At 45.8% G+C, this 1048116-nt stretch overlaps 17 protein-coding genes, 5 long non-coding RNA genes and 7 other non-coding genes across 64 annotated transcripts; 20 read left to right on the forward strand and 9 right to left on the reverse strand.

Annotated features, from left to right (window-relative positions):
• Positions 1-76613: 76613 nt before the first annotated feature.
• Positions 76614-111500, reverse strand: SMAD6 (SMAD family member 6). The gene is made up of 4 exons (XM_067003537.1): positions 110388-111500; positions 107810-107866; positions 106527-106604; positions 76614-77424 (listed from the first exon to the last, which is right to left on the reverse strand). Exons 1-4 carry the CDS (start codon positions 111157-111159, stop codon positions 76883-76885), a joined length of 1449 nt encoding a protein of 482 aa, XP_066859638.1. The 5' UTR covers positions 111160-111500; the 3' UTR covers positions 76614-76882.
• A 121370-nt stretch (positions 111501-232870) lies between these two features.
• Positions 232871-311036, reverse strand: ZWILCH (zwilch kinetochore protein). Of its 5 annotated transcripts, XR_007168189.2 has the most exons (23): positions 310707-310805; positions 310501-310552; positions 309472-309567; positions 309235-309353; positions 308343-308539; positions 307804-307883; positions 307368-307523; positions 307059-307130; positions 306634-306727; positions 305704-305759; positions 304756-304858; positions 303886-303965; positions 303514-303670; positions 302125-302153; positions 301648-301784; positions 301266-301361; positions 301037-301155; positions 300242-300366; positions 284468-284814; positions 280620-280721; positions 234161-234316; positions 233948-234063; positions 232871-233000 (listed from the first exon to the last, which is right to left on the reverse strand). XR_007168189.2 is itself a non-coding variant. In XM_067003535.1 (19 exons), exons 1-18 carry the CDS (start codon positions 310763-310765, stop codon positions 300275-300277), a joined length of 1794 nt encoding a protein of 597 aa, XP_066859636.1. In that variant the 5' UTR covers positions 310766-310805; the 3' UTR covers positions 297404-298077; positions 300242-300274. The 5 variants fall into 5 exon arrangements, 3 of the variants coding, with proteins under 3 accessions (XP_066859636.1, XP_047932251.2, XP_047932250.2); XR_007168190.2 differs by lacking the exon at positions 233948-234063; XM_067003535.1 differs by lacking the exons at positions 232871-233000; positions 233948-234063; positions 234161-234316; positions 280620-280721; positions 284468-284814 and adding an exon at positions 297404-298077.
• Positions 282975-285089, forward strand: LOC136791666 (uncharacterized). Its single transcript, XR_010834110.1, has 2 exons — positions 282975-283356; positions 284489-285089. It is a non-coding gene; the product is annotated as an uncharacterized lncRNA (long non-coding RNA).
• LCTL (lactase like) lies at positions 292433-298656 on the forward strand. Its single transcript, XM_067003874.1, has 13 exons — positions 292433-292475; positions 292571-292731; positions 292925-293012; positions 293148-293254; positions 293504-293632; positions 294164-294259; positions 294948-295002; positions 295095-295256; positions 295941-296215; positions 296588-296714; positions 297162-297361; positions 297887-297950; positions 298294-298656. The coding sequence occupies exons 1-13, from the start codon at positions 292433-292435 to the stop codon at positions 298407-298409; spliced, it is 1623 nt and encodes a 540-aa protein (XP_066859975.1). The 3' UTR covers positions 298410-298656.
• Positions 311037-311094: 58 nt separating the features above from the next.
• RPL4 (ribosomal protein L4) lies at positions 311095-316666 on the forward strand. The gene is made up of 10 exons (XM_067003539.1): positions 311095-311249; positions 312721-312892; positions 313295-313401; positions 313833-313971; positions 314442-314566; positions 314923-315052; positions 315571-315727; positions 315920-316003; positions 316241-316361; positions 316447-316666. The coding sequence occupies exons 1-10, from the start codon at positions 311247-311249 to the stop codon at positions 316582-316584; spliced, it is 1176 nt and encodes a 391-aa protein (XP_066859640.1). The 5' UTR covers positions 311095-311246; the 3' UTR covers positions 316585-316666.
• LOC125184345 (small nucleolar RNA SNORD16) lies at positions 312547-312648 on the forward strand. Its single transcript, XR_007168246.1, has one exon. It is a non-coding gene; the product is annotated as a small nucleolar RNA SNORD16 (small nucleolar RNA).
• LOC125184340 (small nucleolar RNA SNORD18) lies at positions 313143-313214 on the forward strand. Its single transcript, XR_007168241.1, has one exon. It is a non-coding gene; the product is annotated as a small nucleolar RNA SNORD18 (small nucleolar RNA).
• On the forward strand, positions 313668-313767 carry LOC125184344 (small nucleolar RNA SNORD16). The gene has a single exon (XR_007168245.1). It is a non-coding gene; the product is annotated as a small nucleolar RNA SNORD16 (small nucleolar RNA).
• On the forward strand, positions 314787-314854 carry LOC125184343 (small nucleolar RNA SNORD18). Its single transcript, XR_007168244.1, has one exon. It is a non-coding gene; the product is annotated as a small nucleolar RNA SNORD18 (small nucleolar RNA).
• Positions 315095-315165, forward strand: LOC125184342 (small nucleolar RNA SNORD18). Its single transcript, XR_007168243.1, has one exon. It is a non-coding gene; the product is annotated as a small nucleolar RNA SNORD18 (small nucleolar RNA).
• Positions 316667-317408: 742 nt separating the features above from the next.
• SNAPC5 (small nuclear RNA activating complex polypeptide 5) lies at positions 317409-319835 on the forward strand. Its single transcript, XM_067003541.1, has 3 exons — positions 317409-317576; positions 317933-318019; positions 318596-319835. The coding sequence occupies exons 1-3, from the start codon at positions 317487-317489 to the stop codon at positions 318701-318703; spliced, it is 285 nt and encodes a 94-aa protein (XP_066859642.1). The 5' UTR covers positions 317409-317486; the 3' UTR covers positions 318704-319835.
• A 1721-nt stretch (positions 319836-321556) lies between these two features.
• On the reverse strand, positions 321557-358986 carry MAP2K1 (mitogen-activated protein kinase kinase 1). Of its 2 annotated transcripts, none has more exons than XM_048076320.2 (11): positions 358801-358986; positions 342712-342922; positions 340368-340514; positions 337270-337347; positions 336685-336736; positions 329788-329912; positions 326775-326982; positions 326066-326130; positions 324369-324430; positions 323452-323497; positions 321557-322473 (listed from the first exon to the last, which is right to left on the reverse strand). In XM_048076320.2, the coding sequence occupies exons 1-11, from the start codon at positions 358878-358880 to the stop codon at positions 322360-322362; spliced, it is 1188 nt and encodes a 395-aa protein (XP_047932277.1). In that variant the 5' UTR covers positions 358881-358986; the 3' UTR covers positions 321557-322359. The 2 variants fall into 2 exon arrangements, with proteins under 2 accessions (XP_047932277.1, XP_013048642.1); XM_013193188.3 differs by lacking the exon at positions 358801-358986 and adding an exon at positions 347179-347311.
• Positions 358987-359413: 427 nt separating this feature from the next.
• LOC106043644 (uncharacterized) lies at positions 359414-368757 on the reverse strand. 3 transcript variants are annotated; one of them, XR_010834108.1, is made up of 6 exons: positions 368629-368757; positions 367895-368036; positions 363976-367069; positions 363313-363416; positions 360646-360777; positions 359414-360032 (listed from the first exon to the last, which is right to left on the reverse strand). It is a non-coding gene; the product is annotated as an uncharacterized lncRNA (long non-coding RNA). The 3 variants fall into 3 exon arrangements; XR_010834106.1 differs by having other exon boundaries at positions 367895-368065; XR_010834107.1 differs by having other exon boundaries at positions 367895-368065; positions 368561-368757.
• Positions 368758-368765: 8 nt separating this feature from the next.
• TIPIN (TIMELESS interacting protein) lies at positions 368766-375267 on the forward strand. The gene is given in 8 exon segments (XM_048076291.2): positions 368766-368961; positions 368964-369020; positions 370041-370134; positions 371001-371076; positions 372094-372216; positions 372731-372794; positions 374630-374827; positions 374977-375267. Coding segments are annotated over 8 exon segments (864 nt in total). The 5' UTR covers positions 368766-368888; the 3' UTR covers positions 375156-375267.
• LOC125184341 (small Cajal body-specific RNA 14) lies at positions 373697-373833 on the forward strand. Its single transcript, XR_007168242.1, has one exon. It is a non-coding gene; the product is annotated as a small Cajal body-specific RNA 14 (non-coding RNA).
• A 937-nt stretch (positions 375268-376204) lies between the features above and the next one.
• On the reverse strand, positions 376205-391586 carry DIS3L (DIS3 like exosome 3'-5' exoribonuclease). The gene is made up of 17 exons (XM_048076271.2): positions 391383-391586; positions 389056-389209; positions 388132-388260; positions 387356-387491; positions 386163-386339; positions 385448-385526; positions 384326-384505; positions 383598-383767; positions 382632-382793; positions 381669-381916; positions 381005-381097; positions 378952-379485; positions 378386-378540; positions 378103-378278; positions 377607-377752; positions 376876-377050; positions 376205-376800 (listed from the first exon to the last, which is right to left on the reverse strand). The coding sequence occupies exons 1-17, from the start codon at positions 391510-391512 to the stop codon at positions 376489-376491; spliced, it is 3156 nt and encodes a 1051-aa protein (XP_047932228.2). The 5' UTR covers positions 391513-391586; the 3' UTR covers positions 376205-376488.
• Positions 391587-391685: 99 nt separating this feature from the next.
• MEGF11 (multiple EGF like domains 11) lies at positions 391686-675648 on the forward strand. 9 transcript variants are annotated; one of them, XM_048076269.2, is made up of 28 exons: positions 391686-392420; positions 400096-400199; positions 473250-473444; positions 475534-475646; positions 479476-479599; positions 482161-482262; positions 482789-482889; positions 501772-501864; positions 581219-581465; positions 583119-583239; positions 587956-588092; positions 593556-593768; positions 600763-600937; positions 619973-620093; positions 621689-621852; positions 622257-622359; positions 635654-635800; positions 638450-638584; positions 641815-641943; positions 644249-644377; positions 645087-645215; positions 647734-647862; positions 648015-648248; positions 654423-654541; positions 661405-661471; positions 667581-667637; positions 671473-671655; positions 672558-672696. In XM_048076269.2, exons 5-27 carry the CDS (start codon positions 479484-479486, stop codon positions 671607-671609), a joined length of 3105 nt encoding a protein of 1034 aa, XP_047932226.1. In that variant the 5' UTR covers positions 391686-392420; positions 400096-400199; positions 473250-473444; positions 475534-475646; positions 479476-479483; the 3' UTR covers positions 671610-671655; positions 672558-672696. The 9 variants fall into 9 exon arrangements, with proteins under 9 accessions (XP_047932226.1, XP_013048648.2, XP_013048649.2 ...); XM_013193191.3 differs by lacking the exon at positions 671473-671655 and adding an exon at positions 673252-675648 and having other exon boundaries at positions 391691-392420; positions 672558-672764; XM_067003530.1 differs by lacking the exons at positions 391686-392420; positions 400096-400199; positions 671473-671655 and adding exons at positions 409994-410360; positions 673252-675648 and having other exon boundaries at positions 672558-672764.
• LOC106043654 (uncharacterized) lies at positions 573970-583570 on the reverse strand. The gene is made up of 3 exons (XR_007168186.2): positions 582834-583570; positions 581184-581411; positions 573970-574209 (listed from the first exon to the last, which is right to left on the reverse strand). It is a non-coding gene; the product is annotated as an uncharacterized lncRNA (long non-coding RNA).
• Positions 675649-678029: 2381 nt separating the features above from the next.
• RAB11A (RAB11A, member RAS oncogene family) lies at positions 678030-694165 on the reverse strand. 2 transcript variants are annotated; one of them, XM_013193202.3, is made up of 5 exons: positions 694007-694165; positions 687267-687462; positions 686160-686353; positions 685624-685704; positions 678030-679778 (listed from the first exon to the last, which is right to left on the reverse strand). In XM_013193202.3, the coding sequence occupies exons 1-5, from the start codon at positions 694044-694046 to the stop codon at positions 679639-679641; spliced, it is 651 nt and encodes a 216-aa protein (XP_013048656.1). In that variant the 5' UTR covers positions 694047-694165; the 3' UTR covers positions 678030-679638. The 2 variants fall into 2 exon arrangements, with proteins under 2 accessions (XP_013048656.1, XP_013048657.1); XM_013193203.3 differs by lacking the exon at positions 678030-679778 and adding an exon at positions 685188-685210.
• Positions 694166-694366: 201 nt separating this feature from the next.
• Positions 694367-694438, forward strand: TRNAQ-CUG (transfer RNA glutamine (anticodon CUG)). The gene has a single exon. It is a non-coding gene; the product is annotated as a tRNA-Gln (tRNA).
• Positions 694439-700482: 6044 nt separating this feature from the next.
• On the forward strand, positions 700483-709993 carry LOC125184327 (uncharacterized). Of its 2 annotated transcripts, none has more exons than XR_010834109.1 (4): positions 700483-700916; positions 704881-705032; positions 705957-706188; positions 708549-709993. It is a non-coding gene; the product is annotated as an uncharacterized lncRNA (long non-coding RNA). The 2 variants fall into 2 exon arrangements; XR_007168180.2 differs by lacking the exon at positions 708549-709993 and adding an exon at positions 706902-708542 and having other exon boundaries at positions 700487-700916.
• A 2761-nt stretch (positions 709994-712754) lies between these two features.
• Positions 712755-765077, forward strand: DENND4A (DENN domain containing 4A). Of its 7 annotated transcripts, none has more exons than XM_048076257.2 (33): positions 712759-712777; positions 721941-722026; positions 727256-727585; positions 728204-728453; positions 729909-729978; positions 731565-731734; positions 732386-732627; positions 733485-733551; positions 736970-737028; positions 737699-737843; positions 738446-738621; positions 740673-740773; positions 742709-742927; positions 743205-743350; positions 748319-748452; positions 749319-749454; positions 750156-750362; positions 750466-750594; positions 750866-751010; positions 751148-751267; positions 752131-752271; positions 753165-754258; positions 755181-755391; positions 756058-756152; positions 756647-756822; positions 756927-757073; positions 757526-757736; positions 757991-758245; positions 758743-758860; positions 759051-759077; positions 759569-759731; positions 760921-760985; positions 761239-765077. In XM_048076257.2, exons 3-33 carry the CDS (start codon positions 727278-727280, stop codon positions 761373-761375), a joined length of 5664 nt encoding a protein of 1887 aa, XP_047932214.1. In that variant the 5' UTR covers positions 712759-712777; positions 721941-722026; positions 727256-727277; the 3' UTR covers positions 761376-765077. The 7 variants fall into 7 exon arrangements, with proteins under 7 accessions (XP_066859627.1, XP_047932214.1, XP_066859630.1 ...); XM_048076255.2 differs by lacking the exon at positions 712759-712777 and adding an exon at positions 713253-713493; XM_067003525.1 differs by lacking the exon at positions 712759-712777 and adding an exon at positions 713815-714430.
• A 968-nt stretch (positions 765078-766045) lies between these two features.
• Positions 766046-779676, reverse strand: SLC24A1 (solute carrier family 24 member 1). 2 transcript variants are annotated; one of them, XM_013193236.3, is made up of 9 exons: positions 778753-779676; positions 777665-777727; positions 777023-777131; positions 771358-771444; positions 769786-769892; positions 768882-769082; positions 768407-768496; positions 767378-767544; positions 766046-766605 (listed from the first exon to the last, which is right to left on the reverse strand). In XM_013193236.3, the coding sequence occupies exons 1-9, from the start codon at positions 779674-779676 to the stop codon at positions 766356-766358; spliced, it is 1998 nt and encodes a 665-aa protein (XP_013048690.2). In that variant the 3' UTR covers positions 766046-766355. The 2 variants fall into 2 exon arrangements, with proteins under 2 accessions (XP_013048690.2, XP_047932241.1); XM_048076284.2 differs by having other exon boundaries at positions 769786-769895.
• A 3184-nt stretch (positions 779677-782860) lies between these two features.
• On the forward strand, positions 782861-794085 carry INTS14 (integrator complex subunit 14). Its single transcript, XM_048076288.2, has 12 exons — positions 782861-782992; positions 783472-783738; positions 785261-785368; positions 787211-787366; positions 787818-787936; positions 788356-788498; positions 789447-789539; positions 791116-791260; positions 791483-791616; positions 791722-791840; positions 792195-792260; positions 793211-794085. Exons 2-12 carry the CDS (start codon positions 783517-783519, stop codon positions 793460-793462), a joined length of 1557 nt encoding a protein of 518 aa, XP_047932245.1. The 5' UTR covers positions 782861-782992; positions 783472-783516; the 3' UTR covers positions 793463-794085.
• A 177-nt stretch (positions 794086-794262) lies between these two features.
• Positions 794263-805558, reverse strand: HACD3 (3-hydroxyacyl-CoA dehydratase 3). 3 transcript variants are annotated; one of them, XR_010834104.1, is made up of 12 exons: positions 805396-805558; positions 804745-804787; positions 803817-803890; positions 801925-802089; positions 800875-800926; positions 800395-800505; positions 799664-799791; positions 799032-799144; positions 798423-798529; positions 798098-798230; positions 797230-797361; positions 794263-796316 (listed from the first exon to the last, which is right to left on the reverse strand). XR_010834104.1 is itself a non-coding variant. In XM_048076289.2 (11 exons), exons 1-11 carry the CDS (start codon positions 805480-805482, stop codon positions 796240-796242), a joined length of 1089 nt encoding a protein of 362 aa, XP_047932246.1. In that variant the 5' UTR covers positions 805483-805556; the 3' UTR covers positions 794263-796239. The 3 variants fall into 3 exon arrangements, 1 of the variants encoding a protein (XP_047932246.1); XR_010834105.1 differs by having other exon boundaries at positions 798185-798230; positions 805396-805556; XM_048076289.2 differs by lacking the exon at positions 798098-798230 and having other exon boundaries at positions 805396-805556.
• Positions 805559-806881: 1323 nt separating this feature from the next.
• On the forward strand, positions 806882-829307 carry DPP8 (dipeptidyl peptidase 8). 3 transcript variants are annotated; one of them, XR_007168177.2, is made up of 20 exons: positions 806882-806990; positions 808567-808836; positions 809802-809914; positions 810864-811037; positions 811934-812102; positions 813359-813469; positions 813845-813973; positions 815910-815971; positions 816989-817089; positions 818192-818369; positions 819663-819822; positions 821263-821342; positions 822175-822327; positions 822956-823091; positions 823899-824044; positions 824321-824467; positions 825205-825341; positions 827391-827533; positions 828244-828355; positions 828943-829026. XR_007168177.2 is itself a non-coding variant. In XM_048076273.2 (20 exons), the coding sequence occupies exons 2-20, from the start codon at positions 808578-808580 to the stop codon at positions 829063-829065; spliced, it is 2649 nt and encodes an 882-aa protein (XP_047932230.1). In that variant the 5' UTR covers positions 806882-806990; positions 808567-808577; the 3' UTR covers positions 829066-829307. The 3 variants fall into 3 exon arrangements, 2 of the variants coding, with proteins under 2 accessions (XP_047932230.1, XP_047932231.1); XM_048076273.2 differs by having other exon boundaries at positions 825205-825357; positions 828943-829307; XM_048076274.2 differs by lacking the exon at positions 806882-806990 and adding an exon at positions 807193-807332 and having other exon boundaries at positions 825205-825357; positions 828943-829307.
• Positions 829308-836389: 7082 nt separating this feature from the next.
• Positions 836390-843078, forward strand: LOC136791665 (uncharacterized). 3 transcript variants are annotated; one of them, XR_010834092.1, is made up of 4 exons: positions 836390-837734; positions 840757-840808; positions 841558-841674; positions 841756-843078. It is a non-coding gene; the product is annotated as an uncharacterized lncRNA (long non-coding RNA). The 3 variants fall into 3 exon arrangements; XR_010834091.1 differs by lacking the exon at positions 836390-837734 and adding an exon at positions 839372-840134; XR_010834090.1 differs by lacking the exon at positions 836390-837734 and adding an exon at positions 839372-840046.
• A 7789-nt stretch (positions 843079-850867) lies between these two features.
• IGDCC4 (immunoglobulin superfamily DCC subclass member 4) lies at positions 850868-940292 on the forward strand. Of its 6 annotated transcripts, XM_048076264.2 has the most exons (23): positions 865224-867769; positions 869220-869312; positions 873427-873570; positions 873673-873866; positions 882778-883035; positions 890582-890700; positions 895358-895491; positions 910350-910484; positions 913068-913223; positions 913760-914170; positions 915043-915207; positions 916087-916224; positions 917632-917805; positions 918384-918617; positions 923208-923315; positions 924032-924215; positions 924894-925021; positions 925380-925550; positions 926113-926250; positions 926757-926862; positions 927533-927767; positions 933718-933882; positions 935681-940292. In XM_048076264.2, exons 5-23 carry the CDS (start codon positions 882964-882966, stop codon positions 936209-936211), a joined length of 3504 nt encoding a protein of 1167 aa, XP_047932221.2. In that variant the 5' UTR covers positions 865224-867769; positions 869220-869312; positions 873427-873570; positions 873673-873866; positions 882778-882963; the 3' UTR covers positions 936212-940292. The 6 variants fall into 6 exon arrangements, with proteins under 6 accessions (XP_047932217.2, XP_047932218.2, XP_047932219.2 ...); XM_048076260.2 differs by lacking the exons at positions 865224-867769; positions 869220-869312; positions 873427-873570; positions 873673-873866 and adding an exon at positions 850868-851115 and having other exon boundaries at positions 882778-883107; positions 890559-890700; XM_048076261.2 differs by lacking the exons at positions 865224-867769; positions 869220-869312; positions 873427-873570; positions 873673-873866 and adding an exon at positions 850868-851115 and having other exon boundaries at positions 882778-883107; positions 890559-890700; positions 917635-917805.
• Positions 940293-943898: 3606 nt separating this feature from the next.
• IGDCC3 (immunoglobulin superfamily DCC subclass member 3) lies at positions 943899-1034643 on the forward strand. Its single transcript, XM_048076341.2, has 14 exons — positions 943899-944088; positions 952613-952918; positions 995002-995146; positions 997724-997854; positions 1001821-1001958; positions 1007830-1007988; positions 1014507-1014672; positions 1022856-1023103; positions 1023461-1023625; positions 1028691-1028879; positions 1029166-1029270; positions 1030690-1030828; positions 1031279-1031486; positions 1031596-1034643. Exons 1-14 carry the CDS (start codon positions 944022-944024, stop codon positions 1031758-1031760), a joined length of 2331 nt encoding a protein of 776 aa, XP_047932298.2. The 5' UTR covers positions 943899-944021; the 3' UTR covers positions 1031761-1034643.
• The last annotated feature ends 13473 nt before the right edge of the window (positions 1034644-1048116 follow it).

Below are 1048116 nucleotides of genomic sequence, written 5' to 3' on the forward strand. Positions count from 1 at the left end.
CATACACGTATGGGCTTTCTGCCCCTCCACGGCTCCCGCAGACCCTTGCAGCCACTTTAACCCATCCCTGCATGCAGCAGCCCCAGCACCAGTCCTGCTCCATGGCAAGCAGCATCCCAATGCCCCGCCAGGTGCCTGCTGCAACCAGGCGAGGGTTGAAGGCAGAGTTCATGCCCCAGCTGGGCACAAGGTGCCAGGAGCAAAGCCGAGGGATGCTCCGAGGTCGGCGCGTTTGATCGGCGCTATTAAACTGACAGATCGTTCGGGGAAGCTTTTCATCTCAGCCCGCACATCTGCTCCGCGTTTCGAGGCGGCGGGACGAGGCTGGTAGCGGAGAGCAGGTGCTGCCTGTGTCTGGTGAGCATTAGGGAACGTTCACTCGGAGGCTCGGGAGCTGCCAAAAAGTGCGCTGATTGGACAGATGTTACTTCATTACTGTCAACTCATCATCTTGGGTGTTTTAAGGGAACATTTGTTTGTAAAGGAAACACAGCTGTTACCGAGAAATTTGTTTTTCCTTGCCTTTTTTTTCTTTTGGCTGAAGGGCAGAGAAGAAGCCCAAGGTGCTCAGGCACCTGTAAGCCCCCTTTCTGGGACCGGCCCTGCAGCCGAGGCAGGGAACGGGTCTGGGAGATCTCACCCGGTCGCCCGCCAGCCCTTGCCCCAAGGCCCGATTCAGTCTCAGCTCTCTGGGCATATTTCTTGACCTGGTCTTCAAAATTTCCAGCAGTAAAAGCGGGCTGGCACCAATGCAGGGCCGCTGCTGGAGCCACGCAGCAGAAGTGGGCTTTCCGTGGACTTCTGCATGCTGTAACCTCCACCCCATTCAGGTTAAGGGCAGATCTTCCAGAAATTGTCCCCGAAGCATCATTTCTTTCCGTGAAGTGGATGGTGCCGTCCAACAGCTGTTACCCGGAGTGGGAATCAGAACAGGATCTGGCCCACGGCCCCGCCACGAAATTCCTCCCCAGAGGGTGCGTGCAGGTGGTTTGTATCTGGATTACCCTCCTGCACACTTTCCAAGAAAAACAGGTCTGTAGGCTTCTCTGTGGTGTTCAAGCGAAGTTTCCTCCAGAAATACTCACTGGGAATGCCAAATCTGTGCCTTCGGGCGGGAAGATTCCCGTCGCATCCTACAACAGCCCTGCCTCGTGTCCGGGACCACCCTGCAAAAAGAGGAGCAGCCTACAGGGAGCAGCTATGCTGTGCATTTCTGATCTCTTCTCATAGTGCAACCAGGTCTTCTCCACCCTCCAGCATCACCAGTGTTTGAAGACATCCCAGTGACCCAGCTGGCTGAGCCTGAAGTTGGCTCGAATCGGTTACTGCTGCTCCAACGCCGCCTTCAGCCCCCTTCTGGCGCTGACACAGATATCTGCGTGCGAGCAGAGCAGGCCTCGTTCTGCACTCTGGAGACCACAGGAAACCATCCCATCAAGGTGCAAGAGCTTCTGCAGAGGTGGAGAGCCAAAGTGGTCATCTGGGTCCGAGCGGGGCGGGATGCTGGGGTGAGCTCTGCCATGGGCACCTTCCCTGCGCCTCGGTTTCCCCACTGGGACTTTCAGACAGAGCCAATTCCAGGCCAGTCGGGAGGACGAATTAATCCCCTAAAGCCTTGCGATGCTTTGGTGGAAAGCCATCAGCTGATAGTGCAGTTTTCAGAGGAGGAGCAGGCTGTGGGTAGTGCACTGGTGCAGTGACAGCCCCTGAATCCATACTGTGCAAGATGGAGTGGGCAATGGCTATCTGCTGGAGGAGTGGGGGCACTTATTAGCAAAGCCCTGCTTTATTAGGTATTTAACCCAGAGCAAGGCTCATTTTGCTTCTCCCCTGGGCTATAACACCTGCCAATACCTGGCGCTGAGCAGGCTGGGAAGCACGCAGCTAATCCGAGCATCCCTCTGTGAGAGCCTCTGGGCCGGGACTTTTGGAGCTGCGAAATCACCTCGGCTTAGGCAGCGTCCGATCAATTCTGAGTTATCATCTCCCCATCTATTAGCACACTAAATAATTGCCCTGCACCTCTGCATCTGTATCTCTCTGCCTTACAATGCCCTGCACGTACTAGTTTTCCCTTATTGATTTTTATCCTCGAGCTTTTCCGCTTTGATTGATTCCACGAGAAATGTGCAAATGAGGAGTCAAGCATCTTTATGACTTGAGAGCTTACTGAAGGCATTCGCTGTTCTTAATAACCTCCCTCACACCGCCGGGTAAGCGTTGAAACGCCGATAACGCTGTGTTGGGAGGAGCAGATCGCTCGTCCAGAAGGATGAGATACTTTCCCCTTTTGTTTCATCCCCCTGGCTGTGGGCAGTGAAGGATGGCTCGGTTTTCTGCCTCTTTATAACCCGTTTCTGGTCGATTCCTCCCAGGCACCCAGCCCAGGTGCTGCTCTGGGGGGTTACATGGTGTTTGGTCCCGGGGCGTCCTGCCAAGCTGCCGGGAGCAGGTCTGCTCCTCCTGCTGCATGCAGGCGGCTCCCTGCTGCCGTGTGGGGTTGGGAGGTGACGGCACACGGCAGCGTCGCTGCCTTAAGCACAGCTGGAGCCGGTCCCTGGGATAAGACGCTGAAGGAAGACAGAAAACATCTACGGAGGTTCTGCACGGCACGGACTAATCCTGCAGCGTCACACGGAGGGTGGTTACGGAGGGCTTTGGGAGGTTTCCAGCTATGCGAACCTCCCTTTGTCATAAAATCACATTTTAAAAGGCTTTGGAAATAACCTTTGTGAAAAATACACGCTTAAATAGACACTTAAATAGAGGTGGACGCATGAAACTACAGGAATTTTGAAGGAGGCAGAAGTCTGTCAGTTAAATCCTTGGACTAAATCTCCCCAAAACCAAGGCCCGACCACAGGAAGCAGCGTGGGAGCAGCCCCGGGCTTCGCACGGAGCCAAATCGCATTTCAGACACGCAGGTTGCGGCGTCAGAAACCCGCCTCCTGCAGCGCCGCCTCCATTCTCGTGCCAACAGCAGGGAGAAAACCAGGAAAAATCCCACCAGACCCAAACCACCTCCAGCAACCCCAGCTGGAGAGCTCGCAAACCCCCCCCGGGACTGCTCAAGACTCACCCAGCTGCGATTGGCATTACGGCCAGTAAAACCACGCTGGTATCAGGCCGCTGGGCGCTGCTGGTTTTTAGGAAGGAGTCCCCAGGAGTTCCCTGTTTAAAATAAAGGGGACGTTATGACCTGCGGTTTCCTCCCCAGCCCTACAAGCTGGGAATCAGCAGCCTGACACCGCCGCCCGCCCACATCCCTTCTGGAATCGCAGGAAGGTGCTGGTGGTACCTTAACCACCAGGATTTTCCTTGGCTTATTAATGTTAAATAAAAGTTGGAGGCTCTTCGCAGTTACAGCTGGAGCTGGAGACTTTTCAGAAGGAATCTGCTGAAAATGAGTTTTATATACTGACTGGCTGAATGGATAATTAAACAAATAACAAAAGTGAAACGCAATTTTGTTTTACCTCCTGGGAACATTATTGTTAGTTTATTCTTTTTATCAAAAGACTTAAGAAAGAAAAAAAAAAACTATGCAATTTAACAATATTGCTTTTGTAAACAATTTGAAAATCCAATAACTGTAAAACTTATGACATGTTATTAAAATGTCTTTTTTTTTTTTTTCCCCCTACAAGTGAAAAAGCAATTCCAATCTCAGATGCTATAATTTAATTATACACTTTAGGTTCTAAAGATACCATAATTCTTAGCGCTGAATACATTCCATTTAATGTCCTTCTGGCACGTTTCAGAAGCTCAGCCGTCGCTGAGCACGGGGGTCCCGTTTCACAGGGACGCTGCTGGCGGGTGCCTCGCTGCTCTGGCCACCGCTCGCCCCACTTCCTGGGGCACGGCACAGCCCTGGCTAGCCACAGAGGGAAATTCTGATTTTGTTTCTAAATAAAATATCTACCAGGCATGGTGCTGGAAGTGGCAATGGGCAGCACCGGCAAAAATAATCAAGCGCTGGCTTGGCAAAGGGGAGCGAAGGTGGTGATCAGCCCCTGCCTGGCTCACAGGGAATTTGATAGGAATACGACAGCGAGGGGAAACAGGACGCCTGCTTTCCTCCCATTTCCTGGGCCAGAGCATCCTGGTGCCTGGCGAGTCTGCTCTGGGCCCTGAGCCACAGCTCTGCAAGGTGCAGCACCTGGGGCGGGCACGGGGAAGCGGCGCTCAGCGGCACGGACGCGCTCACCAGGTGCCCCTGGGTCCCTGCAGGTGCTGTCATCGTCCTCGACCTGCCCGTGCCCGGGTCTGACCCCCCCCCAGCTTCAGCTTCAGGGTGGTCTCCTGCTGAGCACGAGCAGGGCCAGCCCTGGCAGCAAGAGGGTTTCCACCGCAAGAACTAATTTGAACCAAATTGAAAATGCTAACAAATAAATAAAGGCAAGCTACAGTGAGCTAGTAATAAGATACCTTTGGATGTTCATCACGCTGGATTTCCAGGCAGTTAAATAGTTTAATGCATTTCCCTTTGGCTTGAATATCAATCTCTCAGGCTGTCTGGAAGGAGCGTCTGACGTCCTCCCCCGTTATACATTACTGGCGAAATGCCTCAGTGGCACCAGCGGCGCCTCTCCCACCAGGTAGGGGCCGTGATTCATCGCCAGCAGCCGCGTGCGGATAACTGATGGCAAGTGATTGTCAGCAGGCGATGATTATCTCTTCGGGTTGTCTGCAAAACAATTAATGGCAACGAGAAGAATCTATTTAATTAATCATTCCCTGTAAATAAATGAATCAGAATAACATAAATCTCTGCGTTGTTTCTAAAAATGGGTCTCTTAAAAAGGGCCGCCACGCGTTAGCGTGCTGGAGCTGATGGTGCGGAAGAGACGCCAGGCAGGCCGAAATATTAAGTGGGTGCCAGTCTCCCTTCCTCCAAATTTTGAAAACCGGGGAAGTTTCTAAAGGATTGGGCTTGCTTTAGCTGGGAGGTGCTTGGGAGTGAGCAGGGCACGGGGGATGGAGTGGCTGAGCCACGCAGCAAGAGCTCCTCTCCTCGAGAGCGAGCCGCCAGTGCCTCGCTCCTGGGCGAAGCCCCGGTGGCGGCTGTTTCTCTGCTCAGCCTTCACCAACGCAGCACTATCTGCTGAAGCATCACCCACGTCACCCAAACAAACCCCGTGTCACCCCGACGCTGTCCGCTTGGGACGCCGTGTGTCCGTGCTGGGAAGCTGCCGGTGGTTTGAGCCCCTTCGGACCACGGCGGGGTCAGGGCTGTGCGTGCAGCCTGCAGGTGCCAATAACAGCGTGTGCCCCTCTGCTGTGCGTGCGCCCTCCAAAACCAAGGCTCTTTGCTCTTTTTGGAGCCAGGAATACGCCGCAAGCACTGGCAAAACCATGAGCAACTTTAAACTTTGTTCATCTGGGAACGCACACGTTCTGTACCATTCCATCCAACGCCTTGGGCTGGGTACAGGGTTCCCCAGAAACACCAAACGGGGCAGACCCAACGAGCCCTGGTGTAACAGCGAGCTTCCTCGTGGACATTTTACTCTTTGCCCACTGGAGCTCCAGCAGCAGAACCGATGATGCTGGATGCAGCTGGGCCGGGGCTGAGCTCGTCCCGCACCCAGGGCGCTGGGGATGCTCCAGCCCCACGGACATCCCGCACCTCGCGGGGCTGCGCCTGCCCTCGGCTGCTGCCAGCCTGCGGCGCGCGAGCCAGGCAGGATCTGGCCTTCGGGAAAGCGAAGGGCAACAGGAGGAGAAAACAGGTAGTTGTTACAAGTATTCATGAGGATAGATTCCCCTAGTGCCTATAAATAATCCCAACCAGGAAAATACACAAGACGTGTCATAAACCGGGAGCGTTTTAAGAATGCTGAAAGTTTCCAAAATTAATTTTCTTCATTTTACTTTATTAAAATTGCTTTCATTTATCTCCCGTGTTAAATATTTTATTTTTCCATATTAATGGCTGCAATTTCTACTGCAGCTTGTTTCTGTCATTAACACTGTACAAACTTAATATCATTAGTAGTTTTTTCCCTTAATTATGTGAGTGGAGAAGAAAAACATCAAAGTTTCCGTGAAATTGGAATAGTATATCTAAATTGCCTCATGTTTATTTTAACATTAACAGTAAATGAAGCTAATGGGCTTTTATATTATTAAAAGCAGCCATTTGTGCCCTGCCTGCTGTAATATATAGCAAAGCTTTAAAAGATGTTAAATAATTAGTTATTTAATAGGGATGTGCAAAATAGATCAAACAAAAGGCAAACTTCCTGGTAGCAGAAGCTTTGGTTCGAACTGGGGCCCCTCTGTGATGCCTGGAAATTGGGTTTTTCCTCCACACATCTCACGTCCCACTGTTAATCTGATTGCTTTAATTTACGGCAGGCCCCGAGGGCTCCCGGCGGAGTCGCGCGCCCAGGAGCGAGACCAGCGCCGGCTGCGGGAGGGCGCGCGGTGCCGCGGGCAGCCCGACCCCACCAGCATCCCCCTGCGGAGGGACCTCTCCTGCACCGAGGTCCTTGGCAGCAGGAGGCCGCCTTTCCCAAGGGCTGCCCTGCTCCGGGCTGTCCCTGCCCAGCAGGAGCAGTGCCAAGGGGGGAAATCCCGTGGAGAAAGAGCGGGACCCACTATGGTCCCCTGGTGCTCTGCAGGTGCTCGCTGTGCCCATGCAAGCTGTGGTTTGCCAAGCGTCTTGGCTTGGCAGAGGAGGCAGCGCCTTTGTGCTTCTCCTCCCCTGTTCCTAATTCCTCGCATCCTTTCGCGGATGGATCGGTTTCGGAGCTGAGACCCGTGGGGCTGGTGGGGCTGGGGCTGCCCCATTTCGGGTCCAGCTCATGGGTTTAGTCCTAATGAGCTTCTGCGTGCAATTAACATAACCTGGGCTCATCCAGCGTCATCGGTGGTGACACTTCGGTGGTGACAAAGGTGGCGGGGACCGGTGGGAGCAGGCAGGTGTCCTTGCCATGTGCAAAGCTGGGGAGCAAAGCAAGGCAAAGACTGCTGCTGCTTATCGATGTCAAAATTCATACTAACAGATACGTTCTCCCTTCCTAGGAAAATCCTCAACACTGCAACAGCAACAGGAGACCAGGGGCGAGGTGACAGATGTAACTGTGAGGGATGGGAACATGCTCCTCCAGCATGTATTCATGCCAGCACGAGGGCAAACTCAAGAGCAAGTTGCTGACTTTTGGCCAAATCTCACCACTTTCCCTTTGGTATCGCCGCAGAGATCAGCTGCAGCGAGCTTCAAGCGTGCGCGACTGAAAGCACTGCTCTCTTTGTGACCTGCCGGTGTTATTAAAAATGTGCACGGAGTTAATATTAATTACAAGCAGCTGCGGCTTAAAGAAAATCGATAACAAATGACAGATTTGCAGAAGGTCTTGGGAGGAGGCTGGCAGAGGGACAGGCGGACACGGGGAGGGATGCTCGTGGGAGCAGCGCTGGGAAGGCAGCAAGCATCAGTGCTCCCTGCAGAGGGGACAACGGGGACAGGGCTGTGCAGGACACAGGCGGTGCACAGCCCCTGGGGGCCACTTGTTTTTCACTGCAGGTCCCACAGCAGATTTTTAGTTTTATTTTTTTTCCCCTGTGCGCAGCAGCATGCTCCCCCGGCACCAGCCTCTAGCGTAAATTCACATCTTGGCCCGCAGAGTGATGCTATTTCCTGTGCCTCGGAGAAATGGAAACAAGTCAGGACACAGATCACTCTGCCTCGCTGCAACATGGGCTGCACATGTAGGGCTGGAAAAAATAAATAAACTGGCCCCGAACTGCAAGCCACAGGAATTTGTCATCTGAGGAGCGCTGGAGAGGGGAGAAGTCACGGCGTGGCTGTCACCGCCGTCTGGAAGGACGGGCTCCCCCCGGCAGCGCGAGCGCACACCCACCCGAAACGTCCCGGCTGCTCTGCCCCTCCACGTGCAGCTTGAATAAAAGGGTACGGCAGAGAAATGTGCCGGGGAAGAGGGGTGAGGAGCTCGGGAGAGCGGCTTTGCTTCAGCCTTGGTGTGGGCCAAGGAGAGTAGGAGGTGCTGGGGGAGAGGAGAGGAACTGCTCTGGGGGGGAGGTACGAAGTTCCTCGAAGACATCCAGGCTCTTGCACCCTGGGATGAAGCCAGGCTCAGAGCTTGCAAGCCAGAGAATTATCAAAGCACGAGCTTTACACCCTGGCTTGGACCACAGAGGCACGGAAATGCCACGAAATCCCCCAGTGCCAGCCCAGGTCACCTCGCCGAGCTCCACGTTTCAACCCCAAAGACTCCAGCAGTGCGGAAGGCAGCCGGGAGAAAACGTGCCACCGATGACTGCAGGCACAAAGACCCTTCGGGTGTCCATTCCTGCCTCAGGACGCAATCTGGGGAAGTTTCAGTGCTTTAGGACACATTCATGCCCTTCAGCCTCGTGGATGCCACATCTCCACCACCACTGGAGGCCATCCAATGCCTCCTCTGCCGGGTGCTGTGAACGCGCAGCATCGCCGCGGCCCCGACAAGGGGAATAATTACAGGAAAGTGGCAGCTTTCCTTCTGCTTAACTTGCTTTGGAAGGAACAGTTGGGGGTACTACAGAAACTAATGTAAGGTAATGTAATCATTTACAGAAGATTTGTGGTAAATGAACGCTTGGCCGCTGTCCAAGCGCGCAGCCAGGGCTCATTACGGCGGAGGAGATGGCAGGGAGAGCTTTCAATGGCCACTGTTTGTCTTTCGTTTCATCTCATGTCTGACCCGCCTGACCTCGCCGAAGCCTGCGAAGACTTTTCTTTTCGCTGGCCGGCTTTCAGCAGTGGTAAATGTGATTTCTGAATGACACCGCTGTAAGCGCCGGGCGCGCGGGACCTCTCGCGCAGCAATGACCCGCAGCTCCTCCGAACGCCAGTCCTTTAGTGAAGAACAGATTTTTTTTTTTTTTTTTTTTTTTTTTTTCCACATGAAAACAGCAGCGCTGGGCCCTGGGATAGGGTAACTTAGCAACTCCACCGCAGGGATTAGGAAAATTGACTCCAGACCAAACTAAAACAGCAGAGTTTCCTGTTTTGAGCCACTCTGTACTATATTAAAATTATTTATGAAACGGGTAGCGAGGATGGGAGGGATGGGGATTCAGGGCTGCTGTGGGGGGAGAGGAGCATGCTGTGTTTTTTTTTTTTTTTTTTTATTTTCTATCACGTTACTGAGCTTGCAGTGCAGAGGGGCCAGGGCGTGAGGCTGGAGCTCAGTATCCCTAGGCAGGACCCCTCTGCTTCAAGGAGAAGACCTGAAACAAAGACATGGGTGCAGACATGACCCTGGGTGAGCACTGTCCTGCATCACCCTCCTGTCACAGCCAAGCCCGAATTCCTGCCCTGCCCGGTGGAGTAAAGATGCTCGCACACCTTTGGTACCACCTGGGCGGGTGAGGCTGGGTGGCCCCGTGCCCACCTCGCTGTCCCTGCGCCATTGGGATGGGGCAGCTCGGAGCATTATTTTGGAGCATTATTTTAAATAATGTCATCCCATGTCCCATGCCTTGCTGTGAGCTATTTGTGTGCCTCTGGGGCACCCAGAAGGTCACTGCCCTCCTCCAGTGATGCCAGCCCTTTGTGGCCCTCCAGCCAGAGCCACTGCTGCTGGACCAGTGCTGGAGAGGACACCCAGAATCTGCTCACATTTCCACACAGGATTTGTTTTTTTTTTTGTGGGATTTCTGCATGAGACATGCCCTAGATGTGCAGGAAGAAAACTCAAAAGGCACAGAAAAAGTACCTTGTCAGAGCCCGCTCCTGCTGCCATTTATCTTCTAGTCCTTAAGACATATTAAAATAGATTTAAAAGGATGCTCTAAGTTTTTGCTCTTTAAGGAACACATTAGTGCTACATAGGCTTTTGTTTTAATTAAAATAGGTATTGAAATCCTCCATGAAGCTTCAATGGAATTGTTACAGACTGCAGTTTGCTTGTGTGCAGTGCAGCCAAAATATACTATAGCAGTTATTTTGCAACAAGGCAGAAGTCTTATTAATTTAGTTCAATCAAATCAAAGCCGCTTTAATTTACAAAGCAATAAAATCTGCAAGCATCACTTTAGATCAAAGAACTAAAAACAGCCTAAACACAAGTGGAATGTTTATTTTGTACAATGGTCCATAACTGCATTTATGTGATTTAAAAGCTTTTTGAAGCATGTGATAATATTACATGCATATAGAATTGTGTCCTTGTTGTGGATCATTACTCCCCACAGAGACCAAAAAACATTTGCTATTCAACTCCTACCTAAAATATTTCCTTTTACATATTTTTTTTTTCTTGCCTTAAATGGGATCTGTATGGTAATTTTTTTGCAGGGCTGTGATGCAAAATCATTTACTAAAAGGGATGGCGATGCTGTTATGGCACGGAGCAAAGGAAACTCGGCCAGTTTCTCAGCTCGGGATGAAAGGTGTATTTGCAAGTTCCCTGGCACTGCGGGGGATGCTCCAGTCCACGGGTGGCAGGGTCTGGGCACCCCCAGCACCCCGCAAGAGGAGCAGCACCCACAAGAAGCTGGTGCACTGCTTTGGGGCCAGTGGGCATCCTCCTGCTGACACGAGGAGGTTTCAAGTGAGATGCCCCAATCTTTCCAAATTTGAAGCATTTCTGATCTGGGGAGAAGCCCGCTAAGGTTACCAAGAGGACTGGAAAAGAGCCCTGCATTTTTCGGTTTCAGCTCTGCCTGTAAATAATTTGGTGCAACAATGCCTACTGTACTTTGGAAGGAATGGAAACTATTTGCACGTTAACAAAGGAATTTAATGGCTTGGAAAATGACTGTCGCTTTAAGCACCAGGCTTGCCACTCTGTTTGAGGACTTGCACAAAGTGCTGGGAAACTGGATGCTGCTTCACACCTAGCCAAAAAGTCCTTCCAGATGTGGGAAGAGTGAGATCTCATCGGCCCCCCCAGCGCAGGGTCAGCTACTCGCCAGCTCCGCTTGCAGTACAAACATATCGCTTTCCCTGTGTTGGGCATTTTTATAAATCTGGGAAGATTTCTGCTGCACTTTTTGGATGACGTTTTACACCAAAGTCACTGGTGTTTAAGACTTAGGGTTAAAATAAATAAATAAATAAAAACCTAAACATTTTCCCATCTTTCTTTTCATTGACTTCTTACTCAGGCCAGGAGACGGTGGAAAAAACGCGGACTTCTACAAAAGAAAGTGAAGTACAGAACCAACATTTTGACAGCAAATTAATAGCGAGAAAAATCAGTCATAGTCAAAAGGTGGAAAACTACTGAAACTAGCGTGGCTTTCTAAGAAAAGCAAACCTCAGCCCCAGCTCAGCCAGGCTCTTCTGTGCCACGGCTGCCGTAGCTGAAACACAGCCCGCGGCTGGCGCAGGGACTTTTACTAAAGGTGGATGTACAACACGAGCTGCTTTTTCGCACTTGGCCAACAAAATTAAATGTTCCTGGGCATTGCTGCTGTGTGCCCGAACCCCTCGTGGGTGCCCACTTCCCCCTGCTTTGCACCCCCTGGTGCCCGCAGCCTCACGCGCCCCACGCCCCCGTTCCTGCAGCGGGGGAGGCCCCGAAGCCAAGGGGATTTTTTTAAATTTTAGAGTCCCTGTAAATAATATGGAGCATGAGTTATGCGACGAGGGCGGCGGTAATTGCCGGCTTCTTCACTTTTTATTACCGACAGCACGCCGGGAGCTGTTTTATCGGCGCATTTGACTGTGTAACAGCCCTGCTGGGGTACGTCCTGCCCTCCCTAAATCTGCTGTCCGGGCTCGGCTCTCCGGAGGCTCCCGCAGGCTCCGTTTACCTGGCTTGCAGCATGCTGCCGTCCCCCTGCCTGCCTCTGCAGCTCTCAGGAGGATTGAGAGCTACTGGGGCCCCGAGCCCTCACCGTATTTTCCTCCGTATGACCTTCAAGTACCCTTGCGTGGCTTGAGATCTCTGGGTATTTCCGTCCCCATTTCCCTGACTCATCATCATCAGAGCGGTTTCTCCCCAGTATCCGAACCTGACTGCAATTGGTACTTCCTACAGGATTTTGTCCAGCAGGAACCCAAGTCCCATTAAAGGATCTGTTAAAAATCGTCTGTGTTTCCGAGGCAGAGTCCATTCAGATTAAAATCTTTCATTCACTGCCCCCAACTTGACTCAGGAGTGAATGAAGCGACCAGCACAGTCCTTCCTCCCATTTTCCCCGGTACAAATAGCGGAGCGTCCGCGCCGCGGTGCCTGGATCCCTACATGCAGCTGGTGCATCTATTTACCCACGTTTGCTCCAGAAAAAGCTCTTATTTACCACGATGGCCAGGACGCAAAAGACGCACTGCACAAACGCATGCACTCGTTTGTAGTGCTCAACCCTCTTCCTGGTCTGCTACCTATTAATAAAACGCGGGAGAATTTTTTTCCCCCTCCTTGTCCTTGAATCTGGCACTTTCCTTGTTGCTGTTTAAGATGGCTTTATAAAGAAGAGGAAACTTCAATGGCAGCAGATGGCAGATAAGTAGGAATGGTAAATAGTTTTAATTACTGCATAATGTAAGTGAGACAATAAAGGGGAGAGAGCGGGAACAAGCTGCTGCCATGGCAGCCCTGGAACTGTTGCGGGACCCAATTTGTCTGGAAGGCAGCATGTGTTGCTCTTAGTCTTAGGAGGGCTTTAAAAGAGAATGCCGAAAAATATTAATTGCATGGCTCATCTGCCCATCCATCTTCACAACCGAGTAACACGCTTCCTTAATTTCAGGGGAATCGTTTTCAAATGGGAATCATGCAAATGAGTATTTTAGCTATTCATTTGTTTTACTGCAAGCGCTTTGTGAGCAAATGGCCTACAGCTTGCAATGAATTAAAAGACACGGGCACTGGAGACCGATTTTTAATACAAAGTCTTGACACAGAGACGACCCCGACCGACAACACAGAAAATGTTGGCATAGCAACTTTGGGCATTTTCATGCAAATTGGCTCCTATATAGATGATACGAATGCAATGTTTTCCTTCAACTAATCATCATAAAATTAGTTTCACTATATTTAAATGCTTCTACTTAATGCATTATATCCATATGCATGAAATTGCCTCAGCTAATGCAGTACATAAAATGCCAAAGATACAATGAATAGCCAAATTGCAAACAGTTATGTTATCTCCCATAAAAACTCCTTTTTTGTTATTGAATGCGTGGGCCCCAAAGGCATCTATCACAAATTGCTATTAATGCACATACACACATACGCGCGTGCACTCACACACAAAACACCTACATTTAAGTAACATTAAGGTTGTTATGCAATCTTATGCAAGCCAAACATCTACGCCCAAGCCAGGCTCTTTGCTTATTGTTGTCTCCATTGAACTTATATATACATATATACTCCTGAATGTGTTACCTAGTGGCTTCACAGGTGAGCTGGACCTGGTGTCACAGTGCTATATACACGGTTTTCTAGATTACAAAGAAGTGACATTTTGCATGAAATTGCCTGTGTGACCCTGGATCTCATCCCACTGCCTCGCGTAGCACTCAGGTCTGTTAAGACGAGAGGGAAGAATTGCTGCTGCCCTTTTGAATTTCCTTGCTTTTGATGGTTTTATCAAGTCCTGCTACTGAACTTGTATTAGTTTTCTGTTTGAATAGTTTAATTTTATTTTTTAAATCTGGGAAATAGTGGTCTGAAAGATACAAGTAGCTTTATCCTGCATCTACCCTTGCTTAACTCTTGCTCTTCCATAGGGGCAGGATCTCCCCAGGGCCTCTGCCTGCTCTCCTCCTGGACCCAGGTTCCCCCAAGCACGCCCCAACTCAGTCTGCATGAAAAACCTGACCCTGCGATTGCCAAAATCAGTGAAATGGACTTTTGGACTCTGACTGAACTTGGTCCAAGGCTCAGATATGGAGGCTGATGCAATGCTCATGTACAAGAGCTCTCCTGGGCTTGCATGTGAATAGTGTGCTATAGGAGCATGTGGAGCTTGGTGCTGGCCTGCACCAAGTGCGATGGACGCTTAGACCAGCGCCCAGAGGAATTCACATTTGCTTCCTGAGAGCCTCTTCGATGTCTTCAAGCAAGACATTCTTCTCTTTTGGAGGGCTCAATATGCTGGCCCAGTTGTGTTTTTTTTTTTTTTTTTTTGCCAGTATGGACAGACAGCAAACATATTCTGTCTGTCCAAAACACGGAAGACAATAAATCATTACAAAAGCTTCACACCATGCTAAATACTGTCTGGGGAGTTCTATATTCAGAGGCGTACAGCCAGTCATCTCCTCCATGAGAAAGTTCAAAGGGAGGTAAATGGTGAAGTCTGTGTCCCTCCTTGGACACGTGGTGGCTGTATCTCTGACTTCTGAGGGTGGACGTGTGGTCATGGAAGGAAAAAGGGGACCAGAGAAGGAAAAAGGGGACCATCACACCCACACCTGGTGGGAATGGCTATTAGTCTCTCTTTTATCTATTTATTTATTTATTTATTTATTTATTTTTCCCTTCAAAGAGTGCCAGAAGGACTATCAGGCTGACTTCCAGCGTGCTCTGACCATGAGCGCTGCCCCTCATGCCCCGGCAGCAGCTTTGGGGGCTGCAGAACTCTGCTGTGGGGTGAAGAAGCGTTGCGCTCACCAAAATTGCTTCAGAGAGAAGAGGAACACCAGAGTCTCAAAAAAAAATGAATCAAAAAAGACCAAATCTGGTATCTACAGAGAAGGCACATGGTGTTGTACATCCTCCTCACCCCAAAATATCTGATTGATAGCATATTTGAATTTGTCTATTTATTTTACTGCAGAAAACACAGTCCTTAGGGGCCAAATACACTTCCAGAACATACCAGTTTGAATTGAACCAGTTGTAATGCTGTAAATCTGGATGGTCCCTGAGCAACCATGAAATGTAACCCCCAAATAGCTGGATAACTGCTTTTAAGAAACCTCAGCTTGTTAAATAACTCATCTGATCACAATGTCCAATTCTGGAACTCCCTCGCCATGCATCTCCTGGGTGGTTTGGTACCGCTCGCATGCAGATAAAGCACCTTGCCTCATCACTCAAGGACTAATTGCAAGATGATTTAATTAAAGTATACCTCTCCTTCCCCCAAGTTAGTTGTATTTCATATTGCTCTAGTAGGAGTAATTTGCCGAAATTAAGCATTGCATGTCGCTGAGATGGTACAGGTGCAATGGAAGGAAAAAAAACTTCATGCAGCAGCAGGCAGTGCCACCAGAGCTCAGTGAAATAACTGTAATGAGTCATTAATTCAGCAAATGCTGCACTTTGCAGCAAACATTCAAATTATCCACAAAGAGGCAGTTTTTAAAACTTGTGTGTTATTCATAATTGCTCAATGAACACTTCATGCAAATGTATTTTAGCCTATTGAGCAAACTGTTTGCTTTGAATATTTGCTGCATAACGCACAATTAGCCCCAAGAATTTATTACATTATCATATCTTCAAGGCCAAAAGCATAGGGTAGGAAGACAGCATGGAACGAAAGCATCGAGAGCTCTTTTGGAGAGCAGAGACGCACAGAACCAGGATAAATCTTCAGGTTTCCGTCAAATGGTCGGGGAGAGGTTGGGAAGAAAATGGCTTTCTAGGTTCTCTGGGTCAAACCATCGTGGCTGCCAACACTCACATGATGACCCACCTAATGTGGGTCGCGTCTGGGTCCAAAAACTCGAAAACCAGGAATCAGACTGATTTCAAGACCTGCTCGGGAGAAATCCTTTCTGAGGCCCTGCAGCTGCGGCTATAAACAGATCAATTGCTCTGCCCGCACACCGCAAGGTAAAAATTAACCCACAACTGTTCCTAGAAAAGAAATGGGGGGAAAAAAAAAACCTGCAGGCACCAAGAAAGCAGATTTACACACACTGTGAATAGCACGTCCACGCGTGCCGTATATTACACATCAAGAAGATCCTCCAGCCAGAGACTTCTACTCCTTTCCAGATGTCACCGCAGTATTTCACCTATACTTGTTAAAAAGCTCCCAACTATCAGCCGCAGGGCTCGGTGTCGGCACCAGTCACCCACTGCTGAGCCCAGATTTGTTGGGGGGGGAGTAGAAGGGGGCAGCAGCTTCTGCACAGCCCTAACCATGTCGATAACATTGGTATTTTGAGGAGCTGTCCTATTTTTCTCCTCTCTTTACACCAGCACATCACAGCCCCTGCACATGAGGTCCTGGGGCTGCCGGTGCTGCAGGGGTTTGCACAGCCAAGGGCAAGGGGAGATTATTTCTCGTGAGGGCAGGAGAATGTCTCTGCTGACAGCAGTGTCACTGGGGAAATAATCCCAACGTTTACAGCGTTGCTTTCTACCAGGGCCAACAATTTTTCAAGCTGTTAATTCGCTTCATCTTACGACTCGCGAGTGCGTGCCTCCCAGATATCGGCAATCATAATTTTTATTACTACTTATCGTAACAGTGAAGTCAGATCTGTCTCCATCTCACCCCAGAGAGTCACGCAGCAGCAAATTAACGTGGTAAGCAAAGCGAGATAGGCAGGCGCTGGGGGGGCACTGTGTCCGTGGCTCTCCGGGGGCATCGCTCCTTGCACACCAAGCATGGGCATCGCCGGTGCCAGCAGTGAGCCCGCCGAGGCCACCGCATCACCGTCATGTGCGTGGCACTGAACAGAGCAGGGGACGTGGCTGGTAGCACAGTTCCCACCCGACATCCAGGGGAGGCGAGGGAACGGTTGCCCAGAGCTGCCACGGCACTCATTCCCTTCTCTCTTGCTCACGTGCGATTGTATATATTTAAAAATAAAAATAAATCAGAGCCAAATTTTGAAAAAGGGGTATTTCTTTGACTTGATAGAAAACACATTTTTGTCTGCAGACGTGCACCGAGTGCAGGGAGGCCTGGCAGGCACCATTTCAAGTGCAATCTGTCCTCAATGCAGCACTCCAGGACAGGCTCCGGCCATTTGCAGTTGAATCCCATGCCAGTGAACCCCATGCTCTGGGCATTTCTGAGTATGGAGGGGAGAAGGTGCCCAAAGAGCTGATGTATGGGCTGAAGGAAGTTTCACAACATCCATTTCGTAGCATTTGGGAACGTGCTGTTTTCCAGACCCTACTGACGGTGCTGTACTGGATGGCACTTGGCTCTGTATCCCGGTAATTCACCTAACAAATGATGCACCTTCATTTTAAGTAGACATGGAATGACTCTTTTTTACCAAAATTGAGCTAACCAAAGTCACTTTATATATTATCCCATGGGCTGGAGCTTTCCCTCTTTCCCTGGCTTTTACCAGAGTTTGGCAGCATTGATATGGAGCAGAACGAGAGTCAGACCTCGTGCGTTGGCCAGGCCTGGGCAGGAAGGTGACATGGAAAAGGATGAATGGCATCCCCAAGAAAAATGAAAAATAAGAGCAACTGGGAAGAAAGAGCATCGACCTCAAATACACAGTCTTCATAAGGAATATAAAGCCTTTATAAAGGAATATAAAGACAACCGGTCTCCTAATCCTCCGTGGCGCTCTCTGTGTATGCTGAGGCAATGACCTGGAAGGATGGGGACAGGGCAGCATGGGGGGTACTTCTCACCTGCCCTCCTCATCATGGAGCACCCGACTGCTGTTGGGTGCTTTCCAGCTCCAAGCAAGGCAGGATAGCTTCATCCCTGCTGAGCCTCCTTTTTGGCAGGCAAAAATAGGTAAGGCTGAGCTGAGTGCCTCCCTCCCTCCCAGCCCTCTGTGCTCGAGCTGGTCCAGCCCAGGTGAGGGCACTGGGGCAGCTCCCAGAGAGGCGTCTCTGTCTGTTATTTAAGGCATAATTCAATATCTAGTAGTTCATTAATTTTTGTATATATATTTTTTTCATTTCCTCTCTCCCCTCCCCCAGATGGGGAGCACTAATGCTTATCTTCAGCTAAATAGCTCAGGTCATAAAAGGTAATACCATGGGTAGCAGAATGTAAACAAACGCATTCTACCTCAATAAACATGCTAATTTCCAGCTATAATATTCACAAGTAAAATATCCATCACACAGACCCTATTTGGCGAAGGCAGCAGCCCTCATCAGTCAATGAAGTAGGCTCCTGCCAGTTCACTGCGGGAGGCAAATAGTACAACTTAACTCACTTGATGATGCCCTTGGGGGGAAAACATGAGCCTCATAAATGAGTCTGGAAATGTGATAAAAGGATAATCTTGCATAAATGAGTCTATATCATCATTACCTGCACAAACAGAGGAGCGCAGAGATTGTTTGAATGATGTGGCCAACTTTAATACAAATTAAGCCGGGGAGTAACCAGGCGCAGGCAGCGCTCGCGGTCGGACTGGGGCTGGTGGGCGCTGGGGGTGGTGGAGCTGGGTGCTGCCCTCGGTCCCCTCTTGGTCCCTGGGGGCCTGGACCCACGGGGCCAGTGGCAAATCCGGGCACTTCACCTGCACGGGCTGCGTCCAGCTCTCGAGAAGTTCTGTGTTCGCGTTCTGTTCAAAGCAGGGGATAAACCAACGGCCCCCACATGGCAATAAACCCAAAGGACCTCACTAGGCGGCTGTCACCCCTTAGAACAAGAAATGAAGCAAATGGCTGGGGCAAATACCAGAATCCCAGCCAGACACACACCCCCCGTGCACTCCCAGGCCCGGCGAGGACACCCCAGGTGGGGATGGTTGTCTTTTCTGGGATGCCCACAGGAGAAGCAACGGCACTTCTGTTAACCAAGACCCCAGATTTGCACAGGAAACATTTTGCTCGTGCATGAACCAAGACTTCCACACGTATTGAGAACATGCATCGGTCCGGGCACTACACCAACGGGACTCTGCAAGCAGCTCCAAGCAGCTCTGCGCCGCCCGTGCCAGCCCTCGCACTGGGCTGCTTGCAGCTGGGGCCACAGCCCATCGCAGGCTTTGTTCCTCTGGGCTGCGTACTTGTACCACCCTGCCTCAGTTTACCCAAACACAACAACACTGAAAGCATAGCATTTGGAAGGATAAAGCCCAAAGCCTGAAGAAGGATAAAATCATTTCTGCTTTCCTTTCCCCACCAAATTACCCTTCTGGGTATCAAAACCCATTTACATGGTGATGACCCAGCCCCGGAGCTACCAAAAATCCTTTCTCAAAAGCAAGGCAGCATTTACTCGTCTCCCTTGGATCAGTCTTGTTGCAGTTTCAACGCGTCTCCGAAAAAGAAATATATTGCAGCCGCTCCCTGTATCAACAACCACACGGCTGATTTAAGCAGCATTTGAAATGCTTGTTGAAAAGGCACAATTAAAAACACGATTCTTAATTATTTGGACTATATATTGATCTTACGGTTCCATCTGTTGCTAACTGCTACATAGTGTAAACGAAAGCCCTGGCTCACATCAGACCTGTCATGGAGCATCAGCCTGGGAAGCTCGCAGCTGTCGGGGAGGGGAGGCTGGCGGTGCCTTTGGGTGCTCAGGGCAGCTGCAATGCTCCCTTCCAGGTGTGCTGGCAGAGCCCTTTGCTGGCTGCATCGAGCAGGTGCAGGGGCCAGCACCCTGCTCACATACATCCCTAGGCTGTGCCCTGCAAGCACCCAGAGGGGCAGAGCCAGGAGGTCCCACACTGTCCCCGTTCCTGTCCCTGAAAGCTCCCACAGCTGGGATATTCTGGGTGGAGCACGCACAGAGTGCTCCAGGCCTCACATCCCAGTTCACTTTGCCCGGTGGCATCTTCCCTTAACACATACAGTACAACAAACGTTTCATATTCTCTTTTTTTTTTCTTTATTTTTTTTCCCCAGCTGCAAATGCAGCCCATCCTGCTTGCAGCCTTGTAATCATGCTGTGCACTAAAGGCTACAACACCTGAGAAATTCGGAGATCCTTTGAAATGAGATGCTAGGACACAAATTAACCTCTATTTGCAGAGGATTCAACCCTTTTTAAAGTAACCTACATTTGCACCTGGCAAAAAAACAAAAACCTGTCTGCTGAAGGACATCTCAGGTGGAGCTTTCAGCTGGCCTCAGTGGAAGGAGAAGGAGCAGGGACAATTTGGAGAAGCTGAAGAGCTCAGTATGGTTAAGGAGCAGCCCCCTGGTGCTGGGAAAGGCTGCAGATGAGTGTGGACACAAAGCCACGAGCAGCAGAAGGAGCAGTTGCTGAGGGGTTAACTTTTTTTTTGTTAAGTGGCTATTTGTGCGCTTGGAAATAATAAAAAAAAAAAAAGTAGTCAATAAAGGAGAGGAGCAGAAATCTTAGTTGCAAAGCTCGGCTGAGAAATGAGCTGCCTGTGCCAAAAAGTGACACACTTAAGCTGGTGTGTAATTTCAAGCTACATGTTTAAAATACTTCTCACCGTTTTGCAGATCGGGGGGCTGAATGGGACGGAGGGAGGGAAAGTACGGTGTCGTTACCGAAAACACGCATTTCCAATCACACGCGTTCAGCCCATAAAATATGTTGGCGCAACGCGTGGTGCTCAGTAACAGGGGGTGGAAAAGATGACTCACGAGCGCTGGGTACATGAAGAGCTGGAAGGAGGGAGCGAAACGCCAGCGCTGCTCTCCTGGGGGGACGCGGGGCTTTGAAAGCAAAGCCCAGCAGCCGGTACTGCAGCGGGGAGGCTGGCCGAGTTTCTGCCGGGGCAGGAGACCTTGCGTGCGTGTCATTAAGGTGATTTTAAGAGGACCTGCTGGCCCGCGGGGGAGCTCTGGTTGCTGCTGGGTGACCCTGCCTGCACCCACCCCCGTTATTTAACGTAAGGTGCACAGGCAGCCAACAGGACGATGCTCACTTGGGTCACTTCTTACAGGAGAAAACGAGGCTTTTCCCTTGAAATTCCTCGAGGTTCCCATCTCAGCAGCACCAGCATCAGTGTTAACGGTAATGGGGATGCCCTGACTGTGTGCAGGGTCATGGCACCGTGTGTGCACCATCCCCCCTGCCCAGACCCCCAAATCCACTGCCCACAACAGCGATGGGGCTGAGCCATGCACTGTACTTCAACGTACAAAACCCTAAAGCTCAAACGCTGACCATTTTTTAAAAATATAATAAATATTTGCAGCATGGAGTCTTGCTGAAACAGAACTAAAAATGCTATGCTCTCATCCTCCTGTAAATCACACCAGCCTTTGTCTTCCTCTGCGTTTCAAGGGGTTCTGCCACCTTGTTATGGCACCAAGAACTTTTGTCCAGCCCCTTCCCATTTTGCCCACTGCTGCGGGATTTCACCCTCCTCTTACAAAGCGGTGCAGGCAAACCCACGAGCCAGCCGTGCCATGCGGATGCCTGGACAATGCAGGAGAAAAACCTGAACGACATTTCTCTGCCCCCGGCTGAGCTGCTGGGAGTTTCCAAGCAGGAAGCACGCTCGGTTCGCTGGGACGTTGGTCCAGCACCTCCGGGCTGGGCTGCAGAGTGCTAGACACAGACACCGCCGTCTGGATCGGGCTCCCAGGCTGAATTTTGCCACTTGGGCCCATCTCTAATTTTATTATTTCCGTTGAAGTAAATTATGGACTTAATTGGAATTTCTGATTTGATCTATCTGCTCCCCATGCTGTATAAATATCCCTCAGCATTTATTTTTCCCCTTGCCCGTAGCTCATTATATTTTCCTGTCTTGGGATTCCTTATTTTTTTATTATTTTTTTAATAGCAATTTCACCCCATCTGCTGGGGAAAGTCCTGGAGGAAATGAAGCTATTCGGGGGCTCTGCTTCCTTCCCTGCTCTGGGGGGCATAGACTCCCCATGAGGACACTGGGACGAGGCAGGTCCTTGGGGACACCCCTGCCCTTGCTCCTTAACATGCCAAAAAAAGCACAGACGCTATTAATTACCATTTAAATGACTCTGTGCAAAGCCTCAGCCCCTTCCTCACCAGCAGCCTAGGAAGCTGGTGTGAGGGATCTCCGCTCCTACATCTTTGAGGTTGCTCCATGCTTTATTTACTCGTCTGAAGGGAAATTGTTATTTTGGGTACCCGAATCCCGATTTGCTCACCCACCGCAGCTTGGTTGTAGGGGCCTTGGGTCCCCTAGCAATCAGTGCTCAGCTAAGCAACACACTGAGGGCTCTCCACTTCAGCTTTAAAATCCTATTTAATGGGAAATTATTTAATTTAGAAATGATTTCCCTGTGCTTTAGGATGCAACGACGCAAGACTGGGTGCGGCAGGGGTATGGAGGCAGTTGTACAACATGTCCTTAAAATACCCTAAAAATAAAATAAATAAAATGAAATACCCTTACCATTGGCCTTGTCTTTAACCTCCAGAACACCTCTCCTGCTCCTCCCCATGTCACCCCCATCAGCACAGACCATGACTGGTGCTCTGCACCCCAAGCAAGCTGCCAGGGTACCCCTTGGGTCCCCTGCACCCAGCGCACATCCACCCAAATGACTTCTTTGGAGCTGGGGCAGAGACTCTTGGTGCTCACTTTCCCTGTGCTGCCTAACACACCAACCCCTTTGTTTTTGTTGGAACTTCTGCTTTCTGCCATAATAACGCCCCCCCTTCAACCAACAGCAGCACCCCGAGCCAGCCATCGGCAGGTTTTGGCCGAGCGCACGTGCAACAGCTCAGGCTAGCCAGCGGATTTGTCTTGTACAGCCTATCCATTACAGCATATCGTGCATGTTTTACAGAGGCAGGCTTCCAGCTATCGTAGCAGGAACGGGTCGGGAGACTTTCTTCTTAGCAAACACATTAAAATAATGGAGACAAAGCAATTCCAGCAGACCCCCACTTCTCAGTCTTTAATCTTGGTGCACAGCTATTTCGGAGACCTTACTGGGTATCTGGTGTTTCTGTCATTTTTCTTAATGAAAAATTAGCGAGCATAAGGAATAACTTGTCAAACTATAGGGGAGCATTTCATGCATGACATATTTTTGCAGACGCTGTAACAGCAAGAGAAGCCAAAACAAATAGCAAGAAGTATTTTCATTGCCTAAAGTTGAATATGATTAGGATAAACTGCAGCCACATTTCTAGGGGAAATTTATGTGCTGGCAATAATCTGACAATTTCAGCTCTCAAATCACCGCCCCTTTTCCAAACAAAAACCAAATTAATTAGTACATTTTCCCCCTAAGAACAATCCTTTACGCGAAGCTGAGCCCCAGCCCCTCTTCGCCTGCAGATGAAGTGAGCTCTCTGATGCTGCTGACAGCGATGCTGGGCATCTCCCCCCTCTGTCCTGGCTGCCACTCACTCCCTTTGCCTTTTCAAACGGCTTTTCTTGGAGCCAGACCACGTCGTGGCTAACACCGACCTGGAAACCCCAGCATGGGGTGACATGGGGGGCTCCCAGGGCACTGGGGCTGGTGGTTCGGTGCAACCCCAACAGCTCCTGGGTGAGGGGGGCAGCTCCAGACCCTGTCCAAGAGTCTCTCTCATCAACTTCCCACGCTTCCAGAAACCTTTGAACCAGCACAAAACGAGATTTCTGAGATTATTTCTATTATTTTTCCTCGGGTTCTTAGTTCATGCTGGCAGAGGGGGCTTTGTTTCAGACTGGAAATGCTGCGGTGAGACATGAGCATCACCCACTTGACTCTCCCACCCGCTCCTGAGAGATCCCAGCACTCATTTTGGCACCACTGCTGCAGGCCAAAGGCCGGCTTTGCAAGTGCTTTTAAAATCCCTTTTGCCTGTAAACATTATTTCTTCTTCCTCCGGAGCAGAAGCCCATTACGTGGACAAGCCCGGCTGCTTGAACAAGACGCCCGATGCCGCTCGTTGTAAGCGGCGAGCGCCTGCACAGCTCAGCCGGCTTAGTAAATAAGGATCCTCCATGCTCATAAAATCTCAGCACAGCCAAGCATGGTGGTGCCATCTGCTCGGCGAGCGGCGAGACGCGGCGTTATGGCAGTCGGCGGCAGGACGGTGCCATTCCCCGTTATTAAGTCCCAGCTGCGCAAGGCAGAGCCACCGCCGGCTTCTCCGTCCACCTCTGAAGGCTGCCACTCGCTCTCGGTGGCCCCGGTGGCCACCAAGTTCCTTTCCGAGCTCAGGATTTCCTTCGGGGCCGAAGTCAGGAGCAAGGGCTCAAGATAACACATGCCGGCAGAAGGATTGATGGTAATTGTATAAACTAGCCCTTAGCTCACCCGTGATTATAACTACGTTAAATTGCTATTTAATGGTTTTCACATCATCTTTGACAGTAGGTTATTTTTGTAATCTTTATTTAAAATAAACTCTTTTTTTGTCTCGTTGCTGAAACCCTTCTCTGTTTCCTTCCACACTCGGTGTGTTTGGAAATCAGTTCATCTTCATTACCCCGGGACTTCTGTATCATTTTGTTATTACTGCAAGATTAGAAAATAAGTAGCTCCCCCAAAAGGGCTTCCTGGTGAACAAACTTTATGGTCGGAGTAAAATGAAGTGTAGCTGCCCTTCCCATGATGCTGCCCATACGCTACAGCCCGTCACTTCTCATCGTTACCCCGTGGCAGCAGCAGGAAAATCCATGCTTGAAGCATCCTCCCTTTGGTTTTGGCAGAGCTGTGCTGGCAGGGGTTTGGAGAGGAGGGATGCTCTCTCTCTACGGGGAGCTCTTCCTCACAGGTCAGAAACGAAATCCAGACCAACAAGTAGGAAACCCACGCTAATATTTGATCTCCAGAATGCCACGTAAATGGCCGGTTGCTGCAATCCATCACCGTCTGTGTACAACAAGCCCGATGATACACGGACCCAAGCAGAGATGCCATGGTCCGGCCGCCCCCAAGTCTCAGCACTTAGATTTTGGCTCAAGTCCACCCCTAAATCCACCACTGGTCACAAAGTTGGCTCTGTCTGCTGAAACACCAGGGAGAAGAAGCTCCAGGTGGATCCAGGAGCTGCTGAGCTGGAGGGGTTGGGGCGTTCTTGTGGTGTGCTGCAACCCCAGCAGCATCCCCACATCTGCTCGGCCGTGCCGCATCTTTGCCTGCTTTGAGCTGGGCTTTCTCCATGTAAGCTCTTTCTTCAGCACTGACCCAGCCTCCTGGCTGGGAGAGAAACGCTCTCCCATTCAGAGAAGTGAAAGATTCACTTGTCATAAGTTTAAAGGATCGCTTCTGTAAGCAATTTACTACAAATTATGTAATGACTTTATTACGCAGCTTTAGTTAAAAAAAAAAAAAAGAGCACTTCTGGGTCAAGGGGTTTAGCCCACAATTACTAATAAACAAGCTAGATTCAAGTAATAATTGGCTTAAAATAAAAATTGCTAAAATGTCATTTAGGTGTCTCCTTGGTGTGGCTCCACGGTAAATCGTCTCTGCAATTAGCGTGCAATGATTTGCAGGGTCGAACACCTCAAATGGCTTCTGAAGACAGGACCTGCAGTACCTGACTCCTGAAACCTGACAGAGAAATGCTCCCGGTGAATTTGGTGAGCCCTGACGGGGGTTACCCAAATCACACCCTGCCTCCTGCCACCCACAACCACCCCGCGTGCTCGGGCTGGGGGCAGCACCGACAGCCCCCTCCAGCGAGGCTGCAGCACACCAGGAGGGATGCAGGAAGGGTTTTGGGTGGTTTTGGTGTGGTTTGGGCAGAAGCCAGACCCGCCGCTCTGGGGAGCTGAGGAAGTCACCTAACGAAGCGCCGTGACCCGGCCCCGTACCTCATTGTCCCCCGGGGACATCCCCGCTGTCAAAGCCCGGCGGTGCTGGGACAGGAATGACCTTGCGGAGCCTCGTGGCTGGAAGAATCATCTTGGGCAGCTCGTGCAATTAACGGTCCCGTTCCCAGCCGGAGACAATGAGGAACCTCTGCGTGCCGGGAGCGGCGGGCAGGCCTCATTCAGCAAACCCGGTCACACTCGTCACCCTCGCTTCGAGCTGTATCAACAAGCCTGCCGGCCTAATGAGCCGAGCTTCGGCAGAAAATGACCTCATGGGGGACAGGACCCAGCCGTGAATTTGCTCTTTGTTGGTGCAGCACCTCGCGGGGGCTCGCAGCGCGGCTGCGCCATCCCTCACGGCTGCGCACACGAGGTGCTTTGTGTCCCTGACCAGCGGGCTCCAGCGGAGGGTTTAAGCTGCTGGGCTCCTCCGGTAAAACAGTTTATCCAGCCAGACAGGGGGAAAAAAATATTTCCCACCTGCATGGAAATGCGTGGGACATGCGCAGCTCTTTGTTTTCAAGCTAATGATTAATTTAGCACTTCTCGGTTTTTTCTAAGTGCGATGGGTAATTAGCGGGGCTCTTCCCTACCGAACCCCCGTGACATTTCTCTGCACATCAGCCAAGAACAGCTGAGCAGGGAAGAAATACCTGAGTTACCAAGAGAAGGCACTGAAAAATTATTAACCAAGAAGGAAGAAGGTCCTTAAGTATTTCTAAAAGCCTGGTCTTCTTTTTTTCCACTCTGCGTATCAAACCACGAGCATCTGCCCAAAGAACTACTGGCCTCCAAACGGAGAAGGGTAGCCCCAAGACATCACAGCTCTTGCCTGGATTGCAGATCAGCCTGGATTTAAGTCACAGCTGATTAAAAATAAGCCACTATTTCTTAAGATGGCTTAATACAAGCTGTCTCAACAGAGGAATAAAGGATCCTCTCAACTTGGTCTCGGTTACTACACTGATGCTCCTCATCCTCGCCCTGCAGAGCCCCAGGGGAGGAGCAGCCTCCCCACAGGCTTCTGCTTGGAAGCCCCGAGGCATTTAGCTCTGTGGCATGACAGGAGCCGTGTCCCTTGGGAACTCGTGGTTCAACAAAAGTTCATCGCAACAGCTAAGTCTCCACGTAACGTGCGCTTTGAGCAATTAACATCTGAGACAATTGTGCTGGCTTGGAAGTGCCCGACTGGCAAACAAAGCCCGCGGTTTGTTTGTGCTTTGTGTCCATGGGGCACTGGCACGTTTGTCGCCTTGCAGTGCATTGCTGCACGTGGCGCGATGCATCTGGCAGGAGAAAACCCCTCATTGCTCCTAGGTCGCCCTTCACGCGCCTCTTTTTGCCTACTGCCTTCGTACCGTTAAAGCCATTGTAAGAGATTAGGTTTCAGTCAACATTATTTGTGCTCAGACCTAATGAAAACACCGTGGTGGTGCACTGATAGCTCCAGAAACCGCAATCTCTAATCCTACAAGCTCCAGAGAGACCTCATCTGCAACCTGGGACACAGAGATAAAAATATTATTGAGATGCTAGCTTCCCCTGGCTCGGGGGCTCTGCCCTGTGCATCTCCCAGGGACGCTCCTCTGTGTTGGCACCAACGGAGACTCCAGCTGAGGTCCAAGCCTGGAGCCAAGCTGGCAGCAGTGGTGGTGCTCATGGGTCTCTCGGCCCTGCCTGAGCTCTCCTCCTCCTCAGGCATGTTTGTCCCCCCGATTTGCCCCTCGGGCACACTTGTCCCCCAGGTTTGCGCCACCCTTGCCCGCTCTGCTCCTCGCAGCCATGCTCATAAAGCCAGCACCTGCTCTCTGAGCTGCTCCTTATTATTTAGGATTATTTAAGGTGATATTCCTACGTATGTACAGATTTGCTTAATGCTGCTCCTACTGTTAAAATGCAGATATATTTATTTATCTTCCAGTAGAGCTCCAATAGACCTTCCAATATATTTCACAGACTGGGCCCATTTATCCGAGCACCGAAATGGCCATGCAGGATGAAAGGCACTGTCTGGCTGGTCCAGCATCCTGCCTCCGCGAGCAGCCAACACTGGGTGTTTGGGAGGAAGGTACAAAAACAGTGGTGCAGACAGACATGTAACCCACCCTCTTTCGTCCAGCCCTCTAAGAAAGACTAGTTTATATCCAGCAACCCCAGATTAAATGTGCTTTAATAGTTTGCCTGGTTTTCTTTACTGACAGATCTCTGTATTCCTGCCACGGCATTTTCCATTTCTATTTGGGAGTAATGAATCGGGGTCACAAATAACAATTCGCTGTTTGATTTGTTGGGAAGCCTGGCAGTTTTGGTGCAAAGGACGGAGGAAATGTTTGCCTGCAGGAGTCTGATGGGTGACGCTGTGGGCTTTAACCAAGATAAAAATAGGAACTGGTTACTTTCCAAAGGGAAAAATAAACTGCTAAGTTTCCACTGACTCGGAGTTGCAAAAATGCATCTTGGATTCTGGAGCACTTGGTAAAATATTGTGGTTTAGGCTTGGTAAATAGCGGAGAGCATTAGTTTAGAAATAGCAGCGTAAATACACAGCTTAATGGGATGGTTTGTTTCAGGTTCTGTTTTTGGTTACAGACTCATCAACCTGCCTTACTTTCCGTGCGACTTGCCCCTGCACCTTAGCTGCTCATCTGCCACCCGAAAAGGAGCTCGACTGCTCCGTATCTGGAAGATGTACCACTCCAAAGAGCTACCAAGAGGGGGTTAAGCTGTGAATTCTGGACATCATCCTCACTGCAGACTGCGTCCAGCCCCAGGGATGGAAGCCCGACACCTCCACGAGAGCAGGTTTGTCGTGGGCTGGGAAGTCCCATCGGAGGAACAGTCCCTCCGTGCTGAGCTGGAGCCCAGGAGACCCGGCTGGAGAAGTCCTCCTGCTGGGGCAGGGCAACCAGCAACCGGCTTTGAGACTGCCCACCAAAGAACTTCAGGATGCAGAGGAAGCTGCCTGGCACCTAAATCCTGAAGCAGGCGGTGGCCAGACAGAAGAGGCTTTTGGTGACCTTTTCCTGTCTCTCAGCCAGCAACCTGAGCAAGGACACGGTCTGTAGGAGGATGCAAGGGGCTTTAAGGGTCCACCTGAAGGAGCTGGGAAAATAGGAGGACTTTCAGGCATGTGAGACACAGGGGGTATCAAACCTAAGTACAACCTGCTTTAGGAAACTGGGATTAGAGAGAAGCAGACAAATATTTCATCACAGACTTGTTAGGGTTCAGGACAAGATCAGGAAACGGCACTGGCAGCAGAGGACAGAGAAACACTAAGGTTTGGAGCACTAAGGGCATGCAGAAATCCTCGGAAGAGCTGCCCTAACCTGAGGAGTATCTCAGAGCAATACGCAAAGAGAAACGGGGGGCCCACAAAGCACGGGTAGCCCCTGCTTTTGTCCTCTGTGTTGTAACACAGCGTGATGCTCTCAAACCCTTTCCAGGCGATGCCTCCCCCACCTCAGCACACATCTGAAGCAAGACCTGAAGGGCACTGGGCTGCTGGCGAGGGGTGAGCACGGCTGAGACCAAGCCGAGACAGGGAATTAGATCCATAGAGTAAGGATGTAAAAAAAAAAGCCTGAAGCCAAGCCCGGGTGCGAGGCTCTCCATGGAGGCCACCACCAGCAGCACCTGCGCTGTGGCCTCCACTCACCCAGCGCACGACGCGCCTGGCGCATGAACCCGCTGCTCCGCTGGCTCCAGCTCTGCTTTGCCACTAGATGGCACAGGCCATTGAGAAATGCTTTATTTTATCAATATTCAGCCTTATCCCCAGGCCCTGGAGCTAAGCCACAGCACAGGCCCGGGTACCTGCAGCGCTTTTCCCTGCGCGGTGCAGCGGGGACAGGGGAGCGGTGTCCTTGCTCAGCTGGGAAATGGGTGGCTGGGGAGGCTGCCTGGTGCTGGGCACCTCCGCTGTGGCCCCATCCTGCTCTCTGACCTCCAGCATGGTCTGCTTTATTTATTGCCAGCTACGGTAATGAAATGTTTCTGTACAGCTGCCAGACAATAAACCCTGTTTCATATACTGCCTAGGCCTTCTAAAATTGTTTTTTTTTTTTCTCATGGTGTAAAAAAATGAATTAACAGGTGAGCGCTAAGCTGGTTCATTCTTTTTTTTTTTTCCTATTAATTCCACGAATTCCAGATTTTGCATGCATGAATTGAACCCAGAATTCAGCGTTGGAGCCCTGCATGTCCAGCTCACACCTGAGTCAATACCTGCCAAGAGCAAAGGAGGCAGAACTAAAGTGCTTTGGCTCAGAACAGAACTGGATGTATACCCGATACCTATATAAAATGGTCACAGGTGAGCCTATGCAATCGTATTTCTCTGCTATCACTCTGGATTTCTCTGCTCATGGCCCCTGCCCCCAGCTCCCCGTCCTTGTGATCAAGTTTTACCAGCAGGAATAGTTTTGGAGAGAGAATTTCAAAGCCACATGGATTTGTGGAAAATTAATTTAAAAGCACATGCCTGAGCATTCACATGTGTCCAAAGTATCCATCCGAGCAGAGGTCGGGGCCACTTCCAAGCACTTAGCAGGGGAAATTTACTCCCCAACACACTGCTCACAGCATGGCCTAAAAATGCAATACACACCCAGATCACTCCAAACAGCCAGGGGACAGTGATCATCAAAGAGGGGAAAAAGGGTTAAACTAACTGTATAAATCAACAACCTGCTCGTTGCCAAGTGGTGTGTGCACTTAATGATTGTGGTCACCACAGCCAGCCTCCACCAAAGGCAGGATTTGTAGGGAGACGCAGGCAATGCAGGGCTGATGCTGCTTTCAGTACACAAAAGCTGTTGGACGCCACGTCTGAGCGTTGCCGATGCTGTAAGGCTGACCCTTGTAAAGAGAGCAATGGGAAAACCAGCTTTCTGCTCGGTGTGGAAAATAAGGAAAAGAAAAGGAAGATTTGCTGTTACAGCACTGGGCTTGGCAAATGGAAAAGGAGAAAATTAAACCTGGAAACGCTTCTGGGAAACTGAGCCTATCACTTTTTTAGGTATAAGTATGTGCAAAAAGGAAGCCTCAGCAGCTTCCCTCCAGCAGGAAGGATTACAAACCCCTGACAAGCAGAGATGCCAGGTGCAGGGAGCAGGCGAGCATCCCCGGCCACCTCCGAGGAGTCCACAGCCACGGGGCTGCCGTTTTGGAGGAGGTGATGGGTCCAGGGCCAAGCCTGTGCACCAGGTTCCTCGGTCCCTTCCATTTCGTCTCCTCTCGCCCAGCTCCAATCCTGTTTTTGACCTTTGGACAGAAGTTGCTCTCTGGGCCTTGCAGAGATCCTTCTACTTGGTAGTCATCTCCTCTCCAGCAGCCCAGCAGTGCTCCAGCATCGGTCTTAGCAGAGCATCTTCCCTGCTGTGCCCTGCCTCTTGCCTTTCCCTGTCTAAGAGCATCCTTTGAATCCTGACATGGATTCAAATGATCTTGTGTTTAATGCTGCTTTTATGCATATGTATCCATGAATTAGTTATGCATAACATTTATGCATAACATTTCAATGCGCACAAGAATTGGCTGATTTGAGATCAGTAAACAAACACCGGGTAATGTGAATTCTTAATATATCTGCAACTCAGACCCATTTAACTCAATGAAACAAGTCAAAACGACACAACTAACAAAATACACTGTCCATCAGTGCTGGACTCAGAGCCAGTCATCAGAGACTGCATTTAGCAGAGGTGCTCTCTGAAGGCAATTCACACAATAATTCTGGCATGTGCTACAAATCCACGTACATTACAAATGATTTTGGTGCTTCGTAAAGACCTGTGCAAACAAGCCAGGCAGGGGCATTGTGATCCTCCAGTTTCTACTTTGAGGTGACAACATATCACCCCAACTTCTGCACTACACACCGAGGGACAGACAGACGGATGGACAGCCTAACCAAGAGCCACCTCTGCAGGGTGCCCCCACACAGCCCAGCAGAGATCAGAGGGCTCTGCGAGTGTTGGCAAGCCACAAAAGGGTGGTTTCCAGGCACCTGAAAAATGAGGTTTTCAGATATTCTGGACCCATAACCAAAAATTCTTCCATGTTCAAAGTGCAAATCCTCTTTAATATAAAATAGCTTGGATCAAATATGTTTCAGGTTACAGTCAGGTTTGGGGTTTGTTTTGCTTTTTAATAACCCTCCTGCCAATAACATCTAGTGCGACATGAGAAATGTTTGTGACATTAATTGCAATAAAAAAAATAAAAAAAAAAAATAAGTGAGCCAGCAGTCCAAACCAAAGTCTGCCTGGAAAGGCTTTAAAGGAGAAAATAAATAAAATGTTTCACAGGCTGCACCAATTCCTATTTGTGCCTTTGTGTGGAAAACTTGAAGCACATCCCCATGCACGCGAGGGTCCCCGCAGTGCTGGGCACGAGGCACAGCGCCCGGCGGCATCACCACCGTGCGTGATCGAATGGCACTTGGCAGAAACCAGAATAAATCCGCTCTTTTTGCCTGGATGTCAAGGACAAAACCCATCTTCCAAGCAAACTGACAAGCTGCATGTCAAACCCAAAGCCATCCTTGGGGATTTGCTTCTGGGCAAATGTTTCTGCTCCATGCAAAAGGACGAGGTGGAGGGGGGATGCAGCGTGGGAAGTGCTGGAGGGGCCCCCAGAATTTGGGGTCTCTTCTGCTAACCCAGTGGCTGGGACTGGGGGTATCAGCCCTCACTTTTCCCTTGTAACAGTATTTGCAAGGGTACGAGCTCAATAAATATGAAATAAGTAAAAATATTCGCGGTGTAGGAGGCGTGTGATAGCATAAAGAGACCTTCAGACAGTGGTGAATTCTTTTTCTGACGGGCACAAGCAGGTTTGAATTGCAAATATGTCTAGCAAATACAATCTCCGCTCGGTACAAGAAAACAAATTCATTCACTTGCCATAGCAGCCGTAAAACCTAAGACATACATTTTCATTTCAGGTAGCCAGGTTCACTGGAGCCCAGTTAACAAACGGCTGGCACCGCAGAGGGACACAACAAGCTCCAGCTGCAGACCCCGGCCTCCTGCAAGCTGCAGCGCCAGCAAAGTCCATGGGCTGGGAAGGTTTCACAATTCAGCCCAGCGAAAATGCCCTAAGTAGGATACCCCACGTCCTGCACCACCATCAGAAGCCATGCCAACCCCTCCTGCCCCTGCAGCTCCGGGGAGATTTTCAAGTTGCTTCACTGCCGGTTTGGCTGCGCGAGGCTTCATCTGGATTTGGGTGAAGGTTTAGTTGTGCTGGCGCTTCCATTTAAAGCCGGGGGAGCATGTAATCCTGACCAGGAGGAACTCACTTAAAAACAAAGCAGGATGGGTTGGTGTTCTCCTAACAGCCAGGGCCGAAGTGACCTGCGGAGCCCGCCGCCACCAGGAGCAGCCTGTGCTGCAGACCTTGATTCAGATCCAAGCAAAACCGGGGCAATTCCCGGAGCATTAGCAGCACTCCCCACGCGCCAGTTTTCCAACACCTGTACCAGTCCTTACAGCCCAATAAAGTGCGTTTCCTCAGCAGTCTTGGCGGGAGGCAAGGGGCTGTGGGCAGGCCTCGGGGTGCCTCTGCCCTGACCCTGGTCCCCGCTGGAGGCAGCGATGGTGAGCCGAGGGCTCGAGGTGCCCAGCTCAGGGCGACCCGGTCACCGAAATCCCAGCAGCACCGGGAGGAGCTGGGTAAAGAAATTTCATCCTTCAATGTGGAAGAGACATGAAAAAAAAGTGGTTTTTCAGATCCTTCTGAATCAACAGAGGATACGCCAGGGGAAAGGGCCTCGCGTAGGGCTCGCTAGGAGCCAGGCACGAGCACCCTGACAGCACTTCCCACGATCAATATTGAGAAACCTTCTCCCAAATGGCCCTAAAGCCACTGCTTGCCTTTTCCGTGGGGATTAAAAATTCCATACCATCAGAAAACTTGAAATCGCCGCTAGCAAGAAGGGCAAAGCCTTCATTAGAAATACACTTGAGTCACAAATTAATTTCTGTTGTCAGAAGTGAATTTATCAGTAAATTACAGAAGCAATCACCACACGGACAGCGTCGGGTTGCATCAGTTGGCAGCATCCTCAACCCTGCATTACAGCAGCACTTTACCTTTGCAGATTTAAAAGCCACAGCTGAATTACAGCACAGGACCAGAGGAGCAATTTACAAAGCTTTGCATTCAGAACCTATTTCAGCTCTTGATCAGGAATTTCCCCTGTCCCTGCCTCCGTGAAGAGCAGGGCAGCCCTGGTGGCACCGGGTGCCTGCAGGCGCACCAGGAAGGTCTCAGCTTCGTTCTGTGGTTTCTCTGCATCTGCAGGGGAGCGGGAAGACCATGCCTCCAGGGACCGCTTGGAGAAATCCTAAACCATGATAATCACTGTCCACCCCCTAATTGAAGAAAGAGGATTAAGCATGGATTTCCATACAGATCTTAAACCTAGAGCCACTCCCAGGGACTGGAAGGAGCGTCGTGGCTGTTGGGCTCTTCCAAAGAGGAAGGTGACAGAGCTCAGCTGCCTCAAGGTGCTCCGCAGGGCTGAGCAGAGGGGGTTTCCCTTGCCTTGGGGTCCTCAGCATTGCACTGGGAGCTCTGGCAGGACCAAGCACTGCTCCAGCACTCAGCATCCACCCTCTGCCCCCTCCCGTCCACCCCCACCCACAGCTACCCCGGGTCCGTACAGTCCCAGAGCAGCCCTTCTTTGGCCACAGGCATGAGACATCGTCTAAAACAACAACTGAAGGACTGGGCAGGGAAGAAGACGAGCAAAAAAAAAAGTTTTTCTTCCTACATACTTATGTTGCGCCCTGGGCAGGGTGATGCTGCAAAACGCGATGTCCTCAGGCCACGAGCCCTCTGTTTTATTTTTATTACCCTTAAGCAAAATCAAAAGCAAAATAAAAGGCACAATAAAGGGCAATCTGGACGTCTCCTGATTGGATTTGCAGGCAGCTGCTCTCAGATTTTCCCCTGCTAAGGCAGCAGAGGGGGAAGGGGCTCTGCAGAGCAGCTGTGGGGCCAGCTATTTCTGCAGGGATTGTGCATCGAGGCGGAGACACGGCGGCCTGGGGGAGCTCACGCAAACACTGGCTGGATTATTATTATTTTTAATTCTTGCCATCAAACAGCATCCCATTTTTTAACTAAAATAAGGAGCAGAAAACAAATCAATGGGGAGGGAAAACTTGTTCCTGTGGGTTCTGCAGGTGGGGCCATGGGTTCAAAGCAAGCAGGCACAAAGTGCCCGGGTCCTGGCACTGACCCCAGCCAGCCAAGGTTCTCGCAGACTTCTCAGGACAGACAGCCACCTTTGCTAGGACAGACACAGGGACCCTCGAGGGGAATGACAGCTCGCACAAGGGACAAGCCTTGGGGACATCAGGACATTGATTATCCATACCAAGAGCATAGCCCAAACCTGCTGTGAGCTCGGTGGCCACAAACACCCACGACTCAACCATCACAGGGGGAAACTGAGGCACAGGAAAGCCAAGTGGCTCCCTCTGGGTCCCCCGAGCCCAAAAACGAGGCAAACCCACAAGGACCAGCCCCAGCGCCTTACCCACAAGCTGAGCTCTAATTGTTTAGAGGCTTAATAAGTTGTAACTTAAAACTAGTTTATGGCTGTACATAGAAAAAAAAAAGAGTCCTGTCGTAAAGTATTTATTACACTTCCTTTGGAAATGATGACAGTCCTCCAGTGAATGTTTTTATTGTTATTCATCATCTTTCGAGAGGGTTAGACAGCTCTGAAATACAGCTTTAATATGAGAGCCAAATGAGAAAGTGCAGATTTAAGGGAAACCTCGGCAGATCAGGTTTCACTCGGTGCCTGCAGCACTTACAACATGTGTTTCTGATCTGCAGCTTGACTTTGTTGTACCCAAACTTAAACTGCATTAAATTCACTTCACAGCAATTGCGAGGGAAGGAGAAACGCATCCAAAGGCAGCTCCCCTTCCCGCGTGACTGCGCGTAATCCCTCACCTTGGGAAGGGAAAGGGATTTATCCTGCCACAGGCTGAGGCAGTGTTTAAGAAATAAAACAAACAGAATTTGCTTCCCATGTTGCTGTGTCTGTGGTTTGAGCACAAACCTATGGATGCGATTGGAAATGGTAAAACCAGAGCTACAGAAGCCCTGCCGGTCTGTTGGTAGGTGCCGCAGGTGAAGGCTTTGGGCACCTTGTTTGGAAAAATCCACAGCCAAGCTGGGTGCACGGCCACACGTCTGAACTCAGCATCCCTGAGATGAGGCTTGCTGGGGCAACCAGGAGTTATTTGAAGCTGAATTTCTCCCTGTGCTGCCAGCACCTCCGCTGCTGCCATCTGACCGAGCAATGCTGAGAGCCGCCCCGGAAGCCAGCTGTCAAATGCAGGGCATTCAATCTTGAAAAATAGGACTGGAGCAGAGGAAAATCCACAGCAACTCAAGGAACAACTTTGCATTGAAGGCACACTATGGCTATTTATTAATTCCATGCATTATATGCATTAATGCAAAAGTGCCAGCCTGAGAAAGCGGCCACTTTGCCGTAGCCTGCAGATGAGCTTGGCCCACCTGAGAACCCGGAGAAAGGCAGAGTGCAGATCCAGCAAGAAATGACTACTGAACCCCATCACCTTTCATTGCTCCTAGCCCTCAGGCAAGCCCATGGAAAAAGCAGGAGCACCGGAGCACCCAGACCCAGCCTGCTCCGGCACCACTGGGATAGCAGGAGAGAGCAAATTCCTCCACACATCGCTTCGGCCATAGCCATGATGGATTTTTTGGGGGCTTTATGAGCCCTGGAAATCCCCAGCGACACCACCCTGCTGCCCGTCCTGCCTCACCAAAGAGCCAGGGGTGCTGCCGGCGAGGAGTCCCAGCGCAGCGCCAGGCTGCAGCTGCTGCGTGCCGGGGAGCCCCGCAGCCCCGCCGCTGTTTTCACTTTGTTTAACAGCTGCCCTCTGCGCTGCTTCACAGGCTGCGGACCACGAGGCCGGCGCAGGAAACGCAGACGAGCGTTTACCTACCCTGCTTTGATTTAAAACAGGCTGAGGAGGGCCGCACGGCGACGTTCGGATAATTCAACCTTTCCTCCTGCCAGAGGGAGCGAGCGGCGAAGAGTTAACGAAAATAACTCCTCTGCCCTAAAGAAATCATGCCTTGAGTCATGCAAGCTCACTTAACGGTTGTGAAGGATTATTTTAACGCTTGATTTTAATTTAAACAAACAGGCTCGGTGCTCTGTGGAAGCTCCCTGCTGTTGGGCCACTGAAAAAAAAGGCAGGAGGCATCAGCCCCCCAGAGAGGTCAGGTCGGCAGCATCCATGTCGGGGAGCACCATCCTGAACAAGTCTCGTCTCCCATCTGGGCTGCCAGCTCGGAGAGGAGCCAGCCAGTCTGAGGAGCACTTGTTTTGTCCTGCTTATAAATGCCGAGGACATCAGATAACGGGGGAGGTCGGGGGCAGCTGCTGTGGCTGCTTTGTCCGAGCACCAGAGCAGGAGCTGTGGTTGGAAATGACAGTCAGACACCCCCAAACCACAGCGTTTCTCTGAGGCAAACGATGGAAAAGAGAATAACGGCTTTGGGAGAATGATGGTTGGTTCCTGGGCTCACGAACACAGTGCAAAACAGTCCCTATGTGATTTGCAAACCTCCCAAAAGGGCAAGCGATGGGCGATGAGCCGGGGCCAGGCGCTGCGGCACGTCCCTTCCCAGTGCCCAGCCGGGGAACTCCTCTGCCCCCCCGACCTGGTGCTGTCCTGCTTGCTCAGCCATCGAGCATTGCCTTCCCCCCCCCAGCCCGGATAGCGACAGACGAAACCTGATTTTCAAATATTCATGGTATGGAAAAGCAAAAGGCGCATTTGCAAGAAGCAAAGCCTGCTCTGCTGGCCACGAGAGGGAGTTCCCCCCGCCCAGCTCTGTGCAGGCGAGAGCAGCTCCCAGATGCTCCTACCACCGCCAGCAGCCCCCAAGGGATCTCAGTGATAGTCTGCGGCCCCTGGGGCCCCATTGAACCAGAAACTTCCACGTTGCCCCGAATCCTGGGAGCAGCCCAATTCCACGAAAACAGGGCTGTAAGAACGAGCCTCTCTCTGCCATGCAGTTCAGCATATTCATCAGCTGCCCCACGGACACACTCACTGTTCATGCGATTAAATCTTTTTTTTGCACCGTTTTCCCCAAGATAGGAAGCAGACAGAGGGGATGGAAGCGGGTATGAGGACGGAGAATTTGCAAAGCCGATGTGTTTGCAAAGGCTGCAGTGAACAGCACTGCACGACCCCACCACATATTGACCCCGAGTTAAAACTGGTTCAAACATTAACTGGGGCAGTTGGAAAATGCCTGAACGTGATGGGCAGAGCACCATAAGGTGTACGCCTAGTGGGAAGCAGATTTGCCTTTGTTTCCAGGGTCTCACGCATACCAGCTGCCTGCATGCATATTTAGTTCTTTAAAAGCATTTTCCCCACTGTCACTTGGCACAAAATCTGATTGTCAGAGTATTTTTTCATCCTTTAAATAAACAGAGCATTAGGTGCAACTACTACCCTCTGCAACTGGAAACTTAACATGACCAATTGCAGACTTTGGGGTCAGTGTTTGTCAGCTCACAGATGGAACAGCTTAAACTCTCATGTGCACCAGTCACCGTGCTGCACCCTGAGAGAAGTGATTTTTTTTTTTTAAAGGGATGATTTCTGCAGGAAGGGTAGCTGGGTTGCTTTGTGCAGCCCCCATCCCTCCCTCATCTCCTGGCTGTGGTCACCACAGCGGGGCACGAAGGGGAAGCGCAGCACTTGCTGGGCACCCAAGCCCCTGGTGCAGACCCTCACCCGTGCAGCAAGCTGCGCTTTGCGTCTGAGATGAGCAGAGGAATATTTTCAGAAACATAAACAGTTTGTATGGAGAGCTACTATCCTGCACATCGCTTCGGTAGCTGCGTGCAAACACGGGGCTCCCTGCCAGGAAACGCTGTGCAGCTGAGGCAGCCTCCGCTCGCAGCCTGGGGCTGAGGCCCTGAGGCTGCAGCACTGGCCATTGCCCCGAGCAGGTGGCAGAGCTTTTGCATTTCCCTTCAAGTCAGGCGTGAAGGAGAGCGCGCACACCTCCTAACAAGAGAGCCGCTACTGTTTATCTCACATGGGTGACTTCATCATAGAAATAGCACCGAGGAGAGGTTTAAAACCTGTGCCTCAAAAGATCACTCTCTTAACAGCATTTGGTGACAGAGCAGAGCTCAGAAATAAAAGGGAGAAAAAATACAGATGTGCATATTCTCAAACTACTGTAATTTTACAAATTTAGGACCTATCCTTTTCCTTGTGCATCAAAATAGAAACTGTTTCACGTCACTTTTTAAAAAAGCTATGTCCCGTGTAAGAGCCTCATGCAGCACTTCGGTTTCTTCTCCTTTGCTTATCGCCAGATGCTGAGAGATTTGCTCAAAGTAAGGACAACAAGGAGCGTTTTAAGCAACCAGTCCCAGATCTGCAGATACCGAGCGTACACGGAGGTGCTCTCACCCCCGGGTCACCGCACCGCTCCTATTGTTATTTTTAACGCTTCCTTCGGAGCGCAACAGGATGGATCTGGTGGAGGATGCTGATGGATGAAGCCGTGGGCAGGAGGGAAATACCTGCTGACGGCGCCTGGCCGCGTGCCAGCCTGCGGAGCAGGAATAGAGGGAGGACTAACAATGCGAGGAAGTTGTTGATAACTAACTCGACATTCACTAACGACATTCGCTTCCTTTATTTCCCACCTTTCGCTACCCAGGGCCTGATGCCTCCGCTGCACAAAGCTTGTTTCCGTGCAATATCAGGGCCACAGCATAACCCTTGCAGGGAAGGTTTCTGAGCTGCTTCTAGGGCTGCTCTTACTGCTGACCGAGAGATCTATAGTTACTCCACTAATTAATAGTGGACTTGAGAGCAAAGATACCCTGAATAGATTGATGCAGGACAGCAAGAAGTAAAAGGAAGGAGAAAGCTGAAAGCCAGCACTCCTGGTAGAAACCCCAAAGGCCATTCCCAAAAGGGCCTGGGGCCAGCCAGCCTCTGGATGGCTTTGCTGCCTGCGCATGTGGTGTCTGCATGGCTGTGGCTGCTGGAAGACACAAAAGTCTGACAGCCTGCAGGAGGGGAAGGAAAGGTGCTGCAGCAATGCACGAGAAAGTTCCCATTTCAAAGAAAGAGATATTTTAAGAAGGAATACATTCTAAAAGAAATAGGCAAAGGTGCTTAAGGATTTGGCTTCTGTTTTTGCAGTAGGATACCCCCATGTAACCTTTCCAGCGTTTTCACACCCACTCCTCCAGTGACTAGGTGGATAGATGAGGTCCCTCCCAAGCCACCCCGAGGGGCACCCAACACGCATGCAACACCCTGCCACAGCACAGCCGTGTAAAGCTTCCCTGCTGGTTTCCCATCCCTGTGCAACAGCTGCATCACCCTGAGCCTCCAAAAAAGCCTTGGAGAACACACAGATGAAGCGATCGACACGGTGTACAACTTACTGGCTCACACAAAGGTACAAGCATCTGTTATTTCAGCGGGATGGAGATTAAAGCCTCCCTCGAGGCTCTGTAACACCGCAGCGCACGTGGACGGCGGTGCTGCTACTCAGGGAATGCCACGGGGATGCCGAGATCATTGCCGTGGGGTTAGTGACCCGCAAAGACACTCGCAAAGGGTCGAAACCTTCACGGTTCAGACCATGGCACTCTGCAGGTCTGACCCAGTTCTACTGTTTCACGCACTCACATCCTCTTTGCCATCCCAGGGGACTCGGAGGAACACAGACAACTCTCCTCAAATGTTCACCGAGCCCATCCCAAGGGCAGAGGTGTGCCAAAGACAGCAATAGAAAGAATAGGAGAATCTGGAGAAATAGTATTTTAGGTATGATTCGCTTTTAGCTCGTAGATATGTGCTTCAGGATATATAATATATATCAGCGTAGTGCATGAAGCAACTCAAAACCTGCTTTTAACACTAAAAAGCAATGATTCAATTTCAACTTAAGTCCGTGCAAGTGATGAGCACTGATTCACCCCACCCAAGGCTGCTGATTCATCAGGTGCTAACAGTAGTTCAGAAGCAAGAACAGCAGCTTGTTAGCTGGCTTTCAAAGGAAAACTTCTGAGAGAGAAAAAAAGAGGAAAAAAATTCAAAAAGCAAGGATTTCACTAGATTTTTGTAAAACCAAACTGTGGGGAGGGTGGAAATAGGAACATGCAGACATGGGCAGATGAGAGCTTCCAGCAGCTGTCCAGTGCATTCCCCCCGTCCTTTATTTTTAATGCAACCCATTCCTCCCCAGGTGTTTTCTGTGGCTGGAGCAAACTTGACAAACTTTCCTACCTCAAGGAAACCCTCCTACATCATCCCAATCACCCAGAAATAGCTGGCAGCTCTACTTTATGAGGTTGAAAACACCGCTAAGGTTTAAATGAAGACATCCTTGGCTGGGTTATTCTCTATTTTGATTGCAAAAATACAGTCACCATCTACAGGGAAGTATAAAATACCGTTTTTACAATAATGCAGGCTGCAGATGCCATCAGGTCTGATCAAGGAGATAAAACTGGAACTGCTGCTGCTTCCTCATCTGCTGCGTTACCCCCCTGGACTGCTGTGGAGGTGCCTGCTCCTGGAGCAGCCACAGCTTCAAAGCTCAGGTTGGAAGCAAAGCAGTTATTATGGGCTTCATTCATCCAAAGACTTCTGAGGTCTTTCTGCCTGCTGGAAGACTTGGAACTGGCTTTTGCATATTTTGGATGACCTATTTATCCCAGAATTGGCAGGGCTGGGGAACCGTTTTCCTCACCAGGCAGGTCTGGGTCACGGGGAGTTGGTAGGAAGGAAGGAAGGAGGTGGAAACTTTGCGTAAATAACAGCCCTCACCCCTTCCAGCTCACTGCCTCATTGATCGCACCCGTTCCTTGGCCAGGAGGAGGTGGGACATCGGGCTTCGGTTTGGTTTTGAAAAAAGTAAATCCTTTTTTGAACTGAATTACATAGCCAGAGCCTCAGATCTCTCGCCAGAGGCATGTTCTCACTGTCAGTAACAGACTTTAAAAATAAATATCCCCCGTGTCTGCCAGCAATGGGTCTTCTCTAATTAACCAGGCATTCTGACTGCCTTTGCTCAACGAAGCTGGGTCTCTGGAGCTGGGCTGTAGCTGCCTGTAGGGACTGCTCTGTGCTACACAGGGCTCAGCTGAGCTCTGCTCCGTCCCTCCCAAATTCAGCCCCTCCAAGAGCACTGCACCAATTTGCGCAGGAGAGGGGTGGCAGGGTGAGGAGCTGCCATTAATGCATTAATTGGGTGGAAATGAGGCAAGAAAGACACAGCCCCAAGGTCTGAATTCAGTCATGGTGAGAGCCTCGGGTCCCAAGAGACTCCAACATATATGGCACAGCATGCTGAGCATCTACAGCATCTCAGGGGCCTTTCCATGCACATGTGTGCCATAGGGTATCCCATGCTGTGTTATTCTTGTAACGGACCCTGAAGATTAATTATTAGGAGCAATTAGGCTTCCCAGATTTCTCCACTCTAGGCATTTACTGGCCTGGGTGGATTTACTAAGGAGCACAAGCACAGTGAGGAGCTGTGGTCATGCTGGATCACACCCAACCCACACACCTCTCACCTCATCCCCCAGAGCAGCCCCAACAGGAGCACAGGGAAAACACCAGGAATTACCAGCATTACCAGCAAAGAGCTCAGGAAAGCTCCCCGACCTCCTGGTGAGCCCACCAGGGACCACATGGCACCAAGTCACATCCCTGCCTTGCATCCCCCAAGCCTTTTGTCCTGCCTTGACTCTGCAGGAGAGTCCCCACACATTGCCACATCACATCAAATCTGCTCAGCCGAAAAAGCCTGCCCATCCCACAGCATCCCACTGCCCAGCTGCCTCAATTTTGACATGATCTGTGAAAATCTAGGAAACACAGGTGAAGCTTCTCATGACAGGTTCTTTACTTTGACTTTTTTTTTCCTTTAGTTTTGCTCCAAGTCATTTTCCATTTGTGCCTCCAGAAGAGCATCCCTTGAAGGGATGGCAGTGCGCAAAGAGGGAAGCCTTACCTCCACTTTATGCCTGGGTCGAGCACGACACCAGCAGCTGGAGACAATTCAGTCTTTGCACCCTGTTCCCAGCCTCACCTTTGCTCCAACAGCCAGAGCCCCCAGAGAGGAGAGCTCTGCAGCAAGTGCATTTCTGATTTTGCACCTTTAGTTTTACCTGCCTATTTTTTTCCTTAAGCTATCTCATTGACATTAAGAAAAGAAATTGGTTAGTGCTAGCTAGTGAGCTGTACCAGAGATAAGATGGGTCCTTGTACAAAAGATGGTGCTGGCTTGCTGCTGCTCTTCATCTTTACCTCAACATGGGATCCAAACGCTAAAACACACCCTCTTCTCTTGCACTACTGAATTCTCCATGCCTAAAGCACTCGGAAATAGCCACAGAACAATCTCTCTTTAAACATTATTGCATTTGTTTTGCCTCCAATTCTGGCCCTTTCCCAGATCTTTGCTGCCCAGAGCTGAAGCTCCAGCACAGCAGCGTTGTGTGCTCCTGCCACCAGAATGGGCACAAGGGGTGAGCAGAGCTGGTGGAGGACAGAGCTTGGAGCCCCGAGGCACTGCAGCCCCCTCCCCACTGCTCCTGCCCTCACTCATGCTATTTTTACATTCCTATTTAATGTGTCTTTTCCCCCACTAGTTACACTTGAGACCTTCAAGGCACCAGCTTTGGAAAGAACAGCACATTTTCCTAGGTGATGAGAAGTTCAGCTTCCCTCCGCTGGTGAGCTTCCCCAAGTGCCAGAGGGGGATGGATGCTGCTTGGTCTCCGAAACACACACGAGGAAGCCAGCAAGAAAGAGACAACGAAGCTGCTGCAGCCCTCAGAATAGAGTGAAATTATAATCCCAGAGATAAAGAGGCTTTATTCCAGCCGTCAGTCAATCTGCCTCCACTCCACGCCTGCCCCCCCGAGAATATTTTTAAAGGCCGCAGACTTGTAGGTGATGATATTTTATTACATCTCAAAACGAAAAAAAAAAAAGAAAAAACAGAGGAATGCAGTTTCATTTGCAGTTTCCTGAAACCTGAGCAGTAAGTTTATGAAAACCTTGGGTCATGTTTGGAGTTAAGAAACAGAATGAGAAATCGCTCTCCTTTTCCTCTTTCTGTTTGCTGAGCAGCACCACCAATCCCACAGTGTTCCCACTGCCGTTTTTTTTTTCCAGAAGCATCGCGGTTCCAAAAGCCTTTCTCCATTGGCTTGGACATAAATCAGCAAGCGAGGGTTTGAACAAGATCCTTCTTGTAGTTCACACACCCTCATATAAAAAACAAAGGATTAAGAAAGCAATTCGATCCCCACTTCCTACGTCTGAATTGTCTGGAAACTGTCGTTACTTACGCTTAAAAGAAAAAAACAAAGTATGAATGTCAAAAAAAAAAGATGTTTTCCCTAAAAAGTAGATGACATCGTAAGCGATCATGGGAGCCAGCCTGGGCTGTTCTGCTGTGCTTTCCTCTCCCAGGATGCTCACTCCACAGTTCTCTAATGGCACATGGCAAAGCTCTTTGGGCACAAGCACACCTGCTCCGGGCTTGGTGTGCACCACAGATGGGCTGCACCAGTAAGAAGAGCGAGGTGCAAAGGGCTGCTGCTGCTAAAATTCGGCAATTGCACTCTGATCACCACTGATGGTGGGCACAGAGGGTCTGGGAGCAAAGCTGGGCTCGGGAAGCTTCCCAGCAGCAGGGATTAGGGGAGGGAGCCCACCAAATACCCAAGGGGAAGCCAAGCCCCACGTGCCCTATCCCTTTGCCAATGTTTGAGCTTTTGGGCATCACCTCCCCAGCCATCCCTGTCCATTTTAGCTCCCAGATATAATAATGTGCCACGCAGCCTCGAGCCTCCAGCTATCTCGGGGCAGACGCACAGCAGCCACGAGGCACCATCTGCACCTCCAAGCATCTCCCCCAAGTCCCTACAATAACCCATCAGCACACACCACGCTATTCCCACAGCCACATACACCACAAAGCAAAGATCCAGAGCCCAGCAGGACTCTGCCCCCACTGCATCTCCCAGCTGCTGGCAGCGCTATGCTGTCAAGCATGAAAAAAGGGCATAGAAAGGCCATATGGCCTCCTCCATCACTCCTTCCACTAGCAGCAGCACAAAGGAGAAAGCAAGTTGGAAATCAGGGCAGATTATTGCACAAGACAGCTGAAATAAGTTCGCAAAAGCAGCTTTATCCTAGTATTTCCCAATTTTAAGAGCTGAACTTTGCATCCTTCACATTCTTTTTAACATAGCTCTTTCTAGCACAGTTTTGAAGCAAAGACATTGGAGGTGGCACAGGATTGGGGCCAGAGGCTGTCTGAGCACTGGGGTGAGGGACCTGTGAGATTTTGTTCTGGGGAGGAATGTCACACTTCTCCTTCGGGCCAGGAGCACAGAGCGATCTGGCCAAGAAGCCAGAACTGCTCAGGAAAACTCATTTACCATTTCATATTGCTGGTAAGCCTTAAAGGCCAGATCCCCAGCAGCTGTGGTTTGCAGTGAATTGATCCAGCCCAGCCCCAACACCATCGTGGGCAGAAAAGTTAGGGGGGAGAGGGATTTTAGTTTCCCTAAGTCCCATGGCAGTCTTGCACCAGATCCCAGCCAGGCTATCCCAGCTCACAGCACAGGGCTGGGTGCCTTTGGATTTTTTTCTCATTTTTCTCCACATATTCATGATAGCTTTGCACAGAGCTAACAGACATTGAGGACTCTCATGTTCACTCAGCCCACAGCTTATCCTTGTGGTTTCAAAAAAAAAGTCTGAAAAAAAACTCAAAAACCATCCTAGGAAGACAGTGCTAGGAGAGCTCTGTGCCACGGCTGTCTAGTCCAAAAGGTTTAATGATCCTTTTTAAGAAAAAGGTATTTTCACCTCCTTTCCTCACAGGAAGGCGCACCAGCCTGGCTGCAGAGCCAGCCCCTTCGGCACAGATCCCACCTGCCTGGGCTCACCATCGCCTTCCAGCTTCTCCAGGTGACATCCAAATTCACTCTGCCACCAGAACCCAACACCGTGCTCGGGTTTCTGAAGGAATCAGCTCTTCTAAGGAAGCCAGCCCAAGCTCAGCTGAAGAGACGGATGCCAGAGGAGCTGTGGAGGCAGAGCTAAGCCAAGCTGGGCAATCACACGGCCACCTCCTTCACAGGGAAGCCAGACCAGGTCTCTCCACACCTCCAGCAGCTCCCTGTGCCAAGCCTTGCCTGTCCAAACAGCCCCAGCAGCTGCACAGGTGCATCAGAAGAGTTGGGAAGCTCCATGAAGGCCATGTGCACCACCACCTGATAAGAGATTTCAGCAATATCCACTTTTTTTTTCCCCAGTGTGGGACCCAAAAATGCTACGATGGGCACCTCTTCTTCCCTGAGGGTGAAAGTCTCCAGTGGTTTCAAAGCAGGACCAGCCAAACACAGATATTCATGCAAAAAAATCAGCACCCATTCCTCTTGAAGTCCACTTTTTCCCCCTGTTATCCCCCCAAATCTCCTATCCACCAACGTAATGAACTTCAGAGGCAGAAACCCCAGAAACGCTTCCCTTCTCCTCTCCCCGAGGGAAGCATTACCCCTTGGCCATCTTAGCTCCTAGAGATTTTAGAGATTTTCCAAGCTTTTGGCCATGCAGGGTTGGAAGAGAGCTCAGCCAGGCATGCGGCATGCCTTGGACTGCAGCTTGCAGATGGACCACAGCTGCCCCGAGGAAATTAAGTGAAAAGCGATGTCTCAAGTAAGAGGTGTTTCTGACATTACAATAGATTTTGCTTTTAATTTGTTTTTCATCCCAGATTATTAGTTGCTAGAAGTTTTGCCGTCTGAACAGGTCCAACCAGCTTTCACTGCATACCTCGACTGAAACCAGCTCTAAACGCGAATAGCAATTATGCATCGAGGGCAGAGGAGATCATTAAAATAAATTACTTGGATTCTGAAGCCTATAAACTGTCCTCCTCTGCAATTAAAGTAATTTCATATTTCAGTTCACTTTGTCACCTTGTCTACCTTTCCCCAAGTAGTAAATTAAACCCGGGAACATATATTAAACGCCTGTGAAGTTCTCTCTAATAAACGGGACTGGAGCGTTGGCAGGAGGAGCAGACAACACAAGTCATGCTCTCCAGGCTGCAAACCTCCTTGGTTCATGCAGCTTGCCCAAGTGCAGCAGTGAGCTGGGGTGCTGATGAAGTCCTTCATCTTCGCACTCACTCCTGCAGCTTAGGGGCTAAGGAAATTATTCCTTATTATTTTACACTGAAATAATTTTTTGTTTTGGGGCCAGAGTACGATGAAATTCAATAGAAAGAAATCCCATCAACTTCACTATGCATTTGATTTTATATTTATAGCACATTAAAAATGTCTCTGCACCACACAGAGACCATGCTGGAGCATCACCTAGGCTGCTGCACTGCCTTGATCACCCACCTGAGCAGCTCGTACCCATGATCAATGTGGGAACCACTCCATGTGCACCCCGTGGACACCTCTCACTGCCCAGCCCGTCATCCTGGCCAGGGCTTGGGGACCTTCACCACAGTGAGAGGCGTTTGGACGCACAGCAGAACCAGTGGCAGATGCTTGCTCTGGTTACGTGAAGCCCAAGAGGGGGATTTGAATGGGGTAATGGGATCTGTGGAGCCCTGCAACACTGAGTACAATCGCATTCCTCGTTCCCACTAGTGACCTGCCTTCAGCCATGAAAGGGGCAGAAGCAGGATGACCCAGGCTGGCCACAGCTCACCCCGTTAGACGGGTGCTGGTGCTCCTACAGAGTCTTCATGGCTCGGAGGGCAAGCAGAGCCATCAGTCCTCGCCTGACCGCCCAGTGGAAACCCAGAGTAAACATTTGACATCCACTAGATCAGCTCATTCATCCCACAACAACACATCCCTTATTGCCCGCTAGACAAGCCCCCTGTGTTTCCTTCTCCCGACCTCCGCACTGAGGCCACGGTTCCCTCTGGTGCCGCGGCTCCCCGGGGCCACATTCCTCCCGCGCTGTGCCGTGCTGGCACGCTGTACGGCGAGACACATCGGCCTTGGCCATCATCACGAGGCCGAAGCATCCGACCCCACATCCCCGCTGTCGCCAGACCCGGCCCTGCCGCCGCCAGCTCGCGTGGGCAGCGGCCACAGCGGTGCCGACCCCCCCGGCAGCCCTGGGAAAGCAGCACCCACGGGCCTGAATACGATTAGCGTCCCCGGGCTGGCAGCGCATCCATGGCATTTATTGTTCGAGGGCACAAGAGCCCTTTAGGGAGAAAAGTTTCATCGAGTGCCCTCGCGGAGAGATTAGACCGCTTCCCTTCGTCGCTATTATGCTCTGAGATAAAACTGGCGACAGTGGCTGAGGGAGCGTCTGACGCTGCCTTTGTGCGCGCCGGGGCTGCCACTGTTCCAGCTGTCCCCAGCGGGGAAAGCGACCCCGGGAGTTACAAAAAGGGACATTCTCCACATCCCGCCTGCCTCCCACAGCTGTCCCTGAGCAGACAGCCCGGGGCTGTGGGAGGCAGCAGCGATACTCCTGGGGCTCAGCCTTCAGCAAGCGCACCCCGTTTTGGAAAGCCACCCCCAGGAGCACAGGAGGATGCTGCAGGGACACCGCTGCGTCCTGTCCCTGTGGCAAAAGGGACACCTGCAGCATCCCCAGGCCTAGAGATGGGCTTCCCTTACCCAACCCCATCACTTCCAGCGCCCTCATCTCAGGGCATTCACTACAACCACCCACCTCAGCATCCTTCAGGGATGCACCAAGGCAGAGCACCGCTGGGTGGGATGCGCACCTCGATTTAGTGATTTAAGGCAATGGAGCTGGGCAGCTCCAGCTCTGCACATCAAAACATTTCATTGAGCTTCGCCACTAGCATGGTGCTGACTTGGGAACAGTCGCTTCATCTGTTTCTGCTCTGTAAAATGAGCACATGCTGACCTCCTTCATCAAGATCTACTGCAAATTCCCACTTGAGACCTATTTTTTTTGGCTACACACCAAGTGACGCTGCACTTTGCACGTGCTTATAAGAAAAGCACACTTCTCGGGGCCACCTGCCCCACGATGTGAGTTCAACTCCAAGCCCCTGCAGTGACCACAGGGCCCAGGGGAAGCGAGATGGGACCAAGAGCAACTCCTGGAGAGCAGAGACCTGCCAGGAGGCACCGCACAGGCAGCTCCGGGCTGCCAGCGCCGTGCAAGATCTGTCTTGCTGCCACCCACCCCACGTGTAATTTTCTCTTTTCATGGTTTTGAGATGAAAAGCAATTACAGCCCCGTCATATTCACGGATTCGCAGGGCACAATGAACAGATGCATCAGAGGCAGGGTGACGGTTACACAGAAAGCAACCCCAGCTCAAAAGCCCAGCTCCCCCAGGCAGGAATCCCGCTCACACAGTGTGGCACTGGCGCGGAGTTTGGGACAAAAGCGCTACACAAAGTCCTCCTGCCCCACTTGACTCACAGCCCTGACTGCTGATACAGTCTCAAACGCAGTAATTATCGCCGGCTTTGAAGCCCGAGGTGTGCAGAGTGCACTTTCCACACCTCTTTCACCCCAACGCCGCTTACCTCATCCCCGCGTACCTGCTCCTGCGGAGCCCTTTGTAGTGCTGCCAGGGCAGCTCATTACTGCTCTCCAGGCAGCTTCTGCTGGAAGAAGAGACGGGAACTTGATGCACTCTCCTCTGCTAAATGAGAAAGGTTGTCCCGAATTACAGCTCACATCGCCATGAGAAAGCCTGTTTTATTATTATTATCTTGACCCACTTGATGAGGGGAAATTAAGGGATTAAGTTCCCAAGTGGCTGCCTGTTGCGTGCACCTCCCCACACCCAGCCGTGGCTGGTCCCTGACCTGGGACCACCTCACCTGATGGACCCCCCCACACCCTGTCCTCTCTCATCCCAACAATTTCCATACTTCAGTAGTGCAACCCGAAGTCAAATCCAACAAAAAAGTCCCTTGCTGGAGATGAAGGCTTCTTGTTTTACAGGAGTGCTGTAAAATCAAGGTGGGCCTTCCTGATGTGAGCTACTAGATTTTGGATTCCCCTCTGCTTCCCCCGTGACATCCCTGAGGCAATAACAAAGGTAAACTCAGAAGAGATAACATCGGAAAGCCCAAATAGCTCCGACCTGGTGATGCAGAAGAGGAAAGCATGTTTGCCATGAAAACGCACAGAAGAGATCATAAAGATGGCCCTGACCGAGCAGAGCTGAGCCGATAACAAATGCAAGCTCTGCAAAAGCTGATTTACATCAGCAGATGCCCACCTCACTCTGCTCACACCCACCCCACACACACAGCGTGACCCTCGAAGGCAAGGGTCAGCAAAAGATAAGCAAATCCGTGAGAGCTGACATTTAAAGTGATCATCTGGACCCAGCATTAGCAGCCATGCTGTCGGGGTAATGAGCCAAATTACCTGAACCACTGCATGAAGCAGTGCTTGACCCTACGTTTTGTAGTCCTCACTGATGTTTAAGTGCCTTTTTTTTTTTTTAAATAAGTCTCCTACTGCTCCAAACAGCAAGCACACATTCATTCGGAGCCACATCGAGAAGAAAAACGCTTTCAGGCTCAGTCTTGTGTAACATTTCAGAGATGGCACTCAGCTACCAGAAGTCATCTTTGCTTGCTGAGCCCAGCACCATCTGAAGTCAGCTCCTGTCCCTGCAGCTCTAATCCACATCAACTGAAAAAGCCTTTGGGTGTCTATCGATACAATTTCAGCCTCAATTACAGGACACTATTAAGTAACACTATTGTTCCCTGAAAAAGCCTGTTGAGTTATTTATTAGGAAAGGATTTTGCAGATAGAGCTGAACTGCCAAACCTTTGATAAACCGAAACCTCACTTTCCCCCTGATCTCAATTAAACAGATTTTTTTTCCTTAATGCTTTGAAATCTGAAGTCAAAGCAGTTGTCACTAAGCGATGATGACACAGGGCTATTTTCCTGCCACTCAGGAAAACTGAAATTTTGCTAATTTTCACACTGAAAAATAATCTGGCCAAAGCAATAAGGCTAGCAACTTCTTTGTGGCCACAGCACTCAGATCTCTTTCCATCAGGGCACTGTAGAAAGCACAATGCATCATCCCTACTTTGAGCTGGGGAGCACAGAAATGAACCACAGGCACTGCTTGAGTCTGTTTCCCAGCAGGACAACCTGTTTAAGGCTGCATGTCCTGATGAAATAAGTGACAACTCAACTTCCAGACCATCGCATTCTTAGACACTTAATTATCATGTTCTTCCCATCATTACAGAAATCTCTTCCACTCGGTGCTAGCTAGGATGGTTGCTACACCTCCGAATGACAGGGAGCTGACACTTGTGATTGATCTAGTCAGCATCCCGTGATGAATCCTCAAGTAACTGTCAGGAAGACAAGCATTAATAGATGGATTTCCCTTCCTACTCCTCACTAGCAGGACAGTATCGACCCTGATGGGCTTCCTCTGTTTCCATACAAGGAGGTGCTTTTCACTGCCAACAGCTAATTCCTAAGCAAATTCTTTTCGAATGTTAATTACAGTAGAACATGGTTGAATTTTACTGACCCCATCAAATTTGACAGGCAACTTCTCATCTTACCCAGAGCCACTTAAAAGAAAAATAAAGTTGAATATAACTCCAGGCTAAAATATTTGTTAGTCTAAAAACCTGCAAGCTTCAACCATAACCTTGCAATTTCCCTTGTATGTATTTACACTGATAACATGTTCAGGACAGTAATTACTGGGCTTGTAAATACAAGCAAACATCAAGTCCCAGGGCCAAAGGCCAAAACAAAAGCATGTCTGGTGTTCAGGAAGGCTGGCAACTTATTGTTACTCGGTGACACACACAGACAAAAGGGATTTTACTCCTAGATCAAGGCAAAGTGCAAGACAAGAAATTGCTTGAGGATCAGGCTCTCCAGACGCCTGCCCATTTATTGCCACCATCCCACCAGGCTGTGAAGACTCAGCATGGCAAATCCTGCAGGTGACAAGGCTGAAGTGCTTGGGAAACGCATCCTGGGTGTGAACCAGGCTGGCCTGCAAGGATTCATAAGATCATACTGCGAAGGAGGATTACAGAAAAGGAGAAAAGGCGAAGAGCTCAGTGCCACTAACACTAGTGGGGCAGAGTATTTCCAGATGTGAATGAATTCATATAGGAATGAGACACCAAGACAGTCATTTCCATTTGGAAGAGGTGACCTAAGGACACAGCAGATCCTCTCTTCTGCAGGGATTTGCAGTCTGCAGCCAAAAGGTACAGCCCCTATGTAACTGGGGACATCTGTAACCTACACCACAACACAACCAGAAATGCCAACCTTCACCCAGCATCTTTAAAAAAAATTTAAAAACTACGAGGAATGACAAACCCTCCCTGAAATCAGGGTTCAGAGCAAGCTGCGGCTCTGGACACAGGGAGAGGACGCTGCTGGGCTTTGGTCCCAGGCCTGTGGCACACAGATGGGTGCTTTTTCCATCCCTGCTGTCAAAGGTAATGTCACGTTGCTTTTTGACACTGCAGCCTTTCCATATGAATACATCTGGGTTTAAACACTGCTGAAGTGTTATGTAAACAGCTTCCAAGGGAAACAGCATGTTTTCACTGTTGATTATATCTGAGCTGCTTGTACACATGAGCAAGTTCCTAAGAACTGCAGGGATTTGCATCCTGAAATAGCCCAAATTTTCCCTGTCAACCCCACTAGCCCCAGACAAGCTACTCCAGGGATGACTTTGCTCCAAGAACAAACATTTCAGAGGGAACATTTCACAGCGAGGCATCACACAAAGCCACTAGTAAGAGTTCTCCAAAAGCACCTGCGCAGAGCTTCTCAACCCAGACACAAAGCAAAGAGCATTTCTGCCAGCACTGTGCTGGACCCCAGCTGTGTGCGTACACTGGTATTTTAAATTCACCCCGTATCAGAAAACAGCAGAACCATCATCATGTAGATACCCTTGGCTGTGGTTTTGCAGCTGGAGAGTGTCCTTGCAAATTATGCACAGTCACCAGCACAACACCCGCACGCCAACTTCCAAAACTCCTTTGAATGAGAAACCATCAGTGCTGAAGTTATGGTGACAGACACAGCACAAGCCCAGACCTGCCAGCAAACTCACAGGAAAGCACAAACATGGGGAAAATGCGTGCAGTTCCCCAAAGCCTGTGGTCAGCAGGATGGTTTCAGCAGGGAAACTTCACCACACTGCCGAGGGGCTGGCTCCAGAGTGTTTATGCATCTGCTAAATAAAGTCCTGCCATACCAAAACCATCCGAAAGGGCAGCTTTGACTCAAACTTCTGATTAATTTTAACTTTGGCCACACATCTGAGTGCCTCTGCTTTCTCACAGCAAGACAAAAGGGGTTGAAATGAAACCCAACACTTTGTAATTTGTGTACCCCTCCATGAATACCTGTGGTGATGGGGAGACCTCGGCAGGCTGAGCTTCAGCAGCCAGAGCCAGGAGCTCCCACCTTATCACACATCAGGAGCCCCTCCAGAATGGGGAAACACAAGCAAAACCACATCTTTCTCACCTCGATACTACCATTGCAGCACATGCACCCCAGCTTTAATACATATATACTAAAACAGAGCCAAGTGGTTCTCCATCTGGGTCATCAGCAGATATTAATTCACATTTCCCATGGGAAACCCAGTCTCCTGAGCCCCACACTGGGTTTCCACACCATCCGAGGGCTGGATTTTCACTTTACCACGCACCCTGACCACCTCTGCTTAGCTGCACAGCCCTGCAGTGGTTCCACAGCTACGAAGCAGAGAGTTATGCTTACCAGATGCTCTTAGATAACACCGGGGCTCATTACAACTAATACTTTTATCTTGCATGAGTTCACCAAAAAAAAAATCACATGGGAGCACCTGTAAAACATGTTGGCTGCCTAATTTATAAAGACACGCTGGACTTTAAAAATACCTGTGGGGGTAAGTGAAGTTGTGAACAATTGTGTCAGCATACTGGGATTTCAACCTGGGCCACAAAAGCCAAGACACTGCAGTTTCAGCCTGATTTGTGTCTGCTGAGCAGTCACTTCATTTCAGCTCAGATTGGGCCAGCTTGCATTGATTTTTGCAACAGCATTTTGTGATGAAGTTCCTTTTTATCACCCAGATCCCAGCATGAATCCTGAGCTGCAGAATCACCCTCGAAACAAGTGCAAATGTCCCTGTCTACGCCCTCGTGGGGAGGACAGGTCCTCTAATCCATGACAAATGCATTATTGAAGATATTCAACTAAACTTCCACCACCCAAAAACACGCAGTACAGCTTGTCCCACGTATTTACAAGGTATGTGGCATCCTCCAAGCAAGGAGCTCTGGAGCAAAGGTGAAGCACAACATCCCCTAAGGACCAGGCACGTTCCCTGCCCTGGGCCACGCAGCACCCTCACCACGCACAGGACACCGGCATATCCCTGCCCAGGGGGACAGCAGCTTTGCAGGGATCCTTTCCCAAACCATAACCAATGTCTGTTCCAAGCATAAATCATCCCTCCTGATCCCTTGAGGGGGCAGCTCTGGAGCAGGTCACGCACAGCAGCTTCTCGAGCATCCTTCCCTGCTTCTCACCACAGGCGAGCTCAGCCCCATCCTCTGCCTTTCCAGCTGAGCCTGCCAAAGCCTGCATTAGAAATTAAAGCTGTTTTTTGCATAATGAGGCAAACTTCTCAGTAGAAGCAGCACGCCTCCCCCTTCGTGTGTCAGCCTCCAAGAGGAAATTGCAATAGGGAGCACAGAAGGTCAAAACCACAGCTAAGCACAGGCCAGATAAGCGATCTCTCAAGCTCAGCTTTGAAAGCCCTTGTGAAACTGGAATGCTTTCCAGCCTCTAATCCGTCCCTATTTACCTAGTGAGCTCAACTGCCGCATCCTGTTTGTAAAGAGAAGGAGCAGAGGGCTTCCAGACCAGCACTGCCACAGCTCAGGAGATGTTTTAGGGTGCTGCTCCCCAAGTTCCCATGCCTGGGTGCCCCAGAGCTGCTTCACATGGCAGGATTGCAACTGCTTTTCACCATGTTACACTAGACAATATGGAGCCTGATATCCTGTTACCTTCTGTCTACCCCACTTTTCTTTAATGTACCTTAAGCCTCATTTTGCAATCCAGCATCATTTCAGGCCCCTGTGCTATCCAAGGGTTAAGATACTGGCTGCTCACACACCTGACAAAGGTAAGAGCAGCCCAGCTCTTTGTTCATTAGCACTGTTTCCCTCTGCATTTCCACAGAGGAATGCCTGAATGGAAGTCACTCCAAGGCTGGGCCTCTAAAAGCCTTGTATGATGCTTTAAAATAGTACAACATTGCAAGTGTAGAAGCAGCTGGTTTCAGATACAATTAAAATAGACTAGTTCCCACGTAGGGCCATATTAAGTGAAGCAAGGTTTGAGTACGATGATGCACCTTGCAGAAAGCCACATACAAAAGAAAAAACAGAAAGCAAAAGAGCACACACTGCAGAAAACAAGTTGCAAAGCCTCCCCATCAAACTGAACAGAGAATGGGGAAGAAGGGCAGTGGGGCTGGCAGGGCAGCCGGGGTGCACCAAGGGGATGGGCGCACTTCGCCCTTTGTCCTGACCCCACAGCCTGGGAGCCTGGCGCTGGCTGAAGGAGGCAGCTCCGCTCCCTCCGTGCTTTCACAGAGCGAATGCCTGCCGGGAGAACAAGCCCAACTCGTCCCGTGACATTTTTCTGTTGGGAGCGCCTCTGGAAAAGCCCCGCACAGGTCCCTGGCACCGCAAGCTCCAGCCCCATTGAGCAGGCCGCTCTCCATCCCCATCCCTTCTCCTTGCTGAGGAGCTTCTGCTGGTGACGGGCAGCCACCCACAGCTGATGTGCTTGCTGTGGTGACACCCAAAATGGGCCCAGGGTGGGCAGGGCAGCTCTGCCCCCTCCAGGCCTGCAGCCCCTGGTCTCCAGCCTCCAGCTCCATGCCCCCCGCACCTCAGCCACCTCACCAGTCAGCACAGCCCAGATAAGGACATGGGAACAGGCCCAGATGCTCCAAGGTCAGGGTGCTTTGCTGTGCCCCATACTCAGACTGATATCTGGCAGAATTACTGCCCCACAGGCCATTAAAGACACACAGGGACCAACAGGCTGCCCCTCCAAGAGCCGCACACAGCTGCCCGCTTCTCGAGGCAGAGACTGAGACCCACAGGACAACAAGGAATTATTGCTTCTGCAGCTAACCCAGCTGGCCAAAGCTCCTCATCCTCCCCATGCCCAGGACATCAGCTTGGGGATTATCCCACCCAGCCACATCCTAGGTCTCCCCCAGCTAGAGCTGGCTGCACCCATCAGTACAGCAGCACCAGCAAAGCTATGGTTATTTATATATATAACATTTTAGGCAGTGGCAGAGCAAACTAGCATTGCTTGAATTTGCCCTGCACCAAAGCTTGTTGTGAAGCCAATAAATAAATGTAAACTCCACCTAGAGACACAAAAGGACTGTCTCAGCAACAGCAATGCCCCTTGTATACATCTCCCTGCTGGGAATAACCCTGGAGTGAGGCCCGAGACCCCCAGTTCTTCAGACAAAACCCATTCAGACAGCTGTTTGCTTGACGGGGTGTTTTGCACTTGGTTCCTCATAGTGATTTCTGCAAGATGTATCAGCACAAAGCACCTTTGGTAGGTGTGCACCTCGGGAGCAGCACCCCCAGGGAGCTGGAACAGCCCCAGACTTCTCCTTGGAGCTCAGTGCAGACTCCCCCCCCAGCCCAGCCTTATCTCAAGAAGCATCCCCAAAGGAGCAAAAGGCTCTCAAGGGATTCTCAAGATAAAATTAAGGGAGACATTTGTTGGGAAAAAAAAAAGAAATATTAAGTGAATTGACTTCATTAGAGGCTGTGCCACAGCTTGAGCCATCCAGACCCCGTGCCTGGAGCACAGCTGCTGGTTCACACGAGCAGAAGCCAACCTTGGGCTGACAACAAGCCTGATAATCCCCCCCTGCACCAGCCCCGATAGCCTGATAACCAGCCCGATAACCCCCCCGATAGCCTGATAACCAGCCCCAGCATGGGGGCAGGTACAGGGAGGCACACGATCAATATTGCCAGTGCCTGACGCTCATCGTACTGCAGGTGCTCATTGTACTGCACATCTTGGGGCTATCCCTAGGCAGGCTCTCCTATACTCCTATGCTGGGTATATATTTACACCCAGGAAACCAGGAGAGAAACCCAGCAAAGCCACACGTAACAATTATTTTTGGAGCTAAAGACAGCGTGGGCAGCGTCACAAGGAGACGCAGGGCGTTAGCGCTGTCTCCGCCACCAGCCTGACCATGGCAAGGCATCTGCTGTGCACCAGGGAAGAGCTGCAGTATTTCCCAGTCCCTACGGGCACAGGGAAAGCCAGCTAACTGATCTTATGAAATCTCCTAATTAATGTTTGCAAAGATCCGGAGATGAGAGCAGCTATGTAATTACTCTCCAGCACGCCCCATTCCTTATCGGGGACTTGTAACCTGGCAGCCCAGACAGACGCCTGGGTCTGATCCTGCCCTTTTCCGGCCCCATTTAGCAGCGGCCAGGCAGCCGTGCAGGACGTGGCTCACACAAGCCCTTGGAGGACGAGGTGGGCTTCCAGAGTCCAGCCTGGACTTGCACATTCTCCTTTTATTCCCAGCCATGACCAACGTGTCATGGATCAAGAGCAATTCCACAGAGGTGACTGTGGTGGCACCCCTGGGCAGCGAGCAGGATGTGGCCAGGACCCCTCATGGCACACACCATGCAGGGGCAGCAAGGGTAATCTTGGGAGAAGGTGGTTTCTTAGTAGCCAATTTTTTTTTTTTTTGCACATTGCCCTGAATACCTCTCCCGTTGCTTTTGGAAAGGTGGCAGCATCAGATTTTCCAGCAGGAAAAGTCTCCTGCGTAACAAACGTTTTATTTCAGCAGCGTGCTAAATAAGTGCAAAGGGTCACGGGAGCTTTCGGATGACATCAGCCCCTTTACTATTAATCCCGTGTTGAATATTATCCAGGAGAGAGTAATTTTTAATGGGGCCCTGGCTCGTCTTGTTTAAACTTGCACATACCTGAGCTACTTTTAGGCCTAAACCCACAGAAAAGAAAATAATGCGACTTGGCTTTAGTGCAAGCAAGAGAAGTGCTAATTCCACCTTCTTTTATCTCTGCGTTTACTCAGTAGTACAGAGTAAATACAAGAAAATGGAGATTGTTACATTAAGGCACACCTAATAATACTACACCATTCTTAATGCCAATTAACTCTGGGGCCTTTCAACATTGCAATCACTCAGAGCACACTCCAGATAATACAGCTGATAGGGCAAGTGAAAAAAAATAAAAAGCAGTGTGATCAGCACTTGTGGGTAAGGCTGAGCCTCAGCAAGGGGAAGGGGAGCGATTATCACAGCAGCACACAGCACCTTTGTGCTGCGGGTCTCCGGGTGCTTTACCAGCAGTTAAACGAGCTTGAGCACCCCAGTGCCCTCATTAAATATTACACTTTGTATTTGCAATGCACAAGACCTGAGCAGGGAGAGGAAAAAAAAAATCAGCAGCCCCATTTTGGTGCTAAGCTCAGGGCTTATCCCAGCTTTACCAATAAATGCAGGCACAAGGAAAGGCAGCAGCTGGGTCAGGCTTGCTCAGAGAGCAGGGGTGAGGAGGGGCATCCTGCCCCTGCGAGGCTCAGAGCTGCCTTTCCTCATGCTCCACCTGAGTAGGCACTCCTGGAGGTGCTGTTTGTGGGAGCAAAGGGCCGAACTGGAACCATTAAATGGGATCTCTCTCACTGGGATGCAATTACACAGGTTTTCCTCCTATTTATCATTTGTAACATGCAGATAAAACTGATGGTGCCCCCCAAAAAACCTACAAAACCTTTAAGTTACATTAGTCAAGAGACTTACAAAGGGTGTTTTTAGACAGCCACCTCTCTCCTAGCAATAGCAAGGTCTCCAACAAGACTCGGTGCCCTGGTTCTCTCAATGTAGAGATGCTGCTGTGAAGTTTGGCAGCTGGACACCCACCCACCGCTGGTGGAGAGGAGACAGGTCCATGTGGTCCAGCACACTCCTGCTCCCAAAGAGCTGTGAGATGCCCAAAGCTGACCAAGGTACGGCCAAGCAGCAGGCTACAGGAGCCCGAGCAGCACCGCGTGGAAGGAAGCAGCGGAGAGCTTTGCATTTTTGTGCCCTAAACTAAGTCACCAGGTTGGGTTATTTCTGAGATGGAAGGTATGATCTTCCTTTCTAAAAATACGCATGGAAAGCTGCCAGGGGGAACGCAGGCCTCCAAAACCAACAGGCAACTCTGCTTTTAGAAGAAGAGAAGCCCTCAGAGTCCTCTGAGCTCTTTGAAAGTTTTTTTTTTTTTTTAAATGTCAGTGATGGGAGTCTTGGTGGGCTCTGCAGGTCACAGAGCCTGTGGTTCTGATGCAAACTAAAAAAAAGCTTTCAGAGCAGAGAGGACATGTGTAAGCAGAGCAGCCCTGCAGATCAAACAAGCCACAGCACTCGATCCACCAGCTCCCCATGCATGCGAGCGGGACACTGCCCCAAGGGGAAAGCGAGCGCGGAGCTGGCGACACTCCCCGCACGTTTGGATCGCTCTCACATCCGACTGGATTCACTCAGCTTGTTTTAAACCTGTTCAGGGCAAGACCACAATATTTTATACTGTCACCAGGTCCCCAAGGGCACAGGACCTGTCAGGCAGGCACTCCAGACAGCGACAAAGCCCACCAGGGTTTCGCTGGAGGAGGCTGGGGCAGGACACGTCGGGACGCAGGCACCCACAGCACACTGCCCACGTCCCAGGTCCCAGCATACGAGGGATAAGGCAGCACCATGGACATCACAGGAAGCCCCTCAAAACCTTAACCATTTCTAACCTGTCTACACCAAAAATGAACACCAAGGGCAAAGGCAAAATTAAAACCCTCAACAGGAGCTGGTCGTTCAGGTACACATGCACCACGTGGCCAGCAGGACAAGAGTTCCCTCCATAGCACATGACAGCTCTGAAAAATAGTTTGCAAGCTTTAGAAGATTTCAGCTTCAAAGCATTGCTTCACAGTCTTCTACCCTAAAATCTAAGATTTCTAAATGCTGAATAGTTGAGTTTTCCCTTGGGGAACAAAAAGCATTTAGGAAAAAAAAGGGGAGAATTATTCAAAAAATCCCTTGTTGATGGGGTAGAAGTCATCCACAACACACCATGCCAGGCAAAGAATTGACTCAAGGTTCAAAAACAAGCTTTTAGGAAACACTAACTGAAAAAAAAGCTTGCTACAACTCAGAGGTAATTGATTAAATCAAAATATGACAAGAGAGGAAGAATATTTGTAAGTTCCTTCAAGAGAAGAAGAGTATTTGAATTTGAAAAAAATCACTGGACCAACTTGTGTCAAGTACTCTATTTTTCATCTGCACTGCTCGTTCTGTGGCACAGACCAAGGACACCTGGTTTCAGCTCAGAACTTGTGTTCAGAGGCAGAGCTGGAGCCGCAGCATGGCACAAACAGGGCAGGCACCCATGCAGCCACAGGAGCAAAGCACCGTGCTTGCTTTGATAAGTGTTTTGGGCCAGTTTTTTTTTTTTTTTTTTGAGTATGACGACATCCTAGGAAGCATACACAAGTTTTCAGTGGCATCATAACAAAGTTAAACGTACTTATAATGGCTTTCCCATTTGCAAAGACGGTTTTACCTTTCTTTTTATAAGAGGAAGGAGCCCAACGGGGAAGATGCAAGTTGAAAGAGTGATACATGTGAATTTTAAAGTCATTTGTGCTGCCTTTTATCTACTTGCTGCTGAGAACACAAGCAGGATGACACAAGTCTGGCCACCCCGCGCTGCAGAGCCATGCAGCAGCTCCCTGGCTCTCACTGCTCTTTTGGGAGAGGGCTTGGGCAGAGCAGCACTCGCAGACACCCACCAGCAGCGGATGAGAGCAAAACTCTTCCCAGCAGCCTTCCCCTGCTAATCAGAAGCAGCTCTATCTGGCCTCAAGACTCAAAACCAGTCCCCAGCATTGCCTAGCTGAGAGAGCGAAACCCTCCAGCAGGTTTAAAGTTAATTTTTTTGTCTTTTCTATCAGGCTGGATCTAATTAGGAAAGGAACAGCATCACCAGAAAGGCTAAAATTAAACTGTCCCTTCAATTAGTGGAGTGTAGCTGGCAGGAAAGCAGGACCTCATGGCTGGGGGTTGCTGTCTGTGGCTTTGGCTTGGCTCTCCAGGAGCACCAGGCGCCCCCCTGCCTTCAGACCCTGCTGGGCCTTTGGATGCTAATTGAATGAAATCAGATTTTCAGCAACAAAATGACTTTCTGAAAAATGCATGAGCAGGGACGGGCTGCCCTAAAACTAGAGTTGCTCCTAATCTAAGAGGTGCAGAGGGAAGGGAGATGGAGGTAGAACAAGGGTGCTGGTGCCCCATGAGCCTGGGCTTCCACCAGGTTTGAAGGAGGGAGAAAGGCCAGCCTGGACCCATATTAACTCCTTCTGCCTCACCCCACAAAGGAGCAAGCCATGCTAAAATTCAGCAAGATTTCACCTGAACACACCACAACCACTGCGAGAAGATTAACAGGTTTAATTACAGACCTGGGACAAGCTCCTGGGGTTGGGCTGTCACTGCCAGCTCCCCAGTGCACCACCACATCCAGTCAGCTCGGCTGAGTCCACCTCTCACATGCATATGCTCACAAAGATCAAAAGGCTTGGAGATGCTGCTCAGGATCAGGAAAGCAGCTATTCTGATGCAAATAGAGCCAGCCCCATCACCCAGAGCTCAAAAGCAAGGTTCAACCAGAAATGCAGCTTTACAGGCCGAGATCCCTTGCGACAGCCAGTCTTTCCTGCTTCTAACACAATTTGGAATTGCTCTGAAAGAGCTTTTCTGAAAATACTGCAGAAGACCTGGTTTTGGACTTCGCCTATCTGCACACCAACGCACCCACCTCCCCCAGAGGCCATAAGGCAAGAGGTGGGACAGTCACTGCCCCCATCCCCAGCACAAGTCACCTCCGGGTATCTCCTGCCTTGCGACAAGGGTATCACAAGAGCCACACAGATCAAAAAAGTCAGCATCACCCTCATTTTACAGTCCCTTGCAAAGAGGCAACATGCCTGAAGCCAGAAGTAGGACTGGGGACCACGAACCCCTCGTTCCCAGGTACTCAACTGGAACGTGCCTGACTCCAGGTTTCCCATTGCAAATAAGCATCTGCAATAAAGCCTCCGCTCAGTGCTCCAAAGTGAGGAATAGCTCCATTTTTCAGTGAAAAAATATTCTCCCAAAGGGCTGCAAGACTTATAAAAAAATGTACCCAAACAATGGTAAGAGAAGAGGTCATTCCTGCGCTCTGTTAATGGGGTGTTAAATTATCCCAATTACATGTGTTGCAATTTCACATATTTAGCTCTGTAACAAGCACTAAAATCTTGGCATTGCCTTTGGCCAAAGGCAATTGCTTATCAAACACGGAACGCGGTGCCAGAGAAAAATGATAACTATTTCCTAACGCATTAGAGGAATTCTGCCCTGGATGCAGGGCTTCATTAGCCAGACACAAACGCGTCGTGATTGCGTGGTTTTAATCTCCACGGGTTTGAGCCAGCGCTGCAGAGCACGCCGTGGCAGGGAGCTCTGCACAAAGAGCTGGAGAGGGGCTCCCACGGAAAATGAGATGAGCAGAGCACGGCCAAAGACGCATGCATGGATGCATGGCAGTTCACTTGCATTGCTGTTTATTATTCAGAAAGCTTTCCTGTGACACCCAGTGAGCTGCGGAGCGACTTAGTAGCACAGAACGGGGTTGCGAGCATTCCTCACACTACGGGAAGGGTTTAGCGAGAGCAGCAGCTGAACTGGCAGAGAGAGGATGGGCACCTCCAGCCCCCACAGCCAGACCCTTGGAGAGCTCAGCAATCCTGCAGCACTGAGCACAGCCCCAGACCAAGCACCTTCCCCGCCTGTAGGAGATGGAGTAACCTTTACCAGCTCCCTGAGCGATACCCAGATCTTTGCTGGGTATGTGACACATCCCTGATTTCTTCTCCCTCTTTGGGGAGCCAGCACCACAGCAGGGGGATCGCTCCCAGTCACATATTGAGGTTACCGGCCCCTTTCAGCCCGGTTTGGAAATCCTGCAGCGACAGCTACAGCCTCCCCCAGCGCTCCAGCAGCTCCGCGGCCAAGCCCTGCTGGAACCTGGATGAGAAGAGCCTGCACAACAGGGAAAAATAACAGGGGGAGGCAGAAAGCTAGCTGAACTCTCTTTAACCCCAGAAAGAGTGCAAAGGGATTTCTTATTTTCTTCCCTCTGGTTTGTCCATCCCTAATTAGTATCTCAGAAAGCCATGTCGGTATTTCGTAACCCCGCTAGGACAGCCAGGCTCAGCCAGGACTGCTTGGTGTTGCAGAAATTTATGGTTTATGCTCCATCCTCCTCGCAGCACTTCCCCCAGGCCAGACCACAGGGTGCTCTGGGGGCCACGCTGCCAGACATGAAAGCGCAGCTTGGTCCAGAGAATCCTAAAAAGGTGACGGCGGGGGGGGATCTGCTGGGAGCTGGAGCATCCTGACCCACAGCCAGCACCCTGGGGGTGCAGGATCACACTGACACGGAGGTGTAAGGGCTTCGCCATCCACAGGTCACTCCACACAGGACAAAGCACACGGCCAGCAGCTCCCAGAGCTGGGGGCAGGGAGCACGTGGGGACAGCCCTCCAAAATTTCATCTATTTAAGCCCAAAGGTGAAGAGCTGAGCCTGGGAGGTTGCAGCACCTGAGCTGTGGCCCCTGTAGGTGCAGAAGGCTGAGGTGGAGCGGGAAGGATGCAGCCCGCTCCCCGATGGGACCCAGAGGTGGGTCTGGGGGAACACAAGTACTTCTCTCAGTAACTGATGGAAAGCAGGATTTATACCCCGGGATATTCACGGGTGCTTCCCAGGAGCACTATGGCAGGGAACCATGGACACAGCCTGAAAAGTCCTGGAAAGATTGAGGCAAGTTCAGTCGCATTCAGGTTCTGAGAATTATTTTCTGGAAATGGGCATGTGTTAAGATTATTCATGACAGTCAATTTAAACCCCAAATGTAAGAAACTCTAGACTTACCATTAAATATTCACAAAGTCAGATCTAAGCTACGCTGACACAGGCCAGACAAAATCAGAGCTAAGTGATACATTACCCAAACGAGAGAGTTAAATAAAAACCCTGTGACTTACTAACAAGTTAAGTAGGAGATTGCTGTTCTCTTGGATTGAAGTGTTTGAAAGTAATGTTTCTGCATGAGCAATCTGCTCATGGAATACCTCAGGAAGAGGAGTCGATTCACAAATTCCTCCCACTCCTGCATTACCAAGACCTGACCAGGACATGCCTTTGTGGATGGCAGGAGATTTTTAGACCAGATGTTGTCAATCAGCATAGCTCCACTGGGTTCATCTTCAGAGCAACTACACTGCTCTACAGCCTATAGCATCTGGCTCGTGGGGACTTCCTACTGACTGGAGGGCCATAAGAGGTGTTCTATATATATGTGTGTATATATATATAAAAAATGCACCCACCATGACAGGGCTCTCAGATAACTCCTCCTAGAGAAGCGCAGTCATTAACAGCTAGAGGAGGGGTCTCCATGGGAGGGATTTACTCCAAAGACGACACATCCTTCCTGATAATGTGTTCCAGTTTCCTTTTTCCCCATTCAACATCTGGGGTATATTTATAGGTAGCCAATTTAGCTCAGAGATCCCACATATGGCACTGCAGCATCACTGCATGCACTCGATAAGGGCGGGGAGAAACTCTTCTGGAAACGGGTGGGAAACAATCCCCAGCTCTTTATGAAAGTTGAGCAAGAAGTCACTAACACGTGCAGAAACAACAGGAAAAAAGGAATATAACTTTGAATAAAGTGGTGCAACAGCTCTGGAAAAAAAACAAGTGAAAATTATCCAGTTTGTATAAGATATTCCGAAAGCCAGTGTCAGTCCATCATGTTTTGTATTAAACCCAGATGTATATCATCTTCTCATCAAAGAGAAGTGGCTGTAGTTGTTACAGTCGGCCAGCTGGTTTTAAGCTCCCCTTTTCCCCATAGTGTAATATATCCCAGGCTCATTGGAGCTCACGTCCCATGGAATATCTTTGCAATTTGTAACCAGTGCACAATACGGCTCAGCTGTAATTTCATAAATCACCCCGGAGCCTCCGTTTAATAATAAATCTTCTGATAGCTCTGGATTGCAAGGGACCGAGCAAAGGTCTGAAAGAGGATTTTTGCCTTTCGAAGAGGAAAAATAGATGCAAAGACATTTGCAAAATCCACAAGGGGTCAGTGTCTTGGCAGAAATCCTCCTCTAGCACTGACGAGCACAAGCATGGCCTCAGCTCCAGGATGTTTTTAATACTCCAGGACAAGGGTAGGCTTCGTGGGGGCAGGGGGTCGCACTGGATGTTTCTCTCCCTCCCACTCTTTTTAATGAGGAAAGAAGTCAAGCAGCAGTCCTGCTTTTCTGCACTTTCCTGCTCACTTCAGGGCAAGTGGCCCCTTAGGAGCAGGGCAGCCAGCCGGAGGCTGTCACCACACCTGGGGACATCGGCCCGGTTATCGATCAGGATGGAGCAGCACCACTGCACAGCAGCAGCGGGTCGGGACCAACCCAGATCTATCCAAACTGCAGCCCCAGTTCGAGCAGACCATAGGGCCTGCAGGGCTTGCATAAATGTACCCCTTGCAGCATTGCACAGAGTTTTAAATAAATATCAGCCTCTTGAAGTCTTCCCCTCACTGTGAGTCACCTGAGGGATACATTGCCAACAGCAGACCTAGAGATGGAAGGAACAGTTTCCCAGCTCATCTCAACACCATAATCCCGGAGGTGCTTTGATATATAAAGTAAGAACAACCTCTTTAACATCCTCAGTCATTTTTGTTTGCAACCATATAAGTAGGGTGAGCTTTGAAAGTTTCTGCTACTTTCCCCTATGCTATTTTTCTGCCTGCATAGACTTCTGTGATTGTTTTGCAGATGTTTTCCATTGACTCGAGGACCACTGCTCTAGGGGGTGACAGCCAGAAGCTTTACCAGCCTTCGCTCCGTTTCCCTCTCTGAGGCCCATTACTGAAACCAGCTCAGAGACACAGCGGGGTTCTTACAGGGCAGCACAGTTGTAGGAGGATTGCCCATGGTCTACTCGATCTGATCAGCAGCTCTGATCTCCCACCTCCCCCCATACTCATCCTGAAGGAAACATGTTTCGCAACATCCCATTAAAAGACTGCTTCACAGCTCTCTTCTACATTGATAATCCACAGTTCATGAATGTTAAGCTAAGGCACTTGTAACCCTGAAAATTTCATCTTAGTTTGCCTGGTTTCAGAGTGAATTGCATCTTAGACAACTCCAAAATCAGCACATGGCTCCTTTTCATATTGCTTGATACCAGTTCACATATGCTTTTTCCTGAGATGTTTACTAGTGCAAGAATTCAAGGACATGGCTATCAAGTCTTGCTAGAAAGGAAAATAAATATTGAGGTCAGTTCCCATCAGGGCACCACACACTTGGAGTCACCTCAGAGGAGGTAGTCTCACTGCCCAAATTACTCCACACATGCTGTGATTTAATAAGTTACTTACACCAACAGCAGCACAAATCCTGCATATTTAAGGCCTGCCCACTAAACCCGGCGCAGGGAACAGGCTTGCTGTAGTTGGATTACATCAAATTTCAAGGATTGGTAAAACTGGAAAAAAATAAGCCTCCTGATGTGTTCCCACAGACGGAGGGCTGCACTCTTGCAGGGAATTCTCCCTCTGGAGTCTGTGGGAGGTTTATGTATGGGTCCCACTGGTGCACCCCTTGCACTTTGTGCTGCACAACTACAGGGGGTGGGTGCAGGGAGGGGGCACCCACATGGACATGACACCTCAGTCCCCAAATTCCAGGAAAGAAAGATGCTCTCAGGCCCTGGAGGAATTAAACATGACTCCAGAAGTGGCTTGTGCCATGTGAGGAACCTGGACATAAACAACAGGCCACAGTGTGAAGGTGTAACAAGTTACTTCTAAAGCAAGGTTAGCAGGCACTGCCTTCCCATAATAGAAACGAATATATTCATTTTATTAAATGCATGGCATCCACTAGAAATAAAAAAATGCATTCTGCCATCTCCGCTAACCTGCTTCTTGGGATTTGCAATAACTTGATCTGCAAAACAGGAGAAACTCTAAGGGGCCACTCACAATGCACAGGTCTTTCCCAGAGACACAAGGGGAAGAAACTGCAAAAAGCAGAACACTTAAAAATCCCCTTCTGTCTTTTAGGTCAACTGATCATTGTTTTGATTTCGACTCCACAGCCAAGCAAAAAAAAAAATGTGAGAACACTTTTTGATGAGAAAGTGCTGATCTAATGGAACTGGAGCAATTTGCAAGGCTGCCTCTTTGTACTAAGCTGGAGGTGAAAAACCACAAAATGGGGCATTCTTCAAACTAATCAGGTTCTACATTTCTTCATGAGCTTTAAAGCAGGAAAGACAAGAAATGCAGTGTTACAGGACAAAGGATTTCTTTGCTCATAAGAGCATTCTGGATGGCTTTTCTCTGGAGAAGCTCTTTGGATGCCTCCATCCTTCCTCCAGTTCCCCACAAAGCCCTCAAGATCCAGGTCTGGTGGTGCCAGCTGCTCGCTGATCCCACTCATCAGCTCATCACCACACACACCTTGGAGCCTGGTGGCGATCACCCAACAACCTGCACCCCAGGACCCCCAGCACCCCAATCCCAGACAACACAGGTGGATTTTCCTCCTGCCCCAGCTGCTCCCTTCCCCTTGCATTGTTTCAGTGTCCATCACCAACATGACAGGAGGGAAAGCCTCACCACCACATCATGGCAATAGCTCAAGCACCTGAAAACCTTTCTATATCCCACTGCCAAGCACCAAACCATGAGAGCAGACTCCAAGCAAAGGTGTTTTTCCAAGGAACCAGCTCCTTGGCTTGCCCAAAGGCTCCAGGGCATCTTGCCACTGGGACTACAAGGACCCCCAAGGAAGCAGAGCTCTCAGAAGCACCCTAGGTCACCGATGTCAAAAGCTCCTTCCAGCCACCACCTGGGGCAGAGCATAGGTCCTAGGATTGCTCTGCAAACACTTACTGAGCAGACAAGGAAGAGAATTAACCCTCATGAAATGCCAGAAGCAACGACAGCAGGGGAATCCTGCGCAGTTAACAGGGTGCAGCAGGAAGGCAGCTCAGTGGGGACTTTCCTCCTGGGACACATTTTGAGCAAAGCAGAAGAGCCTTGTTGACCATCTATGTGCAACTGTTCCTTGAAAAGCTGGAAGTGAAACAGCCAAAAATCAGATGAGCAGAAGAACAAGAGCATGGGGGATACTTCAGAAAGGGGCATTGAGCCCCCAGGGTCAGAGTACTGAAGGCATTCCCACATGATTCAGTTGATCTGTGAAGTGTCTGTAGGAAGAAAACCAGATTTTAAAAGTTTCCCCTGCCAAGGGTCCAGCCCCAGAAGTGGCGCTTTGCAGGGAGCCTCCTGTTACGCAGCATTGAGGAGGGGGAAGATCCACGAGCAGCTGGGGGTGGCCCTCAGCTCTAAGGGACAGCTCAGTGAGTAGCAGCAGGACACAGGTCACCGCATCTAAACCATTATATGCTCCAGTTTCCAGGTTTATTTATGAGACTTGGAAGAATTAATTGGTAAAAAAAGGAGTTGCGCTTCAGAAAGAGATCACAGTAGTCCAAAACAGGGACTGTTCAAGTTAAACTGTTCAAAAACTTACCCCCTTAGAGACCCATGCCAGGGACTACCCCCCAGTGATGTGTTCACCTCCACCTTTGCCAGACTGAGGGCTGAAATCCTGTTTGAAGGCAGCTGAGCCCCAAACATGGACCGTGGTGTCAGAGGGGTAGGCAGCTCTCGAGGCACCACAACTTCTGTTTCCTCGGGCAGACAAACAGGTTAAGATCCAACAGAGGTAGGACATGGACCACACATAGCCTGAAGGTGACCAAGTAAGATCCTGTAGAATTCAGATTTTCAACAGGAAAAATATCAAAGAAGTTCCAGCCAAAACCTCCAGTGTGCTTCAACTTTTGCCCTTGGTCTTTCAAGGCCAAAGAGCAACTCCATATAAAAGCAGATCTCTTCCCTGTGAAAACTGCCAGTACCTCTGAGCTTAAGGACTACACAGAGACCCCTGAAGAGGTGAGCAGAGAAAAGGGCCATTGCAAGGCCCCACCTGCACCTTCCTCCAGCCAAACAGCACAAAGTGAGCTTCTCCTTGAGATCCAGCACCAGGCAGATCCAGAAATTCACATGCTTGGGAGTTTTAAGAAGTGATTACTGTAGACTCGAAGCTATTTTTCTATTTTTAAAGAGCTGATGTGACAGAACTGAGGCCCTTACACCATCAGCTCCCTTGGACTGATGTGCCTACTCAATCCCCACCATGCAATCCGGACCATCGGCTGGCTCACAAAGTCCTCAGAAGAAAGAAAAACACACTGAATTCCCCAGCATTTGAATCACTCAAGCTTTTGCCAAGAATGGGCCTCCCTCATTACAGTTTCATAATTCTTCAGCCCTTTCAGACTCGCTCAGACACCGTTTGGGTAATAATTAACCATTGCGAGCGCTCGGTGCCTGCTCAGTTAAGATCTGCGTGTTCAAGCTTGGCAGACAAGACCTTCAAAACTAAACGCACTGTGACGCTTATTCTTGTCAAGTATGTTGTTGTAGAATAAGAAGGAAAGCAATTTCCAGAGGGTAGCGGGGGTTTTCTTCTTACCTTGCCCTCAAGCATCCTTTGGGAGCAGGAACATCCCAGCCATCATGAATTTCCCCATGAATTGGTTGGGGTTGCAGGTCTGCATCCCAAAGCCAAGCACAGCAGCATGTCAGATACCCCTGCTGCCTCGGCTCCTGCCCCATGCAGCCCTTCAGATGGGGGTGTTTAGGTCAGGGCTTCAGTAAGACACCACAACCCCTCTCAGGCCAGGACTAAGATGGAGCAGCACTGAGCTTAAAAAAATGCATTTCAAGCTGGGAGATACCAGAAGCCACAGGTATTGGATGAGCAAGCCAGGGACAAGGTGTAGTCAAAACCAGGCAGAAAGGTTTCCTTCCAAAGCCTGCAGCCAGACTGCAAGGGAAGCTTTGGGGACTTTTCCCTTTCTCCCTGTGTTTTCCCTTTGTACATGCTCTTCCTGCAGTGCCAGCAGACTGCAGGGTGTGCTCTGAGGATGGAGCTGGGCTCTCACCCCAGCCAAGTGACACAGCCACGCTGTCGTGACATCAGAAGGGGTTTGTGACTGTCACCAGGTTCCTGCCCCAGCACAAGTCACTGGTGCCTCTGCTCCAGGGGCCAAGAAAGTGCCAAAACCTTCCGGATCACAATCACACTACACAGCAGCAATGGGCTCTTCTGGGAAGCAGGCAACAGGTCAGAGATGTTTCATTTATTTTTGGAAAAAAAATCCGTAAAACAGGCAGTCCTAGGACTCTTCTAGAGAAAGGATAATCCCACTACCTGCCTGTGTCGTGGGCCACTGCCCACCCTTCGCAGCACCTCTGGGGGATGCAGACAGACCCACCACATGTGTCACGGGGCTGTCACCCAACCTCACCTTGTGGCACCGACATGAGATGAGGAACCTCTGAGCAAGCGCTTGATGGCAGATACAGAGCAATGGTGAAACCCTTGGATCCAAGAATCCCTTACCAGGGCTGCAGGCTGAGAACAGGACAGGGAGGTGCTACCAGCCCATGGGCTCCTGCAGCTGGCACTGACATCCCTGAGCACCAGTTCCCACTGCCAGGGCTAACACCCTCCCACAGATGCAATCATGCCAAACAATCCCTTAAACACATCCAGATGTGATTTGGGAGGCTAAATAATAGTTCTTGATCTTATGACAATAGTGCCCAGAAGGACTTGGAAAACTCTGACAAAAGGCTTTGAAGCTTTGTGCAATGTGCCTAGGACAGTTTATTCCAAGAATTCCACAGTGACAGCTAGAAGTGCTCCCTAAATCCCCATCTGACTGAGCTAACAGCCTGAGCATCCTTCCCATACCCAGAGGTGCTACTGGACCATCCATGCCTTAAACTGAACACAAAAAAACACAACCAGAACCGAGCAGACATCCCATACTTCTGTTTTACCAGGATTTAAAGTACAGAGACTGAAAACATACTGAAAAGACCTGCTAGCACATCCAGCTTTTGGTATCCTTTGTTTGTAAACCATAGAAAACACTACACAGGAGAGCTGCTGTATAAAGAAACATGAACCTAAAGCTTACAGAGGTTTTGCACTATGCATTCAGGATTACACATGGTTGGATGCTCCTCTGCTGTTTATCTCAGTCTCACTGGTCTTGAAGTCGCACTGATGTTACTCAAGGAAGACTGCACTTAGGACATTTCCTCTATTTCCTGGTCCAGGCTGAAAATACCGTGAGAAATATCATTTCCAGAAAATATTGGTAGCTCTAATTCCAGCCCTACAGTGAACGGAAAGCAGGAGGCAGGAAAATCAGCAAGCAGCATTTCTCAAAACTAAGGCATAGCTGATTGGGTTTACTTTTTAAACAAAGATCTTAAGGAAACATGGGAGTGAGCCACCCTGCCTGTCCATCCCCGCAGTTTTTGAACTTTTTACTCAATTTCAACAAAATCCGTGTGAGGATGAGCAACCACAGGCTTCTCACGGGGTCTGGCATGCTGCCTCACATGCACCAAGCTGTCCCTACGCAAGGAAAAGCTGTAGTAGAAACCAAACACTTAAATAAGAACCAACAAAATCCCAGCCTTAAAACCAGAGCCTGCATCTCCTCAGACAGGAAAACCTAATCCCCAGCCCCATGGCAGCTGGAGCACCTCAAGCCGCCTCCTCCTCAAGAAACACCTTTATTTCCCCCAAATCTTTGCCTCTGCAAAGGGGATCACAACCTCCACCACCCGAGAGCTCCCTCATGTGCACGCTGCTTTTCATCCCCCTTCCCAGAGCCCTGCTTCCAGCTCTGTGCCCCAAATCGGGGCTGGCTGTGAGAGTCACGTTTTCCCCAGAAATTCCGGGAAACAGGCTCCTGCTTTTAACGAGGAGAAGGTTTTTCTGCTGACTTCCATAGCCAAGCTAATAAAAATGGAAAGCAATAAGAAATTCCAGCAGAAGGGAGGCACGGGGGGAGGAAAGGGAAGATACCACTCCACTCATTTGAGCCTCTCCTAAATAGGAGAAGATAATTAGCCACATATATCCCAGAAAGAATAGCAACAGTATAAGCAGTTATTGGGAATGCACACTTTAAGAGCATTTGCCAAAAATGCCTGCTTTTATTAAAAAGGAATGGTTTCACAAAGGCCCAACTGTAAGAAAGGTTGTAATTTGCCCAAATAAAACTTAATTTGATCCATGAAATAGCTGTGGTTTATTGTGTAATATATGTGCTATGTGTTTTAATTTAATAGAATCCAATATAATTGTAAGCCAGTGAAGTTTCAGAGCAATTTTGGGTTGTTCCCACAGTGTATATAGCACAGATGCTACTTTGTCCATCGCACCAGCGTATTCATAAATCAGGAATATAGAGGGGATTATCCACAAAGCAGCAAGCAATGCTTCATCACACACCAAACGGAAAATAAGGCCTTTGAGGGAAGCACAAGGAGTTATTTACAGGAAATAACTCCGGATGCTCCGCAGTTAACCACAGCATCTCTGGCTCTCCTCGACCTGACATTGGGGCCGTACCTGTCGCACGGATGGTACTGGGACAGGGCTGCCCATGATGCTCCCCAGCACCACCGTGATGCTGTGGACCCCATTGGGATGCCCTGCCACCCTCAGCATGCCTCCCCTCTGCTAGATTCATCAATGCAGCCCGTGTCAAGTCAGGAGAAATGGAGACAAACCTGTATTTTTACCCCCTAGAAGGGCTGTGGTTGAGGCCAGGCGTCTGGAGGCAGAGCAGCAGCTCCAACCACGAGTCTGCTTCAGCCTCTGACCCGGTGCCACCCGATGCTTTGGGCAGTGGGTAAAGCTCATCCCCTGCCCCAGTCCAACCCACTGCCAACAACAAGCACAGCTACAGCACAGGAGCAAACAAAGCCCAAGCCTACTGGGGCCACTGGAGTTTTGGGAAGTGGGGGTACACATCCAAGTCCTTCAGCAACTCTTAAAAATATTGATTTTCCACCCAAACCAAGAACCAGAGCTGTCTCATTCTTTACAGAGACCATGAAGTCAAACAGCATCACCTGGAGCTCATTCCTCTGCACCACCAACAATTTTTTTTCCCCTTGCCAACCCATACCATTGGGGAATATTCAGCTTTTAATCATGCATCGAACACGTCCTCCACATTTCTACTGCAAAGATAAAGCCCTGAGAAGGAAGATTATGGTCTAAATGCTGAAAAAGCCTGCAGAACAGTGGCAAAAAACTGCTACAATAGGATTTTAGCCTTTCTTTGCAGCAAGAGCTGAGCATGGTTCCTTTTAGCATTCATTTCTTTTCTGTTCTGGCTAGCAAAAGACATTTTGCAGTCATAATAGCGGTGAACGTCAAGGGCAGAGAAGATGAACGTCTTCAGGACCTACGAGCAGCAACTGGCTGCTTCTCTTCAGCCCATTGCACAAACAGCTTTAAAACATGATGCTACTCAAATTAAGAGGATCTTGTCAAATAAACACACTCCACACACCAAAGCCCACAAGGACTCAGGCCCAATTCTGGGAGAACTGCAATTTCGGGTGCTCTTGGCACTGGGACATTACTGGGCAGCATTAACACTCCTGGCTGCGGCTGCACCCCACAAACAACCAGGGACCCCTCTGTTAATACTCTGATGAAGGTGCCCAGTGAGTTTTGCAGCCCCAGCACCCCATTAAGGCACCTCCCTGTCCCACCACCCCTGGGGACAACCCATGCAGCAACCAGGGTGAGCCAGCCTGCTCCTTCCAGGCACTCCCACAGCATCAGACTCTGCATAGACAAGGAAATCAGAGGGCTGAGGGAGCTCCGCCAGCCCTGGCACCAAACTCACGATGCCCCCATCCCGCAAGGACCGACCAAGGCACGCTCCCACCCACCTGTTTCACGGGGGAACACCAAGTGGTGTGAGCACCTCTGAGCTCTGACACCAGGATGCTGCTCCTCAACGCTGCTTTTCGGCAAACCTCCAGCTCTGCAGCCCAAACTCCAAGATCAGGGTGTTGCAGAAGGGAAAAGTGGGTTTGGTCAGGGGTTTATCACCCCTCCTACAGGGGCTGGGGCTGACGAACAAACACCAGCAGCTGGGGGAACACAGCTGGGACCCATTGGGTCCGTAGCAGCGCCCAACGATGCTCAGCTGCTCCTGCAAACCCTGGGAGGGAGAAAAGTTCTCTTTCAGATAAATGCCTGCTCCTGCCCACCTGGCTTTCTTGGGGGTATTTAAAATTAGCAGTGGGGGTTGTTTGTCATAAATGGGAAGGCTTTCAGCAGACAGTGCTGCTCAGAAAGTCCTACAGCTTCTCTAAAGGAGCCAAAGTTCGAACGATTACAGTGAAGTATTAAAGGGGAGAAAAGGGACAGCAAAGAATACTTGACGTCTTATTTCATTGCCTCTCCATAAAATCCTTTTCATTCCCTTTAAAGCCTCGCTGTCAACTGAAATAAAACTCTAGATTTATGCCCGGGGAAGCGCATGAGTAATAAAAAAAAAGAAAAATGAAGCACGGTCAGTGGGTTGCACAACGGAAACCCCGACCTTAACCCTCCAAGGTTCAGCACAGGGAAAAGCAAAAACTGAGGCAAACCAGGAGCGGCGCCAACCGGAGCTCGGTGCCACCATGGCAGTGCAAGGAGCAAAGCAGGCAGTATCAGGGCATCCTCTCTCGTCCTTCCTTGTCCTTCCTCGAGGATGTGTTAGAGGCGGGTGCAGCCAGATTTGGCACTGCCTGGGGCTATGCTGTCACCTCTGCGGAGGAGGTGTAGGAGATGGCACAAGGGACAGGGCCCCAAAAGATGGTTAAGGATGTCTGCAGAGTCCCACAACACGGCATCTCGACAGGGACGGGCGCTGGCATCACTGCGGGGTGTTTGAGGCCATCTGGGTGGCGAGGGGGGAGCCGGGAAAGAGGAGCCTGGAAAAGGAAACCGGCAGCGAACACGGAGAAGCAAATCAGCTCTTGGCTGGTTCTTCTGAGTTGAAACGAAGGCAGTATTTACGAAACCCTCTTTTTGTCAAAAAATATATCTTAAAATAAAAATGATCTTTTAACCAAGTGCATGGAAGTGATACAGCGAGTGATGTAGGTGGTATGGCACAACACACCAAATCTAAGCCAAACGGGATAAAAAAAACCCCTGCAAAGCACTTGAAAGCTGGCTTTAAACGATAGTGACATGTTTTGACACCATTCCCTGACAACAATGGCTGTAACACAAACAAAAATTAATGATGTCATATTAGTACCGATGCTGCGTGAACTCAACCAATGTGGTCCCAATTAAGCATCATTGCAAGTATGGTTATAATTTGAAAAATGAGCTGCAGAAATGTCATTGCGACATTCCCTGCTCATGTCTCTCCCCAACATCTACGCCAGGTCTGCGCCTTTCCCGGCATGATGAGGTCCCCACCTGCCCCATCCCTGCTCGTAGCTGCTGTAGAAACCCTCAGGTATTATCAGGAGGGATTTTTAATAGTAAGTCAGTCCTGTTTTAGTCTCTGTCTGGGTTTGGAGCCATTAAGGAGGTCTTGTTGCACGCTTTTCTCTGCAAAGACGAGGGCTACAAAACCATCCCCTAAGCACTGAAAGCTGAGGAGCTCCTTAAAGTCACCGGACTCCAGAGGCAGGGACTTCACGAAAAGCCAACTTGCACAGATTTGTAATAAAACTCCAAGACTTGGCCACACCAGTCACTGGCAATAAATAATGCAGCAAATAATTTTACTGGCGAAGTGAAGCCAAACACTGCCCAACCTGCCCATGCAGGCGCACGGTGCTACAGCGCTGAGAGCAACGAAGCTGATGCAGAAGTCAACAAAACGTCTGATTTTATCCACAATTTTCAGAATGTACCTCTGCTGGGACAAGCTCATCAATCCAGGACTTCTGGCTGCAACTGCTCCTCAGAGCAAGGATATTCTTAGAAACAATTCGGTATTGCTTTATTGCCTGACGGAGACTGGGAGAGCCACAGAACGAACCTGCACAAGCCTCGTCCAACTCACTTCCACCTTATTTCAGGTTGCTGGAGGGGTTCCCAAAATTCAGGCCATGTTACGGTGTCTCCAGCGGAGGATCCACCCAACTATGAGTTATCCAAAAGCACCGTTTGTTTCTCAACCATCAAACGCATCCGGGAGGTACCAGAGTCAGTGCAAGGTCAATAATGTAAACTGGTCCTACTGGACAATGCAGACTGGTCCTACTGGGTCCTACTGACCTTTAGGGCCATGCTCTGTTCTGCTCTTCCCATCAGCATTGCTACCCAATGATTTGCACAAACGGGAACAGGCACACACATCGTCCCCACGTCCCCATTGTGCTGTGTGTTACTGGAGAGCAGCGAGCCCTGAGCAAGGGCAGCTACAGGAGATTTCCCTCTCACCTTCTGTTTGCTCCCCGCTCTCACACTGTCCCCATTTCCCCTCCTCTTGGACACAGCTGCAGCCTGCCAGCAACTGACCATTTTTCTAAGGGGCCTGGCTGGGATGGGGGACAGCAGTCACCCCTTTGGACATCCCTCCTGACTGCACAGCCTGAGCAGATGCTGCTCTGAACTTCAGTCAGGGGAAAAAAAAAGACAAAAAAAAAAAAAAAAGACAATTAAAAAACCCCCCTATAATGCGAATACTTTATTATCAATGAGTGACTGGTATTAGCTTTTTGTCTGGGTATTAATAATATTTTCAAAAAAACCATACATCAAAATTAGGGCTTCCTCCTATTTTTGCTGTATAATTTTTTTTTAAAAAATCTGTATTGAAAGAATTATATAAGCCAAAGTGCATTTTCTGTTTTTTGTCCATATACACATTGCACCATACATAAATAATTACATTGTAAAAATGACTCCATAATTACAAGTATAATATATATTTTCATATAATATATAAAACTTTATATTAAATCTAGGTAGGTGATATTTGGGATAGTCTGCGTCTTTTTTTTTTTCTTTTCCTTTCGTCAGAGGCTGACCGTTATCGATTGTTACTGAGCAAAATCTCCAGCCAACACGGACACGACGTGATGAACTGTCTCGAGTAACAGGGCCCCCAGCCCTTGGCGAAGCTGATCCGCACGCTGTTGGGGTCGTAGGGCCCGTCCGCGTAATCCAGCTCAGCGGTGTGCTGCAAGAGGCAGGACTTCTCGTAGTCAAACACCTTGATGGAATAGCCCGGCATCACCTTGCGCACTATCAAAGTCCTACAGTTGGGGATGTCCAGTGTCGGGGAGTTGACAAAGATGGGATGCTCGCTGCGATTGTAAGCCCACACACCGTCCGGTTCTTTGCTAAGTAAAATCCCGTAACCGATTTTACTTCGAGTCCTTCTCACAGTCTCGCTCCTGTTTTCCAGGTTTAGCTGTCCGAGGCAGAAGCCGTTTCCTTGAGGTAGGTCATAAAATATACTGACAGACTGTTCGTACACTGTGTAGAGGCGGCCGACGCGCGTCCGGTGCTCCCAGTAGGCCACGTTGCACCAATGGCTCCTTTTCACGGCATCGGGCGACGTGCTGGCATCTGCGGGGGAAAGCAGAGCAAGAGTCAGGTTTTCTGTGGACACCCGGGAGAAGACAAGTATCGAGGGCAAACGAATGGTTTTTCCCACCCACCAGCTCTGTTCTTGTGGGAACAAAACTTGGCTTCAACCCAAAGATCGTCTTTAACCCAAAGCTCATCGTCAATCCAAAGCTCATCTTTAACCCAAAGCTCGTCTTCAACCCAAAGCTCTTCTTCAACACAAAGCTCGTCTTTAACCCAATGCCTGTCTTCAACCAATTCTGTCAAATGGCCCCAGGAAAGAAGGCTCAAGGAAGGGCTGGTGCCCCAGTGGTCCACCCTCCAGCTCCCACGGAGCCCAACACCCCCTTCTAATTCAATGCTCAGCTCTGCAACCAGCAGCCAGGACCCCACGAACTCAAGATGCGCCCACTTGCAGCACCCAGAGCCCACTGGGACAACGTACCCCGATACCACCTCCATGGTCTGGCCACCCCTGAGCTTGGCAGGTCCCCAAGCTCCTCCAGCACTGCTGTGGTGCTGCACCCCCATGTCCAAAGGCAAACTTGGGTTGAGCTGAAACGCCGAGGATGTCCACGAACTGCTCGGGTGAGCAACCCGGCAGCAGCTCTGCTACGTAATATTCTTCAACAGCAATGCTGATGTTCCCACGGGGGGAACACGAAATCTGAGCAGGCATTTCATACCAAGGGGGAGTAGTTTCCCTGAACTATACATGTCCTCCTATAAAGCCACTGGAATTCTCTCAAGAACAATAAGAAACGTCTTTTCTTTCTCGGAATTACATTTAGGGAAGATGGGAGGGATGTAGATTGCCAGAAATCTGCTCAAAGCTCACTGGAGTTTTTATGATGCCTCCAGAAGGAACATGGGAACCTCAGCCCCACAAGGGCCCCGGAGGGGGCGAATTAACCTCTTGCTAGACATCAGCCCTGCTCCTACCTCCAGGTAAAAGAAAACCGCTCTGGGATTTCAAGCGAGGAGCTCTGCCCTGCTCTACGTCCGGCATTAAGCTCCCTGACAACATATCACGCGCCTGCGGCCTGCTGACCCCTCCGCCTCCGTGCCATCAAGTCTGATTAACTCGCACGCGGGGTGATGCCATTATTTTGCTTCAGAGACCCCATTGACGCACCGGATTTCAAGCACAGCCCCGCAGCCCCGTTTCTTTTCAGGCTCAAATTCCCCCGGAGGGGAATGGGCTCCCCTCCCCATTAACGATCTTTGAATTAAGCGGCTTTGTTAGACTTTAACTTGAGTTGTAACTGTGCAAATTTAAGGGGAGGGAGATGGGGGTAATCGTGCAAGCAGGGAGGAGGCAGAGCCAGCGGGATGCCCTTGGCCGCAGGCAATGCTCATCGTCTCACACCGACCGCTCCACGTGGTCCAAACCCCCACCAAAACGACAGATCAGACCCTTTCCCCCCCCATATCTGTTCAAATAATTTATAGGAACCCACAGAGACGCCAACGACCCCATTTTGGTGTGATGTGTGCTGTATCCAGAAGAGGGAAGGAAACTCTCCCTGCATTTCTGGTGACCTACCATGGAGGAGCACAACAACAGCTTTGTGCCTCCTAATGCTGGAGCTGATGTCCTGGGCCTCCTAAAGCCATGGGAAAATGCGGGCCCTGCAGCGTGTGACCCTGCAGATGTGGCAATGGCCAGGCTAAACGGGGACACGCTTCAGCTGGGGCTGCTTTTGTCTTCAAACCCACAGCAAGAGCAGGAGAAAGCCAGGAGAGATGTTGACCAAGCAGCTGCTCCGCAGCCACCGGCCCGTTCCTGGATGGAGCAATTACAAAGAGCCACAAGTCTCCAAAGTGCGTTTTGTGCTCCTCTTTGAGCTCCAAGTGCCTCTTCTTGCTCCCTGTTTGCGACAGCCCCTGACATGGGCTCTATTTAGACAAAAATCAGCAAACGCAAAGGTTTTTCCCCTTTTCCTTGCTCTTTGGACGACAACCTGCATTTGCTTTTCCATCTCAAATGACCTCCCAGCCCTGGATGCCCAGGAACCGAAGGAACAATGAAATGCACTCCAAAAGGGTGATGGGGACTTCACCAGTGACCACGAGATGAACGTGCCAAATCCACGCTCACCACCACACACCGCTGGCTGGACCCGACTCCTCCTGAAGTGCCCGGTGTTGCCTGCAAAGCTCCAGCCACGGGCACACGGAGGGTGAGGGGAGGAGGACAACAGTCACACAACTCTGGGTCAGAAACCCCCAGGCCCCTGGTGCCCGTCTGACCCTCCACCTCCACCCAGAACAGAGATTTGGATGGAGCAGCAATCACCTGCATGTTTCATCTCTCGACTTCCACCAAGCATTTGGGTAGGTAGGGTTTGTTATCGCAATTATTAAAAATTACCACTCAGCCCCCAAATTTCCCTTCCTTTAAGAATGGGATAACTTCAAACCTCAGGAGGAAAGCAGCACAAGGCTGATTTGGGTGTCACCACCCCCAGTGCCACATCTGCTTTCCAGGAACGAGCAAACATTTTGGGGTGAAAATGTCAATCTACGCACGGGCTGAAAATCGGAAGGTTTTTTTCCACCTCGTGCTCTGCTGCATCTAGAATCCGAGACGCCTTGCGGAAGCCCCGTGGGCACACCGAGACACCTCGAGGAGACACCTCGAGGCTCAGCACCGAGGCTCTGACCCCGAGCCTTCCGCAGGACCCTTCCCGTGCCCCGGCCACGCGGGCTCCTGCGCCTTCTTTTATCTCCCAGTGCTTTCAAACAAACCCTGGAAAGATGAACTCATCTTGCGGGCCCTGACATAAAGCAAGCACTTCAGCAAGCCCCTAATACAAGGGGGCCTGTGCTGTGTCTTATCCGCTGCCAAGTATTAGTTTCGCCTCCAGCTATTAGCCGCTACCACTCAGCAGACAGCAGGGGCGGCCGGCAGAAAAGCAATTTAAATAAATATTCCATTTTTCCTCCTCTTTTTCCATGCTGCCCTTTATGCACAGACAACAACACCCACTTTTTTTTTTTTTTTAATACTTTTTTTTTTCCCCTTCTCCCCCTGGAACAGAGGCGTGCTTGTTGCCTTTCTTTTTGAAGAAAGGAAAATATTTTAGTCCAGCCGTGCCTCCCTCGATGGTATACGCCGCATTTTTAACAACTATCATTGTAGGCGGCTACAACTTCTAACAGCTACATTTCGGGCTGGCGTCAGGGCTATCTCCTCCATCAGAGCCACCTCCATCGATCAGACGTACGCGCTGAAACTCCGGCTCTTGTTTACTCGTGGGCTCGTTCCTCCCAGTCACCATTTCCTCTGCCGCAGCAGCGCCTTGCAGCAGGCACATCCAAAAGGAAATTCAAACAATTTGAGATAAAAAAAACAAGATAGGAAGCGAGACGGAGAATCAAAACCAGAACTTAACGGGAAAATGGTCTTGCACGGCTCGGGCGAGTGGGAGCCGGGTAGGAGAATAAATGCAAAGAGCACACGCTGTAAGCGCTCACTGTGTTCACTCCCCGCGGAGCGTGGAGGTAAAGAAAATAACGGGAGGTTTCACATGATTTGGGATTTGACAGTGCTTTACGCCAGCAGGGTTCAAAGCAGTTCATTAGAAGGGAAAAAAGAAAGATGCTTTTTCCAAAACAGTCCCTGCCCACAGCTTGGTGTCGCGCTTAGAGGCAGGATGGGATGGGATGGAAGACCCTTGCTGCGGGTCCCCTTGCAAAACCGAACCTGGTGACGACGGGGCCCCAGAAATGGGGTGAAAAGGGAGTGGTGCCCCCATTTCTCCCCGAATACCATCCTGCGATGGCAGCTGCCGGCCCGCAGGGGTGCTCGGTGGGTATATGAAGCGGGATTCTCCATCACCGCCGTGCTTTGAGGAATATTCCCATTTTTGCGCTGACTCTGCCTGAAACAGCCCCGAATCACGCTGGGTGGCTTTTCATAGAGCTCCCCACGAGCCATCAGCCTCCTTTACACCGCGTAACCCCAAATCTTGCTCATGGGCTTTCCAAAACTTGTCGGCGGGTCACCCACAGGGAAGACCACACATGTAAAAAAAAAAAACAAAAAATCACAGCACACTGCAAATATGATGAGGACTCAAATACCCGTCCAGCACCTGGAGGGGTCCTGGGTGGGAGTCCTGAGGGGACGCAGGGGGATGTTCACAAGTGACTCAGCCCCTGCCCCGTTTTCATGCCCCACGCTACTCCCGAGTTGCTCCTAACGCTTCCACAGCCACTGAGCTCCATCACATCTGTTACTCCATGGCCAAGCTCTTCCCATTCAATTTTACTCCACCGTAGCCCCAATCTGAGCCTTTGTTCTGCCCTGTGCCACAGCCCAGGAGTGTGTTTCCAGCACCCAGGGCACGGCAGCAGGATGGGGACAGCCATCCAAGAGGGCACCGGGAGCGGGCTCCAGATAAAGAGCCCGGCACAAAGAACACACACATTTCCCCCAAAGCTTTTAACAGTTCACCAGGGAGCCGTCGGCTCAAATCCCTGATTAATGCCCACAGAAACAAGCTCCGGGGCAAGGAAGAGGTTAAAACTTTCCACGGCAGAAATGGAATTTTTATGGCCCTGCAAAAAAAAAAAAAATAAAAAATTAATTGTCAATCTGCCCCAGCAAAGCTCACAACCATGTTCGTTAAGCCAATATACTTAAAATACCTCAGCCTTACAAGTTTCAGTTGGAATGTGCCACTCAGCCCCCTCTGAGAGCCCGCACGCTGCGGCCAGCACCGGAGCAGGATGCGGGCACCGGGGAAAGGGGACGTGCCACCCAGCCCTGTGTGACCTTGCAGGGAGCAAGGGGGGGGTCCTGAGGGACCTGAGGGACACCCCCAGACTTGGAGGGGCTGCAGCCACTCTACCAGCTCCAGCATTGGCCCGGGAGTGGTCCCGGGGCCGTCCCAAGGCCACCAGCATGCAGGTGGGGAGAGGGAAGGAGCCAGGCTGTGGTGGCCCCAGGGCCACCAGTGGAGCGAGGCAGGTTCCCTTTGCTGCCCCTCAGCAGAAGCCATGTGAGGACCAGGACAGCCCGATCCCTTCTTCTGTTCAGTTCTTGGTCTCCCTGCTGAAGCAAGAAGCTCGTGCTGTGGCGGGACCAGGGGCTAGGCCGAGGAGAAGGGGGGAGCGGAGGTTGGACGGCCCCAGGCTTCTTCCTCGGCCTTCTCCTCACGGTTTGTGCCTTCCCCGTGCTGCAGAGCGTCCGGCTCCCTGCCAGGCTGAGGTGTACGGCTCCATTCGCCTCGGGTATGAAGCAGGATTTCACAGTGCGACTGGCCTGGTGGCACCGCCACATGGCCCAGGGGTCCCAGCTGCTCCATCCCCTGCACGTGCTCCTGGCACCTTCCTCCCCCTCCTCCTCCTCCTCCTCCTCCTCCTCCTCCTCCTCCGGCCCTTACCTTGGACCAGGGCTCTGGCGCTCCCCAGCCTCCTCCATGAGCCGATTTAATTCGTTAACCCAGTAGATGATTAACTCAGAAGAACACTTGCGCTGGGTTAATTAATTAAATTAGTTCAAAAAATAGGGTCTGGCGGGCAACAGAGCCGGTGGAAGAGGCGCGTGGAGAGGCCTGGGGGGAAAGGGGGACATTTCCATGGCAGCCCGAGAAACAAAAGCAACACAGGACAGCGGCCAACGCCAAGAACGAGGACGAAAACAATTTTCTGTGCATAGAAGGAACCACTCCGTAAAATCATCAGCTCGTGCTGATTTCTGATATCCTTCAAAGACAAACGCAGGCCGGGTTTAGTTCTGCCCTGAAATTCATAAGCCATCATCAGCTGGGTTATTTTCAAGCTAAACTCGAGGGGGTTGTTTCCGCTGTACCTCCTCTAGCCGTTAAATATGCAGTCCAGACGGTTGTTTAAGGGATTTTAGGAAATTTTTTTTTCCATCTCCCCTGTATGGTTTCCAAAGGTCTTTTCAGCCAAGGGTGAAAAAAGCCCCAAAAGTAAGAAAACTGGAAAAGCATCACTCAGGTATTTTCACTGACGTTTTTATGCGTTCCTTCCGAGGCCAGTGTTTTTGGAGATTTGGGTGATTTTTTGTTTGAGTCGAGCAGTCTCGGTGTAACCTCGGCTTCTCTTGCAGGCGTTGTGCATGAACCGCGCTGTGCCTGGCACGTCGAAGCAAACACAACAATGTAAATACATCTTCAAAAGCAGCCCAGAACGTAATCACCTGCAGTCGCTGCCAATTATGAAAGCACCAGACCTGTCATCAGCCGTAATTTGGCTGAGGTTTCTCCACTCCTGGAAGCCAGCCCTGGGCACGTCCGAGTCCTGCGAAATCCCGGGTTTGGGGACTGCGCGAACCGATGTGCCGTAATATCGGGAGGTTTGCTGAGAATCTCCCCAGCAGTGCCTAGCAGGGGTCGGCTTTGTTTGCTGGGCACGGTGCACAAAATGCACTAAAACCAGGGGAAAAGCCTCATTCCTTGAGTGCTCTCCGCAGGGAAGTAGTGAGAGACAAGGGGAGGCTGCCGCAAAGAAATGGGAGAAAAAAAAAATCCCTTTTTTTTATTTTTAGGTCAAGCACTCCTAAGTTTTCAGCTCCTCCAAATGACCCTGTAAGCAAAATGTGGCAAATCCCATGGGAGCCGCTGAGCTCTGCTCTCGTTTGAAGCCATCTGTGCCGCTTGCTTTGGAGCTGGCCATGTCAGAGCAGCTCTGGGTGCTCTTCGAGATCCCTGGGGATGCTCTCGGGAAGGAAAATCATCTGCTCCATGGCCAGAGCTGGAAACGCTGCCACAACTCGGAGCATCCCATAGAAGAAACATACTGGAAAAGGGTGTTTGTAAATAACAACAGTTTTTGCTCGTGGAGCAGTTGCAGCCGAGAGCTTCCAAGTGTTTTAAAAGCAAAAATTAATTACTAGGTTCCTCTGAAGAGAAATGGGAACAATTCTCCTCCGCGTCCGGATCCAAGCCCTGCCTGGTGCCCACCAGCACTAAGCCGAGGGTTTTCCGCCCAGGGGGGCTGCGATGCTGAGGTTACGGAGCAGTTTTGGGAAGCCAGACGCTGGTGTGGTGAGAACGTCAAAAAGACGGTGGCAGAGATGCCTCTGAGGATGCTCAAACCTTCCTGCTCCCCACGCTCACTAAAATTACTGAAGCATCTGCGGCAGCAGCAGCAGGACCACTCAGGATGCCACACGCACATCCCTCGGCCCACCACAGAAAGAAAACGGTGTATTTTTTTAAAAGAAGACCTTCTTAAACTCTACTTGTTGCACAATTCAGAGCACTGAGTGCCTCCAAACAGAAGGCACGGATATGCGTGCATGCAGCGAAAGCCGCACCAGCTCCCCAAACCCCATCTCCTGCCACCCCCAGCACAGTCCCAGCCCCAAATTCCAGCTCGGCTCCATCCTGCCCACCACAATCGGCCGTGTCCAGGAGATGGAAGCTCTGTGCCTCCCAGCGGGGCCCTGCCCCAGGCACAAACCCTGCACCCCCAGCAGTGCTGGGGACTTGGGGCTGCAGCGCTCGCACTGGACTACAAAGCCAGCTGAGAGTGCACCAGTTTCACCGTGCTTTTCTGCATTTCCTAACCAGAAAGCGAGTGGAGATGCTTCCCTGAGAGGACAATCCAAGCCACACCAACTCAAGCACCACCGCCAGCTGTATTTTAAGAGCCTGGGACCGCACCACAGCCTGAGCCACCTCCTCCAGTGTGAGCACAGGCGCAGCCTCCACCTGCTCTCCTCTCTATTACTGCGACGCCTGCAAACAAGTGGAGGGGATCTGGAGGGGTCAGGCGACGTGAGAACAGCAAAAAAAAACCAAGGCCACCCTGATCTGGCCGGCTTGAGGCCACCGTGCAGCCCTGAGCAGCATCTTTGCGATGCTGGGCGCTGCAGACAGATGTCTGTCGGCTGGATGCCAACCCAACGGTGAGTGTCAAGGACTGCAAGAGCTGCAGGAGCTATCACCAACCTGGAAAACAAGCTGCCACGGAGGAGTGCCGGACTGGAGAGGCTCCCCGGGTGCAACAAGCAGGAGCCCGTCAAGTGTTTTTGTCCAAGGGGGCTGGGAATGAGATGCTTTGCTCCTCCCTGGCCGCCTGGATGCAGAGTCTGTCCCTGCACAGCCCCCAGATCCCAGCCTGGGAGCGCTGGGAGAACCAAAACCTCGGATTTTCCCCCAAAACCTTCCCTGATGCCCGCACTGGCTGCGGGTCCCACATCCCAATCCCTCCTCACTCCCCAAAAGGGCTCTGGCTGTCACCTCCCCGCAGGCTTACCAATCCTCCCCAAGCCACCTTTATACAGTTTTTTTCGCAGTGCCCTTGCAGATACGGGAACCAAGCAGGGGCTGCGAGCAGCACAGAAATCCAGGCTCTGTTCTCATCGCCCAAAGCCCAGGACCCTTCTCCAGCCAGATCTCGCCCCCGGTCTCGCTGCCTGGCCGAGCCCCGGGGCTGCAGCATCGCGGCTGCGCTCGCCCGCGTTCGCTCTGAGTCCCCTTGCGGCGGCTTTGCAGAAATTTAGCAGAAATTTAAAGACCTTGGATTTCGCAAGGAAACAATCCCCGCTGTGTGCAAGACACGCCGAAGGGCTACGTCTCTAAGGGAAGGTCCCGGGGGTGTTACCTGGTGGAGAGCACTGCAACGCTATGGGATAGTGGCGGGGTGCTGGGGACGGCTCCTGCCCTCCCGCGCCCGCTCGCTCCCGCACGTCTGCACGGCTGCAGCCAGGCCGAACGTGCAGAGGGCTGCGTGCATGCGTGTGCACCCCCACACGCCAGATTTTCCGATAGCTGCTTCATGTATTTATGTGTAAACATCTTCTGGGGCTATTCCAGCCCTTCCCTGCAGCGAGCGGCTTGCTCCACCACCGATTGCTCGTGGCCAACATCCATGGGCTCTTACTCCCGCTTCAAGCAAAGACTAAACAATGACTTCAGCCTCTCCGGATCCAAGCCCCATAGCCAGTCCCTCATCCTCACCAGCCAAGCAGCGAGGATGCCACGCTGGCCATTTCTGCCTCCTGGGAGGACTTGTGCCACCGCGATGGCCGTGACCACCAAGCCTCCCATTCTGCAAGGGATAAGCAGGGGCGGGACGAGGTGAAGCAGCATTTCTGTAACCCCGACGATGTTTGCAGGCCCCCGCGGGACAGCAGCGCGGGGTCTCCACGAGTCCCCAAAAGCATCTCATGATGATCTCCGAGCCAGCAGAGCTCCTCGCCGCGTGTGTGCGCGCGGCCAGTGGAGGTGACTCACGCTCCTCACCCTCCCTGGCCACGGAGCGTTTGTTTTCATTTCTGAAAACCACAGTTCCTTAAAAAAAAAAAAAAAAAGGAAAAAGGAAAATACCAAAATACGCACAGCTCAGTGGGATGCATCGCGTCCCGCCGCACTGACACGAATCCCAGCCACCCCGACTCTCCTGCTTCCCTCTGGGTGTCCGAAGGGAAGGGGACGGATGTGTTACAGTGGGGACGGGGCTCCAGGGCTCCCATTTCCAGTAACGCTCACTCAACATAACCCAGCCAACGGCACCGGGTGTACGAGCGGGTGTCGGCAAAGAAGGGCTCTGTTTGGGTGAAAAACCCTCCCACCCTCCTTGAACGAGCCGTCCTTGTTTGTGGGGGCAGCTGAAATTTAAGGCTAAAAGTGATCTTTTCCAGGGCGGGTTTGTTCCAGGATCCTGGCTGCAGCCCCTCCGGGGGTGTCCCCGAGATGCTTCGTGCCTGCCTTTCCCATCGAGGGGCTGGAGCAGGAGGGAGGCAGAGCAGGTCAGGCTCTTTGTAAATCAAAGGCAGGGAGATTACCGGAGCACATGAGCGCTTCGTTACGGCTAACGAGCTCAAGACTGCGCCCCCCAGCTCAGCCAAGCGCTAACGGAGAAATGCCGAATTCCTCTCCCCTCCAGGGAAACCGAGCTCAAAAAATAAAGTGAGGCGTATTTGGGGAAATACATTAAAAACACAGCCTGTCAACCACTGGGGAGAGCCTCGTTCCTCTTTCTGTTCTCCTACGGCTCATCTATATAGCAGATACAGATGAGTATTTTTGAACCCCCTGCTCAAAACCACCTGAGGAGTAACTGCGTGCAAGCCCAGTCCGAGATTTTGCAGAAACGCATGCACGGAGCAGCGGAGAGCTTCCAACTCTCGACGCTTTCCTCCTTTGGATTCCTTTTGCTCGTTATTGCAACATTTTGACCGTTTCTGATGGGGAGGAGTGGCCGCGAGCGACACGGAAAGCCTCAGCCTTCAACCTCAGCCTTTGCACGGGACAAACAAACCACGCTATCGACGTTAGAAACTCTGTCGTGTTACTGCACCAGAATCCTGAAATTGTTAAAAATAGGAAAGAAACTGCACAGTTCACATATTTTATAAAGCTGGGTTAAATCAACATCTGCAAAAAATATCCCTGTTAAACGAAATAGCAGGATTTCATTAAGTAAATTGCAAGTTGGCAAAAATTCTGAAAGAAAGGGAAAAAGCCACAGCCAGCCCTGTAATTTAAACCTTATTTTAACTGTGACAGCATGACTGCAAGAGGCTGCATTTCCCAATGAAAAAAAAAAATAAAATCAAGTCGAAAAACAAAACCCCTGCTCCCCAGCACCGCCCTGGCGCACCGGTGCCTGCAGTCACCGCAGCGTCACCGAGCCTGTCCCCAGTGAGATGGGGACAGGCTCCAAAATCATGGTTCTGCCCCAAAATCACGGTTTTTGTACAGCCAGAGCACCCCAGCAGCCGGGGGCTAACGGGTGACAGCTTTTTGGGGGGCCAGCAGCCAGGGAAGGGCTGGTGGCACCCACCCCATCCTGGGTACCAGCGGGGTGCGGGTGCAGGCAGGGTGCAGGCAGGGCATCGCCTGCCCTCCCAGCCGCTTTTCCAAACCTGCCGATCTTTTCCCTTCCTGCCCAGGCTGACTCACGCGGGCTGGGCTGTGCGGAGGCTGCAGCGCTCTTCCCACAGCGCTGGCCAAAATCCCCCTGCAGGGATCCCGGCCCCGCGGGGACACCCCGGGGAGCACTGTCCCTCCCCACCACCCCCACCCCCCGGGGCCACCTCGCCTCGGCCGCCCCAGCACGGCACCAGGCACTTTGGGTCCCAGCACTGGGTCCCAAATTGACAACCCGTAATTCAACTTCCCACCCCAAAGCTGCCCCGTCCAAGCAAGTCACCAGCGAGATCTGGCGCCTACTGTGTGCTAAATCCCTTCGCTTTGGAAGCAACAGCTCACGGGGTTCAAAACCTCAAAACAAAACCTAAAAGCAGCGGGTCCGACATGCAGACTTGGAGCAGAAGAGGAGGGCTCTCACAGAAGGAGCAATTCTTTGCTTGCAACGCTTTGGCTCCGCTGTTTTTCCTGGCACCGCGAGGCAGGAGTTATTTTGAAGGGCCGTTTGCTGCACGCGGAGCCGAGAAAACAGCGACCTGATTTCCTTTCTGATCTAAACATCCGTTTGCCGTGCAAGCAGGAGGAAAGAAAGAAAACGTGCATCTCGGGAAGCGCACAGGGACGTGCTGCTGGGGAGCCCCACGAGGGGCTGCTGGCGCCGGGACCCTGTGCGAGCCGGAGGCTGCTGCACGCTGAAGAGGAGCGGCAATGCTGGAGCCTTGCAAATTCCAATCTGATGGCAAAAGAAAGTTGTCCACCCCGGGGCAAGGGCAAAGCAAAGCAGGCAGAGCTGTGGCTGCCACCAGAGCCCGCCCCGGGGCCTGGCACAGCATTTCTGGGGCTGGCAAGGAGTGGTGAGGGATGCAGGGCTGGACGCCCCAGGGATGCTCACGCCGTCCCCAAAACCACCGCACCACGACCACGTCCTCGGTGTCAGAAAAAGCTCCGCGGTCCAACATCCCTCTGCAAACCAGGACGTCAAACCCAAAGCCCTAAACCCCGTGATGCTCAGCATCCCAGGGTCACAGCTCTCCCTGCCAGACGGGACCTGGCACGTGCGGGTCCCCACGCGCCCCCCCGGCTGTGCCCAGCACCCGTCGCTCCCTGGGGATGGCCACCCATGGGTGGCACCGCCGGGACGCGCGCTGCCCTCGCCCACCGTCCCCTCCCGGCCAGGGCCAGGGCCAGCTCGCCGTCGTGCCTCTAAATTTCCTGGCGTTTGAGGACACAAGCCAGGCCATTAACATTATTTATAGGTTCCTGTGTATGAATTTCCATTTGTTTGTCTGCTTCAAAACAGTTAGGTGAAAAAGAAAAAAGAAATTCCTGGAGGTCAGACAATTAAAAAAAAAAGAAAAAAAAAGACCTCGTTCATGGTCTGCTGGGCCCAAAGGAGCAGCAGCTCCTTCAGAGACATAACACAGTTTCCTTAAATGCTTACTGTGTAAATATTTAAGCTACTTTAGAAAATTTCTACAATGTACTTAGGGAGCGTAAATCTCCACGTCGGAGCACGGCAGGCCACTGGTGCGGCACACGCAGGGACGTTTTTAGGAGCACAAACGGGGACATTTCCAAAGCCAATCCTGGACCCAGCGGGCCAGAAGTGGCAGTGGTGAGGCTGATGTGGCACAGAGCTCCCAGAGCTCGATGACGGGCTCCATCCTGCCTCATGCTCGTGTGCTGGTGCTTTCTTGCACTGGAACGGGCAGGAAATAATTACGAAGCTGATCCCCTTCGTTCACCCCAAAATGGAAGGTGTGTGTGTGCACCAAGCCATCGCAGCAAGTATAATTCCAGTGTCATTGTTTTAAAAAAATCGATTTAGAGTTGCCATACAGTGGACCCCTCATTCTGGACAGAAGCCCTGAGATTCTTCCCTTAGAAATTCAAGCCCTGGATTTTACGTCATACGGGCAACAACAATATCCATCCAAAATCAGCCTCTACTAAGCACCGCTTCAAGAAATAAGTGATTTTCTTCAAGAAGTAAGTGATTAACTGAGTTTCTTCTGAGTGCTGTGTGCCACGGCTGACCCGAACCGGGATTTCTTCCGGCTGCCTTCTGCACCCCTGCACCCAAACACGGCCGGGCCCTCACCACGGAGATGCGCTTCCCCTAGGTGGATTTTGGCTTGTGACGGGGAAAAAACGTCGTGCTGACAGCTGCATCTGTACCCAGGGCGGTTTCCATACGGAAAGCTGTGCAGTTTTATGAGGTTTGCTTGGACACGGGACCTTCTAGCTCCAATTCTTCAAATAAACGCGCATCTCCCTGACTAAAGCAGGGAACAACTTGTTCAGCAGTTTGCCCCGGAACTGCTCCCTCGCTGTAACTTAGGTGTGTTTGAGGCAACAACAACAAATGGGAAGGGGGAACTCGGAGTTTATTCATTCGCGAGGCACGGCTTTGTGTTGTGTATGATGAAGTGCAAGGAAAGCCCAGAAAAAAACTTGGATGGAAGTTCAAACACTGATGTTTCAAAGATGAAAGCGTGCTTTTCGATTAAATGTTTAAATAAAGTTTTCTCCTACTAAATCATTTAAACATTTTCACATTCCTTGCGTTTCTAGAAGCACCGCTCGCTTCTATATATTGTCATAACCCGGTGCCCTCCGCAAGCGGCCGCTGCTCTTCGAGGCGACCCGTTTTCCAAAGCACCGATTCTTACAGGAAAGCACCACGCTCGGTGCAAGCGGAGCAGCCCAACACCCAGCCTGCAGTGAGCAGCCTGTCACCAGCCACCAACCTATTTTCCTTATTTTCCTCCTTTTTTTTAAATCAATTCTGCCCCAATGCACACGGGGGAATGCAGGTTCTGCCCCATATATTGACCAGACATTCAAAGCAACTCACCTGACTTCCCCGAGGTTGGATTTAGACAGCTGTAACTCGGAGCTGAGACTGGCCACGGCACTCAAATTGTCTTTTTCAGATGCTACCGGGCTGTTCAGGCTGCCACCAGCTATGAAGCAAGCCTGGATCATACAAACTCCGCCATCAGTGGCACAAAACAGCTCCAACACTTAACATTCTGGGGTAATTCCTTCTTCTAACGATACAATTACACCAAATGGAAGGATCGAGCCACCGAAGTTCTGCCCGTTCCCTGCTTCTCAGCGACCGTAGCTCACAAATGCCACCTCAACGCCTGCTGGCAAGAGCGATGGCAAAGCTGGGTCGGGGCCCAGCGCCTTCCCCAGCCTGTGCTGCGAAACCTGAAGGAAAGAGCAACTAGGAGAGACCTAGGATAAGTGGGGGAAAGCCTGCTGTGAGCAAACCTGGAGCAGAAACGCTCTGAAGGGTTTTCTCGGAGGACAACGCAGCAGCAGCGGATGAATGGGAACGTGAAGTTCCTTTAAGGCAGAGCTTGATCGACACAGCGCAGCCTCCAAGGACAGAAGGCTAAGCACCCCCACGTGCTGTTAGCAGCCCTCCTGTCCTTACTTCCTTTATAAATCCATCATTCAAGCCCCAGACCCCAAGCCCAAGGGGACATTTGTCTCCGTGAGCCCTGAGCCCCGCTCAACACCAGGTCCCCGGGTGGCTGCACGCCACTGCGCCTGGCTGAGCTGCTCCCCATGAGCTCTTCGGTTAGCAAAACTCCCCGTTTACTTGGCATCGTTCACCTCAAAGGCCCTAAAAGCCCAGCCAAGCCCGTTCCCCTTTCTGTGCATCTCCAGCTATTGACGCTGCTCGCCCCCAGCTCACCGAGCCAAGCAGCCGCGCGTTGTGTAACGGGGCTGGAAAAGCAATCAGGAGGGGCCGGGGAGCCGCGCGCGGGTTCCCGCGGGGAAGGCTGGAAGGGGCGGCAGCCCGGGGAAAAGACTGCAAGAAACTCAACTTTTGCTCTGATAACAACAAACGCTATTTTCTGCCCCTGACGTCATGCTCCCAACTGCTATGAAACAATGGCCCCCGTCCAGCGCCGACTGAAGGCGCTGAGAACTGTGCCATTCATTTCGGGGAGAGCAGGGCCGAGCCAGCGCGGTACGTTTCCCTCTTTTAAAAATAGTTTGGGTTTCCTGTGCACGAGCACCTAAATCCCCTCCGCTGGCGTGGCGGGCACGAGGACACATCCCGGCACCCTGCAAGTGGCTCCTTCTCCCTGTAGCCTGCAGTGAGGGTCCAGAAGAATGGCTCAGACACGGATTTATGCATTAATCTAATATCAGATCAGATTAACCTCAGTAAGAGGACTGCTACCCGGGCAGCACCAATGTGGCACAGAAATCACCACCTGCAACCTCTCGCTAAGGTACTTCGTCTCTCCATGGATATTGGGGTCATGCTCCTAGGTTACTCTGGATGTAAAATCAAGCTGGAAAGGGACCGCGAGCGTAAATACACCAGCGAATCCTTCCACCTGCAGACACGGAAGCGGTTTCACTGGTGGCATTTGGCTGCACCTGCGCCACTGAGCACCGCTCGGGAAGCGCTCGAGTGCCCGATTTCCGAAAGGCCAGCCCAGATCGCTCCCCCTCGCCGTGGCCGTGCCGGGTGGCACCTCGGAAACAACCCCAGGTAGGGGGGACCTGACCCATGAAGTCTGGGTGGGCACCGCCAGCGCTCGCCGCTGCCTTCGCACCCCTGACCCCAGACAGTTCGAGTCTGATCCCGTACGAGCCCGTGCCACCCACGAGAAGCAGCACACCGAGGACTCGCCGTCAGGATAAAGGCACAGCGCTTTGGGGACCCACCCCTGCTCCTGCACGCTACACATCCTGAGCAGTATCTCAGCTTATTCACGCGCCCCAAGCACCACAAGCTGTGGGAAGCCTCCTCCAAACCAGGCACTTGCCCCATGGATCAGCTCCAGGACGAGCCCCGTGCTGTCTCCTACAGATCAATGCGCTCACCCGGGTGCTGAAGAAAAGCTCGTTATCTCTGCTAAGCCATAAACCAGCCCAGGTAGGCTCGCTCACCCCTCCCTCATGCAGTTTCCTTGATGGCTTCCAAACCCCAAGCTCGGCTTTTCCTTCCTGCAGGTTTTAACCCAGTCGAGAGCCGAGGCTTTTCCAGGCGAGGCAGCCGAGCCGCACGGGCAGCGAGTATCAGCATACAGGACACCGAGCGCAAGCAGCCTTTGAAGCAGAGCCCTTCAAAGACACAGACGCATACCGAATCCACCGAGGCTTTTTACACAAACAAATTCAGGACGGCGAGAGCAAAACTGATTTGCAAAGATCTCTAATGCTAGAAGTCTCGAATGACCGACCCTTTCGAGCGCGGCTGGATTCAGTCCAGCTCCCAAGGCCCACAGCGATGACTCTCCGTGGAAAAGAGCAGGGATATTTCAAAATACGGGGCCGTAATCATCTGGGCATAAAACACAGCTTAATTTTTCTGTTTCAGCAGCGAAGAGGCTGCCCAGAGCGCTCTTACTCTAAACCCAGCGATGCGTGAGTGACATTTTTTTAAACATACTTTTGCTGACATTTCCCTTTCATTAAAATAGCTCAACAATGGGGGGAAAAGCAACTCGCCGCGCACATAGGATCTTTACCTTACTTTGTACTCGCAGAGGAATTTCCTTGATCTCCTCCGGAGTGGAAGTTTCCACGGATCCCCGGCTCGCGTCACAGCCGTTTGCCCGAGCAGGGAGCCCCGGGGCACCGGGCTGCTCTCTTTTTACGGAGGACGGCCGTAAAATCTTTTGAGGCCGGGTATAAATCGGCTCGGCTAAGAGAAGACGGGTGGGACGCGCACCCCAGGCCTCGGGGGTGCAAACGGCTGTGCCCCCCCCCAGTCCCGGAGCTGGGTGCGGAGCTGCCTGCGGGCAGGGAGGCAGCGGGGGCGGGGCCGGGTGGAGGAGGCCGGGTGGAGGAGGCCGGGTGGAGGAGGCCGCCGTGCAAGCAGATGGTGCTGGGGAGGCCCAGCACCGCCTCGCCTGGACGCCCGAGTGACACCGTACCCCCCCCGCCCCGAGGGACAGCGTCACTGGTTCAGAATCACAGAATGGTTTGGGTCACAAGGGGTTTTAAAGGCCATCCGCCCCCCTGCGATGGGCAAGAACACGTCCCACCAGCCCAGGCTGCCCCCAGCCCCATCCTGCCCGGCCTTGAGCTGCTCGCTTGCCAAAGCCACCTTGTCCTGCAGACAGAGCCCTCCTGTGCTCAAGTCTGCCAGAAGATGAGGCAAATGCATCAGCTGGGCTTGGAAAGCCAGCACCCAGCGTGCTACAGCTCGTCGAGGGACACGAACCAGCCTGAGCCTCCTCTTGCCCACCCCTTGTCCCAGGATCACCCATCCCACAAGGACAGGAGCTCACACAGCAAACCGAAATGGCTTCGGCTGAACCAGGAGGATGGGGGCCAAGCGATGGAGTAAGAGCCAGGCTGGTGCCGTCCTGTGATGGGGTCTCCAAAAACCACAGCAACCCTGTGGCTGCGTCCCCCTAGAAGCCACCTGAAGCCTGCAACACGCTGGCCTTTAGGAAACGCCACCTCCCAAGGGCCGTTACTGATGCACAACAGCCATGCCACCACAGGGGTCCTCTGGTGGGCTTACTCCTAACGCGTCAACCAACTACCACCGATGGCTATAGACTGCAGCAGGTCAACAAGTTAGCTATCGCTGCCATTCGGACCAACCAGCCCGTTCACTTCCCTGCATGCAGCATTTCGGCAGGTTCCCTGCAGGAAAAACGAACCAACGGGGCAGAAAACATGACACGAGAAGACACGTCTGGGGCACCAGCATCAAAACCCAGGCTGCTTGCCCCAGGTAAGGCTTTTGCTACGTGCCGCTGAGCTACCCAACACATGGCAGCCTCTTGCCTCGGCACGGCCACCTGCCCCAGCTCTCCTCTCCTTGCCCTGGATCTGGGGAGCCGACTGAACGTGCCGTGGATCCAACACCCACCCACCAGCGTCCTCGCTTGCACTGCGGAAACCCAGCAGAAACCCACATGAGATGGAGGAGAAAGCCCCCAGCCAGCTTTTGCAAACTCTGGAGCTGGAGCTGTCACCCTTGCCCAACTCAGGCCCCAACCATAAAACAAGCTCCACAATAGCGTTATTTATTTTTTTTAAGTCACAAATTATTTCCAGCAGCAGGAGGGTGGAAGGATGCAGTGTGCTGGACCCTGCTCGCCGGCACTGAGCCAGTCTCATAAATGGTTGGCAGCCGGCAGAGCAGCAAACCCATTTCTATTGAAATGAGCTTGTTACTACTAATTTTTACTGGCTTCCCAATTGATTCATAAAGTTTTGTTGGTTTCTTTTTTTTTTTTTTTTTTTGGTTGGTTGGGTTTTTCTTTGCAGATCTCAGAAAGCACTTCCTGAGACACTTGGGGGAAAACAGGCCCAGGACTCCCCACGAAGGGCTGCCCCTTGTGTTCCAGGGCAGGCGCCCACGTGCCCATCCAAGCCACGGCATCTCGCTTCCAGGCTTTCATAAAACCTTACTAGAAGGGGTCCTCCAGCTTTGAATGGGCTTCAATCAAAACCTCATGGATTCGGCTGCACCATTATCAGCCCTGGGGCAGAAACAGCTCGAGACCTCAGTGGAGGATGCAGACACACGCATCTTCTAGGGATGGTTTGGGTGCCCGACATTTAACTCCCATTTTTTGCATCTGCTCGCTCCGTGCACAGCTGGGTGCACCAAGCTGTTGCACTAAATAAACCAAACGGATTGAAATTTAGATAAGGAGTTTTTTTGTAATTACCAGCAACTTTAAGCTCCGAGACCTGGCTCAACTTTGTCCCTGGAGCTTTCCTCAGAGCCTGAAGAGAGCTCCTCCTCTTTTTGGACAAGCAGGGTCAGCCGAAGCCGTACTCCCCTATGGCCAATACTAGCAGGGCCACACCACTTTTACTCCACCAGAAGTCCCAACGCAAGGCAACGCAACACAACTCAACCTAACCCAACTCAACCCAACACAATGCAACACAACGCAATGCAACGCAACACCTGGACATGAGCTGAGAGCACCATCAGCCACTTAAGCCCAAGAGGAGGACGCTACAGGAGCCAACCCATTCAATTGTCTGTGGGATATTTCAAAATGTCTTTAACACTTTAGTACGTCGCTTCCCCTGCTTACTGCTTAGACTTAATTAGTGGAAAGACCCTTCCCCATCCATTTGATTCCCTTTTGCAAGCATCAGACTCTAAAGAAACACGAGCACAAGGCAAAACACAGTGCAATTCTGCGGTTCCCTTTTTGCAAAAAGATATGCTACGATTCCCATTCACCTTAAAAGAAAAATGGAGAAAAAGTATACAGCTGTCTCATTTTCACGTGCTGCTCACTTCAAGGCTCAAAGAGCAAACGGGCGCGAGCTGCAGCGCACGAGGAAGATGTGACCGTGCTCACCCAGCCACCGCGAGGAGCGGGGACACAACGGCATTTGTTCAGAAGGGGCTGAGAGCAGAGCCAGGAGCGTTTACAGCCACCACGGTCAATGTTTGCTTTCTCTGCCGCCCGGGCACGCCGGGGACAGCCGGTCAGGGATCGCAGCGCCTTGTGGCGGGGGAAGACGGATCAACCGCGCCATTCTTCCCAGCGCACAGCCCGGCGCGGCAGCTCACAAGCGGCCGTTGTCTGAGCCGGGCACTCGCCCCTCCACCAGAACTGGCCACGTTTTGTAACGGCCTGGGAAAAAACAAGGAAACGAAGGAAAAGCGACGTGCTCTGAGCAGCACGTCTGCCGCTCCCCAGCCTCCAGAGACAGGGTGAACACATAGGAGATGGCACAGCGCTGTCAGCACCCACCGAGCAGATGCCGCAAGTGTGACACCTCTTTTCAAGTGCCTGCCGGGCTGGTTTTCGAACCAGGAAATGCATTCTGTTCTTTATTATATCCATTTTTTTTCTTTCTTAAATAGTCAACAGCAGTTTGCATCACTATGTGTGAAAGAGTAAAGCAGCTGGCTTTTTTTCTCCTTTAAGAAAGTCTTTAACATTCTTTGGCTCTTTGAGTGGAAAAATCTTAGCAAACGAGACCTTAATAAATGGAAAGAGCTGAAAAATAGCCTTTCTGCTGGCACACTTCGCTCCTTCTAATGGAATATATAGATAAAACTGACACATCTGTGTCTTGAACCTTCCTCAGCGCTGCTGCGAGGAATCCTTCCCAGGTATCCCCGGCACGGCGCTTGCTGGATCCGGCACCGATTCATAAAGTTAAAGGCTTTTGTGCTTCCTGACTCCCCACGGGGTAAGAGCGTGCCCTTGCCAAAACCAGAGCCCCAGCTGGGAGCCGCGCTCCATGCACAGAGGGAGCGACGGGGGCACCCCCATGGGCACCGCGCGTGGGCACTGCAGCATCAGGAGATGCCCTGCAGCAGGACGAAGCCTCCAGCTCCTCCTCCAGCCTCTGAAGCCCAGCTGAGCCAGGGAAGGGCAGCCTGATCCTCCTGCCTAGGGCGAGGACTGTCCCCAAATCCATAAAGCCCAACACAGGCGGAGGAAGGGGAGGACGGCCACCGGCACAGCGCTACAAAACCCAAGCGTGGAGACCATGAATCTGCCATCGGTCCAGCTGGGACAGCAAATGTGAGACAGGGTACACAGATAAATGGCACTTTGGGGAGAGAACGAGGGTTTTGGTCCAGGGTTTGCTCTGGGAACCATGCTCTGAGAGGGATGGGAAGGAAAAGGAGAAGGGAGCAGCTGCTGGTGGAGGTGGCACAGCCCCTGCAGGTGCCAGAGGCCACGTTTGGAGGCTCCCCTCTTTTAGATGGACCCAAACAAAGAAAAACCACTGGGAAGAACTCGGCATCCTCTGGATGCCTCCGGCTTTCCCAGGGCAGAGGGAAGAGCCTGGCCCCACCTGCCCCGACCCGTGTTGAGGCCGCTGCAGGACCGAGGTTAATGGAGGAGAGCAGCGGCGATGCTGCAGGGCTGGACCACATCGACCCTGCTGCACGGGGCCCTCGGACAGCCAGGAAAGGCCTCCTGCTCCCCCAGTAATGAAAAACTGCTGAAATGAATAATTGCATAAACAGATACGTGAATAATCTCTAGTGACTCCTTTCTTCTATCGCTGGGAATTTGACCTTTTAGCAGGTTCTGTATACGGGCTTTCACAACCCAGAACCTAAAGCACCGCCTGCATGGAAAGCATCACAGTCGGGCTGCTCCCAGAGCAAGTCTGCACCCAAGAGGAGAGGCAGGAACGGGTTTTGTAGCATGGGGGAGTTCAGGTCTGGTCATCTTGGGCGTGAAAGAAACGACACGTGGGATGGTTATCCAGCACCAGCTCGACAAGGAGCCCAGACCTCATCCCTCCCCTCTCCGCGCTCTCAGCCCTACAGCAAGGCTTTTCTCCAGGCTAACCACCCTCTTTTTGGGGAAGCCACCAAGGGAAAGGCACAAAATGGGTGGGTGAGCAAACACAGCACCCTGCAAGCCCGATGCCCCCAGCACGGCGCATCTTCACCCCGTGCCATGATTCAAACAGGAACAGCCGTGTGCCTAATCCCCGCCGATCCCGAGCACTTTGGGAGGACAAAGAGCCGAGTCTCCTTCGCCAGCAGATTTAACCTGTGGTTCCAGGGACGCGAGGCACTTCAAAGCCGGCAGCAGCCCGGCCAGAGGCAGTAAAGGGATGTACTTTTCGGCTGCTGAGCGGCGAAGTGAAAGCCACACAAATAAGCAGTGTTCCAGAGAGGCAGGTTTAGCCATCAGCCGCTCTGAGGGACGGGAGATGTTTTTCCTGAAGTCTTTTTTTTTTTTTTTTTTCCAGTTTGTCTTGGGGTATTTTTTTTTTTCTCTTTCTTACTAAAACACGTCTCGAGCTCCCGCACCGCACACCCCGCTTGGATTTGAGCATCCTCCAGAGGTAAAATGCTGAGTTAGGGACTGGCGTCCAGGAAAGGAGGTGCCTTTGATGAATAGCAAATCGACGGACTTCAATCGTTTCGGTAAGCGCCACAGATTTAATAAGTTATTTCCGTGGAAAACCTTAGTAACTCGGTTATGAATCAAGCCTATAAACACCTCTCACTCATCAAAGTGCCACCAAAAAAATAAAAAAAAATCTATTACTGTAACTCTGAATGCTAGCCTCTCTCTACAGGTCGCTCCAAGAAGCCAAAATTCCCCTTCAAAACATTCACCGTTTTCAAAGGTCAGCAATACACTGTGTCCAGTATTCAGCAAATCCATTTAAGAAGTAAAACACGCACAGAGAGGGAGTTCAAACAAAGCCGTGCCATCAGATGTGCACTGCTTAAAAGACACAACCGGAGTTACATCAAAAGGACTTTTACTACCTAGAAAGCCATATCCAACTCCTAATAGGGTGCAAGAATGTAGTGTTTTGGCTACAAAGATTAAACTAATTTACTTTTAAGTAACTTGCTTACTTCCTGATGTTTCTTTTTTTCTTTTTTTTTTTCCAAGTGTGATGCTTAGGTGCTTGGAGAAGCGAGGGATGTGATTACTCTGTGATTCAAGGCCAAACATCATAACTACTCAATGAACCACAGACAAAAACATATTTTATCTGGGTGTTGTACTCACTCCAAGAACTTCTATGCTGAAAACATCTCGGCTAGCTGCAGAAAGCCAGCCCGGTTCCAGGTAAGGGAGGAAGAGGAGAGGCGACTGAGTCTCTCCTCTGCAACACGCCCAGCGAAACGCAGCGCCCCCAGCACAACGCTGCTCCCCAAACGCTGCTCGTGCCGTCCCCACGCTGCTCCCCAAACGCTGCTCGTGCCGTCCCCTTGCAGAACAGTCCCCGCTGCAGAGGGACAGCACCTCTGGGGCTTTGTCCTCCAGGCACCCACCGCGTGCCCCATCCCCAGCACTGCCATCGGTTCCCTCCGCGACGGGGCGCTGCTCCCAGAGCACCCCAGGCACCCCGGTACATTGGCTTTACACCATCCTAGCGGCTCCACCACGGCCATTTCTCACGTCCTGGGGAGCTCTGCGTGCGTGCCCCAATGCAGAGGCACCGTCTGCAAAGCTGCTTTAATCCCGCAGCAGGCACGGGGCCAAATATCGATGAGCCCAACCTCCTGCCACTGGCTGTGCAAGACGCGGGCTGTGTTGCCGTAGACAAACGATCCCAGGGCTCTGGCAGCCAGCTCCCATTCTTTCTGTCCTTCTGGAGCAGGGACAGCTCTGATCGTCCACATTTTTCTAAGTGCTGCCTGCTAAAGCAGGACCGATGGAAGAGGAAGGATGCTCTTACAGGTGGAGTAACACACATGGTGGGCTGTGATGGGGCCGATTCCAGCTCCACTGCCCCACTGAGCCTGTGAGCATCGCTGACACTTCTCCATTTTCCATCCCAGACGACACCTTTCCTCCTGGAGGACAGCTCTTTTGGAGGCCGGTGATGTCCTCTCACAGCACAGGAGCTGCAGACCCTGAGATCCCTCCCTGGGATGCCCGCAGCGCCAACTGCCCTTTCCCTGCACACAAACCTCTCCTCGCATCTCCAGCGAATTCCCCAGCAGTCCCTCACCCTTTCTGAAATTCATTTCCCCTCCCCACACTACTAACCTGGCCCAGCTCAGAAATCAATTCCAAAACCCAAAAGGCTTGCGTTGCGAGCTCCTAACCCGCAGGATATTTTTACGAACAGGTGGCGCTCGCCTTAGAAACCCTTCCACAGCTGCGTGGCCACCGCCGAAATTTCCTCCTCCTCCTGCTGACGGGTTCAGCACCACCTCCCCACTGCTCCGCACGGGACGTTGGGTGTGCAAGGCGAGACGAAGGTGCACAGGCAACAAAGTGTGGGCGAGCTCCTGCGGACCCCAAAACACACCACGGGGCCGGGGACCCGACCCGAGCCACCCGCTGCACCGGAGGGAGCTCCGCACGCGGGAACGTCCCCGCAGCCTGGATCTAAAGGGTTTTTTCCACGCATCAGGCTTGCCCCGGAGGCTGTGTTTGCTGAGTCCTGATGCTCCAGATGGGTTCAGCTGCAGGCCGGCGAGGTCTCCGTGCTGCCCCACCTCCGGGCACTGCTCCTCGTTCCCCTTCCACCCCGCAGGAACCAACAGCTCCGTGCCAGGAGCTGCCACCGGCGCCACCGCTGCGGCAAGCCCCAAGGTAATAAATCCAACAAGGACCCTCCTGTAGACCTGCAGGCTCCGGAGGACTCATCACCAGCCCAGAGAGCTTGAGGACACTCGTTGCACACCTCTGTCTCTGAAAGGGATCGGTGCTGCAAGCCGGGGGTGCCATCCCCGAGGACTTCCCCACCTTCCCTGCGGGGCTCGCTCGGCGATTCGGGGCTGCCTTTGGTGTCGGGGCCAGGCAGGGCTGGAGGCTTCGCACCCACAGCGAGGTTTGGTGTTGTGATGTCCTCCGGGAAGGGAAGGGAAGGGAAGGGAAGGGAAGGGAAGGGAAGGGAAGGGAAGGGAAGGGAAGGGAAGGGAAGGGAAGGGAAGGGAAGGGAAGGGAAGGGAAGGGAAGGGAAGGGAAGGGAAGGGAAGGGAAGGGAAGGGAAGGGAAGGGAAGGGAAGGGAAGGGAAGGGAAGGGAAGGGAAGGGAAGGGAAGGGAAGGGAAGGGAAGGGAAGGGAAGGGAAGGGAAGGGAAGGACGCTGCGCGGTCCGCGCTCTCTGATCTGCGTTCCAGCATCCATGCAGCCCACGGGCCGTGGGGGAAAACCTTCACGCGGAGCGCAGAATTCCTCTCTTGAAGCACATTGGAAAATAGATGCACTTTATTTCCCGTTGGCAAACTTAAAACTATGGAGGAAAAATGTTTAATATAAAAACATCTGACAAAGCACCTCCAGGATGTATTTTTTTGCATCAAAGAAGTAGCTCTTGGCAACGCGCGCGCTCCTCCGACGAGAAAACCTTTTAGCCAAACCCTGATTGTTATGGACTGCTCCGAGTCAGACACGCCAGCGAGCTTTAAGTTAAATATGAAAGAAAAAGGAAACCAAAACCATTACTGGCCCAAATAAACATCTGTCTGTGATTAAGCTGGATGCACAGATACGCTCCGCTCGTTTTTTAGGAGGGATGTCTGTTTGCTGTAGCAGGACGGAGGCAGACAGGAGGAAGAGGCTCGGCGATGCTGCCCGGTCCCAGCTTCAGCCCCCAGCCCCAAAATGTTCCCAAACCCACTGCAAACCCCCCCCGGCCTCATCACCTCCAGCAGAAACTGCCACCCGACTAACGAGAAAAATACCAGGTTTTCTATTAGCAGGTAATTTCCCAGTCTCTCCCCCAGTCTGGAAAGGGCAGTGTTTGCCCAGTTTCCACACACATCCGCCTTACATATTTATAGGCTTTTTTTTTTTTTTTTTCCTATCCCTAACACAGAGGATCTTCATAAATTTCCTTGTTAGCATAAATCCTCGCGGCCTGTTATTTCTGGGGGGAGAGGAAGGGAGACGCTCACTTTCTCCATTCAGTGCATTTGGAAATACGCTTCCCGAAGATCGCCCCAAGGCTGCTGGAAGCAGAGAAAGCCACCCTGCAGCTCTCCGTTTGTAGCCGGGACATCACTGCAGCGGGGCTGAGCCACCCTGAGGCACACAGGGACGCCGTCCCCGCATCCCACCGCCACCACGAGCAGCTCCTCTGGCCTCCCAGGCCTCGAAAAAAAATGATTTAAATGAGCTCTGGCCCACTCGGTCTCGGTTTCTCCACTCTCTGTTAATTCACGCTTGTCCTCTGCCAACGTCGGAGTAATGCAGAGCGCATCCTTTGGCGGAGCCCAGCTCTGCACACAAGCCTTTCATTTTCCAGGTTTTGGATCCATTCGTGTGTTTCCGCACCAGCTCCATCCTTTCGGACGAGGCTCCCAAATGCCCCAAATTCATCCCAGACCTTTATCAGTGTCCCAGCCGCACCTTTCGGACGCTACGAGCGAGCCCACCAGGGCTGAAACTCTCAAAGAGCCTGAGCACAGGGGAAGCGAATTCATTTCTGAACCGAGCAGCACGCCGGTTTTGGAACACCTACGGCAGCATCTTCCCCGGCGCCTCCTGCAGAGCCCCCGGGTGCAGGCACAAGCCCTCGACAGGGCTTGTAGCAAGGGGACCGTGCGGGAGGGAGGCGTGGAGGCATGGCGAGGAGCCGTTCCCCGCTGCAAAGCCCTGCCACACGCGGGGCTCGAGCCTCGCAGGCAGCGCCGATTCCCAAAGGCCTTGCCCTCCGAACAATGCAACTTTTCCGCGCAAAGATTTCTACGGCTCCCGGCTAGGCGAGGAACAAGGAGCGGGCGTGCGGCGGCACACGAGGCGAGGCGGCGTGACAAGCGGCTCGTTTCGGGGCAGAGGAGCGAGCACAAAGGCTTGGCACCGGCTGCCGCGGGAGCTGCACGCGGCATCGTCGGGCTGCTGCCTGCTCCTGCGGCTCAGACCTCCCCGTCCCGAGAGCTGCTCGAGGAAAAGCAATGCCCCAACACGATCCCACAGCCTCCAGAGGATGGACGAACTGCTCCACAAACTGCTCCTGGCAAGCAGCACCGCCGCCCCTGCTCCTGCCCTGGCTCCAGCACAGCCCTTGGAGAGCTCGACGCCACCATGAACAAGACCACAGCATCTCGGGATCGCTGCTCATACAAATTTACGAGGTTTTGTCCACTGGGAAGGCGAGGAACGGGGTCTTTCGGGGTGAGGAAGAGCCCTGGGGGAGGCAGGGAACGGCAAAGCCCCCGGGGCCGGGCTGCTCGCTGCTGCAGCCCGGCCCCAGCACCCCGAACCAGTTTGCAGAGCCGCGCAGCCCTCTACAAGCCTGGCGAGTCTAACGGGTACAGCAGCTTCTTGGCACTGCTGAGGAGCCAAGTCTGAGGGGAAGAGGGGAAAAAAAAAAAAAAAAAAGAGAGAGAAATTACTACAAATGTTCCACCAGTTATGAGTCACGGGGCTGAGCTTTGTTTCTGCCTCGCTGGATTTTGCCCTTTCCCTGGTATTTCCCCAGCCCTGTCCCAGTGAGCTGGGCTGCGGATGTGCCCCTCCTGGGTGACCGCGGCACGGAGCCACCGCCGGCAGCCCCAGGCCGGGGCAGTGACCTGGGTGTCCCCACGTGGCTGCCTGTCCCTGCGAGCCTGCCCACAGAAACCTGCCTGGGCTCCACGGGACCACGAAACACCAGGTTTTCCTCTTCAGATCCCCCCGGGGACCAGCCCCGATGGATCCCCAGGATCCGGCTGCACCGGTAAATCTCACGCAGGCAAGAGGCAGACGCCCCGCAAACTCCTGTGTGCCTAAACGTGGTGATGCTTCAGCTCCTGGAAACTTGGGATCAAAGACCTCCAAGTGCCTCCTCCACCACCCCAGGCCCTTCCCGACCATTGCACTTGACCGAGGAACACGAAGTGCTCCCAACCCGGTCACGTACGCTCCCAAAACCCGCTCTCCACGGAGTTACCCATGGGCAGACAACCCTGTGTTGTGGCCCAAACATCAGGCTTCAGCCTTTCAGACTGTAAAGATCCCTGTTATAACCATGAAAAGGCCTGCTTCAAACAGCATTTTCAGTTTTTGTACGTATGAAGAGATGATCTTTCTACTTCACGCTAAAGCTTCCCGTTTAGAAGTCCGTCAAGCAAACGAGCAACAGCACAAGAATGGCGCTCTTTGTTACCCCAAACTGAATCTTGTGGTTTTCGGAGGAAAAGCCTTTTTGATGATCAAAGCCGGAGCAATAAATAGTAGCGGCTTGATGCTAGATCCAAAACGTCCTTATTTTTGGAAGGGGAGCTAAATGCACAGTTCCTTCCTTCGGTACACACAACGCGGGCAGGGCAGGCCGCGTGCTTTGTGTGCCGTTTGCACCGGCCCATTAAACAAGTCGGGATGGAGAATAAACAAACCGAAACATGGCAGAGAGACCACGGCCTAAGTGCTTTTTTTTTTTCCCTTTTACTCTGCGGCGATGACAAGTACGGGTTAATTTCAGTGAAGCTCTTATCCTCTTTCAGCCATCAGGAGCACTGGGGAAAAATAAATCACGCAGCCCCAGACTCTTATTAAAAGTTACACCATTTGAAACCACGCAGGGGGAGAGCAGGGATCCGATTTCAGCCCGATCCTGGTCACATGTTATCGTTATATTGTTCGAGTAAAAGTTAAAGTCTCCCTTCCAGTCCAGAAAACCCACCAGATGTCCCATAAAGAACTCAGCTGTGATAGAAGCTAAACCATTACATCCTCAGGAACCCTGCTTTTAAAACTCCGCCGCTATAATTAATGGCTATTATCAAGTTACAATAAAAGCCACGGGCACGGGGAGCTTTACGGGGACGGATCCAGCCCGAGAGATGTTTGCTGGGCGCTGGGAGCACACGTTTATCGCGGCACAGCGCTGGCTGACCTCGCTCCTATCAATTGTTCCCCTGCCGTGGCCACTTGGCAGTGCCACGCGGCACGCACACGGCAAGACCCCGGCATGCACACGGCAGGACCTGTGGCCACCGGGGAGCCTCCCATACAGACCCATCCCGAAAAAATGCCCACAGGGCCACGTGCCGTGCGATCACAACAACGCCACGCCACGCCGCTTGAAGGCTTGAGCATCCTCGGGGAGTGGGTTTTGCCGAACCAGCCGCGTCACCGCCACCCCGTCCGCTTGCACCGGCCCCAGCGAGCACCAAACCTGGCCGGGTGCTCAGCCCCAGGCAGCTCAGTGGGTTTGTGCACCCCGACCCTAGCTGCCAGGCCCTGCCTCGCACCAAGTCCTTTCTGGCATGGAAACGAGCAGGTCCCACGGACGGGTGGGTCCCTTCTGGCCTCCTCCCTGCCGCACGGCCGGAGAAGGTCGACCAACAAGCACAGCCCTAGCGCCACGCGGATCCGAGTCCTGATCCTCTGCTCCAAGGCAAAACCGCCTCCGGCGGTGCCTGCGCACCACGAAACGCAAGAAAGGGTGCAGGGGTGGGGCAGGGCGAAGCCGGGGCCTCATTAAGCAAAGCTCTGCTTGGGAGCCTCGACGGCTCTGCAGCTTGCAGCGCAGGGCCCGGCCGCGGCAGGGAGGGCAGGCTGTGTGCTGCACGGACCCCGAGAGCACAGCGCGGCAGCACCGCGGTGGATACAGCCTCACCGCCACCCCAGTGGGGACAGCGGGTCCACGCCTACCCCAGGGCCACGCGTGGCCACACACAGCCACCACCCGAGTGTCCCCGCGTGCCACCACCGGCGGCACCCCATCGCAGCCCGCACGTCTCCGAGCAGCCGCCCTGAGCCCTCGCTCTCCCCGTTCATGCCGAGCACGGGGAGGGCGCAGCACAACCCCCCCCCCCCCCCCCATTCTCCTCCTGCTGCTTCTCCTCCTCCTCCTCCAGTCCCCGAGCTCCCCGGGAGCACAAGCGCCTGCCAACCTGAGAACTCTCCGGGCGTGACGTTGGGCGAGTTTGTAGCCTCTGTTTCAGTGTAAGACAACGTGGAATCCGATAGATCTGCAAAGAGACAGAAAAAAAAAAAAGGCACAGCTTTTAATCCTCCCGCATTTGCGAGCTCTACGTGTATGCCCGGGGCCCCTCTGCTTCCCGTCCCCTGCCCACACCTCCCGAAAAACTCTCTGCCGGGCCAGAAGGCAGCGTTTAACCTCGTACCTCCACCGTGCAAAGTCTGAGTCGCTTCGACCACAGAAATAACTGCAGCGAAGTCGATCAAACAAGTAGGAACTTGGTGCTTACTGGATAAGGTTACATTAAGCCTCTAAACAATTCATAGTTACTATACTTAATTATCGCCATTAAAATTCTTGAAGCTGTTTATTCTTGCTTCCTTCCTTCCTTCCTCTTTGCTGAAGCGAAGGAAACTTTGTTTTAACAAGTTAAGAGTCTTTGTTATTCTCTCTTGCTTACACCCCTCTAATTAAGTGCTCAACTGTTTGCTCACAGATTAACTATTATTTTTCCAATCAAACAAGCCAATGAAGCAGATTTCAGGCCCTGGCTGTTGTTTTAACCAAGTCACGTGTCGCTCCCTACCATCCCTCCCTGCAGCACCAGCAGTTTCTGAAGGGAATTACCCTGCAGTGGGGAGAGCAGGGAGGGACGAGTTTGGTTTTTTTTTCCCCCTCTGTTTTTTCCCACACCTAACAAAGAAAAAAAAAAAACAAGAAGGAAAACAAAACCAGCCCATGACCAGCAAATCTGCTTCGCAGGATGCTCTGGACGCGAAGGCTAGGGTGGGCTTTTCCCTTCCCAAAGCTTTTCTAATTCATCAGGAGCAGCAAAATGCCCTTCCAAAATTACAGAGCAGTGACTCCTGGAGAGGCTCCGTCTCGGGTTAATAAGCACAGGAAGGGCAGGAGCCGGCCGGGGCGCAGCCGGGAGCTCCCACGCCCCCCGCGCTCCGGCACCCGCGCGCAGACAAAACACGGCGCCCGGGAACCCTTCATTACGCCCCCACGGAGAACAGGGCTTCGTGTCATTTGGGAAAAAATCTGCATGCGCCTGCACGGCAATTTGGGATGATAAACCGGCGTTCATTTACTGCATGAAACCCGTCAGCCGATGCTTGGCTCAGAAGTAATGAGCAGGCAGAAAATCCCTGATGCCGCCTGCTGCCCGACGCGCCGCCGAGAGGTGCCGGTAACCAGCACCGGGGCTGCACCACGAGTGCTGGTGGAGATCAAAAGAGGGAAAGCACGTACCCAGTGGCTTTTGCTCATCATTAGGAGACAGCCGAGAGTAAGGAGGTGGTGGAGACTCTGGAAAATAGGAAAGTTTGCGTTAGTGTTGTGTTCAGTCTATAAATGAAACCTCTTCCGAGTTAGGAGCACTTAGAAGGCCGCAAACACACGATGGATAAAGCCCGCTCGCAATGGGAACCCACTAGGAGCTCTACACCAAGCCATGTCCACATCTCCATAGAACAGGGGTTCAGCCCTGACCTCCTGAGGCAGACATTATGGGTGGAAATGTCACCATCCTGCCTCCCAGCCCCGGCACCCCAACCGAAGCACGAGCCGTGCTCCGGGCTGCGGCGCTCCCAGGTGCCGGAGACCACGGCGGCTCCAAGCCACGTGCGGGGGCCCAGCGAGAGCTCCCCAAACACCGCATTACGAAGACTGAAAAACAGGCGTTGGGTGATGACGAGAGGCTCCTTTCTTGGCACGGACAGCCCGATGCTGTGGGCTGGCTGGCTTCAGCCAAAAAGCCACCGAAGTCACTCTGGTGTGTCCAGCAGCACCTGGCTGCTCGGGGGGCTCCCGTGGTCCTCAGTTTGGCCCAGGCCCCGCAAAGGTGCCCGGTGCTCAGCAGCAGCACATCCACGTGCCCGCAGCGAGTCCCCAGAAGCTCCTGGATGAATCGGGTCACCGATCCGGCTCCTGCTGCGCTTGGAAGCGGAAAGACCACGCGACGGGCTGGGGAAGGTCGTCCATCACTTCCCGGGGTAGAGGTGGGGTTTTCTTCTCCATCGTGGCTTGCTTCTAGAACTCGGCCTCGCTGCAACCGAGCCGCGTGCAGGCAGCTGGGCTGCGGGACGGCCCCGGCGCTGGGCTGACGTTGGGGAGGCGCTGCACTGGAAATTCGGAGGCAGGACGCTGACCCCAGGCCTCTCCAACAAGCATGTGCTCCTCAGCTCCCACACTGAGCAGAAGACCAGTCCCTCAGTGTAACAACCGCAGCTCACTTTGAGTTATTGCATTAAAAACGCTGTTAGCATCCCCTCCGTGGTGCTCTGGCGTGGCTTATTGCCCCTCAAAAAGAAAAGGTTCCTCATCCTCATCCTGAAACAGGCACCGAGAGGCCTAACCAAGCAGGCTGCCAGCAGCAAGATGCTCTCCTCACGGGCTCTTAGCAGCCTCCAAAAAAAAAGAAAACAAACAGGAAACGGAGCCAACGTCCAGCCCTGGAGCAGCAGGTCCCCTGCCAGAGCCGGACCCGGTGCCACGACGTGGTTCTTCGAAGCACGGCTGAGTTCTTGTGCTGCTCCATCACATCACCCCATGGGGAACTGGGGACGAAGGTGCACCCGTGGCCAGCGCAGGGGCACCATTCGTGGTGGCACCAGGGCCGTGCTGGGGCTCCCGCTGTCCTTCCCCAGTAGAGGCAGAGCTGGAACTGGGGGGGCCCCCGGCCCAGGGACCCCCTTGCAGAGCAGGAACGCGCCAGAAGCGCCCGGGGCTCGGAGCCGCAGAGCGCTGGGAAAAAGCCATCGCTGCGGGAAAGCGGCTTGGAAACTTTGGCCGCTTCTAAAATAAACGCACATCTCCTCCAATCGAAGCTAAAAGCTACTTCCAGCCTCTAGCGATCTTCGGGGGAAGCAGCGCGCCGGCGCTGCGTGCCGAGCACAGAAGTTTCTTTCAACCAAGTGATGCAAAGCGAGGCAGGATTCCGGATTGCAAAATAAATAAAATCAAAGCTCTTGCCAAGAAGGGGACCGTGAGCAGGATTCCGATATCCTCCGGGGTTTCTCCATCCGCATCAAAAAAAAAAAAAAAAAAAAAAAGGGGGGGGGGGGGTGCAAAGCCAAGCCAAGCCCAGGGCTCGGTGGGGTTGCGGCTGCCCCCCGGTTCCCCCCCGGTCCCGCAGCCCCCGGCGGGGCTGCGCGGGGCCCTGCGGCTGCGAGGCGCGGCGGTAATTGCCCGGCTCCGCGGCCGCCCCGAGAAGCGGCGAGCCAGGCTGGCGCCAGCAGGATGCAAACTGCACATTATCGCCCCTTCGGCACCTAAATAGCAGGGGGACCTCCGCGGGGGGGGGAGGAAAAAAAAATAGGGGAAAGGGGGTTGATGCGCGGGTTTCACAAGCGCCGGTCACTGTCCCATGCTGGCCGGGCACGGGGTAATTGGGGGGGGGGGATCCCCGAACTTCGGGACCCCGTCCCTAAACCTCAGGATCCTCCTCCCCAAACTCCAGGACCCCCTCTCCAAAGCTCAGGACCCCTCTCCAAAGCTCAGGACCCCCTCTCCAAAGCTCAGGACCCCACTCCAAAGCTAAAGGACCCCCTCCCAAAGCTCAGGACCCCCTCCCCAAAACTAAAGGACCCCTCCCCAAACTTCAGGACCCCCTCTCCAAAGCTCGGGACCCCTCCCCAAAACTAAAGGACCCCTCTCCAAAGCTCAGGACCCCGTCCCCAAAACTAAAGGACCCCTCTCCAAAGCTCAGGACCCCCTCCCCAAAACTAAAGGACCCCTCTCCAAAGCTCTGGACCCCCTATCCAAAACCCTAAGGACCCCTCCCCAAACCCCATCACCCCCTCCCCATCACCCCCCCCCCGCCGCTCACCTGGCCCACAGAGGCGGCTGAAGTGGTAGGGGTTGCAGCAGACGGTGGGGCCGTCGGCGACGCCGAAGCTCTGGCACTCGCAGAGGGGCTTCAGCTCGGCGGGGTGCTGCAGGTCGGGCCAGCGGAAGAGCTTCCCCAGCAGGAGGTGGGGGGGCGCCGCCTGGCCCCCCAGGCGCACCTCGGTGCGGGCCACCAGCACGCAGCCGCTCGGCATGCCCCCGCGGGACTCCACCGCCTCCAGCAGGCTGTCCAGCGAGCGCTCCTTCAGCCGCTTCAGCAGCGAGTAGGTGACGGCCTTCAGCTCCTGCTCCAGCACCAGCAGCCGCGACCGCGCCTCGCGGCCCCGCCGCTCCGGGGACCCGCCGGGGGCTCCGCCGTCGGGGCCGGGGGGGGCGGCCCGGGGGGCTCCCGGCTGCCGCTCGCCGAAGAGGCAGCAGGTCACGGAGCTCTCCCGGCCGCGCCTCGGGCTCGGTCCCTCGGTGCCGTCCCGGCGCTGCGGGGCGCGGAGCCGAGCCCCCCGGCGCTCCGCCATCGGGGGGACCCCGCGGCGCCCCCCGGCCGCCGGCCCGGCTCGCGGCTCCTCGGCCCCGCCGCCGCTCCCTAGGGCCGGGCGGCCCCGCTCCGGGCTCCCGTCGCCGCCGCCGCCGTCTCCGCCGGCTCCGGGCTCGCGGCCGCCGCTCGTGGCGCTGCCATCGCCGCCGCCGCCGCCGTCGGGCACGACGCGGCTCCTCCAGAGGCGCCGCACCAGCCCCGAGCGTTTGGACCTGAACATACGCCGAGGCGCGGGCGGCCGGGGGCCGGCGGCGCCGCTCGCCGCCCCCTGTGCCGCGGGGGGGGCTCGTGGCCGGCCGCCGCCGCCTCTATCTCATCTCAGCCCCGCCGCCGCCGCGGGCTCCCTCCCGGCCGGGCCCCGCTCCCCGGCGCGGCGGCTCCTCCGTGCGGCGCCCCGCCACAGCCCTGCGCAGCGACTCGCCCCCGGCCCGCGGCGGGGCTGCACCATGGGGCGGGCGGCGGGGCGGGGGCGCCGGGCGGGCATAGACGGCGCCGCGGGGCGCTCCCGGAGCCGGGCTCACGGCCGCCGCGCCGGGCCCTCCGCCATCGGCCGCCGCGCCGGGGCCGCGAAGGGAGCGGCGGGGGGGGGGGCGGCGAGGCCGGGGGCACGGGACGGGGCCGAGGGGAGCCCGAGCATAAACTGGAGGGGGGGGGGGGGGGGGGGAGGCCCGGCGAGGGGGAGGGGGTGGGGGCCGCCCGGCGGGGCGAGCGGCGCCCCCGGGGGTGTTAGGTGCCGGGAGCCGACAGGGAAAATACGCGGGGTAAGGGGGAAAAAAAAGGGGGGGGGAATAGGGGGGAAAAAAGGGGAAAGGGGGAAAAAAAGGGAAAAAAAAGGGGGAGGGAAAGGGGAAAAAAGGGAAAATTTAGGGGAAAAAAGGGGAAAAATTAGGGAAAATTTAGGGGAAAGAAAGGGGGAAAGTTAGGGAAAAAGGGGGGAAAATTAGGGGATATTTAGGGAAAAAAGGGGAAAAATAGGGAAAAATCAGGGAAAATTCAGGGGGGGAAAGGAAAACGGGAAAAAAGGTAGGGGAAAAGGAGAAAAAATGGAAAACGTGGAAAAAATAAGGAAAAAAATTGGAAAAAAAAAAAGGAAAAAAAATTAAAAAGCGAAAAAAAAGAAAAGGCTTGGAACTAGAGACGCCGGCTTCAGGACATGGATGGCAGCTGTGAGGATCCGGGGGGCGGGCGGGCGGGGCGCTGGGTGCTGCTGGTGCTGGGTCCGGTCCGGCTCGGCTCGGCTCGGCTCGGCTCGGCTCGGCTCGGCTCGGCTCGGCTCGGCTCGGCTCGGCTCGGCTCGGCTCGGCCCGCCGGGTGCCGGCTGCCGGGGCCGCCGCTGCCGCCGCCGCGCTCCGCCCGCCCTCGCTGAGCTTTTGTGTGGCTCGGGCGCGCACGCGGGGCCCCTGGCGAGCGGCGGCGCGATTGGCTGCCGCCCATCATGTGCCAGTCTAGACACTCCGGCGGCCCCGCGCCGCGCCGCCCGTTGCGCAAACAGCGGCTCGGGTTGCCGCGCTCTTAAAGGGACACGCGCCCCCTTTTTTTTACCACCACCACCACCCCCCCCCTCCCCGGTAACGCGAGCCCCGCCGCGCGCCCACTCCTCCGCCGAGCCCGTGCCGCCGCTGCTCGCCCCCTTCCCCTCCCAGCCCCCCGCGGGCACGGAACTGGGAGGGGGGGGGGGATCCCCGCGGCGGCTGCCGGGGGAAAGTAGGTCAGGGCGGCGCTCCGGCAGCGAAAGGGTTAACGCCGCTTTTTCCCCCCCCCTCCCGCCGGAGCCGCGGCGCCGGGCCACGCCCCCGCGCTGTAGCGACTCGTCCGCCGTGGCAAAAGTTCAGGCCCGGCGCGCGCCCATTGGCCCGCCGCCGCGTGACGCGCGGCTCCGCCGCCTCCCATTGGCCAGGCCGCCGCGCCGGCTCCGCCCTCCTCCCCCCCCCCCCGCCCGCCGCGGCGTGGCCGTGAATGAAAGGCGCGCCGCGGGGCCCGCGCTGGGTCCTTGTGCCCGCCGGCGGCGGAGCGGGGCGCGGGGCGATGGGGGGGCGGCAGCCGGCGGGGGGCGGCGTGCCCCGGGCAGGGTCCGGGGGGGTCACCGGGAGGGGTGTGGGGGGGGGCTGCCCCGCACGAATTTGGCGTTTCGGCAAAAAAAAAATAAATTAATAAATAATTAAAGTAATATAAAGTAAAAAAAATGAAATAAAATAATTAATAAAAGAAAATAATTAAAGAAAGTAAGTTAAAATAATAAAAGGAAATAATAAAAGAAAATAATAAAAGAAAATAAAATACTAAGAGAAAAAAATAATGAAAGAAAATAAAATAATAAAATAAATAAAAATAAAAATCCCCCCCACACCTTTACCCCCAAGCACCTTTATGCCTCCATAAACCCGTGGATATCCCGTGATTTATCGGGGATATCGGGCAGTCGGGATGCACTGGAGGCAGCGGCTCCTGGCCCCACAGGTGCCCCGGGAAGGTGCCCCCAAAGGGGAGCGGGCAGTGGGGCACCTTCACCTGGCGGCCCGGCCTCACAGCACCTGGAAAACTTCCCCAGGAAGGAGAAAAAAAAAAAAAAAAAAAAGAAAGAAACGAATAAAATTTGTCAACCAAGATATTGTAAATCCCGGTTTGGGCAGGTTTCTGACTGGCACTTTTGGGCAGCTCCTGCTGCAGCTGGAGGCTGGCGCCGGCGGTGCTCCCGAGCCCCGGCTGCACCCGCACACCTGAGAGCGAGCTTTGGGTCAGTGGAGTCCCATTTTTTTATGGCAAACCTTAAAACCCCCCTCAGAAATGTCCTGACGGACTTTGCGTGGAGGTAACGTCGCGTGGCGGCCCCGCTGGAAGCCCGCGGGTGCCCCAGCAGCAGCCCCACGGCACCGCCGCCCGCAGCCCCGCGCAGGAGGCAGGCAGCATCCAGCCGGGGCGGCCACGTGCTGGTGGGACGAAGACGCACGGGAAGGCACGGGGAGGCTGCGGAAAGGGCTCGGCTTCAGGTGTGGAGGCAGAAATCGGGATTTCCTGGCTCTCGGATCCCTGCCCGTCCCCGGGCTGCTCCGGAGAGGCTCCAGCACCTAAAATCCACACGGACCAACCGGTCCTGCACGGCCCTAAGGTTTGTCTCCCGACAGCAGCTGACGCTTTTCCCTCCGATACCTTATTTACAAACAGCCGTCTGAATTAAAATGGCACAAATGTGCAATTACCAGCATTTAAATCTGTATAAATCTTAAATACAGCACCATTTGGGTCGAGGACAGGCTCTTATTCCAGCCAGCAACGTGTCGCTGCGTGGCCAGTGCCACCAAGCCATGGTGCAGGATGGCACGACGAACAACGGGGCCTTCACGGTGGGCACAGGTACGTGATGGAGAAGCCCCAATTTCGCCAGGAGTGCCACCACCTCGGGCTGGGCAACAAGGGGACGTTGTTCCACGCCCCAACGCGGGGCAAGAAAAACAGAGCCCTCAATTGTACTCCCCATAACGCACACATCATTTATAGTAATGTCGGTTATTAAAGGATTTTTGGTAATTAACAGCGATGTGCTCCTGCACTGCCTTTTTTCCCCCCCCCTTTTTTTTTTTTTGGCCTGCCATAATAACAAACATTCCTGCGAGATGCTCTGGAACACGTCCTATAGGTCTTGGCACAAAAGCTGCAGAGAAGGTTTTGAAAGCCTGCCAGCGTTATCTGACATGCATCTCCCAGGTGCTATATACAGCCAAATCCTCGTGGGCCCGGAGGACCGTGGGTGGCCGCGAGGGCCCCGGCACTCACCTCCTCCGAGAGCCAAAACGCGGCCGGGATGGGGCGACAGCAGGGAGAGGGCACGGGGAGGAGCAGTCGAAGGCGACAGCAGAGCCCAGGGCTGCAGGCAAGGACGGGAAGCTTCTGGGTTTTCAGTACGCAAAAGCAATCTCCGATTTTCTAGCTTCTTGGTCTCCGGTTCTTTTTTTCTGGTCGAAGAGAAAGGCGCAGGGATTAAAACACAAAATGAAAAATTGTCATATATTAAAAAAAAAAAAGAAAAAAAAAACCACTTAGCTTGGTTCTTGGGTCATTCTAACACCTTAAAATTGGGGTCGAGGTGGGGACCCCACGTGCTGGGTGCTGAGGGTCGGGTGGCCCGAGCAGGGGGCAGCAGAGGCTGGGGACACCCCGCGGCCCCGTCTCACCCCGTGCCCGCAGGCACCGAGCGCCTGAACCCGGCCGGAGCAACCACGGCTCAAGTGCTGCGCCTGAGCAGGGGGCTCTGCCAAGAGCTGAAAGGCCTCGTAAAATCAGGCTGGTTTTGCTGGAAGCTGATTTTGAAAGGAACCAGAGGGGAAAAAAAAAAAAAAAAAAAAAAAAAAAAGCTCTGACAGCACCAGAACGTCCCGTTTCGTTTGTTTTAATGACATCGCCGCGACTTTCCGGCTCAGGCTGACTTTTCGTGTTACTCTTGCAGACGTTATATTCTGCGCCGCAACGTACCGTGGTAGGACCTTGGACGGTCTTCAGGATGGAAAAAGCTAAAACCAGAGCGAGGCCTTTGGATAAACCCAACCCAAAAACCGTTTGAAGGCTTCTCCTTCGCGGCGAATTTCACCACCGCTGGGCTCGGCTCTCCCAGGCCTCGGCTTCTGGAGCTCCTCCGGGCTCAGGATGTGATCCCAGCCCAGAGGGTGGACATCGAGGGAACGCGGGGGCTGTTGCCCACCAGCACGCACGGGGCTCGGAGCCTGTGTTTGCTATTTTCACCCTTTCCACCCCATTTTGGCCACAGCATCCCGTGCAGCTCGCCACCCGCGGTGGTGGGGAGCCGGCGGGGACGGCGCGCACCGATCCGTGCCCGCGTCCCCATGCAGGGGCTGGGCAGAGTAAAGGGGTAAATAAAGGTGGGAGAGCACTGCCCCAGCCTCCTCCTGGCATGAGGAATTGTGGAAATCCCTGTACGTGGGTACAGCCGAGAGCGAATTTGCTCGGGCGCCTTTCATCCACGTGTCCCCATCCCGTGCCGTGGTGGCACCCGGAGGGTGACCTGGGGACGCAGCAGCTAGGCTGCTCGGGGCAGGCTGAGATGCAAGCTGCAAAATCTCGTGAGGAACCAAGAAAGGGAAGAAAAAAAAAAAGAACAAAATTCGACCGAATCAGCCCAACGCTGCCTTCCGCCCGACCTGCAATTAATGAGAACGGGTTAATGGCAGCTCCGCGAGGCGAGCGCTGCGGCTGCCGCCTCTCCGGGCTCCGCAAGGCCCTTCCCACGAGTATCTCCTGTGGGTGGGACGAGCTGACTCACAGTTTCCAGGGCTGTAGTAACATTTCAACACCCCAGCGCTCCAGCCTTGGGGACTGATGGCAAAGAGCACATTCCCAGCAGAGCGGTTGGGAAGCTTTTGACAACATGTTTTCTTGTGTCAGAAAATGTCAGTGTGGCAAAACCAAATTTTTCTTTTTTTTTTTTTTCTTTTTTTTTTGTAGCAACCTATCAGTTTCCACGAAGGGCTGTTTGGGGAGGTTGCCTGTGCCTGAGCCTGGATTTCTAGTCAAAACCACAGGGTAAAATCTTCTCCCAACAGGCCCTCACCTGCAGGTGATGGCACCCAGCCACACCGCTCCCAGTCCCTGGAGAGGTACCTGGCTGCCAGCAGGGACACGGGGACACAGGGACATAGGGACACAGGGACACTGGGATACAAACTCTCCCATCCCAGGAGAAGCCCAGTCTTTAAATCCCTTCTGTGCAGAGCTGGGCCGGTTTGTGTAAGCAGTTAATCAGTTATCCAGGGAGAAAGAGTCTGAGTTCCAGCCCAGAGATGTGAGCGCCCATCTGGGATGTGGAGTCTTGGGTTTGGGTCCCCAGTTTGAGTCGAAGCTCGAGCATTTAACCCACCTGTCAGGCAAGGGCCATGAGTACGGGGTTATCCCCTGTGCTGCTGCTTTCACTTTTTTAGGAAAACGAACTCAAAATGAGCCCGATGCAACCCAAAGCAAGCACCGGTGTCTCAGGTTTTGTAGGACAGAAAGACCGTGTTCATCCGGACCCAATGCCAGCCTTCACAGGTGTTTTATTCCCCATCAAAAAAAGCTGTATTTCCATCTCTCCTACTTGCTCTCGCTTCACTATGCTTACTTCCCCGTGGCTTCTCTCCCTCCCTTTTTTTCTTCTGCCGATCCCCCCGGTGCTGAGATCGCCTCTCTCCGAGCAGGCTCGAGCAGACGGCTCCACAAAACCCAGCGCGGCCTCGGCAAGCAGAGCTCCCCGGCACCGCACAGGACGACCTGCTCCAGAGGAAGGCAGAAGACGGATGGCCGAGGGCGTGCGGCCGCCGGAGTGCGGTGCCGAGTGCGGCAGGTCCGAGCGGGCAGGCTCCAGGCAGCCAGGGAAGGAGGAGAAGCCGCCTGATCTACCTGATCCCCAGCCAAACTCTTTCCAAGGTGCAGCAGATTTCACATCAATAACTTTTATTCATCCTCCAGAAGCCGGCGGGCTTCCTGAGCGCGGGTGGCACCGGCACCGCGCGATGCCGTCCCCCAGGGGAGCCCATCCTGGGAACGGGGTGAGTCCCAGCCCAGCAGCCAGCTCCGGCCACCTCTTCACAGCCAGCTCCCAACCCTCCGGAGCTGCTCAGCACCACCGCCTGATGCTCCCCCTCTTGCTCACGCGCAAGCACCGTTCATTTACCTTCACCGTATTTATTCTCATAACCCTCTAGGGAGGCAAGGGACTACTGGTAACATCCTCCGGTACTCATGCGGAGGGCTTGCACTGCAAACAGCCCTCGGATGGCCGCCGAGGGCTGTGCCGGGATGCAGGAGCTGCCCCGCTTCTCCGCTGCTCGCTCAGCACCTGCGTGCGCCCAGCGGCCGGGGAGCTGGTGGGGCGCAGGAGATGACGGGCGTCGTTTCTCCCGGGGCTCTGGAACCAGACCGCAGGTCACGGGGAGGATCTACCCGCCACCGAAGCTCTCAGTGTGTTTCCTGATGCCACTGACAGTGATTTTCAGCGCCCTTTTGAACTCAGGAGGTACATGGATGGAGAGGGGGAAGACCTTGGCTCCCGAGCCTTTAGACCAGGTGAGCATCCCACCTCGCGGCCAGCCACCAGCAGCCACCCTCCTGGGGATGCCGCAGCCCGGCAGCAGCGTGAGCACAGCTTGAAACCAGCCGTCCGTCTGCACGAGAGTGGTTTGGGGATTTCTGAGCTCGCAGGAACTCCCTCAGCCTCACTTCTCACTCCTCCGGTGGCAGGCAGGCCAGCAGGGCTAGCCGTTGAACTTCTCCTGTCCTGTCCTGGCTGTAGGAGCCCAGCAGTATCACACAGAACAGACGCTCTGCTCAGTAGGAAGGGAACTGCAGCCTCCCTCACCCACCAGAGGCTACGTCTGAAAACCACACCACCCATAACAAACACAGGAGTTTGTCCTCTTTATCAGCATTTATTCAGCAGCCTGTGGAGACAGTCTGCCTTGCTGGACTCTTTTCCAGGCAGATAACACCCGGTTCTGAAGCTGCCCTTTACTTTTTTTTTTGGGGCTTGGCTTTGGTGAGTTGCCATTTTCGAGGAGGACAAAGAGCCCAGCACCTTTGCAGAATATCTCTACCCCTATCCGTATCTACCCGCACAATTTGCAAACACAAAACTGGAAGCTCCCCGGGAGGGCAGCATTAAAACAAGATTATTCCCTTTGGAGCTGGTCCAAAAAAAAAAATAAAAAAAAATAAATAAAAGAGGCAGCAGAGGTGGAAGTCCAAAAGGGATGGTAATGGCCCAGCCTTGGCTGTGAGGGGTTTGGTGCGCCCAGCGGTGCTCTCCTAGCAGCGGGAGCTCAAATCGCGGGGCGGCAGGGCGAGGAGGAAGCATAGGTTGACGAAGACATCAAAGCAGAGCTGAGAAAGGTCAGATATAAATGGCAACCTGTCCGTTTGTGCAATAGTTTGCTCTTCTATTTACGATGGCATTTTCTGGGAAGGGCTGGTCAGAGCCAACTAGGGCAGGCTTGTAAAAAGATAATTTTTCTCCCTTAGAAAACACAACGACAGACAGGCTGGGCTGCTGGCTTTTCTCCCTTCCCGAGATCTGCTGCCCTGGGCAATTTGTCCTGTTGCAGCAGCTCTTTGCAGAAGTGCCTGGCGTCTGGGCAGCTCCAGAGCAGACGCCAGTCACTCGAGCAGAGAGCTGCTTACCACGGCGCGGGGAAATATTTTCTGCAGCGGTGCAGGAGCGACTTAAAGAGCAGCACTGTTATTTCGTAGTCATCTCCAATAATAACTCGGAGACAGCAGCCGCAAGACGCATTAGCAAAAGCTGCTGCCACTGACCAAAACTTGAGAGGAGGAGGAACAGAAGTGGGAAGAGAATAGGAACAGAAATAGGGACTGAGTCACGGGCCGGAGAGGCAGCGAGGGCAGAAGGAGGCAGGCTTCCCGAGGGGTCCTGGGATGGGTCTGTGGGACCAGTGTGCTCTGCTCAGGCGCTTCCCCAGATTTCTTGCAACCTCGAAATGGGGATGCGAAAATCATTAAGGCAGAAGAGAAGAGTGTCTTCCCTGTTTTGAATCTGGACCGGAGGCAGCCAGAGGCAGTCGTTACTGAAACACCACGCCGACATCTCTTTTTGTGTTGAAGCTGTGTTTTGAGTGTCTCTGCTGGCGGCTGGCTGCAGGATCTCCAGGGCTTGCTCACGCGGAAGAATGCGAAAATGGAAAGCGGGATTAGGGAGGGAAGGAGCTCGCCCTGAAGTCATTGGCACCGCCGGCTGTAACAGAGCCAACCATCCTAAAACCCACACCAGGACCCAGGAGCAGCAGCTCCTTCACTCCTATGCTGGTGCCCTAACTACAGCTAATGACAAGAACCATTTGGGAGGAGAGAGAATGAATTGCGTCGCATAAAGAGAGAAGTTCCCAGAGCCAGCTTAGAGCTGTCCCCTAGCAGCTCCTGCACCACCTCGCCTGCCCGCACCGAGAGCAGGGTGCTGAGCAGCCCCAGCGCCCTCGTCCCAAAGATGCGTGCTGAGGAATGACACCGACCATCCCAACACGAGTTATTAATATTGTCGTTAGCCAAACAACAAACGTTTCTCTCAAAGCCGTAAAGCAAGGGTGGCATTTTTATTAGCTGAGGTTTCCTCCTTTTTTTTTTTTCCCTTTTTTTTTTTTTTTTTTTTTTTTTTTTTTATGGCCTTATCCACAAATGCTGAGAGCCAGAGGGAATTATTTGTTACTTACATTAAAGCAAGAAGCCTTCAGACCACAGCGCTGCAACCACTCCCCGTATCATTATTTTCTTCTTCTGGATTTATACAGAGCTCATTATTAAACCTTAGCTAACGCAGACATCCTAACAATGCACTGAGTGCTAATAACTGCTAAGCAGCATTATTAATTATTGTAATTACAGTGTTTAAAATACATTTTGATTATATTAAAGAGAATACTTTCCTACTTTTCCGACCAAAAAAATCCACAAATGTAGCTTATTAACACTAATTCTATTCTTATTGGTGAGACTATTGTTAGATTTCAAAGGCAGCCAGTCTGGGCCCAAAACCCAGCCCGGGCTGTGATGGCTGCCCTGGGGGCCAGAAGGATCTTGGTGAAATCCATCAGTGGGGACCCCAATTTGGGGTGCAGTCGGGGTCAGAGGACCCCGACTTTAGGAGAGGCATCAGCACATACGGACCCCATAGTGGGCTGACGTGTGGCTGGTTGCAGAGCTCCTTGTAGGTACAGGATAGAGGTATGTAGGTACAATATGTGTAGGTACAATATGTGTAGGTACAATAAGAGTAGGTACAATATGAGTAGGTACAATATGAGTAGGTACAATATGAGTAGGTACAATATGAGTAGGTACAATTGCAGAGCTCCTTGTAGGTACAATATAGGGTCGCAGCCCCGCAGCTGCACTCACGCTGTTAACCCTTGCTGCCAACGCTCTCTGGAATTATTCACGCCCAAGCCAGACAGGCAAATAGGCAGGCAGACACCCAGCTGCGCTTTTAATTAGAGCGGTGCGGAGATAAAAAGCTTCGGAAAACAATTTTCAACAATTAAAAATAATATTCCAGGCGCTTGGCTGCCCCAGCCGCGTGTGTCCTGGGCGGCTGGGAGAGGCCAGCCAGCCCCCCCCCCCCCCCCCCGCGTGCCAAGTTGTGACTACAAGACGAGGGCTTGCTGCCCTTCCCCTCTGCTTCCCAGACGTTTCTTTGCTACAAAGAGTTAAGATTTCACTGGTCGGGCTGTTTGTGTTTCTATTCACATGTCAGTGCCTGTCATTTATTTAGTCAATGGGACATGTCCAAGGGATGGAGACAGGCCGGGTTAGTCATTCTGACCGTGGGTCGCCAGCCACTGCAAACCGCCTGAGGTCATTTCCAACAGCACCACTAACAATGAGAGGGAAGCTGGGCCCAGGAGACCTGCAGGAAACGGCGCGGAGATTAAAGACGGAGATAGTCCTCGGCAAAAGTACACTGCAAGAATGTTCCCTATGTTCTGTCAACAGAGTTTCTTCCTCGCCGAAGACCGTCTATTTTAAGGCCGAGCTCGCACCAAAAATGGAAATCCTTGCTCGATGGCTATCAGCGGATCTTCGGTTCCCGGGGCTGCGGCAGAGCTGCGGCCGAGGAAACGAAGCCTCCAGCTCGCCCCGCGCCGCCGGCTCCGCTTTCGGCTCCGTCTGCGCTTCCCTGGCGCTCTCCTGCTTCCAGGAAGGGAACGGAGGAGAAACCTTGAAACGCCCCGGTGCGGGCTTGTGGCAGCATCAGGCTCTGAAATGAAGCCCCCGACGGCACATCTCGGGAACGGGCAATTCCTCAATGCAGGGCAGGAGCAAAAGGGCGGTTTTGGGTGCAGAGACGCACATTTTGCTTCTCGAGCGAAATGCCGCTGCCTGCTCGTACTTAACACATCAAGTACCTCTGGGTGTTTTGGAAAACATTAATAGCAACCACATGACTGGTGTAAAACACTGATTTTCCATCCAGACACACTATTGTTTTCAGATAAATACATTCCATCGGGCTTTTTTGTATCTGAACTTTCTACATGTGGCTTCTGGGGCTCGGGCAGATGGGGCTCGGGGCTTGACAACAATAGAGGTGGCCCAGGAGAGGCCACGCTGGTTGGGAACTGGTGAGACGGGCTAAATCCTGCCCTCTGGTGCTGGTGCGATGGCTGGTGACATGGGGCAGGGACTGGAGGTACCCAGGGGACGGGCAAAGGAGCTGCACGGTAGGTTATAGCTGCTCCAGCGAGATAGGGAAAGGCAGAAAATGCATTTCTCAGGACGCAAACATCCATCACCGACACACACGAGAGTCTCCAAATTCCTCAGTGTTATATTTATGAAGCCATTCGGAGACATGATACAGGCCAGTTCCTGTAGATTTTTCCATGTGCTGTTAAAGATTCAAATTACAGAGCAATTTTCCGCCTTTGAAGACGTCGGGCTTCGCGGTGCAGAGCCCGGGGCTGCTGCAGGCAGGGTCTGTCTCGCTGCAGCCCGGAGATAACGCAGAGCCACCGCCAGCGCTCGGCCGCGCCGGAGTCAGGAGCGGGCCAGGAATGACAGCACTGGGGGGAATTTACTCCGCTGGCAGATAAGGAAAGCATCCTGCTCGAAGCACGGGGTAAACAACTCGTAATGCGCAGGCGAGTTATCTGCAGAGTCCCGCGCGGCCCCGGCGGCACATCTGCCCCACGCGGCTCAGGGACGGAGCCAGCCCCTGCACCGGGGTGGTTTGGGGACCCCCACGGGGCCGGGTGCTCGCTGGGGCCACGGCTCCTCCAGTTTGCTCCGCTTGGTGCAAAAGGAAATAGAGATGGGTGGGTTTGTCACCTGGAGGAGAAGTGGGGCTCCTGGGCCACTGGTGGCCACTGGTGGCATCGGTTGTGCACATAGGGCTTGGGCCACCCAGCTTAGAAATCACAAAAGAGTTGGGCAAAATCAGAAAGACGTTAAAAATAGATGAAAAATCTCTTTTTTCAGCACACAACTCCCGACACCAATCATTCTTCCTAGTAATCGCACAGAATACCCTACTAAACTAAACTCAGGTGTGTTTTCATTGATAAGGGCACGGAAACACAAGCTGGAAGCAGAAGACGAGGCACGTCAGCTCAGCGGGACGACATCTGTGCCCCTCCACTCGCGGCGGGGCTGGAGGACGCGGCTCAGAGCGCCCCTTCGAATCAAGCACTGGGGCTGAAACTCGCAGACGCAGACCCCGGCACGCATGGGATGCCGAGGATGGCAACACGAAGACATCTGTGAAAGCCTGCCCAAGGGAAATGGTGGTGGGCTCAGCACCGTCTGGACGCCATCGAGCCGCAGCGTGTCTGCTGTCCCCGGGCGCGCGCAGGGGCAGGCGCACGAGGCGCAGCCCTTTGCCTTGTCGCGGGGGCACGGCGGAGCCAGGAGAGGAGCCGGAGGAGCAGAGCGAGCAGCTCTCGAGTTCAGAGGCTGATTTACGGCCGAGGCCCCAGGCAGATCACTGGCTGGGTTTGTGGTTTCATTTCCTCGTCTCCAGAATCTGTTTCGCTGCCGATGTGTGAGAGGGAATTAACATTCAAACTTTGCTTTCAATAAATGCTTGAGGATTCATTTTGTGTTTTATGAAGCTTTCGGAAGGGTCCTTCTGCCCTAGCATGAGGGTCGCTCAGTGCCAGCCCTTTCTTCGGAGCTCCTCTCCCTGCGGTGCCGATACCCCTGCTGCGTGGGTGGCTTCTCCCTTCATTGAGTAAAAATCGAGCTGCCTCAGTGAAATGTAAAGGTGTCCGAAGGAAGTTTCTGCCAGATCCCTGCAGCCCTGGACACCAGCAGGACACACGGAGCGCGACAGTTCCTCCATAAACCAAACAGGTCCAGGCCAAGCGGACGGGCTGTGGGTCAGCAGGCTCTGAGTGACCCCAAAACCTCCGCAGCTCTTCATCTGCGAGCGCAGCTTCAGTACAAACCCTGTTTTCTACCGTCCCTGCAGGATCTGGAAGTGAAAGCGTGGGCTTCGAGCTCCTCTGTGCTGAGGCCAGTGGAAATTTGGTGCGGGTTTCACCCGAGGACTGCGCACACTTCGGGCTCGGCCTGTTTATTGTTAACCTCATAAAAAACATCAGGGTTTTTGCAACTTGAAAGTCTTTCTAACTTCATAAAATATGTGAATGCTTAAGAAAGAATCTGGGCCCAACTGCAGAAATGATGACTAACAAGGAGGAATCTCGTGGTGTTCAAAGGGAGCAAAATGAGCTGACGAGCCGTGGCATAATGAGTTAATTTGCCTTGCAGCCTACCTGGTGCCCAGCGCCAGCTCTCGCTCCCGCAGACGTCGCTGGTGATGGGTCATAGGCTCCTCCACCCAGATGAGTGATTTTAAGCTAAAGATCCAAAATTAGCTGTCTCAGACATGCACCAGCCCGAGGTTGGTCACTTCCTTGTAATATGGATGCTGAATTTCTATTAGAAGAAAATTTGAGTGTTTCAAAATGAAACGTGTTGGTACTTTGAGGTGAAATAATCTCCATTTCTAAATGACTTTTTTTTTTTTCTATTTTTAAAACGCTGCGAAGTTTTGAGAGCAAATCCAACCATGCGTTCAATCAAAACAACATTTTTGTTCAAACCCTCAGTTCCCAGAAAAGTTGTAAACCACTTTTTTTTTTTTTTTTTTTTAATTCAGAACTAGAACAAACCTTTTCCCAAAGACTTTGGAGCTGCCAATAATCCATTCTTATCCCAGATTTGATGTTTTCATAAAACTTCCTTACTGGAACTGCTGGATCTTGAAGATGCCTTTAGGTGGATACCTTGCTAAAGTCCGTGCCATTTTGTAATACCGTAATTCCCCAAACTCGTCTCAGACTTCAGCACCCCTGTCCGAGGGATGTTTGCAGCTTTTTCTTTTCTTTCCTCCATAGGCAAAATTAAGCAAAAAGCTAAAACTGATGAAAGGCACATTGCTGTCTGTCATAAGGGGCATATGTTGAAATATGGCAGTGAAAAAAGCCAGCTCTGCTCAAACCACTGCAGAATCCCAGCGGAACGAGGCACGTGAAGAATATTTTATATTTAGTCAGAGGGGAGAGGCAGGAGCCGGATGATGGTGGTTTTTTTGTGATGAAGAACATTTCTAGGGAAATCTCCCTGCCATGGGAAAAGCTGCACGCTTTGTTTTTACAGTGAACAACCCTCTCTGGTGTTTCACAGCTCCAGGTTACTTCGGAGAGCTGCAGCAATCCCACTTTCTCTGTTTATCATATCTTTATCAGCCGGGATGGGAAGAAGACACGTAAGTCATAATCACCACTCACGAAAACACAACACCGGTGGCAAAAAGAAACAACATCCCACTTCCCGGGCTCTCCTGGCTGAGAGGCGCCGTTAATTCCCACGCTCCCTGGAAGGAACAGCCGCCTGCCTGCCTGGTGCTCGGCTGGTGTCCTCACCTGGCTCATCTCTATCTCCTCTGCTGTCCTGCTGCCCTCCTCCTCTGTCCTGCTGCCTTTCTCCTCTGTCCTGCTGCCCTCCTCCTCTGCTGTCCTGCTGAAGTGTCTCCCGGTGTCTGCAAGTGCCCGGCCACCAGCTGTGAGTAAGGCAAGGAAATGGAGCTGTGCTGATTAAGGATGGAAACCAAGGGCAGAGGGCAAAGAAGGAATGAACAGGTTCCTGAACAGAGGAGCCACACAAAAACTCGGGTTTAAGTGGTGCTTAAAAGCCAAAAGGGACTTTTGTGGAGGGAACGAGCTTCCCTGCCTGGAAAGGTACCCACCTGCCCTGCCTGGCACCCACCTCGCGAACAAGGTGCTGCCCGTGGAGTTCCCCCTCCGATTCTCTTGCTGAATGCAGAAGCCAGTGCCTTGGCCTCGCTTTGTGAAGAAGGAGCCGTGTTTCACTCCTGAACCCTCTCCTCTCTGTCTCTCCCACCACAGAGCATCCCCGAGGAGGGCCGCGCCGCTCTCCTCCAGCAGCGGTGGCTCCGTCTCAGGTCTCCTCTGCTTCGCGTGGGGAGGTGAAACAATGCCACCTCTGAGCGCCCCTCCGGACGGTTGCACGTTGTTTTCCTTTCCTGTTTTGTTTTGCACAGACTAAGTCCCCTCTGCGGAGTCACTACGGCTCCAGAAGCAGCCCATTAATAAACCCAACTGCTCTGGATGCTCCAAGCCAAATGCTGGCCTTAGCGGGGAAGAAAGATGCAGCATCCAACCTACAGACAGCACCACAGCTCCCGAGGAAGCAGAAAAGGACGAAGACTGCCTGCCAGATCCTGCTCCAAGTTACACCTGAAGCCACTGAGTTCTCTGCAGCTGTGCTAGAGAGGCTGAAACCAGAGTCTAGAAACAATTCTGGAATGGGACACACGCAAAAATGACGCACAGCTGTAAGACCAACAGAAAAGGCTGAACACCGAGTACAGGTGCCATTCTGGAACGGATTTCTGAAAGATCAGAGGGGTTTAGTCCTTTTCCTCCTTACAGTTTATAAAATTAACAGATATCTTGGTGAAACAAGAAACAGAACAAGCCAAATGTTCAACTCCAAGCACTCACAAACCATAAAGTAGCACCTGCCCTTCTCCCCTCTTCTCAAAATAGAACCGAGACTGAAAATCAGCGATTTTTAAAACAATGTATTTCTTCCACTCAAAATCCCCCAGTAGCTACACGTTTCATTTTCTGCTAGCATCCCCTTCAACACGAAGGCACAGCAGTGTCATTTCCACATAGCAGCTGCCTTTCGATGGCGTTAGGAAACCCCGCGGCTGACCCTGTGGTGGGTCACCTCTACTTGCTGCTCTTTTCTTAAGTGGTTGCTTGGCCGGTGTCTTCACTATCATCATTTCTACTTGCCCTTGGCCTTCAAAGCGTGTTGTTTGTGTATTTCAGCTGATAGACTGGGAAAGTGCTCGCCGTCCCTCCCCACGGAGCCGGGCTTTGCCTCTTCCCCCAGCTTCATGTGACTGATTTGTAGGAACTTGCTTTGGCACCATCAGATTAGTTGCTGTTAACATCACTGATCCCGCTGAAGGTTCTTCCCAGTGAGCAATGAAACATACCTAATCCAGGCAGATTAAAGAGGAACACGTTTCATCATCCCTCCCTCGGCTCCAACCACGGCGTTAGGAGGCTGGCACCGTGGCGAGAGGCTTTGCCTTTGTGAGCTGCTCGTAGCTCCATCAGATTGAAGCAAGAGCCGGCGTCCGTGATAGAGACAGACATATTTCAGATACATGGGGATGGTGAGGGTGAAAACAATTTCCACGGTGGCTTTTCTTGAAGCTGCTGCAGAGGCTTTGTACCCCGTGGCAGCACCCAGCACAAAGTGGCTTTCGGGGCACGCTTCCCACGTCCTGCCCCGCTGCCAGCTCTGGCCTCACTCTGGGAGATCGCTTTTCACATGGCCTTCTCCAGCATCCATCTGCCGTGTTTTAACCTGGTCTTCTAAGCACACCTCTTGCCTCCAAAGCAGGAGCTGAGAAAAGCCGAGCTCAGCAGCCGTCTCTCTAGCAGCAGGGTGGCAGGCGCAGGGCAGCACATGTGGCAGGCTCCGTGACAGCCACCAAGCACCGAGGGAAAGGCCAAAGTGCAAGCTCAAAAGAGACGACACCACAGGATCAGTGGGCAGGATGGAAATACCATGTCAGAAAAAGCTTGAACCGGAGGCTGTGCTTTTTTTGTTACCAGGAATCTGATTGTGAGGCACAAATCTGGAGGAATCCAGAGCTTCACTTCTTCTCCTGCTCGTGGAGCAAATTATTTTTATTGCCACAACAAATGGCAAAGGCTCTGCCCCCTGAGCTGTGGGGGAGTACCAGGGGCTCTCCCTCTGGAAAAGGCAGTGACCACGGACTGCATGAAACACGACCAACTCCCTTGAGCCTCTGTCTCTCCCCAGCGCCTCATATCCCTTATTCCATCTAACCCGAGGGCTGCGTGCTCTTGGAGCAGGGGCTCTCTCCTGTGCCTGCCCGTGGCACCACCAGCTTCTGATCTCCAGGCAGACCCTGCCAGGACCAGAATGTAACCCACAAAAGGTTCCCAGCGAGGTCCCTGCTGTTCTGAGACGTGGCTGGCCCCATGGAAGCCGGAGCAGAGTCAGCACAGACCGACTGCAGCCTCCAGCACAGGGCAGAGCCCTGCTCTGCGATGGGACAGCGTGAACCAGTTTAGATTCAAACCAAGCTTCTCACTTGCCACCAAAACAAGCATACTACGGACTTGCTAACCTCCCCAAACCACAGTGTTGTTTTAATGACCTCCCATTTAGGCATTAAGGAGTGAAATGCCTAATCCTGTTGAGCGTGTAAGCAGGTGACTCACTGCCGTAGCGCTGGGAACTACCTCCCTCCTGGCAGCTGCTCCGTGCGTAGCCTTCAAAATGGCAGGGCTTGAATCTGCTAAGTGAAAATGATAAATAAATGCTAACTGCAGGTAATATCACCTGTGTGTGTGTGCAATAATATTATTCGAGTTGCCAAGCAACTAACGGGAGGTGCGGTGAAAGCAAGAGATAAAACCTCCTGAGCACAGGTATGCGCTGCGTCCGCTCCACGGGGACTCCGCTGGTGCTGGCTCTATCAGAGCTTGCCCAGTGGTTTCCACCACGATTTGCTCTGGGGGAACAAAAAGGAAAAGGTGCCGAATGACTTACAGCAACCTAGGGCTTACGAGTCCCTGAGAGTCCTGTCCCTGGCAGCCCTGAGCTTTCAGCCAGGCTGGAAATGAGCGGTGTGGTGGGACAAAAGTAACGCCGGCTCTCCTCGTCTCCCACAGGGATGGGGTCCTCTGCTGCAAGCCGTGGTGGTCTTGAAGGCAGCTCCTCAAACCCTTCCTGTGATATAAGCAGCAAGCAAACAAGCAGAAACAACCCGTGGCTGTGCACCTAGGTGTGTGTTTAACTGCAGCTGTTGTTCATGTAAGCACTTGTTTGTGCACATCTGTGCACGTTGCGAGGTGCTACTTGGGCAATTAATGGGGTGAGCTAGCCCCTAATGGGTTTTCATAAGCAGAGCCCAAACCACGCAGCCCTCTCTTGCAATTCCCTAAACAACAAGCTGCCGCCTTCCAGTTGAAAAAGGATAATTGCATTATCAGGAAGGACTTGAGAGCTCTCAAGATCTCCCAGGAGATGTTCTGGAGCTAGCAGGATCAGGTCCTAGGCATGCGTGATTCACTGAAATAAACAGTGGTCTGCGTGTTTAAACTTGGCTTTCGGATCTGCTCCCAGGAGCGAATGGCCCACGCTCCACTGCAGCAGCGTCGGACGGGATGCCCACGACATACAGGTGGCTGTGACGCCCCTCGAGACTGCTTCCTGCGGCAAGCACGTGTCACCCTGCTTCTTTCGGGTGTGAAGCTGGACATTTCTACATTCTAGAGCTGCTTCTGAAACCTGGCCCACCCCATGCAGAAGTAAGGCTCCTTGTGATGAGCAGGGCACGGAACCTGCAGCAGAGCTCGTGCAGGCCTGCAGCCAGAGGCTGCCACCCAGCAGGCATGCCAGAAGTGGATTTTTTCTTTTCCTTCCTCTCTGGACACCCTTTTGGCTGCTCTCCTCTGGCTGGAGGAGGTGATGTGCCAGTCCCAGACAGCCGTGAGCTGGGAGACAGCAGGATGTAAGAGCTAGTGCTGCCCATCAGTCCCCCCAGATGCTGCTCGTTTCTAGTTTGCATTAAGCAATGCGTTGCACCCGAGTTGTGCGTTTGAAGAAACCACTCCGACTTACCTCTGGCCTCACATGGCTCGTTAAATTGGCAAGCTGAAAGAAATCGGACACAAACTCAATGTGACACCTCCGTCATCTCCCTGCAAAACTACTGGCATACAGTTCCTCCACGGAAAGCACAATGAAAACGAGTACAGGAAAGTTTTTTTTTTTAAAAAAGAGCAGAAGAAAAGCACCCAGCAAGAGAAGAGCAAAACAAGCCCCAAATAAACGCAATGCAATGAGCCCGGGCATGTTATATACCCAGTGCAACGTTTGCTGCAAATGCCACCCTAGTTTTACTTTTATTTTTCTGCTTGCAGATCTGTGGGGTTGCACGGCAAAGGCAGACGTGCTGCTGGTGACACCCAGCTGTGCCACCTGCCCGGCCACCTCCTCGTGGCTGCGGCACGGAGCAGGAGCCGCTCGCAGCCCTGCCAGCCACCAGCAGCAAGCGGCTGCCAGCCGGGGCCTGGCTCCTGGGTTTGGGGGCTGAAGGTTAAGGATTCTCAGTAGGAGGCTCTTTTGTGCCGACAGTTATGAGTCTTGGAGGCTCTGCAGACGTCTCTATCAGTCCTGGCCATCGCTCAAATACTTGCAAACAATGACTAACGTGAGCCCACACGGAGCTCTGATGGAGCGCGCCACCGCCGGCTGCCCTGCCAGCTGGGCCACGCCGCCTTGGCCATGGGGGGCTTCCCGGTGGGCAGGAGACTATTTGTGCCAAAGGGCGGCACACACGTGCTCGCTTTAAACCCAAGGAACCCGTATTCCAGCCCCAGGAATGGCCAGGTAGCAGTGTGGAAGCCCACTCTGCCGGGAAATCATTGGTCGGGGCACCCACAAGACAACCAGAGAAATCTGGGGTCAGCGTCCACAGCGTCACACCTCTGGTGGCAGCTCCGGCAGAGCGCCTGAGTCACCAGGAAAAGATTAGAGGAAAGTTCCCTTCTGTTTTAATGAATGAATAAGCTCGAAGGTTTTTCTAGGGTGTGGAAAAAGATAAGGCTTAAGAAGGAAATGCGACGCCTGAGGAGCAGTCAGGTCTACCCAGCGCTTCCAGCACTCCTAGAAACAGCTGGCATTTGGTGGTACGACGTATAGGTGCCTTCACATCCCCTGCTGGCCTGCTTGAGTGGAACTAGCACACCTGAGATCCTAACTGCCACACATTTCACTTGGGTGGGTCTGCAGACTCCACCTTCATGCCCCATCCAGGCCCTAGTGGCCGCACGGATCGGCCTTTAGAAGGATTATTCACCGGAGCTGCCTGCGTGCCGACGGGACGCAGTAAAGCCAGTGGTGGAAGAAACTTTTTGCTGTGCCTGCCCAGATCCCCAGCGGCACGTAGAGGCAGCTCTGGCACCAGGAGCATCTCCCTCCCGGGGCTCGATGCCCCAGCGAAGGGCAGAGGCAGGCTGCGAGCCTTCCTCCAGCTCCCAGGCAGCAGCAGGAACCAGAAGCGGCCGCACAGGCTGGAGCTGCTGATTTCCCTGGTTCACAGCTCCAGGGAGGGGGGTTTTCATGCGAGGCATGCCGTGGCAGGGTGGGCTCGGAGCCCGGCGTGCCAGCTCCATCCGAGGGGCATTTCTGCTGCTGGCACCCTGTCGCCTTGTTCAAGGGAAGGCTGCAGCCTGGGCAGACAGCAGTGAGCCACGTGTGGCCGGGACGGGATCTCTTACACTGAACTTTTGGACTCCGTACAGTAAGAAACCGTAGATTATCCCCCCATCGGCTCCGCGAGATGTCTGTGAAAGATGCAGCCAGAAATGCTCAAGTTCACCCACTGGGGAAACATTGTGTTACGTGAAGCTTGCGGCCCTCTCCCCTTATCTGCAAGGCAGCTGATGAAGGGCCTGGCGTCAGTCTGGCAACTCCGATGGCTCCCATTTAGCACCAGCGAGGGCCGCCTATCAGCAGCACGCCGGGGCAGATAGCGGCCGGGACTATCTAATCACATACCTTTTGCATTAGTGCTGCCATATATCCCTTCCATTTACAATCAGGAGACTGGACCGCACTGAATTTTCACAGGAATGAACTGTCAACAACCCCATCCTTCCCAAGGCCTAAAAATGGGTGCTTTATCACAGCGGCCAGTAGACTTCTTTTCTTAGACTTCCAGGCAATGGCCGGAGCAGACTTGGAGCCCCCACGAGCGAGACACGAAGGAGACCTTTTTGAGATAACAGCAGTTCACTTGGCTCTCTCAAGAATGCCTTATGGCTGTTCCTTTTCAAAGCCGAAGTAAGGAAACCAGCTCAATTAGAGCATATCAAGAAACTTTGTGTCTCCTGGTTTGTTTACCTTTTATCAGCGCTCTTAATACGCTTTCCTGCTTCTCCGAGAGGAGTAGGAGGGCTCTGCTTTGTAAGATCGCACTAGAAAAATCAAACGGGTAAGAGGCAGCTTTTTAAAGCAACACATCAGAGTTAATAACAGGACAGCAAACAACTGCTACCAGCCTCTCGCTGGCTTGGTGTTTCACCGCTTTTCAGTGCATTGATTTGGCTGCACACTTACATTTCCTTGCAATTTTGCAGAAGTATATAGTTTTATTTAACACCCGTTGCCCACCTATAACCTCTCAGGTCACGTTTAAATAGTCTGTGTTGCTGTCAGATCTTTCTTGAGCCAAACGCCCATTAGGATATGTCCCAAATAAAGAGCCCACGGAAACATCTCCTGTAAGAACGGCATCTCGAAACATCCTTCGAAGCCAAGCTCTGACCCTGCAGCAGACTCAAGTTCCTCAGCTCTTGGAGCCTACATTAGGACATTAATCGCAGGCGTAATTAACAGTGGCCAAATCTCAAAAAAGTGCCAAATTAGATTTCACTTGAGACAAGCAGATGTATTTTGGATGACTGGATGAGGCCCAGTCCTGCCTGCCACTAACGCTCAGAAGCCTGCTCACAGAAGGAGCATCCAGTCTCACCCTGTCCCTCCGGAAAACTAATTTTACTCATTTCCCACCGGGAGATAAAACGCAGGTCCGTTCCCATTGCAGGGCCCTTTGGCTGGGACACAAATAGCTTTGGAAACGCTCTTATCTAGGCACAAATGTCCTTCCAGAAAACAGAGCGGGCCGCAGGAGGCTGCCTTGGTACCACCGAGCCTCTTCGCGAGGAACACGCGAGCTCGGCCCATGGGCAGGGCTTTCTGAGGAGATCTGGTTTCCTCGTGACACCCACATCCCACGAGAGGGACGTCCCTCCTGCTTTCGGAGAAGCCTCTCACGACCTGTGCCCACCACAAAAGGGCATTTTGGGGGAATCCCAAGTGGTTGCCTCCGAGGGCCGGGCCCTGTCCCTGCTCATGGTGAGGTGCCCGAAGCGCAGCCCTCGCGGCTCTCTGCAGGCCCCATTTATCTCCTGCCGGGGTGCCTGGAGCGCTCCTCTTATCTGAGCCCGCTCCTCCGGGATCCCGTTTTACACATGCTTTACATTTTTGTACAGTTCCTCTTAAAACCGAGGCGTAGCCTCAGCTAAGGAACAGGTTTGTGTCAACCGCTGAGAGCAGAAACGGTTCGGAAACGTAGGCAAGTTGAAACCCAGTCTTGAGCGGCTCGGGGCTGGCCCACACGTCCTCGGCTTCCAGCCCCGGTGCTCCGCAGGTTTCCTGAACCTGACCTCATCCTCCCGCCGGTGACACTCGCTTCACGTGGGTTTGGATTTCACAACGAAAGCTCTGGCACCGCTCCCGTTACGGTGCCAGCAAGTAACAAGCGATCGCTAACTACCGACACATCTGCTGCCTGAGGACATTCAAACCCTGCCTGCGTAAACCATTAGATATATTTCTGAGAAAAAAAAAAAAGCTCTTGGCCTTGCATATCGGTAAGAGCAGAACCCCTGTGCACCTCCCCTGCCCTCCGTGCCGGCCCGGCCTGCTCCTTACACCGCTGCAGCGGGGCTCCGGGGAATGGCGGCGGTGGGGTCGGCTGCTGGGGGCAGCGTGTCAGGCCGGGTCTGGTGGCGCGTCAGGAGCTGCTGCCCTGCCTTTGGAGCCCGTTTAGGTCTCCTGTCTCAGCAAACGCCAGGATTCCCTCTCCTGGTACCGGCGGAGATGGAGCGACGGGAGCAGAGGGGGTGGGCAGAGGCACTGCGCCTGAGGTACTTGGAGAAGTTTGGTTTATTTTGACAGAGACCTCTTGCAAACCCTCACTGTACATCCCCATCCTATAAAAGGTGTCTCCTCACATGATTATGCCCCAGAAAAGTCTGAACTGAATCTCTGCCTGCCTGCCACGGAAGACCCTCGTTTCATTGACTTAATGGAACACATTTTTACAGAGCCTTCGCCTCATCGTTGAAACGGCAGGCTGCTTTTTCTTGGCCATCTTCCCCATGCACGTTGTTACCTTATCACGCCATGTAATTTGCAGACAAATGAAAATCTGGGCTTTCACTCGCACAAACACTTGGACATAAAAACCTTGCTGTTGCCAACTTGTACGGTTGTATCCTCATATTTGATGGGTTTTGTAAAGCCTCAGTCCTGGGAGAGCTGTGAATACACCAGAATCTCGACTTTCAGTGTTTTCTGAAGTTTTTTCTTCATGGTTACAGAGAACAGCAGAAAACCCAGGAACCCCAACAATGCAACAGGGAGAAGGCAGAGGAGAAGAATTCCCTCGCTGTGATGTAAAAGGACAAGGATTTGCCGGTGCTGGGGCTGGCAGAGCAGCGGGAGCCCAGCCCAGGACCCCGCTGCAGCGCCCGCTCCCCGTTGCGGGCTCCCACCTGGCCGCCTCCACCAGGGTCTCCCATCCCCGATCCAGGCTGGTTTTCAACTTGTTACAAAAACTAAAGTTGCATTGTATGTATCGCACCGCCTTTGCCAAGGTAAATAAACTCATAGATGACTTTTTTCCAGGCATTCACAGTCAAACGAAGGCGAATATTAACAACCACTGCATTAGACCCAAACTTGTGTGAGATGATAAAAGGTGATGCTGTAACCCCGCGTCTTCAATCACGCCTGTAACGTGCTCCTGTCCATCTGCTGCTTTTCATCCAAAGGCATGGGTAATTAATAGATAAGTGATACCGCAGAAAGTACTAATTCCAGGAAGCAGAACAATTCATTTTTATGAACGACTGCGGCACTGTTTGCTCTCCCCAGAGGGATCTGGTAGCGGAGAGCTCCTCGCAGATGCTGGTGGGGCTTGGAGACAGGGGTGTCTCGGATGCAGACCCATCCCAGCAAGGGAAATGGGAGCCTGAATGCCTGTCCCCCACCCTGCTCATGCAAGGCACACCAGCACCAGGCTGCGGGGGGCTCATTAAAACGATGGGCTTATCCCTGGGACCGCCGAAGTAACCAGCACAGCACAGGGAAGGCAGAGTGGGGGTCTCCCAGGGGTGTGCTGGAAGCTGCCATCGAGGATGTGCAGCCAGCTCTACACCAACCTAACCCAACTTTACTTCAAGGCAAAGCCAGGAAGATTGGAGCATGGGGTCTCAGCACAGACATAGTTCAGCCTCGTATTTTCACACACCAGCCCCCTGGTCCCTTCCTGCTTGCTCAGCTCCTGGGGTGTAACTGGGGCTAATGACATGTGCTGGCACGTGTGCTGGGACGCTACGTATGGTGGAGGTGCCTCTGGGAACGTGTCACTTAGAAAACACCCCCTCAGCCCACAGAAGGGCTGTTCAACAACAGGAATTCCTTCAGATCTATGTTCATTCAAACTCTAAAGCCACTTTTTGTTGCTATGCCAGGCAATAAAACAGTGATAAATGGAGGAATTTACACATCAGACATCTCAGATTCCTTTCCCTCCTTTCCCAAGAGCAGCACGAGGGGACAGTTAACGATGCTAGTTTATGGTATAAATATTTGGACAGAATATATTTTGATACCATAAATTTTAACAGTTCTGGCTGGTTTTAAACTCTGTTTTTCCCCAACCAGGAATCTGTGTAAAGTAATAATGTCTGAAGTGTTTCTTAAGGAGCAGAACCTGTCCCTAGGAAAACATTTTCCTTCACTTAAAATAATACCGCACCGCCTGACAAAGAAATGCCTGCACTTGCAGATCCCTCAGTAGTTAAAGTTCTTCTCCCCATCTCGAGGTGATCATGTGTAGGACCATTGCCTGCTGTTACCGTGCCGCCGAAGCCCCGCTGCATCCATTGCCCCAGCATCCTTCCAAAGTGCTGCTGGTCCTGCTCGTGCTCGGGAACACAAAGCAAAAGTCATCGACTTGCCCAAGGTGATGGAGAAGGGAAAACTTTAAGGAAACAGGGCAAGAAGCGGAGCATCAGTGCCCCAGGAGCAGGGCTGTCCTAGGGATGGGTTTATCCTACCCGTGAATCCAGCAAGAGAGGTTATGTTGCTAATGCTGCTCCATTTCTGCTTCTTTAAGCCTGGCGCCTGACCGTACGGCTCGGCCACTTCAAATGACAGCACAACCTGGCACAGTAAGCCCAGGGACCGGGGTTTGGTTGCTGTGAAGGCAATGACAAAGTGCTCTTGGCTTCCACGGGAACCTCACGGAGCCCCTGGCTGCCTGGGGGAGCAGGAGGAGGATGGCTTTGTGATGGGGCTGCCCGTGGGAAATAACCCAGCGCAGACGGGATGGCTGTAGGGAAGAGCAAAATGGACAGAGAGTACAAATCGCGGCAAAACCGAGCTTCGTTAGTGCCACTTCTTAATGAACAGCTTGTTTAATTACACATCTGGAAAGGAACAGGTTTAGGACAGCTTTCCGATACGCTTCTTGGAAGGCGCTGCACCCCAACATGTCTGCTGCTGGGATGTTTCCACCCCCCTGCAAGCGAAGTGCAGCTGGAGTTTGGGTCCCACAGTGTGCCGGGACACGCTTCCCACAGCGGAGCTTAAATTCTCTGCAAACATGCAATTAAAATTCTCAGATTGCACTAAAAATTGCTACAGCTTAACCTTTTGCAACAATTGTTAATGGCCACATTTTTCTCTTTCCGAGAAAAAAAAATAAATAAATCTACAAACAGCGGGGCCTGTGTCAATCTCCAGACATGCCAGCTCAGGGCTGAGAACTAGATAGGCAGAAAAATGTTGCTCGGGGAAGGATCTGGCCGTATCTGCTTCAGAACTTTCCCATGCAAAGAAATGAAATGTGGACCCCGGCACCTCGGTGTCTGGCTCCAGCCCTAAAGTGGTTTCCACTAGTTATAGAACATGCTGACAGGCTCTCCAGATAAGTAGGGCACGGCGAGGGCACTCAGGCGCTTGGCAGCCGGAGACTCGGGCGTCCTGCTTGCGTGGCTTCAGGAGCGGTTTTTGAAGCCCGGTTCCAGTGCCTGCGAACAATTCCTGTTCCTAAGGCACCTGACCCAGAAACCCCTCCGGTAATTTAAAGCTCGTGCAAACCTCCGATCGATAGCACAGGACACTTGGAGGCCCTCGAGTCCATTACTGTAAATGTAAAAGGAACAATTCACTGTTGAATCTGAACTGACTTCCACGGCTGCTCCCAGTTGCAAAAGGATCTCAAGCTGCCTGCCCATCTTGTATTTCCACACCACCACCCGGCACCGTGGTGCCCAAATCCCTGCCCCACCAAACCGTGCACAGTGGTCAGACCTTCAGTGAGACTCGTGGAGCTGCCGTTCTTCTTCCCTCTTAGGGACGCGGTTTCAGGGGATCCGGAGCTCTCACGTGGTGAGCCTTCCGTTCCACAACTGACTCGTGAGTTTCGAAAGTGCAGGAATTGCTTTGTGGCACCACAAAGCTCTGCTTGAGATGATCGGTCACCTTCATCAAGTCAACGCTCTTCCCATCGTTAAGAAACTTGGGGGAAGTGGGCAGGAATTCGGGGTCACTGCAACACTTCTGCCCTGAGCTCCCCTGGTACCTGTGACAGTGTGGTGTCAGACACGGCTCCAGTGGAGTGGCCAAGTGGCACAGGGACACTTTTGGGCAGAGAAAAAAGCAGGAAGGGCTGGGGTGTCCGTCAGCATCGCAAGGCTCTGGCAGGGCAGTGACCACCAAAGGGGCTTCGTGTGCCACTCCGGGGCAGGAGCTGCTCTTTGGGACAGTTCCCCGTCCGCTCAGGACATGCTCCTGCTGCGGTGCTGAGCTGGGACTTTTGTGCACAAATGCTCCAGCGAGATCCAAACCCTCCGCAGAGTGGGCAGAGGCTGTCAGAGAGTATTACTTCCATCCTCGTAATGCTGCTGAAATAGAAGCAGAGGCTCTTTCACACACACAAATTACGCTGTAGCGTAAACATAGCCTAGAGGAATCCACTCGAATTTCAAAGCTCCCTCCCTCAGCCTCACACACACACACACACACACACACATTTTCAATGACAACGAAATAAAGCCTCTGCCTGACATTAAGGCAGGGTCCACAGGCGCTGTTCTGCTCTTCTCCAGGTACCTCCGTACCCAGCTGGGCAGCCCGAACCAGGGGCAGAGAACAGAGCATGGGGCAACGTCTTCCCCCCCAAAAAATGTCCCTGACCCAGTGTCCGTGTCAGCACATGAGGACGTCTGCTGAGTGTCAGCATCATCCCTAGTGGGTTTGGAGGCTCTGGATGGCATGGGATCTCTGCGGTGACACCAATGGCAGGCGGGCACGAGGTTAGAAGGTGTCCTCTGACCCAGCCTGGGCTCTTGTGGCCAAGCCATCACCCTGCAGAGCTGCTCCACGGAGGCTGTCGGAGGCTGCAGCGTTAATCTGCTGTAGGTTAAGCAGTTATCCAGTGTTCAGATGCCTCTGACACAGCTGTGGAGATACGATTCCTAAGACGGGTATCTTTAGAAAGCTCAAATTAGTGTGAGACGGACGGCTCCGGCACACCGGGGAACACGCTGTTTAAACGTTTCTTACATGTCACGGCTGCCCCAGCTGCCAGCAGGGCCCTCGGGTTTGGAAGCTTTTCTGTTTTCTTTCACATTGGTGTGTGTGGGCTTTGCACGTTGTTCGGGAGGGTCTCCCCGCAGCTCACTGCGCCCCCTGCTCGAGTGCCCAAATGTCCCGGGGGGAGAGGAAGAGGCGGCACGGGGAGGAAGGCAGGGGGTGAATCCCAGGCAGCCCCGGTCTGCTCCTCGGCTGTGTGGGGAACGTAATGCTCAGGGGGAAGTGGTTGAACTGGTTTCTTTCGCTGAAAAAGGTCCTGAGAAGAGCTGGAAATGTTTTTGTAGAGCAAATGTCAACAGTGCAGGACTCTCCCCCTGCCGCTTTCCGCAGAGACCCAAAGCGAAGCCACGGAGAGGCATGGGAGGCACAATTCAAGGCAGGCTATTTAAACCCCCAATTCAGAATTATCAAGGAAACTTAATTATCTGCATTTTAACATCTTATCTCCGATACGATTTCTCCAAACAAGCAGCAGTCTGGAAGCAGCCAGCATATAACCCACCCGGCCCTGGTGTCTCGGGCAGGACAGCAGCGCCTGGGGAGGGGGAAAGGGACCGGAGGAGCCAGGAGCGCCTGGGTCCCCAGGGATGGGCTGGACACTTGTCATGGGGCATCATCTCCTGCCAGGTCCTAGGGTCATGGGGAAAGCATCATCCTCCACCGGGACCCTCCATGAGCTCAGCGGGAGCTGCTGACCCCGGGGAGCTCTGCAAAGCTCTGCAAAGACTTCATGTTTCCCAATGAAGAGCTGGGCAACAAGCTCCCACCCTAATGTCTCAGCAAAAATAGAGCCTGGATCCTGGGTCTAGCACCTCTAGTCCTTCAGGAGAGATGGCCTCCTGGACGCTCCAGTAAGATCAACCAATTCTCTGAAAGTAGACTAAAAGAAGCCTGGAGACCGACACGTTTCTTCACAATTTTTCACATGCTAAGTCTGAATCACAAACACGTTCCTACAGGCGCATGAGAAAACCTGACCTACCTCTGGCCCCAAGTCCAGTCCTACTGCAGCAGTGGCAAAGCTCCTTGTGATGACGACAGTACTAATGACTAATTCTGATAATAATTAAATGTCAAGGAGAGCTTTTCATCCTAAATGATAGTACAAGTACCAGCTAACATTCTGCAGATAGACGGAACAAAGTGAGTCAAGTTCACCTGTGCACCGCTCCCCAGTTTACCACTTGCCAGAGGGATGCAGAATGCCATTGTCCTGCAGAGCCTGGGTAAGAGAAGAGACACAGTCCCTGGCATGTGTTTGGAGCCAGCTCTTGTCCCAGTCCTGTCCCCAGATCCTTGTAACTGAGAGTAAATCAGTTCCATCTCTGTTCTGTGCTCATTCAGCAAGATCCTCCTCCAAATCCTGATCCTGATGTACTCATGGGCTGATCTTGCCAAAATCTGCAGAAGGAGTTTGCATGAACACAGGTCATCTCATACATATTTGTATTTATTTATTTGTTTTCTAGCCGGAAAATTCAAATCAAGAAATGGGAAATTACTTATTTTGACCTCATCCATGATGCTTCACTTGTACAGAACTGGAATTTGGACCCGCTTTTTTTTTTTTTTTTTTTTTGTAATGGGGCAAAGAGCAAGGGAATTCCTCTGAGACTTCCCTAAACCAACACACTTCCTGAAAATAGCTGCAGTTTGTTTCTGTGGCCTGAGGTGCATTGCATTTTAATGGCATTGTAGGGAAGGCTGCATTTTTGTGCGGCAGCCTCTTAATCTCATGAAAGATCATTTCTCAAGAGCCACCACTCCCTGTCCCACTTTAAAGGTTCCTTTTCTTGCTTGTTTGCTTTTTGCAATCTCTGTCTTTGTGTTCGCCAGGCACGATAAGGAATGCTGTACCAGGCAGGTGTGATGGCTTTCTGTGCGAATCATCCTGATGCAGATGCGGCAGGTTCTTCTCCTGAAAAGTGCTGGAATCGTTGAATTTTGGAGAGTCACAAGGCAAGAAGCAAACTGCTGACCGGCGGGGGAGCTCTGCAGGCTGCTTTACCCAGCAAAAAGTGGAATACTGAAACTCTGGCAATTTCTTTTTTAGCATATTGCAACAGCTGTGCAAAGCCTGCTGCACGTTTGCACTGCATCAAAAATTCATGAGTGATAGGCTTGCTCCAAATCACATCTTGCTGACTTGTACAGCCCCAAGTCCCCAGGCAAACACCGAATGGACAAGGTGCATGCGGGCGTTACAGTCCCAGCCTTCTGCAGAACCCCTGAGAGAGCACTGCAGGGCCCTGCTCTCTGCTGCAGCGATTTGTTTGGCTGTTTGCTGCAATCCACCTGAATTGTTCAGTATCTTCCAAAGGGGGAGAAATACACACGCCACAAACTTGCATTTGCTTTTTCATGGTGATGCACAACTCCGAAAGGGCATGGGAGTGGTCCTGAGCCATGGCTCAGCCCACCTTACACAAACATTTAAGCCTCACGAGGCTGCTCACCTTGCATTCCCTCCACAGCGAGTGGAGAGCTGTGTGCATCTCCAGTGGGCACTGCCTAAGACCTTAATTATGACCTAAGATCTTAATTAATCCCTGGAGGTGTTCACCTGCGTTCCTCCACCACAGAGGGAGCCAGGAGCAATGACACTTCTGCTCCGTGCAAGGAGATGACTGAATGAGCGTGGGACGGATCCCCAGAAGAGCAGAACTGCGGAAGGAATTTTGCTTATTGCCCAGGTTTGGGCTCTTCCCCTGCAGTGAACGATCTTCGTGCTGTCGAACTTCCTATGGGAAGTCTCTCGGCGGAGGAGCAGCACCGGGGCAGACAACGCTGCGTGGCAGAATGGCTGAAGCGGGGCTCTTTGGCAGCAGCTCCCAAAGTCTCTCAGAACAATTCTGTTGTGCCACGACAGCAGTCTGAATCCTTCCCCAGAGACAATGTCAGGTGTACTGGGGTGATACAGAGAGGGAAATTCAAACAGGTTTCTGAGCTGCCGCAGTATCAATTAGAAATAGGGTAAAGTAAACATTTTAAAGTAAGTTTCCTGCAAATTCTGCATTCCCAGTTTGCCAAGCAGAGAGGGACAGAAGAGCATCCTTACAAACTACTGAGCGTATTTGCGTGTGTGTGAGAGAGTGGCACCGAACTGCTTCTTGGCATTCCTGCTGGGATTCAGAGCACGGAGATCCAAACCCCGGTAACACGTCTTTTTGATGAACCTACATTACTTCAGTGCTCAATAAAACAATATTTAGAGTCTATCACACAACTGCCATACTACTCCCATCAAGATATCCCAAATCAGACACCATCAGACCTGATGCGAGGTGCACCACTACCGCCTCTGGAAGCCAGGCATTGCCAAAAACCTTGGAGCTGTACCCAGGGCGGATTCTGAGTGACCCTATAAATCCACGCTGTCTATATTCAAAAAACACAGAATATTTCCTTTCTGAACCTTTGTACTATACAAAACCCAAACGCTGGATGAAACGAGTCACGACCCAACCACTAGAACGAGCAGGATTCACCATCCCAACTCCCTGCCCGGTGCGTGCAGGCGCCGCACGCGGTGACACCCTGCCCTGGCCGGGCTGCAGGGAGCAGTGGCTTTTCCGAAGCCCTGCTCTGTGCCGCAGGGCACGGCAGAGCTGCAGCCTGGCTCTTTTCTGGCCCTCGAGCACCGGCGGAGGGAGGAGCCCGCTGGTAGGAGCCTGGCGGAGCTGCTCTGCAGATCCGGGTGGCACCAGCCCAGAGCAGCTCTGCCCTTCCTGTGCCTCTCACGTGCCTTCGGTGCGATGCTCTCCCGGCCCTGGGCTTCTCCAAAGCCTTCAGCGTGGGACAAGCACCTCGAAAACCATTCGGTGCGCCCTACAGGTGCAGCTCGCCAGCAGCAAGGTCTCCAGTAGTGAATGCGTCATCTCAGCCCCATCACCAAGGGCCCCCTTTCATCCCTGCCCTCTCAGGCTCTGCCGAAGGTCGCAGCACACGGTGTCGGCATGCAGCAATGGCCCAGAAACGAATTTTTTCTCTTAACTTAGAGCAAGTCTGCATCAGGAGAGCCTCCTGACTGAAGCACATTTGTCCATCCCAGAGTACGTGTGTGAAATGTGTGCTCTGACACCTCCCCAAGCCAAAGCTCCGTGCCATGCCGGGCACCACAGAAGGGAATGGTGCTTCTCCCCCTTGTTTTTTGTGAGGCAGCTTTTGTGATGCCGATTTGCTCTCTGTACTTTTGCTGTATGAGCTCCCTTTGCAACGAGGGACTAAGAAATAAAACAGAGTTAATGGGACGGGGAAATGTTCCCCGGTCTGGCAGGTGAGAGCCGTGAAAGACGACGGTGCAGTGGGTACAGACGAGAGGCACCAGAGGCTGATGTCCTCAGATCCTTTTGTTAGCTATCGTCTGGTGCTAGGAACAGAAAACTGCAACAATCAGGGAAGCAAAAAAAAAAAAAAAAAAAAAAAAAAACCAAAGGGAAAATCAGAAGTAGGAATTTTAAACAGGAAAAGCATGGCGTCAGGACGGGCGGAAGATAACAGAGTGCTCTGCTGAACACACAAACAAACAAAAAATAACAGAGGCAAACTGGCAAAACATTCCTCTGGCTGACTTAACCGCTGCTCTGCTACAATCACAGGTCTCCAACCACCGCTGTACTCTTGTCACCGCTCCAGCATCCTTCCCTGCAGATAAATGCGAGTGGAAGGGATCTCTGCTGTTAAAGGGGCTCGGTAACAAAAGAGCACCGAGAGAGAAATGTCAAGAGCAACATGAGTAATGGTTCCCCTCTCGTTACATGAGGCTAATACCTCTGACCTCCCCGCAAAGTACTTTAAAACTCATTAGCACGGAGTCCCAGATAAGAGGCAGGGCACACCGCTGGTCCTGCTGACCGGGGCTGCCCACACCGAGCACGGTTTTCCCTTTAAAATTGCATCCAACCAAACGAGGACAGATCCCTGCCAGCGCCTGTGGATGGGCCGAGTGACGGGGGCAGAAACCTCGTGCATAAAAGCCCTGAGGAGCAGCGGGGTCCGAGGGCCAAAAGGGGTCGGAAAGCCAAATCCCACGAAGGAGAAGCCGCCTGAGCCAGGCCCCTGGCTTTTCCAGTTCTGGGTTACTTCGGAAGAGTAAAATCGTCTGGAGACCTCAGCAAATGGCTCTGAAGAGACCTGAAAGCAACGTTCAGATCCGCAGCCCTACTGGCAGCCTTTGGGCTGGGTGAGGACGGAGCCCGTGCTCTCCTGGGGGACTTGGGGTTTGTCCCAGTGACTCCAATTGTCCGGGGCAGCGTTTCCCAAACAGCGCCGCGCTCTCGGGAGATGAAGAGAGGAGTGCTGTTTATACCGCGTGCGATAACTAAACAGTGCCAGAGGATTATCTTATCTTCCCATCAGGAGTCGAATGCAGAGGGTTCCTTTGCAGAGCCCAAACGAGCCCCCTGGAAGTTTTCCCAAACATTGTTTTACACATTACTTTATCCGCGGAAGTGAAAGGTCTCTCTTCAAAGAATGGGAAACCTCTCTCTTTGCTCTCCGTATCTCCGTGAGAAATCATCCCAAGGGGAGAAACCAGCAGAAAGCTGAGCTCCCTCTCCTGTGTAAAGGGGCTCTGAGAGCCCCCATCAGCCACCCATGCTGGTGGCAACGATGGGAAACAAAGCCTGGCGTGGCAGCTGTAAAACACCAGAGCCCGATGCACGTCCAGGAGAGGCTCATTGAGTCCTTTAACATCCCGCAATTTCCTCATCTCCGTACCGTAGGCAGGGAGGGGAGGCCAGGAGACACCCCATCCCCTGCCTGATCATACAAAGAGCTGTTGGGGAGCAGGGAAGTGATGTTTTGGGGTGAACCCAACCACCCTTCCCACTGACCCACCTCCAGTAACAGCGTGGCCAACACTGGTGACTGGGGCCCAAACGCGGTGGCTCCTGGTGGCATGCCTTCTTTTTAGGGAAAGGTCACTAGTAACAGAAAAATTGCTGCTGCCGCCGACTTCTCGGGGGTTTTGGGGGGACAAATTTTCCAGAGCGGCAATAATCTACCTGCACGCACGCCCCTGATTTTCCACAGACCCCTGTTCTTACGGCCACCCAGTACCTTAGCAAATTCAGTCTTTGGTGTCTCAGAAGGACTGAGAAACGTGGGAAAAAAATAAAAGAAATAGAATAGAGACCTAAGCATAATGACCAAGAGACAGGAAAAGCCATTATATACAGCAATAAAAAGACTGCTTCCCCCCATGTTCAAAACATGACCCGATTATCTTAGCAACCAGCACAGCGGAGCAGATTTTACCACAGGAACTGTATAGCCATTCCTAAAGAAACGGGAAGGGGAAAGCATTTATTCCCTTCTATATTTTATGACGTGAGAGCTGATATGAGTTGCTGAGGTGGAGGCTGCACATATACCAGCAGGGTGGGTTTCGCGCTCATTGTTCTGGCGTTCTGCTGCCTATAGGCTGCGGGGCGAGGTGCTTTCCTACTGCTGCCGTTTGTAGGGCCTGGAGCACAGGGCCATAATTGTCTCTCTGTAACATTCCCAAACGTTGACATGTTTGGTGCCTGTTTTGTCAAGCAAACCTTTGCAATCTGCTCCGGAGTTGTCTAGGGTGCGCTAAATTCGTTAGTCGTTCTTGCACTTGTACGCGGTGCTTTCTGCCTGGCTTCATGAAAAGCCCTTCAGGAGAAATATATATACATTAAAAAAAAGCCCACAGAAAAGCCTTTCTTGCCATATAAAGAGCACACTCAAACCCAATGCCTCTGCGGTGGTTAAAGGTGGTTAAAAGGGTTAAACGAGATTTACGGCCCTTCGCAGCGATTACGGCAATTTAACGCTAATTCCAGAAAGAGCATCTCCCAACAAGACAGGCACGTCGGGAGAGCCGCTCACAGGAAGCTCTTGAGGCAAAACATTACATGTGCTGGTAATTAGGGTCATTGCCTCCTCGGCGCACCGATCCTTATCGAGGACGGCGCGGCGGCAGCACCCGGCCACCCCGCTCGCGGGAGGGCTCGAGGGAAACGCTGCTGGGTGAGGGTCCCCGGAGAACCACGTTCAAGTCCATACAACTTCTTTGGCCAGCTTTTTATTGCTGAAGGTCCACGGCAGAAGACCTCCGACAAAGCCAGGCTTTGCTCGGGCAGCGGAGGCTGGTTGTTTGCTTTCTGCTCTAGCCGGGCAGCGCAAACAGCTTCGCTTTCTGCCTGCCATGCTCTGAAATGCTTGAGTGACAAACATGGCAGGAGGAGGCTTCAGCCTAAACAAGAACCCGTTTTCATTGCGTTTTCACCCTTTTATTTCCCTGCAAGGTTTCTGCTCATGTAGGGTTTCATAAAATGTCACCGCACGGCTCAAATTTGGGGCCCCCGCTACCTGCCAGCTCTCCGAGCAAGAAAGTCTAAACCCTACCGGCGAGGACGGGCCCGCCGAACGGCCAGCAGCTGAATAATGAATTACTTATCTTTGCTGTTGAGGCAGAACCATATTAGCCATTACTAGCTCCGGCCTCAGATTCTTTGACTGGGTTCCAGCTGTAAACATTCAACAGGAAGAGGTTAATTTTTTGATTCGGTTAATATAAATACTGAAAGGTTCCTTACTTCACTGTCCCACATCACTGCAACATACATTCTGTAATTAGAAGCATATTTTTGTGATTTCAAGGTATATTTTGCCAAACCAACAAAAAGCATCAAACTCCAACGTTTATGCCAAAAATACCCACTGTATAATTTATGCCAAATCAACAAAAGTCTTCTTTTGTCCTTCCCAAACCACACTAAAGAGCAGCCTGGTAAGAAGTCCAAATGTTAAAGTTCAAAACAAGTCCTCTGTTGTACCGTGTACAAGATAGGGAGAAATTACAAACCCGACTGATGCAGCTCCGACATTCCTGCTAGAGGTAAGTTAGCATCCTAGGGACCGGCGTCTCTCTTTAACCCTGTTTATTCCCCCCGCACCCACACACTTCTCCCTCGCTCTTTTTTCATTCTCCCGAAGCTTACTGAGCAGCTGGAGCACCGAGGCAGCAAGCCATGTGTTTGCAGTAAACTTCGAGAGCACGGCCAACGAGGAGCACATGGGCAGGTACCCTGCAAGGCCAACCGGGCTTGCAGGGACGGCGTGGGCAGCGGCGCAAGACGCACAAAAATTGGGCAGAGCTAAATTATGAAAAACATAAAAAAGGAAAAAAAAGAAAGAAAGAAAGAAAAGGAGAGCATTTTGGTGGTAATTAAGCCTTTCCTTTCCCCGACTTGAAGAAAAATTTTAATTAGAAGTTGAAGCATTTGGTTTTAATTCAGCCCGACGCACAAATGGTTTATTTCCACACAGCATATTTTCATAGGCTATGAAACAGCCTGCAACTAGGAAGCCATTACAGGCAGTGATTACAGCTTCTACATGCAGTTATTATACTTTTGGAAATAGGGGCAGAATGGATTCACTTACATTTCTCCCTGCACATTAGGGTGGATCCACGTGCAATTAATTAGACGGGCTTGGTACAGACAATTAACAAACATTTTTTAATTTTTTTTTGTAAACGGAGAAATTCGGTAGTCTTTACATATTCGGCATAGATATTAGAAAATGGCACGTTGCCAGGGCGCGCAGCTCTGACGAGAATTTACTTTAGAACATCTGCTAAGTCTTTAACTAACTGCACCACGACTGGATGTTGTTTGGATGAGCGTTAGACAATAATGTGCAATCTGGCACCGGCGGGGACCGAGTGATTCATTGCCATAGGAACCACTAATGCAAAGGTTCCCTTAAATAATAATTCCTTATTTATAGACGCACCGAGGGCGCTCCAAAGCTACTTGAAGAGGGCCAAAAATTGAATGGCGTTTTCCCTTTCGAATGCAAAGCTCGTATTTGCACGCCCTGTTTGCTGTTTGCTTTGGCGAGCTTTTGGCAGAGCCCCCAGACCCCCAGCCCGCGCCCCGGGGAGGCTCGAGCAGGGTGCGCGCCTTGCAGCGGGCGGTGACGGTGCTGAAATGAGGGGCTCTGAAAGCCAAGAATGGAGAAATCAAATTATTTGAAGAATTTCTTGAGCAGAGGTGCTTGGGCCAAAGGATGCACGTGAGGGAGAGCTCCGTCTGTAATTGCACCTGACAGGTCTGTTTGAATGGAGGCACGAGATGCTGCAGCAGCAGCACCAAACCCGCCATCATCAGCCAACATTTTGGGGCCAGGTAGAATATCACAGGGATTTTGGAACCAGTGGTTTCCAAACCCACTTCCCATTACAAGGGGGTTTTGATCACCTCTGCGGAAGCTTTACCTCCGCCGAGGGCGTTGTGCTTGGGAGCTCTCAGGAGGGAGCTCGACGGGTGACAAGCACCACGGGAGCCAGTGGTTCCAAGGCACAGGTGGGGGTCCTGCACACCCCAAAGCCCCGCAGATCCGGCTGATTTGGCACGGCGGAGGGGCTGCCTAGCTCCAGAAGCCAAGGCAAGGCTCCTTGAGCAGGTTCAAAGCTCGGCGGGGGCCAGGAGCCATACCCGGTGGTGGGAGCAGCGCTGGCTGCACAGCGAAACCGTCCAGGAGACGGCAGCTGGGGAGCGAGGCTGGACGATCTTATCATCTTCCAGCCATTTTTGCAAAAAGTTCTGATTCATTTCCTGCCGGCTACTGTCAGAGAGAGGGTACGGGGCTAGCTGGGCCACATCCCAGATCCCGGCTGTGTTCCTAAATACTTAGCTTATCTCTCTGTGTCATGGAGCTGTGATTACATAGCTTGAGAGCCTAAAAATATTGCCAAAAGCTTTAGAAAGAGAGGCGCAGGGTGGGTTTTTTGTTGTTGTTTGTAGCTACACCGATAGATGGGAACGACCAGACAGATGAGCGTCGGGGTAGGACCCTGCTGGCTGTGGAAAATCATGACAAAACCTCATTGCTGCCTGGCAAGGGCCCTTCTCACCATTCCCTTTGGGTGCTGAGCCGCTTGCTGCCAGCCCCGAGCGCTGGGCACCCGCGCCAGGGGCACCCCAGGGCCCTCCTGCCCTTGGGGTCGGCACCGAGCTGAGGGAGATGGGCATGGGGTGGCACAAAGTGGGGAACCCAAACCATTCACCGAGCAAAGGCACGGCCAGGGCCGCTGCCATCCCCGTGACGAAAGCCGCGATGAAGCCAGGAGCCCGCTCGGAGCTGAAACGTGAATTTGAGCGCTAGCAGCAGGGAAGTGCTGAACTGCTGCAGGAGTGACCTTTCGTGTTACCTCCAGCGCTATTTAGACTGGCTGAGCTTCCCTGGCCCAGCAGCAATCACACAGTCTCCATCTGCCCACTCCAAATTAGAGTTATAGCGTGTGCTGCCGATGCAGTCTCTTGGGTTTGTTTTTTTTTCTTGCAATCTTGACTTCATCCCAGCAAGGGCTCCTGTCTCTAACTAGCCGCTGTCAAAACAACTCCAGCAGGGAGATAAGGGAGAGAAGACTTTGAAGAGGCTCCTTCCTGCAAGCTGCTCGCTATCTCCCCAAGACATTTGTCAGCATCCCCTAGGAAGGGCAGCAGACGCGGGAAGCCAGGAACCGTTCCCCCCCAAAGCCCCCAGTCACATCACAACCAGCATTTAGAAAGGCTCGCGAATCCCAGATAAAACGCGAGCGATTAGCGTCTCGAAGAAACCTCTGCTTTCCATCACCAGCCGTGGCCGTTTCCCATCAGGACAGATATTCATTCATGGAAGGACAAATATTTCTGTCCATTTTTCCCAGCTTTCTTGCCTCTCCGCTCTTCACAGCCACCTTTCTCCTGATTTAAATTAGGCTGTGGCTTTGGAGCATGCCCAAATCCACCCCCAAGAGAAAATAAGATTAGAAAAGGGATGTGATTCATTTGGTAGCTTCCCCTTTCTTACGTGTCGTTTCGGAGCGAAGCATCGTCAGACAAAAGCCGCCAGTCGACGACAGCCCCGTTGGTCACACGAGGACCCCATGCAGGACCTGTCCCCGTCCCCTGTGCCGGCACCGCCACTCCTCTGGCTCCGTGGCACGGCATCGCCAGGGCTTCCCCCCACTCCCAGCCGGGCCTGGGCTCTGCATTGCCCCTTTCTGATAAGCGGATCGTGCCCAAACCGAGCCAGTTCCAGTCGTTTCTGTGCCTCTTGGCAGTCAGCACGAGGCTTGTTTGGGCGTTAATCGATCGCTGCCAGCCCGTGGTACGGCTCACGTGCGGCGGCGCTGCCCACGGAGCTCACGCGGCGCTGCTGTGCTTCTCCCAGTGGCTAAGGGGCTTTTTTTTTTTTTCAAACAGCAAACCACATGTTTTGAGTACCAATTTTCAAGTCTCGACCTGCGAAACAAGGGGATTTGGAAACATTTCCACCCCGGGTTTCTCGGTACTGATGAACATCAGGAGCCCGCAAACCAGGCGGAACGCGGAGCTTTTGTTCACACCTCGCTCCTTGGGTATTTGATGGCCTTGAGCTGAAGAGCCTCCTTTGCTGCTTGCTCCAAGGCACGGGCAACAGCAGTGCTGCCAGCTCTTGTTCCCTTTGGAAACCCGGCATCTTCTCCACGGGCTCCCTGCTGAGATGCCGTCCCCAGGGCCAGCAGCGACCACTGCTCCCAAGCCCATCCTGCACCCTGCAGGGAACCAAAAACCCAGCACCATCCCCGAGCCGCCAGCACGCAGCGAGCCCCGAACACGCACCAGCCCCCGGGGGCTCGCGGAGCAGAGCAGTGCCGCTGCCTTTGCAGACACCAGGAGCTGAGCAGCAGGGACAGGACGGAGGGGTCGCAGCTCCTGAGCCCCGCGGCCCCGGCATTTCCTGCGACGGGAACAGCTCCGCCAGAAGCCAGCAGAGCCATTACTCGCTTAAAAACCGGGCAAACAAAACACTGGAGTAAGAGCTATTAAACAAAATACCCAAGTCTGCAAAGAACAAAAAAGCCCACAGCACTGAGCGACTTTCTTTCGCCGCAGCCCATTGTTCGGCGGAGGCTTCTGTCCCTTTCCCATGCCAGCGAGATTTGCCTGGTGCCGGCCAGTTCTTTATCCCACTGTGCAATTAATACAGCTTCCCTCAGATAAACACGGGCTTGTTTAACTATGTCTCTTGATAGGTCCCAGCAAGGCCTGATAACATGGATGGTCGGATGTTGTCAGGACGAAGGAGTCAGACATGCTGGCAACAACCTTTTCCCTTTCAAAGCACACATGTTTAGAAAAGCGAGGGCTGCGGCTGCTCGCTGCGAGGCACGGCTGAACCCTCGCAGCTGAACCCTGGGCGCTGCAGAGCCCGGAGCCTGCCTGTCCCCGCAGGGCAGCACTGCCCGCGCCCGACGCTTGAAGATGACAAAGTCCCGAGCCGCGGGATGTGTTAAAAAGCACGAGCTAAAACGCTCCTGCTCTGACTTGTACTATTGCTAACAGCAGCAGCGTGAAAGCTAAAAATAATCGAGTTATTTTGTATTTCCCTTTCTGGTTTTCAACCCCCAGCGTGCGTTTATGTCAGCTTTCCAAAGGTCTCCACCGATCACTAGGATCACAAGCCCTCGTTTCTTAATTTAGTAACTTTTTATCTTAAAACCCTTTTGATTTGATTGCGGAAGAATCTCGGCACTCATTAAAAACAAGCTAATTATCTGCGGCGAGACTTGGGACCAGGACAGTGACAGTGCCACAGCAGTGGCAAAAATCGTGTGGAAATGGTCCCTTTGTGTGCGGGGCTGCACCCACGGTCCTGGATGCTGGGTGCTGGATTTCAGCATGTGTCCTACCTCCCCCGTGAGCTGGATTTGGGGACAGCTGGCTTTGGGGTCACCCCCTCGCACCACACACCACACGATGCTTATCCCACTGCCAAAGGACGGCGTGGAGGGGACCGGCCAGCTCTGCCCCACACAGAGCAGGCTGCGGGACCCCTATATTGACCTTCAGTGGATAAAGAAGGATTTGAGGGCACCTCGCTGACGCTGCTTTGGGGCCTCTCCACCCACCCCCTTCAGGGGTCCTGTACTCCTCCCACATCCCTTCATGCCCGAGGCTGGGTTATCTCCCCTGCCCTACGGCCACTCCGCTCCAAGCACTCCTATCTCCCGGCTCCTCCTCTCCCCTGCCGCAGACATCCCTTCCTTTCCCATCTCTCTCTTGGACTCTCGCCATTCTTTCCATATTCCCTCTTTTCTTCCTTCCTGCTCGGCTGCAGATACCGCTCCCCTGCCCCGAAGGATCAGTCCCTTATCTGTGGGGCAGGATACGGGGGGAGCCCGTAGCGATACCGCCGTCCCCACGCCAGCACACCCGGACAGCCTCCCTCCTTCGCCTGCGGGACGGCGCCCGTGGGTTGCCGTGGGGTCCCCCGGGGCCGTGACACGCCAGCTGGTCCCTTCCTGGCCCGGAGGGAGGCTCACCCGACCCTGCACGGCAGCAGCAAAACCTCAGCCCCGGTTCAGCCGAGGTCTTCGGCACCGTGCGCGTGAGCTGCAGGCGATGGTCGGGCGGCAGCACGGCACGAGGAGCTCCCCGAGCACCGCAGAGCCCAATTACAGGGGTAGGGCTTGCGTCGGAGCTAACCTTAGGCAAAAGTGGGCAGGTTTATTAAAATAATAACCCCCGGCGTCTCAGGCAGCGACGTACAGGGCAGTGTGATCAGACAGGAGGTGAGCAGATCTGGCCGAGGTGCGCGCACCAAGCCCACCGAAGCCTTGCAAGCCTTCCTGAGAAGAGATCAGCCCACGGCACCAGGGATCGGTCCTGCGATACGTTCCTTTCTGCTGTGGCCACAAACACACTGCTGGCACCTCTCCTTTCAGCAGCAGAGTTTTGTTCCCTGATATTTCCAAACGCCTGTTTAGCGGCCGGATTAAACAGGGCCACACCTGCAGCGAGCAGGTAACACGGCCAGCTGCAAAAAGTTCCCAAATTCCAGACTTTCTGGGTGAAAGCACCAAGCTGCCTTCGTGGGGTCATATCTGATGATGGAGAAAACACCGATGGCTTTGCAGGCAGCAAGAGATGACGGCCTGGATTCTGGCTCAAGACGCTCGCTTTCCATTTGTTTAAAAGGGCATTGGCCCTGCAGGAGTCAGGGCAGGTCCAGAGAGAGGAAGAGGCACTGGGAGGAGCGAGGAGGAAGACACGATGACCATTGCCAGCTTGTCTTCAGCTTTGTTCCCTAGCTTTTCTCCGCGACAGACCACTAAGGTGCTGTCGAGGCAGATCCGGGCTGCACAGACGGCAGCGTGGCCGCGTCCCGCTGCCACCCCGCGGGGTCTCTGGGTGTTACGGGGCGGCTGCTGTTGGGTGGGCAGCACAGGTCCATCCCCTGGATGTGAATTCCCAGCGAACACAAAACTCGCTGCTATGACCAGTCCCGCTGCCTGCACCTCGCCCTGTCCTGCTCACAGCAGATCGGACCATAAACGCATCACTCCGAGACTACCTCAGCGCACCCAAAAGGTAAGAGACAAGATCTGTGACCCAGACCTCCAGGGGCATCGTCAGTCTTTGAAGCGGCAATTTGTTTTTGGGAAGAGCACGTCTGCGGGCCTGGCAAAGGCTGAGGAGCTAGGCGGTCTGATGCAGGTCCTCATGGACCTCGAGGGCTCCAGTCCCCTGCTCCTACCCCGCAAAGCACAGCCTGTGACTGCAGCATCCGAATAAGCCTTTTGCGACGTTACGTGAGTCGAGGGGAGCGTTACTTAAGCAAAGAACAAATCGCAGACTGACCACTGCCGGCCTTCCCAAACCACTAGCATGCACGCGGCGATACTCGGCACGGCGTGGCGTCAGCCAAGGACCCTGCCTTCGCCTGCCAGATGGCCTCGCACGAGCCTGATCCTCCCTTGACAGCCGGGGCGCGGGCGGAGGAGCGGAGTACAAAGCGCAGAGCCTGCCTTAGAAGCAGAGCTGCCTGCCGCGCGGCTCGACGCGCCTTCGCCCAGATTGCGCCGACATCCCAACGCGGAGAGGATCCTTTGATTCCGCTGAGCAGTGAAGGATGGCTGGGGGCTCCTTTCTGCGCTACCCCGAACGAAAAGCAGAGCCGAGCCGGGGCATGTAATGGTCTGGTCTCACTTGAAAGCACCTGCCGAGCCCCCCGCCTGGCTTCACCAGCTGCACGGTGCTCACCATCTGCAGGCATCGATATCGTAAATACCCCACAGAAAGGATAAATCTTCCCAAGCACCAGGGCCACGTTCGCCTCTCCCTGCAACGACCGTGCTGCGGTTGTACCTCTCCTTTCAGCTCGCCCCGTAGCACCCCAAAGCACCAAGTATCTTCTATAAGGCCCCACATTGCCCCTACGGTTCCTTCGCTTGAGGACTGAAGGAGGTCAGTGGGGGCCTGCTAGGAGGCATCGCGCTCCTGTAGCCGAGCGCATTTACGAGGAAGTCGTTACGAAGGAGGCGGGGAAGAGGGGCTGGGGACGCTGAGAGAGTCCTTTCATTGATCAGGCTATTTTTAGCAAACAAATTTCCCTTAATGGGTTTACGGTTTCAGCGAGAGGAGCAGCTGGTGCCAACGTTTACAACGCGGAGTCACGTCACCGAGGATCTCGGGGCGGTGGGAAGCCTTGTGGGCCCGGGACGGTTGTCCCACCGAGCAGCGTTTGCCGTGTCCTCCGGGTGTGATGGGTTGTGAGGCGTAGCACCGAGGAACCAAAGCCTCCAGTAAGCAGCAGCAGTCCCTCAGCCCCCGGTGGATGCCTGTGTGTGCCCGCTGGATGAGCTGGAGCTGCACGCCTCCTTAAAACACTCCTGACCACCGGCAAAGAGGAGATGGAGAAGGGTAAAAGCAGTAATTCAATAGCTGCTGTGCTACCAGAAGGAAACTCATGGTTTTGTGACACTGAGGAACCCCTTTTTGCATCACTTAGGGAGTTAATTCTTCATCTTGGTCATCTCTGGCTGTTTTCCACAGACAAAATCAGTTCCTGGGGAAGGTTCAGCAGCCCTGGGGGGGCTCCAGCCTGCCTGCTGCCCCCTGGCCTTGCCTTGCCCAGGGCTGGGGACCAGCACATCCCTGCCCTGCACTGGAGGGACAAGCCACATGGCTGTACAGAGGCTACTTCCCTGCCCACACCTCACCCGAGCCCACAGCACTCGGACCTGCCCCAAACCCCATCTTCACCAGGGATCAGGCCCCAAAAACACGGGCGAGCCCGGTCTGGAGGAAACGGAGCACACTTTTGGCCCACTCCCGCCGAGTTTGTCTTTCCAACTCTCCATCCACAAAGCAGCCCGTAATCAACGGTCAAGCAGAAAAAAAATTTAAAAAGCAATTCTAAAAAGAAATAACAAAATCGGTTTTGCAAAACTTTTGTTGGTTTTGTTTTTTTTTTCAGCACGTGGATGTGGCCCAACCTACACGCAGCGCGCGGGGCGCTTGGCTCTGCTGGCCTCTGGTGTAGAAGCTGGGGTCAGATTTCTGCACGTCTCCTCCGTCTTCTGAGGGCACAATTCCACTGGCTAACGTGGGATGGTCACACCCCGGCAGCTTGCAGGATTAGGTCAACAGATACTCATTTTCTAATTGTTAAGAAAGCCAGCCCTCAGGGAGAAGTATTCCTGAAAGACCATTCGAGAAGTATGTAGGATTAACAGAAATAGAGAGGGACAACGCGGGAGACGTCAACCATTCCAGGAAAAAAAACTAAGAAAAAAAGAGAAGAAAAAGACAAAAATGATGTTGGCCATTGCTGACTATCTCCCTGCAATGGCATGGGGTGAGGCACTTTCAGTGGGGTTGTGCATTTTTGGGCAAGTTGAGGATCTGAGTCACCGCTTTCCAAATCCTTCTGCTCACCCCAGCCTATCAGGGCATGCAAAATCTCTGAATGGACCCAAATGGCTTCATAATCAACATCTGGCTCCAATAAGCAGCCCGATGGTCATGCTTTAACAATGTTTGTTCCAAACTAAATCTTTAACTAAACATTTTCTGAAAAGGGGTTTTGATAGCGGAGCTGCAATAGCGGAGAGGCTGTTCGTGTTTGTTTTTACTAGAGATCCCAATTCTCTGGGGTTTAACTCATCCTCACACGTCCTTTGGGGACTGAACTTTGGTGAAGCAGAAGAGATTTCTGCCATTCCAAGTACTTTTCAGGAAGGCATCACTGGGGATTTTAACCTGCCAACCAAAACGGGCATAGCAATAGATGCTTGCAGGCGTCGTACTTGGGTGCTCATTTCTCCATGCCCAGGACAGACAGGGCGAGGAAAGCTACCGCAAGGCTGATCCAGGATCGACAGCAGGACAACGTCTTTAAATGACAACGAAGGCCAGGCAGACTCTGCACAGCGGGATGTTTGCAGGGACGTACCAGACACAGATCTGCCCCGGCTGGGGCACTGCCAAGTGATGTCCCCGGGCAGGCACCCCTGAGCCCACCTCGCCTCCCCGCAGTGCTGCCCTGAGGACGGCAGCGGAGCCACGTCACCGGCACGCCACCGATTCCCCGTCCCAAGCCAACGCTATCATCTGCAGAGGGCAATTACCAGCCCGCCGAAGATTACAGACCTCTGCGGAAGAGACACCCAGTCTCCGGCGCTCGTAGGGCTACAAGCCACAGTCAAGACCGGACTCGCCCAGCACCCAGGCTGCAAACCCTCTGCACGAGGCCAAGTTCTCACCCCGTCTAGACAGAGCAGGCAGAGCGGCGCGGGGCCTGCTCCGGCCTGGGGAAAGGTGGCTGGCCTCAGCATGAGCCTGTCCCAGCGGGGAGAGCAGCCGGTTCGCTAGGCACGAGCCCGCTCCCGAGCCGTGCCTGGAGCTCGGAGGGTTTGTGGCTGTCGCACAGGGCACGATTTGCTCAATTCCCAGCCCGCGGGACTGGGATGCGAGCAGGCACGGGCACAGCACCCACCTGGCAGCCAGGAGCAGTGGGCTCTGCCTCCGAACTGGCGTGGCTCACTTCCACCGTCCCTGATCATGGAGGGGACAGCAGCGCTTCCCTCGCTTCCTACGGCACTGCCAAACACGCTGGGAACACACGAGAAGGGCGAAACCTAAGGCAGCTCCCAGAAGCCCCATCTTCGCCTGCATCTGCTGCCGGCAGAGCACATGGGGACAAGTCCCCGGAGCGGGGCAGTGCCCAGCTGGACAATTATCCATTGCTGGGGACCACTGTCCTGCCCCGGCACAGCCCCGGGACCGAGCACCAGCAGCATCGAGCGCTGAGGACCACGAGGCCAGCGCTGCCTGGGCTGAAGCACCTGTGGCTCACCTACTCAAACGGGCGCACCTTTTTGCGCCTTGACTTGCTATTTTTCTTAAAATGATCCCTTTCCTACCCAGAAGACGTTTCCTGGCTTTGCTTGCAGAAAAGCCACTTCGGAAAACGAGGCAGATGTGGGGTCTGATTCCCATTTAGGACAGAGGGCCCCTTTTCCCCGCTCCGGCACGGCATAAAGGCTTAAATGCAAATGGGAACCAGGCCCTTGAAGGTCTCACTTTGAACAGGTTATATTCTTACCACTTTAAACAAACTTCCAGGAGAGGGGGGCAACTGACTTTTAACCAGTACAATATGGCTGGGGCTGATTTCTCAGGCCTGATCTTTCGCTCGTCCCGGAGGCTCAGCCGTCCCGTGGCGGCCACGGGACCCAGCTCCCGACACCCTGGGCACTGCTGGGGAAGAGCAGAAGGGAAGGGTCAGGCAACACAGAAAGCTTTTTTTATGGAATAAATATAAAGATACTGTACATGAACAAAAATGAAGCGTGTTCCACAGAGGATTTTAAAGCTTCCAAAAATATTCCCTCAGCCCTTGCCAAAGGTAATAGAGCCAGACTTTCCATGGAAAGCATCATTGTGTGCGGTGGGGTTCAAGGAGGTCGCTCTGCTTGAAGTGCACAAACAGCCAGCACCCTGTCCTGTCCCTCCTCTCCACACACGAGGAACAAGTGGCCTTTTTTTTAAAAAAAAAAAAAAGAAAACAACCTTCTTCCCTCAAAGGTGGTATAGAATTCACGCTGGTTGTGCAGCAGTAGCAAGCCGGAGCCTGTGTTCACAAGAAGCCCCCTTACGAGGACTTTGACACTGTTTATGGAAAGCCTGGACATCAACAGCTCTGCTCGGGGGGGGGTCTGCATTTTTGGAGGCTTTTCTGAGCCCTGCTTTCTGCCCCCATCCGCAGCGCAGTGGCTGTGACGGATGCTGGAGGAGGTAGGTGGGAGCGGCGCTGATGAGACGTTACTGCTAACACGGGTGTTACTGCACGCTTCTCGGAGGGCTGGAAAATAACCCTCCTTTCTACCGTCGCTGCCTTCCACCTAATTATCCCCAAAGCCTCGACTTGTAAACACCTGACCTAATTCTTTCCATGGGCAGTTTTTAATAACAGAAATTCTTCAAATGTGTCTTTATGATGCATCACGCCGTGTTACCTTGTAAATACCCCGCGCGCCCAGCCAGCATTTTACAGTGCAACGAGAGAAAGACACTTAGTCACCAAATATTCGGCGCTGGGGAGAGGCGATAGAGCGGGGCTGGAAGAGCAGAGTGCTGCTGCTGCTGCTCGGGCAGACCCCACCGCAGCCCACGGCACAGCCACGGCGGAGGAAGGAAGGTCCCTGGGTCCTGTCCCAAGAACAATGCCGCGTGCTTGTGTATTTCCTCTCCCTTCTGGATCGCAAAGCCTTCTGCAAATACACAAATACATTTCTACAAATGAAGCCGTAAAACATGCTCGACACTTCGGTAGGCGTGGGGTATGGGAACAGAAATGAGGGATGCCCGGGCTTCCTTTGCGCGGCACCTCCGTGCCCCGTGCTGGACACGAGCTCGTCGCAGCGCCACATCAGGGTGGGCTCCGGGGCGAAACCTGGCAGCACACGAGCACGTTTCCCCGCAGCAGCACCGCAGGCCACCAGAAGAGGTAGGAGAGGAGCCGGGATCGCCCCACTTCCCCGCCTCGTGCTCCATCCCGCGCCTTATCTCGGCGCTGCTTTTGCAAATCCGCCCTATTTGCATGGTGCATTTGTTTATATTTGTATGCGGCCGTGCCCAGACCTGAAGCTGTTTGGGCAGTGCTCTTACACCTAAACGAGCGAATTCGCCGTCCGACCAGAGCGGCTGGGCTGGGCCCTGGCCCCGTGGAAGCCGCCGCCGTCACCCGGAGCCCCGCGGGACCGAGGGGCAGGGCAGGGCGAGGGCAGCGCCGCGGCCGGCCGGCAGCGAGGGAGATGCGCCGGGCTGGCTGGAGGGAGGCAGCTCAGAAGCAGGCCTGGAGAAAGAGTTGCCGAAAGCGTTGCAACATGATAGAAGCTCCGCAGGCCTTTGATCTCCGAGCTGTTCTTGAACTGTCACTTTAATGATGTGTCAAAGACTAAAAAGAGTTGAGATTAAGAATACTGGAGCCTGGGGAGAAGGAGAGGGCCATTTTAAGCCCTCGGGGGCTTCGCCGGGTTTCTGGAAGCTTTTAGATCCTCGCTGCATACTGTGCACCGACGTCTATCTGAAAAGCAGGTCACATTTTCGAAGTCCTGCACCACGGCTTGCCTTATAAAAAGCCTGCGTGCTCCCCGTGTGGGCAAATCCGTACCTGCCCCGAACATGCACGTGCACGCTCCGCTCCAGCAAGTTTTTTCGCACAAAAGGCTAAAGCGGGCTGTTCTGCCGAGTCTCTCTGCGGGATGCTCTCCCCCTTTTAACACGTCCCAAAAGCAGTCCCGTGGCTGAGTTACGGAGCTACGGCGCGAGCTGGGAAATAGGTAGGTCTCCCTTAAAAGAGCCCCTGCTGCAGAAATCACAGGCGGTTTTATCAGCACGCCACTGGCAGGAGGACACTGGGCTCCCTGCAACTGCATATATTTCATTAATATCCCAGCCAGCTTTAATGGCATTACCATCAGGTTAATCTACTTTAGATTAATGAACCTCAGTTTCAGCCAGGCAAGCTAATTAAGACGATTTTCTTTGAACTTGTTCTAATGAATGTATTAATATCATTCAGGGCTTCTTTTGGAGCTACAAGCATGGCCATGTTATTCCTGAGAAGAGGCCAAACGTTTTTATTAGAGAATCATGTGCTGTGCAGAGCCTGAGACTGCCCTGCCTTTGTTTTCTCCCTGTTGCACCTTCACGCTGTCTGCAGAGGACGCGGCCCTTTGGTTTGCAGATTTCGCCTCAGCTCCAGGAGTCAGGAAGAGTTCAGGAGCGCTTCAAACGCGCTTAGGATTAGACCCACTTTAAGCAGTCGAGAACATTTAGCACTGAGCAGCTCTTGTTCTTAAAAACATTTACATTTCTTTAACTGCCCCTCTACCTCCCTTGCAATGAGGGGTATTTAAGGAGCAGAATGGCGCAGCCCATGGTGGCGGTGCCATCAGATCACCGGGATCCCCTCTTCTTGAGCGCCACTCGCACGCTGGGAGGCACCTGGGTGCAGAAGCACCTGCAGTAACAGCACGGCACCTTCCTTGGGAACCACGACGCCGTGAGAACAGCGCACAAAGACGTGTCCATGTGAAGCACTGACCACGAGATGGGTTCACCCCAGCCAAAGCCACCTGCCACGGTCCTGTCCTGGCTGTATCCAACCTCGCTGCTCTTCAACGCAGCGAGAAATAGCTTGCTATTGTAACCTGAAAAGTTCAACGCAGTGAGAAATAACTCGCAGCTTGGCCACCCCACACGCTGCCCTGCACGGGGGCTCTCTTGGACACGGCTGTGGGAACGTTCCTGGGCTGTTGTTTGGAACAAACCTCAAAAATGCCCAGAAAGCAACACTTGGGGTTTGCTCAGCCTCTGACCCTCTGCCTTCCTGACAGCCACTGTCGGCCCCCGAGCCCCCGGGGAAGACACACGGCTCCCCCAAGGAGGCAGTTCTCCAAACGGCACCTTTCTGCAGCCCCCAGAGCCCCCAGGATTTGGGCTCAGTCTCCGTCCTTTCAGCCAAAGGCTTGGGAGCTGCTTCCAAACCCCAGTCCCCGGCCTCGCACAGCACGGGCAGCGTAAAGCCGGGCTGGCTTAAATAAGCTCTTTAATGAATCGTTACCCAGATGAAATGAGAAAACCACAGGTCCCATCTCTCAGAGTCACTATCCCTCAACATAAATAAAATAAACAGCTTGGAAACAGTTCTATAAAAACATATTGCCACACAGGTATCATTCAAAAATGGGGAGTAAAAACTTTTTCTTTTTTTTTTTTTTTTTTTTAAGTACCCAGCCTGCAATCAATGTGCCAGGCCAAGGTGGAGTTTATTTATAAATGCGCATTTATGATGAATCATTGGAGGAAATGCATGCAGACTGGAGACAAAAGTCTGCAGTTGCTAAACCAAATAGGAAATGCTCTTTACATCTGCCTCTTCAGTTGGCATCCACTTCCCCTCAGCGTCTCTTTTCTGCTGGGTAGGCCTGTTTATTTTTGGGTTACTTTTGTTTGCAAAGCCAAACAGAGCTTCTGATTTTTATATTTATCTATTTTTTCTTTCTTTGTAAACAGCACTTCTCACTTATTCAAGGCCCAGATTATTAGCAGTGGAAATCGGCTCACCTTCCTGCAGAGTTGTTTACTCCCTTCAGGGAAAGCAAACCAGCAGAGTGGACGCTGGGTGGAAAAACAGCCTCATTAAAATGATATAAAAATAAGGACAATGCTAAAGCTGCCCTGCCAATTATGGAAGAATTGCCTTGTATTTTCGCCTAGATTTATTTTAAATATTTAATTCATTCTCGAAATCGGTACGGATCACTAACCGGCAGCTCCTTACACTTAAGTGGAAGGTCTTTACGTGGTGGGATGCTCGTCAGTGGCACTCCCGTTTTCACTTGTTTGTCCCCAGAACCACCCTACCGAGGCACATAACACTAAAAGGAACATGTTACGTCTCCCCAGCAGATTCCCGTGGATGTCCAAGGGACACCAGCAGGCCCTAGGGATTCACCCACGTCCGTGCCATGAACAAGTTGCAGAGCTGGGGGTGGAACCCCTGTCTGTGCCCCTCCATACCCCGGACTGAACACATGGGCCTCGCTCCCGTGACCCTACAAGTTTTAGCCCTCTGCGACTGCAGAGAAATATTCGGTCTGTTTGCACATGAGCTGATGTGAGATAAGAAACAAGTTCTTGTTCACAAGCCTTGCTTTGCTCCGACGGCTGGTACTCCCTCTGTGTGTGTGCGTGCACATAAAACGTGCACACGAGCTATTTGATCGCCACTACTTACTGCAGAGCTCGTACGCAGAAAGCTGGCATCGTCTTTCCTTCGTGAGACTTTAAAATCCTTCCAGCCCCACTGGAGAGAGAATTCACACTGCCAATTTTTTTCCGAGGGTTTTACAGAATGTGCTATGCGTGCAAAACGCAGCCTTTAACTGTTAGAAAAATACAGTAATTTGAAATGTAAGCAACAAAAATAGGCGCGCACAAAAACAGAAACAAAGATGGGTGATTTTATCCACTTCAGGCTCGCTGGAGGAAGAAGCGCCCCGGTAACTATTATCAGTGGTAAACACGTCTTATTTACGGAGGGCTGAGCGGTGCCTCTCCTCTCTGCTCCCTTTTTATAGCAGGTTAAAAAATAACAATATCGCGGCGGAAAGATGACCCAGGCAGTAACTTCATGCCGTGAGAACAATCGCAGCAGTCAAGGCAAGGCCGAGGAACACGCCGGTGACTACAACTCTTCCCATTCTCCTAGGTTGGAGGGCAGAGGACTGCTGGAGTCTGTGGTTTGTAGGCATTGGAGGGGCAGCGCTCAGACTCCTGCAGCCTGGGGTTTGTGGAATGCTCTGCCTCCCCGTGACCTCCGGAGCACGGACCCACGGGCCTGAAGCAGAATTTAAGTGGCTCCTCAGCTCCCAGGAGCTACTGGTCGTCTGTCCCCTAAAAAAATCTGAGAGTCTCCCTATTTATTTTACCAACCCCAGGAGCACGGCTGTCTTTGGGGAGGCAACCTCGCACACGTTTAGGGACTTGCCACTCTCAAAGCACAAAAGTGACCCCCAAGATTTTTCCCTGTCTGTGTTTTTATTTAAGAAAAAAAAAGATGGTTACTGTCAGCAGTGAGGCCTGAGAGCCCCACGCAGCGGCTGTGCTCTCCTGCCCGGGGGCGCACCTTGGAGCGGGGTCACGGCGCCTGCCTGACAGCACCGCTCCCCGCGCCAGGGTTTCCAGAGGCACTCGGAGGTTTCAGAACTGCGGAGGAATAAGTTTCAGCAGCGGCCCGCTCCCAGAATTAAGAAGAGCTGTATTATCACCCCTGCCAGAAATAACGTCAGCTGGTGTGACTCGAGGAACGGGGTTTGGGTGACCAGCTTCGGTGCCATTTTCAGGACATCGAGAGGAACTTGATGTTCTTTAAAAATATACATCTACAGAGTTCAAGTAATGAAAAAAACCTGATAAGAAAATCACTGAGATGCCAAAAATTCTTTCTCACACTAAACAAACACTAGCTCTTGCTATACTATATATATTGACTGGTTAAAAGCACATACCAGCCTGTCCAAGCCTGTGATCGGTGCCCAGTTTCTAACACCTTTGTGGCTTTTCGCTTCTCACCCAGACACATCAAAGCGTGGGACAGTTAGCCAAGGAAAACTTCATTGTTAGTGTTAACACACTCCAAGAAAAAGATTTTTGGAAGTTTGAGAATTTTTCACTTCACGGCAATTGTTGATTAATGAACCCCAATGGGCTGCAGCCTAAAAGAGGACTTTGTTAATAAAAAATGCTAAACGGCTCAGGCGGAGTAAGGAGATACTTGCTTTGAACCTGGTTGATATCAAGGAATACACAAGAAAAGAACCGTGAAGACGGATTTATTCAGCGCGATCCCGTTTGCTTTCCAGTTCCGCCCCGGGCTATTTGTACTCGTGAAAAACAATTACCGAGGACAGGAGGAGAAATCAAAGCATCACAACGTAGCTGGAAAGACGAAAGCGCTTGGGAAACACTTAGCAGCCGTGGTGTTTAGGAAAGGAGCGGCATCACCCCTTCACCTCCCCTTGGCCACCAGCACCGGGAGCAGAGGCCGAGGCACCAACACCTCCCGGCGGGGCCGGGAGCACCGGCACCCCGGGGGCTCTTCCTGGAGCTCGCGTGGTTTGGTTTGGTTTGGTTTGGTTTGGTTTGGTTTGGTTTGGTTTGGTTTGGTTTGGTTTGGTTTGGTTTGGTTTGGTTTGGTTTGGTTTGCAGCCGCCGTCTCCCATCTCCGAGTTTGAATGCGGGGTTAATAAATTGACTCACTGCTCAGAGATGATCCAAGCCCAGCTCCTGGTTGTGCAGCGCTGGAGGCTTCCCAGCAGAGGTACCACGCGGACGTGCATTTCTTCCTTCTCTTAGAAGACGGCGCTGATGGCTGCTCAACCTGTGCTTGAGCTCGTCACCAGTGCCAGTGGAGACGTGGCGAGGGACCCACACAATGAGACCAAGCGCCTGCTTGGAGACAGCATCACCGCCCCGACAGGGAGACTTCTGGTCTTCTCTGACATTTCTCGGGGTAGGGAGGCAGGTTTTAAGTGAGGGTTCGGTCAGCAGCAAGGAGGCTGCATGGGCCAGCAGGCAGAACATGAGGTCGGGGCGACCCCAGCTAAGTCCTTCTTCTTCTCTGGAGCTCGCTTTCCTCACCCGTTTATGAGTTTGGTGAGGCACTTGCTGGCCTCAGCACCCCTGGTTAGACCTCAGCTCCTCGGCGAGGAGCCCACAGGAGGACGACCCATCCTGGCCTGCTCCATCCAGCAGAGATCTGGAGCACCCACTGCCAGAAAAACACCCCCATCCTTTCCTCTGGGACCCCTGGGAGCTAAATCTTTGTGTGTTATTTTGAGGCGCGTGTCGCAGACAGGGGGAGCGGGAGGGTAGCATTATGGTAACCGGCTGTGTATTTAGGGAGTCTGCGTTGCAGGCAGAGCAAAGGGCTGTATTACGGAAATTATATGGGAAGAGAGATGCCCAGGCAGCGCTGGCCGTGCTCTTTGGTCTCAAATCTTTGTGTGAGGGGGTGGTTAGACGCTGGGAAGAGACTGCTGTTTACTGTGGAATGTCCTTTCTGTCTATAAGTTTCTGAGAAAGAAACAAGAATTGTGTGCTTTTATTAAAGTCTGTGTTTGCATCCTCCCTCTGTGATAAGGAACAGTCTATAAATCATCGAATAAACCAGCAGTAAGTCATCATCCCAGCCATAAAAGCTTCTTGGGTCTTTTAACCGATTTTCTTCCCCCACTAGCTCATAAGCACAATCCAAAATGTCACCCAGCTCCATCTCCCCGAGGCCTTATTTTTTCATTTTGGGCTGGAAGCTCACAGCAGATCCAAGGCAGCCTTTACCCCAGATGGGTTTTCAAGCACCGCTGTGCCTCTGAAGCTCCTTCACCGCGCGGCTTTCATCGACCTGAACACCACGACACGCGGACGGGGCTGCTCCTCTCTGGCGTGGCTCTCAGCAGTTCCACAGAGCACAGCTGCAGTGGCACAACAAGGCAACCCAAAAGGTTGAGACTGAAGGCTCTGGCAGTGCAGTTCTCACAGAGAAGCAGCCCTCCTGCCCCTGGAAGCAGGGGGGGCACTGCCACGGGGCTCCAGCGGCACAGGGCGAGACCCCCGCGGGGCCGGCAGCCAGCCCAGCGGCAGGGCTGTCGGCTGCCCCGTGCCTTGCGACTGGCAGGACGGGAGGCTGCAAAATGTTTGAGGACAACGCCGCTTGGGTTCCCTGTTCTCAGGGGCCTGGTGATAAATTGTGGCTGGAAGGGGGAGTTCGGCTGCCGAGTGCAGCAACCAGAACACCGCGGGCAAACGTGGCTGCGTATCCCACCTTCTAGCTCCCCAGCTCTGGGGGCTGGAGCCCATCGTAGTTCCTGATTTCTGTCGCTGGCAAACCAGAGAGTTTGATGAGTTTTTCATATTTTTGAGTACTTTTATACCACCAGAAAAAGACTTGCGTATATTAAAAGCTGAGTGTGAATGGGCTTTGCCTTCTTAGCTTGCGGAAAAGTCAGCTGTGTCTCCAAAGCTGCTATACGAAGGTAAGGACCGCTTGGCATTTGGCTGATTGCTGATACAAAGCGTTCCCTAAAAAACGAGGACAAGATACAGGACCCCAAAGCCTGTGTTTTAGATACATTTCCACTGCCTTATCCACATAATCCAAGGATTCCCAGCCTGCTAATATTGCAACCGAACCGCTTCGGCATGGCTAACAAGGTAACATTAGAAAACAGAGCTTTAATAAAACCTGATACTTCTGGTCAAGAACGGAGGAAAGCTTAAGCACGGGCTGCTTCAGACTTCTGTGGATCAGTCTGAGCCCATGGGAATCCTTGTCATAAACCAAGAGAAGGAACAAAAGGGCAGGAAGCAAGGTGCAGGCAGCTCCTACGGGATGGAGCCAATGGAGCCACCGCTGCTGGGGTACGCTCGTGGCAGATCCCACCTTGCAGCAAGAAATGCAGAACGCTGCCCGTGGTACAGACGTGTCTGGGTATTAAATCCAGCAGCGCAGGAGCCGGCTGCCAGTGTGAGTTTGTAGGAGCACACCTGGGCCTCAGTCTTGAATGCAGCTTCCGTGTTGCATCAGGTAATGTAAACAGAAACAACAATGCTGTCCTCCCACTATTTTGTCTGTGAAATGGAAGGTTTTCCTTCAATACCACCTTTGCGCAACGATCGTGCAGCCAACTGGCAGCACCACGCGTTGTTTTTTCTTTCCTGGCCACGTACCAGCCGTGTTGCAGAACTCAACTTCAAAGGCTTCAGTGGGATAAAGGGCTCCCGCGGCCACGCCAAAAATGCTTTTCTTAGACAGGTTGAGAGGAGATGATAAGTTGGAAGAAAAAGAAGTATCTTTGGCAAAGCTGGTTCCAATGGAACTGTCAAGATGTTAAATAAATAAAACAAAATAAATAGCAGAAGGACTGCAGAACATCCCCAGCTCTCTCTCTCCGTGGGATGCAGATACACTTTATCCTCCTGTGAACGTCCAGCAACGACTGCGAAGAAACCTATCCAAATCCATCCATGGCTTCACTTCATGGGAAGAAAGCTTTGAGGCTGAAACTGAATCCTCTTTCGTTTCAGCAGGGAACGGGAAGATTTGAGAGACAGAAGCAGAGCAGCGGGTGGCAATGGGATGCGGTTCATCCCGGTGACCATTTGCTCCCCTCTGTACTGCTCCAGCCGAAGGGAGCCCAGGGGCAGGCTGCCCGGTGAGCCGCTCTGGGAGGTGGGAAGGGGCACCCAGGAGTGTCCGATGCCTTCTTTTTCCAGCCTGCTGCCAATTCCAGGTGTTCGACAACAATGCAGCCGTTCCTCCCAAGGAACACCTATAATTTGAGCCGCTGGGACATTTCCTCTGGCATTTGAAAGTATATGGAAAGGAATGTGAAAGCCTCTCATTAGCCACAGGCAGGCAGCCGCTGTCAGGATCACTCAGATGTGCCATTAAAAGTTTTCCAAAAAACCGTATCAATGCCTCCCAAGCAATGCTGGGACCATAGATGCAAACAAAGCACCGATTTCTCCATACGAAATACACAAGAACTACAACAGTCCCTGCCCTCCAAAGAGGTTTAAAGACTAGAACATCACGTTCAAAGCGCTGATCTTCACAAAATACCACTCAGGCTGCCTTACACAGGCAGGAGGGATTCCCCAGCCGTCGGGGAACGGCAGCTCCTTTCCCAGGCCGGGCACACGGGACAGGAGTTGCAGGAATTGCGTTTGCTGTTTTGTCCCCGTCAGTTTTGGAAAGACCCGCAGCCTCTCCTGCTCACACAGTACTGCTGCTCCACCGAGACTTGTGGAAATCTGTCCATGTTCTATGGGATGGAGACGATTTGCCAGATTTTGTGTTTACTATGGAATTTCTACACGGCTTCAAGAATCTCTGTATTTTATGAGAAAACAAAGTGGCATATCAAAACATTCTCAGCCGAGTTTTATTTATACAATTAATGGTCAACAGAATATAACGTACTTTTATGCACTGCACCTCCCTTGCCCCAACAAACAGTTTTGTGTGACAGACAGTTTTGTTCCACGATCTCCAGGGGTACATTAACCTCTGCAAAGTCCATGCTTGAGTTCAGAATTGGCATCATCGCTCCTTCTCCTGCAAAGAAAAATCAAACGAGCTCAACACTGAGCCTCTCTTTCCCACTAGAAGGGATTCTTTCAGTCGCATCCCTCGGTGCAGCCCCGCAACACAGTGGCAATCTGAAGGCTGCCCTGCCTTATGCCAAGGGGGAGGGCGGCCTCCCTGAAGGCCACCAGCGACTGCTGGGCTGGGAACACTGCGCTTCGCTCCAGCACTGGCTCCCCAGGTGGACAGGGAAGATATCACAGCCCTTTGCAGAGCAGCACAGAAGACAACTGCTCCTGTGTGCCCGTTTTAGCCGTCCCCTGCAGCTCCGTGCGCGTCGTGGCTCTGCTCTGAGCCCCAGACTGGAAACTCCACCAGAGCCGCGTGCAAGAGCCCGGGGCACTGAATGTCCAGCCTTGAGTCCTGCGTTTAGAAACGGAGATCAAAACTCACGGAGGTTTCGCAGCACGCCGCTTGTGCTCTGGGTGTGCTGGTTATTGTACCTTACACCACCCAGCCGGCCACACTGCTCTTCTTCCATGGCACCGTGCGCTCTGATTCGGGGCCCAAATGGTGCCCAAAGCCAACAGGAGTTCAGAGTTAAAGAAGAACAAACCGGAGACTGGCAAGAAGCTAAAGAAGCAAGACACACGAGAACAAATCTGAAAGGGCAACCCAGCTCAGATCTGCAAGTGGCAACGCTCTCCAACAGTTTCCTGGCCATTTTTTCCTAATGCGTTTGAGCTAAACTGGGTTAAGAAAGGCTAAAACCTATATGAAGATGTCTACACCGAGGCTGTCTGGGGGTTTAATTAGATCAATTTGAAACTGATTTAGTTAAACCGGCGAATGTTTCGTAATGTGGACCAGACTTTGAATTTCAGGCACATCAAACCTCATTACATGTAGGCTTTATTATAGCAGTGCTTCCCTCCATGCTCTCATGGCAGATTCCTGCCTCCTGAGGTTTGGGCTGGAATGCCAACAATTCATTTTAATGCAGTTCAGACATTTTAAAGCTTTGCTGAGCTATCCCCAAAATAACCACTGATAGTAGGTGGCAAGCACCCTGAAATGATTAGAGCCTTTCTTGTCCAGGAAAAAAAGAAAAAAGATATTTGGTGGAAAATAAAGCAAACCCGATAAGAAGAGGATAAGCGTTACGGGAGGCGAGGTGTGTGTTGCAGTGAAAAACGGTTGAACTCGATGCCTTAATAACACTACTTACATTTCAAAATGTGTCCCTGCAGAGTGACGGTCAGTGGACATGTTCTGTCCGGGTTTCATTTATTTTAGAATCGCACGCTTTTTGCTCAAGTGCCGGAGTCACGTTCTCCCTTCTTCGTTTCAGTGCCCCTGCTGCGCTTCATCCCCCTCCGCTCTGACTGCCTACCATGCCGTCGGGCTCACGACGCCAGAACGCTGAGCACCAGCCGGCACACGCCCTGACATCTGTGTGGCAGCCCGCTTTTGATCCTCTCTGCTCCCGATTCGGCTCTTGCTACGTTCCTGCAGACTGCGGGGGGCTGCCAGCTAGAAGTGCAGCACACGCTGAAACCTGAGGCGTGGGTGAAGCCCTGGGGACTGATGTCCGTGTGCCGGCCGTTGCTGGCTCACGGCCTCGGCCACGTGGAGAAGCGATGCATCTCGCAGCGATTAATCCGTTCTGTGAACTTTTAATAAAACAAATTACCGCTCTCTCCGTGCAACGGTCAGCTCGAAAATGCAACGTGCTCTGCCGCAGACACAGAACGCAATCCCAACAGGACCTCTCTTTCCCCGTGGCATCTCTTGAACTTTTAAGGAGAGACATAGCTGTACTTAGCAAAGGGAGAAACAAAGGAAAGGATCTCATTCGGGAGCTCCAATCCCTACCCACAGCACAATTTAAAGCACAGCATCCCCATACTTGTCACAACCAGTACTGAAGCCAAGAAACAACCCTACAGATATTACTGCAATCAAAGCCTAAAAGCTTTTCTGCACGCTACCTCGCAAAAACGTCCCGTGCATTTAAAATATTTCAAAAGAGGCCATCGAGCAGGCGGCACTGGGGAAGCACGAGCAGAGCTGTGCCTTCTTCAACACCCAGGCTTTTGCCTTTCAAAACCCAGAGATTTCATGGACAGTTATGGCTGCACAAGTTCACCTGCTCCCAGTTAACGTTTCAGAGGCCTTAAGTGCCACGTTCCTGGGAGGTTTCTCAGACTACAGGATAATCACTCAGGATGTTCTTTCATTTCTAATATCTTAGCAGGCATTTTCCCCATTCTCTTAAGGCACGACAGCAAAAGAGAGAGATGTGGAGGGGAGCCTTTGCCAGCTCTTCCCAGCACAGAATGAATAAATCAAAGCAGCAAAGCTGTATGGCGAGCACTTCGTATTTTTCTTAGATGGGCTTGAAACAAGACTTTAACTTTTCTCCAGATCAACAAACACTGAAATGTTCAACCATTCAAGTAACCTTTCTCTGCTCTAGCTATCTGGGTTTCCCGTATCACCCTGTAAGGCCTCAACTACATAGGAACAAATACGTTGCCTGGGATCCTACAGGTCTTACCAACCTCACAAAGTTTCTGTAAAGTCCAATGCATTGCCAGAATCCTGTTCGAATCTCTACGGCTTCCAACGATACTGCATCTTACCAAGACAGAAGTAAAGTAAACAGAGGACCAGTCTTGCAGCTTAGCAGGGGCTCTTTGTTACCAGGGAACGGGAGGAAGGCAGCAGGGAGGATGAGGATGGATTATCTCAGTTCGATAGAGGGGGAAACTGGGCATTTCAATGGCCTGGAAACTGGCGAGGAGGCTTCTGGATAGCGAGAAGAATGATTCACGTGTTGGGAGGGCGGCTTCTCGATCAGGTGCAGAAGATGCTGCTGCAGCCTGGGAGGATGCAGACACTGCACACGAGCAGGGGGTGGTGGAGGAGAAGAGGAAAAGCAGGGGGTGGCGGAGGGCGCAGGCTGCAGCTGGGAGCCAGCAGCTCCGGGGGCGAGCGAGGAGGAAGCTGTTTGCTTTGGATTTTGCGCCTGTGTTTTTGCTGCAACGCCCCGGGAAGACACAGCGGGGAGTGAACTGACCAGTCTGGTGAACTTTTTATATTCCTTTTGGCCTTTTATTACCCTGAGAAGTGGAGGACTTTTTATTTTTAAACATAGCTGAAGGGCTAAATTAGCATTTTGGCAAGGGACGCTAGCCTGTAAGGCAGCAGAAAGGGAAGCAACTGGTACCTGGAGCCAAAACCGAATGGAAACTCAGGCAGAAATCCCACCAGTTGCGGAGTCCCATCCCTTGGGAAGGCGAAGGGCCCAAGAGGAAAGCCTGCACAAGCCTCTGCCAGTGTCCCCGGGGATGAAGCACATGCTGTGGGACTGCCCTCACCCACCTGGGTGTCTCCTTTGCAGGGCTGTGGCTCCTGCCTCGTGCAGCCACCACGCAGCAAGCCGGTGTCCCCTGCCTGCAGGAGGCCACAGCAGGCTGCGGGCCGGACCCCCAGCCCTGGAGGTCCCAGGAGCAGCCGGGCAGCACCGCCTGACCTTGGTGCATCCCGGCTGGAGCTCCCTGTCCAACACAAACACGACCGAGGAGAGTGGCGCTGCAGAGAGGATTCAGCTGTAAGTGGTCCCAGCCCCTCTTACTGCATCCGTTCCTGCCAGGAGGGAGCACCAAGGCCACCGCAACATCACGCGGCACCTATGGGAACAGGACGCTCCCTGCAGAGGCCGTGCCTCGGTGTCATGTCTCCAAATCCCACCTGCAGTTGCAGATCTCCTGTCCGCAAACACCGCTCAGTCCTTCTCCCGGGAGGTAAAGGCGCCCCAGCCCGCAGCGTGCCCAGCCTCCCCGGGGCGCCAAGCTCTCCGGCAAGTAGCCGGTGCTGCCGCTCGCCCCTCCTGGGGTCTCGTGGCCACGGGGCTGTGAGGAGCTGCGCTGCGGGGCAGGGTTTGGTGGGGCTGCTGCAAGCTGAAGGCACTTTGCCCTCTGATCGTCTTGCTCCTCGCACAGCCATAGACCAGGTCCGGCTCCAGTCCTGGGCAGCGCCTCTTTGACAGCCAAGTTGTTCAGCTCCATAAAAATAATCTTTTTTGTGTATTGATGTGAGACAATACTGATACCCAGTGGCTGATTAAGTTAATTACAGTTGTGTAAATATCCCCCTTGGTCATCTTCACAGCTGTACCCCCCAGGCCTGGTTCCTGCTACCTTTGCACCCAATGGGATATTCCTTTCCCACTCCTTTTTGATACTCTTCTAGCGAGAATTGCTGCTAGAAACTGTTTTGACTGAGACTCAAGTGCCTGTTATACCTACTTCACAGAGTCAAAACATCAGCTAAGGCAAGGAGCTTTAATCATTCCAGCATGTTATTTGCATTTGCTTTGGCTAACAAATGTCAAGGAGACATCACCAAAAACGAAGCCGAATCCTTCTGAGGTCGTGTCGTGCTCCTTTCACAGCAACGTGCTGCACCCACACGTCAGCTTTAAAATGCAAGCAGGTAAGTTTTATCAGCTTGTACCAGCAAAATCCATGATTTCAAAAGACTAGAAAAACTTGGCTCGGAGTGACTCGGGATTCGAGGCAGAACGCACTGCAGCCCTCTGTGAGAAAGTTGCTCTTTATTTTTCCATCAATATTTTTCCTTCCCAAGTGCATTTAATTTGAAAGAATTAATGAACAACAGAAACAAATCCCCGTGCACCACAAACATCAGGCAGCACACGGACCCAGCCTTCCCAGGGTAAGCCAGCGGGTGAAGGTTGGAATTTATCAAAACACGATAGAATAAACTACTTAATTATGGCAGGGTGATTGCCAGCATGCAACAATCCTGGGAGCAGATAGGTTCTCAAACTGGCCCGAGGGCAGTGGCAGTTTAACATTTGCAGTTTTAACCATTCGTTTCAGTCTCTGAGCCTCATTAAGTACCCGGTACTCCAACAGGCTGCCTGTTTTCCTGCCTACGTTGATGAGCTTTGATGAAATGGGCCCAGAGCTGCTGTTTCAGCCTTGACAGTTTTAAAGGGCTTTTGCCTCCCGACTGTCAGAGCTTAGCGCTGAGTCTCTCCTTCATCCCCACCTGCCTTTTGATAGAGCAACGATCCCCAGAGTGCCACAGAACACGAGCCCAAGCCTTAGGGACCTCATTAATTTTGTCTCTGTGCCACCAGGTTGTCCTACAACGAGACGCGGAGCCCAGCGCGAGGTCAGGGCTCTGTGAGGAGCAAGGCGCCTGGAAAGGGTGCGCTCGAGGAGCCCCTGGTCCTGCAGGACCACCAGGAGAGGTGCTGTGCCCACCAGACATCACCTTTCCACACCATTCACCTCCTCGGCGAACGCAGCGTGTCCCAAGCACCCCCAGAAAGGATGTGAATGATGTGTTCTTGGTTCTGCTGCCTGTTTCGGTTGCAAGCCCCTTTCATTAGGCGTTTAGAGCAATCCCACGTTCCATCCCTGAACCTGCCCGTGAAACTTAACACCACAGACTAAGGGTCTTACTTCATTACAGAAGGTTTTTTTTTTTCCACCGGCATAAACTGGAGAAAGGTAATTTCCACAGCTGTATTATTTACTTCAGATTTTACTAAGGCTGCTTTTATAGCAGTGCTAGAGGTTAAATCCACTGTTATTTCCTACACGGCCTGGCTCTACTGTATGGTACAGCGCAGAGTATTTATTTAATCCAAGCAATAAAAAGATAGATCAGCAGCACTGCTTTCCAGAAGAGAAAAAAAGAGAAGGAAAGGAGCGGAAAGGAAAGAGAAGGAAAGGAAAGGAGCGGAAAGGAAAGAGAAGGAAAGGAAAGGAGCGGAAAGGAAAGGAGCGGAAAGGAAAGGGAGATGACAAGGAGATAAGAAGAGAAGGAGAGGAGAAGGGAGGTGCGAACAGAGCATAGAGAAAGAAAAAAAGAAGTGTTAAATATATACGGTTTGTCCCTGGCAGGAAAATCACAACATTTCCTCATTTTTCAAAAGGCAATTGATAGAAAACTTTTAGAAAGTGTTAAAAATACCACTCTTCTCATTGGGGGCACTGCTCTAAAACTACAAGCCATCCTGTGTAACTGAGATAACCGCTCACCAAGTGCTTAAAAAGAGCTCAGGTGCCAGCACCCCGGCAGGGTGCGGGGCCGGGCTGGGTGCTGCGGGGCAGCAGCTGCAGCAGGCGCTGGATGCTACGGGCAGGGAGGTCCCAGGGGACGCAGCAGCTGACCTGGCACAGTCCCCGCTTCCTTGCGAGCCATCCCAGCCCGTCACCGGACGGCCGAGCTACGCGGTGCCTGCAGTTTCCCCAGCAGCAAATGGGTTGCAGACTTCCAAGCGGTTGGATAACCAAAAGGATTTATTCGCAGCGCAGCCAGGAGGCCCGAGGGACTCTGAGCCCCCCCCCAGAGCTGCTGCTGGCAGAGCCAAAGCCGAGTCAAGCTCCTTCCCCATCGCAGGGGGAGCAATATTATGCACGGAGGCCCGCAATCCCTGCTGTGGTCACCACCTCCTGCAGCCCCCTGGGGTTCCTGCCCACCTCCCGCAGCTCCACGAGGACACGGCCGCCCTTCCTCCCCTCCACCTGACCCCGGGGGCAGCTCCTCTGGAGCCACCCTGTCCTAGCAGGGTGCCAGGGGGAGGAAGAGCCCCCAAAGGAGCGACTGCTCCCCGCTGCCAGCGCGACTCGGGCACGGGCATCTCCCGTCGGATGCAGGGAGGTGTTCCCAGGCTTGGCAGCATCCCCACGTCGGGAATTTATCGGGCGTTTCGCTGGTAGAAAAGAAAGCAGATCTGTTTCGAAACTTGCACGCAGGAATGAGCTGCGTGTCCCTCGTGCCTCTGGGTGAACTATAGATAGTGGTTCGCAGCGGGTTGGGGCAGTATAAATAGATACAGAATATCTGTGTAAAAAAGCACACATCGCTCTGGCCTGGCAAGCCTTCCAATAAGATCTCCCACAAACTGCGTCATAACGTCGAGAGGATTTTATTCCCTGTAATTGAACTGTGTTCTTGCCTGTGTTCTCCGTCCCGCCCTTCAGTGCTCTCCTCTCTGAAAATCCCTTTGTTCAGCCTAAAGAGACGTTTCATTAAATAAGAAATAATTTCGGGGAGTGGTAATTACAGCCTTTTTCAGATGGACGATACGTAGCTGTTCTGTTTTCCTTTCTGTTAGCAAAAACAAAGAGATTCCCAGTGTCTTTCATTAGGTGTCAGCCCCAGCCATCCTTGCCCCTGGAAAACTCCAACGTGTCACTTTTAAGCAGGTCGCCTGCGTCCTACCAAATGGAGTTGGGCTGGACGTGAAGATTTATGTGGTCATGCTCCGTGCTTGTGCGATGATCGATCTTGTCTCCATGAGCTCTGCAAGCCTTGGAAAGGGCCACTTTTTCACACTGGTTCAAGCTGATCCTATTTCTATTTTCTTCCCTGTGAGCTCAGTGCATGGGAAGAAAAAGGCACAATGTTCAGAGAAGCAGGGGAGAAGAGCCAGAGCCCCGATCCCGTGCTGTGCTGTCCCAGCTTGATGTCAGTGGAATTACGCCCCTATAAACCACGAGTAGCACAAACCTGAATCTGCTCCAAGGTGTGTTCTGATCGTCTGTTTATTGCGTATTTGCCAAGCCGTTATAACCAGCCTTATAGATGTGTGTGGGGTGGGTTAATGCCAGAAATCACTGCCTTTTTAGTTAATGAGACACTTCATCAAGGTCTGGTTTTCATCTACGTTTCTTCTCCTGCTAAGTGCTTTACTGAGACCCTCACTTTAAAATCAAAGCAATTAGCAGGGCTGCTAACGAAGCTTGCAACCGTACAAAGCTCACAGACACCATCGTGTCCATGGATGCTCTCTGATACTGGATGCAAAACCCCACACCACGAGGAGCTTTCTGGCAAATCTTTCCTAGATGTATCTGCTTCCCTGTTCCGGGGCCAAGAAATGTGCTAGATGCCTTTGGTAAGCCTGCAGACTGAAATGCAGCAGCGGTATGACTTGGATCAGCAGCGTCAAAGTCAGAAGGGCTTGACTTTATGCCTCTAAAGATTTTCTCTCCAGCCAAACTGCAGATATTCCTACACAGGCTGAGCCAGTGTGCAATGCGGGGCACATCACAGCTCCGTAGCCAGGGGCTCTCTTCTCAGGCAGCCTCAGGACGTTACGAAGGTCCCACCGGTGTCTCTGCTGTCTGCAGGGGGTGGCTTCCCCCAGGAACAGACAGGCTGGTCTCAGCCGTGTCCTGCAGACAGAGCCATCTCCACTCTTCAGGACCGGTTTCTTCCCACTTCCCCAAGTACAGCAGCCACTGGGAATCGCCCTCATCACTGACCTGCCTGTGGCTTCGCTTGGTGGACGTAGCAGAGACGGCTCTGTCACCGTGCCCACCTCTTCAGGGCTTCTTGTTTAACCTGGTTGCGTTCCCAGGATCACACTCTGCCACGGCCGACCTCAGCGATACCAGCAGCAGCCCCAGAGATGTTAAATTCTTCAAGTTCCACGACCACAGACTGCCAGATAAAGGTGACAGGGTTTCTTTGTTCCCCCGCTGGAAGAAAGGGGGGCTGAGCCAGGGCTCACACTCCTTTCACCACCGCAGCCTCCTGCGGATGCCCTCCCCAAGGACCCCAGCACTCCTGGGGGCTCTGGGAATTTCTGGTTACGGGTTTTGGCCAATCCCACCCTGCACGTCCCCTAAGCTGGCCAGAAGCTCTCCTGGAAGCTGGGAGAGCTGAGGTGCAAGTCCTTTTCCCCAGCAGATTTCCTGCGTGACCTGGGCAAGTCGCTTGCAATCATGCGAGATCTGAGAAGTGCGAAATATCTTCAACTCCCTTGAGCACAGGAGAAACCTTAACGTTTCAGAATAAGACTCCTTCCTTTGGAATGTAGCCAAGCCCAAGGGTTTAATACCCTTACATTTGCAAAAAGCTGTTGGAGATCCTTAATACCTATGAGAGCTCACAAACCGAGCTTCGTGTTTCTGCTGGAAGCTCATCGACAGCTAAAAAAAAGTGAAACAGACACTCTTGTGTGAATCTGAAAATCTGAAGAATGCTATTTCCAACATGCAATGCGTACGTGTCCTTAGGGCCACCTGCAATCTACCAGCAACATGACATAAGATGACCTGAACGTGTTAGCAGCGAGGATGTGCAGACAAACCTAGTGTGGCTCCTTACAGATTCACCTTCCCCAAACCATGCCTGAAAACCCAAATCAGGCCAACTGCTCCGCTCTCACCGCACCGAGGCAAATACGTCGGAGTAAGCAGATATGCCCAGCTTGTTTATACTCAGCTAGCAACTTCCAGCCCACAGCCTCCAAGCCGTGTCTCTGAATTTATCGGCATTTCAGGATGTTTTACAGAACCTTGGTCTACTGGCAACGGAGCGACTTGTTGCACCAGCGTGGGGAGTCGGCGGGAGGCGCGGCAGTGCAGCGAAAGCTCTTCATACAGGTGCCAGCTCATCAATATCCTTTTTGGTGGGGACACTCAGGTTAGCACAATCCTAAACTTTCCAAAAAAACAGTGCTTGCTGCCCAAACGCGTCAGAGCCAACAAGAGCCCGAAAAGGAACCCGAAGCCAAGCGACCCGCTTGGATCCAAGCTCCTCGACACGCAGCTCAACCCTGCCTGCTGGGCTCGTGCCTTCAGGGCCCCCAGCTTTCTTGGGTTTCCTTTGAATCTTGTTCTCCCACTTCAGAACAGGCAGTATCACAAGGGCCACATCCTCACGTGGTGTAAATCATGGCATCATCTCGCAAAGGAGCTCTGACAGCGTATACCTAAAGGTCTGGCCCCAGTAACTGAGCCCACCAGTACCTGGCCCGAACTGGTGTCACGGCACCGACTGACATGTCGCTGGAGCGACAGGGCTGTTGAAGTCAGACACCAATGTATCATGCACATCATCAAAAGCTTGGAGCCTGGCTGATGCACTAATGTAATAATATCTGCGAACACAGGAGCTTGAATGATGGCAGACGTCTGAAATGAGACAATACTCGTGGTGCTAACTCGGGGGAAGCTCGGGAAGATCTGGAGGAGCGCCTTTCGCATTTCCCAACCATGCACAAGTTCGTGAGGAGACTGGAAAAAAACTGGGAAGAGAATTCACCTGCAGTGCTGGGCAGGAGGCAGCCGGGAGGGGAGGAAGAACGTGCCTCGAGGCACTGTCCCCTCGCGCCCGCGCCGCGCTGGGGGCACCTCTGGTGGTCAGGCTGTGCTGAGAGCAGAGGCAGCGCCGGCTCTCCTTGCGGTTCTCCTCGCCGAGCCGAAGCCAGCCAGCCGGGTTTCCCCTTCTTCAGCCCAGAGAGCTTCGGGCTGTGGGGGTGGGCAGTGGGATTCTCCGCTTCGCACCCTTTCATCCCTGTCCCCAGATTTGGCTCCCACAGCTGGCTTCCTGGCGCTGCACCTCCACGCGGCGTGGCACGGAGAGGAGACGGCACAGCCTTGTGCCTGGGGATTACCTCCCGTTACCTCCCAGCTCTGCTCTTTTGGAAACCGAAAATTCGGTGTCACTTTGCATGCATCCCGGCGAAGCCCAGGTGTAACTCGGGAGAAGGAAACGCGCCACTTAGCTGCTGAAAAGACTGACAGGGAGTCAAACGGGAACACCCCGGCATGGCACCGCGCCATCCATCACACCCCCTCCTCTCCCACCTTCCCGCGTCAGCCTCCTCCAGCCGTCAGGAAGCCTTGCACCAGGAACAAGCACCACTTCAAGTGGCTCAGCAAGCAAAGCCCAACTACTCAAGGTTTCAGTATATTTATGCAATCCCGGCTGGCTCCGGGCCCACGCTCGCTTTATTTATCTAATGTCTGTGCTGTAGGCGATGAATTCATAGAGGAGGTATTATTAGAAGACAACATGCACAAAGGGGAGGAAGAAGTCAGTGAGAAGTCCGGTGGAGCAAAGCTTTGCCGTGCTCCCAGCCTCCTCCAGAGCCAGCGAGGGAGCGGCAGAGCCGCGTGCAGCCCCGGCTCCGTGCCCCGCGGGGACCCTGCCCCGCACGGTGAGGGGCACGCGGAGGGCGAAGAGGAATAGCAGCAGGGGTAGGAACCCACTTCACACTCTCAGAAGAGGGGTCCAAGGCACTATGGACTTGCACAGCTCCTCGCCTCGCTGCCAGGAGCGCCGGGGGGATGGCTGTCTACTGGGCGATTGGCGGGGGGCTGCCCCATGCAGCCCAAGGTCAGCCAAGGAGCTCGGGGTGCGAAGGCTGGACCTGCTCACCCCCTGCGACATCAGGAGGGCTGCCGAGAGCTAGGCTTTAATCAGTTGGCAGTGGCTCCCAGCACACGTTTCTCACCTTCTCATCTGTCTATTTGCAGCGAAAGCTCCTGAGGACGGGGAATCCCTCTAGCATGGCATGCTGGCTGTGCTCGGTGTACAACACCACTTCTTGGTGCTGCCCTACGTGAAGCACGCACAGCAACGTCCCATAAAACACCGCCGTACGCCGAAACTTACCCTGCAACTACTTAGAAAAGACACCAGTATATTCCACTAATTGCCTCAACTCAATTAGTTATGTAAGAAAATATGTAAAATGAAAATTAACTCCATAAAATGTGTCCACGGAAATTTTCCTGGGACCTTAAATCAGCATTTCCGCGACAATTAGAAGTTCCTCTAGGACCCCTTTAATGTGGGCAGGAATTTTGAGTCACTGTTTCATGTCACGTTGTCAGAAAAAAGCTGTTTCCTAGAAAGAAAACCACCTGCAGAGACTTGATAGTTGATTAAAAGTATTCAAATTTCCAACCAGCAAGCACCTAGGAGGGAAATCCTCAGCAGCCACCACAACACCGGCAGTAGGAAAACTGCCGGCACACGGGGCTATGCAGACTCTTTGAAATAAAGGAGGTAATAGATCAGAAAGACGGCGTGATCACCATAGTTAAGGATGAAAAAGTCAAGTTGTAATAAACCTTTGTATTCTGCTTTCCCTTGGTTATTTGCTGCGGACCGGCACCCCTTGCGTTCAGGTAGCCTCGCGGCTCACAACTGCATTAAATCTCGTGCTTTAAGCACCAGATTCTGCCATGACTTAAGAGGCAGCATTTTCCTATCCCTAATTTTGATATCTGACTTGGTTTTGTTTAGGGCCAAGTTCAATTCCTGAACTCTTTACCTGGCTTGTCAGCATGGCTCGAGCACGGGGTAAAATCCTGCCCATAAACATTCCTCACTAGACATTATCTGATCAAAGCTATTTGCCACCGAGCACAAACTCCGAAGAAAACTCCTTTTGTTATGCACTAATGTTACCTCCGGACTGCAAAACATGCAGTTCTCCCATAAACCTTGGTGGTTCATTTAAAAAAAAAAAAAGTCACCTCTAAACTTGCCCTGGTTCAGGAGCAAAATGTTAGCTCCTACGTGTAGTGCAGAAACAGAACTTGAGTCATACCTTTATACCTCCCTAAGCTCACTTTTTCCCCCCTCTTTTCTTTCTGTAAGCTCTAGACGGGGGGAAAAGTGCAACGTAAGGAACTTGCATTGCTGGGGCCTTAGTAATATCCGTCAGTAACCCTGTAATTAGATAGGGAGTAGTATTAATCTTGTGCATTGCCCGAGGGACATTGCCAACATCCAGCAAAACCTCTATTGATGAGGAAGGATTCCAAGCATGCCTGTATGAAAAATGAAAGAGATGAAATATTTACTTTCTTTACCCTTCCCTCAACCACTCAGTTCTCAACCAAGAAACACCCGAGACCCCAACAGACTATCTTCTCCTGATATCAACCCCCTACCGCAAAAAGGCAACACGTAAGTATTTCGGTTCTACCTCACATGCCTGTTTTAACAGGTATTTCAAAGAGACTTCAGAGGGTGATATTTTCAGATGTACAACTTTTTAAATTTAAAACGTGTTAATGGAATGGTAATAGGCAATGAAAACAAAGATACGGGGCAGCCGTGATAATAGAAGTCAGAGCCTTCTCACCCTAATACATGATTCATAACTCACATCTCATTAATCTGGCATCAAAGACGTGATTTATAGATGTTCTTTTTCTTTATACTCCACCCCTGCTTCCTGGATGAGAGGGAATAAACTACTTTTTACTGGGGTAGGAATTCTCTTCAAACACGTCTGTATGGTGAGAGGTTGCTCTGGCCTACTGCAAGTAGCTCCAAGGCTCCCAAAATAAGAGTCTTCCTTTTGAAAAGGCATTTAATAGAAATAAGGGTACATTGTTTCTGTAGTGTTTAACTGCCGACTTCACCACTTCCTATGACTACTTTTTTTTCCTCAATAGCCTCATTACAATTATTCAGTTGCTGAAAGCAGAAAGAAGAGGTGGGAACTGTTCACTAGTTTCAGCAGAAAACACACGTGAAAACTTTTTCTGAGCGTGGAATGTAGAATCAAGACAACTTTGCATTTTTTTTTCCTTCGAGCCTTGCTATTTTATTTCTCGGCTAACTTCAAGTATCCGTGAGAAACGCGTACCCTGTCAGCTCCTATTTCCCCGCGTATCTTTTTTTAGAGCGAAGTAAAATCGTGGATCTTGACTGGAGCAGGAACTCCCCCCCACCTGTGTGAACCGTCCCTGCTCAGGCTCAGGAATTACAAAATGTGACAAGTCCGACAGCTCGAGCTGCTACAGGCACAAAGTCACCAGCGCCAGGGTCCTGCACATCACCGAGCCATCCGCCTTAACCCAGGGAAGTATTTAACTGTACACGAGCAAGTAGCTCCATTGATATAAATGGGACTATACGAGATAATTAGCATTAATTACGGACCTAAGTGCTTTGCATATCAAGGCCAAACTGCTCTGCAGCTGGAAGGTTGGAGACCGCAGGCTCCGAGCCACCCGTGCTTCTCAAAAATCCTTCCTTGCATGTGGCCAACACCACTGACAGCGGATTGTTCAGCCACATTAACATTATTCATTACTAATTTTCAAACACTAACAAGCGTGAATGCCATATCTGTTAGGACTCCGAGGAGAAATCCAACCTGCCTGCTACACTTACCCTGAGGGAATCCCACCCACTCTGTCACAATCCTCATTTTCAGTAGTTAACTTCTCTTTTTGAAAAAAAAAAAAAAAAAAAAAAAGGAGAAAAAAAAAAAGCAGCCGCCACAGAACTGAAAGGAGCCCAATGTGCCCCGTGTGCATGCCCAGCACCACGAGGAAGGGAGCTCCACAGCTGAAGCATGATTTCAGCACAGTGCAGGAGAGGACTTATGAAAAGTCAAATCAAAAGGGGCCAATCTAATATTCGTGACAAACACTTCTTCTCTAAGGAAACGGCAGGTTCTCCAACCTACCCGTTGCAGCACTGTCACAGAAGCTCATTACGCAGTTCTCAGGAGGGCACATGGATTAGTCAAGCCAGAAAATACAAGCTGTGTTTGCCAGTCACTTTCCAGCACTCTGGTTTTATTAACCTAGCGCCCTACAGCGCGGTGCCCAAAGCCCTTCAGACAGCACCGCAGTGCTGCGCTAGTGCCTGAAACTGCTCTTCCCAACGTGACCAAGCAGACTGGGAACGAGCATATAAATTATAATTGCATGATTTTAATTCATGCCGAGCCTGCTTGGAAGATCTCAGCTCTAAAAGAGCCAACCAGGAAATATCTGAGTACTTCCAGGTATGGCTGAAAGCAGGATTTTCTATCCACTCCTCACCATTTCAAATACATTTTCCAGCCAGCCCAGGAGGTGGGCTGGGTGCTCGGCTGGGTGTTATCGTGGCTAAGCTGGCTTGAGCGCGCTCTCTGCTCGCCATAGCTCCTCCTGGCACTCCTCCTCTCCCCTTCTGCCATGGCAAGCACAGGCTGCCTCAGCTGGTGATGCCGGGGAGTTTAAAGCACAGCACTCCCAGCTTGAGACTGCTGAACCACAGCAGCCAGTGAAAAAGAGGGAATTGTCCCCAGGAACAGGCTCACGCAGTCCTCCCGCAGGCTCGTGATGAAATAAAATACTTGCTGTGGCCACAAGTGCTGCTGTAGTCTTCCTTCCTTACATCAACAGCAAGGGAAGCGCCTGGATCTGGTGGCAGATCTACAAAATAAGCTGCTCTCTAGGCCTAGCAGAGGAAGCTGGACAGCAGGCAGTTACCCAGACAGTAATAAAGAGTTTCCACAACCTCCTTCTGTCGGATGGTAAATCCCAGCAGTAAGGACTAGCAGGATTTACAGAAGCTGGGAGTCTAAGCAAACTTGCAAGGGTCCATAAACGTTCCACTGGATTTTCCCTGCAGGAAGAGTGTTAGCTGAGGTGTCCCTGCTAAATTCTGCATGTAAAGCTTTATTAGCAGTACAGCCAGACAGATCATTAGAATCAAACATTCGTGCTCAAAGAGTTCAGTCTCTATAAATATCAGTCAAAAAGCCTTTAGGCCCTTTAAAACTCCATATGCTCTCCTACCATTAAAGGGCTGCATCTCCCCGGCGGCAGCATAGCAACAACTAAAAATTGATCTTGCTGCTTAAAGCCTTTGACGACCAACTTTACTGTCCCAGAGGATTATTTGGGGAATCTGAAACGAAATTCATTCTTGCACAGGTTGGGGATGAAGGAGACTGCTTTGAGCAATAACAATAATTGTACGGGCTGACAGAGTAGTGGGTTTTCGACGTTACTTAACCCTTGCTGTGCTCGTATTCCCCTGCAGAGTGCCCCTGGAAGCAGCCGACTTCTCCCCACGGAGGTGCTGGCCAAAAGGGAAGTCTGGAGGCCCAGCTCTGTGCAACTCCCGTCACCTGAAAAGCGCGTGGTGCGAAACATGTAGGTAACCCAGCAATTCTGGCACTACAGCAAGAGCGTCCACCACAAGCCAAACTAACAAAGCCTCCCTCACTTTCCACTTGTCTGACTCAATCTTCCTCCACCCCCTTTTCTCCACGTGGATCTCGGATGTTTAAGGGGAGGGGAGCTGCTTGGCCTCCTCCCGCAGCACGGTGCTACCAGGGGCTCTCCCGTCCGCTCCCCTGCCACCTGCTTTCCCCAGACCTGTAGGAACGTATCCCTCTTTGAGCTCTTCACCCTTTTGCTAAGTTTGCTTGGAATCGGCCAGTGAATTCAAAAGCTGTTAGACACACACACACACCCCCAGAGGCAGCGTGATCACACCAGCCTCATTTCCTTAGGATATTAGGCAAAAACGCCTAGTTAAAAGCTTTTTGATGTTCAGCGCGCCTGCCTCCATTTCCTGGTTCTGCGTGAAATGCCAGGGAGAACCAAAGCCGTCACAAGTAAAAGCCCATCCCCGGCAGACTGTTATTAGCCCCGTTTCTAGAGCAACTCCTGGCTGCGTATCAACACAGATCCTCCTCCCCCTCCGGGGCTTGCTCACCCCGTGCAGATCTGTGGGTGGCAGCTCCCGACGATGGGCTCTCCGCAGGTCCTGCCGGGAAGGCTGCCGACGTCGCTCGGCGTATTTTTAGCTGGCTGCTCGAGTCAGAATACTCCTGCCATCGCTCGTATCGCTCTCATTGACTCTTACATGAGGCTGGTCATTAGCAGGAACGTTCCTCTGCTTTAGCAATAAGGGCACATTAAGGTTTTGCTCCAGATAGGCAAATCAATTCAGGAACAGCCACTCTCAGCCTTTGGTATACCACGGGCTTGAACTAATTCAGGCAGCCCAAGTTACGAAGAGGAAATGATGGAAGCTAAAGCCCTCTTTCTGAAGATTTAGCAACCAGAACGTCATTTGTGCTAATACCGGCGGGACCCGAGCTCGGCTCGTCCTGCTGCTGGCTGCGGGTGAATTACAGCCGCGTGGCACTGCCGCACCAGGCAAGAAGGAAAGGAAAACGAAAAACAACGGGGCTGATCAGCCACGTGGGGCCTCCTCTGGAAATAAGCGCGATGTGACTAAGTGCTGCTGCTGGTCCAGCACGGCTCGTTCTGGGGTTATTGTCCGCGCCAGGAGGGACTGCGCTCGCACCGCTACTGAGGTTATTTCAGACAGCTTCCACCTGTGGCCAAGCCCTGAAACAGACAGACTTTGAGGAAGGCTCCGATTCCTGCTGCCGGGCATGTTTTCAGCTATTTAGCTCTAAGGTAGCTCTAAACTCGACGCCTGTTCACAGCAGAATTATTTTAAGCCCTTAATCCCGGAGTCACGCACCAAATGCCGATCCCAAAGCCGTATCCCAACTCGTCTCACATTCAAATCCCCGCTCCTGGGAGATGCTGAGCTATCCTTTCAATGGGAGCCGAGGCTGCTTAGCAGACTGCAGGATCAGACCTGTACTCCCTGTAAGTGCTACAGTACCTGAAGAACCAGCTTTAAAACGAGAAGCAGGGAGCCCGGCTCTGAGCTGGGAGCTGAATCCATTGCGGGAGGCAGCAGATCCACGCTCCGGTTAATTACGTTAAATAACACCTTCGAGTAGATACACAGATCGCTTTCTCTACCGCTGCTGCCACCTCTGTGCCAATTATGCTAACTATAGGTTTATTTTCAAAGGCGGAAGCAAAAAAAATAACATTCAGTTGAAACTGCAGGAAGAAACTTAAGTGGGCAGAGGGCAATTATCTGAGCTGGAATCCACCCAAGGGAAGGAGCGAGGAGCCCCCGCTCTGGCTGCGAAGGCTCTCGGGAGCGTTACGCCCACAGCAGAGCAGGTCCCAAGCTCTCCGTGTTGCCCCAGAAGGCAGCATCTCTTTCAGCACAGTATTTTCAGAGCAGTCTTTTTCTTTCCCCATCCTCTGTCTTCCTGAAGAGACAGAAACGCGTTCTTCAGATAAGCACACCGCAAAGGGAGAGCTGTTAAACCACAGAGATCTATTTTAAATTAACATTAGCGATCTAGCTGAAACCCACAAACCCGAGGAAACGCTCCAGAGCTGCTCTCCCCACCGTAAGCGAGCGCGCGCTGCCTGCGAGATAAGAAGGCTGCACTTCTTGTTTAGTAAATTTTAAAAGCACCTCTTGGGCGACCTCTCGTATCTCGTGCAGCTGCAGAACAGACGAGCGAGGTGGGTGGAGGCAACCACAAACCTGAAATTTCCCAGCTTTCATTTTTAATTCAGTTCCTTAAAGTTCTTGGGGGGAAGGGATGGGCTTTGGGGTTGGTTGTTTTTTTTTTTTTGTTTTGTTTTCTCTGCCAATTTAAACTTTTTTTTATTACCCTCTGTGCTATGTTTAGACCTCTCTCCAAAGACCGTCTCCCAAAAGTTAAGAGAGGATTTTATTACTGCACAGAAGAACTTCAAAAGGGGATCTGATAGTGGGGGACTTTTCAGCCTCGCTTAATAAGATCTAATGACTGGAACTTGCAACTAGACGTATTCGACCTTAAATGAAGATGTAATCTCCTAGCTGTGAGGGAAATGACATACCGGAACAATTTCTCACGAGAGGCAGCTTCGCTGGTGCTCAGGGATGCTATTCTGAAATCAGATATCTTTTTAAAATACAGAACCTGATTCAGGGTCTGGGTGAAGGTGTAGGGGCTGGAGGCAGACTGAAGGGAAAGGCGATGAGATCAGGCTGGGTGTTTGCCTGGGGTTTGGGGCTGGGAACGTCTCTACCACCCTGTGCATCGCTGTCCTTCCCTGGCCCTAAGGAGAAGACCGCCTGTGCCCTGCGTTAGGTCTGTGGCTACAGCACAGCCCCGGCTCCGGCACCCTCAGCAAGAGCTGGGGTCACGGGGGGCACAGGGAGAGCAGAGTCCTGCTGCGAGGGAACCTCTGCTCCCCAGTGCCTCTTACCGGGGCCCAAATCTCCCCAGACTCCCGAAGGCAGAAGTCCTTTCCTTTCTCTCATCAGCCGTCTTGGCAATGCGTCTGCTCTGCATTCGCAGGGAAACCCTGAAGTCATCTCCCCTGCTACACCAATTAAGTATTTATGGCTTCTTTTTAAAACATTTTCCTTTGGAAGGGCACAAATAGCATGGTTTTCTCCAGGTATTTCTGTCCTTCCTGCTTTCACTCTGCTCCCTGGCTCGTTTGGCCCAGAAGCAGCAGCTTGGTTGAGGGCAAAACTGCCCTGAAAGGGCGCTGGGGAGAGCTGGAGGCCCCGCCAGACTTCTCCACTTATCTGAGCGTGATTTCCTGTGGAAGGGAAAGACCGAAAGGCTTCTCAAGGTCACAGAGATCACAAGAAGGCTGGCACGCAGTCCTCACACATGTCTGGTCCTCAAGCGAAGCAGTTATCAGCCCTTCTGGCCAAGGAGGCCACTCAGTGACTGGCACACGCCCCCCGTACATACCCCACGCCCAGATGTGCAATCCCATTTTTCAGATGCGTGCAGGAAGGTGTCGGGTTCGCCAGGCTTGAAGGCCCAGATTTGCTGCACACAGGTAGAAGACAAACGTTCGCTTTCTGCACACGCAAGGGCCAGCAGCAGCGCTCGAAGACAGACGCCCACAGAATCACAGAACCATGGAATATCCCGAGCTGGAAGGGACCCACAAGGATCATCGAGTCCAACTCCTGGCACCACAAGGGTCTACCCAAAAATTCAGACCTAAAAATTCAGACTAAGAGCACAGCTCGGACCAGGTCTTGCAGCCCACATGCAAGTGGGGGAAGCCATACTCGCGTGTCGCCTTGTTTTCCCAATTTGCAGCACCTAAATGTACCCACAATATATAAAACACTTGAACTTCTCCGTGAGCGAAATTACGCTTATGTGGATTTATGAAGTGTTTTAAATATGAAAGAATGCAAAACAGCAGCATAAAACCAACCAAGCCCAAAAACAAGGAAAAAGAGGAAAAAAGTCAAGGGGGACTGATGAGAAAAGGGAGCAAAGCCGCCCTGGCACAGCAGACTCGGGCCTGTCCGTGAGCTGACAGCACAGCAGCACCGCCGAGACCCAGCGGTTAACCAGAGCACCAAATCTGTCCCTGGGATTGCTTTTGCAGCCAGACGAAGACAATCTCCAAAACGTTCATATTCCTGACCCATGTTAACAAAACAACAGAGTCTGCCTGGTCTGAACTGCCTGCGTTTGGTCTGTAGAAGTTCTTGAAGAGTCACGCTAACTAACTGCTAGGTCTGCTCAGGACGTGTCACAGAAGCTGAGCAGGAAGGCTCAAACATTTAACACAGATCACTCCTGCAAAATATTTCAGCCCCGATGCTGCTCAAAGCAGCTCTGTGAGGTGGCGCGGAGGGGCTCAGGAGCGAGGTTTCTGTCTGCAGGTGGAGCAGCATTGGGGCATTCGGCTGAGCCAGCCCCGCTGCTTCCATCGGGGGCAGCAGGGGAGAAGCTCTGAGCTGCCACCACCGCTCACTTCCCTGGCCATTTTCACTGCTTTGCTGCAAGGAGAAAGACCGCCATAAATTTTAAGGAAGAAAAAAAAAGAAGCAGGAAAGTGAGGAATGGGCACGGAGGCTTCACAAATCACACCAAGCCGCCAGCATGTAAGGGCACATCATCGTTATACGAGCTGCCTGCAACCTTGTTTAGAGCTCCTGGTGCTCAGGATCCTTCCTTCCAGGCAGCAAAGAGAAGAGCTGGAAGCAGGCAGGAATGTCTTCCAGTAACACATGCCTTTAGAAGGATCCGATAAATCTTGGCCTGGATTTATTTGAAAAGGAAAATTCACATAAAGACACTCCCTTGATCAACATAGCCTGAGTGGCTTATCTTTAAATCAAACCCAAAAGCTCCAAGGCACACATCTTTGAAATCTGAGCTTTAATGGCATTAAGAGACTCCGAGACCACCAGTTTCAGACTCAGATCCTGAAAAGCAGGACTTGAACCAAACTGGCTGATTGTATCCAGAGCAGCATTTTTGTTTTCAGCTTGGGGGAGGCTGAAGAGCGAGGGGTCAAGCGGGCCTGAGATTTATTTACTGGCACTGAAAAGTAAACATCAGGCATTATGCTGATAACAACCTGGCCCTGACAAAGGCCATTGGCAAGGCATACTCTTGAGGAGGAAAAGTTTGGGTTGCTACATTTCTGCTTTGCTGAGGGGACAGCCTGTGAAGCAATTACATTCCTGAGAAGCGCAGACGAGGCTGGGAGAGGGCGGACAACGGCTGCTCAGCAGGGGCAGGATCCGGGTTCAGCTCGGCAGCCCTCAGGATGGGCGCAGTGCCCCGTCGTCTCCCTCGGCCGTGCCTGATGTGGATAACCCAGAGCTGCCCCGTTCACACCTGGCCACAGCCCTCGGCATCCTGAGAAGCCACCCTCGCAGCAAAGATCCATGACCTAGGCTAAAACGTAAGACAAGCTCCGGGTTCAACATGTTTCTAAATCAGCTCCGTACGCAGCAGAGACCACTCTGGGGACAGGGGGTAGCTTCACCTCTTTTACACCACCATAAAGCAGGAGGGGAAGGAGAGCCCTGGTGTTAAAGGGTCTGCACGGGGCACAAAGCAACTCGAAGACGTAAAAGAAGAAGGTGTAAAAGGCCAGGGACGGGGGCCTGCAGCCTTAGTCCATGTGAGTCAAGGCATAGCCCCACGCGGAAGACCAAAAATTACAGTTTTCCTAAGTGTGCAGCTGGAGGGAGATTTCTTACGTTCCTCTCCCTGCCCGCTTCCCTTTACCCGTGGATTTAACTGTTTACATTGAACGACTGCTGAAGGAAAACACTCAGAGGTTGGAAACGCTTAATTCTCCCAAAACAGGGTGATGGCCCCAACCCTTTTATCAGCTTCATAGTTCTGCTTCTCCTCCGCTTAAAGAACCTTAACGTATAGCAAGGTTTGATAAATTTACATCTCAAATTACTCGGCGAATAAGCACAATTTAATACTTTGTATATTATTTGCAGATTTGATTAACATTTGATGACAATGTGCCTTGGCTGGGAGCCCAGAATGCACAATGCACCTGTCAAAAATGAAGAGGCCTTTTTACCCACTGCTTGCCGTGTGATGGCTGCGTTAATCATCACTTTTTTTTTTTCCCCCCTCTTTTCCCCACAAAGAAACCTAAATGCTGGGTTTGAACTCAGTGCTGCTGACGTTATTTATGGACGGCCCCATAGAGCAAAGCACTGGCTGGCTGAGCGGACCCTCCCGAGACGTGCAAAACGGATTAGCCCACCTCACCAGTAATTTAGGGCAGTTTGCTGCCCTCTTCGGAGGAAAACAGATGAGAATTTACCTTGACAGCGCAAGATGCTTGGGAAAAGCAATAGCGTGTTTGTGACAGTCGCTTCTGCGTGGAGAAGCAGCTCTCGGCTACATCTCTCAATGGCTGCGTTCACCCCAATTCCACTTTTATACGCTTGGGGCGGGGGGTTCTGAAGGCTCAGAAGAACCAGGTATTTGGTAAAGTTCTTGCCCACAAACCAAAAGCGTGTTCCAGGCCTCGGCCCCTGCCTGCGAAGAACGGGCAGTAGGTGCTGCTGTCGGAAAGACAGGTCGCTGTACACGAAATACGGAAAGTAGCGGTAAGAAAAAAACACGGATATTTCAACATTTTTTGGCTGCAGAGACCACACTGCAACAGTCACCGATATGGAAACACCCCAAGGCACTTTTTTTTTTTCCCCTGGGCTTCTCCAAAATAATAAAGGCAGCGTTGACAGGTGACAGGCCGCAGTCTTCCCCACTGAAAGACGAAGGAAGAAAATAACGCTGTCAATCCATGCTGCATCTCCCGCGGAGAAATGAGGCAAAAGGAGCAGGAGCACCGGCACCAAACAGCGAGCCTCTCTGTTTAAACACACAATTGCCCTTTATGATTGTGTGTTCGGACATCTCTTTTTGGACATTTACAGCCATTTTTTATTATTAAAAAACGCAAAGTTCACAGTTGGTCTTGTAAGCTGTCAACATAAGAAAAGCCGTGCTCTTTGCTCTAGCCAGCAGGTCAACGGAGGAATTTAATGTATTATCAGTTAATGTTTCATATTTTGATCCTAAGAAAAGCAAGAAGCTCTGAGGTTATGAAAGCTCAACCTCTGCTTCTCTCCTTAAGTTGACATCAGGTACCATCTGAGCTCGCATCCGTTTGCTGTGATGCTGCTCTGGTGCCAGGGAGGAGTGCTCCCTCCTTCCCCCTCCGGCCCAGTTCCTACCTCACCTTAACAGCCAAACCATCACTCCGTTAACGTTTTACTGCATTCACACAAACTTCTCCGTGACTTCTTAAAACTTTCTGGACACTGCTTAACTACCTTTTGCAAAAATGCTTAAAGGAACCTCGGTGCTGTTTATATAGACACATATACCAGCACGCAGTAGGTAGCGCAACATAAACTTTCCCATAACCCGTACAAATCTGTCTCGTTTCAGAAAATTGTGCTGCGTGGGAGAACGGTGAGGTCACGCTCAAGTCCTAATTGCCCAACTCCTTGGGCAACCTTTCCCACCTTCTCCTTGTCCTCACCTCTCTGCTCCCCTTCCCCACTCCTTTCTGTCATCGCTCCCCTCATTCCTCTCCTCGTTTTAATACTGATTTCAGCGCACCTGGAAGGAAGCACGCGTGGTGGTAACGTGCGAGAGCAGTAATGACGACCTTACAGCAATGCACGTGGCAAGTCTGAGCAATGACGAGGCCCTGTTCGTAGCCTGGTGTGCGTTTTGTTCCGAACAGAAGACCTTTTCTCAGCCATTAGCACAACGGATCATCGTTTCCAGGAGCGGGAGCACGACAGAAAATCAGAACATAGAGCAGCTCCCTCTGAGCAGGTTCCCTTTCTTGAGCTAGAAGAGCAAAGCCCAAGGCCCGCGCTCAGTAAATCCCACTGCATAAATAACGTTGCTGAGAGCCAACCAAGGCTCTGTTGTGCTATCATGCTGCAGGGCCAACAAACTGAAACAACGCTCGTGAAATCACTTAACCACGAGGAGCTTTCCCAGCCTCGTTTCGTTAGAAGAACGGCATCCAGCTCCGATCCCAGAAAGCAGCGATCGTGCCGCGGCGTTAACAAAACGAGCTTCAGCAGATGCTGTTCCGCAGAAAAACACGCGCCGAGGTTCTCTTAAAAAAAAAAAATTCCCCAGCTAGCAATGTAAGGAAAAATATGTGTAATGCCCTGATATAACTGACAAGAAAAACAGAGAAAAAGATTTATAGAGTAAATTCATTAAGCTTTCAACTCGCATTCCATCGTTCTGGAGTCCAACTCAAATTACTGTATGAAAGCTCTTTCTCATGGAACTAGATGAAATTTAAGATTACTTTTAATTACAAAGGGTGTGGGAGAATGTTTTCATGGGAGACAAATACCTCTACACCTCTTACCAGTGTGGATTTAAGAGGTTCACAACAAACAGAAACTGATTTATGAGCATCGGGGCATCGTTGTGTCAGGCTGCAGCATGGTCTGAGACTTAATTTCTTTCCTTTTACTGCCACGTATATATCTTATGCAAGTTCTAATTGGAAATTAAAATGGCAGAACTTTTATGGGAGGAAAGTTTATTACTACTAATGGTTTTCAAAACTGGGCTGCAAAAGAATATTAGACATGGTGATGATGTGTTCTTTTTAATTTAAATTTGGTTGTATTTCAGTAACTTTTTACATAAATCACAGCACTGCCAAATTGCTTCACGGTTAATCAAATGTATCCTAGTTATTGAATAAATAGTGGTCTCAAACTTGCTTTTATATGTGTATGTACAATTGTGTAGGAGCTATTAGCTCACGCCCAGGTTGTAGCCCTTCTCTTTATTGAGATTGTCCATGTTCACCAATAAGGAGCCCTTTGTAGCGTTGCCTGTCAAATTTTAACCATTTCTGCAGAAGCCTTCCATGCTATGTGCTGATTGTTTCCCCAACCAAATGGCTCAGCAACTTCAGAGGAAATGGGTTTGAAAAAAAAAAAAAAGAGTAAGAAAGCCTAGCAGGCTGTCACTGAAGACAGCTAACACAATACACGTGCCAAGGGTCACCCGTAGGTTAACTGGGACTTTTGGGAACATCCAAGTACTTGACTTTGAGGGAAAAACAATAAAAGCCTCCTGTTAAGGTAGCTCATGTTTGTGTGTGACAAAAAATCAGCACGTGCCTATGTGCTGGGCATTCACTTGCATTCACAGCCAGCTGTAAGTGAAGCAAGAATAAATGAAATCCACCAAAATCCAAGCACACAACTCCTGCGCACACAAGCCTGGAGCTCCTTCTTTGAGGTGTGGGCTCTCCGCGTACCGCGGCGAGACAAAGGGAAGAAGCTACCTGAGGTTGATGAATTACCAACTGATGTGCAATTTAGTCTGTAAACTGTTTTCCTTTGTTGATGGTTTCTGCACAAAAGCCTAAAATATCACTGCACCGTACCCCAGGAGTCCTCGGGTGGCAGGGGTGGCACTGGGAGTCCCCGGCAGCAGGGGCAGGCAGCGCCGGCTCTGGTTACAGACCCGAGGCAAGCACTTTGCCACCTCCGAAAGGCTGGTTGCCGCTGGGGTACGGAGTGTTACGAAAACATTTGGAGATGAAAATTTCACTCCGGTTATTGCTTTTTCAATTTCACCAGGCAGGAACAAAAGCACAAAAAAGAGCAAAAATCTTCCGGCACAACCTGGCCTGCGCCAACCCCAGTCTGGCCATAGTATGATAATGCTTATCTCTATGCATCAAACATCATTTATCACTGGGTGCTGTAAATATCGGACCCAGACTAAATCCTGCAGACCATCTTTTTGGTCTCTAACTTGTGCCTTGCATCCTATTTTCAACTTTTACAAAGGGGTGGAGGAAAGCTGTAGAAAACACCGCGATGCAATTACGGGGTCATTAAACCCAGCATAAATCACGGCTGGCTCCGTGTCCTCCTCCACGACTGCTTGCTCTTGCTATCTGCCCTGTGCCAGCGCTGCAGTCCTGTGGCTGAATCGTGATCCAGATCAGGGAACTGATCCAGCTGAAAAGGAACTGAACCGATAAAATGGTAACGTCAGCACAAGAGAGAGGAACGGGAATGAATAGCAACAGCAGGCAGCGGCGGGGAGGACAGAACCACCCTTTTCAGCAATACAGCAGACGCATGCCAGATTAAAGTAACCATATAAATACAATTTAAGAGTTGTTAAATCACTCAAGGCTGCTGTAATGAATTCCTTTATAAACGTACACTCGGATTTGCTTTGCAGGTCCATCACGAGCTCCTTAGATCGCTGCTGCACCTCTAAAGGCATTCAGACAGGATGAAAGACTCAGCTTGCTTAAAACAGTTTGCAAAAGCTAAATACAACTTCTCTGCTGTCTTTCAGAAAAGAACCAACGAGATCACGTGCAGAGGCACAGGTTCTTCAGGTTAAGAGTCAGCTTATAGCCCTACACTATCAGGACACTGGATCTTGCTTTCAAGAAGATGCACTTCATGCTGCTACACTTCTAAGGGAGTATCCACTTATTTGTGGCAGCAATTTAAGGCAGGAACACCGGCTCTGCCATTCACAGATATGGGATGCAGAAGCCACGTCCTTAAATAAAACAAAGTTGGAGGAAAGAACGTTAAGAAAAGATTTTTGCAAACCAAACTATCAAATTGAACTGATGTCCAGGTGAATGCATGCAAGCACAGAGCACTGCCTGTTACTGCTCTTCCCAGCTTATTTTTTTTCCTTGAAATGAGATGACGAAGTTATTTTGATTTTAATTTATTTTCCAGACAAGAGCTAGATCTGCTTCAGTATTAACTGTAGTTTAGCTCCTACTTTTTGTGAAGCTGTGCTGTCTGTCATAATGGAATTTTATAATGGCTAATAGCATCTTTCAACTGTCAGCAACTTCATTAAAACCCCGATTACATGTGCAAGGAGACCACTCTTCTCACTAGCTGCAATTCCCTTATTCTCTGATACGCCTGGGGGCCGGAGAGGGGTGAGGAGGACTGCCCGTTACAAGTTCAGCACCTAGCTTGAAATACGTCTGCTTAAAAATCGCTCGTCCGTGTCACTCTTCGCTTGGGAGAGCCACTGCAAAGTAATCCTTCCCCCTACAAGCACCTCAGTAGCAGTCAGCACGGAGCCAGCAGGCTGGGAAGCAGCAGCTGCTCGGCGATGAGTGAAGGACGGCACTGGAAGACGAGCGCTGCCGACCGCCCGAAGGGACTCGCTGAGCGGCGCAGGGCGCACGAGCAGGCAGCTCACCCCTGACTGCAGGCTACGACCCACACAGCCCCGTCGGGGATTGGCAAGCGGCTTTTGGGTGGGGAGAGGATGAGAAAAGCAAGCGGTAACACACCTCTCCTCTCCTGACGGCCGCTTCAGTCCCAAAGGGACAGGAGGGTGGCATGGGGAGACGCGGGGCTGGCGCCTGAAGGTCGGCAGGACCAGGAGAAGCCCTGCTGGCAGTAGGTAGCCTCACTCTGGGACAGCTTTTCCAGAACAACAGAATTCTTACAACTAATTTCTGGGCTCACATCAACTTATCATTTCTTTTGCAATCACTAATCAAAACCCAAACCAATATTTCAGCACGGGTCTCTACGACATCACTGATGAAAACACACTCTCCACATACCTGCCGGTGCTCACACAGTTGTATTAACTCCCCCAAACAACCACGCAGACAGCAATTCTGGACAAAGTGGGTTAGTCACTTGGATCTGTTACCTAAACAAAGGCCCACTACACACAACCTACGGTATTTAACTCACCTGAGATTAAGAAGTTATCATTGTATGATATCATTTTCTGCTCAATTTTCATTATTTTGTAACTAACCACTACCTTTTTGTCGCACTACCAGATGTTTACAACAGTGATTTTATTTATTTTCCATATAACAAAATCAAAATACTGAACGGGTACAGATAGGGAACAGCAGCAGTTAAAAACATGCTTTCTAAGAGGTCCTCCCAGAAAGCCTTACTCCTGGATAAAGATTCTCCATTTTCAGGGACTTTCTGAGAAGTATCAGTTAACCAGATTTCATCATAGTAAGCACTACTTTGATTTTATATAATTTAGATCTAATAAACAAAATGCAGGTTTATGCGGACTCTTACACCTTGCAGAAATCACCTTTTGGAAAAAATTACTTTCAACAAACTCATGAAAATTGGTATCAGATTTGTTTGACAGAACGTACGTTCTCAAAAAGCCTGATGCTCAGTGCTACGTCTGCTCCTATCATACAATGTTTTCTGAAAATGCCACTTACCAGTTCGCTCGTGATTTTCTGCTGAATTAATTCCCAGCTAAACAGGTCACCGCTGCTGATCTCGCCCTTCTAACCCTTGTAAGTGCTGACCCAACGCGTTACCTCCCGTGGGCCTGGGACCCACCTGATGCTGGGAGGTTGTTAATTGTCAGGGCTGGCTCCAGCACCTCACCGGCTAACCTGCAGCAGCTGCTGCTCAACAGCCCGGCTGCAGGAATATCAATCAGCTCAGTACCTCTGCAACTTCTAAAACATCGTGCAAGCTTTTCTGAAAACAGGGACAACTAATTGGGGATTTCTCCGGTCTTTTCTGTGTTGTTGTGGCACTTCTACCATCCCCAGCATCAACTTTTACCAAATTCCCTTCACCAGCAAGCCTTATTGCATAAATACCAATCATTCCTACTTCCACCATCCGTTCTATATTTTACTTTTAGTTTCATTTGTGTATGTGCAAGTGGCTGTTTTCACATGTGTATTTTTATTGTAGCGTTCATTTCCCTTTCACACCGGGCCGAAGGAGGGGACGGGCTGTTTGGGTTACACGACCAAGTCCCCTGCCACAACTGCACAACTGTGACTTCTACGGCCTCTGCTGAAGTTTTCTTAAACCGTCCCAGTTATCATCCACACTGTTTGCTTTAGGGTTGTTTCTTTTTTTTTTTTTTCTTATTTTTTTTCCTTTTCAAACCACTTTGCTCATAATTGCTTTAATCTTTGGGAAACCAGCCCTTTTAAAGAACCAAGTATATCCATTATACGATTAATGACTCCCAGTGGCCTTCCCTAGCGTGAGACGCCTTGACAGAGGGGAAGTCGAGCAGATTTATTTGCAATGGCACTTCACAAGATCTTGTTTCAATTTCTTGGCCACACTGCTTTCTGGGACGACTAGATCACTGCGTATAAACAGACAGCATCGCCATCAAGCTTTTGTTATCTTCTTCAACTTAAAATAGAAATACGAAGAATTAAGTGAAACGAAATTATTCTTCGTGTTTTTATAACGTTTTAACACTCTGGTTACTGGCCGGCTTTCTACATCACATGGACACAGTGAACAGGCAACAGCGAAAACAAACACTGTAAAAGCAAAGGGTGGAAGAAGGGAAATGGGATTATTCCCACTTTACCAGAAGAGAATTGAGGCACTGAAAGATTAAATGACTTGCTCAGAGTCACACAGGGAAATTGAAGAAGAATCTGGGCCTGAGCTCAGAGCTCCCACAGCACAGCCCAGTGCTTTAACCACAAAACCATTCTTCATCCATAATGAATAGCTCCTGGCACGCACATACCGTTACCCAGCCAGGGAAAGGGACACTTTCAGTCAAGACAATTTTAACACTTAGCTGCAAAATGGTCACTCTGCTGTCCTCCGGCCTTCGGAACTCAACAAAACTGTTCCGTGAGATGATTAAGTAATCCAACTGTTAACTCCCGATCGAGTCCTCTTGTAAAAACGGCAATGATGTCAACTCAGTACAGGGGCTGACACTCTGATTTGCTGGAATAAACACATCCAATTCATATGCTGATTTATTTTAAAAAATGGAGCTCATTTAAAATGGGGTGAAGTTTTTGGCATCCTCAAGTCAATAGTTCATGCAACGTACCATACCAGAAGATCTTCGTGTTCCTGCCAAACTTGCAGCCAGCACAGTCTTTTACTGGTGATAGTTTAACATTACAGCCCTGTGAGAAAGCAGGCATTTCCCATGATATATGGGTAATAATTTTCTTATTGGCAAGGTCATTGGAAAATTGCAAAATATTTTGCCCAAAACAGAGGGAGTTTCATCCTACTTTTTGCAGGAATGTGCAGGGGAAAAAAAAAAAAAAAAAGAAAAAAAAAAAGAAGGCTGCTCTGCAGTTTCCAGGGGATTTCTGTTGAAGGATAGGAAAAAAATGCTTTGTTTGAAAGTGCTAATGTGTTGCTACCAAGCCTGCAGTGCAGCACAGTTACTGGTAGGCACCATAAACGTAACAGTCTGAGCCACCCTTGCTTCAGCTTCCTGAGCAGATTGCTGAGGCACAACACCCCTCCAAAACTCTCAGAGCCGAGCTTGAAACTTAGCAGGGGAAACGGGGACACGTCCCCTCTCCCTTCACCTTCATCTCCCAAAGCACCTCCTGAGGACTGCCCCAGGACCAGGAGCAGTTACAGGTGTACAGAGGTGGCTTCGTGACAGGCTCTGTCCCGTGCCTGCTGCATCTCCGCTCCACACGTGCTGTGTTAAGCCACGCGACTGCCACTCCTCTCATCTGAGCCAGATGCCAAGCGATCCCCACCAAAAGAGAAGCAGAGAAGAAGCAGCAGAAAGGTCTGACACAGAGGTACTCCAGCAAACGCCTCTCCTTCCTGGAAAGGCGGCTCAAGGATCCACCACTTGTGTTCTCTGTCCCAGGAGGGTTATCTTGGAACGAAACCGCTGAAATTTTTCAGCCGCATCTGAGACAAATTTGCTGCCATCGAAGTGCAGCACTAGCAGTACCTCACCTTGGTATCTGGCCTCTGGCCAAGCAGAAATTTGGACTCCTGAGGGAAAATTTACCGTCAGGCTCTTGCTTGGAGGTGCTCGTTGCTCAGAGGGAGGGGTAAGCCCGGAGGAGCCCCGCACCTCAGTGACAAGCCCGCAGCGCCGCACAGGTACCAAACCCGTCCTCCTCTCTCAGCTGAGGTTCACTGTTGAAGGAAGGGCTGCGAAGGGAAGCAGTAAGAGCAGCCGTGTGCACGTGGATGTGTTTGACCCTGTCGTGGGTGCTCATGGCCAGGTCCCACGGGCCCGCTGCCGGTCAGCGTGGTGTGGGTGCGCGGGTGAGCTGCGGCTGGTGCTTGGTAACTGCTCACACTAAATGAGGCTTGGGTTGTTACGGCTGTAAGACAACCACCGCAGCTGAATTACGGCCATTATCGATGGCCGTTCTGTCCCCTTCGTGACAACGCAAGGGGCCTGTAAGCGGGCTGCCGGAGCGATGAATCCCAGCCGCGGCTGCTACCTCTGCGTCCCAGCGAAACCGTTCATCCCCTGGCCGCTCAGACGGGGCTGCCAGAAGCAGGTGGGGACAGCCGCGACACATACGGGGGTGACACTGCCCCAGCTATCAGCCAGCCTCTGTAACGACCCCAGCTCAGTAGCAGGCCTTAACGCTGTCTGGCAGCGGTCTGACATTGCATCTGGAGTGGGGATGCTCTTGGAGGGATCTTCCAGGAAAAACACATTAGACAACGCTTTTTTTTTTTTAAATGCATGCAGGATTCATAGCTCAGTGCAAAGTTTGCAGCCATAACCCAAAATGCACAGGCAGTAAATCCTGCTGGTGCAGAACCAAGTCCTTGTCCCAGCTCAGCAGAATGTATTAGATTAGGTGATGGCATGCGCGGCAGGTTTGGGGCGAGTTTGTATAAATTTATCACTGGCTCCCAACTTGGTCAAATATTTCCCCCCCTTTCCTCCCAGCTCTGCCTCCCCACAGAAAGCCAGGTAATAAACGTCATCTGCTACAAATTACACAGCACGACTCCCACCCCGGAGCCTCAGAGCTGGCAGCACTGCAGCGCTCCGTCTCTATGGCTCGAGGCAGAAGTGTAGCTTATGTATCTCCAAATATTTGCCTGAAAACGCTCTCTTTGGATCAGTTTTTCTGACATTTGCTTGAACAGTTTTCAAGAAACACCCACCCAGTGTTAGTTATTGTGCTAGTCAGGGAAAGTCATGCAGGCTAGCATTCCAGATACAAACTCTCCGGCTCGCCGGGCCGGCCACCAACTCCCAGCTAGGCTGCTATCGGTTGTCAGCACAGCTCCACGTCCTTGCAGCTTCGCAACAGCATCAATGGACTCAGAATCCAGATGCTTGCCCTCATGCAATTCCCATTAACAGCAGCGGGAACGGTGAGCACATGCAAGCACACGTGTGTGCTTTTCCCCTTTCATTACACAGAAAGAAAAGCAAGCACCTCCAATTTTCTGGGCTTTTAAGGCTGTCCGTTCCGTTCTGAGGGCACTCAGCTCTCCTCCAGACACCTGCAAGGAAGGCAGTGGGAAACTACCCCATGGAAATCACTCCTTAATTACAATTACCAGGCAGAAAAGAAAGGTGCCCACCTTTCCTTTTCCTCTCTTCCTTTGCTGCAAGATCCATTTTCGGTTTGCCTTTCTCTTCCCTCCGCTTGAGTTTCTCTACATTATACCTTAAACGCAAAGATGAGGAACTGGCACAACTGCCTGAATCTGGTATGCACAACCTCTGCTTACCCAGGAATGTATTTTGGGGGAAGCAAGAGGGATTACCTCGTTCTTATCTCGAAGCTGTTCCTTTCTTCTGACCATAACATATCATCTCATACGCATGCAACACAATTCAGCTGGACAGCCGCCAGCCCGATATTAATTCAGACTCCTTGTTAGCTTCAGGATTTCACAAACCATGGTGTGAGAGCTAATGAGAAATCAGAATCTGGCGCCATGGCTGGAATGAAATCAAACCATGAAGCTCCTTCCCGACCTATTATAAAAATTACAGTGTGGAAAGTGAATTTAATGGTGCAGAGTGCTTAATTGTAATATCAGTAAAAGCTTTGATCTGGGTGACTCTTGACATCACAGAATGAGGAAACTCCCTTAATGATTTGAAAAACCACACAAATGGTTGGGGAAGGAAATTTGTTTCATGCTTATATATTAAAAAATGTTATTAAGTTTCAGAGAGAATTTTATTTTGGCAGGGGGGAGGACTGTTTGAAAAGGGATTGGTATCACAAAGGGAAACAGAGGTTAGCTTAAAAAAAACAAACAAGACGTTGAGGACATTTTTAGTACAATGGAATTACAATGGCCTGCTACAACTTCGCTGAGGATTAAAATATCTGCATGTCCTTAGCCAGGCCTGTGTTAGGCACAGGGTATTGTTGCTCTAGCCCAGATGAAGCTGTGCATTAGATGCACCCTTGGTCTCAGAGCTCCTTCTTCCTCCCGGACAGAGCACGTATATATGCCTCCTTAGCCCACCGCCCAGCACAAGGCAGATCCTTTTCCAAACCGGCAGACTTCAGTTGTCACGCATGGAAAAAAAGGACGTGGTCCCACTTACTCTTCCAAATGAAAGCATGGGGCTTCCCCCTGCCAGAAGCTGGCCACAAGACCCAGGTAGAGGCAGCGTGGAAGAAACTTTCTGCCTAGGAATCAAACACCAGTCACCTTCCTGCTCTCCCTCCTCAGCCAGAGGTCTGAACACTTCGACTGCGTGCTTAGCGAGAGGTCATACCCCCAGCTGGCAACGCAGAGTAAGCACAGTCTGACAAGTTCTACCCCTTAGACTGGATCTTCTGCATATCTACCTTAACGTCAGAGATGACATTTCATCGAGCCAGCTCTCCTGAAGGGAAGAATTTCCTACACCTTAGGCTGGTGACAGCTGCCAGAGTTGATCTGGCGAGATTTTTTTCATACGATGATGTGAAAAACAGAACCTTCGCCGATGCCAAGAGGCAGGAGTGTGATATGTGGCAGAGAAGGAGAAAGGGAAAAAATATATATATTGCTGTAATATAAAAACACAAGTCAGAGCGAGTCACGTTGACTGCAATCATTCACGGAGCCAGCAAGGGAGTTGGAATTCGAAGCTACCTGGTTTGCAGAGCAGTGCTTAGCCTGCCTCAAGCAAGCTTCGAAACCCACCAGCCTGGATGGAAAAATTACGCAGCCTGGTTCTGAAGAACTAAAACTTCAAGGCAGGGTCCTGTTGGTAGCAGCATGCAGAGGTGTCTTGGCTGGATTTCAGAGGGGCAGAAGGCCAGGCTAGGGGTCACAAAGCCTCCAGTGGTTCCCCAGACCTACAGCCTCTGAAAAATTCACAATGCCATGCCCAGTGCGTGGGGACACGTCCCTCTGACAGACCCAACTACTGCCCTACGATGTAATTTCTAGAGGATTATCTGAACCTAACAACAACTGATAAAAACCACAAAAATGGGAAACAACGCCAAAAATTTTCACCCAAAGCTCACAAGAAATGTAAACGTTGAAGATTTTTGGCTGGGAAAAGATTTTTTCCTTGGGTGCTGAATTTACCCAGAGTGAGGATGTGGTACAAGACAATTTCAAGTGAAAACTGAACTAGGTGAGATTTCCTGACACTTCCTGGACCCAAATGCCTTGGTTCTTTCAAAAAAGCTATAGGTGGATGGCTAGAAATCTGGATAATTTTTGGGCTGAGCAGTGGGCACCTGGTCAAGCACAAAAATATGGAGAATTTAATGGTGTACCTGCAGTGTCACCTTCCAGGCACTGAAAAATCCCCCGTTGTATTCAGTCTCTTTGGCGTATAAACTTGGACCCATGCAGCTGTAAGCCACACTACATACTTGCTCCTTGGACTGATGGCAACGTTAGCACAAACCAGGCAGAGGTTTCACCCCATCTGTGCGTGCTTTCCAGCAGACATTTAGCCACGCTGTGCATCGTGCTGCTCCCACGGCCCGGCCATCAGTTCCTTTGCCTTCCTTACAAAAGCAGCGTGCCGAGCGCCGCGCTCACGGTGCTGCAGGAAGGGCCACGGCACCTCCGGGTCCCACTGTCTGACGGGCAGGTCCAGGCAAGTGTCCACATTTTTCCAGGCTTTATTCCCTCCACCAGTCCTTTTTCTTTGTCTCAGACTGGAATTTCTTTGGGGGCAGGCACCCACCGAGGTTGGGACCCCTTAGGTACAGCCATACGCAAACACCACAAGATAAATGCCTCTCTTGCAAAGTACATTAAGTGCAGGGAATTTACTTTTCCCCAGCGGCTGCCCACTGATACAGGAAATCTAATCCTAAATCTCATTAGGCTCTACAAACAATTCGGCCTCTTTCCCCAACAAAGTCACCATCCTGGACTGCTGAATGTTTATGTTTTATTTCTCAATTCCCTTTTTTTTCACTCCATTCCCCCGCCCTTGAGATTTTCCTTTTGGTAAATATTTCTACATTGGAGAAGTCTGGCCAAAAGAGATTTTAAAAAAGAAAGTGAGTAGGAGAGACAGAGTATCAATGACTTACCTTCAATTCCCCAGAGAAGAGGTGGGGAGAAAGAACAGCAAGGTAAAAAGTTAAAAACGGCAGAACCACAGCAGTGCTCTTTGAAGACCATCCAAATCTATTTCTTCCAATGTTGAGGCCCTTGCAACTAGTGCCAGGACTTGGGAGAAAAAAAAAAAAAAACTATTTCACTTCCAAAAGCGAATTTTTCAACGTCAAGCCAATACTCAATGTTAATTTGGTTATTTGGCAAAAAATAACAATAATACTAGTACCTGAACTACTGCCATCTGCATCTAAGAGATTCTGGCCAGCCCGTTTCCCAGTCCAAGAATTACAGCAGATACCCCTGACTATTAAAAAAATAGTTTGTTATTTTAAATGTCTGTCATACAACAAAGTGCTGCATCGTGTTGGGAATGCACTGACACAGTATCTCATACACAAACACGAGATGAGGTAAGAAAAAGCTATCTATCAATTGTATAAACATTTCAGAGGTCAAATATTGGCTCTCATTTCCTGTCAAAAACGCAGAGCTTTAATTAAGCATTGGGAAAAGTGCTGGTGAGATGACTTGTTTTCGTTTGTTACCTACAAGATGGAAACGTTACAGAAGGAAAGGGAACTCGGGTGAGGTGTGGGAACGCCTCGAAGGCGGTGGAGCACAGCAGCGGGGCACGGCTGCCCCCAGACAAAAGCTGCTGGCAAGGGGGAGCAATGGGACTCCCCACCGAGAGCACCCCAGCCTTCCCTCCAGGGAAAAGCAGCAATGCAAGGAGCTCGCAGAGCCCAGTTTGGCCAGAGCCATGGCTGGGGAGAGGGACGGGCAGCAGCCAGGGCAGGAGGGAGCACAGTGCAGCGAGGAGCAGTCAGGGAGGAGCCCTGGGGAGCTGCTGGTCTGGAGGAAGAGTGCTGGGAGGGGAAGGAGAGGAGAACAAGGCCACCCGACGGCCAGGCTGGCTCAGCTGCCCGGCGAGATGCTCCCAGCACCTCGGTACGCCCGCGCTGCCCGGACACCCACCAGTGTGTCACACAGGGCTGCCTCTCTAAGATAAAGCAGCACGACTCTCCCCTTCCACTCCCAGAGCGTGAGCTGCGTTGCCATGAGTTGTATGTTGGATGACTCCCGAAAATCCTGCCTTCAATAATTGGACAGTGCTTTAATTCAAAGCCTGATAAAAAACAAATTGAAAGCAGAAGGAAGGGTGCTGCTGGAATGTTTATTTGTGCGGGCTCTTAAGAGTCCGTCCTCTATTTAATGCTTTTGCTAGGGGGGCAGGCAGGTTGGAAATTTTCCTTTGGATTTAAACACCCTGGGCCCCACCGCGAGCTTTGCCCTGGGCACGAAGCAGACCCTTGTCACCCCTTCGAGACCACCGGGAGGACCGGTGTCTCACCAGGCTGCTTCCCTCTAGAGCAGACCGTCCCGTGCAGAGAAGTCGGAGACGATGATGCAGCCAGCCTGTAGCAAGGGCTAGAAAACACGGATAAGGATTGTGAAATAGATCACAAATTCTCCTAAAATTTCCTCTTTTCTCTTCCGAAAGCCTTTCATACTCAGGAAATACTGGGAGATTAACCTGTTCTGCAAGGAAGGGAAAAGCCTGCAATTAAGAGGAGCTCCCTGAGTACTTGCCCCTTATCTCAGCCCCTCCCATAGGAAGAGCAGTCAATCTCCATACAGGATAACTAACGGAGCAGAAATTTGGCATACACAGGTCTTGTGGACCTACAGCGACACAGCTCTGAACCGGCAGCACCAACAAGTGCCTGGGGCCCAGGCTGAAAAGCTTTGTCCGAGCTACGCCGAGGGTCAGGATTGATATAAACACAACGGAATTTTTACTGATTAAGGCCTTCCTCCCCGCACTGGATATAGGATTTCCTGTACTGAAGTATGTTTGAGTATATTATTTCTATGCCAGGGAGGGGAAAACAGTCATTCGCTGAGAAGAGAAAAACACTGCTCACAGAGGAAAATATACAAAACAAAGAACCCTATCTAACAGCACAAACAGCTCAACAGCATAAACAACACGCTTTGCCTTACCACTGGTCACCCTCTTCCCCAAAGCTTCGTCAGAAGGAAAGGAAACCCCAGCCCCAAAACCCAAAAAAGGGGAAGAGGGGGAAAGGAGTCTAGCCCCATGGGATCCTTCGGACACAAAATCAAACACAGACGCTGTGACCAGGGAGAAGTGGTCACGGTGAGCTTTTGACAGCCGAAGACTTGTCTGCACCAGTCCACGGAGTTTAAACGGAAAATGCAACAGCAAGGCAGAACTCCCAAATGGCCAGGCACACGCGGAGAATCAGCAAAAACGGTCTTCAGAGGCACAACCCAAGCTAATGATTAAGTGCAATAAATGGGTGATGAGCCCAATCCACCAGAGAATCGGGAGCATGACAGTATCACTTGCTCAGTAACACGGGGAGTACCATAAATCTCCGAGCAAAGTTCCGCCCAATAAAAGTTCCCCTATGCGGGACACATCCTGCCACTTGTGATGTTCTGCAAGCAGACTGAAGGAATGAAAGCAGTTTATGGTGCTGGGATGATAAAACAGATCTCCGGGACATCTTTCAGCAGCGCAAGCAAAATAGTGCTGCAACTGTTGGTGATCCTGGTGAAAACAAACCAACGGACCTCGCAGTCCTCAGACTGTACCACCAGGCTCCGTGGGTGGTTCGCATAGCATTAAGGGTAACAAGGTTTCTTTTTCAAAGGCAGCTTTGCCATTTAAAAAGAAGTGAAAGAAATACGCATTAGAACAAGTGGTCATTCTAGGAGGTGCATGAATTCAGTACTGACTTCATGGAAAAAGGCATCAATACTTCAGCTGCTCATCAATCACAAAGATCAAACCCTCTTGCTTTGTGCTATTACAGTCAAGGAAAATACAACTGCCTTCCAAGAGGGCTCCTCTACTCCAAGCTTTTCACTCCGCAGGACATTCTTCACTGGGCAAGCACCGAGCGCTGATACGGCGAGGGGCGAGGCAGCCTCGCGCCAACGCGCGCTTCACAAGCAGTGCTGCAGGAGTTGTTTGAACACGGCGTTCACGGGGAGGCCTTTTCTCAGGGAAGGCTGCAATAGGCAGGGAGACCTCCACGAACAAAGCACTCCAAAAAAGAAAAAAAGCAAGAGGAAAAACAAACAAAGGGCCTGGACAGTTTTCAAAGGAAGCCAAGAGTAACCCTTAAAAGGACTGCACGGCTGCTGGCAAACGTGTAGTTGGGATGGGACTGGTAAACCAAGACTGTCTCAAGCCGAAGGGAATACGGAAACAAACTAATCAGTGTAGTAGGGCTGTGCTAGCAGTCTGTATGCCACACAAAACCTTACTCCTTTACTGAAACCAGTGAGCTCTTGCTAAGGATCCTGGAGGAACCCAGCTTCACAGGCACAGAAACCGAATTCAGGAGGGAAAGTCACAGGAGCTGAGGGCCACTTACTAACATCTTGGGCCTGGCCCAATGCAAATCAGCTCCAGCAGACAGCTCAGATGGTGGATGTGGAATAGAGTGACTCTGGGCATCTGTTTGCTTCCATTGCCTTCCGAGGTGGGACTTCATGTTGTAGTCCTTCTTCCGTCAAAACTCCGGCTCTGCCTCTCACCACGCAGAATAAGGGTTCCAGTTCCTCATCCTCTTCCCCCGAAATGGCATCTGGATGCTGTCGCTAGAGAGAATGATGCCTATTGCCACCAAAGTTTGAGTTTACATTCATCAGTCTGATCTTTCAAATCCTTTCTTAATGGACGCCAGGTTCAGTGTCACTCTGGTAATTCGAACAAGTAGTTGGTGCCCAGAAGGAGATGTTTAAGTGATCAAAACAGCAAATTTAAAAGAGTTTATAAAATCCCATCTGAATACAAAAAGTTAAGCAAAACATTGTCATGAAAACATTTCTGATTCCCATCCAAAAAAGCCTACCATTTATTATGAAGCCTTTAAAATTGACAATGAGGGAATTCTTCACTGTGGTCTCGCCCTCACTTTCACCCTACAAAGTAATGCTGTATGGAGGCAGAGTAAACACTACATGCTGTATTTTCCTAAATAAAGCAAAGGAAAAAAACAGATCAATGTCTATTCTGCTGCCAGCAGATATGGAGTCAATTAAAAAACTAAAATATACAATAACTTAACTCTTTGCACAGAGCTCCTAACATATCAATACCGTGAACATAAAAGTATTTTCCACAGGAACACTGACACACCTCAGGTTGAAACACACTCTCTCAATTTCACGTTTTGGAGGTGAATTTGTTGTTCCAAACCATGAAGGAGCAGCAGGCAGCCCCCGGCAGCTCTCAGCCAGGCACTGACACGTTCCTCCCCGGCCACTTCTGCAGAGGATGTTCCCCAGGTTTCTCCTTTCCCAGATCGTCTGCCAGGTACGGACATCCTGGAAGGCAGGAGATGCAAACAAAGGCTGCAGCCGCTCTCCTGGCTCCTCACCCCTCACCATGGCGCTGGCATCACGCTTGTCTCCGGCTTTGGCAGCAAGCACAGCAGAGAGAGCTCACGCTCCTGCCAGGCAGATGCAAGTGACCACTGAGCTTCTGGAAGGGGAAAGAGACTTCGGCTGTCTAGCTGCCATGGAAGCTGCCACGGAGAAGAAGCCCGGCCCACGGCCCACGCAGGGAACAAGGCTTCATCACACAGCCTGCTGTGGCCCACAGAGGGTCCCACTGCTGAACCCCATGGTGCATGAGAAGGGGGCAGACTTACAGCTCCCCACCAAGGCTGCTTGCGCAGAGCCTCGTCCACGAAATCCCTCCTGGTGACTTGGTACAGCACACAGCCAGGGGAGCTCCTGCACTGCCACATCCTTCAGCCACCGGCAATCTTCAGTCCTGGACAGAAGACTGAAAACAGACGCACATGAGAAGCTTACACAGCCATCAACCTTTACCTTTGAAGTGAAATTTTGGTCCTTGTCTTGTTTTCTAGTTCCAGAGCAGCCTCAAAAACATTTACCTCATCTTTTCATCCGGTACCAAACCAAAATCCTATGATCAACTCGTGAGCACGGAAACATTTCTATGGTGAATCCACTTCCAAAACTCAAAGCTGGAACCGCGCGGCCGCTCTCACATGCTCCATGCTGCGTGATGCCATTCCCCTATCAAAGGGATTCTGCAGGCCTGGCCGGGACAGCCGGCGTTATGTGTTCTTCTCTCAGGACACGGCTCCAGGTGCCACATCCCCTCGTGTTGCCATTACATGCTGCTGTGGCCAAGCAAAATTTCTGCTTGCAAATGTTGGCTCTTCTCCTCTTAGTCCTCACTTAGACAAACTCTCCCGACTTCAGTTTTTTAATTCCCACTAGTATCAGTGTTTTCCTCAGTAATTTTATTTTTTTTTTTAATGGGCAAAGTCCAGGAAACTTTGTTAAAACAGCTGCACAGCTAATGCCTTACAGATCTATTTTCAAAATTCTTCGTAAGTGTGGCACAAACTGAGATGCTCACGTGTATGAAAAATAACCCTGATGTATTTTGCAGCATGAAGAAGGCAGTGAGAGTGGATAGCTGGCTGGTTGGCACCGTGAGAGCAAGGAAGGCGTACCACGGGGAGGTGGGCCATGCCCACAGCTGCTTTCCTGTCATGTTGTCAGGCACATGCTTCAATAGTTTGGAGGCAGAGGGGATGCTATAGTGTCCTAATTCCTCCCAGTAAACTCACCCTGGAACCTGAGAGCGATGCTGCTACCAGAGGTGGCACTGTTCGCATCGCAGGCGCTCTTCATCCTCTGTCACCAGGTGTATTTGTTGGCCTGAAGCAAAAACTCCTGCTAGCAGTAGTGGAGGTAGCCGTGGTGTTTCTCCAGCCCCATAAAATGGTTCCTCCAACACTGCAGAACTTCGTTTTTATGGTAACTTTTGTTCGCCCAGCATCTGGTAAACATTGTCATTGAATACCTGTGCTCTGTGGAAGCGCAGAGCAGCTCCGCCGTACGAGGCCTAGAGCAGCGCCGGCACAAACGCACAAGGCGAGGACTAAAGCAGTAAATATCTCCAAACAGATGTGCCAGCCTCCCCTGAGCCATGACATTTCTGAGCATACCGCATGAATCAGGGCCAGCTAAAAGCTATTTACTGCCTCCATTTGTTACTACGCACATTCAGCCAGAAGCTTCTTGAGTGGCTGGACGAAGTTGCGGCATTTAGACTCTTGAGCGAGGAGCAGCTGGAGGGATGCATCCACGCTCACTGACCCATGGTCCGAGCTCTTCCCCGAGCTCCTACCTGAGCTACAAGCAGCGCTTCTTCCAGCACTCTGGATCACAGGTAGGCTCAGTGCACGTGCAGCACTCTTTCCTCATTCGGTTTGTCAGAAAATCTCACCCACTGAAGAGAGTTCGAAATGAAAGCAGCAAAAACGACTCCGCGCTTGGGCAGTGAGACTGGCCGCTTCCCCGACACGCAATGAGCACATTCCTCCCGCGGGGCCTACCTCCGTGAGGGAAGGCTGCCAGGCAAAACCAGTCGTGAAGAAAACCAGACTTTAATGTAATTTAACGGAGTAGCAGTTTTGCATTCTTTGAGAGTTAAATAACCAGGAGAAATAATTATAAGTTGATCAAGCTGTAGCTTTCTTTTTCCTTTTGATATCCATCTACATATTTCCATCTCTATCCATCTCTGTGTACCTATATATACGTGTAAATGTATGTGAGGTTTTACGCTGCCCCTGCGGAGTTGCTTCCACCACAACCCGCAGCAGAAAGCAGGACACCCGGAGCGGACGCAGTGCCGCTGGTCAGACCAGGCACATCGGGCGGCCGTGGGGACAGGGTCAGGGAGGATCCTGCCTTTCTGCGAAGCAGAGGCTGGATTCCTTTTTAGAGAAATTTTAGCATTCACTTCCAAATATCACCGTTCCTCGTTGCTGTTTACTGTCCTTACCTGTTCTTTTGGCAAATACTACGCTGTCACGAAACTCTCACTCAGCAGAGGATGGGAGCTCATTTCAATTCCCTTCAGCATTTTCATACACCTACCAGACCAAGTGCTTCTAAGTACATCCACGCACTAAGAACACTTGCAATTGTTTCAGTGAATTTTTCAGTCGCTCAGGAAACAGACACAGCTATCCCTACAGCCTGCCCCAGTGTTGCTTGACTTGTGAAATGCTATTTCCATCTAATTATTACTCGGTTACTTTCAGCACTCGGGTTGCAATCTTCCAAGCAAGTATCTGCTTCTAGTCAAATTGTTCACAATAATTAAACCCAAATTGTCTATGAAAAGGAGTATAGGGGAAAAAATTATTTGGCCTTGTGTCAAAATGGTCACAACAACTTTTAAGAAGGGTTAGGATCCCCGTGCTTCAGAATAGGAAATTGAAATTCACCTGGGGATGAGACAGACAGGCTTTTGTGGCAGAGGCACATTTTTCTATGGTCTTAAATGAGTCTGCCCAAATGTAGTCTACAAAGCAAATGCATCTATGTTGCAGAGACAGAGGCATTTTAATAGACAAAAGAGGAACCTGACTGATGCAGATGCATATAGAAACTGTGAAAAGAATACTTTTTAAGGCTGCAAAGTCAAAAGCAAGGAAATGACAGAAATAAGGTTGCCTGCTCAACCTCTGTTTGACCTCTCGGAGTGTGTACACTATGACACAGTCTAATTACAGGATTACGTGCTATTTTTCCACAGGATCTGCTCATAGGATGATGTGGCTCCAGGAGGCAGTGAGGCAAACTGTTGTCCACAGAAGCTTTTTTGTTGAAGAAGTGGTAAAAGGCATGGTGAACAACACAACAAATTTCACGAAGATAGAGGCTGGTCTTAGCTTCAAACAGATGGCTGATCTAGTCTATCAAGCACGTGCCATAGAGATGAACTATGTATTAAAGTTTTTAATGACACAAATTCAAAAAATGCCAAGTCCAGCTGTTTCAGGCAAGGTATCCCTATTCATTTATTTCATTTTTTAATATATTTATTCTAAAAAACAAACCTGAGCTACCAACTTCCACCTTTAAATGAGGGTAACAACACCCCCTTTTCATTGGAGACACCGGAAAAAAAACACACCGTAGTGAAGCATTCAGATAAAAAAGCTGATGAAAATCACAGAAGTCCATTGCAAATGAACTACTCCATCTCCAGGTTAGAGTTTTCACAGCATGCTGCAAGTACAACCACGGCCACATGGAAAGACGGAGGAAGCCAGTAACCAGTACTGCCACTAGCTTTTGGGATGCGCAGTTTTGCTGTAGGGAGTATCTGCACCTTGCACCTCTGTAGGTGTTCATACAGCAAAAAATGGCCCCGTAGTTCTCACAGAATGATACCTCCACCAGAATAACGTGAAAAATTTCCGCAAAAAATGTTAAAAATATAAAATGAAATCTGAAGGCTAAGGCTTTCAAAGCTTCTAATTTGGACCCAGGCACCCAAATGCCCTCTGTAAATTTGAGCACCCTGATCTTGCAGAAAATACATGTTTTTATGAGCAGTTCTCTTATTTTCCTTGTGTGGCTTACCGTACCCGGGATGCACGTCTGAAGAGGCAGGCAGGAGGAGGCTGCAGGGCTCCTTCTGTCCCCTACCACCCTGACACAAGCAGACAAGCTACAGACAAGCTACTTGGCTTTGTACAATTATAATCACTTAAAAAAACAGTCCAAAGAGCGCCAACCCAAAGCACTCCCATGTGATTCACAGACCCTACTACATTAAACTGAGACATCTCCTGTCCCCCCGTACCGCGTGGCCCTGCTGCCAGGGACCTCTTGTGCTGCTCTGCCTCGGCTGACTGTGCTCACCCAGCGTGAGGGCTTCCCCCTGCACATACGTCCCGAAGGGCTTAAGGAGGTGCAAATCTCCGTTTGGGGGGTTGTTTGTTTACTTGTTTTTAAATGGGAAACTGCCAAAATTCAGGGACTGTTTTCTAATTTTAACATTTTTATTTTCAACAGGGGAAAAGCAAATCCCCGCCATACAAGTAATTGCTACTCAATCTGTCCACGGGGTTAGATTTCCCAGTCGGTTTCTCATCTTCCAGGGCTGAAAGGAAAGATCTCCTCTGGGACCCGCAAGCGATCCCTCCATTATGTGAGTGCAGTGCATGCACGTTCATAGTATTACAAGTCGGAGTTTACTTGAACGGCTTTGGCATGGCTATCACGAATCTATATTAAGCTATTCCCCAATATTTATTGTCAACAGCACTGAGATTAGAAGATGCCTGCCTCCTGTTTCAAAACTTAATGGCCCACTGACCGCACTTCCTCTGAAGCACAAACTCCACGGCCCACGACACTAAATCTGTGCCACGCTAATGAAAAGCCCTCTTTATTTCAAGCCAGTATCCAGAATGGAAATGATTTAGGTCACAGTTGCTGTGTATTTTAACTCGCTAACTCACTATTTCTCTAGTAATTAGAGATGAGGTCCACGGCACTGCCAAACTGTATGCTGACCTGAACACGCCTATCTATTCCGAATACTCTCCTGGAGATTTTTATTTAACACGTTTCAAATTAGAGCTGAGGTAGGAATGAAAAATTCTTTGGCACAAGTCATGGACACAGACGAGTGCATTTTTCACTTTATTTGATCCTTAACTCAGTAATACTTTATTTCACGTTAAAGACACCCAGATGAGACATGACAACAGTGACAAGCATGAATTTTAGCAGGGTCCTGCCTGAGCAGAACCCTTTGGGCTTGTTCCGAAGTGTGACTCGGAGACTGTTACTCACAGAGGCTAGCAATAGCTTTCCTCCTGTTTTTATTTTTGTTATTTTGCTAACCTCTTCAATCTCACTTTGCTGAAGCAGAGGAAATGAGGTAAATTGGTCCTAACACAGGCCAGAAACTGCTGTCCTGCTACTGATGTGGGGTTTAAGGGTACTGTGGGAGTGGAACAGTAAATCTCTGGAGCACAAATTTCTTGTGATAACACTAAATCTACCCAATATTTATTGCTAAGATACGAAGTGTTATGGCAACACGAAGAAAAACAAGTTACAAGGTTTTCCTTTAAGGCATAAAGAACCACAAAACTCTGCATGCTGCTGCCTACATTTAAGCACAGACTTGGTGATATTTAAATAACGTAACTACACACTCACGTGCTCTTTTTCACTCCTTTGACAATGCTCATATGACATCAGACTTCAGTTTTCATTGTTCATCAAGGAGAGTTATAAGCCTGTTGTATAGACTAGGATATTCTGCAGCTGTGCTTCATACAGTTATTTGGTTTTGCATTCAATCTTTTTCTTAAAAGACAACCCCAGGAGCACTAGACTGTATGGGTGCTATGATGGCAGGTGTAGCACAACAGAGTAAGGAAGTGTAACTAGAAGATTTTTCCACAAGTTAACAAGAAACAAGTGCAATGAACATGGCAACCACCTTGAGAGGATGAGACTAGCAATGCAAAGGCTAGCATTTCCCAAACCATAGCCTATTAGAAACAATTAGTAATGACATATACACAAATACATATAAACACACAAATAATCCCATGCTTCTTAGACAAAATTTTCCAAACTACACGATTTGAAAGTATCATCTTGTTTCCACTATGGATGCACAAACCCATCCTTCCACTCTTTGCCTCTAACCTATTTTTGACAAATATTTCTGCCGTGTATCCTAAGTTTAAGTATCAAATTACACGAGAAACAGATGTTTCCCCTTTGCAGGGAAAAGCATCTTTTTGAAGGTCAGTGGTAGGAGAGAAGGACTTTCACAGGTAACAAAAGGCAGTGGCAGGTGCCGCTGTCCCTTCTGCTTTTAAGATATTTTTCACATGACCTTAACATTACTAACAGCTTTACAGAAGTTGTTTGATTGCACTGTCTGTAGAAGGTAATTTCCATCCTTCCACTGGATTCAGATTCATTCATTGAGCCATTCCTAAAATTGTGAAGATTATTTTGTTGAACAAATCCAATCCCTGTGTCCATTCCTAAGCATAACCCAAAATATTTCAACAGTGCCTCCCCTCCTTTAGATGTTTTTAATATTGAATAGGGAGATTTGCAGGATATAAGCTTTATTGCCTGTGAAGTTTTCACATCTCCACGTGGAACTGCTTAACGGTTACAGAGAAAGAAAACTTAAAAGAGAGAGAGAGAAGGGAAGAATTGTGGAGAACCTATTGCTCCACAGAAGAGAAATCAATCAAACACAAAGAACCGTGAACCAAGTAAAGTTTTTCTCACTGGTTAAACTTAACGGAATTAATGATTTGAGTTTCAGTGATACCTAAAGGCTGTATTACATTATTGTGTATACAGAATAAATAATAGATAATCCCTGTCCCCTTGCAGTATTGCACTTTCTCCGGGATGATAATGAAGAACGTTCATAAAAAGCAGCACACAACTATGCATTTGTGTAAAGATAAGCAGCATGTACAGACAGACAGGCAGAGCAGAGAATAGCTCAGACCAGAATTAGACATCAGCACCCACAGAATTAAGGAAATTTCATGCGGAATCCTTGATCTCAGCATATAAATAAATCAGATTCGAGGAAAAGGTAGACCTAAACCAAGATTCTCAAGCGGGATCTATTAGCTCCAGTGTGCGATTACAGGCAGACCATAGCATTTGAATTCTTTATGGTGCCAACTATGGAAATATTAAATCTTTGAGAGACAAGAGGGCCTGTGAATGGAGAACTCTCTCCTTTACAAAAGCTCATTCCACGACAACCCGATCTGATCTCACAGGAGGCCCCAGACGTGTTCCTGGAAGTCTTCATCCACGCAAGGTGGCACACTCCCAGGATCACAAGGACTGAGATCAGCCCCTGCTCGACTTAAGACTGTTCCCAAAGCACACCACCTTCCCCAAATTCACTGCCTCTTGCGCACGCCAGCTCCCTTTGGCCGTGGCCCTGTGTGGAGGAGCGGGACGAGCATCGCGGCCTGGCGACGCAGCCCAGGCCTCAGCCAGGCCTGCCCTGCCCGCGCCATTTGCCATTTACCTCCCAGGGCGGAGGCAGGAGCACACCAGGGAAGGGCAGAGCGATGCCAAACCACAGGGTGGGGCGAGGAGAGTGTCTGCACAAACGCTGCAGCACCACGATAGCATCAGTGACTAATAATTTCAGTATCGCACATGTTTGGAATTATCAGCAAGTCACCCGTTGGGAGGGCACAAACACTGCACTGCGCTGGGCCGCCCTGGGCTGGTACTGAGTCTTTTTTTATGCTTTAAATAAACAGAAGCAAAGTCCAAGAGTTAGAACTCGGTCTCAGCTCTTATAAACTGCCAGTTTCTGAAATTACACAAGCAAACAATACTAAAATAAATGAATCCTAAAAGCGTACACTTTCTAAGAGCCCATACCATTGTTAATGTCAGTACCAGAGAGCGTTTGCCTTTTGCAAAGTTATATGAAGTTTTGGTTTGGCTGAACTCACACTGTCTGGTCATTTCTAGCTTCCCTAGTGAGAATATGAATGGTTTCTATTTAGAGGAGATTACAGGTAGCCATAAATTATCACCTAAGTGTGGGCTGCCTTGCTAGCCCGAGCACCTTGCCAGCTCTTCACATCACTAGATGGCTGATGCTCTGGTTGTGGGACCTGCCAAGTCTCAGTCCACGTCAACTCCGTTTCTGACACGTGTTATGTTGATCATAGGGAACCATTGGAGAGACCTAGTTATGGAAGAATGAAGCATTTTTTTCCCCATCTATCATAGGTGCTTTTCAGATGACTGCATTCCTGCATGACTACATCATCTTTTTCAAAACTGAGCTTCCTCGCTGCCCTTCCCTAAATATCAGCTATGACCAGGCAGCTCGGATTGTCTGTATTATCAGCTTCTAGAACCAGGATATATAAAACAAGCTTAATTATCACCTGCACGTTATTGTTAATTGTGGAGCCTTGGCTTTCAGGCTCAGGGAGACATTAATTGCTACATTTAAATTTCTGACTCAAAGAAGTGAGTTGACGTAAAACACTATCATGAGCAGAGACGCACACTAAGGTTTTTTTTCAAAGTATCCATTCACATAATGTTCTTGGTAAAAAGCTACTTAAATGTAACGCATGTGATATACATTAATACACTAATCTGCTGGAGAGTATTAAGGAAAGTACTTTAAAGGCATACCTTAATTAAGCGTCATAACAATTCTGGGTGAGGATGAAAATAATCATCCCTGTTTTGCAGGCAAGTGCTAAAAAGTTAATTAAATTACCAGAGTCAGACAGTGACTTAAAGGCATAGTCAAGAAAAGGGGTCAAAAGATTTGGTTCCAGTCCTTGTTGATAGGAAACTCTCCCCAAAAGATGTTCAAGCTCAAGTCAAATTTTATTTGACTTCAGACGATGCTGCAAAGTTTGTATTTTAATGAAGAGATGAATGAACTGTGGGAGATGTTGCTTTTCTATAGAAAGCATAAAATAGTTTGGGTATTAAAAATTGTACCAACAATACTACCAACAGAAGAATGCTTTGCATTCCAAACCTCAGAAACTCGGAGGAAAAAAAATAAAACAATAAACATTAAACAAAGCTGCAAGAACCTGCTCAGAGGTAACGCAACCATTGATTTATTCGGATGTGAATGCTTCTGAAGGGTTCTGCCCTTTTTGCTTCCCTTACCAAGAACCAAAACAATGAGAAAGAAGTGAATGAATAGTTATTACTAGACATGAAGATGATGTCTGAAAGAAAAAGTGAGCTGGAGGGCAATCATTAAAATGATCCAGTCGGAAGATCCACTGATATACTTAGAAATGATTTGTTATTATTGCATTAATGATGTCATTTCTTTTTCAAGTCACGATAAAAACCAAGCCAACTGTTTGGCAGGTGACTAAAGAAAAGCTGTTAACCCAGTTAACGCGTACAGCACCATCCTTCTGGAAGAAATTTGTATATCCAGGTTATTTCACAATCCCTAGTTCGATTGAGCTAATTAAGTCAATTATGTAAAAAAATCTTGCTTGCCAGGGTAGGTGAGACTTGAGGCTGAGGAACGGTGGTACGTACACACGCAGTTTGCACCTCTGGTGCTTAACTTGCTCAGTCTCAGCCTGTCTCGTTTGTCTTCCAGCAGCTTGTCAGCAAGGAAACAGGCGTGCTGAGAGGGATCGTCGGGGAGCTCCTGGGCCAGGGCTTCCAGTGCTGCTCGTCGTCCAAACGCTGGCTCGAGTTAACCTGCTGGCACGTCCCGTTCGGGGCAAATATGCCACATGGATAGGAGGAGTTCGCTTCGAGTGAGATTTTCAAGCTACATTGACTCAAAAATATTTTCAGGAACGTTAAAAGCTGAGGCAAAGTCCCTATGTTCTGTATTTTCCAGGGGCAAGTACACACTGGAGCACAGCAATGTATCTCAGCATAAAGCCCTGCACACAGAAAGGAGACGGCAGCCAAATTCCACCCTCTACCACACTATTAATAATAGTTATTATTACTTGAGCTCCCCTAGCTATCCTGGGTGGTTCTCAGCAAACAATGGCACAGTCTTTGCCTTGAAATGGTAATCTTCCGCGGAGACATGATACAACAGGCCGCAGGAGCAAAAATGAAAGAGGTGGGTGGGGACCGGAGAAGGCAGGACAACGGTCACAGTAATAGGATCGCTCGTTATATCCTGTAACTATCTTGATGCTCCCATTAAGTGATTTAATTAATGACTTAGATACATTTCCAGGAAGGACTGAAAAGAGTAGAGAGAAGGAGGGCGTGGCAAAAATGTTCGGGAGCAATAACCGGGAAGGCAGACGGGTGAAAGTAAAACCAGCAGATCGTGAACGCTGGAATTAAGCAAACTTGGATGGATTTTGCTTTATGACACAGCCTGTGGTTCAGACATTACACTGCCTCACTCATGTGGGTCCTCGGGTGTCTAGCTAGGTGTGAGGCCAGGTCAGAGCCAAAGCATTTAAGGTGCCTCCCTCAGTGGTGAGCCTCTTTGTGTCACAGACCTTGCAGAGAGACCTTCGGTGAGCGGGTTCTGCATCACAAGGGAGGGAGACAGATACACAGATAAGCAAATGAGACCATGAAAAACAACTTTTCCTTGGGAAAGCAGATTCTGAAAATGCAGACATCAGAGAACCGGTGTCACGAGCGTGAAGGGACCGTGCATCCTGCGGTCACCAGCAGAGAGAGGCCGAGCAAGGTGCAAGGCTCTGGAGACATGGGGCACCTCATTTAGGGCCCTACGGGTACACTCAGGGTATTTTGTTGCTTTCAGAGATACCCCAGCAGCACTTCCCCTAAAGACAGCAAGTCTTGTAGCCTGACTTAATTTCCTGCTGCTTCTAACATTGCTTAGCTCAAAATGCCTTGCAAAAATGGAGCAGATAAAAATGAAAAGGCAGTGCTCTTCATTACAGATCATCTTTCTGTTCCATATAAAGAGAAGTCACTCCTGCCTGTGAGCTCTCCAGACAGCTGAGGGAGACAGTACGTTTTATGTAATGGGAGGTAAAAGGGGTCTTGCTTTCTCAAAAACATATTTTGATTTAAAAAAAGAAAATGTATCAAGCTTTCATTTGCAAAAACATATTGTAACACAAACAAAAATTACCTATGAAAACCCCTGTTTGGGCTGAAAAGACACTTTTAACTGAGAGTTTCCGTGACTTGGTCATTATTCTCTACCTGCACCTGACACTCTTCAGTGAAGATATCCTCTCGTCTGATCTCCCCCTGCGAACGGGACTCCCCGTGTGCACGTGAGATGTAAGCAGGAAACAGAGCTGGTGCACCACCAGAGCAAAGTATAACAGCCATGTTAGCAAAACAGGAGTTTTCTGCTGCGTGAGTTTGTCCTGGGGAAGCTGGGAGCCGTGCAGTCACTCTCACCATTTCACGCAGAACCACGCTGCGCATCGCACCTTGGTTCCTCTCAGCAGCCAGACCTCATCGGGGCAAGGCCCTGAGCGCCCAGAGCCAGGGGCTGAACTGCACAATAAACAGGGCCAGGCCTCCAAATCACCGCGCGTGCCCCCACCCTGACCTCGCGCACCATTCAGCATTTCACTGAATAAGCAGAGCGATTTCAGGAACCAGGAAGCTTTTTTCTGGCTCGGCCTGTCTGTTTGTTGGCCTTGTATACTCCCCAGGTGCAGAGGTGAGCATGAGGTAATCATACCTAGTGAATATGAGGTTTAGTCTATAGGAAACCAGCGGAATTTATGTAATTCTGGCACGCAGCAGCTTTCTTCTCTGTAAATTTAGCAGCGAGTAGCACGCTAGGCTCCAGAACAGAGTGTGCACTATGTTACGTGTGGATCCTCCTAACCAGCTTACTGCATCAGAGGCAGAGGCCAAGCAGGGGAAGGAGCCTACGACCTCAGGCACCGGTCACCAAATACCCCTCACGTGCTCCTCATCACGCAGGTACTCCCATCTGAGTCCGAATACCTGCTTCACGGTCAAAAAACGGATATGAACTGAAACTATGCTTATTTACTGCCACAATCTAAGTGCTGTGTTAGGGATACATTTCCCAAACAATGCTAAAACTTCAGAATTTATTCTGGCTTTGAGGAAGAAGGATGGGTTAAGGGTAGGAGGAATCATTTATGCTATCAGCCACAGGCTCAAGGGAGATGAGGAGGAAGGGAAAGACCAATCCCTTTTTTTATGTATTTTTTAATTCTCTTCAGTGCTTCAAGGATTTTGAGGCAGCAGCTGAATTAATGCCAGATCCTCAGGCTAGGCACAGCTCATACACAAGTGACAGCAGCCCAAGGTCTAGAAAGGCCCTGAAACAGAGGCGATTTCCTTCTGAAAGGCATTTTCAGAAGCACTGCAATGTGCAGATGAAAAGCACCCTCAAACATCAATCCCTGAAGAAGAGAGGATGAGCTGGCATCGCACGCGCCCTCCTCACCTGCCTGAACGCCTGACAGAGGTGATGGAACCAGGCTGTTCTCAGAGGTGCTCAGCGAAAGGACAGAGGTGACAGGCACGACATGGGAAATCCTGCCAGGACACAAGGAAAAGGTTCCTTACGGTGACAGGGATTCCGCACTGAAACATGGACCGAGGAGGTTATAAAACCTCCAGATCTGCAGTTTCGAAACCCACCTGGTAACACCGTGCACGATTTCCACCCAGCTCAGAAGTTAACTCTGAACAGATGGTTCGACTCAAGGCCTAGAGATCTTTCCAAGCTCAGAGTTTCTGTAAGTCTGTGAGCACTGAGCCCTTCTGAGGTGTTGCGAAGCACATGGCTGCAGCTTGAAGCTGCTTTAATTTGTGCTTTAATTTACTTCAGTGGAAAAATGTGCCTGTCTCCTGATTAAATGCTTCCTTTTTTGACTTAAGCTCACATGGAGAAGACAGAATTTCCTCGAGGCTGGCCCCAAATCACAGACCTGCCAGAGAAGAAAATGACCTTGGATCTGATTTTTGTGTGAAACTCGTCACTCAGATACATTTCTCCATGATCGTTTCTTTACACAGTCATGCAGAAACAAGCCGAAGTCTTGTCCTTCTGAGGCTGAAAACAAAAGGAGTAAAGCAGCATTACCCACGCTAGCACTTTGCACACTGACACCAGAGGTGCATTAGCACAGATTTTTGTTTTTAATGTTTATCTTTTTCCTACAGAACATGTCCATATTCTTGCTTCCCAAACAACAGTAACAGGGGGCCACAGTCCCATTTGGGGATGTCATGATAAAGAACACAGGCTGACATCTCGTCTGTGCAGAGGGCTGGGGATTTGGGGGAAGGGCTTTGTGGGTTTGCTTTAGCTTTTTGATTGCAACAAGCTTTTGTAGATACAGGTCCTTTACCAAGGTCAACGCTTTAACTCCAGTTTCACTGCTAACTCCCCTCCTTAGAAGTCAGCAGAGCCCTTTCAATGAATCAAGCGCTTGAACTTTAAAGGACCAGAGCACATTGTTCTAGAGGAAATACATTTCAAAGCTTATTAGAGTTATTCACCCTCGCACTATCAGGCAAGGAGTTTTAAAAGTTTTTCTAAGTCATCGAGCCATCGGTCCTGTCATTGGATTTTTAAAATATATTAGGTTCCTCACTATGTGGTTATATGGCCCCTGTGCTACGGCACATGTACCATGTAAGAAACTGTGAAATTCTGCATGCCAGTGCTTCTGGGCTCCTTATTTTGTTTTACCAACGAGAAGCATTTCATACAAATACAAGACTTTATTTAAAGAAAAACAAAAAAAAATAAAAAAGTATATTTCCCCAGTGTCTTTTTGTGTCAACAAAGGACCTTACTGGTAAGTAACGAGTTTGCACTAAGCAGGCAACCACAAGTAAATGAATTCTACATCAATAACCAACCATGGTGTATGTACATATTGTATCTCCAAGGATTAAAAAAAAAAAAAAATCAAACAAAATAAACAGACAAACAAACCAACCACAAAGTAGCAAAAGAAGCTTGATCCTTTTAGAAAACAATAGCCATTTATGATAAATTTTGCCACTTATATTTTCAGAGGAATATTAAACCCCATCCCATATGCCCTAGGTTTTTTTCAGTCATTTTATAGCCAGTCATGTAAATGACGGCCTATTGAAAGCATATGAACTAAATACTTATTCATGCTAATATTTAACATTATTCTTTGTTAATATGATACATAGCTTTTGCCTCCCTTAGCACCTCCTAAATGTCTCCCTAACCTGCTCAGATGGACACAAAGTTGTGGTGAAATCCATAGTGGCAGTCAGAAGAACAGTTTACAAAGTCTGCAAGAAACAAAAGCTTTTGAGTAACAAGCGCTGTGTCACATGCCTAACCTCTTCCTAGCTGTATTTAGGATAAAGGATATTTGGCTTGCGGAGGCGCAGTCTGGCTGATATAATTAGACTTCTCAAGAATCTCTGAACAGTTTGGGGAAATATGCCTTCAATTAATTTTGACTCATTTAAATCAGAAGTTACGTATTTGCCACATCCAGAATCTGCTAACTATGTAGGACGTTTGCCATAGCACTGGAAATCCCTGAAAACTGAGAAATTATGTGCATTGCAAAAGCAGCAAGTCTGCGCGTGCCTTTAGCTCCTTTCAGCCAGCCAAACCCCTGCCTGGTGGGGCACAGACAGCCCTTCGCACTTCTTTTGCTCGCTTTATCTTCAAATACCACAGCACTGAAATTCCTCTGCGGCACTCCACTAGTTCACCGGTGTGCCGTGCTGCTCCAGTCACGTCCGACGGGGAGCCAAACGAAGAGCTGGAACAGCTACGGCGGTGTAACGGCCAGCCCGGAGTTGAAGGGCACGGCCCGTTCTGGAAGGCAAAGCTCCCGACTGCGAGGATCCCCAGGAATTGAGGCAGGCTCAGGTCACTTTCCGTAGCACAGGAGATCACCGGGCTGCCAGGCTTGTTCTGCTGCCAGCGCCCGAAGGAAGCCGGGGCCTGGTGCGTGTACACCCGCCTCCAGGCACGCCCGAGCCTGGGTTTTAGCTTCTTGTGGCGCTGGAATTCGCAAAGCAGTTACAGAGATTTAGGGGCATACGTGCCGCTACCTCCAGTGGAGAGCAAGGGTTAAACTTCCCCTTAAAAAAGTTCAGAAATCCCAGCACCGATGCAGGACTGGCTTCGCCACCACTGTGCTGGAACTTGGCGATCGTGTGAGAGGACACATCAACGCTAAACAACGGCTTGGAACAGGAAGAGAAGATGAATATCTAATCCGACTGCAGCTCCAGAGGAAATATCACGCAGGCTGCCTGGAAGGGGCCCAGGAGCCGCACGCTAACGCCTCCACTTACCAACACTCTCCTCGGCTCGGGGTCCTCACCACCAGGCACCGGGGCCGCATTCGGCACCTGGAAGCGGCGCGGCATTTTTGGGAGCCAGCACCTCGGCCTCACGGCACAGCTGAAAAGCTCAGCCGTAAATCTTTTAAGAGCAGAAGCAGCCCGATAATGCGCTCAGGCAGGGATATCTGGGAGGAGGTGGGGGTTCAGGCTCATTCTTTTGTTTCTCTTATGCAGATTGTCAGAAACAAAAGCCTTCCAAAACACAAACGCTTCCTACTTCAGATGCAAGGAGTGGGAGCGCTGCCTCGTTTCTTCAAAAGAAAACAAAAATCTGAAGTCTTTCTACCCCAAAGTCCCGGAAGACTCCACATTTGCCACTTATCTGGGAAAAACGATTGACACGAGTGCTGTTTCCCAACACACGAGCTATAAATCGCCTCCAACTCCTGTGCAAGGACATCCCAAGAACTCAAACACCGGCAGACTGGGAAGCCGGCCAAAACCTTGCAGAGCAGTTGATCACGGTTCCCACACCAAAGCTGTTACATATGAAGTCTGTGGTGTCTCAGCGTTCTTCCTGAAGGCTGTTCTCAGGCAGATACGGGAGAATGTGAAGAAACCTGTCTCTCCTAGCCTGTGCCCATGGAAAAAAATGCTAATGCACCGCAGCAGAGAGCAGCTCCCACAAAGAGGAAACTGCGCCGGCGAGCGGCTGCACCCAGACGTTCGGCCTGGCAAAGTCACCGGCTCGGGGAGCAGATTCTTTCGGGGAAAGAAGTCAGCTTTTGAAGTTCCCATGATTCATTCCTTAGCGTGGCTCCCTCCTAGATCTTTATGGGCAAATTTTAATAGCCCTGTTCTGACTTTTACTCCTACAAGCTGCAAGCTGCAGAGGCACTTCAGCTTGGCCTAAGTCCAAGCTTGTGATTCTTTTTTTTTTTTTTAACTTGTCTAGTTTTTAGCTAGATGCCTTTTGTGATCCAGGTCATTGCCACAAAGAATAACGCTAGAGCAAGGGAGGTGGCAGCAACAAAGAGCTGGGGCAAGAAGCGAGCAGGACGGGATTTCCTGTTTGCTGATGACAGACACCTACTCCAGGATGAAGTGTCCATATAAGAACTTTCTCCCAGACTTTTGTGAATCCCTCAACCACACCATGCCACAACCTGTGTCTACTCTTCTTCGCTGCTTGTGAAATTACCCCGCTGTCACACCAGCTGAGAGATACCTCCTAAAGCTGTAGCTGCAGACGGTGTTTGAAGGCGTCCCCGCAGGCAGAGCACGGTCCCCTGCCATGCGCTGGCCACCCGCCGGTCCGCGGTCTGCAGACACCGAGTGTGCTCCTTCCAGGCATTGCTGCTCCGCTCGCTGCAATATGGGATCGCTGAGTTTTCACCGAGGTTCCAGTGGGAGAGAGGGAGCAGAATATTTTATACTCTGGGCATTGTACACCTTTTTCAAAGCAGTATGTATTTTTAAGAAATAGATGACTGCCAAAGAGAAATGGCCAAAGACAAGAAGTCAGGGATTCAAAAGAAAATAATTGTCAGTATTCAGGAGAGAGTGGTTCTACAGCTTTTGGTCATTCACTGAAGAAATAGCATATGTCTATAATGCTCTTTCCCAAATTCCTGTTGGTCCTGTCTGCTGCATCAGCTCGTGCCACACTTTTGAAAATCCCATTCAAACCTCATCACGTGTTTTTCAGAACGACGTAAGGACTAAATCCTTGGCAGTGTTCACACACAGGCACGGTTTGGCGACGCTGCCACTCGCTGCCGGACGGCTCCCCCTCGTGCCCTTCCCACACAGACAATCCCTGCCCAGGAGGTGAGACCTGCCCTACACAGCCACACACACGCTGTGTGTGCCCGGAGATCCCGTTCAAAGTCTCTGATGTCCAGGGATGACATTTAACAACGGACACTTAGTTCTCAGCTCATTATTGAAATGTATTTCGTAACTGAAATCTTATGAAGTGTGGTCTCATCAAGGTGAGCAGGTCAGGCTGAGGTCCAGCATGGCGGTGGTTTTGTTTTACTGGGCACACTGGATGCTTTCTCACGTGAAAGAACCAAAACAAGTCTCAAAATACTAATGGCCAGTGCCTAAGGAAGCAGCAGCCTTTGTGCTAGGCAATTTGATGAAGCAGTACCTCTGCCAGTCCAGCTGGGCAGATGTCTTCCAAGAGAAAACTGCAAACAACACACGCTTCTTTTTCCTGCACCTCGCTCTCTGTCTTAGCACCTAAACAATGGGGAACAGTTTGCCCTCAATATTCCAGGAGCCCATAAATGCAAAAATAAATCAAATAAATCCAAGAGAATAGATGTATGTTTAATCTGGACATGCCCCCAGTGGAGATACCTGCGCATAATGCTGCAACAATTGCATACTGAGATTAAACATCAATAGACTTCCTTCCACAGAAAATTCCTCAAAAAGAGGTCTGTTTTAAACCAGGGTCCTGTACGGCTTTCCAAACAGAAGAAGGTGGCTTAAGTCATGTTTGGTTTATTCCAAAATGACCTATCCCAGCGGGGCTTCACTAAGCTTAGGTGGGCCCGTTCTGTTTCAATCCCACTGTCCAGGTCCAAAATAAGACCTGCACTTAATAAACCTTCTTTATACCAAGGATTCAAACCCTGGGACTTTGCTTTCCTTCTCTGAGCGCATAGATCATTTTGACCCAAAGGACACTTTTAATGCAGCTTGAATGTCTTCAACCGCAATAAAGCACACGCTTTTCAATACTTTCACAAAGCCAAAGCCATTTTTTGCATAGCCCACTTTCTTTTCAAGTCACAAAACTCCCTTGGCAACACCGTGAATTGCACCCGTAGTAATTAACAACCAGACAGGGATTTGAATAAAAAACCCACCTGAAGTTCTGCAGAACTGAAGCATCCAAAATGAAAGGCAAGAAGTCCAGTCCTGGAACGACCCCCAATCCCTAGATCCAGTTTTATTACCAAGATTTGCCACAGGCTTTGGAAAACAGTTGTCACAAATGAAGTAAGGATACTGCAGCCTAATTCACTTCTGAAGCATTTTCATTGATACTATTTCATGAAGTCATGTAGAGGATTTAACTTCTTCCCAGGCCTCTATCAGCACTTATTCAAGTAATGACAAATCTGATTTGTTACAGGAAAAAGTTACGTGTGTCTTAACCTCATAAGTGTGTCTTAGGACTGAAAAACACCTACTAGCGAGCTTCCAGATCCCTTTATAAAAACTGAATACATTGCAGATGACTTATTTGTTCCCACTGTACACGGCCTATCTAGCCTGAAATAGGCTCGGTGGGATTTGTGATGAAATCCTGACTGCTCTGAAGTGAGAGAGACTTCTGTCAGGGACTTCAGGGGAGCTGTATTTCAGTTCTGGAATTTACCTTTCCTTTAGCTACACATGCACAGCACTTACAATATGCTCACATACAACCTACCTAGCTAGCTGGCGACAGCAATGTTTTTAAAAGATTTTGCTGCCTCTATTTGACGTTTCATTATACATTTTTCACCACTTATCCAGCATTTTTTCATCTTTTCATCTTTCATCACTGGAAAGTGAATCTAATGGGAACGGCAAGACACCTTCGTCCACTGCGTTTTCCACGGGGACCTAACTTCTCCGGTTTTAACCCCACTTCAGTTGCTCGGCTGCTGCAGAGGGGGATTAGCTCCTTTGCTCTGCTCTGGACACCTGCAGGAAGGTGGGAATGGGACTTCGTGGATCGGAACAGATCGCAGTCCCACCAGCCACGCTCAGTCCCAGGCTACCTGGTGTGCTGGTCAGCAAGGTCGGTGAGCAGGATCTATTTCCCCTCCCTGTGTTGTCCACTGATTCTTGTGCTTCCCCAGCGAGGTGGGGAATTTTCTCAGCCAAAAAGAGATTTCCTCACAGGGAGAACGCACAGAGATTAAGCTCAGAGCAGGGGGTTAAGCTGCCCAGTGGCATGAGCCCACAAACCACTACCTGAAGCAGCACTCCTGCTCCCGGCCCCATCCTCCTGTCTCCAGGCCGTGCCGTTTTCCTCTCCAAGGCATTAACGCTCCAGCTGGCAGAGATGCAGCCCCTACAGAGGGCAACCAGATGGACACCTGTGCGAGCATCAGCGATTCTTCAAGACAAAACGTGAATCTCACTAAATCTACGGCACACAGAGTAGCCCTGAACTAAGCAGGGATTTCAGGCGATGCCTTAGGGTAAGTGAAAACACATGACAATAATGGCCATTAGGGTTTTTCCATGTGCAGAGCCTACATTTCTCTCTCCTTGAAGTCGATGATGTTTTACGGACGTAACTACAACTTCTGCCATAACTATTCTATATTTCTTCACTCTCGGTCAGATGGTGGGAGAATTGTTTTTTTGGGTGCCCCTAGTGTAAAATTGCCAAGAATAACTGCTGCCTCTCCTCCTAAAATGGCAGCTGTAGCCCTGTGAAAACAGCCCCGGCGGGTTCCCTTCTGAAGTGACAGCAGGTCTTACTGACATCAAAGGGGACGTGAGGTTTTCAGTGAGGGCTGTTTGTTGATTTTTTCTCCAGTGAAGTGATATTACATGGCATTTCCAACCCTCAATCCTATTAAGTGACAGAACTACCTAATAGCACTCATTAAATAACATAACTTGGTGTCAGAAATTCACTGACAGGCTCATGCAATTGAAGTGGTAGATTTATGCCCTAAACCAACGTGGGCTTGGTGTTATTGTTATTGTTTTTTTAATAAATGTCATTTATTTTAACAGGTGAAAGCAAAAGACCCCGGACAGTTCATGAAAAGGTTATCACCAACCAGAACATAAATGAGCAGAGAAGTGGGTGCCGGAATTTTACATTTAGAGAGGACAAAGCATTAAAAGCCAGTTCATTGCTGTGCTTCTGACCCCTGTCTTCTCTTACAAATAATGTCTTTGGTGACACCAACGTACACTGCAGTGCTGTCGTAAGGCAGTCATCTGCTGCAATAGTATTCAGGACCTTTCCACCTTTCTGTCCAAGGAGATATCCAGAATTATCCATAAACGAAAACATTCGGCTTAGTTAGCCATTGCTTCTGGGCCCACAGCAAACACAGGCAATAAAAACGTTGAAGTCCCAAACACCACCATCTTCCCTTGCTCTCAGTCAGCTATTAACTGCACATCTTAAACCTTTAACCCAAGGTATTTATCTTGTGGAGTGAATGACAAAGTTTGTTAGTGGTCACAGAAATAAGTTTATCAATGATTTCTTGTTTTTTTTTTTTTTCTACAGCCCTCGTCCTGCTTGGAGCCCGAAGTACTTTTAACCTACTGATATCCAAGTGATAACTGCAGCTTTTTTAAGGTGGGGATTTGGCAGTGGTTTACATCCGAATGCAGAGAGCTTGAGGTGTAAGAACAGGAACAGCCAACTGTCTGCCTTAGATCTAACTTAACTGCCAACATGCAAAGCCAGAATTAAAAAAAACAAAAAAAAAACTATGAGCAACAATATTACAGTCCTCAAGTGATGCTAGGGATCTCTTGATTCACATTTCATTTCGAATTAACAAGAATTAACGAGAGCACTCATGTGAGCAAGCACTCAACAAAATGCAAAGCAATTCACAGCCCGGGCTAAAGGTCTGTAACTTGCATCCAGAAACCCTCCCAAGGTCTGCCGCTCCACACTGAAATTCATGGTTTTCGTTATTCCTCCACTCGCCCTTCGCCCCCACCCACGGGTCCCCCTAGGTTCCTGCGCCACCTCGGGTTATACGAGTCAGCCCATCTCAGACAGACAGGACATTACAGGGCTGTTTTCAGCCAGGACTAGCATTGATCAGATTTTCATCTTGTTGATGCCATGGGTGGTTTTTCATTTTTAGCCCCTGGAGGATGGCTAAGCATATAGGTAGTGCTTTAGAAAAGTCCTCTCTCGTATTCTTACAGTCTCAAAAGAAGCAGTATTGCCACCAGCAAACGCAGAGGCAGAACAGATCACCGCAGATCCGGTAGAGCCCCGGAACACACCGCTTTCAGCAATCCCCAGCCCTCTGCTCCCTTGTCACCGTGACTTGGCAGCCACGCAAGGACCTAAAGGAGCGGACTGCAAACAAGGTCCATGGAACAATCTGCAAACAACTACCTAAAAGAGACGGGGGATAACTTTTAGCAGAGCTAATCCAGCGATCTGCTTGGCATGCCAAGTGGTGGCTCTGAACCGCCTGCTGGGTGCCACCTCTGCCATGGGCTCAGCCCTCGCCCCAGCGCTGCTGGCTCCGGCGCTGGCCTGACCCTGCAGTGAACTGAGTCAGCTCACGAAATCGGTTGAACACTAACCGGGGGGGAGGACGTTAATCAGCTCCCAGGGAAATCTGAGCACCCGTGCTGATGAGAGGGAGGGGAGAAGCTGCAGCCGGAGGAAGCAGCAAATTGCAGCGTTCCCCGGGATGGAAATGAGCAGCCACAAACTCCTGAAACCAGCTCTGCCACTGAAAAACCGCACGGCGCACCCTGCACGGCTGCTCGCTTCCCTGGCCCGGGTGAAGCAAAGCTCGTGAAGTTCACATCTTCCGTTGGTGTGCTAACAACCTCAGGTGTCACATCAGGGTAAAACCGATAAATGAAATCAAGGAGACCACAACCTGAAAAAGGCCTGCTGCATCCCTGCCTGCACTGGAACAAAGAGAGATGTGAGTTGTCCCTGGGACAGCCCGTGGGGAGGCACGCAGAGCAGTAACACAGCCGAGCTGGTCCAGCAGCTCAACGCTGCCAAAAGCTCTGTCCCACATCCTCCTCCCCCTTCTCTGCCCCATCACCACTCCCCATCACCCAGTCCTGCCCCCTCCCTTACGCAGGTTTAACACTCGCCAGCCCATCGCTAGGAACCCTCCACCTCCCACCTTCTCCAGAAATCCTCACCTCGTGTCCCCCCCCCCCCCCTCGATGCTCTGCCGCAGGTGCAGCGCATCACATCTGCCTGGCCTGGGTACCTGCGCCAGAAGAGCCCGCGGGAAGCAGCAGGGGCTGCGCTCGGGCAGCCAGGGGAGCCTTCCAGTTCCGTGGGGTAGGGGAGTAACGGAGGTGTACAGGGCGCTCTGGAGCTCACCAGGTCCGGTGGCAGCGATGCGCTGCCTGGGCTCGGCTGTGTCACTGCAGCAGGCGGGCAGAGCCAGCCAGCAGCCTTCTGGCCCGCCCGTCAAACCCTCGCTTCTCACAGTTTGCCAGTGACGGTTTTCATTTTTTAATGGAATACAAATGCTGTTGCAAAAAACGACTCCTTTTTGTGCCCTAAAGGAAGAAAATAAAATGCTCTTCCTGGAAAACCCAATTAGCGGTTAGATCCCTGACTGCAACGCTCAAAGCAAAGGCCGAATACTCGGAGGAACACCAAAACAATACAGCAAATATTTTTGCAGCAGGAAGAGTTTGGAGATGTTTGTTTACCATACAGTTTGTTCCAACCTGACAGATCCTACAGAACCCATATAAAGACCTCTGATTATTAATAGAGTCAGGCGGCATGAAATGGTATTTCTAACCTGTTTATAAACGGTTTAAAGGAAATTACAAATACCTAAAAAAACAAATCCAAGTTTACACTGAAAGGGCAGGGAGCTATATTTGTTCTTCCAGTAAGCAGCATGTTATACGAAACTGAGCTGAGTACATCTGACATCATTTTACCTGGAAAAAATCAAAGTGGGGAGGGGAAGAAAGATTTTTAGTTTGCCCGTTTTTTGGAAAAGCAAAACAAAGGGAAAAAGCCCACACAGTCTACTAGTCTACTGTACATATGGATAAGTAGTTTCGGTAACACATACAATGATTTTCACAACATGCCTTGAAAAGATTCGTTAATGTCTTTGGAAACGTGGGAAAGTAATTTATAACACCACATAAAAATGTAATGGAGGGCCCGATCCTGTCACCACTAACTTAAACTGGGCAGAGTCGAGCTTTCAGGCCCTTCCGACAGATTTAAAACGTTTTTCAGCAGCCTAGTTCAGATATTAGCAAACCCAGCCTGGCTGGCTCCCTCCACATCCCCACTTGCTAAATTACTCCCCTTTCCTCTCCCTCCCCCCCTTTATTAGAATTTAAAACAAAAATATTTTTTTATGTGTTGAGCATTTGTATATTCGGAAACGGTGCCTGCCTTTTCTCCGTCCTGACAGCTCGGAGCACTGCTCGCCGTTAGCAGCCTGCAAATCAAGAGAGGCAGGCCAGCCACATCCACCACGGCCAGAGCAGCCCGCTCTCGGCAGCCTCACTGAAACCACCGCCGTTTTGTGAATGTTTGATTTTTTATATAATGCTGCCACGAAAACTGTTGTCTCCTATAGAAGCAGGGGGCGATCCTCAAAGTGGAAAGGGAATTCATTTTCCAGAGCCCTTTGTGATCAGGAAGAAATAGTTTCGCTTTGCCTACACAGTAAGAGAAACGACGAGGATGGACCAAGAGGTTGTGTTAGGAGGCCAGCAGCAGCCTCTGAACATGGCACATTTAGAAATGTGAGCCTGTACCAAAGCAAGAGCCCATCTCTTTCTCACCCCCCCCCCCCCCAACACTGCAGTTCAAAGTGGCTGCTGGAACACCTCACCTCTGCATGTGGCACGTGAGATTTCCACTGTTACCCTGCAGACCTGGTGCACTTTCACAAGACACTGCTGAGGGGACCAAAATTCTGATGCATTTAATTTAAAAAGGAAAAAACAAAACCAAACAAAACAAAACAAAAAAAACAAGTCAACAGATAATAAACTCTTCTATACCAATGCAGTTGGCATTATAGGGCATATGTGTTACTATCCTCTCTGGATTCCATCTAGAAGGACAGCCCCAGCCCACTCAGATCTAAAAGCACCTCACCTGCATTAGGTAGCTAAATACATGGGCAACGACATAAGGTCTTGCAGCATTCACTTGTCCAGGAGTACTTCTTCATCAAATGTCTAGAACTTGTCTGTTTGCATCAACTGATGCCGTCAGTGAACTGAAGCTGGAAACCTGAGGCTGTACACACACAGCACGACTCTGCCCATCGCACACACCGGAACTCAGGAGTCCTCCAGGCTTCCCCTTTAAAGCCTACCTTCCCTCCGCCACTGATGTGTGTCAAACTCTCACGTCAGCCCAGATGAACCACGGCCTCAGAAAGACTCAGTGGCTCCTTCCCATAACCTGGACGAGGAGGACCAGTAATGCAGGACCCTAGCAAAGCTTCCATTGAGGCAATCCGGCAACGTGCACCACCCAGTTGCAGGATATGGATCAGAGCCTCTCCCAGAGGGCTGTGAACCAGTTTCTGTAGAGCCATAAAGCACGCAGCCTCCCTCGCAGACCTACACAGACAGCCAGTTTCTTTTAGCTACCAGTTGAGAGACCTCTGTCTCTGAAAGCTGCTGAAGCCCCCCAGCTTGTTAACTTTTGTTCTTCTACTGCGTGGTTTGGCTCTGATTTAAATGCAGCGCTAACTTCTACGTTCACCTCTATTGCAAATGCCTCTACCAGTGCCTGGCAGTTCTTCACGACATTTTCAAGACAGCTCATCAAGCTAATACAGCCTGCTATGTCTGTTTCTTCCAGCTTGACGTTACCCACAAACAGTCAGACTTTTTCTGTTCAATTGCTGCAACAACATGGTACAAAAGTTTTGCCATAGCACAGCCAGACTTCAGTAGGAAAGTTTATTTCTTGTGCTTTTTATTACCGTGCTGCCATTTCCTACCCATAAGCTGGAAATGTTAAATTATAAAAAATACAATATTAACCAACCAATTGAGTTGCCAGTTCTAATTTTGGACAGAAAAATGGACAAAGAAATAATCAAAAACTTACCAAAAAAGCAGATGGCTGGAGAGCACTTCTGGCAGTCATGCTACTCGCACATGGGACCACTTGAGTTTAACAAATCGGACAACAGAGAGAGCACTGAAATGGAAATTGGGGCTCTACTCCATTCAAAATTCTTCAAAATGTTTGTTTTGGATTTGTACCTCTGCTGCAATTTACAACTCTAGATTAGATATAGCAAGAGTAATATTCTTGACTAGAAGAAAAACAGAACGATTAAACCATTTGCCAAGTCACACAGATTGTCTCCCTGTGTACAAGTAATACTGACGTTCCTAAATAAAAACTAGCACTAAAGGTGTCTTTTACTAACGCAGCTATAAAGTCTGACCAGCAGTTAGAGCACAAGACACTTCCCTGATTCAAACTGCAAAACTTCTTCAAACAAGTCCCATATCCGCATGTGAACATGTGTAAGTTACATCAGCATGGAAAGGAAAACCACAGAAACTTGAGATTTCACGGTCATCTCCATGCAAAATGGACAAGACACCGATAGCTCCCATTGCAAGCAAGATTACATCCCAAATCTGCTGTTCTAAAAGCATGCCCTTTACTGCTAATAAACTAAAGTGCGGTTGTTCCTAACATTTGCCAGCTTTGAGACTCTAAGGTATATGCAATCAGGGAGGGCAAATTACTAAAACAATGTTAGTAATATCAATACAAAGACACACAGATAGTAGATTACCAAAAAAAAGGAAGAAACAAGACTCATTTCGTCAGTCTTGCTGTAAGAAATTCGTTGCCTAAGTGTTTAATAGAAAAACATGAAGGTCTTTGTCACTGAGATGCCAGTTGCAGCTTAATGTAAATGTATGTCCAACTATGACATCACCTACCACAACCAAAAATTAAGACGAAAGTTCTCTGGTCTCAAGGACTAGTCACTCACCAGGGAACCGGTGGTTTTATACGCACGCCTTCCTGAAGAATCCAAAAATAACATTTTTCCATAGAGCAGAAATTCCTGTAGTGTTCACGCTTTTCGTTTCAGTAATGTTGCAATCCGAAGTGCCAGCCCTCTGTAATGAGGTAATCCGACAATGTAATTTGTAGTATTTTATTCTGTCAAAATTGATCTTAGTATTTCTATAGCAACTAGATCAAAACAAAAGATGAGGCAGACAGAATAAGTCTCTCCCTGCCACCACCCAGATTTTTATATAAATATATATGTATATACATAAAGCATTACATATATGTAAAGTTAACTTTCATGATTCATCATTGAACAATGCTAGAAAAACAGCAGTGGAGAAATAGCAGCACTGTAGGATGACATTTAAAAAGAAATGCTAGCAAATGTGTAAACTGACATCATTAAAATACAAAAAAGCAATTGTTCAATTACCAAACACCCATGAACAGAGTACGTCTTTCCCGCTAGACCCGTCGGGGAAAGGTATTATCCATTTCCAGTTGGGATAGATGGAAATAGATACTGGCTTTTATTGCTGTCATGAGGCAAAGAATATAATACCTTCCCCCAGAGAAAATCACATTTTAACAATTACTGTTAACGCGTTAATGTTTAAGAAAATGTGGCTGCCATTTTGCTACCTAAGCTTAATTTTGGAAATACTGTATGCACTATTCTTGTAAATGTCTGTCAATTTGTTTTAATGTCTTTCTAGGAGCTGAGCTGAGTCCAGACACTGTGATTACAAAACACCTAGGGAACTCCCGATTTGGAGCCCAATCCTATTTCCAACTGATATGATTAATAGTAACCCCACCCAGCCCCTTGCTTTTGAAACAAAAATTGACCTTTTATAGTGGTGGCCTGAAAAGTTTGGTCCGCCTACAGACCACTTCTTCTTCATATCCAAGTAGCTTCTGACTACTTGGTAGATTTCTGTTAGGTGCTGAACACAGATTGCCAACCACACACTGTATGAAGCTACACATAAACACCTGTAGGCTCCAGATGGAGACATGCGAAACCCAGAATAGCCACACAGATCCTTACTTGGGCTTTAAGGAGATGATGAACCTCTCCTTTCATGTGACATCTGCCTGCTGCTAGAAACCTCCACAGTGCCCAAGAACAACGTTCTGAATCCTGCACAGCATCACTTACAGCCCCTGAATAAAAACGCACAGCGGTGTTAGACAGATTCCTAAAATGGCTGGGAAGGAATTTTTGAGAAATTATCAGCTGGGAAGAGGATGCTGTACTCACCTTCATTGTGCTGTATCTCTGCAGGTCCAACCAGGTTTTTGCTGCTGGCTGCCATCTACAGAGGTCATCGTGTTCCAAGGCTCGCCGTGTCAGCCATGGTAAGCTGCTGTGGCTGACAGGCAGTTTGGTTTCTTTTCTTGGACAACTGCTACTGCTCTGTAAGAAAAAGAGAGAATGTTTAGAGAAATACTGGCCATATACAAAACCAAACCAAACCAAACCAGAAAACCAACAAACCAACCACTCTTAAAAGCAGGATATATCTCTGATCCCAAGCTGTTGTTCCAGAAAACAGAATTTCCCCATCACTTAAAGAAGGGGGATATGATGGGCAAAAACTCTTGGTGAATCCATGAAAAAAAATTGAGTGCACGCATAATTTGAAGCATAGGAATATTTCTGCAGGTTAGTCACGCTCCCCAGATTAAACACCTCTCACCTGAGTAAAGGCCTAAGGCCTTACCCCGTGAAGCACCCTTCCACTTGATAGCGATTCTCTTGAGTGCTGACAGAAATAAATTCAATACTGGCAGGAGCTGCGCTATAGATTCATATTTAATTCCCAGAGCCTTCTGTAATAGTTTCTGTCCATACATGGTCTTGTAATTGCAGCATTTCAAAGCTTATCTTACAACTGACTGAGTCCTTGGCATGCCTTCAGATGAACAGAGTTACAAAACTGTATTCAACAAACTTACCTTTTTAACCTCAAATCACCGATCTGCTGCTACAGCAGGAGATGCGAAATGTCGATTTAAGCAACGGTGTTTAAGCATAAAAATAACTGAAACTGCGCGCTCCTTCCTAATTATCACCGTTTGTGACTGCCAGGGAAGAGGTACCTTTTCGCTGTGAAACCCCTCATTACCCCTGCCTCCAGTACAGGCACTCAGCGTCGGCCTTAAAAGCTCCCGTCTGCATCCAGTTTACAGGCCTCGCCATCCTGCCCTTTGAAATGGAACCTCATACAAGGCACATCAGAAAAACCGGAGGAAATTGGAGATAAAAAAAAAAAAAAGATTTAAAAATAAAAACAGTATTTATGTCTCCCAAATGGGAAGTCTGGAGCAGGAAACAGACAGGTATTTAAGCTGATTACCCAAGCAAAGTCCTCTGCCTTTTCAGCAGTGCCACGGTCCCTCGGTAAACCCAGTGAAATTAATTAAGAGTTCCGCGGAGGGGACGGGGGGGGATGGAAAAGATGTCAAATTTTATCTGGAGTGTTAGTGACGGCTGGCTGGAGAGGGGCTCTCAGGCCCGTTAATTGGGCCTGTTGCTCCAACGCCACGAACGCTTTGACGTGAAATGTTCTAATAACCCCGCAGCGCAGGTGGCCGCCGGCGGCGGCGGCTCCTGAGGGCCCGGCCACGCTTGTCTCTTCCACTCAGGGCCCGCCACACTGAGCAGGCGGCCTCGGGCCCGCCGGTCATTAACCCAAATCTTCTCGGGGCGCAGCCGAGCGAGCAATTAAGTAGCCAGGATCCTTCGCGTTCGTCCCAGAAATTCACCCAAATAAAAGTCTTCTGGGCCACGCCGGCCTTCCAGACATGGATCTTATTATGCTTTTTACCTAATTATCAGCTCGGCTTTTTCTTCATGCACGGGGAAAAGGGAAGACTGCGGGGAAGTGCAGGCTCCGCCGAGCACAACCGGAGCTCGGCTTCCTTCAGCGACACCGCCGCGTGTGTCTGCATCCATACATAAATGACATCTCCTCATCCACACTTGCACATAACTGACTAGACGAATAATAGTATCATAGTCGGAAGAGCCAGAATGAGAAGGGAAATACTGCAGCATTTAGGTTTAATCTGGTGAGCATTAGAGCATGATTCACTTTGACATAAAGGCTCAGGAGCACATTTAGCCCGGGCGAAACGCATTACGATGGTTTAAACAAGAAGGAAATAAGTCTAATGTTTCATGGGCTGCAATATTTGCTGTTGAAATCCTAATAATTGCCAGCGCTCTACACTTGCATTGTACCTAATGAATTGGTTTTAAATTTCAAAAGGCTGCAGGAACACGGCAGAAGATCTTACTCGCTTCTGCCTCTCAACAAAGAGCATTTTTAGTAGAACAGGACAGAAAGTTGACGACAACAAAAACAGCCAAAAACGGCTTCAAACACCACTCTGCATTTATCTTCGCTGTATTTCACAACAGTATTTGTAAAATAAAGATCTTTGTTTTCTGACAAATGTTTTTTTAAACTGGAAAAATACTCGAACACCACTGGCAGTCCTGGTCCCGTTGGTTTTCATTACACACAGTTATGACAGTTGTTTTCCAGCTCTGTTATCATGGAGCACCAGGCTTGGAGAGGGCAGGGGGATCTTCTGGAAGTGAGCGAAATATTTCACAGGTTTGCTGGCTGCACGTTATCTCAGAAGGATGAAACAAAGAAACACATTTAACCCAGTTTGCAGTAGCAGACACCCAGCAACGCTTCCTAAAGCCTTGTGCCTGCTGAAGTCTCAGGAAGTTTTGCTTTATCAAATAAAACATTGAATTAATGATACATTAAACAGTGGCTGACTCAACAAACTTTTACAGATGGCTTAACCCAAACTTCTGCTTTCTTCTCGCCCACGTGCACAGGATCCCACTGCTTCTCTCCTATATCTCCTGCTTTTTAGTGGCCACAAGAAAAAATAGCCACCCTGCAGCCTCCTCCCCATTCATTCTCCATCAGATCGGCTGAAAAAGCACTGGATCCGTTCTGATGGCACCACAGCCCTGCACAGGTTTAATACAAACCTGAAGCTCCAGGCTCCGGATACACGTTTTTCATGGTCCATAACCACTCCCAGCTGCTTTTTCCAACCAAGCCCCTCCAGCAGCGGTCCCCAGTGGTCTCTCATCAGGACAGAATATACTCCATCGCACTTCTGTGCCACTCGTCAGAGGAAGTTAGAAACACCTTTATAGTTTAGATCTGAGCCGCAACGCCTGAAACCAAGCCTGTCAAACTGGGCTGACTTTGTACTAATATGTTTATGTCTTCCCCAGTCCGAAGCACACCAACGAAACTCCTGTGTCTGGGTTTCCAGCACAGCCTGGGTTCCCACTTCGGACTTGTGTTCGTCTAAACACATTTCCTTCACACAGGAACTGGAATGAACATAGCTAGAAAGAAACCAGATCACATAAAACAAGCTGCTAACTCTTTCTCACATGTGCAAATGTGATGCCAATTCTCAGAAGCCGCTGTGATTGTAGGAGCATGGTTCTGTTACCAGCCCAAGTGAGTGTTGCAGGGCTCTCAAAGCATCTGCAATTTCAAGGCAGATAAATGTTATGTAAACTTAAATTTTGCAACTTTATTATTGTGTATTATTTCATGCCAAGTTGCTCTGTACATAGAAAGCAAACACCATCACTGAATTTATTTCAAAAAAGCAAAATAAAGTTTACAATTCTACTTGGCCTGAAGTTTGTTTATAAACACAGGAGCAGACTGGCCTTATTACAATGGGAATGGCAGAAAAAAAGAGGAAAAAAACACAACTGTCTGCAAGCTGTATATGAGCAAAGAGTGTGCTCTCAAAAAAGAAGGGAAAGGGCATACTGGGCTTCGTACGGAGAGAGGTGGCCCTGGGCTTGTTTGCTCTGACGAAGAGATGATGATCCAGTAGTAGGCTGTCTAATAGCAGCCTACGCTGAATTCCCCTACTTGGGTTCAGCGTTTTTGATGAGAAATTATCCTTTCAATAAATTCTTGACCAGGTACTGGAGGAATCGTACATGTTTGGCACTTACCAACCCAGCAACATTCTCAAAAGCACCCACCTATCTTTCTTAAATACCCACGTGCCTTTAAAAGCCTTATCACACGCTGCCTAATCACTGCAGCTCCGTGCTCTGTATTCCCAAGCTACCGGGGCATTTGGGGGTTTCATTCACAGGCAGACGCTTGCGCTCGATTCTGGCGAGCTGCTCCCTATGAATAGAGCCTTATGAATACAGCCATATAACTTGCATCATAAGAGCAAACTCCGCATATTTGGAAAGATTATCAGTCAACTACAGTTCTTTCCACTGCAGAAACAGTTACTCAGTTAAGATAAACAAAGAAATTCCCATGCACTGAAAAGGAAAACCTATTAACTGATTAAACATGTGAATCAGTTGATAAACGGGTTATCAAAGTTCTGAAAACATTTTTAACAATGACCCTTCCTGCCATTTTTAACAATGACCCATAAAAGCTAGAATAATTCAGCACTTTACAGGAAACCAACTGGACAGAAAACAGAAAGTGTTTCAGATCTAAGAAGCTGCAGCTCTGCAATGTGAACTGACAAATTCAGGCACTAATTATCAGTAAAGTAGAGACGAACACTGTAGTTACCAATTAAAAACTTTGGACATTTTTTTCCAAGGTTTCTAACTCTTTTCAGCACACAGGAAAAATTACCAGTTTTATCCCATCTGATGTACATTTGTAATTTGTTCCCATTCATTCCTTGTTTCAGGTTTTTCAAATAACTATCAAAATACTTATTAAAAAAACTCCTTAATTTTCAGGACATATTGAAGGTCTGGAAGCAGATACAAATGCAAAAACTCGTATTCTTCTCAAAATAATCATGCAAATCCCGATTCAGAAAGAACTCCACTTAAAACAGGTAAGCAAAAGTAAAATGCTAATAACTAGACTTTATCAAAAATCTGAATTTCCTCCTTCGTACAGTTCAAGAAAGGTAAGTTGAAAAAAGCCTGCTAGACCCAGCCCTGTGAGCGATGTTATAGACAACTCCAGAAGAGCTCAGAGCAATTTTCTGGGGCAAGACAAAAGAGGAATTCAGGTGCCAAATTAGGACCCCTTCAGGTTAACTAAAACCATCACAGTTCCTCAAATGGGAAGCACGAACAGAACCAGCTATATTTGAAGAAAATGCCAGCCATGAATTTTCGCAAGAGGTTAGAGAAATATTCAAATCCAAGGCACTTTTCAGAGCATTTCATACAAATGCTTGTCATCTATTCCTCTTCCCCACGTCCTCTGTATTAGCCAGATAAAACAGGCATTAAACAAAATGTACCCAAATTCTAAATTCTATTTCTGCACAGCTTTGTGGCAAATAAATTGTCTATAACTTTCTTTTGCCTTTCATCATCAGAAAGGCCAGTCTAGCTAAAAAGCACCATCATAAGTGAACAAAATCCCCAAATGCAAGGTATTTTCACCAGGGTCTTGTACAGCTTTCTAACAGCTAGCCAAGATTTTGACACAAAACTTTTCCATCAGCTAAGGACTTTTTAAGGAGTCATAGAAAAAGACTGAAACTGTCTACCAAGTACTGCAGAGTACTGGAAGTAAGTTAAAATGGTCAGTATTTAAACACTTGGTTTTACAATGGTCTTTAAACAATCTAGCCTTTGTATAAAAAAAATAAGAAATCTTCTCAGCTTTCTCCTAAGCTCCAATAATAAGGCTCACTGAATTAGAAGCCAGAGTGAAAAGCCAATATTCTATTTTCATTCCAGAAACACAACATTTAAAGGTAATCAAACAAGGCATTTGTTAACATGGGAGCATAAATAAAAAGAAAATAACCAGAGGGTTTTAATTGTGTGAAGTCTGCTACCATTCCTGGGAACATCGTATCTCAGAAGTGTGGTGTGCTCGTGGCATAGAAAGACCGGATTTATTTGGCTCCAAGCCTGAGCTCGGTAAGAACCAATGGTGTGCTTTTGAAAGAGGAAGGAAACAAGAAGTTGAGGCCTATTTCTGAAAGATTTAGATGTATTCCAAGGCTATGATGAACTTGGAATATGGCTGAGACTCATGCAGACCCCGGACTTGGAAGGAGGCGACGCGCTCGGCACCCCTCCGTACAGAGCTCTTCAGTTCGTCAAATCCCAGAAGAGCTGAATGCACAAAGGGCTCCATACTTCGGCTCTGTAATTTGCAAAAGATGTAGAAGCTGCCCAGTTCATGTACTTAAGGTCATGCTGCACTTTGTTGGTCGGCAGAAACAAAGAGCAGCAGAACAGTCTGTTCCCCCCACCATCTTCCTCCCGCTGCCCCCTCTCCGCAGCGTGAAGCTCCCAGCGGGAGCCACCGCCCGACAGAGGTTTTTTAACCGTGTGTGAACAGAAACTCTGAAAAAGTTTCTACGTAATTCCTGGCTCAAATAATTCCTTCCTCCTCTGCCTACGAGCAGGACTCCATCTGTACTTTGTGTGAAGCAGAAATGCATTCTTCCCCCCTGACAATAAAATAACCTACAACATTTCTTGCAGCTAGGTTAGGCGTACAAATCTGCAGCCGTTTTTGCAACCCCTCGTTCCTGCTGCTCATCCCACCCCTCTTAGGAGCAGCTCTCACCTGGGGCAGTGCAGCCGTTTTGTAAAACCATACCCAACACAGCAACTGCTCGACTCCAAATGCTGCCGTTACCGGGCGCTCTGCTGGGTGCCTTAAACGGTTTTAAAGCTTTCAGAAGGTGAGAACACAGAACTCTCGAGCCACCTTCTTCCAGATGACCCAGAACCAAGTTGCCCACAGTGATCTCTAAAAATTTCTAGTGTCTGCTAATAGAAACTCGGCTACCCAGAAATACATTTACAGCTGTAGCTTCTTTATACATCCCAGTTGTATCAGTACTCAGTTAAATGGGTTTCCTGTTCTACTTGGATATTTCTGCGGTTACACATAACATTCGCTCTTTGTTCTTCTAGGGATGAAATCTGAGTAGAGCAGTAAAAGCATAAAAAAGTGGTGCTGAGGTTCACGATACAGCTCAAGAGCAGAATAGTGCTGCAGATAATTGATAACATGTACAAAATATTTATATTTTGATATGGATGTAGCCGCGGGAGTAAAACAGGGACAAGTTGCCCTACTATTGCAGCCAGGGCAGATACACCTTACCTGTCAAAAAACTTGTGTGCATCCAACAAGTTCTCATATCTAATGTGGATTGTTTGCCCGGTCTTGTGAGTGAAAAAGCCCCTGGGATGGAGCAGCCCAGCCTGCTGGTCTGACTGTGAGCCCCACCAGGACCTCTGGGCAGCACCGGCAGGACACGTGGGGACACAAGGCACAGGGTGCTAACAGCAACCACTGGAGGTCAAAGGGAAAAACCAAAGCGGACAAGAAGAGGAATGAGAAAAAAGAGAAATTCCTGTGAAGAGCCAAGCACTTTATTTTTTCAAAGAAAACTTAAAAAAAAAAAAAGGGTGACGGGGGAGGCTTTCCAAAAAATTCTGAGATCAGAAATCCTGAGATCAGAAATCTGCTTTGCAACGCACGATCTCTTTCTGGAAAGACAGCGTCATTTTCAAAAATGAGCATCAACCTTTGCAGGTGAAGGCAAAAGTTCTTCCGCAAACTGCAGCTTCCTTTGGGAAATGTCACAATGAAATAGTTCAATTCTTGGTACCCTTGAGGCAATTTTTCAAATTGAATAATTCACTGAAATTGCCAAAGATTGACAAAACAGAGCAACGGTGCAAATCTGCACCAAAAGAGCTTAGGGGGAAAAAGGAGTTAACAATGACCCCGTTCTACTTCAGAACGCCTTTTTTTAAAAATAAACCACGTGTAAAAAAATCCCTGTCTGTAACATTATAGTTTTCAAAGATTGTGCAGCCAGGAATTACAGATAAGCCCTCTTAAGACCATAAAGAAAAATCTTTTGATAGTGCTCAGCATATTGAACTCGCTTCTCCTCGTATGTGCAGTAATAAAGCTGTCAAGCAACGCAGAAAGGAGCGCTAAGCATTTCAAGACTCAGACACATGAACTTCTATTAACCTATATTAACATGTAATTGGTGCTGTGAGCACACTGTTCTCAGTGTCAAGTGCTTGTAAAGAACACAAAGAAAACCTTTCCCTGTGAGACAGTGCAGGGGAACTGCTGTACTGTCCTACAAACGTCTGCAACACTCTTACTGGCAAACACTACACTGATATGTACGAGTTACCCCTGGAAACTTCCCATATGGTTAGTAAATTTTTGAATGGAAAGATGTTATTTCACTTTAATAACTTCCATGTTTTACATCACACCAAGTAGTTGCTAGTTTGCTGAAGCCTACGAGCTGAATGAACAATTTCAGTGTGATCATATACGACTGCTTCAGGTCTTTGAACAACCTGCAGTCACAGAAAGGCACCGGGGGACACGCGATTACTTGCTTCAAAGCTCTGAGATACCCTGGCCGAATCGAAGGTAGGAGATTTAGGATACAACCTCAGCTCCCATTCACTCCTGCTGGCTGTGTCTGACGGTAACACACCTGAAATCCCTCTGGATGCAGGGGACGGAGCCATGCAAGGAGCACCACAGCACGGACAGCTTCTTGGGCCTGGCTGCAGAGCCCCCGCAAAGCTGCTCCACGTCACCTGCAATCAGCAGCTCGGGGGCCTCCGCACCGCTCCGCAGGCTCTGCGGGGATGCATGCACCTTTTAAGACGCAAGAAAAGTGAGGGTGAGAGGGGACACACAGGGCTCTCTGTAAAGAAATCAGAAGGGAGAACTGCAGGAAGAAGAGACATTTAATCTAAAGGAAAACATTTCCACAACAAGCAGTGGATATAAGCCAACCATTAATAAATTTCTCATAGAAATTAGAAAAGGGTGCAGAAAGATTCTGGCACGGCCTTCCAGCAGGAAGGGAGAAACACAAACCACACAAAAATGTTACTGTGTTTTCAAATGGATGTTTACGAATTCACAGAGGAGATGAGAGGACGTAGTGACCTGTGATAGCAGGGACTGGGCTTTCTCAGTTCTTCCCCTGGACTTGTGCTTCACGACCCATCAGGCACCCTCCCCTTCCAAACAGAGCGATGTTCTGGCACTTGTTTAATGCTCACAAGCTGCAAGGGTTTCACCAAAAAGATGTTGTAGGATGATTCTCAAAGAGCGAGATACGATTGCATAGAGTTCGGTATGTATACAGAGGGCCGATCATTTATTCTGTTGTGGACACCGCTGATGCAGGTGAACACGCTGCCACACCTAACACGCTGCTCAAGTCCTTCGCCCATCTTCCAGACGCTACCAGCCTGACTCACGAGCAGAGCTGTTCCTGTAATGCTGTCCTAACTGCAAGTCACAGTGACAGAGGGCAACAAGTGCCCCAAGCTGAGCGGTTTCCCCTGAGCTGAGCTGGGCTGGGGTAACAGATGCCCCAATACCAGAGGACCAAAGGGATGTGGCTGTCCAGCCATGCTGGAAAGAAGAAAGAGAGAGGAAAGGTGCGATAACCCTCACGCGGTAAAGGGTCAGCCAAAATGGGGGCAGCTTAATGAGAGAACAGACCCACAACACCTAACATCACCGCGCTGCCCTACCGAAATAGGCTGTCTTTCCTGGACTTGCTTCTGTGAACCCTGCTGTGATTCCTTAACAAGACTGCTCCCGGACAGGTAGCTCTGGTTAAACTTCCACTTACTGGAAGCAAGGGCAGCACATCAGCACGTCTTGCTGAGCAGGTAATTACCAAGCCAACTCTAACTTTTGTAAAAACACGGTGGAAGCTTAAGGTGCATTTACTCCCTTGGGTTTCATTCCACGCATTATGATCTGCCTCCCTCGCCTTTCACCATCTTGCTTTAACAAATATAACCTGGGGGGAGGATTTCAGAGCCTGCATCCTCACCCCAGGTTAAAGTGGTTGCTGATGACAGACAGAGCTAAGCACACACGGTCAGAACCTGAGCTCTCAGGCAAGAAGCACGTAGCTAAACTTTGCCAAATTACTTTCAGAAAAGCCCCGATTGAAAGGGATCTTCATTGTAAAATGCTGAAAGACACATTCATGGAAACCCCCAAAACCCGCTGAGGCAAAGGCAAAAGGCAGGAAGCAGCCTGGGTTTTCTGCCTCTCGCTGAACCGCTCATTTTCAGCTGATGACCACATTGGTTTAATGGGTTCCAGGGCAATGCACTTCACAGAGGACCTGCACACGACCGACCCAAGGAGCAGGGTGAGTTCCACTGCAGCTGGATGGACTGCAGAGTCCCGTAGAGCTGGAGCAAGCTTAGGTCTGCTGACATTTACGCAGGCAGTAAAAAGGGCTCTTTCCAAGGAATTGCATCCAATCACTTTTTCTCCTCTCTTCTCCCTGACTCTGGTTTAAACACACCACCACTGCTCAAAGATTCGGTCACCCGGCTGTTGCAACTGGGGCTGTCTGATGACCTTCCGCCTCTGCACAGCTTCAGTGCCGTCCCCATCATGCCATCATGGGAGACTTCTGCTAGACATGCTTTGGGGATGAGACCAACAATAAATAAATAAATAAATATAATTAAAAGAAAATACGGACACACTCCCAATTCAGCTGTGTTTCTATGGCATCTCCAGCAATGGAGATGACCAGAAGCTGTGTTAACAGTGCTTGTGCACAACCTTCTTAAATTCACATGGTGAAAATTCACCAGAAGACATGTGAAGTCAAAGGGATTTAGCAGACACCGAACGCTTAGTACAGAGGAGCTCCCTTGATCATCACAAGCTCTACTTCTCAGAATACAAGAACAGAAAAAAGGAAGGATTAAGCACTGTTAATGCATGCCATTCTCCTTCACTTTCCTGGCACTGGCGTCCTTTCATGTGGTAGTTTGTTTTCCTACAACATAGTTTCAGAAATACATCTCTCCAAACATCTGGAAAACATCCACTTGCTCTGCCCACCAGAGCAGGAACCTGAGTAAATTACACTGCCTGTGTACTCCACCAGGGCCACGTTTGTGGATTACCTCTACCCTCATCTAAAGACTGGCTTCAGAGCTCATTCTGTGGTTACCTGAAAGCCTGCCATTGCCTCGTGAGAGCTTTGCACAACACATCTCCTGACGTGTTGAAGGCTTTGGTGCCTCTGTCCCTGACAGCCCTGCCTCCTTTTAACCCTCCCCAGTTGCCATAGATCATCCTGGGATGAAAGAACTCGTGATACGCAGTACCATATGTTTAACTCTGCAAACAAAGAACAAGCAGCAGCTCACCTCTGAAGACTGAACACGAATTCCTATGCGGAGCAAGCTCTTTCTTAGCCTTGAGACAAAGGCCATTTGCATCCTGGACAGAAAGGGGAGCAGGGAAGGCACAGGCAAGCAACATACAGGACCATCTTCCCCTGCCTCTGCTGTTCCAGTACCCACAGCACCACCAACCATTCCCTAAGAGATCACTCCTACCTCCGTTACTTGCGGATCTAAGCGCCTTTCCGTTCCGATTCCAGCACCCCTACTGACTGAGCGCAGAAGTTCACTGCCTGTGCACGCAAGATGCGAGCCATTTCAAGCAATGTACACCCAAATGGTTTCATCTTTTCTCCCAAGACATATTTCAACCCGAGCGACCTACTTCTTCAAATCTTCTTGAGAGAAAGGACAGGACATTATTCCACACAGTGACCGCTGGAATTCACCATCCAATAGTTCCCTTTTGTAATGCAAAAGCTGTAACAACCAACAGTAACCAAGATTTAGGATACGATGGCATTTGCTAACCATTTCATTGAATCGAATGTATACGAGCAGCAAAAGGAAACATCAACAAATTCCAGATGCAGAATGTAATTTTGTTTGGATGGCAGAATGTTTCATATTGTTTTCTATAGGAAAAAAAAAAAAGTCATCATTAAAGCAGTGGAATTTCAGTAAACTATGTTTTGGGTTACAGCCCAGAATAGTTACACTTGGCAGTTCAGAGGCACGGGTAAAATATTCCAAGGTTCATAAATCCTTGACTTTAATTTGTAGATATAGGTTACAGCTTTAGTATCACTGCAAGGGGGTAAATCATGCTCCCACCTAAACAGCTGCCAAAGGGCCCTGTACCAAGTCTTTCAGCTCTACTGGGCAGCTTTAAGAAAAGCATACATCAATGTCTTTCGGGTTCCCATGCCAGTCAGATACTATATACTCACAGTAGAAGGCTTCCTTGGCTGGAACAGGCTCTGCAGCACCTATTTTTAACTCACATGCTTAGACGGTAGTGACCCATAAAGGTAAAGATAGCTGGAGGTGGACTGGAAATGAACAGGCTGATTCCTCTCTCACATCAGGCTACATCAACTATCTCAATCCTGCAGGCTCAGGATGAGGAAACGGTTTGGAACTGTTAGAAATTAATTTGTAAAACCAAGAATCCAGCAGCATTCAGTGGCCTATAACGAATTTCATTTAATTTGCATTCTCTGGAACAAGTTAAAGGCTTCCAGCAGCACATGCCTATGAAAAAAGCAGCTAATAATGTCTGGGAAGTTATTTGGCTAAGATCTCATTTGATACTAGACACATCATCTGCGTGCTTCTTTTAGAGCCTGGGTTCTTCGCTGTGTTAAATTAAGCATTTCAGAAACTGCAAACAAGACATGGGTAGGATGCTGGTCTGTACAACAAAGACCTTACAATTAAGAGCTGTCACACGAGCAACGTATCAAGCCATGAGAAGGTGATAAACTTGTAGGTGAAGCACAAGACAGTCCCAGCAGACTGAACTCTGCAGCTAGCACCCAAGTAGTCCCATCAGACCACTGCCCACAAAGTTATTCTTTAATTCCTCTAACACACATTCTTATGAGAACTTCAAAAATATTTGTCTCTGGACTAAAGGTGACATTTATCCATTCTGCTCAAACCTTTCAATACAACCAAAACAAAACAAGATTTCATTCTAAAATAAAATTAATTAGTGGTTATAACTTGAACTAGTGAACAATCAAAGGCTGAAAACTCTGGCGTATGCTGAAGAAACACCTGAAGAAATTCCACGGCAGTCAGTGGGCAGGGGGACTTCTCAAGAGTTTGAAAGTAAATCCTCAACTCAACAAATTACAGAGTCGGTATTGGGAGAGTCAGGAAGTCGTCTGTAACAGTGCAAAGTGTTAGTTTAGGAAAATATTGCCTTCCTTCCAGGCCTCTGTCACTGCCTGGTTGATTTCAGTTCACTTTTGTAGTAGTTGCATAATTATTCCCCTTATATTCCCTCTCAGGAGTCTTTCCTGGAACCCTGTCTTTGGAAATTATGTGTTTTTCTTTGCATCAGACATATTCTGAACTTCTGTGCCCTGCCTACAAAGCACATTTCCCCCAGAGGTACCTCCGAATTTGGTACCTACAAGTCTTCCCATTTTTGCATGGTGACAAAGCAATCTTTCTTCCTAAGACACAACCTTTGTTTTTTAATTAGTTACAACAAGGTCACGGGAAGGGCTTTCTTTCAAGAGAAAAACAACAACTAAAGAGCAGCGTTGTTAACTTGTGTGTCCTACCACTCCTGTAGGGTAGCCTAGGCAGTACTGGCTTCTTCAAAACACTCAGATCAACACCTCTGTTAACCTAGCAGCCTCAAACAGTTCCCAATTTCTGGAGAAATGGAGTCCCTTATAATTTAGACAGGCTTTCTTTGTTCTCTGAATTCCTGCTCACCCACACCAGCTCTGCAAATGCAGTATGAGGTTGAGCCAGACTCCTCAGAGCCACTGGCCCTCCCGTAGCCCCACAAGAGCACCAGGCCTTTGGGTGGTTCGCCCTGAGACGTTGGTTCCTCGCTGCCTGTTTTTAATGACAGCCTCCTATTAAACCAAAGCGACACGTCCACCCAGTAAACATCCAGTAACCTGGTCACCATCTAGCAGTCATAAATTACAGAGCAGCTCCCCTGCCAGCGCTGAGCCAAACCCCCAAAAAGTGCTGACCCAGATTAAAAATGCTCCCGGAGAGGGAGAAAATTGTGGCCTTGTGTGTTACGGTCTCACGGCGCCTCCACCTCAGAGCGTTTGCAGCCTTGTACCAAACCGTGCCAAGCAGGCAGTAAATCTTTGCTGGAAACAACCGGGCTTCTCTAGAGCAATCTGCTCTCCTGAAAACAGTGCTAGATAAAACACAGTTGTACTCCATCACAGTCTGCCATGCCAAACACATCTTCTCCAATAAATGCTCTGAAAAGCTGAAAAATAAGTAAAGACTTTTCCAATAAACCCAGGTTTATATATAATGTATATTAGACCGCAGATGTCAGAGGAATGTAGAGTGCTTTTCTAATGGAAGAATTTAAAGAAAACCCCAAAGTTTTAACATGTAAAGAATGCAAACATCCCGCAAAGTCTGCAGATGCATGACCCATGCATAAGCGTTCAAATCAAATGACTGGGTGTGCAGAAGGCTGTGTAGGAGCCCAAATGCCATTTGCACTTTTTTGTTACTAACTGATACACACGATGACTGTAATGTCTCGTTATTTGGGTTCTCACGGACCCAGACCCTCAGACACATCCAAATCTGGGAGGCTTGGGGCTGACGATTATGATACATGGTACATCCAGTCACAACCAGACACCGTAAATGCCCTTTACAAAATGACGGTCTGGCCCCAAAGCCTGCATTTAGAGCAGGGCAGGAGATGGCTACAAGCAGGCAGAACACAAGGCGATGCATCCAGCTCAGGAGGACAGGCAGTACCGGCAGCCCAAGCAGGTCAAGCCGAGCCAACCCAACCCACAGCTCAGCAGAAGGCCGAGCCACGCTCCTCAGAGCGCTGCTTCTCACCTTACCCCGCAACAACCAGCAGCTGTGGTTCACCTCCAGACATCGCGAAGGGGCTCGGCCACTGGGAAGAGCCAGGCAAAAACCGCAGGCAACGTGGCGAGGGATTTGTGTGCCTGTGCCTGCAAACCCCGGCAGCACAGCTAAGGTCAAAAGCGGGCCGGGAGGCATTGTATTGGGAAGGGGCTCCGCATCTCGGCTCACATCCGGCCCGCAACAATTTCTCTTTTATATCTTATTTACATCGCTGTCTGAATAGAAACACAGCAAATGAGGTTCAGTTACAATGGTAAACAAGAATTTCAGGTTTAAGCTTTGATTTAGACGATCTGTTTTCTGATAGTGCTTGTGTGAATTGTGCCGCTCAGTTATTTCTGGAATACCAGCGGGCAGAGTTTATAAACAGGTAACCTACAACAATGTTTCCTCGTTCCCCTGCCTGCTTAATACGCTGAAGGATCACCTAAATTTAAAACAATATATTTAAAACATTAGGAATCATTTCCTGGAGTGTTGCCTAGTTTGTTTTAAACTTTTTTTAACCAAAAAAAAAAAAAAGCCTAAACTGTGAATGTTTGTTTATTGCTTTTCTTTTTCAATTGTATTTATTTCTGTGCTTGTACGAGTGGAAACACATAACTTCTTTATTTTTCCAACAGCCCTTTCAAAAAAGGAAGTCAATTGTGCTCCTAATTGTGTGCGTTTTTCAACAGAGGTCCATGATATGAGATATGAGATATGAGAAAGTTGACCTTAAAATGATAACTAAAATTAATTTAAAAGCTCTTATGTATATATACTGAGTAATTTGCAATCATGTTCAGATATGCCTACTTAAAAGAAATAGATGATGCACATTTCAATTTTTTTCTTTAAATTTCAGACTTCCCTAAATTCTAAATTCCATAATCTAACAGGCTGGAGGCCTTAAAGACCCCCTCCCGCAGCTTCCCCAGGGATATTTCCTAAAGCACTGAGCACCAACAGATAAGCGGCCTGTGATGGTGCTCACACTGCTTGCTGCATTGTTTCTTTTCCCCCAGTTTTCAGAGAAACGTGGCAATGAAACTGCCACTCCCCCGGTGAGAAGACTTGTTCCCATCAACAGATGGCAAAGAAAGTAAAAAAAAAACCACGATGCAGTGCTCTAAAACTTTGTTCAGGTTGCATTCATCATTATCATGATTTTCAAAGTATTTATAGTTTACAACCTAAAAGTGACCAAAAAAATAAAATAAAATTACTTTTGTGCCCTACCTTCAGCTAATACTGAATTTAATTTTTTTAAGACCCGAGTGCAGCAGCCGCAGAGGTACGAGCATGGAGTAACGGTAAGGGTACATCGCTCAGTGATGACAGGAGGAGAGCACCCGGACTGTGTATTCCTGATGATTCCTTCAGCACGTGTTCCTTCGCGGGCATGGAGGACTTTGCGCTAAGCCCCATGAAGATACTCCTTCCTTTTGAAATCGTGCTTTCTCTGTGCAGCTGTGCTTGGGCCACCTCTCTCATGAGACTGACCCTTGGCCTTGCACCGCCTGCTCCACTCCACGCTTCCTTTCCCTAGGGACAGGCCGGGGAGGGTTGTATTTCGCGGCTGCCATTCCAAAGCAAAAGCTAGAAATCCAAGAGTCTTGACTTAATAAATAAAATTCCAGCCCCATTCACGGCGGTGACGTCTCAGTTTACACGGAGAGTTGACAGAGTTTTCTGCTAGCTAAGGGGCTCGAGTGAGTTACGGCGATGAAGGAAGAGCCAAGAATGTTGATTAAGAGATATTGCAATCTACAAAACGGAGGGCCCAAATTCACATCCATCCCAGCCGTCGGGGAAAGCCAGAGGGCAGGGCTGAAGTGGCAACCAGAGACTCAGCCATGGGCAGTACGAGCAGCACCCTCCCCACATCAAGTAACGCTTTGTTCTCCGCAAATCCTGGCACAACTCATGTTTGAAAAACTCTAAATATCAGCATGGAGCCTACGCCGCGAGGACATTGCACCTCACTCAGATCTGAGGTGCACAAACCTTCCTACTGACCTGAAGCACAGGTGGAAATGCCTCAGCGCTCGGTAGTTCTTCCCCTTTGTGCAGGCAGAAGTTAGGCTGCTCATCTTTTGGGTTTAGCTTCAGGGCTAAACTACCAACAGATATGGCAAACTGCAAGTCCACCGAGCACATTTTACGCCCAAACCTGCACATCTCTGCTCCTGCAGAAGGGAACGTCTTGTCTGCAGTCAGCAGATCTCAGCTCTGATGGCTGCCACGGAGCTGCTGGAACCGTTCAGACCCTTGGAAAAAGCCTGGACTGGTTCAGGTGGGAGGCTGTGAGCGGCCATCGCTGCAGGTTTGAGAAGGGGTTGGACAAACAGCCACGAGTGCTGTTGGTGTATGCAGTTAAGGGCCCGGGCTGGGTGAGAAACCTTCCAACCGTCTTCCAATTCATGAGCATTTTCACATCAAGAGCTTCTATTACTTTGATCCTTACTCCTGCCTATCTAGGTAATTTTACAGCTCCAAAGGCATATCCAACATCCTCATTTTCACTGATTACCAGCTGTCTTACTACTACATCATCTACAAAAGAGGTATTTTTCCATTTACACCCCAGTGACGAAAGAAAACTGAGCCACCTCTAACCCTAACAGAAATCACCTGTCAAGCTCAGCCATCCCAGCAGAGCATCCAGCTCACGGTTACTGCAGATCACTCCCCAGAAACTCAGATGCTTATGAGGAATACTTTTTCCAATTTCAGATGAACGGCTACTTCTGGCATGATGACAATGCAATAAACGCACATTTCAAAGCTACTTTCGTCACGTTCCTCTGTTGTTCGCTGGACAGTCGCCAGAAAGAATAAAAACGTTACCCAGGGGTGAGCTCTCCGAAGGCATTAGGTGCTGGAGCTCAAGTTCTCTGCTGATGGATCTAACAGAACTCACAGAACCTTAATTATGAGGATAGAAATAATTCTGAATTCAGTGTTAGATTTATGCAAAGCAAGGTAATACAACTTTTTTCTTTTAATTAGGCAAAGCAAAACACAATTAGCCCTCCAATATTGTGATTGGAGATTTCTCAGAAGAAAGAAAAGAAACCAGAACAAAAACCAAAACCCACACTCACGGGGAGGCTAGGAACCATCAGTCATCTGTTAAATGAAACCTGTTCTTTCTTTCAGATTAGCTACTGTCTAGTGGTGCATAATTAATATTGATTTGAAAGGCAGCCTGCCCAAGGGATCCAGAATAAGTGATTGTAGTACATGCTGACAAATGAAATATCATAATGGCCAGTTTACAGCATGACTTGTATGAATTTCTAACAGTAGGAGAGTTTTTTTCCCCCCTCAGACTTCCAGAAGTCTAAATTCTAGTTTGACCAGATTTTAAATACTGGAAAATGGAAATTATATTTGAAGAATCTGGAAAGTCCTATTCTGTTTTTTCAAACACTTTAATCAGTTTTTCATGTCAAGCCTAGACTGCGTGTCTCAGTAAAGGAATTCCTCAGTGAAAGTCAGTGGACTAAACAATGGCATTAAAAACTGCATTCCTGTGTGGGTTTTGTGTGCATGTTCAGTTAGCCAGAGATCTCCCAACACAATTAGGGAAAGGAGGGCTAGAGGTCAGTGCTGGAACCCAGGATTTCAGCAACCCGATTTTCATTTCTTGCGCTGCTATGAGACTGTGCAAGTCTCCATCTTTTTGTGTCTTATTTTCATACCTGTGAAAAGAGGGTACCACGATCACCTCCCAGAGATGTGGAAAGGATAAAAGCTGAAGACCTTGAGAAAATTAGGCCTCTGATAGAAGAGTGACTGACCAAAGGGTAGATTCACAGATTCACAGATTTCTCTAGGTTGGAAGAGACCTCAAGATCATCGAGTCCAACCTCCGACCTAACACTAAGTACTCCACTAAACCATATCCCTAAGCTCTACATCTAAATGTCTTTTAAAGACCTCCAGGGATGGTGACTCCACCACCTCCCTGGGCAGCCCGTTCCAATGCTTAATAACCCTTTCGGTAAAGAAGTACTTCCTAACATCCAACCTAAAACTCCCCTGTCGCAACTTTCGCCCATTCCCCCTCGTCCTGTCACTAGGCACGTGGGAGAATAGACCAACCCCCACCTCTCTACAGCCTCCTTTCAGGTAACTGTAGAGAGCGATGAGGTCGCCCCTGAGCCTCCTCTTCTCCAGGCTGAACAAGCCCAGCTCCCTCAGCCGCTCCTCGTAAGACTTGTTCTCCAGACCCCTCACCAGCTTGGTCGCCCTTCTCTGGACTCGCTCGAGCACGTCCATGTCCTTCCTGTAGCGAGGGGCCCAAAACTGAACACAGTACTCGAGGTGCGGCCTCACCAGAGCCGAGTACAGGGGCACAATCACTTCCCTCGACCTGCTGGCCACACTGCTTCTTATACAGGCCAGGATGCCGTTGGCCTTCTTGGCCACCTGAGCACACTGCTGGCTCATATTCAGCCGACTATCCACCAATACTCCCAGGTCCTTCTCGGCCAGGCAGCTTTCCAGCCACTCATCTCCCAGCCTGTAGCTCTGCTTGGGGTTGTTGCAGCCCAGGTGCAGGACCCGGCACTTGGCCTTGTTGAACTTCATGCAGTTGACCTCAGCCCATCGCTCCAGCCTATCCAGATCTTCCTGCAGAGCCTTCCTGCCCTCGAGCAGATCGACACACGCACTTAGCTTGGTGTCATCTGCAAACTTACTGAGGGTGCACTGGACGCCCTCATCCAGATCATCGATAAAGATATTAAAGAGGACCGGCCCCAGTACCGAGCCCTGGGGGACTCCACTAGTGACCGGCCTCCAACCAGATTTGACTCCATTCACCACAACTCTCTGGGCCCGGCCATCCAGCCAGTTTCTAACCCAGCGAAGCGTACGCCAGTCCAAGCCCCGAGCAGCCAGTTTCTTGAGGAGAATGTTGTGGGGAACGGTGTCAAAAGCCTTACTGAGGTCAAGGTAGACCACATCCACAGCCTTTCCCTCATCCACCAAGCGCGTCACTTGGTCATAGAAGGAGATCAGGTTCGTCAAGCAGGACCTGCCTTTCATAAACCCATGCTGACTGGGCCTGATCGCCTGCTTGCCCTGCAAGTGCCGCGTGATGACCCTCAAGATAATCTGCTCCATGAGCTTCCCCGGCACTGAGGTCAAACTGACAGGCCTATAGTTCCCCGGGTCTGCCCTCCGGCCCTTCTTATAGATGGGCGTCACATTGGCTAGCCGCCAGTCAACCGGGACCTCCCCCGATAGCCAGGACTGCCGATAAATGATGGAAAGCGGCTCGGCCAGCTCCTCCGCCAGTTCTCGCAGTACCCTCGGGTGGATCCCATCCGGCCCCATCGACTTGCGCACATCCAAGCTCCGTAGCAGGTCGCCAACCATTTCCTCATGGATAGCGAAGGCCACATCCTGCTCCCCATCCCCTTCCACCAGCTCAGGGCACTGGGTGTCCGGAGAACAACCGGTATTGCCGCTAAAGACTGAGGCAAAGGCGGCATTAAGCACCTCAGCCTTTTCCTCATCCTTAGTAACTAGGTTTCCCCTCGCATCCAGTAAAGGATGGAGATTCTCCCTAGTCCTCCGTTTCGCGTTGATGTATTTGTAAAAGGATTTTTTGTTGTCTTTAACGGCAGTAGCCAGATTGAGCTCCAGATGAGCTTTGGCCTTTCTAATTTTCTCCCTGCACAGCCTCGCTACATCCTTGTAGTCCTCCTCAGTGGCCCGCCCTTTTTTCCAAAGATTATAAACCCTCTTTTTTCTGCTAAGCTCCAGCCGCAACTCTCTGTTGAGCCAGGCCGGTCTTCTTCCACGCCGGCTCATCTTTGGGCACGTGGGGACGGACCGCTCCTGTGCCATCACGATTTCCTTCTTGAGGAGCGCCCAGCCTTCCTGGACTCCTCTGCCCTTCAGAACCGCCTCCCAAGGGACTCGGCCAACCAGCGTCCTGAGCAGCTCAAAGTCAGCCCTCCGGAAGTCCAAGACAGCAGTTTTACTGGTCCCCTTCCTGGCCTCGCCAAGAATAGAGAACTCTACCATTTCGTGGTCACTCTGCCCCAGACAGCTTCCGACCACCACATCTCCCACCAGTCCTTCTCTGTTTGTGAAGAGAAGGTCTAGCGGGGCACCACCCCTGGTAGGTTCACTGACCAAGAAGACCCCCACCTTCTGCAGACAGCCGTGTCTAACACATTTGCTTTCACAAATGCAGTGGAGGGACCAAACTCCAAAATGTTGAGCACTTTTAACTAGAATGTTGCCTAATAAATACATCCAGTAGCTTCCTTGGAGGAAAAAAAGAAAAAAAGGGGGGGGGGGAAAGGGTTATTTACTTCCCCTCCATCAAGCCTCTTCCCTCACAGCCACACGTACAGCCGGTTCAGCATTTGGCTCATCGGAGGGAGCGAGGAGGAATGGAGTTTGGGGAGAGGAAGGAGGAAGCTCTCCATGCTCCCTTCTATCCTGCCTTTCCTCTCCTGACCAGAGGACTCAGGGAATCAGTAGGAGCATACTTGTGGTGAGAACATCGTAAAGCGATAAGTCAAAGGATAAGCCAAATAGTGTTTGCACAAATAAACCAGCTGCTGCGTAAGGAACCTACTTACGCTCTGCGTTCACAATAAAGGGCTTTCCTTCAGCTCTGCAACGACCTGTGCACGAAGCAGCATCAGAGCTACGCAGGCTTCTTACCCTGGCAGGTTCTCCACACATATTAACTCCTGCAATGCAGTTATTCTGAGAATGAAACTGAGATTACTGGAGGAGACAGTAACGTTACATAATTTAGTAGAAGCTGTGTTCATGACCAGGACAGGACCTGAACAGATTTCCTATGTTTCCATAAAACATCCCATTTCCCTCTATACAATCCTATCTCAGGAAACAAACAAAACAAAACAAAACAAAATCTATTAATTGTAGGTTCTGAGACTGAAGAAGGAAATGGCAAGTTATATTAAGAAAAACAGGAGGACACTTTAAAAAAGAAAAAAAAAAGGTGTCACCAACTGCTAGAAGCAGATACGTGTGTACCTTTGGTGCACCCTTTGGTGCTGAAGCAAAGCTAAATTTTAGAATCCTTTTTCTTCAGCTTACTTTTGAACAAGAACATTGAATTGTAGATTTGCCTGAATAAAAAAATCGGGATTAATCCCAGAAATTATTAACACATCTCAATACGTTATTTAATCTCCTTAAACTCTTTGTTTTCAAGTCCAAAACATTTTAAAGCTTACAGTGTAAATACTGGGCTTCCGAGCATCCTGCTGAATTCAACAGAACAGAAAGTCTGAGGCATCATTAAAAATAACACATTGTTTGCATTTTTCATAAAGACATCAAGAGTATTTCATCTCTCTGAAACACGATCTCCCACAGGGAATTACGGATGAGCAAAAACAGAACAAGTGGAAGTTAAATAATTTTTTTTTTTAAATGCCAAGAAGCCAACGGGTTAAGCTCTCAATTTATCTTTGTTTCTGCAAAGATACAACACTATTCCAGAGACATTAAGAGTAAGACCACACCTGTGTTTCTTTAGCGGTGGCCTGCTGAAAATATTTGTCAGGCATTGTGTCAGAATCCAGAGCACATTCTTTCACTTTATGATTAACCTTTAAGGAGATTATGTTGGGAAAACGCTCAAAGTGACATTCATACTAAATTAACCGCGTTCGTACTGGAAAGGTTTTACCCTTGAAGTCGGCGGTGTTTTTCAAACAAAGCTTAAGCCAGCCACAGAGTACATGTCCGTAGGAAACAGAATACGGAACCAAATGCTGAAAACAAGCCAGGGACGTCTTGAAATTTAGGCAGTAGTAAATTCAATACTCCATAGAAAAAAAAAAAATGACAGATGAGAGAAACTGACCCTTCTTTTAATAAGGTCTGGTCCTAGAGATGAGCAATTCACCTTCGGTAAGCAAAACCTGACCAGAACCCGGACTCATGTTGCAAACAGAGCCCTTCTTCCCCTCGTCCCATAAATACCCCAAACATCTACAAAAAGTTCGGCCACCTCTGACGGGCCTGGCACTGCTCCAGCCTGTTCCTCCTGACAGGGCTCGCTCCCTGGATCCATGTCAGCTGGGGCGACTCCAGCCTCGTTTCATTGAGCGGTTATCTCAGAGACTACAGCAAAAGTCAGAGGCTGCCTGAATCTGGGCACTTGGCCAAATCCACAGAGACAAAGAACTTTGTCCAGCACAATGCTAATAAATGATTACACCCTCCCTTCGCAAAACATTAATTCACTTCACTTGGGGCATAGGGCTCCTTTTTCAACTCTACAGTAGGGGTTTAAAGAAAAAAAAACCATGCCCATTTGCGAAGCAACTGATTCAAGACCTGATCCAACCTATTTTCCCACAGTCACCTTGAGCAGACTCCCTCATCCCACACCAGTGACCTGTAGCACAAAGAGGGAAGGCCAACACAGAAGTGAAGGCAATCTGCGTGTTTCGGAAGAGGCACGGCAGCACAGCACAAAGGCTCGGCTGCGTTCCCTGTGTATGGCCACCTCTGGTACCGACCACGAGAAGCACGACCCCTGAACGCCCAGGTTCTCATATTCTTCTGGATAAGTACTGGCTGGGGACAGCTGTCCATCTGCCTCGGCACTCTGCGTCGGACCTTTGCCTGATCCACATGGCTGTTCCTAAATCCTCTGTGCAAAATAATGGAGAATGGGGCCAAGTCCTGCACCTCCGCTCCTCTGCTGGGGAGGATGGCAAAGCCGCAGCTCGCCAGCAGCCATTTGGAGTGCAGAGCCTCAGAAGCTCAGCAGCCCTCCAAGCCATGGGAGAACATTTCGTGTTCTTGAGCACCATCTGCTGGTACCTGGGCCACTGACACTCGCACAGCCACCTCGGGCTGCTTTTAGGAGGAGCCCAGCGCCTGGGGCTCCTCTTTGAGAGGGAAGGACGAGGGCCTCCTCCTGCCCAGCTGCCGGGCTGCTTCCTCCCGCATCTCAGCAGTTCCCGGGCAGTGCCTTATGCATGCCAGCAGCAGGCCGATGAAGCCTCATCCTTTCCTCAGGGGGAACATCCATAAGCGAGACAACTCCGGGGACCTGTAACAGCATTTCAATTTGGATTAAAAATGTGATTTTGGAAAATGAATGTACCAGTTCTTTCGTTTGCAATGTCCTGCAGTCCCACGTCGCCTGTCCCTCCGTCCCTCTGCCCTTTCACCAGGTGACACCCCCTGCTCACCGCTCACACCTGGGGCAGCACCCGGGATGCCCATGCAGGACCTGCCCTACCCCACGAGCAGGAGGAAGAGGCAGAGCACCTCGGGCCTGACCCCTTTGCCCTTCCCAAGCAGTACAGGCACGTCCCGGCCCCGCAGCCCTGCGAGGCCTGGCGACGCCTCGCCTCCCCCGGCGGCCCCAGCAGCCCGCGGTTCGCGCTCACACATGCCCCCGCAGCAGCCCAATAACCCAAGTGCCTGTAACACTGCACAGTTTTGCCTCTGCAATCACAACCCATTTTCTTTCTTCCCCTCCGTCTCCTTCAGGCACCCAGGCAAAGGCAGGGAGAGAAAGCAGGAGTTAACCCCTTCTTCAGCTCTGGCCAGAGAGTGCCTTTGTCCCGCGCTTCAAAGGTGCCCGTTCAGAGTCTGAGGCTGGGGAGGAATCGCCCTGCCGCACGTCCAGCATTGCGAGGAGCTTTAACAGGCAGTTTTAACACTCCTGAACTGTTGCCTGCCCTCACATTCACGCCACAAGTCTGGATGTATTTGATATTGTCTTCAGTTTCACGTGAGTCTCAGCATTTACCTGGTCAAAAGGAAAAAAAAAACCTGCTTCTCAAAGTTATGAAGAAAAATTTAAAAACACGGCTAGGATGCAAGAGTCCAGTGCAAGAAATCAAAACTAAGAAACCCAAGGTTATTTTTCCTTTAAATTTTTTCTGACTTGGATTTCGGAGGGCTGGTCTTGTCGATAACAGTGCTCCTGCATTGTTAAGGGCTGGTCTGAAGCCAGCATCATTTTTCCTTGAAATATTTCACAAGTCCACGATTTGAGGATGGCCACGCAGCAGCCCAGTCCTCACCGAAACCCTCCCAGGAACAAGGTCTTCCCCAGAGTCTGGAGCTTCCAGGCTGCATGATGGCATCTCCGTCCCTCTGTACGCTTCTTGATGACAGTCACGAAGAGGACAAGGAAAATGACAAATAATAAATGTTAAATGTGATTTTGATACAAGGTTTTTTTTAAAGGCAATATGTTTTTCTTGTGTGATTCGGAATGATTCCCTGTCCAAAGTCATTAAGATAAAAGACCTGTGATCACAAATTAACAGCTGTTGACCAGTCACCATGCAGAAGGTTTCACATTTCCGTGATAAAGATGATGATCAGTTTTAAGATTTAAACCCTGGGAACTCACAGAATGGGGATTTTCGTGAACATCCTTGCCTTTGCAGAGTCCCAGTTCCTCTTCCTGTGCTTCTGGTTTTCTATACTGCTCTACAGCAGTTTACTTCTGCCCTTGGAACGCAGCTCGCTGGCAGCTACTGTTAATGCATTCGTCAGGAGTCTGTAAACTCCAGATGGGAGCATGGGATTAATCCGTGTATGTGGCTCCTAAAGCATCTGATACTCACAAACATCTGGGATTTCTGCAGTGTCCTTCAGTGCAGAACTTTTCTACCACCAAACGACAAAACTCAGCTCTCTCAGGTAAAGGAGAAACAGCAGGGCCAGTAGGTCGTGGTCTCCCTCTTGAGTTTTTGGGTTTTGTTTTTCGGGTTAATCAGAAAGACTTTATACTGAGTAAATATTTGGAGTTTAGAGGCTTTCTTTCTTTGTTGAGTGAGTTCTCAATACGTGGACTTTCTGTGATTGTTTCTGTCAACATCGGGGATTTGTGCTTTTTCTTTTTTTAATCAATTCCCAAAATCCTTGGAAAACACTAAGACAAAGGCATGACTCACATTCAGAATTTCCTGTTGAATTTTCTTGTGTGTGTTTTTTTGTTGTTTCGTTTTGTTTTTTAATGACCAGGATGTCATTGGACAGCTTGTCCTAAAATAGACTGATTACGATAATTGTAAAAAAGACCAGGGATGTAGAAGCTTTAAAGCAGCAATTTTGCTTTATGAGCCCCTTTTTGCCCGCACTGCTGTGACTGGAGGCCCCAGGGCAATCACTGGGACATTTTCAGGTAGAGGATTCCCAGAAATTGGCTTTGCAGAGCCAGTTCTCACTGAGGACTGACAAAGCAGTTCGTGTAAGCCGTGAACCGATAGAAAGACAAAGACAGAGCCACGAGAGAAGCAGTGCCAGGGCTCTGTCACCCACCGTCACCTGGTGGTCTCTGTGGTCTCACCTCTCTTCAGGGTGCAGCAGGATCCAACCGAGGCAGGGTAGGGTACGTTTGCCCGCAGCTTGCGCTGCGTTCGAGGAGGGTGCTGAGCAGGCTCTCTCTTCCTTCCCCCTTGCTGTGGCTCCATACCTCCCAGCGCAACAGAAATAAAGTGGGGACAATAAACCGGTAAATTGCAAGCGCAATTTAATGCTAAAAAGTTCTTCTGAACTGCTAGTGGCAGGAAAGATGAAGATAAATGGGAAGGAGGCGCACTAGGAAAATACGAAACAGCGAGGAAGTGGTTTGGGATGGCACTTGGAAGTGTCCCAAGAGCATATGCCTGACGGCAGGTTTCTCCAGAGCCCTTCAGAGAAAGGAAGTTACGGCAATTACGCTCCTTACAGGCGCATTAGTTGGGAGAAGTGAATTTTCAGTTTTTCCTCGAGCTCTCGCATTCATCCAGAGCATTCCTCTCTTTGAAAAACGCTCTGTTTTTTCATCAGACAAGGGGGCTTTCTGCTAGCCAGGACTGAGTTTGAATGCCATGTGCTCCATAAATCCACTTTGATAATGTTGATGATCTGTTAGTTATTTCATTAGCATCGTGCAACTACAAAGGGTGAGAGGCCACAGGAAACTCCATAAAATTGTCAGAGTCCTGTGGAGGAGGGGTGCTGGGGAGATGAGGGAAGGAATCGGCCTTAGGAAAGTAGTGGGGAAAATGATACAAATGATGTACTCTGAAATTCGGTTTTGGTCAGAGTGACAGAGTTAGCAGGTAGAGAATGCTTTCGCGTGCCTTTCAGATACACGTGGATATTTTGCAACTGCAGAGGAAAGCATTGGTACAGAATTAGCAAAGACTGAAGGACAAGCCTGTTCCCTGATCCCCTTTGAACTGCTGCTGGTCCTAGCACATCAATCACAGAGCCGGCTGAACACGGGATGCTTGCTAGCATAAAGACAGGAGCAGGCCCTCAGTTTGCAGCACTACTGACCTGAAAGCAACAACAAAACGGGGCAGGAGGTGGTAAAACTGCCTTGGGAGCAGAGTCTGCAGGACGCATTCCCCCCAACAAGACCCTGAAATGTCTCACAGCTGAGGAACAGGCAGCCAGGAGACTTACTAGTCAGAAATAGAGTGTACAAGGAAAAAAAATCACTCACTGTGTAGTTACATATGGCACTACATCTGCAAATATTTTACATTTTCAAATGTTTAGAGAATTATAGAAATACTAACTCTTGCAGTCTCCCCGTAAATGTTCGGAACACATTTTATAGAATAAGCAGAGGCAGAGAAGTAGCTTGCTCCAACGCCAGACAGTCGGTAGCAGATTTGAAGAGATCCAGAGCTAAAAAAACACTGCAGAAGATTAAGAATGCTTATTTCATGGCACATGCAGATTTACTTTAACAGCATTCACCATCCTTTTTGACCTGTGTCAGCAGGTTTCCTTTCGAGTCGTTACTTTGTTCAGGGAGAAGCAGAAGTCTCAAACGCTCACGTTTCTGCATCTCTGCTGGCTTTCACCATGTAATGCACGTTTCACAAAATGTGCACGTTTTTAAAGCCTCAGCTCGGGGAATCAAACCTCCTCTTTCATTCTTACGGTTTGGGGATTTATTTCTTTATTGTACTTAAACTTCTTAAATATATTTGTGGAAAATAGCCCATGACAAAGCAAATAGAAGAAAACCCTCTGGTTATTTTTAGATACTCATTATTTCTGTGTACATCTCATGATACTAACAAATTGATTTAAGCTGACAGAAGCAGGGCCTACGTGGAGGATTGATACTGAAATATCCAGAGAGTCCTTTTGAAGCAAACCCTGGTTTAACTCTTCCCACTTCCAAAGCCATTCACAAAATACGAGCATCATCGTGCAGCTCAGTTGCCCAATCAAGTATTGCAAGTACCAAATGATGAAAGAAACAGAAAACAAAAAGTTAAGAATATCTTATGGGCTCTAATCACTTCCCAGGAAGTGAATCTTGCATGGTATATGAGTGAAGCAACAAAAATGAAATTCTGTTAAAAATAATCTATAATAAAGAGAAAAACTCAGTAAATTACTAACTGCAGGCTCCGCTCAGGAGTTCCTGGCTCCCATTCCCCAGCTCTGTCCTCTACACCACATCGGTTTCTGCTACACAAACTGCAGATGAAAAAGGCTCAGCTTTGGGTCTCCTGGTTAAACAAAAGAGCGGGCAGGGCGGCAGCCTAGAGCCTGTAAACATTCTGCTCTGGGTTTTTGGCATCTGCAGTACACAGCTTTCTATACGTGTGCTTAGGCATGTGCACAGCCACCCACTAATAAATACGGACTGTTACCTTGAGGGAACAGCCAGAAAATTCTGAAGCAGGGACCTGCTATTACTGTAACCATATCGTGCTGAAGTTGAAACGAACCTTTCCTTCACCCCTCCTTCCCTTTCACATTCCTCATGCACTTTGAGCGCAGATGGTCAAACCCAGGCTTGCTTTTAGGAACTTCCACTCTCCTGAGCTGCATCGCGATGTAAATGAGCTCCCGCTTTGGTCCGCCGTATTGTGTGTGTTTGCAAAGAACACAGGAACCGATACAACACATCTGCTCCCACAACACTATTTCTTTCATCTGTTCGAGTTTTGGCTTCTCTGAGAGGAAGTAATTGGCTGTTAATTATGGGGGCTGAGAACTGGTCACATCACAGAACTGTGTTTGCAAGCATGATTCATGACAGCATCATTTCTCAGCAGCTGTCAGCAGTAAAGGCTCAGCACTTACAAGAAACTATTATAATATTATACCAGCAAAGGATGAAGACAAACGCTGTGCACAGCTGAGAAAGCAGCAAACAAAATATTTTTTTAAAACCTTTATTCGATAGAGAATCAACTTGAAACATGCTGTTTCTCAGGAGAGATAAACAATAATCCTGCCAGCATGGCTTCCCGGACCATGAAACTGAAATCCAAACTCTTCAGAAGTCCTCCCCAGAGCTGGATGAAAAATGAAAAACTTTTCTCATTAATAGCTGGAAATTTTAAACTTCTTCTTAATACTCCCCAGTCTGTCTCAGTTCCCCTTTCTTTCTTGTCTTGTGCTTAAATTGCTTGGTCCTTGGGGAAGACATTTTGATTTGTTATCTTCATATAGGCCCTAGGAGATCTGGCCAAAATCCAGTGTTACAGTACTTAATACCAGAAACAGTCAGCCTGCAGCAGATCAGGAGTCTATATAGAACAGCATCCTGTCTCCAGTGACTCCCAGTAGCAAACGCTTTGGGGGAGAAAATGCAAACATCAGAACATGTGCGGGCTGAACTTCTTCCTGACTGCATTCTCCCTGCTTCCTGCTTACTAAGCCTCCTATCAGCAGCTCAGTAAGAAACAGAGAATAAGAGAAATTGGTAACACTGGCAGGGGTGCATCACAGAGACACCTAAGTGTCCTTTAGTGGGTGAGCAGCTCGGTCCCTGACATCCATGCTTCCACAATTTGTCATGGTTGCTTCTTTCCGAGGGAGCTTTGGCGAGAAGGGACAGCTCGTCCCTCGGAGCGCTAACTCACGGTTGCAGATGTCGTCACCTGGGCGAGCTCGAGCTCTGCTGCTGGAGACCGGCAGGGTTAGCTGGCGGCTTGAACCCATCCCATCTTACAGCCTGCTGTCAGAACAAACTGAAGGCAGCGGCAGCTCATGTGGGCTGTAAGCTGGGAGGCTGAAGGAGGAGCTGTGCCTTCCACAGCTGTCCCTGCTGTTGGGAGCAGAAGCTGGTGCCCCCTTCTGCCACGCCAGCTAAATCTGCTCAGAAACGTAAGGCAAACTTTCATCACTGTTCTTGGAGAATTTTTCTCTCTAGAAACCAAGCGTTAGCACACCACTCACTGGAAGACAGGGCTGTGCACTTAATTTGCCTTAACTCCAGTTCTAGGTTGGGTTTCCATGTCAGGAGCAGAAATGAGCAGCTCTACGCAAGACAGCTCCTCTCTCCTCAGTGGCAACTGCTGTTTTTGCCGCAGCGACTACCAAAAGGAAGAAAATGATATAAAGGACAGTCCCTCTGCCCCACTTCATCATCAGCGACTGAAAAACAAGGTGACCCAAAGCCACCACGCCGAGAAGAATGCAGCCTTTTGTGAGAAACGAAAACGCATTTATACGGGCTTCAGACTTTTTGGTGTGGTTTTACATACGCAGTTCCCTTCAGGATAATTGATGCTGGGGAGAAGTCTGGTTTGCAGTAGGCAGGAAAAATTAAGGCATTCAAAGCAGCTTCATGTTGTTTGTGGGCTAAACCAAAATACCAGGACTTGTATGTAGAACATAAATGAGAAGAAAGGAAAAACAACATTATAAAAATCCCAGCAACAAAGCTTGGAGAAAGTTGATAAATAACATCTCTATCCTACCCCTCCAAAACAGGGCCCAAGTTTTCTTCCTCACTGACTTCCTTTTACTTTGGATGAAAAACTGAGCAGAATGTTTGTTTGTCAGTACCCAGGAAACTTTAAATTCAGGACTACTCATTCCAGGAAAATGGGAGCTTTAGGAACTTAAAGATACTAAGCACCCAGTTGTCTGATTTTTACATCAGAGAGAAGAGCAAAAGATTTCCTCATGTTCATGAAAACCGTCTCTCCTTGGCATTAGAAACAAGATACATACAGGCTCACGGATGGGGAAATAACTGCCAGAAAGAAGAAATCCTTTGTCCACGAACCAGAAAGTGAATCTCGATCCCTCGAGGTACAGTTCAGTGCCTTAACCCCAAGACCATCCTTCCACTCACAGTCACGTATCAAAGTCCATTCTCCACGGACTCCACCAAAAAGCCTCCCGGTCCCTCTGCACTTTGAGCACCTGAACTGAGGATAATCCTCTAAGCTTTACCAGAGCCCAGGCTGTACTTGTTGAATGCTAAGAAGTTCCTAGTGCTTCTCTTGTTGCGTGGTGGGTACACAGGAACAGCGTGCTGTTCTCTCAAGTAGCAATACTGCCAGCACTGACTGGAGGTCCATTGCCACACTGCAGTGTACACTGCTGCTTTACCAAGTACAAATGATAATATTTTTAAGACTGCACAGGGGCAGACCTGTGACACCGCGATACCAGGCCATGGATGTATGGCCAACACATATGGACACGTTCAGGTCTGTAGTTTAGATTTTGGCTGTCTTTCCTCCCTTGGTGAGCTGGAAAAACTGGAGGTGTGGTGCTCTCAGCCTCAGAGGATCACGGCCTATGATCTAACGCCATCTGAGTAAGCAGAAGCGTATGATGACCGGTTCCTGAATCATAACTCTTTGTGCTGTTTTTCAGGTCAGGTAATTATCATCTCCAAACCCAGTTCCAGTTCCTCAGCACGGAGAGCCACGTCCTTGTGTCTGCCCAAGATGCTCTGCACAGACCCAGAGAGCAAAAGAAAAGCCACGTAGAACACCCCACATCTCCTCACCTGCTCAGTGCTCCCAATCCCAACAAAAATTAGCATTGGTCCTGTCGGCAGCAGTACCAGAAGTTGTTCAAAACCACAGGCACTTGCAGAGGTATGAGAGGATGCTCCAAGCACACATATTTTCCTTGACTATTTCTGTAGTCACCCACATAAAGGTTTCCCAAGATTCATCTGTCCCACAGAAATCCCTGATTAAAGCTCGTCAGCTCTTTTAACACTTCCAGGTCGTACCTGTGTGATACAAATCACCTGCTGGGAACTGTCTGCCAGCCCACTGGCTTTGGGGTGAAACTGTGCTTAAAAACATGCTCGGGATAAGAGCTGAGTGAAGCTGCCCAGGCAAGAAAATCCAGCTGCATATTGCTGCTGTCTTATTCACGCGCTGCTGAACAACTTCTTACGAGGTCCCTCCAAAACACCAAAACGGTCGGTGGGGCTTTGGTGCCACGATCCTAATGAGGGACGTTCAGTCTCACGTGACAAGAACCACACAGCCACAACCTGCTGAAGGATGGCCCCATCTTACACAGTACTCGGTGCCGCCCCAAATCCGATGCCAGTATGTTTCTTCTTAGGCACTGAGAAGTGTGCAATGCCCCCACCAGCCCACACCACTCTCCTAGCACGGCAGGAGCGTCCTGCACCAGGGGATGTGGCTCAACAGGTGAAGGAGCTTTGCTCCAAAGTCGCTCCTCGGATTTTCTCATTGTAAAGCAGCCCCGGTTGGAAAAACCTTACCGCAGCCTTCAGTGGCTTTTGCCACCTCCGGGCAGCAGAGTTAATCTCATTTATCCTGATAACCGGGAGTTCGGTGAGAACAGTGCACTCGGTGTCCTGGGGAAGCCGGAGGCGCTGCCTGTCCACCACACCTCCATCTTTAGCAAACTTTTGGGGCAGGGAGCAGTAACGTCGGAGATCTAGCTAAAAGCAAACATCTCAGCTGCATCATCTTTAACCGATTCATCACAAAGAAAATCCTATCTTTTCCAGAACTGAGAGGAAATGTGGACAGTTCCTCCCTGCACAGATTTATTGGAAAGGCTTTAATAAACACAGATGTTGGGAACGGATGGCTACTGTGTAATCATGGGTAGAAAAAGCCAAAGGACAAAATATCCCTTAATGAAGACCTGCATACCGTGCAGTATTCCAAAACAAGTGAGGAAGAAATATGGTCAGCGTTACAAGCAGACCAATTACAAGATTCCAGGTGCCAAAGGGTTTTCTGTTGTGTTTAGCTGACAGAGGAGGGGTGGGAGAGCAAACGATGCTAAAAAAGCAGAACCCCGATCAGAAGTTGCTCTGAGCATCATACCAGACAGCTCAGGAGTTCAAGAGACCTACAAGGTATCTGCATCAGTTTTGCAGACATTTATATCCAGTTTAAAACAATGACATCTAAATATGAGAGGTCTTTCACTATTTCCTATGGTCTTATTTTATAGTTACTGGTCTTGCAAGAAGTGCACACGCATTTTAATTTCAACAGGAACAAATATGTTTATATGAGGAACTTCTACTAGATTTTAGCCTCTGTTCTGCTTTGGTTTTTAGAGGTATAAGAAATAAAATAAAAAAGCATGAAAATATTTCTATGGCAATGAGCCCATTATCGGCCCATGCGATTACCAGTAACAACACTGGGGTTCTGCTGTGACCAGAAATAATCCCCGATTAGTACGAATGTGTTCACTTTTTCCAAAGAAGAGAGAAGAAAAATTGGACTCTGAAGCAAATAAAATGTCCATATTCCTGGCTTCTAACAGTTTTCAGCACAAAACTACAAATTTCAATTTTTTCCTGACCCGGCTGTATATGTTGGCAGAATATCAGAGCAACATTTTCATGGCATCTTCCCCCGCTTCTCCTTCCCCTCCCCCATTTGGGACTTTCATTCACTCGTCACAACTAAATAATCCCCAAGGAAAACCAGTTATTTTTGCCAGCCCAATATCCCTGTGATGCCAGGGAGCTTAGCTGGAGAATCCAAAAGTCAGGCAACTTACGAATATATTTGTAATATTCAACAAAATAATAAATTCTGCACATGACACAGGAAATAATAATCAGATGATCTCAGCCCCAGAAGTATTTCGCTGCTGTGGAAATGCCAGGTTGGAGAGTTCATGTGGAAAAGGAAAAGCCTTGTAACTTCTCCAAACATCAGTCATCACTTCCAGATACCTCTAAATACAGCCATTCATTTCACACTGCAGGATATTGTATTGAAAAGCAAGGCAGGGCCAACGCAGCACCTTCTACCACTAAATATGCACTGCACAAACCTTAGCTAAGTGTGTTTTTCCTATTTGGAATAGGGCTCTTTCATTTCCAAAAAAGAGCTCCATGCTTCTCGCAGAGCAAAATATTTATAGCCGCATGCAAAAAAATATAAAAGAGCTTGAAAAGACAAACCCAGAGGTATTCCAAGATAGCTCCGTGTCAAATAGAGGATGACTCATCCACCTCTTTCAATGAAAATGTTCATCCTAGATAGATCAAAGGCACTAAGTACACCGAGCCCTTTTTGCTAAACCTGGCAAGAAAGTAAAAAGGTTTTCAATCAGCAGTCACTTAGTGGGAGGTCTGCGAACAAATGAAAGCCATAAGATGCTGGCACATGAAAGAAACCATCCCCTACAATGCACAATAGGGACGATGTATAGCATCTAAGCATAATTTGTGAGGAACAGAAAGTTTGGACGAATATTTTTGTGCGGCGAGACCAGATGCCATATGGATCTGATATTAGCAGCTCGGTGTTGCTTTGTGCTGTCGGTTTTCAAAGACCTTCACGCTGCCTCCCATCCGTGCGCTCTCAGCCGCAGCTTTGAAGGCAGCCTGCCGCCTCATCGCCCCGCTATTTTGTTATTTTTGTGACCACTGCAACCCACGCGTGGACCCCAGCGGGCTCTCCGCAGCCCCAGCACCTCCGCGGCGGGGGAGCCTCTGCCAGCTGCGGTGCTCCTGCGGGGGGCACTTACCGCCGGCCTTCCACCTCTCCCCAGCACCCCAAAAGGCTGAGCCGCAGGGAAAGGGAGCCAGAGCCTTCCCCGTGACCCCCAGCCAAGCGCAGCGCCGAGGTGCAGGACCCGGGGCTGCAGCCCCACGGCGCTCCCCCGGCCCCGCAGCCCGGCGGTGCCACGCTGCCACCCAGCGGCCGGCCCCGAGCAGCCCAGGGAGCCCTCGGAGAGCTCCGGCGCCTGTGGGCTAACTCGTGCAGCTCGCACGAGCCCCCTTCCGCAGGGCGGTGACTTGGTTAGCTGTTCCCGATGCCCCTTTGGGCAGCTCGGGGGTCCGTCAGGGGGGCTGTGCTGCCCCGCAGCCCATCAGAGCAGGACCAGGCTGCTGGTTCAGCCGCCTGCGCTGGGGGTTGGAGCTCCCTAAGAGGAGCGGGGACAGCTTCAGCTACCTTCACAGAGAAGACCTGGCTCCTGGACCATCAGACAGCACAATGCAAAGGTCTCCACTGCTGCCAGGGCGGCTGGCATCACTCCTCTGGCGCTGCAGAACAACCGACTCAGTGATTAACCCTAACTAATAGTTGGGTGCAAAGGCAATAAAGCCACCGGGGAAGATGAACACAAGTGCCCGGACCACGTGCGTGAGCAGCGCTGTCTGACCCCGTGAAGAAGCAGTGCCCGTGCTCGCACAAAGCCTCCCTGCCCAGGACTGATCTCACGGCCGGCGAGCTCCCTGGGACGGGCAGGACAGAGGTGAGAACACCTCTGGGCAGGGAGCATTCCACCCCCAAAGGTTTAGCACTTCTGAGCTAAAAGAAAAACGAAAAGCTCTCGTGTTTCTCCCGCTGAATGCTTTACCTCGCTGTTTGTGGGAAATGGAGAGAGCAGCATCTTTCCCCAAAGCTTTCTTAACTCGCCCCGCTGCTGTTGCCCTCCCACCTCCCTAGCTGGTGTTCGCGCTCAGCAGTGCGGAGCAGAGGCCAGGAGGCCCGTTCGCATCCTGCAGCGTGGCTCATCCGCAGCCAGCAAACAGCCAGAGGGCCCAGGAGCACGCGGGCCGGCCAAACCCTTCCTGGTGGAAGGAAGCGGTGCCAGACCACAGCGCCCGGCATCCAGCTCGCTGCGCTGCGATGAAAACAAGGAGCGGGGATGACGCAGGCGTGCATTAACACCAGCCTGACCAAGGCGCGGTTTCCATCCAACCGTCTCGGCAGTGCCGTCGGTGCACACACATCCTCTGGGCCAGGACGTTCAAACCCCACCAGCGCACACTGCTAGCTCCTGCCCTCGAACAGAAAGCTTTTAGGAACTTGACACTTCATCACGGGAACATTACCCTGAGAAAAGCTGAGTTGCAAGTTTCTTGTGCTCAGGGTTGGTTTTTTTTTTTGCTAAATTCTTGCAACTGTTTTTAAATATTAGCTGTGCAGAATTGTTTACTACGGAAGGGAAAATCCCGACACTAACATCCTCCCTAGTCAAAAAGAATTCATGCATTTTACCCTATTTTGAAACTTTTTAACCTGGCTTCTGGACCAGATTTTTTCCATGACCCTTAAACTTCACCAGTAACAGTTTGAAATTTTTCCTGGGTAACAGTTGCCTGCAAAGCACTTAAAATTTATAAACTTCTCGTACAGTTTCTGACATTTATCATTGCTAAAGTAAATGGAAGCAATGGAATCGACTATGCATCATGAGTAATATAATGCAATATTAAAGGACACCCAGTGGAGTACTTCGGAGGCTCAAGAATCTAAATCATACACTCAGTGCTGGGAAGCTGCGTAGGAAAATGTGCGGCACCATTTCTTGGTTGACTGTAGCTGTCACTGCTCAGTGTTACGAGAGCTAAGCTGCGCTGCTGATGCGCAGGGTTACATAATTGACAGCAGTGATTTACTATTTATATGAATTAGAAGAGAAAGAAGCTGTGGAAAGAATTCCTAATGAGTGCTCACAAGTGTTTCCACACGGCCTGCCACAGCCGAGGCTAAACAAAAACTTACAGCAAGCCAGGGAGAGGGGCTCAGGCAAACCAAGAGGGGAACTCACGCTGTCCCTGCTGGGGCTCCAGGCAGGTGGCTGGAGCTTCCCAGCCCTCTCGGTGTTGTCCACCTAAACTACTGCATAGGGGAACACAGGTACCAGGCATAATGAGTAGCACTGATGAGATATGAAGGAGATGCCCACCTTCCTGTCTTCTAACTTCTTTTTGTTATCCTCCGTTGCCCTGGTGCTGGTCTCGCATGCAGAGGCATGGAGCAGATGCACCGGGCAGAAACAAGAAGTTCTTTGAACGCACATTTATGAACACTGCCGCAGCCACTGCAGTCTCTGCGTGTCACTAGGAAGCAATCCTGGCTTGTCTTTGGCAGCTCTGTGGCTTACGTAGGTCTTGAAAAATGCGGACACCTCCTCCTTTGTGATCACGGGTTTTGTGCAGGCAGAATCCGAAGGCTCTAGCCCATCGCCAGTGACCTCCAAACACCCAGCAGCCGGGTCACAGCAAACTGCAGGTCAGTGCTGCAGGGTACGAGCAGTGTGTCTGATGCAAATCGGTTTTATCTGATCACCTGGGGGTGATGGGCTGATGGCACGCAAGGCACATTTCCATCTGGGAAGACCCAGACAAAGGAGAAACAAATACAGTAGATAGGAGAGCTTTGTACATTCATTCTTCCCAACTCACTCACTGCCTCTTACACATGTCCCAAGAAAATATACATAGATTTTTGAGTAATAATATCCAGTACTGAGATGACACATTGGAATTCTATTTCCCCCCCTTCCTTTTTTTCTCCTTTGCTTTGTTTTGTAATCTCCCCTGCATTCTCTTTCTTTCCCTCTTTTTGCTTCTTCCTTCAGTCCCACTGAAGCTATACACATGATCATGACATAAGAAATAAGTCACCCTTCCCGTTCCTCTATTCCTCCTCCAATAATCTGCAAATTCTATTAGCTGAAATGATGTGGGACACGGGGATGGATGGGGGCAGACGGAGAGGCGCAGACAGACTGCCTGGTAGCGTCTGGTAGCCTGGCACCCACTGGCTACTTGGTACGGAGCTGCGCTGCGGGAGAGTTTTATCAGAAGCATCAGTACAAACCCTAATCGTATTACAGAAATTGCAAGATGAAAATGAAAGTTTAAATTACTTCAGTGTTTATCTTCATTTGTATACATCTGGCCGCTAACAAGATGCGCACATACGCAACGCCACCCCCAGCAAAACGCTGAGAGATGGATGCTAGAGGAAGCAGTATGACCTGAAACCCTCTGCGTCCTGCCAGCGGTGACAGGAGGCGTTCCCGGGGGTGGTGGAAGCACCGCTCACTCCACTGCTGAAGCTCTGCACCCCTTCAGTGCAGCAACCTGTGGGACCACGCTGTGATCTGACCTCTGGAAAGAGGCGGGAGGGTGTTTGAAGAAAAAACGGGTTTGGAGCACTCTGCACGCTGCACCATGAGATCTTGGGATCTAGACCTGCTGCAGGAAAGGGCATACGGATGACACATGAAGTATCACTTGACTACAGCTCTCAAAATACTGTTTAATTCATGTTTGTGTCTTTGATAGCAAAATACTTGTTAGTTTTCTGGTATGATAGTCAAACAGCTATATTGCTCTTCTGGGATTATTATGTGTTTCATTAGCAAATCAGCGGCTTCTGAAGTCACGGAATTGATTTTCAGAGAGTGAGTGCTCTGTTTTCAGGTTTTCAGTTTCCTTAATAAAAAGTTTCTCAGCGCCACAACTACAGTAGAAGAGTTCAGAAGAAATTAGGTAAGAGCAGTCTGATGGCTCAAAATACAAGGCAAACAACACATTCTGAAAGTATACTTATCTATTCTAAGCTTATGGCCTTCAAGACAATCTCATGACTTTGGGGAGCATTTTTTACTTTGGAAAGCTAGTGGTTGGACAAGTCACACTGCTCATCACAGCTATTTCCTTAAAATCTTTGCAGAAAACATCTGCGACTGAAAGGGAGAGCAAACAAGCAAGCAAGGTTCACATACAGCATTCACATACAAACCTCATGTTTCCCTGTTTCGTTGTTTTTATGGCATAAGCACATTGATATGGAAAGCCAGAAATGCTTTATTAGCTAACCAGCAACACGCATCACACGGTGCAGCCAGTAAACATATCTATCCCAAGAAAACATAGAATGGGAGGGAGATTTAACTTGGCTGGCATCATTATTTACACACAACGCTGCACAAAATCTTTGCTTCTAATTACAGCTGCGCCTGGCTGGGGCGGGCGGATCAGATGTGAAGTTCCCAGGCAGGATGGGAGTGCCAGCAGGACAGCAGGACATCACCCCCTTTCAGACCATTTTCAGGCCAGGCCCCCAGCTATGCTGTCTGATGCTGCCAAGAGCAAACTTGAGATGGGTGCGTGTGCTCTGCACCCGACCCAGCATCCCCAATTTGGTCTGGCAGGAAGGAAGGACCGGAGGAGTATCGGCTTCTACCCGACAAGCTAACCAGCCACTTCATCCCCAGCTGCACGTGCGGCGAAGCACCACTGCACACCCGTCGTGAACGGGACAGCTAAAAGTGCCGAGCAATGAGCTTCCCAGTGGGAGCTGTCTGAGCACAGGTCTCACGTCAGCCAGAACTTGGGGGGGTCACGGAGATGTGGGGAGGCACTGAGCTATGGTCCTAGGGGCAGTGCAGTGAGGGGCAGGAATTAGGAGTGCCTCATCATCGGCGTAAGGTTTGTTTTCATACATACATGCGTATGCACTTGCACACATAACCACACACACTGTGTCCTGCGCGGCGAGTTCGTGGAATGGTAAGTTAGACTCCGAGCCGCTTGAAGATGCTTCAGGAAAGCATTAAAAAGAGGCCATATTCTAGAAGTGTAATGTAAAAATCTAGTTTCTGTTGTCTCTAATTTCCAAAATATCAAGCCCCTGAAAGACACACACATTAAAAAAAACAAAATACCATAGAAAGATCAAAGATCCCTCTGGAAATACGTTCTCTGCACACTTCAAAGCCAAATGTCCCCTCACTTGCCCCCTTGTAAAGAGATTAACTTCCACGGGCTGAAGCTGCTCACGATATCAGCAAATTCATGCAGTGAAAATAAGGATTCGTACACGTTAACTCAGGGACGTCGAGCAAAACCAAGAGATCCCTCTGTATTTTCCTCTGCTTGACTGAAATACTAGCATTTATACCCACTCTCACTTCCAAGCTGCGATTGGTATTTAATCTGTTAGCAGGCAGTTTGTCCTTGAGTCATTTCGCACGTGGATCATCTGCAACCCCCTTTCCCTGAATTAAAGAGGAAACGAGCGCACCATCTGGCCAGCCCCTCGCCTGATTCAGCCCCAGCGCCCGCGGTGGTATTCCAAAATGTGAGGAATGCTCACCCAGTAGGCTCGGTTCACATCCTCCCTCCTATTGACTAAAGCTGCTCTGTCCCCTTCTGGGGCGCTTTATGTAAGAATTTGGTGGGAAGACGAGGTCTCGGAAATCTGAACCATCTTCAAATGTGCGCGTGGGTGGTCTGAGCAGGCAGCTTATGCAATGAGAAATGGGAAGCCACTAAACTGATTCTGCTTCTAAATATTTTGACCTTTATTGACATTTATAAGTAGCAGGCAGCTTAATTACCAATTAAAGGAAGTTATTAGCTACAAAAGGAGCCTGTTCTTTTTTTTTCCTTTATGGCTCCTTTCCCAAACCAGCGCTGCTCTGAAGTGATTTCTGTGGCAGGACAAGGCAAAGGAGCCCAGGAGACCTCGACTACTTTCCAGCTAACCTATACAGCGATCCTTACAGAAGTCAGAGAACTTGCATGAAGTGGCTACTCCAGAAACAACACGTTCAGAACAACAACAGACCCTCCATTTCTGTAGGTGTTAGCACCTTGTATTACAGTACTGCCCCGTTTTTCTAAATAGAATTGCTTGGTGGGCATTTGTGCTGCCTTGTTTTCTTTCAAGCACACTCATAAACAAAGCCTCACCCTATTCTTTTTTTCCCCTCTTTGGTTGGTCGGTTGAGGATTTTTTGTATGATACATATCCAGAGGATGGCATGAGGAGCTGAGAACATGCAAGACTGCCTAAGCCACTAATCCCAATACAAACTGCTGAAACAACTGGAGGTTCCACCCCAGGGATGGCTGAGTCCCTACAGCAAACCAAGCAGTTTCTTTAAACCACCCAGGCCCCAAATCTGCCAACAGGATGCACTGGCTACCAGCTTTACACATATTTATGGCCCCGCTAGTGTGATAGCATTGTTTGCTGGGTAATAGCATTTACAAAAACATATTGATTAGAAAATATTTATTGAATTTAAGATACTCATTAGAATGAGCAATGCTCTCCCATAATTTTAGAATATCCTTCTTTTAATAAATACAAACTAGGACAACAGTATACCAAAACCACAGTACTAACAGAGCTCTAATACATGAAATATACGATCAGTGTGATGTTTTCTTTTTTTTTTTTAACCAGATTAGTGCTAATCTGGATTAAAAATAACCTTATGAAATAGCTAACTCTGTACACCAATATTATTTTCCGCTGTATAACACAGACGAATGTTGTTTTAAGAGGCTCTGTGTATGAAGGGAAGAGCAATGCAAAACACACATGAAAACCCAAAGATACTTAAAGCGTTTTTCTCAATGGATGAATAATCCCAAGGAATAACTTCCCTGGCAACTACGAAAGTAGCTGCATGGTCCAGACCACATTTTAGAGTACATCAAACCAAAGAAGGAATGGAAGTTCCAGCATTCTCCCAGGCAGGCACAATATTTTAGCTTTTCATCAGTGCTACTCCTGCATATATCAAAAGAAGTCCCACGTTACCTTCTACCAACCTCAGTGTCTGACTTTCCGGCATACTTCTGGGCTCTCTCAAGCAAGACATTTAACACTTTTTTTTTTTTTTTTAACCTCTCTGCAATTTTTCCCCCAGATTCTCCTGCTTTTTTTCGTCCACATTCTTTACACTCCCTTTACTAAGTTGGTAATGCATCCGCAGTCTCACAGAAAAAAAAAATATTTATTTGCAACCTATTTGAAACCGGGAGCTTGATCCTGAAGTCACTAAAGTCAAAGGCAACAAGGGCATTCTGTTCAATGGGAACAGAACAAACTCAGAGTTCCTGGACAGTGTGTTTTTAATCAGGGAGCCTTCACATTTAAAAGGAAATCATTTGCATCATATTAGTATTCATTGTCCACCTACACAGGATGGGAAATTTACTGAACAAAAAGGTTAAGTGTGTTGATGCCAAGAAGGCTTGCCCATTGCAGAGCCGGTCACAGCAATGAAAGCCTCTCAGCTGTACCTGTTCCAGGAAATTACATCGAAAAGCCTCTGCATTCATGGCTCAGGGGAGCCAGACCTGTTTCTTATGGTACATAAAAGGTCAGCTGAGATCACTGTGTGTATTATTCATCCCAGGAAGAGTCCAAGCGTACCAAAAACAAAAATAGAGCTCAGTGAAAGAAGGTAGCAGAAGGGAAGCTGCTGCAGGCCGCCTGACACAGTTTACTCAAATATGTCACTTCAGATCAACAGAGAAATGTCCTCCTGCAAATTGTTTATCAGGGGACTCTTCACTGGAAAAATGATACAAGAGTTCTTTGTGCCTGTTACAGAAAAGCACGTGGGCTTTTACAGTTCTGCCCAGCCTGCGGTTCACAGGATAAGCAGGACTCTGGGGCTACTTCCGAAGGACCTGTGTAAGAAAACTGAGACAGAAGAGCCCAATGTCACAAGTCACTGGAAAATGTTAGGCACCTGCATTTTAAAAAAGACTGCAAGTCACTTATTTAGGTGTTTTATACAAGATGATGTTTATACAAGGTTTCTTCCTGTAACATTTGATGTAATATTAGGTATTACATCTGGTGATTGAAGACTGAAAACCCTAGTTTTCTTTCCACGAGGCCTCCCAGAGCTCCTCTGAGTCCTTTCGTGCTGTCTTTCTCTAGTTTCATTTATATCCACCACATAATTTTTCTCATCTTTTAATTTAGAGCAGAATCCAGAAGTGCAAAGCTTCTCTGTTTCCAGGTCACTTTGTTCCTGGGATGGGTTTCTGATGATGAACAGCATCTTCTTACCCTTGCACAGAACCCTGTCAAGCATGCCCAGTAAAACTGGGAGATCACAGATGTTTAAAGGTTAGAAGGGACCTCTCAGGATTGTCTAGTTCCTGCCCTCTGTCCTGGAGAGTCTACTAACGGCAGTGTGCTCTCCAATATACGTATGGTGCCTGCAACCTCTGAAAAATGAGCTGTAAAAATTAATCATAAAACATAAAGCATAAAACAAGCAATGGGGGGGGGGATGCATTTTGGGTTTATTTAGTCTAAGAGTGCTCAAAATTAATTGTCAGGGCGCTGGTGGAACACAACAGAATGGGGATACCTTTCCTGCTTCTTGGCAGAAGCAGCTTCTATCGACTTGGTTACACACAGCTCATTGCAGGTCAGGTAGGTAAAAAAAATATTGGAAGCACTAGAAGGTTGCTTGCTCTTGGAACTGAAATTAATACACATTGAGCTGAGCAGAGCAGAGAAAATATATGATGCTTGACAGCAAAATGCCCACGAGGCTTGTTGGTGTAGGCAGACTCGCCGTCTGCTCAGCTTTGAAGTAGCCCTTTGCTGTGTTCTGTACTGGGTAAGAGCAGGGAGCTCCTCCCATCCCCTTCAGTCCCACATACAGAAATACCACAGATCCATCCAGCTCCGCAGGAAAAAAAAAAAATCAAGAAATTAGTTTTCAAGGTGGAAAGCACTTTATGGTGCATCGCTTCACTGACATGTTGAGACTGTTCAGGACCACTGCACACCATAGACTCAAAAGGCTGTCTGTCAGGAAGATGTCTCGACCCTGATCCTTCTCCTTCGGCAGCTCTTCTGGCAGCTCCTCCTTCAGCAGCTCTTACAGGAGGGATAGAATGGGATCTCACACCCTGGGTTAACTTGTGGTTATCAAATGTCTGAGAAGAAATCATACTCAAAGCTGTTCTCCTAAATATTAACGAGCAAGGCTTTGCAAATATCGGCCAAAGTAGCAGCTCGTGTAGGCTCCAAAAGCTCGGGAAAGCAAATCAAATTCAAGCTTGCAAGAGTGAACAGGTATCAGCAGGCATGAAATATTTGCCCAAATTTCGATCGCCTTGAACAATTCAATAAATCACATTGCTCCATGTACGCCGTTTGGTAGGAGTCAGACGGCTGCACTGCCCCTGAGAACTGGGCAGTAGGTTTGGGGAGGAAGGAAATAGCTGCTACATGCAGTAAATAAAAAAAAAAAAAGAAACAGTTCTGCTGCAGAATCATTCCATTCAGCCTGGCTAGAAACACAGGCAGCTACAAGCCGATCATTCATCTCCAACATAAACAGAGATTTGGTTAGACCAGCAGTAACATAGGTTGAGATTTTTAGTAGATGACATAAATAAATGTATTTTTATATTTCCTGACCACATTAAGCTTGAAATCAGAGTTCTAAAATGCGAGCCCCATACTATAAGATTTCTAATAGCCAATAAATTCAGATAGTCACAGTGAAGCAATGTTTCCTCCTTAAAGGTACATTTTGCTGCAGTGTATATAAATACAAGGGGACTTGTTTTTTTATGGATTTGGAATTTTATGTAGCTGAACATGATCATTCAAAAAAGGTTAAAGTTCTCGTAGGAGGACAGCAAGATGGAAACCACTTCAGAAGGCACATAGTCAGAGTCCAAATATTATTCCTACATGGAAAGACATTAGTAAGGAGATGGGGGAAGGTTGGGGAAAATTATTTTCTCCCCAAAAGGCACCATCCAGGAGAGCAGAGGCATAGCTAAAACATCCCAGCTCAACAACATCACTGTATTTCTCCATTCCTGTCCCACTCTCTTACACTAAGCAAGCATTAAACAAGCTCTTATCCTTTCCCAGTGCATCCACTTCCCATTTGTAAAGCAGGCATTACAGGGCCAGAATTCCCTTAGGTGGTGCCAGAGGAATGACTGAGTTCAGAGAGTTACCGGTAACACTTAGTGCTAAAATACTTAGATGCTAAAGGTCGTTTTTCATCCCTAAATCTTCCAGTATTTTAAAGTGGAGATGATGATATCCCACGCTGGGAAATTGAACACAACAGATGGAATGACTTTTGTGGCTTCTCAGAATGCCAGTAGCAAAGTCAGGAGTGATTCTCAGGTTGGCCACACGACCCTTAAAAGGTATCTTATGCTTCCAGACCCATCAAGGCTGATGTCCAGGCTGATGCCCAGCAGTCAAAGGTTTTAATGATGAAAGAGAGCTTGCTGGATCGCCAGGCTGCCTTTCAGCACGGCATTGCTCACTAAGCAAGCTCTGGCTGAAGGACAACACTGTGCTGCATGGACTTTGAAGGCAAGTCCTTCGCCAAGGAACAAAGTTGTTTAGTTTTTGGACCTACCACTTTCAGCGAGTCCCTTACAAAAAGACATGATCCCAGTGGGGGAGCAATAAAGAGAATCGGTGCGGACTGGCTCTGCTGCCTGTTATTGACTTAAAATCCTTGGAATAGCCAAGATGAAAATGTCTGAGCATTGATGTCACTTCGATACAATTGCTCTGGAGGCTATTCAGTTTTCCTCGGGGCGCCTATTCATTTTAGGAGACTTGCTGATCTTTGTCTGACGGCTGAAGTTTTATGACCAGAAAGAAATGAAGATGGCAGCTAAGAGCTTCACTTCACAATGAGAAAAATAATGCTTTTAAGGGAGGATTTGTCATTCCTAGCTCACTTTGAGAACTAGCAGTTGAGACTAAGGAGATGGAATGTACCAGCAGAAGAAATGTTAAAACTCCGAGTACTTCCAAGTGCAATTTAGCTGCAGGATGACAACGAAAAGAAAAGTAATAATAACCTCCCCACACCCACCTATGTTAAGGTTGAAAAGCCAAGTATTCGAGGGCTGGAACTCCACAATTAAGATTGCCTTGTGCCGTCCTAATTCACTTCTCCTGTGTGATACAATTAAAATATATTTTCCGCCACGGCCTCACCCCTTTAGTAGGCAGGATGAACAGAGCTATTCAGTTAGGTTTGGGGGTTTTTTTTGAACCTTTTTGAGTCAATGTGTGGCCTTGGTTTTATTTATAGCATGCAGTTTAAACTCTTTACTGAATACAGGATTATTCATATCCTTATGGGTTTTTATATAACACTTATCACAGAAATATTTTCTTCAAAAACATAACAAATGTCTCATGACAAAACCCCTGCCAATGAGGTAGAATGGTAGCAAGGGTCCCTTCAGCCCAAGTGCTTAATCAGAATCAGAGGTCCCACAAGATTGTTTTGATTAGTATGAGATCATCTGAATGCAATTTAGTGTATAATATATTCTTGTTTCTAGCAAACCGATGGTAACAAAACCCCATTTTTCTGGAGAGAGCTCCAAAACATCCACTGCCGTGAGTTTTCTGTTTGAGAAACCATCTGCTTCCTTTCAGGGTCATCCATAGTATTTGCAAACTTTGTTTTCTGTGGTTTATAGCACTTCCTTCTAAGACCTCTAGGCAAACGACAAGCAAGGCCTAGTCTGGAGCGAAGCAATGTAGCACTGTAAGGCTAGAATAAAATCATTCCTAGTTCACGTGAATTTGGAAGACTCCCACTTACATTTGTAATTGACAAAATAAAAATAAAAATTACTACCTACCTTTGTTTACACGCCCTCTTATTTAGAGGTGTAACTGTATGTGCATGTGATTATGTATACATGCATGTGATTATGTGTATACACCTGAAACCAAAAAGTAGTCATATCTGCTAACAAAAATACTGAAAAAACATCATGTTTGTAGGATTTTGTTTGAACACAGCAGTGCTAGTCAGCAAAGTTTTAAACAAACTTAAATAATTCAGAGACTACATTATCATTCTTCTCACAGACAAGACAATTTACATCCACCCTTTTGATTTGGACCTAAGCTACAAGTCAAGTCACTCTCCGCAGAGATAAATGTTACCTCAAGTTCACCAGTATGAACCCATTTGAGAAACACAGTTTTCAAGTTTGTGCAAGCCTGCAATCCCACCTGCACAATCAGAGAGATCGATTTATGATCCCCTATGTCATACTGCTTGTTTTACATTGTAGTCTTAAAGAAAGGAGCAGATGTTATTTAAGAAATAAATGACTTACTGATCTGACAGCCATCGGGATCTCTCTCTGTTCTTTTGGTTCGTACTGCTTATCTCAAGCTGTTCTTCAATGATGCTCTCTTCAGAGGAGAGGATCTGACGGCTGAAAGAAAAATGCACAATGCTTACAGTTTATATCCACAAGACTGGAAATTTGGCATGCCTGGAGGCTTTAGCATTATTATTATTACAAATATATTCTGGAATTTGTATTTTTGGCATAACTGAAAGATTTGTTATAAAGAATGTAGCTTTATTTTTTTAACGTGTTAAGTTAGCTTGGATTATTTTGAATTCAAGTATTTCAGCAATGACTGTAAATAACATTCTTTTTTGATTTGATGTAGTAAAAAGAAAGTTAACAAACATGATTTCAAGCATCACTTAGCAACGTCTTTAAAAACACCACCATCATTATCCTAGGATGCAGCTACCTGAAAATCTGGCCCTCCTACAACCTGGGTTCAATCGATACAGATTTGTTAATTAGAATGGCCTTTCTTCTTTAATGGAAACCTATTTTAAAGTCTAAAAAGTTTAAGAAAACCAAATTATCCCTATCCAGAACTACTGCTACCCATCCTACCTTTTGCTCTGTTTTCACAATGATGTGCTTAATTCATAATACAAGTTGTCCCACTGCAACACCCCCTAGTTTAAGGCAAGGCCTCTAATTTATAAAGACAGAAGTTGGTGCTGCTGTCTAGATTGTAAATCCATCCTCCCATCCACCACTGTTCTTCAGCAGTATTAGTACTACAACACAAAGCAGTTGTAAGAGCACCAGGGAGCTTCCATGGCAGACACAGACATCACTACGCTGCGTAGTGTATAAACACAGCAGGGAAATAAAAATTACCACATCCTCAAAGAGATCGACGCAATTATTTTGTTGTTCCTGTATGAGGATCCCAAGGCACTTTGCAGTTAAATCTCTCAGGAAGACTGCATTTCCAGCCTTGTTTTACAGAAGGGAAACGTGAGGAGGACTGAGTACAGTAGCACGACACTATGAATTATGCTTTCTCTCTGAAAGGGGACGTACCTGGAGTGCTGGACTGAAAGCTCACTGAGGTTCCCTTTTTGCAGAAGTTATCAAAGGAAGGTAAGAATCCACAGAAACTCGTAGGTCTGGTACGAGCATTTAACTCTGTAGGCACCCATTTCCTCAGCCTGACTGAGATTCTGGTAATTATTTCTACCCACTGGCCATCTGATGCTCTCGGCTGAGCTCACTGATTTGCTCTCAGCGCAAAAATGCCTCACTCAAAGAATGCCTACACGTTTGTTAGTACACTGGGAATCAGAAGTCAATGTTGCTTCACCTATATGCCTTAGGAAGCTACAGTGATATAACGTTTGCCATGGCTGCTATACAACGTACAAATTACAGAATATAATCATCTTCCTGCCAACATCTGGTCAAGTTTAAAACAGGAATCTTGTAAAGCTTCTAATTACATCTCCTCATACTTTTCTGAGCTTTATTAATCTCAGCTCAGGGTTGTTTTGTTGTTGTTGTTGTTGTTTTTAACTTCAGTAAGTACATTCTCTGATTCATAGCAATGTTCCAGTGAATTATTTCCATTATTCCCCTTTTCACTGCCTAAAATACAAAACAGGCTCCTGAAGTTTTAACCCTTCACATCACAAAGTGACAAAGGCTCTCAGAACCTCATCCAAGCCATGCTGCCTTTAGCTAGAGACTTTCCACTGACTTAACTTTGGATCAGTCCCCAAAACAACAAGGGAGGCTGCGATACAGCAAGGCATTGGGACAGATATTCCACTTGAAGAATATATTACATCGCCATTGGCATCACTTAGTCATCTGTTTAAGACAGAGGAATTCAGCATGTTCTCACATATTTTGCAGAACATATTTTACACCCCAAAATTGCTAAGGAGTACTAGTAAGGTCTAATCTCTGAAATTCATCTCTGAAAAAGCAAAAGCAAAAGTCAGTGCTTTTCTTTTGTTTAATAGACAAGCTACAAGAAGTACTATGTCGTGCCGGCACACAGCCGTCACTAAAGAGCTTACTTCAGGTGCACAAGATGGAAATTATCCTAGTTCAACTTCACACTTTCCCCATGAAGTTTAAGAGTTTACCCAGGAAGTAAGGAGCCTGGCAGTTTAGAAAGCAGTCCTCTCAGGCTTTGCTCATGTGCAAGAGGTCTTACTTTCCCTTGCAGACCTGAAAACACACCACTCGCACTGACAGCTCTCCCGAAGCTGCAGAGAATCTTTTCTGTTCCTTTGCTGCTCTTCTCTGCGTGCGCTGGCCAGGCAAAAAAGACAGGTCCCTACTGCTGAACTAGTAGCAGTCCATCAATAAATAACAGATTTCCAAGTCACTGGTACCCCGCAGAGCACTTTTCACTAGCATGTTTCAAAGTGGTCCTCGCCGTGCACGAGGACTATCAGCGCTGCAGCCGTTCCCCAGGTGAAGGCACTGGGGAAGCAAGCCCAGGGTCAGCCTCCTGACCTCCAGCATCAGGCACTCCCCCGACTCTGCCCAAGCTCCGTCCGTGCTGTGCAATGCTGCCTCTTGGTGGAGCACAGCTAAACACTCGGCAAGGCTTTCCACTCTCCTCTCCAGCCTAAACCTCCAGACCTGCACAGAAGCAAAACCAGTCTGTGTCTTCACCTATTAAGGTGTCCACGTCCTTACAATTCCTGTCTGCCCGCTGCATGTGAAAAGGACAAATGCCATACTTACCAGGACATTATTAAAGGTAAGATGTTCCAGGAGTGTGTTTTAAAACTGATAATTAAATTGGACAGCCAGAAGCACTGAATCTGAACGTTTTATAAGCCGAGTTGAATATCCATAGAGAAAAAATGTATGATTTTGCTAATGAGCTAACTCAACTAATTCAATAATGACCTAATTCAACTTCTTCCAAAATAATTCATGAGCTCTTACTCATTATCAGTTATACAGTACACTAGGAACTTCACTAATTATCATTATTGACAGTTGTTATATGTATTTATGTTATAGATGCAACATAATGGTGGACTTGGAACAAAAAATTCAGCTGTGCCTTTTCGTTCCTACTCACAAACAGTGACGGGAAAACCTCCAAAAGCATTCTCAATGTTTTGTAGTTGTTAAGACACTTCATTTTCTCTCATTCCCAAGCTTCAGAAGCTTCCTCTTTGTGATTGCAAACAGATGATGGTAGAGTTTGCAATTAAGCTAACACAAGTAAATTCCAATCAGCGGTGGCCTACAGCAGCTTCTCAGTGTTCACTTGAAATGGGGGCCAACTCTTAGTACGAAGCTATCAGCGGGAAAAGCTAAATTAAAATTGATGTTTAGACGCGGTTTCAGTGACCCTCTTTGCACCCAGGAATATCTATAACATCTGTCATGTATTAAATACCAAGTTTGGGATTTTCAAACATCCAGTGAGCTTGGGCATTGAAAATCCAATAAGGCCCTTTGAATACATCAGTGCAAAATCTAAAGAGTTTTTACCATTTGGGAGAACAGCACTCCACAAAAGGGAGAATTTTGTGCATCCCTCTACATTCATCAAGAAACATTATTAAGAATACACAATTTAGGGGCTTGTTTGAAAACTAGGCCTTAAAAACTGAGTTTTTAGTGTAACTGGAATAGATTTTGCAGATTTACCCTATCCTGTCCATCCTTACAATACTGTGGCAGAACAGAGATGGTAGATTCTTGCATATTTTAGGTTTTCCAGAAATTACCCCAGTAGAACCAGTGGTTAGTGGTTACAGCTATTCAGTGTCACCAACAGGCATAAAATATGATGCCATGGGCTTTCATAAGGGTAGGGACTGCTAAGTAAATACGGTGTAAGTTTCAGTTACCTATTCTTGATCTCATTTCAGGGAGCACAGTTCAAACACGAGATCTTCCAAACTTCTGGAGCTGTGTTTGTTGTTGTTGTTGTTTTAAGACGGAGCCTCTCTTCAGCAGCAGCACACAGATTCTCCCCGATACAGAAAGATTTGCATCCCCTGCAGTGGCAGGCCAGCAGAAGTATCTCCGTCGTGCTGGGTACCAGCCAGTTGGATGGTGCAATTCTGCTGATGGTGCCAGCCAACGTCACCAGCAGATTGCATCCCAGATGCCCTGGAAAGGGTGGCGAGCCTCCTGGTAGTGCCAAGGGAATGCAGGCTCACTGGAAGCCCAGGTCAGTTGGCAGCATGAAGAGCTGGAGAAAAGGCATAAAACAAGGTCAGGTCTACCAGGCTTTACTGGTAAAGGGCAGAACTGTGCAAACATGAGCGTATCGGTCTGGATAAAAGCATTTGTGTAGAAAAAAAATACTCTAAGCATGGGAAAAAAAATAAATAAAAAAAAATCTTTAAAGTTAATGGGCAAGCCTGGTACATATATATGTATACAAGTTCAAAAACAGGCTCTTAGGGCAAAATGACTCATCAGTGCTCTTGATCTCTTTTTATAGACAATAAAATGCATCCCCTATATTTCCAAACACTCCTTTCTGCCTTTTGAATGCACTCAGTTGTCAGAAACAGTTCTGAACAACTCTGTTAACAGCTCTGTTCCTCCAACTGCTTCGAGTCAAAGCAACATGATTGGTGGTAAAAGAAGACATCCTCATTTAAATTACTTCCGATTTTCTATTTTTCTCTGAAAAGCAAGTCCAGGCCATTAGTACAGTTGAATGTTGGAAAAAAAGTTTCCAAAACCAGCTAATATAATGCAACGAAAGTCATTTTGTAACACAGAAAAATACAAGTACAGTTATACAAGTGTTCTTGGTCCAAGAACAATTGTAAGTGGGTTTTGTTTTGATTTTGAAAAATCTCCAATATCTCAGGGTAGTTGCAGTAGACCACACACTGGAAAAATTACATGTTTTTCTGGTCGCTGTGTAATAAAAGGATTTTTCTCTCGGAGACAGAAAAGGCCTATTCAAGGTTGGAGAGGGAGTAAAACCCACTAGCAAGAATGAAAGATCAGGAAAGACTGGGTTCCAGTTACAGTTGTATGAGGATAATTTGGTCTAGCTGTCTGAGCAGCTGTCAGGGAATTAGGAACAACAGCTTCTACTTTATCATCAGCCTGCAAAAGACCCTAGGGCTAAAAGCAAAATCAATCAGATAGCAGTTTTATGGTCTCCGGTATTATGGGTGACTCCATTTCAGGGTGTTGAGAGGTTTTGCAACATGAAGTAGAGCACAAATAGAAAATCAGCTGGGAGAATAAGTATCAACTGGGTTAAGATGGAGGGGTTTTTGCAAAAGTTTGTGTGACACAGCCACATAGTAAGCCTGCAGCCAGACAGTACGTAAATACCTACATCATTTACGGATGAAGACCCACTGCAGGGTGCAGACAATAAACTGCAGATAAGCCTAAACTGAGAGTCAGTTGTGACTTTCCCTTGACTTCACAACACGCTGCAGTAAGCCAATTGCATAACCTACTTTCCAGGTTATTTTACTGCAGTCATAGGGCAATTTTGGACCGACTCCACTAAGTAAATTTTTTTAACATTCTTTTTACTCACCAATAAAACAAAATAAAAGATTTTATAGCCTTGATGTGTTTCTGGCACATTTTAAAACTGCTGCTAATAAAACTTTTCCAAGATGAAACAAGAGGAAAAAATGACCCAGCTGTAGCAATGTGATTATCTCATGACTTGATTTTTTAGTTTTTTTGTAAAGTTGAGCTTTTACGCAGGAAACTGGGAAAAAAAACATCCCAGAATAAGATTGCGTTAAGAGAAGAAAACCCATGTAAGCACAACTCACCAAGCAGAACGGCGCTATGATTCTAGCAGGCAACGTTAAACGTAGCTTGAATCATCGTTTCATGCACACCGGGGGCTTGCCCCTTCTGACCACTGAAGTCAGTGACAATTCACCAACTGACTGCGGTGACGCATGAGCCGGTCCCTGAAGAAGCAGGCTGGCTTCTATGTGCAGCACTGGGCAGAGAGCCAAGAGCTCTGAGCTCCGTTCCTAGCTTCGATGCAAACTCCCTGCGTGATTTTGGTCAAATCTCCCGGGGCCTCGGCTTCTCATCTGTTAAGAGGGTGATCTGCCTCTGTCTGCTTCCACTGCTCTCAGAATTGTCATAGCCTCTCTCCTGGCATGCCAAAGCCTTGATTTTTGGTGTGTTGGTAGGTGTAGATGTGCTGTAACAAGGAATGACTAATGCACAGCCTTAACCAACCTAACAGCTCCAGCATCACAGAACCCTGCAGTGACTCAGGACACTGCCGTGCCCACCTCTGCAGGACAGAAAACTTGCCGAATCTGTGGCAAGTACTTAAAAACGTGCCTTAAGCACCAAGCTCAGCTGCAGCAAGCTGACCTACGTATGCTATACTGGCCTCTCTGTGCATCCTAAAACCCAAAGTGCATCAGCTGGTTGATTTGCAGGGATCACCTCCTCCAGGCTTGAGAAGGGCCCATCCTGATGAGCAGGGAGTCAAGCAGGAGACCTGCATGGATGCACAAGGAGCTCCTGACAAGACTCCCTCTATAGCTTTGAATGCTCTTTTCCACCTCTCAGAACAGAGTTATTATATTAACTACAATGTTGTTGTTCATTTTAGGCTACCAGGAAACCTTTTTAACGTCAACTAACTTTCATGAAACTGACCATGAGAGGGCACCAACACTTCTTTACGAATACAAAAACAGGCAAATAAATAATTGGGAATTTTCTTACAGACTGTATAGCTTCAAAGGCCTTGAATAGTGGGTTCCCCAGAAAGCCCCCGTGTCAGGCAGCGACGTGGGTGCACTGCAACAGGAAAAAAAGCACCCAGCTCCCTAAAGCTGCTTCCCCTACAGACTCCCTTTATATACAGAGCCCCTTTCCTTAGGGCTGATGAGTAAAAGGTTCACACACCTTTTTCTATCGATGCTGTCCAGAGCCTGCAGTATCTGTCCTACCCCAGACCTCCCTTAGAGGAGCAGTTGTTACCTTCACTGCTGCTCCTGGGAGACCCATCCCCTTCTCTCTCAGGACTACACCGCTTGCCCTTTGGTTTGGAAGGCCAGGCTGCTAGCGTTCAAGGGAGAGAACTCGTTCCTGAAAGCTGGATGAGCAGCAACATCTGAAACCACAGGTTTTCAGCCCAGCTAGCCCTAGCAATAAGTTTGTTCATTTCATAGTCTTTCCAATTCATACATATGCTATTTTGTATTACAAGCCCAGCTCTCACAAGCTACTTACTGACAGCATGCAACTTTACAGCACAGAAGACACCCCTCTGTTTCCCAATTACAAATACATAAAGTACTCTGAATGTAAATTACTTCCATCAGCTGAACTTCTAATTTTGAAGGGCAGCTGCAGCGATCTAAGGAGCTCCCCCTGGTACTGCGACGCCCAGCCACGCAGCCCCCGCAGCTGCAGTGTGAGACCTATACCAGCAGACTGCCCTGTTCTGAACTGCTGATTTACATTGCAGAAAGCTGGAAAAACAGGGCAAAGATCAGCATTAAAACAGGTATCTAAAGCTTCCGTTGGGAATGATACTCTACTTGTACCCTAGAAAGCTGCCAGTGAATATTCATTTCATACTACTTTCATATTTTAGCAAAGACATCACCCTAAAGTATTCCTCTAGAAATAAGAGAATGAAAAAGCATATTATTTGTCAAGACTGCCTTATAAATACCCGATGCAGAATTACTCCATGTAAAAATAAAACTCTTGGCCTCCCAAAATCCCTCAGCCAAATCTCCCTGCCAAATACCATCTGGGATGCAGACACCTATGCCAAGAGAAAAACTTGTCTACAAATGCCCTCTTCAAGAGCAAGCCCGATTATGTATGAACGTATAGATCACTCAAAAAGCTAATTCTGCTTACAAAGGAAAATATCTCATTGCTAAAAGATCTGTACGGTTAAGCTAAACCTTTTCCTGCAGCATTGACTGTGGATACAAAAGGATTGTTCTGTTTTGTTTTGTCTGTAAGTCAACAAAATGCTGTTTTCAACTGGTTGTTTCCCCTGAGGTTTCATGACAGTTCGATTAACTCTGTGCAATTATTCCATGAAAGTAATTTTACTCTAAATGCCCTGGTAAACATCTGGCAGTTCAGAGGAATCTCCCAGTTGGGACACATCAATTGAGAAGAACATCAGGTAAGCCAGAAACGGGGGGAGATGAAAATAAGTTAGCCAGGGTGTGCGATAATGTAGCATCTGCAGAACAAGGGGGTCAACAGGGAGTTCTTTATAACAGCCTTACCGTCTGAACTTGATAAACCTTATTTTCTCCTACTGTATTTTTAAAGGTATGTGCCAGAAAAACAGAACAGAGGAGTTCCAAAAAGCACGTATTCATTCAAAAAGAAAATTAATTTATAGAACAGTCCACAGTGAACTGTGCATGAAATAAGGCTGTTTTTGTCAGTACGGGGTGTTGTAAAATTTTCAGTTTGTTTAAAAATGTGCTTCTTGTATAGCATGCATCATGCAAGTGGTTGAGTACTTAAGAGTACTGAAATTATTTTTAATGCAGTTCTCAGGTGAAAGAGCAAAAAGATCTACTGATGTTGATTAATTGTTGTTCCTAGCTCCAATGGAGTTATTAAAGAAAATACAAATCAGATTGTTGTAATTGTATGAAGCCATAACGAACACCCTAACATTTTATGAAAGCTATGTTCTAGCTTTGGAACTGAAATGCCAGCCCTCCTGCAAAAGCATACCCTCCTCTTGCCTTTGGGTTGGTCACGCTACAGAAGCCAACAACCTACACTGCAGCACGTTTTCTGCTCGCTTTGCTTCTTTCCACCTGACGATCAGTCATTGCTAACAAAAATAGGAAGGGTAATGCTAAACTTAAACAAACGTATTGACTAGGCTGAAGAGAGAGATTTAACTGTCAATGTCTAAATGAAAATCACACGCATCTGCAACCTTTTATATTAAAAATACAAATACTTCAAAGAGTATTTAGACACTGTGACCCGTAGCATGGAATAATTAAAAGCCTTTCCTTAAGGGCAATATTAAAAGACCCCTTGTGGACTTGCTGGTAGAACCAGGCCTTTTTGTAGCTTCCTTCTCATTAGAGGATATTAAGTTCATTATGTTTTTCACTTTCGCCATCCCCAGAGGAAGATTATCCACTGAGATTTGAATATTTGGCTTCATCCTCCACATTGCTTTTACAATTGGAAAAAATGTAAATGGCTGTAGTCTGTTCTCTATTTTTTTTTCTCTTGCAATTGAAATGTTCACGTTAGAAATGCAGAGGTGAAGATTCTTTTAATTCTAAGTTAAAAGCACTTGATGTAGAAGTGCCCACATTTTCCCAAAGCAGCTTTGCAGTTCCTGAGCTAATTAGGAGACACGGTATGCTGTCTAATGAGCACAGAAGAGAGGGGAGAGAGGGAGATCTCTGAGGTCATCCATTTATTACATGTTCTGAAAAGGGGTTTCTTTTTTGCCTTCCAGTTTTAACCAAACTTGTTATTTTTTTCATTTTTATCAGGAACCAATCTGCAAGCAACACAGATACTACATGGGCCCTTTGGACCTGGTCTAAGAGATCACTCGAGCTCTGACCTACAGGCCAGGGAAGTCAGTGCAAAGTTTCCCACCAGGCTTTGGCTTTGTTCCTACATTTTACGTGCAAGAGTTAGATACTACAAAATTGCAGTAAAAAAGCAAGTCAGAAATAAACTGTTGCTTAGCTGAATAATGCTGCTTAGCCATGCTGTCCCATTACTGACAGCTAACAAAGAAAGGTGAAAGAGCACACTGGGCTCATCACAGGCAATCTGATTCTGACCGTGTTTTTTCCACCCTGATTCTGTCACTTGCCCCAGGTCTGTGCAAGAAGAGCTGATGAGAAGAGATCTAAAATCCAGTTCCCCTTCCTGCATGTCACAGAACAACTGCAAGGCCGGTTTTGTACAGGCAGGCAAGGATGTAGTGTTTTCAGACCTTCATTTACCTGCTCTTGGGATCCCCAAGGCTGTTAAATGCTCTGACTCACAAAAGCAGTCCAATTGATTGGCTTAGCAGACAGGTCCCATCCTGTAACCCCAGTTTTCTTTTCAAAGCTCCAGATGTATTTACTCTTTGTACAATGCTCCAATGCAAAATATGATTATTTTTAATTAGATGTTTGTTCTGCTTTTCCTCACTTCCTTCCCCCATCGTCAAATTCACCAGCAGAGGCTCATGTAAAGCAGGTCCTTTGAGAACTGTATTAATTTTGTACAAACAGTACTGTTCTACAAAGCTGCTCTACAACTTCAAATAAAATAGTTATAGCAGGTCATTACTATAGTTTAACCTGCAACAGCAGTTAAAAATATAGTGCGTACATATTAGTATTTCAAATGACTGCTAGAACAGGATAAAAGGGACATCAAGATAAAAGCTGCAGGTATTTAAAATTATCAAAAAAGCCACGAGGTTTGTTTCCATTACATAGTGTGTTTAGGTGGTAAGATGCTAGCAGTGTTACCACCTTGATTTCTTGCTCCCACTCCCACTCACTGTTTGCAGGGCTTCAGCTACTTACATTGGTGGGAGAGTTTGAAATCCAGAATGAAACAGTTGTCAAAGACACTTTTAGAATATAGAAAATCTAAGTAACATTATGGAAAATATGCAGGCAGCTCTTTGAATAGTGATAACTGCATTTCATTCTTATCACTCTGCCAGACGCTTAACTCCACTTATCCCAAACACTACTTTTAGCCTTCACTGAAAATCAGACCCAATCAGCAGCAAAAATAAGCTTTCCCCTCTCGATCAGCCTAAGCCTGCTTTGCAGAGGGACAATACTTGACAATGCTGTTCTCTTTCATCAGGTGGGAACTTGAAGAGAACACTTTGCAATGACAAAATTAACAGGGACGAAAATTTACATTTTGAGAACATGGTATACGCTTGTGCTGGCACTACGTCTGAACACTGCTGAAGATTTCCAGTGGACAAAGAATAATCCCAGCTCCTTCTATTACGGCACTTTTCCAACAGGTACTTTTCAACTGCAGTTGATTGTCGTTTTTATAATGCTCTAGACTGACCAGTGTTTGCAGAAAAAAGCTACCGAAGTCTCATCCTTCCAGGGAAATAGCTGAAACAAAAATTTCAGCTCTTACAGAAATGCATTTTCTGCACCTAGCCCCGGAAATGTAAGGATTGGGTTAAGCTGGCACTTCATACAGTCATTTAAAACAGTAAACTCAGAGTAATTGCTATCAGATTAATATTTGATATCCAGATCTCCCTTTCATGTCTGTGATGAAATAAGATGCACAGCGTAACAAATCAAACCTGAGAACTCTTCTCCTTTTTGACAAATTATCTACAACTGATGAAAAACTACAAACTAAAAATATCCTTTGCTATGTGAAAATATTTATACACACACGTTTCATTCAACCAAAACCAAAACTTAAAAAGATATAGGCACTGATTTGGTTTTCTGCTTAAGTTTTTTTAAGTGGCTTATGAAATGGATTAATCATGTCCTTTCGCACAATACTAGGAAAAAAAAATCAGAATCTTTTTAGATATTTTTGGTAACAACAGCTAAACTTCTTGTCAACAAGAACATAAAAAGTAGCAGGCATAAATAACATAAAAACATATTTTTTTTTCACTGTAAGCCACTTCTACCATGCTATCAATGCACTACTTCAGCACTGTAAAATAATAGTAATACAGCTTAGTAAATGAAAAATAGAACATTTTTTCAGTGTATCATAAAAGGATACACCTGTACTCTGTACCTCATTTTCAGAGTCCCTATTTTATGCACCAATAACATTTCACAAAGAAAACACTGGCCTCGTGTTCAATAAGCATGCAGTCACGCACATCTCACGGCAAGCTACGCAGCTGCGGAGGTGCATCAATTGCTTTCTCATATGCAAATTTAATACGAAAGAGCAGTTGGGCCAGCACAGTGTTTGGATTGTAACTCACTTCTTCTTACCCTTAGGCTTTTCATGGGGCGTTGGAAGTTCTGCCTATCAGACTGAAGGGGCCTGGGATGTGGACGGGAAAGGACCAAGTATCTGGGATGCTTTTACTCACGCAAAAGGGAAAGTGTTTAGAAATGAAACAGGAGATTCAGCCTGTGATGGCTACTACAAAGTTCAGGTATCGTTAAGGAGGAACTATCCCTCTAGAAACATTCTGGAGCTATTTCATGACACTGATTTCCCATTTAGAGCTAACAACTAAGATGTAATATTTTGGTTGCCCTACAGCCACGCTGTATTAAGACAGATGAATAACTGAAGAGATATTCTGCTTGGATGTGACTTATGCTAACTGGATTTTCTTTTCATAGGATGACATTCAGTTACTGAAGGAGCTTAAAGTTAATCACTATCTACTCTCTATCTCATGGCCTCGGATTATGCCCACTGGCATCAAAAGTAAGCACAACAATTTCACCATACACTTACCAGCAGTAATAGACAAGCAATTTTACTTCCAAGTAAACCAGAGTTGTATTTTTTTTCCAGATTGGAAAGCAGTCCAGGTAATTTCTTGTCTGTGTGTTTAATCAGCAGAACTGAACGAGAAAGGAATACAGTTCTACAATGACACGATCAATAGTCTTCTGGAAAGCAGCATTATCCCCATCGTGAGCCTCTACCACTGGGATCTTCCACAGGTTAGACAAATTGGTGAAATGTCTAATGAAATGTTTCCGATAGGAAATTTATTTCTACATTTATGGACTACAAATGCATTAGAAAAATGCTTAAAGATGCTTGCATGGTTTTAAGGGTGCTTATAGTTACTTTTACTCACTTGCACTGATGTATTATTTATATTTCAGCAGCTCTGAAGAAAAGTCTTTGTTAGCTTGAAACTGACCTTTAGATAACATTACTGATTCTTGATATTCTTACTTTTGAAGGTTCTCCAAGAAAAGTATGGTGGCTGGCAAAATATAAGCATGATAAATTATTTTAATGATTATGCCAACCTATGCTTTGAGAAGTTTGGTGACCGTGTGAAACACTGGATTACTTTTAGTAATCCATGGGTAAGTTATCAATGCTTTCCTTCCAATCACTTCAGTTGCTCAGTTCTGTTCCCAAAATTCTGTGGAAGGGATACTACAGAAAAGTAGGTTAAAAATTGTAGCTTAAAATGATAGATTGATGGATAGATAGTCTTCTGTAAGCAATCTTTGTGCCCCAAAATTGGTTTCAACCAGGACTAAGTTTCAAGACATGAAATTCCAGTGAAGTTTTGAAAAGTCATCAGTTAGAGAAGAGGCAGGCACAGAAATCAGACAGGCAGTTGAAATGGGTGCAGGGCAAGCTACATCAGACAACGGCAAGCCAGCAAGTCAGTCCCTACGGCTGGTCAGCAACACGTTGTTTCCAACAAGCTACAGCGTACCATCAGCCAAGCAGTAGGACAGTAGATGAAAGCCAAGGACAAGAGAGGGAAAAAGGGGCCTTGAAAGGATGGAGATATTAAGGAGATCCTGCACATTTTAAATCCATAGGATGTTAGCAAATTCATTAACTCCACTGTTTAAAGAATAATTATTTCTATGTGTTTGTAGGCAGTTGCTGAAAAAGGTTATGAAACAGGAGAGCATGCACCAGGACTGAAGCTCGGCGGATGTGGAGCGTACAAAGCAGCGCACCATATAATTAAAGTAAAATTAGAGTTGCACTTTAAATTATGTGTAAATTGAAAATTATTAGCAGACTGATTAAGCTTTTCCTCCTGCTCTTTAAACAGAAATATAGTTTAGTAATGATGTCATTTCCAACTGCCGTATCAGATTTATTCAGTAGCTGAGGTAGCCTGGTTTTAGACCACCAATGCATATTCTGGTGTAGCACGCAGTCAGAGGTGCTCGATGCGACACTGTTGCAACAGCTCAGACTTCCCTTGTAATTTAAACGTCCCTTTGAAACATGCTGTAAAACTGGTTGAATAAGAAAATATCTAGGTTACTCTAGTAACAAGGAGTAAAATCCTGGCCTAGTGAAATGAACTTGAATTTTGCAAGTGACTTCAGTGAAGCCAGCTCTCACAGAAAAACCTTCACGTGCCTCAATAAATTAGGCAAAGACATCCAAAGACCAGAGACGCTGGAACGCTGTACTGAACGCTATTACCTTTATGAGGACCTTGAGGAATTTAGGGAAGAAATATTGCAGCAATGTTTTTTTGATATCTTCTATAAAATGAAAGCTTCCACAATGCACATGAAAGAAATGATGCGATACTTCCAGATGTACCCTAATGCAAAAGCTTCTCTCCACCTTCAGTGTCTCTCTACACTTACTGTGTGACTGTGTATTTGCCCCTTTTTTCCCCCCCTCTAATTCTTACAGACTCATGCAAAGGTATGGCACTCTTACAATAGCACGTGGCGTAGTGAGCAGCAAGGTAATAAATGTTCATTCTGTGATTATGCTTCTATTTACATTAAGGGCTTAATGATTATGCATAAGCTGCAGAATTGTCATTTTGTTTTTAAGGTATGGTTGGAATTTCCCTAACTAGTGGCTGGGGTGAACCCATTGATCCTCACAGCCAAGCAGACATAGATGCAGCTGAAAGATACATGCAGTTTCATTTGGGATGGTTTGCAAACCCTATTTACAGAGGAGACTATCCAGAAGTGATGAAGAATTATGTAGGTAAGCCTCAGGAGCCCGCTATGACACGCACAAATCACGCAATTACAACATGTAACAGTGGAATACCCCTAACCAATATGAACCTTAGTCAACTATGAGGACACAGGTAAGACGAAGCTAAGCAATGTGGGCTAGACGCATCCCGAGTATTCAGGGGGGACATAACAGAACTAAAACGTGTAACTGCTGTTGAGCTCAACAGTTACCCATCTGAGTGCCCCAGTGAATGACTGGAAGGGAAGCAACCATCTTTTCAGCGATAGCCTGTTTGTAGTGGTCTAACCAAGACTGGGACTTACTAGATATTTTTCAGTATTTTCTACCTAAGCACAAAGAACCTGTGGAATTTTTCATCGCTAAAAGCTTGCATTTCTCCAGGACCCCATTATTTCACAGACAGAAGAAGAAAAGTGATGCACCTAGCAGCAACATGCTTCCTTTCTCATCACATTTCCATGCTCTTTGAAAAAAGCAGCACATGAATTCACTGTCCTCTCCCTGTACTGTACCTGGCTTATTTCTGCAAACCAAAAGGAAGAACATTTATTTCATCTAAAGGAAAAAGCAAGCAAACTAAGCTGTCCTCTACACTAAGTTCAGGAAAACCATATTTATTGTTTGTCATTTAAAGAAAACAAGATTCTGTGCTGCTCAGAAATATGTTTCCTGTATTTATTTTGATAGGTAGGAGGAGTGCCCAGCAGGGCCTGGGGACATCAAGGTTACCGACTTTCTCAGTGCAAGAGAAAAGCTATATTAAAGGCACATCGGATTTCCTGGGAATAGGCCATTTCACTACACGGTATGTTACACAGAAGAGCTTTCCATTTCTACAAGTGTCCAGTTACTGCACTGACCAGGATCTGGCAGAATTGGTGGACCCAAAATGGCCAGCGCCAGGCTCGAAGTGGCTATACTCTGTGCCTTGGGGATTCAGAAGATTGCTCAACTTCATTAAGGTGATTACAGAGTATATCTTTAAAAAGAACAAAGAGTCCAGTTTCAAGCAGGAGTTCCACTTTTACTGTAAGGACAGATTTTCAACAGCTTCACCTATATATTCATCTACTTAAACTGGCAACTGGCAAGTTTCTTTTTCTTTTTTTTTTTTTTTTTACCGAGAAACTTCGTTTTAGTTTAGAGCTATAGAATTCAGTAATTTTAAATTGTAAAAGAAAAAGTTACATTCCTAGTTACGCTCTCTTCTTATTAAAGATAACTAAGTAAACCTAGAAAAACAGCTTTAAAGCATTTTAGTAAGAATTTCATGTTCTGTCAAAATAAAGTGATTTTATTCCTACAATCCAATTTAAAGACAGCTCTGTTTGCAGACACAGTATGGGAACCCTCTGGTTTATGTGACAGAGAATGGAGTTTCAGAAAAGGTACAGTGCACTCAACTGTGTGATGAATGGCGGATAGAGTATCTGAAAGGATATATTAATGAAATACTAAAAGGTAACTTTAAAAGCATGTTTTTCACTTTTTAAAAAAGTCTTATAATTTACACCATAGAGAAATAAATATTCACAGATCAGAGTGGACAGCAATCTAGACTACTGAATTGTTTCACAAAAGTGACACAACCTGACCAAATGTACTCGTGCTAACAAATACAATAACCTACACGAGGTCAAATACTGTAATAGAGCATCAGTTTGGGTAGAAAGGAGAAATTGCACCTAATTATCATACTTAGGGAGCTCTTCGTACCTTTAAGCTAAAGATAACGTTTTCAAAGGATCTAAATTATTTTCTACTTTGTCATTTTTCTGTCCTCCACCCCTTCCTCCTGCCCTGTCCCCCACACCCCTACTTCTGCTATAAAACAAAACACCTACCATATTTTAAGGAAGACAAACACAGGCAATAAATTTAACAGAATAATTTGTGTTCTGTTCACAGCTCTAAATGATGGTGTTAATGTAAGAGGTTATACTGCCTGGTCTCTGTTGGATAAGTTTGAATGGAACAAAGGTTTCTCTGAAAGATTTGGATTTTATCACATTGATTTCAAAAACAAGAACAAACCACGATACCCAAAAGCATCTGTTAACTACTATAAAAATATTATTAGTGCAAATGGATTCCCAAATCCAAGAGAGGTAATGTCCATCACACTTTTGTGTGTGTGTGTGCGCGCGTGCTGTGTATGGAAACTATCATACAGCTTCATGAAACAACTTGCATGAACATAGTACATGAAATTTGACGCTTTGCTACTGTAACTCAGGGATGTGTTACATACTTATGCCTCCAAGAGTGGAAATGGCCTCAATTACTGCTTCTAAGGCATGCTACAAACACTAATTGGACTTAATTATGTGATAAAACTTTTGAATCGCAAGTTAACTGTACTTGGTCAGGTTTCTATGCAAAAAATTACACATATGTGATACTTAGCTGGAAAACAACATGGAATGGTGTGTGCTTTTTTATTTTTTTTATTAAATAACTAAAATGCATTCAAAAAAAACAAAGATGTAAAGAAACTTTCAGAAAATCATGTATTCACAGAGTAAAATACTTTAAAGTGAATTGTAGTGGACAAATGTTCAGGGACCAAGAAGAAGCTGCTGTAAGACAGAATATTGCAGTCTAACGGAACTGCTGTGTGTCAATCTTCTCAGGTGGAAAACTGGCATCAAAAGGCCATGGACACTTGTTCTATCACACACCAGCTCCTTGATGCAGGTAATTATGTTTATTATTTCCCTTGAAAAATCAAAGGAACAGTAGAATACTGCTCATGTACTGAAGCTCATTCAGGGTAAGCAGAACTTTGGCAGCCCATTGAGCACTGACATCTTCAGAAATTTACCTTAGAAACAGAAGATGAAAATATGTTATGGATTTGCTCCAGCTTTTACAGAGCAACAAAAATGTTTGCTTTATTTTACTTGTTATTTATGTTTATGTCAACATCTGACAAAATAATTTTAGGTTAAGGATTTTTTGAATATTTATGGCTATCTCTAGCCTAACAATGAGTGTATTGCTGAAGTTTCTTACATATTATTCATTTCTCAAATTTTAGATTCCTTGGTTACTCATATGGAAATGGTGACAGAGATCGTTCTTCCTACAATTTTCACACTCTGCATACTCATCAGTATTGTCCTACTACTCTTCTTCCTTCAAAAGCATAGCTAAAATTGCACACTTGGACACATCTTCATTTTGCATAATACAATGCAACTGTTTTATTATATCGTTTAAATCTTACCACAAATGCCTCTTTTTGTACCATTGTAAAGGTGAAGGAATATTACTTTACCTGTCCACATAGCACTGCTTCTAATTTTTTCTACTTAATTCTCAAAACAATTTAGAAATTTTACAAAAACCCGAGGTACATCTTTTTTTCTGCATTACTTTCTACACATTTTAAGTAGCAGATTTTGTTTCTTGTTATTTTGGAAACTATTATATATTTTGTTCACCAGAACAATAGTTAGTTAAGTGTAAAGCAGCTCTAAACTTGTCAGTACAAATTTCAAGTGATTAAAAATTATTTTATTTTTAATATTTTATTTATTAAAAACTATTCTGTTTTCAATCTGTTCATCATTACACTTTTAATTATTGTGTAGCTGCTGTTTGAAAAGAGATAAACACAACTGGAAAATGGAAGGGGACTTAACTATTCCAATAGCACTGCTTAAATATTAAACTCTTATTTCATGTCTAAACGTTAGGATAATATATGCCTTACTATTTAGGTGTGGAATAGAATTAGTTGAAGTGATTTATCAAAGATAACTGCTGTGTCAGATTTAAATTACAGAATCTTTTTTTTTTTAAATAGGGAACTAGGTTTACCTCATACAACAATATATTTTATTGCACACAGAAGTATGTAACATAAGTAATCCAAGCCACTTGCAGAATATAATTTTCCACTACAAATTCACTCAAGTAGGTACAAGTTAAATACATGATTACACAAAAAAAATAGCTCCAGATTATGGCCAGCTGGCTACATTTGTCTTTGGCGTTGTGCTTGAAATCAATCCTCTAAAGCAAACCAATAAACCAGTTTCCAACTTAGCTCTCAATACAGCTTCAACACTGCTGTACGTATACTGAACACGGAAGCAGCACATATATACAAAAATTCTTAGCTTCTATTCAAAGGCATTAACTATTAAATTGATAGTTATTCTTCTAAGATGCAATAAACTAAAGAAAGGAGTAAGAAATAAAAATAAAAAATAAAATTTACTGAGGAGAAACGAGAAATGGTAGATGCTTCAGTTTTTAAATGCATGAATAAGGTTTTTCTTATTCTTACTTATACTTAAGAGTTTTTTAAGCAAATACTTCCCTCTCAAATTAATCAGCATAGACTTATATAGTTGGTTATACTACCAAAAGGTTACATACAGTATCTTATTAATGTACGACCGTATGTAACTGTCAGTAATTAATCCCAACGCATTTAAGTGATTATGCTTACCCAGCTACACTGAATATTTCTGAAGAAAGTAATGTAAAAGTATATATGACACCATCTAAAGTAATTCACTCTGCATTAAGGAAAAAACTGAATATGAGCAGCAGAAATAAGTATATCCAAGAATACTGCAAAGTATAAAATACAGGGATGAGGAAAACCAAGCTGTCACAAGTTCATGCCCTTGATGAACAGCTTTCCAAATATATCGGAAGGATGAAATATCGCTTGGTACTAGAAAAACGTGGCAATATTGCTTGTTTTGTAAAAACCAAAATAAAATTTTAAATCCCAAAGTGTAGAACTTTATTGAATGTTTGTAAATTTGTGAACCAAAATATCTACTATATTTTCAAAGTAACTATACTGTACATTCATAACTGCACAATATTTACAAACTAGACGGGTACAGATGAATTATGGCTGCTTATGTCACACGAGCATACTAAAGCAAATAACTCAGTAAGACGTATTGTTCTTCAAATCAGAGAATGTTGCTAAATATACTGAACTTTCCCCTTTACTGTACCTTTCCAGTGCCTGCCTGGAGAGTAACATCTATTTATGTGAAATGCACCTGACTGCAATTAGTCATTGTAATAAAATACATTCTTTCTTCAGTGCTTCCATTAACTGTAGAATCGCACAAGAGACCTGCAGAGATGAAAGATACGGTTAGCCAGTGTATTTAGTTCACGCAGTAATTTTGAAAACAGTTCCTGAAGCTAAGTTTTAGCGAAAGCACTTCATGACAAAAATTGAGAAAGATAGGAAAGCTTTACCAAAGGATTACTGTGTAACAAATCTCCTCCACCCAAGACAAAGGGGCAAACCATTTCTATACCAGTCTATATTCTGAATTCGTCCCTGTCTTTATGCATTTTCACTTATTCTACACTTGATTTTATGAAGCAAGGCATGCCTTCTCTCCTTAGTGCCTGTTTGCTTCTCAGACTAGAGGCCAGCATTCAGTAACAGGCAAGTTTCTCTTCAAATCCATCCTCAGATACACTGGCAAAGATATTAACAGTTATAACATACTGTGGAGAATACTAAACAATCATGCCATATTTAGAACTCTTCTGTCATTTTAACTCCAAAAACATAACTCAGCAGAAGTAAGAAGGCAGGTCACAACTTTCCAAAAATCTTTCAGATGCTACAGATACCATCTCAAATTTTTATTAAAAAAAACAAACGCTGTTTCAGTTTTGCTGAAGATATAAATAAGAAAAAGTATAGACCCACTGAATACAGTATAAAAACTGAATTTCTTTTAAAATGTTTACTTTCATTACTTCATTTCACCATACATGTTCCTTACCTATATTGTTTGATGTCATATGTTCAACAGGAGGACTAGTACTAACTTGCCATGTTGTTTTAACCTCCTTTTGGCCATGCCCACTACTTATGTCCACCTTCCATATTTCTGGGTGATCACTGACAAAATAATCAAAAAATGTTAAAATTTAATTAGGTATTCAGATCTGAACTCACAATCTGAATTTTAATGCTACTGTTTAATTTTAAAACACGGAAGATTATCTTACTTTTGATAGAACTTCTTGACGAGAGCTGGCCTGATTGGCAGTTGAAACACATGCTTCTCATTTAGAGGGTTTTCCTTATAATATTTCAGACAAGTTCTAGAATAATATAAATCAACTAGTTACAAACATTCTTTGGAGAAATACTTGTGTGACACGGCATAAGCCTTGTCCAAAATTAACTAGATCCTCAGGTTTTATAATTTCATTTGTTTTATCAGTTTTAATCACAAACCAAAATTTAGTAAGAAGATCCAGCTTCTGCAGTCTCAATCATCAGCATTCAGGAGGGTTGCTTTTTTTTCTTTTTTGAAAATTTCTTTACAACTATCAAAGAATTTGTTTGCTTGTACTATTGAAAAGGAAAGTAAAATGAAATAATTACTGCGTCAAAGGGAAGAGGTTCTCATGTTTAAACTGAAGTAAGACTGTACAGCTGACCATTATTTCCAGCATATGGTGAAGCTTTTGAACACGATGAACTTGTTCTTGTAGATCTACTGATGTGGAAATGAAGTAATCCTGGAACAGCAAACAGTTTCCACTCGTAACTGGACACTCAATTTCTACAGACACACAACATACTCTCAAGTTTACTAAAAACATTTTCTTGCTTCTTTTGACAAGCAAAAATATAAAGAATGGCCCAACAATCAGAACAAAGTCAGAACTATACTGCCAGACAACGACTCATACCAGATACCTAGGAAATAATATATAAACAACATAATGACAATTTTGCAGGATAACGTCCCATCCTCTTGATTTGCAATTCAGTTATTCAGCTTATGGGAAAGATGACTTGCATCCCACCATCAGCTAAGTGTGCTCTACTTTAAAAGTTAAAAGTAAAGAAACTCACCAAATAGGTTAATGTTGCAAGTTCCTGGCCTGTAAAGTGAACAGGAAAAAAGATTACCCCGCATTGTCAGATTACATACAAGCAACACTCAGGTGATCTAACAGGGAATTTCAAAACAAAAAGGCAGCCGTTAAGATACTAAGATTGAGGATGTTATTTATTGACGATTACTCTTTCAAAATAAGAAAAAAACCTGCCAAGTGGCATTGTCTTACATACCACCAAGGCTGCACAAACATGGAAACACAATGTAGAAACCTACTGTATACTCTGAGACAATCAACCTCCTAGAGACATACAGATTTACATATAGCAAAAACAAGCAAACAAATTAAAGAAAGAAAACAGTGTGACAAAGCAAAGAAGAAATCAAGAAATGAAGAGATGAAGGAAAAGGAAGTGGATAACACCACTGGTAAACATGACACCCCTCCCAGATTCAGAAAAAAAATAAACCTGTAATACTGAAAATAAAGCCACAATGTTTTCAAGAAAAAAAAAAAAGTACTTTATGAAAATCATTCCAGCCTAGTTTTTGTTTCGAGAATAAAATATGTACAAAAAAGTATCTAATTACTACAGACCATACAAATACAGCTATTACAAACAAACACCCTTGCCTGATTTCCTTTTAACCCTTGTAGACCATAGAAGAAAAGACAAAAAGAGCATGAAGGTCTTATTTTATCACCTACAGCAAACAGGTAAGAAAACAAAACAGTCCTGTTACACAGGTCTGGTATCATTTTACACTAAGTAAAACCTTGAGATTTTTTTTAATTAGAAAAAAGAAATACACAGCTTTGCTAAGTGTAGTTATTTTGAAACATATTCATTTTTTAAGTTTGGAAAAATATATACAACTAGGAAGTACAAATACCAAGGATACTAGAGATGGAAATCCAGCAGATGGCAGGCAGAAGTGAGATCAAGGTTACCACAGACTTCATTATTTCATAGAATGGCTCGGGTCAGAAAGGATCTTAAAGGTCATCTCGTTCCAACCCCCTGCTGTAGGCAGGGATGCCACCCACTAGATCAGGTTGCCCAGGGCCTCATCCAACCTGGCCTTGAACACCTCCAGGATGGGGCATCCACAGCTTCCCTGGACAACCTGTTCCAGTGCCTCACCACCCCCTGAGTGAAGAATTTCCTCCTAACCCCTAATCTAAATCTCCCCTTTTGTTAGTTTTGAAAGTTGTGAAAGTTTTTTAAGTATTGAAAAGCTTCAACGAGGAGACCCAGGAGCCTTCTCTTCCTCAGGGTGAGCATCCCCAGCTCTCTCAGCCCTTCTTCATACATGCTCCAGCCCCCTGATAATCTCCATTTCCTGCACGAAGTAACCTTTTCCCTTTAACTTCTAATCATGTTAGTAGATACTAGGCTTACCTATGAAAAAGCTGACGTAATCCTTCTTCATCTTATCCAGACCAATCTCTAGGAGCATTTGAACTGGAGTGATGCCACTGAGGGAAACGGCCTCTATCGTGCCATGGTAAGACTGCTGAATCAATTTACTTAGCAAACTGCTACTCCCTTGGTGAATCTGAAAAATTAAAACAGTTTTATTATGTTGTAGCTGTGTACAAAACCTCATAATACTAGAAGTACAACACCACGGAAACAGAGACAAACTATAACATGCAAAAGTAACTTAAAAGCAACGTAACATGGAAATAAGGGGCAGCTAAATGAGAAAAATCATGTTCTCCCTCAAGCAACTCAAAAGGACAAAATTCATTGTGAAATACAAATACATACCCACGGCTGTACTTCACCATGTTTCAGGGATTTTATGATCAATGTGAAACACTCTACCAACTCCTGATAGGAACTGACACCTTAAGAAAAATGATGCAATATTTTATTTATCAATCCAGGCTTTCCCTTCAGCTGTTAGATCAGTAACAGGCCAACGCATACTTGCAAAAACTAAACTGCTCATTTAAAAAAATGATAGCTGAAATGACAGATTGCATTGCTTTTTGTTAAGTTTGTCATATTGTGACTTTGAATAGGGTTACTCTAAGGAAACAATGATCAGAAGAGACCACTGAACAGCATGACTGTTTGAGAACAGAATATGACATAAGCTGCTTGTCCTGTAACACTTTTGTCCACATCCACTCTCTACACATTGCGACTCGGCACACTTTATAAAACTAGCTGAATAGCATCAGTTTAGAACACGAAGAATTAGTATCTCCTCATATAATAGCACTGCAAGTGCTATTACAAGAATAATAAAATTTGTATGCAGCTTCATCAACTTTAAAAACTAGTCCTTCAGATCTAGAAAGACGACTTTATAAGTGTTTTATATAAGTATAAACTTCTAGAGCTGATGCATGCTTCTGATTATTTAGTACCTTTTACAATCAAATAAAATTAAATACAGTATCTCCTGCTAGATGTTGGTTTATATGTTGTAAGAATCATCTTACATACCTAAAATTAGCTTTTTTAGAAAAAGCCTGTTATTAAAAATTTTCTGAAGAGCTGATCAGCCCTTAAAACTCAAGAGACATTTACATTCATTTCATCAAGAAAGCAATACAGTATGGTAGATACACAGAAGAGAAGAATTAAAGGGCAATGGATGGGGTTAAAAAACAAAAAAAATCTACTTACTTCTCATTTTGCACCATAATTGTTCAGCAAAATCCAGGTCTCCTCGTTCACTGAAGATTGATTTTATTGAACTATCCACTGCAGCAGTGTCAGATTTGATATTCTGAAAGAGGTTAAGTAAAAAAATATGCCTAAGATTCAAATACCTTATAAATTCAAATTCCTTCCAGAGATTAAAACTGGGTGCGTTACTGATTTTTCCCCTCTTCCATCCAGGGAACGTACTGCATAGAAGCTCGCACTGCACAGTAATTTGGAAGCATATTTTTATTGAAAAGTAAAATTAATTCTTTTCGTGTTTACCACCCTGGATAATTACTAAGTTTAGTCCAGGAAGTGAAGCCTACTGTTGGAAAGATTTTTTGATGATAGCCAAATAAAGACTGTCTCGTAAAAAACACCTGCTTAGCTCAAGATGATCTTTTTCAATTTACAGTGGCATGATGCACACTGCATCAGTAAGCAGCCAGAACACAGACCAGCAAAGTAAGCATAGACCATATTTTGTGACAGGATACCAAGCTCACAGATGATTAAATAACAGCATATATAACCACTATATACATAGTGGTTAAAAGGGAAGGGAAAGAAGCAAGAAGGTATAGTTCCAGTACCTCAGAGACTGCCACTGAATGCTAAATTATATCAAAAATATGTTTAATGGACACTGGTAGAGCATTTAGTATTAAAAAAAAAAAAAGGGAGTTTTGTTGAAGGTAAAAATTATAGTGAACTTATTAGAGAGCAGCTATGGAACTTGTAACTTTAAGTTTTCATCCATTATTTTTAAAAAGAAAAAAAAAACAGAAAGCAAGAGATCTTTCTTTACTTCTTTATGTCTATATATCTACATATATGCCTAAATAATATACAAGACATAATGAAAATTTAGAATAACTACTTATCAGCAGAACAAGGTGACAAAAAACGGTAGGAAATTGCATATACCTCTGTTTCATTCTCATTTCCTGATATACAATAGCCATCCAGTTTCTTCTTTAAATCTAGTAGAGGAGAAAATGAAAATCACCACTACGAAAAAAATATAGTCGAACCAACTGCATAAATCCCCTGGTATACCATAATTAACAAACACTTTGCTGGGTGGCTAATAGACAAAATGTATAAATTTTTAATTTTTTTCTACTGAGCAAGCATATAGTTTGAAAAATAATTTCTTAATATGTTTTATTATAAGATACATGTTTTCTCTGTATATCTTTACTACATTCTTGTAGCTAAGCATTAACTCCTTAAATTCCAGTGATGAAGGAATAAAGATTAAACAGTGGTCTAATAATCATCTCTGTTTTTCTTCCAAATTTATTTGTCAGAGATCGTTTTTGTCTGTTTCTCCAAGTACTTTCTACACAAAACATTTTGAAAAATATACTGTCACATTTGAAAACCTTTTGGTGCATTCCTACATCTGATTTTCTTTTTAGATTCATTTTCTAGTATCTTAAACTTCTGATAAGCAGAATTTCACAGCAGTTTTCAGAAGCAATCAGTAATTTTGGGTGCTTTATTTCCAGATATCAAACTACTGTTGCCCACCACCACTGACTGAGAACCTTCGCACTTTTAACGCTTATATGCATGTCAAGTAACTTGAAAGATGCACCCAGAACTTGTCCAATTGTTTTTTAATGTTCTCTCATTTTATAAAGAAAAAGATTTATTTCTTTTTTACAAGGTATTGGGACAAAGAAAATTTCAGAGATGTACCGATTAACCTATTTAACAGCTCTGTGCAGATTATTTCAGAATATAAATTAAAATCTCTAATTCTAATACTTTAAAAATTAAATATTGGAATTTCCTTTGCTTCTATGAAATCTGTCATTCCTCTCTTCCCACACAACAAACAGAAATTACCAGTCAGAAATCCTTGGACCAGTTCAAAAGCTGATTTGGATTCTAAGGACTCAGGCCATTCAGTCACACCTGTCTTCAAACCTTCAGCCAAAGTCTAAAAGTAGCATCAAAAACAAAACACAAAACAGTTCTTGTTTACGGTTCTGCATAGGTCTTTCTCCAAAATGTAGTTAACCTCTCCCAGAATCATACATCTCTGTACAGCTAACTATGAATTTTGAAACTTCTCAGATTTCCTGGCTTTGCAATTCATAATTTGTCCTCTATGTATTCCAGATTCCTGAAACTGAATTCAAAGTTCATTCTGAACTAAATACTTAAAGGTATCTTTGAAAGACCTGACGGAGTTTTAAAAAGAGTAAATTATTAACACAAATTCACCATTCCACATACATCTGAAATTGGAATTTCTCATTTATACTTACAAGGAGAAACTGCAGTTCTCTATACAGCGGATATACAGGACTCCTGGGGTCCCCAGACTCCAATGAAATATTCTGAAAGTTCCAGAAACTTATGTCAGGCTCAAGCTTTAGAAATCAAGTATCTGAAGATTTTCATTAGGGAAATGCAGATTAGCATAATAGTTTAGCCTATGAACACATTGTATTGCTTATATAAAGAGTATCTCTTATATAAATAATAAACAAAAACGGCAAGAGTCAAACATATTTTCTATTCTTTACACTATTCATGATATAAGGAGTGGAAAGAGTTTGAGCTCCTCGACTTACCAGTGTGGCAGCTGCAGTAAGTGGGGGTGGCTGCAGAATCTTATCTACAGTATTCCACGTAATGTCAATACATATATTGCTTTCAGATTCTACAATTGTGTCCTCTATTGCAGCAGCTCTAATAAGTTCATACTGAGCAAATCCTTTTGTCGTCACCTAGAATAAATAGATTTTAAAAATTCTTAAGAAGCTCAACATAATTTTGTACCCACACAAAATATTTTGGAAGTATTTCACACACAAAAAAAATGGCTAACGTGAGACATACTATGTAATATAAGGAGCCCAAACATCACTTCAAAATAGATTATGATATCTTAGGGTTATGCTGACTTTCTAAATAACATCTACAAAGCTTCCCAAAACCAGTATGATAAATGCGAATACAGAGGTTTTAGAACTTAAACTGGAGGCATGACGGACCATAGAAACCTACAATAGATGAATGGTGTTTGACTTTATGTGCCATTTTGAGTTCCTCTAGGTTTGCAAAAACAGTTTTATCAGCTGTAGGACCTGGGAAAAGAAAAAAGTAAGAATCAAAAAAAAAAGAACCAGTTGCATTATGATGTAAGTCATATTTGCCATGCAAAATTAATGCTCAAATATTCTGTTTGGACTCATGTTGTCCTTCAGAAAGCTGTCATTTCTCTTGCATCTACTCTACTGACAATAAAAGCTGATGTTAATATTTAAATGTTTAGTAAGAGTCAGTGCTAGATGATTGCACCTGACTGAAGGTAGGCCTGCACAGATACTGCTGCTGTAAGTATATTTAAATGTTATTTCCCACACTGCACAACAGACGTCTTTCTCTTTTCTTTCACAAAAAATAAAAATAAATACCACACATATCCACAAACAACAAGGGAGCAGTACCAAGCCAACATCACACAAAGGCAGAATCCCTGTATTTGTATTCCCACATTCTTAAGCCTTCCTCACGCAATTTTACGCGTAACATCACAATCTTACCGTTACATGTAACCATATAGATATTGATCCCTGTGATTTTGTTTCCAGCTTTGAGAGGCTCAGCTCCAAGCCAACAAGTACACTCCGGATCAGAGCCATCACACCTTATCCAGAGGGGAGGAAGCACAGCCAGTTCACTTGTCTTCAAATGGGTCATGTTTGGATTTTGTGCCATTGTATATAAGGAAATCAACTGCCTAGAGGTATGAACAGGAAAGAATCAGATGCCAGCAAGTATAACTAAATCTTTCTCTTACATAAAACTTTGAATTATCAGTAACACTTAACTCTTATCGGCCCTGCCCTGCTTCATCAGCAGACATTAAATCATTTTACAAAAAGAACGCAGTATTATAATCTTCTTTTTACAGGTAGAGCAATGAAGTCATGAAAAAAAAGTAAGGTATCACAACTGATAATATATTTAATACAATGCTTTCATTTACACTAACAATTCTAAAACTGTAATTGAATTTTACATTTCAAGTGTTTTAAAAGGGTAAGTTAATTAATCAAACTAGTCACCATGCTTTGGTACCATTAAATCCCAATGAGATTTTTTAAACAGAACTCCTACAAAACCAAGCATTTAAGTCTTCCTAAACTTTCTTTGTGCATCTATGCTCAGGCAGTCCCATTAACCAAACGGGACAGGCCACAGGTGCTTTTCCAGTACTTGGACTTTGGTTACACTTCATTAGGGATACTTCTACCAGTGGAGGTCATTTTGCAGGATGAAAAATGCTCAGCTCATCATTAATCTGATGAGTAATTTAATTTTGAGGGATCAAAAATAACACAGGTGCTGAGTATTAGCAAGATACAAAAGTTAGGAAAAAAAAAGAAAAAGTTATTGAAATAAGTGGATGGAGGCAGACTTTTGTGCACTTACTTTGCCCTTCTAACAGAAAGAGCGACTGGTCCAGCACTCTCCGTTGGTAAAAGCTCAGAGGCATAAACAGCATCATCTGATTTTGATTCTTCCATTGGGTCACCTCCCTCATTGTGGTCCTTTAAGAGAAATGTACAGATGAGTCTAAAAATACAAGGTACGTAGAAATATTTGATAGGAATAAATTAAAAACTTTATATTACATTTAAAAGTTTAACAAATGTCATACACACTTACTGCTTTTTGCAAAATATACACCATACTACTTCCATTCCAAAATCTTTCAATGGGACTTTTGCAACCACGACCAAACAAACAGATCTCTACATCGTTCTGGAGGAAAAAGAAAATAAAAATAATACACTATGTGTAATTGATGTATTTCAGCAACTTTGTAATACTTCAAATTGTAAAACCAACGAATTACTTAAGCCTTTTTCCAACTCCATTACTACCACTCGTGAATCTAAGGCTTTCTTACTTCAGGAGAACAGTTAGTGCGTGGGCAGTTCCTGGTGCTCAGTTCCAAAGACGGAACTGAATATTAAAGCAACTGTGAAAACGCAACAACTTTCAAATAACCCACATAGAAACCTTCGTCTTTAACAGTTTGGTTCTTTGAGAAAATGAAGTTTACCCAAATGAACAAAAGTTCAATTATGAAGATATTAATCCTCAGATAACAAGGGATCATTGTTGTCAAGTAGCAACTGCAGTCAGTAAATATCTTTAAGATATACTCATTTAAAGTAACATTTGAAGTCAATTGATCTCTGAATTTCTCTTGAGAGCACTAAACATTGTAGACATCAAATAACCCAAGCCTGTTCTTGAGAATGAAGGAATACCTTTATTTGAGCATTGTTTCTCTAAGAATACAGGGAAGCATCGCTTGACCCATCATATCTACTCATTTTTTCATATTACTCTATCTTCAAATGATCATTTGCCTTTATTTTCAAACTGCTACCAAACTTGTATAAACCTTGAGATTAATTTCTTGAGCCAGCCCTGTCCCACAGAGCCCTCATACTCACTTGTTCCTACCAATTCTTTTAAACAAGTTAACCGTTAATAAGTGCAAAGAACTGGGGCCAGGCCGGGGGATGCTGTGAGGTAACTTCAGTATAACGCCATCCCTGAGGTGAATTTTATGGTTCTAATTTCCACTTCTGCACGGTGCCCGCACACCTGCTTCAACCGGGACCAGCAGCCGCTTTGCCAACACACAGACGTGGTTTCGAGGCTTTATTTCTAAATATTTACCTCAAAGAGATAGGGGTGTTCAGGGATGCTTTTCTTTCCTTCTTCATATACCCTGAAACAAAACGAGACATTAACTACTTGGGATCTCCCTCACACAAAACCCCACTCCGTACACAAAAACACCGGAGACCCCCCAGGAGCCCCCTCCCCAGGCCCGGGCCCCTCGGGGTTTCTCCCCGTCTCCCTCGGCCGGTCCCGTCCCGCACCGGAGGAGCTCTCGGTACAGCTCCGTCCCCGCCGCCCGCCGCGCGCGTCCCGCCGCCATCGTCGCCGCCTCAGCCGCGCCTCTCCCGCCCACCCCGCGCCACGGCCCGCCCACCGCGGCCAAAAAATTATTTTTTTCCCATCTAGGCAAGGATTTTATTCGGTTTTATTCTCTGCCTGCGCCCTTCTGTGGAAAAATAATAATAATAATAATTAAAACATCTTTTAAAAATCTGACTTTTGTGAGACTGAAAGGGCCGTCACGGGAATCCCTCCGCCACAAAAGAGTCCCCCGGTTTGGGAGGTGACGGGCGGCGACGGAGGTCCCGGGAGGGCTCAGAGGGCTCCGTGCGGCCGGTGGCGGGGTGCGGGGAGGGGACCGGGGCCGAGGTCGCAGCCGGGGGCCGGGCGGTGCTGCCGGGTGCGGCGGGCGGGCGAGGAAGGACACGGCTGGTAGCGAAGCAGCGGCGCCACGTCCTTCCTTTTCCGGTTGTGCCGCGGCGGCGACAGGCGGCAGCACGAGGGGCTCCGCCGCTGCCCTCATGGTGAGGGGGGACGGGGCGGGACCGCGCTGGCGGCGGGGATGGAGGGGGCCTGGGGCGGGCGGCGGCGGGACCAGGCTGAGGCTGGCGGGCAGAGGGCCGAGGGCAGAGCCGGCCGCCAGCGGGCAGCGCGAGGGCTGCAGGCGTGGAGGGAGGGAGGGGGGGCGGCCGCCATTTTGGAGGCGTCAGCGCTCTGCGGGCGGCCGGGACCGGGAGCGGGGGGGGGTCCCCGGCCGGGCACCTCCGCTGGAAGCAGGCCTGGGCCTGGGGTCCTGGCCCCGGCCCTCGTCCTGGCCCCGGTCCCGGCCCTCGGGCGGCGTGGGAGATGATGCGGCCTGCTGCCGGGGCTTGGTCGGTTTTGTCACGTAGCTCCCTAAAGCAACTCAAAAAGAAGCCACGCGGGAGCTTTGGAGCTAATGTTGAATAGTAGATAAGAACGTTCCTTACAGCTGTGTTTGTTTGTTTTTTAGTTGTATTTCTTCTAAAATATTTTATATATGTGCAAATATAAACAGGCCTCGTTGCGGAACCGGGCTGCCAATATATATAAATATATATGTATGTATTTATTGCTGATACAATTCAGATCGTGAACCATTTCCCATTTCCTTCACCCTGACAAAGTTTGTTGTGTGTGTGAGGCCCTCCAAGAGTCAGGGCCTTGCCAGTAAGCACCATTAGGTACGCAGCACGGTGCCCTCAGTGCAGCTGGCTGGTTACTTTTTGGAGTTTTGTGGTGTTTTTAACATCTGTGAAATGAATTATGCACGAGAAAGGGAGGGAAGGTACCTTGCCTGTACTGTCGCTATGAGCTGTTAATGACAAATGAGTTATAACACTCAGATTTTTTTGTGAAGATTGCTGTTCAGACCTGCAAGGTATCATTGCTCATCTTCAAGACGTTTCGAAGGAAGGAAGCTGGTGCTGCTGGCCAGTCGGTTTTTCATCTCTCAAATTTTGAGGCACTGGGGACTGTTCGGGGATCCATACATTAAAAAAGAAATCACTCTGATTTTAAGTTAACTTGCTTGTAGTCCTTGTGAGCCTCTATATTGTATTAGAGAAGTTGGGTACAGCATTTCAGCTGCTGTACATGATCTGAATCTCAGACCTTTGAGAAACTGATAAACACAGGTGGGTTTCATATTTTTTTTTAATAGCAGATAGAAAGTTGTTTAGAAGGCCTAGAAATTGGGTTCTAGATTAACATTACCCAAGTGACATCTCCTGAATTCAAATCTCAGGTGTGGTGTTCACAACGTGGGAAGCGCTGGGGAGCAGTATTTTAAGTGAAAACTATTGCTGTGATGATGTAATTTGCGTCTTATCCAGTGTTCAGTGACAGTTGCCTGCTGTCAGCATGCTGGCACTGTCGAACTGAAGACACCTTTAATTCTGAGCAATATTTGATTGCTTCAAATGCTGGTGATGGACTTGACTTGTGCTCAAGAGTTTTTCCTTTTTTCTTTTTCAGGCTTGTGCTCGACCGTTAATATCTGTCTACTCCGAGAAGGGAGAAGCATCAGGGAAAAATGTCACCCTGCCTGCCGTGTTCAGGGCTCCCATTCGCCCTGATGTCGTGAACTTCGTTCACACCAATTTGCGCAAGAACAACAGGCAGCCCTATGCTGTCAGTGAACTTGCAGGTATGGTTTGTGTGTAGAACGGGTGGGATAACTTGTGGTAGCTGTTGATTTTTAATGTAGGTGGGTTAAAATTGAAACAAATCTAGAATTGAAATAAGAGAAGCACCAATCAGTAGGATTTCGAAGAGAAAACAAGGAAACTATTCTGATTCTTAATGATCTGACTTTAAATTACATGAAATGTTAACTATTAGGAAAAGCAGATCCTTAATATGGTAAGAGTTATTTTACCTAATCATGGCTTGTTTTGCTGAAATGATGAGATTCCACTTCATCGGTCCGTGTTTCTGAACCATATGATAACAGTGGAAGTTCTGATTATTGGTCTCGAACTCAGCGTATCGGTGACGTAGGGGAAATTGCAGTGTTGTCGCTCTCTGAATTAAAATCTTTCTGCTGCAGGTCATCAGACCAGTGCCGAGTCTTGGGGCACTGGGAGAGCCGTGGCTCGTATTCCTCGAGTACGAGGTGGTGGAACTCACCGCTCTGGCCAAGGTGCCTTTGGGAACGTATCCTTTCATAGCTGCTGCTTGCATCGAGTGTAAATCTAAACTCATCCAGGAGAAGTAATTGTAACTAAATGCGAAATGGAATTCCTCCATGTCTTGGGGTAATGGCTGCCCGCAGTGATCTGAACTTCGGAGTCTGAGAAAACTTTGATGTGACTAGAAGTACCTGTGTGCAAATTCAGACTTATTTGAATGAACAGAGGCGTTCATTCTTTTTTTTCCCCCCCTGCAAAAGTGGTGGACGAATCTTGTGATGCATACTGTCTTGCCATGATGTCGTAATTTGCGTCTTACTCTGTGCTCAGTGACAGTTGCCTGCTGTCAGTGTACTGGTACAGACGGTTGACGAACAGTTGATGCTGAGCAAGTATTAAAGAGGCACACTGGAAAAAGAAGCTTCAAAAAGGTTGTTCTTAACTGTAGATGCATAGATGTGTCGTGGAGGTCGCATGTTTGCCCCAACCAAGACTTGGCGACGCTGGCACCGCAGAGTGAACACAACTCAAAAGCGTTACGCCATCTGTTCCGCGTTGGCAGCGTCGGCCCTTCCAGCACTGGTCATGTCTAAAGGTGGGAGCTCTGCTTTGGGAAACGTTTGCCTGCGGTTTGGCATTGCCTGAGCGGTATCAGTAACTGTGTGATTACTTGAAATGTTTCTTGTGGGTAAATAAGTGCTCCTTTAAAGAGTTGAGGAGGCAGTCCCATTCTTCAGCAGGATGACTTTTTGTTACGTACAACTGGGGGAGGTAATGCACAGTTTTGCAGTATTGGAAGTCAGGTGATACGGACGTACTCCTGCGTGCGTTACTGGCACGAATCATGTCCTCACAGTTACAGAAAATGAGATTGAATTTTGAATCACGTGGCAGTTCAGTTTGATTTCTGTTCATAGAAGTCATAGATTATGCTTAAAATTTACTTGGGTATTGTTCGAGGCAGGCCTGTAATACTTCATTGAAACTTGTCTACTGTTCTTACTCTGCCTGCATATTAGAGAGTGAATTTCATTTCCACTGCTTTTGATGTTGTATCCTTGTTAGGCCACCGCATCGAGGAGATTCCAGAACTTCCTCTGGTTGTTGAGGACAAAGTTGAGAGTTACAAGAAAACGAAGGAAGCTGTTCTTCTTCTTAAGAAGCTTAAAGCTTGGAATGACATCAAAAAGGTGAGTTGCTACAGGTATGTTCTTAGGAATGCATTCCTATAATCTGCCATTGTTAAATTAGGAATTCCAAATAGTTCTATTTGGGTTTGATGAAACAAAACTGTTCGACTGCTTAAACTTTTTTTTTAATGTCAGTTTCTTCCTATGCTGCGTTACTCTGAGCTCATTTCTCTTCATTTCGGTGTTGCTTAACATTGATAGCTCAGTCTTTTTTGATTCTTGGGAATGATGAACTTCTCACTGGTCCGTGTTTCAGATAATCAGTGATGATTGTGAAGTTCTGACTAACATGGATTTGTCTTACTATTGTAATTTGGATGTTTTTGAATTTTCACAAGTTGAATTTTTTTGTGTAGGTTTATGCCTCTCAGCGTATGCGGGCTGGAAAGGGTAAAATGAGGAATCGCCGTCGCATCCAGCGTAGGGGACCCTGCATCATTTACAACGAGGACAATGGTATCATTAAAGCTTTCCGGAATATCCCAGGTAATTTTAACTTGGAACATGCTTACTCTTGTGGGAGACTGCCTTGAATGATGAGATTCCACTTCATTGGTCCGTGTTTCTGAAACACATGATTTTGTGGAAGTTCTGACTTAAAGCAGTTGACAACTTTATTTCCAGGAATCTGATTTGGTGATGCTGACAGAGATTTACAACAAATTTTATGGCTGTCGCCATTCATAAACTGCATTTGGAACAGTATAAATTAAGTTTTTGGGTAGACCTGTGGGTATCAAGAGTTGGACTTGATGATCCTTAAGGGTCCCTTCCAACTCAGGATATTCTATGATTCTATGATAAGTTCTTAAGTATGTTCCTGGAAAAGGCTTCTTTTTTTTTTTTTTTAATTTATTTAATACGTTTTCATGCATATGCATATATAACTTAGTGATATAGAAGTTACTAAGTCCATATCCGTTTCTGTGTCTATTTCTTTCTTTTCTTAGTTCTGTGTTCTTTGATTTTCATGATAAATCGAAGAGGTGTCTGTTTTTCTATAGGAATTACTCTTCTGGATGTGAACAAGCTGAATCTGCTGAGACTTGCTCCTGGTGGCCATGTTGGGCGTTTCTGCATTTGGACTGAAAGTGCCTTCCGCAAGCTGGACGATTTATACGGCACCTGGCGCAAACCCGCTACTCTGAAGAGCGACTATAAGTAAGTGCAGCTGATCTCTGACACAACTACATGCAGGTTAAAAAAAAAATCTGGCAGAATAACCTGTCAGTGTCAGAGATTCTTCACTTTTAGATATGGAAAATGAACACCAGTCAGTACGTTTTACTAAATACCTCCTTTGTTTTCATGTTTTTTTCCTACCAACCTAAACTCTGAATGTTTGTTTCACAGCCTGCCAATGCATAAGATGACCAATACGGACCTTGGAAGAATCCTGAGAAGCCAGGAAATCCAGAAGGCACTGCGTCCTCCGAAGTAATCATTTTTAACTAATGACTTCCAAGTGTAGTCTCTTTTTAGTAATTGCCAAGTGTAAGACTTCGTATTGAGATCAGAAATCTCTGTCCCTTGAGATGTGAGAGAATGCTGAGGTTTCTTTAGTTACAGGGTGTAAATACTAGGAATTACAGTTCTTCCAAAGCAGACTTCAGGGAAAGTTTTATGGAACTTGAACTGGGAAATGTGGTCATGATGTATGTCTGTTCCTTTCAGGAAAAAGATTCACCGTAGAGTCCTGAAGAAGAATCCACTGAAGAATCTGAGAATCATGATCAAGTTGAACCCGTACGCCAAAACCATGCGACGCAACACCATCCTGCGCCATGCTCAAAATGTGAGTACGAATGGAAGCCAGTAATACAATCTGAAGCATTAAAACCCATTTTGTATTTGCTAATGATCCTTTTTCTTCTTTGTAGCACAAACTCAAGGAGGAGAAGAAAGCCAAGGCCAAGGTCTCAGCTAAGGCCAAGGTCTCAGCTAAGGCCCAGACCAAAGGCAAGACTGCAGCAAAAGCTCCGGCGAAGGAGGCAGCAAAGGCCCAGGCTGAAGCGTAAACACCATGCAGTCCTCATCTGCCTAACTTCAGAGAGCTGTGTTGTGGATTTACAGCTAATAAATTCTATTGGAACAGTGAAAGGCTTCTGTGTTTTTCTGACACTGTTTATGTTTTGGGGGCAGAATGGAGTTCACCAGGAACATAAAAGTGTAAGTCTAGCGTGGCTTTAGAAGCACGTTAGGAGAGGATGTATGGAAGAATTGTGTGTCTTACTGTCCAAGTGGAATGCAGAAACTGGCAGTAGCCTGGGACAAGGGTTTCTGCAACAAAATCAACAGCCTGAGACTTCACATTAAACCTTTATGTCTTCAAACTTGTGCTTTTTGGGTTTGAGGGGAGCATTACTTAAAAAGAATGCAAATCCTTGCTTTTAAGTATCTTAATTCAGGGTTAGGAAACATTTACCTGACTTAGCCCACTTTGAGCAGCTTTTAGAAGGGAAAGGAGCAGAAAGCAGGGACAGTTGGGGCAGAGAGGAGGAGAATTTCTGTCAGCAGCAGGGGGCTGGGGCTGGGGGGCTCCCCTCATGCCTCAGTGAAACTACTTTAACGAGCCCCTTTCTGCCGGTACAACTGCGCCGAGTTACGTGATTTTTTCCCCTTACCGCGCACGACGAGTTAAAAACGAACGTTTAATTGACAACGGAGGCGGCAGCGGCTCTGCCTGCGCTTGGGGCCGCGGCCGGGCGGGGGCAGCCTCGGCCCGGCCCCGCCGCCGCCTGGGGCTGCAAATGGCGGCGGGCCGTGACGTCACGCGAGGCCTCGGCCGCCGGCTGCGGCGGCTCCGCCCGCGCTCACGGGGGCGCTGCCGGGGCCGGGCCGGGAGGGGCCGGGAGGGGCCGGGGCCCCGCGCAGCCGCCGCCAGGGGGCCGGGGCCGGGGCGGCCGGGCGGGCGGGCAGGATGCTGAGCCGCCTGCAGGAGCTGCGCAAGGAGGAGGAGACGCTGCTGCGGGTGAAGGCGGCGCTGCACGACCAGCTCACCCGCCTCAAGGTCGGCGGGCACCGGGCGGCGCGGGGCGGGGCGGGGCGGCCGGAACGCGGCGCTGGGCGGGCGGCAGCGGGCCCGGCCCGCCCGGTGCCGGGCCTTCTCCTCATAACGCGAGGGGGCGGCGGCGTCCTGGCGGCTGGCTGCGGCCCCGAGGGGTTTTTGCTGGTTCCCCGGGGCTCGGGTGGGGTTTGGGGGCTGCTGCAGGCAGTAACCGCCGGGCTGGTGGCCCCTCACGCACCGAGGGCTGAAGCGCGGCTTCGCGGCTTTGGCTGCGGTCAGTCATTCAGCAATACCTCATGTCTGTGTGGTAGAGTCCGAGAAGTAACGGTGTAAAGGCTTTTCTGTCCCCGTGTTGGCAGGTGGAAGAGCTGGCGCTGCAGTCGATGATAAGATCCAGGGAGGAGGACGCGGCCGTCCCGGCGGCAGCCGCTGCGGAGAGCCAGGAGGTGAGGGCAGCGCTCGGCCCTGGGGTGGGAGGAAGGGGCCCGAGCGGAAAGCTGGGCCCCCTGAACGTGTGCCCTTTTCGGTTGTGTAGTGGTCGGTTTTCTTCCCCGGCCTGTTGAGCTTCTTTATGCTTGCTGTTGGTTGAAAGGCCCAGCTGTAAAATCTGTCCTCTTTGTTATGGTTTAAGGTAAGTCCAAAGGGGTTTTCCCAACCCTGAAAGCAGCGTCTTGTTTCCAGAAGGGTTGGGTATACCTTCACTTTACAGTATGTAAGTATACGAGGCTTATTAAGCATTATGTCTACTACTCTTAACTGTGACAGTGTTTTAGCCATCTGATTGTAGGGGATGGAGGTACAGGTATCATCTGAACCTTTACCTAAAGTATAGGTTGAATGGGTTGAAACTCTTCTGTGGAGAACTGATGCTCTTTGCTTCGATGGGCTCTTGCAGCCAACAGTTCTAGTACCAAGATCTCTAGCAGACACTGTCACCATTCACTTTCAATCGTGGTGTGAGAAGCATTTGGTATTGCTGCTGGTTTTGATAACTGGTGAGTTAAACTCTTTTATTGTAACAGACTCTTGGGCAGATGGACAACGAGGCTGCTATCAATCAAACTGAATTACAGCTAAGTCTTCAAGATCATGAAGAGGAAGAAGAGGAGGAGGAGGAATCAGATTCTTGAGAGAAAAAAAAATCAAGGCTGGTTTATAATACAGACTCAGGAATTTCTTCTTCATTCATATGAAATTTGCCAACAGATTTTCATGTTCTCCTATGTATGGATATGATCCGTATGATACGCAAGACTCGGGAAGTCTGGGGAAGTTACCCTTGAAGACATGAATATCAGAAGCTTGGCAGATTTTGAATTAGATGTTAAAAGAATGAAAACTTGCTGCACAGATATGTAGCATAATCCATTTTGTGTTTAAAACCTAATGTGTAGCTTATTACATCTTCATACGTGGATGGGAAAAGTCATTAATCAAGTCAGACTAATTTAACACAGTAAAAGCAATAATTTGTCTGTTCTCATTTCCAGTTGCTGAAATACAAAACCAGGCCACGAAGGCTGGTTGCTAAACCAATGATTATATTATAACCTCATCTGCTTTAACTGGGAATTTTAAGATATGCAGTGAGCACAGATGTGTCCAGGATTGTCTCCAGGCATTCAGCTGCTATGTTCTCAGTTACACAGACCACCAGACGTACACTTCCTAGAAATGTGACTGATAGATGTAGGTGTTCTTACACTGGGAGAAGCAGATATTGCACTGTAGACCTCATTTTAAGTGCAGTAGCAAGGGAGCCTCTCTTTGTCCCTACTGGTGCTGTTCTTAAGTACTGTCAGTCTGACTGAAACAGTGAAGTATTTTCTACTCACTCTTTCAGCGTAGCAGCTAATTGTCCTTCTACTGTTCCACAAACTGTATGGTAATAATTAGTCCACGTTACTTGTAATAAAAAACTAATATTTTTAAATTAGTTTTATTTTCTTTTTCCCTCACAGTAACTTCATAGATCAGCGTAAGTCCACTTTCCGCTTTCAAGTTATCTTCGAAGAGTAGGAGTTTAATAACTTACTTACTTATAAAATGGAAAGGGATACGAAGTCTCCTCCACAATTTCTTTAACGGTACAGTAACAAGGTAGTGCTGCTCCTACCAGTAACAGTATGTTCTTTCTCCTTGTGGAATGCAGACACCATGTGGTACAGTTATTTTATCAATTCCTGAAGACTTATTTTGACGCACACAAATTCAAACTCTGTTAAACTGATTAAAAACAAATAAAAGTAATATTCTAATTCAGATACTTTGTCAAACTGCCTTACTAAGAAACTGGTCAGTTACAAGAATCCAGGCTTATTCACTGCACGGCTAGTAGCTAAAGGTGCTACTGCGGTCTTGTATTTGGTATTAGTAGCTCGGAAAAATAATCTTCTGAAGTTTGCTTTTAAGAGTGGGAAAAGTACTTGGGAAAGTGTCCAGTATCCTGGGTGTGGTCAGAACACTTGATTCAGCCACCAATAACCTCCTGCCACTGTTTGAAGAGAGATTATTTGGCTCTTATTTGGCTTGTAGCTATAGGAACTAGACCATTAGAATGTAAATGTAGCTTCATCCTGTACTAAAGACTAATTGTTTATTTGAGAAGCCTGGATGTCCTAAGGAAAGAGCTTAGAACACCAGTGCAAAACACTTGGCTAAGCCTTCCCAAGGCTTGCAGGGTGAAAAGAGTCTGAGCAGATGTGGCTTGGAGAGACAATCTTTGGAAGTATCATGCAAAGAGTTGGTTTGTAAGGGGCTCAGTAGACATCCTCTCCTTCCTTTGCATTAGTGCTTGATCTGCTTTGGGCACTGCACTTGGTTCCTTGTCTCCATCTTAAAACAGGTGCACCTGCCTCATGCTTTGCTTCTGCAAAGCCAGTTCTGGAAGGGTTGTTCTAGGGTTTCATTACCAGAGGCTCATGTTGACCTTCGAAAAAATTGTATTTGTCTTCAGCATGTTACAGAGTAGTTTTCAGGGCTATACTTTATCTCCTTTCTTCCCTCTGCCTTTTGTTAGCCAGTGCCTTTTGGATTGGATACTGGATTAAAATAGACAAACTAGCTTGCGTGTTGTAATAAAGTACTCCTGCTGTTATCCTACTACATATAACTGTGCTTGCAGCACTCACATTATTGCTGTATGTGGAGCAAACAAGTAAAATCAGCTTTCTTCTCTAAATACTTGCTATTCACAGGCTGCATATTTCTTTTAACAAATGATACAAAGTACTATATTTTTTTAGTTTAAGAATATAAGTGAAATACATACAAAACTACACAGCCCTGTCAACACTACCACAAGTCACAGTGAAGTTGAAGGAAGCCATGGACTTGTCACTGAGTGATTTCCAACTGTTGATAGCTTGAGAACTATTCATGGAAGTTCATGTCTAGAATGATTTGGATTCCATGTGGAAAGGAACTTCCAAATTCTCCTTGTCTGGTATGTCCTTTCACGGAGCTAAGCTTTGTATAGCATTGCTTAGAGTGGCTGTAAAGAGAACAAGACTTGGTGCTGAGGACATTTTACAGCAACAGTGAATACAGCTTGCTGAGTTTAGAAGCTGAACTTCAGAAGAAAAAACTCATGTGTTGCTGAGCTTCTGCGCCACAGTGCTGGTTTGTCCTAGGAAAATGCCTGCCAATCCCCATCCAGGGGGCTGCAGCAATGAACCAAGCATTAAATGCTGTACAAAGCTCGTGAGCACTACACAGTCAAGACTTCTGTAGTCAGATTTCCCCCAGACATGCCACACAAATCCAGTAAGCAGGATAGTAACAGGCTCAAGTGACACCTGGCTCTAGCCCTCTAATTTCACAGCTATGTTAGAAATTCTCATTTTACATACACAACTTTATACTTCTCAGAACCAAGGATACTACACAGTTGTGAAAAAAAAGGGGCACAACGTATAACACGGTCACGATTTAGGATTATGGTGTTGGTTAAATTTTTGAGTTCAAACAAAAAATTCAAGAAGTTACTTGATAATATATTTATTAAGAGAATTCATTGCTAAACATCTGAAAGAATAAAACAATAGAGGATCTTCATACACTTTAGACACCAAACACAGCTGTCATGAATCTTTAGGTTAAAAGAAAGCAAACTGCCTGGATCTTTGTCATGATTCTGTAGGACACTTTCAAGAGCTAACTTTTAAAAATCAATTAGAAAGACATACATCACTAAATCCAAGTATGATGATACATTTTAAAAATAAATATAGAAATATGAACAAGTCTACAATTAGAATATTGCCCTGTACATTCCAAGAAATACAGAGCTCTTGCCTTCTTTACCTGGAAAGAGAGATCTCTAAACAACAGCAAAATTGGAACCATTAGGCCTAACTTTCAAGATACAGTTTGGCAGCAGCAAAAGCATGCTCGACAGATACAGTTTTGGAGCATCCCTAACCCTTTTTGCGTGGGAGATTAGGTAAGCATGATTGAAGTACCAATGATTTACAAAGAATCTTGATAAAGTTCAAACAAGCTAGGGGTAAATACCCCCAGTGATATTTCATTAAGAAAGAATATCCATAATCACTTAAAATCAGCAAGCACTGTAACTTAAACATCTTACATTTTGGTCAGCAAACAAATGTAATCCAATACAATACCAATTAGTTTATGACAAAATTTAAAACCATTTGGCACATGCTATAAAGACATTCTTCCTTAAGAGGTGAAATACATGTTTGAACAGGTACAAGCTCAGGAAATAGGACCAAAGTAGCGCTGTTAACAGACGTACAGTACAGTATTTGCTCTTCCATATTCAGACTCCAGCAGCATGCGTGGGTGTACTTGGTTGGTTAAGGCCTATGGTTGAACAAAGCCATCCTGCAAAATCCACCTCCTCTGCTTCAGATCTCTTAATGAAAGCATGAATCTTAGCAGAGGAAAATAAAATTACTGAAACGCTCAAGATAACGTGATCAGGTAAAGAATAATTTTGAATAACATGAATTATAAAAAGCCTAGTTTACTTCCTGTGTTCATGTGGTTTGCCAGATATTATAGCTAGCTTGAAGTGGCCAGTAAAACTTTTCTATAGGATTAATGAGATAACCAGCATATGAAACGTTCACATTGCAAAGTATTCCAGAGAAATCCTGCCTACAGAGTGCCTATTGCAGAATAATTACACCACAGTATATGATAAGGATGTGACTCAGCCACTTGATAATACTCTGGAAAATGTCTGCCTGTGCTTTCATACACAAGGGCTTTTTGTAACAGGATTTGATTGCTTTTTGCACTCTTACTACACAGCAGTATCAAGGCACAGAAAACTTGATTTTTATGCAGTAGAACTTCAGCCCTACCATTAAACTTAAGGCCATTACGTAAAGTCATTTCATATAGAAAAAAATGCAAGATTTGTTTGTGGCCAGTAGTTCTACAGATTTTGTAATACAAAGCTGATGAGAGACAGGCAAATTTTGTTTCTCAGATGTTGATAAAATTTCATTTAACTAGTCCATAAGATAAGTGGAATTTGGTTCTTTCATCATCTTACATACTTTATGATTGGTTAATAAACCAAAGTATAAACCGAAGTAAAAGAGAATTCTTCTGCTAATCAATTTAACAGTATGAAGTCATATACTTCTAATTATCAAATGTCAGATTGAAAAACCCACCAGTATGGGGCTCCTGGACAGTTCCTGTTCTAGGGGTGTGTGAAAGCTTGAAGCCCCTTGATCTCTGGATGAGAAAAGTGGCCCCTTCGAACAGTTTGAGCCGTTTGTATCAAGAGGCACAAACAACGTTCTAGGCCATATGCTCATCCTGGTCTCAGGTCAGCTGGGGAACCCAACCTGCATGGAAGTAGTGCTCCTAGTTCAAGTGAAGAACTTTCACTTACCATCAGCTGCTTCAAATCAGCTCTCTCAGCAGGATTTTTAATTAAACTAGGAAAACAAAGTGTTACACAAGTTATACTCTTAAAATAAAGATCAAGCTAGATTGTTAGTATACTGCTTTCATCCTGAGAAGATACCACTCCAGATAAAAGCATGAGGTAATGTAGTGCCACTCAAACAGAACTGGGTCTGCAAGCAATTCTCTTCAGTAGGTTTCACAGGCATAATTTTAGGTATGAAATCCTGAGTTGCCCGATATTGTTCAGTGGGGGCAGGAGTGAGCATCTGGAACCAAGCTGGAGAGATCAAATTCCCATTTAAACTCAGCAGTCTCAGCCACTTTATCCCTCAAGTCTCTTTTACCCAAGTCTTTTTCAAGCTCAGTATCAAGCAGATGTTACTTTGTATTACGTCTCTTTCTTTGAGAAAGAAGTAATTCATACATTGTAGCTTTAGAAAAAAAGACAACTCATTTTTCCCACATTAATGAACTACCTCCCTAAGCACTGAATTTACTGTCTCAGTGCACGTTACACTGAAACAGAATTGGAAAAGTAAACAAATGGGAGAATGACTGGTAAGATAAAGACGTTAGTTCAACAAACCGTTAGGGAAGAGAAAAAGCATCTGGAGCCTAGAAGACTTCTGTATCATATGGAATGCTCACTACAGAATGCTGTGAAGGTTACCCATGAAAGTCCACATCCTCCTACAGAAGCGTGTTGTATGATCAGTCCACAAAAGTACTGTGGTGTCTTCAATGCTGAGAAAGTACTAAATTAGAGTTGCACACAGAACCAGAGATCGTATTTTACAGAGGGGAACATCTCTTAGCTCTGGGGTTCTCTTTGGATGCATATGCTGTCAAGCTGGTCCCTGTAAAATGAGCTTTAGGCACATTAACAGAGAAAATACTTACCATTTGTTAACAAAATCTTGAAATTCAGAACCAAAAACACCATTGGGCAATTTTGGAGGTGGCTGAAAACAAAAGAGAAGAGTTGTTTAAAGCAGAAGAAATACATGAGGCTGCACAACCTACCCAGAGATCTACCAGTTATATGTTTAATATCTGAGTAAAATCTGAGCAAAGCCAAATAATGCAGCCATAGTGCTACTCAAGCCTTCTTTCAAAGCTGAGCTCTGAGACAAGTGTCAGGCCGACCTCCGTTTCCATGCATACAAACAGAGCATGTGCTGTCATATGATTTATAAAAGTAAAGATGCTCAGTTTATTACTGGCTAATTTTGGTCAATGCTTACTGATAGCTACTGGATTTTACATGTTTCTGTAATAAATCAGACCGGTTTGTGGTTTGTTTTTATTATTATTATTGTTTTTAAACACACATACCTCAATGGGGTTAACACAGCCCTGAGATGTGATTAAAGAAGGCTCAGAGCAGTCTACAGTAATTAGCGTTGTGTTATTCTCCTTACTACTAATCCCCAGTTTGGGGAATGGAAGACGCCCTGCATGGCATTACTTCCATAATCCTTTTGATCTGAATATTCTGTCCCAGGGAATGAATTTGTTCAGATTTAGAAGTCAAAATGAGTTCTCAGGTACTATATGAACCTGCACATTATTGTCTTGTTTTCCATGGCATTTGCTATAGAATCAGTGTAAAGTTTTCATTCTTACACCAGGGGTCCTACAAGCACTTGCGCTTACTTCTAAGTGCAGACTTGAGATGTGGCCTGCAGCCGATTACTCGTGTGCAGGCCTCGATACAGCAGCTGATGCTGAAGATCCCTTGCACTACACCAGAGGTAGCAGAACGTAATCTTGTCAAATTCTCAGCTTTAGTGACCTCAGCTTAGAGTGACCTCCTCAGGGAAGCAACAAGATCACGACCATAGTATCTTAAGTAACCCAAAGCTAACACTATTCCAAGACTTAATGCCTTCATATTAAGCGTTATGTAACGTACAAAATAAATTTGTAACCTGAGAGAACAGTGAATGCAGCCAAGGAACAGAAGCAGTTATAAGTATCCTTCAGTAGCAGAAACAACGAGTAAAAGCTAGTCTTTGCAGAGACCTAGACACCAACTGTGCTTTTTAGGTAAGTGTCAGATACATCATTTTATAATTTATTCACCTTGAACAATTGTTATCCAGCTGTTACAAGTGATAGCTAACATGAGCTTTTTTTTTTTTTGACAGACACAAGTAATGAACTCGTGTGAACTTCCGTGGCATTTGTAAAAATACAGAAAATAGACTATCAATTCTGACGTACTACTCTCTTAACTAGCCTTGTAGCTTAGATATCTGAAATACAGTCTTATGAATCTGCTTATTTATAATACTTTAAAAGAAAATAACAGTTTTGTATATGCTTGATAGTACTGTTTGCTATTAAATCTAACAGGTTGTGTGATCCAGGCTGGAAAACCCAAAAAGCTACTTAACAAGGGTATAAAAGAACAAGCTAAACCATCCCCAGGAATAATTTAAATTCAAGCTGACACAGAAAACAAGGATGTCTCTCATATTGCAGTAATAAAAGATCACAAGAACTGACATAGCGTAACACTAACCCCACACCCACTCAAATTCTGGAATGCTTTAAAAGTTTACAATTAAATTGGTACAAGTGCAATTGCTTACCTCATTGACGATGTAATCAAGGAGTTCAAAGATTGCCATTGGCGGCCGGCTGTCTGGTCCATAGGCTAAGAAGAAATTTTGGAAGTAGAAAAACACAGAGTGTTACTCTCCACCAGAGGCAGGGGTGCTTTAAAAAGCTAACAGTCATAGATTTGATTCTTGTATGGTGGACTTGCTGGGCACCCAGTAAACTTTAGAGACGTGGAACAGCAAAGTAATGCTTTCATGCAAGGAGAAACTATTATTTTTGAGTTGATGCAAATCATTAACTTCACTTCCTAATAGGAAGTCTTCCTATTGCACTTGGATCATACCGCATCTTAAAGAGATGAACCATATCAACAGAACACGTCTTAACGGTGTTCAGGAACAGCCTGGTTATTAGCAAAAGCACATTTGGTCCTTGATTTTCTAGCTCAAATACCTCCTGATAGCAAGACTGAACCAGGTGCCCAATGCAATCCTGTTCTTTTGAAAGTTTAAAGCCACGCTATGCAAATCAATACTAGGTAAGGAAATAGAAAACAATCTAACAGATTTTATACCTTACCATTGGAAACGTCAGCTTAGTTCCAAAAGACTTTAAGATGCTGCAAAGGTGCCTCAGTGGTACAGATGAAAAGCTTCTTAGTAGGCGTTACATTGGCACCTTTTTTATTTTATTGTTTTACAGCAAATATAAAAATATTTGCCTCACGTTGGAACTTACAGCTCACTGGTCGACCAGGTGTTCTTTGCCTGGGTGAGGTCTCAGCTACTGGAGAATCTCCCTCCACTGGGCAGCCAAACATTAACTCGAGCTCCTTAGAGTCAGGAGGAGGAATCGGGTATCTGCCGATGGCCATTTCTACCAGTGACAACCCCATACTCCATATGTCTGATTGCACAGAATAATGGGTTCCCTGTAGTCTTTCCGGCTACGAAATAAAAGAAAGAAAGAAAGAAAGAAAGGGACACAGTAAAACACCATAACAAAAAAGAAAAATTAGAAATTGCATTCTGCTATAGTATGGATAAAGTGAGAGATGAAGCCCCAACTTACTAGTGTGGCATACACCAGCAAGCGAGGTACCTTTATTTAAATCTCAGCTAAAGTTCCAGAATCTTCAGAAACTTTGTATACAACCATTACAAATAAATCTGGGACTTAAAACCCATGCCATTATGTTGCTGCTTTATTCCTTTAACATAATATCTCAATGTTGCAATTATTAATAGTGATGGAATAATTAAAGAACAAGGAAACAAAACTAGTATTGGTAACTAAACATTCACCTTGCTTCCCCAAGAAGCCCTTCTTGGTTTTATGCTTTGAGAAAAAGAGGGAAGGGTATTTAATGGATTCTGCATGGGTCTCTGGTGCTCTAGCAATAATCTTGTGGTTTGTGACACTTCTCAGCTGATACCATTCTCATAGGTCCCTAACAGCAGAAATGCATTTATGCAAGGCATGCATACTTCAGTTTCAGATCCATATTCAAATAATTTATATACAAACTACTGACCTCTATCATCCACTGAAACAATAAAACATAACACTGAAGTTGAATGACAAAGTCTTATGCAGCGCACAGACTTTTCCCAGAGGTATAATGACTGGGATAAATATATGTAAGACAGGAAGATAGACGCCTGTTCCATTATTTAAACCACCTACAACTTATGAGCTGACCACCAACAACATAACAGGCTTAAGTTTTTCTAAGGAAAAAAAACAAAACAAAACTAGAGTGGGATGAACAAAAGCAAATTCAGGAGAGGTTATATATGCGTGCTAATGTAACTATTATGAAAGTGCATGCAGGTAAGACAACAGATTCAGCTAGAAATAGATCGTGCATTGTTTTTACGTGACTTGGACATTGGAAACAGACTTAGCAATGTCTTTTTTGGGCATCAGTTGAATCGTGATGGAAACCATACGTGGATACCCCAATCATATTGCTCCAAAGAGCCTCAGTTCTCCTCAGTGTAATCACCTCCTTTTTCCTGCCTAGAGAACTAAAACAAGATTAATCCTAAACTAACTCCTCTTGCCTAGTTTTTGTACTTATTCTATCAGTACTCTAAGATGCTAAAAGTATTTTCTTCAACGTTCAGTATATTGTTCTACATCATCCTTTGATCTGTTTTTACTGAGACTCCTCAAAGAAAATAATCACTTTTCTGTTCTTTTTAAAAAAATCAAGATAATTTTACAAAAATTATGCAGACTCCAGTTCATATGCATATTTTGGAAAACTTGAAGCATTCCCATAGAACATAAGAATGCAGTATTACTGTAAAGTCCTTCTCTTTGCAATAATGGGCAACAGTTTTGTTAAATCAATTTTGTACCATTTGTTAAGGTTACACTTGAATTCTCTCCAGTGTCCCACCTCAGCACGTTCTCAACTATTTGGGTAAACTACATGATTGCTAGGCAATAAAGATAAAGATGCCCAGAAAGGAGGATACACACCAGTTCTTAAGATTTCTAGTGCTGCACAAAACATTTAAAATCTAGAAAATATATTTGAGTTACGCAATTTTGATTATACACATCTTCATACAGTAGAATATGATGTTCTTTGGCATGTAACAATTCTCTAGTTATCATTTGAAAAAGTACGCTAAGGGAGAAAGATATTGCAGGAAAAGGTACTTCAGAGACTATTAAAAGAATATCACCAACACAGCTTGGTCTGTGACATACGGTGACAGAGCACAAAGCTGAGTCTCAGTTTTAGAAAAAACAAATTGATGAAAACTGAAGGCAGGCAGCACTCTGCTCTTGTTCCTTCTACTAGAAGAAAAAGGGAAAGCCAGTAGCATGCTGAAGGTTTACAAGAGATGGACTTTTTTTGCGCACTATTAGCAACAGTCCCTAAGTGTATGTGGGAACATAAGCCACAGTTATTTCAAGTATGTTACCCATATTAAATGACAAAAAAAGAAAAGACTGTCTTTGATGTTGAAAAGCAGGTCCCACGCTGAGCAGAAGCGGCATTATTATGCTTTTTTCCTTTGAGTTTAAGCCCACACAGTTTCGATCCTACAGCAGGATCTCTGCACACTCTGGTTTTATGAAGTAATTGGCTGTATGCTGAACAGGTGAGTACATTAGAATAAGAGATCTGTTATTTCCATTAGCACTGAATTCACATAATGCAAAGATCTCCACTGAAAAGCAAGTTTCAAGGTGCTGCTCGTGAACAGGAACACAGATCTGTGTAAGTAGTCCCAGATTAGCTGCCACGGCCTTGTCCACACCAGCCACTCCCATGCTTTTCCTTGCTGCTAGAGCCAGACTGGGTTCCCAGGAGCAGTCACAACAGAACCCCTAATGAGGCAGCAGTTTGCCTCTGTAAGTGACTGTAGCAAAATGCTGGAGTGGAAAGAACTGGATTTAATAAGAACAAGATATAAATACTGTTTTTCCAGAGATGCATATACACGAAACCTAAACACATTAACCAACTGGATTCTGCAACGTGGATGTGATTGCATCTCTTCTGTAGTGTTATGAAAATATTCCTGTTGCAAGAAAAGCCAAGCAACACGTTCTCCCTCCCCCCACCCCCAATCTGATATATGGCATATGCCTGGAATGCAGGAAGTGAAATAAGAACTATGAACGTAGTAGAGGTAACAGCAACAGTTGGTTTCTTGTTTGATTACTGGAATCGTGATAACTCTACCATAATGTATAGTAAACTCAAAGCTATAAAATCTGTACTTACAGACATGTAGGAGCGCGTGCCAACAAACGAGTTTGCCATAGAATCTATCAGTTGTCCACTGACACCAAAATCACAAAGCTTGATTTCACCTCTAGAGTTTACCAAAATGTTAGATGGTTTAACATCTGGAAAAAAATGAATGGATGATTTATAACTATAATAGATAAAATGGGAAATTTGACAATGAAAGTAACATGAGAGGTGAGAATTACCATGTGTCTCCCTTTGTTCCCCTTCTAACTATCCCATAACTCCTATCCCTTCTCTGGGAATACTCAGAGAAGAGATCTGGTTCCCTACCCAGACCCAATTCATGGGCTCTCTTTAAATATAGGTAAGTGAAAATAAGCTTTTTAAAATACAAGTGCAAAAAGGCTGTTGGTTTTAAGTTTGGATTTTACCCACCTTCTTGGCTTTCAAGTACTATGTTTGTGCAACTACAGCTTCCTTGCAACAACTAATACTTGGCATATGCTGACATACCAACGTAACTACTCTTTAGTGATGTTCTTTTGCCTAGAAATAATCAAGAAACCCTATAAATTTTTTTAAACAAAATTCATTGAACTTCAGCAGCTACTCAGTCATCCCTGACTTAAACTTTGGGTGCATATAAACAAAAAAAAAATGGTTTTGCTATAGGATGTTTTAAAACACTTCTGAAACAATAATCTAGCCTATTATTGAAGTGCTACACTTAAAATACTTGGAGATTGTTTACCTGTGACAGAACCCCCTTGTGCTTTGAAATTAATCACTACCTAAATGGAAGCTTAATGAGGGCCACTGGTAACTATGCAACTAATAACAGCTATTTGTGAATGCAAAGGTGCTGAGAACAGTTTAGTATTTCTTTGATAAGTGTAAGAAGTGTGTGTTTTTTCTTTCCCCTAAATGTATCTTGCTGCTTATCTGGTCTTTACCAGTGGTGCATTATCAAGAGAAGTAATCAGCAGCTCACAATTGCAAAGCTACAGGTCAACAATAAAAGAGGGTACTGTACGTTGTTTTTGAAGGAAGCAATCGGCTCATGGTATCACAATTTCACTTTAGTCTCTGCTATTCAAGAGCAGATCCACAAGTCTGGAGCCTATAGACTATTTTCATTTGCTTTTCCACTTTCAGACACTTTCAACATGACTCCTCCTTACATTTGCTTACCTACATTTGCTTTTCCACTTTTCAGACACTTTCAACATGACTCCTCCTCACTAGGAAAAGATCCCCATGCAGGAGGTTATGCCTCGCTGAGCAAGATCCACCAAGATTGGAAATGCAGACAAAATATTTTATCTGTTTAATCCCCCCAGCCCACTTTCAAAGGACAAACCAAAGCTTCAATACATAAATTATTTACTTCTGTAAACTGTGTGTACATTTTCTGGTTCCTGAAATCACCTTTCTAATACAGGAAACAAACTGTCCAGGCACACTGGAAACAAGGGTTTGTGCTGATCTGTGCACACAAGCTCCTCTCGGCTCCGCTGCAGCACAGGGAGCCTACAGCTGGTCCGCTTCACTTGGAGCAAGCACTGGCCCACAGGAAGCCCAGGCAGTGATCTAAAACTACCCCATGGCCTCAACACAAAGGAAATCGTGTCTGCGTACACCTTCCTTCTCCTGAAAAAAAAACAAAAAACACCTACCTGGCAAGAGGAGTTGGGATTTTCTCCATACACAAAAGATGGGCACATATTCTGTGTGTACTATTTTCAATTCCACATCCCTGGGAAAGTAACTAGCTTATCAACACTGCTCAATACGTTTTCCTCCTGTACAAGTAACAAAGGCACTGGGCAGTTTGTGGGGCCGTTTACCAGGCAGGAACCACAATGTTGGACACTGGTTAACGGGGCAGGGAGCTCTCACACAGGCACAGGACTTCAGCAGAGGGACTTTAGAAGCCTTTTGGACCTACAGCTCTACCTTCTCCAAGTTCTACCTTCTTTATGCAAGTTTTGACTATTTGTAGAGACCTCACCACAAGCACACTTCACAATGAAAAGGAAGAATTCACTCTAGGAGCTTGTTCTGTTTAAAATTTCATTAGGGAAAAAAAACAAAACCAGTTTTGTTGGTGCAGAGAAGCAGGCAGCACAAATATGAGACTCACAGCTCACAGGAATCTTCACCTAAAGTTCTGTGTAAAAGCAAAATAGAAAAGAGTGTTTGCAAAATACACAGGAAGCACTGCAGAGCCTGGACAAATTCTACAGGCCATGTTTATGTTTGGACTGCACACCTATGTACCTCTACTAGTTCGATTCAGAACACTGATAAGTCTCCACCTACCTCTACAGCTCATGAATATTTCACGTTCATAATTAATGGGCAAAATCCCATCAGCATTCCACTGTCAATGAACCAAACGACACTGCAAATTTCACATTCTAGAAACCACCTGGTCTTTTGAAGACTTAACTTTTACCTTCATTGTTTGTCTAGCTTATAATCACATGCTGCAACTTTCTCACAATAGCACAGCAAATCATGACTGCTCACTGACATTTATGTAAAGTCTGCCTCTCCCCGAGCATTTCAATTCTTCTCTCAAGGCCCCCAGTGTGATCAGAAAGCGGTTAGGAACACTGCTGTCGTTCCACTCTAAATGTGCCTTGCTATGCTATTTTAACTCCAGAGTGCCTAAGCTCTTAAGCAGTTTCTCTGGAAACCAAAAAGAAGCCAAAGGAAACAGGAACGCCAAGGCATCCTTCACAATGTACGCTTAACTTGCAAGAAAAGGACAAGTCTCGAAAGGAAGATCAAATGTGCTACAGAAGCAAGGTGTCTAAGTTCTAAAGAAGATGAAAGGACATTGCAAGCATCACTCCAGACTATCCAGAAGCAGAGCTGTGCAACTCTAGGGACACCCTTAGCCAGTCCAGATGCACAGATACATGACACTGAAGGGGGAGCTAGTAAATAAAAAAAGGCTTCTAAGTTTATAGGATGCCAACTACCCTCTGTAAGAAGTATGCCTCCCCTGCCTGAGCCTTGCTCTCTCTCACAGGGAGAAAGCCAGTTCATTCCGAAAAAATGAAGGCTCAGAACATTATCACAGCAACATCAGGCAAGAGTATTTTTCTTTTGTATGTGGAAGTTGGGTAGCTGCACTTGAGAGCGTATTTATCTTGCAGTGCATTATTGGCATCTTCCAACCACCCAAATATTTAAAAGAAAGCTCATCCCTGTTTGCCACAAGTTCAGCCGTACGAGTGTCCTCTGGATATTCAGACAAACGCAGCCGAGATCTCCAAGACAGAGGAGTGACATCATGGACATTAAAGTAAAAAAAAAAAGATGACTTAGCAAACTACAACTAAGGTCAACATATATCAAACAAACATAACCAGGAGTTTCTTAGCATCTTCCCCCCATTACGATTTCTGATTTTAAGTAAATTCTCAGGACTGGATCTTGGGGGAATGACCTAGGAACCAACGCACTGGAAGAGCCCCTTGGCAGCACCCTGCTGTGCTGTACCTCCTGCCCTGAAGCTGCTGGCTGCAACTGGAGCTCAGAAATCTCAGAGCACTTCTGATGCAGGAGGAGATTTTTCCAGAGAAAATTACACCCCTGACTGTGCTCAGGGAGAACTAAACTTACCTTCTGATTAATTTATAGTATTTTTATTCACCCAGAGGAAAAGAAAGCAAAAAAAGGCTGTGTGCATTAAAAACCTACCATAATATACCTTGCAATTAGGGAGAGGACATTTCTTTCCTTGTCATCTGGTGCCTTCTGGTATTAACCAAAGGTAAACAGCAGCACAGAAGCAGCATTTTCTGTATCACTGTTACAAATATATTTAGCTGAACAGGAACTAGCATGAGGATACCTACCAGAGTCATGCTCCTAGCCCCCTTCCTTTTCTGTGCCTGTTTTGTATCCCCCAGCTTATTTCTCAGAAGTTTTGCAATTTCTGTCATGTCTATTCAGAGAACCAAAACAAAGCATGATAGTCCAGATGAGCTAACGGTCTATAAAAAGACTTTTCCATTCCTTCCTTAACAACCCCTAATGACTTCTTCCTTGAGCTGTCTGCAATGACATGTGAATACTTTTCCTCAGAGGTCACAGCTAGTTCAGGACCCATCTGTGCATGTGAGCACTAAGCTGAACCTCACGATGAGCAGCAACCACATCCCGTTGGGTTTTTGCCGTCCTTTCTGATTGTCACTTCTTCTTAATCCAAGCAAATGCATCACTTACCAGTTTTGCCAATTTGTTTTTTATTCCTTTCTTTCAGCTCAACATTATTTGTCAGTCTTGCAGTCCATTAACTCTTTACCCTGAAATACCCTCTGGTGGGTTTTCCCCCTGTGGTGACAATTACAGCCCTTTGTCTTACTGCCTCCGGGTAATGGCAAAATCCCTGTTGCACTAGCCACCCCTTACTGCTGTCAACCACACCAACACACAGAAATCTGACATCATAGACACAGAAGTCTATACAACACAACAAAAGCAGAGAACATTCGATTTATAAAATATACATTCATGGGCGAGACTAATCAGGAAACCAAAGAACAAGCAGGATGCCTACAAGTTTCGAAGGAGGGATTCTACACACAAACGATTCCCTCCACTCCCCAAAATCTTATTTCATAGTCTTACATACTACCAGAAATAAGTAGCCGTATGCTTATTTGCTGGCTAGCTAACAGCTGTTACCTATGTAGAATAGTTTGTTTTGAAGATAGAAGTTCACATTTTGCATCTTACTGTTAAAGACATTTTGTACTATCACCTACCTCTGCTCTTCCTGGCATGCTCAAGGGCCAGGTCATTACAAACTGCTGCTGATATTGCAGTGCCACACAAAGAAAATAAATTAATGGAATTAATTCCTCCCTGAAAATGAGTTATCCCAAATCTCGCTCTCTTTTCATTTAAGAACAAGATTTTTTTGGCCTTTTTTCGCTACATGTGTTTAGCGAGGATGTCTATTTTCAGGTCTCCCACTCTCACAACAAATACAACAAACCTTACTAAACCAAGCCCACCAGCTGCACGTATTTTTCCCTGGGAACAGGATGAGTTCTAACAAACAGTACATGCCAGATGCTGGTCACACCATGTCAGTGCAGTACTAGATAATCACTGAGGGCCAAATATAGAAGCTAGAGAAAATAAAACAAATCTCCAGCAATTACAACCATGTCACCAAAATAATGCTGACCCAGTTATACCAGAACTGGGCCTTCACTAGTACTATTTATTTCAGCTGGGATTCTAGGAGGCACTCTGGAAAAAAAAACCTATTTTGCCAGAAAAAGCTTCACCTGCACTAGAAGGGTTTTCCCAGGCGAACATACTGATATCCTTATAGGATAGACTGGGCTTCAGCTTAGCTTCACTAGGTAGCCCCCTTGAACCAGGGCCATATGATACCAAGAATTCTTAAATAAGAAATTAATAAAAAAGCCTAGGTAAAATGGTAATGTAAGATTTTTTTTAAAAAAGGTCAAGCTTCTAAGATATCAAATAGCAGAGAAGTCACTACATTTACTATGGTATTGGGCTTTGAAGCCAAATTTAGCATTTAAAGAAGCATTATCTAAGCACATTCTGACAACACTAACCCCCTACTGACACTATTTCGGTCTATATATTTCCAATGCCTGCCATTTTTTCACATGCCAGCACCCGTTAATCAGGGGGTACCACACAGCAGCCCAGCCCACACTCAGCTGAGCAGCCAGCCAGCCTCCAGGACTCCGCAGCGCAGGGCAGACCTTGCTCGTAAGCCTGACGTGCAGAAAGCTGAACCAGGGCCCTCCTCAACCACAAAAAGCTGCGACAGCTCAAGCCCATGTGCCAGCCTACACGAGGCTCATCTTACATGTGGAGCCTACAAATAACGCACACAGGGAAGCCTGTCCAGCAGACTGCTAGACAGGATCGACGGTAGGAACCAGAGAGCTTGTACGCAGCAGCTTACGCTGCCAGGCATGGTCAATCCAGGAACGCTGGAAGCAGCACAAAAGAGGAACTTGTTTGTCCACATACTCAAAGAGTAACCTCTAATGCAGCCACTGCTGTGAGGTTTCACTGCACTTAAAATCAGATTGGCTGCGTTCTGGATGTCAGATTTACAGATTGCAGAACTGTTAAGAACTGCTGTCTCAACAGCCAGCTGAACAAGAGCAACCTAAAAAAAACCTCAGGCAACCAACAAACAAACCACTGATGTACCTGAATTGAAAACTACAAGATGCGACGTTCACTCTGCCAGCGTGCCCTAAAATAAGATGATCTTTCCCAGGAGTCTCCCTTATGCACTGAGCTGAGACAAATAGCTGCGCGATTACCATCAGAAATATCTACAGAGTCCACCTCATCCAGCCCTTTTTTCCAGTAGAGAGCTATATTTGATTGTTTTTTAAAGAAAAAAGCACTAATGTATAACAAACACAGTCTATACTTCACATGCAAGGTGATCCAGAATAGATCGCATGAACTGGGATTGCTAATTACTCTTTTTGGTCTGGCCAAGCTCAGACAGTGTCTGACAAAGACACTTTTATAATCTGAAGACTGGTGTCATACGGTACCAGACCCACTGAACGCATGGCATGGTTTATACAAGTAGCACAATTGCTGTTAATGAACGGTGCCATTCAAAGAAAAATATGAAGTGCTCCATCTCCAGTCTTCAATTTAAACTTATGCCAACAATAATGGTTTATAATCCATGCTTAAGATAGCAAAAAATTGAAGACCAATGACAGCCATAGTAAGAGATAAAAGTCTGCCTTGCACTACTCAAGAAAAATCCTCTGAACCAAAATCACACTGAACCACAAAGTACACATCAAGGAAAAAAGTACATATTTTAACTTGAATAAAAAAAAAAAAATCAAGAAAACTTGCAATGCAAAATTTTAATCTCACCTCTGTGCATTATTTTATGCTTTTCTCTCAGATACGTGAGTCCTTTGATTACCTAAAGACAAATAAAATAATTTTTCAGTTTATGAAAAGATAATTGCATGTTTTTCCTTGTACAAGAATTCCAACTGAATACAACGTAACAGAAGTCCCAAAATGTAAACACTGCAAATGAATATTTTGTTTAAATTTATACCTCCAGCTCACACTAAAAACCAGAATCAACTGGACCCTTACTGGAAGTTTTGCATACGCAGCTTGTTGCACAATAGATATGAGAAGGATAACATCCACTTTTTTTTAAATGAAATGTTGCTTCTGTTCTTATCCACAAGCATCATCTGATACAAAGGCAGAAAATCAAAGCTAATGCAATAGAATGTGTTACTTGTTCCAGCGCCCTGAGCGACCAAATAACGACACGTACAAAGACTGCCTTCTTAAAAGGAAGCAACACACTTTGAAACTCAGTAAAATTTCTCTCCCACATCCTCCAATGCTGGAGCGGCTGCTTCCTGGATCTGGCATTACCGTGCTCAGACACACATCTACCCACCTACAGCCTTTGAGAGCTACGAAGGCACTTACCGCAATGCTAACTTTGCCCAGTATCTGCTCTGGAATTCTTCCAGCCTTTTTCAGTACTTGATCCAAGGAGCCGCCGTCCTAATAATAAATGTTTGAATACTCAAGCTTCAGTCAAATTTCTCTAAAACATGTCAAACAGGATTTCAGTCTAAAGCCTAAATTTGGTGAGAAACGTTGCTTTTCACATGTGATTTGATATTGTTATGGTGCATATCTGAAAAAACAAATCATTCCTCAGCAGGAATTAGTCAGTTTTATGCCTTTTTTTTTTTTTTTAAACAAACATTTGGCCAGTAATAACATCCACTCAAACATTTCTCACAGTGATCTCCCAAACTAGTATTTCCATGGTTTGACTCTTGGTAAGGAAGTGCTGAACACGACGAGCTGTTGACCAAACATTAGGAGTCTTACTCCTGAAAGTCTGCAACTTTCACTCCAATACATTAACATGCACTTCTTTCTTTTCACACCCATCACATGCTATTCTTTTCCCTCCAAAGATAGAATTAGGAGGGCTGAAGAAGCATACATTTTATGGTACTGATCCCAAGGATAAAAATAATTTATGATGCTGGAAAACGCAGAGCTGCTTCACGAATATAATATGTGCTCGCAGCACCCCATGATCATAATTAATCTTGCATTCCTGTCCACCTCATTCCTGGACTCGATCCTACACATAGAAAACTGGCCTCTTAGTTCTGCGTATCTGGAGTGACTGTCAACTTCCAAGGGTAGGGGTTGATTTGACACAGCTCTCAAAGCATCAAAATGCTGTGAAGCCCTCAATTTTTTTTTTTTTTTATTTTTTGTAAGTAATGGTCTTACTAATTTTACTAAGTAAAATAAATTGAATGCATGCCCAGACACCCCCAGCCAAATACACTCCACTGTTGCTAAGGGCTTCTGAGAAGGAAAACCATAAAAAAATTATATACATATTTTAAGTAACTGATGCAATAGTAGGTATGTGCTTAAGTTCTAGATTCTGTAAAATAGACACTATACAAAGAAGCTAGGAAGTTATTTCTCAAATTAAAAAACAGTACCCTGTTGTCCAGATAATCATTTGGTAGCTCCCAGTAACTATGACAAAAATCCAACTTGGAAAAAAAGTAATTTCCTTCTGCCTTAATTTATCCTTCGGAAGTTTTCATCATTTTCACTACTTATGTATGCAGTGCAAAAACTAGACTACAGAAAGTTTTATTACTTGAGGACTAACATCTAAAATTCTTATGAGAAGTAAAGTATATTAAAGAAAACTTATTTGATCATGCCTTTCGGGAAAAAAATAGATTTGATTAAAAACACACCACCAAAAACATTTTGTATATATATACATAAAAATAAATGTCTTTTCTATAAACAGGCTGCATTTCAGGACAGCTATTGCTTCTGAGACACTCGTATATTAGCAAAGATCTCATACAGAAAAAAAGAAACTTTTTTTCCCCTGAGGACTAGCTTCAACCGCGGAAGATGCTGAATACAGTTCACTTGCCTAGATGTGCGGGCTGCAACCTTCAGCACCTTTCAGAAGCAGACTCCAGACTTTTTGCATGTTAAATACTTGCTGCTAAGCAAAGTTATGCATTGATTTTGAATTTATTACCTAAAACTATCACTCAAATCTTTAACTTCCATGCCTTTTTCACCAACAGCTCTTCGTTTGTATTTGTATGTATGTTTTGCTAGAAGTCTATATTTTGTCTGATACTAATTGAAAGAAAGGTACATACAGAAAAGACAACGGAGACTCATCTAATCTCCTATCCAAAAGGAGAACAATAGATTACACCTAAAGATCTACATTACACCAACAACTTAATCACTTAATTAAGATGGTAAATTAAATAATCCACCTTCTATTTCTTATCTCCTTAATCAAGTGTTCTTTTTGTAAAATCCTGTATCCAGTCTGTCTAGATTCAGCACTGAAATAATAGATTCCATACCACCTTCTCTTAAATCGAAGAGCTGCCTACTGTCAGATATATAATTCCCTGTTTAGGAACTTGCAAACCCCAATTGCTTCTGTTTTTTTTTTTCTTCTTCCTTTTATAGATAAATTGAGATTCTTTAGACATCATATTTACACATGTAATTATATATCACTGCCATCTGTCTTTTAGAAATTACAGATGTGCACTTTTGTGGCATTTAACAATGTGTTCCTAAACAATGCCCAGACAGTCATTTTTAACATCTATTTTCGTCTCATTTTTCATGACTGTTTTCAATTTTGACGAACTAACTTCTGTATAATTCCCAATAGTCATTTGTATTTTAGGAGTATGCACACTTTCTATTCAGCTTGCACATGTTTAAAAAATGGATCATGATCACTTGTTCCTAGGCAACCATCAATTTGTTCTAAAAATTTCCATAAGAGAAGACCAGAAGCATTAAAACTTCCCCAAGAAAATAAGGTTTCTCTCCAAAGAAAGTTTTGTCAAGGGAAAAAAATAGTCTTAGATTTATTGTATTGCGTGTTGTTAAAAACTTCCTCTACTAAGCAAGTGAGGAAAAAGATTCACTGACCTTTAATTACAGAAAATTTACTTTTAGTGTTTGGCTCCATATGGTAATAGAAAGGCAAACAGATGTCGAGAAGAATGTGTACTTTTCTATTAAAATGAAACACAGTTAAAAATATTTTTGGTATTAAGAAAGTTGTTGAAGTTCCTTCTGGGTTTGTTCGTTGCCTGTGCAGTAATCTTTATGCCTGCAATTCTGTAAAGTTTGAAAGGAGACAAAATATAGATCTGTCTAAATCACAATAAATTACATTCTCATTATCATAGCTACTAAGGGCCACACAGCTGTCATACCAATCAGTCAGTGTGGTCTGATCCACGTGCTCTCGGTACTGCATAAAAACAAGAACAAACCAGAACAAGTGAATAGCAGGATCAGGTAAATATTTTAAAATAAAGTATCATGGATATAGAAGAAATTGGGAATCTGAAATAGTTTCAGATTCCTTATTCACACAGAGAAGTCCACATTGCTAACTTAAGTCCTGCTGACACCCAGGTTTTGCATTAATGATCCGTTAGTAACTTCAAGCTAGGAGATTTGAATGCACTTACCATGTGTTCCATGCAAATGCTGATTTCTCCATCACTGTAAAAAGCTCCGTAAAAGCCCACAATGTATGGCGAGTTGCACTCATGTAGAACTTGCAGCTCACGAATAATCTGGTTTCGAATAGCTGGCTTGATCTCTAGATGAATTAACTGTAAAATAAACCATTCTTATTGTTTTCCCAGGGGCACAGGGCCTTGCAGAAGGAACAGGTTGTTCAGAAGTTGGGCAGTCTCCACCTTCAGAGGGTTTCAAACCCCTCTGGATAAGGCCCTGAGCAGCTCTGCTCTTGCAGCTGACTCTGCTTTGAGCAGGTGACTACACAACCTCCTGGAGCCCCTTCCAATCACAACTATTCTATGACTCGACTGTAAAATAATTCCTTTTTATTGTCCTAGTAGCAAAGGGAAGGGCAAAACACTATAATACAGCATGAGGAGGGCAAAACATCAGTACTTATGAAAGAGGCTAGATTTAGGGGAAAAAGTAAAGTAGAATCTATCCTTAAAATAGACTTGTTTATTATATAAACCAACAGATGTTCTCCATATTACTCAAGTATTCCATCTCCACACCGTTTCTGAGCAAGACAGTCGACAAACCCCTTTAAAAATTTCTCATTAAAAATGGCCAAACTCCTATTTTAGTTAAAGGGTTAATGAGTAACAGCTGTTAATCTATTAACGCTACTGTCAATGTAAATAACAGACACGAACCTTTTCAGTTTAATGATAGATCAGTAACAAAATCTCATAGCATCGCAAAATGTTGCAAGGAATTCCAGGCAGTGACGCAGCAAGTTCATCAATGGGGTGCTATTTTCATACATAAACTTTTAAGGGGATAGATTTTCATATCTAAAAGCTACAGGAGTAATACCAGCATTCCAAGTCTTAAGATATTTTTTCCTTCAAAGGAAAATTCTACCAGAAGAAACCAGAAGCAAAATCTATTACAAAACAGAAAAGAACGTACAATTCCCCAAAGTGAAAGGAAAAAAAAAAAATCTTATCAAAATTTCAAGTTCTGATTATGACAGGAAGTCAATACGTGAAAGAAAACCGCAGTTCAACAAACATCTCAGTTGCATCAAATATTAATGAGTTGGGGTAAAAATTCCTGTTAAACTCGCAGTACGTGAAAAATCAAGTACACTGATTTAGTTGAAATAAGCCTCAGCAACTTGTATGTTTCATAATTCTCACTCCCTTGAAAGTTGGCGCTTTTCAACACCTTTCCCCAAACTGTTGCTATACTGAGCATGGCTATTAAAGTCAGCGTGTGCATGTTCTCCTCTATTTTGTTGAGGATGACAGTGCACACTTCATCAAAGGCTTTCAGTGATTTCTTCAACTCCTCAGTTTAAAAAAATGGAAGTTTTCAGTGCAGTGTAATAATGGCACCTGCAATTTGAATACGCCCTATGTTTTATCCTCTCAAAGAAATTATGTTTCTCATGAACTCAGGTAGCCTGCCAGCTTTCTGATCCACTGCAGCACATTGATCTATGCCTGGACTCTGCCTCATGCAAGGAACTTCACTCCTGGAAGGAACAGGCATGAGGTGCCCAAACGCAAATCGTACTGTAGTATCAGACACATTTCCATAACTGTATTTAATTCCCAGGGATTTTGAGAGATTCTTGTACACAAGATGAGAATTAAAAATTGAAGACAGTTAAGTTAAAAAAACACAGTTCTTATAAGCTAGGTCACAACTGCTATAGGTTGTAAAGCATAAAAGCTGCATCACTGAAATACACTCTCCCCTAAAGGAGGGGCACGTTTTCACACAGGAACCACCTGCATCCCGTGAAGAAACTGGCAACAGGAAATGTCACCATACTCCAACACATTCCCTCGTTCTTAGAGTTCTCATTTTTTCTAGTATCCAGGATCACCTAGAGGCCCTTTTCTGGTTTGCAGCTGAGAAGGAAGATCTTAAAACGGCATATTTTTTCCGATTTCTCTAGACTTACAGCCCAGAACACAAGATACTGTCACTTACCCTAACATACATCTTTCAGTAACTTTTAAGGCCTTCTACTTTATGAGTCTAATACATTTTCTCTGAAAGATACATACACAGCTGAAAAGACTATACTTGTCAAATTGGGGGGAGGGGGGAAAGATGAGAATGGGCAATAATATTTATCCTTTCATTGTTAACACGTGGAACACTTTCTAAAAAAAATGGAAGCGTAGGATAATCAAGCACAGCCTTTCCTACTTTTTGGAAAGTTGGCATTAAGCTGTCTTTTGTGTCAACATCACTTATTTCTCCAAATAATAGTTCAGAGAGCCTCCTCAATAAAGGTTGTCCTCAAGTTCTTGTTTTTGAGGCACTCACCTTTCTTGCCATTATAAGACCAGAAGGCTTGTGAGATACTTTGAATACCACACCGCCATTTCCTGCTCCCAGCTCACTGATCTTCTCAAAGTCATCATCCTTCAGCTCTCCAACTTTTTGTTTCTGGGTAAGGAAAGCTTCGAGGCGCTTTCGTTGCTGTTCATCCAACTCTAGCTCTTCCAGCTTCTTCTGAAGTGCTTCCAAATTTGTCCTGTACAACAGAGAAAGAATAACTCAATTCAGCTGGTTGAGCTTGCTCAGCAGTGTTGCAAGAGGAAGAGCAATAGATGACTGAGGTCAGAGACTAAATGCACGACATTTTGGCACCTATGGAAATTGTCTAGATGAAACAGACCCGTACAGTCATACCCATGAGAGACGTATTATTGGATCTCTGTTTTAAGTAAACAGTATTTTTTTCCAGATAAAACAATGACAAACACAAGCAGATTGATACCGTTTCCCCACCTCTGAGGTTCTGTCCAAGTTCATGCATGTTAAGGTTTGGTATCTACAGGAGTGGGTTTAATGACTCAGCATTCATGTTCAGAGACCTCGTGAATCACAGCACAACTCTCCCAGCTATTTTTAGTTCCACGTTTTCGAGGATCGTGTTGTAATTTCCTACATAGTTTGTATTTCAACCACTGACTTTAACACAATTATATTACTAATAATCCACTTAGATATTAATAAAAAGTTACCAAGGATAAACATGCATAGAATGCTACCAGAAACACGACTCTTTGTTTAAGTGGGATAGGAAACTGACCAAAGTTATAAAAAAAAGTACATCAGAAATCTAGGCTTAATGTCATTGATTACTACCAAAACAAAAGTACAAGGCTCTAAAGAGGAGTTAAAGAACACAGACAGAGGTTTGGTTTTCTGGGATTTTTTTTTTGATAGTTTAACTTCAGATCCTGTGAAAACACTTCATCTCAGTAATGTGAAAGCTTAAATGCTCATTTAAAATTTCCTGCTTCCAGCTGCAACAGTAAGTTTCTGCAGGAGCAAATATCTGTTTTGCTTAGCCAAATTTAATGCAACGTTCCCATGGATTACAGTGCTGCTGCGATGAAAAACTTGAGGAGCAGAATCTGCTTCTACAGAGCCTACACCACTTCCAATTAAAAAAATGGATTAAAATTCACCACTAACCAAGAAAATTGTTTCTATTCGTCACTTCATAAACATCCACTTACAACTCACGCTGCACAGAGACACATCCCCTGGATGCCCAGGCAGGTGCTGGTCGGCTCAGAGGACTCAGGGCTGACTCCAAGGAGCAGTGACTGACAATCCTCAGACCCAACGGGAGGCCAGAAACACAGGATGCAGCCCTCACCTTGTTAACGAGAGAGCCTGCACTTCCAGCCAGGACAACAATCTTGGTTTGAGTGTATCTAAGGTTTAATTAAGGCAAACAAAGAAATCCCAAATATTCACAACTCTTCTCTGCTACGTGATCTCTAAGTTCAAGCAATCCCAAGCTCCTACTACATTTAGCAGTTTAAACGTGTTCGATGGGATGCTTACTGAGGATAGCTTAGGAAGCGATAACACCTAGAAGAGCTTAGAAAGGGAAACAGAACGAGACCTTTGATGGAAAGGTGAGCTGCGTTCAGTTATTTTGACATTTAAACACTCCAGGCCTAAGATTACCGAACAATGATGAGAAAATAATGTCTATTTGCATGTCAAAAAGAACAAAAAAGAACAAGAACAAAGCAAGTTCCACAAAAATATTTGCCCTGGGCAAATGCCATCTGGGAATGCGGCTCAAAAGCAGAAGAGTTTTACACAGTAAAATCTGATGTACACTGTCTAATGTAGTTACACCAAGTCTCTCTAACTTATATAATATTTTTATAATAAAAATAACTTCATTCTGTACAAATGGAGCAGGATACTGCATTTTCAGGCTATCCTACAAGAAGCAGCACACTCTTATTTCTGTCCTCCTCCAATGTTTTATACCAGCACAGTCGTATCAGTGTATAACCATACAACGAATATCCTGGAGCATCCACAAAGTTTTCCTTTGTAGATAAGCATGACTTATAAGAACATTCAAGTTAATCTGACTTACAGACTGCTGTGAAGATGAACCATAAAGAGACATTTTTGAAATCTACTTTCTAAAACAGAAAACCTAGCACTGGATACAGTTTTCCAAATGTGCCCCGTAAAACCAACAAGCCCCAGCCTAAAGCCAAAGCAATGTACGCTTTTACACGGAACTGAAGTTGCTCTTCTTACATTATGACCTCAAGATAAAAATGGGAGTGAAGTTCAGTACCCCTTACTGTCCTCCAATAAACCCCAGCACAATGAACGATGGACTCAAGCTCTGTATTTTGCCCTAGAAGATTACTGTTGTGAGAACACAAAACTGGTGTTTTTCAGGGGACACGCACCGACAAACCCTGCCGGTACTCACCACATCGCCTCCCCACGAGCCCTGCTCGGCATCTTGCAGGGCAGGGAACGCGCCGGCTGCTTGCTCTTGTAGGCTTTTGACATGCACTTGCAAGATACACATCATTATTTTTCACTGAGCAGTATGTTGTACTTTTTTTTGGAACTACAGGTCATTTTTTTACTCTGTAGAAACCTCTGCAACCAGTAGAAATGGAGAACAGACCTCTGATATTTTTTGGGCCACTTAAAGATACTTTTCCTCCAAATATTTCTTCATATTAGAAGCACAGCAACTTTATAGTGCATGCCTGCTACATAAAATCTTTTACATCGTACCTTTTAGCTGCTTTTACCCTGCACTTACATCATGAGTGACCAGAAAATACAGCCTATGAAAAAAAAATCAAATTAATAAAGCAGTTTTATTGGATGCGACTTTTGCACAGACATTTTCTTCTCTATCGCTGCTTTAAAGAAGTCAGGACCAAACTGGCAAGAGCTCAGCATCTAACTGACCTTACCAGGGAATTTCAGTTTCCTTTGAACAATCCAGTGTGCCACAGCAGCAAGCGGTCCCTGGCTTCACTTAGAAATTCAGAGAAGGAACACTGAACTTGCTGTCCTTTTAGAGATTACTGAAGAAGATAGGGCTGCTCATTTGGAAAGATAAAGGAACCAGAGGCACAGAGACAGAACACAGCATAGCTTTTCTTGCTCCATTTTGAAGAAAACAACTATTGAGTTTTTTCTCTGAAGCAGAAGAGGCTTTCTGGGCTTGGAGACAACACAGAGACGCTTGCGCGCATGACCTGGAGCAGACAAACAAGCTAGTGTGATGAAACAAAAACTCAGTCATGCTGAAGCTTTAGTACCAAAGACGACAACTTGCTAAGATAGCATCAGGCTAACACAGATGTGATTAACGCATATCTGTATAAAACTACTTTTTACATCGTTTGTTCCAATCTCAAGCTTTGCACTTCCAGCACAAGTGTTTCCTTGCTTGAAAGCATAAATTATTGTTGGTGTCCTTGTTCAAACAAGCACTAGCCAGAAGACTCCAAAGGCTTTCACAGAAGGGAAAGTATTGGCGTCATGAATTTCAGCACATCAGGTTTCTCCATTTATCTACAATGTGGCTGCGGTAGCTAAATAAAAAAAATTAAGGTAAAAGATCTTTGGTCCCACCTGAGGCCAGACCTAATCCTCCAGAGGGGAAAATCCTCAAACTCCCTGCCATCAACACAGAACCAACGAGGACTTCAGACCAAAGTCACCAGAATGTTCTAAGCTCTAACGGCAGAACCTCCACTACTTGCAGGGACGGGCAGGACAGTAACAGCAAATAAGTTCAGATCTCACTTGAATTTCTCAGGACTAATTCTTTAACTATAACATAAATCAATCTGAAAACTTCCTGCAAAAGTAGTTAACCCAAAGACACTGTCAGGTTTGCTGTCCAGAATGTAACTAAATAACATCTGCAGTTAGTTTTAGGATAATTCAATGACAAATAGTAAGACAGAATTTAATTTTTTCATTCTGGTCCTTTGCTTGAAGCACTAGATATTAATCAATTTCAAATGTAAATAGATAAATAAAAAAAATATTTGTAGCATTAAAAGAGATGGAATTAATGTAGTTCCAGTACTTCAAGGAAGCAGGATTTATGTAGCTTTAGTTTTGAACTCAAGCTTCTGCAGGAGTCCTACTCCCAGCCAGGAACTATGATCATTGCCTGGACCTTCCCTGTATAAAAGCATCACAACAATGCTGCAGAGCAAAGAACACATAGAAACACGTGTAAGTAATGAACAAGTCACGACGTAAAGTTTTACAAACTAAAACACAAATACAGAAGAGGGAATACACACCAGTTCTACAGTAGGACACCATGAAAATGTTAAGGAAGTTTGGTAGCTAAAAGCAGCAGCGTGCTGGCGTGCCAGTATCTGCCTCCAGAAGCAGCATTAGTAGTTACTTAATCTTACATAAAACTTATTCAAAAAGACCAAGATTCCTATTAAAATTCATCACCATTACCTTCTGCAGTCTTGGAGTTGTTTTTTCACTGTCAAAAAGCTAAGCCTCTGCCAGAGCTCCATCACAGCAGGAAACCATCAAACCACCTCAGCCCTTCGCTGTTCCAAGCACTACCCCAAAGCAACAGGTTATCCTTCAATTTATTACTAGCAGTTTTAAAGCCAAGCACACACTGAACATCCTGCGCTAGGGAAAGAATCCAGCTTTTGTAATGTGATCATCTGAATGAAGCAGCAGGGAGGTCAGTGCTGTTGTCCCCACTCGTTAAAGACACAGCGTAATTTTGCAGACCACATTCAATAAGTATCTCCTCGATCGGCTGGCAGAAATGGACAAATCTGCTGTGTAGCCAGCAGGCAATGCCACTCTACAAAGTGGACCACTGGACTTCAAGTGTGATCATTACAAGATCTCTCTCTTCCAGATCAAAAGCAACAAAGCCATACATCACGTTCAGAAGGGGTTTTCTGAGGAGGCTGTTTGTTTTCTCCTCCAAGGGCAGCACCAGGCTGCAGGTGTTGTGGAGGCGGGACTGCCTCTGCCCACACTTGATCGGGTAGGAGCCCTCCCGTAAGTCAGCATCGCTGCTTCTGTTCTGCACTCGAGGAAGTTCACTGACAGCTGTGCAGCACTGCTGTGGCCTCGGAAGTATAAAGACACAGAACTTAAAGCACTCTCCTACCAAACACAGCCACCTTCTTGACTCAACGACCATCCTCTGATGCGTGGGGAAAAATTCTGCTCCTGCCCATTCACACCTCACCAAAGCCCCACTTTTGAGGCCAGCTGCAATCAGACATCCTGCATCTGAACCCACATCTACACAGCCAGCTCCCGTAAAGCCAGAGGGCAGAAAGCTCTTCCGAGCAGGATTGCTGCACGGGATACTTGGAGCTTTAAGGCTCAGGACCACCTCAGGTCCATAGAAGGAAGCTGATCTCAGAGTTTACGCGTTGTCTAACCTGTCCCAGGATCTCCCATCCTGACAGGGGCCGCAGGGATGCTTAGAAATAGTACAGGGGGGTGCCAACAACGGGCGTGCAGGCACAGCAGTGCCCCTAGTTACTACTGGACTGGATGTTGTGTTCACTAGCCACACATTTAACCCTAAAATCTATATTAAAGCTATACTTAACCCTGAAGCCTACTTCAGAAAAATAAAAACTTGGTAGAGGAAATTAAAAAAAATGCGATGCCATCTTTACCAGTACCTTGTCACAAAGCTGCTCAGAGTTATTACTATCAGTTTTGCAAGCTGAACAATTAGCATGAGTGAAAGCATAAAGACATACATTCACTTTCAGATCTCCTGTCATACGAGGATACAAGCTTGGGGGCTGTTTTCTAGCACAGTGACAGTAACACTTTCCCCAAGCCTACACAGCTGTCAGTTTAAAGCAGAAGTAGGCAGCTCACTACATTATTTCCGCGAACAGCCTCAATCAGGGAGCTGAAACAAAGTACGAAGAAGATGAAGACATTTTGCAGCTTTGAGAAGACACTACTATTTTGCATGACTGTGCTAAACCTGGGCAATAAGGCAGTTTTATTATTTAACAAAGAACAGCTCAGAGAATAACATGGAAAAAGCAACGTGAGACATCTCGCAGCTAACAGGACAGGTGTCTCTGTCTCTGGGCTGACTCCAGCGCAGCCTCATAAAACCTGCAGTTAGAACAATTCAGAAAGATCTGAACTCGCTCGAGGTGCAAAGGATTCTCATTTGGAAAAAAAAATACACTGTTTTTCAACTCCCACTTAGTTTTCGATTCTTGCAGCATGTCAGAGGTCCTTCATACACGTCCCACTAAAGGAAATGCTTATGACTGCCCAGCACACTTGCTCCTTTCTAGCATACGTTTTCACACACTGTTACCGTTCCACTTTCAGGACGGAACAGACCCGGTAGGGCATATTTTGAGGTTTAATGCTACCAGAAAAGAACTACCCAGTAAGAGCCAGAGGCAGATGATTCTGGCTAACGTCTGTTTCTTAGGAAAATATAAATAAAACACCAGAAGTGTATTTTTTCCTGTCTGAAAGCGTCCTGCCAGACCAATGACACTCAAAATTTCTATTCCCATTTTTCCTGAAGCAGAATGAGGTATGCTTTAAAGACGAAAATGTGATAAGACTTCAAACATCCAACAAGCGACACAACATAAATAACTCCTTGTAGGCTGATCTGTTAGGTAGGAATATTTGCTTTAAAATTCTTTCCTCCTTTGCTTTAGCGCAACCACTACGCCATTACACTTTTCAGAGTTTTTTATTCCCAAATAATGTTTGAATTGAAGACTGAGTTCAGCAAAGGGAGAAAAGCCACAGGTGTGGATGGTGGCACCACGGGACAGCCGTCAGCTTCCTGCCCTGGGTGCCTTTTCCTCCCAGCTCCTTCTGCAGCTGCTCCCAGCCTCCGCTTTGGGTTGCGGCCCTTTGTCCCGCATGGTGGCAGCTGCCAGCAAGGCCCAGGCGCCCCTTTCACATATTTAATGCTGTGGCTAAGCTACACAAACAGTGCTTTGCTCAGTTTGTAGGCTTCCTCAACACTTGCTGCAGTAGTGCATCCACAGTTTGTTACACACAAACCCTGCAATCTCAAATTGACGAATCCTAAGAACTGAGTCTCCAGAAGTGGAAATCCAAGTCCTGAGTCCTCCTCTCCCAAACAGTGGTGCTCCTACCGCTCGTTTCCCCAGCCACCACTAGGTCTGCAACACCACGGGGCAACCTGCACTTCCTCACGGAGCCCAGCTTACTTGTCGGGCATTCAGAACACAACACAGAGCATAAAGAGATCTTATGAAAGTCTAGTCAGCCGATACATGTGGATTTACACAAGTTCTGGCTTTCAACTGTTTTAACTCTCTGAACTCCAAGTTGAATTTAATAATAAGAAGGGATAAATAAGGGCAACAGCAACGATAACTGCATCTTCACAACTCCCTTCTGTGATAAGGGCACGGCTTCAGGGAAACACTATAATAAAGAGATGAAGTTACGTTATCTGTTTACAAGGCCCATAAAGGCCAAGGTTAAAACCGAGAAGCTTCAGGTGCAAGAGCTGAGCAAGGAGCCCAGAACAGAAACTCTGTCAAAAGCTGCAGCTGAGACGTCAGGGACAGGCAAAGAACACTGCCTGGGTACGCAGATAAATGCATACAGAGAGCCACAGCTGGGATCCAGAGAAAAGCCCAAACAGAAGGCTTACATCTTTTCCAGGGCAGGTTGGATGGGCTTTGAGCAACCTGGTCTAGAGGGAGGTGTCCCTGTCCACAAACAGAGAGGAACTGGGAGGGCTTTAAGGTCCTTCCAACCCAAACCACCCTGTGATTCTGTGATCTTTGCCCAAATTTGCAATAGAGGGATTGCACAACACAGGACATTTACCAATAGAGCCAGTTAGTGAAAGAGATCAATCATTTTGACTTTTTATGTACAGACTTTAACAATACATATTTATACATACACACACCAAACATCTCAGCAGAATCTCTCTGTATATAAGAACGGAATAATTCCCCCCCCTCCCCAAAAAATGCATTCTCTGATTGCTAGATTTCTGCGTTGAAGTTGTTGACTCATCTTCCTGCCACACTGAAAAAAAGTTTAGAAAAGCACAGAACAATGCTGAGTTGTGAACACAAAAAAACAAAGAACACTGAAGGAAAGATGAGTTACCAGGAAGTTTTAACAGTTTGTTTTAGAAACCTTCAAGCTGGTTTTTAGGAAGATACTTGTTCATACAAGGAAGCACGCAAAGGTGGCAACGCTGGAACATCTCTGTGCTAGCTCTCAGAATGAAGTAAAACAATCTTGCTTCCATTCTCATTTCTTTTGTATGTGTCACGCAGGGACAGACACCACTGTTCACTTCCTCCTGCTGGATGCCTGCGAGGCAACGAACCCGGGAGAGAGAGGACGGCCTCAGCTGTCAGGAGGCAGAAGTTTGCTGGAATTCACTCTCCTCTTGTTCAGACAAGACTCGGGTCAACGGCTGAACAGCAGATGTTTGCAAAGGGATGCTGAGCAGGGAGTTAGCCTTGCCCGGTTGCTCAGTTGCTGGGGGCACTGACTGGCGGAAAGGCTCGCACGCTCATTCCAAAGAATAAAAGATTGCCTGAGTAAGTAATATTGAATGCACATCAAACCAGAAGTCATCTGCTTGCCAATTCCTAACAGTATCAGCAAGCCTTCAGAAGCAAGATTCCATTGCTTCCTTACAAAGGAGGAACGTGGGAAGACAGAACGCCCTCCCCAAAAATTCAGCAGCCCAGAAGCTGATGTTGCCAACTACCATTGCTTCCTTGGAGAGACGATTTTGTGCTTTGGCAGTGGAATCCATAAACTTCTAAATCCCAGGCAGTCCCCAGGGCAATGACGGGAGAACAAATGCAGCTTCCAGCAGCTGTGAAAAGGGTAACACAGGGAGGAGGATGGGGGAGCTTTTGTACTGGAAAATTTAATAATTTAAAGGGGCCATCTAGGTTTACTGCCCGTAACAGACGATTCCTTCCCCAGTTCATTTCAGAATGCTTCTCCTGTGTACATTGAAATATTTAGTGAGTATCCACTCAAATAGTTCACTGATGTATTTCCTGCCTTGTAGACTTCCCACAATTTAAGGCCTTTTTTTTTTTCCCCCCAGCCGGCACTTAAGCAAAGACCCTTTGCCCAGATTAACAACAGCAGCACTGCTGTTATGCCAAACTAAGAGTTCTGCTGCATACGGGGCTTGCCTAGTCCCCTTCTTTTTATTTTTTTTTAAATGAAAAAGCCTTCTTTGACTATTAAGTAATATTGGAAGATCTCGGAGGTAATCTGGTCCTCTCGAGACAAAGATCTAAGACTATTCAATTAAAAGATGTGCTACTCTGAAACTTGTAATTACTGAATCTCTGCATTTCTCTGTAGTATCTCCCAGGCTCTGGGTATGCAGTCACATAATCCTGCAAAAATTTGGGCTCTTGGCACAGGCTCTGCCCCATTCTGCCCCCAGCCATTCATTCATTCCTGAGTAACCCCACTCAGAACAGATACACTTCAAAGATCACTAAAAAAAACTGTGTATTTTCAGCTGGAATATCTCCCTGATTAAGTTCACCATGGGGCTACACCAGCGCTAATGTGAGCCCAAGAGGTCAGCCCCACAAAAATTTATCTGGGATTTTTTGGTGGGTAAGTTCTCGGCTGGATCAGCACAGATGCCTGACTCACTGAAAGAGCTGATGCAAGAAAAGGAGCCTCAGGAACACGTGGGCAGAGCAAGAGGAGGACAGAAGTTCTGAAGCAGCAGGATCTCGCATGTGTGCAATCGTGAAATCACACCTTTCTAATTCCATCTGCAGAACTGCTGTTGTAAAGGGCAGAAAAGGAAAAAAAACTGCTGGCTCCATATTAACCACCAGCACTCTCCTTACCTGTGATATCACTGAAATGCATCATCTTTATTCCCAGTTTATTTAACTCTAATAAACTGATTTATGCTTTCTGAACAATGACCACATCATCAGAATTAAAGTACATTTCCATTACAGTTATTATGCCTAAACGTGTGTGTAAATGTGTAACAAGACTCGGTACTCTTACTTCAGTATTAACTGTCTTACTACCTTCCCTACATCCAGACTTGATAAAACAGCGTTTAGTTTACAACTGAGAACAGCAGAGGTCAATTTGCCACTTGTGTCAGCTTTGTATTAGCTGCACATGCTTACTCATATTTTTTCAGCACATGCTTCTAGAAATAATACAAAAAGTTCGTGCTGCAGGCTTTTACTTTCACCTGTTTTATTATGACAGATCATATGCTCTATTAGCTTAATTATTAAAATGCTATTTCTAATTCAATGAAGGCCCATGCCAGGCTCAATAGCATTCATTTTAAATCTGCTTAAGTGAGTATGTTTTAAGCTAAATTTGGAGGATTTAGTGAATAACAAAAGACTCAGTTTACTTAGAGTTATCTAGCATTTATGACTGCATGCCCAAAATGCGTTCTCTCATAGCACATGTATTTCTGAGCTTGGCTAATCCTTCATTAGCAGAGAGTAGGGGAGCTTTTTTCTGAAAAAAGCTTTCTGAATTTTTCTTGTAAATATTTACAGGTCTGCAGTAATTCCCTGTACACATTCAGTGCGATAGCAATCTTGCCAGCTCAGTCATAAAATTTCAGGACCTAATCTTCCAGAACACGACACGCACACAGAAATCCTCTGAAGTCAAAGGAATCCCATACAGGGGCTGCCTCTCATCAGAGACTATTTGGTTTTAAAAGCAAAGGAAAAGAAAAACAAAACAACAAAAGCAGCGGTGATCCAGCAAGCATTAAAATAAACAACTTGGTGAAAACCTTCCTGTCATTTCATCTAAACTCACATCCAAGAAAAGCGAGCCAAAAAAGATTTACTCTGTGCAGGACAGATTCTGCTGCAACGAGGTCTGTTTGAGAGCAGCTCACCGATCCTGCTGCTCACCTCCCACCACTCCCGTTCTCAATGCAAGCCTCAAAAAGCAAATAAATAAAAACAAAATCAACCTCCCATCCCCACCTACTCCTACGAAGCCCAAACTGAAGTTCCCTTGAGAAAGATGCTGAAAAACATGAAAATTGCAAGACACATCGCAAGCAAGCAACTCCTGGAAATGTCAATACAAATGGAAGTTCAAGCCACTTTTGCGTAATTCCCGAATTACTCTTTGACTATCAAATGCAGGCAGCTGCACTCAGAGGTCATGCCAGCTATTTGGTGGCTTCCTCAATGCAATTTGAACAGGATAAACAGAAAGCAACAAGAAAAAGCTCGCATTAAGAATTGAAGTATAGTTTATGACTGGATTTTGCCAGTCAATTTCTAAGAAATTACGTGTCGCTTTGAGCAGTTCTAAGATGAGGATATGCTGCAGTTAAGACGGAACACATGTAAGCACCACTGGCAACAATTAGGTTCAGAAAAGTTCAGAAAGCCTTCGGACTTTCTTTCAAGACACGTCCTGGGAAGAAATACAGTCCCTAAGGTGGTAAAAACCTGTAGCCAGCACCTTCTTATATTCTCGAAAACCTACTTCCTTACAGCACACTAGAAGATGGCAAATTCCACATTCCACTTTTCCTTTCATGTGTTTTTTCCACATAAAAGCAAAACAGAAACATTCTTTTGCACTGTCCTTAGTGCCAGTCACCAAGAATACAGTCCTGCCCCGCTCGTTCCACATCACATCATACCTTGCTCTGTCACAGCTGAGACTTGCTTGGCACCATCCTCCTGGAGCAGAGGCTGAGGCTTAGGCTCGATTTGGGAGCTAGCAGCTGTTACCAAAATAAGTAAGTAGCTGGGGATTTCAAAATTCTTTAAACAGATGGAAAAAAACAGACTTCAATTGCGACCACCTTTTCCATATGAATGCTTATACAACACAAAAGCGACACCCTGTTAAGAAGTTTTTAGTCCCAGGCACTTCTGGAAGGTTCAAATGATAGTACCAGAGAGAGTAGCAGTCTTTATTTACTCAGTAAGTAACAAAGCGAGGCTTTAGAGCACTTCTGCTGGTACGTGCAACTGATGGACAGGCAAAGCAATCAGAAAACATCTCTTCTGAAAGGAAAAGGTTTAAGCTGCAACAAACTTTAATACACACTCTTAACTGTAGCAGGAATCTCTTCCATGACAGACAAACGAACTAAAAAACTAATTATAAGGCTCCATCTCATTTTGCGGCTGATTGGATTGTTGCATTCAATGACAAGATGTTGTATCGACTATTTACTTCACTTTTTCTAATAGCATTTTTTAAATAGCCTACATTACATGCCAAGACATTCTGTAGTCACAGCTTCTCATTAAACATTAAATCCATGCCCTGAGATCTTAAATTACCTTTTTTTTTTCTTTTCCTATGTGTATCCTTCTGGACATCGGAATTTTAACCAGCAGATTTTCATCCAATATCCTGAGGTCAGTGGGACACTTCAAAACTCACTGCACAGCATAACGCATAAATGATAGGTTTTGATGAATAAAAAAGTACCGATTTTTAAATAAGTTTATACTACAGGGCTGTAGCTACAGAACTCTTGCATTTTGTGCCTTCTCAGTCAAAAGCACTTCAGGTAAGGTGACCACACTTAAATACTTGCGTTTTTGATACTTGCTAAGACAAGACAGTGAAAGTCCTATTTTGGCATGGTTTGTAAATATCATACACGTAGCCCTTACCTGACCTGGCGTTTACTGGGGTACCTAGAGCACAGTAAAAACTAGCTGTGCTTGTTTTCACTGGCATTTTACATCAAAATAACTCCCTCGTTATAAATGCAACCCTTCCTTCTGATTAACTGTTTTTGTAAAGATGTAATTAAAAGTGACATGGAGGTAACTTTGTTCTCATGTGAACAAAATGCTTATTGTAATACAAAATCTTCAAACGTCCCCTCCTACCTCTTTGCAAAGCGTCTACTTCATATTGTGTGTCTAGTTTGGATTTAAATAAACCTAGAAATTGAGCAACAACTATCAGATATTCAAAAGGATGGAAACCTAAGTTTGAGAGGAAGAGAAAGTGGAGATCTTGTTCTTGTTCCTTTTGGCTATTAAGACAGGGAACTATCCTATCACTTTCAGTCAAAAGGGAAGGAGCATCCCTTTTACTGCATTCAGGTTTCTTTCGTTTTTCTCCCATTTTCTCTGCAAAACCCTTGTACGTGCATACCTGTGCAGTTCCAGAAGTACCAGAATGAAATTAAGCCTGCAGCTGGCCAGCATCATCGCAGCCTCATTCCGATGATGTAAAGCACCAAGGAGCTCAAGAGCAGCAGCATGGGTTCAGCTCTGGGTAACTACTTCTCAGCAGGAAATGTCAAAAACAGAAGTGAAGTTCACAGCACAGAAAAATCTTGTAATACGTGTTCTCTATTGTCCACTGAGTAGCTAGGGATTTGAAAGGCGCCAGAGAGCACCAAAATACACTGCACGGATTAATAAAGTAATAACTGCATACAACAAGCTACAAATAACAAAAGCTGTTATCAGAGTAAAACAGTGTGAAATTGAATTGAATATGCCATATGCACATATTTAAATTGCAAGTACTCTACTTCTCCTTTATAACACTCTGACGGGATTTTTTAAAAATAATTAATGTGAGTGTGGATCGAGCCTCCGATGCACACTTCTCAACACGCTACCCCTCACCCTACAAGCATTTGCTCGCTCCCGTCAATGAGATCCCAACGCCAAATAAGGATGAAGACAGAGGACACGACAGGCATGGGAAGCAAGACATCCTCAACCACCCAGTCCCTTCTTCTTTTAGTTTTGCCTTTTCCCCTTCCTTTCTGCCAGGAAGTCCAAGTATCACATGCACCCATTCCCAAAAGTATTAAGCTTCAGTATTTTAAAAACTAGCACGGTTATGTGGCTGTTCAGAACGTTACAGAATCTTCTGACCCACAGCTAGAAAGTTCCCGATTTCTGACATAAGATCACTGATGGCCAAGCAGTACCTTTTTGATTTTGTGCAAGCCCTGCCTTTGAGCCTAAGAAACTTCCTTCGCGCATTTACAGAGAGCAATCGTATCACCTCTCGCTCAGTCTTCATGTTACTTAACTAAATAATTCGAGCTCTTTTCATTCTCTCTTGAGAGGTTCACTTCTCTGAAAAAGAACAGGGAAGCAGCCAAGATCATTTGCATCAAAGTGACAGGTTTGTGTATGGTGGAAGCAAATAAGTAGCTGGAGACTCACTCAGCCAAAATTCCATTAAGTCAGGAACAAAGCTTCAGAAAGTGTTAATATGGTAGTCTGCAGCTGCATAACATACTTGAAACACTTGACCATGTATACAGACTGACAAACACCTCTACAGTTGATTTCAAGCACTGACCAGAGGGAAAAACTGCACGGCAGGAAAGAAAAAAAAGAAAGGTTGCAGATGAAACAAACAAAAAAAAGGACTGTTTGCAGCTTCATGCCAAAACCATTTCCAAATTCTGATATTCTGATGCAACTATGCTTTGCAACCTAAAGTCTTTCACAATGAGGATTTATATACCCTCATCCCACAAATAAATTAATTCTGGCTGTTTAGGGGACAACAGGTTACCGGACTTACTTCTTCTCTAGGCTGCTGTTTTTAAAAATACTTTACACGCCTCTTCGCTTGGCAAAAGCCAGGTATAGGACTAATGTATAATGAAGAGCAAAAGTCTAGGAGATGCACATACCAAATAACATACAAAACAGAAAATGCAGCAAGACTCTTCATTGGCGTAAGCAAGACTCTCCCATGAGTCTCTCTGTACGTTTCCAAGAAGTAAATGAGTATCAGACATCTAAGCAATTTCAGATGAACGCTGTTTCTTAAATGAAGAAATATTTAAGATATGCAGTATTTAATACAGTACTTGATTGGTGCTTAACTTTAGGCAGCACAATAAGCGATAGGTATATCAGATTTATTCCATAAAACAAGACCAGTATGCAGGAGGGATCCCTGAAAACTGTATCAGCCTATCTACAACTGCCTTGAAGAAAATCAACTGTAAGGTGCTATACAGACAAATATAAAAATAACACCTTTCCCCTTTTGATCCAGAGCAAGAACTGTATCTAAGGATTATGATCTGAATATTATGCAATCAGGAATCCCTGCCACAAGATAGTTTTTAAGAGAGCTCACCGTTCAGTTCGTCATCAAAAGACTTTGCTAGAAACATCACAGCGGGAGCTGTGAGATACCGAGTACATTCTGAGGTTAAACAAGGTCTGAGCCTGCGTGACAATGTGGCAACACCACCACACACGGAACAATTCAGAGCCTGACACCTGTACATCTCAGTGCAGCTCTGTACTGCATATCCTGACAGCGCAGTACATAACTACGTCGGAGCTCTGCTTATGTATCCAAGAAGAGTGAAGTAACCATACAGGGAAAGGAATGCACTCTTCCAACACGCATCTGTATTTCACGCCTCCGTTAGGAGCTAGTCCATCACCTTAGCCTAAAGATGAAGTGGTGAACACAGACCTGTTAACCTCGAGGAAGCTCCTTTTGTAACACTTCACGGTGCTGCCATCGCAATACGAAGCCTAACTACCATGAGTGTGCTCAAGTGCTACTTCGTAAGCAATGCTTTAAAAAAGCATGCCCATGATTAGCCTAGGCTTACCTTCCTTTATTTTATAACGCTCATACTAGAGCCAGGAAAACTCAAGAACATCTTCTCCCAGCGCACTCACAGACGTCCCTAGCATTACATGCTAGTTACTGAGAAACAGCTTCGCTGACATTAGCTTAAAGTGAAGGAGGGGATAGATAACAAACAAAACCCATCACTTTTCCTACAAATTCGCGACTCCCAGTATAACTTCTCTGCACCCACGTTTATTAGGAAGGCAGAACTTGGCCCTTACCCCATAATTACATAACCCAGCCATCTGACAGACGCCCCCCACATTACACACGCTTTCCTCGTCCCCCCCCCCCGCTCACCCTACACCCTCCAGCAGCCGCTGACCACCGGGGGGGGGGGCGTGAGGCGCCCCCCAGGGGGTAGCCCCACCATAACGGCCCCGTTCTGGGACCCGGCCCCGCAGCGAACCCCCTCCCCCGGGCCTGACTCACTCGGCGGCGCTGGTCCCGTTGACAGCGGAGCCATCGGGCGCGGGGTTCAGCTGGATCGGCCCCGGCTTCTTCTTCGGCATGGCGGCCCCCGGGCGAGCCCCCCCCCCCGGTTCCCGGTGCCGGTGCCTCAGGCGCTGCCCGGCCGCCCCCGCTCCCCCCCCCCCCAGCGGAGCTGCCCCGAGCTGGTGCCGGCGGCGCGCGCTGCCCGTACTGAGGCCGCGCCCTTCCTCCGCACCGCGCCTGCGCGAGCCGCCCCCCGCCCCCCCCGGGAGGGGAGGCCAGGCAGGGGCATGCGCGCTTGCGGAGGGTGAAGCCGCAGAGGAGCTGTGCCCTCACAGCGCTTTGCCCTCACTTGGTGGGAGGGGCGGGGGGGAGCGCAGGAGGCCCGGGGGCGGGGGTCCGAGGGTCCCGGGAGGGGTTCGGGGGTCCCGCTCCCCCCCGCTGCCGGTTTCCCTGCCCTGCCTCGCTCCCCGTGGGGAACACCACATCGCTGCCGCCTGCGAGACCTTGTTCACTTTAAAATGATTTAACTTTTTTTTTTTTACAAACCCAAACCAGTTTAAAAGAACTTCATTTCTAAACCCCCAAACTCCCCATTTCTTTCGTTCCTTTCAAACCCCAGCTGCAGGCGGCCGGGGGCGGCGGGCCGAGGCCGAGGGCTTGGCGAAAGCCTCACGTCTGCTTCGAGGCTTGGCCGAAGTTTTGCGGGTTCTGTGCTGCTGGTGCTGCTCTTCTCCTTTAGAGAGCTCTCACCACGACCACGTGAAGCAGCTCCGTGCAACGAGCCCCAGCATCTTCCCCGCAGAGCAAACCACGGTGCTAAGGCGTGTTTTGTGAAGCTGTTTGTTTATCTCCCTCCTTAATGCACCCAGACACGGGAACTGCCGTATTTATAATTACAACAAAAACCTCATGTTGGGGTACTCGCGGCTGCTGATTTTTTTTTTTTTTTAATTTTTTTACCAAAGTGGCTGCAGTAAAAATGGAAAAGGAAACTTACACTCAGAGAACGGTGAGTTATAAAGAGCAGAATGAGTACGAAAACACAAGGCCAAAGGTGTTATTCTCGCTTCTCTGGACTGTTTTATTTTCTGTAGCTGCTAGGAATGATCAGGTTTGGTCACAGGCCTTTCATGCTTAATGGGATCGTGGTTTTGTGTGTGTATGTTACTGTGAAGTTCTGACTCACATCACTGTTTGGGGGTTTTTGTAATTGCATTAGTTTAGGCAGCCTAAAGGTAAAACAAAAATGTTACTTTCCAGGAGCTCTCTATCATATATCAGCATACAGAAGTGAGATATGGCTGAGACAGTATGCTTTATAAAATAATAATAATGACAAAGTTGTATATTGGCATTGACACTGATTTTTTTTAGCAGTTTTAAACACAGAAGTCCTGAACTAACAAAGAACAAGGCTGCAATCCTATTCCACAGAGGGAACAGTGTGTCTTGTATATGGGTTGTTTCAGGGAGAAATACACCAACAGAAATATGAGGTTAAAATTCCAGAGAACTAAAGCCACCTCATTGCTGAAAAAAAGCTTCCACCTTGGGATATAAGCTGAGTGCTACCTCACTTTAAAATCAGCTTGCTTCCAAACATCTACAAAGCACTGCCACACAGCAATGGAGGAATGCGAACCAGAGTGCTAAGAGCAGTGGGAGCAGAGGGACGCTGCTGGGGAAGCGGAGGCAGTCGGGTGGGGTGGGGACATGGGGGTGTCCTGCAGCAGCGGGGCCAGGTGCGGCGGGTACACCTCATATGGCTGAAAGAGCGTGGCTCGGCCTGACGCACCACATTTACAGCCCGGGACGTGCTGACAGGACAGCAGCTAGCCTTACCTTCAGCAAGAGCTGAGCACCCTCGCTCCTGTCCATTGGTGATCTCATCTGGCGTAAGCAAAATTGCTTTACAGTAATGAAAGTCCCTTTTCTTCAGCCACAATCAGCCATCCCTCCATGCCAGTTCTCTTCCTGAGAAGGAGAATTTAAAGATTCTGGTCATTTACTTGTAGATCTCAAGAGGAAGCAATAGAATATTGGCGTGCTACCTACGGACCTATCTGGATCGACAGAGTTGGCTGGGTATTCCATATGTGCGGAATACCCAGCCAACAGCTGAATGACTGACATACCTACTGAAAACAGAGGTTTCAGTATGGAGAAATTCTGAAACATAGTAGGAAAGAAGGATGCATCACAGATCACCCTGTAGTCAGAGTGAATTCCGTAACAAAACTTACATTGGAAATACTTTGTATGAAGAACTGTCAGTTCCACGTTTTACTGTTCTATCATTTTCAAAAGTAAAATAATCAAAGCAGTCGTTAATGATTTTATAGAAACTGAAATTATGAACAAGGTACGTTATATATTATGCGAAAATGCGATATTGTTCCTAACTTCTTGCGCATTTTTAAAATAGAAAAGATTGAATTATTATTTTCACAGGTGTGCTATTCACAGACATGGTCCCTCCATCACATTGCAAACACTAAGAGACAGCTCCCTCCTCTGGAGCACGTTACACTTGCATTGCAAGCATGGTCCCGTGGAATCTTGGAAAAATGACTGAATTCACACATCTGTTTTAAAGGCCCTTTGACCTACAGACAAAACAAGGGGATTTTTGAATTGACTGAATACAGAAATAAAGACGCGGGTCTCTGTACTGATACCATACAGAACTGTTTCTGTGTAGTGGTTCTCCATGAACCGCTTCTGTGATTGCTCTCGCCATCGTTGCCTTCCACGGGCACTCCTGGAACCTTGCAGAGACCTAAGAGATGAGTGGCCCCTGGGCTTTGTTGAAAATGCCACAGAACACCTGCTTTGTCTTTTGTTGTTGTTTATAGTCAATAACGGCCCTCATGCTGATCTATACAGGCATAGTATTATTTCCTGAACGCCCAATTTTCCTGTGTATGATTATATAGTACATTTGAAATGTTTCAAAATTCTTATAGATTGCTTTGAACTTCTGTAAAACAAACAGCTTTAACTTCAGTAGATTTGCAACCAAAACACAAGCGTATTTTCCAGCCCAAACCAAAACATGTTTTGGGAATTCAAACATTCTCGGTGGGAGGAACTGCATTTTGCTTTCTGAACAGGTGTTTCTGAAGGTGGATCCCACAGGAAAAGATAAAGAAAAAATATAAGGTGGTGTAATCTCTGTGAATGACTTCTGAACAGGCAGGCATTCTGATCGATTGATTCTAGCACCACTGGAAATAAATAGAACTGAAATATGTCCCTGTGAACAGAAATGCATCAAAGGAGCTTCTCTTCATTACTACTTTTTTCCGTCATGGAACTACCCTGCCAAATTTTGTCTAGTTTCTTGCAGGAAAAAGAAAATGTGATTATTGGATACATTAATTGCACCACTGAATTACCCCTATTTTTAAAACTTGATCGCCACAAAGAGATGCATATTTTACTGCCAGAACAGATGCGTGCAAACTTTTATTTGAAAGATTTAATACTTTGTAATCTATTTAGTGGCTAACAGAGCAATTTAAGGAAATAACTAGTCCCAAAAGCAACAGAATTTAAGAAGCCTGATTCAAATTTGAATGAAATTAGTCTACAGGATCAAAAATTATTAGAAGGCAGCTGACAGACATACTTTCTTTCAACCAGCCAGAGATCACAGTCTTTCTTGCACATCTTATTTTCCTCCAGAAGCAGAGATTGAAAAAACCACTTTGGATTGGAACACTATCTGAAATGTTGAGTAGTGTACCAACAGCTTAAAAATTAACGTTTAAGATGACTGCATAATATAAAATTTAGATTATAAACAAGTTATAACCCACAAATATCTGAACATTTCTCCTTCTGTGAGGTCTGATCTCCCACTAACACAGCTACCCTGGTACCAATACAGCCAAGGGCTCACTGGATCAGGAGCACTTTTATTGCATGAACAGCTTTGCCGATATAAAACCCTCCAAATGTAGAAGTAGCCAATCATCCATTTTACGGATTTTCTCTGCCATATATCATGTGTAACATAAAACAGGAAATGAGGCGTTTAAAATAAATAAAAAAACCAAAGTGCTAATTTTCAGCACTTTCTGTAATTAAATAACACTATTTGATACAAAAACAAACAATGCTTCTGTTTCACCCCAACTAGAAACCAGAAGTATTTTCTAGAATTGAGGCAAGGTTTTCTTTTTTTTTTTAATAAGCCCTCTGGCTTATTATTTTATCAGCATGTGTCTGCTTATTCATTTTCTGGGGGGAAAAAACCAATAATCAATGCCTGCTGGCATATGCTTTTCATTTAATTAGGAACCTAGGAGTGGAAAGAACCACCTAGGACATCAAATCCAACCTCCAATTAAACATTCTTCAAAAATATTGATTAATCAGTTGCATAAATATGACAGGTTTTATAACACTGTACTCCTCTACAGAGATTGTAAATGATCTTCCACTTTAACTCTTGGATAGTATTTTTTATACTTCTCAAAGCACTTGTTAATATTCAGTACCTACCTGTTCTGGGTAAGACAAAACACCCGTCACAGGACAAAGCTCTGCTCATATAGACCAGCTGACGTGGTGAAACTGTTAGCTCTAGCAAGTTCAGTTGCCACTACCTAAGAATTTAAAACCCAATTATTTCACATACAAAAAAAAAAGCATTAAATATTAAGGAGAACATTGAAGTGAAAAGATGCGTCACACTAATAGCTGTAAGTTTGATATTCAGGCTACACTCAAAACCTAATTCCTTTGTGGATAAACATTTTTAATGTAGAGGGACTATTAATTCCAATATAAAGAGCTCTCTATATAGAAATTGGATTTTCAGTAATTTTATGACATCTTTACAGTGCTTGGGTTGGAAATCAGCAGCACTTGATCTATAATAACTAGAGTATCTCTGTGTGTATTTTTCATACTTTGTATTGAGGAAAGCGGTCGTATCTAAAAAGTTCAGAAAAATGGATTGAATGCCAATAAATCCATCAACATGTTTACTATATTATGTGTACTCCTGACTATAAAAGATGCTCCTGCATTTGGGAATACATGTTTTAAACACGGTTAAAATCATATTGACTAAAGGGTAATACATTTATGCTTTAAATTGAAAGTCCTTGTAATTGATTTTACTGTGTTAGATGGAATACATTAAATTAACAGGTACATTACCTACGTCAAATTTGGAGAGATACCAGAGAAACCCAGTTCCCTTAAGGCACTGTCATTGACTTCGCTCCTTCTGCTCCATGAAGCTGTCGGGACCTCAGCCCCTCAGGCCACAGAATCACAGAATCGTTAAGGTTGGAAAAGACCTCCAAAACCATCTGGTCCAACCGTCATCCTACCACCAACGTCACCCACTACCCCATGTCCCTCAGCACCATGGCCAACTGTTCCTTGAACACCCCCAGGGATGGGGACTCCACCGCCGCCCTGGGCAACCCGTCCCAATGCCTGACCGCTCTTTCTGAGCAGAAATTTCCAACCTGAACCTCCCCGGCACAACTTGAGGCCATTCCCTCTAGTGATTCGCGGAAGAACTCTACAACTCAAAAGCAAAATGGGTTATAAAGTAGATACGTGGTTTATTTCGGCGCCGGGCGTATGCAGGATAGCTCCCAAAGGCATACGCAACAATTCGCTCACTCGCGTTCTCTTTTATCCCCTAAAATATTACATATGCATTGTTTCGCAACACATCTATGCATATGCATTTCCTAGCTCCGCCTAGCCCCGCTTCGTATGCTAGTTATCAGTCCTTCTGCGTTTGCGTAGCACGTATTAAGCAATGAGTGTTGTCTACATATCCACTCTTAATCAATTGCCCTCTAATTTCTAACCCCATGTCTCAGTCCCCCCTTTTCTAGAAAATCTAGTAAATTCTTTTACTTAATACAAAAATTCTTCTTCCCAATCTCTACGATACGTATCCCTCAATGCCTTGCCTTGTACTTTTGACAAGGAAGTTAATATCGCCGTTCGTTGTAACATTTTCCAATTCCAAACAAGTATTACAAAAGACAATACTAAACTTATACCAACTAATATCAATAAAACAATAATTGGGTGACACAATGTGTTCAAAATCCCAGTTGCAGTTGGCGACCATCCAAAGAGTGCATCCCACCAGTTGTGATTTGTGTCTTGTTTTACTCTTTGCAGAACTCTGCTTATTTCCTTTGTATCATGATGGACAGTGATTAGAGTCTTCTCTCCATTTTCCTGAATGCCTTTCAAAATTTTGATCAGGTCTTGGTGTTTAACTAATTGCTTCACTAACGTGAGGCTCATCCCAATAGGTGTAGGTAATAACTTGTGATACATTGTGTTGTTAGACTTGATTAACTGGTGGGATACCACTGGTGCCATATATAGAAAATCACACCCGAAAATTCTAACAAAGTTACAAATACAAAAGTTAGAATGATTTTTGCTAGGGAGAGTTATATTTTCCTTATCTACTTCTACAAAAGCACAAGCAGTTCTTAAACACACACAGCCTTGACCAATATATACAAGCACAGTCTTTTGACTGGTATTTGGATGAATTTCAAAGTGGCAAACACCTTGCTCAGTGTCAAGACATACATCCCGAGCGTCAATTGTGCTGCTCTCACAGATAAATCCTTGTTGTTCCCAGGTAGCACATGACTCCAGATTTACAGTCTGCCATTTCCCATTCACCATCCGTGCCCATGTTCTGTGCTTTGAAGGATAAAGCACTGTCTCCTCATGGTTTAATCCTAGTGCAACGATGGGGTGGATAACATAAACTGTGGCATTATGTATAGTAATCACAAAGGCAGTAGCCATGTTAACAGTGGGATCATAGGTAAAATTTACCAGAGTCCACCAAGATTGGAACTTCCTCTCAAAATCATTGGCATTGTCCCAAACAGCCTTTCGGACTTCAACCAGGAAAACGCCTTCACTTCCTTCCCTAATGATCAAGGCAGCTGTTGCCTGCATCCATAGCTGTGCTTGCATACAACTAAAAGCTAAAGATACGTTATCTTGAACCATACTAAGTGCATCTATTATTAGTTTGTGGTCTTGGTCTTCAGCCTTTTCCCATCTCAATAATACCTTTGAAACCTGCCTTTGCCTAGTTCCTAATGCCAATAAGGATGATTGTAGGGGCTGTTTTAGTTTTGTCAAATCACTTGTTGCAGTGGCCAGCTTATTCATTAATATTTCCCAATCAATTCCATTTAAAACTCCTAATCCTGTTCCTAGCATTCCAGTTAAGTCTCTATGCGTCCTGCCCCTGAGGTGTTCTTGCTTTTGTAAATATGTTGTCCAGCCTTCAAATGATGTCTTTAGGAAAGGAGAGCAGGCTGGTTGAACTTCCGAGATGTTAATTTGCATTAGCAATTCAACACGCTTGAGAGACCATTCTGGATTAAATAACAATTGTTGTTGGCCTGTGTTCCTTACTAAATATGGGCCTGTTTCATAAATTTTGGGTTTAAGTTTGGTTTGGGGTTGGGCCACTTGAGTGCTGACATAGGTTGTAGGGGGCTCCACTGTTGCAGGAAGTACAGCATATATTGTAAAATTTAATATGAGGCCCTCGCCCTCCTCGATTTTCAGCTCTTGGCCATTATTAGTCCAAAAACAGCTAACTACTACGGTCTGTGTTAATATAAAATTATACCAACAATCTAATTTACCTGGGCGGATACAACCTTCTTGCTGGCCACTTTTGGAAATCGGTTTTACTAAAATCCCTGTTACTTTCCTGTGGGTCGTTCCATTAATCATTTGGCACCCTATTTTAATTTCGTCCCCTGCGGTTCTTTGGTGTATCCACTCTTCTCCTAATTTTTGCCATTGTGATAATGTATGTAAATGGTCACCATTTGTTTGCCACATAACCACAACTGCTAATTTTCCATTAATGCTCTTATCCTCCGTTGTTACGGCTTCGGACCAAGGCCACTCACCATTCTCTGTTATCATAGAGGCACTTTCCAATTCTTGAATCACAACAACAACTATAAGCCACGCAAATAAAACAATTCTGTTAACTAAATTTCTGCAAACTATATTACTAAATATTCCTGACCGTAACGTCTTCATTTTGCTCGAGTGTGCTTTAGTTTCAATTCACTGTCACCCAGTGTTACTTTCCAGGGGGCTTCTGGGGCTTTCTCCACTCAAGAATGGCGAATCCAGGCACTCTGTTCCTCGATCTTAATTGCAGTGAAGGTAGTAAGGAGCACCTGGTATGGTCCTTCCCACTGTGGTTTCAACGTTTTCTCTGCAAGACATTTAACATATACATAATCTCCAGGCTGTATGTCATGCACCGGTCCATCCAGCTCTCTACTCTGAGTTCCAGCCACATGTTTTTCTATTTCCCTAAGTTGTTTACTCAAAGCCACCATATAGATAGTCAGCGTCTCTTCCCCAACCTGGGGAGACATTCCCTTCTGGACCCCGTATGGTCTCCCATAAAGCATTTCAAAAGGACTTAATTTTTCTTTAGATCGGGGCTTAGTCCAAATCCACAGCAATGCTAGCAGGAGAGCTTGGGGCCAGGGCAAGTTCTTGCCCTAAGCTTACAAATTGTTGTTTGATCAAATGGTTCATTTTCTCCACTTGACCAGTCGATTGAGGGTGGTATGGAGTGTGGAGTTCCCAATCTATGCCCAAATGCTGACTAGTTTGCTGTACTATTTTTGAGATAAAGCGTGGCCCCCTGTCTGAGGACGTGGTGGCTGGAACTCCGAAGTGTGGTGTTACTTCTTGTAACAATACCTTGGTTACCTCTCAGGCTTTGGCAGTCCTGATGGGGAAAGCCTCTGGCCATCCTGAAAAGGTATCTGTTAACACCAGTAAATATCGATACCCCCCTTTTCTTGGAAGTTCAGAGAAGTCAATTTGCCACTGTTGCCCGGGCCCACGGCCTTTTCCAATTCAACCCAGTTTTAGTTTGGCGTTATTTTGGGGGTTAGTCTGGAGACAAAGACCACATTGTTGAGTTACTCGAGTACTTATGGTGTGCCTTAATGTGCGACGTCTCTGCGCGATTTACCAGCTGTCCTAACTATGGGGGTCCCCCCTTTTTATACAAAGTACATACCGTTTCTCCATGGTACAGCAGGTCGTTGTCTGCCCCTGCAGCGAGCAGCTGAGGCGCGGAGTTCCTCCAGGGAAATTCTCCCGGTGTGCGCCACGAAGCCTGCGGCGCAGCCGATCCTGCGGCCGGGCAGAGAACGTCCCACCTGGTTTGCCAAAATGATTCGCGGAAGAACTATAACTCAAAAGCATATAATGAGTTACAACGTTATAACTCATTTGCATAACTCAAATGAGTTATAAAGTAGGTATGTGGTTTATTTCAGTGCCGGGCACGTGCCTTTGGGAGCTATCCCGCCTGTATAACTTTATATATGCAGGATATATATATGTTTATATATAACTTTATAACCCATATATTTTTATATAACTTTATAACTCATTTTGCAGTTGTATTTAGAGTTCTTCAGGGAATCGCTAGTCCTATCACTAGTTATCTGTGAGAAGAGGCCGCCCCGGCTCCCCCTGAGGGATCTGCTCCCGCTGTTTCTGGGCCCCCAGCCCGAGGCCAGCCGCCATCTCACGGCCCCCCCGTGTCCCTCACAGCCCGGACACCAACCGGCCGAGCTTTGGGCTCCCAGAAGGCTCAACGGGCGTTCGCACGGGGAATGGCCGGAGACCTGTCCCGAAGCCCTCCCCCAGAACCAGAACATCGCGTAAGGCTCGATACCTGCTATGTTAAAATCTTAAAACGCTAAACCCCTTCCCGGGGCGCAACAGCCCCCAGCCGCCCCTCACCTGAGGGGCACCGCCTCAACGCCCAGCCCTTCCCCTCCCTTATCCTCTCAGCCTTTTGGCGCCAAAAGCGGCGCAGCAGCCTCCGCGCATGCGCCCTGCTCCGCGGCCGCTCTCCTCAGGCCGGGGTCTCGCGACAGCGGCGGCTCTCGCGGTGCCTCCCCTCAGCGGGTACCGCGCTGAGGTACCCGGGCACCGGGCTCTTCTGCTTAAACGCTGTGGTATTTCCTGCAGGAGGAGAACGGAAACGTTCGTTTTGGGCCATGATAGACCCTTTGGAGAACAACTTGTTCGATCTCCCCGACTACGAGAACACAGAAGACGAAAAGTTTCCCCCCTCCCGCCCCCCGCCTCTCCGGGGGCGGCCGGGGCTGACTGGGCTGAGGCTCGCGGAGGTAGGAGGGCGCCGGGAGCCTCCTGGGCTGGAGTGCTCGGAGACCGGTGTTAGGGGGTTGTACTGGAGTTTCGCTGCATAAAAATAGTCCTGTATAGCTTTAAAAAAAAGTAGTCAATTCAGGTTGAAGCTGCGCTTGATTCTGTGTATTCATACTTGTGGGAAAAATTAATTTTTGCAGGTTCCATGAAAGTATACACACGCACAGGAATGTCGAACGTAGCATTCCAGCTAGAATTTGGTAGTTTTTGTAGAATGTCTGACCTAGAAAACATCCAAGGCACTTCAGCACAGTAAAACAAATTACTTGTATTTGAGGAGATCTTAGTGTAATCCAGTGTACTGAACAAGCTAATAGAAAGCATAACGACTTTATTTTTGTTATTATTTATAATAACATACAATATAATTATGAGTAAAAGTAATGTTAAATACATGTTTTCCTTGGTCCCTATTGTGTCTATTCACTAGAAAGGATCAGTTTTGGATGGCTACAGTTCTTTGATATATGAAAATGAGAGTTCTAACTGAACTTCTGATGAATTCCTGATGTTCAGAGTATCAAAATGTTAAACAAGAAATCAGTGTAATAAATAACTATTCATTCTGAAATGTGATGGACAGTGGTACCTTGTCCGCTGTAGTCAAGCGTACACACTAGCCCTAGTCAAAAAAACATGAACTTTGGTTTTTAAAAGGCACCCAATTGTGTTCATACGTAACCTCTTTATTTTTGAAGGCTGTACTAGAGTTCTAAAGTTCTAAAACTAGGTTGGCTGAAAGAGAAAACTTTTCCTTTGCTAGGAAGGTTGATTCTTCAGAATAGTAAGATACCTGTTTTCGTACCAGACTTGCGTGAGAAGGTAGATGAAATATGCAAGCATTTATTTGGAGTACTATTGCATTGGAATGCTTGTGACTGTTGCCCTTTAGATAGGGCAGAAACTTAAATTTTATGTAGTATAATTCCAGTTGATGCCATTTGTGCTATGTACTTACAGTATGTTATTTTCTTTATTAGAACCAGATGGAAACCAACAGTCACAGACGAAGGATTCTTCTGCAGTTACACGGAAAGCAGTTAAAAGATCAGTACCTAAATTAGATGCTCACAGGTATTGTTGCATAATGTTTCTTTGATGAATTTGGTGTATGGCTGTGGCGTAATAATTAAGGTTACAGCAATATCTGCTTGGTCATAGCCGAGTGAAATATCAAGGATTTTGGAGATGAAAGTGCTGGTGTGCTCTTTCACAAGCTTTTATTCCATGCTTACCTATATAATGCTACTGTTACTCTTAACTTTCTTGAAGTCTCCTTGGGACTTAAAACGTAACTAATAATTTTGTTAATAGATAGTAATTATTCATGCATAGGACTCTTCCAGCTGTATTCTCTTTATTTTGCTTTAGACCTAGTATTGTGGCTTTCTTTATTTCCAATGTGTTTCAGAATAAATTCTCAGTATAACAGTGGCTGTAAGGTTAAAGTATGGCTAACACCCGTCTTACTTACAAACTAGGTAAACTCCGTGTAAAGGATTTTAGTATTTTCCTTGCTTTTATCACTAAAACTGTTGTAAGTTCCTTATGAGTGATGGAAAGCATCTGAGCTTCCAATTTCTTTCATTTTAAAGATAGTGATGAAGTTATTCACTGATAACACAGGTGGATGCTTTGATCGTGTTTCTAACAAGTTTTACTTGGGCGATGTAGATACTAGAACTGACCGTTCCATTTTCTTGCCGTGTACCCAAAATCAAAAAGCAGCTTGGACTAGGAATATACGTAGTGTGACTTTTGAAGAAAGTCTCATGTCTTACAGCAGTCTTTATTGTATTTCCTGTGTTTTCTTAATGGCTCCTGATTCTGCATCTCTCTCAAATAGAGCTCTGTAGCTTTAGTCAATATAAGCAATGTGGATTTTTGTTTGTTTTTATTAAAAAAGAAAGTTGGTTTTCAAATAACTTCACCTGTTACAGGTTAGTTTCAGAAAGAGGACTTCCTGCCTTAAGACATATGTTTGACAATGTAAAGTTCAAGGGTAAGGGGCATGAGGTAAGACATAATGAACTTTTGAGTTATTTCCTGGAAGATCAGTTTAAATTGATAGACTGTTGCCTTTCTGATGTGGGAAGGATTGATATTAATCTCTGGTTAGCCAGTTATGTGCAAGGGGGCTTTCTAACAGTATTTGGGTGTACCCTGCTGAGGTTTGTAGTTATAAGCTTAAACAAAACCGTACAAGACTACTTAACAAAATAAATGTTTTGACATTAAAGCTTTTTGCCTCTTCTTCAAAACTGGAATACCATGTCTATGACTTTCTGTATTGTCCGTAGAAAGAGGCGTTGGGAATTGGAACGGGCTTATAAGACTTGTTAATATATCTGGAATGTCTTACCTTTTTGTTTCGTGATCGATTTCCTCTGTAAGTGACAGTCTTCTGGCTGTTGTGACGCCTGCATTCCAAAATTTTTGATATTAAAAGTGTATGACATAGCAGTATATTCTCTACAAACTGCTTTATTGTCTTGGATATGCTTAGCATACAAGGAGACTGCTGGCATGCTTGCAAGAATGCCAGTGTGTCTCTGGTTTACAGAAAACACTTAGGGTATAAAATTTTTTTACGACTGGAGGCACAGAGAAGCTGGACAATACTTCTAATCTGAGCAAAAATCTTTATCAGATAAGGTTATTTAGGTGTATGTTTTTCTGTGTGTTCTAAATATCAAAATAAATACCAGCTGCTCCCCATTAATATTATTTTTTTAGATTGAGATCACCCCTAGGTTGCTTAAGGGCAACTTTTCAGAAGCTATCAAGTGTTTCACGGTATATGCAAATGCTTTCCCTGAGCTCTTATCACTGTTTTTCTCATAGCTTGAAATTGCACTCACAGACTTCATTATGGGAGGAATGATTACCCAAGCGTTCATATTACTTACATTTTCAAGAGACTTTCAAGCTGCAGGTGCTTAATCTTTTTAGAAACATAACTATCATGTTTACTTCTGCACTCTGCTGACTTAATCAACTTCTAACAGCTGGATATCTTGTTTTATGTTTAAGGCAGAGGACTTGAAGACACTTATACGACACATGGAACACTGGGCTCATAGATTATTTCCAAAATTGCAATTTGATGATTTTATTGACAAAGTAGAGTCTCTGGGAAGCAAAAAGGAAGTTCAGGTATGTATTGTTCCTGTCAGTTTGTCTTTGTGCAATAGTGTAAGGAACAGGTTTAGAACAATTATACGGCAAAAGAAAATATAAGTTATACATACTGCTTAGGTGTATAATGTTATTTAAATACATTTCTCTCATTCTCTCATTTTAGAGTTGTTTCCAGTATTTGAAGTATTTAAGGCATCTGATATTTAGATATAATCTTTATTTAATGTTTCAGAGAATCTGCTTCAACTTTTACAGGGCATCTTTACCAAAGCAATTTGCTGAAGAGTTCTGGAACTCTTCTAATGTTTGAACCTGCAAAGGAAGACTTAGGAGGAATGCTGCTTCGTTTGGCTAGGTGACAGATTAAAGGTTAGGAAAGCAATCCACAGCATTCTAACAGACATAATGAAGGGAATATTATTTTAGAGTAACAAAATGTAAAGAGAAATTGCGAGTACTATTGAAAACATACCAACATAACACGAAAGATTTTGTCACAGGTGAAACATTAATTTCTCTTCATTTTCAGACCTGCCTAAAACGGATTAGACTTGATCTTCCTATTTTATCTGAAGACTTCACAAGTAATGAAGGTATGCTTGTTACACTGTTAGTTCAGTGGTTTAAAAACTTTTCTTCCCCTCTTACCAACCAGAAATTAATGATACATTTTTTTTTTATTTTAGAAGAAATTCTTGAGTGGTCCTCTATTTTAAAACCAGGCTTCTGGTGAGGGGGGGAAAAAAAAAAAACAAGCTTCTGTGAGACTCAGAACTACAAAACTGAACTCAGACTGAAGTGCTTTCTGTAGATATTTAAAAGTGCATGGCATAGAGGAAGGAAATGAAAAGTGGGTGTTACTACTGGTGGTGTTAGCCACATTCTTGGAAAAAAAAGAAACCCAGAACTGCAATTATCAAATAAAGATACTCATGATTTTTATTTTAGTCTTACGAGTGTGCAGTCTGAAGAACTCTTGGATCTTATTAGTGTCAAAATCAAGAATTCATTATTGTCTTTATACTACCAGCTCTTACAGCGGAGTCGGGATGTTGAGTCTTCTATAGGGAAAGTACTTACTAATGCGTGTGGGCACTGATGCGTGTGTCGGTCTTGCTGTATGCCTATTCAGTGTTCTTTCTTCTGATATCAAAATCTATCCACTTAACAAATAGATAATTCAGGAGTCTCTTCTACTCAGGTGATGACTTTTAGATAAGTCAGAAACAAACAGACTCTTTTAAAAAGAGGGAGCGAAGTTCACATAGTCATTTAAAAGAAAGTTCATTAGCAGAAATGAGAGTTTTATAGCCCTTCCTATGGTCTGTTGCAGATGTTTTTTTTTTTGCTTTTACTCTGTGAAGTAAAAAGCTGATTGCTCTTGAAACAATTATCTACCTGTTGTCTGGTTTGTGTTCACACCTGGGGAATGAGTTACCCAATGCTACAGCCTTGCCCTACTTGTGGGTAAAACCGTGGGGGTGGTTAATGCTGTGTGGCTGTCTTTGCTGTTGGCTGCATTTGCTAGAAATGGAATGCAGCCGTAAGCAGCCACAAATAGTGAAGTAAATGGTTCCTGCCGACAGCGTCTGTAGAGTTATCAGATTTTTCTGTGCGATGGTTCCATACATTTGTATTTCAGTGCAGTGCTGGTGAGTTCTTGAACTGTGTTAGCCAGTGTACTGCTACAGCTGGTCAGTCCTCAGCTGAAGAACTCGAGTTGGTGTCTTGTGTTTTGAAATAAAAACTCAATCTAGGGTATTGTATTTAAAAAAAAAAAAATTCTTGTCAGCTAACTTCTCTGTTCATGGGCTTAAAGTACTGCGGAGGCACAAGCATACTTGGCCTCAGGCACTCTTTCAAAAGAGTGCCCTGCCTTCTCTGTTTGTGGGTGAAGTTTTGTGACAGAATTGGTCTGCCTCCATTTTGTATGTGTTCATCTTAGCAAACGATGAGTAAATGTTCTGTAATAGCAGCACAGTGAACTCAGCTATTTAATGTCTGTGGTGAATCTGATTCCTGTAACTACTCCTTCCACTTTCCAGAGGGATGGGAAGAAAAGTATCTGGCCTTTTGGTAAGAACAGCTTGAATTTACTGTCCCTTCAACCGTCAAGCACGGCTTACAATTGCTAACTTAGTACCCTGAGTTGTACTTCCCTTAAACTTCAGTATTTATTACTGAAGTGTGTTTGGGTTCTTCTGATTTTGTTTTATATCTTGAATATCAGAAATATGGACCTAGACAGAACATTGCAAGTTAAAACTAAATCACAGAATGATCTTCATCTGTTGTAACTGTTTTAAAATGTAGAATATAATCAGAAATTATTTAAAACGCTTTGACAGATATTTAGCAGTAGAACTCTGTGTTCAAAGTGCTGCTTTCTGCCCCTCCTCACCCTTTCACGCCTTCAATTTTTATCCAGATGGTGGAGGTGAAAGCAATGGACTGGATACAGCCAACGAAGAAGTATATCCGTGCTCTGGGAACGTAGGAGACCTTGATTCTCTGCCTAGTACAACTCTCACAGAAGAGCAACAACAGCGGATCAAGAGGAACAGGCAGCTGGCCTTGGAACGTAGGCAAGCGAAGATGCAGTGCAACAGCCAGTCGCAACACAACGGTAAGAATTCTGACTGAAGTGTTAATGTAATAAGCTTAGACAACTGAGCTCCCGAGTCAGGAGCCGTGATTCGGGTGACAAACTGCAGTCATTAAACACACAGCAGCAGCGCTTTCTCACTGTGGGCCATTTTGTTTTTCTTTTAACAGAGCTCTCTCCTAGTTACCCAGAAGAGGAGGAGTTTGATACCCCTATTGCTCAGGACCTGGCTGGTGTCACAGAAGACCCTCAAGTTACTGTGCCCACGGTTGCTGTTACAGAAGCTGAGGACACAGATACAGAATTGGAATGTGTCAGTGAAAAGCAGAGACCTTTTCCCAGCCCTTGAGCGACTTTCTTAACCTGGTGGGGTGCTTCTGTTAAGTACTACCACTTTTATTGAAAAGCTGCTGGCTCTTCACACTCCGTCTCCAGAAGCGCAGGGAAGCCCTAACCGTGACGCCTGCATGGTTGGGCAGAACTGTTTTCTTCACACTGCCGATGAATTGCTCCCTATGCTGACAGACAGGACACCATTCTTCATCCTAGCAGCATGTGGGACTTCTTTTGTTGTTGTTCACTGACATTGTTTAGGAAATGTTAGTGAGTTTTCTAGCCTACTCTGACCTTTTCTTACGGTTGATGTCAAACTGAACAAACCGAGATGTTGAGAGGTCAAGTTTGTATTCAGGTTTTTAATGGAAGATACATAACAGGAGAGTTAAGTCTGAACAAGCATCCTGTTTTTTTTAACTCACTTACCAAGTACCTGTATCTTGTTCTTACAAAACAGAAGCTATTAAATTTCAGAAGTCAAACTTGAAATTCTTGTATGAGGCTGTTACACTACAGGCACTCAAAACTTCCCCCTCCCTGGTGCAAGTCAAACATCCTCTAGACAAGTACATCTTACGGGACCATAGCTTGACAAATTAGCTATCTTTCTTCATCTAATCCTGTTCTCTAACTTGAAGCTCTGTTTCATCTTCCTTTTACAATGCTGTTTTTGCCTCTTACGCAATAGCAACAGCCATAAAATAACCTCACCTTTCTGTAGAATGAACAAGAAACTAGTCCAAAGTTACCAGCGTTATGGTAAAGCTCTGGGACTGCCCTCTCTAGTAGCATGGGGTAGGCCTGTTCAGAACAAGCTGGATTTCTAAAAGTTGAATTAAGACATGAACTGAAGTTAGGACACAAACAGCCTTTACAGCTGGTGAAACAAGTTCATGTCAACAGCTGTTATTTTATGCCAGCTGGAGAACTGCAATTAACAAAGGCTCTAGATTACCATGACTGAGTTCCCTGTTTATATGCTTGTAGTTATGAGTTAAACTTGCTAAACTGTGTTGGAAGAGAATTAACAGCTGCAGTGAGTAGGAAGACATCAGGAAATAATTAGGTTTTAAGAACTTAGTTTATGGAGAACAAGGACAAGTAACTTTTTTTGAATGGCAGTTGAAAGAATTTACCCCACAGTCTTAAATCTAGAAGATGAGATTTAGCATGTATAAAGTCTTTTTAAAAGTCACATGTATTCCTAATCATAAAAATAATTGCTATTTAAAATAGACATTTAGTTTATCTTAAAATCACTCAAATATTTAAATATTGTTTTTTAAAAAACTTAATTGTACAAATTGAATATGAGTAGAACCTCAACAAGCCTGTTAAGTTATAGTTCAAGTTCTGATATCAGCTGAAACATCCAATAGAGCCAAGTCCCTGATCTCCTCCAGCAGCTGGTATAAGCTTGGTCCCTTTGTCTGGCAGTACTCCCGATACTCTTCCTCAATTACTTCAACTTTTGCTTTTTCTTGGGCATTCTGGGCTTTTTCTGCAGACTGGCTGACTTCTTTCACCAAATCAGATTTCACCATGTTGAAATTCTTCTGGGAAACCTCCGTGGCTGAAGTCTGGTACGGTGCATTCCTGATTATTTCAAGCTTGATTGTGTCAGCATGGCAGCGGGAAGTCTGCACAAGTATTTTCACCTTAAAAGCAATTCAACAATTATTTTATTTCTCATCATGCTACTTCCTTTTACATTCTTCAGATTAAATACTCACTGTTATGTGATCAAAAAGGCTTAATGTAACTGATTCCCCAGTGGTTGTAGTGGAAGTAATTTTGTTCTGAAAGCGCTGAAGCGATCCAGGCTTCCACTCGCAGCTTCTATCACCTCGACAAGAGATGACTAAGCCTTCTTTGTTTTTCATATAAGCAGCACCTTTGATTCCATATCTTCAAAAAAAAAAAAACATGAACAGAATCTTGTAAGAATTTCAACCCTTATCGGTTCTCTTACTAATTTTGAAACCAAAGGAGGGCTAGCTAGGATTATAGGAAAGCAACAGAAAGGCATAAGCAGGGTAGCTTGATAATCCTGCTTCAGGAGCACTTAATGTGTATTGTCAAAAAAAAAGTAACCCCGCAGTACATGAAAACAGCATGAGACGGTGAGTGAGGCTTTTCAAAAGCAGTGAAGCAGAAGTAAAAAACAGTCAGTAATCCATTATCTTTGAGCCTGGAATGCCCAGATAATGGAAGAATAGCAGTGTTATGGGTTATTGGAACTGGTTCTCTGTTAAAAATGAGTTACTTAAGGTTCAGCAGCATGAGGGGAGAGGAAAGGGAGAAGAAAACAGAAAAGCAGTCTATGATTTATAAAAAATAGAATAGTGTAATCAGTCAATATTTCCTTTCTTAAGGACCAGAGGTGTCCTTACAGCATTCCAGTAATACTTAGGCTTACTTAGTGTCTTACTTTTAAACTGAGCCCAAACTCTAACGAACTTACCTTGGTACAAAAACAAGCACGCCATTTGTTCGAATTGAGTAGATAACACCATCTGCTACGCAGCGCTCATCTGTTTCTGGGGTTTTGTCTTTGAAGTACATGCACTGGAAGAGTTCAGTAGACTGTTTCTGAGCGTGCTGGGCTGCCTGCGAGCACCCCCCACAAGAAGAGAAGAGAAAACAGCCTACGTAAATACTCTAATAAACTTGTTTGGCTTAGGTCTTTATATTCATTTTTCCATGACTTACTCCCCTACACTCACCCAAAAAACATACATCTGAAAGGAAATTCTGTCTGTGGTAAAGGTGAGTTATGAAGTCATTTTTAGTACTACTCTCAGAAGAAATGTGATATTTAAGTTTAAAAAAATAATAATAAAAAAATAACAATGAAGTGATAGTAGGGCAGTATAGTATCCAAAGGCTGCAGTCAAGACTGTATGCTGCCCGGTGGAATGGACTACCAAACACAGAGACACACACCGTGACCATCTTACCCTGTTCCTGTTATTGATGTGCCTGCACAGTTCCTCAAGATCCTTATTGCTGAGTACTTTATCCTTAACATCTTTAGTTTCCTTCAGAGCGGCTGCCATCAAGAGTCTGTGGACAACTATGTCCGCGTATCTTCTAATTGGAGAAGTAAAATGAGTGTACTTATCTAAAGCGAGTCCTACAAATAAAAAAGGAAGCAGTGAAAAGCAATCAAAGCAATCAACTGCCTCTCCCCAGCAGTTCAGAAATAACATAAATAGTGTAAAAAATAAGGTGACAGGATACCGTAATGATGAAACTCCTCTTCAGAACAAGAGCCGGTTGAGAAGTACAGTGCATTGGACATCGCGTGAGTGGCCATAGATCGCAACAGCTTGTTTACAATTGGATCTAAGGGATCATCTGCTTTATCCAGGGACTCGGCCAATGTTTTGTTAGACCTGTCAAAAAAGTGTTAATTCTGAATAAAGTTACACTGCCCTGATCGTAACAGCCTACACTTAAACTCCTACAACTTGGAGAACCAAGGACTACAGCAAAACCCGCTTTTGTCCGGAATGCAACTTGCTGAGCTGCTCATAAACCCGTTTGTACAGCAGAGCACAACTGGCGGATGGAAGGGGGCTCCCGAACAAAAGGCACTGCTGATGGCCTTCGTGCTCTGGGACCTACCGAAATGATACCTCGATGTGATGAGGCTTACAGCCTTCTCATCGGATCCTGACGTACACATTCATTCTAAATTATTTCAAGTCTTTTAAAATTATTATACTGTACTGTAATGATTACATAGCCAAATAGTTAATTGCTTATCTTTAATTAAAGTGGTTAAGATAAGTAGCAAAAGATACCTTGTGTCTATTGGGAAACCTTTGGCACTGGCACATTCTCGAAGTTCAGTAAAAAACTCCTGTCGTGGTGGAGGATGTTGACGCAACAAAGCTTGATGAGGAAAGTGTTCTGAAATCTTTTTTGCCACCCAGTGGTTGGCAAGAATCATACATTCTGCTACAGTCTCATGCACCTCCAGAGGCTGCTTGGGGATCAGATCGTGAATGTTTTTTTTGTCATCCAGTTGCACTCGGATTTCTACCCCTTCTAGTTCTAGAGCACCACAGCTGTCCCGCTTAGCTCTAACGTGCCGTGCTATGTCAGTGAGTTTTGATATTGCCCAAACCAGTTCATCCAATTTCTTCTTTCTAGTTCTTTCATCCAAGTCTTTCAGTTCCAGGATATCATCAACAACACTCGTGTCTCCATCTAATAATCCCTGTGCTACTTCGTAGACCAGCTTGTACGCAGACCGGATGATGGTTTTATTGTAGCAGACTCTCAGTATCTCATATGATTCTCTTTCTAGTTCCCACAAGACGCTTACAGCATACCTTAAAGAAAAAAATCACAATGCTATAAACAGCTCTGGTTAGCTTCACATTTCAAGCATATCCAACTGTTGCAAATTTACACATTCCATCCTGTGTTGATTTTTTTTTTTACTGGAAACTTTTTTCTTCATGAAACAAACCTGTGTTCAACAATGCCGCTGAATAATGCGCTTAGCTTTCAGTTTTGTGCATCACTTAATAAATGAGGACCAACTACATCAGCAGTATTTTCAATCTAACTGTTGAGCCAGGGTGCACCTTAGACAGAAGGCCAAATCTGTTTTAAAGCACTGATACATTGCAAAAGTTGCCTTTATTCATATTTATTTTATTAGCCAGATGTATCCACTACAATCATATCTGCACCCTGCATATCCTCATTTTCGGCCAGCCAAACAACCCTGTAAATTATATAAAAAAAAAAAAAGAAAAGACAAGTGGGGTACCAGGGTAACAACACATTTGAGAAACAGGACAACAGTAGAAAATGTGACCTTTCACATGGGTACGTGCACCTTTAAGTTGCTGTTAAAATAAAAAGCAAATTGCTAAGGCCATGGGTACACACTATCAGAGGAGATGGTCATTACCTAAGACCGTATTTCAGCTTTTTGTGACTCTCCTACCTTGCTTACAAAAAGTACCAAATACCTCAAAGAGCACAAGCATAAGCAGGTGCTTTGTTAACGTGTCATGTAAGGTAACATTTTTGTGCATTCACAAAGTGTGCACAATCTAACCGAGCAAAAAAAAATTAATGAAAATTTTTCTTTCAGACAACTCAGTGCATCACATGGTGACGCAACTGCTAGCAAAAAGCTGCACAGGCAGTCAATGACTGGGGAAGGCATTGGGGAAGAATAAAACATCCTCCCCTTTCTTAGCTGCAGTACTGAGTTAAGCCCTATAAAACACATCATGGAATTACAGAGTTGGACACTTAACTTTTAGTGTTAACTCGCACTGAAAAAAAGTACTACATGAATAAATTCATGGTAACTGCTGCTGTCTGAAAACCTAAACAGGGCTAACAGAGGTAGGAAACCTGGCTTTTGCCATCAGAATTAGTCTGTCAGTAGTTAATTTCATCCAAGAAAAGATTCAGCAATGATGAAAGAAACATTACAAGAGCTTTTCTAATTGGGCAACAATTGTTGTTGAACAACAATTCATTATTTCAGGAATGCATTTTTCCTGTTTGAAGAAAAAGTCTAACCTCAGTCTTCTCAGTGATTTCATGTTATGGATTGAACCTTGCAGGGATTGCATGTATGTTCAGCTGGATTGTCCTGCTCAAACAAAATGGATATATACATTTTGGCAAGGTAAAGGATTACAAAGCAGTCACCTTACCAAAATACCATAGAATTAGAAGTTATTTTTAAACATACATTATTCTTTCAGTTGAAGATTTAGTAACAATGCAAAACATGCACACAATTAATAAACAGAGAGACTGGCAGCAACAACTAAATTACTTGTAAAAATCTCTTTTGTCAGAAATATCACCAAATCTTACCTATCAACTCCACTAAGAAGAGAACATATGTCAGCACTCAAGACGGCGGGCAGCATATCGTAACGACGATCTGCCAAATAGTAAGTTGTTGCCCTGAAGAATAAAACACAGTCACTGTTCTTCTCACAATGACTCTTTGGTGTTTATCTCCCAAAAAGTTTGCAAAATAACTACGGCGTCAGCAAAACGTAACACACAGTATGATTTTAGAAGGCTGTTCTTAAGGTTATTCTTACCCAACACACACATGTGGTACTGAAATTATTCAAACGACTATTTGTATAAGCACAAGCCTAAGTTTGCCTTCCTCTGTATCTCCAACTTGCAATAAAGGCAGAGCTAGGACTGTACAAAATAAGCTCAGCTCAGAAGAGGTCATTTAATGGCTATACAAACATCTCTGCTGGCCATTAAGTTTACATTTCTTTGTATCTACAGAGATACAATATTTCGTTGTATCTACAGAGAACAATACATTTCATAAAGTGATCCAGTGGTCTGAGTTCAAAACAGTGGTAATAACAGAAAAAAGTATGGAATATAAGGTTAAATGTTAAAAACAAGAACTCTTCCAAAAGAATTAACAGAACTTCTCAATGTTTCCTTAGGAGAGCATTACAAACTTCCAGGCTCCATACATTTTTAATTTTAGAAAATACATTACCTTGCTCTTGCCTCAACATCAGTGTAAGAATCCGCTGCCACAAAGTAGGTTACGTCTGCAATGTGGACACCTAGCTCTAGATTCCCATTAGGCAGAGTTCTAACGGATAGCGCGTCATCAACATCCTCACAGCCTTTCGGGTCAATGCTGAATATCAAATGTGTATCCCTCAAGTTGAGACGTTTTTTTTCCTCTTCTGGATTCACCTTCCATGGATTCTTTGAAGAACTCATGGGCATTTCACTCATCTGCACAAAAACAGTGATGAACATACAGTTATATCTTTCCTACAAAAAGAAGCCAACAAATTAATTAGCTCTTTCTTTTGTAATCCATTGATAGTTCTGTGTTGGTGTACTTTTCCATCCCTGACAAATTCTTTCCTTGCATTTTCCACATCAGTCTACTACATTTACTTTCCAGAAAGTATGAAAGAGAATCTGAAAGAATGCTACACATATTATTATCAACTGCTATTACTGTAGTGATATTGCAGCACTGGCCAGCATCAACACTGTATATTGTTTCTTACATTCTTTTTATTTTCTTCAATAATTTTTAGGTAAAATCAAAATACTTCCCTGTGAGAGCTGTTTCCCACCCTGGTTGAGGACAAAAAGGATTTAAAGCAATGATTTCAACCGGTCTTGGCCTTTAGGATCAGCACTATAAACACATATAAAGACAATAATATCTTAACAGTCTTCATCTAATTAGATGTAAGAGTTTGTAATTTCCTCCTCATAGTGAACAGATTATCTTCAAATCATTCTTGACTTGAAAATTCTTAGCATCTCTAGAACCACTGATATCCACAAGTAATTCCAGAAAAATACTCTAAAAATAGTTTTCAGTTTTCAAAAGACTGTTGGCAATATGCTCAGCTGTAAGAGGGCCCCCCTCTTTGAGGAACAAGAGCCTAGAAATGAACAGAAAAGAATGTACCTAATCATAAAGACTAACCTGGATTTCTGAGAAAGGGGCTATAGAAATGCTGTTCTCCACCAGAATAGCTGCAATTTCCCCTTCGAGATCTCCAATTCTTCCTAAAACCCTCACAAAGTGTCCATTTGGATACACAGAATTTGATTCCCAAGAATCAATGCGCACAACAACTCTGTACTCCTGCAGCAAGACAATTCTTCTGTTAAAACAGCAATCTGCTCCTGACAAGCAATCAACATAAACATTCTTCAGAGGCAAACATAGCAATCCAAAGAGACTAGCAACTCTAAGAACTTTTCAGAAAGGAAAAATAAACCCACGATCAGAAGCTTACTGAGAATTACATTTATTTCCCAGTAAATGACTCATTTGGGGTCATTATATAAAGAATCTCTAACTTGAAGTAAATAAATACTTTTTTTTTAAAAAAAAAAAAGACAAAACCACGATGTAAACAAGTATTCCTATGCCACAGAAAACAATTGGAATTTACAGCCCATTTACAGCAGCTAGGAATGAACAAAGCCACGATTCTTGCTGCAGGAATGGCTGGCCAATCATAATAATTCATTAGCAATTTGTTGAAAAGCTCCCCTTCGTACTTTCACCAGTTATATACAGTCATAGAGCCAATAAGGCTGCAAGGGCTATTGCATTTCAGACCCCTAATATGACCCTGAATTTATCAGGAAACAAAACAAAACAAACAAAGCCACAAAAATACACAAAGCGAGCAGCGTACACATGCTCAGGGTGCCTGGACTGTGGTACATCCAGAACTACGATACGCTTTATTACCTGAAGGTTACAGTTCTGACAGGAATTGAACAAATTTCTTCATGTTGAACTGTGTCCTGCTTCCACAAACTTAACTTGATTAATAGTTCTCTACCTGTCTTTTTGCCTTGAAAACATCATGAGAGCATATAACACCCAGGCAATTTTGTAGGAATACAGAACAGAGAAACGCTTCTGCCAAATTACCTGTAGTGCTTCAGCTTGCTGGGTACTGATCCGGATTTTGGGAATTCTGTAGTCCCAAGGTGTAACAAGGATTTTCTGAGCATTTCTGCCCTGGGACTGGCTTTCTTCTTTAGAAGGGAAAGTGACCACGTAATCTCTCCAGTTCTTTTGAATGATTCCAACAACTTTACCTTTTAATAAGGGACATTGTTGGCAGTACATTAAAGAGTTAAACAGGGACATGAAAGGAAACACGAGAGAGGTATAGAAGACCCATTGCTTTGTAATATGAACTAATATTTCCACAAATCTGTATTATAATTGTTAACAACTTATATTATGCAGGAAACAATACAAGTTTGTAATAAATTATCATTGGCACATCCAGCTTTTTTGAGCTTTTACTTTGAGCTTTACTTTTACTTTTGAGCTTTTTACTGTGGATACTAACGGAGACTAACTCATTGTATAGATTTAAATTGATATAGCACTTAAATGATTCAGTGAGATTCTCACTACTACTAAAACGTGTCTATGTCTAGTAAAAAATACAGAAAAGATTTACTAGCAAAGACCAAAATTAAATAGTATTTTCTGGCAGGAAGAGAACTAATCTCGAACTTTTAACTCTGACCTCAGCACACTCATAAGATGCAGGAAAGGGACTATAAAATGAAGACTACAATACAGATCAGACCAGAAAAGTGAGGTAATCTTAATAAAATATTGTATCATTCTATCTACTTTACCTGTGGGCATAGGATCACCAGTGGTGTCAGCAGGTGCTTTATCCTCCGTCTCATTTTCACAAAGGGCAACAATCCTTCCTTTCCATTCTTGCAAAGGCAGTAACTCTACAGCTACCACATCACCGTGGATTGCACGATTTCGAGCTCTGGCCCCATAAATAAGGATGTCACTTTGAAGGTCTAAATTTAAAATAAAAAGAAATACAACTAGGAACTACTAAAAACTTCAAGTCCCTTCACTGCCCTTGGCAGCATTCCACTGAATTAAGTTTATAGAAAAGGATATTTGCAGTACTTCCAAAAGGACTATTGGCAAGTAATTAATATTGCACAAAAATTAAAACCTTTCCCTCATTTTTTTAAAAGGAGACATATTAAGCAATTCTTTAAGAGAACTCTTACATAAAAAGCACCATAGGCTAGGATGTTATCATTGTTCTTAGGAAGCAGTTTTAAAAACACACAGCACAGTTAAATTGTGGAAACCACTGCCACAGAGTTTTTAAAAAATGGTTTGTATATTGAACACTGGTTTAGCTGTTAGGTCTGTCAGAGGAACATTTGAAAGTACTTACTAGTGAAACCTGATACAAAATACCTGTGCAAGCCAAATGTGCTGTTCCCTCAAAGGTGTTAATTACTAAATCTTACCAGAAAGACAATACCGGTGTTCTTACCTGATCCTAAAACCATTTTTCCTATCACATTCACAATGACCAGCTCCCTAATCCTGCCAACATCTCTGCAAACACTTATTTCAACCAAATGAGCGGTCATACGAAGTTTGAGCAAGCACAAATAAAACAATTTGCATCAATATTTAACTTCAGAAAAAGTCTAGAGAAACTGATTAGTAGGACAGGAGTCCAAAACACAGCCAAAGGTACTAAGAATGCGGAAGGAGGATATACAGGGTATGGTCTTCTCAGGAGGTCCAGTCTCTGGGGTTATCTCCAGCCTCCTTTCTGGCCCATAAAAGGAAAAAAAATAAGCATCGCAGTATCTTAGCTTTCATCTTGATTAAGAACTGAACAGCTATAGATATATGGTGACGTGGATTCACGTAAAAAGCACAGAGAGCATCAGGAAGTCATTGAACACATCCTCTCATCATCTTTTCACCTGTTTCTTTGCTGCCAAATCCCTGAAGTCGAACAAAAGCTTCCAATTGTGCTCGATGCTTATTGACGTTCAGAGTACCCTAAAAGTAATAACCCAATAAACAGAATGAAATAGTCACGTCCCTAAATTGCAAACTTTAAAGTATACATTTTTGTTCTTACAACGATTTTTAGATAAATTGGCTGTTTTCATTGATATTTAGGTTATGTTGAACAGGACTGTACTCTCTACAGGGAAAGAATGTACAATGCAGACGTTTAAGCACTCACTTCTGTAAAGGAATGGTAAGTTCTTTTAAATGCTCAATTTAACTGTAAGGCAGTAAAGGTCATTTTATTCAAAGCATAGGCAGTGTAAGATTACTTTTGTTGCCTGCCCTAATATTGAATTTCCAAATCTCAAGTAAAAAAAAAAACTCAAGTCTATCTGTTCACATTCTGTTTTCACCTCACTAGTTAAATAGTCAAGCAAGGAACAAATTACTACCTCTAATTCTTTAAATTATTTTTTAAGTGAAGCCCACCAACAATTAAGGCCCTGAACAGCCATAAAATTGTAAATTAACTTCACTGAGATATAGACTGTGTGCAAATGAAGTAAGAAATGCTGCCCTTGTACAGCATTATCTGTATTTGAGAATTAGATACAGTTGTTCCATATCACACATGGCACAAGTCTGCATCTTTCTGTGTATAATCTCTAAATAGCAACTGACCTGTATATATCTTCCAGATTTTATCCCAGCCTCCAATATTTCCATGGGTAAGTGCTCAGGATATTCTTTTCCGTTGTTTTCTTGGCTTTCAGTCTCCCGTTCATGCCGAGCTTGAAGTATAGAGTCAAAGAGTTCATGGGCAGCCTTTAAGTCAGGCCAAAAGTTATCCAAGTAATTCTGTATGCACATACATTAACAAACAAGAAAGGATTTAGAGGTCGCTGTTATTTTAATAATGCTTCATTTGAAAAGCCTATTATACAAAAGAGCTTCCTCGTGCACTCATGAGCTGTCTAGTGCTCGGTAACACATGCTCAGATTGCATTTCCAAATGGCAGTGATGTGTCTGCTCTAAATACCACAGATCTGTTCCAGATTCACCCTAAGTCATTTGGTAAATATAACAAAAGAGATATGACTGTTAGGAAAACATCCTAAACTAGAGATTCTCAAACTTCTACTAGCAATATACCCCATCCAAGCTACATAATTCTTGTAAAGTGCCACAGCAAAATCATCAAACTGGCAACCCACTATTATTTGTATGCATTTTGTATGATTCTCTGTACTACATTTGAACCATAGTCATAGGAACAATTTGAGCATAGTCATTTTTATACAAATTTGAAGTAAATCTGGTTGGTTTTACTTAATATCCTATCATGACCAAACGTAAACATCCTATCCATGTATCCAGCTGAATACAAGCAGTATCAGAGATCAACAACTAAATGACAAATCAATTATCTTCTCATGCATCAGTGTATCCTATATAGTCAAGGCTAACACACACTGTCAGAATAATGCTGATGGATATTTTGGCTACTTCTGTTTACAGAATGCTTGCACTACAGATTTAGATATCTGGCTGAGGTAACCTATTATTGGTCACAGTGCCAAATTCTTTAAAAACAAGGAAAACAATGAAAAGGGCTCCTAAGAAGGATGATCTGTATCTTTAAAGCTGCTGTTTTTCTTTTCAGTTCTCTGCTTTGCTCACTCACCATTTTTAATCACATTCCCATGACAGTCATCTTTGCTTTCTTTGAGAAATGAAGTCATGAGTTAGCATTGTAGTATTTTTACATGTAAACTCTGAAATGATTTGCACTATACTTTGGGCTTTAAAGTACTTGCTTTGTCATTTTGATGAAGCACCAAGGCAACCTTCTTCTATTTTCCTGGCATGTTACCTTGAAGGAAATCACAAACACTCCTTCTGTTTCATTTCCGTACTGCCTGATAGCATCTTCATCTTCTGTTACCATAACAACTGGCATCTGACCCAAGCAGTGATTATAATACCAGACTGCTGCATTGTAAATACTCCTAGAAAAGCAAAGTTTGAAATAAGACTCCTGGCATATCTCATTTGCTACTTGCAAGACATTTGCAGACTTTGTATAAATGGGATTTTGGTTTTACACTTTATTTCTGAGATACATACAACAAGCTACATAAACTTTATACCCTCAAAAACTTATGTGCCACACAGGAGCACTGAGAGGACAGAAAAAGAAAGTGCTTCCTCCCCAGTACATTTCTATGTGCCCCAGCTGCAACATCATGTATTATTCCTCTGAATGAAAGCTTGTAAAAATCTAGTTGGAACTGTCAGGAGTCCAGCTCTGTGGAGTTTGTAGGCTATGAGACACTACATCTAACGGGATCTACAGTGATCTATTTATTATGCTAAAGCATCCTTTAAAACGGTTGTCCAACTTTAAAATGATCAATGCTTTTTGTTTTAGCATTATTGCATTTAATTAACGTGTCTGTTTTCCTCTGAAAACAACGTTGAAACTTTCTTAATCACAAAAGGCCATTCTAGACTTTTAGAATTGTTGTGAACTGTTCCAGAGCTAAGCAGAGGAAGAGTATGAACTCTTACATATCCAGTGTCTACTAATATTTCTAAATACAACGTCATGATGTTATTCAGTGTAGAACTATGCAAGTTAAAGCAAACCTGGTCTGCCATTTCTCCATCGATTCTCCCTTCTCTCTTGGCCGGTAAGAATGCTGGTGGAATTCATTAGCAAACACTGTACAGTCATGACGGGCATCCTTCACCAGATTTCGCAACTTGTTGTACTGTCTGGAATACAAAAAAAGATCAATATAACATTATCAAAAGAAAGCACAGGAGTATTTTAATTCTAGCTCAAAATACAGCTGAAAAACTCAAGGAAAATTACTATAATGCACAAAGAAATGCATTTATTAAATTCTGCCATTGACAATAAAACTTAAAAAATCATCTGTAAGCAAGCTTTTCTAATTTTCATTATGAATGCTTCTGATTTTTAAACATAGTTGTTTTCCAATGAGCCCCGCAAAACATCGTAAATGTTCAGGAACTTATTTTATTATTTCTGGGACGAGACATATTTTTTCAAAGATGTTTATGCTTTATTAATCCCAGAAGACCTTGATAGCAAACTGCACTCTCATATGCTACGGCAATATGGTTCGTGTCTGATAAGGTAAGTACCATGTACTAGTATTACTTGCTCCTCAAAGACAAGTGCTCAATCTGTAATACAGCAGGAACAAAACCACATGCATAATTTAGTTGTTGCATACAATACATCATTACTGCAAATTCTCCTTAATTCCTGTAACAAGCCATCTGATCAGTTCCTAATGTTACAGGTTTAATATTAATATTCACTATTAAGTGAAAAATATGCCAGGCATTGATGCCTACGGATCACAAAGGATCACAGTTCTTTCTCTTCTGTAAAATCATATTAAGACACTTGAAAGACCTAATAACAATTTAAGCACAGCATTTTGCTGACTTTGGGTAGCTATGCTTAAATATATATTTTACAAACTTAACATGTTACTTCAATCTATATTAAAAAATGAGTTATTATAGGATAAGTACCTGCGACCTTTTTGATGTTGCACAGCTTGGCATGCTGTTTGCATGAAAATAATACCTTTCAGCTCCGGAAACTCAAGAATCTCAAGGTAATCTTGAACAACCTTCCAGTCTGGGACAACGTAATGAGTCACATCATCCGATAACAATTTGCCATCTAAAATACAATTCAGAGGTTAAAGGTTTAAACTTTCAGTTGCAATATTGCTCTCTTAAAAACACCTTCAAATGCCAGGACATTAGAGTTGTGTATCTTCAAAGGTATACATATGTATTTTTCTGATGAACAAAGTTATAATGACTACTATGGTGCAATTCTGTGGTACAATCTCTACAAATTGTGATGGAGCCCTTTTGCTATCCACGGATGCCAAAATTTAGGATAAATTCTATCCAAATGCGTGAAAAAGATCCAATTCCATTGGGAAAAGCAAGTTACTTGAAGAGTGCAGGTAACATTCCTTCTTTTCCTCTGCTTCCACATGAAGAGAGAGATGATATTTCTACCAGAGAATGGAATTATTCAAAGGGTGTACCACTTTGACAGATCTCTCTATTCAACGCTATCCATTTACAGCAGGCTCTTTTTCTATATCTTCGCATAAAAGAATACAGATAAGAGAAGACATTCTCGAATCTAAACTATTACCATCATTGCCAATTCCCTCTATTAGAGACTCCATCCCTTAGGCATACGCCATCAAAATATCACAACAAATCCCTCATAGATTAAATCTTAAAATGTCCTCCCAAATTAATTAGTTTAACTACTTTAGATATTTCAATGATTATCCACTAAACTTTTAGCTGGCAGGCATTAACTCCTCTGTATTTTTTCTCGGTATCTATTTATCCCTTACAATATTATAGAAACTGAACTGCTGAATTTAGTGCAGGCAAATTATAAAGAATAAAACTATACAGATCTTGACAAGTCTGGTTATTGTCATGAATTTCTTAGAAGCTGTCACAGGACAAACTGTCATCTATTACCTGTTATCACTAGAAGTGTGATTCCAGTAAGCACAATTCTGCATACAGTAACAAGGCTACATCTCACTCCGGAGGTATATAATGGATGATGGCAGAATGCATATAAGAAAGCTAATATTTATTAATAATTCAGAAGAGCGTTAAAAGTGAAATGTCACTCAAAGAGTTATGTGATCTGCTCATGTTAAGCTATCCTTTTCTAACCCATACATCTAGATCAGAATAACTTTTAAGTAGGAACCGCATGCCACTAAAAGTATCTGTAGATGTGATTTATGTAGGCGGTCTCTCACAGCACATAAGGAAAGTCTGATCAGCACAGTGTGTAGAGTCAGGAATAAAAATAAATGTTCTCCTTACCTCTGAGTTACCTGGAATAATTATAAAGGGACATATTCTGACACTCGTGTACAGCACAATTTACATTCAAGCCCAGAAGAGGGAAAGTTAGGCATAGGGAGAGAGCTAAGACTTTTGTCTGATACGTGTCTGTAATTTATCCTTCAGGAATTCAGAACCAAATTCAATACACTCCTCTACAGCACTGAGATCCGTAACAGATCAGTAATTATAACTAGTCCTGACATCCTAGATCACCATAACAAACAATTATGCTTAATTATTTAACAGAAATAACTGCTGATGCAGAATAACAAATGCTTCATGATAACCACTTGGCTGCATTAACAGGTAAGGTACACAACTAACTCACACTATAAATAATATAATATAACACTATAATTTCTGCACCCTGCAGAAATTAACGTACATATAAGAACTTTTTAAAGGCGAAGTGTGAAACATGGGTGTTTCCTGGTACACCTCCACACCCCTTCAGCCTCTACCCCAGCCACCAAGCTGTTGCCAGTCAAATCCCGTATCAGTCCACGTCTCTTTTCAGTTCCTTTCTTCTCCCCTAACACTCCGTTTATTCCTGACTGGTTTTGCCTTGAAGCAGCACTCTCCCCATGCCCCCGAGCTGCTCATTTCCCCACTGCTCCGTGTGCTGCCGCCCCTCACACCAACCCTAAAGCTCAGGAGGGCAGTGGGGGGGCTTTCCAGTTTTTAGAAAACTTCTCCCCTGCCCCATCTCCCCCCTTCCCGCCGCCCTTTTCTCTCCTCAGCCCGCCGCTGCCCCGCCGGTTCCTGTCAGGCCTCGCCGGCGGCGAGCTGAGGCGCCCCGGGACGAGCCGCCCCCAGAGCCGCCTGCCTCAGCACCCCCAGCCCGGCTCCCTCAGCACCCCCAGCCCGGCTCCCTCAGCACCCCCAGCCCGGCTCCCTCAGCCCTCGACCCCCCTGCCCCTTCCTCCCGGAGCCCTCCCCGCCAGCCAGCTCACCGCCGGGGCAGCCTGCCCGGCACAGGGCGCTGCGGCACGGCACGTCGGGCCTCAGGTAGTGCTCCCGCACGACGCGCACCGAGCGGCCCTGCTGGCTCCGCAGCTGCAGCACTTTCTCCGTGCGGAGCATTCCGGCGGAGCCACGGCTCGGCCAGGCCCGGCCCGGTGCTCGGCGGCCGCCTGCGCACGGTGAGAGGGGCGGTGCTGCACAGCGAGGGAGGGACGGAGCGGGGCGGAGGGGAGGGACGGGAAAGCGGCGGGACGGCGGCGGGGGGCGCTGCTGGGACCGGCCTGGGGGGAGCGGTGTGGTGGCGGAGGGTCTGGGATGAGAGAAATGTCTGAGAGGCAGGCGGGAGAGGGCTGAGGGGATCGGGCTGCAGCTGAGGGGAGTTTCGGAGGGACAGGCAGTAAGGAGTTGAGGGGAGATTCTGAGGGGTAGGCGGGAGTGAGCTGAGGGGAAGTTCTGAGGGAGAGGTGTGAAAAAACTGAGGGGAATTTCTGAGGAATAGGTAGGAGTGAGTTGAAGGAGCTGGGGCTTAAGCCCAGGGAAGTTTTGAGGGGCAGGCAGGAGCGAGCTGAGGGAGTTTGTGAGGGGCAGGTAGTGAGGAGCTGGGGGAGTTTCTGAGGGACAGGCAGTAAGGAGTTGAGGGGAGATTCTGAGGGGTAGGCGGGAGTGAGCTGAGGGGAAGTTCTGAGGGAGAGATGTGAAAAAGCTGAGGGGAATTTCTGAGGAATAGGTAGGAGTGAGTTGAAGGAACTGGGGCTTAAGCCCAGGGAAGTTTTGAGGGACAGGCAGGAGCGAGCTGAGGGAGTTTGTGAGGGACAGGTAGTAAGGAGCTAAGGGAGTCTGTGAGGGGCAGGCTGGAGCAAGCTGAGGGGAAATTCTGAGGGAGAGGGGTCTGGAGGCACTGGGAGACTGGAAAGGCTCCAGAGAAGAACAAGAAGAGGTTATCTTGCTACGCTAAACTGTAGTCCTGCATAAATGCACGTGTGTGAACCTCCATGGCCGTTCGTGGCATCTCCCAGGAGCAGCCCCAGGTCTGTGAGCTGGGGAAGGTGGCTGGGGTGAGCGAGGGGTGCAGGCAAGCCCTAATGTCAAATGATTTACAGTAGGCACCGATGTTGTTCCTCACGTTTACAGAGGGAAGATGATGGCAATGAAAGATTAATTCTTGCTCAAGATGAAACAAAAGCAGGGGAGGGTCATGAGTGTAACACAGTGTTTCAGGGTCCCAGTCAGTGCTCCTTAAATAAGGCTGTGATGCAGATAGTATGGCATTTTGGGGATGATTTTGACAATAAAGAAGCATTAATACGTTTTCAGAAATGCCTACATCGTAACCTTATTTGAACGGAATACATGGTGCAAACTGTTTGTCCTTACGAGGAAAAAAGACTGGGAAAGAGCCAAGGCAGTATGTCACTGTATGTTCCTGTTTATTCTACTTGCTTATTTTTCACATATTTTATAAAATGTGTATCTCCAATGACTAATACTTCTGAGTAACCAATTGGTGCCAGTAAATGGAAGTACCATCTGTAAGAAACTGATTTGTAGAAGCCAAGTTCTCAAACATATGAGGAGGAGGAGGTGTTATAACTTAGTGAGAGACGACTGAAGTGCGGACTTGGTTTTGGTAGTCTAGATGATTTTAGATGCGTTATGTAAGCAGGACGTGAGAGGAAAGGGGAAATGGAGACCAAAATGATGGAGCTCTTCTTCAGTAGGAACAAAGATGGGGTAGCCAGTGGTGACAGAAAGGGGAAGAAAAAGACAACATTTTGGGGAAAGATAGTGAATTCAATTTGAAATGCAGTGGGTGCTGCCTGCTGTGACAGTGAAGAACGCACATCCATGTGCCTACTCTGTGTCATTCAGTGACTGCAATAGAAGTAAGGTTAATTAAATGAAAGTGACTGAGATCACTTCTCTAATTTGTTCACCATTTCACAGAGAAAAATATAAGACCTCTGGGCTAAGTTCATGCACTGCTGATACTGCTGAGGAGCTGCATGCTTATTTCTAATATACCAGTTAGACAATTTTTTAAAGTTTGTTTCCCTCCTCCCTTCCTTCTTCTTTTGGAGAGCAACCTCTTAGAAGTAAAAGTCAGTCTAAGGTTGAGTCACTAAAGGTAAGAGAGATGTTTACACTTCATCTGAGTTTGTCCTAATGAGGTCAGAGTCAAACTTCTGTGCTGATCTGGTAATTGATTTTATACATGGCAAGAAGTTTGCGCAGGGAGAACCAGAACTAACAGGATAACAGGAGCATCCTTAATTGTTTTGAAATAAAAGCTGCTAAAGAGTTCAAAATAATAGAATCAGAAGATCTCAATAAATGTCAAAGAGTGAAGGTGGAATGCAGCACAGCTGCAGACCAGCGAGACATACATTTTTTTCATAGTTTTCCTTTAAGTGCTTGAGAAACAAAACATGGCAGAGCAGATCCAAAGAGAGCAGTATAAATATTTCTTTCTTCTCATAGAGTATGCCTTACTTCATACAGTGCTCCCCTGGATAACAGTAGTAAATACTAGAAAAGCTTTTATTTTATGAGTGAGAGAAGTCCTTTAAAGTTCAATTACATGTTTGTTCTTGCCTATGTTGGGAACTGTGAGCCTCTCAGGAGGTCTCTCCCTGCTTGGAAAAACATGTCAGGAGAAGCAGTGCAGAATTTCAATGTGGTACCTTTTGAAAGAAGTTGCTCGGTGTTTTGGCAAAGAAATGTGTCGGGTCATTGGAGAATACCAGCTTTTGGCTCAGGTTTCCCAAGCTCGAAGCATGACTCATCTTACAGATGGCTGACAACAATATGACCTAGGAAACTAATTTTGAGCACAGAAGTAAAACAGTTTATTGTGTAGGTTATTAGGTGTCTATATGGGGAAATGGAACATGTACAAGGCAAGAGCAAGTATTCACACACAGGTGTGATATATTGTTGGCTGTTAAATGTAATGCCATTCCACTTGCTTACCAGTATTTGTCAGTTGGCACCACACAGGTGAACATTTTTGATGTACCTCACTCCTCCTGTCCTGGCAAAGCAACTGCTGGGTTTTCTTCTTGCAAAGGGACTTGTTCCTCAGCTTTGTAAAACCTGTGACTATACGATACTAACTCCCTCCCTCCCTTCCCCATCTTATGAGCTAGGCTACATAGCTAAATGGGGATACATCAGCCAAATTTGTGTTTATATTTAAGATGGCGACAGAGAAATATATAAAAATGCATATAGCAAATTATGGTCAGCTACTGTGCCTATAAACACAGCTCTGTCGTAGACAGCCTAATGGTGGGGTTACGTAAGCTATGAGGTCTGATACAGGCTGACAAAAAATGGTGAAGTGACAAGAAGGAGAGTCAGGGTATTAAAGTCCAGGATTCACACATTTCTGGAATCAATAGTAATCTTATATTTTCTTTTGAAAAAGACTTTTTTTCTCTCCAAGAACTCCCATCACCTGGGTAGTGGATGCAAGATTTGATTGTCTTATAGTATACCTTTGAAGTTGGTTCTTCCATTTTTAAAGCAATTTTGAAGCAACTGGCAGTTCAGTATCTGCTTCTAACTCCTATACAAAACTGAATAAATGCTTTCTTTTCTCTTGGAGATTCTTTCTCCTGGATCGTTGGTTCAGTAAAAGCCAGATATTGTAAAAAGTAGTACCCATATCTGGCCTGAGGATTAGTATGCCACTCCTTGCACTTGCAAAAATGTGTAATACAGTTCTCACCTAGCTGTGCTCTAGATGCCAGTACTTACTGTCTTTTAAGGATTCAGTCTCCTTCACAGAAGTGCTAATAAGAGAAGTTGACTGTTTTCTGAACAAAGACCATATAAAATCAAGATCACTGCCCGTAGCTCTTACATTTGGCTGCACTTCCAAAGTAGAATTCTTTGCCTTCATTTGTGGGAAAGCATATAAAAACTCCCTCCATTTGTTAGCAAAAGTGATAAAATATGCATAAATGTCATAGCTGAAGGTCTGGGAATTTTATTACTTTAGATCAGAGTGGCTGTGGGTGATGGAGCACTGGAACGGGCTGCCCAGGGAGGTTGTTGAGTCTCCTTTTCTGGAGATACTCAAGGCCCATCTGGACGCCTACCTGGGCAACCTGCTCTAGGGAACCTGCTTTGGCAGGGGAGTTGGACCCGATGATCTCCTGAGGTCCCTTCCAACCCCTACGATTCTGTGATTCTGTGATTATAGTGACAATATTGCTTTTACCAACAAATCCATAGTCTTATTTAAGAGATATATCAAGTTAGTTTAACAAGGTCTATATTCTGTAATCCCATGTCAACTGGCATTAGTTTTATCACCCTCCTTTAATTATTTTTGTTGAATCCCTTATTAATTAGACTTTCTGTTATTTTGCCTGGGATTGCTCTTTGACTGACAAGACTATAATTACCTGGATTATCCCATTTATCCTTTAAAATTATTTTACTTAACATTACAAGGAACATGCTAATTTTCTTTTTTATTCTGTGGAAAGAAAATTATGATGTATTCGTGCATTGTTAGGATTCAGATTTTCTCCCTGGATTTCTGTTACGAACCACCTTGCTACCTTTAAGTTTTCAATACCGGTTACCACCACTGGGAGACACTATTAAACTGATTTGCGGTTGAAATGACACTTTAGCTTCCATTACCACGTCCAATAGGCTAAAATTCAACGTTTCAGCTTCTGCGAACAAGCTGCTTTGAGTTGCTTATAACATAACTAGACAAATTTCTTCTACAAAATACACTGGAAACTGATGCTGTTCTGTAGTACAATAAAAAAAGCTACACACACAAAAAAACACCCACCTGTCTTGCAGATCACTTTAAGCATGGCAGGAGTATGAAACTACATGATGTTTACAATTACTGGAAGCATAAAAGCAATTTATTTATCAGAATCTCTCATAGCTACTATAGTATGCATTTGATTCTCTTCCCACGACCCTTTTTTTATTTGGATACAGTTCAAAAGTTTATTCTATCACTGGATTGCAAAGATGTGTACTATTTTGTTTCACCTACTTTCTGTACCTTTGTTCATTCCAGATACTCACTGATGAGAGATCTCAAATATTTAAAGGAAAACAGCCTTTGTACTAGCATCATTAGGATGTTAAACTTTAGCTGATTAAGGAGCTTTCATTTATTTGTAGATGATAAAAATTTGGTGGATTCCAGTCTTTCTGTTTTCATAATGTCTGGATTTGTTGTATTAGGAATTACCAAAATAATTTAAATGGATCAAAGGAAGAGTCCACCAGACCAATCTTTTTGCCAACAAAATGCATTTGAGTTGGTTGGAGCCTTTACAATGAAATGATGCTCTCTTGTGCCTCAGCCTCTGCAGTAATTCCTGTATGGTTCAAAGGATAATCACAGTTAGGGATGGAAAGACCTAACAGGTCACCTTTTCCACCCACTACCAAATTGGGATTGTTCCCTACAGTATATCAGGCTCAAGTTTGGGGTTAGTGCTGCAGAATATAATGCTCTAAGATATATTTATTTATATACCATAGTAAATAGAAAACAGAGTTGTGTAAGGGTGACTTTTTTTTTTCTTGTCCCCTGCTTTCAAAAGCACAAGGAGAAATTTCTGGGTGATTAATTTCCTCTTAGGTTCCTATCATGAGAAATCCAGTGGGCTTGTGGCTGACCTGTGGGGAACTCCGCTGTACAAATGAGATACAAAAGGCTTTCCTTGAGAGCTCGGAGATGTATATTGAAACTAAAGGAAAATAGATCATACTGTATTTTTGGTTTACAGCTGTGCTTCTTAGCTGTTTTGTATTTTACTCACTAAAAGGGTATAAATAAAGGTTTTATATAGCCATAACTACTCTGTCTGCTGGAAAAACATATTGCCTAGCAGGGCTGGGCAAGTAACAGTTTACGCTTGTTTTTTTAAAATTGTTTTCAAATAAAAAAATGTAAAATTTCAAAATGCATTCTTTTGCCAGAATTATTGTCAAGAACTAATTCTTAGCCAGAAAATAATACAGATATTCCTCATAGTACATAGCAATACTTTAACCTTCACTGCTTAGTTCTGTAAGTAATGATATTATTTGTGTTTCCTAACTGCAAGGGTGTGAAAACTGACCAGCAGTGGATTTCTTGAATTTAATGTAAAATTCATAAAATGACATATATACTGCTAACCATTTGAGGTTTTCATTTGGCAAATGTTCAAGCTTAAAATGTGTTTTTCATGATTATTCCCCTTATTAAAGCTCATTTGCTATTCATGGAAAGTGAGCACAAAAGGGATGTGAACAGTCAAAAGAAATCCATTTAAAAATTCAAATGAATATCCAAGGGAAATGGACTGCAGTGTTTGCCCAACTCTACTGGGCATACTCTGCTTATGAATGTCTTATTAGTAGGTGCCTTTGTCATTGTCCTTAAGGCTTTCATCACAAATGTTAGATGGTTCTGTTATGACTTCATATTGCAGTTATTATGCAAAATTCATTCCCGAAATTGCTAAAATAGTTCCGTTAGAGTGCTGCTGTGTGAGAGTGTGTTCACCATGTGGATGCTTCTTTTTCAAATCCGTCCAAAAGCTGTATTTGTTGTGATGCTGGCTACTGAGTTTCAGTGTGATGGAAAGGAGTCAAAGAAGCTTAGATCGTCATCCTTTGCTGAAAGCTGAGAGATTACTTCCAGTGGCCTTGCTCATAGCCTCAGACACTCCAGTTATCCCTCTTGTAACTGCCTTTGTAGAAATAATACTTGCCTAGTGATGGGAAGACTCTGGATCATCAATTGTGAGAGCAAAAAGGAGTAATTGCTGTTTATTTTCTACATACACCAAGCTCCTGCTTGCTAAGTGGCTGAGCACCACTGAGAAGAGTCTGCTCTGTCTTCTTTACCTCCCTCCTGTCAAATGTTTATGCACACTGATAAAATCCACCTTGAACTTTCTCTTTCCAAGACTAGGTAGTCCTAGCTATTCTATGTTAAGGTACCTCATAGAGTTTTATGCAGGGATAGACTTCAAATGAAACCAAGAAAAGAATTTTCAGGGGTTTTGGTTTTTGCGTTCCTGGATGGCAATTAGGAATTATTTTCATTACAGGTCTATATAAATATAAGAAAATTGACCTGAAGCCCAATGGTAAAGACTAATATAAGTAGTTGCTCTTTAACATAAAAGCAAGTTGCAATAGCCCTAGCATGAGAGCCTACTGTGTTACTCTTTGCTTACTCTAATGGGCCATAAGTTTTGTGTTATAGTTAAATAGTGTTATGTTTGTGTATTATCACTCCATATCATGCCATGTTGGAGGGTTGTGTGAGCAACTGCATGGTTTCTAGAGGTAGATTACAGAAAAATAATACGCTGCGTCATTCAGCTTGAGGTTTTTGAGATGCATTAACTTGTGCAATGTGAGGTCAAAGGCTAGTGCTTTTCAGAAAGGTCTTGCTTCTTAGCCAAATTTATAGCTGCTCGAATGGAGGCAAAGAAGGTCAAATAGTTTTCTAGGGATCATGTGCCAACTGAGCAAGTCAGCCAGGACTTGAGCCAAAGATCCATTCTCTTGGTTCATCGCCCTTGGCTGTAAATAGTGGACTTCATTCTGGTTTATGAAGATCTTAGGCAGGTAGCATAATGTTTTATAAGTTTCTGAGAGAGACTGAACTGCTGCTACAATGAGAAATAGTCTAATGCCCTAAGAAAAAGTTGAGAAAAAATAAGATACAAAAAATATTGTCAGAGGAAAAAATTAAAAACTATGTGTGACTTTTGTCTCTATCATAGCTCTTTCTGCTTTAGGGCTTTTCAGGATCTGGGACCAGTTGTATGGGATATAAATCACTAAGCCTGGGCTTAGGAGATCTGTTGGTGCTTGGTGGACATTTTGGAAGTAAGCAAGTGCCTCTACTCATCTCCACCTATCACTATAAGCTGGAGGTGTAATTTTCAGAAAAAAATCCAAAACAAAATAACATAAAAGTTTCCTTACAATCGAGCCTTGGACTGATAGTTTACTCTGCTGTTGAATAGTCTGGACCAGGACACACAGGGGTTCTCTGGGCGAACCAGTAACGGGTTATACAGACAGGCAGTCTGTCACCTCTGTCTCCTCAACTGCCAAGGAGAAAATCCACTGTGGATATTATATTATATTATATACATCACTTAACTTCAACACTCAAAGTAGGCATCTAAAGTTAAGGAGGTAGGCTGGCCTAGCTTCTTCCTAGTGGAGAAGAAAGAGAATTCAGTGCTTAGATACAGGTGACATGAATGCTCTTTTGAGTGTAACACTGCCCACTCAGTGCTGACAGTGTAAAGAGATTGCTAAATACATTTTATGTCCTCCCTTTACAGGTCAGAAAGGAAAGTGGCTGCTGCTGCACATGGTCCAAACAAAATCATCAGAGCGTGTGCTTTCCTAGTGTAAAGAGGCTGACATAGGTTTCCTAAGACATTGTAGATAAATCAGTAATAAGAGAGTATTTCAACACTTCCTATTCAGAAAAAAAAAATAAAATTGTTTAGCTCTAGAAATGGAGCTATGTTATGTGGCAGTGGATATGATCTGGAAGTTTCTGGGGACATGAGGGACACAAGAACACCCATCAAATACCAAGATGCTCATTTAATCTAGTGAGAGACTGCCAAATGTTTATATTTTTTCATATCTCTTGATGCTTATTTTAGGTATTTTTCCCTCTTTCTCTAGTCCTGATTCCTCATTCCAGTACGTAGTGTGTGCTGCTGAGGAAGTGCAAGGCACCGCTGTGAGGAGTGTCCCCACCTGTTGGACCAGCAAGTGCAGCTCTGCAGGTAACAGAAAGTTTCTCTGCTGATGTAAATTGAATGCAAAAGAGCAAACCTAGTTCTGTGGCAGAAATGTTCCAGTTCTGTGTTTAGAGTGAGGTGACATGAATAATCTTTCAGGTATGACAGCCTGTACCTTTAGAAGCATATAAGAAGATGGAGGGACAATGCTGGATTATTTTGATCTAATATTTTTTTTGCTTAAAATTGAGTTCAGCAAGTTATTTTCCAGCTTATCTCACCACCTTTCCTTTTTTTTCTGTCCTTCTGTCTCTTCAGTTTCCTTTTTGGAATTTAATATCTCCCATTGGTGATTTCTGTTCCTTATCTTCCCTTGATCTATTTCTGCTTCTCTGTTAGATTCTGTCCCCTTGAATCTCCAACTAATGTCTCCGCATACGTCAGATTTAAAAAAAAAAAAAAAAAGAAAAAAAAGATGCAAGGCTGTGAAAAGAACTAGAAAATGTTTATGTGGTTGCAGTAGGCTGACCATTAAAATGACTTTATTTCTGCAGCATTTCAGATGCTGGGCTTGACAGTTTCATTTCCAAAACTATTTATACTCACAAAAGACCATAACAGCATTTCCATTATTTTCGTTTATGATTTTTTTTTTTTTGCCTATATTTTATCAAGTTAGCTTCTTCTCTTCAGGCCTGATTTCAGACAATAGTAATACAAAGTGGAAAAATCTTTTCTGAAAGAGACTGTAGCTTTTTAGCTATTAAAGCATCTTTCTGTGTCCCATCATATTTTTATCTCAGTCTACTTTTCAGCTTCTTCTGTTCATTTGATCTGATGTTATGACATGCAGGGGAGACTCAGATGAAAGTTTCACCTGAGGAGTGTGTATGCTCATAGCTGAGGAACCTTACTAAAACTGCCTTCCTTGTTATTCACCAAAGTCCTCTTGGTGCTCCAGGCACTACTTCCAGAGCATGCCGTATGAAAGCAAAGGATAACCATAACTATTATTTCACATTGAAAACAGAGGGAGTAGTTATTTTGCTAAACTAGTACCAGTGAGCATCACAATAGGCTAGGACGAAGAAGAATGATCCATTTTTATTTTCTTGCTTTTCTAAATATAAGCGAGCATGCGTATGTATAAGCATTTCTGTACGTGATGTTTCATTTTTCTTTCTGCTTCTGTATTTGTTTCATTGAAAAGAAAAAAAGGCACAATTGGGTGTTTTGGAAAGGAAGCTACAACTAATATTAAATATTTTTGAACAACAATGTTGTATTGAATTCTGCATACAGAGATTGTGAAATCTCATTCACTGGAAATTTGTGAGAACAAGTTATAAGTTTGCTAGGAGCAGTCTAGGTGTCAGCTCTCAGGACTTCTCTACAGACCACCAGGCCCCTGTGGTATCAGTGGCTGTTAGAAGCCTAATGAAGACAACGCTTGCTATGATTTCATAGATTACAGCATTGTGATGTCTTTGTTTCCCTCCAGCCTTTTACTTCTGTACTCTTGCCATAATTCCAGGGCAATGGTAAAATAAGTTTGTGATGATGTATGATAATAACAACTGTCTGAACTGTGGCCCTTACTACAATCTCATTTGCTTGCCTCAGAGCGACTGCTTGCCCGGGAAGGTCAGCAGGTTGTTTGCTTCCTGTTGAGCTAATTGGCAGGGTAACAACCACCGCCTGCCAAGCAAATGCATTTGTTTAATCTCTGCTGGTTGTGGATAAAAACTGCCAATAGACAAAAGAGACCCTTTTTTAAAGAGCTAATTTAGAGCTGGATGAAGAAGAGTTCTTCCCTTAAACTCCGAAGTATCAGTATTAGCTGCTGTAGATAAGTACCAATAATATACATCCCACCTCAGTTCTGATCCCTCTCTTTACCTGACAGTGCTTTAGTAGATTAGGGGCACTATCAATCTCAACCTAGCATTAAAAGTTTACCAGAGCCAGGTGAGTTTGGCATCCATAGTTATATACTTATAGGCTGATACCGATTGTAACTGCAAGATTAAATAGAACATAGGAGAGATGAGGAGCTTCTTGAATTGATTTAAGACATGCGTAGCAGAATTGCCAGTGGACGGTAGCTTTCTACTTCCATATAAAGGGCATATGCAAGGCCCAAGGCAGGCAGTGCAAAGATTCTTGTTAATGTTCACAGACTTTTGATCAAGTCCTAAAGACAGAGTCGAGATTTAAAATGTATTGACTTTGAAACAAAGCTTCTGGTGCAATTACATAATTTCTATTATTCTCATTCAAACTGATGTGTGTTATTCATCATGCTGATCAGAACATGCTTTGCATCACTGTACTATTTCTGATTTGATGGTTGTGATAAACTTAGTAACCTCTTTCAGCCTGTGAAGTTATATGCTTCCTTCAGATCCTTCATTTAGCTCTAAGGGCTTTTTAAGTTTCAAAGGACAAAAATTACGTTTGTTTTGGCCGATTAGAGACTACTGGAGGGATAGTGATTTGTTGTTGGTGGTGGTTTTTTTTTTAAGAATTCTTTTAGTACGGCTTCATCTTTGTCTCTTTCAGAGATTTCCATATTCTCCGTTTGCATGTTTTGTGACTACTGTTGTTATCTCCATATAAAAGAGGGCTATCTGTTTGGTATCCTTAGGATTTGCAGCTTTTAATTAGAATGGATTTATGTTGATTAGAGTTGATGGGATTGAAATGCCATGTAGTTATTAATTTCCTAGTTTTAATTTTGCTACTTAGTCATATGTTACCAAAAATATCTTAGAAATATATTTTTCCCTTGTAAAGTGACAAAACAGAGAAATAAATGCGTTGCGGCATGCTGTCGTTTTGTGAATAAACTTCTGGCAGATCCTGACTTTTAAATTCTATCAACGTATGTTGAGCTGGGTGAAAATGTAAAGAAATATTTTCAGCCAAGTTTTCTTCAATTTTCATTGAAAACTGAAATAGAACTTGTGAGAATTTGGGGATTTGGTCATTTTCTTTCTAGAGCTAAGATGTTAGTGAACATAATTCCCTGAAATTCCAAAATTTGAAAATGTCCACTGCAATTCTCATATCTGTAGCATATGCAGTACAGACCCAGGTTCTGTACAGAGATTAATGTTAATCAGCATATAGAATGGTATTTCCATTTTTACAGGTAGGAAAATGAGACATAAAATAACCCGTGGTCCACTCTGATACTCATTACAATCAGTCTGAAGATGATTTTCACTCTAACAGGATAAGGTTCTGTGCAGAATGGACTAGCTCTGTAGGCTGCTCATCTCTGCAATAATGAATAAAAGCATGAACAAAAAGTGCCAGAGCAGATAAAAATTCGGATACCTCCTTTCCAAAAGGCCCATGCTGAGCTCTTTGAAGATAGAGATAGTAGACCACAGCACTGAGATACACAATTCCAGTTGGCAGAGTTTTGGGCTAGGAATCAGGACTCCCAGGTTTTCTTTATTCCCTGATTTGTCATTGCAGCTGTCAGCAGTTACTTTTCTTTAATTTTGCCTTTACTCTTGCTTGCATTATTATTATTTTGAGATTGTACGTTACTGAATACACAGGAATCATATGAAGTTCTGGTTTTGATTAAAAACTCTGGATATTACCTTTCTGCAAATAAATTATAATGATTAAAAATAAATATGCTCATATAAAATGGGGTACAGTTAAGAGAGAGTTTATATTCAGTGTTCACATTCAACCACTTCCTAAAACTTCAGCGTAGAAGTCTATCGTGAAGATAAATTCACAGCTTCTTTCATCTTGTCTAATTTTTCTATAATAAAACCTACTCCTGACTGAATACGAGACAAGTGAACTTAAACTTTCTTTCAGAAGAATCATAGCAATTTGATTTCCTTAGCGTGTCCAAAAAGTGCTGATTACGTAACAGTGCATTTAATACAGATTTAAGATCTCTCCTTAATATTATGGCTATCTGGAGACGGCCGTTTGAAGAAAACTGGCTAACATTTATGATAAATTTGCCCCAGCATATTTAGAGGTAAATAAGGTACAGATGAATATAACACATGGACTCATTTCAGAATGCCAGTCACCTGAATTTCTATCTGCTTTGGTCCTTATTTTACCTTTATTTTCTGTTTTACTTTTGCTTGCGTTTGGAATTCCAGTCAGCTCTCTTCAGAGGGGAATTTGCTAAAGGAGAGCAGTCTCTTGACTTTCCCTGTGAAGGAGCAGAATTTTAGGGAACTCTGTTGGTGTAAGCAGACAAATTGAATCAGCCTTCTTTTAGCTGCTGATTCTATTCCCCTTTTTTGCTCTGGGTTTGCTCATGGCTGTTCCAGCCTTTGGGTTTCAGTGAAGGAGAAATTCTGGTACTTAATATCACTTGCTCTTCACTGAAGATCTCTTGCACTGCTACTGCTTTACATCAGTGCCAGCAGATATCCAATTTGGGTCTGCCACTGTGGTTTCTGGTTTAAGGAAAGGCAAGTGCATCATCTTTAAGGCGTGGCTCTCTGGATGATCGGACAAACTGAAGAGTTTGGTAATAGTCTGTACAGCTTTTTATTCAATTATAAATACTGCTGATACTGTTTGCTAAATGTTTGATGACTGCTTGGTGGTGTGAAGTTGGGATTCCTCCCATACCCTTGATTCTACCTCATCCAGTACTAAGGGCAATGTCCTGCAGACATTCAGGACCCTTACAGGTAAATTGTCCTTTAATTTTTAAAAACAGCATGTGAGGATGTGGTTGGAAGCAATGGGATTTTTGCTGGAGTTGCAGTCTGTGTTTTCTTGATAGAAAAAACATCTAGTCTTTGAAGCTATCTGCATAGGATTTTTCACTAGAAAGACAGTAGTTGCGGCTGATTTATGTGGGTTTGCTACTAACTCTGCATTATATATGCTGCTTCTCATAATCTGCTTCTCATATTTATTTTTTTGTTGTGAACAATCTCCACTTCTCAGTACATATGCACAAGTCTCATAAGTATTAATAAAAATGTAGATGTTCTAGAGTGATTGTCAACCTATTTGGATATCCTTCTCTAATACTTACCAATATCACGTGCTTCAAATGAAAGCAGAATGTCATCCTTGTTGCCAGCCTGTGCTTGGGGATCGTGATACATTTCATATAGAATTACATATCAAAACTTTCTGTGTTCCTGATAGCTTGCCATTTATGCTATGAAGTTTGGGGACCGTAACATACCATAGCGATTTTAACTGCTTAAGCTCTCCTAATTCATCAGAACAGTTGATCTTTGCATATGACAAAAATGTTTGTCACAGCAATCCTGCAGCAGGGAATTCCACTTGAATATTTTGTGAAAGATGGGCCTTTTATCCGTTTTCATTTATAATAAAAAGAGTAATAGCTGTGACTTTCTTTGCTATTTTTGTTAGTAGATCAAATTTCTCCCTGAAGTAATCAGCTATAGTTCAGTTGAATGAATGCTATTTCTTCCATTTGCATAATTGCATGATTATTTTCTTCAGCTTTACCAAATCGTTTTTTTTATTTTTATACTTATACCGTACTAAACAAAGAATAATTTCATGTCCTGGTCTAGTGCAGATGCCTTGATTAAGAAAAATAGCAGTGATTGAGAATGATGGTCATACACATGATTAAGAGCAGAATTTGACCTCATATAGGATAAGATTTACTCAAAATCTCTAATCATTAGCCAGTTTTTAACTCATTTTCAGTGTCTTTTATGTTGTATATGGGGGAAAAGACTCCAAAGTTGTCTTTGTTCATGGAAAAAACAATTGACATGATTGAATCAGGTCCTTTGTGCTTAGAATCTATTCGAAGTAGACGAGTAGCCGCTGGAACTGTTCTGTATACTTCTGTTAGTGTTACCCAGGATTAATGTTTTCTGATTTTTTTTTTCATTACCTGTTTTTTAAGAATACTGGAGCAATTTGAATGCACCTTCATATCTGTGAGAATGGGTCCACATTATTAACAAAGGTAAATTAATTTTGTCTCTGTGAGGTATATGTAGGCTTTTCACCCTTTGGACTGAGGTATTGTATTTCTCCAAATTTGGTAGCTTAGTCAACAATTCTGTCACTGAAGAAAGTGAAATGTGAGTCCTAAGAATGCAGGCGTTACCTTTCCAAATGAGAATAAATTCTTGCAATTATTATTGGATAGATCAAGGAAGTCAAACAAAACATACGCAGAATTGTTTCTAGTTAGGAATGTATTTTCTATACTGCCTACAACTAATATGTTTGTATTTGATTTGGACACTTTGTATTTGTAGAAGGGAGTCATGCATAAATAAGGCCAACACTATTATTCAGTATTATTAATGATGTTGTCTACACTTAGATTCTCAAAAACCAGAAAACTAATAAATTTTACATATTGGAAAAAAAATCACAGATAAATCAAACAAATATATAAATTCTTTAAAGTATTTAATATGTGTTAAGAGGACAGAATGATGAATTCAGTATTGAAAACCAATATCAAGTTTACAATTATGTACCATTTATCATCACTGATTGCACAGACAGCATATTATTGCAGGGAACAGAATGATTCATAAACTAAAACCCTGAATGGCTTTATAAAAAACTTAAAAGTCATGTTATGTCTGAAAAGCTTTGTTTTTCTCTTTCAAGCATTATTTTCAATAGTAAATTATACTTCCAGACACAAATTATGCATATTTAATTTCCTGAGCTTTAAAATTAAATGTGCAATAACTTTAGAGTATTGAAAACTGATGAATTTACAGTCACCTGATTCTGTGTAGTGTAATTTTCTGAGGCCAAATTCCCCATTTAAGAAAAAAGAACATATGGAAAATGTAAAAGTGGATAGGAACTAGTTTTGAATTGGACATGCAGAAGCAAGCAAATAGAAGCAGTAAAAAGTGCTCTTGAAGGTGATTTGGCTTTGAAGAGAAAGTGTGTACATGTGGCAATTTCTTACTCAGCAGATCTCCCAGGGTAAATTTCTGCTTCCCCCAAAAGTCAATGGCAAAGCTCCCAGTGACTTCATTGTTTTCAAACTTCCATTGTCTGTCTGTACTGAAGGACATACCTGCTTACCTTTGTGAAAGTGCTGCACTTCTTTGAAGTCCTGTCACCCCAGCTGTGCTCTGGGAGAGAAAAATGAATTCTTTTCTGGCTCACACTTTATCAGCAGAATTATTAAGCAGTTTTCTGTTGCAGAGTCACTCCTGTAATACACTCCTGCTTTTTCTTTTTTCCCCTCCAAAATCTTTTCTCAGCTTAATGTGGCTGCTCGAGTTGCATGGGAATAACCACAGATACGATTTCACCAAACTGAGGTTGTGTACCAATAACTGAGGGTTATTTTGTCCTTCAGAATTTCAAAACTCATTCTAAATTATGGAAGAATCTCGCTAAGCTTGAAGACTCAGCTTGATATTATAACTATAACTCTGAGCTAGACTCACTGAGTCGTCAGTAAGAAGAAAAAGGCCAAAATACTTTCTTATTTGTAAACGGTGCATTTTTAAAATAGAAAGACTGAATTAGAATCAATGTAATGCAATCTCATGCTGTTTTTTTTTATTTTTTTTTACTCACCCTCTGTTTAGAGGGCAGTTGCATTTAAATAGAGACTGAAAATAAATTAGTATTGTAGTAGTCAACCTCAGATGTAAAACACATACATTGCCAGTTGCATTGAAATTTACTGTGGTCTACTACCCTTCAAATAGACAACCCTATTTCAGAGAATACAAGGACTATACTTTTGTTTCCAAATGAAACTGCTGAACTGTGTGGGATTTTACATGAGAAGGAAGAGCAGGAATGAGTGCTTTGTCTCAAACATCTGTAAACATTCATGCAACAGTGTAATATCTTTTTTGACATTCAGGGCACTTGTAGTTTGACAGGACACTTCTCTTGAAAGTTTTAAAGAGAACTTTGAAAGACAAAAAAAAAAAACACATTCAGAAACAAAATTATAGCAACAAGCTGGCCTGAATTATTTTATGTAGACTGGTTCTGTCTGCATGCATTTCAGACAGCATCTTACTTTTTAAAAAGATCAGGGAAGCTAAATAGTTTCCCCAGCTGGAAACTGGTGACAGTGCTGAGTCACAAACAATGCCATCAGTATGGAGCAACTGGTGCTTTTAATATTCATATACAAACAACAAAACTAATTACCTTTATTCAATAAATCCAGTTCAAATCTGATCTATTTATTTTTTTTAATTTTTGAAAATAATATAATAAACACGATTGCTAATTCATTATTGAAATTCATTATTAGGATGTTTGTAAAAAAAAAAAAAATATAGTAATTAAGAACAAGTAGGGAAAGATGGGAATGAATTGACCTCAGGCACCAGTAGTGCCGCAGCTCCTGGTCAGGTTGCCTTAACCATAGCTAATAAAGAAAAATAGCCTTGTGGAGCTAGTGAAAAAGCAGGGAGCTGGGTTTGCAGAAAAGAAGTGGGTAAGCCAGCAGTCATTTCCAGCACACGTGTTCTTCACTGTCTTTTTCTCCCAGTTTAGGTGGCTGGTGCAAGATTTAGGAGCACTGCAAACCAGGACAGGGCAGCAAGGGGAAGGTTAGGGACCTGGAGGCACAGAGGCAGTGGGAGGAGTGGAGAAATTTTTCAGCAGGCTGGGAGGTTGCAGTGAGTCCCTTGTGGAAACAGTGCATCGTTTCTGGACCAAACTATCCCATTTGAAACTCTGCCATCACCTGCGGTCATGTACTGGCGTGTTACCAAGAAATGCACAGCGCAGGACAAAGGATTTTGGCAGCCTCACATGTACATAAAATATAGTATGATGTGGAGATCCATCGTGTGGCTACAATGACATAATGTTCCATTAGCCATTTTGCTGTATTATCAAATTGGTCTTGGTCTTACGTTTCTTCCAAGCTGAGATGATTTAAAAAAGCCTGATAGTGGCCAATGTTATTGTTCTAATTAGAATATTATCAGTAATAGTAGATAACACCAATAGAGCATTTCATCCTGAAGAGTCTGTACAAGATTAGCATAAGATTGCTGGCTAGGAGCTAAGTTAATGCAGCTGTTAAAATCACCTGGCACAAGTATTTTGATCTAAAGATTTTTAGTGTACGTTTATAACTTCTGGTACATCTTTCAGGAAGGAAATTGCAGCCATAGGATGCGATTTGTTCCCTGCCTGATATCTCTTCGGGCATCCAGTGTCACTGAGCAACCCCAAAAAGCAGCAGTGGTGCAGTCGATCTGACAGTACAAGGGCAGATCCTCTGGACGGTAGAGGATGCTAGAGAAGAGGTAGATTTTCCATCGTGCTTTTCTCTGTTAGCATCTCTCGGTCTTGCCTGGCATCAGCGCTAGCCAGCGTCTCTGTGTTTGCTTACAGCTGCATGCCCCTGCAAATGGATGCATGCGTGGAGTTGCAAACCGAGGCACCTTGAAACGGGTCCAGAAGTTTGCATGATCTCCCACTGAGCACATCCGAGGAGTTTGATAGGTTTCTGCTCTCGACATCCCGTTCTTTCAGCTGCAGGAGGCAGGGACCCTTGGTTTTTTCTCACCTACCCTCTGCTGAGCTGCCAAGTGTTCCAGCCTCAGCTAGAGAGTTTGCTTCCTCATTTCCACATGCACAGCTCGCGTGCAACCTTGGGATGCCAGAGCGTCAGTCTGATTCTTTGTCCTTTGAGTCTATTTACAGTGTTTTCATTGAACAGGACAAGGAAAAATAAATAAATAAAATCACAGAACAGAAGGCTCCGGCACTAGATCACGCTGCCTTCCCCCCCCCCCCCCCCCCCCCCCCCAACAATAAATGGTTAAATAAACAACCAGCTGCCGACCCAACCACGAACGAGCGAATAAGCCCCAAACCAGCGGCAGCGCCACGGGAAACGGGAAAGTTTCGGCGCTCGGAGCCGGCCCCAGCATCCCGGAGCTGCCGCCGCGCCTCGGTGCTGCGCTGGGGCCGGACCGGCTCCGAGCCCCCACCCCCGTCTCCTCCCCGCTCCTCCTTCCCTCCCCCGGGTCCTGCGGGGAGGCGGGTTTAAGGTGGGTCGTGCGGCCGCGGTAACTTTCCGAACAGAGCCAAAGAGGCGCCCGGAGCCCCCCGCAGCACCGCCGCGCTCCCCATGCCAGCAGCCCCGGCTCGGCCCCGCCGCCGCTCGCCGCCTCCCCAGCGCCGCGCAGCCGCCGCCGCAGCCCCGGGAGCCGGCCCCGGTCCCGCCGAGGTACCGAGGTAGGTGCGAGTCGGGACGGGCGCTGCGGGGAAAGCCGGCCCGGAGCCCCGCTGCCTGCGGCCCCCGAGCCCCGCTCGTTCCCGGCGCGGCCGCCGCGGGGCAAGGAGCTTGCTCGGCACCCCCTGGCTGCACGGTTGGAGCCCCCTCCCCGGCTCCTCCTGCTGCTGCCCGGGCACCCGGCACGAGTTGGGGCCGGGGGAGCGACCTCTCGCCAGCCGCCCCCGTTTCTGTCCCTTTCCCCGAGCCTTCGCTGGGCTCTCCTTGATGATTTTGGAAGTGATGATCTACGAGAGATGTGCGTAGGGGAAACCTTACGGCTGTATTAGGACTCTCCCCTGTCAGCGCTTCTCTCAGAAGCTCCCCCCCACACACACACACATCGCATGGTTTACTGGGGTGTCGTGTCGGCACGAACTTTCTTCTGATTGCGGGAGACACATTTGTCCCCGTTTGTCCCTGCCCTCGGACTGCTGCTCTGCGCGGGCGAGAGGACTCGGGCTGCTGCTGCCTCGCTGCTTGGGGTCGCCTTGCTTCCCTTGCATGTACTCGACAGTGCTCGCGATGGAGTGAGTCTTGGGAGTAGGGAGAGGCACAAGGGAGAAGTTGTAGGATGCTGCCTGTGAGTGACACCTCCGTTCCTGAGGCTGGGAGCTGGTGTAACCATACTCTTGCTGGTGCTGCTCACTTCTGCCAAACATTCCCTTCGTTTGCCTGGGAAGAGCTCTGGCCACTCTGCCAGATGGTTGCTAACAAGGAGGGAGAAGTTTGGGAATGTCGGGGCACCAGCATCCTTCAGTGCTCTGCTGAGATTCTCAGGTGACAGCCCGGAGTTCTGATGCTTGCGGTTATTAACATCCGTCTGCAAGCACTGGGCATCTGCGTGGCCCTGCGAGGTGGGCAGAGAATCAATGTTTCGTGAAAGCAGGGCAGCCAATCTCTTGAAGTGTCACAGGGGCTGGAGATTTAAATAAACCCTGTGACCGCTAAATACTGCAAAGTCTCGAGCTAACCCTCTAGCAGGAAGAAGTCTGGAGTTAACTAAAAGGAAGCCTCCAGTTCATATCTTGGTGACCGCCTGGTTTAGAACATAAATATGTAACGTATGAATTATGAATTACCTGGAATGTAGCAGCCTGTCTACCTTCCATATCCAAGCAAGCAGGAGAGAACCCCCTGTAATGCCCAGTCCTGTATTTCAGTAACGGAGATCTCAGTTACGTGAATAGAAAATTTCACATTATGGGGCTAATTGGTTCTGGAGAGGTTTCTGCTGGGATACCCAAGTCTAAGAATAAATCCTTCCTATACTGTCAGAGTTCCCTTAGAGTGCATCCAAAGCTTGTCTGTCCCTCTCTGTTTGGACTTTCTTACATGTCCACTTTGTTATTAAATTCCACAAGTTTTCCTTCTCGGAGTAAAGTCTGATGGATGGGTTCTTGCTGTGCTGATAGTAGTACTAAATAAAGACAAATAAATCAGCTAATCAGTTTCATCATAGGATTTGATTTGATGTGATCATTTAGAGACTGAGCATCTGGTCTTGCAAAAGCCTAAGAGTAAGTTTGTGTTCATTGGACCTGGTGAGGAGTCTGTTAAAGTTTGCGTGAGGCACCTGAACTGGTTTTGCGTTAGGATAGTAAATATTAATAAGCACGTGTGTTTAAGGGTAGTGATGTACGTTAGCAAAATTAGTTTCAGTGCAAGTGCATGAGTTCTTATTTATTGGTAACAACCTCTGGAGACCTCTTCAATGTTCAAACTGTTGAATTTATTTTTTTTCTGCTTCTTGTTAATAGCCAAATAAATCTAATGTGGAATTGTAAAAGTTGTATGGCAAAAGTGTTTCGACATATGAAGCAGTGAAAGCAGTCATGTGGGGATTTCAGTGTTGTCTTTCTAATCAGCCAGTCATCTACTTTGTAAAATTACATAATTTTAGTCAAACTATCAGAAAAGATGTCTGAGGTAAAATATAAAATATTATGATGAATTCTGTTGTCCCTATACTTTAGCTATTGAAAAAGGACTAATCTGATATCTTGCTTTTTCAATTAAATATACGTTAATAGTCAAAATATCAAATAGAAGTCAGTGCTGTCTTCCACTAAGTTGAGTGTCTGTGAGTGTATTTACTATGAATGGGGCATTCAGCCATTTTTACTTGGAATAATTCATCATGCTTTAAATGTTAGACAGACTTAGTATTTAAGCAAATGCATACAGCAAAACTATAAATCTCTGAATACAGTTAATTATCTTGGAACTGGGAATGTACCTTGAAGTACAACTATTTCTCCATAGTGTGGCCACAATTCTTGCAAACCTTTTATCCTCGTCTGTGAAATCATTTCCAATTCTGTGTTCCTACGAAGCATGTGTTTCGTTATTGTTTTCAAAACCATGTGGTTTGGGCTACTATTTAAATATAATATTTATGGTACTACTATGGCTGTTCAGCTTAAAAAGAGAAGTGCTGCATACTGCTGCATACTAAAAAGCTTCGATGTAATTACTACTTCTGGTGGCACTGCTGTGCAAATCTCTGGGGCAGAAATTTAAATGGAGACTTTATACAGTTCACAGGTACTTTATGTAAAAGCTATAAGCTCATTTATTTATTTATTTATTTATTTAGAAACATGGGGGCTGGAGGCATGGGGGAATGGGGAATTGTGGTGCCCGCACTGTTTTTACGCTTTAAGAGTTCCAACCTGTATGCTTGCTGTTGGCTTTCAGGTACTTTCAGGTGCATAGCATCTGTGGTGGATTCCCACAAACTATCCATCTGTACCACCGTGGGTTTGAATTACCTATTTACACACCTCCCTATAATTGTCATTCCATGCAAATATGTCAACTCTGGTTGCATCTTGCAGAGGAGTGCTGAGAGGCATGGGTTTATTTACACAGCCCCTTTCTCCCTTGCATATCCGTGCAAAGGAAGCTATAACACTGCAAGAATCAGAGTCTGGCTGCAGTTCAAAGCTAAAGTCACTGGGAATTTCTCCATTGATGGTGATGGACTTTGGACCTCATTGTAGTTCCAGGTAGGATTCAGGTCTCGGTCATCTTTGGTTCTCTGTGGTAACCTGTCTGGTCTCTGGTTGTTGCTTCATCAGCATTCAGTTGTCCTGTGAGTTTTATGTCACATCTGATGCCCTGTGCAGGTATCTTGGTTTTCCTAGGGCATCTCAAAGAGCACTTGGTATCCATGTTCTGGCAGCTAAATCCTTCCCTGGCTACTAAAAATGTATGTAAAATGTATGTAAATGTATGTAAAACCTGGGACTAAGGAAATAGTTAAAATTACTGTTGTGAATAAATGGGTTACCCCTAAGAAAGGGTTGTTCAGATGTTAATGGGAAAGATGAAAAACATTCACCCTCATTGTTCTGTACTGTGCAGGCTGACCGTACCGCAGTAGCAATTGGTACTTTTCTTTGCACAAACCTGATTGGAACCTCAGTGAGGAAGTCCTGTGTGTTAAGGAGAGATATATGAAAAAGCTTGTAGAAAATTAAGAGCTACTCTCAAAGGAGACAAATCCCAAACAGAATCAGTTTTAAAGACTGCCAGATGAATCCTGCCATATGATACTTCTATGTGATTCCTGTGAGTGATGTACAATTGGTTTATGCTTATAGAGGGAAGGAATTTTGTTTGAGTTTACAAAATGGGATCCTTATTTTAGGAATTAATGATCATATACCAGATTCATGAAGAGCCAGTGTTCCATGCCCTTGTGAAGATCAGAATGGGTAGCTGCAAAACAGTGGGCTACAGCCCAGAGAGTCTAAGGTGTGTAGTCAGGATATCCAAAGACTAATCCAGAATTCTCTAAGATACGTGTGTTTACAAACACTTGTGGATGCGCGGTAGTTCTAAGCCCTCCAGGCAGTTTCTCCTGTCTGTTGCTGCTCTAAAGGGAAAGTACTGAAATTTGTATGAAAGCTTCTTTCTAAGAGAGGAAGAGAGGTACAAGATGAAGGTCACCACTTAGCCTGCTTGCAGAAATGCAGCAGGAGAGAAGAGCACATCTAACTTGAACCCAATTGCAAACAAGACCAGAACTGGTAGGCCTAACTTTTTCCTTTGCAGTAAGAACTGGCACGGAGAATTTCCCTTAGTAACAGCCTGACTAGAGAGGCTAATGAATGAATGGGCATAAGGCTGAAATCATGTTCACTGCTAGAGAGATGCTTTGTCTGGAAGAAGAGTAAGACACAGTAGCTACGTGAAAATAGTTCTGTGCTGTGACTTTTTGCACTTCGTTTTCTAGGGTTTTCAACCCAACACATTCTATGAGCATTGATAGCCACTGAGAAATATTTTGGAGAGTTAAAAAGGTACTCGAGAACTGCCAGAATATGATAGCCTAAAGGTTAATCAAGTGTGAAATTTGTGAACAACCTTTTTTTTTTTTTCTTTTTAAATTTAACTGGTAGATATGAGTAGAAATGGATACAGGTTCCCTTAAGTTCAAGTATGGAGCTAAACTTTTCCTTAAACGCTTTTCCTGGATTCCTTGTTAAGACTTAGATTCTTGCTAATTACCTGTTGTTATCAAAAGTCTTTTGGTACATGATTTTTTTTGCAAGGTTTATGAAGCGTTGTGAACACGTGAAAATCTGCTTTCTCTGGAACAAAGTAAGAAAAAAGCTACAGAGAAACTTTAAGATGGAATTCTCAGTTGCCTTGTTAAGGTACCAGAACAAGAAAGCAAATCGAAAGCTCCAAAGCTTAACAGACGCAACCTACTTCTGGAGGTTCTGTACTAGGTTAAGATGATTGTGGAGCATGTTCTACTTTTCCATAGGGCTTGGATCTTTAATACTCATGTCTGGTTTTGACAAAGGCAGTCATTTGACAGAGACATGTTAAGAGTTTTTAAAAAGCAGAGGCTTTGGTACATTTTTTTTTTTTTAACTGGTGTAAAATGTGGAAGTATACTGATATAAAGTCAGTGTAAGCATGAGGAGAATCAAGTTTTTTATCATGCTTTTAAAATCTACCAAGTGAGGGAAGCATGGATGATTTGTAAGTAGTCGACTGGCATATGGTACCATTATGATAACATCATGTTCACAGCACTTTCCAGATTGATATACAACCTTTCTAAAATAAGCTTGGTAGAAAAAGAAAAAAGAATGTAAAGTCATTTAGCAGCCAACATGCTTTTGGTAGCAGCATAGGACACTGGTAGGTGACTTCACTGACACTCAGTTTGTCAAACGAGTCGTGCATCATAGTCTACTACCTACTTGACAGGCAGCCACGCCAGAAAACTGCCATTGCACTTTGTACATTGGAGGCTGATTCGTGCTTTCTTAATTCACAATGAAATGCTGCATTCATTTTCATTCCATGCAGTCTTGGAGAAGTCATGGGGGTTAGCACAAGGTAAAGAATTTGTTCCTCGGGAGAAAGTCTAGTATTACACCCTTTGTTAGCAGCATAGGGAGAAAGGCTGGGGTTATCTGGGGATGGAGGAGACTGAATTATACTCTAGTTCTGGATGGCATTATCCAGACTGAGATTGAAACTCTCTCATTGACATGCTATGTCATTTATGGTTCTCAAGGAACAGTAAAATCATAAATATTCTTAGAAGCAGAAGCCTTGACAAGACAAACTATGGCAATGTTTCACTATTCAAAGGGTTTTTATCTACTTGCCACAGCTAGCTTAATTCTATTAAAGAATTAAAACAATGATACTGTATATGGCATTATTATAGCATAAATTATAGTTTTTTGCCTTCATTTAAATGTAAAAGCTGTAAATATCACTTTAAAAGAGTGCTGCCTGATTAATTTGAAATTGTATTAACTTGTGTGTGTTGAAATGGATAAGGCAAATCAAAACCATTAAAGTTACAACACCTACCATTTCTCAAACTTAGTAAAAATGTCCAATGTAGCAATGTTCTTCATCCCTTTTCCTCTTCTAATTTTCTCTTTTCTGCATATTTCAGGGAGGCATTTTATCACCCAAACAGGGCCAATCAGTTATTTTATAGATACAATTCAAGTATCAGAGAATTTACTTCTCACTGTTATTACGCATTGCCTTCTACAGAAGGCCATGTGACTAGTCACGTACTATAGCTCTAGAGAAAGATGAGTTTTATAACTCTTTGCAAAGAAACACTGCTTAGTAGGCATTTGGAGGCTTGTTTTTGCAGATGGTAGGTATCATCTTTAGGATGAATTGCCTTCTGGATAGGATGTCTGCACCCTTTCCTCCTCCAAAGGGGCCTGGCAGACCAGAGCAGGCCAGATACCTAACATTCGGATTAGTCAAATCAAGTGAGATTAATCTCGTACTTTCATAATAATGCCTTGTTTTCATCTTTTTTGCTTTTAAAAAGTTTGTTGTGAATGAATGAACAATTTTGAAGATTATCATTTGTAGCTCTGAGCTTTAGTCTAGGTATCACAGGTTTGACAAAGTTACAGTGTTAAAGCTAGACAGAGTTTTGCATGTATGTATGTATCTTGTGCGAAGTATAGAGTGATGTTGTTGTTAATGGCTTAAAGTTTCTGTAAACTTTCTGAGATTGGGGATTTTTGGATGTAACCCTAAGTACTTCCGGGTAATCTTAGGACAGGAAAGATTGTTAGGCTTAGTTATGCAGGTTCTGTTCTGAGGAGCAAAGTCCAGTAACTGCAGTCACTGACTAGAATTAATAATAATCACTTTTCCAGAAGACTGCAAAAATCTTGAATAAGTACTCCAACAAATCAGTCTTCTTTAGTGGTGGTAAGTATAAATTATAGAGAGAAGTTCTTTTCGTTTAGAGTCTTTGGTGCCGTTATAGCTGTCATTAATTATGTATTAAGTGTTTGAAAGGAAAGACATCGGTAGCCTATAGGATATATTTGCATAGTAATTGAGGATTGATTAGATACAGCCTCTGCAGTGAGGGCTACTGGGAATAAGTCACAGAAATTAAAACAGTGGTAAATTATATTTACAAAACATTCATTTGTAATAATAGTACTCAGATATACAGAAAGATTTGTAAACTGCAGGTGGAAGGAGACTCATTTTCACAGTATTGTCTTTTGCAGGAGAGGATCCAGCCACTTGTTACCTAGCACTGGGTTACAAACTCTAGGGCAGGCATTGTGACCGATGTAAACTGAGGTCTGTCAAATGACAAAATACCATCTGCTGTTTGTGGCCAGAAGATAGTGAAGTATCTGTTAATAAACTGAATGAATGCAGTGGGTGCTTTTAACAGTTGAGGCACGTGTTATGTCCCTTCCAATCCATAGGCATTTTGAACAGTTTCATTTTTCTTCATCTTTCTTTCCCACTTAGATTTTATCACCTTGGATGATAAAAATGGAAGTGAAATTTGTTTCTCAAATATGGTCCATGTGATTGTTTGTGGATGAACAGAGTGTAGTCTGAAAACAGAGCTGTTCCTTTTGCTCTGATCTGTGAAACGAAAAATATGTGGGAACTCTGAATAGGGGGCAAACAATGTTAAACAAGAAAGGCAATGGAAAATAGCTTGGCAAGCAGAGGTATGTGGGTAGAAATAATACAGAAAGTCACTTTTATATATAGAAAAGAGTAAGAAAAAGAACCACAACTAGATAAACAAGAGGGGAGAACAAGACAACTAAATAAAATTCAAAAACAGATAAAAGGCTCACCTCAGAAATACACGAGTTAAGTGAGAATGGGAAAGTGAAGAATCAGCTCTGTGCATGGTGTTCAAAATCGTTTTGCCTGGCATAAGGAGAAAGATGGGAAAGGAGAAGCAGTTAGCAGGATGCTAACGGCACTGGTTAACATCCCGTGTTTAAAGTTGGTGGTTCCTAGATAATTCAGACATGCTCCTCATTTTTATTTTTTTTTTTTAGCAGCTGATTTTTTTTCTTTTGTGCTCTGTTATTTTCCTGCAGGTCTTTCTTTTGTCTTATCCCTAGTGTTCTTTAGGCTTTGTTTAAGGATAAAGTTCTCCACTTGAAGGGAGCTTGCCAGAATATTTGGCAGAGGACAGTTTTACAGTATGTATTCTCTGTGTAGTAGAGAACTAAATTTAAGTTGTTCTGTATGCAGGCATTCAAAAAACAAAATACCTACAATCCAATCCTTTTGCTCCATTCTAAGCTCCCAGAATTCCAGAAAACTGATGCTGAAGGACTTCTGCAGCTAGAACTCTGCAGACTATGGGATATAGCAGGGAAAGAAGGAAGGAAAGGATGTCAGGCTTTTTGCTCTAGGCTGTTGCTTTCTGAACATATTCTGCATCTTGCTTGGTTCCATCTTCACTCTAGTTAAAATAACGTGGAAGCAGAATATAGACTTAAAGTTCTGTTGACTTCTGTAAAAGATGTGTTTGCACAGGTACTCTAAAATGAAATAGGCTCTGACTTTCATACACAGCCTACGGATGTGCAGAACACGCTGAAGGGGAAGGTAAATACACTGAGCTCGAAAAAGTGCTGTTGCAGTGAAAATTACGGTAATCTAGCACCCTGTATTTACTTGAAGGGATAGGTAGATGTTGTTAGGACCCAGTTGTTCTGTCCTGCCGAATTGTGCTTGAAGCAGCACCCAGAAAGGTAGAAGAACTTGTGTCTCAGTGCTACGTCCTTACTTCATCAAGGAACATTGCCTCAGTGTGACCGTTGTTGTAGGCTTAACAAACTCTGCTACCTGTGTGCTCCCACTCTACTCCGAACGGTTACCACCAGCCCTGTACTCCCCAAATTTACTCTGCCTGGCTTCAGCAGTGCCTTTCAGGGGCAGCTTTCCAGGTGTTTTTCGTGAGGATCTGGTAGTCAACAGACACCTCGTTGGTGTTTGGAATAATGGGTGTTTGGGAGTGGACTGGTGACAGCAGCAAAGAGAAAAGCTAGGGAGAGTTAAGAAGACAGCGAAAGGAATTCGACTTAATCCTGAAAAGCTTCCTGAAAAGGAAGTAGTACAAAAGGAGGACATTGATCTTCTGAAAGGACAGTATTTGGGTATGTAGATTTATCTTTAGACACACATTTCAGAAAGTTAGGGGTGTAATCTTACAAAATAAACTGCAGTGAGTTAAATACTTAGCAGTTGTAACTAAAGAATGAACAAACTTAGCCAATGTTCTTTCACGGACACTGAATTCACTAGAAGACACAACTAAAGTTCTTGTTACTGCTTCTGTTTTGTTTTTGCCATAGCTGAGAGACAGCATTATAGATTTGTTAGCACTGGATTTACTTCAGTGAACCCATTTAGGAACATTGACTCTTTCTACCAAAAGGTTACTTTTTACATTTAAAAAGGTCTCCTTTGCATATTTTGGGTTACTTGAACACCACTTGTTTATTACATTGTGTGGGAAAAATAACAAGTAATATTAACTTTTTATTTCTTGCATGTTCTGTAGAAGAAACTGTGTAAGTTAGTATGCCTAAAAACATCAGTTAAGAGGGTACATCGTGCATTATGAGCTCGACTTTTTGTGAGGGTTAGTGCGTCTGCTTTCATGCATTGTTCTGGTTACCAGTGTGAAGAATGCAGTCTTAAAAAGGTATGTCGCTTCAGGTAAATCCTTAAGTCACAGTGAGAAAGATCTTATGATCAGATCAGACCATCTGATCAACTCACAGAGCAAGGAGTGCTTGCATGTGTGCATTTCCTACTAACTAACCCCTGCTGCTAGTCAGATACTTTCTTTCCACCTAACTTCTTAGACATCTTTGTATGAATTAAAAGATTTCTGTTGCATGTTGCCTGTGGTGAATATATATATATGTATACTTTTAATGCAAGTATTTTCTTATATTAAAAAAATAGATTATAATTTATTATGAAGGAGTTCGTCATGGACAATGAATTCTTTTCATATAGCTAAAAATAATTCAACAGCATCAGATAATAGGCTGTTTGGAAACAGAATAAGGTGATCTTCATACAAGTCTCCTTTATACTGTAATATTATTATTATTTTTTAATTGTGCACAAGACTTAAATCTGTACAGTGTATGCCAAAAATATAATACAGCCTCTGTGTTGCTCACAAGCGTAACAAAAATCCAAAGCTTTGCTGCATGAAGGACATCACCTTTTATTGTTTGCTACCTCTGTCAGAATTGAGTTTCAAAATCTGAACTCAAGCTAGGTCCACAATGATGGAAAGTGCTAGCAGTTGGGATATTCAGCTGCACTGAAGTCTTGCTGTTCTTTTGAAGATGAGACTTTCATCAGATATATGTAGGACAGTAAGTTTTTTAGGACAAACAGTTTCTTTGGATGTCTTTACATAATATATAGGCCTTCATTCTGCTTGGGACCTTTGAGCACTTTTGTGAATTTGATATTAAGTAATAAATGTACTGCTTACTGTTGTTTATTGGATAAGTCTAGCGCCAGAAAAAGAGATGTGTTACAGAATCGTGAAAGATGAAGCCTGTTCTTGGCTTTGTCAAAGATTCACTCTAATATCAATGCATTATATTTCCTGGGAATACTAATGCTCCTGATATTTTTTTAATCTTAGCATATTTGTAGAGTGCTCCAAGATCCTGTGCAAAGTCCTTGTTAATACTCTACGCATCCCTCGGCGAAGGTAGTCTTGTATTAGCTATGGACCAGTCTACCCTGCTCATTTCCCTTTTAATTTTGTGGAAGTGGCTGCTGTCAATTGCTAGCAAGTCCAAAGCCAATTAGTTCTCTTCCCATTTATTACTATATTTTGTGCAACTGGATGATGATAGTTTTCTTCAAGAAGATCTAGTTATGTATCAGTTTTCTCATCTACCTGAAGCCTGCTTGCAAATAGAACTGGATATGTAAGCAAATTTTTTATTGTTTGATAAAATCATTTTGGACTTTCCTTTTTCTAATTTGTAATCAAGCAAAAGTCTTTGTAGAAAGGACAAAAAATCTGGGGGAAGAGCAGAAACACCATTTCAAAAAATATTTAGTGTTAGGTCATCTCTATCAGCATTGATTCTGCGTAAGTTAAAAGCATTGCAAACGATGACCACAAACACAAAATAGTTTTCATTATTTAAAATATTGCTTGCTGTGACAGAGTTCTAAGCTATATGCACCTTCAAACAGGTGGGACAGGATCTAGTTTTGAGAACCAGCGTTGGAAGTTAGCTATCCAGATGTCTGCTGCTTCAACTCTTGTAGTACTCACGTGAGCAACTAATAGCCAAATAACCCAAAGTTGACTGAAGTCAATGGGTCTAAATTAGGGTCTGTGTTTCTGAATAGGCACTACATTTGTAAACAGTACCTATAGTGTTATTCAAAGATATTTAAATTAAGTAAGATTTTGTGGTTTCATTTAAAAAGGAAAAAAAAAAAAAACCACACTTAAGAGGAAGCATATATGGAAAATCCTGAATGCATTTCTAAATACGTGAATTCTGTTAGTCATATTTTTTAGATCTAGGATCCCTTAGCCAAACCACTTCCTCAAGATATATGCCCTGCTAATCAATATTCAAATAGAAAAAAATTGAACTTGCGAATGAAGAGGCACTCTTTGAGCTTCTCTACTCACTCCCTAAAGCTTCATGTCAGATAGAGTAGACAAATCTTCAGGTCTAAATAATTCATCTGCAAATGGTGGGAATGGTGGGAACAAGGGCGGGGGAAAGTTGTTCCATGCTAAAATACAATAATGCATTAAAATTAATCAATTTCCTCCTGCTGGGGAACAATCATTTAGAAAACATTTTAATTACCAAAACTGAATAATGGGATCAGTATTTTTTGAGAAGGTTGGATTCACCCTACTGAGCAGTGGAGAATCCTCTTCACAGGAGCCCATAAAAACATTGCTGTTTTCAAGTTGCTACTTTCAATCATAATACTTCTGGGGAGAAGTTTGATTTTTTTCACAGCAGCTTTTAAGGAAAATGTCGAGTGGACAGCAGGCGTATCTTAACTGTTTTGTGCAGAGAGCAGAGGTTTGCATGCAATTTAGCATTTCTTTCTCTTTTTTTTCTTTTGGATGAGAATTTATTGTACATTACTTAACACATATCTGAAGTCAATTTTTCAAGCCAAAATGTTTGGCTGCAACAACAAGACAATGTTGTGATGTAATGTTGTAAAAATAGCATTTTTTGGTCTATATTCAGCCTAGCAATGAATAGAAACTTGCAGGAATAAGTCAGCCTGGTTCGTTGTTTTGGCTAGAAGTGGTGTTCAAGGAGAATGGTCATAGTGACTGCATTAGGTGTAATTAGGTGTCAGAATTTGCCAGAGAAGAGCCTCTTTTTACTGCTTGATGCATAGGGGTTTTGGTCTCCTGGTTTCATGGACGTTTGTCAGAGATCTGAATGTTAATCAGAGACATGACTCACTAATCGTAGCGCATATGGTGACCCCCAAGGAACAGCCACTACCTGGCCATCTGGGAAAGTTGTAGGAGACTCGGTAATGAAAAAAATGTGTTTGTAGCAGCAGTTTTTTCTCATATAATGGGTTATATTCCAGTCTATAATAGTTTGTCACTTCTTTTTTTCCTGTTGAACTGTGTAAGCTTTGGTTTTTCATAAATATGGCACAGCAGAACCATAGTCACGTTTACTAATTCTTCAAAAAGTTTCTGTGGGTGATAGATAAGACTCGTACAAAGGTATGGCTGATGTTGTTTAATATCTTTACCATAACTGCAAAGCCCTATCGTAGGTCCTGCAAACAATGGAGTGTGAAGGCTCTACTTAAAAATATATTTCTAAGTAAGGTGACAGAAACTTTTGTATAGCCTATATTTATGCTGAGGTCAAGTGAGAACTGGTCTTAGGGTATATATTAGTCATGAGAGAGAACCCGTTGTTTTGCAAGGGTGTATTGTAACACATCCTTCACAACACAGAACGTTGTTCAGCAAAATATTTGGGTAAATTGCTAACTCGGTGCCCACTGAAGGTTTAGTGACATTAAACCATAAAGATAAGCGTGCACTTAGCAACTTAGCAGGAGTTGCCCTGCATGAATTCAGGAAAATTTACATTGACTGAGGTCTTCAGTGTGTGCTTAGAATTAAGCTTGTATCTCAATAGTTTGCTGACTCAGGATATTAAGTTTGCAAAGAAAATTAAAATAGATTCACTGAGAATGATGTAAATCTTTATGTTCACAGTAGGGCATGCAAGCAAAGCTGAATATCCTAGTAATAAAAGTACCCTGTAACTTGTGGAATGAACAAAGTTCCCCAAATGGTTATTACATGCTGTATTTTCTGGTTTGGATTATTGAAATAGAATTACTAAGAATTAAGTTATATAAAAGGCATTTTCTTCTTTATTTTCATAATTATTCTGTCATCCACATAAAACTTTTTTTCTATCTTGAAATGGGCTTGGTTGGTACTGAAAATTGCCGTAGGATAAGTAAAACCAGTCTAATTGAGATTCATAAATCCACTTTTTAACAAGTACAATTAGGAATAGTTATTAGAGACCAGCTGGAAAACGTTAGGGATAAAAATTTACCATAGGAGGTTTTTTATGAGTTTGAAGCATTTGTTTTATACCAAAACCTAAATTAGATCACCAGAGGAATGAACCTGCTATTTAAAATCTAATTTGTACACAGAAAGTTAATTCTGAATATTCCTATTGATAAAAATTTTATTATTAGGTCTTGTTAAACTGCCTGTTTTTAATGGAATTCTGACTTTTACAATGCTTCTCCTATAATTAAAATATGAGAAGTAGCAACTTGATTATATTGAATGCATTTGTGTCCAGTGGCTGTGTAATAAACTTTGGTACTAGTCAATTCTGTCCTCTATTATGATTTTGAAAGTAGAGCAGTTTATTGGGCCTAATTCCAAACCAATTCAGTTCAAAGGAATTGTTCAGTTAGTGCATTTTGGATTAATGTTTAGGACCTAAGCACAGATTTTCAAACATTTTAGCATATCTTAACACCTGGGGAGACAGGGAAGAAGTAATTCACAGAGACTATCTCCCACTGAGGAACGTCTTACAAAAGTAACAACACAACAATGGCTGTGTTGGGTCAGATCAATTTTTTTTTTTTTTTCTAGTCCTGTATTTGGTCTTCAGCCAGCACAGAGCAGTACTTCTCTGGGTATTCTCCTAACTTAGTTTTCCTGGGCTCTTCTACAGTTGGTGCAGAGAAGGAAAGGCTGCTCTAGTGGCTGAGTCAGAACAGAAAGCTTTGTGTGTAATCCTGCAGACCAGCCTTAAACTGCAATTGCCATCATGAATCCTCTTTTTAAGGGAATACTTACTGTCATGACTTTAGCAATCACTTCAGTATCTAAGACCCAAATTTTTCATTTCTGTCTTTTAAAAACATACTTTTGAAGGAATGTATTTAGTAATTAAGAGTTTGTTAGTATTTCTCATTATTGTACCAAAGAAACCATTTCATGGAATAATTTCTGCTGGCTGTGTCTAACAGTGATGGCTGCACACTAGAGGAAGATATGATATGTGGGAAATCCTTCCTCAGACTTTTGGTTGAGTTTTTCACATTACTTCTGTTGCAACTCAGGCTTTATTTTGGATGTGCTGTTGTAACAAAGAGAGAATGCTTTTAGTGTAATTGAACTGAGTATTTTAAAACAGCATCTCATCAGTCAACTTTGAATTTTTTCCTCTTATTTGTGGTTAATTGTATTTCCCTCCTGGAAAAATTGGGCAAATCAATGTAAATGAAAGAAGATTATTTTTTTTTAAGGATAAATAAGTAAACACTGTTAGCCATTAAAAGCCATCTGTGAACAACACAAATCAAGGATGTAAATTCACTGCAGTCAGAGGTTTTATACCATTGATAAGTTTGACACAGGTATTCCTCATCTAATTAAAATGTGCATACAGAGCAGGAAGGAACTTAACAATGTGTGCGATGTATATCATATGGGTGTTTAGTACATTTCTGATATAAGCTACATTTCTGATATAAACTAGCTGCTCTTAATCATGTGTTGATTTGTTATGATCAGATACAACAATACATGCAGTAGAAAAGAAAATGGTTCAGCCAAATTCTGTGCTACGTAAGTTTGAGTAAACTTGTTGGTTTTACTGGGTCCATATGGGTGAAAATAGGTTGGGAGCTGTCAGGCATTCTCTTCTGCAGCACTCATTTGGCTATCAGATGCTCATGTTGAAACTAATGTAGTGTCTGTAAAGAGCTGATAGATGGCAAAGTGAGGTTGTACCTGTGGGAAGCCCTATAGCAATACCCCAGGGAATCATTAGATTGGGTAGAGCAGTTGCTTGACAGAATTCAGTGGCATGTGGTATTCAGGTGGTCAGGTTGGAATGTCACAGTGCTTTGGAGACTAGAGATCAGTGAGGCCCCAGGGAAGCTGGTGAGGAAGGCCAAACTGTACGTGAATTATGTGATACCCTATGTTTAAATAATCTTTATAAAAACATGCCTGTAGAGGTAGACAGTAGAACTTTCTCAGTTTCCATCTTATTTGCACAAAACCCAATCCCCATTGCCTCTTTTGTTCATCTGCTTTTCAAATACCTGCAACAATAGTCAGTTGCCTAGAGGGTAGGAATTAGGCTTTCTCCTTTTTGTCAGCTCACTCCTACAGCCTTTCTCACTGTGAAGTATAAGCAAAGGGAAAGAACATTTCTGTTTCCTCTTTGAAAGGTTCAAGGCAATTGGTTCCCATGTTGCTCCCTTCTGACTTGCAGCAAAGGGAGGGAAAGTTGGATATTCTTCAGCTGACTTTCGTCTCTCTGCATGTATAAGTCAGCTAAAGCCTTCATGACATACAATTCACAGGGAAGAAGAGGGCAGGACAGCAAAGAATTCGACAATTTTTTCTGCTCAACTTTATGAATTGGGTTATCCATAAGCTAGGAAGGTGGTTTTTTTCCTTGTATAATCAAACTGGTTTGTTACTCAGGCCAAAGCTATTTATTTGAGGCAATTAATTACCATTTGTTATTCCCTCCAAATGTACTTTTCAAGGAATTGCTTTGCCGGGGGCATTCTATTTTTGGCAAGACTAGCATTGTGTCAAGATTGGGGTACGCACATCCATATGTGTCAAATCCCTGCAGTAGCCTACTTGATTCCTTGTGGAATTGTGTAAAGGCCGTTAGCATCAGGATGAAGTATCAGGAAGAACTTGCGCTTGCAAGTAATGCAAAGCACAGATGTAAAGACTTTGCTCATCAGCCTTATAGCTGGCTGGAACTCGGGTATACTTCCAGAAAGTAAAATTCCCACAGATTTTCTGATTCCTAACCCTTAATTCATTGTAGCTTATGGCACTGCCTGAGTCAGAAGTGATGGTTTCGGAGGCGTGCTGTTTGGACACTTGAGGGCTTGTAATGCAAAAGCTGGCACTTGGAACTCCATCCAAAACCAACTGGCAGTCAGTGGCCCACCAAGACATCTGCTGCTCTCAATCCACTCCACGTATAAACGGGCAGGTACAAGGAGCTTTAGATTGGGTCTTTTAGCACAGCATTGATTGAGCAATAGTCAGGCCACAAAATGGATGGTCTATGATTTAGATTACTGTGATCAGTTTTTAAGAACGATCGCTGATTTCAGAATACTTGGAGATGAAGGTGATTGTTTCTGGTGACTGTTTTATTTCTACATCCAGGAGCATCAAGGAATCTCGTGGGATTTCAGGTCTTTTGATTTCTTTGAGCTATCAGTTCTTGAGAGCGCATCAGTCCGCATGGTTTACTGGACTGTCAAAAAAAATAGTCTTCTGGCCTTGCAGCCACTGAAAAGCAGATTACTGATAATAAGCTGATAACATTTTAGTTCATACTAGTATGTTCTTTTAGAGCTATAAAGCTGATGAAATTCAACAGAGATACCATTAACTTTGGCAAATTTAAACTACTACCATAAGAGAGCATGAAACTCATCCCATGATTTGATTTTGCTGCTGTTTTCTCAATCTGGTTAGGAGATAACTCGATAACATTTTCCAATCAGCTTCAAATTAAATGCAAAATCTTTGTTCAGCTGAATAACTTCTAACTTATAAATAGCCAGAAATATCCCCCCCCTTACTGCTCTGCACCTGGACAAAATTTTCTGCCTCACACAAGGGCCATGGCTTGGGCCACTGGTAAAATAATGTTCTGTGACGTTGTCTCAGAAAATGCACTAATTTCCACCTGAAAGTCAGAGAGTGCCTCTCTCAGTTCACTTTCACACAGAAGCTTGAAAAGTGTTTTTTGTGTTTCTGTTTTTTAGCTTGTGTTTCGGTCTGCTTTTTGTATGAATTCCCAGCCTATGACTGTAAGTTTATCAAAAAAAAAAAAAAAAAAGGTATGTATTCCCGTACTGCTTATATTTCCAGGTATTTCTCCTTCCAGGGCGATGGCACCTGTGTCCTACACCCCACGCCTTCCATCCCTGCACCCCCCAGGCCTTACGGAGTTCTTTACAAGTGGGATATTGTCCTGGTCTTTGATTTTACTGCTTCACTGCCTTATTCAGTGACACACAGGAAGTGAGCAGTTAGGACAAAATGGAAGGCTTCAGTGAAATTAAGACATGATAAATGTGTTTTACCATTTTGAGAAGCCAGAAGCTTACCTCCCAGTCATTTTCTAATAATATGTCTCCAGCTATAGCAAGTCCTGCTCTGCACATCTGACAGCAGGTCTTGTAACTAAGTAGTAGTACATGTAATTGTGTGTAAATTGTTCCCATACTTTTCTTCTGTCAGTCTTTTTGTGCTATTCCTTCTCTGTTCCTTTCTCAACTTGGATATCTTTCTTCCCAAATTTCTCCTTGCTGTTTGAACCCACTCTCAGCAGCATTTCAATAGAGTTGCGGGGCCAATATTTTAATTCATACATACAAATGTCTGGCTCCTTTTACTGTGCAGCAGCTTAAATGATCAGATGAAATAGAGTCCCCACAATGCTAGTACCCTTGTTCTTTCATTTGAATAAGTGAAATGCCTGTAAGTCAGTACTAGGGTGAAGGAAACAAAGGCAGGCATTAATATGTCTGCTCTATTTATGAACTAGTTGGAGCTGCAGTTTATTGACCATTCAAATTGCTTTTGGTGTAAGATTTCAGATGGAAACATTTCATTACCGAAAATCTTACTCTTCTTTGGAGTTAAATATTCTTTTTTTTTTTTTTCCTCCTGACACTGCTTTCATTTTATTACAAACTTTATCTGAATAATCAAATTCAGCCAGTATAAGACATAAGATCTCTTTTTGCTGTGGCCAAGTTTATATGCATAATTGCTTTTAATGCATCAGTACATCACGAAGAAAATATACCACTTGGAGCTCTCAAAGCTTAAGCTTGACTATTAAAACAAAACCAAACAAAAACACCAAAACAGTCTTGTAACAGGTGTGCCTGTATGCATCTGCTGTCAGAACACAGAAAGCCATATTTTCAAGTCCTTTAAAATACGTTAGCCAAACTATATATGGATGTGCTTGCATGCTTCATTGACCTTCCTGATTTTAGGAAACAACTGGTTATTTGGAAATAAATGTAGAACTGTGACTGACAAGATGAGCACAAGAGGTTTATAAATTTTATATCTTCTTTTGGAAAGAAGGGCATACTTTACAGGGATAATCAGGGTGAAACCTTGAACCATTGTTGGAAACCTTGGAATACTTTCAGTGATGCTGTCGTGATCATCATTAAGAACTCCTTCAAACTGAAATCCTCCATTGTGTAAGAGAAGTATTTAGGAAAATTAGTCTTATGTAGTTCTTCATGTACTTAGAAAGACCATTCTCAGGTCTGTGAATATGGGAGTTTAGGAGAAAATACTAAGAGATAGCTTGTGTGTGTGTGTATATATATATATATAAAATAAATTTGAAGAGATTCAGTACATTTTGTTGTTGTTCAGTGGGTATTTTTTGCCATATAGGTGACAGAGTTGTTCACATTAGGTTCATTCAGAAATGTTCACAGTAGGTATGTATTTAGATAGGTATATCAGAAGGAACAGCACTGGAAATACATGACAGCAAGTGGAATATGGGTAGCTTCTAGAACTTTGGATCAGTATTCAGTCTATAAACATGGAAGGGGCGCTGTAGCATTAATTCGTGTGTCTTCTTCTAAGCACATAACAAAATCAAAGAAAAACAATACCTAGAAGTAGCGAAGTTATAATTACCACATGATTGCAAGCATTATAATTTCCATTACATTTTGTAGGCTGATGCCATAACGTATCATATCCATCTGTATGTTAGGCTTCAATTTGTTTATTATTTTTTTTAAACTCTTCTAAATTTCATGAATGGAAGTTAGAATAATATGTTTCAATGTGTTTATGCTAAAGAGCCAGCTTTTAAATGTAAACAGTAGTAATATTGCTGGTATAAAATTTGTTCAGAAATCTGCATGCTCACTTTTGTAATGAATCATTCTTTCACCGACAAGACATGCAACTAAAACAGATAGCAGTCTTAACGTGTCTTGGAATTTCTCTGTTATTTTTGACTCTGGTCAGGTTCCCTCTGGTGCAAGCATGTCACTCCTCACTGTAGTTAATGCTCTGTTAGCAAAACATGGGATTGACAGTGAGTATTCATTACATAACACTTTTTTTTGTTAAGTGTTGAAATTAGTACATAATATTAAACATCTATCACAAGTCACAAACCCAACTCATAGTAGATATGATCAGCTATTATTGACTGCTTGGTGGGCACAAGTTAGAGTGAGATATCAAATTGCTTGTTGGTGCTGGAAGATGTAGGTGAAGTTACTTTCTCTGAGAGGTGGGTAAAAAAACTCTTCGCCTTTAAGCAGGTTGAAGGAGACAAAGTTTGAGCAAGGGTTTTTTAATGTATTTTTGTTTGTTTTTTAAACTTCTGTTTCTAGCTTTTTTGCATATGGAAATAATAATTTTGTTAGTTCACGTTGCATATACACGGTATAGTACTAACAGAAGATACACCTCAAATACAGACTTAGATCACGAACCCTATGAAATCAGGTGCAAACCCATAGATTAAAATGAAACGGTTACTGCTGGGGTGCAGCAGGAGTATGCTAGGTTTGGGACACATTTTTAACGTGTGTTCATTTTGTATTTAGGGACTGATGACCTTTAACGCATGCTTTTCTATGCACCAGAATATTGTTACAAGTGTAAATTTGCCCATGATGACCTTATTAAACAGATCAAAGTGAGAGTATTTCTGAAATGTTAATCACAGAGCTGTGCTGTAATCTTGAAAATGTTGATTTTGCTCTATGTTTTTACCAAAAGCTGCTACTTCGAAGTTTCTAATTGCATTAGGTTAATATCTATAGCATTCTCTGTCAGCGTGTCTGTCTCTGTCACTGTATGAACACCACACACAGTAACTGGTTTTGCAGAGGGGGCCCTCAAACACTGCCCAACATTTACAGGTAAAGGTGTATGAAGAAAACTTGTATTCAGTTGATGGACTTAGATTATTCACAATTAGAGAGAGTTTCCTCCTCTGACTGTCAGATGTCCGGTACTTACTGAGAAGACCAAGTAGGCACTGCCTGGTTGAGTCAGTCCTTCGCTTCTCCTGCTCTTGATGGAATGTCATTCAATATCAGATCTTTATTCGGTTCACTGCACAACAAAGATTGCACTATGCTGTTTCTAAGCATCTTTTTTTCCTTGGGCAAATGTTCCACATTCTGCAGAGCTGGCAAAAGCTCCTGTTTTGTCCACCTCTCTTGCTAGCGGGCATTGTCATCCTACCCTCTGCTGGTTTCCAGTCTGTCAAAGATGTATCATTGTACTATTTCTTTTTACACCAGAATCCACCTAGAAATGCCTTTGATAAGAACAACAGAATAGCCAAAGCGATATGGATGTGGTATAGCAGTCTGCGTTTCCTCCTGATGGGAATCTCAGATTGGGATAAGAGTTTGAATGGGATGTCCAGTGAGGTGTTTTTTGGTCTTGAACCAAGGACAGAGGAAATGGGTTTAGAGGATCCTCATTTACTTTGGGGGAAAACTGAGGTAGCAGCTCAGGAAAAGAAGAGTAACTGAGAAGAACGAGAGAGGAATGTGAGGTGGTGGGTTTTGTTTTATGTTCTTCAGCAGATGTTCTCAGTCTTAAGAGTGTAATATTCCCACCTGGAGAACACTGAGTCACTTCATGAGAAGCCCGTACAGGTTGAGTCAGTAAAATAGGAGTGTGGACGCTGAACAAGGGGACTGTCCTGGGGTGGATTTCTGGTAATGCTTTGCAATTTGTGGATCTCTAGCAAAGTGCTTAAATATGTGTTTATTTCTAGTTAGACCAATAAGTCCAGTTGACTTCAATGGGAAGAGACTCTTGTAATTGAAGTGGACTCCTGAACTAAACTCTGATACATTCAGTATCTAATTTTAGATAGAACTCTGCAAGCTGAGCCATCTGAAATGCATAGAGGAATCCCAAGACCACGGAGAAGAAAGATTTGTAAAAGGTGTATCTTCAAAATCACAACATCTGATTTTTTCACTGACTGATGGCAACTGCATCACGACACTCCTAGCCAGGGCTTGCTTATCCTTTGTTTCACACAAGATATTCAGAAACTAGGTACTTAGGATCTGACTTAGCCTTGGTTTGCTTGAATACAATGTGATTAAAAAACAGCTTTCTGCAAAATCTCTCCATCTCTATTCCTCTTACTTTAACATGTGCCTTGCTTTGTGCTTTGTACACTGAGAGGAACCTGGAGAGCTCCACTATGTTTCTCCACATACACAGCCTCAAGGTATAAACTCGCCAGAGCTCTCCAGCAGCGAGCACTGGAGCCTCAGCTGAGAAAGGAGGCAGGTTATGGCTGAGAGAGCCCAGTGTTTGGTGTTAATTGCAGTGTTAATTTCTGTAGTGTCCAAGAGCTAAGTGATAACAGACCAAAACTTTTCTATTCCATGTCTGATAACAGTTTAAATGATCAGAATATAATGGAAACTCTGTGACGTTTATTAATATCTTTCCCGTAATTAATTCTCTTTAAAATACTACTTCTTCCCTTTTCCGGGACTGCTGTTTGTAGATGACCTTGTCTGTCTTTTTAACTTTGGCTATACGCGTCAGTTCTAACTTCCTGCTGTATAGCTATAAATCCTCAGCACCACTTGCAGACAAGAACAGATGATTCAGTACTATCTAGTGCATTAATGTACGATCAAGCAGAACTTAAAATACAAAGGAAGCCTTGTTGATTGTGTCATCCAAAGGCACAAGGCAGGAAGTTGAGACAGTACTGGGCATTTATTTCACAAACTAACAACTTTTAATCTTGAAAATCTTTATTTGTTTGCTTTCATGTAATTCTTACTGGACTTCTCTGGCTGCCACACCATCACTGAGTTGCTCTGTATGCATTATATCCTCTTTAAGTGCTCCCTATTTAGAAAGCTATGCAGAGCCTTCATGGAAGATTTGGAAGAGCCTCAGTGACTCCGGTGTGCACCAAGTTTGCTGCTTTTTCAGCTGGTGTTGTAAGCTGAAGTTCGGGAGAAACTATGTCCTCGTTTTATGTGCTTTATGGTGTCACCTTCAAATTATCCGTAACCAGTCTGTGCAGAAAGATCAAAAAGATTGCCAGATACAGAACTTTTTTCTCACCTAATTTATTTTTGCGTTTATTGATGATTTATTATGCTGTAAAATGTCCTCACTTGTACCCTGGAATACGGTGCTCCCTTCTCCATCTCTTCATAATAATCTCTAAAAGCATGTTTCAAAAATATAAGTGGAGGAAAACCCGAGTCTTGAGCGGGGAATCTGATTTGCTCTAGTTCCTACAGCATCAAGTAGTGAGTGGGACTCCTTGGATCTCCTAGAATCAGTTCAGATCATTAGTTTATGCAAATACTGTTTTAAAAAGGAAGATATCTAAATTTAATTGTTTTCTTTCTTTTTCTTTAGTTGTTTTCTTTTTTTTTCCCCCCACTATGATATTTTATATTTTATCAAGAACATTGGGCTGCAATGAAAGTATGTGCTTTTATCATAGATTCCTGACATAGCAATATGTTGTCAGTGCTATATTGATCTAACTACACAAGTTAGTGTAACAGTATAGTGTAACTTTAATTCCTTTTGATTGTGCTTTTTGACAGGCTATATTGTCTTCAAAAAAATCAATCTTCATGCCCGATTAGTACTGTAATTCTTATATTATACTCTCACAAGCATTTTATGATTTAAATTTCAGATACCTGTTAGAGAAACAGCACAAAATCTTTACACTTCCCCACCACCACCTTGAAGAATAACAGCTCCAGAACCTTAACGTTTTTTAGATCCATACTCAAAAACCTTACTCACCTTTGCCGTGGCCGTTCCAGCTGACTGCAGCAGGGCACTGCTGAGGCTGGTTGCCACCTGTGTTTAAGTGAGCAGATTCCTGGTATGAGCGGGATTCAAACACTCATCTTTATTGCTGTCCAGCTAGGACTATGGCAATCAGGGCAATGACCATTTAGTTGTCATTGCTTGTTGCTATTGTGTCTCGCACAGTGATGCACTGAGCTCTACTCAGTATGATTTGCAATATTAATAGTTGGCAATAATAATAAGGGCAGGAAACGTGGTGATTTCAGGCTGGTTATTTAAAGTGATTGAAATTACAAAGGAGCTGTGTATTTGAAAAAACAATTTTGCAGCCCATTCCTTTTTGTTTTTCTCATACTTAAGCCCATGTTACAAATAGCTGCTGTTTCTTTTTAAAGAGTACCCTTATTTATTTAAAAAAAAAAAAAAGGCTAGGAGCAATGCATTTTTTTAATGTCACATAAGATCCTGGCCTAAATGGTGTTTTTGTCTCCTGACACGAAGCTTCTTTTGTTCTGTTTCCTTTGAATGCTATATCATAAAAAACATGATGCTTGTGGGATACTTTAGTATGGAAATCCCAGTGTTAAGGATCAATGAAGTTAATTAGTAGTGATTAATGAATGTGAATTGCTAGACTGTAGCTATCAGAGTTGCAAGCGGTCACGTAGCTGTCAAAGAGGTATAACTGTTCAGCCTGCAAAGTCAATAGAGATTGTTTGTTGCGCTGCATACAGTTTGCGTAATTTTATCATAATGCTGATTAAATACCTTGATTAGAAATTATTAACGTTGTATTTAAGTTGTGTATCACCATATCTGCAAAAATATCTTCATGTGTCTTTTCAGTTTGCTTAATTACCGCCCGGTTCTCCCACCCTTCTCGATGGAGGGTCAGTCTGGAGCAGCACAGCTAACTTCATTAGACTTATTTGAATCTTCCTCACTACGACCGAAATCAAAAACCTGCCTGTTGTGTTTTGTGTGCTGACTTGCTGTGCCGCTCTGCCTCACCTTCTTCTTACTATTCATTGAGTAGCTCTGTGTAGTAAACAACCGGTGAGTGAAGGTGACTTTTTTCTGGTACCAGAAAATAATGAGGCAGATCGATGCATTTGTTCTATTACATCCATGTGTATAATGCTGGATTATATGAACAATTAATGCTTATTTTGTCATTATTATTTTATGTGCATAGCTTTGGTTCTATAGTGGGCCTCTTTCAAATAGTGTGACTGTAGTGAAGTTTGATAATGTTGCAGAGCAATAAAATGCAACCCTTCCCTTTCATCATGTCATGAAAGAAGAATAATGCACAATTCCGAAGAAAACCCTTTTCTTTTTGTATGACATAACCCCTTTCTTATTTGAAAGTGTAGTGCCAGAAGTTGAATTGCTTGCTATTTAATCTTTACTAGAAGCAGCACTATTTAGCCCTTGGCTCTCTTTAGTAGGGTAGGAACTGGAGAACAGAAACAAACAAAAATACATGAATGTCTTTCTAGTACAGATAGCTATTAATGGACTCCAACTCAGGCCAAGCTTTTACTCAATAGCACAGCAGTTTTTTATATACCAACAGAGGGCTTTTGGTCTTTGTAGCATTATGCTTTCCTGCTTTTAAACAAAAAGAGGAATAAAGCCTTTCTTCATTTGATGAAATGTAAACTGACTTTCTTTAAAAAGAAAACTCATACCCGCGCAGTGGGTTGTACAGCTAAGCTTTCCAAGCTGAGGAGGGATTACCAAACATTATTTTAAGAATCTGAAAAATTATCAAATACTCTTGTGATTTGGATTAATACTTTTTTTTTTTTCCTTACTTCTATAGTTGAAACACTTGCCTGATATTTTTCAGCCAAGATATTTGAGTAGAAGGGCATATTTATACCCTGTTAATGAAACCTTAGTGTGTCAGCCATTGCGATGGCTGGCCTGATGACTCAGATCTAGAATTAAGTATTTGTTTATGAAGAGCCTAGCTCAATTTGATCAAGTCACAGCTGGAGTATGTAAATTCTAATGCAAAAATTATAACTTATTCTTCTGGCCTAAATTATTTGGCAAAGTAATCTGAAAATTAAGAAATCAACATGCTTCAATTATTCGCTATCTTTCTATTTCTCCAACTGATGTGTGTGTCTAAACTCCCACCCCTTAGGAGAAGAGCTTTCCTTCCCATAGTCTGGATAAGTGGTAAAATCCCCAAGCAGGTTTTCCCATCAGGCAGAATAAAAAAGAATAGAAGGTTGTAAACTGAGATTTTGGACACCTTCCAGTCTTTCCCCTTAACTTATTTAAAAAAAAAAAAAGTAATAAAGGAGAAAATTAAAGGTAAAATATATCCACATAATATTAACATCAAAGAAAACCAATTTAACTTTAAAAACAAATTTAAATTTAATTAAAACCAGTTTAACCAATTTGTGGTTTTGCATATTGACTTTTCATGCCACCAGACCAATTGGTTTTAGTGTATGGGTCCTTGAAACAGAAAATCTGCAAATATTTCTCTTACAAGAGGATATATTGAAAGCCTTGTTAAAAATACATATATATTTTTTTCTGCTTCACGTCTTACCTTCATGGTGTATTGCAAAAGTCAGCACTTTCTATTTTTCAGGCTTCTGGATTTTTAAGTATAAGGCTTTGAAAATGTCAGTATTAGGCTTCCCTCAGTACCTGGGATACTTCTACTGCCATGATGCTTTTAAACATCTGTTTTTTCTTTTAAATTTCATATAATCTCAAAATAGGTTATTTTCTGATTTTTCAGTTACTGTTGTTTGATATAATAGTCTTGAAATGCTTGTGACATCTCTCCGGCCAGTGAAGGAGGACAGCTTTGCTTTTGGGAGCCTCCTGTTTCTATCTGGCCTAAGTAGCAAGAATTCTAAGGATTTCCTCAGCTGGGATCTTTTGTTTGGCAACTCACTCTTCAACATGGACTGCACTGAAAAATTGCCGTAATTTTAAAGTGTTTAGCACGTTCTAAATGTTAAACATCTAACTGTAAGTTATTTCTCACTTCGAGTATCCTCAGCCAGCAAGTTGTGCTTAAAATTCCATTCAGGAGTGATTTGAAAAATACAAACATCAGCAGTCTTTAAGCGAAGGCCATGATCCACTATAATAGCTACTAGTTCTAATTCCTGCTCGGAGAATTGGAGAGAACTTTGCACAGACCTGGAAATAAAGCAACTGACATAAGCCTGGAAAATGTTCTAGCCGTGTTGGTCCACAAATCAGCCTTGCTAACAAAGGGTAATGAAAAGACACCACTGAAGGACATCTCTGAAGGGATCAGAAACTGATTAATTTTAGTACAATCTGAACAGTATGTCCAGTGTAGTAGCCTTAGTAGCTGGAATTGCTTCCCTTAACTGTTTAACAACTGGAACATACCGTAGGTTCTTGTCTAGGCAAAAAAGAGAAAATGGGAAAAAGAAAATCATAATATGCCTTGTGGATGCTGCTTTGTATACAGATACTGTGGCAGCCGGTAGGGATGGAAAGGACATCAGAAGGTCATCTCATCCATTCTTCTGCCCACAGCACGCTTGACTGGATGTAAATAAACCATTCCTGATGGATGTGATAGTATCGTATAGCGGTTGAAGTTGGAGGGGCCCTCATGAGATCATCTAGTCCAGGCCCCCTGCACAAAACAGGGTCAGCTAGAGCAGGTTGCTCAAGACCTTATCTAGTGAGCTTTTGAACTTATCCGGAGTCAGAGACTCTACAGTCTCTCTGGACAATATGCTGCAGTTTTCAATCACCCTTACAATAGAATTGTTTTTTCTTAGTTTTAAATGAAATTTCTCATGTTTCAGTTTACACCTATTGCGTCTTGTCCTTTCACTAGCTAGTCCTCTTCTTTACATCGCCCCCACTCCCCCAATCAGGTATTTATACACACCGATAAAATCCCGAGTCCTTTCTTCCCCAGGCTAAATAACTCAGGTAAATTAAACCTGATTTACCAATCACCTTCTCGTCTTTCATATGTTTGAAAAGGGTTTCCAGAATTACTTGTTTCATCGCCTTCCAGGGAAACGCTGTGCATTTTGTCTGTGGCTGCCTGTGACTCCCCCATGTGCTGATGCACTGTGTATCCATGAAGAACGGGAGAACACCTCCCTTCTGCCCCAAACAGACCCGTCAGCGTAACTGAGGTAATGAGAAGTTGGAAGGGGCTTTTCAGGTTGTTACTATGGATTTTAGTAAATTATTGCCTTGTTACTATAAGGTGAGAAAGAAAGAAGTAGTGCTCTGTGATGCATCATCTGGTCTCTGCATTACTCCTGTTGAAGTGTACTTATATTTTCCTTTTAAACTTGGCTTGGGACAAAGAATTTTAACTATTTGCTGGTTCTTTCAAGGTTTTCCAACCTGATGCATCCAAAGCACTGTAAAAAACATTGGTCTGGAGAAAGTTTTTTAATATGCAAGTATTTTAATAAGAGAATTTAGCGTCAATTTGTAATGCTGAGCACACGTGGCATATGAAACTACTTCAGTGCCTGAAGGGAAGAAGCCTTCACAAACTGATTCCACACTAACAGAGGCAGTGTTCTTGGCAAATGGGTGTGTCCATCCTCCAGGCTTTGTAAGTGATGACATTTAATCCTTGGTGCATTAGACCTTGTCTGAAACTGTTCCGTAAGTATTATAATAAATTAATTAAAGTAGACTTTTTAAACCAATCAATTTTGATGTAATTATCATGTTGGTGTTCATTTACTCAGCAGATAGAACAATGAATCCCAAACAGCTTTTGTTTTATTTAAATCAAATGCCAGTATCTTAAAATAGATTCTCCAGGCAGCACGAAGATCATCTTTGTGGCTTTAATCTGCATGGGGTGTTCTCTTGGGGGAAGCTTTCTTCAGACCTCTTCAGGTTCTAAGTGCGCCATTCTCAGTAATGGCTATGACAGCAGAGAGTGCTGGCCAGCTATAAGGGACGTGAACTTCTTTCTCTTCCATTTTAAGAAAAAGTCTACCTTCTTTGCTTCTTGAGACCCTTCTAATACTACCGTAAGCTTGCTTTGAGTAGCATGATCTGGTATCTTATTAGGCACACATGTGCAGTATTAAAGGACTAAGAAAAAAGTTTTGGAGATAACAAAAGCACCTCAGCACCTGTGTCTGAGAACAATACGAGAAACAAAAGTGCCAAGCTGAGAGTCTGGAGCAAATCTTTGTTCTGGATGTGATTTGGTTTTAGGCTTGTAGTAAAATTAGCATGTGAGCTGCTGCACAAATCTCATGGAACAGAGACTGCAAATTCATGACCTAACTTTGCACTCTGACTGCGTAAAGGATTAGCTGGAGCGCATCTCTGCAGTGGCTGAAATGCAGACTTACTGCAGCTGCTGTCTGCATCTTGTCCTGCAAAATGAATCAGTCAGTGGGCCTTATTTCCTCTATAATTCCTTGACCTTTTTCTGTACATGGAGGGAATGTGAAATCTCTGTTTTAGCATTGACCAACGGAGAGAACAGCTTCCTTATTTTTGTCTGGAATGTCTTAGGCAGAATGACTCCTCGTCTTAAGAGGATAAGCCCTCATGTACAGGTAGGCATACAGTTCACTTTCATAATAATAAATCACCATCACAGGGTTTCTCAAGCCACCTGAACAATATGTGCAGTCCAAGTAGGATGTCATAGGTTCACAATGACTGGGAACTTTGATCGTGTCCATGATGTGGGAAAGAGTTTTCTGATCAGTCAGAACAACAGGTCTTGGAAAACAAGACAAAATTCCAAGCAAATGCGTATCTTTGGTAATCCTAGCAGAAAGCTCACTAGTAAGTTTATTATCAACATTGCACTATTTTCTGTTTTATTAGAAACCCATATCCATCTCCATTAAAGAGGGTTGTGTGTTGTCTTTTACATATAGCTTTCCGTTATGTGTAAAAACTATTTTAAAGGCTTGATCTCTAGCCAGTTGAAATCAATGGACAAATTTTCAGTGATTTCAATGGGTTTTGGATAAAATCCCTAATATCTACTATTTTTCACCTCTAAGCATTGGAAACATGGGATTTTGCTGTGGAGGTGGCTTTTCAGTCCAACACCACTTTAAAAAGCTTGGATTAAACTTTGAAATAAGCATTATTAGGCTAAAGTCTTTTCAATCATTAATCCTGAACTGTTTTCTCTGCAATTACATGTGACCGTTTTGTCTCATGGCAGTTAGCCTAACTTGAGAAGAAAGTTTACAGTTTATAAGTTATTCGGTAATGAATTCTGCTGGCACATGTGGAGAGTTTGAAAACATGAAACACGAGGCTGTTTTGTTTTCTTTGTTTTGTTTTGTTTTTTAACCTGAGCTAAACCAGGTACTGTGGATCCTATGGTGACTGAATTGCTGGCTACGGTTTTCACATTTGTCCCCTTGGAAGTCTACCTAAAAGAAATGAAAGAAGCTATGTAGGAAACTGAGGAAAAAATGAACCAAACAGCAATAAAAAGAAAATAGTGAAATCTGACATTACGATAAGAATTTCTTTTCAAATCCCAGTCTACTCAATGTCTCAAAGTCTACTAAATGAACCTTCGTTAGGTATCTATTAAATGTTTTCATTTAAAAGATAAGCAAGTTCTGGTACAGCTAGATTTTGAATCATTTATGTTTAAAATATGTTATCCCACTTTGCTATTTGGTAAAGGTGATGAAAAGAAAGCAGATGGCACCAGCAAAATAATAAATTTCCTGAAAAAAGGCACATGCTTCCCACTCTCAGGATTATTGAATAGTGTACAAGCAGAGACCTAATTCAACTAATAAACTGTCAATGGGACTCATGCTGTGCAGGCCATTCAAGCATGCTGATGCCTGGATAGAGACCTCAGATGAGAGAACGGGGTAAAGTAGGAGAGAACTCATTTCAGATTGTGACATTTTAGTGGGAAATAAATTTTATCTTTTTATAGAAAAAAAAATTCATTCTTTTTGGTTTGTGTTTGTCCCAGGGCTTTAAATCATTTATTTTATCCTGCTAGAGGAAGTTCGAATACATACTTAATGCCAAGCTCGTTTCAGCCCTAGATTTATGTAGCTGGTGTTGTCATTTCCCCTCTTTTACAAGCTGGATGAATGCTTAGAATCACTGAAGGGATAGCAAAAATTTATCAACAGAGAAAAATGCCATCTCCCCTTTTGCTGAATAACACTTAGCAAAGAGTTAATGATGACTACAGCTTTATTCTCTTTCCCTGGATTACAGCTGAGAACATGTATTACATGATATCTCAGGAGATGAAGCTTTTTTACGTGGTGCACTTGTTATCCCTTCTTCATGGCAAACAGCTCTAAACGAGTCTCGCTCTTCACAGTGCAGAGGCCGTGTCCTTATGAACCTTCCATCGTAATAGTGGAATCTGGCATTTGTTGAGGCTCAGTTTGGATAAACTGTTTAAGAACGAGGTTGGCAACGCAGCTTTCATCAGCAGACTGTTTTCCACTTATTTCAGGCCTTGGAGAGACTTTCTAGATCTAGTTAAAGTAGTTGACTGTATTGATTCCTTTGTAGATGACTGTTTTCACTGAGCAGAACTGGATGGTTTAACACTCTTTAGGGTTAGTTTAGTATTAACTCTACAGAAAGTTGCGTAGCTTAGGTGGTGGCTTTAGGTAGGTTTGTTTTTGTAGTCAAGCAGGTAAAGACACTTATTCATTCCATTTGTCTACTTGTATTCCAGCAATTCGACAATGATAGGCAGTTGAAGAAGCAGCAAAAGCAACCTGTGCTGAGTGAAATTCTGCCTCTTCAGATTTTCACAGTGTGAAAACGTTCTGCCAAAATGTGTCATTCCTGCTGTGGAAACACCAAGGAGTCTTTCCCTACCATGCTAATTGTAGGACATGCTAGTTGTCCAATTAGTTTGGTTATTATGTGGCTCTATTAGGTATTTGAAATATTATTGTACAGTTAGCTTCAAACATATGCTAGTCCTTTTTCATCAATGAATAATAAAAATGGCTAAATGAGCCTTATTTTTCTTTAAGACGGCTCCTACTCAGTAAGATTCTGTTTTGGCAACCGATTTAATGTTCAAATAATGTTAATGCAAAAATCACATCACTTTGTGAAGTAAGTGCCTGTTGCTTGTCACATTGAGTACCTTGTGGCCATTCATTTTGATACTTTTCTTAGTAAAATGCACGTCCTTCACGGTTTGCTGCTTAGTCTTCTGTTTTTCCCTGTGCAGTATTTCTCTGAATTACATGGCAAATTCTTTCAGGTAGAAAAGGCATCTGTCCATATAGACTTGAAAAGAGACGAGGTTGTACCTTATAGAAGCTAAACAATATTATTTTTAAATTATATATACAGCGTGTCTATGCTGTGGAGATACAGATTAATGATAACACAGCATTAAGCCTTCTGTAAAGTAATCCATTTAATCCATTTAAATAGCTCACTCATCTTGAAGAGTACTTATTGAAAGATTTGAACCTTTGTTCGTACATAATCTTTAACATATTCTTACCTAAACTCTGTCATAATCGGGCAGATTGGGACATGGAAAACTTGTATTCAAGATGCTTCCTAAACAAGATCTGTAGGTATACCTGGTAAGCATCATCTACCTCTGTAACTGATGACAGGTGTGTTGTCTGAAGAGTATTGCAACAATAGCAGAAGAGCAGAACTGGTATGCACATGCATTTGTGCAAGAGAAGAAAGATAAGGACTGTGCTCAGGTACTTAAGAGCATGTGAATGCTATTTTGGATAGTTGGCATAATCCTGTGTAGAACAGGAGTAGGCAGATGCTGCTGTACCTTATATGGCTCTCCCTGTAGTGGCCAGAAAAGTAACCAAGAAGATCACAAAAAACAGAAAAAATATTTTTAATGTTCAGGAGTCTGAAGGATCAAAGAAATACTTTGAGCAGATTTCAGAAGAGGAAAGGTCTCAAAAACAATCAAAAAAAAAACCCAAACAAACAAAGAAACACTATTGAGAACGTAAGATTGAAAATTAGAATGTCAGATAATATTTACAGCAGGGTAGGCACAAAACATTACAAAGAAAGTTAATTAGACAGTGCTTACTGACAGCCCACTCCACATAGGGTTTCGCAAGGCGGGTTTTGTAGGACTGAGGGACCTGTGTTGTTATCCTTGATGCAGTCCCGATGCTTGGAAGGTACGTAATGGAGATGTGCGTGTAGAAGAAAGGCTGATTCAGGTTCCTGGTTCATCCTTTGAAGGTCAGGATGGCTTTCTCTAGGACTATTTTAAAACACTGCAAACAGTGATGATCAGAGTGACAAAATCCCACCACCAGAAAATCATTTATGGATCAGATAATGATTTTCTCCTGTGCCATAATGACATTTCTCCACTCGAGATCCCAGCCGCTTTTGTCAAATATTGCTGATGCACTCAGTATGTCTGCCAATGTTGCCTTATTTGTAAGCAAGTGAAGGAACTAGATAAGAATTGTCTTCATTCAAAGTAACTTGCATGAAAGTTCCTTGGCACCTTTGTTTACAGCAAGAATTACTTAAGTGGCAATGTACACTATGAAAAGAAGCAATTCTATATCAGAATTCTACTAGTGTCGGTAGTTTTAAAACAGTATTAAAAATCTTGTTCCACTTAATGATTTTATCTTTTTAAATAGCCATTTTGCTATTTGTTTCTTTGGGGAAATTTTTTAAATTGTTACATAGCATTTGAAGCTGCTGCATGACTCGTGCTCAAGTTCTATGTCTTTTACAATTAGGGGAATTCTAACTTAGATAAAATTTAATCTTTTAATGCTATACTTTTGTTAATAACTTGTAATAAATTTGTAAACTTGTAAACCACTGAAAAAGAATGTGGAAAGCTTTTATCCCAGGAAGTTTTGTACCTATGTGCTTCATTTCTAAAGTATGGCAATTTGTATGCTTATTTAGCATTGAATGTGTATTTCCTTGCTGCATTTCAAAGTGCAATAATAAATGTAATTATAATTTAGTCACTCAGTAAAACAAGCTTAACTAGAGCATTGTCATGCAACATGCTCTAGAATTTTGTTTTCCAAATAAACTCAGTGTGTCATTGATGCCCAGATAAGATCAATAGAATGGAAATTGCTTGCAGTTTCCCCTAAAGTGCTGCAATGTTTTATTGCTCTCACATTTTCAGTCTATAGCCTTTTCCCTGCCAGAGAGGGCACATGTCCATGCCAAGCACACATAGTACAAGGAAACAGAAAGATGATTTATACAAATGATGGACAGTTCATGATCCTTTTTCTTTCTTTCTCTGTATTTTGCATCCCACTCTGGTGAAGTATGGAGATTCTTTATCTCCCCAACATGTAAGAATTTCTCAAAGAGTGCTCAGTGTCTTGGAGGTTTGTATTTTAACTTCACAAATACTGTTTAACCAATATTATTGAACTAGACAAGTGGGTTAGAGCGTGTATATTCACATGTGCACACCTTACTCAAGAGGTTATAAAAGCATCCAGCTCCCTGAATACAGGACTGTAGTCTCATTGCTGCATACTTGCAGCCATGGAGAGTGAAGCAGAATCCAGACATCTCCCTGTGTTGGGTGCTGGAGGAGGGCAGGTATAGAACTGAAGCATGGGAGAAATGACCTTCTATTGCTGGGCTGGGAACATGATTTATTGACTTGTCTGCTGGATTCAAAGCTTCTCAAAGCTGGAAAATAGGGCCAAGAAGCCTAAGAACTAAGCTTGCAATGCGTCTGAATAGCTGTGTGTATTTCTCACCTAGTAATGCTGCCAAGCGCACCCTGAAGCCAATCTTTGGCACAAACGTAACTAGTTAAATTCAGCAGAAGCAGCTAGCAGAAGGTTGTGCTACTGCAGAACATACAGCAGACACTGCAGAGGAGTGGGATGTAGTGGGCAGCAGCTAGCCACTTTTGGAGTGTAGTCTCTTTTTGGTGTGATATTACTTGATTTTACGTTAATGCAAGTTACTTGTATGCATCAAACACAGATAGACGTTACAAATTAAGTTGCTGTCTCTGCAGCTTTCCCTCCCCCAGGTTATATTCCATATGCTGTACAGTATTTTGTTTGATTTGTACCCACACATACTCAAGTGAAGCAGTCTCTGTAATGCTTAGGCCAACAGTAGCTTGTTCATTTGTGGCTTGGTTTATACTCTAAAACAAGTAGTTCTAACTTTTGGTGTTGAGTCTCTCAGTATGAACACATGATTTAACGTGGGGCAAGCTAAATGCAGTCTGAGATGAGACTGGCCTCTGTTATTTGATAGCTGCTGTCCACTGAAACCTGCATACAGATGCATACTTACTACTGTAGCAATTACTGTTACTTTAGCAGGGAAGCCTTCTACTACCTTTATCTAGTATATTTAATATAAATTAATTTGAAGTTAGTCTAAGTCATTGCCAAGATTTGAATTTACTGGAGTTTTTCCTAAACAGAATGAAAATTAAGAAAAACATACAAAAGCTCTTTTTTCCAGAGGCCTGTATTTATCACTCCTTTTGCCCTGTTCCCCAAAGCTTTCGCTGTAATTGAGATCCAAGCTCTTCCACCTACCAGCCGCAGTGACTTATTCAATGAAGAGATTTCTGGGCTTTTATCTGCTCTTTATTTCCAATCTGACACTTATATTTTTCTCATATTGACTTTGACTTCTCCTTCCAGGTAATGAAACTAAGTCAGGGGGCGGTATGCATGTATACGCTTTTCTGTTTGTTCCACATTGGGACCGCCTGTCTCGTAGCCCTGAGAGTAGACTCACCTCAGTGCGTGGTATGAATGAGAGTCAGACTGGAACCCCTCCCAAGCCTGGGTCTTCACAGTGGAGATTTCCAACCATCATCTTGTTTCATTGTGGAATAGCAGTATAGAAGAAACTGCAAACTCCTATTGAATATTTTGGGTCAAATATATTTAGTACTTCCCAGGGTACAGGCTACGTTTTTATGTTCTCTGTTTCTCCTACTCGCTGTGAGATTTCTTCCTCACCTTCCGAAAACTGCTTCAGGATTTTGTGAAGGAAAGTTGGTATGCCCAGAGTACTGATCATAGCAAGTTACATGGTCAGCTGCTAGACCTGAATGTGAGAACAACCTGACACGACATCCCTCTTATGATACGGCTTTTAGACTTAACCAAAATCACATTCTAGTTTTCAGAAGGGAAATAGAGAGTAAAAGGCTGCAAGCCAGCACTGCTTTCTTTGTGCTGACCAGCTTAAGAAAGCAGTATTTACATTTTTTTGTTCAAGAAGAAGGGAAATGAAACAGTGTGTGTGCACTCTCTCATGCTTTTTCTCTCTTTGAAAGAGTATGAAAAATGCAGTTGGACAATGATGTTTGACAGATTAACTCCTGTATCTCTTTGCAATGAAATGATTTTGCAGTAGGGCTTCCTGACATGCTATTTAGCACAGTAGACAGACTTTGAGGCCTTTGGTTTCACCCTTTGCAGGCTCTGAGTACTATCAAAGTACATGCTGTAGCAATGTCATTCTTATATACATGGAAAAAAGCATTATCAGATAATTAGACTGTGTCATGGAGATGTAATAAAAATCCTTAGGAAATTAATTAATGCACATGTACAATAGCTACTTTAAACCACAACACTTTAGCCATTTAAAATTAGGTTCTTTTTAAATAGCAAAAGCAATTAGTCTGCTCTGACTGATTGCTTGCCAATTTTTTTAGTGTAAGACTTTTTTGATTTATGGGAGTAAAAAAATTAAGAAGGGGGAGGACAAAATTCTATCGTGGCTGTTCTTAGCAAGGAATGTATCAAGCTCAATAGCTGCTTTTTCTGTTCTGCAGTTATCTCTTGCTTCCTACAGTCCTGAGGTAAAGCTTTGAAACTTCTTATGCATTATCTTCACAAGTATTAGCTCACTGGTGCAATAATGTTTACTAATATCTGCTACGTTCAGATAGAAGAGTTGGATGGTATTTTTTTACATCAAATCTCTCCCTCCTGAATGAGAGATTATTTAAATTGAAAAATTCGCATTATTTTTGGTGGCATCTTGGCTTTTGAAGTAAAATTCCCCTTTAAGTCTGCAGCACCATAACTTTTATTTTAACAGAAATACGCCAGAATATCAGCTGTGAAAGCAAAGCAGTAAATGCAGCATGTCGCTGAAATGGCCACAACCTTCAGAGCTGAATTAGAATTTCTGCTCTTGGGCTGGATTCAGTGTAGCTGTCATGCTGCATGCCTAACGAAATGGATTCATTGGTTCTAGTGAAGAACTTGTACTTTGGCATGCATTTTACTGTCTAATTGAATCGCATCTCGTGTTTGCAGTCAGACAGTATTTACAATGTTTTTTGTAGCACAAATAAATAAGAAAATCTCCTGATTAGTTCCTGTCTCTCCAAAGGTAGTATCGCATTGAGATGTTGAGGAGCTAAAGAAAACTGTGATCATGTATTTGCAGAATTTTAGGCAAGTAAAGAATGCATTGGAACTCTGCTGATGGTGACTACCAGCTTCAGATGTGGTTCCTTTCCTTGCAGATGCACTCCTGCTGGCAGCTAGCATGCACTGTTACAGCCTTTCAATGTACCTCTCTCTCCGGGTTCTCTGCTTGCCTAGGCTTCTTCAGCAGAGGACACATTTACTCGGCTTCCCACTTTCTTTCCTGCACTTCCCAAAGCAAGATTAGGACTTCACAATCAAGTCTCTTTGGCAGAAAGGGACAAGTTATTGAGCAAGTGACACAGAAGAATTGCTATGCATATAAAACAGAGAACGATTGCTGACAGCATGCAGTATTTCAAAGGGGAGTCTGCACAAAATAACATACAAACTTTGCTGAAACTTACAGGTTATGATCTGTAACCTGTATTGTAGGATGTACAGGTATTACATTGTTTTCAAGGGACTAACCAGCTTAAATTTTCTTAAAATTCTCATAGCATCCTAGTGGTCTAACTGTCTTTTTCAGCTACGTGTTGAACTTTTTCATGTCATAACATTCTTCTCTCCTATCGCTTGTGTGCGTTGAGTGTCACTGTAGAAAAAGTAGTTCCCTTTTTCAAGAAAAACATGGTCAGCCTTGGGAAATCTGTGGCTTTATTTCAGTCTCAAGGTTTTTTCAGTGTCTCTAAACCTCCTGCACTTCTGTCACGGCATATGACTAGCTGAACTGCTGAGACAAAGAGCTGAGCTGCTGAGATACTTGTGTTCCACTCAGTGCTACCGGACTTACAATGTAAACATATTTAACAAAAAAGAAATCTATATTTTAGAGTTTGTTAGTGGAACTTCTTTCACTTTAAGGTCTGTATTCAGGAGGCACACAGGCGTGCACTTCTCGCTGTAGATAGTACAGCTGGTACATTGTTTGCTATGGGTAGATTTTGGCCACAAATTCAGAAAACAGAAAATGATTTTATAAAGCTAAGGAAATATCTAATTGTTAATTCAGTTCTCTGGAATTTATACAGTCTTTGGGAAATATGTTTTATTAGTTATTTATTAGTACTTTCTGCATCAGCATTGTGCTCAGTAGTGAACAACTGAGAAGTGCAAGGCCTGCCTCGCTCTGCTGCATTTCCCACTGCTCTGCCAGAAAGGGAGCTTTTCTGTGGAGGTGAATGTGAAGCCTTTGTGGATTGCAGATTGGTGTACAGGAGCCTTAGTGTGTGGGTAGAAGATACAGATGACAAAGCACTGAGAAAACAGTATGTGGCAGGAAAACAAAAAGTGTCTAGTTTTCTGTAGAGTTAATGAGTTAAACAGGCTGACTGAGCTAGGCAGAGAACAGGGGATCCAGAGCTGGGAAAAGGGAAATGGGCAATAACAGAAAATGAGGAGAGAGAGAGGCAGGAGAAGCTGGAATAGGCAGGAAGAAACAGGTTATCTGAGAAGTCTGTTATTTATTATGTCAGAGAAAACTGGAGATTTGCATCACAGTGTAGCATTATTGCAGTGACCTTATAGATCCTAGTGTTACCCATCTGTTATTGGTGAAGTCTCCTATGTGTAACAGAGGGGCTTATTCAGCAAGAGAACTTGACCTGAAATCAATGGCTCAGACTTAAGATGGTAAATTAAACAGCTTTTGACTAGCAACTAAGATTTCGTACTGCATAAATGAGCTAACGGTCATTTTTTTAATAATATAAAAGTCAGACTCCAACAAACAAGCTGGGATGGAGACAAATGCAATGGGCATTTTTCTCATCATTCAGTGGTATTCAAAATGTGTTTATATCACATTATGGTGTCAGCCAGGTGGTAGCTTTCCTGAAGACTTTTAGTTAGATGTTAGCATTGTATATCAGAAATACTAATGGTGGTGGTTCAGCATGCCAGAAAAAAAAAGTGATCGAGTGATCGTGCATTTGGTATGTGGGGTAGAGGTAAAGGTGAAGGAAACGTCTGACATATTTGCTGCAGTGGATTTTGACAGAAAATTTGCAGGTTCAGACTTGAGAAGTGGTAAGTACTCAGATTGTCTCAGTTCTGTGAATTCTCCCAGGAACTCAGTACCTTGCAAGACCACTGTAAATAACTTCTAGCAACCTTCAAGCCATCAGTTGGGGGATGTTTGGAACCTTCCTGTATTGTTTTTAAATACTATTTAGTGATACCAGTGATTAAAGAATGTACACTAATCAGTAATTAAAAAAAAATATTCACCCGATATATTTCTGATAGCAGTATCCTGAAACTGGATAACCTATCATGATACCAGCTATCACTTCTCAAAGCATATAAACCAGCATTTATTTGATGGTCCCTTTTGTTCATGGTGTCTGAGACAAAGAACTATGACGGAAGTAGCTTGGAACAAATCCATTTGCCCAAAGATACATTACAGCTGGAGGAGGTGAAGAGAAGAAAGGAGAGAAGGTTTAACATGTTGGTAAGTCTTCAGCTTGTTACAGCTACTTGGGAAATTAAGTGCTGAAACAGGAAAATGCTGATTCCTTGAACACATGATAATAACACAAGGAAAAAATATTGAAGACTAACCCAGCTTGAATGGGATGGATCAATAGTCAAAGCCCTGATTCAGATGGGTAGCTTGGACTTGACTTTTTCCCATCCTAAATGGGAGCCTGGATCTTTGGGCTTTAAAGCAGTCTTCCTCTTGATCTCACGTGGTGGATAATTATGTATAGAGGTGGAGATGCTACACTTCACGTATCTTTTTTCCCCTCTCTCTGATTTCGTGTAATAAATTTCACTTTCTAGATATTATTTAAACAAATAAAAATCAGAAACAAAAAAACCTGCCTGTTTTCCCCTTATATAACAGATACAGATAAATAGGAGGCATCTGATTTAGGTGGAAAAGGTCCCTTGTATTAGGAATTATTGGTCAGGTTCTGAGCTTTGAAGGCATACTGCCAAACGTACCTTTTCTGCAGGCATCTGGTAGGTCAATGTGCTGGGTTATAAGGAGTTATCATATAGTGATTACTCAGATGGCTTGTGGTAATGTTATAATGACAGTTCAATTAATATGATAAGATCTTAATTGGTTGTGTAGAATATTGTCTTTTAATCTATGCAAAGTGCCAAGGGTATAGGAGAGGTGCATATAAATCTGACTAAAACCAGGGTGCCTGTGCCTCTAACTTGCTTAGCCCCAGCCTTTAGACCGCTGGAGATAGAAGGAGTCCTGCAGGACCCTCCCTTTTCACACAGACCGATGATATTGTTGGTGAAAATTCTGTCCATAGAAGAGAGAGAGAAATGTCCTGTCTCCATTAACAGAGACCGTAGCTCCTATACAGAGAATTGAGGTGCTCAAACAGGAAAGGAGCCATAGCAGCCGTAGTAAATACCAAGAAAGAGACCTGTGGAATGCAAAAACACACAACATTTTATGAATTTCAGCTGAAAAGTTGGGTTTTGTAGGCAGAAGTTTTTACAAAGCTGCATCACAGAGCTCAGTTTGTGACTTAGGAACATTTTCAAGTTTAGTTATGGACCTCTGTATAGTGAATATAAGTCAAATGATGGGAGGCTTAGTTTTTCTTAGTTACCTTTCACATGCCTGTCACTTCTAATGTTTTCAGCCCCTCAAGAATTCCTAGATCAGTTCCACACCTGAGAACTCAACACAGAGAAGGCCTCTGCAAACTGATAAGGGAGCTTCCCGCTCAGCTGTGTACAAATTCATTTTGGTGCTGTGCACAAGTGAGGGGTAAGTGCTTGCAGATTAATTAGGTTTTAACTAGCCATGTACAATATGCACATACCCAATTTGTATGGCCAATTACAGCATTGCTGCAGGCTATCAGTGAGTGCTCCCCTTTGGCAAACAGTCCCTAAATTCTACATTTGAAAATGGGCCTTTTGGGTTAGTTTAGGGGACAGGGAGCCTTTTGGGGAGAAGTTGTGGTGTTTTGGGGGTTCTGCTTAAATGGAGGTCTGACTTTCCCAGGATGTAATTAAATATACTAAGGTGCAGGATATAGGCCTAAAGGGAAATATGGTACATATTAATCCATTAAGACTCATCTTCTTCAACCTATTTTGTGAAAAACAATATGTTTAATTGTTGGGCTAACAAAAAGTCACATAACCTCATGTTTGTCAAAGTGGTGTTATTATAGGAATATTGCATTAAATAATATTTAGTCACCTAGTTTAGAATATAATTATTTCCCTTTAAGTTTGCATCATCTGAATGCAATGGGAGATGGCGATGTATTATCCAGAGGACTGTCAAACTGATTTGTGGCTTTTCAGTCCATACGTATTAATAAATCTGTTGTTTTTGGTGTGTTGAATGCTCACTATTGTAACACTATAAAAGAAAGCCAGGTGTTAGAAAACAGAACAGTAAAACAGATATAAAATAACTATACTGGTCAGGTGGTGATTAGCCACATCTGGAATATTATAGTCACCTAAAGTTTTAAGGCACATTTCTATGAACAGTCTGTTCCCAAGCATTACCTTAATTCACACAAATGTTTAGGCTTTGGACACGTGAACAGACCAATCAGTGGCAAATCAAGCTGGTGCTGTTTTAAAAATCCACAAATACCTGACACAACCTGTTAGTAATGCTTTAGCTCTGCCCTACATTGACAAATAAACCTATGGCTGACTGAAATACTTGTGTTTCCATGCACACACTGCTTGTTTCTCACATTTTAAATATCCGTTGGCTCATTTGTTTGTAATTGCTATGGTGCTTCTTGTTCCAGGTTTATGCCTGGAGCTTTTCCTTGCTATTATATGTTCCCTTAGTCTTAAAATTGTAAAGCAACTGGGGTAGAATACTTTCTGAATGATCTGAAAGGTACCAGCTTTGTGATCAGTTCTAGCAGTTTTTGTACAGGGGAAAGTTATAGAGAAAACATGAAGAGGTAGGTGAACAACTGGAACATAGATGATATGGAGAAGATAGTAACCAGTAGGGGAAAAAAAAAAAAGGGCAATAACGGGTTGACTCATGCCTTGAAGGCAAGAACAAGCTCATTGTGATGAGAAGAAGGGTACCATTGCAAAGGTTTGAAGGTTTTGACGTGGTTTAATATTTTAGAGTTTCTTGACTGTGAAAGTAAAACAGTTACTCTGAGAGCCAGAATTCAGCCTGTCATTACAGAAATCCATTCCACAGTTCCACTTCAGTCTGGAGAGGACATGATATATCCAGTAGTCAGCAGGGCTATCACAGTAGGTGTTACTTGCTCTTCTGAGTAACTCTCTTTTGCAAAAAACTACTGTTAATGCAGATGCTTTGCTATTCTTCATCTGCAGCATTCAGGTTGTTCATTTCCAACATTGTAAGTGGCCTAAGAATAAACAGAAGACTGCAGTTTTCAGAGAGGAAGTGAACATTTACTTAATCGTCTTGAGCACATGTTCCCTCAGCTAGAGAAACATTGTCTTTATTCTGTTTTTCCACCTCTGCCTTTTTATTAGGAAAGAGGACTGCTGCATCTTTAATGCACTACTTTACAACCTTTTATGTAGAAAGATTAACAAAAAGGAACCACACTTAATTTAAGATGACAACTTAGGTTTGCCTCTGGATTCTTTTTTGGCAGACGTTCTCTTAGTAAGTTACATTTGACAACCTGAAATAAATTCAAACCAAGATTTATGCCTGCATTTGCTCACAGAGCTGTGGTTCATCACACTGTGTGGTTAAAAAGCTATGAAAAGTAACAACTAATTTTAAAATGTATTTTTAGACAACCTACATGGGCTACCAGTGCTAAAACTTTAAGAAAAATCAGGTCTCTGAACTTGTGGAGGTAAGTTTTCAGTTGATAATAGAGTTAGGTATAGATGTTTGTGTAAAAATAAAAAAAAAAAGAAAGCAACCTTACAAAACAAGAAATGAGTCATAACAATAGGTTTTCACTTGCAGCTTAACACACAAAAAAGGTTTTAAAAACATAGCCAAGGACATGGCATCTTTGAAAGTTTTCCCAAAGGAGAAGTCAATGTTAGCCGAGATTGCCAGAATTTACTTTAGCTATTACTATGGATGAATAATTATGCTCAATTCAGCCAGTGATATGGGTTCACAGCAGGTTAATTGGTAATAATGGGTTTCATTCCAAACAGTGAGGAATGATATTTCAACAAAAAAAAGTGCTCTCACAGAAAGCTGAAGATGTCCTTGCTTTCAGCGCTTCATATTCACAATAACACATACAGGAGATCAGTGTTCTGTGGCATTGAGTTGCCCTCGGTTGCTCATGGCTATTGAAAGCGAATGCAACAAGCTGAGGAAGCATCTAAGCTGTGCAACATGGTCCTGCTTTCTTTTTTAAATTCTTTTTACCCGCGATTGAAAACTACATTCCTGGGGACTAGACAAAGGAGAACAGCATGATCTTGTTAAAATCATCGATGCAACTAGACTTTTATCTCTGTTACACAGGTGTAAATACAGAGTTGGTCATTTGAAGTGAGGCATGCTGATCTTAATTGGACATGGAGGAATTTTCCGTGTTTAGGAGTGCACTTGTGCCTATTGCATAGCACAAGAGTTCTCCATCCCTCCTTTGGTCTTGTGCACTACATTGTATAAATAATAATGAAGAAGCAGGAATAAGTCTGTTGGTTGTGATCTGGCTGAAAATGGAATCTGAGTCTCACCCTTCACAATCATCTCTCACTGCAGCATCTTCTCCTAAATCCTAGATATCTGTTGTCATATACAGCATCTCAGAAATGAGGAATATTAGTGTGTAAGACAAGAGAAGATATGAACGTAAATCATCCTGGATAAGCCTACATTACCTGAATTACACCCTAAATCAAATCAGCTCTTTTTTTTTTTTTTTTTTTTTAAGTTTTGGATCAAATTCTCCTGTCCTTCAGCTTCTGTGAACCTGTATGGTTTCCTATCTCATCATTCAAATTCTTGCTTTCCTGTTGCTAAATTGATTGTAGTTTCTGCATTTGGTATCACAGTGAGCCCCTGTCAGAAGACCTCCAGACTGCAGTGAGTAAATCTCAATTAAAAACAAAAGAAAGAAAAAGTTGAATTGTTTCATTACTTTTGTTTAAAAAGAAGGGAGAAAAAAAATCTCTGTATGTCCAGAAGCAGTAAAATCCAGTTCTGTTAGATTTGTATGCAAGTCATCCAATACAAAAAGTTGGAAAAACATTAATACAACACTTTCAAGGTTGAAGTATTTGAGCCTTTATTTTCTCCTCTGCCCTAAGTGATTTTTTGTAAAATTCCCTAGACTGGAAAAGGCTGTTATAGCATTTGGTTCTTCCTCTGTACTTTTGATGAGACAAAAGCACTGTGCCATCCCTTGGGATCTGTTACAGCGATAGCACATGGTAACTATATGTACATGAGTACTGAATTGTGCTTGTAAATGTTTTTCCTCTTAGCCTGCTAAAGTTTGAAATCAACAGGAGTATTTGAATGCGCTCTGGCAGTGGTGCCGTAAATCCCATGCTCCTGACTGGGTAGCCCAACTGTTGTGAGTCAGGCTTGCCTACCCACCCAGCTCCCTTCCTCAGACTTTTCTTCTAAAACATTCAGCATATTTCCTACATGCAACGTCACCTCCCATGTATAGAAACAGATGCAAATGTCAAAATTCATTATGTTTAGGCATCATAAGAAATCTATATTTCTAAGCATCTATATTTCAACTGATTTATTAACAGGAAAATTAGTAGGTATTGGCCTCTGTTTGTGCATACCTATACAGTACCTGGTGCCACAGATAGTCAGCTCAGCTGGGATTCTGAGTGTACTTCTAAATATAAATTTTAGATAATAAGAAAGCATAATCTTATTGGACAGTGGACAGTGTGGGCCTGTTCAGTCTTGATGACTGTACTGCTTTTTTATAGACATTTTCCATCCACTTTTTAGATCTCGTTGTTGAGAAGCATCCACTAATACTCCATTCCAGTATTCTCTTCCTTAACCTTTTATTATTTGTTCTCAGTTTACTTCTGTGTGATCTTTCTCCTTCCTTTCTGTTTGTGATCATCAAAGCAGAAAGAGGCTTCGGGCAGCTGTCTTGAGGAAGGTTGGAGCCTGTACTAAAAGATCATTCAACCACCTCTTATGGTAACACAGATAACCCTAAAATACTGACCAGCACTTGTCTGTTCCATTCCCCAAAGGGCTAGGCTACTAACTGCTTTGCGTACTATTAACTTCTACAACCTGGAATCTCACCTTGGGCTTCTTAAAACATTACACAGTGTTTTGTCTGAAAGATTGTCTCAGATACAAATGGCAGGTAATTATCTACATCCATCATTCTTCACTGTGCTTCACTAAATGTGAAACAGTTCTGCTTGGCATCTTGACTTCTCTGTTTCACTTCCCTTTCTGCCTGTTGGTGTCATTAAGGAAGTTCTGCATCCAAGGTCTGCAAAGGGCAGGTAGGACGAAGTCTCGGTACTGGAATACCAGCGTATTAGAACAACACTGCTGCGTTCCCCCCAAGAATAATAAAATATACAATGTATGTCTTGGGTAAAATAACCTTTTGGTCAGGCTTTATGACTCCTGGGAGCTATATGTTACCCTGAGGAAATATTTTACTGCTTTTGTTCCCTAAGTCTGCCACTAGAGTGATATATATAATATACTCTCCATGCGAAAAATGAGGTGACCTATACATCATACATGCAGATTCAGGAGGCTGATTCTGATTTCACTAACCAAAAGGGAACTCTCTTCCAGTCAGCGAGGTTATTCCAGTCTGAAGTTGGTGAAATAATGTATTAAACCACGGGACTGCAACTATAGCAGCGGAGGATTTCTCACAATGTAGTGTCTTGGATTCAGATGCTTAGCTTAACTGAGTCAGTGCCATTCTACCAAAGCTTTGAAATGATCCATGCTATCTCCTAACATCCTTAGGCAAGTAAGAAGGATATCATGTGATGCTCTAATTTAAAAGTGCTCTAGTAAATCTAGCACTTTTAAAGTCCAATTAAAAGCACAGAATCTTTTGCGTTTGAATGGGTTTTGAATGCTTATTTAAAAAATAATTTAAATTCATTTTTCAAAGGAAGTTATGAAATTCAGCTAAATAAGTTTTATAGATGTGACAGAAATGCCGTGAAATGTAACAAAACTTTTAGAATACATTGAAGAGCTAGAAATTATTTACCTTAAAAGTAGAAATGAATTATAAATTTACACAGCATATTTATATAATAAATATGAGCAGTCTAGACAATGGATCAAACATTCAGATCAGTTTGTCTCATAACGTATAACGCAAGAACAAAGGCATATCCAATAAAATTTAAAGTTACACAATGATAAAAATGAAAGATGTGAAACTTGGCACTGCACAGTATCTCGGAGATTAGGCATTTGGCATACTTCAAATGAAAAATCAGGCATTTATATAAATGATAAAATATCTACTGTTTGATAGTCAAAGGTATCTTACATGTCTCTAGCATGTAAATAGTAAAGAATGTGGACTACTTGGATTGATGTTTTGGCTAAATGTAACGTTTTTTATCTCCTTGCATTCCTATAATGTTTTCAATTTCACAGGTACTCCAAAACAGCAAAGATAGTGCCAATATGGGGGTTTTTATCAGCTTAAGAAAATTTGTAATTCTCCTAAATATCTATTTCAGAATGTGGATTATTTCAAATATAAGCAGAATCTTCATTATTTCTATATTATTATATGTATTAATTATATAAAATATAATATTTATTTCCTACCCACACTTCAGAAAAAAAATGTATTAGTGTAAAATCAACTTGTTGATTTTTATTATGTTTTATGTAGTGGGAATGGCTTTAGTTGATATCCCACAATGATACTAATAATATCGTTTGTATTTTTTCGCCAGTGTAACTCAGCTAAATGAGGACATAAATCTGAAATGGCAACACTTAGTAGTAATACAAATATCTTTTGTTTGTTTGTTTGTGAATGCAACTTCTATTTTGCCTTTAATTTCTTGGGCTGATTGTTGTACTAGTGCACAGGAGTGGATGGAAGCAGCTACAGAGTTATCATCCGTCACAATTTATAAAAACTTTTTAGTAATCTGTGGGTTGTCTCATGCCTGCTGTAAGGACATAATTCACTCTTGCTGTTTTCACTCCTGAGGAAACTGAGTCTTTCTCTGAGATGAGCAGGAATTTTACTTTAGTTTGCATGTGCTGTTACCTCCTGATCCTCATATCCCCTCAGTGTAAGAACACAGCACAGCCTTATCTCGAAAGAGAAGCATGAACAAGTTGTTTCCTTAGCATTAATGAATATGTCTTTGAAACATTTCTTAACCAAATAGGTCAGAATAGAAAAGATGCTATTACAGTCAGCACCTTTCCATTCTGTTGTTTGTGGAAACAGTCCCATGTCAGTGAGTTTGTCATCTTCCCTGTAAGCAAATGACCCAAAAGAACAATACCTCTTATGTCAGCCAGAAGGAACTGATTGTATCATGCTCCTATTTATGTATGTACATATTCGTGTTTATAATGTTCATACAACGCTACATGAGCAATGAGTGTAAATTGGAAGGCCCAGACCTATAAGCAAATTTAAGTGTCTGTTGCTGATACCAAGTAGAGGAAGTTGAATAGCAGGTATTTAAAAGACAAACTAGAATATGAAACTAGTTTACTTGTGCAAGTGTTTCTGCTGGGCATTCAGGTGGATCCTGTAGTCTTCTGGCAAAAATCAATACCGAAGTTCCTTCAGTGTTATTTGAAAAGTTGTACCATGACTTACACAGCAACTAGTTCAGCAAACACCTTTGGAAGTGTGTGAGTATGTATGTGGCAGTGATTTAAGGCTATGGACTCATTTTTTTAAAAGTTAGTGGACAGAAAGTGATTGGTAAATTAGGTTAGAAAAAGCATAAGGTTTGCAGTTTGTTGACTGCAAAAGTTGCCTTGGTCTTGATTTAAAAGTCACCAACCTTCCTAAATTCTTGCAAGATCTGTATCAGCTATTCAGATGGAGTAGGCACTTGAACTGGCCGTATGAGCAGAATATTTCCGTGATATGATACTGTACAGCAGAAAACAGCTTTGGCTTTTTAGAAAAGCAGTCCCCTGTGGCGTCAGCTTGGGTAGTGGCTGCAGGGTGTCTAAACCATAAGGTGAAGCATATGAAAAATTGCTTCTGAATCTCTCTATCCTTAGACGTGATTCCAAGGAGCTTAATTTTAAGTGGGTAGATGTTCACTAGTTTCTAAAACCCATGCTAGAGGTTTTATATATACAGCAAAATAATAAATTAGAGCTTATTTTGAAATATCTGACCATATCATTAGTCATTCCTTGCATTTTTTTATTACTAGTTAAAAAAAATGAACTTGAAAAACCATACTATTCCAATATAAAACAAGTAGAAGTTGAATATCTGTTGCAATCAAGTAAGTAAATAAATGTAGTATTAAGAACCACTGACCTGTAAAAAAAAATAATTATTCTATTGCATTTTTCACATTTGAGACATGAAAATCACATCTAGCATGTGTAGAGGATCTGGCAGTGATTTGTGACTTTAGACCTTATAGGCATTTTCATCTATGTAACTTTACACCATATCCTTTTATTTGAAAAATGAGTTTTAGATAAACCTATAATTACTTTGTTAAATGTTGGGTACAGTCCTCTTGCTCAGGAATCTCGCTTGTATCCAAAGGTCTTTGAACCTGATACCTCTTCCTATTAAAAAAGTAAACAAAACTTTAACCTTCCCTTCAGAAATTCATCAGAAAGGTCAGTGCTCTGTTGCCTCCAATTTCCCAGGCTCAGCTGGGAGCTGATTAAAGCTGCCAGCTATGACTTGTCATTTTTGTCAGAGACAACTATATAAACTCTTTGTTATTCACTTTGCTGTGTATTATAAATGTATTTATCTTCTTCTGTCAGGCATTGGCTGGACAGGTGCTAGAGGAGCAGTGAAGCAGTAGCATTAAACGCTCTAACAATGTCATTTACTTAGTAACTTACACCGAAAGCATGGGCAGAATATTCAGGAACCTTCTCTAGTTCTTCTTTGTGTAAGTGACTGGAGTGGTCAAGGGAAACATGTTTGTTATTCCAGGAGGTTCCAGCGGGTGTATGTCTGTAGGAAATCAGAATATATGGCCGTGGCTGTTTGTCATTCTGTATCCTTGGGGCAGTGTTTTGGGGCTGTTTGTGATACCCAGTGTATCTGATAAGAAAATAGAACAACCTTGGGTAATAAAGAAGGTCTTAGGACTATGTAGATTACATTTTAATGTGAAGAAAAGGTAAAATGTCGTGGTGAGAAGCTCAGAATAGCTTTGGAAGGAGCCGCTGTTGCTGGGCTTTACAGGACCAAGCAGAAGAGTAAATTCTATGCAGCAGATTCATGCTCAGGGGAGCAAATGTAGCAGCAAACTGGACAGGTTGGTTTCAGAAGCATTTCTGGCACAAGGGACAAGATATGAAGACTTATTAGATTTATGAACTGTGAGGTAAAATTAGTGTCTAGGCAGACCACTGATGTATGTGCGTTATTTTATCAGATACCCAGTGACCTGAAATTCAATCTAAATAGTGATTCAGAAATGTGCAGAAGTAGTTGGAAAGTTTCTAGTCCAGCTTTCACGACAGTAAGCCCAAACTAGGATATGCTTCCAGGCAGTGTTCACAAGGGTTTGTATTTCTGGCATTAGCAGAAACTTTCTTACTGCCTTTTTGTTGCTAAGGGTTGGCAGACATCTCCTAGTGAATATGGAGATCGCAGTTCACAGCTCCAGGTTTAGGCGTAGTGCTGTTAATCCCTGCTTTTTCCCATTCAAATAGATTAGGGAGAACCTGTGTGTAAAAATGGACTGTGTGAAGTTAGACTCACTCTAACTAGAACTGTTAAGCTGTTGAATATCTTCAGTGAAGCACAGAGATACCATGTCTGAATTCTGTTCAGCTCAACACAGTTCTGGAAACACGGTTGTTTTTCCCTTGGATTTGGTACCAGAGTCTTTTGTGACTTGCAGATATATAGGGATACAGATAAAGCAAAAAAATTCATATGATATGATCTGCAAAATGCAGCAGCATCACGAAAATGAAAATGTCTCTATATTTGAAAATGATGGTTGTAAAAAGAATGGTTTTACAAGACAGAGCCCATAATTGTATGAGGTTTATACCCTGGAAGGACACTTATCATTGAGAAGCAGATAGGAAGAAACCAAAAGACTATGAATTAACTATTTTGTCAGAGATACGCCAGGCAACTTGTACAGAATTAATTCACTTACGTGGATTTCTGTGGGAATATACATATCTGGGTGTATCGCACTGAAAGCAGCGGAAGTCTGAGTAGGGATGCAATCAGGGATGAAAGGTGGCTGATAGTAATGAGGAACGAGTACAGGTATTTGAAAATGTTTTCTTAATCAGAAGATGTCAATAAACGAATCTGTATGCCAGAGCATGCATACTGGTTTTGAAAAGGGTGAATTCCTGGTCAAAAAGAGGAAGCGACTGTTCACCTCAAATTGATAGTATTTGGAAGGCAGCTGACTCGGTTTCAAATACCTTTTCTTGATTCAGGTCAGGGTTTTGAACTTCTCCCTCCCTAAATGAGGTTAGAGGCTATTATGTATTGTATAATATTGTAACACAGGTATGTGGCAAAAACATTCACTATTATTTCTCCTCTGAAAAGTTATAATTTATTTCAATAGAGAAGGGGAAACTTTGAAATCTTGAGAACTGTCTCAGAGAGTTGAAACTACTCCTTGCCTTTCTGTAATATTGATGAGTTCAAAATGTGATACCGATGCGATCTGGAAAAGACTAAAGGGCAGAGCACGGTTTTGGGTGAGCAGGAATGGAGAAAGTGCCAGAAGGCCTTTTTAAAAAACTTTCCATCCATTAATTTAATTTTCTTACTTTGCAATCTGATATATTGTAGATGTGTCACTTGTTTTTTTCCTCGTATTTCTCAAGGGCCGTGGGCAAATGGCACTGTTTCAGGATTTTTGCAAGTGCTTTTGCCAAATTCTACTTTTAGTCTTGACTGGAGTATTATTTCCAACTGCAATAAATTGAAATCAGTGTTGTTATACAGCACTTCCTCAGAGGCATTTGTTGTATTCTGCTTTCCTAGTTGGAAGACATGGCTTTTAGTTATGCTTAGCGTCACAAGCAACATCAATTTAATGGTTTTAACGAATTCCCTCATGGACTTTTTCATCACCAAATCTGACGTTTACAAGTTTGAACATGCTGTTCTGTGTAAGGACAGTCTGCTGGAAGAGGTGGCAATCGGGATGAAGAAAGGCAAATAGAGGTTTTCTTCGAGGTCATGTCTGAGTGATAGTGTTAATGTGTACATGCTTGTAGAAGACTTCAGTTTCTAGTTATAATCAATACTTGACATATTTTTCCCATGATTAAATTAAAGCTGGGAAAGTCAAATTTCCCTTAGGAGAAAACAAGTGGCAAAACAGTTCATTGGTGATCTGCATCTAATCCGAGTAAGTGCTACAATTACCTCTACTCTCATTCATTTATTTGTCCCTGTTTCCTCCTGCTGGCCTGCTGCCTAATATTTTTTTGGCTTCCCACCCACATCCGAAAGAGTAGTAGTTCATACATGTAGATTTGCTATCTTCACTACTCTACAGGATTCCTTACTAGTAAAGGAAAAGAAAACAGAGTAATATAACCAGTGTTAGAGCTATCTTTCTTCTCTATAATATTTTGCAAACAAACCTATGGATGTGCAGCATCCTTAGGGTTCTTTGCCAGCACTCTCCTGCCGCAAGGTCACACAGTAAACATGTTTCCCTGCCAGTACTGAGAATCGCTGGATACTGGGTTCCACCCCGCGTGACTGCGGGAACCTTTAGGCCTCTAAGAATATTTTTTTCTTAGACATTGGATGGGCAGTTAGTGAATTCTTTGCCTTAATAAAGGTGGCTTTGTGGCTGCAAGTATTTTTGCAGGGGCTGGGATCTCATCCTCAGGTGCGCTCCTTACGGGATGTGGGGAGCTGTCTCCTCTACGTGCCAGGGCATCGTGGTGAGGCCTCAGCTGCTCACAGCTGCTTTTCTTCCTGCTCCACCTCCCTTAATCGGGCACCACAGCGCTGGTGGTGTGAAGGGCATATCGCTTGGTTCGTTAAGGACAGCTTCATGAAAATGAGAACAGTCATGAACCAAAATAGCTTGAAGAAAGACTTCAGGTAGAAAAGTGTGACTGGGAATTGGTAAGTACTTAAAGAGTATTTCCAGAAAATCATAGTCCAAGTTCATCTCCCACATAGCACTACTTTGCTCGGGTTCTGAAAGAGCCGTCTTAGAGCTGCAGGTTGTGCAGCTCCTCAGTGTGGGCCAGCCAGCGCTTGCCTGCCTCTGTGAGCCAGCCGTAGCCCTGTTTCTTTGTTTCTGGGAATGGAGGTCTGCAGTCACCCTTCCACTAATCACTTCTACATCCTGAGTCTTTTCCCGTGTGGCTTTATGAAAGATTAACCATTGGAAATAACTGATTCTTTTACTCCTCACAATTTGTTTTTTATTTTTCTTAAACCATGGAAATAATTAAATGGCTTTGAATCTGGGAAATTAGTACATTAAGTAAGTTGTCTGTTTTTTTGTTTTGAAATCAAACCTTATGCACTGCTACTGAACTCTGAGAAACCTTTAAAAATGCCCAAGTAAAGATGCTTATTAGGCAGTAATTCTTTTCCACAGAAAGTAGAAGCCATAAGAATGTTGTCATCTCTGCTACCTTCCTGAGATGGCTGCTTACAGACTTTAAAGATTACATTCACATGCAAAGCAGAAAATTATGGTAGCATTAAATTAAAATTAATAACTCAATCTTTATGACATTAAGTCAGAGGCAGTCTAATGTTATACTGTCTATGAAGCCTATGGTTATTTACAACCCAGATGTTTACAGAAAGCAAACCAGATTTTTTTTTTTTGAAGGAGCTGCTGTTTCCTCATTAAGTCTCCTCCTCGGTGGTACGTTTGGCTCTTTTAGGCAAACATTGTTTATGACACATCTCAGAGCTGATGTTGATTCAGAGTAGAACAGATAGAAATCGGGAATAGTTTAGTCGCAAAAATAAGCAATAGTTCAGGTGTTAAACCACTGATGTGGAAAATTGCTCTGACAGTTGTGATGCTGTTCTATCTTTTATTAAGAGTTAAGCTATCATTTACTTCAAAGGAGTCAACTGATGTCTTGTTTTCTATCACACGCTAGCCTATACTGTACTGCTTGTGTTAGTGCAAAGACACAAAAATGTCCGTACCATTGTACAACATAGTGGCAAGACTTCGTTTAGGACATTATGTATTGCTGCTGTCACCTTTATTCAAAATAAAATTAATTTAAACTTGAATAAACGCAGAGAAGGCCACTGAAGTAATTAAGGCAAGGAGAAACTTATCACATGCAAAGAGAGATAAAAGAAGCTGCCCTTTATCCTTTATTCCTTGGTTTCTGTTGTCACTCTATTTTTTTTTTTCTTAATGTACAGCATCCTAAAGTGAATTTGAAACTGGGCAGTGGGGGTCATTTTAAAACATTTAATTGCTTTACAACAGTCTCTTTGGAAAAACTTGTTAGTGCTAGTACCAAAAATAGTGACAAAATAATAGCCTGCTCATGAAACAGTGGTGCGGCTGAAATTAAGAAAAGGGTACTTACGTGGCCCACAATACATGAGATAAATGCGTTGTTTTCCACTGCAGCAGTAGAACCTCCTTTTCCCTGCTCCTGTTTTCCTTTTTCCCCTTTCCCCAAATGTATGATTTTTCTGTAGTCTATCATAATTATGAATTGAAATAAAGAACCAGCCGTAAATACATCGCTTTTCCCGTGCACCGCTCGTGAAGTTGAATTTGACGTGCCAAAGGGTGGTGATGGGAGGGGGCGTGAGTGAACAGAAAAATAAAATTTGGCAGAAAGAAATAGAAACCACTCTCATGAAAACTTGGGTATTCATGAACATCATAAACCCCATCATCTTTATGAGCCCACTCACAGTGCCAAAAATGGCAGGACGAGGAGAAATGTATCCAAGAACAAGCATCAGATGTGAGGCTATGTGATGTCATAGCATCATTATGTCACTCAATGCCAATTGATTTCTAGGGCTGATTGCAAGCAATCATTAATCACTTTGTATTGAGCAGCATGCCAGCTCCATTGCATCTGGGGCAAGTACAAGTGGCACCTATTTAGCCAACATCCTGCTCTCAGCACTTTCATACTTCATCTTTCAAACTAAACCAAACTGCTAGAGATGCGGCAAGAGGTGTGTTCCCTGCTTGTGCTGACAGTAGTATACCACTGAACAAGGCATGTCCGAGGTAGAATTAATGGAGCTGCTGTAAGAATATTGAAAATTTCAGAAACATATTGTGCTGCTCTGTGTTTGTTAGAGAGAAAAGTGAAATAATATGAGGAGTGTTTATTTTTTACACATCTGTAAAACTAACTAAATAAATTGTTTCAATTGAGACGTATACTCCGATTTTGGAAACATTTATTCTCTCTCTCTCTAACTTTCGGCATTAGAATGGTCTCAGAGGGCTCAGGGATTCATTTACTATACATGGCTAATATTGAGCAAGGGCATTACTATCAGATCCAAAATGTATGGGGAAATGAGAACTAACAGACATCACATTAACTACAGAAGCTGGCCTATGCTGTTAAAGCAGTGTTTACACTCTATCCTTCTTTTCTAGTTTAGAAATAGACATGTTAAACATGATAAAATGTTTTTCATAAATCCCACAATACCTTACAATTATGAAAAATTTGCTTTCACCCTTCCCTATACGCCTGACAGTCATGAAAAGTTACTCAGACGTGTTGCATCAAATTGGAATATTTTTAAATATGAATGTTCCTCAATACCTGAGGTCCAGACAGTCAAAGTAATTGGTAGCAAAACGGTGCGTTCCTATGAGATTATGAAATATTTTTGTTTTCTGTAATCATTCTTCTCTAAGGATTGTAGTAATTCATTTGAAATCCCTTCGTAATCTCTGCAGGTTCCATTATTTATTTTGTCAGTAACTTCAGCCATGATGGTGTGCTGTCAATCATTCATTGTCAAAAGATAAGTGAGTTTCATAAAATATTCTGTTGGTGCTGCCCCACAGCTGAGGAAGAATTTGTCTGCACTTTGGTGTTACAAATGGAACATCACTCACTAATAAACTGGCTCGACTCTTGCATACATACCAGCTTAAGAAAGTGTTTCTGTAACGCAGGAGAATGTATAGCTAAAGCTGCCTTGTCATCCTGATGGCTTCTTACAGTGTCCTAAACAATAATAATTGATTTAAACATAAATTACAGATATTACATCCTTCATTTTTTATGGTGCATAATTAGATAATTATCAAAAAAACTTTTTACACGTGTTTTCCTTAATTAACCTTAAATGTCATTAGCAGCGAGCTTTGCTTGATCAAAGACAGATAAGTTGTAGCAAGATTCTCAGAAATAGCATGCCATTTACTAATTATATTATTGATTTTTATGGTCTGAAAAATCCTAATTATATGTGATACAAACTGGACCTAGCTGAGCCTGCTGGGGGTACTTTGAACATGAACAGTTCCTGGCAGTTCTGAGCATCTCGCTTGCATAAATCACTTCTGGGCCTGATTGTGCATCTGTTTTCAAAGGTGATGTTGTAATGGACTTTGAAATCCAAAAAAGTGCATTCTGTGTGGCTCCACATGAAAGAGGAAAGAGATTTGGGATTTTTTATTCCTGATTTTAATCATTCTGAAAAGATTTTAGATCTGTAGGCGGATACATTTGAACAGTCGAAGTAATATGGCATAGTTGATTTTAATTAGTAGGCCAGCCTAGTACAGAATTTCCCATAGCTCCCGATAACTTTTTTCTTTTTTAAAATGAGTTTTTATGACTTTCTTCAAAGTTAATCATAGATTCAGACCTTCAAAATTTTAATTTCTGATGAAGGCAAAAGAAACAAAGTGTCACCAGGTGAATATTTGATAAGAACAAATACCGGTCTGAGAAACAGGAGCAACCTCAGATGTAAGCACAGCGTTTCACAGAAAAGTGAAATGGATTTTAGATCAGTGACAGAATTATGAAATGTTACTGCTACCCTTAATTGCTTATACTTAAGAACGTGAAAACGCTAGTTTTTAAAGTATGTGTCTGTGTATGTAATTAGCCCATTCAGTTGCATGAAATTTCAATTTACTCTTAACTCATGATAATAAGGTGATATGTTACTAGTAAATATTTTCTTTAAATTGTGAAGTGTGAACATCTATTAGAACTGAAGTGATCTCCATATTTCTGGCTGGCCTTTTTTTTTTTCACTGGGATGCAATGAAGAGGATTTTGTGACCAAATCCTTCTGAGGAGAAGCCTGCAGACAAATAGAATATTCTGTCAATTTTTTTTTTAAGTGACTGGAAAAAAAAAGGTTGCTATTGTTGTTGTGTTTTTTTTTTTTTTTTAACTCAACTTCCAATTTTCCAACCAGCTTTAATATTATTCTGCGAGCTCCGACTGCTCTGGTTCCCACCTACTCATTCGTACTCCCACCTCATGTTTGACTTGGTTTGCAAATGAAAATACTGAAACAGTCTGAAAAATGAATGATTGGCCTGGTGGGTGGCCTTCAAGTTCAGACAAACAAACAAACAAGCAAAACCCATCACATCCTCATCTCTCATTTCTTTCTGTTGTCTGCTTTGGCATACAGTGAGGGGTTTTTATTCCTCTGTAGGTCACACTGGAGAGCTCCAGTTATTTTTAATAACTAAAATCAAGTTAACCATTATGTTGCGCATGTATATAATCTTTTCTTTTATGAATGACAGTCAGTAATGGGAGGCAGGGAGGAAGAACTTACTCCAGTTTACCAGGGGAAAGACTGAGGCAAGGACAAGTCGGAGAGTGTACGTGGCCCTTGGTTAACAGTGTGCTTGCTTCTTCTGGGGTAAATGATGGATCACTGCTTTGTAAGATCGTGCCCTTTACCCATCAACACCTGCAATACCTGGAGTCCCAGCAGATACTAGAACTTGGAGCTAACAGCCTAGAGACTGAACACGTTCCTTTGGAGACAGACTTGTTGCAGTTTAAACAGAGATGCGATTGCATAAAGTGGGTTTTTTGAAGGGGAAGTGGAAATTGGCTGCTGGTCTTGGGAAGAAATCTGCATAAAATTTTAAAAGAGGTTATTTGTAGGGGGTGTTGGATAAAAGTGTGTAAGATAACAAGACCTAGAAGATGATGAGAAGCTCAGAACAATGGCTGAGGATTGAAATGGGGATCATAGCATGTACATGAAGAAATGGTGCTGCTGGAAGAACGTGGACGGTGAAAAATCTGTGGTGAGCTTGGAAGACCTTCGTTCGTGCTGTGCTCTGGAAAGGAGACCAAGATTAGCTTATGCTTACAAATTTAAGATTTCCACAAGTCCGATGGTAAACAAAACGAGAGAATCAAAGCTTATGCTTTCTTTAGTATGCTGAAGCTTGTTTCAGAAAGATACTGGAGAGCAAGACGGGGAACACAACTCAGTCTCTTGCCAGCCAATAGTTTGTGTGCCTATTTTGAAGAGAACTTCTGTTTGGTTTTGTTTAGCAGGATACATGTGAGTGATACTTGCTCAGATAATCTCAGCACTGGGAGCAAGCTGCATTAAGTTTACATTACAAAAAGTTCAAAAATGTCTAAGCACTTTTTAAGATCCAATTTTTGTTCCTCTGCACAGGGGTTAATAAAGCACTCACAGGGAAGTGTTCTCCTCGACCGAATGAGTGCTGTGCATCTGAGAGCAAGCCTCAGAGAAGGCTCAGTAAGAGGACATAGCAGATGGTACATGTATGATGTTGATGAGGCAAGAATACAAAGAGAAAACTGTACTTGTCTTAACTTGTGGAAAAAAAGCTTAATTAGCATGGTGATAAAATGATAGAGGTTAAGCCCTAAAATAAGCCCATAAATTCTCTTTTATAATTTTCTTCTTATTTAAATAAGTTTTCAGTGCCAAATTTAGGAGGAGGGGGAGGAGGAAGCAGAGCTAGTTCCATGCACCAGTTATTCAGATCTGTTTTTGTCCACAGTGATTTTTCTGGCTGCTGTTCTGCTGCCAGAAAGAAAATACTATCTCTAACCTGAGTAACTCCAGTACCATCTGTATCTGATGACTGAGTGGTAGATCCAAATTCTCTCCAGGTACAAATTGGCTCAGTGAACTCCATGGATTTCAGCCATTTACACCAGTAGAGACTTTGGTCCTGACATCTTCTTTGCCTAAAATATTCCTCTGCAGCCCCTCAGTTCTTTGTGGGTTTGCTCTGCCTGATGTATTAATGAATGTTTCTCTCTCAGTTTTATGACAGATATTTTGCACAGTGCCCTGTTACTGTAAGCCAGGTGCTCTTCTCCTTAATGAACAATTTCCTGGAAAAAAAAAAAAGAAAAAGAAATAAACAATAGATAAAGTAGGTCATGGAGACAGCAGAGTCAAGAGCTTTGCATAGTGATGTAAAATTAAATAAGACTGGGGTCATGTTCTCATTTATCTCTCCAGTTATTGCTCTAACAGTCAGTGTCTTGGAACATCTCTTAAAAATTGTATGATGGTTCCTGGAAAGGTAGGGATATTCTGGGGGACTGTCTGGATCTCCTGGGGATTATGACCACTCCCTTTTCTTCTCTCTGCTCTGCACAGAGCTAAAAACAGGCCAAGAAGTTTCAGACTTGGATATTGTGAAAGAGAGCATTTGCAGATGCTGCTGTTGCCTATCTCAGCCCGTGGAGAACCATCGTAGTGAAGGTGCTGTTGGAAACTGTTGTGTAACTGAATGAAGACTGTTCACGGTGCCCATCTGGTTAGAGAGCTTAAGGTCTACAGTCAGTGGTGGGTGGTCAAGAGTTGCAAGTCTAAGTCTAGATTGCAGAGGCCTTTTGCTTCCTGAAGTGTCCCACGATCTGAGCCCCTCGCCAGCCCTTTGAGCACAAGACAGCTCCTTCCTGGTTCACAGCACAACCAAGGCATGGGAAGGACTTGGTGTATGTCTCACGTGGAGTCAGGACTTTGCTAGGGCATAAACCCGACTTCTCATTTTAATATGCATCTTGAGCTTATTTTAGGGGCGTTTTGGGAGACTGGCTTTAGGCACTCTGAGTAGGTGCCTTGTTAACACCTGACCAGCTGCAGGGTGGTTATACAGCAATAACTGCAGCATGCCCCCTCAAAGCAATGACCAACGGTAACTGCAAAGACCTCGTTCACGCACCATGACCTTCTCCACAGCATCAGCATCCTGCCCTAGAGAAGGGCAGACCTGCTCAGCCTATTTTCCATGTTGGATGCCTAAACCTAAAAGCTTATAGCCATTTCTAGGCGCCTAAGTAACCAGCCTGTTCTCAGATAGACAGAGATGTGCATGCTCTGAAAAGGAGATAAATTACATGGGCTCCTAACTTCAGGTTTTTACCTTCAACATGATTGAACCAAATACCATTCCTCTGGTATTGATAGTGTTCCAGATATGCCCTGTAAGAAGCACAGAAAAGCACAAAGGATTATTGCAGCTTCTGAGGAAACCTCTCATATTTCAAGTAAAATTGGCAGTTTTTAAGTGGCCACTCTAATTCTTAAGCCATTAGAAATCTAAAAATTGATTTAACATTTATCCCATGTTTAGCAGACTTTGATAGAAAAAGTTATATTCTCTGTGGGCCAGTCAATGTTTTTAATAGCTATGAAGTTAAAAAACTTTAGATTAAGATTTCAAGAGGCTCAGAGGAAAATTGAATGCAGGAAGAGAACATCTGAGTGCTGTTGTAACAGAGAATGCCATGGAGGATAAAGCACTGGGAAAACTCCGAACAGATGAAGATATATGCTATTGGACCAGCAGGGTTAGTAAACGTACAGATGAAGAAGAGACAAGCATTACTTTCTTACTGTCTTATGAAGAAACTGAAGATAAAAAGCTTTGCCCTGCCTGCAGCATTTCTTGAAAATACATGTTTAGATTCAATGTTCATTTTCTGCTTGTGTTTGGTTTCATTTTATTTGGGCTGCTACCTTCAAAGTTCAAGGCTTTCACCAAGCCTTTTAAAGCCAGATTGGAAAAACTGAATCTGGATTCTCAGTGCAGCTCCAAGGCTTGCAAATCAGCCTTCTCCCATAAATATCGCACTGTTTCTGGAAAAGAAGAGATGAGCCTTTAAATGAAATATGAGATGTAGCATTGGGATGTGATAGTACTGCTGTAGATCAACAGCCATCAATCTGCGTTACTTAATTTGTCCCTGGCTCAGCTGTTCACTGTACTTGGGACTTTTTTGCTGTTTGTTTCATTTTATTTTCCTCTGAGATAAATGAAGACACAAAGAAGAGGCCAATTGCTCTTGACAAATGGAAGTAATTTTTAAAAATATAACCGCAAAGGATATTCTACATTTCCAAGCCACTTTTTTTTCTTACTTTCACAACACTTTCACAAAATCATACTTAATTTATTCCGCTGCATATATGTTACACATCCTTATACTTCATTTCGTGTTACTCCTATTTTCAGACCAGCTTCCCATGTGTTCTTTAAACGCTCTAAGAAAATTCTGTTGGAAGAAGTTCTTTTTTAGAGAAATACTTAAAATCATATTATTCCTCATCTGGGCATGCATGTAATGCTTAGATGGCTTCATTTATCCTGAGTATTTGGGGGTACGAGGCACGAGGCCTTTGTTGCTGTGACGGTGTAAGGAAGCTTGTGTTGTAATTGTCTGGCATCTTGAACAGGGATGGAGCGGGTGGCTAAACGTAAGCAAGCTAACTGGAGTTCTCAGGGGAGAGCTGTTCGCTGTGTGGCGGCTCACTTTCCTCTTGCTCTTCTGAGGTAATATATGTGAAGGAATACCTGAAATATGCATGGGATAGTGAATATAAATACAGTGTTAAATCAGTAGAGAATGCAACTCCCCATACAATTTGAGCAGCTTTAAATTCTGCTATGCAAAAAGATGAGGCTGTGTATGGGGAGGCTTCACCAGACACAGGCTGTGCATGGGCTGGCTTCCCCAGCGGTCAGACCGAGATGGGGGTAGGAGGGCTGGGAAGACAGATATGGAAAGGGGCCTTTTCTGACTTTTGTCCACCATGTTTTAACTGAGGAGGCCCAGAGATGACCACCCCAGGATGTCTTACCTTGCAGAAGGTCTTCTCCTGTTGAAATAGCGCAGGATACCTGGAATTTGCCTTCAAAGCCTGCCAGTTTGCTTTTGGCACAAAACGCTAGTACAACGTCAGCCATCTCCCTGTGCTGTCTGACAGGCAGGGCTTGGACAGGGCTTGGGCTCTAAAGGGATCCTAACGTTTCAGTGGTCTGGGGTTTGCAGTAATAACTTAAAGGGCCAAATGTTCAAAAGGCTGGCTTCCAATTAGACACTGGTAGTTGAGTACAAGTACACAATTATGGGCAGAAAATCACGGATAATTTTTTTCCTTGCTGATCTTTCTGAAAAGAAGCCAGCAATTATCTGGATTTGGGCACTATTTCAGCAATGTTTTTAGGTGTTGTTAATATAATATTTTCCTTGTATTTCTGCTGGACTATTGATTCACTATCCAATGATTTAAGAAAAAGAAGTTTAGTATTTTCATGAATAAAAGCTTTTTGGATTGGTGCTTGTGCCTTGCATAAGTGCGCACATATATCGAATTTGTGTAAGTACTGATGAATTTCTGTTTATCTTTGCCTGTTGATGTTGATCTCATACAGCAGATGGATAATGCCAACTGTGTACATACCTTACCACTTCGGTATCTGTGCTTTTCCGTTTGTAGTATGCTCATTCTTCAAGCACCTGGAAGGTTGGTCAGTTCTCTTCCTTTGATTTTTCTGTGGATAATCGGACTTTGAGAGCACATAAGTCCTACATTTCACCCCAAGTTCCTAAGCCTGGTGTTTGATATTGGTTAGGTGCCTCTGAAGGCACAGAGCCTGCAGGAAACACTGGGCACAGAACTTGGGAGAAATTTGAGCTACCCCAGTCCAGCCTGCTTTGCTAACCCAGTGTCATGCCTGAAGTCTTTACCAGGATGATTTACACTCAGGTCCTCTGAGTCCTAGATGCATACACCAGCCTTTGCCTTTACAAACATATTTCATCAGCCATAACTAAACTAATTGCCTAAATTGCTTGCCTAGTGGCATGTCTCTGTTGTACTTTGACCCGTTTTTTCCTCAGAGAGCACTGAAGGAACACTCCTGAGCTTCCAAAAATAACATTTGATAGATCGAGAAGAGCTTACTTCATTATTCATTCCTGCTTTACTCTCTAGCCAAGCTCCCAATGACTCTGGTGGAAGCCAGCTTAGGAGTGCTTAGCACTGAAGCAGACCTTCAGACTTTGTAAGAAGTTCACGTAACTAATAATCATAGAATCATAGAATATCCAAGCTGGACAGGAAGGGACCCTCAAGGATCATCAAGTTCAACTCCTCGGTCCCCAAAGGATGACACCCCCCCAAAAAAAAAACAAAAAAAAATTTCATGTGTCTGAGAGCGTTGTCCAAATGCTTCTTGAACTCCCACAGGCTTGGTGCCCTGACCACTGCCCTGGGGAGCCTGTGCCAGTACCCGACCACCTCTTGGTGAAGAACCTTTTCCTGATATCTAGCTTGAAATGCCCCTGTTGCAGCTTCAAGCCATTCCCCTATCGCTGGTCACCAGAGAGAAGAGAGCAGCACCTGCCTCTCTGCTCCGCTGTATTATATTTTAAAGCTCGGAAATTCAAAGCAACTTAAGAGATCTGTATACTCAGTTGCTATTAAAATCAGCCCCCCCAGCCAGATTTGGAAAACTGAGAAGCTGGGATTCAAAGAATATAAGGGAGAGTCCTCAGGGCACTCTAGCAGGTAGGAGCCTGGGGTGTTTATCTAGCCTTTAACAGAAAGACTCAAAGGTAAGTCTTGGGAAATGGAACCAGTTCCTTTTGTGGTACTGAGCAGCACCTTCCTCACTGTGTGATTGATGCAGCAGAGGGAGGTGTCACTAAGATTAAGCAAACAGGACTCAGGTTGCAGCTTTTCAAACTTTCCTTTGATAACTTCCTCATAAACTTCTAAAACCTCTGCATTTTGCTTTTATTCACGTTAATTATAGGAAATGTCTTATCTTTGTTCAATTTGTTTCAGTCCGAGCATTCACTGAAACTTCTGCTGGGAACTTTGGCTGAGCAGCACAGGAGTGTGGTTAACTTTCACAGAGAGGAAAGAATAGTTTCATGCTGAAAAGCTATGGTTCCTGCTTACATTTATCATCATTACCCATATGGCTAAAAGGACAAAGTTGTGACAAGCTAGTCTCCATTGCAGGAATTTAAGTGCAAGGTAAGAAAGATGCCAGTTTTGTGCATCCTGCCAGTCTGTTCCTAGCCTGTGCCACTGCTGGGACTGGTCTCCTCATGGAAGGAGTGCATGAGCGGGTCCTGAGCAGCAAGCCTTCACAGGAGGCTGTGAAAGAAACTGCTGAGAGGCAGAAGTGGTTGTGCTGTCCCCGCTAGCTCTGTTTCTCCCCTTGTCAGTGTCACCTCCAGGTGACAGGAAACTTGTGTCGGAAAATGGGATCGGGGGTATCTGCAAATAGCACTGACTTCTGTATCTACTGGAGGGATTCCCTGCTGTTGGACTGCCTTCTTGAAACCTTAAAGAACGCAGTGCTGAAGCAGAACGTGGAAGAACTGAGTATACGGCTGACAGCGTGGCTTTTGTAGCACAAATTATAGACTGGTTGTTTTGCCCTGCACGTTAAGGGATAACCACTTGCTCTTGATGTAATGACTCCTAGAGGCTTAGTAGACCCTGTTAACGGAAATATCATCATTTGTTAACCAAGGCGGTTAATCTTGTCTGATGTCTTCCTGCATTAATCACGTAAGGTGTCAGTAGAAGGAACCCAGCAACCCAGCGTATAGTCCGGTGTTTCTGCCAGTTCAGCCACTTGAATTTCTCTGTGCTTGGATGAGGAGAAGACTCACATTCAGTGCTTTCATATTCAGTACCTGATCCTTCCTGCAAGTGTTTATCTTCTTAAAGCAGCTTTAAATTGTCACTGTAAACAAAACAAGAACACAGTCTGTCTTCAGCAATATTTCCGTTGGTGATGGCAATGATTTTTAGAGGTGACTAGTGATTCTGAGTGGCTTAGTTCTTGACCTCTGGGATTAAAACAACCAGTTTCCTAGCGTGCATTCTGAGCACTGCGTATTATTCAGCCCTCACATGGTATCTCAAGTTATTAATCACAAGTGGAGGCATCCAAAAATTTCTGATCAGTTTTGAAACTCATGGCCTCATTTAGCTTTCGTAACAGCTTGTTTCTAACAAAATCTGATGTAGAGCCAAACGAAGAGTGTGTTTAAATGATCCCTTGCCTAAACTATCATGAAAATTTCAGATGGGATGAGAAGGAGGAATGCCACAGAGGGCAGCTTGTTGGAAGCTTGCTACTACTTAGAGACTAAAATAGTGTAATCAGCAAACACTCAGTCACTTTAATGCTTCTTCAGTGAAATCCAACTTTTTGTTCTCTGCCTTAACTATTCTCTTGCATTTTCCTTAATTGTTCACATAAAAATACTAGGATACATTTTAATTTTGATACACCTAGATTTTCTTGTATGGTGGAAACTATAATTAAGAACAAAATTAACAAAACTCTTCCTAAATGTAATACACTTATGAAGAATCATCATGGCTTTGTAGAGGCTTCATAAAGTTATTTGAAGTAAACGTGGATCAGGAATATCGAGGTAGATTTCCTGAAGGATTTTGCAAGGTCCCTTATCAAACTTTTTGAAAGAAATGGAACTGCTGTGTTGGGATATGGCAAAAGAAAAAGTCTATGTGTAAATAAAATGTTGTTTATATGATTGGAAATGATAGGAAGCAAAGTCTGGGAGTCAGGGATTGCTAACAGAGGAGCAAGGAGCTGTCAAATGAAACTGAGGTGGCAGGCAGAAAAACAAGGATGTATTTCATACAGTGCATGGCTAAGATCTGAGATTAGTCAGAAGATGTTGTTGACACTAACATTTAAATTTAGTGGATTGAAATTTACATTTTACCAGATCAAAATGATTAGACAAATTATTGGAAGAGAATCCATGAAAGGTTATTAAACACAAAGATACCACTTGTGGCTGAACAAGTCACAAAGCTGCAAATTGCAGGAGACTAGAAGAGTATAAAAGGGAAGTATTTCTGTCTGGTTTCTGCCTTCTTTACCCTTTGCTAAACACTTACTATTGGCTGAAAGCAGGACAGCGGTCCTTGGCCTGATAAAGCACAGTTATTTTATGATATGCAAGTATTTACAATTGTTTATCTCATTCTGTCTTCATTTGTTTCCAATCCCCCAAACACTTTCTTTGACTCCTTTTGTTGTTGTTGTTGTTTTTCTTTTATTGATTGCTCACAGTGCCAAGCAACTTCTGAAGAGCTTTATTCTGCTATCCTGTTAATGTGATGTGTGTCTTCCTGTGTTGGTAGTCTGCAAAAATAGGATCTATCTGGAATTTTTAGCACTTTGAGGTAAGACTTTTTAAAATGACTCCATTAAATGCATTGCATGGAAGCTTGTGGGAAAAAATCAGGCTAGTTTATCTGACTGCATAGACATTTAGACATCTAAAGAATGATCCTCGAAAGTGTATAAGGATTTAAGAATACTGAATACTACTGAAAAACACTTCTGTAAATCTTTTCCTTGATTACAGCTGGACACCAAATGCTTCTTTTGCCTCATTCAGAACTTCTTTTGTCTCAAATTGAGACAAAAACATTCAATTTAAAACTTCCTCATGGAATGGAAATTCTGTTTGAATTTAAAGTCCAAGTCATGTTATGAAATATTTTATGACAGAAATGTCAAAATGAAATGTTTCAGTATTATTGCTCCTGAACAGGAAATTCTCTATTGGTCATATTTAGTTAAATTTTCTAGTCTGACAGCCAAGGAAGCAAAGGAGAAACTTAATCTGTGTTTCCCATTTCATTTTTCTTCCACCTACTTAAAATACAGTAGTCCTCTTTTACAAGACTGTTACCAAAGCCAGGTCCTCATCACATAGAAAAAGCTTCAAAGGATGTTTGTTTTACCTAGCAAGGATTCTTTGGAGTTTTATTTTCTTTGCATCTTGATCGCAATCCTGTGAGGTACTGTCATCTTCTGCTTGTTTTACAAATGAGTGTAACAACCTGTTTTGTCCACATTCTCATGCACTTCATGCAATTTAAATGATCATCTGCATCTTCCAGTCTCTGCAAACCCAGCACAATTTGCTCAGCAAAGGTTTTGTAAAATGAATCCACGGACAAATAAATCACAGACTTGCAACCTACTATTTTTTCTATAGCTAAGATTAGTGGGTTAACAGTGAGAATGTGTTTCCTTTCTTTTGTGATGGAACCAGTGAGCTGTATCAATATTAGAGCTGTGGTACTGACATTTATTCCAACAGAAGCAAGGCAAGTGAAAATGGCTTAATGAGTATCAGATACCTAACTTAATCTATTACAATTAACAGATGCTGAGACACTTGTGAAGAATCACCAGATTATATTTTGGATGTAAAGACCCCCCTTTCTTGCCAAATTGTACCTAAATTGACTTCTTTCCCTCCTGAAAATAATAAGCAGGCCTGGAGAGACAAAAAGTTAGAGTCCATTTAGGGACTGCGCAGAAGACCTTCATGTCATTTATTTTCTTGTTAAACTCGAATGGCTGCCTGTCCTCAAGAGAGCGGCAGTGGCCGAGCCTGGAAATGTTTGGCTATATCTTTAATGAAGTTACAGACATTGTCCCCCTGCAGTGCTGATGCTGCCTCCTTGGGGAATACATTCCAAACTTTAAATGCAGTGCAGGAATGCAGTATCTATTACCCTGAACAATAAAAGCTGAAACAAAATCATATTACGTGTCATTACTGGATTCTTTTTTGATGTTGGTTTTTAATATATGTGTTCCTATTTTTAGAGTTTTATTCTGAATCTTGTAATAGTAACCATTCCATTTTGGTATAAGGTCTTTTCTATTAACAGTGATCAAAGTGAAATATTTCATTTGAGTTAGAAAAAGAGACACTTGAGATAAATGAGGTTCTGCTGTATTTGGAGAGCTGGATGTTTCTGATATATGATCTGACTTACAAGGTTAGAAAATTCATTGCACAAAGCAGTTCATTTATAAACAGATAATAAAATAACATTAACATTAAAAGTTTGGAATACAATTTTGATCCTCTTTCAAAGACATTCTAAACAAATACCATGAGTGCTAATGAGGCTTATAAATAATAACTCTTTAGGTGTTTGTTTGATTTAAAAACTAAACTGTTACATTGTTTTCTTAAGAACAAATTAAGATATTTGGGAATTACAGAATTCAAATACAGAGCTGCTTTATTTAAATGAGAAAAAGCTCACTTTCAAAGAAAGGCAGGCCTTTTGTAGAAGGCAGGCTGTTTTTCTTCCTGTAATTAATTTAGGGATAAGCTGAGGCTCTTGATGTTCTCAAGAAGTTACCAAACTGAGTACAGGACTTTTTTGATTCAAAAGGACTTAAGGACTGCATTTCCTTAAGCAGTTTTACCTTTGACCTTTTCTGTTGACTGGAAGCACTTTCCTCTAGTCCTATTTGTTCAGTGTTGCGATGTATCAAAAGTGTAGAGAATGAACAAAGGAGGTAAATTGCAACCTATAAATACAGTGCTCAGTAGAACTTGTCCTCTGTAATTTGGTGTTATTCAAATCGTAGCTAATGTAATATGGTAAAGGCAACTTTTGAAGATAATTTTGTTAACAGAACTATCATTTTGTTGAGCCTAATACTTGATAGTTCACATCTGTTAGTACATCTCACATTAAAAGAAAGTTCAGTTGTACTTTCAAACAAGTTCTAAGATCTTCGGTTCCAAGCATTAGGTTTGTTAGGCTTTTGTCCCATGAGCACCTGCAGGTCAGGCATACAAGACACTTCTCCATGGAGAAGTAGCATCTAGGACACATGTAGTGAACATCTCTTCAATGAACAGAAGTACTGCTCTTGTCCTTTCCTTGTCAGCCCTCTTAATTTCTGGAGTAAATTTTGGCACTGGTGTTGTGAGGCTTTGAAACAGCCTGCAGGTAGAGAACAGTCACTCATAGACTTAATTCATTTAATGAGGAACATTAACATTAAATCATGTTAATTAACATTAATATGACTTACATGGCTTAAGACCTGTCTTTGGGTTTAGCAGAACTCTAAGAATAATTTCAAAGCTGAGCTATTACTCCCATTGGGAACTTGACTTCGAATCTACTAATGGCAATACGTGTCCTTGAACTAGCTTAGAAGGCTTTGAATCAGGAGGTAATTTCAGATCAGCTTTCCTGGCTATCCCTCTGCTGTTCTTTCTGCTTTGTGATGACTTCTTTATACAGGGCTATATATCAGTGCCATGCAGAGCAAACCCCTTAACATTCCTTTTGCTGTTCTGGACTACGAGGCAATGAGCCATGTGTTTTTTAGATGATCATATGAAGATTCAACCTATTTTTAGGGCAATCTTGTTGCCAGGAATAAGACTAATTTATAGGACTTTTGATTTGAACATTGGATTATATGACGATGTAAATGTCTGAAATGGATATTTAAAAATATTTTTACTGACTTAACTTTTAATAGATTAACATCAGTTAATCTGCTAAATACGATTATATTTAAAAGCAGGTTCTTATTTCTTATCTATTTTGTTTTTGACTGATGTCATAGGGCACCTCTAGGCAAACCCTATACTTCGGTTTCAAAACCCCAAATGAGTAATAGGAAGGTATAACTCAGTACATTTAACAGGTGAACTGTAAGATGATGAAGAGACCACACCTGATGAGTTTTATAGAATCTATTTCTAGCTTCAACACAAATATTTTTATTTCACATTTACTGTTCTGCATAATGTGACCCAATACACTGACCTCTGTCATTCTAAATGATTCCTCCATCTAAGAGTTGAAAAGTGAATTGATTTTCCATCAGTCATATAATAAGCACATGTCTGAGATCAAGCCTCCTATATTGACACATGTAAACCCCATTTAAATAAATCAAAGGGGTATTTGGGTATTGTTCCATTTGCCTATAGGTTGATGAGAGAACAGACTGTTTTAATACCTGTGGTATTTATTTTGTCAGTACAGGTAGGCAGCCATAAAAATGATCAGTATCAGAAATGTTCTGTGGGAGAGTCATTGGTGCTACCAACACCTTGCACCAAACCACACGGTATTTGGATATGCACAAGAACAAGGATGAAAAGGCCTAGAAGGATGTTTTTTTCAATATTCTCTGTAATGACTATGCTTTCTTTTCTTTATTTAGGTACAACAATGGTGGCTCATGTGCTTTTCTGGTGGATTCTGAAAGGGCTTTTTTTGTCTTTTCTGCTCAAAACTACTCTGTCCCTAAACCCAGATGATCCAAATGTTTGTAGTCATTGGGAAAGGTAATGTATAACATGCCAATTTTTTTTTGACTAGCCATTTCAGATGTATACATTTAAAAGGCAAAATAAGAGCCATCATAAAAGGCAAAATAAGGGCTAAATACCGTCCTGATTCACAAAAGAACATGGATCTGCATGAAAGACATGGCATGCCCAAGTTCCTTTGTGTATTTGCACCATCCTAAAAGAACTGGTTCAAAATCTAGGGTTATAGATCACACAACGCTCAATTACCTGTCTGCTTCTTTGTACTTTGGAAAGCTCCTCCATAGTTTCAGCTACAGGACTGCACAGACATTTTTCATTTACCTTGGTGAGACATAGAGAAACAGTGCCCTTGTTCTGTCTTGCTTTTTTTCTGGTTGTTGTTGAGCAAGACTGTTAGAGCTTTGGACTAAGTTTTAAGCCCTTCCTGGTGCAACATGCAGGCTTATACAGTATGTCCTGAACTTTGTGGCTTTATCTGCCAAATTCATGCCAGCATCAAAGAGTAGCTTCATGAAAGCACTGAGAATTAAAGGGCCTGGTAATTCTGTTCTCTCTATTGTTAGTGTCCTAGTCCTAAAAGTGGATCTGTGCGAGACAGTTCTTACAAGTACTTAGAAAGCCACTGGCTTTGATAGGGTTGACATTCATGCAGGGTCTGTTTGCAGAGGCTGAAGTTGCTGTACTCTTAAGTTCAACTTGCTAAATTTGCTATTCTATTCTGTGGTTTGGTTCCACATAGATACGAATTACTGGACATTTTAATAAATAACCCCCTTAATGAGTAAATATGGAAACATACTTTAATGGCACTATGTTTTGATTTCAGAAGCCTTAACAAGAGTATTAACTGTTTGTAAGTAGTGTGGCTGCAAAGAAAAGACTATAGATGTTCAGGAATAGGATTTTGCAGTCTGTGTTGTGAGGTGAAGTGCATTCAGAGCACAGGAATAAAATATTGATTTTGTCTGAAGAAAGTCAGCAACCTAGAGACCCAATCAAGGAGAAACAAAAATTAAATACCAAAATTGATTGGTTGTACTGACCAAGATGACTTTGTTACTTAGATGTTAATAAATCAAAGGGAAACGACTGTTAGAGCAATAGTGGGATAACAAACGGGATCATAAAATAATAATCAAGATTTGTGAGTGTTGCTGTTTTACATTAATAATGAACAATGTAAGTATTTTACATCTTGGCATTAGTAGTAGTAAAAAAGCACTATTGTCAAAAACAACAAATTGTGACAGAGGACAAAAGCAACATCTAGTAGGATCTTGGCTCATCTAGAAGGGACATGACAAGCAGGGAAGTAACAGCCCAGTATTCGATTTCAAGCCAATCAGACCCTCCAAGCAAATGTTTTGGTGTTCCCTTACGGGTACAATCTCACAGGGCTTAATCACATCAACAGTCCCATTGATGAGAAGGAAATCACTTGGATGATTAAGAGAATCAATATAATGAATGACTTGGAGGATCTAATTCCTGGGTCTCAACCCTGCCTTGAATGATTTCAGTGTGATTCTCTAAAGGTATTGTATATCAGATAAAGTAGAGCTTGTTTCCAGATAGGAACCTGAGATTATGAGTCTCTTAAGCAGTACGCACACAGTTACTGTAGAGCAATACAATATTCTGAAATGACTGAGATGAGCAAGTCAATTAGATTTGTGTTCCCAAATCATGTGCCAGTCCCGGACACTTTAAATACAGTCATAGTAATTAATAGTACCTGGTGCCTAAATCAGCAGTTTTTGGGGAAAGAGATTGCTGAATTGTTAGTATTGTTGGAGGTCTGTGATTCCTAATCACTTTGCCCAGTTTTTGCTTATATCTATGAATTTGTACAAACATGGATAATAACATTTTAACCATATCTCAAAGAGCTCCAAATCTAGATACCTGTTAACTCATGATGTTACAGTTTTCAGTTAGTTCTGAGCTTGTTTCTGTTACAAATTAAACAGATTAAATTTGTGCAGTTCAAAAATAAACACTCTTGAGCCTTTTACAAATTATACAATTTGATTGGTGCACCCAACATTTGAAGTAATGATGCTCCTTCATCAAAAAAATGAAGTGTGAAGATCCCATCATGCTGACAAAACTCAGCAGTGCTTAGTTAATATGAGCTCTTATTAGCATTGTGGAATACAAGCAAAAATTAACAGTCTTAGACTGGAAGGCAACTGAGTCATTTTAAAGACATGATGCTTAATACTCTTCTAAAATTTGCACTGTCTACTTAACCAAATGCCCTTTTCATCTTCTAAAACAGCCGTGAATTTTAGTAACATGTTTCTTTTCCAGAACTGAGTCGTTTGTTACTCAGCCTATAGTTCATGAGTATACTCAGCCAATAGTTCAGTTATGGAGCCCACGTTAGAAGCATTTCCAAAACTTTCAGGAAAAGCTGTGGTTGAAGGAAGCCCTTTTCTTGTTTTGGACAAGGCCCAAAGTTTCTAAGATCATTGATTTAATTATTTCTCATACTGGAATTAGATGAGTAGCATATACAGGGAACTGAAGCTTTTCATGTTGCATCTTTCACTTTCTTTCTTTGCTCCTAGCTATGCGGTGACAGTACAGGAATCTTATGCTCATCCTTTTGATCAAATCTATTATACAAGATGTACCGACATACTGAACTGGTTCAAGTGTACTAGACACAGGTAAGAGCTGATCCCTGGATCTTTTTTTGATTTTATTTTGTTTTTTTTTTTTCATCTCTTCACATAACTTTTTAGTTATCCAAGCTTTTGTGGTAGTCTAACACAGATATATACAGAAAGATGTGTTTTGGTACAATAATGAGGGTCTTTAGCATTCCACAACATTGAGGTTGAGAGATTTTTGCATTAAATTTGAGCTGACCTTGCTGATATGCAGAAATTACTTGTTTATTCCTGAGGAAACTCCTTGCTCTTGCTTTAGGGCTGGGGCTGTTTTTTAACATAGCAGTCCTAGGAAGGGGTACAGTGATTGACTGTCATGAGTACTGTGTTTATAATACAACTTATATTTCAAGTTTCAAAACAAGTATTGATTCTTTTTTTATTGTCTTTTAATATCAAAAGCTTTCATGCATTTTAAAATAATTATTGAATGCTATCCTTAGTATAATTTAACACAAATATAATTCCAACAGTGGGCATTGATTTTCAATATTGTCAAATGGCTTTCTGTCTTGCAATTTAGAATAAGTTATAAAACAGCATATCGAAGAGGACTAAGAACTATGTATCGGCGAAGATCTCAGTGCTGCCCTGGATATTACGAAAGCGGAGACTACTGTATACGTATGTACATAGCTTTGATTCAGATATGTCAATTAAAAATGAAGTTTTGGAGGAGATGTAGATAAATTAAAGATGTATTGCAATAGTTATAGTAAGGGCGGATTTACAGATCTGCTCAGAACCTTCAGGTTCAACTGATTTCAGTCAGAACTGCAGACAGAGGACATTTCGACTGTATGCATCTCAAGCACCTTAGTAAAATTTTTGCCGAAATTACCAGGGATGGAGTTAATAAAGTTAATGAGTGCTTTCTTGAATCAGACCTTACTTTGGGGAGTATTTTTTCTGAGTATACACTAACGTTAAAGGATTGGAGGAACTGAGAAGATTTTCAGGAATGAACTATTGTATAATTTAAGAAGAGGCATAAAGTTACTGCCTCTTAACTTTCAAAGTTCTCACTCCAGGTAAGAGCAGTTAAGACTCATGGTGCTTCATACACTTCCTGTGAATAATTTTGTTCTTTTTAAAGCTTCACAAATGTCAGAAAAGCAATGTTCTGACTGCAGTGAATAAACAAACAAAAAGCTTGGAGTGTGCTATATCAGTATGAGGGTGACAAAAAAGGAAAATGGATCTTTCAGCAATACCTAAGAGCTTTGTTAATTAAAAATGTCCTGTACATTAATATCACATTTCCAATACTGCATCTTTCTAAGTGTTCTGAAACAAGATGCATTTGCTGGGAATCTCTTGTCTAAATCTTGTATGAGATTATATGAGATTGTGATGCAAGAAAAACACAAGGAGATTTTGATCAGCACCAGAATGCAAATTTTATAGACAGATTTAGAAAGCCATATAATAATTTAAATTTGAAAATGATACTATTATCCAGCTAACTTTAAACATCTTGACACACTGCTTTAAAGCTATTTTGACATAGTTTGTTGGTGTTTTCATCTGAGTACCTATCTTGTACTCATATTGTAATATTGAGCACATCAAAAACATGAATGGGCCCTAATCTCATTTTAAGTGACCTTTATGGCAATCAGTTACAAAGAGGCTTTGGACTGTGTAAAATTACCAGTCCTTTGAGATGAGGCATTGGAATTAGCCTTATTTTACAGACAGGAATAATTTAATCTTTCGAAGTGCAGAGTGCTGTGACTCAAGTCCTGAAAAATATTTTAAAGGGACCCATGGTCTTAGCATAGGGAGGATTTTAGCAATGTTCTTGCCTTTAAATTTTGGAAGTGCCAATATTGTTTCAGCAGCTATTGCAGGTACTGTTATTACCAACTTTAACCTTGTAGCTCAAAATCCTGCCTGTCACAGAATATATTAATTTTCACTTTCCTCTGCAATCTATTAATTATAATTATTATTATTTTTTAATTGTCGTAATTTTCTACTGTAACAACAGTAGAAATCTGTAGAATTTCTGATTCTTTGAGAAGGTTCATAGGTTATTAGCATTTATTTTTAAGTGCTTTTTTTTCTGTATTAATACTCGATATCTCTTCCTGTTGCTGCCTGACCTACACCATGCAGGAAAGGTTTACTAATACAGAACAGACAGTAGGTTTCTGTTAAGACCAAGAATTTCATGTATGATGGAGTGCAGGTGACACTTACAATATCTGTTGTTTACATCTGCAAGAATCAGGTTCTTAAATTTCATTATCTGCATGCTCATACATGCAAAGTTTATGCCTCAGGGACATTTTCTGTTTATTCCCCTTCCTGGGAGATCTGAGCAGCAAGTGCAGCTGAGAAGGAAACGATGTAAAGAAGGAAGTTCTGTGTCATGACTGTTATAGTAGATACACAGTCTTGTTGTTTTAATACCACAGGAAGACATTACCAAAAAAAAAAAAAAACCCTCTGGCCCTGCAACCAAGAACTTGAAGGCACAATAGTATTTAGCTAAACTGATCCTTCCTTTTCCCTTTTGTTTCTTACACATCAAGCCCTAGTCCCATTAGTTGTTTGTTTGTTTTTCCTTTCACCATATGTTCCTGCTCCAACATGCAAATTCTCCTATTCATCATTCTTTGGAGTCAGCAGTGAATTCCATTTTCGTTCCTCATGGCACCTCTCTGCTTTTGCCTCTTTCCGTAGCTTTCCTTTCCCATTTCTTTCTTTTCTTTAAACCAATATTTTCTGTTCTTTCCTGGCAATCTAGTACCCTTGTCCTATGTTCCTCTAGCCTGCTCCATAGAAATCGTCCTAACACCATAGAAATCGTCCTGACACCATAGAAATCATCCTAGTTGCCTGTGCTGTTGTAGGGCAGCGTGGTTTGGCGATGAGTGTTCTTCCACTAAGCCTCATTGATGTGAAGGAAAGGAAGTTCCAGCCCTGCAGAGAAGGTTCTCCTCACTCAGCCAGCCCTTTAAAATCTATTCCATTAGCAATCATGGAAGCCACTACAACATGGGGAGGAGAGAATACATCCCGCAGTGAGTCTGATGATCAAAAGAAAGTTTGATTAAAAAACAGTGTGCAGATTAAAGGCTAATTGGTTCTTCTTTCATTAATAGCAGCCCTTATTTCTTGCAGAAGTTAAACAGCTTTGTAATTAACAGTGACATGTTTAGACTATTGAAGGCTGGGTTTAAATCTCTATTAATGACTCTTTCTTGGATTTTAAATCAGGAATGAAGGCTTTCAGCTACTGTTTAGATCTTTTCCCTTCTCATTTACAATTTTTTAAAGGAATGCCAGATATGTTTTTTTCTTTGTCGTCCTGTTGGGACTTCCTTAATGGATTAGGTCTAACATAATTTAGATGAGATATAAGGAAGAAATTATTTACCGAGGGTGGTGAGGCACTGGAACAGGTTGCCCAGAGAAGCTATGGATGCCCCATCCCTGGAAGTGTTCAAGGCCTTGTGGAATTTGGGCACAAGATCAAATCATTTCAATTTTTGACTGATAAGCTGTACATCTAGCCAGTTCACTACTGCTTAGGCTAGAAAGTTTTGCAGTATGAAATTGTCTTCTTTGTGCCTATAAAGGGTTTGGAATATATTTGGGTTGTAATGGTATTCAAAAATACCACCTGAAAAGTGCTTTAAATGCATATCTGCATTTTTTTTTCCATTGATGTTTTTAGAAATGGTTTCTACCATTCTGGTAATCTTGCAAAACGATTCCCCATCTCTGAATGTGCTTATACATGGCATAGCTTTTCACTGAGCTGTCCATGAAAACAAACAGCATACAGTGGACAGTAAATCAGAGTAACTGTGATTTACTATACATTGTTTGCTAAGGTAAGCTTTTGACAGAGCAAATGCATAAACTGCGGAAGGTCTTTTTTTTAAACAGCCACAGCGTTCAACTACCCTTCAAGGTTTTTGTAAGGATATTTTAAAATTATGTTGCTTAGATTAGTATCTGTAATACTGTATCTGAATACTTTCCTGCTCAAAAACAAACCCCAAAACCACCAAAAAGAACACCCCAGGATTATCACATGGCTCTTCCGTGAATTTGCGCTTTGAGTAGATCATAATTGAATACTTCCCTTTAAGAACATGTCAGGTGGAAAGATCCCCTCTGTACTAAATGGATACCTTTTTGTCTGAGAGGGCAATGTTTTTTTCAGTCTGTTCAGTTTAATCTTATTCTTGCACTACAGATTATACAAAAGAGAAGTTTTTTCTTAAATAACAAAGGGTCAGAGGCCCAAGAATCAGAACAAAAGATGGGAGACCAAGCAGCATCTACTTATATCTGTTTTTTTTTGGCAGAAAAACAGCAAGCATAAAACACAAATTTGGGAATTCACCTTTTCTTCATCGAGTGAGATACTTTAGGTTTTAATGGTTTTATTTTTCACTCTCAGATGTTACACTCTCTTTCTAATGTATAAATCTATGCAATGTGACAGGATTTAATAAAGACAAGATTAGTGATTTAACAATCTTATTTGCTGTCATTTACCTGCCATTCAAAGCTGACAAAATTCAGTCGAGTTATAAATTGTCCATTTCATGGTTCTTTCCTTTCGTGGCCAAGGTGTTATTGATCTCAGATTGTTTCTCAACATTCAGCTTTCCACATTGCAATTGCCACAACCATCATTAGGTCTCCTTGACGTTGACAAATCTTTGTATAGAGAAATTCCTGGTCTCACTGGTAGAATCTCAATTTGTCACCTACAGTGGTAGCTCACTCAGACCAGAGATCAGAGATATTATTTATATTTGCATGTGGTTATTTTTCCACCTTTTTAGCTAACCTGTGTCTGGCACTTTTCATATATTTCAAAAATAAATGAAGACTGCTGTTTTAATTGCTGACTTAGTGAAATTATCCAAATTTGGGACCTGATTCCTTTCAGAACTTTAAATATTTTAATTTTATTTTTTATTTATTTTTTACATACAGAATTGTAATATTTCATAGATTCTGTATGTAATGTACAATGTATGCTTCTCTATCATAGCTATGGGAACATTCCAATCAAATTTACAAGGTTGCATGTCTAGTGTAGTTTTTGTAATCTCTGAAAAGGCTGCCTTAGTGGAGCCATATGGCTGGATTGTTAAACATCTGTACCATAGAAGTAACAATTCCAAAGCTTCCTGCCATCTGGATGAATTACAATACTTGCAATTCAATGCATATGTTGCAACAACACACCAATACTGCAGTGAAGTGTACTTACAATGAAAAGAAAAATAATGGCTTATGTGATCAGTGCAAAAGTTGTACACTCTCCAAAAATGTTGAATCAGCATCTTAAATTTCCTGAATGTTCATAATATTTGTTCATATGTCAGATTTGTTGGTTATTTTCACTTTATAAGGCAGTATCTCATTAACATTTCGAAAGAAATGTTGTGTTGTAGTCCTCCCCCCCCCCACCCCTTTCTCACCTCAACTTTAAATTCCTTTGGCCAGCATTCCTGTAACTTGAAAATTTATTGTTTGAAATCTGCTGGACTTAGGAAATATATTTTTCTTATCTTTATAGACACACATTAAAGCTAGTGCTAGTGCTTTCTTTAAGAGCCTTACTGTTACATTATTCAAGTACGGCATTCTGTACATCAATAATGCAACATAAATTAAGGGAAAATGATATAGCAGTACATAGATACTTTGTATCAGGGGACAGTCTCTTTTTCTCTTTCTGATTTCAGATGTATGAGTGCAGGAAAATGGTGTGGAAGGCCGTTCCGCATAGTGTTATTAATTATAGAATTGAAATGACAGTAGGCGACACTTTGAAATTCCTCCTGTTATATGCATTTGAGACAATTCCATATATCTTTTTCCAGAGAAGAATATGGGGAAAATAATTTGGATCCTGTGTTCCCATCTGGGGGGAAGTTTGCCCAGGCATTAAGAAATTCAGCTTCAGGTTGTAGTAGTAGTAGCAGCTAGATCAGCAGTCTTATCACTGTGTGACGACCGGGAGAAGTCCCTATTTCCTATTGAACAAGAGGTGGGTTGGTTAAAAAACAAGAGTAGGAGCAAGCAACAGAACTGACTGCACTCAACGCCTGCCACCATACTGCAGGGGCCATACAGCACTGCCTAATTTACCATCGTACAGAACACGGTGGAGCAGGTCACGGCTTTGTGTATTCATTCTGAGCTTCTTGGGAGGCAGGTAGTGAGCAGGAAGAGAGAGACTGGCCATATTAGTGGGTCAGTCCATCTGGTGGCATAGACATACTGGGTTACTATTCAGCCTAAAGATAATGGGGAGACTACTTTGATGGAAAGGTGAAAAAATCAATTCTCATCTCCCATCCATCATTTTATATTTGCAGTCAGCTTCTGGATGCTGATGGATTTGCAAAGGTGCTGGTGGGGAGTACTAATGAAATAAGGGCAGGACTTCTGAAAAAAATGCAGTAGAGGCAGGAGAAGCAAAATACTCATGCAGGGGAATGAGAACAGCATAAAGGCAGAAAGAAAGGTACGCTGAAGCTATATAATGTCTCAAGGGGCTTAATAAATATCAGAAGAAAAATTATGCAGGCATTATAGTTAGAAAAAGATCTAGGCTGTTGCTTGAGTAGCAGTAGAAAAGCTTTTCTGGCTGCTCTGGGCAATCTCAGTTTGATCAGTATAAAGGGATGTGGGGAAAGTAGACACAGAAGGAGGCACTGGATCCAGGGGTACTCACTAGTAGTCATGCTAATGGTCTAGATGCCTGGAAGCTTTGACTGGAGCAGAAAAAATAGTATAAGAAGCACAGACACGAATTCATTGTTGAATTCAAAGAACTAGCTATTAAATATCCTTCAATCTGCCCATTCTTAACAAAGGCAGGTTGGTCCCCAGCTACTGTAAATCAGCACAGATCGCCATGTGGAAGTGGACATCCTTGGTTTCTTCATCCTCAATTTCACATATTCTTTAACATCTCTGTTTCCTTTCAAAATTCCTTCCACCTCCTCCTGCTTTTATGCACTTCAGTGTTGTTAAGGTCACTTTGCACTGATGTAGGTTGGAGCGGAAGGCATTGGTGCTAACCCACACTTGCTCAGTCCTTCCCATGTTGGTAGCATCCGTTCTCTTGCATAGACTTACAAAACCAAGATTCTTTCCATCCCATACATGAACGGGTTGTTATTCAGCACATACACACACACAGCACGTTTTCTGCTTGGTGCATTATGAAGGCGCAGAACTCCACAAGATTTTTCCCTCCAAAAGAGTTAGAAGCTGATTAGTAGTCCAGACTTGTGGTGAGCTGGGTTAACTTATTGAAATCAATAGGGTCAGAAAGAAGACAGATGCATGAAATGAAACACATGTTTAAAATAGAAGTTGTTTTCTTGACCACTCCTTTACATCCTTCTCCCATTTACCAGATTTATTTCCCTTATGCTCTGAAGAAGTTTTAAAGCCTAGCAGAAAAGGAGGGGGAGAAAGAGGGAGAGGAAAAAATGTTACTTAAATCAAGATGGCCTTTAGAAAGAGATTCTGGGTACTTATAAGATCTAAGATAGGGCCTTTTTTTCCCCTTTTTTTCTACTGTAATTTCCTCTGGCTGTAACCCTCCCCTGACGGGTCCTGGAGTCTTTGTCACACAGTTCTAGACAGCTGGGAAGCTGTCGGTCAGAGGTAGGAACCTGCCCTAGCACTGTCTCCGTGCCTAATGAAAAAAAGGGCTACCAGAATTTTAATAGTTTTAATAGGGGACTACGTTGAAAGTTGGCATGAACCACTCTTTTCAAAAATTACTCACTAACTCCAGAACCTCGGAGAGGCTGAGCCAGTGTTGGCAGTTGTCCGGGCTGGCTGAGGGTTTGTGGGCCTTGCTCCTGCCACCCTCTGTTCTCTCAGCCATTTATAGCAGCAGCTATAGATGCCCTAAATATGTCAACCTGTGCAGGCAGGAGGAGGTGTTTGGCTACCTGGGTGCATTTCTTATAGTTCAGCTATTCCCCATCTCTGCTGTCACAGAAATGAGACTGGCTGCAAGCACTTGGCTGATTGAATTTGGCCCAGGAGCTGCATGTTAGGCCTAGGTATACTGCTTTCAGCACCTTCCTGTACATAAGGTGTGCATTTCTCTCATGGAAAATTTTGGAATGTGTCTGTAGTTACTATTTCCTTTTAGCAGCCCCTCTTAAAAATACCAGTGACATTCACACAAGGAATACTACATGAGCCTGCCATATGGAACACCGTACCAAACTGGGTGTATTTATTGATGCTGGTTTCTTAAATGCTGGGAATGGTTTTATGGGGTGGGTGATTAAGGATGTTGTAGCTCTCCACATTCCTAATCAGTTTTGTCTTTTGTGGCGTGTATTCCACGTCTTGTGGTAGGTTAAACATATTATTCCATGGATTTCCCACCAGTTTTGCAGCCGCATCCATTTCTTATGGATATTTGATAGCGTATAAGAATAGGGCAGCTACTTGTAGCTTAATGCAAACAGATAGTATGCTGTTATGAAGCAAGTCTTCATAATTTGTAGAAAGTAATCACATATGGTAAATAAAAAGCTTACAACTGCAGCGTAAATCATTTAGAGATGAAGTGTAAAAAATATTAAGATGTGAAATCGTGCAGAAGATGTGGGATGTTAGGAAAGAGGTAAGTAACTTCTTCATATTAAAATCATACTTTTGCGTCAGGAGCATGCTTTTCAAAGGTGTTGAATACTACGGTTTCCATCAACTTGGCTGAGAAGTGTGGATATACACCATTTCCAAGTAGTGTTAACACCTCAACAATAATAAATGTCAGCTGCTGCTGCTGAAGTAACAACTGATCTGCAGACTGAGTTGTGCTTTAGTATGGATGGACTAATTTTTTCTTTGGCTTTGTGTAGCAAAGCTCCTTCCTAAGACATTTGTACGAGTTATTTTAGTGAAGTGGGTGATAGTGAAGCAAAACGGCATGAATTCCGCATGGGAAAAAAAAAAAAAAAGTGTGATAAGGCAAAAAGGCTTGTGGGGAGCTCAAGATGCCTAAAGTGCCCATAGATGGTGGTTTTTCATTTCCAGTAGAGTCAGTTGGCAAATCAGTGTTCATTTTTGGTTCCCTAGTTGTTCTCAGTGAAAGAAGAATATTATGTTGTCTGATAGCTTGGAAAGCATCTGTTAACACTTCATAATCTAGTACAGTATAAGAGTATTAATCAGGCTTCAGAAAGGCTAATCAGAGACAGAGCTCTTCTAACCAAGATCCAGCCACGGCTACTTCCTCTAGAACCAGATATTCTTTCAACGTTCATGTACACATTCTCTTTTCCTTTCTGTTACAGGATTTAGCACCCCACTTTATGTATTGTTCCACATGCTTTTCATTTCAATAAATCTTTTTTTAAGGCTCCCTAGGGATTTTTTTTTGTGAAACTCCAGTCCACTGCACATATGATCACAAAACATTTTCAAATAATTTATCTTAAGCTCAGTATTTCTAACATATGTATTCACTTTTGCAAAACTCACTCTCTGATGCAGTAAGTCGAGACATTTTCAATCTATTTAATCCCAAAGCAGCCTTCTTTTTATCAAGATTTGTCCTTTCTGAATACTATGATTTGCTTGTATTACTGTAATGCCCAGAAATATATGTGCAAAAACACTAAAAGATAGTCTTACTTTAAAAAGCTGAAAACTTGAGTATGTAAATGGAATGAAAGAGATTTTTGCAGCTTAAGAAATAAGAAAATATGTATGAAACACATTGTAAGCATACTTTTGAAGAAATTAAACCTGATATTCATTGTAGCAAGCAACAAAAGTATGTTTTCAGTTACAGCAAAGTAGTACAATATACACAAGCTCTGCTGAAACAAAAGTCATTGATTCGTACCTCAGGATCTGATATCCCTCCAGTTACATTCACAGGTGTCATGTTTTGGGAAATCTACAGTTTAAATAGAATTAAATAGAATTCCATTTAAAAGGATTATTAAGATTGCCCATAATTATTATTTTTCCCCAAATATTGTGCAATGACATTGTTTATGCAAATACGGTGTAGCTTTATTGTGTATAGTTAAGGGTTGGCAGCTTGAAAGAGGTTCAATAGTTTCTGATAGTGAACACAAAAGTTTTTATTTTTGACACCCACCTTCTATTTTCAGGCAGTAGTGTGAATCACAAAAATTGGGGAGTATATTTTATCATGTCTCATTAGTAGAAAGTTTCTCTAGACAATTAGACATTACTAAGAAGTTGGACTTGAGTCTCAATCAGCTGACTTGCTGTAATCTGGAGTTGGTTACAGAAAGTTTGAACTAGTGGCTTGAGATGAGAATCACCCCCCATAATTATACAACAATTTGTTTCCTGGGGTCTTTTGGCAGTTCTTTCAATAAGTTGCTATGAAACACATTACTATGGTTCCCTTTGAAATGTGAGAAAAATGAAAAGTGTGTGCATTTAAATATTCTATCCCCAGTAATGTTAGTGTTGCTCATACATTAACATGATCTTCAAACAGATTATACTTCTATTCTTGATTTCATCAGGATGACCTTCATTTGCAGAGTGTGGCTTGATCTGAAATGAATTCTGGAATGTGTTGGCCCTCCAGGGCCCATGCCATATAATAGCCTGGCAGCAATGACAGGTTTGCCTTTGGCAATTTGTCCATATTCATCCTATTTTGGTGAGAAAAAAAATGAAAGGATTTTTGTTGTATTGGCTTAATGAAATTTGGAAAAGAGGGAAGAAAGATTTTGTTTGAAAAATCAATGATTTGTTCAATGTGCTGCAGACTAAAAGTTATCTAGGGAAATCGTTGTGATTTAGTTTGATTAGGTGTTGCATTGCTCAGCAAAGATAGCCAGAAGTATCATGCAGTCCAGACATCTTGATCTGCCTATTTTTGATTTATTAGGAAAAACATTTTTGATGCACCCATCCTCAGTCTTACACAGAGCACATATTCTCAGCCTATGAAAATCAATCAGCGGTGGGAGCTGTGTCATTTACTCACAGAAAATAGAATTTTCTTGGCATAAGACCCACAATTCAGGGCAAGTCAGTAATCAGAGAACTACGGACAGGTGGAATGCTACCAGATCCAAAGATAAACTGGAACTGGAATGTGATGGAGTTTATACACAAATTCGCTTAACGCCCTGAGTGATTAATCTGTATCACAATATGCAAGTGCCATAATTTTAAGGTGAGCTCCAGAGAACAAGGCAAGATGGCTTGGTTGTTGTACTGGGATCTACAAGCCTAAGTTTGGTAGGTCAGGTTATGCTTTCTCTTTTTCTACGACCAGGGATTTTAGTTAGGTACAAGCTTCTCCCTTATTCCCCAGCCTGTCAAAAATTACATTTTCTCAGGCTACGTAAATACATTAATAAAGTAAATAAATCTCCTAAGGTCAAGGAGCAGAATGATTTGTGAATTCTTCCACTGGTTTTAACACAGGAGAATTGCTTCTTCCCTCTTCTGTCCTCAAAAAAATTGGGACCTTCTGTTGCCAAATTCTTTTTGATGGCATTGCGTTTTGGTGGATTGAGGTCTGCTAGATCACATACACAGAGAATGAAAGATAATGCATAAAAGTAGATGTTAACATTTCTACATCACTTGGAGAAAGTAGCATTTTTACTAAAGGTGCAATATAAAGCACAATTTGCACAATATAAAGCACAAATTCTCATTAAGTTTGCTGGTTGGATGAATCAAGTTAAAATTAACTACTGAAAATGTATTTTGTACAAATTGCTGGAAAGAGTTGGTCAATTTACCAAAATTGAAGAAGTAGACAGAGGGCACAGGAGGGGAAAAGCTTTCCTGGGTTGTAGTTTCTGCTGTGCTGATTCAGGATGTCTCTTAACCTCGTTAACAGTTTGAACTAGTTATAACGGTTGTTTTGAGCCCTGCAGTGAGGCAATGGGAAATCATTTACCAGAAAAAGTAAAATGCTGAAAATTATACTACAGAATAATGTTGTATTAGAACATTGATTAGAAGAATTGATCTCAGCATAAGTCTTTCCCATCAACATGGTAGAAAGCAATGACTGTTTCTACTTGAAACAGTGGCAGAAAATGCATAAAATCAGTCTCAGGCCTGCAATGATCAACAATTATCAATATTTAACTGATGTCCAAGGAGTCAGGAGTCCTCTATGGGCTCAAATTCAATTCCTGTGATAGCAGTGAGAAAGGCAGCCCTAGACATGGTAGGTAGTTTGGGAGTATGACTTACCTTAGAGTGGTCAAGATTTAAACTGGAGGCAGAATTTCCCTCTTCACCCCACAGACCAAGCCCAGATGCTTATACAGCCTGATGATCCCCATGTCCCCACAGACATCCCTGTGTGGACTGTCATCTCTGACCTTGGTTTGAGATCTTGCCTTTGTATTTGACATTAGCCATGTACCAGTTTAAATCAGGCATTAGACAGCTGTTTTGTCTTCATTGTGGATTTTGGCTAGGTTCTTAAACTTAACTCCTTTGTGCCTTTCACATATTCCTCTTGCCAGAGCTTGGCTGTGATTTTGCCTACAGACCTACAGACTAGCGTAGCTTTTCCCCAACCTTCTAACATGTCTATTTTGCAGGGCAGGAGCACTTCAAAGCTCAGAGGCCTGCAGTGCCTTCCCACAACTCCCTTTTTGTCCTTGGAAGTACTGCAAAGCTCTTCTGTTATTCACACAGCCAAAGATACAAGGTAGTTCATCTAACTGACCCCAGTTCTGCTCTTCTGACATTTGCTGCTATTAGGAGGCAGCTTTTCAGCTCTCATTCAGTCATTATTAAATGGTAAGTGCCGTCTCCCATTCCCTCTCTCTACCAGAGCAGATGAAGCCAACGGGGCATCAAAATGACACAAAGAGTCTGTTAAATGTGTGACTGTCACCGACCTCTCCCTTTGTGGGATTCTAACCTTCTCTATTACTGGCACTGGCACTATTTTATGGTCACTGATGCTATGCTATGCCTTTCTTGGGGATGTTCTGCTCCAGCTCCACTGTTTTTTGGACCCAACCAGACTGCAATTCCTTGAAGTGATCCACCAGACTAGCTTTTCTCAGGGCACTTGGAAATAGTGGCAGTCTTTTCTCCACCTTGGCCTTCTCCAGGCACAGTTTATTTCCCTAATGACTCCCTAGGGTAAGGCCTACAGCAGGCAATAGTTTGCAACATGGACTAAACTAGGTTCTCATCAGGGCCAGATCCTCCAGTGAACTGTGAGTAATCCTCCTGAGAGTCTGAACCACTGTGGTCTGGCTAAAATTATGTCAGGACCCATGTCATCTGCCTGAAACAATCAGCCATGACAAGAATGTCGGAGTCCCTGTGTTCACCTTCTTGGTAGTCATCAGAGTTCCAGCTTGCCGTTTGTCCAGTAACAGAAAATCTGGTCTGACACTAACATAGGTTTTATGCTTATTAACAGATCTTCACCTCCTAGCAGATTCATATAGGGATTTACTGATATTTTGTCAACAATGACAGGGACATACGTCAGATTCTGCTCCCTGGGAGAAGACAAAATCCTCAAAATGTATGTCCTCAATTCTTTTATTTTAGCCATTCACAAGTCATCTCTGGCACAGTGTACTCCCTAAGCTTTGGCAGAGTGTCAGGACTGAGGATAACACATCCTAGCTGCTATCTTGAACAGATCAATATATCACTGAAGCAGTGGTCAGAGACTCCCCATGTCCCAGATAAGAAAGACCATTGATTCTGTTCAGATTGCATAGATGCATAGTTTGTAATTCCAAATTTGCCAAAAAATGCAATAGCATTTTACTTACTGGAAAAGGAGTTGATCTTGTGACCTTTTGCTGTTGTATGATCTACATCAGTCCCATCTTTATTTTGCTTGCATTGATCTCCTTGTTTTTGTATTTTTTTTTATTAGTGCTTTCATTGGGTAACAAGAGGGAGATGAAAAATAAGAGTTGCTATACACTGAAACAATAAATTCTTCAAAGCCTAAGCAGGCTTGAGATCTTTTCGTATCTCCATCTATTAAGGTTGCTAACCCCTGCATTAAAGTGCTATCCAAGGTGATAAATTAATGGATGAATCCTGAGTGATGACCACAGAAATAGACATTAAGCAATACAGAGAACTATTATCCCACTTCATTGAAAAAATTATCCAGGAAGCCATCTAATCAGCATGATTCGTGATAGAAAGTCAGTGATTTAGAGAGGGAATCTTCCATTCCACAAATAAGCAATAATCTAAGAATAAGGGGAACCTACCCAGATGCATTAGCTGTAGTCATCTTTCTTCTGCTATCAAACCTCACTTTTCTGAGCACATTCAAAGAGAATCTAGCCAAAAGCTGACTACAGGCTTATCTAATGAAGCTAATATCCTAGACTCAGCACAACCTGGATGCAGGCCAGTACATTAAAATGAAAACACCAGAGTGGCCCAGAGTGAATAGATTCATAATGGATAAGGGGCAAGCATCCTTTTTCATCTTCTTTGACCTCTCTGCATTATCTGAAACCACTGGCCATGAGATAACTGCTATTTCACCTGACAAAATTATTCTTTCCCCTAAAAGTGGCACCAGGGACTGGAAGAATGTGCTAAAATGGCCCAAATTGTTCCAGGGACACATCTTAAATAGCAAAGGAAAACATCACTTCTTCCATTAAATTTCTGCTTTCTGGAGTCCAGCGACTATCCAGCATGAGGCAAACTGGCTGGATGACCTGAAGTTAAATACAAGCAGCATATAGAAAAAATGCAGCTCTACCTTTGATTCACAGCAAACAAAGGAAAACGGTCAGAGTTTGGGTGAGATCTGTTTGTAGGGAAGGAAACCTGGCAGAAACTGTATGAGGTAGGGCAGAGAAAAGAAAGATATTTTGAAGAACTTGCAGTCATGGAGCAATGTCCATCTGCCACATGTGCAAACCCAGTAAAACAGCTCATTCTGTGTAGTTCTAGGAAAGCGCCCGAATTTCTCTCTGTGTCTGCGCTCTCACGTAGCAGCATCTGTATCTTCATTTAGCAATGTTTTCCATTATTAAAATGTAGCAACAGTTATTTATGCTTTCCGTCACCTCCTGGCTGGACTACACTCACTGGGCAGAAAGCCCGCAGAGCTCAGTAAACTCGAGCTTATACAGAGTTCTCTAGCATGTCTCTTTGGCAACACCAGCTGCTACAAGTGCACTTCGTGAAGCCTGTTTTCTGCTTTCTACCATGGGTTCCCTTAGCCTTTGGTGTTACACTGATCTTTGTTTTGAAGATATTTTGCTTGTCTGCCATAACAAAGTCCTACAAGTGGAAGGGAGATGGGACTTTGTTGGGTCAGTGGTTGTGAATTCCTCCAGGTTGTAAGGATGACTGCAGGTGTTACCACATTCCATCACAAGCACGAGCCTTTTTTTTTCTTTTTTTAACTCTGCCTTTTGTGCAATACATACACAAGTTACATTTTTGGACAAGCTGACAAAACTGTCCCAAGCTAAAACACTCCATACACCTTCCACTAGAACAAAAGTCTTCTCTAAATGCACCTTCACACCTGAGAAGAGGCTACAAGGTAATTGTGGCAGGTGTTAGTAATGGTACTTAAGGGAGTACAGGAAGTCAATGTGTTGGTAAAGAGTGATCAGCAGTGTATAATGGGCTGTATAAAACAGGATGATATAGCAGGGTTAAACCCTCCAGTTTGTGTTCACACAGAGGAACACAGCACCAGGGAAGACAGAAGAGCTCTGGACCGGGGCTGCTGCTTGTCTGGGAGAAACTCACCGTGGTGCCACTCACTTGGAGTAACTGGGATGAAAGCATTCTCTAGGCAAAAGAGATGGATCCACTCAGCAGTGTACTACTTTTGTAGATGGGGGACACAGACAACACATTTAATATACTTGAGTCCAAATTCAAGACAACGATTAAAAAATAAGTGCTAGTGTTAGAGGAATCTGTGTAGACCTTTCAGATTTGAAAGAGCATAAACTTTATGTCTATTTCCCTGCGTATTGACCTTATATGTTAAAAAAAAACCAAAACACTGTTTATAATTATAAAGTAAATGATAAGCATCAAATGAATTGTTGTAGAAGCCTTTTGTTGACTTCATTCCATGATAAGGAGCAGTTGCTGTGTGACCTTGAATATGGTCAAATAACTCATGCTAAACACATTGCTACAAAGATGGCATTTTGGCAGGGCTTTGATGTAGGTCATTTTATTACCAGGCTGAATCAAACTACAAACTGATCTTAAACTCATGCCAAGAATGCTAATAATAAACTGATCAATGAGGTACTGGATTGTTTAAGAGAATCGGTCAAGGGAAAATGCAGACATAAAAAGTCTGAAATTCCAAAAGTTGAACTGCTTGGTCTTTTATATGGGGAGGAATTATATTCCTTGCATTAGTACAGGTTTTCTTTACTCCAGGGGCCTTTAGCTGTGTGTTGAACAGGGCAGTGCCAGAAAGTATATACTTATCTTTATTTTTCTTGACCTTTATGTGCGAGTAATTTTTATAGTTCCATTAACTAGTAAGATCATTTGCAAACCACTGTACAAAGTATATTATGAAGAATGCCTTGGGGACCATTGTATCCTATTATGTTGAATGTTAATAGAATGAAAAATTAATTTAAACTCTAAAGATTAGAGCAAGACAAGACTTCCCTTTTATATAGGAAATTTGAAATTTTATTTGCCATGGTAAAACTTCTGAGTAGCACCCAAATGTGGTCTTTATATAGACTTTATAGGCCTGATTTGAATCAGGCAGTGCAAGAGTCTGATTATTTGTCTCCTCAAATAAACTGGCTTATATCAAACCTTCACTTTTTTAAAAAGGGGGATTTCTGAGACCCCCACGTATGGGATTAGTCCTCTGTAATTTCACAGTTTTAAATGACCATATTCTAGTGAGCTCATAGCTGCTTGAATCAATCAGAGGTGAGAACACCCACTGCTTCATGGGTTGTCTTTACATTTCTTGACTTTTTATCGCTCTTTAAACATTGTAATCATCAACTACAAAGGAATTCAAAGTGCCTAAAAAGCAAAAATGCAAAAAAAGTGTATTTCATGTACCACTGACTGCCTTACAATGAGGAATAGTATCTTGAGCCCTGGTTCCAAGTCTTACAAAACACTCTTCGCAAGGGACTGGAGCACTATTAAAGTCAGCATTTCTGTCTATAGACAAGTAATTAAGTAAAGTTTATTATCTTAATTAGTCATTATTATTTCATATTTATTTTAACCTAGTTGAGGTTTGATATGTTTGTGTGGCTAAATCCATTAAATTTAGACCAGTAATGGGTAGGAGTTTTGTTATTTGGAAGAGAACAGTAATATTCCTTGTCAGGCTTCTTGCTCTCAAATTACCCCTTGGCCCGAGAGCCTGGCCAAATGAAAAGGATAAAAATGTTGCAGATTTTACATGTAAGAATGACTTATTATTTTAAATGCCCATACAGGAAACAGAAAAATCTCAGTTTCAATTTTCTTAACTCTAGTAAAACTAGTGTGTTAAGAGCAACATCAGTATGAATCATATTCTTAGAAGAAGCTGCATGGAGCACAGTTTTCAAAGGAGCCGTATCCCAACATATTATTTACCTTTTAGCACACTGTACTTTTAATAGCAATGTAGTAGTCTGTGGCTGTTATCTGTGTGAACTGCTCCTTATCATAGATAACTAGCCATTTTTAAATGACTACGTGAAGGCATGTCTTTTTTAATGGAAAAATCTTGTTTTTCTAATGTGTTGTCTTGAATTTCATCTTACATCTGTGGACTAGGATGCCTCACTGTCTTTAGAAACCCTAACTCAAGCAAACTCAAGTAAAATAAATGCACAAAAGATTAGGACAGTTAGTGACTAGAGAATTAGCTATCAATATTTCATGCCCCCTGCAATACTATCTAAACATGAGATATGAAATAAGAATAAATTTCAGTTTTGACATGCAGTGAACCTCGAAAAGAAATGACTAATCTAGAAAGATATTGCAGCTGTTATAACGAGGCAACATTCTAATTGCTGGTCACATGTGATTTGATGGATAAAGATCATCTGTGATTTAAAGCTGGATTTAGATATATTGTGAATAGGTTATAGGGTTTGGTCTCCAAGGACCGAATAGGCATAGACAGCAAAATGTTTCTGTTGGCTTTGATGCCAGGCTGAGTGTAGATTCAGGATGTGATCCAATCTGGTAGTCCGAACAGGATGTCAAATACAGCAGGAATTGTTTAAATTATCGAGACATCAGTGGAAAACATGTGGCCCATGGGGTACCTGGGAACTAAATGAGTGTTTCATATACAGGCCCAGTGGAACTTTAAGAAGGTTCACTGAATGATAAAATAAATCGGGTAGTTCAGCCTGGTTTTCAGGTTAGCAACACAAAGATACATCCCAGATCAGCTCAGCTGGCCTTGTTTTGGACAGGAATGAATTAATCTTTATTTTGGGTTGAAGTCTTTTGTAGTTCAATTCCAGCCAGTTCTTGGTTAGGTAAGCACAATACCCACATCTCCCATGTAATATAAAAACGCAGGATATAAAAACATCAGAGCCCTTTCAATATAGTGATCTCATTGCTGCTACATAATATTCATTAAGAACTCATACATGTTAGTCTAGCTGAAAATTATACGTTTCAAATTAATGATCTAGTGTGAATCACTTCCACGCTGAGTTTTTGGCAATGTCTTAAGTGGTAAAATGGAAATAAGGTAGTAAGCAGTAAGGTTCAGTCCTTAAGTAGCTATTCAGTATCGTCCAAGTTTGTTTGTGTGAGATGGGCATATACTGGAAAGCAAGTCAGACACCACAGCAGCACAGGAGAAAAAATGTCTTAAAACCATGAGCCATTCCTACACAGGAAAAAGAAAAGGAGATTCTCCCATGTGTATTTCTAGATAACTGGAAAGTGAGTTGGTAAAACCAGCCAGTTTTTCATAGTTTGAGGACATTAAACTTTCAATAATCCAACAGTAGACAAATAAGATATAGAACACTTCAGTTATGGAAAACTTGATGACCCTGAAAAAACAAGCCTGCACTTATAGCAACTGCATCATGTAGTAAAATTATTTCTTTTCCTTGAGCTAATTTTTCCAAATTTGTTTTGGATCTTTGGAGCTCCATTTTCTTCTATGAATAGCAGCAACTTGAATGCAATAGAAGAAGCTAGTATTCTGTAATTATAATAATCACAAGTGTCAGTTTGTTAAAAATTTTATTATGAAGCAAAACTGCTAACCAAAGTAATTTCTGGTGTTAAAGTTTTTCATTACAAAGAGCTGAACTGACAAATAAGTTTATCGCTGTAAAGAGACCTATATTTTATTTTGGTCACTTAGTATTAATTAAATCTTGCAAGTAATTATTTTTTGTTTGTTTTCTGTGTTTAATATTTTAAACAAAATATTGCTCTGTAAAGCATAGTTTAGCGTATGTTTACCAACTGCTTAATATATTTACAATGCTGTGTATTGTTTCTTCTTAACAGCACTCTGCACAGAGGAGTGTGTGCATGGAAGATGCGTTTCTCCTGACACTTGTCATTGTGAACCAGGATGGGGAGGTACTGATTGCTCCAGTGGTGAGTAAAGATTACAAAAATGAAGTAAAGTTATATGCTGCTATTAAAAAAAGTTCTGAAACAAAGCAGTGTCCTTAGAACCTGGATGCTTGAAATGGAAAATCAGACTTGTCCGTTCGTTATTTTGCAGTTATTCAATTGTGATATTACCCTATGCTACAATAATGACTTTCCCTCTTTTGCTTGTTCTTATAAAGAAATGTTAAATGCAGTGAAGGATGCTCTTAATTCTTTCTGTCCTGTTACTGGAATACCAATGTAGATATTATAGCTCCATTATTAAATTTTTCTCTTTTCTTTACTATGTCATCTTTTCTTGATCTTTACTATATCACATTCTTCATTAAGTGTTGTGTGGAGTACTTGGAGTACTTGGAAAGTACACTTTCTAGACAGAATACTTGTCCTCTTGAAGCCAGTGAGAGTTTTACCATTGACTCTTCATAGAGCTCAGTTCTTCCTTGTGACTTGAAACCTGCATCCTGAATTACCGATACTGCAGAAGCTGGGAAAATAGTAGAGGTGGGAGTTCTGCACCTTTTACTAGGAAATAAATTCACACTTGAAGCTTTCAGTTCCTTCAGCTAGAGAAGCTGTATATGTCGAAGTCTCTTAATTGGTAAAGATAAGTTGATGTGATTAGTTCATGCTAGAGTGAAACAGCAAGTGTTCTTTGCGGTATAAATATCAAAAAGGTTATGGAATAGAGGCCCAGTCCATTATTGACATAAGATAAATAAGCTTGTTAAATGAAGTCTATTTGGGCATCAGGTGAGTAAATAAAGCCGCATATAGAAAGATCCTGTGAATAATTTACTGAGCGACTGTTTTATTTTGCTTTTAGTTCCTCCCTTTCTCCCACATTGATTGGGATCTTAAAAACAAGGCATTATTATCAGGCAGAAAGATAACAGAAAAAGGATCTATAAAGGGCAACATCAGAAGAGAGTAGGAGTTAAATTTGACTAGGGTGAACACAGAGGCTAAAATCAATGGGACAGACTTTGCTGTGGTTACTCATGTTCTGTCTGCAGCTTTGCTGGTATCTCCCAACTTAGAGCAGAAAAGGCAATTGGGGTAGGAAGGAGGACGGAAAGAAAGGCCATTCTTTGGAGTTGGAGGCAAACTTTTGGGATTACCTCATGTGTAGACAAGGGAAAACACTGAGCAGCACAACATGCTGAACAGCAATCTAGAACATTTTTTTTCAGGAAAAATAGTACTTTCAGTTGTAAAACAGTCTAGAATCTCAGATAATCATTTTATCCTTTGGTTATTTTTGGCAATAGATATGTTCAACCTAACAGCCAGTGAGTATTTATACAGTGCATGTGTACTTGGAGAAGTTCAAAAATAAGAAAATAATAAAAACCTTGTGATAACATGGGCATACACACATACGCATTTGTACATGCATCCACACAGAGAGTAACAAGTATTCCATTCTTTGTAATCATGAAGAGGAAAGGATAAGATGTCAAAGCACAGATGGGCCTCGTGAACTAAAAGTACCCAGTGACTCTTACTAAACTGCACTAATCTTGCAAGTGAAGATAAAAAGAAAAAGCAGGGTTTTCCTATATTGAATATTTAGTTTTTTAAAGTAATTAGGAATATTAAAGCACTGACAATGATTGAGATAGAAACATTATTCATAACTTTTATTTCCGCACTGGGCAGCAATCCAGTATATTTCATTTATGAGGTTTCAGCGGTGGAAAGAGAAGCGTTAGCCAATTCCTAAATTAAATATGCCCTGTTAACTTTTATAAATGATAGCCCAGGATTAGCCTCAAAATTTAAGCTTTCATTTTATTAATATAATTAGTGTGTGCACTGGACTATAGTGCCCATTGTCTTGCATTCCATTTGTTATATGCTGGGCAACATGCATTCTTGTCCTAAGGTCTGATCTGACAAGCACTTACCACTGTCAAGCGTAATGCTTATAAGTGTGAATGGCCTCTGAGTTAGTTTTTACTGCAGCTGAGAGAGTAACTCACCTTTATGCTTGATACTAAAAGTTTGGATGACTGGCCTCTTTATTGTTAGGAAACTTTGTTTGAATTAAAAGGTATAGAACAGTTATCAGCTGAATACAGTACAACTGTTATTCCAAGGGTTTCCAAGAGAGAAGCTGAGGATCTTTGCCTAACTGAGGTTCACCAGGATTTTCAGATACAATGATGATTCATGCCTTGAGTCACGCCTTACCGTTATCCATTAATAATGTGGAAAACAGTATTCGCTTTTACTGGACTATTGTATTACCTGTGCCTACTTTCTTTTTACTTCATGAATATTGGGTAGCTATTATGAAGGACACGTTTGCAGTGACAAATAAGTATGATTCGTTAGATGTTTCTGAATGGCTGTTCCTGTGAGGCTGTGCTCCAGATAAGCCGAAGCTGTTGGCTATATGCAACATACCAACTCCCTGTGAGGCTGATGAACTTTGCTATATGGACTCCAGTCTAAGTGATTTTATAAAGTCATAGGCGTATTACTTTTATTGTTGGCTATTTGGAACTGTTCTATTGGGAAAGGGATTGCTTGCCAAAACGCTCCCTTTAAATTTCAAAAACCTCAAGGGAGAGGTAATTGTTTTCTGAAAGATCTCTCCTGAAAACAACATTAAGAAGTGGAGCCTACTTGACACTGGGGGTCATCTGCTGTTTGCTTGGGAAAGATCTGGGCACTCTCACTCTTCTTGAGGAGGTATTTCAATACTCTGCAGACCAGCTATTATAACTTTCTAAAAGTTATATATAATTTTCATTTGGTTTGATGGATGAAATTCAAATATAACCAGAGATCCAATACAAGGTTCAAATGTCACTGCAAAAGCAGAAGTGAGATCCAAATGTTTTTTGTTGTTTTTTGTTTGTTTTGGTGTGCTTCAAAGACTGCTTATGCCAGGAGAGGGTATGAACTCTGACACTGAACATACATTTCTTACAGAGAGGAAAGTTTTTGGTGTTAAATCCAGTTTCTTAGTGTTGCCATTCTCCCTTGGCCAGAATATATTCAGTTAAACGTTTTGAATAGCTATAGCTACAACCTGTAGCCATACAAACAATTTAAACATTTTTCTCAAACTTTGTTTCGTGCTTTCATAAAACTCAGCCTTTAAGACAGCGATCACAAAACTTGCCATTTTGTGCAGCTTCCCAGTGAGTGATCATGCTACATGTTAGAGTTCATCTGTTGTCAAGGTTAAAATCAGTTCAGATGAATTGCTAAACAATTATAAAAAAAACCCTGTGCCATATTCAGCTCTGCATGCCTCTATACCTGTGTTTTACTGCATGCTGTTGTGCATCTGTCGATGCCCACAGGCCTAGCCTTGATTTCATGCTATAAAGCTGCAATATATTAAGGCTTGATTACCATAACAATAAAAAGAGAAGTAATGAGGTATTAACTAAAGAAGCTCTTGAATGAAATGTTTTTCAAGGTTTTAATGATACTAAAAAATTAAAGGAAAAGTCTTTAAAGAAACACATACCTTTTCCCTTCCCTTTCAACTTTTTTTTTAATCATGCCCATTATGTCCATGCAATCTGCAGTGTTTTGTTGTTCTTTTTTTAATACAAAGGAAAATGGCAAATGCTCCGCGTGAACTTACCTGCTCACCTGTCCAATTATTTCAAAGCAATTAACTTCAAACAGTATGATATACTGGCTTGAAGTTCTGGTAGGAATATAATTGACTGTTGGTGGTTACCTGGCCTTTTCTGGGTCTTGATAATAACCATCTGTATTTGCAAGCCATTAGGCCCCAATCCAGCAAAGCACTTAAACATATCCTTAAGTTGCCACATGAGCAGGACTTTTCATCTACTTTAAATTAAGCAGGTGTTTAAGGATGTTGCTGAGTCAGTTTTGAAGAAACAGCTACAAAGACCTTAGTGAAATCTAAGGGAAGAGTCTCATTGAATCTATCAGGCTCACAGAGAATAAGGTTGTCTCTCTATCAGAATGCTAAAACTCATCAGGCAACATTACTGAAGACCATTTTTGCTCTAAAGAGCATTCTTCACTGTGGGGAAGATCACAAGTATCTTTCCGGTTAGAAGGGGATTCACAGAACTGTAATTCTACACCTTATTCTGCAACAGGTAGAAAAAGAAAAGTTCAGAGCAAGAGCCCTGAATTGAAAGCAAGAACCTTCCAAAATTGTATTTGAGAAATTTTGAAGTAAACAAACACAGAGGCTGTAAGGAAAAACTGAAGTGGTTTTCAAAACGTTTGCTTTGCTATTAGTTTTAGCAGAAAATGCAGTATTTGTCCAAAGTGTAATTAAATGGATGTTGGCATAGTAATGCCGAACCATCCTTCTTCATGCTATGTCACCTGGGGGAGAGAGGTTATCATATTGCTGTGTGGCACAGGGTGATCAGTATCGTACACATATGGATAACAGCTTTCTTTGGAAAGGGTGTTTGGTACAAATGGTCATTAAGAGCATGAACCTATTTCATCTTTATCTCTTTGTCAAAAATAGCCAAGGTCATAACAACAGAAGAGTATAACATAGCAGCAAGATCGCATTTAAGGGTATAGCCCTGGAGCAGCTGGAGTGCTTCAGTTCTGAGACTTGTGATGAATGAGAAGTGCAGATACTGTGCTAAATCTGAAGGGGGGTTGCTTGACAAGCTATGAAAGCAACAGTAGGCATCTCAGGAGAAAAATGGAGTATTTTAAAGCGGGTCTGTGGCATTTTTCAAGTTTGATTTTGGCTTCCATGTTCTCAAAATGCTTTGAACTGTTTCTGAAGAAGAAATGAAGTTCAAAGGAATGACCGTGATGTGTGTCTTTTGAATACAGGTTCAAACAAAATTCAGCCTAATATGAAGGACTTATCTGCTGGAATCATTAGTTCATTTTTTGTCCTCAGCTTTTCAGGATAGGGGGGCTGACTGGGAAGCCAGCCTGGAAAGAGGTGTAGGGGTACAGGACCTCAGATATTCTGAACTCTTAGTGAACCACTGCTTAAATTCAGGGCCTGTCCCTGAAGGACAGCTGTCCACGTTTCTTGGTTGAGAATTTGTCTATGCTGTGGGATTGTTTCACAAGGACTGTTGTATCGACATGCCAAATGAGGTGACAGAACCAGGTGCATTGGTGCTGTTTCCACTAAAGCCCTTGAATTTCATTTGTCACTCCAAACACCAAGTTTAGATACAGTTTAGGTACACGTCTGTTTATAGTTATGAGACTCTAAATTTGGATTCAGGCTTAGCTGATGCTTCAGCTGAAACAGAATTCCATATCCATAGCACATGGTCTTTAACGTTTTAATACATTTTTCATTTAAGCTAAGCTCAAACCGCAGCATAATTTTGATGTGATTTGCAGACTCAGTGACAACTGTGTCACGCAAAGAGATGCACATGTAAAAAAAGCTCTGGTGAGTGCTCATACAAAGATCTTTATGGAGCATTTATAGAGTAGAATTGATTTCTGTCTTTTTTTCAGTCCTAAGCATGTATTCTTCCTTAAAAATCCCAGTCCCTTCAACCACTGCTGAACTGGTGTTATCAAGTAAACAGCTGGTTCTTAATTTTTGCCTCCGCTGGATGTTGGGCCCACGCACTTGGGCTCGTGGTGCATGTGTGCAGCAGTCTCCGGAGCAGCCTATCTTCCTGGGCGCAGCCTACGCAGGACAGCCTGTAAGCAGGGAATGGAAATGTAAACACAAGCTGCTGTTCAGCGCAGGCAGCAGCACAGCAGCATGTCCTGTATATATTTTTACACAGATAATTTGGCTGCATTAAACTGGACTGATCTATCCTTTTTCGTTTGGTGGTAACGTTTTTTCTCTTGTTGAAGCTGTTTATATTACTACTCAAGTGTTTGTGGTGGTTTTTCCTCCCTCTGTTAGAGATATAATGGTATAGCCTAAACTTCTACGAGTTAGCTGCTTTGGAAGTACTATACGCTTGTGGAAAGGTATGAGAGTCATATTTGCCTTGGCTTTTCCTTGGACTGAGCTAAAACCAACAGTTGATTCTAGAAAAGAAAAGGTAGATTCAAGATCTACTTTGGAAAGAAATTGCTTTGTACACCTCTGCTATGTGATTCATTGATGATGAAGAGATCAGTTGCCTGTTGTCCTAAGTCTTGTATAAACTGAGTGAAGAACAGAAATTCAGCACCCTGTGTCCTTTCACTTTTCACCTTCATCTTCATCTTCACTGTCACAGGGTGGGAAAGGACTTCCTTCCCTAAATCAGCTGGTTGTGTCTGAGGCCCACGCAGCGACAGATCATTTTTCCCCAACAGTTCCAGCCTTCCTTTGAGATTGCCTGTTTTGAATGATTTTGAACATTTGATTGAGCTGACCTGACTCCGTTTCAGTCCCTGGAGTTCTCTCTTCCAGTGCACAGTGTTGCTCTGAAGACTTGATCTAGCCATGTACTTCATGCATATGAATAGTCCTTTTAAAGTCAGTAATGAACATCTAATGTTATTGAAGTTAGATAAGTGCTTAAGTCATTATCTGAATGGGAACTTAAGAGATGAGGGGGAAAATCAGGTTGATGAGGGCCTCGTTTAGGGACCGAGAGTTACTGAGTGTCATCCAGGCTTATCAATGGTGGGTTTTTCTGTCAATGAACTAAAACCAAAGTCAGCTTCGCAATATAGAGAGAAGCCCAAATTTAATTCCATTCCAAAGTTAATTCCTGCAGAGCAGAGCACAATCCACAGGTCAGTGATCTGAACATACTCCTTCGTTCTAGACAGAGCTGATGTTTTGACCTACCATGTAGGTGAGTACCAGAGGGTAGAGATGTGATAAGAAAATAATTTAGGTACGTAGCGTAACAGGGTTCCAGCTGCATAATAATGTTTTTAAATGTAAAATGTTATTAGAATAATTCTACACAGTTATATGTAATTATTACAATATTACCACAATCATCTCCTGTGTTAAAGCATCTGTTTTTTTCTGTGTTTGGCTGCTTTGGTTAAAGAGATGAGCCATAATGAGTTACATGGTGGAGTGAATATTCACAGAGAGTTCAGATGCTCTGTTAAAGCCATGCTTCCCGTTTGTACCTACAGTGGTAGCTGCTGAGGCTGCTGCATGCTAACGGTTTGTCTTCTATGTTGGCCTGAGGTAGCAACACCACTTCGTAATCTTTCTCTGTCTCTTGATGTAGTTTTTCTATATGCACAGGCTTGCTATCTAAATTGCTGTAAAGGAATGGGCTGTGTGGAGCCAGGCTGGGGCTGGTGGGATTTGGGTGGTTGGCTGCAGTGGTCAGCAGACGTGTTTGCATTGATCTGCCCCTTGAGTGCTTACCTGGGAACAGAAGACTTACAGAAATGGGCTATTCCTCATCTAGGTAAACAATATGCTGAAAATGACATACGGTATATGATTAATAACCACACTTCTGTAATTGCAATTTTGATATACATTGATTCAGAGTATATAGTGGGCAAACAGGAGGCAGGAGGCCAGGTTTAAGATGTAATGGCTCTCTGGGTATGTCACCTTGCATTTACCCGCTCTGCAGCCTCTGACGAGCTGTATGCGATCAGGATGGAAATTCTGCATTCCGTGTGACGGCATTAGTAGGCAGTGGTATACGCCTTGTACCTCTGGAGCATCAGGCTGCTGGCTCTGCACTCAGCACTGAGTTCGTGCTGAAAACCAAAGCTGAGGGAGGCTATGGGCAAACCTTCTGGTATAAAAACTTACTTATTGCCTCTCACTAGGGCAGCATGTCAGGGACTGATGGCCTCAAAAGGGAGCATGTAAGACATTTAGATTTCCGAGAACAGAGGTGTGTCTGTGACTCTTGGGAGCAGGCAGGGTTCTGGGTTGAAGTTACGCACCAGAGCAAGGCAATCATGTTGGTGAGGTGTTTGTAACTGAGGGTACAGAGCAGAGCTGAGCCCCGAGGGACTTCGAGCGCATCTACTGTGTCTGGAAGTGAACTTCATAATGGAGCTATTCTCTTTTCTGAGACACGACCTGATGGTTGACTAAAACTTTACACTTCAAGGATAATTTTCACTAAATGAAACTATGGTTGCCAGTACTGACTGGGCTGAATGCATTCCTGCACACATTTTGTGGTTATGCAAGGGGGAATTTGGCTCACATACATACATCTTTTCTCATCTGTTTAACTGGTGAGAGCTGAGGAGACTTCATAGAAAGGCAGCATATGTGTGATGAGTTGTTAGTTTTATTAATTGACTGAGGTTTTTCCTACTTTAGACAGGGTAATAGCTATAAAAGAAAGAACACACTAAAATATCCTTTTTAATGAACTGAATTGCTAATGTTAAATTTCATTGCTGGGGTGTCTTGCGATAATGTGGCTTTAAATATGCACTACACAAATGAACAGACTTTAGATCAATTTAAAAGTACCCTTGGTATAATTTTATGGCCTGGTCACTAAAGAGCTATCACCTGGAGAAAAGAGGACAATTCCCTCTGCCAAAGTGGAGGCAAAAATCTCAGACTTGGACACCCATTTAAAAGTATTCCCGGGGTTTTTACTTGCTAACAAACAGAAAAACAAGTTGGGAAAGCTTCTAAACCAATTCTCTCTGTGCTTGGCACTGCGAGGTGTTTCAAAGAATGCTTGGAGAGGGCAGAGCTCAGCGCACTGCTCGCTGTCCAGCTCTAAGGTACCAGAAAATCCCCTGGGAGCTGCTTCAGGCAGCTGAACAGGAGGAGCCTCAGGCCTGCTCTGACTTGTGCTGGGTTTTGAATAGCTGACTGCAAAGATGTGTGATTTGACTGGGAAAGGTCCTACTGCCCCCGTCCCTGTTCTGTGTTCTTAGGGTATTTTCAAAAGATACTGTTCTTCCTGGATACAATACTACCTTTTGGTTAAGGGTTGAAGTCAAACAGGAAAATGAAAGGTTTCATTCAGAAATAAGACTTGAAGTTTACCTTGGGCTCCCAGCAGGTAAAATTTGCTAGGAAATAGTGGTCATTCATCACCTAGTGTTAGATCCAAGGCTTCTTGCGTACGGGGGCAGGAGAGCTGAGGCAGTCACTAACTTCATTCAAACAGCATCAGTTATTTTGGTGTCAATGAATTGTTTATATATGAATGAGAGACACTTTGAAGAGCCAAAGCTGGAAATAAATACGCCATTTTACAGGTAAAACCTAAGTCAAAATTTTCTTTAGAGTTTCTTTTTACCAAAGCCTTTCAATTGCATGCATTTCTCGGAGCTTTTCAGTGCCAAAAGCAGGCCACATTGACCCTACACCACCGTCTGTAAAACAGGAAAGATTCAGGGAGTTTCCTTCTTTCTTTTGTCTATTATTTGTGTTAGTGTATCATATGATGGCTTACTTCTGAAGTGAAATGTTTTCAGAACAAGCTTCTTTGAGAAATCCTGTTCTGCTAAATTTCACGTGTGAAAAACCCTTCTAGACCCCTCAAACAGATACCCTGATACTTATCTGTAGTCCTTATAAAACATTGAAAAAGAGTTTGCCACAGGAGAAGGTATCTTGTGTCCCCAGTGAAATGGATGTTTTTTTGAACCAGCTTGTCTCTCTCAGTGATGTGGAGAGAAATAATGAAATGGCAGACGACTTAACAAGTGCATATCTGACTGTAAATCCAGGCTTTGGCAGAACAGAGCCTTCACACCACTGCTCGCAGGTGAGTGTTTTGCTCTCACTGCTAATCTAGCTTTGGCAAGGAATGTAGAGGGCCCTTGGTTATCTGTAAGGAAAAGCATACAAAATGAGGAAATGTGTTGTGACCAAAGGAAATAAATGAGCAGATGGTGTGCTAGCACCATACCTGCCACTCCAGAGGAGGTTGTTGTAGCACAACCACCACTTACAAACAGAGAGTTCTGAACAGATGCCAGACCCGAGATGAGCAGGGGAGAGGCGATACACATGGAAGCGTGGAAATAAAAACAGTGCAGAATAAAGACTGAGGCATGACAGAGAAGGAATGTGGGGGGGAATAACAGAAAAACTAGCAACGGGTAAGACAACAGCCAAAAGCAGCTGGAGGTAGGAAAGGCTCTCAATGGGCAGATAACTGGACTGGAGAAAATAAACAGCTGAATGCAGTAGTTTTGTAAAATGAACACTGTGCTGCATGTGAGGCACCAAGAATTTCAGAGTTGTGAGCAGACGGTTCACCGGCTCATTCTACCAAGTAGAAATTACAGATTTTGTTGAAGTTAGAAAGTGAGTAGAGGAAGAGGAGAATAGAATGGTAGTGGAAAGGAAGGTACCACAGCCAGGCCAATGATGCTGAAACTTACCACAAATTTGAGAGACCAAAAAGAATGCAAAGATAAAGGGAAGGCAAACTTCTGGGTACCAAGTATTGCCTTGAACAGGAAGAAGTGAGATGTTGAAGGAATGTCTTTTTATCATGGAAAAAAAATTAGTAAAGTGAGAAAGAATCTAACGCTTGCAAACAAGTGGTACTAATCTGACAGAAGAAAGATTTAGAGATGAAGCTCTCTGGTTAAAGTGGCATTTGTCTTTCTGGTACCAGCAAGGAAACCCGTTAAAAGTGTTTATGAAGGGATGTAAACATCTATTCTATAGTAGTCATTGGCACAATAGCTTCAATAAACATTGTTTAATGTTTAAACAAGATATATTGAAGTGGGATGCTGGAACTTATAGTGCATTCAACTGCCAAAACTGCCTTTTCTTGGCCTAGAAGAGTAGTGCAAGCAAAAAAAAGTGCAGTTTGCAACTGTCAGTTTTTATTTTTTTACTGACAAAATTGTTAGGGGAAATACCAGAAAATTTGCAAATTAAGGAAAATTTGTACAGTCATAAATTCCCTTGTATTGCTGCACTCATGAAAATATTTCACACCTGCAGTCTTAACCCTTCCCTATACCATTTGAACATCTTGAATGCGCAGTCTATAGCAAGCACATCCTCCAGTTGTTTCTTTACAGCTCAGAAAGACTCGCTTCAGTACAGAAAAACTGCAGGATTTTATTTATTAAACATAGCTGTATTAAGGCAGCAGAATATCTGAAAGTCGTGGATTGAATATGAGGGTTCGAAAGGCCAGAATCTTGTTCAGGAAAGCATGGTGAATGCCATTTGTCAGGAGAGATGGGAAGAGACCCAAATGTCACAGTCTTGGGTGTCACTCTCTTTGTAATGGTAAGAGCTGTAGAAATATGAACAATGACCTACAAGATGTGTAGAATCGTATCATAACAATGCTGGTTGAGTTTCTGGGTCATGAAGTGAGATAAAATGAGAGCAACTGCAACGGAGACATCCCTAAAGAACTATAGGGACTGAAGAAAGGCCCAAAATGGAAAGTGTGTGGGACAGGTTCCCATCCACAATTACTTTGTAAAATTAAGTTTCAGCCACTTTGCTAGCTTTGGTGTGCATTGTGCAAGATGGATTTCGGCCCCTTTAGGAACACCAGTAAATGTCAGATAGAAATGTGTGTATTATTACTGAGAATGTTTTATATCAGGAAGACCTTTGTGGACATCATCCAGAAAGAAGAGAGATAAAACACTCATTCTTTGATCCTAGAGGTGGTCAGTCAACAAAAAAGTCTCTGCAGTTCATCATTTTCAGCTAGGGTATATAACCCTGTCCAGAATACATAAAAATACGTATGTCAAATGCAGTGAAAATTCAAATTGAATGAAATTAGCTGCCAAAATTCAAGTTTTAACAGAAACAGCTAAAACATGAAACAATGAACATCTATGGTAGTAACAGAGGTAAGGGTTTCTTAGCTTTTCCAATATCTGCTTAAACTTCACCTTCATGAACTCTTTGTACTGAGCTGCAGTGTTCTAATTATGTAACTGTATCAGTAAATTATGAAAATTGATTGTGGTGGAGTTTTTAGCCAAGGAGCAAAGTCTGATAGCCTACTTTACTTACTTAGATTGCAGTGATAATTTCCTAAATAAAAATCAAGGCCTAGAAACCCAGACTGCAGAAGGAGGCAGGTTTGCAGAAAAACAAGAGGCTTTACACAGAAGGTGTTTTTCCTTAAAAAAGCCTGTTTCCTTAAAAGCCTGTTTTTCCTTAGGGATCGCAAAGTTTGCTGCTGGGGGGGTGGGAGTTAGGGAGTCATGACTTTGTTTCATCATTTACCTTAGCCTACTAGTGCTTCACAATTACATAGGTAACTAGTTTATTGGGGAATACAAGTAAGAAAATGCATGAATTTCTGGAAATCTTAGATGCATCTTCGAGGACAAATTCCAGCCACTGAAAGATGGTTCCGATTCCAGTTTGGGGATACTGGTAGAGGGTGGTAACTCTTCCTTCTAGATTTGGTGGGGTTATGTTACATTTCATTTATGAGTCCCAGCACAGAGCCTACAGAGTTTGTTTTCAGCCTCAGGTGAAGAATTCCTTTAGTCACAGCTTACTGTGACTACACAGTGTTTGGGAAAAAGGTCTTGCTATTTAGGCTATACATAGCAGCTGATGGCAGCAGCCCAGTTCCCGGTTTCTTAGGGATCACCGTTCTGTCAGATTGGTAAGACGGTCTTATTATCCTTTGTCCTCAGCGGCTTGGTCCCAGTCCTCTTCAGAGTGCTTAGATTCACAGCTTACTGAGATCACTGAAATACAAGGAGTTCCATTTAAGCATTAAAAAAACCACGACCTTTTACTGTAAGAGCGATCAAATACTGGAACAGGTTGCTCAGAGAGATTGCAGAGTGTGTCCTTGGAGATATTCAAAATTCAACTGGACACAGGCATTGGCAAGCTGCTCCCGCTTATCCTGCTTTGGGTAGGGGGTTTGGACTAGGTGATCTCCAGGGGTCCTTTCCTCTTCAACTATTCTACAATTCTGTGATTCTATGAATTATTTTATTCCTGTAACTTTAGTGATCTCTGAATTAGAGCAGAGGGCTTATTGAATTGCTAGTTATGATATAAAACATAGAATATGTAAGCAGCAGGTATTCCGCAGCAGAGTGTTCTAAAAGCCAATGGGAATCCTCTGCATATAAGAGTTGAACTTCATTACAGTGAGCCTATCCAAAGAATTACGTGGTTATTCTCAGTCTGAAATCCAGAAATGCCATGGAAATTCTCTTGACAGGTATAAATGGTGAGCCTCGCCTCCTTTGTGTGGCATAGTAGAGTTCCTACATGAAAACTGCTAAAGAAGAAATAGGTGTTCTCGTTAAATTAATAAAACCAAATGTTGTGTGTGGTCTTAGTGACTGTATGTTTTCTAACTGGCAGAAAGAAATGACGTTAATTAATTACTTTGACATACAGTCATGTGTTGCAGTCTGTATTATACATGTCCAGATGTTGGGTTGTTCTTCCAGAATGCAATGTGTTTGAATGCGTTAGGAGGTGCACTTTTTCTTTGTGTATGACTATGACAAATTGAGGCACAGCCAAGCTGCTAACTTGCTTGAAGGCATCTTTCACGCTTCATCCATTATATGAGTGATAGATGGTATTAAACCACTTCTTCCTTGTTGTGAGGAAAAACACGTTGCGGATAATGGAAAGGAAATCATCAACACTAATATTTGTCCCGACTTTGTTTTGTATCTGCAAGATCAATAGGGCTTTTTTTTTTTGTTCCCTTTTTGTTCTCTTTCGCTTCATTTGCTCCATTGTTGTAAAGGACATGTTGCTTCTTGGGAGAGCATTGGATCACATTTTGATCACAATTTTATTAGTATAGAACTATGCAAGTGGAATTATTCTGGACTCATATGCTATAAATGACAACTGAAACTCAGCCTTTGTCAGAAGTTTAAACCCAATATTTAACATTTCTGGGTTGTTTATTGATGGTAGCTACCACTGTTCTCATCAGAAACATCTTCTAGTGCAATTACAGAAGGAGACTCAGGTAACCTTCATTTGTGCCTGTCATTTCTCCTGCACTGAAGAATTCAACCAATTCTGACAGGATGGTAAAGAGTTCAGTGTTACCAAGTTCCCGTAAGTTTTATGAAAAGTATTGCCCAGATAGAGCAGGGAGACACAAGTGTGTTCCACAATAAAGATAAAGTTTGTAGATTGATCTCAAAATTATTTCTTCTGCTTGATTTGTCATACTACCATTCAAGATACTTATCCAGGCCAGCCAAGCACACAGGGTACACAGGTATTCAGAACCAGGAAAAGCTTTCTGTTGTCTTTTGCCTTTTGGGGGTTAGAGGGCATAGGAAGGATCTGGTAAAACTGAGCCAGTGTGGCAAGGGAGACATGGAGAAGAGGAACTAGAGAATTAGAGATACTGGAAAGATATGAAATTATAGGTAGTACTGTATGGATTGAGATGGTATTGTGATAAGGGGAGAGGAGGGAAACAGAACACAGACCATTTAAACTGAATTTTAAACCTGAGTTCTGTTTCTCAGGACCCTTGTAAGTTGTATTTCTTCTGTGGTTTTGAAATCCCAATAACATGATTATGTGGTTTTGCTTTTCCTCCAGTCAGAGGAAATAATCACGCAGAGTCAAGATGGGAACCATCGGCTCATATTACAGAGATTTACAGTTTACAAAATGTCACTGTTTCCTTCCTATGGCAAATTTGTTTTGTTATGTCACTGACCAATGATACCAAGATCATTGATTCTCTCTTGGTGCATAAGCCAGCCTAATATTCAGATTGTACTATCAGAAATATGTCACCCTGTATGCTTATATTTATACCAAATTTATGCCATTTAATTCAGGACTAAACAGAGCTCTGAATGGAAGTAGGAATTTTGAACTAACCCAAATGTTTCTCAATTTCAAATGTTTTTTCAAGTTGAAGAGCAGAGAAGAAAAAAATCTGATTTTTAATGTCCATTACTTTTTATTTGAGAAGTCACAAAAATAAATTATTTCTAACCCAATAACAAGACTGCATTTTGAGAAGACACTCCTTCTAGTTGTTGTTTAACCAGACAGTTCTTCAAATTAGAATGAAGGATGGCTTCACTCCTAGTTTGAAGTTAAAACTTGCCACTCGATGCTTTGATGAAGTTAGAAGTCCAAATTCTACCTTTTCTACAAGTCTTTAACACATTCAATAAGACTAGCAGTGTAAAATGTTAAATAGAAATTACAAAGCTTTATGTCAGAGCTGAGTGCCAGTCTTGATCAAGAGATGTTCTGACTCTGTCAGTATCATTTTCCATGATGCTTCCTGTGTGTTGCACAACACTGAATTTCCACATTTCTTTCCTGAAACTGAATACTATCTTTAATCAAATAAGCACAGTGATCAGCACAGGTACGTTAGTCATGCATCTTGTATATAAGATTGAGAGTTTCATAACATTCAAGAAAAATAAAATTACAGTAAGTTAGGTTAAAAATCCCATTTTCTTCATCATTGAGGATTTCTTCCTGTACTTCCATTAAAAGGGGATTCAGGAGGGACACATGTTTGAAGTACTCCATGTGGAAGATGGCACCTTTGTGAAGGAATTGCTTTGTTTATGGAAGTTCGTACACTGAACGCTGTCAGTGATGCCCAGTCCTCTGTGAGTAGAGTTATAAAGGCCCTGTAGCACTTACTTCTCACTGAAGAGCTCAAAATGGAACTCAGGTGCAGCTCCTAAGTGAGATTTCAGTATTTAATTGATGTGGTGTGGGCTCTCTGCACAGACTGAACTTTACTTTCCTCGTATACTGCACATAGAAAGCATTTTCATTACCAGCCAGCAACTCTGTGACTGATTAGCTTCTGTTTACCTCCCTCTCAGTGTCTTCCTCTAGAGCCATGCATTTTCCTGGTTTCAATACAGTAATGGAAATTAAATGTCAAACTAGTCTCTGTTTTTTTCAGAAGAGACAGACTTGAAAAACAGAAACATGACCAGAAGAAATCTTTAAAATTTTATCATGGCCCAGTCCTCATATCTGGCAGCTGGTCCTGTCTGTTCAGTGGCTGTGTGTAATTGCTTTTTAAGTAAGTGAACAGACTGGCCTCTGTTGCAGGATTGTTTGGTTTACTGTAATTAGGTAAATTAATCAGTACATTAACTTCCTAATGCAGAGCACATTTTGAAATGAATTGCAGATATTCACTATTTTGATAAGATTTGAAGAACAAAAACCTGGACGCCAGGTCAGCATCACAAGGCCACTAGAGTTCTGTAAACACGCAAAAGCTTTTATACTCCAAAAACAAACGTATACTATAGAGAAAGTTATGCTGGGGCTATTTTTTTCTTTTTAAGAGAAAGAAACCGATTTATTTGATTTAGTTGTTCCACTTTCATCTAGCAATGTAAACATCAGTGCAATAACTGGATGTTAAAATAGAGTCTAGCCTTGGCCTAACCTGTTAATGAAATTTCATTTCAAAACCATGAAGCAAAGGGCTTCCCCCTGTCCTTTGTCTGTTGTTTGTCTGTTCCCGCTGACATCACCCACACAATCCCAGAAATTGATCTTCCATATATTTGGGATTGTTTCATGTGATGCACAGGGGCAACTTGTGTGGCAGCTGGGAGATGGTGCTGCCAGACTTCTCAAGGTCCAAAGTCTCTTACCAGAACACTTTATATGCAGCCCCCTGTTGTTAACAAAGGGACATCTGACAGTTATCAGTAAATATAGAATGGCACGTTAAATGAGGCTTTCTGGTTTCTCCTGTCTAATCCACTCTTTTGTCAGGCTTTCAACACAAGGTTCCTCTGGACACATTAAACACGAACCAGTCCCTTTGTTTTAGTAGCTGAGTGCAGCCCTGTATGTCATTAAAGAAACTAAGTCACAATGAGAACAATGTCACATTTCTACAATTTTTTAGTTTCTCAAATAAACACAGGCCAGAGAGCAGGCTAAGTTTTTTCCTGAGTAACTCATTGGAAAGGGAAGTGGGTTTTAGGGTCAGACATGGTTAGTATCACCGGTTTCCAAAACGCCCTGGTCAGGACACACTGCTACCACAGCAGGCTGAGGCCAAGAGGTGATCCTCGGTGCAAGACCCAGGCTCCAACTGCCTTTTATCCTCTTGGTACTGTCTTTCTATCTCTTATCTTTTCCCTTACATCCCATTTTTCTCTCCCTTTCTGTTTTTATCAATCCTTTTTCTTTACTTCCCTCCTTTATTGCCCTTTACACCACCTAACTCTTGGGTGAGAAAAGAGAGAGACCCTTGCTTGTGCCCCCGGTCTGCCTCCCGGGAAGGCAGAGGCCACAGGCTTCTCTGCTCAGAGGCCTCCTGAGCTCCCAGCTCCACATGGCGAGCTGCCTTCCTGATTACACTGTCCACTGAGCAGGGGGTAAAGTGGGTTTCAAGGAGCTGCCTACTGTTTTACCAACAGTAAGATGTTGCAGCAGAGCCACTAAATGGTTCTCAAGCACAGCAGTGCAGGATTTTAGTGCCTCAAGTTCTCTAGAGTGCTCTGGTGCTTCTTAGATAGCCCAGAGTTTGCAACGGTGTTTTATATCATAGAAGGATTCATTTAATGTATTTCAAAATGACATCCTGATTTTTCAGGATATGTACACAAATACCAACTATTCAGCGTGGTTACTTTCCTAGCTGAGTCACTATTTAAGGAGAAACTGCCAAGTGTGCCACCACTGTCACAGTGCAGTCTCCCTTTCAGATAATTGTGGATCTGCATATCATGTGAGGGAAAACAGTGATGGGCAATCAGAAGCACTTATTTAATGTAATTTGTCTTACATGAATTCAATGTTTGCAAAGGATGCCAGGCTGACACTCCAGGGGACTTGAGTAATGTATTTCTATATATGAACTTCAGTGGTGGGGGAGGAGAAGAGGGAAGAAGGAGAGATGCGTAGTGATTCATGAGACGTTTTTCAAAATTTAGTGAAACACAAGAGAAGTTGTATTCACTTTAGTTCCAGTAATGGGCATAGGACTGTTTCTGCAAAATCTGTGACTGTTGTTGAAAGGCATCCGAGTCACCACCTGAGCCTGCTTTCCAATAGCTTTTCAGTACAGGTGTCCCTGCTCCAAAAGCCTAATTAGAATGAACAGAGTCTCCATTTCTTTAGCAATTGAACCCAAACCAATCCCATATGCTGGCAGGTTTTGAGAACAGGTGGGGATGATTAGGTTTCTGACTCTGACCGTATACTGCGCTGAGTCTCCTGGCACATGGCACCTACCTAGTGCCTTTTGTTTGCTTATGATCATTAAAAAGTAATTAGTGACATTAGTTCTCCTGATTGTAGTGTACTGACTATTCAAAAACAAGATGGATGTTGGTGAAAAGTTTCGATTTAGCTCCCGGTAAAGCTGTTTACATTGCGTGTCAGAGATCAAAATATGCATGGACAGGTCTCTTTGTCTGCTGTGCGTACGGTAAGTTCATGCCTTGGGGAAAAAGAGCCTGTAGCTTCTGCAACTGATTTGGGATAACTCTCAGGGGTGTGGAGGGCTCGTTCCCCACTGCCATTTCAGGCCACAACTACTTCATAAATCACAACAGTTCTCAAGCAGTTCTGACCATTTCTTTAGCTGAGTGAAGGCTTGCATCAATCCAAGAGAGCAGCACACGTTGGTACGTGGATGGGGAGCTCCAGGAAGCAGCCTGCATCAGAACAGCACCATGCAATGGTTCACCTGATCCATTACCTTTAGTGCCGTCCCAAAAATCCTAAACAGACAGTGGTCTCAGGTTGAAATTTCTAGAATTGCTAAGGGGCACTACTTAAATTGTCATTGTGAAGCTGTCTGTGATGGTTAGGCTGTGCCCACTAACCTCACTTCATTATGTAAGTCAAATGCTAGCTGCTATGGCACCTTCACTCTGGTAGAATTGAGTACCCAGACACCCAAACCTAGCCAAAATGAGCTCGTTAGCCATGGCTGGAGAGAAAGTTAGTATGCAAATATTCTTTCTAGTTGCAGGGAGTTGAATTATTTGTATGCAACGTAATTTTTTATGCACCCTTTTGTTCAGCAATTAATATTTAACAGCCTCAAATAAAACTGTCAAACAATATGTTCTTTGCAGTACAAGATTAAAATATCTACCAATCCTTCATATCCTATTATAATAAAACATTAGAAGGGCTAACATGAATGGTGGATTAATTTGGTTATATTAATATAAAGATGAGATTGAATAATTTCCTTTCTTTTATTTCAGGTAAGGGTTTCATGGTGTTTTTTCTTTTTTTTTTCCTTTTTTTTTTTCCTGTTGTTTAGTTTTGTTTGGTTTTGTGAGTATGTGCAAGAGAAATGAAAGAAAATGTGAGTGTGTGGGGACATGAATGATTTTAAGGTATCCATGCAGTGGCAGTTCACTTATACCCATTTGTAGGCTGCCTGGAAATTTGTCTCAACTTAATTCTCTAGTTATAAGCAATTTGCAACTTGAGCAATAATCTTCATAACCTTTGCTACAGTTGTGTCCTTGATGTAATAGGGAAGGTAACGCATTAGTAGTCACATGCTGAGCTCTGGCTGTACCTGAGATTTAATGATATTTAACTCTGGACCTAATTTCAGCTTACAAGTGATTACATGCTGTCCTCTGGGACATTGCTGCAAAGAATTTCCAAATAAGTTGCAAAATAGTGACGAATTAACTTGTAGTCTTGTCAAAATCAATTATCTTACATGACAGCTCAACTACACTTTTCTATTTGCTGCACTGCAGCATGCTAAACATCAGCCAAAGCATAAACACAAAGTCCTTGTGTGTCAAAACTCGGCAGCAGATTGATCTTGTATTTTGCGTGCATGCAGCTCTCCCATAGGCTTACTGGAAATGCTCTGCTTACATTCACAAAAAGCAAATCCTCTTTCCTGCCATGTTTATAAACTGGTGTGCTTTGCAGTCATATAAATTTGATATAATGTGATCAAAACATAATTCTGGATCTTGTCCTCAGTCGATCAAAGTTAAACCTCCTTTCAGATTGGTTCTGCTAAGGCAGTGCCAGGGAAGACCCTCAGCCAGGTGGGAGCTTGGAGGGTGAGAGCTGCCCTTTGGCAAGCACTGGGCATGCACCTGTCAGGGCGGTAAAATCCCTCATTTTAATCCCACGTCCACCAGGTATGGTAGAGCTGTACTGGGAAATTTAGAGTCACGTTTCCCAGCCTGGAAAGCCCAGCATAGTTGAGCTGCACCCAAGGATTTGATCAGTCTGTTCTGGCTATGGGTATGTGATGCGGCACAGAGCTGTTGTTGGAGGTCCCAGTCACGCTTAGGAAGGCAAGACTTCTTCAGTTCTTACTTGGTTCATATTTTTAAAGGTTTCATCACATGCTGTGTGCAAAGAGACATTGTCTGTGACAGCATAAGCTGTTGTACAACATTCTGTAATTATGTGATTATAAAATACACAGAGCTAGTCTATTGTAGTTTATATATAAAACCAGTTAAGCTGACAGGGTAGCATTATGCTGCAGGGTTATGATCGACTTAAGAGAAATAAAAGATAATAAAGATACATCAACATCTGTTTAGGTCAAAATCACTGTGGGAAAGACTGCTAAAAGTTTCTGGTGGTGTAGTGCTAGGAATCTGCTTTGCGGGTTTAGCGCTTGACTTGGCTATATGTTAGAGCCATGTCAAATGTTACTACGGAGAGAAATACTTCTAGGACTTGTATCATTTCCAAGTTTTAATTTCACTGATATATTTTGGAGAACATGTGTTACTGAAATAGTAGATACTCCTGCCAACAGATTACTGAACCAGGGAAATACTATTTCAGATGTAGCATTTGTAGATAATGAAGATAGAATAAATGACCCAGTCATAGCAAATAACTTCAGACTGAATAATAACCATTTGGTTCATTTAAATCCAAGGCAAGTAAAAAGAAAAAAAAAATGCATATCTATAAAACAAACTTTCAAAACTGAGAGAATTCATTTGAAAATTACTTAGGCCTGGAACACTCAGGAAATTTAGTATGATAGATGCCCCGAAGTCCAGGTTGTACAAAAACTCTCAGGAATCAGCAACTTAAGCTTACGAGGCAGAAAACTGTAGCCAGAGATGCTAGAACCAAGTTCATATCAGTTATCAAAGGAAAAGATGGTAGAGATCTGTAAGGAATACAAAAAGGAACTGAATAGCTGACAAAACCGTCTTAGAAGTCAGGATATGTTAGGGATAAAGTGAGATTTGCCAAAAGTCAAGCTGAGTTATGTCTAGCGGAGTGCTATTAAAATAAATAGGAAAAGATTCTTCAGCTGTGCAGGTAAAGGGAGAAAAGAGAAAGATGGGAGAGTCATGCTTTGGTGCAAATGGAGTAAGACACTGGTGTCACCAAACTAGACAGATCATTTTTCCAGTTTTCTATAAGAATGATGAATGTGGGGTCAATGCGAGGATGAGTAATGGGTTTAGAAATAACCACAACTGAGGCTTGAAAAAAATTTGAAGACATTAGTATGCTCACGTAAGGGAAACCAGATAATCTGCCAGCAGTGTTCTAAAACAAAGGCATATGAAATCCAGCCTGATAGTGAGGATTTGTTAATAAATCTTGCCAAGGTGAAAGGGGTACTTGTCAGAGTCCAATATATACTAACCAGGTACTTGCAAATATTCCACACATGCAGGGCCTATTGCCTTATATAAAATTTACTTATTTTAAGTTATATGAAGTTACATAGCATTTTGATTTGAGAGTGACAAATTTTAGTGTACAAATTACACTTATCAGAGTGTAGCAATAGCACTGTACACTTGAATCACAATACCAGCATGAATTTTATTCCTGGTCTCTGTAACATTTTCACCATCTCGATGCTGGGAAGGAATATGCAGGTTGAGATGAGATCAAGCCCGGTTCTCTCTTCAAAGTCCTTTTTCTGTTGTTCAGTTTTATACTCCATGTTGGGTTAAGCCATGTATTCACTCCCCATTTTGGTCTAGCTAACTTAGATAAATGTGTATTTACATTCTTTTGATTAACTCAGGGACAAGCAGTTAAACAGCTGGTTGGTCTGCAAGCTGATGTAGCAGGTCGATCTAGCACAAAGGCTACTCTCCGATTCCCTTTCTGTTCAGAGAAGTTCAGTCTCCCTTTTAATAGCTGTGGTCAGCCACAAAGTCTTCCCTCAGCCTCAGGGACACATAGCATTTGCCTGTCTTTTCAGAGTCTTCTTCCACTGTAGGAGTTCATTCACTGGTAAAAGCATTATGTGCTCGAAGAAAAGCAAACATAGTAGCTACAGTTAAAAGGGTGGAAAAATAATGCATGTAGCTAGAGGCCTGTTTTCCCTATCTCAATAATACAAACATCATAGAATACATTTTGAAGAAAATAAGAGAATTAAAAGCCTCTGTAAAACTCCCTGTAAATGTTGCCTTGCCATGAATACTGTAGCTTGTGGTAAGTTAGGAAAATAACTAATGCTCTGTTTATTTAGCGGAAAATCTCAGTGTGAACCACGTAAGATGTACTAGGACCTGGCCACATCGTGTGTACAGTATTTGAGCTACCTCCTACTTGCTGGATACATTTTGAAGTATACAGTCAGAGAAGGTGTTTACGTCTTTTTAGATCATGCACTGTACACCAGAAGAGGAGCTGTGTTTCTCGGTGTTTGGCTCTGTCCCTCCGGCGAACTGCGGCACCCACTTCTGGTGTGGGTGAATGCTCGGCAGCTGATGAACTGCGAGTGTCTTCTAGGAAAACACAGGGGAAGGGCAGAGGTGGTGATGCTGGTGAATATGTGTATACAACTGCAGAACGCACAACAGAGCCTTTACTCTTCCTAAGAGGATGTTGCAGAAATGTTAAACGTGCCATTGGCAAAAAGTTTCTGAGAGGAGCTTTGTTCTGGTGAAAGCTCCTATTTGGAACTTCACAGCTAGCCGCAGTTGACCTCTGTGGGCAGTTTGGGAGGCTGCAGTTCACAGTGCAGGATGTCCCATTATGAAACCTCTTCCCATGAATGTAAAGATTGTTTTCGCACTGGGTGCATCCAATTCCTCATCTTTTTGACAGTTCCCCAATTCTCTCGATATGCATTGCTGTCAGTCAGCATTTCAGCTTAAAATACTCTCCTGTTGGTCCCTGTTAGATAAGGCAGTTAGTTTCCAGCTGTACGTAAAGACCACTTCTACTGAAATTAGAAATAAAACTCCTTGTAAAGTTGAATTCTGCTATAAGCATTATAAAAAAACCTCACTGTTATTCAAATGTGGTAGCAGTGAGAGGGATGTCCCAGCGAGATCAGGACTGACGTGTGATGACAGCTATTTAGATATATGGGCTGGAGTGAGCCAACAGAAGTTTCTGGGAATGTGTACGTTCAGAACCTGAAAGATAACATGATACACCTATAGTCACCAAACGGGACCTGCCTTCAGAGCTCGTCTCTTGCATCACCATTCTTGTGGTTTTCAGGCACATTGCATCATTAACAGCTGCTGTTTTGTGCCTTGGAGAAAGTCTGAAAATTTCATCCATAGAACTCCATTATGATAACTCCATTTTTAACTCTTACTTAATAAGAAGGGCAAGAGGGATTAGTTAATAAACTGAAGGGTGAAATCCTAGTCTTGGAAGGCAATGGGAATTTTGGAATTGACTTCAGTGGGGTTAGGAACTTATGCAGAATATTCATTTCCTTTTTCAGGAATACTCATGTCTGCTCTAATGTAAATAAATATTACCATGGAAAGTTATCCAACTGCAATTACTTTGTGCATTACATCCTAAATATCTACTTGTACATGACATTTACTAAAGAAAAACACTTGCAAATTACATGTTTGATTAACATTACATCTTTCACAGTTTAAAAAGGGTATGGTAATTGAAAGCTGCATTACTTAGAAACCATGAACTTTATTTGAGCTCTCTCTATAACTGCAAATCTTCCATTTTTTATTGAATATTTCACTCTGGATTTATGAACATTTATAATAGGTGGAAGGAAAGTCGTCTTAAAGCAAACACCCCAGAACATGAAGGTAATGAATATTTTCTGCTTCGTCACTCAACAAACAAAGGTGGCGCATGAAAGGAGAAGCAGGTGAAATGATGGTTCAGGTTTGTGCCCTATCTGTACCTCGCACAGCTGACCATGGTGCTGTAGACCTCCATGCTGGGAGGGCCTGTGTTCACCACTGATAAATTTTACCTGCAGTACTCACAAACTTGTGGGTACATATTTTTGTATCTACCAAGTGTAAGAACAGACCTTGCCTTTGAAAAGAAACACCCTCCAAAAGAGGTAACAATTATACTCTACCCTTACAATGCTCTTCCACAAGTAGGAAAACAATCTCCTGTGATGTTGCTTTCTTGTGAAACAACGCTTGAAATATTGCTATTTCAACTCTGGTGCCTAGATCCAACCCAGGTGCGCTCCCAGTGACTTCAGCTTCATTGCTCCCCTCTCAGAATCAGTGTTGGTTCCTCTAGGTGCTGTTAGCTGAACTGCCTCTTTGTGAAACTGAAAGGAGACTCTTGTCACATGCAGTACATTTTGAATCAGAGGCTAGCTTCTCAGTTTCAGGAGTGAACATGCAGGGAGTACAACAGTGTTCCTGTTGGAATTTGTGCTCTCTTCCAGTTTCTCTATGAAGTCCAAGTCCAGAGTTTTATGGGCAGTTACAGGGCAGTTCCTGTTAGGTTTGGTGGGAACTGCAGGCCCCAGCTTGTTTGGAAGGCAGGTGACTGACTGTTCTCTTTGGGGAGACAGGGTTAGCATGAAAATGAACATGATGAATGCTGCCTCTAAATGTGAATAAATCTTACCCGTGCTCTTTTGTTGCCTTCTCATGATGCATGTATGATATAAATTCTCAAAATCTATTTTTGTGCTATTGCCAGCAACCTAGAAGGTGAGTAAATAAGAATTATGGCAGCCATAATGGCATCACTTATGAGGAAATAAAAGAAAAGACAAACACATCCTTACAGTACTTATAAATCTATTATAAACTGTGGTCTGTGGTCTAAGCTTTGCTACAACATTCCTATGTTAATCTCCATTGCAGTGTGTGGTTGATACAGTAAACAAAATTTACTGTACATAAAAATTGTGAACTGATTATCCTTTTAAAGGATTGGAATCAATTCTTGTATGTGTGTGTATATATATAAACCTCCAAGAGCTTTTGAATATGTGATGGTCTTGTAGAGATGAGATTTGTAAAGTCAGTTGGCTGTTAATTTGAAATTGTTATTCATCTATAATTGCAGCCGGTTGTTTAGAAATGTTCTCTCTCAGCAGGCGATGCAAGGGCCACGTTCCAACATCAGTTACATATTGCACCTTGGGACTGATGTTGAAGAAACAATTACAGCACTGATGTGCACCTGATGGCAATAGCAATTGCACGTCTTGCTCGAGGCATGATGTGGTTCGAAAATTAGAGTCGCACATTGGATGGTCATAGACCAAGTTATTTGCTTATGAGTTAAATGTCCTGTCACTGGGTGATTTTGTTTGGGGCCCCTCACTACAGGAAGGACATGGAGGCCCTGGAACATGTCCAGAGAAGGGCTGCGAAGCTGGTGAAGGGCCTGGGACACAAGTCCTGTGAGGAGTGGCTGAGGGAACCGGGGGTGTTTGGTCTGGGGAAGAGGAGGCTCAGGGGAGACCTCATTGCTCTCTGCAACTGCCTGAAAGGAAGGTGTGGGGAGCTGGGGTCGGCCTCTTCTCACAGGTAACTGGTGATACGACTGAGGGAATGGCCTCGAGCTGTGCCAGGGGAGGTTCAGGTTGGAAATGAGGAGACATTTCTCAGAAGGAGCGGTCAGGCATTGGGACGGGTTGCCCAGGGCGGTGGTGGAGTCACCGTCCCTGGGGGTGTTCAAGGAACGGTTGGACGTGGTGCTGAGGGACATGGGGTAGTGGGTGACATTGGTGGTAGGGGGATGGTTGGACCAGATGACCTTGGAGAGCTTTTCCAACCCTAAGGATTCTGTGATCTGTAACATGAAGTGCAGCTGCTGCTGAGGGATTTGACCCATCTAATCCGGTCCGTTGCTTTGGGAAGTGTAATTCTTTGCCAGCCCTCTCAGTGAGAGAAGTGGACAGTGATTTGATGGCCCTTGTAGGTCCCTTTTTACCCATTCACTTTGAGCTGCCCTGTGCCTCCTCCCTGCAGCTCAGGCTTTGGGGATTTGCCTTCTACCCCTGCCCCCGGCAGACAGCACGGTCCTGGGATGTCACTCCCGGAAAGATCTGAGAAGAAGACAAAACTGAATGGGAACAACGGAGTTTTGTGAGAACTCCTTTCAGACATGACTGCACAGCCAAGTGCTCAGGAAGTTTTCCACTCAGACAGGACATTGCATTTTTTTAACCCCTCAGGCCACCCCAGCCACATTCATTTTACCTTCTCATCTCATTATTCGGAGGCTTGCCACACAGCTCCCAGTGGCATTCCTGGAAATGTCATGACTTTTTTCCTTTCCTTGGGGCTTAGCCCTGTGCAGCATGCTCATTTTCAGTAAGCTGTGCTGATTAATAACTGTATTTCTGTCCATTTTATTTCTCAAATGGCCTTTGCACTCGCTGGGGCAGCCGGGTCACCAAGCAGTAGAATGAAAACTAGAACAACTCACAGTCAAAGCGCTCAGCTGAAAAATAAATAAATAAATATCACACCCCCTTTTTATGGAAAGCACTAAATAAACTGAATCTAAGGAAGATACTGCACTTGCACTATTCAGGCCTTTGAAGTACAGTTGTATAATGTATTATTTATTGTGCATCTGCCACTACAGCTACATCAGCTAATAGGGGAAAGATGTTTTAGAAGTTACTTAAGAATGTAAAAGAACACAAAATAGCTTTAGTGAGTCATAGGTGGTAGGAAGGGCTTTTTCTGCTTCTACGTCTGTGCTTGCTGCAGGTAACAGAACTCCTCACTTTTCCTGCTGAATAATGATTGAGTACCTTGCAGTCCTTTCCCCTGAAGAGATAATATGCAGCTTAGCAGCTGATTTATTTTCCCCTGGGTGAGTTAACAGCTGTAAGGAAGAGTATCCAGGACAGCCCTCACTTACTCTTTAGCGTGGCCCCACAGGCCAGTGCATCGCTGGGAAAAGGCCAGCTGTGTTACCGCTTCCAAACTGCCTCGAGGAATTGGGTGGGTGGCAGTCCAGAGTCTGATTCACAGTGCACAAGAGTTTAACTCCCCCTAATATCACCTGGAGGTGTACCTTTGCTGCTGTCCCTTCCCTCTTCATAGCCTGCTCTTTGCAGGGACTGGAGGCATTAAAAGGTTTGCATCTGCTGGTAGCTTCACCAAACAACATATGTGGCAAGGATCTTTGAAAAGTTTTTCGTTCAGTTGTGCCAGCAGAGCTATAATTTGAGAGAGGGTCAAAGAGAAAAATCCACCTTTTACCTCTGCTTCTAATACAGAATACCAACAAGGAAGCAAAAATGACTTTTCTTTGGCAACAGATGAACTGAGTGGCCGATCTTTTCTCTGCTGCGTGCTTGGTGGACGAGATGTGAATCCTAAGGCATTCAATACAGTGCCTTGCTTTGTAAGGGAACGTGTCTGGTAGTTGGAGCAAATGGCTGAGTCTCGTGGCTTGGAGAAGCCTCCCTTCCCTCCATCAGCCAGTTGTGACCACAGACCTGGTGAGGGACCAGTGGCAGTTTGCTCCCTCCGTATCCTCCCCTAAGTGGTGGAGTTAAAAAAACTTCATGTAAGATTTAACATTAAGGCACCCCAGGTTCCCTGAAAAGGAAGTGTCTGCATGAGGGGAAAGGGTTACTACACTGTATCAATACTCTGCTTGGCTGAAACTGTTTTAAATAGCTTTAAAAAATGTTTACTTAAAAGTTGCATAAGCTCTCACTTACTACTGTACATGAATTAGGGAGGATTCTGTTTCAATGTTACTGTAATTCTCATATTTGCCACTGACAGCCTATCTACATTATATAAATCATCTCTAGAGCACCTAATTTAGTACTATTACAGTCCAGATGAAATATTTATGTAATTTCCCTTCTTTTGATATAAACTTCAGTTACAGAGAGAAAATTGACTGTAAAAACGACATTGTAGGACTCTATATTTATCTTCTCTCAGTGATTTCCATAGCAAATTTACTCCGTTTACCAGCTGAAGGCTTTTTTTTTTCTTGTAGCCTGATTGTAAGCATGGCAAACTGAGCATGAAATTGTAACATCATGGTGTGTTTCTCCAAATCACACTTGTCACACTTATAATCTCTGTAGAGGCAAAAGACAGATTTGGTGTCTGGGCTGCACTTGTAGCAGCGATCCCTCCATAATTATAGAAAGGCTGTTTTATTAAATGATACCACACCTCTGCTGTTCCTAGTCTCTAGACAGAGAAGGGCACGTTGACGTTAATATTTACAGTAGCATTTTGCAGCCCCAGTCGGGAACTGGCATTTGGTTATACTAGGCATTGTATAATCACGAGACAAATTTAAAAACTTTCCCTCCAACTGATCAGCCCCTTATGAATCCTTTGATGCTTAAAAAGAAGGTCCTTTTCCTCAGGACAGTAGTAAAACCATCCTTTTCTCTGTCAGTGTCTATCTTAAAGCCTGAAAACTGCAGGGTTACTGGGTATGCCACCAGTCTGCCAAAGGCTGTCGAAATTGGTCAGAGAGTTAATCCAAGTTTGTAGTGAGGATGGGAGGCGGACAGGCAGGTAGGCACACACAGGCACACAGCGACGTCAGAGATCTTATTTCAAAAAGAAAACAGAGATCTTTTACACCAGAGATCTTGCATTAATAACATTTTCAATTCAGCATCTTTTCAGCTCAGATTCTTGTCTGAATGCCCAATGACTTTCGTAACACCAGGTAGGACTTGTTGGAATTGCTTTGCCGAACGTTGCAGAAGATAAATCAGAACTCTGATCTTAGCCAGAGTTAGGAAAACCTCAGCAACTCCAACCACTAGGCAAACTGTCCTAAGTACCTATCCGCCAGGATGTAATATTGCAGAACACCGGGCAAGGTGAACATATATATAGAGCAGTAACATGGAGCAAGACATCTGATGGCTCTTGAATCGCATAGTTTAGATGCATTTAAATATTACGTAGATTTCATGAGGTTCACAATGTGCTAGAAATGACATTAGGCTGCACATGGTGTTGGTATCCGTGACTGTCAACCCATCCTTTCTCCCTTCGTTCATAGAAAACTGTCATCAACAGGTAACCTGCTGGTGGAAAAATCCACTAATTCATTAGCACTCTTCTAAGAAAGCCAAACTCCAGAAAGCTGGACCGGCATATTAAAAATGTTGAAGACCCAAGATTAATTCCATTTAAATAGCCCTGAGAAACTGTCTTGATAAACAGCAATTTTTTAAGGGAATGACATATACATTTTGGATAAAAACTAGTGTATTTCTGTGCCTTTGTTTTGTCCACAGAGACACAGCTGATGTTCAATGAAAATCTAACACATAACCTTTAAAATGTTCCATCCACTACGTTGTCTTAGTGCCAAAGAAATTTCAGTACTCAGTTTTTCCTAGCATTGGAGATGGAGGAGGGAGTTTCTGACTAACAGAAATCCATTTCTGATGTGCAACAGAAATGCCATATGGAGTCAAATTGGTGATCACTGCTGCTTCAAATAGAGTGTTATTTTTTATTTGCGACATCTTTAAAAATTTCACTTAAAGCTTATCTTTTAGTGCTGGGGACTCATTTATTATTGGTCAAGTCCTTGATGAAAACAAGGAGTGATCTGTAAGTTTTACACAGAGATTTGTCTCCATTTCCTTTCAAAAGGTCTGTTATTAATAAATTGTTAAGAATATTCTTTTAATCTGCTGATGTACCTTCTCATTAACAGGAATTCATTTCCTGTAATGATCATGGTAATACAAAGCATGCCTCTGTAAATTCCAGGTTGTGCAGCTAGACCTAACATTGCAGTGTTCCTGTGCCGAGCTGCTGCAAAAGGAATGTGTGTTCGTAACTCCAATTTACGGATGGCAATTAGCTTTCTAAAACTACCAACCTTTCAACCTCCTTTCTCGTCTCGCTGGGGATAGTATTGACATTTAGAATCCGCAGACAAATGCTGCAGTAAGAAAGTGAATGTGTTTTTTTTTTTTAATGGAGACTTCAGCCATATCTGTGAGAATGTATATGTATGTACACAATTTGCATGCATTTCAATGTATATATCCTGAAAATTTCAGTAGGCCATTTTACACAGGGGAAAAAATAGCTGATGCAGCCACCATGCTTAAGTGAATATTATTTTAAATATTCTAATGTGGGAGAAAATCATTCTCTGTGGAAGGCCAAAATGAACCTGTGTACCTGTAAAGTCGCATTTCAGTCCTCAAAACAGACCACAAGTTATACACAGACCTTTTATTCGCTTGTGGTGCAGAGATAAGGCCTCCAAAGAACTTGATGACAGCTCTATACCTAGTGTACTGGCAAGTCTGTTACTGACTGGGATCATCTCCTTGTCCTTTTTTGTTCTCATTGTTTTTAGCCATCTGTTGCCTCTTAGACAAGAAGTGTGTCTGCATTACAGCCTGTTGGTGTGAATGTAGTGCACATGTACATGTATACTCATCTTAAATTCCTTACTTGATGTCAGGGGTTTCAGTAAAAACTGCAGGAACCCACTCAGGACTCTGGCTAAACATTAGTCCAACAGTGCCATTGGCATGTACAGCTTGGGAACTAACTCATGTACATCAGGGCAGGTTGCCATCACACCTCTGCATCGCAGCCTCAGCTCTGCAGGCACCTCTCTGTGGCAAAGCCTGCATTTTAGTTCCTTGTGTATCATGTTTAGCCCAGTGACACAGGAGAACACAAATGATGATAAGATTAATTTTCTCTGACAAGCTGCCCCACATCTTAATTTTTCTTTCCTTTAATAGTGACTGCGGGAACAAACATGACACCCAGCATTTCACAATCTGAGCAAAGGCTTGCCTAACCTCCTTACGGAGTTGCTTCCCTGCCATATTCTGTTAAAAACCCAGCATTACTTTTAACTGGGTGCTTTCCTTCAGGAGCTCTCTCATTAGTGTAAAGAATACAGAAGAGTTTTTGAAAATTGTGTAGAATCGTGTTCCATCCCAGTGAATCATGTTAGACACACCTTCTTGTCTATATTTGTGTTTAGCTAATCGTTATGGTCTTAGGTTGAAAACAATGCAAAAACTATTCTGCCTCTTCCAAAATTGGCAAATTATTTATTTGCTTGTCAACATCAGGTGGCTGTTGAACCAAACGCCGGACTACTGAAGATACCATCAGAGGGCGTTCCTCGTTCTCCAGCTCACTGTTTTAATAGGGAAACAACTTTTCGAACACAGAAACGCTGCATTCAACATCGGCATTGGATTGTAGACCTTGTCAGGCTAAGGATTCTTGACAAATATGTGCATATTGGGTCAATCTAAATATCCTACTGCTACTAAAAGTTATACTACTGAAGGAGACCAGAACAGTTATTTCCTTCTTTATTTCCTTCTTTTTAAGCTTTTAATAACTATTCTTTCTATTTACCAGTTAGCCATATCAGTTTTTCTAAGTGCAACAGGACATCATTCAAAACTGTGTTTTGAATACTTTGAAACTGTCTGGTTTTCAAATTGATGATCTTTTAACTATACCAAAATTAAAACAGAAAATGCACAGATTGAAGAATGTCATTAGACAGGGATCTACAGTTGGATTTACTCTATGAAGGTTTGTTAACACTGTCTTGTTTAAGATTGTCAAATGACTGAAAGCACCAGAATTACTTATGGTAATATATCCATAATACAATATTTTTAAATATCTGTATTTTTTTTTTCACTCCTCTTCTTTTTTTATATGTGGATATAAGGCAGGATATTTATTATTCAGTGAATTTTGATTTTTAGAGAACTCAAGACATTTAAGAACATGGCAGAACTGGTAGGAAGTGGAGCAGAAGCAGCAAGGCACCAGGTATTCCTAGAAGAATGCAGTAGGAATATCTCAGGAATAGCAGTTTTGGTTCTGAGACTCCCAATTTTGTACTACACCACAAATGACTCCATGGGGTGAATAAGGGCACGATGGAAGTAGAAGCCAAACTAAATGTACATTATTAATAAACTGTTTACCAAAGGCCAATCTTTACAAAAGCAACAAATTCATTATTTTTTTTCCATGAAACCATCGCGTTGCCTAGAATGTGAGTAAACAATGTGATCCACCTGGACTCTTTACATGTTTTAAGACTGAAAGGAAATCTCTAGTCCACAAATGATCAAGATTGGTATTTGCATTGCTTTCATGAAAGGTTACCTGTAGAGTGCCTCACATTCATTGTGAAATTTATTTCCTGATGAATCCAATTTACATTAATGTGGGCTCATTAAAAGATAATTATTGTGCTGAGAAGAGGACCACAGCATACATCAATAGAACATCTGTAATTGTTTTAGTCGTGTGATAAAGAGATAATTCTGAGTTCAGCTTTTCATAATGCCACTCTTATAAATGTCAAAACTGGATTCTTATTTTAACAGCTATGGCAAAACTTAATTACTGTGATAATTATTATCAAGAAGCAGATGCCAGCTCACATTCTCTCTGTTAGCATAGTATAGAAATCTTCAATGTTTTAACAGTTAGGATTTTAAAAGAGACTACTAGGGTCATAAAAGTTGAAATACCTGAATCAGCTTAGTTTTGCTCAGAGAAAAATGGCATTTTTTAAGTCAGCATTTAAAAGACAGTATTAAAGAGTGATCCAGTTGCAAAACTGTCCTATACAGTTTCCCAGCATAGACAAATTTTGACTAGATATAGTGAAGATACTAAGTAGAAAATCTGTTGAATTGTGCTGTCTTTGGAAGCATGTACTAGAATTTTGGTTCTAGTACCTGGCCCTCTGCTTGACACTGTAATAATAATTAGTGGATACTTGCATTTGTATAGCTATATTCCCTTATTTTCCAAGTACTTCATAGCATTAACTAATCATCACAGAAGCTGCGTGAACTAAGAAGATACACTGTACGACAGAGTTCATGTTCTTTGGCCTGGCATTCCAGAGTAACAGTTCAATAATTTCTTTTTGGTGCATGCAAACAAATGCTTGATTGCACGGAGGAAATAATGAAGAAAATGAAATGGTCAGGAAGAAGCAAAAAAATCAGTGGAAATCAGTGGAAACTGATGTGTTGTGGGGTCTGTGTGTGCTACTGGTAGCACAGTTAATTCTGTCATGAAACATCTAATAGTTGGCCAACAGAAAATATGCTAACAGGTAGTGCCATATGTGCCACAGTTTTGGAATAGTAAAGCTCATTCCTTATTGTGGGCTTTCTGTGTATCTCTTTTTATATCTGCTTATTGCAGGGTTTCTGTTGACTTCCAAGGGCACTGGATTGCATCAGAACTAGAGTGGGTGAACATCAGTTTACGTATGTTGCTGCTTATGTTGCTACACCTGTCACAAAGCTGAGCTGTAGTCTTAAACATATGCTTATGCCTGTAGATATTTAGCATGCTAAGAGTTTGTACTTCCACAAACAAGGCTTCCCGTGAGGTTTTAAGGCCTGAATTCATAAGCCAATGCATAGTCTGTAGTGATGTAAAATTGTACAGAATCGCTGAGAGTGAACAAGCCCTCCAACCTACTACTATTTTCACAGTTGGAAGCAAAATGGAAGGAACAAGTAGACCTTATATAGCATAAATGCATCAGAGGCGGCAGCAACTTGGCAATACCATGTGTATCTCTCTAGTGATCGTTGAGTAAGATGCTTTTCTATGCCTCATTAGAAAACAGATACAGAAAAAACACTTAATGACCTCTTTGTGAGTCAGGAAACCAAAAGAGGAAAGAGTAAACACACTTACAAGAAGCATTCTAAATGTCCAGAACAAACAGAGGACTAAAAAATAAAAGAAAAAAGTCATCAGCATTTGCTGGGAAGAATATACTTTAAATTTGCATTCCAAAGAAGGTTTCCTTTCTATAGTTAGTACTACTAGAAGGCGCATAGAATTGTAAGGATATTTTTTCAGACTAAAACTTTGCTCAGCTGTTGAAAGAACATCCTCACTAGGAACTGAGTCACACGTTTAGATAGCAGCTACAATCCACCACTTTGATTAAAAAGTCTAATTTAAAATTAAAAACCTATTTTTTATATCCTCCTTTCAGCTAGATGAATGTTGAGGTTCTTTGTAAAGGGTCTCTGATACAGTTCTCAGTGTGTCTCGGATACCATCAGGCTCTTAGACATTCCAACTACACAATGAATTTCAGTTAATAACGATGTTTGGCACATTAGCACCTTTCATCCGAAGATACTGAAGAAATATAAAAACAATACTTAAATCGCAGAGAAGACCTTCTGATAGGCAGACCAAGGCATAAAATGTGGGACATTATTCACTTTTCACAGTAGGTCACCCACTTCTCTTTAAATGCTCAGCTCTCAGATCATTTCCCGTACAATAGGAATGAAGCCAGTTTTAACATTGTATTTTTATGATACTGCAAAGCAAAAACCACCTCCCACTGCTTCTTACATTTCACAAAGGTGGGAATATGACTGTGATAAGGCTCCAACTCTGAAGTTCATCCATATTTAGAAAAGCCTTTATCACATCCTAGGCCAAGTTTACATATGCATATGCATGTGGTTAAAGCAAAGCAAATGCTGTTAAGACTGCACTGAATTAGCGTGAAGGAACATTCAGTCCTAAGGCATGGTCTAAAAAACGACAACAGGGTGAGTCTGGAATGAAACCCAGCCCTCTGAGTGCTATCACACTTCTGTTCTGCCCCCCAGCCTTGTGTGCCACATGCTTTTCAGAAAAGTGTCTCCCAAAGATGTCCCAAAGAGGCACAGTATCATCTTTCTAGAATTAGTACAGATATTGGAGTTGTCATGAATCCACTAGTTTAGGTCTCTGAGAAGGTAATGAATGCCAGTCTGAAATAGTTTGCAAATGCTTTCCAAAGTTTTCTATGTAAAATTTGGTATCTTAAGCCTTTGCGTGATTAGGAGGAAGTCCTGTGTATAAGAGAAAAGTTGGGGGTCTTGAGTTCCAGTCTATATCTGTCAAGGATATCACCACTCCACATACGATAGAGTATATATAAATGTCCATTAAAAATTAGGTGGAAGTAGCTATAGACTATACCTTCAGCTGAAATAATGAATTAAGTTGTTTTCAGGTGAAGAACGCACATCTGAAATGCCCCATCACATAACATTTTTTTCCGAAGTTAAGCCTAGACAGAATCTCTCCTAGGAAAAGGGGAAATTGATTTGCTTAGAGAAAAGGAAAAACTGATGTTGAAAGTTAAAGTAATTGCAAAGAATGGAGAACAATTGGGCCCAACTCATCAAGTTTTTTTAAATCACTGCTCCATTCGGTGCCTTTGACTTCTGCAGTAATGTGGGTGTCTATTCCCCTGTCACTGTGAGGATACGGTATGCATAAAGACATGATCACTGTGTTGAGTATACACTGTAATGTCTGAAAAACAGATCTATAAATTCATTCTTCTCTTTCTTGCTTAGTTTACCAAGCTGTCTCTGGGGTGCCCATTGTTAAACATATTCATAAAATTGCTTCAACTTTAACAGAAGCAAAAGATAGAGAGAGAAATCCTGCTGAGCAACACCAGTAAAATTAGTGGCTAAGATCCTCACTTGGTGTAAATTAGCACTTTCAACCCCAGATGGAGTTTTGTCAATCTACACCAGCTTGTTTTGTTAGCAGCATTGCAAGTGACAGCTGAGTTTGGCTTGTCCTGCTACAGCAAATACAAAAAGTAGTGAACAGCGTATACTTTGCCAGGACATTACAGATGATCTTTCATGATAGAAGGTTTTGTATTTTAAAAAGTGCCTTTTCCACACCGTCCAACTACTTTTCTTGAGCCTACAGAGAAGTGATACAAGCAGATCCTCAGTGGGTGCCCATTGACGTAGCCTCAGCAGTGTCAATGGACAACTTTTTAAAGCATCAACTTCCATATAGCTTTCCACCTATAGCTCTTCACCTGTACAAAATAGCTTTCTTTACTGTGAGGTGAGACTGGTACAACAGCCATGAAAAGCACCTGAATTATGTGGTGATCTGATCTAGATTGAAATTTTCCCACTGAGGAAGTCCTCATGCTTTCTTTAGAGATTATTTTACGGTGCCCCTTCAGGTTTGTTGCTCTCTTCTCTACTTATGTTAGAAAATAATTTGTGTACTCTGCAAATCTGTGACTTCTTTATAAAATCTCAGCCTTATGTTTTTAAATCTATACCATACAAAATATCAATCTGTCCACTTACTTCTCTCTGAATGTAACAAACACCAAGCTAATAACAACAACTGATAGAAAATCAGATCCACTTGAATTGAAATGGGCTGGCCGGAAAACTCTGTTGATTGAAAACGAGTTTAAAGCCATGTCATCTTGTCACCTTTAACTGTGACAGCGCTCCCCTTCCTCCTTCATTTTCCTTGTATCTTAACGCCAGGTGCTCCTCTGACAGAAGCTGGCCTGAAGCTGAAGGCTGGAGCTGGGCGCTTTGGGCAGACAGTTAATCCATCTTTCCTCGGGGTCAGCAAGCACCCAGCTTTGCTGATTTGGAAGACGCTGCTTAGGAGTCTCTGCTTGAGAGAGACTTGGCAGACCTTGAACGAGCAAGCAGCCACATCAGTGCTATTCTTAGCAAGGGGCTAACCTTGTGTTGTCCTCATCATTGATTTGTGATTGGGGAAAAAAATGAAGAGTACAATTTGATAGGTGACCTCTGACATGAAACAGTACAGTAAGTTGCACAGCCAGAAAGAAAGAAAGAGGGGAAAAGAAAAGAAATGAGAATGCTTTAGATACCTGTGATATGTCATATATACATCTATGGCTGATAAAGAACAAGAAACTGTTTCTTATTCCAGTTGTCCTCTGCACCCCTTCTCTCAGAAGAGAGGATAGTAAAGAAGTTTTATTACACATAAAATTAGCTTCAGTAAGTGGTACCATTAACTAGGTAATAAAAAGAGTTGCCCGAATGTTGCAAAAGAATTGTTTTTTAAAATGTCAGTTAATTGCTAAATGACTCCGGCTCCTATCCAGCTACTTTATCTTTGCAACAATGAAGACTCCAGCAACTGAGTGAAAGATTTTATGCCCCTCTTCTTTGTTCCCTGTGAGGAAATGCAGAAAGCAGAGCCTCTGCTATTAGTGTGTCCAGGGGCTTGGCCCCATCAGTGTCCCTGGGACAGGCTGGCTGCCCAGCGAGCCAAGCTGCTCAGGATGCTCACCAGAACTCTGCCGGGCCCTGGCTCTGCCCTGGTGCCACCTGGACTTACAGGAGGAACGTCTCCAAAAAATTACCACAAACTTGCTTTGAAGCATAACGGTACCTCAAAAGAGGTCTTCCTTGGATTCATGAGGAAAGCACTTTAAGCCCTGAATTAGTGTTTAAACCCATTTCAGCTAACACACGTTTCTGAAATCAGAGATGTACTGCTAACGAACAAGCAGATACAGCTGTGAAAAGGGGGCAGGCAGAGGTGAGCAGAAGATTCACACCAACAGGAGCAAAGCTTACTTTCTGACTCCTCTTCAAACCACGTTTATTGGTCCTTTGGACCTGACCCTGTGACACTGTTTACAGTACGGAACTGCTGCCTGAAAAGCAGCTGGTCATATTAAGTCAGAACATTAAACTAACAGATTGTAACATTTCATTACCATTGTGCCATTTGTGTAAAAAACATGGCTGTGTTGTTACTGGGGACAGCCTGCATTAGGCCGGCATCCCATTCCTCAGGCCCTGAAGACCTGACACTGTTGGCTTTGGCTGGCTGCAGCTCCAGGGTTGCTTTTATGGCCATTCTCCTTGCTCACGATGTCTGGTTATTTAAACCTAACTCAACAAAGTCTTTAAGCATGTGCTTAAAGTTATTCACGTGCTCTGCTGAATAGAAATAGTTTTAAGCACGTTTAAATTTAAGCATATGGGTAAGTGTCTGGCTGGAATAAGTGCTGTCATTATGAGCAACTTCTGAAAAGCTTGTCAGTTGTGTGTGCAATTCCTGAGTGTCTCCATGCAGGGCACACTTTTATTTGGGCACAGCGGATCCTAGGGACTTAGTAAGTTTTCTGGCTTTATTCACAGCCTAAACTGTCATCAGTAGTAGAGAGCTGTATCACTGTATCTTACATGTCCATTTATCCTTCAAGAGTTCTGTTTACTTTATTGTATGGATTAGTATGAAGCGAGTTTTGCTTTGCTTTTATACAACGACACTGGCTGGGCATGCAAGCTCTCTGTGTACTGTATAGAAAAAACAGAACTTTCCATCAGCTCCTGTCACCTTTATCCTGTTCCTGGATGAAATGCCTGTTGACTGAGATGTCAAGATTAGTTCCTGTTTTATTAAAAAGTGATAAGAACACATACGAAATAGGTTGATTTTTTTTCCGGCAAAAATGCCACCTCTAGACCGTGGCCAGACTCTGCGTGAAGTTTTAATAGGGAGCCCAGGGAATTAATTAGGTATGTAAAAATTGTCAACAGTAATGAGAACTCATGTCCATCATCAAAAATGTAACCTATGGGTGAAGAAAAGTTACTGCTTCAGGACACATCCAACATTCGTTTTTAATGTGAGATCCTATTGACTTCAGTAGGATTCATTTATGGCATGAGAGTGGAATATGGCACCCTGGTCATTGTTCCTTAAGAGGCTTTGGCTGCCCTACAAGATAAGAGAGATGGTCTGGAGGTTTTATGTGATGTGGTTCTGGGATGAATGCATAAGTGATGTAGAAAAGCCAGGTATGAATTAGGTGGGTCATCAAAAGTGCACGCACATAAATCCTTCATCTTATACTGCCAAATTGCCTAATTCAGATAGATTTACAGAAAAAAATACTTTACTTAAGTTTTTCAGAGTTCATGTTCTTGAGAAAATTTTCCGTATCCTGGCAGATATAAATGTAAATGTAAATTTCATTTGGGTATGCTGAGGGTCCTTCTGGATAAGATCAGAAGAATCTTATATATCTCAAAGCAAATCAAGCTCTCCAGATATTGTTGTACTTTGAATATGCAAAATATCATGACTGTAAGGTCTTTTAGCCAGGAGTTTACTGAGTCTCTGAGCTAGTGTGTTGTCTAGGCCTCTGAGAATCAAGAATTTCTCTTCTCACAGTGCAGAAAGTTCACATTTCTAATTCAGTGCACATGGAAACACTGTTGCTTGCCAAAGGGCAATTTTTCCCAGTTCAGATGTAGGTGCAGTTTTGAAGACACGAAGTCAAGGACTTCTGTAGGCTGGCTGGTGGGATAAAAGTAGCATTGTGGGATGACCTTGGAAATGGCAGCAGTCTGAACTCAACAGTTTGGTGCAGTACTGGGGAGCTGGGTCACTGGGCAGGCCACTGGTAGGGAGTTGCATTCCTTCCTTTCTCAGAGTATGTGTGTGTCCTAGTTACATAATTAGAGTTGACATCCTTAAAGATAATTCATTGCAAACAATTATTTGTTACGTACAAATAAAAACATAGACACTATACTCCTCCCCAGGAACACATTTGATACTGTGATGAAATACTATTTATGACTAAAGCAAGATGCTATTAAGGTGCTCTAGTAATGAAGGGAGAATTCTGTGCTTTCATTGCTTCTTTGTTAAGTACCAAACCCAATAAGGGGATTTGGAAGATGCCTGGGTGGGATAACTAGAGGAGAGAGTGGGGAGAAAAAAAAGGAAAGAATGGTAGAATATTATAGATGAGAACAACGCACACAGGCAATTCCCTCTGGTTTATATTCTGATCACATCAGTATTACTCTGGAGTAATGCCTCAAAGTTAATGGTTTATAGACAAAATAAAATTGGTCTGGAGAGAAAAGAAAGTATTACAAATTTGTAAAAGTAGAAGAGGAATCTGACCTCATCTAGAGACATTAACGAATGATAACTGGGGGTGAAATTCTCAGAAGTCTTATATTTCAATATGAAAATTGATGCAGAATGTATCTCTACCTGTGATCACCATATAAGTACACATAAACAAAGCAGATTTAACCTACTTAGTTAAGATCTGGTTAGTAATATGGGTGAAACAGTAAGAAGCTTTTTGCAGGTTGCTCCTTGAGCAGCCTGGCAGACAACGTTGGCGCTGCGTGCACGGCCAGCAGTGCCAGAACAACGCACTTATACCAGCCTAGATATGTACCATGAGCTGCCCCACAGACATATTAGACATCAAAAGCCAGAGGTGCTTCAGATTTTAATCTTTGTGTCACTTCCAAAAAATAGATTTAGGTTCCTGACGTGATTTTAAGAAGTTAGATTTTTTTTTCCTGCAACTTATTTTGATTATAGAACTGAAGCAATTAACAGTTATCTGTGTACCAAACCTTAGGTTTCTCTGGGTTAGATGGATCTTCTGTTCAACTGGTATGACCCATTTACAAGGCAATAGTGACTTCTTAGGCAGTACATTTGAAGTTGCTATTCACTGGTCTATCTTTGTAGAACAAGAACAATTGTCTCTAGAACAAGTGGTGATTTCATGATGTTGTTTTCTAAAGAAATGGAAACACTTAGAAATGAACCTCTAAAATACTAGCAGAACCATTTTAAACATCTTTGAAAAGTGTTTGGAAGAATCAAATACTTGATGCATATCAGAATGATGCCTTTTCAAAGCTCTGAAGCTGTTGCTAAAATTTTACAATAAATAAGTCATTCCATCCAGAACACATTGGCAGTTAATGCAAATGGGATTTTAAAAAAGCTATTACATTCTTTGTTGCTCAGAACAAGGAAACAATAAAGTGAGTACAATCTCATCAGCTCACACTTGTGACCTCGTGTGGAGTGCCTGTTCTTCCCAGGACTCGCTGTAGAGCTATCAGTAAGCTACTGTATGACTCAGTGTTTTCTGTTCAGACACAAGTCCCTGTGGAAAACAGTGTCAGCCTGGGACTTCAGGGGGATTATGGCTCTCATTAGGGGACAATGGGCAGGAGCTGCTCCAGAAGCTTTAAACAGGGTCAAGAAAACCTTTTGATCAACTAATAGAAGCATCTTAACGTGGAAGTCATGAATGTTAAAATCCCAATTCAAAGCAACATTGGAATAGAATAAGCAACCCTTCAAGCACCTGAGATCAAATAAGCAATTGTTTCGCAGAAATTCTTGATCAAAGTGACAGTAGTTACCTGACTGGTGTATCAACAGGCTGCAAGAGGGTGAAATCAGGATCTGAAATTCAGAGAGATGTCTCAGCTTAAGACATGATGCTATATAGACATGGGTAGCCGCACTGTGCAAAAGCTGAGGGTACATCCCTACCCTCAGCACTATAGGAAACAACAGAAGTATTTTCCTATTTGAGTTCCAGATGCAGAGAAAAAAAAGGATGTTACCAAGGGGAAAATGCAATATGCTGACCATCTGGTGAGGCACTTGCAGGCAGGGTGTGATCTCAGCTACAGGAATGGATCACCCACATCTTTCTTAACCAGACTGCCGAGCAGTAGTTGTGATGCAGAAAAGATTTGTCTGTTAAGAGCTGCAATGAGATGCTATACTGGAGAGAATTAACATAACTAAGTGCAGGCTTCAGCTCCTCGACTTTTTATATGTCTTGCACTTTGGTTATGTTACACAATGCAGCAATAAATAATGTAGGATTACAGTTGACCATATGTTTAACAATAGCCTGAGTGATGTCACAGGCTAATTATCATGACCTAAGGAGCCATGATTTAAAAAACGTTATTTCAGAAAGGTGCAATTTTAGCCCTGTTTTAAGGGAAAAGTATTATCAACAGATTAAAGTATGGAATTATTATCCTGGATGATTATTAAGATACGTGAAATGTGTCTCTGTATAATAACAGGGTTCTGAAGAACTACTTGGATGCTATCTTTCTGATTTTCTTTTCTGATTTGCTGCTTACAGTGCACCTAGACTTTTAGGAGTTTACATTGAATGTCTTTTCTACCTGTCAGGCAAATACACAGGTGAATCCGCAAGCAATTGTATGTCTTCATTCCAACCCGGTGAGTGGTGTTGCCCCTACTGATGGAAGGGTTCTCTGTGATAAATTGGTTAGCATGAAACATTGGGACATTTATCCGTGCCACACTTTATTAGGCCTGATTTTGTCACATTTTTGATCTCTACTGTGTAAAAATTTTTTCTGTGATGAGCAATACTTACAGCTCATACTTCCATTTCTGAATTTACAGAAGGTGCTTGATCAGAAGCTTTTGAACCTCATACAAATGTGTATAAATGGCATGTCATCTTCTTGTATGTTTCTTTATTTGCTCCTCACGAGAGCCCCTTTGCAAGGCTGTTGGAGGAGACCTGCTCAGGATGCTCAGGCCCCGCACAGCAGCCGCTCACAGGCGCGTGGTGTCGAGGCAGGTCCGAGGTCAGGCTGGGACATCAGTCATGGGCTGGGGGCCAGCAGGGCTCACGTCCAGGCAGGGGACTGGCTGGGACAGAGCCAGAGACAAGCACGTCTCCAGCCCAGCTCAGGCAGGGGCTGAAGGCCCAGGGCTGAGCTGGAAAGGAGCCCCGGGGCCCGTGGGCAGGGAGTGTGGGTGCAGGCCCCAGGGGACGGGAGCATCGAGACCCATCTGTGCCACCAGGATGCTGACAGTGCCCACAGCAGCACTCGCATGGCCACACATGCCTCCATTGGCAGCCTTGCTTGGAGAGACGGGTCAAATCTGCACCACACCGTGAGTGCTGAATTTCCTACTTTGATTGCACAATGCAGAGGGTACATTGCTGCTCAACCCTTTATATTTTGACAGTTGTGAAACAAACTAATGTTTAGAGAGTATCACTCCGTGTTTCTCTTCTTAGAATCAGGCACAGCATATACGTTTTGATACATTATTAAATATATCCACCAGGTAGTCAGGTTGAACAGTGCTCATCCTAGAGGCTCAAAAAATAGTTCATTGCAAATGCAGTTTCTACTTATTATGCAAGTCGTCTTTTGCAAGCAGAAGTGAAGAGTGGGAGAGGTGGAGATACAATCCCATGTGTTGATGGATTGATTACTTCAGGAATTCATTAATGTTTTCTAAAAAAAATGTATGCAGAGTTGTCCAGGTCCTTTGGATCTGTGCCTCTCAACTATACACATGCCGAGGATTATGACACCCCACTGATTTCTCTTCTTCTGGATTCTTTTTATCTTGTTTTCACTTTGGACTGCATCATACTGAAATTTAGTGGGAATGTGTTATATCTCCAACTGCAAAGTTATCATAATGAATTTAACACAGCCTGCGTATCAGTTGCATTCCTATAATCAAGAATACCTGGGCTAAAGAGTCTGGAACAGCACACACAAAGAAATCAAGAATTTAGTTAGATTTTATAACCATGGGCAGATAGTCAGTGAGAAGTAAAAATGCAGGTTTTTCTTCTCTTTCCTTCCTTGGGCAGCTGCCCAAATGTTGCATCTCTGAGTTACCAGAGGGAGTTCGATTTGGCTCCTGTACAGATTCCACATTCACTGAACTGCTTTCTTCATTTAGTTAACGGTCCTTCTGAGCAACACTGGGTTGCATTCATCTTTATTATGCGGTAATGGGAATCACTGCACGGGAAGCCTTGATCTTGAGTTCTGCATAAAACTGCAGCTTGCAGATGCTCTAATCCTACAAGCTATTAGTCCAGTAAACTTGTAATTGATATATAGGTGTAAGTCTTCCACATCACCCACCTGAAAGCCAGGAGTGATGAAATTTAATAAACTGCCTTTGTCCTTGGAGCTGCAGAGTTGTGATGTTACCCCTTCATTTAGAAGAACAAAGTATCTATCACTGCTCCTGACAATTGTTTGAATAATTGTTAGTGTACTGTGAGGAGTAATTCAGCATCAGGGCAATTTCTGAGACAAAGGAGGCAAATTTAAAACATTCTATTGTGGTAATATTACAGTTATAAGTGATATTTTAAAGCAATTTACCACGATAATGTCGATGCAAAGCTAAGAGAATGCTATTTGCAGAAAAGCTGGTATCCAGTGATAATAGGCTGAATCTTTGTCCTTAAGAACCACACAGATGTAGAAAAGCTTTGGGAAGACTGGTTTAATAAAAGGTAAAACAAAATCAGTGTGACACAACATACTTGTAAAGAAAAAATTCTGGTTTAATTTCTAGATGTAAATGCCTGGTGTGAGACAACATTGAGTAATATATTGTAATCAATACGTGCCATTGACTACATAACTGTGTGCAGTGTAATTCACGTCTTTTTTCTTTCTAAGAAAAATAGGAGCTCTGTAAACATGCAAAATATTTAACAATTACCTCCAAGGCATTATTTCACTAAATTTCTAGAATATTAGGACTAACTAATCTTGTAAACAGTAAAGAAATGTTTTTCCTTTGTAGTGTGAAAGAGAAGTGCAATCTGTCTAGAGATGCATATTTGATGAACTACAGTAATAATTCTTTGATTGATTTAACTATCAGATGGGTTATAGTAATCATAAAACAATTCAAAACAGCATCAACTAGCAGAGCATTTGAAATCATACAAATAAGACATGATTCATGGTTGTGTTTAGATTTACCTTTGTTTGTGTACTGTTATGGTCCTTCGATACTCGGGCTAGTTTACAGACATTAACCATTCTGTAGTACTGTTTTCTAACAGAGGTTCTTGATCGTAACTAGTCTGTAACCAAGCAGAAAATGAAAAGAGCATCCCATGTCCCCAAAACAAAGAAAGAAAGAAACAAAATCACCAGAAGGAGTTAGAACAAAGACACAGAAGTTTAAAGATGGGATCAGCATGGGGGAAGAATGGAAAGTACCTCACAGCCATTATTATCAAACAGCTGTTGTACTGGTGCATATTAGACAGTTAGTCCAAATTTGGTTTGGAAGGCTGTGGAAAACAAATGGTTGAGCGACATTTTTCTTTGTTATGTTTTTTTTATGGTTCTTCACCTGTGGATGTCTTTAATTATGCATATGCGTGCCTCAATGCAATTGTCTTTCGTTGCAGACAAATATTAGTGATATTTGTGAATGTTGTGTATGTGTAGGATAAACGCTGACTTTTGACATATTTCTATATGAAACTACCACGTGACTCAAAAAAATGTGATTTATAAGTGCATTCATCTGAGTTTTCATTGCTATATTTCATAAAGGCTGTACATCTTTGCATAGGAACAGTGACACTCTTGAGGATCAATAGCATAAATAGAGACTTTGTAATTATGGCTTCCCCATGCCCTCCTTCCTTCTGATATTATGCACATCCTTTACATCCAGTACAGAAAACTGATCCCTTGCAGAGAATTTAGAAGCAACAGATGAGGGCTGGGAGGCTCCTCTTCCCCTTCTCAACATCATCAGAGACCAGGTGGCCATAATGTGGTTATTGGATATTTCATTTTCTACAGTTCCTCTTTTTTGCTGCAACAAAGGATTTTTTTTTTTAACTAGGACACGCATTAATGATCAGGTACTTTTATCCTTTCTTGCCAGAGCCCAAAGTCTTTTCTCCTATCCATAATATCCTTTTCTCATTTCTGTTTGATAATCAGTGTAGGCAGTTTTATTAGTTACGGTACCTAATTTAACATCAAAAGAATCAGACCACCTCTCTAGTGTGTGAATGAGTGGAAGACCTGAATCAGGGAAGACATAAGGCATGTTAAGTGTTTCATAGGAATCAGGTTTTCTGTCTGCCAGCATTGCTGCCTTAAATGCAGGGAGAGCTAAGGGAGGCCATGGTGGGTACAAAAGCAGCAGTAAAGACTTTTTTTGTGCTAGATCCCAAAAACGTGCCTGTAAAAATATTTCCTAAGGCAGAGGAGCGCTTTCCAAAGCTCTCCATTACTGCTTGTATTAAACGTTTTAAGCCAATGTGTAATTTGGTAAATCTTATTCATTCAGATAGATGCATTTGGATGAGAACTGGCCCTGCTAGTACGGACTGGCCAGTAGAAAGATAACAGTTCTTATTTGTCATTCTCTATTATTGTAACCATATTACAGGGGATAATGAAGTGCAAGTTACAGCAATTAGTTGGTGGCAGCACAAATGATAAGCACAGCACTATTACTTTCATATACTGTGCTGTGCAATGCAGCTTATTGATTTAACGGCAGCTTTTCTTTTTTTCCCTTTCACTCTCTAGTAAAAAACAACACCGAGATTTATGTGAGCAGTACTGGTTTGGAATACAGATCAGGCTGGAGAAACACTGGTGTGAATCTTTGCAAGCTCACTATTTAAAAAAGACCAGTCTAGGTTAATTCATAAAGTGCTTTACAAAACAGGATAAATGCCGTGTGTTCCACAGTAGGGCTACTTGGCTTTTTTCCTCACACCTGACTGCCTATTAATCTGCCTTTTAACTGTGCCTGCATGTAGCCACACATGGTTGGAGCCACCAGCAATGTATCTCTCTCCAGGCCTCTCCGAACTGGGTCACGCTCCTGCTATTGGTTAGCGTTAAATTATTCCCTTTGAGATAACCAAGACGCTCCATGGTGCTGTCTATTGTCATGTTCTGGCACTGAGATTTGATAACAGATTATGGGCAATCTGTCATTTCAGGCTGTTCAAGGATATACCAGAAATTAGACACATGTTGCTCTCTCACACTGAGAAAGTTGAACAATGACAACAAAAAACATTTCTCCCCATTTATTTTTCCATTATTATTGCCTATTAAAATGTGATAAATAAAGCGTGAAGTGCACCTTGAACAAAGACCTCCAACAATGTAAGCATTTGTCATTACCAAGATGTCCAGATGGATTTCAGTGGAGAATAATTTTAGCTACCTTGATCCAGCTTTGTTACTCAGCAGCTTCCACAGACCACTGGAAGGCCAAAGCCCCATCCTGGAAGTGGCCCTTGGCTGGGCCTAGGGACATACGTCAGCGGTCGTTATTTCAGGACTGAAGCCAAGTGTCTAGGGGATGATACTGCGTTTAGTTAGTCTGCAATGAAGGGCTCCTGATATAATGTTAAACATTCGCTCCCTCTTATCACTGGGAGATGAGAACCCAGAAGAATCCTGTTGTTGATTTCATGGAGATTTTAAGTTCAGTCTAAATCATGGCCTTTGGTCTCCTTCCCCTCTCCACCTACAAATAAACTTATTTGTGCATGTGTACACATACATAAATCTCAAGAAACAAATTCAGATTGTCTGTCTATCTGGACAGCTTACAGTATCTGTGTTCAAACCAGAAGTATTTACACCCTCCTCTCGTCGCCTCTCTCACTGCGCCCTGTCTACTCCCTCCACCGGGTGTTGTGCGGGACACCACCACCATGCTGTCTGCCACCCAAGCACACAATATGGTTTGCTTTGCTTTAGTTTCCTATCTGTTCACATCCAGGCTGTGAGAAAGTTTTTTAGATTCTTTTGGCACAGAGTCTCCCAGATGTATATTCCTTCCCTTCTGATGCTGAATTACGGAATTCAGTGAGTTACAGGCAGAGAACTTAGCAGGATGTGGCTTTTGTTGTGGTTGTCTCTGATAAATAGACATCATCTGCTAGTGAGCATGTTTAATATTTTCACCTAATACTGTATGTTAAAAAGAGAATTGTGTTGGGTATTTAATTCTGACAAGCAAGCGCTGAGATGATAAATGCTGTGAAAAACAACTCCAGTCACTGCAATGCTTGATGTTTTCAAGTTTGTCTTTATCTTGTATCAGTGTTTCCAATTACCATTACAAAGGTAGAACATCCATGTTGATATAATTAAAAGGCATATAAGCAAATTAAAAATTGAATACATATTTCAGAGGTTAGAATTAAAAAAAAAAAAATCCCGATAACCTCTTTACAGCATTAAGGAAAACTATTTTTATGTTATTAAGAAGGACATAATGGCAATGGCTGAGCAAGGACTAGCAAGTTGGTGTTTCACGTGGGGGCATATGTGGTGGAGAGACTAATTTATTCTGGCACAAGGAATCCCTACCAGCCCTGCATCTAGTTTAGATTATTTCTCTTGCTATATGTTGGCCAGTATAGTCTTTGGATGAAGCCTCAACTCTTGGTTAAAAAAGAAAGCAACCCCATAAATGCTGCACTCCCATGCCCTCTGGCAAGTTGTAGAAGTAATGAGCCAAAAGGGTTTAGGAGTTTTATTGCAGCAGGGAGGCAGCAGGGGTCAAATCTGCACCAGAAGACCTATTACTGAGTCTGTAATTCTTCTGTGGGCAAAGCTGCAGGGATTTCTGCTTGATTAAGGATTGCATGATTGAGGCCAGTGACTTTAACAGGCACAACATTCACTCTGCATCTCAAAATGGTGATCTGACATGTGAGAAAAAGCCACGTAATAGCAAAATCCCACTTTCTTGCTGATAGTGGCTATATGCTTCCCATACACATGCCAGGTCTGTAAATAGAATATATATTTTTCCTACTACCTAAAACAGTCTTAGGAACCTTCCTGTTGTATTTAATGCATGTCTTTTGCCTGTATAAGCTCTGTACTTCACCAGTATTGTTTTGAAGTTACATGATCAATAAATGTCAGCTTCTGAAGAGTTTTGCCAGCTTAGGTATCAGAAATGAAACATAAGCTTCAGCTCTCTTTTACTGTTCATGACAAATTGGTTCTTTTCGGTCTACCTTGCATTTCTGTCGCTCCATCCAACTGAAGAGAAGTGGATTTCTCACTGTTACCTGCTGTTAGGCCAGCCTGAATTCCAAAATCCTTTCAAAGGTTTGTAGTTACGTTTGTCTTGCACACAATACAATGGGATCCAGTGGGATTCTGAATGCACACGGCCTGGCTGAGCAAGGTTGGGATCTGGATTAGCTTGCTTTAACTGCTCACAGCACCAAGCTAATTGCACTTTTCCCTGGACTAATATCTTTATTAGTGCTCAGCTCTTGAGCAGACAGTTTGTGAAATAGAATCCAACAGTTCATTTGTATTTTCAAACCTTTTGTGTTTTGACAGTTAAGAATAGTAAAAATAGAGACTGCATATTGTATTGTATGTGCACAATGAATGTGCACTTGTAATTACAATTTGCACATTAATTATCATGATTAAGCAATTAAGTGAGAAATTATGTGCTTAAATGGCCACCTGGGTACTTTATGGCCAGATAAAAAAATAGCCATCCAAGTGTACAGGTGAACAGATGTTCACTTAAAAAGAAACAACAAAGAATAGTTGTTGGGTTTTGTTTTTTTATTTTTGTTTTTTGTTTTAAATATGATCTACTTTTCATAGCTGCAGTGAAATGGATCCACTCAGTTTGACCTTGGATTTAGACGTTTGTGTTGTATTGCATTACTAACTGCTGCAGAAAGGGACCTAGAAATCCGGGAGCCATAGCAAGTACAGCTTTAACCCTGAAGCTTAATCATTGTTAGGCTGGGAAGAACAAAGAACCAGCCTTACTTGACCTGTAGACAAGATCCATAATAAAGGGCAGAGGAAGGGCATTGAGGCAACTGAACTGAGTTGAGGAAAGCACTTGCACTTTAAAAAAAGCAATTTTAAGATCTGCAGAGTCACTAAGAAGTCTGCCCTCAGCATTCTTTACACAACTCAACTGGGCCTCCACATGCACACAGAAAACAACACACAACTGCGCAGAGCACATGTTGCTGCCTGAGTACCAAACCAGAGCTTTTCTATATATACATACAATCAAATAAAGATTTACATAGCACCTGTCATAGAAGTATTACAGCACTGTTTTCAGTGACAGAAAGATGCTTCAAGAACAGACGTTATGCGATGCTGAGAAGCGTGTGCATCAAGAACAGAATGCAGATTCCTAGCAACTTCTGCACTCCTCATATAGCTGTTGAGAGCCATAGCAGTGTTCCGAAGCCAGGTTGCGAGTTCCCTCCTTCAGTAACAGCTGAGAATCTGAATAAAAAACAATGGTGAGAATGGTAGTAACCTGCTGCTGCAGCCAGGTAAACTGCTTATCACAACATGGTAATGATCAACTCGTTGTGCTATGAAAGTTGGATCCCCAGTGCAGTGATATACTTATTTCCCCAGGAAACAGCAGGGCTAACTGGTGATGAAGCAAAGATTTTTACCCCTGCTGCAAGAAACCTTAGCAGAACTGTTTTCCCATTACTGTTTTGAGCATCAGTACATGTCCAGGAACAGATTGATCTTAAAGTATACTTGTAGTTCCCTCAACTGTCCCCACTATTTACATTATTTTACAGCCAGCTTTTGCTGAGACACAGAAGTACAGCATGCACTGCAACTCAGTTTAGCTTTTTTTCCCCAAAAGTCTGTTAACAAATTCTTTCTTTGTTCTTAAGGGTTTGTGACACATATGAAACGTAGCACTTGCAGTTTTTTCAGAGTAAGTTAATGAATTGAGTATGCATTGCTTCTACTGAAATCTGTCTCTTAAATTTCCAATTCACTTTTGCTGAATTTCTGTGTTCTGGAAGTTTTAAAACTGTCAGCAAAGATGTTTTACCGGTCTTCACATTATGACAGTAATCTGAACCCTATTTTCATTAAAGGCTAGAAGGGATACCAGTTACATTCAGTAGCAGTTTTCTCTGCAGAGCAAGAGTGGAATGAGGACTTTTCCTCCGTTCTCATAGGAGTAAGTATGGATGAGCAAAAACTGCTACTGAAAGAAAAAAGAGCATGTAAAATATATAACCACAGGCAAATAATAAAATGAGTGTTAGTCATCTATGTAGAACATATACAACACTTAATTAAATCAGGTTTCATTGCGATTAAAATAAAAGGCATGATTTAATGAATACATTTTATGATGAACACTCAGCTAGGATGAAATTTCCCATTGTGGAAGCAGCTTGTACCAGAGAGATTTCAGATAAGATATTTTGTGGGGCAGAAGCTGTCAGTAGCTGTGTTTTTGTACTGCATGTAAGGGCAATGGACAGAAGATAGATCTCTGCTCTGGCATCTGGATGCATCCCAGCTCTTCTGCTTCCCTGCTGGGTGACCTTGGGCAAGTCACATCTCCTTTCATTGTCTCGGTCTCCCTGTTTGCAGAATGGGGATTATTTAGCTAATCTCTTAAGGAATTTTGTAGTCCACTCAATGGTAGCAATATTTAAGAAAAAGGATTATTATAACAATAATGCGTGATTTGGATGCCACTTCATTCCCCAGTATGGGGTTTAAAAAAATTTATGTGATATACTGGCTTGTGCTGGATCTCTGCACAGGAGTGAATCTTATCTAAGATCAATACAGTCATTCCCCAGTCCTGTGGTTTTTATGAGTTCTACAACATAAAGAAATCAGGTCTTTCCACAACAAAAGCACTGTGCCTCTGCCATAGTTGTTAAGCTTGGGAATTGCAAAAATTATTTTTTTTCCTATATTTTCTGTGGCTTCTGTAACCATTAATGAAATTACAGTCTTGCTAATAACAATATGACAACCTGGCCATATAAAGGGTACGTGTGCTCTCTAAGCAAACACAAGTCTGAGTGAAAAACATGCAGGCCTTCACCCGTTTTATCCTGTTAACTTCAACACACTTACATGGAGTTTTTAAAAATGCACAGGAAGTGGCATTTTTCAAGTTATAATTTTTGTTTCCACAAAAGTGTATCAATATCACTCGTTTACAAATTCTGTCATGATGTTCTTCTTTATGTGGAAATTGAATTTTCAGGAAAAAAAAATCACTTTTGGCTGAAAAATACTGACATTTTTAGAAAACCTGAAATCAAATTTTTCAGTCAAAAGCTGCATTTTTTTTCAATAAAAAGTGGCATTTACAATTGAAAAGGAAAGAGGAAAATAATTTTTGTAGCTCAGGTTTGTCAATATTTCCAGCTGTCTATAAGTACAGTCTAAGGACGGCATGAGAGGCTGCCTGGGTGCCTCCTCCGGAGCCTAAGGCCCGCTCACTTCTGTGTGAAATGGCTGCTCGGGGCCTGCCTCGGGCCTGTCACCACCAAGGCAAAGCTGCCATGGACAGGCCCCAGTGTGCTCCTGCGTGTGTGTAACGGGGCTGTGGGAAGGGTTTGGTTACACATTTCCCATCTTTCACCATTTTTGCTCTCCCATGGCCACTCCTCTCCCCTCTTCCCTTTCCCCGTTTTCTCCTCCTCACTTCTTGTCCCCGTTCCCTGTCAGGAAGGGCCACTTCGGCAGGGCCGGGGCAGCGCAGCAGCACACCCGCAGTCTAGTGGAACAGCAGCTACAGCTGCCCGTGGCCTCAAACCCTCCCGTGGCTAACGGAGGGTGGCTACACTAATTAGTAATGTAGGGAGGCTACAGGGGTTGGGACCCGAGGGGGCTTCTCCCAGGCTTTCCTTGTGCCTTGCTTCTCTGTTGAATCATCATCCTCTGGACCCCAAACTGGAGGGACGCTGAGCCCTGCGCTCTGCTGGAAACCCAAAGAAATCGGGTAGTTTCACGTAAGTGCTTCAGGCTTCCCAGGATTTTGTCAGCAAATTTCAACCTGGGTAATCACTCAGGGCCTAGACTCAGAAGTTATCACTCATTTTCTTCTCTACTCTTTGTTTAATAACACCATTTACATTTTCTTGGGTATATTTCTCAGCTCCAGTTGTAAAAGGCACTTGCGTTTTCCTAAGGCTTGTTTTCCCATGTTGATCTGCACGTGGCTGTTGGTGCAGCCCTGTACGGATGGGCTGGTGATGTGCATCAGGAACACTCTGAGGATGGCATCAGCTGGCATCAGCTACGTGGTAGAACTGCACCCACTTATACCCAGAATGAATCGGATCTTGCTTCCTTATGCAAACAAGCTAATGAGAGCACTAGAATTTCCTCTCACCTCGGTCTGCGAAAATAGTACCTCTAATGTATCGGTATTTGCGTCTTTAATATATTTTGTCATATGTGTGGGTATATTTACAAAGCACGTGTAGCTAAATGTCATTGAAAATATAATTAAAAATCAATTAAGAGACCATTTTAAAAATGAGAGGTTGTAAAAATGGAATTTACAATAATAACCAGACTAAGGATTTGGCATTTACATGTCTGTACCAAATAGCAATTCCCTTGTTAGCTGTGCTCGAGTCACGAGGTGCTCTCTTATCTCCTGGGTATAAATTCCAATATTCCTCTTATTGCTTGGACAAATAAATACCTGCATAAAGACTTCTGGCACTGCCAGCTATTACCAACTGATGAAATTCAGACAATTGTTTTTTGCTCATAACTGGGCCCAATGCCAAAAATATCCCATTGTATGAAGGGCCATATTTTGCACAGTTTATGTTCAGTTAATGCATAGCAAATTCTGCCTACTGATACCAATACAAGTCTAAGCTCAGAGAGGCATTTTAGAATGTTATCGTTTCCTGTATTAGGCCTGAATATGTTTAGAAGCAAATGTGGAAGAGGTATATGGCCTATAACATGATGATGAGTCCTGTTGCTGTGACTGGACCTCTCTGAGGTCTAAGGACACGGATGCATGAGTTGTGTTTAGACCCTGTGAAATACAAAAATCTCCGTGACACATTTTGGCACCCACAGAAATGCAGCCAGAAAGATAACTGTTTGGCAATGTCCCCATGAAATCCATTAGGATGTGTGTGTATACATGTGTAACTTGTGCCTATGTGGTCTGGATCTCTAGCCGTGTTTACACAAACAAGCTTTTAAATGGCATGAGCTCAAGATCTGTCTTGCTTTGGCATCAAGCATCCCAGATTTATATCCAAACTCTGAGTCTTTTTCTTGTTAATATCTGTAGTTTGGTTCCCCTTCCTCTTCCATTTTCATCACAGAGTTGACAAGCCTTTCTGGGGGTCTTCTCAAGGTTCTTGTAAAAGAAGGGGAGACTAAATGTATAAAAATCATTTTTAAATGATTTATAAATCCATAGAAAATACTAGGATCAGTGATTACAGGCTGTCCACCTGTGATGATTCCATGGTTAAATAGAATGGGGAAGAAATACTCTTTGAGAGCACCTTTGCTTTCAGCCTGAGCCTGTGTGCGTGCTGGTTTGTTTCCTGGGCAGTAGTGAGGGGTGGCGGTTTGCTCTTCCCAAGCAAATTAATTCACTGCCTGGTTTGGAATCAGTTTGCGAGGACAGGGAGGTTCTGCTGGCCAGTGGTGTGCCTCTTCCTGGGAGAGACGGAAGGCTGGTGGTATTCGCTGCACTGGATCATTTCTCCCTGGTCATGCATTAAAGTGAGTGTTTGAAACATCACACGTCCTCCGGTTTCTTTCCTTGCCGCTTGGGTTTTTCCCTTGGGTCTGGCTTTGGTTTCCACAGTTCAGCTCTTTCTCATTATTCAATATGTATGCAGACAAAAAAAAAAAAAATCAAAACCCTCTTGAAAATCTGACATTTCAGCCTTTTAATATTTGGGTAGCATGAGGAGTCTGTTTCCCCTATTTATAAGTAATCAGAGGCTTTGCATGTGCTACTCCATGGCCTCATCAGTTGAAGATCCAGAAATCAGCCCTTCTTTTAACATTTCTTGCTTCTTTGTCTCTTAAGACTGTCATTAAAATCTTAGCTATAATAATCAGTCGACATTTTTCTTAGTTTTTAAATCTTGCTTGCAATAGCATACTTATATGTGTTTTATGAGTATGGGTTGCTTCAAGTATTTTGTTCTTTTTTAAGGATTTCTACTCTCGTTTTGTCCTGTAGTACAGGCAATTTACTTAGGTCACTGTGACATTCTTGTGACACTACAAGCAGGAAGCATGCTGCTGGAGTCTGCACTCAACATCTTCTCTCAGAATTATGGGAAATATGCTCAGACTTGGACTAAGGATAGCTTTTTTTCTGTTTGCATATGAACATCTGCTTCAAAATCCCAAGCCAAGAAAGACAAGAAGCAAATTAAACTATTTGTTCTTCTTTATCTCTATTTAACATCAAAGTCATTTCTTACGTGCTATTTAAGCTTCCGCTTTTAATCAGGAAATATTAAAAATTAATCTAAACAACTTACATCTTAATGTTATTCCTTTGTGAAAAGAGGATAGAGTGAAAGTAAGCTGGAGAAAAAAGCAATAGCAATTTTGCTGCTAATGCACGCATCAGTAACCTATGCTATTAATTCTCTGACGTGCCCTCAGAGCAGAGAGGTCTGCCTATCCCTCTCGACTAGCCATGCTGCACAGCGTAACACCGTGCAGTTTGAAATCAATCTCTGCCTGCGTGGAAGCACCATGTGAACAATTCCCTATTGCTCTTTGATTTGTGCTTGAGACCTAGAAAAGGGAAGGTTTGGAGGATGACTCAGATATTCCTTCTTTCCCCTGGGTTGTCTTGATACGCCGGCCCAGTGACTAAGTCACTACTCTGGATGCCTCTATTGCAAGTTCTCTCTGTTTCCTTCTAGAGTATCCTCTAATTTTAGAAATAGTCTTAAAAAAAAAAAACAACACATTTTTTCACAGTCTTCAGCAGATTTTGGACAACTCCAAAGTTTTTATTAACTCTCTGGAGGAAAAACAATAAATTATCGTACTAATTTGCTTCAATCAACAAAAAATTAAAAGCTAGGAATTAAGAAGAGGTTTAGGTTTTCACAAGAAATTGGTCATTCTACATAAACCTGATTTCATTGTTTGATGTTGTCACAGACTTGGTTCCTGTTTTAATTAGGGCAGCAGTGCAAGTATAATATATTTTTGTAAGGTGTTTGATTCAGTTCTGAAGATATTCTGATTTAAAAATAGCACTATACTTGTATCAATAACATGCATCAAAAAAAAAAAACTGAACATGAGGTAAATGACAAATCTCAAAAAGCAGCTGTCAGTGTGGAATAATCATCAAATGTATTTTTAGTGGGCTTCTGGTATTAGACTGACTCCTGTCAATATTTACATTAATGATCTAGAAGGAAATATAAAATCACTGTAGATAAAATTTGTGAATGACAGAAAAAATGACAGGGTGGGAAGTATTGATAAGGACACATCATTCATAAAGAGTGATCTAAACCATTTGACAAATTACTTTAACATTTCTGGAGTGATGATGAGGTGTACCACCGTGACTTCTGCAAGGGGCTGGCTTCTGTGGAGGCGCTTTGCTCACCTTGGCTCTGAGAGGTGCAAGTGCTGGGTGTAAGGCAGGAGACAACAGCCAGGGTTTGGCAAATGGAGGGATCCAAGGAAACAATAGGCACGTCATCAGGCCAAGGCATTTTCTGACCCTGAGGTTAACTGGCACAGCATTGGATAAATCCACACAGCTAAAATCTAGCATTCTGCCAGATATACTGCCTGCATCCGGACTTCCACTAGGCTTAGTCCCTGGATGCCCCCTGCATGGCACCTAGGCATTGCTCAAAAAAAAAAAAAAAAAAAAAAAAAAAGAAACAAAAAAAACCAACACACTATTTCATGGGGAGCAAACAATTGTGATATAAATTGAGTATTCTGGGCAGTCACGTGCTAATATTGGGCACATAGGCTGATTGGTATACCGATATCGTTACAACTAATGAGGCACAGGAGTGAGTGTGAGGGATGATGAGAGCAGCATTCAGCACACCTGCTGCCTCCCTGCTGCCAACTTTCTCATCTGCTGCAGCAAGGGAGAATTATCTGTGGGAAGGAGTGATGAAGAACAAATCTGATCCCTTTTCTGCTGATTGGGTGTCTTTATAAGATGAGAAGGCAGCATGAAGGGTGGCACAAAGGCTTTAAGACCCCCAGAAAGTCAGGAAAAAAAAAAAAAATGGGAACCTCATTCCCATCAGTGTCATGCATCTGAACTCTCTGAATTATTTTTTGGTTAGTGAGGTGCATATATTTCAGCCCTGCACATCTGCATGCCACAAGCCATTCCCTTTCCTCGCAGTTTAAGGACACAGAAGAATGGACACCATAAGGGAGACACACGACTGTGAGGACTCGTATGCTTCTACTCCCTGTGCTTGCACCGGCTTTGTGGATAAGTTAAGAGCTGCTCTTCCTCCTGCTCTCAGGTTGGCCATCTATCACCAACACTGTACACTCTTGGAACAGAAATATTACAATGGTTTGGGGAAGATTTCACCTCGTCTTTAAAGGAGTTTGAGGTTTAGTGGGCAGCTGTATAAGTGGCTTTGGTTTATGGATTTTACATGCTATAAAAAGCCAACTCACTATCCACAGTCTTAGTTAGAGTGCACTGTACTATTAAGGAGGATGTGGGAGCTGTGTGCATGCCAGACAGAAATCACCCCAGTGTAAATCTTATCTAGGACACAGTTTGGGGGGAAAGATCTCTCTGTTTGAATGTTTCATTCCAATAAATGTCTGTGTTTGCAGTAAAGTGACAAAAAGAGAGCTTTCAACTCTCACAGCTCAAGCCTTTTCAGAACAGTGCAGATCTGTGTGTCTTTGAGCTCCCATGGGAGTTAAATGATGATTTTTATAATCATCTGTATGGCTGTTCCCTTGGTTTTGTAATAGTTAGGAATGAACCTAACACGTCTTACAGCGCAAACTTCCCTTCTAAGTGAGGAATGAGGGAAATTCACATATCTTCTTATGAATTATATGCTGAGGTTTGATTCGAGAGTCACAATGCTGTAGCTTGCAAACCAGAGGATCACAACAGCAGTCCAGGTCTCCTCTCTTAGGCCGTTGTGGGCACCTGTTGAATTCACTATGAATTTTCCACTCTGCTTAGGGTTTGGCTCTATGTGCCAATAGGGATCAATAGTTTCTTTGTCTCTCCTTCTACTAAGGGAGCATAAACCAAAATGCCCCTGCATACTGAGCGCTTAAATAGCTACTCACAGTAAAGAAACCTTTATCAGTAAGTTGTCTGACATCCATCTCCTCTTTATATGTACTCTGCAGGTCAATAGGTATTGTAGCTTCCACGAACCTGGAAAACAGCTGGCCAAACAGCTTTATCCTTACATTTGTTACATCCCACCATTACCTTCCTGCTTTGGATTGCAGCAGTCCCCATCAGAGTTTCTCAGTCCTCCAACTGGCAGGCAAGAAGCTGTTGTCTAGAAAAACGGTAGTTACAGAGGTGATCAGCATCCCTGGGTCGCAAGACCTCACCCAACTCTTTCTGGGCTTATTAAGCCCTTTCCACTTCAAGTTTTCATGAGCTGCTATACAGCACCTACCTAACACTCCGCAAACAGCTCCCAGGAACCTGGGCAGAAGAACCTCCTTCAGACCAGAAAGCCCCGAGGCTATGCAGACTGGGGGCCTGCTTAGCTCAAGAGCTACAGTGAGGCTGCAGAGGCTGCAGTTCCACCTTAGCTTGTAATATTGTAAGATTTATTTTGAGACCTTATCTGGAATTCACTGTGGGCTGCACTCTGCTGAGCAAAACTCATCCATCAATCTACTTCTGTGGCCACATTCCAGCCCACACCGAGGTGACAGTTCAGTAGTACTAATGATCAGCCTCACATACGCATTCCCCCCTTGGTCTGATTCTTCTTCTCTTATGATGATTTAATTGATTGAGCACACTGGCTCCTAGTCAAGAAGCTCTTCTCAGCTTAACTCTCACTTTTAAAAAATCACTACTCAACATCTCTATAATGAGAGTTAGTCACTAAACCCTGTATCCAGGTGATTACTGGTATATGAGAGACATATCTTGAACTGATCAAATCAGGGATTTAAGGAAAATGCCCTTGATCCATGTTGCACTATTTGTTAATGTCTTCTCCTTTTGGTATTTTTCCTCTTTTCAGGTGGCTAAATGGAGCTAGGTTAAGGTTTGTGCAGAATAAGGACAGTCAGGGTTTTTTTTTTTTATTATTCCTATCCCTGTTGTTGTTTGGGGAAGCTCAATATGGCTCATTAATATTGCATTCACAATGGAGCAGGACTCAAAAGCCTAACACTTCAATTATATCCTGAAGCCTGCAATGCAATGTACAAGTGTGCAGTGCAGTGAGTTCCTGTTGTGGCTTCAGACCAACCACTACTGTTCCCTACTCAACAGCACTGCTCTCTCCTTTACTCCACAGTGCAGTTGTTTCATAATACAAACTGAAAGCAAATTACATGATTTGAGGGTTTCATTCAGTTTCTCACATTTGATTCAGGTTCACCAAGAGGCTCAATATACAAAACAAATCTTTGGGACGGACATCCCTGATATACACAGAGCCTGACCTGTGCTGCGTGCTAGGCTGACCCTACTTCCATGAAGATACTGCCTGCTCTCATTTGAGTAAAGCACAGACAATAGTAGAGAATATTAAACATATATGTTGAAAAACTCGAGGTTGAACTTAAGCTGGTAAAATGGGGGAGAATAAGCTGTTTCCTTTTCTGTTTTTGCATTTCATTGAACCATAGACTATCCCAAGTTGGAAAGGACCCACAAGAATCATGGAGTCCAGCTCCTGGCTTTACACAGGACCACCCAAAACCCAAACCATGTGTCTGACAGTGCTGTCCAAATGCTTCTTGAACTCCAGCACGCTCAGTGCAGTGATCACTGCTCTGGGCAGCCTGTGCCAGTGCCCGACTGCCCTCTCAGTGCAGGTCACAGCTCCATGCAGTTCCCTCGGGTCCTAATCGTTTGCTCAATTCAATGATAGTCTTCAGGATGTGCTAATCTGCATCCAGAACTGCAGAGAATTCTGAACTAACCCCTGCAAAACCTGACTGTTCCCCTTCATTTTCCCCTGCTTCCCTTAGAGAGAGTGAGAGCTTGCAATTGATTTGAATAAAAGCAAGATCATGTTTTCTATGCAGAATAGGCCACTGATTTTCCCGTGCAATGGAATCTGATTGCTAGAAATGATGATACATATGAATTGATTTTTTTTATTATTTTTCTTTATAGGAGAGACCAAAGTAAAATTTGATTTTCCTGGATTTATTTATGGCTTGATCAATCACCCTATTAAGAATAATGATTCCACTCTCTGACCTTGTAGGGCATCAGCTACGAAATTTGATACGATGTTCCAAACATTTTTACAGTACAACTCTTAGCTAGTGTATGACAGTGTATTGACTGAAATACTGTCAATGCACAAATGAGATTATAACCACAGAAGGTCTTGATTGGTTTGGTCTTTTATTCAATACACTCCTCTGTTACAAGCAACTTCTTGGCATTTTTTTCAAGATAGCCTAGACGTTTCTTTTCTGACAAATGATGCATTGGTTGATCGTATAGACAGACTTTTCTGCAATTTTTTTCTATCTTTAGAAGACTTATCTATAATAGGACTCTTGCATTTGCTGTCTCTGCGCTGTTCGAGTCTTGTACTCTGTAATAGGCTCTTTGAGCATTATTGGCTGTTTGGTTTTCCGGAAAGCCTGATATAGCTGTGATGGAGAGAGACGGGGCATTTTTACATTCTGGTGGGGCATTGTTCTGTAGCTGGAGAAGAAGTGAAGGATGACTTTAGTGCCCAGCTTTCATTTCATTTAAATGAGCAGAATTGCTTCACTTCCCCCATAGGTATAACAATTATTAAGAATTTATATTGCTATTCATTCTGTATGATAATGAACAGAAACTGTTTTTGCACTCTTAACCTTTGCTGTTAGATAGAAATGAAGAGGCAGCAACAGTGACTACTGCGAGACCGTCTGTATCTATGCTGTCATACTTTCTACCACTCTTTCTACCTGGGGAGACAATGAGTTTGTGCTGTATCACGCTTGTGCTTTCCTACTGTGAAAAATAACTCGTTAATGCATTTTTTACTTTCTTTTGTACATTTCCAAAATAGATTGATTTACCATTTAAATAAATCCACCCAACATTCCACATATATTCTGGTTTTTCAGTTAAATATTATTTGTATTTAAATATAAATATTGCCCAAAACGTAGCATTAATATTTTGCCTGCTGAAGAGCAGTTCTGTATCTTATTAAAATTTAAATAGTCATTATGTACATGAAAGATTTTTTTGTTGTAGTATGCAAGGTGGTATAACAATAATTACCAGAGTGCATCAATCATTTTTCATTGCCTCATTTATATCACGGGGATAAGTAGCTCCAATTAAAATCCCATTTTACATAAATAGATATGGTTTGTATCAAACCACAGTCTGTTTCCACTTCTGAAATGCTGGCCATAGGAATTCTTTCTCATTATTCAACGTGTATGATGTGTATTGCTTATCTTCTTGTGCTTTAAAAGGCATAACTCTGCAGGCAGGCAGGCCTTACTGCAGGTTTGGCAGGGAACGAATAACTGTTGCTGTAATTATCTATCAAATTTACTGTTCCAAATATTTTACCAAAAAGCTAACTAGTGTAGTCACGTTTGTTACTGACATATTATAGTTTGACTAAGCAGAAACAGAAAATGTTTAAGATGAATTTACAGCTAGAGGAATAATTGCATTTTTTATATTGCTAGCACTGTAGCTTTTTTGCTAAATCTGCTTGCAATGTCAACTATCAAGGAAAAATAAAACAAGTAAGAGGAAACTTGGTAAGTTATCTTTTGCTAGACAGTGGTTAGCTCTGCAATGAGCCAAGCAGGTTAAAAATCCTACTTTCCTTTTCACACCTCAGAGCAAAAACTGGTCCCAGCCCAAAGCTCTTCCTCCTTATTATATTATATGCAATAATATATATATTATCTATATTATCTATACACAAAAAGGTGTCAATGGCCAGTCCGCCCTGCTGCCCCTATGAGTACCTTCCTCGATGAGCTATTTGCAAAAAATAGGAAAAAAATGCTAGACTAGTTCAAAAATGTACTGAAACGCCCACCACAGATATTTCAGCATGCACTAGAAGTTAAGAAGATATTTTGGAGCTGTCCAAAATGAGGACAAATTAGGAACTTAAAGGAAAAGAGTTAGAGAGCTAAGCTTTACAAAGTCTTGCCTAACAGCTGCCTTACCATTTGCTTTTTTCTTCAAATCAGTCTCTGCTAGCTTTATTTTCCTGCTGCTATCGCTGTGGCTAAACCCCCCTTATTTGTATCATAACTTAATCACCAGATTTCTTCTCTGAAGTGCTGAAGCAGTAGATAATGCCTGTGTTTTTATTTGTAAGGTCAGGAGCACCAATTCATAGCTTAGGGATCATCAGCACAGTTAGCTGACAACAGAGTCAGTCCAGCCTGTGTTTTCTTATTCTCGCTCAACAGAAAATCAATGGTGTCAGGAGCATTGGGATAATTCTACTGTTACAATCAATACATGCTGATTAAAGTAGTTGTGTCTGTTGGGTAAATTTGCTGCATCATAATTAGAATTATTAATTAAAAATAGGAAATCAATTGACACAAATTAAGCAAAAAAGAAATTTGCTTTATTTCTTTGACACTCTCTCCAGAGGCCTCAATAACTGTGACAACATGGACGTGACCGAGTGGCATTTGTCAGTTTTTTAATGCTGTCCTGAGTTTTAAAAATTGACTGATAAAACTCTGCTAATACAGCTCCCAGGAAATCAGACATTAGCTGTTGTGTGTGTAAGAAGCGGTTATTTGTTTGATTGCAGGCAGTCATCGTTCCCTGCCCATCAAAGGGTAAAAGGCAAGAATCCTGCACCCATCCCTGGGGAGCAAAATGGGCTGGGGCAGGAAGGCCCTGGGGAGCGAGAGGTAGCCCATCCCCTTATCACATTGTTTTCTGCTTTCAGTTAACAAGGATAAACAAATTGATCATTTTTGTGGTAGTTGTAGCGGGCTACCCATTGCTACCTCCTCTAATATGCGGGTGACCTTCATTATTTCCGTGGGCATATTGTGTGGGGCACTACTGCCGGCAGTCCTTGGTAATGCTCAGTGCAAGGACAGCAGGAGCGTATGCCTGCCTCCCTTTCAGCTGTTTGTTTTTCTCTCTGTTATTTCTGGATTTTATGCATTTTTTATTTCCGTCCTGTAACCTATTTCCCTCTTTGTTCTTTCCTGCCGTGCATTTTCTCCTTCTTTCCTCCCGTTCTGTGTTTTTCTTTTCCCCATCTAATGCTCCCCACCCTATGCTTTCTTCCTCCTGTTCTGCTTGCACACGTTCAGTGGAGGAGAATCAAAGTGCAGGAATACTTTGGGTCCACACACTCCCGTGGTTTGCTCAACTAACAGCCAATTAGTCTCTGTGAGCTTCTGTACCTGTGAAAGATCTGAGAGCGAGAAGGATGCCTGGTAGGGGAAGGGTGCTGGTTAGAGCGGGGCTGTGTGGTGAGATGTGCAGCTCCTGACCATCCCTGGGAAACCGACTTCCTGAATGTAGCAACCTCATACGAAGAGTTGATTGCTAAAAAGCGCTGGTTGCTTGCAAGGTAAAATCTTGTATATGGAAAGTCTTACACCTGGAGAAATGCAGGATGCAAAATAAAGTAAGCTAAGGCAGTTCTCCTGTAAACAGTCCTCAGCCAGTCTGTGCATACAGAAGTGAACCTTGGCTTGCTCTATTTATGGGATAGCTAAGGCATTTATTTTTGCTTTTTATTGATGCTGACTTAAGAATGGCAGACTTTTAGGACCCGCTATACAAGATGAATGTCTATGAGCTTTTCTCAAAACTTTGTGCTCACCAGTAAGAGGTGGGAATGGAGCGTGCAAGTATCCCCTGAGAAAGGCTCTGTTGTTGTTGTCGGTCATTAGGCTCTCCGGTAGTTCCTAACGTCACGACGTACTTTTCATGTGTTACACAAAGGCTTTTCATTAGGCCACTGTGAACCATAATGGGACCTTGTTTGTGCATGTCGTGGCACCTTTATTATTACATTTTTAATCTCCTTATTTTTCTCAGGAATACTATTCCCTGTTTCAGAGTGCAGTAAGTATTTGATCACCTGAGAAATTCATCTGAGTGAAACTCCTCCAGTCATCACAAAATACAAGATCAAAACCGAGTAAAAATCTTAACTGCTCCTCTGTGTTTAACTTAAAATATTGAGGGGGGAAGAAAGCCCTCAGCTATTTGAGTATGATTGCCATCAGGTAGATTTGGCTGAGCTCCTTAGTAAAACAGGAGAGAAGTGTTTTCTTCTTTAATGGGGTGGTGAAATCCTGTTGGGAAAACAGTACCAACCATTCCCGAGCTGTGAAGTTAAAATTAACCTGCCTAACAATAAAATATTTTTTAGCAGCAATAATATTTACGTTATTGCTACTTACCAAAGTATTGTTGCTGAATGTGCTGGTGCACGAAGATTAATATGACTGAATTTGTATAGCGTTCCTAGACCTGGAGCTGTTTCTAAGGTGTTGTACAATAGCAGTATTTCACTGAAGTATATTTCCAAGAACAGTCAAAAGCAACAGCAAATAAAAGTGTCTTTAGTTTAAATGCCAAGACAGATTGAGTGGTTTGCACAAGAATCGGGAAAGCGGAGTTGTTAAAAGCCCTAATGCCAAAGACTTACGGTTACATCTCCGGCAGGCTGAGCAAGCTGCCAGTTTTGACCTCGCTGACAATTGAGAACATATGGAGACCAGGGAGGATCTTTCAGATATATTTGAGCACAACTGTTGAGCGCCTTAAAACGAAGCTGTAAAACCTTGGCATCGATAAAGCTTTGGACAGAGCTAGTGTAAATAGCGCAGGCTGAGGTGGGTAGACTCAGGTGGGCAGAACCTACACACAGGAGTGCTGGCGGCCACGCTCGGGGCGAGCTGTGCCTGGGTGGTACAGAATAAAGAGCTCCCACGAGGAAAATGCTGCAGTAATTGAGACTTGAGAAAACAAGGACTCGGATCGACAGTTTCAAATCTTTCTCAATAAGATTCAGCCTGGCGGTGTTCTGCGGGTGGCAGCTAGACGTTCTCTTGCCAGAACACATCTGAAGACAAATTGGGTTATGAGGCTGCGTTTGGAAAGCAAGTGGTGTCTTGCTTTCATTTCAGTGGGCTGTGGATCAGGATTTTAATTAGCATCTCTGCTTTATACGTCTTTGTTGTAGCATTTGCTATGTATATAGGAGGGCTGTCAGCATGGCTGTCCTGCTCCACAACTGGGGCCCGTTTCCCTAAGTGCCATGTAAACAGTCAGCGTGGCGCTTCGCCTGTAATTGCAGGGCAGACAGAAATCAATTGCAAGGTTATCTTTCGAGGTGTAGCTATGATGAGCTACAATTACTATTTTTTTCAGAGGCTTGGAAAACGGAATTAGTTAGCTTATTCATAAAATGTGCTCATTGTTGCTTGGCAGTCAAGTGGTGTTTGGATTTTCAATGAAATTCAGACTATTTGCATTATGAGTTTATAATTGTTTTAAGTCTGCAGGTCTACCAGTTAAGCTGAAGTCACCTCACTGGAGCAGGCAAAAAAAAACCTCTTTGAAATCTGTATTCATCTGATGCATTTTAGAAACTTCTAAACAGCAGTGTTTTCTCCTGTTATTAGGTTCATTTAGAGTATGTATAGAAACTGATACAAGGCATTTTAAAATGAAGTCCTTTTTCAAACTTCTACTAAAAATTTGGCGTTAGCTCTTTTATGCAGCTCCTCTTGCAAATCCTGGGAGGAAGAGCAGAGGACCGGGCACTGCTTTCAGCAACAGCCATAAACACTCTTGGCCAGAGCCATCACGAAAATGAATTAAGAGATTTGGTTATGCAGTTTCTAACAAAGTGTTTCTGTGTTGTTTTCAACTCCATTTAGCTACTGTGTTGCTCACTGCCGAAGTCTTTCCAGAATTGACTGACCTCTTTCATTAAAGAATTGGAAAGTTGTGAAATGTAGTCTGGAAGAAGCTGATTGAATTGCCATGTTTACTGCAGTTCCTCAAGAACTTCCTTGCTTTGCTAGCAAATTTAAAAGGTTAAAAATGCATATTTTTAAAATTATGTGCACCTGTGTTCTCAAGTCTCAGTGGGAAGTCACCTTCTTAATCTTTTAAGTACACAAACCCAATAATTTCCACCACCTTAACACAGATCCCCCAATTTAATTTTCCGTCTGCCTTTCAAGAGGCAGGGATAATTCTTGGGCTCATGATGTTGCTTTCAAGTCTTCCTTATTTCTGATCTGCTAGGAATGAGAGAAATGAGTCAACAGTGGAGTTTTTTTAAGCTTTTTTCAAGATTTACACCAGCTCCCTGACAGAAAATGTTAGAATTCTTTTAGTTTGACAGAAATTAAGGATGTGCCAAATAGAGGAATCTGCATATATGCAAGTTACAGAACAATAAAGCATTTAAACTTTTCTTGCTACAAGGTCTCTGTAAGGACAAGTCCTTCTGGTACGATATGAACTTAATTAATTTTACATTTAACAATTTTAATTAGCAAATGTTTGCAGAAGCTCCAACAGTATCTATATGTGTAGTTTTACTGCCTACTGAATCTCTCGCCTTGCAAAAAAAATTCCCATTCTATGACCCCGGCAATCAGCAGGGAAACAAAACATACCGGGTCCCAGTGCAGCCTGTGGCAAATCTTGCAGCAAATATCATGTAGCTTATCTTGGGTTTTGTTTTGCTAGAGCCCAAGTGAGCAAGGAATCAACACGGGCCTATAAAAAACAATGTATGTGGTAATGGTGATGGAAGAAAACGCAGAGAAACAAAATGCAATCTGAGGATCCTGCATGCCCTTAAAGAGCGTGGTAGGGCTGGGAACAGTAACACCGGGAGTGAGAATCATGTAAACTGGAGCCTTTTTATTGAATTGCTATATATCAGCTGCACAAGTGAAAGACTTTGAGATTGTCTTCAGTTCCTATTCTCTGGTTTTCCGGTGAACGCCAGTGCGGTGCTGCAGACGGGAGCGTGCCCCTCTGCTCCGTGCAGCCAGCCTCTGTCTTGTCGCCACATTGAAGGCTTGAGGAAGGCGGTTCGAGCAAACGAAGGAGTAATTACAGTTTTAGCCACCTTTAATTAGAGTCTAATTATGCTGAATAAGCATCTATTAAGGTTGTATCCACTTTGCAATCAGAGGGGTGATTGAAGCAGACGGGCTGAGTTTGTGCCGAGCCGTTTCGGTCAGCGATGCAGCGAAGCCAAGGCTACGGGGGCTGTCCCGGGGCAGCGGCAGCGCAGGTACAGCCCGTTACGTGCAGCACTGCTGCGCCTCGCTGCCCTCCTGGCCGGCCTCAGCTGGGCTACAGCCAGCTGGAGAGGCTCCTGCGTGCCGCAGTCACGGTGCCGAGTGCTGTGTAGGTGTCTCCTGAATGTCACTTGCTGTCACTCACCGCGCTAGGACTGGCTGAAACGATGCTGGTCAGGAGGCTGTAGGTGTTCTTGGCCAGGTGCCTTCACCAGGAGGTCCGAGTCCTGCACCGAGCCTCGCACCACATCACTTTGCATACCAGTGATATCTGCACCGAGTTTTCACTTTGTTAAACACCATTATTGATGAGAGACAGAAAAATACTTTAGAAATTAATTTCCGCATACATAAAAGAATATTTTTCATATGTTTAATTCAGCATAGAATTATAAATGTAGTGAAGAAATATATTATAAAGTATTTATAACATAAATTTAGACCTCAGAAATTGGAGCTCTTCTATCTCCATGCTACCTCTTGCTTGCTGGGTAGCTTTGTAGTTTAAAGTAATTTGACTGACTCTATAAAAGACCGTTCTATAAAAAGGTGATAAAATATATTTTCTAGCTCATAAATGTGCCATGAGGATTAGTCAGTGTTTGTATGGGACTTTGACGATAGAGGCAATTTTATTAAATGTGCAAAAATACTGCACATTTTGATCTTATTGCATGATTTAGAAACCAAATTGTTGTAAATTCTCCTTTTTTTATTACACCAGCATACTTTGAATTTATTTAGTAACATACTCAGAATAATTAATTATTCAACTAATAATTATCCATTCTGAATAAAACAACTTGATTACTAAGCCTGATGATGAAAATCCAGTCAGGAAAGAACCCTTTCAAACACAACAACATTCTGCAGATATCCTTAAATATTAAAAGGGTGAGCTATATTTAGTAAATTCTTCCGAAGGGGGAGAAGAACGGATGCTAATTTCCTGTGTCATCAGATTCGTGTGTGTGTCAGCAGCATTCCTAAAGCACCATCCACGACACAATCACCATCCACATGAGCATCAGGCAGCGTTCAGCATTTCCCTGGGTGGTTCCTGTTTATCAGCAAGGAAAACGGTCTACTTTGGGGTCGTGTCGTTCTCATCGATTATTTAATATTTGGTGTGTGCGTGCACTGTTTGTTCTGCTCAGTTATTCATCAGTGAGCTGAGAACCTTGCTTAGCAAAGGAAACAGAAAAGTTACGGCCCCGATGTCATTTTGCAGGTGGCGCTGACTTAACCCGCTGTGGCCAGCCTCTGTCAGAGACCGTGACAGTCAGTAGAAAGAAATTCCTTGACTTTGGGGTGCTGGATGGCGTCCAAGATGCTTGTGATGGACACCATACAGCATGGTCAGTGGGTAATTGTGCTGATGGCCTCATCTGGAAATTCGTCTGGAAACCTTTCTTCTTCCCTGTGGCTTTTTAAAATGTAGCTCTGCTACCACTAGGAAAACGGAGAGAGATGAACATTATAGGAAATCTGGCAATTAAAACCCTCAATGCACAGATGCTGTCTTCTCCTCCAGCAAAATCCCATTCGCTTCCCTGCTGCCATCCAGCCAGGAAGTCACGTATGTCTGTTTTGCTTTTTACTTGTCAGTGACAGTTGTCGCTAAAAAAGAGAAAAATTAAATTAATCCAGAGAGAAAGCTGTTTCTCCTCGGCAGCTTCTCGGACTGCTAAAAGTGAGACTGAACCTCCAAGTACTGACACAGCAGAGACAGGAATCCACTGCACAGGTTTCCCTGGTTGCTTTGGAGCTGACCCATTGCTAATGCTTGAGGCACTAACACATTGTTTGTAAACTACGAGGAAAAAACATGTGGAGTGATGATTTACTGTTTTCTGTCTGCCTGACATTTGATTGCTTAATGCAGCAATCCACAATGGGTGAAACTGTTCCTGAAGCACTGGCTTCCATATGGTTGTGATTTTGTCAAAACATTTCAGTTCAGCAAATCCAGAACTAATTGTGAGGATGAACAGTTTTGATCATCCTGTTTTTCAAAATGTAAAACAGTTTAAGAATTGTCTGTGTTTAACATCATAACAAAAAAGTTTCATTTCCCAGTTTAGAACAAGTTCTGGTTTAGAAACTGGCATTAATTTATGCTTCTGTGAACAGCATTTGAACATGTTCAAAAGTCAAAATAAAATATCAAGCTTTAGACATCTTATCTCAATAATGTATGAAACAAGACTCTATCTTCCTGCATAGCTCTCCAGAAAGAAACCAAAGCCCTGCCGAGGGGCAGTACGTAGGGGAAGCCGTAGTGAGGCAGTCAGAGGCGAGTCTTTATGTTCTGCTCTGCACTCGGGGCTGGTGCGTTTTGCTTCTGGCTCTGCTGTGAGTAGAAACTGCTGGATCATGCTACGAGCCCTGTGCCTGCCTCGCTCTCAGCATCCTGAGCAAGTGGTGCAGAAGTGCTGCAGCAGCGTTGCAGTCTAAAGTGCTGCTTTAGGGACACTGGGACGTTGCTGCACCAACCTCTGGTGGTGCTGGGGTGAGTGTCCTTTGCCATCCGCTGCCCACTTAGAGCCACCCATGCTGTGACACCTGGTATTTAAGCTGTGCAGTGTTTGTCTGCCTTTCTGAGAGCCTCTTTGTGAGCAGAACATCCCACAACTCAGTGCCTGAGTACGGTGAAGAAGAGGCTGTAATAATCCAGTATTTCAGTCTCCTGTCCTTTAAATATTTTCCAGTAGTTTCAGGCTTGCTATCTTCTGTTGATAAATATATAAAAAGGCTTTTGCAGGGACTGTGCTGAGTCTCACAATGTGGTTTTGATGAGTGAACATTCTAGTTTTTACTGGGTTACATAGGGCAAGACTTTTTTATAAAACTGCTTCTTTTTATGTGCCTGAAAGGGACATTACTATTAATGGTTTGTTGTAGGAGAAAGACAGCAGTGTATTTAAGATATCTTGAAGACATTAGGTAACATTAAAGAGCCATGTGAAGATCCAAGTATGCCTAGAAGAAAAGAGAACAGCAAGTAGCTTATGTGGATACCTGCGCATAGCTTTTTGTAAGCCTTTGAACTGTTTTAGATATAAAAGACACCCACATTTCAAAGGCCACCAGGCCTTCTGCTGCTCTAATTCTCTCCTGAAGTCCTTAGGTAACAGAATTCTCAGCAGTGTGATAAGATTTTTCCTAGATTCAGTTACCGGGGCAGAACACCCTTTAAGCTGATGTTATTTGTCTGGAAAGCAGCGCCTGAGCAGTAGCCGATAGGATGGGACTGTGGCAGAGGGGAAGAAGAGGTTCTTTTTACCTTGCAGCCACACTGTTGGACATAAAAGCAAGTACCACAATCCACAGAGTTTACTTTAGGTTTCAGTATCAATGCAATAAAATAAATTGCTTATTGACCACCTTGAAGATGACTGATGGCTCGGTGCTGTCTGTTATGGTATGCATGAGGGATGTGCTTATACATCCCCTTGAAGGTGAATCTTTATGGTATAATTTGAAGCTGGCTAGGTAGCTGTAGCATTTCTTCAATATACTTGTCGTGTATAGCACTGTTTTACCCACTGATCAGCCAAGCTTTTTGCTCCCGTCGATCTGCATGTTGACCTTTGCAGTCAAAGGTGAAGGGCCACATCCATCCCTGCATAGGAAAAGGAATGAGAAGGAACATACCCTCTATCTCTTGCTATTTTAGTGGCAAGATTTTCTTCTTTATGCACTACTTTAACTACAAATAAAGGTATATTGCATATCTGGCAAAACTTCAGCAGGGTGACCTTCCGATGTTCAGTTTATGTGCCGTGAAAAATAAAGAGCTGAGCACGTCTCCCTGCGAGTGTTGCCGAATGGGGTTGATCCCGCTCGATCCCGTGTGGTCAATACCACGCTGCAGTCACAGAAGGAGGAAAGGTGACCCAGTGCTCAGATCGGGCTGCTGTTAGCGTGGCGGACTCCTCGGGTGAGGGACTCTGGCCCCCTGCCCACTTGCAGGGAGCTTGATGAGGATGCGACCGGAGGGTATCCAGCACGGCTGTCCTACTGCAGCCACTGCAACGGCTCCGCTCTGAGCTGCAGCAGAGCCAGCTGGCGGTAGTAAATGGTGGAGGGGGAGAGGTATTGGTTCTGCTCCCACAACACGGCCTTGCTAAGCCCTCAGCTAAAGACCATACACATAAGGCAAGTAGCCTTAGGTAGGTAGGTACTGGCACATAGCGTTTTATAAGCCTTTGAACCGTTTCATACAAGCAATAACAGTCACAGATCCTAATTTCCAGTGACAAAGGCCTCCCTCTATTTCTACACCGTTTTCTTTGAATCCCTTTAGAACAATACTGCTGCAGCCCCTCCCATCGCCTCTGCAACCCTTGGCTGTTGAAGGACGCTCGATCTCTTTCGCTACACCTGTTTGCGGTGTTTTAGGCTTATCCAAATGTGTCTCTGCCCCTTCATGCAGGCTAAGCTGATAGTACTGCTGTGCAGAGGCATTACAGGAAAATCTCATGGTATGGTCAATGAAAACATCAAAGCCCATTGTATGTGTTAAAAGAGAGAGAGAATATCTTAGCTGGTTGGAAGGCAGACTTTGGAAATAAGTTACTTGCAGGCTCTATTATTACAATCCTGGCCTAGACAAGAATAATGAAGTACTGATGGAAGTTTTTCCAGAGCAAAGACTGCTGGGTTTCATACAGAGGAAAGATAGTATCTTCATTTAGTTTTATTAGACTCTTGATGCTCTGCCCATGTATTTTTTAATTCACCACAGTAAAATTCTGATTAAAGAACAGACTTTGCCTCCCATTAATATGACTCTAAAAAAAACCAAAAACAACCACATTTTAAACAATGCAGCATCTTCTATAAAAAAATTAAACTGAAAAGAAAAGCAGCCAGTGTTGTATAGAATGTTGTCGCTCCCTTATGAAGCGTTTCATGATTTTAAACTCCTTGTAACATCTAGAGTGTCAGTAGAGTTAAAGGCTCATTAAACTGAGCAGTAACTTCTGCAAAAAGAAATAGGAAGTCTTCTTCAAATTTTTTTTGTGTGTTCTAATTTTCACTTCTTTTGAAGCCTCTGTCAAAATAGCTCGTGTTGGAAATTCTGAAAACAACACTTTGATATCTGTCAGGAGTAGATGATGTTCTTCCATTTTGCTGCTTCCAAAATACATTGACTTCATTATGGGATTTGACCAGGCAGACATTCAGATAATGCAACTCTTCCTTTACTTGGAGTGATTTTGTTTTCATTTGTCCAGGAAGAAATGTACTACTAGGTAACTGTCCTAATCATTATACAGAACACTATGGGAGTGTTCTTTAAAGAAGGATTACTTTGGAAAGAAAATGTTTCCTCAGAGGATGTTAAACAAACTGCAGGGTCTCAAAAGTAGTGTGATTGAATTAGGTACCACATGTTGGGGAGTCATTGACTAATGCGATCATCATCTGAGATTAAATCATGACCTAAATCAGCCACATGTTTCTTATCTGATTCAGACAACAAACTTCAGAGAGCATCAGTACAATCTTCCCTGAAGGATGAGAAACTGTCCTCCTGTTCCTGAGGAGAAAAAAAAAAAGGAAAAAAAAATGTAGATTAATTTCCTCCTGTAAGTAATAATCTATCCATTTGGGGGAAAATCAGCTGATGTTCCCTTCCCATCTTTTCATTTCTGTCTGATGAAGACTGATCTATAAACTTGGAAAATGAGGCTGACTGTGACTGCAAGTTTTGTCAGCCCCACGTTAACCTCTGGTTCTCGCCACTCGGGCAGATAGTTTTACAAGTGCATATTTACACATGCAAAATATATTCTCTGGGCAGCCTTAGAGATGTAAACACTGAGACGGGCTTTTTCTTTGTTGTAGTTGTGTATGCTGAGACTGAAAGTCTGGCATCGGAGATAAAACCGCCGGTGAGTTCAGAGCATACACCGCTGCACAGAAACCCATGTTTAGGAACCTTAAGGCTGCAAAGATACGGGCTCAGAAAACAGAAAATGCCAGGGCTTGTAAACAGTAGCCTGTGCTCACATCATGAAAGGCAATATCGTGATTCATAGGCACAAACACTGAATTACCGCTGCCCTTCCAACCTTTAATCTGACATTTTCTGATTTTTGTGACACTGACTTCATAAGTCAAATGTTTTATTTATATATCACGTTCCCTGGTCTGCTTGTTTTTCCCTAAAAAGCAAATGGAGAATATGAAAAACTCCATCAAGAATGTCATCAGGCTGCTATACACATGGCTCATCAGCATGGACCAGAACAAACCTCTGACATGTGGGTAATGGACTAGGAGCAGAAGACTGTCATCCTCCCGCGGACCACTTACTGCGTGGGGATTAACGAGCCAGTGCCCATGGCTGCTACACGAACAATTGCAAGAGAAGTCCAGCCACGCCTCTGAAGCCTTTAATTACAGATTGCTTTTAATATAGATGAAATCTTAGCGGAGTGTAGCTAATGAATTATCCAGAAGTGGCACTGAGTGTCTGCAAATTGCATTTTTTATAACTTAATCAGGTACAGGTAGATTTGCACTGAGGCACATGGGCAGGTCCCTGAGGGTGGGACAGTGCTCTGCCAAATTTCAGGCATTTGTGAGAACATTTCTGAATGGATTTTCTGGAAATCTGGGTTATTTTGAGGACAGTCATGGTCCATAAGCATGTTTTGGAAATTCTGAGGATAAACAGTCTTTAAAAGATAAACAGTTTCTTGGTTTAGAATCAATGTTTGGAATCAAGCAGATCAGAAGTGATCTCAATATATGGCAGACTCCCTTAGCAGCGTGTGCGTTACTTGCGCTGCCAGCCCGTGAGGGACACACAGCACGGCTCAGAGCCAAATGCAGCGTAGCATGATCTGTCGTAGTGAGAGGGTTCCCTCTTCACAAACCTTGTTTCAAACCTATTGCAGCTTTGGCTTCTGTTTTCAAAGGTGTTGAACTGTGCCAGAATGAATCATGGCTGCACAGTGAATAGATACCAGTTCAATACAGGGCCTATAATTTTCCTATTGCGCTAAGTACAGGGAATAAAAAGCTAATTGATTATTTTAATTTTTTATTCACTACATCCAGGCGTATGTTTTAGCTTTTGCTGCTTCTTTTCCCGGTTCGCATTAGCTAGGCCAACCATTTAAACCTAGTCAGATTGCAAAACTGAATTAGGGGGAGAAAAAACAGAGGTGGGGCTGCATCTCACCTTAGTTTGTGCTCATATAATTATTGTACAGTATTACAGTTATATGAGGAGGAAAATCTATCCCTAAATTCCAAATAAACTCTAACATAATCCATCTTAAACTATGTCCTCCTAGATTTAGCAAGTTTATTTTGTTTACTGTTTGCCTTTTTTAAGGGCTGGTATTTAAACCTTTCAAACTCAGTTTGGAAATACGCCAGAATATTGATTGTTGACTATGAGCTACAATCTGCGCTTTAATTCACTACAAATTTGCAGAAAGTTCCTTTAAAGTATGGATTCGCTGAAGATTGCCAGCAGGCAAACGTGGTCCTGAGTCCTCAGACTGAAAAAAGCAACCACTTGACTTTTTCAGCTGTCTTCTGCAGAACACTGATGAATGTCCCACTGACTGTGCACACCTCGAGTACAGGACTGGTCACTAGCTATAAACATAGACACATGCAGGCTTGTGCTAATGAGGACAAAATAAGCAGAGACCTCAAGATCACAGCTGCTGGTGCTGCTGTGATACAAGATGCTGGTTTCCTATTAGTAGTGTACCTGTGCTGTGATAGAAGAGCACTGGAAGAGCACTTCTGACTCTCTTGTTGGGTTAAGTCCCTTGATAAATGGCAGCTCTTCCTTGGAAGGTATTTTATTCATCTGCTAACTTTTCAAACTTGTGTTTGCTTCGTCTACGTCCAGCTTGCACCACTGCCCTAAATACTGGGTAGCTCTCTTAACCTACAACAGAACGATTTGGTAATCATTCCTAGTGGGGAATATAGCCACTTGGAGGGGAAGCAGCCCTTCAATGTGTCCTCGTTGTGCATTTAACAGGACAGAACTGGTAGCAGGATGTCATGCACAGCTATAGAGGCGGATATGCAGAGCCTGCTGCAATTAGCCCTCAATTCAACATGCCACTGAGCCTCCGGGGTGGGGGGAGAGATGCGGAGAGGAAGAAAACACTTTGTGCTGTGTTGAGCAACCTTTCCACGCAGGGATGAATCTTTCACCTGTCACGCGCTACCATATGCAGACAACTGTAATTATGCTTAGGCACCCAGCATCATCCTTTACAGAGTTATATTCATTTTTATTGGTGGCAATTAATCTCTAGTCATATTTTCGAAGGAGAAAAAGTGAGTAAGTTGGCAGGTTTGCCAGGGAATGGTAGCACGTGACCTGAAATATGGCAGCTCCCTATAATGAAGCATCTCCCAGGAGAGCGCTAGCTATTTCAGGCTCATCTCTCATGGTATTGACAAACACACGTGGAGTCTAAAGGGAGCATTTGTACCTTCCTGACATCACAACTCTCAGGTTGCTTCTCTTATTGATGGTATAGTTAAAGTCTCTGTATCATTTTGACATTTTTAATGGCATATGCATTTACAGTGTAGCTCTTGTGTAAGCTTTAATCAGCTTTCTGTTCACATATTATTGCTATTATTATTTATCTCTATTATGGTAACACATAGAGGCTATCAACAAGAGTAGGATTAGACTGTGCTAGGGCTTGGACTGTATTTTAAAATGGTCTCTGTGCTCACAGGAGAGGTGGTGCTGATGATCCTCAAGTGCTGCCATGGCGCTGAGGCTACTTTGCTGAGTGTCTCAAAAACTGGAACTGCCATCACACACCAGCTAGGACTTACCATACCGACATAGATAGAAAAAATGTGTCCCAGCTACTGAAGTCTTTTGTTTCTTCTGTTTTTTAATTTTCTAGCTGGAACTACTAGACCTGAACTCCATGGCTAGTTATGCACTTGAGTAGCCTCACACAAGTGGTCCTATTAAGCTCAGTGGAACTACTTATATGAATAAGTACTGGGATTTAGCTTATCAACTCTCTCTCTCTGTCTTTGTAAAGGTACAGAGGTTACCACAGTGCAGATCTATGTGTTATCACAGTACAAGTATCACATAATGTCCCAGTGAAATCACATAGGTAAAGAATTTATTTGCAACTCCAGTCTGTCACTGCAAAATGGGACTTGAAATAAATAAATAAATAAATAAATAAAAAGTTGATAAACTTTGAGCAACAAGCATCTCATTTTCATGTCAGATTACAGCAGTGTAAAATCAAGTGAACATGATATTCCATGATCACAAATTTTACACTAGCAAAAGGCCCCTGAATCTCACTCATTTCCCTTTGCAATTAATCAGCAGTGGATGTATTGCTACTGCATGAGATGGCCCTGCTCATTGTGGCCTGTACAGGGCATGAACTGAGAGCTAAAGCAGAAAATCTTTGGCATCTGAGCCAAGACTTAAATCTAGAGGGGGCCACCTCATCGTTTTGTGTACACATGATCCCATCAATAGAGAGAAAATGGGCTGTTTGCCTCGGTTATACACACATGCTATGGCTCTGGTTTTGAACTGTTTAGAGAACTATAGTGAAAACCTTCTTGTAGTTTTAAGGACATAAAAAGGAGTCCAACAACTGCAAGGGCTGTATCAGACATTGCAAACGAGACATGGTAGAAGCCCCATCTTGGTTCTAGTTCTGTTTTTTTCCGTGTCTTCTGTGAGCACTCAGATGTACTTTAATTCTCATTTTATGTCCTCTCACTAATAAATCCCCATGAAATTCACATTCTTAGTAGCTATCTGGTATGCCAAGCTGTTTTATTTCACAGATAATTAAAACATGTTGGCTAGCTACTTTGGGCTAAACGTACTGAATGTTGCAATGTGTGCTCGCTGATGCCTTGTGCTTACAAGCCTTTGGAAAATCTGTCTGTCAGCTGGTTTTCTGGTCACTGCAGGCTTCTTTTATTACCCAAATTATATATTTTTTTAATGATTTTACAATCAATTAGAGGAATTTCTGCTCTTTCCTGGAGCATTTTGTTCTTCCTTTTGTCTAGATCGTAGAGTGAAATTTGGTATAGGGAGAAAAGCAAATGTGACAAAGTATAAATAGTAAGTATGTGTTTGAATAAGATAAGACTTACATAAACGGAGCTGTGTTTGGGGCAGACACTGTAAAAATGAACCAAGTAGCTTGAGCTGATGATGGGAAAGGAGTTGTCTGCATCCTATAAAAGGTTTGCTTTCTCCTTCACTTTCTTCCAAAGTGAAAAACACAAAACAAGCAGATAAATCTGAAGGTTGGAGCACTCAGTGGAAGACGAAGGTATAAGTCATATCTTTTATCATTTCTATTAGGCAATTAATTGCAGCTGGAGTTGCATCGGTGCAGAGCACCCCGCAGTCTGGCAGTCAGGGCGCTAATACCAGGTGGGGTAAGGTAGGAAGCAAGTCCCTGGCTCGGGTAGGGTCAGGTTTGATTCTTGCATTCTACTTCCCCATGCCAAAGGCTACTGGCTCTGCTTGTGTGCTTCAGGTTTTTGCCCTGTGTGGAGGTGCAGAACTGCATCCCTTATTTTTCAGGTTCTGCAGAAAACAAATCAGTATTTGTGGAATGGAAATTGCTGGGAAACCCCAGCAGCTCCAGCAGATTTGCTCCCTGCCCCAGAGGGCTTACAGAGTCTTACCAAGTGTCTATGTGAAATAAAGACAGATCGTCTCTTTCCACAGATTCTCAGTAATAATTTAAGACTTATAAAGAGTAAGATTTCGTTTGCTTGGCTCCCAGTGGTGTTAGTGAGGAACTATCATCCCTGCTTACAGCAGTGGGAGAAATGAGGCAAAGCAATAAACTGTCTTGTGTGAGGCACAAGCAGGATTATGCGCAGCAGCATGTTGCACGCTCTGCAGGACCTGAAGCCGTGTCTGTACGCGCATTGCTGCCAGCCCCTGCAGATCCTCTTGGAGACCCTGGAGTTGTCTTTTCCTGGGTTTATTTCGGCCTTTGACACTGGTGCTCAAGAAACACAAGTTTGTAAATTGATGATCAGCAGTGCTAATGGAGGAAAGCCTCATGCACCTCTTTTCCTGCTGAATATCCTCAGACTGACCAATGGGTATCTAACTTCTCCAGAAGGTGAGCGACATAAAGCTTGCCAAACTTAACTGAGATATGTAGGTGTCCATTGTAGGTTTATATCCAAATACAGTAGCAGTAAAGGGCTATGAAATGTGTAGGACAAGAGCTTCTGGCTTACGTGGTGTTTACGTTTGCCTTGCACAGTCTGGAAACAGAGATCCAGCCCTGAGAAGCAGCAAGTGTCACCTGGGGATTAGTTTACATGTTTGCAAATAAAAGAGTTTGTGAAGTCAGCTATGTCACTGGGATTACACCCTCATTTCCTGCATGCCAGTGGATTTTACACTGGCAGAAGAGTTTTTGCTGATATAATTGAAATCAGCTCTCTGAGCACAACCAGCTGTACTTGGAACGTGATCTGTAACTGTGTCTTTAGCAGAGATTTTGCCAGCAGCTCTATTCTGAGTAGCGGGCACAGCTACGTTAACAGGTTGGGAAGAGGAGGGTAGGACTCCTAAAGAAAGCCTTGGTTTTCTGCTGACCACTTACTGAGGAAATCTTAACCCCTGGATGTTTTCTTTGCACTGTCTGGTTTGTATGTATACATATTAAATGGGTGTTTTGCAGGTGCTGATTACTGTTTCTATAGCAAATCATGTTCAAGCTGCTTCTGTACTGCTGACTTCCCTCTCTCATCCTGCATATGGTCCATAAACAAGGAGAGATCAGGCAGGATTGTCATGTGAAGGGTTCTCACTGTACATAAATACATTTTGTAGAGAATCTGCATTCCATGTCAATGGCCGTAGGCTTTGGTGCCCTTCTATAATGTTAATACACACTGTTAGTGGCACAGAAATTACCTGATGTTCACACTCCATACCTTCATTCCTAAGCCTGGGCTAAGCAACCTCAAGAAATCCCAACTTCTTTTCTGCCTCGTCATCTTTTTAGTCCAGAAAAATAAATAAATAAATAATAAAAACCCCACCAAAGGAGAAAGTCTTCTTTAGATTATCATATTTATTATCTTAAGGGAACAGTGCAAAGAAACAATATTTGATAACATTATTAAATCTACAGGATTTGCTTGGCAATTCTACCTGCCATTAACCACACTGCGGCCAGGATGTGATCTCTGTGTCTAATTCCACTATAAATTCATTCCTTCCAGCTATCTAAGAGCACTAAGAAACAGGATATTAAAAGATTTAGGTCCTGATCCAATAAGGGTGTTAAACAAGTCCTCGTATTTAGGTGTATAACTGATGCTCTTGTCTCCTTGCATGCTGAAGTACACTGCTGGCTCAGGGGGAGTTTTAAAAAGTCTGAGGGCCCTTTAGAAAGTTCCTGCTATTAGCAAAGTCTCTTTGTCTGCTTGCCAACCCAAGCAGAAGAGGCTGGTATGAGAGGCTTGCAACGCACGTACCTGATCATCTCGGTAACTGCCCACGTGTTTTACAGGTTGCGACAGCGATCACTGGGGACCCCACTGCAGCAACCGCTGCCAGTGCCAGAATGAGGCCCTCTGCAACCCCATCACGGGCGCCTGTGTCTGCGCAGACGGGTACCAGGGCTGGCGCTGCGAAGAGCTCTGCGACCCCGGGAGCTATGGCAAGGGCTGTCAGTTCCAGTGCCAGTGTCACAACGGAGCTACCTGCGACCACGAGACGGGAGAATGTCACTGCGCTCCTGGATACACGGGGGTGTTGTAAGTTGGATGAGAGTGTCTTTTACTCTGCATCATTTAACAGCCTTGCTTTGACTGCTTTTAATGCAATGAGTAATTGGCAGAACTTAAACAATCTATATATTATGCACTTTCCTTTGTAGAAATCAGGTAACAGAATTTCAGAGAGACTAAATAAAGGAAATCTCTTTTTTTGCTGCTAATTATACCTGTCTGCGTACCAAAATAAAATTTACTGCTAAAGTGAACTTAAAAATCCATGACATTTTCCAGCTTGTGCAACAACTGTAGCTGTTCCTAATTTCAGTATGTGAGCACAATCCAAATTACAGTTCCATTTTTGTAAGCAAATGGACATTTTACTCATTAGCAATCCAGTCCAGTATCAAATGGGACTTACCATCTCCAATTTATTTGACTTTCAATCTAACTGAGGAAGCATTACTGTTAACTATATCAGCTTACTATCTAGGGGGTAAATTTTTAGCATAGTGAGGAGGGATTTAGTGGTGTGACTCCTATTAACTTTAACGAGAATCATGTAGCTAAATCCCCATATACCACATTGAAAGTTTACCAGTAGGATTCACAAATCCTGCATATTAATTTTAGGACAGCAAGCAATAGTTCCTTGTTTAAAATTGCCCACAGTGTAACATCAGTACTCATTAGAGATCTTTCAGTAGCTTCAGAAGTAATTATGTTTTTCAAAATTATTTAAGGGGAAAAGAGAATTTAGTCACTGAATTTGGTTGGAGATCTATTACAGGTGACTTAATACTTCTGCAATCTAGTATTGTTTGTTGGCCTGAATGAAGGAGAAGATAAAAATAAAGACAATATTAACCCTCATAAATAAGTGATATACCTTTTGAATATTTTATTTAGTACCTGATTTCCTCCTAGCCTTATCACCTCAGTCCTGGAAGCACTCTCTGCTAAAGCTTCTGCCTACTATCAGGAGTGGTCCTATTGACATTACTATGCCTGCTCTCAGCAGTGTGTACATGCAGCAATACATTGTATGAACATCCTCATCAAAGGACGATCAGTTATGGAAAAAACTACTGTAATTTCAGAACCTGGGGTGAGAGAAAGAAGCAAAGCTGAAAAGCGCCAATGTGTAAAAGCCTAGGAGATGCTGTGTTTTGCAGGGACAAGCCTTACATCGGCCTCCCATGAACGCTCGGAGAGACCCAGTGAGCTTAAATAGCATTTAAATGATCATGAGATCTTGCCAGCCTGTTATACATTGCAAATGATAACATTTTGTAGTGGCTGAAGAAATTTCAAGCAATTTAATTCCATCCCTTTATTATATTTGCAGCTTCTGTTGTTGCTCTGTCACATAATTTACATTGAGGGCTTCATCTAGCAGCACTTACTTACCTAGACAATTTTCAGGGATGTGAGTTGTCCTTTGAGATCAGTGGCATTCGGTGCCTACATACAGATTGCACTCATGCATCAGCCTTAGAGTGCTGGATCTATGGCACATAAATAACTCCAGCAGAAATAAAAGAAATCTTGGCTAATTGGTAATGCCAGCCAAGGTTTACTCAGGTTTCATAATTTGCATAAGGACTCCATTGATGGCCTGTGTTGTGGATTTTCCTCATTTACTATTTTCTGTAAGTTCTTTTAAATGATCTCTTTGCTTTTTGTTTCTTGAAGTTGTGAAGAGCGCTGTCCCCCAGGCAGTCACGGAGCTCAGTGTGAATTGCGCTGCCCTTGCCAGAATGGGGGAGTCTGCCACCACATCACTGGAGAGTGCTCCTGTCCTCCTGGATGGATGGTACGTAGGTTATTCATGCTCATTCATCATTTAGAGCTTGGCATGGGAAGTTAACTCCTCACTGTCTCAGCAGACACCTTCCCTGTGTGCTTGCGGTGTGTATCTTCTATTTCTTGTCATGACCTCTAACAGTTCTGAAACTGGAACTGCCTTTGTTACGTGTGCACAGCACTTACACCACTAGTCTCTGACTGGTAGCTACCGTCGTAGAGTTAAACAAACAACAGTAAAAATGCAGCAACTACTCATTGCACTTCTGTGTGGGAGGAGAAGAGGAAAAAATTCTCTCCGAATTACAGTTCTTTGGAATATTCCCTGCACCACCAGACGCTGCCCTCACACGAGATAGAAAGCTCAAAGCCCAGCTCAGCGTTGTCAGAAACACTGCACTGTTTCCCTCTCAGGAAACAGGGAGAGGGAGAAGTCAAGGGGAATTCAATGGCTCAGGCAGTCGTTAAAGCAGAAGGAATATACGCAGGGAGACAGAGACCAGTTCAGTGCCCCGTCCTTACTCAGGCATAATTCCCATTGATTGCAATAGATTTGCTTGCATCAGGGGTCACCCTAGAGAGAGCAAATTACCCTAACCTTTAATCCTCTGTGTCAAGAAAGCAAGGCCAAACATTTTAAAAGTCCTTAACTTTATCAATAATGTGATAATTAACTCTCTCGGGGCTTGCCAAGTCTCACAGGCCTACATACCATTTAGCTGAGCTAAGTTTCCTGGCAGTTTTCCCATATCTGACAATTAGTCTCTTGGCAAACTTGCTGGATATTAATGCATGCAAGTACTGTGATTTTCTATTTTAATACAAGGAAGACCCTGATGTCATCATATAACTATGACTTCTGATATGGCCCTTATACCCATTAAAACATTTTCGGACTGAGCGAGATGTTTATGTTCCTTTGGGATTGGTGCAGCAAATGCTGCCTTCATTTAGGTTCTCAAGAATCTTTGATCACGCACCTGCTTTTAGGTAAAACATGCCAACCATGAGACTCTGGTGGATATCAGGCAGCAACACAGGAGAGAACATTGCTGTGCAAACTTTTTGGTGGCAGCCATGTACTGAGAATCTCTCTCTGCCTAACAATCACGGCCAAGGCGATGATGATAATACTGCATTCCAAATGACAAAGTAGCTGAAACTTCTCAGAAACTAAATAAGACAATGACACCTTACCCTGAACTGGCATGAAGTGGAGAGGAAGAAAAGGTTCTTTCCTAGAGAATACTTTCTAATGCATAAAGGAAGCATTCCAATATTTTGCGGGGCCTGTCAGTCTATTCTGGCAGTTAACCTAAGGACTGAGTAGTAAAGTGATTTAAATCAGCTCCCCTAATCTTCTGCATGCCAACATTTCTGAGGATATGAGCTATTTTGCTGTACTCTTCTTTACTTATATTTTATCATCTGGAGTTCCCTCTTTTCTTTTTTTTTTCCAAAGCTACAAAGTCACTAAAGAGATTTAAGAATAGAGCAGGAAATTTTTAGAGGTCTTTTAGGATGCAGTGTAGACCCTAAAGAAGAGCCACAGTACTGGGGCTGCACAGCAGCTGTATTCTGGCCCATTTCTACCCTGTTCCTTACAGCTTGGAGTCTTTCCTTTGCATTTTTAGTGGCCCAGAGAGAATTTCTTGAAAACTATGTTGTTGGCTGCTCTGTCCCCAGAGAAACCCTAGAGTTAACAATTGATGTTTGAAACAAGCTTAACTGAAAATTGAAGAGAGAAATCAAGTATTCTGGGGGAAGAAACTGAAATTATAAGTAAAAGCACTCAGCTTGTAAATGTTGAGATTTTAAGTATAAAGGGTCTCTCCAGGGTTTTAATGAAAAGCTGGTAATTCAGTACACAGGGAGAGAAAAAATATTTTTTCATGCTATAGTTTTAACTCTTGGTGGATGGAATGGTTTGTGAAGTGAGACACAAGTGGGCTGTAAATGAGCGAGAGAGAGATGATTGCTAGACAGCATTCACTTTATTTCACACCCTAGATAGTCTTTCTTTGACACCAGGAATTTTACTTGCTGATTTTGAGGCTTGAGACTGCATGTACGTGTTGAATATACCATCATGTTGGAAGTAGAGAATTCTCCCTGGATTTATACAAGTGCAAATCCACTTGGATTTTATTGCTGATGGGTGAGCTGTGACTTTTATCCCTTCCTAGGGTAGACTTATTAACAGCAGCTCAGTTCCCTCAGGAGCTTGGTTGTCTCTGGGATATGGAAGAGGACGCAAGAAGTTGAATAGGAGGAAGTCCTAGGGTTCTTGGGTTCTTCCTTGGATCTGCCACCTTCAGAGCCTGGTTCTTTTATTACCTGCAATATTCCTTTCCTCCTGCTTCCTCCCAACCCATGCAGACTCTCCAGAAGCATAAAAAGTTGTACAAACTGTGTCCTGTGGGAATTTACTGTCTCAAGTTTTTTTTACCAAGAGGATGGTGGCTAACAACGCATTCTGTTGAAAGAGTCAACAAAATGGGGCTTCCAGCATTCTGCAGTGATGGGCTTTTTCCACTTCTGTGTCTGTGGGTGTGGGAGTTAGTGGGTGGCTGCTTTAGGGCCTCATCAACAATTTACAGCTTTAATTCTATTATCTCTCACATTTGCAGCATTAAATCCTCCAAGCACTTTCAGGAAGTGGGGAGGGAAGTTAAATTCAGCTCTTACAGCGCTTCTCAGAAACACTTTTGAAGGACTAGATTTCCATGCTCAGGAAAGCAGCAATCTTTCCTTGCATGACAGAACATTTGTTGCTAGCAACACACCCCGTTTGATGCCAGATTCCATTCTCGAGGCTCTGCATCATGGTGCCATGTTAATACAACACATCCTAATGTGCTAATCACTTCTTTCTCATTCCCCGAAACCTCCGCGCTTGATGAAGTTTGTAGCTGGGTCTATTTTTCTTTCTGTCTTGGGTTTTAAAAATGGGGCGGGAGGGCGAGGAGAAAACAGTAGAGCAGAAAAGAAATCTTTTCTGTGCTGCAAAATTGTAATAATATAGCAAACAATGTTAAAAGCAGAAGCTGGTGGTATCAGAGCCTTAAAAAAGCTGCTGATGGGGTGAACTTTGCGGATTAGATGTATAAGCAGCAGGAAACGGTGGTCTGACATTTGATCCTCCAGAGAAGGATGTTTTGGATTCCCTTAGTACATATTAATGCAAAAAGTTTGCCTGAAGATTCTCTGGGCTCCGAGGGGATGCATCACAGAGTATTGCTTTCTCATCATTTGTTGATAGAAATCCTGTTCTTTTTGAGACGTGAAGAGAGAAAGTATTTATTATCAAGATAAATGGACGCTTACATTTTCAGATATATAGCAGTATGTATTACTTAAGCCCAGAGACACCCGTTTTTTAACACTGTAATGTGAATGTTCTTGAACCAAGGCCAAGCTGTCTATTTTACAGCCAAGGAACCACCTATCACTGGCTGCGAAAAGCTTGAAGCATCTATTTTATGGTTACATTGAAGAGCAGCCTCTCCACTTTGGGGTTGTGGATACTGCTGAACTTCCCAAACTCTGGAGAAGGGAACCCCAATGAGTGAAAGCAGCCATTAATGCTCCTGTGTTATGTTTTGTATAGATTCGTTCTAATATATGCTTTTTTTCAAAACACCTTGCCCCTGGGTCTTAGTTAGGGAAATAAGACTTCCGGGAGATTAAAACAGAATAACAGGGACAACAAAAAAAAATAAAAAAAAATAAAGAAAAACACATTTCTGTCCAACAGTTTGCTCTGTGCATGGCACTGGCAGCAGCTCCACTTGCTACCGTTGCCAAACGTTTTCCAGTGTAGGACCCCATCTTCAGATCACGCACTGCCAGAATGGTTTTGGCTGAAATTATTCAGCTGGATGCCAGCCTCGGATTTTATGTTTGCTCACATAAAAAACCATTTATACAACTTCTAAGAAAGTCTAGGGAAATCCTTGCGAGGCCTTGACACTTGGCAGGGAACAGTATATGACACCTGGAGGAAAACCACCTGAATTTGGCATTTGATTCTCCAAAGAAACTGCCCATGGGAAGCATTCTCTACTTTGGGGATGAACAGCTAAAGCAAGGCTTGCCCAGCAATTGCTTTTCCTGCTGAGCAGTGCCAGGGTGCACAACCAAGAATGACCAACCGTCTGTTCTTCACTCTCAGAGATGGTTACGTGGGATGGGGAGGGAGGAAACATCTCAGAGATGGGGATTTGGTGGGTCAGGATGAGAGAAGGCTGAAAGGGAGACTGCAACCCAGATTTTGTGTGGACAGGAATAAAGAGGGAGGAGAGCAGAGGGCTGAGAGCGTGAAATGGAGGAAGATGGTAGCCACTGAGATGTGGAACTGAGGCAGGTCAGGGAGTGAAACGTGGCACCAAGGTTGAGGATAAAGAGCTGAGAGGATGTTGGATGATGCATCCAGCCAGCATCGAGGGATTAGAGAGATTTTCTACTGCAAAACTACTTCTTATGGCCAAAAGGCTGCCGCACTGGTAGTGTGGAGTGTCCAGTTGTTTCTCTGTCATCACTGGAGTCTTTCTGCAACAGTCCCAGTCTCTTCTTCCCACCCTGCCTCTTTCACAGCTTGCCAAAAGCACTGGCATGTACCGCTTTGTACTGACTGAAGAGATGAGGATAGAGGGAAAGGAGCGGGTAGGAATTCATTGCATTATGACCATTGACTGAACTATTGCTCTCTCTGCAACCTTACCAGGGGCTGGTGTGTGCACAGCCATGTCCTTCTGGAACATTTGGAATTAACTGCAGCCAGGACTGTCCATGCCACAATGGAGGACACTGTGATCCTGTGACAGGAAAATGCATCTGCACACCTGGCTATATGGGAGACAGGTAAAAATCAAAACTGCAAAGCCTTTACTTTTAACCATCAGTTGGCAGTATTTATATCCCTTCTAGGACAATCTTACTCTCAGAAAAGCGGTGTTAAGCTTCTCTTGCTGCAATTAGGTTCATCTTTCTAAAGCAGTTCAAACATTATAAATGTGGCAATGTTATTACTTTTTATTGGCAATGCTCTCCATTTACAGTTTTTTTAATATAACTTTTAAAATTTAATGGATTAAATTTAATTTAGATATTTACAGTGATAAATTTAGTAGAGAGCATTACATGTTTACAAGATATGTAAATGAACTATATTTATACAAATTAATATCCTCAAGAGTAAGCAATGCAGCAGTTTAATGTTTCCCTCATCCCCTCTGTGCTGCTGCAGCACTGATCCATCTCAGACACCAACAAAGGGTGATAAATCCTCAAAATTCATAAACGAAAGGCTTCACCCGTAAATCAATCTAAGCAGATGATAATGTTGCTTTACAAAGGTGTCATGGACTTAGCAAAATGACTACAGAGCAAAGTCAAGGTGGGATTGTAACACATGCTGGCTTAGCCCTCCAGCTAATCCTGCCAGCAAGGCTAACGATGGTGAGGAAGCTGCAGATGAAGAAGCTTTCATTTGCAGTTTTCACTAGAGATTGGACTATGTCACCAGACTTTACAGAGACTATGGGCACAACTGACTAGCATATCCTGTGCTAAAGCCCTTTCTCCTATATCTTCTCTTCTTTTATTAGCTAGAATAAGCTAGTGCTGGTATGTCAACATACACTAAAGTTATATTTTTATGCAGCAAAGCTCACTGGAATTTCTCATTTCTTCCATCATTAAATAATCAGCAGGTCTTTATAGCACACAAACAGACGAGCCTTTAACACTGCTCTGGTGTTCCAAAGGCCGTGTTCTGTCCCGTTGAATGTGGGTGCTCCTTTTTTACATTTCATTGACAGGGGTAATTGGCAAGGGGCTCTGGAGATTATGGCAGGATTTGCACATGGTTAAATATGGTGGAAATACTTTCTATTTCAAATTGAGTTAGGTGAAGAAATATCAGTGTGTGTCTCTTCCCCCATCCTCCATCTGAAGGCAGTGATTTCAGGATCCCTGGGATACACTGTGAGGGCACCGTATAATTGCTATCGCTAACCAAAGTTTTCTTTTTGTCACCTTTTGGAGACAATTCCTCTAAAAGAAGCAGCTGCGCAGCCTCACACCTACAGTAGTGACCGCACTTCAATCACAAGCTGCCCTCAGTCCCGGCCCTCTGGCTGTAGGTCTCCTCATCTGGTTGTTGCAGACCCAGATCGATTTCTGGCCATAGGTGAATCAGCAGCGTTAGAGTTGTCAGGAGCTTCCAGCCAGCAGCCTGCAGCTGAGCCAGCTTCTTTGCTCAGCTGCCAAGATAGCCTCCGGCCGCGAGGGAGGACATGCAGCAGAAGAGCTGGCTCTGCTACAGGAGCATGGCACAGGGAAAGAACAGTTACGGGCTGTTGTACTGCTTGCAACACTTAGGTGCACTGCAGCAATAAGAGCAGAAGAACTGGGGACCAGGACCATTGATGGACCCAGAAAGGAGATGGCAAGTAGATAGCAGAAGACCCAAATCTGAGTCCTATCAAAAGCAAAGGTTTTTGCCACTTTATCCCCCTTAGAAAGGGTCTGGAGAAAAAGGCTCAGGGAGAGACAACAGAGGAGGCACTACAGGGGAGACTTCACAAGAACTGTCCTTGAGCAGAGGGAGTGTGGGCTCTTCAGATCTGTCCTTGCAGAAAGGTGAGAGAGATTTGGACTCCAAAGAGAGATGTGGCTTGGGATGACGAAGAAAAGCAGGGAGGGACAAAACAAGGCACAAGTGGTTGGAAAATGTCAAAAAGAAGCTGAGGGAAAGTCTCACAGTGAACCTGTACCCAAGCAAAACCCTTAGGAATGGATCACCTGCCCTCTCCTGGAGCAGGGAGGTAAAAGATAGACATTGAAGGGCGAGGCTGAGGAGCAGAAATGTGGGCACGTGAGAAGATTAATGAGTACAGGAGAAAGTTAGGAGAGAGGACAGTTCTGAAAGCAGCAAGCAAAACTAATATTAGCCTAGACATTACCACCTTCCAAATGGGTTCTCAGAACGTTAAAAAATGTTTATCAGCCTTTAATCAGCCTTTAGCAAGGGAAGTGAAGCCTTGGGCCCATTGCATTCAGTTGGAGCCTTTTGCTTGGGCTGGGACGACACAAACTGCTTTGCTCTGAAGAGCTGCGCATACCCTCACCTTGCTGTCAGCTACAGCTAGCTGGAGGGAGATTGCCCATTGATTTCACCGATGGCAGGAGCAGGCACAAGGTCTTAAAAAAGTCTAAATTGCTTTCCTTAGTTGTGTGTTTGTAGAGCACGGACAATGGAATGGATTAGTCAGCTCCGTGTTAGTTTAGGGTCTCTTTTACTTTCTGGATCTCGTAGCTGTTGCTGTGCTGCAATATAATTGCAAGTGTAGCAGGAGAAAGCTGCTGCACAACAAAATAATGATTTCTTTGAAATTGTACAAGGCGATGAAAAAATATTCTTCGTAATAACAGATTTTGTGAATAACAGCAATAAAAAAGTAAACGTGCTTTATCTACTATTATCCTTTTTAATTGTCAGTAAGTACTGTATAAATCCACCGCCATTGTCTCGTGCAGAAGATAATAACATGTAGTTAGATAAATATTTGTGGAGATGAAATGGTCATAAAGGTCTGTGTAAGTGTAATTGCCACACTTTGTTCCCTACCTGTTTTCCAGGAAGAGGCAACACACTAAATATCTAGTAAATTGGCAAGCACTATTAATAACTGCAGGCAGCTCTGTGCTGTGCTGCAATGACTGGATATGTCATGCAAATGTGTATTTTGCAAACTGGAGAGGAATAATAGCAGAAGCACAGTTAGAAGCTGGGAATGGGGAATTCAATGGCTGACTGGAAAAGCGAACATACTGCTTTAGCTTTGTTTTACATATTGCCATTAAACTTAAAGACTAAGTCTGAGCAGAATAAATACCACATTTGTTGTAACAGTGTGAGTAGACTTATTCGTTTGTTGTTGTGTTTGTAACTTCTATCAACAGAAAGGCGATTCGCAGACTAGTGTTTTTTGGATGGCTTTCAATATTTGTCTGTGCGACATAAATGTGATCACTGTTGTGAAAATAAACAAACAGAGGAAAAAGCCCCAAATATTTTACAGCGTTATTCCATTAAAAATAAAGTCCACAAAAATTGTAGGTGTATGTACCAAGTTCATCAGTTAAGCAGGCTGTCTTATGTTTAATATTTTGTGAAATTGCTTCCATTAATTCTACAGGTGACAGCCATATTATCCTGTCCCAACCCAAATAATTATAGTACATATTAAAGTACAGTGGATATTGTAATACGAATCTCCCCAGATAGGCAGAAAGCAATGTAAATTAAACAAGAAACATAACTAGGGTTTAGCAGCTCATTTTGTAATTTAATTGAACAATGTATCTGGTTGTTAATGGTGCTATGGACACATTAGATTGATATGTTGCAAAGGAAGGATGTTTAAGTAGAAAGCTAATTCCTGCTGTGATTATTCTTATGTTCCAGAGGAGTCATTATTAGTATTCTTTGTATAAAATTCATTAGCAGTAGCTGCTTGATCTCCAAATAAATAAGTTGGTTAAATTGTTAGTAGAAAAAGGCTAATTATGTAAATGGATTAGGTCGTCAATATTTCATTTCCAGATGCTTTTCTCCCTGCTAGGTAATGCTTCATCTTCGATAAATATAGAATGATATAGTGCACTATTGACTAAGTATTCATCTCGTTGAGTACAGTGCTCTCCTGCTAACTAGTCGAGCTATGTACGGCAGTGGCGACATAAGGCATCTTAATATGTTCTTCATTGCATTTCATTTGCTTCAAGTGGTTCAGCCCTAATGTTCCTCGTTCTTTGCTGGTTGTTTCCTTTGCAGCTGAACTACCCCAAGAGCTGCAGGGCTAGCAGCCAGTGCCGCTGGTGGTTCTCTCCCTTCCTGTTTGTCACAGGCTCCTCTCTTTGGGTCTCGTATGAACTCCTGAACTTGGATTGTGTAGCTAGCAACTGCGTTGGTGCTTGCTGCAATTAAATCACCAGCTCGGCCTTTTGCTTTGTTCATTTATTTTTAGTAAAATGTGATAATCTGAAGCTGCAATAGCAATTCTCTTCTTATATACTGACAGTGTTCATTGCAGTTTTGCCTGGCTTGCATCACGCATTAATCTTTTATTACTGATCGTTATATTAACTCTCACCTGCCAGCTGTGAAATGACCTGTAGAAAGACATTTAACAATTGCCTCTGAGTTTACAGTATACACTTTAATCAATGCTTAGGATTAAATTAATGCTGATAGGCAATTTCCAATATCTGGCATCCATGTGATAAGGGAATTGGGCTTTTCTGGACTTCTTTTTCTCTCTTTATTAACTGTAAAGGCATATCTGTATTTCACGGTGGATCATGTAAACTGTAGTACTGACTCATTGCAAAATTTTGAAACCACTGAATTATGTCAAGCACAGAATCAGTTGCTACTTTTAGAACTTTTGTTGAGCTTTTTAAAATGGGAAATATTATAATCACTTAAACTGTAGGACAATGAAACAGGCTTTTTGGCAGGCTTCATAATGTATTCAGTAGGGAAACAGTAGAAAACAGTGCATGGAAGGTGTAATTTAAAACAATCTGTATAGTGTTTGCAGGTTCAATTTTTATGTGTATCAAATATTAAAAATGTTGGCAGTTTTGGAGAAGATACTACACTAAGGAGTGTGAAAGTGATTTGTCTGGAGATTTTATACTACTTAGCATCCCTGGAGTAAGAGATGAAATGCAAATTTGAGTTGCAGTTACTCAGAACACACGCAAAATACAAAGGAGTATATTTTCTCCTAGTTGGTATAAAGCAGGTGCGATGGCAGCGTAGAGGGAACGTAAAACTATACGTTGCTGGAGTACATTTAACTTAATGCTTAATAGACCACATTTCCTTTCAGACCTCATCACTCTATGACAACTGAATGCTTTTAAAGAAGGTGCACAGTCCTTCTGTAATGAAAAGAGAACAAAAAGATGAAGTTTATATATATATATATATGTAAAGTATCTTATTCTATATCAATTTCTTATGGCTGGTGAATGGAAATGCTGAGGTCCAGGAAACAAGAATGCACTTTGTTAACTAATGCAAATTTTGCGGGATATAATTGGACAGAGATTAATGCACTTTCAGTTAACAGCTATTTACATGCCCAAGATATCACATCACCCCAATGACATCAGTTCACGGCATATTACTTAAATAAATGAGCAATGATTTTATATCTAATTCATTACCAAAAACATGCCCATGTAAGAGTCATAAGTAAACTAGACTACAGTATTTAATTGGATCCCGTCTCACATATTTCACTACAGGTGTCAAGAAGAGTGTCCTGTTGGGACATATGGTTTTCAGTGCACACAAAGATGTGACTGCCAAAACGGTGCAAAGTGTTATCACGTCAATGGAGCATGTATGTGTGACCCTGGATTTAAAGGGATTCATTGCCAAGAAAGAATGTGTCCAGAAGGGTTATATGGCCTCAAATGCAACAAGAGATGTCCTTGCAATATTACCAACACTCTCAGGTAAGTACATCATGTTATATACTAGTGCAGGGACTGCTCAAATAAAAGCATTAGGGAAAAAATTCATTTAACTACAACCACGTCCTTTTCTCTGTAGGTTTAATTAAGAACATACAGTTCCTCTGTATTACAACCTTTGATTTAAAAGACCTCAGGTTTGGAATCATAAGCCTCAGTCTAGCCATCTACTAAGCATGTATCTGTTAACTATTTAAACAGTTTTGATAAGATCTAAAACAGTCTGACATATGGTCTTATCCTGTAGCTGCAGTCTTCTGGGCATAAAAAAAATATATTAAACCCATATATATGTATAATGACCCAGTGAAGTTTAAAATATATAGATATGTTTAGTCAAATCCATCATTTTGGCTCTTTTTATGACACAGGTTTTCTTGTTAAATCTATAGACAGCAAGGAGACTTTCAAAATGAAACCTAATTTGCTTCAGTTTATGTCTCGTGGCAAATTACCTTGTTGAGAACACTTGAGGACAACGTATAAATAGACCAAAATCAATATCCCCAAGTCAGTCTGTGGAACTGTAACGAAGCCGACATTGTCAAAATAGACATCTCCTCTCTTCTCATATGTGCCTATTTTTGCTCTTCATTGAGTATGTGTATGTGTGAAATATTCAGGTAGAAAAATATCAGGGAAGTGTACCTAAAATGGAATAAGCCTCACTTAAAAGGTCAGGTCTCAATGTTTTATTCCCTTTTGCTTTTTTTAGGATCTTATTCTTGAGGTTCTTATTACTAAGAGCTAAAGCCACAAAGAGACTTGAGACTAACACGAGACAGGTTGATTTTTCATTCCCTTTGCAGGCTTTAATAAGTTTTCTGAACCTGCAAAAAGGAAGAATTTAAGACTCTTCTCTGTTATCCAATTTGCTATTTTTTGTATCTCCTGACTGTTAGAATTGCTATTTGGAGGTTCCTGTACAGTAAAGGCAGCCTGGACAGCAAAAACGCCCTGGCATGAGCTTTTCTGAAGGTCTGGAGTGCCCACATTTCTCTTCCATGTCTGCAGGGCCCCTCAGCTCCCACCTGATTTCCTCTCTTTTTTGTCCATTACTGTTAAGCATTCACAGCCAATCCAGGATTGTGTAGGCTTCAGAGGGAGATGAGGATAATTGATGCCCAAGCAAACATGCCCTTGATACGAACATTCTTCAATTTTAAACCAGACAGGTGGAGACCTGACTGTCTTGCTGATGATGACAAACCTACCTGGCAATGTTGCAGCTTGATAAAATATAAACACTCTCCTCAATTATGTATGCAAGCAATACCACCTAATTTGTGCATGCACACACACACACACACACACAAACACTTCAGGCAAATCTGTTTGTGTGCTTGAGATAGACTATTTGTCTCAGTCTTGGAAATAAACAGGTGATCTTTCTTGTAAATTCAAGTTCAACTGTGAGTGGAGAGGCTTTGCTTCACCGAAAGTCGGAGCTCACAGTGGATCACTTAAAAAGCCTTGTAATCCTGATCATACGAGTCCTCTACAGAAAGACAGCTGCTAGCTCTGGAGGGTTTGACAGCGAGGATCCAAAGTGCTCGGCACCTCAAGGGGAGCTCCAAACAATAGGCTTCTGTCCCTTCTGAGTGTTTTGTATATCATGATACCACTGCAAAAAATAACATCCCTGAGGCATGAGCTGAGCAATACACACAAAAGGTTAATGTTGTGTTGTATTGAGGACAGGTGATGACTCAAGAATTACCGCAGACAGAGCTAAGTTTTAAACTCCTGCGTAACACAGTTTTTTGCCAGTATGCATGACTTAAACCTGCGGTAAACACACAGCAAATTGCTCCTCACTGAAAGCTCTTTTTCATGTGTATGGTAGGGTGAGACTAAGCTCTCAGCCAGTAGCTGACACTGTGTCTTCACCCCCTCGTATCCGAGCCCGCAGAAATCTGTGTGCCCTTTTTCCCAGAAAGTTGTAAACACAGTGGAAGGTCTGCAGGCCATGGGCAAGAATGAGTTTGGCATCGGTTTCTCAGATAACTGCTCGATTCATCAAGAGTCTCTTACATGTGGGAAGATTGGGGGTTTGAGGGTGCAAGACTTCATCTGGGTCAATCAAAGGACTGGCCAGGAGATGCTCAAGGGGGTTACCAGAAGATCTTCCCTGAAGAAACAGCCTAGAGCCATCTACCTGTGAAGGAAGGTGAGGTCTCAAGGGTGAGAGGGCTCAGACAGATGGAGGATTGAATCCTCTCCCAGCTTTTTTCTAGACGTGTGGTTATTCTTACACACCATGTACCTGCCCTGTGCATGGCTGCTCTCTGACAGATACTTGTTATGCCTTCCCTCCCATCACTGCTTCATCAGCTTCACTTGCAGCATCCTCTGCTAAGATGCTATCTCTGTTCCCTTAATAAATGAGTCTAGTCTCTCCATTGATAAAATCTCCCTTTTTCCTGCATCTTATCACTGCTGTTATGGAACAAAGAGATATCAGCAAGCTGTAGATCTGTAAATGTTCTTTCATTCATCCATGGTATTTCAGCTTTCCACTTTTCAATGAGCTCCTCAGAGCACTGTCAATTTCTGAGCCGAGGAGTGTCAGAGCTGATGGAAAATGACCTTCTCTAAAGGCACTCCGTATTCTGAGCAAATCTTTTTACTGATTGTTTAGCCTGTCCCATGCAACACACTTCTCTTCCCACCCACCGCCTCCCCTGAATTCCTGTCATTACTGCAACCATAGTCTTCCAAAGCGATTAATTTATCGACAGCCGTATATTCCATTTTTCCCAGAAGCCATTTAAACTGTTGGCTACATCTAGTGATACCTAAGTGTGTAGGAGAATTTTATAAACACTTGAAAGGTGGTAAGGGAAGCTTGCTTATTTCTGTCAGTTATTTTGACTCATTTGGTCTGGTCATTGGAAAGCTGGCTGGAACAGTAAGTTCTGGGGGCTTTGAGGAGCAAGTTAGAGAGGAACATTAGGAAATACACATTCAGCTCTCCTATTTTCATAGATCTATCTATTTTAATGTCTGAAGAGACCAGTCTGATCATCTACTCTGACCTCCTGCATAGCAACGGCTGAAGAACATCATCCAATAATTTCTGCATCAAAGCCCTCTGAAAGGCACATTGTATGTGTGACTTTTGAACAACTCCAGAATTAGGTAATTTATACTGCACTGGTGACTTGGACTGTCCTTCCACAGGGAAGGATACAACTGGGAAAAACTCCCCTGTGCAAGAAACACATGTTGAAACAGTCCGCAGTAGTCAGAAGGGCATGCTTTTCTGAAAGTAGAGGAGAAGATCAATAGGTGGAACAGTCTGAGCCACCCGGCTTTCTTGACCACTGGTGTGGAGTCACCATGTGGACCCATAGCCTTTAGTAGTGTCTTTCCCAGGTCAGAGACGTGAGAAGGGAAGCAAGACACAATGACCTTTTAAGCCCTGACACTTTTCTACCTGCAGCTCAGCTACCATGACAAAGTCTAATGGAATGGATAGACCTCCAGAGGCTCTAATTATTGCCGCTATGTTGAAAAGTTTAGAAGGACCAAATCCCACAGACCTTACATGAAGTTTTGCCTTGAACTAAATCAAGAATGTACTTGAATGAGGCTGGCTTTGAAGGTGTACTGGACTGAAGTAGTGGCCCTGCGGTCTCATTGTGGCTACTTCTTCAAAAGGAAGAGAGCATTTAGTAAGGGAGACTGGATGTAGAATGGACATCAAGAGAGAGCAAATACCGTTAAGTAAGAATTAGAGCTATTTATTAAGATGAGATGACGGGTGCTAGTATATAAACAGAAAGTCAGAAAATTCACTGGGAAGAATTTGTTTTGACTGAAAGATGTGTGGAGAACAAATTCAGGAACTGGAACAGACTGTGCTGTCTAAAGCATTTATTTTCCCCATTTGCCTTTAGAAAGTTAAATTACCTGGAGCGAAAGAAAACAGGTTTCCTCAAAATTAGATGCTTAAAAAATGCAAACATCAAAAAATACTTTCTTTTTTTTTTCAGTTCAGCTAGTATCAAAACAGTATCAAAAATCTTTCAATACTGTTAATGTGGCTCAAAAGCCAAGGAGCCTATGGTAGCTTCCAAACTGCAGCAAGAGCCATGGAACAATTTCTTTCTCCTGCCATGTTGTGTGCTGTGGACAGATTCCAGTTTCCACCTCTGCTTGGCCCAGTGCCAGAGGAACACTTGGCTGCTTGCACTCATTCTAGGTTTTTTACACTATTCCTTACTGTTATCCAAGAGATCTGGAGAAATAAAGGTTGTTAAGATTCAATGCAAATACTAATGCTTAACACTGCCAAATTCTTTCAAGACAAAGGTTTCCTTCCTGCTCTCATCAAGTGGTTTGAAAGCAGATGTTAGTGGGTTTGCATTCTGGGATCCTTTCTAAAACCCCAGGCTCTCCTGCCCATCCATTAAGAGATCCTTTTCCAGAGGAACTGTTTGTATTTCTTAATTTCAGTTTATTGGTGGCATGGAGAAGTGCCTTACATATGCTACTTTCCTATTGCCTTGAAAAGTTATATGGTCCTTGAAAGGGACATTCAGAACAGAAAGGGAAGAATTATACAAATAATTCACACTTCTAACTATATTTCCTATTCCTTGTTTTAACAACTTTACCATTAATTGCCTCAAATTTTTCAACTTCAGTGCAGCTAGCATTTAGTTCACTGGATACACTGGATGCATAGGATGCATAATAAGAGAAATGTTCCTAACTCACACATACACACATACATGTACTGCTTCTACATTGTGAGCTGCAATATATTTAGTGAGTAATTCTGATGAATTTAATGGAATAGTTCACACTTAACAGAATATAAAAATATTAACAATAATAATAAAAATCTAGGACTATTTAGTGACATCAGCTGCAGATCTTAAAAATCTGCAGAGGAGGAAAAGTATCATTTTACAGATGGAAAAGATGAAATACAGAAGGGATCATTTATATGGCCAAGATTCACTGGCAGAATCAGGAAGAGAACAGCTGTCTTATGAATTTTGGGTAAGCATTTAAATTGCAGACATCTTCAAGTTAACACTGTATCAGGGCACCTTAATTGTCAGAGGGGTGTTTGTGATTCAGGGCTGTGTATTGCTCCTATCTGAGACAACTCTCCCATGTCCCCAGGGTGGACACAGCCTGCAACCTCATTACATGCGGAGTAGCTACATAGCTTCGGGGTCTTTTTGCGTGCTACGCTACTGTAAGACTACGGTGTGTGTTAATGTTTGGTTTGCCAAAAGCTTGGGAAACGTTTATTCTGCTACCATCAAGGAAAAGATTTCTTTACCCTGCTATATAGTTTGTTCTCCAGCTGTTGCTTCTTACCTGGAACTGTTGTTGTGGGTACCATAACTCTGCAATTTAAAGTGTTTAAAGAGTTCAAAGCACTCTGTAAGACAGCAAAAGATGTGTATTTCAAAGCCCTGAAGAAATACAAGTGCTTGGCCTAGGAGAAGAAGAAAAGTCTGATATGCTAAGGCTAACGATAAACCCAGTCTTGCTTCATGGGGCAGATTACATGGATGCAGGGACCCACATCTGCATTGGGCTTTTCCTAGCTCAAAGCCTCACGAAGGAGCAGAAGGCAGCTTGGCAGGGGGGCGGTGCACAGAACATTGTCTCAACCCTTTACTGGGCCTTGTTGTGGATTTTATGCCCCTTTCTCCCCAAGACTTCTGCAAAACCTACTTGGTTCTAGCTGGTTTTATTTCTTAATAAATAGCCTGCATCCCATGAAAAAAAAAGCTGTCTGTTTTGATGAAGGAGCCAACCTGGGAGTAGAAATTCTTACTGAGTGTAGTATTTTCAATTGAATTGTCATAGACTGATTCAAACTGCCATGAGCATACATTACGTTTGAAAGATTTAATTTAGCCAACAGATGCAGTTCTCATGGAAGCGCATGATACGTCTGGTAGTAGTGAAAACAAAGAAACAAAAAATCCACTCTAAAATGTCTTTAATGTTTAGCTTTCTGCTCCTATTAGGTAATGATTAATAGACACAGAGGGGAAAAAAACGAGCTTTTATTATTTTCATCTAAATGTTAAGAGGTGCTGTGTGAACAACCATAATTTCAGGGACTGCTTTGTCAGAAGAATTTCATGGATAGTAGTTTGTTAAGCTGATGAATTGTTTTAATTACTCAGTCAAACGCTATTTATGATGAAACACATGACACTCACAAAATTTGATCATTCTTAGTCACAACAGTATGTGACTAACCTCTCCTACCAGTAATTGCCAGAAACATACTTGGAAATTACATTTTATGAGGCTACCTTGAAAATTAACATATAGGATATTAATTTTATAGGTGTAAAGAAATCTATTCAGTCATGTCCGCAATATTAAACCGTAGCAATAAATAACCATAAAGGAAAATGAATAGATTCTATGAAGCAAAGAGAAGAGGAGGCTGAGGGGAGGCCTCATGGCGGCCTGCAGCTCCCTCACGAGGGGAGCAAAGGGGCAGGCGCTGAGCTCTGCTCTCTGGGGACAGTGACCGGACCCGAGGGAATCACTCCTAGCCTTGAATATCTTTAACTGGCTGTATTACACCTAAAAGGTATGGCACATACAGGGCTTAATCCTCGGGTGGTTAATGTCAACAACCCAGGTCACGCTGATCTGAGAACAGAAAGATATTTTCTGATCTGAGAACAGAAAAGAAATTATATTTTTAAATATAATGGGTTTAAAATTACCAGTTCTGTGAGAGTTCCCAGACGTTTGCAAGTGACACCGCAGTATGGTATTTGGTTCCATATTCCCTACATATTTCCTGACTTATTTGGTGGCTTATGTTCACCATCCCAGACAGTTCTCAGCTTTGTTCTGTTCTTAGTCTGACTCTTGCTGGCATTGCATTTGAAATGTTTAACTGAGGTATTCCTGCAGTTAATGGACAGTATTTTTCTTTCGTGTCCACATCTCATTGACATCTGTCTGTCTTCATTAGCTGCCATCCATTGTCTGGAGAATGTAGCTGCAAAGCTGGCTGGGCTGGACTCTACTGCAATGAAACCTGTCCCCCTGGGTACCATGGCGAAGGCTGCCAGCTGACCTGCTCGTGCCAGAACGGTGCAGATTGCGACAGCATCACAGGGAAGTGTACGTGTGCACCAGGATACATGGTAAGTGAGTGCTGGGAACAATGGAGCATTTCATAAGGTGCCTGCTCAAAAGTAAAGAGGACTTTAATCTCATTTCAAATAATATTTGCATAAAAGTGGCCAGGTGCAGGTAATTTTTCCCCATTTTACTGTAAGTCCACATAATTCTCCTTTGAACAGTGTCAACCTATTACTTCTGCTTACTTACTTAACATCAGTATTGTAAGTTTATGACTGTTGTAAGTATAAAGACTTGGTTCCCTGTCTTACATTCTAAGTCAAGACATAACAAAAAAGATGTCAGATTATTGTCTGCCTGGAAGAGCAGAAAAAGAATTCTCTTGGCCTTTCAGCATGTTCATTGTCAGTCACGCTGTGTTTTTAATAGATGAAGACTTTTTTTTAATGTTACAAATGATAGAGCAATTTATGTCTTTTCTGAGTATATTGGCAGGTGTCTTTTACCTGAGCATCAGAAAGAGCCTCAGACATTCTGAGGTAAACAAGCTTTATATTTTATAGACGAAATATAAAATGGCTGAAGAAATCAGCCACGGTGAAACAGAAAGAAGGCAGATCATGAGCTGATAGAACAAACAAGAGTTTCCACTGATATTTAGCAGCCAACTAAAATGTGCATCTCCTAGATGTGTTTTACCTCTTGTTTTAAGTTAGCTTCAAAATGAAATGAATACATATCTTAAAATGCTAGAGGTCTGATCTTTGACTATGTTGTAGCTCTTCTGCTTTGCTTTTATGACACACAGTGAACATCATATCAGGTAGCTTTAGAACCAACAGAAGGGGTATGGCATGCCCAATCTAGATACCATCAGTGCCCACTGCGGTGCTTTCGGTTTTCTTGGAAAAAGGTTGCTGTATTTTGCAGGGGTACGTGCTGTTGTCATCTGTATGGGAAGGATGTGCAACTGTGTGACAAGATCACATGTGTGGAGCCCTATATGAAATTAGTGGGATGCTAAATCCTGTTTAGCCTCCCTCCCTTCTAAATCTACACCTCAGCTTGTGATCACCAACTGCCACCTCCAGAACAGCAGAAGTGGGGTTATGGTTTAGAGTCACTTTTGTTCTCTGCTTCATGTCAAAAGCTGAACCTGTAAACTGGAGCTTCCACCTAATTTCCAGAGTTCTCTCAATGCTGGGTATAAACAGATTTATTTAGACATGAGGTGTAGGACTGGCAAAAGCATGCAGGGCAGCAGTACTTAGAGATGTTTTTTTTAAATAAAAAAAAAAAAGAAAAACAAAGAAGAAAAGAGCTTTGAGGTTTGATTCCCCACTCATTTACACTAATAGAAAACAAGAATTTATCTTGTCTGTACACCAGTGATACATAAGTATTAATATAAAGTAGAGAAAAAGATGAAGACAGCAGCATAAAAGTAACAAATGCAAAACAAAAAGATACCAAGACCCTCTTTCTTATAAAGAATGCAGCTCAAGTTTGCAGCACAAGAATATTTTGGGACCCTTTACAGTACACATGTAAAAAAACTCATCATTTGTCCAATATATATAGCTCCAAGACAGTGTTATTGCAGCTGTGAAGCCTGGGAAGATCCTATTGCATTGCTTCAAAATAATATTTAATCTCATAATAAAGAGCTTTCTTGCATTGACATTTAAACAGCTTGGTTATTGAGGATAGCTCTATAATCAGTGAAGCATATTTAGGCATTAGTATCATTGCTCTCTCATAATATACTATAATCTCTGGCAATTAGTCCATGAGGGGAAGTAAAGCCTTTAAATTGCTAATTTATTGCCTCTGAAGCGTATTTGTCATTTGTATGCATGCCAGATGACTTGAGTTGCAATAGTTCTTTCAAATGCTGGAGAACACAGGCAGTAAAGAAAACTTGACAGGAACCTTTGCTTCGCACCCCAGAACAGCAGTGTCCTGACGAGCCACTCTAGCCGTATGCCGTACGCCCTATGCTCCACCACCTGGGCAGGGAAAAGGTGTCAGCACTGCTTCCCGACACAGGCTGCAGGTCGTGGGAAAGATGCCATGGGGCCAGAACCCTCTCAAGGCTTGAAGTGGTTTATCTCAGTGACACGCTCAAGATCAGGCTTTGCCTTCAGGTGTGCATGCCTGCATCCTGGTGAGGCGATGGGGAGCGCAGCCTGCGGTAGAGTTTTGCCCTTGAATTCAGCCAGCCTCCAAGCAATGCAGTGTCTGTTCCTGAATGCAGGATGTCTCTTTTGGCAGCACTGACAATAGAGAGATGCTAATATAGAACTGGGCAGAGGTAGTTATTCAGAAAAGCCATAAATGAATCCCTCTTGCTTCTTCTAGCATGAGGCTTGGCTGATGCAGCTCTGAGGTCAGAAATTTTGACATGTGGTTGGAAAGAATGAAAGTGGGATCAACATTTTACACTTCACAGAAACATAGGAACTTATATAGCAGAGCAGGGTAAAGGGTTTCTAAGTAAGGGGAAAGTAAGAGAGCATAATGGCATGTGGGACACAACTGCAAAGGCAGAGATTCGACCCATAGGACGTTAGGGGTACTGGCTGGCTAAAAAACACAGTGACCAAGAAATCACAGCCTCTTCCTGACAAAGCACTCCTCCAGACCACTTGTCTTGCACAGATGGCTTGTCTTTTAACTGTGCCCTGCCTCGGCTGTGTCAGGGCAGCTGGGCTGGGTTTCAGAATGAATCATCTGCTATCACAGCCAAAACAGGGACATTTTGTTGGGATGCAGAACAAACCATTAAAAACACAAAGCATCTGGTCACCTTTATTAAACGTATTAAGTGGAAAGGCAGCCATCCCATAGGTTGAAATGTACGTGTGCAGAGCTCTTAATTTTTTGGAAGCTAAGCAGATTCAAGTGTTAAAATAAAAAGGTACGTTGTAGCTCAAAAAATAATACATTATTTATTACCTTTGACATTTCCAAAAATTCAAATGCCAATGCTAAATATTGGTGAGCTTGCAGTTTTGGATAGAATTTCAAAGCCTTTTATATCTTCTTTATTTTAGATGAATATATTGGGTCAGACTCAACAACCAGATTTACACATACCTGGCTCTAAAAACAAATTACACTGGTGTAAAGATGTTATTGGGTATCAGTACAGATTGTATGTATGAGGTTTTGATACAACTGTGTTCACACTGGGATATTGCATTGTTTTAACTGTGGGACGAGGGCATTGTACTATTTTAACTGCAGATGCTGTTTGTAGATTTGTCTGAAGAGGTAGCTGAGAAATCGGAGTGACCCTCTATTATACCCACAACAGCCCAGTTCTTGGAGGCAGCCTACAGGACGATAAAAGTAGGATAACAGGAACATAGGAGACACAACAAGGTCTTATTCCCCAAAATCACAGAGCAGGTCTAGGGCTCCTCCTCATATGCTCCAGCAGTAGAGTCCCCACTGCAGGCCTGTTGTAACCCCTGTGCTTACTGCATCTCACTTGTGAAGGGGGGTTAAGGGCTTGTATCCATTAATTAAAATGATTGCAGGGAACCATCGTTATAAACATGCTAATAGGGCACTTCCCCGAAGCTGGTAGTTTTTAAATATTTGAGGATTACCCCTTAGTACTCATGTGACGAATTGCCAGTGATGTTTTTCTGAAGAATGACTTTGAAAAGCCAGTCTGCTGCCATTTCATTTGTGGCAAGAAGGAATCTGATAAAAACACACAGGGACTACACAAAGATTACCCTTAAAAAGGAGACAGGGAGATTCTCAACTGGTAGAATTTGGATCCTTACTCCCACACACAAATATTCACTCCTTGCAAAAAATTATTTGGATTCAATTATGGGGGTGGTGAGAAGGGTTATACTAACTTGCACCTCCCCCTCCTTCCAAATTCTGCTTTCAGATGCTCTCTTACAAGCCCACTGAAGTCTTTTTTGCTATAGGGATGTAAAAGGAACCAGGATTTGCCCTGTCCTCTCTTCTTTGTTTTTGGTTCATTGAATTTTATTCCTGTAATTCAATAAATGTGTTGAAGAAGGCCAGAGAATATGAATTAAATATGACAGGAGACCACAGGAATCCTGACCTTCTGTCTCACAAGGAAATCTTGAAACCAACCCCCTGCACATACCTATCAGCTTTCTAGCCACTGAAATCATTACAGATACTATTGAAATACAACTCGGTTCACCTTCTCCATTGCACAGCTAATTGCAACTTTCTTGAAAACAGTAGCTACCTAGACACCTCATCCTGTGATATGCCTTTGTTTCTTTATGGATGCTTTGTTTTCTTCCTTTGAAAAATGTGTTTAACTTCAAATGCTTTCATTCTGTCTATTGTGGCAAGGAGATACGTAGTTAAAACATTTCTCTGCCCAAGACACTGAGAAAACTTTAACACTTATCTGTGGAAAGTGCGGTCAGCCTTTACTTCAATGGACACTTAGGTCTATATTTCACATCTAGATGACAGAACTTATATTACTTTAAAGAGTTCATCTATTTATGCTGCTATTTTTTGAAGACCTGTCTACTTTTATTGAACCCTGCATGCTGGCAAGCAAAGCTAGCACTTCATCACCAAAATGAAAGAATTCATTTTGACATTTTTCTATTCCTTGACTATATTAGTAGATCCCATACAAGCTGATCCCTGAATTACACAGTACAGGAAAAGACGGAAACAACAGGAGAGATGAACTCTTACTACAAGATTTTTCAGCTTTTGGGATATCGCTTGGATTCCCTAAAACTTTCCAAGATGGATTTCAATTCTGTACATCTGTAATCATTTGCATCTTTTGTTGACATTGCATCAAAATTGCCTTTCAAATATATCCTTGTGTAAGTGCTCATGTATATAAATCCTCACTGAGCTCAGTGCGAATATGTGCACTTAAGGGTAGTGCACAGACCCCTTACTCTGGGTCTGTACATCCATAATTTTGTCTAATATGCCAGAATTTCTTAATATAATGCTTTCTCTACTGCAGGAATACAAATTGCTTCCAACATACATGCCAGCATATTGGACTAAAAGTCAGCACCTGTAACACACATAAACAATTGCTCAAACACTTAGTAAAAATAAGTATATATTATATTGCTATAAACCTACGCAAATGCATGGCAAATGTATAACAAATTTTGTAACAGATAATCTCTCAGTACAATCGCACACAGTCTCAGGCCAGTCATAGTCTGCCCCATGCCTACCCAGTGAGTAAAATGACCAATTTACCCTGCTATGAAATGAGGAAAACCATAATTTTGTTTTACCTATAGAGGTCATAGAGAACTTACAGATCCAGTCCGTTGAGTATTCCAGCCATGACTGGCTTCCTTCTGGCACATGCAATAGCTCTCGGTCCCTGAAGAAAACATACAGGAGAGAAAAAACAATCTTTCCATCTATATTAAAAAAAAAAAAAAAGCCTGCTCTCCTGTCCTATACCTTTAAAATTCTCTGTGTTGTCTAAAAGAAAAAAAAGGAGTAGCTAGAAAGGAGCACCTTATCTTATCTTCAGTTGAATTTTCCCTGAAGGTCCACAGTCCCAGGTAGGTCTGGTGGAATTTAAAGAATCAATGGCTGTAGGTGTTTTCTAAACACTCAAGGTGATAAATACAACTTTATCAGAATATTCCCTCTCTTCTACATATTTGCTTTCATCTTTATTCTAAATGTATCATCCTTCACCTGTTCAGAAGGAAGCAGGAAAAAAAGAATGAGACTTCTTTCTCTTATAAGCCCCTGTTTCAGTAGTGAAGTTATTTTATAAATTTCATAAAATTCTTAATGTAAAAAATGAACCGAAGGTTGGAGATAGTGGATCTGTTTTGGGGGCTTTAACTCATTTAAATGATCTGTTTCTCTTTGAGGTAATTCCAAAAGTACTTCAGTGGAAGCTCATCTCTGAGCAACAGGGCACCTCATCAAAAGGTTTAAAAAGAAAAGACGAGGGGAAAAATCTTCAATAGAGCCTGTGTCCTTTTATCCTTGATTTACTGAGCATATCAGTTACCCCCCTTTGTTAAGAACCCTTTTCATTTATAGGTATAGAATAAATTCAGCCATTTTATCAAGATGTTCTTGTTACCAATCACCAGTATAAATTTTACTTGCTGTAGGAGGGGAAAGGTTTTCTGGCACAGCAGTTGTCCAATTAACTGGAGTATTACAGGCAACAAAAATAGTTTCCCCCAGTCTCATTTCATGAATTACCTAGATGCACAAATAAGATGCATTTTCTTCTCACAGCTTTCCTATTTTATTCATAATGCAATGTCTCAAAGCCAATGTGAATGGCTAGCAGTAGTGGAAGTGGGTGTGGAAAAAGGCACCCATACTGTGCAGGTGGGTTTGAGCATAGGTTGCAGCTTGGAGATAATTTATTATTAATTAATAGTAAAAACAAAACAAGTTTTCCTATAGGTAGTAGAACTAAAAAAGCCTTGTTTTCCACAGATCTATATCCTGAGCTCCCTGGCCTTTCCTACCCCACTGCAGTACCCTGGTCTCTCTGTCAGGTCCCCTGTGACATTTTAGCTAGCAAAGAGCGCTCAGATGGGCTCACACACATCAAATTTTCATAATCCCCTCCCTACATAATGAGGTTAAAGGTACCAAGCATCACGCTCCCTAAGAAGGATTAGGAGTTGCCTGAACAAAGACTGAATATTAAGGCATGACGTGGAAGGAATTGATGCCTGTGTTCTCGCCCTTTGAACTCTTTCCTATTTATTGGCTTTACCTTTGTTTCTCCTCAGTTATTCAGGAGTTCACAGTAGGCTTCATTTTAAGAAGCTTCAGGATATCCTTCTGTAGCCATGACTAGTTCCTCAGCCGCCCCTGAAGTACAGAAACATGGCAGGAAAGGAAAACCAACTCGGGAGGACCATCCCTGGTGACACAAGCAGCAATGCCAGAGGGAAAGTCACTGCTGGGGCACAAAGAGGGAGGTTTGATGCAGCTGCAGAAACAGCAAAAAGAGCTGGTAGTTTTGAAGTGTTCCGAACAGTTTTGAGAAGATCATTTTGTCAAAGTCAGCAAGAAGGAAATGCAGTCTCTTTGATAACGTGTCAGTGTGAGTTTTAAGTCTGAGCATAGCGTGAAATTATTTTTAAAAATGGGAGATGTAATTGTGCTCTGAAAAACCATGATAGGTCAAATTAAAAATGATATTTACATGGCGCTTGAAAAGTGGCTAAAGACAAAAGTGCTATTAACTGTGAAACAGTGACAATAACACAGCCAAGTCCTGGGTACTACCTACGGCTCTGTTCAAGAACCTCTCTCCTGGTTCTCATCTTTTAGGATTACATTGTCCTTAGAATGTGCATCTTGGTGGCTTCTAGATGGAGTCTGAAAGCTCACCTGCTAATTTTTTAAGCTTAGAAACAACTTTACAGTGGATTCGGAACAAATAGCAGATCTAAAGCATACAATAAAAAACAATTCTGCTCCATACAACATAATTAGGGGTGAGATGGAAATTTTTTCTAGAAATGAAAGAACTCTCACTATCTAGTTGTACAGAAGTTTTATCTGTCAGCTGGGTTGCATGCTGAGAGGTCTTAGCGTAAAACAAAACATCGTGTGCCCTGTGTGTTGGTTGACTCCATATGTAAATAGTGCTGGTCAGGAATCGCTTGTTCCTATCAGGAGTTTTGCATATTCATAGACCAGAAGAAAACTGCATCCTGATCTACCTTGTCATTGATGACCTCTGAATTTTCCTACTATCTCTCTATACGTACAAAAGTATATATTTATGTGTATAAAATAGCCATACTTTTATTTTTTGTAGGCCATTGGGACTAACAACAGACTGTAGAGCTTTGCATCTCTAGGCTAGTAGTTCTGATCCAGGCGAGGTCAGTACAGACTGAAAACTATCTTCTCTTGGCTGTGCAGTGGCCTGCATGAAATGACTTTGGTCTCAATCCAGCTCCCCGTGGATGAGTATGCACATCACAAACCCCATTTCCATCAGCAGTGACTGGCAAATCTGCTGGCAGACTGAGCCATTTACCATTTTACCTTCACAAACCATTGCTTCAGGTCAAGCTTGGTGGCATGGCTGTGTGATCCATTTCAAAGTCCCCATAGGACTCTTCCTGGGGACAAACAGTGCAGGTACTTTGGGCTTTCAGAATGGCACCCTTCGTAAGCACTACATTCCAGCCAGATTGAGCATCTTTATTAAATGGCAGGTGCCTTTCCGGGAAGTCGATCCACTGAGATGGTCTTGCTGCATGTAGGCTGGGAAACAATGAACAGCACCACAGTGCAATGGAACGGGATGCAGGCTAAAACCAGTATTACACTAATGACTCACAAATGGATTCTTCTGGCTCTGCTGTGTTACAGGAAAATATATCCTACATGCAGATCCCAATAGGGAAGATCATTATGGGGAGACCACCCGTGTATTCCCAGGCTTTCAGGCTAAGCTGCTCCCCTATTGATTTTTATATCAATGAACCAGGTGCTTGCTGCCTATTAGGCTTGTTGGCATTCTCCCCCCAGAGCTCCTATTGACCAATTAGACATTTCTGCTGGCGTACTGGCAGTCACAGCATTTAGGAGCCTGACAGCGGTCATGTCAGCACCTGGCTGCATGAGCCGTAATGAAGGGGCTTCTCTCACTTCAGGGCATTTGTTGTTTGCTGAACTATTGTACCGGAGTATTTAACAAGGTCACTGGATGCACAAGACACAGTGGGTCTCCCTCAGTTGTGGAAACTGCATCCTTTTCTTTGAAATCAATGGATTTTTTCAAGATCATTTTATCAAGTAGCTCAGTTTTATTTTGCTTGCTCTCTCTCTTAGCAATGTACAAGCTCCAGAAATTGTCTGTGACAGCTCAAATTCTACTTTGTCAGCCCAAGTTTACCTGAACACAATTGCTAGCTTCAGTAGGGTTGTCCCAGGTATACAAGAGTGGAATTTGTCTCAGTGACTGCCTCTACTAATGAGAACTGATTCAGTTACACATAGTGTCTATAATTTGATAAGAACTGTGAGCAGTCCCAGATCTCTTCCTCTTTCTTCTTATATTTACTTTTACTTCTGGGCTCTGCTGCAGTTTTATGTACCTGAATAACTCCAAAGTTTTCCTAAGTGGGTCCAAAGGAACCAGCTTCATATAGAAACCCTGAATGCCTCTGTCTTTGTTACTAGTTGACATATTTCCTGTATTTTATCCTTAATTGGCAATGTGGCTGTGTCAAATTGCATTTCCGTTTCTGTAGCCTCATTCAGTATCACTGGAGCTCAATATCCTGTTCAGACTGAGTCATTTGAGCTGAATCTTGCAGAGGAATAAACTGCTTGCCAATAGCAGTGTCTCTTTTCATCTATTAAGCTTCTAAATGTACATATCCTTATCCACACTATCTGTGGATCAATGCATAGAAGTGTTGGTAGCTGATTCTCTTGGTAGTTCAAATTGCAAACAGACTTTATTACAGCCACCCAAGTCACTGGTTAATTCTTTATTTTATTTTCTGTCTAACTATACTGCCAAAGGAAGAGGGAGGTTTTATCCTTTATGATCAGACCCGTGTAAATGGAAAATCCTGCTGTGTTTCTTATGCCAAAGAGCAACTGAACTTTTACCAGGTATTGGACTCTCTTGCTTTTGGTTTTTGGTTTTAGGAAATGTGTGAAAATTTGAAGAGGACATCTGTTATCTGCCTGTGAATGATTGCCAGGTTATTTACCAGCTTTTCAGAAGCTGCATCACAAACTCCATTAGCTTAAAGTTGACATGAAATGTTATTCATTTCATGCCATAAAGAGTATTTTCCACCTATGTACATAGATGGTTTCTTTTCTTTTTTTTGGCTTTGATCCTTTCAAGCGTGCATCACGCACCCCAGAACTGATGTCAACGGCAGGTGTAAGCATCGTGAGCCCCCTGTCTGCATGTTTTCCATCCTCAGAGCTTCTTCTGTGATTCAGTGCCCCTAGTAAGAGACTGGCTGAGGATACCTGCTGTGCACAGCACATTTAACTCCTCCTGGACTCAGTCCATCCACTCTGTGTGGACAAGAGGTCAGGCATGCACTGATGTACTGAACTTGTTGTCATCTTCTGCTACAGAAAGATGCAGGTCTCAGCTAGTGACCGCAGTGTGCATGCTAGGGAAGTTTGGATTTGTCACCACGCTTGGACATTATCCTTAACTGTAGAGCACAGCTGTAGAAGAATGCTAAAAGAAAGTTTGCAAACAGTGTAAAATTATTGGGATAGTCAAATATAAAGCTAATGGCAAATATGCAGAAATGTTTTGTGTTACTGAACGACTGGGTAAGGTGAAAGTTGGTGCTCAGAAATGCAAAGTAATATACAAGGAGACAATAATGTTAAGTAAATACACAAAAGGTGAATTCTAATTTAATTCTTACCACTCAGGGACAGAGATCAGGCAATCGCAGTGGATAGTTTTCTGAAATACGCAAATGAGTGCTCATCACCAGTCAAAAACAAACAAACCAACCCAGAGCACCAGCTAGAGCAGTTGGAATGACCAGGAAAAGAACAAAATGGGGTAGAAAAACAATTTTTTGTGCTATTATATAAATCCATAATATATCTAAATCTTAAATTACTGCATGCAGTTTGGCTGATTGCTGCTTACAAAGGATATAATGGAAGTAGTGAATGGTGACAAAGATCATCTTTTATTTGGAATAGCTTCTATACAAAGAGTGACTCGATAAACTAGGACTCAGTTCAGAAAACAGATGGCTGAGGAGGGATGTGATAGAGATCTATGGAACTGAGGCTGGTGCATAGGACACGAACAAGGAATGATTATTTACTATTTCTAATAACACGGGAACAGGGGGCAACCAATTAAATGATTGCACAGCAGGTTTAAAGACAAAGATAGTGCTTTTCACAGAATGTGTAATTAAATTGTGAAATGGCTCCCATAAAATGAGAATAAGAGAGTGGGATGATTTTGCTTAGAAAAGGGGTCACTGAGGGTAGATATGTGAGAGGTCCCTTACATCATTGGAGAAGGGGAGAAGGAATGTATGTTTGCTATTTATCACAGTATAAGAAGTTTCCCAATTAAAAAACAGGCAGTGGATTGAAGCAAACAAATAAACATAATTTTTCTCCTTTGTATTTATAATTAAACTGTGGATCTTCTTGCCAGAGGACGTCATAGAAGCTGAAAGTATAAATGATACCTTTTATTCCCTGTTTTTGCTAATGTCCTTCTTGCAGAGCTGTTCAGACTTGTCAGCCAGAGCGAAACTTATTAGTGCAAAAAAGTCAGGAGGCCACAGTTGTTCTACGAGGCAGATCTTGCACTGTGCCACTCAGCTCATGTGGACTGAGCAGGAACCATCTCCGGTTTCCAGACAAGGACACTCCCATAAACTAGCTGGGGCAGAATTAGCCAGGTGGGTTGCCTTCTTGTAGATACCTCGCCAAAGAGGACCAGATGAGCTTTTACTCTGCGCTAACAGGGCCTCTCCTAAACAGACAGGAAGACAGAAAATGGAGCATCCAGGTCTGTTTCCTCTCTCTTGATCTCACATAGCTTGTAACCATGCAGCTGCAGCTAGTGCAGAAGGGTGGTGTCTCAGAGCTCTCTGCATGCCTCCCAGGTTGGTTCTGGCACTGGTAGAGGCAGCATCAGGTTGGTGTTGTTCCTTTTCCTTTACCGTAGTGATGGCTACAATTCAGATTTTTCCATCTGAAAAAGCAGAAGAAAGCAGGGCTTTTTTTTTGTCTTTAACAGTAGTATTCAAGGGCTGGCTTCTGTCCCACAGTTTGGGCACAAGTAGCTTGTTGAGTACATCATGAAGAGCACATCTTGTGTATACTTCTCAGGCATTTAAATGCTTTCCACTGACTTGAAATAATCCACATTATGTCTGGGTCATTTTACCTTTTGGGACATTTAATTGTGATATGGCCATGGTTTTTGGAGCATTGTAGAATAGCTGCTGATGAAAGTTGATGATAGGAGCAGCAATGAGCCCTGCAGACGTTTGACTCTCTATATTCTCTGCTGTAAGGATGGTGAGGCACTGGAACAGGCTGCCCAGAGAAGTTTTGGATGCCACATCCCTGGAAGTGTTTAAGGCCAGGCTGGATGCAGCTTTGAGCAACCTGGGATAGTGGGTGGCGTCCCTGCCCATGGCACGGGATTGGAGCTAGATGGTCTTTAAGGCCCCTTCCAACCCAAACCATTCTGTGATTCTGTATAACTTCCCCAGAGTTAAGTTTAAAATACTCTGAGAGTTTGCTCCCTGCCACACCTGAATGAATCTGAAGTGGACCTATTCCAGATTTAAACTGCTTTAACAAAAAAGGAACTTGGTTACCCATCTGGCCCCATAATGTATATTAGTAACCCTCCTGATACAGATGTGATTGACCTGCCTTGATAATACATCTTCCCATTAACTAAATCTAAACCCAAGTATTAAAGATGTTTTCATTTCCACCTGAAATATCTGTTCCATAAACAATCTCCCCAGCTCAGCTGTGAACAGAATTAGGAGCTTGTTTTAGTATTGTGCCCTTACGTAGCCAGCTGCTGGGGCTGGCCAAGCTCTGCACACCCATCTGATTTAGCTGAACACTGGCCTCCACCGTGTTTTTTGAACCGTGCGTGGCTATGTTGCTTGTACTCCATTACAGGCTGCCCGGGGGAGGCTGTCCTCTCAGGTACGATGCACTGTCTCACCAGGAGAAATGTCCCGAGGAAATGATGTAGGAGTTGTTTTACCCAGTCTAAATCCAATCTCCTATTTTTGGAGAGGTCCCTCATGGATAAATGTGTTTTGTGATATTTTATTAGTTGAAAAGTGCTGACTGTATAAAAAAAATCTTGTTCAGAGGTTGATGATCATCTTTTTTACTCTCCATACTACTTTCCTTGTGAACACATTTAATTATATGAGGTTGTATTCATTGCCTCGCTGCCATTAAAGTGCTCTGCAGTTAAGGTCTAAATACTAAACCAGGCAGATATTCAAGTGTTGTAAAGTTAGTCTAGATTTTTTTTGCCAGCAACAGTGCTACACTGATTTACAGTGTGGGGGGGTCTTGCGTGCTCTCTTTATTGAAGTCTCTTTCTTTTTTTTAATGCCCGTATTTAGGTGGCTTGAACAGTAAGGATGGATTATTTTAATTGCAGATAACTGACTGATATTGGGAATATTTTTAGTGCAAACTAGAAAACTATTCCCTTGTGGTGAGGGGGTTTGTAGTGCTCACTGACAGAAATCCAACTCAAGCTTGCTGTTTAGTATGAAAAATCAAATTTTTTTAACGAAAATTTTATTTGTATTTGTTTTCACTTCATTTCATGGAGACAAAAAAAAAAACACCACCTCACGAAACTAGAATTTGCTGCCTTTATTCGTACAGAGTACTGCTCCATTACAGCAGCTTTGTGCCACGACTACCTGTGTGGGAACTTGTGCTCCCCTCTCAGCCTGTGCAGCCCAACAAAGGCTTTGGCTACAGCCGGTAAAATGAAACCAGCGCTTTCTATTCAGAGCTGGTGGATTTGTGCATGTGCACATATAAGCTCTCTGTGTATTTTATAACAAGATCAAAAATACATTATATTTCATTTATTTATTAAATAATATTGGATAAAGCCTTTATAATACTTTGAAAGGTTATGCGATACAACATTCAGGACTGTGAAGGGTTGTGTCTTTGGATGAGTCATGAGCTTGTGACTTAAGAAGTGACATAAAATGTCACTTTTTAAACATAAGAAAGCTCTTTCCTGTCCTTTCTACCTCACTCCATCTTCTTCCATATAAAGGGCGAAGGGAAAAGGAGACTGAATAAGGTCATCAGTGGTTTCATTGTGCCATTTTAGATGTGTATCAGACTCTAGCACAGCTACATCATACCATGTTACAAAATGGGTAAAGGAACAGTTGTCAGTTCTTAGTAACACTGATTACCTGCAGACTGAAAGCCTGGCTTGTACAGGGCACAAGATCCTTCCTCAAACTTTTTTCTGCATTATATCATTAGCACCAATAATAGCATCTGCAGGGAGTAATTAGTAACACCCAGAGGGGAAAGGAATTCAGCCAGAGGACATCATTATGTCTGGGAAACTAAAGATGCTGTATTGTAAGGTCATGAATAAATTGCTTGAGTTGAGGGTAAAGGAGATGACCAGAAAAAGTACAAAGTTTCCTACTGCTGCTAATATGCTTATGAAGAGCACGTTAATTTCCACTGGAACACCATTAGGGAAATTAGTTTGTTCTGCCAGTTTGTGCTGCTGGATACCATATGTTTACCTTGAGGGAATGTTTGTGGAGAACCACTTTGGGTTAATTGTAAATTTTACAATTAAATAAGTAAATATACAGAACTGTGTCTGTGATCTGCATCAGTGCCCAGACACCGTGTACCGGCACACTGGTGTGCCACATTCAGTATGTACACATAAATATGTACTTTTATGTACTAAGTCCATACCAATCACCTTATCTGGACACGCAGACATTAGGTACAAACAGCACTTGCACTTTTTCTTTCTGATCTGCTTATCGCTACATACATATGGCCCTGCACCATGCCCTTCTTTCCATTTCAAGCCTGCGCTGAGCACTCAGCTTGCCCTGCTGCTGGTGACAGGTGCTGCACCTCCAATTCACGGGGCACAAAGAAAGGCAACGAGAGGGAGAGAGGGGAGATCAGATACCACGTTAAATATCTAAGGTCAGTTGGAGTCCCATTACAGATTACCAGCGGTTCAAATACGTTGCCTTTCACTGCTGTCAGCCCCCCCTAACAATCTGTGCGGGAACAGGGGACGTGCAGCACCTCAACAGGTTCAACCTCAAGAACACTCGAACCAACCCGTCACCGAGGTCTTTATCATGCAAACTTGATGCCAACTTCAATAACAGCCCTGTTAGTCTTCTGCATTGCAGAGGCCTTGAAAAATTGATTTTCTGTTTTGCCACTGACTTCAGTGGAACCAGCCTTTAGCACTCCAAGGAAAATATATTCCTGTAGGTTGTAGTTACTTCTGAAATTCTTAATTTAATGTCCTTGAATAGTCAAACTTTCAGAGAGACCAGGCATGGCTGCAGACTTTGCTGGGTGTTGGTGACCGCTGCTGGGTTATTAACTCCTTTTACAGTCTGGGATTGCATTTTTTTTTTCCTTATAAACTGTATTTCAGTGATTTAAACGTCTGATCCAAAACGTATAGGAGTAAATAAAAGTCTTTTTATTGAATGCAGAAAGAGGATTTTAAAGGAAGGTGGCCCTTGTTTACAGCAGGAATGTATTTTTAACATAAACAAGCAATCTAATACTTACTGTTAGGGCAACATTAATCCAGGGAAAACACTTTGTGAAGTGGCCAGAGCTTGTTAACACAGTTAACACCTAAGGCAGCGGTGTGTCTTTAAGCTCCACTAATATTGTACAATAATAATTTTTGAGGAAGAAAATCTTCACCTCTGCCTGAACAGAAACAAGACGTATTATTGACTGCCATCCGGCAAGACGTATGCTCTGGCCCTCATGAGTCTATTAATATTTGATGCTGATGGATGTGAACTGGCAGCCGGAGTTATTAATGGCGTTTGGTTCCTTGGGCCTAACCCTCAATACATAGGGGAGAATTAACAATAACAAGAATTGTGTGCCGAAACCTCTTCTGATACTAGAAAGGTCTGTCATTTAGTTTCAGCACCAATTTGTTAATATTTCTGAAGTAATTAACGCTATGAAAGGTCATATAGGTGGTGGTAGTTACATTATTGGCACCGTTCATTTTGATTTAAAGCTGAATTTTAGGGTCCCTGGGACCATAGATACCCACCTGGATCTTTGCTATACGGGGATAATCCTATCAGATACAAATTTCAAACAAGAAAGGGCTCACTTCTTTCAGCTTCTGAGCAGCTGTGCTGAGATGTGGGACACCCTGTCTTTGGTTGTACTGAGATGCCATCTCATGGATTTGGGCCCAGGAATGCAAAGAAGAGGGTAGGAGCATGCTGCTTTACGCAAGGAGCGGGACATTTACTGCAACTGGCCCTGATCCAACACCTAGTAAAGAGAGTTTTTCGAAAAATTAGGTTTAGAGTCAGACTTGACCCGTGAAATCAGAAGGTAATACATGGGGTAGACATCAGGGATATGTTTTGATGAACTGGACATTCTAAGGGAAAATGTTGAAAGAAATGAAGCACTTCTGAAAGTCTGTGGTGTCCATATGGATCACTCTGACATGGAAAATAGAGATGTAAAATACCAAGTTATTTATAGCTAGATTTCTTAATATAGCTTTAACATTTTCAGGGTTATATGTTTGATTGAATTAGCTACTCCTTCCTATCATGTATACCACATCCAGACATTTCACTATTCTCATTAACCTCCTGATCTTAATAGAAAAAAAAGAATAATCAACATAAGAAGCACAGCTGTTGATTAATTTTACTAAATAGGATAGAAATATAGAGTACCATATTGCAAGATTGAAGATTCAATGCACAACATTTAAAATCAGTTTAATAGAATATATAACTCATTAACAACTGGATAGACATATACTGCACTTGGGCAGGTGGTGAGAGGGAGGTGGAATTTACATATTTTTAACAGTACCTGAATGCATTTAATTTCATAGGTCATTCTCCCCAGTCAAGTTCAAAATGTTAATAATGGGGTGTGCATTTATAATTAATAAAATCTTAGAGCCAGTGCTATAGTTCAAGTGCATTTTCCTCTTATGTAATTAAGAAGTTAAGGATATTTGGCAGTTGTCACTCTGAGAGTTCTGAAGGTCTCGCTTGTCAAGCCCAGAGACAGAAATCTCATTAAGCCAGTTAGTTTCTCTGGTAAGGTTTGTTGCAAGGTAAGGGCATATACGGTGTACATCCAAAATGACTAACCTGCGAGTCCACAAAATAGAGTCTATTGCAGTAAATGTCAAAACTCAAAGGCATTTTGAATGAGGAAGAAACATCCTGATGCTTAGCTTGTATATGGCACCTTTTCTTTGACGTACCCAAATTATTCTGTCTGTCTGACTGCCCTCTGTGCAGAGTAGGTGTACAGAAAAGGAGTGAATCTGCACCAGCTTGTCGTGCACGTGGCCAGGGCAAACCTTGCATCACACGAGCCAACTCACAGTCACGGAGCCAGCTGAAGAGCTGGAAATCCCGGTTCTCCTTCCGCCCGTGGCCCAGATGCTGTCTTAGTTCATCAGGTTCCCAAGGGAATATGTTAGCTCCACATCACTCTGTTCTTCTTTCCTTTTCAAAGGAATTTTCCTTTACTTCTAGATCACCAGTTCAAATCCAGGTAAGGTCAGTTGTCATAGAAATTACAGCAGTACCAGCACTCCTGCGCTGTACTTGAAATGAGTTGGGAGTTTTGTTCACACAAGATACAGCTTTCTAGGTGGCACTAATTGGCTGTCTAATTGTCACACACAGGAGAAAGGCAGACGATTGATTAGGCGTGGAGACTGAATGCCCCTCTGCCATCCCGCTCAGCTGTGGGTTCCTGTAGCTCATTCTGTAGGCATGCTGGCAGGGTAATGAGGGGCAGCGTGCTTGGATTTTCTGGCTGTCAAGACAGCACCTTTTACAGCCAGGCCTTTTCAGAGGAACTTGTTTTACTCCACCAAGGTCAAAGATAGCATCTTTTGCAAACACTGCTTTCACTCAAAAGTCAGGGGCTTGTAGGATTTACTTCTGAATGGTACCTATCTTAACCATTTCTCCCCCCTAAACCAAAGTTTTTACTATAAAATAGGAAGAGTCCTACTGGTGCTAGGCAGAACAACAGGCATATGAGGGTTTATGGTGCTCAAAATCTGGTCATATTTCCTTTTACTGTCTCAGTGTCTGGTACTGTGATATACAGGCTCCTGGAGGTACTTGCCATGGCATAGGGAAGCTGACATTTTGTGCATTTATCTCCTGATAAATGGATGCTCCTATCACACAGTGAAGCCTCTCACCTGCAAAAATACATTTTGACCAATATCTTTTCCCTTGAGCTATGATATAGGTCACACTGTGCAATGTAGTTACTATTTAACTTTGGAGTAGGATAGCTTTCCCTGACATAGGATTAAATTATTACAGTTTGACTCACTGAAGAAGTAAATTTAGGAGCTAATTTGTGATGTGAAAGTCAAGACTACACATAGAAGAAAACGGAGTAAAAATACCGTATATATGCTAACATATGTTGACCAGACTGTGGAACTTACTGTATAGGTTTAAAGGGATTGTGCTCGCATTTTATTTCCCTTCTTGCATCCCATGAACAACAGTAGTAAAGAAAAGTGCCTTTCAGCCACGCAAGCCAATCAGTGCATACAGTGTGCCATAATTTACTGTTGAAGTATTGTATAGTTCTGTAATATACAAGTATTTTCCCTCCTCTTCCTAGCTTTCCCAACACCTATAGGACAGCATCAGGAAATAGGACAGAGACTGTTTCTGTGTTTTGCTCTCTGTGCCTCCTCTCTCTGTTGTACACATCACTCCTTGTTCAGCATTCTTCCCAAAGTCACCATCTCATGCAAATTAACTGAAAACAAATGCAGGTACCAGCTATGCATCAAGAAGGTCTAATGCACCTGCCATGCAGTTTTCCTCTCTGCCAGTCTGTGGAAGATGAGCACGCAGGATATCCTTTAGCTTTTTAACAACCGTGTTCTTAGAATATATTTTCCAAGAAATGCAGAGCAATCTTTGCACAGTTTCAGACTGTATATTTTGTGATTAGTGTTTCGTAAGTGATGTTTTGCTTAATGATCTAACATCTGTTCTAGGAGGTTTGTTTTTGTAACTTACACACCTCCTGCTGAATGAACGCCAGAAACTTGTCCCTTTCCTCCAAGTCAATCAAAGCACTAATTGCATCATAATCACGGGAAGCAGCAGTGACTGCTCGAGAGCTGAAGACTCAGCAATCAACTCATAACACTCTGCTCACTGTTTCGAAGGAGAAAGCCTCCCTGTGCAGAGATGGGAATTTCCTGCAATTCAGATTTCTTTAGCTGACTCTGTCTTTTTTTTTTTTTTGGTTTGCAGGGAGATGACTGCACCATTACCTGCATGGCAGGAACCTATGGTACCAATTGCTCATCAGTTTGTAATTGCAAAAATGATGGCGCGTGTTCCCCCGTGGATGGTCTATGCATTTGCAAAGAAGGTAAACAAAATTCAGATTTAACAGTCGTCTACAATTTGGCATCAAGGCTTCTCCCCTTTTAACATGGCACAGCTGTGCAGTCAGTAACTCCACTATCTATTTGTGCCTGTTGGTAATTCAACGGTCTGCCCAAGTATCAAAACTCAACAGGGGCTTGACTGTATGTTTTGTCTCTGCCCTGAACAGGGGCCAGACTTAACCACTGTGCTGCAAGAATAGACCCCGGAACGAAGTGTGCTTGCAGAGCCACAGCTCCATTCTAAAAGAAATATGAAACAAACCCCAAACTGGGCTTTTTGGGTGTTTTGTTTTTTTTGTTTGTTTGGTTTTTCCTTTTTCTATCCCTTTAATACCCCATTTCTCCAGGACTCAACAGCCCCAGTTCTCCCTTCAATGCCTGGAGTAACACAACTGGGCAAAGGAGCAGAGGCAGCCTCCTGCTCGTCCCTCCTTTAGCCCGTTGCGCTGTCAGTGGGGTGAGCCTGTCTTGTTGTCATCCTCTGGTGACAACTTCCACCGTGACAATTCAGCCATGTGCAGTTGTCCTCTGTCTCCTGAGTCAGCATGGGGCTGGAGGATGTAGCTGTCCCTTGTCTGGAAAACAAGAAGTCTTTTGCTTGCCCTGGAGACTGTGTACACGACTCACCTATTTTTGTCCTTCATATATGCCCAGAATTCCCATATGTGCTTGGTTGTAAGCATAACTCATGTACCCAGTAATCACTTGAGAAATCTTGTGCACTCCATAACGTGATGTTTCTTATGTTCCCTGTGTAGTGGTGCTTTCCCCCAGAATACCAACATGAGTTATCCCTATATGGCATGCATAAGCCCTAAAACAGAAGTGAGGCAAATAACAATAAAATCTGGCATTTCAAACATGAATTAATGAATCACTGTAGAACCCCATTTAATGAGGGTGTATAAACCGTGAGTTACTGCTCAACTCCATTACATACAGCTGCAGCGTAATGAAAGCCATTGTGCAGCTGGTAGTTAAGATTTGAGCCTTAATGGTTAGAAATGATGGCCTTTTTTTTTTTTGTGTGTGTGTGTGTAATAGCTTCTTTATATTAAAGATCCTTCTCAAAAAATATGAGGTAAGAAACAGGCGGCATCAAATAGCAAGTGTCTTACATTCAGCAGATCTTCAGCAGACGTTGCTGCACTCTCTTGCTGTCTGAGCAGTTCCCAGAGAGGCATCTGACACCCTAATGTGGCAAACAGCCAACACAGTGACACCTATACCACCCTTCTCCACCTATAGATGCTGACAGAGGAAGCTGGTAGTTCATAATTAAAGGGCCAATCTTTGACCCCAAGATTGGTGTCTTTATTTACACCAAGATCAGGACGAAAATGGTTCTAGAATCGAAGAGCTGCAGTTTGCATGCTGCCTTTCTTGCTGTCTCCACCTTGCTGTGCTGTGCAAGAAAAGGGCAGACCATTAGATCTGTCTAGAAAACATGCACGACACACCTTTGCAGGATGTTTTAACTCTCCTGAGGTAAATATTACAACAGATAGCTGTAGTCCTGCATTATTTTTTTCTGTGAAAACATCCCAAATATGGTTTCTTTCGTATTTTTCTTCAGGGTGGCAAGGAATGGATTGCTCAATTCCATGTTCAAGTGGAAGCTGGGGTCTTAACTGTAACCAGACATGCTATTGCACAAATGGAGCTGCCTGCAGGCCAGCTGATGGCTTTTGTCTCTGCTCACCTGGATGGCAAGGGGAGTACTGTGACCAGCCCTGTCCCGTAAGTATGACTGGGATGGTCTTGCATCCCCTTTTAAAGCATAGCCAGCATAGCTCCTCTAAACATACAGTAGGACGGTATCTCATTTTGTCCATGGATACCTGAAGGAAATCATGTATAAAAAACAGATTGGGGTTCTAGCAATCAAGTATATGTTTTCTGTTTTGCACTATATTTTATCAGAGCTATTGCAATGCTATCTGCATTTTCTTGAGCATCATTTTTTAAAGTGATTCCTCATTTGGTTCTATATAGAAATGTTAGGCACTGAGTTATTTCTATCTTCTCTGTATGTTAATTTTAAAAATGCGACTCAGCATTAAGAGGGACATGATAGATGATTTTGCACATTTTCGGACAAAAAACTGATTACTGAGAGACTTTTTTATTTATATTTTTGGAAGGATGGAACATATGGTCTTAATTGCAGTGAACGTTGTGATTGTAGTCATGCAGATGGGTGCGATCCTGTCACCGGTTACTGCTGCTGTCTTGCTGGCTGGACAGGTAAAATTAGGAATTAACTATGTAAAACTTGGGATTTGTTTGTTTGTTTGTTTGTTTGTCTTTTGCTATTGCATCAGTTATAGCACCGGACTTTTGACTGCAAACTTTCAGATAATAGATTGAGACAAGATCAGCTGAACTTGCCCACATTTAAATCACTCATGCTGGTGACAAAAATTGGCATTCATTAAATTTGTATTCAAATTGGTTGAAGATAGCTCCAAACCTGCAGCCAGATGTTAGCCTTCTGTGAAAAGAATCCTCAGGAGGGATGCAGATCATCTGGTAATCCTGCAGCATTTTTCTCCTTGAATGGCCCTTTCCATGGGGGTGCAGCTGTGCTACAGTGAATCCTCTGGCCATCATACACAGGGATGCAGGTACGTGTCTTCTGGATGCTGGGAGTCATTACAGCTGCTCCATCATACAAAACCAGGTTTGTCACAAACTGTTGTCTTTATGCTCTTCCATTTTCCCATGCTTCTTATCACACAGAAGGATGGTTATGGAGAGCAGATTAGTGCTGGTTTGACAAAGAGCTGTCATGGTTACACAGATGCAGAGAAAAATATTCAGTGAAGTCTGAAAGTCCAGGCTGGAGATCTCAGTACAATCAGACCTGTACTTGACTCCATACTGATATGTCTTTTTGCCAGCTTTTGACAGCTAACATAGCAGCACTGGAGGACGAGTTATTGACCCAACCAGTATTTCACACTTAGCTGCCTAAAATACTGGTTAATCTCCCTCAGCTCTCTGTAGAGGCCCTGGAGGGAAATTAGCTTATATTCTCGCCTATATCTGCAGAGCCACCAGCAGCACTGACAATCAAAATGCATTGGTATTAACAGCAATTCATTTGGAAAATGTAATTGTTTTTCAAACTAGTACAAGTTGAAAGATGTGCGTAGCAAGGCACGCTGATCAGGCAGCCGACATTGGGGATACTATTACCTTAACCCTTTATTTATGCCTTAAAATAATGCATGCCTTGTATTTCTAATGGAGAGAACATACCACTGCAGCCCAGCTCTTAAAAGCATGAAGCAAAAGCAATGAAATTATATCTTATACTTTATGGAAAACATCTTTTTAGAATTAAATAAAATGCAAAAATAAGAATTTATACACACATTACTTACATCGGAGTTACTTTACAAAGGTATTGGGCATGCATCCCTGAGAAGTGTTTTTTTCCCACATGAGAATCCATTTCATAAGCTCACTACTACCCACTCCGGCTTGTGTTCTTCACTCACTGGACTGCATTCATCACTCTTCGAGTCTCTTTACCATCAATATATCCATCCATCAAGCTTTAAAACTCTACTGTGCATTATTGATGCCCATCAGAAGAACAGTTGATAGGTTTTCCTGTAGTCATTGTGAGTTTTTTTCAAGGGACAAAATGGTTTTTAAAAGTACAGTAAATTAATATATATATATATTTACTCTAAAGGTTTGTTACACATCTTTCTGTATATACCATTTCAGAGGAAAGTGCAGAAAATGCACTTTACAGACTGAACGTGTAGCTTTTTCTCAAAGGCATTTGAAGCAAATACTTCATACTTTCACAAGCACGTGCACGTCTGTAAATGTACATCACATGCAGATACAAATTACTCCAACTAAAAGTAAGAACAATTTCTGTGGTATCTCCCTCTTTTTAATTTCTGTATTGGGTGAGGTAAATGTATAGTAACTTGCAGGACACTTAGTACAAATTAAGCTCTTTGTTCTTCAATATGTCTCTGCAGTTCTGGAGCTCCCTTCTTCAGGATCACATTTCTGGGAGAAAAATATTATATGAGTATTTGAGACCAGGCTTCAGTTGAGATGTTGACAGGACCATGTAAGGTGTGCACTGGAAATACTGATAGGCAGACAGAGCCAACATGTGTTTTGTCAATTCTGCTCTCAATGTTTTTTCCACTTGGCTTAGCACCAGACACAAGGATAAATTCTGCTCATACTAGTTTGAAAGTATGTAATTTAAGAAACTCTTCAGCTAGATAATTATATTTTCATATTAAGGAGTATGGCATCGGTAAAAGATTAATCTTATCTCTAGTTGTTGTGAATTGGGCCATGATGTGTATTGCAGTGCATTTTATAAATATGATGTGATAAATAATTCAGGCTTAAATTTGTGCTTTCTGAGTTTGGTACTAATTAGGCATGGCCTGAAAAAGATCAGAAAAGTTCAGGATTGTGGAACATCTGAAGGTTTTCCTACCCACTCACACTAGACAGAGAATACACGAGGTTTTCTGATCCTAACAGGCACAAAACTTCATCTGAAACAGCATATTCTGTATGTTCATCCCACATGTGGGACTCCCCGCCTTGATGTCAGTGTTCTGTGTAGAGATCAAGGGGAAGATTGAGCCCATTTTCTTTAAAGTAGTTTTCAAGATGTTACTGATATAAACCTTCAGAAACTGATAGACGACAGGAGCATGGAGGAAGACTGGGAAAAGAAGAAAAAAGGTAAGGAAAGAGTAGCATACAATATAAGTTAATAGCAGTCTACCATCCTTTTATTATGTTGTGACTGCCACCCATCAAGAGTCTGTTATTCAGGGCTATGCTCTCCCACCTTTCCATGTGTACCAGCTGAGAAAAGGTAATTTTCAAGAGCAGAGCATACTTGACAGAGGGAAGGATGATGAAGAGAATCCCACGTATCAGTCAGGAGATTACAAAGCTGTACAGACCAGCTGTATGCATGAATAAGCACACTGGCAACAAGCTGCTTAGACATGCATATACGGTTTCCATTAAGTTCAGTGGGGAATTGCACGTGTGCAGCCAAAGGCAGAAGTTAGACCCTGAGACAGATCAGATCTGAAGATGATTGCACCCTGTTGTTATAGCTGAAAATTACCCAACCAGGTACACAGGCACATTGTGTCGCCAGCAGCTTTGTAGATAGCAGGAAAACGGTAACCTTTTTACTTAAAAGACCAAAGCCACATTGGCAAAAGGCTCTCATGTGGTACAAGTACAGTGAGACTTGTGCAAGTGTGGGCCGAAATCGGATCTGACCTGCTGACACGATGTGGAGCTGGCTTTGAATCCATATGAAGAAAATGTCAGTTGCAAATAAAAATAAGGGCCTAGCCTTGCACTGAATGGAGTTCTTGAGCTTGCACATGCTTAACATATAAATAGTATCCTTGAAATTAGAAGAAGATGTCTTCATGTCTTTTGCCAGGTTAAAAAGGAAAAGCGTAGCCGCCAGCAGGATCGAGTCTTGTCTGATTAGACTGATTGCTTTCTAAAGATTAACAAGGGTCTCTCCACCCCGGATCTGCTATGCATTTTAGATACATATCGCTTTTGTGCTTGCAGCTGTGTATGTCTGTGTGTACGTGTGCACATAGATACATTACAGCTACCAGTCATTTGCGTGAGAGGTGCTATTTTGTGTACATTCAGGTTAAAATGAAAATGCTTGAAAATGGAGTGCTTCGGTGCTAATTGCATTTGCTTAATTAGGGATCTCGCACACACTGTATCCTCGGAGAGAATGCAAGTGCAGAAAAGCTGCATGGTAGAGCGTTTCCTGGAAGTCCTTTGGAAGCAAGCAGGTCCTAGGGAAGCAGCCATGAGCCTCACCTCACCCAGGTGAAACTCCTCCCCTGGATGCTCAGTGACAGTGCTAGGCTCACAAATTTTAGCCAGGCTCCTCTCACTTAATAAATGACCTGAAACTGGACAGAAGAGGGCCATCTACCTGGGTAGCCTTGCTCTGGAAGCACTGCTGCAGCTAAGCCAGCTGGGTTTTGCAAGCTGCACTGCAAACCCCAACAGCCCGTCCCTTATTCCTCGAGGTGGCTGCTGACTGCATGTTTCTTACCAGAACTGGCATCCTTAAAGATACTGGAACCAATACTGCTACACGGCCTTTAGTTGGTTCGCTCAGTACAGCCCCCCCATAACTGAATCATTCGTAGCTGCTGCTCTGTCCTCTACTTTCTGGAGGTGCTCGCTTTGTGCTTGGCCTGGGCCAAGTTTGCAGGACTCTGGGAAACCAGAGGCAGCTGCTGCTCATCCTGACTCTAAGACCCATGTCCATTCGTTTTCACAGTCAGACATCCCGCCTGCAAACAGATTACAGAAAGAGAAGCCACAGGCCTGGCTGATACTCACAGCAAGCTCATTTCTTCCCTGTAACAAGTCAATGTGCTTCAAGTTAATTGTGGCAGCGTGTATTTTGTTAACCTTTTAGATATTACAGTGGGATTAAACAGAAAGTGATCTACAGGGGGATGTATTCCATTCCTGTAAATGTTAAGGTCAGTTAAAATCCTGTTTATCTGAATTCCTTTAATCTGAAATGCTGTCTTATCTGAATCTTGGTTGTGTCTTTCATTTTTTGTATCGCTGTCTGCTTTCTATAGAGCGCTGTCGTTATGATGCTATCTCAATTATCGCACTGAACTGCTAAACTCTGTGGCTTTTCTGAACATCCAAAGCCAAAGTTTATTCAGTAGGTTTCAATATCCCCAAACGCATGAGGAAAATAAGACATTATTGTAGAGGTAAGATGGAAAGTAAAGGTATGTGCATCCCACAGCTGATTATAAAAGAACCCTTCATAGGTTAAACCCTTCTTGATTAATCAGAACGGCAAATGAAAGTCTGAAAATTGTATGTGGTGGTAGAGGAAGAGCCATTTTGTTACCATGTTGGTTATTTTCACCTTCAGACTTCATTCACGTCTCCTAAGAGCAGTCTGTCTCTTTGCCGCAACATACACAAAGTCAAAATATCTATTTCACTGTCCTTTACAACCTCTGTACCTTCCATACGTTGCCAGCGACATAAACCCTAATTGTCTCTTATCATGTCCAGAAATACTGTACAGTGGTTGTGGTAGTCTTAGGTTGTAGGGATTTCTACATGCGATTGTATAGGCGAGTTAATGGGGTCAGGAAACGTAGGCTGGTCACAGATAAGGTGAGCTTTGAGGAATGAGACTTCACATTTGAGAGAATTTGCAGGCTGCGAGTGACATCTGCACTGTCACTCAAACACAGAAGCATGTTTCTTCCCTCCCGTGGACACATTAATTCAGGAAAACTGATAAGCCTTTTACTCAAGGGAAGGCCTTTTTGAATTTTAAAGAAACACTGACCACTTTGACGGTGAGCTCTAAGGTATTTTTAACTTCACTCTTCCTGAGTTCTTTGCAAGAAGGTGATCCTTCAAGAAAAAAAATAACTTTCCATTTAGCTTTCCATAAAATATATTTTGTTTTTATTAATATGACTTTTCCTCAGTTGCAGCAGTATTTAGTTTATGATTTTAGAGCCAGATCCTCTCCACAGCTGTACTAGTCTGAAGCCAAAATAATTCTATCGTCATTAATAGATCTACTTCAGCGTATACTCATATAATTGGCAGCTGACTTTTCTGCACATCTTTAAAACTAGAGAAAATCTAGGACTTATTTTTATGTACCTGCAGGTTTGTGGTTGACCAGGTCCATGGTATGTCGGAGTTCATAATGCTGTGGGTTGGCTTTGTTTTTTAAACGGACTGTTTCATGCTCTCTCAGGTTGTAATACTAAGCCTAAGATACCAAAATGGAGCTATAGTAAGCTCCTATTAAACATGCATTTTCTAGATGTCTAATCCCATTATCTAAACCATATTTTGCACTTATCACTTTTGGCAGTCTTATCCCAGATTTTTAAATTAATAATTTATTTCTGTGATTATCCTGTATCCTTACATTAGCTTTAAGCAGACAGAAAAACTAGAAATGTTAAGAGTCAGTCTAAAATGATGCATTTTAGTCTCTCTTCTGGCCTCTGCCTTTCAAAAGTGAAAATCTTTTCCATATGAAAAGGTATACTTACTCTATGGGTTTGACAAGTGTCCTTTAGCCTATGAATGTAACATAAGCTTATTAGAAATTAGCTTTAATTTTTCATTGACTTAATTTCAAGTGAGTTGATAAGATTTTTATGTCAGGCTGTGCTTAAAAATTCTCTCTTTGACAGGAACCTTTAAGTATGGTTCCTGCTGATATAGGGCTAATTTTCAAAAATATGAATTATGAAGTTATATCAAAGACATCATTGATGTCCTGACATTAATTATGTCTGTGCTTTCCTTGGCAGATATCTAGTAGGCTCCAGATTCTCATCTAAGGGGGGGTTTAGCTGTGTTTGTCCTGTGCCAGTTTTAGTATATATTTCACCTTTCATGAAATCCATTGGATTTTTGCCACTCATTCAGTGGGAGTTGGATCAGACCCTTAGACTATAATTAGAATCTGCAGTAAGCCTACTGCTAAACATAAGCATGCATGCAAATGATTGCAGTATTTGTCTTATAAATACAGAAGAGATACGAGTTCACTTATCTTCGTATTTATTTTTGGTTTTATTTTCACTTATTAAAGGACAGCTTTTAAAATTGTATGAAAAGATATAGCTTGGATGGCATCCTGGATTATGCTAATTTAATGGGTTCTGAAAAAATGAAATTTGATGCTAGAGATATTCAACTACTTTCCATGTTAATATGGAGGCATTCTATATATAAGCTTGGCTGCGTGTACAATACGTTCACCTATAAATAAATGTGGGCGAGAAGCAGTGAAAAAATTATTTGTGAACATTTCAGCAGACTAAATACTAAATGCTAGCATGCAGTGTGTGAAGGAAGAAAAGGAAAGATAATTCATTAAACAGCCAGTGAGCTGAAATGTTGTATATATATGTTACTGGTGAAAAGTGTTCTCAGTGACAAATGTTGTAAATATCTTCCTTCCCCTTCTGCATAAAGCAGAAAAGGTTGAATTTCACTCAGTGTTATTAAACACAAAAGTCTTCACATGTTCTGTTGTACAACAGCTCTTGCTAAGCTGCATCCTTACCTCATGGCTCAGGGGCTCGAACATTTAAAACTCAGGAAAACAATACATTTTTTCCCACTTAAAGATTCCTCTCTCCTTTTTCACTTGCTGATGGTCTGCTTGGATCTTGCCCAGGTTCCTGTTCCTTCCTGGCCTGAAATCTTGTCCAGAGTTTGAGAATCAGTAGGAAGAAAGCATCCTAAAGATGAAGGAAGAGTGGGTAGGGCTTGACTCCTGTTGGTACTGTTTCCTCCAGGATCTACCCTTTGTTAGCAGCAACTTTTCTTCCTGCAGTAGTGCACCCTGGGGAATATCCTGTAGCAAAGGGAACCAGATGATCCTTAATTTTAGCAAACATTTTGACTTACTCAATTTCTTGCGAGGTAGGTCTCTTGCCTCAAAAGCTTTTATTGCATAAATTCCCTGAGTTGGATGATTCATATCTGGAGTTTTCTCTAGATAATTAAAAATAGGGGTAGGATTAGTGCTCCACAGAGGTGCATTAGGCTGTAAGTATATTACTTTCAGAAAAACACTTACATTAATGGGTGCATAAATCGCCTATGCAATGATGAGAAAAGAGACAATTTAGAATATTTCACTGACTGCAGGGAAAGGCTTATTCTTCATTATTTAGGACCAGATTGTCGAGCTTTCATTTAGACTGATGGGCTGTTGCACACAGGAGTTGCCCCACTGAAACTCACCAGTGAACAATGCTTAGCAAGGTAAATAAGGGCTCCATAGCTTCAATCCGAAAAAATAAAAATAAAAAATTTACAGTTAGAAAAGCCTTTTAAGAACACCACAAAAGTTCACAGATGATGTTGCCGCTGTTATCTCTGTTGAATAGTTTCACTATATAAAAACAAAAATAGCTTGTTTGCAGACTGGATGAGCAGCCATCAATTCTTAATGTTTCCATTTAATTTTATGGGAGATCCCTTTATGTTTTCTTCTATCTGCTACCGTCCCCAAACAGATTTTCTAGTTCTTCAGCATCCTTAAAGCTGAGTTGTCATGAATTGTGCTGTGGGGTTTGCCTCAGGTAGGAATAAATATCACAATGAAAAAAAAATGATAGAAGAGCATCAAGGATTCTTTACGAACTCTCGTACATATGCTATCATAACACCTTCTGAACAGCTGATCCAGAGCTAATCAGACATTTATTTCTTATGCCCTTATTGAATTTTCTTTTACTTTTTATAGACTGAAGCAGCAAAGGATTCACTTATGAAAGCATGCTGATCTAATCTCAAATACAAAGCTGATTTAAATAGAATTTATAGATGAAACATAAACGTAACAGCAATAAGAGTACTGGGGAAAGAGAAGAGAATAAGGTTAAACAAAAGGTGAACACATGAATATAGAAATCAGCATCAGAAGTAAATGCACAAATTAGGAGGCCAAGGTGAGACTTGCAGGGGACCTCAGTGGATTCTGGCTCTGGAATGACAGCTGTGTGCCTAGGACCCTGCAGGGCTCGTGCGAGAGGTGGTACAGCCACTGCAGGTCTCTGCAGGTGGCACTGACCTGCACGACAGAGAGAGGAGGGACTGCGTTGCGTGAAGGAGCAGTCAACTCTTGAGATCCCATTCAGGGATGCATTCCCAGACCTCTTTCAGCACGATCAAGTGCTTACTGCCCTGCTTCCAGCGACTGCCTCTCTAAAATGGCCTTGCCATTACAATGGCAGCTATAATCGTGAGGCTGCTTTCTGCTATTGAAGCTGTGTTGCTACTGTTTTGGTTGTGCCGCTGTGTGCTGTGTCAACAGGCAGTCAAACCTCCGTTAAGAGTTAGTGGTGCCAGAGACAAAAGCTACCAGGCATTCCAGATCCACGCCAAGCGTGACTCACCAATCTTGAGGCTTCCACAGCGTTGCCTGCCTAAATCCCATGCCTGCTTGTGCATAAAAAGCAGTTCTTTCCAGAGCTATTCAAATGCCAGAGATAAGAGATTATTATGACTTCATGTCATGTTGAAAGACAGGTGGAGGAGAGCACAATGTTTGTGTTGGATTCAAATGTCTGCTGAAATCATTCCTGTCATTGCTAATTGATGTTGCATCTGTCTTTAGATTGTGATTATTGAAGAAAAAAAAAAAGAGCTGAAGTTCTTATTCAGAGAAATAATTACAGTTGTACACTAGTAGATACAAAATTAAAGTACATGGGGGGGATGGGACCAACATCCTATAATTTATCAAATTCCTACATCCCTGGAAAATAATTAGATGCTGGGCAGCATGAAGGCCCTGCTGCAGAGGCTACTGTCAAGGGATAGCACTGGTCAAAAATAGGCCACAAGTTCTCATTTGTTCCTTCCATTTTTGCTCTTCTATTGTGTTTAGAGTATTAGTTTCAACTATCTAGAGACAAGGCAGACAAACAATGGCAGACTTTATTAAGAGCTGGAGACATAATCCCCAAGCCTGAGTGCAATTGAACAAATAAACTGGAGAGAGAAGAAAGGGAATTCTGCTTGTATCTGGCTTTCCGGAATTTCACCCTCCAAAGTCCTTCAGTGTGATATAGTTACAGACAGCACTAAATCTGCATTACTTTGACAAACTTTCATTGAAGCTATTTAAGATTATTAATGGAAGCAGTATGTGAAGCAGCTCGTCTACAGATGCCTTATATCCTCGCTGTATAGCTGTCAGCTTTTTTTTCCTTTTTCTTTTTCTTGCTTCTCTTCATGCTGGCTGTGTGGATGCTACTGAAGCTTTCACAGTCCTGGTTGTGTATTTTAATACAAAGAGACGAACTTCTTCTGGTGGAAATTTGTACTGTTTCATGTAAGCCAGACACAAATATTTATCACGTCAAGTCACTGGACACACACACCTCCAGCCACTTTGCCATGGAAGATCACTGCACAACCCACCTGCTTCTCCCCTGGGAGGTCTGCACCAAAGATCTGCAAAATAATCCCGATGTCCCAGAGAGCAGTTGCTTACTTCTTGGTAGTAAACTATCCTGAATGAGCCCATAAGGGGAAGCAGCTTGGAACAGCTCTCCTGTGTGGTTGTTCCTTACAAGAGTGCAGCCGTGATTGCTCTGGTGGGTAAAGGTCATGTTTTTCACAGCATACACAATGGCAATTCAGGCACTTTGTAGTTTTCCCTGACCGTTGTGCATGCAAAGGAAGAAGGTATGGCAGGTGGGAGTTAATTCTGTGTACAGAACAGTCAAAAGGATGGCAGAGGATATCCTACTTGGGAGCAGCCAGTGTTTGCAATACCCCAAATCTACCCCAGGACATGGAGGTTTTGGGGCTCCTGTTTCACAGGCTGGATTAAAAGCCATAGCAGATTCTGCTCTTACCTCGGCTCTGGCTTGCTGCATGACGTCCTTTGCCCATGTACAGTGGATAACTATAATTTTTGTAAGTTATGTGAATTTCACTTACATTTCACTCCCAGAATATTGTTTAAGGAGGTCTTGGAAGTGTAATTTCATGCTAGTATCTGCAATTGTGAACTACAGCCTCAGGCAGTAAGATGATTTCTTGGTATCTAGGCAATGGAGTTTATGTATAGAACTGCTTCCTGCAGCTTCAAGGACTTATTCTTCTGGTAGTTGTCTTTCTAATTTCTACATCATGTTTGTCAAACAAAGAATTTGTTCATGAGTTAAGAATCCATAGTTATAACATGAGATGATACTGAGATGTGTCAACTTCAGCTTTTTTTTATATTTCTGGAAATTGAAAACTCATTGCTTATCAGAAATGTTCATCAGCAAGTTCCTAAGCAAAGGTTAAAGTTTTACATTAAGGAGGCTTTCTGCTTCACTATCTCCGATTGTAAAGTAGCTGGGAGGGATGGACTCCCCCTTCATATGCTGTCAAGTCAGGGAATTGTAAAATTAAGGTGCTTTTTTTTAGCACAGTTCCTTAAGATGTGCACGTCCAGATGCAATTTTAACTTCTCATTTACATTAGCAATTCAATGTGAGAAGGAGCCTCCAAAAAATGAAGTCTTCCATGAGAATTGGAGTAATATAAAGTAATAAAAATTGACTGCGGCACCTACTCAGTTGTCTTCTGAAAATTAATAAATAAATAAGTGCTGTAACGGGTATCAGTGTCTTCTAGAAGGTTTCCGTTTTCCTCCTTTACATTTCGTTACAACAATCGGCTTCACAATGACTCATTGCCTTCGTTAGGAGCGGGAAGACATCCCTCATTATTCATTACGAAAGGAAGGACTTTGCTGCTGCAAAGAACAGCCGTGGCATTCTAATTCAGCTACCTTTCAAGAGAAGGAAGTCAATGTCATTCTTCCCCAAACTTTGCTGAAAGAGACAAGAAATAATGCTGTTTAATTGTCTCCATTTATAAATAGCCCATTCACAATAAGAACTGTATTTTCAGTTCTGCAGTCAGGAGGAAAAGATACACATTTTTCTGCATTTGTGTCGGAATTTAATTTCTGGGAGCTTCTGGTGAGACTTTTAAAACTATAAATGATCACATATATATGCATATATGAAATGCATTTATTTATTTACCATTTATTGTATCACTTTTTAATTACAGAGTACAGTAGATTTATTACATAGGTGTGCAGGCAAAGCGTTTACTGTTAAAGCAACCCAAGGATAGATTTGATTTCAAAGGGGAGTAGGGAGGGCTGTAGTGAAATTATTGTTTTTCTTGATTTTACTTCTCCAGATATTCTTTGTCTCTTTTTGCTCCCCTTTGGTTCAGATGTATTTAAATATTAAGTGATTGAGCTTGTATTATGTTTTTACTGTATTTTAATGTGTTTTTTATTAAGCTTTACAGCACGGACCAGGCCTCTTTATAAATAAAGCTATGAACGTGTATTACTAAAAACCCCATCTCAAACTGTACTTTTGCCAGGCTTGGTTAAGATTTTCTAGGAAGGGACATTATAATTGTGTGATTAATCTTCAGAAAAGGGAAATTTTAGCTCTGCAGTATTTCTTACTGTATTAGCTTCAGAGATTTATAAAACCAACTTGAAACTGCACTGTAAGTGTGTTTATAATGACTTCTAGCTGATTTAATAATCCTCAAAGTTTGGTGACTGTACAGATCACAGCTTCAGAAATACAGTCCATTACCTGTAGCGTCCAGATGAAGTTATCAGAGGTGTAGGAAATTACTTGGGATTGTATTTCTCCTTGGCGATGCGCTAATCCAGCCTCTGGCTGGGGCTCTTCAAGCCCTTGTCTGCATTTATCCCATTATGCAGCGGGGACATGTGCATGGATGATAAAGAACATCTTCATGTTGCAAGTCTAGCTAGGGCAAGCGTATGCCATCAAATCTTGGTGGAGCAGTTGTAAAGCGCCCGGTGTGGTAATGTTGTTAGGAAAATTTTCGAGCCAGCCTGTGATTTTTTTTTTCTGTTGTTATCAGCATCTCAGTGTGCTCCCGCTAATGCCACTCCCTGCAGCTGGCAGTGCTTAATGTCTCTCTTAGCTCATGATCCTGCAAACCTTTTTCAATCCAAGGAGCCCTTGATCATGCAAATAGCTCTGCTAATTGCAGATATTGGTGCTGCCTTATCCCAGTGGAGTAAGAATCTCTTGAAGTAGTGGTGCGCAGGATCAAATCCTTAGCTTGCCTTTATACGTGACAAGCCATGGCACGGAGTTGTTTTTGTAAGTCACCAGTTAAAACAAAACCAGTTGAAACAATGCCAGAAGCCTCATGTTAAGCTTTCTGGCTGTGTGTTTCTTCCCGTGTTTCCAAGCTTTGCTTTTCATAATAATAAATATCAAACAACAACCCTGGGAATCCCTGGGAGCTGGATTGGCAGGTCTCAATCTCCATTTAACATGCAGATGATCAGCCTATGGCCACATATGGCCGCTTGCTAGATCAGAACTCGGTTCATTAACACAGAACTCAGAGAGCTCAGGGTGGATGTGGAGCATGTGCATAATAACCCAGAGCCCTGTGCCGTAAGCCAGGAAGTGAGCAAGGCACAACGTAGAGCTGAATTTGTACATGTTCAAGAATCCAAATACTAGACTTTTTTTTTCAGAGCCCTGATTTTTATTTTTTTTCCCAGTCTTCCAGTTCACAACAGCTAAGTAATCAGATTTCAATCAACTGCATATTTCCAGGCCAGTTATTTGAGATTCTTTGCGACTTTAAAGCAATTCCTGACCTTCATCTCTCAGGTGACACGCAGAGCTTCCTGAAATGGTGCTAAGGATTGCACAGGAGCCCACTGACACCTACAGAATTCACTTCTTTAGCATTTTCTTAATTTTCACTTTATTAAGCAGATAAAAGAATAGCTATTTCTTCTCAGATTCCCTTGTTTGCTCTGTGATGTACTGTGAGGTGTCAATCCACCCATACATTTCTTTGATCAACGAGCAGAGTAAGCTGTGTGAAACCTAACGTGCACCTTTCTGTTCTCCAGGCATCCACTGTGACAATATCTGCAGCCAGGGCCGCTGGGGACCAAACTGCTCCATCTCCTGTAACTGTGAGAACGGGGGATCATGCTCCCCAGAGGACGGCACCTGTGACTGTGCACCCGGATACAGAGGACCCTTGTGCCAGAGAAGTAAGATTTTCCATAGATGTGGTGGCGGCTGCAAAGCAGATGGAAATGCTGTTTTTGTGGCACTGGAGATACAGAGCCACAGGTTTCTGAGCTGCTTTAGCTCATGACTTGCTTAGGATAAAAGCCACTTCTTGACCAAGAAGTCAAGACTGTGCTGTGTAGAGTGTGGCCTTCTGTTTCTTCTGGCCTTCCACAGTTCTTAGAGGTCACAGGTGACCTGAAAGAAAGAGCAACGATTTAGCATACCAAACTTGGCAAGATTTGTGCAAGATCTGGTTTACAGTTATGTCACAGTAAACTGTAGGATACCTGCTAAGTAGAGTCAGCTCTGGCCCATCACATAATGACAAGTAGATGAGTGTTGGCTATCAAAATAACAAGGCAATGTTTTCTTATATGCCAGAAAAAGAAACACAGCAGCCTGAAATAGCTCCCGTCTGATGCTCTGCTGCTACATATTAAAATGTGTCAAGGAGATAAAAATCCTCTCATTTGCTTTATCTGGGAAGCTGCATTTGCCCCCGAGGGACCCTTATTCACTGATCCAAACCAATGCAACCTTCTTCCTATGCAAACAAGAAATGGATTTGTCTTTCTTTTTTGCAGCAGCCCTTGTTCTTCCTGTAAGACATTCTCCATGCCCAGTTCATATATCCCTACTGATTTCACCAGTTACACTTGACACTAGCACACACTCATCTCTAAAAATAATTTGTAGCTGACAGTTTTTATTTAAAGCCATTATTACGCTGACCTCTAGCACTGCTGTAGTTAATGGCCTATAAGCATTTCCATTATAAACCCCAATTTCCAGGTGCTTCAGCATATCTATATAGCTGTAAAACCTCTCTCCAAGGCTGAAATGTGGTGCTCAGAGCTTCTGGGAATTGGGGAAGAAATTGTTTTACAAATTTGAAACCCTAAGAGTACAAAACCTCCAGAAGTTAATAGTTTCTGGCCTTTCTGAGATGTAAAAAACAGCTTAGTTTTATCAGCTCATGGCATGTAGTCTACAAGAGGCAAACCATGTCCTCAGCTTGCAACTCCAGTAATCAGGCTGTTCCCGGAGGACATTTGCTAAGAACTTAATGAAGAGAAATTCTCCTTCCCTCTGGGGTGACAGCAGTGGAGTTCTCTGGATGCTTCTGCTCTCTGCATTGCTGAAATGCCCCTCTGTGAAGATACAGCCAGGGAATTCAGCTTGTTCCCACCTTGTCTGCTGGATTTAGACTCAAGACTACCTCATAAGAGGACATCTCTGTAGGCGAAGGTAGCTTTAGATTGCTAATTTTACTCTCAAAATCATTCCCGTTTCCCTCTTGGAAACTGATTTAGAAGCAGAATTCAGCCCATAAAGGGCAGTACTGAAAATGACACCCCTCCAGCTTGTTCTGTCTGTGTAATCAGGATTACATGAGACACCAGGATGGTTTACTGCTCTTAGACCTGAAAAAACGTCTCCAGGAATGATCCAGGTTGTTTTATAGCAAGTGCATCATCAGCTAACCTGTCAGCCAAGTTCCAGCTGGAAATCTGCGGTAGTGTAAGAACCTGACACCCACTGTGAACATACCGACCAAGAGAAAAATTCTCATTCAGTGAAAAAATAGAGCAGACATGATATAGTAACCACTGAGGCAGAACTGGGTAATAGAGGATCACAGGAGTAAAACCAAAAACATATAAAGGCATTTTTACTGTTACTTACTGCAATTTCATGTTTTTTTGTGCTTATCTGTAGCAGTGAATGTTTGGACAGAGGATGGGTTTTCTTCATGCTACATGTGCTTAGAAGCTACAATGCGTGTTTATAAGAGATACTGGGCCCTAATCTTGGCCCTCATAGACATACCTTATGGACAACTTCTATAATAATTTCAGTCCAAGTTTTAAACAAATTAAGCACACAGTTCATGGCAAGTTTGCTCAGCTATCCAGTGTGATTACTGATGCAAATTAGGTGATCTTGTATGCTGTTGCCATAATTACCGTTTTTAGATTCTGTTCATCACTGACGGTTGCTGCTCCTGTAATGGCATGTATAAACTGAAGGTCCTAATTGAACACAGGTATTGCACCTAATGTGTTCAGAAATCAGCTTTTGACATAGTTGCTTAGAAGAAAAACATAGTTTCCTAATGTTCCTTCTTTGATTTCTTAGCTTAATTTGCTAAGGAAACGGTATTCTGAATTTCTGTTGTCTATGCGTGTGAATGCTTCTCTTCCTACCTATCTTAAAAGCTTTGGAAGATGTTATCGGGTATTAACCATATCTGCCAGCAGGATATGAGGCATCATATGTCTTAAACTCACATGTTTTGTGAAAGTTTAGCTGGAGAGGCCTAGAGAGACTCAAATTAGTGTCTTGAGAGAGAGAGGGTGCTGTGAGAGCTCATCTGTGTTATAGAATAGCCAAGCACTTACACGATGTAGGCTGCTGTAAATGTTTGAGCAGTTTTACTCAGAGATGACATTTTATTAGACATGGGATACTCTAACTGGCTTCATAATTTCTGCTGTTCGTGAAACTATGTGACTTTAGAAAACAGAAAATTTATTGGTTTGGGATTAAGACAAAGAGAGAATTCTAAAGCTCTTAGCAGTGAGAAATCTGCAAACCTGTGACGGTTTATTTTGTTCTGTCTTCAGTTTGTCCCCCTGGCTTCCATGGACACCACTGCAGCCAGCCATGCCCTCAGTGTGTGCACAGCAGCGGTCCCTGTCACCACGTGTCAGGACACTGTGACTGTTTGCCAGGATTCTTTGGCGCACTCTGCAACCAAGGTACTGAGCCCAGGATCCCCAAATGCCACCATCTTTCCCAAGTTTCTGTGGCTGTGACTCTGCAGTAAGACTGATCACAGTGTTTCTGCATTTTTTCCCCTTGTTTCAGCAGTTTAGATCACAAGAATTCTTTACTTCAGAGGCAAAATGCAAATAGGTACTTAGTCACCCTTTTGTAAATGTGATGTGCTCCTGCTTTCATAAATAATACAGGTCTGCCGCTCTGTGTTGAAATGAATACGGAATGAGACACCTGCTGTAAATATATCAGCCATCCAATGGTTTCATTTTCCTTTTCGCTAAGCCTATCATATCCTAAATGTCGATGACACCTTCACACACTGTTTTTCAGCAGGAGCAGTAGGTATTAGTTAAGGTGCAGGACAGCTCAGTTACAGAAGACCAAACACCAAGTTAATGCATGCAGCCTAATGTACACCACCTAGGACCTGACTCTGGGAACAGCAGAAATCACACGCATCCAAACACAAGTGTAAGAAACAGAAAAATTGGCAATGAGGCAGTGAAAGAGTTCATTCTCACAGGTTAAGAATAGTTCCAACTCTCCCCAACGTGCCTCGCTGTACCTTTTTCTGTACCTTTGAATGTTAGTCCACTTTTAACCACAGGTTCCATTTTCAGTCTTATCCTAAAACTGCTTGCAAAATCGTTACAGTATTCGGCAGAGTCTGAGTTATCGCATACCACTGGGGGTATTTTCTACACACAAGTTTAAAAGAGATTATTCTTAATGGCTACTGCCCTTGTGAAGTCACCATCCTTGTAAAAATTGAACTGACATTTTTTAATGACCTGCTTTTCAGTAAGTTAGAAATTGCAGACAGTACTTATGCAAAATCATTAAACAGATTAAATGTAACCATGTTTCCTTTTCCCTATGCTGTATAGTCAACTAAACATTATACCAATTAATTTATTAAAATGAACATATTTCAGTGAATTTGTCCATTTTATGTGAAAAGTTAGCCAGATTTCAAAGCGTAAGCAGGACTAATTATCCTCTTAAGAAAATTCTATTTTATTTTTGCTCAGATGTTCAGCACTTCTGGTTTTACTTTGAAATGTTGATCTATCCAGCAAATTAATTTTAAAATATTCATGTCCTAATTAAAATCAATTTGTGTGTGCAGTTTGTCATAATGAGTTAGCATGTAACTTTATTTTGGAGAAAGAAAAATGCTAATTAATGTTTTCCATTAGAAAAACGTGAAACAAAGATTTCACTTTTGAATTTTCATCTCCTTGTGCTGTCTCTTTTTCTGGCAGCAGGAATGTTCTCCCATCAGCAGCAGCACATGCATGCAAGGAGCTGTGTAACCTCCAAAATTGTACAAGTTGACATGGTTGTACTAAGGATTCTAAGCAGCACAAAACTAAGCAGCTGTTTTATGAATATCTTTCCCAATCATGTAACAAGATGGATTGATAATAACATGTTATTGCTGCTGCAACACACCTGACATCCCACAGAGACTTTCAGAGTCCCACTTCAGAGCTTTTATAGCTAATTAACATCACTGCCTGCATTGTACAATCAGGTTGTTCCTGAAGAAGGCAGTATTAGTCCTTACCTTACAGCTTTGTTTAAAATGTTTGAAGCATTTTGAGAAATACTTGTATGTGGATCTCACAGCTTTACAAGAGAAGAACCATTTTGGCAGGATAGGTTTTGTAATCCTTCTGTGCTGACATCCTGGAGGGCATCATACTATTTCACTAAGACAAGAGGTGCTCACATGGTAGGAACCCCTCTGCTAGCTCTCACTGTGCCAAAAGGAAGCATTTCTTTTATAAAATATGACCTGTTGCCTTTGTCAGAATCAGTGTTTGGACCACAAATTTGTTAGTATTCCACATTGCAGTGTAAATCAGTCCCTGTTTTAAGTAAGTCTTTTGAGAACTATTTTTTGTACACATAAAAAATCCAGGCTTCATTTAAGTGATGTTATCTATCTCCATCTTAAAGATGCAATAAAAATATTGCACTGAACTGCTCTGTATAGAGTACTGGAAGTGAATAATGATGCTAGCATATATGAAAACCTGGGCTGACATATCATTTTAGTTTTTGCTCTTTCTGTGATATGAAGCCGTTTCTTTCCTTCTTTCTTTCTCTTTGTGTCCGTATATTGTTCTTTTCATTGTGTCATATAATGTGTTTAGTTTTATCTCTTTTCAGGTAGAGAACTATTCTGTTTAGCACATAATTTGAAAGCCAACTTTATCCACTCCTACAGATAAGTCTGCAGCTAGACTATACACTATTGTTTTCTGCATCATTCTCAGGTTTCTGCCATAGTTAGAGTAGAAGATGGCATATTGTATAAAAGCAAATGAATCACAGCTCAGGATTTCAATCTGTGGCTGCTTCACAGTCAGGATAGATCGAGGTCACCTGCAGAGACTGCATATGAGAAAGTGAGAGGGACTGAAGTGGTAAACCAGTTGCATAATTCAGGGAAGTGCCTTAATCACTTTTTTGACATCACTATTATTTACCAGGATACAAGCCCAGTTCCATTTGTTACATTCTTTCCAAAGATGGACTGTGGATTTTATCTTGTTTTGAAAATATATTTGTTTTTGTCAGGGAACACAGCCAATAGGAGCACAGAAATTACACATTTCATTCATTACCGAGCAGAGCTTTCCATCAACTTTAAAGTTAAAGATTTCCAATCGTTTGGTGTGAGGCTGAAGATATACCTATTAGTTTTATGTCACTGTGCTTAGGCTGCTACAAGATGATTCTGGAAAAAAAAAAATCCAAGTTTCTTTTCTTCCAACTTCAGGAACAAGCTAGGTGGCCAGCAAGAATAGACCCTACTTTTATAAAGATACAGCACAAGTTTAACAACTCTCAGTCAAAAATATATAATCCGTTAAACCTTCATTTGCAACGTAATTGAACATGTACTACAGCAAGGTGAATGGGTGGATAGATGCCTCTAACTATATTAGATTCATTTTCCAGCAGAAAAATATGTTTCAGGATGTTTCATGTTTTTATGCTTGGGAAGTAAGCAAACACAATGGACTTGAATGCTTTCTTCTGCCTCTTCCTTATTTCCAGAAAAATTTTGTCCATTAGTCTTCAGCAAAGAAAAATGTCGTAATTATTTTTCTCTCTAATTGCTAAATGTTAAGTCCTGTGACTTCGTAATATTCATTATGAAGAGCTTTCAGTGAACTGCCTTGTATTTCCACAGTCTGTCCCAGTGGAAAATATGGGAAGAACTGTGATGAGGTCTGCCAGTGCACCGAGAATGGGACGTGCAATCCTATTGATGGATCATGTCAGTGTTTTCCAGGCTGGATAGGGAAGGACTGCTCTCAGAGTAAGCAAAGAGTTAATTTTCCACCTTCACTTTAAAATAACATGTTTTCCTGTTTAGTGTTTTCTGAAAGTTAAAGGCAGATTCTAGGAAAATCCCTGAAGTATTACAGCAGCCAGTGCCTTACTCTCTTTATAGCTTATTTCTTTTAATTAATCTAAGTTAGCTTTGGCTTAGTTTATGCAGTTGGAATTTGCCGAAGCCGTTACTAGCTCCTATTACAGGGAAGGGAGGTCACAAGCTCTTATCAGAAAAGAAAGCTCCATGCTCCCTTTTAATTTCTAGCTGAATTCCCTTTTATTTATTTTTTGAAATCATTTTCTTTCAGCTATTACATTAGAAATTATTAACCTGTAAATGTTTTCATGTACTGAGCCCATAGAATTGAGAAATTAGGCAGCTGAAATATTTCTATTAAATGTAATTTAATTGTAAAAGTCAATGTGGGCTTGGAGGGATGGAGGATTTCTTCTCAAAAATTGCCCAGGTAGAAGATTGGCATTTGCTGATCCCAAAGTGTCATTTCCTGAGAGCATCCCTTAATTGAAGATAGATCACAGAGGGAAGCAATATCCTATCATTCAGAACTGTTACTTCATATTCAGGATACAACTAGCATATTAGACAGCATTCCAGAGTAAAATATATTAAACTTCAAGTGATAAAGTAGGAATCGGATAAAAACAGACGGCTGTAATTTTGCTTTTATTGTGTGTCTTCCACAGGCAGAATATTGCTGTCACTCAAAAAAAGAAAAAAAAAAAGACAGAAAGCTGCACAGATTCCTCATTATATTTAGCCATGTAATTGGGAAATGACTGTTAGTTTCTGTTAACCTTGAAAATAGATGAGATTTTCTTACCAAGTGAGGCAGGCCAGTTGAGTAGCAACAACTGCCAGTTTAGAAGGCAGGAGGCAATGGTGATAGCTGCTTGGTATTTTGGACGAACAAAGCAGGAACATGCCTGTTTCCACAGTTACCTTCTTGTAAAGAAAGTATAAATCTCCCAACGTGAAGCTGGCCTCACACCAGGCTCCTGCGGACACCTGGCCTGTTGTACTGCAGTACGGCACGGAGCTATTTCGGTCCCACCTCCCTCCGCACCAGTTAACCTGGGATGACCGAGAGATGGAGCCACAAAGGAGATAATTTTAGCTCCAGCTCCAGAGCCAGTTCTGGAGGCATTAAAAGACCCTGCAGCTCTGACTTACAAAGGCTTTTGAAAAATATTTCTGTTTGCTTATAACATGAATACTTTAGGCCAAATCCTGTTCAGCTTTACATTGTGTGAGTTCAGTGACCTTTTGTTTGATTTACGTCATGGCAGGTTTTTTGCTATTCATTCTGGCTTTAGATATGTCTGTCATATGCCAGAAACTTGCATTTATCGTCAGAATCGGAGCCAATGGCATACATGGAAATAGGCATGGTTTCTGTACTTTCAGGTTTCCTGGGAACCATGCCTTATTAATTCATGTCTTTAATAGGAAGCAATGGAAAGTGCTTTTTAAAGCAAAAATATAGTTGTTATATTGAAGGGTTATCATCATTTTGGATCTTTTAGTCTGGCACTAATAACTGTAACTTACTGCATTCATTTTTGGAGGGAGGCTTAAAATAACTTCTGAAAATGTATTAATATTGTACTTGTAGAAATATATAATAGACCTGGAGATTTTAATTTAATATTATCCCCATCAACAAAAGCAATTTGATTTTGTGGATGGGAATTCATACTGAAAGAAGTTTTCTTTACATTTTTACATAATTTGAGTAGTGCTCTACGCTTCAAATGAATGTGGTAATTTTAGCAGTTGATTGCATAGCAAAAGTAAACCACGAATAGCTGTGCTTTATTATGCAAGAATTCCTGAATATCAAAAAGAAAATTAAATTACCTCCACATCTTAAAACCCTGTCTAAATTGTCTTCACAGATAGTACCAGTAAGGCAGGGAGAGTCGCCAGAGCACTTAGCATAATGTAGTCTTGAGCATCACTGTTTCAGTGGTTCTCAGTGCCCACACGGAGCACAGACCTGATGCTGCCACCTGACCTACATGGAGAAGAAATCACTTGTGCCGGGGTTGGCCAGTGCAGGTTTCCACCTGGCTTTGCAAAGCAGTTGTTGGCTTGGGAGAACCAGTCATGGTCAGGGAATCGCTGCTGCAGCGATGCCAAGCTCCTCAGTGTGATGTCCTGCCTTTGCTGGTGTCTCACAGGTTCTCTCTTTATTGTGGTTCCTCCACAGAACTCATGTGGTATCATTGGTTTTTTGTCAGCTGACAAACGTTTCTTATTTTCATAGCTTGTCCCACAGGTTTTTGGGGCCCTGATTGCTTTCATTCATGCAACTGCCACAACGGAGCAATGTGCAGCCCTTACGATGGAGAATGTAGATGTACTCATGGTTGGACGGGGCTCTACTGCACTCAGCGTAAGCCGTTCAGAGACGCTATTTTGTCAGGGAATCTGTCAAAGTATGTGCTGCTACCTCGTGTCTCTTCCAAGTATTGCAGTCTTGGCTGTTAAACCACCTGCTTCATACTTGTGAATAACTTTGTGCCACCCTGAAGGAAAATGTCCTGAAGCTTTTCGAGGTTTTTTATACCTTTGGCACTCTGTAAAAGAGGAACCAATCATTTAGATTATTGACTCAGTGTCAGAATTTGTACAGTCCTTGCCCCTGCTTGTTAAAGCCCCGATACACGTTGTCTGCTCTAGGAAAGTGTCTGAGATTTCTCATCCTACCAAAGCGAAATTATAAGCACTGTACGACAGAGGAGATCAGATTCTGGAGAGCCTTCTGAGAAGGCCCTTTCACTTGCAAGTAATTAATTGATCTCTGGCCTTTTAGAGAATTTTTGTCTAGCCATCTTCTTTCACTCCTTGAAAATGTAGTTTGTGTACATGGATCAGGTTTTCATTCTTCTGAAAGGCTTAAGAGGCAGTTCTGTAAGATACAAGAAACACTACTGCGAGAAAATTGGCTGCCATGGTAGCTCTGCATTTAGATCATCAAATAAATGTCTTTAGATATACAGAGGCTGAAAATCCTTAGATTTATAGGCCTACCTATTTTGTGCTGTTAACACATCTGGCTTTGTGTTTCAGCTTATTACTTTCCTTATTCTGATTCCAACCAGGTTGCCCAACTGCTTTTTATGGAAAAAACTGTGCCAATGTCTGTCAGTGTCAGAACGGAGCAGACTGTGACCACATCACCGGCCAGTGCACATGCAGGACTGGATTTACAGGCAAACAATGTGAGCAAAGTAAGTTGCTGCATGACTTCCTTTTCCATTCCTCTGTGGGGAGGGTTGGGGGGGGGTCAGAATTCTTTGCAGAAACGAACTGAGGCCATGAACTGAGGTGTGGATGTCAGTAACATCGCAACCCCAGGCACCTTACATAATACACAGGGAGAAGAAGGCACCTCTGGAAAGCCAGCCAGTTTGTTTAAGTGTAATGAAATATGGTGAATCCACTACAAATTAGGCCTTTCCATTCCCACCCTAAAGTTAGGTGAGATAAAAGCAAGTCACTGCACTCAGTGGATGTAGCCTTCCCAAACCTCTGGTACCTTATTAATGGAAAACCACAAACGGTATCATGCCTTGTTAATGCTGTTGAGAGCAGCAGCATTAGTTTTCCCTTGGCATGGAGGAAGACAGAAGGAAGACAGTTCAAAAAATGTCTTTCTGCTCTGACTTCTGAGTAATATTGGAGTTTTCTTGCCAAAGCTGTTATGCTATAGATGTGGACCAAATAAAGATTCGTCTTTACAATGAAAACAGGTCAAGGAAACAAAAGTTGTTTGTCATTTTTGGAAGGATTACATTTAACTTGAGTAGTGAGCAAGCGTTTAACAATGAACTTCAATTACCTTGCAAGGGTGCTTGCATATCTTACTGCAATTGTTGTCAATGTCTTGCTGGCATGTTTAGCACACTGTGCCAAATAGCTTCTTTTAAGAACAAAGATTTAAGGTAGTGGAAACTGTATGTGCTGTAGTTGAATAATTACTTGTTTGTCCAGTATAGTAAATCAAAAGAAAATTCTCACACACTTACTTGGATTCTAAATACAGGGTAAAATCCATCTCACCTCACCATTGCATTAATTCCACCGATTTATTTATTTATTTATTTATTTTTGTCAGTGGCTTAATACAGTAACATCCCTGCTAGCTTTGCAAGTGAAAAGCCTGACTTAAAGCTTCTTCACTGAAGCTTACTTTACACATCTGTGTGCATGCATTAGTACGTATAACTAAATTTGTGAACATGTTTTCCATTTACACATACTTACATTCATCCAAGTATGTGTCTCAGGACCAAATTTGCATGCTCTTGTAGGGATTACATATGGCACCAGTGTAATTCTGTAAGTGGCCGATTGACTGTGAATTTGTGTGCTCCTCTACTGCAACCGTGAATAAAATAGGAAAGTAAAAAGTTTCATATAGAACTCTATCATAGTAGATGGTTTTATACAAGAAACAGCACTTATAATCTATAACCTTTGTACAAAGCCTGAGGTTTTATTTTCTATCCAAACTACTAATGTATTCATTTATTTGCTTTTGTGCTACTTAATCTAAAAGTATCTTCGCATTAAGACTCCTTCCTCCTCAGAATCCTGCTGGATGGGCAGTCACATCCAGCATGATGAAATGCCTAAACGCAGAGGCCTGCAGCCTTAAGTAGGACCTGTAACCTTAAGTAAGTTACAGGTTAATATCAGAATGTGCATTAATTGAAATAATTTTGTTTTTCATTATTTGGGGACCTGCATATGGAAGAAAGAGATGCACCTCTAATATGTACTGCAAATCATTATAAAGATGCAGGCTAATGCTCATTATTTAATATCAACATCTGCCTACTGGAAGTTACTTAGAGACTCGCACTGGGGAGGTGTTGTCACGCTGTGCAAAACATTTGTGGTGACACAAAAGAAGTCACATCTTAAAACAAACAACGTATTTTTAAGAATCATAGCAAGTGTGCATGCGTTCAATAATTTCTTCTCTATAAAAATAAGTAGGATTTGACAGAAGTTGTTTCTTTCAATTTGATATTGAATATTGCCTCAAGAAATTTAGTAAGCTGCCTACAGATTTATTGTAGTAGCCCATCATAGTAATTGTATGAATAAATTTCTCAGTTGGACATTCAATCATTTTGTCTTTGATAGAAATATAAAGGCACAATAGAAATTCCTTCAATGGTAGGAATTCTAATACAAAAGTGGAGCAAATCAAACCATTCAGATGCTCAGTTCTGTAATTCCATCTCCAATGCTATATTAATCCTCTAGCACTAGTGGTAATAAATATGAAAGTATGTAGGATTTGTTTGGTAAAAGTCTATTTTGTTCATATAAAGGTAAGTTAAACTTCTGTTTGCAGTCCCCTTGTGAAAACAACGTACAGAGGTGGTGGAGAATGCTTTGCTCTTTCAAGACGTTGTCTACAGCTTCTGAGATCATGCCCTGTTAAATTCTCTACGCCTTTAATATATATCAAGGCTTTTAAAGTGTGTACATATTATAAATTTAATCATTGTGAAGTCTTGTATGACTTTTCCAGAAAGAATGTTCCAGCTCAATAAGTAGTGCCTCAAATTGTACACTAAATACAGTTATCTCCGGCTTAAAAACAGAAATCTAACAGTAGTGTAATGCAAGCTAAACAAGAGAGACTTTTCTGCTGGCTTCTCCATGTCAAGGATTTCACCCTCTCCTCAAAACAATCAGGATTCTTTCCAATCTTTTTCTTTGGCTTCCCAGAGTGCTCACCAGGAACATTTGGTTATGGTTGCAAACAACTGTGTGAGTGCATGAATAATGCTACATGTGACCATGTCACAGGTACTTGCTACTGCAGTCCAGGCTTCAAAGGAATCAGATGTGATCAAGGTACAGTGAAATTCTGTTTGTTAAATCTCTCTCTCTCTCTTCCCCTCCCTCTTTTTTTTTTTTAACAATGATCTACTTGCTTTAAAAGAGTAGTATCTCAAAAATGAAATGTGCAATTCAATTTACAATGTATTATGAATTACTTTTAACAGCGGCTCTCATGATGGAAGAATTAAACCCCTATACTAAAATTAGCCCTGCTCTTGGATCAGAGAGGCACTCAGTGGGAGCAATAATTGGAATTATTATTCTCCTTCTAATTATTATGGTCTTGCTGGCACTGTTTGTGTGGTATCGACGGAAACAGAAGGAGAAGGGCCATGACATGCCAAGTGTATCTTATACTCCAGCCATGAGGATGACTAATACAGATTACTCACTTTCTGGTAAGGGTCTTTTTATGTTAATCAAATACAGACTTGTATTCCTGTATGTTGGAGAAACAGAAGCTTCTGTGATGTATAACGTGCTATCGAGCATCAGAAATAATGACATTTCCGTTCTCGCCCTGAATACCATGATCTCTTAACAGGGACAGGAAAGCAAATATAACTTGCAACTGATTTAAGGTGCTTTATGCGTGAAATATTACTTACAAGATACTGGCTATACCTAGATATGAAATATGCTGCATAGAATACACAGACTCCCTTTTTAATATATATGTCAGCTGCATTTCTAATGTAGTGCAAAATTTTCCTTTGTGAAACCTTCAGAAAACCTTTTGGTGAGGAATGGGGTTGACTGGGTTGATCATAAGGTTTTATTTTTGTCTGTTGCAGTTTTTGATTTGAGCCCTCCTATTAGTTGTCACTTTCTTCCGTGTGCAGACCAATCCCCATCATCAAGACAGCTGATGGGAATTTTCTTCACAGGAGCTGATGAAAGCAGGAGTGAGGAAGAGGGAGGTTCTTTAGTCAGAAAAAAAGTAATACTGAGATCATATTTCATGCTTCTTTCTATCTTCTGCTACTGGCATGGAGGCCAGCTTGTCTTGACAGATTGGCTGAACTTTGGGGGATGTGATCTCCTCTTTAATGCTGTTAATCTTCTTCATTCCTCTCTGGCCAATATCATACAGAGTGCCAGATAGGAGATGGCTTTACTTCCTTCTCGTTTCCTCCAACCTGTCCCCAGTGGGGATCTCCTCAGGGTTTGCTGCCTTCTGACTGCACTTTGCTCCACGTCCCTTTGGATGGCTGCAAGGCTGAAGCTGCAAGTCTGAGTAAAATCCAGCTTCTGCAACAGGCAGAGATTGACCTAGCATCTGTGGATGCACCTGGAAGGAGCCTCTCAAAGCAGATATTACTGCAGCTGGCACTTAATCAAGGAGCTTCTGTCATGGCACCATGACTTTGGTCCTTGTACAAGGGGCACGATGTCCTGCGAAGGCATATCAAACACATCAGGGGCTGCTGGGTGAAAACTCTGCTGCCTGAGCTCATGTTTAGATCACTCAGGCTTATACTAGAGCATTCTTTCTTCTGATAGCTACAAGATGGGGAAAAAAAAACAGCCTTGGACCTCCTCCGATTGCCTCTTATTTTTCAATTTTAGCTTTGCAGGCTCCTGCTTAAGCTGCCCATTTGGGTAAGAAATTTATGAAAGTGTTGCCAGAGAGGGCTCATCTGATCCTTGGCTAGTTGCCAGCGCAATTTGGCCTGAAATTTGTCATTTCAACATCATTTGAAGAGCCAGACCATGAACATGCAAAAGACAACTGTGGCACATCTCAGCAGCAGTGGGGCTCCAAGTTCCAGGAGAGCAGATCACAGCTGCTGGCACAGAAAATTGGTCTGAACTTTTCGGCCATCCATTTTGTTCACAGTGACACTTTATCCATATATTTACAGAGCCTGTTCCACCTAATTTATTTGTGTGCTTTTCTAGTTAATGTATGTGTAACCCAGCATGTTTAAGAGCACAACTTAAAAATGTGAAAATAAGGTGTATTGCTGAGATTGGGAGCTCCTGACTGGAGTAATCGAACCGCTCCTTTCAGACAGGGTTGTTTTTTCTCCATATTTTACCATTAATGGAGATTTCCCAATCAACCTGATGGCATCCCAGTCTCACACTCTGCAAGAAGTCTGAAGAAAGGTTAATGCTGAGAACGGTTCTTCTCATCCTTCGCAGGTAAGATAGACAGATGACTTTCCTCCTCCAAACAGCGCTGGCTCAGTGGTGCTGCCTGAGCTCCTCTAGAAAGAAATTCAATAATGTCTCCTTCCCCTTCATCTCATTCAGTGATGGGAGTGCTGAGGCTAGGCCTTTTCTTTCTTCTTGCTTTGTGCAATCCTTGTAGCCATATAAATTTACCACTCAGGTAGCTGTGGCTGAGTGGGGTCAGCCAGCTTTTTCTGGAGGTCACAAGAACAGTCTTCTTCTTGTCTCCCCCTTGACAAACTGTGCTCTCTGAGCTTGCAGAGGAAGACTAAGAAGTCAGAAATCATGCTGCTTCATCTTCACCTCATTATAAAACGTCCACAGGTATCAGCATTGTTTCAAGTTTTGGTCTTTTTTTCAGGAGGACATGTACAAAATCTGCACAAGGGCTTCTGAAAACTCCTGCCAAATTCTCACTGTCCTCCAGTAGCTTGTCCTCCAGAAACTTTCTACCCATCACTCACCTTCCAGCTTTGGCCTTACCAATGCTGTTTTCAGGCTTTTGCTTCCATCGAGCAGAAAATCAGATGGAGACAAGGTCGCAGATAAGAAAGAGAGACTCATAGCATGGCTGGAAGGCAAGAGCAACACGTGCGTGTATGAGAACATGTGTATATTTGTGCATTGCACAGGATGCTGAAGGAGAGTAGCAATATTACATAAACGTAGCAGGGATTTCAGTCTTCACCTGGAGTCATGCATGTGGATTAAGGGCAGAATGCTATGCAGATGTACTCATGCAATGAATATAATCCTGTGCAAACCCAAGGACCTTGGCTGGGATTTCACCTGAGCAGTGACTGCAAGGTCTAGCCCGATACAGGCTATAACATTGTGGCTAAACCTCCCTCGCTGGTATTTTGCTTGTTTGCTCGTGTTAGGGTAGTGTCGTCATTGTTTCTGAACAGTCACGTGTGCAGATCACCAGCTCCTGGAGGCTGTAATTTCTTCCAGCACATTAATTGATTTCTGTAGGATGTTTTTGGTCTTTGTGTCTTCAGCTCTTCTGATGCTGATAATGCGTGCATATGTGTGAGAGAGATTATAAGAAAGGGAACCCCCCCTAGGCAGCCCTTAGACTCTTCTGTGTTTGTGGATGAAGGATGTGGCAGCATAACACACATTCTGCCCAGCAGCCAGTGGGAAAGAAAACCACCCATGCTGGGAGAGCTTAACCACAGCACGTGGATCTGAGAGCAGGCTTTCCCCAATGAGCCTGAAAGCAAAATGGTGCTCCCCAGCATGGGAACAATATATTGCATCCATATTGCATTCCAACAGAGAATTTTAAAGCACGGGTCGTTTAACTCAAGGACATGGGGACAGAAGAGAAAGCTATGCAGTAGTGCTAGAAAGCAGCAGAAATTTCATTTCAGGACTTGCGCAAAGACTTGGCAATGGGCTGAAGCAATGCTTGAGGTCTTATCAGAGTCGTAATAGACTTTCTGATATGGGTGAATCCTATGCTGAGAGCCAAAATCTAAGCAAAGCTCAATAAAAGAGAGTGTTGTGAGTCCTACAGAGTACTGCAGCTTAGATAAGACCTTTACAGAAATGATCCTACAGATGATGCACAGTAAAAGGTGTCAGAGTGAACGCTCCTGCTCAGTCTTCAGCCACTCCACTGACACCCTGTAAGGGTGGAGAAGATCCACACAAGAAACACAGCTCAGAGGAAGACGAAAGCAATTCCATTTTGTAGCTTGAGGTGTCTGGTTTTGTATTTATTGCAGAGTGCTTACTTACTGCCTTTTTTCATGGTTGGTCTGGTGCCCAGTTTCCGTGCTACGCTGTCCTCCTCCCACTGCACGATGTGGATCGTTGCTCTTCGTGTCACTTCACAACCCTGGCGCGGAGCAGAAGCTCGGTCTTTCAGGGGATGGAGCGCCCTGGCCTTCCTCCAGGCCTCCAGGGCCTTCCACTGGAGCACAGCCCGAAGCTTGAGGGCTCACAGCAGGGCTCTGTCATCACGGGTCCCTTCACAGGACACATCACTCCATGTTTACATTGACATAACCTTCATGGGTTTTTGTTTTAATTGGTGGTGGTTGTTTTTGTTTTAATTTAAATCGTTCTTTTTATTTTTTTTTAGCCTTTTAAGTCTTTACATGCTGTTCCTAGTAGAATAAAATTCTCATCTTTAGGAAGAGGGTTTTTTTTAAATTTTTCTTTTTTTTTTTTTTTTTACTGGAATAGCTTTAGATTTGAATTTGATGTATTTCCAGCCAGCAGTTATAAGAGCTTCATGAATAAATGTGTGGAAAATGGACTGTGTTATCAAGGTAAATCAACCTGTGTGGGTACTTAAGTATCAACCAAATGGAACTGTGTAGAGGGAGTAATTCTGAGTCTATGGTGCCGCATGCAATGAGGGAAGAAAAGCTTTCTGGTGACGCAGGCTTGTGTACGAGCTCAGATTCATTAATTCAGCACCGTGCTAAGTAGCGGGGCAGTCTGGTAGACTTTTCACTCAGCTCATTTCAGGTGCACAGCACACGCTACACCCAGATAAGCCGGGTGTGAACTAGTGAAGTGTCAGCTGCCTCTCCCTAACGTCGGTATGGCCCTCTTATCTCGCAGCAGAGGCAGCGGACCGTACCTCTTTTACTTCAGGCTGGTCCTTCTTGCCTACAGCTGAGAGGGGACACACAGATAAGGGAAGGGGGAAGGCAGAGCTGAGAGCCAGCGTGACTCAGGCGTGAACGCTCACCTACAAAGCAGAAGGCCACGGGTTGAAGCGTTTGCGTTTAGCTGGGACCGCAGGCTGTGAGAAAGGTGGATGAGCCCTGCTCCTCTGCTGAGCAGTCAGGCCCTCACGAGCGGGTCCAAGGCTGTATGTGAACAGCTGTGTTTGTGATGGGCATACACTGACTGCCATAATTGGGTTCCAGTCCCAGCTCTCATTTGCAGACCCCCAGGGGTAGCTGTTTCTTTTTAATTCTATTGCAAATATCAGCAAGTTATAGTTAGGAGAGATGGCAGAGTCCTGGCAGGCCATGTGGTCTCTGGCTGCAGTGGTGAGCTGAAAGAAGTTAAACTCAAATACTTTAGTGCTGGAATCACACATTGGTCTGAGATAATTTGCAAGCAATAACCTCGGAAAATAACTAGAACTGAAAGGTTCTGCAGTGACCTCAGAAATTGCTCTGCATGTTTCAGCAGAAAAAAAAATGCTCGGTCAGATATACATGTGCACGTGCACTTCCCTCCCTCAGCTTTGTGCCTCTGCACTTACATAATAGACACTCTGCAGATAAAACCACTTATTTGAAACGGGATATTTTGCAGTAAATTAAGCTAAATCTAGATCTCCACAAGATGTCAGCAAAGCAAAGTACATGTTCACAAGAATGCAAATGCAGGAGCAGAGAAGCAGAGGGCAAGGCAGGGTGGCCGATGGCGGCTGGTGCCCCCTCCCGCAGGCAGTGCCAGCAGGGCCCTGCTCCTTCCTCACCATCAGCTTCTAACCTTCATCAAGGATCTCTGGGACTGGGGACAAGCAGCCATCCCAGCACGTTGCATCTGAAGGTGTTTCCTGTAACTAACCTCCCTTCTTGCAATTTAAGCCCGTGGTTTATTAAAACTAACTCATTTATTTACTTCTTACAGGGCTTGGCTGTTTAAATGGTTTTGATTTGTTTGAACTTGTCATCCTTTCTTCTGATGCAGCTTTGAAATAGATATCAATTTACTATTAAGCTGAAACCAGATTGGGATTGATGTTTTCATTAGAACTGCCAGTATAAATATGATGTCTTTCTTGGTAAATTGTTTCATTTGGTAAATGTATTGGTAAGTTTAAGAGAGGAAATAAAAATGTCTCTGAGTGTAAAGCTGTAACTGCCAAAGTTTCCCTTTCAGCGCTGCAACTTGCTTTTTTTAAGCCTTTCCATAAAAAGTTCTATAAAATGTTTTAGACTCCTTGGTACCACGATAGCACCTTGGTTTTATAACATCAACTACCTTTCTTGCAACAAAAAGTTTTAATTAAATGTTTCATAACTAAAAGGGTTATCATTAGTGGCTCCTACATGTGTTTAAACTGGAGAAGAAACTTTGTTGTAGACTGTCTATATCCCGAGTGTTGCATTTCTTCCCTGACCCTCAACACAGATGGATTGTCAGGAATTATTTTCTTAAGATCTTCAAAAAGATAACTCAGTATTATATAAATATTTTGCTTTTTAAAGTCTTCTATTTAATGTTAATAGTAGTCAAGAGCTTCATACCATTATAATTCAGGATAGATCTCATCTAGAGATGTCTTATAGCACCCAGTACTCTAACAAAATGCTTATCAGTTTTCTAAACTTGATTCTCTCTAGCGTCTTTTCAGTTTCTTAAGAATCGTTATGGCTTCCAAAGTATTTTGTGATTACTTGTTTTCTTCCCAGATATATCTCAAGGTAGCGGCAGCGTACATTGTTTTTCCAATCCAAGCTACCACACACTATCATGTGGTGTGACTTCACGCTTCTTTACCAGTAATGTGGATGGAAACAGCTCCAGTAAGGTAGATATTATCCCATCCCACTGTAGCAATGTTCTTATCAGTTCAAGGAAATAAACCAGAGCAATGCCTTTTGGATCCTGTTGCCTGCCAGTGCTATCTAAAAATCCTGTGTAGCAGTTTCCTGACATCGTAGCTGTGACAGACACAAAAAGGTCTGCTTTCCCCTCCGTGTATCTTCATAATCTCTGTGCCTTGTAATGGGAGTTTCAGCATGTGCCAGCGTCGGTCAATAAGCCTTGCTGTCTTAGCAACTCTAAGGTATGTTTGCTTCTCAAAAGATAAATAACTAGATAATTGCAATTATTCATTACTATAATGAAAGTAAATCAATGAAGCATTAAGTCAGTAGTCTAACTTTGCTATATCATGGTTTCCCAAATCAGTAGACACAGATTTCCTACCGACACAGACAAAAATAGATGCAAGAAGATATCAAGGATGCTTCTGAGCACTGCTCTCATCCAGGACATTCTGAGAGCTGTGCAGTTACTTCAGGCTCTCCAGCAGAGCTCTTCAGACTGGAATACTCAAACATCCAGGACATTACTTATCACATGTTGCTATTGATTTCCTAGGACTGTTCGTGGACTGCGCTGAATTCACCACTTTAGCGAGAGACTTAGCTATGGTAAATGTAAGACAGTTCTTCCTTCAGAGCCTTAATAAGCCAAAGTGGCACGAAGGGTAGGGAGCAGAAGAAAAAGGAAATGCAATTGATTCCATTAAGGCTGTCAGCTTTAAAAATGATGGTACTTGCAGGCTGTGTCACCTTAATCCAAATGTAGCTCTGCTAACTGGAAAGCTGTGAGAACAAAATTAATGTAAAAAAGATGCTATCCTATGAAACAGAGCATGCGAAACTATTTCTACAGGTGTTCCTGTTAGACATTTTTTTGTTTTAAATTGTATTAAGAGTGCTGGCTCTGGAGATTTCTCAGAGAAAAGTTTAGACAGATGTGTAAATATGGTTTCTGATGTAGATGGTCCCTTTGCATCATGCATTTTTACTCCCCAGATTGAAAGTGCAAATGCTCATAATGTCAAATTTAGGATGAACACCACGAGTGTGGGTCTGGACCAGTAATCTATTGCAGTAATTTAAATAAAGTCAGGAAAGGTCAAAGCAAGCACCTATCTTGATTTCCCAGCCTGCAGTGCAATCTCATCACATAGCTACTTCAAATATTTAGCTGCTGAAAAGGTATAAAACCCAAGTGGCACATTTGGACAAGCCCGAAAGCTATTTGCCTCGCTGTAGTACTGGCTATCAGTAGTTGGTGAGCAGGTTGTCCTGATATTGGGAAAAAAAAAAAAAAAGGAAAAAAAAAAAAAAGGATCTGATATTTTTAGGTCACTTATCAAAATGTATGGCCTGACTTTTCTTTTACATCTTCCACCATCTTACTTATTCATGAGAATGCTCTGCAGTGCTAAATAGCTGAGGATGGCCAAAAATACGCTGCTTCTGTCTATGCAGTTTTCTAGCCAAGTAAGACAAAAGAGCATATAAAGCCCCTAATGGCTGCCTTAACGAGTTTCATTTCCTAATCAGTTTGTCTGGTGCCATTTCCACTTTCTGCAGGGAAATGTGCACAAGTTGTACTTGGAGGATTCATTTCTTTCTAGTGCCAGCTGGGGTCACAAAGGAACCAGCACAGATGCAAAATGAAAAAAAATGGCAGAGGAATTCTCTGAACTGCTGAGCCAGAGCCTTGGATGTGTTATCCTCCTGTGCTTAAAGGAGATCACGCCTCGAGGCGATGGGCCGGAGCCATTCCTCTATCACTTCTTTCAGAAAGGCAGCTTGGGCAAAGGTACAAAGAGAGGGCAGTGGGGAGATGCAGCCCCACTCCAGTTTGAGAAGCCTTTCTCTCTCATGCACTCCCCCTGCCCCTCTCATCCTCTTCTCTCTGTGTCTCTCCTCTTCCCTCGTATTCTCTCTGCTTCATTATCTGTTCTGTTTCCTTTTACATCCATTTTCCTGCTTTCCTTTCACACCCTCCTATTCACATAATTTTTGTTTTCCTTCCTGCTGCCCCTGCTCTCGTCTCCCAGTCCTGCCCTGGCCCAGCAAGGCAGAGGCTGGCAGCAGGGCACCGGCACGGCTGTGGCACTGCCCCTGCTGCTGCCACCAGTGCGCCCAGGGGACACTTCCCTCAGGAAGGCAGGTGGGCAGGGGGGGCTGACTGAAAAATCTGGGAGGTTCAGGACTTAAGTTCGTGAGGCAGGTCTGTCTCCATAGGAAGGGAGCAGTGCCAAGTCTTCCTGACTCTCTTCTAGGACCAGGGGGGAAGGTATCTCACCTCCATTTCCCCTCTGCCAGACAGATATTTGGCTGCTGCTTAGGAAGCTGCTCATGCCCTGAAGGTAAAACCTGAGGACACTGAGACACAGGCGAGCAGAGGAGTGAAAGGCCTCCTGGTGTGTACGGGGCCAGCTGGTTGTGCGAGGGGAGTGCTGGGGCTGCAACACACACAGGCAACAGCAAGTGGGAGGATAAGGGGGAGCATATGAGAAGAGACTAAAAAAAAAGGCTTGGCTTCTTTTATCTAGCAAAATGAATGCTGAGAGGGAGTATGATTGCCATCTATAAATACATCAGGGTAAACACTAGTTGGGAGAAGGGCTATTTAAGTTAGATAACAGAGCTGGCACAAGAACAAATGAGGATGAACTGGCCATGAATGCATTGAGGCTGAAAATTAGATTTCTAACATCAGATCAGGGAGATTTTGGAACAGCTTCCCAGTAAGACTAATGGGACAAAGAAATCTGATTACTGTTAAAATGGAGCTTGATCAGTTATCTAAGTGATTGTGTGCCAGGGTGTTTGCAGTAAAAGGCGGCTGGACTCAGGTGCTCGGTGATCAGAGCTCTTCCCCAAAACCTGCTCCGGCTGCCAGCAGGAGTCGGAGGGGCTGAGCTCTGTCTGTGCAGGGTCCAGGAGGTGGCTCTGCAGCTCTGGGCCTGAGGAGGAGGCAGAGGCTCCTGCAGCTCAGTGCAGGTTGTTAATTAGCAGCACCGTGCTACAAGTAAATATGCGTGAACTTGCTAAGTCAGCTCGAGTGAAACGCTGGCCCCATCAAAGTCAGTAGGAATTTTACTGTTAGTTTAAGGGAAGCCAAAATTTAACTGCCTATTAGCTCCTACAAGTAGGTGTTCCCTTTACTGTTGTGACTCATGCAGCCGCAAGCTCTAGTGATCCGGCAGATTACCAAGGAGTAAGGTGCATGAACCCAAGTAAATTTGTCATGTGAATTACTGCACCAAAATTTTTCAGAATGGATACACAGAAATGTGCACTTACCTTCACACCTGTGTCTTCACATCAGAGCTTTCAAGGCTTGAGTTAGAAGCCAGATTTTTTAATATTTTTTTAAGATGCTGAGGACCTATTTCTCTCAGGAGATTTGTGGGACAATTCACAAAACCACTCGGTGCTGCAAGGCCAGCTCTGAATTTGAGGTTTTGAATTGTTCATGACTGTAGGAATATTAATGTCACTTTTACAAAAGGCTGCAAAAGTGTGTAAAAAAACCCTCCATGTAAAACATGAGGCTGCTGCACTGGCGTGTCACGAGCACATGGAGTATCGTCACCTTGCTCTTTTGCAGAGCTCTTAGTTCCACCCTCACTCCCTCCCAAAGGAGAACAGCATCGCAGCTAGAGCCCAGGTGTTGTTGGTTTCCACAGACATCATAAAAATCAATCGCTATTAGATGTCCTGTCCTGAATTTTTAAAGCCAGCAGATTCGCATCTATTAAAGGAAGTTCTAAATTCTACCAAAGACTTCACATAAAATTAGAAATCGCAAAACAGAGGTCACTGGAAGTGGTCTGACTGGATATCACCCAACTAATAAAACCGAATTCAACCACCAAAATCATCATAAAGTGGCTTTGACTAAATCTTGCCCAAGAAAAAGAAGACTGCAAATATAGAATCAGTACAGCCTGTTCAGGAGGGCCCTCTGAAACTGAGAAACACGGGCTAGGACTGCGGGCACCTGAAGACAACAGTCAGGAGAAGCACTTAGCAACTGCTATCCTTGAGGAGAAAGGTATGATGGAATTTGCGCCAGCACTTATTTGCTTAATTACCTTGGAGTCCTTGGAAAATCTGAGCATTGACAGATAGCGTGCTGGTGCTAGCGTGCCGCTGTGATCTAGCCAGCTATCTCAGAGGGACAGATAACAACTTTGCTTTGCTCATGCAAGTATCTCATTGATCTTAAAAGAAAAGTTGCCAGGTATGAGGTAGATTTATCCAAGTTGCTAAAATTACAAGCTGGGATTTTTAGTGGGCAAATTTACTATGAAGTATTTTTTTCCTCTGGAAAAGCAATTTTGCTTTGCAAATTGAAGTATCTTCTATCGTAAGGAAAAATGTTAACAAATTATAGTGTGTTAAGAAATGATAGTAGCACAAAGAGACAGCTATGATCACATTTCTTCATAATTACTGCATTCTGAAAAACTTAGAAATGTCCCCAAATCATTTCATAAAAAAAAAAATAAAAAATCAGTTCTAGCCCATAGCTCTTCACGCCAAATTTTGGGTTTGTGAGCTGATTTATAAATCCCTCAGAAACAAGGCTTTTAATAGAAACTCGGAGACTTTAAGAAGTGTGATCTAAATGGTGCAGCTGGGTTGAAAACCAGCATTTGTGGCACTGCTGCAAGTTTTAAAGTAAAGAAAAAGCCACAGGCTCCACTGGTGGAAGCTGCCAGTGCTGGTAGCGGGGCTGCTCGGGTTTGCACTGAAAATGTGAAGGGACAGAACAGGGCACAGCAACTGGGCAGCAGAGCCTGGCTCTTGGGGGGGGTGGGGGGGCTCCTTTCAAACCCCATGTGCTGGCGCAAATCTTCCTTCGTGTGTGTATATAAATGTATGTGTGCACACATACACACGTCTGTGTTCGGGGGGAGGTTTGCAGTTGGTGTATTCACACTTTTGGGTATCCTGAATCTTCCTCCCAGGCTGCGGGGCAGCCCGTTTGGAGCACAGCTACGTGCTTTCCAAATGGTGGAACTTATCCTTGCGAAAGATTCAGCTGAACAGCTCTGAAAATACTGTGCACTTGCTTGTAGCAAGACCCAACAAGTGCTTGCACTCCCCTTCTGCCTGTGCCTGTGCAGTGCCTGCACTGTGCTTTCTCTGTGCCTGGGTAAGCCAGTGCCTGTCCCATTTGGGATAAAAACACATCAGGCCGCCTTCTGCATCCTGACTCGATGGAATTCAATCAGCAGGATTCAGTCAATGAGGGCGAGCTTTTGCCTCTGGTTGTTACAAATCTTCCCCCAAATGAAACCCAGTTTCTGAGATAGGATAAAAGCCTCTGAATGTCAATATGCAGGTTGTAACGTGTAGTGGAGGTGTCCTAAATGTGGTGCTCCTTCTAGAGAGAAGCACTTACAGCTGCTTTGCCTGGAGATAAAGGAGAGGCCGCAGAGCTTTGTAGGCTCATCCTCAGCAACCCAGCTTTGGGAAAGCTCGCCCACAAACGTCTGCCTGGGTGAGAGGGTCAGGCTGGTGCCCTGTGCCCAGCTGCAGGACGGACACCTGCCATGCCCGCAGTGTTATGGAGGAATTTGTGCCCCCAGGAGGCCTCCTGAGCCCTCCCCAGCTTGGTCACTACCTAACCCACAGGGCAGAGGACTGCATGGCCGAGGCTGTGTCCCTGTTACGTGGCACAGAACAGTGTCCCCAGCCACTACGTGGGACAGCAATTTGTCCCTCCCCATCTGGCCGTGCTGCCTATAAGGAAAGCTCAGCAGCGCAGCGTTTGGTCCACTGTGTCTCTGCACAGCGCCCAGGGAAGGCAGGTGAGAATAGCTTCGGGGGCTGGGATTTCATCTCCCAACAGACTTCAGCACAGCAGAAATATTCTTTTTGTTCCAGGTCTTAAAGCCCAGTGCGAAAGCTAAGCAAAAATTAATGAGAGATCAGGAAAAATGAAATGTTGTAGAGAGCAACAAGGGCTTCACGACTTTAATTCTTCTGAAGCAGGGCTGGGGTTTGCCCTTGAACTGACACTTCCTTCGCTGCGCTTTCAGCAAGGCTGGCTTTCAAGGGAAAAGTTTCAAGGTGGATAAGCAAAACATGCATCCCCAAACTGGTCCGATAGGAGCTTTCCCCACCTTCACGGCTGTGCAAAATCCCCGTCCCTCAGGCAGACGCATTGCTTGCCCCTTGGCGTTGTGTTTCAGCATTACCTAGCTCAAGTGAGACTCCTGCAGACAAATCCAGACCTTTTTGACACATCCTTCAGGCAGCAGCAGCCTCCTCCGGCTGGCACCGCCGCGGCTGTGCCCGTCCCAGGCAAGCGGTGCTCTTCCAGCACTGCACCTGGGTGTCAGCCCCACGGCAGATCTGCACGGGGCATTACGCCTCAGTATTGCCTAAGTTATTTTCCTTGAATTGAGAGAAATCTTCAAGCTATTGTTTCCCTTTTAACCGAGTATGCAGATGTATTAGCAACCCCCTCCTCGTTCCAAACAGTGCCTGTCTGCATGCTGTGTAGGTGGCTTTGATGCATCCATCGCCATCAGATATTTTGGTACTGCCAGCATGTCGCTCCCTGTACACGGGCATCTGAGTCGTGACCACCCCGTTATTCCTGGAAGGAAATCCTGTATTTTCCAGCATGCTTGTGTTCGTTGCTTGGTGAAGTGACTTTCCTTTGTGATTTTCCCTAATGCTAGTGAACAACTGTCAAACTTCACGCAGATAAAGATCAGAAATGGTGAGGCCAAGGTAATATACAACTCCCATTTTGATTCATGACATCAGTGGGCTGAAGTCTTGGGTGGGAACTGTCTGTTTCTTTCAGCATTAACCCGTTATCATACTTTTTGAACAGCTCAATAACAAAATCCTTGACAGAGAAACTGCAGACTGGAGACCCTACAGCTATCTGAATGAACTAGGTCAGTAATTTTTAAACAATTTAATCATTTTGGTAGGCTTTAGAGCGATTTCAAATCCCAAAGCCTTTCACAAAGGCATTAACAATAATGAAAAATATTGGTGTTGTCTTTATTTCACTGTCAGAATTGCCAGTAGTGAAAGATCAAGATTTTAAAATTGTTTCCTTTACCACAAACCACGGATTGGGGAAGCAGAGTCAGTATTCGCTCTAGTCTCCCATCCCAGGTTGGCCAGTTGAATCACTATCTATCCACTTTATAAATGTTTTGTTTTTTTTTTTTTAATTTCAATTTGGGATTTTTTTTTTCATGCTTAATAAAGTTTAGCAGTAAATACTGGCATCTTGATAAAACTCCGGAGCCTCTGGCAGGAGCTGGAATGTGTGATAGACACTGTTGTCTCCCAGACCATCATACAGTGGCCATTTTTCATGCAATTTTGAACCACCAGGCAGTGCAAACAAGCCAAGAATGAATCCTAATCACCCTTTCTGAGTTCATTCTCCCTGGTTTCAGTTTTAAGAGGGATTTTAGCAGCTCTTGTCTCAAAACCTATCCAAATCTAGTGCTTTGGATGCTATTTGTTTTCCTGTCCAAGCACTTGGAATTTACTTTGACCATGGCAGAAAACATTTGCCCTTTCCTTTACTGAGATTACTAATATCCTACTGGAAGTATACAGTGTGAGGAAAAGTGAAATACTAAATGGAATTATGGGATTTTTAAGGTGAGCTGTCTCACCACCAGCCGTCACGTCTTGCCTGTGCTCTTTGGTAACACCCCATACCTTGCTCCAAAGAGCGAATCTCCTCTGCATCAGGAAAATCACAAAAGTGTCAAGCTTCAATGCAAGGCCTTTTACATCATTATCAACCATTTAATGTTTTCTTCTTTATAATAATCTGCAGAACTGCTCTTGTGCTTATCTGTATGTAACATGGAGAGTTGGGGGGAAATCAGGATTTCCAAATGCTCCACAAATCAATTTTCCTTTTACCATTTTACAGCTTTACTCACTAGCTTTATTTATTTTTATCTTGTTGCATCCTGTACTCCTTGAGTGCCACATTTGTCCTACATTCCTCTATTTTATTTTACTAGCAAAAGTGATGCTCCTGTGGTAAGAATGACGTAGACGTGATAAATACTTCAGTTAAGTGATCTCCAGCAAAAACAGTCACATTTTTTCCACGGCATTTTTCAGCCCAAATATGTTGTTTTGATATACATTTTTCCATTTTTTTTTCTTCCCAAACATGCCTGTTTTGCACTAATTGATAAAAATAAGATTTTTTTTCTCCCTTTCCAACATTAAAATTTGTTCGCTTATGCTACCTGTTATAATGTCGAGTTCTAGTTTAGAGCAAAACCATTTTTGCGTTAAACTGTAAAATGTATTTTCATTTTGTGGTGTTGCTTTTGTGCAATGAAAGTGGCAGATCCCATTTATATGTGCAACTTTCAGAAGAAAATGAAAAACTTTAATTTTGAATTGTAAACATAAAATGTAAGTGAAGCCTAATAAGGTCAAATGAGAGCTCTTGACCTTTAAGCCACAGTACGTATGGAAGTACGGAAGGGTTAAAGAGGTGTGTCACCTTCTCATCCCACCATCAGCCTCAGCTTTCAGGGCACAGATGCCTCAGATCAGGCGTTGCAATAGCAGCCAAGCGTTGCACACAGCTGAACTTGGTTTAAGTAGTTAAAAGAGCAGTGGACAACTCCTGTTATGACCCCATGAGATGTTACAAAGAGCAGATGTGTAAGTGCGCTAGAGGCAGGGAAGAGGAGTTAAAGGTAACTTGAAGAGGAATTCGGAACTGACAGAAACCCCTGAACTCTCCTGGTCACCCCCTGATTCCTCAGCCAGCAACTCCACCGGCTGAGGCAGTGGCCCCAAAGGGCAGGCTCTTTGTGAGCATCAGGCTCACAAAAATATCTGTAAGCTCGTTCGAAATCACAGCTGTCATAAATACAAATTACAGCTGGGGGAAAGAAAATTGTAAGTATATCCATGTGAAATTAACTCAGACACTCGTCTTTTAAAACCTGTAATCAACTGGAGTTTTCTCCAAGCAAAGCGTCTCTCTATCTGCGTGTAATAGAGGACCAAAGAAATGCTTTCTGGAGATGCCACGTACTTTCCATTTGCCTGTGTATCTCATAAAGGCAATCACACAGATAAAGGGCACACGAGTGCTTTAATTAACCCCTCTTTGCTCTCCTCCCTCTTGCAGGCTGCAGTTTTACAGCTCTGGAAAACACCTTCCGACTGCTCAGTTTGCTTCATTGGCCTTCGCTGAGTCAGGGGGCATTCCCCAGGCAGTGTAATTGGAAAGGGAAAGAACAGGAGATGTCCTCTGAGGAAGCAGAGTAAGGGCTGTCCATACATAATGGATGTTTGTTTGGACCAAGGAGCAGCCCGTTTCAAAGTCCACCGTGGTCCTTATTTCAGATGCATGTCACGAGCAGTGCCACAGCAGCACAGGTCAAGGAGATGGAGCAAACATGGCAAGAAAGGGGGCGAGTGAATCAGCCTGGTGCAGCACTGCCTTCCTGGGGAGAGCGCAGGTCAGGGGGCCAGAGGCGGCTGTGTGTGATGCTAAGAAAAGCTGTTTAATCACAGCTGAGGACCTAATGCAGCTCCTGCCTCAGCCAACGTGCATATTCCCTCTGATATCAGTGGGGCTTTCTTTGAGTGCAACAGGCAGAAATGGTATAGAGAAATAGGTCTTATGTATGTGTATGCATGTCTATACATATATAGTATATATACACATATATACCTAGGTGTATGCACTGTCCATATATATCCAGTGGACCTTCCCAGCCAGCAGGCGTTCTGCCTCGGTTCTGCAGAGCTCAGTCACCAGGTTTGTATTCTCTCCATCTGGAGGCGCGAGGAGCAGAACAAAGCCTGTATTTTCACTGCTGGCACATTTGCTCACGAGATTCAAATATCAGTTTGTCAGGCTTTTTCGAAGAGATAATCACATCTGCTAAATGGACTCGGAGCCTAGTGACGAGGACATTTCAGACCCTAACACCCTGTGCACGAGCAATTCTCGTGGACGTCGGTTTGATAGATCAGATTTTAGAGGCCGTGGTGCCAAGGAGAGGCAGCATCGACACCTCTGCTGCGTGTCCCTGCTGTTGAATGCAGCCTAGCCCTGCTAGCATCAAGGAGTGGCTTGTCTCTGCATTTTCTATTCCGTCTTTTGTTGCAGAACTGGAATTATTTGCCCCGTGACTAATCTCTTTTGCCATAGTCCAGCCTACATTAAGCGATTGCAGACTCCAGCTCCAATTCCAAGCAAGTCAGAAGTCTTAAAACACCTACTGAGTTTAGGAAAGGTTGTTATGTTCATTAGCTCGAGTGGTGGGCTGCAGACAAGAATGTTTTTATCTGTGATATGATTTCTCTTAACAGCAATGCAGAGACCGAACTTGTGATTTGCAGCACATCTTGAGTGGCTTAAGCCGCGTTTATTCCAGGGGACCAAAGCCACAAAGTTGGATTCAGAGCTGACTTTGTGTTTTCTCAAAGTCAAGAGGTGCAGAAAAATATTTCCAGCTGAGACTCTGATTTCATCCCAGAACAAAATTTAGCTTCAAACTTAATCCTAAACTTCCCTGACGTGCCAGATTCCTGGCCTGATTAGGCCACATGCTCCTTTTCCACATTAACTACTTCTGCAGTTTACAAAATACTGTATCCATCATTCATTTCACCTCTTGAGAATTGCAATGAATACATAAAGCAAGTTATAAAAACACAAAAGTAGAGCAGGCATAAAATATACCTGAAGGCAGAAGTAAAGGGAATAGGCTGGGAAGGGTTTGTGGGGTCAGGCAGCCCTCCCAAGGCAGCACCAGCCCTACCCAGCAGGTATGTGTTTATTTTTCTACAGCTACACTGAAGTGAGAACTGAGCAGAAGTGTGCCAAAGTGCAGTTTTACAGCTTGTTGTGGGCAAGTACTGCCTGTTCCTAACTCTAAACAAAAATCAGACTCACTCAACAGGCCCGGAGGGTCTCAGCAATCTGGGCTTGCTCAGAGCAGGCGCAACGATCCCTGCTGCTGCAGAAGCCCATCCAGTGCCTGACATTTCCAGGAGGACTGGTAGGAACTCGCATGGAGCTGAGCTGATGAAATATGCTCAGAAAGTGGAGTCCTTCCCCTCTGAGACACCGACAGTGCTGGTTGATATTGCCGCATCCTCCCGGCAGCCCCAGGGCTCCAGCCTTGACAGTCACAACGGGAACGTTTCTGTAAAGATCTGACAAGGATGCTCAGATCAGGTGATTCTCGTACACGACTTGCCTGTGCACACAGATTGACAGCTAACCATTCCCACGGCAACCTCTGCTTAGATAAGTCACAGTCTGCATGGTCCTTACTCTAACCACCGGTGTCTTCTCACTAATGCCCAGTGGTTACGAAGGTGCTGTCCTACAGGCTCACTCCTATGCTTTGTGCTGCTTGCTTTGTCTCTGTGGTTGATATTTTGAAGTTACTGGGGAGGACTAGGTCATGGTCCTGAGCAAAATTATTCATTCCTGTCTTCTGAATCCTTGCTGGAGGCACCCTGCATGTCCCTGAGTGCTGCTGGGCATTCCTGCTCTGGGGGTTTGCTCAGCCCAGACAGGAGGATGTGTGACCGCCAGGGACGGCCGTCAGGAGCTCTGCAGCTGGGAAAGGGAGCACCAGCCCTGTGGATGGGAGCCAAGGGACAAATTAGCTTCACCCTCTGCACTCAGGATGCTGCCCTTGCAAAATCCAGGAGAGGAAAAAAGCACACAGGCAACACTCTTCTGTGCGAGAGCCTCCCCGCTGTGCCGGGCCTGCCCAGCCAGTCCCACCCTCTGCATCTTCATCAGGGGATGAGGCTGGGAAGGGGCTCACGCTGAGTGGTGGCAAACAAAGCAGAAGGTGCTCAGACGTCTTTTTGGGTTGGTCACTCTTGGCCCACAATGAAAGAACCCCATCAAAGGGAGCCAGCTGTGTCCCACCAGCACCTTTCCTGTGCTCTGGGGTGGAGACTGAGAATCAGAGCAAAGGTTTTGTCTGATGTGCTTTTGGTTGTTTCATTTAGTGCCTTTCTTCATTTAGCAAAAAACAAAGCTGTCATGAAAAAAGGTTTGGTGCAGCATCACCAGTGGTGGTGACAGCTCTTTGTGCAGATACCAGAGGAAAAGCAAGGACAAATAGCTGGGAGACCTCTGGGACGTACTGTTTGCAGGGCTTTTTCACCAGCATAACTTCACTACTTTGCTGGGAATGTCATAAGCCACAAAGACATTTCTGTCTCGGTAACCAAATTTGTGTTGATTTTGCTAGTCAATAAGGAATATCAGACTCTATAGTTAAAAAGATTTAAAGGCTTCCATTAGATTTCCCTTTGAACTGATTGATATCTAGGATAAATGTCAGTAGTGGAAACAGAAAAGGTACCTGGCCCCTTCTGCCCCTGCCCCTGTAAGCAGTACCAAGCTCGTATGGCATTGCAGAGGTCTGCTTTCTGCTCTCTGACTTACTGCGTTTTCAGTCTGCTGTAGTCACTCAGGGACTGTTGTCACATCCGATATTGAACTGTGCAAATTTATAACCAAAGCCATACAAAGCAATTTAGGAGGATGGTACGCAGCTTACAGTCTCGGGCTGCGAATTAAATAACATGCTACCCACAAATGAAACAAAGCCTAAAATCAGTCACAGAGTAACGTAACATGACTTGCAGACTCAGGTTTGGAAGGCTTTGTTTAGGCTTCTTTTCTCCACCTACCCTAGCGTTTCAGTAATGAACATACCAGCAGACTTTTTTCCCTGTTCTTCTGATGGATAGCTGTCCTTGGTAATGAGCACTACGCTGCTCTAGGAAAGCCCTCCCTCCCAGGGAAGCTCTTAAGTGTATGCATAATTTTAGGCAGGCACAGAATCCCCACTGAAGCTGAGTGCATGCTTACAGCTGAGGATGTGCTTAAGAGCCTCCCTAAATGAGGGCCTTGATGTACAATTTAGAGGAAAGACTATATGCTGCTCAGTAGTCAAAGCAATCCAATTTACATAAATATTTATTTCTTTTCCATTATATATCATTTTTATGCAGGTGCTTGTGGGATGGATAGACGTCAGAACACATACATAATGGAAAAAAGCTTCAAAGGTATGGTATCCAGTGCCTGCAGTCACCCTGCAAAGAGTGTGAGGAGGGTGTCGTAGAAGAGGTGAGCTAGGAGACCTGAGCACCCCGAAGAGTGGCCGTGCAGAGGCAGAGAGGGACAGAGCAATTACAAAGGACGCTCAGCTGGCAGCACCCGACTCCCAGCCAGATGCCTGGGCCCCATGAATTATGGAGGCGTTATGAATTATGGCTTTACACGGCCGTAGGCTCCTGCCTTGGCAAAGCAGCTTAAAAAAAGGAGGGCTTCGCTGCAGGGACAGCGCAGGTGGAGCTTTGTGGCCAGCTCTTGTAGGACCTAGCAGCCATCCTACAAGGGCTTTCTGGTGGCAGTTGCTGCCGGTGCGTTTCCCTGCCAGGTTGCAGCTCCGTAAGGCTCCCAGCCATCTAGAAAAACAAGCTGACCCTGCTGCGTGGCCTCCACAGAAGAGATTTATAGCAGAGCTTGGGAAACGACCTCCCTCGGTACATTGACCAGCCACGCCGGCACGAAGCAATTAATGGGCTCTGACTGGGGCTGGTCTAAAAAGGGAGCACGGATGAGCCATGTGAACAAGGCCAGGGATTTTAGCCTTCAGGTGTCCTCCAGGTTCACATTCAAAACACCCCAGCTGTGCACGGACTACAGGAGCGCTTGGCACAGCGCAAGCACTGGAGAGCTCGGCTCTGGCCACAGTGCCGTAGCTTTGGGTCTCAGCCCCGACCGGGCTGGGGTTTGGCACACGGCTTGTGGCCCAGGAGGTGGAGCAGGGAGTCAGCCTCATTCAGGACAGTCAGGTCTCAGGGTGAGTGCTTTGAGCTTAATTCGAGGGTGCTGTGTCTGCACACACCGGCTGGGGGTGTCCCTCTGTCAGCTGAGTGGCAGATGCTGCCCAGCCTCTCTGGGCACCATGCTTGGGCTGGTGTCAGCTGAGTAAGGGTGAAAGCGGTACCTCATGTTCAGCTGGGTATGAGGCAGCCACTGGTCTGCCGTGGCCAAGGTGTTACAGAGCAAGACCTTTATCTGCCCCAAAAAGGATGCCAGTGAATATGAAGCAGGACCACATTAAAGTGATGATCTGTTGATAGCCAGGCCTAGAGCACACAAAACACGTTGTAGTCTGCTAAATAAGGTGATATACTATTAGGTAGAGCATGCCCTTACAACACAGCATCACTAAAAGAAATGAATAATCCATGACCAAGTCTCTCTCCATAAAGCTAAATTTAAAATATTACGAGAGTTATGCATGTATATTTGACTCAATCCACTGGTTTCAGCTCTTCAATGATTCAGAAAACAAACAAACAAACAAACCTTATTATACAGAAGTTAGTTGTTCTTTTTACAAGGAACTATTAATTTCAAGGTTAGTTTAAACTAAATTACTGTATGTGCAAAGTTAGAAAACTGCTTTGAACACGTGCAGCCAGACCTCCTCCCGAGGAGACAGCCACACAGAGGGGCTGGGTACCGGTGGGACAGGGAGAAAACAGCACCGTGGAAGGGAACTGTGAAATGTGTTTTCTGCTGTTATATGGCGTGTTCATTGACTAGGATCTGAGCCGCTTGCTTTACATGCTTAGCTCCTTAACGATTCAAATGCCGGGCCGAGAGGCCATGGCAGGAAAGCTGATGGGGCCGATGGGGCAGCCACAGGCAGCAGTGAGGGCAAGGAGCCAGGGACACGGGCACACCCCTGCCTTCCTCAGGGTTTCAGCAGCTCAGTGGGGTCTTCGTGTTGTTGGCTACCTTAGGAAGATGTTTGGGGAACAGTCTCAATGGGGTTGAAAACCTTGGAAATGTCATAACTAACACAGCTTTTAGCCTGCTGCGTCAATGTAATAAAGAAAATAGGAGAAGGGAACGTGCAGACGAGCAAGACCACGCTGCTCCCACCGCTGGGCGCAGCTCTCCTCGCCCTGCCAGCCCTGCATTGGCCCTGACTCACCCAAGAGATGGACAGAAAACATCTGCTATGCCAGGTCATTCAAAAAAACACCCAGTCTCAAACGCGCCAGGTGCCTGAGCCAGCTCCCAGCACCGGCAAAGCAGCAGCAACCCACTGGGGCAGCATAGGCATGGATGCCCCCATGCCCGCCCCAAGCCCCGGGCCACATCATGACAGCGGCTGAGCTGTCACAAAGCTGTAAGAGCAGTTTTCCCTGTGCATGCTACCCACTGATACCATTGCCAAGCTTTTCTTTGCAGATGAGTCCTTTTTTTTTTTCTCTTTTTTTTTTTTTTTTTACAATGAATGCTGATGCACTGGTGGAATAATGTGACCTCAGGCAATAGCATTTTAAGGAAATAAAATAAGTGCCCTTTGCATGATTCCCAGTAAAATCCCAGCAGCTAGAAGCACTAATGCACGCAGCGGCTCGAGGCGTTGCTTGCTGTGAGTCACTTGCTTGTTGCACAGGAACGTGTCCCGCAGCCGTGTCACGCTAACCCCCCCCCCCCAAAAGCAGAAGGAAGCTGTCGCCGTGCTGCTGTCCTAGCAGCAGCGAGGGTTGGCCAGCCTAATGAGAACAGCCAGAAAGGCAGGCTGCGCTGAACGTCAGCCATAAATGCGATTAAAAAGTAGGAGAGCTTGTTTTACCTGTGTGCACCGTATTTCATTAGCACTTCAGACATGAAAGTAGGGACTGAGGCTTGTCATTATTATGCCAGAGGATATTCAGGGCAAAAGAGAGCAAACCGGTCTATGGGAGGGACGCGTACATCTGAGTCCCTGGCAACAAAACCCAAAATCTTCTTCAAAGGTCTGGTGATCGGTATCCAGGCAACCCAGGAGACAGGGACTTCAGAATTAGAGCAGGTTCCTCGCCTCCCCCAGAGCAGGTGCCTGCAGCAGGTTGGGTGCTGGTGGTGGTGGTCCCGCTGGTGGTGGTCCCGCTGGTGGTGGTCCTGCTGGTGGTGGTCCTGTTGGTGGTGGTCCTGTTGGTGGTGGTCCCACTGGTGATGGTCCCGCTGGTGGTGGTCCCACTGGTGGCAGTTCCTGGGCTGAGTCCGGCAGCTCTGCAGGGCCTGGGCACAGCAGCCGGCAGAGACCCCACAGCCCGAGGTGGATGGGCTGAGGGTTACTAAGTACATTTGAAACCAGCTTAAATTTTTAATTCATGACATGAAATTTGACATCTGGTGCCAGACTTTTTAATTATCCTACAGAGGGCTGCGGGGTGGCTCCCCGAGTGCCAGCAGCTTCCCCAGGGAGCTGGCGCTGCCCTTCAGGCCGTGCGCTGTCTGTACACGTCTGTCACCTCCAGCCCTTCGTCCCCCTCACACGTCTGCTCAGCAGCGTGACGAGGCAGAGCAGCAAGTCTGCAACAGCCTCCCTGCGCCCCTTCCCAAATCCTGAGCCGACATACAAAAGGCTGTGCAGGGTCCCCTCACAGGCACGGTGCGCACGCTCTCCGTGGCACCAGCAGCGGGCAGGTGGAGCCGAGGCTTTGGCCACCGGCACCCCGAAGGCCGCGGGGCTGAGTCCTCCTCACCGGCCCCATCCCTGCAGCAGCGAGTCCCGAGTCCCGTGCCAGTGCCAGCTCGGGGAGCTTGCGGCTCCTCGCCTGCGTGCGATGCTCGGTCCTTCCATGCAGCGGTTTCCCAGCAGGGGCTGAAGACTGGGGACCAGTACATATAGCACAGGTACTTTGACCCTAAGGGTTTCCATTTTATTGTAGGATTTGTTAGTCTTTGTCTGTTATCCCCTCACTTTTAAACACTGATGGATCCAGGACGGGGAGGAGAGGCACAGAGATGAGGTTTTTCTAGGAGAAGCGATATCTTGTTGTCTGTCTATTTCTTAACCTGAATTTCTCTTTTTGTCTCCCATACTAGATAGCGGGGGCAGCTGGGATTGCAGCTATTTTGCAAGTCCCGCTATTTCACCGGGAGTATTTCATATATACCAGGATCTGCCTTTGTACTGTAACCCAGCACAAGAAAATGCCTCATCTTTCATTGCATCGCTCTAATTCTAAATTAATGGCACTGCCCAGCAGGATGCACACAGCAGCAATGGCACGTTCTTGAATGTCAATGTTAAGACCTATTTATTCTCTATTGTTTTTATTATTATTGTTTAAAGCAAGCCTGGCCCCGTACCCGGCAGCAGGCTGGCATTCTCCAGCCAGGGTCACCGCCGGGGGACACCGGTGGCTGCCACTCTCTGCCCACTTGTTCTCCCCACGTAGCGCCTCCTCCGTCTCCTTCTCCTGTTTCCCCAGCCTAGGGGAGAGGAGCAGTAGATGCCCACAGCACTGGGAAAAAGAAAAGCAAAAGCAAGGCTCAGCCGGAGGCTTGTCCCCGCTGCGGAAACCCAAGCGTTCCCCGCTGGCAGGAGCAGCCTCCTCCCATTCCTAATGGCAGAAGGGAACACGAAGAAATCGGTTTCTCCTGTGCTGGCAAGCCCCGGGAACGGGAGCTCTCAGGGGACAGAGCACACACGCTGCACTGATGCAGTTCTACGCCTGCTGGAAACGTTTTGCTCTCAAACATAGGCCGTTTGGTGCTGCCCAAAGCCCCCTGTCCCCCCCAGGCTGGCCCAGCCAGGCCCAGCAGATGCTGCCACCTGCGTCGGGCTGCGGGTCGGCGCGGCAGCGGGGCAGGATTGCAGTGCAGCTCCTCAGGAACTGGGGGAGGGAGGGAAACGATGGCCACCGAAAGTTAAGTACTGCAGTAAATGGCAACTAGAACCTTTCACGGCAAAACCTTTGGTTTCGAGCAGGTTTTTATTGCTTTCCTGCTGAGACTTGTGGATGCAATGGTTTGGACACCCCAGAGCACAAGCGTCGGGTGTCTGTGCTGGATGCTTCAAGGATCTTCCTCACCCCTGCCCCTTCTCCCCACCCTGCCCCTCCTGCAGAGGTTGAGCTGTAACCCTCCGAGGAAAGCTAACAGTCCCACCCCGTCTTGTTTTGCAGACTACATGAAGGAGTCTGTGTGCAGCTCCAGCACTTGTTCTCTGAACAGCAGTGAAAACCCATACGCCACCATTAAAGACCCCCCCATTTTAACATGCAAACACTCCGAGAGCAGCTACGTGGAAATGAAATCGCCTGGTCACAGGGAATCCCCATATTCAGAAATGCCCACTTCATCCACAGCCAACAAAAACATCTACGAAGTTGGTAGGTGGGAGGCGCTGCGTGGCGGCAGCAGCAAGGTGCTCGGCACTGAGCTGTTCATTCTGTTGGTGGTTTTACTGCAGATGATTTTTTTCCTTTCTTGAGACAAGTGGTGTGGACTTGGGATGGAACAGGGAGGCGCTGGCTTGGGGGATAAAGCCAGTGCATAAGTGGGTTGATTTTGGGAGCTCTGTCCCAGCAGGGACCTGTGCTGTGAAACTGCTGCAAAGTCCAGTTGCAAGATTTGGCAAGAAGTGTTGGGCTTTGGAAGACATCGTCTGTGGGACTTTGGGGACTCCCTGCCTTGGAGCTGTCTGGTCTTTTTCTCCCTGCTCTGTCCCATGTACTGGGCCATGCAATGCCCGTAAAGCTGCGAGGGGAACAGAGGGGTTTGGGAAGCTGATGTTCTGTGCTTGTGTCAAAATGTAGAGTAATTACAGCCCCAGGAGTGCTGCTGGGTGCTATAACCCGTTTTTCCTTGCTTTCCCAGAGCCCACCGTCAGCGTGGTCCAAGACGCCCGTGGCCGGAGTGCCAGTTACCTCCAAAACCCATACGACCTGCCTAGGAACAGTCACATTCCTAGTCACTACGACCTCCTCCCCGTGAGGCACAGCCCGACGCACGGGCCATCTTGGGACAAGCAGTCTTAAAGGGATGGACTTCACTGTGCTGTAACACAAACTTTGAGGAAGCAAAAGAGAAGACAATCCTTTTCTGTGCTGCAGGATGCTGACGTGACTGCAGACTTACGCAAGGACCTAACGTAACAAAACATCAGCTTGGGCCAGCTGCTGCTGCATGACATTATTTAAAAAGACATTTTTTTATATGGGTCACAGGAACTAACGAGAACCTTCTCCAGGTGTCACTGGAGTACGTCACGCCAGGAAAGTGCTCACATGCTCCAGGCAAAGGCTCTCCATGGTGTGCATTCTAACCCTGGCTTTGCTGTAAAATACAACACAAAAACACGCTAAGTAGAAGGACTTAGAGACGTACATTTCTACCAGCTGTATCAAAAAAACCCTTGTACTGTTAGAAACAAGGTGACTAGGAATACACTGGGATATGTTTTACATCTTTGTCATGGAAATGGACATTGTTCTGAACGAAAGCAGGGAAGCTTGTCATTTCACTGTCTGGAAACCTCATTTACTGCCATCACCACACGCATCCTGCGCAGCTCATGCTTGGACATTAGCGCTGAAATGTTCATCTTTACATTCAGTACCAGGGTATTTGAGTAGAGGAATATTAACACAGACACATTCTGTGCAGGTTTTAAAATTTAACATCTTGGCAAATGTCCAGTTGATGTCCAGTTTAAACAACGAGTCTCATACCCAGCTTACCACACGTTTAACAAGCTATACATACTTTGATTGGTACAGCGATGCTTTAATTCTCCTTATACAGCTTCAGTTTTATTAGATAAATGCACTAGCTTTGTCAGGCAGCCTAAACTGCTGCACCTTCATTTACTTCCCTGGGACACTGCAGGTTTGCACAGGCTAACCCTGGTTTGGTTTCCTTTCCTAATGCTAGGACACGTCGGCTTCTCTAGGCCATCTTACAAACCACCCCATTGTGATTCACCTGACAGCATGCCATTTATGACACCCTTTAATTTGATGTGCATTACCATGTAGTGCAACTTTATTTGTTAATGATTCTACCTGAAATGTCATTAAATTGAGCTGAAACTGGGTTTTCTTTTTCAGCAGCTGTTTGTGAAATAATTATCAAGGGGTTGACTTATGGTAAAGCTTTGGACTAAGCCACAATTTTTTTTTTTATTTTTTGTGTGTGATCCTTATTGACCTAGAAAGTAGAATACTTGCCGTTAAGCAGTTCCTTGTAGATTTTGAGCATGAAGTAGTATTGATTCTAAGTATGTAATTTTATTAGGCAAACGTGGAAGTAGCAAAATGATTGCCTCTGAAGTATAAAAAAAAATTCTGTTGCACATTCACCAGTCTGATGGAAGCAGAAGAGAACGAAACCAACACCAAGCAGTTTGCTCAAAGCATGATCGCTTGCATAGCTGCTGCTCCAGGGGACTCTCCGAGGAGCCTCCCAGCTCGGAGGCAGTGGCTGTAACTCAGCTCCGAGTCCGACACGGCCGCAGATCACCGGGAGCACCCGGGGCCGGGTGGCGCTGAGCCCACACAGTGCCCCTGGCTGCTCATCTCAGGGTGTGGAAGCCCTGGCGATGCTCTGCTGCAGGAGCCGGGACGCCGTGGGGTGGTCGGGTTGGCTCTGAACCCCTCTGTGCAAAGCTTGGCAGCGAGACAGCTGAGCCCAGAGATCCCCCCAGGCTTGCAGAGCAGCGGATTTTCAGTATTTACATGAATGCTGCATGTGTGCATGGGGGCGATGACTGATCAGCAATAGCAATTTTATTTTCCAGGAAAGCCTTATTTGAGATGTAACTAGACAATTATTTTGTAGAGCCAGTAGGGATATATTTTGCATACGTGTATGGAAAGACTTACCTCAAAAATAGCAAGGGAAAGGCAGTTTGATAAGGAATCCTCTGGTTAGAGACCTACCGTGACATCGAGCACAAACAGTCTCAGCTGCCGGCCTGACCAATGCCTGTGTGTGTGTTGCTGTAAAGTTTGAGATGAGAGAGCAGAGATGGCCTCAGATGTGGTTTTTTTGAAAGCTGGAGTTTCAAACCAAATGCAACAATGTGCATAGAGCTTAACAGGAGAAAGAAAACAACAACAACAACAAAGCAAGTACCTTCTTGTATATTAGCATTAGCTTAGAAAATAGGCACCAAAATGGCAATACTTTTTTAAGGCAAGACAGATTTGTAATATATTTGTTCACTGTGCGAAGGTATTCTACCTTGTACAAAATAAATTGAACTTCTCTCAACGTGCATTTCTCAAACGTGCTCATTTGCAGACCAGAACTTCCAACCCATGCTCAGGTCCGAGTTCTCCACGCACCAGTGCTGGCTGCAAGGGACTGTCCACTCCTGCGGGGAAAGCCCCAGAGGCATCAGCCTTCCATGCCAGAGGCTGGTTTCTCTGTTGCAGGACTTCTCAGAAAGCACAACGGCGTAATACAGACTGCAGCTTTGAGGTCATTTTGAGTAAGGCTCAGCTTTACAACGAAACGTAGCTGGAAAAGCAGGCATCTTTCTCACAATTCTGGTAGGGCTGCTTCCAGGGGTTAACCTTAGCAGGTCTGAGCGACAGCGGGGTGATGCACAGCTCACACACCTCTGGCGAGGCAAGTGCCAGCTGCAGGTCTCCCCCCGATGCTCAGGCGATGTCTCAGCGCCCAGTTACAGCAGTGGGATGCAGTCGGGTGGGCACAGGACACCGGCCAGCAGCGACCCTGCTGCAGCCAGCAGCGATGAGAGCGGGCACGCTACAGCCACGTCAGCACCCGGCTGCTCTACTGAGCCTGATCAATAAACCATGAGCACGGATTTGCAGCTGAAACACCTTCAGAGCTGATGACTCCGAGGCAATACAGCAGACGGCTACACGTTGAAGCTGTTTCAATATTTGCGCTTCATATTTCTAAAAATCTTGTTAACTAAAGCCCAGCATGTAATCCTCTTACCTGACAAGCCACACTCAATAAGCTATTAAAGTCTGGAAACTCATCAGGTTTGAACTGATAGAAAAAGTAATTCTAGTTTAATAAAAACGTCTTTAAATCAGAACAATTCCACGTCCGTTCTGCTTAAGAGTCAGAGCCTCAACTCCCATCACGCAGGAGCCACCGACACCCACCAAACAGCTTCAAAATTAAGGCTGGGGCTTTCAAATGTGTAAATGAGAGCAAAAGCTCTTGGCAAGCAAAGCCAATTTTGCACGATTATGCACAGCTCCCAGAAACTCAGAAAGCTAATTTCAGGACCCAAAAGCAATATATTAAAATCAGTCGTCTCCTATTAGCAGAGAAGAGACACTTCAGTACGTAAGTAATGCCAATTACAGCGGAGATGATTAATCAGCAGCTTAGCAGGAGCAATGCCTGGCGGGTCAGTGTCCAGGCGGAGCAGCGCCTTGCCCTGTCTGCCCAAACACAAAGGCTTTACTAGGTAAGAAGCTGCATCTGAGTACGTGCTCAATTTGATTATACTTTAGAAGTCAATAGTTTATGACGGCTTTACAAACTATTACATGAAAACTTTGAATTCCGTGTTGCAGCAGTTTTCAATTACAGAATCAGTTTTTGCAAGGCATTTCTAAGGATTATTAATTGTAAAGTTCTGAGGAGAATAAAGAAGAGTTCTTACTTGGCCTATCCGCACCCCCAGCCATCTCACAGCCGCAGGACTTGAACGCAGCACGGGCTGTCCCGAGGCGAGGAAGCACGAGCACGCACAGCGACACCGCGTGGGGCAGGGGCCCGCAGCTGGGGTTCGTGCTCCTCCAGGCTCCGCCGCGATCGCGTTTACCCCAGGAGGAAGCGCCTTGCGTAAAGCCATGTGAAATCCACACCTGACGTGGCGGCTGAGTCAGGCTGTCTGACGAAGTGAATCAGAAAGGGGAGCGAAGTGAAACTCACCCTGCATTTCCAGTTGACAAATTTAGAAGTTGGCTGCCCTGGTAATTTGGTAAATTCCAAAACACCCTCCCGTCTGGCCAAAGAAAGCTCTCTGAGAACAGTTCCCACAGCGAGCAGGGGCCCCATCTTACACCTCCTGCTCAGAGTCCTGCGATAAATACCAAGAAGGCCCAAAAATTTCAGGCTGTTTCAGGCATCCCGCCCCAGCCACCAGCGCTGCCCCATGCTCTGCAGGCGACTTCCCCCCAAGGCTATGGGGGCACCGTGCACAGGGCCCAGCAGCAGCTGCCTCCCACGGCACCACTCCTTCAGCAGAGGGCAACGGGGTGGTGAATCAAAAAGGTTCGGTAATTTGCTGTGGAAGGCAGTGCTTTGTCATTCCCCGAGGTTTTCTTACTGGTGGCAATGGGGAAAAATAAGGAGGTTTGTAAAAGCCATTCAAGGATTTGACTAGAGAAGAGCCCACAGACTTTTCCCAATACAAAAGCTTCCTGAAGCTGCCAAAAAGTCACAGCGATGATCTATATCAGCCCCCAAAAACCACAGGCTTGGTTTGAACAAAGGCAAGTGTGTTACATGTCGTACATGGCCCTTCCAGGTCCTTTTCTGGGAGCGCTTCTACTTCGGTGTCTTCTCATAGGCTGTTCCAAGAAGTTTATAAGTTTCCAGTAAGTAAAACCCTTCAGGTCAAATCCCAGTTCTCCCAAAAAGTGCACCCAACACCGTACTGAGTCGTCCCCTGTAATTCTTTATTAGAATCATGGATGAATATATTTTAAATCAATCTAAAAAAATAATGAATCAAGTTACAGTACATGCATAAAATACAAAGTAATTTACAAACAGATCAAAAGAGCATCTTCAGAACTAATACTAGGAGGAGAAATGGATTAAATAAAACAAGTGACCGACTACAGCAATGCCTTCCGTGTGCCTTACACATCATGAGCACCGCAAGACAGAAAGGTTGGGTAAGAAATGCAGCTGGTAGTGCCTACCCAAATTTGGATGTTCCAAGTGGGTCATGTCAGAGTTTGAGAAAGGGCCCCTACAATTAGCTTCCTGTCATTGTATAAACAACCGCAGGCATTTATACAACAAACAGCTCTTTAAATCCCGTAGAAATCCAGTGCCAAAAGCCCCCAAATCTTAATATTAACGGCACGTTTGGGAATAGCACATCCTGTGTAATACGCAGTGGTTTCAGAGTGCAGCGACAGAAGGCACAGTTCATGTATCCCTGAACAAGCTAATTGAACAGATGATTTGTACTGAGCAACAGACTACAGAATGAATGCATCCAATGGGAAATACTCCAGATGTTTTTTTGTTAAAGATCATGTACCAAGCCATTGGAATCATTGAGAAATACTAGATGAAACAGAACTGAAAACTAAGACCAGGTTGTAGAAGTTACTGATTCATCAACTCTAGCATTTGAATATATTAACGTGTGGCATGTACTAATATATGTGATATGCAGTGTGACAACACCCTTCAAGTCTGTGTGCCATGAAAGGAAACAGGCATCCTCAAATCCTGATACCACCGGCACTGTGGAGGCCAAGTCTCAGGCAACACAAAATCACGCTGCAAGTTCCAGTGTTAGAGCGACCCTCAGCCAGCGACACAGCTCGTGCTTTAGCTCGTCCTTTCCTTACTTCACCGGCGGCACCTCGCACGGAGTCCCACCAGCCTCTCCCCGGCCAGCCTCCAGCAGCTCTGCCTCACACCACAGCCTCCTTTGCAGCGGGTGCCAAACCACAAAAGCTCATTCACAGGTAGCAAGAACCCTGCTGCTTGTTTGCAAGAAATTCTCTTCCCCCCCCCATAATATTCTATAGAAAATCCTCAACTTGACAATCTGAAGATGTAGCCAAAAACATTTAGCTTTACATTAAAATTGCACTTCAGAGCAACAGGCATTTCATCAAGCTTTAGATGCAGTATACAACACCTTAAGACAAGGAAAGATCTCCTGCCCAGAGATATTTTCCCAGGTATCCTGACAATAATTGTTTTGCGAGGAGCAGAATAACATCTTCAAGTGCTCACTAAATGTGTCTGTGCTCTGTCTAGCAGGCATCACATTGGAAAGAGATCAGTTCGGTTCCAAACAACGTACTGAACCAAAACCGACAAGTCGGAGTTGGGAAAATACTGCAGCCACGTAGAAGCAAGAGATTTATAAACAATGAAATCAAAGTGGTTAAGACATGGAGAAATTCAGGAGTAAGCAGTAACTGAACACGAGAAAGTAACCACAAGAATTACAAATATATTTAAATCTTGGACCTGGGGAATATACACAGCCTTTTAGGAAAGAATGAACATTTCTTATATATTCTGACAGCACTGCATCTTTGGTTTGTTTTCAGTGGTTGGAGGGACATGAATGGGAACCACGTTGTTGCTTGGAGACATATCATTTTCACGTCTGTCGGACATTTGCTTCTGGGAAACAATACGATAGATCTCTGGAAGATGAGAAAGAGCTCGTCATTACGCGTATGCAAAACAGCATCAGAAAGTTAACGTCTGGGGAAACCAAGCATCAAACAGAGCACAGATTCCCCATACTTTTGGGACTATACAGGTAATGCACAGCAGCTTCCACAAGACGTTTAATTGTGATATCTTCTGTATTCATAAGTTAAAATATCTTTGCAAAACAAATTACTTCTTTCACAACTGCTTTATTCCCCTTGACATAAAAGCAAAAAAAAAATTGCTGGATTCTGTATATTTGCTAAGAATCAGAAGCTATGCCATCAATTCCTTGTCATCATTCTTAAGGCTCTGAGGAGACTGTGTTAGAGCAGACCAGCTTTGGAACTGCAGAGGAGAAATATGGAGTCCAGACAAAGAAATCCCAGCACAAACTGGAGAGCACAGGAAAGGCACAGGAGTTTAACCTAACACGCTGCCAAGTCCACGCCTGCACTGAAAGCCTTGCCCAGTTTCCTGGGATTAGTTAGTGGCCGATGGTGTGTGTTGAACATAAACTCAGAGTAGATACAAAACCACTCGCTTCAGCTGTGTATGAAAGTACGAGGTGCAGCGCTTCACCTCAGAAAGGAAATAAAGCATACCAGAAATAGAGCACGGGGAACTCACTTGCAAATTCAAGTTCTAAACCATTTAAAAAAAAAAAAAAAAAAGCTTGTTAAACCTCAGTTTAACAAAAAAGTTGTTTCAGATTCAGAAAAAAAAAAGAAGCCTACCCTGAAGTGACAACATCAGAGGAGCCCAAGAGAACGGCACGCTGGCAGGAGACAGAACAGCAGCGCCAAGCGGCTGAGCCCAGAGAGCAGGGCTGATGCCCACACCCCGTCTGCACGCTGCAGCTCCCTGCCCTGCTGGGACGCTCCAGATAAGCTCAGGTCGCTCAAGAAGAGGGTGCATGCGCTCCATTCCTGCTGCACAGCACTGCTCACAAATAACCGGTGAAACACGGCAAAGATTCGAGTTCATTCGGAGGTCTGAGGTCCCTCGTCAGCCGGGTAACGATGTCCCCAGCACCTTGTCTGGCCTCGGACCAAGAAGCTTCTTTCCCACCAGAAATTCATCATTAGTGAGTCGCCTTTGTTCAGACTTTTAATGAGCTGCTGCTTAGTGCACATCCTGACATCATTTCGGTACTGGAAATTGAGCAATCTCATGCAGAGAAGTCCTCCGTGCTGCCAAGGGCTGGTCACAAGCTACGTGCCTGCTTGGACGGAGATGAGACCTGATGGCACCAAGCAGTTAAAAAGGGTTCCTAACGAACAAGGCTTGCAAACCTTGCTCTTGCTGCACCAAACCCTGTGTAAGCTGCCGTTACGAACAGGCTGAGTGCTCCCCAGAAGACTACGAGCAGGGCTGCACGCATCCACACAGCTGCTCACCAAGAAGTAACTTCTCACACGGACACTGCGCTGTATCTATGGGCTGTGTGAGGAACCGTAATCTTTGCAAGTAGTGCTGTGAGAGAAGAATCTGCTGCCTGGGCCTCCAAAGAGGCAGCTCGGACTCAGATCATGAAAGATTCTTCAGAAAGCTGAATGTGTGTATGCGTTCAGATACGGTCAGGTCACAGATCAACCAAACGAGCGCTGCAAACGTACAAGAGGATTTTCTGGTGTCACCCTTTCTGATGTCCACTGTTCTTTCCAACCGTCTTCCACATGAGCACCTTCACAGGTTGACCCTGGGGCATGCACATGGAGGGAGCACAGCTGGAAGAGATCTGCTCTACTTTCTGCAAGTTTTCTGCTCCACTTCACTGCCCCAGCTCTGGGTGAGCAGCCAGCTTACCCCCAGCAAAGCACTGCCTGTTCCTATTCAACAGCAGAAGGGTTTTGCTGCCTTTGTTACTGGAAGCTCTCTAGTAGCACGCTCAGCAGCGGCAATTCTGTTTTCCACAGAACTTCCTAAACAAGTTCATACTGGTCCCTAACACGAGCTGTCACACGCTTCCTCCACCCCTGTGAGCCACCAGGGTGTCCTGTGCACAACACCCTCATCTCAAAGCGAAGATCTACAGGGCTGTTCGCTGAAGTCTTAAAAATAATCTCAACAGCACTGATTTCTCTGCTGATACAGCGCCTATTCCTTCTGACTGTGGGAATGTATTTCCAGCTGATCCCCGCTCCCTGACAGCCCTGCAAGGACGTTTAGCAGCAGCGCTGCTCAAATCAGCTCGAAGCAGCCCCTTTTATTTTTGTTGCTCACTGCCACCTCTCCCCTCCTCTGTGGTTACAAACCTCTGTGCAGACACAGCGTGCTGCCCTAGATGAAAGCCTAAACGGCTAAATACTGCCTTGCCTTGGATCAGCTGCACACTCTTTCACCACACATAGTTGTGTTGGTGTGATGGAGGAGGTGGGAACAGCTTAAACCTGCTCTTCCCGGGGCAAAATGCCCCGAGGCAAAGCCTACGCTCAGACTGGTCTGCACCAAGGAACGCCGGGCTAATGAAGACGTGCACTTTTTAATGAAGACACTACACTTTATGCTCTGCTCAGTAACTGACTGAGACCTTATTAAGAGCACATTCGGCAGAATGCATCACTGCATAATTGGTAACCATGTGAGACAGGCCTTGCAGTGTAAGAGAGCTGGGGAAAAAAGGCACCGCTGTCTAGGAGGAGCTTGTCCAGTCCTTGTCTCCTCAAGCAGCGCTAGTGTTTCATTCAGTTTCAGGTGTACAGAGCTAACAAGAGGAAATCCCTACATTTCTTAATGTTAACGCTCTGTGATGTTGTTTCCTTGGAGATGGGATTCCTTAGAGATGAAACCACGGCAGAACGCGCTATGGGAACAGAGGCGGCACTGAGCGAGGCAGGGAGCGGAGGCTGCCTCGGGTTTACTTTAAGGATGCTTTATCCTGCTGTGAATGCTCAGAGGGGATGGGATTATAACACCAGTCTCTCTCATTTGCCAGATAATACAAAGCAGCTTTGTGCACACAAGAATCAGCCCCTGAAGTCTAGACATCTCACAACAGAGGAACTTGGACAGGGACCATTACCCTAAGCCACAGAGGAAAAGGTCCCCAAACCTCACATGGTATGCACAAACCTAGCAGGCTTCCTGTCTGTTAAGATGCATGGCCTGCCAAGAATCCTTTATAACACAGCGAGAGGAAAGAAAAGCTTTCTTCCCCTGCTTCCACCCGCAACAGGAGACCACATGCTCACTTAGGCTGTGCTAACCATGACGGATTCATGTTTTCTGTGCCCAAAGCCAGGTGGCTTCATGTGAGAGTCTAGGCATGAATACGCTTAACACGGACCTGCTACGCCTCCAGGGGAAAGGACTAACAGCTTTCCCTCGCTGTCCCAACCAGACCAGCTTCACGAGGGCTGGAGAGGAACGGATTTTCGCTACAGACCCCAGTCACACCACCCTGTCCGGGAAAGACGTAAGAGCTGTGTGAAAGGCATCACGAGCAGCCTAGGATGTCTCTGCGGTGCCGTTCCCAGCAGGGCAAGTACTAGCAGAGCTGGTACAGCAGCATGCCCTGCCCCTTCTTCTTCAACCTCCTCCACTTGCAGCCTGTGGCAAAGCCTGCTGGCTTTATCAATCTCCTTCTTCAAAGGAGAGCGAGTATTCCACCCTCCAGCACTATGCTTAGAGGCAAACTTGCCAAACACAGACAGACTATCCATGATTCTGCAGGGTCACTCTGAAAACCACATTCCTCGGATGACTGCTCCCCTCTTTCCTTCAAAGCAAATCATTAACAGAAAAAGCCAGCTGTGAAGCGTTATCGAGAAGTTTACTGGCAGAACATTCGTCCTTTGCATGCCAGTCACAGCAGAGATGGAGGCAACCTGCTGCTAATGCATTATTTACTTCATCTTTATCTCCCTGAAACAGGAGCTGGTGTCTGGAGTGAGCCACATGCCCACTAATCAGCAGAAGCATTTCTTCCAGCGCAGTTGAACCAGCCCCTCCTGAACAAGGATTCTGTCCGCATGCCCAAGAGCTCTTTCCCCAAAACACTGGCACAGCAACACGCAGGGAGCACTGACGTTTGTGGAAAAACAACAGCTCCAACAATCTGTCAGAGTCCGCTGAGGTCTAGTTTTAATCCCTTGCTCTCCCATTACAGCCTGCTCTCCCTTACAGAAAAATTAAACCAGAAAAAAATCAAACCTTTGCTAATTAGAATCCAAAATAACTTCTGGAATAAAAGGTGCCGTTGGAAGCATGTGAGGAGAGATAAAGAAACAGCCTAGCCTGTGCCCAAGAGGTAAACTGCTTCCCCATGGCAACAGCAGTATGTCATATCTGAGTGTCACACAGCTCTGCAGAAATAAGGCAGCAGCCCAGGGCATGCAGCAAACTTCCCACTTCTTCAGCCATCGCTGTTAGGGAACAGAGCAGTCCACAAGGAGACTGGGGGCAGTTGGATGATCAGTTTATATTGCATATGACAGCCTGACAGCCACCTTGGGAGGGGGTAAACAACGTCTGATGTATTTCCAGATATGTTTTTATTAGTGCTGGTGCTGAACAGGCATGAAAGTTAAATACCTAACCTTTATCCAAGAGCCCTGATCCCCCCTGAAAACTCTAAGAGCAGGCAGCAAGGCTGTTCTATACTACACACAGCACATTTAGCCAGAACCTGACCTCACAGTTCAGTATAGGTGCCCCTGAGAGGAGAGGGAATAGCAAGGATACACATAAAGAAAGAAGTTTAGGGTTTTAGCAGTTACAAGCAAGCAATAAAAAATGCGTTTCTCCTGAAATATCCATGCCCAAATTCACAAGCAATTTTGACACAACTGACTATTAGGTAGGGGAAGAAAACAGGAAAGCCATCAGGCACCACAGATACCATCGCATTCAGCCACTCCTTTGTCGCCCACCCTCTTATGGCATCATTACTTAGTCATGAGGAAGTAAATGTATAAACATAACTGCTCTCCTTTTTTCAGCATTTGTGCAAAGTTGAATTACAGCCAAATGATTAGACTGAAGTTAAAAGGGAACCACAAGGGTTGGCTAAAGAGGAAACTAAGTCAAGCTCTAGTCGCACCATGGCATGAAAGCAGTGAGATGACACATCCCTATGCACTGTGTATTTGTCTGACGTGGACACGTTTACATTTTTTGTTAGTATATAGCCAGGAACGCTACTGTTTAGGAACCCACTGTAAAAACAGAAAAGAACCAGAACCCTATTACAATTAAAGGTAGGAAAAAAACCACAGATGGATACAGGAAGAAGGCATGTAGCAGGACGTACTCCAACAGCCTATGAATTCTCTCTCATCATTGCTAAAGAATTTCAGACAACTCAAAAAAAATGCTTTATATTTTTATTACAGCACTAACTTCCTAGCTGCCTCCTCCCCTGCATGTTCCAGTATGGCTAGCTAGTTCGTTACGGTATGTTTTCAAAAGTCTCAATTACCTGCCAAAATGAAAAAAAAATAAATCTAACTACGTGAACAAAAATACAATTTAACCAGGTGCCAACGTCACAGAAGTGAGATGTTTTGCCTATCAAATAAAGGGTTTAAAGAAAAAGGAAGTACTTGATCCACAGAGCATAAAGACTGTAGCACTCACTGCCATTGCACACTACAAAGGTCGAAAGTCCGGCCGGGACTATTAAACGCAGTGACAGTGACTATCCTGTGCTCAGGAGTCACAGACGCGCGGTGCTGCTCAAAGGAAGGACCAAATGGATTCCAAATGTAATGGTTGTGAAGGGTGATTAAATAAAATTTTAAACATTTTACAGGCAAAGAACTGCCTACTTGCCTCACATCTGAGCAGCGTTCTGCCCTTCCTCCTCAAAGCAGAGAGCACTGGATGACTCACCTGTCAGAATAGTCTGGAAAGCTGCTTCCACATTTGTAGAGTCTAAAGCAGATGTCTCGATAAATGACAAACCATTCTTCTCTGTGTGGACAGAAACATTATAATTAGAGGAGTACAGAACATTTATCTCCCATCTGGAAGAAGTTATGTACCAGCCAGTGTATGTGGTGTTACTGATCAGATGCGCGGGTACCAAAAAAAGTAAAAGTTGTGGTGTTTTCCCCTTACATGGTATGAGAGCAGCACCACCCAACAGCAACAACAATTCACAATCATCCTCAGGCACAGGGATTGCCGTTAGTGCTGCGTTGCCTTTAGGCATGTCACGATGCATCACTGAAAGTGAGAATTTGGTGCACTTTCAAGAAATGTGCAGGGAAACTTCCCGGATCTTGTTTTAACCTCGTCAAGTTTCTCCACCTCCCAGTATGTTGTGGCAGCTTATTTAGCAGGGCTAGCGGTATCAGGGGAACGGCAGGCCATACCTGCAGGCAGACATCCTCACTCACCCAGAAATTTATTTTGATTTCACCAACCTGCAAAAGCTCTGGCTTCATCTGTAGGGACTGCTCTCAGGTGGCGCAAGTCACTCTTGTTTCCCACAAGCATGATCACGATATTGCTGTCAGCATGGTCTCTCAGCTCCTTCAGCCATCGCTCCACGTTCTCGTAGGTGAGGTGCTTAGCGATGTCATACACCAGTAATGCCCCTACAGCACCTCGATAGTACCTGCGGGTGGGGAGATGTGTTAGAGAACCTGCAAGGAACATCATGATTAAAAGTGACAAGTTACTAACAGCTACTGCCTGTTACTGCAAAGACAGCTATATAAAAAATATCTAAAGCACGATACGTGGGACTTGAAGCAGTAGAAGTAAAGCACCCAGGTTAGGGTTATGACACAGGACCGCCAGAGCAGCCAGGACAGCTCAGAGTCTGATGGAGAACCCTGCACCCCAAAATGAAGCACTGGAATCTGCAAGGAGCTACTGTCACCTTCCACCTCCGACCCACTCCTGGAAAGTCTTCCCCACCCACCGTTGTGGGTGCAGTACGGGCACAGCCCGGAGCGACAGGAAGAGTTAAGAGTGACTCACGGGATCATAAAAATATCAGCCTGATCTAGTCCCTTTATGAACGGCCCCAGCTGGTCTGCCTTCAGACCAGAGAGAGGCACAGTTACACATTCAGAAGAGAAGCAGGTTGTGTTCTCCCACCCCACAATTATACCTCCAGCTTTACTTAAATCCAGCTTTTACTACGCTGTTTTTTCAATTAAATAAGCACGTAAAGCGAGCAGTATGTCTGGTCATAGGTTACCACTGATAAAACCTCCACGATTACAGCTGTAACTTTATCAATGGCTTGTGTTTAAATGAATCTCTGAAAGCTCTGAAAGTATTCTAGGTTAGAAATGCTCCCAGTTACATATCATGACAGCACTGAGAGGCAGATCAGCTTTGTGCAGAGCCCTACTAGGCCAAGCTTCTGGACAGAAAAATATTCAAGCTTCCTTCCCCCACACATTGTGGATATTACATGACAAAATAAAATAATTTGTATGCGTTTGAGGAATTAGAAGGGCCCAAAGACGACCCTTCTCAGCAACAGCATCTCTTCAGCTGCACAGGCTACCACTTACGCTGATGTTATAGCGCGGTATCGCTCCTGCCCTGCTGTGTCCCATATCTGAGCCTTGATTGTCTTCCCGTCAACTTGAATGCTTCTTGTTGCAAACTCTACTCCAATGGTGCTTTTGCTCTCCAAGTTAAACTCATTGCGAGTGAATCGAGACAGGAGGTTACTCTTGCCTACTCCAGAGTCTCCGATAAGCACAACTACAAGAGAGAAACGACATCAGAATCAGATTCCAGGTGTACACCATCTATTGACAATCACCCACAATGAACACATTCATTTTCCAGAACAAACCAAGAAGGAAAAAGAATAGCAAAGCCACCCCTCTTGTCACGGGTCTGTTGTCCAAGCCCTGAGATTTCCAGAGAACCAGAGCTGCCACGTTCTCCAGCCTGCTGAACAGACTTTAGACGTGACTTTTAGTAGTTACATTTCAATCTCCTTTGCATTGAATCATATTCCTCCTCCAGGAGAACTACACGTGGCAGTCAAAAAGTAAAAAAGTCCCTTCCCAGCTGGCCTTGACTCATCACAGTGCTGAGCGAACTAATGGGAAGGATGCAGCCATGCTTGACGAGAGACTGACAGAAGGCGTAAAGTCCAGTTGGGACAGGAAGAAAAGCGTCACGAGGATCCCTCGCACCATCCCACGGTGCTGAGCTGAAAGGGACGAGCTTGAGCCCAACCTGAAACTCACTACCCAGACGCAGGAATTTCAGCCAGGCCAAGTCATGTCCCTCCCCGAGTCGCACCGGCAGCAGCTCCTCTAGGTGACCTTCAGATAAGGCACTGAGCAGATAACAGAAGGAAGCGGAGGACAAAGAGGATGAGTAAGACCCTCGAGAAGCAAGGCTGGTAACCTTTGTGCTCTGCAGAGCATCAGGCCAGCACAGGCAAAACAATCGACACTTGGGTGACAAAAAACCAGCATGGAGATGCTTGTTTTGAGAAAACAAACACTTGCTCAGTAACACACATCATTTAAACTTCAAGATGTTGCAACACAGTGTTAGATATGCTGTGTGGTACAACAGAGGAATGAGTCCACTGATGTGAGGAGTGAGTCTCAGTCTAGCAGCACAAACCCTCGCAGCTTTTGCTGCGTCACACAGCAGACACCACTTTCTGTTTAAATAATGCACAACAGCTCTGACAAATGGGATTTTCCCTGACTGTAAGAGCCGAGAAGCACCTTTTAAAAAACCCCCCTCCATAAAATGAAAACTGCAGCAAACGCTAGCTTCAAATAGTCTTTTAGAGAATACCTCATCAAAACAAACATCTTCCCAGCTTCCCCTGCCAGCTGACTCAGCAAGCAGCCAGCCAAGCTACAGAAGCTGCACAAAGCACAGCGGCCCTGTTAACCACTTCTGTTTACGAGGATCACAGGCGCAGGTAGGTGGCACGCACCTGGAACGAATGCAAATCAGATTCCACTTTCCTAAAGGACAGGTCAGCACAGTTCGGTGGCAGAAAACAGCTTTGCTGGCACAGAGGATGCCGGGCGGTAATAAACTTAGTGCAGGGGACGAGACACCCAATTATATCGTCACCGCCTGGCAAGCTGCCATAGTTTTCCCTCTTTCGCCGGCAAACGAGATCTTCAGAACTCTTGCGGCAGGTTCAGGTTTTAGATGACATCATGTTTGCACTCGCGTTATGAACAGCGAGTTCCTGGGAGGCACGAGTCGCTCAGTCCCACGGTCACCCGCTGTTAGCTGCTCCAGGGGCTGAAAGCTTCTCTACGCGAGGAAAGCAATCCACACACATCATCCCGTTTCTCCCAGCAGGCTGCATCATACGCCTGCTAAGTATTACCCTCAAGTATTTTCGTTGCTCAGTGCATATTTCAAAGCAGAGTTTTCAGACATTCAAAAATAGACCGGTCCTTTTAATTCCTCTACCAAGTTTTTTTTCCTCACCTTGTCTGAATCCCACGCTGCTTATGTTCTGAACGGCTTCCAGCACCAGATTAATATGTCCCAATTAAAAGGGGGAAACATTTTACTTTCCTCCTTGAAGCCAGCTATTTCCTCTACTTAATTGGGCCACTGCAGCTCATCTCGAGCACGGACACAGGAACAGCTTGCAGTGTCAGCGGGCTGCTAGGACTCCTCACACTTTCTGTATTTCTGCCAGTCCAGAGAACACCGCTCTTCGAATATAATTATGAGCTGACACAGCTTTAACAGTCACCAAATTGTATTAATTTTCATTTTGCTTTCCTTACCAAACCACCTCAGTCTGATATTTCATACTCCACTGTATTCCCATGTATCGTATTCTTAGCACAGCAATGCAGTAGGAGTGGCTGAGTCCCTCTCTAACCATCCCAGGGACGTGACGGTATCTAGTTCCACCTTAAAGCTAATTGTTCCTGCACACGCACTTTTACTGGGCTTCTTTTCCAGAAACTCACTCCTAATGGTTAGAAATTGCCTTCTAATTTTCAGAAGAAATTAGCGGTCAGCTGATAGCGGTGTTCGTGTGCCAGCACTGTCCATTAGCTTATTAGTTTCTTCTCCCAGTGGTGTTTACATTGGTCTGGGTATTTACAGAAAGCAACCACATCTCCTCAGTCTTGTTCTACCACCTAAGTGAGCCAACCTCTCAAGTGTTTCCTTACAGGCTGCCCGTTCTCCGCAGACATCCCCCATAAAAGTCTTTCAATTTCTCTCCCAAGCAGCGAGAACTGCATCCAGCATTCTAGGTGAGATCTCACTGGTGACGTATATGAGGATTTTAATATTTCCATCTACCAGAAACACCTTACGCTGGAATTAACTCTTCCCGTGAGTCCCCGGGCACAAAACCTTATGCTGTGAATCCTGCCTCACTGGGGGAACTGCTGTCCTCATCACCACGCAGATCTTCTAGTACCATACTCCAGCTTTTTCTCCATACCCCTCAGCTTTGCACCACCAGCAAATTCCTTTTCCTTCACTACACCAGCACTGGAAGGACTAAAGCTTAGGGGAAACACTTAAGCAAGTTCAGCCTTAAGACCCAGACCTGAGAACCTCCATCAACAGCTTTCTTTGGACCAGCACTTCCCTTGCACGAGTAGCACCTTAGAAAGCTTTGCAGTCCGGTGAAATTTGCACTGGCACACCCTGAGAGTACCCAGAGAAGCAGTGGAAGTGACCCCCCCGTCATTCTCATTGGTTTAGCGGTGCGCCACTTCAACACCTGCAGCAACGCGCCTTAACACAATGCATCTAACGAGCTAACTCAGCGCTGGAGAGGTTTAAGATGAGTTTTCGGTGGACAAAAGGAATCTCATGAAGTCCGTGCAACTAAATGAACGTCATTCTGTAATTCCAGTTTTATTTCTGCAGAAGGCCAAAATAAGAATTCAACTCCATAAGCTGCTTGAGAAGCAATTTATAGACGTATTAATTTTTCACAAACATTCCAGCACTCTCAATTTTTTATTTCTGATAAAACTCTGATTTAATTAAAGTATTTTCTGAGAATTTCAACTAGCTCATAAAGTATGTAATTGACAACCTCATCAGGTTGAAAATAGAAAGCCCAGCACTACCAGCTCGCATTGTGAAACAACCTTTACCGCAGACAAGCGGCGTATTACACAATTTAAGCCATGCAGACTAGCACTACGGGATTACTATGTCTGAAAACTCTTTTATCTGCCCTGAACTCTGCTATAAAGCAGCATACAAATTAAGAGCCTGTACGCATTTCCATGACACCCACAAGAACCTGCTGAACACCTCTTCCAGCCCACGTAAATTGGGGTTTGAAGGAAACGCGCACAAGATGACCTGATTGCACATCTTCTAGGCAGCTGCCAACAAACCTAACGTGACCGTACCTGAAATCCATCGCCCTCCTCAGCTGCACCTTCTGCTTCATCCACCCATTTCATGTCCCAGAGAACTCTGAGGTAGGGCTCATTCACCACCCGGACCTACTGCACACAACGCTCCAAGCACGACTGCAGTAACGGGGATAAGGAGGCGGGTTTGTTAGAGCACAAAAGGGCTTCCACATCTGGCAGAGTGACAGGCATAAGGCGTGCTACCACGTATAAGCCCGTACCTGCCATGCAACGGTTTTCCTTACTGATTTCTATAAACAAAGCACAAAGAAAAAAGGCATTGTCTAAAATCCAGACCAACAGGTCTGCCTGGTTTCAGTTTCCTTCAGCAAAGGAAAAAGGTGGAGGAATGAACCTGACACAGAGCAGGAAGCTGAAAGAGGAGTTTCTCTAGCAGTCAGCTGAATGTCACTGCAAGGCAGGTCTGCGTTCGGAAATGAGGAGGCTGACCCCAAATCCAAAGTTCCAGATGGTCAGGGCACAAACCTAATCCTCTCGAGCTTTGTCCACAAAAAACACAGAAGACATATTCTACAAGTACGGGTTACTTTGTTAACTACTTATCAACGGTAGGTCTGTCACTTTAATCAAACAGAGCTAAAAGTTTCTGCACGTAAGCCAGGTTAAATTATTAAGTAACATCCTTATGTCACCGTATTTTTTCCTCCCATTAAAATTAGAGAAAGAGTCCCACAAAGGGGACTTCCCAGACCTGGTGTTTCCTGAAGCACAGTGCTGGAAACAGTAGGCACTGCTCTCTCAGATGAACCCCAAAAGTACGGGAGAATACAAAGATATGCATAGCTAGACAAGAAGAATTTACCAGAAACTAGCCTTTTTTTTTTTTTTTTTTTTAAGCTAGGCCTACCGGGCAATAACATACACTAAAGCATTGCGTGGAGTCAGGCGAGGGGCAGCTTGTGACAGGCACTGAGACCCAATTGTGCAGGGGGCTCCAATTCCAGCCGCCAGCAGTCAGCAGATTTTGACACACAGCTGTTGGCAGTGGCTGACAGGACAAGAACAGAGGTCCCGCACAAACAGCCCAGCGGCAGTTTAGCTCAAGGGCAGTAAGAGGCAGCTGAACCAGAGAATATCGCCCTGTTATTTCAGAGCACGTCGAAGCCTGAGCTCAGTCCCACCGACTGACCATATCCCTTTAGGTCACGAACCCAGAAGAACTGGGACTGCATTAGGTGTCCAGACAGACCAACGCCCAGCTCAAGGGGCAGGACTGGTGCTGAGAAGCCCTGTGTGGAACAGAAAAGATCAGGGTGGCACTAAGCTTTGTCCCAGCAAGCCCTCACCTCCAAATTACCAAAATTAAAGCAATGAGCAATATGGGTAAATAGGGAAAAAACATCTATTGTTTGTTGTAGTTCCACATCAGCTCAATATAAGGGATGTGAGCCCATGAGATCTCTTCTGATTATTCGGATGCCCTTCTGCATCCTTTTAATTCCACAACATCCCTTCAGAACGGGTACGCCTGTGCTGCCTGCATTTCCCCTCAGGCCCCAGGAGGCTCAAACATTGGCTTAGCGTTCCCCTTGAGTTCTCATTTCTTCTTTCAAGAGCCTTTTTTTTTTTTTAAACCTACCACTTGCCTTTTTGGACAGTGCCTGGTGACGAGACAGCTCATTGCCACAATAATTCCAAGACCATTCCAGAGTGGGGACGCTTTGTTTCAAACAACCTCCGCTTTTGGACAGTTACAACTGTTTCCACAATTTGTGCAACTCTGCATTTGCTGATGTTATTTCAGCCGCCAAATTAATCCCAGTTCGGAGACGAACTTCCTGCGGTTTGCTTTAACTTCGGAAAACGTGAATCACTCCTATCTTCATGGCACCATTTCCCTAGCATCCCCAGCACTCCCAACAGCTTCCATAAACTATTCTAAACGGTAAAAGCCTTTCAGAGTGGCAACCATTTTACCTAGCTTGGAATTTTTCCATACACATGGATCCCAACTTTATTATTTTGCAATTATATACATAAGCAATCCAATAAAATGTAGCACCTCTCCCAAAAAGTTCTACATCACTGGTATTTCCTCACAGCTAGAACAATAATTTACACAATCCTGTCAAGATATGCAATGTTCTTGATAATTTGCACACAGGTCCATAAACGAAGTTGTTTGATGTGACTAAATTTGTGATCAGCAGGGCCTTTGCCAACGCTGCAAGATAAGAAACGAGGCACTTCTTGGTACTTCTTGACCTGATATCAATACCAGTATAGAGGACTGACCTCTAGTTAGTAATAACGTCAGTTTCCACGTGGAAATTGGACAGGACAGAGGACAAAAAATATAATTCTTCAAAGTCATTACAAGAGCTTCACGGTACTGAGAAGAACGCTGCTGTTCTATAAGATTCTGGGGCCTGACGACGAGCAGCAGGCTTGCTTTTTTGTTTAAGAAACATTTAGACTGTGCTCTCTGACATGTGGCCTGAATTTTTGGGTAGGCCTGTGTGGAGCCAGGCGTTGGACTCGATGATCCTTGTGCGTCCCTACAAACTCGAGATATTCTACAATTCTAGGATATATAACGCAATATTTTTGATAATTTGCCCACAGGTCCACAAAACAAGTTGTTTGACGTGACTAAATTCGTGACCAGCAGGGCCTTCACCGATGCTGCAAGACGAGGAGGGAGGCATTTCTTGGTACCTCCCGACCTGATCTCAACACCGGTACAAACGCCTGACTTATAGGTAGCGACAACGCCCCTTTTCCACATGGAAATTCGAGGGATCGCGTTTTTTTTTGTTGCCCGTTTTGCCCAGGCCACAGCCCCGCACCCCCACCCCACCCCCCGCACCCTCACAGCCCGCCCCCGTCTGTACCACAGCGGGGGACCCCCGGGCGGGGAAGGGGGCCGCGTCGGGCGGTACCTTTGAAGAGGTAGTCGTACTCGTCGTCGCGGGTGCCCATGGTGCGGACGCCGAAGGCCGGGGACGGGCAGCGGGAGCCGGGCCCCTCCCTGCAGCCGCTTCCGCGCCTCTGCGCCCTCCCACAGCCGCCGCCTTCCGGGGCAGCAACGAGCACTTCCAGGCCGCTTCCCCGCCCCGCCCGGCCTTAAAGGGGCGGGGGTGGGAGCGGTGAGGGGCCCCGGCTCGGCCCGGAGGCGGCAGGGCGGTGAGGGGGAGCCCCGGGCCCGCTCCGCACCCGCGGGTCCCAGGGGCGGCGGGAGGGAGCAGGCAGCGGGCGTTGTGGAAGAACTAGGGGCGGCCCGTGAGGGGTGTTACTACAGCGGTTCCATGGTGTAATGGTTAGCACTCTGGACTCTGAATCCAGCGATCCGAGTTCAAATCTCGGTGGAACCTAGGGTATTCTTTTTCTCCCCCCCCCAAGATTCTTTTGAATGCCGTAACAATGGGCACGACGCTCCTTTCTCCACTCTGTTGTGGGCTTCTAAATGAATACACGCAGCACAAGTCACGCCTCATGACTTCTTTTAGTTCCATCTTTTACCCATCCAAGGCATGGGCGCCTTCCTCCTGCCGTCATGGGCCAGTGGCAGCACCCCAGGGGCATGCTTCCACAGGGAGAAGGCCTCAGAGTGGTCTGCAGCCCCACTAAAATTCGGGTGGGTTAGCAAAATCCTCCAGGTCTCACAGCTCTGTCCACACCCAGGGCAAGAGCAGCGTTCAAAGCCAACAACACTCAATACGAGGCGTCACTTCTATAGGAGGTATCAGCAAGCTCGTTGGGTTCATGAGGCACAAAACATGGCCTCAGGGACCATTGAGAGGTGGCAGCAGGAGAAGCACTAGTCTGAGACATCTGAAGAGGTAAGACTTGATGATTTGTCTGTGGCATGGTCAAAGGAGAACGTGGAAAAACACAGCAAAGCTCACCTCTGAAGGAGGTGTAAGCAAAAAGAGTAAAAGACATATATATACACATATCTGCCTTTAGGTGAGGTCATCTGAAGAGAAATCAGCCCTGCTCCAGGGCAACTTGAAGAGGGAGGGTTTGCTCCCTCACGGTTTGCACCAGGATAGCCGGGTTTCTACCCATTCCAGTGCCCAGAGGAACAACAGGCCCCCGGCCCGCCATGGCCCTGCTGCCCGCCGGCTTCTCCGTCCTCAGAGCCAGTACCCCTCGTCTGCCCTGCACCAGGAGAGATGTCAGCTTTGTTGTCGGCTTCCACTGCCACAGGCTGGAGGCCTAAATAGAAAGGATAAAAATAGCAGTGGTGCCCAGATGATTAAACCAAGGTCCTTAGACCTCACTCTGTTTTCACTGGCTTGCCGCGAGCAGCGGCAGTATGTTAGCCATCTCAGCAGCCAGTGGCCATGTTATCACTTCTGTGTGAGGAAAGAAACCCCCAGGCACCCGCGGCAGCGCTGTGCATCAGTTACCGTCTGCTGGGATGATAATGAGCCATAACCTGATCCTTTCCACTTAAAAATGCTTCACGCTGCCTCAGAGCTTCCGAGTGAAGAAAACAAGACACTCATAACAAAGATAGACAGGGTGCAACCGAATCCCCACTCAAACATCAGAGAACTTAGGAAGGAGCATCACGGACTAGGCTACCACAGGCTACCACAGGCCTCCAGTGAGCCCCCAGCAGATCCTGCATGGCTTGGATTGATCCTTTTTATCTCCAAGTGAACTCAGAACACCCAAAATCTAGAGTCTGAAAGTGCTGCTCCTGCTTCTGCCACTTTCAGAAGTTACTCTACTGCATTGAGTTGCGCAGTGAAATGTGTAAAGGCTGGGGTATATTTATAGCTGTGTAGTTAAAGTTTCCATCTCACATCCTATTTGCGGTCCTCTATTGAACTTTGTCATTAACAAACATGACTTTTTCAGGCCTAGTTTCACCCTCCAGAAATGCTACTAGTTTCAAAAAATTTAAAATAACACAGATTAAGGATTTTTAGTTATCCTTCTGTAAAAGTTGCTCTCGTTTTTGTATTTGGGGTTTTGTTTGTCATATGGGAGCTGGGAAACACCCGTTATTTACGTTTTTCATATGTGTAAGTATTACTTCCTCTTGCACCAAATTGCAGATGTTCCTTAGCTGGAACTGTCTCATCCTACATGAGACTTTAGGGCACAAAATGAGGACAATGTGTCTTCTGGCTGAACTGAAAATCACGATCCCTACATTGCTGTACTGTTATCACTTGTTGAACTTAAGACATTAAGAAGCAGAGACGTTTTTGCGCACCATGTAACACAGAAATTACCATGGAGTGCCATGTATATGAGCAGCAGCAGGGGCTATTTCCAGCTAAGACGGCTTAATGCATTTGATTGTTTTGATTAAATGTGTTCTTCACAGAGCTGAGAGGCAGAACTGAAACAGCAGAAGGAAATACAGATCCAAACAGCAGCCAGTTGACAGCAGTGCATGAGGTTAAAGTCTTATATTCTGTTGAGCCCTGGGTTAATTTTGTTCCTGCTCAGGCAAGCCCCAGATGAGAATATACAAACCCTCAGGAAATGTCATTGTCAGCGAAGACAGTTTTTGGCTGCTCTGCTCTTTCTTTGTGCCCCCCTCCTGAATCACGCTGCTGCAGTTACGGGATGGTCTGGGACACCTCCTGCGCAGCTGAAACATGGCCAAAAAGCAGAGGTCAGGCCTGAAATAACAGAGGACTGTGTGCTCTGGGACTGACAGCTTTTAATGTGAGAAAAGTCATTCAGCACTGGCATTTCTGCTGCATTAATTGCCATTAGTGTCATCCTTGCGGGAACACTAAATTCATTGCAAACCGTGAATTAGCGCTCTCTCATAATTCTTCAGTTTGTGCTTGGACACAACCATTTGTAGAGGCAGCACATTCCAAGCAACTGGAGCAGAGACAAGGAATGATACTCAGCTGGCCCTTGGATGCTCAATTTAACAAAAAGAAGCAGAGGTCATACTCATAACTGTGTATTTCCAGTTCTGTTCTGGAAATTCATAGAGCAGCTGCCAAAAAGTCCCAAGCTTTTGCCTCGGCAGCACCATTAACATGCAGATGTGTGCTGGGCTATCAACTCAGAGCTGCTCAGCCCCAGGCGCTGTGCATCAGGCTCCTTCTGCACACCCTCACTTCATCCTCCCACTTCTCTCCTGTCACCAACTCCTGAGAGAAATCCTGGGTGAATAAGGGTAAGGGAAATCTAACCACCATCTTCAATACTTGTAGCGTTCCCATGAGGTCACAGTTTCTCCGCAGAAAACACCAGCTGGATTTGCCATGGAAATGGAAGAACAAGAAACAAGGATGGACAGCATTTGCTGCTGGTCCCATCTCTTCTGGCTCTGTCTTCCCCACATGCAGTTTGCAAAGCCCATCACTTTGCAAAGCACAACGGAAGATTTGGAGTTGGAAGTTGCAATGTCTCCGACTTGTCCTTGAATGGCTGTTGACCCACATTCCCATTTCTCAGATGAAAGGAGCCACTGGCTTCCCAGGGCAGGAGGCAGGAAGGACAAAAGCAAAGCCCCACAACCTACTGTGTTGTATCAGAGGAGAAATATTTCCCGAGGGGAAAATCCAATCAATACTTTGCAATTTTCTAACAAGCCATGAATCATTGCAATTATGCAGAGATAATTCAAGCTTTCCAATCCAGCTGCTAAATTAGAGAAAAGCAGACTCTTTGCACTCACTACCCTTAGTTTAACATGTCAGTCCGAAAAACAAACTTCAAATGTAAAATAGATCAACAGAAGTAATAAGAAGAAAACTCTTTTAAAAACCTCTGGACCAAATTAAAGGGTTTATGATGTACAAGGAGTTCTATTTTTCTGGTAATTCTATGCCAGAGGTAGTAGCAATAAAAATGCATGGGGTTGATTTTTCTGATGATAATTACTTGAATTCCAGTACACGCTCTATTCTTTTTCTAGTTCTACAGCTCATATAAGTAGAAATGGACCAAATCAAATATTTCCTATAAGTCAGCCTTTTCCTTCCTAACCCTGGAGTTGGAATAACAAAGGATCTGGAGCTGAATGTCAGCCTATTCAAAGTCAAACCTCATCCTGGTCTAGCTGTTCTCCAGGGATCTGTATGGCACTGAAGAAAGAGTGGGAAGGGAGCAGCTCTAGAAAAATTAACATTCTGGAAACATTTTTTTGTTAGGCCAATATTACAGTAAGCAGAAGAGAAGGAATATCTTCTGCACCCTTGGGGAACGGGAATGGAACACAGGAGACTCAATGACTTGGTGTTTCTTGTGATGACTGTCAGAATGAAGTCATCAGCCTCCTGCATCCATTTTGGACTCGACACACATCTCCTAGTCTGCGTCTGTTGCCTCCAGAGACAAATTAGCGAGATAATACTGGCAGCTCCAAGATAACTGCTGGCCAAGATATAATTCCTGAGACATGGCTCAAAATCTTAGTCTTACTGACCTGCGACAGGATTTTATTTCCTACCCAAGGCCAAAATCTACTTGCTGTTTGTATATTTAATAGGATTGCCACTACCAGACAAACACCATGTAGAGGACAGTAGTGCAAGCATTATCACGCTGCCCATCACCTTCTAATTTGGATTCAAAGGGTCAGCCCTCGGGAAGGAAGGAGGCAGTCTGACTTCTGTGGCCAGTTCGTTCACTGCTGAAATAACCAGCAGAGCTGGCTGGCTGTGCTCAGCATAGCGATGCTCGTTGTGAAGCTCTACAAATTATCCAGGGAGCCAGGCAGAGGCTATAAAACTTTGCTCATTAAAATCATTAGAGAGCTGTCAGATGGAACAACTGGGATGCCTTTGATCTGGCAGAATACCCTTCCTCCTGCTCGCAGACTTTGGGAACCATCCAGTTCCCCATAATTATTTTTTTCAAGTCATTCAAACAATACTCATTGTTTTTTCATAGAGTGCAATAACTTCTTGAGGCAAACCGGAGGCTGTAACAGCTATAACAAGACTAATTCATTAAATGGAAACCCTGATATTTCAATGATTCCTCCATAAATATGTTCATAATTGGTTTTGCCAAGAAAGTGACAAAATGTTGCTCATAATCCCAAAGATATTCCTTATAAATCCACTAGGTGTCCTACTGTTTTCAAGTAATTAGGCTCAATTCTATTTATTTATTTATTTATCTATTCCCTAATTTTGCCAGTGAGAAATTAGTTTGAGTTTTTGTGGAATTAGGTCTGGGTTTCCAGGCTGAAGAAACATGTACGTATGGTTTATGCAACAGCAGGACATCTGGCTCACGGCGGCAGCTCTTTTGGCAAATGCGACTAACGTTTCCCACAGAGACCAACTCAAGGTTAGAGGCTGGAAAAGAAAAGGGAAAAGAATCTGCCTTCCTCTCTTGGGAATGCTAAACAATGTCCATCAGAGCCAAATCCTCTCCTAGGTCAACCTTGGGCTGCTATTTATAGGACTGCTAAAGTGAGCCCAATGCTGACCTTAAAGGTGGTAGCAAAATGTGTCCTTAATCACAGCCGCTCCGCTCAGGCTGCAATTTTGACATTCCTGGTCACCGTTCCAGTCCTTGATGGGCTCCTGCTGCCTGCCAGCACTCGCGCCTGTCTGCAAAGGCCAGCACAGCACCCGCTCACGAGGTGTCCTGTCACTGCAAACGCGGAGGGCATGTCAAATATATGCCAAGAAAAGCAAGCTGTAAGGCAGCCAAAGGATAATTTTCTCATCCCAGAAAATAGTTGGGGTGGAGTGCAGCCATCGTCAAGCTGCTTGGCTGCTCCTTCATTGTGCAACCCAGAGCACATGCAGTGGGTGAAGTCATGCTGCTTGGGACATCCCTCAGCCACCCTGGGATCTGTTGCTTCCACTGAGTCTCACCACGGCAATCTAAACTTCCCTGAAACAGTCATCTCTGCAGACATACAGAAAGCATTTTTCATTTCACGTCTTTCAGTGCTCAGAAAGGGGTATTTGTAATTTTTCGGTGAGGGATGACGACAAGGTTATTTTCCAGGTCTTGTCACAGAAGCACAAATCTCATACTTTATAAACCCTCTATAGGCTTACCCTGTGCCAAGTGGTGATTGTTGCTTTTGCAGATTCCCATCTCATTCACTCTAGATGCACAGGGGTGCCACATCTTGAACTTAACCCAAATCTACATGATGCAAGCGATGACAAAATCAGGTTTCTTTTCCATTTAAAAAATGCCGGAGAAAAAGATGCTCTCAAACAATGATTTTGTCTCCTAGGTGCTTCATGGGCAGAAATACTGCCCACAGCTATTGGCTTTGCGAATAGGCACCAGAGAAGTGTCAGCTCCAGCTTAGTCACAGGCTGCAAGGAGAAATCAGAGGGAGATCAACAGCCTCGTGTCCTTGGCCCATCAGGATTCCTTGCCATCAGGCATTGCGCATCACGGGAAGTGCCGAGCATCTGTCCTCTGCCATGTGGTATATTACTGCCTCTATTTCTTGCTATTTGTTTTGAAGGTATGACAGTCATTTTCCTGACAACCTGCAAGAAGAAAAGATACTCCAATCTTCCGCTTGTATGTATATATAGATACCTGCTGCAGCACCATCCATATGCAGCCTGCACCATATGCTAACTGTGACAGAGTGTAACCTGGTCCAGCGCGTGTGTTTGCTGTTATACATAACAAATACCTCGAGCCTTGCCATGATTCAGTGCATTATGCATGGGAGCCATCTGGTCCCGTAGCTTAAGAAGCAAACTGAAAATTTGATAAAAGCACAAATGGTCGCAATGAGAGAGACTGAAAAGATGTGTTGATATTCCAAGCAGGAGTCTCCTTCTGTGGGGGCTAATCTCATCACCTATTGCCTCTTTCCTGCTCCTTTCTCTGGAAAGCTGCTGTCAGACAGGTTGCACTCTCAGCTCTGTGAGTATGCGCACCTTTGGGATTCTAAAAATGTGTTTCATGTGCTTGGGCAAACCTCCTGGGACAAGATTTTTCTCACTAGCCAGCTGTGCAGTAAGCAAACTGTGCAAGATGTTTGGAACACTGCACATTTTATGGAGCTTGGATTGATGAAGAATTCTGGCTGGTTTAAAATGCACTATCAATTAGGATTATTCATTAATATCATGCCATCACTGTGCAGAATTATGCTTTATGGTTTTGACAGATTGAAAGGAGATCCTTCTCAGCTTGCCTAGATGTTCTCAACCCTGGAGAGGAGATATACTCCAGGGATACCAGGAGCAACAAGGAACCCAGTGCAATGGAGGGGGTAGAGTTGTGGATTGGCTTGGATTTGGTCAAGAGTTTGTGAACAACTTGGCCAGAAGACTGGGTTACTAAAACTGCCTTAACTAGATTTTGTAGCCAGACCAGGTTTCCCCCATTGTGACTCTGCTTTCTGGTGTTTGGAGGGCACAGCGAAGGCAGGCAGACAGAAGCTGCCTATTTTAGCAAATCTCTGCAGGGAATGCACAAGCTTCAGAGAGGTCCACATTTGTTTCCTCTGACACCGAATTAATGGGAATTGATGTATTGATTCTGCAATTCTCCTGAAGATTGCTTCACATTTTGGCATGTTTCCAAGCTGGTTAGATGCAATGTGCACACAGTTCGAGACAGATATTTAATTTTTCTAATATGAATACAGTTGAAAAAGTCTGTTCTCTGTGAAATCCAGAAAATAATAACATTATGATAATGAAAATAGTGCAGCCATTCCTGCTTTATACTGAGTATTTTCATGTCCCGACGCTCCTTTTGTTTTAATACAACCAACCCCTCCAATATCACAGAATTATGAAGACGTTTGCTACTAGTAGAAATTAATTCAGTATTTTTCATTTTGTTTTCCTTTACCAGTTAGGGTATACTCTTCAGGGGAAATGTGATCTGCTGTTCTGTGTGTGTAGAATACACAGCGTTATGGTAGAGCTCTACCAAATTGAGCTACTACTACTATTGGTGTTAAGCAATAATAACCTGAGACAGTCATTTACCAGTCTCATGAGTTTAAATCAGCAGTCTTTGTGGATTTTTCCACATTTAACTATTTAAATATACCACCTCATATGCTCTACTTGTAGGCTGTCTGAACATCTCTGTGCCAAGCAAGCTCCTGGTCCTAGATATGAGACAGCATCTTGCATTAGGGGTGGAGTAACAGGCTTGTGTTTTCATGCTTTGATCACTGTGTTGCTGCTTTTACGATCTCACTAGGAAAGTTACTTGATGTTTCTTTATTTTGAGTGTCAGCACGGTTTCTGCAAATGTTTGAAGTCATCTTTGTATTTCATTTATTTTCTGGCAAAACAGCATCCATCTGCAGTTTGGGAATAGAACATGTAACAAACTGCATACAACTCCAAAGCACAGAACATGAAATTTCTGGGCAAAATTCTCCTCCATTTACATAACTCTTCAGTAGTGTCTTCACCTTTCCCATTGTGGCTCTGAAACCCATTTTCATTTTGTTGTGTCAGACCCAAAGGATCTACCATATATGGATAAATATGATTTCATCACAACTGTTGTAATTTCCTAGGGAAATTTACAATCTCAGAGGAAGTACGTAAAGATGCATTTACAGTACATGGGCCTCAACACTCTAAGAAATACACCACTGTCACTTGTTCTCTGTTAGTAGTTTTCAGCAGAAATAAAAAGATGATGTAGGTGGAGAAGTGCCTGAATTATCTGGAGCAGAGACTTCCTCCGTATACACAAGCAGAGAATCTGCACTGTGTGGCTGAACTCATTTTTAAAAAATAATGTTCAACAGCTCTTTCTTTAAACAAAGAAAAAGCTTGCTGTGAGCTATTTGATATTTACTTTGTATAACTCTGTTCCTTGGCTGTCCAGGCTCTAGAAGTGCTGTTCTGCCACCCGAAGACAGATTGCCTGGGTTGGAAGCCCCAGCCCTGATTCAGGGAAGCACATGGTTTCCTTACAATGATTATGATGGTTATAATTACTATTCAGTATATGGTGCAATTGTTGTGGTGTTTAAAAGAGAACAAAACAAAACAAAACAAAGCAGTTTTGGAAAGGAAAACACAGCATTAGAAAAAAAAAAAAAAGTAAAATAGGAAGTGGTTGACCTTTAGGAGATAATTCTATCTGCAAGTGTCTGCTGTCCAGTGTTTCTAGTGATCAGAAAATGGAAAGAAAAAAATCCATTAAATATCCCAGTGCTCCTTTAGAAACTAATGCACCTCCTTTTCTGTAGGTATAATATTTTACATCTTCTGTTCAACAGCTGTTGGTGTCAAAGGCCAAGCACAATGTACGTAGAATACAGGGACCGAAGTTTTTCATCAGCTGCTGAAGGCAAAATCAACTAAAGCTGTAGCAGATGTTCGCTTACTTCCTGTCTGCTTATCAGCCCTGCAAAGACACTTCTTTTTTGTACTTGTTATGCCAAGTGTAACTATGGAGATCTAATACAAGCTGCGCAAGAGCGATACAGTGAATGGTTCTTTACGTATTTGGTTATGAATGATCAAGCAAAATATTATGGTTTCTAAGAACTCCCTCAAATTTTTCAGCACGTACATTAGTCATACCCCTCTTACAACAAGAAAACAGCAGTGTACAAAATAATTTAAGAAACAGTACATTACCATGGCTCTATAAAGATTAAAATAAATAACATTACTGAACTGTTACTCATTAAACCTCCCATAAGATCCTCTTACGTTAGACCTGCCCTTCCGATTGGGGCAGTTGTCAGAGAAGAGCCCATGCGATGCATTTAGGTTACACCGACTGAACAGTAGCTGCCATGCTTGATGATAATTGCATTCTTTAGGTTAAAAAATAAAATAAAATAGAATTAGCATCTGCTGCGATTCATTGACTTCAGCTCACGTCACTTGTATAACGGCAGAGTGAAGATGTTAGTTTGGCTTCCGTGTGTTCATATTTTGCATGTTGTTTCTAATATACCAAGAAATGAGGAGCAGTGTGTCCCAACCAACTGTACTCCTCCAAGGCCTTGAATATGCTATAGAACAGAGTTCTTAACAATCAGGTTAAAAAATAAGTAACATTAAACATTTTTTTCAGTAATACAGGTGCACATCAACTGCTTTAATTCCTGTTTATATTAGTTATTAGCTACTGTAAACTATAATTTTAATATGAATTACTATATGCAAATGTTAAAACAGTATTCTATCTGAACTTGGGCTTTGAGCTAGTTTAATAGACCGATTTTCACACTGATGCATTTAAATTGATATGCATTCCCAGTACAGGCAAGACCTAGGGCAATTAGGTTTATTGCTTAATAGACTATAGTTCTTCTTCCCTTATGAAATACAAATAAAGAAATTTACTTTACATAAATCCAAGCACAGGTGGCTTTGCTTTAAGGTTTAAACATTAACAGTAACAGAAAAGGACAGTTTTGGAACGGTTCCTCTGGCCGTAGGAACTGGTGCAGCAGGAAATCAAAATGACAGCTTTGGTCTACCACTGGTAGACCTGGTTGTACATGGCCCTGTGGGAGACAAAAGGTTTCAGAGCCACAGTGGCTCCGCTGGCATTTGCCACGTTTCACGTAATGCTCTCAAGGAAAAAGAGCACTAGGTGACCCTTACTGCCACTTTTAAAATGTTGACAGCACTGCAAATCGGTGGAGTTCACAAACGCAGAGCTGACCTGGAACATGCAAACAGTGGGCGCTGGGATTCCTCGAGCAGTCCTTCTGGTGCTGATAGTTTGTATTACAACAAAGTACAGGGGGCCCACGTCCTCCAGGGAGATGAAGCACTTTGGTATGATTGGTTCCAGGGGAGGCAGGCACGGTAATTCTTCTGAAAAAAATGAGCTTCCATCTGAAAGCTGTAGACCTAAAATTCAGTCATTTGCCTTTCCCCAGAGCCGAGCAATGACAAGACAACATAAGAAGCAGAAGAGAGCTGTTGTTGAAGATGAAGATATTGAGGGACTTCATGAAACACACAGATTTGCAGGCAAAAGATGCATTTGATGAATCTTTTCTGTGAAGCATCTGGGAAAACACCACAAGAGGTACAAAGCTGAAAGGGGAAAAGGAGAAAAAACGGGACCCAGGGATTAAACTCATATGAATTGGGGGCTGAGGTTGGGAGTGGGGCGAAGGTGAGCACAGTTCTTTGGGTGAGTTCCTGGAAGGAATGCAGTAAAGATATTCAAAAAGCAAGATACTGCTACTGTGACTGGGTAAGTGGATTTTCAGCTGAAGCATTTGAAAATAGAGATCAGTATTTGGAATTAGACTCTAAGGGATAACACAGTAGGAAGGGGGATGGACGAGATGGCTTAACAGGGTTTCATTGTAGTCAAATTAATTCAGTTTAAATAATTAATTCTCTTTTAAATTGACTCTAGTCTGCACGCTTGACATTTTGGAAGAGCTGCCATTCCCCAGCCTTCTGGTAAACGCTTTTGCATCTGTTTTCCATTGTTTCCTTCTTGAAAAAAATCCTTGTCACTAACAGGAACCATCAGCAGCATGGAACAAATTGACTTGCCAAGGACATTTCCTCCAACCTCATTATTTATACTGGAAGTATTCTTTTTTGTATTACGAGTTAGGCCGTGATTTAAAGAATTTGCCATATATTAAGTTAGTTTTATGCTGTCACTGCGAGTCAAATTCAAACTCAGTTAAGTGAATTACTCACATTACATCAACATTTGGCCATACTTTTTCAAGGAGGTGATCAAGCGGTCGCTAATGAATCCACAGTTATATAGAACTCATCACCGCTGCAGCAGAGAGCCTCCCCATGGTATGAAGGGTATGGATCAGATGTGTCACTTTCTGCAGTTAGCGGATTGTATTTGAGTTGTAAGTGGCTGAGATGGAGCAGACCCGATGTAAGACTTGGGGTAGCTTGGGTTAAACAAATAGGTTTTGTATTTTTTTCTCAAGGTGCGTTGGTTTGCATTCACCCTCCTGTCCTTTTTCAGCTCCAGGCTGCAGACCAGGTGCTAAGAAAGTGTTCATCTCCTCTAAATGTTCGTGTTGAAGGTGGCAGAACTGTTTTGGAAAGTGGATACAAACATAAAAACTCAAGAGAGTTCTGCCTGCATGAGGAGTCTGCTGAGGTTAGGAGCTCCTTTAGGCAAGCTGGACAAAACCCTCCGCGAGCTCGGAAAAGGGCAGAAACTTGCTGTGACCTACATCCATGGTGACTCACTGGTGAGATTTGATGTTGTTACTCTGTTTACCTCTGTTTCTGAGCAGTTGTTCACATTTTAAACAACTACATGCTTACCTAGCCCAATGGATAGATGAGTATAATTAAGGCCCAATATAACATGGCAAGTAGTTGTAATAACGTATGGGAACATTCCAAAGCAGTTACAGAAGAAAAGAATTTCAGATAATTAGGAGAGGAGTTGGAGAGTGATGCAGATTTTAAAAGTACCCAAGATAAAATAACAGATACTAAAAATATCTATATTGAGATGAAATCCTCATGGCTCAGTACTTGAGCCAACCTCCATTCTTTAGGAATTTGTAAGACAATTGTCCAAATAGGGTAGGCTATGGTGTATTTCCTTATTCTGGTGGGCTTGCACTTACACTTCAAAGCATCTTATGCTGAAAAAAAACACAGGTCTGTCTTAACAGTGCAATTACAATATTTTTTAATATGTTCTGAAGTAGCTGTAGCTTTTTAAAAATTAGTTTTATTTCTATGTAGCAAAAATACTAATAGTGAAATTTCTGTATCTTGAAGGACAAGATCAGTGACAGCAGGGCTTGAGATGCATTTTTTCAGTCAAGATACATTTTTTAAATACCTGTGAATCTCTAGTTAATAGCCAAGGAATTATGAATCGAGCTTGCAAATGAAATACTGAAGTGCCGTTTTTTCTTCTTTTCTGCATGATGTGTTTTCTGACTAGGTACAAGATTTTGAACGTATTGAAAGTACTGAAAGGATTGAAAACATTTTGAAAGAAAGAATCATTCTGAAATGCTATAGAGTTTCAGAAAAGCAGTAGAGCTGCGTTATGAGAACATCAGCTACAATTTGGGTCAGATTTTCAGTGCAGATGTGTCAGATGCATTTTCTTGGAAACCCTCCATGACAGTTAGTGAGAAGAGTGACCCAATGTTTTCGCACCGCACAAAACAACTGTTCTATTTGCTGATGTCATTTGCTCATATTTCTAAAGCAGTGTCCTGTTGAAGCTTGTTCAGGAGCAGAGTTTTTCTCATGGAATGGTTTCAGACAGGGAGTGTAAAAAATCTCCTTGGTGCATCTTGACAGATCTCAATCAGACTTGTCGGTTTTCTGAATTTTAATGATCTAGTTTTATTTCCAGATAATGATTATTTATGCAAATGAGATGCCTTATAAATAAATATGGAAATGATTCCACAACATTAATTACAGGCCTTATGGTTTAAATACTTAAAAAATTAAAGGCAAATGGTGACGTGGATTGTTTCTGAGTTTATAACTGAGTTATTTTGGTGGTTTGCTTTATTTCAACATGACTTCCATATGTAGGACAGTGTTTCCTCAACTAAAGAAAACTATATTATGCGCCTGGGTATGTCAAAGGATATCAAAGGATAATAAAAATCAAAATGCATCATACAGTGGAAGTAGTAATTGGAAACTGAGATTTCAGAATGTGTTTGTCTAAGAATCAACTAAATTAGTTTTTCTTGGAGAATCTCAGCTTAAGTGTTGTTATCCCATTACTCAAAAATTAAAGTTTTAAATTAATTATAATACTTTGCACTTCTATAGCTGTTTCTCTTGAGAATCTCAATAATGTTCTACAAACGTTAATTAAGCCTAATAGTACCCCTGAGAAGTGGTTAACGGATAGATATACTTCACTTAACCCATCATGATATGAGTGATCTTTGGAACAAAATACAAAAAATGGAAACAGCAGGACTACACAAGAGCCTGAACTAAGTAGTGGGGCATGTTTAGACACATGGAATGGAATTACTTGGACTAGCCATGATTTGAAGATAAATATAAGTACAAAAAAAACAAGGAATTGAGATCTGTAAGTGACCAAAAGCAGTTGTACGCCTGGTGTGAGAGAAGGTACCCACAGCACCACAGCATCACACCGAGTGACTCTGGGTGATAAATTGGACTGATTCAGAGAAAAGACCGCTATTTCTGGAAATCACCTCCAGCTGGGCCAAAGAGCATGAGTCCAAATCAAACCTCTAAGGCTGATGCATGAACAGCAGCGATAACAGTTAAGTCCTTACTCTCACCCTTGAGGGTACAGGGGCTGCTGAAAATAGCAACAAAACAGCAGTAGCAGCGTGTACGTTTACAGCCTGAGACTGTTATTTTTGCTGGCAAATCTGCATGCATAATTTCCTTCCTGATATTACTCCACAAAGAGAAGCTTTTTTTTACCTTGTTTTAATGATGAGAGCAATACTTAAAGTGGGTTAGTGCTGGACCAGGCAACAGGTTGTTTTCCCACACGCGTTAGGACTTGGACCATCCTCAAGCAACCTTTCTACCGTCCCATTCTCAAAAAATCTGCTGCAAATATTTGTTTCAGAGCTTCCAGTCTCTACAGGAAGAGCCACTCCAGAAATATGCCCCAGCTGTACATACCTATTTGCCTTCTAACAGGAGACAAGGTATGGCATCACTTGCTTGATACCCCTACACACAGCAACACATCCAAGCTCAGTGTTAACTGTTTTCTCACCAATTAATACCAATGGCCATCCGATGGGCTTCCTTCATTTGATATCTGATAGTAGCCGCATTGCTGCAATGCCTTGTGAATAGATTTAGCATTTGCTGAGGAAAACTTTATCCTGAACAGCTTTAAATCTTGAAAGGCACACTTGGATACTCTGAGGAAGCAAAGCAGCAATGAAAAATGAAATGATAATAACTCTGCATATATTTTTTGTTTATAGAAATGAGTCAGAAACATTTGGGTCTCCTCTCTTTGGATAAGTTTTCTTTCCTTTTTGTTTCCCAGCATTTCTCTGCTTTTGGGACTACAAACTCCCACATAAATATTGGCAGTAAATCCTTGCTGAGAAAGTCTACCTGCTGGAGAAAAATCTGCTCGTTTTATCTAAGTGGAATGCCTAGACACTACAATTAGACTTTATCCTTGCTCATATACAACAAAATTGTTTATTTACATTTTGTGGATTGCAAATCATGACATACATGACTCTGATGCCTAATGAACCTCCCTGCAGTGCTTCTGCTGAGCTCAGTGGCCTTTGGATCAGGCTCCATGTTTGCTTCCTTTCCCCATATTTTTAGCTGCTTCAGTAAGTATTTTATCTAGAGAAGGGTCTGAGACTTCTTTTTTTTGCATATATGCATGATATTCTATTGCCTCTTTTATAATTTATAACCAGTAGTTTCCCTGGAGTGCAAAAGCTTTTCAGAAAGACTACAGCTGAAGCAGGAAAAGGAAAGGTAACTGCACCATTGTATTGCTGCATCACAATATTAAATCATTTGTTATTTCGTAATCTACCCTAGAATTTAATTATTCAAAGTAGGGACAGTCTCTTTATGTCAAAAGGGTTAAGTTCCAGATTTTCAAATATGCATGTTTTAAAGAAAAAGGAAAAAAAAAAAAAAAGAAAGAAAGAAAATGTTGCTTCATTTCCAGTGTGATTCCAGCTTGCCAAAGGCTCCATTTCATTGCATAAGCCTCCGGATATAGATCCATTACTGTATCATAAAGTGGGTTACTGGACAGGGTAAGGCCATCCATCCTCTGAAATGCGGAGTGTTGTTTTGCCAGTTACATGGGTTTATAATTATCCATTATCATTATCTTTACAGTTATTTTTTACCAAGGTTACAGATATGTCATGTCTTTTCTGCTGAGTTCTTTTGGAGCCTCATTCTTCCCCCAAAGAGACGTGGATGAGCAGTGCACAGAGCACTTAGCACATAGCACACATAGCACATAGCACAGCCAAATAAGTTCAAAAGGAATAAAATTGGTAAGAAAATGGCCAGATTAAGCCCCAGACTTATTACTTAAGAAACTAAAATAGTTTTGTCTATGGAAGCCAGGAAATACTGGGAATAATAATAGCTTTTTTTTCTTTTTTTTTCTTTTTTCTTTTCTTTTTTTTTTTTTGAGCACTGCTGAAGCCTCGTGAATTATAAGTAGTCGAATCTCACGATCCTGGGACAAAGTCTGTTTAAACCATGTCCTAGGACAGAGAAGTTCTCGACTCCATTCCTGGCACTGTCCCTGACCATCTGCCACTTGTTCTCTGCCTTGCTTCAGTTTACCCATGTGTAAAATGCACTTAAAATAAGTGAAACCATGCGCTGAAATTTACTTTAGTACCACAAACTAGAAATCCAGGGGCTGCAACATGGAAAAAAATGGTTCCGTGGTTGCCAGTCCTAGAAACCCTGGGAGTCTCCCTAGCCGCACTCCTGGGGAAGCTAAATCGGACTGACAGCGCTCCACCCTGTACTTGAGAGGCAGCAGAACACCACATTCAGCGTGCACGTCGCCTGCCCACCTGCAGCACACGCGTTTGTTGACTCGTTTAATAGACTCACAATGGATAAGAATCTGATCCAACACTAACTGGAATTAATAGGAACACTTCTGTTGACTTAATGATCTTTGGGTCAGTCTTCACGTGCATGCAGAGACCACTGCTTTGAGATCCCCAGTGTTCCCACCAAGGGATAGGCTTTGTTGGACTGACACATAGGCACATTTCTGTGCAACAAGCCTGCAGGAGCTGTGCACACAGTGAATCTGTCTCTGCCTGTACAGTAACACTATTCACTGATGCTGCTCTTTATTCAGAAACAAATACAGCACTATAGTCATTATTGCTCATAGACCCTTTCGCACATGGCTTTAGATGAGTCTTAATGTGGAAAATTGATGACAAGCTATGCAGGAAAGCTTTGCAGCTAGATATAAGTCAGGAAAGGTGGCTTGATAGAGGTGTTGACAAGCTAATAATGAAATAGAGCATTACAATTAAATGTGCTAGTGGGGACCTGGGGATGAAAGTGTGCCACAGCCAACAGAGAGAGTAAACAGCAGGTAGGTCACAGGGAGAAAGTAGAAGAGGCTTGATGGAATAGGGTAAGAAGGAGGGGGAGATGGGAGAACAAGAAAGACGGGACAGAGATATGCATGTGGGTAGCTGTGATGGCAGCACTGGGCAGAAACTATTTTGTTTGATGTTTGTATCAGGACTTACACAGTGAGGTCTGCATCCCTGGCTGTGATTTGTTGACATTTGCACAATATGTAATTAAATACAGATAAGTCCTAAGAGGACAGAATTGGTGGAGGGAAATAAACAGGTTGGGTTATAAATTAACAGCAAATCAAAGATATCTACATAAAGACTTACATATTATGTGAGCTGAAAACTATGAAAACTGCCATGGAATGTTTAAGAATGGTATTTCTGTAAAATTAAAGTTTTCATTAGAAACAGGCAATATTCCAATGGAATCCAAACACTGACACATGAACTATTCATGCATCAGTGCAATGACTTTGCATCAGTTTACAGGCAGCCAAAACAATATTCAAGAGCTGAAACAATACACTTATGGGCCTGTTCCTACCTAAGGATGGAACATAAAATCCACAAACCTTGAATGCAAACACCGAACATGTAAAAAACAACTATGGGAAAAGAGCACAGAGTAGTCTGCATATCAAAATTATTTACACAAGCCAAAATATGGACTTTATTATTGCTAATTATTTGAAAACACTTCCAGGATTAAAATCCATCCAAAATTATCATAGGATTTAGAAAATATTCTACCAGAGCACTACACAATTTAAGGTATCCCTGCAGAACATAGACCAGCCTGCTTTAAAATACTGAGGTACTGAGTTCTCGATTTCTTTACTGACTCTGCTGTATATTGCTGAGAGATAAAATATCCATATGGGTGTGGCAATAAATGCATTTTATGTAGAAATACAAGAAATGGGCAATGTTCTTGTAGTCCCTGCTTGGGATAGAGGTCGACACATTCCTTAGTCAGTATGCTGTCTGTTGATCAAAAAAGAGTCAGACTCAGCTCACAAAAATCAAAGCTGGCAGCACAAAGCTGTGTCTGCGTGTGCAGGCTTGCACATGGGTGCCTCTGCCTGGGTCGAGGCTGGCTTGTGTCAGATGCTCCGTTTCCTACACGGGGGTAGGAGGAGCAATGCTTCTGCTGTAAGGAGTCTTGTTATTTTTAAAAGTGTGGGGAAAAAAGTAATATTGTGCACTTTTTGCTTTCATAGTCTCCTGTTCAGTCATATTTTCAAGAGGGATGAGGTAAACCAATATAGAAGATTTGAACGTTAAGCATTTACAGTCAAAATTCAGAACTATATCTGACTTTGCTGTCTTTATAGCAAGCCACATCAAAACCCTCGAGCCAAATATCCATAACTGAGGGGAGCTTGAATTCAAAGCCAAAATTGTATGGTTGGAGCCTATCCCTAAACATCATTTCAAAAATAGCAAATCGGTCTAAGATTTTGAAACACGGGATTGCGGTACATGGGATGCCAGAAAAGTAGTGTTTCTGTGCATTAGTACAGGCAGCAGGGCTCTTTTTGTTGTGCTCAGCAACATCTTGACATGCTGCACTAATCTTAGCTGCACGCTCTTAAAAGATTATTTTTGTCTCGGGTTCTTTTATAGTCTTTGATGCAACAACCTGGTGTGTGTTGCATCAAGCCCGCAGAAAATCCCCAGCTTTCTCTTGTTTTCCAGACATCCTGGGCCCAGCCGACAGGCACCGCAGGTGAGCGAGACTGGCCTATTTGGGCCGGAGATTAATTTCTGGCTAAATTAAAGGTGCTGGAGAGGGAGAAGCTGGAGGACAGAGGGGGGAGGAGAGTGGAGCAAACGGTCCGTCGTGTTTTAGGCTTGGACTGGAAGGGTTTCGCTGACCCGAGGGGTCCTGCTGCCCCCTCACACTGAAGGGAAGGAGCCGCCGGCCCCTCGCCGCTCTCTGAGGGGCGATGGAAGGACGGCGGCGGGAACGCAGGGCCGGGGCCCCTCAGCCACGGGCCCGCTCCTGGCCGCGGGCCTCCCCCCTCTGGAGCCCTCGGAGGGGAGCTGGGCGCCGGGGCCTCCACATCGGCGAGCCGGCCTGAGGAGCAGAAGGAAGGGAGAGGGGCAAGGAAGGAAAATAAAAATAATAACAAAAATAAAAATCCCGACGCCGCCGCTATCACGAGTCGTCGCCCGCCGCCCCCCCTGACAGCCAAGATGGCGGCGGCAGGAGGCGGTGCGCAGGGGAGGGGGGATCCCGGCCGAGCCGCCCACACGGCGGGGCGGCGGTGAGCGCGGCGAGGGCGCCGAGGGCGAGCGGGGGATCCGCTGCCATGCGATAAGGGCGCGGGGACCCAGCGCCCTCCCTGCGCCCCTTCGCCCTCCCGCTCCTCGGCGCCGGGGGGCAGGAGGCGCCGCCGGCTGCCGTTCCCCCTGCCCCGGGGAGCGCGGCCCCCGCCTGAGGTGAGGGCTGCGGGGCGAGGCGTGTGGTGGCGGTGGGGGGCTCGGCGGGCTGTCACCGGGCCGGGGCTGGGGGCTTCCCCGAGCGGAGAGAGCTATGGAGGGCCTGGGGCGGCGGGGAAGGGCGAGGGGCCGCCGGCGTGGGCCGCGGCGGGGCTGCCCGGTGGTGGGAGCGGGCTCCGGGGCCGCCCCTCACGCCGGGCTGCGGCGGGAAGGGGGGAGCTGAGGACGGCGGGCGGCCCTCGCCTCGCCGTCGCCTCCCCGCGCCGGTAACTTTCCGTTGAGCTGCGGTGGGAGCGGGGGGGAAACTTTGGGCTCTTCCCCAAGCCCTGAGGCGGTCGCCGGGCCGGGCTGGGGGCCTGGGGCGGCGCGGGGAGGCTCCCCTCACGGCGCGGTCCCCTCAGCGCAGCCCCCTGCCATGTTCCTCCTCCTCCTCCTCGAGGCGGCCCCGGGGGGCTGCTCGGGAGAAACTTGTGCCCGTGCCCCAAACGCCAGGTTTTCCAGGCGAGGCACGCCGCCGGTGTTGAGTTCCCTGCGTGTTTTTTCTCGCAACTTTCCCCTGGCAGCTCGGGTTGCCGTGTGCCCGGGGCAGCGTGCTGGGCACGGCGGCAGGACCGAGCCCTGACATTGTCAGGCTGTTCCGTCATGGTGTCTGCGTGTGGCGTGAGCCGCGGGCCGGGGGATGATGGTATTTAATAACTCCTTAGCGATGGTCGTTATTCGGGAGTAATTTCAAGCGGGCTGGTTTTTAAAGTGGGCTGCCCCTGAGAGCGTTGATTTGCTAGAAATGAGGTCTCGGCGCTCAGTTCTGAAGTTTATTTATTTTTTTTAATTAACTGAATAGAAACGTGGTGTTCTGGACAGCTTTTTACTTCATTTCACAATTTTTTTCTGGAACTGTTGCTCAACTAGAGGTTTCTGTAAAGACTGTTACATTACGGTACGTAATCTTTCACTTTCTGAATGATTAAACACCAATATTTAACCTTGGCGAGTATCTGTGGTGGTTTAGGAAAAGCAATTGGGTTAGTCTAGCCAAGGAAGGTCAAGGGGGAGTAAATGGATTTTTTCTGGTTTCTGTGTTGAGTATACAAGTTTTACTTCGAGTAAGAAGCGACTCTTCCGTTTCTCTTTTTGTTTAAAAAAAATAATCATATATTTAGAGTATTGGTGAAACTCGATCCTGCTTTTATAGTACTGGGGAAGTCCGTACGTGTGTTTAAAGTGAAGGTTAAAGTGGAACTGCATCTCTGGTAAATGAAGCAACATTTTCTGGGGGGTAATTGTGACTTGGCATTGAAACTGTTTAATTATCAAGAATAGGGCATTAGTTTTTGTGGTTAACTTTAGGGGAAGGAGAAAATTGCATGGACCCTTAAAGATGGAACCAAAAAAAAAAAGTCTGAGCTTCTCTACAACTTTAAGAGCTTGCATAATGTGCATATTTTACTTATTCTAGAAGCATTAGGGTCCAGCTGGATGAGGAACTTTCCTCAAGTTTATGAGCAGCTTCTGCTCCTTTGGAACACGCTTTCCCAAAGGTCTCGTCTAAATAGTGCATTTACCAAAAGCTAGCACAAAAGATAAGATCTGGTTCTGTGAACAGTAAGCCAAAAGGCGCTATGACCGTTTTTTAAAATACAGGCTTACTTAGAAATGTTTTTCCAGTATGAAGTATTTGTTTTTCCATATATATGCTTGAGTTTTGGTACTTTTTGTAACAGTGTGGTTGCAGGTCCTTGTTTCTTGCGAACAGCTTGTTCTATATGCTTTTCCTGGATATTACACCCCTATGGAGCTTAATGGAATTTCTATATGTGTTAATGGCAATGTTAACTATTCCGTATTTACATAGCCAGAGTTAATTATTAGTTAGTAAAAGCATAAATATTGACAGAGCCTGGCTTGTTCTATAGGGCATACATGAGTGTAGCTGATCTCTGTGCAGCGTTAGGAACAGTGTAAATAAATAGGTCATATTTGAGATACATTTAAAAGAGAAAGTACCCAGAAGGAAAGTAGAGCCAAGCTGACGCCCAGTGAACTACAGTGAGGAGAATGAGGTTGCATCAGGAAGGTAGCTGATATCACGGTTCTGCATGGCCCTGACAAAGGGATTGTGGGCACCGCTGTTCAGAACTAAGCCTGGAAGTGTTTAATCTACAGCATTTTGCATTTGAGGGTTTATTAATCTCTAGGTGAAGCGTGTGATAGCTGGAGAGAACTGTCTTGTGACTCTTCAACAGAGGAAGATGATATCTGGACCAAGCTGAATAATGAGAATCAGCTTTGTTAATCTTGAGGTTCTGAAATAGGAAAAAAGAAATTTGCAATGTCACTTAAACAGTCAGCATCCCTTTTCAATTTCCATTGTATTTCCTAGCAACTGAATCAGAGTTAGTTTTGCAAGTCGTAGTAGACTGAAATGCTTTTTACGAGAGCGTGTGTAGAAACACTTGTACTCATGGTCAGTAAAATGCCAGCAAATTGTGAAAAGTGAAGAGTAAAATAGTCAGTCAGAACCTTTCTGAATCTTAAATAGCTGCTGAAACAAACTTTTCATTCATTGTCCTTCCTTCAATTTTGACCCTAGTTCTTAAATATTTTGTCGGCATGACCAAAGAGTTGGAGACTGAAACGTTGCACAACTTGTGTTGGATGTAAAACAAAAACCTTGATGTAACCTTGTTCAAACATAGTGTTCTAGGTGTTGGTGATTTCCGAGTATCTTGCTGTCTGACAGGGTTCCAGTAGCCCAGGTTTTGATACATCTCTAGCTGTGTGTTTGTTCTGAAGTTTTCTGGAAAGAATGCTCACACATTAAATGGAGGGGAAGGTAAATAAAAATTGTTTGGGTGTCCCTTTTTGTTTGTTTTGTTTCTGGTTAAGTGCCTTACATTGTGTTGTGCTTTGGTAGGTGGATCGATGCATTTCCGAGACCATTCTCACCTTTGTTAAGGAGAAAGTCCTTCAGTCAGGCTGCTGTCGTGTAGTGAAATTTCACTACATATTAAATGCTGACTCAAAACACACACACGCCCCTATTAAGGTCTTTGAAGAGAGTTTGTGCTTGCACAGAAAGTAAGGGTGGAGGTGTGGTTTAGAGGTTGTACTCGTCCCTCATCCTTCTGCTGTAGCCTCGCTTGGTGGTCTGGGGCAAGAACACAGAAAGGGCCCTGCATCTGTTCCCCAATATATCAATTCTGTATGCAAGCAATCTTTGCTACTGCGGGCACAAATCATGATAGAAGTTTTATGGCATAGTAAACGCAGCAAATGCTCTGCAAGCAAATGTGAGTTATGCCTTGCTTCAGTTGAAGATAGCTATCAGGTAGGAGGTGAATATGTATAAACGGTGACTACATCTCCACTGTTCAGCTGCTTAAAATTTTAAACAGTGGTATTGACCAAATAATTCCTTAAATTGAATGGGGTTCTTTGCTGTATTTCATAATAACCCTTAGATGTTTTCTGTTATGTTTCAGTTCAGCCTTAGTCTATGCCTGGTCTGGAAACCTGGTCTGTGACTGATCTGGAAGTGCTCTGCTGATGTGTGTGTGCTTATAAAGTGCCCCCACAGAATATACGGTCAAAATTAAGATATACAGAGAAGACTACGTGAGGCGGTGATGTGGAGAGGTTTTGATCTATAGCAGTCATTTCAGTGGCAGTCTGTGGTGCAGAAATAGTCATCGGTGGTTCCCTAAAGACCTTAAAAACAGCACTGGGAGGAGATTGTGGGGGAAGAAGTAGAAAGGAAAGGTTTCAGAAAGTGTTGGTCCTACTTTAAATGGCATATTTTTCTCTTTGTGCTTTCAAGTGTTAGATATAGAGTTACTGTAGAGGCTGAAATGGAGTGAAATTGAAGAAGGTAGTGACATGGAGGGATGAAAAAAGAAGAATGATCTAAAAATAGGATGTGAGGAGTGAGGTGGAGAGTTAGAAGTTAGTTATCCAATGATAGCCTCAGTATTTAATCTGTACTTGAAATTTTACCTTTTTCTTTGGGTCAGAAAAAAACATTAATGTGAATCAAAGTGTTTTATGTAACCATCTGAAATAAAAGCAGGCGCCTCGTATAAACTATATGTATATATACACAAATGAAGTCCCAAGAGAGCTGCCTGTTTTGTATCTGTGTACACAGGCATTATGCAAACAAACAGAAGGGGATTATAGACAGGACTCTGAGTTTGGTTTCGTCTTGATCTCCAGAAGAAACTTGCGAACCTAAAGATTTATTCTCAGTTGTACTACTGAGTTCAGGAGCTGGTCCGGCTCTGGTGGCTTCTGTATGTCAGCAAGTTTTCCTGCGTAATAGTTTGACTATAAAATTATAGCGAAAGAGCCAATGCTGCTCAGATCCTGCAAGTACAACAGTAATCAGACTCTGCGCAGTGCTGTTACTTAAATCCCAGTACAGGAGCGCTCATCCAACAACCCGAACAACTTCAGAGTTACCTTGTGTGCCGAGCTCCTGTCCGGGACAGCGAAGAATTCCTTATGTAGAGCACTGGGACAAACCTTTCCGTGAGTACTGTGCTCATAACGTTTAGCACGTGGCAGCCCTCCCTGGCTCAGTACACCTCGGCCTTTCCTAAAAGGGTGTGATTATATAACGGCTTTGGCCCAGAAGGTGAGGAAGGGGTGTTAGGATAAGCCTGTTGTGTGTTACAGAGAGAGCTGGCGTTGGATCCCGAAGCAGTCGTTACGTTAGCGTATCGCCGCCCTTCAGCTAACGCAGGGCGATGGCTGGGGGAATGCTACCCCGAGGTTGCTCCGTACGGCTCTGCTAGCTGACCTGCCTGCACCCTGCCACAGCAGTGCCCGGTGCTCAGCAGGCATATTGGAGCTGAGCTGGTAGCAGCGCGTTCACGTTTATTTTTCTGTGGGGTAGAAGATGACCGTTTTGCTAACTGGATGCAGAGATTTACTAGATGCGGAGGGCGTTAGTCAGTGTTATCTCGCCGTTAAACCTTGCCAGTGTGGTGTAGATCATCTGCAAATGGCAGCTGCAGTCTATGCTTGCCCTCCACTCCGTGACTATAATTTGTAGCATGGCTGGGTCCAATTTTTGTACCTTACGAGACTTTTTTTGCTGACCAGAGGTGGCGGAAATAAAGGTCAAATGATCTAAGTCACAATTAAAATGTATTTTAAAATGCAGCAAAAATATTAGGAACAATTCCCACATCTTCGCCCTGTTCCCCCATGAATTCAAAATTTCAATTTGGGTAGAGAAAGGTTCCACAACCGAACTGAAGTTGGCATGTGTGTCCGAACGCGGCTGGCTGAAAGCAGAACTCTTCTGCCAGTCTTGGTTGATGCACTTTGACATTTTCAGTTACAGCTTTTGGTTTTGAAGCTTGATATTGGAAGATTTGCTGCTTTCATTTGCCTTTATCTCCTGTGCCAAGGAAAAGAGAACATTCTGTTTGGGGAACTTCTCCTTTTAAAAACTCGTTGTATAATAAGTAGTTGTACAAAAAACATGGACTGGCTGCCCTCCTGAACTGTGTTTGGGATGAAGTAATATTTGCATTTTATAGTGCTTACCTTGGCTTCTCTTCCATCTTATTTACTATATATATTGTCGTCTGCATCCCTCCTTTCAAACACAATAGTACTGCAGAAATTGTTTCCATTCTTTGGTTTATTTATTTTTTGGCTGTAAATACTGTAATTTAGAAAGAGAAATGGAAGTTTTTAAACCCAGCTCTGCTAAGATCTGTCACGAATCCTGTGGGATGCTTGAACATCACTTTTTTTTTGTAGCCAAGGTTGGATGCCATGGGACTTTGCTGTGGCACAGCTGTAATGAACTCCTAAGCAGCCTCTGCATTGTCAGACCCTCTCAATTACCCCTTTGATTTTTTTGAGAATAAAAATAGCAGTGAAGAACAAGGAAATGAAAGACTTGGTTGGTGAATGATAGTGGAGAGTATGGAAGACGTAGAAAATGCCTCAGCGTGAAGTCTGTTCCTTCCTGCCTTCTCTCTGCCAGTTATTCTGCTTCCTCCTCTAAGCTTCGGTACTCTAGATGGCTGGTTCTTGTTGGCTGACTGCAGCAATCCCACTGAATCTAGATTAGCCTCTGAATTTAACCCCAATTTCTCTTTCTTCGTGAGCACTGCTGAACAAATCTCTGTCCTTCAGTTTTTGGCCAGAATTCCAATTTTGTGCTCCCAAACGCATTGTCTTGTGTTCTGTCCCTGCGCTCTTACCCAGCACTTTTCTGTTTCCCAGACACCTCTTAGAGATGCTTTGTTGCCAAGCTTTCTGCAGCTCCCTCGATCGCCGCTGTTTGGATCAGAGCATATTAACTGTGAGTTGGTGCGGATGGTTGTGAACGGACCTGCAAAGAGCTTCCTGGCAGTTCTCATCGAGTGATGTAGGGGCAGAACAATGTTATGGTTTTTCATTATTTTTGTGTTTTTCCGTATGCCGGTATGTTTCTTAACTCCATACTGCTGTTGATGCAGCACTGAAAGGAGTTGAGTGGCAGCAAGGGACTGCTTGCTAATTCCCGTGGTGCTTAATGCTGCTGAGTGCAGATGTACACGGTAGTGTCTTAAAGCAGTGCAAGTGCTCACTTTAACCCTACTTGTTAGCAGTTTTCTCTGGTGCTATCATTTGTTCAGGAGGTGGGAGGAAATGTGGAAAAAAAAAGTACAGGTAACATCCTACTGCAATAAAATGGTAGGAGGAGTCCTTGTTGTGTGGGGATAATTACATCCTTTGCACCTTGCTTCTCAAAATGAACAAGTAGATCCCTTACTTGATAGATGGAGGATGCTGAACTACTTGTAAATGCGTGCTGCAGGTGCTCTGAGGCAGGGCTGCATGTGTGCCAGCAGCAGTTTTCACTGTGTTCCTTGTGATGCTAAAGTCTAGATTTTTCTTACTTTGTTTAATTCTCACTCTTGGTTATTCAGGCTAGTTGACTAGGAAATGTGATCTTCGAATTGTCCACAAGGCAATTATTCGTGTGTTAAAGCTGCTTATTTCTGAGACTTTTTGCAGCTCTGCCTGAGACCTGCGGGTGATCCTTAATTTTAAGTTTTATTTTGTGATGCTCCTGGGACTTCGTTACGGATCAAAAGATCACTGGACAAAGTAAGAAGTGCTGCTCTTCCAAGTTCTCCTGTTTTGTAGTCTTTCGTAGAAGCGTTCAAAGGTGGTTGCTGGAATGTGGGTGCTGTATGGGTTAGAAGGACTTGCACCAGGGGCTGGATTCGCTCTCTGGGCTGCCATCCCTGCTCCTTGCTGTAGGATTAATGACCTAAAAGTGTTGATTGCTTCTGCGCGATCTGAAGTTAATTGTGTTGTGCTTCGAGGTCATGAATAGAATCTTGAACTTCGTGTGTGCTCCCAAAAATACAACTTTGATAATTTAGCATAGTAAGTTTTTTCCCACCATTTTTATTTTTTTTTAGCTTCAGGAATGGAAGCAAATCCCCTTCCATTTCATGGTTTGCATAAACCCTCCTGAGATATGCGCTTCTTCCCCGCCTTGTTTATGTTGCACTTTGTTTTCTGAAGGCTTCTCACAGTAGTCTGCTAAGAGTGTACTTCCAGTCTTGGCAAACAGAAGCCTGGCTCTAGACAAAGCTTATTTTTGACCGCAGCCTTGCTGATGCTAATGAGTAGTTCTGGGAGGCTGAGGTCTGAGAGTGTCTCCGGTGAGGTGCTCTCTTCGGTCCCAGGGTGGAAACCTCTCGCTTCAAAATGCTTCGCTGGAGTGCAGGCTGCCCGGCTTGCACGTGCCTCGATGTAAAACACAAGCTCAAGTTATTTATGGTCATACTGATATTTAAAAGCGTTTATACTAGAGTTTAGAAGCTGTGTAACACGTCTGAAGAAGAACAGACGGTGAATTATGACGGTAAATGACAAGAAAGTTCAAACTGAAGCTGAGAAAATGGGGACTTGGAATGAGGTGGCTGGATGGAAGAGTACAGGAGGATTGCTGGCTGTGGAGAGAGAAGGCTCTGCTGGAGCATCAGCGTCCTGCCAAGAGGAACAATGCTTTAAAGCAGAGTTTGTAAGGTCATTGGGCTAGAGGAGCACTTGTGCAGTTGGCTAACAGTTTTTCCCATTAGACATGCATGGAAACTTGTGGGAGGGTAGTAATCATTGGAAGTGATTACTTCAACCATTTTTCAGTGGTTTTTTTGCTTGTTTCCTTAAAACATTAAATGTATTATGGTGGTTACATTTTTTTTTAAATCAACTCAGCATAACACTTGATATCTTGTTTCCGAAGTTTAAAACAGTGTCATACATATTTTTTTTTTAGTAGCTAAGGGACAGGTAACCTTGCCTTAGCAAGCAAGTTGTACAACATTTACAGTGTTCATTTACTGTGGCTAGTGCACTGGAGTGTGCAGTTAGCTTAAGCTTTAACAAATGTGCACATTGTTTAATTTCTGTTTTTACTGTTTCTGTAGGGAATGAAACTTTAACAAGAAGTCTATGGTAAAGCCTGGCTAACAGCAAGAGAGGCAAGGTGTAGAAGAAATGCCTTGATGACAAGGTAGGGAAGACATTTGAAAGATATTTTTAACAGGTTCTGATTTGGCAGAATTCCTGTGATACTTAAGGTGCTTCTGTTTTGTTCCCTTGATTGTGTGCTTGCTAGAAGAAAATATCTGTGAAAAAGGGCTTGCCTCGCTTTTGCTAGGTGACTTTGGGAGTTTGGGGAAGGGGTGAAGGGTTTTTTTCCTGGATAATTGCAGTTATTCACATGTTCTCTAGACTGCTGAACTCCGATGTGATTTGTGCAGTGTCATGGCAGAGGAATGGTTCTGAGTAGCTGTAGTGGGACTGACTGATCCAGTTAACTTCATTTTGCTCTTACTTGATTGCTCTCCACATTTGTGTGTTGGCAGCCTACTTAGACAAGATAATGCAGCAGTGTACTCAGAAGTCTGAAATGCTAGGAGCTATTAGAACTTTACTGGCAATTTTTAAAAATTGGTCACTGATTTGTCTGTCCATTTGTCTACTCTGTGTGCCTCCGAAGGAAGGTAGGTCTTGTAATATGAGTATATGATGAATGATCTCAAAAATTGATTTCATCATTGTGTAATGAAATTTTGAGCTGCCTTAAAGAAAGGTGCATTGCAGTGGCCTTCATTGGTTCCCAACCTATACTAGGAGATGGTCATTCCTTGTTTACAGCCAGAATAATTCTTTGGAGTCAGGCTAACAAGGTAAAATGTCACCTGTTTCAGACAGTTAATGGATTTAAATAGTTTATTAATTTTAGTTTCTTAGTATTCTCGAAGGAAAATACAGGAAGGAATGGGAAGACAGGAAGATTAAAAGGTTGCAAGGCAGTTGTTGCATCCCTCTGACAGAGGAAAGGTAGTGAAGCCTCTAATGGCGTGGCATGGTCCTTACTGCTGTCTTTTACGGGTTGTGTTCCTCTTGTGCATGCAGCAAGCATACAAGCAAACCCCTTTTGCTCTCTGGGAAGGCTGGCTCCTGGAAAGAAGCTGGCAGTGCCAGAGCTGTTCCTGTGGCCTGCAGCCCGCTTGCAAGTTATGTCCACAAAAGTCTGTGGCTAGGACCAGGCTGGATGAATTGTCAGTTGTTTTTTTTCCTTGGAAATAGTGTAGAGCATATATAGTAAACTTTGTCCTTCGTGAAGTATCACGCCTGTGGCTGCAGCACAGATGGAATGTGCAGCAGATCCGTGTTTAGTTCTCGTCACGTGGTGGGGGGAAAAAAAGTTGAAATGTACTTCCCTCTCGTACTGTTTGAATGAGAAATGTGATCCGCTCAGAAATCCTGGTCGCTGATTGAGTTACACAGAAATGTGAGCTGGTATAAAATAATGCCTCTGAACTCACGTTTGCTTTCTAAATGACAACTGTGGATAGCTTATAGCAAGTAGAAAAACTTTCTTGGAAGTCAAACAAGTTTGAATGATCTTCCTTCAGAATTCAGTGGTGTGATCAAAGTCCCAGGGATACTCATTTTAGCACAAAAGGGTCAGCCTTCTCTACCTCAACCTGATCAACTTTCATGTAGTAGTAGGCTGTTTTGCACTTTACAGCAGATTCATTTTCTTTTTAATACCAGCATTAGACCTGTGGAGTTGGATCACAAAGCTATAATTTTTCACATTAATCTCTTCTCTGCAGTTCCTGAAATGCTGGAAGCTAAGAATTAAAACAGCTGTGATATTTAAGCAGCAAAAATTAATAATTAGTGTTTTGTGAATGTTTATGGAGAAATAGGATGATATTGAAATTAAATTGAATATGCAGTGAAACTGAGTTTACCGTTTGTCTTTCAGCAAAGTAATTGAGCTAGTTTTGTGGATCTGTGGTGAGATTATCTGTTTGCTTCTCCTGTTCCCAATCTTTAGAAATATTTGGTGAAAAATGCTCTGTTCACCCATACTTACTTGGTCACAGTCTGCAAAGTCTCTGTTTTGTGATGTCCTTACAAGTCAGTTTGCCCCTTGCAAAGATACTTTTCTTACTGTTACTGATGATGTTTAAATTACAGTGGTATATATCTTGTGAGCAGGGACTTCGGTAAGAGGCTGTTCATGATTCATCCCTGGCATTCTCTTCAGAGCTTGTATGCACTTCTGCAAAGGCAGGCATCACCGCTGCCGTCCTCCTCCCCTGTTGTTTACACTCACTCCAGACATGCAGCCTTCAGTCCCCGGATAACTGAAGCGCAGAGAAGCGATTGTAGCTGCTTCTCAGGGTGTCACCACTAATGTCGTTGCATTTCACCTGGAAATTACATCAAGAAACACGTTTGTGCAGTGTGACTTTATTTCTGTGGGTGTCTTTGTTTTGTATTTTCTTTTTTTCCCTGGAAGTTGACTTGCAATATTATGTGATGTATATAATGTGGTTTGGAATACTTCTAGGGTAAGAGGTTTTATTCGGATTCATCAGTTCCTGTGAAATTGCTTTTCACATCATGATTATTCAGCACTCTGAAGTAGTTCAGACTATATACCCTCTTTCTGTGGCTTGTTAACATAAAGTTTGCATAAATCTCCTCTCACAGTAAACAGATTTTGAAAATCAGAGTATCACAGCAGCTCCAGTGAAGTCTGAGTTAGCTTGAATGAAGCACCACTGAACTGTTCTGATCTCGCCTGCGTTTCATCCCATTTTTAGCTGTGAGGCTTTGTTTCACAAATCAAAGATCTGAAGGGGTGATGCATCGTCAGCTAGGCCTTTTTTCTTCCCTTTTCTTATAGTTTCAGGATTTAATGCAAGTCTTGCTGACTTGGGTATTACTTGCTATATAACCTTAGGAAGCAAACGTGTGTGCTAGCAGGTGTTTGTATGTAGGGAATTCTAATTTTAACTGGTTATAAATGAGGAGAGCTTGCCCCAGTTTTTCTTGTGTGCTTTTGGGAATGAATGTTTGAATCTGAGGCTTTTGCTATGCATTTAATCTGAAATAATTAAGAATGAGGCTTACATTTTGAGATAGGTGTTATTCTTCAGCATTAAAGTATATACCTCTTTCTGTTCGTTTACTTGTGGTGCTGTTTTGGCTTTTGAATCCAGAATGTTGTGCTGCAAATACCCTGAAGTTGTAGGGCTCGCTCGCAATTTTAACAATCGTGGTTCACATGATTATTTTTAAACTAATAAAATATTTTCTTTTTAAAGACGTTGTGAAGCATTCTACAAATTGGTGCACTTTTGTGCAGTAGTGCTAATAGGGAAAGGAACAAAAACAATTTCTCTCTGAATTTCCAAGGTGAAGTTCAGTTTTGTAGTGTTTGTGTTGCTTTGTACTGAGCCTGTGGTTACAGGAGTATTTCTTTATACATAGCAATGTAAGACATAATCAGCTTTCAGTCTACCTGCTGTCTTCTCAAGTCTTTTAATTCAATGGAAAACTTCTTTTTCCCTAGAGCTTATGTTGGAGTAAGCATTGAGTTTAAATTGCCTGGTTGGTAGCTTTTAGCTAGCTGGCCCTTTCTTCCTGAGCAGTTCTTGAGGAATACTTTGTTATATGCATCTTCTGAACTGTCTTTGATGGTAGTTTGCTTCTGATCTGTGTTATAAAGTATTCCTTTTTGTTTTTAATGCATTTCTTGATACATTCTCAAATGATACTGCTTTTTAAAAGTAACTCTTTAAGCTCTAGATCTGTTTGTTCTCTCTCTCTCTCTCTCTCCATTATTAAGAACAAATGATTGCACAGTGCATTGTAGTTTTATCATACTATTTTAGCTTATCTTTAGGTTTAGAGTGACTACTGCTTGATAAAAACAAAAAGCTGTCATGACTGTTAAAATGTGGTATACTGTAGGTAAATTTCACAGGGAATCATGTTACAAAATATTGAGAATTTCAATTGCATTAGCTAAAAAGTGTTAGTGTTTGGTCTTGTGTTAGAGTTAAATGATGCTTGTGAAATTTCTGCCTCTTTTTCATGCATTTGTTGCTTTCCTGTTCTGGATTTGTTGAAGCCAGATGTCCAGTGAAATAAAAGGCACGTGCATTGGTTCAATTTGTATGTCTTTGGATATATTATTCAGGGAAAAATTTGAATTTGTAATCATTACTCAATTAGCCATATACGAGAGTAATGTATTCCAGATATTTTCAAAGCAACTGAATTCAGGTGAAATTAAGCATAGTGGGAGCTACATTCTTCTCTCAGAAAACGACCTGAACAATTGTTTGCAAGCTTTTGCAGTGCTGTATGTTGATAATTTGATCAAGAATCATGGTGGTATGAAGTTTTGATATAGCCTAGTACTTTTTATGTAGACCAAAGAATAAGGAGAGGTAAAGCAAGCAGAATGAAGGTGACGTGACAACTGAAGTCTTGTACCAACTACTCATGTTGTTTTGAATTCTGTTTGTGGAGTTACTGAATGTTAGTAAGCTCTTCAAAGTGCTGTGTTGCAACAGTTTCTATTGCACTGACATTTTTCACCCAGATAAAATTAATTCAACAGAAGTATATCTTAAAAGCTTATCTGGTTTACAAAGTTTAGAAGTTAATGACCATTAACTTCAGTTCCTGAAGCTCCTTTAGGAAGGTTCTAGCACATCTAGGATTAGATTTAGATAGATTTTTAACCCATTTCTCAATGTTCTGCAACAGGGTGGAAAGTATTTTCTTTATTTGCAAAATCATTCTATTAAATAAGATGTTGGGTTTACAAGACAAAGATATTCAAGAGTCTCTGGCAAAGAGGTAACTAAATCTGCTGTTGGGTTGTATGCTGTATTGTTTTTAAGGCTGTCTTTTCATCATAAAAATATTACTTTGCGTTGACATTTATTTACAACAGTGGTAGCAAACACTGAAAATAAATATATATATGTGTGTGTATATATATATACGCAATTTGGCTGGAACAGCAGGACTGTGTTCCTTCTCATTATGGAAAGCTTCATGTGGTCTTCAGTATTATTCTTTCTCAGTGGTCTGCTCTGGTCAGCTCTCCATTGTAGCTGACTTAGTCTAAATGATTTATTTAAAATATTTGGTATGTCGCTGGTGTATTGCTGCCTATGAATGGTTGCATATTGAGGATCTGAGTCCCAGAATTTTATGAAATAACCTGATATCAACTCCTAACATGCAAAATGGAAAATACTACATGATCTGATGATGGGTCTCTAATTCTTTTGTATTATTCTATTGTGTTTTATTCATTTTTAAAGGAAATTATAACAGATCTGAAATAATCAAATTATTCTTAGTTTACAATAGCAAATTTGCAATAATATAATCTTTATTTCTTTCCTACCAGTTCTATCATCTTGTAATGGAAGATGGAAGACAAAGGAGCTCGTGTTGCTGACTACTTTGTTGTCGCAGGATTAACAGATATTTCAAAACCACTAGAGGAAGAAATCCACTTCAATGATGCTTGCCATAAAATTGCTAAACCAAAAGAACCTATTACAGACGTAACAGTAATTATTAAATCCCTAGGGGAGGAAGTTCCTCAGGGATATAAATGCATAGATGTTACTCCCTCAGGACTGTCTGCAGACCTCAATAATGGCAGTCTTGTAGGACCACAGATATACCTTTGTTATCGCCGGGGAAGGGATAAACCCCCACTTACTGACTTGGGGTGAGTATTTCTTCTGTTTACAGCAGGTGATTTTTGGCAATTTTATGCAACTAGTCAGCAAATAAAGCAGGTTTATTGAAATGTCAGAACTTTTGATAGAAGGCAAAGTTCTCAACAGAAAGACTGTTGACTTGAGCATCCTGTAACACATTGCTCTAGGAACGATGCACGATGGGTGAATTTTAGTGACAGCTGTAATCCTTTGCATTTTGGAGTTTTCAAAGCAATTTATAATTTTCAGCGTATATATTTTTGGTGGGAGAAATATTCATGTATGTATCACATACTGAAATGAAGTGAATTGTATGACATTCAATTCTTTGGAAAGATTCATTGCCTGATCCTATGAAAATAACATTATTTTGCAGTAAACAAAATATTAAAAAGCAATTATACGTGAGGAAAACTACTTTCATCACAAAATTTTTCTGTTAAGAGTACAGTTTGCTGTAATGTTGACCGAACTTGTCACTAAAATGTTTTGATCAGATGAGACAAGCTGCTGCTAGACTAGTACTGTTCAGTTATAATTCTAAGATATAGTATTAGCATTTGCAATATTAAAAAACCAAACAAACCTGTGTGCATTCTGATCTTTGTTCATCCCGTTTTAATTAGGGTCTTATATGATGGGAAAGAAAGACTAAAGCAAGGTTGTGAAATAATTCAAGCTACTCCATATGGTCGGCCCGCCAATATTAGTGGCAATGCCTCGTCACAAAGAGTGTATGTCACTTACCGAAGAGCATCCGAAAACATGGCACAAAACACGTTGGCTGTTACGGATATATGTATAATCATACCAAGTAAAGGAGAAACCCCGCCACATACGTTCTGCAAAGTTGACAAGAATCTTAATAATAGTATGGTAAGATTCAAAATCTGAATTTTGAACACTTGCTGTTCAGTGACATAATGTTTGTGCAGTATTTACGATGGTTTGCATCCGTACTCTCTAAAGATAAATCAAATCTTGGAAGAGTTCAAGGTTTATATTACTTTTTTCCTGCTTGGAACTAAGTCTTTTTGGAAGTCTTGGGTCAAACAGACCTTCTAGTGCTGATATACAAATGCTGACTCTGGATTAATCCTTACACATGGTGATGCAACATGTTCTCTAACTGGAGAGTTTACAGGCTGATTTACTGTTGTGATGGGAATTCTGTATCTAACAGCTGTATTTTTTGTTTTTAAACTCTCCCGTTACCTGCAGCACTATTTTGTGTTGTTCTCTTCTGTCATTTCATAAGCTTTTTCTCAGAAGAAAGATGCTTGTAAGCGGTGTTGTATCCTGCTGACTGTAAAGCCTGTTTAAAACCATATTAATGGTTCCAAAGGTAGGCTTCCTAAAATACACAGGCATTACAGCACTTTAATTTGCAGAACTTAATGTTTAGGTATTTCCTCGTTGAACCTTCAACCCTGTATGCTGGCTCTATAATGTGTACTTGTTTTTAAATAAATGTCTGTGGACATCAACAAATGGATTTTTCAGTTCTGCCAACTCCTGTATTGACTGGGTTATGGGAGTGCTGTCTTATGTAAATTATTTTCTTTCTGCCATCCCTAAAAGCTTTGTGTGCTCTTAAAGGGTGCACCTATTTTTCCAGTCTGTGGCTTTCCCGCTTTCTTTATTCTGGTGTCCAGAAATAGAGAATGTCAAAAATTTTAAAATGGGATCAGTGCCAAAAAGGAAATCATTGTTTAGAAGCTGAAAAAACTATGATGTTAGTGTTACATCACAGATGGGGTAAGAAATAAGGCTTAAACATTAGCATGATTAAAATGCAGGCACAAAAGAAAATTAAGTATTAACTTAGAGTAATTCACTGATATAGTTTGTATCAGAAACACTGGTGCGGGTGTGTAAATAAAAATGTCTGCATGTATGAATGTGTGTCTATCTATATACGTGTTCAAGCCAGAAGTTTAACAAAATGGAGGAAGGTTTAAATATTTATATAGATGATGATTGTACTTGCAGTTCTGTAGTTGAGTTAACAAATGTTTTGCAGAAGAATTTATAGCTTTCATGCTTCATTCAGACTGTAAACTAGTTTTGTTTTAGAGCTCAGACCAAGGCCTGCGCTGGGCTGGTTATCTGAAAGCTGACGTGGTACTTCCAAGTCATCTGTTTGTGGCCCTTGTCACAGAGGATACTGCAACAGGCCACTAATTTCTGTATCTTAATGTGCTATGTTTGTGTGTAGATTGTGGCTCTTTGAAAATGAGGAAGAGGTGGTCTTCCCCCGCTGTTTTCTGTTATGTTCTCTTATTATATTCTACTGTGTAATCCAATAATTTCTTTTTTTTTTTTTTACAGTGGGGCTCAGCTGTGTATCTGTGTTATAAAAAGTCTGTGGCAAAAACCAACACCATATCATATAAAGCTGGTACGTAGCTACTATTTAGCATTTTTATCTTCAGGATGTACAGGGTTATTTGTAACGTAATACATTTCTTCTCTTTAGGAATTACTTGACATAGACGCTGTCCTGATATTATCAAAAAGTGAATCTTTCCCTGAAGAATTCTCTTAAAATAATTTTCTGAAACAAGCCTTAGAATTATATCTCATGACTCTCTTGTCTTAAAATGCGCTTTTAATTGGAAGCTCGGTTGTGTTTTGATAGGTTTCTAGAAGCCTGTGTGTCTCCCATCTGTATTTTTGTTGCTGATGACCCTCTTTAGAGGATAAGTGTGTGTGTGTATATATCTGTGCATAGGAAAGTATCTCAAAAAATATTTAATGTATTTTCATGATTGCTTTCTTTAAGAATCATTTTGAAGAATAACGCAGAGCTCCAAACTGCATTAGACATCAGTGGCATTGAACTCTTTAAGTATTTTTGGATTGTGTATCATCTTTACTTTCCTATTTATAAGACAGAATTAGATTTGCTGTGTCTCTGATGAAATTTATTGTCGTTTTTTTAAAACCCTTGATTTCATTTAAGTGTAGGCCGCAAGCATGGTTCATGTTTAAGCTTTAGTGCACTTCTATCCCCTCGAGATGCTGCTGTCTGTAAACAATAGTAGTTTAGGTCTGACTAAAAAGTGCATGATAAATTAGTAAATAAAAATTTTAAAAAGACCCAATATCTGGTAGTAGCTTGCACAAAACTTTGCTTTGTGGAGGGGGAACATGGGACACAAACAAACCAAACAGACCCCTTTTTTGATTATCAGTTTTTACTGTTGACTAGTATTTCTCTGTATAATAGAAAAGAATGCGTAGGGATTATATTTTCTGATATAGAAAAATCCCTTCCCATAATATTCTCAGTTTGCTGTCCCCCGGGCTGTCAATAAGAAGAGAGAGCTACAGCTATATGATGTAACTGAAAACCTGTGTGTCAAGAGCCTCTCCTTCAGAACTGTGTTTTACAGCGGTATTTAAAGTTGTCTAAATGCATTAGTGTGATAGTGCATTAGCCAAAACCTCAGATGAGGTGGATCAGCATAGTTTGTTAGCTCAGTTCTGGTGATAGCATTGTCTTCTGTTTCTGTTTTTACTATTTGCTGTCTAGTGCTTCCGTTACCAGGTTTTCCTGGAGACCTTTGTTAGCAAGAAATTGTTTTCCCTGGAAAAATAGAAAGCATTAGTGTTATTTCTCAGTTGTTCGGGTTACCCTTTTTTAATAAATTTAAAATTTTTACCCGTGATGGTTTTGAACTGTTGTAATAATAGCTAAGGTGTCCATAACTGTAAACAGAAAACGAGAAATTAGAATAGTTCCTAGAGCAGTAATGAAGTAGGACCTCAGTACTGCAGGTGATTTCTCCTTAGGCCTTGGGAGTATGCTGTCTCTTTCCAGCTGCATGCTATACCTCATTATTTCCAGCTTTCCTTTACTGCCTCCCTGAAGTTATTATATGCTCATATGCAATTTTTGTGGGCATGTTTTTATGGCGTGAGCTACTGTAAATTTTTTCACTACTACTTATGTAACTGCCTCTTTACAAATTGCCTTTAAAGGTTTAATATGCAGATATCCTGAAGAGGATTATGAATCATTCCCATTACCAGAATCTGTGCCTCTTTTTTGCCTACCTATGGGTGCAACGATCGAATGTTGGCCATCTAACAGTAAATACCCTCTCCCAGTTTTTTCTACATTTGTACTAACTGGAGCTTCTGCGGAAAAGGTAATTTGAGTTAAAGATTTGGTTGTATATCTGTTCACATGGATGATAACTCCTACTTTTGTAGACAAACTTGAATCTATTCATTTGGTCCGAACTCAAAGCCTACTTTAAAAAGTGTTTTTTATTTCATAATTTTTCATTTATCTCACTGATGGACTGTTGATAATATAAACCTGTCGTTTGCTTTTCTATCTTGTTAACTTTTGAAACTACAGAGCTATAAAAATCCTGAGTGAATATGCATGCAAATACGCTATACTTCTTTGTTGCCAGCATGTAAACTTTGCATATGTGTACTTGCCCTATAAAGTAAATAGGGTGTCAGAGGAATACTGTTCTGAGCTGTTTATTAAAGGATTCTTAGAATAGCTTAAAAGGTAATTGTATGAACTGTTGACTGTAGCTGTATAATCTTTTTTCCCCTCACACTTAAATTGTTTCCTAGATTAATCTTTCTCATATGACACTAAGAGTTTAAATAATAGACAATCTGGATTTTCATAGCCATAAGAATATTCCAGAATAAATTACTTCAAAAGGAGATGCATTAATGTAACTTCTCAAACAGTAAAGCAAATTTGATTTTTTTACACGTTTGCTTTGAAGGCTTAGGCAGATGTATTGACTTCAAATCAACTGCATTGTTTACAGGTATATGGTGCTGCTGTTCAGTTCTATGAATCGTATCCAGAAGAGAATCTTACAGAGAAACAAAAATCTCAGCTGGGATTAACAGCTGCTGTTGAGGGAAAGTCAGATGCGTGCAGAACAGTTCAAACAAACAAGTGCATTTGTCTACTCTCCCACTGGCCTTTCTTTGACGCTTTCAAGAAGTTTCTTACCTTCCTGTATCGTTACTCCATTTCTGGTCCTCATGTCCTGCCCATTGAGAAGTAAGTAACTCCAAAAACCCATAATAGTCATTTCCGCTGATGCAAGCACTTCTGTTGCTTGTAACTTTCCTATAATATCCTTTTGATTTTAGTCATCAAACATTATTTGTAATGATTACACTAGATCAAGCAACTCTGCTCTGTCAATTAAACGTATCTGATTTTACATCATGAAAAAGTAGAGATTTTTATTTTTAAGCACCTGCAAAGGTGTGTGTATCTGTAACTTTCTTATCCTTTAAGGGCTTTGAGTCCTTAAGTATATTGATTAGAAGTAAGAATATAATTATTTTCTTAGTATTACATATATCACTCTCCTAACTTTATGTATGCAGTTTTGTATTTTTTCAGATACCAATTTATGGTGTAATAAGATAATAGATTAAGTTCGAATTGTTGTGCCTTAATAATCTTCCACTATTTGTTATTAATAAACACACTTCCTTCTTACATGAAGGATCTTGCATTTTTAAATGCAGAGTAAATCCTTCCATCCAAGGAGGGATTGATACCTGTAATTAGTGTGTAATACCATTTAACACTTCCAGGCTAAAGAAACTTTATACATCAGATTTTAAATGCAGTATCTGTTTTTTATGTTATACTTCAATGTTTTTTCTCATTGAACTTCGATCTTTTATGACATTTTGATTAAGTATTTTTTGTGATTGTTTATCCATTTCATTATTCCACTTTGTAACCACTGTACTTCTTTTAAAATTCTGATGATCTCTCGAGGTCCCTTCCAACCCCTACAGTTCTGTGATTCTGTGATTTTTATATTACTAGTAATAATTTTGTCTTGAGGAAAAGTGGTTTAAGCTTATTATTTCTACTAAATCTTTTTTTCCTTCTAGACATATTTCTCATTTCATGCATAAAGTTCCTTTTCCATCCCCTCAGAGGCCAAGAATTCTAGTGCAGGTAAGTGTAAAACTTTTCCTAATAGCTGTGTCTTAAGTGAAGGCAAAATAGCTGTCGAACAGCTTAGTTAATGGAAACTGTGGTAGGCATATTCAAACTTTTTTCTTTAATGTTCAGGACTTCTTTACCTAATTTCATACACTTAAAGGCTTTACAGATGTCTTATATGGTCTGTTTCCAGCTTAGTTTAGGACTCCAGTGTAGTATTACAATATACCAAGAAGATTACAAGATTACAAGAAGATTTAGTGACCTTAGAACTTTTTTTTTTTCTTTGAGTATATACAGAAATTCATGAAAAGCTACCCAAAGTTGGCATCTGGTTTGACCTTTTTTTTTTTTTTTTGCAATAGCTTTTGAAATATTTTCTTGCAGTTTTCATAGAGGGGCATGTAAAATAAAGAGGTCTAATAAAATTAAAACCCCATGTGAAGAGTATATTCACAGCTACCCTGTTAGCCAAAGGGCTTCATGCTGTCCTCTACATAATGAGTAATTATTAGTGAAAACTGTGAGGGCCATGCACATTCAACAAAGGTACAGTTTATCAAATGTGACTCTTATTCTGTTCTGCCTCCAAGATCTAAACATATTTTACCATGTGTGAGGTTACCTGTTACTTTAAATTATATCCATGGACACTTTGTAGGAGAGAGGGGAAGTCTCTGTCTTAGACTTCTCAAGTGTAATTTAAATCTTTCCTTTTCTTCCTAAGAGGCAAAGCGGGTAGAGACAGTAAAACTTTATTGCTGAGGAAAAGACATCTCTTTTTCGACTGTAGTTATTCAGCCAGTCATGTGTTTTTCAACGAGTTGTTACAAAAACAATGTTACTCCGTGTTACTTCCTGTAGAAAAATAAAATATGTGAGAGCCTTGTGCAGTTTTCAGACTTAATGTGACAACCTGTATGCTAGAGAAGCCTTTCAGAGAGAATGAAATCTTGGGTTGTGTCTTTATGTATTAAATATTAAAGATACTCCATAATGCACTTGTATTTTGTAGAGAACTCACATTTATTGCTCTTCTGGAAAAAGGGGTATGAGAACAGCTACATTGAAACTGTATCTGATATTTCTGTCGCTTCTGTTATGATTTGGAAGTTCCATTCAAAACCCAGTGTGTTGACATTGCTTTTCTGTGTATACCCCTTCAATAAAATATTTACAGTAGGGAACACTAAACACATACTTCCAGGAAACTGTGAGTGAGTTTAGAGGAAAACATTTGATTATTTTTTTTCAGCCTAAATTTTTAGGGACCTGTATCAAAGTATAGATGAGTATGTATCCTGGAACAAAAGTTGAGGACGTGGGTGAGTGATGTGAGATTGTCTGTGACACCTTGCTGTTTTCAAAACACTGTATGTATCAAGTTAATACAACTTTAGTAGCTGATACCACAGATGTAGAATGTGTAGCTTTTAAAAGTCAGCAGTAGTTGTCTGCGAGTATCTACTTCCTTCAAGCTGTTTCCAAGGACTTCTGAGTTGTTTGATACTGCACTGAATAAAATCACAGGTGATTGTATCAAAGATGTTTTCCCCAAAATTGTGTGATCAGTGGTTTTATTTTTGAGGATAACAGGTTTTAAGGTTTCTATTTTTTGAAGAAATAATTTCTCTCTGTCATTTGTTGACTTACAAGACTAAACTTTTTGCTAAGTAACTAGTGTAGCAAATCATTCTGAATATATGCTACTGTTAACTGTCTTGCCTATGTGCTTTCTGAAAGGGAGACTTGATATATTTTAGTAACTGCATGTATGCCAGTCTGGATGTGTGACCCATTCTTACATCCTTCTTAACATATGTTACAAGTCAGAGAGAACATGGCACGTGTCTGATTTTTATTGATGGTTATAATTACTTTGGAAATTAAGCATTCAGGAATGTTGCTGACTGCCTGTTTCCAGCTGCTATTGTTGATGGGTAGTTTCTGATCTGCTAGACCCCATTCTCCATGTCCTACACCCCCTTATTACCCAGATGTTGCTCTTCTAATGATGTATTCACAGCCTGCAAACTTCAAGTGCATCGAGTAATATATTTCTCCCCCTGAAGAATAGGGGCAGAAAGTGCCTCTTCTGCCTGAGGGAGGCGTGCACTTTGAATAGACACTTGGTTGTGTTTATGTGCTTGTGATGAAACACACAAGTCATAGGACATCAGGCTGATGCTTCCTTTCAGGGAATAGTTTATGCAGGTTACCTCAGGCTGAAAAAATGAGTTCTTTGAATTCTTTCACCGAGCAAGTTAATGGTGGTAGTTGTCACAAGATGACTTACTGGAGAACAAAGCTAGCATGTGAAGTGGTGTGGTCATCCTGATTTGTCTTTGAAGCTAAATGGAGCATTGGCCTTCCAAAGTTCCGTTGTATGAAATATGAAAGGATGCAGTACTGCAGAGACTCCTTTTGCCGTATGTTTTGTGTGGCTGACTGTCCAGGCACAGCATTAGGTAACTTGATGCTTCAGCATTTGAACTACTACTTCATCTCATGTTTCTGATTGCTATTGTCCAGTCACTTGCAGTGCAGTCTAAGGTGAAATGTACTCAAAAATGAAATGCTACTAAAACACATCTAATCTTGCAGCTTAATTGTACAAGTTACTGTGACCTGCTGAATTGCTACTGCTGTTTGTATCTGTGTTCTTATGCAGTAGATAGACAATGCATGACTTAGCAACGAGGATTAAGCTAACTGGTATCTTGGTACCTTTGTTTCACTATGACTGAAAACACGTCAGATGAGCTGTGATAAACTGATCGCGTATCTGTATTCTTGTACTCATTTAATTTTTCTATTGATGTTGAATATATGAATGGTTTCTCCTATCACCGTAAGAATATCTTCATTTTGTCCTATTACCATAAGTAAGATCTTCATCTTGGATCCTTGACCAGTGTGAACTTCAGGCTATACCAGATTTGAGCTGAGCACTTTCTACCAGCTAAGAGCCTAATTCTTGTGTCTTCTGAAGGAAATATTACTTTAAGGGGACAGGTGGCAGACTGTATTATAATGTGTTTTGTCCGTCTCCTTCCCGCTCAATCTAAAAAGAATCCTCCCTGAAAGCTGTGTATGAACTATGGGTCATCGCTTCTCTGAAGATTTAGAAGGGTTTACTTTCAGCAGTTAATATATTCACTTTTTAGTGTATTAGCTAGTTTAAATTCCTTTTTTTATGGATATACAATGTGCTTAATTCTGACTGAGAAAGGAAGGGAATGCTTTGCCTGCTTTTCATTAAAAGGTACTGATGCACAGCACTGCACTCTGCTTTCCATAGTACTGCACAACTGGATTATGGAAGGTTTGGCATAGTTTAAATTTTATCTCTGTGTTCTGTGCTATTGTTATATAGCTTCTAATAAATAAGTTCAGAATAAAACCAACGTATTTTAAAATCTTTTTCCAGCTATCTCCACATGATAACCTGATTCTTAGCCAACCTGTATCATCACCCCTTCCACTGAGGCAAGTAGCAGAATCTTCTGTTTAAATGTGAAATATGTTCTGACTTATACTGAAAAGTTTCAATGCTTTGAGCTGTAATGGTGCAAATTTAAGTCTTCCTGTCTGGTGCCTTTTGTAATTAGTGTATCTGAAATTTATTTATGGGATTAGACCTATGCCCTGTCAAGGAGACATAATTAATAATATTTGTGCTTGGTTTTTGTTGTTGTTTTGGTTTTAGATAATTTTAGTGGTTCTCGAGGCAGAAGATAGTTAGATGCCTCTTGTAGGAATTGGTACCTGGGCTCCCAAGATAGTACAACTTTGGTATTGTGGGTTAATTAAAGGAGTTCTGTGACTGTCTTAACTTTCTAGTCTGTGCAGGAGAGTGATTAAAGAAATACAAGTAGTTTCCCTGTAAATTGCTACTCAAAAAAAAAAAAAAAATATCGTGCATGTGTCCTAAAAGAAATCTAGACTAAGAGTCTCAAGGCGGCATGGTTACTGTTGGAAAATAACTGTTCTTCACTGGACAATGAAGTATACCAAGTAGTCTATTTTGCTGTCTTCTTTAAAAGAAATGTTTGTAGATTTAAGTTTATAAAATCTTTTTCTAATACCTTGTTTTCTTCTTTTTTTTTTTTTTTTCTGGTCACTTATAACTCACCGGTGTGTTTATATTTTTGGACAGTGGGGGCAAATTTTCTACACTACTTCAGAACCTAGGACCTGAAAATGCAGTAACTCTACTTGTGTTTGCTGTGACGGAACATAAAATTCTCATCCATTCATTACGACCTTCTGTCCTTACTAGTGTGACAGAGGCATTAGTCTCTGTAAGTAATGTTCTTTTAATCATGCACTTGTACATGGAAAGAATAATATTTTTAAGATAAAATCTAAAATTAGTGGTAATGTCGTTAGGCTTAGGGAGAACTTAAAAATTAGAATAAAATTTAAGATCTTTAGCAACATAATATCTAATGATCTTCCATGAAGACCACAGAGAAAGGATAGCTACTGTTGGCTTTTTGTGTGTAAATATCATAGGTGATTATGTTTGGTCATCACAATGCACTGACCCCAAATTCAGCGATTTCCTGTTTTTTTTTTTTTTTTTCCCAAGTAGTACTGAATTCTATCTTTTAGAAGAAAGGAAAATAATATGCATTTAACATTCTCAATCAGCATTGTTTCACTACCTGTACCATATGCAGTCTACTACACTGAAGAGCTCTGTTTCTATGGATTAAACAAACTGAAATTTAGAGAAATGAACCCACTTTATTAAATAAAATGCCTCTAGAATTACAGTAAAGTACTCTATTACCTGTCATGTCAAATGTTTTTGAAGTGGGGATTAGTCAAGTATGTTTTATAATTGAGTAGACTATTATACATGTTTAACCTATGTGTTTATCTCTGCTTGTTTTCAAAGATGATATTCCCCTTCCACTGGCCTTGCCCATATATTCCTCTCTGTCCCTTGGCACTGGCAGATGTATTAAGTGCGCCATGCCCGTTCATAGTGGGAATTGATTCAAGATACTTTGATCTCTATGACCCTCCACCAGATGTTAGCTGTGTTGACCTAGATACCAATACCATTTCTCAGTAAGTATTTATTAACAATTTGTCTTTCATGTTAACTTTATTTTACTCCCTCTTTTCAAAGGGAAACTTGCCTTTTTTTTTTGGTGGTGAAACTTGAGTGGCTTTGTTTGTTTGTTTGTTTTTAACCTCTGAAATTTCTAATATATAATTTTTTTAAAATGAGGATGCTAGAAATAGCTAGTTCTTGTTCAGCATGGCAGAGCGGAGGCACGGTCTTCATGGAGCATTACTGCCTCTTACTCTATTACATTGAAATCTTACTGCACGCATTAGCACATTTCCTGGATTAACCATATTATGTTTCGTTTCATTGGTTCCCTAGAGGAGAATAATCATCTTAGTTTTTCCTGATTGGCTTTCTTAGTGTTAAAGAAATTCTAATGTCTTCAGATGGACATCTGCTTGAAAACTATATCAATGAAATTATAGTCCATATCAATATGAAGTATAGGAACTTGATACTGAGAATTAGAGATGTAAACTTTAATGAATTAGTCTTAATTAAGACTTAAAATAGTTCCATCATTAACAAATCAAAATAAATGTATTAGTATTTCTCCTTCAGATCTGTGTAGAGCCCAACATTTTTCTGTCATGCTAATTATCTATCATCTGAAATATTGGTAAGGGGTAGTAGTGCTCTATTAAAACCATTGGGAAATGGTATCAATAGCCAACATACAGAAACTATAAAAGCACAAGGAAGACAAAAGTAGCTTCTGTCCAGAATTTTTGCCCAAAGGCAAGACTGGAATTAAACCACAAACACAGATCATCTGTTTTGGCTTCTGAGTAGGTATTTCCATGTCAATATTGTTATGATACTCAAAACAAAGTATTATTTATTTTTGTATGATGATGTGATACAGAAATAGTCTTTTCTACAGAAAAGAGGGGTAAGACTTCTAATTCAGAATTTAAAAAAATAATAATAATAATTTAGCCTGTATTTCAGAATTTACGCTTGCATTTCAGTAGAATGCTTAATATATTAAGTATACACCAAATGCAACTTCATTCTCAAAGTCTTTGGTTATGTTCTTTATTATCCTTTTGTTGGCAGCAGTCTTTCAGCATTATTATGCTGAACTAAAAACTTAAAACCTTTTTCTTTTAAACTTTCTTATTTATAGGCTCAACTTTGTTTCAGTAGTTCCATGTAGATTTAAAGAAGACTGTATACGTTAAGCATTTGTAAACAGGATTTACAGATTTTATGCTGATATCAAGCTTGTACAGTAGTTCTGCTCTGAAGCTTTTAGGAATTCATTCAAACTAGGCTGCAGTAACTTTGTTTTGTTTAGTTTTTGATTAAGAGGAAAACTTTTGTACATTTCCTCTGTTATTTGTCTAATTAGATATGTATTCATTAATGGAAATAGTTTCTTATTTCCAACTATTTCTGTTTCCATTTTACTTTTACCTGATTTTCTGTATGTTTTTTTAGGACACAATAGAATTAACTTGTTTTTACAGGAAAAAAGTGTCAAACGTGCTGACAGTTTTTCCAACTTTGACTGATAGGGTCTCGAGGCTTGCTGGTGCCCTCTGTTGACAAAAAAAAAATTGTAATTTTTTTCATTGTGATAACAATGTAGTTAAGTCTGTGTCTCTATGCGCTAAATGCAAAGCAGTTATATCAAGTTTATTTCAGGATATTATCAACGTTCTAGTCATTATCCTAGTATAAATAACTTCAATTTAGAACGTAGCATGTGTAGTGGTAGACTGTGTGATGGCAAGTGCTTAATTCTGTTAATCCATCCATCTTTCTTGAGTTCTATGTGGATCGATTTCAGTGCTAAACTGTGTCTCCATAATGATTATCCTGAAATAACAGGTGTTGGCTGAATGTCTGTAATCAAATCTCCATACAGTAAATCAAGTTTGGCTTCGTTTGTTGGTTTTCAGTCCTTCTCAGCACAGTTTCAATGGAGCAAATTGTGTATGCTCTCCTGTTACTATGGTGGGATAGAAAAATCTGGATACGAGCCTATATACGAACATATTTCCGGTGTATACTCATACTTCTTTTCCCTTTGTTTTTCCAGGACTGGAGATAAGAAAGCTATTGCCTGGAAGATCTTACCAAAGAAACCTTGCAAAAATCTGATGAACACTTTAAATAATTTATATCAGCAACTGGCAGAATGTGAGTGGGGAAGTAGAGAGTGATTGACATCGGATATAGTGTGCCACAGTAACGGATAAATATAGCTAGTTAAATGTGTTCTTAAGTCACCCATTATACTAAACATAATTACAGAATAATGTTTTCATACAGAACAGCACCATTTGTGCTTTAAGTCCAAAGATTAGAACCCACGTGGGGGCTTTTGAGGTGGAGATTTGCATATACACAATGTGGAGCTCAATACATATCACTTTGTATTGCTCTTATCCTTGTACCAAAAAAAAAGTCCTGATAAAAAAGGAATAATAAAGCAAAGAGTCGGTCAGGAGCTAATAATCTTCAGTTTTGTCATCAAAGCTGGCTCAAGTCTGCTGATATTTTGACAATTGAGGTAGCTTTGACAGTCAAGCTGATAGTACTTTTGTTCTGATTGTGTTGTTTTATTCATGTAAATAATTTTACACCATATATGTTTTCAAGCCTTTCCATTCAGGAAACAACCAAAAAGTTATTCTAGGCCTTTTGTTAGCTGCAAGTTTATTTCAAAAATATCTAAGTATGATTGACTGAGGAGAAAAAGTACCTGAAACTTTAAATGGGGGAAAAGATTGAAGTTTTAAGATGGAAGGTTTCTAGAAACACTGAGGTTTTAACTGTACAGCAGTATTCTGTTTCTAAGTGGATGTTTCTAAGGAAAAGTTGGTTGTTGATAGAATCCTCAAATATTGCAGAACAATGTGTGTTGAACCTTCATCTAAATATCCAGAAAACTGGATAGGGATAACGTTAGTGAAATTATTTAAAACAAAACATTTGGAAAAATTAGTTGACCTCGAGTATATTTATGTGCTTGGGCATCATGGCTAAAAAGCTTTGTGAAGTGGGAAGGAACATGGCCAGCACTCTGACATACCCGTCTGCTTACAAGGTTCTTTCCATAGATGATAGTGAGAGTCTGTCGAGGAGCAATCATGCAAGGCAGTTGTAACATCATGTAGCTGTGGTGATTGCTGTCACCAGAAATTAGTTGTCCTGCATAGAATGTATAGAAACAGAAGTTTACTTACGTATGCTGCACAAAAAAAGTGTATTACTGTTACGTGATGCAAACTTTCAATTGCTTCAAAACTTTGATGTATTTTATGAAGTCTTTCTAGAAAAAAATTAAAAACATATGTTCTCTGTAGTCTATATTTTAAAAGTACTGATCGTAAGTTCTTACTACAGGTTAAGTTACTTAAATGTGTTATCAAAGTAAGGCTGCCTATATTTATGTGATGTAGAAAGACAGTACTGAAACAATCTGTTCCTGGTTCTGAGATGTTATTAGAATGTTACCATAGTTTGTGTTTGTAGTGTTGAAGTCTTAGCTAGTGTTCTGATGGCTTTAGAAGATGTTGATAAAAGTATCTCCTTTAAGAGCAGAGGTTTTACTAGATAATTTACGAAAATGTCTGTTTTCTCTCTGCATCTTTCTATTGCATTACGTTATGTTTTGATGGCTCCAGTTTGCATTTGATTGGTGTTTTTTCTGTTTATATAAGTATTTAACGTGCATAGTCTGCTTTTTGAGAACACTCCGAGATGAAAGGCTCTGTAAAAGAATATATACATCCTATCTATGTCTTTGTCCTTAAAATATGCTTATTTAAGCAGCTCTTGTATAAATTTTCACATGTTTATATAAGCAGGTTTGAGGGTTTTTTTAAGCTCTGACCATATTGGTTTCTTCTGTTGCTGTAGTAACTAACGTACTGAAAAGGTAAATTTATCTTGCTTTTAGTATTATCCAGACATTCATAATTTGTATAAGGTCAAGCTGAATCCATTGTTGCATATCATGAGTGACTTTAATAGCTTAGTAGTAAGTAAATCGAGTAGGATAAAGAAAAATTTTTCATCGATACTGAAGAAAATCAATGCAAAGCATTATAATGTTTTTGTTGTTCACAGTGCAGCAAAGACCAAGAGAAGATGCATTAATGGAACTAGCAATGAATGACTATGATTTCAATTCTGGGAAGAAATTACATCTGTTAGATTTGGAGATCCAGGAAGCGTTTCTGTGTTTCATGGCCTCAATACTAAAAGGTTATAGGTCCTACCTGAGACCAATAACAGAGGCGCCCTCTGAAACAGCCACAGATGCAAGTTCTCTCTTTGAACTACAAGGTAAAGAGCCATAAGTTTGTGTTTTTTATATATATATATATATATATATATATATATATATAACATTTGTTATTTCAGATTCTCTCGTACTCAAAGAATAAAAACGTTTGCAGTGTTAGTACTGTGAATGATGGTAGAAATTCAAGCGCAGAAGAAATTTCATAGTAGTGGCAGAGATTACAGAAAGTTTATTGCTCCTTAGTGTAAAATGTGGTGACTTCCGATGAGGACTTTTTTTTTCTAGGCATTCTTACACGCTTCTGATCTCGTTTTACAGGTTTCCTCAAAAGTAGAGATCGCTCACATCAGAAGTTCTATACATTGATGACCAAAACTCAGATGTTTATTCGCTTCATTGAAGAGTGTTCTTTTGTCAGTGATAAGGATGCAAGCCTTGCATTTTTTGATGACTGCGTAGATAAAGTAAGCAAGTCTTCATATGCATTGTTTTTTTTTTTAACATCTCCAGTTGCTTATGTTATCTGATATACTACGTGGCAGAATATATTTGAAGTATAAACTTATTTCAGCCTCTTCTTACTTCTTTTCTTTTTCCTAGTTTCCTACTGGAGCCTTCCATCTTCCTTTTTTTTTAATTGGGCTTCATTTCAAACCCTTGAAAGTCTAAATACATTATGAGAACAAATCAGCACTGCTAACTTTCACATGTATGTTAGCTTTGAAATACTGGCCCGTAGTAAGAAGGGAAGTATTCTGACTGCAAAGTAGCAACTTGAAGATTCTTCAGCAGAGAACTATATTCCTGAAATATAGCAGAAAGCATTTATTTTTATAAATGTGTAATATTTTATGCAGCAGTTTAGGACTGAGGTTGATGAGCAGCACTGTAACTGATGTGAGGTAGTCTCATATTTTAATTATTATGAATAGAGTGTTACTTTACTTTTTTTTCCTTTTCACAACATGTTGGCCAGTTCTTTCTAATAATAATTCTCCGGTTACTGTTAGAGAAGTATTAGGATTGTACTGAAACAGAATAATTAAAACAAATCTTTCTCAATCATCCTTTCATTCATACTGCAGCTACTTGCTACCCTCAATTTCAAACCAGTTTGCTGATGTAAATACCTTAAATACAGTGCTTGTATTAATAGTCATCTTCTCTTAGATAAGTGTTTTCTAATGACATTACCGTCAAATATTGATGGATATGAAAGGTACGGATTTCTTAAATAGGCAAGATGCAGTATTGTGTCTCATACAAGCTTTGCATAAGCTGTTTGTTTTTTTTTTGAATGCTGTTAATCTACCATCATATTTTGTTGCACTAATGTAATACTTTGCTCGCTGTTGCTCTGTCATTTGTAATGAGAAGGAGGGGTGATTGTTAAGGATTTGGTGGCAAGGAGTGTGAAAATGCAACATGATCACAATCAATGTTTTTCATGACATAAGTTTAGACCTTTTGCTTGATTGGTGCTCACAGTAGTAGATGGTAGAATGATTTCCCAAATCAGAGTGGATTTTTTTTTCTTTTTTTAGTCTTCCATGGAAGTATTGCTCCAATTTTTAGAAATCCTATGTTATTTACAAGGAAAGTCCACATTAGTGTTGAGTACTGTGAGGAACTCATTCTCTACAAAGTATATTAACTTCTGAAAAATCATCATATTTCTGAAGAGGATCCACATAACTGTTTTGATCCTACTTGAAAATTCCTAAAAACATTACTTTTGTGTTCAGAAAAACAACCGAAACCTGCAGTCTTATTTCTCTGTTTGCTTCTACTATAACACAAAAGAAGTTGTTATGAATATTATAAGAAATTCTATACCTACTTGTCTTCTTACTGGCTACCTGTAACATTCTATTCTGGGACACTAATGTTTAAGTAATGCACATATTGTCTATGATTTCCTGTGAAGTAGGTCACCAGCTGTTTATTCCATAATACTGAAGACTATGTAAATTGCTATTTTGCAGAAAAGAAAGTGCAAAAGAGCTAAAATGAATTGACATTTGAAAAACAAATCTGAATTCAGTTAAGCTTAAGTTTGAGATGAATATAAAAGTATGCTATCATGATATTTAATGTTCTTTATAGCTTTTGCTAGTCTGAATATTTTATTAGTAGTGGTTCTCAAAAGTGTGCTTCAGTTTTACAGCATGAGTTTACAGGTATTTGTAGGTTGTAAACTGATTTAAATACAAATATTTATGTAATGTTAACTCTGATTATGCTAAAGTTCAGTTAAAAAGTCTACAGCATGTAGTGCTTGCTTTACTGTATGCCAGTTAGCATTTAAAAAGGGAGATATCATAAATGGGAATATACACCAGTGACCAAATAGTCCTGGACAATATTTAGTCTTCGTTGTGTTGCAGGTTCTCTCTGACTAATGTTAAATAGGATTTTATTCAAAATGCAGTTACTACATGAGTGTCAGATTCTATCTATCTGTTCTGTTTCCTTTTGTGGAATGGTTTATGAAGGCACTGAAATTGGTGTCCTAGCTAATGTTATTTTGCCTCGGAATTCAAACAGCTCTCCTCAAAGAGTAGTGTTTAGGCTGATGATGCCACTGGGAAGATTGCAACTAATCTGTCAGAGCTTTCACCTTTTCTTAAAGGTTAAGTAGGTGCTTGCACAGCTGAAGCTGAGGCTCATCTGTTCTAATGCCAGTCATTCTGCTAACTGATGCTGTTGACAGCTTCTTTCCAGTATGAAAATGCTCATGACAGCGCCACGAGAATAAACCTTACATAACACACTTGTAGTTCTCCAACTTGTATTTCTGGCAGTGATGATTTCTTTGTTTTGAGGGGACAACTACCTCTGTTCTCAGAGCTAATTGTGGGGAAATTGACACATTGGAAATACTGTGTGTAGGATTTGCCATGGTTTTAGAATTTGCTTGCAAAACTAGGTTTTCATCGACATGAGGAATGCAGTTCCCATGTAAGATCTCATTGAACAATGGTATGTTCCCTTCATCTTCTCCTTCCTGTTTCTTTTTTTTTTAATTTCTGGTACAGTGCTTACAGTAAAGAAAGTCAAGATATTAAAGTGTAACAAGGAGTGCTGTAGGATCTAGAGTTTTAGGCAGGATGTTTCATCTTGATGACCAGATATCAAACTTGAATGATTACATTTGAGTGAATATTTTGTTTTATATAAATGTCTTTCACTAGGTGAACCAGTACGTGAAGGGGTATACATGGAAGAGTGATGTCATGGATTGAATGATGATAGAACACTTTCTCATGGATAGTTACAAACCACCGGGTTGAGACAAATCTTATGTACCATGAAATTAGTTGTCCATAAAATATTACTTAAGGCCTGCCTCAAATCATTTACAAGAATATTTTAAGCTGAAGAATAATCTGTTCTACATGTTATTTTATCTTAGCAGACAAAATGGGTAATTAAGAATCCTTTCTGCTGGTGAGAGGCATTGGCTAATTGTCTCAAGTTTTCATTTTCCCATGAACTCAAAAATTACTTCAATTTGGAACATATTTAAGCTACTGACTTTATTGTATTTCACTGCTGAAACTTGTAGCTCTGGGGTTTTTTACATCCTTAGATTTCATTTATTTCTATGTTTCAAGAGCCATATGTTCTTGCTACTTGGCTGATTAGATTTGCTAATACTTTCCATTTATCTCATGCAGTAAAATGTGTAATTAAGAGCACCTCTTTTTATGTTTATCAAATTTTAAATGTTTAAGAATTCTACTGAAACTACTTGATATATTTCCACCTCTCTGGAGGGAGAGAACTGTAGATGATGTCATTTTTCACATGAATCTTCTGTTGCTAAACTTCTAAGGCATGAAGAACATCTTTGGGTTCCACTGCCTGCTTATTAGTTTCATTGAAGTAACGTACCATTTGGCTGTAATTTGATTTCCATTTAAACCATTTAAATAATGGCTATAAATGTAAACTGTGACGGTATTTGAACTGAACACAGGGACTGTCAGTATCTGAATTAAAAAAAAAAAAAGCATGTTCTGTGTGCTGGGAAGTAAATAGTTTTTGATAGTGCCAACTCTTTGAGATGGAGACGTCTCATCCCGCAAGCAGAAGCAGCACTTATGAGGTATTGGAGCAGACAGAATTGGTGACAGACGATCAGAGACAAAGCAATACAAATACCAGCACAAATATTAACTGAAGGCTTGCATATGGAATGTAATACACATTATATTAGCTCTGTTCTTAGTGGTTTCTGTAATGTGAACAGTAGCAACAGGAAGCTTGTAGTACTTTGTTAAGGACTCTTCATCTTTTTCTCAAAGGGAAGCAGTTCATAATTTCCCAGGGTCTTGTTTGGAGTGGCTGAATTTTGCTTTGGTTCTTTGTTTTTTTTCTCACAAACGGAATAAAATGCCTTCGGTTAATTGTTGGACAGTTTTTCTCCCACTTGATCCTGCAGTTTGCTGCTTCGAAATTTGCCTGGAGCATGCTGCTGTTGATAAAGTAGGGGAATTAATTTGCAGAGAAAGCTACCTTTGAAAGGCTCCCCAGCCCTGCGGTTTACTAAGAACTCTTGACTGAAGGTAGCATTGCTGCGATCAACCTCTTGCCCTCAGCAACAGCCAGGCTAGCAGAGCAAAGACACACGGTCAAATTACCAATTACAAAGATGAAAACAAAACAAATGTGGACAAAACCTATGCTTTCTGATAACATTGCAAGTTGCCTTTCTTAGCCATGAAGTGAATTGCTGTCCTAGCTATGAGAGAACAGGGCCACCTGATGTCTGCTCTATTTTCCTACATACAACTGAGTTGTCTGAAAGAGGGAAAAAGTCTTGAAGCTGTCCTTCACCTTTCAGATGAATTTTTCTTTTTAGAAAGGCCAAGCTACTTCTAACCCCTTTAGGTTAGGTGACTTTTTATTCCATTATTTCTTTGAAAGTGTGTGTATTTCTATAACCTCTGCAAGTTAGCATGATGTTAATGACTCTGCAAGTGGCTGAAATTTCTTGATAGTGTTGCCTATAGATTCTCCTTAGATTAGAATATTGAATAGTTTGTTACTATTTGCATTGCTTAAAATGGGGGTGAAAGAAGGTCTCACTTTTCACATTTAAAAATAAGGTAAAAATTACTGCTGCAGTTGCAAACGTTTACAGAAATGTTCTTATGCAGAATGATCAGCCTCTTTGTACAACTGCTTACAATAATCACCTGAAAATCAGAGTGATTTCATTGAGTGTTGACTGTTGGTTTGGTAAAGTTTACAAAAAAGATACAACACTTACTATTCTCATCGTAATTTCACAAGGCATCCTTACGCTTAAAATACAGTCCTTTGATGCTGAGACAGACTCAGCATTGCTTGACCATATGGCTGTAATGGCAGAAAATACCCTAACACTAGGAAACACTAGTAAATACTTCTTTTAATTTCTCTAGGTAGATATGGACAAAACTGGGGAAACACGGCTTATAGAGCTGGATGAGTCGTACAAGAGTGAGCATACAGTTTTCATAACACCACCTGAGATCCCTCATCTGCCAAATGGTGAAGAGCACCCTCTACAATACAGGTGACTTAAAAACACAGTAGGATACTAGCCGAAATCGTAACAGCGGCCCTTCTGTTGTTAGTTTCTATATTCTTGTAATAGCCATGAAGTACAGATTTTTTCCTGTTGCTTTTTATTCTGCTGAAGTAAAAAATGTGTAAATGAAATGCCTAGTATGCCAGCTCTTTGGAAGTTTTAATGATTTTGTGCGTGTACACGTGCATGTCTGTGTGTACACAGAAGCAGTAATACCTAATGAAGATGACTGTATGTTCACATTACATTGTGCTAGCTGTTGACATTTTTTAAAGTTAAAAGTAAAATTAATAGACTCAGTCTGTTGGCCTGCTGCAACTACTGATAATCATACAATCTGAAGATACTATTTTGAAAGAGTACATTGCAGAGAATCACTGAAAAATTGGTGTTACTAATTTAGTAATTGTGTCAAATGAGTTTGTTGGTTTCTTCATTAATTCACAGAAGCATTTTTAAATCTAATCTTTTAGATAGTTATTGTTTATATTGATTTTTATAAGCCTCTGTGATATGATGCTTGCTGGGGACCAAGACAGATTTTCGCATTAACTGGAATCAATACATACTAATACACTTGACACATTAATTAAAGGAAATGTTATTAAAGCAAATGTTGCTTACACTGAAATAACATGTTGAGAGACTGTTTTTGTGCAGACCTATGCTCATGAAATCATGCAGATGGTTTATTAAACCTCTCTGTCAATGGTGTCTTTTGAGGTTTTACTCCTGTATTTTCTGTTTCCTGTGTAGCTTCTAGAGCAACTGTGTAACTTTGTTTGCTGTTCTATAGTGTGTTTACTTTGGAACCGCATTGCGGGAGTTAAGTGACACATTTCTTTTTACAGCTATAATGGGTTTCCAGTATTAAAACTAGATCTGTTTGAACGACCTGAAGGATTTCTTACAACACCTAGTAACAAACTGTCCTCAAAAACCAGTAGTCCCAACAGCCCATCACCGATGTTCAGAAGAACTAAGCAGGTACTTGCAGGTATCCTTATAGTGTGAGCTACTTTGGAAAATAGCAGCTTTCTGCATTCATCTTCTGTTCAGCTGTAAAGACTGACATTGGAGAGGCTGCAGCCTAATGATTCTTTGCTGATGTGGAGAATGTAGGATAGCAATGCTAATTTTTCTTTGAATGTTTACTTGTACTTATTGGTTTTGCTTATAATGTATTGTACAGGGTTCCTAAGCACAGATGATCACTTGCTGTGCTGTCTCCACTCCTTCAGTGTTCTTCATCCTGTTCTCCATGAGCATAAAGGCCAGGTTGGATGGGGCTTTGAGTGATGGAAGGTGTCACTGCCAATAGCAGGGGGTTTGGAACTAGACGTTCATTGAAGTCCCTTCCAACCCAAACTATTCTGTGGTAAACTGCTGGGCTTCCACATCCACTTCTTGTGTTTTTTCTCTACCTGAGGTTTCAAGACAGGCTCTAACCTGCTCATATGTTACAAAAAACATGTACACAGAATAATAAGATCATGTTTCTTGAAACTTAGGGTGGGAGTACTGCACAGCAACTGTATTGCTATCCCACAGTTTGCTTTCATTTTCTTATGAACAACATATTCAATAATGTAGTTCCTGTAGATAAAATGATGCATGTTTGGTTTTAACATGTAGATTTGTGTAATGTCTGTGTAAATACACAAATAATGTTTTTTGATTCTTTACAGGAAATTAAATCTGCACATAAAATTGCTAAGAAGTACTCATCTATACCACAGATGTGGTCCAAATGTTTGTTACGTCACTGCTATGGTCTTTGGTTTATCTGCCTTCCTGCATATGTGAAAGTGTGCCATTCAAAAGTTCGGGCTCTGAGAACTGCATATGATGTCCTACAAAAAATGCATACGAAAAAAATAGATCCGCCTGATGAGGTAAAATAAGCCAGCCCCAGAACTTCAGGAATAGCCCACAGTTTTAATGAATGGAGTATGTATTTGACTGTAGAAGGACGATACTAAATGTGTGTATTTTCAGGTGTGCTACCGAGTACTTATGCAGCTGTGTGGACAGTATGGTCAGCCTGTGCTAGCAGTGAGAGTACTTTTTGAAATGCAGAAGGCTGGTGTTGACCCTAATGCCATTACTTATGGCTATTACAATAAGGTAAGTATTTTCAAAGGGTGCGTGTGTGTGTGTGAGCATTTTTATGTAGGCAAATAGAAGCAATCAAAATAAGCTTCAGCTGAGATGTAATTCTATAATTTCAAGTAATCAGAAGAAATTCAAGACAGAATAATTATGTAGTCTTCACCTTTGTAGGTTTAGAAGTCTACTTTTATAACTGCCAATGTAGCCCAGTTTGAAATGAAGTTAATGATTCACACCTGACTGTTCCTTTGGATGACTTTATTTGACTTTGATATTTCCAAAATAGGCCGTTTTAGAAAGTACATGGCCTTCAAGCAATCGAGGTGGTTATTTCCTATGGATGAAGATAAGAAACGTTGTTTTAGGAATAGCACAGTTCAAAAGAGCATTGAAAAAACTGCCAGCAAGCACATCACATACGGCCCTTCCTGGTAGAGTGTTCAAGTACTTTTCTTTATCTCAACGCTGATAAGAAATTATTTCAAATAGCTTTCTGTTGTATATTTCAAATAGCTTTCTATTAAATAACATAATCATCTTTATTCTATTTTTCCCTTTTTTATGATAGGGGGACTTTCAGACTTTAGCAACAACACATCATTCAAAGAAGAAATCAGGCAAGGGAAAACTTGTCTTCAAGATATACAAGAACAAAAAGAAGACAAGAGAGAGAGTGACTCCAGTTCTTGTATGTGTCTTGTGAATATAGATATCTAGTTCACTGTGGATATATGGGGATTTCAGCAGAGCTACGTGGGGTAGTTGACTGTTTTACAATGAATGTATGTGATAATACCAGTTTATGCTCATGCCCAAAGTTCTTTTTTCTAAGTGTAACTAACTTAGATTTTAAAATTGCAGTTTTTTCCCTCCTCAGTTTCAATAAGTTGTGATAATAGAAAAGACTAATGATAATTACAGCATAATGGTTTTCTCTTTTAAAAAAAAAAATCAAAATTGCTTTAAAGGCCTAATCAACCGGAAGGCCTCTTCTACCAGGCTGTTTTCTTCCTAAATCCCATAAGGGGAGAATGACTGAGTATTTGCAAGTCTGTGAGATCAGGTCTAAATTACTCATCTCCCTGGAATTCCTCTAAAGCAAGGAGATCAAAATGAGAAGGGCTTTGAATTTGCTGTGGACTTTCTTCAGATTTCTGCTCATGATTTCCTTAACTGCAGTTGGGAAGCATAAACTTTGTGAAAATATGTAGCAATCGGATTTAAAGTAGTCATACATTTGTACTATACAGTTCCCCATACACAGTCATTGAAAATACTCTTCGTAATAAAAGTTGTCCTTGTAATATAATTATATTATTTCTTTCAGTATATTTTCCCTACAACTGTTGCAAACGTCATGTTGGCAATGAAATATCCATAGATCAGTTCTAGCTTGAAAATCTTTGCACAACTAAATATTGACCTATGTATTGTGGGATATATGCAACAAGCTGTCATTTAGTCCTGCTTGAAATGTCTAATAGGTAATGAAAACTCGTTTTAAATTAAGTTGCTTTGATTCTAAATAACTCTGTCCTTTTCTGCACACAGTGTCTGAAGTGGAGAGTGCAAAAGGGAGTGGTGACTGTCTACCTAAACTAAATTATCATAACTCAAGTAATGCCAAAGCTGCTTCTAGCATAGTGCGGCTCAATGGTACTGTTGACAATACAACAGCAGAAGCTAGCACTGGTACGTGGAAAAGAAAATAAATTTGGATTCTTCTGTAGGTTTGTCTATATGTATTTCATTTTCAGTAAGACCTCTATGTAGCATGTCTTGAGGTCTTCTGTCCACATAACTTGCAATATTTTATGGGTGTAACAGCAATGGCCAATAATATTTGTGTGGGTGAGTTTAGGTTAGAGGCTGCATATGCTATTTCAAGATATCTAAATAGTCTGCATTTCCAGATTTATTTCTCTCGTTTTTTGCAATATTTTACGTCTGCTTACAAAATCCTGAGTCTTCTGTTTTGTTCTTATAAACTCCAGCAGCTCGTAATTCTTTCAGGGTGGAGAAGAGGCTTCTGTGCAGTAGTTAAAAGAAACTTTTAATTACTTTCACGAGTAACAAGTGATGTCAAATCTTGCTATTAGAATACTGATATCTGGGCTTGAAATACTGTAATGTTGTCCTTTAAATTCTGTGTCCTTATGCCCTGACAAAACAATAGAAATTTCTGTGACAAGAGCTCCTGTTGTAGGCTCTTTGTAATACATCGGGTTAGCAAGTGTTGCTTTTTTGCTATTTCCAAGATATCTTTGCTATCCCTAGCTTTCAAACCTCTTAATAATGGAGTACTTCTCCAAAAGAGCTGTATTGACTCCCTTTTAAATGTGTTTTATCATTTGACCATTTGATGGGTAAGTAATGCAGAGGTTAGTTTTTTAAGCTTAGTTTTTTTTAAAAAGCTATGACCATGGTCATCTCAACTTTTTGATCACTAGTACAATACATAGCGAATTTCATCTCTTAGTATTGTAATCTGTTTGAAAGATGAAGCAAACTTGCATTCTTTTATAATTTTGTTTACTTCTTGCTATGCAAGAAAACTAAAGTACCTTATTACATCTGTTTTCCAGAGAGTTCTGCAGGATTGCTGTTTACATCATCTTTTGAGGATGCCAATGAAGCAGAAGTTATAAAAAGTAAATCCTTAAGAAAGAGACATAAAAGCGCGGTAGAACCTGACTTGAGGGAGATACCATGGGAAAGCAGGAACCGCAATCTGAGTGGAGATGGCTTAGTGGGACTCATGATCAATAGAATAAATCAGGAAGCAAACCCTGGAGAAATAGTTGAAAAACTAGGAGCTGATGCCAAAATCCTATCTAGTGCATTACAGAAAAGCATAAGGCCAAAAACTCTTAATATCAGAACTTCCTCTTTAGGATCTAAGAGAGAAAGTCTGGAGAAAGAATCTAGTGATGAAGATGCAGCTTTTGATTGCAGTTTCACAGATAAAACAGAGTCTCCAGTTATCTTTGATTTGGAAGACTTGGATGCTGAACCTGAAACATCTACAACAGTGAAGTCCTCCAGTGAAAAACCTAAAAGGCTGCAACGAAAGAGCAGCTTTCCAGTAAAGCCAGTTGAAAAGACAGATGTTGAGACTGGATTTGATCCACTGTCCCTGCTAGTTGCTGAGACAGAACAGCAGAAAGAGGATGAGGAAGAGGATGATGATAGAAGTGTTTCAACCCCATCTGCAAGGCGAGATTTAGCTGAAGAAATAGTCATGTATATGAACAACATGAGCAGTCCTTTGTCAAGTCGCGCCCCAAGCATTGAATTGCAAAAACCCTTTGATGATAGAAGTGCTAATAAAAAGAGCCCAACAGTCATCCACCCTTGCAGGAGGTCCAGCCTTCCCCCAAACTCCCCAAGGCCTTCCAGTCTTACCAAATCCAAGAGTTATCACATGAAAACTGAAGAAAAGCCGAGAGATAGGCTTTGGTCCTCACCAGCATATTCCCCAAACAGTCCAGCAAAGGAACATCCACAGGAAGCAACTAGTGCATTAACACTCGTGTCTTCACCATCATTCAACCTGGATACACTGTTAACACCTAAATTTGATGTTCTAAAAAGCAGCATGTTTTCTGCTGGAAAAGGGGTTGCAGAGAAGGCTAGCAAGTGGTACTCGAAATTTACAATGTATGCTGCATCCTCAAAGGTAATTTTTTGTCATTATTCCTTGTTTTAGGTACTGTGGAAAACAAAATTTTTTACAAAGTTTTTTCCTTTATTTATATTTAATCACTGTCTCCTATGTGGTGAATCCCCAGTTTGAATGACATGCATGCTGGTAAACAATTTAAATTGTAATCATGTCTGAATTGCTAGGGCCTTAATTTTATTGTCCTGAATGAAACAGTGATTCTATAGAAAGCATCAATGGATTCTCTTTAAAGTAGTTGCATATTGTAGAAGTTTTGGCCTTGCATGGGTTTAGAGTATATTTAACGGAAGAACGTAAGTATGCTGTAGTGTGTTGTCAGGATGGAGAAGGCTGTGTTCTGTCTTCTTTTTGTCAGGATCCTTACTTAACTAAATAAAAAGTATTAAAATGAACAATAAAGTTTAAGCCTTTACAGCTTTTGTGAGAGAAGGGAAAAGCGCTGAGGTCATTTGGTTAGAATGTTTTTTCCTGTGATCAGCTCAAACCAAAACTCATTTATTCCTAAACCTTGAGAATGAAAACAGATGCAGTTTGCTGTTGGTGTTACCACCATATGGTCTTGATGTGGTTAAAACCAACTGAAGAATAATTAAAGAGTCAATGATGTCTTGTCTATTCTATATGCATTCCTACAACTGCTCTGATAGCAATCAGGAAAAAGTTGTAGGGTTAAAATCTTTGTCTTCTAACCGAAAGATATAAATGAAAAATCTTTACAAAAAGAACCCTTATGTAGCTATTTAGGTGAATGAAACTCACGTTGTTTCATGTTCGTTCTGCATACAGGTCTGAGCTGGGTGACTTTCCAAGGAGGTAAATTCATGCCTTGAATTTACTGACACAAAGAAAGTTGACTCTTATTTTCAGAAATATTTTTGTTTTCCTTTTCTCAGTGGAATTTGCTTTCTTGTCTCAGGATCAAAATTCAGACCGAGCAAGTGTTTCATCTCTTGGAGCTCTAGATTCAGAATCTACTTCGTTAACTGATGAAGATGTCTGCAATGACTTTGAAAGTGCTTCTCCTCAGGAGAATACCACGTCAGAAATTAAGGGAATTGGCCTAAGCAGGACAAGCCTAGAAAGCTCAGCTTCCCACGATGGCTCATCAAAGCAATTTGACCAGTGTGGTAAGAGACAGCTTTCGTGTTGCATTCATTGATCTGAACAAAATATTTATATTTTTAGAAGTTCTTTCGTAATTCTTGGGTTGGGATCATCTTCGACAATAATCCTTTATGTGGGGGGAAAAACGCTTTTTTTTTCCTTTTCCTACTTGCAAACTCTTATTCATGCAGATAGATCCGTACCTATGGACATTTTTATTGTAGAAACCTGTTTTGGGTGTTATTTCTTGTGGAATAGCTTGCAGAGTAATCCTTGAGTAATCCTGTGCCTAAATAAGTTTCTGGGTGAGGTGCTTTGGGCCCTTCAGTATTCACCTAATGTTTTCTGGAAGTTGCCATTCCTTACTTTTTGTCCGGACAGAAAGTGTGGATACGAATTACTTGATCTGTAAAAGTTGTTTCCAAGCTGCCAACCGTTGGAAAAGAAGAAAACTGGACATATGGAAATTCTGTGTTGGTAGATTGCATTTTCACTGGTGTTGGTGCTGGGCAGATGGCAGCCTCACACTCCAGCTTTGCAATTCTTTCTCTCTGAAGTGTATCTGATTAGCTGCATCTTCCATCACACATTTTTTAACTGCAGAACTGTTTGACCAGAAACACAGTTTACTGTAATTACATATCCTGGATAATTAATACTTTGGTTTCCTTTTTTTTTTTTGTTAATAGGTTCTCTTTCCAAGTTTCCTTTACCTGACAAATCTGAACTGATATCTTCTTGCAGTACCAGTAGTACCAGTGTGTTTCAAAACTACGCTATGGAGGTAGGTACAGGATGATTTACTGATATTTAATTGATACACTAAAAGCTTATGTCTTGAAATGTAAAATCTAAATCTCAATTTAAAGTTCAAGGTCAAAACTAACCCACTGGAAGATAAGTATTTCTGTAACACAGTAGTTTTTGGTGTATTTCATGAGCATAGGTACTGATGCCAGTCTATTTGTTACAAATAAGCCAAGACCTTCCAAATTTATTTTTGCATTTAATACGTTTTTCACACAGTGTTCATTCCAGTCATTTTCCATATATGCCTGCTATTACAACTTGAATTTAAGATTTAATTAATTATTTTGGATTTAACTGTTCCAACCTAAGCAATAAAATGAACATGTGGCCAAACTTGTATATAGGTGGTGAGCAATATTCATCTAAGGGCAAAGATTTTTTTGCCTACAGTTGTGTTTAAGTGCTTTGTAAAAGAAAAGTAACTTTGAGAATGTGTAATGGTGGAATTCTGTTATCTGTTGTTTGCAGGTCCTTATCTCAAGCTGTTCGCGATGCCGAACTTGTGATTGTTTGGTTCACGATGAAGAAATTATGGCAGGTTGGACAGCAGATGATTCAAATCTCAATACTACATGTCCTTTCTGTGGCAATTTATTTCTGCCTTTTTTAAGCATAGAAATCAGAGATCTTCGGCGACCTGGAAGGTAATAACGCATTATTTGAATTTTCCTCAGTTTTGAATATTCGTTTTTGTGATGTTTTTTGTAGTTTTTATAAAGATAATGTTAAGCTTTTGTTTTCCACGCAGGTATTTTCTGAAGTCCAGCCCATCTACAGAAAACATTCAGTTCCCATCACTTTCTTCAAATCAAAGTGGGAAGTTCTGTAACACGGCAGCTACTGTTGGCCTTGCTACATCTCTAATGTCTGTTCAAGAGGATTTAAATTCAGATAGGTAAACATGCATATTCTGGTTCTATTTACGTAGAAATTACTTTATTCTTTGTGGATGTGCACTTATTCCTTATTAAGTTTCATAAGATGCTTAGATTCTCTGAAGAGAAGTTGATTTAAGAGAGGATCTCCTTACTGCCTCTTCCTTACCTCTAAATTGGCCATCATGCTCTTTCAACATGGTGTTCGGCTTCATCCATGGTACAAAAATTCATATAGACACCTGTAATTCTGCAAGGTTTGTGAACTCTTTTAGGATGTTTGTGTCCATTACCAGTGCAAGGGGGGATAAAACTTTCTCTGTAGCATGAGTGTGGCGGCTGACAAGGTAGAATTTGTGGTCTCAGGTCCGTTCCATGGGACTTCTAGTTTGTTTCTGCCTGTACGTGTACAAGTTTGAGCACTAAGAGAAAAACGAACTGCTGACATTCTTAACTTTTTATTTTCCCCTAGCAAATCTAAGCAACATGACAGTATTTGTGCCAGAAGTATCCAGATCCCCTCAGGAAGAAGACAAAATGTCTCTGGGTCAGAATGTACAAGTCACCCTGTAGCAAGGAGCATCAGTACTTTCGGTCCATTGGACGAGGACGAGAAGGAAAACCAGAAGATCAGCCATATCATTCCTACTGGTAGCCTGCCTGCTACTTTGCAAGGACCAACAGTGTGTAGTTTTTCTACCTTAAATGTCACTGTTTCAAGCGTGCAGTAGATTCAAAAAAATGTGAAAACATTAATTAGGAAAACAGAATTAACTACCCAGAGTTACCAGAAATAGTAGATTGTATTACTTATACTAAGATTTGTTGCTTTTAGATGTTGGTATCTCCCATAGGAAGCAAAAGCATTCGTAAGATATTATAAAGATAGTCAAATTCCAATTAAGAGCACTTTTTTCTGTTTTTTTTTTTATCATAGGATTCCTTGGGCCTAGAATGGCGCTTACCTAGTCCTGATCCTATAACGGTACCTTACCTCAGTCCTCTAGTGGTATGGAAAGAGCTTGAGAGCTTACTCGAAAATGAAGGAGATCATGCAATAACAGTGGCGGACTTTGTAGATCACCATCCTATTGTGTTCTGGAATTTGGTGTGGTATTTCAGACGCTTGGACTTGCCTAGCAACTTACCAGGATTAATTCTTTCTTCTGAGCACTGTAATAAAAACTCAAAGGTATGGAATCAGATAAGAAATCATTAGTTATTTCAATAACTCTCAGGAATGTGTCATACAATATATTGGGCCCAGTCCTGAACTGATAAAGAATGTGTCAACTGCAGGGAAATAGCATAAATCCAGAATGTGGGCTCAGCAGTACTTGTGTGGGGTACGTGTTTAGCTCTTACTAGTCACACTGTGGTTTGTATCTTCAGTTACAAAGACACCACGTTTCTGATTGGTTTTATTGTGGCTTGATGGCAAGTTGAGCAGTAGGAGGAGGAGAAGGAGGTTATGATTTTAGAAGTGTAGGAGGATGCACAAAATACTTGCTACATGTCACTGACATTCTGTTCAGTTTTGACTTTCTCTGTAAACAACCTGGTTTTACAGCAGTTGAACATTAAAAGCTTTTTGCCATGAGACCTGTAGATTTGAAGATATATTTTAAATATGAAAGTTTTCATTACTTTGTAATAAAATACCTTTTATGTATGCATTCTCCTGTTCAGATTCCACGAAACTGTATGTCAGAGGACAGTAAATATGTTCTTATTCAGATGCTATGGGACAATATGAAATTGCATCAGGATCCAAGGCAGCCTCTGTATATTTTGTGGAATGCTCAGAGTAAGCTTTGTTTCTTGTGGTTTCTTTTTTTTTGGTGCAGTTTTTATTGTTGTTTTAGGTTGTTTTTTGTGTTAGAATAACTTTCGTTTTGAGCAACTGAAGAATGTGTTTTGAAAAAAAGATTCTTTTTGTTGATAGATCACACAAGATACATGACTGACTTTTGATCGTACTGCTTTTTGTCTTGCAGGTCAAAATCGCACTCTTTTGTTTGAGAGTGAGTGTTAAGTTTGGTGTTGCTATTGTGACATGTTTTGGGAGGGAGGGTGGCTGTATGCTTAGCAGTAAAGTGCTTGAACAAATTTTGTTTTCCAGCATATCTGTTTCAAATCATTGACCAGTATTTCCAATGGCTTTTTCATCATTGTGAAGGGGCAAATAACAGGGAATATGTTTGTGATACACCGAACTTACGTTGACACTTAGCTTGTTTTCTTATTTTTGGAGTTTGCTTACTGAGGGTTTTGTTGCCACTGTTAGATCATATGCCTGGAAATACGCCTCATGACCCATTACAGCTGTTGAGTGTTCTCCTATATGCTTTTTGTTTCTTTCCATTGATATTATTTTGGTTGGACGCTTATTGTTCTTTGTTCACTACATACATGCCATTTTTCACAGGTCTGTAGCATCCCACTTTTTTTAACAACTTTTTACTTGTTATACAAAGAATATATTTATTCTTACAGCTTTTCTAATGTTTTTCAGCCCAGAAGTACCCAATGGTCCATTTATTGCAAAAAGATGATGATTCTTTCAATCAGGAAATCCTGAAAAGTATGGTGAAAAGTATTAAGATGAATGATGTGTACGGACCAATGAGCCAAATATTGGAGAGACTGAACAAATGGCCACATGTTAAAAGACAGAGGTAAGAATACAAACATGCCAATCTAGAGCAAGCTTGAACAGCAATAAGGCTGTTGTAATATGAACAATATTTTTATAGTGTTTTTTAACAGAAAGATTGCGTTTTCCAGCAGCATTCTTAAGCTTACCACTCAGTCTGGTAAGTATTTTTATTATTTTTTTCCTCTTCATGCTACAGCCACCTCTGAATGATGGCAAATCAAGTACGGAGTGTGTATATGTGTATTTTGCTACTAAATATAACATACTTACAGATTATAATATAAACTTAAAAAACAAAAGCAAGAAAAAACCCACATCCCTTATTCCTAGTGTGTATTTGGGGAGTAAGAGGTGTTAAGTTTGCAGTAACAAAAAAGAAGGGGAGCTAAGAAGAGAGGCTAAGTCTTGTATTATTTAGCAAATTATTCTCATTAGCAGTGGAATTAGTGAGAATTATTTTTATATGAATGTCTTTCCTGCCTGGATTTAATTTTTACTTATTGTAGGATACATAGCAGCCTTTTCAACAGCTGGAGCTTTGCGAAGGTGCTTATTTGGTTATATGCCCTCTTCATGATAATGCAGAAATGCAGGAAAGCAGACTCCTTACCTGTTTGTCACATTTGGTGGAATTTCTACACAGATAAGCTACTTGTTGGCCTAGGGGAGAGAATGCAGTCACATAGCTTCGTTCTTTTATGAAACCAGGATAAGAATTGTCAAATGTGTATATATTAAAAAAAAAAATACATGTATATATGTGTGTGTATATATATATAATATTAAAAAAAAAAAAAGGCTTATGATAGCGTTCCAATTCTGTCCTCTTTTCTTGAGAGGAAAGACTAATGAGTAGAGTGAATGACAGGAGGAGTTGAACACTTCCTTCTTAAGCTGGTGTTCTTTCAGTTGCGAGTTGAATCACAGGCATGTTGAGTGCTTTAAGTGCATGCTTCGCTCAGGGGCCTGTTATAATATCCACTGGTGTGGTGGAAGTTGTCTCAAGGACCTACCACAAGTGATCTCCGTATCTCAGGAGTCCAGAGCATTCTCCAGAGGTCAAAGCTGACAACATTTTAGAGGTGATGATAGGGAACTATGTTCAAGGTGCCATTTCTTATTTTTAAATGATTCAATCTCTTCTTAGTGTAGACTTTTTTTTGGTGGTATTTAGCATATAAAGTGATGCTTTTTTTTTTTAATTTCAGGAGCCTTTATAGAGAAATATTATTTCTTTCACTTGTTGCCCTAGGAAGAGATAACATAGATATAGGTAAGTTTTATTACCTGTGTTTATATGAATAATTTATGAATGTATGCAAACTATTTCCAGATCCCCCCCCACACACACAAAAAAATCTATAGTATAGTTGTGTGTGTAATTCTATAGTAAGTGCTGAATAAAATGACTTTACACTGTGCTGTGTTTTTTTTTTTTTTTACTGCAGGTAAGTGTACTAGCTGTTGTTATATTTGGGTCATTGTTTCAAGCATGGTACATAAGGGTGGTTTTTCTATTTCTGCAGATGCTTTTGACAGAGAATACAAAATGGCCTATGATCGTCTCACAGCTAATCAAGTGAAGAATACTCATAATTGTGATAGACCACCAAGTACTGGAGTGATGGAATGCAGAAAGATTTTTGGAGAACCATATCTTTAAATATACCTAGATAAAGAGGAGATATCTATGGTGTATACCTGTGTAAAATAACCACTTCAGTCACAAGGAACATCTCAGTCTTCAGTGTTCAAGAACGTATGTACGAGTGTACCGTGGTAGACGGCCTTGGAAAAATTAGGCCTATCTACAATTGTGGAAATGGACAGAGTGAAACACGGGCCAAATATTATTTCCCTGTTCTTTGCCCTTAGTGCAAATCAATGTATAGAAAGGAAGATTCTAAACAAAATAAGTTTTCTAACTTGGGACAACATATTACAGTTCCCTTATTTAAAAATAAAAAAATAAAAATAAAAATAAAAATGATAAAACAGGTGGACAGAAACAATGCACTGAAACTAACATGAGCAAAGCAAATTCTTCGAAATCTATTGTTTACATAGAATATTCATGATGTTATGAAGAGCATACAAAGTTGTATTATACATATTTTAAATTGTTTATAGTAAGTTGATATTTTTTTATTTTTTTTAAATTACTGGAGTGAATTTTAAATGGACTTGCTGAATAAGCAATACAGTGCTTATTTGTTTTGCAGGACACTGCTATTTATAGTAACTTGTCCAGTTACTTTTGAAGAGTGATTTTTTTTTTAAAGCAGAATAGAAGTTGTAAACCTTCACCTAGACAGTACTCTAGATACAGGATTTCTCTCATGCACACATGGAAAACGTGTTACCACAGCAATCAGAAGGAAGGTATGGTGAATTTCTGTAGAACTCTACTAACAACACAGTGATATCTCTGTAAAACAATTCTGTAGGAATATCTTTCTCTCCTGTTTCCCTCGCTCCCCACTCCCCAGTAAAGAGAGAGTCTGTAGCATATTGAAGAGTCCTACAGATGATTTTATGGCATCAATGCATCTCAGCAGTTGATATTTGCTAACGTGACCTCATTACAGACATGATACAAAGCAAATAACAGCATGCAAGAAGTTCTTCATAAAAACGCAGTGTTCAGAGTCTTGGTGGATGTGTTTGAAACACACTAAATATGGCGCATATATAATGCTAATCCAAAGCTTTTAACTACAGTAGATAAAGCAACCTTGCTACAGGGAATATATAGGGAATGTAACTTATTGTGGCATATTGTGAATAGTTAAATGTACTTGGAATGTCTAGTCTTTCTTTCACAGGCAAAACAACTTTTTTTTTCTGTGAAGAATAATAATGCTATGTCAGTCCTTGTGGTGGAGTCATGGCTTTTTGAATTATGTTTTCTTGTTTTAGAGATTTCAAAAAAAATTGCGTTCTCCATCACATAGCAACTTCACACCAGAAGGCAGGCTTACAGAGTCTTATCAGAAGTCTTGTATGGAGGTGGGAAAAGAGCCATTGAATTGTATAAAATGCCCTAAACAAATTAAGCTAGGCTTTAACAAATACTTTTATTTTTTTCTTTAATGGTTCCCCAGTTGTAATTTCTTTTAGTAGTTGTTGTTGTTGTAATAATTCCAGATATTTATCTGTTCCCGTAGATTTTGTGTCTTGGTCTGCTTACCAGCAGGTATTTTTTTTTAATAAAATATCTTCAGTTTGCAAGTGTGATAATACAGCAATATGTAGGTAGCCTGAAAGGACATAAACTTTAAAGCTCACATTTACTTTATTAAATGAAATAGTGAGCCTCTTAGCAGCACTACTTCTCATCTAAGCCTCTATGATGGTCTACGTAACTTCTTCCCAGTCCACTCTAAAGTCGTAAGAAGCTGCTGCCCTAGGGAGAACAGACTTAAAATTTGTAGAGCTGCAGGTATACACTGATGCTAATTGCATCTTGAAGTAAATGCAGTCTTGCTGGATACAGCTTTTGTTGGGTAATGAATGCCTCTTCTCTAGCCTGCTGCTAATTATGTAGCTGAGTTTTGGGGTTTGTTTTTTTAAAGTTCCCCCCACTCTGAGGTGGAGCTGGCAATGTTACACTTACCAACGTTTTTCACATTTAATTTATTTTAACAATTTGTGATGCTCTCATTTGTACTGCCACACTTGTAAAGTATTCCTCATACATGAGCTATAGTTACTTTTTCACCCGGGTACATTATTAATTATCAGTGTAGAGTGAACACGTACCCACTTCATTCTTCCAAGGTATTGTGAAAAATACCAGATTATGTTTTAACATTCATTGTAAATATCTTAGTGTGCATGTATGCTCTGCTCTGTACAGTAGCTACACTGTATTTACCAAGTAAAAGCTGCGTACAGTAGTTGCTGTGTATATAAACTCAGACACATTTGTGCTGTGTACAGTGTAGTGCTCCCAGCTCTCTGCAGTTTTGTTTCCCACATCATTTACCACTTGGGGCAGCCGCTGTTTTATAGCACCTTCAAGCCATGAAGGAAGGCAAATGCTTTTTCCAGAGCTGCTGTGGTGTGTTAGAGGTACTGAGCTATGAAGCAAGCTTCACACACTCTATTTTAGTCTGGCAGAAGCAACTGAGCCTTGCCTCTAACCACCTCTCATTTACTAGGACATTACACTGTAACCGTGTGCTAGCACAAGAATAGATGCAACACTTGTAATTTGGGCCACTTCCACCATTCTAGTCCCGACTTAGCTGTAAGTACTTCCAACTGTCTTCGTATTTATAATGCCAAGTTTGCCAGTTCATTCAGATATCAACAGTCCTGTCAGTATTATCAGAAGAGTATATGCTGTATCATGAAAAGGATTTGTGTACACATCATTAAGATAAACAATCTCACGTCCTCAGAGTTGCACTCCTGAAGCATTGCTGATGTTTATTTGGGTGTGCTTTTAAATTAGTATCATGTAGTAGTCCATCAAGTGAAATCATTATACTTAATGAATTGTTTTGTAAAGTCTGTTGCAAGTCAGTCCACTGTACAAATATTATAAAAGATGTAGGTGGAATAGTTGTTATACTTTAAGTGGGAAATTTTCCTCATTCATATCACAATAATGTTCAAAACGTAGGTCCTGGGTGGATAATTTTTAAGCATCATACAGTTCAATGTTGAAACAGTTTTCAAATCTCACTGTCCTTTATTAGAAAAGCGATTTGAGTATATTTTCCAGTACCGCAAAGATGGATAAATATTTGAGACATATTTTCAATTTAAGATTTTGTATGAACTGAATTTTCTCCTTTTGTGTACTAAATAACGCTTCTGTCAAAAACCTTAAAGGTTTTACATTTGCAGTGCAATATATATTTTGCTTTACTTATGGTTCCACTGGAATAACTATTGGAGATGAAATAGTGAAATGTGAATAGAAATCGTGCTGTTTCTCTGACACTATTTCCCATTTTGAGGTTTGCTGTTGGTACAGTTACAGCCTGATGGATTAGATTTCCACTGACTAGTTAAGCGATTTGTACCCCAAGAAAAAGGCGATTCCTGCATGTAAAATCTTTGTATAACAAATGGGAGATGCAAATAGTAATAATAGAGAAGGGTATTTCTGGAAGTTATCTCATTGCAATTTGAAAATGGTACTTTGTTAGTCTGCAAGCAGCACTTTTTAAATGAATGGTTGTAGATTTGTAAATATGTAATGTTTAAATTTTATTTACCAAAAATACAGTATGTTGGATGTTTGCTTTGGTTTGTAGTTCCTTTAAAATATGCAAGTCAGTGTTCACAATGTTAATTTTTTTGTCTCATCCAAAAAAGTTTTACAGTGAGTCAATAAAAAGCTTAAAATCCTTCTGGTTATTTTCATTAACACTTTATTAGCTGGATTAGAATGACAGGAATGTCTGCAGCTCAACTACATTGTTAACAACGTCTCTTGTGAGCATACAATAAACCTTTCAGGTTTGTTGATAGTTGAGGCTAGTGACATTTTTCATAGTGGTTTATAGAAGACAGTACTAACAACAAGAGTTAGTGCTGGGAACAATGGTCTGTAAATTTCAGAGATCAGTGTCAGGATGAAAACAGAACTCAACTTTTTCAGCTTCCTCTTGTTGTAGTATGTCTGATGCCTGGTTTTAGCTTTCACTAGCAGTAATGTGGTATTCTAACCCAGATCTGCTTGGTTTCTTTAACGTAAGATGTAAATTCATATAATATCACACTGTTGGTAGCACTTACCGTGAATTTTAGGGATTGTATTGCATCTGATCACAATTTAAAAGAAGCCATACGGATAGCTTCCGTGATTGCTGTGCAACTCTCAAATCCTGTGTTCTTCTGCATGCAGAAGTAACTCTTACTGTTTTGCTTTTTCCTTGAAAACCTTAGTATTACATTTCCAATAGTCTTAGGGGGCCAGCAAGAAGGATCTCTTCAGATGTGCTTCTCGTGTTCTGTGTACAGTTTCTTGGACATCTGTGAAGAATATTGATGATAGATGCTTTACAGCGGCTTTCACTCAAAAGGATGAAAACTGCCTCCGTGTAGGGAAGTCATGGCAAACTAGCTACAACACAAACCTCAGGAACTGGTGTGCTCATTGCTTTTATGCAATGTGAGGGAGTTCATTTCTGAGATGCAGAATGTGTCTACACAGGGCTTCTGAGCAGTGTAGTTCTGTGAGGGCAAGCTATAAAGGTCTGACTCTCTTCCCATTACGTGAAGATCATTGATTTTGAGTTTAAGCAGTTTATTAGATAAAACAGAGTGCGATTCTGAAAATACCATTTTAATGAGTAAACATTCTATGCTGAAAATCAGCTCCATTAGCTTAAGGGGATCAGCCACACTGAAAACTTGATGCATCGAAATCATACCAGCCTTTACAGGAGTGCCTAAACACGTACGTTGTTTGGTACTGGTCACTTTATTATCTGGTCTTTTTCTTATCCTAAAGAAAAACGGTAGAGGCAGACAAACCACTCGAGATTTTTTTAGTATGTTAAAGATATTTTAATCTCAGTAAACTCATTATAATTCAGGTTGCTTTGATTCAGTAGAACAATAGCTACCTTGAACCCCTTTTGATTTTTAGATGTATGCTTACACACATTGGAGTGTCCAGATGTCATACAGATACTGGGCAGGATATTATCCTGTCTTCTAACATCACGCTGATGATTAAAAACACGAAGTAAAGAGCAAACATAGTGAGCCCGAGTATTTTGTTCATTTTCCACCTACACGCAGCAATTGAGATGATCACAAATAGGAGCATCAGAAAAAGGAGAACAATTGCACAAAACAAACCATTGCTACTAACTGCAACTGGACTGAATCCGTTGAAGACTGAATAAAGAAACCAAGGAACTGGCAAACTGCAAGTAAAGGAAAAGTAATTGAAATAAATGTTTGAAGACAGATTGTTTTCTGCATTATAAATAAGCAATTTTTCTAAAGTTTTACAGGGGAAAAACAATGCATGATTGCATTCAGTATAACTCAGCATGAATCTGATGATGTTGGCGTGGAAAAATTGCATTTGGATAATACATGCGCTATCATAATGCAATCCAAGAATCTAAAAGGCTTTTTAAAATAATAACTGTGAAATAAGTGTCTCTGCATGCTCTCATGAAAGAGTAAGTCCTGATGCGTTATTGATGAAAGATACAGGCACAGATCCAGTCTTGATGCTTTATTGATGAAAGAGGCACAGATACTGAGCCTTGATTGCATAGAATCTGAATGCCTCTGAGTGACTGGATGAGTATCCTGCCTGTAAATCTTTGACATTAGCCAAAGATTAGTTGTGTTTTATCCTGAAAAATCAGTAATTTGCTGATTCAGAGTTTGGCGAGGATGGTAGTGCCATTTCAAGCTACGTAACGTTATTTTAAGCTGTAGAGCAATGACCTAAACAATCTGCAAATTTAATATTCACTCTGCAGTAAGTTACAAAAACCTGTCTTTCCTGGCTTGGTTAGGTTTTCAAAAAGTAAAAATAAATACATGTAACTGGTTGTCCAGCTGCACTTCATTTAGTGCAGATAAAACAAAATAAACTAAGACCTTGCTTGGAACAAAAACAGCATATTTTGTATTTTAGAAAAAAAAAAAAACGTATTTTAGCACTGAACTAATACTCACCCAACAGTGATATCAAAGATATTGCTGCCTACAGAGCTGGAGACAGCCATGTCTCCTAAGCCTTTCCGTGCGACAATGACACTGGTGATAAGGTCAGGGATTGATGTTCCTGCTGCCAGTATGGTTAACCCCATAATTTCCTCTGATATTCCAATTGTTTCACCAACCTAATAAGACAGTAACAGAGTATGGCTGTTAGTTTTGGAAGGCAGAATTTAATTGTTCTGTTCACCCTTCTAGGTTTTGTGCCATATTTGAGTTGAAATACTTCTCATCCCCTTAACTATGGTAGCATTTTTCTGGTTTATAGGATGAAAAGTTACGTTTTATAAGGTGTGTTGATCTCAGTCTTGCTCTATACTATAGATCACAGTGATCATTTGATCACACTGTTGCCAAGACTAAGGGAGGTAAAGCTAGATACAGCGCAACACGATCCCCTGTCCTAGGTTTGCCTCTTCTGGATGTATTCTGCCTTTCCTACTCCAAATTTAACATTGGTTATGTACGATCCAAGAGCTTTGGGAAATGATGGTCTTTGGATTTATGGGTTGATCAACTATGCTTTGAATGTGCAATAGATCACTTAATACAAATTGAATCTGCAAGATATAAAAATCTGTTTTCCAGAACAACAGGTGAGTATTAAGGGAATGGGAGTTGAGATAACTTAACAGCCTTCAGAATCAGAACCTGTATTACCCTAGAATTTTAATTAAGTAAGGGATAATTTTGTTCTGCACAAACGCATTCATCAATGAAAAGGAAGTATTAAGATAAATCTTGGTGGCACTTTTCCTTTCACTGATGCACAAATTCCCTTGGAAGCTCTTGAAAAAGAACTCTGTCAAATCAAAAAGAATGAAATTGAAAATTCCCTTTTGGGTTTTGACAAATTTTCTACTGTTTTAATGGATGATTGCAGCCCTAATTCATCAGATAAAATGCCACAGACACACACTGTTCCTTATCTTTCCATCTACTTGTTTTGAAATGGTCTTGTTTGCAGACAGAAAATAAACCCCTCACCTGATGAGCCCACCACACCATAAGGTAAGAGAATACTGCAATCCAGATGATGGATCCGAAAAACGTGATGACAAAGAATTTCTTTGAATCCTGTTAAAACCAAGTTTGAAAAGAAAAACACGGAGAACTTTTAGAAAAGTTAACAATCCTCAATTAAAACTAATCACCTGAAGTACTTCACTGCAATCAATTGTTTTAATGTGGGCCCTGGTCTCTGTATTTGTTGGTTGTTTTTGATTTTTTCTGTCAACTTGATTAAATGACTGATAGTTGCTAGTCACTTGTGGGTTATTAAATTAAGTATCTGGAACTATGCTGCGCTGCATCCAGGGCTCCTGCCCCACTCTCTGCAGCATTAACAGCAATTCAAGCATACAAAGACTCTTGACAGAAAAATAGAACTGAGGGTTCTTGCTGAGAGGAAATCTATAGTTTGGTTAATGAATCCAGCAGCAGCAGCAGGATAGATTCTTACCGGGTTTCTAACATCAGGCATAGTGCTCCAGAGAGGGAAGACAATGGGAAAGAGGAAAAGGTAAATTGCTTGTTTTTTCCGAGTTTCTGGCCATTCGAGAGATAATGGCTCATCGTTTTCTTCATCGTCTGTGCTGTCATCATCGCTGTCATCCTCACTCTCAGAGCTGCTGTCTTCTGAGTTATCGCTGTCTGAAGAGGGCTGTAGGTTGGGGAGAAAAAAAAAAAGCCAATATGCTTTCACACTAACACTACCAAGGAGCTGCGCAGCATTTATTCACCATAGTCTTGCCATGGCAGAGGTCATGTTTGTAACGTGGCTGATGGCAACCACAGCCCACATCTTGTTATTGTGGGACAATATCCAGGTATAGCCTATCTTGGTGGAGATGCCTCTAGGCGAGGAGAGGACTTGTGATCATGTTAACTACTTTGTGTAAGTCAACTAGAATGAACTTTCAGGCAGGATTTTGGCACAAGTGGGACATTTACTGTCTGTCTTTGAAAACCTTTCCTCATCAGAACAGCCAAATTTCCTCAATTGAAAGGAAGGATTAGGGAAACAAAACACGAAGGCATGCTGATGTACACAGTACAGGCAGTTATTGATCTTGCCTTATCTTGGAGTAGCCCTCTGACCTCAGAGGAGTCAACTGAGGAGAAAATGCTATATAGGAGCAGTTGGTGTCATGTTTTAGACCTGATTTGTCTTTGGTCCTAAGCCTTAATGTTTAAACCAACTCCTCGCTATACCTCATCTCTGCACATAGTCTGTCTATAGTTGCTAACTATGGGAAATGCATTGGTTTGTATCCCGAAAGCTCTAGAGTGAGAGAGAAAGGAAAGTGTCTATGTGACTACGGTGTGGACTGAGCTCTTATTGCCTATGATCCTTCTTCAAATACCTGCCCATCCTGCGGTGCGTCCGCCTTCTGTTTGTCTTTGCTGGGTTCAGAGTCACTGGCAGGAGTTACCTGAACGGTCTTCGGTAATTGTGCCTGCTTGTCCTCTTCTGCTGAAGGTGATAAGAAGGAATAACATTTTCAGTCACGGCAGCATCCAGTGGTCACCTCCTGTGTCAGCAGGTGGGTTCGTGTTTACCACAAAAACGTGTGGTATTTCATGTTAAACCTAGTCTGGTGGCTTATGCTTTCTGTTTTCTCTGTCTACTGTGAATTGTCATTTGTAAAAGCAGGGCAGAATCTGGCCAACCTTGTATAGAAAATCATAGGAGCATCAACGTAGTGCTCTGAAACTGCTGCACGAGGCACATGTATAACAACAAGGAAACGCTAATTATCTGATCTCCATCTGAACAGTGTTTCTTGGTTTCAGTCTGGATCCTGAAGACTTTATCAGAGCTATCCTTACAAGCCAGAAAGATGTAAAGCTTTGTTTCCCCTTTTCTCTATTAGAGCATGGTGTTCTCTGGGGAACTGATGCTCTCTGATGTTTCTGAGAAATGACTGTTACGTGCTGCCAGACTTCAGTCCCTGATCATTTGGTACATATTCAAGTACCAATAGAAAAGTGCTGACACATACAAGGAAATAAATGCAACGTCCTCTGTGCTGTTCTTTTCTTAACCCGCAAAGCCAAGAGGAAAGCAGAAACCACAGAGAGCAGTGTAGAAATATGGATCATACGCAGCAGAGGTGAGAGGGAGGGCCTGACTCTGACTCGTGATCCAATGGAGTTGATGTGGTGCTGATAACTCGCACAAAGAATTTGTTTTGTTTCTTTTCTTGTTTGTTCTCATTCACATGGGTGATGCCCAGTGTTGTTAGGTACACAGGTGACTCTTGTATTGCAGCAGTGAGCTTCTGGAGGTGGACCTTCCACACAAAATTTTGCTTATTTTTCTAAATATCCAGCCTCGCTAACAGTGCGGATCTACATTGTAGCATAGGCCAGCTCTTGCCTAATCAGCTCAGAAAGCATCTGTATCAGTCGTGAAATAGAAAAGCAAGAACTATCTGAAGTCAGGATGCACAGACCCTTAGAACTGCTTCAGGCAAAGTCAGCGTGGATTCTTCTCTGTGGAAGAGTCTTCTGTGCCCTTCTGCACTTTTCTGCAAGTGTGCCTAATTTCCAGGCTAGAATGAAAGTACTTTGTTTTAAAGAACACCTCCGTTGCAGGGTCTACCAAAAATGAGCAGCACAGCAACACCCAAATGCTGTCTGCAATGGTCTGATTTCCCCTCTTCCACCCTTCTGGTTGCAGTTTACACTACATCCTCACAGCGTTTTCTGTTTGGATTCTACCTCCCTAGCCACTCCTGTGGGGATGGCTTTTATTGTCCACTGTTAGTGTACATCAATTGATTTCTGCTGCATTATTACAGCAGCCACCTGTGATCAGGAATAAAATCTGTCATACTGTAGCGTTTCTTTGCCAGCCCTTGGGTGTTGAGAGCTGGGAATGCGTGGGATTACAGTGCAACAAGGCAAGCGGCACTGACCTTTCTTGCACTCACCTTCTGATTTTGATCCTTGCCCAGCCAGAGAGTCCACCTTGGCTTTGGCTATGTTGCTCAGGATGTCAACCCTATCTTTAAATTTTGCTGTGAATGAGAAAGATGCATTTGTCAGTAGCTGACAACTACGCAAGCCCCTCTTCACCTGCCTCCTCACCGGCAACGTACACAGATTCTTGCCTTGTTCCTCATACATGGTTTGCAGTCAACACTGAATTTGAGTTATCTTTCTAGCTGTGCCCCGAAGGTTTTGGCTGCTGCTAGTTGACGGCAACTGTTTTATTTAAATGCTTAGTACTACGGTAATTATGCCAGTGATTTGATATGTAACTCATACACTCAAAAGAGGATCTAGAGGGAAGATAAAATTCTTTTCAGTTCAGTAATACAAGGGGATATCTGCACTTTTCAGGAAGCAAATGCAGAGGGAGGAGGAGTTTCAATGCAATATAATTTTGTTCCCAAAAGGCTGATGACTTTGTTCAGGCTAGATTATGTACAAGCTAAAAATGACACCTTTCTTCTGCCATGTGGCTGTTGAAGAGGCTTTTCTGTGCTTCTTGCAGCCTGGCAACCTGATGGTAAGGGAAAAGAAAATTCTTTTATGTTCCAGTTTTTGGAAAATGCTATTTCAAAATATATGCGAATGTCTTCCCTGTCAGAGAGACTTGGAGCTTAACCTGAGTTCCTGGTATCCAGTTTCAACACAGCCCAGGCTATCCTGCAGAGAGAGATCATTTTCCAAGAGATCATTTTCACCAGAGCAGTGTCCAGTCCTGTGTTTCTGGAACTGCTGAGGACTTTTTTTTTATTAAAAAGAATGCTCTGCTCAGCTGAGCTGCTTTATTATTGTTTTACAGAAAACTTTGAAGCTGTTTTTCTCCACAGTTAGATGTTGCATTCAAATGTCTTAACTCCTACTCTCATTGAAAGTGAGCAAGTCACCAGCTCAGAGAAAAGCCTCACTTTGCTCTAAGCTTTATCCTCTGCTGAGCTGCCTACCCTGTGAATAAGCTGAGGGTCACAGAGTTTGTACGTGGATAGGCACAAGAAGTTACGCCTGGCTTGTGGGGGGGGCTGCAAATTAATTTCCTCTGAAAGTTCATCACGCTGAGTTAATCTACTGTACGACCAGACTGTGGTGGTGTCATTTACCCTAAGGGCATAGCCCTGTCACTTTATTCATTGCCATGATACTGAGTTAATAGAAGTAGCAGGTCCGAGCCATGCAGGAAGATCTACGGTTCTGAGTTGAACCTTGTGAAAATCAGTGGATTTTGGATACGTGTCCTGTAACTGTCACTGACATTAAGGCCTCTGGGGATGAGTCTTATTCTGGTGTGATTCCCTGACAGAAACACTTGTCACCAGCTTGGATTTCCAACAAAAATTGGAATGGCTGGAGAGAGGTAAAAGGATGAGCTCGTTTAAAAGGTTATCTGGGACCAAGGAGCCCAACTCTCTGCTTCCATTCGCTATTGAAGCGTAACAGAGGGAATATGAAACATTTTGCTTCATTCTCACTCTCAGCTGCTGCTAAGCACAAGCTATGAGAGGCAACGAAGAGGTGACCTTCTGCTCCCAGTCCCCTCTAACCACTGGAAAACACTCTTTCTCTGTTCAGCTTCTCCCAGAAGCTGTCACAAAAGCTTCTGTCAGCAGGGTCAGGGCGGTCAGGCCCAGCCTGAAAGAGGTTACATAAATTCAAGCTCCTGGCTCCCTGCCCTCACCTGGGCCGCAGGCTGTGAGCACTGCCCTGAGCGGAGCCTGTGAGCAGCATCCCTCAGTCAGGATAAACAGCTTAGGTCCAGGGCACTATCCAGTTCGCGTGAGATCAGCCTCATTTAAAAAGGTGTTAATTCCTCTGACACACTTTCTGTGCAGGATGTACTGAGATTGGAGGAAGAGTTGGCTATAAGCTGGCCAGATCTGCAGGTCAGCATGGGGAGGAAGGCTATCTGTCGGCTCAGCCCCTGCTAGCGCTGGGGATTAGCCCAGCTCTGCCGAGCAGGCAGCGTGCTTGCTGTTTCAGCAGCCAGGGACCTCAGCCCGCTGGTGCAGCCACAGGTCCTGTCATGGCCAAGCACTTTGAGGGCACTGCCAGCGTTCGTGGTCCTGTGGTGCGTGTGCCAGGCTGCCCTCTCAATGACCAGGGCAGTCCCTGGGCATGATTTCCTCACCGGGGAGGCACTGTCTGGGTGCTATCAGCTTCCAGGAGCAGGTTTATAGGGGGGATCTCTCTTCAAGCTCCATCAGGTTCATGCTGTGTGCTTCAAAGTCCGCCCAGCTGTTGCACTGGTGGGCCTCCAGCTGCCTTTTGGTGCTGCTTTTTAAGTATTTGCTCTGCTGATAACTGTGCCACCTGGTCTGAGAGCCCGTCACACAGGGCATGCCTATGTCCAGAAGCCCTGAGATGGCCTCCAGGCAGGTTTCTGCCCTATGGATTGGCAGCACCCAGCCTGTACTTGGGGTTGCAGCTGCGCTTCTGCCTTGAATTTGGCTGTAGTATTTAATTCTTTGGCTCTAATATTTAATCCAACAGAACTAACTTACACCATGGATGATGGAGAGGATTTTTTTCTTTAAAATTTGGCATGAAGCTGGGGGATTCTGCTGCCCTAAAAGTGCAAGTAAAAAAAATATTTTTAATCTCATGATTCTTTTTGGCCCTTTGTATCATGTTTCTCCCTCTTAAAACAAGTGACTGAATGCTAAAGAAGCAAGGAGAAACTGTAGCTGCCTTCAGTTTTTGAGCTCAGCTCTGGCCTGCAACACTGCCTGCTGCTTTATTCTAGTCTACTTTCCAAAACTATTAGCTCTTTAAGTGCGACATACTGAGAGTTAGGCAGTTCTAACAGCATTGCTGCTGAACCCTTTGCTTTCATTCAAAAGTAAAAGCAGGTTTCTGTCATCATCTCTGTTTGACTGTAGGGTGTAAAGAATAATCTGATAGTAAGGCTGGAGGTTCAGGAATGAGAGGGTCCCTCAGTGTTTCCAAAATCCTTGTTCCCTTTTGTTCCTCAACAGTTCCCTCTGGTGTCTAGCCAGGAGATCTTGAAAAGAACTCAAGCTCTGCTTCTACACACTTTCAGAGAAAGTAAGGAAAAGACCAAAGTTGCTGGAAATTACTAATTTTAAAAGTGGTACCTTTAAAATATAAACTTCTGTCAAAAATGTAGTTCAGAATGCAATGTAAGTGTTAAAACTGCTAATGCAAAACACCTGATCTTCTGTAGGCAAAGGACTTAAATAATGATCCTTTTCTAATACAAAAAGAAATGACAAACATTCTGAACTTAATCCATTGATCAAATGAGAAATTCTGTTTCACAAGGGGTGTTGCATTAGGAACAGTGAAAAAAAAATTATATTTCTACTTAATTCTAAGTCCTCTGCCTCTGGAAGTCGGTTTTGGAGGCCCAGTGCTGTCAGTTTAACACACATTTTTTTTATTCTTGCTGCTCTGAAACAGCTTCTGTGCTGCCCAAGTAAAATGCAACTGCAGCATAAGAAAGGAAGCCCTAGAGAGATCCTACTGGCAGTAGGCTAAGTTAGGAACTGCTGAGAAATAGTTGGCAACCTTTTTGTTTTGTAGAGTGTTCTTTACCACAGCCTCTAAGTGCTGATGCTACAGGCTTTGGCAAGAAGGAACAAGGACCCTTGAGGACAGATAGATTGCTTTGGGATCATCTTTTATACTGGAACCTAATTACAGAAATGTGTCTGGTACAGACTGTTCCGTACGTGCTGCAAAGAGAAGAACTTTATGGGTGATCAATGGGAACCAGGCACCCAGCTGTCCTGAGGGCACCGAAGGGCTGCAGTAATATTAACACAAAGGCTGTGCTTGCAGTCGTGAAACACCTTGGCAGGGTCAAATCCTTTTCAGAATCACCCTGGGGGAGTCACTTCGTCTTTCTGGCAAAGATCCTGAAGGCACTTAGGTGGCTCAGTTTATTCAGGAATGATTCTTTTTCTCTGGATTACCTTTTCTTCAGGTATGAATTTAACAGATCAAGGAGTGTCTCCTCCAAGATACACAGTACCTGGGACCCTGGGAGCTTGATTGTGAGAGCTGTGCTGCTGTAATATCGGTAACTTTCTTTATCATTACCTTTTCTAAGGAGCTGTGTCTGTTTCAGCAGTGTTGAGTGGAACAGGCGTACACCTGGGGCAGAGGTTAACTTGGTGGCATTATTATAGCAGAGTCTAAGGAAAAACGGCCTTTTGGAGAGACTGTAGCCCATCCTCGCTGTTGTTATGAGAGTTGCTTAGGTACGTAAGGTCACGCTACCATCTAGTGGCTGCAGCACATAGAGATAGGAACTCAAAGCCTGCCTGGCTGAAATGAGCGGGGAAGTTTTCTTTCAGAGGGAAGATCCAAACCACCCCCTAGCCCCAGTTATTCAGTCTTCACAAGTCATGGCATTGCAGCCGTTGAAAAGCCTGGCTTTTCAGAGAAAAGCTGGCTGGGGCAGTGCTGTAGCACTCCCCTTGGTCTGGGCTAGCACTTTTGGGTCCCTGCAACTCCTGCTGAAGTCCGAGGGTTTCACTGAGCTGAGGACACCAGCCCCAACCAGAAAGCCAAGTGTGCGCAGGCCTGGGGCTGCAAAAAGGCATGTAGAGGTGCAGGAAAGTTAAGGTGGTGGCGGGTTCTCTGAGTGGCAGCAGTCCCTCAGGTCTGGCACTTTCGGATGCTAAATCAAATGGCATGTCCTCTCACAGGTTTTTGGTTTTATCCCCGTGCTCTTGGTTCCACCATTTTGCGGGGAGCAGGATGGGAGGCAGTACAGCAAACCCTGATGAGTCTGGCTCTTGTTAGGCTATGATTAGTAATTTGATAGGTGCCTTCACTAAAATCTGTCAAAGCGGACACTTTTCTTTCTTGTTGGCCTTATAAAGCCTCCTTTGTTCCCTCTGTCAGTTCATGCTGCTGCGATTTTGATCTGGAGAGTCCTTTTTGTAACCTCACCGATAGACACGAGAGACATTTATCTGCTTAGCTTCAATCTCTCTTTGAATGGACAGCAGATAATCTCTTTAGAACAAGTAGGGCAGAGGAGGGGCAAGGCATGTGCTGAGCTAGGAAAGATAACCTAAAAAATGCCTTTTTTAACATTCTTTAGCATTTCTTGTTAAATGAACCTCCACCCTCTGTTTGGATTAAAGTTGATACAGGTCAGCATGTTTAAGATTTGTGCACAAAGACTCTGAGTATGTCTGGAGATGTGGCTCCTCTGCACCCTGGGCAGTTTAAAAGGTGTCTCTCAGTCCTGAGCTGATCAGCCCTTGGGCCGTTGGCCCATTGCCTGCGAAGCGCTCTGGGTAGAATCATAGAATGGTTTGGGTTAAAAAGGACCTTAAAAATCATCTAGTTCCATCTTTCCAAGGGCAGGGAAACCTTTCTCTTCACCTTTAGGCAAACAGTTGGAACAGGCTTCCTAAAGAGGTGGTTGATACCTGCTACCTGTTCAAGAGACATGGCTGCTTGGGGCGTACTGGGAAAGAGGATGAGACAAAAAGTAGAGGCCTAGCCTCCAGTTAATTTCACTGTTTTATGTTCAGTGGTGCTGCCTTCCACCAGCAAAAGACATGGCCCCAGGTTAAACTGCTCTGTGATCAGGGCTGCAAAATGAAGTCCCTTAGATGGGGATCACTCACTCACCTCCTGCCAGGGGGTCCAGGGTGTGGATCATGAGTTGGAAGATGGTGCTGCGCATTTGAGAGTTGTGCAGGGAGGCTGAGCTGCTGCCTCGCTGTAAGGCCGATGTAGGCTATGGAAAGGCACAACGCAGCAGTCAGTAGCGGTTTTCTCCTCAGAACATCTTAACTCTTGGCTTTGCTCTGTGCAGGGGATGCATTTATGCAGAGGCTGATCTCCCAACCCTGGGAACAGCAGGAACCCTTCAGTACATGCTGTGGGGAAGGACAGATGCTACCAGCCTCTGCTCTGGGAGCCCAGAAGGAAAATCAGCTACAAAACCAGGTCAGAAAAGTTATGCTCTGAATTCCTCTATGCCTGTTTTACCCTGTTTAAAGTGTAGAACTAATAGCGCTCTGCTAGTCAAACCCACTTGGGCAATCTGAGATGTCTCGTAGTTTTTTGAAAATTCCTTTGAGGACACAACTCAGCCAGCTGTTCTCTTAATTAAGCTGAGGATGCTGCGCCAAATGTGGCTGGTTCTTTGCATGAAGTAGGATCTGGTCCAGGTTTTTTGATACAGAAAATGACACCTTTATTCACAACCTGACATGGGGAGGGGCTCAAAATATGGCTTCCTTTCCCAGCTAAGTTGCCTAGACCTACCTGCAGCTTTTTCCCGTCTGCTGGCTTCTTTGTTCCATCGTCTGCAACTGCCCCACTGCTTTTCTGCATGCAAACAAGAAGAGAAAGGATTGAATGCTGTTACTGCTTCACCTGCTCTTACAGGATCTAATGATAGCTCATCAGGCCAGTGCCTGTGAGAAAGTGGGAAGGCTAATACAAATGGCTATGGATGCTACTGAAAGAGACAAAAGCCACGTGGCCACTGAGAGAGGCAGGATTCTGCCTACAGCTCCTCGGTGAAGATGCGGGTATCCCACTGATGGTCCCAAATGGCCTCTACCTTCTGATTCCCAGAGATGTACACAGCCCCAGACTTCATCCCCAAACACCTATATCCTGACTCATTTTCCAGCTGAGGCAGACTGAAGGTGCACAGGGGTGTCTTTTTCCTGTGATCAGCATTACCTTCCGTATAAGCAACTGATTTTTCCCAAGGGTTACCCCCAGCAGCTCTGTGTCATGCTACTCTACGCTAGTGTGAATTCTCTGTAAACTTAAAGTACGAGAGTTTGTTTCCTTGAGTCTGAAGGGCTGGGCTCAATTTGTGGTAATCTGTGATACGCATGTGTATGGCTGCAGTATTTTGCATGTACATCCCGCTGGAATGTAACACATGAGCTCTCAGGACTCCCAGCCACAAACCCTGGCCAAAAGCCAGACCAGGAGGAGGAAAGAAAGGCACTTTCCCTGTTCTGCACACCTTCAGCTATCCTCACCCCTCTTCCTTCCATTCCTTTAATTATGTGAAGGGAGTGTCAAGACCAGAAGCGATAAAACATGCTTGAGCACCAGTGGTGTGCATGTGACTGGTAAACCATGCCAATACCAGAGGACAGTTTGAAATCTAGCAGTCCCTGCTCCACAGCTGGCAGTAGCACCGGTCAAGAGGACAAAGATGCAGTAGGAGTAGGAGCAGGGGGAATGGACAGAGGAGAAGTGTACAGGCAGACTCAAGGGAGTCTGTTCTGTTTGAGTATGCACTTTATCAAGGAGATGCAGATTCTCATTGTGTTTTATGATAGAATGAATTATTTCCAACTTGCCCTTTGAACAATAAGGACACCAACCTTCCGCATATGCTCTGCTGATGCTGCCTGCACAGCATTTAGCTTCTTGTTCAGCTCCTGCTTCACCCATTGCTCTAGGTACACGTTGTGTTTCATAGTGAACACATATGTGGCATAGGCAGTCAGTAAAAGGAGGCTTTCCCACCAATCAATGACACTGTCTAGGAAAAACAGGATGAGCATCAGTAAGTCTACAATGTAGAATGAGATGTCTCTAAATAAAGGCCACCATGTCAGGTGTAGTATCTCCCTTGAGAAGAGGGCACAGGTGCCAATGACAAAGAGGATATTAAACACTGCTGAGCCCACAATGGTACCGATGCCCACATTGCTGTGTGAGATGAAGACACCTATGAGGGAGGTGAAGAGTTCTGGTGCTGATCCACCTGCTGCCATGAAGGTGGCTCCAGCCACATCTTCAGAGATCTGCAACTTCTCTGTGATCACTCCCAAAGCAGGGACAAAATACTCATCACACACTATGGCCAAGGCCACAAATACATACATCATGCCAAAGATGTGAAGTACAACCCACCCTTGCCTGCGTTCTTCCACACTGAATAGGTCCTGGGGATACTCTCCTTTGGACTCGTATGCTGGCTTTTCATCTGGGTAGCTTTCACTGACATTTTCTCGCTGTGGTGTTGTACCCACTGATGTAGTGATGGGCACAGTTGGCTCAGGATCCACGTATACACAGTGCCTTATTTTGGGTGCTGCTGTGACGTTGCCTGTTACGGCAGTCTTGTTGCTGGAGAGGTCCCTGGAGGTCACTTTCACAGGGTCCTTAGGTTGGGGTGCTGTGTGCAGTGCTGGAAGGGCAGAGGGGCTGAACTGGAGCTGGTAGACAGAGAGGAGCAACACTATGGTGAGCAAGAAAAAGATTCGGTTCTGTTGTAGCCGCCTTCTCCGTGGTAAATGCATTTCCTAAAGGTTCAAAAATCAGGTCTGTGTCCAGAAGCCACTGAAGACTTCTCTTGATCAGCAATGTGCACTTATATCCACCATTGGAGCTGCTAACTGATCTTAAGCATCAGGAGTGAAACTGCACGACACAAAGCGTAGAATCCTGCAAAAGAAGGTCTAGTGTGAAAAAGAAAGTACTGCAACCTCCTACCATATAGGTAACGTTATCCCAGCACGTGCTTTTCTATTTTTCAATAAAGAGAAATGGACCTAAACAAGTAAAGTCAGACCTAAATTCAAGTTTCTACCTTTTTATTTTTTTACTGCTGGAGGCTATGCTGCTTAATAATCATAGGTCTAGCTTAATAAAGGCAGGAATTGTCTGAGATAGTCCAATCTGAGCTGACTTCTGATCCACCCAATGCTCACATCCAGGAGCTATTAAGGTTTGTGTTTTCATTGGAGTCCATTAGTTATTCTGCAATATTAATAATCGGGACAGCGTTCTGCAGGAGGGAGGATATGGCTTCTGTCAAGGAGCCTACTTGTACTCTAAACTGCTAGAAAAGAAGCTCTGAAGAAAAACCCATGCTGTTAAAACCTCCCTCAAAACAGACCAGTTATTCACCTAAATAACCTCAACAGGTGGATGAAAACTGCTTGATAGTTCCCAACCATGCTGCTCTGTGGCTCTCCAGCCTTGACTCCCACAGAATACAAACCAAGCAAATGGTGAGCTTTTACTTCTAGTTTGAGAAAAGCAAGAGGAAGGCTCAGTTCTAGTAATACTTGGGGTGCTGAGCATCCATTTGTTTCTATGACTACATCTTTTCAAGCCTTTCTGTAGAAGACAGAACTGGCAAAGTAGAACTGTAATCATACCTTTTATTAGGGGATAATTAGCATATCTTGCATAATTATTTGAGCAGCATTTTGAAAGAGAGACAAATGATAAATGCCAGAGTGAGAGAGCCTACATCTGTGACAGTACGGAGACAGTGACTGGGGGCTGGACAGAATTTACCCTTCAGCACTGCTTAGATGTTTTACCTTAGAATATTGCTCTTCATGGATTCTCTTTCCCCTGATGGGAATGTTATGTTATTCTTGCGCTGGATGTGAATCACAGTTTTGTAAGCCATTCTCAGATAAGCTCTTCATGCAAGTTAGCACACACTTACCCTCTTGCATAACACCCAGTGAAGTAATCAGCCTAAATTTCTTGCAAGACAGGCATTATTATCTTCTTTTAAATAGTTGGGAGGATCACTAAGGCAACAGTAATAGAGGGTCATGGGAGTACCTAGATAAATAGATGGTATAAGCTTTGCTTTTGATATGCAAAAAGTACATGAACATGCATATGGCAGAACTGAATAATGCAATACTTACCACAAATTGCACATTAACAGAGAATAACCCTTGCTAATAAAAATAAAAGAGTGAAAAGAAAGACACACAGGGAACAGAAGACATGTGAACACATCCCCCTATTTAAATGCTCAGTTTTACTCCTCTCTGGAATAGGCTGCTTAAAAGACCTTTTGCAAGAACTATAACCAAAGCTAGGATGAACTGTTATGAGCTCTCCAGCCTTTCAGCAATACCTGACCATCAGCCCCTTTTTTTCCTCTAGTTTTGTAACTTCAGCACTTCTTTTCCAGAGAATATCATGTCTTACAAGTCAGCTCCTGATCAGCTCCTTTCTCACTGGTTGGACTGTCTCAGTCAAAAGAGATCTCAAGCAATCATGCAAACCTCCACAGCTTACCTTACAAAGATGCTGTCCAAAAGGATGAGAAATACCAGTGGTTGAACGTAGTGCTGGAAACTTCTTTGATACTTAACAGCCGTTTGGGAGATGCTGGTGCAGAGAGAGGCAGATGAAAATGATCCCATTTTCACTATGCCTCTGCAACGGAGTTCTAATACAAGAGAGGGTCAGTTGTGAAGGACATATTACTGAAGGAATAGCCAATCCAGTTTAATACCTGCAACCCTAAGAAGATTATACAGTATTGTATAGATTTGGGTCTATCTCTGAAGCCAATACCTTTGTCTGCTACTACAGATTATTCTCAGTATGAGGGCAGGAGATTTCCATTAAAAACTACAATATAAAAGCACCAACTCTGAGACACCTACTATCAGCTATGGAAGAGAGCAGTCCATTTCTGGGGTAAATCACCTTGCTTCTCCGTGTGGTGCAGTGGTCACTTCAACTCACTTCAACAGAGGAACTAGAAGATTCTGAATTGATAACTTTAAAATAAACTGTTGTTTGAATGGAAGTGGTAAACTCAAGCTTCGCAGCCGAGCTCACCGACACCCCTCGTCCTTACTCCCGTGTTTACTGAGGTGAGAGAAGGAGGTCCCTCAGCCAACTGGGATGCTTTTTCGTAACCTGTTCTCGATGAACAGCTGTCTTTGTTGATCATTGCAGTACTTTTCCAGAGTACTGGCATTAAATTAGATTGCTTCAGCTTTACTGATAATACTGTTTTTCCAGTTGCGTAAGATGCAGGTGAGAATGATGCAGGTCGGCCATTTTATGTGTATCAGAAATCAGGCGCCTTACTGGGCTCCTGGTGTCCACTTTCCTATGGCTATTAGTTTTCCCGTGGTTATTTTCTCCTCTGACGCACTTCTGTAAGGAGGAATTAATGTTTATTGGAAAATTCTTCTTGAGTTCAGGCTTTTCCCTTTCTCAAATAGCCTCTCTGTCCTGTTGGGTTTTGCATACGCTCATGGGCCTTCCCCAGACAACAGCAAGAAAAACCTCTCGGTCAGCACACTTTTTTTTTTTATTTTATTTTATTTTTTTTTTTGGATACGAGTGTGCTTCCACACAGAAGAGGAGCCTGAGTTCTTCCTCAGACCAAGCTGCAAAAAGCTCAACCAGGCACCAAGGCCTTATTATTCGGTACCTCAAATACCTCACACTTTGTTCTATGCGCTGAATTAATTCCCCTGTTTTCTGAGCGGGGCTGGTAACATTTTAAACAATGCTGTACGCTCTGCACCGCAGAAATACCACACAGCTGAAGGCTGTTGGCTGAAATCAACAGTTTGAGGGTTTTTGAGGTCCCGGGCTCGGCATGTGGAGAGGTGGGGTGGGGGCTGAGACCCCAACCGGGCGCTGCCCGGCCGCTTCTGAGGGGGCTGTGGGGCCGGTATCTGTGGGGAGCGGGCTCGGAGGGCTGTGGGGAGCGTCCCCGTCCCCGTCCCCGTCCTCTCCGGCAGCCCCGGCCCAGCCCGGCCCCTTCCAGCCGCGGCCTCGTCGTTCCGGGGACCGCTTTGTGCGGCGGACCCATGGCGGCCGGGCGGGCTGGGGGTGAGCGCGGGGCGAGCCTCCGTTCCCCCTTCCCCGGGCACCTCCACCACCACCTCCTCCACCTCCAGCACCACCGGGGCCGCAGGGATGGGAATCCACGAACCCCCCCGAGTCGTCCCCGGGGGGAGCGGGGAAGGCTCCGTGGGGAGGGAGTGCTGAGGAGGGGGCTGCCCTCTCTGGGGTCCCCGGGCTTCTCGGGGGGTCCCTGCCGCTCCTCTGCCCGCCGAGGTTCGGCCTAGGCCAGGCACGCTGCTGTCAGGCATTCCCAGCCACCCAGGAGCAGATCCTGCGCTTTTGGTTCATTTTCTGCCATAATCTGTGCTAAAACCCCTGTTTTGGGCATAAAACTTCATCGTGGCTTCCCCTTCTGCAGAGGGCAAGGGCTGGTGTGGGGTGAGCCTCGCAGGGTCAGGGCAAGACGTGTTGCCCCATAGCTGTTGTTTAATAATTGTTTGTGGCCTTTTTTTTCCGTCATGTAGTGGATCTCCGTTCTCTGCCGTGGTAGCTGAGAGGAGCAGCTCATCATGCCGACGGTGGTGGTGATGGACGTGTCGCTCTCCATGACACGGCCGGTGTCGGTGGAGGGCTCTGAGGAGTACCAGCGGAAACACCTGGCGGTCCACGGCCTGACCATGCTCTTCGAGCACATGGCGACCAACTACAAGCTGGAGTTCACGGCCTTGGTGGTGTTTTCGTCGCTCTGGGAGCTGATGGTGCCATTTACAAGAGATTACAACACGCTGCAGGTAGGGTGCGTGAAACCCCAATTCAGTCAAGTTGTCAATATTTAAAAAAAAAAAAAAAGTTGTGTGATTTCATATTGTTCAGTACACAGGATCTTAAATAAAGCATTTTATCCTTATTTTAAAGATAGGTGAAATCAATGCGTGTGAAATGTTTCGCTACTTAACAAATCATACCTTTGCAGGTGACCTCTGAAGCATTGTTAATTAAGTTAAAAGTAGGGATGGAGAAAACCAAGAAGAAAGGGCTGAAGGTTTTGTGACATACTTTTTTCTGTAGTTGTTGATTTACTCTTGATAAATGATGCAGCAGACACGAGCATTTAGAAAGGTTTTGAGTCCAGTGATTTGGTAGAGAGAAGATGTTTCTAACAGTGCATAACAGTTGAAACAGGGTGAGAATGAGAACAAAGGGATTTTAGGCCTTGCAGATGTGTTGGGAAGTGGAGAGACCATGGAAAAGACAGAGTCTGAGAGAGAAATTTGATGTGAATACTGTAAGGCACTGGAAGTTTCAGTCCAAAAAAATTGTAAATGTGTAGCTGGTTGTCATATATACTATTAAGAAGGAATGATACGTCACTGTCATAGGTCACCGTGTATTTATTAGGTTTTCAGTTGTGCAACAGATTTTACAAGATACTCTCTGTTAGGTTTTTATTTTACCATTTGAATGCCAGTACATTCTCTTTGGATAATTTTTCCCTCCTCTGGGAACTTCTGAAAGCCAAGAATTCAAGCAAGCTCCCCTAGCATGTTAGTTTTACAGCTGCACCCTTCTTACTATGCGGTGTTAAGTGTGAAGTTTTCATTTTAAGAAGAAAAGCTGGTTTACGGTTATAGAAACAGGATATGAGTTTTGGATTCTGTTACTCTCTGCTGAAGTGTTTTCATGAGACGAGCTCCTTGTAGCCTACTTTCTGAATCTGTGAGAAGTTTGAGTTATTCTGACACCTGGAGGGCGGGAGGATTTTCTAAGCTAAATTCCATTGAGCTGCATTGTGAGGCCACTAAACCTGGGGCTCTGAAGTGTCACGTCTTCATGGTCTTTTCAGTGGGCCTATGTGCAGGAAAGAAATACGACTCACTTTGAGCAATGAGGTGGTGGTTTGCAGTATGTTTGGAGCTCTTTGGCTGGAATGTTCAGGAATGCAAAAGGTTGTTATTGCTCATATATTACAGAGTGGAATTGGAAATTAATACTTCAAGTGAGACATTGATTCAGTTTTTACTTTTCCTGTTTTTTCTTTGAGACGTGATTTTTTTTTTTCTCCCAAAGTTACTAGATAGTAGAGTTCCTTCAAAGCCAGCTATTGTAGTTGTCTCATGATACTGTTCACAATTTCTTCTCTCTCTTTTTAATCTGTGCAGGTCGTATGTTAGCATATAGCCTGTTGTATTGTGTTGCAATGCAGTTGTGTTACAAAGCAAACATACTGGCTTGCCACAGAACTGCGAATATTTTTTCTGTGTTTGCTGGTAGTGATATTTCACCCAGCAATAACCGTGGTGTTTGTTTTTACAGGAAGCTCTAAGTAACATGGATGATTACGACAAAACCTGTTTAGAGTCAGCACTGCTTGGGGTTTGCAATATTGTTCAGCAAGAATGGGGTGCAGCAATTCCTTGCCAGGTATGTTTGATTTTTCACTGTTCACAGGATATAGCATATCCTTAATACTCCCTGTAAGTTGCAGAAGGAAATGTAAATATAATGTGAAGACTTTGAATACTCACGGGCATTCTGGTACTAGAGGAAGATGAAGAATTAGTATTTTAGATATATCTGGGATATGAACAGAAAGTAGTATTTATTAGAACATCAAGAAGTGAAAAACTAGACAGTTCTTTCCACTACAACACCACATCGGAAAGAAAAGTGTTCTGCGTATCAGTGATGTTCCCTTTACACACCTGTAAGCTGTAAAATCTGTCTCAGAGATACTCTTTTGAAGACTTGGCATTTGATCTGGATGTGGTGTTCTTTCCCAGGACCCTTGGTCAGTTTGGAAGGAGTATAGTCACACCTACAGTAACCTTTCTGCTCTGGTACCTGATGGTTTCCAGGGCTTCTAACAGTTCCAGGTCTCAGACGACAGCACAGAGTACAGCTGAGTGTGTTTTGATCTGTCTTCTCTCCCTAGTGAGTCATTCAGCGTGCATCTGCTCGCACACTCCATCCAGCCTTTGCAGCTCTCAGCCTTCTGAATTTGCTGTCTCTTACGGCAGAGTCTGCTTTTAGCCCTCAATTTTCTGAGATACTAAGAGCCTGTTGCTCTTTGGGTTAGGATATAAATTCAGTAATTTTGCACCTCAGTGAGCTAGGAACATCTCACAAGCAATATTCCTTTAGGAGAAAGAGGATAGAAGTTGATTGTCTAGACAATGCTTCGTAATCTAACCAGGATAAAAGGCACCATGGAAAAGTAGTTATTCAACACAAAGAACTAGAAAGATGTAAAAGCCAAGCATAGATTAGATCTCAACAATTTTTTCTCTCATTTGTGTCATGATTTGCTGTACTGGAACTTCAGGTTATTGGGTGATGAAAGGCAGCGGGGAATGTACTGTGCAGAATTTTGTAATAGTAAAAAGCATTGCTGCTGAGCAACGGTTCAGATGGTTAGTGGGGAGATTGAGGATTAAGAGAGAGTAAAAATCTGGCTGTAACAGATGCCCGCTGAGTTCCAGTTGGATTTGATTTTCCCTACCTCTCAGCCAAAAAATAATGCCTGGTGTAGCTGTGCAGCATTGAAAGAGCAGTTATTTTACTCCTCTGGAAATGACTGGGTCTCAGCTGTGTGTGTAGAATTCCATTATTCAAGGTAACCTATTAGGGCAGATTGCTACAAGAAGTGACAGTGGACTTGCAATTAAATGGAAAAATGTCTATTTTAGCCTTCATAGTTCTGCTGCAAAGTGTGAGCATACTGCAGCTGTATTTGTTAGCAAAGAATTACAGTCATTAATACTACCTTTTTATGGCTTCTGTGGCCTGTAGTGGAACTTGGGTTGCCTTCCAGCTTCTGCAAAGAAATGATCATAGTTGGCCTTTATCTTCCATCTGAAGGTAAACCTGAAGTTCCCAAATCCACTAGCAGCAGACTGCTTTTTTGGCTGTGTAATCACGGTAGTTCTAGTGTACATTTAAAACTGGCTATGTTCCTGCACAGCACGGTGTGTTTTTAGAATTCAATTTTCAGTGCAACTGCCTAATTGCAATGAAACGTATATTTATCATGCACGTAATTTAATTGCAGTGGTTAAACCTATCATTTCTCATTTATGTGCCTGCTTCTGGAAACTTTACTCACGATTCTTTAGTCAGCTCAGCGGAGGAAATGCCCACGTGGACAGGGCTTTTCAGAATAGAAGCTCATGCTGCTAGGAAGACTCCTGAAATGTATGTAGTTGTCCTCCACAGGTAGAAACACGTCTCTATTTGGAAATGCTAATCTATCCTCTCTCGTTCAAGGTTGTTCTCGTCACTGATGGCTGCTTGGGGATCGGCAGAGGCTCCCTACGACACTCACTAGCTACTCACAACCAGAGGAGTGAAAGCAACCGATTTCCACTGCCTTTCCCATTCCCGTCCAAGTTGTATGTCATGTGCATGGCAAATCTTGAAGAGGTGATGCCTTTAACATATGCTTTTTTTCATCGTTACACTGGATAATTATTATTCTTATCTGATCTAATGATCATGTCAGCACAAAACGCAGTGCTTAAAAATTAAATCGTCTTGAAGGAGCTAGAAACTTAGAATTACGAATAAAACACTAATATTTAAGGTATTCCGGTGGTCTTAAAGACTGAGAACTTCTGTGATTATTGGTTGCTTTTTGAAGCAGAACCTAATATGAAAAAGCAACGTATTTTATGTTTCTGGGTCAAATACTGCATTTGCTATAATATAAATGCAACATAAGGAGTACGTTTTCTGGGAGAAAAAGAATATTGGTTTATGCAGAAAGAAGTAAGATAAAATTTTACTGTGTTGCGTATATTTTCTGAAAACACACTGGTTAAGAAAAACATAGTAAAAAAGCTTAACAAAAACATTTCACTTTATGCTTGTACAGCTTCAGAGCACAGATTCCTTGGACTGCCTGGAACGGCTCATAGATTTAAACAATGGGGAAGGGCAAATTTTTACCATTGATGGACCACTTTGCCTGAAGAATGTCCAGTCTATGTTTGGGTTAGTAGACTTTTAGATAATACGCTTTTGGGAAGGTTTCCAGTTAGTATCTGTAAAGGAAAACAAACGTAACAAAGATCTGATGATATGGGGTGTTGTTTTTTTTCTTTTAGCGTATGATCTTGTTAACTAAATTTTAATCTTGACCTTTGTTGTTCAGGGTCAGTATTTATTTTAATCATTCTGTAACCAAACCATAAAATCTGTTATGATTGGCAGGTACAAGTTACTATTTTCCAGATGACTTGTTAATTTGCCATCAATATGATAATGTGCTGCTTTGTCTCATAATTTGGCAATGCCAGAACTGACTGTAGTCACACACACAAGTTTTGGGAGCTTAGTTAGCATGCTTTAGACAAACTATTTTCATTTGATATGTATTATTTTTTCCTTAATGCTAACTGATCTTGTTCTAGAAAGCTAATAGACCTGGCTTACACACCATTCCATGCTGTTCTCAAGTGTGGCCACTTAACATCTGATGTGCAAGTATTTCCCAGACCAGAACCTTTCATTATAGATGAGGAAATAGACCCTATTCCTAAAGCAATTAATACAGGTAACGTTTTTTTTTTATTGCTTTTTACTTAAGTCTGTTTGATTTCTACCTTTTCACTACCATCTCTTTTCCTGTACAGTTACTGTTGCACCCACTTTCTGTTTGTGAAGATCAATCACTGATTATGTAATTTCTTGGTATATATGGCTCCAGGGGACGAAAACCTCATCCTGTTTCAGACATGTGTACCTGGTGAAAGGGCTGGAGTAGAGCAGAGGCACTTTTAAAACTTAGCAAGCCAATTTCTAGGGATAGGGACTGTGGAAGAGAGCCACAGGCTGCTTTCCACAAATACCTTCATAAGATTAACAGAGGATTAAAGTAGTGTGTTGGAGAAGGGGCTGTATTTTTATATTAAAGTTGCCATTATCAGAAAGACCCCTTGTTCTCAGATGAGACAAACTAACATCTTTCTGGAGGCCTCTTCAGGGAGTCCACTAGGAGTAAAGTTGGGAAGAGTTGGTGAGACAGACGCTTTATAAATCTCACCATGTACTTGCACTGTCCTTATTGTTTGTCATCCTAGCATTTCTCACCAATACTGGCTTATTTTTAAAAACAATTTTGCAAAGAAAACCTTTCTCAGGTTTCCCGTTACTGGACGCTGCACCCAGGAACGGCAGGTAGTCTGTAGCTAGTCCATGCCTGTGACTTGTGAATGGGTAGGTACACACCCCTTGGAGAGAACACACTGAGCTTCACTGCTGTGTTTCAAGAGTGAAGTTTCAATTGTAGCATCAAAATTGCTCACATATTCATGTACGTATGAATGTTTGTCATATTAACACCTAGAGACCTCAGTCAAGGTTAGGATTCGGTTGTGCTACCTTAGTCACCACTTCAGAAACAGCAGTGTAAGAAGTGGTGATGTTAAACTGACTGAATACATTCTATTTCTAATTTTTCTAATTTTTTCTAATTAGACTTAAACCTGTTTTCTCCCCACAGATCTAGAAATTGTTGGGTTTGTAGATATAGCTGACATTTCTAGCCCTCCTGTCTTATCCAGACACTTGGTGCTGCCTATTGCACTTAACAGAGGTAAGCAAATTGTCTTGCAGCAAAAACTGCTTTAAGCTTCCCCTGTAATGGCCATTGTGGTTTCAATTAGAAGCAAAAGTTTCACGCGTTATCAAAGCGCCAAATGTTTCTAAGGACACGTTTTCATGGTTACATTAAAATTAAAACCTTGGACACAAGCTCTGCCTTTTTTTTTTGAATAGTGTGCTCTTCAGACAATTCACATGCACACAAAGAGGTGAATTAGTAGAGGGATCAGTGTCCTTATACCGTCATTATTAACAGAGCATACTGAACTAAAAACTACAAATAGTTATGGGTCATGAAGTAAGTGGTGCAAGATGAAGACTTAATGCCTGTTTCTAATTGCTTCTTGGAATGATTTGTTGTGAAAAATCTGATCTTAATAACAAAAAGGTTGCTTAGTAGTGCTCGAGCATTAATTACTACTCACTGGGTCCAAGTGTATATGTATCTTGTGTAGGCTGCAATGGTTAAGCATATCACTGACTTGGAGCTACTTGCCTGTATCAGTGTGTGCTAAGAAAGGTTTCCCATGTCCTTTTGTCATGGCCTTGGAGTGGAGTAAAAAGAAAGTGAGATTTCTCCTGGTAAAGAAGAATGAGAGCACCAGATGTGCTTTCATCTCTTTTAGTGCTCTTAGCCTGCTAGGCCTTTCACCTTAGAAGATGTTAAGAGTTAAATCACAGCTGTATTCCAGCTGCTAAAACATTTCAAATTTCTCATAATTACCACAAATTGCATAGGAGAGGTGGACTTGAAATTCAGGATACTGTAGTTTCAGAAGCAGCTGTGTTATCCATTGCCAGACTCTTGGTACTTTTGGATTTCCATTCTCATTTCTTCGAAGCTGAGGTTTTGTTTGCAGGGTTATTTATGAACGTTGTGAAGTTTCGGGAATAGAATGCAATAGAATAATTATGTAACTTTATAGATTTTTATAACATTTGTCCCAACAGTTAACAGCTGTTTATTCTATAAAAGTATTAATTAAAGGCTGGCTTGTCCAACATGCCTGTTTTGATTCAGTCTCATCCAGCTGCAGCAGAGGAATTTGCCAGTCCCTGCCATTTCTATCAGCCTTTTATTGCTCTTTTACCTGGAATTACATGCCCTCCCCTCGGTTTGCTTGCATGCTGGGAATGAGTTGGGTAACTTGAACAAATAAAAAAGTGAGTCTTTGTTAACCCAACTCGTTTTGACTGACACAAGCTAGGGAGCGATTATACAGAGAGGCCTGTGAGTGGATCAGAGGAGACCTCTGACCAGGTAGCTGTAAGGTTAGAAAGCGGTAGTCTTTTCAGTCTTTGCTGCTGTGAGAAGTACTGGTGGTTGTGTTCAGAAAGTCTAATAGTAAAATACCATCAGTTCTCACAATAGCATGGGTGTGGGGAGAACAAGAGCCTTTCTTAAGAAAGGAAAACACGCAAGCATTTAAAAAGTAGCTTCATAGAATTGTGCTCTGTGTTGAAGATGCTTTATGGCAGAAGATACAGGGTGGTAAGCATCATGAAAATAGAACTTGTGAGACTGAATTTATTTTTATGTCATCTCTTTGTTTGCTTTCCTTCCTCAGAAGGTGATGAGGTGGGACCTGGGATCACAGACGACACCGAAGATGAGAATTCAGCTAATCAGATTGCTGGGAAAATCCCCAACTTCTGTGTTTTGTTACATGGGAGCCTGAAAGTGGAAGGCATGGTGGCTGTCGTCCAGTTGGGGTATGGAGCTGGATGTCTGCCTGAAGAATCTCTCTTACTCTGCTCATTTATGCTTTACTCTGTAAAGAATTCTCCATTACTCGGTAAAGCCATGGATTTTTAACAGTAGATATCTTTCTGCCAGTATAAATTACAAATACACACGTGGAAGGGAGACAAATTCTGGGTTAAGAGGGATATAAAGCTTTTTTTTCAGCCTTTGGGAATTGTTCTCTTCAATAGGCCAGAGTGGTATGGAATGCTCTATTCACAAGCTGATAGCAAGAAGAAATCGAACCTCATGATGTCACTCTTTGAACCTGGTCCCGAACCCCTTCCGTGGCTAGGGAAGATGGCACAGCTTGGACCTATTTCAGGTACTGGTTACACTCGTTTGAATAACTCTTGCGCATTCAGTATTTTCTTGTGTGAATGACCTGGGCAGATATTAATCACTAAGTCTTTTTCCTTTTTTCTTCCAGATGCAAAAGAAAATCCATATGGAGATGATGACAATAAGAGCCCTTTTCCCTTGCAACCCAAGAACAAGCGCAGTTATGCACAGAATGTTACTGTATGGATTAAACCAAGTGGCCTCCAGGTAACGATACGGGTTTTGGATTTGGTGCTTTACTATGAACAGCAGTAGCTATCTAAGCAGCAAATTGCAGTCTGTGTGTTGTCCATTTAATGTAATTGCTTTGTGTTTTTTTTATAAACTCTTTAAAATGTCATGATTAAAACGCAATCAGAAAGCTTATGCTGTTTAATGAAAGCCGCATCTCCAGTGTAGCATCTGGCTTAGTTTATTGGATTTAGTATAATTACCGTTTATGTTTCAGCCTTTGTGAGCTGCAGTCTTGTCAATGGTCAGGATTATTTATCAATATAGTTGGGGATTTTTTTCTGCAGCTTCCCCAACAGCTGCCAAGAATATTTTATTTGTTTTCTGCAGACTGATGTACAGAAGATCTTGAGAAATGCAAGGAAACTCCCTGAAAAAACTCAAACCTTCTATAAGGTGAGTAATGTTACAGGTCTGCCCGAATTTGATCTGTAGCGATAGTGGTGCATCTGACAGAGGAGCACATGCTGTCTGTGTCTGTGGGATCTTCTATGCTGGGATAGTAGGGCTCTGCAGACACACACAGTGTTCTGTAAAGAGTCATCGTGGGTCCATTTTACAGATTAGTGAAGGTTAGACAAGGGAGTCTGGTTTTCTGACATCGTATTATTCTCTGTCGGGGTGATGCAGACATACCATGTTTACAGGTGCTCCTCAGGATCCCTGCTGCTTTGATGGTGAACTTGTATGCAGATCTTACGCTATTGTCCAGGCAGAAATAGACCGAGGGAGCAGAGAGGAATAAGAGCACATATGTCATTCTGAATCTCAAAGTATCTCCTATGTTTTTTCTGCACGTGAAGCAGAAAAACACAAAATTCCAGGCACTCCTGGCCACATCGTAACAGTCTGTAATCTAGACTGTAGCTGGAAGTAATTGTTGGTCCTCTTGTAAGGGAAATACTGAAGCAGTTTATTATTGTAGCCCCAGAGACTTGAAGAATGAATACGCTGACTAAATGCACACAAGCACTCATCACAGTTTACGGTGAAGAAAAATCAATACGCTTTGCTGGACGCTGTGGTTAGAGGCAGCAGTCAGTGAAGCCCAGCCTGGAAGCCACTCCCAGCTGGGACACACGGGGAACAGGCAGGCACAATAGCTGAATGCACAGAAGGGTGAAGGAAGAAGTAAAGTGTTTCTAAGAAGGGATGAAGGGAAAACCAGCTATTTAGCTGTGCCACTATAACCCTCAGCCCTGAAACATTTTCATGTCATGAGCAGCTGGGCAGTTGCCAGCAGCTCTACTGATTACTCAGGTTATTTTCCTTACAGTGAATAAGCTTGCCTTTAAAAAAAAAAAAAATAAAGGGTCACAGTAGCTTTGAATTTTTGTTTTTTGCAGGAACTTAACCGTTTACGAAAGGCAGCTCTGGCCTTTGGCTTTTTGGACCTCTTGAAAGGTGTGGCAGACATGCTGGAGCGGGAGTGCACCCTGCTTCCTGACACAGCTCATCCTGATGCAGCGTTTCAGCTCACGCATGCTGCTCAGCAGCTTAAAGTGGCAAGTACTGGGGCTTCTGAATACGCTGCCTATGATCATAACATTGCTCCACTGCAGACAGACTTTCCCAGTACCGGCACTGAAAGAATGTGAAGTCTCCGATTTGGGAACTTCTACAGATTAAGACTCAAAGTGTTCAAATTTTCTTGTCCTGTTTACTTTTTTAGGGCCTCTTTAATTACAGGTTGGAGAACTTCTGTTCAAACAGGGGCCCTTTATTTGCATCAATGCTTTCTTAAGTGTAGTTAGTCTGTGGTGGCTTCAGTCAGGCCTGGAAACTAGAACGTGTCCCAAGGTTGGTCACTGTATTGGATGATGGGTGGAAATTACTTAGTACATGCGAGGAGAGAAAGAAAATGCCATCACAGGCCTCACTCCTTGTGGCTTTTGGCCTCCTAAGACTCCCAAGAATGTGGTTACTAGATAACTGAAATCACTGGCAAAAGTGTCCTAAAAGGCAGCTACTATTATTTTATACATGGATTTGATCAGTCCAAAGAAAACGTGTGAGAATCACTCTGCAAATTCAGATACAGAGCTAATTTCAGGGTGTTCTCACTGATCAGGTGCCCACCGTGAAAGCTAGCCTGTACTGCAGTAACAAACATTATCACTGGCACTGCAGTGCTGATACTTGTGAAAGTAACTTAATCTTTTGAGACAAATTTTTTTATTTGTGTAATATTAATAAAGAGTAATTCTTCAGGAAAACTTAAGTTGGTTTTGTTCCATTTTCATAGCAACCTCACTGGGTGCATGCTTAGGCATGCACAGGCTTAAAACATCGACCTGGTGATGGTTGGATGTCAGCTCTTTATCATGAGCATTGAGTAATAAATTATACAACTTAATGCATTCAGGGAAAAGAGCAAATAACTGAACTTAAAGCAAAATTTGGTTGTAAATCTTTATTAATAGAAACACATTCTTTCTGAAGGACTAAAACTCAGTAGTGTAAGATCCATTACAGCTCGCACTAGGTACCACAATTTCACTGAGAAGTATCATGTATGAGTACATATGGATTTTATAACAGAAGTTTAAATGCCCAGTAATTAAAGTATGAAAGTGATCTTTGCTGTTCCAAGTCAGCTAATTCAGTCCTTTGACATACTTCAAACATATGTACAGTGTGTGCTGTAGTGAAAGTGTGTAAATTATGCTCAGCTCTTTTGAGAAAGTTACCTGCACTCTTCTTTGCAACTGAGCCTCAACTACCTCTAAAGAGAAATTGCATCATGCCTCTTGTTGACAAAACACAATTGTGAAATGCAGTGTGGAGCTTGTACCAGCTCTTTGTTATAATCTCTTTTTAACATATTTCCTTTCTTTACAGTAACAATCACTGGGTCCATGTCACAAATAGTAAGCTGTTTGTTACCTTTAAGTATAGAAAATAACTTTCTGGAGGATTCATGTCATTTTACAGCAGAAAAAGGTAATGCAAGTAGTAAGATGGCACTATGCTAATCTCAGCTTCAGTGCCTGATCTGGATTGCTGGCTTTGCTTTGCATTTCCCTGGGGGAAGCAGCAGTTGTGAAGCAACCTGTTTATAACCCCAATGTGGTTTTAGAGGATGCTTGCAGAATACTTTCTAAACTTCGTTAAAGGGGCCAGAGGGGTCTGGAATCAATTGGAGGAGGCTAGGTGTCAGAAGGGCATGCTGAAATGAAGTCAACTGAAACAAAGGTTTCCAGGTGAGAGACAGCATGACCTGGACTGGGAGGGGAACAGATCTTGTTGTTATTTAAAGCAAGCACAGAGGAAATAGGGTCCCTTCAAGCCCTATGCAGGAGCTCCCTTACTGAGATTCGATCTATGATATCACAATAATAGATGACTTATTTGACCCACCACCTCCATCCATCCCAACAGGGAACAGCCAACAAAGCACATACACCTGTTTATTAGCTGTACCCCTAAGTTTTAATTAGAAAAGCAGTTGTCGTTGCCTTTCCAAAGGCTATAAATACAGGAGCTACAGCACTGGCAGGAACGATCAGAGGTGTTCAGTCTCCCAGGGCAGTTCCAGATTTTCCCTTTGCATGAGTGGGAGGGAGTTGTTCTGGTATTCACATGCTAGGAGAAAGCTGGTACCTGCGTTTCCTTGTTTCCTTATTTTTCAGTGCTTGCGTTATCAATCAGGAAAGCATTTCTGACTGTGGGATGGAGCAGCAGCTTCCTTTTCCTACTGATTGCTACAGGTATATGGGTGTTGCTATGCTCCACACAGTGTCCCTATTCCATTCAGGCTAAACTAGAAACAGATTAAACTGGTATGTAGCATTTAAATTGACATCAGCCAGCTACTTCTCGTTTTAATTCTGCAACATCAGTAGGCTGCCTAAGAAAAGGCGGCGTGAGGGCTGAGCAAGTTTACCCCTACCGTTAATATACACCCAGACACTGTTGACAGTGGTCTCAGACTGTGCTCCTCGTGCCATCACAAAGCCCCCCAGGAAGAGCATGGGCCAGCCAGTAGTATATCCCAACATCAGAAGCCTTATCTGCATGCAATATTGAAAGAGCAAATATCCAATTAAAAGATAAACGCTATTTCTATTCAGTGCTGCTCCACTGCTTATAAGCATATTATATGCAGATAATTGGATTTCTTCCTAATATGGCAGTTCATAGGATACAAGTTTAAATGTAACCGTTCAATGGTAAATGTCATGCATACATATGATTGAAAGGAAACAAAATACAGTATATGGGAATGTTACCTGAATTCACTATGAAATCATGGAACAGAGTATGATCATTTAATTTTACAAAATTCTTTAAATTACAGTGGGTAAAACCATAAGAATTAGAGGCTTATCTTTTCATTGAGATAAGTTAAATAAGAAAGCAGTGCAGTCCTCCTTTACTTCATCTTTCTCTTCTTTGGTCCAAGGTGCTGTTTCCTTTGCTTGTAGAGATAACGGAAGTTTACAAATATCCCTGAAAAAGAATGAAGTGTTCAGGTTGGACACTATTGCATCACTTTAAAGCTAGATGGCTGTACCAAATTAAAAAAAAATAGTAATAATAAACACACAAGGGTTTAGGAGCATACATAGCATTGAAAGCTAATGCTAGTATTTTCTTGTTGGGTTAGGTGGGAGTTCCTGCACAGGTTGCTTGGTACTGAGGCTGCTCATTCAGAGGGTTGGTTTGTCACTTTTAAAAAGCTGCCAGCACCAGCTGTGCAGGGCTGAGAAAGGATCAAACAAGTGTTTCAGACTGAATCTCTCCTGAAGGTATTCTTTAGGCAGTGTTTGCAATAGGGAGAAGTCTAGTGAAAGTTCAGTTCAAAATTCTAGGTGAGATTCACCCTTCCTGACTAAAGAGACGTCTGGCTATGCAGACATACTGCGTGTGCATACTACAGTGCTATCTTGTGTTTAGAAATGTAACGTAAGAAACCACATGAGGGTGATGCACTGTTCTTCTTTAAATATACCACTACTTAAAAAGCCTTCTATAAACAGTTTTAGTTTGGTACTATGTTTAGATTTCCTCTAAATCATTCTGAAGCTCAAATAACATGTAAAAGGGTGAAACTAAGCAATAGTGAGGTTATAAGTAATATGTAAAAAGTACTCTTTTAACCTGAGTCAGCTGTAGATAATGCTGCTAACCTGTTACCAAGGTCTCCTCCTCCTTAGGGGCTAACCAGTGCTAATTGTAGGTGCATTCCCCTCATCTCTGACAACTTATATAAACAAGCAACAGGAAAGTGCTTAGCCTCAAGCAATTTTGTGCTGCGCGATCCCAGAAATACAGAAATTTAACTTTTCTAAGAGAAATATACTTAATTAGAGGAGATTGGCCTTTTAATTTCAATAGTGAGAAATACAATTAAGTATCTTACCTAAAAACAAGGCTATAAGGTATAACTGAAGCAAGAATGAAAACTGGATTGTGACATTCAGTGGATTTGGCAATCCCAGACTAAATTTCCCTGTTTCACTGAAGATTGGAATGGACTGAATGAGACAGACAGCTGAAAACAGAAAGATGTAGTTATCAAACAAGTAGGATATACGGTTGCCTGGCCCCCACCAACTTTCTAAAGATGTTCCCTTATTTACTAGCTCTCATTACTTTGTGTGTTACTTTTGAACCGATTTTAAAGCTAACTTTAAACATGCAGTATGATGGTAAGCAGGTAGCTCAGGCAGTAGGCTATAAAAGTCTCAGCATGATAAACTTGCTTGGTGAGACACTTTTTGTATGCGACTACTTGGCTGGCCAGGCCTGCACCAGCGGTATTTACCGTGCAGAAATGCCCACAGGCATAGGCTTTCCTGTACCTGGAGTTGGGCAATGCGCTGCCTACTCCTGGCTCATAGAAGCAGGCTCTGACAGGTACGATTACAACACATCTCTTACATCTAGAAGCTGAGCAGTGATATGCATGTTAAAAAATAAAAAAATCCAGACCCGTTAAGACAGCAGAGTTCGCTGTGAAGCCGCCTCCCCTCTAGAGGAGGGGCAGCAAGAAGACTGGGGGCCCACCTCTCCAGGGAGCGCTTGCTCTCAGAGCAGCAAGGGAGCAGAGCCCCATGGGGCAGGCACCGTGCCTGCCTCAGAACAGGCTGTGCTGCTTTCAGAGGAACAATCAGCCCCTGCCTGTCCTGTGCCAATGATCTACAAGGTAACATCAAAATCCGTAAGCTGGTGTGAACCCAAGCTAGACTGACCAAGTCAGGTCTAGCAGACAAAAGCAAATACAGTGCCTCGGATCAGCAGAGGGAAGCGAGCGTTGTCTTCCTGTAACGCTTGCATGGTCTGCAGTGCACGCTTGGTCACTTTGTTCCGCTAACCTTTTGTTGCCTTTACTTTCCTCTCCAGTGCCCAAAACGATGACTTCTGTTCACATTAAATTGAGAAAATGTTTGGTTCAGTAAGAAAGATAAAAACGCTTACATTTGGTTCAGCTCAAAGCAAATGGCTATTTAGCTGTTACTCTATTCTATTACTTTTTAGTCCAGCAGCCAAACCAAAAATGGAGTTATTTGCCCAGCCTTAATTTTGTTTATTACAAATTTTTTTTTTAAATACCTTCAGCCAAGCCTCCTAAAGGGTAGAGAGGGATCCAGGTGGTGTAACGGAGCCAGGTAAGTGGTTTCCATTCAATACCAATGCATGAAAGCATGTAATATGGATACCTAAAGCCAATTCAGGGTGAGAAGAAACAGATACCATTTAAAATGCAAGCTGCTAACAGAATTAGTCTTGCATGTATCTGCAGTATAGAATAGTCAACATAATTCCCAAGCAGCACAAGTATATTTTAAAACTGCACACCATTATTTGGTAGTTTACAGAACTAATGCTGCTATTCTAATCATATGGATGAATTTCACTGCCTCACTTGCCTAATACACCTTTCAACATACTTTTCTTTTTAAAGAGAAACAGAGCACAGTGCACCTCACTTAATCATTCAAGTAAGTGAATGATTAAGTAAGTAACCATTCAATCTAAGAATACTTCAACTAGAGGGCTGAATTTCCCAAAGGAAAGCAACAGGTTATCCTTGGTTCAGGGTAGTATTATCTTTTAGGCTCCCACCTTTTGGCAGATGGAGCAACCTAGGGAAGGCTACAGAATTCTTGGGAAGAACCAGATAGTTCTGCACACACCTGCTAAAGGAAAAATCCCACAAACCTGAACAGCTCAATGATACTCCAGAAATAAAACACGAAGAACACCACGGCTTTGCTCTGCATTTCCTCTAAGCTTCCCAGGACAACAAACAAAATAAAGTTTCTTCCAAATACCTGTTTAAGAAAAACAAATTAAGGAATACTCACACCCTCCATCAAAAGAGGGAGCAAGGCCTTGCCGTCAGCAGTGTGCAGAATATGTTCTCTTCCAGCGTGAAACAGGTCTGTGCTCAGCACATAACCACGCAGCTGAGCTGTCACTTGCGTTTTTCAGCACACCTTTTTACTCTCTATCTAGGTCCATAGTACCTATTCTTAAGTCATCTAGCTTCATTTTTATTCGCAACAACCACAATCAGGATCAAAAGGGCACCGGAACCAAATCAGAATCATGTACTTTTTGTCAACTAATTCTTGCTTTTGTTGTCCCAAAGCACCGTACGCAGGTGTTGGAAGAAGAGAGCCTGCCACAACTAAGGCTGGGAACCTTGGATTTCTACCTCTAGGGTAACATTCTCTAGTTCAGTGCCAGTGAGGTTGTACCACTTATCTTAGGAGCGTCAAGACACTGAAGTAAAATACAGCTTTACTTTAAACATGGGAGGAGCAAGGAGAAGAATCTCAAAATATTACCTGTATTATAGCAGGTATCAGCGGTGATCTGACTAGCCCTATTAGTGAGTTCACGACTTCCATTAATGCCAGGGTCTGACAGAAATACATCATGTCAGAAATAGTGTGAAATGTATCATAGAAGGAATCTGTAAGACAGAAAACCATTTTAAAGACAAATGAACGTTAACGTTCAGAAAGCTGGGGCAGCAGCATAGCTTTTGGTAACAGGATTCTATTTATATTTGAAGCAGCATTATGCGTAATTACACTTCATAGGCCTTACCTCGAAGTCTCAGCAGTTAGGCCAGAAGCACTGCTCAAGTGCTCTGTTTCACACACACAGGGATCAAGAGCTATTACAGTAATTACTACACAAAAAGTGATAGCGCTGCACTGCAACAGAATGAAGAATTCTCGCTTCAAAATATTTTGCCCAGGTCATTTTCAAAAATACTTATGTCGCAGTTAAGCGAGACATTCTCTTTCAACTGATTTCTTTAGTTGTAATCTTGGCAGAGTACAAGCATCTTTCATCAGAATACACAACTGTCATTTCAAGACAGCGTCTTCCTATCCCTGACACTGTGATGGCTTTTGAGAGGCTTCTGTTGTGCACTTCAGTGGTGCATTTACTGTTTTGTTTCCTAAATGTGTCTTCCTTTAGACTTAACTATTTAGGAAGTATTAAAGACAACAATAGAAACAGAACAATCCCCTGCAATGTGAATAAAGTAGTGCTTATTACTTGCCTTTTCCTAAGATGAACAGTCGTACTGTCATGTTCACAAAAATCCAAGAGAATCCCAAAAACTGCACGAGATTATACATGATTAAGTATCCTTTCTTCAGGTGTTTGAAAGCTAAAATCAATAAACACATCAGATGAGCGGAGTACAATGGTAACACCCCTGCAAAGATTACAGCTGCAAACCAGGCTTTCAGTGAGAACCCAGAATACAAGAAGGGGAATTATTGATTGTGATAAAAGGGTAGCTGTGTGCATTGTGGGTTCTGCCTGCTTTTACCATCAACCGCTAGAGATGAAGTCTCGCTAGTCAGATTTTTAAATTTTACTGCATTTTTACTGAATTTCTACATAGTGTAATACAAAGATCCCCCTCCAAGATGCACCAAGCCAGTCAGAATTGCTCCGTGAGAGTTGAGGTTCACATGTCTGAGCAACAGAAGCTTTCTAAACCCCACCTTACTAGAAAGGTACGGTTACTTACGGTCTTTTGGGACTCTGGATTCTATTTTCATTTTGCTAATCTTTTCTTCTTCCTTAAGATGAAGGATAAGGTTTTAGCCAAGCGTTACTGTAATTAGCAACTGATTTGATAACTATCCTACTGCAAAGCTAGCAGCGGGTTTAAACCTCAGCTAAGCAGCCACTTGCTAGAAGGTTTAAATGTTCACCTGCATAAAACAGAGCACATTTCTCACCCAGAAAGAAGGCAGAGGGTGTTAACTGGTTACCCTACCTTCACTAGGTATTATGGTAGGTGCTTCTGCTGAAAAAAGCCAGCTGTTTTCTGTGTTAATTCTCAATTACTGCTGCTTCTCAGAACTGTTCCTTGAAACATTTCAAGACCCACCAGAGACCTGATGGGAACTGAGAGCATTGAGCCCTGGCTCTCTGCGTGCCCTTCACTGCTGCTTTCTGGCTTTTGGCATTGCAGCGGCCCTTTCTCCTCAGTGGCTGTGGAGGGGAACAGGGCAGCGTTTGTTTTAAAAGTTAGCAGAAATGTGGTCTGTTCAAGTGTTTTCCAAGATGGGCTTTCACTTCCCTGCTGTATTAAGCTGCTCGAGCTCACCATATGGTGGGAATGCACAGTCAGGGCCAGCCCAGCAGCTCAGGAAACAGTACTATGGCAGTACACGCAGAAACTGAAAGCTTTTCAGACAAGCAACGCCCAGGACTGGTGTCTCTGGGCTTCTTGTGTCACACTGACATGAATGGATCAGGACACAGGACTGCTAGGGCGCAGGGCAGGAGGTAAAAGTCTCCAGCTGCAGGCTCAGCCAGCACTGACCTAGTGTGCAGCCAACAGTTCGGATTAGAACTGCTGCTCCTTTTAGCCAGAAGTGCGCCTTTTTCTGAATTCCTGCTAAAATCTGAGCTGCTTAACTAATTCTACCTGACATCCGTATGAAAAAGCATCAGCAGCGAGCACGCTAGGCAACTTCAGCTAAAGGAAGAACACAAGTTCACGTGCAGGGGAACAGCTATCCTTGCTCTGAAGCTGGCTGCACAAGTCCCACGTGCCCGCAGCACTGACCTTCTCCCTCAGTTCCATTTCAGCATCCGATTCATCTAACCAGCGGTCGAAGTCGGGAGCTAGGAAGAGCGGGCGCTTCTCCTGCTTGGTGAGTCTCTCCCACCAGTTACTCTCCTTCTTCTGCACGGTGATGTTCAGCTGCCTTTGAGTCACCCTGCACACGGGCTGAGGGCAGACACAAGAGCAGACATCAGCAAAAGCCCTAAGAAACAAGCTCCGGGACTGAACCAGTAACGGTAAGGGACTTGTGATTCGATCGTAACCAGCTGGAAAGCCTGCACAGCACCACTGCTCAGCACCGCTGCATCCCACCACACAGAGCAGGCACTGGCACTAGCCACCCGTACTGCCACCGTCAGATCCCTCTGCACCTCCAGCCCACACCAGGGTGCTCTGCAGGAAACCGCTTCTTAAACGCAGCTGAAACTGATGCAGGAGAGCCATGACCTGCATTCGGAACTGAGCATGTTCTTCAGCACTCCTGTCAAGGCTGTCTGGATGCTCCCAGGACATCTGAAGGCTGCAGCTGTAACTCACAGCTGCTAACGCCTGCTCCGTGCCTGGCAGAGGCTCCATCTCTCACTGGCGGCCAGCTCAGCGCCAGCGAGCGGCGCTCAAGGTGCGCACCAAAGCCAGAAGAGAAAACCCTGGAGAAAACCCTATTCCCTGGTCCCCACCATCCGTAGTCACCCAGATTTCAGAGTCGATCCTCCTCCAGGCACCCAGCCCCTTCCAAGGTAACTCCAAGTGACTACCAGACTTTTGGAAGGATGCTGCAGGGGCAGAGGCTTGCTGTCCGGGCCTGGCTCACAGCACCACAGGGACAAGCACGGGTGGCGGTGGTGCCTCTCCCCACGCCATGCACCTGCTGCTTTACAGAACAGGTGACAAACAGGCAGCCAGATCCTGGAAGCAAGGCACGTTAACTGTAGCTCCTACCGGGTATCCAATGGCAGACACGAGAAACCCGCCTGCTGACAGCAGAGCCGAGACCCAGGGCTTTTGGTGCTCCACCACACACCTCTTCGAGCCAGGCCTTCTTTCAGCGAGTGCCCGCTGATGCCTGGCACGCCTTTTCCCAGGAAGGTTCCAGTTCACCACTCGTTTCAGGAGTTCAGACCCCAGAAATTCACCCTCCAGCCCTCGGCTGCGTTGCACAGAGGGAACAATCTCTTCCCTGCCGAAGCAGCAAAGCCGAATCACAGCTCCTGGCACGACTGCTGGCAGCCAGGAACAAGCAGCACAAATCCTCCGCTGGGAGCAGAGCCCGGAGTTTCCCTGTGCCCCTGATGGCTTTGAGAGGTGAAGACAGACTTCACAGCCACCTGCAAGGGCTTGCCCTCCCAGCCAAGCTCTCTCTATCAGACTACAACAGCAATTATAACAACGTTTTGCAAGAGGACCTGCAATATCTGTACTGGCAACCTAAGGAATTTGCACAAGCCAAAAGCAACAGTTCCCATGACTTTCTCTTGTCTGGAAAAGCAGCCAGGAAACATCACACTGACGCTGTACCACAGTGTTCCCCTCCTCTCCAAGGCAAGGTTGCATCAGGAAAATTATTGCCAGATTCTCCCATTATTTTGCAGCTTTAAATCCCTACTAAAAAACATAACTACCGTGTAACAGGTATGATAAACGTAAGGCCCTGTTTCTATTAAAATTTACCCATGCGAGTGCTAGCTCCAGTGAGATTTGCATTAAGGCAGAACAGTGGCTGAGCACAGGGACCGAGGACTGCCACAGACAGCATTTAGGTTGTCAGCAGTTACAGTCTCCAAGAAAATCTAACAGCACATTGTGGACTTCATGCACAGCCATCTTCCTTCCATATTTCCCAATGTATTACCTTCCATTTCCAATAGTTACAAAAGAAAAAAAAAAATACCTACTTTAGGCTCGACTGGTTCTAGGAACTCGATCTGAAATTCGTAGATGTTGTCCCCTTTGGCACCATGACCCTGTGCTAAAAAACAAGAATTAACCATCAGCACGAAGGGCCTAGCGAGATCCACGCGCCTTGTCTGCAGAGGGTACTTTACACGCAGAAACATTCAACTTTTATTTTTAACAGTGCCTTCCCCTGCCTTGCTGGGAGGGAGGATGGAGCCCCAAAGCGAGGGGCCGCTCAGAGGCGCAGCGGCTGGGCTCAGCACCTCTGCACGGTGCTGGGAAAGCACCTGCAGTGCAAAGCCCGCAGAAGAGGAGCCCAAAAGGCTGCTCGTGCCCGGTGTGAGCCCAGCTGAAAAGCTGCCGTGCTGCGTGACCAGGGCGAGCGGTGACCGGTGGGAGTGAAACTTGCACGCCAAGTTTCCTTTCCACCCCTCCGTGCTGTAAACTGATCCTGAAGTGAGCGGATGCGCGGCCATACCCTATCGAATGGCCTGGCGGTGGCTCACCAGGGAGGCAGCATTTACCGGATTGTGGAGAAAACGACCAAATAAACGACCAAACCCCACTAAATGCAGCTACAGCACATCCCCAGCGCGCTGCAACCACCCGGCTGAAACAAAACGGCCTTTGGGGAAGGGATCTGCTTTACCTGCCAAATTGCGCGCTAGTTCCTGGTGCAGACCTTTGATAACGCTCACAAACGAGGTCTTTATGACAGGAAAAGGGCTGTGCTGCTGGGGTTGGGGTGAGGCAGAGAGCAGAGGTGCGGGGAAGTGTCCCTGACATTTAAATGCACGGTGGGATGTTTTCCCTAATAGATAAGATATGGCTGAGGGTGGAACGCCGGGGTCCGTGCGTGGGCGTGCTTCGAGGCCTATGGTCTGCGCCCGGCATGCAGGGAATTGCGGGCAAGGGCCGGCCACCTACCTCTGAAGTGGAGCACGTTGTCGGTGATGGTGATGTCCGGGTTCTGGGGAGAGAGGAGAGCTTTGGAGGAGGGCCCGGGCGGGCAGCGTGCCCTGTTACCGTTCCCCCTTCCCACCCCTCTGCACCCAGCCAGTACCGAGAGGAGAGCACGGTGCCTCGGGGGGACACCGGGACCTGCTGCTACTGCTCCTGCCCTGTTCACCCGCACCCCGATCCCAACCTCACAGTGATCCCACCACCGCCACCCTCACCCCGATCCCGTCGTCACGTCGATCCCACCACCAGTGATCCCACCACCACCCTCACCCTAATCCCACCTCAATCCCACCACCCTCACCCCAATCCCACCACTACAGATCCCACCACCCCCCTCACCCTCATCCCACCCCAATCCCACCCCCCTCACCCCAATCCCACCACCACTGATCCCAACCCTCGCCCCAATCCCACCCTTCCCTCGATCCCACCACCGATCCCGCCACCACCACCACCTCCTCAATCCCCCCCTCACACCGCTCCCCCCCTCACCCCACCACCCCCAATCCCCCCCTCACCCCAACCCCAATCCCAATCCCAACCCCCCCGCCCTCCCCCGAGCGGCGGCCGCCCCCGGTGCCGGTGGCGGTGCGGGTGGCGGTGCGGTGCGGGTACCCGCACGTCGCTGAGCTCCACCCGCAGGTACAGCTCGCCGTGCCGCTGCGCCCAGTGCACGTGCGGCCGCAGGCTGGGCTCCGCCATGGCGCCCCCCAGCCCGCCCGCCGCGGGCCCGGCACCAGGCACCAGGCGGCGGCTCCCGGTGCGCCTGCGCCGTGCTCGCACGGGGCGGGAGGGCGGCAGTGCGCCTGCGCGCTGCGGGGCTGAGGGAGGCAGGGAGGGAGGAGGGGCTGTGGCGGTGGGGTGTGCTGTGTGGTGGCTCCGCGCCGCTTTATGGCTGGTTCACCCCCCTGAGGTGGTCTTGGGGATGGGGAGCCGCTCCCAGCCGCGTTCTGAAGGGGGCCGGGGCTCGGCTCGCTCTCCCGGAGCTGTAAGCCCTGAGCTGCCCGTAGTTGGGCTGGGAGAAGGGCCGGCTGTGGGAATTGGGGTGTAATCCCTGTGGGGCGGGGGGGGTCCCGCTGCCCCGTGCCCCGTTTGGGGGAGCTGATCCCCCAGGGCCCGCCGAGAAAACCCCAAAACTGGCGGCACCGAGGCACTGCCTGCCCGGGGAGGCACCCGCAGCGAGAGGGCCTCGGTGGCGGTCAGAGGGACACGCACCTACAGAGCAGCGGCTCTGCTTTACCGGGGGAAAGCAAATATATGTTATATATCTGGGATAGAATAGGTACATTTATATTATATACCTGTGCTGCAACCTGCGGGTGCCTTGGACTCAATGTGTGTCAGCCCCGCGTTGCACACCGGGTTGTTGCACACCTCAGTGTTGTGCACCGGGTTGTTGCACGCCCCAGTATCACTCACAGGGTTGTTGCACACCCCAATATCACTCACAGGGTTGTTGCATGCCCTGGTGTTGTGCATGGGGTTGTTGCACGCCCCAACATCACACACAGCGTTGTTGCACGTCCCAGCATTGCATGCACAGTAGTTGCATTCCACAGGGTTGTTGCACGCCCCTAGCATCGTGCACAGGGTTGTTGCATACCCTGATGTCACTCACAGGGCTGTTGCACGCCCCAGTGTTGTGCACAGGGCTGTTGCACACGGGGTTTTTGAACTCCCGAGCATCGTGCATGGGGTTGTTGCACGCCCTGGCATTATGCACGGGGTTGTTGCACGCCCTGATGTCACTCACAGGGCTGTTGCACGCCCCAGCATTGCACGCAGGGCTGTTGCACACCGCAGTGTCGCGCACGGGGTCGTTGAACTCCCCAGCATCGTGCACGGGGTTGTCGCACGCCCTGCCGTTACGCGCGGGGTTGTTGCACAGCCCGGTGTCACGCACTGGGTTGTTACACACCTGGTGTTGTGCATGGGCTTGTTGCACACGGGGCTGTTGCACACCCGGCCTCACGCACGGGGCTGTTGCACACCTAGCGTTGCACACCGGGGCTGTTGCACGCCCCATGCCCTGCAGGCGGCGCCCCCACCTCCCCACGGCGGGGCTCGGCGGCGCCGCTTCCTCCAGGCCGGCGGAGGGCGCCCGGCCCGCTCCAGCCCCGTCCAGCCCGGCACGGCCCGGCCCGGTCCGGCCCCGTGCTGGCGGAAGCGGAAGCGGCAGCGGCGGGGCTGCATCGCCGCCGGGCAGCGCCGTGAGTGGGGCCGGGGAGGAGGAGGAGGAGGAGGAGGAGGAAGGCTCGCCCCGGCAGGCCGAGCTCGGGACCCCCGGCTCGCGTCCCCCTGCGGGCTGCGGGGCTCGGCCCTGCTCGGAGCCCCCCCCCCCCCCCATGCGCCTTCCTCCTCCTTTTTTTGGGGGGGGGCTGCGGGAAGGAGGTCGGGCTGGGGGGGGGTTCTCGTTGTTGGGGCCGTGCTGGGGGGCTCCTGGCCCCCCCCCCCGAAATCCCCCCGCTGCCTCCTGCGCAGGGCTCGGGGCGCTGGGCCTGCCGGCGGTGTTAGCGGCTGCCCGAAACTGCTTTGTTGCACGTAGGACAAAGGTGCCCGAAATCCCGCTTTATTCTTGTTTTGCAGACAGGATGAAGGAAATGCCCGGGCTGGTTGCTTCTGTATTTGTAAAGGTGGGGCCAAGCCTTTGGTTGAGACCTGCCCCGCTTCGCTTTTAGCGCTTTGCGTTGAGAGGGGCTTGATCCGAGCTCAGATCCGAGCTGCAGGCAGCCTCCTCTCCCCCCATCCCTGAAGGGATTTTTCTGCTGCTGTGCAGAGCCCCAGGAGAAGCAGCTCCATCGGGGAGCTTTGCCCCCGGTAGCTGTGCCGACCTAGCCCGTGCCTCGAGATCCCGTGGCCCTTCAGCGCCTGTGCGCGGGATGGAAGCGCTCCATCTATTTCCCATTAGTGTTTTTGGCAGGCTCAGGCCACCCGGCTCTGCCTGTTCCCTAGCAGCGTGCCAAGCAGTTGTGCAGCCTTTCTATTTTATATTTAGAAAAAGAAATTGAGGGTTGACAATCCCCACACCTTGGTGTCCCTGGTAATGAATTACGCGGTGGGAGTTTATAGCTGGGATCCTTTGAGATTTGCACTCGGATCTGGGATTTGTGGTAGAAAGACTTCAGTTCCTATTGCAGGACTTGTGGGCCGTTTTGTCTAGCTCAGATACGCTTTGTAAAGCCCAGCTAACTGCAGGAAGAAATACCTGTTAACTTAACCCGTTCAGGAGGGTAGGACTTATGCTGCAGATAAATCAGTTTCCAAAATGTTCTTTTCTCTGTATCACCTTCTGGTGTTGCCTGACGCTTCTGGAAGAGTCTCATCCATACAGCGTTTGTAATCCCGTGCCTGGGATGATATAACAGTGATGGGCGTTGTTTGACCCTTCAGAGCTTTGTTTGAAAGGAGACGCAAACCCAAGAAGTTATAGGGCAGTAATGGTTGCCCAGGCCCGCTGGGTATGGCCAGGTGGTTCCAAATCAGCTGCTGATGCTGTTTCCTCTGAGCAGCTGCTTGTCCCCAGTCTTCCTGAATTGAGTAATTGATATATGGTGGAGAAAAAAGGCAAACAGCAATAAATCTGTGTGGGTCTGTTCTGAAAGGCTAAGTGTTGGGCAGCCTCTTTTGTACAGCTCCACTGTCCTCTTCCTTCAGCAGGATTTTTTCTTTACCACATGAAATTGTGGTTTTGTTAACACGCTTTTGCTGTGTTGTGATTTGGGAATCTGAAGCGATCGTTAGCTGAAAGGCAATGCTGAACCTCCAGTGGTTTTTTTTTTCTTCCAGAACCATGCAACATGGCAGCAGCCATGGAAACTGAACAGCCGGGCCTTGAAATCTTTGAAACGGCGGGTCGTGAGGAGCGGGAGCAGAGAGAGGAACAGCCCAAACTGGAACCTTACTACGTAGAGAGACATTCCTGGAGCCAGCTCAGGAAACTGCTCACGGATACGCGGAAGTATCATGGGTATATGATGGCGAAAGCCCCACACGACTTCACGTTTGTTAAGAAAAATGATCCTGAAGGACCTCATTCTGATAGGATCTACTATCTGGGTAAGCTTGCTGGGACAGCCTGTGTCTTGACTAAACTGTCACTGCAGAGGCCGTTGGGGTTTGACTTCAGCTGTGCTTGAAGTGATTTGGCACTGTAAATGGCACCGTGAGCAAACTTCTTGGAGCAGGTCTTGTGGTAGAGGAGTGCTTGTGTTAAAAACTGCACTAGCTGAATATAAATCCATGAAAATCTGGATCTGGGTGAGAAGCAATGGCTAGAACAAAGGACCAGAAGCCAGAACCTTGTTCTAGCCCCATTGCTTGCTGCTTAGGCTAGTTATTTTAGCTCTGATTTGTGGTTTCAAGTCTAGATGTGCTGTCGCGAAGCTGCTGATTCATCTCTGTTCCATTTTTCAGAGAACGGGGGGTCATAGTCCTTAAATAAAGTTGAGTTCAAGCACATTGAGGGTGATGGGTTAAAGCTGGCAGGGCTAATCCTCCTGGGATGAGCTCTGGCTTCCTGTGTGCCGCTTCCTGAGCTGAAGGTTAGGCTTGGCCTTCCTCAGTGCATGTCTGGCTCCCTCTGGGCTGATCCCCACATGCCCTGGCAGGAGCTATCAGAAATCTGAACAGCACTGAGGGAGACGAGCAGGAAAGAGACATTCAAACCTTCCTAAAAATGCATTATCTTTGAAACACAAGCTGCATTGTGCAGCATTTCAGCCAAGGGAAAGAGCAGAACGGACCTTCTTGAATTTAAAAGCTTATAAAATAAGCCCCCCAAAAAGAAGGAGATATGCTTCAGGCAGCGTGTGGTAAGCGTAGGTGTAGTTCCTTGTTCTCTTCCTTTGTGATTTACCTTTTTGTGAAACAGGGAATTCCCGGTGCAAGGCTGCAGTGCAGAGACTGTCAGTACTTCCTCTGGTAGGCAGGGCCTGCGAAACTGTTCCTGAGCATCTTTTGAGAGTGTTTGGATTATTATCAGAAAGCTAATACTTTTTTTTTTCTTCTCACTTCGACAATAGCCATGTCTGGGGAGAACAGGGAGAACACGCTCTTCTACTCTGAAATTCCCAAAACCATAAACAAAGCTGCCGTCCTGTTGCTTTCCTGGAAGCCTCTTTTGGATCTTTTTCCGGTGGGTCCTGATTTCTTTCTTGCTCTTTAGCCGCACAGCAAGTAGGCAGGCTTTGAGGTTGCACCCGTAAGCCGTCATTATGGTCTTAAATGTTTTTAAGGTTCTCCTTGTACTTGGCTAACTCTGCAGCCATCTCGAAAACAAGCACGGCTTTCTCATCAGGGTTTGGAGTTGCAGCCTTTGTGCGTCATAAAAAAATGTGTGTGCTGGCTGATTTCTGCTTTGCCAGGAGAGATTGCAAGTGCTAATTTGCACCAGATTCTCTGCTGTGAGATCCTGGGGATTGCTGAAGGAGCCTGTAGTCTCCCATAATCGCTGTTTTGCAGGGGGAAGTGATGAGTCCCCCTGAGGATCTGTCAGTGGCTCCGTGACTCATGCTGAAGCAGAGGATCTCTTTCCCACTCGCTGGGACGCGTGTCCCCTTCTCACCTGTGTGCAGAGCAAGCCTGCACAAGTCCCCCATGCACCATGGCAGGTTGGAGGAGGCGGGACAAACCCCGCGTGGAATTAGGTGTGTTGTTTCCCCATGCTGCTTCCTGAGGCTGCCAGCCAGCCATAAAATTCATGCTGTGCTCTCCTCCCACCAGACCAGTCACTGTGTATCTTTGCAGAAGTTAGCAGAGACCGTCCTACTTGTTCTAGAAATAACAGGCCTTCAGTCTGATCTTTCTCATACCAGTGCGTGTTGGAAATAGTGCCAGTCGTGCTAAGGGAGAAGTGGCTCTCAGGTTCACAGATGTGTGGGATCGAGTTATGGCCTGCACCTACAAGTGCTGATGGCAGAGGCACAAGCAGGAGTGGGCTCCTGGCTGCCAGCAGGATGCTGGAGGAGGAGGAGGGTGTCTGCACAGCCATCTGGTCCTGGAAGCTTGGCATGCCAAGATGCTCTGAAAGTATAGTAAGAAATGCAGAGCAGGGGTGTTGATTGTGCTTCTCTGCCCGTATTCAGGCCATCCTGGACTATGGGATGTACTCTCGTGAAGAGGAGTTGCTTCGGGAGAGGAAGCGAATCGGCACCGTTGGGATTGCCTCCTATGATTACCACCGAGAAAGCGGCACCTTTCTGTTTCAGGCTGGGAGTGGAATTTATCATGTGAAGGATGGAGGTCCTCATGGATTCACTGTGAGTTTACTCAGCGCTCTTGTTCTACCACAGCACTTCTTTCCTCTAAGCTAGAAGCAAAGAGCACGAGCGTAAGTTCTTGCTGCGCTGATGAGGCAAGTAGCCTTGACAACGGTTGAGACATGGAGAAATCCCCCTTGGGGGTGCATTTCCATGGTTGTAGAAACATGGATGGAAAAGAAGCGTTATAAACTGTAGTGGCAAGGCATGACACCAGATTTCGTTGATTTTTTAGTTAGTAGCAGTGCCAATAAAAGGCAACACAATGGTTGGGATACTCCATGCTCTTTCATGTAGCGAGAAGTCACGTCAGAGGCAACTTTTCTTCACAAGCTGTGGCTTCGAGGTCACTGCTCAGCGGTCAGTGCTGTATGTGTTACAAGATTTGGCTGTCTAACTTTAAGAACAAGCAGCCTTTGCTCTTTGTGTGTGCTGAACCTGGACTTCAAAGCTGAAACCATTTCATATTATAACAAATGCTTGTTGTCTGTCCTTGTCAGGCGGAACTTACCGTATCCGGAGTTGTTTTAGGAAGACCAGATTATTATATGTTCTACCTGTCTGTTTTTAGGATGCTGTTCTTGAGTGTGGCAGGATTCTGATTTCTGATTCAGATTTCTGATCTGTCTGATTTGTCTGATTTATTTTTTTTGAATCCTCAGCACTGGTGAAAGAGATCCTGGTGGGATCTGTGCAACCATGATAGAAGCACATTTATCCCTATAAAATATCTGCATAGCATTTTCGTATGTTGAAAATGGCTTGCTTTCGTGTAAACCTGTGTATCTGAAGTCAGCATCCACACTGCTGTGATCTTAGAGACCTGATAATCCAGTTCAGTTCCTGTATGTGTTTTTTTTCGTTGCTTACTATTCTCTTTTTCTTCTTTCAAACAGCAACAGCCTTTAAGACCCATTCTGGTAGAGACCAGTTGTCCGAATATCCGGATGGATCCCAAGCTTTGTCCAGCTGATCCAAATTGGATTGCCTTTATCCACAGCAATGACATCTGGATATCTAATATAGAAACCAGAGAAGAGAGGAGGCTAACGTTTGTGCACAATGGTAGTGAATCCTGAATTAAAATCTCTGTACCTCCCCTGCACTTGTTCTTGCTGTGCTGAATTAAGCAATGGCACCTGGGGTTCTTCTGAAATCTGAGGGAATGGCCACCATCCACTTTACATGGGATTTGATTATTTGTCATGTTCTGCATGTTTCTTCCATGGCAAATACTGTAGGATGGTTCTTTTCCCTGTGGAACTAGGAAAACCAGAATCTGTCAGAATGAGTTATTTGTTGAATACATATGGAAGGGCTGTTCTCCTGAAACATGCTGCCTTTTTTTTTTTTTTTTTTTTTTTTAAACACTGGAACAGTCTTTTTTTGTGTGAAGGAGCTGTGGGTGGATTAGAACTGGAGGAAAGTTTCTGTCAGTGAAGTCAGGCTGCGGGGCTTTTTAGAAACAATACAGACAGTTTCTGAATAGCACCGTGCCTTCTGCTGGTACCCTCAGACTCAGTAACTTAGGTCTGTGCTTTGTAACCCTCTCCAACTCCCTTTTAGACACGTATCCTGGAGGAAGGAAAATGGAAAATTGTGTATAAACCAATGTCTGAAAATCCGTTGTGTTTTGCAATTTAATCACACTTCATGTATTTAAACTGTATCACTTAATTTTTAGCTAAATTAAAATTTCTAACACTTCATAATAATGCTTTAGCTTATTTAAATGTTAGATATTAAAATATTATGTAAGTACATTAAAAATAAACTGTAGCAATGACTCCTTCTCAGATGATAATTATTTATGGAGCGCTGCTAAGTTACCTCCAGGGTAACAGGAAAAATATTGAAGCCCTATGGATATGTCATCATGTTGAGATGTTATGTAAGCGTGTTACTTTTGGTCTGTACAGTGAATGAAGTGCTGATAATTTTGTTTTTCTGAATGTTGGTGTTCTCAGTGTCAGTCGTTCAGGAAGATTTTTTTTCTTTGATTTTCTTAAAAGTTGTGAGCTCAGGTAGAATGTTTTCTCTCTTGGATGAGTACATGGAAAATCCAGAGACTAATTGAGTAGGAGTAAGGAGGGGAGATGGCTTTCCTTTCCTAAAAGAAGCTGCAGTGTCAGAGAGGATTAGATCTTTCCCAAATAAATCAACAGAGCAGGGTGGAAGCAGAAAGCAAGTCTGCTGAGAAGCCAGATTTATTATCATGTAATTGTTCCCCGGGGGTTGAACTTGGGCCATGTTTGGGATAACGCAGAACTGGTTTGATTCTGCAGTACATCATGAACTAATTCTTCTGTGTCTTTTTTTAGAACTGGCCAATGTTGAGGAGGATCCAAAATCTGCTGGCGTGGCTACTTTTGTGCTGCAGGAGGAGTTTGACAGATACACTGGCTACTGGTGGAGCCCAAAGGCACAGCCAAGTAAGTGTGTTGGATCCAGTGTGTCTGACAGGCAGAGGTAGCGGCCCCCAAGCTGTGCTGTCCAGGGCAGAGTTCATTTTTCTGTTACTTGTCTTTATCCAGGATAGGAACCTTATAGTTCAAAAGGAGTTACGAGCATCTGCAGTGGTGGGTGTGGTACAGGAGCCTCGCTAGCACAAGTTACTGGAGGAGGAGACTTCCCTTCTCACAATAGTGATAGGAGTTGTAAGAGTCTTGGGGTGTTTTGCTTAGTGAAACATGAATCACAGACTTCTCTTCATCCTTCCAACCTGCTTTGTCTGTTGGGAGAATGCTGGTTTCTGCAATACCAATCACGAGATCTCCTCTGACCAGGAAATCTTAATTCATTTGCAGCACTGAATGGGGGTAAAGTTCTTCGAATTCTTTATGAAGAAAACGATGAGTCGGAGGTGGAAATTATTCATGTCACATCGCCAATGTTGGAGACGAGAAGAACAGATTCCTTCCGGTACCCCAAAACTGGTGAGAGCCTGATGACCTTGCGTCTCTGTTTCTAGGAGATGCACATTTTATTCCAGGTGCCTGAGACCGGGGACTCTCCTAGCTTAGAGCAGGGGGTCGGAGACGTGTTGTGTAGTCCTTGAATTAGCGTCCAAGTGGTGGAAATTTGGAAAAACTGCTGCTGTGGAGGTTAGCTTAGTCACTGGTGGCTGTACTGACTTTCCAGCCGTGTGGTTACTAAGAGCTCTGAGTCCAGGTCTCGCAGGAGCTGGCAGAAACCCTACCTGATCGTCGCTATTTTGGAGCTGCTCTCTCAGATCCTGGCACAGAGAAGTTGCTTCTCATTACAGCCTTGTGTCTCTGAGGGAATAGCTGCAAAATGATACTGCTTTGTTTTTTTGGGGGGAGGGTTTCTGTTTAGCTGCTGGTAACCTGGTGCCCTGGTAGCTCAGGTTCTGAAGTACTCTGGCCTCCGTGATTGCTGTTGGGCTTTGAAAATTCTGCGTGCTTGCAGCCTGCCAGGAAAAAACCTGCTGCTGTCGTATTTTCAAACAGTAAATGATGTGAAAGCCTCAACAGTAAAGGAGTGAAGGCAGGAGTGAAGCGTATCAAGTGGAGTGCTGCTGTTAAGTGGACAAGTGAAACCCGTGCGGCCCTGCTGAGGGCCACCTCACTGCCGTGTGTCAGGTGTATAGGGCCATTTTGAACAGCCTGACCCTTGCTCTTCTGAGATTTCACTGCTGTGTCAGCAGGGCGTATTGATCACTGACCAGCCCCAGCTGCAGAATTAGCTTCAGGTCTTGTCGATTCCCTGATCCACCAGTAAACGTTTTCTGCTTATGATCCTGATTTACCGCTTGTTTCGAGGAACGAAGAGAGGCTGTGTCAGCCTGGGAAGCAAGAGATGACTGCTCATGTTTTCTCAGCGCTAGCGTACGCCTCGATTTCTGAGGGTGTTTCGTCAGAGTTTTATTCAGTGTTGAGTCTCAGCAGTTTAGGAAAATCAGACAACCAAAGCCTAAATGCTTTTAAAACAACCAAAGTTTTAATCTCTGGCTTCAGTTTCCAATCTGAGCCACAGGGGCCATAGCACTCTTCTGCAGGTTGTTATGAGGGCAAAGCCTGAGTCAGTGTCTTACCAGGGGGAAGATAAGTACTTAAATAGGACAGTGCTGTGGCCCAAAGCAAGTCATTTCACCTCAGTGCATCAGTTTCTGTGTAAAACTGGGTCGATGAAGTGGGAGTACCTCACAGCAGCACTGAGAATGCTCAGAGTACGTGGAACTTACCACATACGGCTTCTTGTGGATTGACTGGCAGCAGCTTTTTGCTTTATTCTTCGCATTTGCTGCAGGCCCCAGCATTTAGCACTTCAGGTGCTGTACAGCTGCTTTGGGCAGGCTTTCTGCAGAGAGTTAGTTGGGTTTTCCGTGTTCAACACAGATAAGTAGTTTATCTTAACTTTGCTAGTCATGGCAATAGATTTATAAGAATGCAGAAAGAAATAGTCTTTGGTTCCAGAATGAGTTGCTTTATTTTTTTTAAGATGCTTTGTAGCATTGGATCACTTTTTGTACACCACTTTCTGTTCAACAGTAACAGCCAAACAGTAAACCAAAGCTTGCTTTGATATCCTGGTTACTCCTGTGCATTTACTTCCAGCTTGTACGTGCATCCTTTGACTGTGAGAGAGAAGACTGTGACAGTAGCATGGCTCTTGATCAGATCAGTTTGCAGAACTACATCAATGAGTCTGCTTCATGTCTGCAGTCTCTTTTTTTTCCCTGCCTGATTCTTTGCTCTCTCTCATGTATGCAAGTAGGCTGTTTGATCAAAGAGCATTGTGCTCTTTGCTTGTTCCAGTTCAGTATGAGTAACACCACAATAATCCATCAGTTCAAGTCTGTCCTCTTGGAAACACAAATTGGTGCCTGACTGCTAACATCTGTTTTCATAGGTACAGCAAATCCAAAGGTCACTTTCAAGATATCTGAAGTGACAATCAATGCAGAAGGAAGAGTAAGTTCCATGTTCTGCTTGTTTTCTAAATAAATCCTATTTCTGTGAATCTTTTTGGTAAAATTCATTTGAGTATAAGTAAACTTCCTTATGTTGTGTTAGCTTAATGGCTTCTCTGGAGGCAGTGCACATCGCTCATTCCTCTGCAGATACTTGGTGTCTGTGTACAGCAGTATTTCTCAAGGCTGTCCTTTTCTTCCCCACCATTGGTTTATGAACTTGGCTGCAGAGCAGAATATTTTAGGTGAGGACGGTTAGACTTTCTTATGTGACAGATCTCCTTATTGGCTGCAGGTATGGGGAAAATGTGATTGCAGAGAGAATATATCGCCTTATAAAAGCACGAACACGTGAGAGCGACGAACTTTGCTTTCACTCCAGGATTTTTTAACAAATACAGAAATTTCCGTAGCCCAGTCCAAGATCTTCAGACAGTTGGGAAATTAATCTTATCAAACAGACACAGTAACATCCATGCATTATTGGGATCCTCTACGCAGCTACTTCAGCCATCAACACTGACCTGCTGGGGTAGCAATGCCGACATCAGCCAGCAACGTCAGGGAAAGCTGTCAGGTCCCTCGGGGTACCACTGTGCCTCGTCCCAGCGGGGACAGACTGCAAAACTGCCTGTCATGATGTAGACCCACATTGATAACTGGATGCTATGCAGGATGTTGAACATCTACCAGTGAAAACACCTTACAAAACAGCTTGGTACAAATCCCCCTCTCCCCCTCTTTGTATTTTACATGGGGGAAACTGATTGTTCAAGTGGCTTGTCCGAGACAAGCGATGGATTTGTGAGCAGAATCCAGATTTCTCAAGTCCTAGCCCTGGCTGCTCTGGTGTCTGGCTACAGATGGGGTGAAGCCCCTGTGTTGGAAAGGCTGAACTGAACAATCTAAATTGCGTGAGCTGCACAGAAGAAGTCTTCTGTGTCCAGACTCTCATTGTGCATGAAAACTGGTTGTGCGGGTTCATCTCAGTGTCACTGAATTGCTGCTTTGTCAACAGATTGCAGATGTTGTGGATAAAGAGCTAGTTCAGCCCTTCGAGATCCTCTTTGAAGGAGTAGAGTACATTGCTAGAGCTGGGTGGACGCCAGAAGGAAAATAGTGCGTATGTTAATCCTGTCTCTGCTTAGAGGGTTTGGGGCAACACAGTTAGAAGCAGAATGTAGTGGTCCCTGTCTTCAAGCTTAAGCCTGCTTTCATTTTTGCATTGCTACAAACATGTTTGTGTAAAGGGGGCGATTTTTCCCAAGCTAAAGCAGCCCTCCTTGTCTCTTTCCCCGGGACCTGGCCCTACTGCTTTGGTATCGGGCACTCACAGCCTTTGATGTGTGTGTCCTCTCAGCATCCCTGTGAGAGAGAGTGCAGTGCTATTATCCCCATTTTACAGATGGGGAACTGAGGTCCACAGAGGCTAAGTGATTTGCCATAGTCGCTCAGGAAGTCTGTGGCTGAGGAGAGAAATGAGCCCAGGTCCCCCAGGCCCTAGGCTAGCGCCCTAACCACTGGACCATCCTTGCTGACCAGGCTTACTGATCAGAAAACCTGCTGTAAGTGCTACTCACATTTGCATGTCATTTTTAACCCTGTAGATGATGTAGTACAGTGTTTCTAACTCACCAGAAACTTCTCTGGAAGTGCATTTCTCCAGCTCTTGAATCTAAAGCTGACTTTCACCTTTTCATTATTTTTTTTTCAAATGTGGAAGAAATGCAGGGACACATTTGCTCCATTGTCTTGCTTTTTGCAGGATTATTTTTAGAGCTACGTGTAAAGTCAGAAGCATGGCAGGGTCTCCTGCCAATTCATTTGAGCGCCAGTGTTATTCTTTGCCAGGTATAGATTTAAAACAGTATTTTCACAAGTATCCTGGAACATCAGTTAATTTTTTTCCGCTTCATTAGCCCCTCTGATTTTTTTCTCTTTTCTCCCTTAAAGCACAATCCAATTCTGGGGGAATAGAATTAATTAAACTTTTCAACCTGCAGTGCTTATGCAATATTGAAGTGAAGTGAAATAGGTTCCTAAGTTATTGAAGAGGTTTGTTTTTGTGGGTGAGATTTTACAGGTGGCTTTTTTGCTTAATCTGGGATTGAACATTCTTGACTCCCCTGAGATTCCTAGTGGTAATAGTTTTGAGGTTTTTCAGATCTGTCTAACACTCACGGTTGCATGTTATTTTCTCTAATATCTGTCTCCTCAACAGTGTCTGGTCCATCTTACTGGATCGCTCCCAAACTCGACTTCAGATAGTCTTGATCCCTCCTGCATTATTCATCCCAGTAGAAGATGATGCAATGGAGAGACAGAAACTCATCGACACTGTACCAGATTCTGTTACACCTTTCATAATTTATGAAGAAACAACAGACATCTGGATAAATGTAAGAATTTCAACTTTAGCACTGTCTGACAGTTTGTTGTTCAAGACCCTATCTGTAGCACTTGAGCGATGGTGGTGGTGTTGTGCTGCCTAGGAGACTGTTCCTGTTGTGCAAGTTCTGTGCCTCTTCTTGCTGTGTAAAGAACTCGCAACGTGTAGAGAACAAAAAGATCTGGGATGTGAAAGGAGAGCTGCTTTGCTTGAGGCTGCTTGGTGATCAGAGAGCTAGGAACAGAGCCCAGGACTCTGGTGTTCCAGGCAGCCCCTCTACCCACTGACACCGTCCAGCTCATTTGTGCAGTTGTTCACCAGCAGCAGTCCCAGCAGATGAAGCATTCGTCAGCCAGTGAAGATGTTTCCAGATGATATTGGGGGATCAAATCTCAAAAGTCTGTTAATAATCACTGAAACCCCTCCTTAACCACGTATGTTCTGGTGAAATAGATTCCTGTGTAATGTTCTTGGAGGTGTGTTGTAGGGCGAGTGCTGTGTGATAATGGACGTTGGTGTGCTAGGCTAACACTTTAAAGGAGTGCTGCTCACAGTTCTGCAGATTAAAATCAGTGTCTCTAAAGTGACATCCCGTTGGAGGTGTACCAGGGTGCAGGAGAGCCTGAGAGCTACAGTCACTGGAGGGTAGTTGCACCTTTCAGCAGAAAGTGTGGTCACAAAGCCTTCCATTGAATGGTCTCTATGCTATAAGTGCTGTCTATAATACTATTTTCTTTTTAGTAGTAGTGTACGTGGTTTCAGGATAGTGCAGTGAGTTGTCCTGTCTTCCTTATCTTTACTGGCTGGAGTCGTTTTTTACTGGCACCTCGTACTGTGCAGGTAAATGCTTCTGAATGCCTCAAACGATTGTCCCTTGATGGAAGAGCTGGCATCTTCATGAGTGGGAAGATGATGACAGCTCATCTTTCTCTAAATAGCCCTTCCCTTCTGGGTTTCTAGATAGCACTGGACGGAGGAGGCCACTGAGCTCTGTCATCTTTGGGTGGCTCTCATATGCTGTCTGCAGAGCTGGACCCATCTCCGTATCTGAGCCAGACAGGCAGGTGCATAAAAACTTTCTCAATTCCTTCAGTGGCCAGGATTTAGAGTTAGATGAGCCAGGATCTGCGCAGCATGTGGCTGCTGTGTGCAGACACCCCTGGCTCATAAGCATTATTAGGTTTCCCAGTAAGGGACAGAGTGTGCCACAACCTGCTAGTGTGAACTGTGTCAGAGGAACTTAAATGCGACTTCCGTGCCAGCCTCCTGCTGATAACAGCAATCCACTGTTCTGTCTCCCCAGATCCATGATATCTTCTATGTTTTCCCTCAAACCCATGAAGATGAGATAGAGTTCATTTTTGCTTCCGAATGTAAAACGGGATTCCGGCACCTATACAAAGTCACCTCGGTTTTGAAGGAGAGCAAGTATAAGCGGTCATCTGGAGGTCTCCCTGCTCCAAGTAAGTGAAATTATTCTCTTTCACTGGGCGTTTGCTGCTGACTAGTGGGGAAATGAATGTCTTTCCAGGTGGCAGGAATCATTGTCTCATTGGAAACTCCTCTTGTTGCCCTGGAAAGCACTTTGCTGTGCTCTTGAAATTGTACAGGGGTTATTCTGTATTCAGCATGCCTTAGCTTCAACCTTGATTCTTCCTTGTTGACTACAGGGAAGAGTTTCACAAAATCAGATACGAAATGAGCTGTGATGGTGTAAAATGCCCTTAGCTTACTTAGTTGACAATGGTGGGGTTGTTTGTTTGCTCACTGCTGTAGGTTAATCATTATAGCAATAACGTGGCTTTCTCTGTGCAGGGTCCAATGTATCCAGTAGATACACGTTGGTTCAAGACCCGTGTTTGGAATTAAAACCAGCATAGTCCCTGTCAGCCTTTACAAGCAGATTGTAGCAGAGAGGCTGACAAAGAACAGTTTGAACATATTGCAAAAAGGTCCATAGAGGGCCTCCCTGTCTGAGGGGGCCCACTTGTTAGTCCCTTTAAAATGAACATATGTGCTTGGCAGCAAAACCTATGATATGACAACTATTCAGAGAATTCCTATCTGCTCTTAAAAACAATCATGGTATTGCTGTATAGACAGAGATGTTAGTAGGAGAAAATTACTGGCAGCTGTTGCAAGTGGAAATTCAGGAAGAGTAATTTCAAGCAAAAAAATTCAAGGACCATGTGCTTCCAAGCTGCAGTCAAAGTTTGGCCTTGCTCAAATACATGGTATAACTGTGTGCAAAGCTCCTGGAATGTTTTTTCCACAGTATGTGTTCTTTCATTTACAGTTTCATGCTGTGATACTTAATTTACTTGTTGTGTGTTGAAGGCACTTGCTGAGCTCTGCATGCAGAAAAAAATACACCTTATTTTACGAGAGGTCCTAGTTTTATGCAATTGTGTTGTTGTTTCTTTCCAGAAAGCATTATATTGGGTTCATTAGATTTCTGTGAATGTATCCAACTTCTTTTTCTTGCTAAATCTCCCTCATTCCAAGGGAAATGAAGCCATCTTATAAAAGCAGATCTGCTTCCCACCCCAAAGCAAAAGTCTCCATTTTTGACACCTGAGAGTCCCTTTCCACCTTTTTCAGTATAAAACCTCATTTCTGTGCAAATGACAAAATGCTTTAAAACAAAAAAAAAAGCAAGAAGCAACCTAGCCAAGCCCTCAGGTTGAGAGCACCTGTGAATCCTTTGATACATGGTTCAGGGTGCTAAATATACCAGCCCTGACACTTGTCTCCAGAGCTGGCAGAGGTGTGGGTCTTCTGCAAAGCCACGTTGCTCTTGGGTTCAGCCTAGCAAAAATGTTTGGAAGGAAAAAAGTATAATTGTGACTGTGTGTGCTGTAAAACGTGGAAGTGTAAAATCTCTGTATGTGGGTTTTTTGCAGGTGACTTCAAGTGCCCCATCAAAGAGGAGATAGCCATTACCAGTGGGGAATGGGAAGTGCTTGGGAGACATGGGTCAAATGTAAGTATCTGCTCTTGCTGTATGATATCTTGCAAGCAACACACACGTGCTGGAGGACAGCACTGCAGAGAAATGGTCTTTGGGGTCTCGCAGATAAGTACATGTTGCATTAGTGAGGCTCTGCTCCTTTTTGGCAGTGAAGGAGAGCGTCACAGGCAACATTAGGTGTTTAACTTCCTAACAAGTTTTTCCCACTAAGTTTAAGCCTTAAAGAGAAGGAAGCAAAAGTTCTCTAAAGCATCAGTGAGGAAATTCCACGTGTTCCATGAAAACCAAAATGTCGTGGTGATGTTCAGCTGCTGTCCTGGAGCCAGGAGATACCTATTGGAGGGATCAGAATAAATCTATTGGCCCTGTCTCTCTTTAGCCAGAATACACAATGTTTGTTTTCCATGTAGCCTCTGAACTTGGACAAGGAGTTAGGGAATGCTCCCAAACTGCTGCTCTTCCAGCTCTAAGTTGGCTAAATTTTATGACCATTTGAATGAAACAGCAGCTCAAGGAGGACTGTTGGATTGATACGGAGTTTGTAAAGGTCTGTGATAAAATCCTTTCTAAATGGTAGTTGGAAGTGGGGCTAGAGGACAAAGTGTGCAAGTAGACCTGCGTTTGAATCTGTTTTACTGTCTGCTCAGAAAGAAGGGGCAACTGATGTTCATAACTGGCAGAGTTGTGGACAGCAAGAATAGTCATTTGGCTTGTTCCTTACAGATTGCTGGACTATAACTCCAAATTATGGAAGCAGTGGGGAGAAGGCTAGGTGGGGAGAGAATGCCGGGACTTTTCTTTCAAAAACTCAGTATTAAGGGATGTGTTGTTTTGTTTTTGACAGATCTATGTAGACGAAGCCAAAAAACTGGTGTATTTTCAAGGCACAAAAGACTCGCCTTTGGAGCATCACTTGTACGTCGTTAACTACGAGAATCCTGGAGAAGTGAAGCGACTGACAGAGCGTGGTTACTCTCATGCCTGCTGTGTCAGCCAGGTACCGTTCGCCTGTGAGGCCCTGGGTAGGAAGGGCTGGCTGGCTGTGTTGTGCTTTATCACCCAACTTGGTCCTTCATCAATCAACAGACAAGCTTGTATTTAAATATAATAAAAGGAGATTTTACACGATGTGTTCTTTATATTGTACGGTAAGTGTGCAGCCACCTCTGGAAAACCGATCTGACCTCCCAATTCAAGTTGCTCTTCAGCTTAGACAAGAGTAGCCAGGCTGAATTGTTTGAAACTGTTTGAGCCTGGCTCCTTTTGCCAGAAATGGGCTATGGAACAGTCACCTGAGGAGATGAGCCTGTGGCAGTGTTGAGTGGGGTTCCAGGTATTTGGGGCAGTAACCTGTTCAGCTGGGACTGTTCTGTCCAGAAAAGGGTGTGTGGCAAGGTCCCCATGCCGCTGTTGATTTTGCAGGTGTTTTTTGGATTTTGGGATGTTAATATCTGAATCTGGATGAGGACTGTAGCTTCTCAGAGCCTATCTGCTCTTATCACAAAAGAGCCCAGACTTTCTGGGTTGATTTGGTTTTTAAACATCTGAAAGATCAAAATGCAGAAAGAACTTATCCCTTTTGCTTGTACTGAGGAATTCACAATTAACGTTCTTTTTCTCTCTAGGATTGTGACATGTTCATCAGCAAGTACAGCAACCAGAAGAGCCCACACTGTGTGTCACTTTACCGGCTGGCAGGACCTGAAGATGATGCAGCTCACAGGACAAAGGAGTTCTGGGCTACCATTTTAGATTCAGCAGGTAACAGCTTTGTTAAGGAGCAGCAAAAGGACAACCAGGATCACAGAGTGAAACATTTCCCAGAATATGCTCATTTTGGGTTTGCTATTGTGGGTAACTCTTGGCTTCTCTGTGAAGCTCACGCTCGTGTGAGAAGTTCTTAGATGAAGTTCTTTAAGGAGTGACACTTTCAGCTTGGAGACAAATGGGTATAAATTGGCTGTGAAGGAATTTAGAGTGGAAATTATTAAGTTTCTACTGCCGGAGCCAGTAGAAAGATTAGAAAGCAAGTTTTATCATTAGTGGGGGTGGGTTTAAGTGAGCTTATTTACTCTTGTGCTAAGTATGTGTTAGTGAGCATGCTACTGGGCCTCTGGGGAGGGCCACTCACTCCTTAAGTAGTTCTGTGCTGCTGTCTGCTCATGTCTTTGTGAGCTGGCTCTTAGGCTTTTATTTTTCCACTATGATTCTGTTACCTTTCATCTCTCCTTCCCTGAGGCATAGACCAAATCCTATGCTTTCCATGTATTAATGCTGCGAATCCTAAATGGAGTTAGGAAGGGATGGCATATCTGTAATGTGTCTGTCAGTGGAGAACAGTTACCATTGTTCAGAGGAGAACAGGAATGGGAACATGACAGGGCTGAGAAAGCTCCTCTAGGGCCGGGGCATTTCCAGTCTGTGCCTTGTCCCAGCCACATCCATTGGAAGCATGGGAGAGCTGCGTTATCTGGGATGCAGCAGGAGCGGTGTTGGGGCAGGGCTGGAGCAGAGCTGCATTATTTGTCCATTCCCTGTTAATCCAGGCTTTGTTCCTTCCCGTGGCAGGCCCTCTACCCGATTACATTCCCCCAGAAGTGTTCTCCTTTGAGAGCTCCACGGGGTTTACACTCTATGGGATGATGTACAAACCTCACAATCTGCAACCTGGGAAGAAGTACCCCACTGTGCTTTTCATCTACGGAGGGCCTCAGGTGAGTGCAGTCTGTGAGCGGTGGGGTGGGCTGGCCTGGATCACTTCGTTCCCAGCTCTCCTGTGTGCACAGCTCCTGCTCTGTGCTGGGGATAGCCTACTAAGCCAATTTCAGATTTTATTTACTGTAAACATTTTGCACATTTTTACAATGTAAATCTTTCAAGATCCCTCCTGTAGGATTCCCTCTCTTTGCTTGTGGTCTGCTACGAAATTGGCTTAGTAGGTATCCTCTGAATTTCTTTATATAAATGCTTATATTCTTCTTCTATTCTAGGTACAGCTAGTGAACAACCGGTTTAAAGGAATCAAATATTTCCGTTTGAACACCTTGGCCTCTTTAGGCTACGTTGTTGTTGTCATTGATAACCGGGGATCCTGCCACCGAGGGCTGAAGTTTGAAGGAGCCTTTAAATACAAAATGGTAAGTGCAGCTCTGAATCAGGTTCTTCGTTTTCAGCCAGAGACAGGTTTGAGTCCCGGTTTTATCTGAGCTGAAGCACCACTTCGGCACAGACGCCCAGCATCGCTTGTGTGACACTGCCTAGGTTTGGGAGGGAAACCACATGTAGTTGAGTGGAGTGGAAGTGAGGGAGGAAAGATGCTCGGTGTGGAAAGTATACGGGGTCAGGTTTTGAGCTGTCAAGCTTGTCAGCTGCAAGGGAGTGTGATTCGTAAGGGGATCTCTGACTCTGTGAGCAGAAATGCTTTGCTGCTCTCACAATGCAGGATAGTTTCTTCCATAGCTTGGGTTACTACTTGGGGCAGTTCCTGTGGCAGGCTGGAGAGGGGGAACGTGTTTGGCCCTGTGTACTGGCAGGGGCAGCCTGTGCCAGGCTCTGCTGGCATTGCAGTGTAGCGCTCACTGTTGGGAAGAGCATTTTCATGTGTGGAGCTGGAATTCTGCCTTGCCTTTGTACAGCAAAAAGTAAAAATACTGAGAAATTTTCCTTGTCCCCAGGTAAGGAGGTAAATGAAGAAAAAGATAGTTATTAGGTGCCTTAGCGTGTATTTATTGTCTTAGGAAAGGGGTCGTCTTTCTCTAACGTGCCCAGTGCAATGGAGTGCTGGTGTCTGGATGGGTGCTGTGCAGCCTTTGGGAATCCTGAGAATGTAACTTTTGTCTGGAACTTACAACTTGCCTTTTCTCTCCCTTCCCAGGGACAAATTGAAATCGATGACCAAGTGGAAGGGCTGCAGTACTTAGCATCCCAGTATGACTTTATTGATTTGGACCGTGTTGGCATTCACGGCTGGTCCTACGGAGGCTACCTCTCTCTTATGGCTTTAATGCAGAGGTCAGATATCTTCAGGGTATGTTCGTACATTGCGTACTTATTCTGGTGATGCAGACAGAATTTTCCCCTTAATCGTGTGACCTCCCTCAGGTGTTCACAGCACAAAGACTTTTGAGCTAGCTCTAGGCAAGTGAGGACACAGTGCTCTGCCTGTTTTCTTCAAGAATCTTCTAGTTGGGTGAGTTCAGATGAAAGCTGCTTTTCTGGCATACATTCCTTCCACAGTGTTTCTAATTAGGCTTCCAGGCTTTGGTTATCCTTTTGATATTGCACAGACAGCATCTGAAAATCTATACACTCTTTAAAGCTAGTGCTTGCTAGCAAGCCACAGTGCCTTTTTAAACCAGCATTCAGTGGGTACTGCAAGAGCTGTTGTAAGTTGTTCTGTGATCTTAGGTTGTCTCTTCAGTTTTCTGCACTTGTGTTTCTGTCTGGAGCGTGGGGATGAGATGCTCTTCCTCTGTAAACATGCTGTCACTGCTGGGCTCTGAGAGGTGTTCGGGGCTGGCAGGCACATTGAGTTTGTACTGCAAGAGCTGCGTGATTCGGCTTTTCAAACACAGACAGTGATACCTGTGCAGCCCCTCTAATTAATACTGATAGAGGTGTCTCAAATCAGAAAATTATATTTGTGCTGCTCTTTCCCACCTCTCCACACAAGTTTGCAGCCTTCATCCTCAGGGGAGTGTGGTGTGACTGCACCATCACTGTGCTCACTTGCTTCCCCCAGCTCCAGATGAGCCAGGCATAATCCTGACCTGACAGGAAGGTGCTGTGTTGTCCGTGAGTCTACCCGCATTGATGCAGGCAGGGTCTTTTGTGCAGAGCACACTTGTGTCCAGGAAACCAGGCATCTAAGAGGAGTGTGGGGTAGTCCAAGTAGGCCAGTTTTACTCCGAGAGTCTGTTCTTGTGGGCTGGGGTGAGGAGGAACAACAGTTTGCTCCATTCAGCTGAACACAGAAGGATATTTCCTCTCTAGAACTGCATGCAAGAGCTTTCATTGTACTGATTGACTGTCGAGCTTGCAATAACTGTGCTGGTGTAGCTCCACCAATCTGAGATCACGTGCTGAAGGTACCTCATATAGTCTCAGCTGTTGCCTGCTTTGTGCCAGCTGAGCTCTTTGTGCTGTGAACCAACCAAGGGAAACGATCCTGCTGAAAAACAACACCACCGTCTCTTCCTCCTCCGGTCTGACCTATTCCCAGATCAAATTTGTAGCAGTGTGCTCCACAGGGCAACCTGGCAGCGGGGAGAGGTACCAAAAAGAGGTGCTTGTTATTATGTGACTTGAGGCCCCTATAGCAAATGGTCAGACCATTGGTGGGCAAGTGTCAGAGGCAGAGATGTGGTAAGAGCTGAATATTGCCTCAGGACGTGTTTTGTTCTTTGGGGGTCTTCTTGCTTTGCGTAAGTCTAACCTCAATATTCCTGGGAGGTTTAATCATTATTTTTCTCAAGTCCTTGAAAATCTTTGTATTTTTACTTTTAAAAATACCTGGCCAAGGAAGAGGCTTTGGTTTGTTTTTAGCTGGTCTTTTTTCACAAGCCTCTCTGCAAGTTTGTGGTGGGTATCCAAAGGGGATTGCTGAGTACTGGGGAGCTTTCAAGGCCAATTTCTGTTAGACATTTATTTAAATGAAGGTTCTGTGACCCAAAAGCAGAGCGCTCTGCATTTTGAACAAAATCCACTTGCCTCCAGCAGGACTTGCAGTTGGCATATTTAGTGTTGCTTCTGATTTGTCTATAGGATCTTCCTGGTTTTCAGCAGCTGCCTGATCTTCAGTACACATAGTCTATAGTTGAACTCTGCTCGTATATATATATATGTATATATATATGTTGACATATGCGTATATATATGTAAATAAAAGCTGTGGGAGGGAAGAAAGGGAGGATTTCTGCTGCAGGCTCTGGATTGTAAGGAGCGCTTGCTGGTGTGTTTTGGGCAATTGCAGTCGTGGTGGGATAGAGATGAGAGAGGGAGATCCCCAGGTCAGGCGGCGGTGTTCCCCTTCCCATGCTGAGAGCCCTGTTGAATTTGCAGGTTGCTGTTGCCGGAGCACCCGTCACACTGTGGATTTTCTATGACACTGGTTACACGGAGCGTTACATGGGCCACCCGGATCACAACGAGCAGGGATATTACCTAGGTTCGGTGGCCATGCAAGCTGAGAAGTTTCCTTCTGAGTAAGTTTGGTTCTGGCTCTTCCTTTCTATTCTTGTCAGGGAAGTTCAAGCCCCACAGACATATATTTATCTCCCTGTTCTTGGCAATTAAATCCTGGAATCATAAATGCTAGTATTAAAACAAAAACAGCACTAATAAACTTAATAGACTTGAATGAACATTTGCATAATTACAGACCGTTCCAAGTAATCCCTTTTATTCTAGCTGTAATTAAAGACCATCTTTTATGTCTAAAGAAATGACAAACACATCCCCAATTATATGATTAGCACTTCAGAGTTGAGTTAAGCTAGACAAAAATCAGTCAATCAGGATGCTTTCTTCCTGCTCTCAGTTTGTATCAGCAGGGAGTTGTCTGCAGAGCAGGCTGAGATCACGGGCTCTCTGGCCAAAGAGCTGAAAGCCAGCAGTGATTCTGAGCAAATGTTAAGCCATTGTGTTGCCCAAGCTAAGGAATACTTCTGAAAATGATGATGTACAGATGAAAGGTCTGACCGTAATGTGCATGTGCAGGAAGAACTTGTAGAGGAGGAAAAGATCGGTTTGGGACCAGCTGCTGGTCCATTCAGAGCGATTTACAATAGCGAAGTCACTCTTCAATGCTAACGTTTTTCCTGTTGAGTGTTTTTGGAGGGGTGTTTGTGGACTGTGAAATGACTGGCAGATTGTGGGATGCTATTTAGAAATGTTTGTTTCTTGCTTTTCTCAGACCAAACCGTTTGCTGCTGCTACATGGGTTCTTGGATGAGAATGTTCACTTTGCACACACTAGTATTTTGCTCAGCTTTTTAGTGAGAGCTGGGAAACCGTATGACTTACAGGTAAGGCTGGAACCAGGACGTGGAAATATTATATCTGTCTTTGAGGAGTACAAAATTCCAGCTTGTAACATGGCAGCTTGGAATTCTAGGATAAAACGCTAGTATTTGAGTGTAGCATTTTTTTTAAAGGGGAGACTTTAGGAGTAAACAAAAACATTATTAGGCAAATGAGCAGTTAAGGCAGCTCCCAAGGAGCTCTGCAGTTTGGAAGCAGTACAGCAGTGTTTGTGCAGTGTACAGCAGGGTTATGTATTTAATTAAACCCTGCTGGTTCTGTGCAGATGCAGCCCAGGTATCCTACGCCGTGCTGCAGAACTGGAAGCATGCTGATTTACGTGATGGCTCTGAACAGGATCTGCCTCTGTTCAGCCATGCTGATCGCCTCCAGCTAAGCACTAGCTGCATTACAGAGTGCAATGGGTTGTCTCCAGGTTCAGGCAATGGAGGAGGGAAATGTATTAGCTCGAGTGCACACAGAGCTAGTGCAGGGAGATCACGTGCACGTTTTGAACCTGGCTCCGGGGACCAGTTTAAACATCGGGGCCCAAAACCTTTGTGGATACTCATGACTTTATTTTATATTTTAGATCTACCCTCAGGAGAGACACAGTATAAGGGTACCCGAGTCGGGAGAGCACTATGAACTCCACCTACTGTATTACCTTCAGGAGAACCTGGGCTCCCGCATTGCTGCCCTGAAGGCGATGTAACTGACCTCTGCAGAACTCTGCTCAACTGGCTGCTTTACTGAATGAGGAGATGCAGGAAACTAGAGAAAATAGGATGGAACACTGCATTTTGGTGCCTGCCATGTGTACACACACACACACACACACACACACGGAGACACTTTTTTTTAAAGTAAATTCGGTGCCATACAGGAAATTAAAGGACGGTGGCCTAATAACTTTAAAGCTTAAGATGTAAATAAAATCAAATGTCTGTGGTGTAATGCAGTACCATGGGTGTTCTCTTGGGGGAGGAGCTGAAACTGGAAATAACATACTTCTACAGCACCAGAACTTCACATTTTAAAAGCATTCTGATCTAATTGATGTATTTTTACAGTGTGTTCTTAGGTATCTTATTACATAATACTAGAAGGTGTACTACACAGCAAAAATTCACCTGGATGGTTACAACTTAGATTACATTTTAAATGTTATCGTATAGTTTTTATGCTTCATGAGGGGGATGTGTCTCACTTCTGAGAAGTCAGTCACAAGTTAGACACATCTCCTGTCTAGATGTCAGTTGTTTTTTTAAAAAGAAACACTTTTAAACTGCTTCCTAAATATTTTAAATTTTGGATTCAGTTCAGTTGATGCCAGGTTCTTTTCAATTATTTCTTCTGTCCCCAGGATAAATCCTACCTTTATTTTTTTTTTCCTTTCAGCAGCTTGATACTGTCCTGATTGTACTTGATTTCACCTGGGGAAGTGAAGTGATGTTTTACTGTAATGTCGGCATAACAATCTTTTATTCTGAGATGCAAGCTAATTTAAGACAAAGAACTGAAACTTTGTGAATTTTAAAACGAGCTTAAAAGTGTAGCCCATTTCTCGTTGACATTTTTCCCTGCTGTTCATTCTGGAGCTGTTTTTGCAGTACTGTTTCCTGACTGTCACATCAGCATGATATAGGTATATAAATCCTGTTACAATTTTAATATACATTACTCTAATTCAAAGGTCTACAGAGAATTTGGTGAGGAGAGACCTTACGAACACTACATGTGAGGCAATGTGAACTGTTGCAGTGAATTTCCTACTTTATTCAAGGGATTATTTCCCAGACTCGCACTCCTTTCAGTCCTCCATTCCTGGGTCATTTCTAGCACTGCTGCATAGCATGATTATGATGCTGTATTTGAGAACCCCCCCCTTCTGTATAGCTTAAGGTAACCCACTAAGCCTAAAGGATATGCAATCCCAGTTGTGTTTTTGTTAGTGAGATTTTAACTAAGCAGCAGGCTTGGCTAAAAAGCATCATGTGTGAAGTCTCTTTTAACTTGCAACAAGTCGTTTAAGATAGAAATCCATAGCAAAATGATTCTCTTTAATCCAGGAAATTCTCCCCTTGGGGCCTGCCTCTGAGACTCCTATAAGTTTTAATGGTTTTCTTAGAAACCTAAGAACTTCCTTTTCTTTCCGTTTTGGTGCTGGAGAGAAGCAGAGCATGATTTTTCTTTTCATCTTTTAAAAATCTGGAATCACTCTCAGTGTTTACGCTCTTAGTACTCCACATGTCGTAACCTTGTATTTTACTCGCTTTTGTACTGTTCAGCTTGACCCTGAAGCTCCGGGATTTAACACAATCTGGTTGTATTGTATCAAATCGCATCATTTTTCAGTGAGGCTGCTGGACATATGCACCAAAGCGATCGGGGCTGGTGCAGTTACACGGTTGTAAAACCGCTGTGTGAGAACAGGATCTGTTTTTTGGGTTATGCAAAAGATAGCCAAAGCAAACAGGCATCCAGTAAGTGTAAATTTCCTCTGACGTGGGGGTGTTTGGTTTGGGATGTTTTCTGTTTTTCAGATCACAGGGGTTTTTAAGTGGGATCAGATAAAATACTACTAGCAGGTCAATTACAACCTTACCGTTTTGATTTTGGGAAGGGCATAGCGTGGGAAGAGCCCAGCTCCTTATAATGTCTTCTCTTTGAGTAATTAAGTTTTGTGACTGAAGCTGGGCTATCTGGAGTGTGCTGTAGTCAGTACTGAGAGAGGAATAAGTGTGCTGATGCACTTGAACTGGAGCATGGCAGTGAGTAGAGAAAAGTATAAGCTGTTACTATTGAATTCCTTTTTGTTCCTTAAGTGTTTAAGCTGTATTATATATACATATATCTATATCTGTTCATATATACATATATGTATAGAATTACACGTGGATAGTATCACCTTTTCCAAGGTTGTTTATATTTTGTTCAATATTTAATTAACTTGTTTTTTGGGGGATGTTTTTGCTCTTTTTCTAGAGGTGATTACCCTTGAATGTAAATGTATATGATTTTTAAGACAAAATGGATCCTTTTGTTTAAAAAATGAAAAAACAAAAATGGCCTTCATCAAACAGTGCTTTTTTGGCAACTGGAGAACTAAATGTTATGCAAGCAAACTGGGCTAGGTTTTGATTTAGCACAGGATGTGATTTTAAGAGCTGACATATAACTTCTAAATAATGCATCCTTTCTTTGTTTTAAAATATATATATATATTGAAAAGCTATTAAAGTACAAAGTACTGTACTCTATTTTGCAACATAAATTATGTATTTCTTTCTTTCCTACAAAAGTTCTTTTCTTTTTACAGCAGTCAAGCACTTTAAGACCCCATACTCTCTTATCCTGCAGTAATGCTGTGAGGATTTGTCATCAGAGTTTTGCAGTTCTCGCAAAAGACGCCTGCTTGTAGTTGAAGGTGTCAGAGCTGCCTTGTATGAGGTTTGAGACTGATGAGGTAGGGGAGATGCTGAGAACTCCCAAAACGGAGATTAGTGCATCCCTGTGGGGGATCTGCCGTCAGCAGTCTGCTCTGTGCCCAGCAGGACACCTGCGCTGAGCAGTAGCAGGATTGAGCCTTCATTGCATAGCGGATATTGGTTTCTTCCCAGCAGTTGCACTGGTATCTTTGAGATGAATGTTTTAATTTCATATCTTGAAATCAAATGCATGAAACCTGGGGACCTGAGTGATGAGATGCTGAAGTTGAGTGGTGATGCCAGCAGTTTTCTTGTTCACGGTGCTTGGGATTTGTTGAGGTTGTTTCTGTGGGGGCAAGTTCTTTGGCCCCTTTTTAAGGCGGCTTCCAGTAATCCCTTGAAGTAAAGTTTCACCCTTCACATAAGATATGTATTCCCTACCGCACCCTGTTGTTTTCAATGATCTCCTTTTATTCAGAACAAACTATAATTGGTAATTACCCAGAGCCGCTTAATTTTCATAAACTCTATTTAACTTCAAAGTGTTTGTTAATGAAATAATGAATTCAAAGCACCACGTAAAGCTTTGAAAATCAACTAACTTCATTACACTACAATGGAAAATGCATTCCCTAGTTGTTAGTGCTGTTTGCGAATAAGTTACGGAAACCCTTTTTGAGCAGAGAGGTGGAATAATGCTTTGACCCCAGAGCAGCGTACGTGGAGCAAATGGTGGAGAATTCACAAACTGAGCACGGGGTCCCTGCACCTCTCCCTGTGAGGAAACGTGGGCTGTGTTTCTGCCGCGTGTGCCCGTGTGGAAGGCAGGCTGTTTTGCTGCTGGCATGACGCTCAACTTCTGGCGAGGCAATAATAAGAGAATAAATAAATAATCAGCCAGATGAGGACACTGCCTTGAGTTGCCTGTTTACTTGAGTACCAGAGCCCCGTAAAGATTTTTGTGTACCCCTCGCAGGTCTTCAGGCCAGTCCTTTTGAAGGGGAAGAGAGAAGTTCATGTGTTTTTTACTTGGGTGTTCTGCACAGTAGAAGATCAGGTGTTTAATTTTAGAACATGAAGTGCCTGCTGTTTGCGTTAACAAACTTGCATGTCTCACCCTGGTGGGTTTGCTGGTCTCCTTCCCTGCCTCCCCACCTCTCTAGCTATCCAGCTTTTAATCATGTAAAGTGGAGACATTAGTTTTGCTGCGTTTTATTACAAAACCTTTGTTGCAATAAAGATGCTGCTAAATAAATTGAATTAAATGTCCCCTTCCCCCCCCTCCCTGCCCCATTTACAACCGTCTCTCTCCTTGATTTAGTAGAGTTTGTGCATAATTAGATCTGTTCCCTCATTGTGCTGCGGAGAGCAGCAGTGATGGAGAGCGCGCATGTGCATTTTATACGCTTGTTGGGTGTTTAGCGAAAGCATCTGTGATTTTTCCTGTCCCTTGTGATTAGGTAATTGGTCTAAACAGGAAGATTGGGCCTTCGCTTGGCCTAACGATGCTCCCGCTCCTTCGTGTTTCCATGTGCTGTGAGGGGAGCCACCAGCTGGAGCTGTGGCACCGCCTGCGGCCTACCCGCAGCCTGAGGCCTGTGGGGGCCGGGGGCCAAGCACCATGGTGCCTGCAGGGCCCCGGGGGGCAAGATGGAAGGGAACACCACAGGTGTCACCTCTCCTGTCCTGGTAAGCAACAGGGCCCTGCAGGTGCCCCAGTTCTGCTGCCCTAAAGTGGCTGGTGGAGGGCACGGGGCGGTCATGTTGAGGTGCAAGTCCCTCAGGGACGGGGCAGCATGTTCCTGTGCCTCACCGCCCTCAGAGGAAAGAATTTCTTCCTCATATCTAAACTAGAAGCACCCCCTGTTCTGGTGGCTCAGAGACGAGCCAGTAACCAGTAGTGTGATGATATATTGCATTGTGTTTCCCTCTGGGGTTTGTGTAGACCCTACCATAATGTGGCAACGCTTCCCCTGGAGCGTTCAAGAGCCCTTGTGCAGCACAAGCAGGGCCATAAGCATTTGACTGGCACTGGCCGTGGGCTTTGGGCTGTGGTGGTGGTGGGTGCCTCCCACCAGAGCTGGTGCCTCCGAGCCAGACATGCAGGTGTCTTCAGCACCAGAAAGCAGCAGGGAGGTTTCTATGTGTGCTGCTGCGTGCCTGGAGGGTTTTATCACAGAGTTTCTGGCCTCTTTCAGGTGCCCCAAGGCCTTGTGATGTCCCATAAGAGCTGTAGCCATCCCTTCCCCACTCACCGGGGATGGAGGAAAGGGGGCAGGTTCTCAGCCCAGCCTTCCAGCAGCCTAACATTATAAACTCTGGCAGGTTTTTGCAGCTCAGGCCCATGAGCAGGCTGTGCTGCCCATGAGCAGCTCATGAGGAGCAGGACGCAGGCTGCTGCAAACCACCACGCGTAGCTGTTTGCTCAGCACCGACTGCTGAGCGCTTCCCTTCGCTCCAGTCGGGCATTTTGGTCTCCAGGCGCGTGAGCTGCTGCAAACGTTCTGGGTGGTGGTGATTTTATTCTGTCTTTGAATAAATTATGAAGTTGCTTCCGTGACTAATTGCTACCACTTGGACTGACTGTCCCTCTGGGTATGCAACGGGAGCAAGTATTTCTCTTTAAAATACACTTGCTGCAGATACTTGAGTTGGGCAAAGCAAAACACGCTCCTGGAGATGAGGAGGTTGCAGCGGAGGATGAACCTCAAGCAGTGTCCCAGCTGGGCTGAGGCTTTGCAGAAATCTTTCAGGCTTTTGCTGCCACAGCCGCAGTGTGAGCTCTGCGTGCTGGAGGCTGCTGTAACACGCTGCTCGGGTCTTGGTTTGGTGCACGGGGCTTTGTGAACACGTGGGGATACTTTTATCTGTTTGTGTGTTGGGTTTGCTTCTGAATGGGTGTAGGCTAGAAACCAATGTGCTGCAGGATCCGTGCTTCAGGTAGGGCTGATGGAAAGCAGCTGGGGCCGATGCCTCCTGTACAGACCTGTGGAAGAAGGGGATGGTGTCAGGGAAAACGGTGAAGCCCGAAGTGTTGTGCACTGCCAGCTGCATTACTGGCTCTGCTGGGGCATGGTTCTGTGACCTGGTTCCCTCCCCTGTCCTTGCCTTGGGCTCCCCTTTTACCAAACAACACTGCTGGGTAGGCCTGAGCCTGGCCTCTTGATTTTGGTGCAATCATAAATCTAAGAGCAAGCTGCTGCAGCGTTCGCACCTCCATAACGGGAGCCGATTGCTGAGGCAAGGCCAGGGGCCGCCAACACGGGCTGGCGGCCGCGGTGCTGGGCTCCTGCAGTGGGCAGAGTGCACTGGGTCGGGAATGATGAATTGGCAGCTCCCACGTTCCTGCGTCACGCTGGCAAACTAGTGCTTTGTGCCGTCCCTTCTGCTTCTAAATGACTTGGGAAAACAAGCAGTGGTCTTTTAAGCAACCATTTATCAAACTGTGTTCGCAGAAGAGGAGGAAACCAATTCCATGAGCCATTAGGCAGTCCCGCTCGCCGCCCTAACGCAGCAGCCCGTGTCTTCAGCTCTGGAGACCGGAGCAGGCTTTACAGCAGATGAGGCACCCAAAGCGTGCTGCTGTGGCTGAGCATCCCAGTTAGGGGGGCAATTATTTCCTAGCGATGATTCTGCCATGTTCAGGAGGCCGAACCCTGCATCAGATGCTCTGCATGGCCACCGCAAAGCTTTGGTTTTGAAGCACTGGAGCAGCCGTTGTCAGAGCGAGGGCAGCACAGCTTTCTGCCCCAAACACCCTCCATGTGGTGCTGGGGCACTTCTGGCTGCATTTCCAGGCCTCAGAGAAGGAGCTGGTGTCCCTGGGAGCTCCTTGGTGTTTGCAGAAGGCATTTAGAAGGAAAAGAGCAAAAATCCTTTTGACTGTACCAGTCCAGGAAGTTTTAAGTTAATTTTGTGACTTTTCTGGACACGAGTTCTGTGTGTCTTGTGTTTGCTGCCTCAAATACAGACACAAATAGTGACCTGTCCTAGGTTTCACCAGCAACGCTTTCAGGGTGCTCGGCTTGCCCGTGGCCTCCCCAAATGCTGCACGGCACCAAGAGGGGCACGTGCGTGGAGTGCAGCGGGGAAGGGCTCATCCTGCTGCAAGGGCTCTGGGATGCCAGCAGAGCCCTTCTCTCCCTTCAGTTCTTTTCCTCTGAAATTCTGGGAATCTTTTTTGAGTTTTTCCTGCTTTTTAGAAGAGGGAAACCCATGGCTGGGTCACTGGGCGTAGGGCCCTGCCTTTCCCTGCGCACCCCCATCTGCCGGCACCGCCGGAGGCTGCGGGCAGCAGCAGGGCACCTGCCTGCTCCCGGTCCCACCGTGACCGATGGGGGAGAAACCCTGGGAGCGGACGGCCGTGGTGCCGCATGCTGCCCTTCAGCTGGTGATGCTCTGCAAACCCTTTGGGCTTTTCAGCCCCAGTTTCTCCCCGTCCCCTGCACGCCATCAGACGTGGTGCGTTACAAGTCCGCTGGAGATGAATAACCCCGCAGTTCCCATGGAGACTTGTCCCTCCCGCGGCATCGCCGCAGCACTTCACAGCCTTTTCAGGCTGCGACAAAACATGTTTTCCAGCACGATTTTAAAGGGGGGGGGGGGGGCAGTTATTTGCAATGGGGCGAGCTGGTGGGCATGTGCGTGCTTCCTGCTACTTGCTGCCGGAGGGAGCCGGACATTGTCCTGTGGGCCGGGGGATGCTCTGCTTCATTCGCCAGGTTTAGACGGATGAGGGCTCTGCCACCAGGCTTCACATGGCCGCTGTACCCCTAGATCCCCTTCCCGGGGGGCACGGGCTTGCTGCTGGGATGTCCCATAGATGAAGTGATGCTCAGAATTTGTCCTCGATGCGTAAGAGGATCACGGCTCACTCTGCAGGGCGTCCTGGCTGGCACAAGGTGAATCCTGCTGCGTGAAAGCACCGAGGATCCTGGTTTGGGGTTCACGACGCTGAGTTGTTGCTCCATAAAAGCTGTTCCCCCTCCAGCCTCTCTCTTTCAGCATCACCCCCTGCGCTGGTCCTGCCCCAGCCCTGTCCAGCACGAGGGGCACAGCTTCGCTGCTGGAAGCGCCTTCCCAACGTCTGTGCTCTGAGAGAAGGGAGCGAGCATTCGGAGGAGGAATTTGTCCTTTGGGGCTGAAGTCATGGTTTATTTTTAACGCTCGGGTTTCGTAGCGCTGGCCTGGGACAGCGCGAGGGAAAGATCTTTCCTGGAAGGACTCGCAGCAGGCAAAACGAACCCTCTGCGCACCTGGCGGGATTGAGGACGGAACTGCAAATGGCAGTGAGAGTAAATAGCTGCGTCTTCCTCCCCAGAGTCTTTTTTTTTTTTTTTTTTTTTTTTTTTTTTTTTCCAGGCTGAGCCAACAGACGGAGGGACACCGGGAGCTGCCGCTGAGGCTGCCTGGGAGGCGCGCTGCCTTGCGCGCCGGCCTCGCGCTCCCTCCCCGCTCGCTTCCCACGCGGCGTAGCCGGGGCTGGCCGGGAGCCAGGCTGTGCATTTCGCAGGGAACTCGCAATTTCAATATTTCCTCGCGTCTGAAGCGGATCGAAAACAAACAGCAAAGGATAGCTCTGGCAAGTGAAATTTGGGAGAGGAAAAAAAAAAAAAAAACACGAGCCCTTTCACTTTGAATTAAGCCTTTTACACTTGTGTTAGTTAAAACCTCAAAACCTGTTTGAAATGGAAAGGCAAACTTGCGGGAACAGAGTGTTTTTGACCTTCTGGAAACTTTCTTCAGGTCGTCTTGCAGGCAAAGCCTTGTCAAAATAGACGTGGCAGCGTACAGCTTGACCCGAATTTTGCCATCTCTGAGTTCGCTGGTGGGGGAAACGTTCCTAGACGCGAAGCAAAGCTCACCTCGTGGACGGTTTGCCCCAAAGCATTTCCGTGCTGTGCCCATTAGAAGCTCTTCCAACGGCTGCAAGGATCTGTTTGTGAACGTCAAGGTGATTTTTGCTGGAAATCAGCTTCAAAGCCAAAGGAAGGCCTGGCGAAGTGCGCCGACAGGACAGGGTGCAAAATGCTGGCTGGCCAGGGAGGGTCCAAGTCTCAAGCAAAGAGCAGCAGCGTCTGGGGGCCTAAAAAAGCATGTGCTTTGACATGGCAGGACATCGTCCTCACCAGGCGCCCCGTCTCCACGCAGAGGGGGAATTTGGGGTGGTTTTGGGGCACTTTGGCAGCGGCTGGGTGGGTTTTTTTGTACAGCGGAGCGCTCCTGCTCCAGCTGGCGAGGAGTCTGTCTGTCTGTCTGGGCGCCCCGTCCTGGCCCTCCTCCCGTGGCAGCCACAACTCCCGGCTCCTCCAGACCTGCGAGCCCCCTCTCCTTTCCTATTCTGCTTCAAATTTCACGAGAAATAGATGAGTAAACACCGCGTACGTTTGCGTGGGAGCAGCGGCGGCTTGCAGCTTTACGATCCCCCCCCCAGCTGTGATTCATTGCTTTTTACATTTTTTAATCTATTCCCCTGCTCCCCCCTCCCGCTCTCCCTCGCAGCCCAGCAGCTGTCGTTATCAGTGAAGGGGCTCGGCGGTATTTTTGCCATACTCTGCTTCTATTCATCGATTTGTTGAATGAAAACTATTTATCCGGGGCTGACGCGCGACCGGAGCCTTCGGAGAAGCAGCAGCTCGGGGGGGGGGGGCGTTTTGCTCTGCAAACGAAACAGCCCGGCCAAAACCCCGTGCCACGACGGCCCTCATTCCTTGTCCTAAATCCCAATTTCTGCAGCTTCTCCTTTTCTGCCACCCCTCTGGGGTCTGGGGTCCTGCTGGAGGCAAACCTGGGGCTCCTCCGGGACGTGTGGGCACGGGGGAGACCGGGAGGCAGCAGCCTCCGATTGCAGAGCCCGTTCCCCTTTTGCATGCTGCGGTGCTGGAGCAGCATCTGGGTGTGCTCCTTCACCTTGAAGTCTTTTTTTTTTTTTTAATTTTATTTCTTTATTATTATTATTTCAAATAAAATCACAGCAGTCCCTGGCTAAATACTTGAAATGACAGGCGCTGTTTTCCTGCCAGCGCTGCTAAAAATAAAAAATAAAAAAAATATCTCAGTCTTGGGCTCCATCAATAGCGGGGTGCAGCTTGAAGGACAGGTTTTGCCTGGGGAATGGGCTGTTGTCCCAGGGATCCAGGAGCCCTTTTTCCCCCCCGGCAATGGGTCCTTTCTTGCGGGCACAATGAGCCCTCTCGCTGCCTTTCTTGCCTTTTCTTCCCCGGCTTTCCCACATTCTGTTCACACCTTCATGAATATTCAGAGGCCATGGGCCATATGAAGCTATTGAGAGCTCTTGTTAACACTCCTGCTAATGACGTGCACCTTCAATGGAAAACAAAAACACAGATAAGAGCTTGTTAGCGGAGACCCTTGTTCCCCACCTAACAAGGTTGCCATTGACTCGGACACTTGTGGTGACACATTGCTTGCTCTCACTGTTGCCTCTTTTGATTTGCGACTGGCTTTTACAGAGGGGTTTTTCTCCCCCCTCCTCCCATTTTTTATTTATTTATTTATTTATTTATTTATTTATTTATTTATTTATTTATTTTATTGTGAGGTTTTAAGCTAATTAAGCAGAAGGTCAGGGCTCCTCTACCAATGCCTGGCGGTGCGGGCAGGAGATGCTCGGCCGCGGCGCGTGGGAACGCGGGGCCAGGAGCAGCGTCGCTCAGCCCCAACCCCAAATCCGCGGTCCCCCAGGGCTCCCTGCCCGGCCAGATGTCCCCGTAGGCCAAAACGCTGTCCCCAAGGTGATGAGGTGGCTCCAAAATGCTACCAGGCTCCTGTGCCGTGCTCTCAAGATGCTCCTGGGAAACGCTGTTCCCAATTTCTGGCTCTGCAAAGACAGCGGAGCCTCCTCGATGCTGTGGCTCTGCTCCATCCTCTGGCTGTGCTTCGCGCTCCCCCGGCCACCGCTGTTATCCGCGAGGCTTTCATTAGGCCGGACCCACCCATTCGATCCTGCAAGATGCCTGCTTGTTTTTTTTTTTTTGTTTTTTTTTTTTTTGGCCACACCTCGTTATTTCTGCTATTATGAGGCCCTCGCAGCGTTGTTTGTCATCTTGTCGAGGCCCCTCGGTTTCTATGGATACTGCCTCCTCAGTGGCCAGGCTATCAATTAAAGACAGCTTCGGCTCCCAACTCTTCCCGAGGACTTCGCCGGGAGCCAGAGATAATTTCCCTGAAAAGCCCCATCCGGCACGGCGTCGCCTTTCCGGCACCGGCCGCTCGGTTGCAGCTCAGCCTGTTCGGGTTTTCGAGGTGCCGCCAGCTCGAGCGCAGGCTCACCTGCCGGGGAAATGAGATCGGGCAGCTGGTGGGAGGGGTTAACACGAAAACACCAGCTAATGTAGGTGACATATAGACAATAACGAGATAACCGTCACAGCAACGTAAGTTAGGGGCATCAGTGAAAAAATCCCTGCCATGGAATCGAAGGTTTTGCTTTCTTGCTGTGAATGCACAAGGAGGGAAAGCCCGAGACTTTTTTTTCTGCTTAATGCCCAGCTTCAGGACAGGAAAACACGCGATGCTGAGAGGAGGACGAGTGTCTTCTGGCAATGAGACCGCTTGAAACTGTCTTTGCCTCCTGCGGAGTGGGACTGGGCTTGTCTGTGGAGACCTCACCTGTGCTCGTGCGGGCATTGCAAGGCTTCTCGGGATGGTTTTGGGATGAGAAGCCCTGGCCGGAGCTAGAGAGGCGGCACTGGTCCCATTCACCAGCTCTCAGATAGCTGCTTAATTTTTCTTTGCCTTTCTGTAACCATAAATTGTAGATGTTTAATGATTTCTCGGAGATCTCAGGAGGCTTCAACCGGCCCAAGAGCCCAAGCGCTGTTTGCGTTCACTCTCTGGGGAGAATTAGTGTCCCGGGGGCAGGAGGCAGCAGGAAAAAGGCTTTGATTTTGATTCGAGTTTTGGCTGGTGATTACAATTCTTTATATGCTCTAAACCAGTTTATCTATCCCCAGGTAGATGCGTGCTGCCAGCAGTGCTGCAATATCCATCGAGGGCCGCCCAGAGGTATGAGGAATAAACTCGCGCGTTATTAGCTAATAGAGGGAAGTGATTCGATATGGGTCTCAGAAGCTGGAGTAGATAAATAGGATGATAAATGTTGGCATTAGCAGACGTGACCGACTCCTCTGTCTCTGTGATTTGGTAGTGCCCAGTAATTAAATAGTTGGAGCCTAATGTATTTTAAACTAGAGCCACAGCCCGTAAATCACGCAGATTATGCTCTTCCCCGCTGCGCGCTCTGGCTCGGGAGGAATTCCCATTCCCGTGGTGCAGCTGCTGCCAGCCCCACTTAAACTACGCATCCGTCGGGGCCAGGGATGGCAGCACTGGTCCCGTTGATGCTCCTGGCCAGCAAACCCATCCCGTAGCCCTGCAGTTCTATCAGGCAGCGGGCACGGCTCACTTCTAGCTCAGTAGGGCTGCCCCCCATGCTCGGGGTGCCCCCCTTTCCAGCTCGGGGTGTCTCATTTTGGCTGGGGCAGCTTCACGCCTGCCTACAGGTGAAAACACACCTGAGATAAGTAACGACCTTAAAAAAAAACAGCTGAAAAACAGCCTGGGGGGATGAGGTGATTCTGAAACCCATGGTGCATTGCTGCCAGAGCATCCCCTATGGGACCCCTCTGCATGCACAGAAAGGGCACCGGCACCTCCCGGAGATGAATGCAAAAAGGATTCTGTGAATTTTGTCCCAACTGCAGCAGAGCGATCGGTGATCCCAATCTCATCCGTGTATTTACACCGAGGTTTAGTTTTCTTTGCAGCCAGACGACTACCTTGCACTAGTATGACGTCTCTGTCATACTTTTACATGGGTTGTCCAAGAAGAAAACCCAACAATTTCCAATGCAGCATGAAGCTGCATCAAGGTAAGAGTTATTTTTTCGTCTTTATACAAAATTAGTCTCCATCTCTAATCGTTCTATTGGCCAGACATTATTCTTCTGCAGGAGGTGGGATGTATTACGTGGAGTTTCTCCATTAACATTTAGCAAAGGACAGATTTAAACATTTCCGTGCCATCCAGCCATTTTACACCTTTTAACAACGTTCCTGGATTAGCTCTGGCTTTCATTCGAAAATGTCTCTGCGATACCTGGCATTCACAGACGCCGGTTTGCAAGAGCGCTGTCACGATGCCCCTGCCCACACGCAACGCTGCCTGGACCCACAGAGTGATAAAACCTCTCCTCGCTCTTCCTGGATGTAATTATTTCTAATAAAATCTATTTGTGCCTCAAATTCTTTCCTCTTCCAGTTCATGAACTTTTAAATAAAGCAGGTAATTCTGCCGTATCGTTGCAAGTTACGGCCACTGAGGTCTTCCTGCTGTTCTGCACATGATGACCACGAGAAACTTTTCTCTGATGGAAAGTTTGAAGTCTTCCTGCCAGCGACATGCTTTGCCACGGGTTTTAATTCCTAAAAAAAGCTTTAAAATCTTCTAATCCTCCTCCTCTTCCTCTGTCAGCCCCATTGCCCAGCCAGGGGCTGCATCAGGCTGTGTCACGGCAAGCCTTTTACGTAGGTTGCCCAAGAAGGGAACCCAACAATTTCCAGCACGTCTTGAAGCTGCATCAAAGTAAGAGTTATTTTTTATCTTTATACAGATCTAGGTCCTGCCTGCAAGAAGGCAAGCCAGCTGTCATCCTCTGGGTGCTCACAGGTGTGAAAACCCACACTTCTTGTGTACAGCAAGGCTTCGGGGACCTCTTGGCTTGGATAGTGTTTGAGAACTGACCTTATTTTGTATCCCCCTTCCCCTGTACAATGTACTTTTTAAACACAGCAAGAGGGAAGGGGAAAAAAGGAGAGCTTTTCCCAGCCAGGAGATAAAACTTCCATCAAATTGGCCATGTCACTAGAGACCCAAAACTAATAAGTCAATCCTACATCTGTATAATAAACTCATTTATTAGGTTTTTATTTTAAGAGTTGGTGGTATTAATTAGATTGATATGGCCCATAAATCACTTGATTTGGCTGAGCCCTCAGATACTTGTAATTTAAATTAATACAAGTGCAGCTTAATTAATCTGATTAAATCCTGGGCCCAGCAAAGCACTCTTTGAAGCATCCAGGAGCACAGTGGTGGGGAAAATGAGTGTTTTAAGGTAACTCAGTGTCCTCAGCAGAGGGTCAGGTGGCTTGGCTGGTGAACTGAGGGGCAGAGCTTCAGAAAAGGCAATCCATGGAAACCGTGCGATGAGCGAGGTCAGAGGCTAGGTGTGCAAACCCAAGCTTGAGCCTGAGCTGGGAGTGAGCATAAGCCACAGCTTGACCTCGTCTGTGGGCATCATGTAAATTTTTCTCTCCCTCCAGAGCAAGCTGGTGTGGAGGGAGGATGCCCTGACCCACTCCTCAACCCCCTTCCCAGCAAGAGAACTGGACTCGATGATCCTCATGGGTCCCTTCCAACTCGGGATATTCTAAGAGCATCCTCTGGCAACATTTCTGGACACTGATCCATCATCTGGCGGCGTTTCTGGGTACAGGATCACATTAGTAGTGATTCCATTCTCTCTTGCTGAAGGCACCCAGAGCCCATCTGCTTCCCGGCCTGGAGGGTGCCAGCCCCTGGCCGGGTGAATAGCACCAGCTAACCGCCCGGTGTTTCCTTCTCTTTTCTTCCAGAATGCTCTGGGTTGACAGCTCTCAAGATTGATGTTCCCTGTCTGTACAGCCCAGACAGCTGCTGTGCAGCCTTCTCCGTGCTATTTTGCCTTAATCCTGAGTTTCAGCGAGCTCCCCCATGGATAAGAGCAGAATTCAGTTCCCGTTGTCTGTCCTCGGTTTCTCTGCCGAGTGGGATGGTGGCACAAGTCTGGTATTTCCACCATTGTTACCTTCCTTTTCCAAAAATCCCTTCCAAGGAGACCTCTGAGGGACCACGGCATGTCCAGCAGCACAGCACCAGCCTGGGGCTTGTGCAGCCACAGGTTGTGTCCGTGAGGATACGTATGCCATAAAATACGCTTTCTTTTAAAAGCAGGAGATAATGCTATCGTAGCAGTTGCATTAATCTAATATTCTCCTTCATCATCAAAAGGGAATTGCCTAAACAGCCAGAGAGAGACACGTTTTATGAGTCCTTCTTACGGGCAATCAATCAAACGTCCCAAGAAAGGCACTGATGCCCTTTTTGCTCGCCGGAGGGAAATCAGCTTCCCCGCAGCTTTGCTTTCAGCCCGTGTAGCCCCGCAGGACAATAGCTGGGTTTCGGATGGCCTGGCCAAGCTTTCCTCCAACCGGTCTGGAGGAAAAAACCCACACGGAAGAAACCTGTCAGAAGGGAGGGAAAAGAGCCCAATTAGAGGCAGCGATGTCTCTGCCCTCTCTCCCCCGTGGACGAAGCAGATGTAAAACAATAGCTTTATTTGTGGAAAATTTAATTGGGCACTTCAAAGGAAGCGGCGGCAGCTCTTTTGATCTTTCAGTGTGTCTGAATGTCGTGTTGCAACGGTGCCTGCTGGTCACGGCGGTGACCTCTTGTGTTAATTAGTGTTTATCTGAAATCGAATTAGCTCACAACTGGGAGAAAGCAGAGTGAAAATCAGAGGATAATCATAGATTTGTGTGATTCTCAATTAGAGGTAAAAGGGGGTCTTTGGCTGCAGAAGTTGACATTAAAATAACTCCGGGAACAGTACATTTTGGCTTTGTTTTTCTAATGCTCTTCGTCCGACGGTACTATTTCTCTTACTAATGCCCCGCGCTGCTTTCATCTCTGCTGAGTCTGCTGCTCCGCGGCGCTCATTGGAACTTAAACCATAAACCAACACTGAACAATGATGCATTATTTATAGCAGAGCGAATGCTGTAAGGTTGACAATGGTGCAAAGCTTCTCTTTCTTGTGGTCAGTAATCCATAAATAAATACATCATCTACGGAGGGTTGCGGGACTGCGTGATGGATGGGAATAGCCTGTGTTGTACAGTGAGGGCCCCGAGGATGCTGTGGAAGCCAGCGCCTGATTTTGGTGCAAATTGGCCATTTCTGAGCACTGGTGTTAAAAATCTTCACCTGTACGGAGACGTGAGAGCTGCCCAGCCACCTTCCCAATGCCCTTCTGTGGGATTGTGTGGAAGGTGGAGGGCAATGGGGGTTCCTGGTGTGGGAAGATAAATGCGTTAAAATGTCAGGTTCTCTGTCTCAGTGTGAAATATCAGAGAAAGACAGGATTTTGGAGCTCAAACTATCTCAAGAGGCCAGTATATGGTTTCTGTTCCTGAGCAGAGAATAGCCGGAGAGATAGAAGTCAAACATCTGTGCACCACGAACATCTGCAGAGCTTCAGCGTGGCGGACTGGAATGAAATCCCATCCTCAGGTCAGATCCAGGTCCCAAAGTCTCTGAGGTGCAGGAGCGCTTTTAGTCAAACCTTCCCTTTTGCTCGGAAGCCAGATTCGAGCACCTCCAGCTAAGAGGTGGCCGTCGCCGTGTGCTCATGTGTCCTGCTCCGTGTCACGCAGCAAGGTGCCCCAAAAAGCACCCCGCTGGCACGGCCCCGCATCCGTGGGTGCTCACTGCTCCATTTTCTGGGGTCAGCCACAAGAGGGTGGCATGATGATGTTCACCACGCAGCCTCCCTGCTTGCCGCCGCTTTGCTTCTAGCGTGGCATTTTACAGCCAGCTCTGGAGCTCTAATAAAACTTTGGAGCAGCTCTTTCCTTTTGGCACATGAACACGCTTCCCACTACAAAGGAGCCTGACGGGTGTTTCTGACGGCAGCGCTGACTGTGCAGCAGTCCTTGATGTTACATGTGTTCCTTATGCCCAAACCCAGCCTCGGTTAGTAGGTAGCACAGCAGCGTATAAAATTCAGACTATTTAGGGATCCAAACTTTTATTGGCCCTGTTAACTGCTGTTAGGAGAAGCCCACAGGTGTTCTTTATGAGCAAATATTATTTTTCATAGTCTTGTCTGTTTACAAGACAGTGATGTTCCATGCAACTTCTTTATAACATGTCGGGATGTTTCTCGCAGACCTTTATTTGATTATAGCTTGTGGTGAACAAGCTGGTTAACAAATACACATGCACAAAAAAAGACTCATGTGACAGCAAGGGAGACGAACTTGAATGAAACATTCATCTCATCTAAATCTGCCCAATCTGGGCTGTCTCAGTATGTTTTTCTAAAGCAGACTTTCAGTAACCCAACCCAAGCCACTCATCTTGAATAATGGATCAGTGGATGGGGCTCTGTGCAAGGCAAGTTAGCATTTCATTTTGCAAATCCTTGCTCGGGTGACAAGTCCCAGTGATCAAGAAACAGGGCACAGAGGATGTCCAGGCAGCAATATGAGTCAAAGAGACAAAAACAAAAAAAACAAGTTTTATTTGAACAGCTTGTGAGTGCTAGAATATTTTTAGGTTGCTTTAACATGATAGCTTTCCATGTGCAGGCAGGTGATGTTGATATTCAGAACACACTTTGGCCTCACTGCGAGTTGTTTCGGAGCCTGGCATTCATCTGAAAGCAAGCTCCCCCACCCTGGATCTGCGCAGGATCCTGCAGGGTGTGCCTCTCTGCGCGCTCGTGGTCCTGCCTGTAGGACCAGGGCCCGTGTTTGCAGAAGCCCCTTTTACCACAAACCCATTTTAAATACGAGCTTCCGAATCTCATTACCCGCTGGCTTTCCCTCTTCCATTTGTTTTTCTCCTAACAATGCACCTGCCAATATCTGCCCCAGAGCCCCATTTTAAGTGGCATTTTCCATCGTTAATGTCACGCTCCTGCTCCCTATCTGTCTTTGGCAAGTGCCGACTGCCTGCAGCAGGACCAGGGAAGAGGGAAAGCCCTCGCTGGGCACAGCAATAACACAACACCCATTCCTGGAAGAATGATGAGATAGCCCGTGTAATAAATATTTATAAGAGCAAGCGTAATGAAATGAATGTGTAGTAGACTGAGGCTCCCTTAGGGTTTGGTCATCACATGTTTTTTTCCCTCTTTTCTTTCTTCTCTGTTATACAGAATTGTCCTGATGTCCCCGGGTTGTCGAGCAAATTGCTTATTGTGTTGCTCACTTACACAATGCATGTTATTATGTGCAACCAGCTGCTCCTGTTTGGCATTGCTCGCACATACGGAGCAGGAGGCTACCGTCACTTCTCTCGTCTGGAAGTCAACGCTCCCTCTCGCACTGAAGTTGCTGCCAGGCAAGGAGAAGTCTGGCCTCGGAGCGAGTCCTGGTGGTAAAGGCCCCTGAGGGACTCCTTTTGTGGGAGGACCGAGGTTGCGGCTCTGCAATGAGTTTGAGCTGATCCATCCAGCTTTGTGCTGCACTGAAAGCTTCCTCGTGCCTCTGCCTGTACATTCCCATTGCCTCCCTGGTGCTGGCACTGACCCTCGGGTGACTGTGTGGGCAGCTGGAGCAGAGGGTTGCTCTCGTTGTTATTGCTGTTGCCAGTAAAATTTCCAGCTCCGTCCCTTCCCCTGCCCCGCTCCGGCCTCCTAAAAGCACGAATGATGGCACAAAGGAAAGAGCCGCCACCTCTTCTGGCAGTGAGAGCAGCTTACATCCCTCACACTATGTCAGCCTCAGTGTTGGAGGCCTGGCCGTGGTCAAAGACGGTCAGCAACCACCTTTGGGTGGGGAAGCAAGCGCCTATCCCAAATGGAAACCGTCCTCTTTTGTGTGAAGTGGGGCAAGCTAAGAGATTATAAAGCAACCTTAGCCTTTATAAAATAGCTATTCTCTTTAAAATCTGTATCTCCCTTAATTTTGAATTAACTTCCATTTCTTTCATTTGCTTTACCTTCTCTGACGCTGGCCCACACGTTCTCCAGGCTCTGAACCCCCCCAGGAGGCAGGCAGAGAGCATTTTAGGTGTAGGACTCAGACTGAACCTGGGTTAATACTGCACTGCCCAATTAACAAACCCATGCAATGCGCTGTGAACCTTCTTGTTCCTCAGTGCTTCCTCTGTGAAATGGCTCTTCTCTGTTCTTTTTTTGATGTGTCTGTTTTGAGAGCAGGGTTTGTTCTTTACCTTGTTTGTGTCACCGTGTCTTGCACAACTGGATCCTGCTAGCCTGAAGCCAGCTGCGGCCATCTGGGAGTGGACACAGGCTGCTCAGTGTGGGCTTGGGTTCGGAGCCTGGAGAAGCTCTGGTTCAGGTACCTCTGCAACACGTGCTGCAAATTCGGGGCCTCTTCCATCTATACCAGAGGCAGGAGAGAGCACCTTCCAAAATCACTGTCCCCCCCGAACTACAGGCTGACTGCATGGGTAAAGCTCCTGGTGAGCTGGATCAATCTGAAGCAGCTTTAGGTGGATTTCCCTAACGACCTCTTCATTGCTGGGATCTTATATTAACCAAGAGATGTGTACGATGTACCCTCCACACACCTGACTCACCGAAGGTTAGTGTCTCCCAAGCAGGGAGCAGAAGGCTCAAACACCTGCCTCTTGCTGCTGCTGCTCTTTGCCATTCACACTTTCTCAGCTCAAAATATCAGAGGTCTGCAGCTATTGAAAGGCAGGATGAAACTCCTTGCTGACAGGGGCTGGAACACCAGGGAGCCTGCAGCACATGAATGGGGTTTTTTACTTGCCATAAGCATGGGGGCAGAACTGTCCTTATCTGGGGAAGGAACATCCCTTCTGTTGGCACAGTCTGCTGTCACTTTGTCCTTTAGGGTTTTACAGCCAGGGTTATCTGATCCATCCCAAATGTACAAAGTGGCTCTCTCCCAGGCTCTCCTTCCTCTGCAGACACTGCGAGGAGCCATTTCACACCACGCAGGGCATCCCTGCAAGTTGTTGAAGAGGCTCATGCCTACCCAGGCGGTGTAACACCAGGAATGCCTGCCTGGGTACGTGGGGCTGGGTCCTGCGAAGGTAAAGGAGTCGCCCTACGGGGACATCACTCATCGTGAGCTCGCTTTGTCCCTGCTGGTGCAGGTGACAGGGGGGATGGAGGGGACTTGGTGTTGCTCTCGCAGGGTATGTGTGTTGTATGTGTGACAGGAGCTGGTGCTCCAGGTCATGTTACGGCCATTTGCACAGTTCAAGGCTGTTTGCTAAACTCCCTTCCCCCCTTTTCTTTCTTTTTTTTTTTTTAAAATTTTTCTCTCATTGAGAGAAGAAACATATCTGCTGCAAGCTTGGTTTTGTTAAAATGCTGCTTTAATTCCTGCTCCCACTGACATGCAGAAGACAGAGGTGACGTAGAGGTCTTAAATAATGCTGTAAAGTCAGGCAGGAAGCAAAGACAAGAATTGCACTTGGGTCTTTCACTGCCCAGGTCAGTCCCTGCTTCTAGCCCATCCTGCTCAGAAGGAGCTGGGTCAATGGCTTAATGCAGGCAGGTGCTGTTAGCCAGAGAGCACAGTGTTCTGCAGACTGATAGCAATTTTCATTATTTATGTTATGCTGGACTTGCCAGGTATTTAAGTAAAGGTTTCCTTGCTTAAAGGCAGGGAGAAATGTCCAGTATCTGAGGAAAAAAGCAGGGGTGTGTCTGCAAGCAAACCATGAGCAAGCGTAATGAGGAGGCATTCCTCTAGCCTCGTTAAAGCAATTTGACAGCACCTTTAAAGCCACCTCACCCAGAAAGGAGCAGATAGGAAAGATTTAGAGAGAAAGGAGAGCTTGCAGGGGTTGATAATCTTCAGCTCTGCATGGGAGTAATGCAGGAGGGAGCTGGGTTGATTAAAGTCTCCTTTCTGTCAAAAGCAGAGCCCCATGTTGGGTCCATGCACGTTAAAACCAAGCTGCTGTGTGCTTTGTTGCTCTGAAACGAAACGGCACCCAAAGTGGGCAACGTGGCGTCAAGCTGATGTTATTGTCGATGGTGCAGGAGCAGGGGTGGTGGGTTTGTTGTGGCTGGGTTGCAGCTGCCTGCACATCGAGGTGCTCAGCGAGGCACTGGTGCTGCGCACAGCCCCTGCGTGCCCCTGCTCAGGGCAGGAGCTGCTGGCTCCAGGACTCGTCTGTGCCGACAGTGCCAAGCGCTGACTTGGGAGTTGCACAACTTGTACACATGGGAAACCCGCTTCCCACCACGCAGCCTTTCTGGTTTCATTTAAATGTTTTATAGTTCATTAAACAAGCTAATAAATAGGAGGGTCTGCATTAAAAAGGTTTCCTTTTTCATATTCTGCATAGCTGGAGCCCTCTCTGCATTCCACCCCGCAGCGATAAAGCATCCCAGTGAGCCAGGCAGCCTCTTCTCCTTTCGGAGGCCGGAGCAGACCGTCCCCTGCCTGCTCCAGACGTGGCCACCTTTTGCTTTGTGCCAGCCGTGCTGTGGCAAGAAGGACTGGGTGTCATTTACCCTCAGGACTAAACCTGCACCTGTAGGCGCACACGTGCAGCGCGGAGCTGTGTTTGGGATTCAGCCAAGCCGGGGGAGGCAGCGGCCTCGGTCTCCACCTCTCAGCACTCTCAGCTGGGCATTTTCACTGCTCAGCTTGGCTGGTGGATGGCACCCCACTCCTGCGGGGTGCAGGCAGGCTGCAGGCTGCGTTTTGGTGGCTTTATTCTGTTAAGGATGACTGAAAGCGCAGGTTAGCCTTTCACCCCCCTGAAGCCCACCGTAGACTCCAAGCCCTCACCCCGTGGACCCCAGCCTGTGCGCGGCTGCTCCCTGTGGGCCATTGGAGCCGTCGAGTGGCTCCAGCCTGCTCATCGAGGTGCCAACACCACGAAGGCACGACAGACGGACGGACAGACGGATGGATGGACGGATGGACACACAGACGGACGGACAGCGCCGTGACGAGGAGGACAGCTTGCTTCCTCCTCACGCGGCGGGGCGGTGCCCTCCACGCTCACCTGCGCCAGCAAATTATAAATAAACACAGGGAAGGGAATTTTTTTTTTTTTTTTAAATAAATAAAACCACACCAAACGCTCACAACGCCCCCACTTCCCCACCTGCCGGCACCGCGCTCCCCCTCAGGCAGCGGGGGCCGCCCGCGGGCTGGCAGCAACCTGTTGGACCCGAGGGCGGGAGGAGGAGGAGGAGGAGGAGGAGGAGGAGGAGGAGAAGAAGAGAAGGAGGAGGCGACCCCCGGGCTCGGTTGGGCGGCCAGCCCCGCTGCCAAAGGCGGAGCAGCGGCAGGCCCCGGCCGCCTCCCTGCCTCCCCCCCCCCCCCCCCGCCCCGTGGCCGGCAGCGGGGCCCGGCGGGCAGCGCGGGGCTGGGGCGCTCGCACAAGATGGCGGTGGGGCGGCGGGACGGCGCGCTCCCCTCGTAGATGCGGCCGCGGCGGCCCCTGCTCCCGGCGCCCGGCGGGGCTTACATGGCGCTGGAGGACCTGCTTTGTCTCTGCTTCGCCGTCCTGGCCGTGCAAGGTGGGTGAGGAGGAGGAGGAGGGAGGGAGGGAGAGCGGGCTCCGTGCCCCCGCGCCCACGGGAGGCGGCGGACACGCGTGGGGTCGCGGCGCCACCTGCCCTCGCCCCCGCGGGCAGCGCAGGGATGAGCGCTCCGGTTATGGGGTTTTTAATCCCCTTCGGCGTCCCTCTCCCCCTGCTTCAGTGGCCATTTTCAGACCCTCTCCCCCCTCTCTGTCCCCGGTTTTCACACCCCGGTCCCCCCCGTCCCATTTTTTCCCCTTTTTTCCAGCCCCTTCCCATCCCCTGGAGCAGCCGCCGCGCTCAGCGCGTGGCCGTGCGGTGCCTCCTTTGGGGTCGCTTTTTGGGGTGAGCCCCGTGGGGAGACCCCCCCTCGGAGCCACGGCGGCAGCTCCCGGCCCCCTGAGCCACCAGCCCTCAGCATCCATCCGGAGGGGTGCTGAGCCAGGACGAAGCGCTGGCCGAGCTCACAGTGGGCCCAGGTACCCCAAACGGGGAGCATCGCCCCGGTCCTGGTGCATGAACCCTTTTGATCCATCCACGAAGGAATCCGGTGCTCGCCCCGTTTCGTAACGGTTGCATAAAGGGCTCTGTGCGTGGGCACGCATAGGGGTGCCGTGCATCGTGCCGTCTGGCTTCCCGTGCTCGCCGTCGAAGTTCGAGGTTTGTCTGAATCCTGGACCTTCGGGTACGTGGTGTTTGCCCTGCGTGTACGCGGGCACCCGTCGGCTTTTGTCCGCATCCCCGCGAGGGGCAGGGAAGGTGTGGGTTGGCAGAGCCACACCAAAAAATGCAAGCCCTGCACGGCCCCTGGTTTAAAACAAGCTCCGAAAGCAGAGGTTGCGGTGGAGGGGTCATCCCTGCTGCGTGGGGTGTTTTTATCCCTTTTCAAAATGCATTCAGGTTCTGCAGAATGTAATTATAGCATAAAGGATGTTTAGTCTTTACGGCTTCCAAAATAGCCTTTTGGGGAGGAATACAGTGCGGTGGAAGGTTGCTGGTTTTTTTTGTTTTGTTTTGTTTGTTTTTTTGAGCATTGTGTAAGCCCTTGGTAAGCTCCTGCAAGGTTTGGGTCGGCGTTTGCTGAAGGTGCAGCGTGCTGGTGGCTGTGCCTAGGAGAGAACAACGGTCCATGGCAGTGGCCCATTGTCACCAGGGCGGGTGGGTTTTGCTAGACGGATGGCAGGCTGTGACCCTAGCCGCGGATTAGCGGGTGGGAGCCGTGTCTCCTGCCCCTTCCAGCAAACCGCAGCGTGGATCCCGAGGCTGCTGATGGAGTACAGTGATTTAAAAAAAAAAAAAAACGAGGGGAGGGAGGGAGAATGTTGTTTTTCAAACCCACTTCAACGAGAAAACTTCAGGAGCTTTGTGAGAATCCGCAGCCGTGGCTTCCCTGCTTTTTTACAAGCGATCAGGCAACCCGTGGAAATTGTTTCTGTTTGTCTTCTACCCGTGGGCCGCGTACCGTGCAGGGAGGTGGCGTGTGCCTGTCCACGCAGCCCGTGGACGCGCGGCGCGGTGCACGCGGGTGTGCTTCCCGACAGGTGGGTTCGATTGTGAAAAGAAAAACAGGGGCTTGTTTCAGTCTGCGATTAATTTGGCAGCGGGTTGAAATGGTTTTTGGGAAAGCGTGCATGTGTGCGTCTGATCCCGAAGCCCACGCGTTTTGATCCAAAGTTCAAGCTTTGCTGGGTATGAAACGCTTTGGAGAGAAGCAGGCTGGAAACCTTCCCCCCTCGGTGGACGTGACGGCAGCTGTGCCAGCTGGGGGTGCGAGCCAGCGCTTTGAAAGCCTTCTGCCTGTCCTGCTCTGAGACCGCTTTCCCTGCAGTAGCGGGAAAGGGTTTAAGGAGGAAAAAAAAAAGCAACACACCACCGACCTCTTCAGTTAACTGCAGCAAGGGGGTCGTGCTGGTTGCTTTCCTCGGGGCTCTCTACGGGGGGATGTGTCAGTGGGAAGTGGGCTGAGCTTTCCATCCGAGTGATCAGCCGAAATCCATCTGGGGCCGTGGCATTTGCATTTGTGGTCGAGCCCCGTTGCTGCTGCGGAGCAGATTTTTGACATTGCCTAACTCCTAGCTCTGGTTTGCTCTGCCCTTCCCGTCGCCTCCTTCCTGGCCCCATCTCTCCACCCGGAGAAGTCAGCGTTGCTGTTATTTGGGATCGCTCTTCGCAGAACCTCACCTGCATGCAGACACCTCTCTGGTTGCAAGGAGGCAGAATGAGCCGTGCAAGGAAGGGGTGGTGTTTAGTCCCCAGTTTTTCCATTTATTTGAGACCCTTCCTGCCCCCACGGAGCACCGACGGTGCCGAACAGCGGTGCACAGCATGTCGGTGAGGCTTTGCCCGTGTCGCCTGCCCAGGGGCAGGCTTCTCCTGCAGGAGGTTGCTGCTGTTTTGCCGTGGCCATCGTGACAGCCGGTGCTCACACCCTGACTGCAGAGGCTGCTCCGAAGCAGGCAGCCTTTCTGCTGGCACTGAGGCTGAAAGAGAAACCACTCAGGCTTGGTGCCGTTCTTGTTTTCCCTACAGCTTTTTCTTTTCTTTCTTAATGCCCTCTCCTTTCGCTGCCTCGAAGTCTAAAGTGAAGCAGAACCAGCTAATTTTCTGACGTTTCTCCCACTTTCTGCAGCAGGCTTGCCGCTGACAGCTGTAGAAAGTTTGATCCTGCCGCGGGGGGCCCCGTGCAGGGTGGGTGTATCGCTGATGGTACGCGAACCACTTCAAAGGGGAGCAAGTAATAATGTAAAAAACAAAAGTTTGGCAATCTGCCTTTCCCCGGGGAAGGAGGGAGGCGGCTCTCCCTGCGTGTGCTCGCAGCCTGGTTTGGCTCAGTGCTCGGGGGGCACCAGAGCCACCTGCGCCTGGGAGCTGTGCCGGGGGCTTGGGTGTTGCAGTGGCACAGGGAACATCTCGCTTGAGCTCCTGCTCCTTGCTTCGTCTGCTCCGGTGTCCTCGGAGCCCATCTTTAGACAAAAATAGCAATGCTTCTCTCAGTCAAAGGTGTTGAGGGGATAAAATCCATCCGTGAGTGTTCAGCACCTATGGGATCTTCTGCGTCGCGGCGCCTGAGTGTCCCGGGGCAGGATGCTGCGGTGTCCCAGGCTGGCTCAGATATTCCAGCTGACTCCTGGTGCTGCATCACTTGCTGGGCTGTTCGAACTCTTCCTCTCTGGAGCTGCTTTCCCAAAGGCTGGCTGATCTCCCGGGGAAAAATCCGGGGAGGTCGGGCATTTGCAGGATAGGAGATGCTGCTTGCACGCTTTACACGCTCCTCTCCTGTTTAAATGGCTGCCTGACCATTAAGCCTAGTCATGGTTATATAATTAAGATGGGAATTAATATTTAATCTGATCGTAATTTGTTGTTGGAATCCATCCCAAGCTGATCTCTGACTGTGTCTCTGCATGAGGTATGTGGGTACCTGGGGAAAAACTGAGGCCGGGGTTGCGTGCAGAGGAGCTTTTGCTCGGCCCCTGAGAACTACAGGCTTGCCTTGGGTGGAGAAACCCTAACCTTTATAAACCCGGAGCAATCATAGTCGTTTCGTTATCTGTAGGAAGCAAATGTTTGCTTCATAGTCAGCCGTAATATTAGAGGGGATATGGTAAATCCTTGTTATCAGTATTTGCCAAGCACACGTTGGGCCAAAATCAACTCTGGTGCAATTTCGTTGCTTTCTGGAGCAGAACTGGGCGCACTGTCTGCGGTAGTTTCAGCCTGGTTACCTGTGGGAGAAGAGGCTGATGTGGTCATGCTGTCTGTCCTAAGAATTTTTGGACCTGCTGGTCGGTCATAACCAGTGTGGGTATGGAGAATTCAGAGCTTCTACATTTCTACAGTGTTTTTGAAAATAAGTGACCGAGTGGAGAAGAGGGACACGTGGGATGAAGGAGAGGAGCTGGAAAACCCGGCTGGGGAAGGAACTCGAAGTGCCTCAGCTGCGGGATGAGCTCTGATCTGATCAGGGCTTGCACCTTGCTGGGACAGGACAGGGCATTTCAGTCACGAGAAGCAAAGCTGCAGGAAGTCACATCTCAAGTCCTTGCATCCACTTGTTTATTTTAATTTTTAAAGTCTTTTGTGCTTTAAAACATGCTATTGTTTTATTGTTATGCCGGCAGTCACGTCACAGAGCTTGGTAGCTGCTTTGCTTTGCTCTATTACTGGAGAACATCTCCCAGACACGGGACGTGGGCTCCTCCTGTTGGCTTTGTGCTGGTCACTTGCCATCTCTGCCTCAGTTTCCCCATTTGCTCCAGTTTTCCCATTTGCTTCCAGGGTAGCAGATGCCGTGGCACACTGACCGAATGCAGAAAGCTGTCGCTCTAAGTAGCAGACTTGTATTTGTTAAAATCCCCAGAGTTTTATTAAAATCCCTGGAGTAAGCGACCTCCACGCACTGCTTTTCTGACTTAACAGCTTCTTGGTGCTGGGGTTCACAGTTGTGAAAACCGAATCCGCCGTCTTCGTGGAAAGCAGAATTCAGCTGCGTTCTCAGGAGCACTTCTGGAGGTGCTAAACCCCACACCAGGCACGGGGGAAGGACCAGAGAGCTCCTTAAAACTGTGTTACCTTACCTGTCACACCAGAATAATCTGTGAAACACCACTGCATTTTCCAGCTTCTGAAAGAAACAGAGCCTTCGGAGGGAGGGGATGAGCCGGCCGGGGTTTGCTTTCAGCCAGGCAGATATCGGCGAGAGTGGCGGCTGCTGAGAGGATAAATGCTCCAGGAGAACCCAAACGCTTGCCACCAGCCTGGTTTCAGTGTTCCTGACGCTTCCTTGTTTGCAGGTGTCACGATGCTCCGCTCGCGGGTGGGTCGGTCGTGGTGCTCCTCCTTGCTGCCCGCGTTCCCCTGGGCTCTGCTCGCGCCACCCAGGCCTTTTGGGGTCCGTTTGAGTCAGATCCTGTCCAGCTCTTAGTCCGTGGGATGCTGCCGTTGCGATGCAGGTCTGCTTTATCTGAGAAGTCCAGCAGAGAGTAATGTGATGCAGTTTATGATGTTAGTGGGTAATAAACATGCTCTGTGGCTGTTATGATAAGCAATTACAATACCCCTCTGGAACGTTAATATCAAATGTTCTGAAATTATTTAAAAACCTGTGTCTGCATTTTAAACTAAACTGCCTGGTCCTGCCGTATTAAATTTAACTAAGCTATTAACTAACTATTTAATTTAACATAGAATAACCTGTGCAGGTTATTCTATGCTTTCTTTTTTTTCTTTTGTGTTAAATTTTTTTAGAAGATCTTTGTGTGGAATTCTTGAGGACAGGTTGTTAGTGTTAAAGGTACGTTAATGAAATGTGAGCGTCTCCAGAGGTTGCTCTCAGCAAATTGATGGGAGAATTAAAAATCGAGCACGTGAAAGTATCGCACCTACGTGCAGCCTGCTGCATCACTTTCCCTTATTCTGACTTATCTCCCTGCTCTCATTTCCTGCTCGGATCTGTGAACCGCTTTCCCTTTGGAGTTGGGGTGACTTTTATCACCTTGTTCAGGGTGAGAATTTGGGAAGTTAACCCTGGGGAGGGTGCTGGGATGGCAGAACTTGGAGCAGAGGTGGAACAGACCTGGGGTGCCACTGCGGTGCCAGGCTGGGGGATAGGACGTGGTCCTGCTTTGTTTCCCCGTCTGCGCTGGGAAATGTGCAGCCTTGAGAGTTTCCAAATCGACCGTCGATAGATGATCAAGTTAATCGGTGTGACCAAAAAGGTCATTACTTGATGGAATGGATTTCCAGGGCTGTGCTCTGTGAATACACAGAGGGTTTTGGCCAAACTTGGCTGTTTATGCATGCGCAGCTTTGATAATTTTTATTTTTTTTTTGGCATCAGCAATGCTTGCAGGCTTTCAGGCTTTAAAATTACCTGAAGTTTTGCTCTTAATGCGAGGCTGTTCTCTCCCTGCCTCGCAGCTGGCTGCTTGGGTCTGAGTGCCAGCATAGGTGCATGCGTTCTGCAGACAAAAGTGGAATTGTGTCTGGTATTAAAAGAAAACTCGCTGGGTATTTACTGATTTGTTAGTGTTGCAGCTGAGCAGGCTTTTCTGTCCCACTGGAAATCTTTGTCCCTTTTTTAATTTTTCTGCCTTTGGAGATGGCTTAGTGAAAAACCCCAGCGTGCCCCTTGTAGTGCTGTTACCTCTCTGGAAAGATCCCGTGACGCGATGTGCTCTTACCTTTCTGGAAATACCAGTGCTGCTTTAAAACGACGGCACGCAGAGCCCTTCCCTTTATCGGGGTGACCCAAAGGGACCGGGCTGCTTGCAGCCCATTTCCGTGCCCGACCAGTCCCACTCGCTTGCTTTTGACTCCAGGCAAAGCCTTGAGGAAAGGAGAGACGTGCAGCCCTTCGTGAGCGGGCAGGAGGGGGTCGGGGAGGGCAGGGGACTAGCAGATGTTGGTGCTGATGTGCCGGGGCTCAGCCTGGGGCGCTGGGATGGACCCGTCCCTGGGCAGGAGATAAGGCTTGGGTGGAGATGCTGGGGCTGGCCGGGGGTTATCTGATCTGCAGCAGTGGGGTAAGAGCCGTGGGGTGGGGGTAGAGGATCTGGGGCTGCCTTATTTCCTGCTGGCTTGGGGTTTCTCCCCTTTGCTGTTAGAACTGAGCCCGTCCCAGGAGGAGACGGGATGCTCCACGGTCTGTGTGCGCTCGCAAGGGCGCTGCGTTGACGCCTGGCGAAATACGTAGAGAAGATAAAAAGGGAGAAAAGAAACCCGGCATCTGATCAAACACCATCTTCTTTGCTGGGCTGGCAAAAACTGTTTAGTGCCTTCTTCCCAAGAATGATTTTGTAAACATAATGCTGCCTATTAGCCATGTAAATTACTGTCATTGGTGGCAATTGTTGTGACGGAAAGATAAGTGTCTCGAAACTCTGGCTTGATTTACCCCTCGTGCCCCCCCAGCTTGCTAACCAGTTGTTTGTGTCAGTGCTGATTGCGGCTTTTGTCAGGGAAATCAAAATATTGATCAAAACTCTTTAGCTCTGTTTTTCCTAGGTCACAGTAAATTCAACTTTTCTTTCTTTCCCTCGTACTCCTTCTCTCTGCGCTGAAAACGAAGCGAACCTTTCCCGGAGGAGATGAGCCGTAAGCTCCCGCAATCGGATGCCATCCGCCTCAAGAGGGTCTTTAGAAGCAGCCCTCGTGTCTGGAGGCTTTCCTCAAGAGCCCGCCGCTGGAAATCTGGCTGGCAGCATTACCTCAAGTACTATCGTAGGGTTTTCTTTACGTGCGAAGCGGGGAGAGAAGGAAGTTTCTCCCGGCTGCTGGCAGCGAATAGCTTCCCATTTACTTAGCGCCTGCGGCTGCTGCCAGGGCTCTCTGCTCGGCGGCCGAGGGAGTTAAGTGCGGGGTGAAAGGCTTCGGTAACACTTCGGCACGCGGGCAGGAGGCTCAGCTCTCACATCGCTCTGCCCCCTTTGTGTTTTACGCCGGCCGAGGCGCTGGGTAGGTTCGTAGGTTTACGGCCAGCGAGGTTTGGCCGCTTTCCTGCGTCGTGGGCAGCGGGAACCAAGTATGTTTGTTGCGCTTGAACGAGAGCATCTCCGCAAGAGGAACAGCTACTTCTGACTTGAACTGCTTTTCTAGAGGTGGGTGCTTGCCTGTCGTGGCCCCTGGGTGAGCTGGTAACACGCACTTGCATGCGGGCTGACTGCTTCTGGCTGTGGTTCATCAGTGGGTACGAAGGCACGTAGCGGTACGGAAAGCCTCCCCGCGTGCCTCCCTGATCAGGTTTCCTGCTAACCTGCTAAGCCGAGTACGTGCAGGGCCTTGAGTCTCTCACCTGTTTTCCATTCCTTAATCTCAGCCTTCTGTAGCTGACACCAATGTAAGCAAAAGCCTCGCTTTTCCCGGCAGCTCGCTGCTTGCTCAGCAGAGCAGCTTTCGCTGCTTTGCTTCAGAGCCCGGCTTTTTGGCTCTGGACCTGCGGGACCCGAGGGGCACCTGTTCCCCGCAGCTCAGCTCGGAGCTGCCGTTCGGCGGGGGCTGGACGCGGCTTCCAGATGTGGCTGGAGCAGGGCCAAGGGGGGGAAAGGTAAAGAAACCTCCTGCTCCCGGAGAGCCTCCGTGGCGAGCAGCCGGGCTGTTGCTGGGGCAGATTTTGGGTTTTGCAAGAGCTGGAGGAGGAGATGGGGCACGCACGTGCAGCTTCCTTACAGCTTTTGCAGAGAAATGCTGCCGTCTACGCTGGAATTGTACCCCATGGTCTGTCAGTACGGTTATGCTGGAAAATACTAGAAATATAATAGAAATACTAGAAAAATACTCGGTTTTACAGCAGCTTTCACTAAATAACCTCTCAGCCTTGTCCTCCATCGGCACTTCGAGTACGGGTGGAGCTTGTGGAGCTTTGCCCTCTCCTGGTGATAAAGATGCCTCTGTCCTTTGCCATGTCGCCTGCACAACACGGTTGGTATTTCACAGTGTGAACATCTGCTGCCTCTGCACGGCTGTCTGCCTGAAGCATCTGAAGCAGGAAACCCCTAGTAAGACCCTCCTGGCTTTAGGAAGCGGACATTTGGTTGCCTGCTGCATGCCACGCTTACGTGGGGCTTTGACGAGCCTCTGTGCGTCGCAGTTTTCCGTTCGTAAAACGGGGCGTTGCAATTCCCCTCTGAGGGATGGAGCGGGAGCACGTTAGGAGGGGTGCAGGGGCTGAGGGGCAGTGCTGCAGGTGTGAGCCTCGAACGGAGAGACCCGTAGGGACGGGGCGGTGGGGGCTGCACGAAATGCAGCTGTGCGGGCATGGTTGTGCCTGGCTGCTGATCAGCCCTGGGGGGTGCATCGTGCACCCCCAGACGTGTACGCGGTATGTGCAGGCCTGGAAATGAAAGTTCCTCAGGACTGATGACTTGTTCGCGTATTTTAAAGTTTGTGGTTTTTAAAATATGTTGCCCTCGTAGGGCATATATATGTATTTTTTTTTCCTCACCAGAAACTTGTGAGACTGGAAATTTCACAGTATTAATTTTTATGGCGTTTCCTAAGCTGAACTAATTGGGTATTTTGGAAAGGGGAAGACAAGGGTGTGGATGTGCGTTTTTATGTAGATTTCATTAGAAATGTGACTTGGATTATCCTGCTAGCTATCTGAGCGATGTGCATGAGGTCTCTGCTGGAAAACGCAAGTGATTATAGGCTGGTGACTAACAAATAATCCTTGGCTAATATGGGGTGGGTGCAATTAATGTTAATCCCTGCTCAGCAGTAGTAAAAGTTGGATAAAGTCAAAGAGATTTTGCAGTGCTGTTACTGACCTGAACACACATCACACAGCATTTCCTGAAATGAAACTGGCTCTTTGGAAGAGGCTCCATTCTCATCATTATCTCCTTATAATAGAGAAGGAGCTATTCAAAATGCCCCGAAGTTGCCTGGTTATAAAGAAGAGGATTTATCCTCTGTTGGTGTTATGTGCTGAGGCACACAGGACCTCATTAAAAGAGGAACAGCAGTAATTAGTCGAGATTAATGGAAATTAATCTGTTTTTACTAACAAATGAGGTTGTGTTCTGTGGTCCAGAGCAGCCTTCATCTATAGTGCTTATCCAGCAGCCTGGTGCGCAGAGGCAAACATTTTCTCACTGTGGAAGAAATTGGGCAATTTGGGCCTTTTGGTAAAATCTCTGTGGAAGCCCAGGTCTCGGTTTTGGATGCGTCCTGGTGCAAGGAGCAGAGGTGCAGGGCCAGGAGGGAGAAGCATCGCCTCGGAGGCTGGGCGCCGCGGAGGCAGCAGTACCCCGGAGCGGTGTGACTGTCCCCAGGGGCTTTCTCCTGCGCTGGTGCTGTAGAGCTGAGAGCATGTCCTCTGCTGTTTGGAAACAGACCCAGTCCTTTTACTGCTTTGTCCTCAAACTGTCAGGTTTCTCCTGGCCGCGGCTTTGGAAAAAGGGAAGATTTATGTGCTCTGGAGAGAAACTTGTGCTGACAGTGGGTAAATGCACTGTAGATTTTGGAGAGTTAAACAGCAAAGTGGATGTGAGGGGTTTTGGAACCGGAGCTGTGAAATTTATTTTCCTCCTGTTATGATAGAAGCTGAAATTGGGAATGGGAAGGAAAGTTGCCCCCCCTTCTGAGGCTGGGTCCTAACAAGCTTCAGGAGGCGGCGCTGCTCCTTGCACTCCCCCATCTCCACGTGCATCCCAGCAGCCGTGGATACGGGCAGTATCTTTTTTTATTTCTTCTCGCATGGTCCCTCTCTGTTTGCAATGATAACCGAGTTTCCAGGTCACAGTAGAATATTGTCTTTTAAAACCGAACTAGGTGAGAAGTTACGCCAGGAGGATGTAAGGTCCTGAGATGATCAAGGCCTTGGTAAGATCGTGGGATTGTCCGGCTGCGGGCATTCCTGTGGCTGAACGCTTTGGCATCTCGTGTTTTACCCTTTTTAATGTCCCCTCCTCAAGCCTCCCCTCTTGCCTGCTGTTATCCACATACAGCTGGTCAGCTAGCCGTACTGATAATGTGCTTTTGTGGGTGAAGTGATAACGTGTGCTCCGAGCTCCCTGCGTCTTCCTGGGGAGCTGAAAGCCTCTCGTGGGGTGATACAGGCTGGAAGTCATCTGCAGCGAGCTATTAAAACATACTTTCCCATTAGTTTGCTTTGTTGCTGTTCGGAATTGTCTTCTCTTCCCCTGTGTGCTGGCTCATTATTTCTCATTAATTCCTGGTTTGTGCAATTACCTGGGAAATGCAAGAGAGTTGGCAGGAGTTTGATGAGCCTGACTCCGCTTCTTGGGGGCAGGCGGCTTTGTAATTATGCAGCACGTGAGAGCTGGGTCTCGTGGTCTTGGGACACAGGCGTCACTGCTGGGGCTCTGGGACAGGGGGGCAGAGACACCCCGGTGCTGAACCCCAGCCCATCAAGACAATGGGAGCAAACAAGGGAGACTGTTCGCTTCACTTAAAAACACACAAAAAAACCCACGTCAAAAAACATACACAAAATAATCCCAAATACATCCCAGGGGATTTTGTTTGTTGTGAAAGCTTTCAGCTCAGCCTGCGGAGTGAGCGTGTCTTGGGATGTGTGTCAGAGCAGTGTCACCCTGCAGAAGGCTTCTTTGCCCTTTCTCTTGGCAGGCAGCTTTCAAGTAAGAGAGGAGATGCGATCTGCTCCCTTTCTGCGGAGGAGAACGAGACAAGATAAAAGGTCTGTCACTGATTAAAACATCACAGTTCATCTGCTTGTAGCTTGTGTTTTACTGGCAGATACGTCGTGCCATCAGTTTCCCCGTACGAATGCTCCTCTTTTTAAGGGGTTTTCATACGTGGGCTTCCCAGCTGCTAGGAAGAGCCTCTTGGCTGAAGCTGGACCGAGCAGCTGGGTGGGCTTCAGGCCGAATGGGCTTTACCTGCCCTCCTCCTGCCTATTTTACTGTCAGGAGAACCACAGCATCTCATTACCAACAGCAGTGGCAGGGCTTTGAAGATTTCTGGCCTCATTATCTTATTTGTGCTGTGAGTAGCAGTGAAGTCTACGTGCTGTCAGGGAGACCTAGCCGCCGGGCCAGCTGTGTGGGAGAAGAAAACCCCGTGAAGGGGATTGTGCAGGGGTGTTTCTGGCCGCTGGCTTGGCTGTGTGCTTGTTCCCCGGCTGTACGTGTGCTGCGGGATTCCCTGCAGGAGCTGTATGGGGTGAGGAGGTACGGGGGAGAAGTCGCTGCGGTTTGGGCCCCGTCTGTGGCCCCACAAATGCCTCTTCTGGGCAGTGCCTGTGGAAAAGTCCAGCTTGCGAGGTTGAGTTCTTTCATCATCGGGGTGGTGAAAGCAGATTAAGGTTATGTGAGAGCTGCCGTTTGGCTGAACATCGATCGTCCCCCGGGGGGAAGATCCAGGCCTGCTGGCGGTGTGTGTGTGACTTCCCTCAGGCGGCGTTAGGTGCCCGCACGTAATTCCAGCAGGCCAGATACGGAGGGGTTCGGCAAGCTGCATTTTTTCCCCCTTTTCTCTTCAACTCCCTTCTAACAGCAGAGGGGTGAGGAGCGAGCCTGTAGCCCCGGGAAAGCAGAGGCAGGAGGAGCTGTGTGTGGGGGCAGCATGGAGCACGTCCAGGGCTCACAAACTCCGGTGGCGGGGCCAGGGGCCATCTGTGGAAGTAACAACTGGGCCGGGCACGGCTGCTGGAGGGCCGTGGCAGCAGATGGCCAGAGACGCCCAGGGAGGGGACAGGAGGCGTTCGCTGAGGCTGCACGAAGCAATTTCACAAACGAGCTTTAGGAATGAGACCAAGGTGGGTGTTCCCAAAAGAAGGCGGCTGTAGGCCAATTTTGGGGAGCCGAGGCAGGGTCCTGGAGCCACAGAGGTGGGCAGCACCACCTTCACTTTGGATGTAGACGTGCCTCGTTGCTTGCAAGGTGGACCAAAGGGAGGGGACTTGGCTGGGCCATGGCCTGGGGCCTTTCCCTCTGCCTGGGGCAGAGGGTGCTGGTGGCGTCTCTCAGAGGTCTTCTGTCAACGCAGGTGTCTAGCTGCTGCTGCACGGTGCTCCCCGTTGTCCCTCTCTGTGGGACGACTGCTTGGTTGTTGCGTAGTTTTGTGCTCTGTGCTGTGGGTTGGTCATGGAAGAAGTTTCAGAGGTGTGTGCACAAGCGCTGTGACAGAGCCGTGTACGTGCACGTCATCTCTGAGACTGGTGGAGGCGTATCTCCCTTTACGGTCAGATATAAGCAATCTTCTACTATATGAATGGAACAGGCATCAAAATACTACTACCTGGCTATTCCTATCCTAAAGCCTTAGTGATGTTGCCATGTCCCTTTAGAGTTTCTAAAACAGATCCAGTCTGAATAACCCGGCGTAGCAAAAAGGGAGAGAGGAGTTGATGCCTTGATCATCAGCTGAAGGCAGAGGGATGAGAAAGATCTTTGATGATTAAGATCTTTGATCTTTAAAACAATGAAAAATTCAGAAACATGAGATGTACTCCATCCTAGCACGATTTCTTGGATTTTCTGTGGGTGACTGTCTTCATGGTGCCCTTACGTTACGTGAACAGGCAAGATCCTGAGCTAAAAGCGTTGAGGGTAGGAGCTTGTTGCTCAGATGCCACAGGTGACTGATCTGGACGAGTTGTTTTCTCTGGTCTTCTACCATAGCTGTTGTTGTATAGATTCAAAGCCATTTTCCAAGCTGTTGTGTGTTGTGGCTGGGTGTAAAGCGACAGGTCTGGTCCTGTGGCAAGTGAGCTGGCACAGAAGCTTGCCAAAATGTTGGCTCCCCCCCTGCATGGCTTGGGGGCTCTGACCGAACCCTCCCTGTAGTGCTCTGTAGCCAGTCTCTGCAAGGCTGTGGCTTCCTCCTAATAATGCTCCACGTGGCTGCATATCCACGACGCTGGTTGCTGAGTGAAGAGAGTGTGGAAGTCAAGCAATCCTTGCACATTTTGGGTATGGCTTTCCCTTTCCGTGGCTCCAGGCAGCAGCTGGGAGAAAGTTGCTTTGGAAAACAAAGCTGTTGGGAGCTGTTTGTTTAGACACAAGGCAAAATGAAAGTGGAAAACATAATCTGTCTGTTCCCCTCAGCCTCCCACCTTCTTTTTGTTTAAAATGTCCACATTACGATTTACTTTCAATAAACAAAAGATTTTTCCTATGAGCTGGTGTTCGCTGGTAGGGGAATGGGACTTATTAGAGACCAGGAATCCCTGCTCGTGCCTACGTTTTCAAACTGGAGCAAGAGTTCATAATTTTATAGACCTTTCAAGGAATAGATTTCCTAAAGCAAACAGTGAGGAACTGTTAACTTATTGCCATGTAAAACAACAGTGTAATAGTCTGATTGCGCAGTACTAATGGCTTTATTATTCTGTATCACACTGGAGTGGTTTGGGCTGCCAGAAGATAACGTACCTTTCCTGAGACAGTTTTGCAGGCGATTCTGAGGAGAAGCCAATTTTAGATTCTTGGGCATCGTCCTTCCCTCCTAATGAGGGAGATAAGGACCGTGTGGGTGCTTTCTTGCTCCAGTTCTCCTCCAGGATCGCACAGGAAGGAGCAGCTTTCAGAAAAGCACGGTAAAATTTCTCTCCGCAGGCTGAGAGCCACCAAAGTCTCGTGCTGCCCCTCTGTGTCGGACAAACGTTGAAGGGTCTCAGCTTTTCCAGCATCTGCCAAGGGCATCCCTGTGACCTGTTTGCCCTTCGGAGGGAAGAGGGCAGCGATGCAGATTCTCCCACCCCCAGAATTATGTGTGGTGCGGGCTGGGGCTGTGTCTATCCCCAGCCCTGTCTTCACGTTGCTCCAGGGGGCATCAGTTGGACAGGGTAGGAGCAGCTAGCCTGCACTTCGTGAGCATCGGAGGAGTCCCCAGCAATGTCCAAGCCAAGGTCAGGGCTCGGGCTGAGCTGCTGTAGGAGCTGCTGAATTGTTCAGATCTCTCGGTGTGAGCAGAAATGACCTTGGGGTACCTGGAACTGAGAGCTCTGGATCCCTTTTGAGATCCAGGTTTGCCCACCACCCACACTAAAACCCCTGTAAAACATGGACTGCCAGCATCACCCCCTGCTTATTTTGTGCTGTCAGCTCTGCGGGCTTCTCCTCAAGGACAGGCTTTTGATCTGCAGTCCTTTGGAACGGGAAGATGTTTGGCTGCTCCCAGCCCAGCCTGCAGACCCTGCCAGAGCTGCTCAGAGTCGTGCTAAATCAAAAAGGCTGTTGCCATTCCCTGTGGGGGGGGGCAGGAGGAAAGGCCTCCTGGAAGAGCACAGGCTGGTGCAGAGCTCCTTGGCACCCTGTGCTCACTCCAGTGCAGCGTTAACTCCTCGGCTGTGCTGGGCATCTCCTTGCTGCAGGTACCGGGAGGCCCAGGAGGATGTGTGGTCGCAGCCTGAGCTCCTGCTTGCCCTGCTCCTGCAGTCAGCACGTGTCTGAGGATGCCTGCCTGGCGCCTGGGTGGGATCTCCAACAGATGCCTGCACGGTGCCCTGGCCCTCCTCCAGCTCAGAGTCATTGCAGTGACCTCTGCTGAGTCCTGTTTGTTGAGAGGGGCCGATCTCCTGCGTTCCTCGGTTTCTTTCTCCTGGTTCTCAACTTCTTCCTGGTAAACTGGGCTCATTCCTGGCTGCCCTACACGGGCGCACGCTGGAAAACTCTGCACCAGCTCCTTTGGGCTCATGGAAGAAATTCTCTGCGAGGAGGGCTGTGGCTGGTAATGAAATAGCTTTGCAGTGACATAGTTTCAGTGCTGCAGTATGTCTGTGCTGGCTTTCAGGTTGTTCCCGGGCTAAAAATATGGCCCATTAAGGCTTCTGGAACAGGATGTAACCATGTTCTGAAGATACGTTATTCCTTACGTGTTCCTGCAAAGTGATTTAACCGAGGCTACGTTTGGAGACCTACCTTATAGGCTCACCCTGTCTGAAGAGTAAAGCAGCATTTCCCGTGGGTTGGGCAGAGCCCAGTGCTGGTGTTGGACGTGGTGGGTGCAGCTTTTGTGCCTGGTTGGGGCCGCTGGACCAGATCTTTCAATTTCTGATTTCTTCTGCCCTCCCAGATGACAAGAGATTCAGAACCGCACCGAAAAGATTAGCGTTAGGGGTTTTACCACCTAGCTCGTTTGAAACTGGATGCGCTTGAGATGTGTTGAACAAATGGACAGTGGCCTGCCTTCTCCCCGGGGACGGCTTTTACATGGATGGGAAGCTACAGATGGGGCCCAAGGCAGAAATGCAAATAGGCAGGGCTGTGATATGAAGCATTTGGCAGCGTCGCCGGCTTAAAAGCTCCCTCCCCACGGCTGCTTGATCCTGCTCTCTCGGTTGTGCTGACACAGCTGGTTGGGGGCCGCGCCGTGAACTGTGCGAGCGGAGCTTTGGCCTCCAAAACCACGGGATTAGGGCCTGAGCTGCTGGCACCGTGACGGTGCCGAGCCCCGTCCATCCCAGCCCTGCTCGGAAGCAGCCCTCGGAGGTGTGCTCGCAAAGCTGCGATCACACCCGGCAGTTGGAAGCTAATTAGTTTTTATAACCCTCTTTTGTTTGCTTTTGAAGACACGAGCTCCTCGCTTGCCTGCCTGGCTCCCGGTCGGCGTCGGGACGGCGTCAGCACAAGGGTGCGAAGCTCACGTTACGCGGGGAGAGTTCAGACAGGTTTGGTTTCAGCACAGGTCTCGTCCCCGAGCTGTTCCAGCGCTTTCCTGACAGGAGGCAATCAGTGTCAACGCAGGCCTAGCCCCGAGACTGCTAACAAAACAGTTCTGAGGGGCAGAGCTCCCGCGTTAATGAGTTCAGCGGTGGGTTGACTGCTTTCCGCGGATGAAAAGGTCAGATCTGTTGCCTGGGTTATGCGGAAAGGTTTTGTTCTGGAACAGCCTGCTCCCGATCAGCTCCTGTCTGCCGAGCTGCCAGGCGCTGCTCTAAATAATGTTTTTCCTGCATTTTCCTCATCAGTGCGTGCCGGAGAGGTATTTGCTGCCTGCTGCTTTTTCTCGCCCTTGCCGCAGTTTCTGTTGCGTCCAGGTAACTGCGAGCATCTACCTGCACATAGGCACAGGAGGGACCTCACGGGCCCCCACAGCAGCCATTCCCCACTTCTCTTGGGTTCACAGACCCTCCCCAGATGGATCCAGCGCTTTCCAGTAGGTCGGTTTCCTCTGCTGCAGTCCTACTGTGGCAGAGGGATCACAGCTATGGACATGGCTTGAGGTGGGTGGTGCACAAATGGACCCAGAGACCAACTTGTTTTTTTTTAGGGTGAATACACTCATTTAAGGCCGAGAAGTCCTGAGTTCAGGTCATCAGCTTGGGCAAACTTTAAATGCCCCAGTTTTGAGCCAGCTGTACTCGGAGTTTGGTTTTAATCACAAGTTTTAACAAATGGAGTCTACTGGAAACATTCTCAGTGAAACACCCGTGTGATTTTTTTTTTCTCAGAAGCCATTAGCTGTCTTCAAGAAACAGTATTTTAATTGGAGCCATGATAAAAGCAGAGCGGCAGTGGTTGTGTTAAAGCTTAATTTATTAAACAGCTTTGTTTTTAATGCAAAAAATAATCCGTGAACAAAAAAAGAAGCTATGCAGTTTAAAACTGTCAAAATAAAACCTACAACTTTGAAGTCTTAAAATACTTTGGGAAATGCTGAATGTTTTTGACTGGTTGTATGGAACAGCTGAACTGACTTAACTGGAACAAAATTAGAGGAACAAAGAGGTTTTGTTTCCAGAGTGTATTCTTTGCCCTTTGACAGCGCTGTCTGGCTCGCAGGCTGAGTGAGGTACAGGAGCAGGTCCCCGTCAGCTTCCCCCCTTGGCTTTCCTAGGACAACTGTAGTGTGCTTCTAAATGCAGGCAGAAAGGCTCCAAAATTGTTTTCCAGGAGGCAACATCAGGTCCCCGTGAATGTAATTTTTTACACCGTTGTGTGCTGTGGGTCTCATGGGGGAGTCACAGATGCTGCTTTTGTTCTGAACTTCTCTGGGGCTGTATCTTCCACCCTCAGTCTGTGGGAATTATGTTGCTGATTTCACCACACCAGAATTAGGGCTTTTAGGGTCTGCTGCTGAAATAGTTATCTCATCTTACCAAGTAGCCAGCTTGTAGGAGTGGTAAGTTGCAAAATAATACAAAAGTTGCCTTGGCTGCCCCTGTGGCTGGCCTGAGGGCCCTGGGGTGTATTTCCGTCTTTAAGGCTGCCCCGATCTATTCTCAGGGCATTTGGACAGAGCTTATTTCTCTTTCTTTCCCACCTGAGAGAGATGGGAAGGTGTCAGAGGACGAGAAGCCCTGTGTCCCAGCTAAAACCACGAGCATCTGGTTAGCAGCAGCCTCGCTGGAGTCTCCTTCTCCAGCCCACAGCACTGCCAAGCCTGAAGGTCCTTGTGAAGAGGTGGGACCGGAGGGAGGGCCAGCCCTGCGACGTGCGTTAATTAACGTGGCGATGGCAGAGAGCTCTCGGGGGCTGATCGGCATTCACTGCAGCAGGCAGCTGGTGTGGTGTGAGATGTGGTTGCTCAAAACTCTCTGCCAGCCCCCATGGAAGAGGGTGCTAGCTTGCTAGCACGGGTACCCAAAGCAAATGCATGTCTACCTTTTCCATCGCTGCCCCGAGCAAGGCACAAACTCTGTTCATCAGCGTTCGTGTCCCTTTGACCTACAGGTATTGAGTTGCAGCCCCGGTGCTCTGCCGGAGCAGATGCCTGCTGAATTCAGGAGCTTGCTTAGAAATAAGCATCAGCGAGATGTCAGAGAGGTTAGTCTCATTACTAGGTCTCATTAATTCTGTGGAATACCCTGTAGAGAATATGTTAATATCCTTATTCTGTTGACATATATTAACATATATAATAGTTGTATAATTGTTGCTAATAATTACAATAATAATAAGCTTCTTCTCATAGACAATCAAAGTGGATATTCAGAAGCCCCCATAGGCACTGTTAAATTCCCGCTGATGTACAGGAAGGTGCTGTGTGTGCACAGCTTTCTGCCTACTTCTGCTTGTGAATAGCACGAGCTTGGGAGGCCGGATTTCACAGGTATGGGCAAATGTGTTCGTCTATGCTGGTTGGATGTGTCAGGCAGCTTGGGTCAGGAAGTTCCTACGCTTTTAGCTGGAAATTACTGTTCCCTACCCTGGCATTTGCTGCCATTCAGCAGAAGCACGGTAATTTGATGTGTGCATGCTCTTGTTCCACTGCAGTGGTGGAACAGTAAAAAAAAAAAAAAAAAAAAAAAAAAAAACATCGCTTAGGCCAGTTCTGCTTTGCCTTACAGAAGAATCACTGGCAGTGATAGTTGCATCTGGGGGTGTCCTCTCTTAAAACACTCTAACTCAAAGCTTTGCAAGTAGCTACCCCAGATAAGATAAAACCTCTTACTTCCACCTGCTGTATTTGCCTGTACAGTTGCTATCCCATTAGGCCAAATCCTGCCACGTGAGTTACAACAGGAAACCAAGGGGTCCCCTGGTTTTCAGACCCCTGAAAGAATTGGAAGGTAGGTGGAGCTGGACAGGTTCTGTATGAGGATGTGTGGTTCTGGTTTCTTACATCCAAAACTGCTAACAAGCACACGGAGACCACAGGTTACACTGCAAGGCTTGGCTCAAAGGGAATAGCTCTGTATATAGTGAAAAATCCCACCCTGCGACACATCGGAGAGCCAGATAAGGGGTGACAAATTGGGAATATGGCAAAGAAGGAATATCCCGGATTGTCCAAAGAAAGATTAATTTTTCAAGCCAGCTTTCACTGATGCAAATTGTCAACCACTGTGTTGCAATAAAGAGGGGAAATAACTAACTATGAAGTGCTGACTCGTAGAGGGGGAATCATCTAAAGTGCTTTGTGTTGCAAGAGTTCGTGAAAATGGTTTTGAAATGTTCTGCTGCATTTACCTTACCGAGGCCAGTTCTGCCAGCTGGCAGGTGCTCTCGGCACCGCATCATCCTGGGGATGTTTGGGGTGTGCTAGAACATCCCGTCTGTGTCTCAGCACCCAGAGCAGGATTGTAGTGCCGCCTTCCCTTTTTTTTAATTAAAAAAAATCAACCAGGCTTTGTCCCACGCAGATATAAAAGTCTCCAGATTGGTTTTCAATCTTTACGTTCCTGGCAGAAGGATGGCTCTCCAGAATATACCTTAGAACTCCTGGGTTTGTAGGATCATTGTAAGCTGTATTCAGTGAATGTCTCATTCATTAAGCTTGTAATATACAATACAAAAGCCATTTTTCTTCCTTCCTAGGGTGACCCCACTTCTCTTGTCGCCTTCTTCAGTTCCCTTGTATCTGGGAACTGTATTCCCTTGCCCAGTGTTACAGCTCCTGGTTCCTTTATGGATTGTTCTTTCTTGATCATGCTGCTATGGTTATCCTTACCTATTTATTTGTTTTGTTTTTTAATAGTCTTCATTAAGTTTGTGAGCTCTTTGCATCTTGGGCTTGATATTTATTTTCTGTGAAGCATCTAATGCAGTTTTGCCTTGATCCTACAGCAGGACCACCCCAAACAAAACCATCCAGCCTGCAGTCCCTATCGTACCAAAGCTCAGAGGTTCTGATTTCCCTAGTTATTGCCAAGACTCTGCTGGGCCAGGTCCAAGGGGTGAATTCGGGCACCACCCAGCTTCTCCAGAAATTCGGTTCCAGCTCCAATCTTTGCATCCTCTTCCCTTAGTCTAATTAAAACCTGCTGTAACAAATGCTGTGAAGCCAGCTGCAGTGCTTTGGCAGGTAACAAACGCGGGGCAGTGAAACCTCCAGCTAATCCATCCATGCTATGAAGTCATAAGAATCTTGTTAATTTTTAAAAAGCCCTTGATGCCCACTAATCCAAATCAATTTTCATTTCTTTCATAAAGTCGTGCTTCCATTTAGGCTTCAGCTAAGAATTACAGCTAATTTGTTCGATTTTATAACAGTATAATTGAAAAAGTGATTTTAATGTCCTGGCAACCATATTCCCTTTCTTTGGTTGTTAATGAAAGAATCCATTAAAGTTAAATGATTTGGGCACGGATTCAAGTTGAATCGCCTGAATATTCTAGGGGAGTGTTTCTGACCATCTGCTGCTCTGTCATTGGCGCTTGTTGTAAATGGGACCGCGAGAAGGACTTCACAGGTCTTGTTTGAACCATTAAGCGTAAAATATCATTTTAATTTTCTGATCTCAGTGTAAATAGTGGAAATACTCGGGAGAGTTGGTGCTGTTCTGGTCTGCGGTATCCTGCACTCGTAAATATCTCCGTTGAGCTGTGCTTCCACGTGCTTCTCAGGGCTCTCACGGCTCTTTGTATTGATTGCACCGCATCCTTCGGCAGCACGGTGCAAGTTCCTTTTAATGACAGGCGAGGCAACGGGAAGCGGAGCCCGCGAAGGGGAAAGCGCGCGTGGTGGAGAAGCGTTTCCCCGCTGCCTCCAGTCGTGCCCCTTGTTTCCGTCTGGCTGCAGATGGAGCTGTGCGTCCTGGTGCAGGGTTGGTGAGTGTGGACGGAGGCAGCCAAGAAATTACACCAGCTGTTGTCATCATCGTCCTTCACAGGCCTCGTGTACCCGAGCAAGGGCAGAGCCAAAGCGCCTGCGTCCTCCTTTCCCTGTAGGACTTTCCTCGTGCCTTTGCCTCTGAGCTATCTCGCACTCCGTGGTGGTGCTCACCATGACCGCCTTGCTGGGAAGCAAAGCAGGTGCTGAACTGCACCGTGTGGTCCCCTGGGGACCGTGCTGGCGCTCGCCGGGCTTGTGCCCATGCCTCGGAGCTGGGAGAGTCTTTGGGACCAGACGGTGTCCTGCATTGGAAATTACAAAGCGTGGCCCAAGTTCCTGGAGGTCTTCAAAAGTAGGGAAGGCCAGGATCTTCCTTCACGCTGCAGCAGGGCTGCATGGGGTGGTGGTTGGACCAGATGATCTTGAAAGCCTTTTCCAACCTTAATGATTCTAGGATTCTGCCTGAAACAGCTTGAGGTGCAGAGATGGAGTGCTGTTGGTAGAGAGGATACGGGTTTATTTGGTGCTAGTTTCAGCCCTGCAGCGGGGATGTTGTTTCATTCCTCTGTGCATGGATTTTTTTTTTTCCCAAGGTTTGAAATTGGATATGATGCTTATTTTTTTCTCTGTAGGGTAATGAAGAATTGACAGATGAGATATTCACTGTTGGAGCTGAGTATTATTCCATTTATTGTGTTCTTATTTATTTATTTTTTGAGTCATAAAGTCACTCACTGAGAGGAAACCAGCCACAAAATGTACTTGGAGTTTTAATTATAGCCCATAGGTGAAGGATCTTTGTGTATTTTAGCTGATAATATTAGTTTCTAGTTAAGTGACTATTCTCAAGAGGCATGATACTGAAGATTGTATCATATTGCATGTTTTTAGCTTTCTCAGGCGTTGAAAGATGAAAGTATATCCTAAAAATATGCTAAACTTAAATAGTTCAAGTACAAAAATAGATAACATTGTACCAGGAGATCGGTTCAGAGTCTCCTGTGATGTTTGCAGATCAAACGTGTAGATGATGCATGAAATAAAAACAGGAACTTCTGCATCTAACAAAACCAAAATGACTGGATTTCCTCTCTAACACCAGTGAGAAAATGCCAAAAGTAGTTATGTGTTCAAATGTTGCCCACGAAATCATGCAAATCTGAGCCAGTCATTTTAGCTTGATGGAGTCCTTTAAAATGGCAAATATCAGGCTTATTCAGCTCGGCCTGCTGCTCAGCAGCAAAATTACAGTTACCTCGGCAAATGGGCCTTATAATGTTAACACCAGCGGATAGCAAAAATAGCATTTAATAACTTTCATTACAGTTAGTGTTTCTAGGGCTTTGGGGCTTTGCTCTTTCAAATAATTTACATAATTTGCAGGTACAAGCTGCTGTGCCAGACTGTCCATCTGATTCTCTCTCTGATCAGAGCATATTAATGCACTTGTTTGATGGTCTGTTACCAATAATTACCTTGGATTGCATTAGGAGCATTTCCAACGTTGCAGCTGGTCTGTATTTTTCGGTAAGTATATTTCAGGGCCCAATTACGGGACTGATGCGTTATTGTTCCAGTGTGTTTGTTCAAGCTTGTAATTTTAATATGCCTCCACACTGTAAATTTAAGAACGCGAAGCCGAGGCCCTGTCCTGAGTTCACCGTGCGTCCCACGCTTGCAGCAGCTTCGGCAGAGATCGTCTCAGCTGCTCCTCCGTGGCTTTTCAAGAAGAGAAGGATGACAGCTAGGAGGAGGAGGGTTCTGCAGAGATGTTTGTAGGGTGAAGCCTGAGGTCCACGTGCTGGGTGCTTGGCATGGAGCAGGTGGGAAAGGGGCAGAAGCAGCTCAACCCTCCCTGGTTTGGGCAACGTGGGATTGCAAAGTGGTTTTCAAGGGTTTTAGCTTTTAACTTTGGCACTTAGTAACTCCTTCAGTGCAAGGAAGGCTGCTGCTAATGCTACTGTGAGCAGGGGCGGCCTGGGGCTGCTCCCCCTGCGCTGCTCCCAGTAGTGGGGACAGGGCCTGAAGAAGGCTTGGCTTAAGAAGTCTAGGTTTTGGCCTCCTCTTGCCTTCAGCTGCTGTTTCAAAAGCCTTTCTGGGGTCAGAGAGAAGGAAATAACAAAGGCTTAACCTTCACGAAAGAGTCAAGCACTTTAGCATTATGATTGCCATTGACAATTCGATGCGATGAATAAATTATTACTGCTATTGATTTGTTTCATCTTTCTGGACCATTTGTTTGCAGGAGATACATTAGAATAACACAAACCTTGTTGAAACTGAGCTCTGCTGAGAGCTGGTTTTGCATTTATCCCTATCTGGTAGTCGTCATCTGTAGATAAGGTGCTTTGGCAAACCCGATGCTTGCACAGAAGCACGAGAGCATTTCTTCCTTCGTAGAAGGCAGCTCTACCCTTTAATGGGCCACCTTCGAGTCAACGGGGTGACATCCACCATGGGTTGGTGGCTCTGGTCCTGGGCAGCTGAAGGGAGCAGCTGCAGCTGGCTTCAGCATTCGGGGCATCGGAAGCATCCTTAAAAACGCTTGGATGGGAACCTTTGCTGCTGCTTTATTTCCTTGATGCCCGGCGTGTGATATTTATATTCAAAGATACTCGTTTACCCGGGGCTTTGGCAGCTTTTGCTTTTATCTAAGTGAATCTAGTCATTAACCTATTTACCTTAATTACAGCTTTAGATGATAATATCAAGCTTTTCGGATATGGTCTGTGAACAGTGATGTGGCATTGCGTTTGTTTTAGATAATGTCTTTTTTCATGCCATCCCTTCTGTTCTCGTTTCTAACTGGGAGTTAGAAACAAAGACGAGGGTCTCTTGCCCAGCGTGGTTCTTTAGGGAAAGTTGCATTTAGAGCCTGCTACAACAAATCGATAAATTGTGATTAATTTAACTTTTAAATGGGAGGGCTTTGTATACATGTGAAAATATAATAATGGACCGCTATGAAGTGGATGGGTTTGGATCGATGTCCCAAAGCCACAAAGCCTCGTGAAGAATTGTTAGATGCAGAGATCCTTATAATTAAGTGAAGCAGAGCTGTAGGAAGAGGGTATTTTTGTTGGCAGCGTGCTCCCTCCGCCGGGCTTGTTGCAGTAACCGGGCTGCTTTCACCTCTCCAGGGACCCCACGGCTTGCCTGCTTGGACAGATGCAGTTAGTAGGGCTCGGGCGTGTTTGCTCCCAGGCAGCACTTCACTCAGAAAAGTGTCTGGACCCCAACCTTCCTAAAACTTCAGAGCAAGGCGCTGAGACCATCCTACAAATGTCTAAAATGCAGTTCCAGAGCTGTCGTCCTGCTGCAGCCATTGGGACCAGCCAGCTGCTGGGCATTTCCACGAGACCGTGCTCACCCTACAGCACTCACCCCGCGTCCCTACGTGTTCAGGGACACGAGGGGCCCTGCAGGAGCTCCGTGCAGGGCGTGCAGGGCACGGCACCGTACCGAACCCCTTGCACAGGGGCAGCCGGCGTGGTGCGAGAGTGCTGCAGGCGCCCGGCTGCTCCTCGCAAGGCTGGGCTCTGCTGGGTGACAGGGATGATCTGAGAGTCCCTTGCTGCCGGCTGGGTAAATATCCCCGCAGCAGTGGGAGGTGGTGCATTATTAAATAAACCACCAGGCCTGCGTACGTGCAGGAACAGGGTAAGGCCTGTCTCCTGCTGGCAAGGACTGCTCAGCCCTGGGATCGCTCAGCTGCGCGTGGTTACCAAGTGCTAATAAAACGATCTTTCCAGCAGCCCTGAAGGTACTTTTAGGAGCCTCCTGTTCCGGAGAGGCTGAGTACAGGCTGAAGGTGTCGCTTTCTTATTTTCAGCTCGCTCGTGTTGCGTTACAAGCTGGAAAGTTCCAGTAACACCTGGTGGCGGCGTTGGGAAGGGAACGTGAAGATCTTGACCCCTCCGTCTCGCAGGTCTCATTACAGCTGGGTGGAAGAATGTTTCCTGGGGGGGGGGGGGAAGGAAAGAAAACCTTGTTATTTAGGTGCACAACTGCTCTTTCAAATGCTGGTGGAGATCATGGAAGCTGTATTTTGGCAAACTGGAGCCTCTGACCCCACAGCTCCCTTGGCCCTGCTGTTGGTGCTGACGGTGCTGAGTGCTCAGGGCGCAGGCTTAGCCTGAGATCTCCGTCCAGATTTCTTTCTGGGTTGCTACTTGGCAAGTGCAGTTGCCCTAAAATGGGCTGAGACCAAGCTATTGACTTTTAATTGCCAGTGCATAAGGTTCCCAAGAAGAAAGAGGGCTTTGTGTTGCTTCCATGGGGGCACGCTGAAGTATAGCTGCTCTCTGAATTAGACAATGGGAACTTAAAGATTTTCTATGGCTGTAAGAGCATCTGAAGAGCATCAGCAGAAGGTGACATTGCGGCAGAATAATAGCACAGTAGTTGGCTTGTTGATAGGAAAACCCTTTGGAAGTAATAACTCCAGTTTTTCTTTGGTGCTGTTCACTCCCACTTAAATGAGATTAATTGTGCTGTTGAGTTCCCCGAGTTCGGCATCCAAAATAAATACATAAATTAAGACAGGCGACAGCGCGGAGGCTTTAACCGCGCCTTGACTCCCTGCCACCACCCGCGGGATGCGGAGGGGAGGGAGCAGCCCTCCTCCCTCCCTCGCCGCCCCGCGTCCCGCAGAACACACACGACGACCAGCGCTCTGCCCGCGCCGTCTGAGCCGCTTTCCTTGCCCCTCCTGGGAAGGTTTTCTTTGGCCGGAGCTCTGCAAGGTGCACGGGCCGCTTCCAAAGCGCCAGATGTGTGCGGAATAGGAAACGGGCTGGCCGGGCTCCAGGCTGCGGGACCTGCAGCACAGCCGCGGCTCCCCAGGAAAACCGCCGGCTGCCAAGAGCTCCGCGTGATGTCAGCCCTGGAAGTGTGTCAGGTTCGAAACCCTTGTACTTTGCTCCCTGTGAAGTATTAATCTCCCAAGGCCTGCGCCCTAACGGGTCCTGTCTGGCTCGGTGCAACTTTATTTGTTTTGGGTTAGAAGCGTTGGAGGGTTTTTTTTGGGGAGGCGCCGGAGGCTGTCCGTGGGCTGGGCTGGATCCTGGCCTCGAGCTGATCCTGGGGCCCCATCCAGCCCTGCTTTGAAGCAAACGTCTAAACCTTGTCATTGCTGCCCCGTGTGTCTGTCGGAAGGGTCTGGGGTGGGTGGCGGAGGGCCCAAGGTGCCTTGGGACCTCGGGTCTCGCAGGGTCCCCACCGGTCCCGTATGTCCTGTGGCTGTGGGGCTGTCAGGGCAGGCAGGGCGGCAGATTTGGGGTCTCTGCTGCAGGTTGGTGGGTGCCTGCAAGCCATAACATCGAGCAGCCTGTCACTTGTAGTAGTGTTTTGGTCACGGTGCGTTTACTGAGTCGGCTGATGGAACAAACGGGCAGGTGTTTGGGTGCACGAGGCTGTCGTTGGCTTTGACACAGCCCCGATGCATCAAAGAGGACGTGTTGGGGTGCAGCCTGGTCATACCCGGAGCTGCCTGCGCTTTTCTTGATGGCTTCTGTACCCAGGTCAGGCCTGAGGAAGACCTCACGTGTACCTAAATCTTGTTGGCTTCCTCCTGCTCCACCAGCTCGTGCACCAAGGCAGTACAGCTCCCCAGGGATTCGGGAGCCCAGTTGTGGAGCCAGGCATGTGAGGTGCTCTACGAGGAGGCATGGATACCCCAGCGGCTCACACAGAAGTGCCTCCCCTTGGTTTTGTTTTTCAAATAATGACCAAAACACAACTCCTCCTCCTCCGAACAAAGCCTCATGTTGCACGGTAATCTTTTATTTGCTTGTGCTGCCTAACAGGGCTCAAGGACATGTTTACTGCTGATAGCCTTAATTTCACCACAAGCATCTCACTCGTCTGGGTCCTTCCTCCTCAGTTTAGGTGCTGAAATCCCGGGGAAGGGAAATAACTGTACGTACAAGGAGACAAGTGGTTTTCTGTGCCGGTCTCAGCCACCGAGTGCGAGCTCCCACCTGATTTATGGGCTTGGAGTATTGCGTATCTTGATGTGAAAACATTGCTCTGAGGGTCTTGCCTCTGACCAAGTAATTACACGTCAGGAATCTGTCAAACCTCGCTGTGCTGCGAGCTCGCGCTTCACCTGGTTATTTATAGGCCTGTAATCGTGCAGGCAGAGAATTGATTCTTTTTCCCCTTTGCTCGATGCTAAGTTGGGCTCCTCCTGCCTCCGTCTGATGTAAAGGGAAGGAGATCACAGCAGTGGGTGCTGGCTCTGCGTTGAGATGCTTTGGGAGGGGAGGCGTGGGCTGGAGGTGTCTGCTTTGGGGCTGCTGCAGGGGGCAGGGGACACTTCTGTGCCATGAAGATTTTACAACCTACGTTCATCCAAAAGGCCCCGTTTCCTTTTTTGCCGCTCAACAGGAGACTTTTCCATTTATTTGACTGAGCCTGGACAGCAGAAGTGGATGGATTGGTGGTAGGAGCGAGGAAGTGATGGAAATAGATGTGGAAAAAGAATATTTTTCTCTTGGGCTATTTTATTTATCTATCTATTTATTATTGCATAAAGTATCCTAGGTATTAGCAACATGGGAGAGAATAAAATACCCCTGCAGAGCTGGGGCCAGAGAACATCAAATCAAAGGCCCTCCATTTCAGGGCACGTTAACGTTTCAGTACGCCCGTGTTCCTCCAGAACTGTGTGCATGCATATATACGCTCCCCGTACCCATATGTGCACATATATTTATTTGCACATATATTTATGGTCTTGAAGCCACTACAGTCTGCCTTGTTATAGCTCAGCAATTTGCTGGGATTCATGGGGCTCGGTACGAGCTCTGCTGGTACCTGGAAGGACACAGAGTGCCCTGGTCCTCTCTCCCTGCAAATCCCCGCTCTGCTTTTGGCTCCTTTCTCCCCACTCCCCATTTTGCCTTCCAGAGAGTTATTGCGAGATGTTCTCAGTTGTGTTAGGTAATTTCTGGGTATTGGTGGGCTGGCACATCCGTGATATGAAAGCCTGCTTTGAATGTACGTGCAGCGTCACCCCCCCCCCCAGGGGAACGTTCTACAGGGTTTTGTGGCCCTCCGTTTAGAAATCCATGAGCTGAAAGCTTCCAGTTCTGCCGGGCTTCGATGCTTGAAGTTGCATCCAGGAGGAGCCAAAGGCAGCAAGCTCTGCAGCTCCATCACACAGGTCTGTAGCTGAACCACCTGAACTAGGAAGAGGAAATGTTTCTGGCTCAGAAACCCAGCTCCGTGCTGGTGCCGACATCCCTTGGAGGAGCTGATTCTGCTGGACGAGGCAGGTGGCTCTTCTGGGTGGTTTTCACTGCGTTTGTTACTACTCCAGTACATATGGGGCTGAAGGGGAGCAGGAGGCTGCGTGTGGCTGGGTGTTTAACCGGGGTCGTATCCAGTTCTGTCACCGTGTGATGAAGAATGGAAGTTGGAAATAGTCGGCAGCTTCTGTAAGCACTTAACATTCCTGATTTCATTTGTCTTTGATCTCACTTGGAGTAATTTTACTCCCTTCTGATCCTTTCCCTTGAAAGGGCTTTTATCTCATTGTCAGGCTCGCTAATTTAGTGCGGTGTTTTGAACCAGACCTCCTCCTATATTTTCAGAGCCTGGAAGGTATTTTTTGCTTCATCAGGGAGAGTTTATACCGTTCTTTGAACGTCGAAGGGCTGCAGCCGTAGCGAGGCTTTTTGCAATACTGAGTCTGGATCCTGGGCAATGCTGCTCCAACCTCTGTGTGTGCAAAGGGCCCGTCCACCAAAATTGCAGTATTTTGTGGGGGATCCTTTGCAGTATTTTGTGGGGGATCCTTTGCTCGTGGTGTGGGCACGTTCCTTGGTGTGTTCTGTGGCAGAACAGTTGCCTGAGAAGTCCAGTTTCAAGTGCATTTCCCTCCAGTGGTCCTTTCTCCTCTCTTGATCTAGCAGAGAGAGGCCTGAACCAGCCCATCAGGCTTGGCGTGGGTGAGCTCTGCAATCTGGCACTGAGTTTTGTAAGTGCCCCTTTTTTCTTTAACATACCAACCAGAAGCTTGGATCCGTCCAGGTTTTGTCTTAGAGGAAAAGAGCTGGGCGATATTTAGGGATATAGAACCATCATCATGTATTTTTAAAAACCCAAGTATTTCTTCTGCCGTGGTGCTGTTTTTACTTCGCCGCAAGCAGGTTGATATTTAAAAGACTGAAGTTTGAGAGGCTGATAATTGCTTCCTACTGACCTGTGCTGGCGTAGGAAGCTGCAGTGCAGAGCTCTGCTCTATTCCTGGCTGCCTGAGCCAGCCAGCTGCCCCATCTCGCTGCACCTTTTGAAGAGGAGGAGTGTTTTCAGCAAACTACCATTTTAATTGCAGTCTGAGGAAAACAGAAAATAGGACAGAGACTCAGGCTGTTTTGCTGCGTGATGAGGAGGAGTGCCTGGCATGGAGCACGAGCCCCTGGAGGGTCTGGAGGGGCCAGGACAGCTGCTGGGTGCACGATGGCACACGGGATGCCCGGTGCCCCGCCAGCCGTGCCGTGTTTTGGGAAGCTCTGCGAGGGAGGAAGGTAAGAGGAGGCACCGCCAGCATCGGTGCCTGTGGTGCTGGGGCTGCCCATGGGTGTCCAAAATACGATGGTGGCAGTGGGGTTTAAAGGAGGAGGCCAGGGGAAGAACACAAAGAGAGCCGGAGCCGTGCACTTGTTGGGAACTTGCTTCCTGCTTCATTTTTCCTGATTCATGCGGTTTTTTGCAGTGGCTGTTTGGATGGAAGGCTCCCAGTGGCAGCGTCTTCCCAGAGCAGCCTTTCAGCTTTGTTCCCACCACTTCTGGTCTCCTGTGGAGTCAGTGAGTGAGTTTCGTAGCTTGCTGTGATCCTGAAAGGACTAATCTTCCTGAGGAGACGTGATGAATCGGGCATTTGGTGACAGCCCCTGCGGTCCCCAGCTTGCTCCCTAGCCGTGCTCGTGCTGCCTGAGGGGCCTGGGCAGAGAAAGTTGGCAGGGCTGCGGTGGCTGACGGGTCCGGAAATCACTTCGTGGTCATCTCTGGCTTCGTGTGGTGAGTTCAGAGAATTGGTCAAAGGCACGGAGGGGAGCAGGGGCCCACGTGCATCCCGTTGGGCGTAAGGAGACGAACCGAGAGACCCGATCACAAGCATGGTGTGGCTGGGGGCTGCATTTCGGTGGGCTGCTACAACCAGCAATCGGGGCAGGCCTGGTGCGTACCTGTCCCTGTGAGCTTGGGTGGGCACCGAATGAGCCCCGAGCATGGGCAGGGCGAGCTCCTTCCTTCGGGGGCACCTGTAGTTCCCGGCGCACGCCTCGAAATTATTCCATCTCTCCGCACGTGTAATTCTGCGTGTCATTGCCCCTAATTGCGTGCTTAACACACGCGCCTTTAAAACGCGGCCCTTTTATCAGCAGTAGGTAGTAGCAGGTTTAATAGGGTGTTTGAATTCCTATAAAATTAATCTGTAGCCCTCCGCGATAGGAGACGGGCAGGGAGCCATGTGGTTCATATCCAGTGTTGATAAACTTGTTATAGAGGCAGGAAACATTTCTGATTGGAGCGGTGACAAAATAATTTGGAGCGGAGCCATAAAAAGAGTGGATGGTGATGGTTTGAGCACAGCAGAGATTGAAATTGCTGGTGTGTGGAAGCAGCGCTGCCAGCTAACATTGACTTAGTGTCTCTGGAGAACTCTAACGGCAAATGCATTTTATTAATGGCAATATTCTTTTAGGAAACACCAAGCCTTGTTTCGGGAGGTGGAGCTCTCCTGCGAGTACGGGGGTTTGGAAATGGGCCAGCCCCGGGCCCTGCTGAGCTCCGCCGGCTGCTGGTCACCGCGCCGGGCTCCGGCCGCAGCAGGCGGGGTGCCCGAGGGCACGGTCCGGGCGAGACACGGTGCGGCAGCCTCTCGGACTGCCGGTTTGCAGCCAGGATAGCCTTTGGTGCAGCGGGGAAAACGCGTCCGTGCATTCGTTCTGGGTACGGCTGTATGGGACAAAGCAGCCAAAGGTAGCAGGGCACGTTTTTAACCGTTCTTTTGTCGTCTTTCCTTTGAAATGAATATCCCGCTACGCGAACTGGGAGACGCTGCTGTTCTGGGTTCCCAGCCACAGCTTTTTCTGCCGGTTCCCCCTGAGGACGTTTTAACCCATCCCGCATCTCCTCCGAACAGGTTTGCTGCGCTGTCCTTCGATCTCGGGGGCCTTGGCCTGGCCTCGTGGCTTCTGTTACCCCTGTAGTGCTCTGACCACGTCTGTGCTCAGCTCTTGCCACAGCAGCCTCAGGCTGCAGTGGGACTTGCAGGGAGCACTGCTCCAGCCAGGCTGCCCTTGTTGGCACTGGCTTCCCAAGCTGGGCTCGAACACCCTGGCTTGTGTTTAGCTGTCTCCTTGGGGGCTGATCTGAACCTTTGAGGAGGCTGAGGTCTGCGGCACGTGGGAGGGAGCCCTCACTTCTCACGGGCAGCTCTGCCACGTGAAGGAGAGGCTGGGGCTCTTGCTGCATCTTGGGTGTCTGCTGCTGTTGCTGCCATGCCACCTTCTTCTAGCTGATCCTCTCTGCTTGAACCCGGCGTGGAAAAAGCAAGCGCGGAGAGAAGAGGCGCCTGCCGGGCACGAGGGGGAGCAGCGGAGGTGGTGCAGGCTGTGCTTGCAGCCCGAGAGATGTGTGGTGGAGAAACTGTGCTGTTATAAAAGTGGGCTGTGATTAACCCCGCAAAGCAACCCCCAAGGAACCGCTGTCTTTTCGTTGCAGGGAGGCTGCTGGAAGGGGATTCTCTGGAGCTGAGCTGTAGTGCTGGTCCTGCAAAGGTGATACTGGAGCCGAACCAAGCGGTGGTTTTGGACTGTAACCTGGCCCCCGTTGAGCAGGTGATCAATATCACGTGGAAGAAGAATGGCTTTCCGTTAGTGGAGCAGGAACATCTGCACGTGCTTCCGAATGGATCACTCTTCATCTCGTCCCAGGCTGTGGCAAAGGACAGCAAATATCCCGAGAGGGCTGGCGCTGAGGGTAATTACTCCTGCGTGTCTCACAGCTCCCTAGGGGCTGTCACCAGTCAAACAGCTGCTGTCAGATTTTCAAGTAAGTGTGTTTCGTGTTTTTCTGTTTTTCCTCTGGTCTTTGTGCAGACCGTTACCACCCAGAGAGTTTAAGATAATGTCTAGGAAGTGAAATTCTATTGATGACGTGTAGGTGGGATTTGGGATAGCACCCAAATAAGCTGTGATGTCTCGCTCTTGACCCGCTGTTAACATCCTGTGCGACTCTCCCAGGTAAGTGCCATCAGCCACCGATTAAAAACAGGACTCTCCTCACTCTCCAAAAGCCAGTGCTTGTTTTTGCGGGGAAACCAACGCTTCAAAGCCCCCAGTCAGCACTGTCTGCATGGGAAGGTGGCTCTGAGAGCTCTGCCAGCCCCTGCCAAGGCCGTGGTGGGCTTATTTCCCGGTGGTGTAGATGAGGAGCACTGCCCTGAGTCTGAGCACCGGCTCTTTTATCGAAGAGTTGATCACTGAGAGATGGGCAAGTGGAAGTGGGTGGCTGTGTGAGGGCAGAAAGCGCTGGAAATGGGCCGGGCTGTACGCAGGGGGTCCGAGTTCCCCTTTCTCCCTGCTCCTGGTCGCTGGCGTAGATCATAGCAGCCTGCTAGGGGCATCTGCTGCCCTCCCTGTTGGTGACGCCGTGACTTTGATGGCTTCAGCGTGTCTGTGTGTCAGTCAGTCTGTCTGTGTGCCAGAGAATCTGTGGCTCTGCTTGGTTTTAGGACTTTGTTTTGAGGTGAATCTCCCTCTCTAATGGAAGAGATGAAAGAGAGAGCTCTTCAGGCTGGTCTTCAGTTCAGTCTCGGAACAACACTCTAAGATCTAAACTACCGAATCTTTGTGCAGCGTTCAAGAATAAAATTCCTTTCTGTGCAGAAATGGCTGCTGGAGCTATTTTAAGTATGTGAGTGTCAATAAATGATTCCTTGACCTCCCAAACAAGAGAGGTGAGAGAATAACGCAAGCACAGAAACACTTCTCTCTAGTACAGCCGCCTATGTAAATGTTGCTGGATGCGGCTGCACAGTGCACCCTGAGATTCAGGCCTGAAATGTGTTTTTAGTCTAGGGAAATTGGGGCTGAGGTGCTCCTGAACTTGTTCAGGGCTGTCGTAGGTGAACGCCCAGAGAGGACGTCCTAACACCCACGTTACACCGTGATGTGTTTAACGTTTGGTGGCGCAGGTCTGGCCAAGCACGTGTGGCATCCGTGAGCATGGCTGTAGAAAGCAAGAGTCCTGACAGCAGCTGAAGGCTTTGCCAGACCAGGGGATCTCTCAAAAACAGGAGGCAGACTGAAATTGCCTTTCCCTTCCCCTGGATTTTTCCAGAGGAGTGTAGGTAAGATGTCTCTCCCAGGAACGAGGGATTTCAGGTGAACTCTTTCCAGCTTGTCTCTCCTTGTGTGTGCTCATGTCTCCTTTATTGCCATCTGCATGGGAAGGTGCTGCTTCTGTGGCAAACGAATGCACCTGACATACAATGTTCATTCCCAGAGGGAGAGCAGCCAGGGAATTGATTAATGAAATGCATCTCTGTCTGTTTTTTATGGGTTGGGCAGAAGCGCTTGCCACATTAGCATTCAGCTGGTGCAAATGAGGATCCTAAAGGCTTTTTTTTCCCTGCTGGCTGAATTCAGCAGTCTGCCCAAAGTTGTTTACGTGTGGATGGAGTTATTCTTCGTGCTGACAGCCCTGGGCACTGCTGACCAGTACGAGGCAGAAGAAGCTAACCCGATCAGCAGGTAGGCTTTGGTAGCCTCAGCCCCTGCTCCTGACCCAGCGCGTTCCCTTCCCTGGGCAGGAGCTCCTGAGCGGGGCTCTGCGCTGCTCAGTGCTGCAAAGACAAGTAAGAACATTTGGTATTCACAATATCGAGTCATCTCCTGTGGCTCTTCACGCTTTGAGCCGTTTCTTTGTTCATTCACGACTGACTTGCCCCATGTAGGCAAAGTACCACGAGGAAGCAGTGGCGCTGAAGCTCCGGGCTGGCCCAGCACCTGCTGCAGTGGGTGCACAGGCAGTCCGGGGGGACTGGGACCCATCCTGCCGGGCTTCCCTGCAGGCAGGTGCCAAGTGGAGGTGGGGATGAACTCCCCTCCTCCTGCCTGCCCGTGCCATGCCTAGTCCTTACCGGCTTTGTTCACCGGTGCGTGCAGGAACTGAGTGAAACGAGTGGCCTTTGTGAGCGCTTCTTCTACTCCATTAGACACGGCCGCTGTGTTTCAGGTGCGCAGGAGTCAGCTTTGCCCTCCTGATAGCCCCAAAAGCGAGGGCAGCTCTGGCATTTCCCTGGGTGAGGGCTGCTGGCTCTCTACCTGGGAAGGGAAAGCGTCAGGCCGAGGTGAGTGGGGAGGCTCGGAGAGGCAGATCGGAGCAGACAGACGGTGTCCCTGGCGAGGGCTGGATTGACAGAGGCTGCCCAGGTGACAGCGGAGTGCTAAGAGGGATCGCCGAGTTGTGGGTTGCTGGAGGTGATTACGGAAACGGAGTGAAACAGGGGCAAAAACCCACGTCTCTTTTGTCTGACAGCAGCTGCCAGAATGCATAAGCCTCCCGTTACGCGCACAGACAGGAAAAACGCTCCTTGCCCATGCTTGAGCAATCAAGGTGGCCTCAAAGGCAGCCCTGCTGTCGGAGTTGCCAAGAAGACGTTCACGTGTGTGACAGGGGTGTGCAGCCTGTCGCCTTGAGCGCCCAGGACAGCGTCGGGCCAGGGCTTGGATTGCTGGGTACAGCCACAGCCGGTGGAGGAGGCCTGGGGAGCGCAGCCCTTGTGGGACAGATGACGGCGGTGATCGGCGGCTTTGCCACGTGCGGTGGTGACCCGACGTCTTGGCCACATCAGTGTCTTCCAGGGAAACCTAGAAACACTGCGATGACCTCCATCCTTTCCCTTCCAGCGTGACCCGCGTGTCAGCTCATGTTCTGCTGGATAAACGTGCGACGCAACAGCACCCTGCGGCTTGCTGCTCATCGTCCCCACGTGCCACCGGCTGAGACCCGTGCCACCACCCGCAGCTCGTGGTGGTGGCAGGAGGAGTGACTGAGGGTTCTTGGTGGGATCATACCTGCTCTGTGCACAGCTGTTGCGGCTGAGGAGTGAGGTTTGGAGGTTTCCCCCACGTGGAAGTACCAGGGGCGTTATTGTAGATGTGGGAAGGTGTAGCTTTCTACCTGCTAATAACTACATTTGCGAAGATTTGTTAAAGCTGCTAATTTAGCTTAAACATTTTGTGCGAGGGAGGTTCTAGAAAATTACAGTAATTGTAGCTGTCAGATGAAGATGTCTGCTGTGCCTGCAGGGAACGGGCCCGTACCGCGCGGCGCTGGAAGCAGCTGACGGCGAGGTTTGGTGTTGCTGCAGCTGGCGGAGCAGCCCGAGCAGGAAGGAGTGCACGTGTACGCTTGTGCTCCTCTCCCCGAGGAGAGCTGCTCTCTGTGATGCACTGTGTGTCTGAGAGAACGGCATTTGGTCGTATCGGAAGGATTTATTTTATGGATTTTATGCTGTTTTGTGGATTAGGTGCGTAGCTGGGGGAAGAAGACCTGTGTGCGGGGCCAGGTGTTGGTGGGGGTCTCTGCCTGCTTGCCACCACTCTGGCCAGAAAACTTTCAGCAGATAACTGCACGAGCTCCAGAACATCCATCGGTGTGACTTTCGGGTGCTCTTTGCAGTAGGTGAGGAGCTGGCATCTGTACGGAGGCAGGATTGAGCCCCACAAAGGTTTGCTGGGCAGCACCGGTCCTGTGCCCCTCCGGCCCTGCAGCCTGAGCTCTGGCTCTGCTGTCTCCACCCTGCGGGGCTGTGGCAAATCACCCCCAGGGCTTCCTGCACGTTTCCCAGCTGCCTCCCCATCCCATTTAGCCATGTATGTGGTCTCAGTGGGGGCTGTAGTTGCCCCCATCTTGGAAACACCGAGCGATAATAACGAAAGGCACGCGGGGAGCGAGCACACGGAGAATCAGGGGGCAAAGCGCTGTGGGAGAGAGCAGCAAGCTCGTTTCAGAAGGCCGAATTCCTCGCATAGGCAGCATTTTCTGCCCGGGGTGTAGTGTTGCTGGCTGGCAGCCTTTCCAAGCTCGGGGCCTCCTGTGCGGATCAGGCCGGGGGGAGAGGGGGAGGGCGCTGGGCTTCCCGTGCTGCCGGCACCCCGGGCTGGGAGCCTTGGCACCGCGGCTTGGCTCCAGCTGGGGTTAATATGGCAGTGCGGAGGGAGCGGTGCAGAGCATGGTGCTGTGGCACGTTGCTGAGGGCGAGCTGCCGTGGTGCTCTTTACACCTGCAGTCAGAGATTTTTACCGAGCACAGACCCTCCTGAATACCCCTGTGGCCCTAGAGCGAGCTCGGGGCGCAGCCCTGAGCCTAGGCCCGGCCACACCGTAGGTGCCAGGCGTGTCCTGCCACCTCTCTTCCACCCGGGCACCCCTTGGGACGAGAGAGGAGGAGGACAAAGGGTGACAGCGCGTGGTCACGGCCCCAGGCTGGTGCAGGGGTGCTTGTGGAGCAGCGATGAACCTGGCCGGGAAGGCTGGCTCTGCCTGGGCCTTGTCAGCGCTGAGATCTGCGGTTCCTGTTCAGTCCTGCATCGAACACACGTTCTCACTCCTCCTGCCTTGCTTCGGTGCTGCTTGCTGTGCACGGAAGACCCCAGGAGCAGGAACTCCTGTTGCCTGTCCCCTCCTTCACCAGTCGGTGTGTGGCCTTCACAGCCGGGCAGGCCGCTCCTTCCAGAGCTCCCAGAGCTGGCTTTCTTTCCCAGCCTGGCCTCAGCAATCCCCACGGGCCCTACCCTGAAAGCCGTAAGGGGACAGCAGCAGAGCTGCCCAGTCCCCGAATCCCACCCTCAGAGCCACCAGGAGAAGGCACCAGGCAGGGTTTCCTCGGCCTTGCCGGGGCTGAAGGAGCCGCGCCGCTCCTGGCCGCCGCGCGGAGCGGGAGGGACGCCGCGCTCCCTAATCAGGGTCACCCTTTAGTCACGCTCCTCCACACCCTAACGAGAAATCCGTCACGGGTGCATTTCTTGGCTCCGGGCTTTTGAAGAGCCGGGCTGGAGCCCAGCACAGCAGGCGTGGGGCTGGCGGGAGGCGTAGGGCAGGGTCTGGTTCTCAGCAGTGAATTTCAGGCTCGCGGGCGCAGCTCTGGCAGGTGATGGGGAGGAATAGGTGGCAGCCCCTCGCTTTGGGACAGCTTCCTGCCCTGGGTAACCCCAGGGACCCAGGAAACACTGCCGCCTTTCGTAGCCCTTCGCACTTCGTGGCAGAATGGCTGGAGGTAAGCCTGGCTTGGTAGCCATCCTGCATCTCCTAGCACGCTGCATACAACGTGCTTGCTCGCTGCCATGCAGGAGATGGGGAAAAAGAGTGAGGAGCTGCCTGCCGTAAGTTACGGAGCCTTTTCACTGCTGTTGGTGACGGTGGCATCGCTGCTCATGCACACCACGGGCTGCATAAGTTTACCTGTCCCTGGAGGCTGGTCTAAAGCTCCTGGAAACTTTGGGACTCTGTTTTATCAGCTTAGATCGTGCCACTTAATGAATGGCAGAGAAACAAGTGACCTGACTTGGAGCAGAGGGAACAGAGATACCGATAAGTTTAATCTTTTTAGGGGGGTTCCTGCCTCCCCTGGTGACATATCCAGGCATTTTGACCCTTCAGAGGCTGCCAAAGTTCTCTCGTTTACACTCGTAGGATGAAAAGAGTGTAATGGGACAGAGCATTAAGGATACCAGGAGGAGGTTGTTTGGGTGGTGCCAACCTGAAAGTGCTCTTGCATTTGATGGATTTTCTTTTAAACTTTTGGGTTCAGCAAAATATACTAGCGTGAGCTTAAAAGCTCGTGCAGTTCTTGGAAATTGTGCTGTGTTAAAGTGCTCTGCAGAGTGTATTTGAAAACACTGAAGCAGTTTGCCTGAATTGGGGCCTTACGCTGATTTATTTTTCAGACTTTTCCAGGAAAAGGTTTTTCGTTGCCATTTGTATTGAATTGTAAAACTACACTTGGCAGACAGCTGGTGGGAGAATTCAGTCTGCAACTGTTGCAGAGAGCAATGAGTCGCTTTAAACATGCGATAACCGTTTAAGTTAAAGAAAAATACTAATGACAGTTGAGAATACGCTGGGGTTAAAATAGGGCATGTAAAAGCATTTTATTTTCAACGTGGTCCGTTCTTCCTCAGGCTAACGCTGCAATGAAGTGCGTGTGTGCATGTGTATCTGTGATGCAAAGAAAACAGAATTTTATGGTTTCTATAAGATGTAATGTGAAGTAATGATGCTGTTGGGAAGGGGCAGGGGGACGAGCACATACTTGTGGGGGACCAGAAGGTCGCCCAGGGTCCTTGTAAGCCCAGCGCTGTGCTCGACCCAGCGATGGAGCCTGTTTTCTGGCTGAGACTTGCTGTGTTTGTTGTGCCACGGTCAGGCTTTCTGGCACTTGTGTTACAGCATCGCTGGAGGATTTGTGCTTCAGGGTGGCTTTAACAGCAAAGGCGGCTCAACGGAGACTTATTCAAAGCAAGAGCCAGGTCTGCTGGAGAGAATTTGAGTTTCTGCTCCAGTTGAGGGGCCCGCGTGCATATCCAAAACTGTGTGTGACTGAGATGCCTTGGGGTTGTGCTATTGATGGGTCGGATGCTGATGGCCACAGGGGGACAATCTCCATCCTGCTGATATCAGCAGGGTTTTGCTGTGCGTGTGGAAGGGGAGGAAGATCAGCCAGCCACGTGTGAACCATGGCTAGGGTGCGGTCCCAGAGCAGTCGCAAATGTTAGCGCACATTCAGCCTCTGCTATAGGAGGGAGCATATAGACAGGGATGAGCCTTGGAGAGTGATCGAGGGTCTGGCCTGCGTGAAATCCGTCCTCCTCCTCTTAGGAAGGTGGCTGTTTGCATCCCCACGTGCTCCAGCCATGAGATGCTGCTACATCTCGTCTGTTTGAGTGGGGTGAGGTTCGTTCCTGTGCAGCAAAGCTGTTCCTGCCCTTACGGTCTCTCACCCTTGTCTGCAGCGCTGTCAACCTGGGGGCAGTTGTTTTGTGTAAGCTGACATCTGGCTTTGGTCTTCCTCTTGCCTTGTTTTAATTTGGGCTGCGGGGGTGTCACAAGGCAAGGGGAAAGTCTTCCCTCTCAGGGCCGTGGCATTTCCCCCTCTTCTTTTTTTCTCATTCTGGGTGCTGTTCCCTGGTGGAGTAACTGAACAGATCAGGAAGTGATTTAGAAAAGCCACTGGCCAAACCAGCTGATTGCCTGTCTTTTCTCTCAAGCTGTTGCCTTCAAGGAGAAAATGAGGCAAGAAGGAAATTTGCACATTGAAACATTTCAGTTGCTGTCCTAAAGACTCCTGGGGGCTTGCAGGACATGGGAAAGGGAGAGATTACATTTCAGGCTCTTTCATCGAGAAAAGCCTTCCTCTTAAATCATGCGTCATAACAGGTTTGCATTTCTCAGCAGAAACTCGAGTTACTAACCTTCCCTCCTTTCTTCTTTCCCCAGCCTTATCCCGCTTTTTCCAACAGCCGGAGTCGCAGACAGTGGAAGAAAATGGCATGGCTCGGTTCGAGTGTCGGATCGAAGGGCTGCCCTCCCCTGTCATCACGTGGGAGAAGGATCACGTAGCCGTTCCACAGGAACCTAGGTGATGCTCTGATTGTTTTCCTGGGTTAGCTTGAAAAAAAAAAAAAACCTGAAACATGACCACTTAGGATGTGAAAATCCTTCCTGAAATGTAGAATGAAGAGAAAAATGATAGACCACATTTGAACCTGAAAAATGAAGTGCTGTAGGAGCAGGTGATTGAGGGACCCGTGCATATAGGTTGGTAAAACACCAAAATAAAATAAGCCTTTCCCCAGATATCATCCAACGAACCAAAAAAGACCACCACCAACAAAACCATGCCCTTTTTTTACTGATCTCTTGTTCTGGAACCTTTGCCATGTGATGGACCAAGCGCTCAGTCTATAAAAGAGAGTTCAGTGGAACTGAAATTGGGTAGAAATTGGCTAATAAGCAAAGTAATTAAACGAGACCTGAGCTTCAGTTTTCCATATCAGCCTCTTGCTCTTAATCTGGAGTGTTGAAGGGAGACAGAGAAGAGTGTGCCAAAGGGCAGACAGCAGCATAAATGTGAGTGGAGAAACTTGAAATCGGGCCAGTTGGTACCGCACAGCTCCTGCACCCTGGGAAGGCCCCTGCGTGTACGGAGCGCGGCACACGGTGCAGTGGGGGCTGCCTTTGGCACCTCCTCTCGTGCAGTTAAGTGGGGTAGAAGTTTTTTGGGGGTCCTGGCTTGAGGAATATTTCCCCATCTGACTGTGGGGTCTGGTGCTGGGGTGTACCTGGCAGAACAGTGATGCAGTTTTTCTTTAGATTTAGCTGCGGTTTTAGAGCCAGCTGTTTTCTTCACTGTTGTCCCACACAGGTCTGTCGTGGGGTTAATGACTGTTCTAGAGCTCCGTGTGTGCTCAGTAACCCGGGTGGTCTTGCCATTTGTTTTATTCCTATGTATGGAGGTGATCTAGTAAAAGTCCCTGAATTTTTATTTATTTATTTTTTTTTCTGGGGGAGGAAAAGATAGGAGTCCCTGCAGCATGATACCTTCTATCAAGGAAAGTCAGCTACAGGCAAAGAGAATAAACCAGTAGCTGGGCTTTAGCTGGTCTGTAGACATCATCCCTGCAAGGGATCAGTGACTGCATTGCCCTTCAGTTCCTAAAAACTCTTTTGCTGTTCTGGAGAAGGAGCTGTTTCCCTCCCAGGAAAGCCAATCCAAGAGGCAGGAGGGGAGGATGGAAAGGGGTGGGGGTAAGGTTTAGGAATAATTTTTCTACAAAGACAGTTTCTGTAAGAATAACGGCTTATATCCTTGAGTATGAAGTGTGGTATGTAAAGGTTCGTAGGAAGCTGTTGCCTTGTAATGAGACAAAAATTAATTAATTAAAAAAAGGTAATAAAAAAAAGAAAGGGTTGGCAGAAGGAAGTGTGCAGTAGATTGGGCAATGGCTTTTTAATGAGACAGCTGGATGGATGTTGTGAAGTTACTTGCTCGGAGATTGCTTTCAACACGGGCAGCCTGAAAATTGTTTTCCTTGTAAAAAAACAGACCGTAATCTCTGGCTGCAGATCTTGCTTTTTAAATCGTGTTTTAGCTAATATCCTTTTTCAGAAGGATTTGCTTTTTTTTTTTTTTGCTGTTGTCTGGTTGTTGTTGTTGTTGTTGGATTTCACGTAACCGGCTTTCGAAGGAATTAATTCCAGGAACCGCTGGCTGCCACCCAGACCTCTGTGTTAGCCCTGCCCCATCGCGCCTGAGGACCAGCTCCCAGGCCAGCCTCTGGTTGCTGTGCGCTCCCTCCTGTGCACACGGCTGATGAGCCTGTGAAAAAGCAATCATTTGGGTAGGTAGGCATCAGGACGATGGCTTTGTATCCCGAAATAGCACCGTCAGATGTATGCCCAAATCAGGCTCTGGGCCTACAGATACAGCCTTCCACATAATGCTGTGATATTGGTGCACGTAAAGAGGGATAGAGCAATCACAGTAAACTGAAAAAAGCCTAATAAATATTTTTGTTCTCTTTTTTTTCCCCCTATATTTTTTCCTATATTTCCTATCGCCTTTGGGCGCTGTCTTTGGCCTTTGCCGTTGGGCGCAGGTTCTAGCTTGGTGCCATCTCAAAGGTGTTGAAGGCTGAGTTTAAAAAGCACTTAAACAACCCAAAGGGTACGGAAGCGTTTATGGAGGTTTTCAAAATACCTTTCCCACCCTGCCGAAGTTCAGGACAGAATCCAACTCCCATATGGGAGTAAGGCACAGAATTCTTTTTACAATTCTGTCTCTGAAGCACTTTTAAAAAAAAATAGTCTTAAATCTGCAGCAGCTGCTGAGAGGTGGCTTGCAGGATCTCTCTAGACTGCAGTTGCTTTGGGGTGTGTGCTACGTCTTTTGGCATAGGCTCTTCTCCATTTTACATACAGGCTGTGTTTCACACGAGGCTCCAAATTGCTGATTATTTCCTCTAGAGCCCAGATGAGTGCTTGCTAAGAGCTGGAGGTCTTCGGAGGTCTGCACATAACCACATACCTTAGACCGCATGGTCTGCAGTCACAGCATCTTTTATCGACGTTTCGGCTAAGGGAGGGTTTTATCTTCATGGAGGGTTTACTTCTGCCATGTGTCAGCGGTGCCTTAATGTGCTTGGGTGCACCCACACGGCTCTGCAGCAGTGAGCAAAAGCAGACTTGGAGCCTGCAACAAAGCAGCAGATCCCTCACTTGGCCTGGGGTACCTTAGCCTGTATCGGGTTAGCCTGCGAGAAAGGATGTGGCAGCAGTTTCTTGGGGAGAAGGTAAGAAAGGGAACGGTGCTGTTAATGCTGGAATATTCTCTGCTATACACGTGGTATGGACATGGTCCTGAGCAGCCTGGTCCAGCTGACCCTGCTCCGAGAGGGAGAAGACTTCAGGTTTTCAGAGGTCCCTCCCAGCCCCGGTGATTCTGTGATGGAGAATTGGAGTCTCTTCCTTGTGGCTGGAAGATGCTTTGCCTACTGCTTGAAATATCTTGATATTAATTACGGACTCAAACAGCAGATGCACGACAAAAATAAATACTATCACAGTGGGAAGCTTTTCCTCCGCAGTGCTGAGAAGATGCAAATATTTGTCCTCGTTCTCCTGTGTCCTGATGAGGCATCCTGGTAAGGGTTTTCAGGATACTGTCTCCTTTGAAGTCTCTGGAGTGTGATCCTGAGCAAAGTGTGTCTGTGCAGGCAGTGAGAGCATGGCTTTGGGGATGTGGAGCAGTGGCCCTTGCTTACGTGGGAAGCTTCACCAAGACTGCGTCCTTGAATCTGTAGGATCGTGCATACAGTGACAGCATGGTCACAGGAGGAGCTCTGCTAGCTCTTCTGCTTCTGCGTCTGCTGCCCAGAGAGCAAGAAGTGCCGAGCTCAGATCGCAGCAGCTGAGGTCTGGGCTAGGCTCTAGGCTTGCAGCAGGGATATTTGTCTGGAGCAAGCTGCTTGGGGTGGGGATGGGATTCCCATTGCTGGAGGTTTGGGACCACGAGGTAAGTGTTTGCAGGAATGGGCGTGCTGTTGGTGACCACGGCTTGGACATGGGGTGGCTCGTCTCTTACGGTCCCCCTGGTTCCATGACCCTTGCTGATGGCTTCCAGCTGGCTCAGCGCCTGCAGAACCACAGTTATTAATGTCAGGGTTACTTTCAGGGATCTTCATGGATGGAAGGGCTGGCATTCATGGTTATAACTTGTCTTTGTGCTGTTCCTGTGGAAGCTGCTATCCCTCCCCTTAGCAATTGCCTTTGAATGTGTCCTTTTCATAATGAAGACTGATAACCTAGAGCTGCCTGTCAAAGCTCGGCAGCTCTGTTTATAGAGGCTTGCAATTAAAAATGGATCTCATATATAATTAAAAAGGATCACGTAGGCTTTGCGCCTTGCATTCAAGAATAAAGAGGCTGCCATCTAGGAATCCAGGCAGAAAATGGAGATGCTGACAGCCAGCTCCTACTTTTATGCTAATTGCTAATCATCTGCTTTGTTCGCTATAATGCAGCAAGGATTGTGTTCATGTTGTGAGCCGTGTAGCCATTTCACTCCGTGGAAGTGTTCCCCAGTAGTGCCCCATGGGCGAATGGGGGGGATGCTGAATGCCTGGGTGTGAGTTTGCCCGCTCGTGAAAGCCAGAAATTCTTGGAAGAACAAAAGCAATCAGCACAGCCCAGGGATGGCGCAGTTTCAGGCAGCTGCTCACTACAGGAGCGGGGTCCTGGCTGCTTTGAGCCGTGAAGGGGCATCTGTTGGACGCTCGGTCCGCTCGTGTACATGAAGGGGATGATGTTCAGAATTCCTTGTGATGTTTTTTGCTCTGGCTACCAAACCTTTGTGAAGAGCAAGTGCTGAGGCTGATCGTAGCAGACTGTGCGTGTGAAGGCACTTGTACAATTGGGGATGTCTAGAAAGCTGTGTGTGTACCTAATTGCTTGCTGCTATACACTTGGTTTGTATCTGCAAAGCCCTGTTGGCCTGGTGTCCTAGAAGCTGATCCTCTGTTGTAAAGGCTGCAGTGCTGCGGATGGGTCTGTACCTGCTGCTTTTTGAGAACCACTGGTTGGATGGCTCAAAGGTTTCTTGGTCCCACTCTGCTGTGCTTACCAGCTCCTGCACGCGACTTGTCTGTAGGAGAAAAAGCAGGGATAAAAGGGCTTTGGTTGACGGATAGCTCAGGCAAGGCATATCCTATCTCACGCTTTTCCTTTTGTTCTCTCAGGTTCATAACTCTTCCAAACGGTGTCCTCCAAATCGTGGACGTGCAGGAGAGCGATGCTGGGGCTTACCACTGCGTGGCGAGCAACGCTGCCCGGAAGCGCTACAGCAACGACGCGGTCCTCAGAGTCCTGAAAGGTAAGGGGCAGAGCGTGCTGGCCTGGGCCACGCAGCTGCTGTGTGATGGAGAGCTGAGCTGACACGTCGGTGAGAACCTCTCCTGCCCCGGTGGGTCTGCATGGGGGCAGCGTTTGGCCAAAACTTGCAGAGAAGGCGTTTTAATAAGGATTTTCTCTTTGCTGTGATGGGGCGAGCAGGGTTGGGAGGTGTTGCCACCTGGGGGTTGCAGCTGGCTGCTCTGGCCAGCCCCAGGACCAGGCAGCCGACAGTAATAAAGGGTCTGTTTCTCTCTGCGCCCAGGGATTTTCTTCTGCAGGTGGATTGTAACAGCAGTTATGTGCTAGGGCTGTTAGCAAGGGTCAGGCACCCTGCCTGCACCTTGGGGAGGCGCAGGGGTGCTGTGATCTAATCTCCAGGGGCCTCGGATGGCAAGGCAAGCAATGGCACGGACAGAGGAAGATGCTCGCCAAGCTAATGAGAAGCAGAGGATGGAGTAATTAGCAGGGCTGTGTCTACCCCAGGTCACATAGCAGGGTCCGGAGGAGCTTCAGCGCACAGACACCCGCCTAGCACGCTGTGTCTGCCTCGCTGGCTCTCTGCCGAGCTGGGGGGCAGGCTCCAGAGATCTTCCTGCTATTTGAGAGCACTCTCAGCTGGGCTTTCTGCTGGTGACGCAGACGGAGCAGGGCTTTGCGTGCGAGCTGTCCTTTGCCTCCCGATCTGGGCCTCAGCCTCGGAGTGCATTTTTCTCTGTAAACCAAGAGCGCGGTGGGCAAGTTGGGGCACGAGAAGGTAGCTGAGAGCGAGTGTGAGTGCAGCGGGGGTCTCCAGACGCTGGCATCCTTCCCAGCACGCCTGGCTGCCTCCCCGGTGGTGTAATCCCCTTCTGCAAGTGGCGAAACCCCCGGGTCTGGCTGAGCCGTCCCTTCCCTTGGGACGCTGCCCCCCTGCCCAATCCGCCTCCTGGTCCTGCTGACCCCGGTGTATTTTGTAGGCACATTTAACCTCGAATGCTCTGAAACGCTTCGCAGCCCCTTTTGTCTTTGTTCGGGGTTGTATTGCTTGGCATGCTGCTGCCGGCGTGTTTTCCCAGAGACGCCTTTGCTCTTCATCCATCAGCGGGGAATGTAATTAACGGGGGCCTGAGAACACACCTCCGATCGATGGATTGTGTCGTGGAGGTAATCCGTGTGGAATCTGCGGAGAATTTGTGAGCAGTTGAACGCTCAGTATCCAACTGGCAGCCTCTGCCAGATCCTCCGTGTGCTTAACGAAGCTCCGAGGCAAGGGGAGGGCTTGCTCCAGAGACAGCTCCCGCGTTGGGTCTGGTTTGCTATTGATAAGTAATATTGATCAGGCTACAAAGGTGAATATGCCGTCCTTGGCATAATAACTTGTTCTGCATAATTGTATCTTGTACTCTGCAGTGTTTAATCTGCTTTGCAAATGGAGGCGATGGAAGAGGTTAAATGGGAAGCGTTCCTTCTGGAGCACCAGCCGGCCGAGCAGATTTCTGCCTGGAGTTCTCGCCCAAATCTCGCTTCTGCAGCACCACACCACCCGCTGGCTGCAAAAACAAATATGCGAGGTTGAGTTTTTCACCAGATTGAGCTGATCGTGATGAAAAACATGCCTGTTAAATCTCTGGGGATTTTTATAATTGGGGAAAAGTATCTCTGAGACAGATGGGAAACTGCAGTGACCTGTGTGGGCCACACACTCCTCAACGAGTGACTGGCATGGTATTGATCCTTTTTTTTGTTTCAGCACTTCGCTATCAGAGGCACGTTTTTGGATGCCTGGACTGGCTCGAGGAGTCTTTTACTCCCTGGTCAGAAGCAGCTGGCAGTACTTGGAGTGAACTGGTCAGGCAGAAATCCTTTGCTGGTTAGAGGACAGAGAAGAAAAGGAAGGGGAGGAAAAAAAAATAACAAAAGCCTGTGATACAGCTGTTTGGTATTGCTTGAGCTGCTCATTTGGATGTTTCAGAGGCCAAACTCCTTTGTGTCTGCAGGAAGGAGCAGCTAAGCATGCTGCTGGCTAGTGAGCCGTTGATTTTGGGGTGAGAGGGGTCCAGTCTTTGAAGGAAGGGGTTTGTGCCATGGGAGCTAGAGGCTCCTTACCACCTGCACCTGCAGCTTTGGTGTCAGCACTGGGCAGTCCCGATGGACTTTGGGTCGTGCTGGTGTAATGCAAACACTGCCGCTGGCACCGGGCTGCCAGCTCGCAGGCCTGGGAACACCTCGTGCTCATGCCTCTGCCAGCCAGTGCTGGATTTGAACTGGCTGTGCACAGCAAAAGAATTCTTTTCCCTAAAACTCTTCTTCAGTTGCCCTTTCCCTCCCTCCCCTTCCCCCTCGCTCCAGATATGGTGGCTGGGGGTTGTTCCATCCCCCTTACTAAAGGCCTTTACCCAGGAGAGACAGCAATTAGCACGACCCCTTTCTGCCATACTTGCACGGCCTAAAAAAAACGGCCCCAAAACCCCAAAATGTCCCTTCCCGTGCTGCTGTGACTTGCCCTGTCGCGGGGAGCGGCCCGGATTGTGCGTCAGCGGCCAGACGCGCGCTGGCCGCGCGCAGGCAGGGCAGAGCGAGGGCCGCAAGCCCTGCAGATGTTTCGGCTGCGCAGACTTCATGGTGCAAATTTCCAGACGTTCCCCGGGGAAGCGGCGTTTTGAGAAGGAGGGGAGGAGAGCAGGCGGAGAAGCGGGATTCAGTTGCACAGCCCTGAAACGGAGCCCGCCGGAGAAATAGGAGCGGAGGGAGGGCTTGGATTTTTCCCCCCATGGATCTCCGCTGCTCCCTGGCATGCAGAGCACCGAGCACATCTGGCAGCGCCGCCCCTCACCTGCACGGATGATGGATGAACGCCGCAGCCCTGCTGCGAGCGCTGCCAAGAAGGGCATTAGGAGCTGGCTGCAGGGCGCCTTTCCCAGGCGCTGTCTGTGCGTGCTGCCTCTGCTTGGGGTCAGCTCCTGCGGGGCTGCGTCTTGTTTCTTGCAGCTCCTTTCTCAGGAAGCAGGCTCTGGTGGAGCCCTGCTCTGGGCTCACAGATAAAAAGTTAATTTCCCCTGTGTCCCAGGTCCTTCGCGCACACGGGGAAATGCTAAGTCTTGCCTTCTCAAGGAAGGACAGCAGAAGGGCTTGGGCACCACAGTGTTGTGTGTGAGATTAGCAATTTCAGATCGTAATGGAGTTTGACTGGGCTGGGGGAAGTACAGAGATTAAAACAAGACCATCCGTTTTGAGATCTTGACCCCACAGCCCCATCCTGTAGAGTTCAGTGGTTGTCTCCCTTCGCATCTAAGGGTGGTCGTTGCAGAGCAGTTACAGCGAGGTCCTGGGAGCCAGGGCACTCGGGTTCTCCTTTCCTTTCTGACAGTGTGCCACAGGGAGAATCAGTTCCTTAACTTTTCGATTTCCACCTCTATAAGTACAGATAAACAGGCTTGGAGCAGCGACGTGTCATTCTGGAGGCAGTACAGGCGTTTGGTGCAGGAGGTCAGTGTGCTCATATGAGAGGAGGATGTGGATATGGACCTGATTGTTTTTTTTTTTTTCTTTCTTGTGTTCTCTGCACTCTGTTCTTGTGCATGCAGAGTAACCCTAGCTGCGATGTCGGTGGCATGTCATGCTGGTACGTGGGCAAAACCTTTTGGCCCAGGCCAGGCTGGCAAGAATCGGACACAGCAGCCCACCTCCAGCACTGACACAAGGTCTCTGCGGGGATGTTACTGTGGTGGTCCCGCAGACACGCTCCGCACGGTCCTGTGCCTGTCCTGGCGTAGCTGCAGGATCGGGGAGCGCGGAGCAGCGCCCTGCACGTGCACACAGCTGGGCTGGGGTCCGGGCTGAGCACGCCACCAAAGAGTCCTCCAGCGAATGAGCACGTCCCCCGTGAGCTGGGATTTAGTGCCGTGCTATTAGAGGTGACGCCGCGAGATCGCCGTTGGCAGAACATCATTTACGCTGACAGCCGTAGCAGCTTGCTGCAGCAGTGTCCCCAGCAAATGTATTTCTCAGTCAAATATTTGTATGAAATACGGTACCAGGGACGGAGCTGGGAGGCAGCTGAAACACCTCTGCGTTTTCTGTTCTTTTGGTGTTTGTACGGCCGTGGCTGAGGTCCCAAGGGAGAGCCAGGCTCCGGGTGCTTCCTGCTCCCAGGGGCTGCAGGAGAACGCAGCCCGTGGACAGGACCAGCCCTGGGGAGGGCTGGGGAGGTGCTGATGAAGTGAGCAGCACTCGCAGTTGGCCACCACCTCGCAGGAACAGACGTGCTGTTACCACAAGTGGATTTTCAGTCCCCGCATGTGCGAACGACGTGCTGGATGCTGGCTTGGCTCTCAGCCTGAGCCCTGCCGACACGCGCCGCGCTCCCTTCGCCGCTCTGCATGTGGGCGCCGGGACGGGGCAGCTTGGATTCGGGTCGGTGCCGCTCTGCTCTGACCCCCCGACCACAGCCGGGCATCGATCCTGTGGTGCTGCTGATGCTGGAGAAGGGCAGCATTGACCAGAGCAGGGTGGTCTTCCTCCAGCAGGGAGAGCATCTGCAGCGGTCCGGGCACAAGAGGCTGCTCTGGGAGACAAGGGGGTCACGGAAACGTGTAGGGAGAAAGCACCTTTACTGTGAGTTGCTGGTTTAACCGGCACCCTGGTTTTCTTCTCCCTCTGCTCTTGACATCCCAAATGCTCACGCACGAGGACTCTCTTTGCACGTGTTTCCTGGGCAGCAGGTAGCTGAAGCTGCTCACATAACGCAGCTGCTGGGCTGGGGAAAGCACTCCCCATTCTTTGTGGTAGCTGATGCTCAGCCAACCGTAGTGAGTGTGATTTCGAAGGATGGCAAAGTGACAGAGGAATTACACAGCGTTTCTAGCTTAATAAGTAAATCTTTAAAGCCAGAAGTGACCTTCTGCCTAGAACAGACTGTAAAGGTTCATTCTGTCTCCCTTTTACTGAGCCTAGCAAAGTCAGGGACTTCAAGCGGGCGTGGAACAGGACTGAGCCCCCAGCTTTTTGATGAAACCGGTGAAGGGCTGGCGCAGACACCCATCAGACACCCATCCAAACACACGGCTCCTTCCTTGCTGGAGTCAGTCCGGGGCCAGCGTGCATCACACCGTGCGCATCGCCGAGGGAGAACAACTCGGAGCTCGAGTGTCAGCAGCCTGTTCCCGGGAGCCGGGGGGGGAATTTCAGCTCGGCTGTCTGTGAAGTTCTGCAGGGCTATGATACGCCGCGCTCCTGACAGCTCTAGCAGCCCGCGGTGACAGAGGGTTTGATTTTAAATAAAAATAAATAAATAAAAAAACCCAGAGCCCTCACTTCCCATTAAACAGAACAGCTGAACCAAAGTGAGTGGCGACAGAGGTGTCAAGGATAATCGAGCAGAGCAGGGGATGTAAGGCAGGGAAGAGGTGAGCTGTTCCCAGGTCCCCAGGGGCAGCCGGTCTCTGCCACGCACGCCGACGGCTGCTTGCAGGGTTTGGGGTTTGCCAGCAGGGTTTGGGGTTTGCCAGGCTCCTGTGCTACAGGCACTGCCTCCGGAGGGCCGGCTGGATTTGGGGATGGCTCGCAGTCCTCCACCTGCATCTCCTAACAACCCAGATCGACGGCGCTTCTGAGGCTTTTCGAAACAAGAGCTGGTGTTTGGTAAGGCTCGGACTGAAGCAGGATTTTCGCCGCAGGCTTCACTCAGCTCTCCTCCGGGAGCCTTTTGGTGCTGGCCTACCCCTGTGGCGTGTCGGCGCTGCAGGGATTGCAGCCGGCCTCTCCCGGGGCGTGTTAAACAGGCTGTGCCTGCCTGCCGAGCCGGGGCCGCAGCTCACAGCAGCGATAATAATCAGGTCGGCAGCTTGCAAGGGGCTGCGGGACAGCGAGGCTGCTGCGGTTGGCTTCCCGATGGCACTTGTTAATTATTAATCGCCTGCGTTGCAGCAGAGCCTCGGTAGCTCTCTGAGGTCGAGGGCTAGCGGTGCCCCGCGGCGCTTGCAGCATCCCAGCAGCCGGAGTGAAGACATCAGGCTCCGGAGCCGCAGCAAAGCTCACGGTCCTGTTCCTTTAGATGCAGGGGGTGCATAAGGGGGAAGTTTGTCTCCGTCCCGCTGGTATCAGCAGGCCCGGTGGTGCTGAGGCACGGGATTGGGGTGAGTCAGCCTCGATCGCAGGGGCTGCAAGCCTCGTTCAGATACCAGGGATCACTGGGGACGCAGCTGGGAGTTTCCCTTCATTGGGATCTGCTCTGTGCCCAGTGCAGCAGAGGGGCAACGCCGCGTGAATTGTGCATAAAAGTGAGAAGCGGGAGAAGAAAAGGATGGGGCGAGGGGACGGGAGGTTACTGAATGCTGTCCTCAGGCACAGCCTGGTTGGGAATCTCTGCAGCGCTTTAAGGAAGTGGCCAACCGAAGTGGTCTGACACAGTGTGTGGCTATTGCTAACGAACTTTCCCCATGGAAAGCCAGCTTTCCTAAGCCAGCTTTCCTCCCAGACTTTTCCTAGAAGAACAGATTTGCATTGTCCCGAGTTAATGCAGATGCATCCATCTGCTTTTAGTTCTTCCCTCCAAGTTGGCAGTCTCCCTTTGCCGCCAGACTGTGTTACTGCAGGCTCCCAGTGTTGTGTGTTCGAAGCATCGCTCGTAGGGAGCGTTCTGCATCCCTGGCAGCGGGGAGACCCCACCGCGAGGTGGCTTCCTCTGCCATTTCTCTTTTCGGCCCAGGGCCCCCAGCCGGTTCCCCCTCCGCTGTCGCTGGAGGTACGGGTTACATGAATTACAAACAGATCTGATGTTGCAAGTGGATCTGAATTGCAAATAGAGCTGATGAAATAGGTGTCAGCCCCTGTGAAATGTTCAGCCTCCGAGCGCAAGCAGGAAATTACTGGAGTGAAATGGCTCCGGGCGCCGAGATGAGCTGAGGTGGCTGAGTAAGGAGGGGTTTCAGGGCTTGGGGTGTGTGAGCGAGCCAGAAAGGGCTTCTGTTGACCATGTCTCCATCTCAATTCTGTAGAAAAGGTAGCAGTATATTTGCCTGCCTTACAGCTTGCTTTTTTTTCTTTCTTATTTTTTTTTCCTGAGAGATTTCTCCGGCAGCATCCTGGAAGTTGGATGTACTGGCCTGGAGAAATCCCCCGGGGAAGTGGCTGGCTGGTGTCGGGATGCGTAAGCGAGTGCAGCCCATGCTCTGCCTCAGCTCTTCTGCCCCGTGCTCGGTGCAGGGGCGACCTCTCAAACCCAGGAGTGGCAGTGCCTGCAGTATTATCCAGGCAGGTTCACACAACCAAGTCTTTTTTTTGCCCGTGCACTATCCTGAGGGCAGGTCTGAGAGCCAAAATGCGGAGACAGGCTGCCTTGCTAGCACGGAGCAGTGGTCAGCTAACTAACCCTCCTTGTGAGCACCTCGTATGTGGGGAAAGGAGCCACGGGACAGCCTTTGTGTCCTGCGCTCCTCTCCAAAGAGCCCCTTTCCCAATTTAATTACAAATAGAGTTATGATTAAAGAAATATGGGAGCCCTCAGTCCCAGAGGCTGGTGAGCTTATGCCCCCCTGGCCCTTTGGGGCTATATGTTTGGGTTTCAGGGCAGGTTAGGACGGCGCTGCTCTGCCTTTCTCCAAGGTGCTTCGGGTACACCAGGTACCTGCTCCTTGCTTCTCACCCTCTGTAGGTTAAATCCTGCTCTGAGTGCCTTTCTCAGTCAGAAACTGAGAAATTTCTCACTCTCACCGATCTATGAAAAAGCACAAAGAGTTGTTCAAAGCTTATGCATAATAGTTTTTATCTGCAGTAGTGACATTATCAATGGCATTTGAATGTGGTCCTGGTAGGTTGCTGTGCCTTGGGCTTGCATTTCCCGTCGCCTCTGCCATGTCCCAGCTTTGGTTCTGTCTTTTGCCTCCCAGAAGCTCTCCGTGACGCATCCTCAGGCTGCTGGAGATTCAGACACACGGTCCTGAGGTGTCCAACCCTGTGGACCCCAGCAGAAGAGCCCCGGTTCCCGTAGGGCAGCTGGGGCTGCGTGGCCGCGGCTGTCGGCGCGGCGCCTCCTGTTTATTGAGCCTGGCTCCCGCTCGGGGCGCTGCAAAAGCTCGCTGGGGAAGCGAGCAGGAATCCGTCGTGCAGTCTGGCTGGCTCCGGGCCCTCCTGGCGTAACGAAGAGCAGTTCCAACTGCGTGTACGCAAACACAGAGCCAATGTTGACAGCTTTACGGGAGCTGGAGCGGTGGGCAAAGCATGCTCAGGCTGCTTTGCAGCAGGGCTCAGCGTTCCCTGGATGTGTAAAACTCCGTACCCCGAAGGATCGAGGGCAAAACCTGGGGTGGGGGAAGAGCCCCCTAAAAATCCTAGGCCGTTCCTGGAAAGCTGCCACTGCTCAGCCTCTTCGTGGGCTTCTGGTTACACCCGGTCCGGGGTGTCAGCTTGTGGCTGAGCTAGTGCATTAAGGGATTTAATTTCTGGGCTGAAAGCTGTCAGCTGTATAAAGAAGTTGAGGGGAATGAAAGAGGACTGCCTGATGGCCCCTCTGCCTGTCTGGACTGGGATCCATGTGCTCCCTTGGCTTCCAGACAAGGGGCGAGGAGCTGGGGGAAGCATTGAACAGACTGTTTGTCCCAGCCAAGCGAAAAGCAGTTCCTAGAGCAGCTCCTCCTGCCGCACTCAGCTAGTGACGTGCTCCAAGGAGAGACCCCAGAGGCCGTGGCAGGTGCGAGGAGGGTGTCCGGTGGTGAATGAACGCTCCTTGTCCAAACTCGTTAATCTCTTATGTTTTTTAAATCAAAGAAGTGTATTTTTGTCTATTAAATTCTCCATTTTGCATATTGTAGGCTGTAGGGTTCATGCCTGCTGTTAGAAGGAATGCTGCCCTGTGTGTTTGGGGATCTGTTTGCTGCCTTTTTGTTGGGGATTTTGTGATAGTAGCTTGAGAATACAATGGCTGTGTGTTGACGTCTCTTAATAGCTCTAAGAGTGTGATTAGACTTCTGTGTTTTAATCATTTATGCGTGTTTCTTTGTGTGATGTTTAAGAAGATAAATTCTGCGTAGCTGCTCTGCTACAGCACTGACTTGTTGAGGAAGACAGGCTCCATCCCTCTTCCAAAATGCGGACGCTCAGGTTTTCAATTAAACTTTTGCATTGACAAATGCATAACTGTTTACAAGATGTTTTGAGGAGGTGAGGTAAAAAGACAATACGAAACTGAGTTACTGAGCTCATTTACGTTATTGGGCAGGAAAAAAACAGCTATGCCAATACAGTGTCACTTGTGCAATAAAAACCAAATTCCTTTTCAGCCGCTCTTCCAGGTTGGACTCGTGTCTCTCTCTGCAGCTCCTGAAAAGGGAAAAGAAGGAACATTGCTGATGGTGGAGGCTATGGGCACTGGTGCTGCCGGCTTGCAGTGGGGAAAGTTTGCAGTCTCAGTACCCAAGGGTGGTTAGTGCTGGAGTTTCTGTTGTCTCTACGAGCCTCTGAGACACACATCTAAAAGCTCCTGCAAGGCTTGTTTGTGAACCAGAGGCTGATTTTCTGCAGAGGAGGCGTTTTCAGTGCAGAGAACGTCAAAGCAGTAACGAATATTTGGTGAATTGAGCCTGTAAGCTTGTAAGCAAAGGTTACCCCTCCCTGGCTTCAGCGATGAAGGAAAACAACTTGGATTCAGATAGCCACAGGGACTGGCGTAGCAAAAGGGCAGGAGGGAGTTAAGAGAGAAGCTAACAGCAATTTTTGGAAAGGGTGCATGGTTGTGAGAGCTGCTTTTGGGGAAAAGAGGTAACATTTGACTTGTGACACTTTGGGGAGGCCAGAATTTTTGGGTGTCTAACATCTCAAGTCACTTCTGGAAACCACTGGGGCTGATCCTTTGGCTGCTTCACTTTCTTGTTTTCAAGCTGTGCATCACTGTGCTCAGATGAGGACAGCCACAAAAGAAGAAATGCTTGCTGCTAAGTGTGCTCGGTTTTGAGACCTGACATTGTTTATATTGCCCCAAAGCAGATGTGCCAGCATCTTAGGATCCAGTTAGGCGAGCATCCTGCCTTGACATTTTGCCTGCTAGAATATCCTGTTCCGAGTAGAAGTAGAAATGAATCATCGATAAATCTCCAGGACGGTGTAAACAGAGGACAAAGGCAGGTGCGGAGGATGTTTTTTCTCTTCTGTGGTTGCTGTCAGCTGTCTCCCTGCGCGATCCAGGAGGTCTGTGAGTTGTGTGAGAGAAGGGAAGGGAGCTAGGGAGTGGGAGTAGGACGAGCTCAGCAAACACAGCGCCTGCATTTTTGAAGGTGTGTGCTTTGCAATGGGTAATTTGCTCCTTTATTGTCTGCAGAATAACAGCAGTGACAGCATTGACTTTCTCTAATGAACAGCTGCTCGGTGCTAGAATCTATTCCCGGAGGAGACTCGCAGGGATGAATAAGGTTTCATGCTCCTCCTCTGGAGAGGGTGAGAAAGTTCTCAGAACAGAAGATTGTTGCTTGATTGTTGGATATCTCCAAATCTTGAGCTGCCGACAGCTGAGAGCTGAGCGTGTCGCCATGCAAGTCATGTTTAACCTCCAGCATTTCTGCCGAGGCAGGGTGTTTATGGAATCAAGAGAGAGGTGTTAGTTCCCGTCCAAGAAGTCATCCTCTTGTCACTGCAAACGACTGTCACAAATGGGCTGAACAAAACCCCTTTTCCTCCTGTTGCACTGCCTGAATTCTTAGCTGATACTCCGAGCTAGCAGGAGCTGGGGGGGAGAGGGTAGCTGATGAATTATGGATGTGTTAGAGGCAGGCCCAAGTTGTAAACTCGCGGAGTTTGAAGTCACTCATGTATGTTATAATTCAAGCTAAAACTTCAAATAAACATTTTGCGCTTCGTCCCGAGCAGCTCCCTGCGGTGCCTCCCTTCACATCCCTGTGCGGTTTCCCTCCTCTCTGAACCTGTACAAGATTTTCTTACAGGTTAGGCAGCTCGTGGGCAGAGATGTGCTGGGCATACTCACGATTGCTGTCTGTTCCCTGTGCTCCCCTTGCTACCTCTCTCTGATTTTTATACTACCTCTGCTGATGAGTGAGTGATTTGTGGCGTTTCCTCGGGGCCTGTCTCCACCTGGCCCTGGACCCCATTTGGCCTGACTTTCCTGACTCGTGGTAGGAGGGGAGTAAAATGCATAAACATTGAGAAATCGACTGGAGTGAGCCACTCATAAACAGTAAAAACTGGGAGAATGTTTTTGAAATATTTCTTGATATCATCAGTATCATCATCTTGTCTCTTGTGCTGGGCCTGCAGCCTTGCAGTCTATCTGTGCAGACGAGCAGAGCCTTCATTTGAAATTGTTCCAGTGACCAGGAGATTTCCCTCAGTCTCAGTACCCCCTTCAGAGCCATCCCAGAGCAGCGTTTTGCACCCTACAGACAGTTTTTGGTAAAAGAGAGTAAAATTGGTCCAACTGATTCAGAAGGGCAAAAACTCCGCAAAGGCAGCGGTGACGGTGACGGAGTTTTTATCTGAATTCATGGGTCATGCCTTGGGCTGGGCAAAGCTTTTGCCTGGGGCAGCTTTGCTCCTTGGAGAGGCAAAACAAAGAGGGGGTTGTGGGGGAGAGGAATCTCAAAACCCAAGTTTAAAATAGCAGCACTGTGGAAAGCTTTTAGTGCTCCAGACTGGACGGCATGGTGCAGATGTGTTCGGTGACCTATTTTGTTCAGGCAGTGAAAGATGTCTTGGAAACTGCAGCTCTTTTTTCCTTTGGTTCTAACAACATTCCCTCTTGACCTGAAATTATTTCAGTGGCAGCGGAGGCAAAAACTAGAGTTGGTTTTGCTCTGATGTTTGTCAGACTGCACTGAGCGGAGGTTTTCCTGGTTAGCCGAGTCTGTTCTTGGGAACTCTTCAAACCAAACCAAAGCCAGTTTGTAGCGGTTAACCTGAGCTCCGTCCTATCTGACTGGCCTGTTGAGAAAGCAAGGGAAAAACGTGCTCCTCCAAAGAGGAGCTTGACTTGTAGGCTTGTTCTGCAGCCCCACAGTGAAATATGGAGCTGAAGAGAACTGCTCGTGGGTGCAAGAGGTACGCAGGGCATTCAGCCATGCACACACCAAGGAATGTACTGGGAAAAAAAGCAGAACTGTTTAATTTTTTAATACAATTTCAGTAACAATCAGTGACAAACAGACCTGTCATCTGAGTTAATATGTTTTTCTCTATAGTTTTTCAAGGCTGAGACCGGAGTTTTGGACGAGGGGAGCAGAAAGGGATGCTTGAGCTGCAGATCCCTGTGGCTGTCGCCCCTCTTAGTTGTCAGAGCCACTGAGACTTGCTGTGCGCCTTGGGTTTGGCTGCCAGGAAGCCCCAGTATCAGCCCTCTTTTTACCTTCCAGAGCATGGAGCTGAGGAGCAGCCAGTTGTGAGCCCTGGGGCTCTTACTGGTGGCTTGCCCGCGGCTAGTGGCGCTTGGGACCTTTTCAGAGTGAGGGAGGCTTTGGGCAGCTCGTCAGCTCCCTCTCCCAGTGACCGACAGCCCTACGTGGCTGTTGGGGGACTGAGTGATGTGATGCCGGGTGTAGGAAAGGTGTGTTCGCGTGAAATTCCTGCAGCCTCTTCCATGCTTGTGCCAGGCACACCTGGGGGCTGCCCGCCTGGCTGACACAGAGGGGTGCAAAGGGTCTGGGAGCTCGCTCTCATCCTCTAAAAACGGTAGAGAAAGCTGCTTGGAAGTCTGGCAAGGGATGTGTTGCCATCTGGCTGGTGCTATTTTGTCATTCTAGGCATTTTTTCCCTAGCACCATGCAGAAAAAGATAGCATTGTGCACACAGAAGTGTTGCAGCCAGGTCCTGCCCAAGGGGTAGGTGGACAGACAGCCATGCCCTGCCCAAAATCCTGGCTCAAAAGCTCCTTCCCCTTGTTCTCATTCGTCTGCTGTATGGGGAAGAGCAAGGGCAGAGGCGCGCTGCTAATTTAAGAGACCGCACCGAGCCGCGCTCGCCCAGCCGTGTCTCGCTTGTTCTGCAGGACTAACGATTACTTGTGGATTTTAGTGCTTTGCTGAACTGGAGTTAAATGAAAGCTGCTGTTCTGGAAAGCCTTGCATTTCTGAGAGCCTTCAGCTTACGTGCCTCTCGTGGAAGCTCTCGTGCCTGTTTCTGCATTCAGCCTCTTTTCTCTCAGTTGCTCTCCGGCTCAGCTCGGTGCTGCAGTCAGGAGTGGCCAGGACGTCGATCTGTTTGGCGAGGGGGCCTCTGAATCCTTGGTCTGTGGTTTCGTCTTGTCCCCCTTCTGTAACTGAATGTGGCAAAGCCCTGGCCAGCTCACACCGTGCTGGAAGCACAAAAAGAGATGTTTACGTGCCCGTGTGCACCAGGCCCTGCAAGCGGCCTACTCCTTCCGCTGGACAGAGGGTGCTTGGCCCGGCTTCCCTTTGTGCCCTGCGGCAGCTATTTTTGCTATTTTTCCTGGTGTTTGCACAGGGCTGGGGTCGCTTTTTGTGTCCAGCCATTGCCCCAGGTGGGGGACCGTGGGCGCTCCTCGGTCTCTGCTTCCATCTGCTGGACAAGCACAGGCTCCCACTCTCTCCGTTTGCCGATGGTGTTCACCGGCCAGTCAGTACAAACAAATGCTGCCTGGCTGCCACAGAGGGCCTTATCTCCAAAAGTGACCACAGCACACTCAAGGGAAAGGTACATTAGAAGCTGGGTCTGGAGGACGTGGCGCTTTCCTTGGACATCTCCCTCAGCGTCTGATGGTCAGAGATGTAGGGACATCCTGGGCCGGGGCCTCCAGCGAGGCCTTCAATTTAACAGTCCTGGTAAATGTGTCCTTCATGAGCTTCTCTGAACCTCTTTGGTGGGAACCCTGCAGCATCTTGAGTCTGGGAGTTTCACTGTGGGCTGTACAGAAAGGTCCTGCTTTTATTTGTGTGAGGCTTGCAGCTAGGCCTTGGGAGCACCTGGAGCAGGCCTAGGAGTTACTTACGCTACGTGACTCCTCTGTAGTTACTTCTCCCTTCCTGAGGACAACAACAGAAGTGTCCCTCAGAGTTAGACGTTTCGGGGAAAGCTGGAAAAACAGCACTGCTGCTGTCGAAGGTCATGAACAGTCTGGTCTTCTCAAGCGTGCCCCGGTTGTTTTAATCTGACAACAGAAATCTGGCCACTGCAAAGGCATTTCCTTCACCTTCCCTTAACCTCTGCTCAGCAGTGGGTAGACGCAGAAGGTTCATTTCAAGCAAAAAATCCCCATCCCGTTCTCAAGAAATTGTGCAATGCAGCCTGTAGGTCTTCGTGTAGACGTTACTTGATTTACGTGCTGGCCATTCATCTATGCACATGTAAGCTAAATAGCACACCCCCCTCCAGATGCGCGGTGACTGATTTAGTTAGCCTTTGTGCTCAGGGGTGAAGGGCTGGACACAGAGGCTCGACCTCTCTTTGTTGCAATTTACAATACACGTCTGGATATCAGAATTTCTTTAGCCGAGTTGTTAGATTCTTTCTGCGCCATTACTTTGCCTTGGCGAAGGCTGGGTTGTGTCCTGAGCAGTTGCTCCACATGAGGATAGAGGTGTCTTGTTCCATCTAATTAACAAGCATCCATTTAGCAACCGTTGATGAAGATGCTGGGCTGAAACTCTGCTTATATTCTATGTGAAAATCCTGACACTAATTTTTGTTAGTGCTGGTGTGATCAGAATAAATCTTCAGTGCACTTCTTTGTTATTTTTTCATCAAAACACAAACTCAAGACCTGCTTTTCTCTTCCAACTAGGCACGAGCTGTTAACGCATGTGAGACAACCTGGGGAAGCATGGCTGGGATGGTTTGGTGTTCTCTGCTTTCCTGGGAGCTTCTCAGTTTGGAGGAACAGACTTCTCTTTTTATCTTCGGCCTTAGGTTCCCAGCCAGCAGGAGGAGATGTCACCATCATTGCTGCTCCAGAGAACACCACGGTGGTGGCGGGGGAAAGCGTGGTGATGGAGTGCATGGCAGCCGCCGATCCCACCCCCTTCGTCTCCTGGATACGACAGGGTGAGTGTGTGGGACAGAATTAAGCTTTTGTCATCAAGAGGAACCTGGGGACTCTTTATTTTCAAAATCTGTTAAAAGGCAGAAAAATATGGGGGACAAGAAAGGTGCTTTTTACATCAGTGCCTAATGACGCAGGTGGTGTCACAGGATAGTGTGCCCTTGCTAAACTGGAAATGCTGATTAAATCTAGCAGGCTACAAAGCACACAATTCACTTTATATCTGTTTGACCTGTGAAATATGCGGAGTTCCGGTGCCTGGATGCCTTTTGATCTAAATTAGTCATACTCATTATAGGAGCTTGAGCGGTAAAGGTCACCAGATGGGGTCAGGTCTCTGCCACTCCTCCAGTGACTCTGAGGTTAGCGGGGATTCTGCGGAATCTGCCATTGCACTGGGGGAAAAAAATGTATTATCTTGAAGGATTATAAAACAGGATAAGATCTGTTAATTATTGAAATGGCTGTGAGCTGGGAGTGTTGCTGGGTGTTTTTTGTTCAAAAATTTTCCTGTGTTCAAACCGTTGGCTTTTTTTTCCCCCCCCCTCTCCCCAGAATAATGAAAGGATCAAGAAGATGCTTAGATCTTGTTCGAGGTGTACAAATAAACCAGACTGGCATACGTTACCCAGCACTGATAGCCTCAGTCACGAGTAGGATGCTAGTGTCACTTCAGCGAGTGTCACATCCATCAGATGTTTCAGAGGCTCTGACTGAACCTGTTCTCAGCTCAGGAATCGATTCCCTCCCAGAAAAGGCTCTCAGTCATTTTCATAAATCTGGATCACAATTTAAGACTCCTTCCCTCTGTAACCATTTATTGCAGTTGGTCTTCAGCCCAGACTTGTCCACAGGCAGTGATTTTAGTGTATACAAATATTTCCTCTTCCCTTCAAAAAAGGAGCAAAAAAAAAAATCTCAAGGGACACAACTTTGGAAATCAGATCAGCAAGGATTAAATATTGTGGCAGCAATGTTTCTGTTTTATCCTCTGCACTTCACAATTAGAAATACACAGCTTTCCCATGCTAGATTACTTACTCATTGCTATACTGAAAGCCCAGAGTATAATAGATGTTATCAGAGTTAAATTATCACTATGAAATTGTGTCAGATGGCGGGAGAGGAAGGGGAAAGAGTTCCCTGGTGAAAGGATGGTGAATTGGTTCCCTGGTGAATTGGCTGGTGAAAGAGTTCCTTGCGCGCTTTATTTTAAAGTCGTTGCTCGGTCCCCTCTGCTTTCCAGCGTGGACTCTTCAAGTGGAAAAGGATGTGTTGACTATAATAGTAATTCTGTGTTATTATACAAGCATGTTCTTCTGCAGGACAACGTTAAGGAGCAGGCTGGATTACTGGCACGTAGGTAACTCAGAGGATTGTACCTCCAGGTTGCCAGCTTGGCTCTTGCCAGCCCTGGTGGTGTCAGCTAATTGCTACCATCTGGAGGCAGGTTTTCAAGCCGCTCCTGTGCAAGTGGGGTGCACAGCCTTTCTGCTCCTTTGAGCGCACAGCCACTGAACTGTGAGGCCAGCAGAAAGCCCCTGAAATAAATGGAGGGGGCAGAGAATCTGATGGCAGCCGTGCTTCCCGCTGATGGTGCTGAGGAGGTGCAGCTGCTCTGAGTGGAGGCAGAGAGCTCGCTCCTGTCTTGAGGTGCAGAGTCAGATGAATTTGTTGGAGGTGAAGGCAGGGAAGTGCTGCAGGTTTTGTTGCGTTCATCAGCAGCTGGAGAGGGACGAGGCCTGGTGTTGTGCGGGTACTGCCCAAGCTGGCTGGCTCTATTAGCCTGATAAGTGCTGCCAGGGGGTTCCTGACTGCCCAGCTGTGCCTTTCCTTGGCCACACTGGCTTTGTCCATACCCTGTCCCCAGCTCTTGCCTTTGTCCCCTCACTCATTCAGGTACCCATACAATGGTCCCCACGTTTCTCCCATCAGAGCAATGCTGGGAGGAAGCAGTGCCCAGCAGCCAGCCGACTGTCTTCGTCTGTAACACGTTGAAGAGCTTAGGGCTGTTTGAAGATGCAGAAGACCATCTCCTCCCTTACTCAGCAGTGCTGGTAAATGTGGAAGCTTCCCAATGAAGCCATGGAGGTTCCAATTTGGGTTCACTTCCAGGACCCAGAAGAGGGAAGAACCCCCAAGCCATTAGCCATGCAGTGCTCTCACTGACATTTGCATTAACACACGAAGGGAGGAGACGTGCATTGTGCATGGGGTCAGCAGGCAGATCCAGATCCTTATTTTGCCAAATAAGATGTTAGCATAGCTTTCCCTTAAATGTGCTATTCCTAGAGGGTCTCATTCCAGGCACGCCCTAGGCATTAGAGACCGTTTTGATCCAAAACAGGTCTTTTTTGATTATTGCTAAACAAAACCTTGGGTCAGTGTTCTCTCGGGCTGGCCTACGCCTGTCGAGCACCGAGGAATGTCCGGGCTGAAATCCTCTGCTGGGCCGTGGTTTGGGATTTGAGGGTCTCTCTGCTCCCCAGCTGCGATCCTGGATCTAGGCAGACACGTCGTGTGCGAGCCCTCCTAACGGGCAGCTTGAGGCTCCCTCCCACATTTGTGCACGTTTCTTCCTGCAGATGGAAAGCCCGTTTCCACAGATGTGATCGTGCTGGGTCGGACAAACCTCCTCATTCCTTCCAGCCAGCCCCATCACTCTGGAGTGTACGTCTGCCGTGCTAACAAACCCCAGACCAGGCAATTCGTTACAGCCGCAGCTGAGCTCCGCGTCCTTGGTGAGTAGAGAGCAGGATAAATGCTCCAGGTAAAGTGAGGAAATGCTGGCCGTGTAGCTGTGGATTACCTGGTCTGATATGCAGGAGCTCCCCAAGAGGTCGTGTTTGTGAACCGTGCTGGGGAAGAAAGGAGTCGGGCTAGAGCCAGGAGGCCCTGGGTTGGGAAAGCTCTTGGTGGGAGTGTCACCTCTTTAATTTGGGGTTTAGTTCCTTGTGTTTGCTGAAGCGTTTTATGCCTTGCTTTTGTTCTCCTGGGTCCCCCCGTGGAAATCTGTATCAGCAATTAACTTTCAGCATTGTGGAAGCCAGTAGGGAGAACAGCCTAGGATCAGGGAACGCAGCACATGATTGATACGGAATTTATTTTTCCTTTTGGACAGAGTCTAAATTAAGCCTCTAGAGTCTGCCTGGCAAATCCTATCTTGTAAGCAAAGCTGCTACTGAATAAAACATAGCAGCGAGGGGGGAGGAGAAGGGATTTGCTCTGCTCTCTTTCCCTCCTTCTTCCTGCGTTAATTTGTCCTCTCTCCTCCCAGCTACGCCCAGCATCTCCCAGGCTCCTGAAACCATCTCACGCACCCGAGCCAGCACGGCTCGGTTTGTCTGCAAGGCGGAGGGTGAGCCAGCCCCCACCATTCACTGGCTGAAGAACGGCGAGGCCATCCTCTCCAACGGGCGGGTGAAGGTCCAGAGCAGTGGCAGCCTCGTCATCAACCAGATCGGGCTGGAGGATGCCGGCTACTACCAGTGCGTGGCTGAGAACAGCCTGGGCATGGCCTGTGCCACTGCCAAGCTCTCCGTGATTGTGCGGGAGGGCTTGCCCAGCGCTCCCAAGAAGGTCTCAGCCGTGTCTCTCTCCAGCACCACAGTCTTAGTGTCCTGGGAGCGGCCAGAGTACAACAGCGAGCAGATCATTGGCTTCTCGTTGCATTACCAGCGGGCTGTGGGTAGGTGTTACCTGCCTGCACAGCACGGCAGCGGCCGTGGGGATGTGATGATAAGGGGGAAAATCTGTGTCCCTGGTGCTGGGCAGAGAAGACCCTTCCAAAAACACCAGGGCACTTAGTACTGGGCTTTTTATAGTTGCAGGAGTTCCCCTGGGTTGTTCTTAGCATGCTCTCAGCAGAACTGTGCTCAAGGCAAAGAACTGGGTGTGTTAGTTTGGATAGTTCAAGCTGCTGTAGTCTGGTGTTTGCAACACCTCTTTAGAGATCCACTCTCGTACTCTTGTTTCTGTTCCAACAGGGTCGGGATAGCTTTAGTGCATCCAGATGGTTTGGAAACAACCCGAGTTATCTCCTAAGTTGTGTTTTCTTCCTTTTCTAGTAGACACTTCTGGAAACTTATTTCCATTCTTTATTCTTCTTCCAACACGATTTTATATGCAAAGCGTGTGATTATTAATGGAGATACTGAACAGCTATACCGTGTACAGAGGTGGTTACTAAATACCGACAGCCGGAATCTGGAGTGAGGCACTTGGGTTGCTTGGGGCCTGTCTGCCTGAACAGCCAACAGGCCAGTACTCCTGCTGAACTGCTTCCTCAGCTCCTCTGAAATTTGGGATGGTAATTTCAGCTGCTTTAGCATGGATCAAGGAGCTTGAGTCAAAGTGGAGATGTTAACACTTAAGCATTGGATGTTTTTGCCCAGTGAGTTCACATAAGAGATGGGTTTTGTACAGACACTTGAAAAATTGGACAGGGCTTAGTGAGTTTGAAGGTGGTTTTACGCTACGGGTCTTGTGATTTAAGTCATTTTTTTCAGGGAATGTCTTGGCAGTTCACTGACCTGCTGATCAGTGTTTCCTTGGCTCTAGGAACAGATAATGTGGAGTACCAGTTTGCTGTCAATAACGATACCACTGAACTGCAAGTCAAGGACCTAGAACCCAACACCAACTATGTCTTCTACGTGGTCGCGTATTCCCAGCTCGGAGCCAGCCGGACGTCCTCTTCCATAATTGTTCAGACCCTGGAGGACGGTGCGTTGAATTAGATGGGTATAGCAAATATTCTTGTCCAGTTTCATGGTGGGCGTTGAATATTCTGGAGAATAGTATGAACTCCTAGGAACCTCAATCTACTGCTCCTACAGTTTGTTGCTATAAGCCCTTTTAAAAACAACAAAACAACAAATCCAACAACAACAAAAAACAACAAACCCATCCTGGTCTGATCATCAGTTTGGATGATGGAGAGCATGAAAATTCCCTCACTGATACTGGGGCCCTTGAGAATCCTGCACAAATTGCAGTCAATTCCTCTGGACTTTCATCTGCCTAATGTAGTGTTGCTCCAAACTTTGTCTCTGGGCCAGACATGATTTCAGCTCAGAGGAAAAACATCTATTGCAATCTGTAGGGGGTGGGAGCAGTCTTGAGGCTGGATCCCTTAAGAGTCAGTAGTTTTTGTTAATATTAGCACCACGTAGCATTTTTTGAGCAGTAAAGGCAGAGTGCCAGAGGGACAGCTGCCCAACAGGGGACTGCATGCACAGCTCACAACAGACTGCATGACAGAGGCAAGAAACGATGGTTTTGGCAGACCTCAGGCACACCCCTGCTATGCTGCAGGGTGCATTATGTGCTTTTAATGCTCCTGACGTAGTGAACTGCGTGGTCCCGTGTGTGTGTCAAAAGCCTGAAGAGCTCAGCCGAAAGCGTGAAAGCTGCGTGCAGCACAGAGCTCTGATTCTCAAGGGGATGGGGATTCCTGGGCTGAAGCCTAAATCGGTGAGGCGTTTCTTTTAGTGTCTTCTTCATGCTCCACACTACAGCGCAGGCCGATTAACCATTCTGCTGACCTGCCCAGTTTGTAGAGGACACAGTCTTTACTGACTTTGCGTTGTGTCTTCTGGCCAGTTCCTAGTGCTGCCCCTCAGCTGTCCCTGTCAAGCATGACTCCTGGAGACATCCGTGTGACGTGGCTGCCTCCTCCTCCGGAGCTGAGTAACGGCAAGATAACCAAGTACAAGATTGACTACTGCACCCTCAAGGAAGGTGAGAGAGAGGACATTTGGAAAGGGGTTGTGTCTTCTGCTCCTGCAGCACTAACAATGCGTCACGCTGAGGGGAAGAGGTGCAAGGTCCCCCAGCGGAGGGACCCTTTTTTGCTGAGAGCCTCCCTCCCCTAGCTGGACTCTGCAGTTGGTGGTCGCAGCAGTGCTGCTGCTGTGCTACCTCCCGCTACTCCCAGGTGCCTTTTCCCGTGATTGTGGAGGAGCCTGTGTCCCCAGGGGAATGGCTCATGCGATCATGCTGCCCCAGGAAGGCTTGCATCACCAACCCTGTGGTGCCCTCTGCACTGTGTGTTTTGGGAGGAGAGCTTTATGCTGCTTCAGGACAAGGGTAAATGCATTGGATGCCTTTAAAATGGAGTCTAATCAGTGATCCTTATGTAAGTTTTCTGGCTAGGCTGCGCTGCCCTCTTACTGAGTTTTTTCTGGTTTTGTTTATAATGTCAGACACTATACGAAGCCTTCAGCAGGGATGGTAACATTTCCACATGCTGAATGCAGTTGTTCTGATTCCATGTGTGCTTGCTTTGCAAATCCTTCTGGGTATTTGCTCTTAAAACCATCAAAGCTCTGCAGCTTCTCACTTCCCGGGGTCATGCTTCTTACTAAGAGAAGGATGGGGAATGTGATGAAGTGTTGGACATGTTCCCATGTGTTTGATCTGGATTAGTAGTCTGCAGTGTGACTCCTGGCTCTTGTTGTGTTTTTTTTCTTTTTTTTTTTTTTTTTTTTGCCTTGAGCCTGCACGTGGCTCTGTGGTGTCGTAAAACCTTGGAAACATTTACAGTCCAGGGTTCACACTCAACCAGACATTGTTACATGGCAGGGCAGTACTCTCAGTTGAGTTTACACCAGGTGAAGCTGAAAAGCAAGACCTCTGCGTTCACCAAACAGGCCATATGAATCTCCTGCAAGACCAATTAGTTGTTACAGTGAAAATCCCAGATCGTTCTCGGTTTAAATTTCCTGTTATCTCCACTGTGAACTTGGGTGGGCTGACGAGGGAGTGATAAAAACTCAATCTGGCGTTGGTGAAGGTGTGAGTATTGCAGAAAGCAGGGCTGCTGGACAGTTCTGGTTCAAATTAAGGTGCGGATTTAAATACAGCAATGGGAACCACTGGAACTTACCATCGGCTGTGCTCCTGTTCTGCCGTCGTGTCAGCAGCAGCAAAGGGTTCTGACGGCTCCCTCCAGGCAGGCTCAGCGGTGCTGAAGGCATCCTGTGGTTCTGAATGTGATGAAGGGGGTTGTCAGTCAGGATATCAGCTCTGCCCAATCTCTAGTTCTGTTTTTTCCTGGTGGCAAGAGGCCATGTGGGTGTTGCTGGGCTTTGTGGCTGCACTTTGGGTGGGAAAACCCCTTTTTCATTGGTGTCCCCTTGGTTCCAGCAGATCAGGTTACCTCCATCGAGGTGGGTGGAAACGAAACACAGATCACTCTCTACTCGCTGCATCCCAACAAAGTGTACAAAGTACGCATCGCGGCCAGCACCAGCATGGGCTATGGGGCCCCGTCTGAGTGGACCCAGCACCGCACTCCTGACAGGGACAACCAAACGCACGGTAGGAGCTGGATGGTGCCTGGGATTGGGAGCGGGGGCTGCAGGATGTTATTTCTCAGATGGGGAGCTTGCGGCATAACCAGAGATGTTTGCATTCATTAGGGAATTCTAACTATTGGCTTTGGTTGGACCAGGGTACCAACCTTTAGCTTCCTGTTCAGCAGCCTCTGTCTCTTGCTGCTTGCCTGCGTAGTGGTTCTTTCCTCCCTCCATATGCAGATGTGAAAATTCTTTAAAAAGCAAGAAACAAACAAAAAAACAACAGATTTGGGAGTGGGTAGACAATTCTGCCAAACAGAGCTGAGCCAAACCAGCCTCCAGCAGTTGTTAAAGACAGTGGTAACTCCGAATAAACTGAGAAACTCCCATACAGCATTGTGACAGTGCTTTTTCCTGCATTGTGCAGTTAGTAAACTCATGGGAGAGTTCAACCACACTGTTCTGTTAGACAGTGGAGATGCCGTTCTGGCAGGATGGCCTCTCCTCACACCCCTTGCTCACTGCCAACGTCAGGAAGGATTCAGTAGAGCGGGGAAATAAGAGAGATAAGTGACTGAACACTTTTCTCTTCTCTTCTAGTTCCTTTTGCCCCAACGGAATTAAAAGTCCGAGCGAAGATGGAGTCTCTCCTGATAACGTGGCAACCCCCAGCCAACCATGCCCAGATATCAGGCTACAAGCTGTACTACCGCGAGGTGAGCCAAGAGGAGGCCAGCGACGAAAGTCCCCTGGATGCTGCTGAAGATGAGAGCTGGGACGTAGGGCCCATAAAGCTGAAGAAGAAAGTGAAGCAGTATGAACTGACTCGACTAGGTGAGCTGGTCGTCTTAGCAGTGGGTGCAGAAACCAGGTCTGACTCTCACACTTTACAGCAGTCCCAGGATACTTCCAGGTAGCTCAGTGTTATCTGCTCGCCTGCAGGTGTAGAAGTCCACAACTGCAGGAGCTGAGCACTCTGCCTGATTGGTTTTTTATTGTTTTAAGAGCACCCAAAATAATTTCTGGCCTGGGGCTTTTGTGACTTGTTCTAAGCAGAGTTTGAAAGACAGAAATTGATGAAGGCAGTGTAGCAGGGATTGGATTTTTAACCAAGGGCTACTAATATACTTAATATATACTAATGAGGGGATATGCGTCAATTATTGTTCTATATTATGTCAATATGAGAGTGCTTAGATTAAAATCACCAGTCAGGGCAATGATCTCTCCTTGTCTGTATGTTTCTAAGAAGCTCCACGATTGCATGCTATTTGAAATATCTTTATGTTAAAATGCAGGTATAGGTTAATTCACAGCATACTAATTTGGGGTCAGCGTTCTCCTCCACCTCCCCTGAGGGAAAAGAGATAGAAGAGTGAGTGTCCGTGGCTGGAGAACAAGTCTGCATTGCAGTCAGAGTTACCTGCCTGGCTTACTACGTTTATTTTTTCCCATAAGGGGTTAGGTTTTTAACATCTCATCATACTAATGAATTGATTTGCCAATCAATACAGGATGGAGAGAGAGAAAAGAGCCATGGCAGATGCATCCTGATAACAGGGTTCTGCTTCTTAGAGTTCTTCCATCCCCCACTTCATGCTTCATCCGTGCCCACTGCGGAGACTGAGGGGCGACTGTTTCTCCTGCTGGTTCATCTTACACGTCTGACATGTATATTGTGCACAGTGTAAGGTCAGCCTGCGGCACCTGGACGGACAGCTCGTGTCATCACTGAGCAGGTTTCCAGTACTCCAGGCATGCTGCAGCCATCCCGCCACTGAGAGGGTGTTAACAGTTAGGAGTTTCTCTGAAGAGTTTAGGTCTGTAATTATTGCATTGAGGAAACCACATGTGAACATCATCACGCGCTGCTCTAACCGCTGGCAAATCAGTTAGCGGAGGGGCTCGGGAGCAGGCTGAATTGGTTCCAAATGCTCTGGCATGGCGGTGCTGAGAAGGCTGCTTGTTCTTCTGTAATTACTTCCTTAAATTTGGGCATCCGTCAAGACCTAATAGCTTCCTTATGATTTGGCTGTTGTGTATCAGCTATCGTATCAGGAAGAGGCTCTGGTTTCTTCCAGCCATGGCCGTTCTCTTTTCTTCCCCTTGCGCTGCCGAATGACGTGCTCCTGCACGTGTACAGTAACGGGGTCGGGAATCTGGCTGTGCTGTGAAAGGCAGGAGTTTGGACATAAAACGAGGAGGAGGAGCGGCTGGGGTTTAAAAGAGTTTAGGTTTATGGCAGGGAGCTGCCCAGTGCAAGTACTTCCATCTGCTTTAGGGGTCGTGCAGGTAGCAAGGGCGCTGCACGTGGTGATGGTGCTATCCAGTGGCAGGGGGAGGTTTGCCCAGGCTGGCCCAGAGGAGATGGGCCATTGAAGTGTCATGGCTGAAACCACAAACTGAGTCAAGCTTGAAGAGATGAGGTGTCAGGAAATCCCAGAATTAGGCACTGGGAATGCAAGGCTGTAGCTCAGACACAGTTGCATGCTGCGTTACTGCAAACAAACACAGCACAGACACTAGGTACTGCTGTGGTGCAGTCACTCAGCGCTCCTTGGCTCCACTTCTCTGGACACACTGCCCCTTCTCCTGTCTTGATTTAGGGTTAGCCTGAGGGGTAAAACTCCTGTGTAGCTTGATTTAGATTTCCTGATTTCCCTTTTTTTTTTTTTTTTTCCGGGAGCACAGCAGGACAAGAGGGGAAATGCTTTCTGACGAGACAGCTCCTTTTGAGACATGTCTCAGGCAGAGGTGGATGGATGGGCAGAAAGCAGTCGTGGACAGTGCTTCTTGAGCACAGTAGTTCTTCATTCACAGCAACAGTGCAACTCTTGCACCAGCAAAGAGCCCTGCCCACGTTTCCTGCCTTAGTTTCCCATGTCGTAGCTGGTCTTGCTACTAAAATAGTGCCAGCTTTGTCCACCACCTCTTCTCTGTCCTGCAGGCTTCCTCCTCCTCATCCTTTGCCTTACTCAATGTTTGGTTTCTTGATTTTGCCTTTGGTTATGTCCCAGCTCTCTCTATTTGAGCTGTCTGAAGCGAGAGAAGATATTTTCTCCTGTACTCTTGCTAACCTCTGGAACGAACCGTGTCTCCTTGGAGTGATATCACTAAGGTCACTCTTTGCATCTGCTCTTACGTGCAGGCTTATGCGCTGAGTTATGTGCTGAAATCCTGCCAGAGAGGTGGGCAGCTGTTCAAAGGTACAGAAGAAACACAGAAGTTTAACGATCCCATGAAATCCAAAGGAAGCTGTCCTGAATCACCAGGATGGCTTATCCCTGAGAAATTCTCATCGATTCCTATCTCCGTTCTAGCAGTCAGTCTCTGTAATGGTGTGTAACTACCAGGGCCGTAATCGACAGGAAAAACAAACAGTGAGGATCTGATCCTGTCTTCCACGTTCCCATGGAGGAAGAGCGCATTCCTCTGGAAGTGACTCCCCGGAGATCAGGGTGATTTCCCACTTAGGGGAACATACGGCATCTGGCCTACATGAACACCTTGAAAAACTGAACGAAACAACGTATTTAGCATATTGGATATATTACGCAGTCATCCAGATTAGTGATTTGAAATGATCTGGACTAGATTATTCTGCTTATATTTAATGTATGATGGAATGTAGTGAAATACATCTGTTTTCATGCTGCCTACTAGCTTCTTGACAGCTTGATAGAGCTTTATGTCTGCTTGTTCTAAGAGTTTGAACATCTGGGCCTGTGTATAAAAATTGAAGCCAAACCTCTGAGAAACCCAAAATACCCCTGTTTTCAGAATACGACTTGCTTGGTCGTGTAGCAGAGCTGCTCTGGCTTCAGGTCTGAGTGGCTGCCGTGCTGTTCCTACCCAAGGATGGAGATGGAGGCCTTGTCCTTCCCGTCACTTCATGCCCCAACAGGAGCTGCCCACAGCTGTATCACATCTGTGAGCTCTTCCCCATCGTTTTGGATCCCATCATTCACGATGAGCCCAGCCAAAAGCTCAAGCAGGAGGCTGGGGCGTGCGTGCTGCTGAGAGATGGGCTGGGGGTTCTTTGTTTCACCAAGCCTGTGGCCCCAGCTGCTTGGAAGTTGAGTGCCTTTTGGCCTCTTCCCCCTCGTGTGGATTCGAAACATTTTCCTGTGGCTGGAGAGCGTGGAGATGCAGATCAGACTGCTTTGGAGGCAGATAAAACTCTGCTTGCTTTCGAGATTCTTTCAGGGACAAAAATGTGGCTGAACTGTTTTTATATTCTGAGCGTGAACGTGTTGTGGAGCAGCGAGAGCCTTTGGTAATTGGTACCATTAGCCTCTGGGAGCGTAATCAGCGCAGTAATAATAAAATTGGCATCCATAAGAAGGGTTTTGTTCTGCTTACGTTGCCTGGCAAAGGGAGCGGTGATCTGTCGGGGCAGGGAATGAACAGGCACGGCCCAAATCAACAAACTTCATTAACATGCTGCAGTCAAGGCAGCTAAAGACAGTCTGGACTGCTCTTGCTGAGCTTCCAAGTGGGCTGGCTGCTGAAGGGAGAAGCTGGCGAGTGGCTTATTTGAGAACTTTGGATGTCCCGAGCTGTTTTGTCAATTAAACATCTTCGTGAAAAACCCCTCGGATGTTTCTTAGCATGGCAAAGGAACGTTTCAGCTAACGAAAGGCAGGAGGAAAGGCAGAAGTGGGTTCTGGACCAGGCCAGTGCTGTTTGGTGACACGGCGCCCTGTCCTGCAGCTTATTTTGGGATCAGAGCATGATGTTCCCCATGGAGTGTGTGCCTGTCCGATGGGAAGGCTGTGTAAAGAGGATCCTTAGGTTTCTGGCATGGGTTTTGTTTGCACTGTTGCTTTCCTAACTGCAGATGTAGGAACTCTGCTGTGGAGGCAAAATAGTCCCCATACAACAAAGCTCCCAGTGACTTAAACAACAGGGAGGTCAGGGACGTGCTGGAAGGAAGAGCCTTACGGCAGTGAATAAATCAGGAAAGGCTTTAGAAATGGGGTGCATTTTGAGGAGAGGGAAGGATCTCCTCACCCCAAGAATAAACAACACAGTTCATTCACTTCCATGGGGGTTTCGTTAGTAGTTTGAAGGGGAGAAGGATCAGGAGATCCTGAGACGATGTGCTACAGGTCGGGACATTGCTTAACCCCCTCAGGGGCTGTGGAAAGTCCATTTGTTAGTAACAATTTCTGTAGAAAGGGAGAGGAGAGCTAGGGAGTAGCTGTGACAATAAATGCTCCAGTTGTGAGACAATATTTGAATGTGAAAACCCTGTAAGAGGAAGGGGGTGTGTGTGTCCTGATGTATTTTAGCAAATACAAGTCTGTTAGAGCTGCTTTCTTGGGTGGTGGGAAAAGCTAGTCAGCTATAAGAAAACATGTCTGAGTGGAGGGGGACTGGTAAGAAAAATAAGCCCAGTCAAACCCTGCTTGATTTTTCCAGCTCCTGGGAAGCTCTACGAGGTGAAGCTGGTGGCGTTCAATAAGCACGAAGACGGTTATGCGGCTGTTTGGAAGGGCAAAACCGAAAAGGCACCTGCAGCAGCAGTAGGTGAGGAATGCCCTGTTCGTTGTCTGTCTCTTCTGTTTGGCACGTGGCTTCAAAGGAAAGGTACAGGTACAGAAGAAGGACTTCAGGAGGGACATGACCAAAATGGGGAAGGTCCCAACATAAAGGAGCTCCCTTTGACAGTCATTGCAGTTGTTTTGGAGGAGTTATCTTGGGAAGGAGAGAAAGGAGCAAATTATCCCCTTTCTCAGTGCTCTCTGGCCCCATGAGTGGCTCTGGGATGGTTTTGGAAATGCCAGGTAACCTGGGTTTCGTCTCTTACGTTACACACACTCAGGAATGTGGGTGATCAGCATGCCAGGTTTCTCAGTGTTAGAAATCGAAAGCTCTGAGGACTGGGGCTCTGATCCCAGCCCTGTCAGTCTGTTGTAGGGTGGTGAAGAGCCTGTGCTCCTCCTCACCCTGCTGTGGGCCTGTTGAGCGGGTAACTTTGAAACTGGCCTCCTGTGTGCCCCAGCAGTATGCCACCAGCGTGGTGTGGAGGTCCTCATTAGGATTTTTCCCCACAAATGAGCAAAAGCATGGACAGCTTCGTGCACAGACGGGTTAAGCAGGACATCCGTGGTTACACTGGAGGACAGCATCTTTGTGCAAGCTTCACAGCCTGTTTTATTCCCCGATTTCTGTCTGTGGTGGCTGTCCCTTGCCTCACTGTCATTGCATCTCCACATCTTTCGCTTTGTCTTGCACCACCGTAGATCCCCCAGTGCAGAAGGGTCCTCCGCTGCCTCCAGTCCAAGTCTATGCAGAGTCCAACAGCTCAACGTCCATATGGCTCAGGTGGAAGAAACCTGACTTCACCACGGTCAAGATTGTCAACTACACCGTGCGCTTCAGCCCTTGGGGCCTGAAAAACGCCTCTCTTGTTACGTACTACACAAGGTAAAGAGGGATGCTGAGGGTTCATCTGCCATATATTGCTTGTGTCAGGAATAAACACAAGGGAGGAGGAATCTGCAGGGATGTCCTCAAAATCGTAGGTGTTTCAAACGCTGGGATTGTCTGCCTTGGTCACAGATGAATTCAGAGATGGTGAAATGTGGCACTGGGATTTCCACGGTGGGAGTTTGTCCATGACTTAAATACCTGGAGGCAATTTACAGACTAGTCTCTGCATCTTTTCTGCATTTTATGGACCTTACGTGCTTATTTTATTTCCCTGTTGATGACAAAGCCAGGCGTAATTCTGGCCAGACTCAAAGCATCCGTGATTTGTGAGATGGTCCTCTCAAGTTTGGTTTAAAAATGGATAGAGTTTAAGGAGTTTTGATTTGGGGATATATTTTAAATCTAGATTTCCATGCAGGTTTTCAGCCTGTAACTAGGCTTTGCTCTGCAAGTACATAAAAAGGGGTCCCAAAGGCTGGGAACCTGCTTTTCTCTGTATCTGGGAGCTGAATGCTCTTGCATTCACATGACCACAGAAGATGAAGCTTTAGGTGAAAAATCAAATACTGTAAGAGTTAGGATAACCTCTTACGGTGCTCCTGGGAAGGTACCAGGGTAACCATGGGTTCCATCGCATGTTAATGACCTTGTGAATGCCTCCTCTTTTGGCAGCTCGGATGAAGACATCCTCATCAGTGGGCTGAAGCCCTACACCAGGTATGAGTTTGCTGTGCAGTCCAATGGTGTTGGTATCGATGGGCCCTTTGGCAGCGTGGTGGAGCGGTTCACCCTTCCCGACCGTGAGTATTTATGGGAATTGAACCTTGATCTTTCCTGGACTTCTGTGAATCTCCATCAAATCCCTGAGAGATTCCAAGCTCTGATGTCACTGTGTACATAAGAAGCTGAGAGATGCTCAGGGTCCCGAGCCCACTGAAGGAGTGCAACATGTCCTGCCCTGTTGGGGGCTAAGTAGCCTCCTTCCCTCTGCACTCCTGACAGCTTGTTTAGACAAGATGTCCAGTCACCTGGGTCACACGTCATTTTATGTGTGCCAGTGATTCATGGAAGGCACGGAGCGGTCGTCGTGCCCTGCAGGTTGGGTGCTCTCCTCCTTGTTTCTGCTGCTCACAGTGGTTCTTTACTCGTATCTGCCAGGTCCCTCGACTCCTCCGTCTGACCTGCGGCTGCACCCACTCAACCCCTACGCCGTGCAGGTGCACTGGTGCCCTCCTGCCGAGCCCAATGGCATCATCGTGGAGTACCTCATCCTGTACAACGCCAACAACACGCAGCCTGACGACATGTGGACCTTGCTGACACGAGAAGGTGAGCCTTCCTGAGGTCCAGGCAAACACCTCTCTTCAGTCTCCTCTAAGCTTAACTAAATACCCCACCAGCTATTTGGTTGCTCCTGCCTTCTCCCCGGGGTTTGTGTGTCAGCCTACAGAGCCCGGGCTGGTTACTCCTGCTGATTTTTGACTACAAACAAATTGAAGCTGCCAGCTTCTTGAGGCATATGCTGATCCTTGCTTCTGGTCATATAAAAAGAGTCCAGGGGTGTGACTGCCGAGAGACATGAAATCACATACACATCCAGGGCTGAACCAGCCATTGCCATCCAGAAGACATCCAGCAGATACAGGCCACTGCCTGGTCACTCCTGGGAGGATGTATGCCAGCATCACTGTATGCAGTCTGTGTCATCAGCTCTGTAAGCAGCACATTCATTAATACCTAGGAGGTGTCTGAATTACCTCTTAGAGCTCATGGCACAAAATGCCTCACTTCTGGCGGTCCAGCAGACTTCCGCTGCTGCTGCTTTGCTGCAGCCCTGTGAATGCACTTGAAATTACACATTTTTAACCTCTCTTGGCTTGCTTTTGATCAGGAAATATCTTCAGCACTGAAGTGCACGGACTGGAAAGTGATACCAGATACTTCTTCAAGATGGGAGCAAAGACAGTGGTGGGGTCTGGTCCCTATTCAAACGTTAAGGATGTGCACACGCTGCGGGAGAAATTGTCTGGTACGAATTTCCCCTTTGTCCCGGGGCAGGAAACGAGTTGCATTGCTGAAAACCACAGTTCATCAGCAGTGGCATTTCTCTGTTTGCTAACGAATTGTGTAGAATGTGAGATGTGCAGAATGTGAGATGTGACTGCGGGTAGGAGAGTGCAGAGGATCACAGCAGGGTCCTCAGATGTGCAGCTCCATAGGCCCCAAGCAGCCCCAGAACCCATCCCACAGCAGAACTCAGTCTCTCATCTGCCATCTTGGCCCCTCTGGAAAGGCACGTGCCACCTGCATCTCGCTGCCTTTGTTAGGCCTGTGTAGCATGAAATTAATGAATATACACGGATGCCAGCTTGCTTTAAGGTGCTCTAAATTGTCACTGCCAAGCCATATTTGTTTCCTTTTTGTATATAGAGGCACCACCCATTAGTTTTAATGAAATGTTTCTCTGAACTCAGGACACTTTGTGCCTTCTTCCTGTTAACAGCTGAAATAACGCACCTGTCCTTCCCCTACTAGATGTTCTGGACATCCACTCTGTCACGGGAATCATTGTGGGAGTCTGCCTGGGGCTGCTCTGCATACTCTTCTGCATGTGCGCCAGCTTTCGCAACAGCAAGCAGAGGTAGGTGCCACCTCGCCTTGCAGGGGGGAGAGGGGGCTGCTGTGGAAGGAGGCAAAATGTGCTGTGACCTTCTTCCCTGTGTTCAGCTGGGCGGTTTGGGATGCATTGTGCATGACGTCAGGTAATGTAGAGATTGAGTCACGGGAGTGCTAGCCAGCTAAAAAGAACATACTTTTTTTTTTTTCTTTTCCAGTGGGGGGGTTGGAAAGGCAAGAAAAAGGGAAAAAAACAACACTATTTGCCGTTTGCAAATGTGTGTTTGGGCAGTATTTCCCTTCTGTTGCTGGACAGCTCTAAGGATGTTTGGTAAAACTTTCACTTGGGAAGGTGATGAAAGACAGCGACCTCCCTGTGGCTAACAGCTTGGTGTAAGTAGGATTGGACTCAGCCCAAAGCCCCCTGCTATTCCAGGGGTCTGGATCCAGCCACAAGCATTTGGAGAGACTGCGATAGGAAACCAGCTTAGTGCCTGAGGAGAGCTTTGAGCTGGCGAGAGATCCCAGGCCTCGGAACAAGCAGCTTCCTCACGAGTGTCAGGCTTGGGTCTAGTTGCTTCTACAGGGACAGGCTGAGTGGCCTGGGCTAGATAACCTTGGCAGTCTCGCGGCAGTTTGGGACAGAGGAATGTGAAGATGATCAGAAATGTCAACTCTTGCTTGTTTTCCCTCAGGGAGGCCCTGCCAGGCCTGGATTCCCAGGCAGCCGGCAACCACGCTTACTACCACCGGGGCAGGCAAGGGGTGGCAGCTCCTAGTGCCACCTCAGACGCGCACGAACTGGAGTCCCTCATGTCCCCGCTGCCGGAGGATGCACCCGTGCCCCTGGGAGACATCACAGAACTGACAGAAGTGCACAGCCTCATCCACACGAGCCTCCCTGAGGACATCGTTCATGGGAAGAGGAAGGTAATGACCTGTGCACGTGGTGACTGGACTCCTACCCCAGGCAGGAGCCTTCTTTTGGGGTGATCCTGCTGGGAAGTCGGGGTCTGATTCTGTCTGGCTCTGCAGAGTGCTGGTAGTCTTGGCTGCAGGCTGTCAGATCCAAGTTTGGGATCACCGTGCCATCTGCCGCCCTGTTTCACCTGCCAGGGGTAGTGGACCCTTAGCCCCAGAAGAAAAGAAATCTTTCCCAGCTTGCCTGACGTTGCGTTGTCTTTCACTCCTCCCTGCCCATTTCCTCTCTCAAGCTTGTCTGAAACATTTCATTCCATTAGGGAACCTTTAATTGGCCTAATTTAGTTAATCTGTTTATGTCTCTCTTTGTAACCCAGGGAGAGCATGTAAAGTAATTAGGAGGTTCAGTAAGACAAATGCCTTGTAAACGCAGGGGATTTGCACCAACAACACGCTTGTGTGTCGCGGGAGGGCAGGTGAGCTCAGGATGTGTGGCTAACCTGTGCTTGCTGCTAGCAGCGAGGCAGCTGTGGCCTTTTGGAAATAAAACGCCTTCAGCTGCCCTTAACAGATAGCCCTGTGCGCTGCAGCCATGCTCTTGGCTGTCCCTGAGTGCCGTGTCGGATCAGCGCTCAGCTGAAGGAGATGGTTCGCAGCCAAGCCGCATCCGTGGATTTCAGCGGAGTGGAGCTGCCTTTCTGGACCCAAGCCGAAGAAAGAGTGTGAGGAATTTCCTACAGCTCTTTCTGTCAAACAAGGAACAAATGTTTTCAGTGATGGCGACTTACCCCGAGAACAGGTCAAGCGGAGGAAAGTCCCCTCCTTTGGAGGCCTTTCTAGGGGCAGCGTATCCAGATCTCTCTTCCGAAGCAGGAATGCTGTCTGCAGAGATCTGCAGGGTGACTTCTGTGCCTGCAGAGCGGGGGCTGGAGAGGGCAGTGCCCTCCGGTGGGAGGGGGAGGTTCTGGCAGTGGTTTCTCTGCCTCCTGAACTGGATGGGGAAAGGCAAGTGAGAGTTAAGTGTGCCAAGTGGTTTTGCTAGCAGAACAAACGGCTTGGTTTTTGATGGATGTGGACAGGGAAGCAGGGATCGCCGTGGAGCAGCCACCCGGAGAGCAGCGTTGTCACCCGAGGAGCCCGGTGAGGTGAGGATGACCTTGCAGGTGACAGAGCTGGAGTGGTGGCTGGGAGCAACAGGCTGCTGTTGCTGGGAGCGGGCACTGGAGGGAGATGTGCGCCCGCACAGGAGACCCCACTGCCCCCTTCCCGCTGGGAAGTGCCACCTGAGCCAGCCCGAGCTCCATCTCACCCGCCTCATACCCTGGTGGGTATATCTGGGTGTGAAAAGACCCAGGCCGACTGCCTTTGTCGTCTTCTCATTTCTTCTCTCCTGCTCTCTGTGGTTGGTTCTGTGAAAAGCGATGGCAAGAGGAAAGAAAATCCTTTTGGAAAAAAATCCTTGGTCCATCCTGGCAAGGGGAAGCTCCCCAGGGTGCTCTGGTTCAGGTACCAGCACTTGCACTCCTAGTCAACAAAGAAAAGGAGTGAGAAAAGTCTCAGGGATCCCTTTTATTTAGCAACATACCGTGTCAGCACAGGGCTCAGGACGTTGGCTGAGAGACTCGCGGTCCGATGCTGCTGCTGGGCAGGTTCCTGTGGCTGTGGTGCCAAGGAGCTGGCAGCTACAAGCCTGTGTGACTTCTCCAAATACCTGCTGGGCTCTCCGCCCCGCGATGCTCTCCTGAGACCTGTTCTGTGCTGGCTGGTAGCACTGCTGTTAGCAGCAGCGATGGCTGCTCCGGCGCTTGCAGGCTTTTCGTGTGCCGGCTCGTTACGTAGCATTTCGGGGATTATTCTTCATCGGTTTTGTCCTTGTGGCAGCCTGAGGCTCCGTGTTGTTAGGAGATGTGCGGCACAAAGAAGGGCCAGTAGCAGTAGCCCCTCTCTCCTGATCTCCCATCACAGTGTGGGACCGGGCGGGTTCCCAGCAGCGTGGCTTCAGGAGGAAGGGACAAAATCGTGTCTGGGTGGCACCACGCAGAGGTGGGGTGGCCCTTGTGCTGCTGAACACCCCCAGGGGCCCTCACGGGACCCCTCTGCTTGGCTGCTGAGCAGCCCCTTTGCCTTCCTCTCTGTGCGTTCCCCGGTGGTCACACACCAGGGTCTGTACGAGCACTGACAAGTGATTTTTTTTCCTTTTTTTCATGTCTTCCCTTTCCCAATGACCCCCAGACTGCCACCCTCAGCAGCCCGCGCTACGAGTGATGCTGTAATGCGCGGGCTGTGGTGCCGCAGCTCCGTTTCCCCTGACAGATGGACCGAGGATGCTGAAATGGCTCTGCTCCAGACGTCTCCGTCACTGCTGCTTTGCGGCCAAGCAATTTGGGGGGTGGGGGAGAGCGTTAAAAAGCATCTGCTTTCCATGGAAGACTTGAGCTTTTCATTGAGGGAAGCCAAACCCAAGCATTTCGGCCTAGAAACGTTTGCTGTTGTGCTGGAACCTTGCTTGCTTGCATCCCAGCTCTGTCCCAGGGAGCCTCCTTCCCACGGGGACCGCGTTTCCCGTGAAGCATCCCCGTAACTCAGAGGGCAAAAGCTGTAACACATCGGGGAACTTGGATCTCCCCAGGTTGTTTTTCATTTGCGTGTAGAAATTCTTCTGCGTGGAAGGAAAGTCCCGATGTTTTCTGGAGAGACCTCGATGAGAGCAGTGCTCCCATTGACAGCCAGCAGAGATTCTCCTTTTTCTGACCGGGGAGAGCTTTGTGTTACATCACTGTGGGCAGGGATTTGGCCTGTTGGTCTGTATGGCACGGGGCTTTCCCTCTCCTGCAGACTGGTACCATTCAGCGACGAGTCCCTTCTCTCCACTGTGCCACCCTTAAAAGCTGGGCACGTCTGAAATGTCCCCAGCTTTCTTCTGTGCAGGACTTCAAGCTAGCTTAAATAACTGTCCCCATAAAATAGGGAAGGTTTCAGGATCAGCATTTCCTACGTGGTCATCCTCAGCTCATATACGTGCATGAAATCTCTACTTGTCACTGGAAGGCAGCATGGTCTGGGCACGTTTTTATCAGTTGGAGTTTCTATGAAAAGGCTAAAATGAAGAGGCTTGTTTGCTTTGATAAGGATTTAGCTGTAGCGGAAACACCTCTGATTGGAAGATGTTTTTATTAGTTTCCATTCTTGTGTTTGCAGTGGACTGAAAAAGGGATTCTTCCCTCTAAATTGGTGTTAGAGTGACACGCCTCACTCTTATTCTTCTGTTGTAAGAAAAAAAAAGAAAAAAAAAGAGAAAATTTCCTTGTCGTCTTCAGCCATTCGCTGTTGCCCTTGTGTAGAAACAAATGGTATCATTTATTACACCAGAAGATATTGCCTGAAAGAAACAGAAGCTTTCAGGCACACAAGACCTTTGGGTCTACGGTGAAAGCAGACCCGGAGTTAACTGCAGCTACCCAACCTCGGAGACTCAGCCCCGAGAGGGATTCCCCCGCACCGTAACGTGCTCCAACAACATGTGGGAGATAGGCCATGTTGTGTGGCTGAGGGGTTTTTTCTGTTTGTTGAAAGTTGCAAAGTGGTGCAAAACAAGTTTGTTCTTCGTTGCAGCCAATTTCAGCCAGAGCCGAGCAGGCTGTTCCCGGAGTCATCAAAACCTATGTAAACATGGCAGATTGACGTTTCCGCTAACAGATGGCCCGTTGGGGATTGCAGTAGAGCTGCCTGTTTCTCTCCACGTTTTTTTTTTTGGTATTCACAAGATGCCTGCAAGAAGGTTTTCGAGTTTGCTCTGTGTATGCGTGTGATGCTCGGATCTCTCTGATGGCGAATATGCATGCAGGCATCTATAATAGGACCCACACATTTGCGCGCGTGTGCGCATATTTGTGTAGGTTCGGCGCTGAAATTTCCAGGCAGTATTTGCTCAGTAACGTATGTTCCTTGGAAGAGGCACAGAAGCCATCAGGCAGCGATGGAGCTGCAGAAAGCCTTTCAGATGGCAGGAGAAGCAAACCGAGCGCGTCGCTTGAGCGCTCGCATTTAGTGATATTCCTTGTTGTGAGCCGTGTGTGAGTGTTTGCTTAATTTCTCGCTGTTGGAGTGTCGTTTAGTGCTTGCCCGCTTAGAAGGGAAGCAGTTAGGGAACGCTCTTGTCTCAGAGCATATTGCTGAGGATTGTGGAGAGGAAAACAGCAAAGATGCTGCCTCCAGCATCTACTTCTGAATTAGTGACTGCTTGACGTCCGCAGCTCCAGGTCGAGAAGCCCCCATTCTGCGGGGTGCTGCTGCTTAAACGAGGCCCTTTACTCCTTGTTTTCCTGGGGCTTGGTCCCGGGGCAGTGGCCGAGCTCCTGGGACTTGGGGTTGGCACTGGGATGTAACGTGCTCTGCCTCCCACCAGGGCAGGGTGGTCAGAGGGCTCGGGGAAGGCTCAGGGAGCCCCTCGGCGTGTACGTGAACGCTTAAACGTGCCTCCTGCCAGCACGAGGTAGCGTTTGCTGCTTGCTAAATAGCTGACTTAGGAATGCCTGGCTCACGTACAACATCTGGTCGTGTATTTCTACCTAATTTCCAGCCAGATGGACCAAAGCACAAGGAGGTCAAATGACTCACGCAAGGTCAGGCTGATGTCAGAAATCTCCTTGCTGCCTTCTCTTGCTGCAGTAGAGCAGGGCTGTGCAAGCAGTGGCCACATGGCAGAGCAGAAACCTTTTTTCCCTGCCTGACAGTGAGCAGTAGGTGGTTAGGGGGTGTGAATAGATGTGCGCTGTGTATCTTCACCCTCAGTCTTCACCCTCAACAGCCATCACACTCATACCACCAGTGTTCTGTGTGCATACACTTGTCAGGTCAGGGCGTCCTCTTCACTTTCTCTTTGCTTTAACCTTGCATCGTCCTCTCACGTCTGTCTGGACAAATTTTAACATCAGTGGAAGGAGCCTACAGACAACTGGCTCGTGTATTCCCTAAATCCGCGCGGTTGCGTCAGTAGCGAGGCCGAGCTCAGGTAGATGCAGGGCAGCCCAGTAAAATCAGACCCTGGAAAGAAAATACTTTTCTGCCTGTGAACTAATAGTCTGAACTGTTAAATAACTTCAGCTCTTAAAGGCACACATTTCCCATGCACAGAGGTGTGCATTCAACAGTTTATTGCAAGGGGAAGCTGAGAGAACCCAGAACAAATTGCGTTCAGCCCATATAATTTAATTAGATCTACAAACAAGGTAACACTGGTTGCCCAGGGGATTTAAGCTGAACTAAGAATTGCTTGGTGGTCTGTTGCAATAAATAAATAAATAAATGAAATAAGGCCCCGAATTTTGTGCCTCTTTATTGATGGGCAATAGCTGAGTGTTTACCCAGGCCCTAGCTGAGAGCAGGAAATGTGTCCGCACTGCAGAGCGAGCAATTTAGCATTGTCTTCAGCTCTTGCACACAGGTGAGGGTCCTTCTCCACGCTGCGCAGTGTTGCTTTGCCAAAGCACATACTGGAGTCGTTCAGCTCCAGGCTTGCCACCATCCCCGTTCGCTTCCAGCTTTGCGGCGTTTTCAGTAGGCTCATTCTGCTCGGGGCTGTTGGCAGCTTTGCAGGGAATCGATTGCGGTGGACCTTGAGGTGGGTCTTGTGCCTTGATACACACTCAAAATTAGAGAACCAGTGGAAGGTCCCTTCCGAGTCCCGTTGTGAGCCATCTGGCAACTCGTAGCCACTCGCTCGGCATTAGACCGTGGCACAGAGCAATAACCTGTTGTGGTGGGGTGACCGTGCCAGTCCGCGTCTATTTCGATGCCTCCAGAAGCGTTCCCTGCGTTTAACTTTGATCTTCTAACACCGTGTGATTTTCTCCAACTTGCACTTTCCTTTTTCAAGCTATTTCTCATTTCAGGCTTAAGAGGATAAGGATCTGTATCTGTGGTAATTGGATCTCTTCTCTCCCCCACTTTTTTTCTGCAGTCTTCATGGAATAAATCGGCTAACCAGCCCTGGACAAACAGCATAGCCAGATACGGGGACGCTATCACAAAAGAGCCTCTCTCTGCTGTGAACGGATCACTGAAGCTCCCTTCCAGCGCAGGACAAAAGCTTTTGTTACAAGCTCTGGTTTACGATGCTGTGTTGGTGGGTGTCTTTTGGTTTATTGGCTTGTGCATTCTGATGTGGTTTTCTCCTTTTTCCCCATCTCCCTTTCTCCTTTTTGCAGCACGGGAGAAAATATTTTCTTCTGAGCTGGCTTTAGTTGGCTGATCACGGGCTTTATCTCTTTCCTGGGTATAGGAGTGTATGCCAGTGAGACGGATGGGATTTGAGTAAAAGCTGCTTGTTTTTTTTCCAAGCATCTCTGAAAGCCTCAGCTCTCCCCTCGTCTCCTCTCTTGACTTAAGCCACCCCCCAAGGGCCTGTGCTGAAGAGGGCTGGAGAAAAACAAAAGCCGAAAAGGGCTCAGGCCTTTGGGTGGGGGCCAGAGGGGTCAGGCAGCTCAGCTGGGAGCAAGGCTGTGGTAGTCCTGGCTCTTGAGGATCCGGAGCCAGGCACCAGCAGTCTGGTTGTGAGTTAGGAGCTGCAGCGCTCAGCACAGAGGAATTAAGACCTGCAGCGTGCTTGCCTGATGGAGGAATTGCATTTTTGCCTGTAGCAGGAGTCAAAGATAGAGGGTTGATTTAAACTCCTTCTCCAGACAGAGCAGAGCAATTTCCCCTGCACTTGTCATCTTTATGTGGGTGTACGGACTGGGAAGAAGTGCTGTTTCTGGTATCGCTCCATGGGAATAAATGTGCACAACTGTGTTTGAGAGTCTGTGCGAGGATCGGGACATCTGGGCCACCTCAGCAAAGCAAGCTGGTACCTGCTCAGGTTGTCTCTACCAGAATTGTCTGGTTACTGCTTTCAGCAGCTCACCCCCAACAAATCCTTCTAAGCAACCCACCTATGTTTTCTTCCCAGATAGTGGTGTGAAAATCAATTATACACAGGATGTAATTAACGTTGTGGATAGAGTTAAGACAATGTTTTACAACCCAATTACAGGGCACTGTTTACAGCACAGCTTACCCATCAGGGTTTGTCAACAAAGAGGGAAAAGTGTTAAAATATGTAAATGATGCACAAAGTTGGCTTCAGCAGCGAGCACAAATTACACATGGGATGTCTCACTTCCGTACTTCGAATTGTCTTCTTACTGCTAAATCACACGGCGCAGAATCTGAGCGCCGATTGCCTGAGGAGCTCTTCAGGAACTTCTAAAATAGTTTGACTGGTAAATTATTGAATAATGATCAGATGAATTATTGAACGATAAGCAGACTGACCTGCTTGTGAGCCAGATTTCTGCAGACCCTATAGCCTGAACTATTGAAACTGCAGAAGAGAACTGATTATTTTCTTTCTGACTTGAGTTTACACCATCTTTAGCGAGCTGTGACAAGGGTTATAATGAACCAAGCGTACAGTGATATGTAGCTAAGGTTAAACCAAAAAAGTGAAGGGAGCCCTGGAATCTGCTCGTGGGTCCTTGTCATGAGCTGTCTCAGCAGCCAATTTTCTCAAGTGCTGACCGCTCGCCCTCCAGAAATCTGGCTGTTAATACAGAAATGGACTGGTGAGTTTTGAAAATTGTTGTCTTTGACAGAGGCTTGGAGAAATGGTTGCTTCAGCCTGCCAAGAAACCTTGGGCTTATCGCTCCCTTGGGACTTGCCTTCCCAAATGTAAAGTAGGAATAATGATCCCGAGATGATTTGAGATGCTTCTTAAGGCTTCAGCCCTGAAAAACATATCAAGATAATGCTTAATAGCAGCACGTGTACATCCCATTGCACTCTGTGGGATTAAAAAAACACCGCATGTTGCAGTGCATGGTTGAGTCACAGCCTCAATTAATTTACTTTGCCTTTTCATTTTTTTTTCCCTTTTTGATAACAGAATGAAGCAAAGAAAAGCCACCCGCCAGCCAGCCTCCACCAAGTGGAAGCAGAGGTCATCGTCCATTCTGATTTTTCAGCCTCTGACAGAGACTACGACTCCCAGCTGCACGCCCTGGACACCGAAGAGACAGAAAGTGAGGAGCAGGAGCCTGAAGAGTTGCCCTCTGGCGAGCTGGCTCTTCCCGGCTCTCCCGGCGCCCAGCAGGATGCTGGCCAAGCGTTGGATGGCTGCAGGGGCAGTTCTGAGGTTCAGACCCAGGAGGAGCCGTTACACACCACCAGAGGGACTCCCAAAACCGAGGCCGTTTGCATCCCTGGGCTCACCAATGGCTTCCACAGGCACGGGGAAAGTCTGGATTCAGTGGAAAGCGGAGATTCGGACTCCATCCAGGAATGCAGGGGGGACGTGCAGCCAGTCAAGTGCCAATCGCTTTCCGTGGCCCTGGAGGAGGCCCCCCTGTGTAGTAACTCTGGTTTAACCAGTTCATCCTCAGCATCTGAGAACGTGGCATGTGTCCACAATCACTGAAGAGTAAACTAATCTGATTTTGATCATGGGAGAGCTAGAAGCACTACGAAGGTCCTGTCCCTGTGAGGTACTGCGTGCCCAAGACTCGCTGGATCCAGCAGGAGCTAAGAAGTTGCAGCATCTCGCCGGGACAGGGTTAGGACCTGTCAGCTGTACATATCGCCTTCAAGAAATCGGTAGGTAGATGGATAAGGGCCCAGCTTTCTTCCTGCTGAAGCTAGTGAGTAACTCGGTGTTCGTGGGAGCAGGACTGAGCCGTCTCCAAAGTCTGACCCAGCACCATGGCTAGGACAGAGCCTGCTGCGCTGGGCCGGTGCGGTCACCTCGCTGCGGTCCTCGAGGCGCCCAGCAAGGCTCCTTCCGATGCTGGCAAGAGGCAGGGTGCACCGGGCGATTCTCCTCCACCGTCGGTTCGCCAGGGAGGGCCTTGGCACTACCTTTCTGCCTCGTGGTGTTGGGATGAATTCCGTTCAGAGTCCCACGAGGGGGTGGAACCAACACAAACAAATGCAGCGAGCTGTAACCACCAGCCTTTTCTGCCCTCCCGTGGTTAAAAGGATTATAAGGCTCTCTTTGTACGCTACCACAGTAACTATTGCTAGCAGGCTGATGTAGTGGCCTTTTATTACACACTCTACGAGTGCCTCTAACAACTTGTACTATATAGAACCTTCTTCAGCGTCTGGGTCATTTCACCAGCCCGGACTTTGTTTTACGTAGGTTCTTGTACCTAATATTTTAGGTACACATCTGTCCTTTTAATGTACAACATGTATTTTTATTTCCTTGGAGCATCTTTATATTATTTAATTTTATAAAGTGGAGTAGTGTGTGGTATAGAGTAGCATTTTTACTACTTCTCTCTTTCTTTTTTTTCCTCCCTAACAACACAACTACCTCATGTCTGTTGGAGAAAAAAAAAGCAGTAAATCTACTCTTTCGTTATAGTCCATTATAGGTTTTAACTTATTCTTATACTGCCTTTTTCTAAAGAATATGTTTGCACTGGTTGTTGACTATTTTTTATTGAATAGCGCTGCAGAGCTGATGTCTATCTTGGTTTGCTTCTAAGTGTTGCTGGAGGACACGTTCCCTGCAGCTGGAGAGTTGGGTTGTGCGCTCTGTAGGGCTGTGTTTTGCAGGAGCTGGCCAGAAGAGGCTGCTTCAGCTGGTGGGATGGTGGTCAGTCTTTCTTTAGAAGTTTGTACTAGCAAAGATGAAAAAACAACAATTAGAAAATCAATCTGTGATCTAGGGGAAAAAGAATCAACAGTTGCAAAAGTGAATTGTGATCTTGGGGACGTCTCTTTTTGTGCCCAAGTGGGGACACCTTAGCTGCTTCCGATTTTCAGAGAGCAGCTCTCAGCCTCCTGTAAGCTGTAGACCTGCTGAAGGCTTTGGATGAACAGGTGATAATTTCTAGTCACTTCTGAGTGTCCTGGCCAAAGTACTTTTTAAGACCAGAACAAAATTAAAGTCAAGTCCTCAAGTCCTTGTGCTGACACTGGTAGGTCTGGGTTTATTAGAGATAACATTTGAAAATCATCCTTTGACCCGTCCTTGCTGACACCGTCGGCTTGCTGCTGACATGTCTCTCAGCCTGGCCTCCTGGTGGTGGGTGAACTTCTGTCTGTCCTTTAGCCTGTCTCTGCCCTGTTCCAGGTTCGTGGATTTTGACTGTGGACACTACAGATGGACTCCTCGGGGGTGATAAGGATTGTTAATTCTGCTCATGGGGTGTTTGGTAAATGTTCTGCCTTCCCGAGGATTCAGAGATCTGGCTGTTTGTTAAAAGACAAAATGAGGGTAAAGATTCCCAGCTGGTGTTGCTCCAGCTGGTGTTTGGTGTCTTGAGGAGTCTCAGAAACGCTGTTCCAGGATCAGAGGCACCATGACTGAAAGGCTGTGTGTGGCACGGAGACCGGAGAGCGGTGCCAGCGAGCAGGCTAGGCAGGAGGTAGTGCATGGAGCTGGAAAGCCAAGAAATGATAACTGGGCAGAGGAAGCGCATAATTAACCTCCAGAACTCACTGCCACAAGACTTTGAGACTAACGACGTAGCAGGGCTAGAGATAAGGCAGTGAAGTGTTATTGCAGGCAATAAGGGCAATTCACAGTTATTTGGGAGCGGATGCAATTGCAGAGGTATAAACCCGCAGCTGGGCAGTATCAGGCACCAGCTGCGGAGGGTGGGGGGAGATACTGGACCTGAGTTGCTGTTAGATTTATGGAAGAGCCCTTGTCCTTCCCTTGGTGACAGAGCAGACCCTGTACAAGCCACGTTGCTAGCTGTGACGTGCAGAAAGGGAGAAGGGCCTTCCCCGAAAAGCTCACTCCAGAAGGACCCCGGTGACTTCTTTTCACCTCCAAAACCAAGTTGCCACCTCCGAGTGTGACAGCCTACCGACAGACCCCTGCCACTGAGATCAGTGCCAGGGGTTGGGCCAGAAGCAGACACGGCTGGTGCTGGAGTTCTGCTGGCTCCCTGTCGTGTCGCTGTGCCTGGGCCCTGAGCCACCATGCAGGGCCTTTGGGGATGGAGCCTTAGCCCAGTGGTGATGAAGGACTGTGCCGCAGTCACTGGGGCACCCTGACGTACGTGCACCCTCTGCCTTGTCTGTGCTGACTTCAGGAATCGTACAGCCATGGGGTAAGCACTGCCGATCAGCCCGGAATCCGTTCCTGCCCGTCACTGAAGCAGGCGTGGCGTGGCAGCGTTCCCCCGGATCATCTGGGGCCGATCGTGAAACCTCCACGTTAGTTGCGTGCTCTGAGAGCAGACACTTCTCCTTAGGCACCACAGAAACAGTTTTGTGTCCCCACCTTGAAGCTGCTCCTGATCTCGTTCCACCCCAGTGGATTTTACCAGGGCACGAAGCTGGCACCATTTGGATGTCCGGGCGCCGTGGGGGCAGTGGGCTGGAGTGCCAGACCTCAGCTGCAGAAATCAGGGCCGTTCCCTCAGACCAAGAGATCGCTGCTGATGGCAACAGCAAGGCTGCTCTCCGTACGAGCGCTGTGTCCGTGCGGTGTCTGGGGGCCTTGGTGCCCCCGTTGGCTGCAGCTCTGCCCCAGGGCCCCCCTTATCCTGAGCACGTGTGGGACTGGGTTAGAGATGAGTGGAGGAGGACAGATAGTACACACGTTACGTGTAAAGCTGAAACAACCAGTGCATCTATTTTTTTATCATGAAATAAGTAGCTTTCTTGCAAATTTCTCACAGACACTCAAGCTGTTGATACCTTTAATTACCCATCACACTTGATATATGTTCTTACGCATCAGGCTCCCTTCCCCCTTTTCTTTCCTTTCAGTAACACTAAAGATTATTGCTATTCAGCTTTTTGCCGGTGTATATTGTTTTACATTGTTAAAATGTCAGATTTGTCTCACTGGCATAATTTTGTAGTATTAACGTCGCCATTTGGCTACACAACTGTATATTTCCCATGCTGCTGTGAGAGTCACGATTCTTATTCCTTTACTTCTTTTAAATCCTTGCTACGTGAAATACATGACTCAGCTGAATATCTCAACTCTTTGATTTCTTACTTAACAGACAATAAAGTTCTGGTTTAAATAGTTAAAATCGGATAACGTATAACCTAGGTTCTGAGAGTTTTTTATGTTACTAGCCTAATAATCCTGAGGTCAGCCCATGAAACATGCTGTATAAGGAAACAACCATTTTAGTACATTGCTATATATGTTTCTGGTCTCATTAGAAATAGATGTCTTGAAGGGTTCATTTTGTCTTTTCTAATCAATACCCTTGTTGGAAAAGAGGTCTTTAGTCCAGCAGAAATCCGCCATCTAGTTCTGCTATTGTATTCCCTTGATAATATTTTAAAATTAAATTTCATTTAACTTTCCACACTGCATAAGGATGTGTAACCAGAACTTGATCTTGTTTGAAGATTGTGTCTGTATTTGGTTCCATGCTGTACTTAATTATAACTTTCTTTCTTCAGAGACTGTTCTTACTCCACGAATACTCTTTAGTGTTAAAGTGTAAGAAGACATTGTCCTTATATTCCTTAACTAATGGATTATTAATAAAATATTTTAAAAAACAGTGGAATTTGTCTCAGGAGTCAGTCTGTTACAGCTCTCAGAGAGAAAGTTGTTGTGGAAGGCTCATCTTGTAACTTTGGAGTGGCTGGACCCTGGGTAATGTGTTTTTAATGCTTACTCATTTTTCAACTGTTGAAATGATTCCTAGAAGGGAAAAAAAAAAAAGTCCAGTTTTGTACATTATCTTGTTGGGGATTTTTATGGGGAAAATAAGCAGAAGCATCTAGCAAACAAATGGTGAGGCTTCTCATAGATGGTGCAGTAGGTTAAATACTCAGTGGCTTGTGTCCAGCAAGATTGGCAAGAAGATGTCTGGCAGTGCCTGAGGACACACTATTAACCTCCCATGCATCTCCCTTTCTTCCTAGGATGCATTTCCTACTTGAGTAGATAGTTTCCATTATTGCTTTATGCTGCCAGGACTACGGGGCCATAAAATCTCATTTTATCTGCATTATAGAGGTAATAAATCTGCACTTAGCATAGCGTTCGCTGATAGTGGTTACAGGGAACTCTGTCAAACTGCGTAACTCTGATGAGTTTTTCTCTTAATGATAGGTAATGAGCAAGGAAGGACCTTTTGTGGGGGCTGTGACTGCACACCCCACGTCCACCTCAGTTCACAGCACATGATGCTTGCAGGAGGCTGCCAAGGGGACACGGTGGGGCGGCTGGGAACAGGGCAGCACCTGGATTAACGGAGCAGAGGGACGGATGGACAGAGTGGTTACAGGGGAGCTGGAACTACGGAGGATTGGAGCTAAGAGATTTGTTTGCATTTCATTCCCTTGGCAGTATTTATTGCCGCGGCATGCTGTGCTGTGATGCAGCTGGCAATATCGCCGCGCTGGGCTCGAGGCTCCTGTGGTCTCAGGTAGCTCAGCAAGGGGCCGGTGCAGCACGTTGCCCAGCGCAGCCCTGCGGTAAGCGGCACAGCGGGAGGCAACGCGCCCTGCTGCAGCGAGGTGGCCGGGGATGCTCCACAGCCGTTCCCATCCCACTCTGGATACCGACTGCGCTGGGAGCAATGTGTACCTTAGTGGTTATAAAGCCTCTCCCAGGCTCTCCAAACAGCAGCGTGGCCCCCCCGCTGTGTTTTACAGCCATGCCCAAGGGAGAGAGGTCTCACCAAGGACGGACAGTGACGCCATCTCCTCGCCTTTTTGCAGCGATGACACTTGTGTCACATAGCCAGGGCTGGTCCCAGCTCTGAGCGTGGATGGCAAAAGGTTTCCACTGGGAGAAGTGGCTTCCAGGAGCACGTCCTGGGGCTGTCCCAGTGTTGCAGGGATGGCTGAGCTCAGTGCCTCGAGGTGGGTGCCCCGATTTTGGTTCCCCTTCCCAATACTGACCACAAAGCAGATGCTAAAACCCCACGTGTGTGTACATAAGTTGAAAAGCTCCCAGGCTGTTAGCAGACAGGGAAGCCACAATTACACACAGAATAATAAATGGAGTGAATTCAGACAGGTTAATCTCCTGCTTCATCCTCTGAAACTACTAATGGTGTCTTGGGGACCTCAGTCTGCAATTAATTGGTGTAAATCAGGAGCAGTATTGGAGCTAATGGAAATTCACTGAGCAAGGGGTGAGTGAAGCCCCCCGAGGCTGGCTCTCATGGAGGATAACCTTGTGGGGAGGGCCGACAGATGGATGGACCCCACGCTGCCTCAGCACCGGCTGGGCACCTTCACACTGCAGCTCTGCTGTTTTTCAAAAGGCTGCGCTTTCTGCTCACCGTGTGATAAACAAATTCCTGCACCCAATACAAAGCAACTTTTTAGCCTTCGTAGTTTACAGAGGAGCACAGAAAAACACGAGTGCTCCAGATTCCTGTCCTCAAGTAAGTCTAAGAAGAGCCCCAAACCGGCATTTTTCTTTAAAAAAATCTCATGGCTTTTCAGGTGAGTCCCATTTTTCGGCAGAACCACACCTGCGACTTTTGAAATTGCCACCAGTGATGTCACTGATGTCATCTGCAAAACGTGGGCTGAATTTAGAGATGCTCTGAAGAGGTAGCTACTACCCCTGCTCCTGAGTCCTGCCACTGCCACCCAGGACACTGCCCGTACACAGGAGCAAAAGCATCCAAAATCTGTGGTTCCTGGGGGAAACAAGCCCTGTAAAGCACACTGTCTTTTGTTTCCCTTGGAGTTACTGATCCTGACAAGCTGTCCTTGGGGCCAGTCAGGCTCTGGAGCCTGTTCACCGTGCTGGTGGAGTCCCTGGAGCTTCTACAAGCTCACGATGGCTGCGTATGATAAATGCTTGCATGGTGGCAGCCAGGAAGACAGCTGGGGAACAGGAGCAGGGTTTGTGCAAAAGGTCAGGGACAGCGCAGAAATTCAGATGTTACCGAGAGGCCAACAGAGCCAGTTCAGCCCAGAGCAAATTCTTCCCTCCACTAAATGAGCAAACCTTTAATGTGGAGCAGATGCAGTGACGTCTTCTTTCCTCGCTGGCTGACTCCACCACGCTCAGAGTGCACCATCAGGAGAGCCACACACTGCATGTTTTGCAAAGTGTTTTCATCAGGCTTCTGGACAAGTTTGCAGGGTTAGCAACCTGGCGCATCAAGCTCTGGTTTTGTTCTGAAAAGAGAAAATAGTTACCATCCAATTCTAGTATTTTTTTTTCCCCTCAAACAAAAAACACAAAAGGCTCTGAGATGTCATCGAAGGGATGACTTTGCTGCTGCTGCTGATGACAGGGAGTTGTGTTTGTGGAGAACACGGGCCAGTGGGTTATCCGCAATAGGGAACCGCTATGGCTGCAGGGCTGGACCCTGCCCTCTCCCTCTGCCTCGGTCCTGGACACCATTTCCAAAAACGGGTCGCTCTGAGTGGTGACAAGCAGGAGCGAGACCCTGAGGCAGTCATGAGGAAAACATCCCCTGCCATTAGCACAGGCTGTGCTGGCCAGCTGGGACCTGTGAGGGGAGAACTGTGAGGGGAGATATGTGAGGAAGACCCCTCAGAAGAGACTTGTGAGGGGGTGCCCATGAGGGAAGACCCCTCAGAGAAGGTCCCTGATGCAGCCCTGGTGAGGGGAGACTGGTGGTGGGGGACCCATGAGGGGAGACCCCTCAGAAGAGACCTCTGAGGGGAGAACCATGAGGGAAGATCCCTCAGAGGAGGTCCGTGAGGCAGCTTTGGTGAGGGAACAGTGGTGAGGGGACACCCATGAGGGCAGACCCCTCAGAGGAGATCCATGCAGCATCTAACAGGGGGAGACCCGCGAGGGGTCCCCCCGACCCCACACAACATGGGCGCTGAGATACCCCTCACCGACACCGACTCCCACCCGCGCCGCTGCCTCCCCCCGGCCGGGAGGGAAGCCCCCACAGCCCTGCCAGCCCCGGAGCCGTGTCAGCCCGGTCCCGGCCGGCCCCATCGCGGCGCTCGGGCGGATGCACAAGATGGCGCAAGGCGCTGCCCGCCCCCGCCCGCCGGCGGCCCCGCTCCCTCAGCGCCGCCCCCCCGGCCCCCTGCCCGCCCGCCCGCCCGGCGCGGCGGCGTGCTCGCACGGAGGGGAGCTGCGCTGAAATCCGCTTTTTGGCTTTTTCACCCCCGTTTTTTTTTTTTTTTTTTTTTCCCCCCCTTTCCTCTCCTCCCCCCCCCCCCCCCTCCCTTCTCAAGCGGAGGGAGGATCTCTCTGCCTCGCCTCCTCCCTTCCCCTCCCGCCCCGGCTGCTCCCTCCCCGTGGGGCGCAGGGAGGCGAGCCCGCCCGGGATGCCATGGCTCCGCCGGGCTCCGCGCTGCCCGCCTGCCTGCTGGGGCTGCTGCTGCTCGCCTGCCGCGGAGGTAAGGGCGGGGGGCGACGGGTGGGGGACCGGGAGCCATCGCCGCTGTCCGTCCGTCCGTCCGTCCCTCGGCACCCCCTTTTGGGGAGCGGGGGCACCCCACGCACAGCCCCGACCCCAAGCCCTGCAGCGGGGTCGCGGACCTTCTGCTGGTCCCAGCCCCTTGGCCGTCCCCGGCCGCCACCGTCCCTGCTCGCAGCCCGTCCCCGTGGCCTCGGACCACCCGGTGGGGCCAAGGGGGCTCCGAAAGCTCCGGGTGTCGAAGCGTGGAGGTGTGCCACGGCCCCCCTCCATCGCCGGCGGCGGTAGCATCCCTCCGTGGGATGGGGTCCCACCGTCACCCACGGTGGAAGCGTCCCTCGCTGGGTGAGGCGTTGGAGGGGGACGGTGGCGTCCGTGGGGACCGCGCTGCCTTCAGCGCTGGGGAAGGGACGTGGAGGTTGTGGTGGCGGTGGCCTGGCTTCGGGTCCACGCCTGGAGAGCCCACACGAAGCCGTCACCGGCTCGGACGAGGCGCGTTGGCCAGCGGTAGGTGGTGGCTGCCCACAGGGACGTGGGGCTGCGAGCTGCTGAACCTCCGAGCACCCAGCGTTCACGTAACGCCCGGCTCGGTTCCTTCAGCCACAACGGGTAACACCACCCACCGGACCGGGGCCCAACTACAAAAACAGGGTTTTTTTTTTTCCCCTGGACCTACGAGCCCTGCTGATAAATCGCGGTGTTTTCGCTCCGCCGGGGATGCTGCTTAAGTACGGGGCTAATCTGAGAGGGACGCTGAGAAAGATGCTGTGCTGTAGCAAAATATTCCTGTGCCTCCTGCCCTCTCTTCGCTTAGCAGCCTTATAAAGAAAAGCAGGAATTGTTTTTAAAACCGTACGAGCAGCCCAGCAGGGTCAGAGGGAGAAAAGCGTGTGTTCGATTCATTAATTAATCAGAGGTTTGCTGCCTGATATGAGGGGTGTTTAAGAAACCGGGCTGGGGGCTCTTCCCGTGATAAATCTCGCCACGTGGTCCGTGGCAGCCCCAGCGAGGAGAAGCCGGCGTGACTCGGAAAATAGGAGTTGTCCGTGGAGCGGGTGTAACGAGGCGGGTCTCGTTGCCCTGTTGGGATACCGCAGTGCAACGGGGATGGATGAAAAAGTACTTTTTTTTGAGGGGGGGAAAGGTTGGGAGAAGGAGGTTTTGAAAGCAAACCTTTGATGAGCCGAGTGTGCGTCTAGCTTATCGCCTGCTGCTGTCGGAATTGCCCCGCGTGCTCGTTTTACGCTGCGACTTGGCAAGGCTTAGGGGGGTGTTTCTCCGGCCCCGCTGCCGACCGCTTGGCTGCGCATTAAAAGTTTTTCTGGTCTGAGGTTTCCCCCCTGCCCTCGGCGGGTTTCTGCACCGTAGGTGCGGTTAGCAGCGGCGTGACGCCGTCTCTGGGCTCTGCTGCATTTAACGAAGCCCCCGCGCTGATGTCGGTCGGTGTTGGTGGAGAAAGGCTGGGCAGGGGGTGTACGGGGACGGGTCCTGTTCTCTGGGGACCGATGCTGTCCCTTTCCATGCGGGATGCTCGCTGCCCTGCTTCTCGGGACGCGGCGCTCGGCTCCCACCCGTGCGGCTCTCCCGAAGCGCAGGCGTGGGAGCTGGTCAGGGTGCCGGAGGGGGCTCGGCAGCGAGACACTATTTTCTTTTCTTTTTTTCTTTTTTTTTTTTTTCTTTTTAATTTCCTGGAGCTCTTTGTTCTGGGTGGTGGACAGCTTTTTGTCTGTTACTGCTGAGCCCGGCATTCAAAGGCAGGCATAGGAATACCGGAGGCTCCCGGCTCTGCTCAGTAACAGCCTTGGAATTAAGCATCGTCATTTATATTTAAGTAGGCTTAACTTCTAAATTATTGAAGCTCTAAGCTTTCACTAATTCCTGCTCTGCGTGGCTCTGTGTTCTTGTTTCTAGATTCAAAAAAAAAAAAAAAAAAAAAGATTGCCATCTCCTAAACTGGTGTAATACCCCCTATGTTTTCTTCATATACCTAGAGGTTATCTGGTGTCACTTCCCCAGGAAAGCTCAAAGCCGCTGCATGAAATTCAGTGTTTGGGCTTTGCCTCTCTTGGGGGGTTCGACGGGAGGAGCTCGGGGAGCGGTGCTGGGCGCGAGGCTCGGCGGGGGCGAGCGTGCCGCTGCCACGCACGCGTCCGCTGGGGCCACCGCCGCCAAGCTTCCCGCTGGGAGCACTGAAAAGCCGCCCGAAAGAAAGGGAGAGGGGGCAGCCTGGTCCCCTCCCCGTCCTCCCTGCCACCCCCCGGCACGGGGAATGGAAAATCCTGAGCTAATCACATTGCTCCTCTTCTCATGACCTGTCAGACTCCGGGCTGGCACGGCACGAGCCCTGTGCTTGTTTATGAGCTGGCGGTGGCAGAGGGTCCCCGGTCCCGGCGGCAGCCCAGGTCCCCCTCCCCTCTTTCCTGCTCCAGCCTGGTTTTATCCGAGCACCCCAGTGCGACCAGCCCGCCTCGGGACAGCGTGGAGCAGCTCAGCAGCAGAACTTTTCGGGCAGAGAGCTGCAAAACCGCTCTCACGGCATGCGTGCAAACAAGGGAGCCTCTCGCCTTCCCTTCCGCCTGCGTGAACTTTCCTTTCCTTGGCTTCCCTCCTCCTGCGGGGTTGTGTCACGGTGCTGGAGCTGAGCACACCCTTAATTCCGTAGCCTGCGACGGGGCTGGGGCAGAAGATGCTTTCCTCCGTGCCCCCTTCCCCCAGCCTTTACTTCTTCGTGCTTTGCACCCCTGGGCTTCTGCCCCCGGATATTGTCCTTTTATTTGATCTAACCAAACAACGCAGGAGCCCCCCTCTGCAGATCAAGAATTCCCATCTACATCAATAACGTCGGGCAGGAACAGTCCGTTCAAAATTACTTTGAAATCACAAACTTATTTGAACTTTACTGGAGCTTTTAGTTTTACAGAGTTTAGAAACTAATAAATTACGTAGCAGGGCTCATGAAAAGCTACCCGAGTCCGCTTATCCAAAAGAATATGCAACATTTTGCTTTTGCAAGAAAATAAAAATAATTGTTTACACATGTTCAGGAGTCGTTGGCAAGCATATAAAACGGACGGTTAAGGAGGCGAACATGTCAATAATTGCACTTTAAGAGGAAAGAGAGGCAAGCAGGCGAGCGCACCAAGGAAGGCGCGCAGCGTACCGGTCTGGCCTCGCTCTTATATCAGATGTCGCTGCTGCGTCGCGCCCTCCGCTCGAGAGGAGCCCGGTCCCTTAACAACCCGGCCCCGCTCCCGTGGTGGTAATTTAAAACCAGAGTTTCAGGGCAGAGTCGAGGATTTGCTGCCTTTTTATTAATTTTTTTTTTATTTGCGCATGCGACGAAGCTCGCCGCGAGTCGGGAGGGCGCGGGCTGCGGCGGGTGGCGGCTGCGTGCGAAGATGCTGTCGCACGAGGATCTTTGCTGCTGAAACCCGAGCGTGTGCGAAACGGGAGAGAAGTGCGAAGGGGATGGCTCCGGTTTTGGAGCCAGCAGGTTTTTCCTTCTGGTTTTGGAGCTAGCTTCCTGGGGAAGGCTCTGGTTTTGGAGCTGGCAGGGACCCGCGCTTCCAGGTCGCAGGACGGGAGGTGGCGGGGCAGAGGGAAAGGCAAGCGAAGGGAGGGAGCTGGGAGCCTTGGAATCCCCTGGATGAGAGTTTCAAAGGTTTTAACGCGCACAGAAACTTCTCTTCCTCCAGAAGGGCCTTGCCTTTCCTTCCCTCGCTCGCCGGCCAGTCCTGCCCCCGGCACTCAAGCCGAATTCCCGGGGCGATGCGATGGGGCTGCTGATTTTTGGCTGCGGGGAGCCAGCTCTGCGCACAGCACTTCCCTTCTCGGCCGCTGCCTTTGCGCTGTCCTGGCGCACGCGGTGCTTTCCTGCTCCGGATTTGTGGCGCTGATGCCCTCCGCGGTGAGGCCGTGATCCGGTCAGGGCTGCAAAGCACGTGGGGAGCGCAAATAACAACGCGTCCTACGCTCGGGCTGCCGCCCCGCTCTCCGGCTGCCTCGCCGTGCGCGGAGCTACGGCGGGCAATTCGCTCGGAAACGGGTCTGTGCCCTCTGCAGCCTCACCGACGGGTTTCACCCTGCTTGCTTCAGAGACGGGGGAGCCCACGAGGACTCGGAGCTCGTCCTGGAAAGGGGTCTTTGTGCTGGGAACGCTTCCTGCTTCCGCGCCGTATTTTAACGAGCGACCTCCTGGGATTTGCCCGGTCTGGTCTCAAACATCTGAAAATTATTTGGGGCCGTTTCTCTGCCTCTTCGGGCTGCGTTTGCTAAAACCTCGGCATCAGGCGGCCGAGAGGTCGGTTATCCTCCCAAAGCCTCCTGCAGTCCCCTCACGAGTGGATGTGGTTTGTGCGCCCTGATGGACAAAGCACTTCGTGTAACCTCTGTCCGAAAGGAAAGGGACTAAAATAATCTGAGCTCGTAAACGTTACTGCCAGCAGGGCGGTGGGCATGTTACAGCCTATTTCTCTTCTCTAAACGTACATTTTTCTGGATGCCCTAAAGAGCCAATTTGCACTTTCCCTCAGTGCAGCGCCCTTCTCCTTAGGGTCTGGGTCAGCCTCGAGGAGATTTAAGGGAGCACCAGCCGGATTTTTAGGTTGCCAATTTCTTCCTCCTGAAACCTGTTTGGAGAGCATCTTGCAGGCCTAGATAGCTGTTCCTTCCATCTCCTTGCATTTGCAGAAGTGTTTATAAAGAAAACACCAACAAAAAAAAACCAAAAAACAGGGGTAATTTCCCGCTGGGCTGTCCCAACACACACCCGCGCTTTCTGTCCTAACACCGACCCGCTGCCCACTGCCCAAACCCCGCTTCTGGGCTCGTGGGAGCCCCAGGGACGCTTTCTTGTGATTTTTATTGCAGCAGGACCTCGGTGGAGGCCAGGCTCGCCGGCGGCTCGCCGCTGATTTATGCGGCGTTACGCTGGGAACAAACGCGGTAAATCAGGAGAGGGCAAGCAAGACCCTTCTGGCCGCGAGAGGCTGCTTGTGGGTGGGTGTCGGAGCGACGCGGGAGGAGCTGGGGCTGCTGGCGTCTCCTCGCCGAGCTGGGACGGGCAGCGAGGGCCTGGCTGCTCCCACAGCGTCTCGTTTTAATGGCCTGGGCATCACCCGTGGGGACCACGTGCCGCTGGGGCTGAGGGGTGCAGGGGGACGAGGCCAGGTCTGGCTCGGGCTATTTGCGACGGGAGCAGCGAGGTCAGCTGCTCTGTCTTGCAGGAGAACAGGACGGGGAGCCAAAACCGAATGGAAAAGGACAATGCTAGGGTATGAGCGAGTTCTTTTGAAGCTTTGAACATGAATCACAGTGTCAAGTCAAAAATAATTAAACTTTTTTTTTTTTTTTTTTAAATGTACTTCAAAGTGTCTTTTAAGCTTCCCATTAATTCCAAGTTCTTTCTCTCAGCGCTAAATAAATCTCTCGGTTCAAAAGCACAAGTGCTAATTGGTTTCTCTGAGTCTGCCTGTCTGCTTGATCAATAGGGGGAAGGAGTTTTTGTTAAATATTTGCACGTATAGCCTCATATTGTATTGCTCAGGGAGATGGTAAATGTTTCTCCAAAGGAGACTTGGAGGATGAGGATTCCAATAATTTTCTCGTGGCCTTTATGTCACAGCTAATAACGCTTCCTCCCTCCGTCCTGCTGCAGAAGTAAAGCAATTTTCCCTCGTGTGCTGCCTGGTGCAGCCTGAGAGGAGCTGATCCTGTCCCTGCCTGGCACCCCTGTGCTGAGTGGGCGGCGCTGGGAGCCTTGGAGCCCTCCTGGGGGTGCCCGGGACGCCGGGTGGGATGAGGCAGGTTTGGGTACGCAGCCACACAGCCTCAGTGGCTTCCTCTCCCTCGCAATTAATTGCACTTTTACTGTTGCCATGTGCCTTCCGAGTGTCATTTACTTCCAATTTCATCGTTCGTGCGCCTCGCTGCTAAGTGCAATCAGATATTTGTGCTAACGGAGCTGGCTCCCCGTCTACGCTGTTACCTCCTGGCACTGCGTGATCTCCCTTGGCCCTTCTGGGGCACACGCTCCTCGTGGTGCCAGCAGCCTTCACCTCCTGCCTCGGCCATCCTCAGCCAGCGTCCCCATCCCTTCAACCCTCATCATCCCACGGAGGCAGGGATCTGCATTTGGGGTCCGCCCTGGGGACCCGGAGCCCCACGGTGCCGGTCTTGGGAGGCCAAACCCCAGCGTCTCTGTTCGAGGCCCAGTCCTTGAAAACCGTTTTCAGTGTGGGTAATCCCAGGCAGTGGCGCTTCCCAGTGCGGCCAAAGGGCTGCAGGGGGATGTTTAGGAAGGGACAAGGGACCTGTAAGGTGCCCAATTCCTACCGTGCCTTGCACCCAGCTTTTTCCAGAGCAGCTGTGCACAGACCATAGGTTTGTGGGCCAGTTTCTTATTCCTCCCCTTCCTGGTGCGTAGCGCTGGGTGATGCAGCATCCTAGAGCCTCACTTTTTCTCTTTTTTTGAGAAAAACTTCCAGGAACGGGACGCTGCACCCTGTAAACTTTGCAGAGTAGGACACCGAGGCCCTCGAGGACCAAAGCGGAGTTTTTCAAGGCGGTTTAGGATCTATCTGCTTAATGATACAACTTAGGCAGCTTTAGGGTGTGCAGTGCGCCAGGGAAAGGCTTTGGGACTTTTGAAGGGCTCCTCCCCTTGTCTTTCAGCGTCCAGCTGTCTGGGAAGAAGAGAGACTTGGCCCAGAGTTGGTGTGGAAAGCCTGTGCCGGGCACGTCTGAGGGCCCCGCTCCTAATTCCGAGCGGCGTCGCTTCTGCTGCTCGAGCAGCCCGGAGTTAGGATGCAGACCGACTGTTTATGGAGGTAAACATGATTATCTCCAATCACAGGCCCTAATGACGGTTATTATAATGACAGCGATTGTGGGAAGGGCATGTAATTATGTTGATTCTTCCTTTTATTGTACATCTAATAATAAGCTATTTTATCTAAGAGTCCAGGGGAGCGGGGGAAAGACGGGGCATTTAATTCATTAGGGATTTTTCCTGATTGCCTGTTAGGTTAAATCCTGAAATCCCGGTCAATTTTATCAAGTCAGAAGCCCCCCTGGGCTCCGCGGGGAGGCAGGAGGTGAGGGTCCTTACCCTGCCAACAGGGGATGGGGCCCTAGCACGTTAGGTGCTGTCGAGATTCCGGCCACTTTGCAGAAAAATGCGGAGCATTCGTCTAATTCCTTAATTTTTACCCCCAAAAAAAGTAATTGGCGGGTTTGTGCTGGCCGCAGCGTACCTTGCGGAGAGGACCCCAGGGCTATCCTGTAAAAAAAACAACCTGAAGTCACGCTGAGCAATGGATCACCGAGATGGCTGGAGCTTGCCTGACATTTTAAGGCTTAATGGGTTAATAAAGCGTGTGCTGGAGGTGTCCGTCGCTAAGTAGGGTTTGCCCGTTCCCTGCACACGCTCATACCTTGACAGCAGTACCTTTGACCCGCCGAGCACTACCCCTGCCTTCTTTGTCTGCTCCGTCCATCTGCCTCGGCTCAGGTTGCACTCAGTGTTTATCCCCCGTAATCCAATTTAAGTTGCCGTAGAAAGCGATGGGGGTTTACGGAAAGAAAGGGAAAAAATCTCACCGGGTTTGCAGAGCCAAAAAGACTGGCTTTTTTTTTTTTTCCTTTTAGGCTAACTGTCTCCTCTCATCTCTTTTATTTCTACCGTGCATTAACGCTCTCCCCATTACCCCAGCGCATCGGGATGCTGTCAGTGGCAGGGTCGGTCGGAGACCCGCGTTACAAAGGCCGTGCCGTGGCTGATGCTTGCCCAAAGACCTTGCCCACGCGTGCCCCAGTTCCTCCAGCAGCCGTGGAGTTGATCCCCTGGATCCTGTGGAAGAGGGAGAAGCTGCCCCGCAGGCCACAACTGCTGGAAGCCTCCTCCTCTTGGTGGCTGTAGCACAGGAGAGCAGCTAGAGGCTTTCCAGGGATTCACATGAAATCCTACTTTTCGTACTCTCCTGGAATTTCCTCTCGGTTGCTCTTGTTGATTAAAAAAAATCACCTCCATCCCTGCATTTACACCCTTCGGATGTTTGTATGACTCCTGTTTCTCGGTCACTTTTTTGTCTTCCGCGTCAGCGTGTGTTTTTTTCGCTAATCTTTAAATAATAGCTCCATTTCTGTCGTCCTCTGTAGTGCTTAATCATGCCTGTATGGCAAATTATACCCTAAAAAGGTGTGCTGGACCAAGTGAAGCATAACACGCCGCAGTGTTTAAGCATTTTGTTGGCAAAAGAAGAAAATTAGTACGTATCTGTGTGATGGGAAGCGAGGCTTTGCCCGTTGTTGGTACAGACTCCGCAATAACTCCCATGCCCTGAGATTTCGAGGGCAAAGCCTTGGGAGGCAAAACATTCCCAAGGGTTCCTTGTTTTTCCGAAATGTTTTCCCCATCACCCATTAGCTGCTCTAGCAGTTGGCTCTCGCTTGGTCTTGCGGACGCGTTGCTGACTCCGTCCTTCTCTCTCCTCCCTGCCTTTTAGATTTTGGCCGTTCCTCCGAGCTGGCGTTCGTGGTGGAGCCCAGCGACGACATCGCGGTGCAGGAGCAGCCCTTGATCCTCTACTGCCAGGTGGAGGGCATCCAGCCCATCACCATCACGTGGCGGAAGAACGGCGCGATGATCGTGGACAGCGAGAACGCCTTCATGTTGGCCAACGGCTCGCTCTACGTCTCCCGCTTCCAGAGGGTCCGCGGGGACGGGTCCTCGGACGAAGGCGAGTACGACTGCATGGCGCAGAACCACTATGGGCTGGTGGTGAGCCGGAAAGCCAAGATCCAGGCAGCCAGTAAGTACGGGTTTCGTCCCGGCTGCACCTCCTGGGGCAGCTCTTCTACGGCGCTACGTGCTCGGGGAGGGAGGCTTAAAGAAGGGAAGAGAAAGAAGAGCAGGGAGCCGGTGTGGGGATCTGGCATCTAATCTCTGCGGTTGTCCAGCTGTGAAAGAAGAGCTAATCAGCCTTCTCGGGGGGGAGAAAACCAAAAGCCAGCTTCTAGCAGTAAATCTGTCTCGGAGGGGTGAGTTACGGTAAAGTCATGGAGTGAAATAGTCCATGGTCCGCGTCTCTCCTGCGGTAGTTTTGGGAGCCCATCGGCTCTGCAGCACGGTCGGGCTCTGCTTGGCAGGCAGCACATCCTAAACCTTCAGCAGAGACCTTCTGAAGGTCATGGTTTCTTTCCTTTTGTTATTTAAGACAGGCAGTGTGGAGGCAGCAAGGTCTTATTTACTACCCAGTGTGGCAGTGCCTTTGGGGGCAAGGCTAACAACACCAGACAGATTGTCTGCTGGGGGAGCCTGGAGGAGGAGAGAGATGAAAATGTCAGCAAGGGAATGAAATTTAAAGGTGGGGGAGGAAGAATTACAGGGCTGGCTGCTACTCCAGCCCTGCGCAGAGCCCAGCTTAGCCCCTTGCACCTGGAAATGCTGCCGCAGCCGGAGCACTTGGCCCATTTGGGTCGTCTGATGATGGTTTCCCTGTGCCAGCTCTGGTTTCTGGGTTAAGTTTGTCCAGGGGTTGATGGCAGAGCTGAGGAGCTGTGACATGGTGGCTTCTGTCCCTGTTGTGGTGGTGGCTGGCTTTGCCCACAGCCTGTCTGCAGGCTGCGGAGGGGCTGCCACCAGCCCTTTTTGCATCGCACCAGAAGTTGCTGCTGGGCTTGATTTACATTCAGCGGGGATGTGGGTGTTCAATATGGCCCCGAGACCTGGCCAAACGCTGGTTTGTTAAATTAAGTTTTACTGAAGTGTTCCCCGACTTGTCTGAGAGGCGGCTGCCACCCTTCTCTGTGTGCAAGCCACTTACACCACTTCCATTGTGTCTGCTAACCACGCCGTGCTTTTTCGGTGCAAAGCCTACAGCAGGGTTTGGGGCCAGACCCAGGGTCCCCCGGCTGCAGTCCCCAGCCTGGGGGGCCCTTTGGAGCGCAGCATCCCGCTCCCCGCAGCGCTGGGCCCGCTGGCAGCCCACCAAGGGAACACTTCAGCCCTTGTGTACAACAATTCCCGAGCGCGTGAAGTGGCCATCTGCAAACCTAGCTTTTCAGTAGGGTAAGAAATGACATTGTCCAGGAGCCAAGGGCTTTGGGGCCGTGCCAGATTAGCAGCTGGATCTGAAACGTGTCCGTCTTGTGGTGCTAAACCTCGGAGCGCTTCTGGTGAACGGCTCTGGCATTGATGAGCCGGGAGCTGGCTGATGCACGAGCACAATGCCAGGCTTCTGGGACCTGTGAACAGGAGAGCCGGAGGAGTTACCTTTGGGATAACGGATTGTCGATAAACACTGCTACCTCGGCTCCTGCATCAATATGTATGGGATGTGCTGTGTGGCCCTGGATAGCCTTTCCTTTTGTAGCTTCGTGTGAATCGAATTGAGAAAGGGATTGCGTTGAAAACGCTCTGGAGCCCGTGCTGGCTTCAGGCTTGGTTTGTTGCCAGCCCTAAGGAAAGGGCTGGGGGAGGCCAGCACCAAACACAGGCACCTGGCCCCAACGCCACGTGCACCTGCTGGCAGCGGGACTGGAACAGGGGATGTTGTGGGCAGGGGTAACGCACGGCTCTGGCGTGTGCAAGCAAAGGTGAGATCTCCCAAAACCAAACCACAGTTGTACCCTTGAGCCCCCGTGTCTTGGGCTCGTTGTACGCAAGTCATAGCGATTTTCCTTACCCCAGCTCCAGATCAGGGAGTTGAACAAGGTGGGGAAGGTAATTATCCCTGTTTTAGAGACGAGGGGACCATCGCATTGAAGCCGTGGGTGCTGGCTACCTGGAAGCAAAAACCTGAGTGCTGAGCAGACCTTTGCGGAGCAGAGTAAATATTGCTGGTGGGTAAAAGCTCATCCCGGTGCCGAGCTCTTCTTCTCCCCGAGCCTGACATCTGAACACAAAAGCAGAGGAGAAATAAAAACCTGTCGCAAACAGAAATCCTGAAAGTTGATCAAGGCCGTGCTACCGCGGAAAAAAAGGGATCTGACGGAGCGGACCCCCTCGAGAGCCCCGCTGCACTTTTCGCTGTCTTCAAAGGCGTGCCGTTGGTCTCGTATCACCGTTACAGCCGCTGGCTTCGGGTTTTTGCCTGGAATATAATCTGCTTGGCTCGGAGGAATGTACATATTTGCATTCAGGAAATGTGGGTTGGATTTCATATTTTTTTTTACGTTTCAAATTTACTTGGACGCTGGGCGCGGAGCAGAATTTAACTGGAAGAAGATGCCGCGCTCAGCCGCCGCGCGTGCGGCCCCGCTGGGCTCGCCGTGGGTGCGCGGGGCGGGCAGATTAGCCCAGCTTTGCAAGGAAGCCACAGGTTTGGCACAATCCGGAGACTGTGGAGCTGCAAAAATGTGCAGTTTTGCCATAGCGGTAGGTGAGATGTATGTAAAGGTGGGGAACGGGACAGCCTGTGTCGTCCACCCCAGCTTCCTCTGCTGCCTTAGGTGAGTCTTGTTGCTTTCCTGCCTCAGTTTCCCCATGGAGCGGGCACTTCTTAAAATCCTCCTGCTAGAAATTGGCTTGTGGAATTTTCTTAACCGCAATTCTTTGGAAATATCTGTATTTTGTCATTGGTAATCAAAGATTCTCAGCAGAGGAAAGTACATCTTGGCTGTTTTGTGGATTGGCAGGCCATGTGCTAAACACCTTGATGATATTTTTGTACTGTAACCTCCTTTAGAACAAGTACATGTGTGCAAGCAGCGTGTGCACGACCGAGTCGAGCAGAGGCCCTTGGCGCTTCCATCCTCTGCCTGACGTGCTGCCTGGAACTTTTTCGGTCGCTGTTTGTGCGCCTTTTCAGGCCCTGGTGTGCTGTCAGCAGGCGGTGGAACGCAGCGTGTTTTTGTGATCCGACCAGGTTACTGAACACAGACCTTTCCCTGATGGCAGTTTCATGATTCCTCACGACTCCGGGCTGTCTTAATTTAAATCGGTTTGGTAGACAGCATGTTCTCAGGCGGCAGGGAGTGCTGGCTGTGTCTGTGCCAGCAGCCAGTGCCTGCCTTTGCTGTCTGGGGGTGAAGACACCCCCGAGCAGTAAGCACTGCAGTCCACCCCTTTGGAAGAGGGGCTCCCCAAAACGCAGCCACGTTTCTTCTCATCGCCACCTTTTGCTTAACTCAGCCTTCCTCCACTCCGATCCCGCTGTCTCCTGGCATTTCCAGCCCTTTCTGCCAATGCTGTAATTTGACGGAGCCGGCTCCCCGTCATCATAAATCACAGCCCGGCCGGTGGAGTAGGACCCATTGATTCTATCACTCAATAACGAGCAGTTACCACTAATTGGAAATCACCATCAAACCGGGTATTGGATCAGGCTCCGCACGCATCCGGCCTGAGAGCAGCGATTGTCACCGTTTGATCTGGAGCTATTAAAAAAAAAAAACAAAAAACAAAAAGGAAGGTAAGTCAATCGTGCGGCTTAGATCCAGGGATATTTCACGAAGCTTGGCGACACGGGCCTGCCGGTACCTGAAATACTGTGGGATGCGAGAGTGAAGCTGGAGAGGTCGGGGCTGGCAAAAAAGGCACTTTCCTTCTCGTGTCTTGCCGCAGGGCACTGCTCTGTAGCCGTGCTCGACACCACACGTTCCCCGTGCCTGTCACTGCTCCCTTACTCCCTTCCCCTTCTGCATCCTGCCCCAAATCCCGTTCCCCCCCAGCACATCGCCTGGCCATCCCCGGCCTCCCCCAGGACAGGGGCTCAGCTCTGCCATCGTCCCGCAGCCCCCGTCCCGGGGCTCTCCCTGCAAACACACCAACCACCGTGACCCCCGGGCTAAGGGTCTCGAGGCCATTTGCAAAATATAAAAAGGGGGCAGGTCTGCTGAATATGCATGCCTGCGAGTTGTTTTCCCTCGCTAAGCTGCCCGGCGAGGGGAGGAGGTTGGGAATCGCGGGGATTTTAAAGCAGCCGAGATCTTCCCATCGGTTCAGCTCCTCGGCGCGGAATACATTCAGGGTTTAACCTGCAGCCCCCTTTCCAGGCTCCGGGGTGGTGGGAAGAGCTGCTGAGCCCAAATAATGGCAGCATTTATAAGAGTGTAGAGACAAGAAGGAAGTCTAAAAGGATTAGGGAGAGACAAAGGGGGCTGATTATTTTATGGGTCACAATACAAGGCATTAGAGCAAGATCACAAAGGGATGTAATTACAAAAGAAGGCCATACCGGGGGGATCAAACCAGGATTAGAGTGGGAAATGTTTTTACACAGTTTTGTTCCACTCATTATGAAGTTAGCATTTGAAATTAAGGCTTAAATAAGGTGGCACCAAAGTTGTCCCCAAGGTATTTCCTGGGCAGTGCCACTGTTTGGATGCAGGGGCCCAGCTCCCAACGCGAAGTCACGCCGCGAGCGCGCGGCTTTGCTGCTGGTTGCTCCTGCACGCACGGCGCCCGTACCGACGGCACGGCCCTGCCTTGTGCTTGTGCTTCCCACCGCGGGAACCCGTTTCTGCGGCTGGGATTGGGATGCTTTTGTGAGGACAGGTTCCAGCGGCGCGAGGCACGTGCTGGAGGTAAAGGGATGCGTTAGAGGTGCTGCTTTGCTGCTCTGGAGCCGTGCTGGTGTCACTCCCAGGATCTCGGGGCTGATGCTCACTTCCAGTTTGTCGCAGTTTAGCCCCTGGTGTTGCACGCCAAGTTTCTTGTGTCCACAAGCAAAATTTGTGTTTATTTTTCCCCCATTTTCTTAGCATTTCCTGCTCTTTCTTCTCAAATACTGAGGGGTGAGCCTGGCTTAGTCTGGTACCAGCGGTGTGTCTCTGCCTAATGCCTCTGCTTTGAATGCTCCCAGCTCTCAGGAAACCCAGAGCACATAGTGGGCTTGCAGCCGAGGTTCCCAGGGGGAAAAATACCCATGAGGAATTACTAAAAAAAAGTATAATAAAAATGGAGTGAAGCAAAAAGACCGAGAGAGGCTTGCAGGGGAGGGAAATGAGTGGGTTATTTCTCTCCATCAGCTCTTTGGGCTGCCTCCAGGACACGCTGGCTGACGTGCCGCTGCCTCTCGCATCCCTCCTGTTGCAGCATTCGGCCCTGCGTGTGCTGCAAAACAAATGTACAAATCTAGGAGCCGCCGGGGGGGGGAACGGAGAGATGTGGCTGGAAATTTTAGTCGGTTTGGGGGATTAAAAGAGTTTGTCACTTACCACCCGCTGCCTTTCAGTGTCGGCGTGTAACAGCCAGAAGCCATCCTGAGACTCGAGCACATTATAAGGCCATATTTCTCTCGGCTGCTCGTTCCTTAGCAGTGTGAGAGTTATTTAAATATCATCGTGCACTTCTCCGCGAGGCTCCTAGCGGGGACGCGCCAACCTCAGCTCTGGCAGCGTTATCTCTCATACGGGGGGGGGGGGGGGGTTTGCACTGCAGGCAGCAATGTCACTTAGTCATTTACGGAAAGCTCAGGGGAAATATATCAGAAGAATTTCATTAATGGCAGCACTGTTGAGTTATTTGTCTCAATTAACTCCGGGAGCACAGCTGAGGAAGTTCTGACGGCTCCGCCGCGCGCGGCTGCTCCCCGGCTCGCCGCCCGCGCTCCCCGCACCCTCCGGGGGTCCCAGGGGAGCCGCAGGCCACGGGGCGGGCACGGACACCCCCACGCCAGCTGTTTGCACCCCCACTGTGTGCAAACTGCACCTGGGGGGCAGGCCGCTGCTGTTTCCCCTTTACTGGGGACCCCTGTTTGATGGGGACGTGCTTCATCGGCGCCTTCGCTTCCCCGCACGCCCGCCAAGAGGCGAACGCGGAGCCGGGGTGGTGCCAGTGCTCAGGTGCTGGGGGCTGTGTTTGTGCTGCCCTTCGCTGGCCGGGCTGGGAGTAGGAATCGACTTGCGGGGACGTTTGGCCCGAGCAATCGATGCTCTCGATGTCGTGGGTCGCAGCGAGTGCCTGCAAGGTAAAGGGACGCGGCGCTGCGGCCGCCCTGGAGCTCTGGGCCTGCCCGTAGCTGAGTTACTGAGAACAGAAGTATCAATAAATAAAGGGACATAGAAACCGCAGAGAAAGACAGGTGATTATGTCAAGGGTGTGTGTTTTGTGCTGATCCCAGCTCGCAGCTGCCCGCTATGAGATCAGGATTTTGGGGACCTGATTTTTGAATGTTTGGGGTCTTTGGGTGCAGCAGCGAGATGAGCAAAGGCAGCTCCCCCAAATGTCCTGTCTCAGGTGAGCTCCTGCCCGGGGACCAGAGCAGCTTCCCCAGGACAGCAGGTTGGGAACTGGTCCACGAGCTCCCCAGCACCGAGGGTTGCCAGATCCTGGCTCTTCTGCGCCAGTTTTGGGTTTACGCGCGGCCGCAGCCCTGTTGCTGGGAAGGGAAGCGGCTCCCGCTCCTCCTAGGCACGGCATATGGTTTTCAGAGAGGTTCTTGCTTTAAACCCAATTTTACAGTTGGGTTGACTGAGGCAAAAGGAGGTCAAACGATTCGCCTGAGGTCACTCAATAAGTGGCTCAGATTAAATCTCAACCCACGACGCTGCCCGTTCCCAGCGCTGGCTGTGCCGGCCGGACCAGATGGCCTTCTGAATGCGGCGTCAAGATCCTCGGCTTTTTCTCTACCTCATTGTTCTCCATTGTGGGCTTCTGAATGCAGGACCTTGAAAGTGAGAGTCATTTGGATTCGCCGAGTCCAAGTTATTCTGTTTAATGACATGGATTTGCAGGAGAGGGCTTAAACGCACTGCTTTGCTCCAGGGGTTGGAATTTTGCGGAGATTTACCTCTTTGCTTCGTTTTTTCTGACGTTAAAAGTCTCTCTGCTAAAATTGGTGCCCTCAATGTTCAGCTGCCCCACTGCTACCTGTGCAGATTTGTCCACAGGGAGCTCTGGCCCTGGTCCCGGGGGTGATTCCCTGGGGGTTTTATCCGAGCTGCTGCCCTGCTCTGGGTTGTCTGTGCCTTCCCCCTGAGCTTGGTCCTGGGACGACACGAGGGGGTCCATGCTGGCTGACGGGGGATGCACGATGCCGTGTTCAGCTCCAGGAGGCTGCAGGTACTTGTGCCAGCTCTGGAAACACACATGGAGGTGCTGAAATCTGCCTCACAACCCTGCGGGGTGGCCCACGCATGGCTCCCGACAGCAGTAGGGCCACGGGTGCAGCCAAAGCAGTGCGAAAGGTGTCGCCGGACAAGCTCAATCCCAACCCTTTAAACCAAGGAGCTGCCCAGGAAAGCATCCGCGTGGCTCCAAAACCTCCGTGGGAAAGCGGGAGGATTCATCCCCAGGACTTGTCCAGGAGGGGTGATGCTCGGCTGCGGGATCCTCCCGTGCCCCTGCGTCCCTCTGCGGGACCGGCGCCGCTCCCATGCCTCAGTAAGTTGGCACCTCTCGAGCACGCTGTGATTAATGGTGTTTTTTTGTCGGTCCTGAGAGGCCCCCATTATGTCCCTTTGATGCTGCGTTTCGCACTTAGCACTGTCACTGAGCTCAATGACTAATTTTCACAGGTCACGGGAGAGGGACAATGGATCAGGCCACATTTGGAAGAAACAAATGAAATTTTCCTGCAACCGAGAGCACTAATTAAGAGCGAGGATCAATTTGGATATACAAAAGAGATAGTTTTAGGCTGCTGGTGTGTAAATGAGCGGCGGTGCTGCGGGAGCAGAAGGGGCTGCGTGCGTGCATGCTTCAGCTGCAGCGTTGTGCTGCACTTGGTCGGTACTTCTGTGCTCCTTCTCCCAGGGAAAACCGAGTATTTTCCTTCCTGCTGTGCCCAGGAGGGGCAGGGACAGCAAAATGTGCCAGGTTAGGTCGTTGTTGGTCCCAGAGAGATGTTTTTGGCCAGCAGCTGAGCACAATGCATTCCCTCCCATCTCTGCAGGCAGGATGGTGCCCACCTCAGGCTGGAGCTCTCCCTACCAGGGATGTGCTTTGCTGAGACCGCAGGGGAGCAGAAATTTGGAGGAGCTAGGCCAGAGCAAGGAGATCTGGGCAGTGAGATGGACCCGAGGGGGTGAGTGGAGGCTGGGGGCAAATAGGGTGTCAACGGGAGAGAGGGACAGTGAAATCCCACCGAGGAGGAGGCTGTGAACGAGGCAGGGAAAAGCTGAGGGTGTGCTCACTTGTTGGGTTCGTGGCTTCGCTGAGCATTGCAGACAGGATTCGTGTTTGCTGGCTCTTCACGTTCAAGGAGAAGCGAGAGCCGACGTGTGTTTGGGGTAAGCTGGTTGTGGATGTCTAAGTCCCCAGGCATTGCCAGTTACAATCAGATCATTTTGGTGGTAGACATGCATCGCGTTTGGTTTTGTTTGGATTTGCCTTGGGCGTAAAGGTAGGAGCATTAAGGGAGCATCCTTTAGCCAGGAGGATCCCCAGGGCGGCTGGCTTCCCACGAAGCAAAGGCTTCAGGAGGGGCTCGAAGCCAAGCAGGTTTATGGCGTTGAGCAAACCTACAAGGTGATCGGGCAGAAGCAGCACTCCCCTTGTTCCTCAGTGTGGGTGCCCACTGCCATTCCTTCTCCCCGCAGCTCAGCATCTCCTCGGGCTCGCCCTGCAGCCGTCCCGTCCCACAGGAGCTCGTGGCTTGGCTCCTGCACGGCCTCGGAGGCCCCTTGGGGGTTTCGGAGGTGAGGGTGCTCACGGGGAATTTTGTTTGTTCGCCCCAGCTCACCGTGGTTTCCCAGTGTGGTTTCCCAGCGTGGTTTCTCAGCCCCAAATCCCCTCTCGGTGGTGGGAGCAGGAAGACCAGCAAAACTTCCTGCCCAGGCAAAAGAGGCTCCTGGCCACCCTGGACAGGCAGATGAAGGATGACAACAAAAAATCAGCTTTTTATTTTGTGTGGTAGCCAAAGAGCAAACAGCTTCCTTATCCTTTGGGACAACCATGGGTGTGCTGGACCTTTGCGAGGGCTCGAGCTCAGCAGGTGCCCAGCACCTATGTAAGCGATGGGGACTTGTCTGCATCCTAAGTACTGCATCTGGGAGCAAGTTTTAAGGACTCAAGACATTTTTGGCCAACGCAGCCTGGTGGTTGATGCCTTGGGAAGCCTGGCTCCGCTGCTGACATCCTGCTGACAGCTCTCCCGACGGCTGCGTCCCCAGGAATTGGGGACGGAGGCCCCGGTGCTGCCCCTCTCCCCGTCCCTGCCCAGCCCATTTGGGTTTGGGGTCTGTCGCCTCATCCTGCCTGCGCCGAGCTGGTGTCCGTGGGGTTCCCGGGTCCGGCTTTTCTGAGAGCTTTGTGTTTGCGTCCAACTGCCCCCAGGAACCAGCCGGGGGTTTGGAAGTTCTTTCAGAGGGAGGCAGCTATCTCTGCTCCATGTATTCATGCCCCAAAGCCTCTTAGCTAGTTATAAAAGCTAGCCTGGGTGTGTGTACGCAGAGGTGTCTGTGCACCCAGGGGCGAGTTTCTGGGGAATATGTGCAAACCTTTCTGTTCTCACGTGTAGCTTGCTTCTGTCTGCAGCACCTCTGCAACTCACGCTGCGGCGTCCTGCGGGGGAAGCAGGATTCGGTCTTGCCCGGCACCCTGCCCAAGGGAAGGCCGCTTAATTTTCCTTTTGCTGACCGTGTTCCCCCCAGAATGAGAGGTTACCTGGTCCTCCAAAGAGCGCTTCCAGCGTGCGGAGAAGTCGGCATGACTCACAACTTTTAATTAGCTCTCCTGACTGCGGCACGGATCCCTCCCTCCCTTCCAGAGGCGGTGATTAGAATTACAATGAAGATAATCCAAACTGTGTGTGTAGGGCTTTCTGTAAGCGGAGAACAAAGCAGGACATCCATCTGGTGAGTGTGAGCCCATAATACCTTTCTGCTCATTTCTCCAGTGCAACGGGAGCTGTTTGGGACAGAAGCAGGCTCATTATTTTGGTAAGGCTTGCTGACACGCAGAGCAGGAATCTCAGAGGCACCGAAACCGCTGCTCGGGAAGGAGCAGTGCTTTCATTTTTAAGCCCACCTTTGCATTTCTCCTTGTTAAAACCCGTAGCGACGAGGAATACCAACCTCAGCGACTGATTAATGTGTGAATGAGAGGCACCCTTAGTTTTAGCGAGGCTAATCAAAGCTGCAAGGGAGTTTTAGAAGATACTGCAGGCGAGCTGAGCCTGTCCTGTAACAAACATCCCAGCAGCAGCAGCGCGTTAGCTGTGCCCGGGTAACCTCGGAGGAGACAACCTCCTCTCTGAGTGCTGCTGCTTAAAATCTCCAGCTCTGCAGAGGACGGAGCTCCTGCCTCTAACACTTTGCCGTCCCCTGGTGTGCTGCCTGTGGTGGGAGGCTCTCCCTGTGCCTCTGGGTCCGCTCCCCGTGCTGGCAGAGAAACGCAGCGGCGAGCCCTCGGCCGCGGCGCTGCCCTGGCTTCACGGTCAGCTGGGTTTTGCCAGGCTGCTCCAGCGCGGCGAGAGGACGGGCACGTCGTGGCGGGGCCGCCACGGTGGGAAAGGAACAACAAAAAGCCGTTGTGGAGCCCGACGCATGCTTCCCCCTGCCATGGCAACAAGTTCATCCTCCGGCCAGCGCAGGGCTCGGCTGCGACGTGGCGATGCGGCCGGGAGCCCGTCCAGCCTGCGGCATCCCCAGAAGAAGAGGCAGGAGGGATGGGGACGGCTTTCGTGCCCGCAAGGTGCGGGCTGCAAAATTCAGGCTGCTGCTTTCCTAGCCCGGAGGGATGGGAGCTGCTTTCCAGCCTCTGGGCAATCCTCTTGGGGTGCTGAGCACCGATGGCCCTCCCAACGGAGGAGCCCAGGTCTAAGGAAGCGGTGATTGAACACGAGGAAGCCCTTCCCTTGTCAGAGCTCCAAGCAGTAGCTCTAAAAATCCCCCCCCTGTGTATCAGAGCAAGGTGCAGCGTGTGCTTTGAAGGCGACGTCTTTTCAAGCCTGGATCCCAGCTGCTGAAAGTGCTGCGAGCCGGGCGTGCTGGGAGGGTGCAGCTGGTGCAGCTCAAAGGGCAAATATTATCAGCTGTTGAATCGCAGAGATTTGAGACGTCACGCCAAGGGCTTTGCCTTCCGACGTTTGGATGCATGCTGTGAGATTCATAGGTGGAATGTTTCTGGAGAGCTGCTTTGCTTCTGTAGGAAAAGGCGGAAAAAAAAAAAGTGGAAAATAAATACAGTATGGTATTGACAGCTTCTAGCACTCGAGACCTGTGAGGCAAGCTGTCTCTCCCCTCCCAAAATCACGACGCTGGTTCTGAGTTCTTGATATTAAAAACCAACTAATTAATAGTTCCTTTAGATCCATCTATTTTAGCTGCTCTGATACCCTGAAGTCCTGTCCCTGGCATATGTGATTCATTGAGAAAAAAGCTTGAAAGCATCACTTTCAACATAACGAGAGCGAAGGTTGATAGAGCTGCAAAACACTGAAAGTTGGGACTTCACAGCGCTGCCAGACATCACAAGATCCTTGATGAAATGATGAGAGCTGGGAAAGCGGAATAAACTGCCGAGCGCCTTCCATTTTGGCCCCTTGTCATGTAAATAGGCTCCAATCTGCATGTCAGATCCCTTGGGTGAGCGAGCGCAATATAACATTAAAAATAAGGCAGCAAAGCCCCTAATGTGTGTGTTTTAGCTGTCTTTAAACAGGCAAAAAATATATGCTTGGAGGAGCTGGGGTGGGCCGAGAGGGCTCCTCGTTACCGCTCCGCTCCTAATGCAAAGAGGTGGCTGTCGGGGCTTCAAGGAAAGTACTTTAATGCTACATAAATATAATTGCTTCGATGAAATGTCTTTAGCCTCCTGAGGGAAGTTGTAGGCTGCCGAGCCTTTAGATATGAATGGACGACTCCGTAATTGCTATTGTTTCGGAGACACATTAGGAGGGCCTAATGCTGATCACTTCTGGCACGATGGCAGTCCCACGCACCGCATCACTGCGGTCTGCGGGGCGGAAAACTGGCAATTGCTTCGGGACTGGAAGTTTCTTTCCTAATTAGATCGTGGGCTGGTGAATTTTACTTTTTTTTTTTTTTTTTTTCCTGCTGGGATGCAGAGCGAAGGCGTCGAGCTCTTTGCAATTTAGGCTTTGGATAACGAGCCTGAAGGCAGCACCTCGGAGGAGTGCAGAAGTGATGGGTTTGTGGCCCTGGTTGGGGCGCTCTCCTGACTCTGACGGGGGCCAAAATACCTGGTTCAGATAAAAGGCCGAGGCGTGGGCACTCGGAATATTTTAGCTTTTTAATACTGATAAGGAAAACGTTCTTGTACATGGGGTATGCTCCCATCTCTGCATGCAGCTGTGTTTAAAAATTGGGTTCCGGGCTACACGATAATTCCTAAAAGAGATTTGGGGTTGCCTCTTGGAGGCTGTAGGCATCACATTTTTCAGCTTTTTTGCATGGCACTGGGGCCAGAAAGGCTAGTAGACCGTTCTGGCCTGGTAAGCAGCCAGGTGGGAGCTGCAAGCCCTTACCCCATCCTAGCGATTGTGGCTTCGGATGCGTTTTTCCTGGGAGCCAGAGGAAGCCAGCTCCCGAGAGGCAGCAGCATGGCCAGGGGGACCGGCACAGCCTTCGGCGTGGGGATGCAATTCTCGTGCCCTCGGTTGGCCACGGAGCTGCTCCTCATCTTCCTACCGATGTTTCCCCTGCAGTGTGTAGCCTCAAGTGGTAAATCTTGGTCCTACTCGGGATTCATTCTCATTCTGGAGATTTTTACGGCTTTCAGAAACCTCAACTGTCGGGTTTTAAAGACTGTTTTTTTCCCATGGGCTTGTTGTTTTAAGGAAAGTGAGAGGAGTCGTGTAATCCCTGACATACAATAGACAGCCCCAGACTAATAACACACGGTTTTTCACAGCAAACCCAGTCCTGCCCGTGTAATCCAGCCTCCGTCCTGGCTTGCTGTTAACCCAGACGAACCATTACGTGACCGCTCCACATACAATGGCAGCTTTTTGCCCCAGAAAGGTGAGGAACGAGGGGCAGCGAGTCAAGGAAAAATCCCAACTTAAATCGCCTTCTTGTGTCCTGGCAGCGCTTGGCTGAAATCCAACGACAATAAGGGCCCGACGTGCCAGAATTCGCAGGCAAATAACGCTTTTCCACCACAGCATCCCTGGGAGACCCCCCCCCGGCAGCCGTCCTTGCTGCCACTCATCCCCCGGGCCCAAGGAAGCTGTTGGGGGGGTGGGGGGGAACACGACACGTCTCCGTGTTGTGACGGGGTGCGATGCAAACATGAGTGACAGGGTGACATTTTGACAGCTTGGCTTCAGGTTCCTCCCGCAAATGTAAATACGTTCATTTGAATCCAATTTACACAACCTCGAGTTTTTAATGGGGAGTAAATGGAGGATTGCTCAAAGGTGAATTGTGGGGATTTTTTTTTTTTTTTTTAATCTGGAGATAGTTGGGGATTTTTTTTATGGGTTTGGAGTCAAAATATCCTTAGCATTGTGGAGGTCGAAGTGGTTCCCATCCTCATTTGCTTCAATTACGTGTTTTTCCATCAAGTTGCTTTGTTTTCTCCCAGCTTAATGCTAATCCCCATCTGAGTTGAGAGACGGGCAGCAATGAAGTTCATTAAATGTACCTATTGAGCAGCTGATAAAATTGAACCGCAGGCCCATCCTCCTCAAATGAAGGACTCTTAACCAGCCAATAGTCCATTTCATCTTTTTCCTGAGGGCTCTAATCTGTTGCTCTTTCTCGCTCGGAGACCTGCTGTATTTTTGCCGGGGCGAAGCCGCTGATTGTCTCGTCAGGTGGGAGCGAGGGCGGCCGGATCACACCTCGAAGCGTGATTTATTCAGACAGGCTCAGCACCTTGGGGATTTCTTATTCCTCATTAACGTTCCTGGGGCTAACTCCTCCCTGAGATTCGGGTGAGTAAAGCTGGAAGGTGCAAACTCCAGCCCCAGCTGGGCTCCTGGGTCTCTGGAAGGAACGCAGCCGGCTCTCCGGGGGTGCTCGTTTCTCCCCTATCTCTATTTGCTCAAGTGCTTGAAGCTTCCTTTGCAGTGAATTACCTGCTTTTGTCAAGCAAAGATGATCTCCATTTCGAGGTGGGTTTGTTAGGCCTGTAGGACAGGGCAGATGTTCACTGGGGTCAGTGGGGGCTGCTTTGGCCCCGTGCTTGAAGGCCAGCTGGAGCCTTCAGCTGGTGCCCATCAGCATCACTGAGATGACAGCAACACCTCAGGGGCCTGATGCTGAAGAAGTAAATCTCCTTAGGTGTGGCATGGCATTTTTGTTTGGGTCCTGTAGCCTGTGTCAGTTGCCTTCTGGCTGCTGGTCCTCGATGAGTTTCTGAAACCCTGTCTATTTAAAGAAATAAGAATAGCAAATCTGTTCCACTGCCTTTTTTTTTTTTTCCTTCTAAAATCTTTCTGTGCTCCTTGCAGTCCATGGCAGGAAAGTCTCCAGCAGTAACAAAGCGAGCCCTCTGTAAAGCAGCCAGGGAAGCTCCCCAGCATGCCTGATAGCATATGGGATTTTTGACTGCGCAGCGCTCCACTGCAGGGTCTGTAACTGGAGCAGGTGAGTTTTCTGAGCTAGGAGCTAGAAACTCTTAAAGCTTAACCACGGCGAGGAGATACAGAGATCATGCAGACCTTGCAGCTGCGGGTGTTTGGCCTCTGGCTGCCTCGAGCTCAGAGGTGAGCCATGGCCTCCTGGCAGGGCGCTGGTTTCACCCCACGTTTTGTCCCTCTGTCCCCTGCAGCACGGGGCAGGTGTCCCCCAGGGATGGAGGATGTCACCCAGGATTTCTAAGAAGAAATAGCAGATTGCTTACTCCTCACTCTGAGACCTGTGAATGCCCGTGATGGATGCTAATTAAGAATCTGCTTCCTTCTTCTCAGTTTTAAGTGAAAGGGTGGCAAGGTAAAGTGGCAGGCAGACCTCGTTTGCCTTAATGAGAAGGGTCAGGAGATTAATTGAGTTTTGCTTGGTGAGGGTGTTGGAGCCTACCTCGTGTTTGCTGGCAGGCATTTCTGCGGTGTGGGTGCACGGGGCTTTTCAGCAGGGTGCTGTGCCTACGTGGGATTTAGTGCCGATGGCCTCTGAAGTCTTCCTGAGGGAGAGAGGCTTCAGGAGAAACCCAAGAGACTTTCTAGTAAGTGTGTCGTGACTTTGTAAATGATTTGGCTAACCATATCGTGAATTTTGCAGCCTTTTCCCCGGGTGGCTGTGTTGCATACATGTCTGTGATACGTGCTGCGCCACGCGATGGTCACTTCGAAGCTTTGCTGTAGCAGTTCAGACATTTAGCCAGTGTACTTAGGAAATACCAGCAAAAAACGTGACTGTTTTTACATTCCAGACTCTCACCTTGTACTTACCACTTCTGAGGTTTGTTTGACACGATGCTGACATATTTACAGTGTAGTCTTACTGTATATAGATGGAGTAATCAGCCAGTCACTCAGGGCTGCATCAACCAGGCAGAAGTAAAGCTCCTTTTACTAGTTCACGTGCAGCTCCGTGCTGTGTGCGTAACCTCATTTCTCAAGCCTGTTTCCTAGGTATTGAACGTAGACCCGAGCAACACCTACTCCTTAATGGGACAGACTTCCAGCTGGCGTACATCAGCACAGCTCCAGCTGAGAACAGCCCCGTATCCACAAAGGAGGATGCCAAGATTAGCAAGGGAACGCTTGCGGAGCCAGCGAGGCAGGTGAATGCTATCACTGTCATTTTTCAGGGGGGACATGAAGGGATAGGAGGGGCAGGACAATGCCGAGACAGTCCAGAGCTCTGTTGCAGAGCTGATGTGGAGCGTGAAAGCCTTCACCCCCTTGTTTGTGCCCTGCCTGGGGAGGAATTCAGACCTGCTCTGCTGGAGTCATTCATGCTTGTTCAAAGCCAGCATCAAAAGTTCCCATTCTATCTCGAAGCTTTTTAACGCACAAATGGTGAAAAGTTCATTAACTATTGCACTTAACCGACTTCAGTGCTTAAATGCTCTGTGTCTGTGAGCACCGAGAGCTGGGGGTACCTTTCAGGCTCTGTGAGGAGCGGGGATGTCACTGCCAGCTCTCCAAAGAGCCACGTCTGTGCTGGGACATAAATTCCGGTTGGCCCAGAATATTTTCATGTCATGCTCGATGGCCTGTGAGTGCTCTCTGCTCGTGCCTTGCTCCCCAGGTAGGTGGGCAGGATCAGGCCTTTTGGACGAGGGAAGCAGCGATGTATTTTGTGCAGTGTGAGTGTGCAGCACCTTGTGTCACGGAGACGAACGTCTCTAAGGTCACCTGCAGATAAACCTTTGCTGTTTTCTTGCTCGTATGCACACCGTGTGTTCTGAGGCATTCAGCAGCTCTAACGATGCTACTTAGCGAAGATTTTACTTCTCCACCACGCACAGTGTAGTGGGGCTGGGGTAAGGACTGTACCCTGGAGTGAACCTCCTCCACTTGGGGACGTTACTTGGGTACGGGGCACCTTGCCCTGAGCTGGACTTGCAGGCAGCTCATAGCTCTTTTCCCAGTACACGGCCAGTGTGCAGCTGGAGATCCAGGCAGTTATTTTCCATCCATCCAGCCTTCTTTCCAACCTACTGCTACCCATGGGGAGAGAATTTTCTCCTTCCTCCGGAGCGCGAGACCGCATTGTTCCCAGCACCTGAGGCATGCAAAATCCCCCTTGCCATCCTGGAGGAAGGGTCCAGGGGAAGCCACGGCTGATTAGAGAGGCCAGAGCAAAACCCTGGCCCAGAAGCTCCCTTGTGTTACTGTGCAGGGAGGGAAATTGTCCCCTCTGAAGAGCAGGGGACAGGCGGCTGCGTGGCTGCTAGCAACACGCTTGTACTTTGGGTTTGGCCTGATGCAGGAGCGGCTTGGAGGGGAGCACAGCATTTCTCGGGCACCCAGCAGCACTGAGCACCAGCACAGCTTCCCTGCTATTCCTAACGGTAGTTTAACAGGCGATGGCACCCTGTGCCACATACCAGACCCCAGTGACCACAAGAACCCCGTTCGTCCCCGGGAGACTGCACTGGACCCGGGACGATTGCTCTCTCCAGCTCGGTCTGCGTTCAGCACAGCGGGGGGGACACGTCCCTGGCTGGCCTAATGAGACCAGGCATGTGTGACATTTTTATGACTCCTTCCCGAGCTATTTCCTCCAAGTTTTTTAGTGCTTAAATTGGATTCCTCCCCCCACACCCCCCAGTGTTGTTGGCAAAGCCATCTGCAGACAGAGGAGCGATGCAGAGATAATGCTCGCAGGCGTGGGTCTGGCTGACTTCACGGCTCTTGCATCTTTCCTTCAGGGTTTCTCTGACTTTTTGCCAGGCAGGGACACATCTCTCCGGGCATTTCCCGTGGCCCTGCACTAAGGGCTGCCCCCCAAGCTCTTCCAAAGCTTTGTCGCAAGAGGTGTTTTCGCAGCAGATGTCCCAAATGAGCGTTTCCCAAGTTTTCTCACCCCACTAGAGATATTCTCAAGAGAAGCATGCTTCGGTTTTATAATGTAGATGAGCCTTCCTCCAGTGCCCCTGTCCAGTTTCCAGCCCTGAAAGCAGGAGGTGAATTCTGAGGCCTGAGGGAGGCACAAAAGCCTGGTGGAGTCCCGTGGCATTGTGCAAGGTGGGGATTTGCAATTTTAAGCAGAGGGCGAGGGAATCGTCCTGATAATTGTGTACAACACCTCCAGCACCTATAAATACAGATGTGTATTTATATAAAGCCTCTCCCCCCGTTCTGGCCGGGGTTGCCAGACCACCCTGTCCTGCACAAACAAATGAGGTAGAAAGTCCGAAATTCCATCCCTGCCTTTCGGGGCTTGTCTGGGGAATTCCTGAGTAATGGAGGTTGAATTGGGTCACAAGGGCAGCGGGGAATAAATCTTCAAAGGTTAGCTCTGGCATGAAGTCTCCTTTTTAGGCATGTCAGGGATTCTTTTGTTTTGCTTTGTTTTCGAAGGGCCCCCCCGGCCGGGGAACAATACCTCGCTGGGGCCAGGGCTGGCCGGGCACAGCCCCAGCAGCATTGTCTGGGGGGCCGGGGGAGGTGGGGGGGCGAGAAATGACATCTTAAAGAATGGCGCTTCTTCTTCTGGACACTTAGTAGATCAGTGTGCATTCAATTAACCCTATAAACCCTATAAACCATGCGGGGTCCAGGGAAAGAGCTTTTCAGGCATCAGGGATTGAAAGTACTAAGGGGGGGCGGGCTGCTGGGAGCCCTGTTTAAATAAAGCCCGTTAGGCAGGGGCAGGCTGGAGGGGGTGGAACAGGGGGATGGTTTTCTTCTGAAAATTAAATTTGAGCGTAGACTTCATGCCCTGGTCCCAGTTTTCTTTGCTTAAAGCCCTCGCGGCCCAGCTCAGGCTGGCTTTGTTGGTTAGATGCTCGGTCAGAAGCTGGCTCCAAAGCAAAGGGATCCTGCAGACTGTCCTGGGTGGAAAAAAACAATCGTTGTATTTTTTTCCCCCCCTCATATTTGTGCTTGACATTGAGTTATGTCCCAAGGCCCGGGCTGTAACAGCCTGTGGGACGTGCCTGACCTTCCTGAGTGCGTCTGATGGTCACCTGGGTATGAAAACATCAAAACGCTTCCGTGGAGGACTAAAATACCTTAATTTTTCCAGTCCTGTCCATCTAACCCTACAAAACGCTGCCATGTTTTGAAAACACAGTATTTATTCCTAATAATGTTTGAACGACTGTCAAATTTCGGAACTTTTGCTGGGATCTCCCCCCCCACCATCCACCCCAAAGCCCCGGAGGCGTCAGGGCGAAGCAGCACCCCTAGGATGAGAGCGAGATGGTGAGCAGGGAGCTGGGAGCAGCCAAACTTCACCCGCTGCATATGGATAACATTCACCTGGAGATATCCAGCCCATTTGTAGATATTAAACTAGACACAGTAATAAGTTCAGTATGTATTTCAATTTACTTTGCTGCAAATAGATTTAATTTACCAACTGCAGAGCTTTAGATGGAGCTGCCTGTATTCCTGCCATTTTATGCTGCGCCCCGAATAGCTTATATGTAAAGCTGTAAATTAATAGGCCTGTTTCTGATTTGTTGCACATATGACATGGACGTGCAAGTAAATTAACAATGAAGTCTGAGTGTTGCAGAGTTTAATTATATTTGCAGATGAACTGGCATCTAATTCCTCTATCTCTTCCTTGTTGTGAAGTGCGTTGGAAATGCTTTTTCCCCAAAGGCAGTGGCATTTTGTACTGGTTTGAGAGATCTGTTGAATTTCCAGCTTGTCCAGGAGCTGCTGTTTGACTTCACGGTGCAGCCAGGCTGTGTACAACCGTGGCTGGTGATTATTAAGCGATAAGCAGCATTTCTGGCGATGCTATCACTTTTTGGACCTGGTATCGCTGAGGACTAGAAAAGCAACGTGTGTCCTTGGGGCCTGCAGCCTCAGGTTGGTTCCTGGGGGGCTGCTGCATCGTGGGCCTTGCTGGGCTGCCGGTGCTGGCTTAGGGCAACGTGGTGGAGGTGGCTAATGTGGAGAGATGGCCTCGGCCTTGGAGAAGAGGTAGCAGCTGAGAGCCGTGCGAGTGCTCTGAGCTGTTGTTCCTTCAGGTGGGAGCGTCAAGATGGTGCAAGGTGACATTTTCCCCACGTTGATGGTTCAGGAAAGCACCCCAAGTCAGCCCAGCACCCATGTTTGCAGGGAACCTCTGTAGTGTCAAGACATCATTAACACTATCTCTGTTCCTTAAAAAATAGAACCAGCAGCTCTCCCCTCTGCCGTCCTTCACAGGCTCCAGTCCAGCCTTCTCGGAAGAACACACACAACTGGGCTTTCCCGAGGGCTGTGGTACCCATCTCCTCGGGGTTTCCAGAAGCGTGAGATTTTTGAGGACCTGGGCTACAAGGTCGGTGCTTGGTGGCGTTGCTCCCAGCTTTGGATTGTGTAGGTGCTTTACTGCTCTGCTGGACTGACACCGTGAAATCTGCCTCCATCCTTGGTGTAGGAGCAGCTTCTCTTGACCTCTGTTGAGCAGCAGGGATGAGATAATGGCACCTTGCTTTATTAGCTCCTTCAAAAATCATTCTGACAAAAGGAAGGGTTTGCTTTCTCACCGTCTTGCACTGATTATCTTTTACACAGCACTGCGCCCTTCCCTTAATTTATCTTAGAAGTAGCTTCTGAGGCAATCGCAGTGCACGTTGCATCCTAGGAAGAAATACTTTCCCTGAGCAAACAGGCGAAGAGTCAGCAAATACTTGGCGTCTCTTTTCCTGTTGTCACAAAACCGTGGCGTTCCCCGAGGTCGATTTGCGCTTGCTCCGGGCTGTGCTTTAACAGGAACACGTTTGGGATATGAAGCGGGGAAGCTTCTCAACAGCTTTTAATTGGAGTTGTTGCTTTTGCCGGGGCTGCGCTCATTTCCAGGGGATTCAGCAGGGAATAAAATACTGGATTCTGTTAATGCTGGCGGGGAGCGAGGCAGGTTTGCCGGTGCCTCCGAGGGGCTTTTTGTGACTCTGCTGTATGCTGGGAAAATGAGGATTTGATCCAGATGACACCGAGCCACTCACCGGGGCTGTGTGTATGAACGGGAATTTAACTTTGTGGCTGTCACTGCCGAAAAAAGAAACCTGGGCCGTGATGAGGGTTTGTAAGGGGAAACCGAGCTATTCCCCCCAGAGCTGCTTTCCTCCTCCATGCCTGGTTGCCAGTGGCTTCCTGCCTGTTGTTAGTTTTTCTTTTCGAATACAATTTAGTTTCTGCAGGCCAGTGGCTTTTAATGATTTCCTTTGAGTCCATGCATCCTCCGGAGCGGCCCTCTTCTCCCTTGACACTTGATGTGGGAATGTGTACATCGGTATTGTTACCTAAACAATACCCTTCAGGCACCGGAGCTGGGCCCGCAGATAAATCACGGATTAAAATGAAGCAGAGTTGCTTGATAAAAAGTCCCCAGCGTTCAGGCATGCAGGGAGCAAAGCGCACAGAGCCCAGGTAACGGCAAATTGTGCGTGTTGTCTGAAGAGCCGTGTAATTAATGAACAAGAAACCTGTTTATTCTGAAAATAAATGGCAGAGTTACTGTAATGCTTTGAATGCCGAATGAGGATCTCCGGAGGCACGAGAGCCCTGGCAGCTCCAAGTCACATCTCGACCAGAAAGCTGGCTCAGGAGACGGAGGATCGGAGCATGCATTGCTTTTATAAAGAATATGGGACCGGCCTTCCTTCTAATAAACACCTCATTTATTTTCTCCGCCTCCTCAGCCATCCAGTTTGCAAACGGCGATGCGGACGGCACAATTAGTGGCTTCGATTCGGTGCACATGCCATTGCCGAGCAGGAAACAAGCACGCTGGGCACGAACACCATCAATCTTCGTTTCAGGCATGTGCGAGTGTCTGGCACTTCAGAGACCTCTGCAAACAGCCTGCACTTCTGCCCCCCCGCTTTCCATCCCAATCTTGCCGCTGCTGTATTTCGGTGTATTACACCGGGATGCTTCCCTGTTAGAGCTGGGGGGAGGTTTGGTGGCTCGATTTTTCGCCCCGGCCGTTTTCCCTGCGTGGAGAAACGCGCCCACGCGGGAGGCACCGCCGCAGCGGGCGCCGGCGAGGCTGAGAGCTGTCCCTTTAACCGTGCAGAGCATGTGGCTGGTTTTAGTTAGAGCTCTTTTAGCAAGTTGTCTCAGCACATCAGGGCCCCGCTTTCATCATGCCTGGCTCTTTTTTTTTTTTCCCTTTTGAGTCCTAGAAGTCAGAGGCCACGGCGGGGGGGTGACAGAAAGCAGTGACCTCTGCAGAAGCGGGGGACCAGATGGCCACTCCTCTTCCTCTGAGCCTTTTTCTCCTGGCCCCAGGGCACAGATCTGTGACCTTCGCTTTAGCTGAATGCCCAGACTCTGTGACTGGGGCTTTGACATGCTCTTTAATAGGCATACATTATCCCTCCGTTGCTAAAAGCCCAGAAAACTGGGTTCATTTAGACGGAATTTAAGTAAAACTGTTTGGATTGGTCTTGCTATCCCCTAGCTGCCTCCTGTTAAATTGTTGATCTTAGTGCTAATGAAGGGAAATGCACACACGGACGGGCTGGGGAGCGTTTTATTTTCATTTCAGTCTGCTCCTGCTTTGCAAAACCCGGTGCTGGTGACGGACGAGGTGCACGCTCGGCGCGAGCCCCCCGATGTGCCCACCCAGCTCCGGTGCTGGGACCCCCCCGAGCTGGTGGGGGCTGCTCTGTGCTCCCAGGTCTGGCTCTCCCATCGCTTAGTTAAACTTCTGATCAAGCAGAACTTGGGCTTGTAGCCTCTCACAGAGGCTGTAGGCACAAGGGGGAGATGTAAGCAGGAATATTTAAATCCTTCTCGTTCCCAGCAATTGGTCTGGTTTCGAAGTGGGAGCCAGGCTAGAGCATTGCAACGTGGTAGCACCGCGTGGTACCAAGCAGAGGGGCAGTGGGAATGGGCAAAAATCCCCCCTGGGGAGAAGGGTTAGCACTAGATTATCTGGAAACGGAGAAAAGAGAGAAAATATTTCCTTCTGCTTGAGTTAGAAGTCACCGTGCTTCTCCCCAGTACCCACGTAACGGAGAAGTTCACCCGATATTTCTGCCTCATCCTGTAGCTGTTACTAGAGGAGGCCAGGCTCCTGTTAGAGCAATTTGCTTAATGGTAGCTGTGCTCTTCAGGATTGTCCTCAGGAGGGACGCGAAACGTGCTGGCTTTCAGCCGAAAGGAACCTCAGAGGTGCATGTTTCTGCTAATGGCCAGCAACCATTGCCGCCGCTCGGCCACGGCTGGCCTCCAACCTCTGCCAGGCAAGCGGATGCTGAGGAGGGGCTTTATTAATGCCTACCATTTCCGAAGGGTTAAGCACATGAAAGTTATTCAAGGAATTTCCTTTTTCGGGGCAGACCTAGGGAGGTAGGTATAAGCAAAGGCCAATTCAGCCCCGCTGAAAGTGATGGATGCAGTTCCCTTTGAAGTCCCCGGGAGCTGCACTTCCTCGCTGCACGGCTGAATTGAATCCAGAGGTCTTCAGCTGTGAATCCGTAGCCACGAAACACAGTTTGGCGACATCTGCCATGGTTCGTGAGCTACCGAAGGTGGGAAGGGGAGAGCAGAAAGCCGCTCGGAAGGCTGGTGCTGATGATACCGGAGGTTTCGCTTGCAGCTCGTGTTCCTGTTTTCAATTAAATTAGAAAGTATTTGTGGATGAAGTGACCCATTAGTTGGGTAATAACACTACCTTATCACGCCTGCTTATCAGTATTAGTTATGCACTATAAAACCCGTAGCAAAGCCCTTGGGGGAATCAATTAAATTGAACCGGGCAGCTTGGGGCGTGCGCGCGGCGGAGCTGTTGTGAGATGCGGGGCGCGTTTGTACACCAAACTGTTGCAGGTTTCGGGGAGCCGGCGTTGCTGAGCTGCACGCCAGCCCTGCCTGGGAGCTGTCAGCATCACACGTCTTTGTTGCCTCTGCCAATTCTTCGCCGAGCGGGAGAAGCAGGCCATAAATTTGTTGATTATGTGCATTTAGGCAGACTAGCTCCCTTAATGGCCTTTATGACGGCTGCAGCCGCCAGTGATGGAGTTTTGCATCCCTGGCTTCTAATAGCGGATGGTTGCTTGCTCATGCCGTACATCCCATTAAATAAATCTGAGCCTATGGTAAATGATTGCCGATATTAAACTGCAGAGGGAGAGATTAAAAATGTTTTCCCTGTCTGCTTGGAAGCCTTGGGAGGGCTTTGTTCAAGCATTTTAATTATTGTTCTTTAAAGAGGAGATAGGAAATACTTGAAGAAATAAAGTCTCGTCTGTTTCTACTGGTGTCTGAGCTGAGAAGCTCAGGTAAGGGGAACCTGGTTTAATGACATATCAAATAGAGAGCTAGGTCTCATCCGATCCCTCTTTGAAACACTGCTTGGCAGCAATCAGTGCCCTGTCTGCTTGAATCAGTTAATTAGACCTTATAAAGTATTTAGTCTGCGGTGGCACGGGGAGCTCTGGTGACCGCTCACCTGGAAGGAGCTTCATTTCCAGGTAAAAACTCCCAGTGTAGCGACTGAATCTGCTCACACCTCAGCTAGAAAAAATGAAAAAAAGAGGGGGGAACGGCGTTTTCCTGAGCGTTTCGGGGCCGCAGTGAAAGCAAAACCGTGGTGGTTTGCACCGTCCATTAGCGCTGTCGCCCCTGGGGCTGCGAAATGGCCGCAGCCGGCTGGGGCTCAGCTCCGAGCATCCTCCCGGTGCTTTGAACCCGAGGAGCCGTCACACCTCGAGGTCAGGCGAGGGGCCCCGGCAGCGGGCAGGGGCAGGATGTCATTTTGTCATTAGCCGGGCTTCAAAGGCAGGCAGGCGGCGGGGAAGGGGGGGTGAGGAGCTGCGGGGTCGCGGGGGCTGCGAGCCCCCTGGGCCGGGCTCGCTGCTCACCTGGCACCCAGCTGCTGCGGGGCGAGAAAGCCCGGGGGAATGGGGGGCCCGAGGAGGAGGCCTGGGGAGCACCACGGGGCTGGTTTTGGGGTGCAGGGTGTGCTCTGCTTAGTGCCACCAGGATGGTGGTGCTGGGAGCTGGAGTTCGAGCTGTGTAGTCCCCTGGGAGCGGTGCTGCCTGGTGGGTTAATGGGGTGCTGCACGCGTCTCGGAGGTGGTTTTGGCACGATTTTGGCTTGCTGGGGGTGCTCCTGTTGGAGGCCGGTGGCAGGGTTCAGTGCCCTCATGCTTGTGCATCGAGGCTTTAAGCTTTCCTGAATCAGCTCCGACCCCGAAAAATCAGAGGAGTGGGTTAAAAACAACAAGATTGCCAACAGGAAAAAATCCCCCTCGTTCTGGGGACCCGTGACTTCGCACCACACGCCCATCCAAGCCGAGGTCCACCTGCAGATCCCCGCACGCGAGGTGAGATCAAAGCACACGTGTTGGCTGTGCCACTGTCTTCTGGGGTCAGACGCTCTCCGACCTGTCCCGACCAAAGCCGAGGGGCTCAGCGCTGGGCGTCAGCCGCCCGCCGGAGCCAGCAGAGGCACGGCACCGCTCTGCCTCGCGAGCTCCTTCCATCCTGCAGCCCGATGGGGCTGGCGTGCTGGCAATTAGGATGTTTGCTGCCACTTCTCTGGGCACGGCAATGCATATTCATCAAATACGTAAATTAACGCATTAAGCTCTTTGCATAAATCTGGGTACGAGAGGATGATGGGGATGGATTGCTGCAAGAGCAGCGCTGGAAACGATTCCCCGCTTAGCCAAGTGGCACCAGGATCCCGCCCGCGCTCCGTGGGTGCTCCGGAGGTGGAGAGCGGGACCTCGTTTGGCTTAATTAGCGCCAGAAGTGCAGGCAGGAGCAGGTTTACAGCTGGGTTTGCACAGCCAGCTCTTGGGTGGCCACCCCGTGGGCTGGGGAGGCCGATGGGTGAGGACTTGTCCTTGGAGGGAGCGGAGCTGCCCGTGTCCCCGGTGTCCCCGGTGAGTGGAAACACAAAGAAGGTTTTTTTGGGGCTTGCTCTGGGTGTTGAGCTTCCAAACGAGCCCCCGGCACATCTGGTGCTACCACAAGGAAAAAGCATAAGACCCGTAACCTTTGCCTGCAGTAGCTTAACAATACCTCCGAGTATTGCTTCAAATACATATAATAAGTCTGAACTAATAAAGTAACGAGTTTATGGGCTTTTTAAAGATTTTACTGGATAAACGGAGGGCCTAATAACACGATTCGATTTCTTAATGTAAACACTGTATTTGCCGGGGCCTCTTAAAATATTCCGAACTTTAACTGCAGGAGCTGTGGCGTATGATTTATACTTCTGGCTGCTGGAAGCTCTGGCTTTCATTATCTGTATGTGCCGCAAATCCAATTATGTAATATCGCCGAGATAAGGCATGTAATGTTTCACGTCTAATTGTTCTAACATGCAAATTCGTCCCGTGCCGGCGTACGGTAGGACAAAAGGCGAGCGGGGGCTGAATTTCAGGAGCGTGCGTTACGGCGTCGGGCTCTGTGCAGGGTTTGGGGGGGAGATGGGCAGCGCACAGCTGCTGGACGCTTTGTTGGGCTGAGCGTCCCGAATCCTCTCTGTCCCTACAGGGGCTGTGACTGTCCCTGTGCTCCGAAGCGAATGGGACAGCCAGAATCCCAGGTGTCCTTCCTCTGCCCGTGCAGATGGCTGGGGTACTGGCGTGCGTGCTGCCCGTCCTTGCCTGCCCCTTCTTTCCAGCCTTAGATATTATTATCTCCATCTCTGAAGATCTTTGTTAGGACGCCGTGTGCATTCCTGGTGCTCGTCCAAGGCTTGCCCTTTGAGTTGTCTGCGTCCTTGTCCCTTCCTACGCTGGGGTCCCTCGGTGCCGGGTGCCACAGGCAGGGCAGGCGAGAAGGCAGGGCTGGAGGCGCTCCCCTCTCCTTGGCACAGCGTCGGGATGCCACCAAGGAGCGAGTCCTGCCATCGGGAGGGTCTTGTCCCCTGGGAGACCCCACCTTCCCCGTGCACGAGGGTCCTTGGGACCAGTACGGGTGCGTGTATCGATGCTCACCCCCGTGATGTGAAGGGCTGGCAGCAGCCCGCTGTAATTTAGGGGTCTTCTGACCTTTGGCATGGGCTTGAAGGCTGCTTGGGACCTCCGCGAGGCAGCGGAGAGGGGACACATGTGGCTTTGTGGCTGCTGGTGGCAGCTGGAGATGGTCAAAAAGCTGACTTTGGGGGGGTAAGATTACTACTGCCCATAGTGGAGCTGGCTGGGGGGACTAAAACCATCCATTTAAGCAACTCCTGGGGTTTTTTTGGCCCAGTCCTCTTGCATGCACGCCCTTGTCCTGCAGGTCTCACGGGGAGAGCTGCCCCGTCCCCGGCAGCCTCCCGGCCCTGGCTCTTCCTTCTGCCCCTGCCAGGTTTCGGTGCTGCCGTGGTGCCGGTGACACGGTGACACCGTGGGGCCGCGGTTCTGGCACCGCCGCTCGGCTCTTTAGAGGAAATTTCCCACTAGCCATCTTACGGCCACCGGCCATTGTGCTCGGGATGTGAATAGGTCCCTTTCAACCTTGTTTTATTCATCATCAGCAAAGCATGAAATTACAGTGGAAATGCTAATAGATTTCCTAACAACTTGGTATATCTACGTGGGTGAAAGTTATTTGTTGACTAATTAGTAAGGTAATTGTTTTATGTTTTATGGAGGTCAGGTTGCTGTTTTAATGTAGGTGGTGCGCGCTCTTCGAAACAAGGCTGCTTTAACGAGGCAGCAGCGGTTTTTGCCATCCTAAAGGGCTGCGGGGCAATGTTATCTCCCCAGGAGCTTGTTCCCAGCTGTCTGCCGTGTGCCAAGCTGGGATCTGAGTCGTGATCCAGGCCAAGAGCAAGGGGCTTGGAGCTTCTCTTGGACCTACGGTCGGGCGTTTGCTTGTGGAGCCCGTAGCAGAATTCGGGGAGTATTGAAGCTGGAGCAGCGCTGGGCGTGCTGCCAGCTGGCTGTCTCGGCGCTGAGCTCTGCAAACTGGTCAGAAGTGGGGAGGAGAGGGGCTGGTGTCGCTCAGAGCCATGCCTGGGGAGCGTGAAGCTGCCGAGGATGGGTGAGAGATTTTGGAAACCCGACCGTCTCGATGACACGGACACCCACCCCGTGCTCCGCTTCCCCGCCTGCTTTTGGGTTTGGAGCCAGGGGGACGGAGCTGCTCCTGGGAGCAGGGACGAATCCTGCAGGGATGCTCAGCTTCCTCTGCCACCGTGGAAGGGGCAGGCTTCTGGGCTCCCAGAACTGCTCTTGAGCTTTGAGCCCGCTAATTAAAACCGTTCGTGGCATTAAAAAAAGCATTTTGCAGAGAGAAAGGAAACATCTCTCCTTCCTGGGGTTTGTGATTGACTGTAGGAGTAACTCGGCCTTGGGTTTCTGCGGCATCAAGTCTTTTCCCTGGCTTGATTTATGCGATTTTAAAAAAGTTTGCTGCTCTCCTGCTCCTCAGCAGCTTTCTGCCCCCTGGTTTATGAATTTGCTGTTGTTTCCCACCCTGGATTTAGATGTCCTAAAAGATACCGGCGGGTGGACGGAGGCAGTAGCGGGCTGGGGGGGAGGCTCCTCCCGGGTGATTAAGCCGTCTTGTATCGGATATTTTTTCCCTTCCGTGTTCCCCCTGTTCATACTCCTAATTAGGGCTTCCTGGTAATTATCTGCCTTGGCCAACGCTGCCCTTTCTCAGTCGACTCAGCCCCGGAGCTGTGATACGAGGCAGCGGTTTCGTGCCTCTCCTCGCTCATCCTGCATGGGGAGGGGGCCAGGATTAGGGATAGGGTTAGGGATAGGGTTAGGATTAGGGTTAGGGGTCGCTTCCTGGTGCTGCTCTGGGTTGGCAGCATCACAGGGAAGACTGCGAGAAAGATTTTTGCTTGCAGACAGCCTTTTCTGTGCTGATTCTTCCTTCCAGCTGGAAGTGCAGTGTGGAAATTACCCGTACCTGGTGGGTCTATTTGTTGTGCTGAGAACCTCATGGTTTTAGAGAAATTGCTGTCGTCTTCTGTCTCGGGGTGTCTACAGCCAGCTGCAGGCTGTGCTGGGACCTGCGGTCGCGCAGAGGGTTTTGTAGGATTTGTAGGGTTTTGTAGGGTTTATAGGGTTTTGTGCAGAGGGTTTGGGTTTTTTGACTCCACGCTTTAAAATCAAGCAGGAAACAGGTCGGCTGCCAGCAAATCCAACCTGGTACCGAGACCAGTGCTAAAAAGCACCACAAAATAGGACTCGGACCAGCTGCCAAACCCCACCTCGGCTGCCTTTACCCTTTCCCTGGAAGTGCTGTTGTTGGGGGGCTGTCAGGGAAGGGGGCCGTAAAAGTTTTATTGGCGAGACAGACAGACATTGCCAGCCTTGGCGTTCCTTGGGAAATAAGAGAAGAGACGGCAGATAACGCTTTGCTCCTTTATTAGATCGGGAAATCATCTATAAAACAGAAGTGGAGTTGAAAGCGAGCCCCCGTGTCTGTCATTACGGCCGAGCCAGCAGCAGCCAGCCCGGGCTGGAGCCCTCCACGAAGGGAGATCCCAAAAGGGCCAGAAGTGAGGTGAGAGCAGAGCCACCGGCCACGTCCCCATGACCCAGGAGGGTCAGGGGGAGCCAGGGACCCTGCTTGGGCAGCGAGGCCAATTCCAGCTCTTCTGTGCTGCCGGAGCAGGCAGTGCCGGCTGGAAGGTTGTTGTCCCGTTGTTGTCCTTCAAGCTTGGCCCCTTGCAGATCCTTGCATCAGTACGTCCGAGTGCTGGGACATCCAATATTCAGCCCTGACGGTCAAAAACTGGAGGAACTCAGCCCCGGGGGAAGCTACGTGCCCGGCGGGTGGCGGAGAGCTCGGGCGTGCTCGGGGGGCTGGTGGTGAGGCACCGAGGGACAGCAGCGAGCCGTAAAATGGCCCTAAAAGCAGCAAGTCTGAGCAAAGCGAGGCTGCTTAAACTCGTGTGGTGTGCCAGGGCTATCAGGCCCCTTCCGTGCTTCCATCAGGCGGCGTGGCAACCAGCAGGGAAGTTTTATCAGATATTAAAACCAGCTTTTGGATTTTCTCCTAAAGCAGAGTGCTAAATCAACCTCTTCACAGTAGTTTTTTTTTTTTTTTTCCTTTTTTACTTTCATGTGCTGTTTCCTGATCGGCCCTTCTACCTTTACTTCCATTTCTCTCTCTCATTTTCATCAATTGTATCTGTAACCGTTTTGTGTTTTACTGAGCATGAATGAACGGTGATGCCTTTTAGATGAGTGGTATTTTCATCTGAAGATGCTCGTTTAATAGACGCCCCTGCTCAGCTCTTATCCCAGTAGTGCTCGGCGTTTACCAACACATTACTTACGCCAGCTTCACTTTGGAGGCGAATTAATTGCGTGGAGAGGTTTTCTCCCCTTCTCCCACCCTAACACAAATTCTGCTCGTCTGCTGGTGGGGCGTTAGGGGCCTGCAGCGCGATTTGGGGGCGGTGTGAGCTGCGTAGGAGCTGCAGCATCGCTCCTGACGCCATCCACCCTCCTGATTGATCCGAAGTCATTAGGAAGGGTCCGGGTCTAGCCTGGGTGCTGGAATCAGGAGCTCAGCTCTTGGAGACAGTGGTGGATCCCCAAATACCTTGTTGAAAGGCATCGCTGCCGCCCTGGAGGTTCCCTGGGCTGTGCAACAGCGGCTGGACCTAGGGATGCTGAAACGTGCCTCAATTGCTAACGATTTGCTTGTTTGGCCCAAGGATTGTCATGAGGATTCCCTGGAGGTCTCCGATGGTCAAGTTAGCCCAAGGGAAGCGCTCGGCTGTCTCCTGGCACTGGTGAGAAGCAGGCCGCTGGTCACAGCGGTGACAAAGGCATGCGAAAAGCCAGCGAGGGAATCGTTTGCCTCCGTCGTGCCGGGGTGCAAGGCAGCGTGCGGGGGCCAGCTGCGGGTGGCAGCGCTGCCGTGGGGCTGCTTCGATCCTTCTGGGCTCTTCTTCGCCCACGTCTGAAGAAACCCTGCTGCCTCTGATCCCCCTGAAGCCCTCCGAAGCTGGCCATGGAGGGGAGAAATGGCCAAGTGTCGATTTTGCACGCTGCAGCCAGAGCTGACTCCCTCCAGAGACCTCTCACGTGCACCTTGTGGCACAGAAGCAGCATCGGGCACCGACCAACGCACCCAAATTTCCCCTGGATGGCACCCGGGGAGCTCGCAGAGGCACAGAGGAGGCTCTGCAAGGAGGCTCTGCCCTCTGTGGTGGCCTTGAAGCCCGCTGCGGTGTTCAGAGCAGGGGAGGAGGCGGGATCGTGCGTGCCCCCCGGGCTGGAGATGAGCTCTCCAATTCACGTTTCCGTGCCTGGGAAGGGTTGTGCAGCCTTCGTCCCCTGAGGCTTGTTCTCTTCTCGCTCCTTGTGCAGCAGCTGGCAAGGGAAGGGGCTGGACCTTGTGTCCTCGACGAGGCACTCTGCCAGCTCTTCGCTACACCAAGACAGATTTTTCCTCGTGATCCAGCTCCATTCAGTACCACAACACTTAAGAAAATCAGATATTCGGTAAGTGTTCCTCTGGGGTGATGACCCTGCCGAAATCAGCGGGGTGGCTCCTGGGGAGAGCTATTGCCCTGCGTGACTGCGGGCTGCGAGCCTGGCCCCGACCCCTGATATCAGCATCTTCATCCCCTGCTCGGTGTGTCCCCCATCCGTGGTAATTTCCTAGCGGATCGGCTCCAGTAAGGCATTAGAGGAACGTGAGTTAATTTTGAGAATGATGCATCAAAGAGGCGGTGTTCATCCAGGCTGTCCCTGCTGCTGCAGGCTGTGCATCCGTCCACCTCCGGGCAGCTCGTGCATCTCTCCATCGAGCCGGGAGCAGTGAAAAGGGCCGTGCCTGCAGCTCCCCTCATGCCCACCTCGTTTTGCAAACCATCAGGGGCATCTTGTGCCCTCCCCGGCCCCGCTGGATCCACGGCCGCAGCTCCGCGGCGCGCCGCAGCCCTTCCCACACCGGCTGAGCGGCTCACCAGCCAAATTTCTCGCGTGTCTGCCTTAATTTAGCTGCCTTAATGTGGGCATCTCGTCAGCTTGATTTCCCCCGTGGCTCTGCGAGTCAGCTGGGGCGCCGGGGCCTCCCATTAGCGGTCCTGCCCGGTGCCAGATGGCGGGTGATGGCTTGCGGAGGCTCCGGAGCTGACGTGCCCCATTGTGCGGTGACACAAAAGCGAGCCTGCCTGGATTTATTTCATTTTTTTCCCCCCTTCTGCTTTCATTTTCGTTCGGGGCCGTCACCGCCCCAGCTAATTCCTGCAGCTCTCTGTTTGTTTCGTGTCGCTGTGAGGCTGCTGCTGGGGTTTTCCACGAGGGTTCCTCCACGAGCATCTTGCTGCTTCTCAGCTTTCATCCCACACCCACCCGAAATCCCTTCTTGGACAATTTGGTCTGAAAACCAGGTTATTCGGGTGTCACAGTCACTCCCAGGAAGCTGTTCTGCGCTGCAAGGTTTTGTTAAGATGGACTTCGTCGCCGTCCCGGTGATTTCGGGTGTCCCGGCAGGTTTGCAGGTCTCTAGCAGCCTGTGCTGCAGTTACACATCTGCTCCTGTGTTTCCATCTCTCTTGTTAACAGCAGAGGCGCCTGCTTTGGGGTGCAAGTGTTTTTTCTGATGAAGATGCAAATTTGAAGAGGCAGAGGACCGATTGCCCAGGCACGGCGCAGGGAGGGCTCGGCTTCCCCGCGGGGGCTCCCGGAGGGTCGGGCTTAGAGGGGTTTGCCTCTGATTTCCCCAGCGTGCTGCAAACACCGGGGCAAAGCTAAAGTTCAGAGCCCAAAGCCAGTAAAAATGCCCCCCTGCAGCCCCACTGGTCAGGCGGTTTGACCTCTGCCTGCTCCCTAAAACCCACATCGTTTTTGCGATGCTGCCAGGCCTTGACTTCAGCATTGCCCCAGCCCATGGGGGGCTTCCACGCACACGTGCGCACCCCAAACCCTTAACAGACCTTAATTAAAACAAAGTCTCGTGATGACAGGGAGCTGAGGTGGCTAAATGTGGTCCAGTCTGGCATGCGGATGGGAATTGCTTGGCTACTTGCATGTCCAGCCCTTCCTCCCGCTGCCCCGTTGCCTTTCCTTTGGCAGGGGCTGTGGGTGCTGAGCCCTCCCCCAGGCTGGGTGCTGGGTGCTGGATTTCTCTTCAGGATCTCCTCCTGCCTGTTGTTCGTGGCACTGAATTTTGCTGCCCAGGGGGTGTTTTGTGGCCCACCCCCTCTTGCCATGCTCATGCTTCTTTGGGTGTTTGTGCTTCCCAAAACGCATCCGTGGGTTTGGTGACGGTCTGCTGACAGCGAGGAAGACTAAACGGTGAGATTTGCCGTTTCCAACTCCTCCTTGAGAGCTGCCATCGCTTTCTTCCTCTGCGTTACCATCCTCCACCCCCTTCTTGTCTTTAATTCCTGTCCCGTGTCCCCACTCGTGTCTGTCTTCGCGCTTCGGATGGAGTGAGTGGCTGCTTCGGGCGGACCCGGCGTTTCCACAAGGAGAAATACAATCCCTTGGCTTGCTGTCACCCCGGATGTCCGGAGGGACCCCTGCACGTTGTCCCCAGTGCCGTGCCACACGTGCCTGCGCGTGCACGCCCCAGGCCCGGCCATACACGTTCGTGCCGACAGCCCCACGCGGGTACGGGACCGGCGCTGGCACTTGTACAGAAACCCGATGCCCTTATCCCGAGAAAGAAATGAGGGCAAACATCAAAACCCCACCCGCCGTGCGGCGGGGCTGATGTGCCTCAGCTAGGAACTCTCCCTTTGAGGTGGTAACGGCCTGGCCAGCAGCCAGCAGCGGCAGCCGCCCGGACGGAAGAGGGGGGCTCCCTGAGATAAGTTATTTCCAGCCGGCGAGGCTCCTCGCGGCGAGTAAACAGAGGGGAAAAAAGGGACGAGCTCCGCCGACGCCGTCATGTGTCCCGCTTCCGTGGATTTGGCCTGTTTTCTGCAGGGCGGCCGTAATGCAGATCGGGTCCCCCTGGGCGGCTGCCAGGAGGATGGGAGGCTGCCGCTCTCGCCGGGGAGCGGGCAGGAATCGATAGACGTAACGCAGCCACGGGGATGAGATGACCGCCGTCGGCTTCGGCGCTGCTGGGAGGAAAAGCAAACCTTTGGGGGAAGCTGGATGTTCTCAGTTATCACGGCGGTTGAACCCTTTCTAAATCTTCCATCTTAGCACCTTCAATCCGGATCAGGCAGCACCATAACACAACGGCACTGCTCGCCACCGGGGACGGGAGCAGAACGTTTCGGATGATCACGTGCACGAGAGAAATTCGGTGGTGAAATGAGCAGAAAGGAGCCGAAAGCAGTGTTTTGTAAGCTTAACTCTGTGCCCGACTTCCTCTGCAGCTGCGCTTGGGTCCTTGGCCTCTCGTCTCCTCCCCACGCGGTGGATGCCGAATATTCCCCTGCGGCGGCGTGCGCAGCTCCTCTGCAGCAAGCGATGGAAATCCAGCCTGCGTGGCTCTTTTTCTCCCCTGAATTGCTTCTTCAGTCGACGTGTGCACCATTCCCACCTCCATTCCAGTCCTTAGGAAAGAAGGGGAACTTTGTCACGCCCGGCACCGCGCATGGATGTGCTGAAAGAAATAGTGTTCTGAGGGACTTAACGTGAATTTCCCTCGGACAGAGGAGCCGTTGTTCAGGTTACTCCCTTGCGAAGGAAGGGATCCTTCTTTCTGCTGCTCTCAGACTCGGCCTGGCCTGCAGGGGGGCTTTACCCTGTGCCCATGCAGCTCCTCTCCGTGCCCTGGCCCTGCGCTGCTCTCCGGGGTGCTGGGTGTCCTGGAGGTGCTGTGCCCGGGTGCAGCGGTGCCGTGCAGAAGGGCTGAGGGTCTCCATGCTGTGCAGGGTTTTTTTGCCACGTGCCACCGCAACGCCTCAGATTGCACAGAAAGACGCAGGGAAATCATTTTGGAGGCGCTCCCGGGACACCCAGCACCTCCTGCAGGCACTCATCCAGCCGCCGCTTGCTCCTGCGGTCTTCCCTGGTCAAAAAAACTCCCCCTGCGGCGGGGCCGACCCCGTGCTCGGCCGCTGCGGCAGCAGGAGGGGAAACGAAGAGCGAATTAACGGCGCTGGGGCCGCTCGCTGCCGGCCCGCTAAAAATGGCACCTTGCCCAAGCCTCCTATAAATCACCAGTTCCATTCGGAAAGGAGTTTTCTGCGGTAATTAATGAGCCAGTATAAAGACATTAAACGGAGACTGTGCGGTGATAGAAAGGCTTGTCATTCACTGAGCCATCTTCCCCCATGTGAATAACCACGAGGGAACAAAGGCCAAACTCCTTATAGACTGAAGTGCACTATCTCTGATAGCTGGGAATGAAGTAATTCTCTGAAAATAACAAAGGCGCGGTGAAATACATTAGTAAACTAATTACAAGAGAGCTGGTAAAAACAGATGCTGAAAATTTAAGGCTATTATTGGAGTGATTGCCAGCAGAAAAATGGGGGCCGACAACAAAAAAAAATTAAAAAAAAAATGCATCTCATTTAAAATTCATTAGCCTGTAAATCAGGACGGCTCCCTGTCTGCGAGCAGGGCTGATGGCATTTCCGTGGGCAGCGATGATGAAAAGCTTCCTGCCCTTCGCCTCTCCAAATTCCGCCGTCGCCTCCGGAGGTGCTGAAGCGCAGCGTGCGCGCCTTCCCAAACCCCAAAATCTGGGGTCCGCGGCGCCCCCCGCGCGCTCCGAGGTCTGAGCAGGGCTGTTCGAGGTGAGGTGCTGCAGCGGGGCAGGATGGTGCCTTGTGCTGTCCTGCCCTCGCTGTGCCGTGCTCGGGGGGCTCGCTGCCTCTCCGGGCTGAGGCAAAGCAGGATTGCTCGTCCCCGCTTGGTACCAGAAGCAGCTGGCTGCGAACAAAGCGGTCCGCGGCCAAAACCGGCTGCACTGGAGCCTCCTCTCGTACCATCTCCCGTCAACATTTGGGAGTGGGATGGGAAACATCATTATCGTGCGACAAATCAAAACGGTAACCATGTAATTTGTCTTAATTGTCTGTGTCGGAGTAGGAAAAACACGAGGCGCTCCGGATGGAAACCTGGCAGGAGCGAGCTGCCTGCTGGCAGCGCGCTGCGCCTCGCCTCACCGAGCCCAGCCAGCCTCCTGCGGGCTTGTGGCACGGCTTGCCCTTCGTCTTCTCGGGATTTCGGGGGTCTGCAGGGGCTCTCGAGTGAGATAACTTGTAGGTATTTTGCAAACGTGCTGCAGAGGAGAGCCTGGGAGGCGGCGAGGTCCTGAAGGAGACGATGCTCGGAGCGGGGTGAGTGCAACAGGAGGGAGCGGAGGCACCTTGTTGTGGTGCTGGAGGGCAGGCCAGCTCCCCATGGGGGAACCTCCCGCGATGCTGGGGTTTGCCCCGCTCCGAAATTCACCCTGCGGAAACCCAGCAGCCCTCCGTGGTTCGTGGCCACCGTCGCCCCTGGTGCCTGCCCGCGGTGCCGGTGACAGATAACCTCCGCCTGAACCGCGGGTTCGCGAGCCCCATATGCAGTCCGCCCGAGCAAATTAAGAGTTGTTTATGACATTTAATACTCCCCCTTCCCTCCAGCAGCAGGGCAGCAGGACCACGGGTTTGGCTTCACAAATGGTCGCCTCAGGACACACTAAATGCTGTCACGAGCCAGAGAGCAATTTCGTCTTGAAAAATTACTGCAATAGCGCTCCCTGATAAAGGTCTCTCCCAGCGCTGCAACCCTCCCTGCCAGAAACTTCTCCTCTCCCTGAAACCAATTTAAGAGCGCTAAAGGGGCTGTTTATTAGGCGATTCCCCTGCAAAACAAGAGGGTGCTGGAAGACAAATCGCCACCCCGTGCTGCTCGGTGTCGCAGGTAACGCGATGGGATGCTGACGGGGAGCGCTGCGTGTTCGAGGGAGCTCACACGGAGCATGGAGCTGCAGCTCAGGCATCCGAAGGATTTCCAGGTGCCACAGCGAAGTCCCTGCAGGGACACCCCATCGTCATCCTCCCCGCCTCGGCACTTTGCTCGGGCAGAGCAGCCAACTCCTCCCTTGTGGGCTGCTGCAAAAAGGCCAGCGCCTGGGCTGGGGATGGCTCGAGGTCATTTTGTGCGTTGTGCAAAAAATTCAGGAGCCACACTCGCAGATGTTTGCCTCCTGGTGGACTTGAGTCATGAAGCAGTAGGTTTTTTTTTTTTTTTCCCCCCCTGCAAAATATCTGTTGCACGTTGCCCCCCGTGGGCAGCTGCTGTGCCGCGCCGCGAGGCATTGGCTCGCTTGTCTCCCTTTCATCCCCGTCCCGGGGGCTTAGGGCAGGGGGAGAAAAGCAGGCCAGGTGGAAACTTGGTTCTTCAGCCAGAGGAGTCCGACTGATGCGGCATCAACCTCGTTTAAATGATTTCACTCAGCTTTGATGGAGGACGAGTGAGTGTGACAACAGCAGAGACCTGAGGATGCGAGATGCAGAAGTGCCGAGAGCCTGGACCGTCCGTGCGCCAGGGGGAGAAAGGGACAGCAGAAGAGGAATAAGCGTTTATTTGCAAACGTTGCAAACAAGAAGCCTGCACGTCTGACCCTCTTTCCATCTTCATCTGCCGGGCACGGGGCGAGATGGGGCTTCCCCCCTCTGTCTTCTCTCCACGTGGTGTAGGTGCTCCTGAATGAGCTGCGTTCCTCCGAAATCTCTGCCTCGCTTCAAACTCTCCCGAGCCTTGCAGCCTGGTTTCCTTTGAGATCTGAGGCCCAGCGAGGACAATAGAGATTTGGGATTTTCAGCCCTGTGATTAGTGGGCAGGGGCAGAGGGGATTTTTCCCTGTGCTGGGAGCTGTGCAGGCTGTTCTTTAACATTTCCCTCCCTTTCCAAAGCCGAGAGAGAAAGGCGATTTTTCTTCCCTTTAGATGTGAGCGAAGGCCCCCGCTCCTGCTACTCCCGGCGAATTAAATAGATAAATGGGCGGCGCTCTTGTTCACGCTTCACTATGCACAAAGCAACTTGCATGCAAAATCGGGCCGCTGGCAGTTCAGCAACAGCCCCGCACAATGGCACCATTCGACACGCGGGGCCGGCTCGCAGGCTCTGCAGCTGGAGCGGCCACCGGGCTGTTGTGACGCGGGCGTTTTTATTATTGTTATAAAAACGCATCTTAAAAAAAAAAAATTAGAAAGAGAAGATAAAGTGTTTTTTCTTAAAAACTCGGAGAAACATTCCTGTTTGAGAGCAGGGCACAGAGAGGGCAGGATGGGGTTTGTGATGTCTGTATTCCCCCCGTCTTTTCTGCCAGCTCTTTTTTTTTTCCAGGCAAATCCTCGATTTCCAGAGCGTGGAGAGGAGCACGTAAAGTGACCTCTGCCTGCTAAGCCTTCCCCTGCCAGCTTTCCTGAAAATGCTCCCCGGCAGGTCGCTGGCTCAGTGGTGTAGGTGCCCTGAGCTGGGAGGGGATTGAGACGTGATCCCCCTGCTCGCTTTGGGGCTGCCGTCTCGCCGGGAGCGCGCTGGGGAAGGAGCTGCAGTGCCAAGCAGGATGGGCATTTAATAAATCTCGTGGATCCAACCAAGGGCTGGTTCTGCTGGAGCTGGAGAGCCTGATGTGAGAACAGTTCAGGTCTGGGTTTAACTGGAAGAGTGGTTCCTTGCATTTTAAAAATAACCCTGACTTCTGCCAGCCCATGCAGAAATTCAATTTTTATTTGTAAGTTGGAGATTTTAGCATGAAAATCAGCAGCTTCGGGATAGAGCCACTCCTGGAAGGGGAAGGCTCTGCCCGTGGCTTGTTCTCTCTCCCTGGGCAAACCACGTGCCTCCCAGGATTCGTCTCCATCAGCTGTAACGGAGCTAACGAAGCCTGCCCTCCTCGGCAGGAGCATCTGGGAGCCCAGGTACTGCGGCCGTGTCCCCATTAAACTCTCTCGTTCCCCGCACTGTGTTAACCCAGAGGCATTTTAACCACGTGCTCCATTAGAAGAGGCCTGAATTTAACAGGCTGGAGGGAAAAATGCGGAGAAGGCGTCTTTGCTTGTGGGCTGTCTGGTGGCGAGGATGCTCAGCACCTCCCCGGCATCCTCCTGTATCGCAGCCAGCCTGGGCATCTGTTTCCCCACAAGTAATTTAAAAGCAGAAAGCAAAGTGCCTGCAGAACTCGCTGGGCTTCCCCAGTACTCTCCTAACACCGTGCTTGGCACCGAACCTTTTAAGTCTCCTTCCTACCCTTGTGCCTGCACTTGATAATAATGTTTGCGTTTTAATGATTCCAGCAGGCCTGGGATTTGCTTTGACATACCAAGTTAATGTTTTCTTTTTCTATATCAAATCTAGGTCAATCTCTGGCTTAGCACTAATGCTGTGCCGAGCGAGAAAGGATTGGCCACTAATGGTTTCAATTTAGTTTTTTTCGTGGAGTAAAGGAAATCTCATTCAATACCTGTTTTCATTTTTATTCCATTGGCCTTTCCACGGGATCCATTGGGCTGGGGAGAGTGTTTGCTCTTTGATTAGAGGAGACCCAGCAAAGCTATTTGCCAGAACGAATCTTCTCTGAATATGGATGAGGATGGATGAGAGCCGCTGCTCACCTGCGTGGTGCCGTGTCTGCAGGACGTGCCGTGAGGACTGCGTGCTGGTGAGGGTGAGGCAGTGGGACGCCCCCAGCATGGGCTTCTCTCTGGGGAAGAGAACCAACCGCCCAGCCCCATCCTAACCGAGGTCCTCCATGGTTCGAGACGGGAGAAGAGGTGAAGAGCAGCTCACCTGCCTCGCGCTGCAGACCTGCCCAGCTGGCATCTCTTCTGCGTCAACATCTTCAGGAGAAGGTGCACCCATGCGAGCGATGTGGGAGGGCTCTTATAACCATCCCCATCTGCTGCAAGCCTTCTCCTGTAGCGTTTGGTTTTTTTTCTCTCCCTGCTCTGTGCCAGTCTGGGTGTACCACAGCCAAAACCCAGCTGTGATGGCAGCAGAAGCACTGAGACACCGAGGCTCGGAGCTCCATCAGTACGGAGCAACGCGAGTGCGCGATTCAGGTCTGATCTCAGGGCTGGCTGACGCCTGGAGCTGGAAGAGGGCAGTTTAATGGAACAGGGTGACAGTCACCCCGTGTGAGGATGGTAAAGAGGAACCTGGGGCAGCACCAGTTCCTCCGTTGGCATGTGGATGCTGTGATGCTGGATGACCAGAGCGATAGGTAACGCAGGCAGGTGGATCAGAGGCTGCCTCCCTGCTTAGGAGCTCACGGGGGCGAGGGGCTATTGTGATTGCGTGTATTTATTTTTAAAATGATTCTGGCCATTAGCATAGAGATTAGATGCAGCTCCCTGGCTGCTGGCCAGCCCCACCGGGCCGGCGTGCAGCTCTGGGTGTCGGCTGAAACAAGAGCACCCGGGTGATAACAGGAGCCGCGGCGTTTTCCGCTGGAAGACGAGCGCCAAACGGGAGTGAGCACTCCCGGACGGGTTTGTTGCAGTCAGCTGCGGCGTGTGTAAAAATCTTATGGGGAACAGCAGAGATTGAGACCCTCCGAGCAATGCCCTGCACAGTGGCCGTGCTCACGCCGTGATTTATGTCCTGGCTGAGAGCAGCGTCCAGGTAATCGCTCGCCTTCAACTTTTGGTGCTGCTTTACAGGAGGTGCCACGAAAGCCTTTGTCTGTGCAACTGTAAATAAACTCGTAAAGCCGTGTTAAAAATAGCGTTTTGTAGCTCGGCGCATGAATATTTAATGCATCTTCTGCAAACCAGCTGGTCTTGGCAAGGGTCACAGTGTTTCCTAGGCGTTTAACATAAAACTGTGCTTCAAAGCCACATTATAGGGTCGTTGAAGAGTAATATTTTACTTAACATCCTCATAACTGAATTATTTATAACTGCCCATGTTTTATTCATGATAAATATTAATACTAGTGTCTTTAAGAGTAGAGGTTATCGCTGCAGTTTTACCTAGGAGAGGTGATATTATTGAAATAAAGGGACGCCAATGAATTCTGCAGCCGGCAGAGCAGCGTCTGTGCTGGGGCTGGGCTCATTCACACCTCCCTCTTCTTATCAGCCCTGTCAGCCACCGAAAAACCTCAGCGCTGAGCATCTGTACCTTTGAAAGGAATTTTCCTGCAGGCGTCTGAATCCCAGCTTTTTTTTTTTTTCCTTTGCCTTTCTTTATTAACGAGCTTTGTGCCGTTCTCGTTAATTCTCGGATTCGTTTCTTGGTGAGAGCCCATCAGCTTTGGGTGCAGGATGCTCGCCCTGACCTGGGCCTCCGAGGGGCAGCCTTGACATACGCTGCAGCTCCCTCGAGCCCCCCTTGCCGCAGGGACCCCCGGTGACCCCATTGCTTTCAGCAGCCCCCATCGCTTCGGCGAGGGGATTGCCTGGTTTGGGGGCTGCCGGGGGAGACACCCCAGCTGCCTTTGGGCTCGAGCCCGCGTGGCTGGGTGCTCTGGGCCACGAACAGTCCCATTTCCAGGCTGAATGTGTATAAACGGGGTAAATTGCCATTGCTCTGCCCCTTACCGGAGGGAGCACTGCGTTACCTTTCATCCTGGGAAAGTCAGATAGGTTTGGGCTTGGTCTTTTCACCTTGTGCTGCTGCGTGCACCCCTGGCAGCCCGGCTGGAGCGTGGCACAGGGGGCTGCCAACCCAAGAATCCCGACGTGGGGCTGGGGGCACGTTCTTAGACCTGTAAACCCTTCCCAACCCCACGGCCGTGCCGTGGCTTCGCTGCGCGTTGTGCCGTCAGCTTAACAAACCCGCGGCGAGCGGGCTGAGAGCGACGGGTCGGGGAGCAGCGCGGGTTAATGCAACACATATTTAATGTATGATTGCTAATGGCCACCTCCCATCTGCCCGAGCCCGACTGGAGTTTGCAGCTGAATGGTTCAGCTGCCCTGACACACACGCAGCTTGTTCCGTAGCCGAGGTACATTCATTACGCCTGACGCGTGTAAAAGGGGACGAGGCTTTCTCGCTGGGGAGAGGCATTATCGGGCTGGGCTGGCGGAGCAGGGGGCTCTCTTGGAGTTTATTTTATATGATAATGTGAGAGATCTTCCTGTGGATGCGGCGCCATAAATGAATCACGAGCTAAATAACCACTGGGATGTTTATTAGCCTCGAATATGTTTATTGCCGAGTCAACAGGCAGCACCTTCCAATTAATTAATAGTAATAATTACTGTATTATTTATGGAGCTCTAACAGCGTGCCAGAGCCTTTCTGCGCGATGCTTACAGCTGTGGCTGTGCTGAAACGGGCTGCTCCGTGTTCACCCTGCGTGGGCACGCCGGGGTTTGTCCTTCACTGGCGGGTGGCCCCAGCCCCAACAGCCGCGGTGGGCTGAGCTGCTGAGCTCTGAAGCCCGCTCTTGGTGCTGGTGGAAGCCTGGTGCTCTGCGACACGGAGATGTGACCATTACTTCCATTTTGCTGGAAGGCAGGACGTGCAGTGAGCCCAGCAGAGACGGGGATCAAGTGCAAACAGCCTGGTCTTCTGCCAGGGTGGGTGCCTGACAACCCCGTTTGCCAGCTCTGCCAAAGTTCCTAGGTCCTGTGAAGTTGCTGGCGATGGATCTCCTTTCGCAAGTGACCATTTTTGTCTCTTTGTGTCTTTCAGCGATGTCCGACTTCCACATCCACCCGCAGAACGCGGTGGTGGAGGAAGGGGGCGTTGCGAGGTTCCAGTGCCAGATCCACGGCCTGCCCGAGCCCGTCATCCTCTGGCACAAGAACCGCATGCCGGTCAACACGGACAACGAAAGGTAGGACATGTCCGAACCACGTGCTGCTGTCCTTTCCCCAGGGGGAGGCAGGAGAGCAGGCCTGCTTTTACCCTCATGGGTCTCCTATGACATGACTGACCTGGGCTAAGACTCTTGGCCAGCATTTCTGCCATGGAGGACTCTTTAGATTAATGTTATGGGTTGTGAGAGCTCCTTCTGGCCAAGGGCCATGCAGAAAGACTGCATTTCCCAGGAGAGCTAGATAAACCCTATTAGATGATTTTGGAAGGGGCAGAGGCTTTCATTGACCTTCCCCAAGAGGAGGCAGCCCTCTTCCAGTTTGATTTTCCAGCCTGGAGAGCCCACACAGCAGTCCTAGGAGAGCCTGGAGCAACTCTGGCATCCTTCATCCCTCTGTGACTCCATTTTGAGCACGTCTATCCGCACCAGAACCATGACATGGTCTTGCAAGCGGCTCCCAAAACTGAACTATACCACGACCACCAGACCTTCCTTCCCGGGTGGGTTCCCTTAGCGGGTGGCAGCAGGGAGGCTCCGCGGAGCGCGTCCCGCAGCACCTCGGGGCTGCTGTTTCCCTCCTGCAGAGAAGCCCCAGCCGCCCCCCTTCCGCAGCCGAGGCCTTGGGGCGGCACGTCCTCGCTTCCTGCGTTTGACAGCCTGCTCCCTCCGCATCGGAAACCTCCCTGGCCACGGTTTGATCATCCGAGCAGGGTACAGGTGGCAGGAAGCCCGTGCTCCACGCCGGCAGCCTCCGGCGGTCCCAGCTGCAGCTCGGGGGCTGCACAAAAGCAATGGCAGGAGACCAGGTCGCAGCGCACCTCCATCGCCCGTTGGCGTCCGTGCGTTGGGAATAGGCGAGACCAGGAAGCCGTAAATATTTTCCTGAAAGCCCCTATTCTTGAAACAGGGCTTGGTGGGGTTCTTCGGAGGCAGGAGAAAACGTGAGGCTTGGAACAATGCCTGACCTTTTCAGCATTACGGTGAACTTACAGTAAAAAGGCCCAAGAGGCCCAACCTCGCGGTGCAAAACTGCAACTGTCAGGTTTCGTTTTTCATTGTGTTTTTCGTCTGAGCTTTTTTTAGCCCAGCACAAGGTTGCTTCGTCAAACTCAATCTCCTCCGAAGGCTCCTCAGTCACACGAGTGCTAAACCGGGGACGTGGCAGAGCAGGGCGGCTGGTGCGAGGTGGTATCGGCAGGAGTAAAGGGTGCAGAATCGGGCCTGGCACCTTGCGTGCATCCTGATGGATGTTGCAGGATGGGCGAAGTCCTCCTGAAGTCCCCCATGCATTATTGCCACTTGCTGCTTGAGCCCAAGGTCACTGGTGTGGGGATGGACAGATGTGGCACGGATCAGTGTGACCACGACTTCTTTTCTCCAAGACCAAGGAGGAAGAGCCAGATAACCCCGAGCTGTGCCCATCCCACTGCTTCGCCTCTGGGGCCAGGAGCTCGCCCAAGCCCTGGAGGACACGGTCTAGGAGCAGCTTTCCAGGTTTTCAGTGTCCTGATTTTGAACAGGCTTTTTGTAGGAGTAAAGTTGCAGGGGAAGGATTTCATTGTTAGCTCAGTGGATTAATCTCTGACACCAGCGGGCCTGGGTGATGAGGGTTGCATCTCCAACTGAATTGGATTTCTGCATTAATCACGCCCGGTGCATTTCTGCGTATGAAGTGTGTATAAATTTGTATGCCGAGCCTTGCACTTGGAGGCTCTGAAGGCAGCATAATAGCTTTGGAATTGAATCTTCTAATGCTGTGGGCAGATTGTTAACAAAAATGAAGGCTTCTTGTGGTATAATTCATCCAAAACAACGGGCGTTTTAAAGTCCCGGAGAGATTGCAATCAACTTGGGGACGTGTAAGACTGATTGCTTTCACGCTGCCACCGACACCGAGCCGCGCGTTTGGCACCCGGCGCAGGGAGCAGGTTATAGGCACTTAACCATATGCTGATCCGGAGCAAGGTATTCTTCATCTTCCAGACGGAAATGGATTATTAACTCATCACGGTGTAATGACACAGCACCGAGCAATTTAAACACGCAGTTGCCAAGCAACCCGTAATGTATGTACACGTATAGATGTCTGTGCGTGTGCATGCGTGCTCTAAGTGCGTCTGGTTTGTATATACAAAATATTTATATTTATGTATGCCCACACAATATTTATTTTAAAGACGCTTTTCCGTGCATTCGAGGTTTTGATGTTGCACGGATTTGAGTCCTGTGTCAGACCTGGAGCACACGCTTCCCCCGTGCTTGTCCATAGACTGTCGTGTCAGCTGCCTTCACACGAAAATGCACTTCCAAAGCTTTTCCACGAGTTAAATAAGAAACTTCTACTTTGTAGCCTTCTATCGAAAGCCATCCTTTCCCAAGGATGCATCAGAAGATGAAAAAAGGAACGCAACCTCTGCAAAAGAAGAGCAGAGGCTCAAATATCGAAAAAGCAAACGACTGAAAAGCAAACGTGCTCAGCCTGCTGGGGTCCGCATCATGCGGGTGGTAGCTGCTTTTCAGCTGCTTTTTTATCACCCTGCTTTCCCATCATGTCCCGCCTTGCAAGTCTTCATTTCTGCTTTTCTCTTCCCGCAGGTACACGCTGCTTCCCAAGGGGGTTCTCCAGATCACGGGGCTGAGGGCAGAGGACAGCGGGATTTTTCACTGCGTCGCTACCAATATTGCTAATGTGAAGTTCAGCCGGGAGGCCAGGCTCACTGTGTCAGGTCAGTACTGGTCCTGACTGTCTTTCCCTCTTCCTGCTGCTGTTCCGGACCAGGACAGTTTAGCTTTGGGCTAATAACACCGAGAAAAGTTCCTCTGTCCAGCAATAGCACATTCCTTGTTCTGTATTGTTATTAGTTCTGCCAGATCGGGCCATTTGATAGCAGAGAAATCTGTCTCTTTGCCTCTAAATTAGTGCCAGTTTCTGGGGAGAGGGAGGACGGTGTGAACATGAGTTACAGCAGCTTTGCATTAAATAAATTCTTTAGGAAATGCGGAAGATGCATCATCTCCTTATGAGACCTGCCCACTCTGGAAGTAGTTGCAGCACACAGGGTGATCAATTATTTATCTAATAGGGGAGTTATGTTCTGTAGGCTGTGAGCATTACACTGCAACCAAGGTGGGCTCGCCTTTCTTTGGAAGATGAGAAGGAGAAACCCTGAGCACCCCAGGCTGGATTTGGGCTCGGTTCCCCATCCATATTTGAAGTTATTGGCAGAAAACTGGCTTTCACCTCTGAAAGCTCCAGCTGAAGAAATGGCAGTACTTTTCGGTGCCTCTCCAGAAACAGGTCCAAAGCCACATACCTGCTGGTCTTTTGTGTGCTGTGCAAGCAAACCAAAGCATTTCACAGCCACACTTTGTTCGTGGACAAGTTAGATGTGTTGGTGACAGCATGCACGGACCCTTTACATGCAGCAAAGGGTCTTCCCCCCGAGCTGTGATCCTTCTGGCCTTTGGTGGCATGTAATTGCTGGTGACTGGAAGCTTGCTAGTGTACACCTGTGTGTCGGAGGCTCACACCTGTACCGAGTGCCAGGCTGGCCTCTGCCGACTGGAAAAAAGCAGCACGTGTGAAACGGGGGAAGCCGAGGAAAGAGCGATGCTGTGTACGTCGCCTGGTGGGGAAAGCAAGCAGGTTAGCTGGTTCTGAAAGAGCTGGGAGCTTCTGGTGCCTGCTAGCTAGCTGTTTTCTTGATCTACGTGAACAGTAGCCACGTGGGGGGGGGAATGTACAGTGAGTTACCGACGTGTTGAAGTTCTTTGTGTCAGTTTTCTGGTCTGAGTTATTGTTTCTCACAGGGCAGAAAGTGCTAGTTGTTGTCAGCTGACCACATCCCTCATCCCAAAGGGATGTTTTCCAGGTTTCCTGTCTGTGCAGTGCTTGTGGTTTTTCTCTTCCTTAAGGCAGGCGGATGTTGAATACGGGCACAGTGTGTAAGTGTGTAAGCGTGAAGGGCTCGGACCGTGCTTCAGTTACTGCATGTGAGCAGAGCTGCAGGAACCACACGTCTGCACACTCGCAGCCTGTTGAAAGCACGTTACCCTCTTCAGAGGAGGGTCCCCTGGCTGGGACAGCAACTTCAGCTGTTGTTTGACCTGCAGAAACCCTCCCTGGGGTTTCCCTGGGGTGGGAGAGGAGGAGGAGGCTGGCTGCTGCAGGGGAGGAAGGAGCCTGCTCGCAGCACTTCCCTTCTTCTCTCAGCACAGATCTGTCTTCCAGCCCTACTGATTGATTATTTTCAAGTGCCTGCTTAGCGGAGCTGCTCCCAGGGGGCCGCCTGCCTCTCTGCACTGACACCTTTTCAGCACGAGCCGCGTCTCTCTCTGCTGCCGTCCTTTTGATCAAGATCTAACAGCCCGTGCCAGCGACGCTCCCATCCCTGCTAGAGTGCCTGTCGCTCCTGACGGTGCCGGGGACCTCCCCACCCTCGCCAGTATTGCTGCTGGCAGAGCCCCTGGGGACTGCCTGCATCATTAGAGGCTTTTTCCCTTTCAAAATAAATCCCCCCCAGCTTGCCCTAACCCCCGTCATGCTCCTCCAGCAGCACTTGCCTACTGAGAGCCCCTCGTTGTGTCACTCCTCCCTTCCTGATGCTGCACCAAAGAGTGTCCTGGTAGGAGAAGGAAACCTCCCTGATGGTCAGGGGGCAGCCGCATCCCTCCTGGGTCACCGTCCCTTCTGGGGACCTGCGGGAGCTGCCACTGCCACCAGCATCAGGCTCGGCAGCGGTGGAAGTGCCGGTCCCAGAGATGGGCAAGGTTTGCTCAAAGTCAGGGAGCTGATCCCACACCCAGGAACCCGCCTGCATATTGAGGACATGGAGCGTAAATCAAAGAGTATGATTTTTGTTGTTGTTGTTGGCAAAATAGAGGGTTTTATAAATTTTGCTCTGGTCTCAGCTCCCGTCTGCTGATATTCTTGGGTGACCTTGGACATTTCATTTCATTTTTCAGTGTTTTGAAATATTGAAATCAGTATATAATACGATGATAATATCGTATTATTCTAAGCGTGGACATTTACCATTGTGATTTAGAACAATAAATTTACATGGCTTTTAGAGGCACTCCGAGGTACCGAGGGGGGAGGTATTGTTTTCAGATCCCTTGGGGTTAAGCAGCCGGTCACATGAATTTATTGTGCATTCTGGTTCTCATCAAAAAATCTGCATTTTATGGCTTGCGGTGAAATGCGTTCAGCGAGAAAGTCAGCTCTTAAGTCACACCGACACGGTGATTTTTCTTGGATTTTGCCCATTTAGACGCAGCCTCGGAGTGGCTTTGTCGCTCCCCGAGCAGCCCCCGGAGGGATGGTTAACCAGCGAGCCGCTCCGATCCGTGCCGTGCGATCCCCCTGCTGCCACCCTCGTTTCAGCCCCTGAGGTGCTGCGAGAGGGTGATGTTAAAAAGCATGGGAAGAGCCCTCGCAGGTCGTTTTTGGGGCATCGATTCGCTTTAACAAGCTTTTGGGAACGTCCGTGTCCTGGAGGCGGTGCGGGGTGGACCTTACAGCAAAGCCCCGCCGGTGGCAGGGCTCTGCTCCAGCCTCCCCCGTGCCCCAGTCTTGCTCGGGGGAGAAGAGCAGCCCAAGTATTCCTCTCTGCAGGTGCACGGAGCATTTTTTGCCAGCAGCGGCTGTCAGATTGTTTAAATTCCTTAAACACTGCTTGACCTCGGCATTTCTGGCGTGCAACCCAGATCTCATCAGCAAGGGAGAGCATAAAGGGAGAAGGCTAATGCAGAGGTTGTCGTTGTTCCTGTTTGCTGATGGAGAACTGAGAATATCTCCTTTTCCTCCTCTTCTGCTCCCCAAAAATGGGAGTGGAGGCCAAAGGCAGCTTTGGCCCAGGGGTAAGGCGCTTTCTGGTGGCCCAGGAGATGCAGGTTCAGCTGTGCTGTACCTGACACGGGATGATAGTTTGGCCCTTGCAGTCTCCTTTTGTCCGGTGAAATGTGGTTGTCTAGTTTCCAGTGTCCTTTTGCCAGAGCTTTATTTTAATATTGGTCGGTGCATCATCTTGTGTGATGGGTTTCAATCTCGGCTGCTGCCTGTTTATGCTACCGTAGTGCAAATAAAAAATTTCCGGAGTTTTCTCTCAAAAAGATCCCAAGTGGGAGTCAGAGACTGCCACCTCCACTTCCTTCTGTGCCCCTGGACAGGGGTTTTGGAGCAAATGACACCAGCAGCAACAAAGGATGCTTGCACGGAGGTAGATTTATGCGTTGTGGACCACACAGATTAATTAACAAACCGAGATGCTGAAAGGTGAAGCAGCTCTTTCATTTATTTGCGTAATGTCTGAATAAGTCTGTATAAGCTGTCCTGTAGCTTGTGTCCTCCCTGTAGATCACATCCAACCTGCAAATCTGCTCACTGCAGCTCGCAGCAAGGTTCCTCCTCTGTGCTGCCCATACGTGGGTGGTAAGAGCTGTGCCTATGGCTGGGTGTGCCGAATTTCCCCAGAAATAGCAGTGCACACTTAAAACACATGCAGACAATGCAGCTGCCTCCCGAATACTGTGCTCCCTTCGTTTCACGTGCATCTCAGATTTATTGGGGATTACACCAAACACATCATCGTTACCTAGAGGATGAACGAAGCCCTCTGTGGTTCCACTAAACAGGAGGAGGAGATGAGAGGCCCCAAGGATGCCTTTTAACAGTGATGCTGTCCTTGCAGGCTCCCACTCCACTGTTTACAAGGACCCCATGATTCTTGTCGGACCGGAGAACCTCACGCTGACGGTGCACCAGACCGCGGTGCTGGAGTGCATCGCGACCGGCAATCCCCGGCCCATCGTCTCCTGGAGCCGCCTAGGTAAGCCCCGGGGCCGACCGGGATTTCTTCCCCTCCTCTGTGTAGGAAACAGGTGATGCCAGGGACTATATCACAAGTGATTCACCCTTTCCATTCCTACGGGGATTATTTGCAGGCTTGAAGTGCTTTTTTTTTTAATCTTCTTGTCTGCACTCTGTTTTTTTCTCCCTGCCAAGATCCTGTGTTTAGCGGTTAGAGAAGTGGGCTGGTTAAACCCGTAGATGTTTCCTGAAAGGTGATAATTTTAGCGTTCCCTGAGTGACAGCGTCTTCTTCAGCTGCATCAAAAACATCACCACTGTTGGCCCAGAGAAGCAGAAGCGTACACAAACATGTCTTCCGTGTGAAACAGACTTGAAAGAAACTTGCTGTCTGTTCAGAGAGCTGTAAAAAATCGTAGGGGGCAGAGAGAGCTTAAGGTGGCGTGTCTGAAGCTCTGAAAACACAGATGCTCACCACTGGGGTCAGTGATGGTTTTTAATCAGCATGAAAACCAGAGCCAGTGTCTGATGGCATCACGCAAGCAAAGTGCAGTGTTTCTCCCAGTCCGAAAGCGAGGGCTCTTTTAGGCTTTTACTGTGATAGTAGCTCAGAAAATACTTTGTGCGGAGCAACACTTCCACCGCTCAACAGAAATCTGCGCCGAGCAAAGAGCTGATGGCTTTTCATTTATCTTCTGGAGCTCGTAACCGTGCGAGCATGCTGTGGGGTTGGGGTCAGTTAGCATTTCCCAAGCCCTCGTGCTCTGTGGGGTCACGTTGTTTTCTGAAGCTAATCTCCCCGAGTCACCCGAGGTGCCTGTGAAGCACGAGCGGAGATAATCCTGCCCATAAAGCAGTGCTGGGTGCAGGGCTTTGCCCCCGTGGCTCTCCGAGGGCCGTGCTGGTGGGGTCTGGCCTGGCTCATGGGACAGTGACTTCCCACTCAGAGCCGTCTGCGAGGGGACAAGGACACGTATCCGGCAGCAGTCGCACCGTTTCTCTGTGCTTCCCCTCCAGCTTGCTTCCTCTGGTGGCTTATAAAATCAGCTTGTGTCTGCTAACTTCTTATTTTTCCTCCAGAGCCATAACCATCAGATTGATGCTGTTTTAAAAATTCCCCAGATAAGCTTTATCACTGTTTTGGTTCTCTTGGACACAAGGCAGCTCTACGTTAGAGCTCAACTATAATAAACTACGTTATAATTGCCTTAATTATAAGTGCTTATTACCTTCTTCAAAACACTTGTCTCTAAAGAGCAGTGCAGTAATGAAGATGTAATAGCTTCGTGCTATGTTTGCCTGGATGGTGTGAGCTCAGCATTGCCTTCCACCAAAAATAAATACCCTCCCCACATGGCCTTGCAGCAAAGCAGCAGATTTAGAGCTCCTAAGTGGCAAAGGGACCCCATTATTTTCCCTCCCCTTCAGTGTGAATGTTTCCTGTCCAAAGAATCAAAGATCTTGTTTCTTATTGCACCAATGTTGACAGCAATGGGGCTTACAGGCTCTCTGGTGACTTCGTGGGCCTGTCATCTCTTTGTAGAGGTTTCAGAAGCACTTTGATGTCTTCGTGTCTCTGTCATCTGGAGGTGGGAGAGGGGTTACGCTGGACAGGGAGGTTCTTCGAGCATCTGTCCTCTACAGGTGGCTTCCTCCCCTATGAGGGTCTCCTTCCTCAGGTTCTTCTGGCAGACCTGGTTCAGCTTAAACAACCGATTAACGACATACCTTGGAAGAAAAACCTTCATCTACTCCAAGAAATAATAAAATCCATGGCCATGATGTCTTAAAGAGATGCAGCTGGTTTAGCAATAATTTAAATGTAAAGCTCACTTCTATGTGAACATCTCTCTTGCTTGGTTGAGGGAAAGAGCCACGGTGTTGCCATTACACCAGGTCTGTGCACAGGGCTTGTTGCTGTTCTGGAGTTTCTCTTTGAACCCCTTTGCTCACAGTTTTGACGTTGTGGCATTTTTCTGTCAGAAAGGAGCAAAGAACAATTTTGCTTTTACAGCTTTCAGTTGCAAGGGAAGCAACATTTGCACTTTTTGCTTTGGCTTCGCGAAAACCTGGCCGGTTTTCAGGGGGAGAGGCAGCTATATTTTGCTTAAAGGAAATCATTCCAATTCTGGGCCGGTTTTTGAGTGTCACACAATCAATTTTGAATTTAATTTCCTTGGGAATATGTTGTAGCCCCTGACCACAAACAGAATTCCTGTGTCTCGCAGCGCATGAAATGTCAACATTCATTAGAGAGCAGGCTCTGAGAGAAACGTAAAATCATTAAGGGTTTGTTCAGGGAAGATAGGGCTTTTCCTTTCAGAGCTACGCACTTCAGGCTGGGACCTGTATGTGTGCACAAATGAATATCCCGGGCACTTACTGCAAAGCCTTTTGAATGAATGACGATTTTAATGTATCCTTACCCTTTAAGTGACAGGCCACTGAGCTGGCCTCCATAAAAGGTACCAGGGCAGAATAATACACTATTTAGAGAGATATAGAAAAGTGAGGCGAAAAAGAAAAGACAGTGATTATCTGATAGCGTTATACAGAAGTTGTCAGAAAGGGTCGCACAATGGGAAGGAAATTACTAAAGAGGGAGCCATTCAAAAAGTAAACCATACAACAATTGTAGGAGCCAATTAATTGGTAACTTATTGGACACAGAAGCTTGCAATAGATGGCTGACTGGTTGACAGGAGCGCCGTTCCTGTAAGTGTTTAGAAATAATAGAGTAAATTTCACCACTTCACATCCTGAATAGTCAACTGTTGCAATGTACTCTAAATATGCTAATCCGCGGTGCCCGGTGTCGGACAGAGCAGGAGACCCATGCGTCTAAAAAGTGGAAGGCTACTATGGCACAATACAAAGAATTCACAAAAGACCTAAATGATCAACATTAGAAAGTTGTTACTTTCTTTCAACTCGCTACTTATAAAAGAAAGGCGTTCGTGTTGTTGCATATTCATATCGCCCGGCACGTTTTAACGGGTCCCCGTAATTGGTGCCGGTGTGCCAATCACTGGTTGAGCAGGCGGAGAACGGGCTCCAGAAAGCGTCACATACCCCTAGTAAAAGAAATAACGGGGCTCCCAAGCCCTGGACTTCACCCCAACAGGAAACCTGGAGACCTCTACTTGTCCAGAGCCGGGGCGTTATTTGGGAGCATCTCCCACTTGGAGAATGGACTGCTTTATTAATCAGTCACTGGCTGCTCTTCACAACCGGCTGAACCTTCATCCCTCTTCAGCTGGGGAGTGAGATGATCTGGCAGACATTTCCCCCTAAACTGGCTTGTTCTCAGGCCTCCAATTTTCTGCTTTTGACTTCATAAAAAGAGGCGGAAGGTCATAGTAAATGAGGAAGCCTGTGTGGGTCCGGAGAGCTCTGGGGACAGAGCAAAAGGGTTAGTTTTTGCAGTCCTTTGGATCTCCACCATGGAGAGATGACTTGGTGATGGAAAGCAATGCCAGAAACGTGGGTTTGCAGGGTCTGAGTCCCTTGATCCAAGCCACTCAGTTCTCCCTGTAAGAAAAACAGGGTTAAAAGGTGCAGATGTTGCTCTAGAAACCCTTTCCAGGACTTTTTGGAAAGCAGCAATTGAGCGAGAAGCCTATGGGCTGATCTGGCACGGTGATCCTGGCCGGCTGCTGGAGGTGGCCACGCTCCCCGAATCAGATGGCAGTCCCCTCGGGATTTCTGAGCTTGGAGGGCTTTGTTCTTCAGGGAAATGAAAGATGCTTGGCTGACAGGAGACGTTTCTTCGGAGCATCACCCCTGTAATTAATAGTTGAAGCTGGGGAGACAACTGAGGATGTATAGATGCAGGTATTTGGACTTTGCAGGGTACCTGCTGCAGGCTGGGTCTTTTGTGCTTAAATTATGTAGCACATTGTAAATAATACACTAAATCTGCTGACATTCAAGTCACATTTCTGTGGTATTTCTTAAGGCAACGATGTGATGAAGCATCCAGGTGGGGACACTTCGCATCTTTCACTGATCCCGTCCCTCCCTCGAGAGGGTGATTTGATTTTCACACCTATTGTAAATACAGACTTGCTAAAGGTCTAACTTAAAAGATGAAATCAAGTTCAATTTGAATTTAATTCAGACCTCTTTACACTTCAGTTCAAATGATGTTTGAAGGAAATGGTTCCTTCTTATTGCTCATTAAATGCGGGACAGGTCATGTTTTACTGTCCTTTTTATGACCGAGCCATTTACTGCTGCAGTGGCTTGGCCAGCTATGTGATCATTTAATCATTTAACGACATTGTTTTTCTCTGTCTAGAAGACCCAAGCATTTTTCTTTGCAATGCAAATAATGAAGTGATCTGGCATTGCCTGCCTAATGAAGCAAGGAATCCTTCAAGTCTAAAAATTTCCTGAAAAACAATGCAAAGAGCGTGGCAGGAGAAACGGTGATGAAGTGCCGGATAGCTTTCAGTCCCCGTTTTGCCAGTGTTTCCTAGCACGATGCTGCAGCAACACCTTCTATTGCAAAAACACAACTCTGTTTCTCACAGCAGGGAGAGCCAGGTCTCCATCAGGGGCCATTTTTGGGTACAGCAGGGGCTCTGAAGGGAATCCTTGAGGATAATGGGGTGGGATTTTTCCTTTCACCAAGTACAACTTTGAAGTGGAAGACGCAGTCTCTTCTGCTGTTGTGGAGCACACACGTGCGGTAGGCTCATGGGATGTTCAGACGGGGCAGTCACTAAGGCTGGTTCTTGCTTCTCCATTTCTGTAAGCTCCTTAAACTCCTCCCTGAGCAAACATGAGAGAGGAACTGGATTCCTGCTTCCCATCTGATGAACGTGTGCTCTCCTTAACTGCTCCTCCAGCAGAAGTACTCCCCGCCTTGCCCCTCTGCTCAGACACCCTGACACATGCTAGGATTGATTTAGAGCTGCCTTTGTCAGGCAGCGTCTTAAAACACAAACCAATGAAACAATAAAAAGCAATAGTCTGATACTAATGAAACACATTGTAATTAGAGCTGGCTGGGAATTCTCCAGTGAAAACAGGCTTTGAAGGAAAAAGGCGAATTCTCCGATACTGCTATTCCATGCTAAGCACTTCCAAGTGCTTCAAAACCTTGTGCTGGAGTCCAGGCGTGATTTTCTAGAAGCATTGCTGCTCTCCTGCCAGCCTGCTTCATACCCAGCCCTCAGGATGAAGGCAACCCTTTCGTGATGCCCTTCCAAGCCAAAGCAGCTGGCCAGACCTAACCATCCAGCTCGGAGCTGGGCTCCTTGGCTCTGGGCTATTCTGTGTGTTCAGGAGCGAAGGAACTGAAACTCCAGTGTTCACATAGTTTCCAAAAGCAACGAGACAGATCCTTCAAGGGTTAGCAGATAAAAAAAGCACCACTTCTAGCTCAGGAAATGCCCAAGCCATAAATTGTTCGTGGCTGGGAGGGTGCAGCAGGGAAGCACTGCTGGGGGGTGGCTGCTCTCCTTCCCAGAGCATCTACCTCTGTTGGCAACAGGCTGTTCAGCTGCCTGGATCCAATGTATCAATGGCTCACGGAAAGTGATATGATTTCTTTTGGTTTTATGGCTTTATTGGAAAGCATTCTGGGAGCTTTATCTTAACCTGAACATGTTAAAAGCTTCCAAATTTCCTGTGACGGTGCCTTAGTTTTCCAAGCACAAAATGTGCTTTTGGGCAAACACTTAACTGAGGATCCTGGTTTCCTCCAGAAGGCAGCTCTGCTAAGAGCATCAGCTAAAACCCGTTGACTTTACTTGGCAAATCCCAGTAACAGAGCACGGTGCCACTCCATAGGTACTTAAATCGGACCTCACCGAGGACTGTGCGCTGGGACACTTCACACGAAGGCTCAGGATGTGACCCTTACCCTCTTCTCCCTCTTTCAGACGGCCGCCCGATAGGCGTGGAGGGGATCCAGGTGCTGGGCACAGGAAATCTCATGATCTCGGACCTCACCGTGCAGCATTCTGGCATCTACGTGTGCGCCGCGAACAAACCCGGCACGCGGGTGCGACGGACCGCGCAGGGCAGGCTCGTGGTGCAAGGTGAGCAAACTGGGTCTGGCAGAGCGACGATGCCCGCTTTGCTGTGCCCTTTGCACGGTCTCTGCCTGTCTCCTGGGCACTGTGATGGGTTGGTTTGGACTTCTTGGATAGTATCAGACAAAGCACTTCTTTTCTACACATGGTTTTGCAGGTGGGTGTAAGTCTCTGTGTCCCAAACAGGTGAGTAGTGGCCAAGCATCATTAAACTGGGGCCTCAGCTGCTGGGTTGCAGTGGCTGCCCACCTCCTCAAGGTATTTGGCTTGACAGCACGGGCTGAGTTAGTCAGCCAAATCACCTCTTACCCTCTGCATGGTTCTTAGTGATGTGGGGACGTGGGCACTGTTCTCATATGGGATGCCTCTGCTTGATGGAAATCACAGCTACAGTGATATCCAGTAGTGGATATCACTCACAGAGTATTGCTCCCTGACCTGAAATGGCCCGAGTAAATGTAAAGCCATTTCCAGGAAGTCAGCAAGACCCTTTGCTGTAGCAGTTGACGCTGTGTCTGAGCTCTTTGCCGCAATGTGGGTAAAGCACCCTTTGGGGTTCGTGCCCAGGGAGTGCAGGCTGCTCCCCTTCCCCACAGCAACTGTCCCAAAATGTCACTTGTAGAGGGTGATTCAGCCCGGAGCAGCGATCAGCGCTCAAGAAACCGAGCAAATCCCCTCCACATGCTCCGTGCAACCAGTCTCCATGGTGAGGGGAGCCAGGCAAGTATTTCAGAAGGCAAACCCAGCTGGCAGCGTGCTCTGAATGGCAGTAATCCGCCCCTGATTACAGGCACTCACCTCCTCTTCAAGCTAGTCCACTTAAAGCATCTCGCACTCTCATCAGTTCACTCATTAACTATTGACTGATGATATCCTGAATCTAAAATTACACACCTCCTGCTGGAGCAGGCTAATTGAACCTTTCATGCTGGTGATGGGGAAAGTGCCCTGCTCCAGCCCTGATGCTCACCTGACAGGTCCTGGGAGCGGCTGCCGGTGATCCGGCACCACAGGGCTTGTGCAAGGCTGCAGCCCCTGGATGGTGGCATTCCTCTTCCCTTTTGCCTTGGCAGCATCAGGGAGCGATGCAGAAAGAGAATGTGTACAGGGCTGCTTGCTCCTCCTGAGTCCCAGGTGATAACAGGGGGGGGAAACTTGCCATCTCTTTTGCTGCTGCATTTTTGGGTGAGCAGTGCAACGAGTTGGCCTGGGAGTCCCCTTGTTAAGAGAAACAGAGCCCAGGCATTGCGAACAACCTGGCTGTACTGATACAAACCATTCAGAGCTGCTGCAGGATGGCTCTGCACGTGGTGCATGCAGCTGAGGCCGTGAACCCAAACGCAAAGCCGACGTCCAGGTATCAGGCAGGCAGAGCCGAAAGAAATTCCTTGAAAAATCTATGAAGTTGTAAAACTACAGCTATTGAATGCTGTTGGCTGCTTCAGTTAGCAATTGGATGAGAGGGGAAAGGCAGCACAACTTCTCATCGCTACGGATCAGCAGTTCTCAGTCTCTTTGGAGAGTTGAACAGCACCCCCGAGCAGTTGCTCTGTAGCGTTGAAGTACATCCAGGGTAGGATCACTGTGGATTTTCACCTGGAAAACCAAGATAAGAATTTGTCCTCAAAACTGGAAAAGGAAAATGGAAAAACTGGAAAAGGAAAGGGTCGTCGGAGCCCTTCGCCGTGGAAGGGAGTTGCTTCTGTGATCAGGATTAGCGAGAAGTGGGAGTGGTATGGAGAAGCGTGGCCAGGAGCTGAACCCGTGCTGCCATGCACAAAGTGTTCGTGTTTTGGGGGCCTGGCCACCCCCAGGGGAGCAGCTGGACTCATCCCAGGTTTGCTCCCCCCTCCCTCTGAAGCAGCTTCTCCCTCTGAATCTCATTTTGCCGGAATTTTCCAGCTGAGAGGTACAAATGATTGCTGTTAGGTTTGTCTGGGAAGAAAACCCCGATAATGACTGACATGGGAGACTGGGGGTTTGATCTTTGTGGAGACGTCAGCGATGCAAATTACATCCGCAAAGAGAAGAAAAGCAAAGAACAGGCCATCAAAAGCCTGGCTGGAGAGGAAGTTAGCACAGGGCTGGGACAATGGGAGCGTCCTCAAAGCATGCCAGGCCAGGTACTTGCTGCCTTTATGCGGGGCCCTTGAAGTGCCTGGAGGCACAAATTAACTTGCCCCGCGCCTTTTGAAGGAGGCACGGTTTTATATGTGGGAAAGCCGGGCAGAAAGGGCCACGTTTCCTGCTATAAGGCGAGGAGTTAGCTGGGGCTTGGGAGCACATCCTCCCTCCTGCTGCCACCTCCGCCCCGCTGCGGGCTGCCAGCGGCGGTCCTCATCCTATAACAGCATCCCCGGAGGTGTCCCGTCGCAGGGCTCTGCTCTCGCTCCAGCCTTTCACGTCGCAGGCTCTCCTTCAGATCATCTTATTATCTTCCTGGGAATTCCTCCTCCCTTCCGAGGATAAGGCCTCAATCCCCCGCTCCCTCCCTCCCTGCCCTCCCCTGGCCGTTCGGGCTCCTTTGATCTCTTTTGTGAGGTTCTCCCACAAGAAAGTTTCCATTTTCTCTTTAAGATCCCGGCGCAGCCATTTGAATATTGCTTTGTGCCGGGCTGCGATTGAAAGCCTCGCGGGGGGAGCCGAGGAAGGGCCGAACGCTGAACGGAGCCGGGCCGTGCGTGTGGTGCAAGGGACGAGCAGGCTTCGGTGGCAAGGAAGGGGGAAAAAAAAAAAAAAAGAAATCAAAGCGCTTTCCCTCTACCTCCTGCGCAATCTTTTGTGCTTTATTATGTGTTTGGTGTCATAACAAACTGATGGGCTGTGAATGGCCAGATGGTCACCAGTGTTCTCTGCTCCACGCTTCATTTCCTCCTGAAAGCTATGCAGAAAAATGAGATCCCATCTCATAAATGAGTGCCCATCTCAAGGCCGGGGTTTTGAAGGCACCGCTGACAATGGCTGCCTTGTTCGCCCTGCTTGCTGCTGGCAGAGCCGGGCATCGCTCCGTGGTCCAGCAGATCCGGCCACCGCTGCGTTTCCTGATGTTTCTCCCATCGCCCCGGCTCGCTGGCGTTGGCGAGCCTTGGCTGCGGGCTGGAATTTGTCAGCAGAGGTATCGCGGTTACTGGTTTAGGCTCGGCGCTGTGGTTGGCCTCGAGTTTAGCCCCGGCTTAAATTCGTGCTGCAAAAACAGCTCCAGTCCCTGCCGCGTGGGCCCGCGTGCCCCGGGGAGCAGAGCCCATCCTGTGCTCGTTTTCCTCGCCAAGAAAAGGAGCCGTGCAGGGATAAAGGCAGGAGCTCAGATCTCATCCGTCGGGGTGCAGGAGCGAGCTGGGGTGCCTGCGCCCTCCGGAGCATCCTCCCTGGAGCACGCAGGTAGGTGACACGGGGACGTTCACTGCGGAGGAGCTGCAGCCTGCGCCGTGCCGGGACGAGCAGGGCACACGATACTCGCTGACAGCCGAGGGACAAACGTGTGACAGCCTCCCTGGTGTGGGCTCTGCCCGGCTCCCAGGGGACACACTCACAGTGCCCGTCTTTGGCCGTAGGAATCCCTCCTACAGCTTGAAGAGTTAGTTACTCACCTAAGCATCCGCACACCTGTGGGCAGCGGAGGAGAAGCAAAGTGAGGGGCAGTTCTTTGTCCACCTCCTGCCATCTGATGCTGTGCTTGACCGACCGCCCTGCTGCCCGGTCTTTATAACCTTATTGTGTATTCTGCTGGCCTGATTTATGAGATTTTGTGCTTTCCAGGTTGTGCTTCCTTCTCCTCACCCCAGTCTCCCTCCCTTAACCTGCTACTCTGGCTAATTGAGAATTAACGAGTGCTTAGCGCTTCGGTGCGAGGTGCAGGCTGTCACCTGGCCCTGGTACCTCGAATTTCCCTGGAACAAACGGCACACCCCAAGCTCATGCCAGGGGCTGTGGCCGTGCAGGGAAGCTCCCCGTTCCCTGGGGTGGGGCTGGTGGCCGGTCCCTGCTCAGAGGAGATGTCCCCAGGGGCATGGGGCCAGCCCGGCTCTCCCGTTGCAGCCCGCTGTTACGGTGCGTCTTGGCGCTGTCACAGTTTGGTGAGCACAGCGAAACCGACTCGTTAACGATTCTGAGGGTGGTATTAAAAAAAAAGCGTTATTGCTTTTTGATACCAGTGTCACGCCTTTAAATATTCATTAAAGCTGCGTGATCCCCTCCCTCCCATTAAGCCCCGAATAATCAACGCTCCGGGTTCCTCGTGCTTCTGTTCCTATTGATGTGGCAGCAGGAGGGCATCTCCCCGCAGCAGTGCCTGTCCCCACGTTCAAACCCCGGTGGCACCCAGCCCATATCCCTTCTCTGATGCTGTCAGGTGCTGGTAATGGGGACAGGAGCCTTCTAAGTCCATACAGCCATCTTTTAAGGCTTCCCGCTGGGGTCTGGTGCACCAAACACCCAGTTTCTGCTGCAGCCTGGGCCTTTTTGCTCCTTTTGCCCTGAAAAGGAGGAGGGCAAGAGCTGAGCGGGACAGAGCAGTGCCCACAGAAAGTCAGGAGGAGCGGAGCAGCAGGAGGACAGAGCTCAGCACCATCCAGCGAGGGGCCACCCACTCCTCAAAGAGTTTGAGTGAGTTGAACGGGGGGCCGGGGCTTTGCTCTGGTTGGGTTTAGCAGGACAGCGAAGAGGAGGGAGCGCAGGATCCTTAATGAAGCCGCTGCCGGGAGCTGGGAGCTGGCTGTGCCCTTCCTTGGCATCGTGTTTTGCGCATGCGAGTGTCACGGGCACAACCTGTGGGATGGAAGCAGGGAGGTGCACGGCCACTTGCAAAATAATCGCGCCTGCAAAAGCACGCCAGCACAAAGCGGGGGGGCGGGAGGTTAAGGGAGTCTTGAAAATCAGGTCTGTACCACGACCCTAAAGGGACCGTTCGCTGCGGGGCAGAGAGGTTTCTCGCCCGTTTGGCCACGCTTCCAACTTGTATGGAACCGATCCTGAATTTTATTTTAATTTCTAAGTCTAGGGGAAAAAAACGTGGAAAGGAAAAGAAGGGCAGCGCATTGACTGGCACCCAGGGAAGTTTAGCAGGAGGCTCTGGAAATGTGTGTCCGTTAGGCTGCTGGGATCAGGTTCAGCAGACCCGAGCGGCAGCAGAAGTGGCCTGACCATAAACTCCGCCGGGGGACACCCCCGACTGCTGACATGAGTCAGGGCTGCCATGCTCCGCTTCCCTTTGATTATTAAAAATGGAAGAGGGGGCTCCTGCAAGGCAGAGCGGCTCTGCAGTGAATTTCTGTGCCTTCCTGTTCGCGGGACTTACAGTCTGCATGGCTTTGCTCTCAGACGCCGGCACCTTTTGCTGCGTTTTGGCCCTGCTGCAGTGGTAACGGTGCTGTCCCCTTGCACACGTGCAGCAGGGGAAGGGTTTTATTGTCCTGTGCTGCCACAGCAAACCCCAAGGGTTCTTTTGGCCACGAACCACAAGGCTCTGCCCTGACATAGCAGCTCCTGCTTGGAAATCCCGTGCTTGGAAAACGCCCGTGAGCGGTGCTGAGCGCGTCTCTCTGGCTGATCTTGCTTTTGTGGAAAAATTTAACGCTGGCCGTCCATTGTGCGACGCTGGTTGGTAAATTCATTACGGGCCCGTGCCTCTCATCTGTTTGTCTTCATTGTGGCTGCTGCTGGTTCTGCGTGATTTTCGGTCCCAGCAGCAACGTGGAGTGTATTTATCACTTTGCCCTTTGAAGCGTAACTGCTCGGATAAACTCACCTATTTGGCAGTGTTTTGCAGGCCGTGCTTTCTGTAGGCTGATACACTGCTTTATTCTGATAAATGATTTTAAATCTATTCTGAGCTGCTGGAAGCGGGAGAAATCGCTTTCTGTTTACAAACCCTGATGTTGAAGGTAAAAAACATTTGGTTGTGAGGTGAGCAGCAATTACAGGCTCCGCGGAGTCTTCTGCAAGGCTCGGCAGGACCAAAAGGGTCCCGGGCTGCAGATCTGGGGTAAAAAGGGCTCCCCAGTCCATTGCCGTCAGGAGAATCTGCAGCAAATCGAATATTTCCTGGGGACAGAAGAAGCTGCCAGACTGCTGTATGTACATCCACACCTTACAATCTGTTTGCTAATGCCGTACGGGTCCTTTGGGTGAGGCCATGGGGTGTTGCTCTGCCGTTGAGCAGGACTTCCCACCCACCAGTACCATCATTTCAGCACGTAGTTGCTGTCTCCATTCCTCAGCATTCTTTGTGCTGTCCGTGCATGCTGGTTTTTGCAAGCTTCTCTAGTAGAGGGCTGACTTCTGCCAGGGTGATGGATGTGCTTGGTGCCATGCTCAGCAAAACACCATGCACGCTTTCTCTTTTATACGTTACCTGCTGCTTGTGCTGTGGGTTAGCCAAGTATACCTGGATCTGACAGCACCAAGACTTCCCTTCCCCATGTTCCCAGGCAGATGAGGCTTATAGGAGACCAAGCTATGAGGTTTGTGCCACGGCGAAGTGAGGTCATCATGATTTTTCTCATCCTTCTCCTTGTTCTTCCCTGCAGCCCCTGCGGAGTTCGTGCAGCACCCCCAGTCCATCTCGAGGCCCGTGGGGACCACCGCCATCTTCACCTGCGTGGCCCAAGGGGAGCCCCCGCCGCAGATCACTTGGCTGAGGAACGGGCAGATCCTGGAGACCAGCGACCACATAAAGCTGAAGAATAACAACAGGTAAGTCCCCGCGCGCTGGCCAAAGCAGCTCCAGGTGTCGGGCAGCAGCAGCCTGGAGTCACCCTGCACGGAGGACTCATGTCGCTACCTGGTGGCCCAGAAGTAGCTGTCGCTGCGGGAGTATTTCATGTGATTTAGCTACAAACAGGATCAAAATGGACAAAGACAGCTTGCACTGGCTTCAGCTTTTGCAGAGCCGGCTGATTTGAGGCAGATGTGGGCGTTTTGGAGCGGTCGGTGAAGGCTGGCAGTGAGCAGTGGGCTCTGCGAGATGTCCTGGTGAGCTGTGCAGCCTTGCTTGCTGTAGCCCCGTTGTGCTGGGCGATGGTTTGTGTCCTGGGGGCCGAGATGGGCACGAGAGATCCAGAGGCACTGCCACCCTGTGGCTGGGGCACCTTGCTCGGGGAGGACACTGGAGGTGGCTCAGCTTCAGCAGGCGAGGTGGGCAGCTGCCACGCATCCCTCAGACCGGGGCGCTGCTCCCTTGGGAGCGAGGCTGGATTAAAAGTCAGCATTTTGAACAATCTTGACTCCAGTGGGGGGCCTGGGAGGGAGGTTGGCTTTCTTTCTGTGTTAGCAAAGGGCTAGCTTGAAGATGGTGGTGTTCAGAAGCAGGATTTGTGGATTTGACTTGGGCTCTGATACAGTAAAACACTGGAGCATCCTCTCTGGTCCTACCAGCTGCACTTTGTAGGCTTACATTTCAGTGCTCTGCTTCATTATACCAGGACGTCAGTGATAGACCTTGACTGATGATGCAGGAGCCTGGCAAAAGTTTTTCTTTTGTCCTGATCCTCTTCTGGGTATTTCTGGAAGGACCGGAGGCTGTCCCTGAGGCTGGCAGGTTGGGTGCTGTACCGCAGTGGGGGAACCGTCCTTTAACCCCTGTACAGCGACCTGTTTGGGTGTGCAAATGCCTTTACCCCTCTTTGAGAGAATATTCGCGTGGAAGCTGACTGTCACTGAACTTCAGCCCTTTATCTCACCGGGGAAGGGTGTTTTCTCTGAGTACTAAATAAATAACCGCATTTCCATGCGAGGGGACGGGGATGTTTGTACTGCAGAAATGATACGGTGCGATGCTCTTAGCGTGAAAATTACAAGTTGACAACAGTTTCTATGGAAATAGCATTGAACAATATACTGAAAAATAATAGGAGCTGTGTTGTAAACCTAAATTATTGGTAGAGGTTTGTACTCTAGTGTCATATAGCTGCTGTCTGTGTTAACAAACGTATCTCATGAATACAGCCCCACCTCGATGGAGGGTCTGGACTTTCAGTGTAGCCTGTGCGGGCACTATGGCATGTATGGAGAACATTGCTTTTATTTTTCTAAGGCTCTCTGTAATACAGCTGTTTGCTTTCAGGATTGAGGCTTTCGTAAGCTTTATTATATGAAGGACAGAAGGATGTGAGTTGCAAGAAGGATAAAGTGTGGATTGTAATAAGATCTTCTTGATCGGCGGAGGTTTTTCTGTGCTGGAAGTTTTTAGAAAGCTTCGGCGAACTTTGTGCATGCACACAAGGACACCACTCATTCCAGGCTCGTGGTGTTATGGTTCATGTTTTCTGAGGCATGTGTGCCCTTGTCATACGAACAGACCAGAAATGGGAGAAGGGAAATCAGTGCATCCCCTTTATTGACCAGGTAAGACTTAGATGGACGTGATGATCTGAGAGGTCTTTTCCAACATACATGAGTCTATGATTCTGTGGCCAAAGACTTTTTACAAGTGGTCATTGAATCCATGACAAAACTCACACTGAGTTCAGATCTTCGTCTTTACTGGGTGCCTTGCCTGTGAAATCTTTCCTTTCCACTGCTCAAGGAAGGTAGACGTAGGGTCTTCGATTGTGGTCACGACTCCTGACCAGGTCCCAGTGCACTACACGTGCATATTAACTGAGACTTGGTGAACATTGTAATAGTATTTTATGGCAATCATTTAATGCAATTTAGCTCCAGTCTTCTCCATTGCAAGCTAAACGATCAAATTACATTGCATCTGTCCCAGGCTGGGGGAGCTCTGCCCGTTACTGGGGCTCAGCTGACGTGTGGCATCTTCTTAAGCTATAGTAACGCGATTGTAAAGCTGAGCCCTAAGGCCATCATGCTTCATAACGTTCAACTTTTGGCTTCTTTTGCCCTAGTTTTGGTCTATTCCAACCCTCAGCTTCAGGAAAGTGGCTGTGCCTGGTGGTTTCCAAAGCTGTCAGTCTGAAAAATGCCCTTGCTCATACAGCGTGGCTGGGTGCTCCATGAATCGGAGCCACGAATTCCTCCAGGAATCGGAGGAAACAAATCAACGACTGTTTTTTTTTCGGAGCTTTTTCAAGTTGTCCTTTGTTTCATTCCCATGGGCATGAGTAAGTGCTGTAACCCTCTTAGTTCCAGGCAGAATCGGTTTGTGATTATGCCTTGGATTTATCAGCCTATTGCACTTGGAAAATATTTGTCCATGTAAAGATGGATCGCAAATCTACTAGTAATGAAGCTGCTAAACTGCACCGTGAGCTCTTTAATTAGATTACATGGTTTCCTAGAAAATTCATTTGGATTAAAACTCTGCTTAATATGGCAATAAAGGTCTGAATGCCCCCAAAGGGATTTTTTTTTTAAAAAAGACTAAATCATCCCAAATCGTATCATGTGCTAATTGATTGCAAAATGTATCATTGTGAAGAACCTCACTCTTGCAGACGAACGCAGCTGGAAGCGAGGTCCAGACCTGCAAGACATGGGGCATGTAGCTGCAAACCCAAGGAGAACAAACCCTCAAGGTCAGGGGGCTTCAGAAGACCGTCCTTGTTGAGGTGGGATGGCAGCTTCGGGGCTGGGCTCCCTGCAGGTTGGCCGTGGCTGCTTGTACAACATCATGCGGGTCTCCAGAGCCACTCGCCATGCGATTTCCAGCCTTGCAGTGCAGTAAAATAAGCCTTGCAGGCTGTGTCTGACAAACACCTCTTCCCTCGCGGTCCCTCCGATCGCCTGATGTGTTGACGGTTTCTTGACACATTAGCGTTAAAGATCAGCCTTCTGCTGTGCCCTCTCCAGAGGTGGTGGTTGTGTTTGGAAAATGCCAGCTGTGTGGGAACAAAATATCCAATCGATGATTAGCAAAAATCAAAAGCGGTTCTGGGCTAGCGGATAATTGTTGATGAAAAATGCATGAAGGCTCAGGTGGAGGGAATTGTGGGGTTTTCCATTAAAAGCTGTGAATAAAAATCACCGAGGGGGCTGACGCTGGGGGTGTCTTGCCATGCGGTGCCGGGGCTGTCGGCGTGATGCTGCACTCAGCTCTGCTCTCGGGTGGAGAACTTGGTGGAGCCTTTTGGACTTGGGTGGAGCTGCCCCTGATAATCAGAGATGCCGTGTCCCCATTTTTCATGGGGTGATCTGGATTGATCACGATCCAAATGCCCCAGCCCGAGAGGTGCAGTGGGCTTTTCCAGCTGAATTCCCACCTGGCATCAGCAGCCCGGCCTGAAAGCAGAGGTGTCGCTGCAGGGGGAAGGGGTGGTGACTGGCCACATTAACTGTGAGCTTGTGGAAAATCCTGCTTTTTAGGTTATTACTCCAAAATTTACAAGGAAGCATGAAATAGCACCCGAATTACTGCTCTGAAAGGTTTACTGCTTTCCTTCCTTTAACCCAATCAGGTTCAGGGGGATAATTTTCAGCCCCGAAGTATATCACACCGTGGGGTTTATATTGCCGTAATAGCAAGGAACAAAGGCCAACATCTTCAGAGGAGGCAGGCTCTAAATATTGATTTTCCAAGGAGATTTTATTTACAAAATGGTAATTAAGGGACTTCATTTGTTCCACAGGAAAAAGGCGACATCAGAACCCGGGCTCAGGTGGCATTTGCTCTCCTCGGTGACCTTTGCTTATGAAGTGTCTCCTTTTTAAATTCTTCCTCGCTGGTTTGCCCTTGTTTTAGGGCTCTGCGAATGACTCACTGTAAGGGCCTTGGACGCTCAAGGCTCATCAGAGAAAATATTCCTCTGCAGTTGAACTTCGGGACGACTTTGCTTTTCTTGCACTGGTTGTGTTACTTAATCCTATTGCAGACAGGGAGAGCGGGCTTCCCGCAGAAATACCCATGCAGCCGGGGCAGGACAGCTGTTTTGGTACCAAACCCAGGGAAACTCCAACCTGTCATTTGCAAGGTGGCGTTTTGCCATGAAACCCATGTTAAATGGGTTAACCCTGGTACCTTCGGGGTTCACACCCCCACAAACTCTGGATTTTGTAGGGATTTGACACCTAAAGGAAGGTGCAGATTATTTATGCAATGAGCTCGAAGACCTTTGGTGGCTCTGGCAGGGCACCGCATAGAAAATCCCAGCTCAGTTCCCAGAAGCATGACAAATAAGTGCGCGGAGGACCGGGATGTGAACCAGCTGCTCCTGATTTAAGCATAATTTATGGGTTTGACTTTGTGGGGAAGACGCGTGGGGAGGCTGCGCGGGCTCCTGATCGCCTTCGCAGGGAGGGTCTCGGCGCGAGCAGCGGGGCAGCCGCCTGGCCCTGCCTCCCGCAGCGAGCACGGGTCCTTACAGAGGAGCTTCGAGGCAGGACGGAGCCTCTCATGGGGCAGCCCAAGCTCAGCCTCCCCAGGGTTAGGTTGGGTCCTTTTTCTCTCCAACGCCGGTGGCCATTGATGGAAGAAAGCTCTGAGGACTTTCCACTTTGCAGCAGAGCTCTGCCAGCTGTCCGTGCTGTCACAACCAAAGCAGGGATCTCCCCTCCTTTCCAGGAGCTCTTCCCGAGGTGTTCTGTGCTCCCCTGCGGTCCTGTGGGTGTAAAAGCTTTCCTGCTTTCTGCCGGGACAGGATTCAGCTACGTCTGTGATTGCAGTCTTGATTCATGAAAACAGATCGAGTGGCAGCCAGCTCATCCCATTTTGCAGAAAAGATGCTGTAAGACAAATCCCCGTCCTGCCAGATGCTGTCCCCTCCCAGAGGTGCAAGAAGGAGCAGCATCTCTGACCAGCTTTGCAGGGCTTTGCAGCCAGCACGGGGCAGGCGGATGGCTGGGATGGTTTCCTGCAGCGCCGTGCACCCCGCTGGGGCCGGCAGCATCCCTCCAGGGACCCCACCGGGGTGAGTCTGTAACCGCAGAGCCGGGCTGCGCCCCTGGCTGGCGTGCTGCAGGACCTGCTAAACATAAACCTGTCGACGTGGGAAGGGATTGTTCTCCTGTGTAACGCAGCCCAGGGAATTTCAGTTTGGGCTAGGAAGCTCTGTATGGTATTTAATTTTTGGAGACGTAAGGACACGCTTAGGGAGGGCTGGGGACGATCTGCAGTGTCCCTCTGGTCCGGTGAGTGTCCCCCTTCACGCCTTGCACCCTATTCTTAGCCTGGACCAAGGCAACCTCCAAAGGCAGGGCACTTCTGCAAGGCTGCCAGGGCACAGCACCAAGGGGAAAAGCCCCTTTGTAGCGTGCCAGCGGCTGGCAGCCCGTAAGGAATTGAGGCAGAGCAGGGAACGGTGCTGGGATGCTGATGCTGGGCGTCTGCGTGCGGCCCCAGCGCATTTCCGTAGCCACCGCCACTGCAGAGGGGCTGAGCGCTAGCAGCAGCCTGCTCCGCATTAATTTCATCACACTCCCTCCTTTGTGCGCCTGTGCGCGCGCACGCTGCTGTCCTTCCAGATGGGCCCCTCTTCTCCTTTGTGCTGCCGAATCGATGAAGAGGCCGCCTTCAGTTCTCAGACTTTTTTTTTTTTTTTTTTTTTTCAGAGGAGCCTTTGGAAAGCCGATCTCCGGTCAGCGGCCCGGACCCCTGACCCGAGCCAGATCAGTCATCTTGATTGCCTCCGAGCTGCGAGACAGCTTGGGAATAGGCGGCTTTCGAGCTGCCTCCCGTTTCCCTCCGTGCCGCGGCTCGGCCGGGTGTGAACGTGCAGCAGCTCCTCTCCCCACTTCCATCACTGCCTGTCAGGGCATTGTGCGGAGCCGTGACGGAGCCCTCGGCTCGCCGAGCGCCTTTGGTGACCAGCAGAAAGCCTTCTGGCATCTCGCCGCGCCCGACGTGCTCGCGGCGCTGCCAGTCTGGCACTCGCGGGAAAGTTTCCCAACAGCAGATGTCCCGAAGTGACAGATTTTTTTTTCCCCTTGACGGGAAGGAAGAAAAGGACGCCGCATATTTCAGATGGTTGACACGCGGAGACGCTCTGCGCCTCCTTGCGCGGCAACTACATATTTCCCTTTTGTTTGAGCTTCCTTAAAAAAAAAAAAAAAAGGGCAAAAAGCAAAAAGCGGCCAAACCTGGGAGAGCTGGGGACCACGCCGTGCCGCGTCCTCTGCATCCCAGGGGTGCTGCACAGGGGGGAATTTTGTCGATAATTCGGGTGGAGAGGCACCAGCTGGGGTGCCACTGGGGTGCCTGTAACTCACCGGCAGCCCCTGCCCTCCTGGCTGCTGCCAGCAGGTTTCAGAGCTCACGCCGGGGCTTGCAGCTTGTAGAGCTCTGCCTGTGTGTGTTAGAGGGCCCGGCAGGGAGAGAAAGGCCTTGTTTTCATGGACCTGGTGTGTAAGTGCCACCACCCCGCTGGGACCTCTGCAGAGAGGCAGCTGGGATGCCCGGCTCCGGCTGCCAGTGGCCACCGCTACCCAAACAGGCTCCCCTCTCCCCTCCTCTCACTGTTTTAAACTCAAAGCAAACAAATACGCTCTTGGAGGCAGCGGGGTTTAAGTGCTCCTCATTGTTCCTGGGCAGCTTTGTGCCTGGGAAACTTGAGGCTGCTCTCGACGTGCGTGCCAGCCCAGCCTGGCTGCTCCCGGTGCCCAGATGCGCAGCGGCTGCGCGAAAATAATCGCGGCTTTGACGGCGCAGGAGGAAACGCCACCGCTCCCTGCTCACATCTGCTTCGTGCAGGGCTGCGAGTGCAGCTTTTGGACTTTATAATCCTTCTGTCTCCTGCCGTCTGCCCTCGCAGGAGTCGGGCTTTGCTGGCACACTTGAGCATCGGGTCTCTCCTCCCGCCGCCCCCTCCCGGCTCCGGCTTTCTCCTCCCGTTTATTCAGATCCGTGGAGCCTGTGGCTATCGGGGCTTAGGGCTGATTCTCTAAAATCACCATATCAGCTGAAAACATCACATTTGATATTCCATTTACAATGTTACCAAGGAAACAAAGGGCCAGGACATAAATAGATGGCTGTTAAACATTTGTTCGCTCACCATGGCCCTGATAATTTGCGAGGCAGGAATACAAATGTTAAATCAACAGCAATAATAAATTTTAATGCAGGGAGCCCAATATTTTGCCGCAATTAGAAGAAGCATTCATTCTGCGTACAGGCAGGCAGTGGCAAGTTAGTTATCATCTCCACCTCCCATGTTTCATCTGCATAAAGGGCAGCTTTGGTGATGACTCCCCAAAAGCCGTGAAGCACCCCTCACATCAGCAGAGGTGTAAGAGCATCCGAACGGGACTAAGAGCATCATAAGCCTCTTTTCATCGTTACCTTCCTGAGCTCGTGCCTTAAGGCTGGTACAACATCTCCAGCACTAAAGGCTGGAAGCAATGCGGGGAGACTTCCCCCAGCCCTATGTCTTGGCCAGGAGATGCGCTGGGTTTTTATTTATGGGGTCTTGTGCCTGCTGAATACTCACAAATTGAATCGTTTTGTTCCAGGCTTGATTTCAGGAAGAGAGCAAGCCCTGGAGAGAGCAGAGCTTTTGCTGATGGGTCTCTGTTTGTAAATAAGTTTTCTTAAGACAAGCTGTTTTGCACGCTGAATGGCAAGATAGCGCCAACGTGCTGCACATTTATTTCTGAGTCAATGCTTGCTGCTGTTGTTTTAAAGATCCGGGGCTGGCCCTGAAGTTGCCCAGCGATCACCAGAGGGCCATGCAGCTCAGCAAGGTGTGAGGTGCCCACATGTGCATGGGGTCTGCTTGTCCCTCTGTACTCGCATCCCAAGTGCAATCCTGGGGTTCAGGACGGAGATAATCTGCCCCTCCTGAGGTCCGGGAAATGCCACATCCACCTCCTGAGCTTTTATTTCCCCAAAAAACACCACCCTGCAGCTTCCTGGGGTCACAGCGTGCTTGGCCCTGGAAATGGAGGCTTGTTGGATGCCCTGCCCTCGCAGCCTCGGCTGGAGGGGGGGACTTGTGCTGGAGAGCGCTCAGTGTGATGCTTGTCCCTCTCGTGTCCCCACGCAGCACCCTCTCCATCTACGGGATCAACCAGGCGGACGAGGCCATCTACCAGTGCATCGCCGAGAACAGCGCCGGCTCCACGCAGGCCAGCGCCCGCCTGACGGTGCTGTGGGCGGACGGGCTGCCCGGGCCTCCGCAGGCCGTGAAGGCCGAGACGGTGTCTGCAACCACCATCCAGGTGTCGTGGAAGGAGCCCCTCCAGAACACCAAGGAGATCATCGGCTACGTGCTGCACATTCGGAAAGCTGCAGGTACGTCTCCACCTTCCCCGGCCTTAGCAGAATTGAGCCATGAGGCCCAGTAGGTAAGGCAGGCCTGCACTGCCATAGATGGTGCTGCTATGTCCTCCATCACCCCCATGTTTCTGAAAGACAGAGATGAGGCAGTAATGGTGATATAAACACCAAAAAAATGGGGAGAGTGAAGCTGCACGGTCAAATCTTGCTGCTCACGTAGGTCTCTGGCAAAGCACACAGAAATGTAAGCAGAAAAGGGTTTGGGCAGGTACAGATCCACGTTAGGGACCAAAGTTGCTGCTTGCAGCATCCGTTTAGTCCCTTTAGCTCTTGCAAAGCCTAACACAGCTCTGTTCTTTCTTCCCACTTCAGATCCCATGGAGATGGAGTACCAGGAGGCTGTCAGCAAGAGCACCTTCCAGCAGCTGGTGACTGATTTAGAGCCCTCGACCAGCTATAGCTTCTACATAAAGGCTTACACCTCCCGCGGTGCCAGCAAGGCCTCAGAAGTCACAGTGGTGAGCACGCTGGGAGAAGGTAAGGAACGCTTTGCACGTGGGCCATCAGATGCTAAATCCTGCTGTGCGTAGCAGCGGCGCCAGTCACCCCGATACCTTCTCTGAGTGCCTTGGCCCACAGCCTGTGTTGTCGCTGCTCCTTGTTCCCACTCCTCCTCACACCCTGGGTTCTTGTGTAAAGCTCACTTGTACCGTTACACGGGGATCGCCTGATGGCCTTAAACGCGGCGTTACCTCTCACAGCTTGTGTTGTTGTGAGTGCAAGTCGATCCTTTCCGCCGTCTGGTCGTGTATTGCAGCTGCTGTGGGCTTTTCCTAAACTGCTTGCTAAGTGCAGATTTCCTGTTCAAGAAATGTCTCAGCATTCTCCAGCAGCTCTGGTACTTACAGTTCTTACTTGATAGGTGCCACATCTTTCTGATTTTGTATTTTGTTCTGCTCTACCCTGGAGAAAAAACACTGAGCTGAGCCGTCCAGACCCCCAAGTCCCTGCCTTGGAGCAGCCCTGTTTCAGTGGGAAGTTACAGTGTTCTCCAAGGCTTTTCCCTGCCTTGGCCTCCCAGACGTGGCTACCAGTTTGCGTCCCCAGTAAGAAAGTGGGTGCTCTGATGCAGGGCACTTGCCTGCAAACCACAGTCCCAGCATTATTTGTCAAACATCATCCATCTGGCAGTGGCATCGTAGGAACATTTTCCTCATCTCGTGTGCCTCTCCAGCACCTCTGAATCCTGTCTCGTCTCACTTACTGAGAGTAATTTCCTAGGAGGGTTGCATTATTCTCATAAACACTCAGTAATTAGGAATTTGCAGCAGAGAGGGCATGAGGATGTGATTTAGGATTAAGAGTGCACTGGCTTCCAGGTGGGGGATCCAGCCCTCCTTCCATCTTCAGCTGCTGCAGATGTTACTACAGCATTGAGGCAACAACGCCAATAAATCCTTGCCCTGAGAGTTTATTTCCTTGGTACTCTACAGGGAATCAGTCACCCTTTGAGTTTGTTTTTCCTTCCAATTTAGAGGCAGAGGGATTCACTAAGCTAAAACTTGAAACTCCTTGACCCGACACTCTGAGTTCAGCTACTGGAGCTAAAAGCCAGCCATGCTTCATAGGGTCTGGTGTTTCTGCAGGAATTTGGGTCAAGCAAGATAGGACTTTTGGTCATTATTACCTTCAATCACAACAGGAATAGTTAAGTATCTGGTAATGGGATCATAAATTTCCTGTCTCGCTGAAATTTTAAGGCCTCGTTGTCCTGCTCTACTAGCCTTTAAGGTTTTGTTCTGTGTAACGAAGCTTCAGCAATTAGCTATATGTGCAGGATGGACAGATTGTCCTGGTTGAGATCGCTCAACCCAGCTTGGGTTTGCATCCTAGGGAAATAACAAGAGATTCCAAAGCCCAGTTCTGGCTTGATTCTTAGGCAGGCAGAGTACAGGGGGCTTTCCTTGTTTGCTTTGCTTTCCTGGTTGCACGTAGAGCTGAAAGCAGGTCAGGGAGCCAGGGACCAGCAGCTTTTGCCACCAAATTAAGGTTTCTTTGCAGATACGGCTCTTTTCACGCACAGCCAAGCCGTTTTGCCCCGTGCCTTCCTGAGGCACACGAGGGGGATGCAAGCCTTTGTTTTAGGGGAGCTTGTGAATCCGTGCGGTCAAACAGAGCCCCACATGCCGCAGCGCTGCTGTGTGCTGCTTTGCCTGGAAGGGACGTGGGGGCTGATTCGGGCTGCCGAGGATGGCTCGGCTCTGCAGAGCCTGGGCAGCATTTGTTGGAGTTCCTGCAAAGGTGCTGGCAGCAGGGGATGGGTCTGAATTACCTCGTAATTGCCATGTTATGCAGGTGTGGGCCTCGGGAGCAGGGCTGCTCCTGCCTTTGGTGGTCAGCTTTTCTTTTCAGGACTAGTAATATCCTGCGAGTGCACTTGGCTGAAAGTGTGGTGCTCGTTCTTTTGTGGCCAGTGATAATTTTGGATGAAAAGAAGGCAAGATGCCATAGAGAAACCAAGCAAGTTTACCTCGTCTTCCTTAAACGTCTCTCGCTAGAAAGGTCTTCTCATCTCCTCCCTGTCGTTCTCCTTTCCCCAGGACTGGCTAGGAGCTGGGTCCCAAGGGTCCTGCAGGGATTGCTCCAGGTAGACGGGGAGCACTCTCTGTGTAAAACCCCTTGACTGCCTCGCTTTGAAAACCGAATGCTTCTCTGTGAGCTTGTGTGCCCGGCTCGGGGCTCCTTTCCGCCGTTTCACAAATGCTGTGGTATTTTTAAATCTCAAAGTATATCCGCTTCACTAAGCAGCACACGCTCCTGTTCTTGTCTTTTAATGCTTTTTAGGGTTTTCTCCAGGACTTTTTGACATTTCTCTAGGATGAAGACTGTTCCTTTAGTCTCCTTCGGCTAAAGACGCCTTCAAGAAGAAAGTTGAAATGACCTGGGGAAAATTCCAAACAGCACGGAAGAGGAAAACAAGTGTCCCAGCCCTTAGCATGAGGGAGGTGCCTTATATTAGATGCATACTATGTTTTATATATACTTCTGTGAAGCACATATACACTCGTGTGTGTACATATATTTATGCACACACAGATATACTCCACCTGTATACACTTATTTGTGTAATAACATTATAAACAGCACATGCATTCTACAAGTGCCTACATATAATCAATATTATACATATATATATATACTCAGAGTTTGAATAAATACTATATATTTCGTACTTTGAAGGAGAGATATTCTTGTGGTTTTTATTAAATGTAAGGCTCTGCAACCGTAAAATAAAGCCGACTCTTCACAAATCAGGATGGCCCACGTTAGTGTTTCTTTGTCCATGGGATGATGCGATCTCCCTTTCCGTGGCGTTTGCACTGATGATTCAGAAAACGACGCTCTAAGCAAGGGGCCCACTTCTCAGAGGGGTGATCCAGACAATTCCTAATTTTGCCTTAATGGGAACTGGGGAATTGGGAGAAAAAAAATAAATGTATTATTCTATTGGATTAAAAAAGTATGCAGACTTGGGAAGAATGGTACGCTCTGGTATAAATAGAAATTGCTCTGTGTTTTGCCAGCTAGAAATGGCTAAGCGCAGCCTTCCCATCAATGAAAAGCACGTCGGAATAAATCCTAGCTAGAGGAAATACTCCTGCCCCTTTTTTCCTGTTGGCAGCACTCAGGCAGGGTGGGATCTCGCTAACCTAAACAAGGACAGACGCTCACCGCTCTTTTCCTTCTGCGTTCACACGCAGAAGCTCACCAGCCAGCAGGGACTTGTTCCTCTCCTGATGCTTATTCGGAGAGCATCAGGAAAAGCCCCTGCAGCCCGCCAAGGCTTGGAGAAGGAGGGCATCTCTTTGGGAAGAGCTTGCCCGGACCCTCCTGCTCACCAAGAGAGATGTCTTTCCTTCCCCTAAATCCTGTGGGGGCTCCCAGTGCCTGGGAGGAGGCCAACCATCGTGCTGTGCCGCTTTGACTTTGCTGTTAAATCGAGGAAGTGCCCTTTTTAGCTCTTGTCAGTTTTAGATTGACACAACCACATTTCAGCAGCTTTTCAACATCGCTCGCTAAATGGCTGTGCTGAACTCTGTGCCAAAGGACAGTGTCGAGGCCAGGTTTTCGCTGCTCATCATTTAGAGACCCAGTGGGGAAAACAAGACAAAAAGCAGCATCGGCGCAGTGCAAGCCCAGCAGTCCTTGTACTTGGGCTATTCTGAGCATATAATCATTTGGGACTGGAAAATAGCTCTGCCTCAAAGCCTTCTCTCGGCCAGAGGCTGTTGGAGAAGCGGAGCTGTTGTTCTGCTCCGTGCTTTTCCTGCTGGGTTTAGTCAAGCTCACTGCCTAGGGCAGCAGTGCCCAAAAACCCGAGCAGGAGCAGAGCCCCTGAAGGCAGACCCCGCAGCGCCTGGTGCCATCCGCCTTCCGAATGGTGCAAAAGGCTCAGGAACTGATGGGAACATCTGGCCCGGGGGTGTTTGGTGGAAATGAAGTGAAAAAATCATCAGTGAGAGGTCCTGCTGAGACACAGCTCTGCGCTGATGTGCTCAGTGTGCGAGAAAGGGAGGGCGAGGGGAAGGAAGATGCTCGGGGGGGAACGTGGTCCTGCCTGCCACTGCTCTGCATGGCGCTCTGTGGCAGCGTTTTGTGCAGAACCGGCTTTGGGAAAGACATGTATTTGAATCAGAAGAAAAGTGGCTCTGGTTTGCAAAGCTTTGCCTCTCAGCCCAGGCTGAGGGGGCAGGACGGGGTCGGGCAGCTCTTCGGGGAGCTATGGACAAAGTGGCACTGCCGCCTTGCTGCTGTACACCCCGAGAACGAGGGCAGGATATTGGGGTGTTGACTGGGCTGGCACTGACCGTAGCTGAGGTCGTCCTTTGAATCAGGCCTCAGTGACACCGGGCAGCAGCAGGGACACCTTCCCAGCTAAATCCCCGGGCGCCCCTAAGGCCAGGTAAGTGCCTGCCTGCCGAAACGGGCAGCGCCACAGTGACCTCAGGCTGCTCAGGTAGTTAGGGCTGTTGCTGAAGATGTCCCAGTTCTCTCCTCAGTCCCCAGCACAGAATCACAAACCTCCCTCCGAAAGCTGATGGGAGAGCAAGCTCCCAAACACCCTGCAAGCCCCCGCAGGAACCTCGCGCGCTCAGCCGGGCAGTGGCATATTTCACCGACTGCTTTTCAAGACGGATGTCTCCGGCTCCATCCCTTCTGGTTCCTTCCTCCCGCAGGGATTAATCACTCTGAAAGGTCCTCGCTGCCCTCGAGGCGAGGGCAGAGAAGTGGAATTTGGGAATGCAACTCCAAAGTGGCTGCATTCCTGCCCTGACCCGAGGGGGCCGAGCATCAAATTGCAACCCGAGTGTAAAAGTAGCCTCTTTGCTTGCTGAGTGGAGCCTAGGAAACCCTTGGAAACTCACCCAGCTCCCTGAAGAAATTCAAAGCTGTTAAAGCAGGATCTGGTCTAATCTGATTTTCTCAAACTCACCTAGCACATTTTTTGGTGCAGCGACTGCAGGGAAGTGCCGGTGGGGAATTTCTCCTCCTGCAGGCTGAACAGCACGTGCAACCTGCCGTCTTTCTCTCTCTGTTTCAGTCCCAGCCATGCCGTCCCTCTTCATTAAGGTCATTAACAGCACTGCTGTCCAGGCCACGTGGGAGCCCTCCATCAAACTGGGCCAGCACGAAGGCTTCAAGCTCTACTACCGCAAAGTCCACCTCTCCCAGTACACGGGTCCAGTGCTACTGGCCAGCAACATAACGGCGTACAACATTACCCACCTGGGTGAGTCCCGTGACAGCTTCATCCCTGTCGCCTCCCGACCCCGCGGAGCTCGGCTGTGTTGCTCAGCCCCTAACCAGGGGATGCTGCAGCTCTCCCCCAGGTTTTTGGGTGCTTTCCCACCCAAAAGAGAGGTTTTTACACATCACAGAGGTGGTGCGAGCTTGCCTTTGTGACTTGTTAGCAGCGTCTTGTGTGTTTGGTTAGGCGTGGTTCCTAAACACCTGCCACCCTGGGGAGATAACGCTAATGATCAAGGCTGAAATACCCTTCTTATGTCTCAAAACAGATGCGTCGGTGGTGTACGAAGTCAAACTCCTCGCCTATAACCAGCACGGGGATGGAAATTCAACTGTCCGCTTCGTGTCCTTGAGGGAAACCGTGGAGAGGACAGGTAAGATGGGCCATCGTTCTCGGTGGTGGGTCATGAGAACTGATTTGGAGGAGAGCGGCAAGGTGTAACTCCAACAGCGCACCAGACATCAGACACCATCGCTTTCAGTCCCTTTATTTTCAGCATCACAAATAACGACGAGGTGAAGCTGCGTGGGGTTGGAAGGGTGGCTTCCTTGCCACGGGGCCGCACAGCTCCCTTGTCGAGGCGAGGCGTGCATTGCTGCCAATGATGGCGCGCTCCATCCCAGTTGCCCCTCGTTAGCCTTAGCAAGCCAACACCTCTTTGCAGCACAGTTCAGCCCTGTGCCTTTTTCACCGTGGGGGAGAGGACGAGCCCAATGCTTCCACAATTGCCAGTTTTGTCACCCAAGCTTGAGCCAGAAGCGAGGCAGTGAAAATCAACAGAACTGCAAACGTTAGCTAAGAGCTGCTGTCCTCAGGTGAGGTGTGGTGCACCGAGATCTTTGCTCTTCTGGAGCTCTCTTGGAAGCTCTCAGAAGCTCCTCTTCTGAGTTTCACTGGTGATGAGGAGAGAGGCCGTGTGGCTTTGGGAAGGAGAGGGGCTGCAGCGCACAAACGTTACATTACGAGGCAGGAGAGAGTAAATCTCTGGAGGGAATCTGTAACCGATCACACCTTGCATATTCATCTATGTGTAAAAAACATCCTGCTGCTCTCGGAGTCCTTTAAAGCCTTCCAGAGGGAATATCTCCAAGACAGTTATTGCTGCTCTATCTGCGTTGCAGTAAATACTCCTCTGGTTGGCAGCTGCCGCGCTCACCGGCACCTCCTGCCTCGCAGGAGAGGGAGGCTCAGCCTTCGAAGCAAACTGCTTGTCTCAGGGATGGGCTTCAACCTGTGCTGGTGCCGGGAGAGAGCTGAGCAGAGCTGGGCTGTTTGGGAGAGCAGCACTGGGGCTGTTTTGAGCCCTCTTGCAGGGCACGAGCACAGCACTGCTCGGCTCAGCTCAGAGCGTGATGGCATGGTGCTGCTCCGCACCCAGCCTGCTCAAGCTGCTGCTTTGGGCTTTGCAAAAACTGACCTTAGAGTCCTTTTTGTTCACTGATTGTGTCTGATACCAGCAGCCTGGGTGGTGGGGCTGCCTCTCCGCCGACCTTACAGTCTCATGCTTGCTCTGGCTGCCTCCATGGGGTACCGGGAGCAGGGGGGCCCTTTGGCAGGCAGTGGCCCCGCAGTGCAGTGAGCCCTCCTGGCCCACCGCCCTGCTCTCCTCAGCCTTATAGACAGCTCCAAGCCCTGCCTGGGGTCCAGCTTTTCCTCAGGGGCTGTAGCAGTGAGCCAGCACTGAGCCATTGCCCCGTGGCAAGGTGCAGTCTGTTCCCACCAAGCCCCAAAGGTGGACAAGCAGCAGGAAACCAGCACCGCTGACCCCCCCTCTCTCCCCTTCTTCTGGCAGCGCTGAACCCCCCTTGTGACTGCATGAAGGACGAGCAGAATAATAAAACCTCCACGACTGGTATCATCATTGGCATCCACATTGGCGTCACGTGCATCATATTCTGCGTCCTTTTCCTCATGTTTGGGTACAGAGGAAGGTAGGAGCTGCTCACCATGGCAGGGTTGGGGGCTCCCCCCTGAGTACTATGACAGGCTGTTTTCCACGCACATCCCATAACGTGCAATTCCCAGCTCCTGGGAATGCCACCACACAGGTGCTGTTTGCACCACAGTCCCTGCCTTCCTCCCAGGCATGCAGACCCCACAGACTTCTCCGAACACACACATAAGAGACCCCATCAGCTCCGGTCCCCACCAAGGGAGCTGGTACTTCCCGGGAACATCAATATTCCTGCTCTGGCCAGCCCTGATCCTCCCTGTAAACCAAAAGCCCTTCTGCAGCGAGTGGAAGAAACGTAACTTCTTCGGAAGGATTTAAGGAATGAAGGAGGGCAGCAGAGAAATAAGGCAGATTCAGGCTTGGGGGAAGGAAAGGAGGAGAGGCACCAGCTTTGCTCACCCTCAGGCTACGCCTCGTTATTTTTCAGGCTGCTGATGTGTAAAAACGTGCAGGAGCAGCTGTCGACCCCGCAGATCCCGAGGAGCCAGAGGAGCGCCACGGGGCTCGTTCTGAACGGGGCCGCTCGCAGGGACAGGGACGAGCGGGACTTGAACGGGAAGCAGCTGGATATGAACGAGCTGGAGAGGTTATTCCCAGCGGCACCCTGCCAGGAGCAGCAGGACAAGGGAACAACGGTAAGTCCAGTGGCGAGGGGTTGGAGGCACACCACAAAACACAAACATGTCTAAGAGCATCGGTGACCTGCCATCATCCCTGCATTATTTTCCCTTTCTCTCCTTCCAGCCGTCTCGCAGCCCGCCTGCCGCCCACGACGACACGCAGATATCCACGCTGCCCTTGGACGAGTTCAGCATCATCGAGGAGCAGCCAGAGCCTCCCCAAAAAAGCCCCTGCGGCGGCAGCCCCGCTGCTCCGGCCCCCCACCCCATTCCCACCCATGAAGGATAACCTGCCAAGGCTCGAACCCTCGTGTAGGAGCTACCAGAAACCAAAACCGCGGCTGGCGACGTCTTTACGATGATTTCCTCAATCTCAGGTCAATTGAAGATTTCTACGGTCTGATTGTTATTTTTTTGTTTTGCTTTATTTTTTTTATATATATATATATAAATATATATATATGTGTGTGTATACAGCCTTTTGGAAACTCTGTGAAGTTTGTCATTCCGACCTGTCTCAGGCCTCTTGGTGCGTTTCTTTCGACGATGGCTTTATCAAGGCTGGTCACGACTGATTTTTCCCGCTGCTGCTAAGTAAAAGACTCCTTGGCAGAGTCAGGCAAACTCTCCCGTCCCTGACATTTTTGGGGATACAGTGGAGCCTCGTCCGCTTGGCATCACAGACTTCTTCCCACTCAGCAGCTTTAGGACTACTTTTTGGATCTATTTTTTATTTTGAGAAGACTGGATTCGGAGAAACCCTTCGAACTTGACTCCAAAAATCGAGGCCTGGGAAGGCCGTCTTTCCATGGATTTGATGATTATTTTGTACACTTTTGCTATTTCTCAGGATACTTTTTTGCTGAATGACTCTATATAATATGGAAAAAAAAAGATTAAAAAAAAAAAAAAAAGAGTGTGTCAAAGGAGGCCTGCCTGAGGGCTACTGAAAGACTTGGACAAACAACTCGAGTGAAATCAGAACCTACCTCAACCGGAATGAATGTCTTCTGGGGAGCAGAAATGCCTGCGTCTTCCTTCGTGTTCAGAAACAAGTAGCGGAGCACTTGGTCAGTACAAGCTTGGTCCTACCTCAGCAGTCACGCTCTGTACCTGCCGCGTTGTTGTTTTTGTTGTCGTCGTTCCCGTGTAAAGCACTTCCAAACCTTGAAAGCAATGTTCTACCTCAAGCGTGATAGAAATTCGTGTGTGTGCGCCCCCCCCCACCCCCCACCCCAAATCCTGCCTCCTCCACCTGGCCACACGCCAAGGCGGCGGGTTGGCGTCCGGCAGCGCTTGCGCTAACGCCTCGATGGTCGTATGAGCTTTACTTGTAGGCACGGTGGGATTTCGCCGGGTGGAGATTCGTATCCTGGTTTTTACTTTAAAGACTGTTGGGGCCGTGATGGATGCGTGGCTGCTGGTGCCCCGCAGCTCGCTGGCACCGTTGCTCTCGCAGGATGGACCCAGGCTCCCAGCCCCAAATGGCTGCCTTGGCCCGTCCTGGGTGCGTTTGGGCTGGGTGCTCGGGTCTCTTCTGTGCCGGGCCCAGGGCATCCCTTGCCCCGTTAGCTTGCCGCTCGCAAGGCCGATTCCCCCAGGACGGTTTATGGCGTTTGCCGGCACGAGCACCACGAGGCACCCCTGCGAGCTGGGAACCCCAACGTTGCCATCTTGTCCCTTCAAAGCCCACCCTGCCGCCAGGAGCTCTTCATGGAAACCGTGACCCAGCACTTCCAAACCCCGCTGAGATGCTGCTGAGCTCCTCTGGCATATTCCGAGCCGGCAGGGCTCATCCCCATGTGGGCATGGCCAAAGGATGGGCTCAGCTTCACCGGTCTTGCGTCTCCACGGAGGACAAGGTGAGGGGGAGCTCCTGTGCGGCGATGCAGGACAGGATCCAACGCTGGAGGATGCTGGGGGCTGCCGGCAGCCACCCACACCCGGGGTGGGCAGAGGGGCTCCCGACACCAAAGAGAGGTTTTGTGCGTGGCCCCCACCAACCTGCTGCCGCTTTGGGGTTGTCCTGGCATGGAGCAGCCCGGCGAAGCCTCGTGAGTCGGTCTGTGAGCGATGACATCCGTGGGGTGAGATGGGGACACGCACAGGGGACGGGGATGTCCGCCAGGCAGAGGGCAGACAATTCCCCCCCCGGTATGGATTCGTTAAAACCGGACAAATGTGAAGGTCCGAACTCTTTGTGGAGGTGGTGGTACATCAGACGTCGCCGTATTTACAAAGAAAGGAATCAGGAAAGGAAATTAGTTTAAGTTTAAAAGAAATGATAATTGTATTTTTTTAAATGGTACCAGTGGGAGGGTCCCGTGTGTCAAAAACATCCCCCATCACCGTCACGTTTGGCAACGGGATGCTAATTATGTAAATAATGCGATATACAGGATGATAAGGAAAATGTCACGTCTCATGTGCTGCGTCCTGGGGCTGGGCTGGGGACGGCTGGGGGCTGGATGCGAGCAGGACTCTGTGCTTCCAGGTCAGATTTGTGCATTAATCCCCCCCATAGCCCCTCCGCCGGGCCGGTTCCTGCTCACATCAGCCCTGGGGGACGTTGCCTCCCGTGTGATGTTGGGCTTGGGGACAGCGTACGAAGGGCACCGGCGGGGCACGGGACGGGCAGAAGGGAGGAGGAGATACCCACGGCTCCAGCCTGTGGTGCTCACGGCCAGGAGGGTTTCATTTTTGCAGATCCATCAGCTTTTTCTCACCCAACCTGAAGTTCTTGCTGTGATTCGCATCCCCTCCGTTGACCAACCCAACTGGCCAAAGGCACGGAGTCCGGGTTTCACCAAGTCTGGCCAAGGACCAAAGGCTCAGCTCGCTCCTGGCCCCCAGGCATCAAGACGGGGACAGAGCTGAGCCCCATGTCCCCATTCTGGGTCCTGACCCCGCACCGCAGCACCCCAAATCTCCTCCCACCCTGCTCCCGGCCCCGCCACGCATTTCGTGCCGTTGTCTTTGTGCGGAACGCTGGAGCTCGCGTCGGATAAGTACTGTTGCCAAAGTGAACACATGATGTAGAGTAGCTTTCAGCTCAGAATCCCTGGAGCTGTGAACATGCTATTAATTTAATATCATATTATTGTGATATTGTAATAGTAACAAGTATTTGTCACTACTTCCTTTTATTAAAGGGAAATGCTGTGCCATTTGACTAGCTGAAATACAATAGTATGTCGAGAGTAGACCTTTTTTTTGTTTTTTAATAATTATGCAGAAATGTAATGGCTTAAACCAATGCAGATTATGGGTTGGTTTGAGACGCTTGAAGATGGATGTGAATCTTTAAAGACTATTTTTAGACGTTTAGCTTTTCCTCTTTTTGGGGTTTCTTTTACGCTCTTGTCAATCCGTAGCGCTGGGACCGATCCGCAGGCGTTGGTGGTGGGGCAGCCCCGAAGGGCTGAGGCTGGAGGGGGATACGACCTTCCTTGAATTATTAAAACCTCTCAAGTCTGCAAAATTGGGGAAAAAAAACCCTTGAAACAGCCCATTCCAGCTTTAGCCCACCTGCCTGCCAGGCAGCCGTACTCTCGGTATTTTGCCTCCGTGATTAACTGGGCCAGGCTGGAGGCAAAGCTGTGCTGGAAAAAGCTTGGGAAAATGTTACCTGAAGTGTGTCTGGGCTTTAATCTGTAAAGTGGGATGGAGGAAAAAAAAAAAAAAAAGAGCTTGTGTTTGATTTCAGATTGGGGCAGAGATTCAAGTCTGTCCATGATTCAGCCAAACTGTTGCCCTGCTTTTTCTTGAAATTGCGGGGTTTCTGTGTGGTCGCTGGGCGGACAAGGGCTGCAGGTCCCTGTGTGGCTTGGGTGGAGGTTCCCAGGTGACAAAATGCTCGCCTTGGGTCTTACCCGTTCACTTACCCGTTTTCTTGTCATCAGAGGTTTCTCCATCCATGTGCCGGGCTGGGCTCTTGCTTTTCCAGGAGCTGTGGGACGAGCCCCGCTCATCCTCGCCTGTCCCCAGGGCCGGAGCACGCACCCTCGGTGTTCAGGAGAAAGCTCGACGGCTTTTTTATTTCTTTTTCCCCCCTTTTCTTTCCAGGGGGGATCAGAGTGTTTTATCTGAAGCCAAAACTGCTGGATAATGGGCAGGTGCTGGATCTCGAGCCAGCTGCTGGCAACCACCCCCGTTTTTGGGTAGGAATCGCGTCCTGTAATTTTTTTCCCAATCAAATAATTCCACTAATCCAACCCTGCTGCCTTTTCTGGGCAGATCCAAAAACCCTCTCGCTTTTCTGGCTGTGGTGAGATGAAATTGCAGCAAGGAACAAAGTATCCAAAAGCTGATTTTTTTTCGGTAACCCATAATGGGCACAACCTGTTCTTGGAGCTCTCAAGTTTCCCAGAGATGGCTGCTACCTCAGGGATAGGATCCACGTTGTGTTTAGTTGGACAGGGAATAGTTTTATGCTGTGACAGGGTATTTTCAACGCTCTTGGATTCAGGTATTTATTTGTCTAACGTACCTTTCTTCTTCCTCGTTTGGTAAAGACGCTGAAATCTTGAAGTGCTGGACCAGTTTGGGGGTTTTAAGGCTTCCACCCGTGATTTGTACACAGCACAGCCCCAGGTTTGTGCACAACAAAGGACGAGGGACGCTGAGAAGCCGAGCGGGATGCTCCTAACTGCATCGATGGCTTTGGTCCTGGTTTAGGTGTGTACGAACCCACGATAATTAGAGAATAAATTAAAAGACATTTCCACCACCCCTCCCCTAACCAGTGTGACGGCGCTGGCCGTGGATTCCCCACCTCTCGGTGCCCCAACATTTTGCACCGTCCCTGCTGCCCGTCCAACAGCCCCGACCCCTCGGCCACCAGCTGTGGGAGCTGAGCCCCCTCCGAGCCGCCTGGCAGCTCTCCGGGCTGGGAAAATGGGGAAAAAAGGAAATTAAAAACCTGCGAAAACAAACGGTGGTGGCACGGGGGGAGCGACCGACTGACTTCATCTGTGCAAACAGGACTTGGAAACGTATCCCTCCCGATGCCGGGCCACTGAAGGCAGGTTAAAGATCCAATCTAGCAACACAATGCCGGCTAATTTATTTTCCTCCCCCAGCAAATTAAAAAAAAGGGAAGGCGAAATGGGAAGCACTTGGTTGGGGCAGCTTTTGGCCCTCACCTCTAGAAACAATTATGCAGGAGCATCCACCACGGTGTCGGTGTCAGGGCAGCAGCTCTGGGTTTACCCCGTGAGCAGCATTCAACCGTCAGGATTTTGTGCCAAGGTCGGGGCAAAACCCAGTGGTTTGGGGAACGGCCGGGTTTTATGGGGCTTTGGGTCAAGGTCTTACGGAGAAAAGAGGGGTTTGACTTTGGTCACGGTTACATCCTAGGAACTTGCAATATCTTTGTGTTTGTCATAAAGGAATAACAAAGACGATGGTAAACCTTTGTCCTCTTCGGAAATCCGTCGTTAAGAGTAATGTTAAAAACCCAAATTGCAAAGCACTTTTCTACTGTTTGTTTTCTACCTTTCTTACTTTGAACTGTCATGATATTTGAAATCCCACTGATCCTACGATTGTTAGATCTGTATAAAAAAGGAAAAAAAAAAAATTTAAAGTTTTTTTTTTTGTAGTTTGCTCTGTTTAGATTTTAGCCTGTGGCTACTTGTACAAGAAAAAATAAAGCTAGAATAAACGAGAATAGCTCCACTATTCAGCCCGAGCCATGCTTTGTTCCTGCCTCAGCGCGTGAATGGCCGCAGCGTGGGAATCGCGTGGCGCACCGGGATTTCGGGAGCTGGAGAATTTGGCTCCTCTCGCCAGCCAAAGGCTTCCAAAACACAGTTTTTAAGGGCTGAGGGCTGGGTTTTTTAACCGTTTTTGGAGGTGTGCTGCAGCATCGGGCAGTGGGGATGTGCCTGAGAAACCGAGCACAGGAGGAGGCAGCGCAGCTTTGGAGCTGGATGATGAAGACCTCCAGGATGTCCCGCTAACCACGGTCCCGTCCTCGTCCCAGCAGAGCTTTGAGCCCCTTCCTCTGATCTCCACCCCACTGAAAAACATCATTTTCAGCCTCCAAATCTCCCAGGGGAGAAGGAGGGAGCCGGCAGCGGGCGGAGCACGGCGGGTTTTGGGGACTCAGCTGACCCCAATGGGGACATGACCACAACCCTGCCGCCCCCTTCAGCCCTTCCTAAAGAGCCTTTCAGTCAGCAGATGAGTGAAAAGTGTCGCTTCGAACAGCTCCCCGAAGCTCCCAGAACGGGTAAATTGCAGCACAGACGGGCTAAATACACACTTCATAATAAACACGGGCATAAAAACTGGGTTTATTTCCCGGTGGCAAAGCAAGAGGTGAAGAAAGATCAGAGCTGGTTAACTCCAGGGATTTTCTTGTAAGTTCTGTGAAATGCGGAGCTTCAAATCGCAGCTTTGGAGCCAAGGTATTATATAAAGCTCTCAGCTTTCATTAAAAAAGGACTTTCCCTGCCTTCAGAGCAATAAAAAAAGCCTTGACGATATTAATCTAAAGTCTTAGAAAGTAAGGAAATAAAAAGAAGCCAAGCAATACTTTTAAATCTCTTTGATTTCTGGCTGTTGGGATTATTAGCAGTCTCAAGAAAAAGTTACCTGAGCGTCCAAAATTCATAATAAATAAAATAAAAGGAATCTCCTTCTGACTGCTGCTGCTGGGACCACCCGATACCTGCTCTCCAGCTGCAGGAGTGCTCAGGATGCTCAGGCTGGGTGTTTTGGGGGAAACATCACCCCAGCTCATGGCCGATGGCACCGACCACTGGGGTCCTGCCTCGGGTACTGCTGGAAACAATGCCCTGGGTATAACCCTGCCAGCACAAGGAGAATTTATAATATCCCATAAACTCCTAACTATCCGAAAGGTCATTTCAGCGCTAATACAGCTCGGGCATTACGGTTTCATTTGCTGACACTTTTACGAATCCGCGTTTAATTCCAGCACAGCCGCTGTAAAACCTTTATAGCGCTGTTCTCTGCCTCGAAAAATAATCTTTAAAAACCACGAGCCAGAACATCTCCATCAGCGCCACACAGGCAGGGCTGATCCTGACCTCGCAGGGCTCCCACAAAGGGCAAAACTGGGGTCCAGGCACCCTGACCACAGCACATATGGCCAAGGAGTCCTGGCACTCACCCCGCTGGCTTTTAATCATCAGAGTCCTCAAATCTGGGTTTTCAGCCCCGTTATGGACGGCTCCCCCCCAGCCCTCTGCCGCTGGCTGCCTCCCACCAGGCTGAGTTAAAATTCTCCTGATTTTGTAGGGGACTCCTGCTCAAAACCTTGCGCTGTCCAGAAAGCCGTTTCCTCCGTGCTAAAATGGCCAAATTAGTCTTGCTCGCAGTTGTAAAGGAGCTTGTCTTGTTTATCGAGCGATAAATATAAAGGTACAGTAACTAAATTCATCACTCCCCAAACATAGCCACTGGGAACGGCCGTTTCCGACATCCAATCTACAACCGCATGAATATTTCAGAGCCCTCTTTCCCTTGGGCACTCGCCTTATCTCTGGAGCCTGGATATTATTTTCTGCTTTTCAGCTTTTTGGATGTATTGGAGGAAATGTCATTATTTGGACCTGTGTGGATTACAGTTGACTTTCCTAAGCCAATTTATATTGGCAAGCTGCTGTTCTTAAACCCCCCCTATAAATCACTCCTATGAATTTTAATAATATAATGTGGTTTCAAACATGCTCCCTTAATACGTGACACACTATTACAGCCAGCAATAGCTCCCCAGGTCACGAACTCCGTTTTATCGCTGCTCGTGTGTGTGTTTGTGTGTGTTACGATCCCAGAAGTCCAGCCCTGCTCCCAAAGCCTGGTGGGTTCAATTTTCTCTGGCCACCAAAAGCCCCAAAAGCTGGATCTCAGTAGCCCCAGGTACCGGAATGCGCGCAGCCGGTGCTATGGGGTCGGCAGGACCCAGCCCCAACCCCAGCCCGTGGTGCCCCCGACCTGCTCGGGGTGTCGGGTACCGGTCACAGCACGGTCACCACCTGCAGTCTGAGGGCATTTAATTAATTTATTTATCCAAATTTTTGCTTTGAGACCAGGAATTTCCTCCCGAGGCAGAGGTGGGGATCCAGTGCTTGGGGTGCGGATCCAGCGCTTGGGTGAGACCTTTAGGAGATGTCCGTGAAGTCAGAATTAGGGGATTAGGACTGGTGCCTGGTATGTCCCTTAACAAAGACATACAGAGTGCACCCAGAGCGTGGTCTCCAGCCTGGATCCACAGCCCCAGGTGGCCCCGGAGCCGTGTATGAGGCCAACCCTCGTCCCCAGCGCCGGGCTTCCAGCAGCTCTGCCCCTCCTGGCGCACCCGGCACCACCGCTCATTCTCCTCCCACCCCTGCTGAAGTCTCCTGGCCAGAAGGAGAAGGGCCAAGAGGGATGGGGCGCAAAAGCCAGGGCAGAAAGGAGCCCTCGGGAGACCCCCTGCGATGGGCCAGGTCGTGGAGCATCTCCCGAGGTTCCCCTGGGGGAGCTGGGAACAGGGTTTGGTGCCCTGGTGGTGGCTCCGGTGGTGTCCCCACCACGGAGGTGATCCCTTGGCAAGGAGCTGGGCAAGAGGCTCGAGGATGAAGCCACCAGCAGGATGGAGCCAAGGACACTCTCTCTCCTTGCTCCCAGCCGCTGCTGGCCCGGCAGCACCGACGTCTCCATCCCCCAGCAATCACGGTTTTAGTGCTGCCGGAAAAAAAAAAAAAAAGGAATCCAGTTTGTGCAGAGAGCGTACGAGCTTCTCAAAGGCTTTGGCTGTGATGATTTAGTCTGCAATGTTGTCACGTTCATCATTAATCTATTTTTTCCCTTTCTGTAACTTAACCTGCGACAAGCAGACATTGTAAGTGCTTGATTTCCCAGGAATAAATTACAGTTTCATAAATGGTATTTTGCTTCGCTGCTCGATTTGCAAGTGAAATTACGCCAATTGCTTTGTTCACAGAATTTTATCCAGCACGAACAATGCTGCCCTCGAGACTTTTTTATTTTTTAACCCTCGAGTTGTTTTTGTAGGGGCTGTAACAGGGCGATGTGGGGACCCTGTGGCTCTGCAGTAGCAGCTACCAGGGCACAGTGCCCATAAAAACCTGTGTGGGGAGACCTGGACACGAGGCAAGCCACGCACGGAGCCAAGCACTTCCTATAGAGAAAATAACCCTCCAGATCAGAAATATTTAGTCGCCGGTTTTGATAGCGCCTTTTTGCGCTGTGTGATTTCAGGCTGGGGCTCAGGGTGCAGAGCACGGAGCCGGGGAGAGCTCGGGCAGCTGGTGGCAGGCCCTGCGCTGCTTTTCGGAGGCAGCAGCACCCGTCCACCTGTGCTCATCCTTCAGCCATCGCTGGGGGCATGTGGGGGACAAAATGTGGTGCATGTGTGACCGGCAGAGGCTCCAAGTCACTTTTTTTTTTTTTTTTTTTTTTTAACCTGCGCTTTTTGGGGAGAGCTCAAAAGCCTTTTGGGGAAACGGTCCCTGACGCGGGGAGGCTTTGGGTTTCTTTCAGCGCGGCACACGAACCGGCTCTGCCCACAAAGCCTGTCATGAAGCAGAGCTGTCACCTTCTGGCCAGCCCCGCCACCAGTACTTCCAAGAGGTGACACCCGAGTCCCAGAGGAGTAAAACACTCACGAGAGAAGCACAAACGGAAGGGAAAAAGCAGGGTTGCAGGTATGACTGCCCGGGCTCACGCACCTGGTGTGCGAGGTATCAGCCACCGGAGAATCCGCCCGGTTCCTCCGCTGGGGGTATCGCTCGTTTCTGCCTCATGTGCAATGAGGAAAAGATGATTAAAATCAAAATTTGGTCACAGGACGGGGCTGGGAAGCGGCACGGTGGCGGTGCTGGTGGGTGGCAGCGCTTCGCAGCCACCTCCCCCCTCCATCCCTGCGCCGTGCCGGACGGGAGGTGCAGGAACCGCGTTTGTCCCTGGGTCCACCCGCGGGGGGGACTTTGCCAAAACCCTCTGCAAGCCGAGGATTTGCCAAAATGCCCCCCTCCCCTCGCCGCGCCTCCGTCCGGCAGCGCTCCCCAAAGACCCAACACCTCCGGTTTCCATGGCAGCCTGATTTTCAATGAGCATCGTTCAAGTCCTAACCGGAACGAAAGTGTTTCATTAATGCGCGCAGGACGCGCCGGCATCTCCCCGGGGCGACAGCAGCTCCCCCCCCAAAACTAGCACCTTCTGCCTGTGGTGTTTGGTCTTTTTTATTTTATTATTTTCGCCATTTGGGCCCCGCCAGCAGCCCGTGCCCTGCTGGAGCTCCGCACTTCAGTCCGGTGCGCAGCCACTCCGTGCCCCACCATCCTGGCTGCACGTGGATTTTTAACCAAAATCGTGTATTATTTTCCTAATCCTCCTTGCAAAAAACGGCAGTGTTCAGAGCTGGGTTTCAGCCCAGCCCAGCTGCAGCTCTGTGAAACACCCCGAGCACTCCCGAGAGCAGGAACACGCTGGAAGCCGGGAACGTCGTTAAATGAATATTCATAAATTATTTTGCTGTATAAACGGTATTAATCTCACACCTTCCAGCTTCAAAAGCACGTCGTGGGCATGGATTCATTACGGGCACAGACTTCCAGAAAGGCCCGTGTGCAGACTTTTGGTTACGGTTAAACTCAGCGACTTTATTAAACACTAGCAATATATTTATTTTAATAGAGTACAAAGCCAGGATTTGGCCACCCTAAAACACCACTCGGGGCGCGGGATCTCGGAATAACCCGATCAAACAAAGCTAATGTGTGCAATATATCTTGGGTGAGTAATATACAGCCACATTTCCTGCTCCATTTACCCAGTTTTAACTACACCTGACCTACTCTTATCCTAATAGAAAACGGCTGCTCTTCTCATTGCCCCGTCCCCCGCACACGTTTTTCTGGTAACGACCGAACCTAAATCACTTCCCCTTCCCCGAGAGCTGGGCACCAGCTGTCTGGTGGCTTTTAGCCACAGCGAGGCCTCCTCCAGCCCCATGTCCCGACCCCATCCCGTGTCCGGATGGATCCCGGCCCCATGGCATTGCCCTGCTCGCCCTCACCCATGGGTACGCCTGGAAAAACCCTGGGAAATGCCCAGATTTTGCTTTGCAAACCAGCATCTTGCTGCACCTGCGAGGACATTCAGGGGCTCGCGGGAGCACGGTGAGCTGCTGCCCCCAAACCTGTGAGCATCCCACGGCAGGACATTTTTAGCAGTGACAAAATCCGGGGCAGGAGAGGGAAAAATCCTGCTCCTGACGCTGCTTTTCCCCCGCTGAGCTTAGCTCGCAGCGATGCAGAGGTGGATTAAAGCTCCCCGAGCAGCGCACTCGCACGGCCGATTTGACCAGAAAATGTGCTCGATTCCCAGGCACGGGCTGCGCTCCTCCAGCCAGCGCTGAGAAGTCACAGCTACATTTCATTATCATCGCTAATTGCTATAAAGGATTACGGGCAGGCGACGGCACAGGCAGGAAGAAATATCCGCCGTTTGCTCTACATTGACCCCGCAGGAAATTTCCCAAGCTTGCTTAGGGGTGCAGAAATTGGTGCAAATAAATGAGCAAAAGCATTTTCTGAAGGAATTAGCGCGTGGCACAAGCAAATTGCAGCAATTGTCTCTCTCCTTTCTAAGTGCTGAATTGCCTCTATAATTCCCCATCATTTAGCTGCATAAATCTTGCACAAATAAACCGGCAATTTGCATATGCACAGAAAAGAAATTACAGAAACACAAGGAAAGAAATTATATTTTTCCTGCTCGAGCGGCAAATAAATATGCGTTGCTTGTGCCTAAGCTGTGTTTGGTCCCGGCTTGGAAATCAAAATTTGGGAAACCCTTTAATTTTCAATAATAAATACATATCAGAGGATGAAAAAAAAAATAAAATAAATTCATGCGTGGCTGCTGCTTCTGCGACGCGAGGCGTGGTGCTGGGTGCGGTGGGCACGCATTCGGCGTGGGGCCGGAGGCTCAGCCCTGTGACTGATCTCGTTCTGGAATAAGAGGGTGTTATTCCCCAAAACGCCGTAATCCTCTTCCAAACGGCTTAATCGCATTTGGAGCAATGTGCTTTTCTTCCAGAATATTCATATCGGGAAAAATTGAGGGGGAGGGAAAAAAAAAAATGCTGGGGAGCATTTGGAGCTGCGGCTCCTGCAGAAGGGCTCTCGGTGGGGACCGGCGGCACCGCAGCGCTTTATAAAGATTTAACGAGCTGCTCATCACTAATTCCTGCGGGCTCTGGAGCGGCGTGACCGGGAGCTGTGTGGCCGCTCTTCCCTCCTGGCTTTGTCCCCAGCCCCGCCGCGGGCAGCTCCTGGCACCGCTGGGTGACACCGCGCAGCCGCTGCTCGTCAGGCTCGGCAGGGCACGCACCGCCGTGCTCCGACGGCGGCAATATCAGGCTCACCATCATCTCGTCGCCAAGAAAAGATCCCTTTGAGTGCCGTTGCGCTGGTGGAAAATGGAAGAAAAGTTTATTTCACCATGGGCCCCCCCCCCCCCAAACCCCGATGTGCCTCCCCAGCAGCGGGGATGAAGGCAGGAGCCTGCCAACCCTCTGTCCATGACCCCATAGCCAATTCATCGTACGTGGTCAATAGCTTCCTTTATGCCCCAGGACGATGGACGTCCCTCCTGACATCCAAAGGACATGGGGGCAGCTCCCCCATCCCCCCTCCACACTGAACACACCACAAGCAAGGCACAGCACTGAGTGAAAAGTGATGCATCGGGTTTAATTTTCTCAGAATGGGGGAAAAAAAGAAAAAAAGAAAGCAGCATCCCCACCTTCGGACTCCAGAGAAGCAAAACCCAACCCTTTCAGACAGATATTTGTCCCGCAAAGCTCCAGGTTTTGCCCCAATATCATAATTAAGCGAACCAGGAAAGCCCCTACAGTAGTTGTTCGTGTGATTTAGGTTAAAAATAATTGCTGCCCAGGCTTCTCCGCCTGACACAAGTAATTAGATAACAGGGCACTTATAAGCTGCCGTTCCCTACGAGCACATTTTGAGCTGGCCTTTAGGATGTGACCTTTATATCTGCAGCAGCTTCATCTGCTGCCTGCCCCTGGGCTGGGTTATTGCTGGAGACCCAGGCTCTGCCAAACGAACCTCCAGGATTAAACCCATTGGAAAACCCATTAAAACCCATTGTGAAATAAATAAATACATATATACATATATATATATTACACATATATATTTATTGCAGTGACGGAAATTGCTGATGGCCCCAGGGGAGCCTGGGCTGCTGGGACCTGGTGGCTCCCTGCTGGAAGGAGCCCTCGGTGCGTGTCTCTTCTGCAAGGACGACCCAAGGGGAAGCGGATCCCTGCCTCCCAAAGCCCCAGGGAGGCCAAAAGCAAACTGCAGGGCAGGGAAGGGACCCAAGGAACTCATATCACCCTCGCTGCTTTCTGAGATGCAAACGGCTGTGGGGAGACCCTGGTGCGTGAGCACAGCCAGCCCTGCATAGCAGGGGTTCGAGTCCTTCGTGGCTGAATGGCTCTCAGTAAATAAAATTAAAAAAAAAAAGAAGTCCAAGGCAATGTAGACTATTTTATTTCCTTTTTTTTCTTTTTTTTTTTTTTTTTTTTAATAAATTCCAGACTTTGTTAGACTCTATCTTCCTGTTGGCATCCCTCGAGAAGCAATTTGACTTTGCTGGAGTTGTCAGATTTCTAAAGGAAATTCACTTTTACACCTCACTCAATATTTCTCATCAAATCCATGCACGGTTTTAAAAAACATTTCCAAACTCCCCTTGTGGCTGACGGATTTGTTTTTCCTTCATTGTCATAACTTTCTTCAAGACATAAAGACCCTACATTTGCAGAGCAAGCGGGGATTGCCAAAAACATGCAACGCGTATTTATAGCAGTGTTGTCTGAGAGGCTCCTGCTACGCCAATGTTTCTTTGCACCTTGAAGTCTGTGTGTCAGCCGAGAGGCACGAACCTGCTACGGGAAACCAGCCAACACATCGACGTTCTCAGATTCAGCGCCGAAAAATGAATTCTTTACATCTTTTCCATGCAACAGGCACCTGACCCTGGCTGGCGCTGCTCGCTGAGCCCCCCCCCCGCGCAGCAGCAAACTGCACGGTTTGTTCGATGGGTCCCCAGCCCCGGATTTCCCTGCGAGTAGGGAGATGCAGAGGGTGAAGCAGAGGCACAAGAGGGTTACAACAACCCACCCAGCCCTGATTGAAGAGCAAACATGGGAGAAACCAGGGCTAAGCCCACCCTGCCTCCAGCTGCGCCCCTTGCCGAGGGCTCCGCGGGGGCTCCACATCTCTCACGTCTGAGAAGCTGCAGTAATGAGAAACAATCTGGTGCTTAATGAACCCCCGACTTAAGCAGGCTACAAAACAGGGCTTCAAGGATCCCGATGACTTTCGCTGACCAAGTTAAAATCCCGTAACGCTTCCCGCTGGGGTGCACGGTGTAGGACGCAGAGCGATAACACCGGCAATGCCGGAGCTCTCGGCACTGCTGCTGTAGGACTGGTGGGCTGAGGAGCCCCTTACAGCCCCCTGGGGGGCTGTGTTACAACTTAAACTGCTTTCAGGAGAGGTGCAGATGGAAAGGGAGCCGTTTGCCATCAGGTGGACAAAGTTGGTCCCCTCGGAGTTGGCCAGGAGTTTGTTCAGGGGAGGCAGAACGGCCCTTAATAGGATTTCAGGAGCAGTTTATCAAGGGCAAAATCCCACCCTGAGACAATATCGCGGGGAGATTACCCTGTGTTCTCTGAAGGAGAGATCACAAGATGATCCCGAAGCGAGGCTCGTTTGTGTCGAGCTAATGACAGCTAATTGGTAACCCTCCCTGCACAGCTGTGTGGAAGGAGAGCAGCGGCCGCGTTCCCAAAGGGAAGGCATCCGAGGCCTGACGCGGGCTTCATCTGAAAGAAAAACTTCTGGAAAGGATCAGGGCAAGGCCATGAATTTATGAAGTAGTTGTTGGGCTGACTCTAATTTTTAAAGCGTTATTATCCTTTTAGCAGGACTGTCGGGGAGATGGAAGCCAGAGCTCGCGTGATGAGGAGCAGCTGACGGGCGATGTGCAGCAGCTCCTGCCCGCCACGCTTTCTTTGCGGAGCGGCGAGCCAAATTGCTTGTAAACAGCTTCCCCCGGCCCAAAATGCCGTGAAAGAGGAAAGATTTCCGTGCTCACGGTCTGAGGAACGGAGAAGGAGAAGGAAAAGGGAAGCCCAGGCTGCCACGAATTGGATCTCGTAAAACTGGGGCTCCGCGGGACAGCTGACGGGTGCCGAGCCGAACAGCCGAGGGGCTGATCCATCAGCCATGCAGGAAAACTAATGGGGATTGATGGCCAAAATGCAAGAGGAGGACTCGCCTCTTTAATTAAAAAGCTGATGAGCTGGTGATCGGATTAATCTTGGGGTTCTATGGGGAAAGTTTGTCCCGAGCTAATAAAGAGAAAAAGGAAACTGGGGGAAATAGCATCCCCGGGTGCCTGGAGGTTTTCGTGCGTCTGCCTGTGCAGCTGAGGCACACTTATTCCCGAAAAATAAGATTTTTTTTTACTTTTTCCTTGAGGAACGGTGTGATTTGGATGGGGGTGGAAGGGCACATGCTCCTTTCGGTGCCTGGAAGTCGCTCTCCCTGCAGCAAACCATTCCTGCATCCCCCCCCCCCCCCCACGGCTCCATTTCCTTCCCTTTGAAAGGCCTCCGACCCGACCACAGACGGCGATTCCGGTGTGACAGAGCCTAACGTCACTACTGGTGATGGACCAGATGTCCAGGCAGGCGTACTGCTCCTTTTAATCCAAAATCCATCAAGAGCCTCACCTTTGTAGTTGAGGGGGGGATATAAAGGTGTCCTCATGGGAAGGGGGGGGCACGCATTTCGGTCCCTCTCGCCTCCTCTTCCCTTCTCCTTTGAGGAGCTGCAAGGGACTCAACCCGACACCAAAGGGGTCCTGCTCTGAGCAGCAACCTCATCACAATGCCATAAAAACCTCCCTCGAACTTCACAAGGATACGGGAAGGGAATACGGTTCGGGTGATAGGACCTGGACAAGCCTCGAGGCTTCGCAGCGTGCCAAGGCAGGTTAGGTCCCTGCAGCCTGGATGAGTCCAGGGGAGGGAAAAAAACCAACTCCTAGGGGTTAGGGCACAATCCTGACCCCCCCGTGTATCCCCCTGTCTCCGGAACTTGGCTATACCCAGCTCCTCCCAGGTGGGCACAAATCAGACCCGGTGCCACACGCAGCACTGACTGTGCCAGCGTAAAGCTGCTCGGAGAGGCTCACTCTGTGCCCAGCACCCTTTTCTTCTTTAAATCCCCCAAATGCAGCTGCAGCTGTGAAAAAAAGAGCACCGGGTGCCCGGGATGAGGTAGTGCGGGGGGCAGCTGGTTGGCACCCGGTGGGCGCTCTACAGGTGACTTCTTGCCCCTCGCATCGTAAAGCGAGAGCTCTCGTGCTCGTTACCGCTCCTGGAGACACGGGAAAAATCCCAAATCCTCCGTGGCAGCGGAGACAAAGCCGTGCTGGGAGCGAGATGTCCGTAATGAGCGCCGGGAGCAGTCCTGGGGTTTTGGGGGCCGGGTGGTGTGAAGCGCAGAGCAGGCTCGGGGCTGGAGCTGCATTATTCATGGGGGGGGTCTTAAATATTTCA

This window comes from Anser cygnoides, chromosome 11 (assembly GCF_040182565.1).
Source record: "Anser cygnoides isolate HZ-2024a breed goose chromosome 11, Taihu_goose_T2T_genome, whole genome shotgun sequence".
Taxonomy (NCBI): domain Eukaryota; kingdom Metazoa; phylum Chordata; class Aves; order Anseriformes; family Anatidae; genus Anser; species Anser cygnoides.

What these genes read in the sequence shown, in the direction of transcription:
- IGDCC4 (XM_048076260.2), top strand. Translation starts at nt 851,019, where the DNA reads ATGCGGCCGCGGCGGCCCCTGCTCCCGGCGCCCGGCGGGGCTTACATG. An exon ending in GCTGCGGGAGAAATTGTCTG is followed by an intron (nt 926,251 to 926,756) that starts GTACGAATTTCC and finishes TTCCCCTACTAG; the next exon opens with ATGTTCTGGACATCCACTCT. An exon ending in TTTCGCAACAGCAAGCAGAG is followed by an intron (nt 926,863 to 927,532) that starts GTAGGTGCCACC and finishes GTTTTCCCTCAG; the next exon opens with GGAGGCCCTGCCAGGCCTGG.
- MEGF11 (XM_013193191.3), top strand. Translation starts at nt 479,484, where the DNA reads ATGGTGGCTCATGTGCTTTTCTGGTGGATTCTGAAAGGGCTTTTTTTG. An exon ending in AATGGAAAAAAGCTTCAAAG is followed by an intron (nt 667,638 to 672,557) that starts GTATGGTATCCA and finishes CTTGTTTTGCAG; the next exon opens with ACTACATGAAGGAGTCTGTG. An exon ending in CAAAAACATCTACGAAGTTG is followed by an intron (nt 672,765 to 673,251) that starts GTAGGTGGGAGG and finishes TTGCTTTCCCAG; the next exon opens with AGCCCACCGTCAGCGTGGTC.
- INTS14 (XM_048076288.2), top strand. Translation starts at nt 783,517, where the DNA reads ATGCCGACGGTGGTGGTGATGGACGTGTCGCTCTCCATGACACGGCCG. An exon ending in GTGCAGCAATTCCTTGCCAG is followed by an intron (nt 785,369 to 787,210) that starts GTATGTTTGATT and finishes CTCTCGTTCAAG; the next exon opens with GTTGTTCTCGTCACTGATGG. An exon ending in GCCTATTGCACTTAACAGAG is followed by an intron (nt 789,540 to 791,115) that starts GTAAGCAAATTG and finishes TTCCTTCCTCAG; the next exon opens with AAGGTGATGAGGTGGGACCT.
- DIS3L (XM_048076271.2), bottom strand. Translation starts at nt 391,512, where the DNA reads ATGCTCCGCACGGAGAAAGTGCTGCAGCTGCGGAGCCAGCAGGGCCGC. An exon ending in ATTTGGCAGCAAAGAAACAG is followed by an intron (nt 384,506 to 385,447) that starts GTGAAAAGATGA and finishes TTTTAAATTTAG; the next exon opens with ACCTTCAAAGTGACATCCTT. An exon ending in GGTTTCCCAATAGACACAAG is followed by an intron (nt 378,541 to 378,951) that starts GTATCTTTTGCT and finishes CTTTTTTGACAG; the next exon opens with GTCTAACAAAACATTGGCCG.
- IGDCC3 (XM_048076341.2), top strand. Translation starts at nt 944,022, where the DNA reads ATGGCTCCGCCGGGCTCCGCGCTGCCCGCCTGCCTGCTGGGGCTGCTG. An exon ending in GTCAACACGGACAACGAAAG is followed by an intron (nt 995,147 to 997,723) that starts GTAGGACATGTC and finishes CTCTTCCCGCAG; the next exon opens with GTACACGCTGCTTCCCAAGG. An exon ending in ATGTTTGGGTACAGAGGAAG is followed by an intron (nt 1,030,829 to 1,031,278) that starts GTAGGAGCTGCT and finishes GTTATTTTTCAG; the next exon opens with GCTGCTGATGTGTAAAAACG.
- RPL4 (XM_067003539.1), top strand. An exon ending in CTTGGAATGACATCAAAAAG is followed by an intron (nt 314,567 to 314,922) that starts GTGAGTTGCTAC and finishes TTTTTTGTGTAG; the next exon opens with GTTTATGCCTCTCAGCGTAT. An exon ending in TCCTGCGCCATGCTCAAAAT is followed by an intron (nt 316,362 to 316,446) that starts GTGAGTACGAAT and finishes TCTTCTTTGTAG; the next exon opens with CACAAACTCAAGGAGGAGAA.
- MAP2K1 (XM_048076320.2), bottom strand. Translation starts at nt 358,880, where the DNA reads ATGCCGAAGAAGAAGCCGGGGCCGATCCAGCTGAACCCCGCGCCCGAT. An exon ending in GCACGCGCTCCTACATGTCT is followed by an intron (nt 326,983 to 329,787) that starts GTAAGTACAGAT and finishes TTTATTTCGTAG; the next exon opens with CCGGAAAGACTACAGGGAAC. An exon ending in ACCTGGTCGACCAGTGAGCT is followed by an intron (nt 326,131 to 326,774) that starts GTAAGTTCCAAC and finishes ATTTCTTCTTAG; the next exon opens with CCTATGGACCAGACAGCCGG.
- RAB11A (XM_013193202.3), bottom strand. Translation starts at nt 694,046, where the DNA reads ATGGGCACCCGCGACGACGAGTACGACTACCTCTTCAAAG. An exon ending in GTACGACTACCTCTTCAAAG is followed by an intron (nt 687,463 to 694,006) that starts GTACCGCCCGAC and finishes TCTCTCTTGTAG; the next exon opens with TTGTGCTTATCGGAGACTCT. An exon ending in TGAAGCCAGAGCTTTTGCAG is followed by an intron (nt 685,705 to 686,159) that starts GTTGGTGAAATC and finishes CTGTCCACACAG; the next exon opens with AGAAGAATGGTTTGTCATTT.
- DENND4A (XM_067003526.1), top strand. Translation starts at nt 727,278, where the DNA reads ATGGAAGACAAAGGAGCTCGTGTTGCTGACTACTTTGTTGTCGCAGGA. An exon ending in GAGCACCCTCTACAATACAG is followed by an intron (nt 748,453 to 749,318) that starts GTGACTTAAAAA and finishes TTCTTTTTACAG; the next exon opens with CTATAATGGGTTTCCAGTAT. An exon ending in GAGGATTTAAATTCAGATAG is followed by an intron (nt 757,074 to 757,525) that starts GTAAACATGCAT and finishes ATTTTCCCCTAG; the next exon opens with CAAATCTAAGCAACATGACA.
- DPP8 (XM_048076273.2), top strand. Translation starts at nt 808,578, where the DNA reads ATGGCAGCAGCCATGGAAACTGAACAGCCGGGCCTTGAAATCTTTGAA. An exon ending in CAATCAATGCAGAAGGAAGA is followed by an intron (nt 815,972 to 816,988) that starts GTAAGTTCCATG and finishes CTTTGTCAACAG; the next exon opens with ATTGCAGATGTTGTGGATAA. An exon ending in ATGCCTGCTGTGTCAGCCAG is followed by an intron (nt 822,328 to 822,955) that starts GTACCGTTCGCC and finishes TTTTCTCTCTAG; the next exon opens with GATTGTGACATGTTCATCAG.
- ZWILCH (XM_067003535.1), bottom strand. Translation starts at nt 310,765, where the DNA reads ATGGCGGCGGGACGCGCGCGGCGGGCGGCGGGGACGGAGCTGTACCGA. An exon ending in AACACCCCTATCTCTTTGAG is followed by an intron (nt 309,568 to 310,500) that starts GTAAATATTTAG and finishes TTTTTCCTCCAG; the next exon opens with AACGATGTAGAGATCTGTTT. An exon ending in TGTATATTTTGCAAAAAGCA is followed by an intron (nt 309,354 to 309,471) that starts GTAAGTGTGTAT and finishes TTTCTCTTAAAG; the next exon opens with GACCACAATGAGGGAGGTGA.
- HACD3 (XM_048076289.2), bottom strand. Translation starts at nt 805,482, where the DNA reads ATGGCGGAGCCCAGCCTGCGGCCGCACGTGCACTGGGCGCAGCGGCAC. An exon ending in TGGAGCTCAGCGACGTGCGG is followed by an intron (nt 804,788 to 805,395) that starts GTACCCGCACCG and finishes CTCTCTCCCCAG; the next exon opens with AACCCGGACATCACCATCAC. An exon ending in TGATACCTGCTATAATACAG is followed by an intron (nt 799,145 to 799,663) that starts GTAATATTTTGA and finishes TTTCTTAAACAG; the next exon opens with GTATTTGGAAGAAACTTTAT.
- SMAD6 (XM_067003537.1), bottom strand. Translation starts at nt 111,159, where the DNA reads ATGTTCAGGTCCAAACGCTCGGGGCTGGTGCGGCGCCTCTGGAGGAGC. An exon ending in CAGCCGCCTCTGTGGGCCAG is followed by an intron (nt 107,867 to 110,387) that starts GTGAGCGGCGGG and finishes CCTATTTTCCAG; the next exon opens with AGTCTCCACCACCTCCTTAC. An exon ending in CACGCCCGGAGAGTTCTCAG is followed by an intron (nt 77,425 to 106,526) that starts GTTGGCAGGCGC and finishes TTTCCCCCGCAG; the next exon opens with ATGCCAGCACGTCGCCCGAT.
- SLC24A1 (XM_048076284.2), bottom strand. Translation starts at nt 779,676, where the DNA reads ATGCATTTACCACGGAGAAGGCGGCTACAACAGAACCGAATCTTTTTC. An exon ending in CAGCAGAGCATATGCGGAAG is followed by an intron (nt 777,728 to 778,752) that starts GTTGGTGTCCTT and finishes GTTTGCATGCAG; the next exon opens with AAAAGCAGTGGGGCAGTTGC. An exon ending in CCTGGACCCCCTGGCAGGAG is followed by an intron (nt 771,445 to 777,022) that starts GTGAGTGAGTGA and finishes TCTCATTCACAG; the next exon opens with CAAAATTTAAAGATAGGGTT.
- SNAPC5 (XM_067003541.1), top strand. Translation starts at nt 317,487, where the DNA reads ATGCTGAGCCGCCTGCAGGAGCTGCGCAAGGAGGAGGAGACGCTGCTG. An exon ending in ACCAGCTCACCCGCCTCAAG is followed by an intron (nt 317,577 to 317,932) that starts GTCGGCGGGCAC and finishes CCGTGTTGGCAG; the next exon opens with GTGGAAGAGCTGGCGCTGCA. An exon ending in CCGCTGCGGAGAGCCAGGAG is followed by an intron (nt 318,020 to 318,595) that starts GTGAGGGCAGCG and finishes TTATTGTAACAG; the next exon opens with ACTCTTGGGCAGATGGACAA.
- LCTL (XM_067003874.1), top strand. Translation starts at nt 292,433, where the DNA reads ATGCAGTCACGCACATCTCACGGCAAGCTACGCAGCTGCGGAG. An exon ending in CAAGCTACGCAGCTGCGGAG is followed by an intron (nt 292,476 to 292,570) that starts GTGCATCAATTG and finishes TCTTACCCTTAG; the next exon opens with GCTTTTCATGGGGCGTTGGA. An exon ending in ACCACTGGGATCTTCCACAG is followed by an intron (nt 293,255 to 293,503) that starts GTTAGACAAATT and finishes TTACTTTTGAAG; the next exon opens with GTTCTCCAAGAAAAGTATGG.